Source organism: Oryctolagus cuniculus, chromosome 14 (genome assembly GCF_051225735.1).
Source record: "Oryctolagus cuniculus isolate XC-2025 breed Fujian yellow rabbit chromosome 14, ASM5122573v1, whole genome shotgun sequence".
NCBI lineage: Eukaryota > Metazoa > Chordata > Mammalia > Lagomorpha > Leporidae > Oryctolagus > Oryctolagus cuniculus.
This window is the reverse complement of record NC_142880.1, coordinates 15,162,356-16,315,788: the sequence shown is the minus strand read 5'-3', so window position 1 is coordinate 16,315,788 and position 1,153,433 is coordinate 15,162,356. Positions and strand designations below refer to the sequence as shown.

At 39.8% G+C, this 1,153,433-nt stretch overlaps 2 protein-coding genes, 4 long non-coding RNA genes, 2 other non-coding genes and 5 pseudogenes across 42 annotated transcripts in view; 6 read left to right on the top strand and 7 right to left on the bottom strand.

Moving 5' to 3' along the window:
* The window catches only part of ARB2A (ARB2 cotranscriptional regulator A), a 466,145-nt gene extending 421,034 nt beyond the window's left edge, over window positions 1-45,111 (top strand). For all 8 annotated transcript variants that reach the window (XM_008261940.5, XM_051853996.3, XM_089313035.1 and 5 more), the window contains one exon: window positions 42,102-45,111. In XM_008261940.5, coding sequence (XP_008260162.2) covers window positions 42,102-42,244 — 143 coding nt within the window. In that variant the 3' untranslated portion in view covers window positions 42,245-45,111. The remainder of the gene's footprint in view (window positions 1-42,101) is intronic.
* A 22,836-nt stretch (window positions 45,112-67,947) lies between these two features.
* NR2F1 (nuclear receptor subfamily 2 group F member 1) lies at window positions 67,948-77,831 on the bottom strand. Of its 2 annotated transcripts, XM_070056458.2 has the most exons (4): window positions 76,830-76,905; window positions 75,373-75,481; window positions 74,153-74,680; window positions 67,948-69,012 (listed from the first exon to the last, which is right to left on the bottom strand). In XM_070056458.2, the coding sequence occupies exons 2-4, from the start codon at window positions 75,383-75,385 to the stop codon at window positions 68,732-68,734; spliced, it is 822 nt and encodes a 273-aa protein (XP_069912559.1). In that variant the 5' UTR covers window positions 75,386-75,481; window positions 76,830-76,905; the 3' UTR covers window positions 67,948-68,731. The 2 variants fall into 2 exon arrangements, with proteins under 2 accessions (XP_069912559.1, XP_051709965.3); XM_051854005.3 differs by lacking the exons at window positions 75,373-75,481; window positions 76,830-76,905 and adding an exon at window positions 77,117-77,831.
* On the top strand, window positions 74,242-76,150 carry LOC149122246 (uncharacterized). The gene is made up of 2 exons (XR_016220531.1): window positions 74,242-74,379; window positions 75,907-76,150. It is a non-coding gene; the product is annotated as an uncharacterized LOC149122246 (long non-coding RNA).
* A 2,984-nt stretch (window positions 77,832-80,815) lies between the features above and the next one.
* On the top strand, window positions 80,816-209,924 carry LOC149122245 (uncharacterized). Of its 27 annotated transcripts, none has more exons than XR_016220524.1 (9): window positions 80,816-81,217; window positions 84,274-84,350; window positions 97,886-97,967; window positions 104,133-104,253; window positions 105,583-105,685; window positions 112,186-112,226; window positions 140,946-141,021; window positions 202,591-202,683; window positions 206,191-208,164. It is a non-coding gene; the product is annotated as an uncharacterized LOC149122245 (long non-coding RNA). The 27 variants fall into 27 exon arrangements; XR_016220523.1 differs by having other exon boundaries at window positions 81,090-81,217; window positions 97,889-97,967; window positions 112,186-112,307; XR_016220511.1 differs by lacking the exon at window positions 112,186-112,226 and having other exon boundaries at window positions 206,191-208,852.
* On the top strand, window positions 183,272-183,436 carry LOC127492890 (U1 spliceosomal RNA). Its single transcript, XR_007922718.2, has one exon. It is a non-coding gene; the product is annotated as a U1 spliceosomal RNA (small nuclear RNA).
* Window positions 209,925-227,611: 17,687 nt separating the features above from the next.
* Window positions 227,612-783,798, top strand: LOC103349547 (uncharacterized). Its single transcript, XR_016220503.1, has 9 exons — window positions 227,612-227,832; window positions 387,538-387,614; window positions 441,203-441,273; window positions 441,836-442,033; window positions 442,871-442,979; window positions 453,214-453,309; window positions 725,540-725,632; window positions 733,921-734,027; window positions 783,660-783,798. It is a non-coding gene; the product is annotated as an uncharacterized LOC103349547 (long non-coding RNA).
* Window positions 245,803-247,521, bottom strand: LOC103349569 (elongation factor 2 pseudogene; annotated as a pseudogene).
* On the bottom strand, window positions 388,582-388,669 carry LOC127492878 (small nucleolar RNA SNORA70; annotated as a pseudogene).
* Window positions 417,107-418,275, bottom strand: LOC100348992 (small ribosomal subunit protein eS7 pseudogene; annotated as a pseudogene).
* LOC127492923 (U6 spliceosomal RNA) lies at window positions 474,226-474,330 on the top strand. Its single transcript, XR_007922739.1, has one exon. It is a non-coding gene; the product is annotated as a U6 spliceosomal RNA (small nuclear RNA).
* Window positions 587,769-622,984, bottom strand: LOC100348742 (beta-chimaerin pseudogene; annotated as a pseudogene).
* A 109,754-nt stretch (window positions 783,799-893,552) lies between the features above and the next one.
* LOC127492901 (U2 spliceosomal RNA) lies at window positions 893,553-893,698 on the bottom strand (annotated as a pseudogene).
* Window positions 893,699-919,179: 25,481 nt separating this feature from the next.
* LOC108177265 (uncharacterized) lies at window positions 919,180-948,695 on the bottom strand. The gene is made up of 4 exons (XR_001794081.4): window positions 948,186-948,695; window positions 935,485-935,622; window positions 932,711-932,859; window positions 919,180-919,593 (listed from the first exon to the last, which is right to left on the bottom strand). It is a non-coding gene; the product is annotated as an uncharacterized LOC108177265 (long non-coding RNA).
* Between the last annotated feature and the right edge of the window lie 204,738 nt (window positions 948,696-1,153,433).

The following is a 1,153,433-nucleotide window of genomic DNA, read 5'->3' as shown; positions in this document are numbered from 1 at the left end:
GCCCACTGGAAGCTTAGAGTTTAAGGAAAATACTGACTTTCACTTCTAAAACTACTAAAGTGGCAAAGGTGGGAAATGATTGGAGCTACTGAGAGGACAAGGGGGGTCATAAGGGGTGTCAGCCTTGAAGAGGAAGGCAGAACAGAGGGATGCAGTTGAAAGTGTTAAAAAGGAACTCCTATATGAAAAGGCAGAGAGAAATGAGCAGGATGAGAACCTGCTCACTGCCAGAAATGTTGTATTTGCAACTCAGCACCAAGTACTGATAAGGCTTAAATGCTGTACCTTCTGATTTTCTGCATTTTCTCAAAATATGGATTGTGATCTGGAGTTTACATATGCATGTCTGGACTCCAAAGAAATAAAAATTAATAATTTCCATTTATGAACCACAAATTATATACATCTCTTACATTTACAATTCATGCATAAAATTTGCTTTTGTGATCTTGATCTATCATTGTGTTGAGAGTCCATGTCAGCATTTGCTGACAGTATTCTATATCAAGATACCCCACCCTGAAGTGAAACTTTAAGGGAAATGTTCTTGGACAGTGAGGTGGTTTTTTTACTTTTTAATTTTAAAAAGTAAATTAATTATTATAAGTAAAGTAATTATTAATATAACAGAACAGATTTCATAGAAACACTTCTAAGAACATTGTAATATTTCCCTCCTTTCCCTCTCTCCTTTCTCCTTCCTTCCTTTCTTCTTTTTCTTTTAATTTTTGTAATAACATACTCTCAATTTATTTTATAATCACAGGCTTAATGCTCAACTAAATATAGTGTCCAAAAGTAAAAAGCAGAAAAACCACTGTTCCACAGGAATATAGATAAGTGCTATAAACAATAATCAAATAGTAGGATGTCAGTTTTCACTCTTAACACGGTTGTTTTTATTTTTGTTCTTGCTTTTGTACTCCATATATTAACTACCAAGGATCAGAGAAAACATGTGATAGTTGTCTGTTTGAGGACTGGCTTATTTCACTAAGCATAATGATCTCCAGTTGATTCCATTTCATTGCAAAAGACAGGATTTCATTCTTTTTATGGCTAAATAGGATTCCACAGTGTATACATACCACATATTCTTTATCCAGTCATCAGTTAATGGACATCTGTGTTGTTTCCCTAGCTTAGCTATTTCAAACTGAGTGGCTATAAACATGGAGGTACAGATAACTTTCATATGCTGATTTCATTTCCTTTGGGTAAATTCTCAGGAGTGGGATGGCTGGATCATACAGCAGATCCATTTCTAGGTTTTTGAGGAGTCTCCATACCTTGACAGTGAGTTTGAACCAAATTGGAAGGAAGTAAGGAACATCCATTTTTGAGTAGGAAGGTAGGCATTCCAGGGGGCATATATGCTATATCCTATATATGCATATATTCTATAGAATGTGGCCTATGGAGGTAGTAATAAGGGAGTAAAAAATAGTTTTGTTGATTTGGTTAGCACCTGTCATTACTTAGGAAGTTGCATGGATCATCTTTGGAATGGCCTATGAACTCTAATTTAGTCATAAATCTTTTCTCTGGTAAATGAGCTAGTACAGGCATTGTTCATGTATGTCTGTTTAAAAAAACCTATAGCACTATGTATTTGATATGTTGATGAATTTCCAGAAGTTGAGCAAAGTACAAGGGGTTCTGGTTAGAGAAGAATACAGCCTGTGCCTGCTTTTCTGCTTTACAAGTTCCATGGTGTAAAATGTGTACCCAGTTTTCCACGAGCAAGCCTTTATAAAAATCATCCTGCTTTACTTCTCATTATCAAAGTGGGCAGTGTACCGCCCGTATGGCATTCATGTGAACTGTGAGTGCTCTGAATAAGGTCGAGATGAAAGGGGATCCTTGAGTCTGCATTTATTAACATGGAGGCTGAAATCTTTAAAGATACCTACCCAGGTATCTTGTGTAATCTCCTATCAGGATTGTATCTGGGTTGCAGTTTGTATGACACTACCTGTTTTGAATAGGAGAAAGGCTCATTGTTACTGTCAGGCCTGTTTTCAAACTAAATATGCATCTAGTCCTTTGTGGCTGCCATTTTTATCAGGCATTCAAAACAGCTTCCCTGTCCTGATCTGCCATTTTCCTGCAAATCACTGTTTCACTTGTATGATTGCTAGTGAGACAAGCTTAGACTTCACTGCCTTTCCCTCAGTAGCAGAGAAAAGAAACGTCTCTGCAGAGAAAGTTGATTCATGTGTAAATTATCACTTGGCCTTTATTTGCTTGGCCTGTGGAGAGCACACATGCAGATAAAAGGCTCGGTAGGTCAGGGCTCAGTACGTGCAGGTTTCTCTGGTGGCCGCAGTGACAGCGTTGGAATTGTTGTCACAGATTATCAGACACGCTATGATGTCTTATCATTATTTATTTGCAGTTTCTCTGTAAAATAAACTCCAACGCAGAAAATGCTTCTATAGTAACAGAGCACCCCATGTACCTGGCCCCTGTTTATTTTATCAGCTCACATTCTAAATAATAAAAATTGGCTTGGGTTTCCTTGATGTCCAGGCTGGGTATCGTCATTTTTCCGTCGTCAGTATTTCTGTCTCTGGGCTGTCTCCTTCTCTTTCTTCTACTTCACGTTTTAGCTCCTTCAAACTTGAGTGTTACCCAAGTTTGCTGAGTACTACCTTAGCAACGTCTCCTATCAATCAAGGTAGATGTAAAATGCTGTTTTGGATAATGGGTAGCAACTCTGAGCACCGTGTGGAAATTAGATATATAAATTGCAAAGTCTATTCTTCTGTGACTCATTTGGTTTTCTTTAAAGTGTAACATTTCACACAGACTCAGTATTAACTTTACTAATTTTTTTTAAAGATTTATTTTATTTATCTGAAAGACAAAGTTACAGAGAGAGGGAGAGACAGATCTTCCATCTGCTGGTTTTCTCCCCAAATGGCTTCAACAGCAGGGGCTGGGCCAGGCCAAAGCCAGGAGCCAGGAGTTTCATCCAGGTCTCCCTCATGGGTGGCAGGTACTCAAGCTTTTGGACCATCTTCTGCTGCTTTTACAAGGCCATTAGCAGGGAGCTCGATTGGAAGGGTAGCAGCCAGAACACAAACCAGCACCCATATGGGATGCCGGCATTACATGTGGTAGCTTTAGCCCTTAAGCCACAGTGCTGGCCCCTACGTGTAAGTTACCTTTCATTGTCACAGAGGCCTGAATAGCAAGGGAATATCCCTCTTCCATCTCCTTTTCTCTTTCTTCTTCTTCCACCACTGAAGCCATCGGAGATCTGGAAGGGGGACAGTCCCACAGTGCGGTCATAACTGCCCTGAGACAAGTCTTCCCCTGTGTGTCCACCCCACCCTGCCAGCTGTGATGGCCTGTTTTCTTTCTCAACTTCCGCTACACTGAAATAACTCACTGAGCTTAGCCCCACGTAAAAAGAAAAACAACTCGTGGGAAACTGCTAAACCAGGGTAAAGAGAATGCTACCATACCCCTTAGTCCCAAATGGTAGCTATACAGAATAATCCCTGCATAGAAACATTCGTATTTTAGCCTGTAGGAAAAGTTTGGCAGTGACAGCCTAGTTATTGATCACTTGATTGACTGCGTCAGGCGTAGTTTGGTTTCAACCGGGGAGGGATCAGAGAAGGCGCAGTGGCAGGAAGCAGGGAAGCTGCAGGAGAGTGGCTGATGGAGTCAGCATGCAGGTGCTGTGTTCTGAAAGAGTCCCCTCCAAAACCCAGGTGCTGTGAGTAGTGTTACTGAGAGGTGGGGCTTAGGGGAGGCAACTGGCAATGAGGATGGGGCCCCTCTGAGTGGCAGTAGGTGCCTTCTAAAACTGATGGAGGGAGTTCCTCCATCCTACCCTCCGCCTTCCACCATAGGGGGACACAGCAGTCCACCCCCCGCCCTGGAGGATGTCCCCCCACCGCTGACAGGAACCTGCCCATGGCTCGATTGTGGACCCCTCAGCCTCCAGAGTTGTGAGAAATGAAGTTCCCCTCTTTATAAAGGACCCGGCCTCAGGTATTTTGTTGCAGCAGCACAAAACAGATTAAGACAGTGGGGTGAATTCAGAAGATGACATTATCAGAGAGCAAGCTGGCTCAACTCCGTCGACCATCTTTCTACTCACTAAGGCCTCGGGAGGGAGGGTGAATAATCTTAATGAGGATTATCGCCTCAGTGCTCCTAGCACTCAGGAATTTTAAGGAAGTCATAAAATTCTGTTTGTACATTGGTATAATTGATGTCTTACTGAAGACATGTAGTTAGGTGTGTGGGTGTGTATAAATACATTCATATATGTGTGTATGGCATTTAGCATACAAATATAACACTTGAGTATAAGTATCAACAGTTGTGGCAATTTTCCTAAGAATTTATCTTATGCATCTGTGTTGAGATATGCTTGCTATAATTATGACAATTAAAGACATTTAAAAGTAGCAAACAGATTTGTTTTTATATATAATAATTTATTTACCTTGGTAGCTGAACTCAATACAGTATCTCCTTTTGAGTTAACTTTTATCCAGTGGGGTGACCTGTTTCAACCAGGCCCTTTTGTTTATAAGGAAGAGACCCACTCAGCTAACTCAGCCCCTAATACTTGAAATGAATTTATAGTTTGTCTCTGAAAGAAGTTCTTTTTCGAAGATTTGTTTTATTTTTTGAAAGGCAGAGTGACAGAGAGAGGAAGAGACAGAGAGAGAAAGAGATCTTCCATCTGCTAGTGCATTTTCTAAAGGGCCAAGGCTAAGCCAGGCTGAAGCCAGAAGCCAGGAACTCTGTTAGGATCTCCCATCTGGGTAACGAGGGTCCAAGTATTTGGGCCATCCTCTGCTGCTTTCATGGGCGCATTAACGGGGAGATGGTTCAGAAGTGGAGCAGCCCAGCTGTTGTGACCATTTGGGGATTGAACCAAGAAGATATCGCTCTCCCTCTCCCTATCTCTGTAACTCTGCCTTTCGAATACATAAATAAACCTCTAATTAAGAAGAAATAAAAAAAAAAACTGGAGCAACTGGGACTGGAACCATGCTCATAAGCGATGCCTGAATCACAGGCATTGGCTTAACCCACTGCAACACAGTGCTGGTCCCAAGAAGATTCTTATGTAAGAACTGAATTCTATACTGAAATTTTAAGGTGAGTCATTTAGACTTTATAATGTAGCTCTATTGTAAAATTAATCTGGTATGCATTATTGTGAGCATGTTCATTTTCTTGTGACTGGAGAGTAAATCAAAATAAGGGCCAGTGTTGTGGGGCAGCAAGCGAAGCCACCACTTGGAATGCTGGCATCCCAAAACAGAGTGCCAGGTCAAGTCCCAGTTGCTCCACTTCTGATCCAGCTCCCTGCTAATGAACCTGGGAGATCGGTGGAAGATGGCCCAAGAGCTTGGGTCCCTGCTACCATGTAGCAGATTTCAGATGGAGTTCCTGGCTTCTGGCTTTTGCCTGGCCCAGCCCCAACCATTGTGGACAATTGGGGAGTGAACCAGTAGATGGAAGATGGATCCATCTTTCTCTCTCTCTCTCTCTCTCTCTCTCTCTCTCTCTCTCCCCCCCCCCCCCACATATATATATATATTTGAATACATATATATATTTGAATTTGAATAATACCTCTTTTCTCTAAAGTCCTGCTCACCGTTCTGTCTCTAATGCCTGACTTATCACTACTGCCTACACCATTGTTAAGTGATTTAGTTAATAAGTGCTTTATCCTATAAGAATTGAGTGTTTTAAATTATAGGCTTAATAATCTTCCAAAGACCAACTCTCCTAGCACATCCCCATTTTTGACAGTGACATTATCCACATGTGTCACAGAGGCAAACTCTGACTAATCCCTCTCTCTAACGTGCTGGCAGTCTGCCGGTTTCATTGGTTCTTCCTTTCTTGGTAAATTCCTTCTACTCACACACTGCTCTCCACGTTATTCCAGCCTTTCTCACATCCATCTAACTGATCTCTGTAATCTCTCACCTACTATTGCATTCTTCCTAAAAAGCAGATTTCACACCATTTTCTCTATGTAAAACACAAGCAAACAAACCAAAACAAAATGAAATCCAAACTTTTTTGTCCTTCACACTCTTGTTCCTGCTAAGTCTCTAATCTAGGTTTTCTACGTGAATTCTCATTCTGTCCAAACAAGTCCAACTGTTTTCCGAATAACTATGAGCATTTCTGCTGCTCTGTTCATTTCTCTTGTTGCCTACTCAATAGCTAATTCTTCCTTCTCTTTCAAAACCTACCTCAAGCTCCACCTCCTTTGTAAAGCTGCCCTAACTGCTCAGTCTCCAGTAATCACTTTCTTTTAAAGGTAGAAGATGTATTATGTACACCATTCAGCTGAACTTCAGCATACACTACCTTGCAGTATTTCTTATCCTCCTTATATGTATACTATGGTAGTAAAAAGTATGATCTGCAGTCAGACTGCTGAGGTTCAGGTCCTGCCTCCACATGTTAGCATCTGGCTAACTAAGCAAGGTACCTAATCCCTGTAGATTTTAGCTGTATCTCTTAAAAAAGGGGACAATAATAACATGTATACCCTATGAGAATTCAGCATAATGATGCATCTAAGAGATAGTGAGTATTGATAAATGTCTTCATAGAGTTTGCATGATATCGATTAGCCTGTTTTTAAAATACCGTTTATATGCTAGACATTATACAAGATAGGAACATTATAAAGGGGTTAAGATTTCTTGCAAGAAAAACACCTCTATTCTATCTCACAATTATATTTTAAAATCCTTACACTGCACTCACTCAAAGCTTATATATTTACTGATTATCTGCTGACTTCAAAACCCTATGCCAGGCACAAAGAATTACAGGGAAATGAGGTGGAGTATGAAAAGGGTTTTGATAAAGTAGGAGTAGTTAGATGCTGAGGAAGCATGTAGATAAGTGAACCAGGGAGTGGCTACACCTGCTTAGGACATATTTGGAGAAAAGAGACTCCTTCATCCACATTGAGAGGCCTTGACCTTCAGCACCAGTATAGCTAGAGTTGCTGCCATGGTGCTTTGCACGTGGTGAAAACTCAGTAAGTGTGCCCTGGCATCAGTGAGCAAGGCAATGGTGATGAAGTCTTCAGAGCACCACAGTTTCCAGGCTCTCTTCGGAGCTGTCAACTTTATTTGGCTTCTTCATTTCTTCATTTTCGGCTGAATGAATGCCAGAAAGTCTTTTTCAAATTTTTTTCCTGCCTTCCTGATCAAGACTTAGATAATGTCTGCTTCTTTTGGTAGCTAAACATCCTCCAAACTCAGCTTCTTGCTTCAGTGAGAAGATATTATGGTATTGCCAATGGAAACCACTTCACATTTGGGCAACATCATGATGTCTAAGTGGCTTAGATTCAAGTTTCAGAATGGATTCTGGTTCCTGCACATTTGCTGTCAAAAACCACTTTATAGGAGCCAAACTGTGGAACCCTTCCAAGTGTTAGGCACTATTAGAAGTACCATTAAAGTACTGTAGAGTTTCACAGGATTATGAAATTCTGATATTTTTAACATAGCATATTCTATGGTACTTCATGGAATTTTCATCAGCCCCTTGTTTCTGTCATGGGGCTAAAGGTAATTGAACTCCTCATTTTTAAATAGCATCACAGAGTTGAGAAAGAACTTTGGAGTTGGAACTTCTGCAAAAATGTTATACTGTTTCATACAACAGTGAACATACAGAACAATTCTCTTGTTTTCAAGTGTAATTGTGAAGGAAAACTTCAAGAAGACATAATTTTTTTTTATTTTCCTGTACTGTGTATCTCAGTCTCCCCTCCCAGTGCCCTGTCCTTCCTTACTCCCTTTGGTCAGCCTGCAGGAAAGAAGACATACTAAAACATTACCATCAAAATAAAGCTTTTTCTATAAGAACAGAAACTGTTTAGAGACAAAGATAATTGGCCACCAGCCTCTGGTATGATAATTACATGAATTTAGCATAAAATTTTTCTCAAAGCCTTCCCAGTGGCTAACAATAGCTTCCTCACTTGAAAAGCAAAAATATATAACTCATGTGAAAAGATATTTTTCTTCCAATAAATATCAAATAAATCACCACATTTATTTATAAACAGTTACTTTTGAGATGATTTATGTAGTATCTGTTTCCTCCATTAGAATATAAACTCATTGAAGGCAGTGACCACATCTGTTTTGTTAACCACCAAATCGTCAGCTCCTTGAAAACAAAGCTGGTTGAAATAAAATGCCATGGATTTGTATCCAAAAATTATGGACCCCAAAATCATTATAAACCATATCTTCTACCAAAGTGTTATGTAAGATGCAGTTAGCACTCTCTATATTAATTATGCACATGATCAGTAAAAGCCTATAACAACATTAAATCATGACTCCAGGCTCATTTAGGAGACCCACTGATTTTTATTACAGTTTACTCTAAATTTAGTATGGGGACATTTAGGAAATGGATAATTTAAATGTACCTTACACTTACCTCTTCAATATCATCGTCTTAACCACAGTTTGGGCAGGGGCTGAATGTTAGAGAACTCAAGGCTCAGATCTCTGATGAGAGTCTTAAGTGACCATATCTTGTGTTCTAAGAAAGATACTGGACAAGCTGATAGTGCAGTTGATATTCCATTGGAAACATTAAGAAGCCTAACTTATTGATGGCAGGCCATTCAACCCTCACAGAATAAAGAGTTGTAGATAACCTTGTACTTGTCTAATGTAGATAATAGCTATTCATTTACTGCCAAACATACCAAAAATAGGAACCATTGTCTTAAAGAAAACAATACAAATTACATAGCAAATATAGTTACTATTGTTTTTAGCAGAAGAGTCTCTGCTAGTTCACTGTGCTAAGGAACTGTGTAATAGAAAATGCAGTCTGTAGGTAAAATTGGAAGGTTAGTAATGTAATGTCATTTTCATTATAGGCAGAATTTATGCTTCTAAATATAGCTTCTCAGAACATATTGAAATTTCATTTTAATGCCACTTACCATAAAGTACAATTGGCAATAAGGTAGGTGAATGTTGGATCCTTCCAAGGGACATTGGTGCTGTAATGTCAAAGATGAGATGTGTGTCGTGTTTTTCTTTACATGCTGGCTGCTTGGCAGCGTCTTCTGTATACAATGTATTCAGGAAATGTTTGGACTAAAATGAACTGAGCTCTTATATGATTATCACTCAACCTGTATTCTTCAGAATGTCATTGTGTTTAGACTACAAGTTCCTGAATTTTTTTAATTGAACATCTCTTTATTGGGACTTAATTATCAAAACCATTTTTTGGTAATACATCTTCTGTTGATTGCTTTCAAAGTACAGGACATGTCAGTAAGACTAAATGTGTCTAGAAGGAAGGCAGGAAGGTTTCATGGAAGTTACACCCAGCTTCCTTACAAACATTGGACTGGTAGCCTGATGCACTGGTTGTGCCAACAGTAACTGTATCCCAGTTTCCCACTTCTAGTACAGCATTTCAGAGAATAGTAGCAGACATCTAACAAATTCAAAAGGATGCAGATTGCTTGATGTTAGCTGTGGTCTAGTGGCGTTGCTATTCAATTCATCTTATCTCAGATCTGCAGATATTGGAGTATTAACTTACTCCTGTGTACAATTCCCAGTCCTCTCTCTGACATATAGAAGTCACACTCCCTACAGACAGACACTCATCGTCCATACCCTTCACTCACACGTACTGAGATGTGATGCCTGCAAGGCTACCAACCCTAGCCCGCAGTGAGGACAGCATGCAAAAACAAAGGACCTGCAGAAGCCTTAGCTACCAGACAGATACCTCTGGTTACCTCAGGTAACCTCTTATTGAAACACAGAGGTGCACGCAAACTAAGGGTTTGTTTTGTTATAATATAAATGATTTAAGCAAGGGCCTAAATCTGCATCTCAACAAATTTCAAAAATTTACTGTATACTGTTATGGATAGTGTTGGTCCGTATTTGGGAAAACAGAAAATATGTAGAGTGAACATTTGTGTTTATTAATTTTCTTTTTTTTTTTATTTGAGAGACAGAGTTTCCATCCACTGGTTCACACCTCAAATGCCTGCAACAGCTAGGGCTATGCCACAGCCAAACCTGAGAACTGGGAACATTCAGATTTCACACACATGGGTGGCAGGAACCCAGTTACTGGTGCCATCGTTGCTGTCTCCCAGGGTCTGCCTTGGAAGGAAGCTAGAGTCAGGAGCCAGAGCTAGACAGCAAACCAGGGCTCCCAGTGTGGGATGTGAGCCTCTAAGCCCCTAGGTGTTTGTTTCTTTTCAGAATCTGTTGAGATGTGGAAATGTGTTTAAAAAAGCCAAAATAATGAACAGTGTCTCATTTCTTCCTTTTAGTATACTTTTCAAAAAATAAATGTGAAGAGTGTGTGAATCCCTAAAATTATGTCTGTGGAATAGAAATAGCTTTTTTAGTGAGGATGCAATTAATACAAAAGCCAGAAAGTGGCAGGGAACTCAGTTTCTAACCAAATACACAGGAAAGATTATGTTTCCTGTATTTCCAGAAGCTTTTAACAATCATATTTTTTATGATCATTTCACTCAGATGATTCAGTTACTGAGAATAACAGGCTTAACAGCAGGTTAGAAGCAAAATGTGCATTATCTTGTCATTTTTAGTGTTTGAAACTTAGCGGCTACATTTTTCGAAAAGCATTTAAGAATTTTGGGTTTAAAATTTTTTCATAATAATATATATTATTTTCTTTGGAAAATATAACATTTGAAGTGAACTATTTATCTCAGAAAATGTCTGTTATTCATTTTTAATTTGATTCAACAGTGACTGAGCTTCCGGTACCTCAGAAGACTTTACCAGTCAGTCAGTCAACAGATGTTTCTTGTGTGCCTGCAACAGGTGTGGCACTATTCTGGGCCCGGCCAAGGGGACACAACAGTCGCAGCGAAGTCCCTCCCTGAAGGAACTGGGCAGTAATGCCAGAGCCAAGATGCAGGCCGTTCATTAAAAACCTGGGCAAAGAACTGTGCTCTTGGGGCAGGGAGTGTTGTGACACACATTTCCCAGGACAGCGGTGCGCAGAGTGGCCAGGGCAGGAAGGGAGGGCGTGGGCTGGTGCGTCTCCTGGACGAGGGCAGTTACCTGTGGCCTCTCAGGGACCTGTCCCAGTGTAAGGCTGCCTAATCCTGCTACGCCCACTGCTCTGCAATAAACACTCGACAACACCATTGCTTCTTTTGCACTGCGGAGCAAAGGAGCAGCACCAACTGAGGTGTTTTTTCCAGGAGAAGTGATGAAAATCCACTGTTGTAGCCGGTGCCGCAGCTCACTAGGCTAATCCTCCGCCTTGCGGCGCCGGCACACTGGGTTCTAGTCCCAGTCGGGGCGCCGGATTCTGTCCCGGTTGCCCCTCTTCCAGGCCAGCTCTCTGCTGTGGCCAGGGAGTGCAGTAGAGAATGGCCCAGGTGCTTGGGCCCTGCACCCCATGGGAGACCAGGAAAAGCACCTGGCTCCTGGCTCCTGCCATCGGATCAGCGCGGTGCGCCGGCCGCGGCAGCCATTGGAGGGTGAACCAATGGCAAAGGAAGACCTTTCTCTCTGTCTCTCTCTCTCACTGTCCACTCTGCCTGTCAAAAAAAAAAAGAAAAAAAGAAAAAGAAAAGAAAATCCACTGTTGCAACCAATTTTTTTTTCCTCTTTCTTGTGCATTACTAATTGGTTTTAAAAGGTAAACTCCCTGTTTGCCACCAGCACATACACACTGTAGAATTTCCTAAGCCACAGAAGGGGAATCAGGTGCTAAGAGGCAAAAATGAATAAATAAACAAACAAACCCAAGTGCCACTGTAGAGAAAATTTGAAGGTGACACAGAATTAAGGACTCAGCTGCCTAATGATAGTGTCACTGAGAAAGAACAAAAAACTGATGGATACTAGGCAAAGCAGAGTTTTCCGTTCCTGGAGTAGTATAGCTGTAAAGCTGTCCTGTAAACTGGTTCAATCCGGTTTCCAGATATTTATTTATTTATTTATATACATATGATCATCTATATGCAAATGATATTAACTACCTTAGAGATAATGTATCTAAAGAATAAAGAACACAAAATCACATGTTTCTGAAACTGGCAATTAATATTTCCACTTGGGTGGCATTTAGAATATAAACGGCTCCAGTATCCATCACCTCCCTGAGCCCTCAAGAACAAGAATGTGAAGTGGCACCCTACGCATTGTCTCGATTTTACACTCAAAGAAAGGGAGGCTCAGCAAGGTGATTTGCATGCAGCCAGAAAGCCTATCAGGACTTGAACTAGATGTCTCACCTGGGGGTGTGTCTGCACATCCAGGGTCCACTCCATTCCACTACAAATAGATATTTCCAAGAGGCACTGAGCACAAAAACTAGCAGTCAGGGAGGTGACAGCATCAGGAATCTGACGTTGTGACTCACTCACTTGTCAGCGAGAACGTCGTCAGCGGTGTGTTTTGGCAACAGAAGACTGCAGGGATGAGAACAGAAAAAAAATGGCTGTTCAGAGGCAGTCAGAAGACTAACAGTGATTTGTGACAGGAAAGTTTGGAAACAGCAAAGCGGTGGCGATGAAAGTTTCACAGGTGTCAAGGAGGGATTTGAGAATGGAGGGTCTTCGGCCAATGGTGTGTTCAGATAATTTTTGAAGAATGAGGCAGTCACAAGTCACCAAGTAATAAATTTGGGAAAACGTAAGCATGCTAAAAGGATTGAGGACAATATCATAAAAATATCTTGACATCAAAAAGAGGAAAAACATGTTTTAATGTGGTATTCCCACAAGTAAGCATTCAAAAGTAGGAAGAACTTGTTGGTGATCTCTTGAGAAAGCATGGGCACAAAGAAGGGAAGCTATTTCAAGCTGGAGAAAGAAAGGCTGTAGGAAAGCATTCTTCTTACTGCCTAGTGTGAAGTTAGCAGCAGTAAAATGAAGCTGTGCAAGACCATGATTCCCCATGAGAGGGGGTTCTTCAGAGACCGAGTGCTTGCGGTTTCAGCTCCTCCACAAGCCCTTGCCGATGGCCTCCGTGAGCCCTCTTCTAGCTCACTGGGAAACAGATGCCATTCAGCGTGTCAGTGAGATCATCACCGTGCAGAACTGTTCTTGCTCACCCGTCGTCTTTTCCTCTCCGTCTTCTGATGGTCTGAATGCCACTAGGTTATAAGCTTCTCGGTGTCAGGCTGTTTGCCAATTCTACAACCTCTGGCAATTAAATTAATGTCTGCCGGCCTCAGTTTCTCTGTCTATAGTTTAGAAGCAATGGCTTCTGCCTGACCAACTCAGTGATTTGTTCCAAGGACAGAAGATAGCAGAAACTGTCAAGTGCCAGAATGCCCAGTGATAGGCTCCTTGGTCGCACATAAAGGTAAGCAAGTTCCCAAGGAGTAGGCCTTCTTGGAATCTTTCACATGGGACTTAATACGGTGAAAGTGCAAGAATGGGTTAAAATAGGATTGGATGTGTTCTTTTATATGTGGCCAGAAGAGAGCATCCAGTTCATGTGAGTTGCACCAAAATATTTGAATAATAGCAGTCATTCTCATTTTTGGAGCAAGTCCGTATAACAGGTATTACACCTGCAATATAAATACATAACTTGAATTTTCACTACAAACCCTGCAGTATAAATATTATAGATTCAAGAAGCTGCCCAAGGTTAAAGCCAGTAAGAAGAATTTACATTATGGAAAGTGGCACAGAAAAACATGGCCTAAGCACTATTTGTTCTTTCTTGCTTTTGTTCTCCTTTTTCCCATGTACTACAACCCTAGTTCATGTCTACAATACCTGTAGATGAAAATTTTCCAGAATATTTTTTTAAGATTTATTTTATTTATCTGAAAGACAGAGTTAAAGAGAGAGACAGAGGGAAGGAGAGACAAACAGAGAGACAGAGATCTTCCATCTACCAATTTACTCCCCAAATGGCTGCAATGGCCAGGACTGGACTAGATGAAAGCCAGGAGCCAGTAGTATTTTCCAGGTCTTTCATGTGGGTGCAAGGACTCAAGCAGTGGGGCGATCTTTGGTTGCTTTTACCAGGCACATTAGCAGGGAGCTGGATCAGAGTAGAGCAGTCCAGAGCCCTCATGGGTTGCTAGCCCTACAGGTGGCAACTTTATCTGCTGTGCCACAGTGCTGCCTTGTATTTTTTTTTTTTTTTTTGAAAAAAGGGGCCAGAGGGGCCAGCACTCTGGCATAGCAGATAAAGCAGCCAGTCGGCATCCCATATGGGCACCGGTTCAAGTCCTGGCTGCTCCACTTCTGATCTATCTCCCTGCTAATGCACCGGGGAAAGCAGTGGAAGATGGCCCAAGTGCTTGGGCCTCTGCACCTTCATGGCAGATCCAGAGGAAGCTCCTGGCTTTGGATCTGCCCAGCTCAGCCCTTGCAGCTATTTGGGGGAGTGAACCAAAGTATGCAAGTGCTCTCTCTCTCTCTCTCTCGGTCTCTCTCTCTAACTCTGCCTTTCAAATAAATAAATCTTTTTTTTTTTTTAAGTTAAAAAGCGTGTAGAAAACCATCCCAAGAGAACTCACTGGTAATGCATGTTTGGAAGGTGGTACACAGTGAGTTCCTGCCTTCCAGCGTGTCAGTAAGCAGAGGTCGCTTATCGAAGCCTGGATAGAAAGTGGCGACAGGAGCTTTCCTAAATGTTGACACGAGACCTTGAATCAACTGCCACTGACAGCCCACAAAGCCAGAGTTCTGTCTAATGAACTTTAGGAAGATCGACTCTTGAATAAATTAACCAGCAAATGCCATAAGCATTATGCTATCTCACTACCAACACGTAGAGCACCATCCTCACCGCAAACTAGACACAGAATTGTGTTAACATACAGTTGATTGGGTAATTTTGCTAAATGTGCTCAACCAATTCCTGACAGATTGTTCAGTGTAATCTTCCCCAAATCTGACAGCAGTTAATATGATAAAAAATTATGGAACTCCGTATTTCTTCATCTGAGAAATAGTACCTAATAGATGATTGAATTTATTTACATTACTAAAAAACTTTATTATTATTAATAATTAATTTGAAGGGCTGATTTTTCAGCCTTTGTAAGCATTTCAACTTGGAGGGAAGGCCTATGATAGTAAGAACTACTTCTTCCCATTTCCTTTTGAAAAACCAGAAGATTAATTCACTTGGCCCTACCACAGTAGGGTCCTCCCATTAAAAGTTATTGAAAATTTGAGTGAGAACCATTTAGTATCAGACTATATTTGAGCTTCAAGTACGTATCAACTCAAATTTAAAAAAATACTATGTTCTTAGAAAACATTAAATACATTGTCTGTTTTTGTTACTTCATTGTCATATATCTTGTTAAAACGTCATTGAGTTTAAATTATTATTACATACCCATTAGTTCTGGTGCCTTGGGATGTAATGACTCATATTAGTAGTCTATATAATAAAAAGGGTTGATGAATTTTTACTGGACTGTCCTTTTGGGACCATAATTTTCAACATTCTCTGGAAGCTTTGCCAATCCCTCAGTGATAAAGTGCTCTTACACTCTTTATCATTGACAGATTCACAAGTACCGTAACAGTTCAACCTGTAAATGTTGAACATAACATCACATTAATCTGAAAAGTTCTTTCCTTGAAGAGTCACCAACAATACATAATCACAATACTACCAGCTTGTAAGCAAATAAGGCAATTTTATAATCTTGTTAGCACTGATTTTATATTGCTGTCTGCAAATTAATAGATGAGCCCATCATTTTTTGAGATTTGTTGGCTTCTTTGATTTTGTTTATTTATTGGAAAGGCAGAGCAACAGAGATGGACAAAGGAGGGAGCGACAAAGATTTTCCATCTGCTGGTTCACATACCAAATAGCCTCAATGACTAGAACTGGGCCAGGCCCAAGCCAGGAGCCCAGAACTCCTTGTGGGTCTTCCATGTGGGTGACAGGGGCCAAAGCACTGGGGCCATCTTCTGTTGCTTTCGCGGGTGCATCAGCCAGGAACTGGATTGAAAGCAGAGCAGCCAGGACCAGTCAGTGTTCACATGGAATGCTGGTGTACTACTAAGCCACAACAACAGCCCTGTGTTTCTGTTTTTGGATATAAGCTTTACATTTAGTGAAATGATCATATCTTCAGCTTTCAAATTATTGATCTTTGAAAAATATACAGATTTAGTCCATTCTGTGCTACTGTAGCAGAATACCACAGAGTGGGTAATTCATAATAGATGGAAGTGTGTTGGCTCATGGGTCTGGTTGGGAAGTCTGAGATTGAGGGGATAGATTCTGATGAGTCCTTCTTGCTGTGTCATCCCATGGTAAAAGAGCAAATGGAGGGCCAGAGAGAAGAGTTCAAGCCCTGTCACAGTCAACACTGTTCCATTCATGCAAGTTGACCCCTAAACATCTGTCCTTGCACATCCCTCCCAACTCTGTTACATTAGGAATTAAGTTTCCAATACGTGCTTTTTGGGGGACACATTCGAACCACATCTACCCATTCTGCTCACCATAAAGATTCAGAACATCATTATAACACCACCCCCACCCTGAGTTTTTAAATTTCTTTCCAGTCACTTTCCCTTCCACTACTCACCCTACCCTGTAATCTCTGTTGTAACTGCAGTATCAAGAGATTTGCTTTTCTTGCTGGTTCTTAAAATTTCACATAGATGGCATATATAGCATACACTATTTTATGTTTGGCTTCTTTCACTTAAAGTAATGCTTTTTTTAAATTAAGTAATTAATTTATTTGAAAGGCAGAGTTACACAGAGGCAGAGAGAGAGAGAGAGAGAGGTCTTCCATCCGCTGGTTCACTCCCCAAATGGCCACAATGATCAGAGCTGGGCCAATCCAAAATCAGGAGCCAGGAGCTTCTTCCAGGTCTCCCATGTGGGTACAGGGGCCTAAGGACTTGGGCCATCTTCTGCTGCTTTCCCAGGCCATAGCAGAGAGCTGGATCTGAAGAGGAAGAGCCAGGACTCAAACATCCAGTATGGGATGCTGGCACTGCAGGCGGCAGCTTTCCCACTATGCCACAGTTCCAGCCCATTAAAGTAATGTTTTCAAGATTCATCCAAGCTGTTGTTTACATCATTAGTTCTTTTTTTTTTATTACTAACTAGTATTTATTTGGTGAATATATGGCAACTTGAGTATACATTCTCCTATTGGTGAGTATTTGGGCCCTATGCAATTTCTGGCTATTGTGAGTAAAGCATCTATAAACATTTGCATACACATCTTTTTGTAGATATTTGTTTTCTTTTGGATAATAACTAACAATAAGAGTACCTAGTCATGAAGTGGATGTGTATGTTTCATTTTATTAAAAACTACCAAATTATGCTCTAAGGTTATTGTACCATTTTACATTTCTGTGAATAATAAATGCGAGCCCTACTTGAGTTGCTTCACATCTTCACCAGCATTCACTGTTATAATCTTTTTAATTTTTGTTTTAATTAGAGTGGCTAGTCCATTTAAATCTCATGTAATTATTGACATGATGGTATTTATGTTTAGCATTATGCTTTTTATTTTCTGTTTGTCTAATCCATGTTTTTGTTCTTTTTTGCTTTCTTTTAGTTAAATATTTTTCTTTTGTTTTTATTTGCTCTGCAATTTTTTAAAAAATTATTTATTTTGACAGGCAGAGTTACAGACAGACAGAGGGAGAGACAGAAAGAGATCTTCCATCTGCTGACTCACTCCCCAAATGGCCACAATGGCCAGAGCTGGGCTGATCCACAGCCAGGAGCCAGGAGCTCCTTCTGGGTCTCCTTTGTGAGTGCAGGGGCCCAAACACTTGGGCCATCCTCCACTGCTTTCCCAGACCATTAGCAGAGAGCTGGATCAGAAGTGGAGCAGCCAGGACTAGAACCAATGCCCATATGAGATGCTGGCACAGCAGGCAGAGGCCTAACCCAATATACCACAGTGCCAGCCCCCTCTACAGTCAATTTAGCTGCCTTTTCCTATTATTTTTTAATGTCTGCTATAGAGATTTTGAATTAGTTTGTGCTTTCTATCCTTAGTTCACTCATAGTTAACATTATGCAAGTTCATACAAAATATAAGAGGCTTAACAAAAATATAATTCCATTTATCTTATTATTTATGTTGTTACCATGTATTTTATACTCATATACATGAAAGGAGTCACTGTTCACTTACTCCCTATGCAGGACTTCTGTCCTCAGTGAATTATACTCTGAGAATTAATTGTAAAATTTGTTCTCAAACAGTGTTTATATTTTGTGTGTGTGAGTCCAAATTGTTGAAATCTTTACTTAATTTAGAGTTGGTCTTCTGTGTATAAAGTTAATTGAAAATGAATCTTAATGGAGAATGGGACTAGGAATGAGAGAGGGAAGAGAAAGTGGGGTGGGAGTTGGGGGTGGGAGGGCGGGTATGTTAGGAAGAATCACTATGTTCCTAAAGTTCTACTTATGAAATTTGTACTTTAAATAAAAGGTTTCTAAAAAAAAGAAAGAAAGAAAAAGTTGTTGTAACTTTGCATTAAAGAGCCAGTTGTTGGGGCAAGTGTTGTGGCATAATGGGTAAAGCCTCTGCCTACAATGCCGGCATCCCATATAAGCGCCCGTTTCAGTACTGGCTGCTCCACTTCTGATCCAGCTCCCTCTCTGTTAATGTGCCTGGGAAAGCAGCAGAAGATAGTTCAAGTGCTTGGGCCCCTGCTCCCATGTGGGAGACCCTGAAGAAGCTCCTGGCTCTTGGCTTCTGTCTGGCCCAGCCCTGACTGTTGTGGCCATTTGGGGAGTGAACTAGAGAAAAGAAGATGTCTCTCTGTGTGTCTCTCCCTCTCTCTGTAACCCTGTCTTTCAAATAAATTAAATTTAATTTAAAGAAGAACCAGTTGGATTATTACAAAAATTAGCAGAAGAAAAATAATTTTCTTTATTTTTGCCTTTATGTTTCCCACTTCCGTGCTGGGCATTTCTTGTTATAGATTGAAGTGTCTTCTGATGTCAGTTTCCTTCTGTCTAAAGAGCCTCTTGTGTCAGGTCTTATAGTTCCAATCTGCTTACAGCAAATTCTCTGAATTTTTGCCTATTGGAAAATTTCATCATTTCAATATTCTGTATTTTAATTTTTAAAATACATTTTTCTGTGGTTGAAAATAGAACTCTTGGGTTGATGAATTTGGGTTTTTTTCTTTTTAGTATTTGGAAGCTGTCACTTCATTGTCTCCATTTTTTTTTTTTTTTTTTTTTGACAGGCAGAGTGGACAGTGAGAGAGAGAGACAGAGAGAAAGGTCTTCCTTTTGCCGTTGGTTCACCCTCCAATGGCCTCCGCGGTTGGCGCGCTGCGGCCGGCGCACCGCGCTGATCCGATGGCAGGAGCCAGGAGCCAGGAGCCAGGTGCTTTTCCTGGTCTCCCATGGGGTGCAGGGCCCAAGCACCTGGGCCATCCTCCACTGCACTCCCGGGCCACAGCAGAGAGCTGGCCTGGAAGAGGGGCAACCGGGACAGAATCCGGCGCCCCGACCGGGACTAGAACCCGGTGTGCCAGCGCTTCAAGGCGGAGGATTAGCCTAGTGAGCCGCGGCACCGGCCTCCATTGTTTCTTATGAGGAATCAGACATCTGTATCCTTGTTGTATTGTACATCATATGTCTTAAGCTCTGTGTCGTGTGTCTTTTCCTGTATATAGTCTTTTTTTTCCTATAGCTAGTCTCAAGTTTATTTATTTGCTTGGGTTTTTTTTAGTTTTTTTTTAAGACTTATTTATTTATTTGAAAGAATTACACAGAGAGAAGGAAGGGGTGGGGAGAGAGAGAGAGAGAGAGGTCTTCCATCTGCTGGTTCACCCCCAATTGGCCACAACGGCCAGAGCTGTGCCGATCCAAAGCCAGGAGCCAGGAGCCAGGATCTTCCTCTGGGTCTCCCACGCAGGTACCTGACTCGGGCCATCCTCTACTGCTTTTCCAGGCCATAGCAGAGAGCTGGATCGGAAGTGGAACAGCCAGGTCTCAAACCGGCTCACATATGGGATGCTGGCACCACTGCAGGCAGCGGCTTTACCCATTACGCCACCGCACCAGCTGCTTGTTTGTTTATTTATTGTATTTTTACTGTGATTGCCTACTTGTAGTTTTCCTGTTGTGCATTTTCAGTTCTTCTTTAATTTGTAAGTTAGTAATTTTTTTTTAGCAAATTTGGGACTCAGGCCATAATTCATTATTTTTTTCTACCTCTTTCTCTTTTTTGTCTACTAACAAGATTCCAAATGCACATAGGTTTGGTGGCCTTATATTGTCTTAAGTCATTTGTGCCTTTTTGTAAAAATTTAAGATACAAAGATAAATGGAGAGAGACAGAGAGAGAAACAGAGAGAGACAACTCCCATCCATCCACTCTCCAAATGCCCACAATGGCTATGGCTGGGCCAGGCTAAAGTTAGGAGACAAGAATGCAGTCTAAGTCTCCCACTTGGGCGGCAGAGACCCAACTACTTGACCATCACCTGCTGCTTCCCAGAGTACATGTTAACAGAAAGATGGAACCAGAGCTAGGTTTGAGAGTGGGGACTCTGATGTAAGTTGTGGACATCGTTAACAAACAGGCTAAATACCCACTCTTGCTCATTTTTCCCGTCTTTGGTTTTTAAATGTTTATTTATTTCAAAGACAGAGTGAGAGAGAGAGAGAGAGAGAGAATGAGAATCTTCCACTCACTGGTTCCCTCCCCAAATGGCTGAAACAGCCAGAACTGGACCAGTCTGAAGCCAGGAGTCAGGAACTTCACCCAGGTCTCCCACATGGGAAGCAGGGGCCTAAGCACTTGGGTCATTCCCCGTTGTTTTTCTCAGGCCAGTAGCAGGGAGCAGGATCGGAAGTGGATCAGCCAGGACATGAGCCTGTGCTCACAGGGGATGCCAGCATTGCAGGCGGTGGATTTGCTGGCTACACCGCAATGCTGGCCCCTTCCCAGTGTCCCTACCCCCCACCCCACTCCGGGTTCTTTAGCTTCCATGATTCCATTGATTGGTTTACAAATGTATTCAATCTTCATCAGTCTGCTGTTAGGTCTACTCAGTGAATTTCCTTTCAGGTGTTTTACTTTATAGTTCTTAAATCTCTATTTTGTTACTTTTTAAGATTTCAATTTGTTAAAATATTTTATTTTTCACTCATTGTAGACATTTATTTAATTCCTGAGCATATTAATAGTAGTTACTGTAAAGTCTTCATTTGTGGGCCTGGCGTTGTGGTATAGTGGATAAAGCCACCACCTGCTGGCATCCCCTGTGGGCACAGGTTCATGCCTTGGCTGCTACACTTCTGATCCATCTCCCTGCTGACAGCCTGGGAAAAACAGCAGAGGCTGACTACCCGCACCCGTGTGGGTTAACTGGATAAAGCTCCTGGCTCCCAGGCTCAGCTTCATTGACATCTGGGGAATGTACCAGCAGAAGAAAGATCTCTCACTCCTTTCTCTCTCTCACTCCTTTCTTTCTCTCTCTCTCTCTCTCTCCCCCTCCCTCCCTCCCTCCCTCCCTCCGCCCTCCCCCGTCACTACCTCTCTCTATATAACTCAAATATTATTTTTAAATTTTTCATTTGCTTATTTCAATACCTGGATCTTCTTGAACTCCGTCTCTATTATTTTTATGTTTTTTTCCCTCATTGCCATGGATTCAATTTCCCTGTTTTTTTCTATATCTGCTAAGTTTTAATATAGGTTGGACATTGTAGAAGATAAGTTGTTCAGTCTCTGAGTTCTGTCATATTCTTCTGTAGAGTATTGCTTTTTATTCTGGTGGGCATTTAAATTACCAGCTTGGCTTCATGCTTTATTTTGGCAATAAATACTGCCCAGAGTTGTAAGGTAAACCCTTAGACCCAGGACATCATCTTTGCCACTAGGGAGTGTCCCTTCTGTGTTTCCGTGGAAACGCCAAGGTGTGTTATCAGGACTGCGGTCTAAACTCTCTCCTATTGTAGCCAGAAGCTTTAAAAATCTCTGCTCTGCTTCTTCATCTTCCCAGCTCCTTGGAGTCTCAGGCAATCACAGTTCAGGATTCAGCCAAAAAACAGAGGAATTTATTCACAGATTTGGAACTATTCCCCTTCTGTGGCTGACTCCTTTCTGAAAGGAATTTCTCTTCTGGTGTCCAGCTGTTCTGGCATCCCAAAACTCCATCTCAAGCCAAAAACTCCCTAGCCTTCTGTTTGGTCCTTACCACCCTGAACATGCAGAGAGACAGGTTCTGTCCGGGGGGAGGACCAGCCCTGTGCTGGAGGGCTGAGTGCCCGCCGATGGCCTGTGTGCAGTGCTCACCAGCCTAACAGAGGCTTTCTGTTTTGTCCGAGTTTGTTGTTGTTACAAAGAGGAGGGCAGACTGATGAGCAGAACGAGGACTCTCTTTTAAAAATGTGTCTGTATGAAGATACTATTAATGTTCTCATTATCAAAGTGATGAATCTTTATAGCACAAGATATTGTATTTATGAGTAGGAAAAAAAGTCTGAAAGGATATATTCCAAGTTATTTCTAAGTGATATGATTATTGATGATTTCAATTTTTTCTTTGTACATAACCTAACTAGCATAGGTAGAACAGTGAAGTCATTTCCCGGTTCTTCTACAAACGATTTGTTTATGATAGCTCTTTTTAATAAGATGTGCTTATGCTTTCTTGCTACATTTCATGTTACAATTCCAGGAGGTTAACTATGTAAAATCTTAGCAGTCTGTCTGTATGGTAAACAAAATTCTTTTTGACTCTAGGATAGAAAATTGGGGACAAATCAAAGTTAAATGGCTTATCCAGAATCTTAGGCACATTGACAGAATAGCCAAAAATAGACCTTAAATTTTAAGTCCCTCAGTTCAGCTGTGTATACTTTTTCTCAACCCTCAGCATCAATGTATGTGGTTAATTCTACATTTTCTAATGGGTATGAAAGAAAATTATCATAGTTAAATATAAGCATCAAATATTTTGGAAACTTCACTTTAGTCACTGATTTCAATCTCCTCTCCATCAAGTCTCTTATTAGAACTTTTAGCAGATGGAAAATTTGACTGATTTTAATTTTACTGCGGTTAACCCTCCAAGGGCCAACAGCAAAATGGCAGGAAGGCATGGCTTGGGAAAGGAAGGAATTTCCTTCTTTCCTGGGATGTAAGCTTACATATGGAAAACAGGGCCAAAAGATGAGTATTGGATCTAGCTATTCAATGATACGTTTGTAAACTTAACCAGGCATATTTTAACAGCATTCTTATGCTTACTAAAAATATCCTAAAACTTAGTGATAGAATCAGTGTTGTCACTCTGAAGTTTCAGATTGAAATCGAAACTGTCTCATAAAAGATACCAAATAAAACTAGATTTGAGAATCCCAGAGAAACAGATAAGAGTGAAAGCAAACGATTATTAAATATTAGTAGTTTACAATCTGCAGTCCTGAGCTGGATTCTGCAGGGGAGGGTACGCAGTGCTGTAAGACGGTGTGACGCGGCTGTTGACAGTCAGCATGCTCACATCTCTGTGCAGAGTGCTGGGTTTGAGTGTCACCTCTGCTTCGTCCTTGGGAAGCAGCGGTGACGGCTGTAGTTGAGCCTCTGTCAGCCACATGGAGACCCACGTTGAGTTCCAGCCTCCAGGCTTCGGTGTGGCCCACCCCAGGCTATTGTGGGCGTTTGGGAAGTGAGCCAACAAATGGAAGATATCTCTCTCTACCTTTTGAATAAATAAATAGATTTTTTGAAAGAGCTGTAAGGACTACTAGCAAAATTACATACAAACAGTAGAATAAAAGTATTATTTCAATATTCCAAATTTGAAAGCTGTACTGTGGTTGTGTAGGGTTGGTTCTCAGTTCCCACTCCTAACTCAGGCTTCCTGCTGATGCAGGAATGCAGCCGTAATGGTCCAGGTAACTGGGTTCCTGATACCCATGTTGGAGACCTGGATTGCATTTCTGGCTTCAGGTTTGGTCCTGGCACCATCCTGACTGTTGTAGGCATTTGAGGCCTGAGTCAATAGGTGGAAGCCATCTCTCTTACCTGTCTTGCATGTATAAAATACAAATTTAAAATTCAAATGAAAATTTTTCCCAAAAGTTTTAGAAACATTCCCTAATAGTCATTTTGATTTTAATTAATTAATTTATTTTAGAGAGAAAGAGACAAAGAATGAGATAAAGAAATCTTTCAAATACTGCTTTACTCCCCAAAATGCCCCCAACAGCCTGGGCTGGGCCAAACTGAAACCAGGAGCCAGCAACTCAATCCGAGTCTCCCATGGAGGTGGCAGGGATACAGTTACTTGAGCCGTCTCTGCTTCCTTCCAGGCTGTACATTGGTAGCTGGAATGGGCAGATGGGGAGATGGAGCTGGAACATGAACCCAGGTACTCCACTGTGCTATGCAGTGCAGACCTGTTAACCACTAAGCCAGGCTCCCACCCAGTGTCTTGGGTTGCAGCATCCCAGATTCATTTCCTCTGTTTCACCTTTGAGGGTAAGACACAGCATTTTTACCATGCAGCATGTTTCTCTGAGACCCATGTCGTTCACTGCCCCTCATCCTCCTGCTTGTTCCTTCATGTCAAGAGATGTGAGTTATATAAAAGTGAGTCTGTTGCCTTCTGTGTTAAAGTCTACAGCAATCATGTGTGCTGTGTTGGGAGCATTATTCTTTTTAAAAGGACTGTGCTGGAATGATTATACAGAAAGGTCATGTGTAGGAAATGACCTATTGATTGGCTCTCTGAAGTTAAAAGCACTGACCTTGGGGTTCTGTTCCTCTGTAAGTGTGCATTCGCAGCTTATCAAAGATTGCCAGCTATACTCAGCCAGGAGCAAATTCTCACCTTCCCGCACTCAAGACCTTCAAGGTACTGTTTTAGCAAAAGCTAATGACAGGCATATAAATAAAAATACTTAGATTTCTTAGAACTGTCATGCTAACCCATGGCAGTAATGGTTCCTTTCTGTGTTTGCATTAACTGCTTCTGTGTCCTCTCACTGAGGCATGGGTCATCATTTCCTACCATGCCAACTTCTGTGTTCTGTGCTCCCCTTTAAGAACATATAACCAGGAATACTGGATCTTAGGAGGGATTTTTATTTATCTCTAAAAGATTAAATGAATGAGAGAACAAAAGGAGGAAAAGAAAACCCACACAAATTAAAAAGTGAATTAAATGGTTTGGTTTTGTTGTTTTGTTTTTGTTAGCTATGGTATACTGGTTACCTATCAGTAAGAAATATGTTGTCCAATGGAAGCTGTTCTTTTATTGGGCCATCTGTAAGTTCAAGTCTTATTTTCCTTTGTTCAACAGGTATAATTAGAAACTTCCCTGGTTCTTTCATAGGGTTCAGTGTACAGTTGTGAGATAGACACACACACACACACACACACAATGGATGGATAAAGTGATTTATTCCTTTTTTTTTAAAGATTTATTTATTTATTTGAAAGAGTTACACAGAAAGAGGAGAGGCAGAGGAAGAGAGAGAGGTCTTCAATCTGCTGGTTCACTCCCCTATTGGCCGCAATGGCCGGAGCCAGGAGTTTCTTCCAGGTATCCTACGTGGGTGCAGGGACCCAAGGACTTGGGCCATCTTCTACTGCTTTCCCAGGCCACAGCAGAGAGCTGGATCAGAAGTGGATCAGCTGGGACTCAAATCAGCACCCGTATGGGATGCCAGTGGTTTAGGCCAGTGCATTAACCCACTGCACCACAGCACCAGCCCCAATTGATTTTATTCTTTTTTTTTTTTTTTTTTTTTTTTTTACAGGCAGAGTTATAGACAGTGAGAGAGAAAGAGAGAAAGGTCTTCCTTCCATTGGTTCACCCCCCAAAATGGCTGCTACGGCCAGAGCTACGCCAATCCGAAGCCAGGAGCCAGGTGCTTCCTCCTGGTCTCCCATGTGGGTGCAGAGCCCAAGCACTTGGGCCATCCTCCACTGCCCCCCCCCACCCCGGGCCACAGCAGAGAGCTGGACTGGAAGAGAAGCAGCCGGGACTAGAACCCAGCGTCCATATGGGATGCTGGCACCGCAGGTGGAGGATTAACCAAGTGAGCCACGGCACCGGCCCCTGTTCTTGTTTTTCAAAATCAAGTCCCATCTCTGCTCCTGATTCAGCTTCCTGATAATGCACACCCTGGGAGGCAGCAAATAATAGCTCAAATACTTGGGTCCCTACCACCCACATCAAAGACCCAGATGGATTTCCTGGCTCCTAGCTTCAGCCTGGCCCAGCCCTGACTCTTGTAGACATTTGGGTAGTGAACCAGCAAATGGAATTTCTCTCTCTCTCTCTCTCTCTCTCTCTTTCTTTCTTTCTCTCTCTCTCTCCCTTTCTCCCTCCTTCCCTCCTCCATCTCTCACTGCCTTTCAAATAAATAAATAAATCTAATAAATATTTAAAAATAAATAAATGGCATTGTATTTAAAGCAAATATATAAAGCAAAGAAATATGACTAGAATCTTTTTGAATTCTGTAACACATATAAAATGTACTTCAACCCAATATCTCAAACCTTAAAACTGTAAATATTTACCAACTCAGAAGTAACCTTAATTACAGAAGAAGACAATTTGACTTTTGAGCCAGAATAAAAGATGCCACCCCGTGGGTCACCTACAGAGTCATAAAAAAGCCTATGGATGGCCGGCGCCGCGGCTCACTAGGCTAATCCTCCGCCTTGCGGCGCCGGCACACCGGGTTCTAGTCCCGGTCGGGGCGCCGGATTCTGTCCCGGTTGCTCCTCTTCCAGGCCAGCTCTCTGCTGTGGCCCAGGTGCTTGGGCCCTGCACCCCATGGGAGACCAGGAAAAGCACCTGGCTCCTGGCTCCTGCCGTCGGATCAGCACGGTGCGCCGGCCGCAGCACGCTGGCCGCGGCGGCCATTGGAGGGTGAACCAACGGCAAAGGAAGACCTTTCTCTCTGTCCCTCTCTCTCACTGTCCACTCTGCCTGTCAAAAAAAAAAAAAAAAAAAGCCTATGGATGCAGTAAGGATTATTTTCATGATCCTTCATAGTAATTATTTAGCTGTATCTAGTTGTGTTCAATTTTTACCACAAATAAATCCTTAGAAGAACTTCATGTTCAGTCTAATCATTAATGAACTTCCTTTATTCTGATACTCTATAATATTATCTGATATTGAGTATTCAGTCCTGTGCAATAGGTTCTCATATTTTTTTTCTAAAATAAATCAGTGATAGAAATTTGCAATGTTTATGTGACACATTTGTGAATAGGTTATTTAATTTAACATGAATGTATTTTTATCTTAATGGAAGATGTTACTCTATGTGGATTAATCATCTGTATAAATAAGTTCAGAACCCTTTACAAATTCTTGCCATGTAGAAGGCAATTTTATTATGAGATTTTTTTTTTTTTTTAAAAAAAGGACATTCAGAGAAGAAATGCTTTTGGAGACTGAACTGGGAGCAAAATTAAAGTAATAACTGGACAGACCAAGGACAAATCTAGACTTACAAACTGAATGTGACTAAAATAGTCTCTTTCTGCGTTACCTTCATTGGAAAGAACCTATCACAGTGTTAAGAGCACAGCTGACACTGAAGGAACCATCAGCGGCTATTGTAAGGGGCAAGGGAACATTCATGACCGGTAGTCAGCCACTGAGTGCTATTTCCTGACAGAGCTAGGTCTTTCTAAAGTGCACAGGCAAGAAATAAATCAAAATTTTTTTTTAGTTTCTTGAGGACCCTTCATAGTGTTCTCCATAATGGCTGTGTACTAATTTGTATTCTCACCAGCAGCATGTTGGGGTCCCCTTTTCCCACACCCTCACACCACCAAAACACGGTGAGATGTAACAAGTTCTCGTGCTCCACAGCACAGTGGGATGGTGATGATTCACAGTAATGGATTATGTACTGTGTAAAGAAGTGGAAGAGTTGCTGGTGGGCTCCAAACAGAAAGAAAAGAAAATTGAAAGCCTGATTGCTTGATTTGATAAGTTTATATTGAGTGTGGGTGTTCAACAGTTACAATGTGCCCATAAATTGTACAAGTATCCAGAAAAGTACAGGTATTACAAGTTAGTCAAAATATTTCAAAATAAAATAATTAACTTTAAAAGATAAAGGAATGTAACTGATGCAGTTTTATGTTGCTCATAACGTGATTTTATTCATCTCACTAGCTAATGGTATGAACATATTTGAGGCTATATTGCTTGTATTTTAAAGTCTTCTTAAATTTGTAACTGTAATAAAAGATATGAGAAAGGGAAAAAAACAAAACAAATTATTTATACAAACTATGATTGCTCGAAGAGAAAATTCAAAATCTACAGATAAATTTTTAATTTAGCAAGGTTACTGGATAGAAACTCACTATACAAAAAGCAAGTGCATTTATATATACATATATCAACAACAAGCAGTCAGAAGTAAAGTATTTAAAGATCCAGGGGCCAGCACCATGGCTCACTTGGTTAATCCTCCACCTGCGGCACCGGCATCCCATATGGGCTCCGGGTTCTACTCCCAGTTGCTCCTCTTCCAGTCCAGTTCTCTGCTGTGGCCTGAGAAGGCAGTGGAGGATGGCCCAAGTGCTTGGGCCCCTGTACCCACATGGGAGGCCAGGAGGAGGCACCTGGCTCCTGGCTCCTGGCTTCGGATCGGTGTAGTTCCGGCCGTAGCAGCCATTTGGGGAGTGAAGCAACGGAAGGAAGACTTTTCTCTCTGTCTCTCTCATTGTCTATAACTCTACCTGTCAAATAAATAAATAAATAAATAACTTTTAAAAAAAAGTATTTAAAGATCCACTTACAGAAGCATCAACAAATTTGCAGTACTTAAAAATTAAGAGATATATGTCCATAGATTCAGTCACTTAAATGAACAACGCCAGTTTTCCGAAGTTAATATGTAAGTTTAGTGTCATTCTGTCAAAATACTAGCAAAACGGCGTTGGTGGTATAGTGGTGAGCATAGCTGCCTTCCAAAATACTAGCAAATGTAAAGTTCTAGATTCCCAAGACCATATCCACTTCTGATACTGACTGCAAGTTTGGGTGTCCCCAAATCTACCCCTCATGAGGCTTCCACCCTCATGACCTAAAGAGCTCCCAAATCGTCCACCTCCATATATGATCACATCGGGGATTAGATTTCAACATATAGTTTGGGGGGGGGGGTGGATACAAATATGCAGTCCAGATTCTGTGCTGTGCACGTATCAGCTCTCGCACTCTCGCAAATTGACCTTTAGGTTTTCATTCAGTTCCAGATCATAAAGTAACTGGAGTAATCCACAATGACTATCTTCCCTCCTGCTTCCTTCCTCCTTCTAGTAGCTGCAAAGCAAAGGTTTGTGCTTTTCCAAGTCTGACAAAGCAATAAAAGAGTGTGCTGTGGACGCAGAAGTTTGCATATGACCCACCCACTTATTTAGAATGCTAGTAGCATTAGCACTGTGCTTTATAAATCTTTAAATGTTTTTCTGATTCTTACTAAGTATTCAATGCCATGATCTTCTTTATGCCTTCATTTCTTTAATTTAAAATGGGAATCATTGTCAAAATAGTACAATAACCAGAACAGCAGATTTCTGTTTCTATATTTTATGTTTTTAGTAACAGTTATTAGTATTGATTTTATGGTGAATTTTACTTAGGACAATTGTTTATACCACAAACATATATAAAGGCAGAACTGTGATATCTGGAATAAATAATTGTAAAGCCTTATTTCCAAAGGATTTGGAGATAAAGTATTTCTCTTTCTAATTTTATCATTTGAAAGACAGAGGCTGAGAATCGGACCATCCACTGGTTCACTTACAACAACCAGGGCTAGACCAGGCCAAGGCCAGGAACCCAGAACTTAATCCCAATCTCCCACGTGGACGATGGAGGACCCAGTTTTTGAGCCATCTCAGAGGGTGCATCAGAAGGAAGCTGAAACCAGAATCAGAGCCAGGACATGAGCCCTCTGAGATCAGATGCAGGCCTCCCAAGCGGGATCTTAACCACTGCTCCGAATGCTTACTGCAAAGCAAAATATTTCTCATACATCAAATGACTAGAAAAGCAAAAGTACATGATAATATACAGCAAGATCCTGAATCATAAAGAAAGAAAAGGAGTAGTTACTATGGACAGAGGTTAATCAGAGAAGGTATGTTACAGAAAGTAAATATTGAACTGGATCTCCAGTAAATTAAATATATGTCTTCTGAAAATTTTTAGTATCTCAGTGCTTAATGAATTTGCAGTGTTGATTATATTTGGGGAAAATGTCTCTGTGACTTTGGCCTGTCACATCCTCTCTATATTTTAGATTAGTCATCTGTGAAATGAGACTTCATCATCATTATTATTATTATTATTATTACTACTACTAAAATTAGATTTAATCTTGGGTCCTTCCACATCTTTTTGCTCCATATTTGTTATATTTCTATCTGCATCTAAACATGTGGCAAGGCAGCTACATCTCTGGAACACAAGCTTCGGAAAAATTTAAGTTTTTTGACTCTCGGAGGGTTCTGACACTTTCCTAAACCTTGTGTGATGCCAGTAACATCTCAGCTAAAAAGATCTGGAAGATACTTCAAATATCTGTTAGTGCTTATCAGCTAGTTACTAACAAAGCACCTGAGTCTACCTCATCTTTGTGCTGGAAAGAGCAAGCAGCACACTCTGTTTTCTTCAGCTTTTGTAATGGAGTATCCAACTGTAATTACATTGTAATTTTTAAATTTTTACTTATCTAGGAAGTATATAGAGAGAACTCCTATCTGCTGATTCACCTCCCAAGTGCTCAGAACTGAGGATGTTCACAGATCAATCCAGGTCTCCCAGAGTGTTGGCAGAAACCCAGTTACTTGAGCCTTCAATGCTGCTTTCCAAAGTCAGCATCGGCAAGAAGCTGGAGTCAGGAGTTGGAGCCAGCAGGAATCAGACCCATGTTCTCCAATATGGGATGCAGGCGTCTTAACTGGCTCTTGGCTTCTGGCTTCGGATTAGCCCAGCTCCAGCTGTTATGGCCATTTGGGAGATGAACCAGCAGATGGAAGACCTTTCTCTCTGTCCCTCTCTCTGTGGCTCTGCCTCTCAAATAAATAAATTAAAAATCTTTAAAAAAGGAAAAAAAAATGACAAGGTGAGGGGGCAGCCTTGTAGCTCACTGGGTTAAACTGCTGCCTGTGATGCTGACATCCATATGAGAGCACTGATTCCAGTCGCAGTTGTTCAGCTTCCCATCCAGCTCCCTGGTAATGTGCCTGGGAAGGCAGATGACAGCCCAAGTAACTGGGTCCCTGCCATCTGTGTGGGAGCCCCAAATGGAGTTCCCTGTTCTTGGCTTCATCCTGGCCCAGCCTTGATTGTTGCTGACAATTGAGAGTGAACCAGCAGCACATGGATTAGATACCTCTCTCTCTCTCTCTCTCTCTCTCTCTCTCTCTTTCTCTTTTTCCTCCTCCTCCTCCTCCTCTTCCTCCCTCCCTCCTTCTCCCTATTTTTTTTTTAAGATTTATTTATTTATTTGAAAGTCAGAGTTACACAGAGAGGAGAGGCAGAGAGAGAGAGGTCTTCCGTCCAATGGTTCACTCCCCAGATGGCCGCAATGGCCGGAGCTGCGCCGATATGAAGCCAGGAGCCAGGAGCTTCTTCTGGGTCTCTCATGCTGGTGCAGGGGCCCAAGGACTTGGACCATCTTCTACTGCTTTCCCAGGCCATAGAAGAGAGCTGGGTTAGAAGAGGAGCAGCCGGAACTAGAACCAGTGCCCATATGGGATGCAGGTGCTTCAGGCCAGGGCGTTAACCCACTGTGCCACAGCACCGGCCCCCTCCCTATTTTTTAAAAAGATTTATTTATTTATCTGGGAGTCAGAGTAACAGAAAGAGGGAGAGACAGAAAGAGAGGTCTTCCATCTGCTGGTTTAATCCCCATATGGCTGCAACGACTGGAGCTGAGCCAATCCGAAGCCAGGAGCCAGGAGCTTCATCCTGGTCTCCCATGCAGTGCAGGGGCCCAAGGACTTGGACCATCTTCTACTGCTTCCCCAGGCCATAGCAGAGAGCTGGATCAGAAGTGGAGTAGCCCATATGGGATGCAGGCACTGCAGGAGGCAGCTTTACCCACTACATCGCAGCAACAGCCCTCCCTGTTTTCTTTTTTACAAAATCTTTTTATAGAAGATCAAATACAGAGAGAGAGAGAATAAAGCCATAGGCGGGAGTGGATGGGAGGGAATAGGGAAATATAGGTCCAGGTATGTAGAATCACCATGTCAAGGTATCTAACGTGTAGCACGTGAACTAAAGTTAATAAAACCATATTGTTTTGGGGATTTTTGCTAAATATGTAGATTTTAGCTGCTCTCACCATTAAAAATAATAACTACATGAGATTGTAGATGTTAATTTGCTTCATTATTATAAACTTTTCTATCTATGTGAATCCTATAACATCACATGATAAATCTCAAATATATACAATAATAAAATATATTTTAAAATAATAAAAGAAGCCGGCACTGTGGCTCACTAGGCTAATCCTCCGCCTGCTGCACTGGCACCCCGGGTTCAAGTCCCAGCTGGGGCAACAGATACTGTCCCGGTTGCTCCTCTTCCAGTGCAGCTCTCTGCTCTGGCCTGGGAAGGCAGTGGAGGATGGCCCAGGTCCTTGGGCCCTGTAGCCGCATGGCGCAGCGGGCCATAGTGGCCACTTGGGGGGTGAACCAACAGAAAAACGAAGACCTTTCTCTCTGTCTCTCTCTCTCTGTCTCTGTCTCTCTCTCTCTCTCGCTGTCTAACTCTGCCTGTCAAAAAAATAATAAATAAATAAATAAATAAAAGAAAATGACCGATTAAAAGAGGGGTCTCTGGCCCACACTTGAGCTCCAGTTTGGGTTTTTTTTGTTTGTTTGTTTGTTTGTTTGTTTTAAGATTTGTTTATTTGAAAGGCAGAGTGACAGAGAGAACAATCATCAATCAGCTGGTTCATTCTCCAGATGGCCACAATAGCCAGTTGTGAACTAGGCGGAAGCAATGTGTCAATGAAGCCAATTCCTTGTGGCAACAGTGAAAGTAATAACTGAAACAAGACAAGAGTTAAAACCAAAGAAGATACCGCTTTCCCAGCTGTCTGAGTTCAGCAGACAATAGGAACAATTAAAATGTATCGCTTTTTTATTGGTTAAGAGAAGGATGATTGCAGAGGTCTCCCAGGGCTCAATGTCAGAGACCCCCAGCCACTGCAGGCTGTGTACCCTGCCTCAAGAATAAATTTACTTCCCAGAGTTGTCTCTCTGAGTCTTAAAGGACCCTGCGTTACCCACCCACCCCCTCCTCACCCCTACCAAAGGTGAAAGATCTACATTTGGCAAAAACAAAACAAGAGCAATCAAAAGGTGCTGAACAGAAAGCACAGGCTGCCTCAGAAACTGCAAATGACCCCGAAGTTTCCACCACTGATTGTACGCCTTTATTTACGCCTATCTCTTCTCTCTGGTCAAACTTGATGTCTTGCCTTCAGGGTCTTAACACAGTCCAGCTTTTATGGGCTTGCAACAGAGTTGGCAGTGGAAAGAGACTTCCCTGCATCTTACACAAGTAATTTAACAAGGCGATGCCGCTTGTTCGCTGAGCTGTGCTTGGTAGTTCCCTTATAGCACGAGTCTCAGTGAACACCTCATGCCGCCCCATTCACTGCCCCTGAGTCCGACAGTCTCACACTTGTCCCTTCCACCTTGCAGGGTCTCCATTAGGAGCCCTGTGTTCAAATATTGCTAAGTTTTTGTTTTATTTTTCAATGATGTTCTCCTTAGTTGCTCTAGAATTCATTTTTAAATGAATTTTAGTAGCCATATTTTATTTCTTTTTAGAAGGCACATTATTTTTCAGTGCTCTGATATTTCTGATTCTTTATAACGTTCTAAAAATAACTGCTGGTGAGCTCATAAATTCATTAGTTAATCCCACTGGGACTCAGTAATGCATATTACAGACCTCCTGATTTTTATATATTAGATTTTCTCAAGAATTCCCTTACCTGTTATTATCAACATAGCTCTATTGACAGGGTCTTCATTACTTCCTAATTGCCCATACTTCTTTTTCTTGTTAAAGATCAATTTTTAAAATCAAGCATTGTCATTTTGAAAGTATCACAGACATGTTTTCCTGTTAATATTAATGTGTTTCATATCTTTCCAGTTTCTCTCCCTTTACCATAGGAACATACAAAGTTTAATCATTACCTTCTGCCTTAAAAATGCACACATTTTCCAGGGGAGGAATGCACTGGGAGAGGGTAGGGGCACATGCTGAGTTTTTCTCCCTCAAATAAACATCTGTAAAAATGATCTCATATCTGCACTTGACTTTGTGAACAGTGATAATCCTGATTGTAAACCAGATCCTATGTTGTAAATCGCATCCAGTGTTGAAATTATTCCATGAACTTTTGGTTTAGGACCATGTAAGATGATATGCAGCAATAATTAGAATAGTGAATTGATGACCAAGAAATTCTCCTAAATTATCTTTTTGATAAAATTACTTGACCATCAGAATGTATATCAGTCTGCTTACTGTTCAGTATTTACTGGTAAGCCTCATCTCTAGCAAATCTTATTTGTACATGCATACATACGTGCCTGCATGCGTGTGTGTATATGTGTGTAATGTCATTGTCAGAATGTTTTCCCAGGAGCCAGCATTGTAACATAGCTGGTTAAGCTGCTGCCTATGATGCTGCTGCCATATGGGTGTCATTTCCACTCCTGGCTGTTCCACTTCCAATCCATCTCCCTGCTAATGCCCCTGGGAAAGCAGCAGATCATGGCCTGTTTAGTTACTTATTTGCTTGTTTGTTTGAAATGCAGAGTTACAGAGAAGGGGGGAGAGAGAGAGAGAGAGAGAGAGAGAGAGAGAGAGAGAGAGAGAGAATTCCTTCCATTTGCTTCTTCATTCCCCAAGAGAAAGAGAGAGAGAGAGAATTCCATTTGCTTCTTCATTCCCCAAATGGTCAACAGCCAGTGCTGAGCCAGGCAAAAACCAGGAGCCTGGAACGTCATCCAGTCTCCCACATGAGTGGTGGCAGCGGCCCAAGCACGCGGGCCATCTTCTGCAGCTTTCCCAAGTACATTAGCAGGGAGCTAGATTGGAAGTGGAGTAACAGCGACTTGAAGCTGTGCCCATATGGGATGCCAGTGTCACAGGTGGTGGCTTAACCCACTGTGTCACAATGCCAGCCCCCAATAGCCTACTTCTTCATTTTAAAATTCTCTATTTCCAGAAACTCTATTTGCATATAACTTTTTTAAAAGATTTATTTATTTGAGAGTCAGAGTTAGAGAGAGAGAGAGGCGAGACAGAGAGAGAGGTCTTCCATCTGCTGCTTCACTTCCCAAATAGCCACAACAGCCAGAGCTGGGCCAGTCCGAAGCCAGGCGCTTCTTCTGGGTCTCCCACACAGGTGCAGGGGCCCAAGAACCTGGGTCATCTTCTACTGCTTTCTCAGACCATAAGCAGATAGCTTTATCAGAAGAGGAGCAGCTAGGACTTGAACCAGTGCCCATACGGGATGCCAGCACAGCAGGTGGAGGCTTAACTATTATGCCATAGCACCAGCCTCTACATAGAACTTTTTAAGACAACTACTGCAGGGCTGGTGTTGTGACATACCAGGTTAACCTGCCACCTGCGATGCCAGCATCCCATGTAGGTGCTGGTTTGAGTCCTGGCTGTTCCACTTCTGATCCAGCTCCTTGCTAATGTACCTGGGAAAGCAGCAGAAGATGACCTGAGTGCTTGAGCCCCTGCCACCCATTGTCAGAGACCTGGATGAAGCTCCTGGCTTTGGTCTTTCCTAGCCCTGGTCATTATAGCCATTTGGGTAATGAACCAATGGATGAAAGATTGTGTGTGTGTGTGTGTCCCTCTCTCTTCCCTCTATCTGTAGCTCTGCCTTTCAAATAAAATCAATCTTAAAAAAAAAAAAAAAAGACAACTATTGCAAAAAATGAGGTGCAGGCCGGCACCGCGGCTCACTAGGCTAATCCTCCGCCTAGCGGCGCCAGCACACCGGGTTTTAGTCCCGGTCGGGGCGCCGGATTCTGTCCCGGTTGCCCCTCTTCCAGGCCAGCTCTCTGCTGTGGCCAGGGAGTGCAGTGGAGGATGGCCCAGGTGCTTGGGCCCTGTACCCCATGGGAGACCAGGAAAAGCACCTGGCTCCTGGCTCCTGCCATCGGATCAGCGCGGTGCGCCGGCCGCAGCGTGCCGGCCGCGGCGGCCATTCTCACTGTCCACTCTGTCAAAAAAAAAAAAAAAATGAGGTGCAGTTTCAGAATAGCATACATCTGCCAAAGTAAACATCAGGATTTTGGCTACTAACTCAGTAGATATTTTGGCATAGTTTTTTTTTTAAATAATTAAAGCACTAAGATCAAGTGAGAGGAGTGTGGACAAGGCTGACTTATAAGAAACACTTGGGCCAGAGTCATTACAAGAAGAAATAAGGGGTATAGACATGACAGAAGTTGTGTTTGTTTCTTCTCTCTTCTGCTATTCCTTTTTTAAATATTTATTTGTTTATTTGAAAGGCAGAGTTAAAGAGAGGCAGAGAGAGAGAGAGAGAGAGAGAGAGAGAGAGAGAGAGAGGTTTTCCATCCGCTGGTTCACTCCCCAAATGGCCACAACAGCTGGAGCTGCGTCGATCCAAAACCAGGAGCCAGGAGCTTCTTCTAGGTCTCCCAAGTTGGTGCAGGGGCCCAAGGACTTGGACCATCCTCTACCACTTCCCCAGGCCATAGCAGAGAGCTGGATCAGAAGTAGAGCAGCCAGGACTCGAACTGGCACCCATATGGGATGCCAGCACTGCAGTTGGCAGCTTTACCCACTATGCCACAGTGATGGCTCTCTGCTATTCTTTGGGCATTCCACTCTTACTGCTATTTTCAACCATTTTTTGTTTAATTTTGAAATGCTAGTATGTGAATGTAGCCTGGTTTGTCAGTTCTATTACAAGACATTTTTCTTAAATATGTAGTCTCTTGGGAAAACAAATAGCATCTTCTAGCGATTTGATCCTTCTCATATGATTTATAGTCACATCCTTCATACTTAAATATTGTAATCATTTTGGCCATTTATGCTGTCTTTAATCTGCTTTGAAATTGGCTACAGTTGATTTTTTAAAACAAATGATCAAGGTCAAGGATAAATATTCAATATAGTATTTATTTTAATTAGAAGATCCTCTTGCCTTTTGGTCATTTCACAGTGAAAAACATCATTAACAAACAGTAATTGTGAAAGAAACAGGTAAGAAATAAAGGAAAATTTTTTTAAGATTTTTATTTATTTATTTGAAAGTCAGAATTAGAGAAGAGAGGCAGAGAGAGAGAGAGATGTCTTCCATCCGGGTTCACTCCCCAATTGGCCTCAACGGCTAGAGCTGCACCAATCTGAAGCCAAGAGCCAGGAGCTTTTTCTGGTTCTCTCACTTGGGTGCAGGGGCCCAAGGACTTGGGCCATCTTCTGCAGCTTTCCCAGGCCATAGCAGAGAGCTGGATGGGAAATGGAGCAGCCCACATGAGATGCCGGCGATTCAGGCCAGGGCGATAACCCACTGCGCTACAGCGCCGGACCCAAGGAGAAATATCTTATGCTCTGTGAAAGGGTAAGAGATAGCATACAGTTCAGATTGTTGGGAGAACTAGTCTCTACTGTAATAAAAAATTATTCATTTTACTTAAGCTGACACTTGATTATCTAAATACCTCCAATGACACAGTGCTTTACTCTCCTGAAATAAATTCTAGAGATAACGTAATCCACCTACTCACAAGTTTAAGTCACTGAGGTGCTCTAGTTACTATGTAGAAGGAATAAAAGTAATTCATAATAAAAACTAATACACATCTCAATATTTAAAGTGCTCAGGCAAACATTCCTGAAAAGCCATAGTACAGTAGTAAGATTTCTGGTCCTGTGCATAGAATCCACATGAACTTGACAGTTACAAATGCAAGCCACACAGGAGTGCTTATTGACAGCTGGAGTAGCATGCACAGTGGTGCTATCAGTGATGAGATTTTGTCATAGAGTAAGCCATTCTGAAAAGCAAAGTACACAATCCGTTCAATTTACATGGCGTTACATGCCTGGAAAATTCAGTGTATATTGAAACCAAGATTATTTGCAAGACGTTTAAATTCAAAAGCCATATAATTATAAACAGATTTTTCAACTGCATGAATAGCTGTGGGACATTTGAAAGCCATGTGAGAGGCAGAACAATTCATCATCCTGTAGTCCCCTACAAATTACAGGTTGTTCCCCACCCCCGACCACCCTCCACAAAATGCAATAGTACCTTCTGGCCATTTTGACCACCCAAAATCCCCCTCCAAATTTCCAGAATCTCTCTAGAGACAACTGATCTGCTCCTTAAGAACCACTGATTGAGACAGAGCAGAGGCACAAAAAAAACGAAGCACTGTGATCCTTTAAACTTTACTTTTATATTAAATTGATTTTATAGATTAGGAAAGTGAAGTCACCCCAACGGTGAATTATCCAGTTAGAACAAGCCTGCCAGTCCAAAAGGCTACAGAAATCATTCGCTGAGAATGTGGGGAAATCCTTTGCTCCCTGCCTTGTGTAAATCTAGACTAGGAAAAGTGGAAGTCTGAAAAGTAGAGAGGTCATAGAGCTAAGGGAGGGCTTTTGATAAAGGTAAAGTTTGGTAGAGGAAAGACCAGGGCCTGACTGCAAAACCATGTTTATCTCTTTCCGATGACACGGTTAGTGCTAAGTGAGCTAGTTTCCCTGTTCCTCCACATCCTTGCAGTTGTTTAACAAATGCCTGCTTTTTCAACTTACTCAAACGTTCACCTTTTATACCCTTTTATAAATAGATAATTTAATGGCCTAGTGATGGAATAAAAAGCACCACTCTTAACTTCACCTAAAGTGATATATTGTTTTAAATACTGGAAAGCTGCTTTTATATGTTTGCATTTACTGAACATTGTCACGTGTGTACTTTCATGTTAACTTGTAAATATTTTCACTCAACTTTGGTCCTGAACTTGGGCAAGTGATTGCCATTTTCCTGAAATGTGTATATGCAGCCCCAGATGGACACACAATGACCCAACTTCCAAATGCTACTTATTACATTATTAAAGACATACTTCCTAAAATATAAAGATACTTTATGTAAAATAATCCTGTCACCATTCCTTAATTTAGGGAGAATTCTCCCCTGTTCTCTGTAATTCAGTGGCTAACCTACCTTGCCTTATTACTTGTACTACTAGTCATTTCCCTTCCTCTGACAGAAGCACACATTATTTATACTCTTAAATTGCAAGGATAAATGTTGAGAGCAGGTGCAGATACTCAGTATCTCAGGGACTCTGGTCTTTTCAGCCCAGGATTAATCAAGCAGAGTCATCATCAGCTAAAACTAAAAAGCTTCTGGAGTGATTTCATCACCAGGGAAATTTCATCCTTCAGAAAGGCTGGCACCAAGAAAGAAGAAATAAAGAAGTGGAAATTGCTTCAGACTGTGGGCTCCTTCGGGCCCTCCGGATCCTTAGACTGAACTGGTTTTCAGTGGGTAGGAGGGATTGGGAGAGGAGCTCCCTGAGAAAGGGTACGAATTGACCATAGCTTTAGTGACACTAGGAGCTGTAAGTGTGACACCACGGAGGAAATGCCAAATGTGGTCAGAAGTTTAGGAAATGGAAAGGAAAAGAAACCATTACCACCTTTTTCTTGGGGAGGGGGGTTCTTATTGTGTTTGGGGTGGGTATTGCTGTGTAGTATGCATTGAGAATGGTCTTTCAAAAGGAAGAGATATTGATTTTAAACTATTTCACCATTTCAAGTTCCATTTAGTACTTGTTACTGAACAGAAACTAGGGTTACCAGCACTGTGGAAATAGACATTTCATACACTTATCTAACCAGAAACTCAGTCCCCTTTTAGGGATAGAAACCAAATTTCATTTAAAGTAGGCATGTCTGAACACATCTAGAACTGCTCCCTTGGGTTTGGAGAATAAATGCTTCCAATTCAAAAGCATCATGTAAGATTATCATTTGAATAAATCAGTAAAAATTATAATAAAAATAACTTGAAGCTTTATGTTCCTGTGATGCAGGTAGGCATATGTGTATGTATGTATGTATACACACATACAATAGTCTGCCAAGAATTCTATAAAGAATTGTCAGCCGGCGCCGCGGCTCACTAGGCTAATCCTCCGCCTAGCGGCGCCGGCACACCGGGTTCTAGTCCCGGTCGGGGCGCCGGATTCTGTCCCGGTTGCCCCTCTTCCAGGCCAGCCCTCTGCTGTGGCCCGGGAGTGCAGTGGAGGATGGCCCAGGTGCTTGGGCCCTGCACCCCATGGGAGACCAGGAAAAGCACCTGGCTCCTGGCTCCTGCCATCGGATCGGTGCGGTGCGCCGGCCGCAGCGCGCCGGCCGCGGCGGCCATTGGAGGGTGAACCAACGGCAAAGGAAGACCTTTCTCTCTGTCTCTCTCTCTCACTGTCCACTCTGCCTGTCAAAAAAAAAAAAAAAAAAAAAAAAAAAAAAAAAAAAAAGAATTGTCAGGATCCTGTTAGGCACTTTAGGATTAACCAGGATAAACCTGCACCCATCCCTGCCCTCTTCCGCTGAATTGTATTGAATTTTGCCTGCAATGAATAAGCAAAGAGAGACGACCTCAGTTTTTATTCTGAGATACAGTAGTGTTGGAGGATGTTTCAATACGGGGTCTTCCTTGCAAATGCGGGTCCACAAGGCCCCTGTACAGAGAGCTGGAGGCTGGAGCACATCCTTGTGAGGGCACCTCCAGAGAGCAGGGTCCTCCAGCAGGGCCAGCTCCCACGGCTAAGTCACATGCACAGACTGTAGCTTTCTGCTCTCCGGCCGACCGCAGCCATAGCATCCTTATTGTTGTAACTCCCAGATTGTGATACTGTCACAAAACTGTTGCTAGGCAACAAATGTGGTTACCAGGTCTCAGCGAATAGCTGAAGGGGAAAGCAAAGTGTTGCACCATTGTAGAGTAACCATAGCAATGACCTACTATTACAGACTAAAGAATTATCATTAACAATGTTAAAGTATCAGACAGAGGCCCTGAATCCGGAGGCTCCCAAGCAGTATCCCTGCATAATTGAGTGATCTAGAAAGAGAGTTCAGCTGTTTCCACTCATTATTTCTACTCTTTTTTTTTTTTAACTTTAAAAATCGTTCAGTGATGAAGCTATTGGTAAAATGATATTAACTATCACACGTGATCAAAAGCAGATTACTCTCTTTCCTCACCTATTTTTATGGCTACATCAGCATTTGCTGCCTGTGCTAAACCGAGGGTAATTTTTTTTTATTATTTGAAAAACACGGTGGGTGACTATTAAATCGAAGCCACAGAAAGAAGACGTGGTATAAAAAAATGACGCCATAAACCGACAGCGAATCTGTGTTTTCTGAGTCCCCCCTTCCAAACCAGGAGGCCTACGTGCTGTCTGTAAACCTGCCCCCTGCACCCCGAGCGGCACTGTGGCCCGCTGGGAGGCACAGCCCCTTCGGAACCCGGCCTTAAGCAGGCATCCCGTGCGGTTTGATCCCGGGCGAGGCGGGGGAAACGCCGGGCTGCTTCCTCGGGAAGCCGAGCCACTTGGGTGCCCCCGGGTGGGTGCGGGAGCGGATCCCGCGCGCAGGGGAAGCCAATCCCCGCGCGCGCCGCGCCGGGGAAGTGGGAGGTTTCCTGGCGGCGGAGGGAGTGGCCCTGCGCAGCGAGCGCCTCCATTGGCCCGGCGGGGCTGAGGCCCCGGGCGACCCGCGGGGCAGGGCCGGGTTCCCCCGGGGCCCCGGCGGCGCGGGGCGCCCCCAGGTACAGGTGCGCTCCGGGGAGGCGGCCGCGAGCCGGGAGACGCGCGCCGCGGCTGGGGCCGGGGCTGCGGGGCGGGGGCTCGGCGGGCGGGTCGCGGTCCCGCGCCGCGGCGGGGCCTGGACGTGGCTGGGCCCGAGCGAGGCCCCATCGTCACCGACTCTATTTTTTTTTGTCTGTCTGTTTCGTTCGCAGGCACCGACCGTCACGAGCTCACTTCCTGGAAGAGCTTCCCGTCTATTTTCAAATTCTTTACCGAAGCCTCGGAGGCAAAGACCAGTTCCCTGAAACCGGCGGTGACGCGGCGCTCGCACCGAATAAAGCACGAGGAGCTGTGAGCGCGGGTCGAGCGCGCCGGGCGGGGCGGCCCGGGCCCCGGAGCGCGCGCCCACGCGCCGCCCGCCTGCCCGCGCGCCGTCGCCGCGCCGGCTCCGGCCCTCATTAGATTGTTTTCCTCCGAGAGCACAGGGTCGTGATATATACATCTAAATAGCGTTTTGCATTATTTCTAGATGAGTGCAACTGTCAAAGCAATATGGGTTCACCGGTCGCGCTTCCTGCGGGCTGCGCGCGGGCTGGGCGCTGCCCGTCAGCGCGCAGATTGAGGCTGACAGCGCCCTGCCCGGCGCGGCCCGCGCGCCTCTAATTGCCCTGCCGCGGCCGCGCGGCGCAGGGGCGAGCGGCGTCTGCGCGGTCTTACCGCCCGCCGCCGCCCCCGGCCCGGCCCGGCCCCGGCCCCGGCCCCGGCCCCGACGGCCGCGGTCCCCCGCGGAACCGATCCGGCCAGGGCTCACGGCACGAGACTGCACACTCCCGGTGCAACTTGGGTTCCCGCTGGGCAGCCTTTCTCTCTCTCTCTCTCTCTCTCTCTCTCTCTCTCTCTCTCTCTCTCTCGTTTCTTTTTTTTCTCCCTCCCTAAAAAAAGCCAAATTTAAATGCAGACCATGAATACCACGACAGTACTCCGTCGTTTTAGGAGTGCAAATTGTCCTCTCCCTAACGATCTATTTTCATTTCAAGAGCAGAAGACAAACTTTGCATAAAAAGAAATCTACAAACTGCCGGATCCGCGTTCCTGCTGAGAATCCTCGCCAGTGGAAAGAGAGGTTTTACACAAACCTCTGATTGCAGGAGAGACTGTTTAAAGCAAAACAGAGGGGAGCAGACCGTTTGAGGCTAGGTGTGAAAGGTCTCCCTTTTCCATGGAATGTCCCCCCACCTGGCCGTCGCGTTCACTTCTTGAATAGACGCGTGTTGGGTGGCTGTTGCTATTTAGGGAACGCAGGTTCTGCTTTTTAGATCCTTGGTGTGGAGGACGGTGCTGGTGGCCACTGGTCCTTACTGTTGATCTGTCCTCAGCTTTCCTGCAGTTGGGCCATCTGAGGAGTGGAATTTGGGGGGGAAATGAACCCGTGTGGACTCTGAAACCTTTTGCTTCTTGAAGGCCAAACGGGACTGAAATGATTTTTTTCGTTTTCTGCTCCAGTGGGAAGAGAGAGACTTGGTGTGGAAGATTTTCTCCTCTAGCCCAACGGTACAATTTTTATTACTCCACTTCCTTTGGAGGCTCTTGCCCTACATTTTCAACAATTCAGCATTTAAATCCAACTAAGATCTGGCCAACACTGTGAAATGCAAAGATAAAATATGTTGAGATTTTGCTGACTTTTAAATTAAAATATTAAATTTTAACACTATCAGTTTTTAATTACCTGAAGAATTTAATTACCTGGCGGGGATTATTTCTAATAAGTGATACTCTGGATTTAATATTTTTCATGCTTTTTAGAAGTGTATGCAACAACGAATATGCCTGCCTTGTTTGAGGATATGGTAAAATGTACCCAAGATAACTTAGAACTGTCTTAACACCCTAGGGAGATAACCCAAAATCTTCCATCTCGTGGACACATGTTTTTATATTATGAGCTGATTTCACCAAGTTTTAAAACTCGTATCTCATGTCGTGTTTGGCATCCAGTTACATCCACTGGTTCTGTAGTTTGAATAATGGCAAACTAGAATGATCTTTTTCCAGGGAGCGCATCTATGTATCTTTTGATGTTACTTAAGCAGAAACAACATAGGAAAAGCCAAAATGGCATTTTGATCCAGCTCCTGGATGGCTTAAAATGTACAGCCCCACCATTTTCAAACACATTGGTCTGTGATGGTGACCCTTTTTATCTGATTCTTCCTATTTCTGAGGTAATGGTGACCTATGTCAAGTAATGGTACCTTCCAGTGAGCGCACCGAGAATTGATGTGGACCTGAGCACGTTTTTCAAACTTTTGAAAGTAGTGTTGTGTTTTCAGCACATGAAGATGTTCATAGGAAACTAATTTTATAGCATTTTTTAGCAACACTTGTGCAATGTTAAATTTGTGAAGCTGAATTATAGCAAATATGTTCAGCCTATAAAGGAAATCACTCCTGTTTCTTCTCTCCAATTTCTCACCTCTACAGTAAATCACTGTGTAATTGCCTTTAATACTTTAAAACTACTGGATGGTTAGGCCTGCCTTAACCATCTGTAGAGAGCTATTTGCAAACTTAAGTTGTGTAAATGTAATTTTTACTTGTGGATCTGAGCGGTAGCAACCCAGGGGGAGCCAGGCAAACCCTTCCATACCCCCAGCTGGTAACTGATCAGATTCCTAGCAATGTAGGATTTGTTAACCTGTTGATGATGGGTTTGTTGGAATAAATGTAATAATATTGTTCACCTCAATTTTCCTCGACTGACAACAAGCGGTTGGTAGTAGCCCGCCTGCCTGGGAGCGGCCAGCATTCACAATATTTCTACTCTGATCTTCTTTCTCCCCATTCTGGTTTCCGTAGACTGGTTCCTAGGAGAGGGGAGGTTTCAAGTTAGGCTGCAGGCTTTTGATTTTCATTGCATATGTAGTTCTTAGAGCAAGTGAAAGGAGTTGTTCATAAATTTAACCTTCAAGCTAGTCCTGTTGAAACTTAAAAGCCAGGTAGATAATTGCTTTTCTAAAGGTGGCCAACTGTGCACTCATTAAAGTTTTCATGGATATTTGAAAGGGAGACCATCTACTTGTAATAATTGTTCTTTTCTTACGTTTTTGCCTTGTGCTTTGACCTGGATTGCATTATTGTTTATACAAGAAAAAAAAAGCACAAGAGTTTCCTAAATATATTTCTGTTTACTATTTTAAAATAAAAACAATTTTCCCAACACGTAGTGGTGTATTATTCTTGCTCAGGACTTGTAACTGTAGAGATTTTCTTTTTTTTTAAAGCAGAAACATAAAAGGGATGATGGGACAGCCTTCATCAATATTTCAACCCATACAGGTACTTAACTGTTGTCGTTGCTATGAGCTAACATCCTCACTTTGGTTCAGTCACTGTTTGCTTCGCACCTTTCACAAAGCTAAGTTTTTTAAGACATTTGTTTTTTGATGTCTGAAATAGCTCCTTGGTAAAGAAATGTAAACACTGTTTGATTGAACTCTTGTTTTATAAAGGAAACTTTTAACATACGGTAAATAAGTGTTCTTTTTCAGAGGGATTCTGGTGAGGTTAAATTGCTCCCAAATTCCTGTCTGTAGGTTCTGGATGTACTGTGTCCAGCCTGAAAATAATGTGTTCACATTTATTTTACAGCTGTTCCTTCCTTAAAACCTGTTAACTCCTGGAAAGGATGTGGGTGACAAGACATGCTAACTACTTTATCTTGCTAATAAGTCTGATTCCCCCCACACACATTTCTCTGGGTTATCTGTATTTTCCAGTCCAGATGTGTGTGTATCTTATTGTAATCAAACTTTTTATTATAAACTGACAGGTGCCTGTTGGTGTCTATAAGACTAAAACACTTATAGATAGTTACTACTATAGAAAGTGCAAACATTTCTTTAAAACTTTCCCCCTTTCTCTCTGGAGAAAAAAAAAAAAAGAAATAAATGTGAGACATTCTCATCTTTGAAATATGGGTGGGCAAAAAGGGGGGTTGGAAGATAATGGTAGTGGTTGTTTTATGATTACTTATTAAGGGCTATAATAATATAAAATAAAAGACTCCAGGAGGTACTCCCTTTCAAAAATTGAATACTTTCCTTCCTTCCTTCCTTGTATAGAATGACTGAGTGGGAGTCTCTTGAATTGTTCGTCTTCCTTTTATCTAATATTCTATTAATCTCCAAAAAGATCAGTTTGAGTCTGGGAAAGGGTTTTTAATCAACACTTCACAGAGCTTAAAGCTGCCCTACCTAAAGCATCAGCTTTGTTAGGTGGTTTTAGATTTAAAGCATTGCAACTGTCATGCACTGTACTGAAAGTGAAGAATGTACGCGGACTGGAAGATGTTGAAAAGAGAGAAACAGCACAAAGTCGATTAGTGGAGACTGGAGAACAGAAGTAGCCATCAAAGCATTCCAGCGTTTATCTTGAAATCTATGTCATGTTAGAAAGAAGAAAAAAAGCAACAATGATAGTTTTAAACCTCACACTTAGGAGGGATGAATGTTGATTTAATTGATTCATTTGGATCGATGTTTTTCAAGTTTCACACCACTGATCTTTCACGTGGTGATGTCTTTAGCAGTCAGCGGTCTGACATGAGCCTTCTCAGATTTCATCAGGGGGACTCTCCGTGACATCTAGAATTATGCAACAGCCTGTGCAGGAGTAACTTTGGAATCGGGAGACCTCCATGCCAAAGAGCATGATGAGACTGGGGGACTCTCCTTAAATTCTCAGCAGAAGGGTTTTTCCAGGAGTATCGACTGTTAATGAAGCACAGAGGTTAAAGTCGCCGAGTATATAGTGGGCCTGAATTGCTAGTTAGGAGAAAGCTGTGCTGCAAGTTTGACCATTAAGTGGACATCACAGAGTGACCAGTCTTTCCCCCCTTGAATGTGAAAAGCTTGAAAATGGAAATTTGACTTAATCCATGAGGCCTTCCAGGCAACTTTTCCCAGTTCTTTGCCTTGAGATTTGTGAAAAACCTTTCACTGTGTTCTTTGTATTGCTGGAGTTGAGTTCTGTTTAAAACAGACAAGAAACATGTTTCTAGAAAGAAATCTAGAGAGGCCTTTTGCATCTTTCTTTCCAGATCAATCAGCTTTTTCTTCCTTGACTGTTACGGCGGGTAATATGGGAAACTGTCGTAGGTCAAATAATGTCGAACTGTACTTTGTGGCCAGCCTGCAGTACCAATACAAAGAATCTGAAATGAAAAGACAACCCACACCCCAAGAATGATATGTCTCTTTTTAAAGTTTACAATTTGAATAATGAACTTGGATAGAAACTTGGCAGGAAAACAAACCATGGCACCATCACATCACCAACCATTTTCACTTTTCTGTCCAATTTCAGAGTGCATGCGTTTGTGAGTATTTCACTAGATCAGTGACAGCTCTTTATTTGCATAATTATATGCTCTGGTCTGAAGAGAAAACTAACCCCCAAATTTCATGGGTCACCAAACTGCAACAATCAATGTTTTATCACGTATGCTAAGCAAAATCTAAGAAGCTATATGAAGTTTCTTGGGGAGTTTTTACTCCTCAGAAAATTAAAGAGTTTTTCTCTGCTGAATAGATTCAAAATCTTTCCAAGTTCTTTGTAACTGAATTCTGTTTGAAGGCAAAACTAGAGATTAACATGTAGATCTGTATAGTAGACTCCCTAGCATTACTTCAAAGTGGCTTAAGAAGAGCAGCATTTTAGCTGCATTAAACTTTTAAATTCCAAATACTGTCCTTCATGCTATGATGAAAAATTATTGGTCAAATTTTGATTCACCAAAGTGAAGTTCAGATGAACTACAATTGAATATAAAGTTCATAGCCTTTTAAATAACTCAGGGTGTTTTTGTTTAATCTAATAGAAAAACATGTAGATATGGATATATACATATATGTTTCACACACACAAACATATCCACCTATGTGCCCATTCCATCTGAAATACACAGACAACATTCTCAGTATGTGTGTGTCTTTTCAGTCACTGTAACATAATAGGTGCTTGGTACATATAGATCATCATTAATGTTTATAAACTTATTTTCTGTTAAATAAATTGCTCACATTAAAATCTGCAAGGCACTGTTATAAATATCTTTCTTTAAATGTCTCAAGTTAATTTGCATCTGTAAATTGTTAGTATATAATGTGCATTTGTGTGTAAAGTTGGATTTTTTTCATTAAAGAAAAATTTATTTAAATTTTGGGTGTCTTTAGTTTGTAGGCAATCTGTCAAATATGAAATCAAATGGATAATAGAGACATGTAGAATGTAACATTTTTATGGAGTTAATGGAATCCTATAAAATATAACTTTACTTAGATTCTTAAGAAATCTACTGCCTAATATTCTGCAAAAGAACTTAGATATGAATTTCCTTTAAGAGCATAGAATGCAATGACTTATTTGAAGTGATGTCAGTTTCTTTATCAGGCAACTTATTGTCATAAAGAAAAACTTTAGGGAAAAAATTTAAGGAAGAGTTTTAAGAACTATGTGGTTTTTAAGTATTTTATCCTGTATCTAAAGAGGAATGGGAGATTTTTAATTCATCCTTCAGAGACTTCCTTAAATATTGGTATTATTTCAAGTGAAAAACTCATTTTCTCCAGGTTTTTAATCAAAGTTGAATTATAAATGAAAGACATTTTCTTGCTCACGTGAAAACATAAACCTCTGTGTGTCCCGAACACTACCTAAAAGCAGCACATCCCACCTCTAGTACTCTCCTTAGAGAAATGCTCACCTAGGCGCACCCCCTCTGACACCCTCCCCCATCATCTACCTCCCCAGGAGTTGCTGTTCGGACTGAAGGTCTTGGATCCCTCTAGGTGAAAAATTCCTCAAAATTGAATCTGTAAAGACAAATAAATAAATCCAAGTTTAGCATTTTTGTCAAGTGAAATGAGTTAGTAAGCAAATCAGTCAAAGTCAAAGAAACTATGTGCTTCTGTGTTAGACTAGTTGCATCTTATTTTGTAAAGGTATAAACCCTTCTAGGGAAAATAATAGACAATATGTATGCTTATCTGCTATTCCCCCTCTATTTGACCTTTGTGGAAGTATTGCTTAGGGATCAGAGAGGGCTCTCAGTTTTCTACTCTGCCAGGGATGCAGAAAAATCTTATTTTCCACCAAATTCCACACATGAGAGCATGGACCCTATAACTAAAAGACTTTGATCTTTTTAATATTTTCATTATTTTGTTCAAGTACCACCTAATTGCAGTGTGTCTGAAAAAAAGGTATATCTGACCCAGTTCATCTTCATTCACCTCCTAATTATTTTTCTAAGACTTATTTTCTCCTTCTTTTAAAACCATAACTAAGTGGCTTTTTTTCCCAATAGATATTCACACCTTATCTGGGTCCTTGGCTAATCAGGAGTCATCAACTGTAGAATTATTGATGGTTTGTTGTAGTGATTTTGTTTTTCCCCCTCTCCTTTTGCTTTTGTCTTGCTTCAGTAAATTACTTAATATCATCCCCTAGAATAACCAGCTCTAAAAATAATCCTAGCACACAGTGTCACAATTTGGTTCCCATACAGTTTTGAAAGAAAACCATTAAAATTGCATTGATCTCGCAGATATTGATCTAGTGCTTGATATCAAATATCAAATGAGATGCTGCCAGTTGTTACCACGGTGTCAGCTGTTTGGATTCCTGTCCTTTTCTGCCTTCATTGTCATATGGACACAAGTTGCAAAGGCTATGTAAGATGATTTTCATGATTAAAAACAATTGAGATGCATTATTTTCCTATTTTTCACATTTCTAGTTGGACCAAACATAGTGCATAGCCTATCTTCAATTTGTCACATGATGTGTTTGTGTGTGACAAGAATGTCACCCCCTTGCTAGGTAGGTTAGGTGTCTATTTAATTCTTTGCCCTACATTTGAAATCATTTCTCTTCGTATCCTGCTTTCTTTCTGACCACCTGCCTTTTAAGAAATCAGATCTGTGCTTTGAAACTGCAATTTTTAGAGGACCATTTAAGAACTTAAAATGAAATTTTAGCTATTTCTAATTTATAGTAAGGACTAGAGTAGGTAAATCACTCCTTTTATTCTTGCTGATACACACACACACACACACACACACACAAAACTATAGCGTTTGGCAAGTCTGAAGTTTAGGGAATCATTTAAAAGTGAGTTTGAATCTATATATATTCAATAATGTCTCAATAAACTCATGCTATCCAGTAGGTCAACCTGCTCTGCTTTCACTTCCTACCAAATCTGGAAAAATAGTTCCTTGCCTTTGGGGTATGTTCAAAGTCTCCAAGCACCCTCTTTTTGTTCCTCCTTATTTTGTAAGACAAGAATTGCTGATTCCCTTGATGTATGATGTGGAACACTTAAAGCAGGAAACAGCCCTGTATTGACCGGTTCACACTGCTGTCTGGTTAAGCAGTAATGACTGAGAAATGCAGGGTAGAACCCTCCAAGAGTAGTGTTTCCATTATAAAGCCACATTCGCGCTTTCCACCTTATAAGGAGGGTAAAACACCTGCAACCGCACAAACTCTTGGTACACCCTTCCCGTCTCCACACCTGAACTCGGTTTGGGGACAGAGAGTGGAGCGAGAAGAAGCTGCACTCTCCCCAGCACCATGGACAGCGCCCAGCGCGCCCCTTCCCTCTGCCCTTGGCCAGAACCCCAAAGTTCCGGCCTCACCGGATTCCTCTCTCCGACCACTCCCCCGCCGTGGGAAACTGGCTCCCGAAATCTTAGGATCGGAGCCCAAAACTGCAGTGAATGTAGAGAATGCCGGCTGTGCGTGGAGAGTCTTGCTTTCTCCTTGCCCGCTGTTGCCAGAGCGCCCCGGGTCGACACCATTTGCCGCGCGTCTGCCCAAATTTGCATGTAGTCTGGGCTGCAAGCAGCGCCACGCTTGGTCAGGGCTGCGGTCGGGGGCTTCCCTCCGCCCACCCCGACTTTTCTTGGGCCAACTTTGCCGCCGCCGCCTTTAGCCTGCCTGCTCCGCACCGACCCGGGTGCGAGGCGGGGGGGTGGTCCGGGAACACGCTCTTCCCAGGGCTGGAGCTCTCTGCAGCCAGACACCTGCACCGCAGATGCGCGTCCAAAACCACGCGACCTTGGTCCCACGGCCCTGCCGGGGACTGGAGCTGCCGAAGGTGGCTTAATGACCGCCGGGGAAGATCTGGGCAGGGACTTATTTGACAGCAGCGGAAAGGGGGCGCGTCTGGCTCCGCACCCGGCCCGTCTTCTCCTCGTGGACCTCAACGCCGAGCTGCGCTTTCTTTCTTGCTGTCCCGCGAAGCAAGTGCCACAGAGGAAGATCACTCCCGTGTGGCATCTTTCTCTTTGCGTGGTCTCCCTGGCAACACTAAAGTCGGCACTCCTAAGACAAGACTAGTTTTTTAAAGACCTCAGACCGCGCCTTGCTGTACTCAAACTCGCCTTTGGTGGACTTGGAGTGAAATCTTTTCCCTCCTGCCAGGATCATATTCTAGTCATCCTGTCTCTTGAATCCACGTTGCGGACGAAAATAGCACGTTTAGAGAAGGTGAGGCGACCAAAACCAAATTTCTGTTCAAGATCGATTGTACAGAAATAGTTTCAAACCAACTTAATCCAAACTTTGCTAAAAAGAATCAAGAATAAGCGGAAAAGGGAGAGAGCTCCGGTACCCTAAGTGAAGGGGTTTCTTTCCTATAAAATGCCCTCAGTAAACTAATTTCAAAATAGTTCCTGAATAGCAGCCTGGATTGCCCTTCGTATCAGGATAAAATCATTCTCTGTTTGGCATAGTACTGCAACGAAAAATTTCATTGAGTTTCTCAGTTTGCCAGCAATTTAGCGTCAAAACACTGTATCTTTCCGTCCTGTACAACCATTGCATTACATTTTGCACAGGTCAACAACGGGTTTGTTTCTGGAGAGTCAGCAGCCCACACTATCCTCAACTCTGCTTTCACAAATGTCGAGACCCGTCCCAGTCTGCAGAGTCACTCCTGATCTCTCTTTTCCCCAAAGATATTTTTCCCCTCCACATTCTCTCATTCTTTCAGTCCCAGGAGCTCTTTTGCCCAAATCCTAAGGCAAATATGAACTACTCCAGAAACACAGCCATGTGGGGAGATGTTTAAACTGGACGCATGGCCCTCTTATGCAAACTAGGGAGAACTCAGGTTGGCTAATGCAGTTTGGCAGCTGAAGTGTGCAGGGTTGTAAAGGGAACCTGTTGAATAAGAGTGACTTGGAGACTCACAGACTTTAGACTGGGATCCACCCCCACCGTCTAGGCTCGGTCCCACAACTGAAAGTTCTGCACAGTATTAGAAAGTCTGTGTCTGGTATGTTTTTCGGGATCCCATTCCTTGAACCGAGCTTCCAGCTTTGGATAAATGAAATATTTCGTTCTAGCCTTCCCAAATTCAGGAGCAAGAAAAGGGAATTGGGGTCCCGGGGAGGATGTAGGGTAGAAATTCGGGGATGGAAGGGACAGCGCTGACTGAACTTCTGGGGGCCTAGGGTTTGTCCTCAGTCTGGGTTTGGGGGACTCTCCTGCCCTCACGGGGATCTCCTTTATGACTTGGACTACTGGAGTACGGGTAGTTAAGATCTGTACTTAACCAGGATGTTCTTCCCTTGAAACTGTATTCCTGATCAGTTTCAAAATGATTTTTCCGGGTTATTTTAAGTCAGAAACTCTCAGACCTCAGTGGATATTTCTGGACCACAGGTTGCGGGGGGGGGGGGGGGACGACAACGTGGAAAGGAAAAATGAGAAGCTCATTTTCTTTATAATAAAACAGTGAGGAAACTGCTCAGGACCCCTGATAGAAGCTTCTCCAGTGGTGTTTCCTCGCCACCTGTACATGCTTGGTGAAACTTTAAGCCATTTGACAGCATAGATGGCCATTTTTTCCTGTATTATTCAAAGTTTTAATCCAAACCTATACTCTTCTATAGGATTGCTGCCGTCCTATTTTTTTCCCTTCAAAGTCTCTTAAAATAAGTTTCCTGTCTCTTGCCCATTTGTCAATGTCAAATATACACTGCTCATTTAAAGAAAAGTATTATTTCATACGTTATAAAAGAACAGGCTTCTTCATCTGGTTTCTTGGAAATCAATAATCCCTTAAACATTCCAAAACTCCTTGGGGGAAAGAAGAGTGAGGCGTAAACAATAACTAGCAAACTTCCACATGACAATAGTGGTTCAGATCTGCAGTGTGATCATTCGAATATGGAGAGGGAAGGGGAAGCCAGATGCCCGAGATTGTAGGAAGGGACCCAAGGTGCCTGCTGCGCGATTGCCTCCCCTGCCACTTGTCCAGGGAGCTGTCGCGGAGACTGGGGAGTCCATGCTGAACTTTGGTGCCAGACAATGTCTGAGTAGCCAGACTGGTCTTCTAATAACAAGAGCTGGGAGGTAGCTGGATGACCACAGGAAATTTGCAAAGGATAGTTATATGCATTAAAAGAAGTCTTTCCTGATATAATTAAAGGTTTTGGTATCACTCCTTTATTTTGTGTCACGACGTGAAAAAAAAATCACGGACTCCTCCAGCGCATGAAACTTTAAAGGAACTTTAAAATAAATTCTGCACTTTAATTTCTGCTTTTTAAAGTTAAGAGGTCTATGTGGAAACCGAGAAAGCATTAGAATAACTGAGTTACACTTGAGCTATCTAGCAGTTTAACATTTGAAGAAAGAATACACCCAGTTTTCAACTCAGCCAACTTTTCAAACTACACGTGTTGCCGAGAATAATACCTGACTGCATTTAATTTGCAGGAGATTCTAAACTAGGATCTTAATAAGGAAATACACTGGATGAAATCACTTGAGTAAATGATCGGGAAGGATTTGTAAGCATTTAAAGATCTGGGGATCCACTGGAAACATAATGCACTGATATCTGATTTTTCATGATCAACTTTCAACCCTGAAAAAAAAGAGAGCCATTTGCTTAACTTAATGTGGAACATATGTTTGCACCAGTAGCAGGTTTTTTTGGTGTGCGGCTGGGGCTGATCAAGCTGTAAATTTTCCGCTTTAGGTTCTCAGCGCCTGCTAGTTTCAGCCTAACACCTAGGGAGAGACTTTGCGGAGTTTCCACCAAAGCAGCTAACTCTGGGCAAAAGGGTTCCAAACCATCCAGCTCTGAGGGTCAGGAATTTTTCCCACAGGTGGGACATTTCTAAACAAATGAGTTCCCTCAACCCAAAAAGCAAGTAACAAGTGAAACTCCCTTTTGTTAAAGTGATGGGAAAATGTCTATAAAGAGATAACTTTCACTGGTAGCTATTGCCTTCCTTACCTGCAACCTTCTTTGAAACACAGACAATGGCACACAAGCAGTGGGTGCTGTGAAAGTGATGTCTTCATTTGACAAAACAAGGCACAGGTCCTTTGGACTCATCTTCATTTTTTCCCATCAGAACTTAGAATTATTGATTTTCTGTCTTTGTGCTTTAACACAAAGGATGCTCCCCCAAAAGTGTTTTGAATATCTGAGAAGAACCACTTAGTGGTTGAAATAAATATACATTAGGATCCACAAATCATCCTCCATGTGAAACAACCTCTGTGGTGACTTTTATAGCTGATATTAAAACATGCACTTTATTTGGGATCAATTCTTTTTATTTGGGTTTTCAATAAATCATAATACTTTTTAAATCAATCACTAATATTCCATAATGACAAATCAAAGTACTAAGTTCCCTAAGACCAGCTTAATTCATCCTGAAATGGGAGTGAAGGGCGGCGGACCCTGTTGCTAAAGCTCCCAGATTGTAAATAACCATCTGGACCTGCTGATTTCCCTTCTTTCTGAGAATTGCAATCAGATTCCTGGCGGAAAAGTTACTAAGGTGCTTTTTGAAATACATCAGAACGGGTAATTGAGCCATAAATGTGCCCTAAAATCAGGTGCAGAGTTTCCCTGAATTTTATTATTGGACGGATTAAGAGGGGCAGCTCCCACCTGGACACTACGTTAATCAAAAAGAGAACAAGGGTGACAAAAACAAGGGCAATAATAACCTTGCCAGCACCGCGCTAATCAAATGCCCACAACTAGTTCAGAACAACCGTGCTGAATTCTGCAAAGCCGCTGAATTCTGCAACGGAAGGTCCTGAGACGCCGAGCGCCATCTAGCAAGCAAAGTTAGAATCAAAGTGCGCCGGAGTCGAGCCCAGCTTGCAGAGACCAGCGGATGCGGTGACACAGGGGGACTTCAAGAAACACTCGCGGCGGCGCTACCGCCGGCCCAGGCTCACCTGAGCCCAGCGCTACCTGCAAGCTTGCGCTCTTCGCACCCCCTGGGCCAGCTTAGACAGACTTGGCTGTGGTGCGCCCGACTGTTTCTGCCTCCAGCTGAGGCTGAAGGACAGCTCCTCATAGAACTGCTTATCGTCTTTAATTAGAGCAGGCGGCCTTTGCTTCCCCTCCCATCCTCCCCGCAACACACCCCCATACAGCCCGGCCTCTCACTACTTCTGCACCTTCCCATCCACGTGGGGACAAAGAGCAGGGCCTGAAAGGCTCACCTTGGGCTGAAGGCACTCCTGGGGGCTGCAGCGCAGAGGCAAGCTCATGACTGGGCAAACCTGGCAGGATGCTCTGAGTCATTCTGAGTTTCCAGGGCTACCCAGCCCTCTCCTGACAGGCGATCCGGGAGAAGCAGAAGACACAGATTTCTCTAACGAGCCACGGAAGGACAAGGAAACGGAATGCTGCCTTCTCAGGACCCAGGCAGCCTAGCCCTTTGATATTTCCTTTGGCTAAAGAAAAGTCAAAGGTAGCTAAGACGCCGGACACACATCCCTGATAGTTTTGCAGTTCGAGGGGGGAAACAGCACTTTTCCCATTTTTTAAAGTTTCAATGGCGTTACTCAAGTCTCTGAATATTCTTTGGAACAGGACTAACAGTGTAACCACAAAATAAAGCTTCTGGAAGTTTCGATAGAGAGAAAGAAAAGAACATTCCGCTTTCTGTATAGGCAAGAGCCCCATATTTTTGTTTAAAATCAGTTGATCTGAATTCAAAAGACTAAGAGAGCTCATCTCAATAATACATCTGCTTTCTAAAGAGCTGTTGAGTCTTTCTGGAATTTCATTTTAAGGCTGGAAAAATAATCCAGTGTACATGCACGCTTGCCTTAAACTACTCGTAATGTCCTGCTGTTGAATATCGTCTCTGCGATAGCTCATTGATTCACATTGTTCTGTGAGCACAGAGCCAGAGCTTGGGTTTTCTATTGTTCTGTCCCCTTTCTCCAGCCCCCATACGCAATTTTTTCCCAGTGAAGTGGTGTTTGGGTTTTTTTTTTTCCTTAAAAAAACCCTTAGAATGTGAAATATTAAAATATTTCACGAGTTTTAAATGCTATTACAATTTCAGGTTTGTTTCTCAGTGGAAACAGGGATAATGGATAGAAAGTAACAGTTCTCTTGATTTTTCTACTATGTTATTTACTATGCAAAACAGCCACATCGGGAATAAAATAAATATTAGATAAGAATATGCTCCATGTACTCACTAAAATACCTGCACAGGTTATAGTACTTACAGGAGAAATAAACCCAGAGAACTAAAAACTGTCAGCAAGCCTAAGCTAATGAAAATTGGACTTCACACAGATTGACCCACAATTTAGAAAACATCTAAAACATTTTCATAAACCCCCTCATCTCCTTATGTCTGAGAACACGTGTTCCGTGTTCCGAGGTTGGACACAAGTTACAACTCATGCCCCATCTTCCCCTCTTGCTCTCTGAAGTTCAGAGCAAAAGTTCCCAGGCCAGTTTTGCCCCCAATCACAATACAAATTTCGCTTTGTGTGTGTGTAGGAGGGGGGGTGTCTTGCTAAATAGCACATTTCTCCCATCAAGGTCTTAAACACGGAACCTTCTCCTAGACAGGGTACCCAGCTGTTTAATTTAACATTGATTTATTGCTTTTAAAAGTAAATTTACACACATGCCAGAAGCGCTCCGTTTTGTTTCCCCAGCATCTGAGATTTATTTTCTACTTAGCGCTTGTCTGACAAAACAATGTCCTTTAACTGTATTACACATAGATGAGGAAACCTGTCTTATTTTTGCTCAGATTTATTGCTGTGTTCCTTGTGGGGACTTTTGTGATCCAGAAAGGCTGAGGTCCGAAAATAAACAGAAAATTAAACAGAGTTGATCACAAAATAATAGTCCAAAATCCTTAGAATATGGCCCAGTGTATACCAGTATGCTGGGAGGTGCCCTGGGGGTGGGACCATGGGTGAGAATCCCCTAGGAGCACAGTAACTCAGGAAGAAAAAAAAAAATACTTTAATGGGCAGGTAGCACCTGAAGGTGAAAGAGCGAAATCTGGGGTCTGCATTGTCTCCAAGTTCTAGGGTAAAATTTGTTCGGGATCACAGGGCAGGGAGGCTCCGATGCAGGACTCCCCACCCTGTGGCCGCCTTACCTCCTCGGAGAACGCCCAATTATCACACATTGATGATACCCGAGCCCAAGGGAATTAGGATGGACTTCGAAGCAGCTTTTACGGTACACTTCATCTACATTTGGGTTTTCTTTACTTCTCATTAAAGGGACCACTTTCTTCTTTTCATGGATATACTGTCTTTGTGTCGTTCATTTCACACTCTTAAAAAAAGTTCTCTCATCAGATCAAGTGCAAAAAAGAGGGGACGACATAATAACTATCGTAATCATGACAACAACAACAACAAACAACTGGTGCTGTGGGTTTAAATCTTTTCTGAAAGAAGGTTTTCTCCTCTATAAGGCATGGTACTTCAATTAAAAAAAAAAAAAACTGGGGCTGAGAATGGAGATAATAGAAGTGTTTCTAGGGCTAAATTCCATGAAGGCAGAGCTGAAAAAAATCTGAGTGTGACTTGAGCTTCCTTCTCCCATTCTGATTTCTCACAGAGGCATCTGATCATCACTTTCGAGATGTTCAAATGGGGAAATGAGGCCACCGTCTCTTTTCTAGGGAGACGCAAAGATGTGACAGATTTGGTGATGGGAGTGAGGGAGAACTTTCTAAGTTAGCCTCTCCTTTCCCCTACACACACACACACACGCACACGCAAACACACATACCGTCTTTAAGGGCGCCTGTCTGAACGCTGTCTTTCCCACTCTGGTCAGTGAGTCCACAAAAACACGTTCACACCAGCCCAGGAAGACTTGACAAAGTCAGTCTCTCTCTCTCTCTCTCTCTCTCTCTCTCTCTCTCTCTCTCTCCTGAAAACGCATCAAGACATTTGGCCGCACGCATTTCCAATCTAACAAAAAAGTTTTTAAAAAGAGGAGGAGGGAGTATGAAAAAAGAAAGCAATGGAAAAGAAAAGCAAAATAGAAGAAAAAGGGGAAAAAAGAAATTAAAAGCAGGGGAGGGGAGTAACTGCAAAACATTGCAAATTCTCCTATTCATATCAGAAGCCCCCCCGCCCCGCCCCGTTTGCCCTTTGAAAAGGGGTCCTGTCACTCAGAAAGGAGCTGTCTCTCCAGCCTGCTCCCCATCCACCCACCAGCCGGCCCCCCTCGGCCTCGCGGCCCTCCCCGCGCGCACACAGTTTCCTCCAAGTGCTTTTTCAAGTCAGGGCTGGAGAGAAGAGAGGTGCGGCTTCTCCAACGCCGAGCCAGACTAGCACTTCTCCCGCCGCCAGAGCGCGGCCCAGCGAGGCGCGCCCGAAGCCCGGCCCCGCTTTTCATGTCCTGGAGCCACGCGGCCCCCGGGGCCGGCCGCCCCTCCCCGCGGCGGAGCCACGACTCGCGCTCGGCCCGTCACATGGCCGCGCCCCGCGCCCCCGCCGAGCCCTTTGTTAAGCCCCCCGGCTCCCCACGCGCGGCCGGGGCGGTGCCGCGGGGCGGATGCGCCTGGGGCACGGCCCGGCGCCCTGGGTGTAACACCTTGGGCGGACGCTCCCATGCACTTGGCAAATCCAGATTCCCAGGGCTTTGCAGGGGGGAAAGGGACCTGGGCCACCTCCAACGTTTCAAACCGAAGGCACAAAGAGGGGGGCGAGGGGCCCGCGGAGGGCGCGCCTCGCGCGGGGCGGGGGGTAACCACCGGGTGACCTCCCTCCTCCTCCCCATTCCGCCTCGCCGGTTCCTCGCCTTTTCTCCTCTCCTCTTATCGTCTGCCACGCTCAGGGGCTCAGTGGGTGGGAGCGAGTGTGTAAATGCGTGTGTGGGGTGTGTGTGTGTGCAGCGGGGTGGAAATTTCACAAGAGTTCGACCAAGGCGCGCAAACTTGCCGGGCCGAGGTGGACGCCCTCGCGCAAACGGACTGGTGGGAGAGTTTAAGCGACTTATTTGGGAGGAAACAGGGGGTCAGATCTGGTCTAAGTGGGACATCTGCAAAACATTCAAGCAGCTTATTCAACAAAGCATCCAGCCATTTATTGTAGAAATAATAAAAAGCCACTAATGATTGTGGTTCCCACCCCTTCCCCCAAAAGGCCAAATCCTAATGAAATAATTCAAAGGTAGGCCTCATTTCCTAATAGTGGAATTAAACAACAACAAAAAAGGAGCCCAGCTAAACTTTCCAGCTCTGCCTTCTTAAGGGCCTGGGAATCTTGCTGAGAAATTAGGTAAATAAAAGGCGAGTTGGAATTTCTGCAGAGCCGAGGTTGCCGCGCCTCAGCTTGCGTGTAGTTCTGCCTGGATGCGCAATTAAATTACAGTACATTCCTCTTCCAATAATAAAATTTGGAAGACTCTTCAGGATTCAAAGATGTCTCGGGTTAAGTAGCTTTTAAAACGTCAGCTTTTAAATGGCTTGTGCACTGACTAGCTACCTTTAAATCCTAAAACCCATTATAAATACGCTATACATCTGGGTGCCAGTTTATCTCTCCATATTTCTTTTCAAAATGAGGAAAGCATTCATAAAAAGCTACTTGGCACACTTGATTTTAGGAAAGCAGATGTTAATTTTTTCACGTATCATTTTATGACCAAGTACATGTGTAGCATTGGAATGCGTCCAGAACGCTTCTATTATTTGTAAATGACTGCTAGTTGAGGCATATTATTCTCAGCCTAACCACGGTATAGGTTATATCAGTAAAGTAAACATCTGTGATTTTTTTATTAACCAGGGGAGGGGAGTATAAAGAGTTACCATAAACGAGGAAGAAAAAAAAAATAAAAAAATAACACAACAGAGTTTGGGTAGGGAGAGCACACCTGCGTTGTAGCAAATAGGATATTTATATTGTTCGGTGCAAAACAAAGTCCCCGAGTCGGGTACTCGGGGATATTTACATGGCGGGAGATAAAGTTGAAAGCCTTCCCCGGCGTGCCAAATGGCCTTCTGCGTGGCGAGATAACAGGTACCAAGCGCTCCTGGCGGCGGCGGGCCTCCTCCCGCCGCCCCCTTCGCCGCGCGCCAGCCCCAGGCCCAGCCCCGGGTTGAGACTCCAGGAATTCCCAGACTCCGCGGAAATTTCAGCAGGGTTCCCAGCCTAGAAATATGCTCGCGAAGCGTCCTCATTTGCCCTGCGCCGTACGAGGACGCCGGCACCCAGGCTAAGGCAGTGCGGCGATAATTAATGGAATACAATATTTATGGTCCGATGTATTGACTCCGAGGCAGCGCGCCGTGTAGACAGTCCGTGGGGGTCTGACAAAGCGGGGACGAGTGAACAAACATAATGACCAGAGCACTTATGTCTATCCGGTTTACTCACTTAAACCCGAGGTGTGTAACATCGTGATAAATATTAATATCCACCTCGACGGCCCCACCGCACCGCTGTCCTCCTGCGCGCTCCCTTCCGGAGCTCTGCCCTTTACAAAAAGGCCAGAGAGGAGGTTTTTAACATAAAATGCTGCAAATATGAAAAATAGGTCACCAATAAAATTGGTCTCAGCATGGAGCGTAATTGCAACAAAGTGCCGCGGAGTAAAACCGCGGAGTGAGCTGGCTGGGGCGGCACAGTCGCGAACCATCTGGTGTGTATTAGAAGTGGTGCTGTAAATATTGCTGAGAGCTAATGCATTATCGGCTTCTATAAGTGCACAGGGCCTGTAAGCTTTCCACATGTTAGAAAATGTGGATCGGGTGAGGGCAGGGATGGGGGTCCCACCCATCACGGGCTTCGGCCGCACTGCTTTGCCCACTCTTTGTGGAATTTTGGCCAAGCGCGTGGAGGGGATTCGCTCTCCTCCTCTGCCCCCAGCCACCACCCCTTTCCTTCTTCTCTCAGCTCCTCTTTCTCTAGCTCTTTCTCTCAGCTCCCTCCTTTCACCCCCTCCTCCTCACTCCCTTTCCTCCAAGGGGATAGGGCGGGCATGGCTGACGTCACTTCGCATCAGTAAAAGAGAGTAACTGTTTCAGAGAGAGGGAGAAAAAAAATCATCTGTTTTTCATCAGTGCTAAAGTTTTGCCTTTTTTAATAGAAATGAGCTGCCCGGCCCGAGCACTCCTTGTGTTCTGAAGCCCAGAGCTGCCACCATCATCACCACCCTCATCTCCTCTACCACCACCACCACCACCCCCCTTGGGGGGTGGTCCAAGAGGTTGGGACCTGAATGAGCTCTCTTCATCCTGAGAGCCTAAATCATCCTCAAAGTGTTTCCAATGCCAGCATCCGCTCAAATAGATAAAAACTAATTAAAATAAGGTGCATGTCTTCCAGAGAAGATCTCACATCCACACCTAGGCAACTGAGGGCTCCTGGCTCCCTGACACTTGTGCTTGGAGCCCTGGAACTCCTTCCCTCCCTCCACATCCTCCCTCCGTAATTCCACCCCCCACCTACCAAGCCGCCACACACAGCACAGCTAATAATTTTCCCGCTGTCACATTCTGGGGAAAACATTTAGAGCTCTCCTATTCCTCAGGATGCAGCACATTTGCCCTCATCTCTGAGTCCCCCTCCAGAGCCCTCAGCTCCCCAAGTTTTCATTCAGATCCGGAGCTAGGAAATGTCTCTGGCCCCCTGGATTGGCCTGGTCTCTCTTCCACCTTCCTCTTCCCTGTCATTCTCCCATCCCCGCCTCTTTCTTCCCACCTCTCCCTCTTGTGCACACACAGTACAAACCACCAGCACTTCCACTGTGGATAAACCTGCTGGCCGTGACAACCCAAGTTCAATCAGCAAATAAATAAAACTCTTACTTTTTTTTGGCTGCGGGCTGCATTCCCCCTCTGGCCGTTGCCTCCTTTAATTATAGGAGCTATATTTCTTCCCTGGGAGACACTCGAGGGGATTTTTAGTTGAAACTCGTTTCTGCTGAGTTATTGTGGAGCCAGGACCAGTGAGTGAGTGGCCCGTACCCAGAGGCTTTGAGTGAAGTGCAGATTGAGACATATCGAGTTCCCTCTAAAAGGATCATTTCATGTGGGAGGTTGGACACAAAGTTTGCACTCGTGACTGGCATTCCAGTGAGAGACATGCATATTTTAAAACAACAAAGCAAGCTGCAAAGAAGGCTTAGGGGAGGGGGAGAAAACTTGGAAAGAAGTTACTAAGTGACAAACATCTGTCAACATGGGATAATTTGTACACTCAGATGTAAAACTATCTGCCTAGTTTGACAGAGTTTCAAGGAACAGGATATAGGAGGGCAGAATGGATACACATCCATCCCTGTGAGGTATGATTCAAAGACCACCACCCCACAGGTGTACGTGTGATTAAAACTGCATGAAACAGTATAATTTAAAAGTATTTCTTAGAATAAGGGAGGCATCTAAAATTGCATTTTTCTGAACCTTAATACAAAATTAACTCCCACGTGATTTTGAAAGGTATACTTTATTTGGAAAACAATGGAGCATGATAAAGTAATAAGCAGGCTGTTTATTATAGAAAACAAAATGAGTTTTATCTCATAACAAAACAGAGTCGAACAGAAGAGAGAAATCAAAAGCTCAAACAACCCCTGGTTTCTGTGTTCCAGAAAGCTTTAACTCAAAGTACCAGCTTCATGTATGTATGTGAGCCAGCCATATAAACATCCACCTCTCTTCCTGTCAACAAGGAGAAATGGCAAAATATATTCAGAGGATTTTTCTTCCCTTTAAGCTTGGGGTTTCAACAAGCATATTGCACTTTGAGAGAGAAAGGCAAAAAAAAAAGTTCCCCTTTTTAGGAGGGAAGTTTTTTTAAAGCAGAGTGAAAGATCAGGCAAAATCCTGATATATCTATTTTTTTTAATCCACTGACTCTCCAAAAACTACATAGAAGTTCAGGTTCCAGCTTCAATGGAGAAATCTTTTTCTCCTCCAGATCTGAAGACAAAAGGAGAGGAGGCCTGGTGGTGAGCGGGATATCTCTGTTAGTTGTCAGCGTAGGTCCATGGGTTAGGAATGCTAATGAGCCTCTTGGCCAGCTGAAGAGTTGGTGCCCGCGCGCGCGCGCGCACCCTGACGCTCACACACACATTCGGGCTCCTGCACGCCGGCTGACAAGCACACAGACAGAGCCTCGCGCACGACCCTGTCTCTCCTTTTTCCTCTGAGCCCAGAGATCGATCGCTGACCCCACCGCTGGGCCAACGCTTTATTTATCTGGCTGCGCAATGATATTATCAGCCTTAAACGTTATATACAGCAAATGTCTTCCTAAATCAACACAATAGGATAGCTTGTGGAGACCAGCCTGGACTTAGAGAAATCCCTCGCTATATCTCTTCCTCCCTTTCCCCTCCAGTCATCCTTTCTCCTTTCCTTTACAACTGGGAATATTTCGTTCAGGGGACCTGGGGATTGGATCCCCTGCTCTCAGCCTGGGGAAAGGAGGCCTTGGCACAGTGGGAAATGGACAGACAGCATTATCCAGCCATCACCCGAGATCCCCGTCAGGGGTTCCCTGGTCAGCCGGATCCAACTGCCTAGACTCACTATTCATGTGATCCGGATTTCTCAAAATTGGGGTAGCAGCGGAGGCGAGGGCTGCAGAAGGGAGTGTGTGCAACCTTGCACCGTGTTAATTGTTTTCTTTCCTCTCAATTACATTCATAAACCTATTTTCTGCATTGCATGTTATTTCTTTGTGCTTCAAAATTGAAACCACGTGCAGGCCTTCTTCCCTCCGCACACACAATAAATGCGCGGCCCCCCTCCCCCAACCCATCACGCAACTATTTACATCTTGGTTCCTCACTCTGTGTTCCGGGCCCGGGAGAAGAAATTGGCCCCAAGGGACTAGGTGAGGCTTTGTGAACGCATTTCTGAAATCCGCATCTCGGGCCCCCATCTCTGAGAAAGGCTCCCGGGCCTCCCTCCACACCCGCCCCCCTCCTCGTACAGGTGGTTGAGGCTAACAGAAAGGACGTCCCAGGACAATAGCAGCTCTGCAGTGTCAGGCCAGGCCCTGCCAGAGCCCACCCTGCACCCTGGCGGTCGGGGTCAGCTAGGGTCGCGGACGCGTCTCTGCGACCCCCAAGGCCACGCGCCCTGGGCGCAGCAGCCTCTGCAGAGCGCGGTCCAGTCCTAGGTCCTCCCAGGCAAAGAAGTCCCACTCTAATCAAACAAACAAATAAGTAAGTAAATAAACTCCAAAGCGGGGAGGGGGAGCTGCAAAATGGATTCGCTGACAAGGAGAGATAATAAATGAGAGGCGCTTTCAGATAGATATCTCAGACGTGAAATTGCGCCCAGCTGGTTGTGTAAGCAAACAAATAGTTTCATGTTAGGAACTCTCAACTTGTGGCTTGATGAATAGAACACGACAGAGGTAAATGGGTCTTTAACTCATTTAGGAATACAACTCTTTGGCTTTCCAAGTGAAAGGCCCGGTGACGCCACGGATCCTGAGCAGGCCCTTTAACAAGAGTTTTATGAGTCCTCACTTGTGTTCCCCACAACTCCCTCCCTGCGCTGCTCTCGTTTTCCTATTTGCAGACGCGTTCAGGTGATTTGCTCTGAGGAATCGCAGGGCTCACGGGAGGCGATTCAGCCACTGTAGGAAATGTAAGGCGTGCTTGCGCGTGGAGGAAGAGGAGAGAGATTTTTTTAAAAAATAAACTTTTTTTGCACGCTTTTTTAAAGCCCAGGTGGACTTAGATGGACGCAGCTCCAGATCCGCAATGCTCCCGAGCGCAAGGCTCCGTGGCGCGGCCTCCCTGAATCTCCCGGAGGCAGAGCGTGGACCAACCGGAAGGGCAGCGTCCCTTACGCCTGAGTAGCTGATGGGCCAGAGACGCCGCTGTCCCCAGCCCTGGGCTTCCAACCGTTCTGGTACCAGATAGGGACTTGCGTGCGAGGGCAAAGGTCATCCCTTTGGGGGGGGGGGCGGCCAGACCTTGAACCCCAGCGGATGAGGCGCAGCCTCCCTCTCTGGCGATTGCGAAGGCGAGCACTGATGTTTTTGGCAAACGTTATGGCGAATATAGTTTAAAGTGACTCCAGAACCCCTGAAGTTCTCAGCTGTCCCGCAAGTGCGTGGGTTAGGAAAGACAGTGCTGGACTTTCCTAGGTCCCAGACCATTTCAAGATGGACATCCCCCTTCTGGGGAGCCCCTCGGTTCCACTTCGCCCACTTAGCCCAGCTCTGCTCTCTGGGCTCCTGAGTGCTGCGACAGCTCCGGGCAGGCCAGGCAGGGCCGCGGGCCCCACCTCTGCCTGCGGCTCCACACCCGGGTTCCACGGCTCCCCCTGGCGCTTGGCAAGGAGGCGGGCTCGCCGCTCGGCGGCCTCCCTGCGGCCACCCAGGCAGCGGCGTCTAGTCCTGCTCCAGCTCGCCTCCTGCCCAGGTCCTGGGCCGCAGCGGCAACCAGGGCCTGGGAAGGCCTTGTACCCTGAGCCCGGCCGCCTGGTCACTCCTGGGGCCGGCCCCTCTGCCCTAGGAGGAGACCTCGGGCCGCGCCCCCGGCCAGCCCAACTGTCAGAAAGCGGAACCCGAGGCTGGGATGCTACCATCTCGGCCTCAGCGCTAGCAGATCCGCAGCGCAGTCTGCGCTCGGGCGGAGGGCAGAGCCTCGGCCTCGCACGGCCAGTCCGGACCGGCGGGGGGCGCCCACGTGACCCCTGATCCCCAAGAAGCTCCGTCTTTCTCTGAAAGAGCCACACGGAGTCTCTGGGCCCGCACTGGCTACTGTCTCTCCCTGTGGGAATGCAGGGGAGGGGGCCTCCCTACCCACGGAGGAGGTGGCAGAGGGTACATTTCACTCCCCGTGGTCCCCCGACGGGCCGCCGCGCCCGCGGGCGCCCTGTCCCCGATGTCCCAGGGCCTCCAGGCTCCCAGACGAGTCCTCCAGGGAGTCTACGCCTCCATAGCTGTGAGCGCTGGCCATTGACCGGGAAAGGTCGCCGGCTCCTCCCAGGCCGCGGGCCAGGCTCGGGCCCAGTTTAGGAAGAGCCAGGTTACCGCGGTCACCTCCCGAACCCGTGCAAGTGCAGCGTGGGCCTTGGGCATCGGCTCGCGCGCCAGTCTCCACGCTAGTGTTTGGGCCTCCATATTGAGATTAATTGAAAAGTACGTTCCCGACCTACGAAAATGTTTATCTGTTTTCATCAGAGGGATCACACTGTAATGAATATATTTACATCTCATTTCGAGAAAGGCAGGGAAGCCGGGTGAGAGGGAGAGCGTCTCCCCTCCCCCTCGGCGCCCCAGGTGCAGCCCAGCCCAGCCCAGGGTCCACGCTCCGCGCGCGTCCATCCGGACGGCCGGTCCGCCAAGCAGGGCGCCTGGCACTTCCTGGGATGCTGCCAGGAGTTAACGAGGGACCTCGCCTCCACCCGCTCCTGACTCAGGTGTCCAATCTGCAGGAAAGTCGACGTAGGCCCAAAGATGTCCTCCCTGGGCGGGGTGCGGAGAATGCGCCCAGAGCCAGGTGACCCTGATGGCCTGGAGAGGCTCCACGGCTTCTCTGCCTCGCCTCCCTAGCCCAGGGCTGTGGGTCGCTGACCCCCAGGGTCTTCCTCCCAGTGGGCCCCGCACTGCCCACGCTGCACTGCACCCGGAGTATTAAAACCCTCCAGCGAGTGGTTGTATGGGAGCTTGTCAGTGCCTCTTTCGTGGGCGCTTGGGGGGTGGGGGTGGGCAGCAGATTTGTAGACATCATATTGAACGCAAAACCTTGCCAGTGACTTTCCCTCATCTCATCCGGGCCAGTGTCGGGCTAGGGGAAGGAGAGGGGTAGATGGGGTATTTTTAACAGATCTGGCTTTATTAATACGTTAAGAAAGAGCTCCCTTGGCAGTGTGTGTTCTCACACTGCCGGCTCGGATCCTATAAAACATTCATACTTGGAAAGCTGTTATAGAGAGCGGCCCCCCACGCGCACCTGACAAGCGGCCTCTTGGGGAGGCTTGTGCCCTCACGCGGCCACTAGGGACCAGTGGCTGCTCCTGGAAGACCCTGCTACAGCCCAGCTCCCCGGCACCCAAGTTCCGGGTCCATCCCCTAAGTGCCACGGTCGGGGGCGAGGTTACGGAGGGGTGAGACGGGGGTGTCTTGGGAACCTGTTACAGGGGCTAGACCGAGGGGCAAACCACAGCCAGCAAAGCCAGAATTCACAGCGCCGAGACAATTCTAGAGATGCGGGCTGGTGGACGGCGGCGGGACCTTCCAGCGGCCCTCATCCGCACGCGCAAGGGTCCAGAGGCCTCTGAGTAGCCCGCTTCCTCGCGCCCCCGCCACGCCTGACCTTGCGCGCCCTTCCTCAGCCTCTCCAGCCCAGCAAGTGCCAACCTGCCGTCAGGCCCTGAGTGCTGCCACTGAAGCCCCGAAGCAGGCTGCGCCCCGAGCCGCACACGCCGCAGACTCGGCCCCCGCGCGACCCCGCCTGCCCCAGCGCACGGCCCAGCTGCGCACCCGGCCGCAGATTCTCCAGGGCAATGGCCCCCAGACCTTGGCACCCTGCGCTCCCCGCAGGCCACATCCCACTCAGAGCCTGACCTTCGGCATTCCCAAACCCCAGGCAGCCGCTGGGCTTTAGCCAACTTGGTGCTGGGCCTTAAAAGTGACACCCCCACCCCCAAAGAGACCCCAACTCTAGTCATGGCTTAAGTGGAAATGAATCAGGGGTTTCTCTTGCACGGATGACATCTGTCAAGCAACCAGACACATGGGTTTTGCTAAATTCTTTTATTTTTGTTTAAATTTTCACTTCAATTTTAATTCTTGAAGAACAGCCTGGACAACATATATCGCACTCATTATAAGAAGCAAAGGGTTATATCAAAAATTATTAGTATAGAATCACAGGAAATCTGGTTTGGAACCAGAAAAAAATACAAAACAGATATAGATACATAGACACAGGACAGTTTTTTTTATAATTATTTGGAAAATGTTATTTTCCCCTAATTCTTGTTTCCTTTTTTTTCTTTATGCGCATACGATGTTTAAATTTTACAAAAAATGAAAATAAAGACTAGTATTTTACAAAATGAATAAGAATGTTCGGTGTGTGTGTGTTTCTACATAGGATTCAGTCCACTTCCATATGTGTTGTTTTCTGTACAGAATATATCCACATCCGTCCACAATAAATCCTGGAAGGTCCATTCGTCTCCTTCTGGTTTATTAAAATTCTCATGGTCCTCTCTTCCAACATTTTTTTTTTCCTCTTTTCCTCACCACGACACAAGGTCCTTTTCCTTTCTTTTCCATCGTGCTCACAGATCTGATCCTAAAAGAGTCTTTTTCTCCTGGTTTGCAGCTCGGGTTGCATGTCTGCAGGGTGGGCTGCTATTGCCCTGGCCCTCCTCCCCACCCCCTGCCCGGCCTGCCTGGCCCACCGCACCCGGGTCAGCCGCCCGGTGTCCCCGAGGAGGCTTCGCAGTCCTTGGCCCCCGGCGCGTCCTCAGAGTCTCTAAGCGGGGGGCGGGGGCAGGCGGGTAGCGCCCAAGGTCTAGGAGCACTGGATGGACATGTAAGGCCAGTTGAAGCTGCTCCCGGATAGCAGCATATCGCGGATGAGAGTTTCGATGGGGGTTTTACCTACCAAACGGACGAAGAAGAGCTGCTCGATGACAGAGGAGGACACGGTGCGCAGCGACGGCAGCCGCAGCAGCAGTTTGCCGAAGCGGCTGGGCTGGTTCGGGTACTGGCTCCTCACATACTCCTCCAGCGCGCACTGCGACTTCTCCTGCAGGCTCTCGATGTGGGCGGCATCCGACAGGCCACAGGCGTCTGCCCCAGCAGCCGCAGGAGCCACAGAGACAGGGAGAGGGGGCACACAGTTAGGCCAGGGAGCAGCAAAGGCACGAATAACAAGCCATTATCACTAGGATTATGCTTAAAGAGAAAGGGAAAAAGCAGAAATAGAAGGAAAAAATAAAAGAAATCCCCCCATGCCTCCCCACTCCCTACTTGAGTTCTCCCTTCTCCCAGCCCCCACATAAATAAAAATAAATCAACCCCCCGGCTAGCCTAGGGGAGCGGGAGAGGGTGAGAGGCACAGGCCTGTGGAGGCAGCAACCTCTTTGTTTTTCCTCTTTCACCTTTGGATTAAATAATGTACGATGCTGGAGCCATGTTTGCTGTGTGCAGCATCCTGTCCTCGGCCGGCGGGGAGCATCTTTCTGGCTGTGCTCATTAAAGGGAGGACTTTTGCCACCTTTGCACCTGATTTCGGGGTGCAGAGGGTCCCTGAAGCAATACGAAGCCTGCAGGCAGTGCTTGAAGCCCCCTGAGGGTCCCCTCCCAAGCCCAGATGACCCCAGCCAGAAACCTCCAGGAGAACTGAGATTGGGGAGTGAAGAACCACATGGGAGGGAGTGCCTGGAATCAGATCAAGCCCAGGCTTTAGCAATATAGAATTTGAGATCCGCTATCTATGCAAGCAAGGACTGTGCAGCAAATCCTTGGTGAGGGCGCACGCTGCTATCTGTGCCTCTGATCAAGTAATTGAAAATTGGTCACATTTCTGTAAACTGTGTAATAAGCAAGAGGAAGGTGGCTCAGTTACTCCAGGCTGTGGAAAGGAGACATCTTCAGGGATCAGACACAAAGCTGGGCTGCAGCAGCTTCAGCTCCAGGGGGTGCGGAGTAGAGGGGGGAATTTGGGGGGCGATGGGCTTCCTGTGGCAAGACCAAAGGAGAAAAAGGCACCTCCACACAATGGCAGCATCTTAAAATGCGTGCTTATCTCCTGTCAACCAAGGCCCTTCCTGGTCCTCTAAAAATATTTCAAGACAGCGGATTACACAATGCCAACTAACCAGAGGCAAGCAAATGGAGAGGAAGGTACAATTACAGGACCGAGTGAAGACTTCCTCTCCTAGTCCAAATACCCATGTTGTTTCTTATATTAATAATAAATATTTTAAAAACAGGAAGATCACAGAGGAGCCCTTAGCCAGTCAGGAGGTTGAGTAGAGATCAAAGGCAGAGTTTGCTAATATATAGATCTGGGGGGAAATTCATGCATGGCAATAGCCCCAAAAGGACACTGTATAATTGTGAATGGGCAAGTGTGACCCCAAGAAGACACAACAAATGATTCAAAGCAAAACCTGTGTCTGCTGCATTGCCAGTTTTATGTCCTTATATTTCAAGAACTGGGATTTACAAAGCATTCTGATACCTTCATCTACAAGGCAATGGCCTCGAGCAAAAATACAAATAAAACTAGTGATAATTCAAGAACTTCTGAGGCAAGTCCCCTTTGACCTCGGAGCTAGACTGGGCTCTCCTCAGATGTCTAATTACTCCAGCCAGTTGGCTGGGTACATCCACAATGCCTTGACTTGGGGAGCCAGGGAGATTTTATGGCTAGCAGGGCCAGGACAGGAGCTTTTTTGCGGAGGTAGGAGGGCCTTGCTGCTCAGAATATGGACCTAGAAGTCTGCCTTGGCCTTGCTAACCTGGCCCCCTGCAAGGCAATCCTGCAAGGCATATTTACATATTTACAAATGTCTTGCTTTCCATGTATTATCCGCCCATTATGCCAGGAATCACTTTCAGGCCCACACAATGCAAAAGGAAAAGGACCCACTTATACCCCAGCAGGTTTTTTTAAAGACCCATTTGGCATCCCTTCCAATTAGTAAAATATTTCTCTGATATTTACAACTAAAATCCCCAGAGAGCAAGGTCACTTCCCCAACTCCTGGATAAGCCACTCCAAGGGAGAAGCCCAGTTAAAGTGTGCTTAGGCCTTATGCTAGCTCCTTCGGTTTCTTTCCTCCTTGGGAGGTGGGAGGTCTGTAGCTGGGCCCACCTGCCAGGTACCAGCCGGCCAGCCCTGTGGCCTCCTTCCGGCAAGAGCCCTGGTTCTGGCCTGGCTTCCTACTCTGAGTATTCATTCACTGCCCCCACCCCCCAACACACAGGATTCCCCCAACTGTGGACAGAAGGCAAGAGCCCTCAGATCAACTCGGGGGTGGGTTATGGTGGCAAAGCGAGGTGAGCGGGGGGGGGGGGGGGGTGGGTGGGTGTGTGAGTTATACTCCAGATAAGAAAAGGAGGCAGAATGTGCACAATCCATGTCTCACTTTTTATATGGTAGTGTCAATGTGGGAACCCTCAATATTTCTTCTACAGTGTATGGAAAAGAAATTATGTAAATAAATAACCATTACTGCCGAGGCCCTCCTGGCTTAGCCTTTGTAGTGCAGAGAATGTATTTCATGTTGTGCATTCACAAGAGTTTAGTGTTCAGGAAATGTAGATGTAATCAGCTGCCATAACTAGAAATCAAAGTTATTATTGTACAGAAAATGGATTTATTGTATTTATGTTAACTAGATGGCTCTTTTCAGAGAAGGTCTCATTTATTTGAAGGAATATTTAGGTGTGTGAATTAATGAAAAAAATTTTTTTTAAAAAAAGTAAGTTCAGGTCATGACCTAGTCCTTGGATGCTGTCCAGAATATTAAGGATTAAACATAGCATCCGGAGGCCAAATGTGAAAACCACCACGGGGGACCCCCGTGCCAGCTTCAAATACTTAACCAGAGCAAACCACGTTGGACAATATGTCTAAAACTGTCTTTTCCATCATTCAAAGTTTGCTTAAAAGTTGGATGACTTTGAGAAGGCTTCCCATGAATTCCCTTCTGGCTGGCAATCAAAACAAGTTTAGTCAAAAGTGGAAACGTGTTGTAGGGAGGAGGAGGGGTGAATTACTACTGACAGCTCTATTTCCATTTTCAGATATTCCGCTTTCAATTCTCCAACAAAATAATGTTATTGTTCACTTCTAGGCACCCCCTGCACCTTGAACACTTGGTTCAAGGAAACTTCTTTGGGAAACTTTTTAAAAGGAGCACTTTTCACAGGAGTGTTTTAGGACGGAAAGTTAAAAGAAAAAGCATGAATAATTCCACCATGTTCCCCCTGCAGCCTGCACAGTCCTCGGCTCTCTCTCTGGGAAAGGGCAGGAGATCAGCAAAGTCAAGGGGGTTCAAAGACCCTTAGGGGGAGAAAGGCTAAGGGGAGGGGAGGCCTTTCTCCGGTAGACCTCTGTCCAGCTCCAAGTTAACATTTCTGCTTCAAGACACCTCGCTGGATGCGATTTTCAACCCCCAGCTTCCCTGACACTGGCTTGCTTCCTGATAAATTTGGCTAAAGAGCTGGGTAGCGCAGAGCCAGCCAGGCCCCCAGGCCTGCCAGAGCTAAAGCATTCTGGTCGCTGCTTCCCGGGCTCTTTGTCACTTTTGAAAAACACGTTTCCATCAAGAAGACTTATTAAGATAAAATGCATTCAAACACCGAGGAGGCTATTCAATAAATCTTCCATTTGTTTTAAGGTTCACACTCTATCCTTTCGCAAAGAATAACTCCCTCTCTCACAGGCAGACCTGCATTTGCACTGAAAGTAAAAGGGGCAGCTTAGGTCCATGGCTCTGGCCACCCTGCATACAAATGAGACGCTCTTGTCTAAATAAATTATCTGCTGCTCAGATCGATATTAATACTACATTTGCTACATTACAATATTGTGCAAATTTAAGAGTCATTTTAATACAATGTAAATACGATTCTTCACGCATGAAAGCCAAGATATATTGATAGATGAGACCACTGCTTACTGCTCAGCAAGGCCTTGGGAAAGGGGTTTTTTCCATCTCTGCTCAAGAACGGGTTTCATCTGGCCTTTGGAGGGCCTGGCCCCAGGATGGATTTATGAGGATGGTGCATTTGTTCTCCGGATGGAGGAATTACAAACAATAGTGCCAACAACAGTGGCAGAACAGCCGCTAACTCTACCCACAGTGGGCAGGGCTCAAGACCCAGTCTGCTCCCCACCAGCCTCCTTTCTGGCTTTGTTTATATTCCCTCCCCCCATTACCTGCTGTCCCGGGTGTTTATATGTTTGCCTCTTGCAGGTTACAATAATAAAAGGCCGGCAGTGTTCGCAGAGGCTCAGACCCGAGGCCTTCAAAGGCAACGTTAATGCTCTTTCCTGGAAGTTAATTTGAACCATCTATCATAAGAGAAATTGTTAACATGCATGTGACCGCTGCCTCCACTTAATTCGATATATTTTGAAGGCTCTCCTTTAGGTTTCCAGCGTTCGTGTGTTTGGCATAGCTATGAAATTTATCTCCGGGCCGGGAAGGCACCCATCCTTGCGGGTTCTACAATCTTGCTTTTGTTTTTTATCTTTCTTGTTTAGATCGAATCCGTTTTTTATGACCCTCAATAACCTCAGAAACTGCAAACATGAATGGTTTCCGATAAGGGAAAATCAGGCAGCCATAAAGCGGGATTATTTATGATTTATTTGTGCGTATTCTTCTCTTCCCTCCTCTCTCTCTCTCTGTGTCTCTCTGTGTGGGGAAACTCATCCCCGGCGCGTGGCACACGGAGTAGGAAGCTACAGCTCCACGTTCTCTTCCCTCCCCTCTCCTCCCCCAGAAACGCTGAGCTCGGGCTCACACACACACACACACACGCGCGCGCGCACACACACACACACACACGCATCCCGCACACACACACCCCGCACACCAGAGCAGCCAGGCAGGCCCGCGGCATCGCCTCCCCCTCTCCGCACACGCGCATCCACCGCAGCCGCGGCCCCGCGCGGGGGGCCAGGCCACCTAGGCCCTGGTAAGCCCCGGCGGCCGCCTCGGCTCCCGCACCGCAGCGCTCCCAAGATGGCAGCAGCGCGGCCCGGCCGCGTCCCCGCGCCGGGGCCGCAGACCCAGGTCAGGCCCACGATCCGGCAAGGGCCGGGCCTCGTGCGCCCGCACCCGCAGCGGCGGCGGCTGCGGCGGCGGCGCGGGTAGCCAGGCCCCGCGGGCGGTGGCGGCGGCGGCGGCGGCGCGGAGCCTGCGCTCGCTCCCGGCGCGGCCTGCCCTCCGCGCGGGCGCAGCCTCACCTGACGTGAACAGCACGATGGCCTTGAGGCAGCTGTACTCGGCCGAGTCGACGTGCAGCGCCTTGAGCTTCTCCACTTGCTCCTGGAAGATGCGGATGTGGTCCATGAAGGCCACGACGCGGTCGGCGGACATGGGCGAGGCGTGCAGGCCGGCGGCTGCCAGCAGCGGCGCCACGTGCAGCGGCATGGAGCACTGGGCCGCGTTGAGCACGAATAGCTCGCTCCAGGTGAGACGCAGCAGGGACACTTGGTCGGTGATCTGCAGGTCCGGGAAGAAGGGGATGTTGCGGGCCCACTCGACGGCGCTGAAGAGCAGGCGCGCGGCCAGCTCGCAAATGTTCTCGATGCCCATGATGTTATTGGGCTGCATGCACTGGCTGCCGTAGCGCGACGTTGGGTAGGGCTCGGCGCGCAGCAGCAGCGAGATGTAGCCAGACAGGTAGCAGTGGCCGTTGAGGGGGTCCCCGTTGGTGAGTGCGTACTGGCCTGGATTGGGCTGGGTAGGAGGCATTCTTCCTCGCTGAACCGCTGACGGAGAGACAGAGAGAAAAGAGGCAATGTGCATCCAGGGGGCTTGCGAACAACGCCGCGCCGCAGCGCACCCGACACAATGCAGCAGCTCTGCCCGCAGCCACAGGCGCCCCGCGCCTCTCCTGCTGGCTCCCACTCCCGGCCCACACCGTGCGAGCCGGGGCTCGGTCCTCCAGCGCCAGGGCTCGGGGTGTCCGTCCAGCCATCGCCCGAGCCCCTGGCCACCTCAGCCCCGCCAGAACTAGGCCTGACTTCAGAGCCCCCAGCTCCGCGTGGCCAAGGAAGTGCCACCCAAACCCTGGGCTACCAAGGAGGAACACACAGATAAAGGACACCCCACCCCACTCACCCCCTCCGGAATGAAACAAATCGGGGTCAAGGAAGAAAAAAAAAAAAGAGGCGAAACTGGAGAAAGGTTGTGGTTCTAGGCGAATAAACGCATGCCCAGCGGCCTCTTCATCCACAAGCTAGCAGTGTTAGGCAAAAAAACCCATTCTCTAAAAAATGCTGCAGAATTACCGTTAAAATAGATACCAGTTACACATCCTACTAAGCACTTACAACTTCTGAGTAGACAGCAAGTATCCTGCACCCTTCTCTTCTCCCCTCCTCCCCATCGCCCCATACAAAGTTCTCACTATTAAAAGCAACAGAAAATTGAAAATTTCCAAGAGAAAAGTTGAACTTACAGTAGCCAAACATTATTGAAAAAAGTGGGAAATATAATTAATGTCTGTCCTGCGCGGTGCCACTGCAACCTGCAGCCAGCTTTTGCCCAGTGAATGCACCAGCTTGCAACTGCAAAAACACTGGATTCATTAACCATCTGAATGCAAAACGTAAGCAAGCTTTGAGTTCGTAAAGCTGACCAAAGTTTTTTTTTTCCCCCCTCTAATGTGTATGTTTTACTTCAACAGTGCCAGCGTTTTAAATTGCCATGTAAACAAAGCAACTTTAGGAAAAGTTAGGGCTACTCAACTCTCCCCCCAAACAAATTAATATAGATATGTCCATGTCCATGTAGCTGTCTTAGTTCAGGTTGTACATGTTCCCCCTTTATGTTTGCATTGATTCTAATTTTAATGCAAGTTCCAGTGAAATTTAAGCTCTTGAAACATAATGGCTAGAATACTTTTTTCTAATTATAGTTTTGAAATTGGCAGTTATTTTTCAATTAACTGAAAGCACAATTCAAAGTTGTTGTTGTTGTTGTTGTTTTTCAGATGCCTACACAATCTCCCTGGAGCTAGAAATGAAGTCGTCATGTTTGCCTGCTCCTTGATATCTGAAGGAATTCAATTTCTTTTCATGTGGTATATAAGATATAATTTTAAAGTCAATTGCCAGAAGTAGCAATCTACATTCTGCAAAATTGACTGGTTCGCTAATTTGACTTTAAGCCATCTTTAACGATTGTTAGGAGATAAACTTTAACTGTACACGGCTAAATATATTTATCAGAAAAGTGCTGCATCTCTTGCCACATGAACATGAACCATATCCAAATACAACATCAAAAGTTGCATTAAAAAAAAACACCCAACACAAACCCATACAACACAGGGATTAAATGATGTGGAAGCTCATGCCAGCTGCAGCCTATGCATTATGGCCAAATCAGAAGCATCGGTAAATGCCGTTGTAAATTGTAATTTGTATGCAGTATTTAAGCAGAGGGTGGAGTTTGATGAAGAAATAAAACGAGGATCATGCTTTAAAAAAAATGCACAACTATGAAAGCACGGCTCAGTCACAAACTTTCCTTTCAAAGTAGAGGGGTGAAAACAAGGCCACGGCTCTGGAGGAGGCGGCCCCTGCTCGGTGAGGAGGACAGGGAACCAGTGGAGGGGCCAGAAGCCCCCCTTCCCCCCTAATTAGACCTACAAGTGCCATAAATCTCACTCCTCTTTTTCCAGGCTAGGCTTCCAAAAGGATGATGGCAGCAATGAATCTCCAGCTCGGAGTCCTCCAGCCCCCCAGCCCTCCCCCGTTTTAAATAAAGGCGATGAAGAGGGGAAGGGGAAAGTGCAATGAAACACACACACACACACACACACACGAACACACACACAGCGTTTTGGGGGGGGGGGTGACCAGCAGCCCTGCCCGAGTTCATGCCAGCACAGCCCCGAGCATCCTCACGCACACGCGGGAAGGAGACGCGCGGCGGGCACAGCCGAGGCGCAGGGAGGGAGGGATCCATCCAGGGACTCGGCGCAGAGCAGGCAGCGGGCGGGGTGGGGAGCCGGGGAGAGCCGCGCAGGCCGGGAGGGGGAGGCAGCGGCTGCGAGCCGGGGAGGGCGGGGGGACGGCGCGGGGGGACGGGGGGAAGCCGGGCCGGGCCCCGGCCGGCGGGAGAGCGAGGAAGGGAGCCGGGGCGGGGAGGAGCAGGCGGGCGAGGCGCGGGGAGAGAGGCAGAGAGGAGATATTCACCTTCCCGCCTCATGCCCACTTTGAGGCACTTCTTGAGGCGGCAGTATTGGCACTGGTTGCGGTGGTGCTGGTCGATGGGACAGTTCCTGTTGGCACGGCATGTGTAAGTTAAGTTCCTGCGGACGCTCCTCTTGAAGAAACTTTTGCAGCCCTCGCAGGTGAATTGGCCGTAGTGCTTGCCGCTCGACTTGTCCCCGCACACCACGCACTCGATGTGCTGCTGGCTCTGGCCCGAGCCGGGCGGGCCCTGGCCCTTGTCCCCCGCCGTGCCGGGGGTGGCGGGCGCTCCGGGCTGGCCCGGGGTCTGCGGCGTGTGCGGCGCACCGGAGCCCGCCTGCTGCTGCTGCTCGCCGGCGCCGCCGCCGCCGCCGCCGCCGCCGCCGCGGGCCGCCTGCGCTGCGGGGTTGGGGCCGCCGGGGTTGCCCCCGGCCACGTCGTCCTGCGGATCTCGCCAGCTGCTAACTACCATTGCCATATCTTTGGGCCCGGGGAGCGCTGGGGGGAGCCGAGCTGCTCGCCGAGGGCCGCGGGGCGCGCGGGCGCGCTGGGAGGGGAAGGGGAAGGGGAAGGGGGGAGGGGGAGGGGGCGGGGGGCCCGCCGGGCGCCCCGGGGTCGCCGGAGCCGAGCCCGAGCCGGGCACCGGCCGCTGCCTCCGCCGCCGCCGCCGCCGCCGCCGCTCCTGCCTCGGCCGCCCCGCTGCTGCCGCGCGCCCGCCCGCCCTGCTGGCGTTTTGTTGTGGTTCCTGCTGTTTTCTTTCTCTCTTTTTTGCAGCCCCCCCAGGCTCTCAGGCTCCCCCCCCAACACCCCTGCTCCCCTCGCCCGCTTCCCCCCCGCGCTCCGATCCTGGGGGGGCCACGCTCTCCTTCCCCCCCCTCCCCACCCCCCGGCGAGCAGGCTCCCTTCTCTCGCTTTTTTCTTCTTCCCCAAGTTGCAAAATCAGAAATGGCACAGGCGGCAGCCGGGAGCGGCGCGGGGCGCAGCGCCGGGGGCGGCGGGCATGGGCCACGGCGCGCGCACACACTCGCCCTCCGCCTCGCCCGCACCCCCGCGCACACACACACACACACACGCGCGCACACTCGCGCACACACTCGCTCACCCGCGCCGGGCGCCCGCCCGCCCGCCGGCCGCCCGGGCTGAGCTCAGCGCGCGGGCTGAGCCGACATAGAGGAAGCCGGCGAGGGCGGCGGCGGCGGCGGCGGCGGAGGAGGAGGAGGTCGCGGCTGCAGGCGCCGCTGGAGCTGCCGGCTCGGCTGCCGCGGCGAGCGCCGCTGGAGGAGCCGGGGCCCGGCCGGAGTCCGAGCCGGAGTCGGGGCCGCAGCCGCAGCCGGAGCGCGAGCCGAGGCCGGGGCGGCCCGCGCCGCCGCCGCCGCCGCCGCTGTCCGGGCGGGAGCCCTCGCCGGGCTCGGGGGTGCGGGCAGCGGGGTGAGCCGAGCCGAGCGCGGGGCGAGGCTGCGGGCGGCGATCAGGGCGCGCGGGTGTCGGGGGGCCAGGTCCAGGGCCGGGCGCAGCCAGCCATTCAGGAAGGCAGCGCCGGAGAGCGGGAGGCGGCCGGCGCGGAGGATCGCACACTTTGCTCTTTTTGTTGTGCCGGTGGCGCCGGGCTCTCGCCTTCTTCTTCTTTTTTCGGGAGGTGACGGAAAGGGGGAGGAAAATACAGGATAATTCACGCCGGCGACGGATTCACAGCGAGATGGGGAAAAATAAAAATCGGAAGAAAAATAATCACAAATTTAAAAAAGAAAAAAAAAAAAGAAAAAGCGAGAGAGACATCCAAAGTAGGTCGAATAAATAATCCTCTTCTTTTCCTCTTTCTTGCTCCTTCTTCTGCCTCTTCTGCTATAACACACAGAGCTAGTTAAAAAAACCCTGGAGATCGCCCAAAAATGTTCTTTTTTTAGTATTTTAAATAAGTGCTCTTCAGCCGGGAAGCAACACCCTCCCTCCAAAAAAAATCATATATGTATAAAATAACGATAAGAAGAATACGGAGGGAGTGCCTCCTCCTCCTCCTTTTCTTTCTTTTCTTTTTTCCTTTTTTTTTTTTTTAAGTTTAGCCCTCGCTCTTCTGCTGGAATGGAGTAAAAGAGACGAGGAGGAGGGAAGAAAAGGGGAGAAAGAGGGAGAAGAAGAAGGAACAAGTAGTAGAATATGTAAGAAGAGAGAAAGGGAGAGAGCAGAGAGGAGAGAGAGCAGAGAGAGAGAGAGAGGAGAGGAGGGAGAGGGGGGAGAGAGAGAGAGGAGAGAGAGAGAGAGAGGGGGAGAGAGAGAGAGAGAGACCCAAAAATTGAATGCGTTTAAACGGGAGGACTCGCCGAGCAATGTTTCCGAAAGGGGGATCTGCGCGAATGTCTGTATATAGTGAACTTTGACACTACTATTGAAACTGACACGTTTCTATGGAGATCGCTGCCTTATATGGAGCTCGTGTCAAGGAGCCAGGAGAAGGGCTGCTGGCGACTGATAATCAAAGGCGACTGACTGGTCCGAGCCCGGGGCGGGGGGAGCGCGCGGGAGGCGAAGGTTAGCCAAGCCTCCCGCGCGCCATTGGCTGGCGCGCCCTCCCCCGCGCGCGGCCCTTTCTTTCTTCCTCCGCTCCCGCCCCGCTACCTTACAGACGCGGCGGGCGCGGGGCGGGGGCGGCGGCGGCGACGGCGGCGGGGTGCTCCCGACCGGGCGCCCCGCGCCGCTGTGTCCTCGGGGCCCTGATTAGCAAGGGGCGGCCGCGGCCTCTCCGCACTCACTCACGCACACATGCACCCCGCACTCGCGGCGCTCGCGGGCACCCGCGCCCCGGCAGCGGGAGGAGGGGTGTCTGCCTGCCGGCGGGGCCGGGGAGAGAGTGAGAGCCGCGTTATTTGGATTCCTCCCGAAAAGTTTGAAAAATCAGGCTGTGTGAGCGTGAAGTGGGTGTCGTGGGACAGGCTGGGGAAAGGCGTTAGGGGGAAGGCAGTGCGTGCGACACCCCCGGTGTGCATTGGCTTCTCACTAGGGGCACAATCCGAATCTGCAGGCTGCTCTCTGGTAGCCTTCGGAGGCGCGAGGTAGGGTCTCCCCGCTGTCTCGGCTATGTCTGCGCCCCAGCGCATCTCCGGGGTTTGAAGGCTTTTTTTTTTTTTGAAGGCTTTAGGACAGAGCGCACTCCTGAAATTTGCAGCGCTGACCACACGTTTGATACGAACCCGCGGTTCCTAGGCAATCCCTGGATGATTTTAAAATAAACTTTCCAATCCAGCCGGTGCTACCTTCTTGCTCATCTTTCTATTTATTTATTTTTTCTTTTTAAATCCCCAGGCTGTTTCCCAACTGCAAACAATGGTTCGATAATTATTAATTAATAAAAAAGTGAGTCCTGATATTAGGGGGTGGGGGTGGGTGTGGGGGTCGGACGGTGCGGCCAAGTCCGAGTCCCAAGGAAAGGAAAAGAGCAAAAGAGCAAAAGAGGGGGAGGGGCGGGGGGAGGGGCAGGGACTGAAAAGGAGGGGGTGGGGGGAGAGAGAGAGGGAGAGGGGGAAAAGGGGAGAGAGAGGGGGAGAGAGAGAGGGAGAGACAGGGGGAGACAGAGGGAGACAGGGGGAGAGCGGAGAGCGGGAGAGAGACCCCGACTCCCGCAGGCGGTGGGCCGTGGGAGGCGGGGCGGCGGCGGCGCGGGGCCCGCGCGGGGCCCGCAGGAATCGCTGGCTCCGGCTGCCACCTAGCGGACGGGAGCCGCTCCCGGGCGGCGCGCGGCCGAGAGCCTCCTCCCCTCCCCGCAGGCTGCCGGTGCCTCTCTTGCAAACCAAGACAGCACTTTGAAAATTCTTTCAATGGATTTTTTTTTCCTTGAAAGATCGTACTGGGGGAAAATGATCCTTCTATGAGTTACATATTCTCCAATCGCACACTCGCACCCCCCACCCCCCCACCTCGTTGGAGCTCGCTCCCCTAGGCAGGCTCAGGCGGGCGCGGAGTGACAAAGCCGCCGCCGCCGGGGGTGGGAGCTGCACCCGCCCGCCCCGCGCGGCTCCGGACCGCGTAAAAGTTTGTCTGGGCTCGCGCCCCGGAGCTGCACAACGCCCTCGGGCTGGTGTGGAAGGCACTGGCCGCGCTGTGTTGACAGAGGTAGGGGCTTGTTTTTGCGACTCGTGCTCACTTTAAATCTCCCCGGGAGGGGTTGGGGGAGCACTGCGTGTGCGGGGTACGTTTTGCGCTTCTCGCTCTCTCCGCAGCCTGCAAGTCCGGGAGTCGGCGCCCGCTTCCGCGGCGAGCGCTGAGGGTAAGGAGCCGAAGAAAGGCGTCCTCGAGTCTGTCCCCCCCCCTCCCGCGGGGGCCCTTTCCCGCTCGGGGGAGGCGGAGGCTGTCGGGGCGCCCCGTGCGCGGCGGCCGCCCATTGTATGCGGCTGCCGGCGGCGGCGCGCGGCGCCTGGGGCCGCCTCGCCCTCGCCCCTCTGCGCCACGCAGCGCGCCCACGCCTCCAGCTCGGTGAAAAGGTGAAACCCACAAGAGTAAAAGAGAGCGCACCTCCCCCCCAGAAGGAGAAGAAAACCTATGTACAAATTCTCCATTTTACTCCCCACACAGCCGGAGGCAGGGAGTCGAGGGCAGAGCTAGCAGGCAGAGAGAGAGAGGGAGAGAGGAGGGGGCCCCCGCAGAGGGGACGGGAGCGCGGTGGGCGAGCGGCGGCTGCGCGCACCAGGGCGCCGGAGGCCCGCTGGACGCCCGGTCCGCTGGCCGGCCGCCCTCGGACCCCGGGGCTGTGCGTCGCGGGCGCCAGAAGCGAGATTCTACCAAGTCCTGCCACACCAGGCAAGTAACACAGCGGGTGTCGCATCATCCGCACTTGGGGTTGATTCGGGCGGGCCGGGGGTTGATCTCGGCTCGCGTGGCCTCCACAGGCCCCGGGCCAAGAGTGGAGTCGAGGCAGCCAGCGCGCGGGACCTGGGGAACTTCGCGCGGCGTGGGTCAGCTCCGGAGCCGCCCTCGCCTGGCTCTCCCCTGTACCCAGCGCGGCACGGAGGCGGGGATCCTGCTGGCCGAGCCCAAGCCCGGTTCAGAACAGCCGCCTCCCACCCTCTACTCTCCTCGGCAGGAAGCCGCGGCGCGGGCAGGGCTCCGGGGCCGCGCACTCGCCCGATTCCCGAGCCGCGGGGAGCGGGCTCCGGCCGCGCGGGCGAACTCGGCTGCGGCCGCCCACCTGCGGGCGCTGTGTGTAACGCGATCTCCCCACGTCAGGCGATCGATGGCCGCCTTTTGATGTGGGCGACAGTGTCAGCGGATTAGGAAGGACCGCACGCCGCTCTTCCCGGCGGAGAAGCGGTGGAGGCGGTGGGCAGCCTCGCGCGATCCGAGCCAGTCTCTGCGCGCCGGGGCGAGCGGGCTGGGGGCGGGGCGGGGGTCGCCTCCTGCGGGTGGGGGCGGAGAGGGTGTTGTGTGTGAAAGGAAGAGCCTCAATTAAAAACAACGGGAGCGCTTTCCCGGCGCGGGGCAGGGGCGCGCGTTTGCGTCAGAGGGCGCGCGGGGCGGGGGCAGGGGCGGGGGGCGGTGGCACCCGGGACCGCGCCCCAGGGCTGGGTGGGCTCCGGCGGGAGGCCGCCGAGCCTAACGGGGACAGGTCCGGGGTCGGGGCCTGCAGGCCGGGGTGAGGCAGGGCGGGAGGACTAGCTGGGCCTCCGAGGGAGCGGCGGCGCCCACCCATCCTCACTGGGGGCTCTCCCGCCCCCTCCAAGCTTCCAAACTTGGAAGAGGCCCCTGGCACCCACTCGGCGTGACCCTGGGGGGCGGGGAGAAACTGGCTCCTCGCGGCCTGAGGCGAAGCCATCAGCTCCCCCCTGGAAGGGAGGGGGAGTGTCAGGTCCCCATTGCTGGTGCCAGGGGTGGGGACCCCCGAAGGCGGCGCCGCGAGCGGCGGGAGGGGGGCGCTTCGCGCTCCAGCGGGCAATGTGCGCCCACTTTTGTGTGGTGAGAACAGCGGGGAAGAACGGTGGCTGTTCGAGGCGGGGCGCTGTCCCCCTCTGGGATTTGTGCAGCCCAGTTTCTCCTCTGAGCCCTGTGCGCCCCAGCGGCGGCTGCGCACCCACACTGCACCCCACTGGCGCTCCGTGCCCTGCCTCTGGCAAAATGGCTTCCGCGGCAGGCCTGAGGGGTCGCCCAGGGTCCAAGGGCGCTCCAGCTTTCATTCTTCAAGGCCGTCGTGTGGTTTGGGTACTGGTTCAGGTGTGGCGCCCTTGTCCTGGGCCTGAGGCACTCCACACCCAACAGGAGGTAACTCGTTGTCTATTGTTGCTGCGTGGGGGCACTTAAAGCCATTGTAGGTCTCCAGGCTGTGAAATTTCACACACGTGTCCAGGCGCTCTCAGTTGCAGAAGCAGTGGTACCCCCCCCCCCCCAACTCCCCTCCCAGACTCGTCTCCAGGCCTCTGTCCCCCTCTTTTCTCGCTTTGCCCTGGGTAACCTTGAACTGAGCCTGGACGTGGTTCTTGGACCCCGACCTGTTGTGGCCCTTGCCTTGGCACCAGAGCCAGGGGCCGCCCCCCCCCCCCCCCCCCCCCAGTCCTCGGGGTCTCTGTGTTGCTGCTTAGGCCCGACCTTGCTAGGGCCTGTACTCCAGCCTTCCTGGCCTTAGGCTTCCTCGGCCCTCCTGGTGCAGACCTATTAAGCGCGAGGTCTCTCTCCAGTGGCTTCCCGCAGAGGAATGAGGCTGTAGGCTTACAATACCCTCAGCGGGCCGCTGGCATCCTGGTTCCCACCTTCTAAAAGACCTCCCGCACAACACTGGATCTCCCCAGTCACGACTGGGTGGGGGCAGGGGCGGCAGCTGCAGCAGACCCAGCTGCGCATACGGCCTTGACTTGGTTCCAGGCCCCAGAGGGAGGGTGGACGTGTCCTTTCTAGCCCATCAACACCCACCCTCCCCTGTGTCTTTCTTACATCGAACGCTGAACCATTCTTGGCTAATCCCATGGCCCGTGTGATACTGGTATTTTGCTCTCCCGCAAGCCAAGGGATCATTCATTTTGACTTTTTGGTTTCTCACACTGAACAAAAGCACCTGCTTAAAAGGTGCTTTCTAAATCCGGTTCGAGCCCCTGGATCCTAGAAAGGACCAGATGTGTTTGTATAGAAAATTCTATTTCTCCTTCCTGCCCACAAATTGTTAAAAATCGTGTTGCTCTGTATAGGGAGTCCACAGGACAGAAAGGCCCCTGTTTATCAAGCTCATCTGGAGAGGAGCATGCCTGAGATCATCGGGAGAAAGGTCAGTTCCTCTGATCTTGTTGAAGACCTCTCCCTAAGAGCTGATTCTAAAGGTGCTGAATCAATTAGTCTCCCTTGGCATGGGATTAGGCCAGGGAGAATACCGTGCAAGAGATGTGTGCTAAATGGTCTCACCCGACTCTTTGGGAGGAAAGGGTGGAGAAAGGCACAAGGATACCCACATCTGATGTTGTGATGACTAAAAACCCAGAGCAAACCAGCAACCACCCTACCTCCAGGCTTGAACCCAGTATTAAGGTAGCTGCCGTCTGTGAGAAAGTTCTGCGAAAATGAGGGTGGGAAAGCCAAGTGAGGCGTAGGGCTTCTGCTGGGCTGCCAGCTCAGAGCCTGCCCCTGTCATTGAACCAGGGGCCTGGCAGCCTCCGGTGCTTCCTGTCACTCTGGCATCCCAGGCATTTCTCCTGTGTTACCTTTGGGTCGAAAAGCTCAGAGATAACTCCTTTACCTTAGTAGAGCAGCTTAGTTTTCTATCTCAAACCGGCCATTTAAAGCACGTGTTTTGGATAAGTGAGATAAGGGAGCGTTTCCCTTTTCTGCCTGGGCCCTCAGTGGAAAGGCCCGGGAGAAGCAGCCCTGAGAGCAAGGAGCAGCGGGAGAGCGAGTGCTGACCTTTGGCTGCAGTTCAAGCCCTTTTGGAGGAGGGAAAGTGACAGTCATCTCTGGCACACCAGTGAGTCCAGAGCCAAGTATTTATTTTTTTTGTCAAAAAAAAATAATAATAATCAAGTCTTGCCTATCTAAATGCATCGGTGCAAAAAAGAAAGGATGAGCTAGAAAATTTTATGTTACAAAAGGTTTTCCTTTAGTCTCGCTGCCCAAGCCGAGTGAGGAATACCTGCAAGGCTATGCTTCCCAGGGAAAGTGGGTTGGGTCTGGATGAAAAGTTGAAGTTTTGCAATGAGTTTGAAGGTTGTTAGAGTACCCTGACAATACAATCAGCAGCACTCTATAATCATTCTCCTTAATAGTTACCTGTCAGAGCACCTACTTCTTTTACCACAGGATTAGCCCATCAGAAGTAGAGCTGAGTTGGACATTTCACTGACTAAAGACTGCTCGAATATGTTTAAGTCTTTAATGTCACTTTCTTCAATGCCGATGACATAAACTAGTGGAAAAGTATTGGCTCGAAAAGCCAGCAGATCTGCTGGCAACTACAGTCATGGTGCAATTGTATTTACCTATCAGAAGGTGGATCTAAATAATAAACTTAACATTTCCTTTTAATCTGTCAGTGCAGAGATATGTTTATTACAGTGTCCTTCATCACTGGGAGGGTGGGTTGGTAAAGTTTAAATGAAAAAGGATAAGCAGAGCACACCACTGATAGAAACCGCATGGAGCAGAAAGTAATTGTGCCTTCTGTTATGTGGTGTGTATTTTATTTACCCATTTCAGAGGTGGGCAACAAACCTAGCTCCTCTACGGGAGGAGTTAATAAAGTATTACAAATGCACGAGCTAACAAAACTCAGGGACAGCTCTGTTTTATTGTTAACCCCTTGCATGAAATCTTCTGAAGCTGAAAAGAGAAAGGAAAAGGCTTTTGTGTTAGTTGATCCTTGGCTATTCCAGGGCTCAGGTTGGTGTGAAAGGGATGAGGAGGTCACTTGAAATCTCCTTTTATCTACTCCTATTTTCTCTCTGGATCAGCAACTTTGAATAGACATCATCTAATCGCTCTTAATGGAAAGAAACTATGGACGCAAGAGAAATGCCTTTACTTCAGAAGTGAATACATGCGTGTGGACAGCTAGCCGCGCTTGCATGGAACTGCCTCTCTGCACACATGTTCTTAGAGTTTTTTCAGGATGCATGGGTGTGTGCATAAATGTTTCCAATGCACCGAGGGGTGCGGATTTGCCTGGGTGGGTCACTTTACCCTTACGCATAAGCATGTTCATGGGAACCTACATTTGGATTTTGGATTTTTCTTCCATGGCCACATGACACTTCCAGTTGATTCTTCCTTCAGCTTTTTCTTTAAAAGTATTTAAGTCTAGAAAAAAAAAAAAAGCAAATAACTGAGAACACAATGGACAGCTGTCTAGCGAAGTCATCTTATTTCCTTTCTGTTTTCCACTGCGTCACAGTGACAGGATGATTTCTCTTTGGAGAGTGGAGATGGGGTGACAGGTGGGAGGTAGACAAGACCCTCTACTGTCAGTTTCTCCCCAGGATATATATTTTTTTGGTCTTGCTTGAAATCAGATTGGTTAAAACACAATAAATAAGTGGAAAAACAAAAACCTGACATTAGACAATTTAGAAGTTTTTTCCCCCTCGCTATAGAAACATACCTCCAAATGCTTGAGGCCAAACAATTAGCTTGTTTTGAAATTAGAATTGTTTTAGTAAGCTTCACATGCTGACTGCAAATATCATCTAACTTGTCTTCCTTAGGCGTTGTATTTACTTCAAAAAGAGAAACACCCTTCAGGGTGCTAAATATGTCCACAGAAGGACACTTGATTTCTAAATCTGAGAGCACCACGCTCTACCTCCTAAGAGGTGGACCCCTGTTCCTGCATGTTCTAGGCAAACTTAAGTTGCCCCTAGAGCCTGGACACTTGCTGGAAATTCCTCTAAGGGAATACTTAGGATGCCAGGCGACAAGTTCCCCTCTCACCCAGCCTGCCTCCCTGCCTGGGATCCAGATCCCGGAGAGTCTTGGCAGTGAGGACTGGCACCCAGAGCTCCACCCCTGACCCCCTGCCCCACCCCAGTTCCAGGTTGGATGGGAAGAAGATTAATCCCTGTTTAAGTCTTCTCTTTCCCGCCCTCCATTCTGCACCCCAGTGGACATGTCTCCCCAGGTTTCCTGGTAAATAGGAGCGTAGGAGCCGCCCTGTCCAATAAAGATTAAATTAAGTAGAAGAATCCCAGCCGCTGGATATTTGGAAGCTCCGGTGGGGCGTCAAACCGACATTTAACACATTTTTTCCACTCACTGTGCACAAATCCTGGATCTGTTGTGCTTAACTTAGAAAATAAGGAAGAAGGGGAAAGATGAGGAAAGAAAAAATGAGAAAAGCAGAGGAAGCCGCAGAGAAGCCCCAGTTTCAAGGGGGCAGTGGCTTCACACTCAGAGTGGGGAAGGCAGAGAAGCAGGGCTCACTGACTCTTCCAGTCTTCTTCCTGTGGGAGCTGGAGGCTGACTTCCCTTGGGAGCTTAGAACTTCTGTTTGGGCGGCTCAGTGGTCGTTTATGCTTTAGGGATGGGCTGGTGGCCTGGGGTCATGGACGGGTGTGTGGGCCAGGGGTGCGTTTCAGAACCTAGTTGCCTGCTCTGTAGTGACTTTTCTTGGGATTTTGTTATGCTTTCTGCAAAAGGTTTTGGTAGCACGAACTGAGCAGTTTGCTCGCGTTACTGCCCAGCAGGAGCAACAATGGTTTTCTCTGTTGGTGCTCAGCGAGCTGGACACTGACCTTGAAGCTGAGGCCGGGTAGGGCGCCCCCTCGCCAGGAGCCATCCCAGCCCCCAAAACATCAACTGCTCACTCCACCTGCTTCTCTGGTCCCTGGGCACAGACCGGAGGGGCAAAAGGCAAGTCCCTTCGTGGCAAAGGCTTGTCCATGCAAATACCACACTGAATAAATTAACCTCAAACCAGCTAGTTGGGGTGTAGTAGTTTAGCAGGACTAATTGCACACAATGTTGCTGAAATGACTTTTCCAATTAGCTGCTTGTTGGAGTTTAGTTGGAGGAACTGTCAGCTCCAACGATGGGTAATTGCTTTATTGCTCACAAAACTATCATCTATTTAGAACATATGTGCTAATTACTCTGGATGGGCGTCGAAAAAGAGACCATAAATCTAATAGCACTTAAAAAAGTCTATGATGCTTGTAAGCCACCCCAGTCCCTGCTCATTCTCTCCTGCCCAGGTTGGGTGATAGATGGCTGTCTTCTCAGGAAGGCGCAGGGTTGGGACGAGGGGCGCCCACGGGATGCTCTGGTCACATCCTGGGCAGGACAGCAAGCATCCCAGGCGTGCTGTGCGCGGGTGATAAATCACTGTCACCAAAACCAGTCCGCTCTTTAGCTGCGCACTTCTTTTTGTCGTTTTTTGCGAAAGATTACTAAAGAAATCTTTTAATTGGATTATGCTGGGAAATTAATCTCCTTTAGCCTTGGCTAAATTTATTGTGGCCACTGTCGGGAGAAAAGCCCTGCAACTGCAGAGTGCGCCATGTCCCCTTGTTCCCTCTTTCCTAAGTCCTCCAGGGTCTCCCAGCTGCCGTGCCAGTCGTGCCCTAAGTTCTCTTCGGTGACGGCAGTGAGCAAGGGTTGGAAAAGACACATCTGGGCGGGAGACTGTGGAGCTCCCTAGTGAATCCCCTTTGTCCTAAACGCCACGTTTTTTGTTCTGGATTCCTCAGCTCCACATCCAGCATCCCCACAGCCACTGCGCTGTTATTCGCGAGGGGATCTGGGGGTGTGCTGCCGGGAAGGAGGCTGGAAGGGCAGGATGTGGGGTGTGCTGGGGGCGTGCTGCGGCCAATCCCACTGGTTTGCCCTCTCCCCGGCACCTCCCTTCTTCAGGGTCTCGGGCAGGGACCTGGGGCCTTGCGAACCCTCTTCCACTTATTTCTCTGCGCAAAAACGCACGGCTCGCTCCTGGAACTACCCTGCAGACACTGCCCCTGGACGGGCCCGAGCGCGGTCCACTCCGGGTTTCACCAGCACAGGGTCAGGCGGCGCCCTCCCATCCTCCCTGTTGCCCGGTGCGGCCCCGGCAGTCGCGGGAAGCTGAGGGTCGAGCCCCACCGGCCGCGCCTCGCTGCAGGAGAGAGAGCCACATCTGCCTGAAACGGGATACTTACTTTGGCGGCTCAATTTAGTTCTTAATAGCAGTCCTCTGAGGTGTGGTTAATTGATGGGGATAAAGGCGTATTGACTTGACTCGGAGACGCCAATGACCCTCTAATATACTTTTAAAAGAACAACCACCACCCCGAACACCGGCGACTCACATTCGGTGGTGTGTGTGTGTTGGGGGGGGGGGTAGGCAGGGGTCTGGAGGCTGCAAGTGCCATTTGTACCTGGAGGCGTCAGTGCGGGACGAGCCCTGGCTCGCAGGGCCGGGCACCCGGGAGCCGCCAGGGCGCGCAGCTCGGGCTGGCAAGGGATTGTCTCGTGGCTGCAGGGAACGGGGAGGGACGCGGAACCCAGCGAGCGGACAGGTGACCAGGCCGACTGGCGGGGAGGAGCCCGAGCGGGGACGATGCCGCCCCTCCCTGCGGGTTTCTGCCACTCTTTCAGCCTAGTGCGGGGCTGGATGTTCATACTCCGGGCGCCTTCGCCTGCCGCTGTCGCCGGCTAGCGCGACCCTCATCCAGCGTGAGCGAAATGGTCAGTGGCCATGCACGGCGGGAACTAGGGCAGTTCCGCTCTCTCCGGACAGCTTCAGTCCGGCTCAGTTCCGGGACTGAGGCATGCGCCCGGGTGTGTGTGTGTGTGCGCGCGCGCGCAACCCGCCCGCATCCTCTGAATTGCTGCACAGCAGCCCTGAGCACGTGGCTGTATTTAGGCCCGGCCTGCCCAGAGCCCTGGGGCCTCGCCGACCGGGATTTATCTGCTTGGTCCCAACAGGATAGCCCCTGCGCACGCCCACCCGGACCTCCGCTCCGCCCTCCACACCTTCCCTTTCCCCTTGGCTCAGTTCTAGTTTGAGGGCCAAGGGAGCGTTTCACTCCGCACAAGCGCTGAACTTAGGTTCACAGAAGCACTCAAAGAGGGGAAAATAAATAAATCAATCAATCAGGTCTCATTTTCTGCTTAAAAAAGGGGACCCTCCTCCCGGGGGGCTGAGGGCGGTGGTGTCCCTCGCAGGGTTTGCAAGTCTCCCGCTTTGCGTTTTGCACAAGGGCAACCTTGATGCTTCCAGCATTCAGCCCCTTCTGGAAGCGGAAGGAGAAATGGCTCCAATCACCGTCCATATTTTATCGCGTTGAGAGATCGCAGGTGTTTAGGCTGCGGCTATTGTCTGCCTGCCTCCCTGAGAGCCCGCGTGACAGGGATGAAAGGATCCCCAAGAAACTTAATTTCCCGCAGCCCTCTTGAGGAGGAGCGCGTCGTCACAAGGGCAAGGAAGCTTCGAGGTCAAGGATTTGAAGACGTGCAATTAAGAGCGCCAGCCGCGCGGCGTGCCTGTTTCCGCGGGGTTCCGTCCGGCCGCCGTCGCCGTCGCCCCTCGCCCTGCGTGCCTCTGCCCCCTGTGGAAATCAGAGCCGGGGTCGCTCGGGCGTCGAGCTCCGGACCCCCGCAGCCCCAGCCGCAGAGGACGACGAGCCGGGGCGAGCTCCAAGGTCGCGCGGCCTGGTCCTCGAGCGCCCCAGAGGCAGGGACGGGGGCCGGAGGCTTTCCTGGGGCCCGATTCCCTCGGGCCGCTGGGGTCCTCAGGGTGCCTGCGGCGGGGCCCTCAATGCTCGCTGCAGGCCCCCCCAGGGCGGCACCTGCCCCAACCGCAGTCTAGGGCCCAGACTCCCGCGTTTCTCCTCACACCCCTCACCCCACAGGGGTGCGCCCTTGCGAACGAATTCTTCGCCCAGGCTCCCTTTGTAAGGGCCCCTCCGACCCCTGCAGGCCTTCAAGACCCCGGAGCGCTGACCCTTCCTCCTCCCCCAGCGCGGCCCCGCAGGGCAGCGGCTCCCGGAAGCTAGGCCTACATCCGGGCACCCAGCCTGGCGCGCGGCGCCGACGGCAGAGCCCTCGACGCCATGGAAGCGCCTCAAGTGACGCAGGGGCCCGGGCCCAGGGTGCACGCGCGCTCCTGGTGTGTTGTCCGACGGCGGCCCCGAAGGCCGCCACGCTGCCAGCGGGCAGAAGTGACGAGAGCTTCGAGCTTGCACTGGGGGTTGGAGAAGTCGCTCCGAACGCGCCGGGCCCGCGTCTCTCCCGGGCAGCGCTGCAGCATGGCGTCCCCCTCAGGGACGCGCTGCCAACCTCTGGAAAGTGGGCCGCGAGGGGAGTGTGAGCCGGTCTGCACCCCGCCGTGCAGAAAGCGGACATCCCCGGTCGGATGAGGCCGCTTTTGCGCCGGGCCGTGTGGCGACCGTTTGTCCGGTCCCGGGAGGTCAGTCCTTTTCCGGTGTGGGGACCCGGGGATCGGTAGCGAGCAAGGCCTGGGCCCTGTTGGGGAACTTGACACCGGATTGTGTGTGTCAAAGACCAGCTTTTCTTTTCTTTCTTTCTTTTTAAGAAGCTGGAAAAACGGTAGGAGGTCACTTGGTGATTTTTGGAACGCTCCATCTGCAAGGCGGGAAAAGCAGAGAGAAACTTCTGTGTAGTTCATACAAAGCTCTTGGGAGACTGTCACTCGAGAGTTTTTCCTAGAGATAGTTTTATCATCTCTGAACTTGGGGGACTGGGTGTGGACCACGCCGCCGGGACACTGAGCAGTGCCTTCCTGCAGGCAGGAATAGGGAAAAGGAAGCCAAGCCGTAGTGAGGGCTGGCTGCATGGGAACTGGCGCTCCAGATGTTGCACTAGAGGCGCTGCAAGTGTGAGCAGGTAACAGTGGAGAAGAGTGACATTGTTAACAGAAAGCATCTAATTAACAATGACTTCATTTGATTGGAAGGATGAAAAAGCCTTTTTAAATCAATCCAGATTCACTGGCCTAAGCTCAGCCAATTTATGAATATGGAGCCCGACTGGGGTCTGCTTTCTTTCAAAGATGTCATCTTAGAGGTAATAGCGTAGGTGAAGTCATTTGGTTACACTGTGGAAACTTTTATAGTGCCTTCCTTGGGAATTTAATTCAGTGCTTCTTCATTTTATTAGGAACAGACTGACTCCATCAACTGCTCTCTCCCTGTTTAGAGGCCGAACTGCTTGAAGCAATTAGGTTCACCAATTAGCATAGTTTTACTGACCCCCGGCAGCAGCACCGCTCCTTAGATTATCCGTTTCTTCAAAGTCAGCGAAGAGCTGGAGCACAACATGCTTCCCAGGTGTCCAGGTCGGGGAGTAAGCTGCCAGCAGGGTCACATAGCAGTGCCGAAAGCTTTCGGAGAGCCCCCAAGTGTGTTTCTGCAACTTTGCTGGATTTTTTTAACTTTTCTTCTTTCGTGCCCCTTTTCTGATTCTGGATCCTAGAATGTCTCCATCCTTCGACATAGCCTTTAAAACCCCTCTCCTTTAAGTTGTATTTTGGCAGACTTGCTCTTAAAAAGTGATTTCTCCCTTCTCTGCCCTCCTGTATGCAGAGGAAATCGCTGATGGGCTCCTTGAAACCCTGTTGGGTGGCAAGGTAAGGGCTGTGTGTGTGTGTGTGTGTGTGTGTACACACATGCCTCTTCTATGAGGAGAAGCCAGAGGGTGGATGTGAGGAGACAAGTGTTATTTTCCCAGTTCCGAAGGCGTACCTGCAAGGCTGGGCTGCATCCTTTCAACGTGAGCTCAACTGGAAGTGGCCAGCACCTTCAGTAAAAGAATATATCTGGAGCCCAAAGCAGTATGGGAAAGAAGAGGTTTTTGCTCTTGCCACACACACACACACACACACACACATACACATATGTAAGATTTCACTAGATTAAATTGCTGACAGTTCATCAGTAGGAGCAACAATGTAATTCCCCTAACCTTATTAAATCAATAAATACTAGATTCATGCATTGAATTAAAAATGCATCAGCATGGCCAGGAATTGTGATCCTATGGCCACAGACCTCAGAATCGAAGATGCCACTCAAAAGTTGACTAGTTAGCATTTCTTTAATCTCTTTTTCAGTTTTGGATCTGTGATTAGATAAAATAGGGATTTTAACATTGCAGGATTGTTGTACAAATTTTTTTGGTTTGCTTATTTCTTGAAAATTTTCTTTTGCTAACTTCTCACATTTTAACCATACATTTAACAGTATGCATACATTTAACAGTAGCAGTGCACTGTGACTTTATAGTAGTTGTCATTAATTTTCATCTAGGGCATATACTTCTTACAATACATTAGTGAGACATACTCAAGCACATAAATTTCTGCATACTCATAAGTAAACTTAGATGCATTTTTTACATATACACAAATATACTCAGTGTGAATGTATTGCTCTACACTGATTTTAATTTATTTTAAACAAGAAGCCACATTTAATTTCTATCAGCACTGCCAACTGCATCATAAGCCAAAGAATTATCATTTTTAAAACAGGTTATTTATTTATAATCCAATTTGCTTATTGGACTTTATACCACAGGAGGTGAAATTAAAAATTTCAAGTCTTTAGACTTAACATTTAGGAAGCTGCATGTGTTTTAAATGGTTATATTTTATGTGTGAAGAAATACTTCAGATGTGGTTTACCAGGCGTTGGTCCAGTTAAGTTTTAGATTTGTAGGTAAATTTATAGTTAGTTCCTACTGAAAACAGGGAGCATGGATAGTACCTGGAAGTTGCCTGGAAAAAATAATATTACTCTAGCCATATACTTGACCACACTGATCAGTGAGACTAATTATTTAAAAATATGCATCCCTATTGATGTCAGCCAGCGTATATAGGACTGAATTCTGAAGATATAGTCATTGGCCCTTGGGTTCACCATACTGTGGAAGAAAAATCTTTATTTGATGAAATAGGCAATCAACTGAAATCCATCCTCTTTAAATAAACTGATTCCTCAGTATTTTCCCAGTGTTGGTGTAAGTTGTTGTCTGTGATGTCCCCCAGGGCTCTTTGCTCTGCTCTCTGATTTGGTATATAAAAGCAGCTCTGAATGATGGATTACTGTGTCATTGCAGTCTGAGAAGGATTAATTTGTTTCATTGATTTCTCTTTAGGCAGATTGCCAGAATTTGCTGCTTCCCACCTTTCCTCAAGACTTCTAGAAGTAATAGACAGTAATAGCCTAAGACAAATCAGCTCCTTCTTGTGAAAATAAGCCAGGAAACTGAGAGTCCTAGGAAAGCCACAGCAAACTTTTTTATTTGCATTCTGGGAAAGCAGTTAATTGGCTACTTTATTTTGTTTGGAAATATTTTTAATTGAAAAATTTCTATGATTTTTAGGCATTCAACATATCAAGTTAATAGATTATGAGTAAGCATTCACTGTGCTTGTTTCATACATTTTCCTTAACTTGTAAGGATCCTGTTTAACTCAGAAAAAAAAGTTGTCAATGTGATTTGACAAATACTTTTCTCCCTGTGACAGGTTGAAGCTCAAGTAACATGCCAACATAACTTTAAGTCAATTTACCTGTATGTCTTTATAGGATTATTAGATTCAAACAATTTTTAGAAACTTTGGACAAGGACTTGGAGTACTGGAGCTTAGAGATAGAATTATTTGAGGAAAACAATCCCACTTTTTTAAATTGAAAAGATAAGCCCAGATCCTAATACAGTTTACAAAAACTAGAAATTACATTTGGCATATTTTCTATTAACCTTTTGCTTTCAACTATTTAATGTCATATGACTAGAATTATTATTTAAGTTATTTGTGTTGACTAGTGTTTTAAGATATATGCTATAATTGTTCAGTGCTCTATTGGAGGAGCTAGATTTCTAATTTCTCATTAGTATAAAGTTGTGATGAATAGCATTTTTAGTGAATATTTAATAATCCCTCTGGTTATTTCCTTACAATGTTTTTCAAAAATAGATTACTTGGACTGAAGGTATAGACTGCTTTCTTTAAGATTTTTTATATTGATTGCCAAATTGGTTTTCTGAAAGCTCCTACCAATTTATACTTGTACTTCAAAAATTTTTTCTCTGTAGAGGCAGCATTCTAATTCATGTTACTTGAGCAAAGAAACCAGAACCACACTCTTTTTCCTTGTATTCTGAAAGCAACGGTGGCATTTTGCATATACTTAGTCTCTCAGAACTATTTTCTCACTGCAGATGTGAAATAGGCTGGTTATACAAATCTATTTGTTTCCCTTCTGTAGTGCTGAAAATTATATTGATTTAATGATCTCAAGTTATACTTTTTATGCAATTAGTTGTGTAGTAAAAACTAATATTGTCATGTGCTAATGTCTTTTTTCCCCTCTATTGTGCTGTGGTAGTAGTCCATGCAGTATCAGCAAGTTTATGCTTTTCCTGTGCTTTGCTGAAAGGAAAAAGGAACATCTGTTTCCATTATATATCTGCATCATAATGATAACAATTAAGTAGCTATTATGGTGTAGTATACAGTAAATATATTTTGCTGAATGACCTATACTCTCTTGTTGGAAAATTTCAGAGATTCCAGAGGTACTTAGTTTTTACAGGTAGGCTTTTGCTTACTTTGGGTAAATTAGCGCAGTTCTTATTTTTGTCTCAGTAAAAAAACAAACCACCAACTGATGATTAAACTCTGTGCTTTCAGTGTGGCTCCAATTATGTTTCTTGTATGTTTACAGTATAAGTTATTAGATCTCTCTCAATATTCTGAAATGGATTTATTATACTACTAATAAGATAGTTCCATTTTTGTTTTGTGCCTTTTGTTTACTTTCTATATTCTACTAAGTTGGAAGTGTGTAAATGTGTGTGTGTGTGTGTATAGAATATTTCACTTTCTTCTTGTATTAAGGGGATAAAGTGATACTTGCCTTTTAAGATCAGCAGGAGAATGTTTGAAATCACATTCAGCTATTCCCATTGACCTTTGAAAGTCTAGAGAAATATGTTTGCCTATTTTAGCTTCTGATTAAAGATGCTCTGGTGGTTACATAATAAGTGATCAAAAAGTGTTTAGACAAAGCATGGTATATGAATAAAAATAAATACCCATGTACCCCAAACCCAGTTTGAGAGGTAAAATGATCACAGCACAACTGAAGCACTTCTAGAATACAAGGGACCTGCAAAAAATTCATAGAATGCAGAATATGAAAAAACTATGCACAAATTTAAAATGATTTTTGCACCAAAATAAACTTATGTTTCAGTTAAATTTTTCCATGAAATTTTTGAAGTGTCCTCATATATTCCCATTTGGCCTTGTGATTATTATCTATTTTGCCTTTGAGGTACTTTTCCTACGTGATCTAAAATTTGACAAAAGTGACCTGTCCTTTTAAATAATGAATTTTTAGATGTTGGAGCTACAATTGCTGTTAGAACCCTTTCAGTTTAATCATCTAGGACTGGGCATGCTTCTCTCATCTGTGAAGCTGGGGTCAGGTCTGCATGGCTTCTGATGTTTTTTGAACTCTAATTAAAACAAAAAGTATGAAGCAAAAATGAAAACAAAAGACAGAGGCTCAGAGAAGTGAAGAAACTGGCCCTAGTCACAGAGCAGGGAATAAAACTCAGGTCTCCTGACTTCTATTCAGGTCCTCCTTCCTTCACACTGCTTGTCATTTTTCATGATTATTCTTAAGGAGGAAGAGAGAGAATGAGGAGGAACAGGGGAGATAGGAGAGAGAAACTTTTTTCTCTTGGGGTATCTTTTCTGTAGTGAAAAACACTGTAGCCCTGTCAGCCTGAATGTTGCTTACAGAATGAGAATACGGTGTGTTCCATAGAGCAGGTGAATCCCTCCTGTGTGCTTTGGAAAGAGTTTGTGTACAAGGACACCTTCTCTAGGTTCCTTACCCTGTTGTTACGTTTCTGATCTCTTCAAGGTAATTGGACCAGGAAAACAGGGATGGGCAGCAGCACAACTGTGACTTTCCATCAAAATGTATCGAATTTTCCATTTGCTGTGCACTCAGGACTGTACTGAGTTACTTCTGACTTTCTGATGGAGTTTGTGCTATGTTCAAATCACAGATAACTTTCTTCTTGAAAATGCATTTGTTTCTTGTTTCTATTAGGAGCCAACGTACTGGAGTACTAAAGTGAAAATAGTACAAATAGAATAACGTGGAAGTGCACTTTAAAAATCTCTTTAGGGAAAAGCCCATTCTAAAAATGGTTCCTTAGAATTACATGCATGTACTTTCTCTATCAGGTTTTTACTCTAACAAATTTAATTCATTCTTAGTTGAGGTGACTAAGCTTGAGTCATAATATTCACACAATACCATGCCTCTCCTGTGAAAAAGTAGCAAGATAACTAGAAGTTGTTTCAATATCAGATTAGTTTAAAAATTATTTGATTGCTTTTACCAATACACAGAATTGGAAACATACAATAGTCCTAATCATATTCTGTAGAGTGGATACTAAAAGGTACAAAAGTAGCTTTCTCAATGCTGTAAATATTCTCAAGGTTGGTATGTTTTAACAAGAAAACAAGATACCATATTTGTCTCTTGAGTATTTTAGGTCAGATTCTCTTATTTGTTTAGCAGCTTCTGGTAGGAAAATTTTCCTGGTATATTGGGTTGGAGAGGAATGATTCTTAATGCAGTCTGATGCCACTATTCAGTATCTGTTTACTTGAGCATTTCTGTTTTCTCACACTTACTAAATATGATTTAAAAAAATTCTGCTTGGGAAAGCTTGTTTGGGGTGTGTGTGTTGGGGTAGTATTTTGAAAGGCAATTCTTTGAAAATTTTGGTTAACATCTGTAGCATAAGGAATGTCTACACTGGTTACGTTTCCCCATGTTGTTCCAGCAGGTAGAGGACACTCCAGAGACAAGGTGTGGATAACTGAAACTAGCCTTTGAGCAACAAGTTTTCTCCCTGGCTGATGCTGGTAAGAATGATGAATCTTAGCCACCACATGGGCAGTGCTAAAACCAGAGGGACCCTAGTGAGACACAGTGTACTTGTATGTAGTCAATGTGTAGCCCATATATGTTCCCTCACTCTCACTTCTTATTCTCTGTAGAAAGGTGGTGTGATGTTTACTGAAACAGCAACAGAATGTGGTAATAATAATTGTTAATTTTTTTTGCCATGCATTCTTCCAGGATTATAGGATTATTATTGTAGGATTATTATCATAAGCATATCTACCATTTCTACTCAGTTCTTAATATCTTCACTTTAGACCAAGTTGAGATTATTTTAAAACTAGCATTGACTGTGTATTTTCCACTGTCACAGCCATTATACAATATACAATTTGTAACACAGTATATAATATACAATAGTTGTGAACTCAGAATTTGTCTTTGGGTAAAAGGGATAGAATTTTCTCCTACTAATGTTAGATTTGCATGTTGTAAAAATTTGTTCATGATGTGGTTTGAATTGCTAACGCTTTAGTATTTTTCTGTGATTTGATTCTTAGGAGAATTTTGTTACTGTAGTGCCTATTATTATTGAGGTATAGATAGTCAACATTTATTTGTTGAGTTTTGGAGATGTTTAAATGCATATGGATTATTCTTCAGGGAATAATAATTGATATGGCTTCTCACCAAAAGTTAACATTATATTTTCTTAATATAGCATGTGCAAATAACTTTATCAATATTACTATATTGTGACTTTAAGAGAAAAATAAAATGTATTTGGTTTTCTCTTGCTGTTTACCTTATGTAAAATTTCTTACAATTGTAGTTTGGGGATAGCCAAAACTTTTTTTAAATTTATATATATATATATATATATATATAGTTTGAAAGGCATAGTTATAGAGAGAGAGGGAGGGAGAGACAGAGAGAGAGAGAGAGAGAGAGAGAGAGAGAGAGATATCTTCCATCTGCTGGTTCACCCTCCAAATGGCTTTAATAGCCAGATTGGGGCTAGATCGAAGCCAGGAGCCAGGAGCTTCTTCTGGGTCACCCACGTAGGTACAGGGGCCCAAGCACTTGGGCCATTTTCCACTGCTTTCCCAGGAACATTAGCAAGGAGCTAGACCAGAAGTGAAGCAGCTGGGAATTAAATTGACACCCATATGGGATGCAATTGTCATAGGTGGTGGCTTAACCTGCAGTGCCATAGTGCCAGCCCCAGTATTGTTCTTGATATCTATCTATCTATCTATCTATCTATCTATCTATCTATCTATCTATCTATCTATCTTAAGTAAATAGAATATATAGAATATGGCATTTGCTAACCTTAAATACTTTTTAAATTTGCAATTAAAAATTACTATATAATAGCATTTTCTGAAAGTAGACTTTATGTTCTTTTTTAAATTTTTAGAAAGATTTTATTTGTTTATTTGAGAGATAGAGTTACAGACAGTGAGAGGGAGAGACAGAGAGAAAGGTCTTCCATCCGTTGTTTCACTCCCCTGGTGGCTGCAATGGCCGGAGCTGTGCTGATCCGAAGCCGGGAGCCAGGAGCCAGGAGCCTCCTCTAGGTCTCCCAGACTGGTACAGGGGCCCAAGCACTTGGGCCATCTTCCACTGCTTTCCCAGGCCACAGCAGAGAGCTAGATTGGAAGAGGAGCAGCTGGGATTAGACCAGCACCCATATGGGATGCTGGTGCTGCAGGCAGAGGATTAACCTACTGTGCCATGGCGCTGGCCCCTTTATGTTCTTAATGTAGCAAGAAGCAGGTTCATTTTTCTTTTTTTTTTTTTATTTATTTGAAAGGCAGAGTTATGGGGTGCGGGGGGGGAGAGAGAGAGAGAGTGAGAGACATGAAAGAGATAGACAGACAGACATATGTCTTCTATTCACTGATTCACTCCCCAAATGACTAGGAAGGCTAGGGCTGGGCCAGGCTGAAGCAAGGAACCAGGAGCTTCTTCCCGTCTCCCACTTGGGTGTAGGGGCCCAGGCACTTTGGCCATCCTCTGCTGCTTTCCCAGGTGCATTAGCAGGGAGCTGGATGGTAAGTGGAGGAGCTACGTCTCAAACCAACACTCATATGTGATGCCGGTGTGGATGCTGTCATCACAGGCAGCAGCTTAACCCACTATGCTACAATGCTGGCCTCAAAATTCATTTTTCTGAAACACAACTAAAAAATGTCTCTTAAAATTAGGAACTACACTGAGGAAGATGGCAAAACATGTCATAGATATTGAAAAAATATGTTCTGGTTTTGGCCACGTTAGCTTTGATGCTAATATTATTTAACTTACAACATTGAACATGTTTATGTAGTTACAAGTTTATTAAAAGATACTAAAAATAGTTATTTTTCAGCTCTCTCATAAGTGTAGTGGGTTGTTGATAACATTTTCCAACAACAGTTTTGATCAGTGCACATAGATGTTTTAGGTTAAAAGGTTACCGTTACCTCTGTAATAATTGTGGTCTTCCTAGGCTTAATTGTATAATTTTGTTTTGGTATCTGAAGATATAGATGTGATTTCAGCTTTACAGTTGTCAGTGAAAGTATCATTTGTATCTTGTATAGAGTGTTTGCATGATCTAACAAGGTCCTTTTGAATTCTGGTCACCTAAGGAGTTTTACATTGTTTATGTGTTTCTCAGGGTAACGATATGAGTTGCGAAAAAGTCCTTTTTCAAAAATTGGTTAACTTTTGAGTTGTATGTGATTTATCTTTAACTAGGGGCAAGAGACATGTAGTGATACCTGGTAGGAGGTTATGGAGGCTATAATGGCACTATTGTTATCCATCTGTTGCCCTTCTTTGTTGTGAAGATAGTTTCTGGACTGGCTGAAGTTTAGTGATCTGAGGGCACAAGGGAGTGTATTGTGGAACTTTAAAAGGTGCATCCCTCCTGATGTCTTTGATTGAGCCAAAAGTCACTAATGTCCTATTTGTATCAGTTCTAAGATTAAAGTTTAAATGTGTTTTGAGCTTTGACAGATAGCTTCAAAATTCTAAAAGTCCTGAATTTTATAGAAAGGAAATAGCTTAAGGTAATATGCTTATGTACAATAAACACTCTGAAATGCAGCAGGTGATAGTTCAAGTACTTGGATCCCTACACCCATGTGGGATGTCTGTGTTGAATTTCAGGCTCCTGACTTTGGCATGGCTGTGCCCCAGCTGTCCCCAGCTGTGACAGGCATGTGGGGAGTGAACCAACATCTGTTTTTGTCTCTCTGCATTTCAAATAAAATGAAAATAATTTTTGAAAATGGTTAATTTTATCAGTGTATAGTGAGTGAAGAGATAGGATCTACACTGAAATATGTGTCACTGTAGAGCCCATTTGTAGTCTACACCGATGTCATTTTTCCTTATCTAGTAACTCATTATATTACCTTTTGATTATATTATGAGTGAAAAACTTAGTGTCCAAATTTTCCTGTTTATAATGACAACAGTCATATTGGGTTATGGCCTACCCTAATCACTTCATCTTAAACTGATCATTTGCAAAGACCCTATTTCCAAAAAGGTCACATTTTCAGGAACTGAAGATTAGGACATCCATCTTTTTGGGGAACACAATTCAACTTAGAACAGTAGGCAACATTTTTGAGCTAGTAGAATTGAAATCTCTTTAGTAGTTATTGTATTACATAAATTTGAAGTTTACCAAAACACTGGTGTAACATATGCACATATTCTATAGATGAGTAATATATGAATATTTGTTTTGGAATAGGACTGATTTTTCACTATTTGTTTATATAAATATATTGTAAAAAGAACAAATTAGAGAATTGTTGAGGATGGTTTCAGTAAAATATGATTGGATGTCAAGATGTGTAGGACTAGTAATAGACAAGTGAGATCAGTGTAGCTGGTGGTTTGATGATGTTGAGCTTCAAATGGGCATTCATGGCAAAAGGATGATGCAGAAGAAGAAAGAACATGGGTAAAGGTTATGATACAGAAACAAGTATTTTAAGTGTAGTGGGTTGTGGTGGTAAAAGGAGGCTTCTGGACCAACTAATGTTGTAAAGAAATCTTGCCTCAAGCCCTTCAGAGTTAATGCCAGTTAGTGCTCAAACTTCACAGAATTGCTGTAAAATTTATTTTTAATTGTAGGATGTAGCCGGTGCCACGGCTCACTAGGCTAATCCTCCGCCTGCGGTGCCGGCACTCCGAGTTCTAGTCCCGGTTGGGGCGCCGGATTCTGTCCTGGTTGCTCCTCTTCCAGGCCAGCTCTCTGCTGTGGCCTGGGAGTGCAGTGTAGGATGGCCCAAGTCCTTGGGCCCTGCATCCTCATGGGAGACTAGGAGGAAGCACCTGGTTCCTGGCTTTGGATTGGCACAGCATGCCGTCTGTAGCAGCCATTTGGGGAATGAACCAATGGAAGGAAGACCTTTCTCTCTGTCTCTCTCTCTCACTGTCTAACTCTGCCTGTCAAAAACAAAAACAAAAACAAAAACAAAAACAAAAAAACTGTAGGATGTGGAAAATTTGGTGTGTATCAATAGCCAAAAGAAAAATATTACTCATAACAGAGCTAGTTATGAATATGATATTGGCATGTTGATGTAATTCATATCAGATTCATGCTATGATTTTTTCATTAAAATTATGTCCCACAAATGGTTTTTAAAAAATATATTAGGGGCCAGTGCTGTGGCGTATTAGGTAAAGCTGCCAGCTACAGTGCCAGCATTCTATATGGGTGCTGATTCAAGTCCTGCTGCTCCACTTCCGATCCAGCTCTCTACTATAGCCTGGGAAAGCAGTAGAAGATGGCCCAAGTGCTTGGGCCCATGCACCCATGTGGGAGACCCTAAAGAAGCTCCTGGCTCCTGGCTTTGGATGGGCTCAGCTCTGGCTGTTGAGGCCATCTGGGGAGTGAACCAGCGCATGGAAGACCTCTCTCTCTGCCTCTACCTCTCTCTGTAACTCTGTCTTTCAAATAAAATAAAATATTAAAAAAATTAGAGTCGTTGTGTACTCTGGATATATATATATATATTTGAGACCCATTAGGTGGTAACCCAACAGTCTTTGGGGATGAGTCGGGTCAGTATAACTCCATGAACCATGAGGTCAAGTCAGCTTGGTGTTTTTTTTTTTTTTTTTTTTTTTTTTTTTAAAGATTTATTATTTGAAAAGCAGAATTACAGAGAGGCAGAGAGAGAGGGAGAGAGGTCTTCCATCCGCTGGTTTACTCCCTAAATGGCCACACGGCTGGAGCTGGGCCTATCTGAAGCTAGGAGCCAGGAGCTTTTTCCAGGTCTCCCATTTGGGTGCAGGGGCCTAAGGACTTGGGCCATATTCTTTTGCTTTCCTAGGCCATAGCAGAGAGCTGGATTGGAAGTAGAGCAGCAGGTACTCGAACCAGCGCCCAAATGGGGTGCTGGCACTGCAGGAAGCGGCTCTACCTGCCATGCCACAGTGCTGGCCTCCAGCTTGGTCTTGTTTGATTTAGTTCTTTGACTTCAGTCTTGTTCTCCTTCCCATCTTTCTTGTTGCTACCAAGGTCTTTAAGTGATTACTTTGCCAAAGCCAAGTCCAGTTAAAAAATATGTCTTGGTTTAAAAAAAAAATGCCACTTTACTATCCTGGCTTTACTCCTTTAGTCAGGATAAAGGTCCACGTTTTGGGCATATAAAGTGTATCTGTGTTCTTTCTGCTTTGCGCCACAGCTACTCCAGGTTCTCACAATATTGTTCACCCTTCGTACCTTTTTTTAAAAATTTTTTCCTGCCAGTATGAATAAATTTTCTCTATTTATCCCTCTGTCCAGCAGCTACTCCTTGTTTAGTACTCATCTCAAATGACATTCCTCTATGAATCCTTCTTCTAAGGCAGTTTTTTCCTTCCTTCCAGTATCTGTAGCACTTTCTATAAAACACATAATATAGTAGCCAGTTTTCATCCTTTGTTCTTATAGCTTGAGTTACTTAAGTGCTCTTTTCTAATCGTTGTAGAAGTTGGAAACCAAAGTGAAGAAGAGCTTAAGGGGTTTGCAACCTAATGGCGGACTCCTAATTTTGGTGAGGTGGTGGGTGTAGTGGTTAGAAATACAACAAAGAGTTGTCAAGGAGACTTTACCTCCCAGTAGAGCAAAGTTGTGACTGAAACTGTATAGCTCTGTAAAGGTGACCGTGTTTGTTTGTTTACAGGTGGCAGTCAGCCTGCAGCACAGGTTGTGCCAGATTTTCTCAGCATTGCTGCTGGGATTTCCCAATCTCCACCTGCAAGAGGAGCCCCAGAGCTTCATCTCCGTGGCTGCTCCCGTGCCTGGTATGTCGCTGTGCTTCTGCTCTTCATCCTTCTGCTTCCAGCAGAGGCTCTGGGTTAGAATTCAGCTGTTTGCAGACAGCTATGGAGAAGTGAAAAGAGGACTGCTTCAGTCATGCCTACGTGATGATTTCTTTAGATTCTGTATTATGCCTTTTTTAAATTTTAAAGATTTATTTATTTATTTGAAAGGCAGAGTTACAGAGAGGCAGAGGCAGAGGCAGAGGCAGAGAGAGAGGTCTTCCATCTGCTGGTTCACTCCCCAGGTGGCCACAACAGCTGGAGCTGAGCTGATCTGATCTGGAGCCAGGAGTTTCATCCAGGTCTCCCAAGTGTGTGCAGGGCCCGCGCACTTGGGCCATTCTCCACTGCTTTCCCAGGGGCATTAGCAGGGAGCTGGATTGGAAGTGGAGCACCAGGAACTCGAACCAGTGCCCATATGAGATGCTGGTGATGTAGGCCAGGGCTTTACTCTGCTGTGCCACATCACCAGCACTGCCTTATTGTTTTTATACTTCTTCACAGAACTGTCATATAGTGTCTTGCTCATCATATTGTGATGTTTGAATTGTATCTGCTTGTTAACTGTTTCATGTTGATTTTTAGCAGTCTATTCTAATTTCCTATTACCTTAAATAACAAGGAAGAGCATAACATAAATTTTGCAGGTAAACAATACCTCCCAATAATATTTAATCAGCCTTTTAAACTATTATGAAGGAGATTCAACTAGAAATTGATAAGATTTCATGCCAAGGGTCAGTAGAAATATTTTATTACAAAATATCTATTAATAAGAGTGAATACTGTAGCTAGTAACTAAGATTTTTTTTCTTCAAAAAAAGTGGAAGTATTTTTCAGAAGTCTGGGAAATGTCAAAGTAATTTTGGCTGTAGTCATACACCATTTAATGCTATTGAGAGTAGTGCTAACATTAACAAAAATATTCTGTAATTTCCTCAGTTATTGCTACTGGTGATGAGGGATGTAAAGTTGGCATGCTTTCCTGTTTTGAGTATTATCATTATACACTTCTGATTTTACATGTCAGAAACAATCTTCATTGTGGTTAAGACAGCCAAGAACATTCTTCGTTAGAGATAGATGTTAGCTTCTGGTTATTTGTGTATTTGCATTAGTGATATTAAGACTACATTGAGTATATAAGGGCAAATACATATATATATTTAATGTGTTTCAAAGTAACATATTTTCTGTGGAACTTCTTAGTTCATCAGAATTTAGTGGTTTGGGATCAAAGACAGGCTTAATTTCTATATTAATATCCTATTTTATCATTTTCTGTGACCATTGATAATACTTATCTTGCAGATGTAAGCTATTGTTCACCAGGGAGCTTTGGCAAGAGAATTGGCTAGATCAGCAAATCCATTTCCACTGAGGAAAAACAACTTGAAGCTCATCTCTATTGATGGTGAGTCAGTCTCATCTTCATACATGAAAGTTCACATTAGGATTATTGTATGTTTTTGTGTGTTCTTTGTTTTTTGAAGATTTATTTATTAACTTTGAAAGTCAGAGTTACAGAGAGGGAGAGACAAGGAGATCTTCCATCTGCTGGTTCACTCCCGAGATGGCCAAAGCCAGGATTCAGGAGCTTCATCTGGATCTCTCACATGAGTGGCAGGGGTTAAACACTTGGTCCCTGTTCTGCTGCTTATTAGCAGGGAGCTGGATTGGAAGTGGAGCAGCCGGGACATGAACCAGCACCTATATGGGATGCCAGCATCACAAGTGGACTTTACCTGCCATGCCACAACGCCAGCCCCATATTATTTTGTTTACAATGTTATCAAACAACAGTTTGGTTTAAATTTTGTTTTATGATACATCTCTGGGATGTTGAACCATGATGCTTCATTACTTGAATATAACATGTAGCATAGAAATCAATGGAATAGTGAAATAAAATGTATCATAATTTGTTGCTTATGAATACAATTAAAAATAGTTTGATTAGTTCCTCTCTCTCACCTTCAGTTTTTAAAATTAATTAACTAATTAATTTATTTGAAAGAGAGACAGATAGAGCTCTTCAAGGAAATTGCTTGTTTCCTTCCCATATGGTTACAACAATCAGGGCTGAGGCAGGCTCAGTCTGGTCTGCTGTGAGGGCAGCAGGACCTGACCGTTTGAGCCAGCACCTGCTGGCTGCCACAGCATTCATTAGCAAGAAGCTGGACTTGGCAGCAGAGCCAAAACTCAATTCCAGGCACTCTGTTATGGGAGGCAGATATTCAAGCAGTATCTTAACTACTCCTTATACCAATTTTATTTCTATAAAACACATATTAGCTAAATTATAACTCATGACTCTTTTTGAATTAATATTGACTAGAAATGAATCACAAATTGATGATGTTATCTACCTACTTTAAAATATATTACTGTTTCAGAAGTTTCAGGGTTACTACAATGCCAACATGAAGATTATGTTTAGTTTTCAAACAGATTTATTTGTTCTGTCAGTCAGTAGCCATTGTTAATACTTGCCCCAGGCTTGTTAGTTTAGAGATACAAAGTGTATGACTCCATATGTTTAGTATTATTACCAGAGTCAATAGTATATTTATATAGCAATCTGTAATTCAAATGTGTAGGTTCAATGCATATTTAATATCATGGGTTTATTCTGCTGTACTAATTGCATTTGTAAATAGTCTAAATTTGGAACCAACCAAGGTGTCTATCATCAGATGAATGGAGAAAGAAAATGTAGTGTATATACATAGTAGAATATTATTCAGCTATAAAAAAGAATGAAATTCTACCATTTGTAGCAAAATGGACACAACTGGAGGACATCATATTGAGTGGGATAAGCCAGACCCAGGAAGACAAATACCACATCTTCCCCATTATATGTGAGAGATAAAAATTTAACAAACAAAAACAAAAGAAAAAAACAAAGAAAAAAAAGAAACGTCTGTACCAGTATTGCTGTAAATGTAGTTTTTAGTTTTTTTTTTTTTTAAATTTTCCCTAGTGCTTACTTGCATCCACTTCTGACACCTGATTAAGATCACTGGCTTTAATGTTACAATCTTAGTTTTTTTTTTTTTTTTTTTTTTTTTTTTTTTTTTTGACAGGCAGAGTGGATAGTGAGAGAGAGAGACAGAGAGAAAGGTCTTCTTTTTGCTATTGGTTCACCCGCCAATGGCCGCCACAGCTGGCGCGCTGCCTCTGGCGCACCGCGCTGATCCGATGGCAGGAGCCAGGTGCTTCTCCTGGTCTCCCATGGGGTGCAAGCACTTGGGCCATCCTCCACTGCACTCCCTGGCCACAGCAGAGAGCTGGCCTGGAAGAGGGGCAACCGGAAAGAATCCGGCGCCCCGACTGGGACTAGAACCCGGTGTGCCGGCGCCGCTAGGTGGAGGATTAGCCTATTGAGGCACGGCGCCGGCCGTAAATGTAGTTTTGTAAAACGTTTTATACCTCTGCCAAACCAATGGTTAATAATGTTATACTACTATAGTTTTTATGGGCCGTGATTACTTTAGATTTACTATATATGGGTGGAATGGTCATTTTTCCATTCAGTTATCACTTACAGCCGTTATCTATATCCTCACTAAACTAGGGCCTTTTTGCTTTTTACTTGTTAAACTTCTATTTGGTGAAGTATTAAGCCTTTTTACTTAATATACTTTTAAAATATGTTATCTCAAAAACTAAGTAAGGGAGAAGGAAAGACAGTATGAGGGAGAGGGGAGAGGGAGGAAGGGAATATCATTATGTTCTTAGAATTGTATCTGCAAATCACACTGAATCTTTTAAAAAATAATAAAAAATAAAATAAAAAGGGCTGGCACTGTGGCTTAGTAAGTTAATCATGCACCTGCATCCCCTGTGGGCACCAGTTCAATGGATGCTCCATTTCCCATCCAGCTCTCTGCTGAAAATAAAATGAAGAATAAGCAAAGATCACGTCTGTGATGTGACACGGTCTTAGCCATGAAGCTTGTGTGTGGGTATGTGAGCTTCACAGTTACTTCTGCTGCTTTGGCCCTCTTTATTCTGGTTGCTGTCACTTGAGTCATCTCTGTTGTCAGGTTGTCAAAATAAAATTTTCTTTTATAGCCTTGCTTTGCTAATGTTTTGCCTTTTTTCAAAAAATAAATTTTATTGTGTATATTTGAAGTTTATAGCCTGATATTATGGAATACATGTAAATATTAAATGGTTACTCTAGTGAAGTTAATCTGTCAGTTTACATAGTTAATTATTTTTGTGACAAGAGAAACTAAAATCCACTTAACAAAAATCTGAATATAATACTTTTAAAAACTGATCCTCTGATTTACATTAGATCTTAGACTTGTTGGTCCTACTGTGTGCTACTTTGTATTCTTCTGCCTACATTTCCCCTTTTCCTCTCCCAAGTCCCTGCCTCTGGTAATCATAGTTTTATTCTCTGTTTCTGTGTATTTGACCTTTCTTATTTTTAGATTCTATGTATAAGTGAGATCATGTAATATTTTTCTTCTTTGTCTAGCTGCTTTCACTTAGTAGAATGTTCTCCAAGCCCATCACTGCTGGACCTGGAGGACATGGAGAACATTGTGCTAGGACATATGGCAAATGGCAGGATCTCCTTTTTAATTTTTGATGCACAGTTTTTTCATAACACACATTCCATGTGAACCTTTTGAAGGCCTCTCATTTGCATAGATTTCAAGATTTTTTTGTAAAATTATCTTTTAATTCTTTTTTCACTGATTTTTTTGGGAAGTATTTTGTACTCTATTGTACTCTATTTTTTTTTTAAGTTGTCTGTCGACAGATGGATCATTCCTGTGTCTTGGCTGTTGTGAAAAATGCTGTGGTGAACATGAGAGTGCAGATACCATTATGAGGGGGTGATTTTATCTTGTGTGTAAATAGCAGGAATAGGATTACTGGGTCGTACGGTAGTTTCTCTCTCTCTATCTCTCTATCTCTGTCTCTGTCTCAGGGTTTATTTATTTGAAAGGCAGAGTTAGAGAAAGAGAGAGATCTGTCCACTGATTCATTCCACAAATGTCCACAATGGCCCAGGCTGGGCTGGGCTGAAGCCAGGAGCTTCTTCCAGGTCTCCCACATGGGTGCAGGGGCCCAAGCACTTGGACCATCCTCTGTTGCTTTCGCAGTCCATAAGCAGGGAGCTGTATCAGAAGTGGGGCACCAGGGAATTGAACCAGTACCCATATGGGATATTGGTGCTGCAGATGGTGGCTTTACCCACTACCCCTTGGCACTGGCCCATGGAGGGGGGATTTCTTATTTTCTTGATTTTTCTTCTTTCAGAGCATAAACAAATCTCAGGGTCAGATATTGGCAGGATGAATATTCATACCTAAGTCAAAACGTGGGTACTACAAGTACATGAGATTACATCATTAGAATGAGCCTAATCATCTATACTAACTGTTGTTTTTTTTAAAAAAATTATTTATGTATTTATTCGAAAGGGCAGAGTCACACACACATACATATACATGCAGAGAGAGAGAGAGAGAGAGAGAGAGAGAGAGAGTTTGATTGAGGTCTTCCATCCACTGGTTCACTCTCCAATGGCTGCAACAGTGGGGATGGGCCAGAAGCCAGGATTCAGGAATGCCATCTAGTTCTCCCACATGGATGGGAGGGACTCAAGCAGTTGGACCAATGTGCACAACTTGCTAGGTGCACTAGCAGAAGCTTAATGGGAATGAGAGCCACTGGGACTCAAACCTGCATGCTGAAATATGAGATGCAGGTATTCCAAATGGTGCCCCAACCTGCTGTGCCACAACGTCAGCCCTGTATGCCAAATGTTTCTGAAGAGTCTACAAAGTGAAAAAGAATAATACAGACAAAAATTTGAAGAGATTCTATTTGGAGGTTATAAATGCATATTCTCTTTTCCTCAAAAAGGCTCTAGATGTTTCTGTAATAAGGTAATACTTTCCCTTCCCATGTTCCGCAGGCAAATATGAAATGTAACTAGATTCATTTTTCAGAATATTGTTTCCTGAAAACATTATTTTAGATGATTTGTCTTAATAATATTATTTTTATTATTTTCATGTTGAGTCTACCCTAAACATTTTCACTGAACTAATCTTTGGAAATTCCTTTAAAATTATAATAGGGGCTGGCGCTGTGGCACAGCAGGTTAAAGCCCCAGCCTGCAGTGCTGGCATCCCATATGGGTGCTGGTTCGTGTCCTGGCTGCTCCTCTTATGATCCAGCTCTCCGCTAGGCCTGGGAAAGCAGTAGAAGGTGGCCCAACTCCTTGGGCCCCTGCACCTGTGTAGGAGACCTGGAAGAAGTTCCTGGCTCCTGGCTTCAGATCAGCTCAGCTCTGGCCATTACGGTCATTTGAGGAGTGAACCAGCAGAATGGAAGTCCTCTCTCTCTGGTTCTACCTCTCTCTGTAACTCTGTCTTTCAAGTAAATAAAATAATTCTTTAAAAAAAGATTATTAAAACAGTAAATTCAGAAAAAGTGTATAACATGAATTTGAGTTTATAATAATCCATTTTAGTTATAGTAGCACTTATTGGATTTTTGCTGAATGCTTTCTGTATCTCATTATATCTTCATAACAGTCACATGAAGTAGGAATAATTACCCCAGGTTTGTAGATAAGGAAACTAAGACTGGAAGTTTAGTTACATAATGTCAGTGGTCAACCCAGTGTTCAGATTCTGGGCTAGTGACCTCAGAGCTTCTGCTCAGAGCTCCTGCTTGTGAGTAATGTGTTAAACTACAGAAGCTTTGTATGTTTGCAACTATAGAGGGGCTATTTCACTATTGAGGCGTAGGCTGGCCAGTTCAAAGTACTTTGTACTATAAAACTGTTGATTGGTATCCCAAAATATGCCTGGCTAGAACACTTGCTTTTGTGATTTTATGAGGATGTAATTTCAGATAGTCTACCAGTGTATGAGGATACTTCAAGAAGTTTGTGGAAAGGTGGAATTAAAAGATACATTTATTTTGGTACAAACTGATTTTTTCATAAGATGTATTTTTCATGAACTTTTTGATGACCATTGTATGCATGAATTTCAAAACTTTTGCACCAAAATAAACTTAAAATCCCATTTTTCATGGAAAATTTTTTTAAGAAGTGAAAAGTTTTTCTTTTTTTAAAAAATGTATTTATTGAAAGAGAGAGAGAGGTTTTTCCATCTGCCTGTTCACTCTTGAATGGCCTCAGTGGCTGTGGCTGGGCCAGGCCAAAGCCATGAGCCAGTAACTCCATCCTGGTCTCCCTGTAGATGGCATGGTGGTGTGGACCCAAGTACTTGAGCCACCCTGTGCTGCTTTTTCAGACACATTAGCAGTAAACTGAATCATAAGTAGAGCAGCTGGGACTTGAACCTGTACTCTGATATGGGATGTCAGCATTGCAGGTGGCCGCTTAGCTCACTGCATCATTGTGCTATCCCTTTCCATGAAAACTTTGAATAAATTTTGTATTAAGTACCATACTTGGGGCTGGTGCTGTGGTAAAGTGGGTTAAAGCACCAGCATCTCACATAAGCAACGGTTTGAGTCCCGGCTGCTCCACTTCCAATCCAGTGCCCTGCTAATGCACCTGGGAAAGCAGTGGAAGATGGTCCAGGTGCTTGGGCCCCTGCACCTACATGGGGGACCCAGAAGAAGCTCCTGGCTCCTGGCTTCAGATTGGCTCAGCTCTGGCTGTTGCGGCCATTGGGGAAGTGGACTAGCAGATGGAACCCCCACATTTCTACTTCTCTCTGTAGCTCTGTCTTTTAAATAAATAAACTAAATATTTTTTAAAAAGTATGATACTTATTGTGTATGTATACACATATTAAATATTACACATATGAATTTTATAAGTGGTGAGCAGTTATTTTGTACAGTCTTACTTTGGTTTTTAAAAAAATTCTTAAAAAGATTTATTTCTTTATTTGAAAGGCAGAGTTAGAAGAGCTAGAGCGAGCTTCTATCCTCCACTGGTACGCTCCCCAGATGGCTGCTATGGCTGGGGCTGGGCCAGGCCAAAGCCAGGAGCCTGGAACCCCATCTGGACCTCCCAGGTGGGTGGCAGGGGCCCAAGTACTTGGGTCATCTTCTACTGCTTTCCAAAGTGCATTAGCAAGGAGCTGGATTGGGAGTAGAACAGCTGGGATTCAAATCAGTGTTCATATTGGATGCTGGTGTTGCTGGTTTAACCCACCAAACCAAAATGTCACCTCCCCCCCTTAAAAAAATGCTTATTTAGGGGCCGGTGCCGTGGCTCACTTGGTTAATCCTCCACCTGCGGCGCTGGCATCCAAATGGGTGCCAGGTTTTAGTCCCGGTTGCTCCACTTCCAGTCCAGCTCTCTGCTGTGGCCTTGGAAGGCAGTGGAGGATGGCCCAAGTGCTTGGGCCCCTGCACCTGCATGGGATACCTGGAAGAAGCACCTGGTTCCTGGCTTTGGATCGGTGCATGGCGGCCATTTGGGGAGTGAGCCAGCGGAAGGAAGACCTTCCTCTCTGTCCCTCTCTCTCATTGTCTATAACTCTACCTGTCAAATAAAAAAAAATAAAACAATGCTTATTTATTTTCTTCTACTTGTAAGGGCAGAGGTTGAAAGAGAGATAGAGAAACAGAAGGGATGGAGGAGGGTAAAGAGAGAGATCTTCTATCCGGTACTTCACTCCCCAAATGCCCAAAATGACCAGGGATGGGCCAGGCTGAAGACAAGAGCCTGGAACTTCATATGGGTCACCCCAATGGGTGACAGGGCCCAAGCACTTGAGCCATCATCTGATGTCTCCCGGGATGTATCAGCAGAAACCTGGGTTAGAAGCAGCGCTCTGACACAGGATGTGGGCATGTCAAGTGGCAGCTTAACCTATTGTGCCACAGTGCCAGCCCTACATGTGTGAATTCTTTAAGTAGAGGCTTGGTGATGCTTCCTTGGAACATTTGTGTGGTGAATCCTGTGTGTCTGCCCCACTCTCCAGCTAGTTGAATTGCTGTTTAATTCATGAATTTGTCAGAGGATGAGACTTGGGTTCTGGGAGACTACTTACATAAAATATAAAGCAAGTAGGCTAAAATGGTGATATTATTTCTCTAAAAGATACATAATGAATTGTGAAATGTTAGTTTGGCCATTGTTGAGGAATACCAAGCACACAGATTGTTTAGACATTATGGATATCTGTGATTTTGATTTTTAAAATTTTTCAATGGTTTCTATTGGTTTCTAAAATAAAGATATTCTTTTTGGTGTACATGCATGGTCTTTTGTTATTGAGTTAATGCATACTGCTTTGGACCTAACTCTGGCAGCCCTTTTCCCTTGTCATACAATATCATGTACTCATCAAACATGTTAAACTCCAGTTAAAGTGGATTGCCACTGTGATGAGCTGTGTTGCCCTTTTGTCTTCAATCATGCTTTCCTTTTCACCATCACCTCTTTGCCTTTCTGGTAAACATCAGCTTTTCATTCAACGTTCAGCCTTTCCTGACTGCTGACCTCTGCCACTAAGCCTTTCCTGTAGGTCTGTATTAGTCAACTTCTTGTTACTGTGACAAAATACCTAAGACAGGCTGTTTTATCAAGAAAAAAAAGGTTATTTTGGCTCATAGTTTTGGGGGCTCAATGTCCAAACAGCATAGTACAGCTTCTTTTAAAAAAAATTTTTTTTAAAAATTTTTTGACAGAGTGGACAGTGAGAGAGAGAGACAGAGAGAAAGGTCTTCCTTTGCCGTTGGTTCACCCTCCAAAGGCCGCCGTGGCTGGCGCGCTGCGGCCGGCGCACCTCGCTGATCCGATGGCAGGAGCCAGGTGCTTCTCCTGGTCTCCCATGGGGTGCAGGGCCCAAGGCCTTGGGCCATCCTCCACTGCACTCCCTGGCCACAGCAGAGAGCTGGCCTGGAAGAGGGGCAACCGGGACAGAATCCGGCGCCCCGACTGGGACTAGAACCCAGTGTGCCAGCGCCGCAAGGTGGAGGATTAGCCTAGTGAGCCTCGGCGCCGGCCTAAGTACAGGTTCTTACACAGGCTCTCCCAGGCTGCATCGCCTCAAAGTGGGCACACACCTTTCTCTGTCTGTATCTGTGTGGGCTCTCTCCTCCTCACATGGCCACCAGGCTGTATTGCCTCTGGGTGGGATTCACACCTGTCTCTGTATCTGTGTGGCCTCTCTCCTCCTCACACAGCCACAAGGATTCCTGGGGCTCCCTCCTGATGACCTAGTCTAATCTAGGCATCTCTAAATGTCAGAGTTGGATTGTGTTTACGCCTTGATAATGCCATTGTCATAAGACTATGGAGATTACAACCCTGCATGTGTTTGGAAGGGACAAGTCCTGTTCAAACAATAGCAGGTCTATTCTAGAACCAACATATTATTTACTACTTATATGTCTCTTTCTTATCAGGCTATAGATTTCTTAAGGGCAAGTACAAAGGCTTTGTATCTAACTCATATTTATCTCCCCAATTTTAGTATAATGTATGCACAGAGTGGGTGCTTAGTAATTAGCATCTGTTGAATGAATAAATGAATGATCTTTATAGGAAAGAAAAGGTGATTCTGGTAGTTGGAGTGATAATGTGAATATTCGAAGGTGGGGCGTGCTGCTATACTTTTCAGCAAACATTCAGTATTAAAAATACTCATTTATCTTACTGCTCCTTTAGTAATAGGCTAAACTGTAAGTTGGTTTTGTATTTCATCTCCTTTTAATTTAATAAGGTTACACTAGTTATGTTCTTTCATCATTAGGTTATGTTGTAATTTTAACTGTGAAAATAGTATATGATAGAATAGTAAGATGAAAATTAAAATTTCTGATATTTACTAGATACTGTTAAGTGATTTCGTTTGTTTTACTATATATAGAAACAACTTAAGAAATAAACAGATTTAGAATGAGCTATATAGAAATAGCATATCCATTAAATAATTTAAATAAAATGGAGAGAGGGTTTCAGGAATTAGAAGGAATGAAATTTTTCTTGCACAAGCTATAAACACTGAACTTTGTAGGAAGATGTTATGTACTTTGTTCTTTCAACTTCTGTATCTTTCAACTTGTTCTAGAGTCAAAAACTTCTAAGTAAATATATGTGATTTAATTTGTGGTGCTGAGAAACAGTGATCCAAATGGCAATAAAAGTCATATAATGAAATAAGAATACTAAAAAATAAAATCCAAGGATTTTACTGTGGCCTATTATTCATTCAATTTCTGGCAGTCGTCATGATTACAAATCACTTGATTGACTAACTAGACAGTTTCGAAGTGAATTATGAATCAGGTTCATTTTTCCTGGCTGATAGTTGGCACATGCTGTAACTCTTCCATTTTGTGATATATCAAATTCTTGAGCAGTAATAAGAGATATAATCAGCTCTTTATTTCAGGAAAACTAAATTGCCTTTTCAAAAAATGAAATGCGGTTGCTAACATTTTAACAACACAATGTAATTCCTGCCTTTGGAATTCACAGTGATGACGTTATTTTTCAGATTAAAAAGAATCTTTAGAATGTTTTTTTGAGCGGGCATAAAACTCCTATTGATATCAGTTCTATAGGCTACTTGGGTAGTTGCCTGAGCTTAGGTTGCAAAAAAGTTGTATTTTCTTTCCCTACTACTTAAAAACTGTGTGATTGAACAACTGTGCATTTTTGAAACATTTTACTTTGAAAGATATGTAGTTTTCCCTAAATTCCCAAATTGTTACAAGGTCATGAAGTTTCACTCTGAAAAGCATTCTAATGGTGGTTAATAGGGAGGGTCTCTTTTTGAATAGGGAAAAGGGTTCTGTAGTGACCTGAATCTTGAGTCTTGGCGTTTTTTGTCAGGGGGGTCAGTTCTGCTTTCAAATGTGTGCTGCTCTCTTTTGACTGAATAAAGATTCTCCCTGCGTAACTCCACTGGCAACTGAGTGGCAGAAAATTCCTTTAGTAAACAGTTTTTTAAAAGTTCCATCCACACAAGTAATTGAAAATAAAATTAATGTATGGTTTAAAAATTTTTGAAATGAACTATGTTTTTGGTGTCATATCTTAGAAATTTTTGCTTAACTCAAGGTCTTCAAGATTTTCAATTGTGCTTTGTCTTAGAAATTTCATTGTTTCAGCTCTTATATTTAAGTGTGTGGCAGATTCTGTGTTAATTGTTTCGTGTGTTGTTAGATAAAGTTCTAACTTCATCTTCTGGTGTGTGGATATACAGTTTTCCTGGAACCACTTGTTAAAGGTTGTGCTTTCCCCCAGTGAATTTCATTGGCGCCTTTGTTGAAAATCAGTTGATCATAAATAATAAGGATTTATTTCTGGACTGTCAATTCCATTCCAGTGATCTGTATAACTGTGCTTATGCCAGTACTGAATTGTGTTGATAAACTGTAGTTTTATGTTCAGTATGTTTCTTTTAAATTTTTATTTCTTTGTTTTTATTCTGTTTGAAGGGCAGAGAGACAGAGACAGAAACAGACACAGAAAGATTGTTCATCCGATGGTTCACTTTCTAAATGACTGCCACATCCAGGGCTAGGCCAGGCTGAAGCCAGGAGCCTGAAACTCCATCCATTTGGGTGGCATGGTCTCAAGTATTTAAGCCGTAACTTGCTGCCTCCCAGGTTGTGCCTTTGCGGGACATTAGCAGAATTGTAAACAGCGGAGCTGAGACTGGAACCAGGCACTTCAGTATGGGATTCATCTATCCCAAGTGGTGACTTCAACTGTAGTGGTCAAATGCCTGTCCCTATAATAAGTTTTGAAATTGAGGCATTGTCTAGGTTTGTTATTTTTCAAAATTGTTTTGACTTTGTAGATCTTTTGTAATTCTATGTAAATTTTAGTACCCTCTTGTCAATTCTGTTCAAAGCTCACTGATATTTTAGTAGGGATTATGTTGAATATATGAATCAGAAAGGGGAGGACACCTGTCTTAACAACACTGAACTTCATGCCATGGAACTGCTGTTTGGCTTTCATTTGAAAATATTCTGGTTTGTGGAAGCCCTCAGCAGTAGCAGGGTGGTGCTACAGGCACCAGCATGTCAGCATGGTCGCCATGCCACAGCCAGCAATTCTGGGAAGGGGAAGGTAGAATCAGATCATGTGATGTTGGAGTCGGGAGGATTTATCTTGATGACTTTAGGATGCTGCTTCTGCTGTAGGTACAATTAGGCAAAGCAAATAATCTAGGGAAGGACTGCAAAGAATCAATTAAAAATAGGATTTTACATGAAACTACCCACTTTGATCCTGGAAGAAAACAAACCAACAGCAGCACCAGCAACTGAGAAATCTTAAGCATAGAAAACTGAAACATGGCTCCCTGAAGAGTTGGGATCACCCACAAGAAACATTTTATGTACAGCAGGAAAGCTTTACACAAGTAAATAAACTACATTGTAGTTGTCTTTTTTTATTTGCAAAAGCAGGAAAACCTTCCAATTTATTCTGATCCCACCTCTACCACCAGGGTAGCATTCTTATGTGTAACATCAGTTGTGATCTGTCATACATAAAATATCACTAAAGTTGTTGGTAGTCAGACAAAATAAAAAAAATTTCTGACTTTCGCCTCCATTGCTCTTAAGGTCTTTTTTTTTTTTTTTTTAAGCAGTTTAATGATGCTGTCTTTGGGTGTAGATTTCCTTTTGTTTATACTGCTTGGGAATTTGGGGTCTTTGATTAGTTCTGGTAATTCTGCTTGTCTCTTCAAAAGCCATTTTTCACAGAATCTAAAATACTATCAATTTTAACTGCACTATTTATGTACCACCAAAAGAACAAAAAATACTAGCATGCTGTCATTGTTAGACATTTTATTGATTTTCATTTAATTTCGAAGGGAGAGAGAGAGACAGACAGACAGAAACAGAGATCTTCCATCTACTGGTTTGCTCCCCAAATGCTCACAACAGACAGGGGTTGGGCTAGGCTGAAGTCAGGAACCTGGAATTCAATCTGGGTCTCATGTGGGTGGTAGGGAGGCCACAATATGCTGACTCCTCCAGGCAGCTGAGATTGGAAGCAGAATGAAGATTTGGACCAAAGATTCAGGAGTTCCAAGCTGTGTATTGACTGCTGTTCCAAATGCCTGTCCCTGCTGTTGTCTTAATAATAGTATTATGTGATGTATGACTTGGTCATGCTGACTCATTGCTTCAAAATTTGTCATTTTCCTAAAGAATTCAGCAAATATTTTCTTGGTTGTATTGCTTGACATGTAATCTTTTACATGTGTCTCTGTAAGAAAGCCTAGCACTTTTTCTGTGCTTCATGTATTTATGTTTTTGTTTCATATGTCTTTGAAGTGCTTTGTTGCTTTGCAAGAATCTTTGATGATCCAGTTGTGGCCATTATTTCAGTTGTGAATATTTGCTTTACTGAGTTCAGACTGTATCTACTTTTTGAAGTACAGTTTGCATCACAGTAACTGCTGTGGTTTTAATGTCTCCCCCAAAGCTCATGATTTGGAAACTTAATCCCCAGTATGACAGTGTTGAGAGGTGGGACCTCTCATAAGAGCAAATAAGGTCATGGATTGATTTTGTTACTGTGGGAGTGGATTAGTTATTGGGAGAGTGGGCTTGTTACAAAAGAAAATTTGACTTGGACTGGTGTCATAGTATAGTATCGCAGATGAAGCACTGCTTGAGATGCTGGTACCCCATATCAGAGTGCTGCTTTGGTCCCAGCTGCTGCACTTCTGATCCAGCTCTCTGCTAATGTGCCTGGGAAGGCAGTGGAAAATGGCCCAAGTGCTTGGACCCTCTGCCACTCATGTGGGAATCCTGGATGGACTTCCTGGTTCCTAACTTTGGCCTGGCCGACCTGGCTTTTATGACCATTTGAGAATGAGCCAGTGGATGGAAGATCTCTCTTCTCTATCTCTTCCTGTCTCTCTGTTTGCTTTTTAAATAAATAAATAAATAAATATCTTTTTATTTATTTTAAAGGCAGAGACAGAACAAGAGGGGAAGAGACAGAGATCTTTCATCTGCTGGATCACTCCCCAAATGGCCACAATAACTGGAGCTGGGACCATCCAAAGCGAGGAGCCAGGAGCTTCTTCAGGGTCTCCCACATGGGTGCAGGGGCCCAAGCACTTGGACCATCTTCCACTGCTTTCCCAGGCACATTATCAGGGCACTGGTTCGGAAGTGGAGCAGCTGGGACTTGAACTGGCACCCATATGGGATTCCAGCCCTGCAGGTGGCGGCTCAATCTGCTACACTACAGTGCCAGCCCCATAAATTTTTTTTAAATATATTTTTTTTAAAAAGCAAATTTGATTCCCTCTTGCTCTTTTGCTGTCTGTCCTTCTCTGTCTCTGCAATGCCCTCCTTTCCCTCCTCCTCCTCCTGTGCCCTTCTGGCTCTGCCATGGGATGATGCAGCCTGGAGGCCCTCACTGGATGTGGGTTCCTTGAAGCTGGATTTCCTAGCCTCCAAACTGCAGTAAATAAATGTCTTTGCTTTATAAATTATTCAGTTTGGAGAGGGTGCTGTGGCGTAGCGGGTAAAGCTGCCACCTGCAATGCCAGCATCCTATATGGGTGCTGATTCAAGTCCCGGCTGTTCCACTTCCGATCCAACTCTCTGCTATGGCCTGGGATAGCAGTAGAAGATGGCCCAAGTCCTTGAGCCTCTGCACCCACATGGGAGACCTGGAAGAAGCTCCTGGCTCCTGGCTTTGGATTGGCGCAGCTCCAGCCATTACGGCCAATTGGAGAGTGAACCAGCAGATGAAAAACCATTCTCTCTTTCTCTCTCTGCCTCTCCTTCTGTCTCTGTGTAACTCTGACTTTCAAATAGATAAATAAATCTTTAAAAAATTATTCAGTTTATGATATTCTATTATAGCAACACACAATGATTAAGACCAATTTCTCAATGCTAAACCACAGTTTTTGAAGACATTTTAAATAACAATTAAGCTCACTTATTTACCACTGACAGTGCATTTGTATCACCTGAGGCAAGACAGCTTTATGTCACAAGTGCATTACGACTGCTGCCTAGCCAATAGTAATTACAACTACCAATTTTGAGATGGATCTTGATTTTAGAGATACTAAAAAAGTTTGTTACCATTGATAAAGTATGAGTTTGCTTCTGCCCATATTTCTTCTCTCCTTTTGGAACTAATGTAGAATATTGTGAATGTATGTTAGGTTTTCTCATCCTTTCCTGCATGATAATTTGTGAATAGTTTTCTTCTGACATATCCTCCAGTTTACTAATTCTCTCCCTTTGTTGCTCTGGTATGCAGTTAAAGCAATTCATTGAGTTTTAAATTTCAGTTATTCCATTTTTCATTTATAGAAACTTCATTTGACTCTTTTTAAAGCTGCCATTTCACTTTTTGTACTTTTCTGTCCCTATAGATATTTCCAAGTATGCTATTTTTAAAATGATAATCATAGGTTTATAATATGTACTGATATTTTATTTTATTTTTTATTTATTTATTTATTTATTTATTTTTTTTGACAGGCAGAGTGGACAGTGAGAGAGAGAGACAGAGAGAAAGGTCTTCCTTTGCCGTTGGTTCACCCTCCAATGGCCGCCGCGGCCAGCGCGCTGCGGCCGGCGCACCGCGCTGATCCGATAGCAGGAGCCAGGAGCCAGGTGCTTTTCCTGGTCTCCCATGGGGTGCAGGGCCCAAGCACCTGGGCCATCCTCCACTGCACTCCCTGGCCACAGCAGAGGGCTGGCCTGGAAGAGGGGCAACCGGGACAGAATCCGGCGCCCCGACTAGGACTAGAACCTGGTGTGCCAGCGCCGCTAGGCGGAGGATTAGCCTAGTGAGCCGCGGCGCCGGCCTGTACTGATATTTTAATATTGAAGTCTTTTTTAATAAAAAAGATTTATTATTTGAAAGGCAGAGTTACAGAGAGAAGTGGGGGGGGGGGGAGAATCTCTTCATCTGTTGGTTCACTCCCTATATGGCCACAGGGACCAGGTCTGGGCCATGCTGAAGCCAGGAACTTCATTTGGGTCTCACAGATGAGTGCAGGTGCCCAAGTTCTTGGGCTATCTTCTGTTACTTTTCCAGGTGCAATAACAGGAAGCTGGGCTGGAAATGGAGCAGCAGGGACTCAAACTGGCACCCATATGCTGATACGCCATGACATTGGCCCCATATCTTATCTTGTTTTTCACTTTTAATTCGTTTTTAACAGATTTAATGTGATTTGTAGATATAATTCTTTTTTTATAATTTTTTTGTAGATACAATTCTAAGAACATGACTATATTCCCTCCTCACTTCCTCCCCCTCTTTCCCTTCTACCCTCCTTTTTTCTCCTTTAACTTCTATATTTTTATTAGTTTTTGGGGTAACATTATAAATTTACATTACAGTAAAAAGGCTTAATACTTCACCGAATAATAAGTTTAACAAACAAGAAGCAGAGACCATAGTTTAGTGGGAATATAGACAACAGCTATAAACAATAATTGAATGTAAAAATGACCATTTTTTTCTCCCATATGGAAGTCTTAATAGGTCTCTTTTGGTTGTCCTTTACAAAGATTTATGCAGCTTTTTTTTTTTTGTATGTGTGGTTGTCCTTTTATAATTATTTGGAGAGTGCTGGAGGTTTAGAATAAAGATACCTTCTTTTTGGGAGAATTTGTACTTGCTTTGGGCAAGAAATCTAGGATCATTTCAACCAAAATCATAATTGAAGTTTCTTGTCAGTCAAGGTGATGAGAACCTGTGCAGGAGATCGCTATGAGGGCCAGCCTGTGGCTCTAGGTTTTTAGGACAAAAGCTTCCTCTTATTCCTCCAATTTATTCCCTTTCTTTTCTAGCTCTCTTTTTGTCCAAACAGTCTTCACTGAAGTCCTAGGGATGTGATGGGAACCGGAGGTGGGTTTAATTCTAGGTATAGCCCTTTGAGGTCCAGCTTAGTGTGGAGTAGTTTTTCTAATAGACATCCTGTCTTAAGTGGGAGTGAGCCTTGATTTCCTAAGCCCTGTGTCTTTAGTATTCCAGAACTGAAACTTAAGTTGGTCAGCTGGCAAAATGTCCTGAAGGCAAAGTTGGCTTAGATGTTTGATATTCTGCTTACCAGACAGGTAAACTTTTTTTTTTCTAACTTCCCTAGAATGTGTCTGATAGTTCCCATTGATAGTTCCCGTTATTCTTTTTTTTTTTTTTTTCGGAGAGAAAATCAAGATTTATTTAAGTCAGAGATCTCCTGGCTACTTCATAATTTCAAAATTTAACAAATTGTCATGCAGATTTTATTTCAAGCTGAATTTATATAAAATTTGATATTCTAACTACAGAGAATTTCTTAAACCAGTGTTTATTCTTTGTGAGTGTTAATAACAAGGCTATTTTTGTTCATGTGGTGTATTTTATCCTGATGCTTATTGCTGAGTTAGAATTTGGGAGGGGCAAGCAAGGTAATCACCCCAGGTGCAAAATCTACAATGAACAAAACCTTAACATTTTGAATAAAGACAGTCACTGTTAATGCTTTGCAATCTTGGGACCTAAGACAAAAACAAAAATAAGTCATTCAGACTATTTTAAATTCTGATATTTTCTTCATTATAGGTTTTTTTTTTCAATTCATTTTGATAATTTAAAACAGTAAATTAAAATATTGAGACTGCTAATTTTGGGGTACCCTTTTAAATTTGTGCCAAGGAGAGTGTTTTTGGTCCTGGGTGAGCCATTGTGGGCGAACCACTCTGGCTGGGTAGTTCATGCAGCATAGAGAGGCTGGGGCTGACATCAGATTATATTTGTAGGGCAGGATAGGTGCTTAGAGTTGATGTCCTGATAAAGGAGTAGGGAAAGGTTTGAGGGACAGTGTTGAGGTTCAGATTTTCAATTATCTCTGATTTTACTTTGAGAAAAAACTTTTTCAGGGATCAAAGCTAAAGTCACAGGGATCCTGTAGGTATACCAGTTATAACAATGAGAAACTGAGCTGTTGATTCCAGTTAAGAGAGCAACATACAGAGGGCAGTCAGTTAAGTCTTGAAAAGGCAGCATGACTATGATTTAAGATTCAAGGCTGCACCTATCAGGAATAGGGTTATGATTTCTGTTGAGAGAGAACTGAAAGATTATGGCTTAACATATCATTCCTAGGAGGAAAAAGTAATGAGAACTCATTCATTCTGACTGGCACACAAAAGAAACCCTGGGTGTCACATGAGAGGGGTGAGCTTCAGGAGACAACATGGAAACTAACATCCTAAACCTCCCCAAATCCCCCGCCTCAGTGTGGGAATGACTGAATGGTAAGAGGTGCTAACTGTGCTTTGAAGTAGTTTAAGTATTTCTTATGTCAGCCAAAATTAATTCAGATGTAAGGATAGGACAGGGCTTGCAGATGTGGCGAGTGGGGCATTGGTAGACACTTACAGGGTTTGGGGGAAGCCTGAGGTAGCAGTAAGGAAGTGACAGTTAATGTGTTTGTGTGTGTTTTAAGATTTGTTTATTTATTTTTGAAAGACAGGGTGACAGGGAGAGAGGGAGAGAGAAAGAACAAGAGTGAGAGCTAAAGCGAGAGAGAGAGAGAGAGAGAGAGAGAGAGAGAGAGAGAGAGAGATCTTCCATTCACTAGTTCACTCCCCAAATGCCCACAACAACTGGTGCTGGAGCAAGCTGAAGCCAGGAGCCAGGAACTCCATATGGGTCTCCCACATGGGTGGCAGTGACTCAGATACTCAGGCCATCGTTTGTTGCCTGCCAGGTGCATGTTAGCAGGAAGTGGAGTAGCCATAACCCCAGCCAGTACTCCAATATGGGATGTCGGCATCCCAAGCCATAGCGTAAGCTGCTGCATAGGATGCCTACCCAAGAAAGTGTTGTTGATGCTTTTCTAAGCTATTTAAGGCTTTCTTCTATTAAACCAACAATGTGTACTTTCATAATACAATAGAGTGACTATCTTCCAGTATTGATGATCTCATTTTTTTTTCAGAAACTCTGAATTCCAATTTTATTATATTTTCCAGTGGGGAAAAAAGGGTCTAACTTATGTATGTATTTCTAAATTTTTTTGAAAGGAACATTTTTCTTTATATCAGCACATACATTTCTAGACTATTTTACTTTATATTTTAGCACAATTCTACTAAAACCATAAAGATCACCTTTCAGTTAAATCTCAAAAAATCGTGTTAAAACCACCTCTGTTTATTTGTATCATAGAGGAAACACTGAAGATTTCAAAGAAATTTTTAGTTCTATTTTTTTTTCTTTTGACAGGCAGAGTGGACAGTGAGAGAGAGAGACAGAGAGAAAGGTCTTCCTTTTGCCATTGGTTCACCCTCCAATGGCCGCCGTGGCCGGCACGCTGCGGCCGGCGCACCACGCTGATCCAAAGGCAGGAGCCAGGTACTTCTCCTGGTCTCCCATGCGGGTGCAGGGCCCAAGGACTTGGGCCATCCTCCACTGCCTTCCTGGGCCACAGCAGAGAGCTGGCCTGGAAGAGGGGCAACCAGGACAGAATCCGGCGCCCCGACCGGGACTAGAACCTGGTGTGCCAGCGCCGCAAGGTGGAGGATTAGCCTAGTGAGCCGTGGCACCGGCCCGAAATTTTTAGTTCTGTAATGTCGGAAAAGTAAATAGATACTGGCAATCAGATGAATTCTATGATAACAGCCCCTTGAGCCTGTTTGGTAAAACATTAGAGCTACAAAGAATGATGGGCTTTGCAAGTAGTTTCTGCCGAGTGAGCAATAGCGCTTGAAATACAAAGAAACAAAAAAGAATCCAAAGGCATCTTTATGGAGGCTAGGGCTCAGCATTACTCTGAAAATCATACCGTTTCCTGTTTCCCTTTCAAACAGGTGACACACTCATCAGGTATATTGCTCCTTCTTCAAAGAAGGTTTCCAGCATTTGTGTCTCCATTTCCTTTTTTCATGGCACGTTTACCCCTGGGTGCTCAAACAACATTTTTTGCATGTTTATAAAACCAGTGACAACCATAATATACAGTTGTTGTAATAATACCAATGATGATTTAAAAACGTTTGGAATAAACTGATCATGTAACAATCCGTTCAGCTAATTGACTCTCCCAGTACAGTTACAGTCACAAGGCAGGAGCCACGGGGTCTGCTCGTTTGGTTGCTCATGGCAGGCTTGCCAGGAAAGTTCACCCCAGACAGATCCAGGGGGTCTACCCTGGGTGCTGTACCAATGACATGGTTGTAAATAAAGGCTTTATTTCCCCTCCTTCTTTTATCTTTTTTATGCTTTGTTGTTTACAGATTTATTCTGTTATGTGTATATCATCCTGTTGTCATGAGAATTTTTAAAATACATGTTGTCATGTGTTTAAATTTTCCCTTAATTTATTATAGAAGTAAATTCTGTAAAGACATCTGTTTCTACTTTATCTTACATTTTAAAGTTTTGTTTATGATTCTTTTTGAAGCAGGAATATTTTTAAATTTAAATATTATATTTATTTTCCCCTTATTCTCTTCTCTGTTATACTTTACTTATTCTTTATAATGGCTGTAACTATGCCTTAGACATGTCCAAAGAGAGCATCTCTATCATAAAGGAACGAAAGTAAGGTTTTATTCCTTCAATTTCTGTCTAAGGGGCCTCATTATACACTTTAAGGATGGCCTCCTAAAATCCTTTGCTCTAAGACACAGAGTTAACTTTCCTTAACACACTTTCCACTCTGCAGGTGTCATGTTGAGTCTTTTGGAAGAGTACTGTTTTGTAGAATTATATACCACCAATTTGTATAGGTGAAAGAAGGAAGGAAAGAAGGAAGGACGGAAGGAAAAAAGGAAGGAAGGAAGGAAGGAAGGAAGATCTTCCTGTTATTGGTTTACTGTACAAATGTCATAATTACAGGGCTGGATCAGACCAAAGCCAGTGTCTCCTATATGGGTGGCAGGGACCCAAGTGCTTGGGTTATCATCTGATGCTTCCCAAGGTGCATTAGCAGCAAACTGGGTTGTAAGTGGAGGCAGGACTTGCTCTCAGGCATTCTGGTATAGGATGTGGGCATCCCAAGTGGCAGCTACTAGCTCCTTGTGCTGTAACATCCACTGCTTTAAAAATTTATTTATTTTCTGTTTATTTGAAATGGAGATATATATATATCTTCCATCTGCTGGTTCACTCCCCAGTAGCCACAATGGCCTGGCCTGGGCAAGGCCAAAACTGGGACCTGGGAACTGAGTTCAGGTCTCTCACATGGTTGGCAGGGACCTAAGTATTCGAGCCATCACCTACTGCTTCCAAGGGTCCACATTAGCAGGAAGATGGAATTGGAAGCAGAGTCAGGGCTCAAACCTAGGCACCCTGGCATAGGATATGGATCCCACGTTGCAACTTAAAAAAATTAATTTGGAAAGCAGAGAACGACAGGTAACTTCCATCTGCTGGTTCACTCCCCAAATGCCTGCAACAGCTGGGACTGGGCAAGGCTGAAGCCAGGAATCAGAAATTGAGAGAGATCTCCTACTATGAGTGGGAAGGTGCTCATTAGCAGGAAGTTAGTTCAAAAGTCGAGTCAGGACATGAACCTAGGCACTCCACTATAGGATGTAGGTGTTCCAAGTGGTGGCTTAATTGCTGTGCCAAATGCTCACCCCAGCTTTGGCTTCTTCATCTGTAAAATAGGATTATTACCTCACAGAGTTACTGTGAGACTCAAAGGAGGTAAAATTTTGAAGGTGCTTTATAAACCACAAAGGGCATACAGTATTCTAATTCCAAGTGATGTTACTTGATAAGTTTTCTAAAGGCTATGTTTTGAGAGGCAGGAAAGTTCAATCACATTGCATAAAGTTGGATTTCAAGTCTTCCTCTTACTACACGTGTGACTTAACCTCTCAGCCTCACTTTGCTCTTCTGTAAAGTGAGAATGGCAGGGATGAACCAGCTAATCCATGCCAAGTGCTGCTGACAGTGCTCAGCACATTCGATCAGTATCACCCATCAGCACCATTAACATCATTTTTCTTAGATTAGAAAAAGGAATGTTTTTCTTAAAGTCCATAATCACCTTTTATCAAGTGGCTCCCCCACCCCTGTGAAGTATCAAGAGAATTGAGTATCAAGGGAATTGATTTAGTTTATTTCTTGGTGTAAATATACATGTAAATATAGTATAGTTTGTTGACTTAAGGAGTCCATTCATGTTATATATGCTTCAAGAATAGATGTTCCTAGCGAGGGCATTATGGCACAGTGGGCTAAACCACCACTTGGGGTGCTTGGATTTTCTGGAGTCAAGTCCCACCTCTGCTGCTGATCCAGCTTCTTGCTGATATGCATGCTTGGAGACAGCAGATGATGGCTTAAGTACCTGGGTTCCTGCCCCTCATGTGGGAGACTTGGATGGAGTTCCTGGCTCTTGGCTTCAGCCTGGCCCAGCCAGCTGTTGTAGGCATTTGGGGAGTGAGCCAGTGGATGGAAGATCTCTCTCTTAGGAAATTCAGATGGCCAACAGATGCTTGCAGAAATGCTCGGGATCACTAGCCATCAGGGAAATGCAAACCAAAACCACAATGAGGTTTCACCTCACTCCAGTTAGGATGGCTTGCATGCATAAATCACAAATGACAAATGCTGGTGAGGATGAGGGGGTGGGGGAGAAAGGTACCCTGATCCACTGCTGGTAGGAATGGAAAGTGGTGAAACTACTGTGAAGGACAGTATGGAGATACCCCGGAAATCTGAATATAGACCTAGCAAATGATCCAGCCATCCCACTCCTGGGAATTTATCCAAACCAAAAGAAATGAGTAAATGAGTCATCTGTACCCCCATGGTCATTGCAGCACAATTCACAATAGCTAAGATATAGAATCAACTCAGATATTTATCAACTGTTGACTGGATAAAGAAATTATTGTATGTATACATTATGGAGTACTATTCAGCTGTAAAAAAAAAAACACTGAAATCCTGTCTTTCGCAACAAGATGGTCACAACCTGAAATCGTGAAATAAACCAATCCCAAGAAGACAAATATCAATCTTTCCATAATTCAAATCAACTGATAGAATACCTGAAATGTAATATACTGGAGCAAAATAGACATTTTGAGAATGGGTGATTGTTTATAGCCCTTGTGCCTTCCATTCAGGAGTAATTATTGGTTTAGTTTAGTTTTGTTTTGTTTTCTTTCTCTTCACACTATTTGCTGAACTCCTTCAATTAGAGTAGGATTAACTATATGATCACTAAGTATACTGATAATACATCATTGTAAAAGTTAAGAATGAGAATCCAAGGGTGGGGGAAGGTTGGAATGTGGGTGGAAGGGAGGGGAAGTCCCACTATGTTTCTAAATCTGTGTATATGAAATATATGAAACTTGTATAACTTAAATAAAATTAAAAAAAGGGAATCTCTATTTCTGTTGTTCTGCCTTTCAAAGAAATAAAAATAAACTTTTTTTAAAAAAAGATTATTTTTCATGAACAGCTTATATTTCTGATAAGTTGTGTGCATACAGCATTTTGGTAAATTTAATTATATTTTGAGTATAATAAAGAACATAGAAAATCCTTGGAAGAATAAATGATCCTTTCAGATGTGATCACTTAGTTTATTCTTTCTTAAATATTAATTTTCACAGTTTAGAAAAGAAATCTGGTTACATCTGTGTTCATAATCTGTGAGAATTAGTTAATTAATTATTAATCTCTTTTAAAGGAATTACCAAAATAATCAAAATAGCAGTCTTGTGAAATTAGTTCAAATATTGGGAGATAATGGATCAAGTAGTTTTAGGAAAATGCCAAATGTAAAGTCCGAATAAAATAAATACCAGAATTTTAAAAACACATGAATAAAAAATTGTGTGATTTTTGTTGCATAGTATTAAACGTAGCAGGATCGAGGGGAATCTAAAAATGGGTGCTTTTTCTCTCTTCTGTGCAAGCCATGACTTACACCACTTGTAGTTCAAGTATGATTGCTTTCACATTTTGTGTGTTAATACTTCGGTGAAGTATACAACATAAAAGTAAATTAAATGATTGATGACTGCTACATAAGCCAACACTGATTTCAGCCAATCAGAATGTTGCAGTTTTGGCTTAACCACAAGAAGAGTCTGAGACTCATGGTTTCTGTGACAACCCAAGGTCAGGTGACCTGGATGCATCTTGCCAAGCTGTTCCTGTGGACTAAATAGGCTGTTTGTAAACAGGATGGTTAAGTATTCTCTCACAAGATTTCAAATTCACAAAGTATGAGACAGCTGGGTGAAGGGTCAAAGGTGAAAGGTAACAAGCCATTTTGGGCCCGTTCTTTTGTGTAGCCTTTGGCTGCCTTTCAGACTGAGGTCTTGGAAATAGTTCACACATAGGCTTTCTGCCAATAGACTACTGAGAGTTGGCTGAGGCAGGATTCTATTACAAAATCCTCTCCCTTTCTTCCTTTCTCTGTCTGTGTCTTAGTGTCTGTAACTTATAAAAATGCAAGGAATTTTATAAAAACTAAATTTATAAATGAAGCAACCAAATAAATTCATGTTTTATATGAAATAAATTTAGAACAACTTTTTGAGGACAGTGGACTAAAATTGAATTTATTATGAAAAGTAAAATGACTTGCAAACTACATTTTAGGAAAAGAGTAAGTGTATTGAGATAGCAAAGGAAATTAAAAATATTGGCAAAGTACCTTGGGTCAATTGTAGGCTTTTTAAAGAGGTGAAGTCTATGTCTGTTCAGCCTAAGCCACCGTCTTTAAACAGTCTAGCAAGATATTTTAAGGAGTTTATCTACTGGTGTATGTTATATTGAGTGTTACGATTTCCTGTGTATTATGAAGAAAAAAGGTATAAATTAGGCTTCCTCTGAATTTTTTTTGTCTTCCTTTAAACTTACTGCTGTTGTTATTCTTGCTTAGAGTAGGAATTCATTTCAGGAGTAGAAGAAACAAAAGTGATTTACCTTCTGTGACATCAGTGCTTGCCTGGAAGGACCTTCTTTCTTGGCTGGAAGGCTGTTTTATTTGTCTGCCTTGCCAGTTTGTTTTTCCTTTGTCTTGCTTCTATCCTACTACAGAATCACAACTGCTATCTTGTTTATTTTTGGTATATTTTCATTTCTGGATTTGCAATACTTTGTTAATTCAGATATGGGGTACTGGAAATCCTTAAAGTAGAAGCAAGTGAGAAGAAGGACAGTGACTCCTGAGCCAGTAAAAGAGCCATTTCCAAGCACGAAGGCACTGTAACTATAAATGCACTTCTTTGGAATGGTGGCAGTTACAAAGAAATCACTCAGTGAAATGGGAAAGTGAAAACATTTCATTAAGAAATTTAGTTTATTTGCTAGTGGAACCAAAGCATGCAGTTTGGATCATAAGCAGGGAGACCTTGGTTTTCACTGTTTTATCTGTGCTAGGATAGGCATGGGGCAGAAGGGACTTTCCAGTGTGTTCATAAAGTCTGATTTCATTTTTCCTTGTAGAATAAACAAACCCATTTTGTCTTTCAAACAGATTTTTTTTAAAAGAATATCTTCATTCATATGTGGTCTTGTCATTACTTAACTTTTTTTCAGTAAACCTAATAGGAAAACAAATTTTCTTGATATTTGAGTGGTCGTTTGCCATTATTTACCCTACCCTGAATTTCTCAAAATCACAAACAGTGGTTCAGCAGGAGATGTTATACGTATTGGTAAATAGGGTTTGTTTTTTATTAAACATAATGACATGTCGCTCCCCCTCTTTGCGGAGGAACGACACTAGACCCTGCGCTGTTCTTTTGTCTGCTCGGCCCTTCCCGGGTTTGCTGCTGGTCCTTCTCGGGTTGGCTGCCGTCCCTCCACCTCCGTGGAGGGGCGGGCCCCCTGCCACTTTCCCCACTTCCGCGAGGGAGCGGCACACCGCCAGCTGGCTCTCTCGGGGGCTGCTCAGATGTTCCTCAGGTGTTCCTTCAGATAGATGTTCCTGGTGCATGTTGTCTCTCTCCTCCTTTATAGTCCTCTTCCACCAATCCCAACTCTGCTACTCACACGCCGAGTACGCTGCTCTCCTCCAATCAGGAGCAGGATCAGCTCCTGCAGGTTACTGGTCGAACTGGAGGCAGCTGTGTAAAAGTTGTTTAATCCTCTCCCAGCGCCATATTGTGGGAGAGCAGATGCATAGAATAAGTCTTAATTCCAGTAACTTAGTCTAGTCCGAGTTGCTCCCCACAATGACAGGTTTCTTTTCTCTTATTATTTATTGGCTTCTAACCAGACCACATTGGGCAAATTAGAAGATGATAATGTTTAAAAGAATATATCTTAAAAATTTGGGCAGATCTTTACTTCTTTTCCCAGTGCAAAAGTTGTTAAAGAAAAGCCAGAAAAATATTTACTCCTTAAAAAAACTTTAGAAACGTAACCTTGGATAATTCACTGAACCTAACTGAATCTGTTTTCTTATGTATTGATCTTCAGAATTTTTCCCAGTTTCAAACTATAGTGTGTCTGACCACATTTAATTTTAGAAATGAAGAATTTTGGTTTCTTATCAAATTTTGTATTTCTGCCGTTTTTCTCAGTGGTATGAAATAGGTCATGACTCCGTCTGAAGGGACTGTGATATCTCCTTGTTTGCCTTTTTCTTATGGTCACTCTCACTCCCTGTGAAGTTATTACACTTTGTTCTGCAGCTTCTGCCTTAATGAGACCTCACTTGGGTCAGAGGAGAGGAACAGTCATACTTAGTGAGCCAGAACCTGACATGACGAGCACAGAAATCTCCACCCAAGAACTCTGGACTAAAATGACCATTTAAAACCGTCAAGGGACCAGCATTGTGGTACGGCAGGTTAAGCTGCTGCTTGTGGCATCTCATATTAGAACTTTGGTTTGAATGCTAGCTGCTCGGCTTCTAGTTCAGCTTCCTGCTAATGCCCCTAGGCAAGCAGAGGAAGATGGCCCAAGTGCTTGGGTCCTTGCCACACATGGGAACCTAGATGGAGTTCCAGGCTCCTGGCTTCTTCTTGGCCCAGCCCCAGCCATTGTGGCCATTTGGGGAGTGAACTAGCAGATGGAAGATCTCTCCCATTCTCTGAATCTTCCTCTCTCTGGGTCACTCTGCCCTTCAAATAAATAAATAAATAAATCTAAAATAAAATGAAATCCTTCAAATTGTAGGGGAGAGGCAGGCCAATGACCGCAATTAAAAATGGAGAATCTGAGTTTGACTTTATCAGTGATGACTTTTGTGATTTATTTTTTGGGCAAGTCATTGAGCATATTTGAGCTACTGTTTTTAATTTGTGAAAGTGGATATAGGGCTGATATAAAGATATATTGAGTCAATTTTTTAACAGAAAACTTTTATTTAATAAATATAAATTTTGAAAGTACAACTTTTGGATTATAGCAGTTCTTCCACCCATAATCACCCTCCCACCTGCAAACCATACCATCTCCTACTCCCTCTCCCATGCCATTCTTTATTAAGATTCATTTTTAATTATCTTTATACACAGAAGATCAACTGTATACGAAGTAAAGATTTCAACAGTTTGCACCCAACAGACACACAAAGTATAAAGTACTGTTTGAAGACAAGTTTTACTGTTAATTCTCATAGGACAACACATTAAGGACAGAGGTCCTACATGGGGAATGAGTGCACAGTGACTCCTGTTGTTGATTTACCAATTGAAACTCTTATTTATTGTGGGGAGCAACTCGGACTATACTGTTACTGGAATTAAGACTTATTCTATACATCTGCTCTCCCACAATATGGCGCTGGGAGAGGAGCAAACAGCTTCTACCCAGCCGCCTCTCACCAACTTGACAAGCTGCAGGAGCTGCTCCTGATTGGAGGAGAGCAGCGTGCTCAGCGTGTGGGTAGCAGAGCACGGATTGGTGGAGAGGACTATATAGGAGGAGAGAGACGGCATGGTGGTGTGGGTTGGTTGGAGAGTGCGTTGGAGAGTTCGCGGGGAAGTTCGTTGCTTCGTTCTTTCTCATTTCTCTCTACTCATTCTTGCTTTGGGAGTTCGCTGTTTACTTATTCTTACTTTACTATAGAAAGGACTTGTAAAAAAGGGGAACAACAAGCGTCCGGTCCGGTGCGGCTCCTCCGCGTGCTGAGGAGCAGCAATTTATGATGTCAGTAATCACCTGAGGCTCTTGTCTGAGCTTCCAAGGCTATGGATGTGCTTGCTTCAGTAGCACATATACCAAGGCTATGGAAGCCTCTTGAGTTCACAAACTCTGATCTTATTTAAACCAGGCCAGATTCAAAGTGGAAGTTCTCTCCTTCCTTCAGAGAAAGGTACCTCCTTCTTTAATGGCCCTTATTTCCACTGGGATCTCATTCACCGAGATCTTTCATTTACGTCATTTTTTGCCACAATATCTTGGCTTTCCATGCCTGAGAAAGTCTCATGGGCTTTTTTTTAGTCAGATCCGAATGCCTTAAGGTCAATTCTGAGGCCAGAGTGCTGTTTAGGGCATTTGCCATTCTATGAGTCTGCTGTGTATCCCACTTGCCATGTTGGATCGTGGTCTTATTTATGTGATCCCTTTGACACTTAATCCTATCTTTATGATCAGTTATGAACTTAAACTGATCATTTTAACTAGTAAGATGGCATTGGTACCTGGCAACTTAATGGGATTTGGAGTCCCATGGCAAGTTTTTAGCTTTACCCTTAGGGGTAAGTCCAAGGGAGCGTGTGCCAAACTGTACATCTCCTCCCTCTCTTATTCCCACTCTTATTTTTTCCCTTATTGTGTATTATTTTCAAATTTTATTTAATAAATATAAATTTCCAAAGTACAACTTTTGAATTATAGTGGCTTTTCCTCCCATAACCTCCCTCCCACCCACAGCCATCCCATCTCCCACTCCCTCTCTCATCCCATTCTTTGTCAAGATTCATTTTCAATTATTTTTATATATAGAAGATCAACTTAGTATATACTAAGTAAAGATTTTAACAGACAGCACCCACACAGACACACAAAGTATAGAGTACTGTTTGAGTACTAATTTTACCGTTAATTCGCATAGTACAACACATTAAGGACAGAGATCCTACATGGGGAGCAGGTACACAGTGACTCCTGTTGTTGATTAAACAATTGACACTCTTGTTTATGGCATCAGTAACCACCCGAGGCTCTTGTCATGAGCTGCCCCCCTCACACTCTTATTTTTAACAGGGATCAATTTTCAGTTGGATTTAAACACCTAAGAATAATTCTGTGTCAAAGAGTTCAACTAATGGTATTAAGTAGAAAAAGAAAATACTAAAAAGAATAAAATAGTAAGCTGTTTCTCGACAGTCAGGAAAAGGGCTGATCAAGTCACTGCTTCTCATAGTGTCAGCTTCACTTCCACAAGTTTCCTTTTAGGTGTTCAGTTAGTTGTCATAGATCAGGGAGAACATATGATATTTGTCCCTCTTGGACTGGCTTATTTCATTCAGCATGATGTTTTCCAGATTCCTCCATTTTGTTGCAAATGATGGGATTTCATTTTTTTTTTACCACAGTGTAGTATTCCATAGAGTACATATCCCATAATTTCTTTATCCAGTCTTCTGTTGATGGGCATTTAGGTTGATTCCACGTCTTAGCTATTGTGAATTCAGCTGCAATAAACACTGAGGTGCAGTAGCTCTTTTATTTGCCAATTTCATTTCCCTTTGGGTAAATTCCGAGGAGTGGGATGGCTGGGTCATGTGGGAGGGCTATATTCAGGTTTCTGAGGTATCTCCAAACTGTCTTCCTTAGTGGCTTTACCAGTTTGCATTCCCACCAACAGTGGATTAAGTGTGCCTTTCCCCCCACATCCTCGCCAGCATCTGTTGTTGGTAGATTTCTGTATGTGAGCCATTCTAACCGGAGTGAGGTGAAACCTCACTTTGGTTTTGATTTGCATTTCCCTGATGGCTAGTGATCCTGAACATTTTTTCATGTGTCTATTGGCCATTTGGATTTCCTCTTTTGAAAAATTTCTGTTTAGGTCCTTGGTCCATCTCTTAAGTGGGTTGTTTGTTTTGTTGTTGTGGAGTTTCTTGATCTCCTTGTAGATTCTGGTTATTAATCCTCTATCGGTTGCATAATTTGCAAATATTTTTTTAATTAATGTAACTTTCCAAAGTACAGCTTATGGATTACAATGTCTCCCCCCCATAACTTCCCTCCCACCTGCAACCCTCCCCTTTCCCACTCCCTCTCCCCTTCCATTCACATCAAGATTCATTTTCAACTCTCTTTATATACAGAAGATCTGTTTAGTATATATTAAGTAAAGATTTCAACAATTTGCACCCACATAGAAACAGAAAGTGTAAAATACTGTTTGAGTACTAGGTATAGCAATAAATCACAATGTACAGCACATTAAGGACAGAGATCCTACATGAGGAGTAAGTGCACAGTGACTCCTGTTGTTGACTTAACAATTGACACTCTTGTTTATGGCATCAGTAATCACCCCAGGCTCTTGTCATGAGTTGCCAAGGCTATGGAAGCCTTTTGAGTTCACCGACTCTGATCATATTTAGACAAGGTCGTAGTCAAAGTGGAAGTTCTCTCCTCCCTTCAGAGAAAGGTACCTCCTTCTTTGATGACCTGTTCTTTCCACTGGGATCTCACTCAATTTGCAAATATTTTCTCCCATTTTGTCAGTTGCCTCTTTCCTGTCTGTTTCTTTTGAAGTACAGAAACTTCTCAATTTGATGTAATCCCAGTTGTTCATTTTGGCTTTGACTGCCTGTGCCTCTGGGGTCTTTTCCAAGAAGTCTTTGCCTATGCCTATATCTTGCAGGGTTTCTCTGATATTCTCTAATAATTTGATGGTGTCGGGTCATAGATTTAGATCTTTAATCCATGTTGAGTGGATTTTTGTGTAAGGTGCAAGGTAAGGGTCTTGCTTCATACTTTGCATGTGCAGATGCAGTTTTTCCAGCACCATTTATTGAATAGACTGTCCTCCAGGAATTGGTTTTAGCTCCTTGATCAAATATAAGTTGGTTGTAGATGCTTGGATTGATTTCTGGTGTTTCTATTCTGTTCCATTGGTCTATCCATCTGTTTCTGTGCCAGTACCAGGCTGTTTTGATTACAACTGCCCTGTAGTATGTGTTGAAATCTGGTATTGTGATGCCTCCGGCTCAGTTTTTATTGTCCAAGATTGCTTTAGCTATTCGAGGTCTCCTGTGCCTCCATATGAATTTCAGCATCATTTTTTCCAGATTTGAGAAGAATGTATTCGGTATTTTGATCTGAAAGTCAGAGTTACACAGAGAGAGGAGAGGCAGAGAGAGAGAGAGAGAGAGAGAGAGAGAGAGACAGAGGTAGGTCTTCCTTCTGCTGGTTCACTCCTCAATTGGCTGCATTGGCTGCAGCTGCGCCGATCTGAAGCCAGGAGCCAGGATCTCCATCTGGATCTCCCACATGGGTGTAGGGGCCCAAGACTTGGGCTATCTTCTACTGCTTTCCCAGGCCTTAGCAGAGAGCTGGATCAGAAGTGGAGCAGCCAGGATGGAAAACGGTGCCCATAAGGGTTGCCGGCACTACAGGCAGTGGCTTTACAAAGATACATATTATAAAAGAAGTATATATATGGGGATGAGTGTTGTTGCACAGCAGGCTAAGCCACCACTTGGGATGCCTCTGCTCCATATTGGAACACCTAGATAGAGTCTTGGCTACTCTGCACTTTGGATCCAGCTCCCTGCTAATGTGCTTGGGAGGCAGCCGATGATGGCCAAAATTCTTGGGTTACTACTACCTACATGGGAGACCTGATAGAATTCTTGGCTCCTGACTTAAGCCTGGGCCAGCCCCAGCTGTTGTGAGCATTTGAGGAATGAACCAGTGGATGTACGATTCTCTCTCTCTCTCTCTCTCTCCCCCTCCCTCTCCTTCTCTCTCTCCCTCCCTCCCTCCCTCTCTCTGTATCTCTCCCTCCTGTCACTCTTCCTTTCAAATACATCAATAAATCTTTAAAAAATTATGCATGAATTTCAAATCTTTTTGCAGTAAAATAAGCTCATACTTTTAATTTCGTTTTCTACAAACTTTTGGAATTACTCCTGTATAAGATGATTTCAGGGGATTTTAAGAAATATTTCCTTATTTTTCCAGCAGCAGTAACAGCCATGTTACCAACTGTCATTTGTATTATGTGAGAAATAAATAATCTTTAGCACCACTAATGCAGGCTAACCAGCATATGTTTAAGAATATTACATACACTTGTGAGATATATATATACACACACACATATTTTTTTCTTCATTATTCACATTCTATTTTGAATTGCAGTAAGCCAAAAATAAGAATTACCCACCATGCTGTTCTTTTTTATTAATGGTTGTATTTTTAAGAGAATGAATTTGTGATTTCCTCAGTTTTTAAATTCATAAATAGTATAGAACATTGAAAATCGACTTCTTCCTCTCAATAGGCATTTAGAGAATACAAAATGTAAAAGATTTTAAGAATTCTCACCTCTGTTTATTTAACATTTCTGCTGCTTGATTTTGTTTTTATAGTTTTAACTGAAATAATTCTTAATTTGGTAAAATGAATATGAAACTCACATTTTTTTCTTTAAACTTTGACTATGTGACAGTCTTATTTTATGTTACCAGAGAAGGAAAGTACAATGTTATTCTGGTATTTCAGCTGTGACCATGATTACCTTTTTTCTCATTTAAGAAATTTGCTTTGTTTTGAAAGGAAAATGAGAATTTACTTGGATTCTTTGTAGTCTCCATCACATCTGGTGCAAATCTACTTATTAACAGGCTGGCCTACTCTTAGGAATTTTTTGGGAGCAGGCATTTCATGCAGAATTAAATCACTGCTTGGTACTCCCACCTCCCATATCAGAGTCTTGGCTCCTCCGCTTCCTGATGCAGCTTCCTGCTGAAGGACACCCTCGGAGGCAGCAGATCATGGCCTGAGTACGTGAACTCTCCCACCCACGTGGAAGGCAGCATGAAGTTCCTGGCTCCTGGCTTCCGCCTGGTCCAACCCTAGCTGTTGTGAGAGTGAATCAGCAGGTAGAAGATCTCTGTCTTTCAAATAAAAATAAAACTAACTAAATAAAAATTTACATAAAGAACTCTGAACTTAGATTAAGTAGTTTCCATGACTGGTGCATAGGGAGATTACTGATGCCATAAACAGGAGTGTCAATTTGTAAAGTCAACAACAGGAGTCACTGTGCACTTACTCCTCATGTAGGATCTCTGTCCTTAATGTGCTGTACATTGAGGCTTAATGCTATAACGAGTACTCAAACAGTATATTTCACTTTGTGTTTCTATGGGGGTGCAAACGATTGAAATCTTTACTTAATGTACACTAAACTGATCTTCTGTAAAAAAAAAAAAAAATTATCAATTCCCAACTTGACTCTCACTGGGATTAAACATGACAATAGGTCTGATCTGATTTCATCATCATTTAAAAAAAATCATCTATTATTTTTCACTTTATGTTTCTGTGTGGGAGCAAACTGTTGAAATCCTTACTTAAGGTATACTAAGCTGATCTTCTGTATATTAAGATAATCGAAAATGAATCTTGATGTGAATGGAAGGGGAGAGGGAGTGGGAAAGGGGAGGGTTGTGGGTGGGAGGGACGGTATGGGGGGGGGAAGCCATTGTAATCCATAGGTCGTACTTTGGAAATTTTTATTCATTAAATAAAAGATAAAAAAAAAGATTAAGTAGTTTCTAACCTAGATGAAGACATTCTTCATTCAGTAAAACCTATTTCTTCTTATAGAATGAATGAGATTATTAATACAATGAAATTATCACAAAATTTTTGTGTTGTATCTTATGAAAATTTTAATGATTAGTCTACCTCTCTGAGAACTTTCCTTAATTGACTGTTGTCATATGGAAATGGGATTTGACAACTTTTTTCAAGTGGAATTGGCATTCTTCATAGACAGTAGAATTTGGAAGTGTCATTAACGAAAATGTGGAGAGTAAGCAAAACAAATCTATCTGCAAGCTTAAGAAATGCAGAAGTAACCAACTAAGCTTGACTATTAAAAATTAAAATTTGAAACAACTGTTTGTTTTGACATGTGGAAACTATTATATTAATATGCATAAATAAAGTTCAGTTTTTTAATAGGTAGACCACATTTTTCTTTTTGTTCATGCAGTTTATGTAGAGTTCAATAGAATCTATATGTTACTATAACTAATAGTGAATATGAATTTGTCTCTAACATCCTATGATTTTTTTGTAGTTTTCTAATTTATATGAGGTGAACAAATCTCATGTATTTCATATATACAGATTGAGGAGCATAGTGATACTTCCTACCCTATTCTTCCTTCTGCCCACACTCCCATCCTTCTTCCTCCTTCATTTCTTATTCTTTATTTTAATTTTTACAGTGGCATACAAATCCTTTTATTCTTGGAGCTGGCATTGGGACGTAGTGGGAAAAGCCACTATCTGCAATACTAGCATCCCATATGGGCGCTGCTTTGTGTCCTGGCTGCTCCTCTTCCAATCCGGATTTCTGCTAATGACCTGGGAAAGGCAGCAGAAGATGGCCCAAGTATTTGGGTCTTTTCTACTCACATGGGAGTTCAGGAAGAAGCTCCTGACTCCTGGCTTCAGCCTGGCCCAGTGCTGACTGATGTGGCCATCTAGGGGGTGAACCAGTAGATAAGATCCCTCTTTCTCTCTCTGTCTCTCCCTGTCTCTAACACTGGCTTTCCAATAAATAAATCTTTAAAAAAGAAATCCTATGATCTTGACATTGAGACTTTAAATACAGTAATGCTCATGTTGTCTTTCCGTAAGAAGAAAAGATTTTTTTAAAAGCTCTACTAGGGGAAATGTCAATATGTGGTGAGTCATCAGAGATGAGTAATATTCTAGAAATTCACTAAGTTTAGGCTTCTTAAATGTTATATTGTCTAATTTTTCAAACAGCATATTATATTTTAAGTGTTATTGAAACCACAGTGAATATTTCCCTTTATATTAAACATAAAGAATTATCAATAATATCAAGAGATCTAGGGCTTTTCCCATGATTGTTCAGGTAGCCATCTTTCGAGGTCCTTCCCTTGGAAGCTTTAAAATTCACCTGTGTATACATTCCTGTTCTTTAGTGTTAGATATATGTAGACTGATGAGCTATTACCAGTGTCTGTAGTGTAGAAGTTATGGGGTGTCTTCAGGTCGTGCAGTGTGGGCAGGTTTCTGAGTGTGTCTTCGTTGCTACACATGTGAATATTTGTGTGGGTATTTATCTTCATACTTTCTATTTTAATTATTTATATGATGGAGTCACATCATACATTTTCTTAAATACAAATAAACATATTTGGCCAAAAAGAGAGAGAAATTAAAATATTCCAGTCAGTGAAATCCTGCCCTGGAATGAGTGTGAGATGTGAATGTGCTGTTCCTGTCCTCTCAGTTCCTGAATGTGTGCTGGGCTGAGTCCGTTTCAGGGGTTGAAAGACAGGTATTTTTAATCCATTGTGAAATGCAAGTTAACTAATTCATCTGGTATTCGGACAGATGAGATATGCAGGTCTTAAACATGCCATTGCTGGAAGGGAATTTGACCAAATGCAAATTTCTCAGAGATCAATCTGAATCTCTGAGAAAGAGGCCATTTAATGTAATGATTTTTGGGGGTTGTTGTTTAAGTAATTTAAATAGTCTAATAGATAGACTATATTAATCTGTTTTAAATCTACTTTAATAGATTTCTGCACCAGCCTGTGCCAGGATGATCTCTCAGATGAATGTCTTAAGCAGCTGGAAGGAACATGGTACTTTGGGTAAAGTGACCAACTTTGGCATCATTCCTCTTTAAACCCAGACCAATTTCTTTTCTGCTACCAGTCTACACTTGCATATGTTTGGTTTTTGTTTTTATATTTTGTCCAAAATACTTTGATGATGTTTCACTTAATCTTCCCTGACATAGAATTGATACTAAATACTTGAGGAGCAAATGGACAACTATACCACATAGATATGTTGTCTCCATTTTTAAAAAAGATTTATTTGAAAGGGAGAGAGAGAGAGTGAGAGCAAGAGCGAGAGAGAGAGAGAGCGAGAGGGAATCTTCCATCCACTGGTTCATTCCCCAAATAGCTACAACAGCTGGGACTGGGCCAGGCCGAAGGCAGGAGCTTGATCCAGATTCCCCGTGTAGATGGCAGGAGCCCAAGAACTTGGGCCATCTTCTGCTGTTTTCCCAGGTGCATTAGCAGGGAGCTAGATCAGTAGTGGAGCAGCCAGGACTTGAACCAGTGCCCATAAAGGATACCAGCATCACAGGAGGTGGCTTAGCCTGTTATGCCACAATACTGGTTCCAGTATTGTCTCCATTTTAAACATAAAGTTAATTAAAGAATTAAAAGGGAGAGAATGATCGAACATGGGAAGTGGGATACACAGCAGACTCATAGAATGGCAGATGTCCTAAACAGCACTCTGGCCTCAGAATCAGCCCTTAGGGCATTCCGATATGGCTGAAGAGCCCATGAGAGTATTTTAGGCATGGAAAACCAAGACACTCTGGAAAAAAACAAACAAGCAAACAAAAAACAAAACAACAACAAAAAAAACCAAACCCTTAATGAAAGATCTCTGTGAGTGAGAACCCAGTGGAAAGAACGAGCCATCAAAGAAGGAGGTACCTTTCTCTGAAGGGAGGAGAGAACTTCTACTTTGACTATGACCTTGTCTAAATAAGATTGGAGTTAGCAAACTCAAGAGGCTTCCATAGCCTTGGAAACCTATGACAAGAGCCTAGGGTGATTACAGATGCCATAAACAAGAGTATCAATTTGTTAAGTCAACAACAGGAGTCACTGTGCACTTACTCCTCATATAGGATCTCTGTCCTTAATGTGTTGTACAATGTAAATTAATGCTATAACTAGTACTCAAAAAGTATTTTACACTTTGTGTTTCTGTGTTGGTGCAAACTGTTGAAATCTTTACTTAATATATACTAAATTGATCTTCTATATGTAAAGATAATTGAAAATGAATCTTGATGTGAATGTAATGGAAGAGGGAGCAGGAGATGGGAGGGTTGTGGGTGGGAGGGAAGTTATGGGGGGGGGAAAAGCCATTGTAATCCATAAGCTGTTCTTTGGAAATTTATATTTATTAAATAAAAGTTAAAAAAACAAAGAAACAAAAAAACATAAAGTTAAGTACAAATGAAGATAATATATTGTCTTGGTATTAAAAAATTCTGTAGTGGGGTGGGCATTGTGGTACAGAGGGTTAAGCTGCCAGTTGGGACACCCATATTCTATTTCATATTGCTTGGGATGTAGACCTGCCTCCACCTATAATCCAACTTCTTGCTAATGTGCACCCTTGAAGGCAGCAGATGATGGCTCAATTACTTGGTTCTCTCCCACCCATGTGGGAGATACAGATGGAGTTGCTAGCATTTGGGTAGTGAACCAGTGAAAGGATGTTTAACCATGCTCTCAGTGTGACTCTGACTTTCAAATAAATAAAATAAATAAATAAACTTTAAAATGCATGAAATAAAAGCTTTGTTTAGGACACAAGATCCTGTGGTGGGTGTTTGGCCTCATAGTTAAATGCTACTTTTTGTCTACACAGCAGACTCATAGAATGACAATCGCTCTAAGTAGTACTCTTACCTCAGAATCAGCCTTTAAGGCATTCTGATCTGGCTGAAAAGCCCAAGAGAGCATGTCAGGCATGGAAAGCCAAGACACTGTGGCAAAAAATGTTCTACATGAAATGAATCTTGATGTGAATGGAAGGGGAGAGGGAGTGGGAAAGGGGAGGGTTGTGGGTGGGAGGGACGGTATGGGGGGGGAAGCCATTGTAACCCATGAGTCGTACTTTGGAAATTTATATTCATTAAATAAAAGATAAAAAAAAATGTTCTACATGAAGGACTTCTGTGGATGAGACCCCAGTGGAAAGAAGTGGTCATCAAAGTAGGATGTACTTTTCTCTGAAGGGAGGAGAGAGTTCTCTCCTTTTACTCTGTTTATGACCTTGTCTAAATACTGACAGAGTTTGTGGATTCAAAAAGCTTCCATAGCCTAGGATGCTTATGTCACTAATGTCATACATAAGAGTGTTAATTGTTAAATTAGCAACAGGAGTCACTGTGTACTAACTTCTGTCCTCAAAGAGTTATATTTTAATTATGTCTTAGTGCTCACAAAAGATGTATCATTCTTGGGTGCTTCATTAAAGATAATCAAGTTTCTAAAAAAAAAGAAGTGAAATTAACTTTAAGATGCAATGACTTTGAACAGCCCATATCTCGACTGTTGAGGAACAGTTTTTTTTTTTTTTTTTTTGGGCAAATTGTTGCACAAAATACTTTACTTAGTAAAGAGTTGGTTTTCCCCTTGTCTAAATAAGATTGGAGTCAGCAAACTCAAAGGCTTCCATAGCCTTGGCAACTCATGACAAGAGCCTGGGGTAATTACTGACGCCATAAACAAGAGTGTCAGTTTGTTAAGTCAACAACAGGAGTCACTGTGCACTTACTCCTCATGTAGGATCTCTGTCCTTAATGTGTTATTCAAGTGAATTAATGCTATAACTAATACTCAAACCGTATTTTACACTTTATGTTTCTGTGTGGGTGCAAACTGTTTAAATCTTTACCTAGTATATCCTAAATTGATCTTCTATACATAAAGATAATTGAAAATGAATCTTGATGTGAATGGAATGGGAGAGGGAGCAGGAGAGGGGAGGGTTGCAGGTGGGAGGGAAGTTATGGGGGGAAAAAGCCATTGTAATCCATAAGTGGTACTTTGGAAATTTATATTTATTAAATAAAAGTTAAAAAACAGAAAGTAGATGAAAGCAAACTTGAGGGTCAGCTGTGAAATGCAAACAGAGACCTACTGCTCCCGGAGGACCTACGCTACCATCTCTATCCCAAAGCACAGTGAACTTTCACACAGTATCTACACTGGTATTTCAGCAAAGAAAATACCTCACAGGGGACTTGAAGTTTTGCCAAGAGGTCTAACAAGGAAGAAAACCTGGGCTCAAAAGATTTCAGTTACACACGAATTCTTTTAGTGAAATCACAATAAACTCTCAATTCTGTAGTATTAATAAGAACCAGGTAACAATAATAATAACAAAATAACAAGAGTAGCATAACTGCTTTGTTCCAAATGCTGTGGTAAGTGCTTTATCCCAAATGTCTCATACTTGTAAGCCTGTTAACCAACCAGTTTTCCATTATAGCTGTAACCTATGCTCATAAAAAGCAAATACTGGGATTTCAGAAATTAAGGCATATCTTCTTTTTCTTATTACCAATAAATTAAGGAATTATTATTTTGGTAACCAGCAACTTTCAAATAAATTTTAAATTCTATCAAAGAATAAAAAAAAAAAAGAGTTGGTCTTCTGTGTATAAAGTTAATCAAAAATGGATCTTAGTGGAGAATGGGACTGGGAATGAGAGAGGAAGGAGGGGGAGGGGTGGGATGTGGGTAGGAAGGCGGGTATGATGGGAAGAATCACTATATTCCTAAAGTTGTACTAATGAAATGCATAAAGTTTGTATTCCTTAAATAAAAGTTTCTTTGGGAAAATAAATAAATAAAAATGATAAAATCAATAAAAATAATCCAATTTTTGATTCCCTGATGAAAAATTGGATTAACTTTCAATACTGTAATTTGTTAAACTGCAGTATGAATGTAGGATTCCTGTTTGCTTACATTTATATTTTTATTTATATATATTTTTTAAAGATTTATTTATTTTAAATTCAGATTTACACAGAGAGAGGAAAAGTAGAGAGAGAGAGAGAGAGAGAGAGAGAGAGAGAGAGAGAGGAAGGTCTTCCATCCACTGATTCACTCCCCAGTTGGCCACAATGGCTGGAGCTGCACCGATCTGAAGCCAGAAGCCAGGAGCTTCTTCCAGGTCTCCCACGTGGGTGCAGGGGCTCAAGGACTTGGGCCATCTACTGCTTTCCCAGGCCACAGCAAACAGCTGGATCAGAAGTGGAGTAGCTGGGTCTCGAACGGGCGCCCATATGGGATGCTGGTGCTTTAGGCTAGGGTGTTAACACCCTGCACCACAGCACCAGCCCCCTGCTTACATTTTTAATTTATTTATTTAAGGTTTAGAATTTAAAATAAAGATTATTTAAAATGGTGATTCCAGGGTCTAAATATGCTTAACAGTAAAATGAATAAACTGTGAGAAGCAACTAGTGATAAAGTTGGCAGAAAAATGTTAAAAAAAAAAAAAAAGATGCTGGTTAAGACGTCTGTCCCTAATGACGTTTCACCTCACCCCAGTTAGAATGGCTCTCATACAGAAATCAACAAACAATAAATGCTGATGAGGATGTGGGGGAAAAGGTACCCTAATCCACTGTTGGTGGGAATGTACACTGGTAAAGCCACTATAGAAGACAGTATGGAGATACCTCAGAAATCTGAATATAGACCTCCCATGTGACCGACTCCTGAGAATTCACCCAAGCAAAATGAAATCAGCATATGAAAGGGTTATCTGTACCCCCATGTTTAATGCAGCTCAATTCACAATGGCTAAGATATGGAATCAACCCAGATGTCCTTCAGCTGATGATTGGATAAAGAAATTGTGGCATATATACACTCTAGAATACTACTCAGCTTTAAAAACAATGAAATCCTGTCTTTTGCAACAAAATGGCTGCAACTGCAAACCATTATACTTAATGAAATAACCCAGTCTCCAAAAGAGGAATACCACATGTTTTCCCTGATCTTTGGTAACTAAGAGAGTATCTAAAATGTAATATATAGGAGTGAAATTGACATTTTGAGATTTGATGATTGTTTACATCCCTTGTCTCTACTGTGGAGGAACAGTGCTTTTTTTCCCCCTTCTTCATACTATTTGTTGAACTTTTTACTTAGTGTAGGGTTAATCTTATGAGTATAAAGTAATTTGAAATATGGATCTTTGTAAAATTAAGAGTGAGGAGAGGAGAATAGGATAGAAAGGAGGAAGGGTGGGAGTGTGGACAGGAGGGAGGGAAGGATGGGAAGTATCTCTGTGTCCCAGATCTGTATATGTGAAATTTATATACCTTAAATAAAATGATGTCTGTGGCCCTCTTGGGAATGCTGGAGTTCAATACTGGATTCTGGCTCCTGAATCTGGGTTCCTGCTAATGTAGACCCTGGTAGGCTGTAGTGATGGTTCCTGTCACCCATGTAGGCAAGCTGGATTGAATTCCTGACTTCCAGATTTGGTCTCATCCAGTGGTTATTGGGAGTATCTGGGTAGTAAACTAGTCTATGGGAGCTCTTGCTCTCTGCCTCTCAAAGTGAAAAACAAAATTAAAAAAAAAAAACACAAAAAACAGCAACAAAACTCTAGGTTCATATTCCATTTCTGAATTATGTAACATCTGGGAAAAATCCTTTAGTGTCTTTGAGTCTTGTGTAAAATGGGGATCTTATCTATCTGAGAAACTTACTAGGAGGATTGAGTGAGATAATTGATGTGAACGTGGTTTGAAATCATAAAGTTCCCTATGAATATGAAGCCAGGATTGCCTTGTTTCCATACACCAAGTGTAAGGCTGATTAATAACACTGGGAAAGAGCAGTTCAGTGCTGTTTCTGCTGTTTCCACACAGCCTTGAGTCTGCTCACTACCAGGTCTCTATCACATTACTAACATTGGTCAGAAAACAGCTTTGCAAAACTCTTTGTCTCACGAGCCCAAACTTCAAAGGTCATTTTATATTGTGGGAATCCATTGGGTAATACCTTTAAAAATCTCAGATCATGAATGCTTCCTTTCTTTTCTTCCTTTTTGAAACTTACTCAAGTTTGTAAATTAAATTATAGAAAGATGTATGTTATAGGTCACCCAAACACAATCTCACACTTCTGCCTTAACCTGAATAACCAAGAATATAGGATAAAAGCCTTGGGGACCAGTTTGTTTATTTAGCTCTTCTTTTCTGAAAAGAAGGATAAAAATAAACTTGATTAGTTGTAACATTTTAATTTTCTGGCACTAATGTATGGTGGCTAATAAGCCACCTGATTCTTACTACCCAGTAGCATCCTACATTTATAAGAAAAGCACTTAACTTCATCCTTTTCACATTTGTTTCCCTTTCTAGTGAAATCGTCCCAGATACTCAGCAATCACATAGTGGAGTCTTTTGTCTTTAATGTCTAATAAAATGTATGCTTAATAGAATTGCCCTCTGAAACCTACAACAAATAAATAAGCTAACCAGCGTGAAATCATCACATGAGAAAATATGAAAATGGCAGTATATAATGAAATAAATGAAAAAGAGAGGGTTTTGATCAGGACTGTAGAGGACTAACAGGAAATATCACCAGTGTATTTCTTACTTGGCAGTGGTTTTCTTTCAGGGAGAGTCTTATCAGCTGGAGAGAGTTGCTCTTTTCTTTGAACTAAACTCTGTTTTCTCTGAAATCAGATTTTGTATTCCCAAGGCTCCACTCTGCAGTGCCAGCACAAACATACATCAGCAGCTGTAGAGCACTTCATGGAGTTAGCATGAAGGCATCAAGCAATCATTATTCCATTTTAGAACCCCAACCATGATTTAAGACAAATTTTTTGAGTTTTAGAGAAGAGAAGAATAAGAGTCAGTGCACGCTATGTAGAATATATATAAAACAGTAATGGTGATTAATTGAAAAGATTGTGTTCTATCAGTGAGATGTTTCCATTCCTCTACAAACAAATTACATAATGATTATGTTACTGTGTATTTGACTAAATCTGCTATCAGATTTATTTTCTAGATTGTCAGGTATGTCCCATCCAGGTGAGCCCATTGTTGATTAGTGCATTGCACAGTGGGAGAAATGTAAAATTCTAAATAAAATAGTAGGACATATTTTTGATGATATGAAAAATGGATTATCTGTCTTAAAGTCCAGAGAGATGTTCTGCTAGTTTAATACTTAATATTACTGTTGTGCATTAAAAGTATCCTCTGACTTTTCATTATACAGTGCAAAGTTGAAGAGTGAGGACATCTGGGTTACAACTCGGCTTTTCTGCTTATTAGCTTTATGTATTTGACAATTCACTTAACTTCTCTGGCCCTTAGTGTCTTCGTTTGTAAAAGAGGGATTAGACCATGTAGCTTAAATCAGAATTTATGTGAAAATGCCTTATAAGTTATAAAATACTGTTAAATATATCACCTATAAAACTTTCTGTAGGATGAGAAAAGATATTTAAAAAAGCATAAATGTGAGTTATTTATTATTATTTTTCACTTCCAGCATTAATATGAGAGATTCCAACCAGAATCTTTATTAGGTAGATTTAAAGTACTCCAAAAAGATCAGCTACTTTGCCTGTTGCCAGTAGAGGATTATAGAGGTGTTTAATATGGGAAGTGGACTTCAGGTCCTGAATTCCCTGATTTCTTTCAAAAATCCTAATTTCTTCATAAAAATTATAAAATATGTAATTTTTTATCCTTGCTTTTTACCTCCTGTGAAAATCTTCTGTATGAGTGTGTGGGCATGCATGTTTGTGTTGTGTGTAGTATGTGTGCATGCCATGCATACATTGCATCTCAGTGTAGAAAAGTTTTGCATTAGGCCTAGTAAGAGGTAGTTCCTTTTGAAGGAAAAACTGCGTCCACATTCATTCATTTTTTTTAAAATATTTATTTTTTTATTTAAAAGACAGTGTTGTTACAGAGAGGCAGAAGCAGAGAGAGAGAGAGAGAGAGAGAGGAAGAGAGAGAGAGGTCTTCCATCCGCTGGCTCACATCCCAGACAGCCACAACAGGTGGAGCTGGGCTGGTCTGAAGCCAGGAGCCAGGAGCTTCTTCTGGCTCTCCCACATGGGTGTACGGGCCTGAGAACTTGGGCCATCTTCCACTGCTTTTCCAGGCCAAAGCAGAGAGCTGGATCAGAAATGGAACGTCCAGGACTTGAACCGGCGTCCATGTAGGGTGCTGGCACTGCAGGCAGTGGCTTTACCCACTGTGCCACAGCATTGGCCCCCATTCGTTCATTTTTGTGCAATTATTTGTGTCAAGAACAAGTTAATTGTCTTCATTCCAGTATTCTACCACATTAAGTATGAAGGTTTAACCATCAGTTTATTGGTTACATGATTATTAATTTCTGATCCTATTATGTACCTTTTCAGCAGATTCTTGGAATCTTCATCAGATGTAGTTTTTCTTAGGGATGTACAGTGTTCTCTTTATTAGCTTTAATTTAACCATAAAGAGCTAAAAATGATATGAAACAAAAGTGGTATATTTCTTGGGTATACAGCTGTACATTGAGGAAGGTTCTCTGGCATTATTTTCAATCAGTCAACTACTTATTGAGGCTATATGTTAGGGGAAATCTTGTAAAAGAAGTAATCAGTATTAATATTATATATTGATTCCCATATATTTATCAATCATCCATTCTAAGCTAGACACTGCTAATTGTCAAGGAGAGAATAGGTGGTAAAAGAGACCTAATTCTTGTCCTTAATTATGCTGTGGTGGAGAAATGGATGTTAATCAAATAGTCTCTGAGTTAAGTTTAAAAATAACTTACTGGGGTGAGTATTGTGGCACAGCAGGTTAAGCTGCTCCCGGGGCTGCCTGCATCCCATATCGGAATGCTGGTTTATGTCTTGGCTACTCTGCTTCCAATCCAGCTTCCTACTAATGCACCTGGGTAGGCCAGCCGATGATGACTTGAGTCCTTACCACCCATGTGGGAGACCTGACTGGAATACCTGGCTCTTGGCTTTGGTCAGGCCCACACACGGCTTATGTGGCCATTTGGGGAATGAACCAGTGTAAGGTACCTGGTGTCGCCCTCTCTTTCTGTTTCTCTGCCTTTCAAATAAGTAAATATTTAGAAAAAAATTAAAATAGTCATAAATAGTAAGGAGAGGTATGTGATTTTGTGAGAACACACTACGTTTGAGAGAATTAGGAAATGGGAATAGGCACATATTTAATTGATGAAAAGAAGTGGGGGCCTATCCTTAGTAATCATTGAAATAAAATTATCTGTGTAGCTTATATGTCAAAGAGTTCTAGTGAGTTTTGAATAACATTCTGTGTGAGAATAATTTTCTTTTGATTTGGTGAATTTAAGCAATTTTGATATAATAAGAAATTAGTTGAAGTAGATTCTTTTTTTTTTTTTTTATTTGACAGGCAGAGTGGACAGTGAGAGAGAGAGAGAGAGAGAAAGGTCTTCCTTTTGCTGTTGGTTCACCCTCCAGTGGCCGCCACGGCTGGCGCGCTGCGGCCAGCACACCGCGCTGATCCGATGGCAGGAGCCAGGTACTTATCCTGGTCTCCCATGGGGTACAGGGCCCAAGCACTTGGGCCATTCTCCACTGCACTCCCGGGCCACAGCAGAGAGCTGGCCTGGAAGAGGGGCAACCGGGACAGAATCCAGTGCCCCGACCGGAACTAGAACCCGGTGTGCCGGCGCCGCTAGGTGGAGGATTAGCCTAGTGAGCCACGGCGCCGGGCCGAAGTAGATTCTTAAAATAACTGTAAATAAAACAACTAGACCATTAGAGGAAAAAAACCCCATAGTTTATATACTTAGAATCAGTGGAATAAGTCTATGAGCTAAATTATAATTATCACTTTATACATGTCAATCTTTAGAATGGCATTTTCTCATCTTGAAAAGTAAGACACTTTGTCTTTGGGAACCCTGAGACTGGAAAAAATAAAAATTCTTTTCCTAAGACATTCATGGAAGCATTATAATAGTTACATTATTTTTCACAGGTGATTTACTTTTGTTGAAATTTAAGTTTTATAAAGGGAGCTCATTAGTTTCACCTTAGATTTGTCAATTTGCTTTGCTGCATGAACATAAAGATGCTATAGTGGGTTAGAAGTTAGAAGGAAAAAGAATGCCTTTGAGTTGTAAGTTTCAGTCATGAGAACAGTGAAGATTATAGTAATTTTCTCCATTTTATTTCATTATTTTCAATTTAGATTTTCCAAAGAGAAGCAAATTATGGGATATTTAATATTTGGTGTGAGCTATTCAGTATTGAATGTAACTAGAAATACCAACTGAAAATACAGGTTGAGTATCCCTTACCTGAAATGCTTGGGACCAGAAGTATTTGTATTTATTTTTTCATTTTGTAATATTTTTATGTATCTAATAAGATATCTTAGGGATGGGACCCAAGTATAATCCTGAAATCCTCTTACACTTGATATATACCTTATATTCAGAGGTAATTTTATAGTATTTTTAGTGTGTTATGACCCATCATTTGAGATCTGGTGTGAAATTTTCCCCTTTGTGGCATCCTGTCAGTACTTAAAAAGTCATGAAATTTGGAGCAGTTTGGATTTCAGATTTTCTGATTAGAGATATTCAACCTATGCTTTTTCTTCTCCCTCTCAATCCTTGGACCGGAAACAAACATTCCCTTAAGTACCCCCATATTTAACCTACAGCAGTGTTGTGCTGAATTTGGATATTCTTGTGTAATAGAACAGGGAAGATAAGTGGACTGTGATCCTATCTGTCAACTCTGGGTTTATGGTGGCCTTCATGAGCTTTAGCTGTTGTCATTAGGATGAATGAAGCATAAAATACCTTTTTCCTTTTGGGGGAGGGGGTTTTCTGTTCCCTTGTGCTTGCCAACCTTAAATTTCTCCTTATGCTGAAAACCACACTTACATTCAGTGAGAAGAACCTTGCCCCATCGGGTTGGGAAGTTAAGTCTTCCCGACAGGAGGCATTTGTTCACCATATTAAGGTTCTCCAGAGAAAACAACCACTCGACATTTATTCTGAGGAACTGAACGGAGATGAGCCCATGACCTGTTGCATGAGAGATGGAGACCTGGGAAAGCTGGTGGTGTAACTCCACCCCGGGCATGAGGGAGCCTATGGGGTAAGCCCGGTCCTATGACAGGAGGAGACCCACACACCAACAGACAGGCAGGAAGTAAAAGTAGCAAATTGTTCTTTCCCTCAGTGGGTTGGACATTGCCCAGGCACATTGGGGAAAAGCAGTGTACTTTACTGCGTCTATTGATTGAAATGCTAATCCCACCCAGAAACATCCTCACAACACACCCAGAAAAAAATGGTTAATCTGGACACCCTGTGGCCCAGTGAGGTTGATGTTTAAAGTTAGCTATCACATTTATGTAAGTTCTACATGTATTTTATGAATGGATACAGGAGTCAGGAATGCCTCAAGAATTTTGCTGCCATGTGTATCAAGTAAGAGATGATTACTGTCATTTCCTACCACTTGTATCACCATCTGACTTAATTTAACCACAGAGCTCACCACTTAACAACAGTGATGCAGGTTGGTCAGATTGTGAACAATCTAATTTCTGTCCTGTGACCTGAACTTCTTTTGTCACATATTGAGTGATATAAATTAAAGTTGAATGAATGGAGAAACCTGTCTTCTACGTTCTTTGGGTGTGTGATTCACTGGGGAGAACTCTGAATGAATTGAAATCTCTAGCTAGTATTGCTTTTGTGAATAGTTGTATTTGCCCTTCCTTCTAAGAAGATCTTCAATATATTTTTAAAAAGATTTTATTTATTTATTTGAGAGGTAGAGTTACAGACAGAGGAAGAAACAGAGAGAAAAGTCTTCCACCTGGTGGTTCATTCCCCAGTTGGCCGTGATGGCAGGAGCTGGGCCAATCTGAAGCAAAGATTCAGGAGCCTTTTCTGGGTCTCCCACGTGGGTGCAGGGGCCCAGTCACTTGGGCCATCTTCTACTGCTTTCCCAGGCCAGAGTAGAGAGCCAGATTGGAAGAAGGGTAGCTGGGACTAGAACCGGTGCCCATATGGGATGCCAGTGCCATAGGTGGAGGCATAGCCCACTATGCCACAGCGCTGGCCTCATCTACAATATTTTTATAAAATGAAACATAAATGTACGTTGGAACTATTTCAGATTCATGTGAGCAAAGATGCAACTTATATAGGAAATTGGTTTTCTGATACACACAAGTAAATAGCTTGAGGGTTTTATGTGTTGTTTATAAGACCTGTTAAAAGTTACAACTGCCTTATAGCAAAGCCTCCATCTTTGAAAAATGAGGTTCTTTGAGAGCTGTGAATCAGTGACTAGCTGGTCATGAGTTTAGTCTCTTCTCTCTTTTTTCTGCTGTTTTCTGGTTAGTTAGATGGAGGAATAAGATAACAGTAAGGGAATTTGGATTTCAGTTGTGCATATTTTGACACTTTGATACAAAGGAGCTACTATTCTGAATAACTTAGAAACAAGCATTTGAAAGAAGAAATGAATCTTGATTAAAAGCTCTAAACTTAAAAACGTTGGCAGTGAACTCTGAGAATCTCTAGATCAGCTTGTACAAAAGAAGAAACAAATAAAACACAGAAAGTTCATGTAAACTGGTATTAGAAAGCTATTAAAACTGTCCTGATCCCAGTCTCATGCTATTCTCAATATTTTAATAGTTCTAACTTATCTATAAGGTAAGTTCATGGTTATTTCTATTTGTTATATTTATAATCTAAGTAGAGTAAAACATTTTTGAAATATTTTATGTGTTGGACCTTTAGATATTAATTGTTTTCTGTACTCTGTAAGCTTATTGTGTCACTTTCCTTTGGTATCCGCTCTTCCCAATGTTTTATGTTTTCATTAAGATCATACATAAAATAATTGGATTCTTAGATTTAGCTCTACTGCTATGAAAAAGGATTAAGTGCTGTTTACTATTATGAAGTTATTTCAAAATTTAAATGAAGAAATATTTCAAAGAAACTGAAATGAAATATTTAAAGTAGGGAATAGAAAAATTGAATAGGAAAACATCTCAAACATATTAAAAACAGATATTAACCATATTTAACAATACTAGCATTTTGACATAATTGCTATAAAAATATATGTACATTTTTTGTTACAGTAAAGAAATAAAAGATTAAAGAGCCTGTCGATTCCTATCACATCCCATTCTGACCCACTTCATTTTTCTAGAAATAACCATTATCCTGAAGTTGGTATGTACTCGTCCCCTGTGTTATTATATGTATGTGCATTTCTGTGAATTATATGTCTACTTGACCAGTGTGGTTTCTGCTACACGAGTGTTACTGTTTAGTGTTAAATGAATTAAAGTAGAATAAAATAAAACACATCCAGTTTCTTAGGAGCACTCCACATTACAAGTGTTCAATATCCACAAAAGCTAGAGGCTGCTGTTTTGGACAGTGCAGATACTGCTTACATCATTGCAGAGAGTTCCAATAAATACCATTGTTTGCATGTTCTTAAACATCATATAAATTATATAATACTGTGTACATATTGGTGCTTGTTTTTTATTACTGATCATTATGTTGGTGACAGTTATCTGTAATGCTACATGTAGTATCCTTTCCTCACTATATTATTGCATAGATATACTATCATGTATTTATTCATTGATTTATAAACATTAAGTCTATTTCCAGTTATTAAAAGTCAATTAGTGAGCACTTTTATGTTTGTTTCTTTCCACATATGCATGAGAGTTTCTTCAAGGTGTGTTTATTGGTTGTAATCACGATCAACTTCGCATAGTATGATCATATCATTTCCCCAAATAGCAATACACTTCAACTAGCAGTGCATAAGGTTTCCTTTTCTTTAATACTTATTGATATTTAATGTTATTAGACTATAGTGTGAAATGTTATTTTAATTTGCATTTCACAGATCACCTATTTAAATGTTTGTTGGTCATTTGGATTACTTTTTCTGTGAATTACTTATTCACATTGTTTTTTCTTTGTTGTTTTTGATTTAGGAATTCATCATAATTCATTTTGGATTATATGCATTGTAAATTTGTCCCATTTTGTAACTTGTCTTTTACTTTGTTTATGGTGTCTTCATATAGATCGAACTTCTAAAATTTGTGGAAATATTTTCAGCTTTTCCCTTTAAATCTTGTAATTCTTTGAATTTTAGGAAAACTTTCCCTTATTTTGATATGATATGGTTAATTTTCTGTTTTTTTCTTCTTAAAGTATTATAATTTTGCATTCTAGATTTAAGTATTTCAAATCCACCTGTTAACTGTTAAATTCTGTTTACTTGATATCATGTTTCTATTGCGATAAAATTTATAGGGTAACTTAGTGAGAATGGACATTTTTATGAAACTGAGTTTTCCCATCTATGAACATAATATATCTTTCCATTCATGTAAGTTGGGATATGCTGATGATAGTTTTATAATTTGCTCCATAGAGGTCTTACTCAGTTTGCATTAGATCAATTCTTACATATGTTATGATTTTGCTTATATTGCAAATGAAATCCTTTATTGCACTTCTTATGTTGCTACGTATAGAAATTTTTTTGTATATTGATCTTACAGCCACAAACCTTATTGAATTGTCTTAGTTTTGACAATTTATGGATGCTCCTGAAGCTTCTGTGTCATCATATTCTCCCTAAATGACTGTTTCTTTATCCTTATGTTTCTAATACTTTTTAAACTGGCTAGGATTTCCTGTTCAGGGTTTAATAGAAGCAGTAATAAGAACATTCTTAAATTATTTCTGACTTTAAAGAAAATGGTTTAAAGTTCTATAATTAAATATTAGGTAAGAAAATTTTCTTGTATTCCTAGCTTGCAAAGAATACATGATGTTTGGGTATTGAATATTTTTCTGTATTTTTTGAAATGATTTTATGATTTTTAATAATATTAATATGGTGAATTACATTAATAGTTTTTTTATTTTTAAGTTTTATTTATTTGACAGATAAAATAGCAGAAAGAGAGAAGAGAGAGAGAGTACATACACATGAGAGAGAGAAAAAGGGAGAAATCTTCCATCCGTTGATTCTTCCTTTGCCGTTGGTTCACCCTCCAATGGCCGCCACGGCTGGCGCACCGCGCTGATCCGAAGGCAGGAGCCAGGTACTTATCCTGGTCTCCCATGGCGTGCAGAGCCCAAGTACTCAGGCCATCCTCCACTGTACTCCCTGGCCACAGCAGAGAGCTGGCCTGGAAGAGGGGCAACCGGGACAGAATCCGGCGCCCCGACCGGGACTAGAACCCAGTGTGCCGGTGCCGCTAGGCGGAGGATTAGCCTAGTGAGCCGCAGCGCTGGCCAGGGATAATCTATTTCTTTAAGAGATGGTGATACTTTTCTATAAACAATCATGGACAGATTTTTTTTTTTTTGACAGGCAGAGTGGACAGTGAGAGAGAGAGAGAGAGAGAAAGGTCTTCCTTTGTCGTTGGTTCACCCTCCAATGGCCGCCACAGCCGGTGTGCTGCAGCCATTGCATCATGCTGATCCGAAGGCAGGAGCCAGGTGCTTCTCCTGGTTTCCCATGGGGTGCAGGGCCCAAGCAATTGGGCCATCCTCCACTGCACTCCCGGGCCACAGCAGAGAGCTGGCCTGGAAGAGGGGCAACCAGGACAGAATCCGGCGCCTTGACCGAGACTAGAACCCAGTGTGCCAGCGCCGCTAGGTGGAGGATTACCTATTGAGCCACGGCGCCGGCCATGTTTTTTTGAATAACAGATTTTTAATTTTTTTGTAGTCAGTGCTTGCTCTCTTTATTCAGAAGAACTGAAGCAAAAAGTTGAAGCTAATCATTTTTACATTAAATTTCCTTGTTTCCTGTCCTTTTTATCTGTTGCAATTTAATTGTTGAGGAAGTTAACTTACTTCTGTGAAGTTTCCCTCCCTGTGTTCCGACTTGCCAAGACTACCTTTGGGTTCAGTGATTCACTAGGAATACTCACAAGACTTAGCATAGGGTTGTACTCAAGGTTGTGATTTATTTCAACAAAAGGATGCAAAGCAACATCAGTAAAAGGAAAAGGTGAATGGAGTTGAAGTTAGGAAGTCAGTTGCAAGCTTGAGTTCCCTCCTTATGGAGGAACGAGTTGGGAAATGTCTGCTAGGGAAGTGCTAGCCTACTAGAGATTTGGTCTCAAAGATATTTATTGGACATCCTCTACCCAGCATGTCTAACATCAAGACTCTCAGAAGGAGAGCTCCTGTTCAGGTGAGACCACATTGAACAAGCAGTATGGCATGGTTAGAACTTTTATCAGTTCTGGGAGTGGTGGGACCTCTCCTGAAATCCAAGTTCTTAGGAACAGTTTTGCATGTGGGCTGTTCTAAGGAAATCTTCTCATTCAAATTTGTGATTAGAGGAGTTTTACTTAACTGTTTTGGTTTTGTGTTTGTCTTTTTTTTTCCCTCTAATGTGTCATTAATAAACTTTTTATCAGTCTATATTAATATATTAATATTAATTTATCTGTCTATATTAATCAGTATAACAATACCAATGCCATTAATAATGGTTGGAAAAATGTAGAACTTCTTTTGGTTCTTGTTTTATATTTCACTAAGAATTTACAATCAAAGTTATTCTTTTTGAAATCATGGGAAATATTGCTTTGTGTGTGCTGCAGCTAGCACCTTGACACATGGTTTAGTTTCTTTCATTTCACTTTCAAATTTGGGGGATAGCTTTTAAAATTCTTGATTCAATTTTGTTTTATAGTTATACAGAAATATAGTTTCAAAGTCAAAATAGAATATAAGGTCAATTTGGAGAAATCTAGCTTCTGTCCTTTTCCAAAACTTTACTCTCATTCCCAAGTTCAAATAATTTAATTAGTTTGTCATTTACCTTTCCTTTTTTTTTGTGGGACCAAATTTGTATTTTTTTCTTAGATAAATGCAACCATACTATTCATATTGTTTGGCACCTAACTTTTTTATTTATTAATATTTTCTGTAATTCACTTCTCAATTATAAAAATTCCTTGTGAGTATCTGTTTTTTATCTGGCATGGGATTACTGTACCCAGCATATTATATAATTTAAGACCCCAAATCTAAATTTAGGGCTGGTCCTTCATAGGCAACGTTTCTTTTTTTTATTTGTTTTATTTTATTTTAACTCTTAAAAAACTTTTACTTAATAAATATAAATTTATTATAACTTTTGGATTATAGTGTTTTTTCCTCCATAACCACCCTCCACCTGCAAACCATACCATCTCCTACTCCCTCCCCTATCCCATTCTTCATTAAGATTCATTTTTAATTATCTTTATACACAGAAGATCAACTTAGTATATACTAAGCAAAGATTTCAATAGTTTGCGCCCAACAGACACACAAAGAAGAAAGTGCTGTTTGAAGACTAGTTTTACTGTTAATTCTCATAGTACAACACATTAAGGACAGAGATCCTACATGGGGAATGAGTGCACAGTGACTCCTGTTGTTGATTTAACAATTGACACTCTTATTTATGACGTCAGTAATCACCCGAGGCTCTTGTCATGAGCTGCCAAGGCTACAGAAGCCTCTTGAGTTCACCAACTCTGGCCTTATTTAGATAAGTCCATAATCAAAGTGGAAGTTCTCTCCTCCCTTCAGAGAAAGGTACCTCCTTCTTTAATGGCCCTTATTTCCACGGGGATCTCACTCACAGAGACCTTTCATTTAGGTCATTTTTTTGCCAGAGTGTTTTGGCTTTCCATGCCTAAAATACTCTCATGGGCTCTTCAGCCAGATCTGAATGCCTTAAGGGCTGATTTGGAGGCCAGAGTGCTGTTTAGGACATCTGCCATTCTATGAGTCTGCTGTGTATCCCGCTTCCCATGTTATTTCATTTTCTTCTTTTTAATTCTATCAATTATTATTAGCAGACACTGGTCTTATTTGATCCTTTTGACACTTGATCCTATCATTATGATCAGTTATGAACTTAAACTGATCACTTTAACTAGTAAGATGGCATTGGCACATGCCAACTTAATGGGATTTGGATTCCCATGGCATGTTTCTAGCTTTACCATTAGGGTAAGCCTGAGTGAGCATGTGCTGAACTGTACATCTCATCCCTCTCTTATTCCCACTCTTATTTTTAACAGGGATCTATTTTCAATTGTATTTAAACACCTAAGAATAATTGTGTGTTAATTAAAGAGTTCAACCAATGGTATTAAGTAAAAAAAGAAAATACTAAAGAAAATAAAATAGTAAGCTATTCCTCAACAGCCAGGACAAGGGCTGATCAAGTCATTGTTTCTCATAGTGTCACTGTTACTTCTACAGGTTTCCTTTTAGGTGCTCAGTCAGTTGTCACTGATCAGGGAGAACATATGATATTTGTCCCTTTGGGACTGGCTTACTTCATTCAGCATGATGTTTTCCAGATTCCTCCATTTTGTTGCAAATGACTGGATTTTTTTTTACCACTGTGTAGTATTCCATATAGTACATATCCCATAATTTCTTTATCTAGTCTTCTGTTGATGGTCATTTAGGTTGATGCCATGTCTGAACTATTAACTATTGAGGTGCAGATAGCTCTTTTATTCACAGGCAACTTTTCTACCCAGAGCTGTTGGCAGAGAATCTGCTTCCTTTCCTGCTCCGCTGTGTCAGTGAGCATGCATTTTACTTTTGTTTTGAGCACCCCTTTATTATGGACATGCCTCGTCTGATCTTCTGAACTTTTTATTCTGGTGACTCAGTTAATGTCATTCTAACTGCTGGTGGGGGCCGCAAGCCCCACATAATGCTCCTCAGGACACTGGCACTTCAGTTTTTGGCCTCTAGGCACAGTCTCTATCCCTCCCTAAGGTGGCATGCTGTCAGCTTGCACTCATGGAACTCTGGCTTGGCATTCTGCCTTTGTGTTTGAAGCCAGAGTATTTCTAAGCTAAATACTAATTATTTTGTTTGTATTTTGTCCAGCACTTCTGTGTGTTTGGAGCTGGAGCAATGCACTTTGTCATGTTGCCAGAAGTTGATCAACTACATTTGCTTCTTCACCCACGTGCCATCCCATTTCTGTAATTAACTGACAGAAGGAACACATACATTCACATATATGAAATCATTTTATAAGACATAATTAGGTCATTTCCTACCATACTTTTCCCCCTTTCTTTCACTTTGAAAGACTATTGATCTTTTGTAATAGTTATTGTAAGGTGTTTTTCAACATATTCTCTTCCTTTTTCTATGATTTGCCTTTTTATCCTTTTTATTTAAATCAAGAAAAATTTATGCAGGGGAACCTATGTCAACTAATTTTAGTGCTTCTTTCAAAAAGGCAATAGAACCATAGAGCTTTTAAACAATAACATTACAATGAATATAAATTATTTTTAAGAAAGTAGAAAAACATTTAGATATAGTTTGTGAACAACTAATGTAGATTCTTAGTTCAGGGTATCTTGAATCTTGAAGAAACTTGGTCAAGTTACATTCATTTCTGTTTGATTCTACGTCTCTGTTTCACTTTCTTCTCCTCTAACCTTTGTCTGCCCTATTGTGTTTTTTTTTTTTTTATACTTCTCTACTGCAGTGTAGGTGTTTTATTAAAACTGCATCTGGTATTGGCATCCACATAGAGGAGATTTTGTATTTCATACATTTCAACTAGATCTTTTGCTCTACAGATTTTTGAGAAGTTTAAATATAGAGGCACTGTTGATATGGGTTGATAAGGTAAACAGCTTGGAAGTATACATGTCACATTTAAACCTTCACTTCTCTTGAAGGAACCATGTTTTTTGTGTTTTTTTTTTTTTTTTTCTTTCCTAGAAAAATTCTGCTTTCAGAATCTGGGGAAAACAGTTACTTGGAACTTTGAGCAGAGATAAGAATTTTGCAAAATTGTTAGAAAAATTGCTTCAGCCAGTTTTGAGTTTAAGTGATAGAAATCATAGAAACTTTACTTCTACTTGTTTTTTTAGCTTTAAACTCATATTATATAAAATTTTGTAGCCAGATGAAAAAATAATGCTTGAAAGACTACTGAATCTTTTTTTAACTGGTTCCAGCAAAAGTTAATTTTTAAGATTTCATAAAAGTTACTATCATCATCATTATTATTTTTGACATGAGATTTATTTTTTAAGAGACTTTGAAGCATACTACTTCTTTAGTTATTTTTAAAAAGAGCACCTAGAAAATCTGGTGCAAAAGTGTGATGTAAAGTTATGCATTGATTAGCAAACTGGAAAGTGGGGTTTTTCTAATTGACCATTGGTCCAAGCTATGTGAGTTCATATAGTGTAGGCATTTTCTGACCTATTTAATGAGAACATGAGGAATGTCATAAAGTTAATGAGAATCTCTGACTTTTCCTGATATTTCAGGATATGACATTTGCCATCATTTCTCCTCACACATTCATTTTGTCATCTATGTCAAAATTACATCAACCTGGATTTAACCTTAAGTATACTCTGAGTGTAGTATATATATTTAAATATGAATTTACAGGTAGAGATGATAAAATATATGTCAATCAATAAGCAAAAACCAGGTTTAACAGGATAACTATCCTAGGTCCTCTAGTTGCCACCATTCCACAGTGAGGTTGAACTAAGAGAAAACTTAATTTTTCATCTAATTGAATTTGCAAAGGCATGATTTTTCACCCACATGTTGAAAACAGGAGCATGTTTTTTCTCAGAACCTGTAACCAACTAGTTGAAAGATTGACAGTTGGGTGAAGAGAACACAGTCTTATATTTGGTTTGAGGCAGGCAGAGTTTTAATCACAGCTGTGGTGATGAGGGGTGTGGGAAGGTTTGCCTTTCACACAGCAATTTAAACAAACACAGCCTAGTGTCTCCTTGGATATCCACATCGTTTCCTGCTTCAGCATTCTTCATGCACGTCCTTCACATTACATCAATAGAAACTACTAGACAGCTAGACTTTGAGTTTTTTGTTTCTGTTGTAGTCGATGGGAATGACAAGATAAGGCTACTACTAATCACTGAAGCATGTGGAAGAATTATATATTTAAAAAAGTCCTCTAATGACTATCTTCTTTTTCTTTTTCTTTTTTTTTTTGACAGCTAGAGTTAGACAGTGAGAGAGAGAGGGACAGAGAGAAAGGTCTTCCTTCTGTTGGTTCATCCCCCAAATGGCCGCTACGGCTGGAACTACAGCGATCCAATCCACAACCAGGAGCCAGGAGCTTCTTCCAGGTCTCCCACGTGGGTGCAGGACCCAAGCACTTGGGCCATCCTCCACTGCCTTCCTAGGCCACAGCAGAGAGCTGGACTGGAAGAAGAGCAACCGGAACTAGAACCTGGCGCCGCAGGCGCAGGATTAACCAAGGGGGCCACAGCGCCGGCCCCAGCAAGGGTTCCATTTCAAGTCTCTTCATTTAGACAGAGTCATTGGGTTTCTTCCCTTGCAGTTTGATCTGGGTATAGGCTACCTTGTTGAAAATGCTCATAATTTAATGCGTATGTATGATGTGTTCGTAGTAACAAGGAGTTAACTAAAGCAAACACACAGTGACCTCTGTAGCTGCACAGAGTATGTCATTCTTTTGCTGGGAAGGATGTGACTGTCCTGTTGTACTTTCAAGCATCTTGAATCCTACAGAGGGACCAGAATCAGGAGAAAAGTTGTGCTTTGAGATATCAAATATGAATATTCAAAAAACAAGAACAACAAAGGAAATACCACAAAATTCATGGTCTTAAAATTAAGAACGGGACAATTACTTGATATGGTATAGATGGGAGGACATTAAGTTACCTGTACTTTTTGAACACGTAAGTGTAGAGAACATGTTTATCTGTTTAGCAGTATAATAATATTTATGCTCATGTTAAGGATGCCTGTTTCACTATATTTAAGGTGAGGAGACATTGTAGAGAGGAAAGAGAATGTTAACAGAAATCCTCGAATAAAAGCAATTCTGACAAAAATGGTATCCTCCTACAAAGGACAACCTTTGCCATATTCCACACAGTGATTCTTGAATAGAGTTCTTGGCAAGACATATTTTTCCTGTACTCTAGAATTTATAGGATGTGCTTAGTTAACACAGTTTCTTTCTGTCATAGACAAACCTGCTTGAACAAAGCAAGACATAAACAGAATACTTTGCTAATTATTTGGAAAAAGACAAAGATACAAAATGTGGGTTTTATGTTTATTTCATATTATTCTTTAGTTTATGAATAAAGGAAAAGACAGGGCCGGTGCTGTGGCGTAGCGGGTAAAGCTGCTGCCCGCAGTGCCGGCATCCCATATGGGCACAGATTTGAGTCCCAGCTGCTCCACTTCTTATCTAGCTCTCTTCTATGGCCTGAGAAAGCAGTGGAAGATAGCCCAAGTCCTTGGGCCCCTGTGCACACCTGGGAGACCTGGAAGAAGCTTCTGGCTCTCGGCTTTGTATCGTTGCAGCTCTGGCTGTTGCAGCCAAATGGGGAGTGGGCTAGCAGATAGAAGACCTCTCTCTCTGTGTAACTCTGCCTTTTAAATAAATAAATGAATCTTTTAAACAAAATAAAGAAAAAGGGATTTTCTTTTAGTTTCACTTTGATTTTATTTACTTTCATGGAAATTTAACAATGATATTTGAAAAACAGTTGCCTATTTGGTCTTGAATATATAATTCACTCCTTTTTTTCTCCTCTAATTTTTCATCATGGTGATGTTGAGTTTCTTTATGTTCTAATCATAGTAATGATACATGGCAATGATACCATCTATCTTCTACAATAATTTTGAAAAATATATACTCTACTCAGCTTATGGGATCCACAAAAGATTCTTTTCCTGGTTTCAAAGTTGTAAAATACATTCAGAAAGTTTGTTTAAAGAGAGCAAGCTAGTGATGCAGTTAATAGATATATAATTTTGAAGTAAAAAGATTTTTTATAAAATTAGATGATCACTAATAGCCATATTTGTACAAACAACACTTATTAATATGTTGAAGATGAAAATGTTTGGGAATATTTTTCTTTCTCAAATGGAATAAAACAGTGAGTAAGTATTATCTTATGATTATGAACTTAGCTCCATTACACAATCAAGGCCAAAACTTTGTCTTCTGTCACTTGATGAAAAGTCTATAAACATTTAAATATAATTATGGAAACTGTTTACTTTGATGGCTTGCAACTTAATTGGAATTCTGGAGATATTCTCTGCATTTTTCTTGGTCTTATTTTCCTCACTTTGAATGAATTGTAATTAATGTTAGATTTAAACATATTATTCTCTTTTCCTTTTCTTAATATGGAAGGACAAATATTGAACTCCAGAGAAGAGACTAAAATGAAAGAATAAAGCACCATAAAGATTGTAGCTTTAATTTACTTAAGTATAATATGACCATTTTTATAATGCATGATATTTGAATGGATCAAAGAATACCACGCCAATCCTTAAAGCAGTTCCTTAGGTAGTGAATTCTGATTCTGTCTTGGAATTTTTGTTGTTTAAAAGAAATTTTTGTTGTTTAATTACCACTAGTCTGCTTTTTGTCTATTAATTTGCCTATTACATATTTATCATATTGCAATGTGACCTTTTGTGTCTGCTTTCTTTTGCTTAGCATTGTGTTTTGATACACATACACATATACATACAAATTAACATATCATGATTTGTTTATTTGTCCACTGATGGGCATTTGGGTCATTTCCACCTTACAGCTATTATGAATTATAATACCACAAACATTTCTGTGCAAGTTTTTGTATGGACATGTTTTCCTTTCTTTTCAGTATATACCTAAGAGCAGAATTTCTGGATCATACAATAATTCTGTGTTTAATTTTTGAGGAAGAGCCCAAGTGTTTTCCATAGTGGCTATACTGTAATGTATCATGGTTCTTATTTTGATATATCTTTACCAGCATTTATTATTATTTAAATTTTCTTAATTAAAGTTACCCTACTGGGTATGAAGTGGTATATCATCTTGCATTTCCTTGATGACCAATGATGTGGAACATCGTTCCATGTACTTGTTGGTGATTTGTATATCTTTGTCTTTTTTTTCTTTTTCTTCTTTTTAAATACAGAAAAAATTTTTTAAATTATTCATTTTAATTTTATTTGAGGGAGAAAGAAACAAAGAGAAAGAGAGACAGATCTTCTGCCCCCTAATCTACTCCCCAAATACCCACAATAGCCAAGGCTAGGCTAGGCCAAAGCCAGGAACCTGGGACTCAACCCAAGTTTCCTGTGAGTTCCAGTTGTCTTTCAGTGGAATCTTTTGTTCCACCTATATATAGAATCATATAATCTGCAGACAGGGATAATTTGACTTTCTGCTTTCCAGTTTGTAACTCTGTTATTTCTTTTTCTTGTCTAATGTCTTTGGCTAAAACTTCCAGAACTATATTGAATAGAAATGGTGAAAGTGGGCATGCTTGTCTGGTTATAGATCTTAGTGGGAATACTTCCAACTTTTCTGCTTTCAATATGATGCTGGCTGTGGGTTTGTTATATATTGCCTTGATTGTATTTAGGTATCTTCTTTATATATCCAATTTACTTAAAGCTTTCATCATGAAAATATGTTGTATTTTATGAAATGCTTTTTCTGTATCATATGATTCTTATTCTTCAATTTAGTAATGTGATGTATCACATTTATTGATTTGCATATGTTGAGACATCCCTGCATATCAGCGATAAATTCCAATTGGTCTTGCTGAATGATCTTTCTAATGTTTTGTTGGATTTGATTAGCTAATATTTTGTTGAGGATTTTTGCATCTATATTCATCAGGGATATTGGTCTGTAGTTCTCTTTTTCTGTTGTATCTGTTTCTGGTTTAGGAATTAAGGTGATGCTGGCCTCATAGAAGCAGTGGGAAAATTCCCTTCATTTCAGTTGTTTTGAATAGTTTGAGAAGGATTGGAATTAGTTCTTCTTTAAAAGTTTGGTAGAATTCAGCAGTAAAGCCATTTGGTGTTGGGCTTTTCTTTGTTGTCAGTGTCCTTTTTACTGATTCAGTCTCCATCTTGGTATTAATCTGTTCAGGTTCTCTGTGCCTTCATGACTCAATTTTGGTAGATTGTGTGTGTCCAGAAATCTATCCATTTCTTCAAGATTTTGCAGTTTGTTGGCATATAGTTGTATGTAGTAATTCCTGATGATTATTTTTATTTCTATGGTATCTGTTGTTACATTTTCCTTTTCATCTCTGATTCTATTGATTTGGTTATTCTCCCTCTTTATTTTTGTTAGTTGGCCTAATGGTGTATCAATTTTATTATTTTTTCAAAAAAAAAAAGCAACCCTTCAGCTCTTCATCTCTTTATTTCACTGATCTTTTGTATATTTTTTGTTTCAATTTTGTTTATTTCTTCTCTAATTTTAATTATTTCTTTCCTTCTAATAATTTTGGGTTTGCTTTGTTGTTTTTCTAGGACCTTGAAATGATTTAATATATTATTTATTTGATGCCTTTACAATTTCTTGATGTAGGCACTAATTGCTGTAAACTTCCCACTTAATACTGCTTTTGCTGTATCCCGTAAGTTTTGATATGTCCTCTTCATTTGTTTCCAGGAATTTTTTATTTCCATTTAATTTCTTTTATGACCCACTGTTCATTCATGTGTGTTTTTTTTTGTCTTTATGTTATTATATATTTTCTAGAGTTTCTTAAGTTGTTAATTGCCAGCTTCATTCCATTGTGATCAGGAAAGATGTATGATATGATTTGAGTTTCTTTGAATTTGCTGACCTTCTTTTTGGTCTAGCATATTGTCTATTCTAGATAAAGTCTCATGCACTGATGAAAAAAAAATGTATGTTCTGGAACTGTGGGATGAAATGTTCTGAAGATATCAAGTAGGTACATTTGGTCTATAGTATAGATTAGCTCTGTTGTTTCTTTGTTGATTTTCTGTTTAGTTGATCTGTCCATTGATGAAAGTGGGGTGTTGAATTCCCCCATTATTATTGTATTGTAGTCTATGTCTTCCTTTAGATCCATTAACATTTGTTTTAAATAGCCAGGCATCCTAGCATTGGGTGCATATACATTTATGAGTCACATCTTCTCATTGAATTCATCTCTTTATCATTGCACAATGCCCTTCTTTGTTTATTTTAACAGTTTTTGTGTTAAAGTTTGTTTCATTTGATGTTAAGATGGATTTGTCTGCTCATTTTGCTGTTAGCATGGAATATCCTTTTCCATCCTTTCACTTTGAGTCTTCATGTATCTTTGTTGGTGAAGTGTGTTTGCTGTAGGCAGCAAATAGATGGGTCTTTTTTTTTTTTAATCCATTCAGCCAGTCTGTATCTCTTAATTGGAGAATTTAGGCTATTTACATGCAAGGTTATTATTGATGAGTAATGACTTGGTCCTACAATTTTCCCATAAACATCCATATGATTTCCTTTGTACTTTCACTAGGATATTTCTGCCTTCACATTCTTTCATAATGATGATTATCATTCTATGTTTTTGTGTCCTCTGGTTTTGGATTGGCCTTGCTCTGGCTGTTGCGGCCATTTGGGGGAATAAACTAGCAGATGGAAGACCTCTGCCTCTGCCTCTGCCTCTTTGGAACCCACTATGCCACAGCACCGGCCCCTGAATTGGCCTTCTAATCCATTCTTTCTTTCCATGCCTTTAGGAGCTCTCTTTTTTTAAAAGATTCAACTGTTTTTTTTTTTTTTAAAGATTTATTTATTTATTTGAATGTCAGTTACACAGAGAGAGGAGAGGCAGAGAGAGAGAGAGAGAGAGAGAGGTCTTCCATCCGATGGTTCACTCCCCAATTGGACCCCACGGCTGGAGCTGTGCTGATCCGAAGCCAGGAGCCAGGAGCTTCTTCCGGGTCTCCCATGGGGGTACAGGGACCCGAGGACTTGGGCCATCTTCTACTGCTATCCCAGGACATAGAAGAGAGCTGGATTGGAAGTGGAGCAGCCAGGTCTTGAACTAGCGCCCATATGGGATGCTGGCGCTTCAGGCCTGGGCGTTAACCCACTGAGCCACAGGGCCAGCCCCTCTTTTTTTTTTTTTTTTAAGATTTATTTATTTACTTGAAACTCAGAGTTATACACACAGAGAGAAGGAGAGATAGAGATAGAGAGAGAGAGGGAGGTCTTCCATCCGGTGGTTCACTACCCAATTGGCCACAACAGCCAGAGCTGTGCAGATCTGAAGCCAGGTACCAGGAGTTTCTTCTGGGTCTCCCATGTGGGTGCAGTGGCCCAAGGACTTGGGCCATCTTCCACTGCTTTCCCAGGCCATAGCAGAGAGCTAGATCAGAAGTGGAGCAGCTGAGACTTGAATCGGTGCCCATATGGGATGCTGGCACTGTAGGCAGTGGCTTTACCCACTACACCACAGCGCCAGCCCCTTTAGGAACTCTTAAAACATGTTTGGTTGTTTGATAGTATCCCAGAAATCTCAAACACTATTTTCAGTTTTTCTGATTTTTTCATCTTCTTCCTCTTTTTTTTTTTTTTTTGTCTGAAGTATTTCAAAAGCTTTGTCTTCTACATTGTGTATTTCTTCTGCCTCTCAAAGTTTGTTGTTGAGGCTTTCTTTTTGTTTCCTATTTGACATATTGAATTCTTAATTTCTAATATTTCAGTTTGATTTTTTTCTTCAGTATCTCTATATCTCAGCAAAATTTTTCATCCATATAGTTTATAGATTAACTCATGACTTCATACTGTGTTTCTGAGTAATGTTACGATCATTCTTTCAAATTCATTTTCAGGCATTTCATCAGTCTCTTTGTCTTCACATTCTAGTATTGAAGTGTTACTGTGTTCCTTTTGGGACAATCACATTGTCTTCCTTGTTTGTGTTCCTTTTTTTCTCTCTTTATCCTTAGGCATTTGTGGAATCACTTGTTTTTTCCTTTAATGGCTTTTATCTTTGAAATATGCCTCTGTGGCTTAGTATGGTGTCTTTTTCTACAATAGATATCCAGAAGTGTGTGCTCAATCTCAGAAGCTGGCACTTTCTCCAGTCCCTGGATGTGGGAGTGTGGGTGCTGTCCTCACTTGCTGCTGTGTGTTTGTACTGTCTACACTGCCCCACAGTGTCTTCTTTCTTTAGAATTTGCACTCCAAATTTCTCTCCAAGTCTTCCTTGGGAATAAACTTTCTCTGCTTCTGTTTTCTTGCTCTGGTCAAAATCAGCATGTCTTTTCCATATTCAGCCATCTAGGAATCTCAGATGGATATTATTCTACATTTTTAAAACTCTAGTTTTAATTGGTGCCCACTTGATTTCAGTAGCATACATTGATTCTTCTCTTGTCTAATTCCATCTTTTCCTTTACGCCATTATCATAAATTGCATCTTTATACTTTGTGTTAATATTAACTTAGGCTTATAATGATTATGTATTCTATATAAAAATATAAAGACGAGTTACATGGCAAAAATACACTAGCACTAGGTTTTTATTTACTAGTGAGTTTTATTTCTTTGTATGACTTTAAGTTACTGTTTTGTGTAATTTCACAGCTGTCTGAAGGACATCCTTTTGTAGAGCAGGTCTACTATCAGTGAACCTCTTTAGCTTTTGTTTATCTGGGAATATCTTAATTTCTTCCTCATTTTTGAAGTAACATTTTGCCGGATTTAAATTCCTAATTTTCACTTATTTTTCCATATTTAAAATATTGCATCTTATTGCTTTTTTAAAAAAGATTTATTTATTTGAAAGAGTAACAGAGGGCAGAGGTAGAGAGTGAGAGATCTTCTATCTGCTGATTCACTCTACAAATGGCTACAACAGCCCAAGCTGGGCTGATCTGAAGCCAGGAGCCAGGAGCCAGGAGCCAGGAGCCAGGAGCTTCTTCCAGTTCTCCCATGGGGGTACAGGGGTAGAAGGACTTGGGCCATTTTCTACTACTTTCCCAGGTCATAGTAGAGAGCTGGATCAGAAGTGGAGCAGTTGGGACTCGAATTGGCACCCATATGGGAGGATGCCGGCACTGCAGGCAGTGGCCTTATCCTCTGTGCCACAGCGCTAGCCCTTGTTATTGTTTTTTGACCTCCAAAACTTATGATAAGAACTAATAAGCTGCCGGCGCCGCGGCTCACTAGGCTAATCCTCCGCCTTGCGGCGCCGGCACACCGGGTTCTAGTCCCGGTCGGGGCGCCAGATTCTGTCCCGGTTGCCCCTCTTCCAGGCCAGCTCTCTGCTGTGGCCAGGGAGTGCAGTGGAGGATGGCCCAGGTGCTTGGGGCCTGCACCCCATGGGAGACCAGGAGAAGCACCTGGCTCCTGCCATCGGATCAGCGCGGTGCGCCGGCCGCAGCGCGCCGACCGGGGTGGCCATTGGAGGGTGAACCAACGGCAAAGGAAGACCTTTCTCTCTGTCTCTCTCTCTCACTGTCCACTCTGCCTGTCAAAAAAAAAAAGACCTTTCTCTCTGTCTCTCTCACTATCCACTCTGCCTGTCCAAAAAAAAAAAAAAAAAAAAACTAATAAGCTGCTTTTCTTGAGGATACTTTGTATGAAGGTGTTTCAAAAAGTTCATGGAAAAATGTAATTAAAATATAAGTTTACACTTTGACAATGTGTCTTAATATGAATCTATTTGTGTTTATCTTGCTTGGAGTTTGTTGAGATTCCTAGATGTGTATATTTATGTCTTTCATCAGAATGGGGTGATTTTGGACAATGTTTTTTTTTTAAATTTTTTTCTGTCCATTTTCTCTCTTTTCCTTCTTTAATAAGCAAAATGTGTATGTTGATATACCTGATGGCATCTCATAGGTTCTGTTAATTTTTGTTTATACATTTTCTTTCTGTTCCTCAGTATGGGTAATTATAATTGCCTTATTTACAAGTTTGATAACTCTTTTGCTTGCTCATATCAGCTTTTGTGAACTTTTTCAACTATCTCCTGTACTTTTCAGTTCCAGGAATTCTACTTTGCTTCTTTTAAAAAAATAATTTTAATCCCCTTTTTGCTTATATAGTTTGCCCAATTTGTTTTCTTTACTTATTTACCTATGGCTTCCCTTAGCTCCTTTAACATATTTAAAATGACCGAAGTCATTGTCTTGGAACTTCAATGCCTGGGCTTCCTCAGGAATAATTTCTGTCAATTTTTTTCCTCTTAATGGATTATACTTTCTTGTTTCTTTGTATATTTTGCTCTTCTTAAATTGAGAACTTGAAATTTTGAATAGTATAATTTGGTATTGTGGAAATCAGATTCTATCTCTCACACCAAGTATTTCTGTGGTTGTTGACGAAGGCTGCAGTTGTTGATTTGTTTAGTGACTTTTCCGTATCATTTCACAAAGACTATATTTCTTGTCATTTGTGATTGCTGAAGTCTGTGCTATGTTATCTGCATGCCAGCCAGTGAGCTGACAGAGACTTCTTTAAATGACTGAATCCAATAAGAGATTAAAGATGTTTGTTTTATCTCTTCAACTTTCTTCAACTAATGCCTGCTCATCAGGGTTGAACCAACAGCCAGCCTCTGTGCCCCCTCCTCATTAAACTGTGACAAACAGATCCAAACACAAAAACAAAGGTTTTGGAGGTAGTCCACCCTGGCACCAACAAACCACACCAGAAATATAGATGGTTGTTCGCATGGCTTCTTTCTGTAGGGCTTAAGGATAGTAGCTGCTGTGTTTTTAACTGAAATTCACCAAAATTTATCCATCTCTATCTTTACCAAGAACACAGCTGGATACTGCAAATGTTCCCTTAGGCTTCAGAGAACTAACATTGTTGATTCTTTAGTTCTTGCTGACTTAATTGTTGTGGCTGGGGGACTGCTCCTGGAGCTTCCCATTCCACTGTCATTCATGACCTCTCTCCCTCACATGTGTCTTTGTAGACATATTCTAATTTGAACAGGGATATAATCACTTATTGGGAATTGAACAACAGGATCAAGATAAAGAGATGAAAATAAGTTCCCATAAGAAAATATAGACCATGAGAGTCATCAGTAAATGTGTTCAAAAATTGAACTTGACTATTCAAACATTAAAAGCTCTTGGATGGATGCTATAGGGATTTCCCAGTTTCAGTTCAATATTGTTCCTGTCATACAGTAAATTTGTGTAGTAGTTCAGTATTGCCATAGTGAAAGCCTTTGCTGGAAGGATTGACAGATGACATTGATTGCCATGCTGAGTTTAGATATGTGGTAGTGTCATTGTAACATGTAAATGGAGAGGTGGAGTTTGTGGAACAGCCTTATCTCTTGTTGCTGACATGGCTACCATATTGTCTGTCTTTCTACTTGCTCCTGCTTCCCAAATCTGTGGGTGGGTCATGAACAATTGTTTCATGGCTGTGTGCAGTCTGCAGCCCTTATGTTGTGTAGGCCTGCTGTAGACAATGCTCTTTAATTGGGCAGAAAAGTTGCTGCATTGGCTTCTTTCCCATTTAAAAAAGCTGAGTACATGCTGTTACTGCAGCATTTCCAGTCTTTGCCAGCCTGAGGAGCAAGATACTAGGATTGGAAATTAAATGAGGGGCTCCACATGGTGATAAATAGCACTGCGTTTTGACTGTTGAGTCTGATTATATTTATAATTGTAAGGAGGTGCTTTGAGACTGGATTCATACGCATTTACTCATTTTTGAAATTCATTAATTTCAGCTGCTTTTAAAGATCCACTTAAGATGATTTTCATGAAAGTTTTTGGTAACTTCTCAGCAAAGAATAATAAAATATGTGTTGGGGCAAAATGCTTTCCAAGAGAGATCTTGGCTAGCTGCTGACTGCCTGACTGCCTCATCTTTCCCACACAGCCTCAGGATGCTACAGGTGATAGTAAACTTTGTCTTTTAAAAATGTAAGTGGAAAAGTTTACCTTTTTTGTTGATCTCTATTCAACACAACTACAGTAGTCTTGGTGAAAGTAAGTAAAATTTGCTCTTTATATAAGTAGTTTCCTTTTATGATTGAATTTTAAACTTTGGAAAAAGAGTTGTGACAGAGCACCCATCAAATTATTAACTATAACATATGAAAAGGCCACATTTAGTATCTTGATGGTTTAAAAACCTCTTTAAAATCTTTTTATTATAATTAAAATGTCTAAATTATAATCGTGTACTAAGAAACAAATAGTTTTAATCTTTTTCATGGTTCTCCCTGTGATGTTAATACTGTATACATTAGTATTGATGCTTCAGTTTAATATTACTTTCTCTAGCGCTGAAATTGCTAACACCATAGCTTTCATAATGTACACTTGAATATTTAATTATGTTGCTATAAACAGCTTCTCTAATGCTACATTTTCATTGAATATGATGAGCCTTCTGTTGGTGCTGGCATTTAACTAATTTTACTTCCTATTTTGCTGTTGTATATACAATGTAAAGTATTCCCACCTGAGACTTCCAGGACATGATTTGAAAGATGTCTTGTTGTGTGTTGCTCAAATCAAGCTTTTCTTTGAATCAAGTTAAATGATTGAAACATAGTCCAGCCTTCCTTCCAGAAGAATGTAATTACCTCTAAGGCCTATAGTAAAAGGGATGAACTAATTGAGAACACTTGTCTTTATTTTCAGTTAGCAAAGATTCTTATTAAGAAATGTCCATTTTTTTAAAATTCAAAAAGGTAGGTTTATATTTAATGAAGTAAGTGTTAGGAGCTTGGAAAATCAAAGCATGGGTAGGTTATCTTCTTCCTCAAGGGGATATCTACTACTGCTGTGCTCGTGTGAAGTAATAATGAGATACCATAAGCAAACAGTAGATGATTCATGTCAGATGGTTCTCCAATAACGTTAGGGGGAAAAGCAGCTGATGTATGGGATATTGAAGGCAGATTAAGTTGTTAATGTATATTAGTATATTCTTAATTTCCTTTTAATTGAAAAAGACATATTGACTTTAATTAGAACCATTTCACAGGAACTGTCAATTAGCACATGTCAAACTAGTTAATTCAGAACAGAATTCTTTTAATTAGGGTCTGCTTTCCTTTAACTATGGGGCCAATGAAATCAGCTTTTCCTTATCTAGATTTTAAATGTCTCTAAGACATATAATACAAATGTAGACTCTTATCTATTATTAGAAGCCCATATGGATAACATTAAAATGATGATGCTGGCATTGTTCATGCTGCACAAACCAGAGTCCCTTTATGACTGTTAGAAAAAAAAATGGCTTTGAACAAAGACTACTTTAAATAGCAGATTTATCCTACTTTAAAGAGACTACAAAATTTATGACATGCATGTTCACATTTAAAGTATTATTTAATACGTCTGCTCAAATAAATGGGCCTATTCAAACGTTTTGTGTGTTCTATCAGCCGAAGACACATAAAACATTGTCAAGCCATACAGCAACATTTTTCCCTTAAATGAACTGTAATCAAAAAAGGGAAAACAGACTGAATTTTTTTTGGCACAACATAAAAATAGCACTGTTAACTTTCATTGCATCTAAAGATTTAATACCAATAGTTGATACAGTGACTAAACCACTAGTAGTGAGCTAATGTGATTTTAGTAATCAGACAGTGTAAAATCTGAAACTTGACTATTGCATAATGTAATGGTGTGGAATTATAGCACTTTAGTTACAGTTGGCATGAGGCACATACAGTGAGCTTGGTGGGGCAGGATTGTATAAAGTAAGTATGTTCAAAATTAAGAAACAAGAATTAAATGGTACTGAAAATAATACTGTGAAATCTGACTATTTATCATGTGAGGTTTAGCAACAATCTTACTGAGTTGTAGCAAGTGAGAATTAATGAAAGGAATATTTAATAAACTAAATTCTACATTCCAAAGAGATCTAATAAGATACTTGTTAATGTTTTTATAGGTACAGGTAGCTTACTGATGGCGACTTTGTAATGTGTGCTAAACTATAATTCTATCAGAAGTTGCAAATGTATTATTCCAATTGAGTGAAGCATTGTATTAATCTAATTTCAGTTAACAGAGGTAATAATAAAAGCAACATACAAGTGAATAAAAGCAACAGAGATATCCCATTATTTTTCCTCTCCTGAACTATTTCTGGAAGTGCCTTAGCTCTCCACTGTGTGTTTAAAATATGCAGCCTGTGTGTAGTATGTCTATATTTTGTCTAGATCGGTATGTAGCTTTTAACTTCTTTGGTGTCATGTAGTGCTTTAATTGATGAAAGAGATTTATGTCAGTCAACTTTTCATGACACCAAGTATGAAGATACTCTAAGAGGGAAGATACTTAGGAAGAAAGTTTATTTCCACATACAATTTGGAGGTTCACAGTCCAAGAACCAGCCTCACTAGTTCAGGCATCTGGTGAAGCTGGAGGATGGTGGAGGGGGATCATACTACCAGCCAGGAAGCAGAGAGAGAGAGAGAGAGAGAGAGAGAGAGAGAGAACAGCAGGGCCAAACTTAGTTTATACAACCTACCCTGCTGCGAGAACTACCTTCTGTGGGGAAGCCCCCAGTGACTTAAAGACATCCAACTAGGCCCACCTCCCAGACATCATAATCAAATGAAATCTCCACCTTTAATCCATCAAGCAGGGTATAAACATCTGCATGAGTTGGGAAGCCAAATCGTGTTTAAATGATAATATCCTTGGGCTGCTGCTGTGGTGCCATAGGTGAAGCCATTGCAGGTGAAGCTACCACCTGTGAAACTGGCATCCCATATCAGAGTGCTGTTTGTAACCCTGGCTGCTCTACTTGTGATCCAGCTGCCTGTTAACTTGCCTGGGAAAGCTCCTGTCACCCAATGGGAGACCTGGAATGGAATTCCAGCTTCCGGCTTTGACCTGACCCAGCCTTGGTCATTGCAACCATTTGAACTACTGCATCTCTTATTCTCTCTGTCACTCTGCCTTTCAAATAAATAAGTCTTTAGATTTTGCCAAAACATTGATTTTTGTGTGTGTATGGGTATATAAATGTATGTGTGTGTATATATGTGTGTGTTTGTGCATGCATGGATATATAAATGTGTGTGTGTATAAATTTCTAGATATCACCGGAATGCTTCATAAATTTAAAGGAAAAAGTAATGTTTAATTTTTTTAAAGGTTGGATTTTAAGAATTGAAGTGAGAACTTTAATTATTGCATCCACTTCTAGATTTTTCAATCATTATCTTATGGAACATTAGTTTTATCTGCCTTTCTTTAGGTTCTGTTAAAAACTATTGATAATCAGTAAATTAGTTATTGCCTTCCCATTTATTTAGTTCTTTACTGTTGGAATATTTTCACATCCACTATCATATGCAGGCTGAATAATTCAATCATTACAGTTATTAATTTCCTTCATTTATGTAATTAGTGGCTCTGCATATGGAAAATCTGGGCACAAATTCCAGCATCACTATGTACTAGCTTTCTGAACCTAAATAAGTTACCCCATTTCTCAGAGCTTCTGTTCCCTCCTCTGAAAAGCAAGGAGAAAGGGGGGTTTGTAATAATACCTACCTTATAGTTTTGTAAGGATAAGAGGAAATAGGAAAGGGTTTAGCATCATGCCTGTTACCTACCCAACAAATGCTGGTTCCTATGACTTTTTCAAGCTCTTTTCCTCTACTAACAGTTCCTAATAAGACATGCAACTATTTGTTGAGTAAATTCACACAATTTAAATGGAAATACAGTTAGTAGAAATGCTCTGTGAGATTGATTTTTTGTAGATGTTTGCAGAGGTCTGGGGTACTATCTGTGGCACTTCAGCGTTATCTCACTGGTGACGGTCATCTACTTATGCCCATGTCCTTTCTCCATTGTTTACATGAAATATTGGATGATTGTTGCTCAGTGAAATGGCTTCTAACAAAAAAACTTTGTTTATAATAGTTCAATGTAGAAAATTCAAATATTCTTGAACAACAGCATTAGCTCCTATAGGTATGATAAAAATCTATGAATATCACCCCAGTTAGAATGGCTCTCATACAGAAATCAACAAAAAACAAATGCTGGAGAGGATGTGGGGAAAAAGTTATCATAATCCACTATGGTGGGAATGTAAACTGATAAAACCACTATAGAAGACAGTATGGAGATACCTCAAAAATCTGAATATAGACCTCCCATATGACCCAGCCATCCCACTCCTGGGAATTTACCCAAGGGAAATGAAATCAGTAAACAAAAGAGCTATCTGCACATCCATGTTTATTTCAGCTCAATTCACAATAGCTAAGACATGGAATCAATCTAAATGCCCATCAAAGACTGGATAAAGAAATTATGGGGTATGTACGTCATGGAATACTACACAACAGTAAAAAAAATGAAATCTGGTCATTTAAAACAAAATGGATCAATCTGGAACACTTCATACTTAGTGAAATAAGCCAGTCCCAAAGGAACAAATACTATATGTTTTCCCTGATCTATGAGAACTAATAGCATTCCTAAAATGAAAGCTGTAGAAATGAAACTGACACTTTGAGAAACAATGACTTGAACAGCCCTCATCTTGACTGTCAAGGAACAGTTTTGTGTTTTTTTCCTTTCTCTTCTTCATACTATATGTTGAATTTTTTAAAAATTTTTATTTGATGAATGTATTTTTTCATAGATACAACTTTAGCATAGAGTTAATCATATGTATATAAAGTCAATTGAAAATACATCTCAGTAAAAAATAAGAGGGGGAATAAGAGAGAGAGAAGGAAGTTTGTGACTGTAAAGCTGTATAGTTCTGCATACAGTCCTATGGATTTACTTCTAAGGGTACAGTTTAAAAACTTGTCAAGGGACTACAAATCTCATTAAAATTGGTGGTAAAAATGCCATCTTAATTGTTAAAGTGATCATATTAAGCATTAAAGTGAACATATAGATAGGATTAAGTGTTAAAGAGATCATATAAATAGCATCAAGTGCCTGGTAATAATAATAGATAGAATTAAAAAGGAGGGAATGCGCAACATGGGAAGCAGTCCACACAGCAGACTCATAGAATGACAATCACTTTAAGTAATGTTCTGACCTCAGAATCAGCCCTTAAGGCATTTGGATGTGGCTTAAAAGCCCATGAGAACATGTCAGGCATGGAAATCCAAGATAGTATGGTAAAAATGTTCTACATGAAGGATCTCTGTGAGTGAGACCCCAGTGGAAAGAAGGGGCCATCAAAGAAGGATGTACTTTTCTCTAAAGGGAGGAGAGAACTTCCACTTTACTTATGGCTTTGCCTAAATACTGACGGAGTTTGTGAACTCAAGAGGCTTCCATAGCCTTGGCAGCTCATGTCAATAGCCTCGGGTGATCACTGACGTCATAAATAAGAGTTTTAATTGTTAAATTAACAATAGAAGTCACTGTGGACTTACTCTTCATGTAGGACCTCTGTCCTTAATGAGTTGTACTATGAGAATTCACTGCAAAACTTCTTCTCAAACAGTACTTTATACATTGTGTGTGTGTGTGGGTGCAAACTGTTGAAATCTTTACTTAGTATAGGGTTGGTCTTCTATATATAAAGTTAATTAAAAATGAATCTTAATGAAGAATGGGATGGGAGAGGGAGTAGGAGGTGGGATGGGAGTCAGGGTGGGAGGGTGGGTATGGGGGGAAAGAACCACTATATTCCTAAAGTTGTACCTATGAAATTTGCATTCATTAAATAAAAGCTTTAAAAAATCTATAAATATAACTTGTAACCAAAGGTAATCACTAGTTATTTTCATGTGGTTTTTGTAAACTAAACTCTTTTGATATTTGGATATTTTTCCTATTCTGCTCCTTTTTTTTTTTTTTTTTTTTGACAGGCAGAGTGGACAGTGAGAGAGAGAGAGAGACAGAGAGAAAGGTCTTCCTTTGCCGTTGGTTCACCCTCCAATGGCCGCCGCGGCCGGCGCACTGCGGCCGGCGCACCGCACTGATCCGATGGCAGGAGCCAGGAGCCAGGTGCTTTTCCTATGCACACCTTTATACATAAAAGATTTGTTTTCATTTTTTAAAATTATTTTATTTATTTGAAATGCAGAGTTACAGAGAGAAAGAGGAAGAGATAAAGAGATCTGCCATATACTGGCTCACTTCCCCAAATGGCCACAATGGCCAGGGCTGGGCCAGACTGAAACAAGAGCTTCATTCCTGTCTTCCAGGTGGGTGCAGGCATCCAAGTACTTGGGCCATCTGCTACTTTCTCAGGCACATTAGCAGGATGCAGGTGCCAAAATGGGGTGTTGGAATTGCAAGCAGCGGCTCAACCTGTTATTCCACAATACCAGCCCCTGTTTCCACTTCTGATTATTTACCTAGGATCATTCTTTGGAGTGGAATTACTGGTCAAAGAGAATGAACTTGCTATATATTACCAGGTAGCCTACAAAAAAGTACCAAGTTATATTCCTACCTGCCTTAAATGTGAATTTCTGACAAAAAAAAAGTGAATCACCTTTTGAATACACATTTTGGCTAGTTGTTATGTCTGTTATTAGTGGACAGTTTGTACTAATTGATTTTTTTCTAACTTGTTCATTTTGGCACTAAAATAGGAAGAGGCCAAATAACATTCTAGTGACCCATATGATTCTGCCTGGGATTTTCAAAACGATAACTTTTAATTTTCAAGTAATGTTTAAAGTAATATCTGGTATAAGTGGTAACTGGTATAGCAGTTTGATATAGTCGTATCTTGATTCTTGATTGCGTTATGAGATCTCTTCAAGGCTAATGTCTATAGCTGTTTTTAGAGGAAAATGAGATTCTTCTGATGTGCTACTACAGTATTTGCATTATTGGCAATATACATTACAGAGAGACTTAGGGTAAAAATCAGCTCATTTTATTTTGCAATAAAATCAGAAATAGGAAAAATATGCTAACTTGATAATATCTAATGAGAGAAATGTTCCACGCAGATGTCTGTTTTTCTATTAATCCCTAAAATGACTGTATGCTCTTATTTAATATAAGTGACATCAGATACAACCGTGTTACTAGGAGTGACACATCCACTTGCAGAAAAGATAAGCACAATATGAGTTTGAAATTTCAATACATTCTATTTTAAAGGTGATTTAAATCTTTAGATAATGTAAGATTTGAGATTTCAACAAAGATGTTATATCTATGTATGCTACTTCTGAGAGTTATTTAGGTATTTTTCTCTTGGTTAGCTGCATTTAGCATAACTTGTAACATTCAGAAATGAGAACTGGGTCCCATATAATGAGTCTTTTATGGGACACAGAGAAATATTTTATTTAGTTGTTTTTCAAACCTCCATCTAGGCATACTGGTTTATTTTTTTATTTTTTTCCTTTTTTAAATTTATTTTTTAAGGAATACAAGTTTCATAAGTACAACTTTAGGAATATGATTATTCTTCCCACCGTACCCACCGTCCCACCCACACTGCCACTCCTCCTCCTCCTCCCTCTCCCCTTCCCAGTCCCATTCTTCACTAAGATTCATTTTCAATTAACTTTATACACAGAAGGCCAACTCTATATCAAGTGAAGATTTCACCAATTTGTGCACACATGCACACACACACAAAATACTGTTTGAGAACTAGTTTTACAGTTAACTCTCATAATACAACTCATTGAGGACAGAGATCCTGCATGGGGAGTTAGTGTACAGGGACTCCTGTTGTTAATGTAACAATGACACTCTTATGTATGATGTCAGTGACCACTCAAGGCTTTTTTTTTTTAAAAATTTATTTATTTATTTATTTGAGAGGTAGAGTTACAGACCGTGAGAGGTAGAGACAGAGAGAAAGGTCTTCCTTCTGTTGGTTCACTCCCAGATGGCCGCAACGGCCAGAGCTGTGCCAATCTGAAGCCAGGAGCCAGGAGCTTCTTCCCAGTCTCCCATGTGGGTGCAGGGGCCCAAGCACTTGGGCCTTCTTCTACTGTTTTCCCAGGCCATAGAGAGAGCTGGTTTGGAAGAGGAGCAGCTGGGACTAGAATGAGCACCCATATGGGATGCTGGTGCCTCAGGCAGAGGATTAACCCACAGCACCGGCCCCCACCCAAGGCCGTTGCCATGAGCTGCCTAGGCTTTGGAAGCCTTTTGAATCCACAAACTCCATCAGTATTTAGACAAGGCCACAAGCAAAGTGGAAGTTCTTTCCTCATTTTAGAGAAAAGTGCATCCTTCTTTGATGGCCCCTTCTTTCCGCTGGGGTCTCACTCAACAGAGATCCTTCATGTAGAACAACTTTTGCCACAGTGTCTTGGCTTTTCATTAGGCATACTGTTAACCAGTTTTATTTTATTTAAAAGTCTTAAAAAATTTAAATTTATTTTTTTGAAAAATGGAGTGATGGGGAGGGGTGGGGAAGAGAGTGGGAAAGAGATGTTCTATTATCAGATTCACTTCTTTTTTTTTTTTTGAGTTTTTATTTATTGAATGCATTTTTTCATAGGCACAACTTCAGGGATATACTGGTTCTTTCTCCCATACCCACCCTCCCACCCTGACTCCCATCCCACCTCCCTCTCCTTCTCCCATCCCCTTCTTCATTATGGTTCATTTTTAGTTTGATTATATACACAGAGGACCAACTCCATGTTGAGCACAGATTTCAACAGTTTGCATCCCCCCATACACTACATATAGAGTACAGTTTGATGTTGAAATACTTACTTAAGGTATACTAAGCTGATCTTCTGTATATTAAGATAATCGAAAATGAATCTTGATGTGAATGGAAGGGGAGAGGGAGTGGGAAAGGGGAGGGTTGTTGGTGGGAGGGACGGTATCGGGGGGGAAGCCATTGTAACCCATGAGTCGTACTTTGGAAATTTATATTCATTAAATAAAAGATAAAAAAAAAAAAGAGTACAGTTTGAGAAAAAGATTTGCAGTCGATTCTCATATTACAACTCACTAAGGATGGAGGTCCTATCAGATTCACGTCTCAAATGGCCACAAGAGCCAGGGCTGGACCAGGCTGAAGGCAGGAGCTTAGAATTCCATCCAGGTCTCCCAGGTGGGAGGCAAGGGACCAAATAATTGGGCCATCGTCCATTGCTTTCCCAGGCACATAAGCGTGGAACTGGATTGGAAGCAGAGCAGCCCGGATTTGAACTGGCACTCTGACATGCCAAAATGTTGGTTTCACTTTTTTTTTTTTTTTTATAGTATATAGATAACATGGTCATATACTCTCAACACAAAAGGCACACAATTTTCATTTTTGTAATCATCGTTTGGGATTTTTATGTTTTCTTTGTATACTGGATACCTTTCCATATTTATTGTATTACACAGATAGAAATGCCATATTTCATTGTGTTAACATCAAACTAAAAAACCTGAAAAACAGAGTATTTTGCTTCTATTACTATTGTTCTAGATTTTTGTTCTGTAAATACTCTTTATGTTTGTGAGTTATTTCACAATGGGAATGCTTTAGGGAGATGTATTTTGGTCAGATTAGGCTGCTACCCAATTTTTTGTATTTTATTCTCAAAGCATTCATACATTTTTATTTGGAAAAAGATTCTTATTAAAATACTATCTTTTGCTATTTATCTAGAAAGTGAATGCAATTTTTATAATGTTTTAATTTTAATTTTTAATTTTTTTCTAAGGTTTATTTATTTGTGTGAGAGGCAGAGTTATAGATAGGGAGAAGGAGAGACAGAGAGTTCTTCTATCCGCTGGTTCACTCCACAAATTTCTGCAACTGCTGATGCTGGGCTGATGCAAATCCAGGAGACAGGAGCTTCTTCCAGGTCTTCCATGTGGATGCAGGGGCTCAAGCACTTGGGCCATTTTCTACTGCTTTCCCAGGCCATCAACAGGAAGCTGGATCAGAAATGGAGCAGCCAGGACTCGAACTGGCACCCATATAGGATGCTGGTGCTGCAGGAAGATGCTTAACTTACTACACCATAGCACCATCCCCTTTAGTTTTTTAAAAGACTCAATGTGATTTGTAGATACAATTCTAAGAACATAATGATATTCTCTTCCTCCTTGCCTTCCTCCCCTTCTTTCCTTCTTTGCTCCCACCCATTTTCCTCCTCCCTCCCTCCCTCTCCCTCTGCTTCTCTCTCCCTCCCTCCCTCTCTCTCTCTCCTCCTTCCTTCCTTCCTTCCTTCCTTCCTTCCTTCCTTCCTTCCTTCCTTCCTTCCTTCCTTCCTTCCTTCCTTCCTTCCTTCCTTCCTTCCTTCCTTCCTCTCTCTCTCTCTCTCTCTCTTTCTTTCCTCTTTTTTCTTTCTTTCTCTCTCTCTCTCCCCTCCCTTCCTTCCTTCCTTCCTTCCTTCCTTCCTTCCTTCCTTCCTGTCTTGTTTTTGAGATAACACATTTTAAAATTACATACTTACCTGGCAGGGGAGATACCATGATCAGGCAGGTGATTTTCCCAGGGCAAGGCTCTTTCATTGCACTGCAGGAGTGCTGATCCCTGCAGTTTCCCCAAATGTGGGAAACTCGACTGCATAATTTGTGGTAGCAGGGGGACTGTGTTCGCGCTCTCCCCTGTATTCAAAAAAATAAATAAAATAAAATAAAAAATTACATTACAGTAAAAAAGCTGAATACTTCACCAAATAGGAGGTTTAAACAGTAAAAAGCAAAAAGACTTCAGTTTAATGGGTATATAAGACAATAGCTATAAACAATAATTGAGTGGAGAAATGACCATTTCACCCATATATAGTAAAATTTAAAGTAATCCCAGATCAATAGTAGTATAACATTCTTATCCATTGGTTTGACCAAGTTATAAAATGAAATTTTACAAAACTGTATTTGTAGCAATACTGACACAGACATTTCTTTGTTTTTGCTCATTTTTTTAATTTTAGCTCCCAAATATAAGGGAGAACATGTGGTATTTGTCTTTCTGGGTCCAGCTTATTTCGCTCAACATGATGCTCTCCATTTGTGTCCATTCTGCTACAAATGGTAGAATTTCATTTTATACAGCTGAATAATATTCTGCTGTGTATATAAAGCACATTTCCTTTAGCCATCCATCTGGTGATGGACACCATGGTTAGTTGCAAATTTTGGCTATTGTGAATGGTACTGCTGTAAACATCGTGGTTCAGCTATCTCTTTGATACCTTGTGGTCAAGTCTTTTGGGTATATACCTAGAAGTGGGATTGCCAGATCATACAGCATGTCTATTTCCACTGTTTAACGAAATCTTCACACTGTTTTCCTCAGTGGCTGTACTAATTTACACTCTCACGAACAGTGTTAAGTGTTCCCCCAGGTCTACATCCTCCCCAGCATTTGTCTCTGTGTTTTGGATTTTGGCCATTCTGAAAGGGATGAGGTGATATCCCATCGTGGTTTTGATTTGCATTTCCCTGATAGTTAGTGATTTTGAGGATTTTTTTCATACATTTGTTGGCCATTTGTATTTCTTCTTTTGAGAACTGTCCATTGAAGTCCTTGGCCCATTTCTCAACTGGATTGGTTTTTTGTTATTGTTGAGTATTTTTAGTTGCTGATGTATTTGGGATATTAATCTTTTGTCAGACAGGTAGTTTGCAAATATTTTTTCCCATTATGTTGGATGTCTCTTCACTCTATTGCTGCTTCTTTTGCTGTGCCAAAGCTTTCGAGTTTGATATAGTCCTCTTTGTGTAGTTTTGCTTTTGTTGCCTATGCTTTGGACACATCTTGGAATGTTTCACCTGTATTTTCTTCCAGCAACTTCATAGTCTCAGGTCTTAAACTTAGGTCTTTGATCCATCTTGAGTTGATTTTTGTATATGGTGAGAGATGTAGATCTAATTTCATTCTTCTACATATATACACCTAGTTTTGCCAGCAACATTTGTTGAAGAGAGTATCTTGCTAACCAAAATTGTGACCTATCTCTTCACTGTTTATAAATATGTTGTGGCACTAATACAGACAAAAATAACCAGGTGTTAATATTTTGCACTTGTCATGACTTCTATTAAGTGTATGTCAGCACAGTTCTAGCTTTAGTGAAGATCAGAAAGAGACAAATACATACAGTCACTCTTCTGCATCACTGTTAGAAATGTCCCATCTTAGAGCCGCCCCTGCCAGCTCTGCACACGATAACAAAGACTCAAGGATTATGGCTGTGGGGAATTGGAAACAGGAAATAAGGAAAATGTAAAGTAGTGCATCAGACCAAGGTTAACTATGTAAGGGTTCAACATGTATTTCTTGAATTTTTGCTGTATACAAGATGTTATGCTAGCTTTTGTGGAAGATGAGTAAGTTACTTTCTGGCCTAAAGAAACTACCAAGCTAGATGAACTGCAAGACCTTTTCCTACATTGAGATTCTATAATACTGTGGTTTTTCTGCACTCTTGTTGTTTTTTCCTATGACTGGTTACTATGTTTATACAGAAGGAAGTAATTTTAGGGAGTACCAAAAACAGATTTTCCCCAGAATATCTATATCAATGAGCCAAGTGAGCCCAGTTAATCACTCCTTTGGGTTAAAGAATTATCTGTTGGTTGACTCTGTTAAATACAAATTATTATCTAAGAGGTATGGCAAAAGATTCTGCAAGACATTGAATTTATTTAGATGAGGAAACAAAGACTATAACATGAAAAAAGCAACATTTTGATATTAGGCAGGTGCAAGTCAATTGAGTGGAGCACTGCGCTGTTGATGGCCAGCCTTAGAGAGATGCCTGTCAGTGTGGGATGGTACTTGAGAAGCTAAGAGGTAAATGAGGGCCCCAAGGAAGGGATGTCAAAAAGGAGGAAAGGGTACCTTGGAAGGGAAGGCATAGTTCAACTAAGTGTGCAATTCTTCTGTAAGCTGAGCTTGTGTATAAGACCTGGGAAGACTGATGGGGAAAAGTCTTGAGCTCAAAGATCCAAATGAGGGGCTCCATTTGACCCATCTGTCCTGGGTGCCTGATTTTTAATTTGTGAAATTAATTTCTATTCTTCCTCTTTTAAGTCTGGAACTTATATTTGTAACTGGAATTAATCTAAGCACAGTTACTGAAATAACAGAATAAAATTTTTAATGTTATTTAAGAATAATTATCTTGTAAGTCACCATGTAGTTTAATAAATCTTAATGCCTTGTTGCTTGTAAATATGCCTGCTAGTTTTTTTTAAGTAAATGTATTCTTCCTTGCTTTGGTTTTTCTTCACTCAGGGACTAACTGGCGAAACTGTGAACTTCATTATGAATTTCTACTAAAATTTTGTTTGACAGTTAACCTTTCTAGGACTCATTTTGAATTATAGAAATCCTGGTCTACTAGTAACCCCATGTGGAGGTATTTAAAATCAGTAATTTGATGACCTACATGAAAGAAAGATCTCTTTCATGTGAGATACCAGTGGAAAGAAGGAGCCATTGGAGAAGGAGGTACCTTTCTCTGAAGGGAGGAGATAACTTCCACATTGTTTATGGCCCTGCCTATATATTGATGGAGTTTGTGGACTCAAAAGGTTTCCATAGCCTTGCCAGCTCATGACGAGAGCCTCGGGTGATCACTGGTGTTACGAATAAGAGTGTCAATTTTTAAATCAACAACAGGAGTCACTGTGCACTTGCTCCCCATGTAGGACCTCTGTCCTTAATGAGTTGTACTATGAGAATTAATGGTAAAACTTGTCCTCAAACAGTGCTTTGTACTTTGTGTTTCTGTGTGGGTGCAAACTGTTGAAATCTTTACTTAGTATAGAGTTGGTCTTCTGTATATAAAGTTAATTAAAAATGAATCTTAATGAAGAATGGGATGGGAGAGGGAGTAGGAAGTGGGATGAGAGTGGGCGTGGGAAGGCAGGTATGGGGGGAAGAACCACTATATTCTAAAAGCTGTACCTATGAAATTTATATTTATTAAATAAAAGTTTTCTAAAAAATAAAATCAGTAATTTGAACTTCTGGAGTGTGCTACTATTATGTTGACTACTGTTAACAGACTAGAAACTGCTCTTCAGAGAGTACAGTTGAACTGCACGCCCAGGGTCATTTGGTGAGCGCTGGAGAGCGGCATATATACACAGTAGACAGTCATGTGTCTGGTGAGGCTGTTTGCCATGTGTCATGTATTTTAACTTGAACAAGCACCAGCGTCAACTTAATTTTTTTTTTAAAAAGGTTGTATCAGGCTTAGGATTTTATCAAACATACTTTAGTGAATGAGTTTTGATTTTTTTTAGAAGTGGAAAATGAGGATAGAAGTAAAATATTTTGACTGTAATTTAAAGACATATTATGGAGAGCTAAGAAGACAAGCAGATAAAATCCCAAAGCATTCAGAATTGATGATGTGGGAGGTGAGAGGGTGTGGCTTCATGATTCTTTGTATCAGTCTGCTGCCTTCATTATGAGTTCTTGACAATGCTGCTGCTGTTGGGGTTGTCCTTGGCGTATGAAAGATCTGCTCTTAGATTTTTCTCAGTACAGTACTTTTCTTCAAGTCTACTGTACCACAGGAAAACCAATGTTTTGAGGGCAAATGTGCAAGAAACAACATATGACAGAAGATGCAAATGAGGAGGAGGAAAAGAGGGTGAGATTGGGTAGGTATTGAAAGAGGCAACATGAGGGCAAGCTTGATGAGAAGGGACACTGGGTGGGATGAAAAAAGATGGATTTTTTCTGTTCTGCTTCTGCCATCTGAGACTTGACCTTCTCTCATTTGCAACCATCCCTCTTACCATCCTCCAGCTAGTAAAAACTTCACTCTAATTCTGGTGCTAATTCAATTTCTCCAACCTTTTACCTCTTATATTCCCTGGAATTCTAGTCTCCCATGGTCGCCACAGCCATCACTGGTCATCTTCCTTCTCATTCCACTCTCAGTAGAGTTTCCACAAAGCTTCCCTGGAATAATCCAGTCTTCCCATTTAGTTAAGTGGATGTTAATTTGGTGTCACCTTTTAGCAGGCTGTGTCATATGTGCTGGTTGGATCATGTCCTTATGGGCCTTACAACAGAGGAGTAAATGCAGGTTTGGTTTGCAGTAGAAGAGACCATTCAGCAGTTAGAGAATAAAAAATATATGTTACTTTCTTTGTGGAAATTATATTTAAGCAGAAGGAAGTGAGGGACTAAGATACAAGTTTCAGGGCAGGATGTACCCTGTGGTGGGATCATTCAGGTGCTTAGTCTCAGGTTGGCTGTGTTCAGGCATCCGCGGGAAGCAGCATGGATGGAGGGGAAAATGGTGAGAAATGAAGTGAAGAGTAGGCATAGACAGATCATGAAAAGGCTGATGTGCCACAGAAAAGTGCTTGGACTTTTCTGTTAAGGGTTGAGAGCTGGGAAGCAATGTGATCTCACTTCATTCTGGAAATCTTTTCTCAGATGAAAGCAAAGTGGTAGGATATTAGGAAGGTCCTAGGAGAATTCTGAGGCACTTACACAGTTGGATTTATTAATATAAATGCTGCAGTAGGACAGGGAGGCAGTTGCTTAGGGACAGTTTGACTGGATGACAGTATTTCTTTGTTAATGCTTTCTCCAGTGTAAGCCAATGGATTCTGGTGTTATTGTATTTATTTAAATATCTGCAGAGTGAGTTAATTTTACTCACTTTGTTCATTGTTGCACATTGTCTAGACTTGTATAAAAATAATTCATTTCTGGTAAATGAGTTTTGGAAACTTAGTATATATGTTTGATAACTCAGTTTGTCCAGTAAAATTATTCCAGAGATCATCTGAGAAGCCTAGTTCTGTAGACCACTGAGAAGCAGTTATTCAAAGTATCATGCTCTGGTGGCCTGTGTACAGGACATGTTACAAAATCCAATATTTATTTGGCCTTACTCATCCAAAAAAAGTCCCCTCATTCTCTTGATAATTTCCTTGCTTTGAGGCTTTCACATCACATTGTAGAAGTACTTCCCAGTGTACACAGTCAGATGTTCAAGAATTTTTTTTGAGATTATTTATTTGAAAGAGATACAGAGAGAGAGGGAGAGACACACAAAGATATTCCATGCTCTGGTTGACTCCTCAGAATGCCACAATGACTGGAGCTGAACAAAGCTGAAGACAGGAGCCAGGAGCTTTTTCCAGGTCTTCTAGGTGGGTAGCAGGGGCCCAAGCAGTTGGGCCATCTTCTGCTGCTTTCCCCTACTCATTAGCAGGGATCTGGATTGGAAATGCAGCAGCCAACATGAAGCAGCACCTATACAGGATGCTGGCATTGCAGAAGGTGGCTTTACCCACTATGCCACAATGCTGGCACCTCTTTTTCCTTATGTTTTTGTATCTTATTTTGAACCCCTATTCCTTTCCAGGGTGAGAAATTTTAATGTCAGTTTGAAGTCTCACTTTTTCCTGTTGCTCTGCTAATTCTTATACTGGCAGTGGGTCCTGCTAGTCATCTTCAGCTTTCTAATGTGGGAGCATCTGTCGAAATGTTCATTCTTCATATAGTTAGTTGACCATTACAGGTTGCGGCTGACTCATCCCTCGTTCCCATCCACCAGGTTTTATTTGGTAAAACAACTCTGCAACTTCCACACTACTGGTGCATTGCAGTCTTTCTGTGGGTCCCAAACTACATGGAAATGTGGAGAATTCAAGACTGCCTTGGGCTGGGAAGTTTGGGAGACTGTGGGAAACTCTAGGAGGATGAGACCTGGTGTGCCCCACACAGTGTCTCCAGTCCTGCAGGATCGTCCTGCCTTCCTGAGTCATTACCTAGGAAACAGGATGCAGATTGCCTCGCTTCTCTTGCAAAAACGTCTCTATCCCTTGTTCCCTTGACTCTTTCCCCTATTTTAGGGTGTCTTTCATCATCAGCAGGGTGAGAAAGGCTTTTTTAAAAAAATTGAATTTGACTCACAAAGCTACTTTTGGGTCAGTTTGCACAGTATTGTAAAACTTGGGAGAACTGACACAAAAGTCTGACTTTCCAGATACCTGCTAGGGGGAAAACTAGCTGACAACCATGGGAGCACATTTCCATGTGGTGTAAATCAGCTGGAGCTGCCTGGTGGCTCCTCACAGTGTTGTTTTGCTTTGTGTTGTTCACCTACAGGACTCTGGTAAGCATATGTTTTGAGTCTTCCTCATTACTTTTAAGGGCCCAGGCTTTTGAAACTTTTAGGTGAGGAAGGAGATTTCTTATTTCTGCTTTCTGCCACCATTTCTTTTCTGAGGTTGGGTGTACCTATCTACTGCTGAATCGATCTAGAATCAGAAAAATCAGGAAAAAAAATGATTAGTACTTAAATAATGTTAAACCAATGCAAGATACTATCAGGATTTTATCTTACTAATTTAAAACTGTTTTGTCAAATTTATTTCTAAAATCTGTTTTATTGAGCTATACATGAAATAAAATTCATGCTTTTTAAATGTACAATTAAACTATTTTCCAGAGTTATTGTGTCATTTTATGTTTCCATCAGCAATATATGAAAGAAAGTTGAATTGCTCCAGCATGTTGTTATCATTTGGTAGTGTTAATATTTTAATTTTAATCACTCTAGTGGATACATTGCATTTAAATTTCATTGTGGATTTAATTTGCATTTTTAATGATGAATGATAGTAAACATTTTATATGCTAATATTTCATTTGTATATCTTTTTTGAAGAAGTATCTATTTAAAGCTTTTGTCTATTTTTAAAATTTGATTTTTCTTAGTTTTGAGTTGCAGTTGCATTTATGTGTTATGGATGTAAGTTCTTTATTTGATATCTCATTTTCTCTCACTTTGGCTTGCCTTTTCATTTTCTTAATGTTTTTTCAAAACCAAAACTAGGCTAATCCTCTGCCTTGTGGCACTGGCACACCGGGTTCTAGTCCCGGTCGGGGCGCCGGATTCTGTCCCGGTTGCCCCTCTTCCAGGCCAGCTCTCTGCTGTGGCCCGGGAGTACAGTGGAGGATGGCCCAATTGCTTGGGCCTTGCACCCCATGGGAGACCAGGATAAGTACCTGGCTCCTGCCATCGGATCAGCGTGGTGCGCCGGCCGCAGTGCGCCGGCCACGGCGGCCATTAGAGGGTGAACCAACGGCAAAGGAAGACCTTTCTCTCTGTCTCTCTCTCTCACTGTCCACTCTGCCTGTCAAAAAATAATAATAATTAAAAAAAAAAACCAAAAGTTTTTGCTTTGATGAAAGCCATTTTGATGGCTTTTTGTTTTTATTGGTCATGTCTTTTGTTTCCTATCACTAGAATTTAACTCAGTGTTACAAAGGTTTTCTCATGTTTTCTTCTAGCAGTTTTTTTTTTTTTTTTTTTTTTTTTTTTTTTTTTTAATTTGACAGGTAGAGTTAGTGAGAGAGAGAGACAAAGAGAAAGGTCTTCTTTCCGTTGGTTCACTCCCCAAGTGGCCACTATGGCTGGCGCGTTGTACCGATCCGAAGCCAGGAGCCAGGTGCTTCCTCCTGGTCTCCCACGAGGGTGCAGGTGCCCAAGCACTTGGGCCATTCCCCACTGCCTTACCGGGCCACAGCAGAGAGCTGGACTGGAAGAGGAGCAGCCGGGACTAAAATCTGGCGCCCATGTGGAATGTTGGCGCCACAGGCGGAGGATTAGCCAAGTGAGCCACGGCGCCGGCCCCTTCTGGAAGTTTTATAGATTTTGTTCTTACATGAAATCTGTAATCCATTTTCAGTTAATTTTTAAAAATATTTAATTTTTATTTATTTGAAAATTCAAATTACAGAGAAAAATGGAGAGACAGAGAGCGATTTTCTATCTGTTGATTCACTCCCCAAATAGCTGTAACAACTGGGGCTGGGCCAGACTGAAGCCAGGAGCCAGGAGCTTCATCCAGGTCTCCCATGTGGGTACAGGGGCTCAAGGACTTAGGCCATTTGCTGCTTTCCCAAGCATGTTAGCCCAGAGGTGGATCAGAAGTGGAGCAGCTGGAGCTTAAACCAGCACCCCAAATGGGATACTGACATTGCAGGCAGAAGCTTAACTTTCTATGCTACAACTCCAGCCCGGAGTTAATTTTTATATGAAGTGTGAGGTAAAGGTAGAGTTTCAGCTTTTTTTTACAGGTGGATACCTAGTTATTCTAGCTTTCTTTGTTAAAGAGACAACTCTTCCTGATACTGTGTTATGTTGATGAATTTCTTGGAAATCAGCTGATCATGGTTGTGTTCTCAATTTTCTTTACTACTAATCTGAGTCTTACTGTGTGTGTGTGTTTCAATTTCATTTAAGTTATTCAAGTTTCATGTATTTCCTATGTACAGATTTAGGAACATAGTGATACTTCCCACCCTACCCTCCCTCCTGCCCACACTTCAACACTTCTTCCTCTTCCCTCTCCCATTCCCACTCTCAGCTTTTACAAAGGTCTGTTTTGAGTTTACTTAATGACCTTAAAGTTAACCCTACATTCAGTAAAAGAGTCAACAAATAGTAGGAAGAAAAAACAAACACTGTTTCTCAACAGAAGAGGCAAGGGCTATAAATAATTATAGAATCTCAGAATGTCCATTTCACTCCAATACATTACATTTTAGATACTCTCTTAGTTATCAAATATCAGGGAAAACATGTTATTTGTCTTTTGGGGACTGGCTTATTTCACTAAGTATAATGGTTTCCAGTTGCATCCATTTTGTGCAAAAGACAGAATTTCATTTTTTTAATAGCTGAATAGTACTCCATAGTGTATATATACCATAATTTATTTATCCAGTCAATAGTTGATGGACATCTCAGTTGATTCCATCCATATCTTAGCTATTGTGAATCATGCTACAGTGAACTCGGGGGTACAGATAACTCTTTCATGCGCTGATTTCTTTTGTTTTGGGTAAATTCCCAGCAGTGAGATGGCTGGACCATGTGGTCAGTCTATATTCAGATTCTTGTGGTATCTCCATACTATCTTCCACAGTGGCTGCACCAGTTTACATTCCCACCAACAGTGGATTAGGATACCTCTCCCCTACATCCTCCCCAACATTTGTTGTTTGTTGATTTCTGGATGAGAGCCATTCTAACCGCAGTGCAAAAGAAACACTCAGCAAAATAGCAGCAACTGACAGAATGGGAGAAAATATTTACAGACCACACAACTGATAAAGGGTTAATACCCAGAATCTATAAAGAGCTCAAGAAATTCAACAATAGCAAAACAAACCACCCAATTAAGAAATGGGCAAAGGACTTGAGCAGGTTGTTTTTTTTTTTTTTTGTTTTGTTTTGTTTTGTTTTTTTTTTTTACAGGTAGAGTTAGTGAGAGAATGGTCTTCCTTTTTCCGTTGGTTCATCCCCCAAGTGGCTGCTATGGCTGGCGCGTTGCACCGATCCAAAGTCAGGAGCCAGGTGCTTCTTCCTGGTCTCCCATGCGGGTGCAGGGCCCAAGGACCTGGGCCATCCTCCACTGCACTCCTGGGCCACAGCAGAGAGCTGGACTGGAAGAGGAGCAACCGGGACAGAACTGGTGCCCAAACTGGGACTAGAACCCTGAGTGCCGTCGCCGCAGGCGGAGGATTAGCCTAGCAAGCCGAGGTGCCGGCCAAGCAGGTATTTTTTTAAGATAGGAAATTCAAATGAGCAACAGACACTTGAAAAAAATGCTCAGGATCACTAATCTGGGCCTTACTATACTCTCTTGAGCTATACTCTATAGCTTTAGAATAAGTCTTGAAATGAATAGCGAAAGTTCTCTTTAAAAAAATTTCTTTTGCATTTTAAAAAGCTTAAATTGTTTTAGCTATACCACGGATTTTGTATTTCCATATACATTTTAGAATTAAAGTGCCAATTTCTACAAAAAGACTTACAAGGATTTTGATTGAAACTCTCTCAGTTATATAGCTTAAGTTGGGGAGAACTGACATTTTAAACAGTATTGGATCATCTGATCGATGAATGTAACTTATTTACTCTTGTTTTTAGGTCTTCTCTAAGTCTAATCAGCAGTTTTGTAGTTAGTATTGTACAGGTCTTGTACACATTTTGTTGGATTTATTCTCAAGTGTTTCTAGTTTTTGTTAATGTTGTAAATAGCATTATTTTTTGAATTTCAGTTTCCAAGTGTTTGTTGTTAGAACCTAGAAATACCATTGATTTTTGCATATTGAACTTGAATCGTGTAATTTTCTTAAACTCATTTATTCTAGTAGGTCATGTGTTTTGAATTATTTTGTTTTCTGATAGATTCCCTACATAGTGACAATAATAAATAACCATGTCAGCTAGCATTTAGATGTTTTGGTATTTCTTTCCAATTTGTATGTCTGTATCCCTAGGACCTCCACTACAGTATTGACTGGAAGGGTATAGAACATGAGTCCTTGCCTTATTCCTACTTTTAGGGGAAAGCATTTAGTCTTCTTCTCATATGTTAGACATTAGTGGGGTCTTTTGCAGATGTCTTTTATCAGTTTGAGGAAGTTCCTTTTGATCCTTAGTTCGTTGAGACTTTAAAATTATGAATGGGTGTTAAATTTTGTCAAATACTTTTTCTGCATATTTTAAGTGAATATATGTGTATGTATGTATATATATGTATATATATATTTTACAGCTTGAGGTATACACATATATGAATATATTGTTAATATAGTAAGATGTATTGATTGTTTTTTCCAGAAGTTAAACCTTGCATTTCTGGAAAAATGTTTTTTTCTGCGTCTTAAAGATAATTGTGTGTGTGTTCTATTAACATAGTGAATTACATTAAATGATATTTGAAGGTTAAAATAGCCTCCGTTTGTGAGGTAAATTCCACTTGATTATGATGTATTATCCTGTTCATATACTGTGAGATTCAGTTTACTAAAATTGAATTAAGGAGGTTTTTTTAGTATCTTTTTTTAACTTTTATTTAATGAATATAAATTTCCAAAGTACAGCTTATGGATTACAATGGCTTTCTCCCCCCCCATAGCTTCCTTCCCACCTGCAACCCTCCTCTTTCCCGCTCCCTCTCCCCTTCCATTCACATCAAGATTCATTTTCAATTATCTTTATATACAGAAGATCAATTTAGTATATATTAAGTAAAGATTTCAACAGTTTGCTCCCACACAGAAGCACAAAGTGAAAAATACTGTTTCAGCACTAGTTATAGCATTAATTCACATTGAATAACACATTAAGGACAGAGATCCTACATGGGGAGTAAGTGCACAGTGACTCCTGTTGTTGACTTAACAATTGACACTCTTGTTTATGGCATCAGTAATCACCCTAGGCTCTTGTCATGAGTTGCCAAGGCTATGGAAGCTTTTTGAGTTCACCGACTCTGATCATATTTAGACAAGGCCATAGTCAAAGTGGAAGTTCTCTCCTCCCTTCAGAGAAAGGTACCTCCTTCTTTGATGACCTGTTCTTTCCACTGGGATCTCACTCACAGAGATCTTTCATTTAGTTGTTGTTGTTGGTTTTTTTTTTTTTTTTTTTTTTTTTTTTTTGCCAGAGTGTCTTGGCTTTCCATGCCTGAAATACTCTCATGGGCTTTTCAGCTGGATCCGAATGCCTTTAGGGCTGATTCTGAGGCCAGAGTGCTGTTTAGGACATCCACCATTCTATGAGTCTGCTGTGTATCTCACTTCCCATGTTGGATCATTCTCTCCCTTTTTTATTCTATCAGCTAGTATTTGCATGCACTAGTCTTGTTTATGTGATCCCTTTGACTCTTAGTCCTATCATTATGATCAACTGTGAACAGAAATTGAAACCTTGGACTAGTGAGATGGCATTGGTACATGCCCCCTTGATGGGATTGAATTGGAATCCCCTGGTATGCTTCTAACTCTACCGTTTGGGGCAAGTCAGCTTGAGCATGTCCCAAATTGTACATCTCTTCCATCTCTTATTCCCACTCTTATATTTACAGGGATCACTTTTCAGTTAAGTTTCAACACCTAAGAATAACTGTATTAATTACAGAATTCAATCAATAGTATTAAGTATAACAAACAAAAAAATACTAAGAGGGATAATGTATTAAATTGTTCATCAACAGTAAGGGCAAGGGCTGATCAAGTCACTGTTTCTCATAGCGTTCATTTCAACAGGTTTCCTTTTTGGTGCTCGGTTAGTTATGATATTTGTCCCTTTGGGACTGGCTTATTTCACTCAGTATAATGCTTTCCAGATTCCTCCATTTTGTTGCAAATGACCAGATTTCATTGTTTTTTTTTACTGCTGTATAGTATTCTATAGAGTTTTTGTATCTTTTATTTATGTTGTTTTGTGGTTTTCTTGTAGTTTCTTGTCTTACTTTATATAATGAGTTTGAAAGTATTTCCTTTGTTTTAATTTTCTGGGAGAGAGAGTTTGTATAGAGGTAATAGTATTTGTATTGTAAATATTTGGAGAAACTCATTAGTGAAGCCATTTGTGCTCAGAAACAGTTTTAAATGATAAAGAGTGGGCCAGCATGGTGGGGCAGGGTATTAAGTCCCGAACTGCTACGCCAGCATCCCATGTGGGATTGCTCTGCTTTCAATTCAACTTCCTGCTAGTGTGCCTAAGAAATCAGAAGAGGATGGCTCAAATACTTGGGCCCCTGCCATCAATGTGGGAGACCTGGATAGAGTTCCAGGCTTCTGGCTTCAGCCTGACCTGGTCTAACCATTTTGGCCATTTGGGGAATAAACCAATGGAGAGAATATTTCTTTTTTCTCTGTCTCTCACTCTCTCTGTCACTCTGCCTTTCAAATAAATAAAATAAACCTTAAAAAAAGATATAAGGCTATTTAGCTTTGGTAATTTGTGTCTTTCAAAGAATTTGTCCATTTCATCTAGTTTGTCAACCTTAATGGCAAAAATAATTCATAATTTTCTCTCATTTACTATTTTAATGTCTGTAATGTCTATATTGAAATACCATGTTGCACTTATATCATTGGTAATTTGTATCCTCTCTTTTTCCTAGACCAGTCTAGCCAGTTTATCAATTTCATAAATCTTTTTTAAAAACCCCAGCTTTTTATTTCATTGATTTTTCTTGGTTGTCAGCCTTTTATTATTTCTTTCCTTCTGCCATTTTTACATTTATTTTGCTTTTTTTTAAACTTTTATTTAATAAATATAAATTTCCAACGTACAGCTTTTGGATTACAGTGGCTTTTTCCCCCCATAACTTCCCTTCCACCCGCAATCCTCCCATCTCCCGCTCCCTCTCCCATCCCATTCACATCAAGATTCATTTTCAATTATCTTTATATGCAGAAGATCAATTTAGTATATATATATTTTTTTATTTTTATTTATTTATTTTTTTAATCTTTTATTTAATGAATATAAATTTCCAAAGTACGACTCATGTGTTACAATGGCTTCCCCCCCCATACCGTCCCTCCCACCCACAACCCTCCCCTTTCCCACTCCCTCTCCCCTTCCATTCACATCAAGATTCATTTTTGATTATCTTAATATACAGAAGATCAGCTTAGTATACCTTAAGTAAGTATTTCAACAGTTTGCTCCCACACAGAAACATAAAGTGAAAAATAATAGATGATTTTTTTTAAATGATGATGAAATCAGATCAGACCTATTGTCATGTTTAATCCCAGTGAGAGTCAAGTTGGGAATTGATAATTTCTTTCTTTTTTTTTTTTTTTTTTTTTTTTTTTTTTACAGAAGATCAGTTTAGTGTACATTAAGCAAAGATTTCAGTCGTTTGCACCCCCATAGAAACACAAAGTGAAATATACTGTTTGAGTACTCGTTATAGCATTAAGCCTCAGTGTACAGCACGTTAAGGACAGAGATCCTACATGAGGAGTAAGTGCACAGTGACTCCTGTTGTTGACTTTACCAATTGACACTCCTGTTTATGGCATCAGTAATCTCCCTATGCACCAGTTATGAGTTTCCAAGGCTATGGAAGCCCCTTGAGTTCTCCAACTCTTATCTTGTTTAGACACGGTCATAGTCAAAGTGGAGGTTCTCTCCTCCCTTCAGAGAAAGGCACCTCCCTCTTTGAAGACCTGTTCTTTCCACTGGGATCTCACTCACAGAGATCTTTTTGCCAGAGTGTCTTGGCTTTCCATGCCTGAAATACTCTCATGGGCTTTTCAGCCAGATCCGAGTGCCTTTAGGGCTGATTCTGAGGCCAGAGTGCTATTTAGGACATCCGCCATTCTATGAGTCTGCTGAGTATCTCACTTCCCATGTTGGATCACTCTCCCCTTTATTTATTCTATCGGTTGGTGTTAGCAGATACTAGACTTGTTTATGTGCTCCCTTTGACTCTTAGTCCTTTCATTATGATCAATTGTGAACTGAAATTGATCACTTGGAGTAGTGAGATGGCATTGGCACATGCCACCTTGATGGGATTGAATTGGAATCCCCTGGTATGTTTCCAACTCTACCAATTGGGGCAAGTCAGCCCGAGCATGCCCCAAATTATACATCTCTTCCCTCTCTTATTCCCACTCTTATGTTTAACAGGGATCACATTTCAGTTAATTTTCAACACTTAAGAATAACTGTGTATTAATTACAGAATTAAACCAGTCATATTAAGTAGAACAGACAAAAAAAAAATACTATGAGGGATAATGTATTAAGTTGTCCATTAGCAGTCAGGGCTATGCTGATCAAGTCACCATTTCTCATAGTGTCCATTTCACTTCAGGAGGTTTCCTTTTTGGTGTTCAGTCAGTTGTCACCGATCAGGGAGAACATATGGTATTTGTCCCTTTGGGACTGGCTTACTTCACTCAGCATGATGTGTTCCAGATTCCTCCATTTTGTTGCAAATGACTGGATTTCGTTGTTTCTTACTGCGGTATAGTACTCTAAAGAATACATATCCCATAATTTCTTTATCCAGTCTACCGTTGATGGGCATTTAGGTTGGTTCCAGGTCTTGGCTATTGTGAATTGTGCTGCAATAAACATTAGGGTGCAGACCGCTTTTTTGTTTATCAATTTAAACTCCTTTGGGTAAATTCCAAGGAGTGGGATGGCTGGGTCGAACGGTAGGGTTATATTCAGGTTTCTGAGGAATCTCCAGACTGATTTCCATAGTGGCTTGACCAGTTTGCATTCCCACCAACAGTGGGTTAGTGTCCCTTTTTCCCCACATCCTCGCCAGCATCTGTTGTTGGTAGATTTCTTTTTTTTTTTTTTTTTTTTTTTTGACAGGCAGAGTGGACAGTGAGAGAGAGAGACAGAGAGAGAAAGGTCTTCCTTTGCCGTTGGTTCACCCTCCAATGGCCGCCGCTGCAGCCGGCGCACCGCGCTGATCCGATGGCAGGAGCCAGGATCCAGGTGCTTTTCCTGGTCTCCCATGGGGTGCAGGGCCCAAGCACCTGGGCCATCCTCCACTGCACTCCCTGGCCACAGCAGAGAGCTGGCCTGGAAGAGGGGCAACCGGGACAGAATCCGGCGCCCCAACCGGGACTAGAACCCGGTGTGCCGGCGCCGCAAGGTGGAGGATTAGCCTATTGAGCCACGGCGCCGGCTGGGTAGATTTCTGTATGTGAGCCATTCTAACCGGGGTGAGGTGAACAATTTAGTATATATTAAGTAAAGATTTCAACAGTTTGCACCCACACAGAAACACAAAGTGTAAAATACTGTTTGAGTACCAGTTATACTGTTAATTCACATTGAATAACACATTAAGGACAGAGATCCTACATGGGGAGTAAGTGCACAGTGACTCCTGTTGTTGACTTAACAATTGACACTCTTGTTTATGGCATCAGTAATCACCCTAGGCTCTTGTCATGAGTTGCCAAGGCTATGGAAGCCTTTTGAGTTTGCCAACTCTGATCATATTTAGACAAGGCCATAGTCAAAGTGGAAGTTCTCTCCTCCCTTCAGAGAAAGGTACCTCCTTCTTTGATGGCCTGTTCTTTCCACTGGGATCTCACTCACAGAGATCTTTCATTTTCATTTAGGTTTTTTTTTTTTTTTTTTTTTTTTTTTTTTTTTTTTTTTTGCCAGAGTGTCTTGGCTTTCCATGCCTAAAATACTCTCATGGGCTCTTCAGGCATATCTGAATGCCTTAAGAACTGATTCTGAGGCCAGAGTGCTGTTTAGGACATCTGCCATTCTATGAGTCTGCTGTGTATCTCACTTCCCATGTTGGATCATTCTCTCCCTTTTTTATTCTATCAGTTAATATTAGCAGACACTAGTCCTGTTTATGTGATCCCTTTGACTCTTAGTCCTATCATTATGATCAATTGTGAATTGAAATTGATCACTTTGACTAGTGACATCAAGGTGGAAACTTGGATTATTGAGTAATTTTATCTAAGTACTTAAAGCTATGAATTTTCCTGTAAATACTGCTTTAGCTACATCCCATCAATATTGATAAGATGTATTTTCAGTCAGTTAAAAATATTTTATAACTTCTCTTGTGATTTTTTGGTCCATAGCTTGTATAGAAGTGTGTTTTTTTAATTTCCAAACATTCGAGGTGTTCTAAGTATTTTATTGTCATTAATTTTTCATTCTGTTGTGAGGTCGCTAATGTCTACTCGTCCTAATAACCTCTCAGAACTATCCACTGTTATTCCTCATTGGAACACTAATCTCCCAGAAATATAGACATGGTATTTTTTCTTGTATTCCTTTTGGGGGGTGAACAGAGATAAGGTAAAGGATCTTTGAAAAGTTGTTTCCATTAGGTGACCCTCCAGCTATTTGATCTCAGTGTATAACTTTAATAGGTATTTCCTTGTTTATGCAAAACATGAATCAGTGATGTTGGCAGGGCTCCAGAAATAGAATTTCTTAACTTGTGTTGACATGGCTGAATTAGAAAAATAGAGCAGAAATCACAATAATTCTGTAAAAACACTCCTTTTATAAAGTATGAGGTTTGTAGTAATTTTTTGTAAAGTAGTGATGTTATGGGGATCACAACCCCTGTGTAGGCTCAGAGAGATCCCCAGCTAGACTTAGTCCATGTTCTTTTATTTATTTATTTTTTTTGACAGGCAGAGTGGACAGTGAGAGAGAGAGACAGAGAGAAAGGTCTTCCTTTTTCCGTTGGTTCACCCCCCAGTGGCCACTGCGGCTGGCGTGCTGTAGCCGGCACACCGCGCTGATCTGAAGCCAGGAGCCAGGTGTTTCTCCTGGTCTCCCTTGCGGGTGAAGGGCCCAAGGACTTGGGCCATCCTCCACTGCACTCCCGGGCCACAGCAGGGAGCTGGACTGGAAGAGGAGCAACCGGGACAGAATCTGGCACCCCGACCAGAACTAGAACCCCATGTGCCAGCGCCGCAGGTGGAGGATTAACCTATTGAACTGTGGCGCTGGCCTAATCCATGTTCTTGACTTGCTGGATTATAACCAGGATACACAGATAGAGGCGAGCAGGAAAGCAGAAAAGCAGGATACGTTTAGAGGCAAAAGGATAGGACATACCCAGACGTGAGTGCAGGCAACCTCATGAGGGAGAATTGCCCCCATGCAGGCTTGTGGTCATCCTTTTATAGCATAAGGGCTGGTACTAGGGGCAGGACCTGGTTGTTTATTCAAAGGAGGCAGGGTTTCGGGTGATCTCTAGGAAGGTGTCCTGGCATCTGGTGCCTGAGGGAAAGTGAGGCTTAGCTACATGATGTGTGTGCTGAGCAATGGAAGGGGTTGGGATTTGGGTGGTGTGCGCGGTTTGGGTGTTGACAGTTCTCAGTTCCTGCTGCTCACTAGCTACCTGCCTGCCCATATCAGTTAGATTTGTAGTAAATTGTCATAGTTACTTAGTTTCTCTAATCTTAGAGTCATACTGTTAGTCTAAGATACTCAAACATGAAGAAATACTAGATTTAGCAAAGATGTTAGAAGGTCAACATTAGGAGCATATAGTTAATGAATGGATTGGTATTGCTATTTTAGAAAATCATAATGCGTTTTTCTACTGGGAGTTTGGAGTAAAGACAGAGTAAAGTAATATGATCTGCATTGTAGCAGTATCTAGGCCTTTTACATTGTAAGAAATGTTCAGACTGTTAGTTGAGAATGTGTTGATAAATATAAACTCTCTTCATATTAATGAGAGTTTTCAGTATGTTCTACTTTATGATGCCTCTAAGAAAGGGGTATAATATAACTTCTAACCCATTATTTACCAGATACCCTGGATAAATTTTGCCATTTGTCACATGTATACTAATTCAAATATTTATATTTGAAGCTTCAGAAAGTACTGATTCAAACACTGAATCCCAGTTTTTTAGTGTGTAGATTGCTCCCCTAGGTGTTTTGTATAACATTTTTTAGAAAATCTTAATTATTTTACCCATCTACATAGCATCAATAAAGCAATCTTTGTAGAGTATTACTTGTATATGTCAGGGTCCTAACATGATGGACACTTTGATTCTCAGATGCCTACCTGCTGTGACTGGGCTACAGAGTTTCCAAGCATTTAATCAAATTTTATTCTGGGTGTGTCTGGCAGGATATGTCATGGCATCTGGTTCAAGATGGCAAATGATGCTTAGCTGCATTGATGGAGGGTAGGTGTGCTGAACATTCAGCCATGTTGAATCATCATGGTTTTGGTATTTCAATTGGTAGAATGAAAATGAATTAAACAGACTTCCCTCTCTAATGTGGATGGGTTTTATTTAATCAATTGAAGATCTGGTCTAACGGAAAGATTGAGTAGGAAGAATTCCCTCTGCCTGATAGCTTGAATTGGGACGTCAGCTTTCTCCTGCCTTTGGACTAGAACTGAACCATCAGTCCCAGGTCTGCCTGCTTTTGGATGGGAAGTGACACTGTTGGCTCTCTATTTCACAGGGCTTCTAACTCAGACTGAACTAAACCATCAGCCCTCCTGGTTCTCCAGCTGGCCAACCACGGATCTTGGGAACTGCCAGCCTCCATGACCACGTGAGCCAATTTTTTAAAAAATAATAAGTTCTATCTATCTATCTACCTACCTACCTACCTACATACCTACCTATCTGCAATTGGTTCTTTTTCTCTAGAGATTTCCCTAATATACCTGCCTCCCTACCTTCTTGTCTTTTTCATTGATCCCAGAATAGAGCTGTGCAAGTACTACTTGTGGGCCAACAAGTTGTTAGAGAAAGTTGGATCTTGCATGTTATTTTGCACAGCCATTCTTATGTGACTTTTCCAGCCAATACTGAAGCTAGACAAAGAGAAAGAGCCATGAGACTGACCGTTATCTTTGTCTGCATTTCATCAAAAAATTTCAAGTATCCTAGAGACCATTAAAATGTCCCTCAATTTTTTCCCACACTATCAAAACAGTCATCTTGTCAGATTCTATGAACAGAAATATAAGAAAGTTTATCAGGTTGATATTAGTGGCCTAAAGTGAGATTATTTTAGAAGTTGTGGTAAAATCTATGTTATAAATAAGGGTCAAGTGATTTTTTCTGTAAAGGGTTAGATAATAAATATTTTAGGTTTTGTGTTTCATGTGGTCTCTGTTATTATTCTGTGATTACTTTTTCTGTCATTATAGCACAGAAGTAGTCATAGACAGTTCATATAAAAAGGAGCATGACTATATTCAGTAAAACTTGTCTGCAAGAACAGACAATGGGCAGATTAAGGTTATAGACTGTAGTTTCCTATCCTCTGTTGTAAAGAATTTTGCAAGAAGTACAGCTACCATTTATCAAGCATTCTGCAACACACTGTGCAATGGTATAGTCATATTGAATTGTTGTTTAATTAATTCTTACAACCAAGAGGAAATGGAGGATCATAAAACTTTAAATTGCTACTCCAATGTCATATAATAAGTTGAAGAATCATTACTGCAACCATATTTTTCTCCAAAGGTAATCTGAAGAAAAACCCTCTAAAAGTTTAAGAGTTTTACTTTCTCTACTCTAAAAGAAGTGGGTAAATGTGAAGTTGAGCCATAGTGATTGCATTTAAATTTCATGGCTGTTGATTCAGATAGTGGCCAAAGAAAATTCTGACAATTTCTATTGGGTGTGACAACTAGTGATCTCCAAGGCACCAAAATCTGCTTCAGCTATTCATACTCATGGGCTTGTCAGTATTCTTGAAACCTGCCATGGTATACCAGTTGCCTTAACAGTCTCTGACTTTTTTGAGGTACTGTATTGGCTTCTCTGGAGAAAGTCTTAGAAGAAAGCTTAGCAGCATTCCAAGCTTCTCTTACAAGAAGCCAGACTATACCTCAGGTCTTTGGAGAGGAGAGTAGACAAAGATGGGGACCTTTGATCCTAAAAAGCTGAAAGCTGATAAAGAAGTTGTCCACTTCAGCTGTCATCCTGTCTTCATCATCTTACTCCTCTTGGCCAGTAAACAAACTTGATTTGTGTGGAGACTACAGTCAGCTCTGCCTTATGTGAGGAAGTCTTTATTGAAAATAGATTTTCTCTGTTTTCATGAAAGCGTCTGCTAGTCTTGAAACTACAAACTAAAGAGTGGGAGTGCTGCTGGAATTAGGGAAGACGTCAGTAATATTGCACGTCATGTGTGAGTGGATCAGGATTTTCCAAAGGAACAGTACCAGTAGGATGGATTTATATAAAATCTCTCCATAGAGAGAGTGAGAGATGCACTAGAAGGCATTGACTCATGCAGTTAAGGAGTGTGAGATCTCCAAGTCCAGGAGAGCTCATGGTATAAGTTCCAGTCTGAGTGTGAAGGCAGGAACGAACCAGCGCCCCACCTTTCCAACAGGCAGGCAGAGCAGATTTCCTCTTATTGAGCTTTGTGTTCTGTCCAGGCATCAATAGATTGGCTGAGGCCCATCCGTATTAGGGAAGAAACCTGCATTACTCAGATTAATTTCATCCAGGAACATCCTCACAGACACACCCAGAGTAATATTTAGCCAATTATCTGAGTTCCCAGTGGTCCTGTCAATTTGATACATTGTGTGTGTGTGCCAGAGAGAGAGAGAGAGAGAGAGAGAGAGAGAGAAGCAGTAGAGGTAAAAAAAAAAAGCTCTTTAACCTAAATCCTTCTCCCTTTATTAGTATTATCGTTCCCTGTCTGATTTTCCCAATGGATATGATGTTTATAATGAATAATGATTAGATTGGGTGTTTACTATGTGCTAGGCATGATGTTGCCATTAAGGACATAGTATGGAGTTAAAAACACTATCTGCAAGGAAGCTGCCTTCTACATGAGAGATGAATAAATATGAATATACAGATAATTTTAATAATATGTATTAAATGCTGAAACATGAGTAAGCATTAAATGTTAAACATAGCAATACATCTATCCTACTGGAGGAGTCAGAGGTTTCCTGGAAGAGATAAAATCCAAGCTGAGTAAGATCCTTGATATTAATCAGTAGAAAAAGCCTAGAAAACCTGTTGAAGGCAAAGGAAACATCATCGAGTAGAAATAAGGTTGGAAGCTCATCTGAATTTTCCCCAGCTCATCTATGTGATTCAACTGAATCACACATGTTTAGCATGAGTCATTTTATAATATAAGCCTCTTTGCTGAGTGCCAGGAACTAAAAGAAAAAGATGTGGCACTAACTGCCATCCAGTGTCTGGTCACAAGAAGAAAATGTTTGCTCTCATCTTGAACATTTTCAAAAATCAGAATAAATGTGGTTGGCAATGAGTAAAGTAATAATGGCTCTTCTTTGCTCTGTTGGCTACATTTTTGATGACCAGTTATAAAAGAAGTCATTGAGTTCAGCTAGGCTTAAGTCTATCCCTTCCTTCAGCTTTATTGAGGTATAATTGCCAAATAAAATTCACATATGCAATATTTATGGTATCCAGTGTGATGTTTTGATATCCACTTGCACCATGAAATGACTACCACAATCAAACTAATCATAGAACCATCACTGCACATAATAATTATCACATCTTGTGAGTAAGAGTTAAGGGCCTGTGGCAGTCCCACTAAAGCCCAACCTTCCTACAGTGCTCTTTCTTTTTTTTTTTTTATTTTATTTTATTTTATTTTTTTTTATTTTTGACAGGCAGAGTGGACAGAGAGAGAGAGAGACAGAGAGAGAAAGGTCTTCCTTTGCCGTTGGTTCACCCTCCAATGGCCGCCGCTGCAGCCGGCACACCGCGCTGATCCGATGGCAGGAGCCAGGAGCCAGGTGCTTTTCCTGGTCTCCCATGGGGTGCAGGGCCCAAGCACCTGGGCCATCCTCCACTGCACTCCCTGGCCATAGAGGAGAGCTGGCCTGGAAGAGGGGCAACCGGGACAGAATCCGGCGCCCCGACCGGGACTAGAACCCGGTATGCCGGCGCCGCAAGGTGGAGGATTAGCCTATTGAGCCACGGCGCCGGCCTTACAGTGCTCTTTCTAGGCCAGAGCACCCAACTTATCCTTTGCTCCCAAGTCTTTTATGTGAGCATGGATCTAATCTGATCTCTTCTTTTCCTTTCTTCCCTCTAGGTGAAATAATTACAAATGGAATTCCAAGAAACATTCTATATAATCCCGTCTTTGAAATACTTTGTCATCCAAAGAAGTTTGGAATTTATCCTGAGGTCAAAGAAATGACAGATGAATTCATTCCAGCTGCAGTGTGAAGAATGAAAAAAGTAGGGCAACAGTGACACAAATTTAGGCACCTCGATCAGAGGGGAAGTAACCTGTCCTAGGGTAAAGGCAGTGGGGTTGGGGAGAAGTAGATGACTTGAAGGAAGTTAAGAGGAAAGAGGAAAATAGGACTTGATGACTGACTGGATATAGGTCCCCAGTGAAGGCAGAGCTGGGATCAAGGCTGATGGTCAGGTTTTCTGTCTGGGCAATGGTGTTTGCAGTGGTGCTTGTACACTGAGAACATAAAAGGTGAACAGAGTGTCAAGTTGTTTGTAAGCAGCAGTTAACTGGTAGGCTGGCTCCCCACACTTGTGTAAATTCCTGTGAGAAGGAAACCATGAGCCCAGATAGAATGGGACAGTTTGTTATTCAAAGCAGCATAGGCAGCTTGACCTTCATTTTTGAATAGGTTCCTTAAGTCCCATAATATGGAGTGAGGCACAGATAGATGCTGTGCACACAGTAGGTCTGTGTCTCCCCAATCGTAAAAGAGGTTACTTGCCCAGCCTTTGTCCTAAAAGGTGACATAGTCTTTGCTGTTGCAGTTAGGAAACAAATGTGGGCCCTAACCCACAGGTGTACCCTGCCTCTGGAATGACACATAGAAGCTTCATGTATAGTTACCTCCCAGCAGTAAGGTAATGTTTCAGTTTTGGTCATATTGAATTTGATACGCTCATGATGCCTAAATAAAAGATACCAAGTAGACGGTGAATTATTTTTAGGAATATCGAGTTTTACAGAAATGAGATAATAATGTGTATAAGCTTTGGCTATGTTAAAATAATAGTGCCACCGTCATCTATATGCTAGTTACAGCAAGTAGTTATTATGTTACCTAATTAACCAGGATGATATAATTAATTATTTTATTCATTACAGACTTAATTCATCTAGGCTTAGGCTTTTGTTTCTCACAAGGTTTGATGACCTGCTAACAGCCTCAGAACACAAAGTAGTGTGGTGGCAAGATCTTTATGACAAACTGGGACTGGCCTTGTGACTCTGATGTTCACTTGCTTTAGTCTGTTTTTTAAAAAGATGTATTTGTTCTTATTTAAAAGTCTAGACTTACCCTCTCCAATAGAAATAAAATGAAAACCACAGATGTGGGCCATATATAATTTAAGATTTTTTAGGAACCACACTTTAAAAAGAAACAGGTAAACTTAATTTACTTTATTTAAGTCAATATATCAAAAATATTTTAATATATCAACACAATGTTATTAGATATTTTACATTTTTTCATACTAAGTCTTTGAAATCTGATGTGTATTTACAGTTATAGCATGTCTCAATTTGGACTAGACACATTACAAGGGTGTCTGTGGCTACTAGGTATTACAGCAGTACAGGTCTAGGCTTCAAGAACAAGAAGTTGTATTTTATCATTATGATGAATATAGTTTTTGTTCCTATTGTACACTTTGGAATTTTTATTTATTAAAAGCCAGGGAGACAAAAAGATGGATAGAGAGAGATCTCTCATCTGCTACTTCAGTCAATAAATCTCTTTGACAGCTGGAGCTGGACTAGGCTGAAGCTAGAAACCAGGAACTCAGTCTGGATCTCCCATGTAGGTGGGAGGGACCCAGCAATTGGAGCCATTGGCTGCTGCTTCTTAGGGTTTGCATTAGCAGGAAGCTGGAATTGAGAGGGAACTGGAACCCAGCCACTCTGATGTGAGATGTAGGCATCCTAAGAAGTATCTTAACCGCTGTGCCCATGGCTGTCCCAAGTATGGTATATGTTTTATTTAAAAATATTCATTATACAGGATAACTAGTGTTATAATGAAGAAACAAATGAGTCCTGAATTTACATGTTTTGTTTGTTTTTTGATGAGGTCATGGGTTTCACTTAAAATCAGTTAGATATTGCAGCGCATAAAATAGACATCTTGGCGGGGCTGGCACCGTGGCTCACTTGGTTAGTCCTCTGCATGTGGCGCCGACATCCCATATGGGCGCCGGGTTCTAGTCCCGGTTGCTCCTCTTCCAGTCCAGCTCTCTGCTGTGGCCCGGGAGGGCAGTGGAGGATGGCCCAAGTGCTTGGGCCCCTGTACCTCCATAGAAGACCAGGAAGAAGCACCTGGGTCCTGGCTCCAGATCGGCGCAGCCCGGGCCATAGCAGTCATTTGGGGAGTGAACCAATGGAAGGAAGACCTTTCTCTCTCTCTCTCACTATCTATAACTCTACCTGTCAAATAAAAAAAAAAAATACATCTTGGAAGATAAATTAGGCTTGTGGGGTATATCATTGATCAAGTATTCAAAGATTTTGCCAAGTGGTCTAGGGAGGTAGAATATTTAAAGTATAGTTAAATGCACATCACTTACCCTTGAGGAATAAGTTATGTGTTGGTAGAATTTGATATATAATGAAATGCCTCTACATCTTGTGGCAGGTGAATATTTATTTATTTACTATGTTGACAAATGTATTGGCTCTGCAGTGCAGAAGCATCCCAAAAACCTAAAAGATTTCTGTTAAGTAATTTAATGAAAAACAGACATTGAGAAGAAAATTCAGGCACTCTGTGTGCCCTCAATATAGCAGTTGGAAATGATATGTTTGAAGGTCTGAAGTATGTTAGCAGTTTTAGAAAAAGACTAATTTATTAGTTTGAAAAACTTAAGACCTTCTTGGAGACTGAGGATACATGGAAATAACATACTGAGTTTGCTTTGGGCAAACCAGTAAATCCTGGAACTGGCTATGTATTTTAGTGAGGACACCTTTAACCTTAACTGCTAAAGTGCAGCCATGTTGAATTATGCATTGAGGGAATGTATTCAGGGAAAAGTGAGTTTCTGTGCTGAGTGAGGGAGTAAAAGCACTGACTTGTAAAGCCTGTGGCTGTCTCCTTGATGTTGATTACTACTTGTGATTGTTTGTTGAGGGTTTTTTGAAGACTTACGGAGAAAAGTCAATAGTGAGTGTTACTAGTTAAGATTTTCTTTTAGAGACTGTTCTATAGGAAGAGACAAATAGTTCTATTTTTTCCTTGTGTTATTTAGGAGCAACAGCCTTAAACATTAGATCAATTCTGTCACAGAGTGATGCAGAACAGATGTGCGTGGGGATAGCATCGAGTAAGAGTCAAGATGCGGTAGGGTGAGCACCGTCTGCCTTGTTTCTGTGGCCCAGAAAGACTGTGAGTATGCCACTATACATTTTTGCAAGTTTGTCAGGCCCCCATGGCAAGGATTAATTTGTGTTTCTGACTTAACCATTCATGTGTTAAGCTCATTTTCATTTCATATCTTGCTTTGGAATGAAATTTTGGGAATGGAAGGATTACTGTAAAAAGGAATCCAAATAAAGGCTTAAAAAGTTTGAAAACTGGCCCCTGAGAAGAGGAGGTTTGAGCTGGGACTCGAGGGAGATGGAGGAGGAACCTACAGGTGCCTGGGGAGGAGGCATCCTGACAGAGGGGAGAGTAGATGCCAGGCCCTTGTGCAGGAATGCACTTGGTAGTTGGAGCATGGCCAGTGTGGCCACAGAAGGGGTTACTCTCATTGACCGTCTTCTCCATTTCCCAGCTACTACTTATACAAACTGACTTGAATTGAGAAAAATTAGGAGAAAAATGTTATACCATATACCAATGGGTTTTAAAGTTTTTGAAAATATTATTTAAAGGGGCTGGCATTGTGGCATATCAGGTAAAGCTGCCATCTGCAGTGCCTGCATCCCTTATGGGCACCAGTTTGAGTCCTGGCTGCTCCACTTCCGATCCAGCTCTCTGCTATGGCCTGGGAAAGCAGTATAAGATGGTATAATTTCTTTGGCCCCTGCACCCTCATTGGTGGCCCGGAAGAAGCTCCTGGCTCCTGGCTTTGGATCCACCCAGCTCTGGCTGTTGCAGTCACTAGGGAGTGAACCAGTGAATGGAAGACCTCTCTCTCTGTCTCTGCCTCTCTGTAACTCTGCCTTTCAAATAAACAAATAAATCTTTTTTTAGAAATAAATGTGAAAATCTAGACCGAATCAGTGATATTACAGTCTATATTATGATGGGAAAATATCAGAAAACAATAGGAGTCAGATCCAAGGGGCTTCTACTGGCCAAATCTGGGACAATTTGAATTTCAAATGATGAGAAAAATAGATTTTGATCCATCATAAAAAATGTGTGAATCCACACTTACAATAAAAAACAAGGAAGTAGAATATCAGCTAATAAATGTAGGAGAAATGGTAGTGCTCAAAAATCACCATTTTACAACCATCATAACCATCAGACAAAAATCATCAATGAAGGATAATACCAATAAGTGAATTGTTTTTTGTGGTTTAAAGATTTATTTTATTTATTTTGAAAGGCAGAGTTAGAGAGAGAGAGAGAGAGAGACAGGGAGGGAGAGGGAAAGGGAGAGGGAGAGACACAGAGAGAGGTCTTCCATTTATTGGTTTACTCCCCAGATGGCCACAATGGCCAGGGCTGAGCCAGGTTAAAGCCAGGAGCCAGGAGCTTCATTCAGGTCTCCCACGAGGGTGCAAGGACCCAAGCACTTAAACCATATCCCACTGCTTTCCCAGGCACATTAACTGGGAGCTGGATAGAAAGTGGAGCAGCCAGGACTTGAACCAGAGCCCATGTGGGATGTTGGCACTGCGGGAGGCAGCTTTACCTGCTCCTCCACAGTGCCAATCCCAGTAGGTGAGAATTTGATGAGGACTGAGATATTTCCAGTGTCTTAAAAAGTTCCCATAAATTACTGTTTAATTACAAAGTACTTTACAGTGGAGTAACCTAGTGGATAATACCTTAATTGGTTAAGTAGTAAAGGTTAACATCTTCCAGAATTGAACAAACCAATATCATGTGCTTCCTGATGAGATGCACTAAGAATAACAGGGAGTCATTTATACAGTATTACTGCCAAAGATGCATAAGCTAAATCTAATTATGAGGAAATACTAGACAAACTCAAATAGGGATTTTTACAAAGGAAGCTACTTGTGCAGTCACAAAGGTCAATACTGTGAAAGAAAGGAAAGGCTGCTTCTGGACCAGAGAAGCAGAAATGGATATAAAGGTCCATTTGGGGACAATTGGCAAAATTTAAGTAAGTTCTATATAATAGATTAGATAATGGCATTATGTCAGTATTAAATTTCCTGATTTTGATGATTGCATTTTGATAATATCTGTGTCTTTGGGAATGATATGGGTGTTCTTGAGAAATCCACACTGCACTATTTAGAGGCAATGGAGCATGGTGTCTGTAACTTAAACAATTCAGAAAGAAAAAAGCGTCTATAGAGAAAGATGAGGAGAAGAGAGGACAAGTGGGGAGGATGGTAAAGGATGATAAAACAGTGGTGGCAAAATGTCAACCATCTGGGCCAAATGCTTACTGGATTTCTTTGTACTGTTTGTAAAACTTTTCTGTAAGTTGGAAATTATTTCAAAATAAAACATTGAAAACAAAGTGTGATGGTGTGCTGGGTGAATTGGGCCTGAAGATCCTTCTGTTTGTCCCCCACTCCCTCCTCCTTTACCCACTTTCTTCTAAGAAGGACCTTGTAGCACTCCTGAGTATATTTTGAAAATCACTGCACCAAAGTTACAAAGTTACTAAGTTTCCAGTGATGAAAAGGTAGAAAGCAATTAGTTCACCATGTAATAATGATTTGATGTATGAAAGGAGAGGTCTGATAGTTCACTCCTGTATGAAGTGATGACTTGTTCTTTTACATATTGCTAATGTGCACATATTGTTCATAAATATTGATAGAAACTTAAGAAGGAGCATTCAGGGAAAAAATTAGGCACTAAGGCAAAGTCTTAATTTTGCCTAAGGGCTCGGGGAATTGTTGGGGAGGTTTCCCACAGGTAGTTAGGAAGAAACTTAACTATATGTTGCCATAAAGCTTTTCATGTTCAATTTTGGTAAAAGTAAATGGACACAACTAAAAGGAGACATAGGAAAGAAGGAAGTGTGGAAATTTCTTTTTGTAAAAAAAAGATTGATTTACTTAAAAGAGTGAGCAAGTGCTTCCATCTGCCACACTGAAGCCAGGACCCCAGGAACTCCATCCAGGTTTCCTCCATGAGTGGTAGAGGCCCAAGTACTTGGACTGTCATCTGTTGCCTCCTAGGTGCATTAGCAGGGAGTTGCATCTGAAGCAGAGTAGCTGGGGCTTGAGAAGGCACTCCTATATTGGGATGTAGGCTTCTTAAAAAGTGTGGTAACCCACCCTGCCACAACACCATCATCAGTGTGGAAATTCTGATACGTGCAAACGTTTAAAAGTTTGCAGTTATGGTAAGGATGGTTGCTGTCATTAGAATGACAAGGTCATTGTGACCTTTGAAACTTAGAGAATAGTTGAGGGAGAAAATGGTGCAGAATAGACCAAAGGGCAGTTGAAGCATAGCAATTCCAGCCACTTGGCAGTTATACTGAGTCAATGCCATCTCTGTACTGGGAAAACAGCACCTAGGAGGTCAAAAAGAGGGGAGCCCTACCTGAGACTGGTGTTGCTTCCCTGCGCTCTTAGGGTTCATAACATAATGCCTAGTCAGGGCAGTACTTCAACAAGAGCAGAGTGTGGAGGCCTAGAGAGCATTGTGGAACTGCTAGAATTACAGGATTATTATAAGCATGAAAATATAGGTTCTTTTAGGTTGGCTGCAAGAGAAACAGTTTCCATAAAGAAAACCACCCAACAGGAACAGTCACTCTCCTTTTCTAATTTGTGAGCTAAATACTAAAACCTTGTAAGAAATGGGATAGAATAAAAGTGGGGAAATTAGTATATAAGATATGAAAGAACATTGTTTTCAAAACTGCCACAATATATCACAAATTATAAGAAGTAGTTGTGGTGTCAAGAAGAAGTGAAAATAAACTTCATTGAAAATTGAATAATTCAGGAGTGGGCCACATTGGAGAGTCTGGGTTCAGTTTTCAGCTCTGGCTCCTGACTCATGTTTCTGCTAACATGCACCCTGGGAGGCAACAATGATGGCTCAAGTAATTTGATTCCTTTCAACGATGTGGGAGACCTGGTTTGAGTATCCAGCTCTTGGCTTTGGCTTCAGCTCATCCCGACCATTGTGGGAATTTAGGGAATGAACCAGCAGATGGGAACTCTTTCTGCTTGTCAGATAAATACAAAATAATTTGAAAAAACTGAAAAGTTGAATATTGTATGTATCAAAACGAGTAGTCCAGTAATGCTTATGATGTGTCTGTGGTAGCATGTGCAAAATCTGTGGTTTCTTGTCAGTTTGGAAAATAGTAAAGTGAAAATTGATTTCTTATGGACAAAGATGATATAGGAGTGAACAGCACAGAGCCTTTCTTAGAGAGTAGAAATTACAAAAAAGATATGTGAGAAATTATTTGTTATTTTAACCTTTGTGAGTTTAGTGTGGAAATAGTACCAAACTTAGGAGGAGAGCATATTGACAAACGGAAGTATAATTGTAGCGGTGTACAGGCAGGGTGCTTTGTCAAGTTCCACCATGGCACATCAGTGAAGTGTCAGTGGTACCTGGAATAAAGGGATAAGAGAATGGATCATTTGCTGACTACTGAAAAGTTATTATTGTTTTAAGATATGATAGAAGGGCAACCAGATTCAGTGCTCCCAATGTTATCATGGCCTTGCTCAGCTTCTCAGGGACCTCTGTGCTCCTTCCATGACACCAGGTATTGCCCACTGCTGTCTGCACAACTCAGACATGCAGGGCTCAATGGCCCGCCGGTCTTTGGAACATCTTGTGTTTTCACAATCATGATAAACAGTTGGAAAATATGCAGCGGATACAGAGATATTGGTGTTTCAATAGAATTAATGACCACTTCTGTCTTTTGAAATCATCAGGCCTAGTGATGATTTGCTAGTCACAGATTTTATTAAAAGGATTGACTATATATAACACCTGACATTTTTGATTCTTATAATGGACTGGGTTTTAAACATTCAGCTAACAGCTCTGCCCAATGAAAAGCACAGGTGTTCTGACAAGCAATAATGACAAATAAGACGTGGTGGTTTTTATTTTGTCAGCACACTTGCCTATAGTGCATGCAAGGATTCAGAATACAAGGCTGATTTAACAGCAATCAGATTTTAGTGGAATTTACTTGATTTTTTTAAAACCTCTTCCTTTTAGACTGGGAATGTGGTATCTTAGAGAAGATCAGACAGATTATTCATTCTGGGAACAAAGACTTTTGAAAACTGTCAGCTTCCTGACAGTTATGATGAACATTTGTTTCAGGCTTATAAAACATATTAATCAAACTTGTTCACAGCATGGTGGTCCAAAGAGTGTGATTTTATTTTTGAGAGATGCTTTAAATAAACGAAGAGCACAGGTAGCATGTGCTCCATGAATACAAAGCTATGATGCTCTTCCCTACAGAATGAGTGAATACTTTCCCCAAGCTTACGGAATGGTGCATCCTGCAGGAATGCAAAAGACCTGTGCACCGTTCATTGAGCCTTGAAAAACACTTGGAAATATGGGTTGCATTCGCAAACTCCAATGTATGACATGGAGAGCTGGCAAGCTGCCTGGCTTCTACTTAAAGGATTGTCATTCTGGGAAAAATAAATTTCTCTAACTAGACAAAAGTCAATGTTTTCATGTTTTACTGCAATCAAACTGATAGAGCTGACAATTTAATGTCTCAGCACTTAAAATATCTGTGGATAATCAGTTACCTCAATCAATCATAAACACAAATCCTTCTATTTTCAACGCTGGAGTGTCTGTGACTAAGACATCAAACAGTTTGTTGAGACCCTCCCTGTACAGCATCTCATCCTCTACCCGCCACCATCGTCTCCACAGTCCTGATTTTTCTTTAGCTGTGTGGATATTTATACACACTATCTAGAAATAACTTTTAACAACTCAAGTGTGATCAAATTTAGAAAGTTTTCTTTCACTGTCCTGTTTTATTTAATTTTTATGGGTAGTTTATAGCCTTGTGTGCCTGTCAGAAAAATGTGGAAGTGTGCTGGCATTCCAGCTGAAGACATCATTATGAGTGAAAAAATGCTCAAGGCTTTTTCAAAGTGGGTGCTGAAACATACATTTCCTTTCTTTGACTCCAGGGGATACTACCCCAAACAAATGGGCATTTGGGGATCAAATGGTGTCATGCCAGCCACTGGGTTCTCTGGCCAGCACTTTGGATAGCTCACTTCTGGCACGTGATGATGACGACGATGATGATGATGATGATAAAGCAAGAGAGACAGTGACCACAACACAAAAAGATGTCTAAGGAATTGAATTCCTGGTAGCTCTGGATTTGGCATTGGTGACAAGTTCAATTCACTAAGCTTTGTTATTGATGATGACAGGAAACTTCAGGTGTTGCAGAAATTTGTTTCTATTAAGATATACTGCAGTGTTTTTGCCACAACAAAAACTTTGTGAGAACGAGTGTACTGGGGCACCCTGTTCTCCTTTGAGCATAGTAAGAATTGGAGTGAATGGTTTTACTCCTAGCAGATAATTACTCTGTATATTGCATAAGTCAGATTCCTTATTTGTAATATTCTTCATACAAATTTTAATGTATGGTATATGTATGAGTGTGCATGTATATATTGACATACACTCCACCTCTGCCTCCTGTTTTGTTTCTTTGATTATTTAGAGCTTTGCAATCAAACTAAACAGTTTTAAGACCCTTGGGCAGCATCTTACAGTTCGCCATCAGGCTACGCTGCAAAAACAATCAATCTTGCTCTCACACTCACTTGGCGGAAGTGCCACGACACGAAGAGTGCAGTGCCTTGCTCTTGCCATGAAGGCTGGGTGACAAAAGTTTTTACAAGAAGCTGACTGTATTTGGGGTTATGAATATGCAATGACTCTCATTAGTATTGAAGCACCAGAACAGGGGCTGACATCCCCCGCCACTTTGAGTTGCTGCAGAATCGGCTAATGAATTGTCTCGCTCCCTCACTCACACAGTCTGCTGTTGTGGATCCCAAGTTCCAAGGGGAGCTGTCCATTTTGAGAAGACCACTGACTGCAGAAATTAATTGTCAAGAACTACTTTTGATTTTGTGAAATCATGTTCAGACAGTGCTTCTATTGTCAAGACAGAAAAGCATTAAACTTTGCATAAGATACTATCATGAATAGGAATTTTTAGAAGACACAAGAGTGTATATATGTACTTGTATTCATCACTGTGTATAGATATGCTTCCATGCTCGATCATTGTGTAGTGTGATGTCTATATATAGATGAGATCAAGTCGTAGAAATCTGACATTCTGTTGGTTTTCTCTTATTCTTTCAAATGGAACAAACAGAGATGATAGAAAATTCCCAAAATGAACGGGGTTGAAACACAAAGCTATTCCATCAATTCTTTACTGTATTCTTTACTTTTTTATTCCTGGGTCTCTGCCAAACATGTTTGCAGCTCATACCATCGTGCATGAATATGTCACTGATAAGGATATGTTTCTAGCTACTGATTAAGATATCTGAGCTGATTTGCTGTGTATAAGAAGATGCAGAAGTATTCAAAATCCCTTTAGAATTGTCCCTTCCACAACCCTCTCCCCTTGAAATTTCCTTTCAAGTAAAAGGGAACTTTTGTGGCTTACTGGGGAATATAAAGGCTGAATTGAATTGAGATTGATAATATATTCTGAAAGGTAAGGAATGTGTTGTAAACTGTGCAAATATGACAATGAACAAAGAACAAGTCCTTATTTTAGGATATTTGCTTTAAACCATTTATTTAATCTGCAATGAAAAACCATCCCTTGCAAGGAAGAAGATACTCTATTTTGGGAGAGCTCTAGAGGATAGTGTTTTTATGATTGCCCTATCAGTTTGACCCATCACTGGAAACAAGACAAAAATAAAGCTGAAGAACATATACATATGAGAGTACCAAGAAAGAAGATAGCTTAAAATAAATGCAGCTCTGACAAAAGTGGCTCAAGTGTCATACATCAAGCACTCGTCCTGTCTGCTGGCCTCAGTGACTGCACATGACTAAGAGCAAATCAGTGGCAAAATCTCAAGAAAGATGAGACCAGTCCAGGCCTTTGCAAAGACCATCAGTCATTCTGCAGAGCCATGATATTATTTGTTCAGGTGATCCCTGGCTTCCAATGTAATGGACATAATACCTCCTCCATCTCTTAAGCAAATCACCAGGGGAAATCTTTTTCATTTTCTTTTTTTTTTTTTTAAATTGGAGACACAGAGAACCAATCAGATGCAATCACAAAACAAGCTACTAAATTATTCTCTTTGATTCCTAAATTTGCATTCTTGCTGCACATCACTGTCAGTATGGGCTTTAATAAATTTATGGTTTTAAAGTTCTTACATAATTGGAAGCAAAGAGCCCATAGAATCACAAGAATTTTCTGATTTCTCTATGCTATTTTACTAGATATCCAAATATTTTCTGTTATAAGATAAAGATCTCCCTAGGTATGTAAGAATAAAGTGTTCAACTCTTATAGACATAGTCAGATTTTAAAATACCAAAGTGGAAACAGATCATCAGCTGAAACCATTAGATCTAAGCATAAACTATTCAAATGTAGTGGAAAAATTAACCAATAACTGTTACTATGAATATGAGAATCACATTATAAGTGAAATATTTTTGCTTTAATTGCAGCTATGGTGGTTTTGATTTGGCTGTTAATTAGCATCTGCATTCTAACTTTCTAACCACTTGTCAACATTATAGAGAGTTTATCCAAATATAATTTGGTGCTTGTTGCTCTTATCAAATATTGGTGTCTAGTGAAATAAAATGCAAAGAACTGGTGCTTCTCACATTTTCATGAGTGCTTTGCTGACAATCATTTACTGCACCTCCTTTTCTGTACACAACCACAACTCAAATATAACAGCAGACAAAACAATGTGTTATATTTCTTCTATTCTCATACTAGATTAAGCTGTGTTACCACACACCTGAAATATGATTTGGGCACTTGCAAGAGAACAGCAAAAATGTGTATATATTTAGACAATTATTTAGTTCTCCTTTCTATATTTCATAGCATACATACATACCTATAATTTGTATTTTGACATAGTTTTATGAAGTTGATCCAGTATAGCAGACCAAGTGCCAGAAAACACAGATTTATTCTTTTTTTAAACTTTTATTTAATGAATATAAATTTCCAAAGTACAGCTTATGGATTACAATGGCTTTTTCCCCCCATAACTTCCCTTCTACCCACAACCCTCCCATCTCCAGCTCCCTCTCCCCTTCCATTCACATCAAGATTCATTTTCAATTCTCTTTATATACAGAAGATCAATTTAGCATATATTAAGTAAAGCTTTCAACAGTTTGCACCCACATAGAAACATAAAGTGTAAAATACTGTTTGAGTACTAGTTATAGCATTAATTCACATTGAACAACACATTAAGGACAGAGATCCTACATGAGGAGTAATGCACAGTGACTCCTGTTGTTGACTTAACAAACTGACACTCTTGTTTATGGCATCTGTAATCACCCGAGGCTCTTGTCATGAGTTGCCAAGGCTATGGAGGCCTTTTGAGTTTGCCAACTCTGATAATATTTGGATAAGGTCATAGTCAAAGTGGAAGTTTTCTCCTCCCTTCAGAGAAAGGTACCTCCTTCTTTGATGACCTGTTCTTTCCACTGGGATCTCACTCGCAGAGATTGTTCATTTAGGTCATTTTTTTTTTTTTTTTTTTTTTTGCCAGAGTGTCTTGGCTTTCCATGCCTGAAATACTCTCATGGGCTTTTCAGCTGGATCCAAATGCCTTAAGGGCTGATTCTGAGGCCAGAGTGCTGTTTAGGACATCTGCCATTCTATGAGTTTGCTGTGTATCTCGCTTTTCATGTTGGATTGATCTCTCCCTTTTTTATTCTATCAGTTAGTATTTGCAGACACTAGTCTTGTTTATGTGATCCCTTTGACCACAGATTTATTCTTATTGTTATTTTCTTTCTCTCTCTCTGTCTCCCAAATGCACTTGTGTGGACTGATATTGTGGCACAGAAGGTTAAGCTGCCACTTGGAATGCCAGCATCACACATGGGCATCAGTTCAAGTCTCAGCCATTCCACTTCTGATCCAGTTCCCTGCTAATGTGCCTGGGAAAGCAGCAGCAGATGGCCCAAGTCCTTGGCCTCCTGCCATCCATGCGGCAGACCCAGGTGGAGTTCTAAGCTCCTGGCTTCGGCCTTCCCCCTAGTGCCGGCCATTGTGGCCATTTGAGGGTTGAACCCGTAGATAGAAAATCTCTTTTTCTCTGTCACTCTATCTTTCAAGTAAATAAATAAGTCTTAAAAAATACTCATGTATACTCTCACATTGAGGATGAGAAGGAATGAAGAGTTCAGCTATTGATTAGGTAAAGTTTGGCCAGCAAAAACGATTTTAATTTGAACACATGTAACTTTTGTCCTTATGGCTTAGTGTTGTACTTATGTTTACTTGTGGGTGGCAGGGGCACCATAATCTTTTCAGTCTTTATGGTCTCTAGAGGTCTTGAGTTGAACTTGAATGGACTAAGGAATTTACCATTAGCCAGTGCTACTTGTACATTTCCTTGTTTGGCCATAAATGGACATTTGTTGGGTAGAGTCTAGGTGCCAGGGATGGGGAGACATAGATTAGGAAAATGCAGAAAGCAGAATCTTAGGTACCAGGACATTTTCAGTGTAATTGGTCAAAATTCACAGGGGAAACAATGGAGATTAATTTGCAGAGACAAGTAGCAACCACTGTAGACTGCTTTAGTGCACACAAAGTGAAGAAGCGTTATAGCTACCACGGGACAATTGTAGAGACTTTTTTGAAGAAAGCAACATGATATAATTATTCAGTATTATAATAATTAATTATACAGAATACTATGTATAGAGTCTTTCCTCACAAGAGAAACATAATCTTTGATCCAACACCAAGGTTTTAAAGCTAAGATCATATGACAGGTTATATCTATTAATATCATAAGAAACCTAAGAGGGGCCTTTGGCACAGTGGTTAGGATGCTGGTTCGGATGCCAGCATCCCCTATCAGAGTTCCTGAGGGTCCTGGCTCTGCTGTCAACCCCAGTTTCCTGCTAATGCATACCCTGGGAAGCAGCAAGGGATGGCTAAGTGTTTGGGTCCCTGCCACCCATGTGGACGACCCAGGTAGAGTTCCTGTCTCCTGACTCCAGCTCCCTAGTAATGCACACCCTGGGAGGAAGCAGGCAATGGCTCAAGAAGTTGGTTCCCTGCCATGCATGAGGAAGACCTAGTTAGGATTCCTGGCTCGAAGCTGTTGAGGCATTTGAGGAATGAACCAGTGGGTGGAAGATCTCTTTCTGTCTCCAATAAATAAAAATAAATAAGAAAATACAAAAACCCATTATGTTTGAAATTACTGCTAAAGCTTTCTAGAATTTTAAGCAAACTCATTCAACAGTAGAACTCTGAGCCCATTTTTTTGTTTGGGTATCTGACACCTCATGTGACTCAGCTTACACCTTCCCAGCCTACACTCTGTGGGGGCAGCCTGCAGTGCCCGCCACACTGCACTTGGCAGTGCAGCTCCTGTGCGACAGACTTTCCCCAGGAGGCAAGCCCCTGCTTGGATTTTGAAGGTTTAGTTATTTTAATCAGACTTGGCTTCACTTTGAAACAGGACTTCAGTCCACCTAAACTCACGTTATCTTGAATTTAATGGTAATGTTTCCTTCAGAAGTGGATAAACTTTGAAGTTTAGCCTTGTCTATTTGTAGTGCCCTTTTCATTTTTTTTTTTTACACTGAAAAATTGTACCCTTGGATGGGGAGAAAAAAACTATTTGCCACAATTATCTCTTTTAGATACAAGGGACACAGTGAGGGACTGTAGCTTCTTTTCAACAACCTCCTGTGTGCCTTAACACCCCAGGTGTCTTGCCTAAGTGTCGATGAATACTGATTCCATCTTGATGCCCAGCAAAATTTCTGAGTCCTACATTGCTGGAAGTCAGCACTGTACAGTCTGGGGGCAGGGGTGAGGTTTATTGCTTGGCTGTGTTCCTGAAAACTGATAGAGCAGTTTGATTGCTAGCCACAGACCTGGCTCACAGGTTGTGAAGTTGTATACCTGCTGTCCTTTACTTCTGCCACTTCCTGTTTTACTCCCTCCTAGGTTGTAATAAAACAGAGGAGGAAGTTACCTCCTTCCAACAGCATTTACTTTGTATCTATTTTTCATTTGAAACACACACACACACACACACACACAGACACTGCTCCCATATGCTAGTTTATTCCCCTAAAGCCCTCAATGGCTTGGACTGGGCTGGGTCAAAGCCAGAAGCCAGAAACTCAATCTAGGTCTCCCACATGGGTGACAGGGACCCAGCTACTTGAGCCACCACCAGTGCCTCCTAGGGTCTGCATAGGTAGGAAGCTGTCGTTAAGAGATAGGAATCAAACCCAGATATTCCTGTATGGGATTCAGATGTCTTAATTGGAGTCTAGGCCAAACGCTTGTCTTGACGTTTGCTTTTTACATGGGAGACTCTGGAGTTTGGTGTGTGGGAGGCGTGTGGCAGGTACTGCGCTAGCTGTGCTCCATATGCTATTACAACACGAGGAAGTCTGGATGGATGGAAGGAGAGTGGTGCAGGAAAGTGCCTTAGGTGGATTGCCAGGATCACACAGGTAACTAGGTTTTGAGTCCTAGTATTTTTGACTCCAGAGCATATGCTCTTTGTACTACATCGAAGCAGTTTAAGACCTCGAATAATTCATCCTGGAAGTTCAGGCTTTATGCCAGTCCCATAGGAAACATGCTGTTGGCTGGGAGCATTGCCTTGCCTGCTCCCTTCAGATGAGGTGGATTTAATTAGTTTCTCTAACCCTTCCGCCAGTTTATCTAGTTGCACCTAAAGCCTTTTTAACAGTTTTATTTCAGCCAGATATGGATAATCTTTTTATTTCAGCCAGATATGCTAATCTTTGTTTTGAATTTGATAAATTAAATTCAATTTACTTAACATTTATTGAGTGTTTTTTTTTTTTTTTTTTTTTTTTTTTTTTTGCCAGGCATTGTGTTACAACCGTGGCCTATTTAGGGAGAGAGACTTTATAAGGCATGGCTAATAACTATTATCTTGTGCAGTTCCCTGAATGATAGAGTGGAAGCCTATACAAGGGACCATGGGAACATATGAGGAAACAACTTTGCCTTGAAGGAGGATGCCAGGGCATGCCACATGTGATCAGAACTGTGAGGAGCAAGAACTAAGAATGTTCCAGAGGACAGCAGGAAATTTATGTTTTATGGGGCAGTGGGTTAGGCCACTGCCTACAGCACTGGCCTTCCATATCTGAGTGCTGGTCTGAGTCCCAGCTGCTCTGCTTCCTATCCAGCTCCCTACTTAAGCACCTGCAAAAACAGCAGAAGATGCTCCAAGAGCTTGGACTTCTGCCACCCAAGTGGGAGATCCAGATGGAATTCCTGACCCCTGGCTTTGGCCCGGCCCAGCTCTTGCCATTGCACCCATTTGGGTAGCGAACGAGAGGATGAAAGATCTCTCTCTCTCTCTCTCTCTCTCTGTCCATTTCTCTGTCACTCTGACTTTCAAGTAAGTACAATAAATCTTTCTTAAAAAAATAAATTCATTTCATGTGATTGGGACAGCATGAGCAAGTATGTGAATATACCTGGCACGTATGGAGGATGTTAGAGTCGTAGATTGTAAAAATAGACTCTTGTCTTTCCTGTTTCTGGTTCCTGTCAATGTGGTGTTGCACGTCCTTTCGTTAAGAGGTGGAGTCACAGGCAGGCTTTTAGCACAGTGGATAAGATGCTACTTGAAATGCCCACATTCCATATTGGAGTGCCTGGGTTTGTCTTCTTGTTGTTTTTTTAAGATTTATCTTCTTTATCTGAAAGAGTTATATAGAGAGGTATAGACAGAGAGAGAGAGAGGTCTTCCATCCACTGATTCACTCCCTAGATGACCACAGTAGCCGGAGCCGTGCCGATCTGAAGCCAGGAGCTTCTTCTGGGTCTCCCACATGGGTGCAGGGGCCCAAGGACTTGAACCATCTTCTACTGCTTTCCCAGGCCATAGCAGAGAGCTGGATCTGAAGAGCACCATCCGGGAGTAGAACCAGCACCCATATGGGATGCTGACGCTTCAGGCCAGGGCTTTAGCCAGCTGTGCCACAGCGCTGGCCCCAGGAGTGCTTGGATTTGAGTCACAGCTCCGCTCCCCATCCCAGCTCCCTGGTAATGTACACCTTGAGAGACAGCAGACTTGAACCATATTTGGGTTCTTGCCACCCAAATGGGATACCCAGATGCATGCAGTTCCAGCCTTCTGACTGCTGCCTGGCCCTGCTCTGGCTGTTACAGGCATTTGAAGAGTGAACCAGCAAATGAATGATATTCTCTCTCTCTCCCTCTGTCTCTCGCTTCCTCTCTCTCTCCCTTCTCTCTCCCTCTCTCTCTCTCCCTCTCTCTCTCTCCCTCTCCCTCTCCCTCCCCCCCTTTCTTTTTCCATCTTTTTCTCTCTCATGCATGCACCCTGTGGAGGGGTGGGGTGGGGCGGAAGGTGGAGTCATTTTCCTTATCCCTGAAGTTGAGTTGAGCATGTGACGTGATTGGAAAATAAACATTAGCAAATGTGAAAGAAGCCACAATTTGAAAAGGGCGTTCATCTGCAGCAGGTGTCTGTGCCGGGAGCCCTGATACCACCTTGGTTGTCTGGAGAGGAAGTGAGGCTTGGGCTGGCAGTCTTTGAAGCACTAGACATGTAAGTGAGATCATGTAGTTACCAACTGACCCACTTTCACCACAAACATGTGCGAACAGGTGTCAGCCACCATTTTCCCTGATTTGTTTTTTCCCCTAGTTTGGTGTGTTTTGTTTTACAGCAAAGCTGATGCACTGAGGAGGGTACATGTAGAATATGGCCCTGTGGGTTGGAGGAGAGGCTGACGAGGGAGCAGATTTGCAGCTTCTCCTGTATCATATTAAGGAGTTTATACCTATTTCCAGTGCAGGCTTCCCAAACATCATTGATCCATGTATCACTCTTTTATCTTTATTCCACCTGCTAAATAGATTAATTCTTTTCTTTAAATTATCTGATTTTTTATGCTGAAATTTATTTTAAAGGCAATATCAACTTGATGTTCCCAGTTTGATGTATGTGAATATAGCTGGCACATATGGAGGTTAATTATGTGTTTTTAAACCTAAAAAAAAAACAATTAAAATTTTTTTATTTGAAAGGCAGTGACACACACATGCACACACATACAGACAGAGACACACAAAGATATTCTATCTGCTGGTTTACTCCCTGAAAGCCCACAACAGCTAGGGCTGGGCCAGGTTGAAACCAGGAACCAGGAACCCAATGCATGTCTCCCTTGTGGGTGGCAGAAACACAAGTGATTGAGCCACTACCTGCTGCCTCCTGGGTGCATATTGGAAGGAAGCTGGAATCAAAAGTGCAGCTGAGAGTCAAACTCAGGCACTCTGATATGGCATGCAAATGTCCCACATGGCACTTTAACCACTGCACCAAATGGCCTGTTTGCTCTCAGAAGTCATTTCATATGTTAGAATGGTGCATGCCAGGATCTCCTGCTTCCATCAGGAGGAATCAGAGCCCATGGAGAGGAGCTTGAAGTCAAGTGGTTGCTGCAGAAGTCCTTGTGGGTACGGGCAAGGGCACACAGATGTTCTTGGTGAGGGATGTGATGGATGGGGGTGGGACTGGGAAGTTGAAGGAGAAGAGGGAGTATTAATAGGACGAAGAGAACTGGCTCAGGCCATGTGTGGATACAGCTACTGTTAAGAAAGGGAAGAGAGAAAAAGTAAGCATGACAGATCTGATGTTGCACTTGCTGAGTTAGAGACAGTGGGCCATTTGAGGACATAAGCGTAGCAGGTATTTGCATTTGTGGATCTGGGCTTCAGATCATGGGTGGAAGTTGAAGCCAAGGGAGTCAAAGATATCATATAGAGGAAGTATCTTAGCACAGTGATCTTCAGCTTCTGTTATTAATCGTTATTCCGAAGAGCCATAACTTTCTCCAGCTATGGAAAGTGAGTGGTTCATATACTCATATGTAAGAGTCCCCACATGGGAGTGCAGAGTACTTGGGTAGATTGAGAAAATGTCTCACTGATCATTTCAGTGCACTGTCCCGCACCCTGTGCTGACTGAGAGTGAAGGGAGTTGCAAAACTGGGGACAAGGAGTTAGTAAAGAGGGGGTGCTCCGAGGGGTGGACCTGTTTAGGAGGGTGAAAATTCTTCCAGAAACAAAAGAACCTCAAGATGAACTTCAGCCACAGTGGCAAATTTTGCAGAGCAATGCAGTAGAATGAAGATTTGTTAATCGTAGCTGTCTCATGGCAGTATAGTAGTTGACCTACAATGGGAGTGAAGTAAAGGTTTGGGTGAATGATTTATGTAGAACTGTTTTGTATTTGAAACACTCCACATCTCGTAAATATTTATGGCAGACAGGATTTGTTAATCGTACTACTTTGGGTTCGGAAATCCATGTGGGTTTTAAAAAATGTTCTTTTTCTGTCTCTGGTCAATGTCTCAGAAGAGCTCCTACTTGAGGATCTTAATCCTGACCTCAGTGCCAAGCAACATTCGGGCCTATCTTCCAGAAATAATGCTGGGGGGTGAGGATGCTGACTTGATGATCACTCCAGACAGGGGCCCCTTGCTTCTTCCCTGTCCCAGGTTCCCAGGAGCGAGTCACTTGCTGCATGCAGATGGGCACTGAAGGAATGCATAGAGTTCAGTGGCAGAACCAGGGTGCCACCCACCCACCAGGACAATACTTACATTCCTATTAGCAGCTCCTTTTGGAATTATTATTTTAAACACGGATGAATTTCTGTCTGGCTTTGCATAAGCTAAGGAGAGGCCCCCGATGCAGACAGACGCTTCCTCGCATCCTGCCCGGAGAATTCTCAGCAGCTCACATTCGCTTGACATCTGGCATGCCTGACTGCTATGAGGGTGGCTTCCCCCTCAATGTGCCCAGAAAGCATTCCTGCTGTGCCCCTTCTGTCCAAGTACAAACGCTTCATAGGAAATGAACAAGGATGGGTCCAGCTTTTCTGGAAGGAATCAAGGAACCCCTCACCCAGCCGGCCCTGGCTCTGACATCCAGCTTCGGGAAATTTGACAAGCCCTTGGGCAGAGGTTGTGCACTCTTGGCACCTTTGTCCCTTCCTCCTCCTATCCACCACCCGCCCCACCTCGCCCCCAAGCACTGCCCACGCCTCTGTGTGTTCCAGGAGGAACTTTGCTCCAGAATCTTCGGAATGCGAAGGCAGAGCTTTCACTGAAGATTCACCAGGGTAGCTGGATTTAGTTATCTGCCATTGAGAATGTGGCAGTGTGATTTACTTAGGTGGGGACACAGTTTGAAATAATGGAAACAAGGCCAGCGCCGCGGCTCACTAGGCTAATCCTCCGCCTGCGGCGCCGGCACCCCAGGTTCTAGTCCCGGTTGGGGTGCTGGATTCTGTCCCGGTTGCCCCTCTTCCAGTCCAGCTCTCTGCTGTGGCCCAGGAGTGCAGTGGAGGATGGCCCAAGTGCTTGGGCCCTGCACCCCATGGGAGACCAGGAGAAGCACCTGGCTCCTGGCTTCGGATCTGCGCAGCATGCCAGCTCTCTCTCTCTTTCTCTCTCTCTCTCTCTCTCTCATTAACTCTGCCTGTCCAAAAAAAAAAAAAAAAAAAAGAATGGAAACAATCCAAAGCTAGACTTACAAATAATTCAGTGTACTATATTCATTTTTACCTTCTTTCCAAACATAAACATAAAATATTAAAATGATAAAAAGAAATGGGTAGGGTTGGGTGTTTGGTCTAGCGGCCTAGATGCTTGATGCTTGTATCCCATGTCAGAGTGTCTGGGTTCAAATTCTAGTTCCTTTCCAAATTTCACCTTCCTGCTAATGCACACCCTGGGAGGCCACAGATGACGGCCCAGGTACTTGGGTCCCTGCCTCCCATGTGGGAGACCAGGGTGGAGTTCTGGGCTCCTTGGCTCCGGCTTGGGCCAACCCTGGCTGTTGCAGACAGTAATCTCCAGTTGGGATAGGGTCTCTCTTTGTCTCCCTGCTTCTCAAAAACTCAGTGAAATTAAAAAGAGAAAACAGAAAATGGGTATGACAAGAAGGTGAAGGTGCCAAAATGAAAGTGAAAGGAAAGCCTTTCGCTTGTTCCTGGCTACTGTCTTTCCAATTCCACTTTTTGCTCCAGCCTAATGAATGCATTTGTAAGTAAAACCCGCGTGCTGTCTTTGCTCTGTCTTCCGACTGCTGCAAATATCAGCTCAGCCCTCTTTCAGATCCACTTCAAGGAAGCACAGGCTGGAAATTTCTCCCCCATGGTTTGTCGGAACTGGCTGCACACCCTGGATCCAATTGCTCCCAGAGGTGAGCGGGAGCCAGCACTGAGCTGAGTGAGTCAGGCGGACCTGCGTGGAAGGAGGTAGGTGAGCCAGAAACTAATGGGAAAAATAGGGGGTCGTCGCTAATTTTGATGTGAGGAAATCGGAGAGGCTCTTCTGCGTGCCAGGGTATTTGAATATTTGGCAAACAGCTGGCTGGGCTCTGGGAAAGCGTCTCTTGATTGGCCTTTCAGATGTTCAGAGATAAAATGAGGCAGCCCGCACGCCAGCACATAGCTCATAGGCTTGCAGTCAGTTTTGAATTTAGATTTGAATTGTGATATCAATGTCATGGTGGCACATGCTTTGAGAAAGTACTTACCGAGAATAATTGAAAGATTCAGTGTGAAGCTTCTGAAAGCCGTAATTTAAAGTTCCAGAAGCCTCCGTATTACTCTCACCATTAAAATTTAAAGTGACAGGAGCCCAATTATGTATGGTTATTTTCTTAAATAAAATCATATTTCTACCCCAAGTGAAAGATTCATAGCTGCCCACTAATCTCTGTCAGGAGAGCCCATCTCTGTCACGTCCAGCATCCACCAGAGGATGCTTCGCTTTATCCCGGGGACAATGGCGGCGCTGGGGGCAGCAAAGCTGGAAGGCCTGGGCCGCCAAGGAGCTTGACTTGCGGGAAGCTGATTTGCATGATAATCACCATTATGGATCCTCTCTGGTGCCAGCCTCCACACTTAACCAAATGCAGTATAACTTTAATAGCAGCTGGGAAGCCCGAGGAGGGGCCGTGGCTCACATTTTGCAAAGCCTGCATGACGTCAAAAGCTGCTAGTTAAGAGAGGCAGCTGCTTGTAAAGCTAAGCCACACCGTGCAGCGGAGACGTGGAAACCAACTTAAAACCTGAAAAAGGACATCACGTCGGGGACTATTGAAAGATATGAACACTTCCCCCTTTCCTTTGAACTCAAAGAAGTGTTTCCCAGAAAAAAAAACCTTGTCTTACAAGGATGTCTGTGACCCTTGAAACCACAGCATAAAAATAGATTCATGGAACTCCAGAAAGAGTTGTAGTGCAGAAAACCTAGTCTCAATCAGTCGAAAGGATAGAGATTTTTTTTTTTTTTTTTTGAGACAGAGAGGCGCGGGTCGGGGAGAGTAAGAGAGACACAGAGAGATTGTCCATCTGTTGGTTCACTCCTCAAATGGCTGGGCCAAGTTGAAATAAGAAATCAGGAACTCCATCCCAGTCTCCTACATGGGTGGCAGGGGCCGAAGCACTGGGGCCATCTTCTGATGTTTTCCCAGGCATGTTAGAAGTGAGGTGGATCTAGGCCGGCGCCGTGGCTCACTAGGCTAATCCTCCACCTGCGGCGCCGGCACCTCCTCAGGTTCTAGTCCCAGTTAGGGCGCCGGATTCTGTCCTGGTTGCTCCTCTTCCAGTCCAGCTCTCTGCTGTGGCCTGGGGGTGCAGTGAAGGATGGCCCAAGTGCCTGGGCCCTGCACCCCATGGGAGACCAGGAGAAGCACCTGGCTCCTAGCTTTGGATCGGCGCAGTGCGCAGGCTGTAGCAGCCATTTGGGGGGTGAACCAACGGAAGGAAGGCCTCTCTCTCTCTCTCTCTCTGTCTAACTCTACCTGTCAAAAAAAAAAAAAAAAAAAAAAAGAAGAAAGAAAAAAGAAAAAAGAAAGAAATGAGGTGAATCTAAAGTGGAGCAGCTGGGACTGAAACCGACACTCCTATAAGAGATGTTGGCTTTGCAGTGGCTGCACCACAACACTAGACCCTAGAGCCTGACTTTAGAATATGACTCTTTCCACCGATTTCTTTGGTCTGTTTGATTTTACTTTATACTGCATTATGATTTGGGGAAAATAGTAGGATGGTAGCCAGAATGGCAATGAAAAATTGCACAGGACCAGTCAAGCTTAAACCACCATTATTTATGAAAAACTGTATTCCTTAGGGTTCCCAGGAACAAAGGAGCGTGTGAAGTGACTGATATTATGATGCATGATGTTGAATGATATAGACATCTAAGCAATGTCTTACAAACAATAAATCAAATGATTTCTCCAAAGTTTTACAGTTTGATAAAATATTTACAAGGAGGTCTTGGTTCTGCTGAGTTTTGTCATGACATTAGCTAGCTAGCACTTTGGCAGTTTGCAAATTTGTTTTCCGTGTTCTGGTTTTGGCCTTGGGATCTATCTACCTTTTTACAAAACTGATCCTGTGGCATGAACTCAACCTCTCTTCCTTCCCTTCTGTTCACATCTCAGGAAGAGATGTCCACTTTCACTTGTGACCATAATCCCACCTCTGTGCTTAGACTTTTGCTGTAAATTGTTTGATCTCTTCCATTTTCCAGCTGTGACATTCTGTTGGCCTCTTCCTAAAATAAAATCCTTTCTTAAATTCCCTACTGTCAGACTCCTTTCTCCCAGGAAGGATATTTCTTCTTGCTATGACTTTGAACAGTCCAGAGAATGAGATCCCATATTCTTTTTTCTGCAACGCTTTGCAGCGACTTGAAATCAAATGGACTATAAAAGAGATGGCAATAATTCCGGTGCTCTGGCCAAGTGAATGGGGAGTGCAAGTGAAGGCTGAGTCCCAAGGTAATCCTGTGGAAAGCCTGATTGTCAAACCAATCGGGCAACTCAAGACAAGGGATTATCAAGTTACAGCAGCCCAGGATACTTGGATTAATATACATTCATTAGGTAGGGAAGTTTATGCTTTTATGGTTCATGTAGAGGAGCTATGGCTGATTAGCTCACTCTGGATGCCAAAGACTGCAAACCCATCCCTCGAGATGGTCCTCAGCAAACTGGCCCCATGTAAGCCTTAGCTCTCTGTCACCAGGAAGCAGGTGACCTATTGATACTCCATCCTGATTACAAATGATTCGTTTTCCTTTTAATTTAGAAGGCAGAGAGACAGACAGACATATAGATAGACAGAGCTCCCATCTGTCAGTTCACTCTTCAGATGCCTGCAGTGGCCACAGCTGGGTCAGGCTGAAGCTGGGAGCGGGAAACCCAACTACTTGAGCCATAACCTGCTGCCTCCCAGGGTCTGCAGGAAGCTGGAATTAGGAGCTGGAGCTGGGTATGGAACCCAGGCACTCAGACAAGGAATGCAGGCATCTTAACTGCTAGGTCAAATGCCCGGTCCACAAATGATCATAAATATGGCTCCATCCCTGTGCCACATAGCACATCAGGCCTGAAAGAAGAGTTGGACTGCCCTCCACCTGTCTGCTTGGCTTGTATGCCCATGCTGCCTCCTTCTCTTGCAGAGAAGTGTGGGTAGCTCTTTTAAAAGTGGCCAAAAGACAAGAAAAGAACCTGAAGCAACTTGATAGAGCTGTGGGATTCTCTTTCAGGACCATCTTCCAAAGCAATGAGGAGTTTGTGTAGAATATTCACAACAGTGCAATGACCTACACCAGAAGACCCTGTGCTTTGTGGAACTGGCCATAGGAGCAGTGGAGAATGCTGTGGACACATGCTTGGTTGACTGTCTCATCTTGTGCATTTCCCATCAGGGTGCACACAGAAGCGAGTCTTCATTAGAAACCAGTGCAGCGTGAGTAGCCGACAGCAGGAATGACCACAGGAAGTGCACATTTATACAACGCTGTGGAAAAGACCCAGCAGCCTGGCTATGTCAGATCATCTCACTGCTCACCAAAGACAGCTGAAGTGGGCTTTTAATTATGACCACCAGATTTTCTATAGCCATAGTCCTTAATAGGAGCATCTGATTAGGTTAATTGTCTAGTTGATGAAAAGAACACTTAAATTAGTAATGCTGGGTTTGTTATTTATTGGTGGTTTTACATTCTGATTTTTTTGCTGGCTACAAATGACAGGCACCTCTTATCTGATTTGTTTTTGAGGTCACTTCTCTTCCTTCCTTCACCTTTGTGTGATTTTTTTTAGATTTGTTAATGGAGATTGAGCAGGCTGAGTGACTATTAAACTCTTTTCCATAGACAGTAAAACCCATTAACGTGGACCTCACTAAATTTGGAATTTATGAAAATGAGGGCAGGGCCTGGGTTAAAGTTTACTTTTGTGTTGTCTCTGAACTAAAGCTTTGCTGAGCTAATCAGTAGAATAAGGGTGGCACTGTTCATGTAAAAAACAGACTTTCCAGGCATTTTTGAGAGCAGCCTCTAAGGCCAGTGATGCAGTAGTGCTGCATAGTAGTGCCCAAGGACTTGGGCCCAGCACCCTCATGGGAGACCAGGAGAAGCACCTGGCTCCTGGCTTCGGATCAGCGCAGTGCGCCGGCTACGTAGTGTGAAGACCAGGCCCTCGCTCGCTTTGTGACCTTCTCTGTGTACCTTCCCCTCCTCCATAAACTGGGGAGAGTTATCTGCTTTATGGGGCTGCAGTGAGGGTTAGGTTTAATGTACAGACAATGCCTGGTGTGAAGTGGTTACTTCAAAGCTGGCAGGTGCTTATTGCCTATCTGGAATAAGTAAGGAGTTAATTTCAAACACCTCTCTCTCTCTCTTTTTCCATGAAAGCAGGGTCCCTTGATACTTCAGAGTTTTGTTAACCTCATCTGAGATGTTGCTTTATTGTTATTAGTGAAGGAATGGTATGGTTGTAAGGAGCAGGAGCTTTGGCCTCAGCCAAGGTCAGGTTTGGAAGTAGTTTCACCATGTCTTAGCCACGGATCCTAGGAAAGTTATTTAACTTTCAAGTCTTGTCTTCTAGTTGGTAAAAATAGAATGATTTTACTTGTCTGAGTTCATTGGTGCTGCTGTAATAAAATACTTGAGTCTGGGTAATGCTTGGATAGAGATCTATTCTCATGGATCTCAAGGCTGGAAAGTGAATCAAGGTACCGGCATCAGGACAGGAACTTCGAGCTGCATCATCCCATGGTGGAAGTAGAGAGGAGAGAGGAACAGAGAGAAGAGGGAAAGAGGGCGCTGAACTCACTCTTTTATACGTGGAGACAGTCCCGCCTGTGAGGGTGGAGCTCTCATAGCCTACTCACACTTAATGGCTCCCTCCTCCGTTACAGTGCTAATTAAATTTCAACATGAATTTTGGAGGGGACAAAAATTCAAATCATAATGAGACCTGCTCCAGGTCTGTCATATGGACTAAATAAACATCATGCACATGAAGTGTTCAGTCTGCACTTTAGGCTTTCGTGTGTTCCCACTTGTCTTCTTTAAATCACCCACATTAATGATTTTACTTTAGATATTATCTCCATTCAAGATGAGAATTTTAAGTATGCAAATAAAAAATTACAGCAAGATTGAATAGAAAGGGAGAAGAAAGGAGGAGTAGTGTTTCAAGAGCAGATGCACAAAGGCTTCAGGTTAGATGAAATTCCTGAATGCAATGAAACTTGATATGTAAATCATAAAAAAGAGTAGACCAGGCCGGCGCCGCGGCTCACGAAACTAATCCTCCGCCTAGCGGCGCCGGCACCCCAAGTTCTAGTCCCGGTCGGGGCGCCGGATTCTGTCCCAGTTGCCCCTCTTCCAGGCCAGCTCTCTGCTGTGGCCCGGGAGTGCAGTGGAGGATGGCCCCAGTGCTTGGGCCCTGCACCCTCATGGGAGACCAGGAGAAGCACTTGGCTCCTGGCTTCGGATCAGTGCAGTGCGCCGGCTGCAGCGGCCACTTGGGGGTGAACCAATGGAAAAGGAAGACCTTTCTCTCTGTCTCTCTCTCTCTCTCACTGTCCACTCTGCCTGTCCAAAAAAAAAAAAAAAAAAAAAAAAAAAAGAGTAGACCAGGGGCTGCCTGCAATGCCTGCATCCCATGTAAATGTCAGCTCAAGTTCCACTTCCACTTCCAATCCAGCTTCCTGCTAATGTGCCTGGGAAAGCAGCAGATCTTGGTTCCCTGCCACCCATGTGGGAGACCCAAGTGGAGTTTCAGGCTCGTAGGTTGTACCAGGCCTGGCCATTGTATCCATTGGGAAGTGAACCAGTGGATGGACCATCTCTCTCTCTCCGCCTTTCTCTGTAACTCTGCCTTTCAAATAAATAAATAAATAAATCTTTAAGAAAAAAAAGTATAGGGAGGCCAACACTGTAGTATAGGGAGATAAGCTGCCACCTGGGATGCTGGCATCCCATATGGGCTCCTCTTCAAGTCCTGACTGTTCCACTTCCAATCCAACTCCCTGCTAACAGATGGCCTGGGAGAGCACCAGAAGATGGCCCAAGTGGAACACCCTAATGAAGTTCCTGGCTCCTGGTCCAGCCCTGACTGTTGCTACCATTTGTGGCGTGAACCAGCAGATGGAAGATTTCTCTCTCTTTTTCTCTCGCTCTCATTCTCTCTCTCTCTCTCTCTCTCTGTAACTCTGGCTTTCAAATAAATAAATAAATAAATAAATCTTAGAAAAAGAGAAAAGTGTGGATCAATGGCCAGCTCACAATATTCACTGACAAGAAAAGCAGTAGGCCTATGCTGAACCTTATTTTCGTCTTCTTTCTTTTCCCTTACACTTCATTGGCTATGTGAGTACAAGACATAAGTGCTGTGATGTCTTGCACGGAGACTGTAATTTACCCTCCCCTTAATGACGGGCTTACCTAGTTTGTAGAATCCATCGCCACGACAGATCAGATGGAATTACCTCAATGACTGGCAAATCGGTGCCACTCATGGGAAATGAAAGCAGCCAGGTGTCTGTTTATTAAGTGCTCTTCAATAGGAAAAATGCACTCTGCTGAAAAACCTCATCCATACTATTTCTGTAGAAGAAAGAAGTGCCCACCTTCCACAGAAGACAGAATCACTTTCTTGAGGTCGGTATTACAATACAAATTCACAATGATACACGTTATAAAAATCAGATTTTTTTTTCCTTCTTTGCATGAACAGCAGACTCTTGTAAAAATAACGAGTAGGGATGGAACAGTAGGGCTGTTGGGGCTGTGTGTCTGAGACTCTCCAGGTCTGCTTGATTGAAGGGGGTCATTTTTAAAAGCCAAGTCATTATGGGCATTGTGAGTCAGTAGGTTAAGCCACTGCTTGGGATGCCCACATCCCATATGGTATTGGAGTGCCTGGGATTGAGTCTTGTCTCTACCTCCACATCAAATCCAGATTCCTAGTAATGTGCACCTTGGGAGGCATCAGGTGATAACTCAGATACTTGAGTCCTTGCCACCCACATAGGAAACCTAGATGTAGTTCCAGACTCCTGGCTTTAGCCTGGCCCAACCCTGGCTGTTGCAGGCATTTGAGGAGTGAACCAGCAGATGGACGATATCTCTCTTTCTCTGTCTCTGTTTCTTTCTCTATCTTGCCATCTCTCTCTGTCACTCTGCCCTTCAAATTAATTAATTAATTAATAATTAAGATATTCAGGGGCTGGTATTCTGGCATAGTGGGTTAAACCACCACCTTCCATGCCAGCATCCCATATGGGCCCCATTTCAAGTCTTGACTGCTCCACATCCAGTCCACCTCCCTGATGATGTGCTTAAGAAAAAAGCAGAGGATGGCCCAAGTGTTTGAGCCTCTGCACCCACATGGGAGACCCAGATGAAGCTCCTGGCTCCTGGCCTCAGCCTGGCTCAACCCTGGCCGTTGTCATTTGGGGAGTGAACCAACAGATGAAAGATCTCTCTCACTCTCTCTGCCTCTACCTTTGTCTAACTCCCCCTTTCAAATAAAAATTAAATAAATCTTTAAAGAACATTCAGAGAGGGGAAAGATTTAAAAAAAATTAAGTCAGTTTATTGTGTTGACAACCAATGGTTCAGCATGTAAGAGTCTTCATATAGTTTAATTTACAAGTCAGAAAAAAAAATCCTTTGTCAGACCATGTTTTCTAAGATTTGGGTCAAACAAAGCAATCCCTCTAATGCACATGGCATTGAATAGCTTCATTTGATCACATCTGGAAGTACTAAATGTTAATTGCTAAAATATGGCATTCCTTTTTTAGCTCTAGCACATCAATAAGATGAGCAATAATAACTAATATTTATTGAATGCTTCCTATGTTTGGGCCTTGTTCTAGATGCTGAGGGTATAATGAGAACTAAAAAAAAAAGACTTCATCTCATGTTGCCAACAACAATCTTAGGAAGATTGCATATTAGTTTTTAGAGTTTAAGTGATATGTCTGAGTTGGACAGCTCTACAAAGGCAGAGTTGTTAGAGTAACCTAGACCCCAAAATCTAGTGACATAACAAGAGGGAAAGAGCCCCTTGAACCAGCGGAGCTGCCATATCTGCTCTGCACTGCTTAGGTTTCCACTCTTGCTTTCCCTGGGTGAAGGCTCGCAGGTGTTCTCTCTAAGGGCTCTCCTTGGTTCAGTTGTACTGTTGACTACTCACAGCAAACTCGCCACAGCTTGTAGTCAAGAGGGCCTGAGAATACAGCCTTTGGGGTCATATGCCCCTTAAAATCAATTTTATTAATAAAAGCAATGAGGGAGGGTGGGGATTTTAGGGCAATTGTGACCATCTCAACAAAAGCATTGTTTCAGTGAGGAATTTTGACCCCAAACATGTCCAGGTGACAGATAATCTTCTGACTTTGAGATACACCTAGGTCTATTTGCCATTTCTTTTCAAGTAGCATCATATCCAGGGTACGTATATATGTGTATAGTGTGTGTATGGAATATTTAAATGTTCAGGATTTGTGAGATATCATGAATATTCCACAATTCCACAGTAGACTCTGACCATCTGCAGGAGCTAATGCAAAATTTCACACTAGAAGTCCATTGGCTTTAATTTTTGGCAGAAAAGCTTGTAAAACCCCCGGGATTTATATTGCTTGTATCCTCAGCTTTCAAAGATAGATGTTATAAGAATTGTGTTCTTAGAGAAATGTCTTTATAGAAATAAAGTGAAGATAAGGTTTTGAGTACGACAAGTACTCAATAAATGAATCATAGACAACTCTGACCCAGCTCTTCAAAGATTCTCAGAATTTCTGGTCTATGCTGGTAAAGTTTAAGCATTTAATTTTACTATAGAAAAAGCAATGAACAAGTATGTGCTGAGAACATACTTAGATATGAGTTGTATTGAAATGGGCCCAGAGGTTCTTGCACTGTTGTCGGGGCCACAGGTACATGGAGGAGATAAGCCAAGACAAAATTCAAGGTCAAATACATATATTGTTGCACTGCCTGGACTGTGACACTTCTCCGCTAACATAATGTAGTCTCTGATGAGCTCAGTGGTTCACATGGAGCTGCTCTGTGCAAGGCTATCTATATAAGGTCTAGCTCTTTGTATCCTATTGCAGTGGCATCAAGATGAGACAGGAGAACAAAGACTAAGGTTTTAAGCTGTAGCTAGTATACTTATTTTGCTCCAGGCCTCATCTAGGGGAGGGGAGGTATCTGCTTGCGGGGGTCTGCCAAGAGGGAGGCAGTTCCAGACCATTTATTTTTAAAAAAATTTTATATATTTGAGAGGAAGAGCATCAGAGAGGTATGGGAGAAAAAGAGATCTTCTATTCACTGGTTTACTTTCCAGATGACTGAAACAACCAGTGGTAGGCCAGTCTGAAGCCAGGAGCCAGGAACTCCACTCAGGTCCTCCATGGTGGCAGCGGTCCAACCACATGGGCCATATTCCACTGCCTTCCCAGGAACATTAGCAGGGAGTTGGATCAGAAATCGGGCAGCTGTGGCTTGAACTGGCACTCTGACGTGGGATGCCAGTGTTGAAAGCCATGGCTCAGCCTGGTCTACCATGCCATCCCCTCTAGACCAATTTTATCACAGTGGCCCCATGGTAGTAGAAAGAAGCAATCCAGAAAGAGTAAGAACCTCAGACGTACCCCGAGAACCCACAGTCTACAAAAGCTAAAGTTATAACCTTTTCTTTCAATCCACCAGAGGCTCCACCCACTTACAAGAGGTTTAGTTGAGTCTGGTGACTTGATTCAGTGACCTTGTCTCTTTTTCTTCTTGGGGGAGGGGTGTGGTAAGGCTGAGTCGGGGTCTGCAGAGGGAGCAGATTGGGGTGGACCTCTGCTCTGCTCTTTTCCTTCTAGAGGTCAGCACCAGGTACTTTGGAGGCACCCTAACAAGTCCCAGTCACGGTTTTCATCCCTGAATTTAATTCTCACTGAATTAAGTATATCCAGAGAGCTAATATTATACAGAATGTTTAGCAACAACCAAGTGCTAAACTGTGTGATATTGTTTATCACAGAGGAATCCAGATAAGGGGCAAAGCAGTGTGGATTTGTTTTGGGGGGTAAGCGTCTTAGGTTGTGGTGCAAATGGGGTTCCAAAGGGTAAAATAGCAGCTGATTAAGAAGGCAGAAGAGGAAGTGAACAAAGATTCAGAAGAGCTCAGAGATCAGTTGCTCTGCATGCTTGCCCTGTTGGGGCAGGGTCAGGGGGCTTGCTAATATTGGAGATGCTATTCAGTAGGAGGTTTGGGCCAAGTGGAATGTAGCAGGCAGGGGCGATTCTGCATCCAGAGTGATGGCATCAGGATAGGGAGCCCTCCAATCACAAGCTGGGTCTCAGCCGGCAGTCAGACTCTTGCACACAAAACTTGAACCAGAATCATCCCTACTCAAGTGGAATTCTGCTCCAGGTGAGGCACAAGGTATGATAGGAAATTGGGAAGCTGATAAGGGCAAGGACTGGTTGACATGTCTGGCACTAGTAGGGAGACAGAGAAATGGAGAAGCAGCAGCACAGAATAAACTCAGCACAGTTCAGTGTGGCCAAGTAGGGAACTGCCTGGCCTGAGACAGCTTTCCTCTGCTCTGAGGAGGAAGGGTGGAAGGCCACCGCAGGATTGAGCCCAAGAGGAGACTTCAGGGGCCCTCGCTTACAGCTGAGATGAAGGCATAGGAGAAGTGATGTCACTTGGAAGGAGTGCAGACAACATCAAAGGAAGTGTTGGCAGAAAGAGGAGGCCACCAGATTCCAGGCTGTGGAGAACAGAGCCTGACCAAGGAGGGGATGGGGCAGAGGATGGGATGTGGTAGAAATACAGAAGAGGGGACTGCAAAAGATGTTTCAGATTAAGATGATAAGATGATGATAGGCCTCAGCGACAAGTGTCATATAATGATTCAGAAAAAAGATCCTGAAATGACTTCAGATGAATTTTAAGTTTTAAAAATCTATTTGAGATAAAGCAAGAGAGAGAGAGAGAGAGAGAGTAAGAGTTACCATTTGCTGATTCATTCTTCAAAGCTTGGGCCAGACCTAGTTGAAGCCTTTTGAGTAGTGAACCAGAAGATGGAAGATCCTCTCTCTCTCTCTCTCTCTCTCTCTGATGTTCTGCCTTTGAAATAAATAAATCTTAAAAAAAAAAGGAGACAACCATCAGGGAATCATCTTGTTACCATCAGCAAAAATGGAGACAAATCAAGATATTGAGAAGCTTCTGTGACCTGCCGTTACCCAGGCCTGGGCAGAGGAAATGTTCCAGGCAGTGTGCATCACTAGCCAGAATCAGAAAAAAAAAAAAAGATTGAACCTATTCTTTTCATCTCAGTTGCTCCTTAAATCAATGCAGCCCCTCCAAATTAATGTGAATTGAAACATGCATTGCCTTTCAAGTTAATTGAGTACTCACTATGTGTGAATCACTGCACTAAATAGAGAGGAGAAAATGAGAGAGACAAACATGGTGTGGAGCCTGCCTCCAAAGAATTTACCATTAGTTTAAGAGCATATTGCTTTTTTTTTCTGCTCTTAATTAGGTGTGTCCCTAAGACAAGAAACCATTGATTGGAAAAGTGTATTCTTTAAGTGTTTTAAGTACCTTTAGTGAAAAACAAAACAAAACAAAACAAAAGACCTTGAGGTGAGCTCTTCAGGACATTTTAATGCTATTTTTTGGGGGTTGGACATTTAATAGAGGATCCTTTTTTTAATTGAATAATTACTTTATAGATTTTATATATGCAGATACATTATAGGTGGAGTTCATTTGGGTTATATTCTGGTTTTTTCTCCTTTGAGTATAGATTGTCTGTTGGTAAAGTATATTGTTTGTACATTTCCTAGGGACTGAGAAAGACTTACATCTGTTCTGTGCAGATCTCTACCATCTATGACAAAGAGGCCTGTCATTCTGCATGAGTTCTTAACAGGAGAGGAAGGTTTGGCTCAAACTTGGGGGTGGTAGTCACTGACCCAAGATTAGATGTATCTGAGCAATGGCTCTGGATGAACATTTGCTGAGTATTTCAGTATTCAATGTGTTAGACTTTGTGTTCTGTGAGTTGAATGACTCCACAGTTTCCCCCAAGATTTATTTTCACCCTAAGAGTAAGTATGAATCATGATTTTTCCAGTGTTAGAAAACTGACATGAGAGTAGGCTGTAGACTTTTTCTGCTGTGTCTGTGACAAGAAACTTGCCTTTGTCTTGAGTGGGGTCCATCTGAATTGACATTGTGCCAGCTTTTCTTTTCTTTTTTTAAAATATTTATTTGTGGGGTCTGTGCTGTGGTGTAGTGGGTAAAGCTGCCACCTGCAGTGCCGGCATCCCATGTAGGTGCTGGTTCAAGTCCAGGCTGCTCCTCTTCTGATCCAGCTCTCTGCTATGGCCTGGGAAAGCAGTGGATATGGTCCAAATCCTTGGGCCCCTGCAGAAGCTCCAGTCTCCTGGCTTTGGATTGGCCAAGCTCCAGCGGTGGTGGCCAATTGGGGAGTGAACCAGTGGATAGAAGACTTCTCTCTTTTTGCCTCTCTGTAACTCTGCCTTATTTATTTATTTGACAGGCAGAGTTACAGAGAGAGAGGAGAGTGAGAGAGCATCCATCTGCTGGTTCCCTCCCCAGGTCTGAACCAAGATGAAGCCAGGAGTCAGAAGCTTCATTTGGGTCTCACCCATGGGTGGCAAAGGCCCAAACACTTGGACTATCAGTTGCTTCTGTGGCCCCTGGCTCCTCTGGCTCTCTGCCAGAGGAATTTTGCTAATAGACTAGCATGTTTGTTGGTTTGTAGTTTACAGTTGATCTACGAGGATGCGTCCAAGTGAACTGGATACTTTTATGTAGTCTGGTCTGCTGGGCTTTCCGTTGCTGTCTTGTCACCAGGTCAGCCCTGTTGTTTGCACGGATGCCCAGTCTGCCTCTGTGGCCCTGCCTGCTCTCCGCACAGGGGTGGGACGTTGAGGGAGCAGCTCCCATCGTTTGCTCATCAATAGAATAGCAGTCACTCTTCTCGATGGGTGCTCTTTATGCACCAGGGGCTGAGCTAAGTGCTTTAGCTCGATTAATTATCTCCTTGAAGCATTTAATGTAGGCACCACGGGCTGCAGAGCCCGTGTGTTTTGTAAGTCCTGGGGATCCCAGTCCAGATCGCTCAGACTTCAAATCCTGAACTATGAACCTCTACCCTGCACTGCATCCCAAGAGAAATTCTTGGTGCCTGGTGTGTGCGTGGGGGGCAGATCACAGATCTGGGCATAGTCCAGATTCATTACTTTTAATATTCCTAGCAGCAAACTGTCCAACAGATAAAACCCAGCAAATTACAGCTGTTTTGAGAATGGGGGAAGGGCCTAGCAATTGGGAGAAAGCAAAGTTGGAAGGAAACCAATGTGAGTCACACCTTTCGCCTTTACCTCATGCTTTCTGTTTCAAAAACTGTTTTATTTAAACACGGCCTGACACCGTGTGATAAATCAAAGCCTGATGTAATTGACCCAGAATTGATCCCCAAATGTCTTTTGGGGGAACATGCTCTAACTCTGCTTGTTGATTCTGAGGAATAATTGCCACCCTAAAAAGGTAATTACATGTGCCACTGCTGATATGCATAATGGGCTCAGGAAGCGCGTTCTGCCCCGAAGGGAGGAGAATCCTGCTTGTGCGCTTGGGGTCTGCTCCGAGGACTGGGTCGGGTGCCGCAGATGACTTTGGAACTCTTCCCTGTTCCTGTCGATATCCCCGAGCTGGGAATGAGTGTGTACGTGGGTAAGGCTGAGGTCAGGGTAAGGAAGGGGGTGGTTTGTCAAAAGCCGTGTGTGGAGATGAAATGGTAGTGAGTCCTCGTCCTTCATTTCTTCTGGGTCGGCATCATTTCTTCTGGCCCGATGACAAGACTGTTTTCTTGTTAATGAGTTTTCATCTCCTTCCATCAAGGGCTGCTTCCTTTGTGGAAACGCAGAGTGAGAAACCTTCTCCATCACCTCCTCCCCAACGCCCTGGTTCCGATCGCTCCTTTTAAGCTAAGGTGGTAGCCTGCGTGCTTTCTGGTAAACATAAATGGAATTTAAACCACAAATGGCCAATTAAAGCCCTTCATGCCTTTTTCCTTTTAGCCATAAGACAGTGGTTATCCTAAGTAAATACAACAAAAAGGCTATTCTGTGGTAGTCTAACCCTAGCAACCTAGTTTTTTCTTTCCTCTTTTTAAAATCAAAGCCTTAAAAAAAACCCGAAGTGTCATGACTTTTTGTAGCGCTACACAATGGAAGAAATACATATGTATTCCAATATGGAACCGGGCATTGTTTGGGGCCGCGGCAATTCACCCTGGGCTATTCTCTGCCGCGGTGTCCAGCAAATTGCATGACCTGCCTGTTAGGCTTGACAACAGTGTTTTACCTAACAAAGGCCTCTGCAGCGCCGAGCAGCAGTGGAATGTCAGAATGAGCACATTTCACACACAGATGTGCAGCCATAATAGCCTCTAAGAAGATGCATGTGGCAGGGGCACAGGCTGGGGGCAGGGGGCCCGGGGTGTGGAGGCTGGGCGGGCAGCGGGGCAGCCCACCGTTAGCAGTAGGGACATGGCCCCGCTGACCACGTTTAATCAGCCCTCAGTAAACAATTCAACATTTTCACTGTTCTCTAAAAACTAATAAAGAGAAACAAGCACTTTTCATTCATCTTGAAGTAATTTTCTGTCAGGTTGGAGCCCCTTGCGGCCTCCAGCTTGTGCAGTGCTAGCTGTGTGATACAACAACTATTGCAATTTATTTTACAAACTCTGGTCATTCACATGTCAGTTAGCGTTCACCAAGCCGGCATCTGAAATTGTGCAGTTAACGAGTTTTACAACATTTCTATCAAGAGAAACTGTTTAGCATAACTGACTCTTAAGGAGTTATTATACCTCTAAAAATCCATTTTAAGGGGCATTATTTAAATAAAATAGAAAAACGGTTCACTGCCTTTTAAAGGGGCTACAAAAAAAGTCCATCAGCTCCAGCGCAGTAATCCTCAGCTTAAAGCACTCTTGAGAGCACTTCTGGGAATTGTCAGCATAATGAAATGTTTTGTGAAATGTCCAGATAGATTCCTCTCCTCAACTATTTTACTGCACCATATTTATTTTCCTTCCAGTTTTTAAAGAAGTGAATTACTTTTTGAGAGGATGACTCTACATTGTGTAGATTAACTGGGTGCATTATTACCGAGGTTGTAGCACAAGTGATAGTTCTGTTTGCATCGGCAGAGAGCAAGGAAAGAGAAGGCTTTTCTCCTCCCTTAGTGCTTTGGCTCCCAAAGGGTTAAGTCACGGTGAGGCTTCTCGAGGTTTGCATTTTTCTTGGGCCATGCTTTTCTCAAACTTCTATACAACTTTGGCACACAATGGCACCTGTAAGTATTTTCTATAGACTTTAAGATATGGACTGTTTTCTTACCTTAACAAATTCATGTATACATTGACCCATGCCCATCATTTGAATAGGGCCTATTTCAATAGGAGATGCTATGGAACCTTCTAGTTAACTGAGATGGCCAAGAACCCCAAACCAATTAGCGGCCAGCGTCCATCAAGGCAGCACTGTCTGGCATAGCAGCAAGTTCATTTAACAGAGCACACTACCCAACAGGAGACAAAGCCACACTTGTAATGTAAATAACTTAGGGTTCTTTCCACGATGAGCGAGACCAGGAGAGAAATCATGTTCTGCTGTAGCAAGAGAGATTCTGCATCCTTCAGAGGCGTGTCTATAACACTGCACATTTCCTCTTGGCCACAAACAGTCTCCTAATTTCTTAGACTGATGTTTGTGCACACGACTTTAATTTTCTGAGGGAGATGGGCAGGTGTTCTTGTGCCTGTTAGTTGTGTCTGCCCATAAGAAGCACAGTAACATCCATGAACCAAATACAATTTGAACCAAATACAATAATTCATGCCTTTATTACCTCCTACAGAACGATATTATTTCATGCTGGCACGTTAATGTTTCTAGCACAATACTGTCATTCCTGGAAATTTTTCCTTCTGAAGTTCAAATGTTGAAGAATGAGTTTTAAAACTCTTTAAGTGCCCTAGATGTGGGGCAAATGCAACTTATGCCAAGATCCATTTCTTTAGTCCTTTTTTTTTTTTTTGATAGTTATTGGCACTGCATATAATGGGCAAAGATCATATATGAAAACTCTTACCTCTTCTTGGCTAATGAACTTATTCTTATTTCTAGTTTTGCAAATGATTTTTTAGTCAACTTACCATCCCATAGTTTGCCGCCATTTGTTCCCTAAATAACATGGAATCAGGAAATGTTGATCAAACGATGTTTCAGTAATTGTGATTTGTTGAAGCACTTAGATTTTTTCCTGATGGAATGTACAAAATGTACATTTTGACAAAATTAGGCATGGATTTCAAAACTTCTTTGCACTGAAACAAGCTTACCTTTTAACTCCACTTTTTTTTTTTGACATGTTCTCATATTCATTCCCAACTGATACCATAACAAATTACCATAACTAGTGGTTTAAAACAACACACATTTATTATCTGTAGGTCAGAGGCCTCACTGGGCTATCTCATCTGTCTACAGAGCTGCATTCCTTCTGGAGTCTCCAGAGGAGATTTATTTCCTTATCTTGGCTTCTGAAGGCCACCTGCTTTCTTTGGTTTGTGGCCCCTTCCTCCTTCTTCAAAACTAGCAGCGATGAGAGGAATCCTTCTCATGTGGCTTCTATGCGATTTTCTTCTGTCACCACATGTTGCAGTTGATTTCTCAACAATGTTGCAGTGGATTCGTTTCTGAGAGGAGGAGTGCGGTGGGGGCAAGAGGCGCCGAGTCACCACACAGACTGAGTCCAGCTGGAAATTTTTTTTTTAAAGTTTATTTATTTATTTGAAAGGCAGAGCTAGAGAGAGAGAGAGAGAGAGAGAGAGAGAGAGAGAGATTTTTCATCTGCTAATTCACTCCCCAAATAGACACAACAGCCAGAGCTGGGCTCTTCCGGAGCCAGCAGCTTCTTTGGGGTCTCCCACGTGGGTGCAGGGGCCCAAGCACTTGGGCCCTCTTCCACTGTTTTCCCACGCCATTAGCAGAGATCTGGATCAGAAGTGGAGCGGCTGAGATTTGAATCGGTATGCACATGGGATGCCGGCGCCACAGGCAGCAGCTTTACCTGCTATGCCATAGCGCCGGCCCACTGTTCCCTTTTCAAGACTCCTGTGACGATACTGAGAGACCCTGAAAACCCAGATAATGTCCTCATTCAAAGTGCATACCCTGGCCGGCGCCACGGCTCACTAGGCTAATCCTCCGCTTTGTGGCGCCGGCACACCGGGTTCTAGACCCTGTCGGGGCGCCGGATTCTGTTCCGGTTGCCCCTCTTCCAGGCCAGCTCTCTGCTGTGGCCAGGGAGTGCAGTGGAGGATGGCCCAAGTGCTTGGGTCCCTGCACCCCAGGAGAAGTACCTGGCTCCTGGCTTCGGATCAGCGCCATGCGCCGGCCGCGGAGGCCATTGGAGGGTGAACCAACGCAAAGGAAGACCTTTCTCTGTCTCTCTCTCACTGTCCACTCTGCCTGTCTGCAAAGTCCCCTTTGCCGTGGGAGGTACCATACTTCCAGGCTCTGGAGATTAGGACATGGACATTTTAGGGGAACTATTAGTCTGCTTCTCAGATGGAGTTTTTGAGATTTCTTTACATTTAGCTGACCCCATAGGCGGGCTGCTGACCCTGTAAACCTCTTCATGTGGTCCTCCTAGAATTTTGCACACATCTGCGTTTCCCCCTGAAGAAAGGAGAGAGAAGTGTTGGGCGTTCCCCCCTCCTCTGCCACCAGCCAGTGAGTCCCTGTGCAGAGGGCGCATCTGCGGCCCCGAGTCCGAAATAAATATGGCGCGAGACGGCCTCAAGCGTTACGGTGGAGCGACGGCACTGCGCATGCCCCGTGCCTCTCGGGAGAAGCGGCCCCGAGGGGGCAGCCTCCAGGGGCATCGCGTGGGCGAGCCGGGTCAGAGGGTGGGGCCGCCGGAGCCACCGCCTGCAACTAGTCCTGGAAGTCGGCTTTTGCGCTTGCGCGGCGGGCCGCCACCTGGCTGGGGCGGCTGCTGTTGTCAAAGAGGTCTCCGTGCAGGATCAGCAAGCGGTCGAACATGCACTGCGGGAAGGCCTGGCCGCCCGTGTTGGACCCCAAGTTGGCGGTGAAGCCAAAGGTCTCGTTTACGGGGAGGCAAGCCTTCGTCACAAGCAATGGGTGTGCGCGCCAGCTGGGACTCCCCGAACGGGGCCTTGCTCCGTGTTCAGGACGCTGTAGATGCCCCCGACCACGTGCTCAGGACTCTGCATCTCCACAAGGTCGATGGGCTGCGTGAGGCGGGGCTGGGCCGTCCGCATGCTGGTGTAGAGGCTGCGCCCCCGCGGTGGATGGCGTCTGCGTGCAGTGTCCTGTGCACCTCGAAGCGCACGCCCGATGTATTCTCTCACACAGCGCACCCTGCTTGGTGGCCCGCTGGAAGCCGGCCGCCACGCTGCCTTTGATCTCGTTGAGATACTGCAGCCCTTTGGTGACGGAGGTGAGGATGTTGTGCCCGGTCCATCGGGCCCAGAGCACCAGATCTTGCGGGCCTCGGCCATGTCCTGGAGACCCGGAGAGGCACAGCACGCTAGACTCCTCGCTCACCGCCTCCCGGGATGGAGATGCAGGTGTTGTCCACCTCCAGGTCCCTGAGGGAGAGCTCCAGGTGCACCTCACCAGCACCCTCTGTGATGCACTGCTCGGGCAGGTCGGCCGGGTTCTTGGCCTCCACGGCCACCCTGATGACCGGGCTCACGCTGAACTTCATCAGCAGCACGGTTGCCAGTGTTCACCAGGAACTGGTCGACGCCCACCAGGCCCGTGATGTTGCAGCAAGGCGCGTCCTCCTCGTGGTGGCCCATCACCAGGATCTTGCTGTGGATCGGCTTCAGGTAGAGATGCCCCTTCTTACCTGGAGTGTAGTTGGGCCTGTGACCCTGACCTTCAGGTGGATGGACGCCAGCCCCCAAAACGGGTTGGAAGGCATAGAAGCACCCTTTGTCAGAGGTTGGTATGGTTTTGGAGATGTACATCATGAGGGGCCCTTTGGGGCCACAGTCTTTAATGCCCATGGCGGCCTCATCGTGGGGGGAAGGCCCTCATACAGGAGTTTGCAGTGGTACTTACGGGCGGTGACAGGCGAAGGCAGGTGGATGGTGATCATCTGCAACAGGGTGTCCCCGGCTGGCAGCCAGCAGCGCATCACGGTCTTCAGCCAGGGCTTACCCTCCTCGTCCTTGTCCTCACTGTCCAACAGAGCATAAATCTTAATATATGGACAGACATATGTCTCTCTCTCACACACACACACACACACACACACACACACACACACACGGAGAGAGGGAGAGGGAGAGGGAGAGAGAGATCCTTCATCTACTGGCTTGCTCTTCAAATTCTTGTAATAGTGATGGGCCAGGCCAAAGCCATGATCCAGGAGCCTCATCCTGATCTTCCTCGTGGGTGGCAGGGATGAAAGTACTTGGGTTGTCATCAGCTGTTTCTCAAGCATGTTAGCAGGAAACTGGATCAAAAGTGGAGTTGGGACTCAAACCAGGTTCTGTGATACGGGATGCAGGTGGTCCAAGTGGCAGCTTAACTCCCCTGCACTTTAACACCTGCCTCTATGCTCTACTAATATTTATATTTTTTACTGCTGGTAGAGCTTCATGTATTTCTAGCATATAAAGAAAAACATATCAATGTTTTCTTGCACCCAGTGTATCAGCATGTGTGCCCCTTGGGCTATATGCACCTGGTTTTGGGGAAGAAGGAGGTAGAGGATGAAGCTTGGATTAACTTGTGTAAATGGCCTTCTTTGAGACAGAGCATCTAGGAGAGGCAGGCACTGCAGAAACTTTTGGGAGTCCCTGATAGTTTTTGGAAGCAAGGAAGAATAGTTACTTATTTTCTTTGCATAAATTGACCTTTGTAGTTAGAGAGCATATGGAGTGTATCATGCCCAAAACTTTCCTGAAAGTTGATAGCTGCAAATCATAGAGTTATTAAACAAATGCCATTTTCTAAAAGATTAATTTTTAATTAGAAAGCCTCCAAGTATGAGTGAGTTACCTGTCTAGAATAAGGCCACATCTCATCAGATTGACTACTTATATTGGTGCACTTGAAATTATAAAGAAGCAAATTGCTCAAGGACCATCCTAAGCACTGCTAGCGAGGTTCTTGTGAAACTGAACTGAGAGGAAAGGTGATTCTGTTAAGCTCACTTTCGATTACATTTTTCAACTTGGAGAAAAACATCGATATTATCTCAGCCACCCATTATCATGTGGCATGGAAGCCCATTACAGCAGAGGAAACCCAGAAACCATAACACAAGCCGACTCCAAGCCCCTCGTGTTAAAACCGAGGTGTTTTCAGAGCAAGCACCCTCGCAGATGGGCTCTTGCTAAGCCATGCTGACACACCTCTGAAATCAAAAAGAGCTCCTGCCAGGTGAATGAAAGCAGGTTGCCACAAAAATGTACATCAATTACGGAACAAGTCAATGAGGGTTTGCCAACTGCCGCAAGTGTCCCGGAGGCAGTCTGGGCAGTGTATTTTTATTCGCTTTGCCCCAGGCCACTTGCATCTGTTCCTGCAAAGTGGACAGGCAGTCTTCTTACATCCTTCACTGAGAGTTTCCATCAGTGGTCTCAAAATGGTGCTAATAACATGTCAATGATCGCTGCTCACGGAAGCTCAGCATCACAGCTAAAAGCCCCCCGTGGAAACCCAATCCGGGGGTTAGCAGCAATAGGGAATCTGTTTTATTTGCATTTAATTTGTACCTTCACACTATTATCGCCCATGTTTTAGTTTCAGGAAATGTGGTCTCAGGCTATTATAACCGCATTTCATGCTGCTGTTGCACTGTTATTTGATCTCTATGGTTGGAAATGACTTACTGAAAAATAAAGCTAGCATACTTTATTTTAATTATACCAGTGCAGTGTCTAAATAAAAAATGTACTTTATATTTAATGTGGAGCACAGATTAACAGTTTTATGGGACATAAAATCTATCTATATCATTTTCTATTTACACATCAGTTATATATCTTTCTCGCAACAAAACAAATGCCTATCGTGTTAGAACAAGGAAGGAGAGCGTCGAAGTTACAATCACATGGGCAGTAAATAACATCTTAATTGGTCTGGAATGCTGGAGTTTGATTTTTTTTCCGCCTGGCTTTTATTTATTGATTTCTATAGCTTATTTATCTTTCCAGTGATTTGTATGAGTCTGTCTGCTTTCCTCAATAAGCCAATCCATGGTGGTTTTATATTGCAAATCCCATCTGGGGAAATGGTCTAGAGAGGGAAGTGCAGCGGCTCCTGGAAAACCCATTATTTAAAGGCTCTTGTAGAGGGAAGGATAACTTCTCAGTTTTTATACTTTGTCTTCTGGAAAAAAAAAAGGGAAGAAGAAGTGCAGCTATTATGAAGTTACCACCCAATGTATGTCCCAACAATTCTTTACTCTCCACTTGTTTGGCAGCAATAAGAAAACAAAGGAGGATTTAGTGTACACTGGGAAATGTCTTTGAAATGTTCCCGTACGTGATTTAGCTCCAAGTGAGGAAAGCAGACAGGAATGGATTGTATATGTCTCATACATCATATGTAAACCCTGGGTTTTCTTCTTCTATATGCATTTCCACAACTCCGTTCCTAATATCTTTTTTAAATAGCACTTTAGGATAAACTACACTTCAAATGACACATCACACTCCATAGTGCTGTTGAGAACCAGCAAATGTAACCATTCTCAGGGAAGCTGGTTGGCAGAAAACCCAGCACTTTTTCTTGTATGTAGATATCCACGGCTGAAGTCAGCCCTACAAAATTAGTGACTTTTTTTCCCTCCTGAATCAATGATCCCTTTGTTCTTCATCAAATTGGCACTTCCAGTGTCTGTTGGGACTCTATTTGGTTATCAGGATCTCACAGAATATTAGGGGAGTGTGCTGAAAGAGTTGCTCTGTTGATAGCTGAGGGGAAAACGAGTTTACAGACGGCACTGCTATCCTTATGCCATGCAAGTGTTGCTTTGCACAGTGATTCTGTAAGCATATTCTAAAGCAGAGATTCTGATATCCTGTCACCACCCTAATGTAACCTTAACTGCCTTGAAATGAGCTAATGAAAATTTTGGGCTGGCCTTTTAGGAAACGTATTTGCATTTGACATAATTAGCGGAAGGCAGATCTCACTACATCCAGGGGAAATCTCAAGACAACTGCTTTGTCGACTATTAGTGCCTAATTTCTGAATGTCAAACCCTGTACATCTTAATTTCTAGAGAATAAGCTCAATTGAACTTGCTCCCCAGTTATGCAAAAACTGCTCAGATAAAACCAAGTGGACACCAATGTAATGAATGTGGTTATTAAATTGTTTCAATTGAAAGAACCCTATTCTTTCACCATCATAATGGAAACAATTTATCCCCACTGATCGGCCTGTCTCTCTCTCTCTCTCTCTCACTCTCTCTCTCTGAGCTCTCTTTGATCTTGAAGCATATTGCAGTGGTGTGTCCTATTGAAAAGCGAAACTGGGGCAATTTTAATGCTTTTGTACCTTACCAGTGCTCTATTTTTTCACTGTTTAAAAATAGCTGTTAATTATAAGTGCAGTTTAAATGTCTCAAGTGACCCAGAAATGCAGGTTGGAATGAGACAGATTGTGTGTCTCCTATAAAACAGATGTACTTTCACAGAGCATTCTGTATTCAGCCTTCCCTCTGTAGCCTCCTCTTGGTTATTTCCATCAGGTACTGAGCTGGTCTAGTACTGTGCTACAAAATTCCACACATTTGAACAGGGGGAAAGAAAAGCAGATGTATTATTATTAATTTGTATATGTGTGTGTGTCAGTCACGACTACGTGTGCGAATGTGGTGTGGTTGACGCTACATATCAGAACAGAGGCCGCTGCTTGCCAGGAAGACCATGTAATTTGGATCTCTTGGGTCAGGGGGCTCTGTGAAAGGAACATGGTGGTGGTGAGCAAATCCTCTGGGATCCTTCTTGAACCTGAGTCAGCAGTGCCCAAGGTCAAATTAACCGGCTGGTTCTCAAAGATTTTTGACTCTTCGCTGGTTTCAGAAATTTGTGTCTTTTAGGTCTCTGATACACTAGACCCTGGACAAAGTGACATGGCTGGTGATGCCTCAAGGACTGATGCTTTCATAATAAGCTGTGTGCTGACTCAAGAAAACTCATGTTAGCGATTTATTCTGCTGCCATCTGAACAGATCTGGTATTTACCAAGTCGTATGAGTTTCTGAACAGGAGGTCTGAAGATATGCTGATTAAACACAGTTTCAAGAAGTGATTTCCAAATCCAGTTTGGAATAAAGTGCATTCCAGCAGTCTGATGATCTTACCCAGGTCCCTTAACATCTTTGGGACACAGCCTAAAGCCTCCTGAGTTTGAAGGTGGGCAGTGAGGGAATTTGCCACTCATCCCCTTCTTCCACTTGGATTCAGATCTCCTGGTTGGAGCTCCCTACCCAGTAGAATGGAACCATGTCTCAGAAAGGGGAGGGCAGTTTACCGGCACTGACTATCTGCTTCCAACTTGAAGTGCCCAACAGGAGTTCCTCATTACCATTGCTATTGAACATAGAAAGATGTGGGCTTAGGGACCAATTTTTCAAGTTCTTTCTAGAAAACTCATAGACATTTTAGTCAAGTTCTAAATGCATTCACTGATAGAACACTGTTCATGGCTAATTTTCCATTTAAACAGTAATTTTAACTTTGGTGATTGGTTGAAATCAGCCATTGTAATTTGCTTAGTAAGATTTATTCCAGTTAGTATTTAGAATCTTGTAAGTGACAGTTCAAGACACTTGGACCGTGGTATAATTCCAAGTATCTTTAGAAAGAGAGAAAGGTATGTCATCAGGCAATTGTAAGAGAATCTCTATGTCACAGAGAGATGTTGAAAACAAAGAGAACTTCTTCATACCCTACAGATACATTACAATTACTGTGATACAATTCTATTGGTACTGGAAGAAGAATAATACATTTATTGGTAGGAAACTAATAATACTACTTCTGGGCTGGCATTGTGGTAACAGTGGGTAGAGCTTATGAGCACCAGTTCGGGTCCCAGCTGCTCCACTTCTGATCCAGCTCCCTGCTAATGTGCCTGGGAAGGCAGTGGAGGATAGCCCAAGTATTTGGGCCCCAGCACTCATCTGGGAGACCCAGATGGAGTTCTGGGCTTCGGCTGTTTGAAGAGTGAACCAGTGGATGTTGCTGCAGGTGTCAGAGGAGGGGTGGGAGCTCAATCAGCTATTCAGGAGGAGTGACAGGTGAGGGGATATGAGGCAGGCTTTGTCAAGGTGAGAGCTGACTTCTGGCAGGATGGGTTTGCTTCATTCTCCAGGCCTTGACTTAATTCTCTGTGCTGTTCTCCTGACTCACTCGTAGTCCTCATTCTGAAACCCTTAGAAATTCCCTAGTCCTAACCAAGTTCAAGCCTTCTCAACATGCCATCCAATACAAAGGCAGGGCTAAACACCATGCTTCGGGTGATTGTGGGTGGTCTTAATTCTCTTCCCTTATTTGTGCTTTATACACCGATCCATGATTATTTTTGAGGGAGCTGCATTCCAATTCTGAATTCTCTTTTATCTCATAGCTCTAAGACGTGTCAGTAGCCTATACTTCATGCCTACGCATCAGAGTTGCACTTGGCTGCTCTGTGAAAATGGATAGCAAGACCCAAATGATTATTATTCCTAATTTTTCTATTCACTGTTTATAGAAAGGAAGGAATTTGCATTTTACACCATAGGAAAAAAAGAAAGAGAGGAACTTTTTTTTTTTTTTTTGACAGGCAGAGTTAGTGAGAGAGAGAGACAGAGAGAAAGGTCTTCCTTTTCCTTTGGTTTACCCCCCAAATGACCGCTATGTCCAGCGTGCTGCGCTGATCCGAAGCTGGGAGCTGGGTGCTTCCTCCTAGTCTCCCATGCGGGTGCAGGGCTCAAGCACTTGGGCCATCCTCCACTGCACTCCTGGGCCACAGCAGAGAGCTGGACTGGAAGAGGGGCAACCGGGACAGAATCTGGCACCCCAACAGGGACTAGAACCCGGTGTGCTGGTGCTGCAGGCGGAGGATTAGCCTAGTGAGCCGAGGCGCCGGCCAAGAGGAACTTTTTCATTGTCTTCCTTTCCAATTTTTCTCACTGGGACAAGGTATTGCTTTTTTTTTTTTTTTAAAGTATTTATTTACTTTAAAGTCAGAGTTGGGGGCCAGGGAAAGGTATCTTACATCTACTGGTTCACTCCCCAAATGGCTGCAACAGCCAGGGCGAAGCCAGGCTGAAGCCAGGAGCCAGGAGCCAGGAGCCAGGAGCCAGGAGCCAGGAGCTTCTTCCAGGTCTCCCATGTGGTTGCAGGAACCCAAGCACTTGGGCCAGCCTCTGCTGCTTTCCCAGGTGCATTGGCAGGGAGCAGGATCAGAATTAGAGCAGCTGGCAATCGAATTGGTGCTCACATGGGATGCCAGCATTATAGGCGGCGGCTTTACTGGCCTCAGGGTATTGCTTGCTGATTGACACTTTTTTTTTTTAAGATTTTATTTATTTATTTGAGAGGTAGAGTTATAGACAGTGAGAGGAAGAGACAAAGAGAAAAGTCTTCGTTCCATTGGTTTACTCTCCAAATAGCTGCAATGGCCGGAGCTGTGCTGATTCAGAGCCAGGAGCCAGGAGCTTCTTCCCAGTCTCCTATGTGGGTGCAGGGGCCCAAGCACTTGGACCACCTTCCACTGCTTTCCCAGGCCATAGCAGAGAGCCGGATTGGAAGAGGAGCAGCCGGGTCTAGAACTGGCACCCATATGGGATGCTGGCTTCACAGGCGGAGGATTAATCTACTGCACCACAGCACCAGCCCCTGGTTGCTTTGTTTGGTCTCTCCCTTTCTAGCTCCCATTTTCCCCTGCAGAAAGCATGTTTTGTTTCCTCTTGCTATGAACTAAGTGCGGTGGTTGAATGTGATTTGATCCCTGACTTTAAACCATCAAATCATAAGTTAAGAGTACTAGGAGGGTGGGAATTAAATCAACTGTGATGCTTAGAGGTGGGGCCTAGTGGGAGGTCCCCAGGTCATGGGGCCAACAGAAAGGATGTGGTTTTCCTGAACACCTGAGTTGAGCCCAGGCTCTCTGCTTCCTGGCCATCACGTGATGCTCCATCCCCTGCTCGAGCTCCCCCATTGCCATCCACCACCCTCACCAGAGGACAAACCGATTAGGCTGCCCAGTCTTGGACTTGAACTTCCAAAACTGTGAGCTAAATTAACCATTTATTTCTCTTTGTAAATTTTGTTACTTCAGGTAGTTTGTTGTGGTAACGAAAAGTGACTGTACACTCAGCTCATGGGAATAGAATGTATTCTTGTGGGGAAATTTTTCCTTTTTGGAGAGATACATTAACAGCAACTCCAAGCCATATTTTCTACTTGTTTTGTTTTTCTTTTTTTTTTTTTTTTTTTTTTTTTTGACAGGCAGAGTGGACAGTGAGAGAGAGAGACAGAGAGAAAGGTCTTCCTTTTTTCCATTGGTTCACCCCACCCCCTCCAGTGGCTGCTGTGGTTGGCGCGCTGCGGCCGGCGCACTGAGCTGATCTGAAGCCAGGAGCCAGGTGCTTCTCCTGGTTTCCCATGCGGGTGCAGGGCCCAAGGACCTGGGTCATCCTTCACTGCCTTCCCGGGCCACAGCGGAGAGCTGGCCTGGAAGAGGAGCAACTGGGACAGAATCTGGCTCCCCAACCAGGACTAGAACCCGGTGTGCCGGTGCCGCAGGTGGACAATTAGCCTATTGAGCCACGGCGCCAGCCAACTTGTTTTGTTTTTCAAGATTAAAACTGACATTGATGTGATCCTTGGATCTTCTTTCTTTTCTTAAAAAAGATTTATTTATGTATTTAATGGGAAGGCAGAGTCAGTCTCTGTCTCTGTCTCTCTCTCTCTCATCTTCCACATGCTGGTCATTCCCCATTATCAGCTAGATTTGAGGCAGGCCAAAGTCAGGAGCCAGGAATTCCATCCTCATCTCCCACATGGGTGGCAGGCTATCCATTGGCTTGGTCATCACATGCTACGTTCCCAGGGAGCTGGATTGGATTGGAAGTGCAGTAGCTGGGACTTTATTCCAATATGGAATGGCAATATTGCAAGTGTCAGCTTAACCCACTATGCCCAGTGCTGGCTCCAGCATCTTACTTCTTAATTGGTCCACACTTAAGGTGAGAGGAAACAAGATCAATAAACTTCGCCACCTATCTGGTGTTCTGATGCCTTCAGGACTGTGAGGTTTGGAAATAATATGTGAAGTGCCTACTCTGTGCCCAGAGAACAGTGGTCATTTAATAAACAGATGTTAATTATGATGAACATTGCAAGGATCGTGGCCCTCAATGATCACAGGTTTGCATCCATTGATGTAGAACAGCACACTCTTGCATGACCCATCCTTCCTGCTGTATTTCCCACTACAGCTGTTTCCTTTCCGTGCTGTCCATACTCTTTGTCATTGATGGATGCAGAGCACTTGCTTGGGTCTTCCCAGGGCTCTCTGACGATTTTAGGATTGTTTAGATATGCAGAAGAGCAAAACATGGAAGACAATTCTGCCCTTGAACTTAGCAATAGGAGGGGAGGTTTGTAAGAGTCCCACAGGTCTCAGCCTCCCTCCACTTCCTTCTCACCTGGGCCCCAGCCCAGCTCACAGGACTGATCCCAGCTCTGGTGGGAAGAAAATTAAAATGTTTCGTTAACTTGGCATTGATTTCCTTCAGGCAGCCAGGCCTATTCTGCCTGAAAACCCACCACACAGCATAGATTCTCTGTCTTCCTAGGCCACGGCTTCACCTGTTCCGTGGCCCCATCATACTGATTGTCTTTCTGCCCCACTGACCCTCTCACGACAGGAGCTCTGCCCTCTGCTACTTCCCCTCCTGCTCTCCAAGACTTCCCCACTGTGCTTGTTTCTGAGCAAGAGCCCCATGCTGACCTCGTTCTGCTCCTGCCTGACTTGCACCTCTCTCCATCACAGTCTGCCCGTCTTCCTCTATCCCTTACAGCAAACGACAGGTCCAGGCACCTGCCCCCTTCCGTTATCTGCCTAAACCCTGCACTTTCTTCTGCTCTCACTTCCCCTGTCTCTTCTTATCCCCCACGCCGTGCCACCACCCTGGCTTCCTCACAGAGCACTGCACCCCAGCTTCACACTTGCTGTTCTCTCCCCCTTGAATACTGTGCTTCCAGAAGGTTCCACACTCACAGCATCATGCCATCAAGACTCTTCCAACTCCACCTTCCCAGAGAGGTTTTCCATGACGTCCCTGCACTGTCACTGTTTGTCATGCTGTGTCTCAGCTTGTATGAATGCCATCATGTATAATAGTTAGTTATCCCACTTATTGTGAACAGTCCTGTGTTTCACTGCATAACTATTTTTAAAAAAGATTTATTTATTTTATTTATTTAAAAGATGGTGTTACATACACACACACACACACACACACAGAGGGAGGGAGAGAGAGATCTTCCATAGACTGGTTCACTCCCTAAATGACCCCAATGTCAGGGGCTGGGCCAAGCTAAAGTGAGGAGCCTGGAACCCCATCTGGGTCTCCCACATGGGTGGCAGGGGCCCAAGTACTTTGGTCAACTTCTGATGCTTACCCAGGTGCACTAACAGGGAGCTGGATCAGAAGTGAAGAAGCCGGGACACAAACTCAGTGCCATTTGAGATGCTAGCGTTGCAGGTGGTGACTAAACCCACTGCTCCAAAATACTGGCCCCTCACTCACGCATGACTATTAGTGTGCATGATTTCAGTATGCATCACCAGATGCTCTATAAAATATTCAGTATCTGTATTATTTTAACTTCTGTTTATGTTTTGAATACATCTGGCCCCCAAAGTTTCAAGGGACAGAACACAGATCATCAGTTTCAATCTTTTGTCTTTCATTACCTTCCAAAGAGGGCAGTGAGGTAGAGAGAAGTAAGGAAGTTAGAAAAATCAGCACAAGGGTGAGAGTAGCATGGCAGAGGAGACGGAGAGGTGGATGGACAGCAGCCTTTATGAGTAATTTTGGAGTATGCTAAGAAGATTTTTTTAAGGACATGAGTCTTGCTGCACGGTATGGATTGCAATTCCCTTGTGCTGCTAACTCCAAAGGTCTTCAGTAAAAATTATCTGCTATGGTTTGGGTGTGTGTCCTAAAGTCTCACATGCTGGAAGATTGGTTGCCAGTGTTATGGCATTGAGAGGTGTTGAGTCTTAAGAAGTTGGCTCTAGGGGAAGGTGAATGGGTTATGAGGGCTTCACTTTCAGAAGTGAGTAATGTGGTTCTCACAGGACTAGATGGTTCTCTCGAGTGGGTTGCTGTAAAGCGAGGTCACTCCGTGCACTTGGCTCCTGTGCCTATGGCAGTTCCCTTTGTTCTTCTCTGCCATGTTGACACAGCCAGGAAAGTGCTCTCTAGGTGCTGGCCACGTGCTGGTTGGACTTTAAAGCCAGAATTGTGAACCCAGTACCTTTTCCTTAGGAAGTCTCTAGCCACAGGTGTTTTGTTTTAGCAACACAAAACAGATCAACACACTACTGTTATTTTTTTAATGGGTCTACATACTTTGCTTTTTTTACTTTAGATGCGTCACTGTGCTGAAATTGAGTTTAAGGCACCCAGTGCCTTTCTGACTTCATGAACATTCCTAAGAAATTGCATATCTGGTTTATACTGACTTGTAAGAAGTTCAGTGTATTCCTGTTCTTTTCAGAGTTAAACAGCGTGGATAGGTCCTCACCAGAATATTAAGGTAACTGTTTAAATAACTATGAGATCAAATAAATTAATACATATAGCGTAACAGGTTGATGTTGAATTTGCATTGGTGTGCAGATGTTATCTGTTAAGCAATTACATTTAAGTAGTCTTTTTGCTTGGAACTTTCACATATGTCAAATTCTGAATTCTAAAGGAAAGTGTGTTGATAAATTATTTCCATGTAATTTTTTTCCAATTAAAAATGGTGGCAAAATGCATGTAACATAAAATTTGTGATCTTAACTATTTTAAGTGTGTAGGTAAACAGTATTAAGTACATTCACATTGTGGTGGAATCACCACCATCCATTTCCACAACTCTTTTCATCTTGTAAAACTGAAGCTCTACCTGTTAATACATTTCCAGACTTTCCTTGCCTCTGGCGACCACCTAACTTACGTTTCTACTAAAGAACATCACACAAGTGGAATCACAAGTGCCTTTTTGTGACTGGCTTTTTTCCCTTATTATTATGTTCTCAAGGTCATCTGTGTTGTTCAGTGTATGTCATAATATCTCCATGTTTTAATCAAATGTTAGCATATTTCCCTATTCCCTAGATGTTTTTAAGAATGAAAACAAACATATATATTTGCTGTTGTTGTACAGTGGTTGATTTCCTATAGTGAGATATCAAGATGATTGAAGTTATCATTTTTCTCCTGGACATTGTGCAAAATGTTAACATGGGTATAATGCAGTTTATCTGAGTTGATGGGGAAATGTTCTGAAGGATCACATTTCAAATTTTCTCACTGGCTGCTGTGACCAGGGTCTACCTTTGCATTGCTTTGTGTATCTCCAGGACTTTACAGAGTGGTGGGGAGAAACTAGGGAGTCCTGCTCCTCCAAGGGCTGTTTCTGCCCTGCCCTGGAGCAGACTGTGCCTGCCTGTGGGTGAGAGTAAGACCGGAGGGAGCATGCTAAGAGAATAAGACTCCCCCCCAGCCAGTGAGTCCAAACCATGTGGGTGGAGGAACTAAAATGAAAAAAAAAAAAGAGAGAGAGAGAGAGAGAAAATCAGAGGTTCTGAAGCCAGTGGTGTCTTGGTAATATTAGATAACTGTTCTAAATTAACTTTAGTTGATATATTGGAAAAACATGCAGATTTGATACACCAGTGGCAGGCACAGTATGGTTAATTTATATAATGTGACAAGAAAACTAGCATTTGGAAACAAATTGGTAATTATCAAAGTAATTTTTGCATCTCCTTTCACTCTGTCTTGGGGAATTAGCTTTTGGATATTGCCTAGGTAACAATATTTCAATTTCATTCAAAATGATCACTATTATGATAGTAAAGATCAAATTTCATTAAATCTAGACACATAGTACTTTTCATTTTAAAAACTCAAAATCTTTCCTCTTTCTTAAAGGAATACCCAATACTGTGTGTTCTAAAAGGATAGTCAACAACAAAATCTCTTCCACAAGCTTGATAGATACTCAGTGATTACACTAAGATACTAAGTACCTGCTGTGTGCCAGGCGCTGTGCAAGGGACTCTCAGTGTGTTCTGTTAATCCTCACTACAGCACCAAGACAGTGGGATTAGGAAGCCCATTTTATAGAAGTGGAGCTTCAGGTTCAGAGAGGGTAAGGATGTGCTCAAAGTCACCAGATAGCAGCATGCAGGATTTGAACATGGTTGTACCTGACTGCCCAGTGCTTTGGAAGCTTCCACAGTGCCATGCTGCTTTCTCGCTCCCCCAAACGACAATAGCTCCAAAAAGGCATTGATGTGTTGTGTGCGTTCCAGGGGGAAAAATAGTCTGCATCCAGATGATGACAGAAAATGACAACCCACAAAATGTTCCAACAACTTGTAAAATTTGAGTGATATTAGGCTTCACAAGAGTTAGCATGACTAACAGATACCTTGTAAAAGTTGCAGACATCATTTGTAAGCTTTACTTATTTTTAAGCTAAAAGAGTTACATATTTCCTTTAGAATCTTAATTAGACTTTTTCAGATTGTGTGTATTCTTGTGAGAGTGAACCAGATTGGAAATCTGAAGTTGGGTCAGTGAGAATGCTTTTCTTCATGTAAAAACTAGCAGTGTTTCAGAATAAATATTAGAGCAGTGAGTTTTCACGCACAAATGATCAGGGACGTGTCGTCCCTTTGCTGTCACCTCTAATGTCATACTGGGGGCAAGGAGTGTGTCATTTGAAAACAAAGCTTGATTTTGTTCCAAAGCAAAGCTTGATTCAATGTTAATAACAATATTTAATTTGTTCTGAATTTTATAGAGTGTTAAGAGAAGGCATGAAATTGTGATACAGAGCAAAGAAGGTCATGGGTTTCAAAAATTTGAAAAACATCTTGCTTGAGAGAACTTGTCATTTCTTGTAGATTGTCTCCTGTCCACTGATTCGCCAGACTGTAGGGACATCAGTATTAGAATTGCTTTTTGAGTGGATCACAGAGAAAAACAGGGCAGCTTACTTATTATAGTAACACAGCTATCTAAGTGTTACTTATTTAAAAGCTGTACAAATTTGGGTGGCATTTGGCCTCATGGTTGAGTTGCTTGTTGTAGTTGTAATGCCCACATCCCATTTTGGAATGGCTGGGTCCAAGTCCTGGCTCCTGTACAGATGGCAGCTTCCTGCTACTGCACTCTAGGAAGAGAGGTAATGGCTCAAGAAGTTGGGTCTCTGCCACTCACATGGAGACCTGGATTGAGTTCCCAACTCCAGGCTTTGATCTGGCCCAGCCCTGACTATTGAAGTCATTTGAGGAGTGAATCAGTAGATGGGAACTGTCTCTGTCTCTTAAAAACATTTAAAAAAATGTTTTTGGGGTCAGCACTGTGGCTCAATGGGTTAAAGCTCCTGGCATGCAGCATCGGCATCCTATATGGACTCTGGTTCGTGTTTTAGCTGCTCTACTTCCAATCCAGCTCCCTGCTAATGCACCTGGGAAAGCAACAGAGGATGGCCCAAGTACTTGGGCCCCTGCAGCCACATGGGAGACCTGGAGGAATATCAAGTCTCCTGGCTTTGGATCAGCTCAGCTCCAGCTATCGTGGGCATTTGGGGAATGAACCAGCGGATGGAAGATTGATTCTCTCTCTCTCTCTCTCTGTCTGTCTCTTCCTCTCTCTGTAATTCTTTCAAATAAATAAAATAAATCTTTAAAAAAATGCTTAAATTACTCATTTTTCTTGTAATCAAAAATCAATTTTGAAAACTAAGTACAAGTAACATGAGGGTGCTTCAAAAAGTCTGTGGGAAAATGGCATGAAAGAATAAGTAGATTTTGGTGCAAAAATGTTTTGAAATCCATGCACAGTCTATAAAAATATACATTTCCAAGAATTTCTTGAAGATCCCTCTTAGGCATTGTCGCTCCCCCTCTTCGTGGAGGAACGACACAGGACCCTGCGCTGTTCTTTTGTCTGCTCGGCCCTCCCTGGGTTTGCTGCTGGTTCTTCCCGGGTTGGCTACCGACCCTTCCACCTCCGTGGAAGGGCGGTTCCCCCTGCCACATTCCCCACTTCCGCGGGGGAGCGGCACACCGCTGGCTGGCTCTCTCGGGGGCTGCACAGGTGTTCCCTCAGATGTTCCTGGTGCATGCCGTCTCTCTCCTCCTTTATAGTCCTCCTCCGCCAATCCTAACTCGGCTGCCCACACGCCGAGTACACTGCTCTCCTCTAATCAGGAGCAGCTCCTGCTGCCTATTGGTTGAACTGGAGGCAGCTGTGTAGAAGCTGTTTCTCCCTTCTCAGCGCCATATTGTGGGAGAGCAGATGCATAGAATAAGTCTTAATTCCAGTAACTTAGTCTAGTCCGAGTTGCTCCCAGTTGCTCCCCACAGGCATGAATTTCAGTTTTTTAATTTTCACCAAAATGTATGTATCATTTAATTCCATTTAAAAGATTAATGAAACTTCCACTGACTTCTTGAAGTACCTTCATATCTTCTGACCAAAATAAAATAATGTCTGAATCCACTTGAACCATTTGCCTATTTTGACCTTCCTTGAATGCTTCCAGGTCATTTTTATGGTGTTTGGTCAGTTTGGTATTTTCTGTTTGTAATAACCTATGGGTTATAGTCTAGTAAAGTGCAGCCATTCCGTGTCTTCCAGCGATTCAGAGCTCCTTCCAGCATAGGCAGTGTTGTCACAACCAGGTATGAAGTATCTGTGTTAGTATACTTGTATACTTGCAGATACTTGCATCTGTGTCCAAGTATCCTGTAATCTTGTGTTAAGTCTTGATATGTACCCACCTTCCTTTTCTCCTGTGGAATTGAGCTGTCTTTTGTAAGGCTGATAAATATCTCCATTGCTAACCTGTCTCACCTAGCTCCAATCTGTTTCCTTCACCATGGACACAGCCTGGCTTTCGAAAGGCACCATGCCTTTCCACTGGCCCATTCAAATGTAAAATGAAATATATTGGAACCATGTGATGTAGGAGGGGGCAAAGGGAAAAAGCCATGTTTTCTGAGTTCCTATTATGTATGCACATTGGCTTCCTTCTATATGTTCTCTTATTTGATTCAGGTATACACTGGAAGCATTCAATCCACTGCCTTTCTATTATGGTAATGATTAGTGTCACTTCGGTCCTGGGCTCTTCCAATGGTTCTTCCTGATCAAAATTTTTATGATCTGGTTTGTGTGTAATTAGGGGAGGGAGGATGTGTTTGTTGTTCTAGTCCTGCTTCATGTTGACAGCTGATGGTTGATTACCACGATGGAAAGCAAGGGTCAGAGGTCTTCAGAGCTGCTTGTGGCTGGGTGTTGATGTGACAGGAGCCATGTGGATGGCATATGGGAGCCCTGAGGTACCCATACCAGCCCTTAGGTTGGTGGGCTATGCCTGCTAACTGATGACACACTAAGCAGACCGGGAGCAAATGAGGCGCTTCAACCACCTGGTCCGCTGAATGTTATCTTAGGACTGCTTAATGTCTTTTCCAGCATTTACTGTCTCCTAAGTCTGCTTTCCACAGCAAATGAGGTTAACCCAGCATTGTGGTCTTGGTCTGGCTGATTGTGATGTGTGAGTCCTAGGAGGCAGGAGAGCAAGATAGAATCATTCTGTGTGCTGAGTCTGGAGAGAGGCTGTCTGGGTGTGAATCCTGTCCTACTATAGGCTACCTTGTGACCTTGGGTAAGTCATTTAACCTCTCAGAGTCTCAGTGCTGTCTAACTGATACAGGGGTCTAAGAAGAGACCTTAGCTCTTCACCACTATCACGAATGACACAGCAGCCCTTTGGACTGGGAAGGTCATGTCCAAAAGACTACTTCAGAGGAAATGATTGGTCTTTGATGTCCTTCACCCCAGGAAGGCAGCAGCGACCGAGACAGGAATTTGGGAAGAATTGGCCAAAATGTACAAGGCCACACCAGATGTCATCTTTGTATTTAGATTCATGTCGCTCCCCGTCTTTGTGGAGGAACGACACTAAACCCTGCATAGGTTTCCTATCCGAGTCACGGCACCATTATGTCACTCCCTGTCTTCGTGGAGGAACGACACAGGACCCTGCGCTGTTCTTCTGTCTGCTTGGCCCTCCCCGGGTTTGCTGCTGGTTCTTCCCGGGTTGGCTGCTGGTCCTTCCCGGGTTGGCTACCGACCCTTCCACCTCCGTGGAAGGGCGGTTCCCCCTGCCACATTCCCCACTTCCGCGGGGGAGCGGCACACCGCCGGCCGGCTCTCTCGGGGGCTGCACAGGTGTTCCCCTTAGATGTTCCTGGTGCATGCCGTCTCTCTCCTCCTTTATAGTCCTCCTCCGCCAATCCTAACTCGGCTGCCCACACGCCGAGTACGCTGCTCTCCTCCAATCAGGAGCAGCTCCTGCTGTTTATTGGTTGAACTGGAGGCAGCTGGGTAGAAGCTGTTTTCTCCTCTCCCAGCGCCATATTGTGGGAGAGCAGATGCATAGAATAAGTCTTAATTCCAGTAACTCAGTCCAGTCCGGGTTGCTCCCAACAGATTCAGAATCCATTTGGTGGTGGTCAAGCAATTGGTTTTTGGCACAATTCACAATTCCTTGCATTATGCAATGAAAGTGAACCTAAACATAGATTTTCAAGTCATGGTCTGTATGAGAAGAGAAAGTCCTCAGGAAAACAGCGAAGGAAGCACAACGATGGGGTGAGGAAAGTCAGGGGAACTCTGAGGGCCAGCGCGGGTGCTGCAAGAAGCAGGAAGATTCTGCCCAAGCTTTAGCTGGGGGGAATGTGTGGATTTTTCACAAGACGATTAAGCTGGAAAAACTAAAAGGGAAAAGAAAGAGAACCTACAATGCACAAAAATTACAAAGCACAATGCCTGGTATATTCGTTTTATTTTCATGTAATGTTTTAATAATATTTATTTACTGGGAAGGCAGAGTACACATAGAGGGATGTGCACACACACCATTCATGTATATATTCATATATTCTCTATGCCTAGAGAGAGATCTATATCTATATATCTAATTTATATCTGTATCTATATCTATATATCTGTATCTGTATCTATATCTATAGAGAGAGAATGAATGACTCTGTTCTCTGGTTCACTTCCAAAATGACCACAACAGCTGGGGCTGGGCCTGACTATAGCCAGGAGCCTGGAATTCCATCCAGGTCTCCCACATGAGTGGTAGAGGACCAAGTACTTGGGCCATCTTCTGCTGCCTCCCAGGGTGAGCATTAGCAGGGCGTTAGATTAGAAGTGGAGCAGCTGGGACGACTGGTGCTCTGATTGGGGATGAGAACATTGCAAGTGAGAGCTGAACCCACTGTGCCACAGCAAACAGCCCCTTTTTCTTCATTTTTAACCCTAATCCTGAATGCTATGATAGGTTCTCATTCTTCTTGCAACACCTATGGAGATTGTTTCCCTTGCAGGGTGGGGAAACTTTTTTTCCCCAAGGGCCATTTGGATATTTATAGCATCACTTGCAGGTCATACAGAATTACCAACTTAAAAATTAGCCTGCTGTAGATGTATTGAATTTTGCGTCCCACCTGTAGTTGCCTGAGCAAGGCCAGGCCAAATGCTTTCACCAGCCTTGTACAGACCATGGGCCAGATATTCCTCATCCCTGCAAGTCTTCTTCTGTAAGATGTTCTCCATCCTTCCCAAAAGGTCCACATTTTGTTAGATTATTGGAGGACACGGAAAGTATGCTTAACCCTCATTTTAGTCTATTTTGTCACCTCAAATAAGCTCTTTAGAAAAAGTCTGTTTGTTCATTCCTCATTTTTCAGTTATCTTACAGGGGGATGAGCCCCTTGGTTGAAGTGCATCATGAAACCACCATTCAGCAACGGAAGTTTGCATGAAAATCAAAGTTAAATCTCTTGAATGGTCTATTTTTCAAAAGGGAAAGAGAAAAGTCATGTTGGTCTAGGATTTTGTTTTGGACACAGTTGAGAGACAAAGTTATTTTATAGGAGCTGGTTTTATTTGCCATTCTCTTTCCTTAATGTGGCTGTATAATTCATGTTAAGTGTTATTCAAATAAGTACAACTATTTTAAATTTGATAAGCACATAAATCCTTTGAGTGGATGCATATGTGGCATGAAGAATTTCACTGTTGGACAATTCATATCAGGAGAGACAGATCTCATATGATGTCTTCTTATTTCAGTCACAAATCAGATGGGCTTCATGCTGTACTGCAGGGAAGACATGTGCATGCATTATAAATTTGCTCAGATTCTAGAAATTACAACTGGGAACTCCAGGTAGTTTTTAAAACTCTTTCAAATTATTGGCTGCCTGACACCCGAGCTTCTCCAGCTTTCCTGTGTGGAGAAATCACTCAGGGGATCTGGTTAGAATGCAGATTCTGATCAGGCAGATCCGGATGGGGCCTGGGATGCTGTGTTTCCAAAAGGGCTCAGGTGATGCCACTGTAGCTGATCCTGATACACTAAGTAGAGAGACTGGGGCTACCCTCTCCTCTTTGTGATGTCTACCCATTTCTTTTTTCCTTCTTTTCTTTGCTTCTTTCCTCTTTCATTTTAAAATAATTATTTATTTATTTATTTACTTATTTGAAAGGCAGTTATGGGGAGGAGGGGAGAGAGAGAGTGAGAATATTCATCCACTGGTTCATTCCTCAAAGGGCTGCAATGGCCAGGAGCCAGGATTCTATCCAGGCCTCCCAAATGGCTTAACTCCCTGCACCACAAGACTGGCCCCAAATGTCCATCCATTTCAGAAACTCTGTAAGCTTTTCTGTATTCAAAAAGGAGAGGGTAACTGAAGTTGGCTGAGAGAGGCGATGCAGTAAAAAGCCTTAGAAATCCATGAGAGTCTCAGAATAACCTCTTGGGGCACTGTGCTCCTCCGTGCTGTGGCTCTCCCATGGCTCATCATTCCCCATTATCATAACTATTATTGTGCCTTTGCCATTTCTATGCTTTGTTTCTGTTACAAAGGATGAGAAGTGCAGGTGGGTTGTAAAAGCTGGTGATCCAAGGAGGTTCTGAGCTCAGCAAAGGAGAAAGGTGAGGTCTGTGCAGAGAAGATAGATATTAGTCCTGAGATCTGGTGAGATCATTGCAATGTTCCTAAGAAAAAGTGTCTTCTGCTAGTTTTTTTCAAAAAAAATTTTTATTGAAATACAGTATACATACCAAGAAATGCACCTGAGTGTACAGATAAATGAGGTTTTATTTGTCATCTGATCACAATCATAACTAACACCCAGTTAACAACACACTGTTATTCTCTATTCCCTCATTTCTTGTTTTGCAATGTGTGAAATAAGAGTATATTGTCATTTACATCGTATGATTCAGGGAAGCACTGTTTATAACCGTACACTGAACGATACTATATCCACACAATTTTCATACTGTGTGTACATATTAGCTACCACAAATAAGAGAAAACATGATAATTGTCTTTTGGGGTCTGGTTTATTTCACTAAACATAATGTTTTCCAGTTGCATCCATTTTGTTGCAAATGTCAGGATTTCATTCTTTTTATGGGTGAATAATATTCCACCTTGTCCATATACCACATTTTCTTTATCTAGTCACCAGTTGATGGACATCTAGGTTGATTCCATATCCTAGCTATTGTGAATTGAGCTGCTATACTCATGGGAGTGCATGCAGGTTAATTCTTATGTTCCCAGGAGTGGGATAGCTAGGTCATAAGGTAGATCTATTTTTACTTTGCTGAGAAAACTTCATACTGTCTTCGATAGTGGTTGTTCTTCTGCTGTAATGTGTATAAGAGAGCCCGAAGCTGGTATTTAATGTGGAACTTCATCACTGAGTCTCAAACTACTGTAAAAATGATAGTTGATAGTTTGTACTACTCAACAATTCTGAATGAGAGTCTGAGATCTGTGCATGAGGAGGGAAGATGTTAGGCCTGTCAGGAAAGGAGCAGGTGGCATGGCTTCCAACTTCTTCCAACCAGCAGGGTTCATGGTTTACTGTGACTTAAAAAGGAATTTAAATCCTGGCCTGCACTGTCATCCTCGATGTTGAAGAGAGACACCAAGCTGAGAGTTATTAAATATCAGAATTAGTTACCAACATCAGTAACCTTGGAAAATGTGGGAAAATAATTGCATAATTCTCTTAAGACAGAAGCAAAAACTTGCTTGGTTCAGTTTTGTTTAAAGTTCAGAAAATAGTATAGCCCCTTTGAAAGAAGTTTCTGGAGAACTTCATTGGTGCTCTTCACTGTTATGGAAATAACAGTGACTTTGGAGGCTTCAAAGGGGCCTTCAGTGAACGACTAACATGCTGTCTGGGAATGCTCTGGCTGCTGAAGGTTGCTGGGACTCTCACAGTGTGCTGAGCTGCTCGCAGTGGTCGGTGGAGAGAGGTCCTGCTGGGTTTTTTTTGGCCAATTGGAAGTGAGTTTTTGGCAGTCAAGTTAATAGGAAAGAAACAAAGCAGTGTTTGTGTGTAAAAGAGGCACAGAGGGACATCCTGTCATACCAGTATTGTGGGTCTTTTTCTCTTGCTGTGGGTAAAATCCAGAATCACACTGGTTTGTGCATTTTCTCCCACTATTTTTTCCTACCCTGTAGCCCTTCTCTCATTCACACTGGGATCTTGCAGCAACTGCTGCTTGGGAGGGATCATTGTAGTAGAACCCATCTCTGTCGCTGCAGGAAGAGAGTCAAATTCTTGGAATTTGAGTATCAGAACCATCCAGGTATATGAAAGGTGTTTGGGAAGGATACTGCCTTATTAGAGCCAGTAACCCCCGTTCTTGCAATGCTTGTTGGTAAAGGAGGGCAGCATGTAAGAGAAGAATCAGGTTTAAGCTGCAAGGATGCTGGTGGGTCCTGGGAGGGATCCAGATAATGGGAGACAGCATCTGCAGATTGGCTCAGGGAACCAAGAAGCAGTTGAAGCCCCCTCTCCATCAGGTTCAGAAAAGGCACAGGTGATGCCCTCGCCACCTTTTTCTCATGATGGAAAGACATTTTCCATGATGGAGAGTGAGCAGAGGATCCCTTGACTGGGACCCCGGGCCTGAGCTTCTCACCCTGGCTTGGAGACCTGCAGAATGTGTTTCTGGGTCACAGGAAGCTGCCAGACCTGCCCAAGAACAAGGACCTCTGAAGAGCTATGCAGTTAAGACGAGGAGGAGCAGGTACAGTTCCTGTGATGAGCAATGTCCAGATAGAAGGACAGTAGTTTACTGTCCAGTGATGCTTTGAAAGCCGCTGATGATTGCTGATCAGATGTCCATCCCACTGACACTCTCCCCATCCCACATTTGCAAGAGACATTGCATAGTCTCTTGCATGCAGACACAAACCCAAGCAGATGTACTTCAGGATGAATCATGAATGCTTATAACGTTGCCTCATGGTAGACCAAGGGTTTGAAGTAATAGTTAAACCCTATAAAAGCAGAACAGTTCTATCTGCTATGTGCCTGAGGTTTGTCTAACATTTGTACTGCCAGACTCCAAAAAGCCTATCGAGGTTCTTGCTTAGAAGTTTTATAAAACCCAATAAAGCAGAAAGAAAATACATTAGGCCAAATCAAGTCAATGGGATCACCAATTCCCTAAATACAGGCAGTCCTCCCTTGGTCTGGTTCTAACAGGTGGGAATTCCAGTTGCTCTAATTTAGTTAAATAACATTAGTCCCCAGACAACAGGGTTCAGATTTTGGTGACCATGGTTAATAAACTGTGAGTTATGACTACAGTACAAACTTCACTGCTGGCTCTTCTGTCTATACTGATCACTATGTAAAAAAATAAAAACAAATGCATGTCAGTATCCAGAGACCAATTACATAACTCAAAAGGATTCCAGGGACTAGTCCCCAAACATCTATCTGTTCTTTGGCTCATGCCTGGACAGCAAAGTGCATGGTTGTGTTGTCTCCTTGTTGCTCAGTGATATACTACATGAAACAGAAAATTGGCTGACAAAGAAGAAAATGGAGCAGAAAGACAAAAGTTTGATGACTCTGGAAACAAAATTCAAAAGTGGCTGTGACAAAAAGATGAACATGCCCCAGAGAAAGTAACAGTGACCCCCAAATGCCAAACAACCCAAAGCAAAAGAACCCCTCCACATTAAAGGAACCCTGAGAGATATTACATGACATTTGAATCACAATGAAAAAAATGTTGAAAGCTGATCCCAACTTAGAAAACAGTGGAACAATTCAGTAAGACAAAGATATTTGCTCCATGTGCTGTTAAGTGGTAGAACTTCACGTGTTCATGGGAAATGGAATTAAAAGATAAGTTTATTGTTTTTCAAAGAAATTTGAAATCCATGCATATGAGGGGTCTTCAAAAACTTCATGAAACATGCATATTATGAAAAAACTATGCACAAATTTCTATTTTTTGCACCAAAATAAGCTTCTCATTTAATTGTTTCCCTGAACTTTTCAAAGTTGCCTCCTGTGAGAAAAAGGCAAATCTTGCCAAACTGCTCTTGCTAAGATTTTTATAAAAATACTTTAATCTTCAGTGTTTCTAATGCTTTAAATTACAGAGTACAAAAGAAATATTAATTTTTCTATTGCTTTTATTCTCTCTACACAAGTGAGAGCAAGAGATGACACTATTTTAACCAAAATTTAAAAGATCACAGAACAATGAGTTTTCCTGTTGGTCATTAAGATCACTCATGTGATTTCAGCCTGTGGGATCATTTTAATGGGGACATGTTACCAAGTAATGCAGACTGCTTGTTTACAGAAGCTCCTTTACCTGCATATTTAAAATCAACCTAAAAACATCTCCAATTCAAAATACTGCATTCCCAAGAATTCTCCTGTGGCTCTCAAGGTCAAGAGTTGCCCTGAAATTGGTTTTCTTACCCTGTAGAGAAAGAAGTGTTGTGAATTGTGCCCTGGTGCCCTGGCTAGGGGCAGGGTCGGTAAATGCTTTGTCTCCAACAAGCCTTCAGAGTCCCCACATCCCTCTCTGCTGTTTAGTAGTCCTGTGTGGTTGTCCCTGCTCATTTTTGGTCTTGTTAGCACATCATCTTGTAAGCGGACGATGGTCATTGTGGGGGATGTTCACAAACTCAGATGTTGCGCTCCAGTCATTACCACTCCTTCTCCCTGTCATGTTTTACGTGGGAATATGCCTCGAGGGACGTGAAACAATCAGACACTTATATTAACAGAGAGGATAACAGATGTGCTCTTCTTTTATTGTCTCTGGGGTTCTTTTAGATCATCTGAAATGACTACAGGAAGTTTAAAAATATTTCACCAAAAATGCTTAATGCAAAGAAAAGTTGTGTTTTCCACACATGGATGTTTATCACGTCAACCTTCAAGTGCTCTTCAACAAAAGAAAGGTTAGAGCCTATAAATAAAGGGCTTCATAAGGACAGATGGATTTTTTGCCTAAAAATCCTTTAAAACTACTTGATATATAAATATATATATATATATAAATATATAAAACACAAAAAGGGAAAATAGGGAAATAGATATTTGATAGTTATCAATCCTAGTCTTTGCAAGACTGATTGTTTTCTCATTTCATGAGAGTATTTGTGTATATGTACATGTATGTGAGCTCTTGGCACATTTGAAAGTATGCTGGATAGTTTACTATTTTCCATATATATATATATATATATATATATATAGTATTTTTGAGTATGGAACATTTAGTTTTATAGTTATGAGATCTCATTCGAGAAACTCCAGGCACATTTCCAATATTCTAGTCATTACTCAATTCTTTATTAAATTGGTGCTAAATTTTCATTAAAAATTTTTTTATTTATTAGAGATGGAGAAGGAGAGTGAGGGGAGAGAAGAGGGAGGGAGAGAGATTGGGACAGAGAAAGAGAACTCCTATCCACTGGTTCACCCTCCAAATACCTATAACAGCCAGGGTTGGGCCAGGTTGAAGCCAGGAACTGGAAACTCAGCCTAGGTTTTCCATGTGGGTGGCAGGATCTCAATTACTTAAGCCATTATTGCTGCCTCCCAAGGTCCACATTTACAGGAATTTGGAATTAGGAGTTAGAATGGGGCATTGAACCCACGTACACTAATGTGGGGCATATGGAGGGTCACTCTAAGGCACTTAATAGACTGGGAAAGCACCTAGCTAAGGTCAGTGCAGATTCCCAGCTCTGCCCAGAAACACAAATTACCTAACTGGAGAAACTGGTTAGACCACTGGAAAACTCACTCTAACCACATGTGTACTTCTCAGGAACTTCCACCTTGCGTATGGCCTTGTCTAAATACTGATGGAGATTGTGGACTCAAAAGGCTTCCATAGTCTAGGCAGCTCATGTCAAAGCTTCGGGTGGTCACTAACATCATACATTAGAGTGTGAGATGTTAAATTAACAACAGGAGTGTCTGTGCACTTACTCCTGTAGGACCTCTGTCCTTAATGAGTTGTACTGTGAGAATTAACTCTAAAATTTGCTCTCAAACAGTTTTTTCTTTTATTTTTTGTTTTTAAAAATTTTTTAAGGAATACAAATTTCATAAGTACAACTTTAGGAATATAGCTATTCTTTCCAGCATACCCGCCCTCCCACCCACACTCCCACCCCTCCTCCTCCTCCTCCCTCTCCTCTTGCCAGTCCCATACTCCATTAAGATTCATTTTCAATTAACTTTGTACACAGAAGACCAAGTAAAGATTTCAACAATTTGCACACACATATACACACATACACAACTGTTTGAGAACTAGTTTTACAGTTAACTCTCATAATTCAGCTCATTGAGGACAGAAGTCCTGGATGGGTAGTTAGTGCACAATGAATCCTGCTGTTAATTTAGCAAATAACACTCTTTTGTATGATGTCAGTGACCACCTGAGACTCTTGACATGAGCTGCCTCTGCTGTGGAGGGCTTTTGAAAACACAAACTCCATCAGTATTTAGACAAGGCCATAAGCAAAGTGGAAGTTCACTCCTCCCTTCAGAGAAAAGTACATTCTTCTTTGATGGCCCCTTTTTTCCGCTGGGGTCTCACTCACAGAGATCCTTCATGTAGAACATTTTTGCCACAGTGTCTTGGCTTTCCATGCCTGAAATGCTCTCACAGGCTTTTCAGTCAGACCAGGAAGCCTTTGGGGCTGATTCTGAGGTCAAAGTGTTTCTTAAAGTGATTGTCATTTCATGGGTCTGCTGTGTGGACTACTATCCCATGTTGGAGCATTCTATCCTTTATAATTCTATTTTTATTACCAGGCACTTGATCCTATTTGTATGATCCCTTTAACAGAGAATATACTGAAATAGAGCGACACTAATGAAGTCCAAGATCAAGTCTGACTGAATCAAGAAGATCACTGGTAAATTATCTGACTGCCAGCAGGATGCTCAACCTCCTTTAAAGGAAGATTATATAATGCAACAAATCCAACATACAGTATTATTAAATATGAGAGTCCCTCAGAAAGCTCGTGGGAAATGCATTTTATGAGCTATTCATAGATTTCATTTTTTTGCACAAAATAAATTTATCCTTTAATTTTATTTCCATGAAGTTTTTGAAGTACTCACGTACTCAAGGAAGCATTAAATTATCATTCAGAACTATAAAAGAAAAAGCAGTCGACCAAACAAATCCTGGAACAACAGATTCTGGGATTAGCAGATGAGGATTTTATAGTAGCTACTTTAAGTATATTCAGAGATGTAAAGGAAACGATTGTCAAAATGAACAAACAGATGGGATATCTAAACATGAAATGGGAAATATGAAAATAATCCAGTGGGAATACTACCACAGCAAAATGTAATGTCTGATGGGTCAGCATTGGGGCATAGTGGGTAAGATACCACCTGTGGTGCCAGCTTCCCATATGGGCGTTGGCTTGAATTTCAGCTGTTCCACTTCCTACCTAACTCTCTGCTAATGTGCCTGGGAAAACAGCAGAACATGGCCCAAGTACTTGAATCCCTGCTACCCTTATGGGAAACCCAGATGAAGCTGCTGGCTTCAGCCTGGCTTAGCCCCAATAGAAGCTGGAGGAATTAAGCTATCTGACTTCAAGACTTACTGTAAACGTGTAGTAATCAAAACATGGTATTACTGGCATAAAAATAAAAAGATATTCAATGATATAAAAAATCATCTAGAAATATTTTTGAATCTATAAAGCCAATTGATTTTTGACCAAGATGTACTTCAATTAAATGGAGAAATGGAAAATATTTTCAACAAATGGTGCTGGAACAAATAGATAAATAAATATATGGAGGAAAAAAGAATCTAGACCTCTTCCTCACTTATACACAAAGCAATTTAAGATAGAGTATGTAGCGCTGGTGCCGTGGCTCACTTGGCTAATCCTCTGCATGCAGCGCCGGCATCCCGTATGGGCGCTGGTTCTAGTCCCGGTTGCTCTTCTTCCAGTCCAGCTCTCTGCTCTGGGCCGGGAGGGCAGTGGAGGATGGCCCAAATGCTTGGGCCCCTGCACCCGCATGGGAGACCAGGAAGAAGCACCTGGCTCCTGGCTTCGGATCAGCACAGCGCCGGCTGTAGCGGCCATTTGGGGAGTGAGCCAACGGAAGGAAGACCTTTCTCTCTCTTTTTCTCTCACTGTCTATAACTCTACCTGTCAAATAAAAAAGAGGGAGTATGCACTTAAACCTAAAAGTACAAAGCTTCTAGAGAATAATATAGAGTATCCGTAATTGAAAATGAATCTTGTTGTGAATGGGATGGGAGAGGGGGTGGGAGATGGGATGGTTTTGGGTGGGAAGGAGGTTATGGGGGAAAAAGCCACTATAATCCAAAAGTACTTTGTAAATTTATATTTATTAAATAAGTTTAAAAAAATAAATACATGTAGGGCTCTTGAATCCAAATGATAAAAAAAGTTACTGTAGTGTTATGAAACTATCATTATAATCAATTCTTATGTCAATAAAACATTGTTTTTATGAAGATACCATTATGATGTCATAGTCAGTTTTGAACTCATAGAAACATTGTGATGTCACAGATCTATCTTTAGGAAGTCATAATAATTTGTGATGTTGTAAACTACCATTGTGGTATGATAATCAATTGTGATATCATGAAAATCATTGTTCTGCCATCACTATTTGATGCAATTAACCAACAATTGTCATGTCACAAACCAATCATTTTGGTATCATAATCAATTGTGAAGTCATAAATACTATTGAGACATAATAAACCTATGATGTCATATTGTGACATCATAAACCATTATTGTGGTATCATAATCAATTCTAATGCCATGAAAACCACTGTGATGACATATACCAATATTGTGATTTATATTGTGATGGTTATAAAATTATGATTTCATAAACCAGCTACTATGTTGTCGTTATTAATTGAATTTTGAAACTGTAATATTAATTGTGACAGCACAAACCTATCATTGTAATGTAATAATCAATTGTAATAACACAAACCACCCTTCTGATATTTTAAACGACCACTGTGAAACTATAAAACTATCAACATGGTGCTGTAATCAATTATAATATAAAATCATTGTGAAATAAAAATCTATAGTGATGTTGTAAAACATTGTGGTGTCCTACACTATCATTGTTGTGTCATAATCAAATGTGATGTCATAAAGACCCCGGTGATATAATAATCAATTGGGATGTAATAAACTACCATAGTGATATCACAAAAAAATAGAGTATCCATGCCAATTTTGGACAGGAAATGTTTTCTTAGAATGCAAGAAATGTTAGCTGCAAAATTAGAAAAATATCTTAAACTAAACTTCATAAACAACTTCTGATACTTAAAACAGTTAAGAGCAGCAAAGACATGAAACTGGCTGGAATAAATTTTTATGAAAAATATATCTGCTAAACAGTGTTATCAAGAATTCGAAAAGAATTCCTCTAAACCAACAAGAAAAATACAAATAACTCTATCAAAATGCTCACACAACTAGAATAAGCACTTTAAAAAGGATAGAGGCCAATGAACATGTGTAGATGGGCTTAAAATCATCCATCACGAGGGAAATGCAAATTAAGACCCCAATGAGATGGTCTTTCAGAAGAACCACAATGGCTTTTGTTAAGAAAGACTTACACCACCAAATATTTGTGAAGATATGTAGAAATTGGATCTCCATGCATTACCAATGGGAGTGAAATGGCACAATATGTTTGAGAATCTGGTACTTTCCTATGAAGTTAAACATTAATAACTTCTATAACTGACAGTTTGATGCCTACGTCTTTTTACCCTAGGAAAATTTAAGCACATGCTCTACCAAAGACTTAAACAAATGACCGTAGTAGCTTTATTTATTTATTTATTTTTGACAGGCAGAGTGGACAGTGAGAGAGAGACAGAGAGAAAGGTCTTCCTTTGCCGTTGGTTCACCCTTCAATGGCCGCCGCGGCCAGCGCGCTGCGGCCGGCGCACTGCGCTGATCCGATGGCAGGAGCCAGGTGCTTCTCCTGGTCTCCCATGGGGTGCAGGGCCCAAGCACCTGGGCCATCCTCCACTGCACTCCCTGGCCACAGCAGAGAGCTGGCCTGGAAGAGGGACAACCAGGACAGAATCCGGCGCCCCGACCGGGACTAGAACCTGGTGTGCCGGTGCCGCAAGGCGGAGGATTAGCCTAGTGAGCCGCGGCGCCGGCAGTAGCTTTATTTATAAAATTCAAACTGGAAACGAACTGATGTCCACCAATAAGAGAATAAAGTAACAAACTGTGATATATTCATATAATGAAGTATTACTTAGCAGTGCAATGAGTAAACTATTGATAAAATGAACAATATGAGTGAGTCTCAAAAAACATTACCTGGAGCAAAAAAGCTAGTCTCAAAAAAGTAAATGAATTAATACCACAATACATTTAGAACACTGCCCAGCATATTAAGTGGTTCAGCTTATAGTCGTTAGTGTTGATAGTAATCTATGGATAAATTATCTTGGTCAGGCACCGTTCAAGTTCCTGTATACTGAAATAAGGGAATTTCAGCCCCAAGTCCTACCCCTCAAATAACTTATAATTGAATTTTTATGCAGTTCCTTTCCCCCAGAAAACCCTTGTTTACCCAGTTTTCTGAACTTCAACTGGTTCTGTAAGACTCAGCTGCTTGGAGGCAGCCCATTTTCTCCAGGTGGAGTAAGGTTTCTTGGCCCTGAATGCAAAGCATTCCTTTGCTTTTCTGCAAGTGTTTGTTGAACTTGTAATCAAGGAGCAAATGACGCACCAGGGCTGCAAAGAAGACTAAGGTGCAGGCTTCACTTTGACACGTGCAGTCTGGTAGCAAACACGAACATAGACAGAAATAAGGGTAAACCGGTGTCATGTGCTCACCAAAGCGGAGTACCCATGCGTTTGTTTCTGTCCTGGATTACTGTCATTTTTCTGAAGCAGAATTTCTACACTTCAGTCATTCTTTGCACCACAGGGTCCTCTTAGAGTGCTTGTCCAGCACGTGTTATGAAGGTTCTTCAGAAACTTGGTGGAAACATGGAATTAAAAAAGTTTATTTTGTGCTACAAATTGAAATCCATGCAGAGTTTTCTTATAATGTTCATCTTCTGTGAGTTTTTTTGAAGACCTGTCATATATATGCATATGTGTTAATGAAAATGATTGCAATAGGAGAAAAGAGTCAAATAAAAGTGATGATGGCATCGCTGGAAGCTGTACTCACTGAGTACTTACTGTGGGCCAATTACTAGAACAACTTAATACATTATCCCTCTTAGTAGTTTTTTTGTCTGTTCTACTTAATATGACTGATTTAATTCTGTAATTAATACACAGTTATTCTTAAGTGTTGAAATTTAACTGAAATGTGATCCCTGTTAAACATAAGAGTAGGAATAAGAGAGGGAAGAGATATATAATTTGGGACATGCTCAAGCTGACTTGCCCCAAATGGTAGAGTTAGAAACATACCAGGGGACTCCAATTTAATCCCATCAAGGTGGCATGTACCAATGCCATCTCACTAGTCCAAGTGATCAATTTCAGTTCACAATTGATCATAATGAAAGGACTAAGAGTCAAAGGGAGCACATAAGCAAGTCTAGTACCTGCTAACACTAACCGATAGAATAAATAAAGGGGAGAGTGATCCAACATGGGAAGTGAGATACTCAGCAGACTCATAGAATGGCAGATGCCCTAAATAGCACTCTGGCCTCAGAATCAGCCCTAAAGGCACTCGGATCTGGCTGAAAAGCCCATGAGAGTATTTCAGGCATGGAAAGCCAAGACACTCTGGGAAAAGATCTCTGTGAGTGAGATCTCAGTGGAAAGAACAGGTCTTCAAAGAAGGAGGTACCTTTCTCTGAAGGGAGGAGAGAACCTCCACTTTGACTATGACCTTGTCTAAACAAGATAAGAGTCGGAGAACTCAAGGGGCTTCCATAGCCTTGGAAACTCATGACTGGAGCATAGGGAGATTACTGATGCCATAGACAGGAGTGTCAATTGGTAAAGTCAACAACAGGAGTCACTGTGCACTTACTCCTCATGTAGGATCTCTGTCCTTAATGTGCTGTGCATTGAGATTTAATGCTATAACGAGTACTCAAATAATATATTTCACTTTGTGTTTCTATGGGGGTGCAAGCTGTTGAAATCTTTACTTAATGCATACTAAACTGATCCTCTGTAAAAAAAAAAAAAAAGAAAAGAAAAGAAAAGAAACTATCAACTCCCAACTTGACTCTCACTGGGATTAAACATGACAATAGGTCTGATCTGATTTCATCATCATTAAAAAAAATCATCTATTATTTTTCACTTTATGTTTCTGTGTGGGAGCAAACTGTTGAAATCCTTACTTAATGTATACTAAGCTGATCTTCTGTATATTAAGATAATCGAAAATGAATCTTGATGTGAATGGAAGGGGAGAGGGAGTGGGAAAGGGGAGGGTTGTGGGTGGGAGGGACGGTATGGGGGGGAAGCCATAGTAATCCATTATTCGTACTTTGGAAACGTATATTCATTAAATAAAAGTTAAAAAAAAAAATAAATGTTACATCTATATTCTTTTTATCTGTGCAACAACAAAAATAGCAAGGTATTATCATCTGTAGCTTCGGGATAAGGAAACAGGCTCAGAGGAGCTAAGCAGCATGTTTAGGGACAAAGCCACGTTTACAACCGACTGCTTGGAAAAGACTAGTTTTCCTCACAACTTTGTACATCAGAAAGATGCTGGCTGGTATCATTCTGGAAGTATTTTGTGGTCAACCACTCATATCTGAGTATTTGATATTTCTTCTCCTGTTATTTTTCTTTCTCTAAACTCTTCAGACACAATTACAGATAGAAAAGTTGTGGACCAGAGGCTCCGGGGAGTCATGTTTCAATTAGCCAACTTGAAGGCAGTGTGGTCAGCTCTCTGGACTCTGACATATCTACTCTCTCCTTGTCCTTTTTGGCAGTGTAGTTGAAAATGTGCTGATAGAGAATGGGACTGCTGACGGTAGCACCAACCTACCCATCAAAGAGAAGGAGGCAGTGGGGAACAGTTAGGAAGAACATAAAGATATTCCTTGCCATTTTTAAAAAGCCTTTACTGGCAGAGAGAGAGAGAAAGATAGGAGATGCTCCAATGGGGCCTTGTGCTTCATGACTTTAAAGGTACTTAGTGTGGGACAAGAAGTTATTTTTCTTTTTTGGCTTCTCTAAATAAGGACAGACAGATCATCTTAGAAAACAAAGGAAGATTCTATCTCAGCATCTGATGTACTGTCATCCTTGTAAACTGTTACATACCCTGATATGTTCCAATGGATATCTGTAGAGTGAGAACTTTTGGGCTCCCAACTTTAGGGAAAATTCTCAGTTTTTCATGTCAAATGAGCTAGTCAAGATGAAAACCTGAATTGATTTTAATAGACTTTTTTTCACTAACACTTTGATTGAAAGATGCCATGTGAATTTTACTAGGATGGCTATCTGCCTGGGAATACAGACTATACAGAAAAAAAATTAAGCATCTTCAAGGAATTTTAGGAAAGGTGTCAGATATTTTGATATATTGGTCAGGAACAAGAATGACAGCGGATGACATTTTAAGTAGCCTCAAGAATAGATTTACTTTGAGGAAATGTGTGTCACTAAACATATGATAATTCTTTAGCCAGTACAGAGGCACCAAAAAATCAGTCAACTTAAACCATGTCCCCAAATTCAGTTTAAAAGCTATGTTCTCATTACAATTTCCCCCAAGAAACTCTGTGTCAACACTAGCAGAATTATTGTAAAAGGACAAATTTGATAACATTAAAGGAAATGGTGAAGGCCTCTAGTAGTAAAAATTAGAGTCATGTGTGAGAGAAAATAGATAAAGCAATTCTGTTATAATCTAACTGCTAGAATGTCAGGATGGCCATTAAGTTAGAATTGATAGTACTGTTTTGATGCTCCACTTGTTGAGAGCAAATCCTAATAAATTAAGTTCTTCAATTTTCCATATTCCACATTAAACAATTTATGGTTGTCTATTTTCAGGGACTGTTGCACTTAATACTATCTTTATATTTTTGGATACAATAGTAATTATGTTCTTCAATATTGGATGTAAAAGCCTAATTACATAAGCTTACATTAAATCCAGTTTGTTACATAGTTTAAATAGGTTTCACTCAGATTTTGAGATTTCTTTGACCCCTTATCTCAGAGCCCAGTGGATAATATTATCATATTGCTTTGCATTTATCATTTCTGGAGCAGAACTATTTATTTATTAATTATTGTACTGGAATATAAGCAACACTTTAAAAAGAAAGAGAACATGTATGTCTTTTTAATGTCAGAATATAATAGGCATCCAATAATATTTGCTGGATGAATGAACGAGAGCTTGGCAGTGCTTCTGAATAGCTAATAATTGTAATTATGCTAACCAGCATTAACTGTGCCACTTTTTGCCTTTTGTGCATTATTGAATTCTCACAGAGATTGAAGAGTGGAGAGGTTAAGGACTTTGTCCAAATCTCCATGACCAGCAAGTACCCATTTTGCTCTTTCCCTGGGGCTTCTGGAAGTTGCACTCCTTCCCCTGTTCTGCAGAATTATTTTCTGCATGTTATTGTTCAGTTTCAAACAAGGGAAGTGTTCTATAGACTGGACAATGCTGGTGGAGCAGGGAGTGGGGAGTACTCTACTGGTCTGCCTCCCCCATGGGCATCTTACCTCTCTCTGTCTAGAGCTGTTGGGGGACTGATAGGCTCTGTGTTGTTCCTTGTTCTGACAAGCATCTACTGGCAAGTGTGCCTCTCTGCAATGTTCCCTTCCTCCTATGGGGCTGTTATGTGCTAACTGAGGCCTCGTGAGCAGGGTGGTATAGACATTGCCTTTCTCTGTGCCTTCTGCAGAATTGCCATCAGATTAAAGATGACGTCAGTGCCCTTTTGAACTGGAAGCCACTTTGACTTTGCATTTCTAACTGTGCGAGCAACAATGTCCAGGAGAAATTTAGAGAATGTTCACAAAGTGGCCCAGTTGATGGATTTATTGACTAAATTATTTCAAAAAGTTAGATTAAAATTCATAGCTTTTTTTTTTGCTACATTCTTTTTTTTAACTTTTATTTAATGAATATAAATTTCCAAAGTATGATTTATGGATTACAATGGCTTCCCCCCCATACCGTCCCTCCCACCCACAACCCTCCCCTTTCCCACTCCCTCTCCCCTTCCATTCACATCAAGATTCATTTTCGATGATCTTAATATACAGAAGATCAGCTTAGTATACATTAAGTAAGGATTTCAACAGTTTGCTCCCACACAGAAACATAAAGTGAAAAATAATAGATGATTTTTTTTAAATGATGATGAAATCAGATCAGACCTATTGTCATGTTTAATCCCAGTGAGAGTCAAGTTGGGAGTTGATAATTTCTTTTTTTTTTTTTTTTTTTTTTTTTTTACAGAGGATCAGTTTAGTATGCATTAAGTAAAGATTTCAACAGTTTGCACCCCCATAGAAACACAAAGTGAAATATATTGTTTGAGTACTCGTTATAGCATTAAATCTCAATGCACAGCACATTAAGGACAGAGATCCTACATGAGGAGTAAGTGCACAGTGACTCCTGTTGTTGACTTTACCAATTGACACTCCTGTCTATGGCATCAGTAATCTCCCTATGCTCCAGTCATGAGTTTCCAAGGCTATGGAAGCCCTCTGAGTTCTCCGATTCTTATCTTGTTTAGACAAGGTCATAGTCAAAGTGGAGGTTCTCTCCTCCCTTCAGAGAAAGGTACCTCCTTTGAAGACCTGTTCTTTCCACTGGGATCTCACTCACAGAGATCTTTTGCCAGAGTGTCTTGGCTTTCCATGCCTGAAATACTCTCATGGGCTTTTCAGCCAGATCCGAATGCCTTTAGGGCTGATTCTGAAGCCAGAGTGCTATTTAGGACATCTGCCATTCTATGAGTCTGCTGAGTATCTCACTTCCCATGTTGGATCACTCTCCCCTTTATTTATTCTATCGGTTAGTGTTAGCAGGTACTAGACTTGTTTATGTGCTCCCTTTGACTCTTAGTCCTTTCATTATGATCAATTGTGAACTGAAATTGATCACTTGGAATAGTGAGATGGCATTGGTACATGCCACCTTGATGGGATTGAATTGGAATACCCTGGTATGTTTCTAACTCTACCATTTGGGGCAAGTCAGCTTGAGCATGTCCCAAATTATACATCTCTTCCCTCTCTTATTAACATAAGAGTGGGAATTCATAGCTTTTTATCTTCTGTTTCTACCTACCCTTTTCCTTTTTGATCAAGACAAACCAAGTCAAATACTACACAATACAAAAAAGACCAGGTTTGTATTTTGAATCTAGATTTTTAAAATAAGATTTATTTATTTGAAAAGCATAATAACAGAGAGAGTGAGAGCGAGAGCGAGCGAGCGAGCGAGAGAGGTTGAATATAGATATTCCATCCATTTGTTCACTCCCCAAATGGCCACAACAGTCAGTATGGGACCGCACTGGAGTCAGGAGCCAGGAACTCCATCTGAGTTTCCCATGTGGGTGGCAGGAGCCCAAAAACTTGAGTCATCTTCCTTTGCTTTCCTAGGTGCATTTTCAGAGAGCTGGATCACAAGCGGAGCAACTGACCCACTGTGCCACAGTGACAGCCCCTTCCCTGAAAACCTGGAATATTTTGAATTTAAGGAAATGGCTTATTTATTTACTTTTTAGTTTGGATGAATGTCCTGATGGGTACTAGGTTTTAATGCCGTTAGTTTGAGTGTGTGCTCTCGTGTGTAATTACTCACTTGGTTTCCAGAGCGCTGGGTGAGCATCAAAGGTGCACAGATGCTGAGGGTGCCACAACACGGGACACTGATAGGACTTCTTGTCTTTGTGTTTTTGCACATGAGCACAGTCTTCCAATCTCAAGACAATGTTCTCTTGCTTTTAAATACAAAGCTACTCCAAAAATTTAATGGAAGAAAGTGAATTGAAAGATACTTTTAGGGGCTGGTATTTTGGCACAGTGAGTTAAGCTACTGCTGGTGACACCTGCATCCCATATCAGATTCGGGTCCTGGCTCTTCTATTTTTGATCCAGGTTCCTACTAAGGCACTAGGAAAGCAGCAGAAGTTGGCCTAACTGCAGGGGACCTTGCCACTCACGTGGGGGACCCAGACAGAGCTCCTGGCTCCTGGCTTCAGCCTGGCCTAGCCCTGGCTGTTGTGGCCATTTGGGAAGTAAACTAGTGGATGAAAGATTCCCTCCCTCCCTCCCTCTTGCTCTGCCTTTCAAATAAGTAAATAAACAAATCTTTAAAAACAGACAACTTTTGTGTAAAATTTGAAATCAACAATATTTTTTTCAAAATATATAGTTTCAATGAACTCTCTGAAGACCCTTGGTGTATTTTAATAAGGATTCATAAATATTAGGAACAAATATCAAAATGTTCTGTAAAACTGTTTACTTCAATATGTCATAAAACAATGAATGATAAAGTTTTCTATTTTTTTTAGTAATTATAAATAACATTCCAGCCCCCATTAAAGAAAAAATTAACCTAGGTTTCTTCTTCAGTTTTCTTTTTTAACATTCAGATAAAAAACATTTAATTTTAGGCAGTTTTTGTTTAACATGTTTTCCTCCCAGTTTGGATACAACTTTCCAACTTTACCTTTTTTTTTTTTTTTTTGACAGGCAGAGTTACTCAGTGAGAGAAAGAGACAGAGAGAAAGGTCTTCCTTCCGTTGGTTCACCCCCCCAAATGGCTGTTACAGCCGGTGCACTGCACCGATCCGAAGCCAGGACCCAGGTGCTTCCTCCTGGTCTTCCATGTGGGTGCAGGGCCCAAGTCTTTGGGCCGTCCTCCACTGCCTTCCAGCAGAGAGCTGGACTGGAAGAGGAGCAACCGGGACAGAACCGGCGCTCCAACCAGGACTAAAGCCCAGGGTGCTGGCGCCACAGGCGGAGGATTAGCCTGGTAAGCCGCGGCGCCAGCCCAAACTTTACTTTTTTTTTTTTTTTAATCTTTTTTTTTTTTTGACAGGCAGAGTGGACAGTGAGAGAGAGAGAGACAGAGAGAAAGGTCTTCCTTTTGCCGTTGGTTCACCCTCCAATGGCCGCCGTGGCCGGCGCACCGCGCTGATCCGATGGCAGGAGCCAGGTACTTCTCCTGGTCTCCCATGGGGTGCAGGGCCCAAGCACTTGGGCCATCCTCCACTGCACTCCCTGGCCACAGCAGAGAGCTGGCCTGGAAGAGGGGCAACCGGGACAACCGGGACTAGAACCCGGTGTGCCAGCGCCGCAAGGCGGAGGATTAGACTAGTGAGCTGCGGCGCCGGCCCAAACTTTACTTTTGAATGACCTATAAAAAAGGATCAGTTATTGGATAATGCACTTACTCCATCAATTGAGAAACAGTTTGCAGCTGGGCAAATACTGCTGACTCAGCATCACTTCTCTTCCTCTAATCCTTCCCATTTGCCAAAAAAAAAAAAAAAAAAAAAAAAAAGTTAAGATTTTCATATCTCAAACAGACTTCTTGAAATAGGTTTGGAAACGAGAGGCTGTTGCCAGAGGGAGTAAGACTCACCAGTCCTGTTACCACAGTGGCGGCTTGCCTGGAATGCTGCTGGGGCAATGAACACGACTGACAGAGCCAGGCTTTCCTTGGTGTGAAGGCCAAGGGCTCCAGGCCGATGAAACACCTCTGGAAATGTGCCCAATGGAAACACAGAACAGTACGGGTACTTGGGCTTTCATGCCAAAGGTTTTTGGGCATGGGTCCAAAGACATCTTCTGTAAGAGGAAATGAAAGAGGAAATAACTTGTTGTTCTAAGGGGGTGAGAGGGTTGGGGTGAGAGTTGAAAGAAGGGTTGAAAAGAGAGAGAGAGAGAACTGAGCTGTGAAGGTGAGGATATGCGGTGAGGGGAAGCGGGCCCGTGAAGTTGGACATGTTAATAAGCTCATGAAGATAAGGAGGAAGTGGGGACTGCTTGGAAGGTAAACACTCCATGATGGGAAGGGCCACTTTGCCAAGAATAACAGCATCAGGATAATTAAAGGAAAAGGCTAACACCAATGTGAGGAAAAAGAGAAAATGCTGAACAGATCTTAACTATAAGAACAGTCCGACTCAGCGTTTCCTAGTTGACAGCGCAAACAGGAAAAGGAGAGGAAGCCGTCCCGCGGATCTGAAGACCCCTCTGCCGTCCTCGCGTTAACGCTCAGCATTCTGTCGACTCAGGTTCAGTGCGGTGCATTGGGTGGGCTGAGAAGGACAACCCCGATTATTTACCTCTCTAGGTCCGGTCTGTTCTGAGGGCTGTGGTACCAGGATATTTTATTAATTTCCTGAATTGTGTGTGTGTGTGTGTGGGGGGGTGTTTTATGTTGTTAATGTCTTGTAATTTAGTAGGCTATAAAACTAAGTCATATATTTCCTTTATATATGAGATTCTCTTGAGCTCTTTGCATGTTAACTAATGGAGTGCCTTAAAAACAATTCTGAAAGATGATCAAGTATATTAATTAGTACACTAGCCACACACATGACATTGCACAAAAAACCCTACCTCATTCTGTTCTCTAAGCAGTTAATGTCAAGCTCTTGACAGGCACTGTGGCATAGCGTACCGAGTAAAGCCGCAGCCTGCAGTGCTGGCATCCCATATGGGCACCGTTTCGAGTCCCAGCTGCTCCACTTCTGATCCAACTCTCTGCTGTGGCCTGGGAAGGCAGTAGAAGATGGCCCAAGTCCTTGGGCTCCTGCACCTGTGTGAAAGACCTGGAAGAAGCTCCTTGCTCCTGACTTCTGGCTTCAGATGGGCTCAGCTCTGGCCTCTGCGGCCATCTGGGGAATGAACTAGTGGATGGAAGACCTCTCTCTCTCTCTATGTAACTCTGACTTTCAAATAAATAAATAAATCTTCAAAAAAAAAAATGGCAAGCTCTCCTTTGTGTTCTTGTTTAGTTCTTGAAGATTCCACACTTTTGTTTCTAGAAACTTTGATTCTAGAATAGAACAGTTCAGAAGACTGGTATATTTTCCAGGAAGTTATAAAGGCAACAGACAAATAAAAGTAACATATACTTGTTAGTATAGAGTTCTAAATTGAACTTATGATTTGGTCAAATGAAGGCAGGGTTGAAGTCTTTTCCCTAAACTATTACCCCAAGTAATTTTTATAAGTAACTTCATTTATTCTAAAATAATATTAAATAATATTAAGATGCAAGTAAATATTCTTTTCTAGGTGATGCATTTCACCAATCTAGTTTTTCTTTAATGCTTCTATTTATAAAATTCTCCTGAAGGTTGTTTTGTGTGTATTTAGATTTACAATACTAGATACGTATCACTCCAGAAATGCACCTTAGAAAACCCTAGGAATGGCATGTGACAAACTAAACAAACTTATCCTTGTTTTATTTCCCCTCTTTGATTACTGTTATGGTAAGTTTAATCTCATTTGTCTCCTGAAAATTATTTTCAGAAGTTATTTCTTCACTGGACCATAACACTGTTAACCTAGTGGTTCATAAAATTATTAAAGCTTGACATATTTATCCTCTTTTGACAGATGTAATTGGTGACAAAACAGAAACAAGCTTTGGCTGTTTTATTACCATAAGAGCCCAAGGATTTATCAACATTATCTATATGCTCTCAAAGTGCAGAGAATCAAGAGAGAACACATTTGAGTGGACAGCTTCTTTTAGAGGCAGGAGATCTTTTGGCTACCAGAGAAAAGGGTACACTGAGCCTTGGCATTGTTACATACTACTTGAGTGACAGAGGAATGTCCAAGTAAGGAAGAAGAGGGTCTGCCTTAGAGTGAGGCTGGGGAGAAGTGCATAAGGGAAAGAGAGAGAGAGAGAGAGAGAGAGAGAGAGAGAATGAACAAGGTCTAAGTGGAGATTTAGAGGTGAGGAATCAGTTTTTTTTCAGACTCACAGAAAGAGGGAATATGGAGGAACACCTGGAATCTGATTTAGAGACGAAGGAAAAGACAGCTGCCTTTCTGTGCAGACGTATCCAGAAAGAGTAATTGAATTGAAACTCTTCAGTTAGAGTTGAAAAATCCCACTGAACCCTCTTTCTGGGGTTGCTGTTGGATTTGGACTTGAGGATACTTTCTTCAGTCATGAGGCCTGATGCACACAACCATACTGGGCTCACCTGGTTATTGTACTCGCAGGAAAGGACAACTTACTCTATATTTGTGAGAAGAACATTTGTTAGGGTTATTCTTTGCACATTTGAGAAGACTATTTATGTACTTAACTTTTTTTCTTATTATGTTTAACTTTTGAACTGTGATCTCAAGGAATTTAAAACCCCTTTCAAAAACATCTAAAGCATAGCCTAGCCCTAAATTATTAGAACAGAATAGGTCTGGAATAATTAAAATATGGGAATATCTGATGCTTCATATCAGGAAGAGCATGAAAAACTGAATTTCTCTCTCTCTCTCTTTTTTTTTTTACAGGCAGAGTGGAAAGTGTGAGAGAGAGAGACAGAGAGGAAGGTCTTCCTTTTGCCGTTGGTTCACCCTCCAATGGCCGCCGCGGCCAGCGTGCTGCATCCGGCGCACCGCGCTGATCCGAAGCCAGGAGCCAGGTGCTTCTCCTGGTCTCCCATGGGGTGCAGGGCCCAAGCAGTTGGGCCATCCTCCACTGCACTCCCGGGCCATAGCAGAGAGCTGGCCTGGAAGAGGGGCAACCGGGACAGAATCCGGCGCCTCGACCGGGACTAGAACCCGGTGTGCTGGCGCCGCAAGGCAGAGGATTAGCCTATTGAGCTGTGGCGCTGGCAACTGAATCTCTTAAATTCTTACTTCAACTTTTCAAAGAAGAGGGGAAATAGAGGCTAAAGCAAGGTGAAAAATGATGGATAAGCAGTGCATGCCCAGAAAACCCCATGATGTGTGACTTCAGAATTCTGGCGTACATACTTCCTTCTGTCTTTCAGAAACGGTTGCTTTCAGGTTCACTCGAGGCAGAGGCTAGGACCCATTCATCTTTGAGCTTCATCTCACATTTCAGCATCTATCTCATTTTGTTGTACACAGTAGGAGCTCAATTTTTATTTGTTATATCAAATTGAAAATAGGAAGCAGATATTTCTTATGAGTTAAATCACCTTGTGTGTTGTCAATCTTCAAGGATAGAGAATTATATACATTGCATTTGAATTGAGTTTCCACTAAAATCGCTGGGATGCTGAAGTGAGATTAGGTTAAATTCAAGTTGTATTTTTCTTCCGTGTGGGATCAAGGACAGGCACAGAAGGGTGTTCATTAGGACACACAAATGCCACTTTATACAACTCAGAAAGTGCCATTCACTGACTGCCCAGAAGGAAGCTGGACTGTAAAAGACAGGTTACCAGTCTGTTGTGTTCTGACCCCACCTTTAAGGCACCAGGAAGCCTCCTGAAGAAGCACCTTGTTTCTTCAGTTCCCTTAGGACAACCTGACAAAATTTAAATGATTTTTGTTCTCATTTCTGGGAACATACTTTTTTTATTTTTTTGAAGTCATGATCTTACTGTTCACCAAAATGTCATAAGAAAAAATTATTCATGAAACCATTTCTTGCTTTTGCTTCAGAGTGCGCTCGGCTGCCAAGATGCAGGAAGAGGTTTGGGGGAATGTCAGTTACAGAATAACTGTCTTCAGTAATCCTTGTTTCATGGGTGAGCCCACTTCCTTGTACTTCACGGTTTCTTAGTATTCAAAACCAAGCTTTCATTGTCTTGCTTCTTGGGTGAATAAGATAGAGTCTTTTAAAAATTTTTATTTTATTGTATTTTTATTTATTTGAGAGAGAGAGAGAGAGAAAGAGAGAGAAAGAGAGAGAGAGAGAGGTACACAGAGATTCCCTCAACTACTGTTTCACTCCCCAAATGCCACTGTCAACATCTAGGGTTGGACAGGATCAAGCAGGAGCCTGTTACTCAGTATGGTCCTTCATGTGAGTGGCAGGGACCTAAGTACTTAGCCATCATCTGCTGCCTCCCATGGTGCACATTTGCAGGAAGTTAGAACTGGAAGCAGAACAAGGACTCTGATGTGGAATGTGGGCATCCCCAGCTGCTCTACAACATCTACCCTGGAAGGTGCAGTAGTACCTTAGTTTGATTACCTTTTTATCCTGTGTGAAATTTTAAGTGATTGGTTTATTTATTTATTTATTTTTTTGGTTTGAAAAAAAAAAAGAAAAGCCACCAGAAACCATTCTTACTTCAGGTGTGAATCTCCTCTTTGGCTCTCATTTGGGGAAAGATAGAAAGTTCTCTGTCTCTCAATCTGGGTAGCTGCTCTGGGTTGGGGTCAACCACTGGCAGATTCTTGCAGAAGACCCTTTCCTGTTGTCCAGAAACAGAATAGGAAAAGTAGTCAGATTTCTGTCTCTTCCTCTCCCAGGTGCAGCACATGACAACTTACCTTCCTGGGATCAGAGCACACAAAACTGTATTCATTTCCTGTTGCTGCTGTAACAAATTATTTAAACTATAGAGACTGAAAACAACAGAAATTTATTCTCTCATGGTTCTGGAGCTCTGAAGCCTACAGTTAACTCTACTTGGCTGAGTAAGGAGTCAGCAGGGCCGTGCTCCTTGGAGATACTCTCTGGGAAAACACATTTCTGTCATTTTCCAGCTTCTTGAGTGGCATTCCTTGCATTCCTTGGCTTGTGGTGCCTTCCTTCAACTTCAAAGACCATTAAGTAGTATCTTTTTGTTTTTTTTTGACTGTGCATTTTTCTTTGTTCTTCCACCTGCTTTGTCACATGGCTTTCTTCTCTTCTAGGCTGTAATCTCCTTCTGCCTTCCTCTTGGAAGGACACTGGTTATTGCATTTCAGGTGCACCCAGATAGTCTAGGATAATCTCCCGATCTGACAGTCCTTAGCTTCATGACATCTTAATGACATTTTCCATGTAATGTGACATCCAACAAGTCCAGAGGTTAAGGCATGGCAATGAAATGATGATGCCTTTATGATTATAACTGAATTTCTGTAAAAACTAAGGAAGAAAACAGCTTTGAGCCATGAAAGCATCTCTGTTCTGCAGATGACGAAACTGAGGCACTGTGAGAATACATAACTTGCCCAGAGTTAGACAAGGAGTAATTGAAACTTGGATAGAAACTTAGATTCAATCTCTATGTGTTACCTACACTAGTAGGATGAGGAGTGGTGGGTGTCCCGCAGTCCTTGGGTGATGAATAAATCATTTCATCCATTAATCTGCTTAGGACTCCTTTGATTCATCGGACAAACATTTCTGAGTGCTTTCCAGGTCCCAGGCCCCGTGTCAGGCTCTCCGCACACCAGGACAAGTCTTTTGTCCTGAACAAGAGTCTGTTTATTGGGCAGGAGGCAGGGTGGGTGGGCTAAGGTTGAGCCAGCAATAGAAACTGAGCACAGTAGAGACACAAACAATGGGCAGCTGGTTCCTTCTACACACCAAAGGGGACCACATTTCAGCCAGGTCTGGAAGGCTTGGAAGGACTCTGGTGGACCAAAGGCATTCCTGGTAGTAATAGATTACAGACCACGCCAGGGCAATGTGGGCAGTGAAGAGGGCTAGGGACAGACAGATGGGAAGACTGTTGTAAACAAAAAGCCCAGGTTAAGGGGTGATGGTGAGGATGCCAAAGATAGATATGGATGACTAAATAGATATGAGACAAAGGGGCATTGGTTAATGGCACAATGGGTATATTGTGCCAAAGGAAAATACAATTAAATATGGGAAAGAGTTTAACAAGTTTGAAGACTGAGCAGAGGGACCAGAGAAGAGTGAGTGTTGTTGCTGCCCAAAGAAAGGAACAGATGAAGCAAGATCCAGAGCAGGGAGGGGTGGAAAGTGTGCACTGGACTTCCATCGTTGTCCTTGGACAGGTGCCAGTCTATCGGTCCAGTGTTCTCCTCAAGGATGATTTTTACTCATGATGAATAATTATAACTAAAAAGCAACCTAAGTGAATCTGAGGTGCCCAACATAACTGGTTGAAAAGTATTGCTGTGGAGGGACAGGTATTTGGAGCAGCAGATAAGACAATGATTGGGATGTCAGTATCCTATATTGGAGTGCTAGGTTTGAATATCAGAATATCTGCTCTTCTTCCGATCCCGTTATCAGCTACTGTGCACCTTTGGAGTCCCTGCTACTCAGGTGGGAGACCCAGATTGATTTCCTGGCTCCTGGCTGTAGCCTGGCCCAGGCCTGGCTCTTGTGGGGGCATGTAGGGTATGAACCAGTGGATTGAAGTTCTCCTTCTGTCTGTCTCTCTGCCTCTCCCCTCTCAAACAACAAAACAACTCATAAGATAAAGAAAATTATCACCCTGGAAATCTACAGAGTCCAGTTGCCTTGTACCGCTGAGTTTATCCCTCTGACTATAGAAGCCAACACAATTTCCTACCTCTAAGTGCCTTCACCAACATCCCAAAGCTCCAAACAACATTGCCTGGAAGGCAACACAAGAGTGAAATGTGCACCCAGGGCCTCTGCCTTCAAGTTGGTATTCTCTAAATATTTAGTCCTGTTTATGTAAAGAACAGACTGGGCTCTGCCTGCTGGAAGAGCTGAGAGGGAAGATGTTGCACAGACTCTGCCTCCTGTTTACTGTGTGTGCAATTCAGCTCTGGCTGCAAAAGCAGAGCTCAGCCCGGTGCCATTTACACCTTCCCGTTTAGAAGCCAAATTGTGTCCAGTTCTTAGGACTTAAGGACGTCTCTTGCAATCCCTTTCCACCTCCTCATTCCAAATGCAACTGTGTGAATTAGATTGTGGGTGGATTAGAGCTACGGAGACCTCAAAGGGGAAGATAGTATTTGCCATGCAACAGTCCAGTGTGAAAGCAGTCTCGAGTTGGTATGGCATCTCCATGGCGTCAGGAACTCGAACTCTCTACTTGTCACCATGCCACCCCTAAAGCAGGGCGTTCCTCATGGTCCACATAGCCCCTTTCCCAGCAGTGGGAAGGAGAGAAAGGACAGGGCAAGGGGAGGCTGCCAACCTCCTTTTCCTCAGCGCGATTTGGAAGCTGCAGATAGCACTCCTGCCTACACTTCATTCACCAAAGTCTAGTCCGATGGCTACACCAAGAAATTTCCGCCTTCCCACCTCGGTCATGTGGCAGGGAAAAGAATGAATGTCAGATGTCAGCTGTTCTCTGGCACAGGTTTGTCAAATGGATTTCAACTAAATGTGGTGCCTGTCATGGGAGGGGCTGTGTGTCCATATTTCTGCCTCCAGTTACATTGGCAGAGACCTGCAGATGTCAGGGAGATTTAGTGTCCCTTTCAGGTGGGAACCTTTGGCCACCGCCCAGACAGCCCATCCTCAGCAGGTGTGGGCAGTGTGTTCCTATCTTACAGACATATCAGGAGAGCATCAGTGAGACAGGGGTGGATGATTTCTCTGGCTTTCCATGATCTTCCAAATTTAACAAAAGTTAAGGGCAGGTCTCAGACTCTGAGTCTAATCAGCTCCTAGGGTGTTCATACACAATGACTCGTCCCCAGACGGTTCTTTTGGGAGAAATGTTTGGCAGCAAATAAAAGTTAGGACACTCTTCCTGCCACCATTGAGTAATCTTAGAAGTATTTCTTGTGAGCACTCAGTCCACCCTTTCTGTATATTAGTGTCTACCAGGAAGGTCTTTGGGGTTCTCCAGTAAGTGAGGAATGAAACCACTGAGGAAACAGCATGTGACCACAGCAGTTGGGAGCCCCTAGAGACCTGGTTGTTCTGCTGGGTTGTTCTCATCTGTGGCATGAAGGCTAGAAGCCAGTCAGGGCCAAGCATTTCCAAAGGTCCAGGTCCCAGAATTTGTTCCTTTTTTTCTCTTTGTTCCAGATCTTGGATTCTTTATTTCCCCTTCATCTTTTTCTCCTGGAAAATTTTCTCAAGCTTAGATTTCTGAATATTTGAAACAGCTTTTTTTTTTTTATGTGCTAGCATTATTCTAAGAGCTTTACCTCTCAACTATTTAATATTTACCTGTAAGAACTATGGATACTCCTGTTTGGTAGAACAGGACATTGAGACACAGAGAGGGTGAAAAACTTATCCAAAGCTATACAACTTGTAAGTCGTAGAGCTAGGATTCTGAACCAGGGGCTGGCGTTGTGGTGTGGTGGGCTAAGCCACCACCTGTGGTGCTGGTATCCTATATTGGAGTGCTGATTTGGGTCCTGGCTGTTCTGTTTCTGATCCAGGTTTCTGTTAATCATCTTGAGAAGGTAGCAGAAGATATCCCAAGTAGTTGGGCCCCTGCCCGCAATGTGGGAGACCAGGATGGAGTTTCTGGCGTTATACCTTCAGCCTGGCCCAGCCTTGGCTGCTGCAGGTACTTGGGGAGTAAACTAGTGGATGGCAGATGCTTCTTTTTCTGTCACTCCTGCCCTGTCTGTCACTCTAAATTTCAGATGGAAAGATAGATTGATCAGTCAATCAAAAAAAAAAAAAATGCTGCATGCCCTTGGACTTGCCAGTCTCCAGAATTGTGAGCCAAATGAATGTTTCTTTTTAACAAAAAGGAATCAAAACTATTCTTATCCTCATTGTGTAGAGGAAAAGATCATTCCCTTTACTATATGGTTATTTGAACCTAAGAAACTTCATTGCTTAGGTAACAGGGAGTAGAACTGAGATGCAAGCCCAGCTCTCCAGTTACAGACCTCCAGCTCTTTGTTCCCCAACCGTGCTTTGGGTATATGGTGCAGTCCTTACAAGGCTGGGACCACTTAACGGGGGTGTAGTCCCCTTGTCTACCTGTGACTCTCCTAGAAGCGTCCCCATACCCCGCTCCCAGGTGGGAACCGCTGATTTAGTCTCAGCAGAGCAGAAAGGCAGCTGTTGCCCATGTGCTGCAGCATAAGGCTCTGTGGAAGTGTTACCTGTATTTCATATCCTCGTTCAAATCTCCACTCTCCCGCTCACCTGCCAGCAGAAGGAGTGTGGTTTCTTGTGCAAGACGATACTCTGAAATGCTACGTTCACATCAGACAGCTAAGAGGCTCATATATCCTGCCTGGATGGGAGTGGTTTTTCAGCCTCAGAGCCTGTAAAAATACTGTGGCATGAAAGGCTCAGCTGAAACAACAGCATGCTGGGAAAATGAGTCTGCAAAATGTGTTTTAAATATTAGTCATCATCGGCGCGGTCTAAAGCACCCCTTCTATAGAGAGAGGCCTGTGCCTGAGCATTCAGTCCACTTTTGCATGCAGGTCTGGGGAGGTGGGGCGATTGTAGCTTTATGTTCTACAAACTCTTAACTTTCCAAATCCATGTATTCATAGGATGATTAAAGAATAGAAAATAAGTCTCCTTCCTCTGGGCTCCCTGCTATTGTCTCTGGAGGTGATAAGAAATACAGACGTGTCCTTATAGGTAAAGATGTTAGAGTACCTATGAGAAATCTTCAGAAGGTTCACAGAAAATTTGAATTATGAAAATCTGTGCATGGGCTTAAAAATCTTATTGCATCAAAATAAACTTATCTTAAGAAATTAAAAGAGAAATCAAAAATTTTCTGGAAGTAAATGAGGATAACAGCACAACATACCAAAACTTATGGGATACAGCAAAAGCAGTGTTAAGAGGAAAGTTTATATCAATGGGTACCTACATCAAGAAATTGGAAAGGCACCAAATAGATGAGCTTTCAATGCATCTCAAGGATCTAGAAAATCTGCAGCAGACCAGACCCAAATCTAGTAGGAGAAGAGAAATAATTAAAATCAGAGAAGAAATCAACAGGATTGAATAAAAAAAAAATTACAAAAAATCAGCCAAATGAGGAGCTGGTTTTTTGAAAAAAAAAAAAAAAACAAAATTGACACCCCATTGGCCCAACTAACTAAAAAAAGAAGAGAGAAGACCCAAATCAATAAAATCAGAGATGAAAAAGGAAACGTAACAACAGATACCACAGAAATAAAAAGAATCATCAGAAATTACTACAAGGACTTGTATTCCATGGAGTTTTTGAATTATCTTGTGTAGGTGTGTGTTTGAGTGTGCATGAGTTTCAGATGTGTGTGTGTGTGTGTGTGTAACATGTGTTTTACATTTGTAATTCCATAATAAGAAATTTGCTTTTAAATTACCTTGAACATAAAAGGTTCTCTGCCTACTCTTTGTTGCAAATATTAAAACTAAAAATGTAAATAAAAGGAGAAATATGAAAAGATATTAAAACTTGCCAAGGGTGTTTGTTTGAGTGCCTTGTGGAGAGGTGAGTGGGGGCAACGGGAGAAATGTGGCTTTAATTAAAAATGATTAAACGTCTTTAAAAAAAATCCCCTGAGTTTCTGCAGAATTTCAGCCCAAATTGCCAAAGATTTTTATCATTAGGGAGACTTCCCATTAGAGTCTGCTTAGGTAACAGCTTTAGAATCTCCCCTTGCATCTCTGGTGGGCAAGTTCAGTTTTCACAAACGCATTCCCATACTCCGCCGACTGTGCCTCTCTAAATTCCAGGGGAGTTGCGGTGGGTGCCTCGCTGGGCAAGCTGCAGTGCCATGAGGAGCTCTGAGGCCAATGCCTGGCCCCTCCCTCTGCCTCTCCCAGCAACAGCTTAGGGGCCAGCTCAGCCACCATCTGCAGCACGTGGGACATCTTTGTAAAAATGGATTCAGAAAGCTGGAGTGAGCAAACAGTACTGGATTTCCTGATGCAATCCAAACATGGGAGAGAGGTGCTCGGTTCTAATTAGCAGCCTCATTGATCCTCGCACTTCTGCTCATGTTCTGCTGTGCTGGGTACACATCTCATTTCAGTAAACGGCTCCTTTGCAAGTCACTTGTCAGTCCGGCGCATTTCCTGACGCCTGCAGCTCGGCCATTTGTCAAGGTGCCAGTATTTGGTGACTATGGTAATGGATTTCATGTTTGTTTTATGAAGAGTTGCATTCAGATTCTTTGAAGAACTTTGGCAGCACTTAAGTGAACACAGCTCAGCGTGGGACATGACCCTTGGAGCAGTAGCATTAGCATGAGGTGCCAGCAGCTTCCTCACGGTGCTCCTCTGCTTGGTAGTTCCTGAACTTCCAAGACAGACAGCTGGGCTGCCTGGCTGAGCAGGAAGCAGTCCTGGCTCACCTGTGGCATAACTGGCTCTTGGAGATCTTCTGACCATGTGGGATTGATCGTTATTTTAAGAGTTCTGGGTTGGAGCTCGCTGGAGCCACAGGTGCAAAATGATGTACAAATTCCAGATGGTTTTTAGGATTCTGATCTAAGATGTTATGGCTGCAGATCAGCATTGGGACCTTCTCTCTGGTTCATCTCCATGCAAGCCTGGTTGAATGGCCTGAGCCCAGTGCTGGGAGTCCTTGGGAGACAGGTGTCTCATGCTTGCTCTGCTTCTACCTGGCCATGTGGGCTTGGTCCCGTGCCTCCCTGGGTAGCTATAAAAGGCAGCCCATGGATGAAAGTTTTGCAGAATATCCAGTTTGTGGAAGTAGGAGCACAACCCAGCAGTGAGGCAGATCTGCACACATTTGGCTGAACAGGAGCAGAAGCACCAGTAGCCATGTTCTCTCCACAGCAACCACAGCATGGGACAGGAAGAAGAGCAGCAAGCACAAGACACCTCATGGAGTGTGACAAATGAAAAATTTTAAAACGACATTTACTTTTACAAGTCAGACATTTTAGTGGGTCCTTTTTATGGAGCATTTTCAACTTTTATGTCACCTCGGAGACTTTTGCATTTCTTACAATTCTTCTGCACATTAAAAATGAATTATAGTCTCATCCATTCTCATAAAGAATTTGGAGGAATTTGTAAAACAGACAAAGGCCACATGTACCCTGAGACAGTCTCATAACTTGGATGAGATTCTCTCCTTGATTGATATACTTGTACTGGTGACAGGGGAAAGGAAATGAGACATCAAACTTTTAGCAGGAATCTAGCATTTGGTGTCATTCTTAATGTTTTTACTGTCTTTTCTTCTGTGTCAAGTGTTTCTTGATATTCTTTTGGAGGAAGTCCTGTGGACAGAAATAAGCACAGATAGGGTCACCCCAGGTTCCAAGCGTGGAGTGCTCCAGTGGCTATGGAGTGGAGCCTAGGACTTGTGGCAACCATTTTGCTAGGTCTTCATACAGCCTTGGTGCTAACCTTGTCTATTCTCACTCATTTAACTCTCACAGGCCCTGTGAGGAAGTCCTTGCTTTGTATCTGTATTTTTTCAAATGAGATGTTGGGGGCTCTGAAAGGTTACAGAACTTGCCCAAGTGGAAGGTTATGAAGCCAGACTTCTGGGGTGGGGCTCCTTGTTGTGGGACCACTGCCACCCTGGGACACTCAGGTGGCCTTTTGCCTTCCCCGTTGGTTTTTAATAACAGTATTACCACTGACATGTCAGCAGACTCTTTAACTTATGCTATGAAGTCCAAGTTTCTTGAGAATAGGATCCAGGTTTGGTTTTATATCTGACAGGTACTAATTTTGTATTTGCTGGATGGTTGAATTGCACTGAATGATTAAGCCTCTGTGAATTCTGTACTTAGGGAAGAATTGGAAAAAGCGTTTTTTCCATGGTGCAAGACTAATGGCTACCATGCCCCCTTTCCCTTGGCTCGCTGGAGAGCATCTGATTTAAGAATTTGGTCATCATTTGCCTCATCCGACCAATAGCAGTGGACAGGCTGACGAGAAGAGCCTTTGTTCTGGATTTATTTGGGTTGGGATGCAGCTGGCTATGGCTTCTGCAATGATTGCCTGGCCCCTTTCTGGAGTTTCTGCCCCACTCCCCACCATCACAGATCTTTCAAGGGCATCAACAACCTAGGAAGAAGGGAACCATGTCTTTTGAGGAACAGTGAGGAAGGCACCAGGATCACTTACCTCAGAAAGAGATTCTTTCATCAGATTTACAATATTTGTAATTCACACAGTCTTCTAAAGGTGAGGAAATGAATGTTCACAAAATTTAACTTCCTGGTATCCCATGGCATATCTGAAAGACGAGACAAGGCACTCTCACTATAGTCATTTTAAGAGGTTAAAAAGCAAATGCTATATAACCTATCCCAGTTCTCTAGAATATGGAAGAGAATTTGATTCTCTTATCCATAGCTCTTTTCCCAGAAATGAGAACAGCACCAGACATTGTTCAGGTGCTGGGAAATTCTTGTTGAATGACTATGAATGAATGAAATGTGCAGATTGCTTAAAAACACCGTGAGCCCCTGAGACAGCTCATCTCTTTTACTATTGATGCTTTCTTCTAATGGCTTTCAACTTTTAGAATCATATTCTTAGAATTGTATGTACGAACTACATGAAATCTATTCTCTTTGTATGAATAAAAGTGAAATCTTAGATATAAAACTTGAATATGCAAATAAAGCTAGTTCTCGTTAATAGGTTTTCCTTATTTTACAGTTAGTCAATGATAACAATCAGGCCACTGGGTGACAAACGAAGAATTTGAAATCCAAGAACGAAATGACAGATGTAGCCATACAGCAGCTTCAAATCCAATTTATTTCTGTCTTCCACTTGCTTGCCCCATGCTGTATAGGAAAATATTGATTTTCATGGAAGTCATTTGCCTGGCAATCTAAGGATACTTCTAAAAGAAACCCACTCAGGAGCTTGACAGAACTAATAGAAAATGTCTGTTTCCAAGTAGCATCATTACCAGTGCAATATCTACTTGTTCACAAGCATCATCATCAGTGTGTCAGATCAGAGGTGCTATAAATCTTACACAAGGGCTGTGAGTGCCTACAATGCTGTTGCACGCTGGGCATTCACTGGTTACTGACCACTGGTTAATACACCATGAAGGGAAGGGGCCTGCAGGTTTGCCTGATCCTTGCGGTGGAGAGCACTTGGATATCTGCACCAATCTGAAAGCTCGCCTTTGCTTGCAATTCCAAGAACATTGTGGGTAGGGAGGACAGAGGTAGATATCAGGACAGCCTCAGTGAGGGGACTTTGAATGTGGCATTTATTGATGCATCCATTTATTATTTTGTTCATTCCCAAATATCTATCTACTATAGATAAAGGGTTCCTCTTTCAAGAGTAAAATCCAACTGTAGGTATAAAATCTATGTTAGGGAAGATGGAGAATCTTAGAAAAGTAGGATAATGTTGAAATCACTATGAAGGAATCAAAAGAGAATAACTGGGATGGGAGTGGTTAATGAAGTTTTCTCTAGTTGCCAGTTACCCGAATTGCTTTCCAATATTTATTAATATGCGTGGCATTTATTAGCTGGTTATACATGTCGGGATACTTCAAAAAGTTCATGATAAATGGAATTAAAAGATAAGTTCATTTTGGAGCCACATTGTTGAAATCCATGCTGATGGTGGGTTTTCAAGAAACTCAAGGAAAACACATATTAGGAAGACTATGCATGGATTTCAAGATGTTTTTAATTTTATTTTACCATAAACTTTTTGATGTACTTTTGTACATATGCATCTTACAGATTCCTTGTTCTCTAGGAAGGACTTAGTTTTGCAAATTCTTGGCAGTCAAGAGCAGTGTCAAAGAACATTCCTCAAATCAGACCTCTTGGGTTGACCTTAACCACATGTCATCCAGTAATGAAGGATTCAACTTACTCTGCGTCAAAGTTGAAACATAAATCAGGCCAGTTCTCGAAAATTTTCCACACGTTGTGAGTGCTTTGAACTTTGGGGCACACTTCTTTACCCAAAACCTGCAGGTTTACTTAGAGTTGAATTAGCTGCCCAGCAAATATTTGAAGCTGAGTCATTGGGGCCAAGGATGCTCATTATCCCTCAACAGTAATGCTGCTTTCTCCCCTTCTCCTCCTCTTTTGAGAATGTGGACAAAACCTGGGAAATAGGAAAGGAAAAACTTGGTTCAAAGTAGAATAAAAGGTTTTGGGGTTTAAGATTGTGAACAATATATCCATTTCATTTGTGATGTTTTCATTTTTTCCCAGGAAAGAAAACACCATATTTAGATTCTGTCCATCTCCCTCTTGCCTCCCAGGCCACAGTTCTGTCATCATTGGTCAGGTTATCCTGACTTCCAGGAGATAGGAAAGACTTCACAATCATTAAATTATTAATCTCCTGTAATTGGAACCAAAGACTGTAACACATCAAGGATGAGAAGCGAGCAGATGAGCAGAATGGGGAGGAAAGCAGGGCTGTGATCACCACTTTGGTGTCATCCCCTCCTTCCACCTGCCTGTTTGGCTGTCTGTCGGCAGCCAGACTCCTGGCACTCTTCTGTGAGGAGGAGGAGAGAGGAAAACAGTCATGGGAGGGAGGCTGTGGCTTCCTGGTCTCGCTGGAGGCCCAATTCCAGCATCAGGTAGAAGGTCAAGTAAGGTCAATACGCAGCAGCCTAGGACAGCAGCAGCTGCTCCATCGCCTCGAGTGCTTTTCAATTTGGAAGAGCGGAGAAGAGCAGCTTCTCTCTGAATCATTGCTTTCCCAGGCTTATGAATTTCAGAACCTCTTGTACTTTCCATTGCTTTCCAAACACGGACTTGTTTCAGGCTTCCCTGCACACAGATTGCAGTGATGTGGGCAAACAATTTTGACAAGATATGCAGCTTTGAGAGAAAGCACTTTAGGCTTACAAGGACATGCACTGTTGCTGGCCTCTTTGTGGGGCTGGTGGTAGGGGTTATGATTTTAAGCACCTGAGAGGGAAACCCAGTCTGCAGTGCTGCCCATGCCGTGGGGCCCAGGCAGTCAGCAGACACACATCTGGGTCCTTAGCTAAGCTTAGCCTCAGATTTGTTACTGAGAGACGGTCATTTTCTGTCTGGGTTACAGGATAAAGGGGAAAAAATTCTCATTTAAGGCATTTTACTCATATCGCTTATGCTTCAAAAAGTTCATGGATAAACAGAATTAAAAGGTAAGTTTCTTTTGATGCAAAAACTCTGTGCAGAGTTTTTTTTTTGTAGTTATGAGTTTTCCATGAACTATTGGAAGATCCCATGTATTTGAGTTCCAGAAAACATTTATTGAGCACCAACCCATGCAGAGCGCCGTGGAAGGATAGAGAAGAAATTGAAGATCTTCACTCTGTGTTTGAGGAATGACCGTGTAAACTGGAGCTGAAAGCTTGTGAAAGTTGATACAGATGCTTACAAAACAGCAGAGAGAGGGAATTTTTTTTTTTTTTTGACAGGCAGAGTGGATAGTGAGAGAGAGAGAGAGAGAGAAAGGTTTTCCTTTTGCCGTTGGTTCACGCTCCAATGGCCACCACGGCTGGTGCGCGGCCAGCGCACCATGCTGATCCGAAGCCAGGAGCCAGGTGCTTCTCCTGGTCTCCCATGGGGTGCAGGGCCCAAGCACTTGGCCCATCCCCCACTGCCTTCCCGGGCCATAGCAGAGAGCTGGCCTGGAAGAGGGGCAACCGGGACAGAATCTGGTGCCCCGACCGGGACTAGAACCCGGTGTGCTGGCACCACTAGGTGGAGGATTAGCCTAGTGAGCCGCGGTGCCGGCAGAGAGAGGGAAAATTAATACTGCAGCAACAAAGGAGGAGGGGCAGGTTGCTTTCTGTGTCTTCCCACTCTGGCCATTGAGGGTTTTGTCATTCTTTGGCAAACTTTGCTTGGTTTCTTTCTGGAAGGTTTTTAGCCACCTGTTAATTTTCTTCTGAATCTTCTGGATAACTCTGTTCTGATTCAGCTTCCTTGTATTGCCCTCAGAGAGTGACTCTGTCAACCCAGTGGGCCACGGTAGGTAAAGAAATCAAACACTTTTCAAGGTGAGTGGAAGAAAAATGGACGTGAGTTTGAATTTGACTCTTGGAAGAATAAGAGAAAGATGAAATACTCTGTTGTCTGTCTATTGTCCTTAAAATTGAGGGCTCTAACTTAATAAATGTATACAACTGTTTACTGAATACACATGACCAATGAGAATAAATTTCAAGACTGATATAATTCCTGAAAGGAAAGAGATGGTAGAGGCATTGTTTAGACAGGGAAGTGAGGAACTCAGGAGTTCTTGATATTTTTACAAAACCGTGAAAATCACATTCTGAAGAGTGGGGCAGTATGTATAATACTGAGGTAGCACAGTACTGGGGAGACAGCATGAGGCCGTGGGCAACAGAGACCTCTTCTTGGCTTCAGGGTATTTGGGGGTAATGTGCATAAAGAATTTGGCACAAAGCAGGCCTCAGTTAAATACTACACAGTTTCATTTGCTAGATTTTGGTGTTTTTAGGCATTGTCAAAAGTGACCATGCAAGGGGCTGGCTCTGAGGCATAGCAGGTGAAGCTGCTGCCTGTGATCCCAGCATCCCATGTGGGCACTTATTTATGTCCCGGTTGCTCCACTTCTGATTCAGCTCCCTGCTAATGCACTGGGAAAAGCAGCAGAAAATGGCTCAAGTGTTTGGCTCATGCATCCCCACCTGGAAGACCTGGATGAAACTCTTGGCTCCTGGCTCCTGGCTTAGACCTGGCCCAGCCCTGGTTGTTGTGGTCATCTGGCTAGTGAACCAGTGGGTAGAAGCTTATGCTCTTGCTCTCTTCCTCTCTCTCTCTCTCTCAACGCTGATGTTCACATAAAAATAAATGAAAAATATTTTTTAGGTGACCATGCAAGTCCTGAAAGAAAGATTTGCTTTCTTGTGATAGCAATGACTTTGCTGGTTAATCAGCTGTTTGACCCAAGGAATGATGTCAAACTGGAAAGAGTTTGTGCTTGGCTCCCATAGGCCTCTGTATGTGGTTGTGTGAGGGTGCTAGGAGCCTGGGCTTTGGAGCTGGACTTACATGAACAGCCTGTCTGTCTGATAGCTTTCCTGGCTGGCTAAGGTTAGTCTACCATTTTTAGCATCCAGTACATCTGTAAACAGAAATAATAATCCTAACTTTGGAGCATTGGTGTTGATACTGATTCCGAACGTTAGTGGATACCTGAGGAGCCTGCTCTGTCAGTAATATCTATCATTTTGCCATATGGAACCCATTCTTCTCTAGTACCCTCTTGAGCTTTTCTAACAACATGGTTGCTGACTGCCTTCCAAAGAAGTGAGTTTTATCCTTTGTATAGCTTTTCACGTAGGAATTTCCTCCATGTTACATCAAATGAACCAGGACACGAGAATGTTGAAGTCAGGACAGATGGGGTTCAAGTTGAAGAAGTGTCTCAGCTCAGGGCTGGTTCTCAAGAAAGGCTAAATAGGGGTCCCTGCCTGCTTCAGAGGCATGAGGCTGCGGACCCCCTCAGTGCTCCAGGGTTGGGGCAGGTGGTCACGATAGTGAGCAGATCCCAGCCAATGCTGACACTTGTGGTTACCAGGGTGGCTCTCACGTGGTTTAATTTAGTCTCATTTAATCTATTTTAATTTCACACTAGAAGAAGAGATGGCTTATCCATTTTGACATCATTCTTACACAATAAAGTTCTTCTCTTTCTTCTCCTCATTTTGCTCTTCCTTTTGTGTCTTTTGTGCATGCTCCTGTTGAAGTTCAAGGTCATGCTTATTTATTGCTCTGTAGTTAGATTTAGGAATTCCTTAACTTCCCTTCATGTGCTGCCCCCACTTCAAAATGTCAGTAATTGTTCACTTGATCAGGGGCTTAAACTTTTTGAGTCTCATTTCATCCTGTGTCATGAGTCACTGGGGCATGACCAGATAAATGTCCTGTTCTTTGGGTGGGTGCTTGGCACTTAGGATGCCACATCCCATGGTGGTGTCCCTGTATTCGAGTCCTGTCTGTGCTTCTGATTCTCCCATTAATGCCACCAATGTGGGACACCAGACAGAGTTCTGGGCTCCTGGCTTCAGCCTGGCCCAACCCTGGATGTTACAGGCATTTGAGGGAGTGAATCAGTGGATAGAAGATCTCTGTTTGCCTATCTGCCTTTCAAATGAAATAAACATAAATAAGCAATTTCTTTTTTTAAAAAATATGTTTTTTTTTGAACTAAAGACCTCCAGACTCACAGAGCAGAAATTGGCTCTCTGTAACCGTGTGACTTCATTTCATAGTCAAGAAACTAACGCCAGTGTTTCATTCCATTTTCTGAGGCTATAACAAAATACCATAGTCTGTGTAACTTATCAAGAAGAGAGGTTTATTTGGCTTGTGATCCTGGCAGCTGGGAAGTTGTAGGCACGGTGCCGGACCTACTCGGCACCTGGTGATGGTCTTCTTGCTGTGCCAGAGTGTGGTGGAGGGCATCATTTGGTGAGGCAGAGCAAGGGTGAAAGCTCAGGTCCCTCTTCCTCTTGTGACTCCACCCTCATCTAATCCTATTTCTCTCCTAAAGGCCTCACCACCAAGTTGAGTAATTTACAGCTTTGAGGTCTAGGTTTGCAACACGTGAACTTTGGGAGATGTTTTCACACCATAGCAGGCAGTGTGGGTTAGTGAGTTGCCCAAGCCCATTGCTCCCTTGTGCTCAGCTCCTTTTCGTCCACAGCATGAAGTCAGCCTGAGAAGGAGCAGTGGCACCACCACCTCTTCAGGTGTTTACCGAGGATGTCGGCACCATCAGCCATGCCTACATTCTGTTCCCTTTGACTGCATCATTTGCTCCCTGACGATCTCACACATTTAGGTGGGGTGCTGGGTGCTGGCTGCTTCTTACCCATGTCTAGCAAGAGGGATCACACCACAACTGCTCTTTCTTCTTCACAAGGCCCGGAGGCCCTGGCTAGTGGAAGGCATGCTATTTGCAGATACTCTGTTCCCGCTCATTCTTTTTTTCCCACTTGCCAATCACTTGGCACTAACTCTTCCTTCCTCAGAATCTCTTTACATTTGACCCATTTTTGGAAGTATATTTTTCTTCCAGAGTACTTTCATGCTCTCTAGTAAACTAAGGGTAGAGAGGCGTATCTTAAGCTACATCATTTTATTTCATAGCCACTTACTTAACAAGCTGTGTGCCTCTATAGTCAACCTCACCTCTAATCCTTGGTGGTCTCACCTGGAAAGTGAGACTATGACCTATCTGTTGTGATATTATAAAGATTAAAGGCACTCACCTTTATAATAAAGATATAATCTCTCCCTCAAGTGTGTGATGAAAAAGCAATGAGAGGGGCTGATGTTGTGGTAATGACATTGCCTGTGATGCTACCATCAGCGCTGGTTCATGTCTGGGCTACTCTGCTTCTGATCCAGCTTCCTGCTAATGGTCTGGGAAAAGCAGCAGCAGATGACTCAAGTGTTTGGGACCCTGCTACCCTTGTGGGAGACCCACATGAAGCTGGATCTTGGCTTCAGCCTGGCCCAACACAGGCTGTTGCAACCATTTGGTGAGTGAACCAAGGGGTGGAAGATCTCTTTTTCTTTCTGTGTGTGTCTCTCTTCCTCTCTGTCTCTCTTTACCTCTTTCAAAATAAATAAATAATTTTTTTTTAAGAAGCAATGATAACAAATGAGCTCTCAGCAACAGAAAAGGCGGGAAGAGGGACCAGTCATTGTGGTTTAGTGGGGCAAGCTGCTGCTTGTGAAGCTGGTATCCCATACTGGAGTGCCAGTTTGAGTCTCAGCTAATCTACTTCTGTCCCAGCCTCCAGCCTTAGGTGGTAATGCACCTGCTAATGCACCTGGGTCTCTGTCACCCACATGGGAGATCAGGATAGAGTTCTGGCTCCTGGATTCAGCTTGGCCCAGACTTGTGTCTTGTGGAAGTTTGGGGCATAAACCAGCAAATTGAAAGTCTGTCTCTCTCTCTCTCTCTCTCTCTCTCTATCTCTCTCTTTCTCTCTCTCTATGCCTTTCAAATAAATAAATAAATTTTAAAAAAGAAAAGGTAGGAAGAGAAGTTGCCTTAGGACCGAACATTGGAGAATGTGTGATCTTACTGAGATCTGATCATACTGAGTTAGAGAAAACTAAACTTGGACCTTTATCTTTACTTGATACAGGGAGGTGCTAGACATTTTCTGTTGGCTTGACATTGCTGACTGAAGATGATGTAAGGGAGCCGTGAGTCAAAGAAAGTGAATAGCTTCTAGGGGGGAGTGAAGGGAAGGGGGCGTTTTTTTCCCTTTTAACCCAATGAACCTCAGTTTAGACCTCTGACTTACCAAAATACAAGATAATAAATGTGTGTTTTAAGTCACTACATGGAGAGTAATTTGTTATAGTAGCATAGAAAACAAATGCTGGGCTCTAAGAATAATCGGAGATGGTTATGGCTATTTGGCGCCTTGGTTCTCAGGGACTGAGCCTTTTCCCACAGTGTATTCTGGGAAGAAATCAGAACAAGGGCACTGGTGTGGACAAGCAGAGACAGGCAGACACCCAAGGCAATCGCATTATGGTTCTGATCAGGTTGTTACAAACAAAGCTGTTTTCTTCTTCCTTTTTAAAAGATGTATTTATTTATTTGAAAAGCAGAGTAACACAGAGAGAAAGAGAGAGAGATTTTCCATCCACTAGTTTACTCCCCAAATGGCTTCAACAACCCTGGCTGGGCCAGGCTGATGCCAGGAACCAGGAACTCCATCCAGATCTCCTGTGTGGGCCCAAGTACTTGCACCATCTTCCACTGCCTTTCCAGATGCATTAGCAAGAAAGAAGTGGAGTAGCCAGGACTCCAAGAACCAGTGCTTGGATAGGGGATGCCAGGACTTGGCATTGCAATGGCAGCTTACCTTGTTGTACTGCAATGCTGGCCCCTAAAGCTGTTTTCTTGACCCCAACTTTTTTCTCTTTATCCAGTCTGTTTAGTTTTTCCTCTGTTTTAAATGTGGATCACAAGACTTTTCATAGAGTGCCATGACCTTTGTGTAGACTCTTTTATAAAGTCTGTGGTGGTGGGAATCACTAAGATATTATGTAAAACAAAAATCAGCATGGTTTACAATTATTCCAGCAAAGGTTAATACAGTGAATAATATTAGAATAAGTTAATCACTGTTAGAACATGAAAAATGAAGAAATTTTCATGTGGCAGCTTAAGTTTTGAGCATAACCATTTAAGCATATTTATGTCATTTAAAATTATACATGGAAAAATATGCAAAGCTATACGACCACTAATTTGAATATTTAATTTGGATGTCCACATCATAGAATATAGTTTATTCCTAATTTGGGAGTACACAGCCTAAGATTATAAACATGATGCCTATTGATCTTAAGAAATAAAACAGATGTCTGAATTGAAGGATAACTTGCATTAGCCAAGGTTGTTATTATAATTTTAAACCTCAGATTTTTTAGGGAAGCATAAGAAATGAAAATAGTAGCACTTGGTGTGCAAAGTCCCAGACCTTCAAGCAATTATAAATCAACTGTGTTCAGTATCTTGTTTAGAAAAACAAAAGAAAAAAGTAAAAAGAATTGGGTTTTGGTATCTAGGGATTGAAGTTCAGTGTTCAGTTGCAGATGTGTGTTCAAGAACAACACTAGTAAAAAAACAAAAAAGCCCAACACCTTCTTCCCCAAATGTGTAGTAGCTTAAAATAGAAAGTTATTTTTGTTGTATAAAATGAAGCAAGATTGTTTTGGGCATTTTCACATAGGAGCTCTGTACTAAAGACAAGTGGATTGCAACACTCTTGTTCTATGACTCAAGCACATGTTCAGGTCTTTCTGGGTTTGGGGTCTACTTGTGTACGCAGTTCAGAGAAAATAGCGAGAGAAGTGACAAGTGCACCATTTTGAAAAGACATAGAACTTAAGGAATTGACAAAGATAGTGATGTCAAAAGGCACTAGGAAGTTACCTAGGATACTCAAAACACGTTGCTTCTGAAATATGGAACAGGGGCCAATGCTTGAGTGTAGCAGGTTAGACTGCTGCCTGCAGCACAGGCATCCCATATGGATGACAAGTTTGGCTGCTTTACTCCCAATCCAGCTCCTGCTAATGTGCTTTGGAACGCAGTGGAAGATGGACCAAGTCCTTGGGTCCCTGCACTCATGTGGGAGACCTGGAAGAAACTCCTGTGTCCTGGCTATGGACTGGCCCAGCTCCAGCCATCGCAGCCATTTGGGGAGTGAAACAGTGGATGGAAAATCTCTCTCTCCCTCTGCCCCTGTCTCTCCCTTTCTGAAACTCCGCCTTTAAAGTAAAATAAATAAATCTTTAAAAAAAAACTGCTAATAAAAAAATGCAGAACTAGTCAAAGAAAGAAAACCAAAAATCCTGCGATGGCAATCCCAAGATGTTTTATCTAAAAGGCTATTTTTGACATTTTGGAAGCTTTCTTGAGCTTTGTGTGATATTAATAGTTAAACCTCTTTGTGCATCTTTAGGCACACACAAACTTTTCCAGGTCACTGAGGCAACATTGTCCCAAACAACACTCTGAAGTCTAAGCTACAGCCACTTCCAATATATCTTCGATCTTTGTCACCTTAGTTCATTAGGAGTTTATGGTGGAATCTGGGGTGTCCCTGCCACTTTTGGAAGGTTATTTTTGTCAGTCCTGGCATATTAGACTCAAGTGTTCCACTACCTCTGGAGCAGCTGTTGCTATGGTTTAGGTTATTCTGGTTCCAAGGAAGAACTACACTGGGAGACCCTGGACTACTCACTCTAACAATTTGTCTTACATGCATTCTGTGTTATCAGTAACAAATACAGAGAAGCATTCATTGAAGTCAGAGAAAATGGGCACAATAATTTAAGTTTAAAAGGACATCTTTGCAAATTTGGTCTTCCCAAGGCTATTCAAACTTTATTATGTTGACATTAAAAATGTTATTTTATTGTTAATGAAGACTAAAATTGAGCAGTAGTTTATTTTTCAAAGTTCTTTTTCTCAGGGAGCACATTTTCCAGGCAGTGTCTCTGACCATCAAAATTGACGCCAAACTTTTCCTAACAATATGAGAATGGACTTCGAATTTGTTTCTTCACTTTGGAAGCTACAATTTTTTTTTGTTCTTTTTCTATCTCTGATGTCTTCCCTGATTATGGAGCATTTCAACCTGGATATGACTACATCATGCACAAACTCAGTGTGTTCAGATTGGAATAATTTTTGTTAAACTTTATTTTTTAATATTTATATTATTTAAAAGGGAGAGAGAGAGAAAAAGAGAGAGAGGGAGGGAGGAAGGGAGGGAGGAAGGGAGGGAGGAAGGAAGAGGAGAGAAAGGAGAGACTCTATCTGCTGGTTCCCTCTCCAAATACCTGCAGTAACCAGGGGGCCAGGTTGAAGTCAGGAGCCAGAAACTTCCATAGGTGGCAGAGACCCAAGTATTTGAGCCATCATTTGCTGGCTTCCAAGATATGCATTAGCAGGAAGCTGGATTGGAAGTGGAGACAGGACTCATCATTCCAGGCACTCTGATACAGGATGAGGGCATCCCAAGTTGTGGGTCAACCAGTTGTGCCAGAATACTCACCCTGAGCTCAGTTTCTTACACTTTATCTCCACCTCAAATTTGGTTCACCTTTCTGTATATTAACTTACACCATCACCCGTCAGGTGACGTAGAAGGCTGGGAGCCATCTTCACGTCCTCCTCCTTAATGGAGCCCTGGACCTCCAACTTTTCTTACCTGCCATTTCATTTCCTCTCTGCTCTCTGCTGCTCTTTAGCTGCTTGGGGGCTGTGTTGTCTCCAGTCAGCATGAGCCCTGCCTGGATCCCTTCACTGGTCTGCTCATCTCCCTGGTTTCCATCTAAGCCCCTTCCATTCTGTGATCCACTTGGATGTCAGGCAGATCTTTTCCAAAGTGCAACTTCAATCACATTACTCTTATTTAAAATTCCTCACTGGCTCTCCATCGCCTCTGTGGTTCTCTTTAAATTCCTTATGGAGTAAGCATGGATCTTTCAGATTTGTTCTCTATTCTTCCAGCTCAGCTTTTGCTACTCCTGCCCCCATACCTTGTGGGAGCCATCCATATGGCACTGCTTACCGTTCCCTGAAAGAACCTGCTATTATTCACTCTGAGTCTTTGTCATCACCATTTCCTGTGCTTGCAATAAATGTCCCCTCATCTCCAGGGAGATTTTCCTCTTTATATCACCATTGGACTAAATGAATATATTGTATTCAAAGTTTTTATTCTCATGCCTGTCTTTTTTACCAGTTGATTGTTTTTTCAAAGTTTTATTATTTTGTTTCTCTCCTTTAAGTTTTTAATCTACCTGGAAATTATTTCTATATATTACGTGCTATAGAGGTTCAACTTCACTCACCCACATATAGATAAACAAGTATCTGATAACATTTTGAAATATTTCCTCCTTTTCCTATAACTCTGCTGCTTCCTAACTCAAGTTCACATGTAAACTATGTCTGCCTCTAGACTATATTATCTTCCTTTCATCTGTTTTTCTATGCTCATTCTATATTCATTAATATAGATTTATAGTATTTCTTGATACCACATAAGTCAATTTACTCACCTTGTTTGTTGTATTTTTTAACACTTGATATTCTACATAAAGTTTAGAATCACCTTTTTTTTTTCACCAAGAAACATTTGGGAATTTGACTGTAATTTCCTTCAGTCTAAAGAAACATTTGGGGAGAATTGACATCTTTATAATATTGTGTCTTCCTACTCGAGAAATGGGATGTCTCTCAACACTTTTAGATCTTTTTTGATATCTTCCAATCAAGTTTTATGATTTTCTTCATAAGACTATTGTACACCTTAATTTAGAATTAAGTTAGAGGTTTCTATACAGGTTGACTGTGTCTTGTCTGAAATGCTTGGGACTAGCAATGTTTCAGATTTCATTTTTTTTTTCAGATTTTGGAATATGTATGTATACATAATGAGATATCCTGGGGATGATACTCAATCTAAACACAAAGTTCATTTATGTTTGAAGAACATGTTATACACACAGCCTGAGGATAATTTTATCAAATACTTTGCATGTGTCTGCATTTTGGCTGTGATTCACCACATGAGGGCAGGTGTAGAATTTTCCACTTGTGGCATCATGTCTGCACTCAGCGTGTTTTGGATTTTGGAACATTTCAGCTTTTGGATTTTTGGGTTAGGGCTGCCCTACCTGTAATAATACTACTATTTGTGAATAATGATAACTTTCTTTCTTTCAAATAATCTTTAATAAAGACTACTTTTTAAGAGCAATTTTAGATGCTTAGTAAAATTGAATGTACAGAGATTTCCCATATACTTTATCCCCCCCCCCGTGCATTGCCTCCACCATTATCCACAACCCCAACCAGAGTGATGCAGTTCTTACAATTGAACAGCCTAGGTCATTATCAACAAAACTCCATTATGTAAGGAGAACTCTTGGTGTTGTGCATTCCGTGGACTTAGGAAAATGTATTGTGACAAATATCCATATTGATAACATTTCGAGTATTCTCACAGCATTATATATACATCCTTTGTGCCATTGTTTCTTGTTTTTTTTGGGACCTATGGTAAAATATTAGTAGAGGCTATCACAGTGAGAATCTTGTGTTGTTCATCCTCTGGCTTCTGTCAATGCTTTTCCCACCCTTTTTCTGTTCTTATCATTTTATAATTTGAATACAATATGCTTAAGTGACTTTTGCTTCTCTAGAAAAATCCTGCTTAGTTTTTTTTTTTTGAGTTTACTGTTCCTGAGGTTTAGTGTTTGGAAAATTCTTGGCCATTATCACTTCAAGTATTTCCTCTGTTTCTCTCTTTTGTCCCCTTCTGGTATTCTGATGAGACATTTTTTACACCTATTGAAATTGTCCCACAGTTGCTAGATGTCCTGGTATGGTGTCTTCATTCCGTTTTCTCTTTGCATTTCAGTTTGAGAGGTTCTATTGATCTTTTTTATATTATTTTTAAAGATTTATTTATTTATTTGGAAGTCAGAGTTACACAGAGAGAGGAGAGGCAGAGAGAGAGAGAGAGAGAGAGAGAGAGAGAGAGAGAGGTCTTCCTTCTGATGGTTCACTCCCTAATTGGCTGCAATGGCCAGAGCTGCGCTGATCCGAAGCCAGGAGCCAGGAGCTTCTTCTTGGTCTCCCACGAGGGTGCAGGAGCCAAGGACTTGGACCATCTTCTACTGCTTTCCCAGGCCATAGCAGAGAGCTGGATTGGAAGTGGAGCAGCCAGGTCTTGAACTGGCGCCCATATGGGATGCTGGTGCTTCAGGCCACAGCGCTGGCCCCTGTCTATTTTATTTTATGTGATTCTTTCCTCATCAGTGTCAAATCTATTGATAACACATGAAAGGCATTGCTTCTTCATTTATTTTTTTTTCTTCTTCTTCTTCTTTTTTTTTTTTTTTTTTTTTTTGACAGGCAGAGTGGACAGTGAGAGAGAGAGAGACAGAGAGAAAGGTCTTCCTTTTGCTGTTGGTTCACCCTCCAGTGGCCGCCACGGCCAGGGAGCTGTGGCCGGCGCATCACGCTGATCCAAAGCCAGGAGCCAGGTGTTTCTCCTGGTCTCCCATGGGGTGCAGGGCCCAAGGACTTGGGCCATCCTCCACTGCACTCCCGGGCCATAGCAGAGAGCTGGCCTGGAAGAGGGGCAACTGGGACAGAATCCGGCGCCCCAACCGGGAATAGAACCCGGTGTGCTGGTGCCGCAGGTGGAGGATTAGCCTATTGAGCTGCGGTGCTGGCCCTTCTTCATTTATTTTACTGTGTTTGTAATTTCTAGCATTTCCTTTTTATTCTTCCTTACAGTTTCCATCTCCTTGGTTATATTAATCATCTGAATTTACACGATCTACTTTTTTAGATTAAAGCCCTAAGATATACTAATAATATTTCAAATTTCTTGTTTGGGGTGGGCATTTGATGCAATGATTGAGATGTTGCTCAGGATGCCCACATCTCATATCAGAATGCCTGGGTTCAAGTCCTGGCTGCGCTGTCCATTTCAGCTTCTTGTTTATATACGCCCTGGGAGGCAGCAGGTGATCTGCTGGTGATCTTGCATTGGCCGTTTCACTCCCCCAAATGGCTGCAATGGCCAGGGCCGGATCAGGCTGAAGCCAGGGGCTTGGCACTCCATCTGGTTCTTTCATGTAGGTGCCAAGAGCCCAAGTATTTGGGTTGTCTTCTGCTGATTTATCAGGCACATTAGCAAGGAGGTAGGCCAGACCTGAAGCAAGCAGTCAGGACTTGAATTGGTGCTCCTGTAGGATGCCAGTATCATGGGCAGTGTCTTAACCTCCTGCGCCATAATGCTGGCCTCAAGAATACAATTTCTCATGTCTCACTGGGTCTGGTTCTCATGACTGCTTTATCTCTTCAGGTGTGTGCTGTTGTCGTTGGTTTTTCATTATCATCCTTGTAATTTTGTTCCTGTTGTTCTAAGCTGGAATACTGTATCAGGTATCAGGAATTAATGCAGTCAAAATTTAGTGTGAGTATATATGCTAATCTTGCTAGAATTATGCCTGTATTTAACATTTGCTGTAGCTCTGATTCCAGAGGCTTCAGATTCCTGTAGCATTCTTGTTTTTGTCTCCTGTTGCTATCAGGGTTTCCCTACCTATGAGGGATCTCAAAATTGCACATGGTTATGTATATTCGGAAAAAAAAAAAACTATACATGGGTTTCAGAATTGAAATAAACTTGTTCCACGAACTTTTTGTAGTTGGTTTGTACAAAGTTCACAGACAGAACCTGGGTCCTGCAGCACTTTGAGCTGGGATCCACTGTTACTACGCTGAAGCCCTGTTGATGTGGTGGTGGGGGCCCTGGGTCGGAACTTTCCACGGTCTTCCAATGAAGCATCAGTCTGTTGGAGGACCTGTGTCTAGGGGCTGGAGCCCTTTCAGTGTTTCTGTCCTCCTTCTGTCATTAGCTTTTATTTCCCCTTCCCTCTATTCCTTTCCCTGGTTATACTATTCCAAGTCTATTTCTGTGAAGCCTGTTCCCTACTCACTACTGCTTTGGTCTTTTGTTCCCCTTTCTTAAGACAGGAAGACTGGAAGGGGCTGGAATGGGAAGGAATTCCTTTCTTGGAGCTGGCATAAGATTTCAGAATTATGCTGAGACAAAGTTCTTTGCCTTGTAGAGTAGTCCATCTTCCCTGCCATCTTTAAAAAAATGGAGATTTTCTGGATATATTTTTAATAGGCTTGCCCTCCACCCCTTTCCAGGGTCACAAAATAATCTTTCTCAGATCCCTGCAGGGCCCCTGAAGGGAAAGGCCATGGGCATCTGGGTCCTCTGAGTGTCTCATTTTCTGGTTAGCCCACACCTAGTTTCTAGCAACCGTTAGCATTACATTTAATTTTCCCTGTAGTTATGGCTACAAGTACTTCTGCTCTAGTCAAACAGTCCTTGGTTGCTGTGTCTTTCTTTCTCTAGGTTTAGGATATGTAACTTGTCTTGAAATCCCAGTTATATGATGGATTCAGGAAAATTTTGATTTTTACTTTGTCCAAATTTTTTCTGCAGGGATAAAAGTAACAGCTTCCAAACCCTCTATATATTGGAGTTAAAACCACAAGTCTTGGCTGGCGCCAAGTTCACTAGGCTAATCCTCTGCCTGCGGCACCCACACCCCAGGTTCTAGTCCCGGTCGGGGCGCTGGTTTCTGTCCTGGTTGCCCCTCTTCCAGTCTAGCTCTCTATTGTGGCTTGGGAAGGCAGTGGAGGATGGCCCAAGTGCTTGGGCCCTGCACCTGCATGGGAGACCAGGAGGAAGCACCTGGCTCCTGGCTTTGGATTGGCACAGAGCGCCAGCCATGGCGGCCACTTGGGGGGTGAACCAACTGAAGGAAGACCTTTCTCTCTGTCTGTCTCTCTCTCACTGTCTAACTCTGCTTGTCAAAAAACAAACAAACAACAAAACAAAAAAAAGCAAAACCAAAAACCAGAAGTCTTAACTTTGCATTCTTGGTGGACACTGAATTGATGATGGTGTATTTTGTGTACAATGTGGACTTAAGTTTACTAATATTTTGTTCGAAATTTTTGAATTTACATACATGAGTGAGGTTGGCCTGAAATTTTCCTTCCTCATACAGCTTGTGTTGGGTTTCAGAATCAAGGTTTGATAAGATCACATAAAATAGGTTGCGCTTATTTCCCTGCCTTTTCTATACTCTGGATGGTTTATATAAGATTGGAATTATTTGTTCCCTAAGATGTTTGTGGAAATTGAGTATAAAATTGCCTGGATCCATTGTTTCCTTTGCAGGAAGATTTTACACTCTAATGTCCTGGATGGTTATGGAACTGTAAGGGTGCTTCAGAAAGTACCTTTGGTGTAACAAGATAAATTTATTCTGATGCTAAAATTCTTAAATCCGTGTACAGTATTTCCATGCTACACATTTTACATCAGTGTTTTGAAGACTCTTTTTTTTTTTTTTTTTGACATGCAGAGTGGACAGTGAGAGAGAGAGAGAGAGACAGAAAGGTCTTTTACTTTGTCCAAATTTTTTCTGCAGGGATAAAAGTAACAGCTTCCAAACCCTCTATATATTGGAGTTAAAACCACAAGTCTTGGGACTTGGGCCATCCTCCACTGCCTTCCTGGGCCACAGCAGAGAGCTGGCCTGGAAGAGGGGCAACCAGGACAGAATCCGGCGCCCCAACCGGGACTAGAACGTGGTGTGTTGGTGCCGCAGGTAGAAGATTAGCCTATTGAGCCGCGGTGCCAGCCATGAAGACTCTTAATATGTGTTGATTTCAGAAATTTTTTGCACCAACCTAAACTGATCTTTCAATTCCATTTCTATGAACTCTTTGAAGTACCCTTGATGTGGGTTTATTAAACAAAATGTATTTTAATTAGGCAAAAATTATATCTATTGTTTCTAAAATTAAAATTAAACTTCTTAAGCATGTTTCAGTAAGTTACTGTTTTCTAAAAATTTGTTCACTTAGTCAAAGTGTTCAAGTTAATGATTTATTACATCTCCCTACCAGTGTGTCTACTCTTTTCTCTTCCGGTGTCTTCCTCCTGCAGAAAGGATCCTAAGAGGAATGGAGATAATTCTCCTTAAGACATTTTCTGGTAACTTAATATGTGTTTAGGTCAGGCCTGGTTTTTGAAGCATCTACTCCTGCCACCATGCTATCAGAATTATTTGTTACTAACCCCAAGAGCTGTATCAGTCTTCAAATACCTTCTGGCATTCTGTAGCATATATATGGGTCTCTAGATTTAAAGAAGGCTTTAATAATTGGATCATTTTGATACCTTAACATTTGATGAAGATCCCTGCAACCAATTTGGCTAGATGCTCTATGCAGCCATCCAATTCAGAGGCTGCATTTAGACACAGCCTGTGAATCCAAAGTAACACGAGCAAAGTTCTAGTCACGCCATAGTGTATGGCTGCCAAAATGTGGACACGGAAGCAGTTATTTTAAAACTTGATAAGCAACACAGCATTTTGCAGAACTGTAGAATAAAAGGAAAACTTCTAGTTGCCCAATTAGAGAAGTATTTTCTGGATTATTGACAGATTATCATTGCACATTCTCTATTCGATTATACGTTGAATGCTTTAGATAAGAATTCTTTTAAAAAGCTTAATTTATATTTTAGGTAAGGTAATCTTTTTCAAGGATGATTTATGTTTTTCTATGTTTGGTAGTTTAGTCTGGGGAAGTTGAGTAACTTTAGTAAAAAATGAGGATATATTTAATTTCTATTCATTTTAAATATAATTGATACACAAATATAGATCTAGCTATCAATCATATATTTAGATTCCTAGATGCCTTAGTATAATATTCCTGTATTACATTTTCTGAATTTTTTCCCTAGGGGGGTATAATTTATACATAAGTTAAATCGGGAAGTTGGAAACTTCTTCAGTGTTCATGTAATGTTTAATTTAAATTATTTCCAACCACAGCCCAAGTCTCATGCTGCTATGGACAATCTGTGTTTCTTGGTATATGTTCCAACATTTTATTTAACAAAATAGAAATAGAAGAACAAATATAAAAGCGCCAAATGTGAAGTGTAGCTAGAAGGCTTTGACAGACATAACAGCAAATCTACTTCATCTTTACAGCATTTGATTCAGGGACACTGTAACTCAAAAGTTTCCATCCTGGTGCATTTAATTCTGTAATTTAAAGAACAACTCATTACAACATAAAAAGAAGACATGTCCAGTTCCATCCCCACGCATGTAAATCTAAAGCATGGAGTGATGTCATCTCTAGCAAACTCAGTCCCTATTTGATTCTGATTATTGTAGGAGAACCTCCCCTAACCATTTCTACCAACTTCCTTATTTTTTCATATTCAAGAATATTAACTCAGTTTAGAAAAATAATTATCAATGATTAAGCATATACTTCATTAGCAAACTACACTGAGACTTTGAGATCTCCAAGACATGTTAAGTGAAATGAACCCTATTTAAAGTTAAAATTACCCTTCACTTGGTGGCTAAATGGATAAAGCAAATATTAGAAAAAATTTGTCCAAAGTAATGAAAAATAATTTTATCATGGCTGAAAATTCCTTCCCATTTTGTCTCCCATTGTCTCAGTTAGTTCAAGCAGAACTGTGTCTATTTGTGTGAACTGGGATAAACCAGTAAATTCATATTAACATCTCATGATGATCATTTCTTGGTGTTTGGGCCAAGAGCAAGTGACATAGCTCGTGATTCATTCACCTTTGCTCATATCTGTGGCACAACAGGGAGTGAGGATCACCTGCCTCAATTCAGCTACATAGTTTAAAAAGTAACTTGTGAACCAGACTAGGAAACTATGCTAAATTTTCAGTACATCCACTGAAAGCACAGGATAACTAAGTACTTAGGGAGCTCATTAACCCTTTCAGGTCTCTGTGAAGCCATTTGTTCCTGAAATGGGAGAGAAGACACATTCCACCAGGTCTAAATGAATGAATGACCTATGCCAAAGGGAGAGCATTCACTGACTGAATAAGGAGTTACACTAGGTGAGTTGTACAAGCCAAGCATTCCCTGAGTTTGAAGGATGACGTAGTTTATGTTCTGCTCTCCTTACCTAGATACCTTAGGAAACAAAAGGTTAATGCTGTTGGTTTATTAGAATGTACAGTCCCAGAACATGATATGTAAACCATCATTATCATCTGATGTCTCAGCAGGAGTGAAAGAAAAATGGGAAGAAGCCAGGGAAGGAAAAGAGCAGGTCCAATGCAGTGCATTGTGGAATAGCTACAAACAAAATAGCTGCGTTGCTTAGGGCGTGAGAAGGTCTCCTGAGAGGCTCCACTGAATACTGCACCTTGGAAGAGTCTACTACAGAGATACGGGCATTGGTCTGCCACTAGTGTTTTCTCCCCTTTTGTATTTCATTGGCCTACATCAAAGGAATTAACTTCTGGGAACTCTGAGTTGTGCTGTCTAGTCTTTCTGGACAGCGTCTGGGAACATGAGGGCCCCTCTGCTTCCTTTATGGTGTGCATGGATGTTCCCTTGGCTTTCTCATTGCAGGAATGGCCAAGTTTTTGCTGGTGCAGCTCCCAGAGGAAAGCTAGCGAAGTAGCTGAGGCCAGGATTGGGAACCGTGGCTGTGGGAGAAGGCAGGATTTGGGATGGTGCCTAAATTGATTCCAGTACTAGTACACCTGTGAAAAGACTATGTATGAATGTATGGGATGTATGTTTGTGCAAGGGATGAATTCTAGGACATACACGAATATGAATCCTCATCCCCCCAACAGGGGCCTTTAAACTAGGGGTAGGAGTACATGCAAATGTAGAGGGCAGGTTGTCACTGGAAAAGAGATTGTTACAGAGTCTAAAAGAGGAACCCAAAGCACAACAAAGCTGAGAGTTGTTGAGACATTTCAGTGGCAGCACAGGGAATTTCATTGTGGAGCCAGTTTCTGGGTGGCACTAATTGTGGTGGCACAGACCAAGGACTGTAGCTAATGGATGGTTATATGAGGTCTTGGAGCAAAGGTGATTGGGAAGACTAAGTGTAGCAGTAGCTTGAGAAATGGAGCTAGTGGAAAATTGAAACAGGCATTGGGGCAGTTCCTACATTCCAGAGTCTCATGGGATGGCAGTATAGGACACAGCCCCATGCAACCTGTTTTCTACTCACTTCTCAACTTGGCATATATTATTACATATCTCATCTGTAGAAATGTAAGACTTCTCAGAGCTTTAAAGAGTTGGAAGGGCTTCTGATGGCCTATCAGCAAAAACAGAAGCTCCATCAGGATTAACACAAAAAGGCATCAGGAGATGGGAAAACTGGAAACAGCAAATGATCAATGTAGTGCAACTAGAAAGGCAAGCTGCTGAGCCAAAATTAAAACAAAAAGCCAAACCAACAGAATTTCTCCTTTGTCACCTGCCTGGTTTTTGTCATGCACACATAAATTTGATGTTAAGTGTGGTTTTTAGAAACACTATTCCAAATGTAAGGATCCTTCATGTTCCTTTTTTCTTGTATAAATTTGGAAAATGTCCCAGATTTTCCATCTGGCTGTTGTTTTCTACCTTAAAGAATAATACCAACCAAGTGGATGGTGAGACTAAGTTTGGTCACCAGAGAGAAAACAAGTCATCTTCTATGCCACTTTTAAATGGACTCTTCAAGGACTCTTTATATTTTCAGCACATAATAGGAATGATTTATAGATAAACCATCATTATACTTTTAAAATATCTATTAATTGTTCATTTTACAATGTGCTGGAGATCTATTCTAACTTTTTTGTGAATTACAGATCTGCCCATAGAATTTAGAATATATTTTTATTCTTGCACCTACCTACTGATAAATTTAACGCTGTTCATTAAATTTAAAAAATTGAAGAAGATATTTTCTACATAGTCATCTATTAAAATGTTTTAGTGAAAAGTATTTTCAGATGTTGTCTATTTGAATTGTTGCAAAAAATAGTTTCTAGAGGCAATAAAATGTTTTTGTGGATGAACAGGGTGATTGTGTCCTCAGTGGTTTTGCCTCCATAATTACAAGATGTTGTCTGGAAGTGGAACTAGATAATGTGCCTGAAATTTTATTGTCCAGAGAAAACATTTCAAGCAACCTGACAATTATCAAATTGCTGATGCTACCATTTTGAACTTTAAAAACCACTTTTGGATTATGATGGTGACCATTTGTTGAAGTAACAGGAGTCCATAGGAGAAAATGGAAAGTGCTCCCCAGTCTTCCTGCACAGCCAGACCTGCTCAGGGTGTGTTTGGGCTGGGTAGATCTTCTCTGTGTTTTAGGTGAAATACTGGTGTGGTTCCAAGACTTTTCATCACTCTCAGAAAATCTGAAGCCTTGAAGCCCTTTAAGTCCTTAAACAAATTCTCATTTGAAGTCCCATGTAATAATACAGCTTTCAGCTTCATAGCAAATTAAAACTCCTCATGCCCCCTCCAGCTTGGACCATTCTGGCTGCAAGGCAGCAGTGCAGGCAAGTGTGAAGAATGACTCCTAAGAATGTTCCTAAGTTTCCTGTCTTGAGCCCCTCCTCCCTTCCCTTTTGACTGCCTCTGGTTCTTTCAAGGTTGGGACAGGGAAGGAAGAGTACAGACGAGCACGAAATGCCGTGGTCTGGCATTGGCTTCTCTGGTTTTGGTTGTTGTTCAAAGCTGACTCCTTCTTGAAGGGGCATTTTTATGGTTCTCTGAAACTCATCCCCTTGGGCCCACCCGAGTGAATTTCGTGAGTGTGACATGGGAAATGCGTTATCCGTCTTGCAGCAAGCTATTTTCATTGTGTCCTCAGCCACAGAGCACATAGTAGCCCATTCCCTTCAGCCCTGGGAGAGTCACATCACCCTTTTCTGTGCTTCTCTTGTGCAAAATTTAAAATGGCTCCAGGCAGGTTCTTTCCTGTACGGCATCTGAGAAACAACCAATGCTGGCCTCTTCTCCCAGGTGTATCTATGATTGACGCAACAATACTTTCTTTCTCAGCTGCTAAATCAGTCACTTCGGCAAGTTTCCCTGTTGCAGATTTTTCACCAGATCTCTGGGGTCCTAGAGGCAAACAGAAAGTAGCCTCCTCCCTTTCCCCTTGGGCAATGGGAGGGCAAGGCCCTAGCACTCAAACTCTCTCCAAAGACATTGTCTCCAGCAGTCTCACTAAGACTTGGGCTAAGGGTCACAAAATTGGCTTTAACCACCTCTTTTTGCATGTGAATGCATGAGCAGTAGACACTTCCCTTTGGAAAGGGAGAGCTCTTAGATCAGTGTTCTCTATCTTTTATGCTCCATACCAGAAACCAAGATAGAAATGAGGCATTTTTAACATCCTGTTATATAGAGACAAGATAAGACATTTATGGTCATATTCATATTTCTGTTCTTTTTGCATGAATTTAGTAAAAAATTTATTACAAAATTATTAAAATTCATTAGCAGAAAATGAGTGTTCTAGATGTATTTGTATGTCTTATTCTATCAACAATTCAGGATGCATATGCAAAAATAATACCTAATAATAAATATTGACTAAATAAAAAACTAGTTTTAAAATGAGTTACATGTATTCATGTGCTCATCAAACTATAGAATTCTTGTATAGACCAGGCACAGAGAACCAACTTCAACAAGAACGTACTCATCCTTGGGAATCAGGGATAGACGGAGATGTACGGGGAGAAGGTGGGGTGCCCCTGGGTATCCAGGTGGGGAAAGGCCATAGAGATGGACATATGAGGCCAGAAAGCAGAAGAAAGCTTTGATGTTGGTGTGGTTTGAACAAGATTTGGGTCATGAACTCATACAGATGCTTGAAGTCTAAACTAAGAGTCTGGGGTGAGTGTTTTGGAGCAGCAGATTAAATCACCACTTGGAACAACCTATACCACATCAGAGTGCTGATTCAAGTCCTGGCGTATCTGCTTCCTGTTCAGCTTCCTGATATTGCATTCTGGGAGACAGCTCATGATGATTCCCGTACTTGTGCCTTTACTACTTGTGTGGGAGATCAGGATGGAATTCCTCTGTGTTCCTGGCTTTGGTTTGGCCCAGCCCTGGCTGTTGCAGGCATTTGGGAAATGAACAAGCAGATGGCATTTCTCACTCTTCTTCTCTCTCTCATCTCTCTCTCTGTCTTTCTGCCTTTCAAGTAGATGAAAATAAATAAATGAACCTTAAACTCCAAAGTCTTGTGGTGATGGCACTCAGTGGGTGGAATTTAATCTAATTATGTTGTTTAGGAGATGGACCTAGTGGGAGGTCATTAGGTCATTAGGGCATGCCCTTCGAAGGTGGTTCACATGATAAGGTTGGTTTTAGAAATCTGAGTTGGGCTCAGCCCCTTCCCTCTCTGCTTTCTGGTCTCCATGTGATCTTCCTTCTCCATATATACTGCCATTGTTAGCCTCTGGCATCACCAGATGGCAGAACCAATGGGCCTGCCTGATCTTAGAACTGCAAACTTTCAAAGCTATAAGCCAAAATGAATCTTCTTCCTTCATAATTAGCTTGTCTTAGGTATTTCATTGTAGTAACAAAAAGCTAGTGTTATAGAGCTGCGATAACTGAATGATAATCTTTAAAAGGAAAGACTAAAACACAACAAAATAAAATATTTTCTTGCCTTTTCTTGGAATAATATAAATATAAATATAAATATAAATATAAATATATATATATATATATAGGCAAGGTCCAATTGGAAATCAGGTGGGAACATGTGGTGCATTTTCCTGAAAATAACCATGGGCAGGTTCTTAGACCAGTTAGCAATAGCACAATGGAGCATAGCATAAAGAAGATACCCCACAACTTGCTTATAATTTTTAGAACAAGAAGCCTTATTTGGGGAGCTGGTGCTGTGGCGTAGTAGGTAAAGCCATTGCCTGCAATGCTGGCATCCCATATGGGTACCAGTTTGTGTCCTGGCTGCTTCACTTCTGATTCAGCTCCCTGCGGAAGACATGGGAAAAGCATTAGAAGATGGTGCAAGTGTTTGGGCCCCTTCCACCCATGTGGGAGACCTGGATGAAGCTGCTGGCTATTGCGGTCACCTGGGGGAGTAAACCAGCAGATGAAAGATTCTCTCATTCTCTCTCTCTCTCGCTCTTGCTCTCTCTCCCCACCCCCCTTTCTGTAATCCTGACTCTCAAATAAATAGTCTTTAAAAAATTGTGTTTCAGTTTGGGCTGTGTTTCAGTTTGGGCTGTGTCCTCTTGGTCTGGCTGCAGAAGTGGTGCTGGTTATGGTTCATGAATAGTCGGATGAACTAGATCCACTTGCGAAGTAGTGTCTTGTTAAACCTTAACATTCCTATGACAGAAGCTATCTTTCTGGGTCAGTTTCTTCCCCTTCTTAGTTGAGGGAAATGTAGCTGCCACCTGGAGAGAGCAGACAGACGGAGCCGATGGGACTGTGTGGGTGTGTGGATGTGGGGGCCTGTGTGCTCAGGACTGGCCACACTAGAAGTGTATGTGCTTTTGTCTTCCAAAACCCTCGAGAATTTCTGGAACCGGTGGAGTCTCTCCACATGCACATATCCAGGTTTTGCATAAACTTTAGAGGATTTCTGGACCTCTTGAAGCCCATCTATGGACTCCTTTTTTATACTATAAAAATAAGACATTCAATATGTTCTCATAAAAGAAACCTTATATAACTATATCCAAGGGAAAAGTAAACTAGAAGTGTAAAGGATAAAAATTCAAATTTATGTGTCTAAGACATACCGATAAAAGCCTAGAAAAATAGGAGTGGCTTCCAGAAAAATGGCCAGAGGCAAAGGATTGATCTTTACAAGGTCAACATAGCAACTGAAAAGAAACACTGTGGAGAAAAATAGATCCACTTGTAAAGGAAGCATACAGCATGACTGAAAATGAAGTCTTCAAATTCATTTTTGTCCCTAATGAGGAAAAATAAAGAACAGGCATTTAGTCAACTAGAAAGTACTCAAGATGTTGTAAGTATAGCCATTTCTTGTAAGTAAGGACATGATGTAAAACATTTAAAAAGTGCAATCAATAGATCTGATTAGTATTAAGAGAATTGGGCATTACTTTTATAGAACTGCTAATAATCATTTTTGAAAAATAATTTTAGAGGCCAAATGATTGAAATTTATGAAAAATAATTATATTCAGTGTTGATAATTCTACATATGCATACCATTTTAGTGTTCTCCAAGGGCCACATCTTTCATTTAGTAGTGCTTCCTCATCAAAACCCTTGTGAGATATAATTGTCATTGATAATTAGAATACTTGTACCATGGTGGCACAATTGGGAAAGTGAGATGGTTGATTTAAAAATCACTTTGAAGAGTCAGCACTGGGTGTAAAGGGTAAAGCCACAGCCTGCAGTGCCGGTATCTCATATAGGTGATGGTTCAAGTCCCAGCTGCTCCGCTTCTGATCCAGCTCTCTGCTAACATGTCTAAGAAAGCAGAGGAAGATGGCCAAAGTACTTGGACCCATGTGGGAGACCTGGAAAAAGCTCTTGGCTCCTGGTTTCGGCCTGGCTCAGCCCTGGCGGTTGTGGCCATTTGGGGAGTGAACCAGTGGATGAAAGATCTCTCTCTCTCTCTCTCTCTCTCTCTCTCTTTGCCTTGCAGTTACTCTGCCTTTCAAATAAATAAGTAAATCTTAAAAAATAAATCACTTTGAAATTCAGGCAGATCTGGCTAACTATCTACACCATCTATACCAAATTAATGATGGTAACTGGACACTCCTCTTCATACTGTGTAGTTCTAGTGACAAAGAGAAGCATTTCAGGCAATGGAAATAAGTGATTGAGGGCTTACTGCATGGATGTAGATTTATAGGAGACACCAAGCATATTTAGAAAGAACACTGGCCGGCGCCATGGCTCACTAGGCTAATCCTCCGCCTTGCGGCACCGGCACACCGGGTTCTAGTCCCGGTCGGGGCGCCGGATTCTGTCCCAGTTGCCCCTCTTCCAGGCCAGCTCTCTGCTGTGGCCCGGGAGTGCAGTGGAGGATGGCCCAAGTGCTTGGGCCCTGCACCCCATGGGAGACCAGGAGAAGCACCTGGCTCCTGCCTTCGGATCAGCGCGGTGCGCCGGCCGTGGCGGCCATTGGAGGGTGAACCAACGGCAAAGGAAGACCTTTCTCTCTGTCTCTCTCTCACTGTCCACTCTGCCTGTTAAAAAAAAAAAAAAAGAAAAAGAAAGAAAGAATACTAAAATGTGATCAGCTTGAAGGATGAGCATAACCAAGTGTATCTGGCCTCTCTGCAAGATCACATCAATAAACTGAAACATAGATATTAAAACATAAACATTTAAATATGGAGGAATCCTAGAGGGTTAATCTCATAGGCAGTTGTATGTATTGAAAAGAGTTAATCCCACTTTGTTTGGGTGGTTTCAGGAGCTGAACATCCTGGAGAGATGTTTCCATATTAAACATTGAGGTGCTCCCCGGAAAGGAAGTGATAGTAATTTCTGTTATCCAAGACACCCAGGTAGAGATACTCCAGTGCAGCCCATGGGGACATACTCGTAATTGGTAAAGATTATGACAGGGATGACATCTAGGAGGGATAAACTTAACAGGGATTTTGTCTGTGAAGTGGACAGAATGAACAAATGTGTTTCTAGTCTGATGTGAACTAAAAGATCTAGTCACATTCATGAAAATTCCTAAATACCAGAGTTTGGTGTTTAAAACAACATATCCTGATATTTGTCAAACAAGTTGAGATAGATTATGAGTGTTTATCCCTAATGCCAACTGTCCAAACCAAAACTAGAAACATCTGCCAAATGAGTTTCATTCTACTTTTTAATGCTATTTCTGATGTTTTAGTTTTTCTCAAACACAGTGTGACAGTTGTGCTGAATGTCAATAAGAAAATTCTTGATGTGATACCAGGAACACTGGACTTCTTGAAGTAGCTATAGAGTTGATATCAATTATTTTTTGTGTTTAGCTATTATGACTGGGGAGTTGTACATAGTAATTTTTTTCCTGAACATTCAAAATATCTTAGTTTTTTTATGGTTGTGGCAGTAAATGAAGTTGAAAAAAGTTAGCCTTGAAAATATATATGTAAGAACTTTACTGTAATTCCTGGCCCTTGGTAAATTGATTGAGATTAAATTCTCTTTAATCTTAAGTGTGGCTGTCAATTAGAAATAATGATGACCAGTACCTTGAAAAGTTGTGTTTGGTCATTTATATTTAATATAAAAGACTTGCCATGTTAAATAACAACTGAATATATTGTTTTTTGAAACTCTTAACATGTTAAACTTTTGCTGAGTTTAAACATGTGTGATGATTTAATAGATTAGGATGTTGCAAAATTTTCTTAAGCGGAATCAACTTAATCAATAATTGCTGAAATAACTTATCCCTGTAAACATTAAAAGACTCATTCAGGGAAAGGCAGATAGTCTAGAGGTTAGGATGCTCTCCTCCTGTATCCAAGTTGACTCCGGTTTCCTGCTAATGCAGATCCTAGGAGGCAGTTGTAATGACTCAAGTAATTGGATTCTTGCCATCTATGTGGGAGACCCAGATTGAATTGTTAGCTCTTGATCCCAACCCTGGCCCAGTCTCAGCTGTTGTGAATCTTTCAGGAATGAACAAGCAGATGGAAGATCTCTCTCCATATATATCTGCCTGTGCAATTAGCAAATAAAAATCAAAAAAATACATAAAAGACTCAGTTTAAACTGAAATATGGGGCCAGTATCGTGGCATAGCAGGTGAAGCAACTGCCTGCAATGCTGGCATCTCATGTGGGCACTGGTTTGAGTCTGACTGCTCCACTTCTAACCCAGCTCCCTGCTAACATGCCTGGGAAAGCAATGGAGGATGGCTCAAGTGTTTGGGCTCTTGCACCACATGATAGACCCAGAGGAAGCTACTGGCTCCTGGCTCCTGGCTTCAGTCTGGCCCAGCCCTGGCCATTGTGGCAATTTGGGAAGTGATCCAATGGATGGATGATCTCTCTCTCTCTCTCTCTGTAATTCTGCCTTTCAAATAAATAAAATAAATCTTAAAAACAAACATACTACTTGTCAAATATGAATAAGTAAAAACTGTCTGATATATCATAACTGGTAGATACTCTTTTGCTTTATACCTCTGCTTTTGGGAAATAAACAATCAGAAAACACCTTCACAAGACCCAGAAAAATCACAAAGCAACACATAGTTTTCTTGAACAGGGAACGTGGCATCCAGATTGTCCACTGCATGGTGGTAATCTCACATCTTTTGTTCTAATGTTTCTTGATGGAGAGGCTTAAGAGTCGTTTCTACAAAGACAAACCTAAAAACCAAAATATTAATAGAAGACATTGGGAGCCTGTCTGACCAGGATTGAACTCCTGGCTGCTGGCTTTGTTCTGGCACAGCTCTGACTGCCGCAAGCTCTAGGGGAGTAAATCCACAGGTGATCACTGTCTCTCTGCCTTAAAATAATATTAAAAAATGATGAACTAGGAGCTAGGGATTGGTGTTTGGAACAGTAGTTGAGATTCCACTTGGGACACCCACATTCCATGCCATAGTTCCTGGGTTCAGATCCTTGCTCCACTTCCAATTCTAGCTTTCTGTTAATATACCCTGGATTCCTCAAGTATTTGGGTCTTTCCGCACATGTGAGAGACTTGGATTGAGTCCCAAACTTCTGGTTTCAGGCTGGCTCAGGCATCTGGGAAGTAAACCAGTAGATGCAAAATCTCTCCCTGTCTATCTCTGTCTCTGATTTTCAGATAAAAAATCTATATAAATAAAAAATGAAAAAGGAACTGTTGCCCAGCAATAGCAAGAATGATTTACCAACGGAAGCGATGTGTCCATCATCTTAAGAAATAAATTGTCAATTTTGTATAACCCTCCTACGACATTCCCCTTCTGGTCTTGATGTGTGTCTCTATCCTACATCTCTCTGACACACGTATTCCCACCCGCCTCACGGTAGATGGAACAACATATATTTTGAGAGTATTCAGAAGTTAAAGGGAAATATCTTACACAGAAAAATAGAAATAATTTCCATTTTCCTGATGTGATTGGGACATGGTAGCAGTGGGGAGAGGAGAGAAAATGTATTTTGATGCCGACAAGTACAGTGGTACTTTCCAGGTCGGCATCTGTCCTTGTCAGTGCAAATGAGCACCCCTTGGAGTGCTCCTTGCTAATTCAGAGTTCCATTAATCACTGAGCCAGAGCTACTCTTCAGTCTGTGGATGAGATAGTTGGCGTTTCTGATTTTGCAGAGAGAGACAGCTTTTGTAGAGCCTAAAACCTCCCTTGGGACACTAAGGAAAAAAAAAAGCTATGGGAATCTGTGATTCTAGTCGAACGGCAGTTTAAAAATTGACATCAGCATTAAAGCAGAGTTGAAGGCGTACACGCAGTCACATTAGAGCTGTCAGTCACATGTTTATTTTACAAGAGAATAACCTAAAATATTTGTATCTGCCCAGATGTAGCCTCTGCTCTTTGCATTACCAAAAGGCCAGCAGTATCGTGTCCACAGGCTATTTGAAAACACATGGGATTGGTTCAGTCATATTGAAGGCTGCGCTGATGTTGCTGATAATGCTAATGATAACAACTCGAGTTTGAAAAATGTTGTATTTCAGTGACTTTTGTTCTTGTTGAAATGCCAGAAAGGAGGAACTGTTTTTCTTCCTGCATGAAATTGTGATTTAAGCTTTACAACTTAAGATGTATGTGTCTATGTGAATAACAACCAGATAGTTTCCCCATGAAGTCTATTCACATCTCACTCTGACCTTGTTCCTTGCCCCCTTAGAATTTGGGGAGGGCTGGGAGGTAGTACAAGAAAACTAGAGTAAAAGAAGGATTTGGAAAGGTGAAGGGGAAAGGACAGGAGAGGAAACATAAAGTTAGGGTGCAGGGGAGGAGAGAAAGAGTGAACTCGGCTTTCCATAACCCTCTGCCTCCTACCACCCACCACCAACCGCATCAAACAATGCCACTCAGCCTGGAAGAGGCAAGAAAAAAAAATCAGATACCAAAACACAAAACCCAGAAAGGTCACAGAATGTTGGGTGGCTTATCTGTATTAGGAATGACCTGCATTTTGGTTCCTGTACAAGTCAGAAAAGCTCCCGTAACCCACAATGCTTTACATAAAATTCCTTGGCAGTTGCCACTGCAAATCTTCTGGTCTTTTCCTCTCTCTGAGAAATAATACTATAAATGCAACTGCTGTCAATCATGGAAGGCTGCCTCAAGGTTATGCCAGGTCAGATCTGGAAACCCAAGGATCCGTGAGTGAGGTGTTGATGGCAGGGTGGGTGGCAAATGTGAATGGAGAGAGCTTGAAATTTACAAGCTGCTGTCACGGGAAGATTAGGGCTAAAAGAAGGCATAAGTTTGAAAGAGAAAAGTCAGAGTGAAGGAAGATCAGGAAGTAGAGCACAGAAATATGTTGTGGTTTTATTATAGAACAGTTCACAAATTTAAAGCTATAACATTCAACTAAGAGAGGTTTGAATTTATAGCAAGCATAATAATTCCTTATAACATGACCAAATAATATTCTGCCTCCCATAGAATTTCTCCTGTATCACATGCAACCCGCCTCTTTCATGGAAAGCATCCCTGTTGTTTCTCCGAGGTGCCCAATTTTTGCTCCATCTTAACTGTATCCTACTCTTCTGTTTGGAATTAAGTTTCCTGTTCATCTCAATAGATTGTGCATTATTAAAGAGATGGCAGTTAAGTCAGCCAAAATATATACCTTTGACAGGAGGAAATGAACCAGCACATAAATCAAGGTAGAAAAAGAAGTTAGCTTCTATCATTTTCTCTGCCCGCTTTTCTTGTTTCCATACAGCGCTTCCTGATTCCCACAGGAATTCTAGGAGTTCTTAACGAATCCTCATAAACGATTGAAAATGCATTTCTAACGAGTCATTTCCAAGTTTTCAACATATTTGGACAAATTAATAAGTTTATGCTGAACTCTCCTGACATTCTTCACTTGATAAGATGATTTTTATGCTCTATAAATTTACAAAATGTATTTGTTTTTTATATAATGAAAAATATTTCTAGTAATTATGAGATAGTATTTATGTTTTTTATATAGTGAAAAATATTTCTAGTAATTATGAGATAGGATATTTATCAACTCTCTTTCTTCACCATAAAACAGCCATCAGGGTTATTTAATGGCAGTTGAGAATGGGTGTGTATCATCGAAGCAGGTTATGTTTCTATTTTTAGTGTTGAGTACAGGGCAACAGAATGTCTCAATGTTCAGGGAGTGAATGGTAGGATTGCCAACCAGATCCTTCCATATCTGGGTACTAGAGTACCTCCATTTTAAAAGAGATTTGAAAGCATCAAAGATTTGATTTACATAGTTATTCTTTGGGACTGAAAGAGATAACATTGAAAATCGAATAAAAGAACCTGAAATCCAAATAAAACATTATTATTATTATTATTATTGACAGGCAGAGTTAGACGGTGAGAGAGAGAGAGAGACAGAGAGAAAGGTCTTTCTTCCCTTGGTTCATCCCTAAATGGCCCCTACAGCCAGCGCACTGTGCTGATCCAAAGCCAGGAGCCAGGTGCTTCTCCTGGTCTCCCATGCAGGTGTAGGGCCCAAGCACTTGGGCCATCCTCCACTGCCTCCCCGGGCCACAGCAGAGAGCTGGACTGGACGAGGAGCAACTGGGGCAGAACCAGCACTCCAACTGGGACTAGAACCTGGAGTGCCGGCACCGCAGGCGGAGGATTAGCCTAGTGAGCCGCAGCGCTGGCCCAAATAAAACATTATTAATACATTCCTTCAGTCTCATATACATAGCATCATAATCAATGTACTTGAAATATGTGACAGATAATTTCTCTCATGTTCTTGAAATCAAATGGGATCATGAAAATAGAAAGTCCAGGAAAGATTCCTAAGTGTTTCGGTTCACTGAAGGTCCGTGGTGATGTAGAAGAGTATGTAGAAGAGTTCAAGGTGTTATCATCAAAGGCTGCAGGTTTCACAAACTAAGGAGACAGAAGCATCTTCCAGAGCCACGCACTCCTGAGTTGCCCCATAAATGTAATTCCTGTAATATCTAATGAGAGTAACTGGGAGGATGGGTCAGCTTTAATAAAATGCTTTAAGCCTGTGGATCCTGTGAGTTCAGAGCATGAGGAAATTCTTTACTGGAATGGGAGGAAATTATAGCCCATCATGATGATTCCCACAAGAGAAGTCTCACAGATCTTTCCCCGGGGCTCTCTCTGACTTTACAGCTGCCTGTTTGATAGTGGCTTCTCAGCTTCATTTGTGAGCTGCTCTGTCTCTGTGACCCTTAACAGTGATGCTATCTGGGTGCCCTCTTTTTTCATGGGACTTGTTCACCCGCAACTCTGCTGCCCCTTTTAGAAAAATGACTCTCAAGTGACTACCTCTAGTCCAACTGTGACTCCCGATGTTCCGCTCTGAGACTTTACGGGATTGTTGTGCTTGGTTCTCCCATGGCCACTTGCAATCAGTGTGCCATCCACCAAGCCCATGTGCTCCAATGCCTCCACTCTGCCCTGTGCTTACTCTTCATGAATAGCTGTACTGTATATCCTGCCAGGAAATAGAGCAGGGTGTTCCCAGTGCTGCCTTCTCTCACGGCCAGTGACCACAAGTTTCTATAAGTTCTCCCTCTTAAGCATCTCTCTATTTGGTGCCCCCCTCCCTATCACTCCTTACTTAGGCTCCTCTGATTTCTGTTATGGATTAGTGCAAAACAGCCTAATGGAACTTCCCTTCAATCCGTCTTCAGATTACCCCGAGAGGGACTTTCTAGAATGTGGGTCTACTCATTGTCATTTCCCTGCTGAACTTTAATGCCCCAATGTCTTCAGGTTAAGTCCATTCTCCTTAGTGAGGTTCACACAGCCATTCAAGGTTTGACTCCTGACTGCTCCCCTAACTGTCTCCTACCTCCTCCCGGTTATGTGTGTCCTCTTTGATGAGCCTCATGGAATTTCTGATTTCTAACTCTCATATGGAGCTTGCTTTCTCTCTTCTCTCTGGTCAGGTGACTCTCTGGTCTTCTCAACAGGTGGACTATTTTGGGTTGTAGTTAAGAATATGGGCTCTAAAATGGGACTTCCTAGACTGGAATCCTGGTTCCCTATTTCCTTCTTAGTTCTTAGTCTTCATGGTGCCTTGATAGTGATGATGACAACTTTCATGGTTATAAAGAATTTGGATGAGTGGGACTTAGAATGGCACCTGTGATCTTGTGTGTACCCAGTGACTATTAGCAGCCATGACTATTATTTCTCACCTGATTGGAGACCATTTTCTTTTCTTTTCTTTTTGGAAATCCTTCCCTGAACCCTGGCATCTGATTAGGGGGTTTTTGTTTGTTTTCCCACAACACCTTGTATGTACTCTTGTGGTCAAAATATCACACTCTGTGATAATGGACTCCCAGACTCTCTTCCCCAATTATTTATAAATTTCTGGGATCAGGGTTTAGTTTTGCTCCCCATTGCCTCTCCAGCATCGAAAATAGTGTCTGGCTCATAATAAGTGTTCAATAAATAAATCCTAAAAGAACTCAGGTCATTTATAATTAATCACGGTAGGCAATTCAATTTCCATAGAAACATCTTTGCTTTTCAAGAACTGAGATTCCAGGAAAAAGATGAGATTCAATGTCTCTGTATTTACATGTTCTGTCGTGGCAATGTATTTTAAGAAAGGATTTATATTTAACTGGGGTGTTATGTTGAACTGAGGAGACGTACTGTTAGTTGGGCTTTTCTCGTGTAAACAACAAAAGCCAATAAGGAGACAATTATAAATAGCTTCCCTGGTATAATCAGAGTCTGCCTGAGGTTACTGATGGGTGACTTTCAAGTGTTCCCAACCATCCATAGGACTTAAAAGCAGAGAAATGGAAAGTGAAAAAGAGACCACTTTTGAAAATGTGAGAAAAGTGTAAAGACCCTGAGCTTACAAAGAGGCAAAGAGTGGGTTATGAGGAACCAGGGAAAGCCTCACCAATATAAATCAGGTTCCTTTTGTTTCCTTCTTGCCCCTTTCGCGACCAATCTCTGAGCTCCGTCATTCTATCAATCTTTATTTCTGTTTCCATTTGTCTTCCTGTGCTTGCCACGGCTGTTCCTCCTGCTGATGTCCATCCTCTTCCCAAATTGTAAAAGTTATTGGTTGGAAGGTGGCTGCTGCAGGCTCATTTCTATTGTGGCTGTATTTAATGCACAAGAGGAAAAAACGTGCCTGAAAATGTAATATTTTAATTCCTCATTGTTTTTGTTCCAATCCAAATCAGAATGGGAAGAGGATGTTTGAAATCAATCACTCTAGTTTGTAAAGATTTAAGAAAAAACTATGCGTGAATTTCAAAAATTTTCACCAAAATGAACTTCTCTTTTTAAAAGGCAGGGAGGGAGGGAGGGAGGGAAGGAGAGAGAGAGAGAAATAGTGGGAGGCAGAAAAACACACATACATAGAATGATGGAAACAGAGAGCGAGAGAGAGAGACAGCAAGAGAGAGTTCACTGGTTCATTCCTCTTATGTCCTCAATAGTTAAGGCTGGGCTGGGTCTGGAGCCAGGAGCCAGGAGCCAGGAGCCAGGAGCCAGGAGCCAGGAGCCAGGAACTCAATCCAGGTTTCCACATCTGTGGCAGGAACCCAATTATTTGAGCCATCATCATTGCCTCCAAAGATTTGCATTGGTAGGAACCTGGAATTGGGAGCCTGAACTGGGAGTTGAACTCACACACTCTGATGTGGAATGTGGGTGTTTTAGCTGGCTTCTTAACGCCAGGTCAAACATCCACTCCAAACTTATCTTCCAGTTTCATTTTCTATGTGTATTTTGAAGAGCCCTCATGTCATTCAAGTTCCACTTGTTCATTATCTTTAAAATTTCCCAGTGAGTGGTTTCTAATAATCAGAAAGGAAATCTATTTAATGGAGTAAGTGAAGGCATCCGAATTCATTGCAGAAATAATAAAATTTGCTAATAAATTTAGGAAAAATGAGCAGATAGATGAGACAGAGTGGAGACACATATAGAAGAAAGAAGAAAAACCTTCCAGATGTTTGTTACCTTGTGACCGCGGGTTGGAAGCAAGTCAAGTGAGCAAGTGGAGTATCAAGGTCTTAGTGAAGCATTAACTGTGCCTGAACCATTCCTGGTTACTTTGGAATGAATCATCATCCCATCCACATTCTCTCTCTCCCCCTCTCTCTACCTCTCTCTCTTTCTACTATTTCATTTAGTGGGGTTTCTAACATAAAGGAAAGCAAAGAGGATAGTATAATTAACTTCCGCAGCTGTCACTCAGCTTCTCCAGCGGTAATTCTGATGAGGTTTATATGTGTATACACAGCAGGGGCCTGATGAGAAGGAGATGGTGTGGTCAGCCAGGAGAATTTGAGGACAGTTTAATAAAAGGCCTGTTTATGAAGGTGTGGACAGGGCTTGTGGATTCCAAAAGGAGTAGTGAAGGATTCTGGAGCTAATAACAATGGGGATGATTAGCATCCCTAGGCCTGAGACCTGTAGGGGAAGGAGGAGAGGTGTTGGGTAGGGGTAGGAGGGGCTTCACTAAAGAGATTCCTTCAACTTTAGCAGCCTGGTAGGGAGATTCAGACACACTATGACATGGATGAAACTGGAGGATGTTATGCTAAGTGCAATAAGCCAGTCACAAAAAAAATTGTAGGATTCTACTTACACAAGATACCTAGGGCAGTCAAATTCACAAGACAGAAAGTAGAAGGATGGTCACCAGGAGATGTGGGAGGGGGAAATGGGATTTTTAAATGGGTAAAGAGTTTGGTGTGGCAGGACAAAAAGTGTTTTGGAGATTGCACAACGGAAGGAATGCATTTAGCACTACTGAACTCTGCACTTGAAAATGGTTAGTGAGGGGGTTGCTGGCTGAATCATATTCTCCTACCCCCAAATTTCATGTGCTGAAGCCCTAATCCTTAGTTCCTCAGAATGTGGTTGTATTTGCAGACAGGATCTTTAAAGGGGGTGATTGGGTTGAAATGAGACTGGCTGAGTGGGCTGTTTTCTAATGTGTCCTCATAGAGAGGCAAGTTGAAACACACAGAGTCAACAGAGGTGCACCCACACAAAGATTAGACCACCGTGAGCATGGCCAAGGAGAGAGAACACAGCAGAAATAAAACCCAATGACACCTTGATCTTGGACTTCTAACCTCCAGGACTATGAGAAAATAGTCTTCACAGTTTTAAGCCACCTGAATGGTGCTATTTGTTTACAGCAATCCAAACAAACTAACACAACTTTCATGTTATGTACATTTTACCACCATTGTAATAAACAAAATGATAAAAACAATGATCTACCTGTTTTTATCTTGTGTAAAGTCAGGGAAGAAGTTTTTGAAGCAACAAATGATGAGATTTTGAAGAAAGATACAGTATTCTACATAAAAGGCTTTGGCTGTGTATTCAGCTACTTCCTGAGTGCAGCAGACCTGTTGTGTAGGTTTCTACGTTTGACCAGAGTCAATGTAGATAATAAAATAGAACTTTCTTGTCTTGTTTAATGTGATCATTGCTTGGAAGGAAGCTCTTGAGGGAGAAAAATGGGCTCTGAAAATGTACCCAACAGTGCAAATATCAAGCAATCATAGCAGTTATTACATTTATTAATAAGATTCTCAGTGGTTATATAGTGTTGGAAGGCTAGATATTGATGATTTGAACTAAATATTATTAGTTTTATTTTACAGTTGGAGACACATTAAGGCTCACAGATGTAAAGTTGGTTAAGCACCTACCCTATAACACAGATCTTTCATATGTACTGGGCTCGCGTTAGGGGAAAACACAGTTTTTAACTCCAGTTGCTTCAATGGCTGACAGATATTTAATAGGAAACAGTCACATTGTTAAATCTTTAAATAATAGGAAGAGAGCTTTTTGTGCCACTATATTAAAAGTCTTTTTATTCCTGTGGAAAGTGAGAACTGGGAAGATTCTTAAAACCTTTCTAAGAGTGGGTGTTCAGCCTACTGGTTCTGATGCCCACATCCCACCCCAGACTGCCTGGATTCAATTCCAGTCCCTGGCTCCTGAATCCAGCTTCTTGCCAGTGCAGACCCCAGTACGTAGCATAATAGCTCAAGTAATTGGGTCCCTACTATCCACATGGGAAACTGAGATTGAGTTCTGAGCTCCTGGCTCTGGTTCTGGCCCAGCCTTGGCTGTTTCCGGTGTTTGGGTAGTGAACAAGTGGATGGAAGGTCTCTGTCCTTCTGATTCTCAGAAAACAAATAAAAAAAGCAAAAACAAAATAAAAGAAAAACTACTTAAAAATTTTTCTGAACTTGTAGGCTTTTGGATTTACTCACAGCAATCTTTTAAACCAGCTTCATTGAATTACAATTGATATGACAAATTCACTCATTTTGAAGTGTAGAATTAGATGAGTTTTAACAAATATATATCTACAAATCAAGCTACAAAATTTTTATGGTCACCCTTGCATTAGCATTCTGCAGAAAAACAAAACCAATAGAGTCATAGACATGTATGCATCACCTAAGGAGTCAACTTATGTGAGTATGGAGGTTGAGCTATTTCAAGATCACAGCTGGCAAGCAGCATACCCAGGAAAGCCAGTGGTACAAGTTCCAGTTTGAGTGCAGAAGACTGAGCTGAAACAGTAAGGCAGATCCTTTGTCACCAGCTTTTGGTTCCGTTTATGTCTTCAGTTGATTGGATGAAGCCAACCCACATTAGGGAGAACAATAGACTTTACCCAGTCTACTGATTCTGTTGTTAATCTCATCCCAGTACACCCACAACTGTCTTGGCTAGATATCTGGGTGCTCTGTGGCCCAATCAATCTAATCCAAAAGATTGGCCATCACAAATCCTTGAATTTCCATATATGCTTTATCAGTGAACTCTCTCCCTGTTTCTCCTCTCCTGTACCCTACCTCCAGGAAAGTGCTGATTTGATTTCTAGTACTGTAGATAAGATTTTTCCCTCTGGAATTTCATATAAATGGAACTATACACTGTGTAGGGATTTTTTTGGGTGTGTGTGTCTGTATTCTTTCAGTCAGCAAAATATTTTTGGGATTCATTCGTGTTTTCTATGTATCAGTAGTTTATTTCTTTTATTTTTAAAACCAGTTTGCCCCACAATTGATTTATCTATTCACCTGTTGGAAGACATTTGGATTTTTTTCTCCTTTGGTTTTTGGCTTTTTGGAATAATGCAGCTGTGAACATTCAGGTACAATTGTTTGCATGGGCATCTTGGTCTTGGGTGAAAACCTAAGAGTGGGATTGCTGAGTTGTACCTGTATATTTAGTCTTACCAAACACTGCCAAACTATTTTCATGAGAAGAACCATTTTACATTATCATAGCAGCATGTAGGAGGCCCAGTTGTTCGACAGTCTCACCAACACTTGGCTTGGTTGGCTTTTTTTTACCTAATGGGGATATGATGATTTCCCATTGGTTTTAATTTGCATTTCTCTGATGTATAATGATATTGGACATAATTTTGCATGCTTATCAGCATTTGTATATCTTCTTTTGTGAAATATCTGTCCAATTTCTTCATCCATTTTTTATTTTTTTTTTATTATTGAGTTATAAAAATTATGTCCGGCACCATGGCTCACTCGGTTAATCCTCCACCTGCGGCGCCGGCATCCCATATGGGCGCCGGGTTCTAGTCCCAGTTGCTCCTCTTCCAGTCCAGCTCTCTGCTGTGGCCTGGGAAGGCAGTGGAGGATGGCCCGAGTGCTTGGGCCCCTGCACCCGCATGGGAGACCAGGAAGAAGCACCTGGCTCTTGGCTTCAGATCGGCATCGCTCCAGCCGTAGCGGCCATTTGGAGAGTGAACCAACGGAAGGAAGACTTTTCTTTCTGTATCTCTCTCTCTCACTGTCTATAACTCTACCTGTCAAATAAATTAAAAAAAAGTTCTGTAGATATGAGCCCTTTGTCAGATATGTGTTTTGTGAATGTGTTTCCACTCAATGACTTTTCTTTCCACTTTTTAAAAAAGATTTATTTATTTGAAAAGCAGAGTTACAGTGAGAGAGAGAGAGAGAGAGAGAGAGATTGATCTTTCATCTATTGGTTACTCCCTGAATGGCTGCAATAGCTTGGGCTGGGCCAGGCTGAAGCCCAGAGCCTGGAACTCCATCTGGGTCTCTAACATGACTGGTGCTCATATGAGATGCTGCTGTGCCTCAATGCCAAGTCCATCTTTCCACTTTCTTAATGGTATCTCTTGATGAGTTTTCAATTTTGGTGAAATTAATTTATTAATATTTTTCTATTATGGTTATTGACTTTTGTGTCTGATGGAGAAATCATTGCCTATCCAAAAGTTGTAAAGTTTTCTTCCTATCTCAGAGATTTAGAAGCAGATATTTTATAACAAGCATTTACTCAGGAACAGGGTCATAAAAGCTTGAAAATTCAGAAATACAGCCATAGCCCCTTACATGAAGTTTCACTTTCTGTGGTTTCAGCTAGCTGAGGTCTACCACAGTGTGAAAATATTGCAGGAAAAACCCAGTAAATAAACCATTCATGAATTTTAAATAACTCGTGATTGTTGTTGTAGTTGTTCTACTTTATTATTAGTAATTGTTAATTTCTTACATTGCCTACTTTATGAATCAAACTATTATAGGTATGCGTGTATAGACAAAAACCTGGTCTCTAGTAGGATGTGCTACTCTTCATGGTTTCGAGTATCCACTGGAGGTCTTAGAAATTGCCCTCATAAATAAGGGGTGGAGAACCACTGTAGCAAAAGTAGTAACCAGTCCTAGAATAATGACTCAGTAGATGTTGAAGACAGTGATTTGAATAACTTGAGCTTTGGAAACCGAAATTTGCAAAATTAGCTTAAAAATTCTACAAAACAAAATTCCTAACTTGTCATGGGACAGGATGGGCCCTTCCTGGTGCTGAACTTATGAAGGTTGCATATGTGTGGAGCCAAAAAGAAAATGAGAATAGAAGCAAACAGTAACTAGAATCAAGGAAGCCCGGACACACATCTGACCACGGATTCTACTAATACAGGAGTGACAAGACATAGTTAAAAGCAATATTATTTGTAAATTGCGAATATATTTATACTCCAGTTAACTTTAGCAGGCCATACATATTCCATTTAAAAATATTAGTCATTTTGGTTTTTCTAATTAAAATTCACTCAGGGCTTCATGTGGAGACAGCTTAGTCTAATGGTACCAGCTAATAACCTAGCACTGCTAAGCCATCTCCCGGTGTAGCCCTTTGCCGAGGCACATCAAGGGCATTATTTGCTGCTTACTTGGAACTTTAATTTTGAAAGTGGAGGTTAAATCACAAAATTTCTTTCCCATCTGCGGTTTGGATGAGGCAAATAAAAGAAGAACCCCTTGTCCATTTGCGAGCTAAACTTGAACTGAACATTTCTTTACCTTGTGAAATGTTCAGTTAAGTGCTTTTGCACTTTAATTTTCCAGCCTGGACCAAGACCAGAAATGCCAAAATGATATGAGAAAGGCTGTTCTTACTGTTTTTCTGGCTGGGATTGGAAGAGAAAGTGCCAGCAATCTTGTGAGAAAGCCTGTTCTCCAAAGATCTGCAACCCAGTTTGCAGAATCAAGGGGTTTGGATAGTTCACACGAGTTTGGCTGAGTGTCCTGGTGTGCTCATCCGAATCGCACTCTGCAGAAAGCAAGCGTTTTGTCTTATCGAAGTCAACCGCAGAGCACTCCGTGTGCTTCTTCAGACATCTTAACCATCGTGTGTGCCCATCCAGATAAACCGCTAAAGGCTAGCTGGACTCTGCCAAATTGAAATGTTAGAGTGTGATCCTGACAGCAAGGGTTCAGATTTCATCCTGAAATAATGAAAATAGTAGTCACAGTGATAATTTTATAAAATGTTTATGGAATTGGCTTGGAATTGCAACTGAGTCTTTAAATTACAGAAAGCATTAGAGATAATTTAGCTTAACCCCTCATTCTATGCTTCAGAAATGTTAGGGTCTGAGGGGGTATTCGCTCAATATCAGGGACCATGTTTGAAGCAGAGTGCAGCCTGCAAAATAGGATCCTTTCTTTCCTACAACACATCATGATATAGGCTGAGTGATTTGTTCTTTCTTTTTTTTTTCAGGATTTTATTTATTTATTTGAGAGACAAAATTACAGAGAGAGACAGAGGGAGAGACAGAGAGGTCTTCCATCTGCTGATTCACTCCCCAAATGGCCACAAAGGCTGGAGCTGAGCTGATCCAAAGCCAGGAGCCAGGAGCTTCTTCTGGGTCTCCCATGCAGATGCAGGGGCCCAAGGACTTGGGCCATCTTCTACTGCTTTCCCAGGCCATAGCAGAGAGCTGGATCGGAAGAGGAGCAGCTGGGACATGAAGTGACACCCATATGGGATGCCAGTGCCACAGGCAGGGCCTTAGCTGGTACACCACGGTGTTGGCCCCAATTTGTTCTTTATCACAAAGGAGTCTGAGAAGAAAATGCAACTTAGGCCAGCGCTGCGGCTCACTAGGCTAATCCTCTGCCTGCGGCGCCGGCACCCCGGGTTCTAGTCCCGGTTGGGGCACCGGATTCTGTCCCGGTTGCTTCTCTTCCAGTCCAGCTCTCTGCTGTGGCCCGGGAAGGCAGTGGAGGATGGCCCAAGTGCTTGGGCTCCTGCACCCGCATGGGAGACCAGGAGGAAGCACCTGGCTCCTGGCTTCGGATCAGCGCAGCGTGCCGGCTGTGGCGGCCATTTGAGGGGTGAACCAACAAAGGAAGACCTTTCTCTCTGTCTCTCTCTCTCTCTCACTGTCTAACTCTGCCTGTCAAAAAAAAATAAATAAAATAAAATAAAAAAGAAAAAGCTACTTAGTTATGGAATAGCTATATGATCATGATATGGCAAATGAGAAGGATATTCCTCATATGTGCTCTCATGGAAAGCCATTATTTTGATATTCTGGTCTGGAGTACCAAGTAATACGTAGTCATACCTATTAAAATCCCTCATGGCTGATACAGCTATAAGTTATGTACATTAAATATTTTTGGGGAAGTAATATATGTTAGAAGTTTTTCTTTCAGTAGGATTTTAACAATTATCTATTTCTATTTATTTGTAAGGCAAAAAGACATGGGTAGAGACAGACAGAGGTGGACAGAGAGATCTTCCATCGATTGATTCACTTCCCAAATGCCTGCAGCAGCCAGGGCTGGGCAAGGATGAAGCCAGGAGCCCAGGGCTCAATCCTGCTCTCCCAGGGGGTGGCAGCGACCCACGTACTTGAGCCATAACCTGCTGCCTACAAAGGTGTGCAGAAGCAGGAGGCTGGGAGCAGAAGCAGAAATGAAATTCGAACCCAGGCTCTCCAATATGGAATTTGGTGACTCAAGCAACCTCTTCACCACTGTGCTAAATGCCTGCCCCTTGTGTAGGCATGAAGTGATTACTCTGAGGATCTCACTGGGAACATTTGTTCATATTCTTTCCCAGACTCTGCAGACAGAGTGCTGTCTGTCACTACTGTTCTCTCTAGAGTGTGCTAAGCACACAGTAGCCCCAGGGAAGCCTTAAGAATATGGAGGCCACCATGGCAGAGTTCCCTCCCCTCTCCCCACACCACGGAGAGGACCAGTGTCCATAATCCTGTGTGAAAATCCTGGCTCAACTAGACCAAGGGACCTCAGCACAGGCAGCTCTGCCCGGTTGTCCCCAGCCCTTGCCAGGCTCTGCCATGATGCATGCATGTAGTTTCTGTTCCTGCAGATGGCAGAAACCTGTGCACTCCCAAATCTACCAAGTGGTGGATGCGTCCCTGCTGTCAAAGCCCTCTGTCCCTATTCTGAGGGGTACCGGGTTTCTTGTTTGTGTTTTATATTTTTCCTCGTCTCCATAGCCACACTTATTTTGTTTGTTGATTTTTTAAAAAGATCTATTTATTTATTAGAAAGGCAGAATTACAGAGAGAGAGGGAGACACAGATAGAGAGATCTTCCATTTGTTGGTTCACTCCCCAAATGACTACAACAGCCTTGGCTGAGCCATGCTGAAATCAGGAGCTAGGCACTCCATCCATGTCTTCTGTGTGGGTGCAAGGCCCCAAGCACTTGGGCCATCCTCCACTGCTTTTCCAGGTTCTTTAGCAGGGAGCTGGATAGGAAGTGGAGCAACTGGGAATCGAACCAGCATCCACATAAGTTGCTGACATCGCAGGCAGTAGCTCAACCCGTTGAGCCAGGATGCCAACCTCCTTGTTTATTGTGTTTTTTAAAAATAACCTCTGCTTACCAGGGAAATTCCATTAGAGCTTGTCTTTGAAATACAGACACCATTGTAATTAACATTATTGGCTTAGTTTCCTCATTGACAGAAATGACTCTAGCCTCTGTAGTCGCTAAGCCCCCTCTGTCTGTCTGTCACAGGCTAGGATTCTGAAGATCAGGGCCCCTGGTACACACCTCCTGCTTCTGAGCCAGGCAGCCAACCAGCCTCCCTGTAGTCGGTACCATATATATTTGCGTAACAACAATATTATGGGAACCTGGCACGAGTGAATGTAAATAGATTTCCAACATGAGTGCACCATATCATCTTAACAAGTAGGAGAAGTATTTCTATATGCATAGCACATGCACTGCAGTTTCTATAATATTAAACACTTTAAAGTTATGACAAAATCTGCGCTGAAACAGACATGAGGAACTTTGGCGACCACTGCAAGTGGAGCCTCAGCTCTGCCAGCATCATATACTCTTTACTTTGTCGTGTACTAAACATCCACCTGTTGGAGTAATAGAAAGGAGCGTGTGCAACTCAGCGCAGCTGTCAATTCATTCTCAAAGCACTTAGTTCCTCAGGACTCTTGGTTTGGATAACATAGGCCCGATGGCTTTTTCAGAATACTATGGGAAAGCATAATATTCATAAGATGATAGTGGAACAGTTGATTTTACTCATTTTATTTACTATCATTGGTTTTATTTAGCAGATGTCACAATGTAGGCAATTTCTATTAATGAGAGTATTGAGCAGTTTGAAACTGGGCTTTCAAAGTGAACCAGCTGGTTCAGAAATGATATTTATGTACACAGGCATTCCATGTGATAACAAACTTAGTCCAACACACATATTTCTCACAATGTAAAAATCTCACCTAATTCTCTGCTCTTTAAATAGCTACTCATTGTACTGTGCAGTTAAAAAAAAAAAAACACACAACAAAGCACAAATTCCTAAGCACCAGTTCCTGCTATGAAAAACAATATAGAAGAGTATTAGAGACTCATGACGCTAACTAGGAGCTGTTTGTTGGCTCAACAAAGCAGAGAATTCCTCAATAATCTCGGGCATTTGCAAACCAGGATGTGTGTATCCAAGACAGCCGGAGCAAAGATTGTCTGCGGAACCAAGTTGTTGCCACCAGCAGGTTTCTCCCCAGAACGCGAGACAGGCTTCTGATCTAACTTGCACCTGCTTCTGTTTCGCTCTCTCCAAGTTCGACTGCAGTCCTTTCCTGCTCACAGGCCTAAGTATTCTTCTAGTCGAACGCACTCATCTCTTAGCAGATGAAGATTATTCTATAAGAGATTTTCAGATCAGTGCATGCTGACTTTCAAGGTACTTGTTGTATGAAATTTCCCCTGTAATCAGATTTGGAAAGAGCAGAATGGTCAACCAAATGAATATGAAATTAAGACAGGAGTGTTTTTTGGTATGAAAAGACTTCCTTGTATTTTCTCCCTACTCTTGCCTTCTGTCAATGTATTTTATACAAATTACAAAAAAGGTGACTAATAAGAGTCACTTTAGTTTTTAAACTTTTCAGACTCTCTGTCCTGACCAACAAAATCCAGTGAGGATGGGGTAGGTGTTGTGGCACAGTGCGGGGAAGCCCCCACTTGAGAAGGTGACAGCCCATATCAAAGTGCCAGTTTGAGTCCTGGCTGCTCCACTTCTGATCCAGCTCCCTGCTAATGTGCCCAGGAAGGCTGGGGAGGATGATCCAAGTACTTGGACCCTGCCACCGATGTGGGAGACTAGGACGTATTTCCTGGTTCCTGGCTTCAGCCTGGCCCAGTCCTGGATGTTGCAGCCATCTGGGGCAGTGGATCGTCCATTGGATGGAAGATCTTTCTCTGACTGTCTGCCTCTCCCTCCCTCTTTGTCACTCTGTCTTTCAAATAAATTAATAAACAAATCTTAAAAAGAAATTCTTAGGGTAAAGAGCTGTGCCCTCAGACACTAGAAATGGAGCAATTCAGGTAAACAAGATTGAAATACCCCCCCCCCTTTCTTAATAGTAAGTTGTAGTTTAAAATTTATTTAAGTTTTTGCATAAGTAATAGATTCACATGTTTTAAAAAATTTAACAAGAGTAAAAATGAACACAGTGAAAATTTCTCTCTCATTAACTCCCCATCTGCTGGTTTCTATCCATGCACCAAAATAACCTGTGTTATTAGTTTCTTGTGCAGATTCCCAGAGATTTAAAAAAGTGTTTATATAAGCAAATGCTATATATATATGTATATTCTGTTCTCTACTTTTCAAACAAGTGTAGCGTACTATACACACTTTCCCCCACTTAGCGTATCTTACATATCTTTACATATCAGTAGTATAGAATTCTCCCATTCTTAAATTTTGTTCTCATTGTGGTTGAGTAGTACCCTATTATTTGGGTATGCTGTGATTTATTAAATCAGTTCTTGATTGATGACTAATTGGATTATTCTGATCCTTTGTGATGAAAAGAACTGCAGTAGTAAATAGCCATGTACATTTATGACTTTGCCCATGAGAATGTATCTGCAGAATAAACTCCTAGATTTGGAACTGCTGAGTCAAAGAGTATATGAATTTGTAATCCAATAAATATTGCCAAATTGCCTTCCAGAATGATTATACCTATTTACACTCCCACCAGCAATGAATCACTGTTCCCGTTTCTCTATTTCTTGCCAACCCCAAGGGTTGTCAAATTTTTGGATTTTTACCAATCTGATAGTGAAATATGGTATCTTGATATAATTTTAATTTGCATTTTTCTGTGTAGGAGTGATTTGAACATCTTTTCATATATGTGGGAGTCATTTGTATTTCCTTTTCAGTGAACTGTTATTACTCACTTTCTAATAGGGTTTTTCCTCTGTGAATTCTCTATCATTTCTTTATGTTTTGGAGAGTTTAGTTTTCTGTCTATATAGCAAATTGTAACTATTTCCTCCAGTTTGTTTGTTTCTTTATTTAAAAGAGAAGGTGGGTAATTACATTAGTGTGTCATGTCATTTTATCTACATACGGTTATTGATGAGGATAGAAAAATCAGGATACATTGTGTGTGTGTGTGTGTGTGTGTGTGTAGGTTTTTAAAAAGGCCCTCTTTAAAAAGGCCCTCATATCTTCTTGGAGCAAGAACAACACTAGCAAACAATTCATGCATCTCTATGCAGGCCAACTCTTCCTGTAGGCAAAGGAGGGGTACAAGTGAATTATTCAAATGAGATTCCAAGTGCTTATTGAATTGCTGACTTTGCAACAAAAAAATGGTGGACACTTATTCTAAAGAGACATTTACTTTTAAAGTCCAGTTTGTGATAAGAGTGAAAAAGCTGGACATGCACATGAAGAAGCTCAATAGTGTAGAAGTTGTAAAAATCAAGGTGTAAGGAAAGAATTAAACACTGCAAGAGAATGTGTATTTAATTATCACACAGTGGCAAGAGAACAAGGAATGAGTGAACATAACCTGTGTTAATCAAAGTTCGGTGCAGAAAAGAGAAACTGCTCTGGGTGTTTCAAGCAGAATGGAATTTAATACAGGGGATTATGAATTTGCACAGTCCTGGGGAGAGATTAGAGGAATGGAACTCAGGTCATCACCACTTGACTTCAAGCAGTGATTGAGTGGCTAGGAAAGTGCTTTGGTCACTACTACAGGGCTTCCTACAGGTACTTCTTCCCGGATGGGTGCGTGGGGAGGAGAATGCAGGGTTGGTTATGGCCAGTGTGATGACTGTCAGAGCTTGTTTGTTAAATGCAGCTGCCTTAGCAAGGTGGCCTCTCCTGTTTCAAATTTGTCCTAAGTACATTTTGCTGCACAAATCCAGAACGTTCGTAGAACTTCAGCTGCAAGGGATCCTGGGAAATACAATTTTAGTCTTTTTGGTGCTTGTCACTCAGGAGCTGGGAAGGGATGTCAAGAGTGAGTACTGCATCACCTTGGTGAGAATTTCTCATATGATTGAGTTGAAGCAGGTGACTGAAGACCAGGTCAGGAAGAAGCCTGAGAGGATTCTAGGAAATTGACAACAGACTGGGAGTTAAGAGTTAAATGATTGAGGATATGGATACTCAAACCATAGATAGGATTGGGAGGCTGGTGGTGCTGTTGAGGAAGGTAGGTTGCTTTTCATTATTTATAGGGCATGTAAAAGGATCAGAATAACAATAAAAGTAACTGATCATACTAAAAAAGATAGTGTATGTGAAAATCCTCTGATAAATCACATAGATCTACCTGTAAACAATACTAGTGATAGGTGTTATTTTTTCTCATTTATAAACAAGAAAAGAGGCTAGCAGTTTGTCCAAGTTCATTCTACTATGTATTAGAACTTGAACTAAATATTCCATTCTCCCTATTGCCCTCCTTTTTCTCTTTCTCTTCTTCTTTCCTCTTTTTCTATAACTTATTTTTTAAAAGAGTGATTTAGTTATTTGAAAGGCAGAGTTAGAGAGAGAGAGAAGAGAGAGAGGGCGGGAGAGAGAAACAGAGAGAGACAAGGACAGAGATGTTCCGTCTGCTGGTTCACTCCCCAAATGGTTGCAATATCTGGGGTTGGGCCAGTTGGAAGCTAGGAGTGTGGAACTCCATCAGGTCTCCCGTGCATTTGGGCCATCTTCCACAGCTTTCCCAGGTACATTAGCAAGGAGCTAGTCTGGAAGTCGAGCGGCTGGGATTTGAACCTGTGCCCATATGGAGTGCTGGTGTCTCAGGCTATGGCTTAACCCATTGAGCTGGCTCCCTTTCCTATAACTCACTGAGCATCTCCTAACTGCAATGCTTAGATGGTCAAGACAATCTCTTTCCCTCGTGGAAGCAGCAGACCTCTTGTTTGACATTTCTTTATTCAGAATTATATCTGAGCACTGGACTCTGTGAGGAAGGAAGCCACTGTTCTCACTCTTCAGAACACAAAAAGCCCAAGGCATAGATGGGGTCTGACCCTGAGGCAGTAGAATCTAGACTGAGAGCTCAGTTGGAGTAGTCAGCATGGCTTCCTTGCTGGCAGATGGATCATGCAGATTTTATATAGGATTGCCTACATGCACAGGGACTGTAGGATTTGACACCTAGGAGAAAATAAAATAAAAAGTGAAAAAATGGCTCCCATCTCTCTAGGGTATTAAAGAGAAGCTAACCACATGCAAGCTACATGGCATTTGCCTGTGCATAGAGAGACTGAGCATTTTGGTTCTTATGCTAGTTTTCAGCTGCCAGTGACTCTTGTGGCACCCACCCAAGTTTCCAGGACACTATCACATTTTTACGTTTTCCTAATGAATTATGATAGCATTTCAGTGGTTTACATCAAATTGTGTTGAATGGCATTTTTAGCAAATTGTGTCACTTTGTGAATTTCCAAATTTTTACAAAATTCCTCGTGCCAAAAAATAATCAGTGAAAATGATTTTGTGTGAAACTTTTTGAATGCCAAGTTTAGCTGATTTTGCTAAACAGCACAAGCAAACAATTTATTCAGTCTTTCTCCAAATCCTTTCTCTGTGCCTTGTTCTCTGCTTCCAGGCCCCCCGCCCCAGTCCCCCTTCCTAAGCTTCTTTCCCTCTGTTTACTGGCCTTTGTTTCTGCTCCTGGTTCCTCTTTCTCTAGCATCATCAACCCTCCCCACACCCCCCAGCCCCTAAGTGTACCACGCCTTGGGCTATGGTTTTGGGTCGAGGGTCACGAAGGTCATGGGTTTTCCACTGAAAGAAAGAGAGGAAAAAAAGAGAAAAAAAGAATGATGGCTTTTACTCTCCTGCTCTTAGTGCTGAGAATTTCATTTTTTTTTTTTTTTTGAGCACCCTGGCAAGCATTATTACTAGGAGATTGAGACAAACACAGTACTCACCACAAGTGAGGCCCTAATAATGCTGTTTGGGATAAAAGAATGTATTTACATATGCCCCTACTCTCCTCTTGAGATCTTTGCATGTGGATCACTTGACAGCCTCAGTGCCTTTTTGATCTTATCCTTCTGAACTGATCTATTTCCCAGAGAAGTAGAGGAGTGCTGGCTTTCCCATCATTTGATCTTCTTGAGTGTCAGTATTCTCTGTTCCCAAATATGAAAACTAGCAATGGAGGCAGCAGTTATCAGAACAATGACTACCATTCATTGAACTACTTCTATGAGTTGGTGGGCATTCTGCTAAGTGCTGTGTGCATCATCTCCAACCCCTATACAACACTAGGCAGGAACATTATTATCCCCATCCTATGGATGAGAAGATTGAGGTAAGCAGAGATTAAATTAATTGTCCTTGGCTGTCGCTCCCCCTCTTCGTGGAGGAACGACACAGGACCCTGCGCTGTTCTTTCGTCTGCTCGGCCCTCCCCGGGTTTGCTGCTGGTTCTTCCCGGGTTGGCTACTATCCCTTCCACCTCCGTGGAAGGGCAGTTCCCCCTGGCCACATTCCCCACTTCCGCAGGGGAGCGGCACACCGCCGGCCAGCTTTCTCGGGGGCTGCACAGGTGTTCCCCTTAGATGTTCCCCTTAGATGTTCCTGGTGCATGCCGTCTCTCTCCTCCTTTATAGTCCTCCTCCGCCAATCCCAACTCGGCTGCCCACACGCCGAGTACGCTGCTCTCCTCCAATCAGGAGCAGGTCCTGCTGTTTATTGGTTGAACTGGAGGCAGCTGTGTAGAAGCTGTTTTCTTCTCTCCCAGCGCCATATTGTGGGAGAGCAGATGCATAGAATAAGTCTTAATTCCAGTAACTCAGTCCAGTCCGGGTTGCTCCCCACACTTGGCTACTTTTGTCTGATTCCGAAGCTCATTGTTTGAATCACTATATGAGTATTAAACAATACAACAGAGAGTACCAGACACAGAGCATAGAGTCACTTTTAAAAAATTGTTTTTATTATTTAAAAAGTGAGAAAGAGAGAGAGCTCTCATCTACTGGTTCACTCCCCAAATGCCCACAGCCCTAGCTGAACCTGAGGAGTCGAAGAGTCCAGGAGCCAACGAGTTGGGAATTCAACCCAGGTCTCCCATGTGGGTGGCAGAAACCCAGTTACTTGAGCCATTACTGCTCCCTCCCAGCATTTGCCGTAGCGAAAAGCTGGAATCAGGAGCAGAGCAGGGACTGGAATCCAGGTGCTCTGGTAGTGAATGAGGGCTTCCCAAACAATATCTTAACTGCTAGAACAAATGACCACCTCTTTCTGCTGTTTCATTACCCATTGTTTTAAGTTAAAACTTCCAGGAGCCATAAAGACAGCCCCAGTTCCTATTTGGACTTCTTTTCAATTTCCTTTAATCATCTCTTTTAAGTAGACACAGAATGGACCAAAAGAGGGTGTCTGAAGTGTGTGGACCTGCGCCCTGCTGGGTATCGAGTCACTACCAGCACTGTTTCTCTGGCCACGTAGAACATTTGGTAAAGTGTCTAGAATATGCCACAATACACTGCAACTCAACTGGGGCACTGTCTGGTCTCCGATCAGACTGTCAGATTGCAGGAGGGTGTTTGTGCTCAGCAAGAATGGGAGGGGGGATGGGATAGAGACCAGAAACATCCTCGCCACCAATTACTCTTCGTGGTATCCCTAATGGAAGCCACAGAAGCTTACAGTGACTATTGCAAAAAAGCCACATAATTACAGGGCAGTGCTCCTGTGGCTTCCATGTGCGGTTTTGCAATCCTGGGCTGGATCTAGCCCACGTGCTAATTTCTACCTGCTGAATACAATTTGGTTTGCAGTAAGTGATGCTTTCAAGAACTTTCTCAGCAACTCATCTCCGGGCAGGATTCTTGTCTAAACCACGTGAAGCCAGAGAATTCTCAGGAACGTTTGATTGGTAGCTTCTGCTTAAGGAGAATAATGAGTCTTCTGCAACAAAGATCAGAAAGTCCCCAAACTAACTGTGGCGAATGCTTTAGGGCTGTCTGTAAACTTGGGCTTCTGTGAATTTAGTTATGCCTTTTAGATCACAGTTTGTGAAATCACACTGTTATTTTTGAGGTTGCGGGAGGGTTTTGATTATTTCATGACCTTTTCCCTAAATAGTACCTATTACTTTGATCCAAGAATTTTTGAAGTGCTTCACAATCTTTTGCTATTCCCTGGGGCCTGGGTCAACATTCCTGTCATCTCTATTTTAAGATGAAACACAGAGAGTTTAAGTGACTTCCTTGTGGGCTCCCAGCAAGCCTGCGTCTGTGCTGGACACAAGCTTCTTAAGCATTTGGCTTTAGATTAGTTCCCTGAGCCACACATTTCCCTCTGCAATTATTTATACACATTATGCATCTGACCTGGATCTGCTAGTGCGGGTTTCCCATTTGCATAATGAGGAATACATCAGGCATCCAACCAAGGAGGAAGATTTCCTGACACAAGGAGCTGAGTCCTATTGTGGGCCTGGCCTGTTGAGTGCAGGGCAGGTCAGAGGGCAGAGTAGCCCTGTCCTTGGCACAGGCCTGGAAATGCGCATTCTGGGTAGAAGGCAGAGGAGCCCGAGAGCTGGCGACGCCTCGTGGTGGAAAGGCAGGGCAGACAGTGTCTCTTCTGGGTCTCTCTGAATGTGCACTATAATGCAGCTGTGCAAAGCTGGAGTCCTTTTCTACCTTTTAGGCAAGCAGAAGGGGATCTTCAGGAAATACTGTAGGGAATGAACCTATTATTTTTCGGGTCCCTTGATAAATAAAGGATCTGGGTAAGGATAGAAGCACTTTTTTTCCTTTTGCTCCCAGGAGAGCAGATCATAATGGGTATTTTTTAAAGTACTCAGGGAGAATGAAATATGATAGTTCGATAAGCTGTTATTTTTAAAAATGGCTCTAATTAATAATTTCTTATGTTGTAAAGGCATCCAGTGCTATTACAAAGTTATTAGATAAACTTTAGAAAATAGAGATAAACAGAAACAATAAAATAACATCACCCTGAATTCCACTCCTTAATTAAGGGGTCACCTTAATTAACAATCTGGCATATTTTTCTCTTTTTAAAGTTAGGGTTACTCTGTTTGTTTAGCATGCTTATATATTTAAATATATAATTGGCTACTTCTTTTACATACGGTTGCACCCACAGGACTGCACCATGCCTGTTGCCTTATAACCTGCTTCTTACACAGAAACAGCAGGTATTCTTTGGAGCATCTTCCATGGTCATTGGTTTCCTCTGGTGCCACTCCTTGTGCGGGCATAGCACCTCACTGCGTGGTGGTGCCATTGTTTATTTGATCCCTCAGTGCTAGGCGTTTCTGGTGTCTCCAATGTTCTCTGTTATAAACAGGCTCTGATGAAGATGTAAATCTTCTAAAAGTATCAAGGTCTCATATTTTATTTATGTCCTCTTAAAACATAAGGTTGCCAAGCAATATTCCTGCTGTATTAATCATTTAATGGAAAAACTTGAGGTGAGAGACCTGCTTTGAGGCTAGCCAGGGCGAGGGTGGTAATATATTGAACACTAAAGTGCTCCTTCTTGTTCACCAGAAATGGAGATAAGCATAGGACTCCAAGAGCTGTGCAGCCCTGGCCAGAGTATTTTTCATGCAAGGTAACAGATAGATAAAAGTAGAACAAGTACTTCATTGAGGCACTGAGTACCAGTGTTAAATGTTAAACTGAGTACCAGTTTAAAATGTTGGAACTCAGGGCTACAACCCCAAGTGTGCTGAAAGGAATTGTCTGTTAATCTGTTTGCCTTTGAAGTGTCCTTTCCCAGGCGCATTTTGAAAATGAAAACAAAACAGGTAACTGGCCCCCACAACCCCCAACAACAGCAGTAAGGAAAAATCCCCAGACTCCACCTTTGGCGTATTTCACTTGATTCTCCCTTAGCTGTTTCTGATCCCACTTCTTCAAGCTCCAGAGCTCTCACAAAATGTTTCTAGAAAGACAAAGTTGCCTCATGCCATTTTTTTCTTGGCTAGGCCTGCGTTGCTAGAGAAACAAGTCTTGTCTTTTGCATCATTTACTTTAAACTAAAAAACTTTGTGGGCATTTAAAGGAACCCATTTAAATTCTACCAATTCTTACCTCAACTCCCCTCCCCACCTGAGCATACTTTTTTTTTTAAACATATACATTTTCTATGGCTCTTAAGTCAGTGCTGGCGATAAGTTGTCTGACAGAAATGTCTTGGCTAAAGGGACATGTGATCTCAGCCATGAGCTTAATCAGACAGGAGTAATCAAACACACACATGTTTGATGACTCAGTCCTCGCTAGTTCGTGTGTTCTATACCAGGCCCCCGAAGGGGCCCAGTGATGTCAGTCCCCCTCCCCCCATAGTCTGGATGGTTCTGTGAATAGAGTTAGAGAATAACGTGTTTTGTTTTCCATCTCCTTGGGGTGACCATTGTCTCCGGTTAGTCCTGTGCTCAGCGAGTCATTAATTAAACCAGCATCTTTATGAGTGACCTGTTGCAAGGTGGAGGTTTATTCCCAACTTAGTCTGCTTCACTGCCTAATATCTGGCCAGTGGGGCTTGTTTTTATGTTTAAAAAATGTCCCTCATTGTTCCTCACGCCGTGAGGATTCATTGCTGAGATGGAGAGCAGACGGCTAGGTTAAGGAACACACAGCCACCTCCAGAGTGCAAAAACTGCCATAAACCCATCACCTCGCACAACAGCAGAGCATGAAAAGATAAAAAACAGCCTGCCAAGAATGTAGTAACCACCCATTCACTTTTAAATGCTCTCCACACTTCAATGCACAGACCTAATTACTTTCCTGCATTCCCAAATCCACTTTGCCCGCACTGCAATCAGAAACCTGGCGTTAAAATATTTTAGACTTGGAGGATCAAGACTAATTATGGGCCTTAGCTGCACCTTTTGGTTTCCCTCCCTCTCCCCACTCCTTCTCTTCTTTGGGGTTACTTTAAAGCACGCTCCACTGGAAGAAAGGCTGCCCAGTCCCAGTCGGGGGTGAAGCAGTGAGAGAATAAAACAAAGAACAACTCAACTCAATTCAGTAAGCTTCAATGAGGCTGGTATATTTAATGTGAGCCCAGGGTTAGCCCACAGAATTGTGGCAGAATGCAATATTCTCAACAAAAAAAGATGTGTTTAAGGTCGGGTACGGCCCCATAAGGCTGTTGTTGGTGTTTAAGCAGTCCACTGAGGTATTTAGCACCGAGGGTTTCTAAACATTCCAGCTGAGAACTAAACCACAGCTTTACAGTAGCTGCTTGAAGGTTTGGGGAGCTGGGAGCGTTCCTCCCCCTTGTATTGAAAGGTCAACAAACAGTAGGAAAGATCATGTCATAACAAAGATGAAGTCACCTATTATCGAGTATAGTGACAGCTAATAGCACTATCAGGGGAACTAATCCAAGGTATTAAACAGCGCAATTGTTAAAATAATATCATGGTTATTAGAACACCCAAGCCTGGGCGTTCTTCATTTAACATAACATGAGCGCGTCGCAGGTGAGCCGAACCATCCCACAACAGGCGCTTGTTATAAATATGCAAACATTAAAGAATTGCTCCAGTGCTACAGTTTTCCTGTAGCACACAGAATGCATTTTTGATACGCAGATGTTATGTTTCATGGCATTTACTAAACTACTTTTGGGTAATTTTGCTGAGAGTTACACTCTCAAAAAGCTTTCATTCACACAAAACAATTTACTGTGAAAGTTGGTGCTTTGATTTTGTTGAGACATTTTTAGTTTCATGGCTTTAATAAGACAGAGACACCAAAAAGCGGTTTCTCAAAGGTATGTTCCAGAAACAGCTGAAGGCTCACGGAGTGAACTTTAAGGGAACTTCAGCTCTTGGTTTGAATGCTGCTGTTGTAAGCGTGGACCTGGCCAGGTAGCTTAGTTTAGAGCATTCTAATTCTGAATTTTAGAAAGAGAGGTGGTCTCCTTGAGGTGAGACAAACGTCATAATAAAAGAAGGGCCCGACATATGAAAAACACAGAAAGCTACCAGAATTTCCCCCTCTATTTCTTGTAGTCTCCAAGAGTCAAGAATCCGAACTACAAGACGACCTGTCAGAGATGGTTTAAAACAGTGAGACGTTTCGGATGGTCACAGCTTGCAGGGGTAACACTAAATACCAAGAGTTCATGCATTGGCTCGAAACTACCAATTAACCCTCCTTGTTAGATAGGTAATTTATTCCACTCAGAGGCATCAACTCTCAGAGAAATCACGAGCCAAAACAGTAATTATCTGCGGGGAATTCAAAGGCTTGAAAGGCAATAATTCCCAAGAAATGAAAACAGAGTTCTTTTCACCGTGCAGACTTCATCTTAAAACCTGCAATAGAAGCCAGGCCCTGGCTGCGAACCCTTACACTTCCAGGGGACAAAAGGAGCCGCAGAGAGCAAAGGCAATAATCGTGGAGCCTTTCTGCACGGAGCGGTCTGCAAGTGGAGGTCAGAGAGCACACGTTTCGGGCTCTCCCAGAACTGTGCAGAGTCCTGATCCAACGTGGAAATGAAGAGCCGGATTGGCCAAAGTGGGAATGAGGGAACATATTAAATCATGGAGCTAAAGAAGATGACAATAAACTCCATTTAAAAAGCCTAGCGGTTTCATTTGAATTTTTAAACCTCGAGTGAAATAAAATAATCTTTTCTAGGATAAAAAAGTCATCACAGCATTTCATGGCATACTCTTCTTAAAGGCATTTATTCTTAACATCTCATCTCCTTTATGCTACATTCCTATTTTAGAAGGTAGACTTGGAAATCTATAGCTAGTGGATTTGGTCATGGAATCCAGTATTTGGTAATTAAACCATTTCTTAATTGTCTTCTCTCTTAATTGTACCATCACTGATTTTTTACCCTGTCTTGTGTTTGCTGTATCACACACTCACACACACACACACACAACACAAAAGCAAAAACAAAAACAAAAACAAAAGCAAAAATTGAAGGCTCCAACCCAAACCTGTAAAAAAATCATCTAAGTTGTACTTCAAGAAGTTGGTGGAAAAGTGAAATTAAAAGTTGAGCTTATCTTTTAAATTCAAAATTGTATATATGTAGGGTCTTCAAAAAGCTCATGGAAATGAGCTTTAGGAGAAAACTCTGCACGGACTTTTTTTTTTTTTTTTGCACCAAAAATAAATCTCTGCTTAATTCCATTCCCACAAACTTTTTGAAAATTTCTTATATTCCACGTGGGGCTATACTAGTATTTTGTGTTTCTACTCTGAAATTCATGGCTTCTTAATATTCCATAGGAAGGGAGCGACTTTTACACATTTCCTACCAATTTCATAGAAATCTAAGGGCGTAAGACCTATTTTTTCACTTAACAAGGTCAAGGCACAAATCCACATGCCTAATTTAAATGATGCTCTTTTTTTTTCATCCTTATAAATTTATGCCAGATGTTTGGAAAAGAGGAACACAGTTGCCTGTAGCTGAGTTGCTCTGTCCACTTCTGATGACTGTCCTGTGCACTTGGGAGAACAGATAGGCATTTGCTACAGTGAACTTCCCCAGTGAAACAGAATTTTCCAGGTTTCAGTTTTTGTGCTAATGTAGGTTCATGTGAGCATTGGACATACCTGCAGCCCACGGCAGTCTAAGATGCTGAATCTGGTTGCTTTGCAGACTGTGTGGGGTTCCTGGTGGGGTCTGAGGGCTGCTGACAAGACTCAGGTGGAAGTAGTCACGTAACCCAGCTGTCTCCAGTGGTGGCTTCGTGAATGTGTCCTGTCACATCCAAGGAGTCCAATCCAAGGGGTTGGACTAGATCAGTTTGATGCTCCCCACTGATGTGTGATGTGATTCTATAATTCAGGACTGCGATTTTATTATATTTTAGGGAGCACTTTATTTTATGATTTTAGATGTGCAGCTTTTTTTAAATAACTTAAACACACTAGTATTGGAGCTGAAAGGAATTTTGACTTTTTTTATTAAAAAAATAATTTATTTGAGAGGTAGAAGGAGGGAAAAAGAGAGGGAGAGAGAGTGAGAGAACACCCTCAGGCACTGGTTCACTCCCCAAGTGTCTGCAACAGCTGGGATGGGTCCACATTGAAGCTGGGAGTGAGGAACTTGATCCAGGTCTCCCACATGGTGGCAGGAACCCAAGTACTTGAGTCATTACCTGCCAGCTATCAGGATGTGCATTAGCCAGGAAGCTGGATTTGAGAGTGGAGCAGGAATTCCAACTCAGGCTCTCCTTTATGGGATGTGGGCATACCAAGCATGATTAGGCCAAGCACCTGCTCTGATTTTGAAATTCCTTTTTCTTTTGTTTTTAAGATTTATTTATTTATTTGAAAGTTGGAGTTCAAAGAGAGAGGGAGAGAAGGAGAGAGAGAAGAGAGGGGGGAGAGAGAGAGAGAGAGAGAGAGAGAGAGAAAGAAATCATTCATCTGCTGGCTCAATCCCTAAATGGCTGCAATGTCCAAGGTGAGGCCAGGCCAAAAGCAGGAGCCAGGAGCTTCATCTGGGGGTCTCCCACATGTGTGGCAGGGGTCCAAACATTTGAGCTGTCTTGGCTCCTTTCCCAGGCCATTATCAGAGAGTTGGATCAGAAGTGGAGCAGATGGGACGTGAACCAGCACCCGTATGGAATGCCGGTGTCACAGGTGGTGGCTTCACCTGCTATGCCACAGCACTGGCCCCCGATTTTGAAATTCTCATACAGCGAGTGCTAAAGTGCCATTTTTAGCAGTTCACAATTATTTAGCACGTTCTTTCACATGTTCCTTTTTTCAGTAGTCACTCCTCTCAAAAAATGAAAATCAGGTGCACAGATACTCTACAGTCCTGCCTGTGCCTTAGATGTCAGGGGCTGAGCACTTCAGCCTTTTCGCTGCATAGGGCATCATGAACAGGAAGAACAGAACAAGGGACGAACTCAACGGAACTCCACTTGGGGGCTCATCTAGCAGAACCTCTCAGGGGTCACTTAAGCCACTGAGTTGAGCAACTCACTTCCTACATTTTTCTTTATGGTGGCGACTCTCAGTTTATATTTTCATCCCTGACCACTTGCCCAAGTGTTAGTCCTATTGTACAGCTTTCTACAGCAGCTGGTATTTGTTTGTCCCAGGATCATGTGGAGCTTAGCAAACTCAGAATTGCACTCACTTGGTTTCTCTACTGTGTCCTGTTTGTGCTGTTTATTTCCTTCCAACCCAAAGGCTTTGCCTGCCTCTTTCCAGTTCTGGATGACCCTCTTCCACCCTTGCTCAGACCTCCTGCTTTTTAGTAATGAAATCACCATGGTCCAAGTTCTCCGGATTCAAAGCCCTGCAGGCATTTCTAACTTACTGCTCTCCTTCACGCTTCATCATTAGTGAGTTCTTAAAAATTTTCCTTCCAAGCACGGTGATGTTATTTCCTTCCTGTCCCATAGATATTAGAGAACCCCAGACATTGAACACATTTTCCTTGAGGTAAAACAGCAACCTTCTTACAGTTCTCCTATCTGCCTCTCTCTTCCCTCTGATTCCGCTGCTAAACAAACACTTGTAACTCTCACTCCTCTGCCCAAAAGGCTGAAGTGGCTCCAGATTTCCTAGCATCCTGCTTAAACTCTACCACTGTGTCTCTCCCTCCCTTCTAGTACAGAATCATCTTTCCACTACTCTCAGGTCTTGCTACTGCAAGTCTCATAGCCCATCTTTGCCCTCTTCCTGCTTGAATTCTTTCTGAATTTTTGACTGTGGCCCTGTCTCTTCTTAGTCATTTCCCCAAACTCTAACCTCTACCCCCATGAGATGTTCCTGCTTGCTTTCACCCACTTTGGTCCCCCTTTTTTTTGAATTTTTAAGTCACATCTTTAGATTTGAGGATAATCTTGTTGCCTTTCGTAGAATGGAAAGATCTTTGGACTGGAGTTAGATAAATCCAAAGGAGATTTCAACAATTTATCAACTGTGGGATTGGAGCAACTTATTTTTCTTTTCTGTGTTTTTACTACCTTTTATATAAAATGGGAATATAGTGAATGTGAGAGAAAATAATAATGAATGTGAAAGCATTTGAATGCAATAGTATCCCAGGTTGAATTTGATTCTTTAAAGTGGTTCTTAACTATTTTATGTCTGTTTGTACCAGGATGTCTTCTGAATTTGGCTTCTGAGTGCAAATGTTGTAGTTTACATTTCTCTCACCCTCCAAAAGCTCTAAATATTGTTATATAAAAATTTGTATGTAATAGATGTGTCGCTCCCCGTCTTCGTGGAGGAACGACACAGGACCCTGCGTTGTTCTTTTGTCTACTCGGCCCTCCCCGGGTTTGCTGCTGGTTCTTCCCGGGTTGGCTGCCGTCCCTTCCACCTCCGTGGAAGGGCGGTTCCCCCTGCCACGTTCCCCACTTCCGCGGGGGAGCGGCACACCGCCGGCCGGCTCTCTCGGGGGCTGCACAGGTGTTCCCCTTAGATGTTCCCCTTAGATGTTCCTGGTGCATGCCATCTCTCTCCTCCTTTATAGTCCTCCTCCGCCAATCCTAACTCGGCTGCCCACATGCCGAGTACGCTGCTCTCCTCCAATCAGGAGCAGGTCCTGCAGCTTGTCAAGTTGGTGAGAGGCAGCTGGGTAGAAGCTGTTGCCTCCTCTCCCAGCGCCATATTGTGGGAGAGCAGATGCATAGAATAAGTCTTAATTCCAGTAACTCAGTCCAGTCCGGGTTGCTCCCCACATAGATGAATCTGAATCAATGCTTCCATTTTGGAGAACTGGCCTAGAGTTTTCCAACAAGGCATGCTAAAGCCAGTTCCATCTCAGATTTTCAAAAGCATGAAGAGCAGGCACAAATGAATAAATAACCATCTTACAGTGAAGTCTTTTTTTTTTAAGATTTATTTATTTATTGATTTGAAAGGCAGAGTTACAGGGAGAGAGAAGGAGAGGCAGAGAGGTCTTCTCTCCACTGGTTCACTCTCCAAATGACTGTGATGGCTGGAACTGGGCTGGTCTGAAACCAGGAGCCCAGAGCTTCTTCGAGGTCTCCCATGTGGGTGCAGGGGCCCAAAGACTTGGATTATCCTCTGCTGCTTTCCGAGGCACATTAACAGGGAGCTGGATTGGAAGTAGAGCAGCTAGGACTGGAATAGGTGCCCAAATGGGATGCTGGCTTTGAAGATGGTGGCTTTACTTACTATGTCTCATTGCCATCCCCATAGTTAAGTCTTATATAGAGAAATCTTGAACTAAATTCTTTGAACAAAATATTACAACTTTATGTGAACTCTTAGCTCTTCCTATAAATATAAGTAAGTCCTCATTTACTGGCCAGTTTGTCCCATTTTCTTATATACTAAATATATCAGCTGTAAAGATAAGAAGATTTAGATACCCTATACTACCTCCATCCAGAGTAGTTTCTAATAAATATTAGCTCTTCTTTCACTTGATTATTTTTATTTATTATTAAGTTGTCAACCCTTTAATATAGTAAATATGCTAGACATAATATACATTATATATATATATATATATTACTTACTCGGAGTAGATATTGTTTAAGCACTATACAAATATTATTTTACTCCATCCCCACTACCTGCTATGAGGTAGGCAGTGAGTAAGTGTATTAGGGTATTTACTGTTAAGAAAATTAATGTGGAGGAGGGTCTGAGCAACACCTTCAAGGTTACACAGTGAGGAAGACTGGAGCAGGATGTGAACCTAAGCAGGCAGTTGGCTCCCATAGTCCTGTCCTCTTAACCAGCAAGCTGTGGTACTTGCCGTGAACCTTTTCCATCTTCAGATTGTTCTCATTCTTTGCACTACTTCCATTGATCCTTGATTGATAGTTGGCAAAACTCTAGGATCCAATAAATGTGAGTCATAATTTCCTAGTCTGCTCTATGCTTTCCCCTGTTGGGTTGATGGTGGAGCAAAGTCTCAGAGGGAAAACCTTCACAGGTTTATGAGCTCATACAATTGATCTCTCTTATGAGAGGTAGAGGAGATTTTTTTTTTTTATACACAGAGGGTGTTATGCTTTGCCCTAGAGATTGAGAAAAGTGGATTGACCCAACTGATAGTCATTCTTCCACCCCACACCAAGAATTTCAACATGTGCCTAAATGCAGTGTCACATCAAAATGGCCTCAGAGAACGTATCTGAAATTGTGGGTGCTTCAGGAGCAAATTATATGGAATTGGCAGTTTACTTGATTATATTTTACTAGCACCTCACTGCCCTTTCTTGAATTATAATTGTAGATTTAAAGCATTTTGGCAATTTTGGAGGAAGGGACTTGAAATGGCCAATGTGTTCAAATATCCCATTTTCCTAGAATTTTGTCATGCTTAGGAGGTCATTGGTCACCAAATCACTCATGTCAGACTTTTGATGTTGGACTATTTCTACTTGCTTGAGTTTACGGTAATATGGATATTGCAATTTGTCACTTGTGTGCTCTGAGAAGTTGTGATCATGTCCGATATTGTCATAGTTTAGCATGGTTCTATTGGCCTAGGATAAAAAATCAACCTAGAGGGGTCAGTGTTGTGGCACAAGAGGTTGAGCTGCCATTTGAGATACCCACATCTCGTATTAGAGTGTTGGTTTGAGTTACAGCTACTTTGATTCTGATCCAGTTTAACTGGGAAGGCAGTAGAGTGGATGATAGTAGAGTGGAAGGCAATGGGTCCCTGACACCCTTGTGGGAGACCCAGATGGAGCTCTGTGTTCCTGACTTCAGCCTGGCCCAGTCCTGGCTGCTGTGAGCATTTGGGGGAATGAATCAGTGGATGAAAGATTAACCTCAGTATCTCTCTCTCTTTCTCTCTCTCATCTCGCCCTCTCTGTCATGTTTCCTTTTAAATAAATACATAAATAAAGTCTTTAGTAAATCAACCTAAAATAATGAAGCATACAAAAAGTATTTGAAATCTCCCTAAGGGAGTTCAGTAGGTTCAGTAATCATGAGAGAGGCATTGAGGACTCGGAAAGGAAGAAGAATCTCACTGTAGGGGATGGACTGTATAGGACACCCCATTTTTGTATGTTACTTTTGCTCTTTTCCCTTTCCCCTGGTAGGTGCGTTGTGAAGAATCCATGCACTCAGAGAATATTTCACCTTTACAAGGCCTACTGCACACTAGGCACAGAGAGCAAATTTGTAGGGGCAAGTTGTTTGCTGGGGAGAGCATTCTCTCATTTTTATGATTCTGCTTTCAAGTCAAAGGGCTCCATCCTGGAAGGTAGAGACTTGGTTGGGTGCCCGGAGGGAGGTGATTAAGCAGCCCATAGCTGTGCCTGTATATGTATAGGCTTTTTGTTATGGAATAAAGTGAATCCTGGCCAAGTCTTGTTTATCAGGATGGAAGGCAGCTTGGGATTTAAGACTAAAGCCTAACTCGGATCTGGCTGAAAAGCCCATGAGAGTATTTCAGGCATGGAAAGCCAAGACACTCTGGCAAAAAGATCTCTGTGAGTGAGATCCCAGTGGAAAGAACAGGTCTTCAAAGAGGGAGGTGCCTTTCTCTGAAGGGAGGAGAGAACCTCCACTTTGAATATGACCTTGTCTAAACAAGATAAGAGTCGGAGAACTCAAGGGGCTTCCATAGCCTTGGAAACTCATGACTGGTGCATAGGGAGATTACTGATGCCATAGACAGGAGTGTCAATTTGTAAAGTCAACAACAGGAGTCACTGTGCACTTACTCCTCATGTAGGATCTCTGTCCTTAACGTGCTGTACACTGAGGCTTAATGCTATAACGAGTACTCAAACAGTATATTTCACTTTGTGTTTCTATGGGGGTGCAAACGATTGAAATCTTTACTTAATGTACACTAAACTGATCTTCTGTTAAAAAAAAAAAAAAGAAAAGAAACTATCAATTCCCAACTTGACTCTCACTGGGATTAAACATGACAATAGGTCTGATCTGATTTCATCATCATTTAAAAAAAAATCATCTATTATTTTTCACTTTATGTTTCTGTGTGGGAACAAACTGTTGAAATCCTTACTTAAGGTATACTAAGCTGATCTTCTGTATACTAAGATAATCGAAAATGAATCTTGATGTGAATGGAAGGGGAGAGGGAGTGGGAAAGGGGAGGGTGGTGGGTGGGAGGGACGGTATGGGGGGGAAAGCCATTGTAACCCATGAGACGTACTTTGGAAATTTATATTCATTAAATAAAAGATAAAAAAAAAATAAATGTCATAAAAAAAAAAAAAGACTAAAGCCTAATAAGGTGAACACTGATTGGAAATGTTTCCCATTCCTGAATGTAGTTCAACATTAGTTGACATTGCAAAACTCAGGATTCAGGATTTGGATTTCTGTCCCTCCCTCCTATCCTTCCTTAGGGTATTACTCTTTTTTTTTTTTTTTTTTTGTTGTTGTTGTTGTTACTATAATGAGATGTCCAAGGTAGGCTAACCTTATAAAGAAAATAAGTTTATTTAGCTCACAATTTTAGAGCACTTAGCACATGTAGAAACTTGAGATCACACTGCCAAACTGGAAGCCAGAGAGAGACTCACGAGTTGGGCTGTGGGGATGTCCTGAACACCTTCCAAAGGAAGCATCTCAGTGACATCAGGACCTCCCACTAAGCTTCATCTCTTAAAGGTCCCACCTCTGCCTTCAGGACCAAGCCTTCAACGCATGACCCCTTGGGAGACAAACCCATACGGGGTCACTTGGCAGCAGTAATGAATGCAGTCTGTTCTTTGAGTGCCCTGGGAATGCAATGGCATGGAGCCTATTTTCATCCCTCTGCACAATTCTTTGCAGACTTCCCTTGCTGTCGTATCACCAAATGTTGAGCTAGATTCAGGAATGGGAAATATTCTCAATCAGTGCCGATCTTATTAGCTTTTGGTCTCACAGGCTTGGCCTTACATAAATTGGGAGGATTTCTTTTATTCTGTAACAAAATGTCTGTGCACAAAATCCTTTGATGTTCAAATTCCCCAGCGGTAAGTTACAAGCATATCATGAAGTGGCCCCAATCTGTTCTCATTCGGGGCATCCATCAGAAATCGCTGTCCTCACACACCTGGTACTCCAGATACCACCTTGCGTATTTTTCTTGAGTAGCTTCTTTCCTTTCCCCTGAACAGGAAAACCAGTCTTTCGCATTTTGTCGTCAAAATTCTTCATCCTTTATGGGAATAAATATTTCCCTCCTACTACTGTTGAGACTGATAATTGTTTGTGTAATGTGCTTCTGTGCCCCTGAGTTGAGAGCTGTTAATCATCTTTGTGACTAAGATAGTGAGGGTTACCCTTTTAAAGAAATGGCATGCCTTCAATTCTATTATTTCCTTTAATTTCCCCGGCAATTTTGTGAGGGTGGAAAGCAAAGTGAGTACAGGAAATTTCAAGATATATTGAACAGCAGTGTTAAGGAACATTGCAGAGCTAATAGGAAACCATGGCATCAGGCCAAAACAGATGGGCAAACAAATTGCAGGTAAAGGAAGAGGCTTTAAGAAATGGTTGTTGCTATGAACTAAAGAGAGGTCATTTCTGGTAACTGGGGCAGAAAAAGTCTTCTGGCTTACTAAAGCATCAGAGGATGAGCCTGCAATGGAGTTGCCATGGCTAGCAATGGACTCTCCAACTGTGAACAAAGTGAGCCCCACCCTGAAGGATGCTACATGGAATTTGCACATCTCTGAAGGACAGGTTATGGCCATTTGCAGTAGGTTGGTGTGTCATATGCTAACCAGTGTAAACTAGTACAATCAGTATGGATATTCCTCAGAAACCTGAAAAAAATATATATATATACCATATGACCCAGCCATCCCACTACTTGGAATTTACCTAAATGAAATGAAATCAGCATGTGAAATAGTTACCGCCATGTTTATTGCAGATTAGTTCACAATAGCTAAGATAATGGAAGCAACACAGATGTCCATCAACTGATGACTGGATAAAGAAAATGTGATACACACACACACATACACACACACACACACACCATGGAATACTACTTAGCTATAAAAAAGAATGAAGCCCTGTCTTTTGCAACAAAATGGATGTAACTGGAAACCATTATGCTCAGTGAAATGAGCCAGTCCTCAAAAGAAACATTATATGTTTTCTCTGATATGTGGTAGTTAATATAGAATATAAAAAAGAAAAGTATAGGAATGAAATGGACACCTTGTGATTTGATTGTTTATTTTTTATTTATTTATTTTTTTATTTTTGACAGGCAGAGTGGACAGTGAGAGAGAGACAGAGAGAAAGATCTTCCTTTACCATTTGTTTACCCTCCAATGGCCGCTGCGGCCGGCGCGCTGTAGCTGGTGCACTGCACTGATCCGAAGCTGGGAGCCAGGTGTTTCTCCTGGTCTCCCATGGGGTGCAGGGCCCAAGCACTTGGGCCATCCTCCACTGTACTCCCTGGCCACAACAGAGAGCTGGCTTGGAAGAGGGGCAACCAGGACAGAATCCGGTACCCCGACCGGGACTAGAACCCAGTGTGCCGGTGCCGCAAGGCGGAGGATAAGCCTATTGAGCCGCGGCGCCGGCCTGATTGTTGTTTTTAGCCCTTGTTTATACTCCTGGAGCTGTGGTCTTCCTACTTTTTACTTGTTGAATATTGTGGATAGTGGTGCATTAAATCTGTGATTATAGAGTGTACTGAAATCATGTTTCTGCAAAAATTAAGGAAACAAAGGGAAGGAGGGGGATTGAGGGAAGGAGGGAACTATGATTATCTTCTTAGAACTGTACCTATGAAATACATGAAATCCCTTCTGTTTATATTAATAACAATTTTAAAAAGCCCATGCAAGCTAAGTTTATCACTTTTAAAATTCATCCAGACAAAACTTCCAATGTTTACATTTCTTTCTTTCTAATGCAAGGAGGCAGGGTGATGGCAAGATCCCTAGGACACCCTGACTTTGAATAAGGCTCCTAGTTCTTACGGCCTCATACCTCGAAATGAACTAGTGGAATCTCCCCTATAAAGGGTCTTGTAAAAATAACATGATAAAATGTAAATAAATTGAACATAAATAATATTATAAAAGAGTTGAATTTTGGGGGGCTCAAGATATAACAATGTATTATCACTTTAAAAATTGTTTTGTTTTTCTTTAAATGCTTACTTTTGGTGAGAATGACTTTCTGCTTTGGTCCTTCCTAGGATTCTATTTGAGAGTAACTATTTGTGTTGTCCTGGTTGGATCTGTAGTGCTGGCTGGCTCCTACACTGATAAGCTTTTCTTTAAAAAAAGAATTAAATGGGGGGGGGTGTCGCTCCCCCTCTTCGTGGAGGAACGACACAGGACCCTGCGCTGTTCTTTCGTCTGCTCGGCCCTTCCCGGGTTTGCTGCTGGTTCTTCCCGGGTTGGCTGCCAATCCTTCCACCTCCGTGGAAGGGCGGCTCCCCCTGCCACTTTCCCCACTTCCACGGGGGAGTGGCACACCGCCGGCCAGCTCTCTCGGGGGCTGCTCAGATGTTATCCGGATGTTCTCCTTAGATGTTCCTGGTGCATGTTGTCTCTCTCCTCCTTTATAGTCCTCTTCCACCAATCCCAACTCTGCTAACCACACACCGAGTACGCTGCTCTCCTCCAATCAGGAGCAGGATCAGCTCCTGCAGGTTATTGGTCGAACTGGAGGCAGCTGTGTAGAAGTTGTTTACTCCTCTCCCAGCGCCATACTGTGGGAGAGCAGATGCATAGAATAAGTCTTAATTCCAGTAACTTAGTCTAGTCCGAGTTGCTCCCCACAGGGTGGGGGGCAGGGAGAGAGATAGAGAGAGAGAGAGAGAGAGATCTTCCATTTGCTGGTTCATATTCCTTAAATGTCCAAAATAGTCAGGACTCAGCTGGACTGGAGCCAGGAAACAGGAACTCAATCCAGGTCTCCCTTGTGGATGGCATGGACCTAAGTACTTGAGCCATCACCTAATGCCTCCCAGGGTATGTATTACCAGAAAGCTGGAATCAGAAGTAGAGCCAGGACTTGAACCCAAGGACTCTGATATGGGATGCAGGCATCCCAAGCTGCATTTTAACTGCTGCACCAAATGCCCACTCTTCTTGCGTGTTGTTTGATGTGGTGCTTGTGGTGGACAGTGAGTTCTTGGCTGTCCTAGTCCATCTTCATTTCTAGGCCTGTCCTCTGTGACTGTGCCTTGGTTGGGGTTCAGCACTCTACCTGCTATCAGCAGAGATCTTCAGAGTGGCAGGAGCAGATCTCACCTTTGTATGAGCACAGGAATCTGAGTCTCAGCCTAATTTGTGCCCCTTCCTAGGGACAAGTGGCTGTTGTCTGGAGCCAGAGCGGGTAGGGTGGCCTTACTCTGTTGTCTTTTTTTTTTTTTTTAAAGATTTATTTTATTTATTTGAAAGAGTTACAGAGAGAGGTAGAGACACACACACACACACACACACACACACAGAGGTCTTCCATCCATTGGTTCACTCCCCAAATGACCACAGTGGCCAGGGCTGAGCTAATCCAAAGTCAGGAGCCAGGAGCTTCTTTTGGGTCTCCCACATGGGTGCAGGGGCCCAAGCAGTTGGGCCATCCTCTGCTGCTTTCCCAGGTGCATTAGCAGGAAGCTGGATTGGAAGAGGAGCAGCCAGGACTCAAACTGGTGCCCATATGAGATGCCAGTGCAGCAGGCCAGGGCTTTAACCTGCTGTACCACAGCACCGGCCCTTGTTACTCTGTTTAAGATTTGTGATGAAATACTTGTGTGTGTGTGGTTGGGGGGAGGGTTCCTGTGTCTTCCTTAGGGGCAGACAACTTTACAAATGATTTTTAAAGGTTCATTTATTTATTTGAAAGGCAGAGCCACACACACACACACACGCACATACACATAAACACACACACACACAGAGGAAGAGAGATATCTTCCATTTGCTGATTCGTTCCCCAAATGGGGAACATGAAATACATGAAATACACAATGGCGGTTCTGGGTAGGAGGAAGCCAGGAGCCTGGAATACCATCCTGGTCTCCCACGTGGGGAAAAGGAGCCCAAGTACTTGGGCCGTCTTCTGCTGCTTTCCCAGATGCATTAGCAGGGAGCTGGATCAAAGGTGGAGTAGCTGGGACTCCAGCCAACACTCGTAGGAGGAAGCAGTGTTGCAGGCAGTGGCTTAACCCACTGTGCCACAACGCTGGCACCCAGGGCATACAACTTTTGCTTTCATCTCTCCATTAGTAACAACATTTAATTTTTTTTTTTTTGGCCTGGAACCTGGGACAAGGGCATGTTGGACACTTCTAGAGGCACATTGTGGATCTTTGCTGGGGCCTATGAGGGGCTGAATTTCATGCTGTTTCCTAGATCTTAGTGCTTTAGCTTCCAACAGGTGAAGGTGGTAGCATTTGGTGCCTCCACTCCTCCAAGAGTGACCTCCTGCTGGTCTCCCAACCTTACTCATATGGGCACCTGCCCCAGAAAAGGGCTCTCCCATGAGTGCACATCCAGGGGTCCTGAACTTTCTTGTGAGCCTGCACTAGGCCTTAAGAAATTGGCTGCACTTTTAGCTGTTTGCTTCTCACCCATTCTGCGGCTCATCACCTCTTCCTCCCATGTTCTGCCAAAGTTGGAACAGTCCATGTGTCCTGTTTATTCTCAGAGGTGCTTGTCTCTTTTTGGAAGTCATTTCTCTTGTTTGTCCTTCCACATCAGCTTTCAAGTCAAATGTAGATGAGTCAGCTTTTTATCATTATTGGAAGAGAGAATTGTTCTTCAGCTTTTGCATCCCAAGTCTTCGTGCCAAATCTGAATTAGATTCCAAAGGCTGCGTTGTGGGACAAGCATTGTGTCACAATGGGTTAATCTGCAGCTTGCTATGCCAGACCTCCTGTGTCTGAACACTGGTTTGAGTCCTGTCTGCTCCACTTCCAATCCAGATCCTTGTTAATATGGCTTTGAAAGCAGTGGAATACTGGAGTCCCTGCACCCCATGGGCTCCTGGCTTCAGCCTGGATCAGTTCCTGTCATTGTATCCATTTGGAGAGATGGAAGACCTCTCTTTCTGTCAATACAAAACATTTTTTTTAAAGAAAAATAACAAAGGCTAGGTAGCAGATCACTAAGTAAGTCTGTGTGTGTTTTGGGGTAGAACCAACCAAGAGGGTAAGTTCAATGACTCATGCATGGGAAGTTGTCAAGGGAATTGGCTTATCCAATTACAGCAGCTGAAAAGACCCACAAGAGATGGCCTGTAGGTTGGAGACATTAGGATAACAGCTGAATGGCTCAGACCAAGTCTGAGGCCTCAGAAGTCAAGACTGTAACTCAATTTGAGGACTACAGCCTGAGCACCAGCAAGGGAGCCATGAGGGAAATCCCTGGGGTTCAAAGGCCGGCAAGCCTGGAGTTCTGACATATGACAGGAGTCCAGGGTGTCCCAGCTCACAGAGCCAGAGACCAACTTGCCTTCTGCAGTTAGGGCTTCCAGAACCCCTGGCCAATTGATAGTGCCAGTTGATAGTTCCCACTGAGTCTTCCTGCTTGGTCAGACTTATGTGCTAATCTTGTTGGAAATATCCTCACAGATATGCCCAAAATAATGCTTTTCCTGGTATCTAGGTATTCCTGAATCCAGTACAGTTGACATCTAAAATTAAGCATTGCAGTATGATGGGGAAATGGGAGAGCATCCCAGCTGAGGGTACAATGCGTGGGAAGGTAGAGACGCATAAGCCAGAGTTTCTGCATGTGTTGAAATGATCCTGCTTTTCCGATTGATCTTGGGAGTCAGTGGAGTTAATTCATGGACATTATCCTAACAACCAGCTTGACAAGTCCCTACCTATCCCATCATTGGAGAGAGAGCTATATTGTTTGTGTTTAGGATTCTTTTAGTACAGGAATCTTTGACTTTGATTAATTTGGGGAACTATCTGTGTGATTGTACAGTAATTAAGTTGATTGCTGGGTATGGTTTATTGAATTATTTTTACTGAGCTGAGCATATAAATTAAGCTACAAAACCATTTTCAAAATTAAATTGAAGTTTTGGTAAGACACATAAACTCTTGGAAGTTAAGTTTCAGTATGACAGCTATGGTCTTTGGATTCAATGTGTTGATTTACTTTTGTTGCATCTCAAGTGTTTCTTCTTAATCCAATTTAATCAAATAAATAAAACAACAGCAAAAAAAAATCCCTGAATTCAGTGTTACTTTGTTTCTCTTTGACTTGCTCTTAGTTTGGGCACAGTAGGCTGTGTATTCCACTCTATATTTAGACTTTACTATGGCCCTGTCTATTAATTACTCTTATTATGGCAGGAACCCTAAAGTTGGCCTTGAGAATTAGTAGATCCTAATAATGAATAGGGTTGATGTGTTTACTCCCTGCAGAAAAATTTATAAATAACACAGTTCCAAGATGAGACATTCTGGTGTGGCAGATTGAGGATGCCACAAAATCTTTGATATTTGTCTCATTAAGATGTAGAGCTGGGTTCCCTAGCTTTAAATCTGAGTGAGCTCTATGGTTGCTTTGACTACTGTGGCATAATGGAAGCAGGGCTCTGTCACTTTCTGGTTCTAAGCCTTACAAAATTAGAAGAGTCTTTTTCCTGCCTTTTAGGACACCCACTTTTGGAGCCCTGTTTACTATATAAGAATTATGGCTCCCTTGAGACTGCCCTGTGGAAACAAGGCCCCTGTTAACCATGTGGAAGGCAGCAAAGAAAGATCAATGTTGGTCAGTTCCACCTGTTTCAGCAATCCCTGCCCTGGCTGGAGAGTGAGAATCCAGACCAGTGCCAGCTCCAGCTCACTATCACCATGTGGCTCCAGTTGATACCCAGATCAGAAGAATTGTCCAACATGAGCTTTGCTGTAATTTTTTTACCACAAAATCATGAAAAATAGTGTAGTGGTAGGTTTCAAAGTTTTGGGAATAGTTTGCTATATAGCAATAAATAGCTAGAACTTTAATCTTCTGAGGGTACTTAAAAAAGTTTGCGGAAAGATGGAATTAAAAGATAAGTTTAAAGATAAAAGATAAGGGGCTGGCACTGTGGCAAAGCTGGTTAAAGCCCTGGCCTGAAGCACCCACATTCTGTATGGGCGCTAGTCCCAGCTTGCTCCTCTTCCGATCCAGCTCTCTTCTATGGCCTGGGATAGCAGTAGAAGATGGCCCAAGTCCTTGGGCTGCTGCACCTGTGTGGGAGACCTGGAGGAAGCTCCTGGCTCCTGGCTTCAGATCGGCGCAGCTATGGCCGTTGTTGTCATCTGGGGAGTGAACCATCGGATGGAAGACCTCTCTCTCTGTCTCTAGCTCTCTCTGTAACTCTTTGAAATAGATAAAAATAAATCTTTTGAAAAAAGGTAAGTTTATTTTGTTGTAAAATTTTTGAAAGTCATGCATATAAGGGGTCTTTAAACCATTCAGGCAAATGCATTTTATGAAAAACTATGCAAGGATTTCAAAATTTTTGATGTGTCCTCATGTAAGAATGAGGTCAGCATCTTCAAAAGTGCTTAGTTATACTCTCATAAACTTCTGTCAAAATCTGGAAACTTCTAAGTGAATGACTTGGACAATTTGGTATTTTGTTTGAGCATTATAAGATATTCAAGAAAATACATTTGTGTGCTTCGTGCTTCTGTCAGGAATAAATGTGGAAATTTTTTTTAAAAGGAGTGCTCTTTGTTATATTTTAAAATATAAACTAAATGCTTGTTTTTTTTTTTAAGATTTAATTATTTATTTGAAAGGCAGAGTTACAGAAAGGCAGAGGCAGAGGCAGAGAGACAGAGAGAGAAGTCTTCCATCTACTGGTTCACTCCCCAGATGGCCACAATAGCCGGAGCTGTGCTGATCCAAAGCCAGGAGCCAGGAGCTCCTTCCCGGTCTCCGATGTGGGTGCAGGGGCCCAAGGACTTGGGCCATTTTCTGCTGCTTTCCCAGGCCATAGCAGAAAGCTGGATTGGAAGTGAAGCAGCCAGGACTCGAACAGGTGCCCATATGGGATGCCGGCACTGCAGGCAGCAGCTTTACCGGCCATACCACAGAGCCAGCCCCACTAAATGGGTTTTAAATATAAAAATTTTATAGTATTATATTGTATTTTCAGCAAAATTAAATGGAAGAATGCCACAAATAAGTATCATTTCATTCTGTAACTTGTCTGAATGAAAACTGTATAATATATAACATGGGATAAGGTAGGTAATAAAGAAGTATTGCCTCTTTTACTGATAATGTTTTGGACTAAAAAGGATAATTTGTCCATTTGCTATAGTGATTTTAAAATATCCAGAAATGTAGAGAAGATACTTCTCTCTAGGAACAGGAACATAATGTATTAAAGATCTATTGATGGCACACATTTCTGTCAAGTTATACATTAACATCTGGTTTGCAAGATAATTGAGACCTCACAAACTATAGAATAGCATTGTCATGTGGAATTGGAATTTTCCAATACTTGTATTCTTCATTTGAAAAATTGTTCTTAAGTCTATAGGAACCAATAAAGAGCCATTCTTATAATAAGCATTTCTCTTTTCTTTTTCTGATGTCTTCTGTCAATGAAAAAGAACACCCCCCAAATAAGTGGTGCTCCTTATCGTGCAAATGGGATTCCAGGCACACTGCTCTATCTTAATCAGGGAAATTATTTGGTTATCAAAGCCATACACAGTTCATGATTTGACTTTCATCCTTTTCAGACTTATCCATGATATTGCTCTGGCCTTGAAAACAGTAAAATGGCCTTTGTTTGATATTCAACATGTAATTTCCAGAAAGACGTGTTCATTTTAAAAATTGAGACTGAGTGTTAATGTGATAGAAGAGTCTTAACAAGGTCTGGGAATGGAATCTTATTTTCTAAGAGTGGGGGTGGGGGTCAGCGTAGGTGAGAAGGCGTTAAAGTGGCTGAGGATTTATTTGTGTGTGAGTGATTAGTGTGTGTGTGTGTGCTTATACATTCAGCTGTATGCCTACACTGGATAAAAAACATTCTTGAGCCCAAGGCTGTCTCCCAGAGAAATCTTTAATTTCTCTTTTAACAGAATTGTTCTAATTTTGGTGTTTTGGAAAATAATTTTTCCCGATCAGCTGTTCCTAATAAAGAGGCAACAGGCCATCTGTTCTGTGACAAATCAGACTTGTTTTGGCAGTGGGGATTACGTGACCTGGTTTGGAAGGACCTGCATACTCTGAGATTGGATGCCACCTGCCCTCGTTAACCTACCCCTTCTGTGTGAAGGTATCTTGCTATGCTAAATCCACCTAAGATAAACACAATTGTATGTTTTCAAATTAGAGATCAAGTTCCTCTCTGATAAGTGTGTCTAGCATTTCATGCTGCTCTGTGACATCATCAGTGAGTGACCAGTTGTTGGTGCCATTCCTTTAGATGGCTTCTCCCGCAGACGGAGTGATTTTATTTATTTGAATTCTCTTGTTTTAGCGGGCATTTCAAGGCAAAGTGGTGGTGCAGATGCTGGGGTCCTGAAAACAAGAGAGTGTGTACCTCTGGAGTCGCTCTAGGAAATCCTGATTTTCCTGCAGAATGTTCTCCAGCTCTCCATCAGCCCAGGTCCCCAGGTCAGAGAGGGTTTTATTTTATTTTATTTTTATTTTTTGGTAAAGATCCATGTATCTGACCCTATTCTGTGGCAGACATCACCATACTTTCCTGGCCAGTGATTAGACCTTATCAGTACAAGAGGACACCAGATTTCTTCTAGCTTCAGTGAACAATCCATTGAACTTTAAAAAATTGATAGCTATGTCCTAAGGAAAGACACCACACACCAAATTCCAATGATTTATTAACAAAAATGAACAGCTTTTAATCTTGATCATTTTCAGAACTGTTTTTTTTAATATTCATGTTTACAGAAGTTCTGATCTGTGCATGTGAAATACACAGGCACTAGGCATCCTTTACACTGCGTGGCCCAAATGCTTGTTTCCAACAAAGCTGCGTCCTGTGTGTGCCGCTGCCTAGGACTTTCTTAGAAAGGTCTGCTTGATATGCCTCCAACTGAAATGTTGGAGAAGGTTTGGGATTCCTGGTCATGTTGCCCCTGGCCATTCTCCTGCTTCTATTTCTGCCTTTTCTCTGGGTGCACCTGCACAAGCTGGGCCGCCTGATGAGCTCCAGCAGCTGTAGTCACTTGGTGATCAGATCTCCCTCTGGCACAGTCAGCCCACTGCCCGCCACCCCTCCGGTCCCAGCCTGCTGCTGTCCCCAGGAGTGAGCTCCAGGGGCCAGTGATGCTGAAGAATCCCACAGGTCATCCTCACTGACCTAGAAAACCAAAGAGCTTCTAGCTTTTGCTGGTGGCTCTCGGCAGTGACAGCTCCGTTCCGCAGGCTAAAGAACTCAGGAGTCAGGGGTCTGGTAGACATCGGCCCCCACCCCCACCCATCTCATGACAGCATAGGAAGAGCAATCTGTGCTCTTAAATAAGTTCATATAAAAAATTCAAATAACCCCAGCTGCCCTTTCCGCTTTTCCTCTTCAGTGACATAGCTGAAATGCTGTGATTCTGTTTTGGAAAACATGCAACTCACTCCAAATTATTTTCCAAAAGGCGGGCTTATGCAAACGGCAGAGACAGCCAAAGGGACCGCAGCGAGTGTGCGGGTTCTCTCCCTTCCAGCCTGCAGCTTCCAGCTTTGACAAGAGAATCAACGAAGACTCAGACAGAGGTTAATTCCCTCGCCTCGGCACCGAGCTGCAAGTGAGCCTATCGTTCTTCAGTGAGCTCGCTCTTGCTGGAGACATTTTAATGTCTTAATGAAAGGACAGGGAAATTATCACTCACTGATTTGTGTTTTTAAATTTGGAGTTTCTAAATTAAGACTCCTGCAAGATCCAGGCATGCCCATTTCCAGGACTGGATCTGCAGCGCTTGCATTTGATGTATAACCTTGAGGGCTTCCTGTGAGGTCATTATCATGCTGGGATGAGCTAATCTCCCATAGAAGAATACACCTGCCTCATTCGGCTAACAAATAGGCCCCTGCCTTCTACGGACTGCCTGAGCTGACTTATTATATCGCCCCCATCAGCGGAAAGACTCATATCATCACTGGGCCAAAGGTGAATTGCCTAGAGACAAAGTTGGAATGAATTTTTTGCAGTCCCATTTCACCAGCCATTCAAACCACTTCATTCTGAAGAGGGGAGACCTTTAGCTCTGTCACATATTTATATATGCTTATAAGGCCAGGAAGGAGCCTTCTGCTGGGGATGAATGTATCACAACACTATTCCAGAGGAAAGTGTGTCTGTCACCCAAACCTTTGTTCCCCAATGTTATTACTCCGGAAGAGGAGGACTGCCATGGCTGGCTTTTCCAGTTTACTTGCGTCTTAGAAGTTGGATGCATAGGCATTGGTCATGTGGTAACCAGCACAGAATTAATTTCAAGTCCAAATCTAAGACGGAGCTGTGACATGGATGAGGACCATGTGACTGTCCATTTAATCCTGAGTGGTTTGGGGAGGGGGGCGGGGGGTGAATAGCACTTTTAGCTGATGCCTATTTTCTGTATAAAATGTGGCTTTTTAAAATAGTTTTTCTTATTCCCTACAGCGAAAGCGGCTAATATTCATTTAAAACCCAATAACAATTAAACCCCCCACTAACAATTAAAACCTACAATGAACAACTGCTCTAGCTTTGTTTATTGCATGCATAAATAATCATACTTCAATGAACATGTTAGTATCTATGATCTCTTCCCAGATTAAGGCTGCCTCGAGACTGCTTGCGTTGGCTACTGTAAATGTGACATGAATTACACTCAGGAAAATGTGTCTAACATGCTGGGTTTGAAGTAAATTATTTTCTTCTAATATACCTACACAACTGTCACAAGGAATTACACTGCAGATTTAGTGATGTTAAGTGTCAATTGTAATTTGGTGACAGCCATTTTATTGGCTATGCATACTGCTCTGCTAGGACTGCCTCTCAGTATGGAGGCCACCGTATCATTAAAAACCAGTGATCCTTCACTGATGACATAATTTGACTGGCAGAGAGAAGAGCAGAGAGGGGCTTGCTTCCACCTGCACAGAATCTGCTGTGTGTCAGAGATGAATTTGCCTTCAAATTAGAAACAGCACTGCAGATGAGGGACGGTGATTTTGCTTGAGTTCTTTGAAGGCGTTTTTTTTGGAATGGTTACTGAGCAGCTCGTAGAAGTCTCCTTTAATATGTCAAACATATATTTTATGCAGCCTGTAAACATTTCAAATATTTTTAGTCATAGCATTCAGTGAGTTATTCACGAAATAGTTTCAGCAGAATTGAGCCACATGTATTTTTGCAAACTCACCCATCCATTCTTTTGTCTATAACTCTGTCTTTCAAAATTCGTGTGATAAAGTGGTTTAAAAAAAATCCACAGAACGCAAAAAGACCCCAGTGAAACAACACCAAAACCAAAGCCCAACAAAAATACAACCATGGTCTAACATGAGCCCAGTGTTTCAGCAGGTGGAATAAATCATCGGAGCTGTGTAAAAATTTACAGTAAGGACAGAACTATACTCATACATTCTGAAAATTTTATAAACTGACAATTCAAGTGATGTGTTTTATGCTAATATACATTGTGGTAGATTCTAATAAACTGTGACTCACTCATAAATAGTAGAAAAGCTGACGGCACTCACACGCGCACATACACAGACTCACACACGATCTGCACTTATGCAGGAAACAGGAAATAGATTCCAAGTCTTGCTTAGCGAATTTAAATCAATATAGCAGCATTCCATTTTCAGTATTTAAATTAAATTTTTTGCTGCAAGGCACTGTAAGGAACAAAGCAAAGTACCTTAAAAGAAAGTGTATCGCTAGTAATTTTAGCTCATTTCACACCTATTTGACAGCTTCTCTTAGCCAATTGGTTTCATTGAAAATGCTGACAATATTCACCTATTAGAGCCCTGCCCTTCTGTGTGGAGACCATTCCTGTTAGATACACTTTATTAGCTTCCAACATGGAAAAATAACTTTCTCCCTCCTCACACTCCTGACATTTGCCACCATTTCCCCCTTCTCTTGCACAGCATTATTTATTTATTTATTAAGAAAAGAAACGTTCCAGAACAATAAATAGCATAAATTATTCAGCCAATTTCAGTCCAGCCGCATAAATCATACTCAAGCAGGCAAGTTACTTATGACAAACGCTTTGTCTCTGAGAAACACACCACTGAAGCTTCCGTCAGAAGCTCGAAACATTTCAGACTTCCCCATTTTTTATTCTTGGCCAGAAACTCCTGTGTTTCTGTATCTATAGAGGTTCTTGAGAATGCTCTTTATTCTCCCCAGAGAATACTGAGACCATTTGTACCCACAGGAGGGAGAAGGGTGTTAATAAAAGTGCACTTTGCCGGGGAAATATTGGGATAGGGGTTGGCAAATCTTCTGAATTCTTGAAAGCATGTTTCAGGGCGAACTGTACATATGCTAATAGCTTTCCCGTGATGGGCCAGCAAGTCCTGCTTTATAGAGCCGCTCAGAGTCTCTCCGCACTGACCAAAGGAAGAGCAAACAGGGCCTGATGGACTCAGGCTGGCTGGCAAAATCAGGAGATGCTGTTCCTCTCGGCCTTCATTGGCTCTTAAGGTTTCTGAGTTTTTTTTTTTTTTATCTGAAGCTTCTTCCTTTACTGCCTTATTAATATAAATGGGAGCCATAAAAATCCTTGATTATAGCATGGTAGGCTAAAATATGCCCATAAAACATATTTTTTGGTAAGCTTTGAATAATGGTGATTTTTTTTTCCAGTAAGAGGAATGAAATCTTTTAATTTCCCTAATACTTTCATTGCCAACTTTTTCCTTTAGTACTGTTTACCTCCTTCCTGGATTGCCAGTGGTTCAAGTCGTATACATTATTGGGAGCCTCAGATTTTCAGAACTATTTTAAAACTTCAAACAAGTGTATATTTGTGTGCTTGATTTTGAGGGGAAAATTTCTATTTTGCTAAAGCAGTTGCTGAGGTGAGGTTTTTTTTTTTTTTTTTTGGTATGACAGGAAGTCTGTCACCCACTACAGAAATTTAACAATTTCTTGAGTGAAAATGGGCATGACTGAGCAGTCTCCTCCCCGTGAGCCATTTCTTGTCAGAAAAGGGATGATGTTGTCTTACAGCTGAAATCTTTGGAAAATTTTGAGAGAAGGTGGGAATAAGCTGGTAGTGGCAGTTGGCAGAGAAACCAGGGATCTCGGTCTGGGAAGAGAAAGGCCGGGGAAACATCATGAACAACTTTTCTGTATCAAGCCTCTACCCCCAACTCTTGCTATGGAGGGAGTATCTGTGTGGCCCAGCACCCCATCCCCAACCCCAGCAAGTCACTGAAGCCAGCAGGAGAGACACACCCTGGAACACAGCACGACTTCCCTCTGGACCTGTTTTCTGGGCAAATTTCTGGACTCTGCCTCGCTTCTCTTACAAGCTCACAGTGAATTGAGTCCTAGACAGCTGTGGCCATGGCCACTGACGGAGTACTCCTCTCTGCCGAAACTGTGGTACCTTGCCACAGTCTGTGGACCTCCTGAGGAGCCTGCATCATGTTCATTTTCTGACTAGTAAATGAATAAACTTTTCTGACTCAACTGGGAGTGAAAAGGAAATAAACCTGCCTTTGGAGCTATCCCAAGATCTGATTCCTTTGGAGCTGTTTCATGTAATTTAACAACAACAATCCAGTTGTCAGAGAACTCTGGTGTAAGTACATAGCCAACCACAAGCCTTGTGAAGAGGGGAACTCTGCACCTGCTGGGGCTGAGATAGAAGTTGGTAACCTTGGGCAGCACCGGAGGCAGAATTTAGCCAGAGAAATGTGGAGAAAATTCCAAGCACCTCACTCTAGACAGACTCATTTAAATTCCCAAGTTTTAGGAGAAACGGTTTGGTTGTGATCATTATCTGTCTAGAGTTTTTGTCTGTTTAATTATATTTGTCAACTATTTTTCCAGGGCTCTGCTGACTAAGTAAGAAGTTGAAGGCAGGCCGGCGCCGTGGCTCACTAGGCTAATCCTCCACCTGCGGCACCGGCACACCAGGTTCTAGTCCCGGTTGGGGCGCCAGATTCTGTCCCGGTTGCCCCTCTTCCAGGCCAGCTCTCTGCTGTGGCCAGGGAGTGCAGTGGAGGATGGCCCAAGTGCCTGGGCCCTGCACCCCATGGGAGACCAGGAGAAGCACCTGGCTCCTGCCATCAGATCAGCGCGCCGGCTGTGGTGGCCATTGGGTGGTGAACCAACGGCAAAGGAAAACCTTTCTCTCTGTCTCTCTCTCTCACTGTCCACTCTGCCTGTCCAAAAAAAAAAAAAAAAAAATTAGAAGTTGAAGGCAGTCTATAGTCACTTGGTGAAGTTAATTAAGTGCAAGACTGCAGAATTTTTATTTTATTTATTTATTTAAAAAGATTTGTTTATTTATTTGAAAAAGTTACAGGGAGAGAGAGAGAGAGGAGAGAGACAGGGAGAGAGATCTTCCATCTACTGGTTCACTCCCCAGATGGCCTCAATGGTCAGAACTGGGGCAGGCTGAGGTCATGTGTCAACAGCCTTATCTGGGTTTCCCATGTTGGCAGGGTCCCAAGCACATGGACTGCTTTCCACTGCTTTCCCAGGCACATTAGCAGGGAGCTCGGTTGGAAGAGGAGCAACCTGCACTCATATGGGTTGCTGACTTCACAGGCAGTGTTTTTATCCATTATCCATGACACTGGCCCCAGAATTTTTAAGGAGAAGGAAAAAAGTAAATTCAATGCAGAATTTTATGAAGTTCTCATTGCACAACTGCTCATTCTGGAATTCAGTTTTCTCAGAACAGTTGTCTTTGTCCACAAATGGGGAGCCCCTCTGTCCCACTTTACCTGGGACAGTCTTAGTTTATAGCTATTGAGTAGGCTTCATTACTAAGAATGCTCCTTTTATTCTCAAAAGTGACCAGGTTTAGGAGACAAATTAGTCTCTATCACCATAAATAAACCTCATTTTGAAGTGAATAGATCCGTATAGATGATGAAAGCTGGAGCGTTTTGATTCACTTTTCAAGTTTGCTTCCCTAAAGCCACGAAGTGAACAGGTGAAGCAAATGCAAACCAGAGCAGACCCTGCATCAGTGAGAATATGCTCAGGCCCCATATGAGGGTGCCTCAAGAAGTTTCTAGAAAAATGAAAATAAGAGGTCTAAAATTGAAATCCATGTGTTATATGCAATTCTATGAACCTTTTGAAGATCATACAGTTAGATAATTTTTTTGCACCAAAATAAGCTTATCCTGAAAAAAAAATTACCATTTATTTACTTGAGAAACAGAGAGATGGTGGAGAGAGGGCATGGATAGATCATGAGACAGAGCACCCATCTGCTGGTTCTCTGTCCCAATTCCTGTGATGGCCAGGACTGGGTGGAGACCAAAGCTGAAAGTCAAGAACTCAATGCAGGTCTCCCATGTGGATGGCAGGAACCTCGTCATTTGAATCATTACCACAGCCTCCCAATGAGGTAGTCTGGGAGGTAGCCAGCAGAGAGGGGCTTAGGGGTCCAGCCACACATGGCTGCTAGCAGTGTGCCCAGAATGAGCATTAGCTCATTATAGGGTCCATATAACAAAATTACTATGACTAGCATACCCTATCCCATCATGTACCTGATACCATGACACTTCGGGGATTTCCAAAAAAGGATAAGGAAATGGATCATACTCAAGTCCATCCTAAATTCTACCCCTTTGAGTATTCAATTAAGCCTCACCCCAGATGCTACTCCCTATGCCTCTAATTCAAAAAGATGAGCACAGCTCTCCCTTGAGTAGGTCCACACTCCTTCCTGAGTGCATGCTTTCACTTTGTGCGTAGAGAAATCTTACTTTTCTGCTGCCCTCTACCTATGTCATGTCCTTTTTTCTTTTCTTGCACTGGGGACAAGAACCTGGGCCCAGTTACCCTGTTACACCAGGGTCTGCATTAGCAGGAAGCTGGAGTCAGATGCAGCAGGCAGGCATTCAATGCAGACATTTCGATATGGGATGTGGCCTGTCTCAGTCATTAGGACAAATGCCTGCTCTCTTGTCTTTTGATTCCATTTTCCACAACCCTTTTGAAGTATGCTCATCTCTGTTATCTTTGTGTGTTTTGTACTTCTTCCCTGGACCTTCAGGTAAGCTATTTAGGATTCCAAATACATTTTAGATTTTCTTTTAAAGTTGTAATGTTTAGGAAAAAAATCCCAAGGAATCGGTTTTCATAAAACTTACTTTAGAACATCGTAGATGGAATCAAATTTCACTTTATTCTATAGTGAAAATTATCTTGGGATATTTGGGATATCTATTATAATAATATATAATACATTATAATAATATATAATATATCTAATAGATAATAGATATAATAGGATAGATGCTAGTGTTCTAAAAGCATTTATATGAGTTATAATGGAATATGACCAACAGATTCTATTTTTTTAAGGATATGAGATTCTGATTCTGCCAGTGTTAAAAGGACCTGCCAATGAGCTAACTTAAGAAACAAAATGATTAAAGCTATTTGTAAACATGGACCCTACTTATTTTTAAATACTGAAGCAAGATTTTCTAAATTAGAAATTTCAGTTAATCACATCACCTATGTTAATTCCTTAGAAGTTAAAAATTACACTTCATTGCTTTACAGATTTTTATGATTAAACACATGCTAGTTGATGTGAGGTAGCTGTAAATAATGATTTTTAAAATTTTTCTTTGCAAAATATGCATTAAATTAATTACTTTAAAATGTATACATGAAATGATACATTCAAGGTCTTTGGGAAAACAGGAAATGTGGAATCTGGTATGTTTTACTAGAAATATTATCTTCCATTTTGGTTCACTTATTTTTCATGTAACAAAACTCCAAATTAATTGAGGAAACACCTGTTTTAACCTGATTTTCTAAAGTGCACTGGGTGGATATTGGATGCCTTGAAGCAAAACTCTCATTAAACCATGAATTCCATGATATGGGCTACAATGACTGAATTATTGCATCCTAGAGAATATTTTGCTGAGACTTCCCTGCGTGGTGATCCTCAGGGACTTTGCTATAGACTTTCTTGTAAATGGAACCATTTTATGAAAACATCCTCTGATTCTTTGAAATTTTGCAGAATTGGATGAGAAGAGATACTTTGTTATAGATAAGAAGTTGATGTGGAGAAGAAAACAAATATTAGAAACAAATGACCATTTCTTGGAGTGGAAGAAGGTATAATGTAGGCTACATAGAGCCCATTTTATTTAACCTCTCTGTAAAATACTGAGAGAAGCGTAGATGATCGAAATGTCCATACTGTACTCTGCCATTTTATGGACCAATCATCATGTAATACTCCTCTGGGATAGTCTTTGTTGTGTGGGCAGCAGACCAACCAGAGCTTTGAACACTGAACTAGCAACACCGTATCTGAGAAAGTTTGCATTTTATTCACAGTTGACACTATCCTGCCTACCCAGGGGAAATTATTTTTAGAATAGTCTATTGGAAACTATTAGAATAATGATACTGATTAGATTGCTATGAGGATTAAATAAAGAGTTAGATCATTGGGAATTTTTTGAGCTTTATGAGCACTTACAAATACGGGCTTTTGGTCAAAGAAAAGAAAAGCTGATGAGGACAGGAGGTAGGAGGGTTTTATATCCCAAGCAAAGCACCTATTACAGCAAAAGCTCAATGAGTGTTTATGTTTTTCTCTGTTGCTGATCAGTGTCCATTTTCTGGTCATGTCTCTACCCTTTGAGTTCGATACATGGATTCCTTCTAGCTTCCATGGCCCAGTGCCTGAGAACTCTCTACCTATCTACCAAGGAGCATGGGAAAATCCCATTATCAGCCTTCACACATTATTGTGGCTGATGGGTGAATAGTATCCTTCTAGCCCTGTCATTAGATAGGGCAGTTTTACCTAATCACAGAGTAACTGGACATTCCAGTCATTCTTTAGCTAAGTACAAATTTCCTTTGAGGAAAACCAGATTCAGGGGTACAAATTGTGGCAGCTAGTGTATTTCAAAAATGACCATAACGGCATTTCTGCTTTGGTATGCTCTTCAGGCTTGACCACTACCTCGACAGGAGATGGAGTCTGTGTGTCTTCCTCTTGAAGCGGGGTGGGCTTTTGCGACTGCTTTGACTAACAGGATATGATGAAAGTGATGCTGTGTGATGTCCAAATCACAAGGAGAAGGGCAGTGTCCTCCTGGCTTCCTCCCCGTTGGAACCCAGCCGCGTGCTGAGAGAAAGTCCCAGCTGCAGGGAACAGAACCTAGGCCTCTCCCCACTGCGAGACTACACCAACCTAGTGCCGGGAGAGAGAGCTGTCTTGTGTGTGGGTTGGTGTAGTCTCTGTCCAAATCACAGAATTATGAGCAGAACAAGTGGCCCTTATCATTGAAACTGTAATTTTGGTGGTTTGTTAATGCTGTGATCGATATTAATTCTCACTGCATTTTGCGGTGGTGGTAGGATTATGCCTGTTTTACAGAGGAGGAAATGGAGGCTTCCAACAGTTGAACAACTTGTGAAGGTCACCTTGGTGGTAACTGTTGGGAGCAGATTCTAGAGTAGTGCTCCCAGCACAGCTTCCGTGAGGCTACAACACTGGTTGATCATCAGGACCCAGGATACATTGGTGAACAGTGTGGGCTTGAAGCAGGATAGAAATAGGATTCACAGAATCAAGCCCCTCCCCATCTGACATCCTGGAGGGCAGGTGGCTGTACCCAGCTCCAAACCATGCAGGAGAAGGAATGTCCACAATCTAAATGATCCCCTACTGTGTGCACACATGCCCAGAGTAACTCAATGTGACCCACATATGGCCTTCCAGAGGTGGAAGGTAGTGAGCCACACCACTGTTTTGAGTGTGTTGTATGCAGAGCACTGGGCGAGGTGCAGATTGTGTGCTGAAGGGGCACTGCCACACCTCTGCCATACCTTTCCACCCGATAAAACGTCTTGCCCAGCTCCTCTCCTTCAGCACCTCATTGTGCTTGAGTGTAAGTCCCCAATAGACCCTAGGTTGCATGCTGGCCTTCTGTGATTTTCCATGGCAAGGGAGAAAAGAATTTTGGGTTGTTACCTGGCTCTGAGGAATTCAAGTGTCCAAACAGTGCAGAGCACTGCTCTTGGATCCTTGAGGAATCAAGACTGAACAAAATGAACAGAAGTCCCTGCGTATTGTGTTGGGTGTAATCCTAAGACATTCCCCTTCACATTAGGCTGTAGTTTGTATATTTGTCCCCTCTAAAAGTCATGTTGAAATTTAGCTGGCATTCTAACAGTTGGAAGGGTGGGAACTTCAGGAGATGATTTGGCCTCACGGGTGGGAATCATGCTATTAAGAAAGGACAAGTCTGGCCCCTCTGCCCTTTCTGTGCCCATTTGCCTTCCTCCATGTGATGCTGCAGCAGGAAGGCTCTTGCCAGATAATGACGACTTGTGTGAGAAATGAATTTTTGCTCTTTACAGTTACCTAGTCTCAGATGTTCTGTTACAGCAGTTCCAACAGACTAAGAATATAAAGCCTTGCACCCAGTGCCAGGCACAAGTCTGAAATGAAAATGAGACATGAATATTGACTGTGGGCATGATGGTTGAACAGGAAAAGACTGGTTATTATTTGTGACCCTGATATTATAAATGGCACTATCTATCCATTTTAATAGCCAAATTTCAGTAGCTTTGATGGGAAATAACATTTAATTAGTGTGAACAGAACAGGAACTTGAAAGTGACCGAAATAATTCTTATAACTCATACAGTACCTAGTGTTTAATATTCAAGTGCTGGATGTTGGCCTCTAGGACCTGGCGGATCTATAAAAAGGAGATTACAAAAACAACTTTTATACATGCTAAGAAAGAAACTCCAATAGAAAAAGTCCAGTCTTGCCTATCTGTGGTGGTGTACTGGGGGGCAGGAATGCACTGATAACTGACATCACAGACAACCTGCAGTGTCCTGGTCCAGCAAACCTTTTCTCGGGGCTGATAAGCACCAAAAATGACTAGTTTAAATTTCACTCCCTGTTCTTGCTCTCATGGAGAGGCTAATGAATAATAGACAAGGAGTGGCAGAGATCCCAGGTGATTAGTCTGTTGCTGGTGTTTGGACTTTTGAGACTCCTCTGGTTGTTGCAAAGTTCAGAAACATGGCTTGGAAATGCGAAGTGACGCAAGGTCGGAGAGTGTTGGAGCTGAACAAGATCACAAGATCTTGGCCTCCAGTTCTGTTCTTTGCTTATAGCTGTCATGGATAGTCATCCACCCTTCCTCCCCTCCTCTCCGCTCCTCTCCCCCCTTTCTTCCCCTCCCTTCCCCTCCCCTTTCCTCTCTTCTGCTCTTCTCCTCTCCTCTCCGTATTTCCAACTGCCCATGATCTGGAACCTTTGCCTAAATAACCGAGTGGAACTGAAATGAACATTTCATTTTCAATACTGTGGTCAGTGAGAAAAGGAAAAACTTGACTCTCCTTTCACCAGAGACTAGGGTTTGTAGTCTCTGTGCACTTGCTCATGAGCTTAACCCTATGCAGAGTGCCTTTATGCTGCCCTGTTCTTATCTCACCCACTTCCCCACACAGGGAAAGCCATTCATACTCTGACAGTAAGGCCAGAAAGTCTTCCCTGACCACCTGGTTGAGCTAGCAGAATGCTCCCCACTCACTTTTGTAATCCAGCCTCACCTCATGCCTGCCACTGTAAATTGCAAGCTCATTTGCAGGGTGGGCAGGTATTACCCTGAATGGGACAACATGGTAGCATCCATGAGTGAAAGCAAGATTTGAATTATGTTGTCTATTCTTTCTTGATTTGGTATGAAGTTTTCTGCAAGTCCCTTTCAGCACTTTGTAGTTAGCCACCTGTATTTGACCTATAATTAAATTCCATTCAATGGTAAATTTTATGGCCATGGCTTCAGAGTGTTAGTGGCAGAAGTAATGAGGTCATAGGAAACAATGTCATTTTTATCAAATAATTACTGATATGCAGTGGGAATTACATGGTGATTTAATTTACTCACTTTATAAATACTCCTGTTACTTACTAGGTAAAAAGAAGCATGTTAGGCTCCGTGTTAAATATAAAGTTGAATATATTTACATAGTTTCTTGTAATAGCAGAGGATAATATGTTCTAAACCTTTTGTGTGATACATTTTCTGCCCCTTCCCATTAAGGAGATGGGAATAGGAACTGGGCTGGAGAAGTAGGTTGCTGTAGTTTCATTGCTCTTTCTAGCCATTCGTTGGAAATAAGTATGGAAAATTCACTGTGCTGTGTAATATGTAGCATGTGGTGAGGGTTAAAAGGTGACTAGTCAATTCTTCAGAGTTCTCTCTTCTTTCTTTCTCTTGCCACTTTGGGCATCGGAATCTTGATTTCAATAGTCATTTTTGCCCACTAATTCAGATAGCTATCTGTAACAATATTTAAATTGAGCACCTATAAAAACAGTTGAATAGCTTTTGAATAAAGTAGTCCCTACATAAGAATATGTATGAGTAGAATTTATATATAGTGTATATATATATATGCAATTTTTGAGATTAACTTTCAATTTTTTTCCCATTCCTTAGTGAGAAGGAGTTAAAGGAAACTTTTTCTTTTCTTGTTTGTTGCTGATTTTTTCTTTTTAAAAACCTTTTAAAAGATTTATTTATTTGAAAGGCAGAGTTATAGAGAGAGAAGTGGAGGGGGGAGAGAGAGAGAGAGTCTTCCATCAGTTGGTTCACTCCCCAATGGCCACAAAGGCTGGGCCTGGTTCAGGTCAAAACAAGGAGCTCAGAACTCCATCTGGTTTTCTCACATGTGTGGCAGGGGCTTCAGCACATGAGCCGTCTTCTGCTGCCTTCCCAGGCACATTAGAGTCCAGGGAGCTAGATCTGAAGTAGAGCAGCTGGGAGTTGAACTGGGGATCCAATATAGGATATAGGATGCCAGTGTCCTAGGTGGTGGCTTAACCCATTGTGCCACAGCACTTGCTCCTCTTTTTCATTTTTTTAATGCAGTTGTATCTTCCTGTAAGAGTTTAACATGGAAACATCATTTCAATAAAACATGGTAACCTCTATGTTTGAGGAATATATAAAAACAGTGGGGAAGGGATCTTTAATTTGGCCTGGGGAAACCAGAGCAATTTCTTTACAGAGGTAAACTTTCAGTTAAGTGTTGAAAATGAGAAAATGTGGAAGTGGTGAATCTTAAATTGAGAGAATGGTATTGATTCAGTTACTCCCTTCATTGGACAAGTGCTTATTGGCTATCTTCTACATGCTGGGCACTACAGAAGATGAGAGCTACAAAAAAGAAGATATGGTGGCAGATATGATGGAGTTGCTTGGGGAGAAAGACACAAATAGATAACTGTTAAATGAGATTGTTCTTCATAGTTTCTCATGAAACTAAACATGAACTATTGAAAGAGTATTGTGTGTGGGGAATTAGAAATATAAAGAATGAGGTAAAGGTAGGAAGATGGAAGCTTGTTTGGGTCTGACTATGCCAGGATCCAGGATCTTTTTTTTTAAGATTTATTTATTTATTTGAAAGGCAGAGTTACAGAGAGGCAGAGGAAAGGAGGAGGGAGGGAAAGAGGGAGGGAGGGAGGGAGGGAGAGAGAGAGAGAGAGAGAGAGATCTTCTATCTGCTGGTTCATACCGCAAATGGCTGCAATGGCTGGAGCTGCACCGATCCAAAGTCAGGAGCCAGGAGCTTCTTCCAGGTCTCCCATGTGGGTGCAGGGGCTCAAGCACTTGGACCATCCTCCATTGCTTTCCCAGGCACATTAGCAGGGAGCTGGATCAGAAGTGGAGCAGCTGGGACTTGAACTGGTGGCCCTATGGGACACTGGTAGTAGCTTTTTCCCAATATGCCACAGTGCTGGCCCCTAAGCCAGGATCTTTGATCAAACAAAAAAGACAATAAATTCTGTCTTGTATTTGATGAGAAGCTATTGAGAAATTTTATGTGATTCAATTTGATCCTATTTACATGTTGTATTACAGTGTAAGGGGAGCAGGCACAAGTTATGACACTATTACAGTAATGGAGGCAGGAGATAATGCATACCAGGACTAGGAGAAGAAGGGAGGTTGGAGAGAAGAAAACATTTTATTAATTAATATGATGTGGGCTTAAATATGGGGTAAATGCATAGAAGGGTATGACATGTGGTTTTGTGATGAATGGGAGATAGAGCATGCAGACCAAACACAGTTTTGAGGGGAAGATGGTGCGTCCCCATCCTTTGGCATTTTTGGGTGAATGTCATCTAGTGAAAAATTAGATTTAAAAGTCTGAAGATCAGAATATTTCCATGGGCAGTTTACATTGAGGAGACAGCAGAGAGCTGGTAGTAGATGGCAGCTCTGTTTGGGAAGTGAATATAGAATGAGAAAAAAGAAGGGCTAGGATAGAAATTTGGGATGTTTCAAGACTTAGTAGGAGTGGGGCAGAAGATAAGCTTAAAAGGATGCTGGAAAGAAATACTCATTAAAGGAAGAGAGGGAGGAACAGAATTTCACACTATGGAAATCATGAGAGGAACATATTGCAGGGAAAGATTGATCAATAAATAATATTATGATCCAGAGAGATCATGCAGGGTGAAGGCTAAATATTGTCTACTGGGTTTTCTAAGTAGCTAGTTGATGTACTTGGTGAAAGAAGTTCCTTTATATAGCAGGAAAGGAGGTATGGCAAGGAATAAATGAAGGTGCAATGTGGAGATTTTGAAAATGGATTTTTTTTTTTTTTTACAGAAACTTGTATGTGAACAGGAGCAAAACTGGAGTACTGCCTTTGGAATGGTGGCGTGATTAAAGGAGCCTTCTAAAAGGTAAAATGATGATAGTCCTAGGTTTGCCTTCTGAGGGAGAAGGAACCAATGGAGAAAAGAGGCTAAAAAATAGAAGAAAGAGTGAGCAACAGCTCAGAGGAGGCAGAGGGGCTTGAAAATGAGGCTGCTGCTGCTTTTCTGTGTTGTCTTGTGATACATTCGGTATGGCAGGGCACTCGCTGCTAAAGCCTGGATATTTGCTGTCTGTATGGCCCAGTCCCAATGGTGTTGAATTAAAAGAAAAACAGTCTAGCTACCAAAAGGTTTGTCCTCTGAAAATGTCCGGGCAGGAGGACAACAGTCATAACTTTGAACAAAACTTCCTAAATTTCTCTTCTGACACCTGTTGCCTGCCTCTCTCTCTCTCTATATATATAGATATATATATACACACATACACATATTTATATAAATATATATTTACTTATCATAGTATATAATATATATTATATATAACTATATATATTTGCTAATCACAGTTGCATTCACACAGATTTCTAACACTATATTGCACAGCAAAGCATATTACCATTTCTCTCTCTTTTTTTTAAGCTGGACAGGAAACAGGAAGTAGGATTTAATAGTTAGCATGATCTAAGAAAGGGCAGCAGAGTGGGAGTCTCCTGGGTTCAGGGCCTGTCACTTGTCCAGAGGCCCACATTTTGGGACGTGTTCAACCCCACAGTCATCTGGGTGAGCATTTCTCAACCACCATATCTTCAAGCTCATATACATTAAACTTGGTGCAACCCCACTTCTTTGAGATATGGATCTCCTGGTACCCAGAACCTGAACTTGCTTCTTTGTAGGGCCCCAGTCACACGCTCCTTTTTCTGTAGCTTAGTGTAGATGGATGTGATGACTTGGCTGTCATGAACTCTCACCACCAGGCCCTGACTTTCCAAAGGAACGTGCATACTCAGACCAGAACAGCATGCAGTCAGACATAAGAAGGTCTATTGGAAATATCTGTCTCCACAGTGCCTTTGGGCAACCCATACAAGTAACAGACTTTGTATACTACCAAGGGCCTGCTGTGTACAACCATTGTACATTGGGAGCCCCACTTCTTTTCTTCTTCTTTTTTTTTAAATGATTTTTTTTTTATTTACTTGAGAGGCAGAGTTACAGATTGAGAGAGTGAGAGAGAGAGAGACAGAGAGAAGTCTTCCATCTGCTGGTTCACTCCTCAGATGGCTGCAATGGCCAAAGCTGAGCAGATCTGAAGCCAGGAGCCAGGAGCTTCTTCCAGGTTTCACACGTGGGTGCAGGGGCCCAAGGACTTGGGCCATCTTCTACTGCTTTCCCAGGGATTAGCAGGGATCTGGATTGGAATTGGAGCAGCCAGGACTTTAAGTGGTGCCCATATGGAGTGCTGGGATGGCAGGCTGGGGCTTTAACTTGCTGTGTTACAGCACTGGCCTCTGGAGACCCCTTTTCAACATTTTTCTTCCTTCTCCAAGTAGCATGGTTTTGAAGCAGACATAACATGAGGACTACATTTAATAAAATTGTGTTGTATTAGGGATTTTTGTCAGTTAAGTAGATTTTGGCCTCTCTTTTCTCTTAAAAAGGTATGTGAGATGATGGGAATACTAATTTGCTTCACTATCATAATTATTTTGTTATCTATAAGTACATTAGAACATCATGTTGTGAACCTCACATATGCACAGTAAAATTCATTTTTTAAGAAGAAAGAAATATGAGAAAAATACTGTCTTGTAACTTCTCTACTTTCTTAAGGAATCTTAGAGAAAAAGGACTTATTGATGGCATGGAAGAGCACAGAGGAGCACAGAGAAATAGAAGAATTAAATCTAGATAACTAGCCCAGTAGTTTTCAAACTAGCATTCCTCAGAAATACTTGGACAGCTTATTAAACTTCAGCCCATTGCTGGACTGGGCCCCCAAAGTTTCTGATTCAGTAGGTTGGAGCAGGGTCCAAAAATTTGCACCTCTAATAGGTTCTCAGGTGTTGTGGATGCTTCTAGCTTGTGGAATAGATTTTGAGAACCTCTCAGCTAGCTGGCTTTGAGCAACAAATCAGAGCAAAGACTGAGGAGTAATAGAATGGTATTTCCAATGCCAAGTATAAGACATGGTTTCTTATTAAAGGTAAAAAAAGCAAGTCTGGTTTTAGAAGTAAGGCCTGCTTGGAGCCAAGCTATAGAGTTACTGGGCCAGAGTCTTTCACTGCCTTTTTTTTTTTTTTTCTTCAGGCAGAGTTAGTGAGAGAGAGAGAGAGAGAGAGAGAGAAAGGACTTCCTTTTCCATTGGTTCACCCCCCAATGGCCACTGTGGCCGGCACACTGAGCCGATCTGAAGCCAGGAGCCAGGTGCTTCCTCCTGGTCTCCCATGTGGGTGCAGGGCCCAAGCACTTGGGCCATCCTCCACTGCCTTCCCAGGCCACAGCAGGGAGCTGGACTGGAAGAGAAGCAACCGGGACAGAATGTGGTGCCCCGACTGGGACTAGAACCCGGGGTACTGGCGCCGCAGGCGGAGGATTAGTCTAGTGAGCCGCAGCGCTGGCCTTTCACTGCTCTTTGGCACCTGACTGGTTTCACACTGTCAGGAAAGCTGCATGGGCCATGGTATTAGGACTGGAGGAATTCAAAGGTATCTGGGAAGAAGAGTTTTACAAATTAATTTTACAAAGGACAAACAAGTAAGTGCGGCAAAAATTAGCATTAGTTTTCCTCCAGAGGTTCTCAAAATTTTGTCATTCATTCAAGTTCAATTTTGCAGCCAGACATAATTTTCTTACCCTTTAGATGAGTGTTTTTTGCACCTACAATATACTTAAAGAAATCTACTTAGAAGTAATTATGTAGAATCGTTTATGAGTTTAATGTTTATGATAGCCTTATTCAATACTGAGAAGTGATAAATTCCCAAATGCATTTCTTAATCTATATAATCCCATATAACTTCAATGAAATTTGAGTTGTATATTTCTAGTTCAAGTTAACTAATCACATATCCATATTGTTGAATAACTAAACAAATTTTATGCTTAAGATATCCCTTAAGAACTTGTTAATGCATACTTTACAGTGTTATGTTCTGCAAAAAACATTGACTCATGGCCAGGTAAACAGATGCCAAAGCTGGGAAGAATATTATGGGAATGAGTCTTTATTTCCACAAATTCTGATGCAGGTTTGATATAGGTAAAGAAAAAAATGTTCCATTTCCCCTTAAGAAGTATCTTTTCTGAATAAATACTATTTATAATTCCTCATCATTTTGCTGTATCTATTGCTATGCACTTGAGCAAGTTAAATTATAAGGAAATAACTGCATTTGTGAGAAGAGAAAAACAGCAGACACATAATCACCTCAACTTTGGACAAACCTCTGAAATGGAAGCCAATATAGCAATGAAATCACAATGAAATTATAAATTTATGGAGGAAAAGCTGGGAGGTTAATTTTACCCTTTAAAATGTCAATGAAGCACAAAATTCAGGGGGAAAACTAATAATTATGACTAAGAATTGTAAGATTTGGAACATCAACTCAGCAAATGAAGACATTACCACATGGCAGACATTATCCAATAAAAAGCATCCAATCACCCTAAAATGAGCTCGTAACACAAAATGGGAGCACTGTTGATTTCCAGAGAGATGGTGCATTTATAAAAAATTCATTTATTACTTTCTGCGAGTGAGCTCATCCAACCCACATTCACTGAGCATAGACAGTGGCCTTGTGCTCTGAGTGAGGTGTGTGGGAAGATCGAAGAATGAGTCAGGTACAGACCCTGACCTTAAGGAGCTTACAATTTAGTTGGAAAAGAGATGAACAAGCAACCATATGATAGGAATGGATGCCAACAATAAAAAGAAAGTGCAGTGAGGAGGCAGGAAACAGATGAGAAATTGGAGAGGAGGGAATTTAGGATGACTTTCAAGGAGGCGAAGCAACTGGATGGAGCCTTGCAGCACCCATCTTATTCTTTGTATTTTTCTTTATTTTAAAGTTTCTCAAAGTACATACAATCTCACTAAACCAAAAACACGACAAAACATGTTTTCAGATGGCCATTCAATAAGAAGCCAACCCGCCTCCACATGTGAATGAAAGCAAAGCCCATAGGTGTGTAAAACTCAGGGGCTTTGACAGCATGAGCTAGTTTAGGCATGAGCCACAAACTTCTGCCATGTCTCAGTGGTTTAATGCAGTTCCAGTTTATTTCTTACTTATACAAAGTTGACCGCAAGTCTTCAACCCTTCAACAACTGCCCACAATGCAGTGTCTCTGGGATCCCCTCCAATGCCACACTTACATGAAGCCTCCTCTGTAATTGCTCTGTCAGGTAAGTAAGAGAGCTAGTGCATTCCTTTGGGCAGTTGAACACTCAAGTGACAATGATTTGCAACTTATTGGCCAAAATTAGTCACATAGCCCTAAGCATATTCAGGTGTTCAGAGGATTGCAATCCTGTTGCACCATCAGACAGGTGCTATGTGGTAAGAGATGAGGTTGGAATGTCATAATTAAATTAGATCCCAAAAGACCTATTATGACTTGATAAAAGGTTTTAAACATAGTGGAAAAGCAGATGTTTCGAGTAGGTGAAAATATGATAGATCATGTACGGAAAAAATTAGTTTGGTAAAAAGTGTAGAGGATAGCTTGATGGTAGGCATAACCCGTAGAAACTGGCGAAGCCCGGACCAGCAGTGATAGGGATTTGAATCAACACAGCAATGGTATGACTGGAAAGGATGGAATGGATTTGACAGAGTTTCAGAAGTAGATTTGGTTGAAACAGCTTGATACAGTGGGTGAGGAAGAAGGATAAGTTTAAGTATAGTTCACATTTCTCGCTGGGTTGACTGGGTGGATGATGATGCTCTTAACAGACAAGATACCATCAATTTTGAAGCAGCAGCAGCTTTAGGGTCAACTTGACTGTGAAGTTGCCAGGTAATCCCTTGGAAATATTGACCAACTAGTTAGAAATACAGAATTGGGCCAAGAAGTGAGGCTAGGAGGTTTAGAAATACTTGACCTCAAGATGATAGTAGGAGTCTGGGATAGTTGATATTTCCCAGGGAGGAGAGGGTTAAGTATGGCATTCTGGAGAAAGCTTTCTCTGCGTGTAGAGCTGGCTGCAGAGCCCACACATGCTGTTTTCTAGAACAGACTTTGGGTTAGTTCTCTAGCACTGCTGTAAAAAGTGCTATAGACTGCATCACCTCTAATTCTGCTTTCATCTTCATCTAGGAACCTCCTTCCGGGCACGTCTGTCTCTGTGTCCATATTTCCGCTGTTGACCCATGCACGTGTCATATTGAAATGGGGTCTACCATTAAAACCTATTTTGATTATTTCCAAAGACATTGTTTCTAAATTAGGTCACATTCATAGGTACTGAGGGTTAGGACTTCAATGTACGAATCTTGGGGGGATCAAAATTCAATCAATAACAGACTTCTTCTATCCCCTCGTCTCAATATGATTTAGAGTTGAGAGAAAGAGCCAGACTGTCATAGGTTGAGGATTAGGAGTGGTTAAGAAAACCAAACCAAGGTTAGGAATGTGGACTATTTGGAATTATATCCATGACAAACCAATTCATAAGGATTTGGATTCCATGGATGATATAATTACCAGAACATACTAGTTTACAGTTTGCCAAAAAATCATTCAAAGCCTATGGTGTCCTAACAGTGCTTTCTGGATGCAAGTTTATTTCTTCAAGCTGCCATTTAGGGTCTTACTTGTTTGGCAAGGAATAGCACACACCTGTAGGACATGAATCAGTGGTCATTTACTTTGCATCTAGGGTAATGTGCTCTTTTCTGATGAAACTCGAAGTTTGAGTTTGAAAAATGATGTGTCTCAGAGACTATGGACTAAGCAATTTTAGATATGGCAGAGCAATAAAAAACATTCTTGCCATGGATTCATTGGAGGTACAAGGACACAGATTAACCTTGGGAGGTGTATTATAGCATTTATTTTTTGAAAAGAAAGGAAAGACTTGGTATTTAAATTCTCACTTTCATTTGAGGAAGGAAAAATATAAATCTTGGGATGTCTGAAAAATATTAAAATGTTCACAGAATTAACCGTCAGTGATAATATCAAATGTCACATTTCTACTTCATCACATATCAAGAGAAACTGAAATTTGTAACCAAATGGTGGCATATTGGGCTCTTTCCCTAAGCATTATGATGTGTTAATTTCTACCAAAATTTCTGGGTATAAATATGTGTATACAGTTTTGTTTTGGGTCTTAGATGAGGTGGTTTGCTATTTAGAGTTGGAGTTAATTCTGTTTTTGTAACAGCATTTTAATAGTGTTAAACAAATACTATTGCATTTTCATTTTCTGTGCCTTTTTGATATGTTTTTGGATATTTAATACAATTGTTTGTTTTAAATATTTTTCCTAAATATTTCACATCAACATCAGTGATGTTTCTATAGCATTCAGATTCTGAAGGAGCAATATCATATCCTCCCATCTTTTGTTCTTTTTCACAATTTGTACAAGTGGGATGTATGTCCCTGGGGAGAAAAAAGGAGAACATAGACAAATGTTGAACTTACCTGTCCTCTGGTAGAAGTTCAGAGTGTCCAGCTGTTCACACATGGTAGATTTTCCATAAGTGTGCGTGGGGTGGCCACAGTGGAATCTGAACCAGTGGTGTAGCTCTATCATGCATATCTGATTTTCCTATTCCCTAGCTGGTTTGGAGGACTGTGCTGCTGCTTCTTAATCTGGTGTCTGGCACTAGATATTGTGCCCTTTTATTTTTGTTTCTGTGCCCGACAGGTAGAACAGCAGCCGTCCTGCTTTCATACACATACCTTTGCAGTGTCCTGAAGGCAAAATTAATAAACCTTTTTTTAGGAGAAAACATAGAAGATATTAACTCAGAGGAGAATAAGTGAAAAGAACACTGGACTTTGAATGGAAAAAAACGTTAAATGGTATTCAGCCTTTTTAGGCCACTTATAGCTGTGTACTCTTGGGCAAAATATTTAACCTCGTCATAATTAATTAAGCCATTAGCTTATTAACCCTTTCATCTATTACTGTTCAGTAAGCATTTATGGGAAGTTTCATGTGTTTCAGATTCTGTGTCGGGAACAGGGAATGTTAAGACAAAAAAAAAATCACAGGTACTTCCTTCGAAAGGTTCATAGATAGGCTTGGAAGATTTTTTAAAAAAAAAAACCTTAAGATAGGAATGATAAGTTAGAGGTCAGACCATAATCTGTAAATGAAGTTATAGAATAATAGGACTTTTAAAGCTCCTTTCTACTTCTCCATTTCTACGGCTCTAAGTTTATTACAATCCCAAAAGTTATTCATGTACTTGTTGACTTTGGGATAAAACAAGCATAGAGATAAAAAAAATTATGGGATATGTACACCATGGAATACTACATAGCAGTTAAAAAACCACTGAAATACTGTTGTTTGCAACAAAATGGATGCAACTGGAAAACACCCTACTTAGTGAAATAAGCCAGTCCCAATAGGACAAATACCATATTTTCCCCTGATCTTTGGTAACTAATAGAGCACCTGAAAGGTAATCTATAGAAGTGAAATTAATACTTTGAGATGCAATGCCTTTGAATAACCTTTGTTTGACTGTTGAGGAAAAGTTTTTTTTTTTTTTTTAATACTATTTGTTGAACTCTTTACTTAGTACAGAGTTAATCATATGTGTATAAAGTTGGTTGAAAAGAGATCTCAGTAAAAAAATAACAATGGGAATAGGAGATAGAGGAGGAAGAAGGGTAGGAGTGTGGTTGGGAGGGCAGGTGGTGGTGGTGGGGGGAAGAATCACTATGTTCCAAAAGTTGTATTTATGAAATGTGTGAAGTTTGTATACCTTAAATAAAAAGCTTCTGGGTAAAAAAAATTCCAGAAGGCTCCCCTCCTGCCAAAAATAAGAAAAAAAGTAGACTGCTTTCTTCTACTTAACTGGCTACTGGTTTGGGAGGAATATGGATAGGCAACTAAGTGTGTGTGTGTGGTGTGGGTGTATGTGTGTGTAGGTATGTCTTTGTGTCTTTTTGCTTCTTTGGAGTCCGTGGTCACAGATTCCTCCATTAGTGCAGGTGATTGATGGCACATTGGACTCTAATTTGTTCAGTGTAAGAGGAATTTGGAAGCAAGTGAATGGTAGCACATGTGGTGCTAAAATGAGTAGGGAGAGAAAAACAAAACTGCAATTCTCATTCCCATCTATGGTCCAGAGTGACTTGGGAAATCCGGCAGGTGACAGAGCAGCAAGAATTCAGAAGTTTACCTTCCTAAACCCAAAGACAATGTCTAAAGCAAGTAGGCAGCCAATGATTTGAAGAAACATGACAAAAAAACTGAGTCATAATCACTAGTATTTCTGGTTTTCTCCTCTAGATACCACTTAGGTCCAGGTGGGGTAATTGCCTTGTAAGAATCAAACTTCTGTTCATGCATTAGTTTCTAGTTATTGGAAGGGCTGGAGGTGCTGATTGGGTAAGGTTACATGAGTAGTGTACCTATGTTAAGCCACTAGCACTCCAGCCTCAGTGGGCCAAAGGAGCAAATGGTGCTGCCAGACACTGCTGATGTTGGAAATGAATTACCTGAGGATACCTTGGAGCCACACTTACCTGTCACCATTGATGCTGCTGAAACTGCCACCAAAACCTGAAAAAAAATGGCATCTTAATTCCCCCATTTCCTTCTAGTGCCTCCAACTGGCAGAATCTTATCAGAAAGCCAAGGGAGTCTGGGAGAGTGAGCTTGGCAGGCCCCTACCCACGAGGTTCTAGAAAGGATAAAGAACACAGGAGGAGCTGAGCCCACACACTCTCCAGCACACATACCATTGTCTTTTCTGGATAATTTTCCTGAAACTCCTCCATCGTTACTGATGTTTGAAGGGTAAAGTGCATTAAACCAAGTGAAGGAGGGAGATGCAACCTGGTCAGCTCATGGTGGACAGGAAAGGAAATCAGTGAGTCTAAGTAAACGGAGGACAGAAGATGTATTAGGCAAGAGGTCAGATGAAAGTGCCATTAAATTCACACATTGTGTGAAGAGTAGTGAATAAAAGCAGAACAATACAATTAAAATTGTGGGGTACAGGCATGGAAAGTTAGGTTAAGCTTGCTACTGTTTCAGGTCCTATCCTGGGACCATTTTAAAGTCCTTTAAGAAGTCCCACAATACCAAGACGGCACCACATACTTAAGGAATTGGAAATGATTAAAGGAAACATCCAAATGAATAGGCTAATGATGCCCCTGGCTTCTAGGGGTATCCAGGTACTCAGTAAGTCTGCTGTGAGAATCTGTGAAATGCATGAGTTCTTGAGTTAGAACAAGGATGCTACAGAGTACGGGGACCCATTTAGCAGGATCTAAGGACTTTGGGAATAGTTGTACCACCACAGCCCTCCCATTCCTACATCCCAAAGTCCAGGCGGTACAAGAGCCAACACATTGGAAATTGGCCCCAGGATGACAGAGAGGGAAGCAGATCAGCAGAGGCCTTTCCTCTGTCGCCAGGGGAACATGGAGTCACCCCCTTATATCCAGGCAGCATCTTGGTAAAGAGGGAGGCAAGTGAGATCCTTGAGAGGAGAGAACTTATAGAGAGAATTTTTCTGCAATTTCAAGATCAGACTGCAAGATAACCGTTATAGATATGCAGAGCAAGATGAGGTGCGTTTCAGGGTGGAGAAAGGCATCCACACTGGAACGCTTATTCCTTGTGTTGTCTTGTTTCTGATAGTATAAATGATTCAACCCCAATAGTTGGTTATAATGAGTCCCAGCAAAATGTCTCTAACTGAACTGGTTTTAGAATAGAATCTTCACAATTTCCAACTCTCCGTGAACAAAAATAGTCCCAGAACATTAGTTACTTTTGAATTATTGATATTTATTGTTTCATGTGATATAAAACAGTAAAGGCGAATTTTTAGGAGAAAGGATTTGTTTTGTAGTTATTTGTTTCTTATACTACAAACGGATGGTCTTATGATATTCTTAAGAGCCTGCAGAAAACATCATCTTTTATTTTGCAAAGCTGATAATCAAAAGTGATTCATTTATTTGTAAAGATAGGGTTATTGTAGTAACAAAAGGATGTCTTTATTAAAGTTTATAACCCAAAGTAGATGAGATTGTTTTCATTCATCCCTATCTTTCCATAATGCTTTTGTAATGGGTACAAATATTAAAATGATCCATTCTTGTCAAAAAGGGGTATATTCAGATTTGGACAACTTAATAAATAATAACAGAGTCTCAGATTATCTACCCTCCTTTGGAACTCTGAACCCCAGAACTACTAAAGCACCCTAAAGGAATCTAAAAGCCTATAAACTGCATTTTACATATTTTATTTATGTTTATGTGAACTATGATATTAAATTACATTAAATAACCATTTAAATAAGTAAAATAATAATCTAGAAATAAAATTGTTGTTTGTGCTTAGTCTGGTATAAGCAGTCTATACAGACCAGTTGTTTGTGTCCAAGGAGGCGTGATGATCTCATAATGGAGTAGTTTATAGTTTTATGCATTAACTTCTCAGATTGCTTGAGTAACCTTTTCTAGCTGGCTATCATACTATCAGGTCACCATAATGCTAAACTGTAGGACATTTTAGCTGATCATTTCTGAAAAGTGCTTACTTTTGAAATAAAAAGCAAAGCAAAAAAAAAAATCAAGCAGCAATGCTGACTGAAAAAATATTTATATTTATATTAAAGCCCTCAGCTAGATTCTCAGACATCACTGCTTAAAATGCAGTCACCTGACAAAAACAGTTCTAATTATTACCCCCTTGGGCTAGCATTTTTCAGAGTGACTGGCTAAAATGCACTTCAGCTCATAATTTCTGTCTCTGACAGTAGAAGACATAACCTAGTTTCCTCTAATGCAAAGTCTCTAATCTAGAGGGCAAGACCCTGCTCCGTATAACACTGAAGGGGGAAAATGCAATTTGAGCACAAGGAAATTGCACACATAGTTTGATAGTTCGCCCACTCTCAGATTTTTTTTTTCCTCCTTGGGTTTAAATGTCTTGTTTTATTTTATACTAAATTATGACCTGGCTGAAACTGCTATGTTTTCTTTGTCGTAGTCTAGAAACCTTTTACTATAAAAGTGAAGGTTATACCATAGTCCTATACTTTCATTTTTTTCAGAGGGTGGGAATGTTCATATTTTGACAGTTCAGCAGCGAAAATATTAAAAGTTACAGTGCTTGCCACAGCAATATTTTTTCCCTTTGAATAATAGCTCTTTTGTCTTGGCAAATGGGGCATATATACTGCATTAGAAAAAGGTAATTAAATCGTTTTGGAACGACGAAAGTGCAGATTTCGGACTTAGACTAATCAGGAACAATTTCATTGTGGAATCTACGAATGCCCAAACTTTTATGATTGCTGGCAGAGGTGAATTAACCTCAAATTGTTCTGGTTCACTTCCCCAGTGGTGGCTGAGTAATATTGCCCTGAAACTGATAAGCCCGAGGGCAAAAGAAGTTTCAAGGAAGTGCGCAGAAGTCTTGGCCAGAATGCAGCTCTTGATGTCTGCGCCTAGGGGGTTTATTTCTGTGACTTGGAGGGACGATGCCTCCTTTCCTAGCTCCTTCTGCGGACAGCTGCTGCTCCCACACCCTCCTTGCAGCTGGGAGGGTGGTGGGGTGGCTGTGTGGGCATCGAAGGCCAGGGCGTCTCCTGCGTGAGCAAGCAGGTCATCAGCCAGCTCCCGGAGACTGCGCGAGTCACCTTCACGACTCGTGCATCTTCCATCATTTGTGTGAATACATCACGAGGCTCTGGTAGAAGGCACTAGGCTATGAAAGTGCCGTGTAGCCGGTGACTGAGAACAAAGGCCGCCTTCAGCTAGCAATGATTCACTACTGTGGTAAAGAACACTTTTTTTTTTTCCCCTTCAAAATGACTTTAAATGCTATGGATTCAATGAATAGTCCCGCATATGCAGAAAAATAAAGTCAAAGTATGGCAAAAAGGATTTTTTTTAAAAAACGATTTTGCCAAATATTTATAAAACAATAATGCAAGATGTTTGACCATGTAACAGGACCAGCTTGTAATTCCAGAAGGATTGGTCCTCAACAATTATCAAGCCAGCACCAGCTCTTATCACCCTCAAATTTCTCAGCTTCCATCAGGAGAAATCACCATCCGATCAACTTCATCACTAAATATTGGGTGCCAGTTTGGGCAAAATTGGAGTGAATTATTTCCAAGTTGATATGACTATAATCTAACAGGTACTTTCCAATATCCTGTGTGGATCATTAACTTGTTTAAGTCAGTGGTTAATAAATTCCATGGTTCATCTCTACAAAATGGAAACACTTATCTTGTTTTTCAGTCAATAAATTATAAGCCCTGCATTTTTAGCATAGTTTTGATGATCTGTGATTATTTTCAAATTCACTGCATATGAGTGAACTGGACACCTTTTCATGTGAATATGGTGTGTAGCCCTTGCCCATATTCCCACTGGACAGGGGTCTTTTTATTTGTTAAACTCTTTCGTTAGTGGAGCACTAAACCTTTGAATATAATGTAAATTAAAAATATGTTATCTCAGAAAATTAAAGAAAGACAGAAAGAAGGAGAGAGGGATGGAGAGAGGGAGGGAAGTATTATTCTTAGACATGTATCTATGAACTACTTGGAATTTGTTTTCTGTTAACATCAGAGTTGATAAAAGTTGTGTTGTAGTAATTATTATGTATTTGCTGTGACCCTGAGAATCAAATATATTAATAAATACCTTAAAAATAAAAAAATTCCTAGTAAATTTGTTTTCATAATACCATGTATCATTTATGTCCTTGGGAGGCAAATAAGAATGATCCTGAGAATTATGGAGTTACTAATATTTGGCTAACCCTGGCTTGGTACTGAAGCAGTCCCGCCTCTCCCTACCCTAGCCCATTTAGGAAACTGGCCTAGTCTCCTCCAAGGTAGTGCTGAAAATGTGGAGAAGAGGTAGCCCAGATGTCCAGACAGTCATCCTAGCTGTGAATTCAGTAAAACTGTATTGGATAAGATTAAGGTAATTCGGTTGTTGGAGTATGGGAACATTTGACAACTTCTTCTAGATATTAAGAATAGTCTTACAAATGGGTTTATTTAATATTCTGTTTAAAAATTGTCAGTACTAGGTTTCTTTGGGGGGAAAATAAAAAAATTAATAAATAGTTGGTACTTTAAAATGTTTTTTATTTTAAATTTTGAATGCAAGAAACTGATTCACAGTGGAGAATAATTATACATTGAATACAGCATTCTGAAAGTATTTGGATATTAAACTTATCTTTATTAATATTATTTATGTCCATAAAATATATCAAATCCATTCTTGTTCTATTTTAACATCGTTGTGTTTTCTCTTGGGGAATTTCGAAAATAGTATGCCAAAAAGCTTGTTTCTAAGTGGTTTAGTCAGGCTTCTCTTTTATGAATTTAGTAGCTTCTAAACATTTCTGGGTTTGACTGCCTTATATGGTTAGAACAATTATGAAATATTTTTAGTAATACTGTGTCAACAAGGTCTTTGATATTTTTAAATATGCCTCTTTCACTGCTTGAAAGCACAAAATACAAAAGAATTGAGAAATCAAACTAAAATGGGTGTCTAATTCATTTGGTACTGGTTTTATACATACATTTTTGAGTGCTGATCCTATGATGGGCACTCGTTTTCAAAGCTACACTTGTAATATTTCATGTAATGCTAAAAGTTCAATACAGAGTAGTTATTAGGCTCATATTTTATAGGAAACTGAGGCACAGATAGAATGTAACTTGCTCAAAAGCACGTAGTTAGCTGGTAAAGTAGAAGAGCGGGTATAAAAACCTAGATAGCCTGATACTATGTTCTTTGCCCTTATATTTCACTTTATTGCCTTTCCACTAGTTAATATTGATTCAAAAGCCATGTTGGAATGTGAGACTTTATTTTTTTAAATGCTGGAGTGAAAAATTCAGCATTTAAATGAAATTTAAGTGAAAATAAAGATGGTTCGGTAAACTAATGCTCATGACGTCATCCCTCTGCCCTCCATCACTAACCTTGAAGCATGGTAGCTGTGGGGAATACATTGAGTCGTCATGAATAGGGCAGTAAGATATGCCATTTGCTTGTGGGATGGCTAAATAAGAAGTCACAGAAGCAAATGACTCAACAGTTCCAGAGAAAATAGATAACCTCGTAGGTTTTTCTCTCACATGTTAGTGAGATTTCTATGCTAGAACAAGGGAACGTAATACATTTAGTTTAAAAAACTGACCTACTAATGTCAAGGATACTGTGATATGCAGGAATTATGCATTCAAGTAGATTTTTTGAGAAAGTAAAATCATGACTTTTTAAGGAAAATATTCACTGGGGTTTTGAATAATCTAAAAAATAATTCCTCTGATGAAAGTAATTTTGACGAAACTGACTAAAGATGTAATTCGAAGAACTGAGAGCCATGTGGATCATGAATTTTCCAGGAACAGTTCTATTTGACCTAAATGATATCCAGCGGCTTAACTTAAAGCATTGATGCAGTTTTTGACCTAACGGAGCGCTGTGGCCTCTCAGCTGGTGTTAGACAGGACTCCCTCTCTGAGGAGCCTTTATTTGCCAGAGTCAGGGTACAGACACAGCAGTCGCCCGGGGTATCGCTGGTCTACCTCTGATTTTCTACGACCAGAAACCTTGAAAGCAGAAAGGAGTGACAGTTTCTTCAGAATAGACTATTTCCATTTACAGGCTTTCATAAATGTCAGAAAGGTTATGGAGTGGCAAGTTTCATTTTGGTAATAATTTTTTTTGGTAATAACCTTGCTAAAACTTTTGTCAAAATTAGAAAACCTGTAACTACACTGTTTCTCATATTTGTTTTTTTAACAAAAGCAATTATCATTTTTCACTAGAATCTGTACAATAAAATCCCAATGAAATCCACGGATACAAATCTGCAGACTGAGAAAAAAAAAAAAAAAAACACTTGCCTAAATGTTCTGTTCAGGAAAACCGCTTTCCCATAATTCTCGTTTTATGCCCTGTAGTGAATTTTCTCTTTGCTATCAAATTTCAGTAGTCATACTTGGGAATATATTTTCAACATATATGCATAACACACAAAACAGTGGTTTGAGTTTTTAATTAATAAAGATGGCTGAAGCCAGCAATTACTTTTTTTTCACTTATCATTTTCCTTTAATCTAGTACTACTTGTGCTTTCTGCTCACTTCTGTATAGACCACAGTAAACATGTGGAAGGCATTTTGTACGGCAAGTTTGTGTATTGCAATTTTTGAGAAATGCAAACATCCCTCTTAAATAAATGAAAACAGATTCCAGAAAGGGTGTGCTTCCAACACATTCCCCAAAGATCTGAGTGCCGCTGTGCACTCTTGCTCAATTTAAACAAACTCAACTTCAGTTAGTCTCCCCTCCCCTAATGGGCACCCCCACTGGGAACATTGTTAGGTTACCACCATGGACAAGGCCCCAGTACAGCTGGATATGTAAACAAGACCATAATCCGCATGAAAGAACTCTCAGAGTTTTGGCAGCACTCGCAGTGTTGTTAACATATTGTGCCAAAGCAATAGCAAAGCCATCATTTTTAAGTTTGTTCACGGATTTGTATTAATCAAGAAATTTTCCAGAAATTACTGCTAAATGAAGAACCTTCCAGAAAGTTGCCATTTGGCAAGAAGGCTTCCAGATGATTTTTTTTTTCTTATCTGCAACATATTCTTCCAAACAACTACAAATTTGTGGAAGCTCAGTTGAGACAGGGAACACATTGCTGCTGTGTTGGTGGAAGGAGGCTCCCTTTCGTTCACTCCCAGCTTCATCAAAGCCTGGCAAGGGCTAGGTCATTTTTTCTTGTTAAGGAGAAGGTAGTTGGGCCATCTAACTTGGCATTCCAGCGGTAAATATTAAGTATGATATTTGGGTCAGAAAATGATTATATTACAGTTCAGACCACAAAGTAAGCACTTAGGAAAAGACTTCTGGACTTTTCTTAAAATTTAGTTGTAGGCTTTGTTGGCATATTAGACAACTGATTCTCTCAAAGTCAAACTTTTTTTTGGATTTAAACTATTTTCAAAACTTACGTTGAAGCAAGCTTTCTGTGAATTATTGTGACCACCCTCTATGAATAAAGAAGGGGACATAAAGAGGGTATAATCAAGCAATTAGGGGTGGGTAGCGGGGTACACCTACAATTTTTGTTTTTCAACATTACGTCATTCCTTAAATATATTTATAGAAGTAGTTTTTTGTGTAAGTTCTATATGATTAAAAAAATCTTTGGTAATAGAAACTTTAAAAGCATACTAAATATTCAAAATGTGGGTAGGTGGAGGATTCAGCCTTGGAAAGGGCACAGGTGGGGCTCCAGAGTTGGTGACTGTGTAGATCTTTATGTTGGGAGCTGAGAATCCCTAGTGAGTGTTTCCTCCATTGACCGCGGGAAGTATGGGTTATGTCCGGATATCTGGGGCCGTCCACTAAAGCTGACTGAAGCCTGACCTTGCTAGAGTGACCCAAGCCACCGTACCACTGATTGGACAAGGCTATTTGGATGAGCTTCAAGTCCACCAGGAGTCAACTGCACACCAAAAGAAGTTACATACCTCAGGTTTTGATCGACTTTAATCACCGATCCATGTCTATGCTATCTTCTGGAAGACATTATTTTTATCATCACAAAAGAAACCCTTAAAAGTAATGATCAGTAGTGAATAAGCTCTTTCTCTAGCTGAAGATCACCTCTATGCCCCCAAACCAATCAGGAATGAGTACGTCTTTCTTTATTGCCTCCTATGGAGCATTGTTTAGAGCTCCAAAATCATCTTTGCCATCTGCCTTGTCTTAAAGTTACTCCTGTTCGTTCTTTCCCTTCCCCTTGAAAAACACAATGCTCATGATTGTTTCCCCAAGTCCTCAAAACAGCGCTTTGCGCATTGTAGATTTTGCACAAATGCTTAATTAACTGATTTGACAATGTTTATTATTTATTAAAAAATCCTTTTTCCAAACACGTAGCACTTTGGAAGTTATTTTTACTCACTGCAACTACCTATATTCTTTAAGGTTGATAACTGCCCTGAGTTGGCTTTACAGTCCCTGTAAGACTATTCTACTTTGGTAAAAAGAACAGAGAGGTAAAAATAATAACAGAACCAAAGCTTCAATGGTAAAGTTTGTAATTGCTCTTCAAGAAACAAAAAGGCCAGGTGAAGTCTTCATGGTCTTTTTGAGAGCTGGCAGCTTTCCACGAAGGACGCAGGCTTGAATTATTTCTGGGTCTCTGACTGCATTATTATTGTGGATTATCCTTGATTTTCATGTTTTGATTATTTTATTTTTAAAAATGTTATGGTTAACGTGTAATACTTGCATGTATTTTGGAGGCAGGAGTCCTGAGCAATATTTCAACATGTATGTACACTGTAAATTGACCACACTAGACAACTAACCTTTCCATTTACTCTACTTTTCTTTGTGTTTGGAGCCTGCCAGCTTATCTCTTCCAGTTTTTTGTACAGTTAATAATACATTGTTGCAAAAACAGTCACCCCATTGTGCTGCAGACCAGCAAAGCCACTACCTCCTTCTGTGCATTTTGGTACCCCTTATCTGACCTCCTACCATCTTTACCATCTTTCTGTCCCCACAGCCTTTAGTAATCACTATTTTAAGTTCAGATCAACTATTAGTATTTTTAATATCCATGTGTGAGAGAGAACAGGTGGTATTTGTCTAGCTTATTTCACTTAACATATTGAAACTCAGTTTCATCCATTTTGCTGAAATGTCAGAAATTCATTCTCTTTAGGGCTGAGTAATATTTCTTTCTTTCTTTTCTTTCTTTCTTTTTTTTTTTTTGACAGGCAGAGTGGACAGTGAGAGAGAGAGACAGAGAGAAAGGTCTTCCTTTTCTGTTGGTTCACCCTTCAATGGCTGCCGCGGCCGGTGCGCTGCGGCTGGTGCACTGCGCCGATCTGATGGCAGGAGCCAGGTGCTTCTCCTGATCTCCCATGGGGTGCAGGGCCCAAGCACTTGGGTCATCCTCCACTGCACTCCCTGGCCACAGCAGAGAGCTGGCCTGGAAGAGGGGCAAGCGGGACAGAATCCGGCACCCCGAATGGGCCTAGAACCCGGTGTGCCGGCGCCACAAGGCGGAGGATTAGCCTAGTGAGCCACGGCGCCGGCTGAGTAATATTTCATTATGTATGTATGCCACATTTGTCTCCATTCACCCATCATTGGACACTCAGCTGATTCCACATTCTGGCTACTTTGAATAGCGATGCAGTGAACATGGGAGTGCAGGTACCTCTTCCACATGCTGATGTCATTCCTTTTGGACGTTATGCTTGTTATGTGTTGGTGCTAGTAATTTTTTTTTGCTGTGCAGACAGTTGTTTGTTGAAGGAAAATGTGCTTCCTCTCTGTCTCTGAATTAATCCCTCTTTGAGTGATCTGTTGCCATAATTGAACTCATTCATCTAAATCCATAAGAAGCTCCTCCTAAGAGAACAGCCTTGTGTCTGCTAGTGGCAAACCTGTGATGCAGTGATTTATGTATGTATGTGTGGATGGATGGATGTATTCATTTATCTTTTCTACCATTCAGTGGCCAAATCATACTCCTCACATGGCCACAAAGGTTTAAATCATCCAGAATAAAATTTTACAAATATTTTAAAAATTTAGAAGGTGAAGTAAACCAGTACTTTGGAAGTTACCCTCTCTTATGTATCAACAAAGACTTTGTTTCAGCACAAAATCGATATGGTAAATACATTAAAATATTTATTTGAAGCACTAGAGTTAGTTATTTTTAAAGGAGTTATTTACTCACATGCTTGATGTTTATTATATTTCATTCTGGAACAGAAGCTACTGTAGATCAAGATGCATCCCAAGGGTAGAGTTAAAACCCTGGAAGGCAACTGTGATCTAAAGTTTATGGGGTGAGGATTCTCAGAGCCAGCAGATCTGAGGGAATGATGCTGTGTGTGTGTGTGGTGGCAACATAAAGGCTGTCATGTAGTGTCTCTATCACAAAGCCTTTAGGCTTATCCCAGCCATTTTTAGGTAATATCAATTGTTTACTAGAAAGAGAGAAAATAAATATTTCCCACAGTCAACCAAGGTTAAATTAAAGAATTTCTTTCCAGTAAACAACAGTTTGCAAAGTAGATTTGAAGGCCTCTTTTTTTTCTCATGTATTCAAAAAGCAAGAATGAGTCTGAGAAGCTGAAAACTCTGACACCAACTTGTCAATGAACAGTAGAGATAACAACTTCCTGTTTCAGATCCTTTTGACCACCTGGCATCCAGTTGTCCCCCCCACAGTTTTACTTAAAAATGCTCTTGAGGGTTTTGCTTTAAATGTGATAACCAAACAAGTATTTTTCTACCTACTGTAACCATAAAGACAAGTGCAAAAGATGACCACTTTCCGTGTTACAGAGTATGATGTATGGTGAAAGTTACAGGAGATTTCAGGAATCTAACAGAAATGTCAGATTCTAGAAGGAAATCAAATGGGTGATTGTGGTAAATAATTACGGATGGCATGAGGACATGTAAATAGGAAGAAGGGCTAGTTCTGGCTGACAACAGTTAGGACAACACACACACAAATACACACACACTGAAAGCTACCATCCCTTTAATCTGACCCATGGAAGAAATTGCTTCAGGCCAGGAGGGAGAAACCAGGGAACAGATGGATGGCCAACAGCACTAACAAGGTGACAGCTTAGCTTTGTCTAGGGAAGGAAAGACATCTAACTGCAGGAATTCATAAGAAGCTTGAATTGGTCATTGCTGTTATTTATTTTTTGATCCGCATGGTAGCTTGTAGTGTGATGTGGAAGCACAAAGTTTCTGATAAAACATCTCTGTAATCTCTATTCCAGCTAAATACCACGTTCATTTAAATTAATTAACTGATTAATTAATTAACGCATACTGTGTGCTGGGTACCGTATTTGGGCAAGAATTGGTGCAAACAGAGAAGGTTTCTACCTTTATGAGATCTGCAGACTCTGCCTTTACGTAGGGGAGCAAACAAACAATTATTGCATGTAATAATTATAAACTGGGCTAAATACTAGTTTTGTAATCTCTGATCTAATACTCATAGGCTATAAAGCAAATAGCTTTTTTGTAAAGATTTATTTATTTATTTGGGAGGTAGAGTTATAGACAGAGAGAGGGAGAGGCTGACAGAGAGGTCTTCCATCTGCTGATCCTCTCCCCAAATGGCCGCAATGGCCAGGACTGAGCCAATCTGAAGTCAGGAGCCAGGAGCTTCTTCCAGGTCCCCCATGCAGGCGCAGGGGCCCAAGCACTTGGGCCATCTTCCACTGCATTCCCAGGCCATAAGCAGAGAGCTGGATCAGAAGAGGAGCAGCTTGTACATAAACCGGTGCCTAAGCCTATTACATCACAGCGCCAGTCCCTAAAACAAACAAGTTTTGCAGTAAGTACTTAGTCTTGCAGTTAAGATATCAGTTAACTTGACTGTGATCCACATCAGAGTACCTGGGTTTCATGCCTAGCTCCTGCTGCTGATGCAAATTTCCTGCTAATGCAGGTCCTGGGAGGCAGCAATGATGGCTCAAGTAATTAGATTCTTATGACCAATGGGAGACCTGGATTGAGTTCCTGCTTCCTGGCTTTGGCCTGGCCCAGACATAGCCATTGCAGACATGAGAGGAGTAAATTTCTTTGTCTATCTGTGTCTGCCTGTTAAATAAAAAAGTAAAGTGAAAGAAAACAAGTCATGCTTATGAGTGTGAAGTTCTCTTGCTCTCCATTTATTAATGTCTAACACTTATTTGTTCATTGTGAGCACCATGTTACAATTCTTTATGCATTTTCTTATTTATTTCTTACAGTTTTAAAGGTGTATACTAGTGTACATTCAGTATTATGTGCAGTACAGTTAAGTAAGAGTTTCAAGGACAACTGACGTTTAGTGTGGGAACTAGATTCAAACAAAAGGCTTAGTCTATAGAGCTTTCGCTCTTAGCAACTTTGTTGCCCCAGCTCTCTGGGAGGACAAGACCTAGGACTGGATGCTAATGTTTTTAATTAGTGGACACTTTGTCATGTGTATCTAAACCTTTGAGCGTGCATGAGGAAGCAATCAAGGGAAGAGAATTTCTGCTCCCAGGGTCATCCTTACAGTGCTACTTCTCTCACTGCACAGCTGGGTTGTTGAATGTTGCTATTGAAAATCACAAAACTATTCTGCCTGGATCTATACAGAGTCTTGCTTTCTAATTTTATGTCTGCTCACAATTCTTTTGCTGACTCCCTATCCCGCTTCCTACAGCAGCTTTTCCACCCTCTCCTCCACCTCAGCAAAAGTCTGTACTTGCAATCTGACTGAGATTAATGCTTGGCAGGGTGCAACGCTGGAGGAATGCTCTTCCTGGTCTCTTTGCTTCCATGGTTCTTGGGAGGCAACAGCATCAGATCAACCCTTTCGGTTTCCCCTGTCCCTTCCTACTCTCATTTAGCTGATTGTTAGTCCTGGTAGAATCTGACATCTGTAGGTCCACATTCTTACATTGGGGGAATTTGGCTGGTTCAGTTCACTGTTTGCTTTGCTTGCTCTACTTCTGAGTTCCAGAGTAGCCTGTTCTCATAGTCAATATACTATCTTTTCTCCTTCATGTGACAATTTACTAGACAGACTTAGCCCAGAATACCACCTGTTTATTCTGCATATAGCAACATGGTTGATACACGCAGTTATGGCATTTACTCCGTGGCACTTCTTAGTCTTAGCTCCAAGATGTCTAAGATCATTTCAGCCCTAAAGATGCTACCTCTTGATTGAAAAATTATGGCCAATAACTGTAAAATAAGGCCCATAACTATAAAAATGTAGTTAAGTATGTTTCTAAGAGTAATCTAAGCAACAGTGGAATTCCACAAGAATAAGAGGTCACTTTCAATGGAGGTGACCAGAAGGAGAGGTCATTCTCAACAGGATGATCAAGAAAACATTGTGAGTTCTCTACAATCTGAATATTCCAAGTGTTTTTTTTTTTTTATCTGGTACTCCCCTCTCCTCCATGAGAACAGGAAATAATATCTTCTGTGTTTCAATGAATCCTCACGGTAGTGCTCATTTCTGGTTTGTAGACACAGGGCCACCTATAGACGCAAAGTTCTGAGAGGTTGAATAATTTATTCAAAGTAAGATAGTGACTGCTAGAAAAGGAAAATTCAAGTTTGTCTGTTTTGATGTCCATATTTTTTTCTTAAAAGTAGACCTCTTTGGTGCCAGTGATATGATGTAGAAGGTTAAACCTCCATATGGGTGCTGGTTGGATTCGCAGCTGCTCACTTCTGATCCAGCTCTCTGTTAATGCTCCCAGAAAAGTGGCAGAAGATGGCCTATCTCCTTGACCCTTGTGCCTGGCTTTGGCCTGGCCCAGCCCCAGCTGTTGCAGCCATCTGGGGAATGAACCAGCAGATAGAAGATTTCTGTCTCTCTGTATCTCTGCATTTCAAACAAATAAATAAATCTTTATTAAAAAAAGAGACCACTTTGCAAACAGTTTGGGTTTGGATAGGAAGACTGAGATTGAGAAGGTGAGGGTTTGTGCCTTGGATCTACCATTTTCTGGATGTGTGATCTTGGACAGATCACTGCTCTAATCTTCAGGTTCTTCCTTGGAGAGTGAGGGTGAGAGAGAGAGAGAGAGAGAGAGAATTCGTTCTGACTTTGTCAACTCTAGAGAAATTAAAATGAAATAGAGTACCTATTTGCTAGTGTTCTCAAACTTTATTTCAGCTGAGGACCAGGTAAATGACCACACACTCTTTCAACAGTGTGAACGGAGATTGGACTCCCTGGAACTACACTGTGAGATGAAGGTTTGCATGCCCAGATTTTACTGGAGGGTGATCCTGGGAGACAGTCTCTAAAGAAGCAGTGCAGTCATGGGCTGAACAAGAAGCTGAAGAGCAGTGCCAGTGCAAGGGAGGCCTTGACCAGTGGATCTCAGCAGGAGCTTTGAGATTGGGTGCTTCTTCTGAGTTGACTCAATTGAGACAAAGGAGCTTGCACCTTTATTTCCCTGAACAAACTAATTATTGACTGTGGGGTGCCCTCTTGGAGGGGCTGTAACCTTGGGCAGGGTGGTTCATTGGAGCTGATTCTCAGTGCAGAGTGTGGCAGTTGGGTTTGTTACTTGCAGCTGCTCAGAATGGGTGTGTCTGCCTGAAGAGGAGTTCTGGGTGCATCCCCACAGGGCCCACTACAGAACCCTAAGTGCCACCACCTCCATCACGCTCTTGCTCAGCGCTTGCTTGTGCTTCTGAATCCTTTTAATGTTGGAATATATACCATTCATTGGCATTTTCCTCCCCACGTACATTGTGACTGCAGGGCTATGTCTTCTGTCTTTGAGTTTTCTATGCCAAGGAGAGTAGTGACTGTAGGCTGGAGCAATTCAATTGATGTTTGATACTGTGATGTCAATGGTGATGTTGAGACATCAGCTACACCACTGCGAACTCAGGAGTCTGTTGAGGAAAATAAGGCATGATTCATGTTATTTGTCAAAGGCAAGATTATAGAATAAAAACTAAGAGATGTTTAAGAATTACTATAATGAGTGAAGTAACTTGTCTACAAATATATGGTGAGCCTATTTTGTAGAATGGTTGGGTGAATGAATGAATCAGAGTACAATGAAGGGCCAAAGCTATCTCTGATTCCAAGAGTAACTCAGCACAGCCTTGAAAGGAACCATGTGGGACTGCAGGCTGGGAAGTCAAGACTTCTGCACAAATATATTGGTCTTGAACAGGGGCCATGAAGTAGAGGAGGCATAGAAATTAGAGGAAGATTGCAGGAGAATGCAGTGTGGTTGGTAAGGGAATTTTTTCTGGCAGGAAACTCTATGACAATAGGGTTTCTAATCATAGGAGCATGTGAGCACACTTGCTTGCTTGGAGTAAAATGTGCGTGTAAGGTGAATTGGCAGGACCCATGGCTCAAGAGAGGCTTGCAATAGATTATGCAGAGCTAGAGGAGTTGGGGGCACTGAATCATGATGATTCCCTGAGTTGGGAAGTGAACATGGGAAAATGAATTATGAAAAATACAGTGTTCAGGAGTGGGCACATGACACATTGGCCACTTGAGACACCCACAGCCCATATCAGAGTGCTTGGTTCACATCCCAGGTCCTCTGTTTCTGGTCCAACTTCCTGCTAATGTATACCCTAAGAGACAGTGGATGATGGTTCAAGTACTAGGATTCCTGTTACCTACCTGGAAGACACAGACTTCAGCCTGGTCCAGCCCTGGCTGTTGCAGGCATTTGTTGAGTGAACCAAGAGATGGGTGATCTTTCTTCATCTGTCCTTCCATCTCCTTGTCTTTCAAATAAAATAAAATATTTAAAGAAAATGCAGTGCTCAGAGTGGATGAGAGGAACAATCAACTTAGAGGCACAGAGATCAGACAAGAAATTGCAGCAGCGTTTAAATAAGCACTGATGGGAAGCTGGAGCAAGGAGATCAAGGCAAGAACTGGATTCAGGCACTGTGATGTGAGATGAGGGTGTCTTAACTGCTAGGCTAAATGCTTGCTCCTTGGACACTTTTGAAAATAAAGCTTTTCATTCTGGGAGACTTGTAGATTCACATGCCCTTGTAAGAAACAAGAAACAGGCCGGCACCGTGGCTCACTAGGCTAATCCTCCACCTGCGGTGCCAGCACACGGGGTTCTAGTCCCGGTCGGGGCACCGGATTCTGTCCCGGTCGCCCCTCTTCCAGGCCAGCTCTCTGCTGTGGCCAGGGAGTGCAGTGGAGGATGGCCCAAGTCCTTGGGCCCTGCACCCCATGGGAGACCAGGAGAAGCACCTGGCTCCTGCCATCAGATCAGCGCGGTGCTCCGGCCGCAACGCGCTGGCCACGGTGGCCATTGGAGGGTGAACCAACAGCAAAGGAAGAACTTTCTCTCTTTCTCTCTCTCTCACTGTCCACTCTGCCTGTCAAAAAAAAAAAAAAAAAAAAAAAAAAAAAGAAACAAGAAACAATACAGAGAGTTCCTGTGTACTCATTATCACTTCTCTAATGGTCACAATTGCAAACCTGCAAACCTATAGCATAATATCATTGCTAAGATACGACATTGGTATGGTCAAGATACAGAATATTTTCTTCACCACAAGGATACTAAGTGTTTTCTCCATAGTACACTGACTTGACTTCTGCTCCCTGCCTGCTCTTTATTTCTGCATTACATGATATTGATATGCTGGGGTTTTGTTGTTTTTATTTTTTATCTCAAGGGATTTTCTAACTTCCCCTTTAATTTCTTCTTTGACCTTCTGGCTTTTCAAGAGAGTGTTGTTTAACTAACATGTATGTGTGAGTTTTCTTGTTTTCCTTGTGCTGTGGATTGATAGTTTCATTCCGCCGTGTTTAGTAAAGGTACTTGGTATAATTTCAGTCTTCTTAAATTCATTAAGACTTGTTTTATGACCTAACGTGTGATTTACTCTGGAAACCATTCTATGTGCCCTTGAGAAGAATGTATGTTTTGCTGTTATTGGTGAGGTATTCTGTTTTTGTCTCTCAGGTCCATTCGTCTGTAGTATTGTAAAAGTCCTTTGTTTTGTTATTGGCATTTTGTCTGAATTTTTTCTTGATTACTGAAATTAGGATTTAGAAGTCTCCTCCTTATTGCATTGTTATCCTTTTCTTCACTCAGTTCTTCAATGTGTGCTTTCAAATATTTTGATGTTCTGATATTGGGTGCATAAATCATTGTAACTGTTGTGTCACTGGTGAATTGATCCTTTCATTAGATGTTCCTTTGTGTCTTAAAGTTTGTTTTGTCTGTATATGTATAGCCACCTCTGCTCCCCTTTAGTTATTATTTCCATGAGATATCTTTTTCCATCTCTTCACTGTCGGTCTATGCATGTCCTTCAATTTAAAGTAGTTTTCTTGCAGAGACCATATGGTCATTTCAAAATATCCGTTCATTTGTCTTTGTCTTCTGGTTGGGGAATTTAATCCATTTACATTTGAGTTATTTATAGGGAAGAATTTATTATTGCTGTTTTATTAAATGATTTTTGCTAGTGCTATAGTTCTTTTTTGTCCTTTCCTTTTCACTTTCTTCCTATGTATTTTTAATATTTTTTATTAATATACTTTGTTTTGCTCTTTTTCTTTTGTTTAACTCCCATAGTAATTTTCCCTAGGGTTGTCATGAGGCTTACATAAAATGCCCGACAACAGTGTATCTTAAGCTGGTAAAAAGTTTAATTGCAAATCAAAACTCAACACCTCTACTTCTTCCTCACTCCACATTTTGTATTATTATTGTAATAATTTACATCTATTAATATATGTATACATTAACATGTCTTTTGCTTGTAGTTATTTTTTACTGTGATTGAAAGTGATTTGTTTGCAACCACACAAGCATTACAATCTTCTGTATTAATATATTTAACTTTTTTTTTTGACAGGCAGAGTGGACAGTGAGAGAGAGAGACAGAGAGAGAAAGGTCTTCCTTTGCCGTTGGTTCACCCTCCAATGGCCGCCGCAGTTGGCGCACTGCAGCCGGCGCACTGAGGCCGGCGCATCACACTGATCTGAAGGTGGGAGCCGGGTGCTTCTCCTGGTCTCCCATGAGGTGCAGGACCCAAGCATTTGGGCCATCCTCCACTGCACTCCCAGGCCGCAGCAGAGAGCTGACCTAGAAGAGGGGCAACCGGGACAGAATCCGGCGCCCCTGCCGGGACTAGAACCCGCTGTGCCGGTGCCGCAGGCGGAGGATTAGCCTATTGAGCCGTGGTGCCGGCCCAATATATTTAACTTTATCAATGAGTTTTGAGCTGTTTTCCCTATCATGATGATGTTTAACATCCTTGCATTCCAAGCTGAAGAATGCCTTTTAACATTTGTTATAAAGCATGTTTAACAGTTATGAAACACCTTGACTTAGATTTTTCTGGGAAAGATTTTATCTCCCCTTCATTTTTCAGGTATAGTATTCTTGGTTAACATTTTTTTTTTTTTTAATTTTCAGCACTTTGAGTGTATTATCCCACTTGTTTCTGGCCTACAAGGTTTCTACAGAGAAATATGCTGTTGGTTTTATGGGAGTTTCCCTGTTTGTGACAAATTGCCTTTCTCTTTTTGATTTCATAACTCTTTGTCCCTCACTTTTAACAATTGGATTATAATGTATCTCAGCATGTATTTCTATCAGTTCTTATTAGGGTCTGTTAGGTTTCTTGGATCCAAATGTCTGTTTCTTTCTACAGATTTGGGAAATTTTCATCCATTATTTCTTTCAATAAACTTTCTAGCACTTTCTCTGTTTCTCCTTTTATTTCCATAATCTATAACTTGTCCACTTGATGGTGTCCCACAAGCCCCTTAAACTTTTTTCATTCTTTTTAGTAACATTTTATTTTTTCTCTTCAGATCGAACAATTCCCTTTGATCTGTCTTTGAATTTACTGATCCTTTCTTCTGTGTAATCTAGTATGCTATTGAATTTCTATACCGAAATTTTCAATTCAGTTACTGCATTCTTCAACTCCATGGTTATTAAAACTTATTTATTTTTGTTTATATGAAAGGCAGTGGGGCGGGGAGAGAAAGAGAGATGGAATCCATGAGCTGGTTCACTATCCAAATGTCTGCAAGAGCTGGGGCAAGGCCAGTGTGAATTCAAGAGCCAGGAACTCCATCTGTCTCCCACACAGGAGGCAAGGACTCTGTGGGGAGCAACTCGGACTAGACTAAGTTACTGGAATTAAGACTTATTCTATGCATCTGCTCTCCCACAATATGGCGCTGGGAGAGGATTAAACAACTTTTACACAGCTGCCTCCAGTTCGACCAGTAACCTGCAGGAGCTGATCCTGCTCCTGATTGGAGGAGAGCAGCGTGCTTGGCGTGTGGGTAGCAGAGTTGGGATTGGTGGAAGAGGACTATAAAGGAGGAGAGGGACAACATGCACCAGGAATACCTGAGGAATATCTGAGCAGCCCCCGAGAGAGCTGGCCGGCCGGCCGGCGGTGTGCCTCTCCCCCGCGGAAGTGGGGAAAGTGGCAGGGGGGCCCGCCCCTCCACGGAGGTGGAGGGATGGCAGCCAACCCGGGAAGAACCAGCAGCAAACCCGGGGAGGGCCGAGCAGACAAAAGAACAGTGCAGGGTCCTGTGTCGTTCCTCTGCGAAGAGGGGGAGCGACAGACTCAGTAGTTGAGGTATCATCTGCTGCCTCCCAGAGTGCATGTTAACAGGAAGCTGGGTATGAATTGGAGGTGGGACTTCAACTCAGGTGTGTGCACTTCCAAGGTGATGAGTTAAACCATTGGATCACAATGCTTGCCTCAGCTCTATGATTTTCATCAGATACTTTGAAATATTTCCTTTTTGTTGAAATTCTCACCTGATTCATATTTGACCTCATTCTGATTTGGGCGAGCAACTTTATGATAGTTGTTTAGAATTCTGTGTCATGAATTTTGAACATAGTTATTTTTCTATAAGATTGAGTTGGCATGTGTGGATTAGAGAAAGAAGCCTCATTTCCCAGTCTTCACTGACTGGGTTTGTATAGAAGACTCCCACCACTCAGGCTGGCCAGAGAGTCTGTGTGCCTTCTTAAACCTTCATGTTGGTCCAACCTGCTTTCTATTTTTTTATTTGTGTGTTTGCAGCCCCCAGGTGTCTAGGATACATGCCGGGTCCCGTAGTACATTGGCAAAGGCAAGACAGATGTTAGTTCTTTTGCCAGCCCTTGGAAAAATGGGGGCATTATTTGTGCAGATCAACTCTTTTACTCCTTGAGTAGAATCTGGACATTGTGGTTTTGTCTGCTTGCTCTGTGCTGAGCTGGGGTCGAGACGAGCTCTAGTGACTGCCTGCCCAAGCAGCAATCTGGTTTCTACCTGGCAGCTGGATTGTGCTGATGTTGATCTAATACAGGCAAGACAGAAGTCAGTCCCTTAGGTGGCCTCCATAGAAGTTGGGTACTGGACATGCATATCACTTTCGATCTCTTCAGAGAAACTGGGTGCTGGTGGGCCTGGTGCTCCTGCGTGGTGCTATGCCGTGAGCAGGGATTACGTAATAACGGCCACATCTTCCTACTGGTACTGATGAGTCCAGTTTCACATTGTTCTGGATATAGACACCTTTCTATCAGCTTCTGCAGTTTCACAAAAAATAATTTTCCCGCCACCTGTTGCTGAATTGGTGTGTTCATCAGGAGAAGGAGGATTCCAGGATGCCTGCTTTATTACCTTGCTGCCATCTTCTTCTCTTAGTTCTTGAGAGATTTGCTAGAATTCTCCAGTGAAACTGTGTGCCTGGAGAAAGGGGGTGTGTGGGGGGAAGTTGTGTGTGTGTGTTTCTAACTGTGAGTCATCCTCTATTTACAATATGGAACTCTGGGAACTCAAAATTAACATTCTTGCCTGTGAACTTCTTACAGACCCCAGAGAAAGTTTCCACCTTGAGCACCACGTTATTCTGCTGGGCTTTGTCCAGATGGACCTTTTTGAGCCGGCTGCCATCCAGTTTCACACGGATTCGTGTGCCCACGATTTCACTTGGGAAGACTAAGTTCTCAAGGATGGCATCGTGCACAGCTGTCAGAGGGCGGCTCCTGGGGCGATTTTGCTTATTTTTCGTGCGGCTTTTTTGAGGTGGCTTAAGCGGAATTTGCCTCTGAGCCATAAAGACAACCTGCTTCCCCTAGACTTTTTCTCCAGCTCACGAACTGGCCAGACTTGAATGTTCTGGAAGGGTTTTAGTTGAGGAACAGGAACGAGGATTACGATAGCTTTCCTGCCACTGCCACCTTCGATTTCCATGGCAAATGTGATGTTCTGCCTGAGTTGAGCCTTGAGGTCTGAGTTCATCTCCAACTCCAGGAGCGCCTGGGAGGTCCCTGATGCGAACTCATCTGGCTGCTGCTGCTTCTTCTTCTTTTTTTTTTTTTTTTTTTTTTTTTTTTTTTTTTGACAGGCACAGTGGACAGTGAGAGAGAGAGGGAGAGAGAGACAGAGAGAAAGGTCTTCCTTTTACTGTTGGTTCACCCTCCAATGGCCGCTACGGCCAGCGTGTTGCGGCCGGCTCACTGTGCTGATCCAAAGCCAAGAGCCAGGTGCTTCTCCTGGTCTCCCATGGGGGTGCTGGGCCCAAGCACTTGGCTCTCTGGACACTGGCATCCCATTTTTTAAAAATTTTTATTTATTTATTTTATTTTTTGACAAGCAGAGCTGACAGTGAGAGACAGGCCGCCGCGGCCGGCACACTGCGCTGATCCGATGGCAGGAGCCAGGTACTTATCCTGGTCTCCCATGGGGTGCAGGGCCCAAGCACTTGGGCCATCCTCCACTGCACTCCTGGGCCACAGCAGAGAGCTGGCCTGGAAGAGGGGCAACCGGGACAGAATCTGGTGCCCCAACCAGGACTAGAACGTGGTGTGCCAGCGCCGCAGGCGGAGGATTAGCCTAGTGAACCACGGTGCCGGCCTCCTCTGGCTTCTTGCCATTGGTATTGAGGATCTTGGCACTTGAGATGACCATGGTTTCTCCTGGTTGAGTGCTGGCTAACAGGGAAGCTTTAAAGTTACAAATTAAACATCCTGAATAGTTATAGGACTAACAACTTCTCTGTTTTCTATTGGAGAAGTTTGTGGCCATTTGTGTTTTTCAGGAATTGGACTTTTAAATTTAAATTGTCAAATCTTTGTATAGAATTCGTAGTATTCGACATTTTTTATCATTATATAATCTCCCTAATTATCCCTGACAATTTTCTTTGCTCTGCAGTCTACTTTATCTGGTAGTAAATAACTACTTCTGCTTCCCTTTGATTATTGTTGGTATGATTTTTTTAATCCTTTACATTCAGCTTATCTGTATCACTATATTTCCAGTGAGTTTTTTTTAGATGGCATATAGTCTGGTCACGTTTTTTAATCCAATATTCCAATTTCTTCTTTTAATTGATATATAATTTACTTGTATTACATGTCATTTACATGTTATTTAATATGTCAGGGCCTAAGATTGTTAGTTTGGTTTTGTAGTTTTGTTTGGTTTCCCTGATTTTCATTTTACTCTTTTCTTTTTCTTGCTTTTCTGTGTTACTTAAACATGTTTTAAAATTCTAATTTTCATTTTTATAGTGTTTCTGAGTGCACCACTTCTTTTTAGTGGTTGCTTTCAGTATTGTATATAGATTAAGTACTTGTTTTACCAGTTCAAGTGACGTATAAGACCTTTGGTCTTTTAAATCCTTTTGCTCTCATCTTTAATATAATTAAGCATTATTTATATATAAATTTAGACTCACATTAAAGAGTATTATAATTTTTAATGTACCTGTTAACCATAATAAGAAAACTCAAGAAGAGTGGTTAGGGCCAGCATTGTGGCATAGTGGGTTAAGCCTCTGCCTGCAGCACCAGCATCCCATATGGGTTACAGAGTCCTGTTCCATTTGCTTCACTTCCGATCCAGCTCCCTGCTAGTGTTCCTGGAAAAGCAGTGGAGAATGGCCAAAGTACCTGGGCCCCCACACCCATGTGGCAGACATGGAAGAAGCTCCTGGCTCCTAACTTCGGTCTGGCTCAGCCCTGGGCTGTTGTGGCCATTCGAAGAGTGAACCAACAGTTGGAAGACCACTCTCTCTCTTTGTAACTCTGCCTTTCAAAAATAAATAAAATAAATCTTAAAAAGATGTACTATATATATTCTTTTTTCCTCTCTAAATCTTAAACTCATTTCTATTTCTACCTTGGGGCACTCTTTATTGACGTTACTATTCTAGATTTCTTTTCCAGTTGTTCAAGTCTTGCTTCTTTCCCCTGCAACCAGCCACTACTTATCAGAAAGGCTTATTTCAAAGCAAGTTATATCAGAGCTCTACTCCATTTGCTTCTGGAAGAAAATGAAATGTAATGATCATGTTTTTATTCAAACATAACATGGATGATAAAATCCCGAAATGTGAAAGGAACATGTGAAAAAGAGCATTCACAAAACGTTTAAAGAGTTTTAAGACACATATTTAATGTGTACACTGATCAGCAATGAGATCTTGACATTGTCATGTAACAATAAGGTTGCAAAATAAGTAACGACAGGATTTCCGTGTTACACTAATTTTTACCAAAAGATAAGCCTGAATAAAAGCCAGCTGAACCTGTGCCAGTCCCCAGGCATATATACAAGGAGTTGTACAGGCATGAAAAAGCAAAGCCATGGTAAATAACATGATTGAAACAGACAGATGCTTTAGGTGAATGTGGCTTTCATATTGAATACAAAGCTAACTATACTTTCATTAATATGACTTCCTATTTTATATTTTTCCAAATTTACATTCTCAAAATACAATTTATTATGCTTTTTCATTTTCTAAATTATTTCTTATCTCAGTTGCTTGTTTTAGTGTGAATCTTAATACAAATGGTAATTTTTGTTGCTTTAAAGAGCTCTGGTTTTATGTAGTAAAGAAAAATGAAAATAAATTGATTCAGATTGGTAACCTGAAGTTGTTGGGACATTCATCATTATAGAGTTGGAATAGAAAACCTTTGGAAATGTTTCTCTCCTCTCTGGCCTTTGATGTGGTAGACCTTGTCTTTTTGGAAACACTTTGTCCATTTCATCTTAACTTATTGACATGCCTCTCTCTCATGAAAATGTGAATTCTTGGAAGTAGGGGATTAGCTCCTTAACTGCTTGTTACCAAACTCATTATTATTAGAAAAGAATACCTTTATTACAAAATTTAAAGTGTTTTTTATGAATTAAAATTAGTAATTTAGGAGGAAATGAATCTGCCTTAATGGAAAAAATATTGCTTTAATATCATTGAGAAGTGGAAATGAACTGTTGCATTTGTCAGTCTATTAACTGATGGGCATTTGACACCTTCTTCAAGTGCTGCTGGTCACTGTGAGAATGGGAAAGTGGTGTAGAGCATAATGCTTCTCTCATAGGGTCTCTCCTTTAGATGGGCAGATAAGACTAATATCTGAAACAGCTCAAGTGTATCTAACCTCGGGTACATCCTGGGCCTAAGCAGTGTGATACATTAGATGTTCAAGGTCAGGGCAGATTACAGAGGGCTGGATGACCAGGCAAGGGTTTCTGCAGGTGGTTTCTGCAGTAGGGTCCTGAATTATGGGGAACAGTTTGGGTAGATGGAGGAAAAGCACAAGTAGTTTGGGAGGATGGGGGATTTCCTGAGGAAGGAGACTTGGAATAGGAAATAACATTTTTATATTACAGAAAAGAAAGACAAGGTCTCAAGAAACATTGACTATTTTGAGAAGGGTGTTTCCTCTCTATCATGAGGACAAATCCTAGTGGGATGATGAATGACCCAAGTAATGAAAGAGATTTTTTTTTGGGAAATTGAATGTTCAGCAGAATGGCTGCCCGAACTGGATAGACCATCTTCCATCTCAATAGTTGGCTGAAGCCCAATGATACACGACTAAAGCTTATAAGTAGGATAGGATTATCAGGGACTTCTGGGAGGAAGATCAATATCTGAAGCTTTTACTCCTAATATGACACAAGAAAACAGGCCCACACCTTTAACCAGTGGAACTCATTAGAGAAAGGACTTTAAGAACATTTTTTTTCTGACAATTGTTGAATAAATGGACCCTGGTATGGGTAAACATCTTTAAACTTGGAAAGTTTATGCCCAAATATAAATTTAATACATAAGTGTTTAATTATGCACCTCATGTATTTTTGGTATTTGTTTTGAAATATGATTAAAGAAATGTTGGTTCACAGAAAATTGGCCTGAGAAAAGTTTTAAGTTGTTATCAGCGTAAGTTGCACATAAACATTATTTTATATACAGAAGTGGTTCTTTGACTCTTTCCAACAGATTTAGAGAAATCCATTTCTACATTGTCTGAGAAATACATAAGAAAAAAGCATCTATAATTCTCTGGGTTTCCCTATGAAATGTTCCTTCTGCTCCATTTGTGCTATGTCTTTTATAATTAAACTCATGCCTGGATCAGTGTCATCTGAATTTTAAAGGTTATGTACATAGAATGTCAAAACATCCATTTAAAACCCATTATAGAGTGAGGGATGGGCCATGATGTTGGCCAAGGTTTCCACTATACTCAGCATTATCTAATACTATGCTTGAGAAACACTCTGTCTACGGTGGGTGATGTGTTGGCACTCTGCTTCATGACCAGGTTGACTGGCTTTCTTGACTGGGTCCCCCGATTCTTTGGGGGATGTACACACAGCCTCATGTGAAACAGCAACCTGCTGTACTCACAAGTTCTGATAATCATGGTAGCAGAGCCACAAGAGAAGCAGCTGTCCCACTGCTGTTTATCTGGGCAACACATGTTTGCATGAAAAATTCGTGAAGTACTTTATACTTGGAAATTGTTTTGTCTGTAACTTTTTGGGAACAAGAGAACTTTTATCGCCAAGTTTAGAATGGTCTTGAATGTTATGACTTCTTCAATTTGCATCCAAATTTGTGTCAGTAGGGTTTCACTTTGGTTGTGTTGGCAACACATGAATTTTGGTTCTGAGACAGACTAATTAGAAGGTGCATAGTCATCAAATTGCTAACCACACATGCTAAGGGAGCTAAGTGTAAATAAATCAAAATCATATGAACTAGATTTACCGAAAAATAAACGTAACTTTAAAAATTAATGGAAAAAATCAGCGCCAAAATGACCTGTTTCTTTTCTGCAAGCCGAAAACACTTAAACATTATTTACCGGACTTAAAACTGCCGTTGGGCTTGTCATTTTCCATTTGGGAGAAAAGAAGCTCTAGACGGCAAAATGCTGGACAGAAGAGTAATCTAACTGAAAACAAAAAAACGCAGCTCAATTTTAGAAAAAGAATCTATTTTTTTTGTAGATTGTGAAAGCCATCGCCACTCTAAAGATGTAGGATTTTAGCACCTAGAACCAAAGGATATAGTAGTCTTATGCCTGGAAGGGTCTTGCGGGTTGTTCCATCATGGCACCATGCCCCGGGCTCGAGTCTCTGCCCTGTGGCTGGCGGCTTGTGCTTGGACCATCTCTGTGGCAGACAGAGCAGTTTCTGGGGGCAGCCTGCTTCATGGGTAATGGGAAACAAGCCAGTCTCTCTTGAGCTTCTACCAGTTGGTGTTGCCCCTCAAGACTGTGTAAAACTGGTATGATTTGTTGTTTCTCAAAATGGTTTTTTGTTTTGCTTTGTTTTTGCAAAAACAGATACTGAAAAATGTTACCTTAAGAAAGAGAGGGTCTGGCCGGCACCGTGGCTCACTAGGCTAATCCTCCACCTAGCGGTGCCAGCACACCGGGTTCTAGTCCCGGTCGGGGTGCCGGATTCTGTCCCAGTTGCCCCTCTTCCAGACCAGCTCTCTGCTGTGGCCAGGGAGTGCAGTGGAGGATGGCCCAAATGCTTGGGCCCTGCACCCCATGGGAGACCAGGAGAAGTACCTGGCTCCTGCCATCGGATCAGCGCGGTGCGCCGGTCGCAGCACGCTGGCCGCGGTGGCCATTGAAGGGTGAACCAACGGCAAAGGAAGACCTTTCTCTCTGTCTCTCTCTCACTGTCCACTCTGCCTGTCAAAAAAAAAAAAAAAAAAGAGAGGGTCTGTGATAAGGCTCCAATGGAATGGAACCAAAAGAGAGAAGCTAGCAGGAACAGGCCAAGATCCTCAGGGCTTTAGGTGCCCTGTCTGTCTCCCCTTTCCCTCCCTGCCTGTCTCCTTTCTTCTCAGCACTTCAACTGCCTTGGAAGTTTGCTGTTTTATTCTCTGCAGCTGAATGTTTCTCTGCTCTCTCATCAATTTAATTTATATCGGGCCTCTATTTGCCATGGCTATCTCTGTCCACTGACTTCCTTTCCTTTCTGGCCTCTATCAGTAGTTGGCTTAGTCTTCCTGTGTTATCCAATCTGAATTCCCATTTGGGGGAGTCGGATCCATCGCCCCCCTTCACTCCAGGTGCTTGCATAGGTGATTGGCTCATGAGCTGGCTGCCCATGGCAGGTTCAGGCGCCCACATCTGAATGGTTTTCGTGCGGCACAATGCAAGGCCGCCATGTGGGTATGGAAGAAGCAGGATCCTGGCGGAGGCAGGATCTGTCTCAAGAGGAGCAAGTGGGTGGATGGTCCCTGACCCTCCAGTTTATGTTCCTTTGATTATTTGAATTGTGTGCTTATTTATCTTCCTACCTTTTTATTGTTCATGGCTAACCATTTCCTAGGGCTTTTAATTCTTGCTTGTAGGGTATGAATTTGAGTGTCATCACAGCTTCATCTCTCACCTGTGTATAACTTAGTTGATTTATCTCTCTCATAAAGTGATGGCTGGAAGTTCAGAAATCATTCCAAGTTAACCTGACCAGTGAGGTTTAGCATAAGAATAGCAATTACCATGTTTTCATACTTTGCTTCAAATAATGTCTCCCAAGATTCAATTATATTTTTCTGATTGTCACTGCATCTTGTTAATCCATGGAATTTGCTGATAGCTAAAATCTCTATGTCTTTTTATATATGATGAAAAGACAATATTTTCTCATCTTACTTACAACTGGCTTTTTTTTAGAAGATTTATTTTAAAAAAATTTTTTTTTATTTATTTATTTTTTGACAGGCAGAGTTAGACACAGAGAGAGAGAGGCAGAAAGAGAGAGAGAGAGAGAGAGAAAGGTCTTCCTTCCGTTGGTTCACCCCCCAAATGGCCGCTTCGGCCGGCATGTTGTGCTGATCTGAAGCCAGAAGCCAGGTGCTTCCTCCTGGTCTCCCATGCTGGTGCAGGGCCCAAGGACTTGGGCCATCCTCCACTGCCTTCCCGGGCCACAGCAGAGAGCTGGACTGGAAGAGGAGCAACCGGGACAGAGCCGGTGCCCCAAACGGGACTAGAAACCAGAGTACCGGTGCCGCAAGTGGAGAATTAGCCTAGTGAGCCACGGTGCCGGCTACAGCTGGCTTTTGATACTTAAGTTCTAGACCCTCCATTTATTTTGTTTGCATATAACTTTTACTTGATCTTAAAATAAAAAGAAGGCTTTTATTTTTGTAAGTGGGTCAAACTGCTTGCCCTCTTGTTGCTTATATTCCTTACTGACCTTGCACATTGAAGTTCCTTAATAAAGAATTGTTTCATAGCAAAATGTGGAAAATCCATTGTGTTAGTGTTTGCCTTTCAGGTCACAGGTCAGACCTTAATTTCTTATCCAACATTTTTACTCTCAACCTTGGGTAATAGCCTTAAATTCAACTATTTAACTCTTTTGCTCTGCTCTGCTTTGTAGTATAGAGGAACCCCCCCCCCCCACCAAAAAAAAAAAAAAAAAAACCCACAGTTTTCCAGGCTTCATTGCTAACTGGCTTCTAGCTAGGTTTGACCAATGGAGGTATCTATGGTGGATTAAAGGGCAGGAAAAAGGGAGACATCCGGATGTTTCTGCACACGACTGACTCTTGATTTGAATATGAGTGTTGAAGGCAGTGACTGCCGCTTTTGTAGGACAGCACCCAGTCCCTGGTGGCAACCAGTCTGACTGATCTTGGCTCCTGGCATACCTTTGTTATGCCAGCTCTACAGAGGGAGTTGTAACTTTCCGAGTCTTGCTAATTTCTGAATTTACTCAGAGTCCCTGTTAGACCTTTTAATTCTTCTATGCCATTTCAAGTGGTTTCCTGTATCGCATTCCCCTGAACAAATTACCTGGTATGGACAGTTTTCCTAGCTTGACCCCGATTAATAAAGGAGACTCATGGGAGACTGTGAGTCAAAATGTGGGGTACTGTATGTCCTCTGTCTTTTTCATCTGTCATATAATACAGACAAAAGAAGATCTGCTGAAAAGATGCCGCGTTAGCAGATTGCCCAAAGCGAGATAACAGTATGGTGATTAAGAGCAGAATCTCTGGAGCTGTATCTACCTGGGTTCAAACTCGCACCACTTACCAGGTGTGTCACCTTAACACTGTGCAGATGCTTGCTCCATCTCAGTTTTCCCTTTTGCAAATTAGGATTATTCAAAGCATGTATTATTGGGAGGCTTAAAGGAAACAATTTCCTTATTTGGAATACTTTGAGCCAGATGTGTTTTGGAATTAAAATTTTTATTTTAGAAGGGTAAATTGTACATGTACCTTATATTTATTATATAAAATTGCCATAAGCCTTATTGTACAACAAATATAGCTGATTTATCTTCCTTATTATGAGGGTTCTTCAAAAAAAGTTTTTGGAAAATGTGTTACCAAAAAAGTATGCATGGATTTCAAAGTCTTTTGCACCAAAATATAATCATCTTTTCTAAAATAAATTTTTATTTTATTTTAGAAGCAGCGAGAACAAGGAGAGAGAGAGATAAATCACATTTATTGGTTTACTTCTAAATGCCTGCAATAGCCAGTGTTGGACTGGGTTGAAAGTAGGAGTTAGGAACTTGATCTGTGTCTGCCATATGGGAAAGAGTGACCCAACTACTTGAGCCATCACCTGCTGTCCCCCAGGGTGCATATTAGCAGTTAAATGGAATGAGGGGCAGAGCTTAGACATGAACCAAGGTGCTTGGGGATCCAAGTGGCTTAACTCTTATGCCAAATGCCAGCCCTAAACTTATCTTTTTTTTTTTTTTAAGATTTATTTATTTATTTATTTGAAAGTCAGAGTCACACATAGAAGGAGAGGCAGAGAGAGAGAGAGAGAGGACTTCCATCTCCTGGTGCACTCCCCAGATGGCTGCAACTGCCTGAGCTGTGCCGATCCAAAGTCAAGAATCAGCATCATCTTCTGGGTCTCCCATGCAGGTGCAGGCTCCCAAGGACTTGGGCCATCTTTCACTGCTTTCCCAGGGCATAGCAGAGAGCTGGATGGGAAGTGGAGTAGCCGGGACTCAAATAGGTGCCCATATGGCACCACAACACAGTGCTGGCCCCAAAAACTTACTTTTTAATTCCAGCTTCCATGAACTTTTGAAGGAACTCATCTACCATATTTTATATAATCCTCTGATGGAATCTGGAGCACTAATCAGTAATTAGATCTGATTTCTGCCAAATGAGATTGTCAAATTTTGCTGCCAGCTGATTTACAAAAAACTGGTTTTCAAAGGGTTTTGAATTTTAAATGAGAAGTAAGGAAACTATAAGACTGTAATGCAAAGCATTTAAAACAATGTCTGTTACACATGGTAAGCACTTGGGTAACAGACCCTGAAACCTCTTCCATTTTGGCATTGGCTTTTCACCTCCATCCACTTGATTAAGGAGTCCACTCAGGAGGAAGGGCCCTAGGCTTGCTCCAGATTAAATAGATCCAAAATCATGTTACAGCCAATCTTCAATATTTTAAACTTCAGAAATGCCATGTCTCTTGCACTATTTCAATTCAATAGGAAATACCAATAAACATGTGAATTTAGCAAATCGTCTCTTGAGTAGGTAGAAGTCTAGTTTTATTTTGTCAGACAGGAGCATGTAATATGCTGAACACCAATAGCATATCAAATACAAGAACCAAAAAATTATGAGAACATTGGTCTGAATTTTCGTTTTTCCCTGTTTGAGTCACTAAATGGCAATGACTTATTCCCCTAGAAATTCTGGAAGATTCTGTGGGCTGGCTGACCTCAGTCAAACCAGGGAGTCTAATGTACCACCCCAGAGAGCAGCAGCAATTCTGTGAGTTCCTTCAGCTTGGGTGGATTCAGTAGGTTCCATTTGTCTTTGAAATTTGAGCTCTGGAGTAGAAGCAGAATTGACATTTTTGTTATTAAACATTTTAAGATAATATATTAAAAATCTCTTAAAGTATATAAACTCTTTATAAGTGTACAAGTTGAGACCATGTTGGAGTTGGATGCGTTAGCACCTAATGGATTTCTTTTCTATCTTCCCTGACTTGAACCATCACTTCTTCTGCTAATTTTATTAAAGGTTTTGGAAGAACTAACAGCACTTACTCTCACTAGTTAAGTATCATAACACAATTAAGTTCTTTGAGCCAATTCCTGTGTTTGTTCTCTGCAAATTTTCATTTCATAATTTTCTATGACTCTAAAGAAATATTTTTCCTGGTACTGTTCATGGAGACTAGTTCTCCATCTTTGATGATGATAATTGTTCCAGGGGTATGGATGCCTCTCAGCTGAGCCACTGAACTCACCAGGAGACTCAACAGCCTGGGTTTTTGGTGTATCCTCTCACATCAACCGTGCACCAGAACTGGAGTGACAACAATGGAGGTGCAAGAGACCAACTGTGCAAAGCAAATTTGGGGCTCCCTCCTCTAAATCCCAAGCACAGAGGCCAGCCTTCTGCACCCAGACACACAACCTGCCTCTGGTTACTTCTTTGTTGCTCTCACAACTGCCCCTTCACCACCTGTGACCATGGTCTTGTGACCAAGGTCCGTAGCTCCTTGGGCAGTTTCCTTTCCTACTATCTCTGTCCAGCTTACATCTGTGATTGTCTCAATCAGACCATCTGCCTCATTTCAGAGCCTGACTCACTCTGAGGAAAATTTCTTATTTTGAAATTTCTGTTGCCAAAATGCCTTCTGTTAGATTGTCATTCCCACACTTCTGTCATTTATTTATTTATTTATGCAGTACCTTTTTTTTAACTTTCTGATGTGTGTGTGTGTGCGTGTGTGTATCCGTCATATATCAATCTGTCTACCTAGATATAGATAGACACATCTAGATATATATCAATATTGTATGTGTCTACAGATTATATCGCATGTGTACCAGCTATATAAATCTGTCCTAGTCAGCTTGGGCTGCCATGGGCACAGACTGAATGGTTTATACAAGAGACACCTATTTTCCCATACTTCCTGAGGCTAGAAATCCATGATTAAGGTGCCAGGAAGCTCAGGTTCTAGTGAGGAACCCTTCTTGGCTTGGAGGCCAACCATCTCCTTGTGTGCTCACATGACTGCTTTGTACATGTTCAGTGAAAGAGCAAGCTCTCTGATATCTCTTCTTCCAAGGTTACCAATCCCATGATGATGGCCCCACAATCATGACCTCCTGTAAACCTAATTAATTTCCAATTGTCCCATCTCCAAATTAAATCTGAGTTAAGGGTTCAATTCTGAGTTAGGGGTTCAATTCACATTCTGAATTAGGGGTTCAATGTATTGATGTGGAGGTGGGTCACAAACATTTAGCTTTTGTGTGTGTGTGTGTGTGTGTGTAAAATCATTTTGTCCTTTAAAAAGTATTGCTAGAATTAAATGTTTTGAGAAATTATTAGTCTCTTTCTATGTAAACAGAAAGAGTTCAAATATAAATGTAAAACCATTAGAGGAAAAGCAGTCTACACTAATAATGAAGCTGAAGGTAGACACAAAAGCTCAGAAGTACCAAATGCTATTTTGAACTAGTTTCAGGGTCTAAGAATTCCCATAGGAAGTGCCCAAACGAGACAATGCATATGTGAAACACTTTTGCAAAGGCACAAAGTCTTTGAAATGCATTTTTATTATTTGTGTGCTGGATTCTGCTACTTTGCTGTTCCATACCTTGGCCCAGATTCTCATCCCTAAGGGCCAGCAGAGCAGATTCACAAGTCTCCAGGGGGAGGACCTCCAGGGATTCTGTAGGTGGGGGCTGGGGGGCCTGCGGCTGTGCATGAGCTGGGAGGCTGTGGCTGGGACTTCTTGCTGCTTCTGATTCCCACAGCCCAGGGGCAGGAAATCTAAGCACAGTCCACTGGGTTACTCCAAACAATCTGACGTCCCTCAGAGCAAGGCAGCTGGAAGATGGGATGCTTAGGAGGACGTGTCAAAGAGGGCAGCCTGCTTCCAGAATGTAAACCAAGAATCAAACATCTTCAGCCTTTGCAGTTACCTGTTAGAGAAAGTGAACAGAAATAATATCTTTGCAGTCAGGATTAAATGAGATCATGGAGGGAACACATCTGCCCAGTGCTTGGTGCATGGTAAATGCTCAGTGAGTACTATCTGCTCTGAATTTTGTGGTGGTACTGTTACAGTTCTTGCTGAGTTTCAGCCCTGGGTCTGTCACTTACTAGCTTGTGTCTTTGGCACATTTCTTAACTCAATGCTTCAGTTTCCTCATCTGTAAAGTGAGGATAATAATCTTACTTACATGATTATTATGAGGATTAAATAAGCTAACATCTATAGTCTTTGCAAGAGTGCTTCCCATATAGTGCTGTATATATATGTGGTAAATAATTAAAAGCATTATTATCATTACATTTATCAAATTAAAGAAGAATTTCCCTTTCTCTTTACACATGAAATCTAAATCCAAAAAATTTTAAATTCTAGTGAAATAAGTTTTTCAGGGTCAAGGAAATATCCAGCTAACTTCAATATATTTTATTTGAACACAGATGGATTAAATTAAGTCCTTGAATAATTTTATTAATGAAACAACCTCAGTTGTTTAAAACATAAAAATATGGCACTTGATTCACAGAATCAAGATTGTCATAAATATATATATATATTTTTATTTTAAAGGTCTTCGTTCTGCTGGTTCACCCCCTAAATGGCTGCTACGGCCAGCGCGCTGCGCTGATCCGAAGTCAGAAGCCACGTGCCTCCTCCTGGTTTTCCATTTGGGTGCAGGGCCCAAGCACTTGGGCCATCCTCCACTGCCTTCCTGGGCCACAGCAGAGAGCTGGACTGGAAGAGGAGCAACCGGGACAGAACTGGCGCCCCAACTGGGAGTAGAACCACGAGAGCCGGCACTGCAGGCGAAGGATTAGCCTAGTGAGCCGTGGTGCTGGCCTAGATTGTCATAAATATTAACCAATGTATTTATACTTCTGCTGCATAAAGTTTACAGCTAACCTTGAAACATTCAAAAGATTTGCCTCAGCAGAATCTAAAACAATAAAAAAGGACATTGGATTGAGAGAGGCTACATATGCTGAAAACCGAATTATGGAAATTGATATTCAAGCTTCAGGAAGTGAAGTCAAAGTATTCACAGATTGGAAGTTCCATTCCTTACCGTGTGAAGGAAACATGAAATGTAGCTTAGCTGGTGAGATTCTGGCTTCATCCATGGCTGGCTGAGGAGGCAGCTGGGAGGTGGTTCAGGAGGGTGCTTAGTTGTGAATCTCAGAGCAAGGGATCCTAATCTCTTTCTAGACCCAACACTTTTTCAGTGATCTCGTGTAATGTGTGTACTGTTTCTCCTGAACAACACAATATTTATTTAAAAAAATATTTATTTGAAAGCGAACTTGTGAGAGAGATCTTTCATCTGCTGGTTCACTCCCTGAAGAGTCGCAGAAACCAGTTTTCCCTATAGATCTGTTCTCTTCCCTTCTCTGCACTGTTTGTTCTTCGGGTGTGTGAGTTAGGGTAGGGGTGGCAGTGCTGGTCTCCACATGTTGGTTTTCCTGGCTCCTCTTGCTTCTGCATTCTGGCAGTTCAAGAGGAACTTAGGCCAGCTCTCTGCTGTGGCCCGGGAAGGCAGTGGAGGATGGCCCAAGTGCTTGGGCCCTGCACCCCATGGGAGACCAGGAGAAGCACCTGGCTCCTGCCATCGGATCAGTGCGGTGCACCAGCTGCAGGGCGCCGGCCGTGGCGGCCATTGGATGGTAAACCAACAGCAAAGGAAGACCTTTCTCTCTATCTCTCTCACTGTCCACTCTGCTTATCAAAATAAATAAATAAATAAATAAATTAAAAGGTAAGTGTATTTCAGTGCAAAAACTTTTTGATAAGCTGCATAATTTTTTTTAACTTTTATTTAATGAATATAAATTTCCAAAGTACGATTTATGGATTACAATGGCTTCCCCCACATACCGTCCCTCCCACCCACTACCCTCCCCTTTCCCACTCCCTCTCCCCTTCCATTCACATCAAGATTCATTTTCGATTATCTTAATATACAGAAGATCAGCTTAGTATACATTAAGTAAGGATTTCAACAGTTTGCTCTCACACAGAAACATAAAGTGAAAAATAATAGATGATTTTTTTTAAATGATGATGAAATCAGATCAGACTATTGTCATGTTTAATCCCAGTGAGAGTCAAGTTGGGAGTTGATAATTTCTTTTCTTTTTTTTTTTTTTTTTTTTTACAGAGGATCAGTTTAGTATACCTTAAGTAAAGATTTCAACAGTTTGCACCCCCATGAAAACACAAAGTGAAATATATTGTTTGAGTACTCGTTATAGCATTAAATCTCAATACACAGCACATTAAGGACAGAGATCCTACATGAGGAGTAAGTGCACAGTGACTCCTGTTGTTGACTTTACCAATTGACACTCCTGTCTATGGCATCAGTAGTCTCCCTATGCTCCGGTCATGAGTTTCCAAGGCTATGGAAGCCCTCTGAGTTCTCCGATTCTTATCTTGTTTAGACAAGGTCATAGTCAAAGTGGAGGTTCTCTCCTCCCTTCAGAGAAAGGTACCTCCTTCTTTGAAGACCTGTTCTTTCCACTGGGATCTCACTCGCAGAGATCTTTTGCCAGAGTGTCTTGGCTTTCCATGCCTGAAATACTCTCATGGGCTTTTCAGCCAGATCCGAATGCCTTTAGGGCTGATTCTGAGGCCAGAGTGCTATTTAGGACATCCGCCATTCTATGAGTCTGCTGAGTATCTCACTTCCCATGTTGGATCACTCTCCCCTTTATTTATTCCATCGGTTAGTGTTAGCAGGTACTAGACTTGTTTATGTGCTCCCTTTGACTCTTAGTCCTTTCATTATGATCAATTGTGAACTGAAATTGATCACTTGGAATAGTGAGATGGCATTGGTACATGCCACCTTGATGGGATTGAATTGGAATCCCCTGGTATGTTTTTAACTCTACCATTTGGGGCAAGTCAGCTTGAGCATGTCCCAAATTATACATCTCTTCCCTCTCTTATTCCCACTCTTATGTTAAACAGGGATCACATTTCAGTTAATTTTTAACACTTAAGAATAACTGTGTATTAATTACAGAATTAAACCAGTCATATTAAGTAGAACAGACAAAAAAAACTACTAAGAGGGATAATGTATTAAGTTGTTCATTAACAGTCAGGGCTATGCTGATCAAGTCACCATTTCCCATAGTGTCCACTTCACTTCAGGAGGTTTCCTTTTTGGTGTTCAGTCAGTTGTCACCGATCAGGGAGAACATATGGTATTTGTCCCTTTGGGACTGGCTTATTTCACTCAGCATGATGTGTTCCAGATTCCTCCATTTTGTTGCAAATGACTGGATTTCGTTGTTTCTTACTGCGGTATAGTATTCTAAAGAGTACATATCCCATAATTTCTTTATCCAGTCTACCGTTGATGGGCATTTAGGTCGGTTCCAGGTCTTAGCTATTGTGAATTGATAAGCTGCATAATTTTTGACAATGTGCAGTTTTCACAAACTTTTGGAAGACCCTTTGCATGCATGAATTTCAAAAATTTTTGCACCAAAGTAAACTTATCTTTTAATTCAATTTTCCATGAACTTTTTGAAGCCTGCTTGTACTTGGTGGGCCATCAGGAAAGCAGGGCATGTGAGGGGAGAGAGTCCCATTGTGTTTATTGCTACCTTCTACCTCTCTTGCCATGCTCTGGCCTCTTCTGCTTTGCAGCCATTGGGGGTGCCCCCTTCACCGTTTCAGCTTTCGGCAGACTCTCTAAGAGTGTTTTAACCTTGTGCCCTGACAGACTTGAGGCTGGCACTAGCTACCAGGCACTGCTACCAGTCCCTGGATGGCTCGCCCTTCCTTACTGGTTGTTTTAGCTTAGCCCACACCCCTGTAAATAGCCCTTTATTTTGAATGTGCCATCTGTTTCTTTCAGCATCCCGACTGATGCTGCCAATTAGTCTGTGCCAACCGCCATGCTCTGACTTCTACACAAATTATCTCATATTGTACACATATCCCTATGCAGTAGGCTCTAATATTATTCTTATTTTAAAAGAAACTGGTAAAAAGGAGATTTCAAGAGAGCAACTTACCCAAGGGACTATGGCTTGAAAGTGGCAGAGCCAGGAGTCAAACCCAGGTCATCTGAGTCCTGGGCCCACTCTCTTCACCGTGACACTGTTAGTCTTGTGTCCCACTCCCAGACGCAGATTCTGAGACAAAGATTTACAGGTAGGCGGCATCTTTGCAGGTAGTGTTCTCAGGATCAACCCCTGTTAGGGGGTAAAGGCAGGAGGAGGAGCTGACTCGCAGTGCAGTAGTAACGCAAGCCTAAGCTGACCCCATGAGGTGCTCCGGACTGGCTCTCAAATTGGGGGGAAGGGAGCTAGACTTTTCCATCCCAGTATTGACCAGTCACTCAACACATGGCTTTAACCTTGGGCTCTCTCCAGCCAAAGAAAGTCCCAGGAGATACTTTGTTGAGCATGGTGACTGCCAACCCTCCTAGCAGCTGGGAGATGAGGGCCTAGTTCCAGAGAGAAGCCATAGACAGACAGCACAGCTAGCCATCCCTGCCCTTTAGGGAACACATGAAGGCCACGAGTTAGCCGCCGGCTCCAATCAAAGGTCATCTTTGAAAATTTGTACAAGACTCTTCCATGTAGTTGGTTCCCCTGGCCTGTCTGCATGCACTTATGGTGATGATGGTGTAATTTTTGATGTTTTTGGAAAACACTGAAGTAGGAGTCAGGAGACCTGGATTCCAGCCTCTGCCCTGCTACCGACTTTGGTGTGCTTTTGTTCAGATTGCTCAATGTTTCTGGAATCTAGTTGCCCAATTCATAAATTGAGGCACTTTGATGACATGATCTCCAAGGCTACTCTCAGCTGTAAAATTCTATGTCTCTCTTAATTTATTAGCTTTCTAAAAGCCAGAAATAGCAAAAGTAAACACGTTGGAATGCTTTTTAAGTAATGCTGGAGATTATTTCTTGCAACCTCTGGTTAGTGACTTTCTCAAGCTCTCTCAATAAATCATGATGAACCTCATGAAAATTCACACAGCCCCAGTATCACCCAGTGCTCTCTGAAGAGCAGAGATGCGCCTTTCCCCCACCCCACCCCCAGGATGTCTTTATTTGTTCTCTATGAGATTTCAGAATGCTGGACACTTCTCATTCTGTGCTAGCATAGCTCATACAGATATTTTATTTTAAGAATAATTTTTGAAATAATTGCTTTCACAGGGTCATTGTTACAGTTAGAACAGACCCGGTCTTAATTTGCGTAGCTGTATCTTGATCTAAGCAAGAAGGAGTGCAAAATGCCCTTAGCTTGGGCTGGTGAAGTAAAATTGATTCTCAGAGTGTTGAAAGACTAGAGAAGCCAACATACAGCTGAACAAAGACTCAGCAGCCAAGGAGGGAGAGGGGATGTGGAGGACACTGTTTTGAAGAAATACTAAATAAGTCCTCAAAACTATGAACTTTAATTAAAACTAATGTAGTAAATACAGCGACAGAGTGAAAGGTTAAATAATGAGCCAAGTAAATGTAGAAATCTCTACAGATTGATTTTCTTGAGCTGTGACAAATGATTCAATGAAAATGGAAAATAACTATTATTATTGTCAGTCATGTGTGGCCTTGCTTGTATGATTTCCCAACATAAGCCTTATGGTCGAAGCTGCCTGAACCATAAATAAATAAAAAGAGGTACCTTCACTCTGGCTTCCTTACCTGACTCTCGTTAAACCCTATCAGCAACTGTAGAGGGCCAAAGAAGCAATTTCAATAAATATTTCATTACGTGGGAGCCCATTTGCTGGTATTTCAAATAAATAAGTATATTTTCTCACTCAGTGGACCCTAGATGGGAAAACTCTCCAGTTTCCATTTTCATACTTTCTTTTCCTTTCTGAGGAGGTCAGTCATTTTCGTTTTCCAGTGTACAACTCGATTATTTATTGGAGGAAAATGTTTTAAACCAGGAATAGGGAAAAAAAAATCCAACCGAATAATTTATTGAAGACTGTCTCCTGGCAGATTAATCCCTACCACTTGGCCAGGGTTCATTCCAGAGTGATCAGACTGGTCAAGCTTAAATTGTGTGTCCACAAGAAGTTGCATAAATAACCCCAAATACCGTGAACCTCTTTGCACTCGGTCATCTCCACGACCTTCAAAGAAAATGTCAGAAAGGTAGTAAGAAAAAATATAGCTCGCGACGCTTTAGTTATGGTATTTTCTAATAAATTACACCATTTTTGGCTCCTTTCATCTAAACACATTTATCAGTTAAGACACATGCACTTCCTCTGTGTAAGGGTGAAGAAAAAAAATGCCCTTTTCCTTGTGGGTAACCTGGAAGTACAATTAAAAGCATTTTAAGTCACTCTTTGGAGCTGTAATGAGAGCCAGAGGTAGTTCTTAAGTAGTATCTTTATTTTATTTTCTTAATTTTTATTCATCTGTGCATTGCCATGAACTATGGCCCAATTTTAATTGCTCTCTTCCAAAAGAGATGATGTGTGTGTGTGCGTGTGTGTCTGTGTCTGTGTGTGAGTGACCATGTGAATTTCTGAAAAGCTCCCCTTCCATCCTGTTTATCCAAAGGATGGATCTTGATTTACTACTATGGATAGTCAAGAATGGTTTTCGTTAGAGACTTTGCTGGGTCACTTTTTGCTCACCAGTTTCAGTGGAAAACTGAAGTCACATTCTCAGCCAAACTCTTCCATTCTTGAGCTTTCAGTTTTGTCTGGGGATATTTTCCCAGACTAGAGACCATAAAGTTACCTTAACCCTTCTTTCTACTTCCCTTTATCTAGTTTTTTTTATGTCCATCACTCAGTTCAGTAACTTCCTGTTTATTATAAAAACATGGTGGATTTGTAAAACTTAGCCTGGAATTCTAGTATTGCAACTCTGCTGTGTACTAACGATAAGAACTGGCAAGTCTCTAAGCATTTTAGTATGTTTACTTGTAAGATAGTCACATCTAGTTTGCTACCTCAGAGAGTCCTTTGCATTATTTGATGAGTTGGTGTAAACTGTAAGTTGTCGCAGTGCATGAGGGAGAAGCAGCAGGGGCACCGAGTCCGATGGCTGCTTCCTCAGGCACCAGGACATGACACTTCTGCTTCTTGTGTACCATCCTCTTCCATGCCTTTGGCAAACTGGGAGGTTGAGGATGGCCAGCTTGCTGTCACTCAGCCCTGCTCACCACTGCTTTCGCCTGTACCACCACTGCACACCCTTGCTGCCAAAAAGTCCTTTCAGGCTGCAGCAGAATCTAGATATGCCAGGGAATCCACAGTCCTTTAGGGGATCAGAGAGTGGATTCACGTGTACGCAGCCATGTTTGCACAACTGTCTACTGGGGGTCTCAGACATTCCACAGGAGCATCCCACGTGACGGATTTGGTATTTCCTTCTCTTCCTTTTCAGTGTCCCCACCACTATGAACATCACCGCCATTCACTCACTTCTCACCCTCTCTCTTCACCAATACCTAATTAAACACCAATACCTCTTGTGGTCCTTCTCCTAAACACGTTTCAATTCTATTCATTTCCCTTTATTGCCCTGTCCACCTACCCTGTTTTAGGGTATCATCCTCGTCCCTAAATTGTCTGGCAGCCTCTACTCATCCTCTCACCTCCCTCAATTCTGTCTCCATTTTCTAGCCAGAGTTATTACTCTGAAATGCACATCTGATGATGTTATGGTCCTGTTTAAAATGTTTCAGTGGCTTCTAATTACCTACAAGATGCTGGACAGATTCCAGGAATCCTTGCAGTTGTGTGAATATGGTGTGTCCCCTCTCAAACTAATACTGAAATTTGATCCTTAGTACAATATAGAAGGAGATGAGATCAGGTAGGATCTTCAAGCAGGGATTCAAGATCTTCCATCATGAGTGAATTCACCCGTTTATGTGATTAATGGATAAATCGGTTATTTCAAGAGTGGGTCTGCTATGAAGGCCAGTTTGACTATGTCTCTTGTGTTCCCTGTCTGTGATGTCTTGTGCCACCTGGGGACTCTGCTAATAAGAAGGGCATCAGCAGCTGTGGCCCTTGACCTTTGGCCAGAACCATGAGTCAAAATAAATCTCTTTTCCTGATAATTTATTTGATCTGTGGTATTCTGTTATTAGCAAAAGAAAATAGAATAACACAATCCTGTAGTGTCAGATCTCCACTACTCATTCCAACTTTCTTCTCCCCATTCATACTATGTATGAACAGCTCGTAAGCTTGAATGATTACTTTCAGTTTCAAGAAAGTGCTGGGAATACACCTGCATGAGTTTATATTGCCCCTCCTTCTGGTATGGATTCTCCCCCCCCAACCCCCCACTCCATTCCCTGCTCCCCTTGCCTTGCAAATTCCCAATAATTCTTTGGTTTTCAGTTTAGATGTTGCTTCTTCTGAGACCCTGGAGCCTGATTACCTAGGTTTTGTGAACACCTGTGCTTTTGCTATGACAATACTCATCACATCAGTACTTGTCTGCTTGACCACATGTCTTGTCTCTCACTAACACTCCATAAGGGCATAACAGTCAACTCTGTCTGATGGCTTACCACTTTATTTCTAGTATTCAGTACAGTGTCCAGAACACAGAGAACCCTCAATCATTTTTAGAATAAATAGATGAAGAAAATGAGTAGAAACAGGGATATGATTAGATAACCTACCAGGTGTCAGAAGTCCTGTATTCCAATCCTACTTTTTTTTTTGACATGCAGAGTTAGACAGAGAGACAGACAGACAGAAAGGTCTTCCTTTTCTGTTGGTTCACCCCCAAAATGGTCGCCATGGCTGGCGCGCTGCGGCCGGTGCATTGTACCGATCCGAAGCCAGGAGCCAGATGCTTCCTCCTGGTTTCCCATGCAGGTGCAGGGCCCAAGCACTTGGGCCATCCTCCACTGCACTCCTGGGCCACAGCAGAGAGCTGGACTGGAAGAGGAGCAACTGGGACAGAATCTGGCGCCCCAACCAGGACTAGAACCTGGGGTGCCAGAGCTGCAGGTGGAGGATTAGCCGCGGAGCCGGCCCCAATCGTACTTTCTAACTGTGTGATTATGGATGTCACCAAACCTCTCTATAGAACAGAATAATTATACCTGCTTCAGGCTACCTCAAGAGCTATTTTAATAATAGTGTGATATTCACATGAAAACACTTTATAAAACGTATACTATTCTACATATAAAAAGATGTCATTGTGGCACAGCGGGTAAAGTTGCTGCCTGTGATGCCAACAACCAATTTGTTAGTGTCCAACCAGTTAGTGTCTTGGCTTCTCCACTTCTGATCCAACTCCCTGTCAATGGCCTGGGAAAAGCAGCAGAAAATAGCCCAAGTATTTGGGGCCCTGCCACCCTCGTGGGAGACCCAGAAAAAGCTCCTGGCTCCTGACTTTGGCATGGCCCAACCCTGGCTCTTTGGCCATTTAGCAAGTGCACCAGTAGATGGAAGATTCTCTCTCTCTCTCTCTCTCTCTCTCTCTCTGCTTTTTCTGTAAATCTGATTATATCACAAGTTTTGCCTTCACTGACATGTGCCCATGCATATTAACCATTTTAGATTTACTGTTGGAATTGAGCCATTTAAAAATTACTATAAGCAATAGTTAATTGTCACTTCATAGCAGCCTTCTTCCAAGAGTTAATGGTCTAAATGAACAACCATTTATTTAGTTCGTGATTCTGCAGGTTGACAATTTAGGCTGAGTTCAACTACGCAGCTGGTCTCAGTGGGGCTCTGTGGTCAACTCTCAGGTCTGCTGGGGCATCGCTGGTCTGAGTGGTTTCAGATGAACAGCTTGACCCTGTTCCATGTGTTGGCTCATCCTCCAGTAGACTTCTCTGGGCTTGCTCTCGTAGTGGCTCCATGAGAGTCAACAGACCTGTGTAGGACCTCCTGCAGTCTAAGTTTGGAACAGGTACAAGGTGACTTTGTTGTATGTTACTAGACAAAGCAAGTCAAACACAGCCTTTTTGAAATAGGCAGAGAGGTACATTCTACTTGATGGGAAAAACCTCCCAAGATGTTACAAAGCGGTAGAGACATAATGGTGCCCACCATAATCTGTGAAGCACCTTTTAATTTTCAAGTCGCAAATCTGACCATGTCACTTTTAATCTAAAATTATCAGATGGCTCTCTCTTTGCTGTAAAACAAAGTCTAAGCTCATAGCAAAGAGCTCTACGCACTTCTTACATTCGCCACGTCAGGCCCCTTATGTTTTAGAAATAGAAGATTTCTTGTCACCTCAACCACCTGGCAGTGCTATTTCCGGCCTCTGTGGCTCATGCTACTCCCTCTGCCTGGAGCTCTTCTCCCACCTTTTCCTATCTGGATGAACTCCCCCTTCCAATACTAGTAACGACAACAGCACTGATGATGTCCCAGCACTGGCTGCTCTAAATACTTTGCATGTGTATATGCTATCCCTAGGAAGGAGGTACTATTTTTTTTTCATCTCCTTTTTACAGATAAGGGAACTGAGGCACCCAGAAGTTAAGCAACTTGTTCAGAATCACTCTCCTGGAAGTCTGGTTCCAGAACAGGGTTCTGGATTTTGTGTACTTAACCTCATGGCTGCCAACCTTTTAAGACTTAATTCAATTTGGTGTGCTCCTTCATGTATCTTGACATTGTCTGTGTTCAGTGATCTGTTTCAAGGTCAGATGCTTCTTTGAGTTACAAGCCCCGTAAGAGAACAGAACATGTCTTACCTGTGTACCATGAAGTCTGGCACAGAACCATGTCTGTGTTGCCCACTGCACACTTTCCAACATGTGTCTTTTACACCATTAAAAAGCTCTGCTTCTTCTGTTCTTTGGGAGAGGAAAAAAATCAGAGTGAAGACTATTAGTCCTCCCAGCATCTCCAAGAAAGAAGTGACGAGTGGGAAGCTCCATCTCATTTTGCAAACAGGAAATTTAGGCATGTGGAGATGAAATCACCCAGCACCGTGCCAGGATTCTTTTTTGGGTTTTCCGATTCCTAGTTTTGTGTTCTATCTACCAAAAAGTGGTATTTGCCTTTGAAGTGCAGCTGATGGTTGCTTAATTTTCCCCAGAACACGTTAAAAAACATAACAATTAAATTAAATCACCCAAGAGGGACGTTACCTCCCATTGTAAAGTTTGGAGGGAACAAACTTTTGGGGAAACTTCTTTTTCCCCGTGGGTATCATGCTTTCTTCTCTTTCGGCAGAATATATTGTGTCTGATGGAGCAAAAAATTGTTTTTAAGAAACCCTGCACCAATCTGTCTGCCCCAGCTCAGACACATGCTCACACAGAAAATTAAATTCACAGAAATGAGGGGAAATCACGGGAACCAAAGGACCATGTCTGCTGTTTCCCAGTGTACTTACTGGCCTGCTGGCTGACAGGTGATGAGGGGAACGCACTGGTTGAAATACAGCTAATTTTTCATGTCTTTTTGTTTATTTCATCAAAGCCTCCAGAGAAAGTAAACATTATGCATCTTTCACCGACCTGGTTTGAATCGGTGAGAAGCTTTATTAGAACTTGACGGTTAAAACAGGTTGTTTTTTTTTTTTTTTTTTTTTTTTTTTTTTTTTTTCCCCCAGCTCGAGTTTCACGACTACCATTTGCTTCATTAACAGCAGTAACTTCTTGGGGATAAAGCTTGCTTGAAATGGTAAGTACTGAGCTGAAGTGGGGAGCAAAGGAGAAATAAAAGAAGAGCTTAAGAAATAGTGCCATTCAAACACACTCGTGGGGGAAGAGGGCTCTCTCTACGCATAGTTTTGTTTGTGTTTGTTTGTTTTGCATTTGACTTGGATTCTGTCATTACCTACATCAACATCTTGAACCCTTACCATCAGCTGTCCTCCACATTTTACTCTGATCCGACCTTTGAATTGTTGTTCATACGAAAAGCTGTTGTGTGTGACTTTGGTTCCATTAGTGAATTACCGATTTTACAGCCTTTCCTGGGTTTATTTCTCTTTAAACTTCATTAGCCAATCTACCCGTGCACTCGAGTACTGGGTTATAAGCTTTGTGGGAGCGGAACTTTGGCATGTCTTGTAAACCAGGCACTTAATAAGCGTTGGATGAGGATAATGAAGATGCGCCTGCAGATGTTGACCTTTCCCGGTAATCTCTTTTCCTTGAAATGATTGTATTTGCCTCAGTGACTCAACCATTTCCTTTAAAAAAATATGCTATTTTGTTTTATTTTATTTTGCTTTCTCGAGGAGGACCAAACACCTTCCAGACTTTGTCATTTTCTACTCCTGAGTTAAGAGTTGGAGACACTGGAAGCCAAGACCCTCCGGCCGCCATGTGCCAATACGAAGCTGCGGATGAACCGGCAATTAAAACTTGCAAACTCCTCGGCTCTGTCTCGGAGGCTTCCGCCCGATCTCTTCTCACCTCTATTCTCAGAATGGCTGGTTTGTTATGAAACTAATTCTTTTCTAGGCCAAGTTTCCTTTGAACAGGGTGCAAAGGCATATGATCCTGTGGATTAGAAGTGGGTTGTCATCAAAATGATATAGCTCTGTTCTTCTCTGTTCCTTTCTTGGAATCGCTGAGAACAGACTTGCGAAGAGAAAAACTTGTTGGCGTTTCGGAGCTGCCAGGTTTTAGAGAGCCCAATTATGTCTTTTTTGAACTAGCATTTCTTTAATAGAGTTTAATTTAAAAATGTTTTTTTTTTTCATTTTTTGACATTTCTTGTAGTTTTTAATTTGAAAAGATGAAGATATGTTTACTCACGCGGAAAATAGAAAGGGGCTGTATATGAATAAGCGGGGTCATTTGACCATTTAGAATGACCACTGAGTGGCTACCAAATGGCCCCTATGCCCCGCACAGTGCCTCAGCCCCTAAAATGCCCAGTGCCCCTGTTGTCTGTGGCTTTGCTTTCACTCACTGCGGTTCTGCCCGAGTAAGGGCTCTGTTCACAGCACGACATCTGTTGCATTACCTTCTTGATCCACCACCCAGAAATTCCCTCTGGAAGCCCCACCCCTGCTCTGTTTTGGAGGAGCTGAATCCCCTGAGTTAGAGGAGTCTGCCAGGAAGGGCAGTCGGGCTTTCTGGCCAGGGGAATCAGTGCGGGCATGGGTATGCAGCCTAATGGAAGCCATGTGAAGAGACTACTGCTGTGGATTAAAAAATACATCACTTAGAGAAGTGTTTGATTTTTTCACAGGAGCTGCCAGACTTTGGGGTTGTTGGTGAGAGGGTGTGATGTTTGTGATCACAACCTTCATTTTCTTTCACAGAAGACTGGAACTGAGGAGGCCACTGAATGAGACAAAGAGAAAAAAGCTGGACCGTTAGTGACATCCTTTGAATACTGCATCAAGCCACACCTGAACTTGTTGCTATCTGGTATGCGTGTTATAACTACTAGTCACTTGATTATCATCTGTTTGGACTGAACTCTAAATACCATTGCCTTTTCAGCTCCAGAGAGTGCCATAGTGTTGCCTGAAGCTTGCAGGCCTGCACCACTGCCTCACTTCTCCCTCTACCCAGGACTGCTTTTCTCTTACACGGAGGTTGAGCCCAAGGGCACAGGATAACAAGAATACTGCACAGGAAACTCTATAATATTCTTCCTGGAGAACCCAAAACCATGACAGAGATGGCTGTTTTTTGGATTTTCCATGGGTTTACCTCCAATCACAATAAAACAAAACAGAAGAATTGTATTGCCCTTTAATTTCCTAAAGTTCTGGAAATTCATCTGTTAGATTTTTTTTTTTAAGATTTATTTATTTGAAAGACAGTTACAGGAGGTAGAGACAGAGAGAGAGGTCTTCCATCTGCTGGTTCACTCCCTAGATGGCCGCAACGGCTGGAGCTGCACCAATCCGAAGCTAGGAGCCAGGATCTTCCTCCGGGTCTCCCAGACAGGTGCAGGGGCCCAAGGAGTTGGACCATTGTCTATTGCTTTTCCAGGCCATAGTGGAGAGTCCGATCGAAAGAGGAACAGCTGGGACTAGAACTGGCGTCCATATGGGATGGCCAGTGCTTCAGGCAAGGGCTTTAACCCTCTGCACCACAGCACCACCCCCATCTGTTAGATTTTGCTGTACGATCTAACAGTTAATAGGGAAGTCTGAATTATGTCAGTAGGGGATAGGAGGGAGAGGAAACCCAGGAAGGTTCCTGTCTTCTAGGATCTCTAATCAAATTTAAGGTTTGTTTTTTTATTTCTGACATATTTATGTACACATGAAACCATCACCATAATCAAGATATTTTGTAGCATGGATTTCAAATTTATTTTGCATAAAAATGAATTTATCCTTTAATATAATTTTCCATGTTCTTTCTGAAGCCTTCTTCTATATTTGGCTTTAAGAAGTTGCCAACTGTTTTTCCAAAGTGGTTGCATCATTTTACATCCTTACTGGCAGTGTTTGAGAGTTCCAGTTGCTCCACATTATCACTGATCCATGGTATGGTCTATTGAATGTTAACAACTCTGTAGGTAACTGGTGGTTTCTCATTGGTTTTAATTCATCTTTCGCTAAAGGTTAATGATGTTGAGCATCTTTTCATGTGATTTCTTGCCATATATACATCTTTGGTGAAACAGCTGTTTTGATATTTTGTCCATCATATAATTTTTTATTTATCAACTTTTAAGAGTTTTTAAAATTAATAAGATTTTCTGCATGCAAGTATCTTTAGCAAATGGTTTGCAAATATTTTCTTCAAATCTGTGGCTTGTCTTTTCAGTCTCTTCTTGTAACAGTATATTTGAAAAGTAAGTTTTTTTATTTTGGTTAAATTCTATTTACTAACTTTTTTATTTTATAGATTGTGCTATTGGTGTCATAGCTAAAAAAATCTTTACATAACCCAAAGCCACAAAGATTATTTTCCTATGTTTTCATGTAGAAATTTTATAGTTCTTGATTTTTACATTGAGGTCTATGATTCATTTATTTTAAAAAATTTTATATGATCCACTTTGAGTTAATTTTTGTGTATGGTGCAAGATATGGATTAAAATTCATTTTATTTTTTGCATATGGCTATCCAAGTGTTCCAGCACCATGTGTTGAAATCGCTCATCTAATTTTAAAATATGGAACACATAATTCCAGTGTGGTCCATAGACTATCTCAACATAATCACTCCTAGTGCTTGTTAAAAATGTAAATTCCTAGGTCACACACCAGCCTTCTGAATTAAAATCTTATAATACGTATCCTAGGAGATCTTTGTGAATACTGAACTTTAGTAACAATTGTCATAATGTCATTATCACCCATTAACACTTTCTATCAGATCAGTACTGTTTCCATCAAACGTAAATTGAAAAGTATGGCAAAAATTCACCTGTTTGTGGAAAAACTTTCAAACTTGAAAAGCTATGAGAAAGTTCCAAAGTAGAAAAATAATAGAATGAGCAACTATACAAAGTCTTTTAAAAAGTCAAAGATCAATACGTACTTTTACCAACATAAGAGGAATACTCATAAAGTTCATGGAAAATGTATAATGAAAAACTGCATGGCTTTCAATTTTTTTGCATCAACATTTATCTTTTAATTCCATTTCCCCACAAACTCTTTGAAGTACCCTTGTAAATATAAAAAACTTCTAAACAGCAACCAAAAAAAATGATTTAAAAATAAGAGAAGTAATAATCTGGGAAATATTTTTGAATGAGATAGGTGAATAATTTTAATCTATAAAGACATGAAATAATTTCAAATGAATAAATAAACTAAATAAGGGATACATGTATTAGGACAAAGGATACACAATACAGCCTTGAGATTTATATGGAGATAGTATTTCTTATTCAGTAAGATTACTTTACCAATAAATTTTACAAGGATAGAGAAATGCGTATGATGAGTACAAAATTGTTATTTCCTATGTATGTACATAAAACAAGGTTAGGTTAGGAAAAACACCTGAAAGCAAACATAGATGGTCCCTGAATCTTGACGTTTCCATGGAATGATTTTTTGCCTTGGCATCAGTGCAACAGGGTAACCCTACAACCATCCTGTATTTCACTTTTTATAGGAGAGCAATATTCAATAAATCATGTGAAATATTCAATACTTTATAACAAGCTTTGTGTCCAATGATATTGACCAACTACAGGCTCATAATGTAAATGTTCTGAGCACATTTAAGGTAGACCAGGCCAATATATGACATTTAGAAGGGTAGGTAAACTAAATGTACTTTTTTTTTTTTTTTTTTTTGGACAGGCAAAGTGGATAGTGAGAGAGAGAGACAGAGAGAAAGGTCTTCCTTTTTGCCGTTGGTTCACCCTCCAATGGCCACCGCTGCGGCCGGTGTGCTGCGGCCGGCGCACTGCGCTGATCCGAAGGCAGGAGCCAGGTGCTTCTCCTGGTCTCCCATGGGGTGCAGGGCCCAAGCACTTGGGCCATCCTCCACTGCCTTCCCGGGCCACAGCAGAGAGCTGGCCTGGAAGAGGGGCAACCGGGAAAGAATCCGGCACGCCGTCCGGGACTAGAACCCGGTGTGCCGGCGCTGCTAGGTGGAGGATTAGCCTAGTGAGCCGCGGCACTGGCCTAAATGTACTTTCAACTTAGGATATTTTCGATTTATGATGGGGTTCATAATCTAATGTCTGGGTCACAGTCTGTCTTCTTGATCAGGTGTGGATGCTGATCAAGTCAGAAGAGACTTCTTTCTTGACTGAAAAATGAGTGCAATGTAGAGGGAATTGGTTAAAGCACTTTCTGCTCATCCACAGTCAGCCAGTGTACAAAATGTCTCTTTGCTCAAGAACTGGAAAGCGCGTGTGGTGTCATCCCTCTACCACAGTTCAGAAACCAAATCTAAGATATCTCAGCAGATTGGAAATCCACTCGTGTTTTCCGGGTTTGTACTTCTGAACTGAAATTGAACTCTGGCACTTTTCATTCCCAGGACATTAGAACAATGCAACTTTTTGTTTTGAAGAAGAATGTCTTTAAAAGTCTCATAAATGAGTCTTGCCTGTTCTTGGGTATCAAATAGCTCTAGAAAATCCAGTGCCTAAATTTTGTGTAATTGTGAATAAGTAAGTTTTTGTAGATTTTATACCTCAGATTACACACAATTCCAGAAATAATAAGAATGTACTTATGGTTTTAAAATATAGTGTTAGAAAGCACATCAAGGATTGCAAAAAAAAAATATTAAAAGGCACAGATTATGATCCTGGACAGCACATGAATTAATCTAAACAGTCAATTAAGTTGTCCAGTAAAGCTGAAGAGATCTCTGAAGTAAAATAAAATTACGGGAAGGAATTTGTAAATGCTTGTTCTTTGAGTGGTTTTATACTTGTAAGTTCCAGATACTATAGATCAGAATTTTCATGCAGTCTTCATTTGTGATCAGTACTGAAATAATTATCTTCAAAACAAATGTGAGAAGCAGGCATTGAGTGTATTGGTTAAGGTGTCACTAGGGATACTGCTCCCTGTATCAGAGTCCCAGCTCAGCTCCCGATTCCAAATTCCTGCTCATACGTATTTGGGAGGCAATTGGTGACAACTTGAGTGGTTAGGTCTCTGATATCTGCATAGGGGACCTTGACTGAATTCCTGGCTCCAGTCTTCCGCCTGGCCCAGCCTGGCTGATTCCAGAATTTGGATAATTAACTAGCAGATGGGAGATTTCTCTCTGTCTCTTTATATTGCTCTTTCAGATAAGTAAAATAAGGAATTTAGAAAAACAACTGTTCAGTATCCAATGTATGCAGAAATGCCTTATAGAATAAACTAAGTAAAATAAATTTGTGTAAAAAAGTTTTCCTATAGCTTGTCAAGAAAATAGTACAGAGTGACTATGGGCTATACAAGTTAGGCAACTTCACTAAAATAGCAACAGGCAAGTGTTTCTTAAGGAAACCCAGAGGTTATTTAAAAAATACATTAAGAGTTGATCCAAGTTATTGTCACTATTTTTATGGAGTCTCATTTCAGAATCAAGAATTGAAACATGTAGCATGATTATTGTGATCCTATTTAAAGGAAGAACAAAATTCCAATATCTTAAATAAGAAAAGGATCAGACAAATAACCTTTACATTCTAGAATACCTTCATATATGATTAGATTTCTCTGATGTGGAAAAAAATCACACATTGTTTTTTCACTTACCTGTGTGTATTAGTGTGAAGTGTGCTAAAAAGTAGAACAGGAAAAAGATTAAAAGGTAGGATTATCAATGTAGCATTAACCTCTGGATCCCAGTTCACCTGCAGAAGATGTCATCCTCAAATTTCCAGGCCTGTAGGTCTTAATTATGTCATATACTTTCTTTTTTTATGTCATATACTTTCTACTGAACCTGTTGAATGGTTGAGTAAGTCTCCTATCTGAGTGTCTTTAGAAAGTTCATGGAAAATGCACATTACATTTTCATTCCATTTTTCCATGAACATTTTGAAGTTCCCTCATTTTAAATATCATAAGTGTATATGACATATTCTGCAGTGATAATGTTCTATTTTGTGGGGAGGAGTTGTCTATAGATTATATTGTCAGTGTCTTGAGACAGCTTTGCTGATCTCTTTATCAAGACAAGTTTGCTTTGGGGCAGATCTAAAATATTTAGATTCTGTTTCTTAGCTCATTTGTTCTGTCCCTTCTTAGATTCTATACTAAGATGAGCGTTATGGCTGAAAACTCCCCATTTGATACTCAAGGGAACATTGTTCAGTTGGCAATATGTGATCTATAATTTTGGGAAATCTGTACAATTCTTCCTCAAATGAGTTTAATTGGCCTGGTTCAATAGGCTTGAGAATGATATGGTCTGAATTGTGCTTATTTATTTAGTGAATGTCAAAGTGACCACTCCTAGAACCGTGTCTGGAAATAATCTGTTGGAAAAGATTCCTAAACTTTCAACCATGCTGTTCCTCATAGAAAAATTTCCTGGATTCTGTTAAAAAATTGGTTACCTGATAAGAAGAAAAGTACATCCTTCCTTTACAAATTGAGAGACATTTATTGAATGCTAGCCTTGTGTCAGGTACTGTATTAATAGAAAAATAGAAAATGAGACTAAGACAGTTTCCACCCATGACTACACTACTTTATATTTGGCAGCATGAAATTGTGTTACCTTGTGTCATCCTTACTGGGACTCCATGAGGTAGATATCATTTCCCCCATTTTACAGATGAGAAAACGGAATTAGAAGTGTCACTTGCCTACATCCGAGGCTATAACCTAGGTGGTCTTTGAACCCTAGCTACTGTTCTTTTGATTATTCAAAGGCATACGTTTTCTCTAATATTTTCATTGGAGATACACCATGTAACTATTTTCATGTAACTCTCTAGTCCAAAGTAAGAATTTCAATAGATTGTCTAAATCTTGCTGGCCATTTCAATACCACAGGAGCAGGAAATTATCCAATTCATGAGAAAATTCATGCACCTGTGGATGTCATCTTTTGTGCCAGATGAATAGGTGAGGTTGGATTTGATTTGCTCCATGACTAAACTTTAAAATTGGGATTTAAAATGGATATGTAATCTCACTCTGGTTCCATTTCCCCTGTAATGCTGCCTAATGGTTATGCACATCTCAGAAACGTATTTAAAGTAATAACGTGTCCCTTTATCCAATAACATCAAACCAAGATCTTTTCTGTTCACTTTTGCTGGACCTCTAACCTTTAAAGGCGAGTCCAGCAGCTGTGGAACGCCTGATCTTATTTTCTGCCCCCGGCAAGACTTTTTCAAGTTCATCTTTTTTCCCTTCTCTCAAAATCTGATGAAAAATGAAATGTCAGGAAAACAAGCTCTCAGGCTAAAAAACTTGTGTCTGTCTCTGTGACAGATGTCAGTTTGAAAGGTTTCAGGTCACCTGTCAGAAGTGCGCCTGTGTGATCTGTACTCACATCGACTTGACCTCACACCAACGTGCAGTTCTGCTTTTAAAAATATCCTTGAAAAAAATTAAATGATTTCAAGTCACAGCCTTTTCCACTATCTTTTAACTCTGATTAATGAGACAAAGGAAGGAGGTGGGGGGAGGGAAGAGAGAGAGCTAGAGAGAGAGAGGGAGAGAGAGAAAGACTTTTTAAAAAGGACAGCTTGACCTTTGGGTGCCCCTGGCAATGAACCAATCAGCATTCTTGTAATCCAAACACAGATGCCTGGAGCTAAACAAATCCTATACTTGTGAACAAGAATTCAGTTTGCTGTCAAAATACTGAGAGGATCAGCACAGTGCGGCTTTAACAAAATATCATGAATTAAAGTTTAAATGTTTGTGATTAATCGAAAAGAACTAATATTTAACAACATCATGTCTCATTAGTGGCTCAATTTAGTAACAAATATTTCCAGCAAGAATCCATATGTTTTTGAAAAGTCCTGTATCCAAAATCCATCCTGGATACAACTCCCTAATATTTCTTGCCAGAAACTCTGCTGATATTATTGTACAAGTCAGTAGTTTGTAATGACTAATTAATGGGGTTGAACTCTGTTCTCTTTCAGGACTAGTTACACAATGTTTGAATTATTTATCACAGTGATTAAAAAATGTTTCTTTTCCTTTTTTTAAATGAACTTTTATCAGAGCCCAGACAATTTAAGAATAATAATAATAATAATAAAAACTCATGAATTTTGTTTCATCAGTTTGGGAGTAATCTCAGGGCTTTGTCCCATGGCCAAGAAGATAAAAGATTATAGTTCTGAAGGCATGTTTGCCAAATGTCAACAGTAAACAAGGGGCCAGATCAGAAGAGACGAGAGAACCCATGCAAGAGAAACCCAGAAACTTGAACAGCACAATAGAGTTGCTAGTTTTTTAAAATTTTCTTTGACTTTTAAGTATAGGATACTTCTTTCCCACCGCTGATTTGAAGATACGTTTCTTAAAGATGTGTTTGTCGTATCCATGTCTGCTGAAGCAATTGCTATTTTTGCTTGTGTGTAAAACTTGAGGAAGGCCGGCGCCACGGCTCAATAGGCTAATCCTCTGCCTGAGGCGCCAGCACCCCGGGGTTCTAGTCCCGGTTCGGGGCGCCGGATTCTGTCCCGGTTGCTCCTCTTCCAGGCCAGCTCTCTGCTGTGGCCTGGGAGTGCAGTGGAGGATGGCCCAGGTGCTTGGGCCCTGCACCCCATGGGAGACCAGGAGAAGCACCTGGCTCCTGGCTTCGGATCAGCGCGGTGCACTGGCCACGGCGGCCATTGTGGTGTGAACCAATGGCAAAGGAAGACCTTTCTCTCTGTCTCTCTCTCTCACTGTCCACTCTGCCTGTCAAAAAAACAAACAAACAACAACAACAACAAAAAAAACCTTGACGAAAAAAATTAACAAAATAAGTAGAAAACTAGAAGGCAACTGGCTTCAAATGGAAGTGGAAGGCCGATTCCCGCTGGTGATTTGTGTCAGATTTGTGGTCTATCTATATCTTTGGCAGCCAAGGTTGTTTCAGACCAGTGCTCAGGAATCACCTGGATCTTGGTGAGGTGCTCATTCTGAGTCGGGGAGGTCGGGGCTGATGTCCGGACATGTGCATTTCTATCGGATTTCCAGCTGGTGCAGCTGCTGAGCCTGTACATTGAGTGGTATATATATATATATATATATATATATATATATATATATATATATTATTTGACAGGTAGAGTTATAGACAGTGAGAGAGAGAGACAGAGAGAAAGGTCTTCCTTCATTGGTTCATCCCCCAAATGGCCACCATGGCCAGCGCTGCAGCGATCTGAAGCCAGGAGCCAGGTGCCTCCTCCTGGTCTCCCATGCGGTGCAGGACCCAAGCACCTGGGCCATCCTCCACTGCCCTCCTGGGCCACAGCAGAAAGCTGACTGGAAGAGGAGCAACCTGGACTAGAATCTGGTGCCCATATGGGATGCTGGCGCCACAGGCGGGGGATTAACCAAGTGAGCCACGGCGCCAGCCCGAGTGATAGTTTTAAGCGACTCTAACCTTGCAAATGCCTCAAGAATCTATGCACTTCTGGGGTCCCAGCTGATTATCTTATTCTTAAGAATCTCCCTTCCAACATTTTTTTTTCTGTTTATGGTCATTTTCTGTGTGTCCGTGACATGATTTTTTTTTTTAGAAGTTTTAACATTTTAACAGAACTGCAATTTAATCATCTCGGAATGACCCTACTTAAAGAGGAAGAAAAAGTACAGGGCGAGATGTGAAATCAGTGTCAGGTTTTGTCAAGACTGCTGTTAAATTGTTAGTTTCCCCCCAGCTCATGGTCCAGGTGAGAACATTTTGTACACTACCAGGTAGTTTCTTTTGCATTGACACATCTTTTCCTTTCTAGACAGGAATCAAATTTTCTGCAACCCAAAGTGTGTTCTTTAATCAGAGCAAACTGGAGCTAAGAAGCACCCAGGAGAAAAACAGTTAAAAATAAGAGTAGTCAGAAGTATCAGCAGTGTTTAGACCCAGATAACCGCAAACATCCTGGAATTTACTTAACCATGTCTGAATTCCCAGTGAGTCATGTTTACAGCTCTTGATGTTAGTTTACTTTCCCTTCTTGTTTTTTTCTCGGTCACTCATGCGGTGGGAAGCAGAAAGGAAATCTTCCACGGCAACCACAGTGCCCATCCTTGTGCTAACTGTGTGATTCTGCTACTGATAGGGATAGGTGTGGCCGTTACTCAAAGCTGTACTGATTTTCTCACGCTCATTACATATTTATAATATGAACATCCTTATGACATCCCATGCAGCTGCTTTGGCGGGAAACTAATATCAGATGAGAGAGTGCCAGATTTAGCTTTACCAAGATAAAACGCACCATATTCATAGTCAAGGCTCCATTTTCATTCTGTGTATGTTAGAAATACACGTGATTGCTGAGATTTTCATACTAGTGTATTCATAATTGTGTATTCCACTGCAGGTTATTTTTATCCTTGACAAAGATTCTGGCTCTGCGTTCGGCTAAGTGCTAAGATCATTTAAACAAGTGAGAAGTAGTATTTTTGAATTTTCTCAAAAGGCTAACTTCAGTCTTTCTGTACTGAGAGTGTAGCCCACTGCTACCTTAAATTAAAAGAACCGAACCATAAGGTGTGTTGCCAATCACAGAGTAAAAGGTTTAAGGACTAGTGTATTACTTCTTCCATGAGGATTTTATTTCATGTTGCCAACTTCATCTGGTGAGTCAGCTGGACACCCTTGAGTGCACGATTGTAGATTAGAAGCAGAAATATAGATTCTGTTACTGCTATCCCACTAGACTCTCCATAACATTACTCTGAATAAACCTTCCCCTATACGAAAATTGCTGCAACCTTTTTGATGACTGGTAGAGAAAAATATGGGGGAGATGGCCATGTGAAAACAGATTTTTCTGGCTGAAATTAATAATTCTGAGCAGCACTAAAATTAATTACTCTGTGGTTGTAAGTAGGCAGCGGATTTATGGTAAATGACAGAGTGTTTGCAAATTTTCCTGACTACTCGATTAGAAGATGCACAAGTGGCGGCGTCAGCCGAGCATGCATTATTTAAGTGGTTGGTGTCTGGCGACAATCTGGAAACTGCAATTGTTGTGGTTGCCGTAGGAAAATTCGCACTTTCTGAGAGAAATTCTTTCACCTTTGTGTGCCCACAGCATGGATCTCTCCTCATGGCAGCTGTAGGAAACACAGGAACTCCGTGACCTGGAAAATGTGGGACAACTGACACAAGGTGACCCTGGAAGGCTGGGGTAGGCCCAATTAATTTAAAATTTTGCTTGGCCTTGTCTCTTCCAATTTTCTAAATCCTCTGGAAAAATGATTAATGCGTACACTGCCAATGCGAAAATATTTTTGACCCTATTAAAGTCGACCAAGGGTAAACCAAGTGTAGGCTGGCATTGTATCAAACTAGCTTTATTAAATTTGATTGGAGGTTTGTATGAGGAAGGGACAGACAAGGACATTATTTTGCACAGCGGCTCTCTTTTAAATGAAAATATCAAGAGGAATACAAAGTAGCAATATGCCCAGACAGGCATCATTTTAAATATAGGAAAATACCACAAAGAATTTTGTTTAAAGGATAAACTGCATTGGCCAGAAAATTTTCTGATCTTACTGCTATGCTGGTTGATTACCAATTAGAGTTTTTTAACTTATGGATGGCCTATGGAAACCTTGTATTTCTTCATTTACAAATTAGTTTATTCCACCTTGCTTTTTTTTCTCTTATCTGTCACTGAATTCTGCAACTTAAAATGGTCTTGCATTTTGAAGCTCAGTAGAATAAGGCTCTATCTCACGGTGTTTCCCCAATGTATCGGTTCTTTGCAGTCATCCAATTAATTATTTTTCTATTGGTTTTGTGGCTTTGAATAAAAATGGCAGACTTCCAGCATAATTTCAAAGAACAGAATTTCTAACAGGTATTTCTTTCTTCTCTAAGAAAGAGAAAATCCATGTAATTGTCAGAAAAAAAAGTTGAATACATAATCTCATTTAGGACCTAACACCCAGATTTCACTCTTAATGTTTACCTACAGTTCTCTCAGACTTCGGGATTATTCAGTCATGTGAATGTCATCAGCAAGAATAGGAGGGTAGGTTTACCATATGACCTGGTTATCCCACTCCTGGGAATATATCCAAAGCAAATGACATCATCATGTGAAAGAGACACCTGCACTCCCATGTTTATAGCAGCTCAATTCACAATGGCAAGGCTATGAAATCAGTCTAGCTGTCTAGCCACTGGTGATTGGGTAAAGAAAATGTGGTATATAAACACAGTGGAATATTACTCAGTCATAAAAAATGAAATCCTGCCATTTGTAACCAAATGGATAGAAGTAGAGATCATTATATTGAGTGAAATAGGCTAGACCCAGGAAGACAAATATCACATGTTTTCTCTTATTTGTGGAAGTTAATATATGCTGAGAATATAAAAATGTAAGATGTTTTATCATTTGGTATTTAGTCATAAATAACACTTCACTGAATCAGACCATATAATTGAGAATATATTCTTCTTTCCCCACCTTATGATCATTGTCATAAATATCTCTTTATGATTTTAATATCGCTGTTTTCAAGAAAAAATAGTATGTGTGTGTTTGCATATAATGTCTACATTTGAAATGAAGGTGGCAAAATGTTAAACAGATTGTAAAATTTAAAAAAACAAAATTAAAAACTATAATAAATGGGTAGGAGGGTACTTTTAAAAAGTTTGTGGAAATGGAATTAAAAGTAATCACATTTGCATGAACTTTTTGAAGACCTGTTGCATATTTTACCATTTATCATGTGTAAAGTATAGCAGTTTTCTGTACAGCAAGGGTGGCTCTTAACTGACCTTGCTGTATTTAGCATATGGTAAATACTTAGCAAATGAGTGAATATCAGAAATCACCTGTAATTGTCTGCAAAAGAGAAGACTATGGTTACAGCTGGAATGACAGGTTAGCTGATGGTGATAGCCCAGAAGGCTCTAAACTCACTTCTAGACATTTAAACATTTTAGTCTAGAAACCATGGATACGGAGACCAAGTAATCATAGGGAAAAAAAAAAATCAAAACTGGAGATACTAGCTTTGCCATAGACTTTCTTTTCTTTTTTTTTAAGGGAAAGAGTTTATTGGGGGGAAACTCGACAGACTGGAGGGAAGGGGCGAAGAAGGAAAAGAGGGAGAAGGAGAGTGTAAGAGAGAGACAGAGACAGAGGTCAGGAGAGGGAGAGAGAGAGAGAGACACGTGTTCAGCGTGCAGGAGCAGGTCCTTTTAAAACTTTGCCAAGGAGCAAGCATGTCATAGACTGGCTTTTTTTTTTTTTTTAAGATTTATTTTATTTATTTGAAAGAATTACGGAGAGAGGTAGAGACACAGAGAAAGATCTTCTATCCGATGGTTCACTCCCCAATGGCCAATGACCACAATGGCCGGAGCTGTGCCAATCCGAAGCCGGGAGCCAGGAGCTTTTTCTGGGTCTCTCACGCGGGTGCAGGTGCCCAAGCACTTGGGCCATCTTCTACTGCTATCCCAGGCCATAGAAGAGAGCTGGATCGGAAGAGGAGCAGCCGGGACTGGAACTGACGCCCATATGGGATGCTGGCGCTTCAGGGCTTTAACCTGCCGGGCCACAGTGCCAGCCCCATGCCATAGACTTTCTAAATGAGAGATAGTAGTGAACTACTTACTAGACTTGTCATAGATTTACCACTCTTCACCTATGGCCTTCCCTGTGTTCGTTCCTTTGATTTCTCTGCAGTGTCCCTTCCTACAGAAAGGTTATACATCCCTGCCCTGTGTGACTCAGAAACAGTATTTGCACATGGTTTGGCCCATGAAATACAAGCACAGTGAGGTGTCACTTCCAGCAAGTTTGCGCAGTCTGTTTCCCCATCTGCATGACATTCAGCAAGTCTCCCGATAAGGGATAAAGTAGAGCCAGGTTATAGCTGACTAGTGATACACCCAAGAGTGTGAATAAGAAACACTGCTTTGTTGGTATCAGCCATTGAGATTTTGAAATTGCCTGTTATACCTGCAAAACATAGTTTATCCTAATTGACACCAATGTCAGTTAGGACCTATAGTCATTCAGCATGAGCTGAAGAACATGGTGTAAGTTAGGGCTCTATGAGCTCTGGCATGAAGTTAGCTCTCCTCTTCCTGCTCTCCTATCCAGGAACCTACTTCTTTCACAGCTGTGGCTTTCTGGCCAATGACTTTGACTCCCACCTCCTCTCACATATCTATAGCCTTTTCTCTGGCAGGATCAATCTTCTCTCTCTAATGGGCCATTTGTAGCTTCCAGGCTAAAACAAATCTTGGCTCTGCATTCCTTTCTGCCGGCTCTTTCCCATTTCTTTCTCTTCTTTCTCAACCAAACATTTCAGCTATTCAGCTGTGTGCTGCCTTTACCTCCTCACCTCACATTCAGTGTCTAACACACTCTAATACTATTTTCACCTCACTACTGAAAACAAATTGCTCTTGTCCACGACCCTGAAAGCCAATGTTTGTCCAGTCCAAGGAATATTTTTATGTGCTAATTCTACTCAATTTAGCAACATTTCTCTGACTTAACCATTTTCACTCTCATGAAGGCCTCTTTTCTTGGCTTCTGGCACATTCTCTTGGCTTTCTTCTTAACTCCTTTTTGATGAACTCTTTTTCCTTTTTCTCACCTCCAAAACTTGTGAGAAGTATAGCTCTTGTGGGTAAGTATTGAGTCCTGTTTCTTTCTGTCTGTGTTTAATCTTCTTATGTTGAATTTGGTCTCACAACATCCTTCGTGATTTCTAGAGTTGCCATTTTGAATTCCTTTCCTTGAAATATTCATAAAAGCCCTGTTGGTATATACTTGCTTACTTCCCACTTCAAAACATTCCCCATGAAACTTCAGGCAGAATTCATAACTTTGTTATTTTAGTTCCCTCTCTTGATTTCTTAGAAAAATACCTATTGATCTCCAGCAGTGTGGCAGGCATTGTAATAGGTGTTAGGAATGTAAAAGAGAATCAAATATAATTCTTGCTCTCAAAAAGAAAGTGTTTTGTAAGTGTGGAGGTAAATAGATACAAAATTATGGTAATATGAAAGCATTGTTAGGAATTTACCTACTGTAGCTCCTGGTGGGAACATAAAGGAAAGAGAGTCTAGGCTTCAGGAGTAGTTAGAGAAGAATTCCTAGAGGAACTTATAATTGAACTAAAACATATTCAAGCATAAATTTGTCAGATGGAAGGAAGAAGGAACGTTACTCTCACAGATGAGGAGCTGGGAGGTCACCTCTCTCGTGTAGGGAGTGTGAAATAATTCAGTATTTTTACAATGACTAATGAGGGAGGAAGAGGTCAGACCTGAGGCTGGACTTGGGACCTGGGCCTAGGACATGGGGGCTTTTTGTGAAGCTACGTTGATGTTCTGGCTGACATTCCTGAGGCCTTTCTGAGGTTTCTGGCTAACTCAGACCAGTCTTGCAAGCATGGGCTCTGTTATATCAAGGGGCAGGGCAAGTGAAATGGCCTCATGTTTTGTGACTGAAAAGTCTGCATTTTGTCATGTTTCTAGTCATTTTATTCTTGTATCATATTTTTCTGGATGTATTGTAGTCTTCTGTAATCACTTGTTTACTTCATTTGCATTTTAGGAGTAGTTTTCTGGAAGGATTGATATTAGAATTCTGAATGTTTGATAAATGCTACTATTGATCATAATCTAATTTCAGTCCTTTACCTGTTTTTTAAAAAATTCTGTTACTGGCACAGACATTGAGGCACAGCATGTTAAACTGTGGTCCACAGCACCAATATCTCATGTGGGAGTTGGTTTGAGTCCAGGTTGCTCCATTTCTGATCCAGCTTCCTGCTAATGTGCCTGAGAAAGCAGTGGGAGCCCCTGCACCTGTGTGGAAGACCAGGCGAAGCTCCTAGCTCCTGGCTTCGGATTGTGTTGTTTGGGGAGTGAACCAGTGGATGGAATACCTTTCTCTCTGTCTCTCCATCTCTCTGTCTGCAACTCTATCTTTCAAAAAAGCAAATAAAACCTTTTAAAAAAAGTCATGTTAAAATTACAAAAAAAGATTAAATAGTTCAAAACGAATTCCAAATATTAAATAGCTGTTTGAATACTTAACTTCCTCCATTTTAATATGCATCAAATGTGTTATAATATATTTGAGAGTCCAATACTGTAAGAAAATACAACTGGTGGTGAGTTTTAAAATATCAGAACCCACTGGAAATGTGTACATCTGGGTAACTCAGCATTGTTTCAAAAATGGCAAGTATGACATATATTTATATAATTATGTCCCTCATTTGATTATAATTATTATTGATATTTAATATTATACTCTTGATGGATGCCATTTTGTAAAAGATTAAAAATGGCAAATCCAGTGATCTCCTGTATATATAGACTCTTGAGTATTTCATACTTCCTAGGACAGTATGCCGAAGATATTCCTTTCAAACTAACTGGAGTAAGGAAATTATGCTTCTAAATATATTATAAATAGCATTTAAAATATTTCCATATTGTAATGCCAAATTCAGTTGAACGGTGTGAAAAATGTTTGATTTTGTTTAACTTAAAAAAATCCTCTCTTTTCATTCTGTAATTTATAAAGGGAAAGGCAAACTGGTTGTGAAGAGCACATTCTCCATGGGACTTTTCACTTCCGGGATGAATATGCTGGGATGACTCAAATAGTTTCAGGGACAAACCTTCCCCATGGAGCTGGCAGGCAGCATTGCCTTCCTTGAGTTATTCTATAGTTGCAGCTGAATGGACTCTGGTAACTTCTCCAGTAAATTAGTCATTCTAGTGGACGGCCTACAGCATTTTTGTGAAAGCAGCAGAACCAAGAACAAAGAGACATTAGTGGTATGAATCAGATTCTGCTGTGTGACTTCACAACAAAGTCGAAAAAAAATGGGGTGATGGGAAAGCATGCAAGCCTGATTTTCTGAAGATAGAAGCAGTTTGTAAAATGACGCTAAACATAGTGTGATTTGTTACCTGTTGAGCGATAGCTGATTCATATGTTCATTACAATTTTCACTTAAAATCTGATAGAACAGAGCCAAGTGGGCGGCCACTGACATATAAATTGGCTTCACTAAAATAAAGACTCATTTCTCCCATGGTGCTTGATCTACTGGGCACAGGAATACTTCTTCACATTTATTCTTCCCACTCTCCAACTGCATGCGTAAGGAATGTGATGTCTTTAACTCTAAGACAGATTGAGGAATGAGGAAGTACATTCCAGATTATGTGAGGGGAGACTAAACAATTTGCAAGATGATTGAAATAAAAAGCTAACACATTACGGGCTTCCTTGTTGCCCCTATTGCTTGTGTCTCTTCCTGGCACTAGGCAAGGTGTTTAGGATACAGAGTACTACCAAGATTATTAATTTCTACCTTAGTCAAGTGGGTCCACTAGAAGTCTGGTTTACTATTTCTGATAAGAAAAATGGACTTTAGTACAGTGTCTGTGAAGCTGCTCACAGTGAAAGATAATAAGAATTTAGGTATTAGGTTTTCCAGGTGTCTCTCACTTTGTATGTGACAGTTCCTATGTTGTCAGTCAGTACAGAGACAAAGAACCTCGCCTCCTGGAAAATAGAAAAATCCTCAGTGCAGGGAAAAAGGTGGTTCATGGTGTAAAATGTAATTTAATGAAGAAAAAATATCATCTGTCCATTGGGCCCAAATAAAATTACATATATGAAAAATTTTAAAAATTAGGATATTGATTATTTCTTTTCTTTTCTTTTCTTTTCTTTTCTTTTCTTTTCTTTTCTTTTCTTTTCTTTTCTTTTCTTTTCTTTTCTTTTCTTTTCTTTTCTTTTCTTTTGACAGGCAGAGTGGATAGTGAGAGAGAGAGATAGAGAGGAAGGTCTTCCTTTTGCCGTTGGTTCACCCTCCAGTGGCCGCCGCGGCCGGCACGCTGCGGCCGGCGCAGCACACTGATCCAATGGCAGGAGCCAGGTGCTTCTCCTGGTCTCCCATGAGGTGCAGGGCCCAAGCACTTGGGCCATCCTCCACTGCACTCCCGAGCCACAGCAGAGAGCTGGCCTGGAAGAGGGGCAACCGGGACAGAATCCAGCGCCCTGACCGGGACTAGAACCCGGTGTGCCGGTGCCACAAGGTGGAGGATTAGCCTAGTGAGCCGCAGCGCCCGCCTGATTATTTCTTAACACTATTTTAAAGGTCTAATTTTAATGTTATTCAAGATGTGGATCCAAATTTTATTTATCAGTAGAAAGGCAGTGCAAGAAATTATTAACGCTGGTATGTACAAGATATTGTTCTAAATGTGACAAGGAATGTGTATGTCAGAGGGAGGAGACATTCTGGCCTTTCAGTAGCATTCACCTTGGCAGTCATGGGATGGTGCTGAATAATCTCAGAGCAAAGCAGGAGGACTTGCAAATATGCAACATAGCAGCAAAGGCTCTACTAGCTTGCTCTGATGGTCAACTGAAACCTATTCTTTGCAGTGGCCTACAGTAAATGCAGATGAAATACCCAAATATTCTTTGATATTTTATAGTGGGAGGAATAAAGATAACTGGCTAGATAGAAATGTTGTCGAGATTATGTGGAAATCTCTTACTTACACTTTCATCATGTTTCTCAAGAAGGCCCAGCAAGCATTTTTTTCGATGAGACATGGAGTAATACACTAGTGAGGGAATACCAGAATGTGTTAGAAAATCGGTAGTGGTTTTCCTCGATATATGGGGGTCATGATGAGTGATGCCCCAATAATAGTGAACTTCTCATTTTCATTGGGAATGATAGGCTTCTCGATCAGCAGAAGGATTTAATCACAACTTTAAATCAGTGATGGAGTTGAATTTTATTAAAATTCTTGGCATCAGTTGAGGTTATCATATCATTTTTTTACCTTCAATTTATTTCTTATAGTGAGTTACTTATAATAAATTTCCCAATGTTTCATCAGCCTTTAATTTCTGTGATAAATCCTATTTGATAATAATGCTTTATTTTGTGACTGAATTGTGGAACTCATGTATTAATTCTTAAATTTATATAGTAAATGCTGTTGGACTGCAATTTTATTTTATTATTTTATCCTTTCCTAAATGTTGGTAGCAGGATTTTGCTAGCCTTGAAGAATATGTTGGAAAGACTTCTATATTTCTCCATTTTCTATGCTCATGGGGGGGTCTGTTCTGAAAAGAGTTTGTTAAAGTTTTATTATAAAATCCTCTGGGTCTGATGCCTTTTTAGACATAAACTTTGAAACTCTTGTTAGAATAACTATCCTGTTGAAATTTTCCATCACTTTTTGAAGCAACTTTGGTCAGTGTTGTGTTTATAATTAATTTCATTGAGCTTTTCATTGGCATAAAGCAAAGTATTCTCAAGTAGTTATTTTCAGAAATGGTGTGAAGGTAATAAACTTTTTATCTTTAATTTCTTGAATATGTTATTATTTCCTCCTTATAATTGATAAAAAATGTGGCTGTATAAAAATTCTAAGTTTAAAGTGATGTCCTTCTCATTCTTTGGAAGCATTGCTTCATTATTATCTTCTAGAATAACTTGTAGTTGTTGAGAAATCTCATATAAATAGAATGAGACTCGTTCCCTTGTAGGTCACATTTTTGTTTTTCCATGGAAACTTCAGAATTTTCCCTTTCGTTGGAGTATTAACACTATTATGATTTCTCTTGATGTGTATTTTGACTCACTCATGCTATTGAGTCCTACCTCGTCCTAAAGGCCTGGTCTTTCTTTAGCTCTGGAAAATTTTCTTGATTTCTTTCCTTTTCTCCATTGTGTTTGTTTCTCCTTCTAAAAACCCAATGTGATAAATGTTAGTTTACACTTCTGTTGTCTATGTGTCTTATTTATTTATTTTGGTAGAATATTATTGCTACTTTTCTATTTTGGGTCGTGTTTTAGAAGCATGTTTTAGAACCCTATGTTGCTTTTTGTGAATTCGTTCTTTAGCTATGTTTGTATCTATTACCTTTAAAAGTCCTATTTAAAACCTTTTTGACATATTTAAAATTTCTAAGGTCATTATTTGCTTCTATTTTTGTGTATGAAATATTCTTTTGAAGTTCTCTAAATAAATCAAGTACACATATTTGAATTTATGATTTAACTGGTATGGAAACTGTTTCTCTCACATTAGTTCTCTATTTGACAATTTTGTTGCCTTTATCACACTGATGACTTTCACAGCTATTTTGTGGTTATGGTTTTTTCTGCTTGTTTTCATCCTTGAATACCCATGTTCACAATCTGCATTGTCGACGGTAGGTTCCATGGAGACAACACACATGGTGTTGGGTGGAGTGCACGGGCACCTGTTCTACGAAGAAGTGATTCCTTTTCTTATTGGGCTTTGCCAGGTATCTGGACCAAAGCTCTGTTTCTCCAGACCTCACACCCATATCCACTACAAGAGCTGTGGCTTCCAGGTAAATACGCCTCCTACTCACTGTTCAACATCATGGACAATCAGCCTCATGGTTTCCTAGGTAACTTTCTTGCTGAGCCCAGGGGACCCTGAAGATAAGTCTCCTCTCTTAGATCTATATTTGGCAGTGGAATATCTTTCAGTAATTCCTGAGAAATTCTACAATATATGTATCATTCCTAGTTTCTCAGGATGTTGTATGTTAAGATATTTTAAATGTATATTTTAAATCATTTCAAGGAAGTTAGATGGGAGTGAGAAAAGGTGAGTACCTATTCTGACACTTTGGTCAAATATAATCTCCATCCCTTTGAAGACTGTATTGTTTTGGTCTGGTGTTACCAACATTCTCAGGTCTGCCCCGCATATTCTTTTTGATCTTCTGGAGGCCCGAGAAAGGAAGTCAGGTTGTGAGAAGGGTGGGCACATCATCCTGAGACCATACCACTGGGGCTCCTTCCTGCACAGGCTGACATTAAACAGATTACTGCCAGAGGCAATGAGTATAATAGGCTGTTATTTGAGATCAAAAGCAGAGAGCTGCCCATGGCCTCCAAGGCTTGAAGATATATTCTTAGAAATTCCGTGTTCAGACTAGGGGAAAGTTTTATAACATTCTTAATTTAGTTTCCCAATGAAAATTTAAAAAAATTGATTTCTTAGTCTTTTATACAAGCAATTATGAAGATAAAATTTTGATATAGAGTATTATGTAGATAGAAGAAACAAAACTGTTGACTTGATAACTTTAAAGGAGGCAGGCTACACCAAACTAGCAAGAAATAAAATTAGCAAAACAAAAAGAAATGATAAAATATTTCAATTTGAGAAAAAGTGTAAAAATTGAAAATATTTTAGTGACATAAAAATTGGGCCCATGTGACCCAATCTACATACACGGAAAGAACAGAGTAAATCAACAGACATAGTAAGCAGAAGTAGGCATTGGGTGCAGTGTTAGGATGATTTTGGAGATGCCCACATCCCATACTGAAGTGTCTGGGTTCAGGTTCTACCTCTGATCCCACTCCAGCTTTCTCCTAATGTGTATCTGTGCGGAGTGACTGGAGTAATCAGGTACCTGTCACTCATGTGGAAGAACTGAACTTAGTTCCTTACTCCTGGCTGTTGCAGGCATTTGGGAAGTGAATCAGCAGATGGGAGATCTCTGTATGTCTCTCTGTCTTTCAAATGAAAAACAAAACAAAACAAAACAAAACAAAACAAGATTTTAAAAAAAGTTATAAAAGAGACACAACAGAAAAAGATTCACTACAAAAGGAAGACCTGGGGCTGGCGCTGTGGCGTAGCTGGTAAAGCCACTGCCTTCGGTGCCGACATCCCATAGGGGTGCAGGTTCTGTTCCAGGCTCCACTTCCAGTCCAGCTCTCTGCTATGGCCTGGGAGAGCAGTGGAGGATGGCCCAAGTCCTTGGGCCCCTGCACACACGTGGGAGAACCGGAGGAGGTTCCTGACTCCTAGCTTCGGATCGGCACACCTCCGGCCATTGTGGGCAATTGGGGAGTGAACCAGTAGATGGAGGACCTCTCTCTCTCTCTGCCTCTCCTTCTCTGTGTGTGTAACTCTGACTTTCCAGTACATAAATAAATTCTTTAAAAAAAAGACCTGATCTTTTAAGAGTATTAATATCATTAAGTACATGTTGGTGAAATTTTAACAAACTAAAAGTAGAGAAAAAATCTCAGAAATATTAGGGAAAAACTATCTTATTTAGAAAAAAAATTAGGCTGGCAAAGAACTTCTCCAAATATTTCTTTAGGATCACATCTAAAACAACATGAAAGAGAGTGTTTAATAAAATTATAGACAAAGATACATCTGACTTCAGTGAAAGCAATATAATTTTACCATAAAATCAAATTCAAGAACAAGCAGCATGTAAAGTTTCATATTGATAAAAACTAACTTTTATATTGATAAAAGCTAACAGCCACAATAGACTTGTAATAATCATGAAACATGACTGAAAAGAAGATATCAACATATATGCAATGTATGCTGTTAGAAATATATGGGGAGACACAGAAACATAGTTTTAATGGAATGTTTTGTTACACACTATTCTTTGTCTTTGATAGATCAAAAACCCGAAAACTAAATATAGACCAAAAGAATTTTAAAGATATAATCAACATAAATTCATTTCTATTTCTGTAAATGTTTATGATTTATGGTTTCTATACATCTATAAAAACTATATAAATATTTACATATTTACATTAGAATTCTGTGCTTCATAGAAACTACATGTTGTTTACAAATGCCTAAGACACATTTATAAAAAGTGATCTCATACCGAAAAAACATACCCTCAAAAATCTTAATTAAAAGCAAGGAATAAATAGGGGTGGGCCTTTAGCTTAATGGTTAAAATGCCTGTGTCCCAAATCAAAGTGTCTGGATTTGATTTCTGGCTTTGATTCCAATTCCAGGTTCCTGCCAATGCACACCATGGGAGATAGTGGTGATGGCTCAAATATTTGGATCCCTGTCATGAACATGGGAAGCCTGGATTGCATTTCTGCCCACAATAGCCAGGGTTGGGTCAGGGCATTTGGGGAGTGAACTACTAGACTGGGAACTCTGTCTGCCTCTCAAATTAAAAAATGAAACTAAAAAATAAGAGAGGAAGGAGGAGGAGGGTGATACGGAGGGTGGGAAGTATCAGTATGTTCTTAAAACTGCACATATGAAATACATGAAATCTGTTCCTTTTATACAAATAAATAAATAAAATAAAAAGCAAGGAATAAAAACTGCATAAGTTATATGCTCTAATGACATTTCAGTGAAATTAAAACTTAATTGTACTAGCTGAAACAAAAAATTAACACTACTTGGATATTAAAGGCAAAGTAAAATATTCTGCTACTAAGTCTATGGGATTAAAGTAATATTAGAAATTTTGTAGTGCATTTAGAAATACAAGGAGAATTTTCTGAATTAAAACCTTTGTGATATTTCCAAAGTAACAACCCTGGAGTTCCTTGTTTATTCAACTACAAATATTGAAAAATATTCTCATTAATTAAAATTTAAATGAAGGTAATTTAATATTAATATTATTTTCAGTATAGAAAGCTCAGGAAGAAAAATGTTATTTAGTCTTTATTTTTAAGAAGCAACAACAAAAATGTTGAATAATAACTAATAGAAAAATAGGTATACTTTAACAAGAACAGAAGGAAGTGGAAACTAAATGTAAAGACTTTCATGTTATAAAAGAAATAGATCAGTAGATAAGAGAATTTAAACGTTTTAAGAGAATTTTAAAAACCACTCAATGCTAATAAAATTAAAATTCTTAATAAAACAGATACCATCTTGACAAGGAATAAGTTATCAAAATTAGGGGAATATTAACTAGTGCTATAATTGTTGGAGAAAAATTGAGACATAGATTCTAGCTTTAATTCTGGTGTTTTCCAAGCTGCAATGATTAAAAATTCCCAAAGTTTCTAACCTCATAGACAACATAAAGAGAAATAATATTTCTCAAGTAACTTACGAAGCCCTTGAAGCTTAATGACCAAATATAAGAAATTTAGTTAGCCCAGCAGTGCAAAGTACAGACTGATCTCATTGCTATAGTATGTAAATGCAAGTATACTAGTATACATCAAAAAGCAAAATATAGAGGTAGGTTAACAAGATAAAACACTATAACCAAAACTCATTTTAGTCAGTAAACATAATTATTATTAATTTGATGTATTAATGTGAACATTATGTCATAGATTGCTAATAAAATAGTATGATCAATTTGAGAGATGTTTAATCTCCTCGCTTCTTATTGCTGCTGTAACAAGTGCCACAAACTCAATGACTTGAACCAACACAAATTTATTATCTCGGTTCTGCAGGGAAGGAGTCCTAAATTTTAGGTGTAGACCGGGCTGCATCCCTTCCTGCTGGAGGTTCTGGGAGAGAATCCAGCTTCCAGAGGCTGTCTGCTTTCCTGGGCTTCTGACCTCTTTCCCCACCCCTCCAGCTTCTGCTGTCACGTCTTCTGTGCTGACTCTGACCCTGCTGCTTCCCTCTCTCTTATAAGGACCCTTGTCCTTTGAATTCCTGAGGATAATCTCCCCAGATCATGGCCCTTGATTTAATCATATCTGTAAAATGCGTTTTGCCTTGTAAAGGAACACACCCTCAGGTTTCCTCAGGTTTCAGAGATTAAGACATGGACATCTTTGGGAACCATAATTCTGCTTATCATACCCAAAAAGAATTTGCTTACTTTAACATCTATTCCTGAGAAAATTCTTATCAAGAAAGGAACTGAAGTCTACTTAGTTAATATTATTTAACAGATGTCATCATACATTGTAGAGGAACAGCAGAGGTGTTCCTGTTAAGATGATTGCTACCACACTATAAGTTAATACTCTTCTTGCTCTGGTTCTTTAGGAACCAGTAACATAAATAGATGAGAATAAAACTATCTTTGAAAAAAAGGAGATTACATTTTTATTATTTTCCAGTGATATCACTGTATAACTAAAAATCAGAAGAATTAATTGAAAGGCTGTTAGAATTAATATGAGGCTTAATGAAGTGATTGGCCCCTGAAGAAAGAAACAAATGAACTTGAGTAAGCAAACAGACTTAAAAGTACCGGCAGGAAAATGTTTAGGCAACAGAAAGAGGTTCTTTGTCCCCGAAGGAAAGGAAGTTGGAGGGCTTTGATCAATGGTCCTCAAATTTTGTGGTGCCATAATTCCTTTTTTTTTATTTAGTGTGTATTCTGTGACTTCTCTCCATGCTTTATTTTTTTAAGATTTATTTATTTATTTGAAAGAGTAACACAGAGAGAGGAGAGGCAGAGAGAGAGAGAGAGAGAGAGAGAGAGAGAGAGAGAGAGAGAAGTCTTCAATCCGCTGGTTTACTCCCCAATTGGTCGCAACGGCTCAAGCTGCGCTGATCCAAAGCCAGGAACCAGGAGCCTTTTCCAGGTATCCCACATGGGTGCAGGGGCCCAAGGACGTGGGCCATCTTCCAATGCTTTCCCAGGCCATAACAGAGAGCTGGATCGGAAGTGGAGCAGCTGGGTCTCGAACTGGCGTCCATATAGGATGCCAGCGCTTCAGGCCAGGGCTTTAACCCATTGTGCCACAGCGCTGGCCCGATAATTCCTTAACACTGAAGAAATATTAAAAATGTTGGCCAATGCTTCAGTTCACTTGCTAATCCTCCGCCTGCGGCGCCGGAACCCGGGTTCTAATCCTGGTCACGGTGCCAGATTCTGTCCCAGTTGCTTCTCTTCCAGTCCAACTTTCTGCTGTGGCCCGGGGAGGCAATGGAGAATGGCCCAAGTGCTTGGGCCCAGCACCCACACGGGAGACCAGGAGGAGGCACCTGACTTCGGATCGGCGCGGCCCCCTGGCCATAGCTGCCATTTGGGGGGTAAACCAACGGAAGGAAGACCTTTCTCTCTGTCTCTCTCTCTCACTGTCTAACTATGCCTCTCAAAATAAATAAATACATACATAAAAATAAAAATGAAAAAATTAAAAAGAGCAACTTTAAAAATATTGTTTTAGTTAATTAAAACACAACAGTAAACTAACGTATCTTCAAATAATAACATATATTTTAGGGCCGGCGCCGTGGCTCACTTGGTTAATCCTCCGCTTGCGGCGCTGGAATCCCATATGGACCCTGGGTTCTAGTCCCAGTTGCTCCTCTCCCAGTCCAGCTCTCTGCTGTGGCCCGGGAAGGCAGTGGAGGATGGCCCAAGTGCTTGGGCCCTGCACCCGCATGGGAGACCAGGAGGAAGCACCTGGCTCCTGGCTTCGGATCGGTGCAGTGCCCCAGCCGTGGTGGCCATTTTGGGGGTGAACCAAAGGAAGGAAGACCTTTCTCTCTGTCTCCCCCTCTCACTGTCTGTAACTCTAGCTGTCAAATAAATAAATAAATAAATAAATAAATAAATCTTTAACAGAAATAACATATACTTTAAGAAAAACAATATTTTTAGTACCCCAAAATGTAGGGAGAAGAGTGACATTGTTTACATTTTTTCAAGTTTCTTTAATTTTAGGCCTAACAAAAGACGGCTGAATTTTTATGTTTGTGTCTATATGCATTTTGTTGTGATATGCTGTTTTGGCTAAAGTTTATAAAGAAAATCTGACCTCATACAGATAGAGAGGAATATTTTACAACCCTTTTGTGGATATTCTTTTAAGTTGACAAGGGGAAGTTTCTAGAAGTGTAGATGCAAAGAAGAGTCTGAAAAAAAAATTAATGAACTTTTTGTACTCTGCTTCATTAAAATCCACTGGCCTGTCATACATTTTGAATAGATCTTTTACCCATGCATGACTTTCTAACATTGTGCTTTCATCATTGGGAAAATATTGTTTACTGACTATTCAGATCTTCAAAACGTTGACACATTTCATTAGACAATAATTAAGGATCACATTTGTTAGTATCACCACTGATCTCATCAGAAGAGCTGTCGAGTATGGGGGAGGTGTCAAGATCCTCAGAGCAGATACAAATTCTCTAAAATTCAAATTTTTGCTTGATACCATTGGGATTCTGGGATTGTTTGCTATTGCAGATTAAGCCACAGTTATCCTGAGCAATATGGAGGTATGGGAAGAGTGGTATTCGTTGTTTTTGTCCTTACAGTCAACATGTTCCAAAAGAAAATTAAACAAATAGTGATGCTTAGACTATAAATTCATCTCTGGTTCACCGGTAGGTCACATAAATTCTTTTTTTCTTTTTTTGACAGGCAGAGTGGATAGTGAGAGAGAGAGATAGAGAGGAAGGTCTTCCTTTTGCCGTTGGTTCACCCTCCAATGGCTGCCGCGGCCGGCGCGCTGCGGCCGGCGCAGCACACTGATCCAATGGTAGGAGCCAGGTGCTTCTCCTGGTCTCCCATGGGGTGCAGGGCCCAAGCACTTGGGCCATCCTCCACTGCACTCCCGAGCCACAGCAGAGAGCTGGCCTGGAAGAGGGGCAACCAGGAAAGAATCCGGCGCCCCAAGTGGGACTAGAACCCGGCGCCCCGAGTGGGACTAGAACCCGGTGTGCCGGCACCGCAAGGTGGAGGATTAGCCTATTGAGCTGTGGCGCCGGCCATGGTCACATAAATTCTAATGAGCATTTTAAAAAGCCATGGACGAAATCAAGAGATTTATTTGACAGTGTATGAAAGGAGAATTGGACATAACTATGGAAGGAAAACTAAAGGAAGTGAGGAGACTATACTTGCAATAATAATTTAGTGACAGTAGTGCTAGTCAATGTGAGTGCAGTAGGAATGGGGATGTTGAATTATGTTCAAGGCCTTACAGATGTAAGTCTTAGTCATTATTGCTATTATCATCATTATCGCAAATTGTCGCTCCCCGTCTTTGTGGAGGAACGACACAGGACCCTGCGCTGTTCTTTTGTCTGCTCGGCCCTCCCCGGGTTTGCTGCTGGTTCTTCCCGGGTTGGCTACCGTCCCTTCCACCTCCGTGGAAGATTCACAACGAGTTTTATCTCTTGCTATGTTGTAATAAAAAAGGTAGAAATAGTCTCCACTGGGATTTCATCATGGTAGGATCCGAGTGCAACAATTTAAATGACAAGACTGACTGTCTAAATGTATAGATATTCAGTCAAGAAAACTCCAGGTAGTGGTCTCAAGTTTTGCCTGATGTTAATGAGCCATATCCCATCATCTGTAGGTTGCCTCTGGTCAAGTGTAGCTGATTTTCTTTACCATCTTTTAAACTTCACATACTTAAGAATTAAACCTTATAAATTTGCATTACTAAATAAAATAAAGTCAGCTTTCTTTTGACCATAAACATATAATCAAAGGTAATATTAATTAATTTATATTGTTTATCCTTTCTTTGAGGAATTTTTCCTTTGATTTACCCATGCTATAATCGAGAATTGAAATCTTTAGTGCTATCACTCACATATTCTGTTATACCTTCCATCCCTTCCCTTCTAGATTGTGTTTTTTGGGCCATTTTTTAAAAAGATTTATTTATTTATTTTAAAGTCATAGTTACACATAGAGAGGAGAGGCAGAGAGAGAGAGGTCTTCCATCCGATGGTTCACTCCCCAGTTGGCCGCAATGGCTGGAACTGTGCCGATCCAAAGCCAGGGTCCAGGAGCCTCCTCTGGGTCTCCCACGTGGGTGCAGGAGTCCAAGGACTTGGGCCATCTTCTACTGCTTTTCCAGGCCATAGCAGAGAGCTGGATTGGAAGTGGAGCAGCCAGGACTTGAACCGGCACCCATATGGGATGCTGACACTTCAGGCCAGGGCGTTAACCTGCTGTGCCACAGGGCCTTATGGGCCATTGTCATGATCATTCTGTTGCGTATTCTTCCCTTCCACTCTTCTCTCCCACCATCATAGTCATCTTAAAAAATCCAAATCCTTTTAAAACCCCACTCTTTCTCTACTTTGTGCTCTTATACTGACTTAGGGTACCTGGAGAAAAAAAGTCACACATCCATAAACTGTAAACTAGGGTTGGAATGAGTAAGAGTAAAAATGTATGCACATGATCCAATTGTCTCTGTTTGAGTCACTTACCAAATTTATCAGTGAAACCCATTTTGATTTTCAAAATCATTCAGAATTGTCTCCTCTGCAGAGTCATTTGAGGTTTTCAAGAGCCAAAGCTACATTTAGGAATTGTATGCGAGACTATTTCTCTTGTTCTTAACTACTGATATCGATATTATACTGAACAAATGTTTACTGAGCATCTGCCACGTTACATTAAGGACACAGAGGTGAACTATCAGGGCACAATTTCTGCCCTTAGGATTTTTACATTCTAGTATGGATATCAAATAAGATATAAATAATCAAGCATATGAATATGAAGGTATTTCAGAAAGTTTATGGAAAATGGAATTAGAAGATATCTATTGAGATGTAAAAATTTTAAAATTCATACATATTTTTTCACAATATACATTCTCTATGAATGTTTGAAGAACCATTATGTGCATGGCTTTAATTTTTTTGCACCAAAATAAACTTTTAATTCCATTCTCCGTGAAGCTTTTGAAATTCCCTCATATATATTAGGTGACATAAACCTTTTGGAGAAAAAACACGGTAAAGGGGGTACGTTGTATTAGGGCTTGGTTGAGGAGGCTTTCTTGCAAAGTGACACTTGGTGGAGACCTGAAGGAAGAGAAGGAAGGAGCCAGGTGACTGATAAAGAACGTCTGATGCCAAGGGCACGGAACTGGGGAACTGTCAAGGCAGCAGTGCGCTTGGCAGGCTCAAGGGAAAGCCACATGTTTGGTGGGAACAGAGTGAATGAGGCGGAGGGTGCTAAGGAGGAATGTGCAAGAAGGTGTGGGCGGTTAGGGCCTCAGAGGCCTCAGAGGTGATTGTTTCTACCCATTTTGAGAGAAGAGAGCAGTGTCATGGTCTTGTTTGTATTTCATAAGGATCTCAGAATCTACTGTGGGATGGGGTACTGGAGTACATATGTGAAAAGCAGGGAAGTGAGTTAGGAGGCCACTGCCATCTTCCAGAGGGGCGGAAATGACCGTTTGGATCAGGGGGGAGCGCAATAGGAAGTTGAGCAGATAAAGAATTTGCTGGCAGACCATATATGGGATGTAAGAGAGGAGACCAGCGTGAATACAAGATTGTTGTCTTGCAAAATTGTCTGTGGAGGAGATGAGAAGACTGTGGGAGAAGCTGGATTTTTGGGGGGGTTGGGAAAGAGGCAATCAAGATTTCTCTTTTTTGAGACATGAAGCCGTTTAAACAGGTCTTGCAGGCAGACAGATGTGTGTCTGGAATTCAGGGGAGAGGTCAGACTGGAGACCTTACATTTGGGAGTCTTTAGGGAGGAGATGGTGTTTGCATCCACAGGAACTGGATGAGGTCATCTAAATCCCTGAGCACAGATAGCGAAAGGAAGTCACAGCCTTGAGACCTGAGGTTCTTCAAATGTAGACTGGGGAGAGGAAGACAAACAGGAGAAGGAGCAGCCCATGAGGGAGAAGGAAAGCTTTCATGGAATGCTGCTCCAGAAGCAAAGTGAAAAAAATGTTAAAAGGAGGAAAAGATCATCTGTGTAAAATGCCATCTATGTTTAAACAGAAGGGGTTGACAAATTGGCCACTGCACTCATCAGTGTGGTAATCATTAACCATCTTGACATGTGAAGGCTTGGTAGAGAGCTGGGGACGAAGGGAGGAGGTTCAAGGGAGAATGAGGGGAGAAGGAGCTGAGGAGGAATTCTCTCCAAGGAAGCAGGGATATGGTGTGTTAGCTCATAAGTGATGACCTGCTAGGCTAGGTGTGGTCAAAAGAGTGCATTAAGAAAGATCAGAGCATCCTAGCTTGTCTGTATGCTGTACACTGATTCTGTACAGAAGGGAAATTTGTTATGAAAGTGAAAGAGAAGACGAATGCTAGAGCAACATCTCTTAGTAAGCAAAAGGAGTTGTAAGCAGGGAATAGCTGGAGGCTTATAGGAACGTGCAGTTCACCCAGATGCAGGGAGGGGAGAGTGCAAGGCCTGGTGGGTTTTCAGAGCTCTCTGCTGATTCCTTCTGTCTCATGGGGTCCGAGAAAACATGGCGAGGGAGTTGATGTGGGCAAGGGAGTAATTAACCATGGACTGTGGAATCCAGCGAGGGCTTGGGGGAGGATTGAGGGATGTGAGAAACCTGCACGAATTGTAGGATGGATGAATATTGCACTGAGTGAATGGAGATGCTGGTGTATAGCATGGTTACAACCAAAAGCAAATTATTTACTGTGTGAGTAATAAGTAAACCTGAACAATTTTACCTATGTTTACATTTCTTATCTCATAGATAAACTCTTGGTGAAACTTCTGATTATAGAGAGTAAATAGCAAAGGTTGCTTTAATTTCCATGACTCATTCTGGTTGTCTAATGAGTATTGTCTGTCTCAGAAGTCAGGCTGAATATCAGCTGATGGATGGGCACCATTTCAAATATCATTGACCTCACTTGCCTCGTCGTAGCCTCCCTTATGGTGGCCACCGGGGAGTGAGCTTTGAGTGGCAACAAGCAGGTGCACCCACTTGTACCTCTCTGCATCTCTCACCTCCTGCACCGATGTTGACTTCAAAATGTGGGGCATTGCATGACCACCTTGCTGCTTGGGGTCTGTCTACACATGCACAATGGGAGATATTTTTATGTTGGGAGTTAGACATTTTAACCCATGGAAGGTAGCAGCTGGCAGAGGAATATTTCTCCTTTTGCCTCCTCTGACAGCTTGTTCTGAGAAGCTATGGATACAGCTTTCAGGAGGCTGTAGTAGTTGGTTGCATCAACAGTGCACAACTGCCTACACTCTATGATGTGCACCCTTGTACCTATTCCCTCTTTTCTTACCACCCTATGTCCTTCCTTCCTTGGTCTACTGATAAAGTCCTAGCCTATAAGACCTCCTAGTCTTGCTCTGCTCTCTGGGAAGGCAGACTGAGACAAGTACCATAACACGTTTATGCTCTGCCAACTCCAATAATGGAATAAAACTTTTATTTCAACAAATCATTTCTCTTATGAATAGGCATCAAGAGAACTTGAAAATTTTTAGTTTGAGATTTGAGGCTGTGTTTTTCTCTCCTAAAATAGACCCTTATTCTTAAGTGGTTTTAGTTATTAGCTATTGTTTATGAACACAAATTTTGCTTCAGCAGCACATTATATTAACATTGATACAATATAGGGGAGATTAGCCTGGCTCCCATGCAAGAATGATATGTGAATTCATGACATTTCATATTTTTGTTAAAATGACAGCAAAATACATTGGGGGGGGGGGGCTGGGTTTGATTTCTGGCTTCAGCTCCTGATTCAAGCTTCCAGCCAATGTAGACTGTGGGAGGCAGCAGTGATGGCTCAAGTAATTGAGTCCTTGGCATGTATGTAGGAGACCTGGACTGAGCTCCTGGCTCCTGGTTTTGGTCTGTCCCAGCCTTAGCAATTGCAGACATTTGTTTCTCTTTCTTGAATTAAAAAATAGTAAAAAAGAAACAAAATATGATTATTCATCTTTTAATACCCATCAACAATTGTAATTTATCTGTTTTTTAGTTTGGCTCAATAAAATATTAGAGGGCTGGTGTTGTGACACAGTGGATTAAACCACCACTTACAATGTCTGCATCCCATATTGTGTTGATTTGAATCCTGACTGTCTGCTTCTGATCCAGCTTCCTGTTAATGTGCCCGAGAAGGCAGTGAGAGATGGCCCAACTTCTTGGCGCCTACCATGGATGTGGGAGACCCAGATGGAGGTCCTGGCTCCTGGCTTTGGCCTGGTCCAGCCCTGGAAGTTGTGGCTATCTGAAGAGTGAGCCAGAGGAAGGATGATCTCTGACTCTGTCTCTTTCTCTCTCTCTGATGCTTTACCTTTTAAATAAATAGTAAATAAATATTTAAACAAAATTTTATTTGTTTGTAGTTCTTGGATTTGCAAAATAGCTCTTATCACAATTCCCAGAACCTTGGTTTCTCCTTTGTTCTGCATGACCTGTGAGTTGCCCTCAGTGATTTTTCTGATACACAGACTTTGTCTGTTCAGAGTTCTCTGCTTAAAACCCTCCATAGTTCTTCACTGTCAAGAATTAAGCCAATTCTGAGGGTGATCTATGCTTGCTGCTTTCCATTTTTCCAACTCCTGGTACTGCATGCTCGACACACATTCAATTACCCAGCATCCTGCTCTGGCCATGCTGCTTCAGTCCTCTGCTCAGGCAGCCCAGCTGCCTCCTCTTCTGCAAACATTCCTCTTTCACTGCAGTTGAATGTGATTCCTCTCTTCTGGAGATGTGTACTCCGTCCTTCCCTCTTCATAGCAGGAATCACACCGTAGCGTGAAGGCTTGTTTACATAACTCATTCCTGCACTAGGCAGAAAGAACAAGGCTTTTCTCATTTTGTGTATGCAGCAGCCCTTAGCAGTGGGTACTTGGGGCATCAGGGTTTATCTGTAAGTGTCACTGCAATTTCAGCCAACAAAATTCTAGTAGCTTTTTTTTTTCTTAAAATTGTTTATTTCTTTGAAAAGCACACACACACACACACACACACACACATATACACAGAGCTTCCACTCATTGGTCCACTTTCCAAATGCCCAACAATTGTTACAACTGAGCCAGGCCAAATCCATGGGCTGGGAACTCGATCCAGGTCTGCCACATGGGAAATGTAACCAATTATGTGAGCCACCCTTGCTGTCTCTTGGTCGCAGGAGGCTGGAGACAGCAGCCAGAGCTGGGTATTGGATCCAGGTATTTATGTATGGGATGCATGTATCTTAACTGGATTTCTAACCACTAAGTCAAATGCCTAACCCAAAATGTGTTAGTTTTTTTATTGGAAATTTTAAAAACTGTGTTTAAAAAGTCATAATTAATTTTATATGAATTCAAGTAGCCATTTTTATCCCTTTGTGGGGTCTCTTGCCCTCCCATTTCCCTCAATCCAATCAGGAAGTTACTGTAAATCTTGGCTGGGAACTCTGGGTTCATAGCATCCTTTGGAATATGAGGATATAAAAATTCCTTTCAGGTTAACGTAACCTGCTCAAGAGGAAAGCTTAAACTTAGTGTGTGGATAACATTATCCTCTGTCCACAGCAAATTTGCTGGTAGTTTGATCATGGTGAAAATCATGGAACAAAGCTGCTTTCCTCTCATGAAATACAGATTTTGATCTGGAAGGGGTCCATCTCCCCTGCTTACACAGTATTGAATTTTCATCAGCCAGGCTCCTTGAGTCAACCATGAGCACAGTGATTGTTGAGAAAATTAATACTTAAGACACCAGCCTACAGGTAGGCATTGTGGCACAGGCGATAAACCACAGCCTGGGACTCCCACATCCCATATCAGAGTGCTTAGATTTGAGTCCAGCCTCTGCCTTCAATCCAGTATCCTGCTATATAGACTCCTGGGAACCAGCAGCCAGTGGATCAAGTACTTGGGTCCCTGCCACCTACATGGGACACTCCATTATAGAGTTCCTGGCTCCTGGCTTCAGTCTGGACCTGTCAAGGCTGTTACAGACCTCTAGGGATTGGACCAGGGGATGGAAGATGAATCTTTCTCTCTCTCTCTCTCTCCCTCTCTCTCCCTCTCCCACTTCCTCTCCCTCTCTCTCTTTTGCTCTGCCTTTGAAATAAATGAAAAGAAGTAAACAAACAAACAAAAAAAAAGCCAGCCCAGAGGGAGGACACGGTCCCCTGGCCATTTGTCTGCACATAGATAGGTTTTATTTTACATGTGTCAATTTTAAAACTGTGAATTAAATGTCAACATTTAAAAATTAACATATTTTACAAATAAAAGAACCTAGATTTCCCTCTGTTCTGAGAAGTGAATTGATGATATGGAGATGTTAAGTCTATATTTTTCCATAAGGCAACCATTGGCTGGAGCTGAACACTGAATACAACACATAGATTGTTCTGTTTACCACACCCCAACCCAGCTTTCCCCATCATTTATTTATTTTCATCACCTGGACATTGTTAGTATTTTGTTCTGAGTAACCTGACTCTTGTTAAACATTAAAACAGTGGTCCTTCTGCATTAGAGCTCTTGTCCCATGAGGTCGTGACCATTATTCCATTGTTAGTCAACATTCTACATAATTTTCTTATATTTTTGAGTTATTTGTAGCAGAAGATTTTTCAAATGCCATCAGAATCATTGTAAATATCTCTCCTGTTGTGTGTTATCCTTACTCATTTTTATCTCTAAACTTAAGGTGAGGTCTTCTGGGAATCAATTTCAAACAATTTTACTATCAGCATCTTAAGGATCAGATTTAATAAGGTAAACCAAGTCACTCGAAAGAATTCAGATAACTCCAATTATCTCTACCACATTATCTACAAAAATGTAGTATTTGTTTTTTGACACCTTGTACCATGTCAGTGCATTTCTCCTGTGCTGTGGTGTGTTGTGCCAGTGTAGAGGGGAGATGCTTAGCGGAATGTGGCAGGAGCTCAGGGTTGCACTGGCGTGTACTTTCAAGCCTACACTCCTGTTGGAAATGGACACCTGCCATTAATTCAGATCTTGGGAATTTAAAATGAAACTCGTGAACAAAACCAGCACTGCCCTTAAACTGGTAGATTCGTGATCTGATTGTCTAATCCGAAGGTGGATTATCGTACGTAGGTATTATCATCTTTAAAGATCTCAGAGCCCATATCATCCATGGATAAAGTGGTCATTTTCTGTTTTCTAAATTTTCTTCATTAGAAGTCAACCTAAGCAGCAAACATTTAAGAAAAAGCATTTCCTTTTTTAGACTTTAATGATTTAGTCATTTAAATTACTTAAACTTCAAAGTGACTAATTTGACCCAAAGGACATATTATGGTAAAGATAATCTTTTGTTTTAAACAATAAAGATTATTATATTTTCTCTTTTAAATAATAACAGTTTGAAACAAAAGTAAAATATGCTTATTATTAGAAACTAAGTAAACATACAAGAATCATAAAGGTTATTGATAGACATCCCACCAAAAGAGAACCAGTACTAACATTTTAGAGTGTTTCCTCCCAATCAGTTTCTACAGATTCATATTTGTCGGTCTTCACTTATCTATATCCACATCCACATCTTTATATATGCATATAAACAATCATTTTATTAAACCTCATAAATCATGTGGATCTGGGATTTTGGTAAAACTTAGTGGGCATTTCTTCCTCTCACATGACATTGTGGAAGTCACTTGCTGACATTCAGATGGACTGGTCAGGAGGGTCTCGGGTGCTTTTCCTCATGTGTCTGCTGTGGTGATGGGGACAGGTGTACAGGACTTCGCTCAAATGGAGCAGTTGGGCAGATGAATTCGTCTTTGTTTCTATGGGCCTCTTTTTGGGCTGTCACAGCATGGGCCCAGTTTTAAGAGCAGATGTTCCAGATTTACATATATTTTAAAAATACGGTTGTCATCCAACTGTATCCCGAGTTTTGAGCCCTGTATTTGAAATTTATGATCATCTTGCATATATTATCCTATAATAAGAAAACTTCTTCACCAATTGTTTTTAACAGTTGCATACTTTACTTAGCCACTGACCTATTGTCACACAATCTAGCAGTGTTATAATTATATTAAGAGTATGAGGTAAAAATTTTAGTACATATATATTTGACTGAATTTTCTATCAGTTCCTTAATATGTAGTACAATTAGTAAAATTTAGCTAAGGATGTGACAAATTCTAAGACCTATAATATAGATATATATATTGTTAAATTGCCTTCCAGAAATGTGATACTTATTCATACTTCTGCCATTTATGTTGGGTGCTTGTTTTACTATGCATTCATCAATACTTACATTTGCCTAACTTAGAAATATCTTATTGATGTTATTTATATTTATATGATTGCAAATAAACCTGAAATTTTTGGTTTATTATTATTCCTCACTACTTCCTTTCACATATTTGTCCATTCTTACCAAGATACTATTTTAAAAATAAGTTTATCAGAACTCTTTATATCTATACTATTTATATATATACACATATATATATGTAAAGACATAAGTTGAAAAAAAATTCCTAAACACTTTTGAGCAAAATTTAAACTGACATGATTCTTATAGTTACGAATGTCATGGATTTCAACTAGATTTTAATTGAAATACTTTTGTTAATTTTTATTGTCACAGTTTTACTTACTATTACTATTTAATCTGAACTAAACAAAGACAATAAAAAGGAAGTGATTATTCAATTTTTAAATTAGCTATTAAAACATATAAAATATACCCTGGAATCAGTATTACATTTGATTACTTTGGCTCTCTTAAAATAACAAAAAAACATTTTTAAAATATTCTTCAACTTACAGAAGTTTTATTAACTGTGTATTGCATTTATCATTTCTGAGCTATATTTCTTTAAAATAGTAACAGTCTGAGTATTATTTTGCATGGTTGTCATGATAGTTTTTTTACAGAGAAGAATGACAATATATTTAACTGAGAAATAGTTTTGTTGTCTAATTTAAAAAGCCGTTTGAGTTGTTTGAAGAGTCTTCTTTCTTGGTTCTGAGACATATGCAATGCGGGTTATAAAAGTGGTGAAAAGTGAGATGGGTGATAGAGCAGTGCAGTTACATAATAGATGTGTATGCTGAATGTAAAGGGCCGTGAGACTAACTGTGGAAATTCACTGCACAATTTCAGTCGCAATATCACAAATTGCCTGGGGGGAGGGGAGAAGCAAAAAGAATGCAGAAAAGCTCAACAAAGATGTATATTTTTGGCTCCAAAATGAAAGTATTTCATCATGATATCCTGCCAAGATTTGTCCTCAATAAATTCAAAGTCCTTCTCTTTACTTTCCAAAATTCTGTAAAGTGCATTGCTATTGATTCTGAAACATATCTTTTCTCAAATAATTCTTACTCAGAGCCACTTTGTTTGATGTCTGCTAACTTGCCTATTAGTCATTTTCTCATATCCTTCCTTTTCTGTCCTTGGTTTGTCATACAAGTGTTCCTCTAAACTAACTTTACCACTTACGTTAGCCTTTGGTGGTTATGATTGCAAATCTAGTGAGCATATTAATAAAGGCTACACATCTTTTCCCTTTTATTTCTCCTTTCTTTCTTCCCACTATCCTGCTTTCTTTCTTTCCTTTTTTGGTGATCCTAAAATGCTTGTGGGTAAGTTATACTACTAGCTACTTAATGAGATGCTATATTAAACTAGTCACCCTCCCACCAAACCAACAAAGGCAACATGCTAATTTTTGTATTAAGACACAGTGCACCGGCACACAATTGCATGATGCCATTTCATCCCTTTTTTCTTGAGACCTGCTTAACAGCTCCCTTTATTGCTGATGGGTTTCTAATAATGCGGTCCATGTGGCTTTGTAACAACAGCAGAATGTTAATTTATTCCCCAGTGTTACCTAGAGGCCCTGACGTGGGTCCAGGACTGGTGACGCCCTAATTTAAATACTGAGTGGGACCAGGCTGGTCAGGTGGCTCAGAGCTAGCACAATAGGCTGTGAGGGGAAGCCCTGCTCCCTGATCAGGGCAGATCAGGAGGATTCCAAGTGTAATTGGTCTCCAGGGAGTGTGTAAGTCACTCTTGTACACCCCCTTCAGAACTCCTTAATGCCTTGCCAGCTGGAAGGGAAAGTGCCTCCTTGCATTGCCCACAAAGGAAGCTGGGGTTGAGTGAAGAGCTGGAGTTATTAAAACAGAGGAAAGAGACAGCAGCACAAATGAAGAGGTGGGTAATAATATTGTACATCTGAAAGCCTGAAGAGTGTGTCATAAACAAATGGGCTACATTGGTCAGTAGACAATTATATCCTGTTACCTCATTTAAAATGCTGACTAATTACAGAGAGCCAGAGGAAATTAGCACAGGAACCTCATTCTTTGCCAAGTCTCCATCAACATGCTCTGAAGGAAAAACATGAACTCAATCTTCCGTTGCTTTAAGGAACCCGTAGTTCCTGCAGTTTAAACATTTACATAAAGTCCTCCAAAGTATAACAATCACAGGATATTCAAATCTCAGAAATTAAACTATAAATGAAACAAACAAATAAACAAAGCCCAGAAACACCTAAGGCTCTCACCTTTTTTGGATCTGGGCAAAAATCAGTTAAAAATTTTTCTTTACCCTAGTATTAATGTTTAATCTCCACGATGCCTATTCTACTTGCTTTATGTCAAATAATAATTTGCTGAAGTGTAAAATTGTCTTCTGGGGCAGGTATTTCTCTTGGGTTGCATTTGTTTTGTTTTGAGATTTAAATGAATTCTTGAAGTTCTTATTCTAAGAGGTGCTGGCAAATAGTAGAGCTGCATCTTTTTTTTTTTTTTTTTGGTAACTTTTTTTCTGAAAACTGAATGTTGGAAAATAGAATCTTTTTCCCCTATTGATGTACAGCTTAAAGATGTGTCAACACTAAAAAAAAAAAAATCAGTTCCCCAAATAACTTAAAGACATTTAAATAGGCATACACCTAAAAGGGATCCTTAATAAATGCACCAAGCCCTTTGTTATAATGCTTTAAAATATGTATGAGGGTGAAGTGGTGGAGAGAGTCAGTCTCTGAAGCCTGCAGTGTGACCTTGGGCAGTGAGGTGGGTTTTCCGTTCTGAGCTTGGGCTTGCTGAGATTTGATGGTGGTAATCACTGCTCTGCAAAAGAACACATCAGCATTCTGCAGTACCTGAACATTGGGCTTCATGATTGCATCCTGGTCTCAACCACAGAGTAGCCAGTGCTTTTTCAATATGGCATTCTCAAGCAAGATTTCCTTTGGAGGAAGGGCCCTATTGCATAATTCTGCTGGTTTAAAAATTTTTTGAAAAGTGCTGAATGATGTTCCATTGTCTAGATGGACCCTAGTTTATCCATTCACCCAGTGAAGAACATCTTGGTTGTTTCCAAGTTTTGACAACTATGAGTAAGCTGCTATACATATCCCTGTGCATAGTTTTTTTAGTGGATAGGTTTTTGTGTGGATATAAGTTTTCCACTTTTTGGGTAAATACCAGCAAGTGCAATTTGCTGGATCATATGGTAAGAATATGTTTAGTTTTATGAGAAACCTTCAAACTGTCTTCCCAAGTGGCTGTACTGAAGTGTACCAAAGTGTTTGTGTACACGCAGACAATGGAGTGTTATTCAGCATGCAAAAGAAATGAGCTATCAAATCACAGAAAGAATGGAAGAAACTTATATGCATATTACTAACTGAAAGAAGCCAATTTGGAAAGGCTGCATATTGTACAGTTCTAACTATAGGACATTTGGAAAAGGCAAAACTACAGTGCCAATAGATAGGTCAGTGGTTTCCAAGGGTTGGGGGAAGGGAGAGGTGAATGGGCAAGGCAAAGAAGATTCTTGGTGCCATCAGACTACTTTGTCTGATACTGTAATGGTCAATACTTGTCATTATACATGTGTCCAAACCTGTAGAGCATTCAACAGCAAGAGAGGACCCCGATGATGGCCTTTGGGTGATGATGTGTCAATACAGGCCCATCAGTTGCATAAGGCTGCAGAGGAGATTGGTAACGGAGGGTTGTATATGTGTGTGATGGCAGGGGCATATGGGATATCTCTCCACCCAATGTTGCTGTGCACCTAAAATTCCTCTACAAATAAAGTCTTATTTATTTATTTACTTTCGTACAAACAACTGGACTAGATTATCTTGTAGGACCCAGTCACCACCAGTAGCCTATGATCCTAAGCAGGACACCATGATGGAAAGCCCACTGAGATATGGTGGAGTACCTGAAGCTGAAAGGCTTGATCATACTTGGAGATAAAACTTAACTTTTACTCCCGTTATCTCTCCTTCCACCCCTACCCCCCACCAAAAACAAAAAAAGACTTCTCAGGAAATTAATTTCAGTTCACCCTATAGATGGTGGTGACCGAGATATCTTTCATTTGCTGTTGTAACGGGGCTGTTTCTTGCTGTCAGGACAGGAGGATGATCTTTTAAATACTACCTTCTTTCAGTTGCAAGTTTCTTCCTGTTCCATTCTGGCAAAGTCAGACCACCACATATTCGTTTGCTATCACCATAACCACATATAGAGGAAAAAAGCAAGAGAGCCAGAACCAAATTATGAAAACTAAAAAGTACCGCGAGATTAACATTTTTGAAAATGTTGCAATGTCTTCAGCAAGTCCCTTGTAACTTTTCACCTACTTAACTAGTTCTAGTTTTGAGCAGAATCCGCTGGCATAAGAGGCCATTGCTCAGCTGAGAGTAGCAAGCTCGGTGACTAAGTATTCCAGTTTCCTGAGCGTCCTTCGCAGAATGTGCTGTAAGAAAAGTTCCCATCAGGGGAGAGTGTGAAGCCTGCAGTGGGAAGGAGTCAGGGAGGGAGGAGAGGAGAGGTGACTGTAGGAATTGAGACACCATGGTCCAGACTCAGCTCTCTGGCTTTAGTCCCTGGTGGCAGTGGGAAGGGTGTGGACGGAAACCGAAGGCTTAGCAAAGGACGCTATGTGTTTGAGGGGACTTCAAAAAGTTCTTGGAAACATTGAAAGCTAACTTTATTTTTGTGCAACATTTTTTGAAATACATCCACAGTTTCTTCTTATAATTTCCACGAACTTTCTGAAGACCCCTTATGTTCGGTATGGAGAATTCTGGGACAGAACATTCTCACAGTTAATTCTCACAACAGAAGTGGCTGCAGCAGAGCCGGAATGACGGAACAACTTGATCAGGCAGACACAAGCCTGAGACATGGTCTCAGATCTCCCGGGGTCTGTGGCACAGAGCTGAGGCTGATGGCTGGCCAGCTACTGGCACAGTCACTGATGGTGACTCGCAGTGTAGCCCTGTCCACAATGAAGATCAGACAAGAGCCATGTTCAGAGCTCAGGCGATCATTGCTCTAGGAAAGCCAAGTGCTGACTTTGGCGGTGGAAGCCTAGCAGAGCTTGGCAGAGAGCTCTCCTGGGCCAAGAGGAGGGACACCTGATTTCTTCAGCTCAAATCAACAGTGGGATCCTTGAGGAAGGAGATAGATGCTCAGAGATGAGCAGGACTGGGCTTCGTCACTTCACATGGGCTACACGAGAGCCCTAGATACTCAGACACCATACAGAGCGTGAGAAGGAAGTCGTGGTTGCCAGGCCTGCTGCAGCTCTAGCACTGCTGGTCTGCAACCTGAGAAACCCCTTAGCACTAGGGTCCAGGACAGTCGGTCACCCTACTATCAATGTCAGAAAGACAAGATTCACAGAGAAATTCTTCAATTTATAGCAGAATTGTAAACACTAGAACTGCCTGACCACACAGTGGAAAGATGATAATCCCATCCAGAAACTAAATGCAATAGTCAGCCTGGTGCTTGCCCATCAGAAAGGTACCATGAGGGGTGGGTTTTTGATGCAGTGCTTAAGCTGCTGCTTGGGACACCCACGTTTTTTATCAGAGTCCCAAGGTTGAGTCTCATCTCTGCTTCCAATTCCAGCTTCCTACTAATGTGCACCCCGAGAGAGAGCAGGAGTTGGCTGCGGTTGCTGGGACCCTGCTACCTCAGATTGGCTTTCTGGCTCCTGGTTCTTGGCCCAGCCCTGGCTATTGAAGGCATTTGAGGAGTGAACTAAGAGATGCAAGATCTCTCTCTGTCATTCTCTCTTTCTCTCTGCCTCTCAAATAGGATTAATTAATTTTAAAAGGTAACATGAGTAGCGCTGAATGTGAGTTAAATGGAAGTTACTTTGTTTCAGTGTTGTAAAAATGTCTTTTAGATCTAGGTTATTGTCATTTCTGGGCAATAGAAAATAGAAGTCATTCTTCTCATTTTCAAGTAGATTTCACTCTTTTTTTTTAGCCCAGATTAAAGAGGTCTATGTTTTCGGGTTAATAGTTTTGAATCACAAATCTAGTTTTTTGAAAGGCAGAAGGAAATATTGTACCTCTGTACCGACGTTTCTGCATCTTCTATCTTGTAGTTCATCAAGGTGATATGGTGTGGTGGGCAAGCAAGGTGTATCTGCCTCAGACTCCCTCGGCCCCAAATTCTACCTCTGGGCCTTCACTGTGAAGACTGTATGTGCTTTTACTTAAACTTATAGCAGGGACTGGCATTGTGACATAATGGGGTAAGCTGCCACCTGCACTCCTGGCATCCCATAAGGGTGTCAGTTTGAGTCCTGGCTGCTTCTGATTCAGCTCCCTGCTAATGCACCTTGGAAAGCAGCAGAAAATGGCCCAAGTGCTTGGGCCTCTGCAGCCAGCGAGGAGACCTTGAAGAAGCTCCTGGACCATGGCTGTGGCCTGGCCCAGCCCTGGCCATTGTTGCAATTTGAGGAGTGAACCAGTGGATGGAGGATTTTCTCTCTCTCTCTCTCTCGCTCTCTCGCTCTCTCGCTCTCTAACTCGGCTTTTCAAATAAATAAAATAAATCTTGAAAAAAGCCAGTGACTTGGTTTTCCCATTTATGACCTGGGGATGATGTCCATAAAAGTGATATTATTCACTGTATGGTTTTTTTTTTCTTTTGGAGGAGGGAGGGTCAGGATGAAATGAAAGAATGCCAAGAGTTCTTTCAGTGTATCTGACACGTAGAAAACATCCAATAAATGTTCTCATTCTTTCAGATGAATCTATGACTCCTCTGCTAGGTTGTAAGCTGTTTGGTCACAGAGATACTGTATAGGTTTACCCACTTTTATATCAGATTCCCAATCTGGGAATCTGAAAATCTAGCTCCTGATTATTTCTGGACTCAGAAACTTTTCCATTGTGTTCTTCTTAAAATCTTTAAAATTAGAGGGTTGGATTAGCTGAGGTCTGAGGTCACGTCCAGCTGTAGACTTCCATGATCCCAGCAGAGAACAAATCAAGACAGCCTACAATTAAGTGCTAAATGGTGTACTGAACAGCAGAACACATTTAAGAAATGCTGCTCTCTCCTAAGATGACCCTTCAAGTGATAATGTTCCCCATTCCTTTTGAAGCCCTGCCTGCCTTGTGCAGAGCCATCTTGATTTGGATGAAAAAAGAATCCTCTGGGGTAGAAGATTGCCCAGGTGCTGAGAGCTCTGACAGCAGAAGCACAGGTGACAATGCTGCACCCAGTGAGACAATGAGGGAGTCAGTGTGGCTCCTGCCTAGAAGGTTCGGGAGCTGAAGAAGGCTGGCAAATTGCTCCATAATGACGCCATCCTTGCAACAGGCCAGAAGCAGCTAGTCGCTTTGTGTCTACACCTTGGCACTGCTGAACATCGCACCAGCTCTCAAATTGCCTGTTTCCTTCTTCCTTCCCTTTCTCCTTTTCCCCTATGTAAGACAAAGCGCTCTGGTCCTGTTGCTGAGAGAGCATGCGGTGCATTGCCAAGCTCTAAGTCTGATGCACTCCAACTCTAATTTGCTAAACGTAGGCGGGGGTCATTTTATTTCCCCTGAGTTCCTCTGTTGAAGTGTCTCACAGAAGCCCTTCCCAGGCTCAGAATGTACTGTCCTGCTTCTGGTAGCACAAGAATACTGGACTCTCCCAAGTGCCACTGCTAAGATCAGGCAAGTCTGGGCAGAAAGATGAATCTTCTAGTCCTGAAATCTGAGAGGCATGGGCTCTGTTTGCTTTGCTCCCTGACTGTTGCGGCACTATCTTCTCTCTTACAAACCAGAATCTTTTTAGAGTAAAGTGGGTACATGGAAGTATGGACTTTGTTCTAGTAGACATCCCCTTTGTTTTGTGAATTCTGGTGAGATTCGTTTTGGTGGGTGATGTTGAGGCAGAGCTGCTTCTGGTAAGGAGGGTGCACTGGGACCTCTATGTATAGCTATGAGTAAGGGCGCATTGGTAGTATGTTGCTGTGGTATTAGACAGCCTTCTTGGTGCAAGTAGGGAGGGCAGGGAGCAAGGCTAATGTTAGATGGCATGTACTCTCTGCATGATTTCACCTATCTGAGCACCAGTGACAAATAGGACTTGGATTAGGCCAATGGCAGGGTTCCCACAGTGCTTTGCAGTGGTGTCTTCCTGACTCTCCATCTTGCTCTCTGGCCCTCAGGAGCCTGAGGGTGGGAAGTGACATGCTCTGTACCTACTCACTGACCAGAGGATCTTGCCTGAGGATGTGGCCATTCCTAAGGCTAGTGCTCACCCTGTCCTCCTCAACTTCCCCTCTTTCCTAATTCAAAATCCTTTTGGGCATACCTCTGTCCCTTTGCCTTGAGACTATGGGTGAGGGGACTTTACAAAATTTGTGGAAAATGGAATTAAAAGATGTTTATATTGATAAAAAAGAACATTGAAATTCATGCATGCAAGGGGTTTTCAAAAAGTTTATGAAAAATGTTTATTAAGAAAAAACTGTGAATGGATGTTAAAAGTTTTTTGCACCAAAATAAACTCGTCTCTTAATTCCATTTTTCACATCTTTTTGAATTCCCCTCTGAATGCACATGGAGATCATTCTCCCTGGCCTTCTTCATGCTCCTTCTAATCTTGTGTGTTAGTTATGATACTAACTATTTCTCAGATGTGTGGGCGAGTGGGCACATATGAGTTATATATGGCTAGACCCAATAGACATGAGGGGACCTCAAACAGTTCATGGAAATACAGAACTAAAAGATGAGGTTTTTGTGCAAATCAGTTTTAAAATCTGTAATAAATTCAACAGAATACACTTTTTTGTATTATAAAAATTGAATAAAAATTCTTTTCACTAAAATAAAGTCAAACTTTTAATTCAATTTTTTCCATGAACTGTCTGAAGTTTCCTTATATATATACTGAATGCAAAAAAGAACAAAGTCCTTCTAATTTGTATGTTAGTGTGTGTATATGTGTGTGTGTGTGTATGTGTGTATGTGAAAGAGAGAGAGAGAGAGAAGAGAGAGAGAGATACTGGGGAAATCTGTTTACAGCAGAGGTTCTCAAACTTTTTTGGTTCACAGTGTTCTTAGTATCTTTATAATTTTTCTCACAGCATTCCCAGGCCAAAAGAAACATGTAACAGTTCCATTCAGTGGTTGAGTCCAGATAATTTAATAATTCTTTATGTTCTAATAACTTAGTGGTCATTTAAAAATACACACCAAACTGAAAAAATTTCATTTCTTATCCAACACCGCATGCCTGTGGGATCTGATTTTGTACTGGGCAACCATATAACTTCTCAGACTTTGGAACCGGATTAGACATTGCTAGCCTGTGCTCCTGTTCTTCATTCTACATTGATTTTCATGTGGTATTTGCTCATAGCAGCTGCTGAAAATCCAGTTTTATGAAGATGTGGTATCATTGAAAGAAATCCAGCAGAATCTAATACTGAAACTGTAAACAGTCTCAAGCTGGTAGTTTGTGGGATATCTGACAGATATTCAATAACTCTGTATTCCCATCCAAAATTTGAAAATATCCTACAGTGAATTTATTGTGGCATCCCGGGGCGCCTTGAAGTGAAGTTTGGGAACTGCATGGTTGTTTTCATGTTCATACAAACCGTGTAGAAAAATAGGTTATGATGACAAAAATGGTCTCATATTGTGAATTACTTTCAATTATGGCTAATTTTCATGTAATAACGGTTGTCGTCACATGTATCTTGGGTTAACTTTGCTAAGTTGAGTTTGATTGAACACTAACTCCTTACTTTCAAAAGCTGTGACTCTCAGCACGCCCTGTTATACTTGTTGAACTGGATTCTGTACCTTACATCCCCTCGGTTTCACATTCACATTTCGCAGCCCATGGAGCACGGTTGTTTGCTTACAACTTTAAAAAGGGATGTGTGTGGGCGTGACGGGGTACCACTGGTCATGCTCATACTCCCAGCATGAGAAGGCTCCAGCATCTGCAACGTATCACAGCAATAGTGTCAACCTACAAATTATCCGTTGGAACCAGAGGAATTTACTTAAAAGGCTCCCAGTGAAATCCTATGACAAATAGGTACAATCTACCATCAGCCTTCTACTAAATGCTTTATTCTTGGCATTTATAAATGTTCATTACTGTTGTGCATTCTTGAGTACATTTGGGTTTTAGAAGATAATTTATAATCCTTATCATCCCTTCTTCAGAATCCAGCTCACCACGGCTCTGTCTTAGCTGAAATGTGAGCTCTCAGAGGGTTAAGTGAGTTTCACCCACACAAAAAGTCAACATCAAGTATGCCTTTAAATGTGGACTCCTTGACAAACACATCTCTCCATTTGCAAGGCCATGAATTTAAAGCATCCGGTAATAACAGGCCTGCTCTCCTTCTCCGAGCTGGAGGCTCCTGTGAAATGGTATCCTGCCAAAGCACCACTGCAATAAAGCTCACGTCCTAATGCTGGTGTCAACGTGCCAGCGAACCAAGACTGGCAGCGGGTTAATTTGGGAGAGCTCCCTGCCTCAGCCTCCCCCACTCTCTCCTGCTGATCAACTCACCACGGAAGCTGTTCATGTCAGCTGCCCCTTGAGTAGAGGGGTTGGGGATGGGAAGGACTGGTGATGTGCCTTTTCCTTTCACCCAGTACCCAGCTTTACAGAGTCACTGAGCTGCCCTGGAGAGCCCTGGGAGCTCAGAGCCCCTGATCGTTGAATGGCTTCACAAGCAGATCCTTGAGAAGTACACAGGCTCTTCAAAAAGTCTACGGAAAATGCCTGCCAAGAAAGAGATATTCATGGATTTCAATTTTTTGGACCCAAATAAACATCTTTAATTTTCATTTCTCTTCACACTTTTTGAAATGATTGTGCACTCCATGAGCTGAAGGTGGTAGTACTTATGAAACATAATGTTTTGACAGTATGTAGCACATTTACAAACATTCTTTAATAAATCAAGTACTTAACTACCTGTGTGTAGCTAATCGACGTTTTGCCTGCTTTTTAAAATTATTTCTTTCCCTGTATTAAGAATGATCAATTAAATGGAGGGAAGTAAACAGCAGCATGGCTAGGGACAATCAGATGCAGGTGCCCAAAAAAAAAGCAATCTGCGAACCACAAATGCCTACTTTTTGGTAAACCAAGACTTGGTTGCTCTCAGTGGCCACACCAAAAGTTACAAGTGCACTGGTTTTAGTTCTCTGAATGCATCATGCACCTGTGGGGATAAACAGTCCTAGTTTCAAAGGTGTGAGGTGCCAGTGGGACAACACGCAGAAAGCCCTTAGCACATACCAAGCATAAATAATAACTTTTTGTCCCCGCCCCCATTCTTCTTACTGATTTCAGTGGCAACCTGAAATAGGTGTACTATGATGAAAAGTTGTATAAATGTGAATGTTTAATCTGCAGATTATAGCATGAAAAGTCAAATAATTAAATAAAGAAATGCTACCTCACTTGAAGAGATTACAGCAAAACAAATATGGTCCTTGGAGGTCCTGACTCCTTATCTGTAAGAACCACTTCCCTAAGGCCGGGAGTCTGGCTGGGCAGGTTGTGAACCACCTCCAATGTGGTGAGGCTCATTACTGTCCCTCGCAGAAAGGAACCTCATAGAATGTGCAGATTCCACTCTCTGCATCTTACTGGAGGACACCTGGCTATTCTTGCTGTGAACACAGAGTACCTGGTACCCCAAGGTGATGCCTTAATCCTCCCCAGTAAACATGGAAGATGGGTGAGGGCTCACACCAGGGTAGTAAGTGGCTTCAACAAGTTATCAATGTTAACATTTTACATGAGCAGTAACAGGAGAGGGAGCCAAGATTCACAACCTCTGGGAGGGAGGGGAGATGACAGCAGGCGCGTGTTGTTAGCAGGGTCCCATCTGAGTGACAGAAAGGTTTAGATGTGTGTGTTAATCCAAGAGTTTCAAAGGTGGAGAAGCAAAGTAGTGATAGTGTATGTCAGAGACAGAGAGTGATGGAGAGAGAAAAGAGAGACAGAGGGAGAGGATAGAGAGACAGAAAGGAGAGAAGAGAGGGGAGAGAGATCTTCGCCTCATTTTAAAGATCCAGCTCACTTTTTTTCCTTCTTCCCTTGTTGTCTTGCACACCGAGAATCCCCTGCTCAGGACGCCTTTCTGAAACCGAGCTTCTGTACCACACGCCCGTGGTAGGTGCGATTTTCCCTTCTTTGAATGCAGTTGCTTTGTAGTGAGTGGCCAAGGCGTTATTCTAATCTCACAGAGGCCAGCTTTTCCTGATTATCTTTTTAACCCCATTTTTTTTTTTTCAGTTCCCACTGTCAGGTTTAGAGACCATCTTCTTCAAAACACACCTCATTTTCATTTTCAATCAGTTTCTCTCCACGATTTTTCACATAGCTTCCTTCACACGACTAATTTCACTTTAGCGCTGGCATCCTCTCCCACATCCCTGGACGTGCTGTGCTAACATGTTTAGACACGATTAGTCTTTATTAATGTAAAAGAGACCAGGCTCCAAGAATACCACACCTCTTAATTTGCTATCGTTCCAAAGGGGAACCTCAACCCTGGAAACTGAAAATGAGCGGGCTCCTTGAGATGCAGAGATCCTGGGCATTCTCCCACTAAGTGGAAAAGTTTGTTTTGTAGTCACAGACAGGATTTTCTGTGTGTTGCATTCCAATTCAAATCCTGGCTATTTTAAATGTCATGGAATATCCAAAGAATCACAAGACATTTCCTGGTTACAGCTGATGATGGAAACACTTGCAGCAATATTTGTTACCTGCTTGGTTCAGAAATTGAAGGGATTTTGACATCATTATGGTGGTGTTTTCCCTTCATAATAATCTGGAGAGAGTAATACTCTCACAATGTGGTATTCATTTATTCTGTTATTCAATAAATATGTGCCAAGAATTGTGGTAGGCACTTAGGAGAGGGTAGAATGACAAGAGACTAACCACAAAGGACTTAGAGTTTAGGTGAGTACTTCATTTGTTCAGTGTTTTCATGAAAATTCTATGATTCCAAGAGATGTAATACTGTATACTACATATATAAGCATGTCTGAAGTTTGATATAAGATGCCTATTTAGAAATATTTTTGTGAGTTACATATATGTAATAAGTAATTAATATAAGTCTAAAATATTAAGGATCATAGAAAGGAATGGTGTGGGGAGCAACCCGGACTAGACTAAGTTACTGGAATTAAGACTTATTCTATGCATCTGCTCTCCCACAATATGGCGTTGGGAGAGGAGAAAACAGCTTCTACGCAGCTGCCTCTTGCCAACTTGAGTGATGACCTCCAGGAGCTGATCCTGCTCCTGATTGGAGGAGAGCAGCGTACTCGGCGTGTGGGCAGCCGAGTTAGGATTGGCGGAGGAGGACTATAAAGGAGGAGAGAGACGGCATGCACCAGGAACATCTAAGGGGAACATCTGAAGGAACACCTGTGCAGCCCCCGAGAGAGCCAGCTGGTGGTGTGCCGCTCCCCCGCGGAAGTGGGGAATGTGGCAGGGGGAACCGCCCTTCCACGGAGGTGGAAGGGTCGGTAGCCAACCCGGGAAGAACCAGCAGCAAACCCGGGGAGGGCCGAGCAGACGAAAGAACAGCGCAGGGTCCTGTGTCGTTCCTCCATGAAGACGGGGAGCGACAGAATGGGGGAGATCATTGGATCTGAAATCAAAGCTGGAGGTATTTTCTACAATTGCACATTAAATTTAGTTCCTGCATAGGTCACAAATGCCAATAAAGAAATTCCATGAGTCATGTAGTATTCATTTTCTAATAAAAAGACATATGTGGTTAGCAAGAAGAAAATGTTCCCGGAAATAAACTCAAACAGTAGTCTGACCATGAATTACTGTAATAAAAGAAAATATCTTTAATAGTGGATTTTAGTGAAGATGCAGAAAATATATTCATGTGATCATTTCTTATCCTGACTCTTAGGAAAAAGCAAGAGAATAATGCTAAATTACACTCATTATCAGTGTATTTCTACAGGGAATAAAATGACCTAGTCATGAGGTCCTTCGAGTCTGGTGCTTGATTGGAGGTGGCTGGGTGTGCTATGTGTGCTTTACGGTTGGGTATGCATCTGAAGAATAGCATTTCTCAGATGCAGAGAGCTCACGCGCAAGCCCTGGTGGTGATGTTGGCAGTGATGTCTCCACTCTCAGACTTGTCAACAGGGGGTGCTTCCTGGGCAGTGCCCACCCCCGTCCTCACCACTGCTGCTTTGCTCTTCTCAGCAGGTGGGCCACCCTTATCCTCCCCCCCAGTACTCCTCAATGCTTTTGTCATCTGCTGCAGCCCATGTTAAGACATCCTAAGATGACTTGTGGCCTAAATAAGTACAGATTTTCTTTTTGTCAGCTGATTGGGAAGTATTTCAAACTTTTAACAACCGTGGTGATTGTACCAGCATAAGCCCATGTTCACTGGTAAGATTGCCATTTTCCCTTGCCTTGGACTCGTTTATTATTGCATAGTCTCTCTTCTCATGCATATTTATCATCCATGTTTCTTGTCTTATCTACTAGACTAAAAGGGTCATGAGGTCACTATCTGCGTCTGGTTGGTTTCCATGGCATTTAGTACAATTCCTCACTTATTAAACATATATTGAATGAACAAATGAATGTGAGACATTTATCAGTATCCTTTGGGCATACAAATATTGGTGGAAACAAATGACGTGGCTAGTGATTTTCTATCTCTATTGATTTGAATTAGATTGAAAACTCAATGAAAGTGGTCTATACTTGATAATATGCAATGACTTTAAGTCTACTTATAAGCATATAAAGGTTATATATTTTTAAAGATTTATTTTATTTGAAAGGCAGAGTTAGAGGAAGGAGGGAGTAAGGGAATGAGAGAGAGAGAGAGAGAGAGAGAGAGAGAGAGATCTTCTATCTGCTAGTTTATTCCCCAAATGGTTGGACCAGGCTGAAGCCAGGAGCTCCGTCTGGAGCTCCCACATTGGTGACAGGGACCTAAACCCTTGAGCCATCTTCCACTGCTTTTCCAGGCACACTAACAGGGCTGGATCCAAAGTGGAGCAGATGGAACTCAACCAATGCACATATCAAATGCTGGCTTCCTAGGCAGCAGCTTAACCCACTGGCCCCTTATTCATAAAGATGAAAACTTGAAAAAAGATAAATGCTACCATCCCTAACAACTTGAAGCATAGTTTCTCTTTGAAATTGTGTACCAGTAGGAATCTCATATAGGCCTAGAAGTTCACTTTAAGAAACCAGAAGAATGCTCTCTTCCAACTTGGATATAAATACAGTGACCATATTTGTTGTCTAAACTGTGACACTTTAGAGAATAAAAGGGGCTGGTGCTATAGGATACTAGGTTAAGCATCCACCTGCAGTGCTGGCATCCCATATGGGTGCTGGTTAGAGTCCCAGCTGCTCTACTTCTGATCCAGCTACCTGCTGATGGCATGGAAAAGCAGTAGAAGGTGGCCCAACTGCTTGGGCCCCTGCAGCCATGTGGGAGACCCAGAAGAAGCTCCTGGCTCCTGGCTTTGGATCAGCTCAGTTCCAGCCACTGTGGCCATTTGGGGAGTGAGTCAGTGTATGGAAGACCTCTCTCTCTCTCTGTCTCTCTGTCTCTGTAACTCTGGCTCTCAAGTAAATAAATCTTAAAAAAAGGAAAGGTAGTACCTTTTAATAACTATGCCAGTATTCGGTCATTAGCTAAAGGTGTCCCTGGGCAAACAAGAATGAATGGTCACCTGGTTGTAAGTATATTTTTATTTTTGAATTATTGTTTGCCAGTGTGACAATTTGCCTTCCATCTCCTTCAGTGGCCACAATAGAGGCAAGAAACTATGCATTTAGGGTATTTCCCCAAGCTGCATTTTTAAAATATATGAGTACATGGGGGTCTCCTGTGTACCCTTCATCCCAGTTCAAAGCACAGTCTCAATTCCTAGACATAAAAGAGAATGCAAGAAATGGCATCCTTTTCCATTCTAGAATACAGAAGATAAAAACTTACACAGCAGCACCATCGAGCCCAGTAGCCGGTGAAATTCTCAGAAAAGAAAATTACTTTCTAGTAGGCAACTGGAATTTTAAATTGTAAGCTTTTGAATTTGGCAAGGATGGTCTCAGTTACATCTGCATTTTCCTCTTTGTTGGAAAGGATATTTGGTTTTAGCTCAGAGGACCATAAGAATAGGCAGAATAGCTAGTATGAAATAAAACAGGAGCCTAAACTCATTGGAGGCCAATTCTGCCTTTACTTTCAGTGATCAGTCATTTACTTAGAGAATGAAGCACCTGCGTTTATCACAGTCATATTCCTGTTTGTTTTCTGTAGACCTTGCAGGTCTCATGATATCCACTCCGATGTCCTCGTCATCTCTGCTGCTGATGAGACTCCTTTTTGTTGGGCTTAGGTGGCTCAGTAACGTTCCATAATCAAGGGTAGAACACAGTATTAAGAGCTGAGAGGCGGGGCCTGCGCCGGCACCTAGGCTCACTTGGTTAATCCTCCGCCTGCGGCGCCGGCATCCCATATGGGCGCAGGGTTCTAGACCCAGTTGCTCCTCTTCCAGTCCAGCTATCTGCTGTGGCCCAGGAAGGCAGTGGAGGATGGCCCAAGTGCTTGGGCCCTGCACCCACGTGGGAGACCAGGAGGAAGCACCTGGCTCCTGGCTTCGGATCGGCGTTGCACCGGCTGTAGCAGCCATTTGGGGGTGGGGGTGAACCAACGGAAGAAAGACCTTTGCCTCTCTCTCTCTCTCAATGTCTAACACTGCCTGTCAAAAAAAAAAAAAAAAAAAAAAAAAAAAAAAAAAGAGCTGAGAGGAAAGCAGTGTCTGTAGTGAGCTCTTTTCTCCCTTAATAAGGGACCAAAAGTTTGTCAGAAATTATCTGCAGGTTTCCTTGGAATGTTGAAAGGTGTAGAAGCAAAGGGTTTCTCTCTGGGTTCATAAATTACACAAGAGTACCCAAACTGCTCATCTTCACCCTGTAATTTGGGATGGAAAAATCTCTTGTGCATAAACGGCCTTTTCTGAATCTAACACAATTAATCCAGAAGAGAAGTGGGAATGGTAGCAGCTTTTTTTTTTTTCCTCTTCAAATTTTGTTGTTAATTAAAAAAACAATTATCAAGGATTTCTAATTACTTTATAAGTGCTGTATGGCCTGTACCTGCTCCTCAGCAAATTAGTAAGATAATGCTGGAAACATCTTATTAAACAGAATTACTCTTTCTCCTCCTCTAGATTCACACATCTAGTTAATAGACCTCTTTCTGTGCAACACCTTTGTGAAACATTTATATCTATTAAGTTATCTCACAGTTATTAGCATTGTGCATTGGCGTCTTTCTCTGCCTCTCTCTGTCTCTCTGACTCTTGCCCAGTCCCACCCCTTGGTAAATTGACCAGCTACTATAAACACGTGTAAAGAGATGCAAACTCTTCAACAAATCTCTAAAGACATTTCTTTAGAGTAAGTGGGTGTTCTGGAAAACACTTGGCAAAAGGGACCAAAATCTTTTTGGTGTAGAGGATAGAGACTCATTATGAAAATGGTACCTAAAGGAAAATAAAGGCCTGAGGTCCTCATGAGTTTCCTGGCATAGAATCTCTAGTCAGGGGCTGACCAGTCAAGGGCTAGAACCAACATGGGAGCCACTGTAGAGAGCTGACCCCGGGAGTCCATGGACAGGGGACGGGACTGTGTTCTAGACACAGACCCAGGTGATCTCAACAAAAGGGGCTCCTGCTACTCCAGAGTCTCATAGAATCTGCTGTGATATGGCTCTCACCCATTAGGAATCAGCAGAATCAAGCTGAGAATGAGAACATAAGCTCCACAAATAGAGGAAAATCACACTGTCAGTCTCTAACAGTCCTAGAGAAGACTACAGCTGGGGTTTGAATGTGGTTTGTTGAGGTCTGGGCTCCCCAAGGTAAGGACCAAGGTGGGCGGGAGTCAACCCTCCAGAATGGAGTGATGTCTTTTCTCATGGAAATGAATTAGCTCTTGGGAACTGGGCCACTTTTCCTTTCTTCCTCAAGGGCTTGCTTCCCCTTCCTCTCTTCTGCCCTGTGTGGAGCAGCACAAAGCCCTCACCAGAAGCCCAGCAGATGTAGCTGCCTAGTCTTGGACCTCTAGTTTCCAGAACTGTAAGCTAAATAAACCTCTTTTCTTTGCAAGTTACCAAGTCTCTCCAGCGCTCTGTAAAAGCAACACAAAATGAGCTAAGGGAGTCACACTTACACTACAAAACCCATTCTAGAATCGTGGGATACAGGCCTTGAATATGTAATTAAATAAGACCTTTTTGAAGATTTTTTTAAAAAGATTTATTTTATTTATTTATTTGTAAGGCAGAGTTACAGAGAGGCAGAGTTAGAGAGAAAGAGAGAGAGAGAGAGAGAAAGAGAGAGAAAGTCTTCCATCCAGCAGTTCACTTCCCAGATGGATGCAACAGACAGAGCTGTGCCGATCCGAAGCAAGGAGCCAGGAGCTTCTTTTGGGTCTCCCATGTAGGTGCAGGGGCACAAGGACTTGGGCCATCTTATACTGCTTTCCCAGGCCATATAGGGAGCTGGATTGGAAATGGAGTAGCCAGTACTCGAACCAGCACCCGTATGGGAAGCCGAGACTGCAAGCGGTGGCTTTACCTGCTGCACCACAGTGCCAGCCCCAAGACTTTTTGAATTGTGTAAATTTCAAGTGACTTTCATTTAATCTGAAACTATTTTGATGATATTATATTGTAGTTGCTAAGGTGGTGTTACTCATTGCAGGTTTTTTTTCCCTTTTAGTTTGGTATTTTGATGTTGTAGGAACTGTGTCAAGATCAGTTTTGTGACAGCAAATTGTCCTGTGAGGTTTGCTAACTTGTCCAGCAACATATAATATGTACATGGGAACTGGGATTGAGCTCAAAATTCCCACCCCTTCATTCCTACAGCTGCAGTAATCAATTCACGGTGCCCGGTCCCTGACAGATATCATCAGTCTACAAGTGCTTTGGTAGCGCATGTGCCAAACAACTCTTTTCCAGAGTGAGTCCTGTTTTGGCATGCACTGCTCATGAAATATTTGTGGATTGTGGGAGAAGCTATGGCAATCCTTTTATTTGTAAGAATTAAAGCATAATCCATCATGCATAAATGGTACTGGTTGGGGTTTTAAGGGAACACGGGGCCCAGGTTTGAATTTCAAGTTAAATCCAGAGAAGTTTCACATGGATGTAATTGCAAGCAGGATTCAAGAACTGTAAGACAAACACAGTGACTCAAAGTGGAAGATTCTTGGATCACCAGAACTAGCTGAAAGCAGTTCAGTAAGTCATAGGATGAGTAAGTGGCCATTGGAGCTGTTTAATTGAGGGAGTGGTTGGATGGACATAGGTGGCCCAGGGAGGGTTTCTTTGTTCCTGAGCCTAATTAGGAGGGGATTTTTTTTTATCCCCATTTTGATGGAGTATATAGCTGAAAGCAGGAGAGCAGCATCAGAGTGGGGAAGATTTGTGGACAGGCTGCCAGTACACCAGGTTGGAAGGAAAAGCATGACACTGGGTAGAGCAGGAGGACCAACAGTGGCAGTGCCTTCTGGACTGCCAAGAATCTTCTCAGTGGACTTTGCAGCTTGCTGACAAAACAGAAAACTCATGTCACAGTAATTTGGTGCATATACCCGTGAAGTTCCTGAGTCCCTGAAATCTGTCATGGAATACGTGTCCCTTCTCCCATGGTCTTCAATCCATGGAAGCATGGAGGCAGATACAACTGTGGTTTCCCTAAAGAGATGAGAGATGGAAAAATGAAGGGAGCACATGGCATTCTAGATTCCTTTATGTTTTTTATGTAAGGAGAGCCCATTTATGTAGGTTACCTGGGATGTACTTTGTCTTTATCCTCCAACACAGTCCCTTTACGGTTACTCTGGAAAGATGTGGTGGTTACAGTTTCCCGTGACTTTATACCCTTGCTGTTCTTTTCTCCTGTTGCACTCATGATGTCCATTAATCTCTCCTATACTATAGGGGTGCACCTCCACCTGTTGTTCTTTGGGACTTTTATTTTTGACACACTAGAATCTCAATAGTTGTTTATTTCATAGATTAATGATCTCTCATCTAAAAAGGAGCGGTTTTCTTATTACAAGTGTGATATTGTTAAAAAATGTGAAAAAAAAAATAGATGGTCTCCTTAATTTAGCCATAGTTTGTTATTGGGGCTTTTGCTTTACATTAGGAAAAATATTTTTAGGTATTTCCCTTCTGGTCAAAAAATGTATTAAAATAAAAATGCACTGCAAACTTAGTGACTTGTCTATAATGCAAATATATTTTATGGAAATCTTGTGGTTTTTTTTTGAGATCCTACAAATGTGTGTTGCAGTAATGTGGGATGGAATAATTCCAAAGTTGTTTTTGTTCCAAGAAAGGACTTTTCTTCAAAATGCATTTATTTCTGAGTTGTGATTTTCCCTTTTATAGGATAATGGTAATAATAACTCCTTGACCTCTTAGTTTATTGTGACTCTCAAATTGTCGGTTAACTTCCTTTATAAGATGTCAAGTCAAGGATTCCTCATTCACTCAGTGCATTGTCAAGCCCTTGTGTCTGTGAATACAAGATATAGGTGCTATAGAGAATCCAAAGATACCTAAGGATCTCATTTTCCCTCCTTTTCAGTTATTTGGCTTTTTATCTTATAATATCCAAAATGATTAACTCAAGTAGACAACCTTACAGGTGAACTAACCACCCAAATAAGCCAGGGCAAATATCAAAAAGTAATTGAAAAAATGAACCTGATTTCATGACTGAAGTTTGCAAGGAAGTGCCAAACACCTTCAACAATGCATCACAGCAATAAGGTAGCAGATTAAGGCAATGAAGAAGAATACACGGTAGTGTTTAAAGACAACTACCTTCTTTTTTGGTTTATTTTATTTTATTCTTTTTTGTTCTGCCTATTAATGATCTAGAAAAGGAAAATGGGGAAGAGGCACCATCACAAGGCTCCAAAGAAACAAGGGTACAAATCAGTCCATTCTACTTTTCCAGACCTTTGATTTTTCAGCTTTCTATTAGAGTTTAAAGTCAGGTGGAGTGATGCTTACATTTGTTTTTTTGTTTTGTTTTGTTTTGTTTTTGCTTAAAATTGTTTTGAGTACTTTCAGTTTCTTGAGGTCCCATATGAACTTTAGGACTTTTTTTTTTTTCTATTTCTGTAGGGATGACATTGGAAATTTATAGTCTGCATAGAAATGTAGATCATTAGGATATTAAGGACATTCTAATAATATTTATTCTCATCCACAGATAAGGATATCTTTCTGTTTATTTTTGTCTTCAATTTCTTTTGTCAATGTCTTTTAAATTTTTATTTTATTTTATTTATTTTTCCCATAAGCCTTTTATTTAAGGTATACAAATTTCTTTTTTTTTTCTTTATTTTTTTTTTATCTTTTATTTAATGAATATAAATTTCCAAAGTACGACTCATGTGTTACAATGGCTTCCCCCCCATACCGTCCCTCCCACCCACAACCCTCCCCTTTCCCACTCCCTCTCCCCTTCCATTCACATCAAGATTCATTTTCGATTATCTTAATATACAGAAGATCAGCTTAGTATTAAGGTATACAAATTTCATAAACACAAATTTAGTAAATAGTGATTCTTCCCACCCTACCTGCCCTCCCACCTGCACTCCCACCCTTCTTCCTCCTCCTTCTTCTATTTCCATTGTTATTTTTTACTAAGATCTATTCTCAATTAACTTTATACACATAAGATTAACCCTATACTAAGTGAAGAATTCAACACATAGTATAAAAAAAAGCAAAGCTCCTCAACAGTCAAGACAAGGGCTGTTCAAAATAATTGCATGTCAAAGTGTCAATTTTACTTCTATAGATTACCTTTTAGGTACTGTATTAGTTACCACAGATCAGGGAGAACATATGGTATTTGTCCTTTTGAGACTGGTGTATTTCACTAAGTATAATGTTTTCCAGTTGCATCCATTTTGTTGCAAATGACAGGATTTCATTTTTTGATCTTCTAATATTTGAAATTCATATTGTGCAAGGCACATTCAGTTCATTCTGTTTAGTTGTCTCCAAGGGGCAGAGTAGGTGCAACAAGGGAAATTACAAGGGCATACATTTCAGAATATTACAAAGGACAGGTTTCTAATATGCTAAGCTATCCAAACCAGAATGAGCTGCCTGAGGGGTGATGAGTTTCCTGTCACTGGAAGAGTTCAAGTACAAAATGCACTCCTCTTGCTTGAACTTGAGGTCTTTTGCATGTTTGCAAAGCAGGGGCTCTGATTCACGGATCCCACTCTTGAAGTGGGTCTCCTGAAGCTGGAGACTCGCCTCTCCAGCTGCCCTTCCTGGATCCCCTCTCCCGGTCCCCTCCATCCCCGGAAGGCATCAGAGTAAAGTGAAGACTATGCTCCCATTAATATTAATCCTGCCATTAAGCATAGAGAGTTTCTTCCTCGAGATGGGCTTTCTATTTCAGGATAAACCCAGGGTCACAGATTTATATTTTTACTCATCTTTCTTTTCGTTCTAAAAGGAAGCCCCAGTCATTAATATGGTGCTCGGATCACCCCGTTTCATTTTCCCTGTGTATCCACATTGGGCTGCAGTGAAGGGAGTGTTTTCCCTTCATGCAGCAATCGGTTTTCCCCCTCTGTCCTCAAGCAGACAGTTTTAAATTTGGGGTAGGCGCGTAAACACTCTGTGATGGACGACATTAATAACTAAGTATTACACTGGCTCTGCTTGAGCACTCCCTCTTCATCTTTATCTTTTTTGTTTAAATCCTGTGGGGTCTCAGAATGCTCTTTATGGAGATCAAGAAGATTAAGCAAAATTAGCTCTCAGCTCCATAATGGGCTTCCCTCTCTTGGCATGCGACTCCCCTCTCTGCACGTGGCGACGCCCCCTGATATCAACAGGAGATTCACAGATGGAGGGAAAAATTATGTTCCGGGAGAGCAGGGCACACAATGGGATTTTGACGTTCTCTTTCATTTCTAGTAGTGTAGAGCTGGAATTGGAATCTAAAATGAGAATGATAAGTAAATCGGCTGGTTACTTAGGGATACTTAAAGTCATCTCCCTCCCAGGACAGGCTGACCTGTTCAGTCTCGGAGTGAGGAGTATCATCCTAGTTTCCAGAACATCCAAACCACAGCATCATAAACAGGCGATACCTAAAAAAGAGGTTCTTTGCAGGGCGGACCATGCTTCCCCCATGTCTACCAGAGATTCATACTGTTTCTGAAGTTCTGCAGAGAGAGACCGGCCTACACATGAACAGTCAGCAGCGGCCTCTGTGGAGTAATTTGAGGATCCAAGACAGGCCCCCATGCTTATAAATCCATCTCCCTCAACATTCTGCAGTGGTGCCTGGAATGCCCACCATTACTGTCATTTCTTAAAAGCGTTTAAGAGGACATATGCCCTATTATCATGAGGGAGGCAACATTAATTAACTGTATCACATATTAGAATGACTGAGTTCTCTTGTTAATAACCCATTATGACCACTGACACCCAGTAATGATCATGGATCTGAAGAAATAGTAGGGCAGGTAAGTTTTAATGGAGAAGTAGGAGAAAGTGATTCACCAGGTGTGTAGGGGATATTATGCAAATCTTATAGGGGCTCTCATATAGGGACAGCTAGTAAGGTGGAAGGGGGCACTGGGCATCTTGTTGCAGGCAGGGAAGTGTGTGTGGTCTCAAAATGCGTGAAGTGGGAAACAAAAGGAATTGTATGAAGGACAAAGTGTACTTACCTTGTAATCTCATAATCTCGCCAACTCTGGCCCTACTTCCCCTAACCCCAACAAGTTTATGGCCTTAATAATAACTTGTAGACTGATTTTGATTTTTAATTATTTATATTCATTTTATTTAAAAGGAAGAGAGAGAGAGGGAGAGAGAGAGACCAGAAGCCCAGAACTTAAGTCGGGTGTCCCCTATGGGTGGGAGGGACTGGTGGGAGGGACCCAAGTACTTGAGCCACATTCTGATGCATTCTGTTGTCAGTGAATCCTGTTTGTGAAAGCCAGTCTTCCTTAGTTTATCATCCATGCACAACAAAGAGTTCTAATTAATGTGGTACTAAATTATTTGTTTCTTACTTATGGATACTACCTAAAAAATGGAAAAGCTGTGATTTTAAATATAACATTGACAGGATGTAATTTCACTATAAAATCAGCTATCCTGGATTTATTTAGGTCTAACACTAGGAATTTTAATATTAAATCACTTTGAATCTGAAAAAGGTCAAATTTCCATGGGATATTTCATTCTAGATAGAAGAATTACTGAACTAAATTGTTATATACTGTAAAAGTTTTTTACCAAATGTATCTAACTCAATATTATTTATTAAATCTAATTTCATTAAAGGAAAATAGCCAGTTGGCAGGTATCCCTCAAATAATAAGACACAAGTAGGGCCGGCGCCGCGGCTCACTAGGCTAATCCTCCGCCTAGCGGCGCCGGCACACCGGGTTCTAGTCCCGGTCGGGGCGCCGGATTCTGTCCCGGTTGCCCCTCTTCCAGGCCAGCCCTCTGCTGTGGCCAGGGAGTGCAGTGGAGGATGGCCCAGGTGCTTGGGCCCTGCACCCCATGGGAGACCAGGAAAAGCACCTGGCTCCTGGCTCCTGCCATCGGATCAGCGCGGTGCGCCGGCCGCAGCGCGCCGGCCGCGGCAGCCATTGGAGGGTGAACCAACGGCAAAGGAAGACCTTTCTCTCTGTCTCTCTCTCTCACTGTCCACTCTGCCTATCAAAAAAAAAAAAAAAAAAAAAAGACACAAGTAATGATGATGTTGCTCTAAAACCACCAGTTTCTTTATGTTCACCAATGATTGGTTGAAATCATTATATATCTCTATTATAATACCTACTTTTTAATATTATCTTCTTATATCCTATGAATAGTCTTTGCTTTTGTTTCTTTAGTTAATAAAGGAAAATTATACATATGGTTTCTTTTGTTTTGGAGACTTTGGATTTTTGTCTTTGAATCGATGCACAAAGAGCCTAAGTGTCAAAAGGTTATACTATTTGTTTAGGAACAATATTGTACAGTTTTCTTAAAATGTGAGAAAAGGCTTTTGTGGGGGAATTTTAAAAGCCATAGAAGACTATTGGATTAAGTTCTGTTTTTTTTTTTTTAATTAGATAAAATTCTGCTTCACCTTCTGAATCATCCAGTTCCACCCAGCACAAAAGCATCTACACCAAAACTTTTGAATTAGGTGGGTTTGAAGTAATGTTAGCATTGACTGTTTTCTCTGATTTGGTTTTTACCGTGGCAGGCACTGGCAGTTTGTAGTCACTGCACATGGTAAGTTCTTCTTCGGGCTTTGGTACACCAAAGATACACAAATAAGTTGAGCAACATTTTTATTAAGTTGAATTTTGAGAATCAATCATAGTATAATGGATGTTAATGGTTTTTTGCAACTTTTTTGGGTGGAAATATGATTTTTGTGGGTGAAATGGCTGCTTATGTCTGATAATCTACAGAACTGAGTAGCAGGATTAACAAATATAGGAGAAGCACAGTGGTACTTGTCCAGCTGAGTCCTGGGGGTCCTCAGCCCTCAGGAATCCTCTGGGTAAGGGACAACCTCAAGGTTTACAATATCACACTTTTACTAATAACCTTGACTTTGAGCTAGGAAAGATGAGCTTCCATGGTTAGTGGGAGTGAGGTGGAAGATTTTCCCACTTTTTACGATTTTGTGAAAACAGAATCATCAACCTGTTCAGAATCTAAGGAAATACATCAAATGACCTCAAGGAAGTACATTGCTGAATAAGTGGTGTAATTGTTACATCAGTATTTCGTAGAACTGAAGGATAAAATGGAGGTATAAAAAATCCCAAGGACCAATGCTAAATCATTCTCTCTCTATCTACCCTCCCCCATTTGTGTTCATCAGTATTCACTCAACTGTTCTGAACAAGATATATTTCTAGTTTACCACATGAGAAAGTGAAGATTAATTGATCAGGGATTTTGCCATTAATACATATGTCATCTAACAGGACAGAATGTATGGGAATAAATAATCGTCCTATTTCCTAAAAATGTGTACAAATAGTCTTGTGTGCATAGCTCAGCTGATTGGTGTGACCAAGGAGAGCAATGCAGATGGTTTCACTGTTCAGGATGTGAGAGGGCACTGCAGTGGAAGGAAACAGCAGGAATCAAGACAGAAAAGTGAGAGGTCAAAATGGGGAACACAGGTTGCTCATGACCAGAAGGCCTAAGGACAAGTTTGGAAAGATAAGTGAAAGCTGATCATGGGTGTTCTTCAGAGCATGAAGAAAACGCAATCAGAAAGTTGAAGACTAAGCTAGTTAGGGAATGGGTTCGCTACTGCATTTTTCCATGTGGGAGATAATTAGGTCTATTTCAGAAAGGGAGAGAAGGGGCCATCCACTGGGGGAGATTGTGGGATTATAAATAGGCCTTGTCAAATGAATGAATGTAGGGACAAGAGCAGCAAAGAAGTAAATGATGACTTCAAGGAGATGCACACACAGGTTGCTATTAAGGAAATTGTGGAAAACAGCAGAAATAATAATAGGAGAAGGTCAAGTGAATGTGTTTCTCTTCAGGATCAAGCTACTGCCTTAATTTTTAATTTTATGTACATCCCACTTAAGAGTGCAGTACTTTGTGCTACCCTATCATAGAATCTTTGTAATTATGATGCAAGTATATTTATAAAGTTTTAATTCAAATAAATTGATTTTTCTACTTCACATGTGCCAGCTGCCTGCACCAAGTGAACAAATGACCTCTTTCTTTCAGAAACTATTTATTACAGATGTAAGACCTACATATTTCATTTCCATATGTGCTCTGTTGATCCATGGAAAATTTCAGCTGTAGAATTTCTTTTAGTAGAGATAAAAACCAATAATGTATGAAATAGACATTATCACCAACATGATATTAAAAAATATGGGGCAAACAGTATATTGCATGTTATAGAAATTGCATGTATAATATATACACACACATATATTTTAGAATGAAGTTATTTCTTCTAGTGTTAAGAATGTTTCTGAACCCTTGCCAGGCATGTGGCTAACCACCCGAAAGGGAGTTAGAAGCTATGGAATTAAAATCATCTAGGAAGGCCAGTGAATGTCTAACAAGAGAGATGGTTTTATATGCTTTTTATAAAGCCCTCAAGAGTTCAAGGACTCACAACCTCTCTTAAAAGTCTCCTGTGTTTTATTACTCTCCTAATTAAAAAGTCCCTGCTTAAGTATTGTTGAAATGTTTCCTGCTCCATTTCCCATTAGTTCTCCAAGGAGCAACTACATTTTCCTGTCTGATTTTGGTGAGGCCCCAGGCATTGTTGGTCCTCTTAACACGTTTTGTGGTTGTGAAATGACATGGGAGGCACATTCCCCTCCTAGCTGTTCAATATCGTGCTGATGAAGCACCAGCCAGCATGCACAATTCAACTGGTAGGGATCAGGCCCTGGATAATGGTACGGGGAACAGGAACGTTCAGAGCCTGGGAGGTAAATTTGGCAGTCTCTCAAAATCCACAAGTGTCCCTTGAAGCCTCTGATTATTCTAAATCCTCAGACCACAGCAGCTCTGCAGCCTTGAAATTGTAGCATCTAGGAGAGAGAACTGCTGCAATATGTAGGACTGTGGGCTGACAGCCAGATTATTCTCCATTAAGGAAACACATCTGACATGGTTTGAAAACAGGGCTGGGCTAGAGGGAGCAAGGAGGCACGTGTGGTGGAAAGTATCAGGAGCTTCTCACCCTCAGGAGCAGGGCTTACCTTGAGACTGTGTGTTTTCTTGCATCTTGCGCTCTCATTGCCTACTGGCTTCACCCAGTGACAGACTCTGAAGGCAAGTCTTTTGAACGAAGCATCAAACTTGCCAGGGTGTGGATTGCATATCTATTCTCTGGGCCACAAAATTAATCACAGGTGCTTCGGGTGGGAAGAGAGGGTTTGATCTCTAGGGACAGAGGTTATGTGTCAGTTAGGATCCTATAGTTAAGCAACAGAGAGACTTTTCTGAAGAAAAATATAATGGAAATTTATGGGAAAAAATTGGGACAGCTCCTAAGGTGGAAAAAAAATTTTGAACATTCAGAAACATTTCTGGGGGTCTGGTAGAGGCAACTACCAACATTGACTTTCAGAGACAGCTGTTACTAGAAGGTATAGAACCAATCCTGTTGCCCCTACATTTCCCCATCCTTGCTTCATATGGCTCAAGACACAGATTTAAAAACAACAACAACAACAACAACAACAAAAACAAAACAGCATGCTTGGTGGATCTTGAGCCCCATGCTTTCCTAGGGGTAGGTAGGAGAATACAAGGTATTTTTATTTATATTCCTATTCAGACTTTTTTTTTATTAAGGACTAGTCTGATTTATCAAAAAGTAACTTGGGACTCATTTTCCAGTATGGCAGGAATAGATGAGGGAGAGCCAAAAAGTAGAGTGTATCCATTGTAGTTTGAGGATTTCAGATAGTGAACTTGGAAAGGTCTTTCCCAAATGTTTTGGCATATTGTGTGTTGGGTAGGCTGATGGGGGGATAAAATGCTATTTAGAATGATGTTGTGATTGGAATACTACCTCGGTTTCAGTAATCTCATAGAATGTGATTAAATGAGTTTGTATGTAAAACATTTAGGACAGCGCCAGCACAAATAAATGATCAATAAATTCACCATCATGATTGTTATAAAGTACAGCATGGATCATTTTGAACAGTAATTGGTGTCTTGAACTTATTTATTTACTAATTTCACAAATGAGCACTTTATAAAAGAGATTTATTTATTTGAGAGAATTAGGGCTGGGGAGAGAGAGAGAGAGGAAGGGGGGGAGGGAGAGAGAGAGAAAGGGAGAATCCTTTATCTGCTGGCTCACTCGCCAAGTGGTTGCAAGAGCCAGAGCTGGGCCAAGTTGAAGTCAAGAGCCAGGAACTCTTTCAGGTTCTCAGATAGGTGGCAGAAGCCCAAGCACTTGGACAGTCATCTGCTGCTTTTCCAGACACACTATCACGGAGCTATGTCAGAAGTAGAGCTTGACTTGGCACTCGAATATGGGATGCAGGCATCCAAGCAGTGGTTTAACCTGCTGAACCACAATGCCAACACCAATAAAAGCACTTTATATCTATTGCTAGGTACTATGTTAGGCAGTCAACAACGAATAATAAAAAGTATTTTTTTTTCTTACTTCATGGTATTTTAACAAATGGGAATGGGGCTTGGGGAACAAGCATGGAAACAATGACACAGATGAATATGGTGTTGGAGATATTTTGAGAGGGCCTGAGCCCCATAGGGCAATTTAGTGGTGTAGAGAGTGGAAGGTAACAGACTGGGAGGTCATTCTGGGTTGCTCCAAGGTTAAGACTTTATGGAAATGTGTTAATTGCAAGAGTTCTTGAGTTCAGTATCTCCACAAAACAGCAAATCATAACAGTAAACAAATAAGCAAAGAACCATCTTTGAACTTGGTTTATCAGTCTTCCGGGTTAAATGTGCTTCATGGCTTACCGTCACAAGAACCACAGTTTTTTTTGCAGTTATTATTTGTGTTTCCACATTTTCTGTTAAACAGCTTAGAACATCACATATGTGCATAATGCCTTTTCATTTTCTCCTATACTTTTCGAATTTATTCTCAGTGAGTTCTCAGGAGAATTTTAGGTTCCATTATGATCCAGCCTCTAAAGAAGCTGGCTATTATTCATTTAGATCAAATATCCTTTTTTTTTAAAAAAAATAGGTACAGGATTGATGTGCAGAGATGTTTAGGGACCTGTCAAGGGTCACGTGTGTTAATGCTGTAATACAGTGGCCTAAGAGCATCAACAGTAGAGGTAAGACAATGTGTCCAGTTGTTGAGCAGGCAGGACTGAGCATGCAGGATGTTGAACCTCAGCCTGGGGCTCCAGTCTTGCAAAGCAAGCAACAAAAGTAATCAAGGTTAAAAGTCCCTTCCTGGCAAAAATGTGTACTTTTTAAAACTTTTCAAAAATTGTAGAATCATATGAAGAGTTCCCATATACCCCACATCCAGCTTTCCCTACTATTAACATCTTATATTAGGATATTTGCTGTGTAGTTGCCACAATCCATAAACCACATTCAACTTCCCCTATTTTTAAAATCCAGACTCCCTGTATCCCTTCCACCCCTCCTAATCTCTAGTAATCAATATTCAGTGCTCCTATTGAGATTTTTTTTTAAGTTCCCCAAATGAGGGAGAGCAGGCAGTATTTGTTTTTCTGTTTCTGATTCACTTAGCATCATGTTCACTAGTTCCATCTGCTTTGCTACATATGATAGGACCTCATTCTTTTTATTGCTGAATAGTATGCCACTGGGTGTATAGAACAGTTTTTCTTTATCCATTCATCTGGTGATGGATACCGTGGTTGATTCTGTATTTTGGCTATTGTGGTCAATACTGCTATAAACATGATAGAGTAGGTATCTCTTTGATACAATGATTTCATGTCCTCTCTATATATACCCAGTAGTAGAATTTCTGTCTCATTGACAGTTCTGTTTCTAGCTTTTAAAGAAATCTCCATATTGTTTTCCACAGTAGCCACCCTAATTCATATTTCTATCAACAGTTCAAAGAAGTTCCCCTTTCTTCACATCCTTGTCAGCATTTGTTAATTACTTTTTGTTAATAGACAGTCTGATGGGGGTGAGGTGGTATTTCTTTGTGGTTTCATTTTGCATTTCTCTGATGAGCATTCTTTATGTTTTTATTGGTCATCTGTATTTCTTATTTTTTTGATGTTTTTGAATTCCTGATGTATTCTGGGTATTAATCCGTTGTCAGGTAAGAAGCTTGCAAATATTTTATCCCACTCTTTTTGAGTTCTCGTCACTATATTGTTTTCTTTGATGCACAGAAGCTTCTGAGTTTGAAATTATCTCATTTATCTAGTTTTGCTTTTATTAGGTACACTTTTGGGGGGTCTTGTTAAAAAAAAGATTGCTTATACTAATGTCTTGAGGTGTTTCATCTATGTTTTCTTCTTGGAATTTCATAGTTTCAGGTCTTTGACCCAATTTTGAGTTGAAATTCATACTTAGGTCTTTGTCCCAACTTTGAGTTGATATATGGTGAGAGGTAGGGATCTTGTTTCATTTTTCTACATATGTATATTCAGTTTTGCCAACACCATTTATTGAAAAGACTCTTCCTCCAGTATATATTCTTGGCACCTCGATCAGAAATCAGCCTTATGTGCATGCATTAATTTCTGGGCTCTCTCTGTACCATTGATCTATATGCCACTTTTTATGCCTGTACCATGATGTTTTAATAACTAGAGCTTTGTATTATGCTTTGAAATCAGGTATTGTGATGCCTCCAGCTTGATTTTTTTTTTAAAGGATCACTTTGACAACTCTGGATCGTTTATGTTTCCATATGAATTCTGAGATTTTTTTTTCTAATTCTGTAAAGAATGTCATTGGTATTTCACATTGAATCTAGATTGTCTTCCACCTGTGCTTGTTGGCACACATGCTGTGCTCACTACCGTGGGCAATTCTGGTCACACGGCACAAGATGCATCGAAACTTCGACCAGGAGCTCTGGCCACTAATTCCACTGCCACATGTGTTGCTGGCTTTTGGAAGACTACTGTCCTGGGTCTTGGACCCAAGGTATCTAGACAAATGCCTTGCTGACATAGAACCCAACCTATGACAGGATGAAGAAGTACCCTGTATTGCCCTACCCTGCTTGTTACCTAAAGATTAGTATGATGTACCTGGCAGAGGAGCTCCTTCAAGAAGAGCCAGGTGGCTTCTGCCTCTGGAGCGCCAATGCCCTAGCTCCAAGAACTCACTGCTTGGGGGAGATCTCATCTGGCTGTGCTGCATGGGCACTGGGGAGAAAGAAGACTTGAGATCAGAAGAGGCACACTGGATAGAATTGCTGGAGGCCTGATCCTTGGTACCTGTAGCCCTTCCACTACCCAATTTCTTTTTCTTTCTTTTTGTCTTTTTTTTTTTTTTTTACAGGCAGAATGGACAGTTAAAGAGAGAGAGAGAGAGAGAGAGAGAGAGAGAGAGAGAGAGAGAAAGGTCTTCCTTTTGCCATTGGTTCACCCTCCAATGGCCGCCACGGCCAGCACGCTGTGGCCGGCACACCGCGCCTATTCAAAGGCAGGAGCCAGGAGCCAGGTACTTATCCTGGTCTCCCATGGGGTGCAGGGCCCAAGCACTTGGGCCATCCTCCACTGCACTCCCGGGCCACAGCAGAGAGCTGGCCTGGAAGAGGGGCAACCGGGACAGAATCCGGTGCCCCGACCGGGACTAGAACCCGGTGTGCCGGCGCCGCTAGGCAGAGGATTAGCCTAGTGAGCCACGGCGCCGGCCCTACCCAGTTTCTGTGTCACCCATGCAGAATTGGGCAGTTTATTTGAGTACAATAAAACGTCTTATTTAAGGAGAAAGAAAGACTTGGAAATTTTTGAACTATTATTTCATTCACTGTGTTCTCAATGCCTTTTTCCTTCTCCTCCTGAGGTGTTCCCATAATACTAATATTGGTTTGCTTACTGGTATCTTATTATCTATATAGACTTAACTTCTTTACATTATTTCAATTTTTGTCAGACTGGGTTATTTAAAATTCTTGCCCTCTGGATCAGAAATTCTTTCCTCTGCTTGATCTATTCTGTTATTGAAACTGTCAACTGTATTTTTTATTTCACTGATTGAAGTTTTCAGATCCAAAATTTCTGTTTGGCTCTTTTTGAATGATTACTATCTCTTTATTGAAATTCTCAACTATATTATCCATTGTTTTTCTCCTTAAACTGCCTATCTGTGTGCCCTTGCATCTCACTGGGTTTCCTTAGGATTATTATTTTGAGTTCTTTTTTTCAGGCATTTCATGGATTTCCTTTATTGGAATCTGTTTCTGGAGAACTGTTGTGTTATTTTGAGGTATCTTGCTTCTTTGCTTCTTCATGCTCCCTGGGTCCCTATAGTGATGTCTCTGCTTCTGATGTAGCATTTCCTTCTACTTCATGGAATAAGTTTGTTGGAAAAGATTTTTTTTTTATTTAGATGAAATGTGGGGTATCATGTGGGTTTCTGCCTCGACTTTGGTTTTAGGTGAACCTGGTGTAATGTCTCAGTGATTCATTTAGCTTGCATCAATGTCAGTAGTGTCTACAGTTAACTACTGTCAGCAGTTCACGGAAGTAGAAGTATGACTTTAGTGTATATCCTATAGTGTGTATCTTCAGTCCCTAGAAAGTTGAATGTCAATCACACTAGCATTTGTAATGGCTGGAGCCTTGTTCTTTGTGCTGAGGGACATGAACGGGGCTGTTTCCTGGTCGCATCAGGCAATCCTGAGTGATGCTTGGAGCCTGTGGTACAAATAGCTGTAGCTCTGGGCCTGTGTGAAGTGAGTAGACCTTCCACAGGTCCTGCAAGGAGGCTGATCTGGAGGGGGGCTTATAGCACCAAAATCCTCAGTCCTACCGCAGGTGTAATATGAAGAAATAGCCCCAGTCCTGTAGGGTGACTGCAAGATGTACTGGAGATTGTGCACTGGCAGGTGTGGGTCAGGAGTGGCGAAATACGGGTAGGTTCTTCATTAGATTCCACAGGATAGATTCCATTAACTAAGAGGAATGTAGTATTGGAGAAGCAGGATGCAGTGGGGTCATTACCTAGGTCTCACAGGGTGAGAGCCAGTTGTGTTGTGGGTTGTGGACTGGCAACCACCAGCCTGAAGCAGAGGAATGTAGACAGAGCTCTCGCGGTATTGCAGGTGAGTGGGAGTTACTGCAGGGATTGTAGCAATGGCAGTTCCAGATCTCTGGGCAGAGAGGGAACTGTCCCCAGTTCCCACAAAGCGTGTACCTGTGATGCTGCTGCTGCTTGTACCGTGGCCTTCCAGCACTGTTGGCTAACAGATGCAGAGGAGCATCTTCATCAGGTCTTCCTCTTGGATTTTTTATGGACCCACAACTGCCGGGTTCAGGGGGTTAAGTATGCTGTCTCCAGCTCTGGTGGCCTCTGGTAGGAGTCAGAATAGAGTTCAGCAGTGGTTCTACCACTACTTTTGGGGCAGAGAGAGGCAATGTATGTTCCCTTATCACTGTGAAGTAGTCCTCTGTAGGCTGGATTTAAAATTGGTGAGGACTGGAAATTCTCCCGGAGTTGGCTGCCAGTCTGTGGTGGTACAGGGGGCCGGAGAGTACCATGGTCGATTTTGGTTACCTTTTACTGGAAAGATGGCACTCTGCCAGCCAGAGAGCTCATGTAGGAGCTGCGGTGACTGTGGTGCGCTTTGTCCTGCTCTCTGTGTGGTTGGTGATTCCCATCACTTCTTTACTGACATTTCCCATCACTCAGTCCCCTGGAAATCCGATGCTTTGTTGTTCTGGTGTTTTTTTTGTGCCTAGGTGAGTGAGGCTTCTCCCTGTTCAGTCATCTGGGACACACTTGAGCTGTAATCATCTCTCTCGTGGCTCTGGCTGGTTTGAGGCACAATCCATCACAGAGATGGAGAGTTCAGACTCTGGATGGAGCACTTCTGGACCTGTTTTTGTCACTTGCCATTTCATGATCTTGGACAATGCCATCAACTTCTGTAGGCCTCCATCTCTCCTGTCATGAATACACAGGTAACACACTTAGCACTGTACCTGGCAAACCATACATATTAGGCATTGCTAATATCAATTACCAGGGAAAAAAATGAAGGATTGGCTAGAGGCAGAATATTGGCTCTCTTTCAGCATTATAGTATGCCAGAGGAGCAGAACCAATAGAAAGAGGTTTCTTTCACGAAGTTGGCTCACAGATTATGGAGCTGGCCTGGCTAAAATCTGCAGGAGGTCCAGCCAGCTGGAGGCCCAGGTCAAGTCCTAAGGCTGCATGCTACAGAATTCCTCCTTTGCTGGGGGAGGTGAGGCTTTTGTTCTATTCAGGTCTTCAACTGATTGGATGAAGCCCTCCCACTCATGGTGGGCAATGTGCTTTACTCAACCTCTACTGCCTCAAATGCTAATCTCATACAAAAACATCAGATTAGTGCTTGACAGAAACATCCAGCAAAGTGCTTGACCACATGTATGGGTACTGTGGCTCAGTCAAGGTGACATAAAATTAGTCACCCAGTTCTAAAGAAAACCTATCCTTGCTTTTTTTTCTTTTGGACAGGCAGAGTTAGTGAGAGAGAGAGAGAGAGAGAGAGAGAAAGGTCTTCCTTTTTCCGTTGGTTCACTCCCCAAATGGCCACTACGGCCCACATGCTGTGGCCGGCACACTGCACCGATCAAAAGCCAGGAGCCAGGTGCCTCTCCTGGTCTCCCATGCGGGTGCAGGGCCCAAGCACTTGGGCCATCCTCCACTGCCTTCCCTGGTCCCAGCAGAGAGCTGGACTGGAAGAGGAGCAACTGGGACAGAATCCAGCACTCCGACTGGACTAGAACCCGGGGTGCTGGCACTGCAGGCGGAGGATTAGCCTAGTGAGCTGCAGTGCCAGCCCTATCTATGCTTTAAAGAAGGTTTTATATCTTGTCTAGTATCTGTGATACTATCATTTAAGTCCATAGAACTTAAGCCAGCTGTTCCTTTGACTAGGGTGAATGCAAATCACTTTTTGTCCCTTGCCGATAATGAAGAGCTGTGCCCCTCAACAGGCTTTGGATCACTGTTTCCTCATAAACTAGTTCCAGCTATGGCCATTCCCTGCCTCTCTCACCTACCTTCATCCAACATAATAACTGCTACCCTGTTCCCAAACCAATTAAAGAGGCGCCTATTCAACCATCGATACTCATATCCAACTCACTCACATTTCTCTGGAGGAGTGACTTTCCCTTCAGTAGCAAGAGCTGACCCTTTGTCGTTGTTAATGTTGTTCAGATCCTGGCCCTGAAATCTAGATTTGTTCTGGAATGAGCCCTGTGAGAAGCAATCAGCTGGCATGGAGCTATTTCAATAGGGGTCTTGGTAGTTGGGACAGATCTGGGGAAAACTGTGTATATTTTTAGGGCATGCCTCTGTCAAGCAGTGGAGAAGCTAAGGAGCACCATCAGTCTCCTCATTGACAGGTTGTAGTTCAGGGGATACTCTGGCCAGAACGGTTTGGCTGTTGCAAGTGGCATAATTTACCTTGTGCTATGGTACATGTTATTAAAACTGCTGTTTAATGTTCTTTCCCAAGGAGGCTGTCTCTGGTGTTTTTATTGTCCAGGGAAATGTGGTACCAGAAATGATCACATTCCTGGAAATTTTCTTTGAAAATGGTAAAGTTCTGTAGAGTTTACTCTCTCTTCTATTAGGGTTGATAATGAGAAAATGTGAGGATTATTAAACACTCCTATCTTTCAGTAGGAACTTATTTAGCACAGATGTTTCTATAATTGCAGTACACTGGGAAAATTCACAGTGTTCAATGGCCCAAAACTCATTATTACTTATTACTTCTACCTGTGTATTGTGGTGCTAGTAAGCTGGGCTGAAATGTTTAATTTAGCAGGGGCTAAAGCTGTGGATCGCAGCCACTTTAGAAAGACTATTGAGAAGAAATTACTAGATGTTCTGCCCAAACCCTGATACTTATCAGTCTTTCAACCATAACCTGGTACCTTGACATGCTCTGTTTTATGGATTGCGGCCACATTATTGAATTAGATTTTTCCAGACAATTCCCTAGATTATGACTATACAGAACAAAAAAAAAAGGAACTTGAAGAGATTTTAAAAAGCAAACAACATATCTAACCATTTTGGTTTATTGGGATTAAAAAATAACATGAGATAGTGCAACTGTCTTTATCTTTCTACCATTTCTTTATAAAACACAACTCTCTTAGCTCGGCAGTATTGCTTATATTTTTAATGAGAGCTTGGCAATGTTTAAAAACGACAGGAATTTGAGAAATGCATTTAAAACACTTATACAAAGGCCACTGAAGAGAGTGTATTCCTGGTTTTATATATTCTTAAAACCAACAGTATAAAAAGAATTCCCCCATTGCATTCTTTATTTCCCTATGCTGAAGAGGAACGGTTTTGGGTTGTAAGTTAGCTGAGGGTAGTTTAATCAACACATTGATGGATGTTTAGCTAACTTGTTCTGTTCTTGAAGGTTACCAACCTGACCTGGTTTGCCCAGGATGTTTCTAGTTTTATGCTAATCACTCAAAGCCCAATGTCCCAAGAACCCTTGTTAGTCTTGGATGACTAGGGGTTGTTTATCCATCTCCCTAACCATGGAGAATTCCTATGTTAGTTGGTGTTGCAGCTACTGTATTGGGAGTTGATGCTTTCTTGGTCATGTCAAAAATTGCTATTTTTTCTTCTGTACCTCAAAAAGTCCAGATTTTATACTATTCATGCAAAAGAAATGAGAAAATAGACTTGAATTTAATGGCAGTTCCCACACATAAAAACTGATCACAGAGGCTATCAAAGCCTAATTAATGCATTCAGTTATGTTTGAAATTGGAGCTCATGCATCATTTGTATGTAACATTAAAGAAAGACCAGAAATTTTTGCTTTTTATATAGTTTTTCTCATAACAAAATTAATGCAAGTCATATTTATTTGACAGTGGCAAAACAAAGATTACAGAACAATCTAGTGGATTTGGATAATTTAGATTTACACTTGTACTTCTGTCTGAATATCTTAAATTTCAAAGGGTTTATGGAAAAATGAAACTAAAAGATGTTTATTTTGGCATAAAAATTTTAAAAGTCCATGCACACTTTGTTCATAATACACACTTTGAAGCTTATTCATATTTTAATCTCAAGTTTATTTCTCATCTTTATTCTTTGCCTTAATCATGTGTTCAGTTAGAGACACAAACACATAATTCAAAGGGTAATAGTGATGGCCCAATTTCTGAAGTTTTGCTCTATTGCATATAAAACATAATAACTTTGGAAAACACTGAAGTTTTGCTCAACGTTTAAAACTGTACTCTGATCAGGAAGTTATATATAACAAAGAATAATATAAATCATGTTTTCCTTAGACAGCATAGACAGCATGTGGAAATATTTCAGAAAACTAGCACCTTCTGCCTTGGACTGAGTTATTCTGGGGAACAGCAATAAGCATGTGCATTTTGTTGATGTTTCTATTCTACACTTCTGAAAATGGTGCATGATGATAAGGTACATGGATGAGACTGGGTCTCTGTTCTTTAGCAACAGAGAGAGGAGTATTGAGCCTATTGCCACTTGTGACTAATGTTACAAAGGGATATTTCAAACCCAAGGAATGGGTTTAAGATACACGTTTTTTCCTGTTTGTCAAATGACTAAGATAACTATGCTTTGGTTTAGAAACCCAAACAGATTTGGAGCAGTAGCTCAAAATACTCCATAGAACTTGAATATTGCATGTGTAAGTACCCAAAGAGATGTTCCACTACTTAATGTGCTGGACAAACTTCTGTGTGTTGATTTAGTTTTAATTGCAGCAAGGCATTTCAAGGTTAAGGTACTTATGAGAATCATCTTATTAGTATTCAAACCTTTTAGTGTTCAGAGCTTTCTAGTAAGATCTAAAATGTTTAATCCACTTGATCTTGAAAACAAACTATTAGGAATCAAGAAATAGCCTCTGTATTATTTGTAGTTTTCAACTTTAGTGTACTTTGGAGCAGAGAGGTCTGAAAAATGTAAAAACTAATTAAAAGTTTTTTTTTTAACCAAAGCTATTTGAATATCAACTTCATGTCCATTTGGCTCTGCACTAAGAAATCAGATTTTTAAAATAGCAGAGCAGAAGAGAACCTAACCTCCTACTTAAAATTTTGTTTGCATATGTTCGCCTCTCATTCATTGGGGCTTGAATTTTTGAAGATTTAAAGCAAGTTCCTCTTTGAGATGGAAAATAAGTGACAGAGATAAATCCAAAGCCAGTGACACTTGCACACAATATGCCAGCCTCAGATGGAGTTATCAGCATTTCATCCGCACTGCCTCGTGTGAAATTCTCTTCACCCATTCCTTCCCTGGAATACGCCTGTTGAAGAGCCGCAGTAATAACTACTCTGCCAATTAAGGTGTTCTACCTGGGGCCAGCCAGAGCTTAGTGTGGGGACAAGGTCACTTGCTGGGATGGAGTTGTAGTTCCCCAATTACTAGTAGTTCCACTACCTCTTCTAACTTGTCAAATAATGAGAAGACTTTGAAGGCTAAATCCAGCAGTAGCTCCTAGCGGGGTTAATGCAGAGTGAATGACAATGATACCTCAGGAGTGAGAGTCTGACAATGTCTGTCAAGCTCTGTTCACAAGGATGACGAAGTTCATTGCTACTCAGTACTACTTGGAAAGGTATTGGTCTTGATCTTATCCTGAGAAAGGACCACAGTACTCACTTTGGCGGAAGTTCATTAACTCTTTCATGCTTCCTACGTAAACTTAGTGTAAAGTTAATGTGCCAGTGAATGTGCTTCTAGGGCAGTGTATGCCCCAAATCAAGTCACCATTTCTCCCGTCTTAACTTTCTAGTCAATGGCTGATTTTTTTAAGTTTCTAAATTTTGAGTTTAGTGATGAATAGCAATGGTTATACAACAGTTATTTTTAGTACTCATTAGCAACACAACTGAGAGAGTAAGAATCACAAAATCATGCTCCCAAATGAAAAACAGAAAGGTTTTAATACTAACGATAACGCTTTTCACTGCTGACTCCATTGGTAAATCATTTAACTGAGCATTGGGTTATGGTAATAACTCAACAAAAAGCCCCATAAAATTATTCTATGATTAGCCATTCAGTATTTGTAGGAAATTGACTAGATGGCCTGAAAACTAATGTCTCCCAAGCCTGAGCCATATTTTTAAAACTTCTGCTCAAAAGCTGACTATGTAATGTTGCAAAGAATTTTTAGCAATTCAATGCTGCTGCAAGTGTTTTTCTTTCACTGGTGCTTATTTATTGAAATAGTGAAGGGTATTGCTGTCTTTTGATTATGCTTGGATCTTCTGTGTAAAAGATCAAGAGAGCAAATGGCCTTTTTGGCTCCTAAGAATGGTCTGACTCACTCCCCAAATTCTGCTGAAGTTTGCTTTGGGTAAACAGACAAAGCCTCACTTGGTGATGACAAACATATAAACAAATACTTAAAGAGATGCAAATATTCCTTTTTTCTCATAACTAGTCCACTGGTTCAGATTTAAATATCAAATGTTTTTTCCTGCTGAGAAAATAGTTCTGCAAGCCCAAGATTATCTCACAAAAAATGAAAAAAAAGGTAGTATTTGAATAAAAAATGAGCAAACATATTTTATCTTGCAGAACAGATTTCTTTTCTTGAATTTGGACTATCGGGGTCCATAATATTAATTTTCTATTTGGTTTTGCACATGTGGTAAAGCTACTAATAGCAAGGAGACATATTCTAAAATTTTAAATCTTTATATCATAGCACAAGGGTCTGCAAATGACCTTCCATGTTCTAAGTTTTCCGTGGAAAAATAGATGACACCAAATAGCCATTGGCTACACAGATTTTAGTTTTGATAAATTAACAACATTGTAGATGGGTGACAAAGTGATATGTTTTAAAGTGGCTCTTTTAATGTTCCTGAAAGTTTCATCTACTGTGTGAGATATGTTCAGACTATTAGGGCACAAGCACTGCCTCACTTCCTCCCTCCTATTTTACTTAGAGTCAGTGGCAAGAATCAGACTGTGGTATCTGATCCTTCACAGTGCTTCTGAGACATTCCTCTGTATGGAATTCTCTCTCCTTTATCCAGAACAATGATTCCTTTGTTGATAAATCTCATTTCCTTCTAGAATCCATCCTAGCTCATACTGTTAAGTATTGGATATAATAGAAGCAAAATACTTGCTCTAGAATGTCCTAAACCCGACTCCTAACGAGGAGCTACTCTTTGTTGTGGGTGGGGGATATATAGTTTCTTTCTGAGTTGTTGGTCCTAGTTTAATTCCCTTGGCCACCATAAAGCCATTCTTCTCTCCTTCCAGGGTCAAGTGCAGGCGACAGGGTCCAGGGAAGTTGGATGCTGATACCTGGCTCCTCTTCTTGCTCTCAGTGCTTGTACCCTCCCTTCTTCTCCCCGCGGTTATAATTCTTTCCAGAAAGTCTCCCACTCTTCTCCTCACGGCCCCAAATGTCAGCTAGCTAATCTGACAAATTAATCTATGCTAATCTGCTCCTGGAGGCTCTGGAGTTCCTTCCAGGTAACCTAGAAGTGCATTTAAATTACCATGAGTTGTTACCTGCTAGGAGCATCCTCCCCAGCTTTTGTTGTTTGGAGTCAGTGACACCGGAAAATGGCAGAAGACACTGGCCTAGGCTGTTGGCCTGTGATGCCTCTCCCATCACAGCACCCTCAACCTGTCAGTTGACCACAGGAGTGCCTGCTGCAGAGGCTCTGAGTCATCTGGCTCAGGGCAGCCACTTGGCAGACTTCCTGCCTGTAGGACTCTATTGAGAGCCAGATCTGAGAGCCAGGTCTGTAGAAGCAACTCCTTTTAGGTTGCATGGGGTTGTGGGGATGGATGACTTGTCTCAGTAGCCACACACACACCCTTTTTTTGGCCATAGTATACCCTCTTAAAATAATGTCCTGACCTGTTGGATCTAGCAGTACAGAAACAAGTTTCAAAGAATTAGAAAATGTTAAAACATTTGTAGCAGTTTCTGTTTAAGAAGAAAGAGCTAGACTTATGGTGAAGGTTTGATCCTCTAAGCTAGATTTAGTTCAAATGCTGGTCTCTGTGTGAGATAAGAGTTGAATGCAGAGATGTAGATCAAGTGCAAGAATGGGAGAAGGAGTTATTTATTTATTTTAAAGAAGTATTTATTTATTTGAGAGAGAGAGAGAGAGAATGAATAAATGAACGAACTGCTGGTTCACTCTCCAAACAGCCACAACAGCCAGGGCTGGTCCAAGCCAAAGCCAGGAGCCAAGAGCTTCATCCAAGTCTCCCATGTGGGTGCAGAAGTCTAAGCACTTGTGTTATCTTCCATTGCTTTCCCAGGCAAAATAACAAGGGAGCTGGATCTAAAGTGGAACAACTGGGACACAAACCGATACCCATATGGGATGCAGGTATCCCAAGTGGTGGCTTAACCTGTTACGCCAAAACACCTACCCAAGCAGTATTTATTTAAAGAGAGAAAAAGAGAGTACATTTGGAAGTGAATGTGGGCAGTCCCAGAGCAGAGACGCAAGGCTGTGAGGAGAATCACTCCTATCAGGAGAAAAATGCAACCCTCCCGTTTAATCGGTCCCTTTATTGGGTAGGGTTGTTGCCCTAATTGAATAAAAAAGTGAGGTGGAATTTGGACGGTGTTCAGTGCCTGTGACAATATCTGGCGAGATTTTCCTGACGTGTCCATGTGGTGCTCAGCATATGCGGGTTCATCATGGCTTCTTGGGCATGGTGGAGGACATGTAGGTGCATCATGGGGCAGTGGGTGTGCCGAGTTGGCGTGGAAGGGGGTGGAGTGAGAGGCACAGGGTTGCTGACACAGATATTGCTGGGACCTCCCTCTCAGCTCCTTTGTTTTTACTAACTCCCTGCTTAGCCCACAGCAGACTGATTTTCATAACGTGAGTATTACTCTAGACTGAGTATTAATTAATAATGGCAAATGCTCATATTCATTGTTTGAGGCACAGTGCTACCATAATTGGAAACATCACATCATTTGATTCTTAAAACAGCTCTTAACAAGTGGTCCCAGTGCAGGCATTTGGCCTGGCAGTTAAGAGGCTGGTCAAGATGCCCGTATGCCACATTGGAGTACCTGGGTTTGATGCCACCTGTGGTTCCTGACTCCAGCTCCCTGCTAATGCAGACCCTGGGAATCAGTGGTGATAACTCAAGGGGTTGGGTTCCTGCCACCCACATGGGAGACTTGGATTGAATTGCTGGCCCCCAGCTTTGGCCATTACAGGCATTTGGGGGAGTGAGCCAGCACATGAAATCTCTTTCTCTGTGCCTCACAAATAAAAATTAAACAAAACGAGTACCGTATTACTCACTTTTTACAGATGAGAAAAATCTAGACTCAGTGATAGTATACAAACACTCAAATTTGTGTGATAACAAAATCAGCACTGGAATTTGCACTTGCATGCCCTTTTCACTAGACCATACCCGTGCTCTATGCACTTCACGGTACCTTTGGGTTGTGTCTGGCATCATCACCCTGTTCATAATTAAGGCAGGTTTTCTTACTAGCTGATACCTGGGCTAGCTGCTGGCTTTCCTCAGTTGCTCTCCTTTAGATACGAAACAACTCTTTTAGACATTTGGGTATCAACTGCCTCTTCTGATGGGTTAGGTCATTTAATCAGCTTATGCAGGTGAAAGTAAAGAATGGAAATACATGATACATGATTTCATGTTCTATAAAGGATTACAATGAAAGGTTTTCAATGAATGTCCTCTGGTATATAGGGTCAATGTAATGCTTTGTATAAATGCTCAATGTTCTTTTCCCTCTATGTGACCACTGGTATTTGAGAACTTAGACAAATGGAAAATCCAGGAATAATTGATGGCTATTAGTGTTGTGTGTTTAGGAATTGGTGGCATTCAAAGATATTTTATATAGTCATTTCATGAATTTAGTCCTCCTTTATAAATTGTTCTACTTCTGTGTTTTCAAGTTTACTTGAAACACTACTTTTTTAACCTACAGCTAACATTCTTATCCTATAAACTGTAAGCAGAAATCGAGTGATTGGAACAATCACTACAACAAGGAGAAAAAGAAGATGTAATTTATTTTAAATAAATATTAAAGAACTAGATTGTACATCTCATGATTGCAGACCTCAAGATAGTCTATTCAATTTAATATTAACTGTTAGTTTTCTCTTTAACAGAGGTAGAGAGATGACAGCATTTGCTGTCTTTGAGACTGTACTTTCTGTTTTATCTAACTACATTCTCCAAAGCCTAATACTGAAGGAAAAAGTCTGTTTGAATTTAAATATGGAGAGGAATGTGACAGAGGCATGCATACACAGACATTTAGAGAGAGAAAGAAAGAGAGAGAAAAGAGAGAAAAGAGAGAGAGAGAGAGAGAGAGAGAGAGAAGATGGTCACTCATGTTTTCTGGCTTTTTTCAGGGGTTTGCTAATTGAGTATACAATGACAGTTACTGGATTCTGTTTAAGATCAGTCCATTTTCTTGATATGTATGACATTCCTTCCTTTGTAAACAAAACATTGGATTTTTCTTTCAAAAGAAAATGTGTTAGAATCGGTAGACATTTCGTCTTGCTGTTTCCGCTTGAAGATTCCCACTAGATCTCTGACATGAAATGCAAAGGGGTTTGCCTCAAGCACGAATAATTTCATAAATTGAAAGAGTTGGTTCCTCAGCATTCTTAAATTCAATAAGCATAGCATATTTTTATTTTAGGAATCATAACATCCTAATCCACATAAGTGATACAGAAATGCCATGGTCATGTGAGAAGGAAAAGGAAGTGTTTGACCCATGCATATAAAAGGGGGATAACATTTGAGTCATGCTTCTTTATACTTTGGATTTTTTTTTTCTACCACAAAAATGCATGTTCCCTTACAGGCAGGATTACACTATCTTTCGTATCTCGGGACTTACTTGAAATGAGAAGTACATTAATTCTTCTGTGTCTAAGTGAGCAATTCCCAATAAGAGCATGTGATAGCTTTTTAATCGCTGGACATATTCCAATAAAATGTTCTTACCCACAGAGCTCACCTTCTTGCACAGCTATCAAAGATATCGAAAACCTTTGAATATTCATGTTGAAAATCAACAGCCTTTTTCTCCTTTGAAGTATAATTCCAATATTTACACGACAATTCTTCAACGAGGCAAAATAATGATGTGCTATTTAAGAAATAAAGTGGGTTGAAATCCAAGGGAACCTCAACCATGCATATAAAAGATTAAAATATTTATATTAACTTAACTGTGCTTAAGTGCCTTTTAAACTGTCTTTGTAGAATTTATGGGTTGCTGTTGTTTAGTATTGTTGGAAAAAACACCCTGCATTTTATTAGACTGTGATTATTGGCTGAACAATTGTTCACCACTTAGACTCTATAAAATCTGAACTATTATAGTTTCCCATCTTAGAAAATAAATACAATTCTCTTTCTCTTTCTCTTAATAATAGTAAATGACTCTATGGCCAAATTGGAATATGTTTTATTAAAAAAATAACAGAGTGAGATTTCTGACCCTAAGTGAGAAAATTCTCTATTTGCTTAGGTTTGCAGTTCAAAGTTAGACTTAAAAGGTCAAATTTAATCCAAAGCCACTTTAATGAGACTCTCATGAAAGTTCAGCGTTTTTATTTTCTTAATGACTTGATCATTTTATTGGAGAAATCATAATCACAGAATTACAGGAAAGAACCAAAAAAGTGGTAGGATATAAAGAAAATAATATGCTATATATTTTTATATATGCATGGATATTTAAATAAATCTGTTCTTAACAGTGGTCGAAGAGGGGTACTTCAATATATTTACTGGGGACTTAGGACAGCAGGCAGGCACAGCCACTCTAAAAATGCAATTTATAAAATGTTAAAATAAATATCCTTGAATGAAAAAATTCTCCTTTAATAAATTTATTATGAATGCAGTTAATACTGCATGCAATAAACCTTAATAATGCTCATATTAGTTCTATTTTGATAGCAAATTGTAGAGAAAAGATTATCAGATAAAATTATATGCACAAAGGAGAATGTTGTATAGTTTTTATATTTATAGGTAAGCATATTTACTAATGGAGAAACATGTTAAAGGTATAAATATTTAGCAAGAAACAGTTAAAGGCAAAAGGTTAATAATAGATATATCTTGAGAAGAATTCTCAAACGTGATGTTTCTTTAATAAGTGTGCACCCATTTTATAGTAATAAAAGTGAGCCTATTTGTAATAAAAATAATCCTTTAATTTCTCAAATTTGAACACAAGCCTGAAATTCAGAAGAAAGACAGTTTGAACTTGGAAGTCAAATTTCTACAATTTAAGCAATTATTTTTTATATTTAGAAAATGAAAAATAAAGTTTAGTAAAATACCACAGGCAGTGAAGGACAATTGTGTTCTTTTCTGATATGGAATCTTTCTTCTATATCACTAAATATATCTAAACATGCCTAAGACAAAGACACTCTGTTTAGGGAACTCTAGATGTTTCGGTTGTCTGTTTTGTTTGTCTAACAGGGGTAGTGGAATAATTAGCTGTAACTGTTCAGTTAGTGATGTGTCCAGTTAATGTTAACAAGTAGCTCTCAGGGTGAGAGAAGATTGTATTTATAACTGGATGGTCTAAGTATTCTCAGCATGACTAATTTCCTATATTTATTCTGTTTATTTGAAAGGCAAAGAGACAGAAAATAGACAGATTTCCCTTTTCCTGGTTTACTTTCCCAATGCCTGCAACAGCTGGGGCTGGGCCATGTGGAAGCAAGGGTCTGGGAACTCAGTTTGAGTCTTTGATGGTGGTGGCAGGAACCTAAGTACTGGAGCTACCATCTGTTGCCTCTCAAGGTTTGTGTTAGTAGGAAGCTAGAGTCAGGAGTGGAGACAGGACTTAAACCTTGGCACTCCTATGTGAGATGTGGGCATCCCAAGTGGTGTCTAAGCCACTCGGCCAAACATAGTTGCCCCAAGCATGGGTAATTTAAGCTGCCAGTATGATTTCCATCACCTGGAAAGAGATGTGTATGCTGGGTCCTCACACATTTGTACTAGCCAGCATGGGGGGGTCTGTGTATGCAGTGTGTGGAATGAAGCAAATTAGGTGCAGAAACTCCTCCGACTTAAGATGGACTTCAGAGAGTTTAAGAAGTAGAAATCTTCCTAAAGTAAAGGAGAAAGAGGAAATGTAAAGAATTGTGATGTGCTTAAATAGTCCACACGAGACAAGATTCAGAAATTGTTGATGGTGGCAAGGACCGGATGTGATGTTCAGAATTGGCTGCAACATTTGTTAAGCAAAGACTTTCCTACGTTTTTCTTCAGGACTGGGTGGAGGATCTGTATTTTAGGGAGACTCCTGAGGGAATTACTATCATCAACCCAAAAATCTAGATTAGGATGTAAACAATGTGATCCTCTGTAATGTTCGGGAATGCTTAACACTTGCAGACACACTGTAATTGGAGTGAACATGTAATTCAGTCTCCAAACTGAGATGTTTTTGAGCATGAAAGAGAGTATTCATGGAAATAGGTATAATCCAGGATTGTCCCTGGGAAAACTAAATGTTGACTCCCTCACAAACATCCTCAGGAGATTGCAATTTTGTTGTAACAATAGCTGTAGAAACCATGGTGTGGGTGACTCATCCTGAGCTCACTAAGAAGAACAGAAATTCTCTAGTTCTTACCTTGAACATCACGAGAATCCTTGGATTCCTGAGTTGGGAACACTTTGTCAGCACTGCTTATTCTGCAGAAGGAAGTCCTTCCTACAGTGGGTATGAATTCAAGTTAGCAGACCATTGGACAAAAATTAAAATCTGTTTACACTGCTTTTTGCATCATGTCTGTCTTGTTTTGAGCAGTATCTCATAGTAAGTAGTGTTTTGGCTACGCTTGCTTATGTGAAGAAGTGCTTCTACAGTACCATGTAACATTTCCCCTGCCCTGTCTACATAACGCCTCATCTGTTGACACTAGCATTTATCCTGTAGGGTTATTCTATAATAATTTTTTACATTTTTCCCATAATAGAGCCAAGAAAAGTTGAGACTCATGTTAAGTAAACTTTGATGTCTGTAAAGAAAAACCAACATAATCCTGCAAAGGTCAACGGTATATTGCAGTTGAGAGGGGGTAGAGGCTGTGGAAATGGTGGGGAGAGGACAACTCTTGGGACAGCTGAAACTCAGATTTGGAGACCAGCATTGTGGTGCAGGGAGATTAACCTGGCATCCCATATCTGAGCACTTATTTGGGTTGCAGCTTCTCTATTTCTAATCTAGCTCCCTGCCAATAAGCCTGAGAAAGCAGCAGATGGTTGCCCCCAGTCTTGACCCCTGAAACCAATGTGGGAAACTCTGATGGAATTCCAAGTTCTTGGCTTCGGCCTGGACCAGCCACTACCATTTGTGGCCATTTAGGAATGAAGCAGTGGATGGAAGATGCCTCTCTCTCTCTCTCTCTCTCTCTCCCCCCTCTCTCTCTCTTTCTCTCTGTGTGTGTGTGTGTGTGTGTCACTCTGCCTTTCAAATATATGTGTGTGTATACACATATAAATATAAATATAAATATATATAAAACCAATAACTCAGATCCAGCTACTTAGTGCCAGCTAAGTACTACTTTGTACTTCAGAAATAAATGTCTAGCTACTTTGTACTTCAGAAATAAAGATTTGATCAAAAGTAGGTAGTTCTCAGCAGTTCTCTACCTTGAGGATGTGTATTCTTCAGTAGTGATGTTGGGAACACAGTTATAGCAAGTGGCTCAAATACATATATGCCAAAATGTTTTTATATGCAAAATGATGCTAAATCTAGCATAGACTATCTTTAAGCTATATTAAGGTGATATTGTAATTAACAGAAGAGATTAAAATAGAAAATTTTTACTGAATTCACACACAAATTCACATATTTACATGGTGTAAATGTAAATCATATGTAAATAAAATGTACACAAATGCACATGAGGTGTCTTCATGAAGTTTGTGAAAATGTGTATCATGAAAAAACTAGGCATGGATTTCAATTTTTCTGCATCAAAATACATTTATATTGTAATTCTGCTTTACATAAAATTTTGAAAGCATCCTCATATCCTATATTATATCTTTCTGAAGTAATTGAAAGAAATGTCAAGGATAGACACATTTTTTAAATATTAAAATACATCTTCTAAGGTGAGATGTTTAGGAGCACAGCGTAAAAGAATGTGGGTCAGCCTAAATGGTCTTGACCAGCCTATGGTTGTACAGTTGATCTAGTATGCTCTGGCTGTACAACTGATCCTGTGATTTCAGGTTGCACAATTGATCTAGTTTGTTTGATTGTGTAATTGCTCTAGTACACTGATTGTACAATTGATCTAGTACACTCTGGATGTACAGTTGTTCTAATACACTCTGTGTGTACAGTTGATCTAGTGGACTCTGGTTTTAGGATTCTGAAAAGGAAAGAAAGACTAAGTGTACAACATGAATAAGACATGAGAATGACAGGTAATGCAAGAGGTAATGGGGACAATGATTTTATTAGTTCAATGAAATGGAAATGATGGACTGGTCTTGCAAGAGGACCCTGGAGATAATGTCCTGTACCTTAGAAATTCAAGAGAGAATTGGTCAGGGGCAGATATCAGAAGGTTAACCACTGGGGGCAATTTGCATTTCATAATCCTCTGGGCTCTAGAATTATGCATTTTCCTTGTCATATATTTTCCTATGAATATCAGTGACATTGCAGTCAGTCTTTATAATAAATCGATTTATTCAGTGCCCCTTCTTTAATAAGACTCAGTATGCCTGTTGACCTCATTGTATGAAAAAGCCTGCAGCCTCTACCAAAAAAGCCCCCCCCCCCAAAAAAAAAAACCACAACAACCCAAAACACACACACACAAAATCTGCCAATCTAGAGAAAGCCGAACTCAGGTGTCTGCCCTCCCCATGGCAGGTCACACAGCCCAAGCTCTGTGTCCACCCACATCTGGATGGATTTGCCAGCCCTTCTCATGGCTTTCCATTTTGGAGTGCCCCTCATTTTTCACATCCTCCTTCCTGAGAAAGTTAGGCTCCTGCCCTTGCTGAAAGGACACTATTTTCCCATCTCTTCTCTTATGGGTTTATGTAAGTTGACATTTTCTGTGCCTCCTCTCTCACTCTCTGCGATTTGAAAGTGCTCGCCCAGGGTCTCCTTGGGGACCTGGTTTCCAGACTGAGAGCTGGTGTTGCTTTCAGGGTGAAGCCTCCCAACCTCTTCAAAGAACAGGCAGGTTTGACCCCAGAGCCCTTATTTATAACAGCCAGTCACAAGGTGGCCGTCTTACATGACCTATGGAGTGTGCCTGGCACTATTCTCAGACTCCGCGGGCCGTGCTCAAGGGCAAATGACACATTTCCTGATTAGGAATGAGTTGCTGCAGCAACATTATTAAATATTAAGAGCCACAAATAGATCCATCGAATGGTTATATGACCCAAAAAGAATCTTTCAGCTTCATTTTTTTGTTTGCAGTTTTACACTCTGCAACATTTTAGATTACGAAGGAGTAGGGATATTTTTTAAAATGTTTATTTTGTTTGTTTTTAACCATTTGAGACACCTGGAGAAGATGCATATGGAATACTCAGAGTAAAAAAATAAGTCTATTTTAGAGGGGAACAGCTGGGTGATTTTTTTTAACCTTCCAAGTCTCCATTCAGTGTGTCTGTCTGGTAGTGAACAGTATTGAATCATGCCGTGAAGACTGCAGAAAGAACAGTGCACACAAATGTTGTGTCTTCTCGGTGAAGTTTAGATGTCTGAGTCATAGTTGTTATTTTAAATATATTTTAACTCAACATGCTAATGAGAAGCATTGATTTAATTGTTTTGAATTTTCATAGTCCTATCCTATAACAATAAAAGGCAGAAAAGTAAAAACTCAAACCAAAAACCTATCCGTATGTGGTTTCATGCATACACTATCAGACAATATATTTTCTCTTTTTTATAAACTTTATTCTTTCTTTCTCTCTCTTTTTTTAAAGATTTATTTATTTATTTGAAAGAGTTACAGAGGGGCAGAGGCAGAGAAAGAGAGACAGACAGATAAACAGAGGAGTCTTCTGGCTCACTTTCCAAATGGCCACAATGGCTGGAGCCAGGCCGATCCATGAGCTTTCTCCAGGTCTCCCACATGTGTGCAGGGGCCCAAGGATTTAGACCATCCTCCGCTGCTTTCCCATGCACATTATGGGGAGCTGGATAGGAAGTGGAGCAGCTGGGACTTGAACAGGCATCCATGTGGGTTACCAGCATTTCAGGCAGCAACTTTACCCACTATGCCACAGCACCAGCCTCAGACAATGCATTTTCAAGTGTATTTTCTAGTAGAGGAGTTTAGAAATACTAATGTACTATGTTCGGATATATATTTACATGTGACGGGTATGCTGCATTTTCAAATAAGGAATCTTGGGGATTTTTCCAGTTAGCTTTGAGTGTGCATATGAAAGGTAAGATCCAACATTTGCAAAGTTTGATAATTCTCTCCTCTAACTTGGGAGAGCAATTGTAAAACCTTGTTCTGAAAAGTTAATGGAATGACATAATTTGGAGGATCTACATATTATTTTATAGGAGTTCACAAACTTAGATTTTCTGAACTGAATCAAAGGATTTCTTATACTAGAATGCATGCTGAGGATCTACCAGTCCATTAGCTGTCACTGGGTCAGTAATGACTACTACAGGTTAACAGCTTTCTCTTTGGGGTTGTGTCTCCAGCTAGTTGAATAGTAATTTAATCGTGTCCTTTGTTATCTAAGTTACCTGAAATGATCTGTCCATGGAGATAGATTAATTCTCTTCTCCTCTTCTTCTGCTTATTCTTCCTATGGACAAGTAATGACTATAGAAGTGAATGATCTATTGGCAAGGATTTGGTACAGCAGTTAAGTCTCTATCTGGAATGCCCATGTCCCACATCAGAGTTCCTGGTGAGTCTTAAGTACTCTGCTTCTGATCCATCTTCCACTGATGTGCACCCTGGGAGGCAGCAGATGATGATTCCACCCATGTGGAAGACTTGGATTGAGTTCCTAGGTCCTGGCTTTGGCCAGGATCCTGGCTGTTACGGCATTTGGAGAGTGAACCAGTGGAAGGAAAATTCTCTCTCTCTCTCTCACTCTCTCTCTCTCTCTCTCTCCTTCCCTTTCAAATAAAGAATTTAAAAATAAATAAATAAAAATTTTTAAAAGGGAAGATCCTAACAAAGGAAAGTGAATGATTTAATTATTTGAGTCCTAATGGATAATTTCGGGTATACCACTATGTGCTGCTTTAATACCAAATTTACTGAATTATCTTGTTCTCTTATTGTGTATAGGTTTATCATCTTGTGACACACATTATTAAGTTATCTCTCCAGTAAAAAAGTATGCCAGAGAGAACTGTGCCTTCTGAGAGTCTGTGGAGACTCAGGAAGGAGATAAGTTATATCAGAAGCAAAGGATATTTGGAAGCAGAAAAGTGTATTGCAAAACACATCCCAATGTTAAAAGACTAGGTAAAGCTCTGTAAGCCTTTTTGTGGAATGGCTATCTTTCAGAACATGAATGCTTATTTCTAGAAGGAAATACAGATAGGTAGATAATCTAGAAGATTCTGAATGTACCATTATTTCATTTTAGCAAGCACAGATGTGAAATTGTTTTTTTTTTTCTCCAATTCTCTGCTTCTATATGTATATGGATAATGTTTTGGATCAAAATTTGTTTTCTATATGAACAGCTTAATCTTTTTTAAGAGAACATACTAAACAGCATTGCACAATTTGAGAGCAATAAAAATTCATTACAATGTAATGATTCTAGCCATTATTTTTTGCTGTTAGCTGTTTGTCCTAAGACATCTCCAAGAGAAGCTAAGAAAATAATAAAATCTGAATGACATGTCAATCTTTCTTTTTCTCTTTTACTCTGACCTACCTCCCCCAACCCCACCATAACTTTTGTCCAAAGTGCAATTAAATATCTGGTAGAATGCAACCTCACTACTTTTAGGCTCCTTTATCTGAAGTGTAAACTTCAATACTGCAGCTGCCTGTATGCTTTTCCCGATGAATGATGCCACCGCTATTTGGGCCACTATAGCGAGAGGTCTCTTAACATTTCCATTCTAAATACCTATTTTCAAAGGTTTATAACTCAGCTATAAAAATGTGCTGCAAGATGAAACTTAACATATAGGATCCTAGCCCAGTAGCAATCTTTTACTCTTTTATATATTAATCTTGAAAAAAAATGGCTTGACTGTATTTTAAAGAACAAGAGTGTTCACAGTAATAGAAGTTCAGGACATAAGGCTATATGGAAAGATCACAGCACTAACAAGTCCCCCTCACCTGTAATAGGTTTATCTGAGATTCAGTTTCACAACATCTCCTTTCTGCTTTTCATTTGCTCTTTCAACTCTCTCTGTTCAGAAATAAATCTGGTTTTATTGCTTTTATTATTTGTTTCAATAGCCTCATTTGTGGAACTTATTTAGTAGCTATGCCACCTTGATCTATGGTCCTATCCACAGGTGGTCTGCAGGTATGAGTTGATCTCTCTGGGGCAACATCAGATGTGGGAGAACAGGGTGCCAGGAGTGTTGATGTTATTTCAGAGTGAGCAAATGAGAAGTTATTCAATTTGTGTTAACACTATTGGAAGAATGAATTGAAAACTTAACAGTTCAAGTAATTATGCCTTACTTTTGAAAATTGTATCCCGATATTAATTTCTACATCCATACTTTTATTCCAAAATTAGTTTGTTTCTGATTTAAATTATTAAGTACAGGATGCTTTCCTTTATGAACATCATGCATTAATAACAAATGTATTGAGTTAGTGATCAAGTAGTTTCATAAACATCTGATAATTTGAAATTTTTGGCTTAGTTTTCATCTCCCACAATCATGCTTGGGTTTTCAAAAAGGACTTTAGATTAAAGATGCAAAACTATTGATTGAGATGCTCTAACTTAGGAATGTCTATTTTTCTGGTATGTTTTACTATGTTCCAAATATTATTCCGCTAGAATGTTAATATTTTTCTTTGGATGTTTTTGTCATCTATAATAAGTATCATGATATCCATTTTTTTCCCTTTCCATTATTCTTTTAAAAGGTTTATTTATTTACTTGAAAGAGTTACACAGAGAGAGGGAGTGACAGAGAGGGAGAGAGATCTTCCATATGCTGATTCCCTCCCCAGATGGCCCCAACAGCCAGGGCTGGGCCAAGCTGAAGCCAGGGGCCAGGAGCTTTGTCCAGGTCTCTCATGTGGGGGGCAGGGGCCCAAGCACTTGGGCCATCCGTTGCTGCTTTTCCCAGACCATTAGCAGGGAGCTGGATTGAAATTGAAGCAGCTGGGACATGAACTAGAACCCAGGTGAGACCCTGGGGTCTCAGGTAGCAGCTTTGCCCACTACGCCACAATGCCGGCCCCTCCATTTTTTTTTTTTTTTTTTTAAGAAGAGGAATTCCTTGAATACAGAGATTCAGTGGGACATGGAAGCATTATTACGGCATATGGCTTTATTTGCATTTTGATTGTTAACAACTGTTTTGTGAGTCATAAAGTGTCACAGGTAGAAAAACAAACGAAAGCTACCACTCTTTCCAAAGGTGCCCCTTGGAAGAACACTCACTCACTCACTCACTCACTCACTCCTGTATCCTAACAGGCGTAGATAAGATGGGAAATCTGGAGTGCTTTTCTCCCCGTGAAACTTGCGGCCGATCTCAGTGTACGACCTGGCATGATGGACGGGCATCGGGGAACTCATTAGCTGTCAGGACTGGTGAACCGGGTGCCTTCCACAGAAGTTGCTGTTCTTTGATAGAGCAGCACCCTTTCCCAGCCTCGTAGACTCCGTGGCCCTTCTGCACCCATACCCCCTCCAACGGCACCCTTTGCAGTTTGCCTTCTCTGATCATGGGAATTGGCAGGGTAGGAAGATGAAAAGTGACAGGCTTGGTGGGGCCAGGAAGGCATAAGTGAGGCAGAGAGAAGGAAGGAGAATGTGTGAGCGCATATGTATCCTTCAGGATTCTCAGTTATTCTTTACCATCTGTCCATAGTGTGAATTCTTTAATAACTACTTCAGAATGTGTAACATTTACTTGGAAATTCACAGATGTATTAAATTACAAATATACTTTAGATCAAATATAATCAAATTTACTTTCATATTCAATGTATTATATATATGTATATATGTAAATAAATACATGTATGTATACACACATACACTCATTCATTCATCAAACATTCATTGAGCATCTAGTCTATATCCAGCACTGCAATAGAAGCCAAGAAGACTTGTACAAAATGAGCTGGCTTTCAAAGGGGGTGGGGAGAAAGACTTAGGAACAAATAATTTTAATGTGATCAGTTCAAAGTGATAATTAGCATGCATTGTGATGGAGCCCTAGAAGAGAACAAAAAGGCAGGGGCTCTTTCTGGAAAGGGTGGGGAAATTATTTGTCAAAGAGGTTAGATTTCTTATGTTGAGCTTTGAAAGATGAGTAAAATTTTGCAAGAACATGTGCTGACATGAAAGCATGAAAGAACTTTGTAGGTTTTTGTAAACGATGACTACTTAAGTACGAGTTTGAGGACGAAGTATTTTGATTGCTGTGGGTTGGAGAATACAGTGAGGAAGTTAAGTAGGAACTAGTTTTTAGAGCATGTTTTATGTTATATTAAGATGCTTATACTTTATCTTGTAGGTGACAGGGAGACATGGAAATTTTTTTAAAGGTTTATTTTTATTTATTTGAAAGAGTTACACAGAGAGAGGAGAGGCAGAGAGAGAGAGAGAGGTCTTCCGTCTGATAGTTCACACCCCAATTGGCCGCAACAGCCAGAGCTGCACCGATCCGAGGCCAGGAGCCAGGAGCTTCCTCCATGTCTCCCGCGGGTGCAGGGACCCAAGGACCTGGGCCATCTTCTACTGCTTTCCCAGGTCATAGCAGAGAGCCGGATCAGAAGTGGAGCAGCTGGGTCTGGAACTGGCACCCATATGGGATGCCAGCGCTTCAGGCCTGGGCATTAATCCCCTGCGCCACAGCGCCTACCCCGACATGGAATATTTCTAAGCAGTGAGGTAATGTGATCTGCTTAGAAAGATAACTCTGGTTGGGGGTTGGAGGCATAAAGATGGGGAAGGAAGACAAATTTCAAGAGTTTTTGTAGTAATCCAAGGAAGAGAGTGAAGGTGAGAATCAGAACTAATGTAGTGGCAAAGCCACTGGGAACAGAGAATGGATGTTCACATGAGTCAAAACAGCAGGATCTAGAGTTTGAGTGTTAGGACTGAAAGAGAAGACATTCTCAAATATCTAGTTTAATTTTCATAGTGGTGGGGCTATTGTGTTAGGAATTAAGAAATTTTGTCAGGGCTGTGAGTGGGGATGATGAATTCATCTTCAAGTTTGGAGTATCTGTAGATCATCCTGAGTGGTCAAAGAAGCAGCTGTGTATATTGGATAAGGTCTGAAAGGAGAGCTTGGAGCTACAGATAAATTCGTTCATGAACTGGTTTTTCATTACAGGTCATTCACTGGAGATACAGAAATTATAAGCTATAATCCTCATTCTTACTCATGAAGTTTAGTTGGAGTGAGTCACGTTAGTAATCAAGTATGACTCCATACTAAGTACACAAACAAGGGGGTACGTGGGAGAAAAAAGGATATCTAATCTGTCAGGGTGAAGGGACCTCAGAGGTGACTTTCTTGAGGAATTTAGAATTGTCCTGAGATCTGAAAGCTGAGTGGGAAAAAAAGGTCATTTTGATGAATTTGAGATTGATCCGTTGTAGATGCAAGTGGGAAGGTAGAAGAGATTGCTTTTGGTGAACCCACAGGGTCACATGAGAGAGGCATGGCGTCCATCCTGGGAACATCAAGGTTCAGAGTCAGGGAGAGCGGGCAGAGGCTTTGAATGATGATCTAATATTGGAAAATAAACTGTGTGGGGTGAGGCAGAACCCAGAATCAGTGATGTCAGAGTTAAGAATGGGGAGAACACAAGATATCAGGTGCTACTGAAAGGAAATGCTGGCACAGAAATTTCCAATAAATTTCAATATTGGTTAAGAATTCACTCTAGAAACTTCTCTAGACACTGGGGCATGAATGAGTGGACACAGTTCCTGCTTTGGAAAGACTTATTGTCTAATGACCTAAAAATGCAAAAGATATTCTTAGGGATTTGGCAAGTGGGACAAAGTTGATGATTGCATCAGGGACAACATCTGTTCCTCTCACTTCCCACCTGTGGCAACCACAAGTCTGCTTTCTGCCTCCATGGATTTACGTAGTCTGGAGATTTCATATAAAGGAATCCTGCAGTATGTGTCTGCTTTCACTTATGTAGCACGATGTTTTCAAGGAAGCCTTGTAGCGTTGTATCAGCACATCATTCATTTTTCAGAGTGAATAATATTACATCCTGTGGATATACCATGTCTTGTTTATTTATCCATCAGCTAATAGATTTGTAGCTGATTCCATATCTTGGCTATTGTGAATGGTGCTGCTCTAAAGATTTGTGCATAAGTGTTTAAATATCTATTTTCAGTTTTGTTTTTAAAAGAAAGAAACCAGTTTTTATCTATTATTGATGGCAAATAAGCTGGTGGAGATGAAGAAGATAATGGCAAATAAGTGGATCTATGACACCAAAAAGCTCTGTAGGAGATATCAAGGGGAAAAAATGAAGACTAGAGTGGTTGGCAAAGGAATTTGAGATATAGAAGAAGAAACACATTGGTTGTAGCTATGGGTTCCAAGATACCACATGTTTATTGATTGTTGGATATTTTACTCTAAAAGGGGTTTTGTAATATCAAATTGGACCAAATTTTGGAAGTTTTTGTTCACAAATGATGCAAAAAATCAAGTATTTCTAAAATTGTTATTAACATATTAAAGAGAGATACAATGAATATATTGGTCGTTGCTTAGTACGGGCTTTTAATTTGGATCTATTTCTTGCCATGCACTTAGTAAGCTTTAGAATTCATCGTGTTGGATACCTCTGAGACCCCATGTTAGATAATAAGGTTGGCTGGAAGCTGATTTCATAATTTCTAAGTGCAACTGAGGTAGAATTAAAGTGCAAATGCAATTTTTGAGGTGCTTGACAAGAGAGAAGCTATAAAATTGCTCTTTGCTCTGACTTGTTTTAATTTCTATATGAATGTTTTATACAATAGACTTTTTACTGTTTTTTCAAGTCATGAGCAATTATATTTGATGAAAGGGCAATTATCACACATGGAAACTCAGCATTCCAGAAGCTATCAAAATCCTACCAGTGGACTGTACCTCTCCCAGCCATACCAATCTGCTGGAAAAAAAAAAAATTGTGGAGACTTTTGATTCGGAAAGCTTTAACTTGAATGATTGCAGATGGCAAATTAGAGTATTTTTCTAAACACAGGAATATTCTCATCCCAAAAAGGGATGATATAAGTATACTTTTGTTGATTAAATATTAATCCTACTGTGGTACTATGTTTCCAGTCCCTGAAGAGTCTCTTCCAGAAGTTCTGCTTACTCTCCAAGGGAGCAGAAGACAAAGGCGACAGATTCTGCAGGTGTAGGCTCATGCAAGATGGAGGTGCTGATTAAATGCGCCGAGTCCCCAGTGTTCTCTTTGGGGTCTTGGACTCACAGAGTCATTCTCTGCTTCTGACTTTTCCCCCTCTCATTTAAAATTAAATGTAGAGTCACTGGCAGCTTTCAGGCTTGATTTTCATCCCAGGCCTAATGGCTTACAGGTGGCAAAACTTTTTTTTTTTTTTCTCACAATGACAGTAACTTTTCTCCAAGCCTATTGAAGGGTAATGCCAATGATAACATTGTAGAAAAGGGACAACACAAGGCTATCTAAAAGTAAATCAATAAAAGCCTTTTCCTTTCTTTATTCTTGTGTTTAAGATGCGGATTCCAGTTAACACCTTGAGTTCTTTTAGTCTGAGTCTCTGTCCTTAAGACTCAAATCTTTTTTTTAATATATTTTATTTTATTTAATGAACATAAATTTACAAAGTACAGCTTATGGATTACAATAGCTCCCCCCCCATAACGTCCCTCCCACCCACAACACTCCCCTCTCCCACTCTCTCCCCTTCCATTCACATCAAGATTAATTTTTAATTATCTTTATATACAGAAGATCAAGTTAGCATATATTAAGTAAAAATTTCCACAGTTCGCACCCACACAGTGTAAAATACTATTTGAGTACTAGTTATAGCATTAATTAAACACCTAAGAGTAATTGTGTATTAATTACAGAGTTCAACCAATAGTTTTAAGTAGAACATAAAAAATACTAAAAGGGTAAAGTATTAAGTTCTTTTTTTTCTTTTTCTTTTTTTTTGTTTGTTATATAGTTTTTTTATTTAATAAATGTGAATTTACAAAGTGCAACTTCTGTATTGTTGTGGCTCCCCCCCCAACCTCCCTCCCTCCCGCGGCCTTCCCCTCTCCCACTCCCTCTCCCATCCCGCCCTTCATCGAGTTTCATGTTCAATTACCTTCATATACTGAAGGAAGATCAACTTAGTATATACTAAGCAAGGATTTCAACAGGCTGCATTCACACAACCGCACAAGGTATAGGGATTGTTCAACTAGTAGTGTTGTTTTTAAGTTTCATAGTAGAACACATTAAGGACAGAGATCCTACGTGGGGAGGATCTGTACCCAATGACTCCCGTTGTTGATCCAACAATTGGCACTCTTATTTATGACGTCAGCAATCACCGGAGACTCTTGCTATGAGCTGTCTAGGCTATGAAAGCCCCTTGAGTTCACCAACTCTGAACTTGTTTAGTCAAGGCCGTATCACAGTGGAGGTTCCTTCCTCCCTTCAGAGAAAGGCGCCTCTCTCCTTGATGAAGGCTCAAATCTTTTCATTTGACTCTTATACATTGGTCAGTAGTCAAGAGAGACTTACCTTCGAAACATTTCGGACAGAGTTTATGATCAACAACGCCCATTTTGTGTCTTCTTCTCCCCAAGTATGTATGCCCATGGAAAGAGAAGACTGCGTGTCAGTTACTCCCTGTGAATTTCATAACAATAATGTGATCCTTGAGTAGGTATTAAAATCATATTTTCAGTGTGTTTGATGGGATTCTCACTTTTGAAAAATACTGCTGATTGATGACAGTGGGTGGAATTCAGTCAAAATGCTAATTGTAATACACATACTTTCACTGTTGCTGAGGAATTCCACCTAATATCAAAGCTGGTGTTTTTACCCCCACTCAATCTTGACTTTTAGAAGTCAGTAGTTTTCACATATTTAAATCTTTCAGGAGTGATATGAAAGTATGTTAGGAAATTACTGGAAAATGGAATTAAAAGGTAAGTTTATTTTGATGCAATGTTGAAATCTTGCATAAAGGAGTATTCAAAAGGTTCTTGGAAAGTGTATATTACAAACTATGTATGCATTAAACTCTGTTTTTTTTTTTTTTTAACCAAAGAAGCTTCTCTTTTAATTCCATGTTTCCATAAACTTTTTGAAGTACCTTTGTAAAGGATTGTTGGGAAGCTTAAAAAAAATTTATTTGAGAGGCAGTTATAGACACACACACACACACACACACACACACACATAGAAAGGTCTTCCATCTGCTGGTTCACTCCCCAAATGGCTGCACAGTCAGAGCTAAGCTGATCCGAAGCCAGGAACTTCTTCCAGGTCTCACACATGGGTGCAGGGGCCAAGTACTTGGGCCATCTTCCATTGCTTTCCCAGACCATAGCAAAGAGCTAGATCACAAGAGGAGCAGTCAGAACATGAACTTGCATCCATATGGGGTACCAGCGCTGCAGGCAGAGGCTTAGCTTATACACAGTGTAAACCCCAGGAAGTTTAACTTTAAAGTACTTTCATACATTTTAGAATAAAACACTGTTACCAAAGCCAGGCTCCTATTAATAAGATTTAGCATCATAACATACAAACCCATGAAATGTTCTAATACATGACTTTGCTAATAGAGAAATTAATATTTTTATGTAAGGATTTGAGATGTGCTTTTAGAAAAGAGTTACTGGTCAATAGCAATAATATAGCAGTAATATAATTAAATCAGGATATATTTTACTTGTCCATCTTACTACCTTTTATAAAACTTTAGTTCACGTCAGCAGGGACTTACATACATGCATTAATAACTGATTTTTTTCTCAAAAGGAAAGGGGCTGGAAACAAATTCAAGTATTATTTTAGCAGAGAAATAGGTTGGATTATATAATGCAACAGCTATTTGCATATAAATTACTTCATAGGTATAATCAAGAAAGATATTTGCAAATAGTAATCATGAAAATAAAAATACATGTTGAAATACAAATATTCATGGGCTTATTGTCTTACATATGTATGCCTGTAGATTGATACGTATGCAGAGGAGAAGGGAAAAGAATAACCATACACATGATAGGGCAGAATATGTAACCGGAGGATTTGGTTTTAGTGAGTCATTGCTTGGTTTTTACTGTAGACTCTCTTCTCAAATCTAGGGTTAATTTACACCTCTGTGTTGAGACCCTGCAAATGCTCACCAGTGAGGTGATGTCATCAAGCAGACTTCCCTTGGGAAAAGCACCTCCTGTTCTGGACCATGCTTTGGCTTCCTTGTCTTTATTCCTTTTCTTCAGAGTCATTCGACTAATAAACTAATTCATGCCTCGTCGAAAATGGGGGATAAATCCAACAGAGAAACTGTATTCGAAAATGATAATTCGCTCTCGAAGGATCAGGGCCGTAACTCTGTGAAGTGTGTAAGGACTGTATGCACCAAAGTGTCCTCCGGCGTGAGATTTTTCGTGTCCCTTCTATCCTGTCTTGCAGAATAGCTTACGTTCTTCCTAAATATTAAGACTGTCCTCCACACACCTTCGTACAAGTGCACCCGCCCACCTTGATGTGGAGAGGGGACAACATCTGTGTGTATTTGGTCAGTAATAAATAATAAGACAGGCGTAATTAGCAGTCTTGTTTTAATGTAAGATTTCTCCTTATCATGAAGAAGTCAGGAAACAGACTTCTTTTTCTATAAGGGATTATTTTTTAAAACTTGCCTGTAAATGCTAACCCTCAATACCTTTTTTGGGGGGGAAGGAGTAGACTCTAATCAGGTGTAAGAAATTTATATCATGTTAATTAAGCATCGGATTGAAGGATCAACCTATCACTTGTAGTTTTGGAGTTTTGATCTGATGGAAGAAAATTGTCAGTGACTATACAAGAAAAATCCCCAACTTCCCCAACTTTTCTCCACCTTCTTTTGAAAACTGTTCTGAGGAGTTAATTTAAATCAAGTTTCAAGCAAAGTAGAAGTCTCTGGGAAGCACTAGAGAATGCAAAACCTATTTTCTAAAAGTTCTGCTGATTGGGTCAGAGGGTAATTTAGGGCTGGAATTTGGTATGCGTTGTAGCACAACAAAATAATAACATCTGTGAAGAAAGGACTCTTGGAAACCTGTCCACTTGGAGAATGAGCTGAAGTTAAGTAAAGGGGCTGACCAATTAAAGCTCACCGCAGCTCTGATTCACATATGTGTTTTAGTAATCCCCACAAGGTAGTGGGATGGGATGAGAAAGAGTTTGCACTGTTAAGACATTTCCCCTCTTGCTGCTTGTTTTGGCTCCTGATTTGTTTAGGTCGTTTTATTTGAACAGAGTTTCCTGGCATTTGTCACCCAACAGGAGAACCGTGAAGACTCATTCGCAAGGCCGCATATATTGGGATGTTTTGTGCTGCCATTTCCTGAGCTGCACACGTTCTGCACCCAATTTTCCAGCAGTCTGTACAAAACTTCCTTAATTTGAATCCAAGATACGTGTAGTGTTGTTGTTATTCATGAAGATCATGTTAAACTCCAAGATGCATGGATACATATAATTGAAAAATAGACCTTTATTCTAAGTTTCCTCCTGGTCTCTAGAAGATTGAACAGTTACTGGAAGCAGCCCATTGTTTCTTGCACGTATCTAGGATTTTATTTCCTGCCAGCTATTGCAAGAACTACTAAGAAGAATTAGTTTCACTGCACAGTAAATAAATGCTTTAATGCCATGCGTTATTGTTTACACTAAGCTTTGCAAGCACTTAAGCCACAACAGATAATTGTCAAAATGATGAAGCAGTAAAATCACGCACAGCCAGCAGTTGCAGGGTAGATGTTGTTCTGGGGAACAGGTAGTAAGACTTAGAGCTGACACTTCCTGTGCTAGTTGGTTCGAGAAAAATCAACGTTTCTAGTTTCATAAAAAACAAAAAGAAAAAAAAAAGGAGGAAGCGTTGTTTTAGAACTGAAGTTCCCTAAGAGCTGTGCTACCTATGCTTTCATATTTATCTCCATGTTATTTATTTTGCATAAATCAATTGTTGGTGTCAATTTGCTTGCAAAGTGCCTTCCAGAGACTCTGTATTGTCTGTCGGTTATCCATGAAAGAAACCTGTGGCTCTCATGGGGAATTCCGTTAATTTTAAAATGAATCCGAGGGAGGGCATGGTTCGCAATTTCTGTTCTGAAACAGTAGGGTTACCACGCAAATCCTCATCTCCCTGTGTGCCTCAGAGCTTGAGCCTGTCACCCCTGTTTCTCGTGGGGCGAGGGTAGAAGGGTGAGAACTGTCCACCCACTTGAGTTCAACCACAAAATGTCTGGGTCGCTCCGTGTTTTCCTTAACAGAGACGTCAGTGAGAACTGTGCTCTGTCCATGGTGATGTATGTGAGTGCAAACAGGATCCTGTTAGCCATTATGTACCTATTAGCCCTGATTACCTCCTGATAGCTCCTCACCAGTTGGTTTCTCTCACTTTGACAGATCTAGTACTTTGTTTAACCTTTAAACCAGTAGGGCAATAACACAGCTGACAGAAGGGGAGAAATAATTAAGGAAAACTTAGCCAGGACATTTAAAAATCTCTAACAAGGCAGATATTTCTGTTCAATTTGAAAACTTGTCAAGGGATGCATACAATTCCCCATAATTGCTATAGCAAAATGTTTCATAATTTTTGCTAGCTTCAAATTAATTTTAGCAATGTAGCTTAATCAAATTACTAAGTGTCTTCCTTTAAAAATATCTATAATTTACACTCTCAGGAAGTAAGTTTTAATATTGCAGTACTTCTAAGAAAAGTGATATCCAAGAGAACGTAATTTCTGGAAGAATCAGAAAGGAAATACATTTTTAAAATATTGTCTAAAAATCTGCCAGCAGTCTGTTTTGCATTTTATGAAATGGCTGATACATGTTTTTGGAAAATAACACCAGTTATAAAAAAATGTCTAGGTCCATATTGCTAACAACTCTAGGCACTGAAACGTTGTCAGCAGTCGTTAGGGGAAAATAAGACATCCTGAACTTCAGTGGCGTTTATTTAGCAAGACTTTGGTGAGCAGGTTCAGATAATAACTTGCCAGGGAAGAAATCGGTGCCTTCTTGGCTGTCCTTCTTTTCAACATTCGTTAGTATTAACCCCACCTCTCAAGGCCAGACCCCATCACCATACTTATTTTAGCTACTTCAGTGAAAGGGCATATCAGAACCCTGGACTTTCTTCCCGTTAATCCACATGCATAAAGCAGAGAAATAGAAGGAGTGCTTCATTGTTGCGTGAAGACATTTAATTAAAGTCGGAACAACTTCTAAATGAGAAAGTGCAAATAGTCTCTCCAGATCATTAATAATTTGGCAGTTTATAAGACATTAAAATATAATGTGTTCATTATTTTCCTTAAATCTATTGAGCACATTACATAATTCCTCTTGCTTCACTATATTCCTTTTGGCTGAGATGATATCAACTAATACAGGTGTCTCATCCTTGTCAGATCTGAGATATTGACATCAGGAAGCATCACAATTGTCTTCTAATTACGTCTGACAACGAGTCTAATTTAGCATTCTTTCATACATCATTTATCATAAGTCAGTGCTCCCTGTTAGCCATTCTTATGTTAATTGATTACTATTGTGTTTCTTTACTTCATGGCTGCATGAGTATTTCTTAAGAAACAAGTTAGGCATTTCCAATAGCTGGGAAGTCTTCAAATAATATTAAAACAGCAATATTCTCAGCCATATAAATGTATACCATATTATTGTTTATTTTAGGAGGATTTCAATGACATTAAACCTTATTATTACTGATCTCTATTATTTTTACTTTCATGTAGTATATACACTATTTATATAACATATCTCTAAATACATAGATAGATAATGTTTTTTGAGAGGGAGAGAGAGAGTGAGACAGAGATGTGCAGTTTGCATTCTTTGGCTCACTCCTCAAACACCCTCAAGAGGCCCGGCTGAAGCTTGGAGCTGGAAATCACTCCAAGTCTCCTGCATGAGTAACAGGGAGCTAATTTCCCAAGCTATCACTGCTGTCTCTCAGGGTTTGCATTGGCAAAAAGCTGGAGTCAGAATTTGGAGCTGGGATACAAACTCAGGCACTTCAGAACGGGCGGTGAGCATTTTAACCAGTATGCCAAAATTCACCCTGTATCTATTTTATATTGTGAAATATATAAAAGGCAATATACTTTCTTTAATGGGTTATTGTGAGGCAGGAAAATCCTTCCATAAAATAAAGGGGAAAAATGAACATATGAATGCAACCAAACACTATTTTGCGTTACCTTCAGTGTTGACATACTTGTGTGTTTTGATCTAGGAGCCAGAACTGGGCAGCTGAATGGAGAAAGATGTTATAAAGTATCAGAAAATAGGGGAGTAAGCACTTGAAGCTAGGTAGGAGGGGGACATATGTTGAGACACACATAAAACATGCCAGAAGATCAGAAATAGGTGGGTTTGAGCCATGTAATGGCTAGGTCTGAGTGTGCCTGCACAAGTCAGACAAACTGAAAAAGGAGGTATAGGAAAATTTCCCAAGTGAAAATGGAAGTTTTGGCCTCTGTGAATGAAATTTACTCCTACTTTCAGAAGACAAATTAGAAATCACTACAGGTCACTAAGAAGCAGTAATCAAAATAATACTAAGGGAAGCCTTGTTTTTATAAATGTGAAGGAACTGCTGAACACGGGAAATGAGGGTGAGAAGAAAGGATGATCATTCGGCTCCATTGATGCTGAGTTCTGGGTCAGGGTTGCAGCTACTGCCTTCATGCAGGAAGTGAAATCTATGTTAAGAAAAACTATGTGGGGCTGGTGCTGTGGCATGGCAGGTAAAGCCACTGCCTGCAGTGCCGGCATCCCGTACGGGTGCCAATTCTAGTCCCAGCTGCTCCTCTGCTGATCCAGCTCTCTGCTTTGGCCTACGAAAGCAGTGGAAGATGGCCCAAGTGCTTAGGCCCCTGCACCCACGATGGGGACCTGGAAGAAGCTCTTGTTTCCTGGCTTAGGAATGGACCAGCTCTGGCCGTTGCGGCCATTTGGGAAGTGAACCAGTGGATAGAAGACCTCATTCTTTCTCTGCCTCTGCCTCTCTGTAACTCTGCCTTTCAAATGAATAAATAAATCATAAAACAAAAAATAAAGGAAAAAATATATACTATGTAAGGATTTCAAACTTTTTTCAGATCAAAGTAAACTTATCTTTAATAACATTTTGCAGGAACTCTTTTGAAATCCCCTCCTACAAGCGGGGTCTCAAAGAATGAGTGTTAATTAGGGAGAGGGAAAGAAAGGAGAAGGGGAAGAAATGGTTCAAAGAGAAAATTGCAACATGAAAAAGTCTGTAAGGTAAATTATGTGTGCTTTAGAAGAGATTTCTGAAAAGTTCATGTAGTTGGAATTTAGAGGATGAGGTTGTGATTAGAAATGAAACCATGAAGCTTTTTTATTTTTAACGTTATGTGAAGGAGTTTGAATTTTCTTTGAGGAGAACTGGGGAGGTCTTTGAGAGTGCTAAATGGGACAATACTATGAAGATCAAGTTTGCATTCAAAGGGATACAGATGAGCCAGACAGAAGGCAGGAAGCAGAAATGGCAAGTAGCATTCTGGACAGGCAGAATGGTGGCTTGGTGTAGACTGGTGACTGTGAAGGTAGCAAGAAGGGCGTGGGAGTGAGTGCTTTAGGAAAGAGAATTGGTGTGCATGGGTGTTGATTTGGTGTTGAAGAGAAGAGGGAAAATAATGTGCTTAGATTAAGGTTGAGATAATGGACTTGGTGTGAAACATGATGCCGAAAACTTAGAAAGAAAACAAAAAACAGAGGTTGAGGGGCTGGCCGCATGGCACAGCACAGTAAGCTACTGCTTGCAATACCAGCAGATCATGTCTGAGCTGCAGTCCAAGTTCCCTCTGTTCTGCATCTGATTCAGCTACCTGCCAAGGCAGTTGGGAAGGCAGCAGAGGATGGCCTGAGTATCTGGGCTCCTGCCATCCAAGTGGGAGACCCAGATGAAGTTCCTGGTCCCTGACTTCACTCTTTTCCACCCTGAGCTATTGCAGCCAATTTTGGGAGGAGTGAACCAGTAGATGAAAGATCTCTATCTCTCCCTGTCTCGTTGTCCTTCTGCTTTTTAAATAAGTAAAATAAAATCTTAAAAAGAAACCAACTTAAAAAAAACTACACATTTGAATAAGTAAAAGGCTATGTTATTTGTTTTAATGAGGAGGCTGGTGATGATAGTCTGATAAAAACTGATTTAGACAAATTTAGTTAAGGAAATTCAAAAGGAGATGTTTTATAAAGAGTAACCAGGATGAATCCAGAGTCACAGTGAGACACTTATAAATTCTTCAGGGAAATCTAAGGAGAACCAGAACTGGACCATCATGTTCAATGTTAATGGGCCATTACGTTGGGAGGATTCTTTAAAGGAGGTGGAACGATTAGCAAGGGAACCACTGAACTATCAAAGTTGCCCATCTGAAGTTAGAGAAAAGTCAAGTGAAAAGAGTGTTAACCTCATGAGTGTCTTGGTTCTCTGCTAGTTTTGCTGTATGGCGTTCCTCTGCTCATGGGACATAAAGTGGACACAGCAGTGACTGCTGACTGCCTATCTAATAATTTATTCATCCCCATTCCCTTTTTAAAGTAGCAGAATCCCAATTTTATTGGTGTAGCAACCTACTCAGTTAAAAAGTTACCTTTCTCTGCCTTCTGTAAAACTACAGTTGGCCAAGTGACATGATTCTGACTAATGGGATTGAGGCAGACACCATTTGGGAGGGGCGTGGTCTTGGAAAAGTATTCAAAAGTGATGAGACTTAACTGCCGTAGGACCTCTTATTTCTCTTGCGTGAAATACTGTTGCGATATTGCAATGTGGCAGGAGGGGGACAATGAGCCATTTTGTAATCACAGGGGCAGGAGTCACATCCTTGGGATGTCTGAACTGAAAGACAGTAGGAACATGGGATTCTGAAGTCCTAGCCGCTCCACCACCTGGCCCTTGTCTCCCTACACACGTAGTTCTCATGAAATGGTAAAAATAACATTTCTAATTTGATTAGGAGTCAATCCAATAGAAAATATATCTTCAAATATTATTACTATTAATATTACAATTAGCAAAGATACAGTTTTTTTACTGACTTCTACATTGAAGGCACAATACTCAAATGTTTTTTTGAACTTTTATTTAATAAATATGAATTTCCAAAGTACAGCTTTTGGATTTTAGTGGCTCCCCACCCCCAACTTCCCTCCCATCCACAACCCTCCCATCTCCTGCTCCCTCTCCCAGTCCATTCTCATCAAAATTCATTTTCAATTAGTTTTATATACAGAAGATCAATTTAGTATATATTAAGTAAAGATTTCAACAGTTTGCACCCACACAGAAACACAAAGTGTAAAGTACTGTTTGAGTATTAGTTATAGCGTTAATTCACATTGTACAACACATTAAGGACAGAGATCCTACACGGGGAGTAAGTACACACAGTGACTCCTGTTGTTGACTTAACAATTTGACACTCTTGTTTATGGTGTCAGTAATCACCCTAGGTTCTTGTCATGAGTTGCCAAGGCTATGGAGGCCTTTTGAGTTCGCAGACTCTTATCATATTTAGACAAAGTCAAAGTGGACGTTCTCTCCTCCCTTTAGAGAAAGGTACCTCCTTCTTTGATGGCCTGTTCTTTCTGCTGGAATTTCACTCACAGAGATCTTTCATTTAGGTTTGTGGTTTTTTTTTTTTTTTTTTTTTTTTTTTTGCCAGAGTGTCTTGGCTTTCCATACCTGAAATACTCTCATGGGCTTTTTAGCCAGATCTGAATGCCTTAAGGGCTGATTCTGAGGCCAGAGTGCTGTTTAGGACATCTGCCATTCTATGAGTCTGCTGTGTATCCCACTTCCCATGTTGGATCATTCTATCAGTTAGTATTAGCAGGCACTAGTCTTCTTTATGTGATCCCTTTGACTCTTAATCCTATCATTATGATCAATTATGAACTGAAACTGATCACTTTGACTAGTGAATGGCATTGGTACATGCCACCTTGATGGGATTGAATTGGAATCCCCTGGCACGTTTCTAACTCTACTGTTTGGAGCAAATCCTATTGAGCATGTGCCAAACTGTAGAACTTAGTCCTTATAATGTTATATAATCCTATGAATTTTGTATTTTAATTTCATTTTATAGATGGAGAAAACAAGATTCAGAGAATTTAAATTGAACTTTCCCAATGTATACTTATTGATCTCCTTTCTAAACCCACAATTAATTTTGCATCAATCAATGGCTATTAAATTCATATTCATTTCTGAACTGTTTGGCTCTTAGTCACTTATTATTCCTATCTGATAGGAGTAAAGAAAGAATATCATGGGGCCGGTGTTGTGGCATAGTGGGTAATGCTACCACTTGCAGCACCAGCATCTCATATGGGCATAGGTTCGAAACCCAGCTGCTCCACTTCCAAACCAGCTCTGTGCTAATGCACCCAGCAAGGCGGGGGATAGAGACCCAAGTCCTTGGGTCCTTGTGTCCACATGGGAGACCCAGATGAAGCTCCTGGTTCCTTGCTTTGGCCTGGCCCGGCCGTGGCCTTTGTGGCCATTTGGAGTGAACCAGCACATGGAAGACCTCCCTCTCTCTCTCTCTCTCTCTCTCTGCCTTGCCCTCTATGAGACTCTGATTTTCAACTAAGTAAATAACTTTTTTTTAAAAGAAAGAACATCACTTAAACCAAGAATAAGGCAGGTATTTAGTGGTGAATTCATTGAATTATTACATTATGAGAGTTTGATGCCAACATTTCCTGACATGCTTGTGATTCAAATATTTTTCTCTAAACCTGTAAAAGTCCCTGCTGAACTTCTGGCAACTTACAGGGTGGTGCTTTGGCTTCATTCTTGTCTCTTGCTGTCTCTTGGACTAAGAAAAGAACCAAATTATTATGTAGCTAATGCCACTGTTTAGAGAAGTACATGTGCCTGATGTGAATGTGGCAGTCTCTGTGTCAGAGCCACCAGAGGGCTCTCATTTTGGGCATCTCTTGGGTGATGTTGCAAATTCCTAGCTGTACCCATTGACTGACCTGGATCTCAAGTTTGTGGCAGCCCCAGCAGAAACTGCAGCTAGTGAGATGGCACAGTCCATGTCATGGAGACACAGAGACAAGAACTCTTGTTGTCATTTCCTTTTACTGTTACAACAAAGTATCACAGACTCCGTGGCTTAAAACAGCACAAATTTATTTTCTAGTAGGATGTCAGAAATCTGAAATCATAGTGTTGGCAGGGCTGGTGCCTTTAAAGGGTCCAGGAGAAAATTCTTTCTTTGTGTCTTCCATTCCCAGAGGCATTCCTTGGCTCATGGCATCATGGCTCTGATCTCTGCTTCCATCGTTGTGTTGCATCACTTTCTCCCTTCTCTGACCTCCCCTCTTCCTCTTAAAAGAACACTGGTGACTTCTGTAAGTCTACAGGAATAATCCAGGTTCATCTTCCCATTCCAAGTACATATTTAGCTTAATGGTATCTGTAGAGTTCCTTTATTCATTGAAGATGGCATAAGTACAGGTTGCAGGGATTGGGACACAGGCATTTTTTTCAGCCTATCACACCTGTATAAATATCTTTTCTAATAGAGCATTAAATAAGAGGTTGGCTGTTTTCAAATGACTGTAAGTCATCATTTTTGTTTAGACTACAGACTACCTCTGAATGCTGGACCTGCTTTAAGCCATCAGACTCCAGGAAATACTGACTTTCTTGGGTTTTCCACAAAGCGATAATGCCTATCCCCAAGTTGGCTTCATGAGTGAATCAACGGTGAAGTCCTGGGTCCTGGGATTGAGTCTGATATTAACTTATGAGACTTCAAGGAGCATGCAAGTATCAAAATCCTTGAACTCAAACCAGCCACATGCTTTCTTATAAAAGACACCAGGACGCTGTGGTCAAGAAATTGTGTTAATTTTTAAAAAGTTGTTCTTCAAAGAAAAAAGAGGATCTTGAAGATTACAGACTATTTCTTAAAATGATTTCTGGTTTCATCTCACAGCTTTGCTTAACCATATGCAGTTCTGCACCTGTTACTTGTGATAGTTGTTTTTCTCTTGGATGTAATGTCATGACTGCATTTTATCTCTATTTATTTGCCATAATTTATGGAAGGGAGTGTTACCCACACTTTCTCAGATGCACGGCTGGCTGACTGGCGCTTGCGTGGGCCTGCGTGGGTTCCTCTCGCTGCCTGTAAAGAGAGCTTTCTGGCTCCAGTTTCCTCCTTTGAAGGGGGCGGGGTTCAAGAGGTCGGCAGACACATGGCCTGAGGTCAACCGTTGAAGTGATCTTGGCACCTTCTGACTGTAGACTTTTTTTTTTTAGACGTTGTGACCCGGTTAAATGTCATAGGGGACCTCAGCAATTTATGGCCCATTAAATAGGAACTTTTGCCCTCTTGGAAGTATTTGGCGGAAACCTTGCCGTGCCCCTCTCCCACAGAGCTGGAGCAGAAGACGAGTGCGCTTGCGCACCTCTGGGCCTCGTTCCCATGTGCTCCTTGGTTTACTTGCTGCATTAGAGTGGTCTCCGGTAGAGCAAACCCCATCCTGTGTAGGGATCCCAGGCCTTCTCCAGCAACTTTTCCTGAGGCGAGATGGGGGTTAACATGAAACTCGTCTGTACTTCCGGTCTGGACTTCCAAAGTATTTTTACCATCAGTAAAAATAAAACAAATGTCTTTGTGTTCCCTCTACAACGTATGGTTATCTTAGAATTGTATCTGGGAAACGCATGAAATCTTTACTCTTTATATTAATAAAAACATTTGAAAAAAGAGAAGGATTTGATTAACTGACACCAGAAACACCAACAGAAAGCACTAAAAAATGTTGCACATAAAAATTCCTCTTCCATGATTTAAATGTACATCAGGGAAAATTGCTTCATCTTCAAAATACTGCTTTATCAACACCTCCCCTCGCTTCTGTCCCTTTCACTCCTCCATCTCTGCCACCTGCTGCTTTTTCCTGAGTTTCCTCCACTCACAATTTGCCCCCACCCCCAGGTAGGAGAGCCAACAGTTTAAAGACAGTTTAGGTATTTTGCTATTAAATTTTTTGACAATGTGTTTTTATATGTCACCAGCTTTAAAAACTTTTAATTAATGAATTAATTGGTGGTGGAGGGGGACAGAGAGAGGGAGACAAAGGGAGGGAGAGAGATCTGCATCTGCTTCACAAAAGCCTGCAGTGGATGGGGCTGGGATACAATCCAAACCAGGAATCCTGGAACTTAACAATAGGGCTCCCACATGGATGGTGTGAACCTGACTGCTTGGGGCACAACTGATGCCTCCCTGGGTCTGCATTAGCAGGAAGCTGGAATTAGGAGCACAAACCAAATTTTGAATCCAGGTTTTGTGATGTGATATGTGGGTATCTTAACCAGCTTCTTAACTACTAGGCTAAATGCCCAACCTTTTAAATTTGTTTTGACTGTTATCTCATCCTTGGGTCTCTATGAATTCCAGGGAAGCAGCATTATATATGCCAGTTATTGTGGCTTCTTCTTTCAACTTAATTGCTTAACAAATATTAAGCATCTACAGTGCACTGAATACTTCTCTCTGTGATTGGAGTATACCAATGTATAAAAGATCAAAAGAACCTTGTCCTCATGGAGATTATATTCTTGCAGAAAGAGACTGACAATCAGTGATACACATAATAAAATATAATTTATATGGTTTGTTGCAAGGAAAATTGCTATGGAGGATAAGACCGACAGAAAGAGCTGTCCTGGACTTGGAGAGGGTGTGGCAGTTTACAGTATGGAACAATGCATAGCCAGTGAGGGACGGGGCAGAAGTGCTCATGAAGAAGTTAGATGCAAGCAGGGTCACAGCAAAGGTTTGGTGGATGGCCTTCCTTCTTGACAAGAAAGAGTGGGCAGCCGTGGGAGCTCTTGGCTGTCATTGAACATACCCTGCCAGTCTAGCCCTCTGCTGGTCTTATTCTTCTGGTGTTCAAAATTTCTGAAAGCAGTTTGCACTGTGAAGGGTGGAGATGACAGATGTTATAGGTATAAAGGGAAGAATCCAGTATTATCTTCAAGACACTTGGAGTGGAGCCTGGAGGTTCTGCTTCCAGCTAATAGGAGATGTTGGGCAAGTCACTCAAGCTTTTAGGTCTCAACGTCTTCATTTGCAGCTAATCCCACCTAACTCTTTCTTGGAGTATCTGGAAGCAAACAGGAAAGCATGGCTGAACTAGGAGAGAAAAAAAGAGATGTAATCAGGAATAGAATATTTGGTTAAAGGCAGCAAAGGAGAAAAGATAAGGAAATCAAAGGAAGACCAAGTCAACTTAGCAAGAAAGTAGGTAGGCAGCACACGTCCCAAGACATAACCAGGACATCTGAGCAATCACCTTTTGCCCACGTCCATTTATGGAAAGGTATTTTTGCTCAAGTGTGTGTAAAGGACATCTCGCTCTTCTGCCTGCAGGAGCAATTCCTTGAGTGTGGGTTCCTGGGGCCTTGGATAGGAATTGGCACGCATTCTCAGGACCAGGTAAGCTTCCTGTGATCATGTTCTATTTTAGTCACAAAGATTAAATAAGCTTTGTAGTGCACTGGTAGGTAACCTGTCCACCCTGAATAATACTCTTTTATTGGAGGAATAAGATTCAAACAATCAGAAGCATATTTTTATAATCTGACTTGCTGTCTGTGCCTTAATTAATTTTGACATCATCCTAGAGAATATCAGTTTTCAAAGAGATTAACATTCAGCTTCTGCTTATCTGGCTTACATATTTCATTTTATAGGTTTTTCCAGACCAACTCTTCTCTCCCTTGCTTGGCATCTTCCTCCCTTCTGGCCATTTCCCCATTTATTAGCACCAACCTCCAGAGGGAAGATAAGGGGAAGAAATAAAATATAAATCACTTCGTTCCTATAAACTGTTGCAAAAACTGGCAAAGGGTAAAGGCTGAAAGCCAAGGCCAAGTAAAGTTTAAGTTATAGACGAGCAAAGATAAGGCTTTTCCTACTCTGTGCATTGAAATTGGTCCCCCATAGCAATGAGGGCATTTTGAAATATTTATGAGCTCCACATAGCAATTCTGCATAGACAGAGAGTGGTACGAAGAACATAGGTGAAGGAGTCAACCTTGGAAAGGAACAGGGCATTGCTCCTGAAAAAAAAAAAGTGGAATAGTAGAGATAGATAATGAGAGTACATCCGGAAGTTTGTGGAAAATGGAATTGAAGAGTTTCTTTTGGTGCAAAAAATTTTGAAATCCATGTCCTCCCCAAATCTCATGAAAAATAAGTATTAGGAAAAACTATGCATGGATTTCACCAAAAGAAATGGATCTGCTAATTCTGTGTTCCATGAACTCTTTACTCTCATATGTTGTTAGAATGATTAACAATGAGATGCAGGCAGGTAGACGGGAAATGAAAGAGGCAGGAGTTGAAGTGCAGGAGAACTTTCTGAATTTGAAGAGTGGCTTTTGAGGCAATGCAAAAGTAGGGCAGATAAACTGTAGCACTGTAGAGGGAGGAGACCCCATCCTCTGATTGAATTACACACCTTGAACTGGTTGCCCAGCAATGGTTAGCATAGATCACCTTCAGGTGTTTTTGTTTTTAACATTTATTTAATCATTTGAAAGAGTTACAGAGAGAAAGAAAGAGAAGAGAGAAAGAGAGAGAGAGAGAGATAGAGAGAGTCTTCCACCCAGGAGTGCACTCCTAAATGGCTACCATAGCCAGGGCTGGGCCAGGCTGAAGCCAGGAGCCAAGGGCTTCTTTCAGGTCTCCCATGTAGATGCAGGATCAAAACACTTGGGTCACCTTCCAGTACTTCTCTCAGAGCATTAGCAGGGAGCTGGATGGAAAGTGGAATAGCCTGGACTTGAACCGGTTCCCACACAGGATGCTTGCATCACAGACTGTTGCTTTACCCACTGTACCACAATGCTGGCCCCAAGATTTTGCAGTCAGTTCCCAGTCACCCATCACATTGCTTTTTCCTAACGTTCACTTTCTCTACTCCTGTCTCTACATTAAATCTATTGACTCGGTGACACTAATCACCACATACCACTGGCCCTGGCCTTGGCCATTTTTATATTCAAGGCCCAGCATTTTTGTTTGTTTGTTTCAATGTGAACCCTTATTCATGATGCTGTGTGTTTTGTGTTCATTCTTGTTTCTTGGGTTAGCAGTCTCAGTCCCAGCTTTTTACCCCAAATCATACCCCCCAGTAGCATCTTAGAACATGGGATGTCTGGAGAGGGTGGTGGGAGAAGGAGCTTGAGGGAACACCTGGCCTTTGAATGAGGTGGCAAAAAGATATTGGGCTGATTCAGTACAAAGAGTGCCATCTACTGAAAGACCACTTAGCTCCCCAGCAGTTATTCAGCTGTATGAGTTGTCATGCAATAGGCTCAAAAGTGCATTCTGGGGATAGTAAGGTGGGAAAAAAACAAGCCATGGAATTTTGTTAACAAGGTAGTTCTAATACCTGCTGGTCAGCAGTGGAAGTCAAGGTTCACCCTTAGCCGCTGAAGAAAGGAGCTCTGAGACTATTCTGTGTCTGGTGGGATTCCCTGGGAGGCTTCTAACAGCCAGACCCCTGTCAGGAGGACGTAGCTTTTAATTATTGAAGATGAATATTTAATAAGAATTGTTGGAAAGCATACAATAGTTTGAAATGACAAAATGGACCCAAGTACACTGGGGTAAGGCAGAAATGAGGTGTTCTACGGAGGCGAGCGAGCACACTCCTGGATGGCGAGCGACGGACGGTGTCTGAATTCCTAATGTACAGTGGTCCAGGCGGATTGGTTGAGGAGCAACAACCACATGCATTTTGCAGGAAATGTCTCTCACCCTGTTGCCACTTTTTTCAGTGCCCCATATGCTAGATTGCAACTACAGATTTAGCCCTTTTGCCCAAAGGCATCTGAACCTGTGAAAAGCCTCACTGGGGCACTGTCTATTGTTCATTGACAACTTGTCAATTTACTTCCAGGCAAAATAACTCATAAACATGATAAGTAAGGCAGATAAAACAAGAATTCTTTCACACTTTGCAACTTTACTGCAAAAATGGCTTATTTTCTATAAACGTGTGAAATCTCCCCTCTGAATTGTGACTGTGCATTGAACTTTAAAACTGTTTAGAAACAGCACAAGCATTTCACAATTCCTGTCTGTAATAAGATGAATGTTAAATATTAAACATGCATTAAAAGTGATAAAATAAAAGATTTTCCAAGGTTCACTAGCATCACCGTATTTCTCTTTGATTCCTCGAGTTAATAAAAGTGAAGTTGAACAATACTCTCTAAAAGACAAATGTTTAAACACTATCTTATAAATTTGACGTTTCATGTATTTATAGTAGCTATTAGCTAAACCCTTATGTCAGTTAAAAAAAAACAGATATAGTCAACCATATTAGTATTGAATTCAAAAGCCGTGTGTGGTGTGTTAGCATATGTTCATACTGTAATGAAGTGGCTTTTAATCTTGATATTTATAAACATTCCATTTCTAATGTACTGTTTAAATATTGAAAGCTAATTGTGAATTCTTTTAGGTAAAATATTTTAAGTAGATAATAATTTTGAAATATATTGGTCTCTAAGGCAAAGCAGTCTGTTTGTGTGTAGTTATTTATAAAGCTATACTTTTTAATGAAGCCATGTTCCCTGGATTCAATTCCCTGGTAATGAATTTGATTTTAAGCTTCTTGCTTACCGTAACATCACCACAAAGTTGCACTCAGTGCCCTACTGATTTTCCCCAGGTGAGCCTTGTAACACCAAACATGCCAATTTTGGAAAGCCTAAAAATGGAGAGGAAACATGGGGGTGAGACTGCGGACCAGCCGAGACCAGATTCTGGGTCTTAATTGCGTCCTGCTTTTGTGGCCTTTGCCTCTGAGACACAGAGAAGGCTCCCAACATCAGTGGGAGAGTGTGAGGGTCCGCTTCACTTCCCCTCTCCCTCCCCATATTTCCCCCACTTACTGTAGAATATTTATAAACAGGAACACATATGCATCTGTTACATAACAAATGGCTTTTGGGAAATAAGTGAGAGAAAACTAGAAAAGACATTTAAAAGACTGGAGAAGAGGGGAGTAAAACAAATCTGTGACGAAGGAGGGGGCCTCGCAGTGGAATCTGTCCTTGTGCAGTAGAAAGAGCTCTGAGCTGGGTTCCTTGTGTGTCACTGCCACTGACTTGTGCTGACTTTTGGCGGGGAGCAGTGGGGTCCATCTTTATTCCTGGTCTCAGTTTGCTTCGGTTTCGTCCTCGTGGGGAGAGAGGCTGTGCTGGCTGGGCTCTGGATCCCAGCTCCATGCATATGCATGATCTTCAAAAAATTCATGGAAAATATGCATTGCAAGAAAAACTCCACATGGATTTCAAAGTTTTTTGCACCAAAATAAATTTATCTTTTAATGCGATTTCCCATGAACTTTTTTGAAGTACCCTCATCTTTATTATCTGAGTGGTTGATCCAGATAGTATAATATTTGATTCATGAAAAAAATTCTCTCCAAATGAAATCGTTTAGGTTACAGAGGACTTCTGTACTACCTTAAATAGGAAATGGGGGTGGGTGTTTGCTTGATTTTTTTGTGGGAATGTGGATAGAATGCATGCCTGTGCTCATGAACTTTTGTTTTTAATTTTTGTGTGTTGTTTGAAATGTATTTGAAAAGCAGAGAGACAGACAGAGATCTTCCATATGCTGGTTCACTCCCCAAATACCTGCAACAGCCAGACAGGGCCAGTTCAAAGCCAGAAGCCTGGCACTTAATCTCTGTGTCCCTTGTGGGTGGCAGACACTGAAGTACTTGAGCCATTACCTGCTATCTCCCAGTGTGTGCATTAGCAGGAAGCTGGACAGTCCAAGCACTCTGACGGAGGATTCAGGCATTGTGAGTGGCATTGTAACGGCCATGCCAAATACTCATTCTTGAATATTTATTTTCAATGCCAGTTTTTCTAACTGATTTTTTCCAGTGATCTTTTCATGTAAGCTGTGGATTTCTAGATATTATTTTAAAAATAACATGCAATACATCACAGATTTTGTTTTATCATTTGCCGAGTGATATTCCAATTTCTACAACCTGGTTTCTTGGCATTTTCCTAACTAATTCATCATCCTGGCCATTGTCTGAATGGAAGCAAGCCCCTCTCTTCCCACCCCACACCTTACTGTAGCAGACACCACTTGCCAACCTGTATTTGTGTGGTGTTTTTCTCCCCTCAGTGTGAATGATCATGAACTTTCTCCCATGAAACTACATCCTGCTTATGTGTCCAGTTCTGTAAGCTGTCAAGGTCATTTTGAATTTTAATCTTTTTTGTTAAGGAAAATATCATGGCTGTTCCACTTACTCTGGCACGCTTGTCAAATTAATGAGCATCTAATCCATGTTACTATTAAAATCGGTGAGTATTGTCACTTGACAAACCTTGGAAAGGAAAAGGTAGGTAACTTAGGAGCGAGTAGTGCAGGACTGTTAGAGGCAGCATGTGTGTTGCAGAAGATTCCCCACAACCAGCTTTTGCAAGAAGTTAGGAGAAGAGCAGTTAAAATTAAGGGAAAGCAAATAATAATGGCTCTAAAAAATCAGGGGAACAAGAGAGGGAACAAAGAGCAAGCAGAAATAGAGCAAAAATAAAGATCCATACAAACTGTATTTTGGCAGTCTCATGATATAGAGCCTCATGTTATAAATGCAAATTTAGAATGTATTTGTTTAATTTGAAGCATGTTGTTTCATTGAAAAACACAGCAAAGAGGCTGCTTAGTGCTGGACGTCAATTAATATTCTTCCAAAGGACTGGCAGAAAGCCACGGTGGACGTCTAGTCAGAGACAGTGTGTCACACTACTGTTGACTGTAAAATTAATTACCATTTCTAAACAAGAACTCTCTGATGCATATTCTTCCAGGCACACTATACTGCCCTCCTGGCATTAAAGGTTATAAATAAATATATTTTTTCAAAATGCCCTTTAGATCCAAAAATATTACCAATTCCAATAATAATGATTAAAAAAAATCCCTGTGTATAGCAGGACAAGTCGACATTGTGAAGACAGGATTGAATATTAAGAAGTGTCACCTACCTAAAGTAAGTGTTAGACATTCGCATGATGGCATCAGCTGCTGATCTAATGCATCTGGAGCTGCCCTGTCACTAAGGCATTGCTAACCAAGGCAGAGACACAGACAAAGCTGCCTCATCATTAATGTCAGGAAAAGGATCTGGAGGAAAAATAGAGTCTCCGGAGACCTTGTCTGGACTTCTTGGAGCCTGGACAACAGTCCTTTCCGACAACAGTCTTTTCCATCCCAAGAGCAGCTGCAACAAAGGAAAAAAGGAAAGAACTGACTTGAGTTGTCATTAAGTTCAAAGAGGTGAGACTAGTAGCCATGATGAACCTTTATAGTCAGAGTTATTAATGGGGAGTTCTATTTTATGGCTTTTTGCAAATATCACATTTATGAACGGTGCTAAATTATCTTGGGTTATTGTTTGGCGTATGTTGACCGGTCAGTTTTAAGCTGATAAAATTAAAATCTTTTCTATGTGGTGAGGCTGGAAGACCACAAAATTCCTTCTTCAGCGTTGCAGCATGCAGATTTAAAAGAGCACTATCAATCTAGGGAAATACAGCTCTGGCTCTTAGTTGAGTACAGACTGGTTCAAGGATCATATTCAATGAGAAGTTATTAATGTTTCCGAGGAGACCCAAAAGGACACATCAAATGATGTTCTATGGGGGTCTGTGTAGGGTGGTAATATTTAACATTTTATCAGTGACTTGGATGATAAAATATGGAACACACTCATAAAGTTTCATGGAGGACTCTAAGTTGGGAGAGGTAACAAGAACCTTGGGGGATCTGCTTATAATTCAAGATGACCTTGAAAAATCAGGAGAGGAGGCATTCATGATCAGGTTTACATCCATTGGGTTGCCTGACAGTGTGGTTTGGCTGATTAGCAAATGAGAGGAAGAGGGGCGTGGGTAGATGCATATGAAATGCACAAAGTTCAGGTAACCTGGTAAATGCAAGATTTGCTGTGAGGAAGCACCTATGATACTGGAGTATCATATCATACACAGGATCTTGAAGTAGTTGGATGCTCTAAGATTTAATTTAAGAGCAATATAAACAGATTGGAGGCAATCCAACAAAGGCAAAAGCTAAAAAGCTGTAAGAGGAAAATGCCTTATGGCTCATGAACATGGGAAGTGAGACCAACGGTGACCCATTTAAAATTCATCTCCAAAAATTCTTGCTTTGTCAAAACGACCTAGATTTATTGTTTGCTTCAGTTCATAATTCTTCCTTCTGCATTGCTTTCCCCCTTGATCACTCTTCTGGTTCCTTTTATTCAGAACCCATGCCTATAGTTTATGCCAATTATACTTCTCTGGTTTACATGTGACTTTGTTATTGATCACTCACGTGTAGTCACTCAATTGAGTCAACAATTGATTGTTGATTTCTACCAGGGGAGATGTGTAACAGGTCGATGAGGAAAGTTACATTTCAGCTGAGGCTCTGTCAAGGGTTTTTTTGTTTGTTTGTTTGTTTTAAGTTTTTTTTGTGGGATAACATTCAATTCAGATGATTGCCTTATATCAAAAGATTGGTTATCACATGGTATTCTCACTGATGCTGTAGAATAGTGTGTAAACAAAGAGTGAGAACTTGTGCATTGAAGAGTGTGTATTACAGGGGGGTAGATATCTTCAAATTTTAAGTAGCGACTTAAGAACAGTAGCACATGAGTCATAAAAACCTAGATATAGAAGATTATTTAAAGCATGAACTGAAAACAATTAAAAAAGTGGAGATTTTCACTATTGCTTTTTGAATTCCCAGTAAGAGAAAACAGTCTTCTGCCTATGCCTCTGTCTCTCTGGTTCTCAACATAGGCTACCCAATAGAATTGCCTTGGCTATGTTGCTGCCTATGTCTCCAACCCACAGATTCTGACACGAAGGGAGTCATGGGTAATACCTGGGAACTGAGATTTTAAAATCTCCCCAGGTAATTCTAACGTATAGCTAAGGTTCTAATGCACTGAGTTATGCCACGTGGCCAGGGGCCAGTAACAGCAACTTATGGGCAGCAACATTTTCTGTACTTCTCACAGTGTTTTTTTCCTTGCTCTGTGGTCTTAGCTGTCTTCCTCTTAATTTTTGGCATTTTTAGAGTTGTTCCCACATTTGCCAATCTACTTCCACCTGGTGTAACCGTAGACTTCACTTTCCCTAATGTTCACCCTCAGCATTTATTCTCCCTTTATTGAGCTCTTGGAACATTGCCATTGGCCTCCATGGCTTGCACTCAAGCTTGGCTTGTCCCTGGTGGTTGAGACCAGTGGGCTGCAATGCTCCAGCACACGACAGCACAGAGTGTGGAATCACTCAGGTTATCTGTGTGGTCATATTTGAAACCATCAGTGAGTAAAATGGAACAGAATTATAAACAGAAGACTCTCTGGGCAAAACCACAATGGGTTGCATCCTTTAACTGTATGTGGGCTAAAGTTTTTACTTCCCTAATTAATTCTAAAGTAATACTCTATATTATTTGTGGGTTTTTCAAAATGAACATAGTTGTACTACATTAACCTGAAAGCCGAGTATATAGTGTTTGTTTTATATTTTATTGCTCATTTTAAACCAACCTATTTAAAAATTCATTTTAAAGTCAAATCTTGGGATAAACAACCTTTCAGATTTCATTTATTATTGCAAACCAGGTGAACACAAATAGTAAGCTCAGTTCTGGAGCCTGGGGCCAGTGTTGTAATGCAGTAGGTTCCAACACTGCTTACAACGTTGGCATCCCATATCAGAGTGCTGGTTCAAGTCTCGCAGCTCCACATTTTTTCTGGCTCCCTGATAACCCACCTGGGAAGGCAGCAGAAGATGGACCAAGTGTTTGGGCCCCTGCCACCCATATGAGAATCCTAGATGGATTTGCTGACTCTGGTTTCAACCTCCTGCAGCTCTGGCTATGTTGGCCATTCGGGAAGTGAACCAGAGAATGGGCGATTCTCTCTCTCTCTCTCTCTCTCTCTCTCTTCCTCTCTTCCTCTCCTTCCCTCCTTCCTTCCCTCCCTCTTACCTTGCCTTTTAAATAAATAAGTAAAAGAATAAATAGAATATTTAAAAACAAAATTCTGGAGTCTGGAGTTGGAGGACAGGATGAAGCATCCATTACAGAAAGGGTATCTTGTCAAGACCTGTTCTTTGTAGTTGTTTGGAGTGGCAGAACTCCTTGTTCAGTTCCTGTATTTTAACAGCAAAGTGACTAACATGCTCCTGTCATAACAGATTGCAATTTCTTTGCTACAGATCTCAAGTCAACTGCTACTTTGCTGACATCATTAACAATGTTTCATTCAATGCAGTCTACAGAATAACTCTCCAATAAGATCACACAATTTGAAAGTGTCTTAACATTTGGTGTTTTTTTAAAAATTATTTCCATTATCCTGTCTCCTCTTTTTCCAATCTTTTCTCCTCTTTTGTTTTGCTACTACTCTGTCATCTATTTGCTTATTTTACTCCTCCTGCCTTCAAAGAAGAAGAGTGGATGATATTCCAAAAATTTTAAACGGTGACCTCTTGACACGGTTTCATATTTTTAACCTTCTTGGTGAATTTTGATGAATTGACTAACATTACCTCTCCGTGATCAAAGTTCTAGGTTGTGGGCTGTCTACTTATCTTTCCCTAAATCATCATCAAGAATGACACCTTGCCTAGTTGATAAGAATCAGTCACTTTACCTGCCACAAAATCCAGGACCTTTTCAACTAATAACAAAGCTAAATGGGATTTATTCTGCTGTAATCAAAGTATTTTAGTCTCTATACGTTGTATGGGTTTTTGTTCACAAATTTCAATCATTCATAAGAATGTATCATGTGTGTGGCAGATGTTAACATCAGCATGAGAGTTGTTATCTGCAAACAACTCTGAGAAAGAATCCATTTTCTTTAAAATACTGACTTTACCAAAGAATCCTAAGGTTGAACGTGAACAACACTCTATTTATCTGAATACAGAATGGAGGCAGGCAAATTGCTTTCATAGTTTCTTTCCTGTAGTGTTTCCGGCTTTCCACTTTTTATGGTTTCAGCTTTCTTTCCTTCATCCAGTAATCCACTGTCTTCTGTTGGTCCACACCTTCAGCCTAGAAGATTGGTGTCTACACATTACTTCCACTGAGATTTCATCTTCTTATGGAAATAGGCCTCCTAAAGGAGATCCCAAGAACAGGCATTCATAAGCCAAGATAAGAAACTCTAAAAGAAAGATTATTAGATAACATGGTGGATCCTTCTCCCAGGGGCCAGTGTTCAAATGAGATCATCATTTTGCCACTTCTGAAGCAGAGCCAGCCTGGCACAGTCTTGGCTGGGTTCCATCTCTTCTGGAAGATTCCCAGGCCAGTGAGAGCCACCTAGGCATCAAATTACTACATTGCTCTTGTTTCTGCTGAAGATTTGAAACTCTCTGGGGCTGTTTTACACCTATTAATAAAAAGATAGGACAAAATTGAATAATGGTGTCTGTTTCCATAAAAAGAAAATAAGGCTCAATGGACCTCGCTCCCAAAGTGCTTTCATAAATAACAACGAATTAATGCCCACCATTAATTTTCTAGTCTTTTTTTTAAGACTACAATCATATTTTCCAGTTAATAGTGACCTATTTTTGGGCAAGATTCTCATCTTGTTCCAAATCTATAGGGAGATAATCACTACACAATGGAATCTCTATTTTTACCAACTGAGGAACTTGTCCATTGTGATCCTAAGTTTACTTTATTGCACGCATTTTATGTAATCTCTCCCCAGACTTTGCAACCTCTTCTCAAGCTGTGCTGATTAAGGTACCAAAAGAGGATGACAATTTTTTTTCCTGGTTGTGTTAATAGTTTTGCTTTATGCCTGGGTTACTGCCCGAGGGCTCATGTGTAACCAGAGCTTTTGCAAATGTACACCCATTGGTAATAATGGGTTTAGGATGCACATAGAGGCTGCTAATGAATCTGAAAGAATTATGGATAAAGCATCCTAAAAGTAACATAGTCCAATTGCCTAGGTCTGCAATGTCATTTTTGCATAACAATAGCCTATTACCCCTGATTTGATACGCAAGGAGTCTGCTCTGTTTTATTTAACACAAACCTCTGCAAGCAAACTCATTTGTACTATTCTAGCTTGCAGATGATGAAGTTGTTCTTTTAGGGGTAAGTGTATCTGAGCAATATATATGGAATTAAAGAGATAACACAAGTAGTAATTTATGTGGTACACCTTTGAATGCAATATAAGTGCACACATGATGGTAAGTTGAGATGGTAGCATTTGTTAGTTCAGTTAGAACCTCAAATTTCAAAACACTATGGGATTTAAACGTATCAATGAGTATAAAGTAAAATTTTTTATGAATTTGTTATCTATTGTTGTGCAATAACATTACTAAAAACTCAACAATTAACATACGTATTATTGCACAGTTCCTGGGGGTTAGCAGTCTGAGCACAGTGTAGCAGGTTTCTCTGCTTTGGATCTTACAAAGCTGCCATCAGGATGGGGCTGCAGGTTCAGCCAAGACTTGCCTGGGGAAGGATCTGTTTCCAAGCACCCGTGAGTGTTGGTAGCATTCAGTTCTTTGTAGACTGCCAAACTGAGGGTCTCTGGTGTCAGTTGTTGGTTGTTAGTGAGGGCACCCTCCTTCTTAATGTAAGACTCTCTTCCTATGTTAACTTATACATAAAGCAACATGCTTTGTCAAAGCAATGGCTAGAGAGAGAGAAGAGCCTTCACTCAGAATGGGCATTGTAATCTGTGTTACAGAATCAAAAACATATGTGATCAAAAACCAACATTCAGATAGGATGGACTTAGAAGCCAGAAAAATGAGATGGCAAATGTAAATGATTGCACGTGGGAAGTGTTCAGTAACTGTACTCAATCAGATAAAATTCTTGTTACAGATGTGTTTTGTAGAATAAGCTGATGTATAAATGGCCTTACAGAACAAATGGATGAGGAATGGGTTAAATCAGTGGGCCCCAATCTTTGTTGATCCTAAGAATCTCCTGAAATGTTTGATTGGAACTGATAATTCTTAAGATCAAACAACCTTGGGAAAATGTTGAAAACTGTTAGGCAAAGTAAATGGGTAAAATAATAGAGGGGGCTGGCGCCACGGCTCAATAGGCTAATCCTCCGCCTGTGGCGCTGGCACCCCGGGTTCTGGTCCCAGTTGGGGCGCCAGATTCTGTCTCGGTTGCCCCTCTTCCAGTCCAGCTCTCTGCTGTGGCTCAGGAAGGCAGTGGAGGATGGCCCAGGTCCTTGGGCCCTGCACCGGCATGGGAGACCAGGAGAAGCACCTGGCTCCTGGCTTCGGATCAGCGCGGTGCTGGAGGGTGAACCAACGGTAAAGGAAGACCTTTCTCTCTGTCTCTCTCTCTCTCTCACTGTCCACTCTGCCTGTAAAAATAATAATAATAGAGGGTATAAATAACTATAGATGTATTATTGTGTATGGTGGGTTCAGGGTATCATTTGAAGTCCATAACATACATGGCGGAATGTTTGGAGAGTGAGGAATAACTAAGTTCCTTACAAGTTGGTAAGAAGCTTAAGGACAGAATGACAGGGATTGGTGTTCTCCTAACAAAGGATTATAATTGTTTAGTTATTACAACAAAATTGAGGGGATGGGCATTGCGGGTTAAACCATTACTTAGAATGCTCATATGGCATATCAGTGTGCCTGGCCTGAGTCCTGACCCCTCTGCTTCTGATCTAATTTCCTGATAATGTGCACCCTGGGGCAGCAGATGATGACTAAAGTGCTTGGTTCCCTGCCACCCACATGGGACACACAGATGCAGTTCTTACTCCTGGTTTTGGCCTGGCTCAGCCCTGGTTGTTGTGGGCTATTGTGGGCTGTTGTGGGCATTTGGGGAGTGAGCCAGCCGATGGAAGAGCTCATTCTCTCTCTCTCTCTCTCTCTCTCTCTCTCTCTCTCTCTCTCTCTTCCTCTCCCTCAGTTTCTCTGCCTTTCAAATAAACAAAAGTAAATATTTTTAAACATCAGTGGAAGTCAAAAGATTTAGCAGAGAGTGACAAGAGGGCAAATCTAAGGGTAGAGAAAAACCATTGAGTCCCAAGTAGGGATTTCCAGTTTTGAATTTCAGGAACATTCTACATGAAGTGTAAACCATGCATGGATTGCATTTAGGTGAGTAAAGAACACAGCTTGGCTCTGGCAAAGGGAGTGTGATTTTAACTCTGTAACATACTGAGAAATGAATTTCAGCAAAAACAGTCTAGAAAATCCAAAAGTCTTTCAACCTAAGACCACAGTGAGCACTTTATAAAATATTACTGCAATCCTATTGTCTGAAAAGACATATTTTCTTTGTCAAATTTAAAAATAGAAAAATACATGCTCATGGATCTCCTCACAGGGTTCTTTCTTTCTTTCCTTCTTTGTATATTGCGTATGGCAGCTTTAAAGGGCTGAACTATGTTGATTAACTATCCAAATGTTTAATCAATACAGCAATAGCAAGATGCATTCTGGCTGTGAAAGACCTTGGGAAGGTCCCACTTGCCCTATTTGCCACCCCAAGTGGGACATCAATGAACTATTACATGGTCCCTGCATATCAATGCAGCAGTGCTTAGACAAATACAGTGTTAATGGATAATTGTGGGTCACCTTGTCAAAATATGTTAAATGCCCCTTGAGTACGGTTTTTTCCCTCCCTATTAAAAATGACAGTAAACTGCGACCTTGTTGATATCATACATGCTTCCAGGAAGCAAATATTATTATTCAGTCTGTAACAGGTTTATTGATTTATGGGTCAAAAATTCATTAGGACTAAATCATAGAACACACTTTCTGTGTTGATGCAACCCCACAGTCATCACATGACAACACTAAACAGGCTTAACTTGAATTAGAAGAAATACCTTTACGGACATTCAGGAAACATGCATCGAGGCAGCCTCCAGAGGGATGATTCATAAGCATGCCCTGTGTCCCTGGCTGTCTGGGATATCGACATAGCGTGGAGTCAGGGAAAGTTCAGTCGGTGACCAAGGGCCAAGAATATGCCATCTGTCAGGATGGTGGTGCGTGCAGGGAGCCCGTGGCTTGGACTCCTGCCTCCCACCAGCCCCCGACACCCACCCGGGTGCGCCCCTGTCTCTGGTGCCTCTGAAGGGCAGAGGCTTGCTTGTCATCTGGTGCCGTGAGTCACAAGGAGACGAACCGTGGCACTTGGTGCTTCTAGATTCCAAGTGCTGCCGCGGCAGCATGACACACAGAACGGCATGGGTGAGATTGGCAGTCGTGTTTGAGGTTTTCTTCTTTCTCTTTTTTAAACATTTCTTAAGAGGCTGGTAAAAAGGAAGATTCCATGGCCAAGAATGTAGATTATGCAGGGGATGTCAGAATTTATTTGTCATTTTATCATTTGTTACTACCAAGCCTAAGATAATGCTAGGTTGAAACTGAAAATGAGATAAAAATGACATAATTGGCCAAGATTTTTTTCTCACTATACAAACCCTCTTTCCTCCTCTGAGAAAGGATGCAAAAATATTGAAAACCATAGGTTGTGTGCTAAGAGATGCATGAATATAGAAAGCATTATGCTACTTTAATGGGTCATGGAGAGGAAATGTGTTGTACGAGTATAACACACACACTCTGAATGTGTGATAAAGGGTAGTGTCGTCTTTGAAAATGAAAGAAAACAGCACAAATAACGAAAATGGGAACCCTCTTTAACATGTCACTGATTTTATTAGGGGAATAGCTTCACTTTGTGTATACATCTTCAATTTACTTCTGGGCAGTGGAGTATAAAGTAACAGTTTACACATGATAATGAAGTAGGATAAATGTCTCAATTTGAAAGTTCACTGTGTGGTGGGAATTTGTTCTATCAGAGCACCAAGTTAAGGCACAGCACTCTGATGTGTACAGTGCCTAAGAACGAAGACATGCAGCGTCGAGTGCGAGAACTCAATGGCAGTCCTCTTAGGGGCCTCCCTCCATGTCCTTGCACTCTGCCACTGTGCCAGGCTTCTGGCTGCTGTAATCCTTTGAGCAGTAGAAGTGAACTCATCAAAAAGACTCATCCGTACGAGCAGAAACCATGCCATGGCCGCCAGATTATTTTTTCCATAGGTGCCAGGGATTAGCAGGTGTTTTTATTTGGAAGAGAGAGCAGTGATGTGTACAGGTGTGAAGCGGCTCACACAGGCCACACAGCAAGGTATGGTAATGGCAGAACCAGGGTGGATGAGAACTGTGACACTTCCCACTGGATTACTCTGCCTCCTTCAGGGCTATAGCATCCTCCCTTCCTCAGAAACATTTCGCGTTCTCTGAAACTGGGAGGTTACTGTTGACACCTCGCTTCTTTTGCTTTATATATTTGTTTTTTTTTTTGCCTTTCCTCATTAGCTGACATCTATGGAGGAATTACCACCTGCTGGGAATTTTCTACTCTTTTTATATGTAATAATTCATTTAATTTTCAAATGAGGTGGTTATGCCTTTTTATAGATGGAGAATTATCTTTCCCCTCTGCCTCTCCTCTGTCTTTTCCTCCTTCTACTCTTCCTCCTCCTTTTTTCCATAGAAGTGATATCCATGGCTAACATATAGCATACACTGTCCAAGGTTAGCAGCTGAGATTCTGAGCAAACTGGATGACTTCACAAACCAGGTCTAGTCACTAAGAGAGAGAGTGTCTTTTCTCCAGTGGCTGGACTTTCTCCTGAGGCTGACTCCAGTCCTCCCCAAAGCCATCGTGGACAAACAACAGGAAGGAAGGGAATGCACCAGTGAGTGCAACTCGATCTTGGCTAGCCAGTGCCGTGCAGGCAGCTTGGTTGCAACGTCCTTTTCTTCAGAAGATGCCTGGCCCGTGCAGCCCTGCCTGTTGCTACAGAAAGCTCTGATGCGAGATGTGAAATCTGTTGGTCATTTGAGTCTTTCTTCCACCTCGTCTCAGATTCACTTGCTTTTTCAGCAGACCCTGATGAAGCTATGGGGTTAACCCTGTCACTCCTATTTATGGAGCCAATATCAAGTATTTCAGATTGTTTGCTGGTGATGTAGAGGCATCTTTTCCATTTACATAATTTTAATTTTTGTGTATAAATCTCTATTAAATAGATTTATTTGCTTAAATAAAATTGTTAAGCCAGTTATATCGCCTACAGGTTTTTTATGACTAATACTTAATTCTTCTCCTTTTTCTTTTAAGATTTATTTATTTATTTGAAGGGCAGAGTTACACAGAGAGAAAGACAGAGAGAGTGAGGTCTTCCATCTGCTGGTTCATTCCCCGAATGTCCACAAGGGCCACAGCTAGAAGGATCCCAAGCTGGGAGCCAGGAGCTTCTTCTGAGTCTTCCATGTGGGTGCAGGGGCCCAAGCACTAGGGCCATGGGAAGTGAAATAGCCAGGATTTGAATCGGCGCCCATATGGTATGTCTGTGCTGCAGGCGGCAATTTTACCCACTTCACCACAGTGCTGGCCCCTTAACTCTTCTTATAGATGGTTATATTCTATATAACTGGGTTGGCCTTAAAATGATTAAATTGAGTCACTTGAGAAGCCAACTCTCAGTTGACAAAATCACTCAGAGCTATGATGAGAGCAGATTCCAGAATAGAAAAAAAGAAGTGATTTTTTAGAGGTGATTTGGTTTTATTCACATTATGTTTTTCATAAATGAGATGTGATAATGTTCTTCCTTATAACATTATCATTATCACTTTTTATGCTATTTTCTGTATTTAATTTTTTATGGAATCTCTATGAGGAAGTTCTTTTTTGATGTATGCATGATTCTTTATCCTTATCTCAACTTAATTTGGTCAGAGAATCATAATTAAAAAACTCAAATTTTATTTCTCATAATTTCCTCATTAAATATTCTAGCAACTTGAACATATTTGAAACGTACACAGCTTCTTATTGGCAAAGTGCTTGGCAATTATATCATCAAAATAAAAATGAACCTCACTAATTTCATTACTTTTAAATATCAATCACATAATAACCATGATATTGTAAAACAATCTTACAATTATTGACTTTCCTTTTTCCTAATTTTCTTTCTAAACAAGAAAGTGACCTCTGATATTCTGCTTTCACTAAGATGAGAACTTCTGTGGAAGAAGCACAGGGAAGTACTGTTTTCAAACTGCAGCCCTTCTATTTGTAGGGAAGGCAAATACTTCTCACAGCTTTGGTTTTCCTCTGTCCTTTTAATAATCCCCATGAGGAGAGGGAAGTGACTGCTTAGTGTTTTATAACCAAGGGAATGGAGTGCCAAAAACATGAGGATACTTCAAAAAGTTCATGGGAAGCACATTTAAAAGGTAAGTTGATTTTAGTGAAAACGTTTCTGAGATTCGGGCCAGACATTGTGGCGCAGTGAGTTAAGCCGCAGCTTGGGGCAGCTGCATCCCATATTGGTTGGTGCAGGTTCACGGCTACTCTTCTGTTCCATCTTCTTGCTAATGCAGCTGGGAAGCAGCAGATGATGGCTCAATACTTGAATCCCTGCCACCCGTGTGGGAGACCTGGATGGAGTCCCAGGCTCCTGGCATTGGCCTGGCCCAGCCCTGGCTATTGTGGCTATTTGGAGAGTGAACCGGTTGATGTGAGATCTCCCTCTTTTCTTTCTGTCTCTATTCTCTACCTATCCCCAGCTCCATTCCTCTGCCTTTCAAATAAATACAAATATTAATCTTTCAAACTATGTGAAATTCATGGGTATGCAAAGGTCTTCAAAAAGCTCCCAATACAATGTGTGTATTATGAAAAAAATTATGCATTTCAAAACATTTGGGCTCCCCAAATAAATTCATGGTTTACTTTTCATTTCCCATGAACTTTTTGAGCACCCTCATACAGCCTCTCGGTTTTTGGAGTCTGTGCTGCATCTGCCACATTTTGCCTGTCTGCAGAGAAAACCCATGTGGTTGAATCATAAGTGTTGTTATTGTTATATGTATTAGAGCAAAAGAAATGATCCATGCCATTGTCACGGACTGGACTTTAATCCCAAGCAAAGCATGTAGATTCAGCTGGCCTTAGCAACCAGTGATTAAAGTTAGAAAATGAATTTTGCTCTCTGTACCCACTAAGAGTTGGCAAGAAGTCTGTTAGGGATGGTTAAGAGGCCAATAGATGAAATGAAGAATCTCAAGTTAAAATATTTGTTTGATGCCCATCAAAGTTTTTAATGGAATGGAAAAATCTTCTCTTTATTCCACTGACCATTTCCATTTTCATCTGCAATTTGGTAGAGGAAGTCAAACTGGACAGCTGGCTTGCAGCCCACAGACATTCAGTAAGCTATATAAACTGCAATATTTCTGAAAAGTTGTATAGGTTTCACCGGTCTGAACTCTTTCATGTTCTCCTCCATCCTACACATGGAGCTATTCTATGTTATCCATCCCCACAGTGAGGTCCTCGGTGAGGCAAAGCATTGTTTTCATCAGAAAAATAATTTGGGCTAGAGCTGTAGAGAATAAATGTTGTGTTTTTAGCATGGAATCAAAAGATCATGGGATAAGATTTCCTGTGCAAAGACCATTTTCCAAGTAATATATCATGCCTCTTTTCTCCTGTGTGTGCAAAAGGACCTTCCTTCATTATATGTTAGAAGGTGCATAACTCCAAAAGAGATGGAGTTAGATGAAAAAGAGCTATTCTGAACTCTACTGATTAAAATAAATGTGCTCATAAAAAAGGCAGGAGAGTAAATTACTACATCCCCAGAACAGCAGTAACTTATACACCAACAAGTTATTTTCGAGTTTGCCAGAGGAAATAATCTCCTATCAACAAGGGGTAATTGCCTGAGCAAACTCATCTTTGCATCTCGCACACACTGTCACCTTGTATAAAAAAAGGAGAAATGCACTACATATCAATTCAGAAAAGATTTTCTGAAATATTTTTCTAAAGATTTCTTCCTTCTCCTAGGCAACTATAAAGAGGGAACATGAATACAGTTCCGAGCACATCTAATCTCGCTCCCGCCTTACCACTGAGCGCCATCGAAACACGCTGCAGATTCCACACCTCAGAGGCCTAGGGGCAAGATGAGGAAGGATCCATTTAGATTGGCAGAGAAATTCTAATCTGAAATTTACCTAAGACTGCACGGGAGAAACAGGTTAGGTAAGAAACCCTCCAGGATACATGTTGCCATCATTAGCAAGAAATATCAATGTGATGTATAATTCAGTTTTGCACAGAATAACCAAGGCAGAAAAAAACAGACAGGGAAAAGGGGAGAAAGGATGTTAAGCAGCAAAGAGAGAAAGCAGGTCTCTGTTCTGAAAGTGACATTTCTGTTTTGCATAGAGGAAAGCAGGATCTTGATTTAAAGAACAGTCAGTTGAATCTTATTTGTAAAACACAATTAGTCCTTCAGTTCTGCCTTGGGTACATACTACTGAACTTTGGATGTGCAATTTTAGTATCTGGGAGATGGGGTGTATGTTAAAATTGCTAAGGATTTGGTGAATTGTTAGGGTGATAGGCTGTGTGGATATGTGTGAGTGGGAGAGAAACCAGACTCCCTCCTTCCCTCCCTCCCTCCTTCCCTTCCTTCCTCCTTTCCTCCCTCTCTCGCTCTCTTTCTCTTGCTTGCTTCCTTTCCTCCTTTCTCTATCTCTGTTTCTCTATCTCTGTTTTTTTTTTTTTTTTTTTTTTTTTTTTTTTTTTTTTTGGACAGGCAGAGTGGACAGTGAGAGAGAGAGACAGAGACAGAGAGAAAGGTCTTCCTTTTCTGTTGCTTCACCCCCCAATGGCCGCTGTGGCCGATGCACTGCGCTGATCTGAAGCCAGGAGCCAGGTGCCTCTCCTGGTCTCCCATGCGGGTGCAGGGCCCAAGCATTTGGGCCACCCTCCACTGCACTCCCGGGCCACAGAGAGAGCTGGACTGGAAGAGGAGCAACCGGGACAGAATCCGGCGCCCCAACCAGGACCAGAACCTGGTGTGCCAGCGCCGCAGGCGGAAGACCAGCCTATTGAGCTGCGGCGCTGGCCTCTCTCTTTTTCTCTTTCTCCTTTCAAAATGCTCATCTGTTGAAATGCTGTTTTAAGATGCATGGGTTTCTCACCCAAACTTATTTCTACTCTAGAAAATTATCTTCATAGACAACTCTAGCGTATACATAATTTGTGAATACATCATGATACATCTTGGTTGACAGCATGGCACATGAGATACTGCATTTTAGAAGAAAATACTAATTTTTTCCTTTAAATTACCAAGTATGTCTTCAGGAAAACAAGGTCTTATCATGCTTAGTAATTCTATATTATTTCAATAATATTATTCAGTGAATCAAAACATTTTTTATTATTTTTTTCTCACTAGAGCCTACTCCAACTCACTTATTTGGCCCATCCAGCAGACACCAACTCCTCCTCTGAACTCCCTGTATAACCATGGCCCACCTCCCTCCCCTTCTGAGTGACTCTGTTCCACAGTTCCCATGACAGTGTGGACAAGCTGACCAGTAGTCCCTGCCCAGGCCCCGGCAGCTCTGCAAGTCACAGTTTCACATTTCCTGTTGCTCATTGCATTGTCTTCTTCTGAAGATCATTGCCGTAATCATCAATGCACATCAATGAAACCAGAGCTGGATCTCCTTCATGAATCCTGTATTCCAGCAAAAGGAGATCCTACACTACTTCCTCTTGTAAATATTTACCCTTTCTGCACTAAATATTTGTGCTTTCTTCAACCTTTCACTGAAATTCTGCCATAATTTTACCTATGCAAATACCACTGCTGTTTTAAAAAGGTCCAACTTCGTATTCACCTTTGGGACACTTCTCTGTATCTTACCCACTTACGGTGGAAGTTGAAAAAAGAATTAAACCTTGAAGCCTTCACCTTTCCATCTACAAAATGTAAAGAATGATTCCTTTGCTTAGTAGATGAGAATGAACTGCTGTATAAATGTAGGATATTATTGCACTGAGATAATCAGAATAAAATGACGTGACCAAGAACATGAGGCAAACATGTGTGGACCCCATGCAAATTCCTGTTAAGGCGGAGCCAGTCAACCCAGGTGAGAAATTTCTTTCCTAAGAGCCCTTGAATATCACTCTTCTTTCTTAATCCTCATTTATCTCTTCTTATTTGACACTTGCCACCTACAATCTTGTGTGACAGAATAGAGAGGCAATTTAGTACAGAGCATGGACTTGGGGGCCAGTCTGCTTGTGTCCGTCTTATCTATATCATTAGTATTATCTTATCATTGTGGATTTTGGCTAAGTAACCTAACCTAAGAAACCAACTGTGTCTTGGTTTCCTTCCAAGGAAGGAAAGGTGGTGGTAAGGAATAATTGAGTTCATATAGTTAAAGCATTTATTGCATAACCCTTAGTAAGCACTAGGTATTATTGCTGCAATCAACTGTGGGTGTGTTATGTTTTCTTCATCAGATTGTATGCTCCTTGAGAAAATGATAACCAAGAATGATTAGTGCATTGTTGTCTTATCTCAGAGAGTCTGGTCCAACATCTAGCACAGTGACTGTCATATAGCAGGGCCCTGGATAAGCACTGTTGAATGAAGAATTATATTGTGTTCTTCAAATCATTAGCATTTCCACATCATGACTTCAGACAGACTATAACAAGAAAATCAAACCTTTGGAGACCTTATTCTAGCTACTCCTTAAGTAGAATTTAACCCATCCAGTTTAGAAATGTTTTTCTATCCATTCCCATATTGACAATTTAATCATGGATGTATCTCTAGAATAAGACATTTCTTTTTCTTAAGCAGTGTTTCAACACAATATTGGACTTTCTAGTACTTCAAAATAAAAGTTGTTTTGAAAAGTTTGCTGTTTTTTTATTTCTTACCCCATGAGTGAATAGATAAAATATGAAGAATATCTGTTTGAAATACCCAGGACATCAGATAGATGCCCCAGTTGTAAAATTTGGAGGAATATGATTTTTGGTGTGAATCTCTGAAATTCTGGCAGTACATCGAGTGTTCTTATGCAGAACTTTGATTTCATTATGAACTCTTCAAAGACATGGCTTTGTGGTCTGAATTCTTTTGCCATTAATGAGGGATACCTTGAGGAGCATTTGGATCACCTCAGAATCATATCAGAGATACTGAGAATCCCTAAGTTAACTCAACAAACAGAAAGAAGAAAATCTCCCACATTTTATAATGAAGACAAAGGAAGTAATTAAAATCTGACCTCTTCAGCCCTGAAAATTTGCCTGTCTTCTGGAGTTGGGCCCTTTACTTTCGTATATTTAATGGTTCTAATTTACTCAAACACATGTACACACACACATACACACACACACAGGGAGGGAGGGAGGGAGGCAGGGAGGGAAAGAGGGAAGGAGAAGAGAGAGAGAGAGAGAGAATCTTCCATGTGTTAATTCACACCCCAAATAGCCACAACAGCAAGGGCTAGGCCAGGCATAAGCCAGGAGCCAGGAGCTCGAATTAGGTCCCCTGTGTAGGTGACAGGGACTGCACTTCTTGGGCCATCACTGCTTCCTCCCATGGTGCACATTAGAAAGAAGGTAGAATCTGGAGCAGAGCCAGGACTTGAACCCAGGCACCCTGATACGGGATCTGAGTGTCCCAAGCAGTGTCTTAGCCACTGGGCCAAGTGCACGTGCCTTCCTTTCTGTTTGGTTTGGTTTTCATGTTTTTCTAGCCATCCATACCACTAGCAAATTTTTTTCACACATCGTTTTCTTCCTTCCTCATTCCCAAGAAAAAGATCCTTGGAAGCATCTTAACAGCAGGATCCCAGTCCTTCTGCAGGGACATAAAATAAACAAAATGTGGGAGAGAAAAGTAGAAACAGAGGCGTCTCTGAAGGCCTGGGGCTGCTGCCGTATTCAACGTGCTCTAAATGTTCTGGAAATAGAGTAAACAATGAAACCACTAGGTTTAGAGAGGATATTAAGCTCCTCAGGGTTCTTGCAGACCCAGCTGGTGAGAACACACCACAGGGTGATGTGTATGACTGAGCAGCAGATGAGGGAGGGGAGGGGGCAGGAGCACAGGGCACAAAGGCTCTAGAAATGCCTTCCCTTGGGTAGCTGAGCCCCTGGACTTCGGAAAATGCCCATTTTTGGAAAATGAGAGCTCTGTGAACTGTTATTTCTTGACTACTTCCACTTAGCTTTGGTGTAACTCTACCTTGGAACCAACAAAACATGAACTGGTCTAAAATAATATAAAACAATCATAGAAAATAGCTTTTTTTCTTTTATAAAACCATGTTGTTTCCACACTGATCAAACCAACTACACTTAAACCAGTGTATATTTCATTTGACACGTATTTTATTTTATTATTGTCCCAAGCACTTTTGGTGCATATATAAAAATATTATAATATATGTGACTATTTAATATACAAATATAATTCTGTATTAACAAATATTAATTCCATGAGGGGTCTTCAGAAATGTTCATGGAAAATGCACATTATCTTATAATTCTATTTTTCCACGAAATTTTGAAGTACCCTTGTACAATACCCTCACATACTATAATTAATATATATTATATACAGTTATATAGATTGAGAAGTACTATAGTCTCCATTTTGTATGTGTTAGTAGAGAAGCTGGATTGCATTTGAGATGGAAGAGCCTGGAAAATGATGACTACTGTAGTATAACTGAAGTGGTGGAAGCGTTTCCAGCTGCAGTAGATACACTCTGTATTGAAAGGGAGAACTTCTGATGAAAGAATATAGTGGAAACTGAGACCAATGGTTTTCCAATGACTTGGGCAATGTTGTGGGATTTCTTCAAGGTACATAGGGGACCAGGAGAGCTAGCTAAGATGGAGGATAAATCTTCTTTATCTATTTAAAAATATTTATTAATTGTTTTATTTCATTTTATGAGACAGAGAGAGAGAGAATGAGAAATCATCTATTGGTTCACTCCCCAAATGCTGATAACAGCTAGGGCTGTGCCAGCTAGACAAGATCCTAAAACTCCATCTGGGTCTCTCATGTGGGTGACAGGGATCCACGTAATCAGACCATTGTCTACTACCTCCCAGAGTGTGCACTATCAGGAAACTTGATGGGAGGCAGAATAGTCAGGACCCCTACCAGGCTCTCCAGTATGAGATGAGGGCATCCCAAGTGGTGATGTAAGCTGCTGTGCCTGATGCCGAGTTCTGTTTACCTTCCTTGTACATTGGCGCTGCACAGAAAGATTCCATTCGAGAAAATACTCTATATTAAAGCATTATTATTAAATGTCATATATCTGTTTTGGTACCTAATGTAAGCTACAACTGTATTGTCATATCAAGATAGTCCAAGAAATAGTAAGTGTGACTGGAACTTATATTTCTTAGATAAATGTGTGGTCACATTAGCTGACTGACTGTTAAGGATGCTAACGTAATGATAATGTCGTGTTCATGTCAATAACAGTCGAAGCTCAATATTCAGAAAACAAAGATGAAATAAAACTGGGTGATACCCAGCAGCCAACAGGAAATCTTCTCTTTCTGTTGAATATGAGCAGGATGTAAGATGAACTCAGACTGGATTTGTGGATCTGTTCAGCTCCACGTGTTTAAAAAATAAAGCAAAATCTAAAGAGAAACTCTGCGGGACCTGGTAGAAAAAAAGGAATGCTACTTCTCCGCTGGCACTAGACACTGACAGGTGTTCTCTCAGCTTCAAAATAAAAATCATAATATGATAAGGAATCCTAGTTCATAGTAGCTCATTCTGATAACTAAATCATTTAAAAACAAACATTTGAAAATCAGCTGAAGTAGGGTTTTTGTTTTTTCTCTCATTGGAAATAAAGAGGACTCACCCACACAGACAAGCATTTAATTGGAAATATTTTTTAATTGCTGTGAATTATCTATTTTTTTCTTTACAGAAATACCTTCAGGAAAAGCAGTTGAACTAAATTTTCAGCTTTATTTTGCTGAGGCAATCTATTCCTGGCTTGCTCCATAGTTAAGGAAAGACTTTCTGGATGTGTTAAGATATTTCCCTAAATGTATTTTTACAATAGAAATAAAATAACTTTCCCTCAAAAAAAAATACTTGTATTTACTCATGAGAAAACTGTGAAGTAGTTGATCAGTGTACTGAACACTCAATTGTTAAAATATTATGTTTTATGAATAGAATTTTAGTGAGTGTATAGTTTTTATTTTCTATAATTTATAGATTTCAGGTCATTCTTCATTTTAATCTTTGTTTCTTCTTGGGAAAAATAATGCCTGTCTTTGTCTGCCTCAGACAGCATGCTGGTAATTTGCATATGAGATGTATTTTATTAAGATGTTTTTATATTTGAAAACTATATCATCTTGGTATTATCGGAGAAATAGAGGTCAAGATTTATGGGCTTTTGTCTCTTGTGGTGTGTGTTAATCAGTCTTCAAATGGTAGAAACATGCTGTCTTGCTAGCTACAAACTGGGGAACAGTATTTCCCACAATCCTCAACAAGTTTAACCTAAATCCAGATCTAATCTCAGAAAAATATAGCGTGAGATTGTGTGCTTCATGACTGCTGTGGTTAGGGGGAAAACCTGATCAATTAATTCTGCACTAATTCCCCCAAGACTCTATCCCCTTGGGGGGATAATATGGATATGATTTTACTTATCTGAAATAGATTGTGCTTATATTCCTGAAAATTGTCCCATTTCTTGGATCCATTTAAAATTTTTTCTGTTGGCATAGCAACAGATTAAAAGATCTACCACAGTTTTAAACGCTTGCTTCATTTTTAAGAAAACAAAGTATATATTTATTTTACATTTAATTACATCCTTTCTGTCTTCTTCTGTCAGTTTATGCATGTGTGACTAACTTTACCTCTTTTTTCTCTAAGACATTCAACTCTATAGTACCTATTTGTAATTCTAAGATATTAAGCTAAAACAGCTACTCACCTTTATTTTTAACAGTAAGGTGTTGTAGCTACCAGGTCATGTTTTTATTCAGTAATTTTTTATATATATACATCACTGAGTGTTTTTAATATCTGACCTGGAAAAAATCTTATTGACTTTACTTACAATGTTGAAACTGAAAGTTTCTATGAAAATATTGCCAAACTACTCTTTCAGATACATTTTCCCATCTGTGATAAATGATGTTTATGTAATTCTTGAGATGTAAATTAATGTTTATGGAAAAGCGTCCAAAATACAATCCCTAAATAGCTCAGTGCATTTTCCCATTTCATTGTAATCAGAATTTGAACAAAGCACGTATTCAGAAAGCCTGTCGGATCCCAGGTACTCTCAGGGAAGTCGTCATTCTCGTCCAAGACACCCAGGAACAGAGCAGTCAGGCCTGTGCATGGCAGGGATTCTGATTCTTGAATGCTGGAAACACTGTGAAACTTATTAAAGTTGCCTTGCTCTGCCCTATACCTCAATCCTATTGTGTTTAAATTATCTTAGAGTGGTTCCAAATATGAGGGTATCTGTCTCCTAGGGAATACCAAGGTGCACACAAGGTTGAAAGCCCACAAGTCAGTCAACACGTACTAGTTCTGTGCAGGTGTCAGCCAAGTAGGAAAGAGAATCAACAAGACCAACTATGTGCAGGCCCTCCATGTCACCATCCTTGCAAGTAGATGACTGAGGAAAGCTGGGGGAGGACCAATGAGAATGGCAAGCCGACGAAGATCCGTCATTCCTACTTTAGCAACACTGTTTTTAAATGGATGCCTAGAACTGAACAGTGCTGGACTTGGTCTGCACATGTAGGGGAATAGGGTCACTTTTTCTCCTGTTCTAGCTGAAATCTCCCTAAAATCTGTGATTGAGTTCACATTTTGGTACCTGTATAAAATTGTGTTTAACTTCTTTTCAATCATGGTCAGCTTTCTAACAATAAAATCAAACTGAATTAAATTAAGAGCAGTTAAACCTGATTTCTCCTATCTTGAATTTCTAAAATTAGAATTTTGAAATTACATGCAATCTTTCTGATTCATTTTTAAATGACTTCATCATTCTTATTCTGTCATGTATGCTGTATTACCCAAAATATTCATTTCTTCTACCTGCTGCATGTGATATGCATGATCTCCAAAATAGGAAATTGACTCTTGAGAAACCCAAAGGTACAGATTATTTCTCTGGACGTCATAGCCAAATATATACAAAGAGAACTTGCAAAATTTATATGCGTCATTCTTATTCAGGAAGAGAAGAGGTCATCCTGGGTCAGACTAATTTCATGTAGCCAGGAAATAGCATCATTGGATATCCTCTTGAACAAGTATTATAATATGAAGGTACTTTAGAAATTTTGTGGAAAAATGGAATTAAAATATGTTTATTTTGATGCAAAAAATATTTGAAATGTGTGCCTGTTTATTTTTCATGATACATATTTTAATGAACTGTTTTGACAATCCCTTACAAGATACACCACTCATACCACATCCAAACGATAGCACATGTGCCCGTGAGCGCACGGGCACACACACACATACACACACACAAACATACAAGCATGACTATATTTGGAAAAAGAAACATCTATGGAATAAGAAGAGAAAGAGAGGAGACGAGTGATGTAAGTGTGACTTCAAATATAGCTTCAACTTTAACACCATGTCAATATTTTACTGATTGAAAGAAAAATTCAAACAGAAAATAGAAAATCCCATAGCTGAACAAATGAAACAAATGGACCTAACTGTGCATTAAATTGGTAATATAATCAATGAAAGGAAAGACATATTTCTAGTGTCTTTTAAATTAAGTACTCTGCACATGCTTTCTGGATGCATTTTAAGACAAAAGTGGTCCTATTTAACTGTTATTTTGTTTAGAAATTCTGCATAATATTTGTTATGGATTAAATTACATTCCTCAAAGCATGTACATTGAAGACCTGACCCTTATCGTGACTTTATTTGGAGATGACCTTAAAGATGTAATTGAGGTTAAATGAGGTTATAGGATGGCGTTCCTAATCCTGGGGGACTGGTGCTCCTACCAGAAGAAGAAGAAGCCGTGCACAGGGAAGTGGCCATGTGAGCAACCAGCAAGAAGATGCCATCTGCAAGCCAGCGTGAGCTGTCTGGGTAGGAACCAAGCCTGTAGACACCTTGATCTTGAACTTGCACTTCCAGATGTCTCAGTAATAAATTCCTGTTGCTAAGCTGCCCAGTGTGTGTTATTTTGTTATGGTGGCCCTGGAAAATGAATGCGAGGTTCATAAGTGAAATTTGACTTTGCTTACTTTTTACTGTTTAGTTTTTATCAGAGTAGATATATGTAATATCCTGATTTCATAAAGAAGTAGTTCTGCATTTTCCTTATGCTTCTGTGATCTGGAACAGTTTATGTGGGATTAGAATTATCTGGTCTTTGAGGTCTGATCCATTTCCCCTGAAAAGATTTTGAGGTCTGCTGTTATTCTAACAGCTTTTTAAAAAGTTATTTTATTTTTCCATTACTTTAAAATCATTTTACTTCATCTTTAAGTTTATCCGCATATAGTTTTGTGAAGTCATGTCTTACGACTTTTAAATTTTTCTGTTTAAATATTTATTTATTCCTTGTTATTTTTTAGAGTATAAGCAGTTTTTCATTGTTTTCTGGTTTAGATTAGCTAGATATTGTATGTATTTTATAAATTTTTCAAAGAACCAACTTTATTAGATCACCTGTTTTTCTTGCTCTGCTTCATTTTGACTTTTTATTATTTTATTTCTTAATCATTTTAGTTAATTTTTGTTTTATTTATTTTTATTCTCTTAACCTTTGAGTAAGAAGTAAGTTTTATTTATTGATATTGTTTCATTTTTTGTCCATAAATATTGAAAGCAATGGAGTTTTCTCTGAGCACTGCCTTAGTGGTTTACCACAGATTTGAATACTTGTGTAGTTTTTATTATTTTAGAAATTCTGTGATTTGTGTTTATATTTTCTTGTTTGCCCTAGTGTTATTTAATAGAGTTTTCTAGGTGAATGGATTCATTTGTTCCCATAGTTTTACTATTAACTTTAATTTTATTTTAATTATGATCAGAAAATACTATTTGTTATTTCTAGTTAATGGAAATTATTGAATATTTTTGTGGCCTAATAGATGCCAGTGTAAAAGAGGATAATGATGGAGATGTCACCAATTTCTCCATTTTTGGTTGCTATAGTACAGAATGGACTTTATATTTTTTAGTGACCCTAATTAATTAATTTTTAATTAATTATTTTTGATGATGTGTATTCTGATTCTTTATGCTAGGCTGCCTCAATAGGATCCTTCTCTATTTCCTGATTTCCATTCATCAACCAGCCCCTGGGTGAAACTGTTGTGTGCCTCCTTCCTCAATGTAGCCTTCCCACATATCTACTTATGCATATTTTTCAGGTTCACTCCCTTAGTATTTTCCTTTGTCTTTTCAGGAAACATCCAGACGGATCTATGAGATCCCAGATCTCGTGAGATTCCCACACAGGGTGAGGCCATCTCTTTCTGTCATGGAATCCCAGTTGGTACTGTGTTTTTAGCACCATTGGGATCCCATGCATCCTTTTCTCCTCTTAGCTCTCAGCCCATTCCTTACTGTCAATAATGGTGAAAAGTCTACAATTCTACCCTACTTGGAGGCTAACTGACAGTTTTATGGATGCTGGTTTAAGACTTGAGACTCCAGGATCAAAGATGAAGATCTGGTTTTGCTTGCAACAGTAACAATAATTAGAGTATCAGTATTCCTGTGCTGATCTCTAATCCTGGCTTCTACAGAGCAGTGGAAAGAGGGTCATAGGATATCTGTATGTGAAGTGGGACGTGCATACCTGGATCTTTATATTTTCCAGTAAGCACGTAGGTCTTCACCCAGATGGGCACAAGATCTCTGTCTTTCATGGCTGTTTTCCATACAAACAAGCTGGAAAAAAAAAAAAAACTGGAACAAAGTGTCTTGCTAATAAATTGTGCAAAAACTTACCCCAGGGAGAGCTGTATCCCTCCCTTGACTCTGTACCTTGGAAGGTGATTAGGTGCTGCCTCTGCTGGTGTCAGCTCTTAGTTTTCCCACTGCTAGCATAACTGTGGTTTGAATATAATTTGGCTCCCAAACTCACGTAGGATATTAAATCCCAAAGTCATAAATTAATGGTACACCAAGGCAGAAACTTAATTCAATGATGGTGATTAGAGGGGCCTAGTAGCAGGTACTTAGGTCACTGGGGTTGTTAACAGCAGGTAGTTCTCAAATACAGTCGTTAAATTCTGAGCCTGCTGGATCTCATGCGATCCTTTTCCCACATGATGCTGCGATTGTCATCTGTAACTCTCCTGGATACCAGACCAATGGGAACACCCAATTTTGGACTTGACCCTCTAAAAGTGTTAGCTAAATGAATCTTTTCTCTTTGTGAAGTTAGCTGTCTTCTGTATTTTGTTGTAGTAATGAAAAACTGAATAATATACCCACCCACAGTTGTCTCATTCTGCTCCTGTATTAGGATATTATTTGCTCTCTTTCCTTTTCCCATTTTTTTTTTTTTGAGCATTGCTGGTGATTCTAATTGATGAATAAGTCATTATCCTACATAAACCTGGAAATCTTCTAATTACTTTATTTAAAAATTCAAATAATAATTACTTAAATGCTATATGTTGTTTTCAAATTGTTAATTCCATCCATATACTAAATGTGGAAAGTCAAAATGGATATAAAATAAGATATAAATATAGACTTTGACATTATGGCTAATTATTTAGCCGATAGGAGTTGGTAGAAAACAGGTAGCAGTGGTATAAATATGGATGTGCTATTTTCATCATTTTATATAATACATAGCAAGTAGATACTGGGTAACAGTTTTACATCATTAGTAGATATTGCCTATTCATTCATAAAGATTCAATAGAGACTTGAGGCTAATATTTCATAATAAAATTTAATTACCATAAAACAAGTGATTTAATATTTTCCACTAAAATCAGGAAGATAGTAGAAGGAAAGGGGCAAGAAGTAGTATTATTTGTTTAAATTATTTCTTTATTCATAATGAGAAGTGAATAGGTATTCTCTGAAAGTGATAAACATATAGAGACATAAATATTCTATTAACCACTTCAGAGAAAACTATTTCATTAAAGGAAATAGCTGGGCTGACATTGTGTCACTGCGGTTAAGCCACTGCCTTAGACATCTGCATCCCATATGAGCACCAGTTTGACTCCCAGTTGCTCCACTTCCATTGCAACTCCCTGCTAATGTGCCTGAGAAAGCAAAGAAGATAGCCCAAGCATGCAGACCTCTGCCACAAATGGAGTTCCAGGATCCTGGCTTTGGCCTGGCACAGACCTGCCATTGTGGCCATCTGTGGAGTGAGCTTGCAAAGGAAACATCTCTCTTTCTCTACCTGTTTGTCTCTTCCCTCTGTAATTCTGCCTTTCAAATAAATCTCAGTCTCTTTCTCTCTGGTAATAGTACAGGGGATATTTTGAGAATGGAGCATTTCATTTTATGGACTTCTATACTTCTTTGAATTTTGGTTTTAACAAATATATGCATGATTTTATAACTTAAAACTTTTATAATTTAAGGTATAACATTTTAAAGGCTGAGGAGTTGCCTCTAACAATTATAACAGCCAATACAAAAATCACTAGGGGGCTAGAGCTTTCTCCTTGGAGAGCTCTAGATTATGATTTGTTGTAATACGGAATCCACATAGTCAAAGTTCTGAATAAGACATTATATTTATGGCCTCAGGCGAAAGAACAAGAGACTGGATCAAAATGGAAACATGTTCTATAAAGTATGTCATTTTCTAGACTGCTGTAAATGCAGCTATGAAATTATTTAAGATAAAAAAGTTCAGACTGTCACCTACCATGAAAATGTGTAAGTCTGGTGGTAACCAATAGTGAAACTATGCTGCTTAAAAATGGAGAGGGAAGATACAATACTACATTCAGTTGATCTAACTTATTAATTTCTGGAGTTTTGTCTTCAGTATAGAAATTCATTATCAAATGAAGCCTTGTCTCTCTTAGTGGAGCTTTTTTTTAGAAAAAGTGTGTAGAGGGGTGGGTGCAGTGATGCAGCATGTTAAACTGCCAGTTAGGAAGCCCATATCCCATATTGGAGATATGTTTAGGTCTTGTCCAAGTCCTGGCTACTCCACTTCTGATCCAGCTTCCTCCTAATGTGCCTGGGAGGCAGCAGATGATGGCTCAAGTACTTGAGATTTTTCCCATACACATGGGAGACTCTGATGGAGTTCTTGGCTCTTGCCTTTGGCCTGGTTCCACCCTAACTGTTGTGAGTATTTGGGGAGAGAATCAGCTAATGGGGAGATCTCTCTTTGTCTCTCTGCTTCTGTCTGTCTTTCTGTAGCTCTCTGTCTCTCTGTCTCTGTGCATTTAAAATATGGTGAAAATAAATTCAAAAAAGAAAGACAAGCGTAGTAGAAAAGATTGGAGTAACTCATATCTGGGTTTCAATTCTGGTTTTTGCTGGCTAGAAATCTTACACTCCTTAAGCATTCTTAGGCTCAACTTTTAATAGGCAAATGCAAATGATAATCTTAAATTTACCTTTAATTTTTTCGATTAAGTTATTTGTTGAATCCATGTTGCTGCTTTCTTGGCCTCATTAACCTGATTTTGGTCTTTATTATAGAAGACTTTTGAAGTGGGAAACTCTACATTGTTAAAATTAGAATATGTAGTAGCATACATTCATTCTTTCTTTCAGTAAATGTTTATTGAAGGGTTACTGCGAACCTTATGGTGCACTGTGCGAAGAGCAGGGATTTACTTCTAAGAAACACAGATTAGATGCCTGCCCTCATAAAGCGTCTACTCTAGGAGGGAAACTGGCACTGGTTGAAGTATCATATTAACACTTGCAAACCAAGACATGTGCAGTGAAGGGATCTTTTTTTATGATAACAAGTAGTAATGAAACAAGACTTAAATCCAAGCAATCAAGAAAGGCTTCTCAGAGAAAGGGATGGTTAAGCTGAAGATGAGAAATTAATAAGTGGTATATAGAAAATTGGAGAAAAGAAGAGTTTTCCTGGGAGAAGGGGCCAAATGGGTAAAGATGTGTGGGCTGGGAGAGCAAACTGATGTCAAGGAGGCCATGGAAGGTTGGTGCAACTGGCAAAGGAAGTGAGGGGAGACTGGTGCAGGCATAGCAGGGACAAAGGGCATCGTCTTTCTGGTCTCCAGAAACATGTAACACTTTGCCTTGTAAACATTCAATACATATGTAATAAAAACAGCAATTTCAGGATTTATTAAAAGCATTGTTTGTAGCAGCACTTTTCATCAATAATTCAGGTTAATTCATCAGCTCTCAAAACAATATTGTGAGATGGCCACACTTTACTACTACTCTGTTACTAATGAAAGAATAGCTAGCTAAGTGAGAGTATGGCTTGGAAATCACATGATCTGGGACTGGAGCTGACACTCTTAGTCACTACACCATATTTGATGCCTTTTGGGACTGAATGAATAAATGAGCAAATGAGATCACTTTCACTTGACACTCTGCAGACTAAATTGGGAGCATGTTTTCTTTGAACTGTTGTGAATTAGCTCTATGGCTTCATGCACTTAGTGAGCATTTTATTAGGAGCTAAAACACAGGCTATTATTTACTGAGCACTTTTGTGCCAGTTATTGTGCAAAAACCGGACATGCGTTATCTCTGTTATTTGTTGATATGCTATAAACCAAGTTACTCTGTGAACTTATGGAGATAGGGCCTTGATTTATTTGTCTCTGTACCAGTCGTGCTCGTCCTACTGTTTGTCTTCAATAAATCTGCCTTTCCCCATTCTGTCTTTTCATTCTGTATTAGTACAGTTTTAATTGCATAAGTGCAGGGAGAAGAAGTAGGTGACCTTTTAAGAACTTCCAGAAGCTGTAATTCTGAATGTCCAATCAAGCTGCTGTTAACGCAAACTATATTTTAGTATGTAGCAGCAGGCTCAGTTAATTGAAAGATTGTCCTTAAATTCAAAAAAGGCTGATGCAGAAAGATGCTTATAATTTTCAGCCAAATGTACATTCTCTAAAAATGTGCTTTAACATGCCTAATGAAGTTGTTTACTCTGGTATTCTATCTGCATTAAAAAGGGTTGGAAATAGATATTTTTAAAGAGGAGATATTGTGGCAAGACTTTTATGGTTATTTATCTGGGTTCTAATCCACCTGAAATGATTCCTTCCTCAGGCCTGCCTCGGGCCAAAACAATGTGAGAAGAGCTAGGGCTGACCACAACCCTCAGTTCTCTACATCATTCTATTTATAAAACTAACATCATAAAGAGATGTTGCAAAATATTGAGGTTAAAAATTATTTGCAATAAAATAAATTCTAAACATGTAATAGGGTATTAAAAAAAGTGATTGCCACAATACAAGTCAAATCACCTACAGTTAACCACATACGTATTATATATATTACTTATAAAGCTATTAATCCAATTTAACAACATCCAGGGCACTAATGTTAAGAAATTGCCAAAAAGCACTAAATGGAATTTACGGAGATGAATAAAAAGCTTAATTATGAAGTAGACTTGGGATATTCCAGTTGGTAAATGAGGCTGTGAAATTGTCTTTTGTTAAAGAGGAGTATTAATGACTATGTTAGTGCTTGACTAATATTTTATGATACTTAGTCTGCTATTATGTGAAATGCTTTATACATCATCCTGGATGATAGTTTGGAAGTAGTTTTAAGGCCTACTTTATACCTTGCTGGGGAATTACAGTCTGTTGACACTGACTATCTATTAAAATAGTTTAAAAATGCAGCACATATGGTTAATGATAATCAAGAGAACTTACTGCAGCTTGCAGAGTTTGCTCTTAATCATTGTGTTTTTTAAAAATTTTGGTGCATATATGATATTTAACCAGATAGAAGACTTTAATCAGTGTCCTAATAGTAACCAACACACAATTGTATGCCAAAGTAGTCACAATTTGATAATAACATGACAAAGGGCAAGAGAACCTAGATGTCTTCCACAGTTTACCTTCAGAGAAGCTGAAGTTTGGATGTAAACATAAAGACCTGCAATATTATGCTCCAAGAAAAATGTTGTAAAGCCTTTTTACGTAAAATTAGATGATGGGGTTAAGTTGCACTCCCTCTGTATTTTTCACAAGGTACCACTGTCTTCCTTTGCCTCATCTGCATGCACCTGTCCCATGATTTAGCTCTTAGTTTTTTGGTCTCTTGTTACTGTTCCTGTAAATTTAGGTGTTACATCTACTTTCACATCTACAACTTAAAAAAAATACCTTTATTTTATTCATTTAAGAGACAGACAACTAGAGAGAGAGAAAGGAATAAGAGACAGAGACAGAGGCAGAGACAGAGACAGACAGAGTGCAAAGACAAATCAAGTGCAAGAAATGTTTTTATTCCTTTAGCTGAATCAACTTAGAAGGGACGGGGGCCCCTTGAGCTCCTGTCCCTGATGGCTTAGAACAGAACATCTTCGTTTTCTATCAAAATCTGCACAATCAGCTTCTGGTACTGCATGTTGTGCAGGGTGGTGAGGGTGTTGTCCTCGGGCGGCCTCATCAGCGTGGGCCCGAACACGATCCCCAGGTTTTCCGCGTTCACGAAATTGTCCTTCTCGTTCAGGGTGACCTTCTTGAGGTGGCTCATCAGGTAGCGCAGGGTCTCGTAGTGGGCAGGCGGCAGCAGCATCAGCACTTCGTGGACGGCTTCCAGCCTCTCATCTGCACTGGAGAATTTTGCTGTCTCTATGAATTTGGAATAGGTGCCTTATGTGATGACAGGGATGGGCAGGTCTCGGAAGTAGAATTTCAGGGCTCCAGTGATGATGTTGATGTCTGGGTAGATGTTGGCAGATATGTCTGCCTTTTCTCCATCTCTGTCAAATGCCATCTTGACATCCTTGATGTGCTCAGTGAACCCGGAGACTGTAACTTCCTTCTGATGTTAATCCTCTCGCTTCAATCTCCGGATGCACATGTCCACCACCATGGGTCTCTGCGTGTTGTGGGCCTTCACGAGCGTGGTCAGGTCACAACAGTACACCTTCTTGATCCTCTTGAGGTCGGGCTGGCAGTCGTTGGGCACCTGCTTGGAGCACTGCTTGTGCACATTCAGCCCACAGCCTGAGCACCGGACCCCCTGGGCAATGAGCCCCCACATGAAGTTGGCACAGTATTCACACCAGTGTGGGCCTCGGAAAGTGTGCACCTTAAAGTTGTGTGTCTTCTCATAGTTGAAGTGGTTGTCGTTGTGTGTGAGGGCGGTCCTTCGGACCAGGCAGGAGATCTTCTCCACGCCTGGTGCTCTTCACTTGTGACACTCATTTTCCTGGACTCGTTTTTGGACCTGCTCAGCCTCCTGGAGACTTATTCTCAGAGCAGAGTGGCATAGCCCATGTGCTCATAGATGGGGTCTGTTGTCTCCCAAATACTCACAGAGGCCAGGACTGGGTGAGAAGTAAGCTGGGAGCTGAGAAATCAATGCAGGTCTCCCACAGGAGTGGTGAGGACCTGAGTACTTGAGCCATCATTGCTGTCTCCCAGGGTCTGCATTGGCAGGAAGTTGGAGGTAGAATTGGAACCAGAAGTCAAGCACAGACACTCCAATATGGATGTGGGATGGACCACCTGGCGGCTTAACTGTTATTCCAAGTGCTTGCCCCGACAAATTTCCTCTTCATCTGAATAATACTTGAATACCACATTTTCAATCTTGGCCTTCAGAAATTCAGGATCCTACTGCCTCTTGCTTCTAGCTGAGAATTTCACTTTGGTTCTCTGTCACTTCACCTGTTCATGTGGAAGTTTAATTGCTATCCTCCCTAGACCCCCTTCTAGATTTTTCTGTCAGAAACTCCCAAGCCATTGTTCTGTCCCATGTCTAGAGTGCCCATTTCTGTCAGGATGGTCACTGCTTTCCAACCTTCAGGCCTGAGAATCTCAGGGTATCTGCTGTGCTTACACCATGGGTGTTAGTGTCACAAATCCCTGTAATTGTCTGGGTTCTCCAGAGATGCAAACTGCATTCCAGTCTCTACAATATAATAACAGATAATATTAATTGTCCCTAAATCTGCTCACATTCTAGGCTGTCTTACCATAACATGATTAAGAAATCTTAGCCCAAAAATCAATGTCCTTGGAGTCTAACATTAAACTTCCATCATAATGTTATTCCCTACTATACAGACACAATAAGCAATAAAGAAATAAAATAAAAACCCCAGCTTCAAAAATGACCTGCATGTTATTTCCTAATGCTTTGGTGGGAGAATAGTGTGACATGTGGTGTGGGGTAAAGAGGGCTCTGGGATCAAATGCTGACTATGTGGCCTTGGGCTTCTACTTACCCTCACATGATAATAGGCTCGTTATCTGCACAAATGGTGACTCCATCCTTGAGTATCCACTGTGTGTGACTCTGGTCCAGGAATTATTTTAGGCATTAAACATACTTCAGTTGAATAAGACAGAACCCTCCTGGAGCTTGCAGAAAAGTATTAAATAAACTAATAAGTTATATAACTTTTGGTAATGAAAATGTCGTGAAGAAAATGAGTCAGACCAACTTTGATGGAGAGAGGCAGACAGGGGAATGATAGGGAGGCCACCTTAGGCATGGAGTTGGTGCACAGGTTCATCTTAGGGTCAATCTCAAAAGGTGTTTACAAGATTAACTGAGATGATGCATGGAACAGAGTCACCTCCCAGGAAATGCTAGCTCTTCTGTCATCCTTGTTCTTGACTCCACTGCATCTTGACTCATAGGAAAGTACTTCTGACCCTACTCATGTCCTGAACTTTTTCAAGGCCTATTTGCAATTCTGCGTCATTCTCAGCCCTGCCTCCTTCAATGACTTCTATTATGCATTTCCAAACCCAGGAAATGTCAATACTCTGACTTAAAAATATTTGTGTTTGGTATTTAATTATGTGTAGCCTTGGAATATCTCTTAACATACATTATTTTGAAGTTTTATATTGTGATTTGACTTCTAGTTTTGGATCTTTATTTATTTATTCACTTATTTTGCAAGTAGAATAATCACTCTCCCAGGACAGGGCAAGGCTTTATGCTTTGGATTTAAAAAAAAAAGGAAGTGAGTGAAATTATGTATACTTAAAGGCATGTAATTGGTATTGGTGATAGATTAACACTGTATGACCTTTACCATCAACCCCTAATGTAGAAGAAATTATCCTGCATATGAATTATATGAGTTGGTGATTACAGGTAATAGGCAGTTTAGATCAATGTTTTAGTTTACATCGACTTTCAAAGTTCCATGTGAATTCTCCAAGATGGCCACATTGATGCTTGCTCTCACTGTAAAAATGTTTCTCATTAAGCAGCACTTCGATCATACAGGCTTTTATATACTTAGAAAGTATTGTCCTACAGCAATGAAGGTGATGTCATATAGAGTGTACTGAGTAGGAGTAATGTTATTTACTTCACATTGCTAATGTAAAAGACTGCTTAGTGAAAGGCCATACCCCACTGGAAGGAATGAGAGTGGAGGATTGTACATTACTGCTTTGCTGCCTGCAATAGGAGCTGAAAGAAAAATGGCAGCCACAGCACTTAAAGTCTAAACTGTCACCTAGATGAGGCTGTAGTGTCTGGTTCATTTCCCAAATTGGGTAATTGCAGCCATGGAGAAATAGTGATGTTCCCTCAGTGTCAGGGAGTCAAAAACATCATCTTTGTATACAAAGCACAGTCCATAAATGCTAAAGTGTCTGTTTTTCTGTGTGATTCACTTTTCGTGACATGAACTCCTACATTCTCCGATAGACAACCACTGTTCTGATCTTCATAGGGACAGCAAGGGCAGGCATGAGATCATTCAACACTTGATGCTCAGTTATCATCTGCTTTTCTTTCAAGTGTTTGTACAGATTTGTTTTTTCATGTTCCCACAGACTTAACAAGCAAAAGAAAAGCTTAAAAATACAGAGGCAATAAAATGTTATGATGAAAGGAAAGTGAAGGAAACCCAAAGGATAGAAAATAAAAAACCTTTGAAAACTCCATCATTCAGAAGCAACCATTAGACCATTGATGCATATTTGCTTATATTAATTTCTACCTATGAAGTTTATGAAACTTTCCTTTCATTCAAATGGTTGGTGACCTGCTTTTTTGTTAATGTACTGTGAACATTTTTCATGTCACCAAATACTCTACCATAGTGTTATTTTTATGGCTACCTACACCCTTTCGCAGATGTGCCTGAACATATTTAGCCAATACCCTAGTTCTGTTCATGTACAAGGCTTTTAATTTTATCCTACACAGTTCAACGATGAATATAGCCTAAAATTTAACATGATTTTATTTTTTTCTTCTCACTCTTCCCTTCTTGTTTCAATTGTGTGGTCATATTAGTGAGTACATCTGCATATACTTTAGGCAAAGTTCCTAAGCTAAGACAGTTATTCAGCTATGTATCTGTTGACCTATGTTCTTTATACAAAGGCTTTTGGGCCAGAAGTGTTTTCATAACTTAGAATTTTGTCCCGAGAAAAGTAATGCTGTGCATACCCCATGTCTTATACCACATCAACAGTGAGGAGTAGGACAATACCCTGAAATTAAAATTACAATAATTATTTCTGAAATAAAATGTTTGAGCATTCATGCTAGGTAGATAAATAATGTCATGGCCATTTGAGCCAGATGTTGCCTTCAAAAGAATATTGTGGTTACCTTTGAAACATTTGTTTTTCTGATCTCTTTGTATAAAATATTATGAACTTGGAGAACTTAAGTGGTGAAACTATATTGCATTTTCAAATTTTATACTTTCCTATTTCCATAAAGCAATATTAAAAATTCCTAGAGGGAAACAATCTACCTAATATTTCTTTTATTTTTCCCTAAATTTGTTCTTCAGAAGGAGCACAAAATCCTTCTTGGTGGAAATCTAATGAAATCAGAACTTCTGAGCTTCTTAAGTATCAAGTTTTTTGTTGTTGGTGTTGTTTTGACTTTTGGCATTTAACTCTAATCAAATTCTATGTAGTATATAAAATTTTGAGATTAGTGATTTTAAAGATACAAAGCAAAACATGTAAAGTTAAGCAGCAGGCAGGAGAATAGAAAACCCAACTGAGTGTTGCACTAGCTACTGGCCATGTCTGAACAGGACTTATGGCAAGAACCCCACCCATTATAGACTTGGGTGGGGCCATTATTGTTAACAGGAGGCTCCCACCAGTGGTCATGCCAGATTGTGTCTACTGGGATGCCCTGCAGGATATGCATAGAGGGATGCTCTTGCTGTGCGGTAGTGATCTATTTGCGATGTCTATAACCACAGTGTGTGCTATCCAAGGTGCAGCTCTCGTGAGCATCTGCAGCAGCAGCAATGACATGGGACAAGAAATAGGCTCTGAGCTGCTGCTTCATGGAGCATATTCCCCAAACAGCCTGCAGCAGGAGCAGGAAGAGCTTCAATCCCAACAGAAATGAATGGAAAGCCTAATACTACTAGGGGTAAAGTGAAGAACAATCAAATGGGCAGACAAGGCTCTTCTCCCGCTTATGAATATAAGGAATAGGAGGATTATGTCACTGTTTTGTACTTACTTGTGTAAGACAGAAATTCTGTGGATCCAGAAGTTACTTCACTTTTCAAAATAACCAGTTTGGACCATCAGGATTTCACACACACACACACACACACACACACTCACACATACTCACAGAGGACCAGTTTAGATATCTATTTAAGGGGAGAGCTGCTTTTTCCCAAGTCAAGATTTATGAATCATGGTTAATAAATAAAAAAAATGTTATCAATACTAATGTAAGTGAATATATTGCATCTCTCAAGGGGAACAATAACCATACAAATATCATTATCTTTGTATAATATGTCACAGTAGACTATAGTAGATGGGACTTTTCAATCAAAATGGCTGTGATCAATTCCTGAAGCAGAGGGATTTGCAGCCTGATGACAAATCAGGAATTGGCCGAGCTCCACAGGACACATCCCACGAGGCCTGTGGATGGTAGAGTGAAATAAAAAGAAGCAAATGAAACAGTGATTTTTTGTCTTTGTTCATGGTATGTGTAGTCTATAAGCTCCTCTAGTGTGCATATGTAACTTTCTTGGTAATGTTTAGCTGACAAGCCAATACAAATTCAGGGTTATTCTTCAGAGGATGTATATGATCATTTGGGTGGAGAAAAAAGTAAATGGGAAAATGTCAAGTCAATAAAATATATGAGCAGTAACATATGATCAGTATGTAAGTTGTAGTATAACTGTTGTTGACTGTAGCCAATTACCTTTGAAATTGTGGCACGGCAGAACCAATTATGAGCTAGCGTTCATAACAGGCCCTCAGGACTTGGAGTTGGAGTGGCATCTCAAAGGCACAGCTATTCGGAGTATGGGGCAGATAAAAAAGAAATCATTCCAGGCAGAGGAATGGACAGGCAGCAAGTAATGTTGGGTAACTAGACAGACCTCATTTTAAGGGAACTACAGACACACTTATAAAAGCATCAACACTTTTGTGTTTCCTATGCAGAGGTCTTGATGTTGTGAATGATGATGAATTTATCTTTGGGTCTGTAAAGTGTCTGTTTTGATACCAGATGATTCTATCTATTTTGAAAACAAAGTCTTTATAATAAGGTTCACCAATAACTTCAGAAAAGATATTAAATTAACTGTCAATTATTTACTGCAAGTGCACTTCTCTAGTGTAAATCTGCCTTATTTATGTATCAGGATGAGAAAACAGTTTATTGCAATTATATATTTAGGGCTGAAGGTTCAAATCTGTCACAGTATCTTGTCAAGCCCAAATTCTGGCTAATTAATTATTTTATGATGATAAATTTTCTTTTATGTTTCAATTGTATTTTATTTCATGAAATAGAAGTATAATAGATGAGCATAATAAATGTAACATGAACACATTTATTTCCAAATTTCAGTCACAATGTTTCTGAATAACATGCTAGCTCTACCAGGTTATTGATAAAAGTACAAGATTGCTGAATTCATTGTGATTACGGTATAGTAAAGTGTTCCAGAATAAATCACAAAGTTCCAGATATACCTCTTGCAACCCTATTATTTTGGTGATTTTTGAACTTTTGTAAGCTTCACTTTTCTTGTCTATACAATGGAGATAATGATAGTTTCTACACTGTATGGGTCATTTTCAGGGTTAAATCGGATAAGGTATGTGAGTGAACTGCTGTATCCAAAATATGTTTTCAACAAGTAAAGATTATTTCTGTTGTTATTGTTGTGAATATGTTGGTGATGATTTTAATTTTACTCTCTGTTGAATCTAGTGACTTCATAAATGATTTGTCCTGCCTAGTGACTGGATAAATGACTGTCCTCCTTAGCAATTTTTGTGCTTGTACAATTTTACTAGATTATCTCAATTTCTTTAACTTTAAAGCTCTATGAATCCACTCTGAAATTCTACAAATCTTCAACAAAATACTAAATGAAAAGGAAAAAAATAACCAAAATAACAAAAAAGTCTGATATTTGTCTTTTTTCCCCAAAGAAGAAGAAATATGTTGAGATGGTAACTGCAGCTATTGGGCTGAGGTATTAAAAAAAGCAAACTCTAAATATTTATAGGGATTTTCTTGTTGGTAATTAGATATGGTCCATTCTTCGCCGGTAGTCCTGATTTGTTAACAATCTGGGCAAACTGGTATCTTGAAATGAGTTGATCAACATTGCTATTCACCATGCTTAAATATCATTTTTTTATTATAGAAATGACCATCCATCTATGTTTATTCAGAAAGCTTTCATTTGCAGTCAGTTTGGATGGTGGCCTTTTAAACAAAATATTGATTCAATGGAATCAGTCATCACATTGAAGAGCAAAACTACAATGAGCAGAGTTTGTAAGCTTGGTGACTGCATCTGTGCACTGAAGAGCCAGGCAGTGGAGGTTTATGTCAGTATTACCACTTCCTGACATCCAATGCAAGTCGTTTAAGCTCTTCAGTCCTTCCTTAATATTTTTATAAAGCTATAAATTTTATTCAGATATATTTAAAACACCTGTTTGCTCATTTAAATTTAGAAGTCAACAGTTTTTCATACATTTACATAGCCATGCAAACATTACCACAATTTTTAGATCATTTTCCTTGTGTCAGCAAGAAGCCTTGTAAGTGGCAGTTAGTCTGTATCCCCTCAGTCTTTTTGTTTAAAAAAAATATTTATTTATTTGACAGATAGAGTTAGACAATGAGAGAGAGAGAGACAGAGAGAAAGGTTTTCCTTCCATTGGTTCACCCCCTAAATGGTCACAATGGCCAGAGCGGCACCGATCCGAAGCCAGGAGCCAGGAGCTTCTTTCAGGTCTCCCGTGTGGGTGCAGGGGCCCAAGGACTTGGGCCATCTTCTACTGCTTTTCTAGGCCACAGCAGAGAGCTGGATTGGAAGTGGAGCAGCCAGGACTAGAACCGGCACCCATATGGGATGCTGGTGCCACAGGTGGAGAATTAACCTAGTGCCGGCCCCTGAGTGGATATATTTTTTTTTATTTCTTTTATATATATGCCCCACAGTAGAATCACTGGGTCATATGGAAACTCTATGTTTGACCTTTTTAAGAAGTGTCAAAATCTTTTCCAAAGGAACTAAACTATTTTATCTTCCCTGCAGGGTGTGTGGGTTAGAATTTCTCCACGTTCTGATCACCACTTGTTTTTTACTTGTGTGTGTGTGTGTGTTTTTAAAGGTGTATTTATTTATTTGAAAGGTAGAGTTACACTGCAATTGAGAATTGAGGCTTTTTTTAATGAACACTTTTTTAAATAAAATTTCTTTGTAGTTACTGTATATGTACCCAGAAAGATATAATTTACAGTTTGGTTGTTTTTTTTTTCATTTTTTTATGGCTCATTAATTTTTCTAACTTTACCAAAATTTTCAGCTTATACCTCAATAGAACACCGATATTTTAAATCACATAAGTGAAGGCAAACTGGAGCAATACTATTTTCATAGGTGTTTTTTTGTTGTTGCCTTATTTTTAGATTGTGAATGTAATAGTGAAAAAGCAACAAAATTATCTATGGACTTTTCTACAGTTCAATTTTCCTTGTCCAGATTTTAGATTCTCAGAATAAATGTTTTTCACAAATGTAAAAAAAAGAAAGAACGGCAGAGTTACAGAGAGGCAGAGGCAGGGGTGGGGGGTGAGAGAGATAGAGATAGAGACAGAGACAGAGACAGAGACAGAGAGACAGAGGTCTTCCATCTGCTGGTTCACTCCCCAGCTGTCCACAAAGGGTGGAGTTATGCTGATCCAAAGGCAGAAGCCGGAAGCTTCTTCCAGGTCTCTCACACGGGTGCAGGGGCCCAAGCACTTGGGCCACCTTCCACTGCTTTCCCAGGCCATAGCAGAGAGCTGGATCGGAAGTGGAGCAGCCGGGACTCGAACTGGCGCCCATATGGGATTCCAGCACTGCAGGCAGCGGCTTTACCCTCTTCAGCACAGTGTCAGCCCCTTACCTGTGTTTTTGATTGTGATCATCACTGTGGATATGAAGTGCTATTTCACTGTGGATTTGCAAATATTTTCTCTCCTCTTTGGTTTGTCTCTTTATTTTATATCTGGTATCCTTTGAAACTTCCTAATGTAAAAGGAGACTAATAAACTTCTACCTCATAAACTTGGGAGAATTAAATGAGCACATTAAGTGGTTAGAATAGTGTCTGGTATACAGTAGATGTGCAATAATATTAAGTATTAGTATTATAACCTTATTTAAAATTATGTTATTTCACTTGCAGAATATACAAAATGTAGAGGCTTTATTTCGAGAAAAAGGATGACTCAGGGAACTGAAATGCAAAAAGGAAATGAACTTGATTTTTTATGGTTTCTTATTTAATGTTTAATTGTTTTCTCCTCAGGGATTATTCTAATGGATTTAATTAAAATAAATTAATAAGAGTTTTTGTACTCTTCTTTCTTTAAAATAAATGCAACTTAGTAGTTGAAAGCCATCCTAAAAATAAACCAATGCTATAGAGAAGAGAAAAGCAATTCAATGGATATATTTGTTTATCACAATAAAAAGATTTTTAATAGTGGAAATGAAATGCTCACTTTATGTATATATTTTAAAAATACAAACTATTCTGAGAGTGAACTGATTCAGTTTAATATTTGCAGCAGACTTTTTCCTTACTATTGCTACTTACAGCAAATTCTACTTTTATTTTGTGAATTCTCAACTAGACTTTTTTTCAGAAGACTGATACATCACAGAAGGCATAGATCAAAGTCATGTTTACAGATACAGGCTCTATCATCTTTAAAATAAAGTAGGATATTTTCATTTTTAGCAAAATCATTTCCTGCAGAAATCTGATGATCATAGGAAAAAAGATAGAATGAGCATTCGGAGTGATAAAAGGTAAACAGGAGTAGCCATTAGCTACTAATGGGAAAAAAAAAGTTCCATAGGGGCATTAAATGTGTATAATAGAGCCACCAATTTGTATTTTATCATATTGATAATGAATATGAACATTGCCATTGAAGCAAAACTAGGCATTCTCCCTTTGTTCCCAGTGGGGAATTCAAATCAATAATGCCCACATTACCCATCTACGTGCATATCTATATATGTACATGTACTTTAAACTACAAAATCACATAATGCATTTCACTTTCATTTCAAATCTTTAACACAGTGATGTACTTCTCTAGTCTTCCAATCAATTTATTCTGTTAGTGTTTTTCAGCATTTTAAATCCCTGAGCTAAGTCAATAATGTTGATTACTTACCATAAGCACTGTAAACGCTATTCTAATACAGGTTATTTGCAATTTGACATCCTCATCTATATGCATTATTCTGCTAGGAAAATTTAATGAAACCCTTGATTTAGAATCTGAAACACTTAGAAGTAATGATCCTGTTTACTGATTGACTGAAGTTGTGGTTTTTAAGCACTACTTAATAGAGGAAACAAAAAGCAATATTCAAATAAAATGGAAGCATCTGAGTTACTTTAATAGTCAAGAAATAATAGATTTTATTATTTTTCCCTGCTCATGCCTCAGTGCTACTTAGTCAATGTTGTTATTTTTCTTTTTTATTTTTATTTTTTGAAAGGCAGAGTGCACAGTGAGAGAGAGAGACAGAGAGAAAGGTCTTCTTTGCCATTGGTTCACCCTCCAATGGCCACCGCCGGCGCACTGCGCTGATCTGATGGCAGGAGCCAGGTACTTATCCTGGTCTCCCATGGGGTGCAGGGCCCAAGCACTTGGGCCATCCTCCACTGCACTCCCTGGCCACAGCAGAGAGCTGGCCTGGAAGAGGGGTAACCGGGACAGAAGCCGGCGCCCCGACCGGGACTAGAACCTGGTGTGCCGGCGCCGCAAGGTGGAGGATTAGCCTAGTGAGCCAAGGCGCCGGCCGTCAATGTTGTTATTTAACTCAATGCTACCCATTTTTGAGGTGCATGATCTTTCCAAATTTAAATTTAATGAATCCTTCCTGTAGTTCCAAGATTAGTAGATCATTCACAAAAAATCAAATTTTCTTTCATGTATTTATTTAAACTACATTATTATAGTATACTTCTAAAGTGTCTTTAATATCTTTTTAAAAGGGTCAGTTTTATTTACAGTCTACTTAGTTTATCTCTCAAAGTGTACAGCTTGGACAGTAAAGGGGAATTAACACAGATCATCTTCTTTTTGAACTAAAGGAAATATTGTAAAGTAATGTTTATGAATATTTGAAGAAATCTTCAAACCAATAAAATTGCTTAAAATCCTTCTGTGAAAATAGAAAAAACATTCAAGATACTTTGGCCCCCCCCCCCCTTTTTTAGAATTTATATAGGTGGTCTCAAGGCTACATTTAAAATAGGAATAACTCAATAAAGTCAATTATTTCCTTTATTCAGTATTTGCCTTTTTTATATTTGGGATAACATTTTAATTTACATTATAGTCAAAGGCTTATTGCTTCACTAAATAAATAGTTCAATAAGTAAAAAAATAAAAAGGAATGTAGTTCAGCAGGAATATAGGCAAAAGCCATAAACAGTGATCAAATGAAAAGTATATTTTATTCATATACAGTAAATTTTAAAATAATTATGGATCATTAAAACTATAGTAATATATCATTCTTAACATGGGATCATGGAAGCAAAAAAGTACATTAGTTAAAAATATAAAATATTTGAATAAAGTATGGACTTTAGTTCACAATAATATGTTGATTTATCATTATTGTAACAATAGCAATAAAGGATGCTAAGAATAAGGGAAACCAGATGTGAAATTTATGAGAAGTCTCTGCAGTATCTTTGCAATTTTTCTATAAGTACTCACATAAAACTACTCCAAAGTTAAAAAAAAAATCAAGCAATCATGTTTGGTTGCAACATGGGTGGCTAGAAATACAGTTATAATTAAAGGAGGCTTCAATAAACTTATTTCAGATAAGATTAAAAATGAAGCTCCCAAATTGCAGTATTTTGGATTAAAGAAAATGTAAATAATGAAACAACTGTAGAAGTAAAATAATTGAGATGCTTTTTCTATTGGGCCGTAAATGATTTCCTTTATGAAGAACTAACAATTGAGTTGAACATTTGAATTTACTGATCTTTTCAAGCAGTAGACTATCTTTTCTCTCTTGATCAATATTGAAGTGTATTACACAAAATAGAGGTATTGTTTAGGATATATGCTGCCATAAATATGTAATCAATTAAACATTTGATCCTTACATATATATAAAATCAATTAAACAAAATACTAATAAAAGTATATTAAATAGCACATGGCTTATGTAGTTTATTTTGGCTATAATGTTCTAAGCTACTTGTATTTTTATAAAAAAACAACAAACTTCAGTCTGAAGACATGAGAATAGTTCACAAGACAAATACTTAAATTTTGGCAAAATTTTGGCAAAAATTGTTATATTGATAATCCTCAGGAGGACAGTTTTAACTTACAGCAAATATATAGTCAATACACTTGCTCACTCATTAGACTATGGTAGAGTTAATAGAAAAACTTTAATGTGGAAATGTGGAATGCTCACCAAGTCAGGGAGAGCTATATAAGGGAGTTTTACTTGTAACACAGCATTGAAGGTATTTGAATGGTGTCTTTGCTTTGTGCTCCATTGTATGTGCTTCTTGTTCAGTTGGGCCTTCTGGTGACATACTGTATTAAAGTGAGAAGGATTGAAAGTACATATGTATGTATGTATGTATATCTTTAATTGCTGAAGTGGAGCCTTGAAAATAACGGTTTAGAATAAATAAGTCAAGCTTCCCTAAAACAAACAATTCCCAAGTCAGACTGCAAATTAAAGCATGCTTTATACAAACACACCCATATGTGTATAGCATATTTTCAATTTCTAAAATGATGGGTCAAGAAAATGAAGGCAAGTGTAAATAAGTCAAACCTTTCTAAAACAAACAGTTCAGAAGTTTAAACAGACTGAATGAGGACATGCTTAGCTGATGATGACAAACATATCTTTTCAACACTATTAATGGAAAAAAATAAGACTAGGAGTCGCCTAACCACTCCACTTCGGGCTTTGAAGTGGACATGCCAGTAGGCGTTCTGTGTTATGTTAAGTACTTAAAGTTGATCAACACTTTAGACATGATAAGGAGATTAAGTGCTGATTAAACTCCTATCAGTAGAATTCAAATACGTGATCTGGCAAGACAAGAGCTCTAATCAAGTGCTCTTGTCTGTCTGTCATTGACTCAATATCAGATACAATCAGTCACCATCTTATTCTGTTCCAAGCATAGCTCCTTCAACTTCGATTGTTTATAAATTAATTTTGGAAGTATTTGTTATAGTTACGGATATAGATCTCATTTATCTGTGCTTAGGTGAGATTGTGACACTGAATTATAAAAGGAGCAACCCTAGGCTAGAAGATGTCTATAAAGATTAAGTTCTTTCCCCCCCTTTCCCTGCAATTAGCAACACAAGACTGTTTAGCAGAGATCAATTGTAATTGAGGAACTGAGAAAAGGCAATAAACAAATTACTGGTGCTTTCACCAAAGTCTGAAGCCTGTTGGTTTACAGAACTGCTGTTATTTAATCCAGAAGCCCTGTAGGTTGTAAATTGTCCATTACAGTTGTCACTAGGCCCTTAAACAGAAGTTATGTACTAGTTTAAAGACACAGGAAAGGAGTGTCTCCTGGTCTTTGTCTCAGTCACAACAGACCATATAGAATTAGATCAATTAAAAAAATACTTAGAACATTAGGTTTTTTTGAGTGGTGTAAAAATGTTTAAATGCCCAATAGAGTTTATATATATATATATATATATATATATACACACACACACACACACACACACACATATATATGGCTATTTGGTTATTATAACTAAAAATATGACCTAGAAGTTTCTTAAACTGTCTGGGTCTTGACTGACTCAATGATCTCAAGATTTCTGTGACGCCTAGGAGTAAGATAATAATTATGCATTTTAAATTTACTTTATGACTGTAGGATCTTAAGTTCCATGTTAAGAACAAGAATTATAAAAGTATGATACGTATGGAAGAAGATATTTTATTTCTTAACATATTTGAGGAGAACACATAATATATAACACATCAAGAAGCAGAATTTGAGGTTTCCTCAATATCTTAAGTGAAACCTTGCTAACATGAACCGTATAATGCTTCCAAGGGTCTAAAATTAAATACACATAACATTAAACAGAAAATGCAAAACAGAATATGAGTATTTGAAGGCACAAAATAATCTTGAAAAAATCTATTTAAAATACATCCAAATAAACCAGGTTAACAATTGCAAATTCTGTCTTACAGAAGAGTGTTATCTGTTTTTAAGATTGGTAAAATATCCATTAAATATGTGATTGGCATGGAAATGAAACTTCCTGTAGAGGTAGACTGTTACAAGCACAGGCATTCTAATGTTAAATAGAAAGTCATAAAACTTTAGAAGAATGCAACTATGAATATTTTGTAACATGTCATGTGGTCCAGAAACCAGGAAATAATATCTAAATATTTAATAGTCAAAAATAGCCAGTGATCAAAATTCATCATAAACAACTCTGAAAAGACACATTAGAAGCTGTGAAAAATAATCATTATATAGCTGACAAATAAAGGATTAAAACTTTAGCATTAAAAAGGGCATTTGCAAGTGAATTAGGAATAAATGAACACCAAAATAGTAAAGTTCACAAAAGAAGAACTGGAGATGATTATGTAGCATCATACATGTAGAAATCAAATTAAAAAGAAACTATCAGTGTTTACCTTGCTGATGGGCAAAATGGACACAATCTTCTATACCTTAAGATATAAGGAAACTAATGAAAATTAGGGAAAATGTAGATAGATTTTACGTCTGCACCAGTAAGCCTGGTAATATGTGAATAAATGTTTAAAATGTATTTGTTTTTCTAGGACTGTGTCCTAAAATGGCACAAAATGATGTTAAAATAAGGAATATTCTTCATAATATTGTTAATAATACCAGAAAATTATAAACAGTTTAAAATCCATCATAAGAAAACAAGCCAATTTAAAAATTCAGTGGAGGGAATATAAAGTAAATTTATTTTATATATACTCAATTGGCTACTATGCAGTTATTCAAATGGTACCAAAGATCTATTGACAAAGAATTAAATCCTTGGTGTTTCATTAAGTTTAAAAATAATTTGTAGAATATTGTGAATCTCATTAAAAAATGAATTGTCATAGGAGTGTGTGTGTATTTTTTCAAGCGTATATGTTTATGTGTATATACTATATATAAAATATATTTCAGCTACACACACAAAATTATATCTGTCTAGAAGGATGTTTGCTAGAATATTAATTTGGTTAACCTTGGGCTTCTGAATGATGCTTTAGATGACAGTATAACAGGTGTTATTCATTCTTAACTTTATCACGATAAGTATATTGTCTAATAGAATACCTGCTGTAGAGTAGTAGACTTGAGGTTCTCTAGTGGAAAGTCCATTTGACTGAACAAAACTGTCTTATTTACTGTGCTGTAGTCCATGACTACATGACTTCTTTTACTGATCAGAGAACTCACTTGAAGGACATTCATCTTTAACATTAAGTCAGAAAGAAGAAAAGAACCTTCTAAGATTAATATATATGTTCCTTAGCAACCTGTCAATAATAATACTGAAAATATAATATTTCACAAAATAAAAAAGACATTGTTAGATAAAATCCGTAGCATTGCTTAGCATTTTCCTTCTGTGTTATATAAAGTAAAACTTGGGATGCCACTTTTCTTTTACAAGTCATTAAGGAGAGCCATCTGTCATCTCCAGCCAGTTCCGCTCTACTCCTTGCTTTCATTTCCCTAGTAGATCTTTATCGAAAAAAACAATTCGTGGAAATGAGAAACAACTTGGTGACAGAAGTAGCCCTCTGGAATAGAGGGCAAAATTCCATTCTCCAATTTGCACTGCAGGCTTTCTTTTCTTCTTATTTTTTAGAAACTCTGTTTTTTTTACTGCATATCTTTTATCTCATCTGATATGCAGACTTGCTGTTTATTGAGGTGTAAGTTTTGTTTGTCGAATGAGTATCAGCACGATTGGGAGCCACAGCATAGTTTAAAAAGTTATCCTGGGAATAGACAGTGCGAAGTATTACCCACAGTTTGCAATATAGGTTTTTTTTTTATTATAGCAGAATAGAATAAGTAGTAGAAAGTAATTTTAAAAAAAAGAGAAATTTCTGTGCTTTTGCATGTTGACTATGTCTAGGGGGAAAATAGAAATTGGATGCCAGCATGGCAAAAAAGGCTGTTGTAACCACCAGAAGCTTACTGATTATGAGCGGTTGAACATTAAATTTAGGTAGGATAGCCCATATGGATGACAGAGATGGTCTTGCTGATTATGTGAACAGAGTGGGGCACTCTATTGTTCTGCTAATTGTATCTGCATCTCTTTACCCAATCAGCCTATTCATTTAATTGAATCAACCACATAACTGCCATCTTCTGCTTTGTTTGCATTGTTTGTCCAAAATGATTGACCTGTGACCTTAATGGACTAAAGAGTCCCAGGTAGGATGCTAATTTAAATTTCATTTAAATAAAAAAGCCATTGGTAGTTAGGAGAAATAATGAAAAAAACCTGCTACAGACTGAATATTTGTGTGTCCCGCCCCCAGATTCTGCAGTTGAAAGCTAATCCCCACGTGACCATGTGACCCGTTTGGAGATGGTGACTCCAGGAGGGAAGTAGGTCGGAGGGTACAGTTCATGAATGGGGTTGGTGCCCTTGTAAGGTGGAGTTAGAGATCTGCCATGTGTGAGGATTCAGGTGAAGCTGGTATTCTGCAACCTGGAAGAGGGCCCTGGAAGAGGGCCAATTGGGACCCTGACCTTGCAGACATCCTCACGTGGGGCTTCCAACCTCCAGAACTGCGAGACATACATATTTTTTGCTTATATTCCACTTAGCCTTTGGCACTTCCGTGCAGCATCCTGCCCAGGGTAAGAAAACACGTTCTCTTTCTTTTCCTCCTCCTCCTTCCCCTTTCCTTCCTGCACCACCACCACTACCACCACCAATAAATGAAAATATTGTACCTTTTAAAGTAACAAATCCCATTTCTATTTACAGTGGGGGCATATGGCATGCTCAGTTGCATCTACTTGGGAAAATAGTTTCCTCATAAAATAGTGATTTTGCCAAATAAATATTTTACTTGATAGAATTCAAATAGCCGATGAAGGAATTTCAAAAATCAAATGCTTGTTTTCCTGAGACATGTTTTCAGTGGAAACAAAGATTTGATCATTGTGGCAATGGACTTTCTTGCCGTAGAGCACAATTCACAATCTGTTGCTATGGATGATTATTTCATAATCCCCATGAGGTGTTCTTAGGTGCCTGGAAGTTTCATTCAGTAGAAATTGGGCAGATAGTAAACATTGGCTTGGTAAGAAGTAAACAGTATTTAAAACTTAAAAATCTTCAAAGACAGTCTTTACTCATCCATCTTGACAATGCTCTGTCAAAGGCTGAAAAATGACAAAGCCAAATTTTCTAAATAAGACATAGTTTGAGAGTGGAATTTCTTCTTTTTGGTGTTTCAATTCAGAGCTTCTGGATGGTATGGTTAATGTACTAAATCATTTAGATTTTCGGGAACACTTGATCTTATGGAGACACACTTTAATAAAATATCTGCAATTGTGTTGATGTAGATATTTGGTAATTTATGACCTATCTTGAGAAAGGAAAATATGAAATGTATGGCTATATATTCATATATAAAATAGAGACCTAGGTTGATATATTAACTTTGAAACTCAATCTTTCCATTGTGAATTTCACATTGGTTAATGAATTCAGGAGAACTCACAGGTTATAAACTGTACTAAATTACCAGTATTGGTCCATCCTCCAATTTAATCCTTACTATCTTTTTAAAGGTATTATTGATTTTATGCACTATTGTCATATTTTATTTCTTAAGCTGAAAAATAAATTTAACAATCAACAAAGGAGAAAGAGGGAATAATTAAACTTATTTTATTGTTTCCCTCCAGTAAAAACAATCTGAGAGTTGGCAAATTTTTATGTTTACCTGTACTCTTGTTTTAAACATTGTTGTTATAAATTCCAGACACATTCATTCTTTGGTAAAAATACTGTAATCAATACACAATTATTCTTAAGTGCCGAAACTTAACTGAAAAGTGATCGCTGTTAAATATGAGAGTGGGAATAAGAGAGGGAAGAGATGTGCAATTTGGGACATGCTCAAGCTGACTTACCTCAAATGGTAGAGTTAGAAACATACCAGGGGATTCCAATTCAATCCCAGCAAGGTGGCATGTACCAATGCCATCTCACTAGTCAATTTCTGTTCACAGAAATCAATTTCTGTTCACAATTGATCATAATGACAGGACTTAGAACCAAAGGGATCACATAAACAAGAATAGTGTCTGCAAATACTAGCTGATAGAATAAAAAAGGGAGAGAACGATCCAACATGGGAAGTGAGATACACAGCAGACCCATAGAATGGCAGATGTCCTAAACAGCACTCTGGCCTCAGAATCAGCCCTTAAGGCATGCGGATCTGGCTGAAAAGCCCATGAGAGTATTTCAGGCATGGAAAGCCAAGACACTCTGGGGAAAAAAAAACCTAAATGGAAGATCTCTGCGAGCGAGATCCCAGTGGAAAGAACGGGCCATCAAAGAAGGAGGTACCTTTCTCTGAAGGGAGGAGAGAACTTCCACTTTGACCATGGCCTTGTCTAAATATGATCAGAGTCAGTGAACTCAGGGGGCTTCCATAGCCTTGACAGCTCATGACAAGAGCCTAGGGTGATTACTGATGCCATAAACAATAGTGTCAATTTGTTAAGTCAACAACAGGAGTCACTGTGCACTTACTCCTCATGTAGGATCTTTGTGCTTAGTGTGCTGTACATTGAGATCTAATGCTATAACTAGTACTCAAACAGTATTTTTCACTTTATGTTTCTGTGTGGGAGCAAACTGTTGAAATCTTTACTTAATGTATGCTCAACTGATCTGTATATAAAGAGATTCGAAAATGAATCTTGATGTGAATGGAAGGGGAGAGGGAGTGGGAAAGGGGAGGGTTGCGGGTGGGAGGGACGTTATTGGGGGGAAGCCATTGTAATCCATAAGCTGTACTCTGGAAATTCATATTCATTAAATAAAAGTTTAAAAAAAATAAAGATGGATTAGAGAAAAAAAAAAAAGAATAACGACATGAATTCCAAACTCCAGGAATGTTTTATAGTGCATAAAGAGACAGCTAGGAGACTGTTAATTTGCTTCTTCTAGATCAAGTGAGACGGAATCAGCTGGCTGAGTCAAGCTGAGGAAGCTGGTCTGTCACTTCTCAGAATCCTAAGAGGCTGGAAAAGGGAGTTTTCTCTGCACATCCAGTCTCAGTGCAGAGAGGGTTAAGTTCAACGTCCAGTGCTGCTCAATATCTGTTTGAATCCAGAGCCTCACACCATAACTTTATAGGTCAGCAGGGCCCAGTCACTGTAGCCTTCAGGGCCTGAGAATCTTCTTACATGGAAGTTACAGATTCTGTGATACATATTTAACACTTCTTCAGTGTTACTCAGGGACACATGAGTGATTATTTTCTGGGGACTCTTTGTCTCAAGGGGTCTAGGAAAAGTGTGTGTCAGGCACCCAGAAAAGAATATGGAGGATTCCAATACTTAGCAGCTTGAGGTAGCTTTCCAAGACACCTGTCTGATGCTGATGGGAAATCCAAGTTGTCAGTTAGCTTGGAAGAGATGACCAGAAATGTCTTGGCAGGTAGGGGACCCAGAGTTAACCCTTAGAGTGACAGATTTGTCTGAAGCAGCTAGAGATAATGACGGGCCTAAACAATGGAACCATGGTTTTTGAAGCTTCAATTTATGAAGTCTTTGGTGACACTCAGAAATCTAAGTGAAAGAGAACAGGCAATGGATCTATATAGTTCTGAGGCTCTCTCTTGTATTCCGAATAAAGTGAAGGTTGGTCCCTTGGCTTTCCTTATTTTCTTCCCAAAATGCAGTTAAAACCCTGAATTGTGTATTTTGGCTGGGGTCCGATGAATTTCTTGTATTCAGGGGAATAATGGCCCAGCCTCAGAGGAAGCCAAAGGGAGCTGGGCAAGCCAATTAAAGCGTATCACCCACCTACTTAATGCCAAGCATTATGCTAGGTAAGTCTCACAGCTCCGCCGGCGCCGCGGCTCACTAGGCTAATCCTCCGCCTAGCGGCGCCGGCACACCGGGTTCTAGTCCCGGTCGGGGCGCCGGATTCTGTCCCGGTTGCCCCTCTTCCAGGCCAGCCCTCTGCTGTGGCCAGGGAGTGCAGTGGAGGATGGCCCAGGTGCTTGGGCCCTGCACCCCATGGGAGACCAGGAAAAGCACCTGGCTCCTGGCTCCTGCCATCGGATCAGCGCGGTGCGCCGGCCGCAGCGCGCCGGCCGCGGCGGCCATTGGAGGGTGAACCAACGGCAAAGGAAGACCTTTCTCTCTGTCTCTCTCTCTCACTGTCCACTCTGCCTGTCAAAAAAAAAAAAAAAAAAAAAAAAAAAAAAAAAGTCTCACAGCTCTGACAAGTCTTAATTACAAAGAAAAAGGAGAAGAAAATATCAAAATGGACAGTAGGAGTTTAATAATATAGTAGTACCATATATGATGTTAAAGACATAAAAGTAAGTAAACCACACTCAACTTTTTAAAACCCTGCTTAGGGGCTGGCTTTGTGGTATAGTATGTTAAACCACTGCTTGCAATGCTAGCATCCCATATGGCCACCGGTTGAGTCCCAGCTACTTTGCTTCAGATCCTATTCCCTTAATGTACCTGGGAAATCAGTGGAAGGTGGCCCAAGTTATTGGGCCCCTGCCATCCATGTGGAAGACCTGATTGGGGTTCTGGGCTTCTGGGTTTCTGGGCTTCTGGCTTTGGCCTGGCCCAGACCTAGCCATTGCAGCCATTTGGGGAGTGAACCAGTGGATTGAAGATCTTTATCTCTCTTCTCTGCCTCTCCCTATCTCTTTGTAACTCTACCTTTCAAATAAATCCTTAAAAAATAAAACACTGCTTAGAAAACTGATGGATCAAGCCTTTTTAAACATTTTTATTTTCATTTTATTTGAAAGGCAAAGAGACAGGCAGACAGATACTGATCTTCCACTTGCTGGTTCACTCCCCAAATGCATGCAGCAGCCAAAACTGTGCCAGATTGAATTCCATCCAGGTTTCCCCATTTGAGTGGCATAGGACCAAGTACTTGAATCCATCACTGGCTGCCTCCCAGAGTGTGCATTAGTGGAAATCTGGAAGTGGAAGTGGAGCCAGGACTCAAACTCAGACACTTTGATATGAGATTCAGGCACCCAAAGAGACATCTTAATCACTGTGCCGATTGCTTGCCCCTGGATAGGGCTTTCATAAACTTATCATTTTCCTCCTGAAAGTTACATTAGGTCTTAAGTTGAGTTTGAGACACCTATGTAAATCCTTCATGCTGATCACACTGAAGTTTCCATGGGAACTTTGCTCACTTTGTAACAGTAAGGGCTATCTTGCTAAGCTAGCGGAAAAGCCAATGATATGTTAGAAGTCTGTAAGAATCCCAAGGGCAAAGATGTGAAGTCTTACGTGAAGAACCAGAAGACACTTGTTTGGTAACACTTTCAAAACTGAGCTGATGTCAAACAAAAACAGCAGTATTGGAGAAGGACTCCCTTGAAAGATTATTTGGTTGAGAGTTTTGTGATATTGACTTCCATTAATTAGCTAATTTGTAAATTTTTCTTTCCTTTATTTATTTGAAAGGTATATAGACAGGAAGAAAAGGAAATGAGAGAGAGAGAGAGAGAGAGAAAGAAAGATAGATAGATAGATAGATAGATAGATCATCTCTTGGTTCACTCTCCAAATGCTCACCACAACCAGGTTTGCACCAGTTTGAAACAGGAATCTGGGAATTCAATCTGATTTTCCTACATGGGTGACAGGAATCCAATTATTTGACCCATCAGCTGCTGCTTCCCAGCTGTGAATTAGCCGCAGCAAGCCGGAATCAGGAGCAGAGCTGGGACTTGAACACAGGCACTCTGATATGGGGTGTGTGCCTCCCATGCAGTGGTTCAATAACTGTGTCAAATGTCCATCCCAGTATGATATTTTTAGGGTGGAAATGGATAACCAGACTTGTTTTACCTTTTCCATATCAGCAAATCTTGAGGCTGAAATGTTGCTGTGTGTACTGGATATAACAGTGCAATGTTGGGCACCTGAGTGTGTGGCCTTCTCAAATATCCTCACTTAGGGATGTTGATTCTGGAATGGGTTGACTATGCTGAGATAGGAAACACAGTTCCAGAGACCAAAACTCCCTCCTCTCTCTTTGTTGCAAGTTCTCTTGTGATTCAAGTGCCAAGTCTGTTCTACTGACACTTCTGTTGCCATCATCATGAGCAGAGAGAGACGCTAAGCTGTAGACTTTGAGACAGACCTATCTTAACATTGTTGAAATGGTGCAGAACTTCAAACTCTCGTTCCTGAAGGTGTTAGGCTCCATCTCCACACAGGAAATGGAGAACAAGACAGTGTTAACTGCCATTGGGCTGGTTTAGAACCTAGTAGGGCTTCATATCAAAAGTAGACACTAGTCCCTGGAATCCTAGAAATGATTAAAATTAAATCTCTTAGTTTTTGTCATTTTCTATGTTCTAGGAAAATGCATCATCAAGCCGTGTTTTCTGAAGAAAGCCTTAAAATCAAGGCAGAGTTGGTATTAAGTAATTACTTGTAAGCAGTGTGCGCAGAGGATTCTGCCATTTCTTCTGACGTGGCTGAGCACATAATCGCTCTCAACTGTGTTGATGACATTTTAGATTTAGATCTCATTTACATAACACATAAGCATGCAGAAGGCATCCCAGAGGGCGAATAAACACATCAAGGATAAAATAGAAGAAACCCTAAAAATTATCCTTTTATTCATTTTACTTGTCTTTGTTGATCTAATTTGGAGTGCTAGCAAAGCCACCAAGTCATGTTTCTCACAAGCACTTTAAGATAGAAATGCACCCAGGATACAATGGCTAATCCAGATACTTTCTCTCATTGCCCATCTGTAAATGATCCCATGGATTCAGAATTCAGGAGAAAAATTCCTGATGTTGGGGGCAGTTCCTTGGAGATGCTTCCAAAAGGGTGTGCCTCAGCGCACTTGGATCTACCATCTTGTAGATGGTGTAATCTGCTCATGATTTTTAACCAGCCATACTCATTAAGAAGCATAAGAGCAATGCTTAACCAACTGTGGCTCCTTTAAAAAATATTGCACTATAGTTTTCTTGCATATGATGGAACAATGTTCAGTCCATCTCATGGTATCATTTGATTTTTGTGACAAAAAGATGCACAAAAATTCCTACACTTAGGCCAACAAATATAAAAACATCTAGTAACTACTGAAGTCCCAAGACTTTAATTTTTTTTTTTTTTTTTTTTGCCAATGAGAGAAGGATAGAAACCAGAAGAAAAAATATTTTAAGAGCAAATCCTTAGGCAAGTAGTGACAAAATCCTTGTCCTTGAAGCTTATATAAATAACTTTCCAGTGTTTTTTTAACCTTTTCTCTTCTCTCCCTGGCCCCCTCAGCAATGAGGCATGTCACTCCACTTGTTCACATCCATCTCTTTTTATTGATGTCCACTTTGGTGTCTGTACAGGTCATCAATTTTGCTGCCTCTTAGGCAGCCAGTGGGAATGTACAAGTTAAGTCAGTGGACTTTGTGAGTCGGGCTTGAGGAGGAGGGGAAGGGAGGAAGTGTCAGCTTTCTTTAGCACTAACAGTCCCAATCAGATACTGGCACTGGGCCTCATAAATCTTGTGGGTGACCCAGGTGAACCCTGAGGCTCCACGCTCACTGAAAACTGATCAGGCCTCTGCTTAGTTTAACAGTGACAAGTGAAGGCTTCAACAAATGCACAAAACAGATATATATTAGTTGAAAAACTAATGGCTTTTACAAGAATGTTTGACAATTGTTTAAGGCTGTCTGTAGATCCATTATACTGATAAACGACCAACTTGGTGTATACTAAAGTGGGGCTGGTTAGCTGGATACCAATGTAAAGTTTGTTTTTTCTGTCTTTTTTTTTTTTTCCTGTTCCTTCCCTCCTTCTCCTTTTGGTCATCTAGATGTGGACTCTGAGAGCAACACATCCAGAAAACTGAGCAAAATACCTGGGCTGCATAATTTTAACCTTGCCGTCCCAGAAGCATTAAAAAGACTCTGAGATTGCCCTCAGCGACCTGCAATTGACCGCCTGAACTTCCAAGTTAGGGTCAGTGGGGGCCCAGAAGGAGAGGTCAAAAGCTGGTCAGCTCTCCCTAGCCCAGCACACTGAATAGGAAGACTTTATAGCTGTGATTTATGCAATTTGCTGAGACAGGTTAAGGAGACCTTAAAACACACCACAAGGCTCACTTGCACAGGGACACCCTCCTCTTGTAAAATAAATTCTGATTGTATAGCTGAAATCTCTTGGGGATACGCCTTGAAGTATTTTACCCTCTGTGTCCACAGATTCATTCCCACACTCAACCCATGAACGTGACAGGGTTAGTGTTTCCAGATTTATTTAAACAATACAAATGCACCAAATGAAGCACTTTCAAACCTGATTAATTGTGAAGGCAGAATAACCATCGGTAATGAATTATTTGGGGGGAGCGGTAAACTCCATCAAAAAGTTAACTCTTAGATAAGTTGCTTCAGAAATCCAAAAATAATTGGAGCTACAATACCCCAACTATGCCAGGGAAGAAGTTGGGGGTTAGGAGTTGTCTCTGAAACCTGGTCCTTGGTGAACTCTTGTCATTGATACATTTTAAAGTCTCTTTTGGTATAAGAGAGATGAAAATTATTCTGTTTTTTATGGAAGAATAAATTGGAGAGCTCTTAAAAATACATTTCTTTTCCCAGTCTGTACATAGCAGGGTCAGAAACAGAGGAGGATTTCCACACTCAGAGAAAGGTGCAAAATGTGATTGTCATTCGTGGGGTGGCTTCCGTTTGGGTGCAAACCAACAGTGACTATCTGGATTTCATGATACAAGTCACGGGATAGCCACTATGTCAGATTTCTTCAGGCTGAAAGCAAAAAATAAAAAAAAAATCTTGCACCCAGGTCTTCTCCCAGTGCAAAGCTACGTGGAGCTGTAAGCCTTTGATCCAGCTCCCTGCCTCTTCCTGGGCATTCAGTGCTGCTGGGTGCAAGTGCCTCCCTAAGTCAAATGGCTCCGGTTTAATAAATGTACTTCGCAAGGTGTTAATCTGTAATATGGTCTAATTTCATCTGGCAAATGAGAGAAAAAGGTAAAACTGTGAAAGATACTCACTTTGAAAAATGGCTAGTCTGTAGTATTCAGCAGCTCATTTCCATAAAGGTTTTAAAGACACACTAAAATAAAAGGACATGTGTGCACCCAATATGTGTTTGTGTGCAGGACTGGGATGACTCACTGCTTGTGAGATTGATTTTTGAAGTAGATAATAGCCAAATAATGTGCATTCTAAGCTTATGATAGTATAAACTTAGAGGTTATAAATTAAGAAATACTGTGAAAAAAAAATACTGTTTGTCTGATTGATCTGAAGTCCTCTCTGTTTTGTCAAGGCCACACCAACTTTTCTTTCTCCTTTTTAGTATTGCCCAGTGATGTATTTTCTTTTAAGCAGGATCTTACTGTCAAAAGTACATTTCTAATGTCTCCAGAAACACTTCCTACATGTTTTGAAAAATAGGTAAGGTTCTGCTTTGGGAGGAGTGGGGATGGACAGGACCTTCCATCTTGCCCGCTTTTCCTAGAATGCTTTTTCTTTCTGGTCACCCAGGTTGGAGCCCCTGTGGACCTGAGTGAGGCCTGTTAATGGTCATGCAAGAGAGATAAGGAGAAGACAAGAAGCTTCAAGCAGGCTCTTCCCCTTCTCATGAGACTGCCTAGCCTTCGTTTTCTCAGCAGCAAAGTTGATGTTCACCAGTAGGTTCCCACACTTTAGTGTGGTTAAAACATTCTTTTCCTACTGCATTTAATCTGTCGTAAAAGGGTATCTTCATTCTTGAACAATAAAAATTAAAGCTAATGTTCCCAGTTCACTGTAAATAGCTTTGTGGAAACTCAGTTAATTAAATCTTCCATTATGAAGTATTTGCTATTACTGGAAGAAATTAGAAGAAGACAGGAAGTATAGGACAGTCGTTATTGAGGTTGTTGTGGATCCCAAGATTTGCTGCCTTCCGAGAAGGGTTCCAGAGAAGCTCTGCGGTGAAGCAAATCCCTGAAGGAACAGGAAGTTCGCTGTCCCAATCAATGATCACTATTGATTAATTGGTACATTTGAAAGCTTTTGAAGCAATCCGTGGGCAATTTTGCCTTTTCCCCTTGTACTGGGGATTGATTCATGGATGACCCTGAAAGCTTGTTAGTAAGTAACAAATTAGAAATTTAATGTAGTGTATAGGACTTCCCTCTTAGGTCGCTTGGATTCTTCTCATTTTACAGGGACTAAACCTCAACTTTCTGTGTTATTTTTTTAAATCTATGCCAGCTCGGTCTGTAGGATTTCCTTATCATTTTTGTTTGAAACTTATATTGACGAATATTTGGAAGAGTTGGATCCCTTCCAGTTGCTTTTCCTGCCAACTCTGTTGGGGTTTTTCTCTCTTTGGGTTAAAATTAAAGTCTAAAAATATGGTCTCAATTTTTTCCTATCATCAATAGTGTTTACAATCTTAAGCATGTTAACTTTAGGTATGGTGGCCAAATTCCAACTCAAGCAACATGGGATTTCTTTTTTTCTAAAAATAATTGCAATAGAACTTTACTGACAAAGCGTTTATCTCCCCTGTCTTCCATGAGGCACTACCAGTGATGAATATTTGACAGTTGTGCACCAGACTTGAGATACAACCAGTTGCTTATTCCTGTGTCCAGTTGTTGGTTTAATTCAACAGCCACAGGTCACCAACACGGTCGGTCTCCCTTTCCTGCTGCCTTGAGAATAATTTTACCTCTTGTGTATTTCTCGGCTGTTCTGGAATCTTGCATTTAACTTCTCTTGGGGAGTCTTTGTCTTACAAAGGAAGCAGTGCTTAAACTAATTAGGAAGCTGATTGTCCTGGCAAACCAATTAAACAATTACAATGAAAAGTTCAATATTTCAAGGGCCTACAATCACAGAGGATAACTTCATTTTTAATGTAACCCAGACAATTGGTTGATATACCTTTTATCACTTTTTGTTTCACTGAATAATAAAGAGCCAACTTATTAAGACTTTGGTCTGCTTACTGTAGCATTTATGCTTATAATAACTCTTGTAATCCTCATAATAATACTGCTAGATAGGTCTCACTCTTATCTGTGTTGAACATATGAAGAAATTAAGAGACAGAGTTGGTGAGAATCAAGGACAGACAGATGTGGCGCAGCAGGTTAAGCCATTGCTTGTGACGCCCACATCCCACATGGGTTTGAGTCACGGTACACTGCTTCTGTTTCAGCTCCCTGTGAATGTGCTAAGGCCCCGAGTACTTGGGCTCCTGTCACCCATGTGGGAGGCCTGACTCCTGGCTTCAGCCTGGCCCAATCTGGACCACTAAGGCCATTTTGGGAATGAACCAGTGATCGAAGATCTCTTTCCCTTTATCTCCCTCTCGCTGTTGCTCTCTCTCTCTTTCGTTCTGTTATTCTGTCTTCATGTCAATAAATAAATAACTCTTTAAAAAAAAAAAAAACAGACAGTCAGTAATTGGTGTTTGGATTTCAACCCAAGAAATCTGCCTTTGAGACCTGTGCCCATGGGCATGCTATATCAGATCAGGTAATTAATCAGCATATAGATGCAGTTAAGCTGGGCTAACTCTCGGCAGAATCGTGCAGTAGAAAACCACTTAACACCTTCCATGTCTTCTTCCAGTATCCTTCCCTGAAACTCAGGAGCAGTGTCTCCCCCATTTATTTACTTCTCTGCCACCATTCATATCTTATCTAGCAAGAAAGAATTAAAACATTGACTACATCCATTTACGCCAACAGGATACCCTCTTGTAAGGAATTTATACACATTCATCCATTCTCTCCACATATATTTATGGCGTAATTTTTTTGTTCTTGCTCTAAAAATCAACCCTCCCTCCTTCCTATCCTTCCATCCCCCTCTCTCCTTTCCTCCCTGCTTCCTTCCCCCTTTCCTTCCTTTTTACTGTGTCCACCTCCCTTCCTTCTCTTCTGAGGAAGGCTAGCTTCAGCAGACAGGACTTCTCATTTCTTTTCTTTTCTTTTTTTTTTTTTTTTTTGACAGGCAGAGTGGACAGTGAGAGAGAGAGAGAGAGAAAGATCTTCCTTTTGCCGCTGGTTCACCCTCCAATGGCCGCCGCGGCCGGCGCACCACGCTGATCCGAAGGCAGGAGTCAGGTGCTTCTCCTGGTCTCCCATGGGGTGCAGGGCCCAAGCACTTGGGCCATCCTCCACTGCACTCCTGGGCCACAGCAGAGAGCTGGCCTGGAAGAGGGGCAACCAGGACAGAATCCAGCGCCCCGACCGGGACTAGAACCCGGTGTGCCGGCGCCGCTAGGCGGAGGATTAGCCTAGTGAGCCACGGCGCCGGCCCCTCATTTCTTTTGAAAGTTGTTGAAGCATGGATTAGTCTCCAGGTAAACATTAAGCATTTTGGAGAGAGGGAGACCAGCAGAGGCAGCCTGTCATTCCCCACTCCCCCTCTAGGACCAAGTAGTCCTAATCCCTTGGAGAAACTTCAGAACACATGAGACCTCTCTGAAGCCTGTGGATTTTAGAAGCTGAGTTTCCTAGACTCAGCCAGTCAAGCAGGCACTTGATTCAGAGTGCACCAAATACAATAATGAGCTCCAGTCATGAGCTTGCTGAGAGCTTGCCCTAACTTGGCAAGGGGTGAGTGATGAGGGCAGTTTTGTTTTGTGTGATACAGTAATGTTTGAGTTTTAGCTTTAGCTTTGCCTTTTACATGTATAATTTTACATTAAGTTTAATGAAAACTATCGTATTTTATCAAAAATTACCCAGCAACTGTCCAGTGCATGAATTAATTCATATGATGTAATCCCAGGTTTGCAACAGAGTTTGTGCTTTTGATGAACCTGCTCTCAAACACCATTTTCAGCAGAACCCAACCAGTTAAACTGGATGCTCTTTCTGGTCATTGTGAACTTTTTCTGCAGTTCCAATCTGAAGAGACTTTTGTCAAACTTTTCTGGTGACAGCTACATAAAAAAACTCCACAGTAATTTGGCCATATCCCTCTCCAGAGCTGGCAGTGAACAGGAATTGCAGAATGTAATTGGCAGAACCAAGTACACACACACACACAATGTAATAACATTTCAAAAGAACAATTCCATGGGGTTCTTTGTTGAAAGTATTATCATGTCTCTTTTTAGTGATTTAGTGTTCTTTTCTAGATTCCATTCCAGACCTTAGAAATAAGAAGAGAAAAATACATAGTTTTCTACATAGCTTAGACCGCCAAAAACACATCCAGCAAAAAGGTTAAAATAATGAAGATTTAAAACTAGACTTTGTTGAAATGGTACATTTTTGTGACTTTATTATATTCAACTTACGTATTTATGCCCACATGTATTCTAAAAATGTTTCAAGTTCCCTCCATAACAAAGAAGAAAAAAGCATTATATCATAACTTAAAAGTGGTCATCAAGAAAGAATAATTAACAAAATTGGGCAGCATATGAATCTATAGCAGGAAGTTAACACATGAAAATATGTGGACCCACCTTTAGGGAAATCCAAATTTAAGCCACAGTGAGACATTACCACATTCCTACTGGAATGGCTTAAATAAAAGCACTGATAATGTTGGGTATGCATGGGAGTGTGGAGAAAATGGAACTGTGCTAACACTGCCAGGGAGTACAGAATGGTCCGTCCTCTCTGGGAAAGCCTAGTTTCTAGTTACACATACACCTGCCATATGGGCCAGCAATACCACTCTTGATGTTTATCCTAAAGAAACGAAATCTTCCATTTCACCCAATGTATGTATGTGCAAGAATATCACAGTTTGATTTCTTACTGTCACCAACTGAAAGCAGTGGGTAAAAGAGTAAACAAACTAATGTGCCCATACCTGGAATACCACTGAGTCAGAGAAGCAAACAGATTACTGACAGAAACAGTAGCTTGGATGAACCTCAGAAATGACAGCAGGAAGGAAGTCAGTCTATAAACATCTGTACCACTTATATGACGGTCTCGATTGACAAGGTACAGTAGGGAAGAAGAGCAGAGGTTGCCAGGAGTTGAAGCGAGGAAGGGTGAAACTGAGGCGGATCAGAGGAAGGAGCTCTGTAGGTGGCAGAACTGTATACGGATGGTTGGTTGTGGAGGCCACACAAATCAACATATGTGTTCAGACACTTCAAATTGTACAAGTTAAAACCAATATATAAGCCAAAGTATGCCAGTTTCAAATCTGGCTTTGGCTTTTCTAATGGGCAAAAGGAAAGTTGTTCAGTTATACAATTTAGAATATGTATATTGGAGAAAAAGTAATGGAAACTCTGAGGAAGCTCAAATTACTTTTTTAAACTTTTATTTAATAAATATAAATTTCCAAAGTACATCTTTTGGATTATAGTGGCTTTTCCCCCCATAACCTCCCTCCCACCTGCAACCATCCCATCTCCTACTCCCTCTCCCATCCTATTCTTCATCAAGATTCATTTTCAATTATCTTTATATACAGAAGATCAACTTAGTATACACTAAGTAAAGATTTTAACAGTTTGCATCCACACAAATGCACAAAGTATAAAGTACTGTTTGAGTACTAGTTTTACCGTTCATTCACATAGTACAGCAAATTAAGGACAGAGATCCTACATGGGGAGTAAGTACACAGTGACTCTTGTTGTTTATTTAACAGTTGATACTCTTATTTATGATGTCAGTAATCACCCGAGGCTCTTGTCATGAGCTGCCAAGGCTATGGAAGCCTCTTGAGTTCACAAACTCTGACCTTATTTAGAAAAGGCCATAATCAAAGTGGAAGTTCTCTCCTCCCTGCGGAGAAAGGTACCTCCTTCTTTGATGGCCAGAGATCTTTCAAATTATTTTTTAAAAGGTTTATTTATTTATTTTAAAGGTAGAGTGTCAGTGACAGATGAAAAAACAGATACAGAGAGGGAGAGGTTTTCCATCTACTAATTCACTCCCCCAGATATTTGCCATCATTCAGGGCTGGGCCAGGCTGAAGCCACTAACCAGAAACTCCATCCAGGTCTCCCATGTTGTGGTCATAGGGACCCTGGTAATTGAGCCCTCATCCACTGGACATTAGCAGGAAGCTGGAATTGGAAGTGAAGCTGCTGGGACTGAAAATAGTATTCTAATATGGGTGCCAGGTTTGCAGGTGGCAGCATAACCCACTGTGCCACGGGGCCAGCCCTCAGCAATTATCTGTGTTGATATCACATGTACCTTCACAAGGAGCACGATGCGATATGCAAAGGATAAGGTTCTATGTGAACAATAATGAGCTTCACTGAAATTTTCTTTTTGGGACTCTCAATATAGGCAGATGGTATCACATCAAAATAGAGTTGAGTAAAATTAACCCTTCTTATTTTGCTCAATCCAGAGGTAGATTTTAGCATATTCTTTAAAAATCTTTCATAAATTATATATATTATATAATGCAAATGTATATAATATATACCATGTATATGAGCTAAGCTGTCAAATAATATTCATTTCTACAGACTACTTTTGATGGTTATCAACATAAAACAATGTAAAGGTGAAAGAGTCAATATGTAAACATTAAGACATAAATACAAAATTAATTTCATGGCATCTATATCAACTTTATTATACTCACGCTATGCATATGTAGGTATAAAATAACAATTGTCGACAACATTTGATTGTTACAAGTTTTAAATAGGAATATTATATTATATATAAGAGATCAATGTTCAATCAGAATTAAGAATTCACTTACCTTCAAAAGGCTTAATTTGGGGATAGTGTTGTGCTGTAGCCTGTAAAGCCACTGCCTGTGACACCAGCATCCCATATGGGCACTGGTTTGAGTCCTGGCTGCTCTACTTAGATCTGGCTCCCCGCTAATATGCCTGGGAAAGCAGCAGAAGATGACCCAAGTGCTTGGGCCCCTGTATCGATGTGGGAGACCTAGAATAAGCTCCTGGTTCCTGGCTTTGACCTGGCCCACCCCTGGCCATTAAGACCTTTTGGGGAAGTGAACCAGTAGATGAAAGATCTCTTCCTCCCTCCCTCCCTCTCTCCCTCCCTCCCTCTCTGTAACTCTGCCCATCAAATAAATAAAATAAATCTTTTTTTTTTTAAAGGCTTAGTTTACAACTTCAGTCATATTAAACACATAATAAAAAATATAATGTACCAAGTAAATGGTTTTCCTTTTTTGCTGTTATTGTATTGGGTAGAGAGGAAACCTGTTTGGTTAATTAATTCTCTTTCTTTCTTTTTTAATTTGAAAAGGAGGAGGGAGGGAGGGGGAGAGAGAGAGAGAGAGAGAGAGAGAGAGAGAGAGAGAAATAATCAATTGATCCATTTTCCAAATGCTTGTAACAGCCAGAGTTAGGAGCAGGGCACACCATCTAGGTCTCCCACATGAGTGGTAGGAACTCAATTACTAGAGATATAAGCACGGCCTCCCAGGGTCTGAATTAGGGGGAAACTGAAGTCAGGAGTCAGAGCTGGAAATCAGACCCAGAAACAGTGATGTGGGATATACGTGTCTTAGCCTAATGTCTAGGCTAAAAATCTGCTCCGCTCTGGTTAATGTTTCACATTAACTACATTGTGAATGCTATTTAATGATATAAATATGTATATATTTGTTTGTTGGGATGAGATTCAGTATTTCACTCCCTTTGGTATACTCTATGTTGCTTTAGATTGAAAATAAATAGCAGAAAATGGCGTAATCCATAACAGATCTCTTAGAATTAACAAAGAGGTAATGGGAAAATCAGAAGTGGTATATTATAATTCAGTAACAAAACCCTACATTCTAAGAAAATTCCAAGTCCTTAATATGGTATATAGTTCCCTCTAGGATCTTTGTCCTGGTTACTTTTGCAGTCTAATTCTGCCTTCCTTGCCTATACACACCTGACACTAAAATTGCCCACACTATCTGAAATAATCATTTGCACACACAGCTCCATCTGCCTGTAGCATCCCTCTTCCTGTGTCCATTTCACAGACTTCAGAGTCCATCAGAACTGGTCATGTCCATCACTTCCGGGAGGCATCTTTCATCTAAGAGTCAATGGCACCGTTATGCTGCTTCCAGTTCCGGAGAAAATGTGACATTACTCTGACCATTCAGTTATTTTTGTCATTTGCCCCCACTACATGTGTTTTGGGAGAAAAACCTTCATATCTTCTGATCTTATTAGACTTCCTGGTGCATCACTGATGCTCAGTCAACATTTGTCAACATTTTTGGACTGTTATCAAATGCTTCTAGTAGTAGTAGTAGTACTAGGAGGAGGGCTAGTGGACAAGGTAGGGAGAGGGAAAGCAGACACCAAACAGATTTCCTTCTGAGGACTAATTTGAGAAGACTAAACACACAACTGTGAAAAAGATACTGCAGAAGAGACAATTGACTGGGGTTTATGAAGTGTGCCCCGAGAACAGCAGGCTTTTTAAGGCTGCATGGACATAAGTGTTCCACGATGTTTTAGGAGTGCAAACAAAAGAATTTGGAGTCTTTAAGGTGTCCATAGCTTTCTATTTGTGCCTTAAATTAATTTGCCCATTACATGTTTTAAACAAGCACTTTAAGCTGGAGGAACTTATATGAAATTTCTTTGTGACCTTGGCAAAGTCATTTAACATGGTCAGGTTTCCAGATGCTTATGGCAGAAATGAAAGAGATTAAGTATTCATCCTAAAATAATATTTTGTTTCTCACTGACATCTTAATAGATTAATGAAACCCATATTTTTCAGATTTAATGAAAGCCATATTTTACAGGTCTAACTCATAGAATCTGACTTTGTTCCTGGATTTAATTGATGGATTATTCAAGTAATCTCCCTCTCCAATTTGATTTTAATTCCTCAGCTTGCTACAATATTTAGGATTCTTACCAGAGCCTCCCTGAGTTCAGGGTTACCTCTAGAAGATTCCCACTTAAAACACAAACACAGGGCTGGCGTTGTGGCGTGGTGGGTTAAGCCCTTGCCTATAGCACTGGCATCCCATATGGGCACCGGTTCAAGTGCTGGCTACTCCATTTCCAAGCCAGCTCTTTGATAACATGCCTGGGAAAGCAGCAGTAGATGGCCCAAGATTTTGGCCCCTGTACCCCTGCAGAAGGTCAGGAAGAAGTTCCTAGTTTCTGGCTTCTGTCTTTGATCTGGCCTAGCTCCAGCCATTGCAACCATTTGAGGAGTGAACCAAAGGATGGAAAATTCTCTCTCTCTCTCTCTCTCTCTCTCTCTCTCTCTTTCTCTAACTCTGCCTTTCAAATAAAAAAAAGAAATCTTTAAACATACACACACATGTTATTTAAATAATGGGGTCATAAGCTTACTAATACATGTCAATGTGGATTACTGTTCCTTGTAACTTAAATCTGATCAAGGCGCTACCAAACTTCAAATCTTTCAGTAGCTTCCCAGTGTGCTTAGAAAAAAGACAGACTGTCTGCTCCATGCAGTCTCTGAACCTTAGGAAATTCAGTCCCAGCTTCTGACCCAACCCTCCAGCCGGTCCCCACCTCTCTGCCCTGTTCTCTGGATTCAGCCACCCCTTCCAGTCTCTTAATGATCACCTCCACTTCACTGGCTGGAGAGAACACCTCTGACTCAGGATACTGGTGTCTTCTGTACTGGACTGTGAACTCCCTGAAGACAGGTTTTATATCTATTTTCCTTACAGTTATATTCTTAGTACCCGTCATGTTTATGCCCTTCATAAATATTTTCTAATTGAATGAATAAATGCAGGATTGCATGAGAGAATGAAGATATCATGAGATTGGTCAGCTCTGAGACTTAACAAAGCACAGAACTTTGTGGCATGAGATTTGGGGCAGCCTAAAAGCCAGTTCTCACAGAAGCTTCTAGGATCCCCACCTCCCAAGCTTGATTCTCTGTCACTTCTTCTATTCCTGTCCTTCTTGTCCACACTGATCTCCCAGTGGTTCCTCAAATACACCTAGCTTAACTTAAGATTTGGGGAATTGGTGTGTCCTCCTCCCCCACCCCCGCCGCCTGAAGCACATGTACTGAATTTTCTTTATTTTCTGTGGTCATATTATCTTCTAATGTCCTATTTACATTACTTACTATGTTATTTTCTGTTTCACATGTCAGAATTCAAGCTCTACAAGGCCAGGGATCATTGAGATACCCAATTACCTGAGTACTGCGTGGTGACATGTGGTAGGTGCTCAAGATACATCCATTGCATGAATGAAGGGAAGAACGTGGGCTGGAACATTGCCTGGATGAAGTGAACAATGAAAAATATAGGCAGTAAGCGGCTTTGCTGGGGTATAGTATAGGAGGGAGGCAGGGTTTTAAAAACAAAGTCATCTACTTCCCCATTTCTTGCATTAGGCTTGACCCTGTTTTTTAGTTAATGAACATTTATGGAGAAAGATCCTAATCTACTCCAAAATAATTTATATAATAGATAGGCTTATGGGCATGGTCATGCTTCTGACAAATGAGACATTTCTGTCTTTGAGTTCTGCTATGTAAACATGACAGATGGTTCTATAAACATAGTACTTAAGAACTGGATTTGGCAAAAGAACAAGAAATATTCTTACAGTGACATTCTGCACTTTTACTTACAAGAACCAGAAAATTGTATAAATACATGAAGTCCAGTCTGTAAGAATCTGTAAAAATTGAATATTTGTTATGTTCATCCAAGTCTACCAGATTGCCAGACTGGTTAAACGCTCTTGCTCTTTCTCCAACTGGGCAATGTTGAGTACTTTGATGTTTAGGGAAAATGTGTTTAAGCTTTGTTCTCTAATATTGACGAGGTATTTGATATAAAAAATTTGAAGAATCATGGTGCTCAAACAAAGGAAAGAAAAATCATGGAAGTTTCCTGAAAGCATTTGAACAGAATTGAAGTTCTTTTTATCCATTTGGAAATACACTCCAAGACCCTTGGAAATGTCTGAAACAGGAGAGGGCATAGGATCCTGTATGTACTTTGTTTTTTCTTATACAAACACACTAACATGAATTTCTGTTTTCTTCTTCACAATTTCACAAATTTCACACACCTTAGCAAACCCATCATATTTTTTCTCTTATTTTGAGAACTTTCACCTTTTCACCTAAAGGAAGCACTTTAAGTTTTTTCTTTAGCATATCTGAATTGTCAGCATCACTACTCTTGCATCTTGGGCTGTTATTAAGCACAATAAGGATTAATTGAACAAAAGCACTGCAATAGGTGACTGTAAAGTTGATAACCAAGATGCCTACTAAGTGACTAACAAACAGGTAGCATATACAGCATGGATGTGTTGGACAAAGGGGTGATTGCAGTGTTGGGCAGGATGGCACAGGACTTCTGCATGCTACTCAGAATGGTGTACAATTTAAAACTCAGGAATTATTTATTTATTGAATTTTCCATTTAACATCTGATCACATTTGATTGTTGGTATCTACACTATAGAAAGTGTAACCGTGAATAAGAGGGTTGCCATTGGACATCACATTTATCCGGGAAACTTGCTGAAATTTTCTATTCAGTGGAAAATCTCAATTGTTTCAGACTTAGAGGAAGTTATATAACCTTTAAGGTCAAACTTTAGATCCTAACGAAGACAATACAGACTTTATTCTCAAGCACAGCTGCCATGAGTGTATTTAGCCTATGAATAAACAGATAAAGAAGGATCTTTTGTTTCTTTGGTTACTTTTGCTCTTTGAATCTTTACAAGATTTCTCTGCCTACACTTCCTCTAAGTTGTTTTTCTCCTGAAGGATGCTTTTTACATGATAGTTCACCTCCCACAGCCCATGCCTCTCCTCCCCCATCTTCAGTCTTCAGTGTTTTTAAGAGACTAAGGAGAAAAAGAGATCTAATCATACACAGTCCACCCTATGACCTTCTCAATGAAATGATTTATCCTGCTGCAGTTCTATGTTACGGTTGAAAAATATTTGTATTTCACTAAAACCTTTTATAATTTTTGTTTCTTGTCATTCATATCTCATTTTTATAGAAATATTCCTAATTGATGACCGATTATCTAATTCCAAGTACCTGGGCAATAATGCTTGCTATGTAATAATGGCTATTTCAAGCATTAGATCAGAAAAGGACCAAGTAAAACTCTGGGTGGGTGAGGTCATGAGATGTTTCATTAGAACCAGAGAGTCACAATATTCATTACTCTGAAAACTGGAAGAACTGGGAAAGCCTTGTTCTCCCCATGAATATTAAAGAGTGCATAAGCTGAACCCACTGAACACATCTCTGAAATGGTTCTAATTCCCTTATTATCAATGAAGGTAGACCAGAGAGTGCGGAGAGAATTTTACCTTGGGGAAATGTACCACTGTGTGTTTTCAGTAACTGTATAGTCCATTTCTGCTTCTATGCTTGAACATTAACAGCATGTTAACAGGACTATTGCCTATACTTGTGGCACTGTCTGCTTAGGATTAGGCCATTAAATATTGATGGAGATAATTGTTCCTGCACTTGAACATCAGAAAGATGGAACTAAAGCAGTTTAACTGGCATTTGCCTTTATGCTTGGTAAATAGAAGGCTGGATTTCAAAGTACAGAAGGATAAGTATTACCAGGTAGTTAGCTACATAGCCAAAGCATCATTGATCAGCGAGTGTAGTTTGTAAAAATGTTATAGTAAAAGTTAAATGAAACAACTCAGCTGAGCCTTGTTGAAATTTACTGGAATACAATGTGAGACAAGTGTGCATTAAGAACATGCAAGCTTGAGATCTTGCTATTTGTTGAGTTACTTTCTATTTTAAATCGACTTTCACCTATATTAGGGGTAGAACTGCTGTCTTAGTGACTGTATTTTATAATCTAGAAGATCTCCTATAACTGAAGTAAAGCCTCAGGCAGACCCAGTGAACAAATAGAAATCTCTAGGACTTTATTCCGTTGTAGTTTGTCCTATAAGCATCAGTCTTGCTGACCAGGTTGCTAGTTTTCTTGAACTGTCTTGTTCATCATCCTAACCTCAGTGCCTAGCTTAGTGCTTAACACATCCTAGATAATGAGGAAACACAAGTTGAATTTATGTTTGCAATACCATTTTTGCCCTTGATATTCTGACCCAGTTGTAGAAATATCTCAGCTGATGAATTTGAGTATTACTAGTTTTGAGTGGCTGTACTAGACACTCTGGAGGTGGTTTAGATTATTGGTGGAAACATGGACCTAGGTGAACAACAGTCATGTGTTTGGATGATGGTAGTGTCACTAAACTACAATGTGATTTTGTGCCAATAATTTAAAATTTCTTAGGCTGTTTGTTAATAAAACTTGCATAAAAATTCCAACTTCATAGAGCTATTTTGAGTATTAAATGAAATAACTTTTCATTTAAAATATCTATCTGTAGTTTCCATAATACCCTAGATTCTCAATGACAATTATTATTTTTAAAAATTATATACAAAAAAAGGGCTAGCAGAGCGGGTAAAGCCACCACCTGCAGTGCAGGCATCCGTTATGTGTGCCGGTTCATGTCTGGTTGCTCCAATTCTGATCCAGCTCTCTGCTGTGGCCTGGAAATGCAGTAGAAGATGGCCCAAGTCCTTGGGCCCCTGCGACTACATGGGTGACCCAGAGGACACTCCTGGATCCTGGTTTCAGATTGGCCCAGCTCCAGCCATAATGGTCAATTGGGGAGTGAACCAGAAGATAGAAGACCTCTCTCTCTCCCTCTGCTTCTCCTTCTCTCTCTGTGTAACTATGACTTTCAAATAAATAAATAAATCTTTGAAAAAATTGTATACAAAAATAATTTGAGCTATCTGTATGAGAGCCATTCTGACTGGGGTGAGGTGAAACCTCATTTTGGTTTTGATTTACATTGCCCTGATGGTTAGTGATCCTGAACATTTTTTCAGGTTTCTGTGGCCATTTGAATTTACTCTCTTGAAAAATGCCTGTTCAAGTCCTTTGCCCATTTCTAGACTGGATTGTTTTGTTGTTCTTGAGTTTCTCGAGTGCTTTGCTTCATAGATTCTGGATATTAATCCTTTATCAGTTTCATACTTTGTAAATATTTTCTGCCATTCTGTTGGTTGACTCTGTACTTTGCTGAGTGTTTCCTTAGCATTGCAGAAGCATCTCAGCTTGCTGTAATTCCATTTGTCTATTTTTGCTTTGATTATATGTGCTTCTGGGTTCTTTTCCAAGAAGTCTTTGTCTATGACAATGTCTGACAGTTTCCCCAATGTTCTCCTCTAGTAATTTCATGGTATCAGTTCATAGATTTATATACTTTATCCATTTTAAGTTTATTTTAGTATAAGGTGTAAGCTAGGTGTCTTGTTTCATACTTCTGCACATGGAGATTTAGTGTTCCCAGCACCGTTTCTTGAAGAGACTGTCCTTTCTTCAGAGGTTGATTTTAGTTCCTTTGTTAAATATAAGTTGGTTGTAGATGCATGGATTGATTTCTGGAGCTTCTATTCTATTCCTTTGGTCTATATGTCTATTTTTGTACCAGTACCAGGCTGTTTTGATCAAAACTGCCCTGTATTATATCTTGAAATCTGGGATTGTGATTCCTCCGGCTTTGTTTCTATTGTTCAAGTTTGCTTTAGCTATTAGTGGCCTCTTGTGTTTCTATATGAATTTTAGCATCATTTTTCTAGATCTGAGAATAATGTCATGGGTATTTTGACTGTGATCACACTGAATCTATAAATCACTTTCTATAGTATGAACATTTTGATGGTATTAATTCTTCCAATCCATGATCATGGAATAGTTTTATATTTCTTTATGTTTTCTTATATTTCTTTCTTGAATTTTTTAAAAAAAATTCATCATATAGATCTTTCACTTGCTTGGTTAAATGTATTCCAAGATATTTAATTTCTATTGTACCGATTGTGAATGGGATTTAACTTAGAAGTTCTTTCTCAGCCATGGCATTTTCTGTGTATACAAAGGCTATTGATTTTTGTGTGTTAATTTTATATTCTGCCACTTTACCCAACTCTTTTATAAGTTCTAATAGTCTCAGTAGAGTCTTTTGGTTCCCCTATATATAGAATCATCTCATGGCAAATAGGGATTTGTTTTTGATTTGTTTTGATTTGTTTTTCTTTCCTAATGGTTCTGGCTAAACTTCCTGGACTTACTGAATACCAGTGATTAAAGTGGGCATCCTTGTATAGTTCTGAGTATTAGTGGAAATGCTTCCAACTTTTCCTCATTCAATATGATTCTGGTTGTGGGTTTGTAATAAATTGTCTTGTTTTGAGGAATTTTCATTCTATATCCAGTTTGCTTAAGTTTTTTTTTTTTTTTATCATGAAAGGATGTTGTATTTTATCAAATGCTTTCTCTGCATCTATTGAGATAATCATATGGCTTTTGTTCACTTCTTAGTGTCATGTGTTACATTTATTGATTTGTGTATGTTGAACCATCCTGCATACCAGTGATCTCACTTGATCTGGGTGACTGAGCTTTCTGATGCATTATTGGGTGTAGTTAGCTAGGATTTTGTTGAGGATATTTGCATCTACATTCATCAGGGATATTGGTCTATGGTTCTCTTTCTTTGTTGTATCTTTTTTTCTGTTTTAGGAATTAAGGTGATGCTGGCCTCATTGAAGGAGTTTGGGATGAGTCACTCCATTTCAGTTGTTTTTAATAGCTTAAGCAGAATTGGAGTTAATTCTTTAAAATTGTGTTAGCCATTCAGTTCTGAGCTTTTCTTTGTTGGGAGGGTCTTTACTACTGATTCAATCTGCATCTTGGTTATTGGTTTAGGTTTTCTATGTATTCATGACTCAATTTTGGTATATTATATGTGTCCAGTAATCTATCCATTTATTCTAGATTTTCCAATTTGTTGGCATATAGCTGTATGTAGTAATTCTAATGATTCTTTTTACTTCTTTGTTATCTATTTTTACATTTCCTTTTATATATCTGATTTTATTAATTTGGGTTTTCATCCTCTTTTTTTGGGTTAGTTGAGCCAATGGTATATCAATTTTATTTTTTTAAGAAACCATTCTTCATTTCACTGATCTTTTGTATTTTTAGTTTCAATTTTGTTTATTCTCTAATTTTAGTTATTTCTTTCCTCCTACTAACTTTGGGTTTGGTTTGCTTTTTTTCCCCCAAGTCCTGGAGATGCATTAATAGCTCATTTATTTGATGCCTTTCCAATTTCCTGATGTAGGTACTGATTGGTATAAACTTCCCTAGTATTTATCTTGCTGTATCCCATAAATTTGATATGTTGTCTTGTCATCTTCATTCATTTCCAGGAATTTTTTTTATTTTCCTTTTGGTTTCTTTTATGACCCATTGTTCATTCAGGAGCTTATTGTGCAGTCTCCATGTGTTTGCATATTTTCTAGAGATTCTTGATTTGTTAATTTCCAGCTTCATTCTGTTGTGGTCAGAAAAGATGCATGGTTTGATTTCATTTTTTTTTAGAGTTTTCTGAGACTTGCTTTACAACTTAGCATATGGTCTATTCTAGAGAAGGTTCCATGCCATGATGAAAAGAATGTGTATTCAATTATAGGATGATAGGTTCTGTAGATATCTGTAAAGTCCTTTTGGTCCATAGTGTAGATAAGCTGTTGCTTTTTTGTTGACTTTCTATCTAATTGATCTGTCCATTGATGAAAGAGGGGTTTTGATATTCTCCATTACTACTGTATTGGAGTCTATGTCTCCCTTTAGATCCATCAACATTGTTTTAAATAGCCAGGAGCCTGGCATTGGGTTCATATACATTTATTATAGTCACATCTTCCTGTTGAATTGGTCCCTTAATCATTACATAATGTGCTTTGTTGTGTGTTTTAATAGTTTGTGTGTTAAAGCCAATTTTGTCTGATATTAGAGTGGCTACATCTGCTCATTTTTCTTTCTATTAGCATGAATATCTTTTCCCATCCTTTCACATTCAGTCTTCATGTATCTTTTTTGGTGAGAGGTGTTGCTCGTAGGCAGCAACTAGATGGATCTTGTTTTTTAATCCATTCAGCCAGTCTGCATCTTTTAACTGGAGAATTTGGGCTATTCACATTCAGGGCTCCTTTGATAAGTAATGACTTGGCCTTGCCATTTTTCCATTAAAATTCCTTTTGTTTGCTTTGGATTTCCTTTGTACTTTTAATAGGAAATTTTCTGCCTTCACATTATTTCATAATGGTGACTGTCTTTCTCTGTTTCAGTGTGTAGCACATCCTGAAGCATGACTTACAAGGCTGAAAGAGTGGTGACAAATTCTTCCAATTTTTTTTTAAGGAAGGTCTTTCTTTCACCCTCATTCATAAATGAGAGCTTTGCAGGATACAGTATTCTGGGTTGACAATTTTTTTCTTTTAATATTTGGACTATGTCTCTCCTACTCTGTGGTTTCTGATAAGTCAGCTTTGAGTCTAATTGGAGATCCTCTGGAAGTCTGGTGTTTTTCTCACACACATTTTAGAATCCTTTCCTTATGTCTTACTGTTGAAAGTTTGACCACAGTGTGTTGTGGTGAAGATGTTTTCTGGCCATATTTACTAGGAGTTCTTTGTGCCTAGTGTACTTATACATCCCTTTCTTTCTCCAAATTAGGGAAATTTTATGTAATTATTTCACTGAATAGGACTTAAGTCCATTTTGTCTTTCTGCTCCACATCTTTGATCTGTATGTTAGGTCATTTGATAGTATCCCATACAGCTCAAACATTGTTTTTTTTTATTTTTTTAAATTTTTTTTAAATTTTTTGACAGGCAGAGTTAGACAGTGAGAGAGAGAGAAACAGAGAGAAAGGTCTTCCTTTTTTCCGTTGGTTCACCCCCCACGTGGCCGCTACGGCCAGCATGTTACGGCCCGCGCACTGCTCCGATCCGAAGCCAGGAGCCAGGTGCTTCCTCCTGGTCTTCCATGCGGGTGCAGGGCCCAAGGACCTGAGCCATCCTCCACTGCACTCCAGGGCCACAGCAGGGAGCTGGACTGGAAGAGAAGCAACCGGGACAGAATCTGGTGCCCCAACTGGGAAAAGAACCCGGGGTGCCGGCACAGCAGGCAGAGGATTAGCCTAGTGAGCCATGCCACCGGCCTCAAACATTGTTTTAATGCTTCTAGTTATTTCTTCTCATTCGCCCTTCTCCCTTCTCTTTTTCTTTTTGGTCCTACTGAGATATGTCCTTTCCAAGGATTGTCTTCTAGATCAGATATCCTTTCTTCTGCCTCATCAATTCTGTTGTTAAGGCTTTCCACTGTATTCTTTATTTGACATACTAAATTCTTCATTTCTAATATTTCAGCTCAATGTCTCTTTAAAATCTCAATCTCACGGGAAAAAGTCCTCCATGTCATGTATGGATTTCTTTAATTCATGCTTTTGCTTCTTATTTCTTATGAGTAATCCTATCATTCTTTAGAATTCATTTTCAGACGTTTCATCAATCTCTTTGTCTTCACATTCTAATATTGAAGTATTGTTGTGTTCCTTTGAGGTAGTCATGCTGTCTTCCTTATTCTTGTTTCTTGAATTTCTGCATTTATTTTTGGTAATCTATGGAAATACTTGTTAGAAACTCTGATGGATTTTATCTTTGAATTATGCCTCTGTGGCTTAGTGGGGTGTCTGTTCTTTCAGTGAATACCCAGAGACCTGTGCTGGGTATGGCCACAAAGCTCTGATCAGTGGGACAAATATCCACAGTGACACCCAGGTTGGGCATAGTAAATCTCTATTGTCAGCAGAGGGGAGGGTATGATCACCTCTATTGGCATAATCACACCCTCATCTCTTCCAAAGTGGTCAGTGCCCAGGGTTAGCCTATGATAGGTGCAAAACTCAGCCATGCTACCACATGAACTGCACAAAGGATATGTGCAGTCCTCAGTGTGAGCATGGACCCCTCTGCAATGACCCTCCTCAGGCAGTCAGGGAGCTCTGAGCCTCTAGCAACGGACAGAGTGATTGCCCAGAGACCCAGCTGTACCAGGTGCCCTATAAAACAGTCACAGAGTTCACAGTCACAGCGCACAAGGCTTCCAGACTCATGGGGTACAGAGGATCCACTCCACCCTGATGGCCTGCCTGTCCTGTCCACAGAGACAGCAGAGACCTTCCCAGAGCCAGCTGCCTGTTGATGCTCTGCCTTGGCAGTTTGAGTCCCAGAGCCTGTGATATGTTGAGAGGATGGGGACAACTCACAGTCTCATGTGGGTGCCCAGCCCCCTGTCAACCCTCCCAGCCAGACTCAAAGTCAGTGAGGAATGCAGATTTTTTCTACTGGTGATATGCCCTCATCACATGTGCACACAGTACAGCTGAAGCCTCTGCTTGTGTCGAAATGGCACCAGCTGCAGGACACCACTGTGAGTGAGGGGAAGAAAGAAGCATGCTTTTCTTTTGCTGGATTAGGTGGACACCCTATCCCCCATCAGGGCTCTAGCTTAGACTCAAAGACAGTGTGGTCCAAAAGGTTCTCCCTCAAGCAATATCACCAGTGGCATGGGCTGTCACGGTCTGCTCTCTTCTTACTCTCCAAAGCTGGTGTTTCCTGCAGTTCTGGCTGTGGGGATTGTGTACCGTTTCTCTACTCATTACTGTGCTTTTGCAGCTTCCACACTGCTCCATGGTGTCCTCTTCAGTCTATAGAATTTCCACTGCAAACTTCTCTCCAACTCTTTCCTGGGAATTACTTGCTCCACTTTTCTTCTGCTATTCTCACTTTTGTCTAGAGCAGTACATCTTTTCCCTAGTCCACCATCTTGGGATCTCCTAACTGGATAAATTTTAACAACTTTAATTTGATTCAGTTTTTCAACTTCCTATCTGAGGCCACACCTCCATTGAGTCTCTAATTTGTGGCTTTCCCAATAAAACAGGACAATGTAAACCCTCAAAGGAAAATAAAGTAATTAAAACTGGCATTCTGCCATCGAGGAGATAGAGAATTACAATTTCACGTCATTTGGACCATTTTCCAAAGTCCTCATCTGCTGATCTCAAGAAGGAGTCAGCATTTCTTAATTTCTGAGAATCCTCTAAAGACTGAGGAAGTGCCCAACATGTCTATCTTAACAGATTTTCATGGTGGAATGAGTCATACTGTCACTCATTTTTAGTTACATTTGTTGACCAAGCTAGAATGTTACTTGGAAATATGTTAAAGACAGATATTAGAGACTGTACACCATTTTCTTTAACATTCTTTGGAAAAATGCTTAATGCATATTTAATGTTCTAATTCTTTCCTTTCAACTGCACCACATTTCTAGTGTCAAAACTAGTAAACCGCTGTAGAATTAGAAGAGCTAAAATTTTACTTCTAACTTTTTTCTGTGTAGATAAGAGTTTCATTCACAACCAGATAAAGATATCTTTGTATCCTACTTATTGTAATAATAGACCGGATGGATTCTTGGTAAAACCTGAATATTTTTAAATACTCTATATGTTCTAGCTCTAAATTGCATGTTTTAAGCATATTGCTTTGAAATCCTGAAAAAAATGCATACTGAATTTTGATGTGTTCTAAAACAGTCATGAAAATTAACATCTTCCCTCAGCCCAGGGCCAAACAGATTTTTTTGCAGGGCCAAATTAGAATCTGCCTACAGGCTTCAGATAAAAAAAGGTAGCAAGCAGGCAACTTTTTAAAGTCAGAAAAGGCAAAGAATTTTACATGGTTATCTTTTTTGGTAATCTAAGTAGTTAGGAAGGGAATAATCTTTTAATTTATCCTTAACCCTGCAAACTATGTTGATGTTAATAGATCTTTTCCAGGATATAAGCAGGCATAATGGTACTTTATATCCTATAGGCAACAAATTGTTTTAATCTAGAAGTATAAGTTACTAGGAGTAGAACTTGCAAGGCATGTTAATGAGGTACTCACTCTTTTGGATTTTTTAAGGGCCCTTATTTAAGTGAATCTAACTTATTATATGGAATTGAGAAGTCAGAAGCCAGAAGCAAGAATTGTTACTTACAGACCATAATTTCTACCTACTCTGAAATTCCAGAGGTGAAACTAACAACATGAGCCATTATACAGATTCAATGGAGCACAATAATAGAGAAGCAATCCATGTAGACCCAGGAAGAGACAGATAGTGTAGAGCTATCTAAGAAGAGAAGACCTGGTAATATGAGTGTATGAATGTGGACAAGCATGCTATAGAATTATGGGTATGGGCCATAATGACTACAGCTACCCACCCTGATATATGCCAGATTGAGGGTCAAATATGACTAAGACAGTCTGTGTCTTCAAAGAGCTCAGAGTGTGGTGAGTGACTCATGAGAAATATGGCCTAGAAGAGCTGGTAATAAAAATCATAATCATCAAGAATTTCTTGAATATTTAAGATGGCCCAATTACTGTTCAAGCCCATTAGCATTTATTTTCACTAACTTAGGGACATTTGTTATTCCCATATTGCAATTAAGGGGGCTAACATAATGTGTTAATCCATTTCCTGTCCTATAACTGAATAACACAGAATGGCAATTTAGAAAGAATAAAGGTTCACTTGGCTTAGAATTATAGAGCCTGAGAAGATCAAGAGCACAGCTATGGCATCTGCTGTATTATAACAAAGCAAAAGTCATCACCTGGTGAGACACAACAAGTGAGCCAGTGAGAGGTGGATTTTATAACAAAGCCACTCCGGCAATACCTCATTAATCCAGCAATCCATCATTGAATGAATGGGTTAATCCATTTATGAGGGCAGAGCCCTAATGATCCAATCACCTCTTAATATCTCATAATAAATATTGAGTTTCAATATGAGTTTTGGTTATGATATTTAAGCCATGACAGGGGTTACAAACTAGTAAGTAGTAGCACAGCCAAGAAAAGGGAAATAGAATAGTAACAGAAAAAAAATTGTATATATGCTTATATCTTCACACAGATACACACACACAGACACACTCAATATGTATTCTTGGGTCTCTAGTTTTCCAGAGACCATACTTCAAGCATTTCCTCATTCTCGTGTCGGTCCAACAGGACACCAGCTCACAGTCTGCTGCACTCATGAGCTCTTCTCTGCACTCTTGACAGAAATGATCTCTCCTCACTCTAAAATGTCTCTAACTTTATTCTCTTCATTTACTTACTGAATACTATCTTATAGAGCACATTATGACTGTATTTTCTCAAACATAGCAATTTAATAAGTGTTTTCCTTCAGTGCTTTGCATACAAGGGACACAGCATTTCTTGATGCATCATTGGATAGATTGAAGCAAGGAAACCCTTGTCATTCAGACACCCCTGCTTCTTGTACCAAACCTTCATGTACCATTGCTTCTTGTGGTCGCATTATTATTTTATTTATTTATTTATTTGACAGTGAAAGAGAGAGAGAGAGAAAGAGAGAGAGAGAGAGCGAGATCTTCCTTCCGTTGGTTCACCTCCTAAATGACTGCTACAGCCGGAGCTGCGCCCATCCGAAGCCAGGAGCCAGGTGCCTCCTCCTGGTCTCCCATGCGGGTGCAAGTGCCCTAGCACTTGGACCATCCTCTACTGCCCTCCCGGGCCACAGCAGAGAGCTGGACTGGAAGAGGAGCAACCGGGACTAGAACCTGCTGCCCATATGGGATGACGGTGCCGCAGGCAGAGGATTAATCAAGTGAGCCACGGTGCCAGCCCCCGTGGTTACATTATTATTTACAGTTCTAATTGGAGATTTCAAGACACAATCTACTCTACTATCTCCTGCTGTTGGAAACTTTTCTGGGTTCCTTTTTGATTGACCCTGAACACGTCATTTCACAGGGTTATATTCCTTTTAGTCTAGTGATTTGTATCTTGTAAGGGGAGGTTGAGAAGGGAGCAATCAGCCATCCAGGATATTTCCTTTATAAAGCTGCCAAAAGGAGAATCGTTCCTAAGACGCTCCCTCATCAGATTACAGTCCTAACACTTCGGGTGCAGGCCTCACCCAAAGCCCAGAGACCCTTGGTACAAGTAAAACCTCTCTCTCTGGAGTCTCCAGTAAGTAAGCTTAGCCAGTAGGACGGGCATGTGAACTGACAGAGGAAGGATAGAAACCACATTGCAGTCTTCTCAGCTTCCTTTGAATTCTTTGCAGGGCAACTACCCTGCTACTAAGCTAAGTTCTAGAGGTATTACTAAAATACTCCAATTGTTCTCTATCCCATGCCCTTTATTTAATTTATTGCTGACAAAGTAAAACAATTCTACAAAGACATCATATTGGCTGCAATGCCTCACACACACCTCACCTCCACTCCAACCATCTTTGAATTTTCTTAGCTGGTTCAAATCTTTGAGGAGTGAGTCCTAGGGGAAACCCGAGTTTAGAATTTTCAATCCAGCAAACTGGAGTTCCACAAAATATGAAATTGTGATTATGTTATTCTTGGGTTGGAGCTGACCAAATGAGAAATTCTTTCTCTGGGAGAAATTCTTATCTGGGAGTACCCAGATAAGGGAAGTAACGGATTGTAATAGAATCTCACTATTATTTCGGTGATGTCTAGTGTTCAAGGTATGCCAGCAGGGAAGGAGTTTTATGATGAGTGCTTCATGATCTAGTTCATCAGGAAAGGTGTACATCAAATCTTTCATAGAAATCCATTTATAAGGCGAAGAATAAGAACTTCCAGATACTGTATGTTAACCTTTTGTGTTCATGTGGCTCATGAACGTGGGTTAAGTGCTGATGAAGACGATGCTGCATGTTGTTAGCTTGAAAAACTAAAAGGATTTCTGTGGATTATCCTAACTCATGCTCCCCGCCCCCAGGGATAAATTATGCTTGCAGTAATTGAGGAAAGAAACTATGTAAATATATTTTATATTCTCTTTCAAACTATATTTATTAAAAAATAAACTTTCAAGTGTATATTTAAAGCTTATGACATGATGTTACAAGATATACATAGATAGTAAACTGGTTACTATAGTGATTAAAATAAACATATCCAGCATTTCACAAATATATCTTGAAGAGATTCTGTTTGCCTTAACTGACAATTCCATATCTCATGATGCTTGGGTTAAGACTTTAAAAACGGGGTAACTATTACAGGCTGAAAAGAGGTGCAACATTCTCTCCTTTTTTTCTCTTTCGAGCACCCTCTCTGTCTTTGTCAATCTCAGATGATACATGGAATGGTTGCATGGAGAAAATAATCTTTAATAGTTAGCAGCATTAATATTGAGTGTATCCACTGTATGCCATGTAATGTTTAAGGAGCCAAAGAAAAAAAGAAAATCAGGTGCTGCTCCTGACCAGAGTCTAATGAAGTGCATAGAAGAAAAAAGATATTGCATATGAAAGTATAGAGCATGAAGAGTATAGAAAAGATTAATTAGAATTCAGAATGGAAAAGGAATTATGCAGAATGTAAGCAAAATTTCAGGAACTACTCCTAAAGCTCAGGAAAAGATAATTGTTGAAAAGCTTAGAACAATTCATAATAAAAGAAATTGTATTTTTTTGCCCTATAAAAAAGAAGCTTGCCAGGCTAATCCATTACAGTAGAACATGTGTTGTTTGTTAGCTTTTGTTTTTGTTTTTATAAGATAATGAATTGTACTGCTCTCCCTTGTGGTTTGGAGCATAAGGTTTCATATATGTGGGATGTAACGGTGCAGCAGAAATATTAACTGTTCTAAATAGACATCACCCTGGCAATGTTGGTCTCATTAGCTCACAATAATTCCAATTCTAGAAATAGCGGGAAAAAAAAGCAGGAAATGAAATATCAAATGCCTTAATGTGATTCCTTTTCATGGTAAATATCTATAACTAGTTAGTCAGAAGTAGAAACACGTTTCACATTTTTGAAATTTGGGAAAGCAATGGTTGTCAAGAAATGTTTTCTCAAGGATTCAAAGCAAGGATCTTTCAGTTATGATTCGTCAGAAAATGGTTTCTAACCAGACACTTAGAGATATATTGGCATGTTAAATTTGAGTGATACGTGTTATTAACACCCTTACCAAGCACTGCCTAAAGCCAATTCTTTGGAACTTACCGGATTTCCTCAAAACATTTAAGAAAGTACACAAAGGCTTGAGAAAATGGATTTATGACAGTGTTTACAGTATTGTGTTGGTGCTACTCTCTCATCATCAATAACACATTCATTCGTTCTTGAATTCTTTATGCATTTAATATAATGCTACATTTGGGGATATAGATAGGAATATAGCACAGTTCCAGGTTGCAAGAAATCACAACATTTTGGTGAAGATGGGGTCGTCACAGTGTTCAAAGTGCTTATTCCTTTTTATTGTGTGTATGCAAAATGTGAAGTGGGAGATATGGTCTAGAGGGTAGAAGCTTTGGCTCTGAGTTTTTCCTTTTCTAATTAACAGCTGTGTTCTAAGCAGAGAAGATTCTCATCAGTAAAATGAGAAAGTAACTCACTTAATCCTCTTGGAGTTTAGAGGATTATTTGACCTGGTACACACACCTTAGCATAGTGCCAGTGCAAAGTAAAAATTGTGCAAAAATTTGTTAGCTATTATTTCATTGTATCATTCTGATCTAGGCAAAAAAAAATCCTTTCTTTTTGCTCACAAAACAATAAGCAACTTATTTATGGATGTATAGCTCAGAAGTGAAAATACTGGGATCCAAACTTAGGTGTCAGTTTTGTTTTCAGGCTAGAACATTTTTTTAGCCACTATGTTATACACCCCATTGGAATCCATTACCGTGGCAGGTTTTTCTAGGAGAATAGTACACCAGAGGAATGTTTGGCTTTGAGTTTTCCTCTTTCTGGTTTAGTTTATTCTTTGGTTGCAAATTTGCATTTTTCTCTGAAGAAGATTAGACTGTAACACACATGCTAAATCATAGCAAAGAAAAACAACTCAGACCTCAACCTACACCATGGCTTTGGGCCAGTGGTGAATTTCTCAGTTTAAACCTCTGTAGAAGGGGATAATAGTTCCTGTTGTCAAAATCTATTTTTGAGGCCTGCGCCGTGGCTCACTAGGCTAATCCTCCGCCTTACGGCACTGGCACACAGGGTTCTAGTCCCGGTCGGGGCGCTGGATTCTGTCCTGATTGCCCCTCTTCCAGGCCAGCTCTCTGTTGTGCCCAGGGAGTGCAGTGGAGGATGGCCCAAGTGCTTGGGCCCTGCACCTGCATGGGAGACCAGGAGAAGTACCTGGCTCCTGCCTTCGGATCAGCGTGGTGCGCTGGCCGCGGCGGCCATTGGAGGGTGAACCAACGGCAAAGGAAGACCTTTCTCTCTGTCTCTCACTGTCCACTCTGCCTGTAAAAAAAAAAAAAAAATCTATTTTTGTAGACAGAATGTGCTGATGTGGTAGAGCCTGCCAGTTCTTAGTGATTCAGGAATTGTGCAAGCTGGTAGTTAAAACATTAGTTGTTCAAAATCATCCATGGGGTTACTATTTATGCCATGGATGTTGATAAATGCTGGAAATTAGAGTCTTCATTTTTCTTCCCAGTAAGTTCACCAGCACATCATTTGATAGGTTCTTTTATACCTTGTAGCAATGTCCCAGGTCTATATTAAGAATTTAATATTGTTAGTCCTTATGAGTATAATTATGACGTTAATTCAAAGATCTGCATAGGATTGTTTTTCCTAGTCACCTCTCAAAAGGTTTGTACTGATTTATACTTTTATAGTAGCAAAAAAGATGTCAAGACGTTTCTGTTAAGAAACCTTTATAAAAAGACAGAGACAAAAACAGGCAGTGAGAACTCCCATTCACTAAGAAGACTATCTTTCAGTTTTAGCTCAGTAGAATAAATTTTAGGAATATGCAGAGTTTCAGGGAAGCAAATATCTCATTAGCCAATAGCAATGAAGCTTTAATGAATTGGAAATGCACACTGTAGCTAGCTGCAGGTTATAGTGAGCTTCTAGTTTTGTTCTTCCTGTTTCAGGGCAGAATACTAAACATTGCATGAACTAATCTGAGATAACACAAAAAATAAATATTTTTAAGTATAGTGTACCCATCTATTGTTTTGTATTTCTTCTGTTTCTTTTGGTCAATGAAATTTGCATGCCTGGAAGTAAAGTATTTGAAAGTCACATACAAATTAAAAAATGTGTTTTCAATGATGGAGTCCAAGACTTGACTCTGAAGAGAGTGTCTATATATCAAATACCTTTAGGGCTTGGTCTGCCACTTGATCTGGACACAGGAAAAGTAGGATTCCAGGCAGAGGGGAGTGCTTTCCCAAACATCACTTGGGCAAGTGATTAGAGGCAGCTGCTTGAACTCACGTTTCAGCCCAGGAACTCAGAAGTGAGCCACAATTTTCAGTAGCTTTGCTTCTACCACGAGAATGAGGGAGTCTGCTACAAGTGTAGAGCAGTTTTTGGGAGTAGAAAACTCTCCATTTAGGTATAAAATGAGGGAAAGAATAATTATAACAAAGAAGGAACGTTAAAAGATGTTGAAGGATTACACCTCCATATTTATACTCGATACCTACTGACAGAAAAGTAAGTTTTCTCCAAGACAACTTACTGTATTTTTGATGAAATATTTAGGGAAGCAATTGCTCAGACTCACTTGTATTTCCTTTATTTTCCTATCGGTGTATATAATTTTATCTTTTAAAAGATTTTCATATAAAATTAAATAAATGGGTAATGCATATGCATATTCTTATTAACATAGTTCAGATTATAAGTGTTTTATAATTCAATGAAAATAATTAAAAAATAGAGAAATGTACAAAGTTTACATGATTTGATCTTTCTGCTACAAATACTGTTAAAATTTGGGTACTAATCTTGTAGATTTTCTAGTAAGCAACATCCAAATATATATAAATAACTCATATGAACATATGTATTATTGCTCACTTGTTTTTTTTATGTGTATATCTTAAATATGAGGACATCCTCTTCTAAAAACTCGCCTTTTTGTTTGTTTACCTATTGTTGCAAGTGGATATATGAAGACTTATTCATTGTTTTTAATTTTTATATATAATATGCTTGCTTGCACATACTATAATTTATGGAACTAATTGGCTGATAGAAATTGAAGAGTTCTCAAATTTGTTAACATTAAAACACTGGCCTTTCACAGGTGTACCCCTATCAATGATTTGGGTATTCTCTGTGTTTCTATAGAATAATTATGGTTGCTGCTTGACTGACAATGGGGTTAGCTCCTGACGAAACCCATCATAAGCTGAAAATAGGTATCTAAGTTGAAAATGGGCTTAAAACACCTCACCTAACAAACATAGCTTAGCGAACTCAAAGAAAATATACTCAGAATACTTACACTAGTGTAGAGTTGGACAAAATCATCTAATATAAAGCACACAAAGCTAATTTTATAATGCAGTATTGAGCGATTTGTGTGACTCACTGAATACAATACTGAAAGAGAAAAAAATGATTCTATGGACTCATTTTTGAACCGTCAGATGCTAAGTGTTATCTATATTCAGAAGTGGGTAGCTTATTAACATTTAAATTCTCAAAATAATTCTGCAGGGTAAGGTTACTGTAATTATCCCTATTTTATTGATGAATTAGCTAAAAAATAAAAAGGTCAACTTACCAATATAGATAATTTAGGTGGGAGGGGAAGTCAGATGTTGAGCACCCACCATGTACCCATACAAGCAGACTACAAAGCTCCACACCAAGCTGCCCCATCACTCTTTCCTCTTTGTACTTCAACACGGTAGCTTCTTCATCAGATGAGAGTATACTATTCCATGACCCTTAATGAGTTCCTGAAACTGCAAATAGCACCAAACTCTGTATATACGACATAATACATTTAAATCTCATTTTAAATAAGTACTTGTCACAAACTGTGGCTGTAACTTTTGCAATCTGAGTGGGATAGGAACTAGTATGATTTTCTTTTTGCCTCTTCACAACTTCACAGAGAGATTTGTTCTGAGTGTGATCTCAGCAACTTCAGTATATGTTTTTCCATGTCCTTAAGTAAAGGATATCGACATTTCAAATAAAGAAAGTACTTTACAGCTTCTCTTTGGCATATCTGAATTTCTAGGTCATTAATAAGTAGTTTAGAAGCACATCCTGCTACCGTTGGAATGTAGTTTGATTGTCCCCCCCAAAATTCATGTTGGACACTGGTTTCCCGAGTGGTGGTGTTGGGAGATAATGGAGCCTACTGAGAGGTCTCCAGGTGAATTAGGGAAATGCCCTTGAAAGCGATTAAGGTGTTTCTCATTAGAGTATGGTTATTTTTTTTTATTTGACAGGTAGAGTTAGACAGTGAGAGAGAGACAGAGAGAAAGGTCTTTCTTCTGTTGGTTCACCCCCAAAATGCCTGCTATGGCCGGCGCGCTGTGCCGATCTGAAGCCAGGAGCCAGGTGCTTCCTCCTGGTCTCCCATGTGGGTGCAGGAGTCCAAACTCTTGGGCCATCCTCCACTGCCTTCCCAGGCCACAGCAGAGAGCTGGACTGGAAGAGGAGCAAATGGGACTAAAACCCAGCGCCCATATGGGATGCCAGTGCAGCAAGGTGGATGATTAACCAAGTGAGCCACGGTGCCGGCCCCGAGAGTATGGTTATTAAAAAGCCGTCCAGTCTCTCTGCTTTCTTGTACTGAGATGTGATCACCTGCTCCTGCCATTGCTTTCACCCATGAGGTGATGCAGCCAAGAGACCCTGACTACAGCTGGACTGCTACCAGCAGTATGCCCTTGAAACTCCGAAACTGTGAGCTAAGTAAACCTATTTTCTTCCTAAGTAGTATGTCTCAGTTATTTTGTTATGATGATGGAATACAGACTCTAGTCTGTTTGTATTGCTGTAACAAGCTACCATAGATAAGATGCCTTACAAAAAACCAGAACTTTGTTTTTCCCAATTCCGTAGGATTGAAGTCTAAGCCAGCAGGTTTGGTGTCTGCTTCCTAATTCATATACACAGACATCTTTTTCTGTGTTTTCATGTTGTGTAAGGGGCAAGTGTCTCTGGAGTCACTATCATAAGAGATTAATGGGCACTAGTCCCATTCATGAGGTCTTGGTCATCGAGATCAGATGGAGGCACCATCTTTGGATACTATCACGTAAGAGATTAGGCTTCAATACATGAATTTTGAGGGACATAAACATTCAACCAGTAGTAAATCTTAATCAACTGGTTGAATTTATATATTCAGTTTTTTGTATGAGTAAGATTGTGTCCAAATTTTACATGATATATTTTAGGTTTTGTTGTATAAGTAAAAAGAAAAATAATAAATGGTAAGCAAATACTCTATACAGTATAATTCACAATGTTGTTTCTCTTAAAGATGATATGAAATAGCTTGACAATGGATGGCTTTTGAAGTTCAGTAAAATAAATTAATAAATATCTTATGGACTTATTATAAGAGTGGCTATAAGTGATTAGAACACTGCCTAGTATATGATGAGTATTTGATGAATTATAGTTACTAAAATATTTAGTAGAAATTGCAAATATTTTGCCAAAAAGGGTGAGTCAATTTACAATACTAATTTAACAATTTTATCATAGTAACTTGTAACCTAAAACATAACTTGATGTAACTGTTTATCAGAGAAAAACAAAGTTATTATCTCAAAGCTGTCATATATGACCACATATCTTTTGCACAGATGAGAGGGATAGGTAAACTTGCTTAAAGTCTAAAACAAAAAAGTTACCTTCCATAGACTCCCATAATAATTTAATGTTACCTATTATTTTCTCAAATATGTGTCTATAATTTTTGGGTTCCAAATTGAAATAAATGTTATATTTCGTGCCGGCGCCACAGCTCACTTGGCTAATCCTCCGCCTACGGCGCTGGCACCCCGGGTTCTAGTCCTGATTGGGGTGCCGGATTCTGTCCCGGTTGCTCCTCTTCCAGTCCAGCTCTCTGCTGTGACCCGGGAAGGCAGTGGAGGATGGCCCAAGTGCTTGGGCTCTGCACCCGCATGGAAGACTAGGAGGAGACACCTGGCTCCTGGCTTCGGATCTGCACAGTGTGCCGGCCATAGTGGCCATCTGGGGGGTGAGCCAACAGAAGGAAGACCTTTCTCTCTGTCTCTCTTTCTCACTGTCTAACCCTTCCTGTCCAAAAAAAAAAAAAAAAAAAATGTTATATTTTCACCAATGACTCTAGGTAAGTATAATTACTCCTAGGTAAGTATAATTATTGTCAACAGATGAATTACATCTTCTAGGTTAAGAAAATATTGAAGGAAATTTCTTGTGCTTCCATAGTTTTTAAAAAAGTAGTGAGAACTTGGCACATAACTGAATTCAGGGATATTTTTTATATAAATGAAATCAATCAGCTTTTCTATGCAATCCATTTTTTTGAGACCTTGGTCCTTCATTCATTCATTTTCCTTAATAATGCAGACTTGGCTCTACATTTTGATTTTAAGCTATTGGAGTTGTTACTCCCTACTCAATTTCTCATTTCAAATGTAGTGGTGTTAAATAGCTTTAGGTAGGAATTAGAGAAGTAAAAGAACTTTCTCTTAGGAGGTCAGAAAGAACTTTTCACCTGCTGTTTCTTTAGTCATTTCCTACTTGAGATCATAGTTCTATGATATTTTTAGAGCCAGATCTCTGCAGTTTCTGATGTCCTGACTTTCATAATTGAACCCAGTAGTTCTGTAGTCACAAGAAGATATTGAAAGAGAGATTCTAAATCTTAACTCTCCATGACCAGTTTCTGGTTTCGAACAACTAATTTAGGATATCAAATGTGGCTGCCATTTCTGATACTATAAGGCGTTAACAAATACAGTTCAGTTTTCTTCCCATGGAAAACTGATGGGTTTCTCTACCCCTTCTCCAATAGGAAACATTTGTTGATCTGTTGGAATTATTAGAGTGCTTATTTTTTTTTTTTTGCTTTCAGATATACTATTTTCTTTTTTTTAATGTTAAGATTTGCAATTTATTTTTTTTCCTTTTTATTTAGTAAATATAAATTTCCAAAGTACAGTTTATGGATTACAATGGCTCTCCCCCATAATTTCCCTCCCACTCACACCCCTCCCATCTCCCGCTCCCTCTCCCATTCCATTTTACATCAAGATTCATTTTCAATTATCTTTATATACAGAAGATCAGTTTAGCACATATTAAGTGAAGATTTCATCAGTTTGCACCCACACAGAAACACAAAGTGTAAAGTACTGTTTCAGTACTAGTTATAGCATTTCTTCACATTGGACAACACATTAAGGACAGATCCCACGTGAGAAGTATGTACATAGTGACTCCTGTTGTTGACTTAACAATTCGACACTCTTGTTTATGGCATCGGTAATCTCCCTAGGCTCTAGTCATGAGCTGCCAAGGCTATGGAAGCCTTTTGAGTTCGCTGACTTCGATCTTATTCCAACAGGGTCATAGTCCAAGTGGAGGTTCTCTCCTCCCTTCAGAGAAAGGTACCTCCTTCTTTGATGGCCCCGTTCTTTCCACTGGGATCTCACTCGCAGAGATCTTTCATTTAGGTCTTCCTTTTTTATTTATTTATTTTTTTTTTTTCCAGATTGTCTTGGCTTTCCATGCCTAAAATACTCTCATGGGCTCTTCAGCCATATCCGAATGCCTTAAGGGCTGATTCTGAGGCCAGAGTGCTGTTTAGGACATCTGCCATTCTATGAGTCTGCTGTGTATCCCGCTTCCCATGATGGATCGTTCTCTCCCTTTTGGATTCTATCAGTTAGTATTAGCAGACACTAGTCTTGTTTGTGTGATCCTTTTGACTCTTAGACGTATCAGTGTGATCAATTGTGAACTGAAATTGATCACTTGGACTAGTGAGATGGTATTGGTACATGTCACTTTGATGGGATTGTATTGGAATCCCCTGGCACGTTTCTAACTCCACCATTTGGGGCAAGTCCGATTGAGCATGTCCCAAATTGTACATCTCCTCCCTCTCTTATTTCCACTCTTATATTTAACAGAGATCACTTTTCAGTTAAAATTTAAACACCTAAGAATAATTGTGTGTTAATTACAGAGTTCAACCAATAGTACTAGAACAAAAAAAAATTAAAATGGAGAAAGTATTACATTGTACATCAACAGTCAGGACAAGAGCTGATCAAGTCACTGTTTCTCATAGTGCGCTTTTTTTATAGTAGTTTCACTCGGCAAAAAGTGCTCAGGCTTTGTTATAGGCCACATACCAGGGCCCATTGTAAGACTGATAAACTTTCACTCTAAGATCCTTGAGAGAAAGAAGGGAAAATTGTTCCCCTCTATCTATTTGCTACACTATCCCTTCAGCTTCCACAAAACTAAAAAAGTAGAGTATTTAGGCCTAGGTACAATTCCGTAGGTCACTCAGAAGAACAGTATCATTTACTTAGTTACAAACCTTATTTTCTGGATAGTTTGACTTTATCATGTTTCTCATAAGAGAAGGTCTCTAAACATTTATATTTCCAAAACAATTAAAAAAATTGTTCCTGTTGCTACTTCCAAGAAAATCAGAATTCTGTTGGTGAGGGAATATACAAAAGTATAGAAACTACAGTATTGACACCCTCTAGATAATCATAACTCACTGCAAATATATTCATGCATGACAAATACTCTCCATGTAACATGCGGAATTCCTTTCTTATGTTCTTTCCTTCAGCCTTCTCTTGAAAGCTGTTTTCAGAGTTGTTTGTAGACATTCCAAAGCATGATCAAGTCAAAGACTGAGTTGTTACAAAATTATTGCATTGGAGCTTTTAGTTGTTTCTGGGAGATATTTAGGGGGAAAAAAATCTTCACTAGGGCAGCCAATGATTTGGTCACCCATGGATTGCTGCATCAAGTCCAAGAAATTACGGCATCTATCCAGAAAGCAGAATGGCACCGCTAACCTGAATACAGGTGTTGTGACTAGACACTCTAACCTTAAAATGTATCAGGCCTCATGCTAGCATATCCGGTATAGTAGTTGTTCAGGTAGCAAACAATTGGCCCAAGTGCTTGGGCCCTGCACCTGCATGGGAGACCAGGAGGAAGCACCTGGCTCCTGGCTTCGGATCGACACAGCATGCTGACCGTAGTGGCCATTTGGGGGGTGAACCAATGGAAAGGAAGACCTGTCTCTCTCTGTCTCTCTCTGTCTCTCTCTCTCTCACTGTCTAACTCTGCCTGTCCAAAAAAAAAAAAAAAAAAAAAAAAAAAAAGGTGGAGTCAAACATTTAGAGGCAGAAACACTAACTGGAACTAATTGACAAGTGTTATTAACACTCACCAGGATACCTTTTTACATAGGAAAATGATAGTTAAATAAATACAGTGATTATTGTACTCAGCCATTAATTTTCATCTCAGTATCAGGCTGGCCCAGGACTTGGCTATTGACCAGAATTTCAAAGTTATGGAAGATTTCTAAGTGAACATTTCTGTTTCTCAAGCAAGTTTTGCTTCTGTCATTTATGCACATGTGTGTTTTGTGTTTGTATGTGTTATATATGTGTCTTTTTATCACATCTCTGTGGGATATAGACATGGATTGTTAACTATCGTCAGTCTCTGAGAAGCTCCTCTCACTTCCCTGATGTATTTTTAAAACTATTCCAGGATTGTAAGCATAAATAAAATTAATTCATATACTTTCCTTGTGAGTTAAATATTCGGGTAAGAATTTGAAAGCAAGTCTTTGAGTCTGTCAATCATGCGTACACCACAAATGCTACAAATCTTTTACGAAATGGAAGCGTTATTATGTTGAATGTGTTATTTATCTCTAAGTACATTTTACCATGTTAAATATGTAATTGGAAGACTCATAAAATTGAGGCTTCACTGAAAGCAAAACCAAAGGAAATACATTTGTCTACTACTCACAACGGAAGAAATGGTGGAGGAGAGTCAGCTGGTGTCTGATCAAAGCCAGATGTTCCAGCTCCCATCTGAAATGGGAAGGTACTAGAGCTCAGAAAACTGTAGATCTGAGCTCTGCATTGATTGCCTTACTAATTTTCTGTGTAACCCAGCAGTCACTTGAGCCTTTTTGACCTTTGTTTTCTTGTCTTTTTTTTTTTAACTTTTATTTAGTAAATATAAATTTCCAAAGTACAGTTTATGGATTACAATGGCTCCCCCACCCCCATAACTTCCCTCCCACTCGCATCCCTCCCATTTCCCGCTCCCTCTCCCATTCCATTCACATCAAGATTCATTTTCAATTATCTTTATATACAGAAGATCAATTTAGTATATATTAAGTAAAGATTTCATCAGTTTGCACCCACACAGAAACACAAAGTAAGAGGAATGAAGCAGATATTTTCCCAAGGACCCTTGTTTCTTTGAAAAGTTAGCCCACTTAAAATTATGTAGCTTGAAATATTTCCAAGGCATGTGCACTAGAATGACACTTAGTCCATTTTCAGGAGCAGTGGAAGGGGCCTCTGGTGATGCAGATGACGGTGCATCTGATCTCCAACTCTAAGGATTTCACCTATCTCCTGGGGATGAAGGAGGGACTGGGCCAGAGGTGAGGGCATCTGACCATCTTGGATTGACTTGAACTACTCAATTCTTATGTCTCCATTAAATAACTGTTGAAAACCACCTATTGAATTTATTTGTTAATTTTCACCATCTCAGGACAAGGAACATGATAAATTTGAGGGTATTGGTGATTCACCCATACATAAAATCATATTCTAGTCTCCTAAAAAGAGTATCTGTCTGATTTTTGTAACCAAAATCCCCACAACCACTTCTACCCTCAGAGTCATTTAGTGCAAACAAGCATATTAGTGTTATGTTAGTTTCTAAGATCTACTGCAACAAATTATCATAAATTATCATAAACAGTTTATGATAATTATATATATATAATTCCAATTACATATATATAATGCTGACAGTTTTGGAAACAAGAAGTCTGATAGCAGATTCTTAGCAAGACGGTTCTCCCTTGAAAGCTTCTAGAAAAGAATGGGTTCCATGCCTCTCTCTGAGCTGCTGGAGGTGGCTTGCAATGCTTGGCACGTGTTGGCTTGGAGAGGCATCCCGCTAAACTCTGTCTCTGTTGTCACATGTGCGAGTGTGTGTGTGTGTGTGTGTGTGCTCCTCTAACTCTGTGTATCTGTGTCCAGATCTCTCTCTTTCCTTCTAAGGATACCAGTCATTGTATTTAGGAACCAAGCTACTAGTTATTATTTTAAAATGTGGCTTACTTATACTGACCAAAACACCATGTAAAAATTATATTAATAATACTTTTCATAAATTTTACACCTATGAAATTTGGGGGATGATACACAAAATTGAAGGCATATTAGGTTAATTTTGAGGAGGCAAAACTATGATTTAATTTAAAAAGAAAAAAATTTAAGGGAACATAGAATGTCTCTTTCGATCCTAAATTGTTTCCTTTATGGATTTTTGTTTTCTTTTTCTTTTTTTCCTTTATTTAATGAATATAAATTTCCAAAGTACAGCTTATGGATTACAATAGCTTCCCCCCCATAACTTCCCTCTCACCCACAACACTCCCCTCTCCCACTCCCTCTCCCCTTCCATTCACATCAAGATTCATTTTCAATTCTCTTTATATACAGAAGATCAATTTAGCATATATTAAGTAAAGATTTCCACAGTTTGCACCCACACAGAAACACAAAGTGTAAAATACTATTTGAGTACTAGTTATAGCATTAATTAAACACCTAAGAGTAATTGTGTATTAATTACAGAGTTCAACCAATAGTTTTAAGTAGAACATAAAAAATACTAAAAGGGTAAAGTATTAAGTTCTTTTTTTTGTTTGTTGTATAGTTATTTTTTTTATTTAATAAATGTGAATTTACAAAGTTCAACTTTTGTATTGTTGTGGCTCCCCCCACAACCTCCCTCCCTCCCATGGCCCTCCCATCTCCCACTCCCTCTCCCATCCCACCCTTCATCGAGTTTCATTTTCAATTACCTTCATATACTGAAGATCAACTTAGTATATTCCAAACAAGGATTTCAACAGGCTGCATTCACACAACCGCACACAAGGTATAGGGTATTGTTCAACTAGTAGTGTTGTTTTTAAGTTTCATAGTAGAACACATGAAGGACAGAGATCCTACGTGGGGAGCATGTACCCAGTGACTCCCGTTGTTGATCCAACAATTGGCACTCTTATTGATGACATCAGCAATCACCCAAGACTCTTGCTATGAGCTGTCTAGGCTATGGAAGCCCCTTGAGTTCACCGACTCTGAACTTGTTTAGTCAAGGCCATATCACAGTGGAGGTTCCTTCCTCCCTTCAGAGAAAGGCGCCTCTCTCCTTGATGGCCTGTTCCTTCTGCTGGGGTCTTGTTCACCAGGATCTTTCATTTAGATTGTTTTTTGCCACCGTGTCATGGCTTTCCATGCCTGTGAGACTCTCATGGACCTTTTAGCCAGATTTGAATGTCCCAAGGGTTGATTCTGAGGCAGGAGTGCTGCCATTCTATGAGTCTGCTGTGTGTCCTGCTTCCCCCACAGGATCATTCTCTCCCTTTTAATTCTATCCTTCATTATTTGCTTACACTGGTCTTATTTGTGAAATCTCATCGACACATACCCTATCTTTTTGATGGGTTGTGTATTTATACTTATCACTTTACCAAGTGCGCTGGCATTGGTACTTGCCTTCTTGGTAAGATTGAGTTGAAATCCCCTGGCACATTTCTAGGTCCACCATTGGAGGTAAGTCCAAGTGAGCATGTGCCAACCTATATATCTCCTCCCTCTCTTATTCCCACTCCTATGTTTAACAGAGATCACTTTTCTGTTAATTTTAAATGCCTAAGAATGATTGTGCATTGATTACAGAGTTCAACCAGTGCTCTTATGTAGAACAAACAGAGCAACAACAACAACAACAACAACAAAAATACTAAAAGGAATAAAATAGTAAGTTGTTCCTCAACAGTCTAGACAAGGGCTGATCATGTCATTGTCTCTCATAGTGTCCATTGCACTTCAATGGGTATCATTTTAGATGCTTGTTTAGTTGCCATCGATCAGGGAGAACATATGATATTTGTCCCTTTTGGACTGGCTTATTTCACTCAGCATGATGTTTTCCAGCTTCCTCCATTTTGTTTTCTTAAAACAAATATTTCTCCTAATTTCTCTATCTGATGTAAACTTACATTATTTAGTAGTTCTATGTTTTTCATTTTTATCTTTTAGTTTTTCACCTATCATATTGATTCTTAAAATCTATTTTTAGCATTGATGGGAATGTGATCTCTATTAGGTTTAAAGGTGACTTATTAGACTTCACTAACTACCTGCGGTGGAATTTGATCCAGCTATAATCATTTGTTTAAGGAAGGTAACATGACTTATACATGGACAAATTGAAAGATACTGTATTATCACCTTTTCCCCTCAATTTCTCACTTCTCACTGAATTTATAATAGGTTTAGTTAAACATTAATAAAATTAGAAAATGTTAATAATATTTATGCTTGTAAATAAGACATCTTGCTCAAAATATTAACATACACACTTCATGGATAGAACCCAATGGTAGAGGGGCAAGAGGGTTGGTCAATGAAATTTGAAGCAGTGAAGTGACATGATACAATTTATCTGGCTTTTAAGATTTCTTTTTTTAAATAGTGAAAAGAAGGTGGGGATGATACAATAATCTATATAATGTGTTTGTAAACTCTCTAAACTAGACAATGTCCATGAAAAGTAAGTAAATGGGTCTTGATTAAAAAGTTTAGAAAGTATGACTGATACAGCACATGCTGGAAAAGAGAAGGGAAGGGCCTGCTGATGGTGGAAGTTTCTGTGTTGTTCCATTAAGTTGATGGTGGTATCTTTGCTAGCCTAGAAAACATTGGAGATGTGTTAATGGGATTTTGGAAAAATGATGATTGATTTTGTGTTTCTCATTTGTGTTGTTGGACTCCTGGGTTCGGATCGGCACAACTCCAGCGATCGCGGACAATTGGGGAGTGAACCATCAGATGGAAGGCCTCTCTCTCTCTCTTTCTCTTCCTCTCCTTCTCTCTCTGTGTAACTCTTTCAAATAAATAAATAAATATTTTTTAAAAAAAGAATACATGATAGAACTGAAATACTGCTCCTTATGGTATCTGGGAATTGTGGGGAAAGGCAAGGACAGAATAAAGGGAAAAATAATGGTAAAATATGAAAATCTCCATTCCTTTTTTTAAATTAAAATTATTTATGTGAAAGGGAGAGAGATCTTCAATCCACTGGTTCACTCCTTAGATCTCTAATCAGCTGGATGGAGCCAGATCAGGCAAAATCCAGGAGCCAGGAACTCAATCTGGGTCTATCGTGTGGTTGGAAGGTACTTAAGTATTGAGCCATCAGTATAGTCTTGCCGGGGACACATTAGCTGGAAGCTGGAATCAGAGGCACAGCCAGGACTCTGGCCCACGCACTCTGATATGGAATGTGGGTGTCCCAAACAAAGTCTTAACAGCTACATCAAACATCTGCCCAAAAGTTTCCATTCTTAAAAATCCTTCATTCTTGCCTCAATCAGAGCTGGACTCCAAAGGAGGGAGAAGTTTGGAAACCCAATTGTTGGGAATCTTGGAATACAGGAAGTGGTGGTGTGCTTTTTCCGGCATCCTAGGTTGGAGGAGGGGAGGATGTTGGATGTTGCTGATCTCAACAAGATACTTATAACCAAGCCACTTCAAATGTGGGCAGAAAAGGACGAGTTTTATTAGGCTGGGTAGCATGACTACTCCCCTGAAGCATACACATAAGGGATAGGGACCCATGTGTCTGTGTGCCCCAGTGAGGGACAATGGCTACTGAAATGGCTAGTGGGGCCATCAGAACTGAGCCTACAGCAAGTGTGGCATACTTTGACAGCACAGTGATGGGTGCCAGAATGTAACTGTGAGAGTCAGCTGCAGCAGCAGCTGCATATCACCATCTCAGAGAACAACTAGCTGGCCACTCTGCAGCCAGAGACTTGCCAGAGTCCAAGACAAAAGCACATTGGAAAGCCCCTGATTTTCTCCACCCAGCATGAGGCCACACGCAAACTCTTCCTTACACACAGAACTGCTCTCAGAGAGGAGCAGGAGCAGGGAGAACTTCCCATGATGCAACATTTTCTTGAGTCATACAGGCAGAGCCACAGCTACTCATGAAGGTTGTTTTTTTTGTTTGTTTTGTTTTGTTTTTGTTTTTGTTTTTGTTTTTGTTTTTTGTTTTTTTGATAGGCAGAGTGGACAGTGAGAGACAGAGAGAAAGGTCTTCCTTTACCGTTGGTTCACCCTCCAATGGCCACCGCGGCTGGCACACTGCGGCTGGCGCACCGTGCTGATCCGAAGCCAGGAGCCAGGTACTTATCCTGGTCTCCCATGGGGTGCAGGGCCCAAGTACTTGGGCCATCCTCCACTGCACTCCCTGGCCATAGCAGTGCGCTGGACTGGAAGAGGGGCAACGGGGACAGAATCTGGCGCCCCGACCGGGACTAGAACCTGGTGTGCCAGCGCCGCAGGCAGAGGATTAGCCTATTGAGTCGTAGGGCCGGCCGAAGGTTGTTTTAACTACAGGGTTGGACTAAGGTTATCCAATTGGTCGAAATGGTAGTCTCCTCTAACCACATCTCTATCACTTGGAAGGATGAAGAATTTTTAAGAAAGGTTGGGTTAATGGTAGAAAAATAAAGGCATTTTCTTTGCACTTTAGGGTGGATGTAAGTACATCTGAGACTCTGTTCTTAACTCTATTTTGACTTTGTCCAAATCACCAGGGAACAGGACAGTCCATGGAGGCTGTGTTTATTGGCATTCTGAATGTCTAGGTGGCATACTCAGGAAGGTTTTAGTTTCATAGCAAAATTGGTGTTGTTGAATGCTGTTGAAAAATTATACTCTGTTAGTAGTTCCAGGAGTTCTACAGTGAGAGTGAATTTGGCTTTTCTTTCAGAATAATCCCTGGTCAGGAAAGCAAGAAAGACCTGGTTTTCTCATGAGTATAACTGAGCTGAGAAATTGCGTTTCTTCTGCTTTAGGAAAGTACTCAAGTTCAGGGTGCCTGACTCTTATCGGGGACACAGCAACTTCCATCTATATTTCAGTGGCGGAAATGAGAGATTCGTCTCAACAGCTGATTTTTATCCCAGTCACTGCACAAACTGTCAGTGTTGTTTGAGATTTCATCCTAGTAGGCTGTTTATCACTCCAACTTTCTTTGTTCTTCCTGGCTTTGATCTCAGTGGACCAGATTCTTGTCCTAAGTAACTCTAGGGGAATTCCAGTACAAGAGCAGCACTCTCTGATGTGATGTTGGAAGTGCTGGTTTCGCTTGCTCCATCATTTGTATTTGCTTCTCTGTGTGTCTCATATTTTTATTTAATTATTTTTACGTTAGCTCATTTTCAGAGTGCAGAGAGTCAGAAAAACAAGAGGAAGATTGGTCTTCTACAAAATGTTCTTTTAGATTGATGGTTCAAAGAACTGCAGACTGGCAATAAATGCCCTGCTCTAGATTCTGTCACATGGGAGTCAGTCCAAACACAAGTGTTTATTTCCTTGGTGAAAAATAATCTTCATGGTGGTTTGTGAGTGGTGGTTTCAAGTATGGAATCACATTAAATGATTTTTGTGCAGTCAAACCCTTTCTAGACATTTATGTTTGACTGTTGTTAAGTGTTCTAAAATTGTAATCAAGTTTTGGATCGTCTATTATGGTTTTTGGCATACTCACAGATTTTTGGTTGTTGATCAGTTTGTATTAGTACATTTTTTTACTTGTGTGTCACTCTCTTTTGCAAGATCTCTTCCTTCGACAGATAAATCCTTTGTACTTATGCCAAGGGCCCCTGTGAATCTGAATTTGTTACAATACTACTTGTAATCAGTGTCCCTCAGGAAATCTACAAAAATAGTTTATGGATCTATGTTAATACACATCACACACATATACATAGATATTTAAAGTCAAATGAAAACAGACACATATCATATTTAAGACAGTTTGAGAGAGCTGAAGTAACATTTTGCCTGGAATGGTAATTTTTCAGTGTAATGCAATGATTAAAATCATAGTTCCTTTACATATGAATATTAACAAAAGGAACATGAATTGACCTTTACCTAATAAATGCCATATATTTAACATTCAAAAATCATCCAAAAATGTTGGCCGTAATGATACTCCAAAAAGTTCATGAAACAATAGGGAAAAAAGATAAATATATTTTGATGCAAAAATTTCAAAATTCATGCAAATTTTTTTCATAATATGTATTTCCCATGAACTTTGTAAAGACTTATGCATGGGTCTGAAAAATTTTTGCATTAAAAGAAACTTTTCTCTTAATTTCACTTCCACACATGTTTTGAAATCCCCTTGTGGTAGAAAAAAGCAAAAAAGGGAAACGTTGCTGAAAAGATTGACAAACTCAGTTTAGTTTGGGACACTAAACAAACTAAACTAAACAAACTCTGGGAAAATTTTCTTTGCAACATAGAGTATTTCAGCGGTGTCACACTTTGTTTGAAGGCAATACTACTTCCTTGTTAATCCTGTGTCTTGGCTATGATAGAGCTAAGCTCGTTTTCACCTGACCTCATAATGTCCCATAATTAGAGCCAAAGCTATGGTCCTTACCCACAGAGCAAATGGATAATGGTAAAGAAACTGAAGCTATGTTTCTATGAATGTGGCCAGTGAAACATCCATAATAAACCTTCTTGTTGATTTGGTTACTTATTATACTTTATGAATAATATTTGTATACAGAGCTAGGTGCTTTGTATAAATCTCTATACCATCTAAGTCTATATATTACTGTGTATATAAAACTCCATTCTTCATACATTACCAGCTCTATGTATCATCTCCTCTGCTTACGATCCAAATTAAAATAAAGGAACAGGAAACCCTTTAGCTCAGATCCTTAGAGAATCACTGTTTGTAGTCACTTTGCATAAAGAAGGGGACTGGAGAACAACTCTGGGGTTAGGTTTCCTCTGGAAGTTGGACTTCTTATCCCATGAGTGTTCTCAATTCTCACTGGTAATCTGGAGCCATTATCCTTTAAGTCCTTGTCCTTTAAGAAATTGCCAATCTTTTAAATTTAGGAGTTTGTCCTTAGCATATACTCTTAATGCAATCTCATTAAACTTCTCATATCCTTGTGAAATTTTCAAATCAGATTCTTCTAATCTGTCGTCTAAAAACTTGTTGAGTGCATATAATTTATTATCTTTATGTCTCAGCTTACAAGTTAACACAACACAACATTAACATAACATATTGATGGCAAAATGTAAAGCTTCACATAAACAAAAACAAAAGTCAAACAGATGGGAGCTAAACACAGAGTAGAATAGCTGTGGGGTACAGAAAACGTATTTATTTCTTATTTTCAGATAGCAATCTACATTATAAAATTTTTGGCAGTGATATAAATTTTGGGCCAAAGGTTTGAATGAGACATGAAATTATTCAGGCTATTTTCCATAAATCATAAAATCTCATGGGTACTTCATAAAACAAAATGTATTAATTTGATGTCCTGACATTAGAGGAAACATGCTGATAGAGCCCAAATTCCTCTCAGGGAATTCAGCAAAGCCATACAACAGAAGACTTTTGGAGAATGGCTTATCTCTGAGAAGACTATAATGGAGTGCAAGCCCTGGATAATTCCAGAGTTCATATAATTCTGAACTCAGTCAAATAGCAACCCAACTCATTTGTAGAAATCATAGAACTTGACATTGAACTGTACAAATGTACTGAGCCTAGAACTAAACCTAGAATGTGCTTATTTTGCTACAACACAAATGAAAATCAATTCAAACTAGAGCCAAACTGAGATGAGCCTTAAAATATTCTTGAATTCTAAACCTAAATGAATTTAGAATGTTCAGCTATGTAGCTAAGATAAGATTTAAAAGACTCCCCCAACAGCCTGTTCTTTAGCCTTAAGATTTGGTCAGTGCACGTTGCCAATATCCCTGCATGTGGGAGATTTAAAATGGTACATTTCAGAAAACCAAATTCATAAACTTGGATGTGTCTACATAATACAATGTGTGCTTTAAACATTCCCCTTCTCCCTACACATACTTTTCTTTTGTTGTACTTCACATTATATGTATATTATTACCTCTGATCAAACTATAATCCCCCTTCAACCAGCTTTGAGCATGGTCTACCATATTAGCTATGTTTCTCTCACCTCTCCCTTTCTAGAATCTAGATTCTGGGATCTTTGCACAAATCATTCACTTAACTCATGCTTATAGAAGGCTCACTAGTGAGCTCTTGAGATCTGAAAGATTTTCTGTAATGTACAACTTTGTCTTTCTTTGGGTAATAACTGAACAAGTCAATTGAAGTGATTCATAGTGTAATATTTTACATTAACTTCATAAAGTTTATGGAAAATATAAATCTGTTCTAGTTTGTGTTAAATAAGATACAACTTTGTAACTAAAATTGATTTACTAACAATAATTAATTCAAGTAACAGTTGTTGAATTATTAATAGGTACCTAATAGGTACTCTTCTAGGGAAAAAATCTATTAGGGAAAACTCTATTAGGGAAAAATTAATATTCACATTTATCCAGGAGATTATTATGTATGCCTTTATTAAATACCTACTATGTATTAATTGTTGCTTAAAATTCATATCCTGCCTTTTCTCATTTAATTGACATAGCAGTTTATGGTATGTCTTTTGCAGATGTGGAAACTAATGCTTAGAGAACTTAAGGAAATAGATCTGATTCCCAAATCTATGATTGCAAATATATATGATCATCAGACATACTTTTATGTTCACCAGATGCTTTCTAAAAATGAATTGGTTTTAAACATTGAGATTTTTGAAAGCTTTTGCAGAAAAATACAGATCTTTGGATTCTCTTTATAAATCAGAAAATCTGGCAACAGTAGACTGACATTCCACATGAAGACAATTGGCCACAGTTGAGCAACAGCTATTCACTTTATACTGGCAATCCTATTCCCAATCTGATGTAATTCTTAGTGGCTTGCACTATTCACTTATGCTATATGTGTCATTCCTACAAACATTTGAGCTTCAGACCTCTGCATTCTTCCATTTTATTTTATTTTAAAAGGAATTTATTAATACATTAGTTTCTCAGGGTCATAACAAATGGGTGATAATTACTACAACACAATTGTCATCAATACTCAATGTAATACTAATGCAAAGACAACAGATTCAGTGTAGTTCGTTGAAGCAATTCTAAGAATATAATGATAATTCTTTTCCTCCCTCCTTGTCTGCCTTCTTTTCTCTCTCTTTCAAACTGATAGTCTGTTTCATTTTATAAATAAACTCAGAGGCTTATTTTAGGAGGAAGGCAAGAGAATAAAATTGTGTCTTTATTATTGATGAAACTATTGGAAGGTGAGGTCAGGGGCATGAAAACAATGGGCTCCCAACTCCTGAACTTCAATATTAGATAGCTTTAATCACCTGCAATGTCTTTTAAAAGGACAGGTCAGTTTGGAAAATAACCAGATAGAATTTCCATAAACTAACAAATAGTTATTAAACATCAAAACTATATGGTTGGGTCTAGATAGAGCTAAAGAGAAAGTTGGCAACCTGGAAGGTAGATTTGGGGAAGTCACTCAAAATGGGGCCTAGAGAACATTAATATATAAATAATACAAAAGATCAGCAAAGAGACGTGGATTCAGAAGGAGGCATATTCCAAGGAGTTATATAGAGGGCACAAACAAATGGACAGAGGAAATATTCAAAGTACTACATTCTGGAAATTTTACATGAGTGTAAGAATATTCTAATGAATTAATGTATTCACAGTGATAAGCAGAAAGATGTCCCTTCCGAGACAGACTGTGGTAAAACTGTACAACATCAAAGACAGGAAAATCTTAAATACAACTGAAAAGACAGATTGCTTTCAAATTGTTAACATTTTTCTTCGAAGACAATGGCAGTAAGGTAGTGTCTTCAAAGAGCTTAGGGAAAACTGACCTTTTGCTTTGATTTCTACATCTGATCAGATTATCATTCAAGAATAAGGGCAAAATAAGCACAGTTTCAAAAAAGGAAGATACACTGCATTTACTACTCATGGGCATTTTGTAAAGGAATTTCTAAGTAATACATTTTAGTAAGAAGAAAGTCAACACTAAGGAGGGAGTGGAGAAATTAAAATAATGACAAGCAAATATATTTGTGTGTGTGTGTGTGTGTGTGTGTGTAGGCAACAATGTCAGAAAAAAACTGCCTTTTTGGAGTACATGAAGGACCTGAGTTATAAATAGTAATGTGGAAGATTGAGGGAGTTGATTGCATTTGAAATTTTCCAAGTTCCTGAACATATTTACAAAGAGGTTAGATGTATTTTAATAGATAAATTTATGGTTAAAATACATAGTAAACATGAAAGTCAATGAAAGTCAAAGTATTTTTAAAAGGTTTTATTTATTTATTTGAGAGGTAGAGTTACAGACAGTGAGAGGGAGAGACAGACAGAAAGGTCTTCCTTCTGTTGGTTCACTCCCCAAATGGTCGCAATGGCCAGAGCAGCGCCTATCCGATGCCAGGAGCCAGGTGCTTCTTCCAGGTCTCTCAAGCGGGTGCAGGAGCCCAAGGAGTTGGGCCATCTTCTACTGCTTTCCCAGGCCATAGAGAGCTGGATCAGAAGAGGAGCAGCCGGGACTAGAACTGGTGTCCACATGGGATGTGGGCACTGCAGGTGGAGGATTAACCTACTGCGCCATGGCACTAGCCCCAAAAGTCAAAGTATTTAACAATTTATTCTTTCTGGGAAGCATCTAATTGTGAATGACACTGACCACGCAGACAATGAGGACTGCCATCCTCACCAGACAGTGAAATAAGAGGCCTGATCCTAAGGTAGCCATTAAAATAACAGAAACAAATGCAAAATTTCCAAAAATGTAGATGAGAAAAGAGGTGTATGGGAACTTAAGTCAATTCCATAAAAATTAAAAATGGAATCTGGAGAAACAAAGTGATTTGCTCCAAGTTACACAGTAAGCCAGGTGGAATTAAGACTAAACTTGGATTTTTAAATTAAGCCTAATACTGCTGTACTGTGGTATTTATCCTGCAAGATTCAAATTTTTAAAACATTATTTTAAAAAAAACTTGCTCTCATTTGCAATATGTATGAGTTTATGTTGTAGTTATTATTGCTGATTGATATTACCATGACTTTTGACTATTCATTTATACCTTATAGAGGATTAACATGAATATCTTTAATGATAATGTGCTCTAAAATACTACCCACAATTTAAAATTTTCAAAATGTGTGTATATTCTGTCAAACTGTATTAAATAAGAAAGGATCAATGACTCTATTAAAATAATCTGAAAATCGACAACAATTCCCTCCCAAATCTAAGGATGCATTCTCTTTATTTATACAAGTACTTTATTTTCATCACTTCAGCTTTCACGTGAGAAATATACTTATATAATGCCAAATTATGTCTTTCTTTTCAATATGATTTCCAGGAGTAAATATGATTTTCTTAATAAAATGATTTGTAGTCTCCGAAGCAACAAGTTAGATGCTTAAAAAAGATACACGAATCTCTGTACCTTTTTCATATCTTACCGTTATTCTTCGACCCAAATACTCCAGAAGTAGAACTGCTACTCGGGTTCAATTGTGGTTTAACTCTGGTGTGTCTCTTAACCCAGAGGTTTTAGGTGCACCATTTAAAAAGTCCAGTGAAGTCACATCAGATCATCTAAAACTTCATTTCAATTATCCAACAACAGCAAAAATCTGTGAAGATTACCTATGCATCAACTCCTGTTTTAACCAGTGTTTTATAACAGGTAACTGATGCAGTATCAAATATTATTTCCTTGAACATCATGCTTTATAACTCACATGGAAGTGAAAACCAAAAACTAAACAGGTGGAATTATCCTAGAAGAGAAACTAAATTCTGGGTCAGATATAGAGATGCTACATCAGACCACAGTTAGCTATTACTTACCTGTATTTATTTATTTTTCTTATGAGACACTCTACTTTAGAGAAAAGGGACATTGTTATGGGATGAATATAAATAATGAGGGACCAGAGAGAAAAGCTGCAAATATCCTCTAGCACAAAAATAAAGGATTAACTTGTGCAGGCACAAGGGATTAAACCTAAAGCTACTGGAATTATGCTTATTAAATTCCTGAAACCCTGCTGGCTGGTTTATTTAAGTGCCTTCTCCCTTAGTTTCACACTCTACTTTTCTTCCATGTATACAAAGAGACATGCACTTCTTCTAGAAAAAGAAAGCAAAGTCCGATGTACTCATCACCACTTCCAGGAGGACTGGCCCCTCCTTCTGGCCACCAGCATGTGTTCCCTCCATCACCCTGCTCAAGTCTGACAGGACAACGGAGACAGCCGTAACAGTCGACAATCGCGTGCGCCAGGGGTGCGGGCTCCTGCCTGGCCCTGGGTCACCTCTGGAGATGATGTCATGTCATCATGCTCGATCATAGCTGGTTATTCATCCCCTTCTTCAGACGTGTCAGAGAGAGAGGCTGCCGAGCTTCTGCAAGGCAGCAATGGCGTTTTGGAAGAACTTTGTGTTGGTGACACGGGTGACATTGAAACCAGGACATTACAAAAATTAGTTTACAATGAAAATCACTCTTTGTCAGGCGTCTGGGTCAGAGACAGGATGATTCATCTGCACACAGACCACTTTTAGCCATAAAGTAGAGTCTATTACAGATTGACCCCAGGAAGAGTTTTATTCAAATGGCTCGGCAAGATGTGATGTTTTTGGATGTGGTCAGAATCCTGTTGAAATTGAATTTGGGGGACATCTTTATGTTCTACTTGATTTCCTCAATTATAGCCTTTACCACTGGTATCAGCTATTCTCAATTATATTTTCACACTATAAGTTTACCAGAAAAATTCATGCCGGTTATTATTATTTTTATGAGTTTATACATGCAGATATGAAACGTGCAAAATAGGCTAGAATTTATTAACATGAAACATTTAATACAGAAAGAGATAGGGCATTATAAAGTTATATGTCATAGCATATTGAATGTGCCCAATTGCTTTTAAATGTCTAAAGTATAACCATTACGTGCTATTATAGGGATTATAAACTATATTGAAGTAATATATTCAAGCATCCAAAAATCGGAGTAAATAAAAATAATTCTGCTCATTGGCTCACAGTTAGGAAGGAATGAGAGTAATAACAATAAAATAATATGTGCAGGGGGAGACAAATGCATCCTGCAGCAGCCTGAGTTGCTGCCGCCGACAATTCCAAGGAGGGAGCCGGAGGCTTCCAACTCATAAAAATGAATATTTGTCTGCCGAGGAAAAGCCGCATGAGTCTTTTCCCTACTCTGGCCCTCCAGGGGCCTATTCTGACCTCCCTTTGTCCCTGCTGAGAGGGAGAAGAGAGGGGCTGAATGTGGCTAAGAACATTTCGCTCCGGGAGCCTATGACTCTAGGAGTACTTCAGCACCTGAATCTCCTGGGACTCATTTTAGCACCTGCCTCACCCCGACCTTGCTGAGCCGAGTGTGTGATGAACACCTTACTGCGGCCTTACCTTAGGGTCTGTTCTCATTAGAAGATGAAGTGTGGTATGATTTCGAGTCTCAGCATTTAACACCTGGGAAAACCGAGGAATAGATATCTTGGGAGATACTTTGCTCCATTTCAATTTTTTCCAAGAGTGTCCTTGCTAAGACCTAAAGCCATGCTGGCAACTGTTGCCTTGTTTTCTCAGGAACACAGGGTAGATGCCGTGTTTGGGGACAATGGTCTTATCCCAGGCTCTCTACCAATGCTCTTTTGGGGCTTGCAGGTACCACTTTACCATGGAGTCTCAGGGAGTGAGTGTAGGGCTACAGAGTGAACAGGGCAGAGCAGGTTGGTGTGGGGAGGAGGGAGGCAGGAGGAGACAGCCTTCTTGTCAGCCCTTGTTAGGCGCAGTCAGAGCCTGTACCGCAGAAGATCAAGCTCATTACATAGAACCATTTTTTCTTATAGCAAAATGTATGAAAATCTTAAAGGTCAAGCTGTATGCTAGGAATTGTTGAGAAGCTTTGAAGCATTTGCTAACTGAATCATGAATTATGGTGTATGTTAAAAATGATTATGTTTAAAAATAGAGTGCATACACAGAGTTGAAAGTGACTTTAAAAATTCCGCTTATCCACATACACATGCAATCTTAGAAAGTCATGTATCTACTCATTTTTATGCATATTTTAATAACATTTTAAATTTAGGATAGTTTCAGAATTGTGGGAAAATTGCAATGGTAGTACAGGGTTTGTTTCCATATATCCCATGCCCAATTTCTCCTATTATTAACATCTTAACCTTATTGTGACATATTTGTCACAAATAGAGCACCAATGTTGATTGATTATGAAATAAAGTACTACTATTCAGATTACCTTGGTTTTTATGTATTACCTCCTTCCCTTGTTGCAGGAGACCACATTCTATTTAATCATGTCCCCATCAGCTCCTCTTGGGTGTGATGGGTTTTTAGAACTTGCTCGCTTCCAGTGACCTTGGCAGTTCTGAGGAGTACTGGGCAGATATTTTGTAAAATATCCTGCAGCCAGGATTTGTCTGATGTTCTTCCCATGTGAGACTGGGGTTATGAGTTTTTGGAAAGAAGACCACAGAAGTAAAGTGACATTCTCATCACATCATATCAAGGGTAAATTCTATAAAAATGAGTTTTTCTTGTTGATATTGACCTTGATTCCCTGGCTGAGGTGGTGCTTGTCAGGATTCTTCACTGTAACGTCACTCTTGTCTTGTGCCCATGGTATGTGTGCTCTTTGGAAGGATGTCTCTGCAAGCCAGGCCTTCAGCAGTGGACATTTATGTATCTCTGCTTTGAGGGCACAGGATCTACATCAATTATTCAGAACTTTTCTGCATGGGAAATTTGCCTATACTATTTATTTAAACAATCCTTCATTTATAACAGTATGGATTCATGTATGCCTATTTTATACTTTGGGTTATAATCCAGTACTACTTCATCTATTCTGTTCACATTTTCCCTGTTTTCTCCGTTGAGAGCTTTTCCAGTTGGCTCCTGTGGTCGTTTGACATGTTCCCATCATTGTGGGTGTATTGAGAACTTCCTGACTTTCTGCCAATACAGAATGCTCAAGTTGGAGCCGTCTCTTCAGAGATTCCTACATTCTTATATCGGGGAATGTTTTTAGAATCCAAGATCTAGGTACTAAGTGAGACTGTTGATGCTAGAGTGTCCTTGCTACTGGAGCCCCTGAGTTAACAGAGCAAGGAGATACATGAGTAAGTACTAACCTGAGAACATGCACCTATCTATAAATATTTTTATATGTAGACATTTGTGTCTATACAAGCTAAACATGAGTCCATATTGACCTCTTCAATTCTAATTGATTACAACCTGGTTTAGTTGAGAACATTTCATTTGCTTGACTGTAAATTATTGGCCCGATACTGAGAAACTTGACTTCCACCACTCAGCATGCCCTTACATAATTGTTTAATTCCAGTGTAAGTGTGTCATGGTTTCAGAATTGTTAACCAATGCCTTCATGGAGGATTACTTAGTCAGCACTTCCCCTTCCCCATGACTTCCTTTTGTGATTCTTCTGGGTAGGTAATAGAATTTTTCTTATCACATTTTGCATTTTATTCTCTTTCTTCACCCTTGTAAATGATTTTTAAACTGCATGCATTAAAGTTCACACATTCTTCTTAGAAAATACTTCGTGCTTCAAGTCTTAAACTCATTCCCCTTCATGTCAAAGCACTGATGATTGATTTATTTGGTCTCTGTAATGTTTTGTTTTCAAGAATGCCACACAAATAGGATCATATATTAGGTAATGTTTTCACTCTGATTCTTTTCACTTAGCCATATGAAATTAAGATTTCTCCATATATTAGCATGACTTAATAGCTTATTCTTTTTATTGCTAAATAGTGCTTCACCATAGGGATATACCAAAGTCTTCTTAACCCTTCACCTTTTAAGGACATCTTGATTGCTTCCAAGTTTTGGTAATTATCATAAAGCTTATTCATATGTAAGTTTTTGTGTGGACAAAGACTCCACAAACTCTTTGAGTAATACTTAGGAGCACAATTGCACAAGATTATATTTACCTTTGCAAGAAATTGCCAAACATTCTTCCAGAATGACTGTGTTTTTTTACATTCCTAGTAGGAATGAGTAAGAAATCCTTTTTTGCTCTGCATTCTCACCATCAACTGGTATTGCCAGTTTCCTAAATTTTATGATTATTCTAGTGTGTGTTTAGTGGTATACTATTGCTAGCTATAATTTTTCTTTTCTTAATGTCAGTGATGGGGATAATCCTTTCATGTTCTCATTTGCCATCTCTGTGCCTTCCTTGGTTAGGTGTCTGTTTAGGTCTTTTACCCAGTATTCTTCAGTTCGTCCATTAAGCCCTAAACTTCTTTGTATATTTTAGTGCAATTCCCCCACCAGACACATGTTTTGTAGATATTTCTGTAAGATATGGTCTGTTGCTTCATACTCCCAATGCTATGCTAGAAAGAGGAGTTCTTAATTTTAACACAGTCAAACCCACCAATCTTTTCTTTCACAGACTGTGCTCTGGGTATTTTCTTCTAGGAATTTCCTACTTGAATACTGCATTTATATCTATGAGCTATTCTGAACCAATTGTGATCAAAGATAAAAAGTCACTATCTAGGTTCAATTTTTTATTTATAGACACCACTTGTAATCTTTTCTCCAGTGAATTTCACTCTTGTCAAAGATCTTTTGACCATATTTATATGGAGCTGTCTATGGGCTATTTGATCTATGTGTTTATTCTTTCACCAATAGCATGCAGTCTTGATTACTGTACCATTAAAGTAAGTCAGCATTTTTGCTCATCTGCCATGCTGTAACGTAGTCAAGGGGCCCTCACCAGAGGTCGAACAGTTAGGTATACACAGTCTTGAAGTTTCAATCTCCAGAACTGTGAGCCAATTAAATCTCTTTTCTGTATCCACCACTCAGCCTTGGGTATTGTGTTATAGCAAAGGAAGAAAGATTAAGATGTACCCTCTAGGCCAGCGCTGCAGCTCACTAGGCTAATCCTCCGCCTGTGACGCCGGCACCCCGGGTTCTAGACCCTGTCGGGGTGCCGGATTCTGTCCCGGTTGCTCCTCTTCCAGTCCAGCTCTCTGCTGTGGCCCGGGAGGGCAGTGGAGGATGGCCCAAATGCTTGGGCTCTGCACCCGCATGGGAGACCAGGAGGAAGCACCTGGCTCCTGGCTTCGGATTGGCGCAGCGCGCTGGCCATAGCGGCCATTTGGGGAGTGAACCAGTGGAAGGAAGACCTTTCTGTCTCTCTCTCTCACTAACTCTGCCTGTCAAAAAAAAAAAAAAAATCCCCTCTAACACAGAAAAGAACTTCTGGGAGCAGAACTTGAGATAACAACAAACTCATCTGTTCTTGAGAGAGATCCAAGATTATTGAATAGTGACAAATTACATTGACCTCAGTCACAGAAAGATACCAGTAAAACAAAGGGAGGAACACGTTTCCAGGAGAGGGAGAAATTTGCAGTGGAGAATGGACAGAACTGAAAAGATTCTGTGGAACAGAAAGGGGGAGAGGACAGACCTGCTGCCAGCAGCCACTCCTGCATCTACACAGCTAGCTCTGGAATGAGAGGTGCCATCTTTCCAGGCCAAGGTGAGAGGACCCTGCCATAGCCCCTATCATTGATGGCTTCCACTGAGGGAGAACTCCATGATCCCCAATAGCTTTAAGTGCAGCCTGAGGAGACAGTGATGTCTGGGCCACTTCTTAGCTCTGTGAAGTGAGGCTGCGTTACCTCCCTTTCCTCTCCCAATTAAAGCACCAGAGTTAATTTGCCGAGGTGGAGCTGCTGCTGAACTGTCCTGAATTCTGTCTTGGGGAAGAGTGGTTCACAAGGGTGCAGGAGAGTGCACAGTGGAAGTCAGACTCCCTGTACCCGGTGACTGTGGCAATTCTTGGCATAAGCCAGGAACCTGAGAGGGTCATCGTTTGTGGCTGAACTCCTGGGCACTCACCGGTCTCACTGTGGAGACTCCAGAACTCCATGGATGGTGGAGATAAATCTCATGGAGGGGTCAGAAGACACTGTGGAATGGGTTGGTATTCTGTGCAATATGCATGACTGGGTGGGTGAGGTGTGCTGGCACTGTGAGCTCACTCTAGGCTGTGAATCCCCTGGTTCACTTTTGCACATGAAAGGGCTGGGACTGAGCTTGCTAATGTGCTCCAACATCACCTTGCCCCACTGACTGTAGCCAGAAATGCCCCACTATACACACCCAACTTGGGCATCACTCTGGATATTTTCCCTACCCACAAATGTTTTCCAGAGCTCTCTGACCCCACTCAGTACAGTACCCTGGAACTAAAAATTAAGGCTTAGATACTTCACGAAAATCCAGAGGCACATTTACAGGGAATAAAGCTGTTAATCACAAACAAATATGCAAACAAACAAAACCCACTTTCCAGAGGAGTTAGTACAAGAGTACAAAAATCAACTAGAAAACAGAAAACATGAACAAAGAAATCAATGTTTTCCCAAAGAGAACACAATTGTTCATCAATATTGGACTATCAAGAAGGGGGAGATTGATGGAATGACTGAAACAGAATTCAAAAGAATGATTGTAAGATTACTAAAAAATATACTGAAAAGTTACACAAAATTAGAAATTCAATAAATGATATGGATAAAAATTCAGCAAAGAGATAGTGATACTGAAGGAAAACAAAACAGAAATACTAGAAATGAAGTATTTTATAAGTCAAATTTTAAAAATACAGTGGAAAGCCTCAAGAACAGATTTGGGGAGGGAGAAGAAATAATAGCTGATCTAGAAAAGTAGTCCTTTGAAATATTTCAAACAAAAAAAGTAGAAAGATCAAAAACAGTGTTCAGGATTTATGAGATATTATCCAATGACTAATTACACAAGTTTTATGAGTTCCTGAATGTATGTGAAAGATATATGATATAATGGCTTAGAAAACCTGTTTACTGAAATAATAACAACATTTTCCCAATTTGGAGAAAAGATATGAGCATTCAAATACAGGAAGCACATAGAACCCCAACTGGTATGTTCAGAAAACATTCTCACCATGACACATGATGGCCACACTTTTAAAAGTAAAACAGCCAGCACTGCGGCTCACTTGGCTAATCCTCTACCTGAAGCGCCGGCACCCCGGGTTCTAGTCCTGGTTGGGGCACTGGATTCTGTCCTGGTTGCTCCTATTTCAGTCCAGCTCTCTGCTGTGGCCTGGGAAGGCAGTGAAGGATGGCCCAAGTGCTTGGGCCCTACACCTGCATGGGAGACCAGAAGGAGGCACCTGACTCCTGGCTTAAGATCAGAGCAGTGCGCCAGCCATAGCTGCCATTTGGGGGGTGAATCAGTGGAAAAGGAAGACCTTTCTCTCTGTCTCTCTCACTGTCTAACTCTGCCTGTCAAAAAAAAAAATTAAAAAAAAAAGTAAAACAAAATTTCCAAGAGAGAAATTCCAGAACATTTTTAAAGGAACTCCCATTAGATTGACAGCAGATTTCTCAATAGAACCCATAAAGTCCAGGGAAGAATGGAAAGATGTAATCCAAGGCCTAAAACAATAAAACTTGCCAACACAGAGTACATTATCCAACAAAACTTTCATTCAGAAATGAAGATGAAATTATAACATTTGAAAACAAGCCGTAACTGAAAGAATTTGTTACCACCAAGTCAGGCTTAAAAATGATACTTAACGGTGTACTACTATAATGCAAAAGTTGTACTTTAGAAATTTATATTTATTAAATAAAAGTTGAAAAAAATTTAAATACTTTGGGATAAATTTAACCAAAAGTGTAATGAACTGACAGTAAAAATTATAAAACATTAATGAAAGAAATAAAAAAGATACAAAAAAATGGAATATCTTTTATGTTCATAGGTTGGAAGAATTATCAAAATGTCTGTATTGCCCAAAGCAATCTACAGATTCAATGGGATCCCAACCAGAGTTCCAGGGAAATTCTTCATGAACCTTGAAAAAAGAATCCTAAAGTGTATACGAAAACAAAATACCCTCAATAGCCAAATTGATCTTAAAAAAAACAAAAACAAAAAACAAAGCTTGTGGCACCATAATATCTTATTTCAAGACATACTACAGAGCTGCTATAATCAAAACAACCTGGTACTAGCACAAAAATAGACATGTAGACTAATGGGACAAGCAGAAACTCCAGAAATTAACACATGAATCTATGATCAACTAATCTTTGACAAATGAGCCAAAATCATTCCCTGGAGAAGGACAGTCTCTGCAAATGGTGTTGGGAAATTTGGTTTTTCACATGCACAAGTTTGAAACAAGACCCCTTATGCAAAAATCAACTCATGATGGTGAAAGGATCTAAACCCAAGACCTGCAATCATCAACATGCTAGAAGAAAACAAAGGAGAAAGGCTGCAAGACCTTGGCCTAGGCAAAGGCTTCTTGGAAAAGACCCCCAAGGCACAGGCAATAAGAGCAAAAATAGACAAATATGAGGTGAAGAAGCGCTACACTGCAAAGGAAACATTTAACAAAGCAAACAGGCAGCTGACAGAACGGAAGAAAATATTTGCAAAATATGTACCTGCATCTGATAAAGGATTAATATCCAGAATATATAAGTATATATAGAATATAAACTCATAACTCAACAACAACAAAGCAAAAAAATCCAGTTGAGAAAGGGATAAAGGATATGAACAGGTATTTTTTAAAGGATGAAATAGAATGATCAACTAACTCATGAAAAATGCCTGGGGTCAATAGCCATCAGGGCACCACAAATAAAAACCACATTGTGATATCACCTCACCCCAGTTATAATAACTATTATTCAACAAATAACAAGTGCTTGGAATCTTGTAGAGAAAAAGGTACCTTAAAACCCTATTGATGTGAATGTAAACTGGTGCAACCATTGTGAAAGACAGTATAAAGATTCCTCAGAAAACTAAAAATAGATCTACCATATGACCCAGCTATTACACTCCTGGGAATATAGCCAAAGGAAATGAAATAAATATATGAAACAGTTACCTATACTTCCATGTTTTCAATAGCTCAATTATTATTATAAATAGTTAAGATATGTAATAAACTTAGATGTCCATCAACTGATTACTGGATAAAGAAGATATGGTATATATACATGATGGAATATTACTCAGCCATAAAAAGGAATAATCCTAACATTTGCAACCAAATGGATGCAGATGGAGAATACTATGCTAAATGAAATAAACTAGATCCCCCAAATAAATATTACATGTTTTTAAATTTTTTTTTAATTTGTGATATTTAGTTCATAGAGTAGAAACTGTGTGGACATCAAATCATTTGCTATATAGTTACAAGTAGTTCTTCACTGAATCAAACCATTTAAATGATAATATGCTCCTATTTCACATGTTAAAAAAGAAAGAAATGGAGGTAATAGTGAGGACTCTTGGGGATCTAGTAGTGCTTTGTTCTTAATTTGGGTTTGGTGTGAGTGTGGTCAGATGACCAAAAAAGCTCATTTATCTGTACACTTGTGCCATTTCATGGTATGTATACTATATTTCAATAAAACATTTAAAACAAAGAAAAGAGGTAAAAAAATCATATGTTCTTATGTAGACAGAAATAATTTAAAAAATCTTGAAATCAGACGACATACCTTCTGTTTATTCTAGATCTTGTGTCTTTCTGCATAAACTTTAGTATCAGGTTACAAATATATATGAATATATGTATATCTATGTAAATGTATGTGAATACCTATAAAATATGTATATATGAATATATATGTGTGTATATATATAAACATCTTGATAGAATTTTTAGTGGGATTGCTTTGATTCTCCACAAAATTCTCCAATGATATTATTATGATGATTGTATGACAATGTTTTTATGATAATTACTATGCTAATGTTTTTATAATTACTCTTCCATCTATGAACATGAAATATCTATATATTTTTGTTATCTATGATTTATTTTATCAGTAGCTTTTAATTCACTACACAGAGATACTGCACGTATTTTTTAGATTTGTGTACCAAACTATTTCATTTTTTGTGTAGTATTGTAATTGATACTGTAAAAAATTCCATTTTCGGCCAGCGCCGGGGATCACTAAGCTAATCATCTGCCTACGGCACCGGCACCCCGGGTCCTAGTCCAGGTTGGGCTGCCAGATTCTGTCCTGGTTGCTCCTCTTCCAGTCCAGCTCTCTGCTGTGGCCCGGGAAGGCAGTGGAGGATGGCCCAGGTGCTTGGACTCCTGCACCTGCATGGGAGACCAGGAGGAAGCACCTGGCTCCTGGCTTTGGATCAGTGCAGTGTGCCAGCTGCAGGGGCCATTTGGGGGGTGAACCAATGGAAGGAAGACTTTTCTCTCTGTCTCTCTCTCTCACTGTCTAAACTCTGCCTGTTAAAAAAAAAAATCCATTTTCAATTGTTCAGTACTGCTCTATAAAAGAACAACTAACTTTGCGTGCTATATAGAAGGACAATTGATCTTTTATACTTGCTTACAAGTTCAAGGATTTTTTTTTTTTGGTAGATTCTTTGAGATTTTCCATATAAATGACATCATTTGTGAACTAAGATAGTTTTATTTCTTCCTTCCCAATCCTACAGGCTTCTGATTTTTTTCTTGTCTTATTACTCAAGCTCAAAATTCTATTACACAATTGAGTAAGAATGATGAGAAAGGACCTCATCACCTTTTCCAGATCTTTGAGGAAACTTTTCAGTGATGTTTAGGTTTAGGTTTTTGTAAATGTTCTTTATCAAGTAGAGGAGTTTCCTTTATATTCCTAGTTTTCTGAGACTACTTATCATGAATGCCTGTGAAATTTTTTCAAATGCTTCTTAAGCACCAGTTGACATGATATAAATATATATATATGTATATGTATATGTGTATATATATATATATATGCTTTTCTTTAGGAAATTTAAAGATACTTGTTAGAGTCACGAAATACATTTTAAATAATATAGATTCCATCTCTTTATATTATTGTCATTCATATAGTATATGTATACATAGATTCTTATTACTGTTATGTTAAACATTTATTTTTAAATTAATTAAAGTTAGGAAACTGCCCGGCACCGCGGCTCACTAGGCTAATCCTCTGCCTTGCGGCGCCGGCACACCAGGTTCTAGTCCCGGTCGGGGCGCCGGATTCTGTCCCAGTTGCCCCTCTTCCAGGCCAGCTCTCTGCTGTGGCCAGGGAGTGCAGTGGAGGATGGCCCAAGTGCTTGGGCCCTGCACCCCATGGGAGACCAGGAGAAGTACCTGGCTCCTGCCATCGGATCAGTGTGGTGCGCCGGCGGCGGCCATTGGAGGGTGAACCAACGGCAAAGGAAGACCTTTCTTTCTCTGTCTCTCTCTCACTGTCCACTCTGCCTGTCAAAATAAATAAATAAATAAATAAAGTTAGGAAACTGTCATGTAGCAGGTTAATCCACCACTTTCAACGCTAGCATCCCATATCTAATGCCTACTTGAGTCCCAGGCTACTCAGTTTCTGATACAACTTCCTGCTAATGGGCCTGGGAAGCTAGTGGGAGATGGTTCAAGTGCTTGGGCTCCTGTTATCCAAGCAGAAGACCCAGATGGAATTCTGGCTCCTGTCCTTGGCCTGGCCCCACCCTGACTGTTGTGGGCATCTGGGGAGTAAACTCGAAGATAGTAGATTCTCTCTCTCTCTCTCTCTCCTTCCCTCTCTCCCTTCTCCCTTCCTCCCTTCCTTCTTTGCTTGCTTGCTTCCTTCCTTCTTTCCTCTCTCTCTCTCTCTCTCTCTCTCTTTTTCTTTCTCAATCTCTTTCCCTCTCTTGGTCTCACTTCCTATCTCTCTCTGTCACTTCCTCTTTCTCTGTCACTCTACCTTTCAAAATAAATAAATAATGATTAAATAATTTTTAAAAGATTTATTTATTTATTTGAAAGGCAGAGTTACAGAAGGCGAGAGGAAAGACAGACAGACAGATCTTCCATCTGCTGGTTCACTCCGCAAATGGCTGCAATAGCCGGAGCTGGGCGATCCAAAACCAGGAGCCACGGCATTCTCCCAGGTCTCCCCTGGGACCACAGTAGGACCCTGGGTCCTACTCTTCTACAATTGAAATCCAGTTTGTCAAAATCCCTCTGTAATATGTCTACTAGTTCATGGCTCCAGTAGCTTTTGCTCCACATAAACGCATTTCCGTTGCTGTGTCTCAGCATGCCCCTATTCTAGAGATTCAGGATAGTGGTTTTCCTGCAGCCTCCATTCTCTGAACAGACAAGAAAAACACTTGGTTTTCACAATTATTAGCTTTTTTCATGCTTCATCAAATAGGTGATGACTTCTCAGCTCTTTTGGTAGAGGACGAGTCTTTAAAAAGCTCTCGGAAATGTATGTTCTGAGAAAAACCATACATGCGTTTCAAAAATGTTTTGCCAAAGAGTATGTCAAAAAGTTCTTGGGACATGGAATTTAAAATTAGGAGTTGGTGTTTTCATGCAGTGAGTTGAGCCACCTCTTTCAACACTGGCATTTCATATCAGAGATGCAGGTTGAGATCTGGCTACTTAGCTTCTCATCCAGCTTCCTGCTAATGTGCCTGGGAAAGCAGTGGACAATGGACTGAGTGTTTGGGCCCCTGATACCTACGTGGGAGACTGGGAAGGCATTCTTGGCTCCTGACTTTGGCCTGGTCCATACTTGGCTATTGTGGCCATTGGAAAAGTGAACCAGCGACTAAAAAATTTTTCTCTCTCTCTCTGCCTGTATTTTTCTGTCTTTAATTCTGCCTTTCAAATAAATAAGTAAATCTTTTAAAAACATAAAATCATATAACAAAGATAAACTCATTTGGGTACAAAAATGTTTTTGAAATCTGTGTATAGTTGTTTTCATAACATACATTTCCATGAACTCTTTGAAGTCCCCTCATAATGTTCTTTCTGTACATTTTAAGAGGATAGGAAGGATTTCTTGTTTATGTATTGTAAAATGTGCTATCAGGAGAAGTAGAAATGTAAAGAGAAGTTGTTGCCATCATTTTGATAAACCAAGTTGCACAATTTTCTGCCTTTGAACAGGCATTAGGAATTGCTGCTATATCTAGGTTTTAAAATCACATTCAGTTTCTTGATTCAGACTATAGCTTCATACAGAGATCATGTCCTACTTAGCTTTGATAACTCTGGCAACAACTCCGTTCTGAATAACATGTTATCAGTGGGTTGGAAGACCTGGTTAAAAGGATAAGAAAATAGGCAATGGAAACAGCTACTGATTAAATATTTTCTTTGATTACTTTCTGACTGATTAATAAGAAATAATCTATCTTTTTGAAATTAGGTGAGGAAATTTCTCAGTTATGCAAAAATTCAATCACATGTGTAACTACATATTTAGAATTGGACATTTCAGAATCATGAAATATTCAACTAGGAAAACATCTATTTTATAAAGACTAGAAAATTATTTTTCTTGATGAATAGAATTTAAGAAACTCATTTCTTCATAGTCAGTGACAGGTACATTTCTTATTCACCAACTTCCCTGATAATCATCTCTGGAAGTGATCTCTCAGCTCCTTTGAAATTCTATAATATTCCTCATGTAACATTTAAGGATTATCTTTATTTTGTGTTTATTTTATGTACAGATTTTACTTTATTATTAGATTGTGAAGCTTCTTAGAAGTAGAGTTGAGTGGCACATAGTGGGTGCTTAACGAAAAATAATTTGTCAGTAAACATTTACTGATTGTTCATGATGTGCTCAATAGATAGATTATCTCTGTCTTTGAAGGAATGGCATGCTAGTGAGTAAATACAATTAGACTTTGACTTTTCTGAATAATCAGGATCCTCTTTTAAAGAAGATAATATTAAGTGAAGAAATAAGCCAGATTCTTATTCTTTGAAATAAAATCATCATTTGAGTATATCCCACCAGAGAAAGTAGTCACTTCTCTTAAAAATAGACATATTGTTGGCTGAAAAAATGCAAGTGGAAGCATATGACAAGACACTCAAAATAAATAGAGTAAACTGATATTAAGGCACACAAAATCTAGTTTAAAAGAGAAACCTGGGTCAGACACTGTGGTACAGTGGTAAGCCACTGCTTGGGATGCCTGTATCCTTTATTGGAGTGCCTGGGATTGAGTCTCTCCTCTGCTTCTGATCTAGCTTCCTGCTAATGCTCCTGGGAGGCAGGAGATGATGGAGCAAGTAACTGAGTCCCCGCCAGCTGCATGGGAGACCCAGATGGAATTCCTAGCCCTTGGCTTCTTCCTGACCCACTCCTGGCTCTTCCAGGTATTTGGGAAGTGAACCAGCAGATGGAAGATCCTCTACCCCTACCACTCTGCCTTTCAAATGTATAAGAGCGAATAAACAAATATTAAAAAACAAGAAATCTCATGAATCTTCAGTTGTATCATAGCACATACACCTAATTTCAGTTAGGGAAGTGCAAACATGAAATGTTGCGGGCTTTCTGAACCTCAATGAGAATTTGCATGACTTCCTATTTGTCAACAATAACCAGTCCCCTTTCACATCAAGCTGCACTCCCCCTTGCAGATCAGGGCAGTGTGGTTTTACTGATAATCATTTTCAATTATGCACTAGCAGGTTCACCTTTGTGGTGTTCAGTTCACAGAATGAATGGAAACTATACACTAAGAACCTACCATATCAGTTAAAGGTTTTCCAGATGAGTTCCCATGGTTTCCTTTTCTCACTAAATGCATACCTGCATGCTGAAAAAGGTCTCTGAAGCAGAATGTATCCTGGCTTCTGGGCCTGCGGGTACATTATTTCAAGCATATCGGGCCGCCTGGTCTAGTGCCTTTTACATGGGAAACATCTAAACACCCTGTTCCCTCATGATGATTTCAATAAAAATCCAAATGAAATTGACTCCTCCTTTGACTTTGTTTGACTCTGAAGCTAGGACCTCGGACATACTTACTCATTTAAATCTTTTGAGCTCCCACACACAAGGAAGAGGAAGGAATGGCAAATAATTTGTTTACACAAATCAACACTGGCTTCTCAAAATCACATACCAGGTTTTACTTTTAATAAGAAAACTATTACTGTAAATCCATTAGTAGGAACTATTTGTAAGAGCTATTAATTATTAAAAGTAACATAAAATGAAAGTAATATGCTCTTGCAAACACTTAAAGTGTTATAATTTTATAGAACTAACAACGTGAATCTAAGTGTAGTGGTCTGTGAATCAGGTAAATGTCACATGTCAATTTCAATGACTATGTTTTAAAAATCCCACATTTCCCGGTTGTATTCTTTTTTTCTTTTGGTCCTCAATATGTGAATAAAGTCATTTATGCTGCCTTAAATATCGAAGATAAATTTGTTGGCTTATTAATTAGAGTGTGATGTATGATCATAGGTGAGTTGCCTGGTTTGGAATGCCATTTGGTGATGTTCTGATTAATGCACTACCATGAGCAAAGGCAATAGATTAACCATAGCATAAATGGTAATAGGCTAATTCCTCACCGAAACTTTCAACAGTTGAGTCACATGCAGTTTCAATTATTTTACATGTTTGGCACTCTTTCTTCCCCCATGGAACTATAAACATTAACTCATTACTCTGAAAGAAGCTTGTAAAAACATGGTTGACATACGTTACTCTCTATTAAAAATTTTTCCTTGATTACACTGCCAGTTTTCCCTTTTGCAACATGATAGAGTTGTATTTTACTTTTAAAGGAACATGAACAAACTTCCCCACAAATATCTCAAATTTGTCACGGGTCACTAAAATGTCAGATTTCTGATAGTTCCATTAACTCATTCTTTTTCAAGTTGATCTGTGAAACATACTAGGTTGGGGGATATATTGCATTCTGGAATTTAGTACTAGAGCGAAGACTTTTCAATGGCACTAAGATTACTCAACAAAAACATTGCAATGTCTCTTGGCTCCTAATCTGTTTTCCAATATCAAGCATTCCTAGAAACACTTAAATTATAAACTCCATGTCCTTGTATTTGCAATCATGATATGTTTAATATGGAAGTCCACGCTCCAGTTTTGATTTTTCAGTTTTACTGAAAACACAGAGGGATCAGTGGCTGCTCTCTGCAGGTTTTGTAGAGGCAAAACTGAAGTCCGGGAAAGCACTGGTGGGCGGCCTTCACTGGCCAGGCCCCTTCTGAAGGAACCTTCTGTCCTGCAGGGGCATTGCGGCATCTTGGAAAAGGAGCCATTTATCACAGTCCTAAATGAAAGCATTCTTTAAACACAAATGTCTTTTTCTCCCTTTGTCTAATTACTGAGAGGAAAAGTGAGAAGGAAATGTCAAAACAGAGAAACAGTGGTGTATAGAGAGAGCAGCCACTCTGGAGTTCAACCAGCTTTTGTGAGGGTCTGGGCGATTTGTCAAACGGTTGTGGCATAAGTCAAGCTCTGAGGTTGAAAGGTCTTGACCTAAGGAGTCCTGGAATCAGGCAGTGTAAGCGAGGGCTCTGCTAGCATTTTCAGCTGTAGTGGAGATGAACAATGATGGGAGCTGGACATAACAAAACCTCATTTGCATAATTCAGGTAAGTAATTTTATTGAAACTGACAAGGATGTGACAGGCTAAGAAAGAGAAGAGAACACAGTCTTGCTGGGAACCACTAAAGCTCCTCAGTTAGGTATGTGAAAATAAATGACAGCTAATCTCTTCACTAGAAAATCTGTAAACAATGCCATTTTACCCAGGACTCACCCATGACCTTTTGTGGAGCTGCCTATAGATTCTTTAGTCCAGGCCTCCCGAATACAGCAAACAGAATGGACTACATTCAAATTATGTGTTAGACTTTAACCGATAATAATTACTTCCCTGAATAAGAGCTCCTTCCAAGGTAGGTCTACACTGAGAAAGAGTAGAAACTTTCTGGAGTGGTGGTCAAAGATTTGAGATGAATGCAATGTAAAACCATATTTTTTTTCTTAAGAATGGATATTTTGTGGGAACAGATTTAACTTGAGTAGTCTGTGCTAAGAATGTAAACATTGAAATGCCTTTAGCACTTGGGTTTGCTGATGTGTGTTGGGGTTTACAGTCATCTGTATCAGTTGATATTCTCAGCTATTGTTATTTCTTCCTCTTTCAAAAGATGTGGGTTTAAGCAAGGCCTGAAATTAGTATTTATGCAGTTTAAAAGCTAAAAATGTTTAATACCAAACTAATAAATAAAATTTTTGAATTCTGATACAATCTTATAACATCAGCAAAATCAACAAATTAGATCTTAAGTATCCTGGATATAACTATCCATAAAGAAGCAACAAAAATGATAAGGTTATCGGTAAAAGGAGTTGCTTGTTTTAGATAAGAGAAGCTAAATTTTTAAAAGCACTTTCTATGTCCTTTATATTTGGCTTTGCTTTTATATGTGGATCACCAGGAGATAGCTACACATCTTTTGTAATCCAGACTTCTCACCGTTCGTTGGTGACTTTTATAGGCAAGGGCAGTAATGGATGGAAATAGTAATCAGGCTAGAGAAGAATGCTACTCTAACCTAGTTTGCCAGAGGAGAACCATGTCTGCTGTGCCCTTCAAACATGCAAAAATATGAAATATATATATGTACAAGTATATATAGTCAGATGTGTGTTGCAAAAGCTCCCAGCCTTCCTGGGTAGCAATATACCCAAGTACTCCTTCTGCAGTGTATGGAACACATGTATAGTTTGACCAAAATGTGGATCATTCCATCAAATGGGAAGCAGTTGAGAGTTCTGGCTAGATCAAATGTGGATCTCAGTATTATAAGCAGGCTAATGCATAATTCATGAGGCTTAATGAATATTCCAATTCATGACAGCCAACTGGCTCCATAGGTCACACCTCCCAGTCTCATATAAATAAAGAATGAGATACTGGAAAGCATACCAGCTGAACCAAACTGAGTGCCAAAAACATGCATATTAATGAGGCACTATAATAGATACTTGACTCTTTGGAAATGCCTATATTGGTTTCCAGCTACAGAGGGAAAGAAAGTTCACAATGTACCTTTAAACACACCATACTGTGCACCATAAAATACAGCTCTTTCTATAAAATATGGAATCAAATTACACTGATGTGATTTCAGATGCAGTCATTAACTCCATAACATCCCCTGACACTTCCATCAACATTGAAAGGTTCTGGAAAGATCCCCACCCCCTGCTCCCATGCTCCTTTGCAAATCTCAACTTGGTAACTAGGGAGAGGAAGTCCTTCCACAGTGCTGTTCTTTTATGTGTTCTGTTTAGACCTTGGATCAGGATGAATGGTAGCTCAGATGAATGCATTTGTGCCATTTTTCTTGGCCCCAGTCTATGTTTCCTCACTACCATGACATCTGAACAGAAGGAGAAAACATCTCCCTTTTGTGGCAGGCTAATTTAATTTGTACCTTCCACCTAGGGGTAAATATGTTTGTCTGTCTGTCTGAGCTTTTTGACCACTTTCTTTTCTCACGGGAAACCCTACCGAGTCGAAAGCAGGAAATTGCTTAGTGCTCTAACTTTATTTTAAAGTAATTTAATTTTAAGCCTTCTCACACCCACCCTAAAGTGAAGCGACTGTTGGAACCCCCTCGGGACACCCTTAATGACTTCTGCATGTCTCCTATGTCACAGATGTCAAAGGCTTGTTGTTTCCGAGAATAGATGGCTTAAAAGAGACTGCTTTGGGCTGTTTCACCCACAGAAGATGTGCATTCGTTTTAAAATAATGAAAAAAATAAAGTCTTGCAGCTTTTACATTGACCCACAGCTTTTGAAATCCATATTACAAGTCATTGATCTTTACTTGATTTTTGGTTGATCTTGGCAATATTTGTGGCTTGACCTTGTTTGATGTGGTGAGTTTGTCAAAGAATTAAAGTAAACAACTGACAAACACATCTTTACCTAAGTAAGAAAGCAGTGATACATAACTCAAAAACTTCAAAACATCTAGGTATGTGATTTAGATATTTGTTACCATGTCTTAAGGGACCCCCAGATGTCAGAGTAAACCTCAAATTAAAATTAGGACTAGTAGCAACTAATGTACTTAGTAATGAGGTCTTAAACAGATGAGAATTTCTTTTTTGCCTAATATGCATCTATCAAATTCATTCTTTGAATTCTTGTAAGAGTTTTTAATGCATTTTAAGAATAATTTGTTTATTTTATGTTTGTGGCTATATGTTCTAGTCAAATTTTCTTTCATGGCACTTGCAGTTCTGCAAAATCCTTTTAATATTTACAGATATAGTCACAATTAATAATTCTATATTATAGTAAGTAAGTCTTATCCTTGACTTGCATTGTAAGTAAAAGTTATTTAAAAGAGAAAATAATTTTGTTAAAGCCATTTCATTAATTCCTATTTAGTATATTACCATTTTGGAGTATATTATTACCTTGTAGTATGAGAATCATTAAATACTCAAGACCATATCAATACTATATTTTATTCATGCTGTAATAGTTAGATTCCAATACTTTTAAACTTAATAGGAATACTAATTATAATAATGTTAATTGTAAAATTATGAGTATAAATTCTGAACCATATGGAATTATTTCCCAAAATACCTACGTATATTAAAAGGATTAGAAGAATTTTTATTTGAAAGGCAGAAAGGTAGAGAGAAAGAGCCACAGAGAGAGGGAGAAAGAGAGAGAGAGAATCCTCCTATTTGCTGGTTTACTCCTTAGATTCCCACAATGGTTGAGGCTGGACCAAGCTGAAGCTGAAGGCCAGTAACTCAATCTGGGTCTTTCATGTAGGTTGTGAGGACGCAACTGCCTACACCATCAGCTGCTCTCCCCAGATGCATGCTATCAGGAAGTTGACATCACGAGTGGAGCCAAGACTTGAATCCAGATACTCTAATACAGGATGTGGGTATCACAAACAGTGGTTTAACTGCTAGGCCAAATGCCTGCTAAAAGAATTTTATTTCATGAAACAAATTTTTAAAAGCTCTTACATTCAGATAGTTAAGTATGTTTATGCAAAGTTGCATATTGAAAAACAGGAAGAGAGAAGCCTTTTTCTGAAAGAGGAATTAATGGGAAAGAATATTACAGTTGGGTATAAGAATTTTTCATTGTTTTTAACAAATCTCAGCTTTGCACCTCAGATACATGCTTCTTTTAAATGGGTTAAATAAATTGCTCAGTTGCAGAATTATCACAGGGCAACCTCATTCCTAAGGTGTGGTACGGAAGTGAAATCTAGTTAGTGTGATTTGAGCCTTTGATTTATTGCTAGTGAGATCTTTCATGTTTTTGGCAAAAAAATCACACCAATGAACAGCTATATTTAATGTAATTACATGAGATTTCCAGCTTAATCCAAAACTGTGCATTAAGTTTAGTCACCATGCCGGTATAATCTAAACCTTAGGTAGGCAGAACGGTTCTGCAAGTGGCCAGATGATAAATATTTTAAGTCTGGAGGGGCTACCTCTGATTACTGTCACATGTCTTTAATTTGTATTTTTGTTGTTGTTGCTTGTTTTTCTATCTTTCAAAAACTTAAAGACCATCCTTAGTTGAGGGTCATACAAAAACCAGCCACAGGCTGGATTTGGATTTCTGGCCACAATTTTTCAGCTCCTTAATTTATACTTTTAAGATATTGTTTAATGTAGCTAAACATCTGCTTGTACCCAAACATGTTGATATTTATGTGCTCATTTCACACTTAGGGTTTCTTTCTTAGTTTATTTTATAGCATGTATGATACCTGCAAGAATCTCTGATCTTATGAGACTTAATACAAGTATTTTAGTTGTTGGACTTAACCCATTAATTTTCAGGCCTTATTTGCAATGACCCCCAATTGCTATCATTTATCTGACTATTCATGAAATTATTTTATTGGCGAATGAACTTGTTGGGTGTGTGTGAGGGCAAGAAGTGTCTGGAAAATTTTCCAGAGTGCCAGCTTTTCCATGTTGCTACAAAGGGAATAATCCTGTGTAAACATTTCTCTAATTCACTGTGAGATAAAATACCCTAAGATATGACCTCATGTGTATTGCACTTCTGGAATTTTTCATCAGGACACATTTAAGACCAAGATTTTTAATTCTAAAATAACTAACGATGTTCAAAGAATTCAAGGCATTTTTCCTACAATCACTTTTAATGTATCAGCAAACTACTGTTTTTAAAACTACTGAGGAATCCAATGTAGAATATCTCAAACGTATCCAAAATAGTAGGACTCAAAAGGCAAATTCTTCCTCTTTGTAAGAATGGCTCTGGTTAAATAAAAACATCCTGAAAGGGTGCAGAGTGTTTTAAAAATATCAAAATACATCATTTGTCTCACCTTCCCTATCGTCATCAACACGATGAGTATTTGATAATCATATTTTGGGCTAAACTTTCCTTCCTGCACTGCCTGCTCAGCACAGGTTCTGCACTCATTAGGTTCTCATGGCTGTCTCTCTCATGGTGTCTGGGGATGGAAGACTCACTGAACAAGTGGTGAATGTGAAATAGCGATTCACAGTGTGATAAGGGGAAGAGAATTCTGCCTTCAGGCAGGTTGTTATTTTAAATGCAGTGCCAAATATATTATTTCATTTTACAGCAATAATTAAGCTGTAATGTTTTGTCTTCAAACAAAAGAGAGTATGGTCTGATGGCCACAGGGTTGAGTCCTACCAACAGTAACAACAGGAGGACTACGCAGATCCTGCCAGAGGCTGTTAAGGGTGCAAGAGGATGAATCTAAAAGGGAGTCCTAACCTTGCAAGTAGTGGAAGAGCCATTTAGCAGTAGGCAAAAGAACTGCATCAATGAATATTTCATTGTTGGCTTATCCAGGACCTTTGCTTTTTGCAAACGATTCTGTTTTGCGTCTACCATAGATATGCTAGAGGTGGATTTTGGCCTCTGGGATACTAACATGAGAAAGTTGATCCTTGCCCTCAAGTATCTCAGAATCCTTTTTTTTTTCTCTTGATGGATCTCTTGACACATTTTCAAATCATATTGCTATGGTTACCATAAAGTGTTCCAAGATCCTGAAGTGTGTGTATTCCAAATATCACACTCCTGCAAGTAATAGCACTTACTATACTTCTCTGTAATCCTAAGTGAGTTTGATTATCTCCTCTCCTAACTGGAATATAAATCTAAAAATCCTCTTACCTGTATAAAAAGAATTTCTGTGTAAGCCCACATATGCAGTCCTCTGTAGAGGGGATCTGTTGCTTCTTCTGTGTCTCAGAATTTCATGATCCTAATAAGATGAAGAAACTCTGAATTAGACTATACATCTCTTAAAGGCAGGGACTCTTTTACCAAAACTGAAATGACTATTTATTTATTTGCCATGATAAATATAATTTTTAGAAATACCAGATTTCAGGATTTATATTGTACCACATTTTTATACTATAGGAATTAGCAGTCAGGAAATTAAAATTATGATCCATCGTCTACTCTCTACTTTTGCATTCTCAGCCATCTCATTCAAAAGTCTTCTTAATGCTTAAATGAGACTTCTGATGTTTTGTAGGTTTTTTTCCAAATGGCATTTTGCTAAGAGAAGTGAGAAAATAGTGTAGAATATGTATCTTTGAAAGGTGATCCATTTTGAATGTCCCTGAAGTATTTTTCAATAATGAAGAAAAGGGCAATGAACAAAAATCTTCATTGTTCATTGTAAACTTTTCGTAAGAGAGAATTTTTAACTGTGGATGTTATTACCAGTAACATACACTGGAGACCAAGAGAACAAGCCCTCTCTTTGGAGTGTTTGCTCTGAGAGGTAAGGGCCTTCATCACATTCATTTTTGAAATTCAGTATATGGCACTATTTTTTGGCACACTGGGAACAAAGTAACATCCTTTTGGCTTATTGAGTAACAGAATGAATGAAGATATTTTGACTAAGGATAAAAAAATGAGATGAAGCTGTTGGATGAATTTTAAGTCCTTATCATGAAATTTGGATATTCATTTGAAAGGAAATACATCCTCTGGGATGACTTTTTCATTTAAAATTCTTCCCATATATTAAAATAAAACAAGAAAAATGCAGTAAAACCAAAAGAAAACCTCAAATCTCTATCCTCTTGAAATCTCCATAGTATCTTCAACTGGAATTGAGATTGTCCTCTCTTAGTATCATTATAATATTGTAACTCACTGAATTTTTTATTTTAAAAGGTTTTATTTATTTATTTGAGAGGTAGAGTTACAGACAGTGAGAGGGAGAGACAGACAGAAAGGTCTTCCTTCCGTTGGTTCACTTCCCAGATGGCTGCAAAGGCTGGAGCTGTGCCGATCCGAAGCCAGGAGCTAGGTGCTTCCTGGCCTCCCACGTAGGTGCAGAGGCCCAAGCACTTGGGCCATCTTTTACTGCTTTCCCAGGCCATAGCAGAGAGCTGAACTGGAAGAAGAGCAGCCGGGACTAGAACTGGCGCCCATATGGGGTGCCAGTGCTGCAAGTGGAGGATTAACCTACTGCACAGCACTGGCCACCTCACTGAATTTTTGGTTACTTCACAAGAATATTAATTGTGTGTGCAGGTAGACCATGATACCTCCTGGCTATCTAGAATCTGGGTAAATTTCACTAGAACCCTAAGTTCCTGAGCATATTACTGGTCAAATCAATTCAAATTTAGGATTTTCTTCTTCATTGATAATAAATACTGCCTCTTCGGTTTCTGCCTATTCTGACATCCTCATGTGGTATCTCCCTTTGCCCTGAGCTAAAATGCCCTTGAAAGTCAGTCTTTCATTGGTTAACACAAAAATCCAAATACATATAATTTGGAGAGAGTTGAAAATATTTTACAGACAAATCAAAGCTCACAAAAAGGTGGCCTTCTGTCATAATTCTTTTCTCTGGAACTTTCCTTCCCCCTTGCCTTCATGAGGGTTTCTTGCACTCACAGTTGTGGATTCTTCTTATCAACTCCAAGCCTTTCTCCAGTCTCAAACCTAGAACATCTATCAAGATAGTTTTCTGGAAAAATACAGCCTTATCCCTCAGAACAATCTTAGTGTCAGGTGTCAAAGTCATTGCACTTTAGCATGGCACTTGTTAACTTTGCCTGCAATCTTTTTGGGCCTTTATATAGAGCATCTCAACAACACCTCACATGGATGATCCTTCAAAATTGTTAGTAGTTGAGAGAAAACCTACTACTTTGAAGCCAGAGCAGGTGCCTCAAATAGGTTAAGTGATACGTTTTACAAGGGCATTTGATTTAATCAGCAGCAGAGCAAAGTTTAGGACGCAGGTCTCAGATTTCAAGTGCAGTACGTTTTCTTATGTGAAGACAAAATTAACATTAGATGGATAAATCAATATTTAAATATAGTCACCAAAATACATCTATGAGCAAATCAATGTGATAATTGAAAACGAAAAGTTGATTTATGCATCTTCTCCCTACTATCTTTTAGTATAGATTAAAAAAAATTTGATTATATCAATACCAAAATCCATATACACAGCACAAAAGAAGCAAGTAAGTGGCTATAAAATCAGTTCAGAAGTGTTTATTTTCAGTTCCAGCTGGACCAGAATATTTTTGGTGTGGTCAGACCAATCGGCCTTCTACAAACACTGTGTTGAGATTGATAGATTTTTAGATATTGGCACATGTACATTTATAGCTATTGACAAAGCTTAACTCTTTTCAAGAACATTCCAACTAATATTGGCATTCTGTTTTATCCATTGACACTCAACATGATGTACTGGGGAAGACTTTAAGACTTTCAGTGTTTGACTAAGCTTTATAGTCATTAATGTTTAATCACTTACAATTCCGAAAACATTGTGCTTTCATTTTTTATGTGGCTTGTTTATCTATGTAAAGCAAATCAACAGTGCCTTTCTGATACTCTCAGAGTACATTTATAATCAGTCCCATTTGCTGATCAGTGATGAATATGGATATAACTGCTATTTGGAATTACTTTGTCATTCCGTACACATTCTGAATTCAATTTCCCCTTCACCACAATTATAATAAAAGTAAATACTAGCCAAACTTTCCAAAGCTATGCACATCATGTGGGGGGGTGCAGAAATACTATTTTCCTTTTATCCCAATATACTATTTAAAATGTCTTGCATTCATGTACACAATTTCTATATAATAAATAAGAAAAATGGTTATATTTTTAAAAATTGGGATGAAAGAGATTTTGTAGCTGTCAAAAGAGTCAAAATTCTATGCTGTCCCTCCTTGAGGACAAGAGCAAATCACTCCCAGTAATGGTTACCCCAAGGACACAATGAAGAGATCTTGAACCATGTTTCTGTACAGGCCTTGGCAATGAATGCTCACTATTGTATCATCATCATCAGGGCACTAGTGAGAGACAAAATGCACTTGGCCAAGGCTGGGGAAACAGGGACACAAAGAACCCAATTCAAGCACTACATCGTATGCAGGGGACACATTAGTAGAATTTTAACAGAATCCTGGCGTTTGTATTTACTCTTTGTTTACAATTGGACTTTTACGGAAATACTGATACGACTTGGCAAGTCCTCTTTGTATATTGAAAAACTGAAAACGTAGATAAAAGCACAATGTGTTACTTAAGAAAATTCATTAAAGTTCTCAGAAATATTTTTTAAACTGGCTTCAAAAGAAACTAAAAACTATTGGAAACTATTCATATACCAAATAAAAATGTCATTTTCTTTTACAACCCTACAAATGGAAAAATACAGTTCTATTATTCTCTTTCATGAAACTGGCCCGAAGTGTGAACAAACAAGCCAGAACCAGGATGACAGATACTCAGTTATACTTTATTGTCATCAGTGTCCCACTGTTGTGTCAGACGTTATATCCTCCATTCTTCTCTGTCTATATCTGCAAGAAAAAGGATCCTTAGCTACAGCTTTTTGAGATAGATATATGAATTCTTTATTTTGTACTGAAGAATCTGAATACATACTCATGTATTATTGACATGCAATTTATGGTCACAGGATGGCAGGAAGATATGGCGAGAAGCAGAGGTTGCAAAATTGGATACTTTCATAACTTTCCAGAAAATAAAGTCAAAGACAGAAACCAAACAGCCTGTGTCCTCTGCTGCAGGGTCAGTTATGGCAGAATTGCCCAGAAGGGCACAGCTAGTCTCCTGCTGTCTTTACCGAATTTGCCTGGTGACTAGTTTCATCCCTGCAGCTGTCTGTCTGCAGCCACTTCAGCATCAGTGAGTATGGCTGTTCAGTGAGTCAGCTGTTAAACAGGAGGTCCATGCTTAGGGGACCAGCCTCTGGACTCCCAGGCTCATTTTTCAAGGGCCTTTGTAAGTGACAACGCCTCATGTAAGGGGTTGCTGTTCTGCAGGAGTGTGTTCCTGAATCGCGTCTATGACTCTGCAGGTACACTAGTCATGGATTTCACTTTTGTGTTTGTTTCCTCTGGTGTCAGTGATCCTCAGACTGGCGTTTCTCAATAACTCCTGGGAGTTTGTTACACATTCAGGTTCCCAAGTTCAAATAGGTCTAGTTGGGATCTGGGTCATCACTGGGCCTGAATTTGTGAAATCACTAAGCTGATCCTATCATCTATATCAATTCTGACTGGGATTTCTATGTTAAAATGAATTTTTGAAAAGTGGCATTAATTATTCAAAGTATTGAAAAGTGACAATATAATGATCAAATCTTTATCCATTTAATACTAAAAGTTACAATAAATAAATGCTGTTTTCATGATGAGAACTTTGTAGAATTCCTTTGTTATAAAGGGAACCCTGATTTGATGATGGCTCCATTTATGAAGAAAACCATTTTTTTATAAAGATTTAATTATTCAGTTGAAAGGCAAAGTTACAGAGATAGAGGGAGAAACACAAAGAGAGAATTATCCATCTGCTGGTTCACTCTCCAAATGGCCACAACAGCTAGTGTGAGACCAGGCTAAAGCCAGGAGTCCAGAGCTTTCTCCAGGTCTCTCATTTGGGTGCAGGCACCCAAGTGCTTGAACCATCTTCCACTGCCTTCCTAGGTGTATTAGAAGGGAGCTGGATTGGAAGTGGAGCAGCCGGGTCTCAAACCAGTGCACATATGGGATGCGGGCAACGCAGGCAGTGGCTTTACCTGCTACGCCACAGGGCTGGCCCTGGAAACCATTTCTATGTCACCAGATTATGGATATTTACTCCAGTACTCATCATTATTGATGATGACTGATTTTTGTTTGTTTTGCTTGCTTATTCATTGTTTTTTTTTTTTTTTTTTTTTTTTTTTTTTTTTTTTTTTACAGGCAGAGTGGACAGTAAGAGAGAGAGACAGAGAGAAAGGTCTTCCTTTGCCATTGGTTCACCCTCCAATGGCCGCCGCAGCCAGCGCGCTGCAGCCAGCGCACCGCGCTGATCCGATGGCAGGAACCAGGTGCTTCTCCTGGTCTCCCATGGGGTGCAGGGCCCATGTACTTGGGTCATCCTCCACTGCACTCCCTGGCCACAGCAGAGAGCTGGCCTGGAAGGGGGGCAACCGGGACAGAATCAGGTGCCCCGACCGGGACTAGAACCCGGTGTGCCGGCGCCGCAAGGCGGAGGATTAGCCTAGTGAGCCGCGGCGCTGGCCTTATTCATTTGTTTATCTTCTAGGTTAATACAGAGTCTCATGGCTGATGTAATTTTATTTTTCTTATTACTAGAGAAATTAAAGATTTCTTGTGCTAACTGATTATTTGTATTTCTGCTTCTTTAGATTATTTCATGTCATTTGCCTTCATTTCTCTTTTATATGATTTGTTAAAATTTTAATTATTGGCTTGAGAAAGATCTCAATATATTAGGAATATTTTTATTTGTTAAAATTTTCGCTATTCTTTTCAAAATTTTTATTTGTTTTCATTTTTTTTTGAAGGCAGAGATCATCCATCTGCTGGTTCAGTCCACAAATGTTGGCAGCAGCTGTGGATGGGCCATGACAAAGCCAGAGACCAGAAACTCAGTCCAGGTCTCCCATGTCGTTGCAGAGACTCAACTGTTTGAGACATCACGTGATGTTTCCCAAGATGCACATTAGCAGGAAGTTGGAATCAAAGTGCAGCTAAAACTCAAACCCAGGCATGCCAGTTTGAATATGGGGTGCGGATATCCTAAATAGCAGTTAGCTACAGTTGCAAGTGTCTATTGCTCCCAAATTTTGTTAACCCTACATGTTAAAAAGACAGTGCAGGCATTGCTAACTAAACTAAGAACATTTTAAATCATTCACAACACACAATTCCAGCAGCAAATATTAACAGATATTTTTCACATAAAAGTAAAACAATGTAATATTTGTATGGTTATACTTGTGCTATTTTTGGATATGTAATTAGCCTTAAAATGTGTTTTAAAATAGTTTCACTAATATAAGAAGTATCTCATTTTTCAGCTTAGTTTACTCTGGAATCTTTTATGCAAGTATACACATACACATACACACACACATAAAAGATACAGAATATACATTTTCTATATCAAGTCATTGTAGGAGTAGGAGACACTGCAGGTCTAATTCTGTAACTTGCTGTCTGGGGTGACTATTGTGTGATTCTAGTTTTAACAGTGCCAGATTCCAAGTGCTACAAAACTGAAACTTCTTTAATTTTTGTCGCTCCCCCTCTTCGTGGAGGAACGACACAGGACCCTGCGCTGTTCTTTCTTCTGCTCGGCCCTCCCCGGGTTTGCTGCTGGTTCTTCCCGGGTTGGCTACTATCCCTTCCACCTCCGTGGAAGGGCAGTTCCCCCTGGCCACATTCCCCACTTCCGCAGGGGAGCGGCACACCGCTGGCCGGCTCTTCTCGGGGGCTGCACAGGCGTTCCCCTTAGATGTTCCCCTTAGATGTTCCTCGTGCATGCCGTCTCTCTCCTCCTTTATAGTCCTTCTCTGCCAATCCCAACTCGGCTGCCCACACGCCGAGTACGCTGCTCTCCTCCAATCAGGAGCAAGTCCTACAGTTTATTGGTTGAACTGGAGGCAGCTGTGCAGAAGCTGTTTACTTCTCTCCCAGCGCCATATTGTGGGAGAGCAGATGCATAGAATAAGTCTTAATTCCAGTAACTCAGTCTAGTCCGGATTGCTCCCCACAATTTTGACCTTCATTTTGGGGGAGAGAGAAGGGAATACATATTATGTTGTAGTTATCAATAAATACACAAAAACCACTTCAGAATTTGGTAACTGAAGGTAAAAATTTGTTTTGCTCGTAATTTTGTGGGTCAGGTATTCTAGAAAGGTTTAGATGCATAGATGGCTCTGATTCACATGAAGTTATCTAGTTCAGTTAATGCTGGAGAGTCCACATCCATGAAGATTCTCCAAGATTTAATTTAATTTAATTGAAAGGCAGAGAGAACAAGAGCGAGAAACCCATAAAGATCTTCTGTCCACTGGCACAATTACAGAAAGAAAGGAAGACACACACACATACACACACACATACACACACACAAACAGTATTTATTTGAGAGGGAAGGAGAGACAGAGATCCACAGTCCGCTAGGTTGCTTCCCAAATGCCCGTGACAGCATGCTGGGCTGAGGCTAGTGTCAGAAACCAGGAACTCAACCCAGGTATCCCATGTGAGTGACAGGAACCCGTTATATGAGCCATCACCACTGCCTCCAAAGGTGTGCATTACGAGGAAGCTTCAGTCAGCAACCGGAGCCAGCAATCAACCTCAGGCATTCTGATGTAGGGCACGAGTATCTTAACCACCAGGCTAAACACCTGCTCCCTGCCAGAATGATCTTTTTTTTTGAAAAATTATGTCATTTTACACATTTCTCTTGCTTAAAAAAAGTAAATCCCTTTACCCTCAGAATACAATTCTTTCAAAAAGGCCATATATGATTGTAGTTCTTTCACACCTGCCTCTCACACTTCTCTCTGTTCCTAAGACAACCCAATTTCACTTCAGCATGGGGACTCTCCTTCTGGAATGATCTTCCCCTGGAATTTCTTTCAGTAGTTTGTCCTATCACTTCACTGATGTCTTGGTTCAATTTTGAAATTTCCTTTGAGAGTTTTAAAAAGAATCTCCCTACCCATGTATTATTCTACTTCATTTTTTTCAAATCATGTTTTATTACCTAACAATTCTTACATAAATGTAATTGACAACATATGTACTATTTCTATATTATATTCACTGTGGTATGCTCATCTAAAACATGTATTGAAGCAATAGATATTTTCATAGATCTCAGGGAATAAAACTAAAATCTGTATGGCTCTTTTAGTCTTTAACTTCAAATCTCACCAGTTTGAGATGATATGAACATAATGGGGACTGAGCAAGAAGTGGGAACTTCATGGATATAAGTTTACCTTGGTACCCTGAAACTCAACAAATCATATGTAATATAATGATATATAGTAATACAAATATAAGTCATAACACCAATAATAATAATATACTGTTAATAATTCATTAGCACTTACTTGATATAATCATCAAGATGATTTTTAGAAGGTAATTCTCACATTCTCTATACACTTAGACTGTTGGTTCAGTGTTATGGACACTATCTATATACTGCTCAAAGGGGCTATCAAATATACAGTGATAGTCCCATGGTTAACATTGTTTAAAAAGAGTATCACTTCTCCTATTTCTTATTGATATAAGCTATGTTAGCTTTATGAATTTCTTAGAAGCAAACAGTAATCTAATATTTGACACTGAGTTTCTGAGGCTACTCAAATTCTTGCTTGAACTTGCTCTCTAATGATTGGTTTTTTATCAGCTCATCAAATGGAAATTGATATCCTGGAATTACTGAGAATGGCAAAATGGCTATGTTTCCTTTGCTATCTCTCTTTATGGATGAGTATAAGGTTCTGTAGACAAAAATAATGACGAAATCAGCTCTCTACATCTACACACACACACACACACACACAATCTACTTCTGCATTGTTATCTGATAATGAATGCTATTACTATTCCATTCTATAAACTCTGTCTCCTCCAAACCCCCTTTCAGTTTCCTTTATTATTCATTTGATACTTAATTGTCTTGTGTTAAACGTGTTTCTCATGCATCATTTTAACTAGATCGTTAGTTCTTTAAGGGCAGGAATCATGCTTTACTCTTCTTAATTGGTATCCCCTAGTGCGCAGTACATTGTCTATGACAGTATCCAACATGTGTGAGGCAGTATGTGTTTTTCTTGACAATATGACTTGTTTGCATTTGAGCTACAATTTTGTGTCCTCATGATTCTGCTGTTATTGCTACCAATATGTTACTGTTAATAATATGAGTATTAGGTACTTTTTTTTCAAGTGCTGCCTACTTAACAGAATTGTACAAAATGCCTCACTGACTTAATGTCATAGGGTCATTTTAAAGTTGAAGGAACTAAACATCAAAGGCATATCATTGACCATTAGCCTGTAAGTCTTGGTCAAGCTCTGATTTGAATGCGAAGGGCTCACTGGCGTCACTGTATTAAATATTTAGGCTACCTTTCTGAACCCTTAAATGCTGTGTCTCTAAAAATAGAATAGAATGAATAAGGACCTTGACACAATTTATTCTGTAGCAGAGATCATGAACTCTTTCTCCATCTTCCTTCTTCTTCCTTGTTTCTCATGTGCAACAGAAAAATATACTTTCACATCTTGAGAGTGACATGATCCATAAGTTATAAAAAGGAATAAATAGTCAAGACATAAATAATAATGTGCTAATATACAGTAGCAAAAGCTGATTTGAAAATGAAGTCTATTCCCCAAACCCTGAGTGATAAAAGAGTAAAAGGTTAGCTTACGGTAGGCAGGATAAAATTGTTTTCAAAGGATTTTTGTTAAGATTGTACTCTTTTGGCCTTTATTATGGACAATACTCACAAAATAAAACAAAGTGAACCTCAAAAATAAAGCAAGAAGGGTTCTTTATATCTGTAAACATTTAAAATGTTCTCTTTATTGTTGAATGCGATGAAATATCTTTGCATCTTTCTGTGTTTTCCCTACCCCAAGGGAAAATCACTTTGAAAAATACAGCAAATTATTTTGTATCTTACATCCAAGCCTACTGAACCAGAAGAATAAGGACATACTGCCTGTGAGTTCAGCTGGATCAATAGCTCAGCGCTGGGATTTGTGCGTCTGCTGGATACTGAATGAAAAGCACTAAGCTGCCAGTTTGTACCACGGACGTTTGAGACCCCAGTGCAGCACAGCGGCATTTTTCATAAGACAGAAAGTCCCTTACCTGTAAAATGTTTAGATATATGAACACACAACATACAAAGGCTATGAAATGAGCTTGCCACACCATGTAGGAAATTCTCATTTGCTGTCCTATTAATCAAGAGGTGTACACACACACACATCCCTAAAAATAGATGTGCTCCAACATGACCAAATCCATTCTGAAGTCTGAGTGAACAAAATGTGAGTGCTGTGATTTTCTCCTTTGTCCAACTAGAGAATATTACGCAGCTGACCAAATCGGCGTAGGAGCCAGTTATGTCAATCTTGCTGTTTCTTGACTGTGTTCTCCATCATTGTGGGCTGTCAGGTTGCATAATGAGTCATCATTGCATCGGAGTTCTGGCAAAGACTCCTTCCTGTTTGCTTTCCTGCCACCCCTAGATTTTCCTCGTGGAGCATCCATACGGGTCCCACTAGCAGTGAGATCTGTAATCAGGCCTGTCAGAGAGGGTGGGACTATCTCTCCCTGGAAAACATTAGATACTGGCTTTCATGCTTAGCTTGAGATCTCTGTGGGACTAGCTGTTCCGAACATAAAAGGCTTCCTAAAGTGGTATTTAGAAACGGCCACGAGGAATGGGGCAATGTAAACAAAGCAATTAAAACTGGAAAAATAAAAGTCATCCAACTGAAAAGCAGATAAGCACGGAGGCAGCAGAAAGTTTCGGGCCGTTGGCTGCACTTACGATTCTTTCCCTCTCGTCCACACTCAGCGTAGAAGCTTGCAGTCTGAACAACAGGAGAGGTGGCAGATTCCAGCATCTCATTCAGGCTCAGTGGCTATGCTGAGAGGACAGGACAGCTCTCATGGCATGTGGTCCTGCCACGGTAGGCAAGAGAAGGAGAGCTTCCACTTAAATCCATTACCAAACAGTCTTTGGCATTCCCTTGACTTTAGCTTCTGCTTGAAGCAGTGGTACAATGGCTGCACTGACACAAACAAAAAAGTGTGAAAATATTTGGCAAGGCATGTCCTTACACAGGAATTAAAACATTTGCTTTGATTTGGCAGTTTACCTGTGCACTGGGCTCAAGACAAGGACTAAAGGCTTAAACACACCTAGCTTTAAGTTTTCTCTGGCATTTACTATTGATTGTGACAATAGGTAAGTCATTTTCCTGAACTTCTTATTTCTTTTACACCACTGACATTAGAATATCAACCACTTAAAGAATATTGTATCAATCAAGGATAATTATCTTTATTAAAATGAGAACTTTATTCTCTACTCTGTTGAAATAGTATCCCTAAATATTGTGTGAGTTTATCTAATCCCCCAACATTGTCAAATATATATGTAGAGTATTATCTTCCTTCCTTCCTTTCTTTCTCTATTTAAATATGGCCAAATAAACATATGCTGAAATCTTTTAGGCATAAGTAATTTATTTAAAAATAATCCTAATTGTGTGTTCTATTGTTTGTGTAGATTCCACAAACAGAATAAAATGCTCATTTTAACACCAAATCTCAGGGTACAGTGTTCCGTCTCCTAACCATTAGGACATTGTATTTTTACAAACAATGTTTAAAGTATATTCATTCAAAGTACATAACAAAGGTATTTGTACCAACTCCAACTTCAGTCATACAAATGGGTCTTCAAAAAGCTCATGGAAAATCATATAATGAAAAACTACGCATGTATTTGAATTTTTGCACTAAAACAAACATATTTTAATTCCATGTTCTGTGAACTTTTGAAGTTCCTTGCAATTGTTACCTAAACATGGACACTCAGCAGTTTGATTTTATTGTGGAATAGGATTGGGATTGCTAGGACAGCCGTCTCATCCATACTACATAACATCAGCTTTCTTTTTTTTTTTTTTTTTAAATGGACACCAAACAGTGTTGTGCTCAAGTCTACTTAGCCTATAAGTGTTCTATAAAGCAAAGCTTTTTTTTTTATCATGCTTTAAAGTATTAGAGAGAAAAATGCTATAAATAATAAAATATTTTAAATGGAGGGCATTGCAAAAGTCTGCCTCAGGCTCTACTTAAAGAATGAGTGTCAAAAATGAGTGTTACGAATAGACTTTATTGTTTTGCTTTATGGATTTCACAATGACTTTCTGAAAAAAAAACATATAAAACAATAGAAAATAGCCATTAGCATTCCAGTGATCTCTTAAGTTACCTGCTGTTTTTGGAAGTACAAGAAGTTCCCATAAAACTGCTGATATCAACATGGTTTTTAAACATGGGAAAATAATTAGGTTTTATTAAAATGTTGCTCATATTTCAGTTAATAAAAATCCTCTTCAATAATAAATTGAAATTGGAAAAAACATTTTCTGCTTCTTATTCCAAGTCTCCCTAATTAAACTTCTATTTCTAATTATTAGCATATTTAAAACAACCAGCAAAATATCATGGAAAATATTTTCTGTATTAACAGAAATTCTCTAATTCTCCAGAAATCATTTTAAGACATTTAAAACAAATACTCCAATTTAGCTTGAGTGGAAATTAGATGCGTTTTTTCAGATGACAAAAGAACTAGGAAAATGTGAAAGTAAGTCACAAGTATTTTCAGACATAATACAAATGGATTTTCTCAATTTTTAAAAATGTTGGTAATTTAGTAGGAAAGCAGTGAATTGTAAGTGTAAATATGACCCAAGCACACATGGGACTTCTGGTAGCTGTTATAACACAGGCCTCTCTGAAACACCAGTTTGGACACCAGAATTCAAACATGGGTCATGGCCAAAAATGATGACCAGAATTTTTCGACTGAGAAGTTTTCCACACATCAGGAGAAGATTCTATGGTTTTGCTCACTGTAGTCTTGCTTTACATATTTTACAAGAAAAACAAAAACCAACTTTTCTCCTGAAATCTGTCCTCCAGATTCTCTTGTATTTCTGCTGCTCGAGGAATCCTACTTTACTGTCACTCTATAAAGATGATGTGTTTCAATATAAATATTCATGTGTCATTTCAGAGTCATCTGCCAAGACATTCTCTTCTACTACTGCTGTTCTGCCTGCTGTGTACACTTATGGGAAACTAGGGGCAGGATAAGCCCCATCTTGGGTGTTCAGAGATGTGACTTCAGACCATCTGGGGTTTCCACTCAGCCACAGGGGTTACTGGAATTCCCTGTGTTATGTCTGACTAGTTCTACAAGTCCCCATCTTGAGTTTTGACCTTGAGCATGGAGCCTGGCTCTGGGTCTTGCTATCCAGATCCTTCTATTTCTAGAGTCAAAGTAACTTACTCTTTTGTCCTTCATGTTGGACCTGGTCTTTGCCATATTATTCCTTTCATGAATTTCTTCCAATCACACTCTCTTATTGGTGCAAATAAGTCTCAGAGCTAAGTACTACTGGAAGAACACGTACTGATTTAAATTTTCGAAGTCTTATCCATGAGTGTGTCAGATATTGAGATAGGTTCTAGAAAACCCAGAAAGTCCCTGCTTTGAGAGGTAATAGTTTACCAAGCTGGGGACTAGGAGAGAGAGTCTGTAGTTGACAGCAATGAAAGGAGGACTTTTCAGTTATAGCATTTGAGTTGAAACTGAAAGGAGTTTATCTAAATTTGCATTCTAGGCCAAAGGAAAAGCGTGTTCGGAAGTGCAGGGGACACAATGGGGCATGCGGAGCATTGACAATGAGTTCAGTATGGCTGGCACCTGAAGCATGAGGTAGGGCTTCGTCATGAGGTTTCTGGCCTGTGGTATTAGAAACCTACAAAGAGTTTGAAACAGATCAAGTTTGCAGGAGTGGGAAGACCTTTCTGACACACGAGTGCAAGGTGAATTAAAGGTAAGGGGTTGGAGTAGGGCAGAGAGAATTAGACTTGGCAAGACCAGAAGAGGCTGCTGAGTGGCCAGCTGTGTGCTGATGTGACATGAATGTTTTAGTAAAATGGAATCAATAGTTTTGGGGACTCATTGTGGAAGTTAGTCAAGAGTGAGGAAATATAGTTAATAACAACATATTCAAAAATAGCTAACAGATGGTTTTACGTGGTTTTATTACAAAAAATGACAGATATGTGAGGTGATAGATATTTTAATTAGCATGGTGTAATCATCCCACAATGTAGCTCAACATCAATCATCAATGGTATCAAAACATCACATTATACCTCTTAGGTGCATTCAATAATTTATCAATTATGGGTAAAAATTTAAATAAATAAATGAGAAAATAGAAAAACCCCCAAATTTTATGTTCTCTGCCCCCGAAATAAAATGATAGGAATGAACTGACTTCTGGTTTATGCCTCAGACAACTTAGTTGATGCCTACCTTTTTTCCCTTTAATATTCAGAATAAGAAAGGGATGTTGGGGCAGATAGGGTAGAATAGAAAACATAGATGAGTCTGCCCTTGGATCCAGCGGCAGATGGAAGGTCAATAGCAACCTTAATGTTTATGCTTTTTTTTTTTAATATTATTGCCTACTAAAATAATTTAATGGTAAAAAATGTAAACTTCAGATGCAGCTAAATCCGAACCTCACCTCTGTTTAGTTTCTACTAGAATGTAATTTTAGAAAGATTTTAGAATTTATCTGAACCTTAATATGCAAAATGGATGCAATTATTACTTGATACGATTGCCACAGGCTAATTATTGTAATGCTTTCAGCAGAATCTTATATAATAGGTATAAAATATTATTACTATTATTAATAAAATGGAAATTTGTGTGATTTTAAAGAAGATTTTGGTATTTAAAAGAATTTTTCTTTAATACAGCTATACATGCCTATGATATTTAGGACTCTTCATCTGTATGTGATAGGAGCCAGAGCAAAATCATTTTAGGAAAAACAGAACCCCTGGCTCCCTCACCAGTTACCACACAGTAGATTTCAATTTGGTTTCCACACATCAAGGGACTCCGACAATGCAGTCAGATCTCTTTGGCTCTCAGTCTGGCTCTAACTCCCCCTCTTTCTCGTTCTGCTCTGCTCCTTGTAAGGTGGTCTCCTTCTCCCCATGCAGATATGCTGTGTGACTGAGGAAACGCTCACTGCTGGTACCAGGCTTTCATCATTTCCACCTGACACAGCAGGAAGATGACTTCCATCTCCTAGCATCTATGAGTCAATCTGTGGGGATCTCATCCTGCACCCCCAGTCACAGTCCAGCCGTCCATTGTGCATAATGAATGAACCTGTCTCTTCTGCTCCTAGAATGATGATGCCATTTGAGAGAGCATTGTCAGTATGTCTTCAGGAACACTGACTTGCTGGCTTTCCTGGTGAAGAGTGTCTGTGCCCAAGCCTCCCCCAGCACTCCCAGGCACGCCCACCTTCCCTGGCATGGAACCAGCAGGACTATGCCACGTGTGTTTTCCTGGCTGATTTCCCAGGTCCTCTTCTTGAGCTCTTTACTGAAGTACTTCAAAAAATGGGGGGAGAACTTTGAGATTAGAGAAATGATAATATCTTCCTGGTTGCTGGGGTTTCATCCATGTTCTGCAAGAGAATGTCCCTGGGTGACACTGTCAGAGCTGCTACAAGGCTCATTTTTCAGCTCCAATGTGACATTTCTTATGTTTCCATATAATGCTTCTTAGATTAAGATCCTCAGACAGTAATCATTGTCTGCATGATCGTCTTTGAAAACAAAGGGTAATAATACAAGCATCCAATGCCCCCAATCTGAGCTGCTCTGTTTGCTCTAAGTAGTGTGCACCTGCTGAGGTGTGAGCTGCTGAAACCAACTTCCTTTCAGGGAGTACTATGATTAACTTTCCTCCAGCAATGAAGGGGCCCCCATTTCATTCTACTTCCAGGGCTGTGCATGGGCCTTCATTTTCTCTTGAACGTGCTTGTGTGTGATATGTTTTTACTCAGAAAGCCTTTGCCCCTTTGATTTTGTTTTAAAGGCGGCAAGGCCCATTAGAGGTGGGCTGTGTGGATCTTGCTGATTCCTTGGTGAAAAGCAGTCATTTCTGCTCAGTTCTTTCATTGAAACTTACACACATTTTAGGATGCTGTAGACCAGATTTTGTTGTCCCATTAATGCCTTCATTTTGTACTAAAGGACTGAATTTTAGATGGAAGAAATCCAAGTAGAAGGTGAGATCCTACATATCAGCAGGTAGCAAATTTTGGCCTGTTTTATTTCTGAAGAGCCTCATTTAAAGAGGAGAAATCACCTGTAATCCGTCTATGTAGACTGAGAAAAGCTGACAAAATGAATCCAATAATAGACTTTCTCATACATATAATAGACCCTCTTTTTGTGTAAAATATCTAGCTAATTTGAACTAAAGCTTTTGTGTGGATATTTAATTATTCAGATAATTACCTTAATTTGCCAATGGAAATACATCTACACCTAAATGGAGTTAAGGTTGGGAATATAGCTCAGTGCTTTTGATTTTGTTTTATTACTTTACTCAGAACATTGGTTTGTTCAATCTTCTATTGTTCTCCACACTTTTCTTCCAGCCTAATTTATTTTTACAGCCCCAGATTGCACCTCTGTGTGAATAAAGTCTAAACTATGGATAATTTCAGTTCTATTTACTCAGACATAAATTCCCATCTTTCTGGATGCCTACTGGACATTTCTATTTAAGGGATTCATCATAGTTTCAAACTCAATGTCTTTAAAATCCAGCTGGTAATCTAAAATCACACTTCATTTTTTGACCCCAAACCCTCTGCCTCCCTGCCCTGTCTGTGGTACCAACATTCCCTTTTCTTTCCAGCTACTGCCCCTTCATCTCCTATTCATTTAAGCAAAGTAACTCTAAGTGTTGCCCATATTTGTAGTTTTCAAGTGCTTTGAATTCATACTACCACTCTAGGGAGAAAGCTCTTACCAGTGACTACCTATGTATTTTTTTATAACTTCAAATCCATGCAAATGTTGAATTCTTCAGACTGATTCTTGAGCACTAGCAAGCGTTTGGCCTAGCAGTTAAGATGCCAGTTAGGATGCCCATGTTCCATATCTGAGTACCTGGACACAAGCTCGTGATTCCTCAATCTTGCTAATATGGATCCTGAGAGGATCCTGAGCAGAGATGGGTCAAGAAAGTAGGCTCCTGCCATCAATGTAGAAGACTATTGTGGGCATTTGGAGAATGAGCCGATAGATAAAAGCTAGTGTTTCTCTCTCTCTCTCTGCCTTTGAAATAAATAAAAGCTTTTTAAAAAACATAAATATATTATGACAAAAAATTTGAAATTCATGTATATGAGGGGGTCTTTAAAAAATTCACAAAAAGTGTATATCATGAAAAGCATTCATGAATTTCAAAACTTTTTTGCATTAAAAATAAACTTACCTTTTAATTTCACCTCCCATGAACTTTTGGATGTACCTTATTTCTGCAACCTGAAATGCTTCTTCAAATTCCAGATAGCTCTACTAGGATGCTCAATAGACATCTCAAACGTTATGTCCAGAAATGAACTTATGATCCTCCAGAATTCTGTGCCATCCAGTCTTTTCCATTTCAATAAATCCATTCTTCTAAGTGCCCTGGACCAAAACTTGGGAGTAATCAATGACTCCTCTCTTTCCTCTTCTTACCAACTCCCATACATCAGTAAATTCTGCCATTTCTACATTCACAAGCAGACTTGCCTACATAATTTGTGAGGACTAGTGCAAAATGAAAACATGGGACTCTGTGGGGCCCGCGCGGTGGCGCACTAGGTTGGTCCTCCACCTGTGGCGCTGGCATCCCATATGGGCACCCGGGTGCTCCTCTTCCAGTCCAGCTCTCTGCTGTGGCCCAAGAAGGCAGTGGAGGATGGCCCAAGTGCTTGGACCCCTGCACTCGCATGGGAGACCAAGGAAGGAATGCTCCTGGCTCCTGGCTTCGGATCAGCATAACTCCGGCCGTGGTGGCCATTTGGGGAGTGAACCAATGGAAGGAAGACCTCTCTCTCTCTCTCTCTTTCTCTCTCTCCCTCTCTTACTGTAACTCTACCTATCAAATAAACAAATAAAAATCTTAAAAAAAGAAAACATGGGACTCTGCTTTAAACTTATTAAGAATTTCAAGACTGTGGCAACAGAGCATGAAACTATGGGCTGACCCCTGTGTAACTGCCTGGGACACCCTCCCACGCAATTTTTCCACACCATGCTTATGCCAGCTACTGTGCATCTCACCTGTTCTGCTCTCATGGGACTGAACTGTTTAATTTATTTCCTACCAGGTTCACCTGTATGCTCAATGGTCCTCCAAATTTATTCTCAACTGAGCAGACAGAGTGACCTATGAAAATATCAGATAGGTCATCTTCCTCCTTAAAGTTCTCCAGTGACTCCCATTTACCTCATGGTAAGTCGACCCACCCTTTCAGATTTATACTATCAAGTCACACCCCAATAATTATGTACGCTCTAAGCCTTCTCACAACACTCTCTCCTGATTGTGACCTATGTGTGTACCCCAAGAAGGACAATCTTTATGAAACATGGTTTTCATCACCTCATTTCCTGGTGTATAATTCTTATTTCACTATATTTCAAGTAAAGCATCCCCAGGCTCTCGAAAGCCTTCACCATCTACTCCCACCTCTGCAGAACATCCCTTGCTCATTCATATTTTTCAAGGCATTCTTACACGTGCTCCATATCCATCCCTAGTCTTGCTAATATCAAACCCCTTTCAGAAAGCTGTCCCATTGATCGATGCCTGTCTTCGTCATCCATCCTACTTTGTTCCTGAAGCCTTCTTAGACTAGCCCAGCTCTCACTGATCTACCTTGCATTCTAACATCGATTGAACTTAGATTTTTGTATTACCTACGTTCACACAAAAATTTCAGTGGACTTGGTCACAGATTGTTTCACTTAATTAGCATGTTTTGGGCAGGGTTCATATCATCTCCATTGGCTTATCCATTGCAATGTGAATTGCAGGAAAGTGCTCAACATATGTTAGTTTATTGACTTATTCTAAGCATAATCTTGGCTTATTAATAGTTGTTGATTTATTAGTCATGTTACATGGGTTATCAATAAACTAGTAAATATTAAACAATCCAGAGCAGGATTATTATCATTAATTGAGCCCTTGGTAAGCACTTTGCAAAGGATTTTGCAGAGGTTAGTCATGTAAGGTTCACAATAACCCTGAGTTAGACATCATCATTCTTCGCATTTCAGTTACAAGTAACCTGAAGTTCAAAGAAACTCCTTCAAGCTACAAAGTGAGGAAGAGGCAGAATGAGTTTCAGATATAAATATTCTGGGTTTTCAGCCTATCCACTGGGCTGATTTCCCTCACAGTCATTTTTTTAAACTGTAAAATATTAAGGACCTAGATTACCATCATAATTTCAACACAGAGTTGCCTACATTCTTTGCTAAACAAAAATAATGTATCTCCCCTTTTGCTGTATCAGAGAACCACAGTGGCTTTCTACTCTGTTTTTGTCAGATATCAGCAAGAAAAATAGGCGAATATTCATCCATTTTCTGAGTTGTGCCCACTTTATAAATAGCTGTTGGCAGACCAGGGGGCCCACATGGTGAGTGCTTGGTGCTTTCAGTCATTCCACCACTGGGACACAAATTTCAAGGATCTGCCAGTCTTACAAATTAGTTTCAGAAAGACTTGTTTTCAAATAGTTGAGTTTAAAAACATTCTAAATTACATTTACTACAGTTTGTTTTAAAGCTTTTTCTCTGGCCTATCTTTCTGGGTTGCAGCTTAATTTTTCACTGTCTCATTTTAATTTCTCTCTTTTTCCCAGATTTTATCCTCTCATTCATTATTCTTTGTCTCCTCTCCGTTGCTGGCTTTTCTTTCTGCAGCTGGGCTTTGGTTCGAAGGGGTGGACGCAGCTGCCCAACCATTTTCACATTCTTTACTGATATGATTTTCTTGAGGTAAAACATCATTTAAGGAGTATTACTCGACAATTAAGTGTTTCTGTCTTCTTCAGATTTTGTGTCTGAAAGTCTGCCAATAAGACTATCTGCAGTTGTTTGTATTGGTTCAGATTCCTTCCTGTTAGGCATTATTTCATTTGTTCTGCGCTTGTTTGCCTTTATGTAATATTTTGTTACAGCTTTAACTTCCTGTTTCTATCAAATCTTCACTGCTGACTTAGGGCGACTGTAATTTTTATTTTTTGGGAAGGGGCACCTCACTGAATACATTTTTAATTGCTTTATAACATTACTTATTTGAGACACATGCACACAGACATACACTCACAGGGTTAAGAGGATAAGCAGATAGAACTCCCGTTTGCTGGTTTACTCCTTAATTGCTTGTAACAACCCTCAGCTAGTGCTGATTCTAAGCGCCTAGAACTCAGTAGGGGTCTCCCACATGGCAAAAGGACTCAACCACTTGAGTTGTCACCTGTTGCCTCATAGGACGTGTATTAGCAGAAAGATGGAATTGAATGCTGGGATTCAAACTCGGGCGCTTTAATATTGGATACGGGTGTTCTACAACTAGCGTGCCAAATGCCCAATCCTTAACCTCAGTTTGATAGGCTATGTTTTTATAGAATTCTGGTGCAAGTTTATAGCCAGAAGTTGGACTTCTTATCCTTTGGGGGCTTTTCCTTGCCCCCTGAACTCTTGGTTTGAAACATGGACAATTTTTGTTGGTCTGATTATTTAAAGGCAAAAAAAAAATTGTGTCCATGAGGATGTGATTTGCAGAGGAAAACTTTATAATATCTGGTCTTAGTATTATTTCTAATGAGAATATCTCTTTATCTTTCAATATTCTAGACTTTTTCACAGTAGCATGTTAGCTGAGTTTTCCATGAATTCATTAAATGTTTAAATATCCAGTTTTTTGCCAATTTATTGGACACCCCTATGTGTTATGCCTAGTTTGTTTTACCTTCAGATAAGCAGGGATGTATTTGGGTACTTGAATCAAATGCTGTTTCTTAATATTTACAGAGGGGGAAAGGATGGGATGAGTCCAAAGCTTATATCAACCTTGGGTACCACAACAGTCTTCCTCAGTCGTAGAGACTTCTGTCACGCCAGCAACCTTGGCTGCTGAATTACTGGGAGGCTTGGGTCTCAGTAGAGGGCAGAAGTGGGTGCATGGGGGTCTTGAGGAAGTATGAAATTATCGCAATACTTTGATAAGTAGCTATATGTTAATCTGGGGTGAGAGTGTGCTCTGGCTGATTTATTTTTAAGTCGAATGCGATCATGCGTTCCAATTTATATAGTGTGTCAGCTAGATCCACAGGGAGTATTGGGATGGCAGTGATTTTCCACAGAGGGTCCTAGAGAAATGCTGTGTCTGCCCAAGTGTAGACTTCTATTAGTTGGGCTTCTCAATTCTATGACAGTCAAAGTTTGCTTTTGTCTATTGAAGGAAAATGTTTTATATTTCAGAATTCACTGAAATTGTGATTGAATTTTGGCTGTACCAGTTATTAACTCTAATTTTGGGCAAATTTTTAATAACTTTGTTTTGCACCCTCCTTCCTTGTCAGTAAAAAGGATCCAGTGAGCTCTAACTTTCCTTCAAGTTCTAACAGTCTCTAATGATGTTTCAGTACGAACAAAAAGACTTTTCCGCTGACATTTAATAGAAGATTGAGTAAAAATCAACTTATCTTGGAGTCGTACAGGAAAAGTCAGAGTGACAAACTTCTGGGCAGATAAACAATCCCTGAAAACTACTTATTTATTACTTTCACTTTACAACACTTTGTTTGGAGACTGTTCTGGTTAAAATAATTTATCTCCTTTGATTTGTACGTAATGGCAAATAATGAGCACAGGAAATAATGACTTTTTCTCTGCACTCTTAGAATTCAGCTATATTTTGCAGCATTTCTTCAGTGGGGGTGCAGTCAACACTGAATTCTCTCTGCCTTTCGTGGAAGACAAGATTTCCAGTGTTTATCTCAATTTGAAAAATGTTGAACTTGGTAAAAGTTGTTTATTAAGATGGAATCTGTCATTTCCAGAACCATGGCAGAACACATTATTTTGTACATGAACAGCACCTATGTAGTAAATCAGAACTGTGGATATGTGGTATAAACAGTCCTCACTCAGGCTAACTTGGGAAGCAAGAGAAAGAAATTTCTTTTTAAACTTTAAAAATTTCTCAGCCATTCATCTGGATCATACCCAAGAATTCTCTTAATTTTTGCCATTTCCACGAAGCTATGAAGCACCGCAACTAAATAGTTTCGGTCATATGGTTCTACCTTCACACTGCATTGCAAACAACAGCTTTAGTCCCTTCTGAGATTTTTTTTTTTTTTTTGACAGGCAGAGTGGACAGTGAGAGAGAGAGAGAGACAGAGAGAAAGGTCTTCCTTTTTCCATTGGTTCACCCTTGGCCACCGCGGCTGGCGCACCGCGGCCAGCGCACCGAGCTGATCCAAAGCCAGGAGCCAGGTGCTTCTCCTGGTCTCCCATTTGGGTGCAGGGCCCAAGGACTTGGGCCATCCTCCACTGCCTTCCCAGGCCACAGCAGAGAGCTGGAGTGGAAGAGGAGCAGCAGGGACAGAATCCGGTGCCCTGACCGGGACTAGAACCCGGTGTGCCGGTGCTGCAGGAGGAGGATTAGCCTATTGAGCCACGGGGTCAGCCCCCTCCTGAGATTTTAATAGTGCTCTTATTCAGAAGCTAAATCATGAGCATTCACTCAAAACTAAATATACTCCCTTAAGCCAATGACCAATATTTTGCCTATTCAGGAAATAGTAGCAGTTACCATGCTGTAGATCCTTTGTAACACACATGATTTCATGTTTACTTCCTCAAATGGGGAAAATGGCCTGAGACAATGAGTGTCTTTTCTAGGATTGAGGTCCAATGTATTATTATTATTTTTTTTTACTTTGGGTATAGACTTTGTTGGTTCCAATTTAACTGGAGTGCATATGTTTATTAAAGACTTGTACAGCCAATTAGAGAGAGAAAATGGAAACTAGAGCCAGAAACTAAAAGAAAGGGGACCACGAAACAAGGCAATTCAGCCTGATGACTTGGCTGTAAATTTATTCCCTTGTTCTTTCTTCTCAAATACTCAGCACTTAAGAAATATTTATTCAAGGCCTAATATTTCCTAGACAATGTGCTCAATTTTTGTCATATAAGAAATGAAGGGAAATAGATCTTGTTCTCAAAGAATTAATCTTTTGTGAATACAGCAAAGGTATAAATTATTATAATATAATCTGTATTGTAAAACTAGAGAAATATTTATATATATTACAGTACAGCAGTGATGATGAAAATGTATATAGAATTTATGAATGCCAGGTAATCTTCTAAACATTTTATATTCAATCTTCATAATGAAACAAGCATGAGGCCAGTATACAACCATCATTCCCATTTTACAGATTGGAAACTGAGGTTATGTCGGCAGTATCCCTCAGTGGATTTTGGGTCCATTGGGAGGACTTCTCACAGAGGGGAGCCTGAATTCTCTGGGAGAAGAAGTTGACTCACTCCTGAGTTAGTTAACAAGGAGCCGTGTCTGACACACTGAATATAGCAGGTCTTTCCTGAATCATGCCCCATGGAAGGGCGTTTTCAGCCAGAACGTCCAAACTATGACTTGTACTGCCAAAAAAAAGCTGCAGTGGGTGCCAGCCTTGGCATCACATTGCTCTTCCTAGTTATGTGTATGTCATAATCAGTCTCTGATTTGTAAAGTTTATTTCTCAGAGAGTTCACCAGAGGTCGGATTTTCCAGCTTTCTCATCTTAATAGGTAGCAAAGCAGGAAGCATTTACTCAGCATTCCCTGTATCAGAGGCCCAAGGAAGGAGAGGCCCAGAGCTGCACACCGGTCTCCAGGCCCACAGCCCTCAGCCAGGCAGCTTTGGGTCCCCACTGCTTCCTGACTGAGGAAGTCTGACAAACATGCCCTGCGAGTTAGCCAGGAGAAAGATCTTCAAGTTAGTGTAATCTTTTGGGAGAGAAATGTGCCCATATTCTCACGTGAGAAATGACACATGTACAAATATGAATGAATGCTTGTTAATTACAGACAATTTGGGGAAAAGTTGATAAAATTTTCAATATTGAGGGGAAAATAAGTACATTATTTTTATAAAAGTAAATAAATATGCTCATACATATCATGCAGAAGCAGATGTATGAAAAACTGTACAAATGTCTGTGTGTAAATATGTGTGTGTATATATCTGGACACATTACAGATTATAAACTAGCACTTTACTAGTAATGGAACTATGTAATAAAAATTATCTTCTGTGCTTAGCATGCATTGTGTTCATTAGAACAAAATAGCAGAATAACTCTGACGTAGATTAGCATTAGATAGAAAAGAATACACATGAAATAAATTAGAATTTCTCACTTTCTCCTCATGAATTTATTATTTTTTTTAATTAACTGGTCCTTCTCATCCACTTTTCATCTATCCCTTCCCTATACTGGTTAACTCTTCCTCAGCTAATGTTTTCCCTCAGGTCTTTAAAAAGCTATTTATTTATTTTCATTTTATTTGAAAGGCTGAGAGATAGACTCTTCCATCTGCCTGCAACAGCTGGGTCTGGGCCACACTGAAGCCAGGAGCCAGGAACTTGGTCTGGGTCTGCCACATGTGTGGCAGGGACCCAAGGACTTGAGCCATCACCTGCTCCCTCCCAGGGTGTGAGATAGCACGATGCTGGATGGGAAGTGGAACTGGAATTCAAGGCAGGTCCTATGATATGGGACACAGGTGTCCCAAGTGGCATCTTCAGTGCTGCGCCAGATGCCCGCCCTGTCCTTCAGGGTTTTTTTGAGGATTATTGCAGGATTTTTTTTTTCCTTGACCTGACTGGTCTGCGCTATCATCATCGTTTTCACACATCAGAAAGGAACTGAGGCCTCAGACTCAGTGAAGTGCTTTGGCAGGCGCATTGGGTTCCTTTCAGTTTCTTCCAGAGCAGGTCCCGGTGTGACAGAGCTCACACTGAGGCTGGGCCACAGGCATCGGACTTGGCTCCCAGAGTGTCCTCCGATATTTAAAAAGCACGAGATTTTTCACAAGAAGTTCCAGATATGGGGATTCTCTTGAAAAACAGATCTAACAATGTAGAGCTTGAACTCCTTCCAGTGAGCAGCTGGAGCCAGCAGCCATTGTCTTTTATAAATAGACACCGGTTAGCCATGGCTCTCACTACTCCTTGTTTTTCCTTATGCTTGGCTCAGATCCCCTGCCTAAATTTATTTGCACTTTTGTTTGCTATGTCTTTTTGGATAATCCCCATTGTCATCATATATAAGGATGGAAATGAAAGAATTGGTACATGAGTGTTCTCTTTACCATCCTTAGTAACAGCATCTAGATGACAATTGACCTTCTGATTTAGACTATATTTTTGTTGGGCTTCCCTAAAAAGATGAGAGAGACACAGACAGAGAGACAGCAAAAACACCTAACAAAGACATTTATCACAGGAATACAATTGATGTTGAGAAAACCACTAATTGAAAGGATTTGTTTTGCTGGTTTACAGCTCTATCAATGCCTGTACAAAATTACTTCATGTGTATTTAAACAGTTCAATATTTATTCAGTTTGCTGTTTTAAAGTAAATAATTGAGACTTTTATTCCAACTGCTCCTGGAAATTGGAGCAAGAAAATAACGAAATATTAAAGGGAAACCAGCTTCACGAATGTCTAGAAATCAGAAAACAGAAAAGCAGATTAACTGGGAATGCTACAAGGGGGCAGTGATTCTCCAGCCTGTTAGGACACGAGGCATCATCCAATGTGCAATTAAAAAACAAGACCTGTGAGCAGGCGATTCGGGAGAACAAAAGCCTATTAAAGCTCTCCTAAGAGTTCGGTTTCTTGCCAGAAGAGCCATCTGTCAAGAGATTACCGAGAAGGAAATTTCTGCAGGAATTTCCCCCTGGGACCAGATGAAGTGCCAAGAAAAGGTGTGTATGGCATCAGGAGTGAGGACCGACTCAGAGTCCTGAACTTCTCACAGACAGAAAGAGAAGCATCCACCCACTGGTGCTCAGGGAAGAGGCAGAGAGGGAAATCTCTGTATTGCTTCTGATCCGAAAACCAAGGTCGTATTGGAGTTTATGAAAATAATGTCTTTTAAGGTAAGTTAAACTTTGTTGCATTGAAATCTTCAAGTTTTCCATCATTCAAGTATACTGAAGTAACTTATTGATTTTTTTTTTCATACTAAGGGCACTAATGAAAAAGGAGATGGCCAGTTTAGGAGTCAGATTGCAGAAGATGATCAAAAATGCCTGAACAAAGTGGAGTGTCATTTTTTAAACTCATATTTTTGGAGTTTGTGAAAATATACATGGCATTATCTAGATGAAATGTTATCCTATAAACTATTATCATCTATTTCTTCAGAATAAATGCTAGTTAAAATGATGATAAACCCATAAGTGTTTGTCTCTAGAGAATTAAGTTCATTCTATGTGGTGAAATAATTTAAAACTATAGACTTTGAAAGTTACAATAGTTAGTAATGAAGACATATATTTGTAGAGGCCATAGAACCATATCAGGAAAAGCTACTGTAATTTTACACTCCAAATAGATCAAGTCCTTATTTCCTAACCTATGTTCCTATAAAGAACTGCTTAATATTTTTGACAATACATTTATTTCCTATTTCCTTTGGTGATTGATCTTAATTTTTTTAAGCAACAAAGAAATGTTTATTTTAAGGTAAAATAAAAATATCACAAACTTTTTATCATAATTGATATGTAAACATTATGTACTTTTTCTTTCATATTTTTAAGTCAGAAATAGCTGTCTCTTTAATTGCAAGAAAATAAACATGTTAGAAGGTATTTACAAAATTTATTAATTGGCAATTAAGATGAAAACATACTTTAATTCAACTTTATGTTCACTTACTTTTAACTGACAAATAAAATTAGATGTGTTTATCATGTACATGATGCTTTCAAGTATATATGCATCATAGAATGGTTAAATCAAATGTTAATACATCATCACTCATGACCATCATCATGCAATACAATGGATGTCTTGAACTTACTCCTCCTCTCCAGCTGAAATTGCATTTGGACTTGATCAAGTTAGAACCATTCTGTTGAACTCATTGGGTACTTAGGAAAATGGAGATGAGCAGACATAAATATAAGTTCTACATGGGTAAAATGTAATCTTATCTGCTGGGAAAAAGCGAAAGTCAAATAACACAGGGCTAAGTCTCAGTGTTCACAGTGACCTAGTGTTCGTGCTGGCACAGTGCCTGTATCAGATGATTGTGTCTGTAATTGAAGAGAAATTATCCTGTGAATTTAAGTCAAGTTATTCTGTGAATTCAATTAGAGTGGACAATTAATTTTAATAACTCAGGGTTTTGAGCCTTACTTCCTTCCTCTCCTATCAATGAACACTTTTCTCTGAATTATCAGTATATTGTTTAAGTTCTACTTTTGATTTCGTTATTTCCTTCCGTCTTCCATTCACTTGCTTATCCAACCAGTGTTCAGTGAATCATATTCTGCTGGAGGATCCTAGGAGGCCAGGCCTCAGGCAATGAATGCACAGCCCCTGGTCTCAAAGGGCTTGCAGTCCTTTTTACAATGCGCACAAAGTCTTCAGCTCCAAAAGACCATGAAAAGTAAAAATTAAGTCTTATTTCACCTACATGAATTTAAGGTTGACAAAAGTTAGGTGAAAGTGATGGGATGTGTCTGTGCTACCATTATGATTCAAGACTTTTCAGTACTTTGATTTGATTTCCTCTTCAGTATTTTTTAAAATTTGTTTAATTTAGTAAGCTCTGAAGCAAGAATTATTTATTTTGCTCCTGGGTTCTCATTAAATCCAGTTTGTGGTTCTTTAAAAAAACATGGAACAGATTAATTTTTTACAAAGAATTTCTGTGCAATAAATTGTAGATGTAAGTTCTGTTGGAGAGTTACAAATCTACATACATCTTGTGCATGGTCAATCTTATCTCTGCATATATGGATATACCAATAAATATTAAACCTATTGGAAATGAGAAAATAAATTTTTACCTGCTATTGCTGTTACTGTTTCTGAGATCGATTTGGGGTCATGTGCATGTCTAGCATTTTTGGCAACTTTGCAATGTTTTGTGCTGAACAAAAATGATACTTAAGTTTTTGACTTATGGAGTTCTCCTCTGGGATCTTTGCCAGAAATAATGAAGTTCCTGCTTGAATGAGTGGGTCTGGAAACTGTCACCTCAAATAAAATATGTTTATAAGACAGCACTATCTTTGTGTCTTTTCAAAATAGTGAAATATTAAGTTCTTATCAGTATTTTGATAATGTAAAATGCATAGTAATATGAACATGGTATTTTCCCAAAGAGTGGGTTCATAAAAACAGAACAAGTTACAGTCATATCAGTACACTCATATAACTATAAGGAATAAATACTGGAGCAATAAAATAAAGTGATATGAATACACACTTAGCCTAGCAATTAAGATGTCCATGGTCCCACATGGGAATACCTGGGTTTGACTCAGCCCTGACTCCTAACTCCACCTTCCCGTTAATGCAGACTTTAGGAAGCATCAGGTGATGGTTCAAGTAATTGGGCTCCTGCCAGCCATGTGGAAGACTTGAACTGAGTTCCTGGTTTCCAGATTTGGCCCAGCCAAGCTGCAACCATTGTGGATGTTGGGGAGTGACCCAGAAATGGGAGCTCTCTCTGTCCATCTCTTCCTCTGTCTTTCTCTCTCTCTCTGTCCCTGCCTCTAAGAAATAATAGTTTAAAAGTGTAAACTCAAAGAGAGCAATTGACTAATTTTCACTGTTTCTCTTTCAGATGAAGATGAAGTCCATATTAGGCTTCTAATTAAAATTTCATGTTTTTATTCTTTCAGTCAAAAGTTTTGGCTCCCTCTCTCTCCCCTTTCCTCCCTCCTTCCTCCATAATATTTAGAGCAATACAATGTACTCCTGCTATCTAGCTGCACTTTGCTTCCTGTTATCTAACCTCTCTATCCATTCTCAACACTTCCTAGCCAATGGTACCCACTGTTCTACTCTCTACTGTAAGACCAACTGCTTTACCTTCCAGCTGTGAGTGAGAAAATGCCATACTGTGTCCTTCAGCTTTACCCATCTTGCCACAAATGACAAGGATTTCATGCTATTTGGAGATTAATATTCCATTTTGTGCCACATTTTTTTATCCACCCATCAATTACTGAACATTTTCATTGATTGTATGTCTTGGCTATTGTGAACCATGCTGGAATGACCATAGGAGTGTAGGTATCTCCTTGATATAATGATATTCTTTGGATATATATATACCCAGTAGTGGGATTCCAGGATAAGTTGGTTTTCTATTTAGTTTTTGAGGAACATCCATATAATGGCTATACTAATTATTATTTTCACCAAGAATGCATAGCAGTTCCCCTTTTTGCATATCTTTGCTAACATTTCTTATTTTTGTCTTTTTGATGATAACAATTCTAGGTAAGGTGAGATGATAACTCACTGTGGTTTTGATCACTCTGATGGTTAGTAACATCGAGCATTTTGTCATATTTTTTGGCCATTTGCATGTCTTACTTTGAGAAGTGTCTATACAGGTCATTTTCCAATTTGGAGTTTCTTTTTTAAATTTTTCATTTATTTTATTTATTTGAGAGGCAGAGAGACATGGACATACACATACACACACACACATACAGAAACAGAGAGAGAGAGAGAGAGACTTTCCATCTGCTGGTTCACTCCTCAAATGGCTGTGACTGGGCCAGGCTGAGGTCAGGAGCCTAGAACTCCACCCAGGTCTCCCACATGGGTGGCAGGGGTCCCAGAACTTGGGTCATCACCCACTATATTTCTAGGTGTATTAGCAGGGAACTGAACTGGAAGTGGAGGAATTGAAGCTGGAACTTGTACCAGCATAGAGGGCAACTGCTGAATACAGTGTGCCACAATGCCAACCCCTCCCTCGAATTTCTTTATTATAGCCCATGAAATCCCTAATAATAGCCTTTAAAAAAAAAAGGATGTATTTATTTGACAGAGTGACAGAGAGGTGAGAGAGAAATCTTCCACTCACTGGTTCACTCTTCACATGGCTGCAACAGTTGGGATGGGCCGGATCAAAGATAGGAACCTGGAACTCCTTCCAGATCTCCCATATGGGAAGCTGGTGGCCCATGTTCTTGGGGCATCTTCTGCTGCCTTCCCAGGTACATTAATACGGAGCTGGATGCAAAGCAGAGCAGCCTGGACTCAAATCAGTGCTCTTACATGGGATGCTGGCTTTGCAACTGGGAGCTTAACATGCTGCATTATAACACCAGACCCCAGAGTCAGCTCTCTATGGAGCATTTCTTACTGTGCCACTTTCCCAACGTGTCTCTCCACCACCTTTGCTAAAGGCCTACTCCTACTCTATTGCAGCTCTGTTCTTGTACCCCTGCACATTCTCACATCTCTGAATCTTGGCCTGTATTGATCCCTCTGCCTGGAACACCTGTTCTTCCTGCCCACCTATCTCATTTGAATTACCTTCAGTGCTTGGACCAAGCTTCCAACAAGGCTTTTCTGATCTCAACTTCACTCACTCCTCTTGACACCAAGGAGTGTGCATAGGTCTCCCTTGGCTCAAATTCTAGTCTGTCAGCTTGTCATTGCTTTAAGAAAACTGTGAACTCTTTCAAAAGAAGAATGTATCTTTTTAAGTTAGCCTCAAAGTGAGTGTAATTCTTTACCCTCAGAAGGTTCATAATAAGAGTTAATAGATGAATGGGGAGCCGGTGCTGTAGTGTAGTGGGTAAAGCTGCCTGCGGTGCCAGCATCCCATAATGGGCTTGAGTTCGAGTCTCGTCTGCTCCCCTTCCAATCTAGCTCTCTTCTATAGCCTGGGAAAGCAGTGGAAGATGGCCCAAGTCTTTGGGCCCCTGCACCTGCGTAGGAGACCCAAAAGAAACTCCTAGCTCCTGGCTTCAGATTGGCCCAGCTCCGGCCAATGTGGCCATTTGGAGAGTGAACCAGCAGATGTAAGACATCTCTCTCTGTCTCTGCCTTTGTCTCTTTGCAACTCTGACTTTCAAATAAATAAATAAATAAATCTTTAAAATAATAGATCGATGGCTGTTAGAGTGAGCAGGGTGGGAGTGGAGGTTCCTCTTCCTTTGCTTCCTTTCCCTTTATCTTCTGGGTGCTGATGTCATGCAGAGATGCCAACATAAACACAAGGATCCATGGAAGCAAAAGTAAGATTGACCTTCTGAAAATAAGGTTTTGTGTCTTTAAATAAATTTTTTTTGTCCTTTATGCTGCTGAGTATCAAGGAGTAGGAGAATCCAATGTAGTGCTTCTAATTTTAAACATAATTTTAAAGGAATGGGCATTATTGTGGCCAGTGAGTTAAGCTGCCACTTGGGAAACCTGCATCCCATAACAGAGTGCCACTTCAAGTCCCAGCCACTCCACTCCCATGTTAGCTCCCTATCATTGTGCATGAGAAACAGAGGATGATGGCTCAAGTATCTGAATTCTTGCCACCCAGAAATACCAGTATGTGAAAGATCAGGATGGAGTTCCTGGTCCTGGCTTTGATGTGGCCCATCCCAACTATTGCAGTCAAGTCACCTGGTAAGTGAATCAGTGGGTGGAAGAACTCTCTCTCTCTCTCTCTCTCTCTGGCACTCCTTTCAAATAATAAATCTTTTAAAAATATTAAAACATTAGCAATAAAACATTAACTACTTTTATTGAATTTAAAATTTTCTTATTAAAACATTTTTAAAAGATTTATTTATTTGAGAGGCAGAGTTACAGACAGAGAAAGGGAGAGATGAAGAGAGAGATCTTCCATTCACTGAGTCACTTCCAAAATGGCTGCAATGGGCAGAGTTGGATGGATCCAAAACCAGGATCCAGGAGCCTCTTCCAGGTCTCCCACATGGGATTAAGGGCCTAAGCACGTGGGTCATAGTCCACTGCTTTCCTAGGCCATCAGCAGAGAGCTGGATACCTATTAAAACATTTTTAACATACATGAAAAAATATGTGGAGGTATCATGTGATGTTTTGATTTATTTACATACTGTGCTGTGTCCAGTCAGTGTAAATATATCTATCTCCTCAAACACTTAACATTTTTGTCTATTGTAAAAACATCCAAAGTCCTATCTTCCAGTTTTTATTGTTGTTTTTAGACAAAATAGTTGGTTTACTGTGTCATTGATTTGGTGGTAAGAAATTTGGATCTTTGCTTACCACTCTTATCTGTAGAGTGTATTGAATCTTGTGCTTGTATTGAATCTTGCGCTTGGAATTTATGTAAGTAATGCTTTCTGGAATGACTGTATGGGTATCAGTCTGAGTGCAAAGTTTGGTTTTAGAAAATAAGATTAATGTGCCCAAAATATTGTATTAGTGATGCTGTGAATAAGTTTCTAGTGTTTATGGATATGATTGAGTTGTATTATGAGACTCTAAATTTTCACATGCAGCTAACATATAAATGGGAATTGAAATTTTAATGTAGTTTGAATGTTTTTGAATAAACAAAGGAAAGTAATTGACACATGCTTTCTTCTCGCCAATAGTAAGCTGCTTCCAGAAGTTTTGATCATGAATTTCTTACACTTTAAAAAAAAAAAGTTCCCAAATTATAAGAGCTTAAATCACCAGGTTCTGGGGTCTCTTCCCTTTCTAGATCCCTTGTTTCAAGGGGATCTACCTTCTCTTAGCCCCAGTGTTGGGGTCTGTATACCCTCCTGTCAACATTGTGTGAGGTATCTGCCTCTCCCGTGGCACCTTGTTAGGGGTCCCTCGCTCTCCTGTTGCTCCTGTGTTTGTGTCTTGCCCTCTCTCATGGCCCCAGGTTAGGGAACCCTCCATCTTCTATCACCCCTGTGTTGGGGGTCCCTCCCTCTCCATGTCACCGTGGGAGGGGTTTTTACTGGAATAGCAGAAGAGGGCAGAGACACACTGTGCACACATGCTCACTACTGCATTGCTCGTTCTCCTGCCAGCTCTGGCTCATCTGCCTCTGCTTTCCTTTGCTGCCCTTGCGGCTACACACCTTCTTGGAGCCAGCTTTTGAGGCTCTATGCCTACAGCACAATGTGATAAACAAGGACTCAGCAGCAGTGAGCTGTGCAGATCATATAGCACAAAACTTTCACAAGGGCTGAGCTGTCCCCCACGGATTCTGTAAGGTGATCTTTTACTCGGTATGAAAACGGCTGTGGTATAATCAGGTTGTAGGTGAAAATAGAAGCACAACCCCAAACTTGACTGCTATGCCAGTACTTAAACAAGAGTTATGGAGAGTTGGAATAAAATCACACTATTTTCTAGATAGGCTTTTAGTTTTCCTTCTGTATGTATTCTTTGTGATCTACTCAGAGAGGTTCCAAGAAATTTTTTTTGTTTTAAATGAGTTTTCAGTGTAGTTGAAATACACACATACACATACATACAGGAAAAGATCTTCCATTCACTGATTCAGTCCCTAAATGACCACAATAGTCAAGGATGCACCAGGCTGAACCCAGAGGCCAGGAACTCAATCTGGGCTTCCCACATGGGTGGCAGGGACACACATACTTGAGTCATTATGTGCTGCCTCCCTGGGAGGACATTAGCAAGAAACTGGATTAGAAGTGGAGCTGAGAGCCAGCACCATGACTCACTTGGTTAATCCTCCGCCTGCGGCGCCGGTATCCCGTATGGGCACTGGGTTCTAGTCCCGGTTGCTCCTCTTCCAGTCCTGCTCTCTGCAGTGGCCCCGGAGAGTAATGGAAGCTGACCCAAGTGCTTGGGCCCCTGCACCCGCATGGGAGACCAGGAAGAAAGCACCTGGCTCCTGGCTTCAGATCGGCGCAGCTCCAGGCGTTGTGGCCATTTGGAGAGTGAACCAGCTGAAGGAAGACCTTTCTCTCTGTCTCTCTCTCTGTCTATAACTCTGTAAAAAAAAAAAAAAAAAAAAAAAAAAAAAAAAAAAAAGCGGAGCTGGGCCTCACATTAGGCACCCTAGCATGGTATGTGGGCATCCTATGTGACATTGTAACTGCTGCACCAAATATTCACCCTCAATAACCATTCTATCTTTATTTTTTCTCTCAGTGGAAATTATTGAGTATCTACTGGGTACTGGTATTCTGAATTCAAATTGTACTTACTGGGTAAATGAATTTACACAGTGAAGTTTCTGATTGCTTCTCTGTGGTTCCAAGGCCTGCTATACTCCTTAGCATGATGTAGATATTTAATCTTCTTCAGTGCTAAACAGACCTGAATCCATGCAATTTGGAGAAACTATGTAGGGCCCACTGCACTTTCAGAAAGAAAGTTTATGCTTTTTAAGATTTGTTTTATTTATTGGGAGTCAGAGTTACACAGAGAGAGGAGAGGCAAAGAGAGAGAGGTCTTCCTTTTTCTGATTTATTCCCCAATTGGCTGTGATGGCCAGAGCTGCGCTGATCTGAAGCCAGGAGCCAGGAGCCTACTCCGGGTCTTCCAGTGTGGACCCAAGGACTTGGGCCATCTTCTACTGCTTTCCCAGGCCACAGCAGAGAGCTGGATCAGAAGTGGAGCAGCCAGGACTTGAACTGGCGTCCATATGGGATGCTGACACTGCAGGTGGCAGCTTTACCCGCTATGCCACAGCACTGGCCCCAGGAAGAAAGTTTAACAGCACCAGAAAATAATGGAGAGACCATCCTTCAGGCCAGTGGATTACTCTGTGATGTTTCCAGGAAAGAAAAATCACAGGAAGGAGCCATCAAACCCCTTCCAGGCTATTGAATCCTGACATCAGCCTCTAAGGTTGTCCACAAAGGCACCTGTCAAGGAGGACCCTAAATTCCACTTAGTTCTATGGAAGACAAGTCAGCAGTGGCCAGGGAAAACATCTAGAGTAAAATTAACCACTAATTTTGGAACTGATTTATGAAATTGAGACATCCAAGTTAAGAGAATAACAAGTAAAGCAGAAAACGGAGACAAATTTTATGTACATAGAAGAGGGGCGGGCCTTCAATAACCTTATGGAAAAAGTGTATTATGAAGAAGGCTACATATGAATTTCAAAATATTTTTGCACCAAAATAAACCTGCCCTTTGATTCCATTTTCCATGAACTTTTTGAAGTACAATTGTAAAATTAGGTGTTTTTTTTTTTTAATGTTAATTTGAAAGGCAGAGAGACAGAGAGAGAGGGAATGATACACAGAGAAAGATTTTCCATCTGTGTGTTCACTCTCCAAATGACTGCACCAGGCAGGTCTGAGTCAGACTAAAGCCAGGAGCCAGGAACTCCAACCAGGTCTCACACATGGGTGACAGGGGTCCAAGAACTTGAGCCATCTTCTGCTACCTTCCCAGGCACAATTGCAGGGTGCCGTATTGGAAGCGGAGCAGCTGGGACTGAAACCAGTGCTCTGATATGGTGGAAAACTTGCTTACCCCCTGCACCACACTGTGGCCTCCTAAAATTGGTTGCTTGCATCATTGTTTGTTTCAGTAGCAGTTTCCTTGTCACTCCTCTTCACAAAATTGCTGAGGTATACACCTTACCATTGTCTGAATTATAGCAAATTGGATAGAATGGAATCTGTGGTGCATTATGCATGGAACTACTTGATTAATATCATTATTACTAACCATGAACACAATAGAAGTCTGAATTTATATAATGGCTATGTTTTATTAGTCATAAATGTTAACAGTGTAAGGGACCCTAGCAGTATTCTAACCAAATTCCCTCGTTTTACAGATGAGAGAACTGAATAATTCAGAGGTTCCCTTATTTCTTTTTTCAGTGAAAAATTAGCCAAAATTTTCCCTCAAAGTTATGTTTTGTGTTATATGAAAAGTGGTTGTCAATGAGACACTCAAGGTCAGGGTTGGTATCTGGCTTTATCTTCTTTTAAAAATGAATTTAATGACTTCATTAAAATCCAGGGATGTATAAAGGCAGCAATGTTATCTCTGTGTTAAGAGATTTACTTATCATAATTTCAAACAAGGATTTCATCAAGTTACAAATTCTTCCCAAAGAAGAGAATTGTCCTGTATCCAGAGAACACGAGGGCAGTATCAGCCATCATGCCCTTGATGAAAATCCTGACAACTTATTCCAGGACGTGGCTGAGAAAGAGCTGCTTGAATCTCACTCTGCCTCAGGTCCAGCAGCTGACCAAAAGGGAGACAGAACCAGGAACTTCGTCTTCTCTCTGTAGAGAACCAGGATGCTCACAACCCTGGCACGTCCAGGCTCAGTCAGGTTTCCATACTCCCAAGCTGACATGTCTAGATGTCCTGAAGCTGTTTACTCTTCCAATTGTGTTTCAGGCTGAGAAGTGGCCTTCGGAGTTGAGTTAGATCCACAGAGCTCAAGACCCAGGGCAACCTGAGAGAAAAAGCAGAATCAAGGGCAGGAAGGTAGTGACTAAGACATCAATAGCACTGAAGGAAAAGCAACACAGATACACATAATTTTATAACAACACACACACTGTGCCAGGGATTTCTATATCATTAACACAAAATACTAACTTCTCCAAAGAAAAGTAGGTGATTAGAATAAAACTCTCTCAACTCAAAAAAATGAGTATTCGAGAATATCTTCTTTCCCTGACTATAGCTTAAGAAAGCATTTCTGAGTATGTCTTCCAGCTCCATGGAATGTCCTGTCACCATGCCCTCTACCTTCTGAGAATTTGGTGGTAATACAACTTTAGGAAATATGGGTTTGAAAAAATATAGGTAGCTACCTTCATTTCAGGAATTAAAAAAAATCATTGAAAGGTGTGTTTGGCATTGCATTTGGAAAGCCCATGTCCCATATGCTACATGGGTGTGTTTGGTTTCAAGTTCCAGCATTAACTCCTGATTCCAGCTTCCAACGCAGTTTTTGGGAGGCAGCAGGAAAGGCTTAAAGGAGTTGGTTCCCCGCTGCCTACATGGAAGACCTGAACTGATTTCCAGATTCCTAGATTTTACCTGGTTCAGGCTTGGCTTTGTGGGCAATTGTTGAGTAAATTAGGAGATCAGGAGATTTCTGTCTCTCAAATAAAAAAAAGAATTTAAGGAAACAACAAATTTATCTGACTACAGAAACTTTTTTGGTTTGCAGCATCTCATGATATCAGCATTCTGTGAAACGCATTTGAGAACTTCAGCTTCAATCATTTAATAATGCATTGGGCACTGGAGATAACAAAGATATTTTTTCATTTTGTGTGGAGCTTACACTGAAGTAGCACCTAAAGGAGCCCTCATTTGATCAGTGTGGCTGGTCAGCAGTATCATAGCACCATTGTCGATCAGGTTTATTCTGGATAGACTACCAGAAGTGGGATGACTTGCTCAAAACTGAAATGACTTAGGTTCCTAGATTTCCAACTTTCTTAGTAGTTACAGACCTTTTATTTAAGCCTACTATTCCAAAGACAATCAATTTGTAAAATATATAGAAGGCAGGCTGTTTGATTGACTTGGGGGTGAGTGTATAGAATCTTTTCTCTTTGGGTTCCTGACTTCTACAGTGCTCTCTAATTAGTAAATTTGAATGGCATCAATTAGATGAAAATCACATAAAGGCATCCTTAATGAACACTTACAGAACTCCAATTGCTGCAACATACAATATTACAGCAAGTGTTTAAGTACTATAAGGTGGTTATTTATACTTGTCAGGTTTCCCAAATAATTTTTGAAGATCTCAACAAAAGTGAGAGTGTTCTTATGTGAGTACGTTAGTCAATGAGAATGTTTTAGAAGGAAGAATATTTCCAGTTGATAAAAGAGAATGAACACTTTTTAAAAAAAGTTTGTGTTAATTTTCTCTTGCTGGTGTACAAATTGCGATATAAAATAATACAAATATATTATCTTAAAGTTCTGTACATCAGAAATCTCACATGGGTCTCACTGGGATAATTTTCAAGACTTTGGCCAAGCTTCTTTCCTTCTACAGGCTCTGGGAACAGTTTTCTTCCTCATTTTTTCCAGCTTCCAGAGGTTTCCTGCATTCCTTGACATGTCCTACTTCCCCCATGTTCAAAGGCAGCCAATTGGGTCTTCTGTGACCCTACTGTGTCATGACTTGTCTCACTGCCCACAGCATAGATAATCCAGGATAATTTTGTTATCTCAAGGTCTACATTCCTAATGTTGTCTGCAAAGTCCCCTTTGCCTTGCCAGGTAACATTCTCAAATTTGTGGATTTAGAATGTGAACATCATTGTGCACTCATTATTCTGTCTGCCAGAGGTTTTTGAATCCCTCCCCACAATGCTAAATCACTCTGTCATTGTTTCCCAAATTTACATAACTAATGAACCTTGTTTCTTCTTCTTTGCCTGTAGGTCCTTCTCTGAAGAAGCAGGGAAATATTACTAATCCTTCAAGCTTCTGGGCTGGAGACTCCTGCTCTGAGACCCCTTCCTCCAATGCCTGTGTTTGCTTCTCTCTCTGTGTCCCCATAAAGAGTGGCTTCTGTGTTTCCATTTGTGACCTCCCAAGAGTTAATAATCTGAGCTCTTGAAAGCTGGATCAATCCCATTACCATTATATTTTTAAAGAATAGACTGGCTAAGTGATATTTTAGAGGTACTTCTTTGATGGCCCTCTCACATGCTATGCTATCATTTATGTGCCAACTACTATCAAATCATTATCTTCAAATCTGATTCCTCCCAGAAACCTCAATTCACTTAGCCAATTGCTTATAAGAGATCTCTTAGATGCCAAATGAACGTCTGCATTAGGGAACCCTAAGACTGCTCTCCAGTTAGATGATTTGCTAGAAAGGCTCACAGAACTCAGAAAAGCTCCTATACCTATGGTGAGTAATTATTACCATGAAAGGATAAAGGTTGAGACCAGCCAAAGAAAAGGGACAATGGCCAGGAGAAATCAGGTGCCAGCTAGCTTCTGTCAGTATCTCCTGGAGAGTTGTGTGTTCAGCTCTTAGTTTTCCCAGCATGTGTGATCACACATGCAAAGTATTGCCAGAGAGAATCTCACCCGAGCCTCGGAATCCAGAATTTTGGCTGGAGATCCCTCTGTGCCTGTGTGACTAACCGTAGCTCCTCAGTCTATAGCTCTGCCAAAGGTCAGACTGATGGAGACTTGGGGCTCCAGTGAAGCAAAATTATGTGTTCATCATAACTCACATTGTTAGCATGAACTGTCTAGCACTGGTCAAGACTCCGGGTATACAAAGAAAGTCTGACCAGCCAGGCCATCTTAAGAGCTTAAAGGTTATTTTCCAGGAGCTGGTCAAAGACCAGTCCTCATTCGCAATGTGAGGAGTTTGCATATCCCAAGCCTGAGTTAGACCTTCACTGCACAGAATCTCAAATATGGCATGACTAAATCAGAGCCTACTCATAAATGAGATTGTCCCATTTAAGTAAATGATGTCTGTATCCATCCATTGGCTCAGATGAATAGGGGACACACACACACACACACACACACACACGGAAAGATATCTAAGAATCATTAATTTCTTCTCTTCACCTTTATATAAGTTTCCTTGGCAAGTGTGCACAACTCTCCCTTAAAGAAAAATATTTCTAAAACTTGCCTGAAAACTTCCCCTTTTTTTTCCTCTCTGCTGCTATGACCATTGTCTCATGTGCTATGGCTGGAGTCTCCTAAGTGATTTCCTCCTGTCTGACTTCAGTCTGCTCTACACAGAGCATCCAGAATGATCTTTGGAGAGTTGTTCTGATCATGCATGACTCCCCTTAGATCCCCCAGTGGTTTTCCGTCACCAGATTCAAACTCCTCTCTGATTAAGAAAGCTGTAGATCAGCTAGCCCCCATTGAACTCCCTCTCTTTTTTAAGATAAAGATTTATGTATTTGAAAGGCAGATATACAGAGGAAGAGATTCAGAGAGAGATTCTCCATCTGCTTGTTCACTCCCCAAATGGCTGCAGTGACTGGAACTGGGCCAGGTCAAAACCAGGAGCCTGGAACACCACCATGTTGGGCTCCCATACAGGTGCCAAGGCCCTAAGCTCTTGGGCCTTCTTCTGCTGCTTTATCAGACACATTAGCAGGGGCTGGATCCAGGGTGGAACAGCTGGGACTTGAACCTACACCCATATGAGATGCTGACATAGCAGACAATGGCTTAATCCACTGTGCCACAAGACTGGACCCTGTTGATCTCTTTAATCAGACCTTCATCACTCTGTCTCTCCCCATCTATGATTATATCAAAGTGACCTTCTTTTTGTTACTTGAATTTGCCAAACTTGTCTTTGCCACCTGGCCTTCTCTTCTACTGTTCCACCACTTGACATACTCTTCCTCTGTTTTCATGTGCCTGACTCCCTGTCATCATTTGTAACATTCAACTTCAATATTAACCTCTTCAGACATGCTTTTCCTGCCTGTTCCCCAAAAAGGTAACTAATTACTCACCTTACCTAGCTCCATTTTAGTTCTTTGAGTTGTATTATAGTCATCAATATCGAATAGCTTTCATTGTTTTCTAGCAAAACATCTATGTTCTATCTCTCCCTTATCTCTGCATTATACTTTTATACTTGAAACATTCAATGAAAAATAGAATTAAAAGATAATGCCCATTTGGGGGAATTTTTTGAACATCCTTTGTGTGTAAGACACCATGAATTCAGGGTCTTGCATGTTTCCTTTGAATCCTTATTGACACTTAACTGACACTCAATGAATATTTACTCAATGGATAACTTTTTCATCGCCAGAAGTTAAAAGGTTGTTTGGAATATGACTAATGTCTAACAAATAGTTGTTTAACTGATTTTACATAGTAATAATAATGGGGGATAAAATTCCAAAAATGGCATCTAAGTTTAACTTTCATAATTTTGTTTACTTCTTTCCATTCAGTAATTTGTATGAAATTGCCTTGATTTTTAGTTTTAGCTATTTTTGGAAAAACAAACTGATTCATATAAATCTTGGTGAATTTCAGCAACATGTTTAAATTTGATTTTAAGGTTGACATGGTTTCTGCATATTTTATAACTGATCAAATAATCAACCAGAAACACATTGAAGTGTCAGGTGGATATGATTATTTGCTTGGTATGTCTAGACTTTTAGACTAGGAATTTCACATTTGGACTAAAAGTGCCATATCAGTATTTTTATTTCATTGTGTGTCATATTGCTTTTCTCTTTAGTGTTGTTACTTATGTTGTTTATTTCTACTGAATAATAGTGACAGAGGGATGTCACTAAAGTTTAATACAGAATTTAGTTATCATGGTTGAGTGATGATGATAAACAGAATCAATGATAAACAAACTTATTTCCATAGTAAACTGAATTATAATTGCTGAACACTTATTTCTTGTTTTGACAAATCTAATAACCTTCTAAAATAATCCCAGTTTGATAACTTTCTATTACCATCAAGAGCACATTGTGACATCCGATTCCAAAGAGTATTGAGTAATTGGCTTGAATATGCTGACAACAAATGTGCACCAATTGCTGAAAACCCTGGAAGCAGATGAAAGCCCAGGAAACGAAGCAAGCGTATTTGGATAACTGTAACTCACCTCACTATCAAACTTGGGATTGAGAATGGCATGCACTTAAAAATGTTGCTAACTCTTGATCTGCCAAGCTGGCAGGTTTCCCAATATTGCATAACCAATCACTAGCTCAGTTTAAGCTTTCCTCTAGATCCACTGCCTTTTGGACTGTCATATGTGTATCTGTGACTTGATCCTGATGCTGCTGTTCTCGCTGGAACATGACGACAAACCACATCACATGCTTCTCTCCTTCCCTGCACCCTGGCCCTGATATCCTGCCAGATTTTGCTGACATTAAACAAAGTCTTTAGGGTTCAGCAGGGTTGGGCGGGTGCACCAGACACATCAGAGGCAAATGTGTAACAGCATGGAGCGTTTCTGCCTGGCTTGTTGGGTTTGACATGCCAGAATAGCCCAGAAGGAATAGCAGTGCCTTTCAAGTAGCTGAGATGTTTCCCTGATGTCACTTCTCTGCGTTTTAGATCAATGCCTGGAAGATGAATCGGAACATTTGAGGAAAGTCACCGAGGAGGTGGAAAGGTTGCGGGCATGAAGCACCCAAGCCCTGAGAAGAGGTACGGTTAGATGTGTGAGCAGGAAAAACAAAGGGCTGAGGCATTGGAGTCCTAATTGACAATGGCACAGCTGTGACAACAATTTGCAGGCCGCCTGACCTATTTGATGAAAGGGCCTCTGCTTTCCTTGGAATCCCAGGGTAGCAGTGGCTCATAGGAACGCACCACTCCTGTTTCCAGCTGGCTCAGCTTCGTAAATACCTAAACTCACAGATGACATTTTTAATGCTCTGAAATTTGCTATTCTGCACTTGTTATTTATTGCAATTCAATGTATCCATTAATGCATCTATCATTGATAAATTTGTCACTGCTTCAGGAACACAGTCCATCACTTGGCATCAGTTTTACTTTACAAGCTATTAATGTGCTATAATGCAGCATACAGTATCATGTGGATACATTGGATTAGAGAGGTGCCAGAACCAGTCAGACTGAACTGAGAATTGCAAGAGGACTGAAATTCTTAATTTATTTATTATGAGGATGAACAGCCTTGGTGCACAATGAACGTATTCATATAACAGGTGTATCACTCTCACTTTTTCAAACAGGCACTGAGAGGAACAAATTTAAGCAATCTATTTTGACTCAGTTTGAAGCATAGCAGACTTATAATATTTTGTTGACACTTGACATGTTTATTCTTCTAGCAGGCTCATAATCATATTTTAATATTTTCTGTATTCAATTAGCACTTTTATTCAAGATACAACGATGGCATATGAGTCCAGGAGATAGGCACAACTATGGCTTTCTGAAAGTGAGCGAATAAAAATGTTAAAATGCTAATAAAGAAAACACAGGCTTTCAGTGCATCTTGAGATATTCCTGCTTCCAGGAAAATTTAACAATTTCTGTTAAAAATAAATAAAAACAAAAGGCACCTGTGCAACAGAAAAAAAAAAATACTGGAGATTTTATAGGGAGGAACCATGCTCATGGGTGCGGACATCATTTCATTCTGTAATCTGAATCTGGCACATCACTGTTAATGTCCACACACTCCAGAGGCTGGACTGGGTCAGAACAGCCCGAGCTATTTTAACCTTTCTGGCTATAATGAAATGCTTGAGCCATCTAAAAAAAATCTCATTGTACCAAGAGTACAAGTCAGTCTGTTATGCACTTCAGAACTCTGCTTGTGAAGTCCTGCACTATACACCTGTGAAAACTATGATTCTAGACAGGGTATTGATAGCTTATATAGAGCGAGACACACTCGAACCCTTGCAGAGTTACTATCAGATGTGTGCTGTTAGGCAAGGCAATCATTTATTTAAACCTCAATTTTCCATACACTGAATGAATATAATAATAAGACCTTATTCATGGGGTTGTTCTTGGAATTAAAGGGAATGAGAATACAATGAAATACATGCAGCTGTTAGATGAACATGTTTGCAATGTGACAAAATGATGACCAAGAACTAGTTAAATTAATACATTTAAGATGTTGATATTATAAATATAACATAAAACATGACATATAACATTTGCAGAAAATATTTGGTAGATATAGAAACATGGAAATCTGCACTTTTGTGGAACCATCAAGAAAGATTTACTTTTCATATTATGTTCTTTAATAGTATGTGATGCCTTGCTATTTCTTTGAATTGCTTTATTAAAAAATTAATGGTTTAATTTTATAAAAAAGGATATAATATAATTCATTAAAAAGATTAGCGCATTGTCTGGCTTATAGCTAGAGCTCAGTGAATGTTGGCTGTTTGTATAATGCCAATAATGAATGCTTCTTTTTCCCCATGAAATGTGATAGACATCTTTGCTGCTGCTCCAATAAGTGATGTGAAGTTTTATTTTTAAGTTAAATAGGAGAGCTGCACAGGGACAGATGGATTTACAAAGTCCATTTGATAAATATCTCCAAACGTGGCTACATTATACCCCCCTTGGAATCACCAACTGTATGAAGGGTTGCTTTAACAAGCGTGTTAGCAATCTGAAGTTTTCCTCATCAATATCCGGTCCACAGAATGAGGGAAGCAGTGCATCTTGCCTCACCTCCACCAGTCATAGCATTCTAGAAACTTGGGTCTTGGGCGGCTTTTCTATTTCAAGAGGGACTGACAAATTAGAGCCCAGGCAGGGCGTGGCGATCAGGGCGTTGCTCAGGGTGCAGATTCCGTGTCCAAATGAAAACCTGAGGAACTAAGTAGCCGAAGTACTGAAGTGAAGAGCGCCCTTATAATGACAGTTCAAGGGCTGCCACACAGAAGAGGGATTCAACTTAATCTGTGTTAGTTCCTTAGGGCAGAACTGGGACCACTGGGTAGAAGTTAAAAGGAGACATATTTCAACTTCCAGCCACAGCTAAAACCCAGCATGCCATGATTTATAGCAGTAAATGCTACCCTAGGCAAGGATAGACTTTTCTGTTAAATTCTGAAGATAAAATGCACCGGAGCATCTGGATTCTTATAAGGATAATGTCCCAAACCTAAACTAAATGAATAATCCCGGTAGATATAGCTTTACAAAGGTTAGATACATGTAGCAGTTGTACTTTGCACTGGATGCAGCTAAGCCGGCTGCAAAACTTCATGCTATCGTTGGCTCTGTCCCGTTGCCTCACCTGATTTCAGCAACACACACCAGCCCCTTGATTCTGCCTCATCAGTGTGTTCAGCCTCCATCTCTTCATTCTGGAACCACCATCTGCAGAATTCAGCGACTGGACATAGTTCTTTTATGATGCCGGATTTATTTCTCTGCCTCCAAGCCACCCCCCTACCCCTGGCCATTTTTCATCCTCCTGTGTCTGCTTGGCTATGCATTTATACTTCTGCTATTGTAGCTTCTGCCTTGCATCAACGTTAATTGGCTAATATTTGTTTTCTTTCACTGACATATAAGTACCTTGAACATTTGAAAATGATATATATGTGTGTTCTAGTACCTTAGAACAAAATATGCCACAGTAGATTAATCACACCTGTTTACAAAGACTAAGAACCAACTACATGTTGATTTAAATGGTTATTGGCAAGCTATTCTACTGCTTTATCATCCTCAATTTCTACAGAGATCATCTCTCTCTGATGGTTGTTAGCAACAACAAAATACAAAGCAAACAATTGGAAGAGGATTTCATATAATGATGCATATCAATCATATTTAACTCATTAAGGAAACCTACACACAATATAGATGTACCTTCTTCAGAATTTCTGGGGTTGGTGTTGTGTGTGTGTTTTTTTTTTTAACTTTTATTTGTTGTGTTTTTTTTTTTTTAGATTTGTCAAAGGTGATATTCCAATTTTTGGAAAGCCATGATTGCATGCAAACTGATGGTACAGTTTTTAATGCTGGGACAGATTTTGAGTGGACATGGTCCACTGTGCTATACAGGGCATGAAGTGTTTGACTTAAGGAACACATTGTCGGTGTTGGAAGTACTAATGGAGGCAAACCTCAACAAGACACAGTGATGGGCTACTCAGCTCCCACTGGGTATTGAAGCAACTTCCTTAAGAGTCACTGATTCCTTCAGATGTGTTATCACCCTTTCAGGCCAATGGAACCTTTGGTGGTTTCAGGGCTTTCCAGCTAGCACCTTCATTTTCATCTCTGGCCTCCTGTACTTTGTGCAGAAATATACTTGAGAGTTTTAAATAATGAATTCTGGTTTCATAAGCACCTCACCCATGATGAGCAAGATAAGATGGAAGCCTTTGTATCAAAAAGAGGTGAGACCTTAGAATCAGGATCAATGTTACAGGTTTGCCCTCAATTTCTAAAAATATAGCTCAAATCTGAGAATCTAGCACATTAAAAATAGTCTACATCTTTCCAAAATACTACTTTTTTTAACTTTGAAGAACTTTTTAAGGAATGAAAAGCAAATATATTGATAGGAGACAAAAGGTATTACTTTATGAATTTCACAAATAAAATTGTTCTTATAATAGTTTAGCAATTTTGCAAGAAATTGATCTTATATTTACTAGCTCAATTTCTGAAACTATTATTTATTAAACCTCTCCTCTGTTATAGGAATAGTCCTGCTCTTCGGTGGGCATATACAGTCAAGTTAATGGACTACAGTCTAGGAAATGACATTTCTTCACAATGCTTTATCAGAATGATCGCGTTCTTAATAATCTATTTAATGTTTAAAATACCACCATTCTGAGCTGTAACTCCACAAAAGCAGGAAACTTTTCTGTCTTGTCCAGTAACAAGACAAAACCTAGCAAACATACAGCACAGTGACTGGCCCATGATGAACATTCAAAAAATATTTGCTGAATAATAGAGTAGTAGAAGTATTAAAAGCACCCAGAAAGTTCTTGGATTCAAAGATAGGCGTCTTACCTATTAGGGTGTGAAATCATGAGTTCATCATTCAAGATATCCACAGAATTGGTCAGACTGAGATTTTTAACCCGTTCTTCATCCTCAAGCACTCTAAAACTAAAGTTTCATGCTTCAGTCTCCAAAATGTGCCACAAGGTGAAGGGAGAGTATTTTAAAAACAATGCTCAATGACTTCTCCCCACTTGCACCTGTGTGCATTCCCAACATCATTCCTAACACCCGGGAGAGGAAGCGATCTTGGCTTGTATTTACAGATGACAGAGCTGAAGGTATTTCAAGCCACGTGAATGAGTGCAGGCCACAAGATCAATGGAGCCCTGCAGAGAGTTCTACAGGCACAGTATGAATGACTTAGTCCTTTCCTCGCCTAGGAGCTGCTGGCAGGGAATCTTTTTGCTGCTAGTAATCCTACCTGTGTGTTCACTCTTGGCCAGTGTGACATTACCTCTGGTGTGAGCCACCCCATTTCTGATTGCTACATGCCAGCATGCACTCCTGTTGCTACTTGGGAAATAACAGCATTTCCCCGTTGCCTCTTACCGAGCTTCACAGCATCCTCATCGCTTGTGATCAAGTGCTTTTGCTCCCCTTCCCACTGTTTCTTTAGTGTCTGTCTCTGTCAGTGCTCCTCACACTCTTAGCTCAGCCGTCCTTGGTGGCAACGGGCTTGGCTTTGAAGCCAGTTGGCTTGCAGAGTGGAGACTCAGAACTGGTGACCCCTTCATGTCATTTGAGGTTACACACAGTTGTGACTAACAAAATGAGCAGAAGAGATCCTGAACTGGGGTGTGCCTCTGGAAGTACGGTTACCTGTGATACTGGAGCCAATCAAGAATGTTCAGCATGAATCCATTTGCCAAGAAGTAGTAGTTTTGTACCATACACCAACAGATACCAACAGATCCTTTGAAAACATCTCATTAGCTGTGGGTTCCCTAGAGTTATTCTGAATACATATAGCCCCCCATGGTACAGTAGACAATATATGTCTGGATTTATGGTAACACTGTGTAACCTTCACAGACAATCTGTAGTCAACAATTGATTTTTCTTTTTCTGGAGATTAATGATATATGTTGCTGATCATTAAACTTTGGACATTCATAACAAAATATTGTAGATGATCTTCTAATGAATTTTCAGGTGGCACTTCCAAACTGTTCATCCTATCCTCTAGCACAGACAACCATAAGCACACTTTACTACCCAAAGCCATTTTGACTTCAAACTTAAGGGCTAAACTGTATCTAAGTTATAAACCCAATAATTCTATCTACTCAGATTCTCTGGTAATATTGGTTCAAGTCATAAGTATTTTTTTTAAGAATTCTTTATTTATTTGAAAGTCAGAGAGAGAGAGAGAAGAGATCTTCCATCTGCTGTTTCACTCCCTAAATAGCCTCAACGACCAGGGCTGGGCCAGGCAGAAGCCAGGAGCCAGGAGCTTCATGTGGATCTTTGGTTGTTTCACGTGGGTACAGCGCCCAAGCACTTGTGCTATCTTCTGCTTCTTTTCCAGGCACATTAGCAGGGAGCTAGATCAGAAGTGAACGGGTGCCCATGTGGGATGCTGGTGCTGCAGACAGTGACTTAACCCACTGCACCACAGCACTGATCCCAGTCCTACACATCTTAAAAATTTTCATTTCTAATACCAATGGTCGTTTACACATTAAAGCTATTTTCAGCTCTAAAAATAGCAGATAAATAATAATCATCGTTGGAAATTTCATCTTTGATTATGAAGTTCAGATCTAAACAGTTTCCCAGAGAACTTAAAATATTTTACAAAACTCCCCCCACCCCTGCCTCATTAAATGAAGTTGATGAAGTATGTAGTAGTTTGGTAGCTGACAAATGTACCTATTTTGCAGTAAAGTTGTATTCAGCTTGGATAATTGAAAATGTTAAGCCCAAATGACAGTTTTTATTAATTTCAATGACTCATGCTATCTCTTTATTATCAAAATCATAATATATGCAAAATTGTGAAAAAATTTTATTTTCATGTACTTAAAGTTCTTTGTTTGACCTGATATTGAATCTCCTATTTCTATTTGCTGGTCCCTTTGGTTAGAAATCCAGGGGATGTTAATTTATTTTGTCTACACTTAACAAAATCTGCAGATTGATAGATGCCCTCCATTTCCTTACAAAATACACTCATGTCCACTGCATGCTAAACACAAGAATTAGATAGTTATTCTCAAAAACGCTGGTGTGCTTTTTCATTCACCCATGAGCTGAATGTGTAATATCTGTTCCCAAGCCTGTTTATTCCTATCATAGTATTACTACTACAGAATTCAATGTAGCATTTTTGATTAATTATCATTGTGAATGAAGAGTTGTTGTAGGGGATAAAAGGAAATGAAATACTTGGGAAAACTCCTTAGGACAAAATGGCTGTTGAATCAGGTATGAGTATAGCAATGATGAGTCTGGAAATAATTCTTAAAATTTGGAAGCATTCTGTACGCAGATCACTTTACAACTGCCTTGAAACTCATTTTATTTTGAAGATGGTTAAACTTGAAGTCATGATTTATTGTATTTTTACTGTGGTTTTTGTAAGAATTACAATGGAAGCTTCACTTGAAAGATATAAAATTAATGAGAAAATGTGTGTGCATACATACATATGTATACACACACACACAAACACACATATCTTTATATTTTCAGGAAAATAAAAGGTTTGAGGAGCCCATTAGCTTAAATTTCCTATTTGAAATAAATTATTCTGGAAGTAACCAACCATCTACTGGTCTAACTCCTTTTGGAAAATAGCTTCTATCTTAGCAAAACTCTCTCTGGCTAGGGGATTGACCGAGGTAACACTGAGTATTTCCTTGAATCTAAGGATGAAAGGAACGAAGATCCTGGAAAGGCAGGGAAAAGCAGTTTGTGATTATTCACATTTCATGTCTGCTTATGTCGAGTTCTGGCACATCGATATGTGCCTCTAGTTTTCAGTTTCAAGTTTCTGAGAAAGAAACACTAACTCTATCAGGTAGACTAGCTACGCCTGAATCCCTCACTCATCCTGAATTAATCATCTGTGTTCCAGAGGAAAGACTTATTTTTTACACTCATGAGCCAAGAAAAGGAAGAATCATTGTGAATCATATACTTGTTCCCTGAAAATGAATTATTATTTCATCATTCACAAAAATGGAAGTGAAGAAAGATGGGGAATTTTATCCATCCGAATTAGGGGGAGTGATTTCCAGAGCTATGAGAGGTCAGATTGAAATTTCAGGTATTATTTCTGAAGACCTGAAAGGCAAAGAAGATCACATATAGTGGAAGCGTGGCTTTCGGAGGGGTAGAATATGAGCATAAAGTTCTAGAAGAAAACATAGAGAAGAGCCAAATCAAAAGGAGAAGAGAGAGAGAGATAACTAGGCACCTTTCTTGTGTGTCAGACACCCGGGAGAGAGGAAATGTTCAAGTTTTAGATGACTTTCATGGTGACACACTGCATAAATATCTGTGTTCCTCCCACAGAGTTCCGTAGTGGCTCAACCTCCCTGATATTCTCTTCCTACGTGACCCTGAAACAAATGCATGCGGCCCTTTTTGTTTTGAGGTTTTATGTCGAAGACTACCACTACCTGTAAATAAACATTGAGAACAAAAATGATTTATATTGGAGAAGTTACCAATTCTCTAGATACATCAACACAATTTCAAGATATTTGGCCCTGCTCAGTGCAGAAGTGTGCATGTGGCTGGCCCTTCACCCATAATCTACTAGAGAGCTATTGGGGATATTAGAGATGCTATTATACCTTTAGTACTTCATTCCCTTGTTTCTGGGCTTGGATCTCCTAAAGATCTTAATAAAAATTCTGTAGTTCTTGGAGAATAGAACCTAGCTTGAGTAACCCCATGTCTCCTCTCTTATCATTGTACAATCCCCCTTTTTGTCTCTTGTGTAGAATCCTCTCATTATGGAGGCTGATCTGAAGAATCTATCAGCACAAAACTAAGACATCATAGTGGATTCAGAGCCAAGCAGATCATATCTAAAATGAGGACATTCCTGGTAAGTACCTGTAATTTTAATGTTCCTTTGTTTCTCACAGGGGAAAGAAAGCAATCTTAGGTCATTTATGATAGATATGGTTTGGATCCTCAGTATATACTGGATAAAAGGATACTTGTGTGAATCAGTTTATACTGCACTTCATTATTGCAGAAAGATTATAGTTTTTCATTAACTTAAGTCATAAAATGACATCCAATATAAGTTATCTCTTTTGAGAGAGGTTCCCATGGAATGCATGTAGTTTTAAAATAGTACTCATTGTTTATTGAATACTTAAAAGAAGCCAAAAGTGATTATGTTCATGTTTTCTTAAAGAAAAAAAAGTTAGTTTTTAATCTATTCATGTTCCCTCTATGAGAGCATGTTCCAACTGAGAAATGGGACAAAACAGGAAATACTTTATGATCTTTTATGTGAAAGGAGGACTATAATCATCCCTTCTGTTTAGCTGATAATTTTTCAACTTTGTCAGTTTTCCATCCCTTCCTGAAGGGGCACTTCTTAACTTTTATAGTACTCAGTTATGCTGATGGATATTAACAGAGGAAAAGTTACATGACTTATTTAGAAAACTCAGATGCTTTAAGCATTCTATGAAGTGTAATATTTCAAACATTATACTTATCATTTTTACATATAGAAAGCCAACATTTACTTACTCTGATAAAAAAAATCAAGTAGGTCCTATGCCTGAGTTATTGAAAAAAGTTGTGTATATATATATATTGTTTACTTTCCTTCTATCTCTATATATCATATATATGATCACCTTATTAAAATATATATACTAATAAATTGATTTTCCTGAAATAATGTGCCTTTGTATCTTATATGTATGAATGATACTTAAATACCTCTTTTTGAATTCCTCAATAGTAATTCCTTTTATATGGTGTACATGATTTGAGTTACAGTGATTAAATAATTTTTAAAAAGTAAATTTTCTTACAACTATGCAATATGACTGCTACTTCTATGATTTATTTTATATCCACATACACAGTTTTCTGTGTATTTTTATTTTTGAAAATCATTGGCAACACAATGTAATTTCCAAGTACCATCAGCTATGATGCTCTTATCACCCTGAGAGAATCATCTACAATTTTTAACAAATAAAAGTGAAATCAGCCTCTATTTGTGCAAGTTTCTAGTGTGTTACAAATACAATTGCAATCTTGGTGTTTACTTCTCAAAGGAATGCACTAAAATATTGCAGAAAAGCCAAGGGGCCTATTGCCTATTACTTCACATTGCTTTCTCCTCTGTTGATATGATTAATAGACTTTATCAAGGAGATAAAAGTCTTTATTCTAGTATTTAGCAAGAAATGGTAGAATTTCACCATGAATGAGGCTTTGTTTTATGGAGGATATCGAGATTAATAAAAAAATATGCATTTTGGTGTCTTCAAATGTTATTAAGAAAATCTAACTCAATGACTTATTTCCTCGCTTGATGTGACTCTGGATTCTTCTGGATTCCTCTTATTGAAAATTAGCTCAGGCTGGCGCCGCAGCTCACTAGGCTAATCCTCTGCCTGTGGGGCCAGCACCCCGGGTTCTAGTCCTGGTTGGGGCACCGGGTACTAGTCCCGGTTACTCCTCTTCCAGTTCAGCTCTCTGCTGTGGCCTGGGAGGGCAGAGGAGGATAGCCCAAGTGCTTGGGTCCCTGCACCCGCATGGGAGACCAGGAAGAAGCACCTGGCTCTTGGCTTCGGATTGGCGCAGCGCCGGCAGTAGCGGCCATTAGGGGAGTGAACCAATGGAAGGAAGACTTTTCTCTCTGTCTCTCTCTCACTGTCTATAGCTCTCTCTCTCTCTGTCTCTCTCACTGTAACTCTGCCTGCCTGTCAAAAAAAAAAAAAAAAAAAAAAACAACAGCTCAATAGATATTGACTCAACTCCCACATAATGTTTCTGAAGTAGTCCTTTAAAAGATTACTTCCAGTCTTTATGTTTGTGCTGCTGCTTGTATTCTGCCCTACTCAGGATTCAGTGTCTAGGTCAAGGCAATCCAATTAGCCAATGTTTAGGGAAGAGTTGTAATATGGTGGAGAGAGGACAGTTTTGGAAATGAAGGAACCTGCAGGAATCCCTGATTTTCTTATTGGGTGGTTGCGTACTTGAATTTACTCCCCTAAGACTACTTTCTTATTTTCATGGAAAAAGCAATCACCAAAATAAGATGGGGGACTGTGTTCTGGTGCAGCGGGTTACACTGGTTCAAGTGCCAGCGTATCAGCACTAGTTCAAATTCTGGCTGCTCCCACTTCTGATCCAGCTCCCTGCTAACGCACCTGGGAAAGTAGCAGAAGATGGCCCAAGTGTTTGGGCCCCTGGTACTTACATGGGAGACCTAGAGTTCCAGGCTCTTATCTTCAGCCTTGCCCAACCCTGGTCATTGGTGCCAACAGGGGAACAAACCAGTGGATGGAAGATCTGTGTGTGTGTGTGTGTGTGTGTGTGTGTGTCTGTAACTCTACCTTTCAAATAAATAAATATGTCTCTTTTTTTAAAAAGATTGATTTTATTTATTTGAAAGATAGAGTTATAGAGAGAGGTAGAGACAGAGAGCAAGGTCTTCCATCGATTGGTTCACCCCCCAAATGGCTGCAATGGCTGGAGCTGCGCCTATCTGAAGCCAGGAGCCAGGTGCTTCTTCTTGGTCTCCCACGTGGGTGCAGGGGCCCAAGGACTTGGGCCATCTTCTACTGCTATCCCAGGCCATAGCAGAGACCTGGATCAGAAGAGGAGCAGCCGGGACTAGAACCAGCACCCATATGGGAAGCTGGTGATTCAGGCCAAGGCTTTAACCCGCTGCGCCACAGCGCCGGCCCCCTAAAGTAAGATGTAGTATGTTAAGCAAAAGAACGTAGATAATGGGTTCTGAACAGTAGGCCTACACAGAGCACGTGGAAGTACGACATAACCTTGAATAAAGTGTGGGTTTCGTATTGGCACAGAAAGAGAGCCAAAAGCATTTCAGGGATGAGTCAATTTGAATTACTAATGCTCAATCATTGATTTTCTTAGAGTCTATTCAGAAAAGCAGGCATGAATCAGACTATCACAGAGACTATAGCATTGTGAACTATGAGTACTCCGAGTCCAAGAAGTGAAGCCGCTTTGTAGCGTGCGTCTTGGTAAAGGTTCCTAGTTCACTCTATCTTTACCTGAATTTTACTTGGTCATTACTAGCCTTATTGTGAAATACTAACATATGTACAACTTTTCACCTTCTTCACGAGGGAATTGAGACTACTGTGAGTTTTTAATGACTCTGATGCCCTCAGAGGGAGGTTCAAAGTATTGCAAATAAGGAACGTGAGAAAATGATTTCCCCATTCGTCTCTCAATGCACGTTTCAGTTGTGCCCTCTACTTGTTATATGACCTTGAGCAAATGTCTTACATTCTCTGAATCTTCAGTTCCACATGTGAATATATAATATTCATATCATTGATTGTTAGATGCTTATATTGAGCATAGTCTGTTTAAAATTTTTACTTATAGAATTAAATATATTGACAATTCTATCCCTTATATAAACTTCAGGGGATAAATAAGTACATTATGGGATAAAAGTCTTAACAACTTGAAAATTCGATTCCATTTTCTAGGGAAAAACAAAAGGGTTTTATTTGAATAAATAACACCCACATAGCCAAAAAAATAAAGTTGAAACTTCAATGTTGCAAGAAATAGCTTTCATTATTTTTCTCTTCAAGTAAAACTGTATTCTTATATACTTTTATAAATGCTGTCTTTACTTTTAAAGGTGTTTTGTAACACAGTAAAAACACAACTCATTTTCTATCATCAGTAACACCAGGTTTTTTAGCTCTTTCTCCACTATCAGCAAGGAAGCAATGATAGGATGTTGTTAAAACACAGATGATGCAAGTAATATGTCCGCGAGTGGCTTGAGAAGCCTTGTCACAAGCACATCTTACTTCGGGTATTTCTGATCTTTGGGGAATTACTAATTAGAATCATCCCTGTACAAATTGGACCAGTAATTGATAGCTCAGTTATGTGATGGAATTTGAGAAGCGGCAAATCCAAAAATATCTTCCCGGTGTCCCAAGAACCTGAAAATCTCACCAGAAATCTGTTTGCCTTTCCCTTTCTTGGCGCCAATTGTACCTCCGTTTTGCTTCTCTCTAAGAAAAGTTATAATAAAAAAACTTACTTCCTTCTTTCACACATATCCATGTAGCCCATGCAGTTTCCATTTCTTCTTATTTTGGAATTAGACACCATTTTGCCTCCACTTGCTTTAAAGCCCAACTTTCATAAAACCTTTATTGCTAACTTAGGTTGAGAGGCACTATCTTTTCTAGGAACACTTAAATGCCTTGTGGTCTGTATGATTCATTTTGGTATTTAATCATTTGGTTATACCTTGTGATATCTATTCTAATGTATGTTGTAGAAAATTATTATATTTTCTTTTTCTTCTCTTATTTTTTCCCCCATTTTTCTTCTTCAATTCATTCTTCACCGCTTCCAGAAGAATCCTTCCAAATGTCACTCTTGGTCTCAAATCCCACTGCACATGCAATTAGTTCCAAATTACTTCCCTCGACTTACGAAACCATATTCCTTCAAGTCACAAAACAAAGTGAGCTCTTTCCTGTTGTAGGGTCATTGTTAATACTGCTTTCTGTCTAGAACTTTCTCTTCCTGTCTCTGTGATTGGCTTCTTCTTATTCTTTAATGCTGTACCCACAAGAGTTTATGAAAAATGGTAATACAGAGTGTTTTTTTTTTTTTGACAGGTGGAGTTAGACAGTGAGAGAGAGAGAGGGAGAGAAAGGTCTTCCTTTCCATTGGTTCACTCCCCAAATGGCCACTACGGCTGGCGCGCTGCGCCGATCTGAAGCCAAGAACTAGGTGCTTCCTCCTGGTCTCCCATGTTGGTACAGGGCCCAAGCACTTGGGCCATCCTCCACTGCCTTCCCGGGCCACAGCAGAGAGCTGGAATGGAAGAGGAGCAACTGCGACAGAATTTAGCGCCCCAAATGGGACTAGAACCCAGGGTGCCGGCACCGCAGGCGGAGGATTAGCCAAGTGAGCCACGGCGCCAGCCAGAACGTTTCTTTTGGTGCAAAGACTTTTTGAATCTCCAAGTACAAGGGATATTAAAAAAATTCATGTAAAATGTCCATTATGAAAAAAACTATGCATGCATTTCATTATTTTTGGATTGAAGGAAATGTATTTTTTCATTCCATTTTATTTTTCCATTAATTTTTGAATACCTGTATATGTTACTTTCTCCATAGTCTTGCTTTGAATCTGGGTTTGTTATCCCGAGGATTTATTCCTTTTTTCTACATCTCTGTGGGTTTTTCCCATTTGTCTATCAAGGTCTACTCTTCATTTTCTATCTTGCTCTTTGCCTTGGAGACTTGCTCTGTGGACTGTATCAGTGAGCTCTCTGCCCTCTGGATTAGGGTTGGATTCCCCCAGTGAGGGGCTGGGGGAAATGCAGAAATTGAGGAGCAAGAGCTAGGCATGTATTCTCATTCTCTCCCTTCCAGGTTAGTCAGTATTGGTTATTTCCTATAAATCAGATATTGCTTATTTCTGTTTCATTTTCCTTTATTTAAAAGCATTATTTATTTGAAAGGCTGAGGGACACACACACACACATAGACAGACGGAGAGGGCCAGAAAGAGATAAAGAGAGAGAAAACTATTAATCACTATTCACTTCTCATAAGACTGCAACAGTTAAGGCTGGGCTGCTGCCAATGCCAAAACTGGGAGCCAGGAACGAAACCCAGGTCCCACACATGGGTGACAGGAGCCAATCATTTGAGATTTACTTCTGCCTTTCAGTATGTCCATTAGTAGGAGGCTGAGTCAGGAGCCAGAGTTGGGAATCAAACCCAGGCACTCTGAAGTGGATGTGGGCATGTTAACCTCCAGACTAAAGGTCAGCCCATGCTGATTTGCATTTTAAAGGCAAAGAAATTGAACTAATCATGGTTAAAGCTTATACAATTAGACAATTACTAAGTGATACTGTCAGTATTTAAATTTAAGCATTTTTCTACATCTCTCTGCCTTACTTACCAATCGAATAGCGACACTTAATTCAACTTTTATTTCTCAGAGAGTTGAAGGTACTAGTATGAGCTTCATGTCTCTACCCCTTTCTAAGTTCACTGTTTCTTTAACTCAGTGCTAACAGAGGGAGGATGAAACATCACCATTGAGTTTTGTTGCTACAGATTTTATCATCCAGGGCACTAAAAATCATCTAGAACTGACCAACTGTTTTTTTTTTTTTTCTTGGACAGGCAGATTTAGACAGTGAGAGAGAGAGACAGACAGACAGACAGACAGAGAGAAAGGTCTTTCTTTCCGTTGGTTCACTCCCCAAATGGCTGCTACGGCCTGTGCACTGCACGATCCAAAGCCAGGAGCCAGGTGCTTCCTCCTGGTCTCCCATGGGGTACAGGGGCCCAAGCACTTGGGCCATCCTCCACTGCATTCCCGGGCCACAGCAGGGAGCTGGACTGGAAGAGGGGCAACAGGACAGAATCCGGCGCCTCAACCAGGACTAGAACCCTGGGTGCCGGACGCTGCAGGCACAGGGTTAGTCAAGTGAACCACGGCACCGGCCATACCAACTTTTTTTTTTATACATACTTTTTTTTTTTTTTTTTTGACAGGCAGAGTGGATAGTGAGAGAGAGACAGAGAGAAAGGTCTTCCTTTTTGCCGTTGGTTCACCCTCCAAAGGCTGCCACGGCTGGCACGCTGCGGCCGGCGCACCACGCTGATCCGAAGGCAGGAGTCAGGTACTTATCCTGGTCTCCCATGGGGTGCAGGGCCCAAGCACTTGGGCCATCCTCCACTGCCCTCCTGGGCCACAGCAGAGAGCTGGCCTGGAAGAGTGGCAACCGGGAAAGAACCTGGCGCCCCGACCTGGACTAGAACCCAGTGTGCTGGCGCCGCTATGTGGAGGATTAGCCTAGTGAGCCGTGGCGCCGGCCCATGCCAACTTTTTAAAAAAGAGAATAGTCATCTTGAAATATATCCTGAAGCAAATATAATGACATCATAAGAGTTATAGCTCATTTTAAAAGAATTTTTTAAACTTACTTTTTAGATTAAGTAAAAAGGTTCTACGGATCTTAATAACATTAGGCTACATAGGTTGTCAACCACACTGCCAATCAAACTTTCAATAAGATTTTTTAAATCATTATATGACACACTCTAACAGTTGTATTTCTGTATTGTATTTTTAAGTGGAAAATATTATTATTATACTTTATTAATGCAAAACCAGAATAAATTCAGGCAGAATGCAACATCCTTAGAGATTTTCAATCTTAGACACAATCTTGTAGTGAATAACTATTTATATTTGAGAGTTTGAGCCTTTTACATGTTTTTGCTAAAACCTTGCATGTCCAATAACTCTACTCTTCCCTCAAGTATGAGGAGCTGTACAAGAGACTTCCATTTTCTTAGGGGGCATCCCTGAATCTCCTTAAACTGAAAGGCATCCTCATCAAAGATGAGAGTGAATGCTACTGGAAATACAGATAAATATGGCGACAGCTGTTGCTGAATAGTTACAGAATTGGCTTGAGAAAAGAAACCTCTGTAGTTCACACACACACATACACACACACACTCACTCACACACACACTTCGGATTTATTTATGAAACAGCGTCTTCTAAACACAGAACCTTGCACTGCAGAAAAGGCAATTAAATAGAACAGCATGAGGCTGTCAATCACTTCAACAACTAACAAAAGCATCTACTATCAAAGCAAATAATGTAAATGTGCAAAAAGGTGCCTTGCTATCAAAGCAAATAATGTAAACATGCAGAGGCAAAGAATTCTCTGTATCAAGTGTCACCATTTTAATGTTCACCATTTTTGTGTATGTTTTTGCATATGCATGATACTAGATCAGTTATTCTGAAATTTGATATGGAATTGGCCATTATCACTTCTCGGAGGATTTGGTCATCATGGGATGCTTTTGAAAGAGGTTGGGACTTTCTTCTTCCTTCCTTTCTTTCTTTTTTGTTGCTAGTGTTGCACAAATAAATGGACAGTCACAGCTTATCATCACTTAGAGATGCATGCGCATGCTGCAGTTTACTGAAACATGATTGGCTGCTACATAAATCAATCTGATAGAGATCAGTTCCATGAAGAAGAGATAAATCATTAGCCAGAGCTTTTGGAATGTAATTCATTTTAGATAGTGATTATTGATGATTTAATTTTAGCAGTACATGTACATGTCTAGACCATTTTATATAAAATGCTAACACAGAATATATTTATTTTAAACTTGAGAATAAAGAAGCCAATGAGAAGTTTACATGCAAAACATTTTTTAATGAAGTGGCAGGGTTGAGAAGTCCACAAAGTCCTGTTTATAAAATAAGTAAGAGTGTATTGCATCTTCTAGGAAGTATTCAATATTCCCCTAATGCATAGTGGCACAGAGAAGGGTCTCCAGATTTCATTTGATTTATCACACGTAAACAAATTCCAAGAACCATCTGGATCTTCATCTTCTGCATCTGGGCTTCCATTTCTACTGTTTTTTGTGCTCTTAGACCCACCACTTCTGTCCGTTTCAACTCAGCAAAGCTTGGTGGGACTCCATGTGAGCAAAGATCTTGGGCTCTGACATGCACTTTTTGCTTTCTGTTATGTAGGTACGTGGGGAGGGCGGGCATGAGTTCAATAGTGCAAACATCAATAATTCCATGTGGCAGTTTCATAGCACTGGTCAGGTCACACTGAGAGGCAGACCAGCTGGGCGGTGCCCAGGGCCCCTGTTTTATCTAAGGGGCACTAAGACATCACTGGGAAGTTAGCAAGATGGAAGAATTATATTTATCAGAGAATTTCCAAGGAAAGTTACGTACCCTGTTGGATGAAATCCTTTGAAAGGCTACTTGGAGGGAAGTTGAACTGGTCACATAAGAGTAGCTGGTCACCAGAACATCTTCTCAGAAGCGACTTTGATTCACTCAGTGGAGTGGGCAAGTTTGGGTCAGGGTTGAAAGCCGTCACCCACAGAAATCTTCCTTCGGAACCTTTCCCTCGTGAAGTCTTGCTCTGAATAAACGTGAACAAGTAATTTAACTATACAGGTTCGCGGGGACACAAATTATTACGCTGCCCAGATACTTGCGTGCCCAAGTCCCTGCAGAGCTGGGCAGGCAAAAGCCCGGTGAGAGACTTCAGAGAAGTGGTTTATTTCAAGCCTCTGCTCTTTGCCCCTGGAAAACTCAGAGTTGGCTTCCTGGGTTTTTTTCTAATCTGCCTCTAGCCTCTAAAAAGGAAATGTTATTTCACCACGGAGACACAGTATGTTAAAAATCCTGGTTTCTGATCAGCTTTACGATTTTCTTTTTCATCTCCTATCTCTCCACACACAGTTACTCTAGTCCTCACTTGTCCCCCAGAAGTGTCGCTGTTGTCAGCCACACTACCTGAGGCCTAAACCGATGAACGCGCTGACCTCCTGTCTCCCGTTCTGGCCTTGCCATTTATGCTTGTGACTTTGCTATTCACATATGTCCTTTGATCTGCATGACCTCAAGATGCCAGGAACGCCCCATAAATCACACGGGGTGCTTCCTTTGAGAGACTCACTCACAAGTGGCCCTGGTGCCCAGGTGGACACTGACGTTTGTTTGAAAATCAATAACTAGACGCAAGAAGCAGCGTGTCCTTTAAACAGCACAACTTTTCCTGCCATCTTGATTAAAGTAAGATAAAGCAAAAAATTTCCTTGTGCATGAGAGTGTTTGAGGTGTTGGAGAGAAAAGCCACCATGTGTGAGGAAATCAAGGGTTACATTATTTGCAGACCACACTCTGCTTCCTTTTAGGAAAATAAACTTTCTCCTTGTTGGCGGTTTTGCAAAGGATTTGAGGGCTGGGGTTCCAGATGAGAGATGAATAAACTAGCCAGTGCAACAGGAAGTGGAAAGTGTGTGTGTGTGGTGTGTGTGAGCCTGCATGTGTGTAAAGGAGACATTAAGCAGGGGACCCCTGTGGAGATGCACACAGCCCCAGGGAAGTCCTACCAATATTGTATTCTGTTCTAAACTTCTTTTCTTTGCTTCTTTCACTTTATTTTCCCCTTACAATTTCTTTCTTTTATCCCTGAACCTTCAGCAAAGTGTGTTAAGCGTCTCAGGCCACTGGCCATGCTGTGGGGAATGAGACCAGCTCATGTCCGCACTGAGTACAAAATTGGCAGGAGGGGAGGAGAAAGGGCTTTAGGGAAGTCAGCCCTGGGCAGCCAAAAAACAGTACCAGCAGGGGTGTGGCTGCTGCGGAGGGGGAAAGCGGCCAGCAGCACAGGTTCTGGGCAGTGTGGGTAACCTGTGAGGTTCTCAGAGTTAGGAAAGCAGGACGAATTGCTAAAAAGCCAAAGTCCCTCAGGGTGGGGTCTGACTATTGTTGTTTAGTCATTAAAGGGAAGGGTGACCTCTGGAGGCCAGAGCAGCCTACAGCGGGAGCTGGCTTCAGTCACAGATCCCTTCCAGATGCGTTCCTTAGTAAATCACAGAAAAGCCCACCATCCCTCCTCCCCAAATGCCAGCTAAGCATTTTAGAAATGCATTATTTTATTAGACCCTCTTATTGAATTAATGTACAGTTAGAGCTAAGGGAATAAATGCAGACTTAGCAGTGCTGAGCCTCCCAGGCACCACCAGCTCCTGGAGTCTCGTGAGCCAGGAATTCCAGAGCCCTTGCTCTTTCTGAGGATGCCACAACCCATTTCCAGTAGTGCCACTGTCCCCTCACTTTTCTCCACTCCTTGTCTGCCACGGAAAAGGCATCTGTTTGCCAGTGCAGTGCATTTACTGGAGTTCAACATTTTCTTCTCACTGTCTGGTGCATGCACTTCTTACCAAGATCTGAACACACTGCCATGCTTCGGCTTCACGTGACGTCAGCCCTACTGGAGGGGATTTTGTGTGTCCCGGAGAAACATTCTGTGCTTGAACTGCACACTAGAAAGTCATATTTTTAGATTGCTCCCCAAGTTTGTACACAAGTGTGTTCACACTGAAGTAGAGGCAGGCACAGTAGCTCTAGTGAATGAAGAGCTGTATCCAGGCCTTGTGGGTTGATATCTTTCAAGCCCTGACACATGCATTAGTCTTTTGTCAAATAATCTCCATTTCATGCATTCAGAAATAGCTTTTGCATCTGTAAGTACAAGTTATGATCTTCAGCTGCCTCGAAATTTAGGTTCTGATCAAAAGTAGATGCATTCTATATCTTGACTACTAAAAAAGGTCTACTTCCCTCCTTTATCCCAATTTGTAGCTTGAAATAAATAATAGGATGCACATAGTTTGCAATTCTAGATGGAAATATTTCCTGAAAGAAAAAACTTAGTAACTATTTGACTAGTTTTTGACTGAAGTTGTCAAGATCATCCTGTTGAAGTGAAATACATTTTATGTAGATCATGTGGACTTTCTTAAACCTAATAGTTTTACTGTAAAATGTTGGTCAGTGCAGCTGGTCAGGCACCAGATGAGCAGGCAATGATGATTGTCTGAGATTTCAAAAATCAGAGCAAAAATCTCTCATTTACTGTGTTCTGACTTTATGGATGTCTCTATGAATGCTACAAACTTTTTGCAAGTGATGTTTTACAGAATTGCTTTTAAAAACCCCAGAGGGTAAATAGTATTCTCAGAATAAACAGAAAAATGCTGACCTTGTCAGATTTCGCTGCTGAAAGCCAAGCTGTTTTAAGACTTGGAGGATCAAGGGTCATGGTTATAAACAACGCAGATAAAAAAAAAAGAGGAAGAAAGTCAGAAAGCTGGAAGGAAAAATAAAAGCATGAGCTGAACTATGAATATAAGTAATAATAAATATGTTGACCTTGACAAAAAAGGAATGAGATATTTGTGTAAAAATATAAAATAAAAATAGGGCAAAAATAAAAATAAAAAATCCTGAGACCCAAAACTACTTGAAAAAGATGTTTCTTCGAGCATATTTAGAGCCGGAAATGAGTCACTTCAGATTCATCTGTTTTTGGTTTCAGAAGGGGAGAAAGGCCAGAGCTCTTTGTTTTAAGTAAGCTGGTCACTCCTCTGAAGCGTAACCCGATAGGGGTCAGGAGCCTTGGTGACACAGGCATTTCCCAGACACCCAGACCCAGGGAAGAGCTCTCCACAGGGGCAGGCCCCAGGACTGGCCTTCAAAAAGGTGTTTGGAACAAAGACAAGGGGGAGCTTGACCCTTCTGTGACTTTCACCATATGGACAATGGGATGCAGAAATCCGCCACTCCTTTCTACATTTTCATACGTTAGCACACATCACAGCCCTGCACACTCAGCCTTGCAGGGCCCTTCACACCTGGGCACTATACACAGACTTAGGCATTTTATATGTTGTCCTGATGAGGGGCGATTTCTGTTAAGTCTAGGGAAGCTGTGAGTCAGGAACAAGTTCTCCTTGCTGAGAACAAAAATGTGGGCTTCTAAAACATTTGAGCCCTTAACCCCACTGGATTTAGCATCGTTCCCATGGGAGCCTTTAAGAAGAATATATGTATTAACAGTGCTGGGCCTGAAGCTGACGGAAGAGACAGATGACAAGAAGCGAGCCCAAGGCCCACTGTGAGGTTGAGGCCAAAGCAAACTGCCTTCCTCAGGAGAAGGCGGAGAATCCACCCCATTCCATGCCTTCACTGGATTTGTCACAGAGGAGGTCTGGTCTATAGTGAAAAGAAGCAAAATTTGTCCAGAGTCAGACACTGAGGGTTTCCACAACCTCTCCTGCTGGCTTGTGGCTGGTGTCTCCCTTGCTGGACTCCAGAACATTCTATTCATATACACCTTGAACTCTAGCCTGGTCATTCCTAACTCTGACTCGGCAACCCTGTTTGTGGCCCTCTGTATTCCTGACCTTGCCTCTCGTGTGCAATATATTCACTCTGGGTCGTCACTACCACGCCTGTCACCATTTTGCTTAATGGTTGGGGTTTGATGTTTTTGACCTTGGATTGAACCCAGTAATGAATAACTTCTCTATACTGGCTCAGCAGCTGAATTATCAGTGCCTTTCCCTGACAATGTGCATGTTTTCGATGATTACAAATGCAGCCTCCAAGGAAAAGAAGGGGCTGGGGTTGGTTACAGGTTCTGAAGCTGGAGCCAGTTCAGCACTGATACTCATCCACACAAGTCCTCCAAACTTGTCTTTAGGGTAACGACAGATTCTCTCTAAAACCTTGTACAACCTTCTTTTTCTACCTCACCTTATTAAGAGGGCAGAGAAATGTGTCTTAGCCATTATACACAACTCTTTATAGTTTATGAAGATGTTTCGTAAGTGTACATTATCTCAATTTTGGGCATCTTGGAGAGAAATTATCCCCCTAAATTATAGCACTAGCAGTCAATAGGTCTGAAACAAAAATCTATGCCATATCCTTTTCAATACTAACCCTTTTTGTACCATGCTGTACCTCTTTCCCAATATTGTTAAAAGAGTAATCAACCTATTGCTGCCGTTTTAGAGCTAGATGAAATCTTAAATATGAACTAACTCGACTACTTTGGTAGTATTAAAAAAGAGAGCACCTGTTTCTGAACTCAAGTAACTTCCACTGAACTGCTAGTGGAAAACGTATTTGTAACTTCAAATCTTTCTCTCTCTCTCTCTCTCTCTCTCTCACACACACACACACACACAAACAAGATAAGAGAAAAGGAAGGAAAATTGAGACAGAAACGATTAAGGCTTAGAAAACAGTAAAAAGGAAATTTTAAATGTGGCCACAGGTTTCATGGTAGTAAAATATAGCAAAGGCTTAATTCTGGTATATGAAATGTTTGCAAATAATTAATTTTAGTTTTCTTAACTACAGAGAATATGAACAAAGGCCAAGTCTTTAATCAATTTTTTAAAAGTTTATGCCTTTATGGCCCTTCTTAAAAATGTATTCTTGAGTATCTCCTAAAAGACATTTTTGATGATGTAAATATAGCCAGACCTCTATGTTTTAAATTTTAAGCCATTGCTACAAATTGTTTGATAGACCTCTCATGAAGAGGTGAGATCTATGTGTTCTCATACATCTGGGTAGGCTTGTGTCTACTTCAACCAACATATTTTCTTTCTCTACTTAATACCATTGGCTGAACTCTTTAATTATCACACAATTATTTTTAGGTGTTTATATCCAAATGAAAATTGATCCCTGTTAAAAATAAGAACAGGAATAAGAAAGGGAGGAGATGTACAGTTTGGCACATGCTCCCTCAGACTTACCCCTATGGGTAAAGCTAAAAAGTTACCATGGGACTCCAAATCCCATTAAGTTGGCAGGTACCAATGCCATCTTACTAGTTAAAGTGATCAGTTTAAGTTCATAAATGATCATAAAGATAGGATTAAGTATCAAAGATATCACATAAATAAGACCAGTGTCTGCTAATAATAATTGATATAATTAAAAAGGTGAGAATGATACAACATGGGAAGTGGGATACCCAGCAGACTCATAGAATGACAAATTACCCAAACAGCACCCTGGCCTCAGAATCAGCCCTTAAGGCATTTGGATCTGGCAAAAAGCCCATGAAAGTATTTCAGGCATGGAAAGCCAAGCCACTGTAGCAAAAACTGACCTAAAAAAAAAACCAAAAAACAAAAAAAAACAAAAAAAAAAACTTCCTGAGGCAGTCAGATAAGATCAAGCACTTGATGATCTGAGGTGGCAACTACAGCACAACTATCATGCCGAAGAGAAAATGCACCTACTCCACAGGTGGGCACTGATGTGACTATCAACATGCTCACCTGTGTCCAGTCTTCCACTAGCCCTCCCAATGTATTAGCCATATGCATAAAGTCATCTTTGACTCCTAAGACCAATCCGTTTACCAACTGAATGCTACCAAGTGACACTGTTGCTTGTTAGTGACCAGGGAGACAAGAATCACTTGGCCAAGCCCTGACCAAATTCTTGACCCATAAAATCATGAGACAATGGTACAATACAGTGCTTGCTGTTTAAGCTATTAATTTTTGGAGTACTTTATTATTTAACCAATAAATAACCAGAAAAGTAGTATAATAAATATATTTTAAGGAATTAAGAAACTAGAAATTATTGAGGGCATAATCCCTGATCTCAAGGAATGTATAATTAACTTTTGGGAAGGAGTCAGAATCACTGATAAATTAATTAGAGAGATTGAGAAAAGCAGGAAAAGTCAAGGAAGTCTTAGGGAAAAGTCTGAATTGAAAGGAGACTTTGAGAGGAAACACCTTAGTGAGGAGAGGAAGCCAGTGGACTAGTTAGTAAGCTTTAAAACCAGTGTTATTGGGAGTGGGTGATGAGCCTGGCAGTTAAGACACCGACCTCCTGTATTGGAGTACCTGGGTTTGATTCTTGGTTCTGGCTCCAGGTTGCTGCTGATGCAGGCATTGGGTGGCAGCAATGATGGATACATTTCCTGGGAGATCTGATTTGATTTCTGGCTCTGTTCTAATCCAGTCCCAGATCCATTTTTGCAGGCATCTGGGGAGTGAACCTGTAGATGGGAGCTCTCCGTTTCTTTCTCTGCCTTTCAAATAAATAAAATTTTGAAGCCTGGTAGTAGTAATGACAATAATTCTTCTTAAGTGCTGAAACTTAACTGAAAAGTGATCACTGTTAAATATAAGAGTGGGAATAAGAGAGGGAAGAGATGTGCAATTCGGGACATGCTCAAGCTGACTTACCTCAAACAGTAGAGTTAGAAACATACCAGGGGATTCAAATTCAATTCCATCAAGGTGGCATGTACCAATGTCATCTCACTAATCCCAGTGATCAATTTCTGTTCACAATTGATCATAATGATAGGACGAAGAGCCAAAGGGATCACATAAACAAGAATAGTGTCTGCAAATACTAGCTGATAGAATCAAAAAGGGAGAGAATGATCCAACATGGGAAGTGAGATACACAGCAGATGTCCTAAACAGCACTCTGGCCTCAGAATCAGCCCTTAAGGCATGCGGATCTGGCTGAAAAGCCCATGAGAGTATTTCAGGCATGGAAAGCCAAGACACTCTGGGGAAAAAAAAAAAAACAACACTAAATGAAAGATCTCTGCGAGTGAGATCCCAGTGGAAAGAACGGGTCATCAAAGAAGGAGGTACCTTTCTCTGAAGGGAGGAGAGAACTTCCACTTTGACCATGGCCTTGTCTAAATATGATCAGAGTTGGTGAACTCAGGGGGCTTCCATAGCCTTGGCAGCTCATGACAAGAGCCTAGGGTGATTACTGATGCCATAAACAAGAGTGTCAATTTGTTAAGTCAACAACAGGAGTCACTGTGCACTTACTCCTCATGTAGGATCTTTGTCCTTAGTGTGCTGTACATTGAGATTTAATGCTATAACTAGTACTCAAACAATATTTTTCACTTTATGTTTCTGTGTGGGAGCAAACTGTTGAAATCTTTACTTAATGTATGCTAAACTGATCTTCTGTATATAAAGAGAATCGAAAATGAATCTTGATGTGAATGGAAGGGGAGAGGGAGTGGGAAAGGGGAGTTTTGTGGGTGGGAGGGACGTTATGGGGGGGAAGCCATTGTAATCCATAAGCTATAGTTTGGAAATTTATATTCATTAAATAAAAGTTTAAAAAAAATAAGCATTTATTTATTTAAGGCTTCTTATGATTCAAGACTGCTACACAGTCTTTTATGTATTTGTCATTTGTTTATTAGGGAAGTTTAATGATATGGCTTATTACACCTCTCGTGCCTAAGAAGAAGTAGAACAGTTTGCCCGAGTAACACAGTAGCGTGCGGTAAGACCGCCACTGTCGTGGACCATGTCTGACTCTGAAGGCTGTGATTTTCACCGTTGCTCTACGCTACTCTTCTGAAATCCCCTTTCACAAAAGTGAGAACTACTGTAGCTTACGCAGAAGTTGGTTCATGTTAGCAAAATTCAAAGTAAATCCTTTAATTTGCCAGACCTTTAGAAAGTAACAAACATACCACATATTTTACCTGTTGATGAATTGACTTTATACATCTGCTGATTAAAATTCTCTTATCAATATTTTCAAAAAGTCATATATAATGTGATTTCTTTTATAGAATTCTAAACAATCCCCAGTATTTGAGTATCATCCATTACTCAATTTCCTCATTATAACTTTTATTTTAAAGTCCTTGTGATATAATTGAGACAAACTGACATTTCTAAAAGGTCTTCTTGTGGGGATTTTCTTTACAAGCCGTAAGAAAATACCCTCTTTATGTAGCCAAATGCTGGGCAGGTTATTTCATTTCATTTTAACCCTATAAGCTATTAAACAAACATGAAATAAGTTGGAGGAGCTCAAGCTTTAGCACTCTAAAATAAATGAATAATCAAAATCATATTCTAAGCTTTAGCTAAAAGGAAACACATGTGGAAAGGTGCAAAGATCTGCAGAAAGATAGGGTTTAAGTGGTCACGTAATAGAGAGAGGATATCAGAAGGCTGGGCAGTGGTGTTCTCTGTGACTTCGATTGTTATTAAAAACAGCCTTGATGCCGAAGTGAGAATCACATTCTTTAAATCACACATTCTCAATGTCTCAAAAAGTTGAAACCTCTCTCAGGAGGAGAAAGGAAAGCGTTACAATGTGCTCACCCACGGGGACAGCCCTGTCCTTGGTGTGTAGAGAAGTAGGATAAGGTTCCTGGGCTTCTCCATTCTAATCGTGGAGTGGGGCGCACGGGTAGAACGCTTCAGCCAAGAGAAATGAAGAGAACCCTCAGCATGGCCAGCCCTGGAGTGTTTCAAGTGTACAGATTTGTGATACACATACACACACAGACACGCACAGAGACACAGCCAATGGTCTCTTCCTCATTAAATACCTCAATTAAGATTATTTGAAAATAGACTAAAGGGAGGTTGAAAGAAGTAGAATGGCTGTTGTTTGATTACTTGTATATTAAAAGCATTTTCCTGTTCTTATTGGTTCTATTAATGGAAATATCAAAATTTATGGATTTCATCTTTGATCAATTGGGCAACAGATTTTTTTGCCTTTATATCAGTAGGAACAATACTTAATTGAATATAAACATTTGCACATATTCATACCACTTTCCTTCAGTATGCTTTTTTTTTTTTTTTTTTTTTGGCAGGCAGAGTTATACAGAGAGAGACAGACAGACAGACAGGTCTTCCTTTTTCCATTGGTTCACCCCCCCAAAAGCCAGGTGCTTCCTCCTGGTCTCCCATGCGGGTGCAGGGCCCAAGCATAAATAAATTAAATGCTATGCATCCATATGTAATTTTGTTTCAAAGTCATTACCTTGGATGCTAATAACATATTCTGATGATACTCAGAGGGTATTAGTAACTTTTATCTAAAACTGCCTTCAATGCCAGTAGAAAGTTACAAAGCCACATAAACACACCACACTGGGATTTATAACCATGCTTTGATTTTGATCAGAAGTGGAAAACTCTGCTTGATCACTTATCGCATTCAATAGACCTGGCTTTGATTGGCTTTTTGCTCTCTCTAAAAATAAAATCTGACCTCAATTGGTAAAGAGCCACTATCACTAAGAATATTTCAAAGAGTCTATACCAAAGATACCCAAAAATTGTCCAAAGAGGACTTCCAAAAATATTCTGAGCAGTCGAATGAAAGTCTGTCCTCCCACAGTGGCTAATTTGAAATGGGCAGCTCTCATTTTCTTGCATCCTTTCTGGTTTGGTTGCTTAAAATTTGCTTTCACTATCTCATAATTGTACTCTGTATTTTTTCCAAGAATCAACTTAAGTGACCAGTGTTATGAATTATACATTTTTATGTAATTTCAAAATGTGATTGTATTTGTTGAAAAAAAAATGAGGCAGAGCAGAGTTGTAGCTGTTTTTTTTTTTTTTTAAGATTTATTTATTTGTTTGAAAGGCAGAGGCAGAGAGAGAGAGAGAGAGAGAGAGAGAGAGAGACAGGTCTTCCATCTGCTGGTTCACTCTCCAGATGGCCACAATGGTAAGAGCTGAGCCAATCCAAAGCCAGGAGCCAGGAGCTTCTTCTGGGTCTCCCATGTGGGTGCAAGGGCCCAAGGACTTGGGCCACCTTCTACTGCTTTCCCAGGCAGACAGCTGGATTGGAAGTGGAGCAGCCAGTACTCAAACCGGTTCCCATATGGGATGATGGCACTGCAGGCTGTGGCTTTACCTGCTACGCCATAGCACCAGCCCTGATGTGTGTGTTTCAACTACACTAATTCCCAGATATACTAAACATACATCCTTCTTCTAGTAGATTTAGCAATGAGAAGTCATAGCAAACTTAGGATGCAAACAGTACATTAAGTTAATTGTAGTATATGTGCTGCTGAAGCAAGCACTAGGTTAACTATTAACATACATAAATATATAATATTTATATATTATTGCAATTATTATATAAATAAATAATGTAGAAATATAAAATTACATATAATAAGTATTATATTGTTATAATTAATATAAATTTTAAAATACACAGAAACTTTATTTCCCAGAAATAACAAAGATCCATTTTAGAAATTCAGAATAAAGTTTTATTCAGAAATGACAACCTAGTGAAAGTAAATTCTTGCTATTATTTCCTTTTTTTTTTCAGTGCAAATGTCACTGGGTTAAACCTGTGACTGGAAAGCACAACAAATTCTCACCAAACTTCGGCCTTAAGGTATTTGAGTTTCCAATTCCCAAATTGGAATTTTACAAAACTATTAAGCATTAAACAAATCAAGTTATATACACTTGCGTATTCTGGTTATTCTTAGGAGGAAGGATTACAATTAGGAAAGAATGGGAATAAGGGGTTTATCTTCCAGGCATGAAAGGAAGAGCAATGGGCTAATTTGTTGATTTTTTATATTGGAGTCCACTGACCTTGAGACCTATAACTTCTGAATTCCTGCCTGGAAGTTCAAAGAGACTTCACACTTTGGGATCAGTTTTCTTTCTTGTGGAGGGAATTACAAGTGCACTAGGCTATGATCATAAATGAATCCTCACCTGGCCATCTCTGCTTCTTTTCCCACTTCCAGCCTATTTCTGCACCTGGAGCAGCCTTGCGTGCCTGTAGGTGGATATTGTAGCCACAGATTCCAATTCAGGTTCTGTTTATCTTCCACCTTTCTATAACAACCATTTTACAACAACTGTTATAACAAGCAATAGTTCAGGACTACTGATGACCTCACAGGTGGTGCTGTCGTTACTGAGAAGACGGACTGGGAAAGAGCTATTCAGGCCCCACAACAGGCTCAGGGTTAAGCAAGTGGACTTGGGCAGGGTGGGTACAGGCTCTAAATGGCCATGTCTCCTTGCTATGGTCTGGAAGCATAGACGTGGCCCCAGAGACCTCGTCCTCTGGGCGTGGTGTACTCCTGGTTGTAGAGAAAGCAGCATAGCAGGAGGGAGCCTCCAGAAGAATTTTCTAAAGCCCGGGAGCAGAGCAGAGGTCCTTCTTGGGTAAGTGAAGGTCTTTTTGTCTCTAGGAGCTAGACGCTTGGTGAGTCATTAACCCTGGGCACCCAAGCAGCACGCTCCTTTCTGCTCCATTCTCCCCATAGACCAAGAGTCGCCTTGCACCCTGATTGTAGGTCATGTCTCCACTTTGTTCTGCTGATGACCTGAATTTAAGAACATCTAAAGGCATCTTCTGAACCTGTTCTCCTTAAGTGTTTAAAACGCACAGCAAGGAGAGGCCTTTTGTCCCTTCTGAACATGTGTACAATTATCCTAAAGGAAGTCAAGTCTACCCTCCATGTAGCCTCTATTTCTCAGAAGTGTTTTGTCTTTCTTCCTTGGAGATGCCTGAAATTCCTTTAATGGGATACAATCTTTTGTATAATTATAGAGAAAAGAGGTCTGTATAGGTTAGACTTTTGCAGAAACTCACACTCAGTGTCATCAGGCAACGAGTCAGTTAGCATCTGTAACTGGTAGGAATTAGATCCCTTCCTGTTTTGATGGGGTGAGGGGAGATAGTAAAAAGAGACTTAGAAAAGCATGTGTCATCTCTTCCTGTTTGCTTGTGTTTTCGCTTGCTGGGTGTCTGCTCTGCCATTCTGGAGTTTAGATATTACCACCCATCTGTATTTCTTGATTGTGTTCAGTTTTAATTGGCTCAAAGTGAATGCCCAATCATAAAACCTGGACTGGGCCTCAAGGCCAGCCATGAGTTTAGCTACAGAACACAGGACCTCTGGAGGCCCACTCTAGAGAGAGGGCAGCAGTTCTGAGGGTGATGTTTGTTGTAGACTTGGCAATGACTCAGGAAGTGCGTTAAACTGAAAACGGATCCTCCAGGGTAGGTGCGTTCAAGCGTGCATGCATGTGCACACACACATATGCAACAAGCAGTGTATTGTTCTGGACTTGAGCCATCTCATTTGTACTTAGCAGTAACCGGTTCCTAAACTTTTCCCATACACAATGTAACTGAACTCTGATTTCCAAGTGCGTGTGGTATTGGGCGAGGCATTCCACTCTGCTATTCCACCCTGGGGTGTGATGACCTTGGCATCCCAAGGTCTATGATGTGGTTTGTGAGATGCACAAAGTCAGCAAACAGTTGAGTCAGTGGAAAACATTAGACATTATAAGCTGGATGCGTATGAAACATAGACCGATAATAAAAACTGAACAGCACAGATACAGAAGACATAAAGAGTAACAAACACGCTGAATGATTTGGGATCTATTATATGGCATGGTATTTATTGTTTGGTATTTACTATATAGTAATTCAAATATTTTATTTTTGCAATACTTTACATTTTGAAATACATTCCCTTTTAAGCAAAACATAAAACTGAAAAAAAAAAAAACACAAGTGCGTGCTCACTGAAGTACTTTTTGGTGATAGTTTTTCATAGCATAATATGCTTTAATGTTTAATATGGAACTTTCACAAAATCTTTGTTGACCATCAGTGGACAGGGTGAACACCTGTAAATGGCACACAACAAACCTGCTGAAGCAGCATCATTGTGAACTGCAGAAGTTAATGTGAGGGGATTTCTGAAAGTTCATGGAAAATAAAATTAAGTTTATTTTTGTGCATTTTTTGAAGTCCAGTTATAGTTTTTTCATATTATGGATTTTTCATGAATATTTTGAAGACCCACTTGTAGATCTCCTTTGGACACTGGTTTCAGTGAAAACTATTCAACACTTGGAGATGTAGATGAATGTTTTTATTAATCAAACTTTGGGACATGGTGGTTCATTTAGATCACATAACTGCATATCTCAATTTCAGTCATCTTAATTCCAAGATTTCTTTTGCATATAAAAATGAAGTGATAGCTATTATCTTTGATCATAAGAAGAAAAATAAGTCCACAAATACCTAAATGATGCCAATTTTGTGCCAGTGTTATCAGATATTTTAAACAGAAAATTGACTCCAAAAAATGGTATAATTTCCTTTTTTTTTCATCCAGTTCATGGATTCCAAGTAAAATGTTTATAAATAGACTTTGTCATATAGGAAACATATGAAATTATTGGAAAAGCAATAGTAATTTCTTTAAAAAGAGTAACATTGGAGATATAATTATTTGTTTTAGCAGCAATCATAAAAATGCAAATTTTGGAGTAGTGTAGTATTACAGTAAAAGCAATATTCTTTTTTCACATATCTACATAAGCATTTATTGCTTTTTAATTTTTTTGGTGATAGGCATTTTAACTGGGGTGTGGTGAAGCCTCATTGTGGATGAGGAGAAAAAGTTATCTTAATACACTGTTGGTGGGAATATAAACTAGTACAACCATAATAGAAGACAGTATGGAGTTTCCTCAGAAATTTGAAAGTAGATCTACTAAATAACCCAGCCATTTCATTCCTGGGAATTTACTCAAACAAAATGAAATCAGCATATGGAAGAGTTATCTGAGCCGACGCCGCGGCTCACTAGGCTAATCCTCTGCCTTGCGGCGCCGGCACACCAGGTTCTAGTCCAGGTCGGGAGCGCCAGATTCTGTCCCAGTTGCCCCTCTTCCAGGCCAGCTCTTTGCTGTGGCCAGGGAGTGCAGTGGAGGATGGCCCATGTCCTTGGTCCCTGCACCTGCATGGTATATATACACTATGTGGTGTATATACACTATGAAATATTACTTAGCCATAAGAAAGAATGAAATACTGTCTTTTCCAAAAAAATGGCTTCAATTGGCAGCTCTTTAGTGAAATAAGCCAACCCCAAAAGACAAATATCATATGTTTACTCTGATATGTGCAGTTAATAGAATAAAAAGGATAGAAATGATACTGACATCTTGTGATACGATTGTTGTTTTTAGCCTTTGTTTATATTCCTGTGGAACTGGGATCTTCCTACATTTTAGTTGTTGATTATTATGGTTAGTGGTGAATTAAGCTTATGATTACAGAAGGGGTTGGAATTATGTCTGCAAAAATTAAGAAAAAAGAAAGGAAAGAAGGAGTGTGATGGAAGGTGGGAGAGAAGAAAGGAGGGAAGTTTGTTTATCATCTTAGAACTGTATCTATGAAATACATGAAATCTGTTCTTTTTATACTTATAAAATAAAAAAATCTTAAAAAGCTAAGAAAGTTATGGAAAAGACATGTTCTTAGAATTTGTCGTCATGTACTATGCCCAGTCTGACTTGTTTTAAAAATCATAAGTAATAAGTGTTAAAAAAAATTTTTTTTTACTCAAACAATATATTTCACTTTGTGTTTCTATGGGGGTGCAAACTGTTGAAATCTTTACTTAATGCATACTAAACTGATCCTCTGTAAAAAAAAAAAAAAAGAAATTATCAATTCCCAACTTGACTCTCACTGGGATTAAACATGACAATAGGTCTGATCTGATTTCATCATCATTTAAAAAAAATCATCTATTATTTTTCACTTTATGTTTCTGTGTGGGAGCAAACTGTTGAAATCCTTACTTAATGTATACTAAGCTGATCTTCTGTATATTAAGATAATCGAAAATGAATCTTGATGTGAATGGAAGGGGAGAGGGAGTGGGAAAGGGGACAGTTGTGGGTGGGAGGGACGGTATGGGGGGGAAGCCATTGTAATCCATAAGTCGTACTTTGGAAATTTATATTCATTAAATAAAAGTTAAAAAAATTATTTTATTTTTGAAATTAATTTTTGAGTAGAGTTATTTTATAGGCCTACCAATGAAATAAAAACCATTGTTCAATACAGAATACTTTCAAAATTCCGTAATTTCTATTATTGTTAGCATTCTCTTTTGCTGTAAAATCTGTCTTGTTTTGGATGACTTGATGGTTATTTACCCATTAAAATAAAAGGAATCACTGCCAATTCTTCTAAGACATAAACCTGGAGGTCATTTGAGACTCTCTTCTCACTCAAACACCCAGTCATTAAGTAATCAGTGAACTCATTTCCAACCTCTCGATCACTGCTTGAGTTCAGTGCTTTAGCATTTCTCTCTAAAATCGCTTCACAAGACTTTGCCTGATCTCCCAGTCTCCAGTCTTTCACTCTATAAGTTCATCCTCGGCACTTCCGTCAAAGGGAGGGTTACTTAAAATCCTTTGGAAGTTCTCAGTGTCTTGCAGAATTCAGTTCAAACTTCTAGGCCTCAAAGGTTGCTGCCTAACAGCCATGGCTTATTTATTGTCCCTTCCCTCCGTGTACTCTTCATTCCTGTTACGTCAATTCACCAGACATACTATCTTCTTTCCAGAAATGGGGCAGATGAAATTTACTTAGCCCTTGATTTTTCTTCTCTTTTTCTTTGCTTAGCTGTTTTTGCAGAAGGCACATTCTTAACACCTACAGTTATCTCTGTTATAGTGTGGATTTGCTACCTACCTTTCTACAATGTGAGTTATAGTAGAACAAAGGATCTTTTTTTACATATTATCAGTACTTGAAATATTCCCTTACACACCACAGATGTGAAATTAAAGTTTCTTGCATAAAAGATTGAAAATGAGTACTGTACTGAGGAACAGGTAAAGTGTTATATGAGAAAAAGGAAAGTGATAAATTATTTCCAAATAAGAAGCAACAGGGGGAAATCACACAGAATTTTATCTTTAAAAATTGATCTTGTGGTATGTACAGGATTGGAAAAGCAAGGAGAGAGAGAGAGAGAGAGTACAGCATAAGCCACAGGAGGTATCCTGGAAATAGTGAGGATTTCAATGTAGCTTATTGAATCACAACATGAAGTTGAGTGATGAGAAATATCTGAAAGATACAGATTAAGATTGCTGAAAAACAACCAGTCCTAAAGTTAGACTTTATTTCCTGAATAATACAAAATACTCCGGGTTTTTAAATAGGAATCATGTGTCCACACAATCTGCAAATTATAACTAAGCCAGTTCGCATAGAAGGGAAAAAGGTGCTAGTTGGAAAATTAACATCTTGTAGAAGGACAATAAACAGTGCCATCCAGGAGCCAGCTTGTCCTGGTTCCCGAGAGCCAATTGTTAAGTATTCAGGTTTCATGTGAACCGGTTTTTATATTTCATACACAAACACTTTAAAAACTAAATTGTGTAAATTTGTAATTAAGTAACATGCTTAAAATGAAGGCAACATATACCTCCAAAATACCCACTTCATAAAAATTTTACTATTTTCCTATTATCTATGTGCTTGAGGTTATACGTATCTGTACAGTAGAAGTAATATAATGTGATATACATATCCTGTTGTACATTTCTTCCCAACTTATTATTTAGTGACATTATGATAGTAGGTTGAAATCAGTCATGTTCAGATCATTTACACCACAGCAATTGGCAAATGCTACAATTGGGACTTGATTTACGATTTTGATGATTGTCTAGATTTAAGAAAGAAATGGAGATTAGTTTAACAATGTAGACTAAACTTAAAATGGATAATGTTTATAGCCATTCCATTATGAATAACATGAAAATTTAGTATTAAAAATCATTATCAAGAATTTGCTCATGTCATTACTGAATGAATGCAATTTTAACATGTTTTTGTTTTTGACAACAATTTATATCAGAATTATGTTTGTTCATCAATTGCAATCATAGATTTGTTAGTTGCACATACAAAAATTTGGCAAAAATCCACAACAGCATTCTGAGAGAATTAATAGGAACTATGAGACTTGTTACAATTTTAAATTGTGAGCTACATATACTTTATACCATTATCATGCATAATGAACACATGTATGTTTCTGTGTGTATGCTTGTTGTGGGATGACAGTGGCCAGCACACTGTTGGTAATGTGGGGAGGAAAGGATAGTTTCAAAAATATATGGAGTTGCCATTATAGGATATGAAAATTCATTCAATGTAAAGAGATGGGCTGTAACTCAGAGATGACAGGTGTTGAGGTCTTGAAGAAACAGCAAGCACAAGAAGGAAAGATGTTTGAGGAGTAAGACTTCAGTGTTTGACCTCTGAGGCTTCCTGCGGGATGTGCCCACCAGATGAGGGAGTGCATTCACGTCTAGACGTGTATTGATTTGGGAGTCATCAGAGTGTCCTCAAAGTCATTGTAAAAATGATAAAAGAAAAAACCAGCTAGAGAATTCTGTGAGAGGAAACTTAATTTCCTTTCCTAGGAGAAGGAGGATGTGGGAGGGAGAATCAGGACTAGTAACAGAAGTAGGAGGAGAAGTAACTCTGGAGTCAGAGAAGGTTGGAGAATGTAAAAAGACCTCATCAATAAAGATTATAACATGGGCAATTCATTGTCGGACTCATGTTAGTATTTTGTTTGAAACCAGGAACCTAGAGGAAAAAATAGTGTTTAGATTGGAGCGGGTCACTACAGACCTCAGAAGAAGATAAAGAGTGAGATGTCAAAGTTCTCATAAAAGTATCAAGAACTCACATAGGAACTTATTTTTCAGAATATCTGCAGATTTGTTCATAACTACTGATCCTCAATCAAACTCTGGATTCTATACAGTTGCATTCAGACTGTCTTGGCAGAATCATGATTGTAGGTTGTAGGATTTGAGAATGCAGAAACTTTGAAAGAATTTCCATATCAAATATTTCAACATCAAGTCAAAGTAGTTCTTTGCTAGAAAGTAGTAACTTCTGCTAGTAAGAGATCTCAGATGCTCACATGACAGTGAAATCTACAAGTTAATCCAAGTGCTTGTGAGGGAAAAGATATGTAGATTGCATACCTAACACAGGCACTACTCATTACTGTAGTGCAAGCTCTATTTGGTAAGTGTTGTGATGGAGAGGGCATTTGGAAGGACAAGGGAGAGTAGGCTCTGCAAGCTCTCTCGTCATTTAAGGTGTTGGGTCGAGTGGAGCCTCAGTCATTACTATGCTGCGGTGTTCCTGTGACAACTGCTGCGGTTCTTTCCGCTAGATACAGTGAGGAGTTGACAAGACAGAGTTATCAGTGGACATCTGCTATATGCCTCAATTGCATATGAAGAACCAGTGTCTTCTAGGCTGGAGGCTGGGCTGCGGTGGTCCCTCTCAAGATTTGGAAACTTGTGTTCCATGTGTTAAGATTTTACCTTGACAATCTACTTGGAAGAGTTGTTTCCCCTATAGAACCGGGAGATCACTAGAATTGATTTGCTTTTTTTTTTTTTTTAAAGTTGCTGTTAACTTAATAATTCTACACTGTTTTCCCTACACTAATCACAGCTACCTGATGCCTGTGAAAAAATACATTTCTCTGGCCAAACTATAGGTGTGTGAACACACTGCATAGTAGCACTTCAATAAGGTCCACAGAAATATTTTTTGGTGTGAGTGCAAAGCAAAGCAAGTGTTATGTAAAGTATGGGAATGAGGAAAACCAGATATGATTCTTTTTTTTTTAAACCAAAAAAATTGAACTTTTTTATCTATCTAATCTCAGTTTGGTTGACAGTTTGCTCATTTCTTACCTTAAAGAAACAAACAAAAATTGAGCTTAACACAAAATCTTTTAATCTCCATCTGTGGGAAAGTAGACATGGTGCTCTGAGGCAACTTTGTCCTAAAAACCAAACTACACTTACATACTGGCAGGTACAATGAGAAGCATAATCTTAACCAAAACTGGCTCCCATGGTATGTGAAACTTTCTTTTCTCTAGCTTGACTCTGAAAATCGTAACATCGTTTTATTGATAGATGCTATGAACTGACTGTGTCCTCCGAAATTCATATATTGACATAATCCCCAAAGTAATAGTATTTGGAAGTGAACCTCCAGCATGTAATTAGGTTTAGCCGAGGTAATCGGAGTACAGCCCCAAAGATGAGATTAGGAACAGGGATCAACACTCTTTCTCCCATGTAAGCAAACAGCAAGAAAGTGTGCAAAGCAAGAAGAGAGCCTTCATCAGGGAGGTGAATTGGCTTGTACTTTGATCTTGGAGATCCCAGTCCCCATAACTGTAAGAAATAAACTCCTGTTAGTTAAGTCATCCAACCTATGGTATTTTATCGCAGCCTAAGCTGACTAATACAACATGTTAGTTGTTACTGAGAAAACTGGTAGGTTTTAGAGAGCATAGGACTGCTATAACAAACTGCAATAATCCGGGTGGTTTAAGACAACAACATTTATTCTCTCACAGTTCTGGAAGCTACATGTCCAAAATGGAGGTTTAGCAGAGCCATGCGCCTTTTAAATGCTTTAGGAAAGAATTCCTCCATACTTCTCTTCAGGCTTCTGATGGTTCCTGTGAGTCCTTGGCATTCCATGAATTTTAGCTGATTCACTCCAATTTCTGTCTCTGTTTTTACAAGGCCTTCTTTCCTTTGCATGTCTCTATGTATCTGTTCTTTCCTTATATGGACACTGGTCATTGGATTTGGGACTCACTCTGATCTACCATGACCTCATTTTAACTTAATTACATCTATAAAAACCATCCTTCTAAATTAGGTCACGTTCCGAGATTCTGGTAGACATGAATTTTGGAAGGATCCACTTCAGCTCTTCAGCTGTGCAGCTCACAACTGAGGTCAAATTTCAATAGATATTAAAGCACTCATCACATACGTGGGTTTTCTAAGAAATAAGAATTATACTCTGGTTTATTTTGTATCACACCTAATTCAGTATTCTCATTTACTTTAATGTCTTCTTCCTCATTTGCTCCTGTCTCAGAAGAAAAGGCATGCGAGGTGCCATAGTAAACTGATGCATTCTTTCTTAAAAACGTACCCAACAAATGTAGCCAGAAACTTTAAAAAAAATCTGTGTTTCCAGCTTGCAGTTATGCTAATGACACACAAAGTAGAATTCAAAACAAGGAATATTGCCAGAAATAAAGAGGGCACTTCATAATCGTAAAAGGATCAACCCATCAGGAAGATATTTTTTAAATGTTGTTTGTGCCTAATAAAAGAAGTTGTAATCCTATGAGGAAGAAGATACCGCAAATCCAAAGTTGGGTTTTCCTAACACTGTATTGATAGAACATATTGACAAAAATATCACTAAAAGGTAGAATATTTTAATAGTACTATCAACACACTTGACTTTAACAAAATCTGCAGAACATCCCATCCAATACTGATAACATGGGAAATTCACCAAGATAGGCAATATAATAGGCTGGAAATCATCTCAACAAACTAAAAAAAGAAAAGAAAAGAAAAGAAAAGAAAAAAAAAGAAAAGAAAATCTCACTGAGTATATTCTCTTCTGATGACAGAATTACCCTAGGAATCAATAAAACATATTTAAAATCTCCAAATATTTTGAAGTGAAAAAAATCTTGTATGATCTCAACTTTCACAAAGAATGTCAGCAAAACATCTTACTCAACTCTATGAATCACAGAGGGGGAAAGAAAAATCTCCATTAAATTGGCCAAGGAATATAATCCTAAATATCCACTAATCTTTTTGAATTTACTGTTTGTAGGGCTCTGTAAAGTTACCTTATATTTTCCTTTCACCATTGGTTGTATCCAGAGGGAGGCATTCAACAATATAAGTTAGCCTTTCAGGTAGTCTAAGATTAGTTACATAAATATTCTGCATTATTCTTCGGATTACAAAGTCTTCCAGAGGTCTCAGAGACATACAATAAACACTGTTTCTACATATGTTAATGTCTGTGTTTATTGATTGTTTACTCAGCTCTGATGTAATTGGGGTCATCAGAGAAGCCAAAGCAGCTCAGATACCGTCAATATCTGACCTTTAAAATAGCCCGGACATTCTGCGTTACTGGTGTTAAACCAGCTAGCTCTTCCGGGTGGTGTAGGTATGGCTGAAATGCAAGCAGGAGCAGAGGTGCCATTCCCTGTTGAAAACTTTTTTAGAAAGAAAAAAAAAAAAAGTCTTCTGCTGCAGACATGGTGTTTCAAAAAATCAGACAAAATATATTTCATGGAAAATCTATTTTGAGTTCGACATTCATTTGAAAAGCTAAAACTAGCATCCGGATAAAAAAAGGAAGGGATGAAACATCAAACTGAAAATATCTTCCTATACTGTGACATTTTAGCAAATGTAAATGAAACCACCTTTAAGGCTGTCACAAGCAAAGAAATCCAACTGGGGTCTTGATGACTGAAGGGATGTTAAAGAATCTCTCATCAGCAGACCATAAAGAATAAAGCAAAAGCTATCAGGAATGTGCAGATGTTATCAGGATGTGACTTCAGCACAACCCTGCATCCCGATGGAGAGAGAAACTGCAGATGTTTTGCATATTACAGGAACTAACCGCAAATTCTGTTTTGCTTCTCCTACTTGATAATGTTTAATTTTTTAAGACACATGAATTGCACTTTGGAAGAACTTCCTCCAATCTCAATCACTTTGTAAGTCAAAATGCCTGCTAACTAGGATGCAGCGAGTGCTGGGTAAAGTGGCATATAAATTACTCTGCTGTGTGGGCAGTGTGAACTGTGCATGGGAGGTGTGTGCATAAGCACTCACACGCAGGTGGTGGGAAGACAGTGCTCATTATTGTGTGATAATGGAACCCTACGTGTGAGATAGAGACCCCTACACTGATTTGCCAACAAACCTACTTGAAATCTGCTAAAGTCCTGGCAAACCCAAATAAGCTCAAATATGTTCAACAATGTAGAACACATTGGGAGTTGTGAAACAAATAGTTCTGCCCAGATGACTTTTTCTTCTTTTTGAGTTATAGATAGAGTGACAATTTAATAGATTATTTAGGTAGCTTCTCGAGAAAACTTGTCTTTCAGGAACTCTGGTTTTTCCCTAAGAAGCTAGCCATGGATCCATCTCAGAGGCTGGTTTGATTCTATGTGTAAGTGGGTGTCAGCAGTTGTAGTGCAGTGGGTCCGTTTGTGGTGCCCTCTTCTGCCTGAGACAGTTCACTGCTGCCCCCTGTCCCTTCTGATTTTTAAGGCGCTCTTGGTTTCTCACTGGAAGAGCCAGCGGGACCCTGCCCTTCAGGGCCCCTTTGCCAAACAAACCAACCTCAGCTGGATCCCATAGACTAAAAATCACAGAACAAAAACAGAGAGGGGAGAAAGAAGGTACTATTTTGAAAGATGATGCTCTTTTTGAGATTAAATGCATAACTCACACGAATTAATTTGGGATGAGTTTTTACTTCAGAAAAAATGTAATTTAGACATTGGAAAGAGTAAACAGTAGAAAGCATTCCAAAGAACGACATCCCACTTTTGTTGGAAATGATTAACCTGGTACTATACAGATGAAAATTCATAGGCAGATATCACCTGGAATAAAGGTTGGTGTAATATGCATTCTCAAAATAATGTTCTCTGGGACTCCAGAAAGAATGAGGTCAGAAGATAGGAGCTAAGGAATCACACTTTCTAAAGGAAAGAGACTGGGGAAGAACAAAATAGAAAAGATAATCCTGTCTTGTTTTACAAGGCAAAGCAATTCTAATCTGTCCAAACTGAGCACAAAGTGAATCCTGGTTATAAAGCACATTAATCTGTTTATAGCCATATGGATTGAATGTAGTAGAAAGAAAACACGGTTCATGTATTCATGTATACAGGTTGGATTATGGGGAGGGGAGGGCCCTGGGTATTCTCTTCATATTTCTATTCCCTGAGCCTACACCAGTGCCTTGCACATTGACACTGCCACTTCATGTTGGTTGAACTAAATCACTGAACAAGAGCAAGGAACCCTGTTCTGGATATTGGGCAACAGAAAAGATTCATGTATTTGAATATTTCCAAATTCTTTGTGTAAAGAGCCATGGCAGTTTATAAGTTAATTCCATCTGATTTTTTATGCCAGGGTGGGCAACTACAGAGGAAAGGAAAGAAATTGTTTAGCATAATGTGGTTCCACCTTTTGCCAAGATGTAACCAGCTGAGAAACTCAAAACATTTTGAGGAGATGCTATCTGCCATCGGGATTACCACAATACATGGAGGATCAAAGAAAATTCCACATTTTACCCTGGTGATTAGCTGTAATTAAATAAAGTAAGTCTTTTTAAATTCATTAGCAGGAAGACGTTTGCTACAGCAGAGTGGGCACAAATCATCCATTGTTAATTAAAAGATAATCCACAGGATGGCCATAATCTTCTTCTAAAAATACACCATTTCCCCCTGAAAGATTTTCTCATCAAATACGGATAAATAACAGTTTCTATGAGTTGAAGCCATGAAGGAATGGATGCTCCTCCCGCTTGCTTGAGTGAGTGCTGAATGTGGCTGATAACATCACTTTGGCATGCTATTATCTAAAATGGTAGAATACCTCAGTTCAGCAAAGTCTGACATAAATCTTTGAAAACAAAGACATTGCATATGTATGAGCTGAAATAGATATGACAGTGTTGGCACATTAATATTCCTGTCACTAGGGGGTTTCAAACTTTTAAGGAGAGGATGGGAATGAATTCAGACTGTAGCTGGTAAAATAGGGCAACATACAGTAGGACAATTAGACATTGCTAACCACAAAAAATATGTACAGAGAAAGGGTTCCTCTACTCCCTGCCTTTGGTAGGAGACAGAGCGAGAGAGTGAAAGAGCGAGAGAGCGAGAGAGAGAGAGAGGCTGTAGAATTGCCTCCTGGGAATGCCAAGAATAATTAATTTGGCTTAGAGATTTGCATGGCTGTTCAAAGCATACTAATAAGAATATTCCAAAAAGATCAGTCCCAATCAATAGAGGCGAGAACTGATTTTTTTTTCTGGTGTGGCCACTGTGTTGGTTCATGGGTAACAGATGTTTCCACTTATTCTGCATCAACCATCATTAAAAGTAACTGTGGGTCCTAATGGAATCATTCTCCACCTAGTTGGATCTGTGTAGACAATCATTCTACTATTGTATGTTCTACAGTTATTTCTTTTCCTGATTTTGGTTGTTGATATGAAAAGCATTGCCATAGATTTTTCTTTCCCCTTACCTTCTCTGGAAGAAGTAAATTAATGAAAAATACACTTCTTACTTTATTTTACTCTGCATAGACTTACTACCTGTTAGAAAAGATCTACTAAAAATGCCAACCATTTTTAGAACAGCCTTATACATCATCAAATTCTAGGAAATTCACCACTTACCAATGAAGATGAAAAAAGAATTGTATTAGATATCAATCTGAATAGGAGTGGGCAAGAATTACTCAACACCAGGACTTAATGAAAAATAGTCTCTAAGCTATGGTTCTCCAGTTTGAGGCTTATGTTGAAATGTTAGAACTTTTGGTAAAAGATAGATAGATAGATAGATAGAGAAAAGATAGGTAGATAGATCGATCAATTGATCGATCTTGTGAGTGGAAATGAGGGGAAGCTTATAAAGTTATTGTTTTTTTTTTAAATTAGTTTTCTATTTTTATTTTTTACCAAAACCTCTTTGGACACATCATTGTAGCCCTGGGAAGGTTGGTCTGAGCCCAGATAGCAGTGGCCCTCATGGAGAGAAAAGTCTGCAAAACCTCTCCTTTGACAAAGAGACACAAAATGAGATGTCTGACAAAGCATATCAAGCAAACATGATGGTAAATCAGCAATTACATAGGCTACAGAGGAACACATATCTCACTTCCAAATGTCTTTTTCTTCTTCAAATTTTGCTTATAACATCTCATAGAGGTGCTTAGGTCAGTATTTTTTAAAGCAGTTTAATACATGACTATGCTTTGGTTTTGGTTTAACTCCTTTATTACTCTAATGCTATTTGTCATTTCATGCACGTGTCAGCATTGTATTCGAATGACATAGAAAGGTTGGGAATAAACCAAACGCAAATCAAAGCTCTTGCAGCTCACAATATGCAACTTCGTTTCAGAAAGAAAGAAAGAAATATTCCATCATGATATTGCAAAATATTGCTATCTCTTAAATGAAGTCATATGTTGAAAGAAAGATTCCTACCATACATGATGTGATATTGGTTAAAAGCATGGCAGCAAAATTGGTCAGAGCCAAGGCTCATAGCTTCACTCTTTAGTCTCCTACTCAATGAAAGTATAGTTAGGAGCTTCAAAATTTCATGGAAAAGAGGAATTAAAAGATAACTTTATCTCAGTGCAAAAAGTCTTAATATCCATGCTAGGTTTTTTCATAATGCGTATTTTACATTAAATTTTTGGAGGTTTCTTGCTACTTTTCTGGATCTTTGAAAATAGGTAAGAGAGAGGCTTCCCATTCTTAACTACAAAACTAAACTTAAATGTGAAAACACCTACTTTGATTTGTTAATAAAATACTATATCATGAAAAATTTGCATGTGTGAAATGAATTGTGATCCTTTATTGTAAATAAATCGTTATTAAAAGACTACACACTCAATGAATTGAAGCAGAAGCTTCAATATGAATAAAGAAGATGAATAATAACAATACATTTGATGGAACATATACTTCAAAAATCACTGCAAGTTATACTTCCTTGAAATGTTGGCCTTTTGTTTCATATTAATCAATCTGCTACTGTTTGATGATATACTCTATCTCAAATAAGCAAAGTGCTCATGATATGAAATTATTAATATGAAATATACGTGTAAACGGAGCTTCTTGATCCTTTAAAATGTTCTTCATGTTGATTTATTGCAGAAAATAATGAATCACAGCCTCTTCTTTTCCTGACATACTTGGAATAGTTCACATGACTTTGAAATGGCTTAAATATTTTACCACCCACTACAGAATGTTCTGAAGAAGGGAAGAAAAATATGCATTGGCTGTGCCTGTGGTCATTTCTTATTGTTTCATTCAGTAAATGGGAATACCAAGGATGTACTGTTAAAAGAGAAAGGAAAGAACAATTAGTCAAATGTATTAAATGTTATATTTGAAGATACTTCCTAAGAAGCAAGCAACCCATTTATGTCATGGCTTAGAGAAAGTGCAAGTGCTCCAATGATGCCGCGGTGTTAATCCAGTCACTTCAACGTGGTTGTAGATAAGGATGCTCCTCAAATTACACCTATAAACACTGGTCACAATTTAAAAAAAGCAATAGAAAGATGTAATAGTTTCCCAATTAGATTCATCCATTCATTCTTTATACCCTTGGTATTTCTTTGGATAACCTCTTTTTGTTCTATCAGATTGAATAGACAGAATTGACTTGCATGTTATGCTTTATGATAACAGCAAAAGAGTCAGAATCTCAGTGCCTCTAATAAAGCCATCCCATGCTGCTACTTATCATGTATCATGCACCTATTGTGATTTAGTCCTTTTCAAAAACATTTTGGATATATAAATTCATTGGGTTTCAAAGATAAAATATACCACATTTTGTTTATTTGAATTAAGCATTTTTTTTCACTCTTCAGCATACATTAAGCATTTATTTCCTTGTTTGACTTAAACCAAAATGGCCATGGGTTTGATTTTCTGTGGAGTTGAAACATTTGCTACAGTAGCCATTTTATATAGAATATAGAATACAAATGTTTGAAAACAAATGTGCATTTGGTATTACCAATGAAGAAAACACCCAGAGTCACTGGTACCATTTAATCTTCCATGCTTTGGCATTTCATTATGTAGCAAAACAAGTCCTCCATCTTCTGCTACCATTTTATATTAAGTAAATAAAAGACCAACTTCTTTTCTTATCCATGCATTGCTTACTCCATGAAAAAACAGATATGTTGTATAAAAGAAGTTGTTATATTAAGATGTATGTCTGCTTTCCTTCAGAAGACAGATTAGAGTGCTTCAGCTGCCGCTGAAGTTGTCGCTCTTTGTAACAAAATGTAATGCTGCATATATAAAAATGCAAAGTGTAATGTAGAGTCAAATGTCTCACAGCACAAGAGTTGTTCGTTTTAGCACCCATTTTGTTGGTATTTATCAACTTACTAATTATAGGCAAATTGCTTCCAACACGAAAACTGTGATGATTAGCAGTTTTTTCTGCTAACTCCAGTCTACTGTAGTTCCGGTAAAAGAATGTCAATAATCCAAATTCCTTTCTTTTTCCTGGCTTGGAATATGTAAAAATAAATTCATCAGGCTAGCATTTCTCAACTTTCGGGAAACGTGGTTTGGAAGGATGGGGGTGGGAAGAAGAAAAATAATGGATATAAAGTCAAGAAGGTCTACAAGAAGGTCTACCTACCACCTTCTGACGATTGGGAATCTTGACGGTTTTCCAGAGATCAGTCTATCACAGAATGGAATTAGGCAACTCCAAATGCCTGAACCGAATGAATGCATTTAAGCATGGAAGGACGTGCATCAGTTGTTAGGACCCAGCATAAAATCTCCAAATTGAAGGGTAGAAGAGTCTTAAGAACTAACCCACATACCATCACTGATAACCAGAAAATGGCTGTGTTTGAACTTCTCCAACTATGCAGCAGAACTATAGGACGTTGCTTGGTCAGACATAAAACAGTTTGTAACCTTCAGCCCTCCATTACAATCCTTTCAAGTGAGCTCAAATGAAAATGGGAGTAACATGCCAGTCTAGAGAATGTTTTTATAACGTGCAATACAATAAAAGGTTGGATTTTCTATCACCATTGCTAATTTCACCCATTTGTTTCTCATTACAATAAGTAAACAAGATTAAATGGAAAATCTTACAGTTCACAGAGTACATTACACAGCAGAAATGTCTGTAGCAAATACTGACTTAGTGTCTTAACCAACTTATGTGCCTCTAAGTGACTATTTCTCCCTGCTATGAAGTTTTTGCAATTTTAAAGTTATATTGGCAGGTTCCAGTCAACAATGATGTCTGCAATGGCCTTCTTTCTCCAATATATTGCTTTTAGTCTAATTACTTATTTGCAGTCTCAGCAAGCAGAGAGAAGAATTTTATCCTCTGTGCCTTGTCTCTGAATACTAACTAGCTGGCCCAGCCAAGGCTCTCTAAAGACAGAAACTGCATGAGAGACACAGTGCATTTGACACAGTCAAGAGGTAAAAGAAAGAGCAAAACAAAAGTCTATTCAGGACTGAATCCTCTGATATTCTCCCCCACCCCCAGCCCCTTTAAAAATAAAGTGAAAGTGGGGGGGGGGGGACTTATAAATCCATGCCTGAATGCCTGAGGTTGTCAGCTAATAAAGGACAATGAATGACAGGTGACTGTCAGTATAATTCCCAGTCTCCGAGTTATCACTTTTTGGCATTATTGAACAAAAAAATGTATACATAACAAGGAAATATGTCATACGTTCTCTCTGAATGCACAGACAAGTTCAATATAGGAGAAGCAGCTAAGTATTTCCACATGGGCACATGGATTTCCTTTCAGTTCTGTGTATTTTTCCTGGAAAATGTTCTCAAATTATTAAGTGTTTTTCTAGTGACAACAATGCTAAATAACTTTGGGAAAACTGCTGAAGGGTTATGAACCTACTTACCTCTCAATTCTTTTTTTTTTTAGAGAGATCTGACTTGATAGATATATAAAACTCATTGCACATGTTGCTAAAATCTTTAAAAAGGAGTAAGAACCAACTGATGAGAGTTTTTCTGTTTGATTTTGAAAAGACTCTTCTCAAGCTATTTTCCCCCAAGATCTCTTGATACTTTCATCTTTGCAGACTGCCTAATCCTCCTGTCTTTGTTGTTCCAATGTCTGATCAGCTTGTTTTAAAGTCGCCTGTACCCCACATTTGCTAGAAGTGAAACTTGACTTCGGGCGGTTGCAGTTATAAATCCTTGCAAATGTACAGGCTTCCAGAGAAAAGCGAAGCGTGCTGAAGCAGAAAAGGGTTTGATGGTTATTGCAGTAGTGTGTATTAAGTTGTCTGTTGCGTGAACTACAGGTACAGAGAGATAACAAATGTGGAGTGATGGAGTAATTTGTAATTAAAATAAGTTTGGCCTCTTCTCAGATTACTGGCACTCTCCAGTCTGTTGACCATCTGTAGTGGAAGGACAGATTCTATTCTCAGTTCCACTGGGCTGGGTAAGAGACACAACTACCCAGAGCTCTAAGTTTCTAGGTCTCGCCATGGTGGGCATGAAGACTGTTCATCGTGGTGAACCAACCCTCTGATGCCAGGAGCAAACAGGCAATCAGCAGAAGGAGCATAGAGACCCCGATCTGTGTCCCTCCAAGCACTCACAGGGCACTGCGACAGCAAAGCTTAGCTGCTGTTACCACCCCAGCAGGTGTTACTACACATTCTCACTCTTTTGAGAGAAATGACAAACGAAGGGAGAGAGCACATAACTGAAATAGAACAAGAAGCACAGAAGGAAGTTAATTTCCTGGTCACATCTTTTTTCTTTTCCTTTCTATGAAGGGGTAAAAAATATCTAAAAGGACAAACATGAAAGAATGCTGTGCATTTCACTGTTTAACATAAACAACCAGTTTCTGCACTTAGAGTTTGGAAATTGAAAGTACTTGATGGGAAAAGTCTTCAAATTTGTAGGGTATTTGAAAATTGATCACATGAGAACTTTTCTTGATTGTATGTTAAACAATTTTTTGCATGAAAGATCAACAAAAGGGCTGGATTCTTTTTCCTTTTCTTTTTGACTTGCAATAGCTGTAACTAAACTGCAACATCTGAGTATTTATTTCCAAAGTCCAAGCAGAAACAATTATATTCAACACCTCAAATGTTTTCATGGAGTCTTTACTTGTAGTAATTCTATTTTTACTACTTATTTATGACACTCTTCATAAGAAACTCCTAAGGAAAGCAATAATTTAAAAAATCTTTCTGTCATAATTGGTATTGACAAGTTTATAGACATTAAACTTGAAAGTCACAGGTAAAATTTTCTTAAAATTCAGAGTCTAGTATTTTGGTTATTAGAAAAGTAATAAATATTTTGTGCTAAAAATACAAAGCTTTATAGAGAACTAATATAAGGAAAAGGGTTTAATTTAAGAGAAAATAGGAAGTTAACTGTCAGCTTTTAATGAATGAAATAAACCTATGCATATATAAAGAATCATTTTTATATTTTGGGATGGGGGACTGACATGACCAAGAATTAAAGCTTACTACTGAGTTGATGCACAAATATTTTTTTCAATGATAGTAGAGTAATTATTATGTGAAATGAAGGGTCTATTTGGGGAATATGAGTGAGTGTAGAGGAGTGTTTGTGTGTGTGTGCACGCATGATGGGATGAGAGTAGGAAGTAGAACAACTTATGTTAGGAATAGTAAATGCTTCACACCACAGACATTTCAAAATGAAGATATATAATTCTACATTTCATTTATATTTAACAAGATATCTGCTATACAGTTGAGGGATTTCCAATTATTTAGAAAAATAATGACCTAGGGGTCAGTCATCTTGACAACTTCTGGAGAAGGTTCAAGGAACAACTCAAGGTCTTAAAATATAGAAGTCTAAGTAGATCATCATCTTCAGGAAATGACAGAAAAGGTTGTATATTCTCTGACTAAGATAATTATTTTTTGAGCTGGTTGTATCTGAGAAGGCTGATGATTTCTAGCTGTAATGACAAGGAGTAAGGTGGTCAGGAGAAAGGAAGAAATACTAGGTTAATCATCATTCTTAAATAGTAGGTAATAAATGCTTTTCCTCTGAAAGCAATTAAGCCTAAATGCATTAGTAACCACCTTTTTGCTAGTATGAATCTTCTAGGTTTAATGTAAGAGCAGAGGAGTGCAGCAAATGATGCCTGTGAGCCAGGTAGTCATGTAGAGGCACCATGGTAGAGGCGGGGCTGGTCTTCCAGACTAAAGCAAGAGAGGTTTGAAATTAAGTCTGGGAGAGGAGAAATTGCTTGCTGGAGGAGGAATGAAATGAGAGAGGCACAGATATGAGGATAAATATAGGTGGAAAATGTCTAAAACCTGACTTTCACTATGCATCAAAAGACAAATAGATATAGAGAAGAGAGAGCTATATGGATACAGACATAAATAGCTAGATCGCTTACAGAGAGATAGATGTATAAATAAAGATAGAGAGATAATTAAGAGATAGAAGCATAGCTATAAGGAGAGGGGGGGGGTAACAAACACAGATAAATAGCTAGCTAGCTAGTTACCTAGCTAGACAGATGGACCTTGATTAGAGAACATTATGATGAAAAGATATTTTTTGATCTTAGCCTATAACAAGTACTGAGAAATAAAAATGGATCTGCAAACCTTGCAGGTTAAACTTTGTCACTCTTCTGACTGAGAATGGAAATTCAGGTTAGACATTTATATAGTAACCAAAATGACCCACCCTTTTTCTTTCTCCCATATCCAGGACTGAAATTCAAAACACAATGTAGGAGTGTCTTACACAGTGCTAGCTGAGGATAAATTGGTACAACTTTTCCAACAGAAAAAAAAATACAATAAGTGCCCCTACAGGCCAAAAGTCTTGAAAACATGCATATATTAGTCATTCTACTGCTTGGAATTTATCAAAAATAAATAACCAAGTAATAAAAGTAATTAAAGGGGCCGGCGCTGTGGTATAGCTGGTAAAGCTGCCACCTGCAGTGCCAACATCCCATATGGGCACTGGTTCAAGTCCCAGCTGCTCCTCTACTGATCCAGCTCTCTGCTATGAACTGGGAAAGCAGTGGAAGATGGCCTGCACCTGCGTGGGAGACCCAAAAGAAGCGCCTGCTCCTGGCTTCAAATCCGCGCAGCTCCTGCCATTGTGGCCATCTGGGGAGTGAACCAGCGGGTGGAAGACCTCTCTGTGGCTACTTCTCTCTGTAACTCTGTCTTTCAAATAAATAAAATAAATCATTTTAAAAAAAGTAGTTAAAATGGAATCAACCAAAATGTGAACTATGAAAGATTGATTTAACAAATTACATTATATCCAGAGGACAATCATTGCCTAATTACAACCATGAACAAATCATCATCATTGACAATCATTCTAAGATGCAGTTGAGTTGCCATTCTTTGTCTTGTGCACGGACTGTCTACACTTCATACTGGTGAGATGGTAAAATCAGTGCATTTCCTTAATCTTGTCAGTCAAGGAAGATGTTACTGATGCTGCATATGACTGTTTTTTACCTGTCTTCTTCCACTAGGAAAGTTCAGTTTCATTACAAAGTAGGAATTACTCTTTACAACAAGAGAAATTTAAAGTGACATGATCTAGAAAGAAGATATAAACATTAACATTAAGATGACTTGTAGAAATCAACTTTGCTTTACCTATACCCTGAAGAGGAAAAACGATAAAAACTCTGCCTAAAATCTGTCAGAAAGAAGCAGAAGTATGAGTAAGGATTTTTCAAAGAAGTATATAAAGCAATCACAATTGTAAAATTAAGTTTTATTTCACATAAAGGTTATATATATTTTTTAACGACTGCTTTTACACTCACTCAAAGTGTTAAAGTGAGAATCAATTGAAGCTAGAAATTCTCACAATTTTCATGGAGTGCTACCCTCGAAGGTTTCAAACGTCTGCTCATTACAATTTTAAATGCACTTACTTAAATCCAACATTATTTCTCTTTCTACCTGTAAATAATGCATTGGTAACACCAAAAGTCTGCTTTGGAGAACAGATTATTTTCCAAGAGAAAGGATTTGGGGCAGTGATCAAAAATCTGCTTGTAACCTACTTACATACAAGTGTGTCCCTCTCAACTGTGCTCCCCCAGGGGGAGGAGCCTGATCTTGAGTCTCCAAGTTTCTATAGTACCCAGCTCCTAGAAGATACTAAGCAAATGTTTGCATCAGGAAGAGCACTCTAAAGCAGAGTGTTCCAACAAAGTTGATCTACATTGTCCTCTGAGTGCATTTGCCCTTTCCCCATGCTTGGAGGGCTTTTATCCAACCTGCTTCACCTGTTGAAATCCTGCACCTCCTCTCATCCCCTAAGCATCTCTCTCTGTAGCATCCTTTCCCACATCTTGGAGACTACTAGAATTCCCCCTCTCTTCAAGCAGCCTGGATTTTTTGCTTGTTCCACTTCCAATTGCACATGTTTTCTGGAATTTTACACTATCTTTCATAATTATATACTTTGTAGATCAGTAAATGGAAACCAACTGTGGGTAACAAACATGAAAGGGAACTTATTGGAAGAATATCAAGTTAGGGTGGGGGCTCTTATAACTGACAAGAAGCTTTTATCTGGCTTAAGATCATGATCCAACAGAATCCAGGAAGGACAAAATTTAGGAAGTAGTAACCAAAGTATCCTTCCAGTTCTTGGACAGAGTGGCCAGAATATTTTCACAGTGATCGCTGTTCTTGAATGCCTCAAATCTTTTCTTCTGTCTTAGTAGTGAGGACCCAATTGACAGATCGATATTAAAAATAAACCTCTACCAGTGGGCCATAAAAAGAATGAATGACCCTCTTGACTTTATAGAAGGGAGAGGCAGGAATGGGATTCACAGACATGAGGAAAGGGACAAGATTTCCCCAAAGGAAATGGGGGGGGGGTCACTAGGAAGAATCATGAGTGACAAACATGCACCTATTCACTGAGATCTAAGATGATGTGTTTCTGAAGCATCAGCCATAGCTTTATACTACATCATTTGCAATAAAGGGTCTGTGAAAGTCTTGGACAAGTAGAAGGTCAGGTATTAGCCAATAGAAGAAAGATGGAAAAAGAGATGGCATTAATAATCATTGAAATTGGGCGACTGGGCTATTTGTGTCCAGTCATTACTCTGATGCCCACACAAGTCAATACTGGGTAAGTACCATACATTCCAGAAGTTTGTTTTCATAAAACTTGTGTTCCATGTGCACTGAGATTGAGCACACAACTGTACACTCTGGAAAGCTCACATATTACTAGAGAATATATACAGATTAGTTTATAACTAAATATATACAAATAGATACAGAAGAGTTTATAACTAAAGGTGCTTGGTAAATTGTACTTTTTGTTAGTAGCAGTGTAGTATTAGAGTTACCCCTTCTCCCCTACTCTACCTTGCCTTTTTTATTTGCTTTTTGCCACTCATTCAGTTTTTTTTTTAATTCCATGGAGGAAAAAATGAATTCTACTTCCAAATCTATCTTCCCATTGGTAAAGTAAGCATCGTTGGTGATTTTGGGGTGGTCTAGTGGATATTATACAAGCTAAGTTGAGTATTAATTTCATTTTTAAAATTACACAAATTACACACAGTAATCCTCTCTGACTTTTGAGTTTGAAAAGCAATTATGTCTCTAATAAGATGAATTTATAACAACTGCTACAAACTCAATCTTTCCCAAATTCAGAAAATTTGATGGGAACTGGAAACATTAATCAGACTCACTCTCAGGCAATGTTTTCAGTGTTCTGGCTTTTCTAAGTTATTTCCTCATTTCAGAGTCAAGCCAAACAAACATAAGGAAGCCAACAGTGCCAGGAAACTTGCCTTTCACCTTCCTTTCCTATGATTGCAGCATGCACGGTGCTGACCAAAGGTGAAAGGTCAACGGTCACCTTTGACAGATGTGCCTCATCATGATAAATGTTTGAAGCTGGAAATTGTTCTGCACTCAGTTTATACTTTAGGTGAGAAATAGAATGTGAGGGAGCTTCACTGCTGGGAATCTTATGTCATATCTGAGTGCAATTAACCAGCTGATAAACAGGCTTTTGTTTTCCATCTGAATGACCAAAGCCCATTCATTTGGGACACTATCTTGTCAAATGGGCAACAATAACAATAAAGTTTATGTATCTTGGCTTTCATCTGCTCTAAAACCTGTAGTAACCTCCTGCACTGGAATCAAGGACCTGAACTCAGCATGCATAATAGTTATCATCCAGAATCACCTGATGGTGAGGACATGGAAGATTATTTTTTTTCAAGCTGGAAATAAGGACTAAACAATGACTTTTTATTTCAATGACTCTTTGTTTAATGAAATAGGAACATGCTTATGAGCTTGAGGTTTCTATATTCCACATGCTTAAGTAGCTTAAACATGAAGAAGTAAGATATGCATTTCCACACTTCAAAATACACTCTAATTAAAAAATTCTATGAATATCTTCTATTATCTGAAGTATTTTGTAACCATTTTCCTAAACATCTAATATTGGTAACACTTGGGACCTTTTGTCATCACTTAATGTTTGACCCTGAACTAAAAAATTCGCATCCTTACTTTATTTTTTCCTCCTTACCTGTATGTTTTCCAGTGTTTAATCTTTATTCACTTTTCAAAAAATTTTATGAATATAGTCCTCTGTTCCTGTTTTGGCTTAAAGTAATATTTTCATGAATGAAGATGACACATTGCTTTCATTGTTCTATTCAAACAGTGATGATTGAAAAGAAAAGTCATCTATATCCTTTTGCTTAGTTTCCCTTGAGAAAAATGATCAAAGTGAGCTCAGTAGTACTGTAACCATGGAACAGATTTCCTGTATAATGTTTACAACTTTGGCAAAGTACTTGTTATTGCCACACAATTTGTGATGAAACTTGTGAAAGAATGGAAATTACCTTTTTTATCTGTTGTGTGTTGACTTAGATATAACTGAATCAGTATCAAAAGACAAATCAATGTAGATTTTCATGTATTCCCCCAACAAATAACTATTGAGTACTGTTATGTTGTATTTTCTTGAGGATAGAAACATGAATAATATGTGGCTTCAGCTTTCAAGGACTTAATCTTCTATTATGTTTGATTGTGCTGATGAGGATAATGGCATACAGAAGTGGTAATTTGTGATGATTTTGACTTGTGTTGAGTAAGGTTTGTTGAGAAATACAGTCCTCTATATTTCACCTGAAAAATGTTCACTGGTTTAATTTCTTATTTCATCTAATACTGAAGTATTTCTTGTATGTGATATTGCTTAATTATTGATGTCTGTTATTCAAAAATAGCTTTTATATGTTAATAAACATCAAGTTTCTAAAAGATTTCAATGTAGGATAGTGGAATCAAACTTTAATAAAATATGGAGAACTTTTCTCAGTTCATCCTGTGCCAGGAAAAGTGCTATTAAGCTTTTTAAGGAATATGTTTAGCATAAGGTTTAATTTATTTGTGGGGTTGGGACTTGTATATAAATATGAATTCTAGATAGTGTATAATATATATATGTATGCACATGCTTATGGATACCCACACACATGGATATGTGAGTCAATATAATCTATACCATATGCAAAAGTGATGCTCTAATTCTAAGCAATAAATCATTTGGGGTGGTCTTAGTCTTAAAGGTGATGTTAAGTTTGATAGAAAGTGAAGCATTGAATTTGATTTAGTAGAAAGGAAGAGGATAGAGGTTAATATGACTCTCTTCAAAAACAGAAATAGGAAAAGGGAAACAATGAGAATTAATTTGGGTGGTAACGTTAGCAATTTTAAAATCCATTCAGCATTTTCACGAAAACTAAAGAATTGGCAGATGGTGCTGTTTTCCTTAGGTTGAACTCTTCATAATGAAGAATGATATCTCTTACCATAAATTTATTTTCTAGTAACAACTACTTTGACAATATCAATGATTCTTGACTTTTCATGCTTAAAAGTTCCACTATTTACTTCTTTTTCTTTTCCTTTCTTTTTTTTTTTTTTTTTTTTTTTTGACAGGCAGAGTGGACAGTGAGAGAGAAAGAGAGACAGAGAGAAAGGTCTTCCTTTGCCGTTGGTTCACCCTCCAATGGCTACCGCAGCCGGCGCACCGCGCTGATCTGAAGCCAGGAGCCAGGAGCTACTCCTGGTCTCCCATGGGATGCAGGGCGGGCCCAAGCACTTGGGCCATCCTCCACTGCCTTCCCGGGCCACAGCAGAGAGCTAGCCTGGAAGAGGGGCAACTGGGACAGAATCCGGCGCCCCCGACCGGGACTAGAACCTAGTGTGCCGGCACCGCAGGCGGAGGGTTAGCCTATTGAGCTGCGGTGCCCACCTACTATTTACTTCTTAATTATGGTTGCTGAAGAGCTATTATCAAGTAAGATGTGTTTGTTGATTTTTATGTGCCTAGCCCTGGGCCAGTTTTCACAACATGGGGCAGAAGTGTAAGGCATTTCCCTTCCTGCATGGATATTCTAATATTATTGGATAGTTTTCTGCCTTCACTCTTTGACAATACATTTGGAAATATTATTTTCATAATATGGAAAGGGATATGTGTTGTTGCTTTAGGAAGACAGAGTTTGTATCTAAGATCTTCTTGGCAACTTGATAGAAAAAATACCAACAAGTAAAACCCCTATTTCTAGTAGGTATCTTAAGGAGCTCTGCGCTTTCCACCAAAAATGTTAAGGTGCTTTCTAGGGCATAAAAGCTACTGGGACCAGCAGGGCCAATGAGACTAGATGCTCAGAGTCCAGATCACAGTATTTATTTCATAGGATCGATCACATGACATTGGGCTACCATCACACTGGCTAACATGCTATTTCGGGTGAATTTCACTCGCTTTGGACACCAGCTAAGTTCAGAATTCTGGGTTACTGGTAGCCTACCTCTGAACCTTGGAACTGAGCCACATAAGTATGCCAAACAACTTGGCTGTCACCCTCTGTGTTCAGATTGTGTGCTTCCTCTGAACTACAGCATCAGAGCATGGCAGGGGCAGCAGGGGGTATCCTTGTTACAATACTCATTTCTGGCAATTGTCCCACCTCTTATGCAGGCTCTGGACTACATGCCAGACAGACGCTGGTGTGTGTGGTGTGTCTGTGTGTGCCTGTAGATGCGAATGTACCTTTGCCCCTTGAAGGCTTTCCATATTGTTGCTATATAATACTTCACAGGCCTTCCCATGAACGTCCTCCCCTGCTTATAATTGATGTGGTACATGTTTTTCTGGGTTAATAGTAAGCCCTTTTGGTTGAGAAATGGAGATTCCATGGGTGAATAGAACTATACTTCTTGCTCAGCTCATGGGACCCTCACCAATTTCCCGTGTCCCAAACGCAGTCACATGGGAAGCAGAGGTGTGGTCAATATGGAAAGATATGACATTCTGGAAATAAGATTTTGGCTAAAATTTGAAAAGAAGCCTTGTTCAGAATATGTCTTATTTCATGCTTAATTATAAAATTCTGTGTGGTAAAATTAACAAGACAAGACGACTGGTAACTCACATTTTCTTGGATACTCTGAGTAAGAATTTGATTTGTGGTTATCATCAGTGAAACAGTGAAAACCTTTGAAGGAGTCACTGGAAGTTTAGTGAATGATACTGCAAGTAAACAAGTCAAGCTGTAACTAGACAAATTCATTAGGGAGCTGTAGTGGCATGAACTATATTGGTTTTTTTTTTAAGAGATAATTTGACTTAAAAATTTTGCTTTTGTTAATCCTCCTTTTTTTTTTTTAAGATTTGTTTATTTGAAAAGCAGAGTACAGAGAGGCAGAGGCAGAGAGAGAGAGACAGAGGCAGAGAGAGAGAGAGAGAAAGTCTTCCATCTTCTGGCTCATTTCCCAAGTGACCACAATGGCCGGAGATGAGCCAATCTGAAGCCAGGAGCCAGTAGCAGCTTCTCAGTCTCCCACGTAGGTGCAGGGGCTCAAGGACTTGGGCCATCTTCCACTGCTTTCCCAGGCCATAGCAGAGAGCTGGACTGGAAGTAGAGCAGCTAGGGCTCTAACTGGCGCCCATACGGGATGCCGGCACTGCAGGCGGCGGCTTTACCCACTATGCCACGGTGCTGACCCTGGGAACTATACTGTTTAAATACTAATATTTTGGGGCCAACATTGTGGTGCAGTAAGTTAAGTTGCCAGATGTGATGCTAACATACCACATTGGCCTGTCAACTCAAATCTCAGCTGCTCTGCTTCTGACCTAGCTCCCTACAAATGCACCTGGGGAAGCAGTGGATGTTAGTTCAAGTACTTGGGCTCCTGCCAACCAAGTGGGAGACCAAGATGGAGTTCTATGCTCTGGTTTTGGCCTAGCCCAGCCCTGGTTTTTGCTGACATTTGGGGGTTAAACCAATGAAGGATAGATCTCTGTCCCTTCCCTCCATTACTCTGCCTTTTGAATGAATGAGTGAATAAATGAATAGATAAATAAATACCAGCATGTTCTGAAGAGCCATGGCATTGTGAGAAACCATAACGTTGTTACCTTTTACATGTGGTGAGAGCTGAGAAACCATTTAGGAAAATACATGTTGTACAATAAATAAGGTAAAGGGTGATTCTCAGTCCTGAACAGGAAGAGCTAGTGCCTGGACATCAGGGTGTATCTTCCCATGTCCTGACTGGACAACAAACCTAGAGGTAACTATTTCTTCCCTATCAATTATTCAAGTTCTGTATCTCCACCACTTATGAAGCCATGAATTGTAATATATAAACATATATTTAAAGATTTGATTATTTGTTTTAAAAAGTAGAGTTACAGAGAGACAGGAAGAGATGGAGAGAAAAAAGAGAGAGATTTTTCATCTACTGGTTCACTCCCCAAATGGCTGCAATAGCCAGGACTGAGTCAGGCCAAAGCCAGGAGCCAGGAGCTTCATCTGAGTCCCCCACACGGGTGCAGGGGTCCAAGACCCTGGGTCATCTTCCATTGCTTTCCCAGGTGCATTAGCAGGGAGCTGGATGTGAGCTTGAGCAGCTAGGGCAAGAACCTGTGCCATATGGGATGCTACCGCTGAACCCATTATGCTACAATGCTAGCCCCTATAATATATTTTAAATCAAAATTTTATATGGACAGAGGGCCTGCAGAAATATTTGTCCAGAACCCCTCTGCTATGCTTTGAATGTCCCTACCAAAGCTCCCATTGAAGCTTTATCCCCATTGGGAGATATTGAGATGTGGGACTGGGAGGGGCCCTTACCCAGTTATTGAGTCATGGTGTTTCTGCTGTTGTGAATGGATTAATGGGATAACAGGTAAGGGGATATTTAGAGAGTGGGTCTATTATAAAAGTGAGTTCAGCTCTGTCTCTGATATATACCTCTCGTGCCATGTGATACCCTTATTGTCTCAGGATACTTCAGAGTCCTCAGCACCAAGAAGACCTTCACTGCGTCTGGACTCTTGACCTTGGACCTCTCAGCCTTCAGAACTGTAAATTTTATTCTTTACAAAATACGTAGTCTGAGGTATTCAATTATAGCGACAGAAATTGGACCAACACACCCTCAATAGTAGGGCTGGGCTGGGAAAATCTGTCAAAAAGAATCATAGACTATATTGAGAATATTGTGAAGGAATTCTCACATGCCCCAGTTTTGGTCCCTTAGGATTGAATCACAGTTTTTCTAATGCTAGACTTTGTGGATTTTTTTTTATCAATTGATTCTAGGCTTACAACAGACTCTCCTGCCAGATGGACAATGCACAAGGCATTTGAAATATTTTCTTTCACAAAACAAATAAACAAAAATCAACCAGGGTTTTATCATCCTACCTACAATGAATGCAAAAAAGTCTGGTTAAACAGCTCAGATTTATGGTGGAGCTCCTGAGGCCTCTCCCAGTTAAATATTCTTTGCTTGTTTTGTGGATTCCAGGAAATCCACACCCTGATCAACTGGAACATTCAAGTAAGCATATTTTGTATATTTTACTTTAAGCTGATAATGTAAAAATGTGAAATAGCAAAATAGAAGCAAAGCAGTCAAATTCTGGGATGCTTTCGATTCAGCAGGGACTTAGAGCTAGTGTATTCTCAAATATATTTTCAGCATAGTTAATGGCAAAAGTACCTGATGGTCTGGCAGGTCTGTTGCATCACGGAACCTCAAGCAATGCTGTTTGAGGAACATAATGTGTTAAGGCACAATGTGCATATATTTTTGAAAGACTTTTAAACTTGAAAGGATTTATTAGATGAATAGGTTCCTTATACTTGTGTCTTTTGCCAGACTTTCAAAGAGAAGCTATTGTTTGCTAAAATAAGGCTGTCTTACAAATGTATATAAATATCATCAACACAGCAGATCTAATTCACATTTAGAATGGACATTGATCACCAGCTGGGTACCATACTCCATGCTACAAAGTTATACATGTTTTTAAGTTGTTCAGAAGTAGTGGCATGTATAGCTTTGCTCCTGTTCCTGTGCTGGTCTACCACAGAAAGTGAGAAAAGCAGTCTGTTGTAGAAAGTGAGTTTTTGAGCAATGGTCACAATTCTTATTTTAATTTACTTTATTTTACTGAAAATACTAAATTTTACATCTCTTAAAGTACTCATTAAAAGAGTCAATCTTTCCCAGAAAATCATGTAGGAACAATTAAAACCTACCACAAGGAGCAATCAAAATTTTGGATATTATCATCCAATGAATACAAACCATATGTTTTCTGATTCTGGCTTAAGAACACACTGAAAATATGTCAAGAAATCTGAAACATTAGTAATAATCATGCACAATGTAAGACCAATTTCTTACAATAGTTTTTAAACTTGCATAAAAATTTTAAATGCATTCTTATTTGTTTTTACCTCCTTTTTATTAAAATCTAAAGAAAGCCTAAGAAATTATTTTTAATTTTAGTTGGGTAAATTTTACATGTCTTGATGGAAAATTCATTGACTTAAAATTAAGGATCAGAGGCTAGTGCTGTGGTGCAATGGGTTAAGCCACAACCTGTAGCACCGGCAAGCCAAATGGGCACCGGATTGAGTCCTGGCTGCTCAGCCTCTGATCCAGCTCCCTGTTAATGCACCTGGGAAACTGGCAGAAAATGACCCAAGTCCTTGGGCCCTTGAAGCTACATGGGAGATCCAGGAGAAGCTCCTGGCTCCTGGCTTTGGCCTGGCATAGCCCCCCTAGTTGTCATTCATGGAGTATCCCTGCCTCTCCTTCTCTCGGTAACTGTAGCTTTCAAATAAAAAATCTTTAAAAAAATGGATCAAATAAGTGTCTCAGTCTAATGTATATTTTATCATAATGTAAAAGCTTTTTTTTAGGAACCCAGCTGCTCCACTAATTATTTATCACTTTAAAAATGATCATTTTGTATTTTTTAATTTTTGTGTCATAGGCCACATCAAGATGGATGGGCTTTTGAGAATGACCAAGAAAATAGTCTCTGATCACTTGATTCTTATATTCATCAAAGGATGTTTGCTTTCAGAAGAATTATTATGTTTCCAGCTTGCTTGCCTTGGGGAATGTCAATTAAGTCCAAATTATTTGATGACAGAGATTTTGCCATTTTTAGAGACCGGGTAAGTGAACTAGAAATAACAAAAATCAAATGAGAAATGAAAAAATAAAGTTTGATATTTACCTGCAAATTGCATATCTTTCAATTAAGCATTAGTTTACCCTTGCCAAAACATCCTCATTTGCAGAGGCCTATTAAAAAATAAGCTGTTTTCATTTCCTGCTGGTACACAATTTAGTCTTTTTCTTAAAAAATACATTGTATTCAGTGTTTTCTGAAGAGGTCTGTGTTATCTTTGGTATCCAGCACTTACAAGGAATCACTTTCAGTGTGTGTGGCCTAATCCTAACAGTCTATCGATTCATTGAATTTCCGGAATTTCAGAAAGAGACCAATTGATCCTTTATGCTGCCTGGCAGGGCAATTCTCAATTTTTGTCTGTTTCTTCCCAGCATCAGGCTTAAGGAGAGAAGGTTTTTCTCTACATCCTTTTGAAGGGTTTACTGAATTCTACATCACCAAGAACATGGTAAAGCTTTATTTTGTCTGTTATTTAAAGTGGAAAATGCTGTCCCTTAAGACACTGGCCCTCTGCCATTTGCCTCCAGAATACTTCATGGTTCACTGTCAGGACTGCTGCTTTTTCTGGAAGAACATATGGGCCATTTTGGAGACATTTTCAGCAGTGTTCAGATGCTGAGCATCTATCTGTTTACATTTGGCCTCCAATAATTTTTCTGGAATTTCATTGCTGTATTGTTTCTGAAAATTATATTGGAGCCTGACGACACCAAAGGAGAACTGTGATTTGGAAGTAGAAAGGACTAAATTAAACTGCTCTTGTGATGTTACTACATTTCTTGTTGAACCTTTTCCTATGTCTCCTTTTTTAAAAATAATTTTAAGTAGCCATTATAAAGACTTAAAAGGGGAAAAATCCTCTTGCACTGTATGATGTTGATAAATAAGCCCTGTAAATGAAATACAAGGTAGCACACACTTGAGAGTGGTTGTGTCATTAAAATTGCATCCTGCCAGTCTGGAATTACCTTACCTGAATTATTCTGTAAACATTGTTTTCACTGAAACACTTGTTCGGTCAGATTGTGTACATGTTGAGTCAAAGGAATCAAATAAATTCATTAAAACAAATAATTAAAATTAAAGTATGACTTCATTCTGAATGGTGGTGTTAATACCAACTCTAAGAGAAAATAGTTTCCCACTTTTGCACTATATTTGATGACAAAAGTTGGGCAGATTCCAGAAGAAAGAGACTGATTCCTTATAAGATCATTCTCCTAGATTGTCTCTGAATTAGTCACTTAGTAACTCATTGATTTATGAAGACGTGGAGCTAGTTAGTTATCTCTTAAAGGAGAACTAATCTGTAAGCAATGCTACAGTGGTGTTAGAAGAAAACAAGATAATAGTAATAATCGTATTTTAAATTGGGAAGCCATTAGTGACTCCACTGTCAGAGACCTCAGCATGATGCATTTCTTTGCCCAAGCATAACTAGGGTCTTTCCAGATGAGAAGGATTTGTGGAATTGAGCGGAAGGACAGAAGTGGTGATCATCAGAGCAGCATAAAAAGGAAAAAAGACATATAGGGACTTTTTGTGTCATAAATCAGAGACAGACTTTAGAGAATGTACCCTATGAGGAAACTCAAGGGAAGTGTGACCACGTGCCTTTCAACTGTCATTGTTTGTTCTTCTCAGGTCATCTGGTTGTCATCGTGATTAAACAAAGGAAAGATTGGGAAGCATCTCAGTAGGCAACAAGCAGGAAAATCAGCAGCTTCTGGACCCACCCAGGCCACACAGGGTGAAGAAGACACTTCCACGAACTCATTCACTCCCACACAGGACCAGACAGACAAGCAGAGGAGGAAACGACTTGCTCTCTCTCCTCTTCTGGAGAAAACAGCCAAGTTTTCTGAGACACTTTCAAAGGAGTTGTTTGGTTGATGACTGGTTAGTATATTTTGTTTTCCCATAAACTAAGCGTGATTCTATATGACCCGTATTTTACAGAATGGTGACTAGAAGTACATGTATAATTGTGTCCTCATTAAATCTTCTGATACATCCTGAGAAAGAGCTTGGGAGGAGAGCAATACTCTTCAACCTTTGGATTCAGTCCTCGTTGCTTTCAGCCATCTCATGCTTTCGTTTTTGTTTATGCAGAGACGATACAACTTGGAATTAGAATTATGGTACAGCACATGATAGTGTTTCTCAGTGCTTCCTAGATATCGAAATTTAAATGTTTCCATTCTGAAGACACACCTTTGGATTCTGTTTGAACGTGTATCATAAGTGACATGTCCCACATGAATCCAGAGGTTCTCAAATCCCAGTCTGTTGTGTTATAGAACTGAACCATTTTTAAATTCAATCACTCCAGAAACTCAAAAATCCATACAATGTACACACCTAGATGAATTCTCTCATCCAGAGCAAAATGATCCTAAAATGTGTATTTTGGGAGAGAATAAGGAGAAAGAAAAACACTCTACTATATTGAAGTCAGTATGGTATTCTGTTATTTTGTTTTTCAATATTTATTATTTTATTTATTTGAAAGAGAGAGAGAGAGTGAGACTTTCATTCACTCGGTCACTTCCCAATTGGCTGCGATAGCCAGGGTAGGACCAAGAGGAATCCAGGAGCCTGAAATTTCATATGAGTCCCCTACTTGGGTGGCAGAGGCCTAAACTCCTGGCTGTTTTCCTGCTGCATTCCTAAGGACATTAGCAGGAAGCCTGACCACAAGCAGAGCAGCTGAGACTCGAATTGGCACGCTGATATGGGTTAAGCTTCACATTCAAAAGTGGTGTTTATGATAATGTCATTGTGTTTGTCAGATCTCCTTCCATCAGTGAGCCTCATGCTTGTGTTGGTCTACACAACCGCTGGCTTGTAGGGGACATAAGGCATCAAAAACGACAGGGATATGGCTTTGGCCACTGAAGAGAGAGAATGTCACTGTGCCTTCTGTCATGGCCAGGGTGTATGCCCCTGTCCATACAGGGGCATCACAGGAAGAAAATAATATTCATGAATGGTTCATGTGACAATAGGTCAATAAACTTTTAAAAGGTCAGTGACTCGAATCTCTTTATTCTTAAAAAAAGTATAGATGAGGACTCTTATTTTTATCTCTAAGGACATTGGCCTTAGATCATAGACAGCCATTAACATCTCTTCTTCAACAGTTTATGATGAGTTATCTACGGCTTCATCTTCCCTTCATGCCAGAAAGGCACAAGGAATGTTCCTTGGTTCACTTGTGCCTTGTGAAAGGCAAGTCAAGTCGCTCCTACCCTGGGATCAGGATCTTTTCCTCCTGGGACAACCACAGCCTCTGTGGCACTAGTCCATTGGAGGAGCATGGCACATGGCACTTATTTTCTTATGCATTGTGGTGATATTATGATCTTAAGTTCATTGGCAGAGAATAACAACCATGTAGTTTGCTTGTTTTCAAACTTAGATATCAACACTTGTCTTAAAAAAAAACTTTCCCACTTTTTTTCCTAAAGATTTATCTATTTATTTGAAAGGCAAATTTATGGGGGTTGAGGAGGAGAAAGAGAAAGAGAAACACGCACACACACACACACACACACACACACGGGGTGGGGTGGGGAGGTCTTGATATCTTCTATACATTGGTTCACTCCCAAAACGGCCATAACAGCTGGGGCTGCACTAGGCAGAAGACAGGAGCCTAGGACTCTCTCTGGGTCTTCCTCGTGGTTGGCAGGGGCCCAAGCACTGAGGCCATCTTCTGCTGCTTTTCTAGGAGCATTAGCAGGGAGCTGGATTGAAAGTGGAGTAACTGAAACTAGAACTGATACCCGTAAGGGATGCCAACATTGCAGATGTGGCTTAAACTTCTGTGCCACAACAACAGCACCACTTTCCCAGTCTTGTGTTAGTGAACACTTTAATAAGGCCCCCACTGTACTTTTGATAGGAATGCTAATGACATGAAAACCAAGCTTCATGCAAACCCTGCAGTATAAGAGTTTTTGCCATATAAATGCTATATGATAAATTTTGGTTAGAATGAGGTATATGGTCCAAGTTCCCTCTTTATTTTTTAATGCAGTTATCATTGTCATGCTGTTATTACAATAAAATTTTTATCTTGTTTAATTGGTAAAATTTTTATTTGATTTAATTGGTGGCAATTTACAAAATTAGATTAGTCCTCAGTCTCCCATAAAGCACAATTTGTACACTGATAGTAGCTCAAATATTTCAAATGGTTAGCCCAGCTTCCTCTTTGACATGCTTAGAAGAGACCCTGGCTTTGACTTTTTACGCTTCCAAATACACTATGAATCATTCTGCCAAACTCCTGCCCTTCATGTGAATGATATATTTTATTTACACTCTTAGAAAAAAATCTATGCATGGCCATTATTAATCACTCACACCTTTAAGAATGATCTTAGCTTTTAGCTATTCATCAAGATCGGTATCCTTCCTGTTAGAAAGAGACACATCATAACTGATGTACAATCAAACTGTAGATGGGCCCAAAGACACAACTATTACCAGAATAGATGCCTCTTCATCTTAGGATCATATACATACAAGCTCGCTGTCCTCTCTCTCTCTCGCTCTCTCTCTTGCTCTCGCTCTCTCCCCTCTCTTGGGCTGCATCCATTCTAGCAACTTTCTTTAAAAAATATCAGACTGCTAAAACTATGTTAGTTTCAGGTATTGTATCATCACCACGATATTGAGAAGCGGAACATCATTTCCCAAAGCTGCTCCTGCCAATAAGACATTGGGAGCATTGGAATTCGCAAAGGTTCAAAAAATATTTGAGAACATGGCAAAATGAAGTAGAAAGTGCTTCAGAGTTAGGTTCTTATTATTACACAACTGTTGCCTGCAAGTATGTATAATCTTAGAAATATCACTAAAATAAACACATCAGGAGAGAGACATTTAACTATACAGGTAGCACTTTAAAATTATAAGATCAAGAAAAACATTGCAGTAAAACTTTAAATCTTTGTAGCTGTGAATCTAAGAAGGTGCTAAATACACTCTTTTCATCAGAATGTTTAACTCCTGGGCATTAAAGAATTACTCAATAGAAAAGAAAATAACCCATAGAGGAAGATGTAGCCAGCAGTAACGCCACTTAGGAGTTCTGATAGGCCCTAATAAGGTATAGTAGGGAGGCAAATCACACCATCCTAACTTCAAAACTCTATTTATTAGTTTTTTCTTATTATTTAATCTTTCATTTGGGCATTAAAATCTTCTAAAGAGAAAGGTTGAGATATTGAGCCTCTTACAGAAATCTTTCTAACGGACTTTATGGAAGGCATATGTGTAAAACACAGTATCTAATCCCAATTTAGACTTTAAAAGTAAACTCTAATGCAAAGAAAGGCAGCCTCAGGAAAGAAATTATGGTAGGTAATAGGCAGATATATGACTGTGTGTTCATATATCCCTTACCATTAAGTGTCTTTAACACAGAGTAGCACTCAGCTTCTTAACCTAAAAAGTGAATGCTCACACTTTGCCTGGGGTTGTGTGCAATACTGGTAAGAATAAAAACATGGCAAGAAAAGATTCATTTATTCAAGGAGCTCATTGCCTGGTTACTCTACGAGATTCATGTGAAGATAGTAACATCGAGTCACAGTATAGATGAGAGAACAGTTCTGGAGGAGCAAATGACACTTGATGAGAATTTGAAACACAGTGTAGAGAAGCCGTTCCACACTTTCAAAAATAGCTCCCTGGGAACCTACGTCATTCTGTGATCCTGCTTAAAAAGAGCACCCTACTTCTTTTTTGTTTTATTTTTTCACATCAAGCGAGCAGTCTCATTCAATGAGGCTGCTACTCTATCTAAGGCACAATAAACTCAGAGCAGCCACAGGCACTGTCTCCAGGATTCAGGAAAGCAAGGGCTAAGACAAAGGGATGCCCCTTTAAAGTCTGAGTCACTATGGCCTGTTACATCTCAGCCATCAAACCTGCTCAAGATGTGTCCAGATTAGTCAACAGGCAGATGATTGGAGATAAAACCTCTCATCTTGGGATAAATTTAATCCAGGCAGCATGTGCTCTTTGGTCATTTTATAAATATAGCCGTTCAGAACAGCATTCTCAGAGATCCAGCAGTGTGTATCCAGCATTGTAGCTAAAATATTCAAATAGAAATAAAAATAACTCCCCAGAAAGTTGCTGGCAGTCATGTTTCCGTCGGAGAATAATTACAGAAGTCAATTTAAAAGCTAGTGCAAGAGATGTTGAAATACCACCTCTCACTCCCACAGAAATGCTAATGACTTAGTTGTATTATACTCTTAAAGCCAAAATTTCAAGCCCTTCTTTTTCCTGGATAGATGGCGTCATAAATAGTGACCACAGCCAGACTCTGTGGAAGGAAACAAATATTCACTGGTTGCTGGGGGGAGTTCCTGCCCATGCCTCTAAGGTCAGCAGAATTTATCCCTGAAGGGTTAGTATTTCTAATCCTGTGATTTTCTAATCTTATTGCTATAATGTTTAGGTGAGTTGAATATATCCCATTCTTTATCTCTGTGAAATCTCATGTATTTCCTGCAAAAGTCACTCCTGGTTGTTCCTACAACTTTGCTTCTTCAGTTCTTAAAAATACACAAAATTTAGATCTGTTTGTAGTAGCATGCGACGCTGTGTCCTCTACGGTGCCTCACGACAAAGCCAATGACACAGTGACTGCACATCCAGACCATGATTTCTTGCTTTCTATTAACCCAACTTATTATTGCTTCAAAAACCATGGTTTCCATTGACTACAGATTCAGCACACACATAGTCACACTAATGCATGTGTTTATATGTGTGCGAAATAGCTGCACAATGAGTTATTGAGTTGTACATGGAAAAAAAATGCTAGGCAGCTGCAAATTACAAGGATATAATGCCATCAAGGGGTTTAATAGTGACATCATAAATCACCAGAGCAAGGTATAAATGGACTGTACTTCCCCACAACTGTAAGTTGCCATTGAGGCTATGATTTTCAAAGTCGTCTGCTCTCCCAAACCCCATTCCCTTATCCATGGATAATTTGTGTTATTTTTTCCATTTTCCCCACCTCTCTTTACTTTTCCTGACCAACTTCAAATCTTCCTTATAAACCCAGACAGAATCTGGTTTCCCCTTGTGCTATTAGAGCAGCTATATTTAAATGTAACACCTGATTGTCCCAAGTTGAAGTCTAACAACTCTAAAAATCTTGGCATTCTGGGCTAGGTGTCAAACTCATGCAATATGACAGACAGGTGACAACACACCCAAGAATTAAGAGATTTTTTTTTCTTCTTGGAGAGCAGAGTGCACCATGCTCCTAGCCCCTTTTCCTCTGAGACTAAGAAATCTAATTACATACAATATCCCTATATGACTGCAAATACAGAAATGATTTTACAGTTTTGCTTCTTATTCACATCTGAGGTTCAGAGAATCCAAGTAATATTCTAATTTATTTCTTATGTCCTAAATGATTCTCTTTTCTCTTTAAAGCTGTCTTACAGAGTAATATATTAACATAAAATAATAACTGGCCCAAACTTTTGTCCAAATTTAAATATGTCCTAGCAAAGCCAGCCCCATTCTAATCGCTTTTATGTGTCACTTTAAGGCTAACCTCCTGGCAGCTTTGCTTTGGGTCTTAATTAGCCACTTAACTGCAAATTGGTTGGCACCCTAGTCCTTTCATTAGTTATTACCCAAATAGCATCACCGACTTAGGATAAAGAAAAGAAAGATCCCACATGTAGCAGATCTTTCCATCATTATTGCGCTTTAATGCAAAGGGGGGAGGGTGTTCCTGACTCTAATTAAGGCTGCGTTTCTAATAGGCAATTGGCAGAGTATTTAACTCACTCTCAGTGAGGTGTCTTAAAGGAAAGACAATCACTATAATGTGTGTACAGAGCTAAAGAATTTACAAAACATTTTCACCTACTTTATTGCTTTTACACTGTGTCTGTTTTAGCCACGTATTAATCAATGTGTTTTACTGGTTGCCATGATTTAAGATGTAAATTTCATTTTAGTCCTTTTTCCACTTGCCTGCCTATCCTCTAAGCCACTTCTTTAAATTAACTAAGCCCATCTCCAGTATCCAAAAGAGAGTTAACATCTGAATATTTTGTCACACTTCCAGAAAATGGGCAGACTGATAAATACACCCCGTGGAGAGGTACTCATTGGCAAAACAATCCTAAGAGGTTACTGAGAAGAGAAGTCACCACCTTCAAAGACGACTTGAATCACTTATGAAATAGAATGAAAGAATGCAGAAAGAGCCAGCGAGCTTGGCTCTGTGAACACAGAAATAAACATTTAAGGGAGAACAAGAATGTAGATACAGATCGGATCCAAAAATTTGACAAAGGATGATGAGAATTAGAAGGAAATGTAAGTAGAAAAGACTTAATTTGTCAAGTGTTTTAGCAGAGTATCCGCAGTTGGTACTTTCACACAATATGATATGACACGCTTTTCTTTATGGTAGAAAAGAGTGCATCTTCAGTAGTCAACACTGTGTGTATTTGTGTATGTGAGTTTAACCTGTCCTTTTACTTTGGTTCCCTTAATTTACCCTCTAACAACTTTTCCTTTTATACCCCTTTCTACTCTGTAATTTTGAGTGTCTAGGAATTATATTTGGTTATGTAAACTCGGGCTTTTCTCTCCTTCTGAGATAGTGTAGTTGAGACTTTGCACATCCTAAATTGTCTCTGTGCATCATAGCTCCTGGAACTGAGAGTCAAATCCACAGGCCAACCAAGAGTAGAAATTCTTCAGACTTTGAAAACTTGGAAATGGTGAATTATGCTTATGAGATTCATTTCTAGACTGTACCCGAGCTTATAAAATATTCGTATTTACAGTGTCTCAGAACAACAAACACAGCCTGCAGGCAGCTGCCTCATCAGAGACTGGGCCACAGTGATCTCAGACATTTGTCTATTTATTGTGGATTGGATTTCTTGGCAAATGATTCAATAAGAAAGACAAGCACAGCAGCCCTGCACTAGGCTTGGTGTTGCCCAATACTATGTTTCATGTTGTGATGAAATTTGCCCCTTACGGTCATCCCTGAACACTTAATACTTCTACTTGGTAAGCCTGTGGTCTTTAAGTGGAAGTGTGAAAAATAGTAATGTGGAACCCACAGCAAATGAAGTCAAGACTTTGATTAAATGCAAAATAAGAGGTGTTTTGAAGAAAACACAGAGATTTTTTTTTTCTTTTTTGGCCAATATGGGCTTTCTCCGATTAAATCCCCAAAGGAACAGATGTATGTTTATAGGAAAAAATTTGAAAGAAAAATCATTAGGAATTATTTTGCTTTGGCTACTTAACACAAAATTGTTTCAGTGAAATATGAGTTTTTAACACTGGCAACACTAGAGTGTTTTTATTCGCCCATATGAAGAACACCTGTTGTAAGTAGATTGTGAATTTGAATTTTCACAGTGAGTTCTTGTCCCTACATGAAAATAGAATAATTTGAAAAGGAGCATGATGATAATGCAGTTGCAGTGAATGAACCTGCTACTAAAGGGTCTCATTTTGTCTACATCACACAAACAAATCAAGCACTTTGCCTTGGGTCTTTCACATAGTAGGTATTGAATAAAATGTTGGAGCAACCAAAATATGTGAAGAAAACTAAGTGTACTAAGGGAGTCTTTCTGGCTAATGCTGCATGGTCCCATCTTTGCCATCCAATATTTTATCTCCTTCAAAAGGAAAAATATTTTATTTTTGCTTAACTACCAGAATAATTCCACAGTGCAGCTGCTTGCCTACAAACCACTTTGGATAAAGGAGTGCCACCTGAAATTAGTGTGTGGCCAACATCGTAAAACAAAACAAATAAGAATGTTGGGAGTGTCTCAACTGTTCTTTAGGACTCCCATATGCTAGGCAGTACTCCATCTCTGACCCTCCAGATTGAGTTTATCCTGGCCACAAAATACATTCCAGAGTTTTCCTAATTTCCTCACTGGCAGGCTCATCTGGAGGAGCAGCCACAACAGTGAGTCCAGGTCATGGTTCAGGACCACAGTGCCTGGAGTCTCTTGAGAGTTGTAATTTTTATATCAGAATGGAAGTTATTCAGGGTGGGATCCTCCCCCAACTCCCAGGGGATTGAGACCTAGATGGGTGGAAGTAGAGGAAACTGTTTGATAGGATTCAAAAAAAGCATTGACATTTTCATGAGGGAAATTCCATCATAACAGGAGGTCACAACATTCTTGTTTTAAACAATTTCTATTTATTTTATTCTCTAAATTCGAAACCTGCCTCCTATGAGCAGCCCTTAAAAAGCAAAGCAAAATAAGTGGCTGGCACTGAGAGGTGTGGCAGAAAGAGAAAAGTAAGTGTCAAAGTATGTCAAGTTCACAGAATAGAAAAATGGGTAAATCTCACCTCTAATTGTGTTTAATTTGTTTTTTGACACCATATTTTGAATGGTATTGAAAATGCAATGAATAATATAATATTAATTAAATAAGCCTTCTGTGTGCTCTTCTGCATAATTTGTAAGACTGGGTTTATAGAAATGATATGTATAAATTGACTAGCAAGTAGAATGACTATTTCCAAAGTAATGAAAATTGGAAGAATGTTATGACTTTGTGATTCTATTTTTATCACAGATGAACTAGCAGATTTCCTATAAATGACTCATTCATGATTAACAGAGAAAACAGAACTTGGTTTGGTTCTGTTAAGAGTAGTGATATATGGGTTTTTATTGTATTACGACTGTGTTTCACAAGATCAGACAAGCAGGCTTATCCGCTACTGTATTTCTAGAACCTAGAAGAGTCTCTGACAGATATTAAGCATTAAATTGCTTGCTGAATAAATACATTTAAGTCAATTTCCTTGACCAAAGGAACAAATTACAATTCTAAACCAAACTTAAATGAATCACAAAAACAAGAACCCCAAGGTAGATCTGGATCACAGATAGTTGAATGTCTTAGCAAATTCCCCAGTGATTTGGGAATAATCTAATTTTAGTAACTACCACTACATACAACTTGGTAACCTGCACAGTTGGCTCTGAATGTTTACATGCCCGGTATCTGCCAGTAAAATCATTAAAATGTGTACTGAACTTGTACAGTTTTTCTTGTCATTATTCCTTAAACGATGCAGTAGAGCAACTCTTTACATTGTGTTAAGTATTTCAGTTAATGTAAAGATGACTTAAAGAAGGGGTGGGGAATGTCTGACTCATAGGCTGGATAAGGTCCTTGAAATCCTTTGATCTGGCCCTTCCAGATCTGGCCCATGGGACTCAAAATTCAATAAATCTATAGCAGGATAATTTTAAGTTCAAAGTGTTGCAAGGCCCACAAATGATAGTGTAAATATAAAATGGCTTTTGGCAGAATGAAGATCCCCCCATCCTGATTAAAGTATACATGAAGATGTGCATAGGTTATACAGAAATACTTGCATTACTCTGTTTTATTTAAGGGACTTGAGTAGCTGCAGATTGTGTTACCCAAAGGCATAAACCTTGGACACCCAATTCCACATGGAAAACTAGGGATGACTGTATTAGAAACCAGAGACGAGTCCACAGGCATGGAGCTCAATTTAAGAAAAGGAGAATTTGAATGCCTTTAAAAGAGACATATTCAATATCACTGACTAAAATTTCTATGAGCACTAGCTCTGTCTCACCCATTTGATTGCCTGTCTGTTCATTGGAGACCTTTGGAATTCTGAATCCCTTGTAGTGTGAATTTTTAGGACTTTGTGAATTGGCATTTGCCTCTCTCTTCATCCTCTTACCATCTCTCTGAACTTTACCCGGATTATTTGTAATTGCTGCAATAGCCCATGAGGTCTCTTATCTTTATACAACCCCTCATACTAACATCAATACTTCTCTCACCTTCTCTTGGCTAAATCCCCTCGTAATCTCTGGTGAGGACCAATTGCTCATTTCTGAAGGAAGAAGCTCTATGTAAACCCACCTACTGACAAGTTACTGACTGCTTCAAGGAATGGTGCTCCACCAACGGCTCAGATTTGGCCTCTACTACTGGTAGAGATTAAGAACTGACAGTAACTGAATTGGCTTGAATGGAAAGGAGGCCATGCAGAGTCTCCAACCTTTCTATCGTAGCTACTCTGTGCATTATCCCATTGCCCAAGCTCACTTGGACACTGGAGTAGTTAAGGAAACAAACTGGCCAATAACTCCTGAAATGAGAGAGCCTACTCTGCACTCAATGAGGTAGACACTTGCTGGTGAGGATTAACAGGACACACAAAAGATGTATAAGCTTTACATCTACCTCAAAGTGCATCTGTGTCTGTCTCTACTCATGACTCCCTGGTTTCCAAATGTATTCCTCTGCCCTATGAGCAAATCACTTTCCAGCATCCATGAGTGCATGTGTAATCATATCTCAGATCACTTCTCCCTCCTTATTAAATAAATGATCAAGATTAGCACTCTTACCTCTGCCTGCTGGTCAGACTTCCCTTAGCACTGTTTTAGACAAATTCTAAGAGGAACTACAATGAATGAATTGGTCCATTTTAGCTTCCACCAACAAATGAATACTCCAACTCTTTTCTTCTTCACTACTTTTGTTTTTTAAAGAGATAGTGGCAAACTTTATTTTACATTGTGTTCTATCATGTCAATCACATTTGAGTCCAGGAAGTTTCTATTTATATACAGAATCCAGAAGACTCTTGGAACAACTCGCTTTTGCCCACCCCCAGAAAAGACAAAACAGTGAATACAATAGTTGGGGAGCTTAATGTATGCCTAGCTTCACTCTGGGATGCTGGAGTCAACCTTATCCAGAGGCTGCCAGTGACAGTTCATGAGGAAATGTAGAGTTCTTCACTTTCTGCCATATATTGTTTGTTTAATTCTTCAACACTTACATGAAGAGTGGGGTCTTCAGGAGCCAATACTGAATCTTCTAGTGGGTCTTCATCTTGGTTTTCTTTTTTTTTTTTTTTCTTTTTATTTTTTTATTTTTTTTATTTTTTGACAGGCAGAGTGGACAGTGAGAGAGAGAGACAGAGAGAAAGGTCTTCCTTTTGCCGTTGGTTCACCCTCCAATGGCCGCCGCGGCTGGCGCGCTGCGGCCGGCGCACCGCGCTGATCCGATGGCAGGAGCCAGGAGCCAGGTGCTTTTCCTGGTCTCCCATGGGGTGCAGGGCCCAAGCACCTGGGCCATCCTCCACTGCACTCCCTGGCCACAGCAGAGGGCTGGCCTGGAAGAGGGGCAACCGGGACAGAATCCGGCGCCCCGACCGGGACTAGAACCCGGTGTGCCGGCGCCGCTAGGCGGAGGATTAGCCTAGTGAGCCGCGGCGCCGGCCTTCATCTTGGTTTTCAATCACAGCTGTGGTTTCCTTGGGCACAACCAAAGCTCCAGCTGCAGATTCTGGGTGTCATGGGCACAAATGAGGCTGCATTCATTTTTGCCCACTGCAACCTCCATGCCCTCGACTGCCCACTAGACCATAGTGAATTGAGAGAGAAATAACAAAGCAACAACAGAGAGCACATACAGGAAGATAGTCAGAACCCATTCAGAGCTGGTCAGGTAATGGCCTTAGGACAAGAAACAGAGAGGCAGAGAGGAACAGAGTGATACCCCTGAGGTGCCTGGTGCATATCCTCAACACTTCCACAGTGACTGACTAGTGGGGAGCACTGAAATATTTAAGGCTGTGTCATCAGAAGCATGATACCATCACCAGGGATGGAGAATGTCAACTATCCTGAGACACCAAAGGAAGTGAACCTACAGAAACCTTTACATGGAAGGAGATGAAACTCAACTGATTGTAGTAGATTGGAAGAGAATGTCGATGGATGGTTTTTAGGCAAAAGCAGACTCAGGAGGTATAGTGAAAGTGAGCAGGTCTGCCTGAGAATATAAGGAGGGATAATGGGGAAGAGAGCATAATAGGAAAAGGATGAGGGCGGAGAATTCTGACAGGTTTTGAAGGACAGTGTAAATATACATCTACATGGTTGGGAATCCCCTGGAAGACCCAAGGAGTGAAGAGACCAGTGACACTTCTAAGGCTGCTTGTCTGCAGAGGACTAATTTGCAGCATTTTGATGGATTGTAAGTGTGAGCTGTTCCAGTAAGAACTGTGAACTTCAAACCTAGTGCTAAGTGTTTTAGTTTTGTCTTTGGCACCTTGAGCATTTTCTTAATTGCACATGGCAGTGATGGAATAAAAGATCTCCAGGTTTGCTTTAGGTTCAACTACTACACAGCTGCGGTAGCCAGTTAGAACTATATCTACATCAGGTATCCTCAAAGTTTAACAAAAGACAATTTCACTTGTGTGGGTTTCTGGACAGTGTTATAAAAAACATAAGATAAAATCCTTAAATGCGCAACATATTACATAGCTAAATTATTAGCAAAATATGCTGGATAGCATGAACTTGGTGATATCTTCATACGCATGCATCTGACAGATAAATTCATGTGAATAGAATCTATTCACTTCTTAAAATATTAATCTAAGAATATTAAGTTGCAATTTTCTGATATTTCTTTTACAAATAAGTTGTAGTATGTGAAGTTGAAGGAAATTCTGAAAGATTGGCTGAATGATGAAAAGCAAAAACCCAAACCAAATCTAAACCACAGAGTCCTCAGGTGGTTGAAGATTTAGATATTGAAGAGAGAAAGAATGCACAAGAGTCATAGTTTAGACTTGAAAAAGTTGGAGTGACAAGACCAAATCACCATTCCACACAGAGTTTATATTATTGACATGACAGAAAAAAATTAGGTAACTTTTAAAAAATTAATTAATTAATTAGAAGGAGCAGGAGAAGAGATTGAGAATGTTTCCTTTCACTGATTCGCTATCCAAATGCCTGCAATGGCCTGGCCTGGGCTGGGGCCAAAGCCAGGAGACAAGAATTCGATCCTATCACCTGTGTGTCTGGTGGGAACCCAGTTATATGAACCATCACTGCTACCTTGAGGGTCTGCATTGGAAGGAAACTGGAGTCAGGAGCAGGAGCAGACTATTAAGTTCAGATACTCAGAGATGAGCCATGTGTATCTTAACCAGAGTCTTAACTGCCAGATCAAACACCCACTGCACAGGCAGGTTTTAACTCAGTATTTTCATGTACAACTGAAAAAGACCACAATGTAAATGAAACTTCCATTAGATAGGGGCAGGAGGCACTAGAAATATTCTATTATGGGATTCCTAATTGTGAATAGAACTGGTCTTTATCTTGTGTCCTATAGAATGATTAGCTATCCTTTATCCAACACATTTTCTCTTCTTTGTATTTTTGATGTAGTACTGTGTGAATAAAATGATACTTAAGGGTGAATTCAGCTTAAAGATTATTAAATCAGAGAAGAGTTCAAACATCATTTTTTTCAAAAGAGCTATCAATGATGGGGTGGCGGATGACTTCAGTATGTAAATATTTTGGCTTTCATAGAGACTAAATGAATTCTAGCATAAACTACTCTACTTCCAGAATCTTCTTAATAAAAATACAGACACATTGGTTTTTTGGGGGCCATTTTCCTTATAAAAACATGCTTCTTTTTAGCTCAATGTAATGACACCGATATGCATTCTCCATGACCAAGGCTAAGGGGAAAGATGCAGATGTATCAGAGTACTATTATATTGTAGTTTCATCCACTTAGATTAAATTCCGTGCTTCTGTTATACACAGGGAAAGCTGCAAAGCAAGCAGAAATAGGACTTCTATTAGACTTGTAAAATCTACTGAAATAAAACAGAATAGATTATCTATCAATTATCATTTGGACAAAGCAATGTGCCAATTATTCAACCATTCATATTTCCATATACAATTGAACACCCTAGATACTTACCTCTGCATATGTTATCCTATGTAAAAATCTTTAAAAGTGATCTATAGTTCTTATATTTTCTTCCTGTAAGTATGGCGCATTGTAAATTGTCATGAAGAATCTTGTTACAATGTTTAGTTCTTTAATCTCATGTCAAACTGAAGGTTAGTTTGACCCATATTAAATAAGACTAGAATAATAAAAAGAAGACATTGGTGATAAACAGTATTTAATTCCATTTTGGAGAAAACAATCAACTCTGTTTCTGTAGGATAAAGCTGAAAATGGCAAAAGCTCACACAAATATACAGTGCTGTATCATTCTCGGGTTAATAAAAACAATTTATATGCAGGGTAGAGAACAAGAGGAAAGTTATAGAAAACATTTCTCACCCAAGGACAGTGTACCATATGTGCTAAGACTTATGGGAGCAATCAGATGTGACCAAGTCTCTGTGGCGGGCCTTATTAAGTTAGACTGTGACCCCCCCACCTTCAACTTATTAAGCTGTCGGGAACTTCAGTGATTAAAACCAAGGAAAGGTCAGATACAAACCTTCAGAATGTCCTTGTACTGGTATTTTCTTATAGGCATTAGACCCTCATGGAGATACTTCTCTTAATCCACAGACATTTAAAAATCATATATTTGAGCTGGATTTACCTTGACTTTGAAGGTCGTTTTTGTAGATGATGCCTCCTCAGTGTTTCTCATTCCAGTTTCAAGACTTTACCAGCGTCTAAAGAAGGACCTTTTCAAGGTAGTTTTGCATATCATGAGAACTGAGATCAGGGGAGCAGATTCGCAAGCATCTGAACATCTGAGGAGATGTGAAAGTAGAGCAGCAGAGATGCTAGGAAAAAAAATCTTTCACACTCTTACAAACAATATACGTAAAAGATATATTTACTTTTGCACTTGTTAAAGACTTCATGATGTATCAAATCATACCCTTGGCTTTAAGTATTGTGTGGAGTTTGGGTAACTTTTTCCTCTCCTGGGCTCTTCCTTTTCTTCTCCAAATTTATCTACAAGGATACTCAAAAGGTCCATGGAAAAACGCATATCATGGAAAAACTACACATGGATTCCAAAAACATGTTTGCACTAAAATAAACTTACCTTCTCATTGCATTTCCATAAACTTTATGAAGTCCTTTGTATCTCTATATTATGATAAATTGATACACCAAAATATGAATGTGCACATGTGAACATGGGTAGACGGGGGTGTCATACATTTGTAAATAGAGTCTATGCATGTATCTATATCTTTCCTGTTGTTTTGACATTGAGGTGGAAGTTTCAATTCAATGAACAAGATAAGGCTTAACCTCCAGAAGCAAGTTGCTGCACTCCCTCGAAAGCTGTGCTAAAAGATTGTAGAACTGGATCACAAAGCTCTAACCCATGGTTCCCCTGTAAGTTACAAAACAGTTGCTGAAAGCACCATGGACTCCTACAATTGTTCTCCTTTTCTTTGTAGCATTTCCTCTACTTCCTGTCAAATCTCCTGTGGCTACAGGAGAAGTTTCTCAATTTGAAGAGTTTTAAATTTGAGAAACTTAGGACCTGGCCCTTGCCCTTTGTTGGAGGAGGTGAACAACAAGTGCACACAGAGACAAGAGCCAAGGGGAGCCCTGAGGAATGGAAACTCCCTGTCTTCTTGAGAGGGAATCCATCACTTTATAGAACATCCTGAAAGGCAAAGAGATAATACGGAGGCTGAACTATGACTAAAGAGGTGCTGGGGGGAGAAGCCTATGACAGCCAACTGGAGGATGATTCTCAAATCCATAAAGCGTCTCACAAGAGAGAGGGCCAGCGATTGTGTCATACTTACTGGGTATTTCAGCAATTAAGTGGACAGGAGAGAAGCAAATTTTCTTAGGAATTTGGAGTTAGATAGTATCTGATAAGCTGTATTTTCATTACTTAAGCATAATATGAAAATCTTTGGGGTATATTAGTTTCATTGAGGCATTTTTGTATATTAGTCATAGCTATGTAAGTAGAAAACAATCTTTGTGAAGAAAAAATTGTAACAGGTATTAATAATTGTCCAGAAACTATGACTTTTTAGGCTCTTGTTTCTAAAACTTAAACCTGGGAAAACCCAAATTTAGACAATAATGTACACAACAATGGTGTTTCTACTCATAAAACACAGAAATCAACTTTATGCAACAAAAGAGGGATTAAATGTTATGGAATATCAGTGTATTGGAGAGACTACATAACAATTTAGAAGACTGCTATTGGAGATCATTATATAAACAAATGATCATGTATAGTTTTAAGTGAAAAAGAGATAAAAATTTATATAGTAACTATAATATCAATTAAAATATTTCCAGCCAAATGAAATACATATGTTCAGGAAAAATACTACAACATTAAAATATTAACAAGGATTATAATTGGTCATTGAGGTATGTAAGGGTGATTTTATTGTTTTTCTTATAACCTTATAAAATTTCCAAATTCTGTTATATTATTATTGTATCGCTCTCATAATTGAAAGACACAAACTATAACTTGATTTGTTTTAGTGAGGCAATAAGCAGCGTTATTTTTCCTGTTTCTTACTTATGCTGATAATCCTAACAGAACATGTCTAAAATTACAAATTTCCACAAGATTTATTCCACAAATTCCAAAACTTTGCAAGTAACCATACAATTTCAGATGAGAAAATTCATAGAAAAAGTTATATATTTGCTGTAGTTTCATCAAAAGTAGTTTTGAATACTTTTTTAATCTTTTCAATTAAAAAGAATATTTTACTGATACATTGTACATAATCTTACATATTAAGTTTTAAATTTTAAGATACTTGATTATGTTCCAGACATTCTTCACATTCCCTTTCTTACAAATCTTAAATTCCTGTCCTTCTAATAGGCCTAACATGAAGACTTATTCATGGTTTTGGAATGCAAACAAAACATGGTTTTGGAATGACCATGAAAATACAGTTTTTTAATGCATGGGAAAATTATAGATGACATTCTCTTCTATGGAGTCATGAACCTCCTATCACTGTTTAGATTTCCACAAATTTTTTCTTTTGTTTCTTTTTTTTAAAAGGATTTATTTATTTATTTGAAAGTTTGAATTATAGAGAGAAAGACAGACAGACAGAGACAAAGAAATCTTCCATCTGCTGGTTCACTCCCCAGATGGCTGTAACGGCTAGAACTGGGCCAGGTCGAAGCCAGGAGCTAGGAGTTTCTTCTGGATCCCCTGCATGGGTAGCAGGGCCCCAAGCACTTGGGCCATCTTCCGTTCCTTTTTCCAGGTCATTTAAGCAGAGAGCTGGATTGAAAGTTCAGCAATGGGGACACAAACTGAAGCTCATATGGGATGCCAGCATTGCAGGTAGCAGTTTTACCCTCTATGCCACAATGCTAGATTTCCTTTTTCTTTCTTGATCAACATTTTGCCTGTGCTGTTTTAGCTCCCCACTTTTGACTTGCATGGAAATTGTCACCATGTGGCTTTCTGTGTAGCAACTATGGATACCACTTGGAAGGGTGAGGAATTGGCTGTCTGTGGATTGAACCTTGACCAGCTGGAAAGTGGAATGAGGAGTCAGGCACATGAATTCGTTTTTCTTTCTCATTTCCATGCACTCCTCCAAGGCTTATATTTTTCTGGCAAAGCTTACAGAGGATTCTAAGGGCTGAGAAATGCTAGAACTGGGTGACCCGGGCTCATGGCTGAGCAGGAACCAGCTCAGCAGCACATAACAGCACACCTTTCCACTTTTTGCTCCTGTTTCGCTCTCACCTTCAACACCAGGGTTAGCACCTCAATACTTGCTTTACATTTTGCTTTGTTAAGAAGCAGTTTAAGGTGCTTTCCACAGGAGCTTATATATCTTAGTGTAAATAGGCTTAGTATGGTTTTTTACTCACATTTTTGAGAAAATGTTTTACTGATGAACTTGCTCTTGCTATTGTTTTGGAAGGTAAACTTCCAAAGGAAGAGTAAATGGATTAATAGAATAGGTGTTTATTCCTTTAGATACTTAACATTGTGGATGAAAGGATTACTGTGTCAAAGCCAATTCTAAGGCTGTAGTAGTAATCACAGAACTATGTCAGGAAAACAGAGGTAGAGTTAGCTCCATCTGACCCAGTGAAACATGACTGCCTTCAAGTTCATTATTTGTAAGATTGTATAGCACAGTCAAAATTGCACCAAAATCGGGGTTTCTTTTTTTAATATTTATTTGAAAGGCAGAGTTACTGAGAGAGAAAAAGAGAGACAGAGAGAGAGATTTTTCCATCTGCTGGTTCATTCCCCAAATGGCCACTATGGCTGGAGTTGGTTTGATCTGAAGCCAGGAGCCAGGAGCTTCTTCCTCGTCTCCCACGTGGGTGCAGGGGCCCAAGCACCTGGGCCATCTTTGACTGCTTTCCCCAGCACATTAGCAGGGAGTTGGCATTAAAGTGGAGCAGACAGGATTTGAATCAGTGCCCTTACAGGCAGCATCTTTACCCACTATGCAGGAAAGCCAGCCCCCAAATTGTGGTTTCTAACTCAGTGGATGCTTTTATAGTATCTAAACACAGTGAATAGCCCAAACTCTGTATGATTAGATGTGAGTTAATCAGGATTTAGCTACGCTGGCTTGTTCCATGTCTGCAAATACTGACATTCACTCCAGCAGCTACCATGGATAGACCATGGTGACTCAAGTGTGGATGCGTAGAGTGAAGAGAATGTGCTAATAACTTTATCAGCAAAACTGAATTCAATAATGAATTTGACAAAGAAGTTTGGAAGTCTATAATTTGGTGAATGGAAGTGCTTATGAAGTGTTAAACCTGAAAAGATACATAAACCTTGCTGTTGATGTAAATGGGGCTTATCCAGTTGAATCTCCATTGAAACAATTTCCAGGATCATCCAGGATGAGCAACAATGAAAGGTGTGTGTAACTGAGAATAAATTCATCTGAACATTCTTGTGTTCAGAGTGCTCCAGGCTTATCTTTTGTTACCAAAAAAAGCCTGATATTAGACATTTTGACATTCAGAAAGATCCAAAACAATTATGATACCTGGGTTTTATGCTGAAGAAATGTTAAGGATTCTTACGTGACTATGTGGACATTTCAATACTATGTGTGTTTATGGGTCAATTCGTTATTTCTTCCTAAAGCCAAAAAGTTGTCCCCACAATAGGAAAACCCACAATAAAATGTTTCTATTTTAACCAATGAAAAAGTTAAATTAACTATCATATGTGCCCTCCAAAAGGGGACATACAGTAAAAAGACTTAAAAATCAAACACTCAATTTAAAACTAGATAGAATATGAATGAGAGTTAATATCCTCCAATGAAGCAATTATAATATATATGCAGGTCAAAAATCTCTTTACATTATGTGTCTGGAGTCCTAATAGCTAAGTTCTAGGTTATCTTTGTAAATAAACTGGCATCTGAAAATCTCTTTTACTGACTTTTAAAATCATAAAAGTAATGTAATGTTCAGTGTGGATCATATAAAGTACAAAGAAAAACAAGTGAGCCAGCGCCGCGGCTCAATAGGCTAATCCTCTGCCTTGCGGCGCCGGCACACAGGGTTCCAGTCCCGGTCGGGGCGCCGGATTCTGTCCCAGTTGCCCCTCTTCCAGGCCAGCCCTCTGCTATGGCCCGGGAGTGCAGAGGAGGATGGCCCAAGTCCTTGGGCCCTGCACCCGCATGGGAGACCAGGAGAAGCCACCTGGCTCCTGGCTTCGGGTCAGCGCGATGCGCCAGCCACAGTGCGGCCATTGGAGCGTGAACCAACAGCAAAAGGAAGAACATTCTCTCTGTCTCTCTCTCTCATTGTCCACTCTGTCTGTCAAAAATAAAAAAAAAAAAAAGAAAAGAAAAGAAAAACAAGTGAAGCAAAATTTATTAAGAGGAAGATAGTATGGGACACAGTGAGAGTCATTGTTAATTTTGGTGTGCTTCTTTTCCAATATTTGTATATGCAAATACACAGATTCATATATCCATATTAAGGTAATATGACAAGGCAGTATTATGTTTTGAGTTTTGGTTTTCTCATCAATTTTCATAGTCCTTGAAAACACTTTAGAATTTTTTTTTTAATTTGAAAGTTTGAGAAAGAAAGAGAGAGAAAGAGAGAGAGAGAGAGAGAGAGAGAGACAACTCTCATCCTTGCTTATTACATGCTTGCAATGACTAGAGCTGGGCCAGGTTCAAACTTGGGAGCTGGAAACCCAATTTGGGTCTTCCTGTGGGTGGCTGGAATCTAATTACTTCAACAATCACTACTGCTCTCCAAGAGCCACATTACCAGGAAGCTGGAGTCAGAATTGAGACCCAGGAGTTGAATTCAGATACTCTGATATGGAATATTAGCATTTTAACCAGAATCTTAACCACTAGGACAAAATTCTGCCCTGAAAAAAATTTTTAATTGCTTCGTACTGTTTATTCCTGTGAACATAGTGAATTTTATTTGCTCACCAGCCCATTGTTTGATATTGAGGTGTATAATCCATGTTTCTATTAGAGAAAACCCTGTACTGAGTACCATGAACATTTGTGTGTGTGTGTGTGTGTGTGTATCTCCTACTACTCTTTCCTAACAAGTAGAATTTCTGGGTCAAGGGACTTATGCAGTTTATTTTGATACGTATTTACCAACTGATTCACAAAACCATATTCATGTATTTTCCATTTATATTTTGACTACTCAGGGAAATTTGACTGTTTTTCTTTTATTAGCAATTTATATTTGTTATTTTGAGTTTTAATATCTTTATTTTTATGTTGCAAGTATTTATATTATACATTAGAGTTTAAGAATTCTTTACATGTTAGGCATTCTTACACTGGGTGTGCCATACCAAAGTAAACATGAGAGACAAGGTACCTGCTTTGTTTTTTTAAAGATTTATTTTTATTTATTTGAAATGCAGAGTTACAGAGAGAGAGGGAGAGACAGAGAGAAAAAGGGTTCTTCTTTCCACTGGTTCACTCCCCAGAAGTGGCCAGGGATAGGCCAGGCTGAAGCCAGGGACCAGGCACTTTGTCTGGGTCTCCTACAGGTGTGACAGGGACCCAAATTCCGATACCATATGTGGCATCCCAGATGGGACTTCTGGGGAACTTTAAGGAGCCACATTTTGTATATATTTTAGGGGGCCAAATTCCGATATCACTTTTTTTTTTTTTTTTTGAGGTTTGAAAGTATTTATTAGAATCAAGGATCTCCAGCCAGAGTGGCGTGGAGGGGGGATTCCAAGAGAGGATAAACCCAAAGGAGACTGACAGCAGTCAGTATTAAGTACAATTAATTTTGAGGGGAAAAAAAATGATGATTAGATTGACATTAAGACCTCATTTACAATTCTCCATCCTGTCTGGCCTGCTAAGGGTAGGGTAAATAACTTGTTTTACAATAAGCTGTGAGCTCTGGAGGAGCTCCCTTGCTATTCTCATGGTAAACTTGGAGATTCCAAAGGAAAGAGGGCAACCTATTTGTTCTTGCTAAAGATAAAGTTTTAGGGAAAGAAGCAAGTTTTATACAAATTCAGGAGTGGGATTGCAAGTGGAGCAGCCAGGACAGGTAGCATCACTGATACGGGATGCTGGCATCATAGATGGTGGCTTTACCTACTCTAGCACAACACTGGCCCCAAGGTTAATAAGCCTTTAAGAGGTATTTATACCTTTTAAAAATCCAGCTCATATTGCCCAAGATGAACTTGTTTTTCCACATATTTTTGTTTAAGAAAGAAGAAAAGTTTGCTTCATCATGGCAGGACAACACTGGACAAGAATGAAATGTTTGTTTCTTGCTCTTGGCTGAGGTAGGTGTGGGTGGCTGCATGGAAAGAGTAGAGTAGCTCTAACTGTGGGAAGAATCCCCTGGGAGTGATCTACCTTCCTGCCTTGCTGACTGTCTTCCTGAGTGCTTCCATGGCACTAATTACCATGGGGTCCCTGACAGCTCACACAGCACAGGGGGACTAGTGGAGTCAAGGCTAAACATGCACAGGTGACTCCTCTGCCTAAGGTTAACAGGCAAAGTTTGAAAATTCTTCTTTTCCTCCAGGCATTCAAAATTTTACCTATAATGTTGCATTCACATAGAGCACTAATGTTCCCTGATATAGTTATCTTTTTCCTACTAAATTTGAATACTTTGTTTTGTATTGTTGCTAGATATATTTTTTTCATGAGTCTAGTCAAAAGAAGTTTATGTCTGAAAACTAGAGAGAATACTAGCTTTATTACTTTTTCTCCTCTGTATACACCTGAGATCAAACTTAACAGTTGGGGTAAATGCTCACCTTCCCATAGCCAGCCCAAACCATCTCTGGTCCCCTCCTACCATATATGAGTCACTTCCTTTGCATATTTCTTATCATTTTACAGTCAACTCAGTTATTATATTCAGTGTTATGATTTAAAATTATTCACTTATCTGACTCCTGTTTGCTGCATTATAACTTCTAAAAGGGTAGGAACATCTCATTTCTCTTTGTCTTCTTCAAACATCTGTTCAGGACAAGGCATACTGTAATTTCTTATGGAATGAATCAGTCATTCACTGAATAATCATTTTATTTTGTTCTCACATTATTTCTGAGCTTGATCAACATTACAGTCTGCCAAATACTTTTATAAACTATTATAATTCTATATCAAAGCACTAAAATTTAAACAATTTTCTGTTAAGAAATGAAATGGTTGTTTTCACTGTGCTTCTCTTCAACTTACAGGGTAAATTCATGTTTGGTTTGATGAGTAAGTATGTTTAGACATTTATCTGGCAAACTTGAGTAAATTCCTCTGGGACGATAGATCAGTGTACTGTTTTAAAGTAATAATATAGCATGTGGAATTCATTCTGACAGCTTCTAGAGGCAGCAATTGCTAACATTTATATAGCATTTACTATGCGCCAGGCTAGTAGCTAACTCAAAAGCACTTGCCAGGACTTTTCATATATTAATTTGCTTAATCCTCTCAATACTAGTATAAAGTTGGTAACATCCCCATTTCACATATGAAAAAAACTGAGGCAGGGAGAGGTTAAATGAAATGCCCAGGTTCGTGAGCCTGGTTAAGAGGTAGGGGTAGCATTAGAAATCAAGCCATCTGGTTTCCCACTTTATGATCCAACTACTACACCAAAGACTCTTCAAAGACGGTAATTTTACATAAAGTAACAAGCATGACTCTTAGGGAAAAAATATTAAGTAGCAAAGATACATGACAGAAAGTAACCCACTCTGAATTCAATAACATCAATATTAGGCTGAGAGAATTTTATTGATGGTAATAAACTAGGTTATGAATCATATGCTCCTGTCTAAAAACTTGAGATGAAGAAGTGGCACACTGAGTGCCTATGGCATTCTCTAATGGCCAAAGCTAGTCCAAAATTTTGCATCTAATGACCCTGTGAGGTCTTGATGTGCTTTCATGTAGAAGCAGGGATTTCCAGCCGAGGCTAATTATTGAATATTATAAATATTGAATATTTCCAAGCCCTCCAGATCTCCCTGAATCTTGGCTGGGTCAAATGGGTACCCAAGGCTGCCAGCCCTTCCTTGGTGCCTCTGTTTGTCCCCTGCCATCTGTGCAGCAACATTGCTGCCTCTCACCTGATACCCACACCCTCTAGCTTCCAGTGAACCTCACTGGCGCAGCCATTCTTTTTCTCTTTTTCAGATTTACTTTATTTATTTGACAGATAGGATGACAGAGAGAGGGAAAGACAGAAAGAGAAAGAGATGTTCCATCCACTGATTCACTCTCCAAATGGCAGTATCTATTGGAACTGAACCAGGCCAAAGCCACAAGCTGGGAACTCTGTCCAAGTCTCCTAGGTGGGTGGCAAGGTTCCAGGTAGTTGGGCCATAATCTGCTGCTTTCTTGAGTGTGTTGGCTGGGAGCTGGTCTGGAGGTGGAGCACGTGTAATTTTTTTTTTTTTGACAGTAAGAGAGAGACAGAAAGAAAGGTCTTCCTTCCGTTGGTTCACCCCCCAAATGGCCGCCATGGCCAGCACTGTGCCGATCTGAAGCCAGGAGCCAGGTGCTTCCTCCTGGTCTCCCACGCAGGCGCAGGCGCCCAAGCACTTGGGCCATCCTCCACTGCCCTTCCGGGCCACAGCAGAGAGCTGGACTGGAAGAGGAGCAACCGGGACTAGAACCTGGTGCCCATATGGGATGCCGGTGTCGCAGGTGGAGGATTAGCTAAGTGAGCCATGGCATGGGCCCCGGAGCAGCTGCAATTTGAATAGGTATCTTGATATGGGATGTCAGCATTGCAGGCAGCAGCTAAACCCTCTGTGCCATAATGCCGGACCTCACAAGCCCTTTTCAAAATTGCTTCTACATTTGATTTTATCTGGTTAGAAGCAATGACCCACTAAAGCATTTTGAGAAACATATTAGAACACGGTTGTAGTTCTCCATATTGTTGTAGGATGTGATATATAGCATGAGCAAAGTACGAATTATTCTAAAGAATGGTAGAGAGAAGTTTCTTACCTGCCAGCTATGCCCACCGGAGATTTACCTGGACATCAGTGTTGTCTGCAGGTTCATGTCACTCCTGAAGAGATACCTTGAAATTGCAGCGGACATTGATATAAATTGATGCCCAGATGGGAGCAGCCGCTGTTTAAGTGTTCATGTTGTGTGGCATGTGCCTTACACACATTATTTAATCCTCAGCAATTGAGCCCAGCTACGTTCTCATCCCTTTCCAGAAATTAAAAGAAAGAAAAAAAAAAACAGAAATAATTGCATTTCTCAAAAGTCTTAGTGTCAGTAGGTTGCAAAGGTGGAATTTGCTATTAGTGCATTGTCACTCTAAATCCAAATTGTCTTCTATACCATGATGATGAGAAAAAAAATGAGTTTTAAAAAGGGGCGAGAGAAGCAGCCAAAGACAATGCTTAGTGGTGACAGGCCAGTTAGGAAGCCACAGAGTAAGGTAAAGTCTAAGAGAGTTTCTGAATATTAACAAAAGATTGCAGGCATCTCCAGAATATTTTCTGCTTTGCATTGTTCCTGAAAGCTTGCTGTTTACTGAGCTGCAGTGTGGGACTAGGGAGGCAGTGGGGAGTCTACAGCTGCTAAGGTGAAAGGCTTGTTTGCCATTTTCAGGTTCATTAGAAAGGTGCTGTTTAAAGGTGTTTCTCACTGCTAGTTGCAAGAGCGAACAGAGTGTTGATAAAAATGGAGGAACTGACTGAGTTATGATGGAAGTTGAAGCCACAGGATTTAGCATCTATTTGAATGGGTTGGCAAAGAGGAATATTCACAGATGCCCAGGGATGCACAACCAGATGGGTTGAGGGAAGCACTGGGCTCAGTTTGCACTGCTTGCGGGGGGTCTGGGTGGAGATGGTAGGAAGGGAGTTTTGCAGTGAGAGAAAGTTTGCAATACAGGTGACAGCCAACTTCAAGATTTTCTCAGAAACTACAGTTCAAATCAGGCTACCGCTGGAGGTTATTCAGGAAAGAGCCTAGAGAGATTAAGTGAAGAAGACCAAGGATAGACATTCTGGAAACTTATGTTGAGGGCTCACAGTCCACAAAGATGTCCCAGAAGGAGCGACTTGAGAAAGCAACATTGTAGGAGCGCTGGAGAGCCACGATGAAAGCAATGCTGCAGTCGTCAGACAAGGATGGCAGAAAGCGTCCTGCCCTTGGAGGATCATTGGTACACCTGAGAGAGAGAGTGACCTCCAGATTAATGGAGCAAATGCTAAAAAAGAAGCCAGGGCCTGGAGGCTCCTCTTCTGAGGATGGTTTTGAGGAACCCAGCAGTAAAAGCCAGCTCACAGGTAGGGCAGTGGTGTGATATGAGCCAACACCTTAGCAGATTTGCAGTCGTTGAGAAAGAATCCAAGAGAAAGAGCAGCTCACAGTGGGGGAGATGTGTGAGAGAAGAGGGAAGGTGTGATTACTAGGACAGGTCTCAGGGGCTGTGGAAGGGATGAGATCTCAAGTGAATGAGCCCTGAAGTTATTTCATCCTAGAAGGAAGGGGAAGAAGACAAGATGAATGAAGATACTGAGGGCTTTTGAGAGAAACAGGAGATGTGGAGGAAACTCGTGCTACTAGTCTTTTTTTTTTTAATAGGAGGTGAGATTATTTGTAGATAGTAAGTGGATTGAGGCTCCTCTCTAAAAGGAATGAAGAAAGCTTATGCAAATGCATCCAATTCAAGGACATAAGTGAAAACTTCTTAGCAACAGTGAGTGGTTAGCTGTGGTGAAGACTTCTCTCTAGCATAATTTGATCAGAAAAATTGGCCATAGATATTTAACTGTGTTAAGGATTTGACATCCTTTTTGCTTCTTATTAATGCTTGCATTTTTATGTAGTATCCTTCAAAACTCAGCAAACTATTTCTTTTCATCTTAATTGTTCCTGTCTACTATCAACATCTGATCTGTTGCTGTGATTTCAGCACATGGCTCATAATCTCTTTTCATATGTTGACTTTATCCTCCCTTTGTGTCATTGTCCCTTGACTGCCTCAGCTCTAATGAGCTACTGTGCCGCCCAAGTACCCAAAGAACACACCTAGGTCTCATCTACCATTGTCATTTTTCATGGCTGCCCCTGCACCATGATGTTAAGTTGTGGCTTTGGGTTTAAAAACCTCAATTAGAGAGTAAAAATATACATTAATTAGAAGGTAAGAAATGTCATTGAAATTTGATATCAAGTATGTTAAGGTGAAGAGCAACAATTATTTCACAAGACTAATCCTGTTGCATCTAAAATTCTAATACATTCTTTTTTTTTCTGAATGACAGTACTTAGGTATGCTAGTTGGTGAATATGAGTGAATACATCCACTTTTTAAAAATGGCTTCTGGCTTTCTATTTAATGAGGAGGCTTTCCATGCACATTCTGCCAGCTTCTCAAAGTGGTGCTGTTTGTAGATATAAAAATTATGACTCAGAGATACACATCATCTACGTAATTAATAACAGGATCACAATTTACATGATTCTAAAATCTGGTGCTTTACCCAATAGCCCTCTTATATGTAACATTGAATTTACTACTTTTAAAGTAAATATTTCTACTACTTTATCTTTGTAAACTTTATGTGGATATATTTTGAATGTTGGTGGTCCTTTTTACAAAAAAAACTTTGGTTTTGTACTTGTCTAGTTAGAATTCCAACTTTTCCACTTATAAGCTGTGTGTTTTTTTTTGGGGGGGGGAATTTTATTTTATGGCATAACATCAGAGAGAGAGAAAGGGAGAGAGAGCCACGTCTTAGCCAGGCTGAGGCAATGAGCCAGGAACTCCACATTAGTCTCCCACATGATTGGCAGGGGCCCCAGTACTTGAGTCATCTTCTTCTGCATTCTCAGATACATTAGCAGGAAGCTGGATTGGAAGGGAGTAACTGGCACTTGAACTCCCATATGGGATGCCTGTGTGGCCAGTGTAGGCTTAACCTGCTCCACTGCAACACCAACCTATGGGATCTTGGGAATTTAAGTCAAAGTTTTATAAACCTCAGGTATTTCATCTGTAAAAGTTAGTTTGCAATTTGCCATCAGATTGCTGTTGTTAAAACAATTAAATTGCTGGTGCTGCGGCTCACTAGGCTAATCCTCCGCCTGCGGCGCCGGCACCCCGGATTCTAGTCCTGGTCGGGGCACTGGATTCTGTCCCGGTTGCCCCTCTTCCAGGCCAGCTCTCTGTTGTGACCCAGGAGTGCAGTGGAGGATGGCCCAAGTCCTTGGGCCCTGCACCTGCATGGGAGACCAGGAGAAGCACCTGGCTCCTGGCTTCGGATCAGCGCGCCAGCCGCGGCGGCCACTGGGGGGTGAACCAACGGAAAAGGAAGACCTTTCTCTCTGTCTCTCTCTCTCATTGTCCACTTTGCCTGTCAAAAAAAAAAAAAAAAAAAAAAAAAAAAAAAAAAAAAAAGAGAGAGAGAGAGAGGAAAAAAATTAAACAGATAAGTCTTTTTTAAAAGCCAATTAAATGAGATAATGTATGCAAAATACTTAGTACATCTGGAACATAGTAACTACTCAATATATACCATGTGTTAATATTATGGCTACTATCATTATTAATATGTCATTCTAATGTTAATTTCTAAGGGATTTTTAAGTATTTCTAAGTACCAGTTAATTTCACAGGCCTCCAGCACTGAGATACCAAGACATCCTTGACTGTAATATGCTTAAGAAATCAATATAGGGGCCGGCAATGTGGCATAGTAGTTTAAGCCTCCATCTGTGGTACCGGCATCCCACATGGGCACTCCACTTCCAATCCAGCTCCCTGCTAATGGCCTGGGAAAACAGTGGAAGATGGCCCAAGTCCTTGGGCACTGTACCCATGTGAGAGACCCAGAAGAAGTTCTTGGCTCCTGGCTTCAGACTGGCCCAGCTCCTGCCACTGCAGCCATTTGGGGAGTGAACAAGCAGGTGGAAGAGCTCTCTCTCTCTCTCTCTCTGTCTCTCTCTCTCTCTGTAACTCTGCCTCTCAAATAGATAATTAAAAAAAATCACAATATATTAGATATATTTTATAGTATAGATTCCTTTTTCCTAGTATTAAAAAATCCTGTATTTTTTTCCCACTGTCAACATGGCAAAAAAAAAAAAAAAAGGAAAAATGGAAGAATCTTGTATTGTGATTCAGTGTCACACAGTGGGAGTCCCCAGCTTGCACTCTCCTCACTGTTCTGGTTTGTAGAGCAGGATTGGGAGGCAGTTGCTCTGGGTCTTCTGCACATGGCCCCATAAGTGCTTCCATCCTTGTCTCCCACCACCTCATAATGAGTCTCTGGTGCTGCTGTGGGAGGAGCCAGGCTGTCTTCCTGCAGCATGCCTTGTGATGATGTGTTTGTTAGGGCTGCCGTTTGTTAATATCTGCTGAAGAATCACCAACATTACGCTTCTTGCAAATGAGCTTGCTTTGCTAATCTGAGGCTGAGGAACCTCTGGGATCAGAGTGCGTAGTAATGATGAAGTTGGTTCCAGACCGCCTGCCTAAGACAAAGGGCTGGGAGCTGAGCCTTCCCTGAGATACGCTCTGCGCAGGAGAAGAGGAAGAGAAGAGATGTGCCTCCCTAACGCAGGTTTTCTTCTGATTCACTGACACTTCACCCCCAAGGGGCTCACAGGCTGGCAACTTTTCATGATGGGTGTTTTGCTTGACTCACATTATTTCCAGATTAAAACTAATAGCTTAACTAAGGAGTAACATTTACCATGAAAGTTAAAACCCAGTAACAAGTGATAAATAGCAGGAAATCGTCCATCCGTTCTGAACCTTATTACTATAAAGTCTTCTACATCAGTAGCTCTAAAACAAATAAAATAAAATCAGCCATGTTGGGCACATGTTCACCAGAATCCTGGGCCATACCTTCAGGGATTCTGATCCAGAGACCCGACACAGAACTATACACCTGCGCTTCAATATCTGACAGTTTCAATGCAAGAGTTCCCAAGAAAACACTCCAAGAAGCACTGACAGAGTTTCGGAGACTTTCTAATTTATCTTTAGGTGCCTTCTTGGCCCTATCACAGTCAGACAATGAGATCCACGTGGGAACTCTCTGCAAGTCTCTATTCTCTTTCCGTGTGTGGATTCTCAAGCAAATTTTTCAAACCCATCACACATTTCCTATCCAAGGATTGAATCACTGCAGGCCTCCCATTCTCCCTCCTAAAATGCTGCTTATCTTCTCTGGCCTGTCTAGTGTGCAGGAAGCCAGCCTGTGTGGATTCCCTGAGCCAGTCCTCATTGCAGGGTACACTTACCTCCCATGCTCGGGTCCTACAGAGCTACAGTGCATCAGCAGCTGAATTCCTCTATGTAATCTTTAATAGGAATTGACCTAGTTAGCGCTCTTGGGCTCATGATGGACTCCTCCTGCTCTTGCCCCTGTCAGCCTCAATGCCTAACATTTAAAATTGTGTAACCCAGGATGCAGCACTGTCCCTGTTGGAATGCTGTTTGTATCTTGTTAAGAGTCCCATGGTGTGGGACTCCGCCTGCGGCGCCAGCACCCCAGGTTCTAGTCCCGGTTGCTCCTCTTCCAGTCCAGCTCTCTGCTGTGGCCCGGGAAGGCAGTGGAGGACGGCTCAAAAGCTTGGGTCCCTGCACCCTCGTGGGAGACTGGGAGGAAGCACCGGGCTCCTGGCTTCGGATCGGCACAGCGCCGGCCGTGGTGGCCATTAGGGGGAGTGAACCAAAGGAAGGAAGACCTTTCTCTCTGTTTCTCTCTCACTGTCTATAAATCTCTCTCTGTATCTCTCTCACTAACTCTGCCTGGCCACAAAAAAAAAAAGTCGCATGGTGAAACTCTTCTTAACAGCACTTTGGAGTGTGATGTGCTTTTCCTGAGGTGGCCCTGGCCTGCAGATTGATGGAGTTGTACTACCTTCAGAAAAAGGCATCAGAAGATGAAGAACAGTAACAAGTCATTACTCTGAATTGAGACCTGTACTATGGCAGAAGTACACTCAGAGTGGTGAGTGAGGAGAAGAATTGGAATCCGTCCGGGGCACTTGGGAAAAACTCACTAATGAAGTGACATTGCTTTGGGGACTGGAGCAGTGCATAGCAAGTCAGCTGTGAGGAAAAGCAAAGCAGAAAAAGTTCTCAGAGAATCCCCCTGAAACTCCCTTACCATCTCCCGCTGCAGAATGAACCCTGGAGCTCCCTCTCATCCTTTCTGAATTTCCTCCAGTCTGAGCTCCCACACAGAGGAGGAGCGATCCCTATAAAACAGCAAGAGCACAACGTTTACGAATAAAGAGGCTTTTTGCAGAGTTCTTTGTCCTGAAGCTTGGAGTGCGTGGGAAGTAGTAGTGGAAGGTAATGATGCACACACTCTAAATAGGAACTGGCACGCGGCAGTCACGGAGGAGTCCAGCAGACAGGACTGGCGTGACCTGATCTTTACTTCCGAGACTCTGAAAGCAGCGAGAGGAATGGAAGAGAGGAAGGAGAGACCAGAGGCCTCTTCTCTCAGGACAGGTCCTCACTGATCTCGTGGAAGGGAGTTTGTACCCACTGGAAACAGGCTGTGAAACTGATTGTCTTCTATGACGGGGTCCCTGTTTGGCAGAGTTTGCAAAGCCCTGGTGACGATTCACTCCAAGGAGGATTTCTCAGTCGCCTTGGCCTCTTGTCCTGAGGCAATGTGCATCTCTAAGTCACTTCACGGTTGTGTTTCAAAAGTCAAATTGTAAAAGAATATTTAAGCCTCAAAATTCTAATTTTGAATTTTTCAATTAAATATACACATTAAATTATTTATTTTCTCAGTAATTCTGATATAGGTATTAAATACATAAAATCATCATGGAAATGTAGGTCATTGCTTTCTGCTGAATGTCCCTTATATTGAAATATTAAGCAAGAGTTATTCTTAAGCCTGGGCTGTTATTTACTTTAAAAATAAAGGATAGGCTGGCGCCACAGCTCAATAGGCTAATCCTCCATCTTGCGTTGCCGGCACACCGGGTTCTAGTCCTGGTTGGGGCGCCGGATTCTGTCCCGGTTGCCCCTCTTCCAGGCCAGCTCTCTGCTGTGGCCCGGGAGTGCAGTGGAGGATGGCCCAAGTCCGTGGGCCCTGCACTTGCATGGGAGACCAGGATAAGCACCTGGCTCCTGCCTTCGGATCCGCGCGGTGTGCAGGCTGCGGCGGCCATTGGAGGGTGAACCAACGGCAAAGGAAGACCTTTCTCTCTGTCTCTCTCTCTCACTGTCCACTCTGCCTGTCAAAAACAAAACAAAACAAACAAAAACAAAAACAAAAACAAAAAAAGGATAAAGTTTCAATAAATTTATTACCAATATAATGGAAAGTGATGTCATACTTACTATCAAAGATACCCTTAATTAGATGATTTTATATGACTGAAGAATCAATTGCAAATAAGGGAGAGGTGGAGGATGAAATCAATTTAATTGGCCCCATCATGTTCTACAGAATCATGTTATAAAAGTTGTTCCTTTTTCTCGAACTATCTCTGGAAAACTTTTTTTTTCCTTTGTGTGTCGTTTTTAAAATGGACTTGATTCATATGTGATTAAAACAAGTCAACGGAACATATCTAAGATAAACAACTTGGAAATTTCTTACAAATGCGTGCATTCATGAAACCACTGCCATTATCAGGATGATAAACATTTCCGTCACTCTTGAAATTTTCCTCCCAGACCCCCGTCTTTTCCCCAGAAATGTCCTGATCTGTTTTCTGTCACTAGAGTTTACATGTTCCAGAATTTTCTATAAATGGAATCACTGTATGCATTACTTTTTGTGTAGCTTCTTTCATTAGCATAATTACTTTGACTCATTTATGTTGTCACATGAAGTAATGATTAATCCCTTTTAATGGGTTAATAATATTCCGTACTGATATGTCATTGGTTTCTTTACCATTCATACCTTGACAACCTTGACAGCCTTTTGGATAGTTTTTTCTATACTTGGGTTGTTACAAATAAAACTTTTGCAAACTTTCATGTATAAGTGTTCGTGTGGATATACACTTTAATTTCTCTCAGGTGAGTACCTAGCAGTGGATGGGCTACATTATATGATACCTGTATATTTTATTGCTTTATTGCATTACCAAATTATCTGCTAAAGTGAGGATACCATTTTAGATCCCCACACACAGTGTGTGAGTATTCCAGTTGCTATACATCGTGGTCAAGACTTGGTATAATGTGCTTCTTATCTTTCAGGAGCTCTGAATACAGGCATGTTAGGTAACTTGATTACACATGTATTATGATGCTCTGTGCAGTATCTTAATTTTTTAAATCTCTTTAAGTTTAATTCAGGCCTTTTTCTATCATGTATCTCTACTTAGCTTTTTGAATACATGCAATCCAGTGTATTAATATCTTTGCTAATTTTAACATCTACATCAACTCTGGGTTGGTTTCAATTTAATGAATTTTTCCTCCTTATGGGTCTTACTTTCGTGCTTCTATGCATGATCAGAACTTTTTGATTAGACATGAGACATTATTAATTTTACCTTGTTGGGTGCTGAATATTTTCATTTTCTATAAGTATCTTTGTGCCTTGCTTTGTAATGCAATTATTAGGAATAGTTTGATCTTTCTACGTCCTGTGGGAAGATTTTTTTCAACTTTTATTTAATAAATATGAATTTCCAAAGTACAACTTTTGAATTATAGTGGCTTCCCCCCCATAACCTCCCTCCCACCTGCAACCATCTCATCTCCCACTCCCTCTCCCATCCCATTTTCATCACGATGATTTTCAATTATCTTTATATACAGAAGATCAACTTAGTATATACTAAGTAAAGATTTCAACAGACTGCACCCACAAAGACACACAAAGTATAGAGTACTGTTTGGGTAGTAGTTTTACCATTAATTTGCATAGTACAACACATCAAGGACAGAGGTCCTACATGGGGAGCAGGTGCACAGTGACTCCCATTGTTGATTTAACAATTGACACTCTTATTTAGGATGTTGTGGGAAGATTTATTAAGCAGGACCCAAGTAATGCTCCATCTAAGGAGCCCTACTACTGAGACAAGACCTGCTGATTTGTCCACTCGGTGCTCCATAAATTTTGAAGTTTTCGCATCTAGTCCTGTGGGAGCACCGGGCTCCTTCTGTGCTACACTTGGATGTCTCCCTGGCCCTGCAGGCTTTCCTCGGAGGCACGTATGTGTTGCTCCAAACCCAGGTGTGTACTCAGAGCAGTCTCTGGATCTCCAGGCTTCACTCCTCTCTTTTACTCTTTTGTGTGAACTTCAGCTGCTTTCTTCTCCCTGGACGATCAGGTCCATTTTTTTTTTTTCCCCCGAGAGCACACAGAGCTGCTCCAGCCTCCCCATTTGTGACCCCAGGCCAGAACTCTCTCAAGGCAATCAAAGGGCTGGGCTCTGGTCTCTTGGTGATCACCATCCTTTTCTGCTTGGTGCCCAGTTTCTGGAAAACCACTGTCCATTTGGGGGTGTATCTTGTGGGAGGATACATATGGTGTTGTCACTATCTTGGCTGAAAAATATTATATTGTAATGGATGATTTTCCTTACCTAAGTATATTGTTGACTATTTTGGTTTCTCTGAAAAATTGCTTCCTGTATCAGGAAAGGAAATTTAATTTGATGAATGTCTGTGACTTGATTTGAGGCTTCATTTCAGAAAATATTAGACATTATAAAATACTTAAAATTAATTTAATGAAATTTTCAGATCAACTCTCTGAAGCATTCTTATCATTTCTTATCTTCAAAAACTGCCAATAATGAGTAAAATATATTTAAAAACTACCCATACTATGGTCATCTATGTGACTATGATGGGTTTAAATATAAAACATTTTTCTAGAGTGCACATTTGGCCTTGATAATGTTATGTTTTGGAACACATTATCATGGATTCACTGTTTTCCACTCTGAACGAGGCATTTGTATCTCTTGACATGTACATATTGTCATGCCTATAAGGACAGGTTTTTAGGGACATGAAATAGGACAAACACATGGCACTATGTGAGAGACGTTATGTCTCTGAGACCATTTGAGTAAATTTATAAATGCTATCTTGTTAAGGTCCTCATTGCTCTACCGTAGTTAACATTCTTCACATGACTCGCTCTTAGCATTCATCATTATTAACAGTTGAGGTTCAAATCCCAGCTCTGCTGGTTACTAGTTCTGTAATTCTGGGCCAGGCTTAAGCTTCCTTGGCTCATGTTCTTTTCTATGAAATAGTATTGATAATAGTAGTACTTCTGGCCGGCGCCGCGGCTCAGTAGGCTAATCCTCCGCCAGCGGCAACGGCACACCGGGTTCTAGTCCTGGTCGGGGCGCCGGATTTTTGTCCCGGTTGCTCCTCTTCCAGGCCAGCTCTCTGCTGTGGCCTGGGAGTGCAGTGGAGGATGGCCCGAGTGCTTGGGCCCTGCACCCACATGGGAGACCAGGAGGAAGCACCTGGCTCCTGCCATCGGATCAGCGCGGTGGGCCGGCTGCAGCGCGCCGGCCGCTGCAGCCATTGGAGGATGAACCAATGGAAAAGGAAGACCTTTCTCTCTGTCTCTCTTTCTCACTGTCCACTCTGCCTATCAAAAAGAAAATTAAAAAAAAAACAAAACAGTAGTACTTCTTAAAAGAGTGCCTGCAAAGTAACTGCTGCCTCAACTTTTGTTTAGATAATTAATGAATGCAATTGGTACTGAGTATGGTATCCCGGAAGAGGGGCATCTGGGGATAGTAACATCTAGTGAGTTTGCTGGGCTTTGATACTTCAGGGAGCCCATAGTGTGCTTTCTAGGGGAAGTCAGAGTGGTTGCAAGCCTAAGGTGGAGGTCCTGTAAACCAAGGTGGAACAATAATGGAGTGAGTGCCAAGAAGAGGATCTGAGATAGTTCTCAAGCCTCGTGCAGCCCTGACCAGCCTGAAAGATCATCCTGTAATTATTATTCCCCCATGATGTCTGGAGAATAGCTGAAATTTGGCCTGTGGCCAAAGGGACACAATAGGTGCAGGATAGACTGTGTGACTAAAAGCCCTGGAGTAGCCTCAGGAATAACTGGAATCAGAGGAGATCAAAGCCAGTGTCCAAATTCCAAGCTGGAATTCCAAATTCCAGCCTCATCTCCCTGATGCAATGCAGCAGGCACCAATGCAATGCAGCCAAGCACCCTCGGTTCTTTCCACAAGAGCCCACAGGCCATCAGGCCAAGGCAAAACAAGGGAAGGACCCAGAGAACAAAGAGGGACAGTCATAAAGTGAGGTTCCAGTTCTGTTGTTGTAATCTCAAGGTTGGCTACATATCCTTCCATCTGGCTAGGTTGTTTTCTGCACTCAGGATGAAGGGAGGCTTCAAGAAAGAAATGAGGTTCAATTAAGGTAAACTGAGCTTGTAATTTTCAAGCATTGAAGTTTTTGATTGAAATATATTTTAATAATTTTCAAATTATTATTATGGATGCACATAACAATATATGAGACTTTGAACCTTGGAGACCTTCAGGAGACTTGAAGTCTGATCATGATTTTGCTGCTTAAAATTATGATAGCTTGAGCAAATACTTTAACCTAACAACTTGAGTCTTTTACTGGTAAGATACGTGTGATAACGCCTGTGTAGCATTCCTCTGGTTTCACACGAGGATCAAATGTGGTTATTTATGTAAAAACGCTCTCAGAAACTATAAACAATGACAAGGACACAGGAAATTATTATGAAATAGAATATAAACAATTGTGAATTTCCAAGACATCATAGGATGTAGATTTATGTCAAAATAAGTCCCCCTCTTATGGGGTTATGGAAAGCAATATATAGTAGAAGAAGGTAATTTACTGATCTGTGCAAAAATAGATTAATCTTCAGAGTGATCTTGTCAAGAATTAAAGAACAACTAGCTTAGAGATTTACTAGCTTTATCACATAAATACAATTATTTAACCTTTTGGACGCTTAAGTTTCTTATCTGGAAAATTAGTTTGTGCTAAGGATTGGAAATCACATATGTTAAGAATCTTGAATATTGTACATGTCCACCAACAGGTGAAAGATTTTCTCAAAGATGTTAAGCACCTTACCTTAACAAGGCAAGATGGAGATGTAGGAGTAGATGAGATTGTGGGAGAAGTCAGAAATGTGAGCAGAGGTGAGACCCACACAGAAGGGTAATGTTCACTGCTGAACAGTGTATGTAGTCCAAGAAATTGTCCTTGGAGGGCAGAAAAGGCACAAGAAACATTTTTGGAAGAAGGTCTTGAATTAACTCCTTTCTGTGTACCCTGATATGGCACATAGGAAATTTGGGAAGGTCTTTAAATTGTAAGGCTGTACACGGTCCTAGATGGAGATGCTGAGATAGTTCTAATAGCTTTGATATGAATCTTGGTGCACAAATGAGAAAACTGCTCCCCCTTTAAGCTCACAGTCCAGTGGGACAGAGAAAGAAAATCTTATAAAATACTTGATTCAATCATAACTATTAAAAATGTCATGTTTTGGTTTCATTCTTAGGGTAAAAGAAAAGGCTCAGGTTGGGGAAAGTGAGAAGAGTAGAGTTCAGAACAGAGTAGGGCTCACAGGGTCACCAATAAAAAAGCAAACAAACAAAAAACCCAGTGAGCAGAGTGTTTACCAAAAGGGAAGATCATGGCAGCTCCTTCATAAGGTAATCATGAATAGTGGCATGCTAGTATGCACAGAGGAAGCCCTATGGAGGGTGAGATTTGGATCAAAAGGACCAAGGGGGATGACCTTGACCTTGGGAATCATTTAATTAAAGATAGTTTTGACACCCTGTAAGAAATTCTGTTTCTGTGAAACCCAGAGCAGAGGGAAAGGGAAAAGGTTTCTAGGAGTCCATGGTTGACCTAAAGGTCAGCAAGAAGAATTTTATTCCTCTTGGCAGATGAAGTTTCAGTTGTGAGCTAACGACTATAGGGCCTATCTATCATATCTACTATCTATCTATCTTCTGTCATCAGTTTCCCAATAATTTTCATACAAACTAGGTAATTTGGGGCAAGTCCGATTGAGCATGTCCCAAATTGTACATCTCCTCCCTCTCTTATTCCCACTGTTATATTTAACAGGGATTACTTTTCAGTTAAAATTTAAACATCTAAGAATAATTGTGTGTTAATCACAGAGTTCAACCAATAGTACTAGAACAAAACAAAGAGAAAATACTAAAATGGATAAAGTATTACATTGTACAATCGGACCTGCCCCAAATGGTGGAGTTAGAATATGCCAGGGGATCCCAATACAATCCCATCAAGGTGGCATGTACCAATGCCATCTCACTAGTCCAAGTGATCAATTTCAGTTCACAATTGATCACACTGATAGGTCTAAGAGTCAAAGGGATCACACAAACAAGTCTAGTGTCTGCTAATACTAGCTGATAGAATCAAAAAGGGAGAGAACAATCCATCATGGGAAGCAGGATACACAGTAGACTCATAGAATGGCAGATGTCCTAAATAGCACTCTGGCCTCAGAATCAGCCCTTAAGGCATTTGGATATGGCTGAAGAGCCCATGAGAGTATTTTAGGCATGGAAAGCCAAGACGCCCTGGAAAAAAAAAAGAAGACCTAAATGGAAGATCTTTGTGAGTGAGATCCCAGTGGAAAGAACGGGGCCATCAAAGAAGGAGGTACCTTTTTCTGAAGGAAGGATAAAACTCCCACTTTGACTATGACCCTGTTGGAATAAGATTGAAGTCAGCGAACTCAAAAGGCTTCCATAGCCTTGGCAACTCATGACTGGAGCATAGGGAGATTACTGACGCCATAAACAAGAGTGTCAAATTGTTAAGTCAACAACAGGAGTCACTGTGTACTTACTTCTCATGTGGGATCTGTCCTTAGTGTGTTGTCCAATGTGAAGTAATGCTATAACTAGTACTGAAACAGTATTTTACACTTTGTGTTTCTGTGTGGGTGCAAACTGATGAAATCTTTACTTAATATATACTGAATTGATCTTCTGTATATAAAGATAATTGAAAATGAATCTTGATGTGAATGGAATGGGAGAGGGAGCGGGAGATGGGAGGGGTGTGAGTGGGAGGGAAATTATGGGGTGGAACCATTGTAATCCATTAACTGTACTTTGAAAATTTATATTTACTAAATAAAAAAGAAAAAAGAAAAAAAACAAACTAGGTAATTTTAATATCACACAATCTTGAGAAGTATTCAAAGTGTATGTAACTGGTATCAATTTACAGGTTAAAAACTAAAAGTTCAAAGACAGTAAGTGATTTGCTCTAGGTTACATCATAAATAATGAAGTTAGAGCTCTAACTCTGGTCTTCTGTTAAACAATCCTAGTGCTCCTATTACAAAGTACTGTCTGCATCTTAACTCACATACAAAACACCAATTTAAATAAGAGGATTGATAAACTCCGAATAAAAGCTAAACATCACACGCCAAATCCACAGAGTAAGACTACATTGTAGATGTCAGAGAACACAGCACGTCCCAATCTGCTGGGCTTTTTAAATCCAGAGGTCTGATGTGATCTGGAAATATCCTCTCTGCCTCTCAAGTTCTACAAGATGGAAGTTGCTGAAGTTCTCAGAAAAAAAAATTTTTTTATCAACTATCTCAGTGTGTCTCCTCCCTCCACAACTTTAGGAGAAAATGGAGCTCTTGGCACTGATATTTCAATAAAGAAGTAATTAAGCAGAAAGGCTTCTATTATGGTAGAAACATATCCTTGGCATAGACCCATGGGGGCAAGCACAGGATGCCAGTAGGTCATGCGTGTCTCCAATCCCTGAGACATCAGGCTGATTCACTTGGGACATTAAAGAAATAGTCTCTTTCCAAACTTCACTTATGAGGCAACATTAAAATCAGCTGCACTGTGATATTGTGATATCATGACATTTCTTTTGTCCTCTGGGAACCTACAGAGGCTAGGGAAAGAAATGTGTATTTGTTTTAGTGATGTATTTGGTTATTCTGTTATTTTCGTGATTTAAGATCTGCCACTAGCCGGCGCCGCGGCTCACTAGGCTAATCCTCCGCCTTGCGGCGCCGGCACACTGGGTTCTAGTCCCGGTCGGGGCACCGGATTCTGTCCCGGTTGCCCCTCTTCCAGGCCAGCTCTCTGCTGTGGCCAGGGAGTGCAGTGGAGGATGGCTCAAGTGCTTGGGCCCTGCACCCCATGGGAGACCAGGAGAAGTACCTGGCTTCTGCCATTGGATCAAAGCGGTGCGCTGGCCGCGGCGGCCATTGGAGGGTGAACCAACGGCAAAAGGAAGACCTTTCTCTCTGTCTCTCTCTCTCACTGTCCACTCTGCCTGTAAAAAAATAAAAATAAAAAAAAATAAAATAAAAAAAGATCTGCCGCCATCCCAAAGTTCATTTTTGTGTTGTGGATTCTGTATTTTCCTCTCTTCGGTTTTGTGGTCCTACACTAACCGATTAAGTCTCTTTCAGCTTTTATAGAGAGCCAGAGGCTGTGAGGAGGATGCAGGACTTCCAGGTTTACCAAGCGTGGTTGGTAGTCATTACCAGTACTGAACATGAACAGGACAGGACGATAGCCTACTCCAGAGATTCATTTCTGAAGACATAAGATCCTAGGCAATTCTGGCTGAAGCGTGGACCCTAGCGGTGAACAGTTTTGACCAAGCTCTCTACATCTAGCTGGATCGCAATGATGCCTCACATCCAGGAGGGAGGGTCGTGTCCCCTTTTTATTTATGTTCCATTTCATTTATATGCGTAGTGGGCATGGTGCCACTCTGACTTTTAATCCTAATGGAGAGAGCACACAAGTTGACTGGGAACCTCTAGGGAAAACGAGCTTTAATGACAATTTGAGTGTAAAATCTGGTCTCTGGAAGAAAGGTCACCACATCTACATAGCCCCTGGAGTCAGGCTTAGAGCCCTGTCTGCCTTCAAATAAAGGAGCATTTTCCTGTGTCTTAAGGCTGCTTTAGTTTGAGGTACAAGGAGCACATGACAGAATCAGGGGAACTGAGTGATGTTTGTGCATGTTTGACTGCACTCTGCATTCTAAGAGAAGACTTTGGAGAAACCCAATCAATACTACAAGCATGTCCTGGACAGCAGCAATGCTGTTTTCATTCTGTTACAATAATGAATTGAAGTCTCCCAACAGCGGGTATAATAAGCACCACTCAACCCTTGATATTCAATCACCTTTAACTGGTTCTATCTATCTAAAATTCACTGTTCACTGTGGTTTTACAATACCCCATTGGCAACCTTTTATGGCTCTCTCTGCACAAAAATGCAAAAACATCAAAAATACCTCTCAGTGCCATATAGTCAGTGCTTCCCTATATTTGCTAAAATGTTTTCCATTTTTTATTTAAAGTCCAGTGGAAGACATTCAGACATCATGCGCAAAATGAAGTGGTTTTGCCTTCAATTTGAAATTATTTTTGCCATTACTGTTAGCCTAGAGTTCATATCTTCATTGTTCCTGGTTGTGAAGTGATTTCGTGTTGTCTAGATGCCCTAAAGCAAGCTAATTTTTTACAAATAAAAATGAAGACACCATTTTTCTCCCTTAGAAGGCTCACATGCATTTTCTTAGAGGTATCTGACCACATTTTACTTGATTAAACATTTACTATTATAGCTTTTCACTATAGAATGAAAAGCAGATTAACACATTTGGTTTCTACACCATAGAAATGATCACCTTACTCTATTAATGCAAATGAGACAAGAAATTAAGGACTCATGAAAATTCCTAGTCAAATCCACATTCTGGAGAGAAATCAAGTTTAGAATTCACAGACTTGTATGAGGAACTGTATCTCCCAATTTTTAGTAGCCTTTCGGTTTCAATTTCATTTTAAACACCAAGAACCTATTGTTTCAGATCAGTGCAATATTTGTCCAAAAATATCTAGTCAATTCAAGCAATGTTTGAAAGGTCACATCAAACTATATTATTTAATTGTAAGATTTCAGTTTGAGCAGCTACCAGTGCTTTATGTAAATGACATAAATTTGACCAGAATCAGATAGTGGATAGGCAAAGTAGAGGCCCACATAGGTACCTTTGGATTACTCATCAAAATCGGTTCAGAATAACTTTATTTTTATTTCTAATTTGATCCAAAACTTCTGGATGGCATCAGTCGATTATTTGAAATGGTCATCTTACAACATAAAATATAAAACAAGGTGAAAATAACAGAAAATATGATTTTTTAAAGATTTTTTTTAAAGTTTCATGATTCAGGACCAGCAAAGATATATATTTTGGATCTAAAGAAAGGGGAAAAAATCTCAATGTGTAAGAAAGATAATAATGGAAGCTACTCTTGTGTTCAAATTTATAAATTGCAGTAATCCTGAAAATACTAATATAAGGACAGTTTACTAATACAATAAACATTTTCTGCATACGTTCAATTTTGTGGATAAGACTTAAAATAATGGACTACCTTTTTTTTTATATCTTGAATTGAGGAAGGGCCAACTTCTCTTTCTGAACAAATTAAAGTTAAAGGTTCCCTCAAAGCAAGGGTGGTAAGACCAAACTTAGCTTTTATAATAAAAATAGTGTCAAATTCAATTTCCCTTCCTACTACCATGTAATTGTGAGATGTTTTGAAGTGGCATCAGGCTGTAGAGTAATGCAATCTGCAAAATATCACCAATATTTTCAAACATGTGGTAATGATTTTCCTCACACTTGAAAGTGGCCCCAGTTCTAACAATAAGCTTGGTTGCTTTTGAAAAAAAATGTTGACTTTGACAGGTTTGCTAGCCATTTTTTATTATGCTTAATGAGAGATCACTAACTTTTTCTAATACTTCAAAAGATCACTGCATTTTAGAGGAGAGGTGGCAGTAATCACTATAAATCCTTGTTTCACAAGCAAATAGTGGAGACATAAGGCTAATGTGCTAATGAATTAGGTTACTTATATTTAGGAGATTTATAGTTTAATAATTATTAGTTCCCAAACTGTGGAACCCATATAATCTGTTTGAGTCTTATTTTTAAAATATACCTTGTTCTCACAATATCTACAATATAAAATGTAGTGTACATAAAATAAACTCAAAATGATGAACATTTGTATTATAGAAAGGGCATGAACAATTTCTCTCAAATGCTAAAGAAATTAAATTTGGTCAACATTTGGAATAATGTCCTTTATAATTGACCTTAAGAAATTATAAAAATACATAGGCTAGTATAATGACAATTGCAGTAGTGAAATAAAATGACTTGGGAGAAAAAAATTTTGACTCTGATATCATTATCAGTTTTTTAGTTTGTTTTAATAGAAACACAATGTATTTCATGTGATAAGTTGATATTTTGAAGTTTAAGAAAGTAGAAAGTTGTGAAAAAAAATCTTCATTTTGAAATGATAAATGTTTGTCATTTTGATATGCTTTCATTCAAGATGTGAAGAAAAATTCATTGAAGTTCAGCCACTGTAGAAAAATGTTTCATAGCCAGAACACAGAAATGATTTAATAAGTTATATGAAAAGTCTATTTGCATGAGATCAGCACCTAGCCTATAACGGGTGGTAATGGATTGTTGGCTTGATTTTATACCACTTGACATCAGATTACAATACACTGAATAAATGTTAACCTATAATCCCTTTAGTAAAAGCGAGCATTGTTTGTCTTCCCTTGTAGAGACTGCATTGATTTTCTTTTATTGGATGCTCAACCACTGCACCTTAGATTGATTACTTTGAATTAAATGTGCAGAGAACATTTTTATTATTCTAAAACAGCAATCTTAACATTAAGGAGGGGCACTTGCTCCCCAACCCCTCCATACTACAGAATGTATATGCAGCCATATCATTTGGATTTCTTTAGTTCTCTCATTTTGTTTCAGGGCTGCTGTCATGCTGACCCTAACTCTGCCCCAATGACCCTTGACCTAGACGCATCTGACCAGTCAAGGCTCTGGGGGTGGCAAATTAATAGAAGCCCTGCTTGTTAATTGCATAAAAGAAAAGCCAAAGAATTCATCACCTCAGTCATGGCCATTGCTTCCCTTTGACCCCCTTCTCCCACAAGGCTTTTGCTGGTGGTCACATCTGTGGTTTTCCTATAGCCTACATATTTGCCATATAATTATTCAGCATCAAACCTTATTAATCAAATCGATGCTGTGTTTTAAATGGAAATTGCAGGATTAATACAAGCATTCATTTCATCCTGAAAATCTTGATGGCTTTAGCACATGGAATCCAATTGGAATATAAAAGAAGGGATGTAGAGACCTGATTGAATTAGGGGAGGCATGGTGCACATTAAATTACATATGCCAGCAGGGTTCCATGCTTTTATAGTAAAATATTGCCTTGGACTCTATACGTCATATACCTCTTGTGCTTTTCTGTTACTCTCTAGCACTCTCAAGACAAGCAAGTACATAAAACGTTTCCATATTTTTAAAAGTTGTTTTTAAAATACCCAGTATGTCTTCCATAGAAAAAATAATGTCCTATGACTATCTCATTGAATGTAAGAGATTATCACAGGAAGATACAGCTAAAACTAAGAATATTTTATGTATAGTGCTGCAGGATATCTCTGTTTGATGAGAGAAACAGGAAAATCAGTAAAAACCATCTTTCCATAAATCCTCTTTTACTCTAAATGCCTTCGCATAGGAGATCAATAAATGTTAATTGAATTAATAAATACAAAGTATTTCATATAAGGCCTGGGAAACTCTTTGTGTTGAGTTTACTGTTTTTATTATAGAGAACAGGTTTTGAGATTGAGACTTGGAAACCAGAGCCACAGCCAGACTGTTATTGATGAGTACCACAAAGATATTAGCAAAGCTCAATAGTTTATTCTTTGGGGTTAACCCTGACCTAGTGCGAGATTAGCATAAGCACATCAATAACCTAAGGAAATCAGGTCAAATTATTTTCTTTACTTCTTCAATTTGAAAGTTTGGGAAATTCTAGAAATTCTGTTCTTCCACAGAAGTTTTCTGAGTTTTTGTTTTTCATGTTCCTATACATGAGAACAGAAGTCAAATTCTTTGTTGCAACAGCCCTGTTAGGGTTGTAGATAGACTGCTAGCTCATTTGTACATGGCCTTTTGAAAAGGATTTTAAATATAGAGAATACAGAGTGATTAAGATAGTTACAAAAATTTTTAGAAAGTTGATTGTGAGGGCTCATTAATGGGGAAATGGTATTGCCCCAGCATTGAGAAGTTAGGTTTCAGAGGCTTTCCTTCTGGAATTTCCAAATTTCATGTAATTTAAAAGTCAAGGCATTGTCTTACCTAAAACAAGTTTAAATTCACTTTTCAGATTGGCAGTATTTTTGAGTTTTTGCTTTGTTTTGTTTTAACAAATAAAATCAAGATCTTTCCACAGGGACTTCTGATAAACAATATGTATCATTATTTTTTTTAAGGTTTATTTATTTTACTTGAAAGTCAGAGTTGCACAGAGAGAGAAGGAGAGGCAGAGAGAGAGAAAGAGAGAGAGAGGTCTTCCATCTGATGGTTCACTCCCCAATTGGCCACAACAGCCAGAGCTGCGCCAGTCTGTAGCCAGGAACCAGGAGATTCTTCCAGATTTCCCACACAAGTGCAGGGGCCCAAGGACTTGGGCCATCTACTGCTTTTCCAGGCCAGAGCAGAGAGCTGGATCGGAAGTGAAGCAGCTGGGTCTCGAACTGGCACCCATATGGGATGGGGGCACTGCAGGCGGTGGCTTTATTCACTATGCCACAGCGCCAGCCCCATATGTATCATTATATGAGTTAGTCAAAGGTACACCCCTCAGACAAACATGACCTTCTGCCTCTTTAGCTTAGTGAATTTTTGCTTTATCCAATATGGAAAAAGGAACAACTTGTCATGGTACCAGGAATGGTAGCTACATTTCTTGTCTTGTTATTGGTTAGGTATCCTTGTACACTGATCAGCTTGTACAACTACTTCAAAAAGTTCATGGGAAAATTAATTTTGGTGCAGAAATTTTGGATTCCATGCACAGTTTTTTCATGATGTGCATTTTTCTTGTACTTTCTGAGGATCCCTTGTATGTATGGATTTCAAAAATTTTTTGCACCACAACAGATTTTTTTGAAATTCCATTCCTACAACCTTTTAGGTTGTCTCCATATGTAGTATATCTTTTCATGAATATTCAAAGCTTCATGGAAATCCTTCCTTGCTTTCCACCAGTTACTAATAGACTATATTCAATTTGTTTTTAGAAATCAACCAGAATTCAGATGAAAGGTACAAACGTGACATGGAGAAAGTTCTGATAAAGGAGAGACATCTAAATGCCAATCATCTACTGGATTTGACTCCAGTAATCTTTAAGAGTGGAGGTGTTTCTTGCACTTGGTCTATGTGGGTAACAGTGAAAAGAATGGCTTTGAAGGGCCTTTGCCTCTGGTGGCTCCTGTTAACCTCCTCTGTCATTCTGAAGTCATGGCTCAAAGAACAGGGATCTTTTCCCATTCCTAAACACATTTTTGAAGTTCTCGGTGATTCATTCTTCTATAAATCCTATTTTAACATAAGAAAAATGTAACTCAGAATATCTTTATGGCTAGCTATTTAAGAAATTGCATTTGACAATTAAGAAAACAAGCTGCTATAGTGTATTTTATGACATAAGTGTCTCACTTTAATATGTCCTTTGCCAAATTAGATGATTTTATTTATTTTTTCATTTATTTATGTATTTATTTAATTTATTTATTTCAGGCTTAGTTGTAAAAGATAATTAGTTGTAAAACAAGTCAGCTTAGCATCCAAGCAAAGGAAACTAATAACTTGATGTGAAATACTGTCAGGGGCTGCGTGTGAGTTAGCAATAAATATAATCCTAGATCCTTCACTGGAATTACTATTATTCACTATTTACGCATGACCTGGAGTATGGTTCATCTTGGAATAGATTCAGAGCTCATCATCAGGTTTCCAAAAGGAACTAAGATTAAAATGAAAATCTTCAATGAGTTTAGTGTGTTTACTTTCTGGATAAAAATGGTCATGAGCAGCTATATGTATGCATGTTTGCATGTAAAAGCATGTGTTCCCATGTTTATCACAAAGGTGGTAGTGATGGTTCTGTATGACATAGACATTACAAGTAGTTCTGCCAGTCTTATTTATGGTTTAGAAAATAATATTCTTTCAACCCTTCAGTAAACAAAATGGGTGAATCTATGTTCTTTATTAATAAAGGGGTAAAATTTTACTTCCTTTTACCACTTTATTTGCCACATATGAGCAATATTATTTCTATTATTAAAATTAAGCAGATCTACTGAGAGAGGGGAAAGTGAACATTGCATAACTGGAATCCAAGACAACTTTTCTGGGCCAACACGGAAATGATCACCTCTTCATGCCAGGATAGCCAAATCTTTATGTCTCACTGGGGGAGGGGCAGTCATTCTTCCAGAGCAAGTTGAAGTTTAATTATTTTGCTGTGGAAAAGGTCATTATTAGATATATTTAAATCAATACAGGTATAGCATAGTGTTAGTGAAACGGTGCTTCTTATCTGTGGTGCCATCTTAAGCCCCAGGCACTATCTTAGACTCTAGACCCTGTCGCCATCTTGCACAGTAAGCCTCAGTCCTAAGCCCAGCCTGGCTCACTAGATGTCAGGTGACTAAAAGGCCCTACTGCAAGTGTCAGCTCCACCCCCACCCTAACAGGATTCGTTGTTCCCACTTCCCTACCCTCTGCAAGAATATAGCAGGACCTTCTTCCAGCACATGTGGTCTCTCACCCTCTCCCTCCGGCCTGTCGGGTTTCCCTCACCCAAAAATAAACCTTTCCCTTAACTCCAGTTTTTGGTGTGTTTTGTGGTGGCCTTACACACAGAACAAGAAATATTTAGTCCTTTTCAGCATAGTTTATAGTGAGAATATGAAGAAAAATAATGCTTGCCTGGTTCTATCCTAGATGCATAAATCAGTTCAGTTCGAAGCAAAGACTACTGAATACTGAATGTGAAAAAAAAAATCATCATTTGGGGAGACAGATGTGAAGAAAAGAGATAGGAGAAGAAAACTTTTGGTGGGAAAAGGTATATAAATAACTGTTCAATGAGACTAATCTCTGAAGTGTATAGTGAAACACAGTACAAAAACACATGACAATATTTTGGAAATTTCTTAAAGTTATACAATGTTCTAAAACTTCATAGTTGTATTCCCTTAAGTTCCTCAAGAAATCCACAGAGCTGAGGTCTGTGTCACTATGAATTGGAATATACTGTCCTCATGAAGTAGAGTTCACTTGTGATTTGCTTTGTTATTACAGTTATGCTGCCATCAGTTGACTCATGTATAAAAGCAATCCTTCCTAATAGCAGAAGTCAATCCTATAAGAAGGAAGCAGACAGTATAGCTCAAATTCATTTATATTGTCCATATAAATTATTGTTAAAAAAAGGAGAAAAATATCTTAATCTCATATCAAGATAGGTCTTTTTTTTCTGCTAAACTTTAATTTTAAAATTTTTGTTGATATATGGAGAAGTATCTACCTAGCATTTATACAAAAATAAGTCAAGTTAATATCTAGAAACACAGTTTTCTGAATCTGGTCTTACACTCATATCTAACATTTCTCCCATATGGTTGAGTATAAAAGGATTAAATTAATCAATTTGTCAAGTGATTGATTTTAGTTGATGTCATTCTATTTAGTTCTTGTTCTGAAATTATTTAGCAGTCATTTAATTTGACCCATTTTGGAAGAGGTGAAAAATGCATTTTCTGTTAGAATCTGTGTGAGTATTTATAGTTTTTGGCTGAACTATCTCAACAGTGTGAAAAGTGCTCTGTTACAATATGCGATGCACATTTCAAGATGACATCCTTTTCCATGGCTAAAGAAAAGACATGTTCTTTTACCAGTTGCCTATAAAACAAAGGAATCAGTTTAACTTGTTAATGTATTGACCCGATAAGGAAATAAGTGATCTACATATATATATTTATACTACTAAAAATGCTGTTAAATAAATTATGGTTAAAGAATAATGTTTTCTTTCCTTCACAGTAGAGTGCAATGATAGCAAAAAGCATGTTCTAAGAACACAGTCACACAGATAACAAGCCATGAAACACAGAATGATTCAGTGAAATCATTCTCAAACAAAAAACAGATAAAAGCCAGGCATTTTTCAAAGAATGCATTTCCAATGTACAGATCATACTTATGTTTAACAAGAGCCCGTAAGTGATAGATTTGCTCAGAGTGTGCCCATGGTTCAATTTTCAATTGACTGTACCATCTACAAACTCCAACAGTGCAAATGGACTGTGATGTTTTGTTTCACGGGTGTTGTGTGACCACAGGTACTGACAAGTGTAGAGGAGCAGGTCTTTATTTTCACCTCAGATTTTTAAACCACTAGTTAAAAAAATTTTAGAAACAGAATTAAAGATGAGTCTATACAATTAGTAACCACTTCCTAAAGTCTGCATTTAAAAAGCAAGCAACCATTCGTTAATAAAGGCCGCTCACACAGACAATGTCCTCTTTGCGTCTGCTGATTAAATAATGCCATAAATGAAAGGTTCAGTGTGGGAAGATATCCACCCTTGCACCAGCCTCCCAGATAGTCCAGGACATCTCAACAAACACTTGAAATGCTACCCAACCCAAGCCGCCACTTCACATGATTTATGATGTCATTAATGTCAAGCTATCAGTGGACAAGAGTAAAAGAGACAACAGCAAAGCTGACTAAAAACAAATAGTTTTGATTAAACTCAAGGACGTTCAGTACAGCTTTCAGCTAAAAGGCATTCATCATTTCCGAAGCTGACCTTGTTTTTTTTTTTTTTTTACCTTCTTTTTTTAAAATCCTAAATGCAAACATAATGCACATTGGTATTCTTGCAGATTCTGAACCCGGTTATAACTGTGTCCTCTCTTTAAGGCAAAAGGAATGAAGAAAAAGCTATAGCACCTTTTTCTATGGGGATGATTGAGTCACTAATTGACCCTTTTCCTTAAACTCTTGCTTTCGCTGTCCTTTTATTTCCCTGAAGAATTCTGTCACTCTACTTCTAAATCATTTCAAAAAGGTTGGCTCCTCTCACTCTCTCTCCCCTTTCTATTTTTTAATGTCATTTTTATATTAAAAAGGAAAAGGGGCTTAAAATGTAAATAATCTAAAGATAAAAATATATGGGAAGGAAATTAGAGAAGCAAATTATTTCCATGTAAGCAGTTTTAACTACAAACAGTTGTAACTACAAACTGTGTTTTCTGGAAACAGATTATTCTTCAGAGTCTTAGTGTGTTTACATGTCTGGTAATGCACCGGCATGATACTCCTTTATCTGACATGGTCTCTGTTTAGAACATGCCAATTCTCTTAAGCAAGAACTAAAATATAAAAATGTAAAGGAGAAACAAATGATATGTCAGAGATTTTATTCTTTGTCAACATCCAATTGGACCAAGTCACCTCAGGAAATCTTATTTTATGCCCTTGTAAAAGCTGCCATAACTCATTCAAACAACAGGAGGAAACTAATAGTTCAGGCTTTACAAATATATTTTAAAAAGCTGTCAGCTACCCTCCCTTTTTTTTAAGGTAATAAGATTTTCCACTTAAGTCCAAATTCTAAATAGTGGTGTTCTCCCTACACATTTCTGATATCTTTGTGAGAAGCTGGGCCCAAATGCTTTCATTCCAATATTTTATTTTGTTAACCTAACATACTCCAAAATGATGAGAATTCTCAGTAGCTGCAGCTTTCATAAGCATTGCTATAAATTAAATTATCTTTCAATAGCAGAACAAGATTATTTATGGTATCTATTCTATGGTATTTAAATTTTCACTATACATGTTTTCTTATGTAAATTTTGAAAAATCAGTATCTTATGAAGGTTAAAATAAAAAATGTAGGAATGCATTTTTAAATAACTGCAACGCCTTCTGAAATACTGCTCATTTTGAGCTGGAACCATGTACTTGTATTCAAGCACACTGCTCCCCAAATTACTTAAATTTACTCCGATGAACAAAAACTTTCTGCTGAGTTTTTTTTTAAAATGGGAAATAAGACAGACTGTTTTATAAGTATTAACTGTGCATGAGAACATTTGTAATATCACCCTTGGAGAATAATAAACAGATACTAGAGATTGAAATTCTGACATAGTTTACAGAACAATAATCCAAACATCTGTTACAATGACAAGGGATTTGAACAGAATAGAGAATACATGGGAAAGCTATGCTACTTTTAGTTCAGTTATAACATTAAATCAAAGCATTGCAGCTCAAGGCAGCTTGCTGCTAATATAAACAATTTTCTACATATTCCTGGGCCACAAGCCAGATTTCAGGATTCAGTTACAAGTACAAGGTCAAGAGGGAATCAACAGTATGAAATTACTGCCTATGAATCAAAAGAATAAATGGATAATTAAATATGAAAACAAATTAGAAGGTATACTCTCATTTAATTCATCAAATGAATTTGTCGAGCAATTTTATATATGGAATTTGTTGCAGGAGCAGGATCAGTAGAAGCTTTAATGTACTTATTGATTAATCCCAAGCTATTAGCATTTTCCCTGAGTCAGGCTCACCCTGTCATTTTTTCAACATATATATATTTGATTCCATAAGAAAACCCAACATCTAATCATAATCATGAAGATAGATATCTGGATGTAATTTACTTTGTGGAAGAAAAGCAATGACGCTGAAAAACCATGTACTAATGCTATAAGCCAGTTTCCTTTAACCTGAACTTCTGAGACAATGCTGTGCAGGGAGATAGAGTCCTAGGTACTAAATGATCTCAATACAGTTACACTTTTACTAACATCTGTGTGAGCTTGCCACATTCTTTAGTACCTTTAAAATCTAACTTTCTGTCAATTCAGATTAGATTGCATCAAGTCCAAGATACTTTCTGCCATCAAAAATTGTATCTCTACATATGTATATGTGCATACTGATGTATGTGTTTGGACATATACATAGGTCAAATCCTTGAAATTAAGAATTCTAGTAAAGTTCTCAGTTTAGTAATATGTATAGCTTCAGATATGAGTAAAGAGTAATGTCAGCTATTGATTAGAATGAGGTTTTTTTTTTGGGGGGGGTGGCTACCTAAATTGTCTCTTATTTATAAATCTACCTCAAACTTGAAAAGAAACTGAGAACCCAGAATTCAGCACAGAAAACATCCTGTGTGAATTTGGAATGAGTCTGTCTGATGGGTGCAGAATTGCAAGTATATAATGACATAGTATCTGATCCCTCTAAATTATTCTGTCCTGAATGAAAGCAATGTACAGCATACTCCCCCTCAAAAAGTAGTTTCACAAAATGTAAGAAAACTATTAACTTTACGAATGGCTTCAACTTGATAAATAAATCAGTTCTATAAAGGAGGGTCTTCTAGTTTCAGGAAAGATAAACACATCATATTTTCTAAATCACCCCTGACTGCACACAGAGCAATCCAACACTTGGAAGTGAGAATTGTGTGCTAGATGTTGAGTGATCAAGAAGAAACCTGCTATTTCTGGCTTGAGAAGAGGAGACTCCTAAAGCTCAGAGAGAGTGGAGGAAATCTTCATTTTATTTCTTTTCATTTTCTCCCACTACACTACCAGTGGCTTTGCAGTCAAAACTCTCAGTGAGGAGCAATTTCTTTCTCGTAGGTGGAACCATGTGTCAGCAGGTTGAACAAGACTTTCTTGGCTTCTTTCTCCCTCTCTCTGTCTCTCTCTGTAGTTCCTTGTCTCTTAGTCCTGGAGGTGGTACAATCACAGAAGAGGGTAGTTTCTGACCACAGAATTGAAAAGTGAAACCCAGTGGACTGGAAAGGACCAGTGAAATTACAGAGAAGAAATATCTAGGGAGAGCAGTAATGTGTTTATTAATTCCTGGGTTAACCCCTGACTTATTCAAGCATGAATCTGAACCTAATTAGTTCATGAAAGACTTTGAAAACTGAGTTCAGGAATAGACTATGGTCTGGTGTCAGACTGTTTACTGAGTCATGCAGGAAAGAAAAAAATTAAACAGCATTACAAAAGCTTTGAAAAATTAAAATGACCTTGGACTCAGGCGTACAGAAGGATTATTTATTTAAATCAACATCCCCAAAGATATACATAGGCATAAAAATCAGAATGTAGTAGTTACGATGACCACAATACAAGCAAAAATCACTTGACATGTGACGACCACAGAAATCTCAACTCCAATGGGAAAATAAAATCTAGAGATACTCCTGACAAGTTTGCAGATATTAGATTAGTTACAAGGATTTGAAACCTATAGTATAATAATACTCCAATGAGCACTTGCAAACACTCTTGACTCTTATGTTAAAAAGAGAAAGTATTAACAGATAGTAATAGATATGAAGAATGGATATAAACGCACCTTATATGCTTCCAAGTGAATCAAAAACAAACTTTATGTACATCTAAATAAATAAAATGAGAAATAGTAAACAATTAAATAATCCTAGACTTTAAAACTCAACTTTCAGTAACGGATAGAAAAATTCAGCAGAATCCCTACAAGGAAATAGAAAACTTGAGAATCATTTAAACCAACAAGACCTAACATAAAACATTGCACCAAATAGTAGGAGCAGTATTATTTGCCAAGTGCATAGGGAAAATTTTCCAGGATAGACCATATGCTAAAACATAAAAGAAGCCTCCAAAAGTTAAAAAAAAATACAAAGTATGTTCTCCAACCACAATAAAATTAACTGAGAATAAAATTAATAGAGATGTCAACAAAAATAAAAATTTGAGAAAATCACAAACACATGAAAATTAAATGTATATCTACAAAGCCTTTGAGTCAAAGAAGAAATCACAACAGAAATTAGAAAATCCTACTAAAAGAAAGAAACAAGATCACAATAGATCAATATTTATGCAATGCTTAGAGACATATTGATAATTATAAATCATCACATTAACAGAGGAAAGATCCCCCAAAATGAAAAAATTAACTTTTCACCTTAAGAAAATAAAAAGGGCCGGTGCAGCGGTTCACTAGGCTAACCCTCCGCCTTGTGGTGCCAGCACACCGGGTTCTAGTCCTGGTCGGGGCGCTGGATTCTTTCCGGTTGCTCCTCTTCCAGGCCAGCTCTCTGCTGTGGCCAGGAAGGCAGTGGAGGATGGCCCAAGTGCTTGGGCCCTGCACCCCATGGGAGACCAGGAGAAGCTCCTGGCTCCTGCCTTCGGATCAGCGTGGTGCGCTGGCCGCAGCGCGCCGGCCACGGCGGCCATTGGAGGGTGAACCAACGGCAAAGGAAGACCTTTCTCTCTGTCTCTCTCTCTCACTGTCCACTCTGCCTGTCAAATAAATAAATAAATATATAAAAAGGAAGAGCATCTCAAACTAAGAATGAAAAATAAACTGTTAATTATTAGTGGAAAGAAATGAACTAGCTAATAGAAAAACAATTGAGAAAGATCAATAAAAACAAATATTAGCTCTGTAAGAAGATCGAAGAAATTGACAAACTATATATATACAGGGTATTAAAGGAAAGAGAGACTCCTGACATTACTAAATTCAAGAATGATATGGGGGATTCACCAATGCCAACCTTACAGAGTATTTAAATAAAAAAGATTATGAAGGAATAATAGAAACAACTTTTTACAAACAAATTAGATACTTTAATAGCCAGATTTCCAGACATACAATGGGGATATTGTAACTAAAGCAAGATGATGCTTTCATAAAAATAGATACATAGACCAATGGAACTAATGGAAGTCCAAGAATTAAATCCACACATCTAGCCATCTACAACCAACTTATTTTTAACAAATGTGCTAAAACTGTAGAAAGGATAGTCTCTTCAATAAATGGAGTTGAGAAAATTGGATTTCTGTATACATCTGAAGAAAAATAGACTCATAATGGATTGAGAATTTAAATGGAAGACCTGAAACTATGAAACTACTAGAAGAAAACTTAGGGGTAGCATTCTAAGACACTGGCATAGGCAATGCCTTTTTCTATGTCTCCAGAAGTAAAAGCCATCAAACCAAATGTAGACAAATTAAATTATATCCAAATAAGAAGCTTCTGTGCATCAAAAGAAAGAGAGGGAAGAGACAATTGGCAGAATGGGAGAAAATACTTGCAAATTAGGCATCTGATAAAGAGTTAATATGCAGAATACATAGGCACTCAAGAAATTCAACATCAGAACAATTCACAAAAGAAATGGGCAAAGTATATGAATCCACATTTTTGAAAAGAAAAAAATACAAATAGTAGCAAACACATGAAAACATGCTCAGTATTACTTTTCATCAGTGAAATACAAATAAAACATATAATGAGGTATTGTCTCTTTCCAGTTGGAATGGTTACTATCCAAAAGTCAAAAATAACAACACACCCATAAGAATTACAGAAAAGGCAATACACTGAAAAGCTAATACACTGTTGATGAGGACACAAACTGATATAAACATTATGGAAATTAATACTGGGATTTCAAAAAGTTAAAAATATATCTGACATATGAACCAGCTATCCCATTTCTGGGAATATATCCAAAGGAAATGAGGTCAGCCTATGAAAGAGATACCTGCACTCCCATGTTTACGGTGGCCCAATTCTCAATAGCTAAGATATGGAATAAACCTAGAAGTCTGTGAACTGATGACTTAATAAAGAAAATGTGATATATATATACATATATATATATACAGTGAAATATTACTCTGCCATAAAAAGAATGAAATCCTGATATTTCCAACAAAATGGATGAAACTGGAGACCATTATGCTAAGTGAAATAACACCCAGAAAAACCAATTCCACATTTTCTCTCATATGTGGAAATTACTATATGTATAAATTACTAAATGTACAGATGCTCTATTGTTTGATATTTATTGTAGATATTATCTTCAAGGAATTATATCCTTATTTAGTAATATTCTTCTTTCCTCACTTGGTGATTCTTGTTATGAATCCCAAGCTGTGTGATCTGCTTTCAGGAAAAATAGTTTGTGTGTGTGTATAGTATTTAAATCTGTGTGTACACTGAAGTCTTCTTTACAAATTTCTGTATTAATTGAAATATTTTAAAATAGAAATAAAAAGGCAAAAGGAGAAAATCTGGAAAAAATTATGGCTATTTCCAAATTATCTTTTCAAAGAAATTGTATTAGTTTATTTTCTCCTTAAAAAATGAATAGAGTGCCTCCTTCCCAGTCAGGTGAAAAATAGTATATGGCTGAATTTTAGTTTGCATTTATTTACTTACAAATAAGACTGAGCACCTTTTAATTAATTTACAAGATATTTGTATTTCTTCTTCTGTGGAGCATTTTTGAATTTTATTTGTCCTTTTTTATTGGATTGGTCTTTTCCCTTAATGATATATGAGATTATAGAAATACATAGCCATTTATCTTTCATATATATTGCCTACACTTATCCCAGTTTATCCTCTTTTGGTTTTGATTATCATTTGATGCTGTCAAAATAATAATTTTTAAATAATTTGTTATTTATATAAGATGAACAAATTTCATGTATTTAATATATACAGGTTTAGGAGCATAGTGATACTTCCTGCCCTACCCTCTCTCCTGCCCACGTTCTCACCCTCCCTCCTCTTTCATTTCTTATTCTTTCTTTTTAATTTTTACAATGACATACTTTCAGTTTATTTTTTAATTGGAAGCTTAACCCTCCACTAAGTAAAGAATTCAACAAATAGTAGGAAGAAAAAAACAGATTCCTCAATGGTAGAGACAAGGGCTATAAACAATATGCAAATCTCAAAATGTTGATTTTGCTCATATACATTACATTTTTTTGTACTCTATTAGTTACCACAGATAAGGGAAAACATGATATTTGCCTTTTTGAGACTGGCTTATTTCACTAAATATAATGGTTTCTAATTACATCCACTTATTGCAAATGACAGAATTTCATTCATCCTTTTTTTTCATTCTTTCTTGCAATTAACATTCCCTTTTTTATTATTTAATGAATGCATTTTTACATAGATACAACTTTAGGAATACAGTGGTTCCTTCCCCATACCTCCCCCCGCCCCCCGCTCCCATCCTACCTCTCATTCCCTCTCCCATCTCCTTCTTCATTATGGATCATTTTTAGTATGACTTTATATACAGAGGACCAACTCTATGCTAATCATAGATTTCAACAATTTGCCCCCATGCCCACATACAACATGTATAGAGTATACCTTGGGGAGAGAATTTGCAGTCAATTCTCATATAGCAATTCAATAGGGACAGAAGTCCCACCTGGGGAGCAAGTGCACAATGATTACTGTTGTTCCTTTAACAATTAATACCCCCCTTTTTTTTTTACGTCAATGATCATCCAAGGCTCTTGTCGTGTTGAGTAATATTCCATAGTGTATACATACCACATTTTCATTATCCAGTCATCAGTTGATAGACATGTGGGTTGATTCCATGTCTTAGCTATTGTGATTGAGCTGTAACAAATATGAGGGTACATAATAACTCTTTTATATGTTGATGTCATTTCGTTTGGGTAAAATAACGGCTTTGTCATATGGTAGATTGATTTTCAGATTTCTGAGGACTCTTCATACTGCCTTCAGCAATGGCTTTACTAGTTTACATTCCCACCAAAAATGTAGTGGAGTACCTTTTTCTGCACATCCTTACTATCATTTGTTGTTTTTTGATTTCTGTATGAGAGCCATTTTACCTGGGGTGAGGTGAAACCTCATTATTTTTATTTGCACTTCCCTCATGGGTAGTGATCTTGAGCATTTTATGGTTTCCAGATCTTGTCACACTTAAAAAACCTTTTTAATGCCGGCGCCGCGGCTCACTAGGCTAATCCTCCACCTTGTGGCACTGGCACACCAGGTTCTAGTCCCGGTCAGGGCACCGGATTCTGTCCCGGTTGCCCCTCTTCCAGGCCAGCTCTCTGCTGTGGCCAGGGAGTGCAGTGGAGGATGGCCCAAGTACTTGGGCCCTGCACCCCATGGGAGACCAGGAGAAGTACCTGGCTCCTGCCATCTGCGGCGGCCATTGGAGGGTGAACCAACGGCAAAGGGAAGACCTTTCTCTCTGTCTCTCTCTCTCACTGTCCACTCTGCCTGTCAAAAAAAAAAAAAAACAAAAAACCCAAAAACAAAAAACTTTTTAATGATCTCTTTTAATCCTCATCATAAAGTTGTGAGACTGGAAAAAAAAAAAGAAGTTGAAAATCTAAAAAGTCCTATAACAATTAGAGAAATTTAATTAGTAATTTAAAAACTTCCCACAAAAAAATTTCAGGATCAGACAGCTTCATTGATGAATGCTACCAAACATTAAATAGTACTTAGCATCAATTCTTCATAAATTCTTAAAAAATAGAAGACAATGATAGACAGCTTAAATCACTGTATGAAGCCAATGTTCTAATTTAAATATTAATTTTAGGGTGCCACTCCAAAGCCTTGTGTGTTAAAGGCTTAACTCCGGTGACACTACTGGCATAGAGTGGAGATTTACTCCAAGTATGGTGTTTAGGAGATGGGCCCACTAGAGCTCCTTAATTCATCGTGCTGGAGAACCTTTTTTCTGCCAAGAGCCATCTGGATATCTTTAATACCACTTGTGGACTATACAAAATTATCAACTTAAAAGTTAGCCTGATACAATTATTGACTATTTAGTCTTATCTGCAGTTGCCTTGGCAGGGCCAGACTAAATGATATCATAGGCTTTATACAGCCCACAGGAGGGTTGTTCCCCCCCTGCAAGTTATCATGAAAGGGTTGGTTCTATCAGCCTGGATTGGGTCCAACTGTTCTTTCTCTGCCTCTTGGCTCTCCATGTGATCCTTCCTCCACACACACTCTGCCACTGACACCCCTTTACCAGATGGTGGAATCAATGGACTTGCCTGACCTTGGACTGGGAACCTCCAAAATCACATCTTTCTTCACAAGCAGCATGTGTTATTACTCTAATACCAAAACTGGACAAAGACATCACAAGAAATCTGTGGATAAATATCCTTAATGAACAGAGACCCAAAAAGACTCAATAAAACCTCAAACAAACCAAAACCAGCAACATAGACAAAAAGGATTGTATGACATGACCCTATGGGATTTGTCCCAGAGAAGTAAGGTTGTTTTGGCACCCCAAAATAAATCAGTTAAGTACACCATATAATGATATTTAGGGAAAAATTTAAAAAATAAAAGAGTGAATTTGGAGATGTATCATAACATAGACAAAAATTAACTTAAAATGAATCACAGGCCTAACTGCTATATAAAAATATTAGAGGGCAAACTTAGGTGTAAAGCCCTGTAAATCAGGGTTAGGTGATTTTTTTTTTGGATGTGACACACAAAGTAAGACAGAAGAAAAAATAAATTACATAAAATTTAAAAATTATACTACAAATGGCACTATCAAGTAGTAAAAGACAATTCATAATTGTCGCTCCCCGTCTTCGTGGAGGAATGACACAGGACCCTGCGTTGTTCTTTCGTCTGCTCGGCCCTCCCCGGGTTTGCTGCTGGTTCTTCCCGGGTTGGCTACCAACCCTTCCACCTCCGTGGAAGGGCGGTTCCCCCTGCCACGTTCCCCACTTCCGCGGGGGAGCGGCACACCGCCAGCCGGCTCTCTCGGGGGCTGCACAGGTGTTCCTTCAGATAGATGTTCCTGGTGCATGTTGTCTCTCTCCTCCTTTATAGTCCTCTTCCACCAATCCCAACTCTGCTACCCACAAGCCGAGTACACTGCTCTCCTCCAATCAGGAGCAGGTCCTACAGTTTATTGGTTGAACTGGAGGCAGCTGCGTAGAAGCTGTTTCTCCCTTCTCAGCGCCATATTGTGGGAGAGCAGATGTATAGAATGTCTTAATTCCAGTAACTTAGTCTAGTCCAGGTTGCTCCCCACAATAATAAAAGAAAATGTTGATGTTTTGTTGTCTGATAAGGGATTTGTATCCAAAAATATAATGAACTCTTACCACTCAATAATAGAAATACAAATAACTATTAAACATGCACAAAGAATTTTAATAGTCGTTACTCCAAAAGAGATATATAAATGGACAATGTGCATATGAAAATGTGCTCTATATTACTAATCATTAGGGAAATGCAAATCAAAACCAATGTCAGATACTACTTCACATATTAGGATGGCTGTGATAAAAAAGAGGTGCACTAACAAGTTATGGTGAAGAATGGATAAGTTATAATTCTTATGTGTTGTTGTTAGGAATTTAAAGTGATCCAGCACCTTTGGAAAACAATTTAGCATCTCCTCAGAATGTTAAACATAGAGTTACCACATTGGTAACTCCCCAAAAGAACACAATGGCAGGGCTGAACCAGGTCGAAGCCAGGAACCAGGACCTTCATCTGGGTCTCCCATGTAGGTGACAGGGGCCCAAACTCTTGGACCATTATCTGCTGTTTTCACCAGGCCATTAGCAGAGAGCTGGATGGGAAGTGGAGCATCTGGGACTATAGCAGGTGCCTATGTGGGATGCTGGTGCTACAGATGACAGCTTAACTTGCTTACTACAATACCTGTCCCTGATTTATATCATTCTTGAATTTGACTAAGTGTGCTTTATAGCTCTGTATTTGGACCACCTTGGTGCATGCTCCAAGGAAACTTGAATAGAATGTGTATTCTGCTTTGGTTGGGTAAAACATTCTATAAATGTCAATTAGATCAAGTTGATAAGTAATTCTACTCTGGTACTATATCTGTATTGATATTCTGTCTGCCTGATCTGTCAGTTCCTGACAGGGTACTAAGGGGTGTTTAAGTCTGTAACTATAATATTGGCTTCTTCTAATTATTCTTTTAGTTCTAATACTTTTTAACCTCATGGGTTTTGGGTATGTTTGTGTGTGTGTTTGTATGAAGGTAAGCGTATGCATGTATATATGCAGTCATGTGTCTCTTCATGAAAGAGAAATAGTCTGAAAAATGTGTTGTTGCCTGCTTGTGAGCAACATGTTGAGACGGCTACAGTGTTACCAGTCTATCCAATCTTATTGGTCCATCATTGTAAGTGCATTACGTCATTGGCTATAATGTCATTAGGCAGAACATTACTCTGTAGGATCCTTGTATCTTCTTTTATCACTGTGCGATATTTGTTGTTATGTTTGGTAATCTTCCTTGTTCTGATGTCTACTTTGTCTGAAATTAATTTATAGCCACTGCAGCATCTTTTGCTCAGTGTTCCTGTGCTATACCTGCATGTCTTCCTTGTACTTATAAACAGAGCCTTTTATAAGCCTCCAGCTTATTTTTATCCATTCATTCAATTTCTACCTTTTAATTTGTATATTTAGAATAATTGCTGTAAAGCAGTGATTAATACTTGTATCAATAAAATGGAGCTTCAAAAATTTTATGGAAAGCAATCCAATTTTGCATGAAATTTTTAAGCTTCCTATGTGTATGCTAATTGTAACTAATATTGAACTCTTGTATTTGTTTATTTTTTTCTTTTATCCCCATTTTATACTTTCCTTGTATTCATTAGGCACTTTATATGATTCCATTTTGTTTCAATTCAGAAGATATCAATTATACTTATTTAATACATTTTACCATTCAAACAACTGTATTCCTTCACAGGTAGTGCAGATAACTTGCAGCACAAAATTCTCAGTGATCACTCTCCCATCCGTTGTGACATTGCTGTCACATATTTCACTTTTCTTATTTTTTTTTTTTTTGACAGGCAGAGTGGACAGTGAGAGAGAGAGACAGAGAGAAAGGTCTTCCTTTGCCGTTGGTTCACCCTCCAATGTCCGCTGCAGCCGGTGCACCGCGCTGATCCGAAGGCAGGAGCCAGGTACTTATCCTGGTCTCCCATGGGATGCAGGGCCCAAGCACTTGGGCCATCCTCCACTGCACTCCCTGGCCACAGCAGAGAGCTGGCCTGTAAGAGGGGCAACCGGGACAGAATCCGGCGCCCCGACCGGGACTAGAACCCGGTGTGCTGGCGCCGCAAGGCGGAGGATTAGCCTAGTGAGCCATGGCGCTGGCCTCACTTTTCTATAACCCATTATTACCTAGTACACTGTTACTATAATTATTTTAAAAATAGAGTTGTTTTCCACATTAATTAAGAATAAGGAAAATAAGATTCCATTTTATAATTGTTTGTTCCTTGTCTGATTTTTCCTTCTTTTCAAAAATGTGGATCCAATTTTTTTTAACCTGTATAATTTTTATTCCATATAAAGAACTTCATTTAACCAAGCACCCTTAACAAGGCTGATTTTCTAGTGATAAATTCTTTCCATTTATTTTTGCTAGGAAATTCTTTATTTTTGTTTTCTGGAAGGATGGTTGTGCTGCAAAGACTAGGTGGGCAGATTTTTTTTTTCAACATTTTTAATATTGTACTACCCTATCTTCTGTCCTTTTTTTTTTTAAGATTTATTTATGTATTTATTTCAAAGTCAAAGTTACACAGAGAGAAGGAGAGGCAGAGAGAGAGAGCGAGTGAGCGAGTTCTTCCAACCACTGGTTCACTCCTCAGTTGTCCATAATGGCCGTAGCTGTGCTGATCCGAAGCCAGGAGCCAGGAGCTTCTTCGGGGTCTCCCACGAGGGTGCAGGGGCCCAGGGACTTGGGCCATCTTCTACTGCTTTCCTGGGCCACGGCAGAGAGCTGGATCGAAAGTGGAGCAGCCGGGACTTGAACCAGTGCTCATATGGGATGCCGGCACTGCAGGTGGCAGCTTTACCCGCTAGGCCACAGTGCTGGCCCCTCCCCTATCTTCTTTCTTGCATGATTTCTTGGTGAGAAATCACTTAATTCTTACATTGTTCTTCAATAGGCAACATATCATACCACCATCTCTTTTGAGACTCCCCAGCCCCCATTTTGTTGGGGTGAGCATTTGGTGCAGCAGTTGAGACACCACTTGGGACATCAGCATCCCATATAGGTTAGAGTACTGGCTCTGCTTCTGACTCCAGCTTCTGGCTAATGCATGCCCTGGAGGCAGCAGGTGGTAGTTTAAGTGTTAGAGCCCTGCCACCATCTGGGAGACCTGGATAGAGGTCGAGATTCCTGTCTTCAGTCCCACTCAGCCTGGACTGTTGCAGGCATTTGAGGAGTGAACCAGTGGAGGGAAGATCTTTATCTGTCTCCATCTCTCTTAGCCTTTCAAATGAATAAATATAAATAACAAAACTCTTGCTTTCCTAAAAAACTACTTTTTGTGGGGCCAGTGCTGTGGCATAGCAGGTAAAGCTATGTCTTTCAGTGCTGGCATCTCGTACTGGCGCCCGTTAGAGTTCCTGTTGCTCCACTTCCAATCCAGCTATGGCCTGGGAAAGCAGTAGAAGATGGCCCAAGTCCTTGGGCCCCTGCACCCATGTGGGAGACCCAGAAGAGGCTCCTGGCTCCTGGCTTCCGATTGGCCCAACTCTGGTTGTTGCAGCCATTTGGGGAGTGAACCAGCAGATGGAAGATTCTCTCTCTCTCTCTCTGCCTCTGCTTCTGTATCTCTGCCTTTTAAATAAATAAATCTTTAAAAAATGCTTTTTGTGATTTCTTAAAATTAAACAGAATATGTGTTTTTATTATTAATTTTTTATTGTATTTATTTGGTGTTCTCTGAGCTTCTTGAATCTGTAGCTCTGTCTCTATTATGAATTTTGGAAACTTCTCAGCCATTATTATTTCCAGGACTTTTGCTGCTCCATTTTTATTTTTTTTTCTTTTCCTTCTGATTGTCCACTTATGATTTTGTTACACCTTTTGAAATTGTGACACAGTTCTTAATGTTCTTTCCTTTTATTTGTTTCTTTTTTTTTCCTCTCTTGCATTTCAGTTTAGGAAGTTTTTCTCTTCCTTCCAGTTTGGTAAGTTTCCATTGACCTAATTTTATGTTCATTTTTTAATTTTAATTTTTCTCTTGACCATGTTGTACCCATCAGAAGCAGAGTTCACTTCTGTTATTGTGGGGTTTTTCACTTCACATTTCCTTTTGCTCTTTTCTTACAGTGCCCGCCTCTCCAGCTTACCTTGCCTGCCTCTTCTTGTAAGCCATGCATCTTACTCAGGATCGCCTTTAAAGTAGCCACCTACCGTCATTCTTCCAAATTCTTTGCTTGATAATCCCAGTATCTGTGTTACATACAAGTCTTCTGAAGATTGCTTTCTCCATGCACACTCTCGTTTTGCAGTGGGCCTTGAAGCTGCAGAGGGTAGTGGGCACTGGGGTAAATAGTTCTTCCCTATTAGATTTATGGTATTCCAGCAAAGGGTTGTGTGCTATAGGTTTAGGTGCCCAAGGTCTCAAATTCCTCAGACACCCTTGTTTGTATCTTTCCCTTGCTTGAGGCCTCCCTTGTTCTGCTCCTTTGATATAGTTCTGCGGCTTTTAGCTCTGGGTAAAACACCTCCCTCCGTGTTACTGAAGGCCTGTTATGGTGCTTAAGTGAATGTGTGTTTGGGAGGTGTTGTAGACTGCAGAGGAAGTCTAGGTTTGTGTCTTGGGATTGTAACCTTCAGAAATGTTTCTGCAGTAGTACAATGCCCTCTGATCCCTTCTTTGGCTGCAGTAATGACTATCTAGTTTTTAAAGTCCTGTTCCCTGTGGCCATGGTCTTTCTGCCTCTTAGGTAGTGGGGATGAGTGCCTTCCCTCGACTGTGGTAAGTAAGCCTTGGGAGTTGAGTTCTGGCAATGCCCTCTGTCTGGGCACTTTCCCTGTGGAGAATGCTGTAGGCATAGTTTACATTGCAATTCCTTTTCTCCCCTGCAAGAGGCACAGGGATCTTTTCATATCCTCGGTGTGAATACCTGGTGGACTTCCACATGAAAAGCCCAGGAAGTACAGGATCTCATGATAATGTGAGACTGCAGCCTACAGAAGTCTCTTCCCCCTCACCCCGTCTCTCTCTCTCTTGCTTCCCTTCAGCCTCCAGCCACTCAACAGAATGACACTTAAGTGGTCTCACCAGCATCTACCTTCCCTGACGTCTACCCCACATTAGCACCTCTCAGTTGCTTTATCTCTCTGGATGTGTCTTTCTACCCAAACTTCAGAGAAGATTTGAGATGGGGCAAAGATAAAGAGTGATTTTTCAGGCTGTTTGAGCTTTTTTCCTATTGTATAGACAGGAGTAACAGATTCTACACTCTACCTGTTTGTCAAGGATGAAACTGTAAGTTCCTTTTGTTTCTCTGTTTTATCTATGACAACTAGCATGATGGACTTGATTGATTTTCTTTCTCCGCAAACTGGCAGGTAAGCTTCATGCAGGCAGGACTTTCTTATCTTTGTGAGAGATTTTTCTTGGAGTATCAGTAAAGCTTAGAGTACTCTTTGTTTCACAGTATTAATCAAGAATATTTGTTGATTTGAATTCACCATTTTGCAAAAATATGTGTTGAAACTCTAAGGTTGTCAAAGAATCCTGCTTCCACTTAATCTCCAATTTCCCCTACTTTTCCTGTCTCCTTCACATACCTTTCTATCTCTGTTACATTCTTGTTGAGAGCATTCTAAAGTGAATGGTAATAATTCATAGGAAAATAATCAATTGGGTGCTTATTGTTAGGGTCATTTAACCATTTTGGGGATAATTGATGTAAACGATGAGCAATAATCCTCACCTCAAATATTAACTCTAATAGATCAGCAGTCATTGCTTTAAAAGGTGCAATATGAAAAGTAGTGAAGCCATATTTTAGGTTCAGTGGCAGTTAAATTCCATAATCAGTGATGCTTCTCTGTCTACTTGGTAAAAAGAGTCATGGCTCCCTTGCTCAAGACATGCCACCCCTGGCCATTGGCACACAAGCAAGTGTTGCTTATTTTTAAATGAATGGCAGCATGATTTCCATAACTGTCTTAACTGAACACTTTCTAATTTAGCCTTCTCACAAATATGCATTATCATTTTAATATTGTATTATTAATTAATAATGTTTTGTGATTATTTATTTATACAAACAATTTCAACTTTAGTGCTTTCTAATAAATGAAAATTCCTTTAGTTTCCAGTAACTGGTAATATTTCTTCTTACATGTGTAATTTTAGGTCAGCCTACTTAGATTTAACTTGAATTCTCCACTGGTTTATATATGTTAACTTTCCCATTTGAATCATATTTCCATTAGCCTTACAATATTATATTTACTAGGGTCAAATGTAATCAATTTGAAATTTATTTGGGTATATTTGATTTCTAGGAATTCAAATGTGGATTAAGTGGTTAGAATTTAACATTTTTATTTTCAATGATAAGAACTTTAAGCTACTGACTCTCTAAAGTTATGAATATAACCATTTTAAACCCTTAGGAAAAACCTAGAAGTTGCATATCCAGTTCAAAATAAATGGTAGGCTTTCATAACTTATAGAGGATAAATGTTGGGTAGACACAATTTGAACACTGTACTTTTTCATATTGGCACGACACTGTCAGTGAAATCATTTGGACAAAGAGCTTCACAATTTTCATTTTGAAGTCTAAAAAGTATTAGGGACATTTTCTCTATTTTAATTACAGAGTGAAATATGATGGCTATTTTTTTCTCTTTGTACTAGCCTTGACAATACAGTCTCATTTCTTATCACTAGACATTTATTATTATTATAATTTTTGTATTTTCAAGTTAAATGTGATAACTCTAGAGCAGTTGGATTCTGGTGGGATAAAAGTGTACTATCAGAAAGCAGTGCAGGTTTGATTTTCTGAAAGGTAGAGATGAAGCACGGTGAAGTACAGCAAGATGTAGAACGTTGATGTATTTGGATTGAATCCAGATCTACTACAGCAATTCCATTATTTTTATACCCTGGAGTAGTTCAATATGATTGTTTGATTTACTGCCCTTACTAGTCTTCTCCTTTATTATGCCCTTTTTGGTTCCTTGGACTAGCATTTAAAGCTTCAGAGTAAAGCACGAAGTGACATTAGATCAAGTTATATGTTGTAAGAGCTTTAAAGCAATTGGGTATAGTAAAGCCCAGATCAAATAAAAATTAGAAAAATTGTTAAAACTTTAATAGTCAGTAAATTAGAAGGAATCCATGTGTTTTAGGACGAGCAAGACTTTCTTTTCCCCCTCTCTTGATTTGCTTTGCTTTGGTGCCCCAGAGATGTTAATTTTATTCCATCCAGTTTTAAAATGTTAATTGTACATGTCAAAACAAAAATGTCTTCCTGGAACTGGATGTCACATAAAAAATGTCATATTGAAAGAAACTGAAACATGAACTCTAAGTGCTTAGTTAGTTAAATTAATATTGACTGGCTAATACTACATGTAGTGGAAAAAGCTTTGTAGGGTCTTAAGTAATAATATGAAGACTACATCTCAGTTACTAATGTTTTATTATATTTTAAAGATGGAAAGTTTAACTGTATTTGGATGGTCAGACTGATCTGACAGTTCTCTGACCTAACCTGGTTACTCTACCAGATGTGTACTGAGTGCGGTAGAGTTAAATGTACTTGTCTTCACTGTATGGAATCATCACAATGGCTAAAGTGCCTGGGCATAATCATTCTAAGCTATTTCCTATGCTGGTCAATGGAAGAACCAGAAGAAGGTATATCAGTAAATTATTGAATACAAAAGTGGCGTCATTGGTAAAGTCATCCATATACTATTTTTTTAACAGCAGTTTATGTGATATGTTAAATATGATAATTTCTTCAGCCTGGGGAGATTTACTGTATGTTCAACCCAGTGAGTTGTTGTGCGCATCATCATAGTTGATAAAAATATTATTGCCATATTTCAGCAACTAGACAAATATCCCAAATTTAATTTAAAAGGCAGAGACCAAGGAAAAACTGAAAGTTACATGGTAAATTATGAACTTTGAATTGTGTTAGAGGGGCTCTAATAAATGTTAGAGATTTTCTTCTCTTGTTCAGGAACAAATTATTTGAGAATGATATCTTTGGGATTAGTCCGATGTTCCATTTTCCATTACAGCAGCCTCTCAAAACCAGCTACAGTTAGCTTGGAGTTCTCTATGCTTCCTATCTGGAAGCTCATATATTTAGGGCATGAGAGCCTAGAATGCATTTTTAAGGAAGCAACATTTGGGGCCAGTGCTGGGGCTTAGCGGGTAAAGCCGCTGCCTCCAGTGCTGACATCCTGTATGGGCGCCAGTTCAAGTCCCAGCTGCTCCATTTCCCATCTAGCTCTCTACTACTGTCTGGGAAAGCAGTAGAAGATGGCCCAAGTCCATGGGCCCCTGCACCCGTGTGGGAGACTTGGAGGAAGATCCTGGCTTCTGGCTCCTGGCTCCTGGCTTTGGATCGTCGCAGCTCTGGCCATCGCAGCCAATTGAGGAGCAAAGCAGCAGATGGAAGTCCTCTCTCTCTGCCTCTCCTTCTCTCTGTGTGTAACTCTGACTTTCAAATAAATAAATGAATCTATAAAAAAAGAAAAAAATCGAGGCTGGCTCTGTGGCATAGTGGGTGCTTGTTCGAAACCTGGCTGCTCCACTTCCTATCCAGCTCTCTGCTATGGCCTGGGAAAGCAGTAGAAGATGGCCCAAGTCCTTGGGCTCCTGCACCCATGTGGGAGACCCAGAAAAAGTTCCTGGCTCCTGGCTTCAGATGGCCACAGCTCTGGCCATTGCAGCCATCTGGGGAGTGAATCAGCGGATGGAAGACCTCTCTCTCTCTGCCTTTCCTTCTCTGTATAACTCTGACTTCCAATAAATAAATAAATCTTTAAAAAAATAAAAGAAAGCAACATTTATCCTCAAATATTAGAGTTTTTCATTTTCATTTATATTTATATTATTTATTTATTAGACATTATCTTGAATAATTTTTATGTTTGGTTTTACCAAAAGGGAAAAATGCATTATACCTAATCAGAAGAAGAAAAAATATCTTCTTAATTAATATGCTTAGCACTTTAATTAGACATAGTTTTAATTATACAAATTTGTTAAAATATACCTTTTCAATGGAGACTTTTTACATTGATTGCTAATGTTAACTCCTTATGACCAACTCAGCATTTAAATCACATGCTAATTTATTACTAGATGTAAGTGTTAATTGAAATTTCGAATTAGAATGTTGGGAGGTATAAAGTACCTTGTTTATGCAATTAAACCTAGTAATTAACAATAGATTCATGTTGGATTTACAGCACACAAACTTGTCACCAATCAAACAAGACTTGTGAGGTTAAAAAGTAAAAAAAAATGTTTTTGAGTATTGAAAAATACAGAGCTTTATAATATATAATAATCATTTAAGATAATTTAAATGTGCTTAAGAATAAGTAGGGAGTAACATAGGAAAGTGGAAAGAAAACGATGTTTTAGGGTTGATATGAAGTGAATAACTTTGCATGAAAAATTAAGATTCTTCTCAACCTACCTTAAATAAAGCATCCGGTGCATGATAGAGATGGATCACTTGCTCTCATAAATCTGGCATTTAAACTGAACTAGTTATGAATATTCGTGACAGAAAGATTTAGCTGTATGCCTCATCCCCCCACCAGTGACTAAATAATTAGTCTCTCAGTTAATCTTCATTACCATTGTCATCTTCCACCTTGTCCTTTGAAAACAAGATTGAAATAGAAGGATATCTGGAAATTCATATTGAGAAATATGAGGGCTGTAAGCCATTCATATGACAAAGGTGCTTGGAAGCGACAGCAAAAGTTATTTCATCTAATCTATAGATACACCAATGTTAAATTGATTAAAATTTCAAAGGGGATTTCAGTGCATGGTAATGCTGATGAATAGTCCATAGACAGCAAAGGGTAAGATGAAATGCAGGCTAGGAGGAAGCACTAAATTGTCTTTCACATTCCTGGTGCTTCTCTATTGTTCCTGCTCCCTGCCCAGCCCCCTAGCCCCCCACTCCCCCCGCACACACATACAGCTATGACTGCAATTTCATAGCTCACAATTGCTACCAGAAAGGTGCTTATGTGATATGAACTAAGGTTTGGAGTATGCTTTCTGTATCCCGTTACGGGTTCTGTAAGAGAGCAAGAGAGATGGATAGAAAGTTATCCTTAGGAATTACATTCTCCATCACTTGGTAGGCAACATCACATAGACACAGTTGATTGGTACATTACTAGAGATAGAAATCCACAAATGTATGTTTTTTTTTTTAAATAACAACTAATTATAATTCTATTTAGTATCTACTAAACAGCAGGCAAGTTGATCATATGTTGTCTAATTCTTGGTCTAATGCTGCCCTAATGTTATTAATTCCCTTTCTCAGACAAGGAAATAGAGGACAAAGAGGTTAAGGAATGTGTTCAAAGTACTCGCAAGTTTGTGGTTGAACAGTAGCTTGAACCCATATTTGCAAGATTTCAGACAAAGTTGTCGGATGATTTTACTTGTCTGGAACATATCTCAATTACTTCTACTTCTTTTGATGAATCAAACAAGGACAAAACACACTGAGGAAAGCTAAGCTGTGTGGAGAAAAATGAAAGCAAGCAAACAAGCAAACAAGGAATGGAGTGTTGTTTTATTTTTTAATTTTGAGTTGGAGTGTTTTCTTAAAATTAGACTCTATCCTTGAAATTTTGATGTTAATAAGTATTTTATTCATTATAAATTTAAAACAAAATCTCTTTGGATGTGCATATTTTCTGGAACCACGTTTCTGTGCAGACAGGCTATATTGGGTTTATGGCTTGTGAAATCCTACTGAAGTTATTGATCAACTACTACAGTTTCACCCATTTTCCCACACTCACAGAGAGCTCTCCGTAGGGTGTTCTCTGAGCTCTTCCCTGGTCTTCATTATTTGTGTGCAAGAGCAGATAAACAGAGGCTTCATTGGAATTCAACAAGAGGAGTATCTCTAGTGAAATTTAGAGAATTCACCTTCCTGTCAATAACAGATTTAAGAAAGTTTTGTTTTCAACATTTCAGTTGAAAAGTCACTTATTTTTCAATACTTTTTTACAGGACTCAGTATCTAAATCAGGTAAGACCATCTTGTATTGTCACCAAGTGATGAATTTATTTGTGAAAGAGAGAGTTGCTCTTTTGTTTTTCATTTAGAAATAAATACATGCATTTTTCTTCCTAGACATGAATTAATTAGTGCTTTTCTGCCCAGGCATTTCCAACATGAAAAGAATGTAAAGCTAGAACCATCAACATGATTAACATGGGAAACAAAGAGTTAGAGAAAGTAGTCCAGCAACAAATATATAAACCTGTAAGTCTGTTATAAACTAATAAAATATGCTGTGAATTAAAAGTAGTTTGATTAAAAGTTAATTTGATTCCAGGTTTTAACTTTCTAGTTACATTGTGTTATCTTCCTATATCATCTTCCTACCAAAGTAAGAGGTTAAAGGGAAGGAATTGGTCATTTCAATATAAGAACTGTGACGTGTTGGTGCCCAGTGTGGAAGTCATTGCTGCCTTTGCTGCTAGGTGCCTCTTTTTCCATAGTGAAATTTCTTTTACAGGGTGGGACACCAGTTAAGGTCATTGTAATTCTAAAGTAGAAAATCAGATTTGGCAAGGATTTAGAGATGTATGTGCTTTAAAACTAAACGGCAATGCAAATCATAACATTCTGGGCTCTTTTCAAAAGTCGAATTCTGGGAAGCATTTAGGAGTTCCTTAAAATATGCTTGGCTCAAAATCTAGTCACCCAGAAGAATATACACATAGGTAAAATCAGTGCAGGTCAGTGATGAATATGAGTGCGCTGCCATCCTCTATTGCTGTTTGAGTTCCCACTCAAACACTACTTGATATAAGAAAGTAGGTGGTTGAAAGAATACATAGATGGTTTTCAGAAATCCTGTACCTAAAGAAAATGTGGCATGTATACTTGATGTAATACTACTCAGTAATAAAAAAAAAAATGATATGCTGCCTTTTGTAACAGAATGGATGCAACTGGAGACCATTATGCTTAGTGAAATAAGCTAGACCCAACAGGATAAATATCATGATGTTTTTTTTTTAGTGGTAGATAATATATACAGTACAAAAAAAACCTTAATGTATATGATTGAAATTGACATCTTGGAATTTGATTATTTGTTACAGCCCTTGTCATATTCTTGTGGGATAGTGGTCTTCCTACATTTTACTTGTTGAACTCTTTATTTAGTGGGGGATTAAGCATGTGATTATAAAGTACATTAAAAATGTTAGTACAAAAATAGAAAGGAAAGAAAGAAAAGGGAGGGAATTCAAGAATTGTATCTATGAACTACGTGAAAATTTTTTCTCTTTATATTATTAAAAAACAAATAGTGCACCAGTTTAAACTTCAAATTCTGTATAATAGAAAAGTCCATTCACTCTTAGCCTTAAAAGGAAAGAGACATTACCAATCTATTATTCTAAGCCAATCTTTAGAAAAATAATGTATCAATGCTACTTTAGTAAGGAGTGCCCACATGGAGAGATTAAAATATCTTCAGATGTCATGCACACAAGGGTCCTTCAAAAACTTGTGGAAAATGAACATTATGGAAATATTATGTGTGGTTTTAAAACTCTTTCACCAAAAACTCTTACCTTTTAAGTCCATATTTCTGCAAATTTTGGAATACCTTCTTATGTTTACTTATTCCTCTTTTGTGAATTATCCATTTTCCTTGTTCATTTTTCCCTTTGAATTACTTTTATTATCTGGAAAAATTTATTTTTAATATTAACAATGTACCATGCTCATTGTTTTTAAATATTAATTAATTTTGATCATGAAAACTTTGTACTTTAATACAATGAGTTTTTTTATTTATTTTATGCTCAGAAAATTCTCCTCTCCCCAGTATTTCTTTGGTTTTCATTTTCATTTCAAGTATTTAAATAATCTGTAATTTAGTTCAGTATAAATAGTATGGTAAAAAAAAATCCAACTTTGTGTTTCATCTTAAGGACTCTCCAGTCTTAGCAATAATGACGAAATAACTCACTGCTTCCTTAACTGAGTTTGAAGTCAGCATGCACTTCTCTGAGGTAATATATTCTGCTTAGATTTCAGGTAACTTTGAAAAAAAAAGCATATATCTCTTATAAAGCTCTGGCATTTTATTCTCATCCCTGGCAGAGAATTTGGTAGCTGTTTATTATTACAAATCATCAGGATCAATTATTCCCATTGAACTATTGCCTTTTACTTTTTTAGTTGTTTAATTCTTTATTTAATGGTACATTAAACCTTTTATTGTAATGTAAATTAAAAATATTTAATCTCAAAAAGTAAAAAAAAAAAGGAATTAGGGGAAGGGAAGTATTATAATCTTTTTTGTTTTTAAAGATTTATTTATTTATTTGAAAGTCAGAGTTACACAGAGAGAGAGGAGAGGCAGAGAGAGAGTCTTCCATCTGCTGATTCACTCCCCAACTGGCCGCAATGGCCAGAGCTGAGTGCATCTGAAGCCAGGAGCTTCTTCCGGGTCTCCCATGTGGGTGCAGGAGCCCAAGGACTTGGACCATCTTCTACTGCTTTCCCAGGCCATAGCAGAGGGCTTGATCAGAAGAGGGGCAGCCAGGACTTGAACTGGTGCCCATATGGGATTCTGGCACTGCAGGCGGCAGCTTTACCTGCTACGCCTCAGCACTGGCCCCAGTATTATATTCTTAGAATGTATTTATGAACTACAGTGATCTGTTCTCTTTGTATTAATATCACATTAACATTAGAATTGATGAGAATTGTATTGTAGTAATTATTATACCTGTGCTGTGATCCTGAGAATCTAATGTGTTAATGAATCTCTTAAAACATAAATAAATGAAAAAAAGCCACAAAATTAAGGCAGCTTTTTTCTACTTGAGAGATGAAGTAGGAACTCTGTCTTTACAAATATAGAGTGACACTTTATTGTGAGCTCTCTTTCTGATAGAAGAGATGAAATGCTCTTTTTTGTTTATTTTTTATATCATAAAATTCTGTTTCTTCATTGATTTATTCTAATGACCATCCTTCCTGGCTAAGGTATTTTAAGTTACATGAAAATATAGAAATCCCTAATAATTATGACATAATAAAACTATAAATGTAAAAAAAGATCAGAATTAGAGTACTTAAATATCTCATTTAGAGCACACAAGTATTGCCATGTTTTAAAGGTATCACAGATTTTGTAAACATATGTGAAGGTAAATTACAATGAAAATGTTGAAGAAAGCACTCTCTAGCCTAGATTACAGGACTGTTGGCTGGAAATAGCAAACATTGGCATCAGTTGAGTGTGTTCTCCTTGGTAGACCCTGTTCTAAGCAGTTTGTAAATGTTGACTACTTTGATCATCACAATAACTCTATTATGAGTCCATTAAAGCACCAAGAGTTTAGATCACTTGTACACGGCTCACTCCTGTAAAAGGCAGAGCCAAGATGAACGCCAAGTGCTTTCTCCCAAGTCCAGTCCTTAACGACTACAACGCCTCTCCCCAGAGACTCCAATGATTCCCAACTCTGTTTCTTCCAGGATCTTGTGCTTTCAGGCTGTCACCTACCTGTACAAATTTGCTTCAGTTTTAAAAAAAGGGATGCAGTATACACTGATTCTCCCACATCATGAATATGAGTATCAAATTAAGATGTTAGACTTGTTATAATCAAATTACAACTGAAAATATGCATTTTATCAATATTATTAGAAAATATTTTTCATTTTTATGCTATTTGTAATGAAAGCCAGTGTTGTGACTTTATATCATTATACAATTGTCACACATTTATTCATCTGTAATTCATTCAAATAAATATGAGGGCACTTCAAAATTTGGAATCAATCAAAGTGTCCATCATCAGATGAATGAATAAAGTAAATATGGTGTATGTATACAATAGAATATTATTCAGCTGCAAAAAGTGAAATTCTACCACTTGCATCAAAATGAATATAACTGGAGGACATCACATTGAGTGAAATAAGCTAGATGCAGAAATATAAATACTGTGTGTTCTTTGTTGAATGTGGGAGCTATGTCCTGTGTGGGTACAAATTGATGAAATCTTTACTTAATATACACTAAATTGATCTTCTGTATATAAAGAGAATTGAAAATGAATCTTGATGTGAATGGAATGGGAGAGGGAGCGGGAAAGGGGAGGGTTGCAGGTGGGAGGGAAGTTATGGGGGGGAAAAGCCATTGTAATCCATAAACTGTACTTTGTAAATTTATATTTACTAAATAAAAGTTAAAAAAAAGTGTGAAAAAAAAGAAAAGAAAAAAATTAGAAAACAAAAGCAAGAAAGAGAGAAAGAAATGTCTGTGTGTATTAGTATTGCTGAAAAAATAATTTGTAAAACTTTGTTTTATATCTTTGTCAAACCAGGGGTTAAGAATGTTGTATTACTGGGGCCAGCACCATGGCTCACTTGGTTAATCCTCCGCCTGCGGCCCTGGCATCCCATATGGGCGCCAGGTTCTAGTCCCAGTTGCTCCTCTTCTAGTCCAGCTCTCTGCTGTGGCCCGGGAGGGCAGTGGAGGATGGTCCAAGTGCTTGGGCCCCTGCACCTGTATGGGAGACCAGGAGGAAGCACCTGGCTCCTGGCTTCGGATCGGTGCAGTGCCAGCTGTAGCGGCCGCTTGGGGAGTGAACCAATGGAAAGAAGACCTTTCTCTCTCTGTCTCTCTCTCACTGTCTATAACTCTACCTGTCAAATAAATTAAAAAAAATAAAAAAGAATGTTATATCACTATAGTTTAATGATCTGTGGTTACTTTAAAATTTACTGTATATGGGTGAATTGGTAATTTTTCTATTTAATTATTATTTACAGCTATTGGCCATATTCCCACTAAGCTAGAGTCTTTTTAATTTTTACTTGTTAAACTTATTTGCTGAAACATTGAGCCTTTTACTGTAATGTAAGTTTAAACTATGTTCTCTCAAAATGAAAGACATAAAAAAGAAAGAAAAGAAAGAGTGAAAGGGAGAGGTAGGGATAGTGGAAGTGAGAGAGGAGATGGGAGGGAAGGAGGGAGGAAGAGAATATTGTTATATTCTTAGAGTGGTATCTGTGAACTATATTGACTCTACTAAAAATAATTAACAATTGTAAGAAATTAAAAATTCACAGAAATTAAAATATAATGCACATTTTCTACTACTTGTTTATAGCATACATGCATTATAAATCAGTCTTTGTAAGTGTTGGGGGAAAAAATGGTGTATTGCAATGATGAGCAAAATAGCAATGTTCCCTTCTCTTACAGAGGAGTAGGACCTTGTAGAAATAAGCAAAATGTTAAAAGAGTACGTTAGAGTTATCAGATGATGCTGATGAAAGTAGTCCAAAAGGAAATATAATTTTCTACGCTTAATACCATGAAAAGCAATTCAACTGAAGACACATTTCTTGAAATTCTTCTCAGAACTGAAACATCTCATGTTAGAATGCAGACTAATTCTAAAAATGAGAAAACAATTTATTGATGAATGGCCCATCATTTTAGAAAAATAATTTATTGTGTAATATCAGGTGTATAACTCATTTCATTTTAGGCCTGAGTTAAAAGCTACTATGTGAGAAATAAGGTTTGATCCTTACTATAAGCCAAGGATAGAAATAACCATGTAAAACCTTTCGGTCTCCAGTCCCTGGAGAAAGCACACAACAGAGTATCATCAAATAGAATTAAGCATTTTGTCAATACCTGGAACAAAATATTAGATTCAACTAATCTTAATAATTAGCCAGGAAAATCAACATAACTTCCATCAAATGAGATAAACTAATAGGATTTATAATGCCAGCAGATGTATTTGATTCTAAGATCAATAAGCCAAGACATTAACCTAAGGCTGGTCTTAGGTGTTATTTTGTGATTGTCCTCCAGGTTAGATTGTGTCTCAAAGCCAATGTAACAAAAAAGGAAGTAGAAATAGAAATCAACACCCTTCAGGTTGAGTTTCAATATCTCAGCAATTCTTAAATATTAATAATTCAGAGATACCCTGCATGGTGGTGAATATGCACTCTTCTCCCTCTCAGGGGCTTCCTTATTGCAATTTGTTCATAATGCATTTTTGTATGTATTTATTCATCTATTAGTTTTTCCAGATATCTCAGCAGTAACTTAGCATCAGAGCCTCATGAACAACGGTAAGCTTTGAATTTTAATATTTGCTAACTCACTTACACACTCAGCAGCAACAACCCTATGAGCTGGATTATCTGAGTCAGCTGCTTGTAGTTCCCCAATTCCAGAATCCACACTTTAGATATTCACTGATCTCAAAATCTGAGTTAGTCATCTCCTTAGTTTGATATCTCAGTATTTGATATTTCCATGGTATTGCCTTGCGTGCCTTTTGTATTAGAATGTCAGTATCCCCAGAGCAAGAATTGTGTGTTGTATCCCCCATTGAACCATCATTGCATTACACTAGTGCTCACATAGAATAAATGCCCAGTAAACATTTATTCCAGGAGAATTATACCACAGTGAATACAAATTTCTAGTGGTCAGATGTATTATTTGTCACTAAACTTCTTGAAAAATGATTCATCTAAAAAGATGAGTTGGAGATTTCAGAACAAGAAGAATTACAGTAAAATGTTACAGTAGTACTGTGTTCTGTTCATATTTATAAAGTTTTTGAATTTACTTGATATATGAAATGCTGTTTCGTGAGTCAACATACCTGTATCTTTAAAGGCCCAGTAATCCCTACCAACACACTGCTTATAGAATATGCAAGGTAATTGTTGGCTCTAATAATTATCACCTTCCCCCACATACACACGAACAGGAAGCACTTTGCACTCACGATTTCCAACCATTTCAGCACTGCTGAAAGTTTTAGGAAGAAGCTTTTCAGAGACGTAGAAACTTTCTTCCTTGTCTTTTAATCAAAGGAAGGATTCATTTCCAAAAGCTGCCCATCTGGTTCCTTTCATGAGCTCTAAATTTACATGATAAAAAGGCAGAAATATAATTAATATATTTTTCCAATAAGAGACAGTTTCAGGCATGTGCTTCAGCAATGAATTGTGAAAGCTTTGACACTTCTAATTTTGAAATCTATGGCTCTGCCCTGAGAGAGGATGAAGGAGAAGTCAGGCCCTGTAGCCTTTTGCTTATGAGAAGATCTTTTCAGTGATCTATAGCAGCAAACCATGGGAGGATAGTTTCAATTTTGCTCTTGAACATGTATCAAGCCCTATTGCCAACACACAGTCTTCCCTGTCACACATTTCACTGATTCTAAATCAGTGAAGGAGCTATGTCTTCTGGCAGCATCGCTGCATCTGAGTCTCTGCGCTTTCAAATCCAATCTGCACTTGCTAAACCTGGCGATCTGCATTTCAAAAAAATGGGCAATGTCTGTCAAAAGTTTGTGCCATTAATATTCCCCTGTAATGGACTGACTCAAGACGGATCTATTAGAGTGAAGGGGGAAGAAGTTGTGGGGGAAAGCTGTAGTATATTTTCACAAGTGGGAAGCCTGGGAGGGGAATGAGATGATCGCCAGTTTTTGAAGGTTAAATACACTGATTTCATTTCAGAAGTTCAGTTGCAACAACACCAGCAGGTGACAGACACACAAAAAGAGAAAGAAGAATGTCGTTGCTGAGTAATATACTGGAAACCTGGGACCTCTGAGTCATGAATACCAGAATCACTAATAACTGTTGCATGACAAACCACTTAATTTCCGTCAGCATTTTCTGTAAAATATTAGACATAGGTTGAATCTTTCTAATGTAGTTTTTGTGATTAGTGCCTGAACCATCTCTTGGGGGAAGATTACTGGAAGGAGGCTTATAACATGGGACTTATTCTGGATCCTTTTCCATTGATAATAGATGCCTACAATTTGAAAATTAATTAATTTTCTCCTATTGTGAAGCTCTTCTGGACCTTGTCCAAAGAAAAGTGCCCTGGACACTGGGAGTTTCAATTCTGTTGGAAGTTTTCACTTGCACATTGAAGGCTCACAATGAACCAGATCCTTCTTTAATTGCTAATATGGATAGGAAGGAAAAATGTGGAAACAAGCCTTATTGCCAGCATATGTTTAAAGTAGGTAGATAAAATTCATTTATGCCTATACATGCATCTCAACTGAATATGTTGAGTAGCCATGAGTTATTTTCGCATGTGACTTAGGAGGTATATGTTTGAGAATCTTTGGCGTCCATGCCTAGAGAACACTGGCTGGTCTGGAAACTTAACATTAAATAATTAGAACTTAATTTTAAATAATCCTTCTAGTATACACATTTATAGAATTTTGAACACTGTCAACCATAGACCAAAGGAAAGGAAATCCTAACAATGTGTGTGTGTGTGTGTGTGTGTATATATATATATATATATATAAACTTGCTAAACACTAACTAGCCTTAAATGTTTGTGCTATCAAAGAACTAGAGTTTTTTTTTCTTTTTCTTTCCAATTGGTATTTCTTTAATCTTTTTTGACAAATCAGAATAAGATTAAACTGTATATTCATCTTATCCCTCTTTCAACAAAGATAATTTTATTGACTTTGAAATGCTGTAATGAATTTTCCCATAACTGTACAGTTATAAGCCATATAAGCAGTGCTTTAGTGTTTAAAAATCGTACTCCTGGGGTAGGTGATGTGAGTACTTGAGTACCTGCCACCATGTGGTGTTACAGAGCCTCTCTCGCTGGACATTAAAGGATCCAGTTTGAGTAAATGCTACAGACTCCCCCTGCACCATTTGTTATCAGAGGGCCAACTGGGTCTAAGCAAACCAGTACTGACTTTAGAAACCAGTTCCCCACCTGCCATACAGGCCTATTCACATACCTAAGACAAGTTGAATGCCTCCTGAAATTGTCTCTGCTATAATTTACTCATTGCTATACGTAAAACTATCTTGCCTTGTAGTTGTAATTTGTTAATCTGTGAGTGCCTAAGATAACAGTGTGCTCCCCGAAACCACCTTGAAACTACCTTGCTAAATTTAGAGTATAAAAATAGGGAAAGACAGAGGATAGGAGCTTGAAACATGAATCTAGTCAAGCCCACGTGTGTAAATAAATGGTGAACCTCTCCTTCCGAAGTCTCGAGTGCCTTTTGGTTTCTGTGGTCTTTGTCCATAATAGTGGGAGACTTCGGTAAAGTTCCTGGCTCATGGCTTCAGCCTGTCCCAGTCCCAGCTGTTGTGGGTATTTAGGAACAAGCCCGAAAATCTTTCTTCATCTGTTTCCTTTTCAAACAAAGTTATTTAATAATTTTTTATATGTCCTGATCCCCTTTCTGTACATGTTGATATCTAAACTCCATGGTGGGGATTAGGAATAGAAATAGTTTTTTGATGATTTATTTATATATTTGAAGGAGTTAAAAAGAGAAAGATGAGAGAGAGAGAAAGAGAGGTCTTCCATCCACTGGTTCACTCCCCAGATGGCTGTACTGGGTCAGGCTGAAGCTGGGAGCCAGGAGCTTCTTCCAGTTCTCTCATGTGGGTGAGGGGCCCAAGCACTTGGATCATCTTCTGCTGTATTGCCAGGCACATTAGCAGGGAGCTGGATAGGAAATTGTAAAGTTGAGATGCGAATCCTCACATATGTGGGATGCTGGCATCCCAGCAGTAGCTTTACCTACTCTTCAACAATGCAGGCCCCGATCTGCCTGGTTTTAAATAAGATTCCCCAGTGGTATTCTTGGACACATGTGAGAAGCAGTCCCACATTATTGCCTTTTTTTTAACACCTGTGAGAAGTCAGAATTTCACACATTGGTTAAGGCATATTTATTGTTCTTTGTATATCTTGTATTGAAGGCAATTCATGGGGGCTAATTCCCTGAAAGTAAATAGGTGATGGTTTGTGTTAACGCTTTTGATAAAGACCAACACAGATGAGGCCATCAACTCCAAATAGTCTGTATGTGGGCAACTCATGAGAAACATTATTTGGACAGTCTTTAGACTCACTATGTAAGTTTTAGCAGATGTTATAAGTGACTTGTTCTCTGCTTAACTAAATTCCATAATAAGATTATTAAATTGAGTCAGTGCTCTGTCATGTCTTAATAGTTCTTGTTACGCTTATGGAATATTTTTATAATCTTGTATTAATTACTAACTGCCCTATTCTTGGAAGAAAATAACCAAGAAATGGAGGTCAGATATCTCCTAGAACTTTTGGTACTTCAAGTCAGTCTCATATTTAATACTGTCTGTCCTCATGAGGTCAAGTATGTTTATTCTCAAACTCTTCTAAAGGAGACAGAACAAAAACATCAAAAAGAGAGGATATTGACTCTTCTTTTTTAAAGATTTATTTGAACGGCAGTGTTATAGAGAGGCAGATGCAGAGAGAGAGAGAGGTCTTCCATTCGCTAGTTCACTCCCCAAATGGCCACAAACGGTTGGAGCTTGGCTGATCTGAAGCCAGGAGCCAGGAGTTTCTTCCAGGTTTCCCATGTGGGTACAGGGGTCCAAGGAGTTGGGCCATCTTCCATAGTAGAGGGCTGAACTGGAAGTGCAGCAGCTGAGACTCGAACTGACGCCCACATGGGATGCCGCACTGCAGGCGGGCAGCTTTACCCACTATGCTGCAGCAAGCACATTTCCAATGTTGTTTATGTTTTCTTCCCCAAATGTTCACAATGTCCCTTACTAAGTGAGAACATTAGTCACTAAGTCTCTGATTGGCTAATACAATAGGTGACTGAAAAATCTATATAGGATAAGTATTCAATGTGGTTTAAGAAGCCACTTAAAACTCAGCATCCCATATTAGTGTACCTGGCTTCATGTTCCAGCTCTGCTCCAAATTTCCGCTTCCTGCTGACTCTGTCTCTGGGAACGCAGGTGATGGCTCAAGTATTTGGGTCCCTGCCACTCTCCTGGAAGATCTGGATTGGATTCCTAGCTCCAGACTTTGGTTTGGCTCAGTCTCAGCCTTTTTGAGCATTTTAGAAATGAAGAGCCCTAGAGGATAAGGCTCTTCCTACCTATATGAATGCATTTCTATTTCTCTGCATTTCTTATTTTTTTTTTTTATTTTTTTATTTTTGACAGGCAGAGTGGACAGGGAGAAAGAGAGACAGAGAGAAAGGTCTTCCTTTTGCCATTGGTTCACCCTCCAGTGGCCTCCGCGGCCAGCACACCGAGCTGATATGATGGCAGGAGCCAGGTACTTATCCTGTTCTCCCATAGGGTGCAGGGCCCATGGATTTGGGCCATCCTCCACTGCACTCCCTGGCCACAGCAGAGAGCTGGCCTGGAAGAGGGACAACCTGGTGTGCCAGCGCCGCAAGGCGGAGGATTAGCCTAGTGAGCCACGGCGCCGGCCTCTATCTCTATGCATTTCTAACAACAACAATTATGATATCTATGAGTTAAGAGCTGGGGCAAATGAGTCAGCCTCAGCCCTTACCTCCCTGGAAGCTCATGGTCAGCATGGAGTTAAGAGAGGGTGGAGTTTATTTCAGAATAGCAAAAGTCTAGAGGCAAGCAAGAAAATGATGCCCTTACAAAATGACTCCCAAGGTCATCAACACGGTTGCTGTTTCTGGAGAGAGCATAGGCTTAAGGCTGATCCATCTCCCTGTCCCTCAGTCTTCTGTGTCATTTGTTAGCAGGGTAAGCAGGCCCCGCTAATGGTGGTGCCCATTCTGAATGCTTACAGGGCCCTCATCCATCCAACCCACCACAGTCATGCTTCTCGGAAAGGTTCCAAGACACATGACCTACCCTGCTCAGACAGACTAGTGCTTGGTTGAATGCTCTACTGCTATCAACTTGAAATAATTATTCATTGTTAAGCAAAGGGCCTTGCCTTTTCATTTTGCAGTAGGCCCTGATCATTTTTTTTTTTTTTTTTTTTGACAGGCAGCGTTAGACAGTGAGAGAGAGAGACAGAGAGAAAGGCCTTCCTTTTTCCGTTGGTTCACTCCCCAAGTGGCTGCTGCGGCGGGCGCACTGCGCCGATCCGAAGCCAGGAGCCCGGTGCTTCTTCCTGGTCTCTCATTCAGGTGCAGGACCCAAGGACCTGGGCTGTCCTCCACTGCCCTCCCAGGCCACAGCACAGAGCTGGACTGGAAGAGGAGCAACCAAGACAGAATACAGCGCCCCGACTGGGACTAGAACCCAGGGTGCCGGCGCCACAGGTGGAGGATTAGCATAGTGAGCCACCAGCCTGCCCTGCTAATTTTTTAACAGCCTTGATTACTCACTTTGCCGCTGCAGAATTAATCCTTGGCTTTGAGGCCATTTCTGCCTCTGATTGGCATCATTCTATTGAAATCTTAGGAAAAATTTCAACCTCTCACAGTCTTCACTCAACCACCATTTCTGAAGAAACGTTGTCTGCCTATACACTTCTATCATCCACTTTCTGGCACTCACTGTCTACGACAATACTGAACTCTTTCTATTTATCTGTTGATTTGCTTTCTATAGGTATATTTCGTGAAGGGAAGGAGTTTATTTAGCCGAATTCAATATCTTATCTCTGTCTTGTAGTGTTGAGTTAATATTGATTGAAAGAATAAATAAACTAATGCCTGGATTTCAGTGAATCTGAAGTACAGGAAGCAAAAGAAAGAAGGAGAGAGAGAGAGAGAGAGAGAGAGAGAGAGAGAGACTGACTATGTAAAGCTAAGTAAGGAAGAACCATGAGTCAGGATGTTAGTCTTTATCCTTGCAAAAAGGAAGAAATGTAAGTTGAAGTGGAATACATTTTCTCGATGCCACTATTAGAAAGTTTGAAATCGCATTTTTGGTTAAAACTGATTTTTCTGATGTAAACTTATTTCTCATTACAATTACAATTACAGTTACATTACAATTACAGTTGATACTTTACCTCAAGGGGGAAAAAACATAAGACTAATTGATTTTTTTTTCTGTTTGGTCCTTAGATCAACATATCCCTTAAATGCGCAAGAAACACTACCTTTTGAATATGTAGCTAAAACAGTCCAATTACTATCTGTTTGGTACCTCTTTAAGAAAATAGTTTCCATTTAAAAATATTTCCTGCTTGTTTTTCAATGGGAAATAAACAGAAGGGGAAAATATTTTCTGAATTAAAAGCTCAAGGGTCATTTTGAATATTAAATAGCACAGGACAATGGATCAAAATCATACTATTTTTCTAGTGAACATCTTTTTTTTTTCCTGGCCATTTATTCTTTTCCCTGAAAAAAATGTATATTCAGTTAAAATGATCTTATAATCAAGTGAGTAGGTGTATAGCAATGTCAAATAAGAATGATAATATTTCCCACCTACCTGCCTTCACAGGGTGCTGGGAGAATTGTTATGAACATGTCTTTGAAGTGTTTTGAACTCCTTAGAAGAAAGATATGTTATAAATACAGAGTTCTATTTTGGAAAGGATGATTTCAGTGGCCCCTAAGATAGATCCAATGGCTCTAGCGTTTGATGAGTGATAGTTACCTTGTCCTAACTCCTAACTATGAATCTGAAGCCAACAGAGGTGATTTTTTAGTGTCATTAACTGTAATGCCTTTTATCTTTTTGGCGAAAGTAAACACTGATGCACAGGAAATCTAGCATTGACTTCACAGATTTGGGCATTCAGAGATGCTCTACTAGTCACTTTGTAAATTAGCTGGGTAGGCTGCTGAACCAAAATACCACACACTAATTAGTAAAAAGAGTAGAAATTAATTTTCTCACACACCTGGAGGCCAGGAGTATGAGGTCAAGGTTTTGGCAGGTGTAGTTTCTTCTGAGGCCTCTCTCTCTTGCTTGGTGATGCTTGTCTTCTCCCTGTGTCTTTACACGATCTTCTCTCTATGTCCTAATTTCCTTTTCTAGTAAAGACACTGGCCATACTGGATTAAGGCCCATCCTAAACAACTTCATTTAGACTAAATTATCTCTCTTCTAAGATCCTAGCTCCAAATCCAGTCACATTTTACTGTATGAGGATTAGGGCTTCTCCATGTGAATTTAGAGAAAGGACACAATTTAGTCCATAGCACACCAACAGCGGGGTTTGGGTGCAGCATGGGGTTACTAATTATTCATTCCATAGGTACATACATACAGACTTTGAATGTTTTCCATAGTTAGAATAAATGAAATCCAGCCGGCGCCGTGGCTCAATAGGCTAATCCTCCACCTTGCGGCGCCGGCACACCGGGTTCTAGTCCCGGTTGGGGCGCCGGATTCTGTCCCGGTTGCCCCTCTTCCAGGCCAGCTCTCTGCTATGGCCAGGGAGTGCAGTGGAGGATGGCCCAGGTGCTTGGGCCCTGCACCCCATGGGAGACCAGGAAAAGCACCTGGCTCCTGGCTCCTGCCAGGATCAGCGCGGTGCGCTGGCTGCAGCGGCGGCCATTGGAGGGTGAACCAACGGCAAAGGAAGACCTTTCTCTCTGTCTCTCTCTCTCACTGTCCACTCTGCCTGTCAAAAAAAAAAAAAAAAAAAAAAAAAAAAAAAAAAAAAAAGAATAAATGAAACCCCTTCCTACAACCTCCATGGCTCTGTGTGACTGGCCAGTCTCCCTTCCTATCCTTTCTTGCCACATACACTGTCCTGTCTGGTTCAGTCATGCCCAGCACGTCCTCTCCCAGTTTCTTCATACTTGCTTTCCTCTGATGGAATTCTGTCTCGGTTCCTGAATCCTTATTTCTCCCATCTTAGCTTAATGTATCTTCACAAAGGGGCCGTCTTTGGTCTTTGGCTAAATTATGAATTTAGTTCTAGTGGTATTTATCACCTCTTCCTGCCTATTTTCTGAATAATACATGAGAAAAAAGAAACGACTTTTGATATGATGCTGTGATCCAGGCCTCAAAGTAATTGCAGTTAGAGCTGTTAGAATTCAGTCATGTGGCTTCTCTATTAGACACGAAAATCACACAGGACATTCATGTCAACAAGGTCATGGTACAACCCACACAATAACAACCATTGCCTTGACTATACAAGTGACTTCTTTCTTTCGACTAGTTAGAGTTTTAAACATGCCCTAATCTACTTTTTCTGTAGGTAACATTTACTGAGATATCCAATCATAGACTTGGCACTGCTTTGCGACAACAATCTAGAGCAAATCTTTGCCCCTGTCATCTCTCCCCATTAATACCCAACTAGAACACAAATCCCATCATAGGTTTTTCCTTGTGTGCTTGCACTGGCATGTATCATAGCTTCCTAAGGAGTGTGCTCTCACACCCCACACTAGATTGATAAATGCAACTTTCATAGATGAAAGTATTTCTGATCTTCGGCTGATCTATTAACTAGATTACTTATTTAGTTCCTTGCTTATGATCTGTCTGCAGATTAAAGCGTTTTGCTCTCATTAAATATTCGCCATTTGTGCCTGAAATGGGAATCTACAAAAAGTCAACCCTTCTAGTCATCGTAACCTCATTTGATATGCAGTTCTTTTTAAAATTGCTTTCTTTTAAAACACTGAATTATAGTTACCCTATTTGTATAAAAGAATCAACTAAAACACTTGATCCCAATTTAAAGGTCTTTTAGATATTGGATAAGAAGTTATGTGATATCAAGTATGAAATGTGATGTTAATATAGCACTTCAATTTCACAAATATAATTGATACCTAAGTTTTGGTAAGAAATGTACAATCTGATGACAACAGAAACAGCATAAATTTAATCTCTATTTTGTATCTGACTTCTATGGGCAATCCACACATTTGATTCTAAGCCCTAAACTTTAAATTCTAAATATTTTCCTTTGATGCATTTGGGATAATCCTACAGAAAATAGATGCTCTATGTTTTATAATAGGAGTTTAATTTGCCCACAAATTATAAATATTGGATTCAATGATAATGAAAAAATAAAAATGAAAAATGTTGTGTATAATATTGTTTATCTAGACTAGGGTAAAATATTAATTTAAATTTCTACAAGGAACAACAATGTGTATCCAGATGTTTTCAATTCTACATAATTCAATGTTTTGGGCTTAATGCAAAACAAAACAAAATGAACAAATGAAGACAACAACAGCCACAAAACCTCTGATGATTGAATGTAGCAATGAATAATTCTGTATGGAAATTACTTCTGTAATTCTGTAATAAGTAATATTATACTCATGACTCACTTATGCAGCATTTACTCAGAATCTGTTACATTTTTGTTTTCATTTATGAAATCAAATTCTTTTTAGTGGCCAATAATTAAAATTTTCAGGAAATTCTTTGTTAATGACATTTCTTACAGTGTATATGCCTGGATGTTGCACTTCTAAATATCTGCGTTGAAAGTTTAATACTATCTTAATGTTGTTTAAACTTTTTGGGACTTTTTGCTTTTCATTACGAACTATTGTATTTGATTACATGTCTTTTAATCTTTTGAGTTGTGTGTTATACAGTTAAACCTACTGCAGAATATAAAATTATACATTATTGTTATCAAATGGAAAGCTTTATCCTTTTTAAGAAATTAATACCTTATTTATTTTGATAGACATTGTCCAATTACCACTAAAGGATGAACAAATAAGTATCTATTCACAAATTCTATGCAATTTTATTTTATGAATTGTGAGTGACTGGAAAATACTGACAATCTTAGAATTATCACTGGGGGAAAAGTGTGAAAATTTTTTGTTACTTTAATTTAAAAAACATTGGTTTTAAGTGCCATCTTCATAAGTGTGACAAGACAACTCATTTAAGCAAAAAGAAATTATAACTTCATATTACCAGAAAACAATCCACCACTAAGACTTACAAAATCCCACTGTGGTTTGACATTTATTATAATTTACTTATAATTTTTATATTATTTATTTCACACTTTATCTCCTTTATGTCTATTTTTTAAAATAATAGACATATACAAATGTGTATATTTATGGGGTAATCTGTGATGTTTTATTGCATGTATAAATTGTGCAATATCCAATCAGGGAAATATATTCCTCCTATCAAACATTTAACATTACTTTATATTGAAAGCATCCACAATCCTATTTTCTAGTTTTTTTTTTAAAAATAGTAAAATATACAGTACATCAATATTATCCATAGTCATCCTACTGTGCAATAGAATCCCAGGATTTTTACACCTTTTTCATAACCTAGTACCCACCAATCAACCTTACCCCATCTCTCCCTGACCACATCCCTCCTCAGCCTCTGGTACCACCATTATATTTTTAACTGAAATGAGATCACTTGTTTTTAGACTCCACACCTAAGTGAGATCATGTGTTGATTACTTCTCTGTGCTTGGCTTACTTCACTTAACAAAATGATCCCAGGTCCATTCATGCTGTTGCAAATGATAACATTCCATCTTTTTTATGGTTGAGTAATATTCCATTGAGTATATGCATCACATTTCCTTTATCCACTCACTAGTGGATGAGCACTTAGATTGTTTCTATTTCTTGGCTACTCTGAATAGTGATGCTATAGACATCAAAGTGAGGTATCTCTTCACCAGACGAATTTCAGTTCCCTTGCATATACACCCAGGAGTGAGATTATTGAATCATATTGTAGTTCTGTTTTTAGCTTTTTGAGGAACTTTCATACTGTTTTCCACAATGGCTGCAGTAATTTACATTCCTACCAACACTGTACAAGCTCTCCTTTTTAGCCACATCCTCACCAATACTTGTTACCATTTTTCTTTTGATAACAACCAGTCTTAATTGGATGAAGTGATAGCTCACTGCAGTTTTGATGTATTTACCTGTATTAGTGATGTTGAACATGTTTTCATGTATCTATTGGTTTTTTATATTTCTTTCCTTGAGAAATGTCTTTACATTTATTACCCATTTTAAAATTACATTTTTTGCTATTGAGTTGTTTAAGTTCCTTATATATTCTGGATATTAACCTCCTGTAAGATGTTTGGCTCACAAACACTTTATCCCATTCTGTATGCTCCTTGTTTAGTCTATTGATTGTTTCCTTTTCTGTTCAAAAAATCTCAATTTGATGAAATCCCATTTATGTATTTTTACTTTTATTTACAATGTGTCTGGGATCTGATCTAGAAAATTCTTGTGCAATCCAATGTCTTGGAGTTTTTCTCTATTTTTTCTTCTAATCATTTTGAAGCTTCATGTCTCACATTTAGGTCTTTAGTCCATTTTGAATTTGTTTTAGTACATGGATAGAAATAGGGATCTAGATGTATTATGTGAATAGCCCATTTTCCAGTTCAATGTATTAAGATTGTCCTTTTGTTCCTATTCATATTGTTAGCATCTTTGTTCAAAATCAATTGATTGTAGATGTGTGGATTTGCCTCTAGGGTCTCTGTTTTCTTCCACTGACCTATGGATTTGTCCTATACCAACATCATGCTGTTGTAAATACTATAATTTTATAACATATTTTTAAATCAGTGAGTGTAATGCCTCGTGCTTTGTTATCCTTGTTCAAGATTGTGTTGACTATTTGGATCTTTTGTTGTTCCATACAAATTTTAGTAATGGTTTTTCTAGTTCTGTCAAAAGTTTCAAAGGGACTTTGATAGGGATTACATTGAATCTGTAAATTGCTTTGAGTGGTATACACATTTTGTTGACATTGATTTTTCCAATCAGTGAGCTTGGAAAGTCTTTCCATTTAGCTATGTCCTCTTCAAACACTTTCATAAATTGTACATAGTTTTCATTGTAGATATATTTAACATTTTTGGTTAAATTTATTCTCTTGTTTTGTTTGTAGATATTGGAAACAGAATTGCTTTAATGATTACTTTTTCACATGATTTACAGTCTATAATAGTATTATACTGATTTTTCTGCATTGACTTTGTATCTTGTAAATTTGCTTTACTTATTAGTTCTAAAAGCTTTTTGGTAGAGTTTGGAGGATTTTCTAAGATCATGTCATCTGCAAACAGTGACATTGTATGACTTTTCTTTCTTTCTCTTGACATTTTGCTCTAGCTAGGAACTGTAGTATCATATTAAATAAAATTTGTAAATAAAATGGGCATTATTGCCTTATTCCAGATATTGGAGAGAAGGATTTCAGCTTTTACCCATTCAATATAATGTTAGCAGTTGGCTTATTGTATATGACCTTTTTAATGTGGAGGGATATTCCTGCTATATCTAACTTGATGATGGTTTTTGTCATGAATGGATGTTAATTTCTATCAGATGTCTTTTCCACAACTATTCAGATAATCATATGACTTTTGTCTTCCATTCTGTTGATTAGTTGTATCACATCCTTGTACCTCTGGGTAAATCCCATAGTGGATGAACTTTTTAATGTGTTATTGAATTCGATTTACTAGTTTATTGAGAGTTTTTTCATCTGTGTTCATCAAGGATATTGGCCTATAGTCTTCTTGTGTTGCTGTGTCCATGTCTGGTTTTGGTATCATGGTAATGCTGGCCTCATAGGATGAACATGAAAAAAAATCCCCTTCTATTTTTTTGAATAATTTTAAAAAGGATTGATATTAATTCTTCTTTCACAGTGTGGTAGAATTCAGCAGTGAAGCTATCAGGGCCAGGCTCTTCCTGGATGGGAGGGTTTTTTGTTTTTGTCTGCTTGTTTTCTTAATTACTGATGCAATCTCACTTGTAGTTATGGATGTGTTTAGAGATTCTGTTTCTTCATGATCCAATTTTAGCCAGGTATATGTGTCCAAAAATTTTTAATTTCTTGATTTGTAGTTATTGAATTTACTGCATATAATTGTTTATAGCAATCTCTATCAATCCTTTGTATTTCTGTGATCTCAGTTTGAAGTGTTGTGTCCGGTTTGAGACCCTCCCCAAAACAACTCACAAAAGGTAGGCTGGATGCAACAGCAAGAGGATTTTATAACCAGCTAGCTGGGGCTCCTACTGGCACATACGACGTAGTGCAGTGCTGAGGCAAGAAGCCCGTCCCTCCGCATCCCAGCATTTTTATGCACTCAAGTAAACAAGTACATATGTCACTACACACATAGGTGAGTTCCTTATTCCTTATATGGCAATTACCTAAATTTATGCATTTTATTGGTGCATTTGAGCAATGTAGGTGTAGGTATCATACAAGAAGGTGGAAGATTTTAAATTCCAGGAATAGTTTCACTTCCGTACCTTTAGGCCTGTCTTTTCTGGCTTAAAATAAAGCCTGTCATGGAGGAATGGCGGTTCTTGGGACAGGTCCTGAAAGCTTTTTTTTTTTTTCTTATTTTTTAACTTTTATTTAATGAATATAAATTTCCAAAGTACAGAATATTGATTACAATGGCTTCCCCCCCATAACGTCCCTCCAACCCACATCCCTCCCCTTATCCACTCCCTCTCCCCTTCCATTCACATAAAGATTCATTTTTCGATTCTCTTTATATACAGAAGATCAGTTTAGCATACATTAAGTAAAGATTTCAACAGTTTGCTCCCACATAGAAACATAAAGTGAAAAATACTGTTTGAGTACTAGTTATAGCATTAAATCTCAATGTACAGCACACTAAGGACAAAGATCCTACATGAGGAATAAGTGCACGGTGACTCCTGTTGTTGACTTAACAAATTGACACTCTTGTTTATGGCATCAGTAATCACCCTACGCTCTTGTCATGAACTGCCAAGGCTATGGAAGCCCCCTGAGTTCACTGACTCTGATCATATTTAGACAAGGCCATGGTCAAAGTGGAAGTTCTCTCCTCCCTTCAGAGAAAGGTACCTCCTTCTTTGATGACCAGTTCTTTCCACTGGGATCTCACTCACAGAGATCTTTTGCCAGAGTGTCTTGGCTTTCCATGCCTGAAATACTCTCATGGGCTTTTCAGCCAGATCCGCATGCCTTAAGGGCTGATTCTGAGGCCAGAGTGCTGTTTAGGACATCTGCCATTCTATGGGTCTGCTGTGTATCTCACTTCCCATGTTGGATCATTCTCTCCCTTTTTGATTCTATCAGCTAGTATTTGTAGACACTAGTCTTGATTATGTGATCCCTTTGGTTCTTACTCCTATCATTATCAATTGTGAACAGAAATTGATCACAGGGACTAGTGAGATGGCATAGGTACATGCCACCCTGATGGGATTGAATTGGAATCCCCTGGTATGTTTCTAACTCTACCGTTTGAGGTAAGTCAGCTTGAGCATACATTAACTTTTAGATACTCTATTAGTTACCACAGATCAGGGCGAACATATGGTATTTGTCTTTTTTGGACTGGTTTATTTCACTAAGTAAAATGGTTTCCAGTTATATCCATTTGGTTGCCAATGATAAGATTTCATTTTCTAAAGTGCTGTGTAGTATTCCTTGGTTTTCATACACCATCATTTCTTTATTCAGTCTTTAGTTGATGGACATCTGGGTTGTTTCCATATCTTAGTTATGTGAATAAAGTTGCCATAAAAATAGGGGTAAGATAACTATTTCTTATAAAATAGGGGTAAGATAACTCACTCTTACACTGATTTGATTTCCCTTGGGGAAATTCCCAGGAGTGGAATGGCTCAGTTATAGGGCATGCCTATACTCAGATTTCTGAGTTCTCTTCTTACTGTTCTCCCCAGTGACTGGACCAGTTTACACTCCCACCAACAGTGTATCAGAGTACCTTTTTCCCAACATCCTCACCAGCATTTGTTGTTTGTTGGTTTCTGTAGGAGGAACATCATTGTGGTTCTGATTTGCATTTCCCTGATGGCTAGTGATCCTGAGTGTTTTTCAAGTGTCTTTTGGCCATTTGGATTTCCTCTTTTGAAAAATTTCTGTTAAGTTCTTTGCCCATTTCTTAACTGCGTTGTTTTGTTGTTGTTGAGTTTCATGAGCTCTTTATACATTCTAGATAATAATCCTTTACCAGTTGCATAGTTTACAAATATTTTCTCCAGTTCTGTTGGTTGCCTCTTCACTTTGCTGAGTATTTCTTTTGCAGTGCAGAAGCATCTCAGCTTGATGTAATCCCATTTGTGAATTTTGGCTTTGATTGCCTGTGCCTCTGGGATCATTTCCAAGAATTCTTTGCCTATGCCAATGTCTTGCAAGATTTCCCCAATGTTCTCTAGTAATTTTATGGTATCAGGTCATAGATTTCAGTCTTTTATCCATATTGAGTGTTTTTTGTGTAAGGTGTAAGGTTGAGATCTTATTTCATATTTCTGCAGGTGGAAATCAGTTTTCCCAGCACCATTTGTTGAAGAGACTGTCCTTACCCCAGGGATTGATTTTATCTACTATGTCAAAGGTAAGTTGGGTGTAGATGCGTAGGTTGATTTCTGGAGTTTTTAATCTAGTCCATTTGTTCTTCCCCATCTGTTTTTGTACCAGCTCTAGGCTGTTTTGATTATAACTGTCCTGTAATATATCTTAAAATCAGGTAGTGTGATGCCTCCAGCTTTATTTTTTTTGTTTAGGATTACTTTAGCTGAGTTCTCTTCTTACTGTTCTCCCCAGTGACTGGACCAGTTTACACTCCCACCAACAGTGTATCAGAGTACCCTTTTCCCAACATCCTCACCAGCATTTGTTGTTTGTTGGTTTCTGTAGCTATTTGTGGTCTCTTATGTTTCCATATAAATTTCAGCATCATTTTTTCTAGATCTGAGAAGAATGTCCTTGGTATTTTTATTGGAATCAGATTGAATCTGTAAATTGCTCTTGGTAATACAGATATTTTGATGATACTGATTTGTCCAATCCATGCACATGGAAGATTTTTCCATTATTTGTGTCTTCTTCTATTTGGTTCTTGTATCTCTTTGATTTCTTTTTCTTGCCTAATGACTCTGGCTAAAATTTCCAGGACTATATTTTATAACAATGGTGAGAGTGGGCATCCTTGTCTGATTCCAAATCTTAGTGGGAATGCTTCCAACTTTTCTCTATTCACTAAGATGGTTTGTCATAAGTTGAATTGATTGTGTTGAGGAATGTTCCTTCTATTCCCAATTTGCTTATGATTTTTATAAGGAAAGAATGTTGTATTTGATCAAATGCCTTCTCTGCATCTATTGTCATAATCATATGGTTTTTTGTTCAATAGTTTGCTAATATGATGCACCATGTTTATTGATTTCCAAATGTTAAACTATCCCTCCATACCAAGGATAAATCCCACTTGGTCTGGGTGAAAGATCTTTCTGATGTGTTGTTAGGTTAAATTGGCTAGTATTTTGTTGAAGATATTTGTGTCTATGTTCATCAGGGAAATTGTTCTATAATTCCCTTTCTCTGTTGCATCTTTTTCAGGTTTAGGAATTAAGGTGATGCTGGCTTCAGAGATGGAGTTTGGGAAGAATCCCTCCCTTTTAATTGTTTTTAATAGCTTGAGAAGAGTTGAAATTAGTTCTATAAATGTCTGGTAGAGTTCAGCTGTGAAGACATCCAGTCCTAGGCTTTTCTGTGTTGGGAGGATCTTTATTACTGATTCAGTTTCTGTCTTGGTTATTGGTCTGTTTAGGTTTTCTGTGTCTTCATGGCTCAATTTTGGTAGCTTGTTCGTGTCCAGGAAACTATCCATTTCTTCTAGGTTTCCCTATTTGTTAGCATAAAGCTCTTTGTAGTAATTTATGATGATTCTTTTTATTTCTGTATATCTGTTATTATGTTTCCTTTTTCATCTTTGATTTTATTGATTTGGGTGTTCTCTATTTTTTGGTTAGTTGGACCAATGGAGTATCATTTTTTTTTCATAAAACAAGCTCTTCATTTCACTGATCTGTTGTATAATTTTTTGTTTCAATCTTATTTATTTCTTGTCTAATTTTAATAATTTCTTTTCTCCTACTAATTTGGGGTTTGGTTCGATGTTGTTTCTCTGGTCTTTGAGATGCATTGATATGGTGGTTTCCAAATTTCATGATGTAGGCACCAAATGGTTTAAACTTTGCTCTTAACACAGATTTTGCTGTATCCCATAAGTCTGATATGTTGTATTGTCATCTTCATTTATTTTCATAAATGTTTTGATTTCTCTTTTGATTTCTTCTGTGACCCACTATTCAATCAGGAACATGTTGTTTATGCTCAAGTGTTTGCATCTAGTCTAGAGGTTCTTGAGCTGTTGATTCACAGCTTCATTCCAGTGTGGTCAAAGAAGATGTGTGGTATGATTTTGATTCTTTTTTTAAATTTGCAAAGACTTGCTTTATGGCCTAGCATGTGGTCTATCCTAGAGAAGGTTTTATGTACTGATGAGAAGAATGTGTATTCTGTAACTGTGGGATGTAAGGTACTGCAGATATCAGTTAGGTCCATCTGGTGTCTAGTGTCGATTAGCTCTGTTGTTTCTTTGTTGATTTTACGTCTAGTTGATCTGTCCAATGCTGAAAGTTGGGTGTTGAAGTCCCCCATTACTGTTGTATTGGAGTCTATGTCTCTCTTTGGATCCATTTACACTTCTTTTAAGTAGCCAGGCATCCTGTGATTGGGTGCATATATGTTTACTATAGTCACATATTCCTGTTGAATCCTGTTGAATTGGTCCCTTAATCATTACGTAGTACCTTGTTTCTTTTAACAGTTATTGTGGTAAAGTCTGTTTTTTTTTTTTTTTTTTCCTGATATCAGGATGACTAAACCAATGTTTTGGATTCTGTTAGCATGGAATATCTTTTTCCACCCTTTCAGTTTTAGTATGCATGTATCTTTTTTTAAGATTTATTTATTTATTCGAAAGTCAGAGTTACAGAGAGAGAGAGAGAGAGAGAGAGATATCTTCCATCCAATAGTTCACTCCCCAATTGGCCACAGCGGCCAGAACTGACAGTCCAAAGCCAGGAGCCAGGAGCTTCTTCCGAGTCTCCCACATGGGTGCAGAGGCCCAAGAACTTAGGCCATCCTCTACTGCCTTCTCAGGCCACAGCAGAGAGCTGGATCAGAAGAGGAGCAGCCGGGTCTTGAACCGGCGCCCATATGGGATGCCGGCGCTTCAGGCTAGGGCGTTAACCCACTGTGCCACAGCACCAGCCCCACATGTATCTTTGTTGGTGAGATGTGTTTCCTTTAGGCAGGAAATACATGAATTTTTTTTTTAATTCATTCAGCCAGTCTGTGTCTTTTACTGCAATGTTGAGGTCATTCATATTCAAGGCAAATATTGATAAGTAATGACTTGGCCGTGACATTTTTCCATAAATATTCCTATTGTTTACCTTGGATTTCCTTTGTACTTCTACTGGGATATTTTCTGCCTTTACCTTCTATCTTAGTGATGACCATGTTTCTGTTTCTGTGTACATCACATCCTTAAGCATCTTTTGTAGGGCTGGATGGATGGTGAAAAATTCTTTCAATTTCTGTTTGTTATGGAAAGTCTTTATTTCCCCTTCATTCATAAATGAGAGCTTTACAAGGTACTGTATTCTGGATTGACAGTTTTTTTTTTTTCTCTTAAGAGTTGAGCTATGCCTAGTCACTCTCTTCTCTCCTGTAGAGTTTCTGATGAAAAGTCAGCTGTGAGTCTAAGTGGAGATCCTCTGAAAGTAATCTGGCATTTCTCTAATGCAATTTTAGTATATTTCCTTTGTGTTTTATCATCAAAAATTTGACTACAATGTGTCATGATGAAGATCTTTTCTGGCCACGTCTAATAGGAGTTCTATGTACTTCCTGTACTTGGATGTCCCTTTCTTTCACCAAATTGGGGAAGTTTTCAGTAATTATTTCAAAAAAGGCCTTCTAATCCATTCTCTTTCCATGCCTTCAGGAACTCCTAAGACCCATATGTTGGGTCATTTTATAGTATACCATAAATATCCAACACTTTTTTTTTTTTAATTTTCAAATTTATTTTTCTTTCTTTCTTTTTTTTTTTTTTGGTTTGAGCATAAAATTTCCAGAGATTTGTCTTCTAATTCAGATATTCTTCCTTCTGCCTCAGCAAGTCTGTTAAGGCTTTCTACCACATTTGTTATTTGAGTTTGAATTCTTTAATCCTAACATTTCATTTTGATTTGCCTTTAAAATCTCAGTTTTGGGATTAATATTCATTCATGTCATGTATGGATTTCTTTAATTCAAGGATTTGCTTCTGATTGCCTCTGAGTAATCCTATGATTAATCTTTTGAATTCCATTTCTGGCGTTTCGTCATTCTCTCCATCTTCTCATTCAAATATTGAAGTGGTGTTATGTTCTCTTGGAGGCATCATGTTTCTTCCTTCTTCCTGCTTCTTGAATTTCTGCATTTATTTTTATGCATTTGTGGAGATGTGTGTTGTTTTTTTTTTCCTCTGATGGCTTTTATCTTTGAACTATGGCTCTTTGGCTCAGTGGAGTGTCTGCTCTTTCAGTGAATACCCAGAGGTGTGTGCTAGGTGTGGCAAGGGAGCTCTGGTCAGTGCTCCAGGGTGGGATGAGTATCCAGGGAGATGTCCAAGATGGGTGTGGTAGATCTCCTCTTTTTTATCAGCAGGGAGGGTTTTATCAGCTCTATTGACATAGTTACACCCTCACTTTCGCTCTTCCAAGGTGATCACTGGCCAGGCACTAGCCAACAGTACTATTGATACTCATCCGTGCTGCCACAAGAACCACACAAAATACCAGTGCAGTCCTTAGTGTGAGCACAGATCCTGATGCAATGACCCACTCCAGGCAATCTTGGAGCCTGAGTGTGTAAACCACCCACGGCGAATGTCCAGAAACCCAGCATACCCTGTGATCTCCCACATAGCCACAGTGTTCCCACAGTACCAGCACACAAGGCTTCCACAGCCATAGGGTGACAGAGGTTCACTCCTCCCTGCCAGTCTGTCTTGTCCACAGAGTGGTGAAGACACTCAGAGCCTACTGTTTGTGGGTACTCCACCTAGGCAGTTTGAGCCCCAGAGCCTGTGATGGGTTAGGAGACTGAGGACTGTCAATCCTCCCAACCAAACTCAGGGACCTCCTCTTGGCTGGTTGCTGGCTGCATAGACTCAAGCTAGAGCAGCTGTTATGTATATATGTCAAAATGGCACCCACACTTTCAACCAGTTGTCGGGGAGACAGTGACAGAGAAATATGTCCCTTTTTCTCTTGTAGTTTGGCAGGTACCCTATCCCCCATAGGGCTTGAGGCTCGACTCACATCAGGCTCATCCTGCAGCTTTATCACCAGTATCTTGGGCTGCTGAGGTCTGGTCTCACCTCACTTCAGCCAAGTGCTGAAGCTCTTGGCTGCTGGGGTCCTGTGTTCTGTCCATGCTTGTGCTACATGTCCACACCCTCCACATAAATTCACAGTGTCCCTCTTCCTTTTGTGGAATTTCCACTGCAGTTTTCTCTCTACCTCTTTCCTAAGATTGCACTTTCTCCTTTTTAAAAAAACTATCTTCACCTAGCCTAGAACAGTAAGTGCCCTCCCTATTCTGCCATCTTGGAATCTGTCCAGCGTTCTGAATTTGTATAGTTAAACTACCAGTGATTTTTCTACCTTCTGATACGCCCTTCTTACTTGTTAGAATCTCTTTCTTTCAGTTTGATGAATTCACTTTAGCATTTATTGTGGTAAATTCCCTCAGATTTTGTTGCCTGGGAATGTCTTTCTTTCTCATATCTGAAGCACAGTTTTGCCAAATACAATATTCTTTGCTGGAAAGTTTTTTCCCTCCTTGACAGCATATAAATTCCATGTCCCTCCCTGGAAGTAAGTCTGCAGTCTGGTGAATCAGGACCCTTTTATGCTATGATTTCTTCTTTTATCAATCATCTATGAGAATCCTCTCCTTATCTTTGTTTTTAATTTTTTTTAAAATTTTACTAAAATAAAAAGAATGGATTTCATTTATTTCATAGATACAGTTGTTTTTTTCCCCAAAGAGACCTTTTATTTAAGGAATACGAACTTCATGCATTTCATAAATACAACTTTAGGCACATAGTGGTTCTTCCCACTGTACCCACCCTCCCATCCACACTCCCACCCCTCTTCCTCTTCCCTCTCTTATTTCAAGTTTTATTTTTTTACTAAGATATATTTTCAATTTACTTTATACACAGAAGATTAAATCTCTACTAAGTAAAGAGTTCAACAAATTGTATGGGAAAAAAAATATTCCTCAACAGTCGAGGCAATGACTTTCTAAAGTCATTGCATCTAGAAGTTGATTCTACTTTTTTTTTATTTGACAGATAGAGTTATAGAAAGAGAGAGAGAGAGAGAGAGAGAGAGAGAGAGAGAGGTCTTCTTTCCATTGGTTCACTCCCCAAATTGCCACTATGGCCGGCGCCGCACCAATCCAAAGCCAGGAGCCAGGTACTTCCTCCTGGTCTCCCATGCGTGTGCAGGAGCCCAAACATGTAGGCCATCCTCCGCTGCCTTCCAGGCCTCAGCAGAGAGCTGGACTGGAAGAGGAGCAGCTGGGATTAGAACTGGTGCCCATATGGGATGCCGGTGCCACAGGTGGAGGATTAACCAAGTGAGCCACACCGCTAGCCACTCCACCTTTTTTTTTTTTTTTAATTTTTTTGGATAGGCAGAGTGGACAGTGAGAGACAGAGAAAGGTCTTTCCTTTGCCATTGGTTCACCCTCTAATGGCCGCTGTGGCCAGCGCCCCACGCTGATCCGAAGGCAGGAGCCAGGTGCTTCTCCTGGTCTCCCATGGGGTGCAGGGCCCAAGCATTTGGGCCATCTTCCACTGCCTTCCCAGGCTACAGCAGAGAGCTGGCCTGGAAGAGGGGCAACCAGGACAGAATCCGGCACCCCGACCGGGACTAGAACCCGGTGTGCCGGCGCCGCAAGGCGGAGGATTAGCCTATTGAGCCATGGCGCCGGCTCATCTTTTTTTTTTTTTTTTTTTTTAGCACTCTTGTTTTTGAGAAACATAATTAACTTTAAAGAAGAACCCAATAATGATACATCTTTTACAAGCACTTAGACATAACTATAACTTATGAGACATAAGAATGTCCTCTACTTAATACACTAAAATGAAGTAAATCTTTGAGAAAAATTTTACTATTAGCTTTCAAAATACAACTCTTTGAGGATAGGGTTTCTGCATGGGAAGTTAGTGCACAGTGAATCCTATTGTTAATTTAGCAATTTAAACTCTTATGTATGATGTCAGTGATCACCTGAGGCCCTTGACATGAGCTACTTAGGCTATGGAAGACTTTTGAATCCACAAACTCTGTCAGTATTTAGACAAGGCCATAAGCAATGTGGAAGTTCTCTCCTCCCTTCAGAGAAAAGTACATCCTTCTTTGGTGATCACTTGTTTCCACTGGGGTCTACCCCACAGAGGTCCTTCATGTAGGACACTTTTGCCACAGTGTCTTGGCTTTCCATGGCTGAAATGCTCTCATGGGCTTTTTAGCCAGACCAGAATGCCTTAAGAGCTGATTCTGAGGTCAGAGTGTTACTTAAAACAATTGTCATTCTATGAGTCTACTGTATGGACTGCTTCCCATGTTGGAGCTTTCACTTCTTTTTAATTCTATATATTATTATTAGAAACCTTGACTGTAGTAAGTCCTACAGTAGACATGATTGGATTGAATCTGACTACAACCTTTGATCTTCATGTACCTGGATAGTTGTGGATTCCTCTGGGTTTGAGAAGTTTTCTAACATTCCCTCCTTGAATATTCTTTCTACTCCTTTGGTATTCTTAATTCCCCTTGAATTCCAATAATTGGAGGTATTGGCTCTTTTCATGCTATCCTATATTTCCCATAATATTTCTTCATTTTTTAAATATTTAATCATTTATTTATTTTGAAAGCCAGAGTTACACACACACACACACACACACACACACATACACATGCACAGAGTGAGAGAGAGAAGAGAAAAAGCAATATCTTCCATCAGCTGATTCGCTCCCCTGGCTGTTGCAATGGCCAGAACTAGGCCAGGCCAAAGCCAGGAGCTTCATCTAGATATCCCACATTGGTGACAGCAGTTCAAACACTTAGTCCATCTTTCACTGCTTTATCCAGGTCATTAGCAGGGAGCTGGATCAGGAGTGGAGTAGCCAGGACATGGACAAACATACCATGGATGTGTCACATCCAGCAGCTTTAACTGCTGTACCACAATGCTGGTTCCTCTTCATTTCTTCCAATTCTTCATTCTTTTTTTTCTCCTCCGGCTGTATATTTTCAAATTACCTGTTTTTGAACTCACTGATTTTTCTACTGTTTAATCTATTCTGCTACTGATGCCTTCTATCATACTTTTAATTTCCTTTAGTATACCCTTTCATTGAAGGATTTCTGCTTGATTTTGTTTATTTCCATATCTTGATCAAATCTCTATTAGAATATTGAATAATATGGTCAGTTTCTGTGATGTTATTTGCTGTATGGGTGGATTCATGGTTCCCTGGAAGTTCTTGATGCTTGTTAGTGTACAACATCATCTGCACATTTATGGATTAGTTATAGTAATCCTGCTTCATTTGTCGCTGTCCTTCTAGAAATTCTAAGCAGTCTGATTATTGTTCTGAGCTTATGGATATTTCTACTATTTCAACATTAGTTATAACCCTCAGTCATGCTTTGCTCCAGGTCTGCTTTTGATATGTTTATACTTATTAAGTCTTGGCAATATTTCCCAAACTCAAATTTGTCCCATAACTGCAACTGATATGTTTTTCAGTATGTACTTGGAGAAGTGACAAAAAAGGGTAGCATGTCTCTAAAACCCTATTTGTGGGTTTGTAATAGCCTCAGACTCCTTGTACTATGTTCATGAATGCTACACTGCCAGATCACATCCAGATTCTCAGACTGCCAAGACCAGTGCAGCCTGGGGTTATGACCAAAGCTCACTCTGCTGTGGTCTGTGCTGCTGGGGTGAGCTCACTGTCCAATATTACACCTGTCAACCACTAGTGCTGTTGGTTGAGAAATAAGAATGCTCAACTGGGACTGTAGAACTCTGTTGGGCAGTGAGCCAGGTCCAGAAATACTAGCCTATGGTAAATGGCTGTTATGGTTTGCTCAATGCTGGGTTTTTATCAGTCTGTCATTGAGTCCCAAACAGTCCTATAATTCCAGATGTCTGCCCAAAGTTATAGGAAGAGTGATAAAGGCAGTCCTTCAGCTACTCAGACAGATCCTAGGTGGGTCATTTCTGTGCCTCACAGTCACCAGGCCTGTGCAATGTAGGGGTACTCACCAGGCCTGCAATAGGCTGATGGTGACACATGCACAAACACAGTGACAAGTCTTGAAACTTTGTTCTCAGGTACTTACCTCTGGAAAGAAAACATTAAGATCTTCCAGTGCTGTGCTTGGCCAGCCTAGTACTGGATCATAGCACTCAGTCCATTGGAATCTTGATCTCTCCTCAAGGTTGGAGGATAGTGATAAAGCAGCCCACTGGCCAACCAGTATTGTGGCCCCGGATGATCACATCAAGGGTCTACAGTCACAGATCCCTACAAAGTAGTGGGGACATCTGCCAAGCTCACTAGAAGCTGGCAGTGCCAAAGTGAGTTTAATTTCCCATAGTATGGATCTCCACCTGATGCCCAGCAAGTCTAGAGCATTGGTCTGTGTGCATTGTCTGGGAGCTAAAGGCCATTAGGCCTTATCAAGTGCTGGATCTCAGCATGGCAGGCTGGCTCTGAGCTCCAAAACATGGTCCTGAACTTCCTCTCCCAACCTCTCTATGCAGGTGAAGTTTCACCACCTGCAGTCGAAGCTCCAAATACTCACTCTACAGGTATGAACCTGAGGGCTGGAACTAGGGCCTCCTTCTGACTGAATTTTTTTTCCAATGGATTTAGTACTGGAATTCAGTTCACTCTTCCTCTCCTATGCTAGAGTTGCCCCTCCATGCCATGCTCCTTAAACCTGACACCAGGGTAAGTCCAGAGACCTATGTACTCATCCCAACCTCTTGCTTTCTTCAATGCCATTTCCTATGATTATAACAAAACGAGGCACTGAGGTCTGTAGCTCTTGTAAAGGCGACTTGCTGTGTGTGCAGCTGTTCAGGTTGTTGTGTCTGTAGGGAGATGGTCACCAGACATTTACTTACCCTCCATCTTGGCTCTGATCGCTGGATTATCTATTTCTTTGTTTATATCGCTGTAGCATTTATTTTTAAAATTAGAGACTTTTTTTTTGACAGGCAGAGTGGACAGTGTGAGAGAGAGAAACAGAGAGAAAGGTCTTCCTTTTCCGTTGGTTCACTCCTCAATGGCCACTGTGGCTGGTGCACCGCGCTGATCCGAAGCCAGGAGCCAGGTGCTTCTCCTGGTCTCCCATGCAGGTGCAGGGCCCAAGCACTTGGGCCATCCTCCACTGCACTCCCGGGCCACAGCAGAGAGCTGGCCTGGAAGAGGGGCAACCGGGACAGAATCTGACGCCTCGATCGGGACTAAACCCAGGGTGCTGGCACCACAGGCAGAGGATTAGCCTACTGAGCCGCGGTGCCGGCCAATTAGAGACTTTTTTATCAGATAATTTCTAAACTGGTTAGGTTACTGACTATCATCTAACTAAAAATATGGAGCAGAGGAAAAGGAATTGTTCTGTGATTGCCACTTAAAGGGGCAAGCTTGTGACAACAACAGAGACCTTGTCAATGTTTTTGGCAGGATTTTATCATCAATGATTGTTATAGTCTGGATCATCTTGTTCTTTCATCTGTGGGAGGACAAAGGGACACTGGACTCTTAGTGGCTCTCCAGCAGAAGAATGCTATCATTTGTTTACTTTCATCAAAATAAGAGTTGGCAGTGGCTATGGTAGAGGATGATGCTTTCTCTTATTCCCTTAAGGGTTAAACACAGGGTACCCATGGTCCAATTCTAGCTAGAAGGGATCATCTTCCAGGGGCCGTATTCTGCTTCCATATCTCAAGTATTTAGGAAAGACCAACCAGTAAGTATTATATCCTATGGCCCATGGGGATGGCTAGAATTAAAGAGAAAGGCTTGTAAGGTGATCATTTACTTGATTTGACTTTAAAAATGTGATGTTTTTTAGGAATTGTTTAGGAACTTGATTTTTTAAGGCTGAAATAGAATGGGATTCTATCTACTAAGTAATTGTTGTACTTAGAAACTGCCAACATGCACTGCAGAAGCATTGCCCATTAATCACTGGGGGTTTATAGGTCTTTCTTTCTTTCTTTCTTTCTTTCTTTCTTGACAGGCAGAGTGGACAGTGAGAGAGGTCTTCCCTTTGCTGTTGGTTCACCCTCCAATGGCCGCATTGCGCTGATCTGAAGCCAGGAGCCAGGAGCTTCTCCTGGTCTCCCATGGGGTGCAGGGCCCAAGCACTTGGGCCATCCTCCACTGCACTCCCAGGCCACAGCAGAGAGCTGGCCTGGAAGAGGGGCAACCGGGACAGAATCCGGCACCCCGACCGGGAGTAGAACCCAGTGTGCCAGCACTGCTAGGAGGAGGATTAGTCTATTGAGCCCAGGACATTCTTTCTCAATGCTCACTCTTTGGATTTATTTTTTTTTTTTTAAATTCAGATTCTTGCTAAATAACATTTGGTTTAAACATTCCATGATTCATTGATGTTCTTCTCAATTTGTTCAGTATATTTTACCAATATCAATTCTGGTACACTGGTCTACTTTTACTTTGTATTTAGTTGAGTTCAACAGGATTTTACTTAATATTCACTAACATATTTCACACATAAGTACCTCAGCTATACTTCCCTAAATGAACAACTAATCTTGATATGTAGTTCTCTATGCTGCATCACCTAGTTTTATACATTTTTCTGGTAATTAATCTAAAAACATAAATATTTGAAAGTGAGGATATCTAGAGATTTGTTTATTGAGTCTTTTCATCATCTAACATTTTGCAAATATACTTAAAAGTTTTATTCATTTATTTTCATTTTATTTGAAAGGTAGAGAGAGACACATACAGGGAGAGACAGAGACAGAGATAGAGACTGAGAGACAGGCAGACAGATATCTTCTATCTGCTGGTTTACTCCCCAAAGCTGGCAACAGCCAGGGCTGGGCCAGGCTAAAGCCAAGAGCCTGGAAATCAATACATGTCTCTCAAGTGAATGGCTAGAACCCAACTACATGAGCCATCATTTGCTAACTCCCAGGGTATGCATTGTCAAGGAGCTGGACCGTAGGCAGAGGATCTAGGCACACTTAAATGGAATGTGAGCATCCCAAATTGTGACTTAACTGCTGTACCAAGTGACCATCCCTATGAAGAGATTCTTTGACAGTTATACAACAAAGTCAAGTTTTCTGCACACTTAGATTCATCCAAAGTTTTTGGGGGTACTTCCTCATATGCCATGGATATTTTGTGACTTAATTGTTCAATATTATCAGAAGTAGTATCAGGATATTTAAAACTAAACACTGTAAAAATACTTTAAGCAAAAATAACAACTCTGTTCCACAAATGCTTTCCAAAATTATGAAGTATTTTGGTAACTTCAGCTAAAAAATTCTCCCTCATGTTTCAGAGTGCTAATGAAGTCACCTGTTATACTTGGGTGCATAATTAATAAGTTCTTACTAGTCACTCTATCACATTGTGTTTTTTTTCCTTAGGTAAGTACTAGAAGCATACTATGATCACTGTCCTAAAAGCTCACATTTGTAAAACTTCTCTCTCTTTTCCTCTTACTTAAGCTCACCGATCCATGTGCCCAATAATTAATTTCTATAACTGAAATTCTATCTCTTCCGTGGCACTACACTAAATGATACCAAAATTATCCTTGCTGCTTTGTTGTCAAAATATACTTCTTTATGTGTTGCTACATCAGCATTTGCCCAAATGTGCCTCTTCATCCAGAATTACATGGGACAGTACAAGAAGAAAGAAGGAAAAAAGGAGAGAGATGATAATGGAGGGAGGGAAAGAAAGAAACACAGAACACAGACAGACACAGAAGACAGAGAGGCATGAGAAAGGAAAAAGGAGAGAAGGAGAAAATAGAAAAAAAAATGAAATTCCTGATGGGTATACTCTAAATCTGGATTGGAGCTTAAGAAGCTGCTTTTAAAAAGTAGCCTAAGATTTAAATTCTAATGCATGCTTGAGAACCACTGTGTTAGATGCTAATTATTGAATTGCACACATACTTTTGTAAACACTTGCTAAAACCTAAAATTTTTCTTAAGGTTTTCCATAATTCTTTCTATTTCAGATGATAATTTCTACTAGGAAATGAATCACAGTAGGCTATGACTTTTATTACTTTATAACCCTCTTAGTACCTTGCTAGGTTACTCATACATAGAAATTCTAATAAAGTTTTGTTGGTTGATTTATTAGCTACTTCCTATCCTTGGCTCCTCTTCTTCCCCTGTCGTTATCTGTGGCTTCTCAGAGTGTTTGGCTTCTTTGCTCTTCTCTTACACATCCCCTCTCTTGGGGATATTCTCTGCCTGCTTGTATCTAATTATCATTTATCAATAAATAACTCTTAAGTCTACATCTTGAGCACTTACATCTTTCATGATCTCTGAACTTTTTATGTAATTCAAAGTCCAGAGTACAATGTCATTCAGAGTCAACAATTCTCAATAAATACAGTTCTCAATAAATATAGAATTAATTTAAAAAGTTCCCAATAAATACAGAATTAAGTGATTAAGTGACTGTTGACCAATTAGGCTTTTCTTCTTACCAAGTATAGAATTTTTCTCAGATAAATTCACAGAATAGATGATGTTGATATCTAGAGGCAATGCAGTCTTTGTTGTGGTAAGGTACCAAAGCATTTTTACAAAACTGGAAACACAGAAGAAAATGATGCAGTGTCACAAGCTAGAAAATTGAAATCATAGGATGTGAATTTGACTCCTGTTTTTTTTTATTTTCAAGATTAAGATAATGATAACATGCAGAGGTTAGACAGAACATTATACTGAATTCGCATATTACACTTGATCTTAGCCAAAAGGCCAAGAAGAGATCTGAATTAGCATATTATAAAGAATTGCAAAATCCTTGTTGTTTTCACTGCCTTATTTTCTGTTATTCCAAGGAATCTGATTGGAACAGTGTCAATGTCTTATAATGTTCACAAACTAAACAGTAAAGCAGGGCAAAGTTGGATCAAGTCTCTAAAAATTATTTGGTTTCCTTGCTATGGCCATGGGATTGACTGATCTTATAGAGCTTACAGCTGCTTACTTGTGTAACTGCTCATAATCATTTCTACTGATTTTCAGAGAAAAAGAGACAAATGGGATTTAGTAGACATTACAGGAGTGCATGCAAGGAGGTGGAAAAAGAGATGTTTTTGTATCTTAAAATTTTTCATTGAGAGAGGGAAGGCTGTGAGGCCAAAGCTAAAGCAATACAAAAGCAGCAGTATCTCCCCTTGACAAAAACACGCCTGGAGGAAAAGCAAAGCCTTGAAATTTAAGAGTTGTTGCATCCTGAGTAGTATTAGGCTGTGTTAGTAGTCTAAAACGTGTTTGCCCAAGGACATTTTGGCATTCCTTCAGTGATTTTCACAGGCCTCTGATGTACTTTTCATCATTTGAAAAAATGAAAGTTCTGTTCAGTATTTGATGTTTGTAGTTGACTCCGTGTAAAGGATGAAGAGAAACTATTGGACTGATGTTCCCTTCCTTGGAATTTCACACTACTCTGTTTTGAAGCATGAGCATGCCACGTAGAATACACTATTACCTGAGTCCCACTAACTGAATTTCTGCAGGCTTGCCCTTCCCACCTGCCATGCAATTCCCTGAGATTTCCAGAGGTAGGAATAATTAAGATTAGTTGGAACCAAGCATAGAAAGGGTCTAGAGAAGTTAAGAATTAACTTGTCAAATCAGATAATTTTTTGTTTCCCTGGCAACATGTGAGAAATTAAAACCTGGACTGGACACTAGTCTCCAGACTGATTGTATAGATTTTTTTTTTTCATTTAGACATCATGAGTTTATTATCTGTCTGCCCACAGTGTCTGTTTTCTCTAATCATTAGCTCCCTGCTTCAGTTGTACTAGCTTGCTAGTCTGGATGAGGCCAAGTAGGAAGGTAGAAACCACTGTCAGCAGAACAAAGTTTTATTTTCTTTTTAAAGATTTATTTATTTGAAAGGCAGATGGGGGGTAGCAGAGAGAGAGAGAGAGAGAGAGAGAGAGAGAGAGAAAATTTCCATCCCCTGTTTCACTTTCCAAATGATCACAAAGGCTGAAGCTGGACCGATTGGAAGCCAGGAGCCCACATGTGTGCAGGGGCCTAAGCACTTGGGCCATCCTCCACTGCTTTCCCAGGTGCATTAGCAGGGAGCTGGATTGGAAGTGGAGCAACCAGGACATGAACTGGCACCCTTATGGGATTCCATCACCGCAGGTGGAGGACTAACCTACCACATGACAAATCAGCCCTAGAATAGGAGTTTTGTTAACTTTTTGGAGAAACTTACCAAAATAAAAATTGAGATGTGCCTGCCAAGATGTCAGAGCTGCTGAAAGAGGGGAGGAAAGCAACTGCGTGTTAGCCTTAGAATCAATCCAATACCTTCATCCCACAATCATTTCAGAAGGGAGTTGGCATGAGCAGGGGGCTGGTGGTGTTGAGAAACAGTGAAGTGGATAAAGAAGTCCCTGAAGGACTAAAACCACTCCAGCCAATGATGCTGAAAAGCTTGTCAGATTCAGCTTTAGCTTCCATTCCCATGAACCACTCCCAAAAGGTGTACAGTACTACACCAACTTTTCTGTCCCTCTGCCTGGGATGCCCGCAACACCACAAGGGGGTCATGGAAACAATCTATGAGTTCCAGCATAATTCCGATTCCCCTGGGAAGTCAAGTACCAGCGATGACTCAGTTTAGTCATTCTAGGGGGGGAAAAAAAGAGGTTGAATTAGGAGCCTAATAACAATCCTCCAAGAATAGTCAAATCGTTATCATTTTAGAATACTCAAATCTATCACACTTTGAGAAACAGGATTTTTAAAAAGAGGTCAAAATGAAGTTATCCCTAGGTGAGTTGAGACTTCAAATAAAGAATGCTTTGAACTGGAGACAAACGATCAGCCTTCATTACTTCCTTAAGGCCTGCCCTGTTTATCTCAACTGATTTGTGCTCAGAGGTATTTTTGTCAGGCAGCGATAGTTGTAAATAGCAATGTTTTACATGACGTAATTGTTTTGACTTTTGTTTTTTGACATCGTTGATTTCTTACCTAGCTGTTTAACTCCTACATAATTTGTTATCAAGATATCACCTACGGGAACTCTGAAATTCCTATCACAAATAGTAGGCCATCACAATGGAAATAAAATGGAGAGAGAGAGAGAGACTAATAACATATAATTATACTGTTTATTAGTGAAAGGAAATTTCTGTTTTGATTAAAGAATATATATCAAAGTAGTAGTTGAATTTAGTTATAAATTCCTTAAATATGAGGGTATTTCAAAAATAAAAATGGAATTAAAATGTGTGCTTTTTAATTATCTATACATAGTTGTTGGGGCCAGCGCTGTGGCACAGCGGGTTAACACCCTGGCCTGAAGCGCCGGCATCCCATATGGTCGCTGGTTCTAGTCCTGGCTGATCCGCTTCCGATCCAGCTCTCTGCTATGGCCTGAGAAAGCAGTAGAAGATGATCCAAGTCCTTGGGCCACTGCACCTGTGTAGGAGACCCGGAAGAAGCTCTTGGCTCCTGGCTTTGGATTGGTGCAGTTCCAGCTGTTGTGGCCAATTGGGGAGTGAACCATTGGATGGAAGACTCCTCTCTCTGTGTAACTCTGACTTTCAAATAGATAAATAAATATTTAAAAAAAAAGGAAGGAAGGCCTGAAGGATTCATCTCTTTTTATATTTTACCCCTTTTGTTATTAATATTATTATTACTACTAATGATATTATTCTATTATTCACAACTGGAAATCACATGTCTTTAGGTCTATATCAGACTCTTGTGAGGATCAGAAGGTAGGAAGGGGACATTTTATACTCAGTGATAGAAATTCTTCTTTGAGTTCTACAGGGACAAAGGTTTATATATTGTTCCAATTAATCAGTTAACATATTTTTTGGAAGTGACTGAAACAGCTAAATACAGAATTCAGTAGCATTTGACTAGAGTGAGTGAAATGCTGCTACCTGAACGGGTTTATCTCTCTATTAAAAATATTGGATCATTTCAGAAAAGCGTAACTTTCACTGAATCTTTTGCCTTTGTATGGAAAATTAGCCATTGTGTTTCGCCTTTTGATGTTCTGCTGCACTAAGGAACCACAGATTTGTTTAGCTTTGCTAATGTTCTATCAACTCTGTGCCTTGCAGATTTAGCCCACAGAGAGTGTGTCTCTCACTGCCAGATCAAGTTTTCCCTAAAACACACATCACACTTCCATCTTCCACTCTAGGGCATTTGCTCCCCAGAAAAGCCCCCTAATGGATATTAGACTAAAATAATAGCATGGCAGTTACAAAGATATTGTTTCTTTTCAAATCTTTCACTACAGAGACAAAAGAGAATGTGCTAATTTGCCTCCTTTTATTCCGTCTTAGAACAATTCATATTAGCTGACTCCCTGGCAATCACCATTCAACCAAACAAACCAATAAATCAACAGAAAAATTACTTGTGAGATAAATATGATCTAAACTGTCACTGCAGAAAGGCCAGTGAAGAATCATTTAATGCAGAACTCAAGCAACTGGGGTCAATTTCCAAACGATGATTTCAACAGTGGCCTTCACTGAAATGCATAGTTGAACAAGGCATATTTACAGTACATAATAAATGTTTAAGTTAGATTAATTAGTATGTATAGTTGAGGCTTTCTTACTGTTTAGAATTATTTGCCTTGCTAAAGTAGTAAATCTAGATGAGCTGAGAGCTCAAATGATTCTAATAACAACACTTGGCATTTGTACAGTGCATTATATTTTCTAAGTACTTTATAATTACAGTATTAATTAGTTAAGTGACACAGTGATCTTGTGAAGAGGTCTACATCATTATCCCCTTTTACAAATGAGGAAGCATTAAATGCAATGCAGACAACAATTCACACAGCAAGTAAATCAGGTTAAGACTGAAAAAACTTGGGGATGACTTGTACATGTTTCATGCTGCATTTTTTCAAGAACAATTTATTGTGGTGTCATGATCTCTTGTCTTAACTGGGTAATATCCTCACATACTAGGTAGTTTCCTTCCAAATACACATTTTTAGAAACCCAACAGAGTGAACAAGGAATAGGCAAGAAAGAATTCTTTTACTAATTGTGTCCTGTTTCTTTTATTGACCTTCCGTTGTACACTTGAATTGGAGGTGTGGAGCAGGTACCATATTGGGGAACCGAGTAGCTTCCTGGAGGACCCAGTCTCCTTCCTCAGAAGCAAGCAAGCATAGTCTGTCCATTTCTGGAATGTCTCTGCTGCTTCATGTCAGTGCAAGGGGAAATGATAACTTTAAAGGCTAATGAGGCTGTGGCCAGCACCGCGGCTCAATAGGCTAATCCTCTGCCTACGGCGCAGGCACCTTGGGTTCTAGTCCCGGTCGGGGCGCTGGATTCTTTCCCGGTTGCCCCTCTTCCTGGCCAGCTCTCTGCTGTGGCCCGGGAGTGCAGAGGAAGATGGCCCAAGTACTTGGGCCCTGCACCCCATGTGAGACCAGGATAAATATCTGGCTCCTGCCATCGGATCAGCGCGGTGCGCCTGCCACAGTGCACCAGCCGCAGTGGCCATTGGAGCGTGAACCAACGGCAAAGGAAGACCTTTCTCTCTGTCTCTCTCTCTCACTGTCCACTCTACCTGTCAAAAAAAAAAAAAAAAAAGGCTAATGAGGCTATGAAATTCAATGAAAACCCTTTGGCTTATGATCACAATACAAATTAACTAGGGTTTCCAAAATATTATGGGATGATTTTATATTATGTCAAGCGACAATTTCTAACAATTTCTAATTTTTTGTTACGGTTTCTGAGAGGGACCCTAAAATTAATAACAAGGCTTCTGTACTCAATTCATTTCTAGTTTTCTACAAGAGATAAACACATAAATTAGAGCAATACATGGTGAATAATTATTTTTGTTGCACTTTCAATCAGGCATAGTTTTAGGGAATGCAACAATTAATAAAACTGGAAAAATTGTTTCCGATGTAGTGTATATTTTTACTGGGTAAAGAAAAAAATATATAGTCACTGTGATATAAGAGACGTAGAATATGTACAGAGGAGACATGAAGGAAGGAGTCGCCAGTGTTAGTTCATCCAAGGGATGCTGTGGTCAGGAAAGGCTTCGGTGATGACGCAGCATTTTGGTTTTTTGTGACGAAATGAGTGCAAGAGAGAACATTACAGTAGCTGGAAGGGGAGGAGGTGGCTGGAGGATGTATGGGAAATGAAATGGGAAAAGGTCAGGAGTGCAGAAAAAGAACTAAGCAGTGAATGTCTGGTGGACAAAGACTTGGCCATGTGACTACTAAAACACTCTGGAGGGACAGTAGGTGATGTCTCAAGCACTTGTACCCCTGCCACCCATGCGGGAGACCTCGAGTGAGTTCTTGCCCTGGCTTTGTCCTGGGCCCATCCCAGCTGTTGGAAGCATCTGGGGAGTGAACCAATGGATGGAAGATTCTCTCTCTCTCTCTCTCTCTCTCTCTCTCTCTCTCTCTATCTCAGTGAGAAGTTATCAATTTAAATACTCACTGTGTGCACAAACACATTGTTAGGAATGCAATACACACTATGGTTTTTCTCCTGTCATTATGCTTCCATTAGTACAAGGACCACTGTTTTCTTTACTTTTACATCTGATTCCTAATACAAGTCCTTGGTATATAGAAACACCTAAACATCATTTACATCATTTACATCATTACATCATTTACATCATTTACATCATTTGTTGAATGAGTTACAAATTTCAAAATCCTTGCAAAGAAAAGTGCTGAAGTTGAAGCAAGAAGCTAGTAGGTGTGAGGTGGGTTCCCCTCTGAGTGCAGCGAAGTAGAGCAGTCAAGCATGACAGTTACATGGAGTGGATTTCTTATCTACAGTTAGGCAGCCAATTTCCACAAGGCTCGGGAAAGCTGTCCAGGGCACATGGAGTGTCAACTGTGTGTCTCCCACTTGTACTGAAGTTGTGAGGCCCAAGAAAGTAGTCCAGTTTGGGTCTGATGACCCGTGAAGAGATGATTTGTCAGGATGAAGTATTGAAAAGATTTCGTGTTCCTGGGTGTGGGAGGATGGACCTGAAGCAGAGCGGGCTGTTCTTGCCAGCTCCTCTTGTCTTAGAATGCTGCATTACCTGGGACAGTCCTTTGGTGTGGCAGCTAAGGTGCTGCCTGGGACACTTGCCTTCTAATTGGAGTGCCTGGGTTCAAGACCTGGCTGTGATTCCACTTTTAGTTTCCAGCTAATGTTCAGCCTGGGAGGCAGCAGGCGATGGCTCAAGTGGTTGGGTCCCTGAAACCCTTGTGGGAGACTTGTACTGAATTCCTGGTTCTTGGCTTTTGCCATTTCATGGGAAATTAGAGACTGGTTGTCTTTTCCTTTCTCAAATAAATAAACAAATATACCTTTTAAAATGTATCCCCTTACATTCTACAGTCATTCTTGAAAAATTCAGGCAGCACAGTTGGAGGAACTGAGTTGGTTCAGGGCTATGTTAACAAACGTCCTGAATTGGGGCTTAGTACTCAATGAGGTTATTTTCCCTTCTCTTTTACTTTTTAAAAGAATTGAGAGGAAATTACTACTGGAAGAAAAGCACTTTGGTGAAAATGGATTTTGTATAGAGCTAATGTAAACACTGTCTACATTGGTTTTCTCAAGAATGAAGAGAAACTGTTATATAATGTATATATGTAATAATTGTTACATATTATATGTGAAATATAGTAATGTATTATATATAATCAATATTTATGTGCTCTACTCAACTTTTTTTGGTCTTTCCCAGCAACAACATAACCACAAGGAAGAGCCTGATAAGCTGCAGCTAATAACATAGTGTTTTTTTTTTTTTTCCTGTGAAAATAGCCTTATGTATATCCTTGAGCAAAGAACAATTTATCTGGAAGTTACTTTCCTCTCATGTATAAAATAATTGTAATAACTATCTTGACTATATTTTTAAATTTTTTTATTTAATAAATACAAATTTCCAAAGTACAGCTTTTGGATTACAGTGGCTCCCCCCACCCCATAATCTCCCACCCACCTGCAACCCTCCCATCTCCCGCTCCCTCTCCCATCCCATTCACATCATTATTCATTTTCAGTTATCTGTATATACAGAAGATCAATTTAGTATATACTAAGTAAAGATTTCAACAGTTTGCACCCACACAGAAACACAAAGCATAAAGTACTGTTTGAGTACTAGTTATACCATTAATTCACATAGTACAACACATTAAGGACAGAGACCCTACATGGGGAGTAAGTGCAGAGTGACTCCTGTTGTTGATTTAATAATTGACACTCTTGTTTATGGTGTCAGTAATCACCCAAGACTCTTGTCATGAGTTGCCAAGGCTATGGAAGCCTAATTATGTTATTCAGATATTAGAAAATGAAATTAGACAGGAGGAAAATGTAAGACAGGAATAAAATATTTTTATCTTTGGATTTTAGGACTCTAAGTATCCCAGTTATTTTATCACAAGACTATTATGAATGTTAGGGTGACATGGGAAGGGTGTGCATTACAAAAACAATCCAACAAAGTTCATGTTTTTTTTTTTTATAAAAATAAAATGGAAGAAAACATCCCTTCTATAATTGTAACCCAAAAGATGAATATACTATGGACTGAATTGCCCCTCCCCCAATTTTTATGTTGATGTTCTAACCTCAGATGAGACCTTGTCTGGTGCAAGCAAGAAATTAAGGATAAACTGGATCATAAAGATGGGACCCCAGTCCTACAGGATTAATGTCTTTATAGCCAGAGGCAATAGAGAGCCTGTACCATCTTCAAGGTAAGGACACAGCAAGAAAGCAATTGTCTGCAAGTCAGGAAGTGAGCCCTCCCTAGACATCAAATATTGTGAGATCCTTGATATTGGGCTTTTCAGACTTCAGAGCTCATCCAGTGAATTCCCAATGATTAAGCTAATCAGTTTATGCAATTTTGTTATGACAGCTTGAGTAGATCCATATAAATACTAAGGAATAAAAGACTAAGAAATGTGTGTGACATAAAAATAGTTTTGACAATATGGTAACTTATATGGAAAGGTAATTGTATTCAAGGACAGGGAGACTCCAGTTTCCTCAAAATAACCATCAGCTTTAAAACAGTATACAAATTCAATGTTATATTAATAAAAAATTTAAAAATGGTTTAGTGATTGAAAAAATACTGGAACATATATACACAAATAAACTAGACAGAATATACAGTAGTCTGCTTTAGTGGGAACTGTGTTCCAAGACACACAGTGGATGCCTGAAATAATGAAACCCTGTGTATAAATATTTTCCTATTCATATAAACCTGTGATAAAATTAATTTATACACAAGGTAAGTTAAGCATTTAACAATAACTAATAATCAAATAGAATAATTATAACAATATACCAAAATAAAAATTATGGAACTGTAGTCTGGCTTTCTGTGAAGATACCTTGTTTTATTTTAATATAAATGAAGCCCTTTACGGCTTCTGTTTGGCACATCCAAATTTCCAGCTTCATTTGTATAAGTCAGGTTTTCTTTGTTATAAGGAAATGCCTGAGGATGTGTACACTAGAAAGAAATAGAGATTTATTTAGCAGAGTTTTGGAGGCTGAAATTCCAAAGAACATATTGTCAGCTAAGGTGAGGGCCCCTCTTCCTCACAATGGCGGGAGAGATCATTTGCTGAGAAAGGAAGCAGAGCGTGTCGAGGTGCTATAATTGCAACCTGCCTTAGCAGTCTCTTAACAGTGCCACAAATGGTAACGAAGGTTCCAACAGATGAACCTTTGGAAGACGTACTCAAACTAAACCTAAACAATGGCACTACTCTTGTGTTTTGGTGCTACTATTGAGTAAAATGAGTTACTCGAATGTAAACACTGTGGCACTGGGGTAGCCAAACTGAAAACTGACATGCCTACTAAGTGACTAATGGGCTGGTAGCATATACAGTGTGGATACAATGCACAGAGGGATGATCCCTGTCCCAACAGGATACAACTGGATGGCACAATACTTCATCATGCTACCAGAGTGGTGTGCCATATAAAACCTAGAGATGATTTCTGGAATATTCCATTTAATATTTTCATATCATCATTGACTATGTGTAAATAAAGCTGTGGATAAGTGGCAACTACTATAAGAAAATTCAGAGAAATGAGAATAATGAGAAAGTATTAGCCAGGGAGCATGAAAAGCCTCAATAAACAAATTTCACTGGCCATAGATGAAAATTAGACAAATAAATAGGAAGGTAAATATATGACAAACATTTATTCAAATAAGAGTAGATAACCAACACTAAGAAAATATAAAACAAAGAACACATATGAAAAATGTATTTCTAAGTCATATATATATAATTAAGGACTGGCATATGTAAAGAACTTTTACAACTCAGTAATAAGAAAATAAATTTGTATTTAAAAATGGACAAAAATTTGAACATAAATGTTTATAACAACATTTAATCTTGTTTAACATCATCTATCATTTGGGAAATGTAAATAAAGACCATAATTAAATAATGCTCATATCTACTAAGAATTGTTAAATATAAAATAATAATAATAATTACAATAATACTGTAAAAAGACATATTAGGCTATGGAGCAACATTATCTCTCTGATGTCGTTGAGGATATGATAGTTTGGAAAGCAATTAAGTAGTTTATTATCTACTTAAACATAAACTAAATATGATCCTATAACCTCATTCCCTGCTTTCTACGCATTTTCCTGAGAAAAGGGGAAACATTTGTCCACAAAAGGAGCTAACTGAGAATTGCCAGGAGATTCCAATTCAACCCAAGAAGGTGGCACATACCTTTTGCATGTACCAAGTGATCAGTTTAAGTTCATAATTGATCATAATGATAGGATTAAATATCAAAGGGATCACATAAACAAGACTAGTGTCTGCTAATACTAACTGATAGAATTAAAAAGGAGAGAACAATCCAACATGGGAAGCGGGATACACAGCAGACTCATAGAATGGCAGATGTCCTAAACAGCACTCTGGCCTCAGAATCAGCCCTTAAGGCATCCGGATCCGGCTAAAAAGCCCGTGAGAGTTTCTCAGGCATGGAAAGCCAAGACACTCTGGCAAAAAAAAAAAAAAAAAAAAAAATCCCTACATGAAAGATCTCTGTAAGTGAGATCCCAGCGGAAAGAATAGGCCATCAAAGAAGGAGGTACCTTTCTCTGAAGGGAGGAGAGAACTTCCACTTTGACTATGGCCTTGTCTACCTAAGAGTGGAGTTTGTGGACTCAAGAGGCTTCCATAACCGTGGCAGCTCATGACAAGAGCCTCAGGTGATTACTGACGTCATAAATAAGAGTGTCAATTGTTAAATCAACAACAGGAGTCACTGTGCACCTACTCCCCATGTAGGCTCTCTGTCTTTAAGTGTTGCACTCTGCAAATTAACAGTAAAACTAGTACTCAAACAGTACTTTATATACTTTGTGTATCTGTGTTGGGTGTAAACCGTTGAAATTGTTATTTAGTATATACCAAGTTGATCTTCTATATATACAGATAATTGAAAATGAATCTTGATAAAGAATGGGATGGTAGAGGGAGTGGGAGATGGGATGGTTTTGGGTGGGAGGGAGGTTACGGGGGGAAAAGCCGCTATAATCTGTAAGTTGTACTTTGGAAATTTATATTTATTAAATAAAAGTTGAAAAAATTGAATCTTAAAAGCATCTTGATAAAAAAAGTTAATAAATAAAAAGCTCTAGACGTAAAAAGTTACTCTTCAAACATGTTTACGGGACTTTATAGAAAGGACAATACTATAGGCTTTATAGAAAGGACAGTACTGTTGGCTGCCTGGTGAAAGGGAATGAAAAAGGGGCCATGAGGGGACCTTGAGGATAATGGAAATGGTCTACATCTTGATTGTGGTGTATTTGCATAACTGTATTTATCTGTCAAAACTATATGCTTTACAAGAATGAATTTTAATGTTTGCAAATTATATCCCTACACACACACACACACACGTATACATATCCCAAACTATATACCTGACTAAAAGTGAATCAGAAGGCCCTTGAAGTGAGATTTAAGATATTGGTTCAGAGAAGTAAATTACACTTAAATATATTGTAAAGTTCTATGCAGCTATCAAAAAGAATGTGGTAATGCATACATACAATTATGAAGACTTTGCTAAGGTACAGCATGAGGTTTAAAACAAAAGGTCTGGTGCATACCAAGGTTCAATCATGAAGAGAGAGTGTCTGAATATGCCCATAAACTAGTGAGGGACTTGAATCAGCTGTCAACAAAAAAAAGTCCAGGACCATATGGCTACATCAGTGATTTTTACCACATATTTAAAGAAGAATTACTACAAATCCTTCCTCAAACTCTTACACTGAAGAAGAGGAAACAAATGCAAAGTCATCTCATGAGGCCAACATTACCTCAACACAAAGTCAAACAGACATGAAGGGAACCTGCAGACCAATATTCCTGCGGATTATTAACGAAAACATCCTCAGCAAAATACCAGCAAAGAGAATTCGACAGCGCATTAAAAGGATTATACACCATGACCAAGTGTGATTTATTCCTGGAATGCAAAATGATTCAACATATGAAAATCAATCAACCTAATACACCACATTAACAGAATGGAGGCAAAAAAAGATTATCTCAATTGATGCAGAAAAGAACTAGACAGAATTCAGCTTCCTTTTATGATAAAAAGAAGCCCACTCAACAAATTAGGTATTGAAAGTAGAATTATCATATCATCCAACAATTATACTGCTAGTGTGCACCCCCAACGTTGAAAGTGGAGCCTTGCAGAAATATTTGCACACCCATGTTCATAGCAGCCTTACTCATAGTAGCCAAGAAGTAGAAGCAACGCCAAGTTTCCATCAACTGATGGATGGATAAAGAAGTTGTGGTATATACATGCAATGGAATATTATTCAGCCTTAAAAAGTTTGGAATTTATGAAACATGGTTCAGCATAGATTCACCTTGAGGACAATATGATAAATGAAATCAACAAGCTACAAAAGACAAATACTTTTGTATAATTCCACTTACATGAGGTACACAGGGTAGTCAAATTGGTTGAGAGCAAAAGTAGAACAAAAGTTCCTAGGAACTCTCAAGGATGTGAGAATGAGACATATTTGGCTAATGAGTATAAAGTTTCAGTTTTGCAAGATGAAGCTCATTCTGGACACTGATTATACAACAACAGGAATGTATTTAACACTATTGGACTAAACACTAAGTAACAAAGATGGTAAATTTTATGTGCATAAAAGATTGAAAACAAGCAAGGTACAGAGTAGCAGTCATTGTATACCACCATTTATATAATTAAGAAGTCATAAAGAGGGGTGGTGCTGTGGCATAGTGGGCTAAGCATTTGCCTGCAGCACCGGTATCCCATATGAGCTCTGGTTTTGTCCCGGCTGCTCCTCTTTCAATCCAGCTTGGTTCATGTCCTGGCTGCTCCTCTTCCGATCCAGCTCTCTGCTATAGCCTGTGAAAGCAGTAAAAGGTGGCGGAAGTACTTAGGCCCCTGCACCTGTGTGAGAGACCTAGACAAAGCTCCTGGCTCCTGCCTTCAGATCAACTCAGTTCCAGTCGAAGTAACCACCTGGGGAGTGTGGATGGAAGATCTCCCTCTCTCTGTAATTCTACCTTTCAAATAAATAAATAAAATCTTTAAGAAAGACATAACCCATAAACAGTCATAGAGAGCATTAAGGAAAAAAGGGAGGACAAATTTTGTGTTTATTTTTACCTTTGACCAATTTTAGAATTTTGTTCATAATATGTGGTACATATTCTTTAAGGAAAAGTACTTAGAAAGCTAAATTGACAGATAGGTAGGTATGTCTGTAGGAATCGAGACCAAAATATATGAATATATGGTTGGATTGGATCAAGTGTATTTGTTATTTGATCAATTCTGATCCATATAAAGGCAGTCTCATAAAATTCAATAAAACAGAGAGGAATTTGTAAGAAAAAAAACAATATACTTATCTGATATTTAAATTCCTTTCCAGTTTTGATTTTATGCATCTAAAAAAGATAGCTGCAAAACATAGATCTCAAATTAGTGTTAAAAATGTTACAAGTCTATTGAGTTCTTGACATCATAGCCTAAATTACTTCATTTAAAATTCTGCTTGCGAAGCATTGTTTTTTGTTAGACATTTCAGCTCATAGAATTCTAAGATTAGAAATTAGGCCTTACTACGTAGGTTATATGTAGTACATTTATTGAGACAATGTGGACATTTGTAGCATCTTTGAGGATATTTCTAGACAACTCTTTCTTTGTTGATTGATTATTATAGGGTGTTTTCCATGTAATAATTACACCAAGAGGGAGTGCTTGCTTGTTTTCAGAAATGGCATTGCCCGTTTTGGATCCACATCAGTATAAAAGACTCGGAGCAGAAAAGCCATGATTGTGAATGGGAAGAAACTCATAGGGTTTAGTTCAAAAATTTTTTTTCACTTGTGATGGCGCTCATGTTCCTTAGGCAGATGATGTATAGTAATAGTTGAAGTATATAATAAATATCCTTCCTTACTAATGTATTACATTTTATTAGCTAGATCAATATTGCTGTAATTTCCACCCATTAGCATCTCATTGCTGTAAAGTACATAAAAATATTTACATTAACACTGATCAAAATTGCAACAGCGTATATTAAAATATGAATGACATATAATCAGAATTTTCTGTTTCTACTGCCTCCAGTTATTTGTGACCCCAGATATGAAGTTCAAGTTTATACTTAATAGCACAATTATGTAAATCTGTAATTCTAACACTGAATTACAGCTGGTAATGATCAATAATTATATTTATGTATGATGTGAAGTTAATACTGCCACCATAGATTAATGTAAACAACAAAATTATTTCTGCAGTCGAGAGCTAACAAATCATCATAAACAAAGAGAACTGAAACAATCCCTTCAGAGCCTAATTCCTCCAGCAGAGTAAACAGATTTTTCATTCCCAATGAATGTAAAAGCCCCGATTAGAGAGATCTCGACTCCACCAAGCACACCACCAGGGCTGAGGGTTTCAGTACACTTTTCAATTTATGTTTTAGCCTTTAGAAAAGGGAAATGTTCTGAAGTACCTGGGAAGGCTTTTTTGAGAAAAGTACTGAAGAGGGTGGCAGATGGAGAAAAGCAGAGATTCCAGAAAAACACAACCAGCCAATTTAAAACACAGTTTGTCCGATGTTTGCAATCTTTGATACATTATAGATTTTAAAGTCTTCCCACAAAAACAATATATTAGGAAACACAACAATGTTATAGAGCTATGATGTCCAGTGTGATCTTTTATGGTATTTAAGGCTATAGAGGAAAGAAAAAAAGCAGAAAACTGTTCCATATATGAGAGAAATTTTTAACAATTAGGAATTTCAGAACTACAGATGTAGGAATAAGACACAGGAATCACATTACATAGTTCTCTATCACTTAGTGCTATGTAAACAGTAGATACTTCATATGTGTACGTGGATTGGGATAAGCCATGCTGCAATACAATGAAATGAATTGAAGAAGAACAAATCCAATATTATATAATGATTATGCACATTGCTAGGACAAAACTTGGTTTCACATATCCTGCTTCAGCAGTAAGTTTAAAAGTTGAGGGATTGACATGGGAGAAAAGGCATTTATTTTGGTTTTATCATTTGTTGTTCAGTTATTTTTAGATAGTATACATATAGTGTTTCCTAGGGGCAAGAACAAGGCACTTTGCATACAGTAACGTTATTTCTCATAATTAATCTGTGAAAATGAGCACCATCAATATTTCCACTTTACAGATAAGAAAGCTGAGGCACAGAGGGCTCAGGTTCACATAGTTAGTAAATGGAGGAGGTAAACTTAAAGAGCTTTTCCTGAAACTAAAAGCATGTCTTTGCATTGGACCACACTACATAATCCAAATTTTCAGCTTTATTCAGTGGAATTCTGTTAAAATGCAGTTCTTGGTTTCTTAACTTAGGCCAACTAAGCTAGAGATTAAACAAGACTACTCTATTCTCTTCTTCCTGGCACTATAGACACTTGGGTGTCCTGATTCCTTTTGTTTGGGGGCTGGCTTCTGTATTGTAGGATACTTGGCGTTTCCCCTGCCTACCACTCCCCAGATGTCAGAAGCACCTCTCCCTCCAGTTGCCATGGGCAAAAGGTGCCCTGGGTAGCAAAGTCACTCCCACGTGAGAACTACTATCTTTGCCAAATTCAACAGCTGTATATTGTAAAATGTATTTCCAATCAATTTTTTCAATAACATTCAATCAGAGTCAGATAGTCTCTGTATTCCCAATTTACCTAGGCAACTTCCCATCTTGATGTTATCAAAGATGAATCTGGGAAATTAAAGCTGACAATAGAAATTAGTCATTTCTCTGTCACAGTCCCTCACGATGCTGTTGCAAGTGATGAGTGGCCTCCCTTGTCTTTTATGGATTTTCTTCTCTGACAGCTTATTTTTCACTCATGACTGTATTGAATATAGCTAGTCATTGGGAGCAGATCATTTCTACTGCTCCAAACCAAGGGCTACAACTACTTCACAGATCCACAGATTGACAGAGTCTGACATAGTAAGTGAAATCCTCCTTATCCCATGAAAAGTTCAAGTTTCTTTTAAAAGTCGTCTTAACAGTATAATTGCATTCACTCTCATGCTAAATATACTTTTCTTTGGTTGGCAGAAGGATTTACTGGCAATAGCCAAATTCTCAATCTGAGTAACTCTTAACCCTCATACAGAAGTCCCTTGTGATGTGGTTTTCCTTGTAAAATCTCCCCCAGTGGCCTAGAATGATGGATTTACCTGTATCACCTGGGCCGTGTGGCCATTCTCAGGCTACTTCATGAAGAATAATCTTTTTCATGGAGATTTTCAAGGCAAAGATGATGCAAAAAAAAAAAAAAAACACCACAACATGCAGATGTGTGTGATGTATTTATTACATACACATCTCTATAGTATTTACTATGAAATGGTCACTGATGCAAGGATTTACAAAAATTAGCTCATGGAGCTCATAGAAGCCCTTATGAGGTAAACATTAAGATTTTCATTATCATTTCAACTTCAGAACCAAAGACGTTGAAGAACACAAAGTTCAAATAACTGGTCCGAGGTCATCAGACTAAGGAGTAGCAGAATCCAGATTTGGACACTGTGCATCTGGAGTCTGGAGTCGGCAGGCACGCAAGTCCTGCTGCTGCCCTGGAATGTGACACAGCATTTGAAAGGGAGTCTACTGTTTTTCTAACTTGGAAATATTTCCACAGTTCTGCAAAGAAAGAGTTCTGACTGTTAATATTTCTATTCAGGTAAAGAATTCCATTGGTCAGGGAGTTGAAGGTTTTGAGACAATGTTCTCATCCAGAATGTGCTACAGAAGTCCCTAAGTCAAAGCTCTGCATGCAGGAATCTCTCTCTCTCTCTCTCTCTCTCTCTCTCTCTCTCTCTTCCTCTCCCTCTCCCTCTCCCTCTCTCTTTGTGTGTGTGCGTGTGTGTGTGTGTGTGTGTCTTTTGGACCACATAAAGTTTGTGTTTTTGCATTAGTTGCCAACATTTAAAAAATTGAGAAAATTTTCAGAAAAATATGGTTTTCTGGTTTCTCTGGAAATAATTGGAAGATCAGAAAGTAACAGATTTCATTTTCTTATATGGCAACAATCTGTCACAAGTGAGCAGCTGTACTTTCTGAATGTTATATTTCAAGTCCAATACTCTATTGTGTTGCATGTTGCCAGTCTCACAGTCCATAGGGATCTGACTTTGAGACTAGTCTTTAGTTCCAAGAAAACTCAAAAGGAAAAATACAGAACTTCTAAGAAGTGACCAGTCTCTAAAAGTTGGAAATAAGGTGTAATCATAGACATAGAAAAACGTCTGGAGAGCAATGATTAAGTCTGGATTAGAAATTACAACATAAAAAATTAATCAGTGGGATTCTGTGTAACATGACTATCACACTATCTCGGAGGAGGCATCATTATTCTCTCTTTAATGTGAAGAAGGAATTTAAGCAAGTGGGGTGGAGCTGATTGCTAAATTGACCAGATGTGCAGAACAGAGATTTGCAGAAGATTCTAATATGGATCCCTGGAGATGGCGCTGTGGTACAGTAGGTTAATGCTCCAGTTGTGGTGCCAGCATCCCATATGGACACTGGTTCTAGTCCTGGTTGCTCCTCTTCCGATCCAGCTATCTACTAGTGGCTTGGGAAAGCAGTAGAAGATGACGCAAGCGCTTGGGCCCCTGCACATGCATGGGAGACCCAAAAGAAGCTCCTGGCTCCTGGTTTTGGATCATCCCAGCTTTGGCCCTTGCAGCCACTTGGGGAGTGAACTAGTGGATGGAAGACCTTTCTCTCAGTCTCCCCCTCTCACTGCCTGTAACTCTACCCTCCCCCAAATAAATACGTAATAAAATATTTTTTAAAATATGGATCCCCATTATTGTACATGAAAACATGGATTATTCTGATAAAAATATCATTTCCTGTAGGCTTTGAATATTACTTGAGCTTAATTTTGAGCGAAGAACTGTATCATCCTATGTGATTCCCTACTGAGCATATTCTCTGTTCTACATGGAACACCTTCCCTGAATCCATGAACAGGGGAAATGTTTAGTGATTTACTTGATGGGAGAGAATATGCTATTAAAAATTTCTTCGACTTCATTTAGCTAGACACTAGAATTTCACAAGGGCCCAACAGGGGTGAAATGGTTTAATATAGAATAATCAGCAATTAGTTAGGTCAAGTAGCTGGGAGACTTTATAAATTATCTGTGACTATGTGGCAAGAGCTTAGTAGGGCAGTTAGTGGAATGCTTTGAAAAGAAATCTAAAAGCAATTGATTTTAAATAACAGAGATTTAAGAAAAAAGTGCCAGGGCTGACATTGTGGTATAGCTGGTAAAGCCACTGCCTGGGATGCCAGCATCCCATATGGGCACTGGTTCATGTCCCAGCTGCTCCACTTCTGATCCAGCTCCCTGCTAATGTGCCTGGGAAAGCAGCAGAAGATGACCCAAGTGTTTGCACTCCTGCTCTCATATGGGAGACTTTGAAGAAGTTCCTGGCTCCTGGCTTTGACCTGACCCAGCCCTGGCTGTTGCAGCTATCTAGGGAGTGAACCAGTGGGTGGAAGGTCACTATCTCTCTCTCTGACTTTCAAATAAAATAAATACCTCTTTAAAAAACACAAGGAAGAAAGGATCAGGACAGGCATTTGGTCTGGTGGTCAAGATGCCAGCATCCCATTTCTGAGTGTTGTGTTTGATACCCAACTGTGATTACTGATTCCAGCTAAAAAGAGAAGGAACTTTGAGCAAGGAGACACACACATGTTGTCATCTTACTTGTTCCTTATAGAAAGACAGAAACTACATAAAACCTCTGGAGTCACATTTGCATTAGTCACTTCACAAATTCCATTTTCAAGGAAACATTTTGCAGAAATCATAATATTATTGAGGCGTTAATCTAATTGCTTGGATATGCTCACTGGCATTTGGTATCCTATAGTATCTTGATTGATAATACCTGTGAAGCTGAAACTAAACTTGAGCCACTGCAGGTGGATTAAGGCTATTCGGCAATCAGCCCATCCATTTAAGAACTAGATGATTAAAATGTGATTAGAGGATAAAGCCAAACCTTTATAATAAAAGAAGAGTATTTAAAGAATGAGTGAGGGGATATGACTTGAGGCCCAATACCCAAAGGAGAAAAATTCAGTGGATAGCCCCCAAGCCACAGGTCATTGGCAAGCCAAGACACTGTGGCAAAAAATGTTCTACATGAAGGATCTCTGTGAGTGAGATCTCAGTGGAAAGAAGTGGCCATCAAAGAAGGAGATACTTTTCTCTGAAGGGAGGAGAGAACTTCCACTTTGCTTATGGCCCTGTCTAAGTACTGACATATTGTGGATTCAAAAAGTTTCCATAGCCTAGGCAGCTCATGGCAAGAGACTTGGGTGATCACTGATGTCATACCTAAGAGCATTGCTAAATTAACAAGAGTCACTGTGCACTTACTCCCCATGTAGGATCTCTGTCCTCAATGAGTTGTATTGTGAGAATTAACTGTAAAACTTGTTCTCAAACAGTTGGTTTTGGTGCATGTGTGTGAAAATTGTTGAAATATTTACTTACTATAGAGTTGGTCTTTGTATAAAGTTAGTTGAAAATGAATCTTAATGGAGAATGGGATAGGGAATGGGAGAGGGAGGAAGAGATGGGGTGAAAGTGGGGGTGGAAGGGCGGGTATGGTGGGAAGAATCACTGTTTTCCTAAAGTTGTAATTATGAAATTTGTAGTCATTAAATAAAAGGTTTCTTTGGGGGAAAAAGAGTAGTGCCTTACAAGTAGAAAATTCCATTTAGTTAGTGACCAGATACAGTTGAAGATGAAGCCTACAGCAACAGGTCATCCACATCAATTGAAGAGGAACAAGTTAATCTTTTTCAGGACCTAGTTGGAGAGGACTGATGATGAACAGCAGAAACAATAGCGAATCAAACATCTCGACTGGTTTAGCTTACACAATTATGACTGAAAAGCTGAAGTACAACCCAATTTCTGATAGATTGGTGTCAAAACTCTTGTGCCCAGGTCAGCTGCAGAGAAAAGCATACCTTTCAATGGAAATTTTCAATAAGTGGGGTCAAGATCATGAAGTGTTCCATGTAGATTCATAACCAGAGATGAAACTTGGCTTTACCAGTATGATCCTGAAGAAGATGCACAAGCAAAGCAGTGGCTACCAAGAGATGCAAGTCGTCCAGTTAAAGAAAGAATGGACTGGTCAAAAGCAAGATCATAGTCATAGCTTTTGGGATCCTCAAGGCATTTTGTTTATTTGCCTTCTGGAGGGTCAGGGAATGATAACATCTGCATATTAGGGGAGTGTTTTGAGAAAGTAAACACCTGGGACCCCTTCATTAGAGAGTTCTTCTCCAGCAAAATCCTGATGAAAAGAAATTCTATAAAGTTTCAATGAGAAATCATTGGGCATCCACCTGATAATGTGGCTCATTGTTTTTAAAAATTTGTGTTAATTTATTTTTATCCTATTTGAAACATAAAGACAGAGGGAAATTTTTTTCCGACTTATTTTGTTTTCTAATCTTACAAAGTATTTAAAGGTCATCCATTTTTCTTCAGTTAACAATGTAAAGAAGACTACATTCACTTGGTTAACTCCCAGGACTCTCAGATGGAGAGATGGACCAAATAGCTTCGATTATTGCTTACAAACGTATCTTGCTCTTGATAGACACTGAGAAAGTTTTTTTTTTTTATTTCTACCTTTTAATTCTATTTTCCATGAGTTTTTGAACTTCTCTTTATACAGCCATGTAATACAGAGATCTGAATATATTTAATGAATGACAATGATTATCTGATCTCACTCTCCATATGTCTAATATATTCATAGAGTAGTCTAAACGATTTCAACCAACTAGTCTTTTGACTTATCTAACTTCAATCTGTATTTTACTTCCTAATTATTACATATGAAAGATCTAAATTACCTTCTTTAAATGAGGTCAGAGAGGTATAATTAACTGCATCTCTGATCAAAGCATCATTTTTCACTTACTAAAGAGAAACACAATGATAGTCATGCTCCCATTCAACCTAATACATTCCAAGTTTCCCTCCACTGTGCAAAGGTTAGATTTCTTGCAAGAGCAAGAACACCCTGCTTTCTGTACTTGGCATGTCACATTTAGGTTTGGCTGTATCACATCTCTATCTTAGATACTAGTGAGCTAAGTGTATTTTTCCTTGTGCTTCAAATGCCTTGCCTGAGGTAGGCAGAACACCAGTGGTATGGCAGTTCTGCAGTTGCTTTAGGTGCCAGCTTCCTTTCAGTCATCCACTTGTCACTCTTATGTGCCCCTGGGAATCCTGGAGAGCAGTGGAACTCCAGTTGTCATGTGTGTGTGTCCCAGGCAGTAGGAGGATGGATTAAGGCACTTTGTTCACTTCCAGTATATAATATTTCATTTTGATCTTTTGGCCTCATCTCCATTATATATATGTATCTCACAAAGAAGGTGGGAAATATGGTCTTGAAGCTGAGCGTGTCAGCCCATTAAAAATGGGGATTCTGGTGTTTGTATACACAGTGGCCGGCAGCAGGGGATCATGCAAACACTTGAGTCCTGCCACTCACATAAGAAAACTGGATTGAGTTCCCTGCTCCCGGGTTTTGCTTGGCCCTGTCCTGGTCATTGCAGGCATTTGAGGAAAGAGCCAGTAGATAGGAAACCTCAGTCCACCTGTCTATCTGTCTGTCTACCCCTTGTCTCTGTCTCTCTGCCTTTCCAATAAATAGGTAAATAAAAACATTTTAAAATTAAAAAGCAAAATCAGAATTCTATTGTTAAACAAGAAGGGGAGAATGGATATTCAGAGGCGACAACCAATGTTTTCCATAGTACTTAGTAAGAATTAATTGAGTAAAATAGAAACTGTGATGTAGAGATTTCTGAAGGGCACTTTGACAATCACTAACACTTGACAGAACGTTTGAAACCACCTAACTTTATGTTGTTTGGTGATTCGTGTTATTTAAAATGCAACTTGAATTTAGATGATCAGAATATGCTGTAACCTCTTGAAGCATGAATCTATTTATCTTCAATTTCTGTGTGGAAGGCAACAGCTGCATCTTACCAATGAACCCCCATCTGATAGAAACATGTGTCTGATTTCTATTTTAGTCTTGGCATAGTCACTGTGAAAGACTTTGGTTGGCACTTAGTTTTATTGCTAATATGTCACCTACTATTATTGCTACTGCACCAGCTTTCCTGTCACATCCCTTATCATGTACCATATCTGTAATCCTTACAAATAAGCTAGAATTATATTCTTTTACAAAAATTTAAATCTTAATTCTATCCCGAAACATATACACCACCACTGACTTGTACATTTCTCATTTTGTTTTCTATTTTCACTGAAATTATTACACTATTATTTAAAAAAAAAACTGTCAAACACTCTAGAAAGTCTGAAAAGAAGGAAATCAACTCAAAAATTACACATTTGACAGCACTGTGCTAAAGAACAATGGAACTATATACATTATTTTAAAAACAAGGAAGAATTATACTGTTTGCTTTCTTTTGGTTTTTTTGGTGGAACATTAAATCTTAGAATTCTTATATGACTCAACCATTTAACACTTTAAGGTAAAGCATTGTCAGCATCCCAAAGTCAGAATCTGACAAGCATAAAAAAATTATTAGCTGAGTCTTCTTTATGAAAATATTTATTTAAAAACTTTCAAGATTACTTAAGCAACTATGGTTATTGAATTTCTATATCGTTGTTTTGAGCCTTGTCTTTCATGTATACAATCTCAATGGCCCCAATCCTACTTTTATAATTTGCTGTTAGTCTACTATTTTCTGTATGTCCTATTGACCTAGGGCCTCATTCTCAAATGTATCCATTTTAATGTAATTATTCTACGTGGATATCTTGATGGATTTGTGCAAAGTGAGCACACCTGTGTAACCACGGCATTCAGATCGAGTGATGGAACTTTGTGGGATACCAGACACCATTTGTGCACCTGTTCCAGGCAGTTTGCACTATTCTAACCTCTAGCACTGAATAGTACTGTTAACTGTTTCTGAGCAGTATTTAAATGCAGTTATGTGGAACATACAGTTGTGTGCCCGTTTATTTCTCATTTAAAAATATTTGTAGACTCATAGACACTTTGTGTGTGATTGTAGTTCGTACTTTCTCATTGTTAATTTATTTTTAGTTGTCTTTGGTTTTCAGGAGTCTTTTTTTTATTTTTAATTGTTTTTAAAGATTTTTATTTATTTTACTTGAAAGAGTTACACAGGGAGAGAAGGAAAGGCAGAGAGAGAGAGAGAGAGAGGTCTTCCATCTACTGGTTCACTCCCCAGTTGGCCACAACGGCCAGAGCTGCACCAATCTGAAGCCAGGAGCCAGGAGCTTCCTCTAGGTCTCCCACGTGGGTTCAAGGGTCCAAGGACTTGGGCCATCCTCTACTGCTTTCCCAGGCCATGGCAAAGAGCTGGATCTGAAGTGGAGCAACCAGGTCTCAAACCGGCACCCATATGGGGCTCCGGCACTTCAGGCCAAGGCATTAACCCACTGTGCCACAGCATTGGCTCCAGGTTTTCAGGAGTCTTACTATGGTGTGCCCCGATATAATTTTCTCTAATTATTCTTCATGGGATTCACAGAATTTCTTGAATCTATGAGTTGATGCCTTTTATAAGTTTTGTAACATTTTAAACCAACATCTCTTCAAATATAGTTTTTCATTCTCTCTCTCTCTTCTTCTTCTGGAAATCCAGTTTACACATGTTAGTTTTTTTTTTTTTTTCACTTCTCAACATATTTAAATTGTTTTTTGTGAACGTGTTTCCTTGCTCCTCCCTCTCTTTGTTCACCAATTTTGATAGTCTGTGGACCTGAACACATTTCATTCTGTCGAACAGTCTTCTACTATGTCTCAAAGTGCTGTTAAATTCCTGTTCATATGTTCCTAATTTCAGATATTTTATTTTATTTTTCAGGTCTAGAATTCCTATTTGATTGTTATTAAGGTTTTAGTTTACCGTAAAAATGTTAATCTAACTTCATCTCCCTCGTTTTCATGTATACATATCTCTCATAGGTGTTTTAGAGCTCCCTCCCATTAACTCTAATGATTACACGTTTTATTTGTCTGTTTCCTGTTTCTCTCTTTGCTTTAGGTATGTGGTTTTGTCTTTGGTGTGCCAAGTAAATTTTGGTTAAATCCTGAATATTATGTATAAAGATTGTGGGAACTGACTACAGACGATAGATATCTTGGTAGACAAAAGGAGTAAAAACTGGTCACCTGAAACATACCAAGCATTGCACTGCTGTGGTGCTGTGATGCAGCCCTGGTACAGTTCACCTCATCCTAGATCACTCTGCACTCAACTTTCAAATGAGTGGATGGAAGAGTCTTTGGAACCCCATTCTCTCGGAGGATCTCACAATCTGACCTTTACTTTTGGAGGCTGGTGAAAAACTCACTTTACTTTCCAAAGATTCTATGCTTTTGGTTTTAAATCTCTTATTAATGACTTCTCAGAACTTGTCATGTCTCTGAGGTAAAACCCAGTTCTATACTGGAGGCTCCCTTCCAACTCTTACCAAAAGCTCTTTTAGTTTTTCTATTTCTTTAATTTTTTTTTACTTATTATTTTAATTGTATATATGAACTCACTGACTTGTTCACTCTATTCTAAACTGTATATATTATGAGTAACAGTAATTTATTCCTCTATCTTTGAATTTTATGATTAATAAGCTTTAATATAAAGTGTCTGAATGTATATATAGACACATTATTTCATGAAATAGAACATACAAAAGAAAGGTTCTATCATTAGATACATATTATGAACAAGATACATGAAAATTATCAATTTTGTTCAATATATGTGTTCTATAATTCTTTTAAACTAGCACTTGACTGTAAAAAATATGTATGCATTAGGAAAATTTTTCCAAATCTTAGAACTGTTTATCAGGTAGAACTGGGAAAGAGGAACAGGCTATATATTGTGTGCTTTTGCTTCTGAAATCCTAATATTATCTTAAAATAATTTATAAAATTAACATACGCTACCTTTATACTTGAATTTTAAAATACATTTTTAGAAAATGTGATAAATACCCTATTTTCTATTTTTTTTTTAAATTATTTATCTGAAAGAGTACACAGAGAGTAGAAGAGAAAAACAGAGATCTTCCATCCTCTGGTTCACTCCCCAGATGGCCAAAATGGCCAGAACCGGGTCTAGTAAGACGCTGGTCTCTCAGGCGTGATGCCACAGTGCTGATCCCTTCTAATTTTTAAGTGTTGTTTTCTGTTTCAGTATGCTCCTCTATGCTCCAGGTTATACATTGAGGACTCCCACTGTTGGTCCCAAGACCTATGCAAAGAAATGTCACCAAGTCACTGTGATTTAAATATCAAATTGAGATTTTAAATTCAACCTGCTAGAACTTCATCACTCCTCATAATTCACAAGTGAGCAGCACATGTGGTGAGCATATAATTTATTTTAAGTCACGGTAAGTCACTGACCCTGATCTAATCCAAACCCTCTTCTCTATTCCTCATCTTGCAGGAGAACACAAAGGAACTTTCAGATACTACTTAAGTTTTTTTTAAGATTCATTTATTTATTAGAAAGGCAGAGTTACAGAGAGAGAGGGGGAGAGAGAAAGAGAGAGAGAGAGAGAGAGAGAGAGAGAGAGAGAGGTCTTCCATCTACTGGTTCACTTTTCAAATGGCTGCAAAACCAGAGTCAGGAGCTTCTTCCAGGTATCCCATGTAGGTTCAGGGGCCCAAGCTTTTCCAGGAAGCTTGAATAGAAGTGGAGCAACTGGGACTCAAACCAGTACCCATATGGGATGCTAGCGTTACAGGGGGTAGATGGAAATGACAGCAGGCAGGAAGGCAGAGGTATGAACAAATACACTGTCAAATGTGGAAGGGAGGTCCTCTGGAGGTTGTCTTCTGATTGCTTCAATGTTTTCAGTGATGGGGGGAGGATGCCATCAGCTGGAGTAAAGCTGGAAGAGGGATATGAAATAATTGTCCAGGAGAACAGAAATGTTACTGTTCCTGAGATGAATTTAATGATCACATGACATCCTTAAAGGACCCACTTATTTTTGTAAACCAAGATGACAATCTTTGGGAATGAAATAATACTAACATAATAATAGCATTATTGATAACATAACAAATTAAAAACACTAAATTGAAAATTTCTTTTGAATTCATATGTAATATCTGAAGTATCATCATCTCCTTTTCGAAACTTCAATGAGCTATCACCTTTGGCAGTCCAGTAAATGGATTATTTTTAGTTATTCTCTGTATAGAAATTACGTAGCAGATAAAGTAAAATAAAGTTTAAAAACAGTCTATGACTGTCCAGTCACTTGAAGCACTTCTTCTGCATCAGAAAATATGAAAAGGAAGCCACTGGGGTAAAAGGGGATAATGGATAGCACTCTGAAGAGCCTTGCATATAGTTGTTAATCTCATTTCTGGAATAAATATCGGAGACACTTAGTCAAAAATGTAGAGAAATGAAAATTGTACATTCAAAAAGTAATATATTTTACAAATAAATATAAAATAGTCCCTTGATATCTTGATACCAGGAAATGCAATGCAAATGAAAGTGCATATACATTTTACAAATATAAATTACCTAATGTCTATGTGATATGGCCTGTTATTTGGAGCAAAATATTTATTTGATCTTCACTTTTTAACCTGGTACCCAATTTGCTCTTTCCCCGGAGATGGGTTAGTAGAAGATTCTTTCTAAATGTAGATTAGTATTCTTATAGGTACTAATGAAAGTTTATTTCACTACAATTATATTTCTTCATATTGTTGGAAAAAATGTTGCATGTGTATGTGTGTGAGCAATCCCCCACCATCATCACCACCTCCTCTAAGCTTCTCAGGGAGAGCTTTGACTTCCCAAGGCAGTAGTGCCAACGACAAGTCCATGGTAACAGGATGCATTTGTTCCTGTATTCTAAAGTAGGGCAATTCTACGGCATTCTTAAATCTGGTACACAGAGAGTAAAAAGTGGCACATAGTGGTCCTAATTTGCATTTAATGAAACTGGGTTACTAGAGGGACAGGCAGATTCACCCAAATCACCTCACATGCAGCAGTGTCAAGCACAAAAACCACATTTGACAACTTTACTCTCTAACGGACTAACCAGAAGCAGGCAGTTTTTCAGCTGTGAGCAATTGGCTACTGATAATCTTGTTCATTAACAAATCAAGCAGCTGTTCATATCGGCAGAAAAGCCCCCATGTTGTCCCTAAATACTCCAGTACAAAATCAGTGTAAACCAATTAAGTTTCATGATGGGAAAAGCATCAGATGTATAACTAATGGTTCATTTAACCTCAGCCTACTCTTTTAGATTTCAGTAATCATCAACCTACAGAAAATGATAAGCTTTTACATCAAACTTGAGTATATATATCTCACAGTGATTCTATTATTTAAGGGCAAACATACATTTTAGAAATCTTTCAATTTTTTTTGTTGCTACCTGAATTGTAACTTTCTTTACTAGTAAAAAATAACTTAAATCAGTGGCTACAAGTAATCTATGGCACTTAAAAAGTTGCCAACTATTGATGGAAGAAATAGTAGTGATATTATTTTAAAATTATGTTGTTGTAATTGAATCAAACCATCAAGATGTAGTTAGTTCACACGATATGTCAAAAATAAATCTCAATTAGGATTTAGGGGGTGTGACAAAAGTAACACACAAAATTATACATATCATTTATATTTTTCACACAAATGGAATAAAGCACATGGTCTCTCTAAGCCTTTTCAACTATTAGTATTTTTGAAATAATTCAGTTCCAATCTCATTATGCAACAGCTGAAAGGATTTTTATCTACCCACAGCTTTTTAACTCATCTTTATAATGTATTGCATTTCTTTTATTCAGATGGTATCAAAAATTTCAGCAGTGAGTCACAGAGCAAACAAATTGTAGTTTTTAAAGCGTATATTTTTAAAATACTTTATGAGGAGTTACATTTTTAAAGAGATTTGTGAGAATTGCTAATGCTAATGGCTTTAAAATATTGGCGCCCCCACTACACTGGTTTTCACCTTAAAAAACTACTTTTAATTTTCATAAACGTTAATCTTAAAAACAGAATTTTAGAGCTGCAAAGAACTGTCAAAGTCTTTGGGTACAACTCCTTTCACTTCCCCAATCAAAGCTCATTAGGAAAATAATCCTATTTTTCACATTCATTTCTAAAAGGAACACAGATTGCTATGCTTGGTCACCCAGCCCAGCTCTCTCAATGAAAGGAATGACCTTCAATTGAACTGTACTAAGTAAATGGAAAAAAAAGTTTACTGAAAAAGTTTAGGAAGGGTACAGGAGATTAATGCATGTATTTGTGTTGGACACTCTTCCCTGTGCTGCATATTCAAAGTGATGGGATCATGTTATTTATTGTATTTTTCAGATCATTTGCAATGTTAATTTATATGAGTTTGATATCGCTTTTGTCTTTTAGTTGTGTGTTATTCTGAGAAATCCCTGGGGAAGCAAAGGATTTATATGCTTTGTGTACACGTTCTGCAGACTAAGCGCTCTGGCATAATTATTTTTGGCACTCGCTAACTGATTAAAACATCCAATTTAACTCATGATCAGTAAGATTAAACCTTTTTAATATACCTCAAAAGTAAATTATCATTTACTACTCAAACATCCCTTTCTGCACATACCCCAATAAAGCTGTTCTTTTTTCGTTAATGTACCTTTTAACGAGGATTCCCTTTTATTTCTTCCTTTGGGCAAAACTGCCTTATCCTTTATAGAGAGGTAGGAACAAAGATGAGATGGGGCTGATTAGATAAGTACATGGATTTCTATGTCATCCCAATTACAAGTCTTTATTTTTGCAGTATTTTGTAAAGAATTTGCTGTTGAAGAAAACATGACCCTGCTTCGTGTTTATTTGATGTACAGGCAAATGTAAGCAGTTGAGAGGAAATGATATCTGACAACATCATTTGCATGATTGGGAAAAAAATTGTCATCTCTGATTTAATTTTGTATTAGTTACTTTTTAATGGTTGTGTTTCACTATTGCTAGGAAGTGTTGCATTCCAGGTAGGGAAGCCCATTTAGCAGAATTGCCAAAGCAAACTTCAATATTACGACAATGGAAGGTGGAAAAATGGTCCAAGGGTTGAAAAAACTTTGTGTGATCCTAAATTGGACTAATTGTAGTTTGCAAGTCCTCTAAGCTGCTGAGGACCCTTGCAGCTCTTTTATGAGAGAGGAGGAAAGCAAAATGCAGTAATTTGTCCATTGGTGGTCATCTTAGGGACTCCTGGAGCTTGGAAACCATCACAGGTGTGAAGCGCTTCACCTCCTGGCAGAGGCCAAGATGAAATCAGATTAGCAGAATCCTTCTGTGTGCTAGATTATTACTGTGTACAAATATCCTCGTTACTGCTTTTTATGCATAGGATTAACATCAAATGAAGCAAGAATTACGGAGTAGAGCTTTAGATAGAAAATAGGTCAAGTCAATGCAATAAATATCCTGTCAAAATTTTGATCCAGATTTACAAATACTTCACCAGATTGCTAATAAGCCTGTAGCCCTGCATGTAAATATTTGAACAGTATGAAAAATGCATCAGAGTTAAACAACACTAAGTAGGTTCCAAAAAAGGTTGAACTACTGAAATGTTGTCAGAAACCAGGCAGAAGGGACACTTTTTTGGAATATGTGGTAGATAGGCCAGGAAACACTGCCAGAAGTTGCTTCATAAATTGTTAGGAAGCTAAAATCTCAAAGTGGAGTCAATCTAGCAGTGTCTTACACAAATTCTAAGAATTAGCAGAAGCAAGCTTATGAAAACTTTGCATAACTTTCCCAGTTTGAAATCTGAAGTGTTGGAGTTTTCTGGAAGTACCAAGGGGACAAAAAAAGGAAATTCTTAAAAATACTTTACAATTGTTGTATGTGCAGGATGGTCTCCTCTCTAAGATTTGTTCTGGGTGTGGGAACATCTTGGGGAGCCACTGATAAGCATGTGTTTGTGCCAGCACCTGAACCTTACAGACAGTGCAGATGCCTGAATTCACTGAGCAGTGTCTCCCTCTCCCCAGCTGACATACAGTTAGAGAATAATTTCTTGTGGAGGCACCATATGAATCCCTAGGTTAGTACATTAGTCTCGACAGTTATTAAGGTTTACATAACACCTATTAAATTCCCATTGTGCCATACAGCCTTATGTATGGTATTGATCATTTTCTCCAACATGGTCAAATCAGAATAGAACATCAAGTGAAATGTTAGTTTAAAAGTGATAATGATACGTTCTACTTTCTCCCCTCTCATTCTTCCAGTGATTGAACCAAATTTCTAACATATTTGCTTGAAACTCGTGATGAAATGGTAACAGGCATCTTTTTCTAATGCAGAGCAAATTCAATGACTATTCATACAAATCCAAGTGTGTGGTTTGTATTAAGAATTAGAACTCTGGACATGGGAGAAGTAAGCTTGTCGTGCTTAAATTTTCATCAACTGGCAACCTTTGGCACAGGTGCCAAAGAGAGGACAAGAATAAGCATCTCAAGCCCTGGTTGTTAGGGTCTGATCATAAGCGTGGTGGTGTGGAATTCATGGATTATTCATGTGTAATTACAGATAGCTATTGTGCTCCTTTAAATTATCCCTGTGGCCCATTACGGCCCATAACAACTGAAATAGCAATTGTCATGGTAAGGTTTGGGCTCTGTCACAGAGTGTGGGCTCTAATCAATCATGATGAATGGTAAAATTTTACATCATGCAGCCCAAAGTCTGGTTGGCCCCCTCCATAAATCTGCACAAACACCGAGTAGAGCAGCTGCAGGGCCTGGAAATTTAAAAGCCAACACTTGCCTTACCCCCTACATGCATTTACCTCTGTAAAAGTGGGAAGCGGGGGGGGCAGAGAAAAGGAAATGCTCAATGCATCAATTCTAATAATTCGCTTGCTGTTAGAAGAATTTCTCTCCTATTTAAATGGGAGTGAACCCCAGATTGTTGTCAAGGTCAATTTCAGGTGAAAGGGGGGTCATCTAGAGGTCACTCCGGCTCCCATGCAGGTCAATAATGCCTCTTCACTTCCACAGCAGACAAGCTGCTCACACCCAATCAATCCACCGACGCTGCGGCTGCACCAGGCGTAATGAACAGTGAATAAATGTAGCCTATCATCACAAAACATGCTTTTTAAGTACCTTTCCTTTTCATGTAAAACCTCTCGCTGTCAAATTCTACATTCACTCATCCAGCAGTGAGTAGCAAAAGTGAGAAATCAGACTCTCATTGGGGTTGGTAAAAGGTCACAGCTGACAGACACGGAGGTTAAACTGCCGAGTTAAAATACTGTTCATTACCCACTGCAGCTTTTTGCTAACTACACTTCTTTGTGTGAGAGTCAAGCAGTACATCAATATGCCCCTCCTACTAATTTATTAGCAATTGTTGAGTTGTATGGGGGGGGTTAAGAGAAATTGATGTCTGATATGTGTGCATATGTACATTTTTTCTTTTGCTCTGTGACTATTTCCGATTCCTTATCTGTCTTCTTGCTCTATACCCTATGTGACATTGTGACTCTTGGGCTGCACCTTAATTACTGGGAAACATAAATTCTAAGATCAGAGGACACTGAGTAATCTGGATTCCAAAGGCCTCAGGGGTCAGTTGTTTAGACTTTTTTTTTCATTTTTTTTTTCTTAAAAGAATTTATATCGGTCTTTTTGGGTTTTTTCATTCAAAGACACTTGATTAAATCAATGGGGCCTAGCATTCACAGTGAAAATTAAACATAATACTTATTCAGTACAAATAATAGTTTCAGATTCACTGTGTTTAAAATTATAAGACACTCTTTTGCTGATAAGGTTAGCACCTGTCTAACATATTATCTGTCCATATTATAGCCATCTTTTTTAAAGAACTCTGTGATGAACGTATATTCATTAAATAAAAGTTAAAAAAAAAAAAAAAAAAGAACTCTGTGATGCCTGTATTTTTTTTTCATGAACTCTGATATTGTCACAGGAGCCTATAATAGTGGTGAGTAATCACTAGAATTTAAGTGGAAACACTACTTTTTGCTGAATTCAGTTGACTAAATGAAACGGTTTGCTGTGAAATCTGAATGGATGAGAACAAGTTCCCCAAAATGAAATTTCATTCTTTGATTAATTATCATGTAGGTGGAATTCTCTTTATTGAAATGCAGACTTTTATATTTAAAGATAACCTCTACAAAAACAAGTCTCAGCCTGAACCAATTCAAAATCACAAATCATAAAGAAAAGAAAGCTTTATTTACATGCTCTCTACAACAATAATTTGACTCAAGAAAATTACCATTATCTATTTACATCTTTAAAAAATGTATTCTGAGATTTATCCTAGAAAAATATATCTTTTCCCCCTCCTGTATGCCTTCTCTCTCAGTGGGACTGAAAATAAAATGTTATGACTTAAATCACAAGAGGCTAACATCATTTTTAGCAACAAGGGCTGCATAATTTCAAGACTATGAGTGAGTGGCTGACTTTAACTAAAATGTTTCAGTTCTGTGCGTATATAGGTACATAAATAATTCAGAATTAATCCCTGCAGAGGGGACAATGGGAATCGTAAATTATCCATGTGCCGTCCTCAACATTAGAGGCAATGAACCTATAGTAACAAACTATGAGTGTTACTCATTACATACATTTCACAGACACCTTAACCTTTTGAATATTAATTTCCCTCTGCAGCTTGTAGCTAGGCGGTATCATTTTTTTTTTTATTTTCCTTCTACTTCTCTTGCCTTCATTTCCTTCTCTCTCTTTCACAAAACCTCCCAAACTGAACTTAAGCCACAGCTAGGAGTAGATGTATTGGAATACACCAATTTGTTACAGAAAAGGGTTTTTTTTTTTTTTAAGCTGCATGTTTTCCTGTAAAAATCCCTTAATATTACATGTAGCCCTTCTGTAAAGTGTAAGGTGAAGTATAATAGACAGACTGTCTTTTATGAAGACAAATGGTGTTGCAAGCCTGGGCCCCTCTCACTGCATTGGTGTTGACAATGTCCTTTGGATTTCATAAACATGTATCATACCCTTTTCTTATGATAGGAATATATTGCCATTGTCATGATTTTTATCTGAAAAGTGAAAATAAAGATGAATCAAAATAAGAACTAAGATAGATTCTAATTATAAAATTTATTAGATCTTTAACTGTTAGATTAGGAAGTTTATTTTTAGGGAGTTTATTTTTAAAAATATTTAATGTGATTAAAATAATGGGTGTTCTCAATTTAGTCTCTAAATTAAAATTCCAGTTTATTATGCTAATAAGCTTTATAACTTTTTATGTATAGTATTAGAGAAAATAACAATTTTTTTTCTAGTGTAATATGTTATGCCTTGTTCCCAAGATAAATAGAAATGTTTGTCAAGAAAGTGTGTTCCTAATTAGTAAATTTATAAAATAAATACAAATAATTTCCATTTGATGATTTACATTTATATGAACACATACATGCACATGCATGAATGCATTATAGAAATATATGTTCACAAATTTGTAAGAGCAGAGTTAGGAATTTCAGCATCCACATGGAACAAGGAGGGCTGACCCTCAGAACCTGAGTGAAATTGGCTTCCACAACAGAGGTTTTTCAGTATTTCCACCCGCCCTTCCCAGAAAGAGCTGTGTGGCTTGCTTCCTTATCTCCTTCAGTCTTCACTCACCTTCTGTAGCTTCTACCAGTGCCAAATTCAAATTCCCAACCCACCAATATTCAAGATTTCTGTTTGCTTTAGCTCCTCGCTTTCTTTAATCGCGGAAGCACTTTTAACTCTGGCAAAATACCTTTTTCACTTTTCTGCCAGGACTGTAAGTTCTTTGAGGGCAGAGATTTTCATTGGTTCCACCCAGTGTTTTATCTGGGATGCCTGAAAGGCAGGGTGAGTTCAAGGATTGATTTTGAAGACAGGGAGCACCATCATCAATCAGAGGTGTCAAGCACTATTTGAGAATCGCTCTGTGCTATGATTTGTCCCCTCTGGAACTCATGCTGAAATCTGGTCCTCAGTGAAAAGTGCCGCGAGGTGGTGGAATCTTGAAGCGATGATTTGGTCGTTAGCAGGGATTAATGCAGTTCTCCTGGGACTTGATTAGCTGCAAGCCAAGCAGACTGCCGGGCGGCAAGGCTGCCCCTCATGTTTGCTCTCTTCCATATGCGTCTTCTTGCCTGTCTGCTTCTTTGACACAGCGTGAGGCCCTCACCAGCTGTGACCATCAGATCTTGGATTTATAACCTCTACAATCATAAGTGAAATAAACTTGTTTCTTTTATGAATTACCTAGTTGTGGGTATTCTGTTATAGCAGCAGAAAATAGACTAAGACACTCTAGTCTCAGCATAGCTGACCAACAGGACAATTACAATATGTGTCCATGGCATTGTTATCCTCTGTCTGAGGCATCACCCCACCTCCCACTCCCTCATACTCTCCCCTCACACTTGGTTTAATAGGCATTTGTTGCCTAGGACTTTTCATGCCACTGCTTGTATTAATATTAAAACCTGGGGTGGGCATTTGGCCTCATGGTTGACAGCCTGATTAAGACTTCTTCCCGTATTAGTACCGTGTGATTTCAAGTTGGAATTCTTACTCCCCATTCTAGCTTTCTACTAATGCATGCCCTGGGAGGCAGCAGAGGATGGTTCAGGTGGCTGGGTCCCTGCCATCCACATGGAAGACCTGGGTTGAGTGTCTGTCTCCTGGCTTGGTCCTGACCCAGTCCCCACCCAGACTGTCGCAGGGAGTGAACCAGCAGATAGAAGCCCTCTATCAGTCTGTGCCTCTCCAATAAAAGGAAAATTAAAACTTTTTCTCAAGTAAAAGTCTGGTATCACCCATTTCTATTTGTTCCGTAAAATACATTTGCATGTTAAACCCTATCTCATATTGTATAATTAAAGGATTTGTTCTCTGTTAAAGAAATTACCCATGGGTGTTGTGGCATATCAGGTTAAGCTGCCACCTGCAATGTGGGTCATGGCCGCACTTCTCCGCTTCTGATCCAGTTCTCTGCTAATGGCCAGGGAAAAGCATCAGAAACTGCATCAAATTCTTGGGCCCCTGCTACCCATATGGACACCTGGATGAAGCTCCTAGCTCCTAGCTTCAGCCTGGCTCAGTCCTGGCATGTGTGACCACTTGGGGTGTGAACCAGCAGATGGAAGAACTCTGTCTCTTCCTCTTCTGTCTCTGTAACTGTGACTTTCGAATAAAAAGATAAATCTTAAAAGAAAGTGTCTCTGGTCAATCTGTGGGCTGTGCCGTGGCAAGGCTTAGGAATGTGCTTGGGAAGTCTTCTTTACCACCATTGCTATTGCTTGAACTGGCATCTTCAGAGGTGTCTACTTACCTAATGGGCTTTGGCTTTTGATCCAAGCTGGTAGTTACTGTTTGACTTCCCTCGGAAGGACTGGACACTCTTTTTTTTTTTTTTTTTTTTTTTTTGACAGGCAGAGTGGACAGTGTGAGAGAGAGACAGAGAGGTCTTCCTTTGCCGTTGGTTCACCCTCCAATGGCCGCCGCGGCCGGCGCACTGCGCTGATCCGATGGCAGGAGCCAGGTACTTATCCTGGTCTCCCAGGGGGTGCAGGGCCCAAGCACTTGGGCCATCCTCCACTGCACTCCCGGGCCACAGCAGAGAGCTGGCCTGGAAGAGGGGCAACCGGGACAGAATCCGGTGCCCTGACCGGGACTAGAACCTGGTGTGCCGGCGCCGCAAGGCAGAGGATTAGCCTAGTGAGCCATGGTGCCGGCCCAGGACTGGGCACTCTTAAGGCTCCCACTTCACTCCTAGCTGTTCAACTTCTTTGATACAAAGGAAACTGCAACATTTTTGCCTCTTTCTGGGGCTTCTGGGAACTTCCAGTCGTCTCAGTGAGTTTCAGAATCATGCAGCCTTTGTGTTTTTGCCAGAACCATCTCATCTCCACTGAGCTGTGCTCACACTTTTCCAGAATCGTCTATACTGAGAGGCTAGCACTGAGAACACATAGATTTCCTGGCCACTATAGTAAATTCAATCAGGACACTCCTGTTCCCAGTGTCCTCTGCTTTTCCCTAAACCAATTCCAACGCACTTCTCCCTCTGCCTTCCTCTTCTCTGGTCACTCCCTTAAGGATCAGGACCTTGGGATTTGACTAGAAAATTTGGAAACAGACTTTCAGGAACGAATCATTTCAGATACTTAAGAAGTGCCTCACGATGCCTTTGAAATGTTTTGCAGAGGCTATTAGAGAGTGGGCACATCTACAGAGCCAGCTAGCTCCATGTTAAAGTTAGCTTCCACTAGGATGGTTTGTGACCCACCAGTGATAACGCACAACCTTGGGATCATTGCTTCAGTCTGGCGCATATTCTCTGCTGTGAGAGGTCATGAGTACAGGGAAAAACAGCCCTCTAAGGACTGCCTGGGCATTCTTTGAAGAGTAGAGATTAGCCCGAGAAGCTTTCAAGATGGGGGAAAAAACAACTCATAGATCCATAGCTCTTGGAGAAACCAGATATCCCTTAGACCAAAGGGACTACTTTCCTTAATTCTCCTCAGTTTTCCTAGATGGGTTATTTCTGATGGTAGCCAGACTCTGATTTAGCTGCCAAATATCTTCTTTGGAAACATTTGCATTTCTCTTTTCATGAAATCAATTCCATTCTGTAGCAAGAAAGTAAATAAGATCCCATGTCCTGGTGATTCACTCTCATTATTTTTCCTCCCCAAACCAAAAATACACAGTGCTACGGTTTGAATGCATCCCCCCAAAGCACACGTTAAACACTTAATCCTCAATGCTCTGGTATTGGGATGATCTCAACGATGGGGGTGTTGACCGGACTCTGTTCAGCCCATATGCATTTATGCTGGTGACGGAAGGGTTTGAGACTGTGAGTTCAGTCCTTTGGCCTCTCTTTGCCCTTCCGCCATGGGATGATGCAATGTAGCAAGAAGACCCTCACCTAATGGGGCCCCTCAACCTTGGACAGCCCAGACTGCAGAACTAGAAGTCATAAATCTCTGTTCTTTATAAATGACCCTGTCTCAGGTGACCTGTCTCAGCACCATAAAACATACTAAGGCAAACGGACTTAGGTTCTGGGTTACAGCTTCATACCATCACTCTGAAAATTAGGTCAGTAAGCTAAGGGTAAAAAGAAATAATTAAAAGTATCAGGAAAGCTTACTTTTCCATAAAATATTTACTAACATGGTTAAGATATCTTCACAATAAACTCAAATGGAACATTTCCACTCCATCAGATAAGCCTTGTAAGTGGATCTGAAGGGATGAAAATTTGCAATTTTTTGAAAATTAAAATTGCAGTGTGTAGCATTATCAGATTATTAAAAATTGTGTAGTAAAATCAATTTTACTTAAATAAATAGAATTACCAGATTAACATGTTGACTCTTTCTGGGTGTGACTGAGCATGTTCCATGAATCCAGCCATTTTCATTAGCTTGCACATAGTGTATGCCACAAAAATGCTTGCTGAATCACAGTGGAAGCTGTCTCTCCCTATACACATAACTGCCCATAAGTTACTTCTTCTGGAAGGATTGAAGGATTTTTAGGTTAGCTCTCGGGACATTGCCATTCTCAGCAATATACTCTATTGGCCTAAAACATGATAATGTAATAAAATGCAAATATCTGACTGAGAGGTAATGTAGCCAGCTGGAAATGGGTTTCTCTGAAAATTATGTGAACAGATATGAGAAAGAATGTAATGAGATCATGAAGGTACTAAGCATTTGGAGATATAGGTGGTGCCAAAAAGATAAGAAAATATAAATGAAGAGGGTATTTATATCAATGGAAAATTTTGCTTATTTCTCAATTTTGGTCTACATTACTGTTGCTCATCTTTAAAGACTAGTCAGAGACTACCATCAATTAGCTAAAACTTAAAATATTCATCCTGGAAAGAATACCTGAATTATTCTTTTGTGGGAAAATGGATATATGCATTGGCATACTATGAGCTAAAGTAACAGAAGACAAGCTAAGAAAGCACTTATTGTAGTCATGAAAAACGTAGTTTGCTAAAAAGTACTCTTTTCTTTGGGCATAGTAGTGTTAAGCTCTATTCAAAAACAAAATTGCATAGTAATACAGATACAAAGAAAATCTATGTGATGTTTTCTCCAATGTATTAGTGCATTCCCAATATGTTGAGAATAATATTATATATATGGTATTAGACTAAAATACATACTGGTAGCTTAATATGAAAATTTCTTAGTGAAAATAAAAATACATACTTTTATAAATCAAACTTTTTGGAAAAAATAACTAATCTGATTTTGAAGTTTTTATAGTTGTGACATAAAGCCACTAGGGTATATCTAGAAATGGAATCATACTTAACACCAAATTTTTGCTTGTCCTCCTTTTACCATTGTAGCCTTGTCATCTACCATGATCAGACATTGCGCCCAAGGCTATTGCTTCTCTGAGATGGTGTTTCTGGGAATGATTTTATGATATTATCAGACATATTATTGCTGCCAACCTCTGGTAATAGTACATACAGAAAGCACTGGGACTTTATTATAGGAACAAAGCAAAAGTGTTAAAATGTTTACATTTAGAAAAAACTCAAAAGATTCACTCCTCTATTTGCACACACATGTATTTGCATACTCAAACACAAGATGGAGCAACATTTATGATTCCAAGAGAATAAGTTTCCATGGTTCAAGTATGACTTTACCTAAGAGCGCACGATTCATTTAATAATTCCCATGTAAAAAGTCCTGCATGTACTTTATGTGCTTCAAGGTGCTCAGAACCCTGTGGGTTCTCTCCAGTTAACACCATTGATAATCCACCCATGGTAGTGTTATAGGGCGTCCTCATCAAGAGTTTTTCTAGTGCCGGTTTTGTGAGGACTCCATGCATTCGTTTGACCAATTTCTTCAACCTGAATAGACTGAAGGATTAAACAATATCTTATATATGCTTAATTTCCAGTACATTAGCCTTGGCTCTTACCCTCCTCCAGTAAGGTGATGGCATACACCTTTTGTTCATAAGGCACCTGTAGAAAGTCTAGTGAAGTGGACTTCATCTCCTTAGTGTTTTCCATAACCAGTCTTGGTTTAGAAAGTTGAAAAAGCAGCAGAGACATTCAGGGTAACCCACTAGAGGAAACAATGTCAATTTATTGAAATAATAAAAGAACACAAGATCACTTAAAAGAAAAATTTAGGCTTAAATAAATCCTTTAGATTCAAATTAGATAATGGCAATTACCCTTTATAACAGGAATTTTGCCACCTTACTGGTTATGTCCCTAGCACCTGGGGCATAATAGATTCAATTAATAAAAGTCAAGCTGAGTTGATGAATGAATGAATGAATGAATGAAATAAGAAACTGAAATACTTCCTCAGTTGATGATCAAATTATAAGTACTTTAAGGTTTCACCTAGGCAAAACATCTTACTATACAACATAATGTGGGATGAAATAGGGAGGCATATAATATTATAAATGCAATTTTTCTAGGTAGTACTCACTGAAAACAAAATCTTTGTCCCAGAAGCAAATACAAATCAAATTCATTTCATCTGTTTGCAAGGTTATAATGCATAATTGGCTTTCAAATACTTTCATTTATTAAGAGGGAACTTTTATTTTGCTCTCAGTGTTGTTTCAAACTTGTTAAAATACAGTGTATATTTTTGTTCAAAGAAAGCCCCACATTAATGAAAAAACTGTTATGTTAATTTTCTGGTGAAAGAGAATGAAAAAAAAATGCTTCAAAATTTATTTTATAGCTTATGTTAAATGAGTATGAGATAATCCTGTTCTTGAAAAGAATAAATCATACAAGACTACTTGATCGGAACTTCCAGATTACATGGTTTTCCTTCTTACGGGGGGAAAAATACCCTCATAAACCACAGTCTGATTATTCAATTTCCCGTATTAACTATAGCAACTACTCATTTCTTGTGCTCAAACAGTGGATCATATATCGCCAAAGGGTAGCACAGAATCTGTCACCATCTACAACTCATTTTATTAGTTGTAAATGCTTTTGGAAAACAGAGATAAATAGTTTCGAAATTTCTGCATCTAACCTGGTCAATATCTGCTTAATTTCTAGTATATGAGCCTTGGCTTTTACCCTCCTCCAGTAAGGTAGTGGAATATACCTTTTGTTCTTGGTTGGGTAAAAAGACAGACAGACTCACACATAACCACAGATATGATTGTCTCATTAAAAAAGCCGATGTTTAAAAACCCACTGAAGTTAGAGTTAAATTGGGCCAATAGTACCTATTTTTAGAACTATCATCTGAGAAATTTCACCTACTTCTTTCCTACACCCTTATATTACAAGAGGGACATTGCAGAATCACATATTGAAATAAAGCCTCTTCTATACTTTCTCAAATATCCTCTGAATGAGCTTAAAATCAAGGCTAAATTAATCTCTTCAAAATATGATTTAAATGGCTTTAAGGGTGATAGGAAAGAGTAACAAGATGATTTGTGTGGTAAATTCTTTCAATGCATTCTTGTGAAATATAATTATTAAAATTGAAAACATTTCACGGTTATCATCATTTATAGGATGTGGAGTTTCAGGTAGGAGACAAACATTCTAGAAACTATTTCCACTTTAACGTGAACATTCACCTGGTAAAACTGTCCATTTATTTGTAGAACAGCTGTTTTCCAATTTTTGTTTTGTTTTCTGACATTTCTCACTGAGCTTTTTTTTCTTTCTATGAATTTTATTTATTTACTTTTATGTATCTGAAAGCTCTGAGAGGCAGAGAGATCTTCTGTCTGTTGCATCACATCCCAGTTGTCCACAGAGGCCAGGGCTGGACCAGGCCAAAGTCAGGAGCCCTGAACTTGGCCCAGGTCTCCTATGTAGGTGACAAGGACCATTGTATTTGAACCATCTCCTGCTGCCTCCCAATGTGTGCACTAGTAGAAACCTGGAATCAAAATTAAGCCAGGACTCAATCCCAAACTCTCAGATGAGGGATGCGAGCATCCCAAATTGCAGCTTAACTGCTACACCAAACGCCCAACCCTCCTTGTTGAGTTATTTTAAAGAACTTCTTGAGAAGTGGCGCTTTCTGACATAACTCATAAAAATATGCTGGTGTGCTTTGAAAATACTAATGAAAATGCTGAAAATTGTACTTTTGATTTGACTACTATACCACTTAGATTGGAAAATAGTCGGTGGTAGTGAGTTCCTCCATTTATTAAACCTTTCCCCTTTGGTGGGTGATGTTGGTGACAATTTGAAATAACTCAATTCACAGAAAATCTGTTCTATCCCTCTTACATATATATTAGTTAAAGTCAGTAACAGCCAAAGCATTGTTTTGGGGAACCAAAGAAAATGACACTATTCGAGAATCATGTTTAATTTGACACAATGGAGCATTTTAAAGGACAAAATGTGAGGTAAATTTAACGGTTTAAAGTAAATAAAACTCAGAAATATGTTCCTAAATGGGCATTTTTGAAACTAGGGGAACCAAAAGTTTTCAATAGTTGTAGTAACCACTCAAGTATAAAGGACATAGACCAATACCATTCTAATAATTGCATTGCCTTGTAATGGTGTATTAAGCAATAGATCAAGAGAAGAAACTCAAGGACTGAAGTGTTAACTTGTTTGTCTGCATACTTTTATTGAGTATAGACCACAATTACTTATAGGATAATAGGCACCAAAATAACTAGGAACACTTTAAGTAAGAGGGGATGTGTAGGTAAACTAAATCACTTACCTTAATTCTGGACATGATGTATTTATTGAAATGGAATTCAATGCTGTATCATTTAGTTCACCAAGGCCTTATAAAACTAGTGGAACATCACCCAGTTTTCCTGGCTAGTTTCTCTTGTTATTTCTTTCATTTTATGTTCTGGGGAGAAGAAAAATTATTTCAGGACAGGAAACATAGCTGGAGAAAGATCGCACTGTTCACATTGCTTCAGTGATAAAAATAAAGTATGTTGCACCTGTCTCTTGCTGGTGGTTTTTTTTCCTACCTTCATCTTACCCATAACATTTATCAAAACCTAACATACTATAATAATTTTGTATATTTATCATCTGTCTCTTCAGATAGATTCTATGCTGTATGAGAATAGGAACTTATTTGTATTATTCATTTCTGGATCATCAGAACCTGCTGTACAGTGGGCTCTTAATGAATATTTGTGACATAAAATTCATATGGACATATTTATGTAAATAGTTACTCCTCTATAAGAAGATAGGAAAGAGACATGGGTTACTCCCAGTATTTGCCATGGGGTTATGTTTCTTCCTGAGAGCTTATACTTAGTATTATATGTAGATGATTTTAAAGTTCTTTTTTCAACAAGCCAGACATTATTCATAGGAAACTCATAGAACACAGTAACATTATTACTGTTATTTGAAGGCTTTAGTAAGTGAGCCAGAAACAACATGCCCACACTAATAAGTTGCAGTTGGTCAACGGTAGTATATGTACAAAGTTGTAGATCCATTTCTCAGGGGTGACCCCTAGATGTCCTAGCTCTGTCCAGCTCATCAAGAAAACTCTCTTTTCAAATAATAGCCAAGGATTACACTTAGTCTAGATATTCCAGGTGAGTATAAGCTGTTTCGCTGGATTTGAAGGGGGAAAAGAAATGCTGAAATAGATAAGAAAGTTTGAAATATGATGTGATAAAAAAATTACATCTATTTTAATCCTTGTAATACACAAGAGGCCCCTCTCATAGTTTTAGTTCACTAATAATATCATTGATATTTAACATTTATTTATAAAGAATTGAAGACCTGAACTAGTAAATATCTTTCAATAGACAAATGATCAAATATTTTGTCATGATAATATATTCTTGGCAGTAATTAGAACACCATCACTTAATCATGTTTAAACTTCCACAATAGAGAATGAAAGCTCATGAATTCAGCTGATTGCTAAAATTAAAAACACATATTCTCATTTCATCTTATTTCATAATTAAAGGGAAACACATTTTTGTTACTTCAAAAGTAGGTATGCCTTAAGTATTTCTCTGGAATTGGTTCCATAAAATGGATACATTAAATATTAATAAAGGCACAGCATTGATTCTCCTATATAGAAATTTTGTTTCTTAAGATTGTGGTTTAGTTAAAGAACTCTGAAACTGCTCACCAAATTCAAACATAGTTTCAAAAAAACAAAGTTTCAATTAGAGTTCTATGAAGCAAGACTTTAGATTAATTTTTTCACTAAATTTAACTAATTCTTATGTCACGTTGATTAGAGAGTTTGATGTCATAAAGATGTATCCTAAATCAATGGTTTTTGTAACTAAGTTAAATGTAAGCAAAATTGAAATGATAATTATTATCTCTCTCCCTCAATTGTCTGAGCATTGAGGCTAACAATGATATTTTTACTTCAATTATTTTGACAAGTTGTTCAATTCTTTTATTCATTTTAATATAATTCACTCGTAATCAAATTTGTGAAACTTTCTTTGGCTATATTTCACTCATGACTTATCCCACATTACTGAAGTAATTTGCCATTTTAGAATATACATCATCATAATGAATCTATTTTGATCTATAATGTCCAAATTCATATATTTTTAATATAAATTGTTCTTCTTTTCTAGTTTCTTGTGCTATATAGGTGAAATAGAGATCCAAGGCATTACCTATAGGATTTAAATGCCTACCCCTTTTGTTGAACACACACATTTTAACTTAAAATATCTGTAGGATTTCTTTAATGCAGTAGTCATTGTTGTGACTATTTTTTGTTTGGATACTGTTTATACCAAGTTGAGAATGTACATTCCATGTATAGCCTTGTCAGTATCAATTGTAATCTTCAGAACCCTAAGAAATCCATAGCTCATTGGAAACAAAGTGATGGGGATGTACTTTGTTGATCTGCAATATTTGCCACACATTTAGCTGATGGTTATTTTAATTTAATTTTTTTCAAAAAACCAGAAAGCTAGGGTAGAAAGTTATTCACTAGGAGGTAAGTTAAGACTTCCAGGAATCAGCTAATAACTTGTTCTCAGATTAGACTGAACCTAGGTCACAAAGGTAAGCATCTAGCTATTATACGGCCAACTTTATATCATTCAAGTCAAGCTTGAAAAAAGCGTGTTTCAGATGTTGACTTTTGCTTTCCCCAGATGCATGTGATCTTTGGAGGAGAAAAGGACAGCGTTAGGCCCTTGGTGCTGGCATTTTCATGTCTTTCTCAATGCTGCAACCATGCTGAGTCCTTTGGAGATGTTCTTTTACTGGACTGCTCCCCAATGAAACTGGGTCTTGAAGTGTCAATGGTATCAAGAGAGATCATAGGGTACCCCTCTAAATCTGCCTCTGGTTGATGTCAGTCCTGCTGGCCCTGTGGATTCTGGTCATAGCTACCAACTTTCTCTTTGAAACTTCTTCCTTTTCATTATGTTTAGGTGCCTCTCAAGTCACCAAGCTTTGGTCCAGACTCAAAATCAAATTTCTTTCTTCTCGTCTCTCTCTGACTGATCTCAGAGATATTACAAAGCACATTAAATCTCCAAAGAGAGACAGCACTTAAAAGTGCTATTTCACTTTTGTGTTAACTCACAAAAGTCAGTATCTCTGACTGATCACATATGAAAGAACCCTTAAAAAGAACAGTATCACATTAAAAAAAATTTTTTTAAAGCATTTTAAAGTGCTCTTCTGGGTCTATCTTCTTTTAGACTCTTCAACCTGATATAATGGTGGGGGTAGGTGGGTGGAAACTTGGTCTGAAAAATAACGATTAGCAAATTTAGGAAATTCTTTAAGTTTGACTGGATACTTTTTGCTTTGTCAGTACTACTAGCGGTGTGGGTATTTGATCTCTCATTTGACCAGTTCCAATTACTCTATAAGCGTTTCTGTTTTTTTTTTTTTGTTTTTTTTTTTTTTTTTTTTTAAACTAGTCTCTTCTCTCTCTGGAATAAAAGAACTCATAGTGATAATACTGGAGATTGACACAGAATTGTGTGTTGTGATAAACAAAAGTTAAGAAGTATTACTTTAGAAAAGGTATGCCATCTTTTAAAAATGTAAATAAAATTAAACATTAAAAGTTTGTGCAATTTTGATAAAGAAAGGAAAGTTAATTAGGTTGATAACACATGAAAATAATATCAGAGCTGAGATTATGACTGATTTTTGCTCCTAGGGAGGAGGATATTAATTTACTATATTTACCAAGAAGTTTGAACATCCTGTGAAATAGATAGAACAAAGTTCAGAAAAATTAAGCTAGCCCAAGTTTCCCAAAATAGCATTTGTTTGTTATACTTATGTTGTAAGGATGGGAACCAGACATTTTCAGCTAGCTCTTATATTACTATGTGGAATTCCAAGCCTAGATATGTGGTTTATAACTGTTTTTATTATATCAAGTAAGCCTGAATAATTCTCAACCTCACATGCCATTAAATATTATCAGTGACTGCAGAGTCATTTACAGAATTGATTTTCCTAAAATTTCTTATCACCTAAATCTCTTCAAGATAGACTTAGAACTTGAGCAATGTCTTATAATATTCTAGTGTTACAGAATGGTTGTGAGTGTGAGTGTGTGTGTGTGTGTGTGTATGGTATATTTTCATTTTCTGGTCTTTGTGAAGGTGAACATACTATGAAGAGAAAATATGAAAATTAAATCACATTGTGGAATATCTGATATATTCACTGAGAAAGATCACTATCACTACTTGACTAAGGTTTTATGATCATCCTCCACATGGGAAAGCCATACTATGATCACAAAATATTCCTTATTCTATAGTTTTTATGACCAGTGTCAAATTGAAATTTCCTTTTCTCCCCTTGAGTCTCAGGAAACTGTTAAGACTTCTTTACGTTTTGAACCTTGAGGCAAGATGCATATAAATATTTTTATTCCATGAAGTATCATCTACAAGTTTATACTATTGGACAGAATAGATATCATGTGTGAGTCTAAGAACATTCTTGGAACTTACTGAGTTCTTAAATATTTATACAGTGTGAGAGGTCAGTTCATAACTCAATTTGCTCCAAGTCAGAGTGGTTGACATTTTGATTTTGATTTTCACATATCAGAACTTTATTCTGAATTCTACTTTCTAGCTGGTTCATTTGCATCGGTGTTTTGTAGATGAACAAGAGTGCACCCCATTGACAACCCTTCCAAATTTTTAGGTAAAGTAAATTCAAGATCAAATTCAAATCTATATTTAAAATCCTTCTTTTAAAAATATAGTTTATACTTGACAGGTGATATAATGGATCGTATTAGTACATTGCATTATAGATCAATTTTAATATTGGTGCCCACTAAATAAATACCATTGATGGATGAATAATTTATATGATTTTTTAAATGTAGACATCTCTACATAGATACTACTTAAAACATATGAACTTATTATGTGATGACCATTGTGGCAGAAAAAGAAATAAATAGCTGTAAGGTATTTACAAGACTCAGAATTGACAAAATGTACCCAAGTTTTCAATTTGAAAAATTCAGAAAATGAAATTTATACCTGAAGCATTGTCCTCCTGGTTCTTCTTCTTCTTTTTTTTTTTTTTTTTTTTTTTTGACAGGCAGAGTGGACAGTGAGAGAGAGAGAGAGACAGAGAGAAAGGTCTTCCTTTTGCTGTTGGTTCACCCTCCAATGGCCGCCGCGGCCGGCGCGCTGCAGCCGGCGCACCGCGCTGATCCGATGGCAGGAGCCAGGTGCTTCTCCTGGTCTCCCATCCTCCTGGTTATTTTTAAAGGGCATATATCTTACACTATCTTTAGGATAAGTCTACTTGAGTGAAATTTTTATTTTACATAAAAAAGTGTATTTTATTTTTCAAAAAAGATTAATTCTTTTATATTTATTGAACTAATTAATGTTACCTATATTTCTAGCAAAACAACTGTTGTTATCGAAATTAACATTGCAATAGCTAACATTTTGTGAACAATTGTTACACTCCAGGCACTGTTTTATGCACTGACAAACGCAAACTCATTTCATCTTCCTAAGAGCTCTATATGGTAAAAACCATTATGGAATCATTTGAAGATAAAGGAAACAGGGCAATTAGACATGTAGAAAAAGTGTCCCAAGTTACACAGCACATTTATGTTGGATTCAGACGCTATCACCTTAAACTATGATCTATATTGCCTATAAAATGCTGGATTTTTTTTTTGTCTTCACTGTTTGGGAGGTCCATTTCTTTCAGTTTATATTTGCTTCTTCAGAGGACAAGTATTGAGATGAATTGTGAAAATGTAGGTTATCAACTGAGAATTCTGTTATTCTCTCCTAAATAAGATACAGGCAAATGACAAACTGATTTCATAATGTCTTTTTGTTTTTGCTGTTATTTATATTTTAATAAGATTTTTGGTTCTGTGTTGACATAACTTCAGCAACTTAAATCAAAGCAAGGATACTCGGAAGAAAAAGGATTGGTTCATGCTCACTTTGTACTCTGTGTTTGGTTCTTAGAAAGTTGAATTTTCAAAAAAAAAAAAAACAAACCAACAACTATCTTTGAAATAGTTTTTATAATATCTTTGAAGATATTTTGCTTGGGAAGCTATGTTAAAATACATAAAATGCTGGCGTGATCAACCTAAATTATTACCTGTACTTTTAATAATTGTTATACAGGTGTAGTCTAATATGCCCACAAAGCTGAGAAAGGTGAAGCATGATTTAATAATTTCAGTTCATAAATCTACAAAGGGAAAAGTCCGGCCTGCCTTGAACCAAAGATGAACACCAGCTCCAGAGGGGAGAAGTGCCGAAATGAACAAAACTTTTTAAAATCAGGTAGCACATTGTTTTAGGAAATAAAATTATTAGCTTTAAAAAAAAAAACAAACCAGTTTCCACAGATGCCCTATCAAACACTACAGGGGAAGCCCAGGTGGGGCACTACCAAGTAACATAATGCTTTAGTACTTGTTTATAAATCCTCATACTTCTTCCAAACAACCGAAACTCTGTAAAGAATCACATGCAAATATAAATATAAAATAAAATATATATTACTCTAAATCCAAACACTCATTTACATGCTGCGACATATTTGAGTGAGTGAAGTGCTATATGTGGTTAGTATTTGCCTGGAAATGCTAGAAATGGGAACATATGTACTCACATAAGGAATTCCCTTGAAGTAACAATATATCTACCCAATATTGCAATGTACGCTGTGTTTTTCACATATTGCTTTCCTAATCGGATCAACACAGGTTATCTTGCATAGTTGAATTATTCACATGTTTAACAAGAAGTGTGGCACTCAGGATACTTTATCTATTCTATAGTAAGGATTTATTTTCTTCTTTTAAATTATGTTGTTTTCCAAGATACGGAAGCTCATTTTATTTAATTCATACTGATGTTAGTGGTATTATAATGCTTTTTGGCCCGATTTTCGAAATAAAAATACCCAAATTTAATAATCACTGCTAACTGCACCCATGCAATTTCCTCTAATGTTATTAGTGAGCAAATTTATATTGTTTTGCTTTATGCTTATCTTTTAAAGATGTATTTTTTGAAAATGACTCCAGTGCCCTGAGCAGCGTATGGAACAAGCAGTGACTAAATGCCTGACTCCTCTTTCTCAGACTTAGACCTTCTTATCTTTCTTGCCAAAATTCTTGGTGCTCTTTTATCATTTTATTCGTTCGCTTTTTTGTTTGTTTGTTTTCTTAATGGCATAAGCCAACACAAAACAACAAGAATCAAAGTTGAGAGTGAGGGGTAGAGGCAGAGCATGAAAAAGATCCATGAGCTTTGCTTTATGTTTTCCCAATCTCTCTGCAATGTCTACTTAAAACATACAATATGCAATCTCATTGCCTTTGACCTTATTGGTTTCCCTTTTGAATGGGCACTAATAATTAATACAGAGCCATTGAGTGATGCGAATATATTCTCCATTGCATTGTTGAACATGCTAAATAATTTAAAACACACAGAGCACTCTCTAATGCTTGGTGGGGGGAGGTAAAATCATACCCATTTGGAGGGGGCAAAGGGTTGGGGGGGTCTTTGCTTTTTTGTTTCTATTGAATGCATTTCGGCTGTACAGCTGGAAAGGGCATTCCTATAGGACTTTAAAGGCAAAGTAGAAAAATGACATAAAAGCCTTGCTTGGATTTGATTGATGCACTCTCATATTTGAAGTTCACTCAGAGCTTTGTGCTAGAAGGCCTGGGTCACTCTATCCAGCACTCTAATGAGACTGTGTGTGAACACTTCCAGCTTTGTAAGCCTTGCTTTAATCAGAGATTGGAAAACACTCCTGACTGATAGGCTCCAGAATCAGATCTAAACAGAAAATAACATGCTCGATTTGGCCTCTGAAGGTGGGTTGAGCAAATCTTTGTGATGTATTGGAGCATTTGCTGAGTGCAAGCACACGTGGGGTGGTTCCTATTTCTGTCGGCAAATACAAATTTTTCACTCAGCAGGCGTAATCAGAGCTAACTCGAGAGGAGAAATAACAAAAACTCAACAGCCCTTAGCAACTCAGCATGGCATAGAGGGATTTAAGACTTTAGCATTTTATCTCCATCAGTATGAAAATGTATGAGGAAATCTGAACTTTGAAAGTGCAAATAAACACATTTAACACATTGCAAGCCACTGGTTTTACAGGGTCTTTCGCTGAGAACCTTCATTCCTTTCTCTATCAATTTCAACTAAGATTTTCTAGTTTTGTAAAACTTGTTTCTTAATTTTCACCATTTAACCAAGTGAGCCTATGTGGATGAGCAAAGAATAATGCAAATAGCACCTCCCAATGGGTTACTAGTGCATGGTGATATTATGAAGTTTAAAATTTCGTGCTGAATGACAGTAGACAGTGTGGTATGAGCAAACATTATTCTTACCCTGTGTGAGAGTTACAAAAAATCCCCAATACTCGCTATCCAGAGTGATACGTTTGGATCTTATGTAAACAAAAAAGCAATAATGAAAATCATTAGAAAAAGCATGGCCACTCAGAGCACTGTCTACACAATTTTCATATCACTTTTCTTTTTTAAGTTTATTTTATTTTGCCTGAAAGGCAGGATAACACACACACACACACACACACACACACAGAGAGAGAGAGAGAGAGAGAGAGAGAGAGAGATAAAGAGAGATTGAGAGACCCAGAAACAAAGATCTTCCATTCACTGGTTCACTTCCCAAACTATGGCAAGAGCCAGGGTTGGGCCAGGCCAGAGGCAAGAGCCCAGAACCCCATCTGGGTCTTCATCGAGCTGGGCACCCCAGGTGGTGGCTTAACTTGCTGTGCCACAGTGCCAGCCTTCATTTTTCTCTAGTGTGCAGTATTCCTGTGTTTGTTACTACCATTTCTTAGAAGCAGCCAAATATTGAAATGCATCTTGCCACTGTTTCACAACAAACTCCATGTCCCTTTCTCAACATGTCTGAAACACGACTTGCTTCTATGTTAACACTGTCCAAGCATCTGCGGTCCTAAAATTCTACTAGTAAGGAAACCATGTATCTTATCACCCGAGTTTAGAATGTTGAAAAATGAAAAGTCACATTATTAATGAGGCTAAGAAACAGACATGATGTGAAGTATACTGGGAATAACTGGATATATGATACCTACAGAGAACTTTTTTTAAGTTTTGTAGGTGTTGCCTTAATTTATGTTAGAATGATAATTCTTCTTTGAGACAAATTTTACTTAACGTATTTTGAATAGCTCCTCCATGGCCAACTTTGTTTCTATCCACCACTCTAAAGATATTTGTCACCATGTTTTATAGATTTCTTAGTAGCTGAACATTTAGCTTGATTTCTATCTAGCATAACCCTATTTGAGTCTCAAGGAAATATTATAAGTTGGCAAGTCCATGATGCACATTTCTCCCCTAAATATTTTTTTGTCTTTTAATAGAAGTATATTAACTCAGCTGACTCAAAGGGTACAAATTTCGCTCTGACTTCAGGAGCCTGAAAATATTGTCTTAATGAGTAAAGTATCTTGACTTCCAAATCAAGAGCAGGAAACTCATAAAATTCCACATTCCTCATCTTGCCCTATGTTCCACCCCTCACTTTGTTCTACTTTCCCCCTAAACCACTTGGAATGTTTATTATGAAAGTAAAGAAATCACTAGCTCAGAGAATCCCGTGCCTGCTTTTCTTCTGAAAGAACCAAAGATATACTGCTTTCAGAACTACAAATTGTAGGATCAAATGTTCTAGGCAAATCCATACCTGTTTTTAGGATATTCCTACCTCTTTCCCTAAGTGTTAGTTTTTCAGAATTCAGGTAGACTATTTGCAGCAAACTAAATTCTCTGTGTGTGTTTCTGTCTCTCTCAGTCTCTTTCTCTCTGCAACAATGTTTACTAACGATCAACTTGGAATGAGAGAATCTTGTAAATTGTCCAATCCTCTTAACTTTTATAATTTTATGTAACAAAATTTATATGTTTGTATGTATCTCATAAAATTTTAGTTTATTGAATGAGTCCATAAAAAAATAGAACTGAACTAAAAGATTTTATGCATATTTACATAAATTATTACATCAACACAAGTTTCTAAATATTTTCATACTTTTTTGTTTGACACTATCAAAAAAGATTGTAAGCTATTGAGTATTTTCTCTACCATTCATCAATTGGCAAATGTTTATGATACTAAGTAGACCATACTTTTTCTTCTTTCTTTAAATTTTTGTTTTACATAATTTTATATAAAATATTGTGATTTTCCTTAAGTTTGAAAAAAATCAGTAAAAATAAGATGATTAAGAAAGAAGCATGCTGTTAGTGAAATGAGCAAAATTGAATTTGTACCAAAAGAATGATTATGGTATTAAAGATTATGGAAATTATTAGATGGGTAAATTTTTGTTAATGCCATGTCCTTCCTTGTGTGTACCATTTTCCTATATTTGTGTAAGCAGAGGGTTGGCACAGGTAAAAAATTAAATGTTATATTGAGATAATTTGGTTTGATTAATGTGTCAATTATATTCCCAAGGAAGCATTTTCCCTTTCCTATTACATCCAATCTGAGACTGAACTCCATCCATTCTATTTTCTAAATAGCCATCAGTGAAGCTGCTTCCCTATGTAATCACTGTCATTGGATTAGTTTAGGCCATTTCTCCTACATGAACACCTTGCCTCCAGGTTTGTCCCTCATCAATGTATTCTCCAAGTAGTTGTGAGAATAAGTTCTCTAGAATGCAAATCTGTTTTGATCTGCTTGAAATCATTTGCTAGATCTCCATTACACACAGATAAATTCAAACTCATATCATGGATAACAACATCCTTTACATCATGGCCCCTCTTGATCTGTGGCTCACTCCATTGCTTCTGAGTTCCATTGCAGCCTCTCCTTCCATTTTCCTTAAACATTCTTTCTATTCAACCTCTTCTTCCTTCTACATCAATCCCAATCTTTGTCTTCTGTTCAGGCCAGTTTTATCACTTCCCCCAAACACCTTCCTACGTGAGTAGTATCTGGTAAGGGGTCCCTCCTCTATGCAATAGTAATCTGCTCTTGTTTTATCTTAGCTATTTATTTGCCTGAACCTCTACTATAGCCAAGCTTCATAAAGTTACATAGTTCCCACTTTGTTCACAAGAACAAGCCAGACTTAACTATATGTGCTTGGTACATATAACTGATTTGATAAAAGAACAAATAAGTATTGACATACTTGAGACAATTCGATATTAAAGAATACATCTTCCCATATTGTCAATCTTATTTCCTATATAGAAAACTGGCTTTGAATAAATAAAGTACTTAAGAGCAAATTCATTATTTGACTTCAAGTCTTCAGCAATCATTTTTTTGTTATTTTTTTTGCTTTATCACTAGATTCTCTGCCCCGCCCCAACACTTTCTCTCTCTCTCTCTCACCTTACCTATATTTCAAAGGAAACTCTATCATCAACAGGCCAGAGAAAGACAGCAGTCTATCTCCATGAAATGCTGGGTTATGATAACCACAGAAACCTTGAAGAAAAAATGTTGACAAGGATTTCCATTCTGTATTGGTAGTAAGTACTGACATTTACATTGTTGCTTACTTGTAAATAAATTTTTTAAAAGTTCAAGAAAGTTTATTATTTTTCCATTGCCAAGTGAACATAGGACTCATTCAGCTAATTTTCTGTTAAGCTATTTTTCAGATCAAGTGTTATGATTTTCTTTTCCTTTTCATACTTTGAGGTCCCAGACTCCATTTTAAAAAAAAAAAGATTTATTTTATTTATTTGAAAGACAGAGTTGCAGAGAGAGGTAGAGCCAGAGAGAGAGGTCTTCCAAATGTTGGTTCACTCCCCAAATGGCCTCAATGGTCAGAACTGAGCTGAGCTAATCCAAAGCCAGGAGCAGGAGTCTCTTCAGGGTCTCCCACATGGGTGCAGGGGCCCAAGGACTTGGGCCATCTTCTACTGCTTTCCCGGGCCATATCAGAGAGCTGGATAGGAAGTGGAGAAGCTATGTGGCCAGCACCGTGGCTCACTAGGCTAATTCTCCGCCTTGCGGCGCCGGCACACAGGGTTCTAGTCTCAGTCAGGGCGCCGGATTCTGTCCCGGTTGCCCCTCTTCCAGGCCAGCTCTCTGCTGTGGCCAGGGAGTGCAGTGGAGGATGGCCCAAGTCCTTGGACCCTGCACCCGCATGGGAGACCAGGAGAAGCACCTGGCTCCTGGCTTTGGATCAGCGCAGTGTGCCGGCCGCAGCACGCCGGCTGCAGCGGCCATTGGAGGGTGAACCAACAGCAAAAGGAAGACCTTTCTCTCTGTCTCTCTCTCTCTCATTGTCCACTCCTCCTGTCAAAAAATAAATAAATAAATAAATAAATAAAGGAAGTGGAGAAGCTGGCACTAGAACCAGGACCCATGTGGGATGCTGCCACTGAGGGCTGGGGCTTTAGCCCACTGCACCACAGCGCCAGCCCCCCACACTGAATTTATGTCTCTGAAATGATATCTAGATATTTCAATAATAATTTGATAACAGTATTTTCAGCTCTGCAGTTTGGCATAATAAAGTTCATAAGAGGGACATATTTAATATAATAAATGAAATTTATAAAATGAATATGAATAGCTAAAATGTTACCCTTTATATTCTAATTATTGTCAAATTTTTAAAATAAATTGGAGGAAGTGAAAATTAAAATGAATACATCAGCTTATCTTATTAAACATACCGTCCTAATTAGAGAAATACCTAAACTCAGGCCAATTTAATTTTTAAAATTAAAGAAACATCTAGGTATTCAGAGAATAAGCTACTTGAAATATAAATGAAGAAAATGTTGGAAAATTAATTTTATCAGGAAGATTTCAAGCACCAGACAGTTTGAAGGAGTTAAGGCAAGTCTGCTTCAAATTGCATATAATTTCCAAGTCTATTACATTTACTTACAAGCTCAGTTCTATTTCTCTTTATCTTCTTGTTTTTGACTTGATCAAGGAATTAAATGCTGCACTATAGTTAATTAATTTTCTGGCGCACAACATTTTCTTCTATGCTGGGATCACAAACGATCAGCCAGACCTTTCTCTTGAGTGAATACATGGGTCTATTCCTGAAGCACACGTTGACTTGGCCAGCTCATTCTCCTCTGCAGTTCCCTTAGCTTCCACACTGCGTGCTCTGAGCTCCAGTGCTGTCCTCACAACTTTGTCACCCACACATTTACACTCTGACCTCTGCGGACAGAACATAGAAGATGCCTTAAAGGGCCAGAGCTGCAGCCTCAAGGTGGAGCCTCCTGAGGAACTCAATGTTTGGCTTCCATCCTCCAACTCAGAGTTCATGTATTTTACTCCAGCTCCTGTTCCTTTATTCTTTATTTACATAAATATAAGCTCTTAAAGTAAGTATTGCTCTCTACATCTGTGGAGGCAAATAATCAAAAAATTGGAGGAAAGCAGTACTGGGGCCAGAGGGGAATTTTAAATATCTACTCACCACAGTTCTAGGAAATCCCCTGGAAAGGAAGGCGAAATCCACAAGTTCATGTGCTGCTAGGAAAAAAAGAACTCATTAATCTGCATTCTCTAGCCTGTATAAATAAAGTAATTTTAGGAAAAGTCAGAGTTGATTGGTTACCACACCAGGCACAAAGTTCCTCACTTCATTTCAGTTGTCAGAACTGACAAAACTGAAATCATTCTTGAAAATGCCTTGACCTTTTTATTTCTCCTTTTTTTAATGGAAAATCAGCTTTTTATTTAAAGTAAGCAAATTTCATGTAATTCATAAATACAAATTTAGGAACATACTGTTAATTCCCACCCTACTCTCCCTCCTGTCCATACTCCCTTCCTCCTCCTTTCTTTCTTATTCCCTCTCAATTTTTTTTTACAATGATCTACTTTTAGTTTACTTTATACTCATAAGATTAACCCTGCACTAAATAAAGAGTTCAACAAGCATCAAGAAAGAAAAACACACTGTTCCTCAACAGAAGAGATGAGACCTGTAAACAATCATTGGATCTCAAAATGTGGATTTCACTCCTGTACATTAAATCTTTAGTACTCTGTTTAGTTACCACAGATCTGGAAAAACACAGATACCAGTGTTTAAGTAGTGTTGTTAGACCCATTGTTTAAAAATGCCATGAATAAACCAGAAGTTCAAGAAGCTTGCAAAAGTCAGGCTAATTGTTATTAAATTATATTTTTAAATATAACTAAAACTCTGCAGTAAATAATATGAACATCATAATAAACATGACTCCTAGGATTGAGGAAATCATTTATTGCAAAGAAAACTTGATATTTGCCTGGAGAAGGGGGAGCGGGAGGTACCAGAGAAAATCAGTTTTATTTTTTTCGTTAATCTGTTCTTATTATTTTTTCCTGTTTGGAAAATGCATTTTGTTCTTTTGTCAACAAAGCTTATCTACCTTGTTGTAAGATACTACAGAAAAAGTAAACTATATATGGAAGAACAGCTTAACATTTTTTCTACCAATTTTCTCTAAATATTTATATTTAACTATTCTACTGGTTTTTAGGGTATATTTAAAATTTTCTAAATTTTAGGCCAGTTGTTAAAAACAGTTATATCGCAGTTGCAAGAGCTGGAAGAGTAAAATAGGTAAAATGGGGTTTATAATCATTGAATGAAAAAGAAGAGAAACTGAAATAAGTAATTTCTCTTCAATAGAAAAGGATCCCAGTGTTTTTAAATTAAGAAGTAAAAAGCCAAGGTCTAAGTACCATGTAAACTCATTTTAAATGTCATGTCTGCTTAGGAGCTAATCATCAGGATGTCTATTTCCTCTTCTTGCTTGAGCCATCAAATTTGTCAAAATTTTATGATAATTCATTCTATCATTCCTTAGACATTTAAATGACAGAGTCCTAGAAAAGGAAAAAAGCATCTGTAATCCTACTCCTCATGTGAAAACTGCCTCCAGAGAGGCCTGAAAAACGTTCCCCATCCTGGCAGGAGCAGCAGCTGAACTTCTCGGTTCCACTATGATTTCTTGCCTTTTTGGAAAATGACAATAAATTGGCTGCCTACCGTTGTTGACCTTTGACCTGTGAGCCCTGGCTGACCACGTCTTAGCTTGCCTGTTTAAGTCAGCAGCTCCAGCATCATTCTGATCCTCTCCCAGAGGGTGTGAAGCTCTCGCTCTCCTGAACGGGTAAGCTCCCCCTCTAGTGTTCACTGCTCATCAAATTATTCCTCCAACAAATAAGAAAGAAAGCTCCCTGATTTTTGTCCCCCACAGAAGGACAAAACTTGGAGCATAATGTGTAGGTGCTGAGTGGCACGAAGAGCAAAAGGTAAGTATAAATGCTGCATTTTAAGGAAGTCCTTTCCTTTTCATCCCCTTGGAGGGAACCCGCTGTTTCCTACGGCTAAGAACCAGGCTGCTCATGCTGCCTCTCAGGCAGACTGCATGGCTGAACAGAGAGTGAGTTTGGAGGTTATGAGCTGACTGGGTGAACCCCAGTCCTTTCTGTAGGGAGGTTTCACCTGGTTAAGAATAAATGACTGCTAGTCACCAAAGCTGACACCTGGTGGCTCTTGGTGGCTCTTTCTTTGCATTCCATTAACTAACAGAGGAACAGGACAGGGAGAGGTACTAAACACCAGACTTTTACTTTCTTCCAGAATTCTGAGAAAGAGCAGTAAAAGAATTAAATCCTTTCCAATTTCTGTTACAAGAATCTTGGTAAATAAGGTCCCAAACTGTCAAAGCCTTAACCTTCCTTTATCTGACACAGAACTATAGAAAATAGTGCAGTAGATATTGGTGAGAGTTGCAAAGGCTGTTGCATACAAAGGATAATAGTTCAGCAATTTCATAAAATCTAATGTTGAAGCCTCACTGAGACACTAATCCAGATTTTATTATGCAGTTGAAAGTGGAAGAGAGAGAGAGAGAGAGAGAGGGAGAGAAAAAGGAAGAAAGGGAGGGCGGCAACTAGGGAAGAAGGAAGGAAGGATGGAAGGAAGGAAGGAAGGAAGGAAGGAAGGAAGGAAGGAAGGAAGGAAGGAAGGAAGGAAGGTGAGAGAAAGAAACCAGACAAAAGCCTGAAATAGTTCTGGAAAGTTAAACTACATGGTTGATGTGGCCGGCGCCGTGGCGTAGTAGGTAAAGCTGCCGCCTGCAGTGGCCACATCCCATATGGGCACCAGTTCAAGTCCCAGCTACTCCAATTCGGATCCAGCTCTCTGCCATGTCCTGGGAAAGCAGTAGAAGATGGCCCAAGTCCTTGGGCCCCTACACCCATGTGGGAGACCCGGAAGAAGCTCCTGGCTCCTAGCTTCGGATTGGCGCAGCTCCAGCTGTTGCGGTCATCTGGGGAGTGAACCAGCAGATGGAAGACCTCTCTCTCTCTCTCTCTCTCTTTCTCCCTCTCTCTCTCTCTTCCATCCTCTGGTTCATCCTCCCAGGTGGGTGTCATGTCTGAGGCTGATCCAGGCCTACATCAAGAGCCAGGAGCTACATCTGGGTCCCCCAAATGGATGCTATGCACCCAACTACTTGGGCCATCATCCACTGCCTTCCCAGATGCATCAGCAGGGAGTTGGATTAGAAGCAGAATAGCTCAGATCTCCAACTGGCGCTCTGATGTGGGATGCTGTCATTGAAAAAGCAGATGACCTGCTGTGCAATAATGCTGGCTCCCAGAGAATCTTAGTAAGCAGTAGTTTCAAAGTTTCTTGCAATGAATTAATTGTATGTGTCTTGAAACAGGTCATATGACTCAGTTAAAGTTCAGGTCAGAAATAACATGGCCAGTAAGTGAGGGGATTTCAAGATGGCAAAATAGGGAATGACATACTGTGCTAGACTAGGGATAAATAGTTAAAAAAAAAAAGTGTACACTCTCAAGAAAAATTAGAGAGAAAATTGCACTGAAAATTCTAAGAAAAGGAAGAGGAACATCGTGGAGCTGTGCAGAAGTGCAGCACAAACACAAAAACAACAGGTGACTGTAGCAGCCGAGAGCCAGAGCGGGAGGCAGCCTGGAGACAGAGGTGACGCCAGACTGCAGCAACCCGTGTGGATAGAGCAGATCTGCCTTTCTGTGGACCAGGCAGGCTGGCAAGGCAGAACCGAACCTCTGCACCCAGCAACTGTGCGAGCCTTGTGTGCTGACACTGTGGAGATGCAGTGGATGCACGAAAGGATGCAGCGTGCAGCTGGGTCTCTGGGCAATCACTGGGTGTGGTTCCACACCCTTGGAGCTCCTTGGTTGCCTGGGGTGGATCACTGCAGTGTGAATTGAGCTCACAGTGAGGACAGAACAGATCACTTGTGTGATTCATATGGCAGTGCAGGTGAGTGTTGAACCTGCTGGGGGCCAACACCCAGGCATTGCTCAGCTTGGAGGAGAGAAGGTGAAGGGGTGATCACACCAACAGGTCATTCTCCCCAGTCTATTAACAAGAGGAGATCTACCACGCCCAACATAGGTGTTACCCTGGATACTCGCCCCACCCTGGAGCACTAACCATAGCTCTCTGGCCACACCCAGCACTTACCTCTTGGTATTCACTGAAAGTGCAGATATTCCACTAAGTCACAGAGGCATAGCTCAAGACAAAAGCCATCAGAAGAAAAAACCAACAGGTAACTCCACAAATGCTTAAAATAAATACAGAAATTCAAAAAACAAGAATAAGGTAGACATCATGATTCCCCACCATCACCACAGGAATGCATTTCAATAATAGAATGTAAGGATGAAGAGACTGATGAAATGCCAGAAATAGAATTCAAAAGATTAATCACAAGATTACTAAAAAGCGATCAGAAGCAAATCCATGAACTAAAGAAAACCTTACATGACATGAATGAAAATTTTTCCCATGAAGTTGAAGTTTTAAAGAGAAATCAAAATGAAATATTAGAAATGAAGAATTCAATAGAAAAAATAAATGTGGTGGAAAGACTTGGTGAGGCAGAAAAAAAGAATATGCAGGCTAGAAGACAAATCTTTGGAAATCTTTCAGTCAGACCCCCCCCCCCAACAAAAAAGAAAGAAAGTAGAAAACCTAAAAACAGTATTGGAGATTTATGGGATATTATCAAATGACCCAACGTTCAAGTCTTATGAGTTCCTGAAGGTGTGGAAATACAGAATGGACTAGAACACCTATTTAGTAAGATAATTAAAGAAAACTTCCCCAATTTGGAGAAAGAAAGGGATGTCAAGGACAGGAAGCGCGTAGAATGCCTACTAAAATAATATGGCCGTGTTAAGTTAGCACTGACTTTAAACTCTTCAATTAGTGGTGATAAAATAAGCCCTCAAGTAATGTTTTTCTTAACATTAATAATTCTAAAACCACAGCTGATTATTTTTATTCTCAAAGTCCAAGTTAGCATTTATTTCTTAAATACAATACTAAGATTAGTCCAGCATTATGGTGTAGTGGATAGATAGGCTGCTCCTTGTGACGCTGGCATCTCATAAGGGTAACGGTTTGATTCCCGCTAGTCTACTTCCAGTGCAGCTCCCTGCTAATGTGCCTAGGAATGCAGTGGAAGAGCCTTAAGTGCTTGGGTCCTGCACTCACATGGTAGACCCGGAAGAAGCTCCTGGCTCCTGGCTCTGTTCTGGCCCAGCCGCAATCATTGTGGCAATTTGGGGACTGAACAAGCTGATGGAAGATTCTCTATCTCTCTCTCTATCTCTCTCACTCTGCCTTTCAAATAAGTAAATAAAAATCTTTCTAAAAATGCCTTAAATATTTATTATAGGGGTGGCATTGCGGCAAAGTGGGTTAAGCTGGTGCCTGGGATACTGGCATTCCACATGAGCACTAGTTGGAGTTCTGAGTTCTCCACTCCTACACCAGCTCCCAGGTAATGCACTTGGGGAAGCAGCAGAGAACTGACCCAATGTTTAGGCCCCTATCACCCACATGGGAGACCCAAATGGTGCAAATAGAGTTCTCGGTTCCTAGCTTCAGCCCGATCCAACACTGACTGCTGTAGTTATCTGGGGAGTGAACCAGCAGATGGAAGATCTCGTTCACACTCTCTCTCCTTTGTCTCTCCTGTCTCCCCTGCCCATCTCTTGGTAACCCTGCCTTTAACTAAATAAATAACATCTTAAGAAGTATTTATTATATAATTGTTATGATTTTTCTCTTTACTAGATTATTTAAACTAGATTGTTCAACAGAGGCAGCGAAAATTTTAAAACACCTTTACTGTGCTGCTTTTAATTTTCCTGGTTCTATGTCATATTAAATGCCATTTTAGTGTTCCTTTTTAAAGTTGACTCAAGGACTTTCTATTTGTTTTCAGATGTCGTATTTTTATTCATTTGAGAGGCAGATTGAGAGAGAGAGAGAGAGGCCTTCTATCCACTGGTTCACTCTCCAAATGGTTGCAACAGCCAGAACTGGACTGATCCGAAGCCAGGAGCCAGGAGCCAGGAGCTTCCTCTGGGTCTCCCACATGGGTGCAGGGGCCCAAGGACTTGGGCCATCTTCCACTGCCCTCCTAGGCCACAAGCAAAGAGCTGGATCAGAAGAGGAGCAGCTGGGACATGAACCAGTGCCTATACGGAATGCCAGCGCCACAGGTGGAATCCTAACCTACTGTGCCACAGCAGTGGTCCCCAAGAAATTTTTTAAAATGTCAAATCACATTGACACAGACAATGCATAGAATGGCCTATGGTCACGCTGGGATGCTGGTTCTCCCTGGTGGACGACCCTGCCCTGGGCTGGGTGGAGAGCACACACACTTCTCTCGGCGCTGTGGTTTTGATGCAAATAACCTTCAGTCACATTTCTCATGCTGGTATGCCCAGCATGAATTGGGGAGGGGGTGTGCAGCACGAATGCCAGTATAACCTTCTTTCATCTGATTCCTTTTAAATGGTGCTCTAAACTGTTGATATGGGTAATGTACAACCCATTAGCAAACTTCCAAAATTAAAAACAATGCTATAAAGGGAAAACTGAATTTTATGAAGCCTTCACAGCACAACTTTCTAGTTAGAATTTCACACTGAAATTTCTGCTATGAAGGAGGTCATGAGTTATGCTATTTTGATTAATTTAATTGATAAGCATTATGCAGCTTGAAAGGACAGATGAAGGGACTCTTGTCTATCAGGGTGGTTATAGAGAAACTCTCAGAGAAAAACAAGGACATCAACAAAAATAAAGACATGAAATAAATTTAATTATGCAGAACCCTAAGAATCTTTGTAATTTGGAGCAATTTATAATAGGATTATAAAATATAAGAATCACAAGGGACCTCAGAGATGATCTCATCTACTCTTTTCATTTGTCAAGTCTCAGGCTTAGGAAAACTGAATTGTTTGCTTAATGTCCTATGGCTACAAACTAGAGAACTAAGCATTGGATTGTGGTCTTTGGAGTCAATTGCAGTGCTGTATTACCAAGCAAGCTTCACTTGTACTTGAAGATAACTGGGAGTGTTTTCATCCAAATAGGCAGGGAAAGACATTGTTGGAAACTTTTGGGTACCTGTGCGTTATTCAAGAAGATAGTAAATATTTAGAGAGGAGGAAAGTTAAATGTTTGATGAGTGCAGAAAATGGGCTTGTTACACCCTTGAACCCATGCTCTGGGACTTCACCTTACCTAAAATAGCAACTGTTAAGACGCAGTGTGTCATTGAGACTGAGAAGTAAAGATCAAAATGAGAGTAGAATAAAGGCCATATATTTCTTATTAACATATATATTGGAAAAAGACATCAAGGTATCTGCTCACTAGGCAAGTTTATAGTAAAATGGTAATGGCAGACTCTAGCAAATTCATAAACTCAGTTCTTACAAATTATGTTAAACACTTTGGTTAACTAGGCTTGTGGATTTTCAGTCAAAATTATACATTCATTAATTTGTTAATCTGCAGCAACTCCAATGATGTTGAACCAAGAGTAAACGATTTGATGGCTTTTTAACTGTAACAGCAAGCCAAAAGAAAATGAAGTAGAAGCAGCATCACTGTTTGTTCTGCCAGCCCACCATCCTAAGTGGGCATGCAGAATTTAGTCCATGTTTACCTTCATCAGAGACTGGATGTTTGTGTCCCCCACTGCCTCTCAGATTCATGTTTTGAAATCTAATCCTTGGGGCTGGCACCGTGGTTCACTTGGTTAATCCTCCACCTGTGACGCCGGCATCTCATATGGGCGCCGGTTCTAATCCCGGTTGCTCTTCTTCCAGTCCAGCTCTCTGCTGTGGCCTGGGAAGGCAGTGGAGGATGGCCCAAGTGCTTGGGCCCTGCACCTGCATGGGAGACCAGGAGAAGCACCTTGCTCCTGGCTTTGGATCAGTGCAGCGCCTGCTGTGGCGGCCGTTGGGGGGTGAACCAATGGAAGGAAGACTTAGCTCTCTGTCTCTCTCTCACTGTCTATAACTCTTCATGTCAAAAAAAAAAAAAAAAAAAAAAAAAGAAAGAGGGAAAAAAAGAAAAAAAGGAAAGAAATCTAATGCGTTATGTGTTGGTGTTTAGAAGTGGAGCCTTAGGGAAGACACGTGTCATGAGGTGGAACCCCCATGAATTAGTGACCTTGTAAGAATCTGGAGAGCTAGCTTGAGGGTCCAAGGAGAAGCTGGCATTTCCAGTCTGGGAGAGGGCCTCCACCAGAATCCAACCAGACTGGCATCCCGAGCCCAGACTTCTAGCCTCCAGAGCTATGAAAAATGAATATGTTAATTCCCCCAGTCTATGGTAATTTTTTATAGCAACCTGAACTGACTAAGAAAACCTTCCTAAGACAGCCTCTCAGATCAATTTTCAAACCCACAGAGTGATTCCTAAGGTTATTACTACTAAGGTTATAATTCAGGAAACTCAGGTAAAATAATCCAAGTTTAATATTAAAAAATTATTACAAGGCAAGGATTGATCTCTTCTAATCTCACTTAGCATGTGAAAAGCTATTTGTCTTTTCTCCCAGTTGAACTTTTATGTCTTTACCAAATGTATTATATCATAATCCCATCTATACATTTGTGATTTAATTAATATAAATTTAGTTTATGTACATAGAAAAAAGCAACAAAGCACATGTAAAGGCACACACATAAATGTAAGCAATACTTATATATTGGTAGAGTAGAGTGAAATTATCCACATTTATATACTTTTTGCAATGAGCACATATTACTATCCTGATTTTCAACAATCCTTCCTACATTATATCATTGAGAAATGAAACGTACATCCATCTAACACAAAGGACAGAAAGAAGAAAGCATAAAAACGTGAGAACCCTGCTAAAAATGAGCAATTTATTTATTCAGGTATTTATTGGGTTCCCATATATGTCTGGTGCTATTCTAAGTTTGGGATGTATCAATTAGCAAAACAGGTAAAAGTCTTGCTTTCATATAGATTACATACTAGTGAGAACCAGTCAGAAAGCCTTGAGATATAAGTAGATTTATAAAGATAAGGCTGGGGAAATTGCCCAAGGTGAGATCTTAGTCACTTATATCTATGGAAGCAAAAGGAAAGCCTAAAAATAGGAAAAAAGGTGAGGGAGGAGAATTGGACACCTTTTGTGGGAGACTTTGGTAGTGATGTTGAAAAAGTTTAAAGTAAAGGGTTGAATTTAGCATAAAAACATGATTGTAAGGAGATTAGATGACATTTTCTGGCATCTGGACTCAGTAAGAAATTACGAAAGCTTTACCTGTAAGGAACAGTGGCTTCCAATGTAGCATTTAGTAATTAGGTAAGTAAGATATAATCATAATTTTGCCTTCATATCTGAAATAGAGCACAACAGAGTGAGTCTTCGGCTCAGCAGTTAAGTTGCTGCTTGGGTCAGCCACATCTCACATTGAAGTGCCTGTTCCAACATCTGGCATCTCCGATCCAGCTTTCTGGCAATGGCACTAGTACTTGGGTCCTTGACACACACATGGAAAATCTGGATTGAGCCATGGACTCTTTGATCTGATCCGACCCTGGCTGTAAAGGGCACATGGGGAGTGCACTAGCAAGTGGGAATGTGCGATAAGCAGTTTGACCATCCTGCATAACTCTGATTTGCATTTTTATGAATGCAGTTCATTGATGGTCTCCATTGGGAGGCCTTCCTTGATTTCCCTCTCCTCTCTTGTTCTAATCTCTATTCAAAGCCTGATTCTTTGCTGGATTTAGATACCAGTCTTTCCATCTCTGCTCCGACTCCACATTTTCTGATGCTGTTTAGTCAGGAACTACTAAGGAGCAGTGATAATGCTTTATTCTTCTCTGCATCCGCAGCTGCGTTCTTGGTGACAAGCACATGGACAGCACCAAGTAAGATTGCTTTCATGAGTGAAATATTTGATATAGATTGAAAATGAACGAAATTTGTAGTGTTCCCCTCTTTGTTCTGGAGTTTAATCAGCATGTTATGGCTACCACAATAAAGTTGCATGGCAGTAACCATTTTGTCAAGATGAGTCAACATATTCCAAATTGCAGCAAAACATAGAAATTTGGACTCTTGACTCCAACTCTAAAATCATACAGCAATTTTAAAACTGCTTTGCTCTAGAACAGGCGTGGTGGGCCTGCAGGCTGGATAAACCCTCAGAATCATTTGGCCCTGCCAAGGTAACTATGGAGAGACTTGAAATTCAACAAATCTACAGCAGACTAATCTTAAAGTTGATAATTTTGTATGGCCCCTGAATGATGTTATAAAAGTCCAAAATGGCCCTTGGGAATAAAAGGTTTCCCAACCCCTGCTCTAGAATGTCAAAATAATCACTTAATTACAAGTAAGACTTTGTACACTATATAATACTAATACAAACATTTTAATCTCATCAATTTTTATTACATTATCCAGTTCATGTCTTTCATCCAGAAAGGATTTGAGGAAGGTCCTATTAGTGGAATCATAGTCAAACTTTCTTCTTCTTGTGAGGCTTATATACTAGGCTCCTAAGCAGATGATAAGCAAATAAATACATGTGGCATAAATGTAGTGGAGGAAAAGGATAGCAACATGGGCGTTAGAGAGCACTGCTGTCAGGCTATTATGCCCTTGTTTGTGTTGGACTGTGGTGGCTTGTCATTAAGTTTCTGACTTTGCCCACTCGACATGAATCCACAGACAACAGTGTGTCAGCTTATTCTTCCTTAACTCTTTCTAGAAGTTCAATTCAGGGGTGTCATGATTGAAGTTGCAATGCATCTTCACATGTGTATTTGTGATCCCGGCAGTACAATTCCTGTGTATGAAGATACTTCAAAAAGTTCATGGAGAGTGAAATTATAAGATGAATTTATTCTGGGGAAAAAGGTTTGAAATCTATGCATAGTTTTGTTTATAATTTGTATTTCTCATAAACATTTTGAAGATCCTTTGTCTTTGGATATATTCAGGCCAAAATAATATGTACCAGAAAGTATTGCTTTAATAAAATTTGAGAAAGGAGAATAAAAGCTAAGATAAAATTATAAGGAACTTTAAGAAACAGCAATGATAATAATCAAAGAAGAAAATGGTATGAAGAACGTCCTCAGTAAATCACTGAAATAGGCAAACATTATTTTTTATAAAAAAGAAAAAAATCTTTCAGGTAGATAGGATTTATGCTGTAGTGGATTTAAACATAATATTATGTACAAAACTGACCTAGTAGAAACGTGTTAAATGATACTAGTTGCAAAGTAGGCATTCTATTTCCAGTAAATTCTATAAAGTTTAAAGTAGAAATATGGTTGGTGGAATTTAAATAAGAATTAAAATAGAGAAAAGCAACCACTACACCATTATAGAGACATAGAATTTCAGAGCCAAAATAAAGCTTAGAAGGAAATTTAGGTAGACTTGCTAACTTTACAGATGAAACCACACGGAGGGGATTGTTGAACATAGATCACCAATAGGGAGAGCGAGAATGGTGAGAGGGAGAGAGGGAGAGGGAGAGAGACAGAGACATAGACAGAGACAGAGAGAGAATGCTCTCTTAATATAGATTTTCACATAATCTTAGTCCTTTGCTGATTTTTCTTGTGCCTCCATCAATACATATGAGTGTGACCATTTGGACTGTGGGAACCATCTCTTCCATATTTCTGAATATTGTTTAGCACAGAGCCTGGCATAATAATTCTATTATAATGCTTGCTTGCTGCCTTGCTTAATAAATAAATGAGTGCTGCTTCTGAGGTCAGAGTGCTGTTTAGGGCATTTGTCATTCTATGAGTCTGCTGTGTGGACTGCTTCCCATGTTGGAACATTCTCTCCTTTTTAATACTATCTATTGTTATCACCAGACACTTGGTCTTATTCATGTGATCTCTTTGACACTTAATCCTATCTATATGATCAATTACACACTTAATATGATCACTTTAACACATATGATGGCATTATTACCACCAGCTTAATGGGATTTGGAGTCCCACGGCAAGTTTTTAGTTTTACCCTTAGGGGTAAGTCTGTGGGAATGTGTGCCAAACTGTATAGCTCCACCTTTTCTGGGTGAAAAGCTCATGAGAGCATGTCAGGCATGAAAAGCCAAAACACTATGGTAAAAAATGTTCTACATGAAGGATCTCTGTGAGTGAGACCTCAGTGGAAAAAAGGGGCTATCAAAGAAGGATGTACTTTTCTCTGAAAGGAGGAGAGGACTTCCACTTTGCTTATGGCCTTCTCTAAATATTGATGGAGTTTGTGGACTCAAAAGGCTTCCATAGCCTTGGCAGCTCATGTCAATAGCCTTAGGTGGTCACTGATGTCATAAATAAGATGTTGATTGTTAAGTCAACAAAAGAAGTGTTGTGCACTTGTTTCCCATATAGGACCTCTGTCCTTAATGAGTTGTATTATGAGAATTAACTGCAAAACATGTTTTCAAACAGTACTTTATACTTTGTGTGTGTGTGTGTGTGGGTGGGTGGGTGGGTGCAAATTGCTTAATTCTTACTTAGTATAGAGTTGGTCTTCTGTATATAAAGTTAATTAAAAATGAATCTTAATGAAGAATGGGATAGGAAAGGGCATAGGAGGTGGGACAGGAGTGAGGATGGGAAGTGCCACTATATTCCTAAAGCTATGAATATGAAGTCTGTATTCATTAAATAAAAGCTTTCTTAAAAAACTAAACTAAAATAAATAAATGAGTGAGCAAATGATGAATGAATGGGTGGTAGACTCTATTCAGACAATGGTTAGTTATGAAACTGAACACGGGATACCTGATACAATTTGAGCATACTTTTGGAAAGCTATTTTCTCAAACTTCATTTTTTAAAGATTTATTTATTTATTTGAAAGAGTTACAGAGAGAGGGAAAGGCATATACACCAAGAGAGAGCTCATCCATCTGCTGTTTCACTCCAGAAGTGGCTGCAACGAACAGGGGCAAGCCAGGCCCAAACCAGCAGCCAGGAGCTTCATCCAAATTTTTGGGGGCCAGAGCTCAAGCAATTTGGCCATTCTCTCAAGCCATTAACAGAGAACTGGGTAGGAAGTAGAGCAGCTAGAATAAGAACCAGCTCCCATATGGGATTCTAGCACAGGCAATGGCCTTACCTGCTATGCTGCAATGCTGTCCCTTTCTCCCAAACTTTAAATGAACAATGAAAGGAATTGTCAGATGAATCTTAATTACAAATTTTTAAAATTCAACATTATTGGAGCAAAGCACATGGCAAACCATCTTACTTGTTATAAGTTGATCTACATAGCAACTGTGCAATACGGATATTCTTCTCAAAGGAAGATAAAGTAACCAGGTCTAAATGAAATTAAACCAATTGCCCAAAGTGACACAGCTTGTAAAGAGAGGAGCTAGATTTGGGTGCTGCCCTGAGTGACAGCACAGCCAATGGACTTTCTACTCAATCATTCTCCCTTCAATTGAAAAACAAAAATCACTTGGAAATGTGGTATCTAGAAACCCAGAAAGTTCTATTAACCTAGAATTCATAGCAATTGTAATGAACACATATTCTGGACTTTAGGGAGACACTTAAAAATGATGTAGGAACAAGAGCTTTGATCCCACAGACATCCATTTCTAAATGGAAGTTGGCTCCAGTGTTATTAAACACTTGGAAACATGGCGTTAACAGCAATACCACTAAAACACCTTCTGTAGATCCTGACTTCCTCACATCCTAATTGTGTGGTCATGGGGGCATAACCTCTCTGTACTTCACTTTCCTGGTTTGTAAAATGCTAATAGCTGCAATAGTTTCTCTTATATGTCATTTGGAGAAAAACATGAGATAGAATTGTCAAGAAATGTGTTTAGAATAGTGTTTTGCATTTAAAAGGCATTTATTGGGACCCAGCGCTGTGGCATAGTGGGTAAAACCACCGCCTGCAGTGCCGGCATTCCATATGGGCACTGGTTCGATTTGAGACCCGGCTGTTCAACTTCCAATCCGGCTCTCGGCTGTGGCCTGGGAAAGCAGAAGATGGCCTAAGGCCTTGGGCCCCTGCACCTGCTTGGGAGACCTGGAGGAAGCTCCTGACTCTTGGCTTCAGATTGGTGCAGCTCCGGCTGTTGTGGCCATCTGGGGAGTGAACCAACGGATGGAAGACCTCTCTCTTTCTCTGCCTCTCCTTCTCTCTCTGTGTAACTCTGACTTTCAAATGAATAAATAAATATTTAAAAAAATAAAAGGCATTTATTGAATGGTAGTTATTATTTTGAAGAAGAAGAGCGCAGGTAACCAAACAGTTCCATTGTAAGAAATACAAGAGCAGACACATAGCTTCTAAGAGAAGACAGCAAGTCAGAACCACATGGGACAAAGGTCAGTGAGTTGATTGAGAACAGAAGTCAACTTTTCTTAGATAGAGGGCTGAGGTAGCTTTCAACACTTCTTAAGAACCCTGGAAAAGTTGCATGTGATTTGTCTTGGCTCTGAGAGTCGTGAGTGGTATGGTCTGTATGGCTAGAGACTTCTCAGAGAATGAAAATATCAAAGGGTTTGGCATTTGGTGCAGTAGTTAGAGATGCTTGTTGAGACTCCCACATCTTATACTGGCGGCTTGGATTCAATTCCCAACTCTATTCCTGATGCCAGCTTTATGCTAATATTCATCCTGGGAGGCGACAGGTGATGGCTCAACTTCTTGGGTCTCTGCCAACCATTTTGGAGACCAGGATTGAGTTTGTGGCTACTGGCTTCAGTCTGGCACAGCCCTGGCTGTTATTGTCATTGGGGTAGTGAACCAAGGATGGAAGCACTGTCTATTGATCTTTCTTTCTCTCTCTCTGCCTTTCAAATAAAAAAAAAATTAAAAATATCAGGAATCAAATTCAATGCAATACCAATCAAGATACCGAAGACCTTCTTCTCAGATCTGGAAAAAATGGTGCTGAAATTTATATGGAGGCACAAGAGACCTCGAATAGCTAAAGCAATCTTGTACAACAAAAACAAAGCCGGAGGCATCACAATACCAGATTTCAGGACATACTACAGGGCAGTTGTAATCAAAACAGCATGGTACTGGTACAGAAACAGATGGATAGACCAATGGAACAGAATTGAAACACCAGAAATCAACCCAAACATCTACAGCCAACTTATATTTGATCAAGGATCTAAAACCAATTCCTGGAGCAAGGACAGTCTATTCAATAAATGGTGCTGGGAAAACTGGATTTCCACGTGCAGAAGCATGAAGCAAGACCCCTACCTTACACCTTACACAAAAATCCACTCAACATGGATTAAAGACCTAAATCTACGACCTGACACCATCAAGTTACTAGAGAACATTGGAGAAACCCTTCAAGATATTGGCACAGGCAAAGAATTTCTGGAAAAGACCCGGGAGGCACAGGCAGTCAAAGCCAAGATCAACTATTGGGATTGCATCAAATTGAGAAGTTTCTGTACTGCAAAAGAAACAGTCAGGAGAGTGAAGAGACAACCGACAGAATGGGAAAAAATATTTGCAAACTATGCAACAGATAAAGGGTTAATAACCAGAATCTACAAAGAGATCAAGAAACTCCACAAAAACAAAACCAACAACCCACTTAAGAGATGGGCCAAGGACCTCAATAGACATTTTTCAAAAGAGGAAATCCAAATGGCCAACAGGCACATGAAAAAATGTTCAAGATCACTAGCAATCAGGGAAATGCAAATCAAAACCACAATGAGGTTTCACCTCACCCCGGTTAGAATGGCTCACATGCAGAAATCTACCAACAACAGATGCTGGCGAGGATGTGGGGAAAAAGGGACACTAACCCACTGTTGGTGGGAATGCAAACTGGTCAAGCCACTATGGAAGTCAGTCTGGAGATTCCTCAGAAACCTGAAGATAACCCTACCGTTCGACCCAGCCATCCCACTCCTTGGAATTTACCCAAAGGAATTTAAATTGGCAAACAAAAAAGCGATCTGCAGCCTAATGTTTATTGCAGCTCAATTCACAATAGCTAAGACCTGGAACCAACCTAAATGCCCATCAACGGTTGACTGGATAAAGAATTTTTTGGGATATGTACTCTTTAGAATACTATACCACAGTAAGAAAAACGAAATCCAGTCATTTGCAACAAAATGGAGGAATCTGGAACACATCATGCTGAGTGAAATAAGCCAGTCCCAAAGGGACAAATACCATATGTTCTCCCTGATTGGTGACGACTGACTGAACACCAAGAGGGAAACCTGTTGGAGTGAGGTGGACACTATGGGAAACGGTGACTTGATCAGCATAGCCCTGACTGTTAATGAACAACTTAATACATTATCCCTCTTAGTAGTTTTTTTTGTCTGTTCTACTTAATATGACTGGTTTAGTTCTGTAATTGATGCACAGTTATTCTTAAGTGTTGAAAATTAACTGAAATGTGATCCCTGTTAAACATGGTGGTGGGAATAAGAGAGGGAAGAGATGTATAATTTGGGACATGCTCAAGCTGACTTGCCCCAAATGGTAGAGTTAGAAACATACCAGGGGATTCCAATTCAATCCCATCAAGGTGGCATGTACCAATGCCATCTCACTATTCCAAGTGATCAATTTCAGTTCACAATTGATCATAATGAAAGGACTAAGAGTCAAAGGGAGCACATAAACAAGTCTAGTACCTGCTAACACTAACCGATAGAATAAATATAGGGGAGAGTGATCCAACATGGGAAGCGAGATACTCAGCAGACTCATAGAATGGCAGATGTCCTAAATAGCACTCTGGCCTCAGAATCAGCCCTAAAGGCATTCAGATCTGGCTGAAAAGCCCATGAGAGTATTTCAGGCATGGAAAGCCAAGACACTCTGGCAAAAGATCTCTGTGAGTGATATCCCAGTGGAAAGAACCGGTCATCAAAGAAGGAGGTACCTTTCTCTGAAGGGAGGAGAGAACCTCCACTTTGACTATGACCTTGTCTAAACAAGATAAGAATCGGAGAACTCAGAGGGCTTCCATAGCCTTGGAAACTCATGACTGGAGCATAGGGAGATTACTGATGCCATAGACAGGAGTGTCAATTGGTAAAGTCAACAACAGGAGTCACTGTGCACTTACTCCTCATGTAGGATCTCTGTCCTTAATGTGCTGTGCATTGAGATTTAATGCTATAACGAGTACTCAAACAATATATTTCACTTTGTTTTTCTATGGGGGTGCAAACGGTTGAAATCTTTACTTAATGCATACTAAACTGATCCTCTGTAAAAAAAAAAAAAAGAAATTATCAACTCCCAACTTGACTCTCACTGGGATTAAACATGACAATAGGTCTGATCTGCTTTCATCATCATTTAAAAAAAATCATCTATTATTTTTCATTTTATGTTTCTGTGTGGGAGCAAACTGTTGAAATCCTTACTTAATGTATACTAAGCTGATCTTCTGTATATTAAGATAATCGAAAATGAATCTTGATGTGAATGGAAGAGGAGAGGGAGTGGGAAAGGGGAGGGTTGTGGGTGGGAGGGACGGTATGGGGGGGAAGCCATTGTAATCCATAAATTGTACTTTGGAAATTTATATTCATTAAATAAAAGTTAAAAAAATACATAAATAAACATTTCAAAAAAAAAGTTTAGTCTACAGAAAACTATCTAAAATTATGGAATTAGTATGTGAGTATAATAAAAATAAAATAAAGGCCTGTACTTTGGCTCAAAAAGTCCAAATAATTTGAAAAATTCAGCATTACTTTGCAGACAAGTTTGCTTATTAATTGTTGAATCTTGTCTTTTATCTCTTCAACTTACCAGCTCCGCTAACATTGTACCCACTTGGCTACGCGAGCACAGCCTTCCTCTCTTGCCACATGTGTGTTTCCAGTCAGCAGGAGCTCCCGCATCTTGTCCACAGCTCTCTCAATGCCCTCAGCGGCTTAGCACAGTGACTGGTACATTGCAGGTACTCCACAATTATTTTTCAACAAATGGGTCTATTTTAAAAACAAATCATCTGCCCCTTATCGTTGGAGGGGAGGGAGTATGCTACGTATGGCTAATCTGCTGATTATTCATCTCCAAAATTGTAAATCTTGAGAAAATATGTAGGGGATCCGCAAAAAGTTCATGGAGAATGTGGATGATGAAAAAACTACATGTACATTTAAAAATGTTTTGAGCCCAAATAAACTTATCTTGGAATTCAAAATTTCCACAAACTTTTTGAAGTGCTGTTCTATGTACAGTCCTTGGCTTGATTCCCGGCAATGCAGGTTTTCATGAATGCTAATTTTACTCTTCCTACCCAGGGAAGAGTAAAAATCTCTTGTGTGTAGAGGATAAATCCTGAATAGCGTAGAGGAATTTCTTAGTACAGAATGACACACGACTGCCCTTCAAATACCATGCTTCAATAGATTGTTTAATCTTTTGTGTATTTTAGCCTTTATAGAAATTCCTGAATGATTGCTACAATAAAATTTATATTTACCCCTATAGCTCTAGTAAAGTATTGATTAAAGATGTCAAAGAAATTTAATTTCATTAAATTCAATAAACACTTATTGATTTTTATTCCATTATGTAAAGATAATATCATCACTTTCTTCAAGACCGTGAGATCTGGCTGGGTAGACATAGATTAAAGAGCTGTATTGCAAAGAATATTTAAAACAATGTAAAGAGGACTTGGAGTTGCTGTTATTTTCAGTATATAATTTCTTAAACAAAATTGATATTGAACTCCTGGAGACATCAATTTTAATACTAATAATTGTATACTGAGAGTCCCCTGTGGTTAGACAAAAGCACTGCAAAGCAGTAGAACAAATCACAAAATGTTATTTCGCTGGTTTTTTTTTTTTTTAAACTTCAACTCCAAATGAAAACAATTATATTTGAGATGTGCATTTAAGAAATGGGTGAATCATAAGGTCAAATTATCTTTAAAACAGAATCAAATGACCACTGAAATCTCTTATGGAAGACATTTAGCTTAGGAAAATTGTTTTCTTTTACTTGAGACTCAGCATTTAGACATTTGCTTTTTTAAATTACTTCTAAAGATTATCTTGGTATTATAATGGAATTGTTGTGCAAATATGGCTTACTACATAAAATGAGAGCTATTACAGCGTCCCTCGTCCCTCCTGTTTCCATCAGGATCCATCAAGAGTTCAGACTGTCCTTATAGGTCTCTGTGCAGTCCTGCCCTCTGGTGCCCTGGGCTTGTGCTGCCATGGTCACTTTCTCCAGCTCATCAGCCCTGAAATAAAAAGCAAATCCTTAGCTCTAAAGGAGACTTGATAGTTGCAGCCCAAATTCAGTTTCAGAAAGTCAAATACTATCAGTGTTGGACTTTGAAAGAAGACTTTCTGTCACTAAACAAAAGCAACCAAAATTAAAAACAGCTCTCTCCAAGTGCCAGTTGTATATAGTTCTAATTATCAGGAAAAAGGCGTGATATGGAGGAAACATTTTCCATATACCACAGTAAACTTTCTGCAGGGAAAATTAATTTTAGAATTTCTGACGATGAGAATGTTTATGGGAAAAATGATCTATACAATAAATATACTTGGTAATTAAAGCTGTCTTCATTATGTCACATATTCCTTCTTATTTAAAAAACAAGTTGTCACCAAGAAGTTATTTTTTCTTCTTGTAGATATTTTTAAAAGTTAAGTACAGTTTTGGGGAAAGTCACTTATACATGTTACATGTAAAATTTTTCTTGTAATCTTGGTAGTCAAAACAATTATTCTTCAAATAAAATTGGTAAATAAGCTCAAGGTAAGGAAAAGGGTATATTAAAACTCTCAAATGTAGTCTAAACTTTAAAAGTTACATCTCGAAAGTTTATTCCATTAATTTAGATGGGCAATCAGACTTTATAAAAAAATTGATATTCCTAATTGATAAAAATATCAGAAAAATAAATTAAAATATTGTATCTATTTTCTTATTTGAAATTAAAATGATAAAAATTAAGGTATTTAATACTTTATTATCTGTAATCCATTAGAAAAGATGAATAAATTCAAAATCCATTGGTTGACTATGAGATAATAACTAACACTTTTGTGTTATAAATTTATGACACAGTTTATACAGTTTATAACAAATGTCAGGTATGCAGTATTATTTATATGAATAGCATTATACAAAATGCATAGGAAAGGAAAAGTTTGTTTTATGTCCTGTAGAGGAATAGTCAGCATAGTGTCACTTAAAAAAATAAAAAAATCTAAGAATTTTGCATTAATTACAATATGGACTCATTTGTTAAAGGGAAAGTAGAATTAGATCTGATTTTAATGATAAGCTATATTGAATTGCTTGCACAATATCACAAATACCTTTAGTGATATCAACCTCAGAAGTAGATTATTTTAAGCAGCAAAGGCAGCAATTAAAAAGGATGTCAAGTTCTAAAAACTGAGCAGTTAGACAAGAATTTTAGCAGGGCATGAATTCAGTGTAGACATGGTTTTTCATATTAATTTCTCTTATATCATTTTACAATGAAACCTTTTAATCTCTCTCAAGATCTCTCAAGTTTAAGTAAATTCTCCCACCAGATATGCAAAACGAAACCATGCTAGTCATTTTGGAATTTTGGGAAAAAAAAAAGAGGTAATAATGTGTTGTGTTCAACTCTACTGCTCCAATTCATTTCAATGAGAATCACTCAATAAAAAGTCCCCATTTCAGCAAAGGCGGGAGAAGAAACAAAAGGACTTAATGAAATGATCTGTTTACAAAATGCTAAGTGAGGGTTGTATGAGAAAACAGCATTAAATCCAATTTTGGTTGCCTAATGCAATTTAGAAAGTCTCTTATGCTCTCAGTTTTTGCTTATCATCATCATTATTATTTTTTTTTGTAAATGGACTGAGGCATGTGTTTTTTTTTTTTTTCCTTAATGTTAAATTCAGGAACCAAAAAAAGCCATTTCACTTTCTTTCTCTTCAACTTTGCTACAGTTTTTCTAAATAGCCCAGAAGAGATAAATCAACGCCTGAACTGTAACCTTACACTTATATACTTGTTAAATGACTTTTTTACAGTCTGTTATTGCTAGAAATTGGATTGCTTTTAAACTAATGCTGTCTGGCAGGCAAAAGTGAGTGAAACCGCAAAGCCTGGAGGAACACTAATTACTTGTTTTAATTAGCAGCAACTTTCACTAGAGTATAATCTCCCTACAGGCCACTTTTCGGTAGGTGTGGAAAAAAATCGTGTAGGAACAAACTGATAATCTCTTACTTGCCCCTAAATGAGAGCAGGACGCTGATTGCAGTGTAGACATATGATCCTGTGCAGGCGTCTAAACCCTCAGGGAACAGGGCCTACCAGGCTAGGCTTACCGGATTCAAAGATCTTTAGCAATCAGTCACACAATAGAGCCTCTTATTTTATGCTGCTACATCATAAAAGTGGGCCTTTTGTTACATTTCCATCCTTAAAAGGATCTTAATCCCTTTCTTTTCAGACCAGTCTATGGCGGATTCCACTGGGACATCCCATTCGCCACAAGCTCTGAAATGACCCACTCGGAAAGCAGCATGCAAAGCTTTGAGCCTTTTTCCCCCTGCCACTCTCCAGAGAACATTAAATCGTACTTTTCATTCCCTCACCATAGGGGGAACCCCCTTAATGATGACAGAGAAAGAAAAATTCCATCACACTGTCCTATGATACCATTCTGCTGTCAAGCAGGCGTTTCCCTGGCCGGAGAATCAAACATGGCTTCCAGCAGGTGGATGCTGCCGAAGGTCATGGCCAACAAAATGCAGAGGTTACACGCGGAGGAAGCGCAGGTTCCCACAGCAAATTAAGTCATCTGTGAAGCCTTCTCATTTCCCAGCCACTAAATTTATGGCTGCTTTTAAGGGTCATCATGGCTTGCATGGACATGTGCCATATTGAAATTATTTGGGATTTTGGAAGAGCGGGATTGTCCCAGTTAAAATCATACAGGTGAGTTACATGTGGAAAGAAAACGGCTGAACATTGGAAGTGTGTTTATATAACTCTTCATTACTGATTAAAGAGGTAAAATCTGAAGTATTTAATTAATAATTTAAAAACCAAAGCTTAAATAATTTAACACGAGTGCATTTTAAAAGTAAAGGTGGAGGTATGGGAAATAGTCATATTTCTCCTTCAGATGAGAAAATTATTTTAACTTTTACATGAAAGGGACTTTAAAAACCCATAAGTATATAGTTGTATAATGAGATTATAAATCATTGCTATGATCTGAATTCCTATAGAGCTGGAAATATGGCTTTCATTTTTTTTCTTAAATTGAAACTGAAAAAAAGGGATTTTTTTTATTTCACACATATACATTAAAAAATCAGTAAGTTTCATTGGACTCAATGACCTGTTACTTAATCTAAATTGAAAATAAAACTTTCTCATAGATTCTGGAAGTATTTAGCTTTTTATTATTGAAAGCAGTTTTTTAATTATGCTGCAGTTTCTGCCCAATGATGAGGATGAATAGAATCTATTCTATTTTACACCAGTGACTCAGAGAACTGTGCACAAACCTTCACAAGTGTTACCATTTCCAATTGTAGATGTTAATATCACGACAAATATTTCCTTGACCCAGTGATGAGATCTTTCATAAGATTATAAATTTGTTGGATATTTTTCCGTTCATTTTTCTTGATTAATAAATTAAGAGATGCCTTAATTGAAAAACTCACAATGCCTTCACAGGTATAAGGTCTTGAAAAATTACATATAAATGATCACAAACCCTAGAAAATATCTTATACATAAATAATTTCATAGAGTAATATCATATACACATTTATCCATTTCACACTCAAAGATTCAAAAATTTGTTACTTGCTGAAAAACCTAAAAATAAGCCAAACTAAAAGCTCAATTTTTTGACACAACAGATATTGATTCTGGGATTCTTATAGTACTCGGGTGGCAATGTTTGCCCATGCTTGATTATTTGAAACCTCAAGCAGGGGAATGAGCGGCCTCCAAGATGCTTAAACAATAACTTCCCTTTGTTTCTGCAGTGCCCTACTCTTTAGGAACTTCATTTTAGCTTGCACAAGGGTACCTTCAGTTATTAGTTCCTCAAAAGCAAAAACTCACAAAGAATTCACACAAAAATGATGGAACTCTCGGTTTGCAGCCTGTTTTCTTTGAAGGCAACCTTGTGGTTAGGGAGTCCTTGAGGTCTGGCTTGCTGGAGGGTTGGGAATGCAATGCATGAGATAGCAAAAAGAGACTTGATTAGAAAAAGTCAACATCTACCAGAAAGAAAGAGTTGAAAGGGGCTTTGTGAACAGGGGTGCGTGGGCAATAGTGGAGAATGGATGAGGGTGGGGCTGCCCCAACTCTTTGTTTGCCTTCACAGCAGTGCCTCTGAGGGGACTACATTGTCCCATGAATGAATTGACCATCTCTCAAACAGGCTAATAACCACCCCAGAGGCACATTTAAACCAGCAAACCTAAATATTGAGAGTTATTTAGGGCTCTTGTTCCATTAATTAGTGGCTGGCTACCTACAGACCATCCATCTATCTCTCTGTTCTCTTTTCCTAGTTCTTTTTACCAGACATATCCTGAAATCCATGGCTCAGGGCTGTGGCTGAGATTTGATGCCATTTAATTAAGGCTGTAAAGAAGTGGTTAGAACATCCTCATCACAATTTCCTCCATTTTTCATTTTTCATCTCTAGACAGAGTAACTTTTTGAGGACCATGCTATTTTCCTTGTATTTTTGTGGGGAAAGAAAACTCACGTCTGAAGAGTTATCTTCAAGGATCTACCCACCAGGGAAGATGGAAGTGTGGCTAGGGGGAGGGAAAAAGAAAGAGAAAGAAAGCAACATGTTTTTCGCTCCCACTAAATATCAAGGTATTTGTGTTTTATGATCTTGAAGATTCTCTAGGTAGATGTCTTGATGAGAAATAAAACTTGAATGTCCATGAGGGATTCAACCACAATTTCCAAGTGTCATTTAAATTTCATTATTAACTTTTTCAGTATTGTGACTGGTGATTAGCCTCTTAGGAAAACACTATTAATAAAATGGTTGAATTTAATTACTGAAAATCCACATGTAGAGAATAAGCATATTTAATGATTATTTATTAGTACTATATACATATAGTACTATATATATATATATATATATATATGTATTATATAGCTGATAGATTATTTGAAAAGCCCTTATAGAAAGGGTAGATTTTTCTTTTGGAGTAAATGAGAGTTATTGACTGCTAAAGCAAATACTTATTCCTGACACAAGCACCTTCATCAATTATGTACCATTATATGACAAGACTGTGAATGTACCATTTTAGTAATTTGATTATTGTTTTCCTTTGAAAAGCTTTCATCTTGGACTTTAAAATGTAGAAACCAAACCAAAGGTAATTTTATACTTGAGAAAATATAATAATATAAAAGTTTGAGTTATAAAAAGAATTTTATCAGTATGTAATATGGGTTCTGGTTACAAGGCTATATTCAAAGAGTAAAAAATTATTAGACTGACTTTTCATGTTTGTAACTTGTTTTCTTTATATTAATGTCTTTTGTTTTGATGAACACACCATTCAAAAGTGTATATGATTCCCAGAATCCCTTAACAATTGTTTAATATAGAATTTTTAACAAGTTACAATTTTTCTAAATTGATGATTTTATACTCAAATCTGGTCTTGCTTGACAGGATTAAGGACTCTGACCACCCATTTAAGCATCTTTAAAAAGGCTATAAATGAAATACATGAAAATATTTGTAACCTGAAATGCAAATTGTAATGATAAAGTGTTGTTGCTGTTTTATAAATGGTAGCAAGTTGCAGGACACAAGCTTGCTTACTCCCAAAACATCAAAGCACAGAAAAGTGGAAGTTAGACATATTCCTAGGTAAATATGCTGATGGCTCTGATTGAAATAGAATGGGCCGGCATGGGCGCTGTGGCATAGCAGGTAAAGCCATTGCCTGCAGTGCTGGCATCCCATATGGGTGCCAGTTCAAGTCCCGGCTACTCTACTGCTGATCCAGCTCTCTGCTATGGTCTGGGAAAGCAGAAGATGGCCTAAGTCCTTGGGCCCCTGCACCCACATGGGAGACTTGGAAGAAGCTCCTGGCTCCTGGCTCCTGGCTCCTGGTTTCAGATCAGCACAGCTCTGGCCATTGATGCTATCTTAGGAGTGAACCAGCAGATGGAAGACCTCTCTCTCTCTCTCTCTCTCTCTGCCTCTGCATCTCTATAACTCTACCTTTAAAGTACATAATAAATAAATCTTTAAAAAGAAAAAAAAATACAATGGGCCATGATACAACATGATACAAACTAGCAATGTACCAGTTATTGCTGTGAGGATTTTACTTGAACAATTTCATTTATTTTCACAACAACTCTGTGAAAGTGTTACTATTATTCCTACTTTAAAGGCGGATAAACTGAGTCTGTAAAGAAGTCAAAACATGAGGTTAGGAAGTATTGAATGGATCTGAATGAAGGCAAACTGACTCTGGAATCAATGCATGCATCCAGTGTTTGAGATTAAAATACTCGGCAGGACTCCTGGTTACCCAGAGTGTGTAAATTAATGTGGAGCTCCTAACTCTACTAGATGAAATATGCATAAATTGAACAAGGATACAGTTCAAAATGTTTGTTTCCAGCTTGTTAATTTAGAACTTGGAATGGATTTCCACACAGAGCTGCTATTATAAATATCATTCCTAGTTAAAAAAATCTGTAATGGATGGTTGGGATTTTCTGTACTAACTTTATGGATAAAATTTGTTGTGGTTTATGTTTTACAAAGTATTCAATATTTAATATCCAATTATTGAGTGTGTGCTCTCTATCACATCAAAATCAAAATGTCCAGTTATTATCAGGCACACAATCAAGCAAAAGAAACATGAAATCATTGAAAGTGGTGTGACAAATCATATAGTAAGTGCAGAGTTCTTTCATAGTATTATTCTCAGAGTGCCATAGACAGATTTGTTCTGACTGGCTGACTTGGTAAAATTTGCTTCCTGGTACAAGTGATTATATTTAATTTTGGTAGATCACGAATCTGGATTACAAAATTAAAATTTAACCTGGAACCTAAAAGATTAATAGAATTGAACCAGTAGACAAGAGAGGTAAAGAGATACTCTTTCTATAATGTCCTAGATATCCATGTAATGATGTGTACTCTGTGGAATGTGTGAATGTCCTTAAAATATTTGTGGAAAAATAGAATATAAAGATTGTTTTAGTGCCCAAATTTTTGAAATCTGTGCATATGAGAGGTCATTATGAAGCTCATGGAAAATGTGTAATATGAAAAAAATAATGCATGGATTTCAAAAACATGAGTTTTGGAGCAAAATCTACTAATCATTTAATGTCATTTTCACAAACATTTTGAAGTGCCCTCATATAATCAGCTTATATTACAGTGTAGTTTAAATATATTAACATTGCTTTTCATTTTATATAACTCTTATGATGCTGTGCTTGAAACCATTGACCATGGCTTCATGACTTCATCCTTGATCTCTGCCATTTTTGTTTCTTCAAATTATCTCTTTCAAGACCTTGTTGGAAGTCGTTCATTATTCCTGATTTTTTTCTGTCATAATCCTCATTTCATAGCATCCATTTCACACTCTCCTTCAGTGATTTTCTTCCACACTCAAGGCTTCAAGCTTGACAATTCTCAACACTAAGTTTCTTTGCAGAACACTCTTTGAAGCTAGAGATTTGTATTCACGCAGCTCTTAAACTTTTGTAATTGAGTAATGAAGCACTTATAACTCAAGTCAATTATCACCTTTAAAATAAACTCTCATTCATTCATGTAGCAAATTGTTTTTGAGCCTGGGTACTGCTGCTAGCATTAGAGTTCACCACTGAGCACAGAGACCAATTGTCGTGGGATTTACATTGAAATCACCACAGCAATGGATTTTTGGTATTGTATTTGTGATGTTGACTCTCCTCCACCAACCTTTTCCAGTCCTTCAGTTGTTCTTCAAGGTCTTCAGGATAAAACCCAAACTTCATAGAACATTTAAAAAATAAAACAAAACAAAAGACTAACTAGTGATCTAGGTCATGATTACCTACTATGATCCTATTTCTTCTAATTTATATAACTTGCATTTCATCGTGGGAGCGATGCTCTTTCTCACTCTTAACCTTTACCCTTGCAATTTCCTCTATCTAGAAAGCTTTCTTTTCCTTCTTCCTGCCCTATCTAGCTAATTTCTTATCATCCCCTGAAATGCAGCCACAGTCTCAGCTCTTCCTTCCATAATCATTCTTCCATTTCCTTAGCCTGGATTAAGTGCGCTTGTCTGTTTTCCACTATACACTTTATATACCCCTATCATAGCACTTAACCACATCTACTATAAATATTTACTTTTTAAATCTCAGTCCAAGTAGTTACAGAGCTAATGGAAAATGGGTACTTTCTTGTTATTCTCTGATTCCCTGTGCCAGCTATCTCACTGTCTCTCAGTTCAGCATCACATTCTTCTCTGCCCTGCTTTGTAATTCTACAGACAGGTCATGTAAACATTTCTCCTTTGTCAAGGGACTCAATGTTTGACTTGTTAGCAGGGAGGACTGGGGGATATCAGAAAAAGTGAAAACAGAAGTTTCTGGGGGACAAGCCCCGTCACACCCTCTGAGTTTTCTTGGCTACTTGGCAGAACTTTTGTAGGAACCTGCTCTGACCTGACCACAGCTTCTGTCAAATTTCTCAACCACTCAGTGGGGCATTCCTAAGGATGAGGGATGGCTGCCCCTTTCTCCAGTTGGCTTCCCTGGCTCTTTTTGGTCACTCTCAAGGGCAGGTAGTCCCACTTTTCCCTTCAGCAAGTTTCTTAACCAACAGGAGACAGGATTTCTGTGACTGCCATACTCTCTGATAGGATCTGATTCTCATCCTTTATAAGCAAGGAGTTTCCTATTCTGTGCTCTTAGTTCCTTCTTGTCCTTATTCCTACACATAGTGATTCCTTTCTTTAAAATTAATTAATTAATTTTTTCTTTTATGGGCAGAGTTAGACAGTGGGAGAGAGACAGAGAGAAAGGTCTTCCTTCCATTGGTTCACCCCCCAAATGGCTGCTATGACTGGCGCACTGCACCTATCCAAAACCAGGAGCTAGGTGCTTCCTCCTGGTCTCCCATGTGGGTGCAGGGCCCAAGCACTTGGCCCATCCTCCACTGCCTTCCCGGGCCACAGCAGAGAGCTGGACTGGAAGAGGAGCAACCGGGACTAGAAACTGGGGTGCCAGTGCCGCAGGCGGAGGATTAGCCTAGTGAGCCGTGGCGCCGGCCAATGGTTCCTTTTTTGCACTTGCTATTTCATTAGGCTTGGAGTCCTTCCCAAATTCTAATTTGATAGTTAACAATTGTTTATATTAAATAGCTTATAGTTTATAAAAACTACTTTTAAGTCTTATATATCATTTAATGTTTATATATCATTTATTATACATGTTTATATTACTAGTTTACATTAAATTTTATTAAATTATAAATGAATAATTTAATAAATTATAAACATTATAGATAATTTAATAAATTATAAATAAAATAAATTGTTTATATTAAATTTTTATTAAATTGGAAATTTTCAAATTCTAATTTGATAGTTAATAATTGTTTATATTAAATCTTTCCCTGTCAAATTCCTGTTGTCATTTCTGTCTCCTGGATGGACTCTAATACATTCCCAAATGCCCAGCACATCCTGAAAACCAAGTAAATATGATTTCATTACTTCTTATAATGATCAACAAAAGAGGTTAAAGGTCTAAACTTTTAACTAAAATGAAGAAGGGCTAGATGTGGAAATCATTGTGAATTCAGGCTTGGCTACCAATTATATCTGAAGATAAAACATAGCTAATGGTTACAACAAGAATTTGCGCCTGTGACTCTCAGAATGGCAGCACTGTTGACAGAAATAGACAACCAAAGAGGATAATTGCTTTGGAGTGAAAGATGCTAATTTTCAGATTTTTTTTTAAATTGCTTATCTCTTGAGAGTATGACATTGATGGGGGTTCCTGGAATTTATGTGGATTTATTAATCAGGTTACCCTAATTGATAAAATATACACTCCAAAAATCTTAATGAATGTCTTATTGGGCAAGATGTCTCTCTTTCTTTCTTTCTTTTTTTTTAAGATTCATTTTATTTATTTGAAAGGCCAAGTTACTGAGAGAGAGAGACAGAGAGAGAGCTAGACAGTGAAAAGGTCTTCTATCTGCTGGTTCACTCCCCACGTAGCTGTAATGACTAGAGCTGGGACAGGCCAAACCCAGGAGGTGTGAACTTCTTCTGGGTCTTCTATGTGGGTGCAGGGGCCAAAGCACGTGGGCCATCTTCCACTGCTTTTCCAAGACATCAGCAGGGAGCTGGAGCAGAAGTGGACTTGAATCAAAACCCATATTGGTTTTACCTGCTTTCTCTCTTTCTTTCTTTCTTTTTTTTTTTTTTTTTAACAGGCAGAGTTAGACAGTGAGAGAGAGAGACAGACAGAAAGGTCTTCCTTCTGTTGGTTCACCCCCCAAATGGCTGCCATGGCCGGCACTGTGCTGATCTGAAGCCAGGAGCCAGGTGCTTCCTCCTGGTCTCCCATGCGGGTGCAAGGCCCAAGCATTTGGGCCATCTTCCACTGCACTCCCGGGCCACAGCAGAGAGCTGGACTGGAAGAGGAGCAACCAGGACAGAATCCGGCGCCCCAAACGGGACTAGAACTTGGGGTGCCGGTGCCAGAGACAGAGGATTAGCCTAGTGAGCCGTGGTGCTGGCCTTTACCTGCTTTCTTGCTCACATCACAGAGCCACACCAGTATTGATTGCAGGGTCTTAATGGGTGGTTTTGGAGCTTAAGCTTCGTCCCTGTCGTGGCTCCACCTTTGTCTTAAGGATGCTCCACTGGAGTTTCTGCATCTGGCCACAGATAGGGGAAGAGAGTGAGAAAAGAACACGCAGGATTTAGATGTGTGCAGCATGCTCATAAGGGAAAGAAGGCAGAGGAGCCATTCCTCTTCATTCTTATCTTATTACATTAGGTATCCAGGTTTGTGTGAAATGGTCCCAGATGAGTTCACTATACTGAGATATGAGAGAAATCAACAAGAAATTTTCTTTAATGTTAAAGCAACAGCATTTCTTTTGTCTTGGCTTATCATTTCAGCTTATTTGTTAAATCAGTTAATTGGCTTGCCTTCAAAAAAATGGCTCTTTTCCATGACGGCTTGGTATGTATCACACGAGAGTTACGATAGGAGAATTACTTTTGCTAGTGGGTATTCCTGACAAGCAATGCTCCACTGCAAGCAACTTCCCTTCATTGCAGGGGAAGTCACTCGGCCAAAATGGTCTCACCTCAACTATAACAAGGATAACCCACAACAAACTTAACTAAGTGCTGCAACTCTCTCACAACTGTCTCTGGAAGTACGTTTAGGTCTCACCGTGGCTGCTGGAAGTGCGCATCTTTCCCGTGTAAGGAACTTAGTGGGACTCAGCCATGTATTCCAATTCCACAATTTACCCTGTTCCACTGAACTCCTTGTTCCCTTGTAGCTTAGGGAGGCAGCTTAGGGGAGTTCCTATTTTGGAATAAGCAGTAGGAAGAAGGATTGCTAATTTTTCTGCTGAGACTATACTTTTGGTTTTGCAAACAAGTATTCGCAGTTAATTTTCAAGAAGAAAAAAATTAAAGTAAGAAGTATATGCTGTGTTACTATCACAGATATAATTATGTTTCAATAGAAGGAGAGCTGATGACTATTCTGCATGTAAGTAGAAGTAAGAATTACCAATATCAGTAAAGCATTTGCAAAGTTTTCCATTAAATTTGGAATTATGTTTCTTAAACCGCATCTCCAAATTTATTTTGAACTGTTCTCCCATTTGCTTATGTTTCAATTGCAATTGTGTTGTTTTTCTGTATCTTCAAATTCTAGAATATTCCAAACTTTTTCTTATTTCAGAAATTTTTCAAGGAGTTGCTTCTTCTTCCTAGGAAGTTCACTAATTTTTTTTAAATTGTATTTGAGACAGAGAGAGAAGGAGAGAGAATCAATCTACCATCTACTGGTTTACTCCCTAAAGACTAAAACAGGAAGACCAGAACTCAATCTGTGTCATCCACAGGGGTGGCGGAACCAAACTACTTGAGCCATCATTGCTGCTTCCAAGGGTGCACATTAGCAGAAAGGGGAATAGAGAATACCTTAGTGGTGCAATTATCATTAACCAAAATTATTTATTTAAGAGGTGGAGAGAGAGAAAGAGATCCACATGCTTGCAACAGTAGGAGCCGGGCCAGGCTGAAACCAGAATTCAGAAATTCAATCCAGGTATCACATGTGAGTGACATAGACCCAACCACTTGAACCATCATCTACTGTTTGCCAGGGTGTGCATTAGCAGAAAGTTAGATTTGGGAACAAAGCCAGAATTTGAACTTGGGCATTCTGATATGAGATGCAGGTATCTTAAGTGGCATTTTAATCAGTAGGCTAAGTATCATGATGTTTAATGTGTTTAAAATGTACTAAACATTTTATACCAAGTGAAAATCTGGAATATAAAACCAGGCCTATGTTCCAGGAAAGGCCATAAAATATGTTTATCATGCTGTGTCACCTTGTAGATGGAAGGAACAGATAAAGCTTTAGTTTATGAAATTGGTATCAATTTTGGAAATGGCTCCAAATTGTGTGGAGAGAGCTCTTTGCTTTGTTATTGCATATTTTAAAATTATGTGATTAGGGAAATGAAAAGGAAAGAAAGGTAGGGATACACTGAGGGAGGGATGATAAGCTGTAAATGACAGAATTAGGATTTTGAATGAAACGACAGGTAGAAATGATGGGTTCATGTAAATGAGACGAAGTTCAACAGGAAGAATTCCGGAGGATGAGTTATTGTGGGGGAGGTAAAAAAAAAGGTGAAAGTGCAGGTAGGATGGTTTAAAACAGTTCAAGGGAGAAGAAATGAGGACTTGAACTCTGTTAATGGGAATGGATGTGAGTGACACGGAGCATTTAGAATCTACATACCTTGACAAGTGAATGGATGCAAGGATGAGAGAGGAAAAAAACCAGGTAATACTTTCAATATTTGAGCCTGGATAACCAGGGAAGGTGAAGGCATTGACAGAGACAGAGAGGTCAGACTGAAGACCTGGTTTGGGAGACGGGTGAAAGAAGTAAGAGGATTTCAACCAGGGCATGCAAGTTCATCAAGAGGAGATCAAGCATTTGCTCTTTGAAAATTGGACCGTTGTTAACTCACCCCTGCTACATACTTCAGACAAGGGAGTTTGCCCATCTATGACTTGTAGCTACCTAGTATTGAACAAGTACCTTGTGCCAGCAATAAAGCAGGGAACTTTATGTGCATTGCCTTACTCCGTTGTCATAACTTGTCCAAAAATCTCATTTATAGTGAAGGAAACTGAAGCTGACAACTAGAAAAGACAACTTAACATCTCCAAAGATGTTTTTAAGACATTCAAAGACATGTGGAAGTCACTGAAGCTCATATTAAATTCATTACCAAATTGATCTCCTTTTGTAACATTTCCACCAAATGTGAAGGGTGCCTTATGCTCTGTTTGAAGCTCTTTGGATTTGATGTGTGCCTTTGTTTCCCACTTTTCCCCATCTGAGCATGCAGTCATGTGTGGGAGCCATGTGTGCCCAGCATCCTTGTGGAAGATGAGCCGTGACATGTGGAACTAAAAGCCTGAATCTGACCCGTCTGGCTGTGAGCTCGCCTTACCCACCCCATGCGCAAAGGCTCTTGACGACGTCTTCCTGAAACCCTCTCACTGTCCCTGGCTTTCTAGGATTGTCTAGACTGGTGCTTGAGTGCTGTATGGCAGTTTCCTGAGTGAAGAAGATGGGAAAACTATTCCAGACAGTATAAACAGTGTATGAAAAGGACAGTGCGAAAAACACACAGCCAATCTGTTTTCTTTTATTTGAAATGCAGAGAAACACAGGCACATAGACAGAGGAGAGAGACGAGATCTCCCATTCGTGACTTAAGAGCCAGTACTGGACCAGGCCGAAAGTAGGGACTGGCAACTCATCCAGGTCTCTCACATGGGTGCTGCAGACTGTTACTTGAGCCATCACCTGCTGCTTCTCAGAATCTCCATTAGCAGGAAGATAAAGCTGAGCACAGAGTTGGACAGACTCTGGGAGTCACAAATGGGATGCAGGTGTCCCAAATGTTGACCAAGCCATTGCACCAAATGCCTTCCCCTGGCATAGCCACTCTTGATGTTAGCTGTACTCTTCTCAGTATGAAGAGCCTAGACTTTGGAGGCTGAAGGTAAAGATAAGGATGAGCAATTTTGTGTTTCACCTTATTTCCTTGAGATGGGTGATTTTCCCTTTGTGATCACCTTTGTATTCCAAGCACAGCTAAAGTGGGCATTCGTGCTTCTGTATTATCCCTAAAGCTTATGCCTTCCTTGGCTTTCAGTCCTTGGTTGTAGAGAGCTATGATATTTTACTTGTAAACATGAACTCATCAAAGCAGTTTCTGGGGTTTCATTCTATATTCCTTCCTTACTCCCAATTTTTGATTTTATTTTTATTTTTGCTTAATTATTTTGTCTTTCAAAATAATTTTGGGGGAACAGAGGGTAGAGTAGGGGAGTCTAGAGACTGTGCTATGCCAAAACTTTGGCTAGTTTTTTTTTTTTATTATTTTTTTGACAGGCAGAGTGGACAGTGAGAGAGAGAGACAGAGAGAAAGGTCTTCCTTTTGCCATTGGTTCACCCTCCAATGGCTGTCACAGCCGGTGCGCTGCAACCGGCGCACCACGCTGATCCGATGGCAGTAGCCAGGTACTTATCCTGGTCTCCCATAAGGTGGAGGGCCCAAGCACTTGGGCCATCCTCCACTGCACTCTCTGGCCACAGCAGAGAGCTGGCTGGAAGAGGGGCAACCGGGACAGAATCCGGTGCCCCGACTGGAACTAGAATCCGGTGTGCCGGCGCCGCAAGGTGGAGGATTAGCCTAGTGAGCTGCGGCGCCGGCCTGGCTAGTTATTTTTTAAAAAGGCTTTCCTAAAAATCTAAGGTGAATGTTTATCTGAGAATCTCCAAGAGACCATTTTTACACTTTTATAAATTTCTGGAAGATATATTACAGAAACTCTTAGCTGTTTTTTGCCCAATATTAGTTTTATTTTATTTCTTGAATGGTAAACTTCACAAATTTTTTCAGGGCACAGAATTAAGACCCAGTTTTTCAGCAACTGTGGCCAGGTGTATTCATGAACTTTTTTATTTAAAGACTTATTTGTTTATTTGAAAGTTAGAGACACATATGGTGGTAGACACACACACACACACACACACACACACAAAGAGTAAGAAAGAGAGAGAGGGAATCTTCCATCTATTGGTTCACTCCTCAAATGGTTGCAATCGCTGAGACTCGGCCAAGCAGAAACCAGGAGCCTGAAACTCCATCCAGGTGCCCCATGTGAGTGGCAGGGCCCCAAGCCCTTAGGCTATCACCTACCGCCTTCCCAGGAACATCAGCAAGAAGTTAGGTCAGAAGTGGTACAGCTGGGATTTGAACCAGCACACATATGGCGTTGTGGCATGGCAGACGGCTGCTTGTCCTGCTGTGCCACAACACCGACCTTGTTCGTGGACCTTAATTAGACCCAGTTGGATATTAAATAGTGATTATATGTATGGATAAGGTGTCCTTAGACGAAGGTAATGAGGATGAGATGATGAGAGCTCCAGCAGCCATCTTGGACAAGAGATGCAGTGGCCGTAAAGAAAATAAAGATTAATCACCAGTGGTAGATGTGGTCTTTACTATGTGCCAGGAGTTGTATTCCATTTTTTGGACATATTTTCTTAATCATGCCTCATAAAAATCACCTCACAGATCCTTAAAAATTCATGGAAAATTATGAAAGTTCACGGAGTATTATGAAAAACTATGTATGGATTTCATATTTTTTTAACAGCACATAAACTCATTTTTTTTCATAAACACTTTTGCCTTCATCTCTGTAAGTACTGAGGAGGAGGGACTGTGGCGCTTCATTGCCTGGACTGGTGATTGGATGCTGCACTTTACAACGTGTACCTTTCTTAATAAGTAAAGAGTTAAGAATAGTGTCTGGCCGTGAGAAGCACTCATGAAATGTTACTACTATTACTTTTGAGTAGCTCTTACAAATTGCTATCCACAGTTCCAATTAACAATTTCCATTAAAGTAATTTATAGTTAGTGATTATAAACCTATGTACACATATAGAGATGAAGTGACTTGCTGACGATTAAATAACCAGCAAGCAGGCAAGTTGGACTCTGTGTCTGTGCTCTTTACCTGTTGTGCTCTGAAGGAGAAGCTGCAAGGAGCCCTCCAGGGACCTGCGCCAATTTGTAACATTGCTACACTAACCTTAGAGAGCTGGTCTCTGGACTTATCAGTGAAGTATCAAATTTTATGCCCTAATCCAGTGAATTTGGAATTTCTGTTGCATACAGCTAAACTTAATTCTATTAAAAGTATCTTTATTTCTCCCAAGGTTGCTGTCACTTCTAGATCATTGGCCATTTCTCCCTTATAGATCAAAGTAAAGTTCAGAGTGACAATTCTTGTTGTCCCTTCTGTCTTCTGTGAGACATAAATCATTGCAATGATGGTGAAGAATCTCACAGAAGATTCGGTTTTGAGAGAGTTGGTGTTCCCAAATATATACTGGCAGATGGACACTACCCCTAACCCCAATTGCCATCAGCATCTTTTCCCAAGCCCATTGTGTCACCTACACCAGGAAATAATCACCCACATTTCCTGTTCATTCAGGTTTTCAGTAGAAAGTGTCTATCAGGGTAGTGGTAGAGATTCCCTCACATTTTCTTTTCAAATTGCCTCAAGTAGTTTTCTTTCTTCATTATTATTAATTTTAATAGAAATGTATAATTGAGTCATTTATGCACGAGTTCTTATTGCTAATCCTAGGCTTAGGATAATCAATGCATTTTGAGAAATCATGGACTTCTTGGTTTAACATAAATGCCTATTTCTTCATGAATTCTGCAATTTTTTCTAATAAAAATATGACTGGATTCAAGTTTTGCTTTTTAATTTTAGATGTCAGGACTTGTCAAAAATAGTTGAGTATAAAATGCCATGAGTAATGAATAGGGTGAAATAATGAACATGCTATGAATATTTAAACAAACAATCACATTCATAAATATTGTAGAATATAATATCTTTTTGGTTCTATCTGATGATGCTATTGGATAATGATAGTTTTAGATAGACATCCATATATAGCTCTGATAGTTTTAGACCATTTCAATGATGTGTGCAAACAGAGTATAGAAATTCAAGAGATCAGCTGGGGTCCATGGTATAATGGGGAGCACTCTGGACTCTGAATCCAGAAATTCAAGTGAGCACATTTCAACAATTCGCTTTTTAACTTAATTATATTTGTATAACTCTTCCCAGAAATATGACACTGGACAGTTCATAACCAGAACTTGAGCATGAGGAAACAAAGTAAAAATTACATAGTGTAAATGCTGGACCAGAATAACCAAATAGAATGTCTTTAGAAAAGGAACCCTTTTCTGTTACTGTCCCCTACGCAGTCCGCACAAGGGTGCTTTGATTTAGGCCAGAATCTTCTCAGATGCACGGAGAGGTGTGACACTACCACACAAAAGTAAACACTGCAAAACATCCTCTGCCTCTGAAACATAGCTGCTGTCGTAATGACCATCTGCTGGCTAGAGGTTTCGAGCATGCGGTGACCTCTGACATTTATGACAAATGATGTACCAAAGTGCTAGCGACGCCTTGTTAAAACGAAGCAAGGGGCCCGTGAGTTCTCAACCCCTCTTGTCTTTTTAAAAGCATGGGTTAAACGACAGCAAGAGGCAGCTTGGACAGAAAACAGACATGGCAACAGCTAAAAGGAAATGAAATCCTAATTCTCTAGCCTTTGACTTGTGCAGCTAGCTGCAACTGCTATGCGCTTTCAACCATTAAACCACCTTAACCTTTGCAAGAGCCAAATCAGTTAAAACTGAGAGAAAATTTGCACCTCACCACACAAAACTTGATTGATTCTTATTTGAAAATTGCATGGAAGACAGTTGCTTACCGTAATGTTTCTAACCAAAAGAAAAAAAAAACCAACAAAAAAAACATATGCTTCTCAGTCACCTCTGGTGCACAGGGAAATGGATGACATAGAAAACACTCTAAAGAACACTTTTCAAAGTCACAAAGTTAGTCCACCTGCAAAATTCAGTAGCATCAGTAGGATTTAAGCAGAGTAAGCTAAAGTGTAAATGTAAATGATTTTTAAAAATGCATTTAAAAATTCCACTTTTTAAAACCACAATCCTAAAGATATACATTGACTTTGCATATATGAGATAAAAGAAGATTAGATGGTATTTCATATATAATCTCTATCTGTATTTTTTGTAAGCAATAATGTCTTTAGCAGTATCTAGTCATAAAAATGAATGTACATGAAATAAACTTGTTCAATGCACTTTCTCTATAATGAAAACAATGCAGGGAATCTCTAAAAGGTCTTCTATTCTCTTGATACAAGTGACAGTCTTTGGACCACAAACCTAGAATAACTGAACATAGTAATTGATAAGCTTATAAGGTAAATGGCACTTTACAAAGAAATGGCCTTAGCTACCCATAGTAGAGCAGCAAAAGGAAGCTGGCATACTATGAAATACGAAGGCAGCTCTTAAGTAGACTTACTGCAATGCCTGTGTCACTTTTAAAGCAATCTGAGCGAAAACCTTAAAGGTTAAAGAAGAAACTCTTTCTATTTTCTTTAGGAGTTTATGTTTGTGAACACTAATAATATTCAGCAGAGGAAGGAATGGCTTTTTTGCTAATGAGAATTATCTGGGGTCTTTAAGAACTTCATGGAAATCTTCACGCATATCCTGAAAAAACTAGGCATAAACTTCAAAAAATTTTTACCACAAGGAACGTATCTTAATTCTGCTTTCCATGAACTTTTTGAAATGCCCTCCTACTTTTAGGAAGATTGAAGTTTCCAAGTCTTCAGCTATTTGATTTTTGACTGATTAACATAAAACTGCCTGGTTTTGGGCAACAAAAAAAAGTAGAAACTGAGCAAGAAGACCAGAGAAAAACAGGGCATTTACTTCTGCAGTGAACAAACCTACAGGGTAACACCAGCCCTTATCTGAAAATTAGCCTTATCTGAAACTTTACTCTTTTTGAAGATATGAAAAAGCTTTCACAACTATCAATCGTCATCTGACCACATCAGGTGTTGGTTAAATGTCAATGTAAGCCATTCTTTTATTTTGAATTGACAAGGGTTTTACAGCTTGGCACTGGCAGACATAGAACTAACACGACCAGTTATCAAATCTCTATTGTAAAAGTTTATCTACCATATACCTTTGCTTGAAACTTTGAATATTTGAATATTGAGAGCTTTATTTAATTTCCTGATTCAAAACTAATGAATTATGGGGGCCAGCGCTGTGGCCTTGTAAGCTAAGCCCCCGCCTGCTCTGGCATCCCATTTGGGTGCCGGTTCAAATCCTGGCTGCTCTGCTTCTGATCCATCTCTCTGTTTATGGCTTGGGAAAGCAGTGGAAGATGGCCTAAGTCCTTGGCCTCCTGCACCTGCGTTGGAAACCCAGAAGAAGCTCCTGGCTCCTGGTTCTGGCCCTTGCAGTCATCTGGGAATGAACCAGAAGATGGAAGTCTTCTCTCCGTATCTCCCTCTCTGTCTGCAACTCTCTCTCTCTCTCTCTCTCTCTCAAATAAATAAATAAACTCTTTTAGATCTGTAATTGATGCACAGTTATTCTTAAGTGTTGAAAATTAACTGAAATGTGATCCCTGTTGAACATGGTGGTGGGAATGGGAGAGGGAAGAGATGTATAATTTGGGACATGCTCAGGCTGACTTGCCCCAAGTGGTGGAGTTGGAAGCATACCAGGGGATTCCAATTCAATCCCATCGAGGTGGCATGTACCAATGCCATCTCACTGTTCCAGGTGATCAGTTTCAGTTCACAGTTGGTCATGGTGGAGGGACTGGGAGTCAAAGGGAGCACATAGACAAGTCTAGTACCTGCTAACGCTAACTGATGGAGTAAATAAAGGGGAGAGTGATCCAACATGGGAAGTGAGATACTCAGCAGACTCATAGAATGGCAGATGTCCTAAATAGCACTCTGGCCTCAGAATCAGCCCTAAAGGCATTCGGAGCTGGCTGAAAAGCTCATGAGAGTATTTCAGGCATGGAAAGCCAAGACACTCTGGCAAAAGATCTCTGCGAGTGAGATCCCAGTGGAAAGAACAGGCCATCAAAGAAGGAGGTACCTTTCTCTGAAGGGAGGAGAGAACCTCCACTTTGACTATGACCTTGTCTAAACAAGATAAGAGTCGGAGAACTCAGAGGGCTTCCATAGCCTTGGAAACTCATGACTGGAGCATAGGGAGATTACTGATGCCATAAACAGGAGTGTCAATTGGTAAAGTCAACAACAGGAGTCACTGTGCACTTACTCCTCATGTAGGATCTCTGTCCTTAATGTGCTGTACATTGAGATTTAATGCTATAACGAGTACTCAAACAATATATTTCACTTTGTGTTTCTATGGGGGTGCAAACTGTTGAAATCCTTACTTAATGCATACTAAACTGATCCTCTGTAAAAAAAAAAAAAAAAAAAAAAAAAAAAAAAAGAAAGAAAGAAATTATCAATTCCCAACTTGACTCTCACTGGGATTAAACATGACAATAGGTCTGCTCTGATTTCATCATCATTTAAAAAAATCATCTATTATTTTTCACTTTATGTTTCTGTGTGGGAGCAAACTGCTGAAATCCATACTTAATGTATACTAAGCTGATCTTCTGTATATTAAGATAATCGAAAATGAATCTTGATGTGAATGGAAGGGGAGAGGGAGTGGGAAAGGGGAGGGTTGTGGGTGGGAGGGACGGTATGGGGGGAAAGCCATTGTAATCCATAAGTCGTACTTTGGAAATTTATATGCATTAAATAAAAGTTTAAAAAAAAAAAAACAAAAAAAAAAAAACAAGGGACATTCATGACATAAAGTAAAAAAAAAAAAAAAAAAAAAAAAAACCTAATGAATTATGTAAGAAATTCAAGTACAAAACACAATAGAATGTATACACCTATGCTAAAGAAGGCAACATTGCATCTTGCTTTGTAGCTAAATCTGCCTGATAACAGTTGTGACTGTCCAAAGGATCTTTTCTCCTGAGGGTTTTGTTTTCCTCCATGCATACCTCCCGATCCTCATCTTGACTGACAGATCAGGATGTTCAGCCTACCCTCTCATCAGCTATGATTGTCCTTATTTTGCAGCCAATATGCCCCTCTCTCTCCTATACACAAAACTTTGTAGCTCCACTCATACTCAGTGGCTCAGTAACATGCAGAACAAATTGAGGTGTCCAAGGACTGGCTGAAATGACATGGGCTATTTTAAAATATAGAAAGCCAGTGATGTGCGTGGTTTCAAGTAGAAGATGGACTTTCTATTATCCAGATGTTCAGGAGGGAGTTCACTCATTGAATCAATGATCAAGCACATGTTCCCATTATTAGATGCATCAATATGATCTCATCCATATCCCAAAATTCTGCTTTCTCTGTTAAAACTGATAAAAATCTGTCTTCCTAAGGTAAAACCCTGTGCTTGTACCCTAATCATATCTCTCATCTACTCAAAGATACCACTCTAGCAATTCTCCCTCTGTCTCCTGCATGATCTTTGTTTCTCTTCACTCCACACAGTGCAACATCCTCAGTCTGTTAAACAAATCCCTCCCTAGAGCTCTCTTCACTCTTATCTCTGTCTACTTATCACCACACTGCTATACATTGTCTTGCCAGGAAATTCCTAGAAATGGATCCTAGGTGCATCACATTTCTTCTGTTTTTCATTCTCATTTCCCTGTGAATCAACTCCAGTCAGTCTTTGCTTGCAGCAAAATCACCAGTAATGTTCACTTGCCAAACCAATCTCAGAATCATCTTTGCCAGAGGCTAGGAGACCGGGGCACAATCTGGAGTCTCATTTTCTCATTACTGACAATTGCCTGTGGGACCCTGGATTCCATAAACCACCACCAGTACTGAGTGAGACTTTTCCACTTTGGAAAATACCTTGAGGCAGAAACAGAAAAACCTGGGCAGCTGTTAGCATGGACAGGAACTGTCCAGTGCAGTTTCGGCTGAACCTGGAGATCAGTCAAGGGGATGTGATATGCAGGACACAGAAACAGTCTGTCTTGACCTTTTCTCTGTTTGCTCTATTTTATTCTCTTTTCATCAGTCCTTCTAATTTTCCTAGCCTTTAAGTTCATCTCTCCAAGGAGTTAATCCTTAGACCTTTTCTCTTCTCTAATTACATTTACTACTTATGTGATCTCACCTGGCCCAGCAATTTTAAAATCATGTGTATGATGTTAAATTCCAATTTTATGCTTACCTCTTTCCTGAATTCTAGACCCATTTTTCAGGTTGCTACTCAACATCTCAAAACCAAACCCTTGACATAATTTTCCATACACCCAGAATCTTTCCTTCAAGTAATCTATTCAGGAGAGATAAAAATATGTATACATACAGATACTTTCATATGAATGTGCAAGTTTTCATTATTTACCATAGCTCCAAACTAGAAACAGTCTGACTGGTGATACAATTTGACTGGTAATACATTGATACAATGGGACAAATAAGGACTGGAGTGCTGGTACATGTTACAACAGAGATGAACCTCAACACATATCTATGAAAGGCAAGAAGCCAGACATAAAAGACTACATATGATTCTACTTATGTGAAATATACAGATAAAGCAATCCTACAGAGACAGGAAGTAGTTTAGTGGTTGTCAGGGGTTGAACTTGTAATAAGGAGTCACTGAAAATGGGTACAAAAGATCTTTTAGGGGTGAAGGAAATGTTCTGAAATTAAATTACACTGATGGTTGGATGACTTTAAATTTACTGAAAAATTGTTAAATGCTACTCTTAAAATGGAAAACTTATGCCTTGAATATACTTTCCTAACTTTTTTTCTAAAGCCTATCTTATGCCTCAACTTGTTTTCTCCTCCAACCTTTGCCATTTCAGAAACTTTCAGCTCCGTTTTAACAGTTACTTAGACAAAAAATCTTGGAATCAGTTTTGACTGCATCTTTTTTCTTTTTCATCACATACATAATCTATCATTGCTACTACTAGCTCCTTCCTTACCACCACTCTGTATGCCACCATTGTCTCTTGTCTTGAATGGAACAATTGCTCCTTAACCAGCCTCATTGTATTTTATTATTACCACTTCATGATTTACTTTCCATACAACATATTATTCGACTTGTTTGTCCAAAATACTCCAACACCTTTCTTTCTCACTGAGTAAAATCCAAAGATATCATCATGGTAGGGGTTCAGATACAATGCAAGTCATCTCATTAAATATAAATTTCAAATGAAAAATAAATATTTGAAAAGTACATATGTCTTATTTAGGACATACATACCTTGAAAATAATCATTGTTTATGTAAATTCAAATTTGAGTAGACATATTAGATCTGTGTTTATCAAGTCCAACAACCCCACCTCACGTTCACAAAGCTGGTACATGATCCGGGCTACCATTGTCTCTATGGTCTTCCTCACCGTTCTTTTTGATCAAGCCATCATGGCCTCTCCACTTTGCAAACAGGTTAATATGTTCCTAATCTAGGACTTTTGAGTTTGTTCCTCCTTGTACCAGAAAAACTTTTCCTCCAAATATATGCATGGTGTCTCCTCCCATTTCATTTAGCTTTCTGCCCAAATGTTAAATATTCATGGATGCCTTTTCTGATCAACCAATCTAAACTCAACTTTTGCAGTTAACATTCTCAGTCCTCTGAATATATTTTATTAAATTTAGGACCTGTTACAAACAGACATATATTATATGTTTTGCTATATCTGACAGTAAAAGCAAGGCATTTCCTTTTGTTCACTTATATATGTGAAGGTACATGCATTGTTGTCATTAATAAGTGCTCAGTAAACTCAATCATCCATCTTTTTTTTTTTTTGTTCATTCATATCCAACTTTTTCCTATTGTAGATTCTAAGTGTCAAGTCACATATGATGACATTGTCAATATATTAAGAAGTGCATTTTGGAGAAACAAGTGGAAAAATAAAAGTAGGGGTATGTGAAGCTTTCAGAGGGAAATTGTCAGACAAAAAGAGATGTGTATCTGTAGGCTAACAATAGCAGAATGAGATGGATGGGGACATGGTTGCTGCCCTTGTTGTGTTTCCCTGAATGACAAACCCTCCCACCCAAGGGGAATTCAGGAGTGAGATCAAGAGACAGTATTAGGGATCCATTTGCCTAAGGGTGATAGTTAAAGCTGACTATCTTGAGTTCCTATCAGGAGTTGCTCCTCCACACTATGGAACTCTGTATTAACATTTAAACTGATGGTCAAGTCCATAATTTTGTTCTCTCTTCTCCATCAATTGCTCTCTTCCTTCTAAAATGTTGAAGCCCACTCTTTCCACTGGCTCATTCACCAGTGTGTACACATTTTTCCCATATTTTCTGTTTTCAAAATTAATCCACTTCAGGATCCAGTCTTGCTCCATCTTATTTCTCTTTTTCTTCATTCTTTTACTTCCTAAGCTTATTACCTCATCTCAGCCATTGTATTTAAATTGAATTATCCAAGAACACCAAACACAAATCCATTTATATACATATTTTTTCAATTTTCATTCTTCTGGACTTCTCAAAAGAATTTGAAACCATTGCCTTGAATTTCTTAAAGTGCATTGGATTTGATACTTTATATAAGCCAAAACTCCAATTTGTTTAACTATCTGATTTCATTGAGTTAAATATGAATTTGTTTTCACATTTCAAATTCTTAAAAATCAGGACACATATTACATTTCAGTATTACCTTACAGATGATTTGGCAGCATTTTTATTTCGCTGTGATCGTTCATCCAACAACTAACTCACCTGCATTGATAAGGGACAGTGAGGTTCAACTGAGAATCAGTGGATTTTGCGTGTGCATCTAAGGTCCTCCAGTGATGCTTAGCATCACTCTTGGCACAAACTCTATTCTGATAAGACTTGTCATAGTCTTTCAGTATAAGACATTATCTCCTAAGTGTGCCATTCATATCCCTTTCTGTTCCATTCCTCCATGAAGATGATGAGATATTGAGAAAAAGAGTTAAAATATCCCATTTAAATAAACAATGTAGAAGAGTACTTCCAAAAGTTTATGGTAAAATGGAACTAGAAGTATATTTATTTGGAGCAAAAATTTTTTAAAATCCATGTATAGTTTGACAGTATGTATTTCCATGAATGTTCTGAAGATCTGTCACAAATAAAATCTATGAAATATTCATGGCGTTTGAAAAAGAATTTAAAAAAACCTCATAGGATCCACGATACTTTTACTTTAAATGATTTTTAAAATTTTGCAAGATGTTTGATTTTTGGAACCATCTGTAAGTCAGAAGAAATATTTAAACGATTCTGAAAAGTAAAGACTGTGTTCTATCTACAAGTAAATTTTTCACTCTAATAAATAGAGGGCTATTAAGCTCAGAAAGCAAAGCTCTGAACTGTATGTTTCTAGCTGGATTCTCAGCTTTTGTTTTGTTTTTTAATAAAGCATAGTTTCCCATGCAGTAACATATGGTTTCAATATTTGAGCATTCTCAGCCGTTTTTCCCATATGTTTGTTGTAATCAACTAACCACACATGGCCAAATCCTGCCCTTAGACAAGCATAGAAATGCTCACTGAGGTCGAGGAAAACAAACACATTTCATGCAGCACTCCATGGTCCCAAATCTGGCTTCTGTCACCATTTGCACAAAAGTGAATGGTACAAGTGAATGATTATTAATATGTTTTAGAAGTGATTCTAATTGTAGAAGCTCCTCTGAGCTGAGAATGTTCAAGATTAACTGTTTGACTAAGGAGATGTGTAAAGACTTGGAGAAGTTATGTCTGAAGGTGCACCCACTTTGGGTAGAGGGATGAGGCACAGGGAACATCATTTGTAATGAGACATGGCAGAGCTATTCAAGATATTACTCAATTATTTCATTTATTCTACAATTTTAGCATTCTTGCAGACTCTACATCATCTGTTTTCCTGAGGCTTTCATTCTAGAGGTACAACACCAACCACAGACAAAGAGACTAATAAATAAGCTAGAAAATTATGCAAGTGCCCTGAAAATCACAAAGGAAGGGGTGAAAGTAATTGTGCTGGGATGAGTAGAGAGAGTCTTCTCTCTAACAAGGTGGAGTTTAACCTGAGACCACAAAGCGGAGAAGGAGCCAGCCACATGAAATCTGTCGTAGAGGTAAGAATAGATCAGATAGGAGGACGGTCCCATGCATGAGTGAGCTCTTGATTCTAGACGGAGGTGGGATCAGAACTATAGGAGGAGATCAGATAGTGCAGATTTGGCTAGACTATATTAAAATTTGTAAATATTTTAATAAAACAGTGATGGAAGCTCATTTATTTGAACTTGTATATTTAAATATTTAATATTAAATAAGATGACTGCAAGAATAATATTTAAGAAACCAATTAAAGTTACAAAAAATTCTACCATTCATTGGGAATAAAAATTGTGACATGATAGAATCATTTCAAAGGCATACTAAAATCTGGGACATGATTTTTGCCTTCTCTAAGCATGGAGTACTCATCTATGAACATAAATTTCAGAAGAATCTTTCCTATGAGCATTAATGGGAAAATTAAGGCACAAAAGTGTGTCAAATGTAAACCTCACAAAATTAACACAAACACATACATATCTATGATAATTCTTTGGAGGTAAAGATTTTGAAAATATGAAAAGGCAGACATATTTTGAAATTGTTAAGTGACTTTCAAAAATTGAAGTTTGACAGATGCATAGACAATAAATCTTCCACCGCCCCTGTGAAATTTCAATTTATGTCAGATTTTATTGACTATATATAACACAATGACATTCATATTTCAATATGAAAGATATTAGGACAACTTGAAAGCAGTTTAATTTTCAAAATAGCAATGGGAGTTTCTAAGTTATAAGAACATAACTACCCGGCATCTAATTTTCCTGCTTTGATTCTTTAAGGTCATGATGAAAGTGAAATCACAGAGACAAAAAAATCCAACAACAACTAATGAAAGTATGGAATCATCAAATAAATGCTTATGTATGGATTGATTTTTTCAAATATTTTCTGTGTATTTTTGGCTTTCAAGCCATCACTGATACCCATATCACTTTCAAGCAGTTACATATGTTCAGTGACATGCAGAGACCTAAATCAAGAGGGCCTTCCAAAAGGCTAAAGAAGTCTGAACTTTGACACTTGTGGGATGCTTGAACTTCGCCTAGAGCTTTCAAGAGGACAAGGGCTTTGCACAGCGATTTGCAGGTGAATATAGGCATTTCCTATCCATTGGCTGCTTCAGTGAGCTAGATGAGGTTCTACTATTTACACAATCCCAAGTTTTGGTGACTCAAAACCCAAGTTCATGTCACTTATTTACATTTGGCTGGCAGGACTTTTTGCCTTTTTAAAATAAATATTTATATAAAAAGAATGGGTTTCATATACATATGGTTTTAAGAGTGCAACGATGCTTCACACCTTCCCTTTCTCCCCCCGCTTCCTTTCTTATTTATCTTCTTATTTTTGGGAAAACATAATTTCAGTTTATAATCACAAACTTCATCTTCCACTAAACAAAGAATTCAACAAGGAGAAAGAAAGCCCATGTTCCTCAGGAGTATAGATAAGGGTTATAAACAATAATCAAATTGCAAGATGTGTTTCACTCATGCGCATTGATTTTTTTGTACTTGATGTATTAACTACCATTAGATTAACTACTATTAGAAACAACATGATATTTGTCTTTTTGGGACTTTTCCTATCCACTTGGGAATTCAAGTTGGTAAGGACTCTGTAATTATTGTTTTAAAGATTTATTTTATATATTTAAGAGAGAGATCTTTGATTCGCTGGTTCACTTCTAAAATGGCTCCAATGATTGGGGCTGGGCCAGGCCAAAGCCAGGAAACCAGAAATGCATTCAGGTCTCCCATGTGGATGGCAGGGGCCCAAGTCCTTGGACCATCCTATGCTGCTTTCTCAGCCACATTAGCTGGATCAGAAGTGGAGAAGCCCAGAACTTGAACTGTTGCTCCAATATGGGATGCGGCATTGCATATGGCAGTTTAGCTTGCTTGCTGAACTACAATGTCGCCACCTCCATGATTTTTTAAAATTTTATTTTCATCTTTTTATTGAGATAAATTTTATAAAATATGGAATTCACCATTTTAAAATGTCTAATTGACTGATTTTAATGTAGTTTTAATGTTGTGCAACCATCACCACTAGTAGTAAAACATTTTCATCACCTGTAAAAGATGCACTGTGGGTGTATACATTGATAGTGGTTTCCTGTTCCCACCTCCTATCCCCCTATTAAGCACTAATCTACTTTCTATCTCTGTGAATTTGCATATTCTAAACATTTCATATGAATGAACTCATAAGGTAGGTAGTGTTTGTCACTGGCTTCTTTCACTTAGTATAATATTTTCAAGATTCCTCCATGTTTTAGAATAAATCAATATCTCATTTCTTTTGACCAAATATTCCATTGTTGGCTATACTACCTTTGTGGAAGTTTAGATTTTTTCCACTTTTTGCATATTATGAATAACACTGTCTATGAACATTTGTATAAATGTTTTGTGGTGACATAAATGTTTTCAGTTCTCTTTAGTTTATACATAGAATTGGAATGGCTGTGGAATATGGAAATTCTATGTTTACTTTTTTGAGGGATTGTCAAGGGTTTTCCACAGCTGCACTACTTATGTTCCTACCAGCAATGTATATGGTTCCAGCATCCCAAAGCATCATCAACATTTGTTATTTTTTCTCTTTTCTTAAATAGCCATTCCTGTGAGTGTGACTGTGTCTCACTGAACTTTTGATTTGCATTTGCCTAATGACTAATGATGTTAAATTTATGTTTATGTGTTTATTGGCCTTTTGTATATCTTCACTGGACTTCATGTGGACTTATACCTATTCTTTCTTTTTTTTATGTATTTATTTGACAGTAGAATTGTAGACAGTGAGGGAAACAGAGAGAAAGGCCTTCCTTCCATTGGTTCACTAGCCAAATGGCCGCTACAGCCGGCACTGCGCCGATCCGAAGCCAGGAGCCAGGTGCTTCCTCCTGGTCTCCCATGTGGGTGCAGGGACCCAAGCACTCGGGCCATCTCCACTGCCTTCCCAGGCCACAGCAGAGAGCTGGACTGGAAGAGGAGCAATTGGGACTAGAACCGACACCCATATGGGATGCCAGTGCTGCAGGTGGAGGATTAACCAAGTGAGCCGCGGCGCCGGCCCCTACCTATTCTTTCTAAAAATTGTTAGTATTAGCACTTATAGTTAGGTATGTGATCCTTTTTGAGTTAAGTTTTGTATATTTTGTGAGGTGGGGTTCAAATGTATTCTGTGCATTTGGATATCTTGTTTTTCCAATACTATCCATTGGCAAAATAATTTTCGCTCATTGAACATTCTTGGTACCTCTGCTGAAAATCAAGGGAGCATAGATGAATGAGTTTATTTTTAACTCTGAAGTTTATTTCACTTTTTAAAAAGATCTGTTTATTTCAAAGATATAGGGATAGACAGAGGGAAAGACAGAGAAAGAGAGATGGAGGGAGATCTTCTATCGCTGATTCCAAATGTCTGCTACAGCTGGAACTGGGCAAGGCAGAAACCAAGAGCCAAAAATTCCATGCACATATCCCATGTGGGTGGTGGGCACCCAAGTACTTGGCCAACATTCACTACCTCACAGGTGCTTTAGCTGGAAGCTAACTAGAAGAGGAGGAGCTGAGACTCGAACCAGGCTCTCTGATATGGGCTATGTGTGACCTGAGCAGCAGCCTAATCCCCTGTGCTACAACACCACCCCTGCATTTTATTTGACTGATCTATGTGTCTGACTTCATGCCAGTACTGTATTGAATTGATTGCTGCAGATTTGTAGTAAATTTTGAAGCAGGGAAGAATAAGCCTTGTAAATTTATTCTTCTTTTTGAAGACTGGTTTTCACACAATTTGAGGCTTTTTGAACTTCATAAACATTAGGATCACCTTCCCTTTTTCTGAAAAAAAAAAAAAAAAAAAGAAGAAGAAGAAGAAGAAGCCTGTGGAATTTTTATAGACATTGCACTGAATTTGTATGTCAGTATTTTGAAGTATTGCTATCTTGACGGTAGTAAACTTGGTAATTTATGAACAAAGGATATTTTCCACTTATTTAAATCTTAACATTTATTGTAATATGTTTTATAGTTTTAAGAACATAAATAAGGGGCCAGTGCTTTGGCGTAGTGGGTAAAGCCACAGCCTGCAGTGCCAGCATCCCATATGGGTGCTGGTTCAAGTTCTGGCTGCTTCTCTTCCAGTCCAGCTCTCTGCTGTGGCCCAGGAAGGCAGTGGAGGATGGCCCAAGTCTCTGAGCCCCTGCACCCACATGGGAGACCCAAAAGAAGCTCCTGGCTCCTGGCTTTGGATATGCACAGCTCTGCCAGTTGTGGCAAATTGGGGAATGAGCCAGTGGATGGAAGACTTCTCTCTCTCTCTCTCTCTCTCTGCCTCTTCTCTCTCTGTGTAACTGTTTCAAATAAATAAATAAATCTTAAACAAAGAATACAAATAATGCATTTACTTGGTTAATTTTTCCTAAGTATATTATTCCTTCCAGTGATATTGTAAATGAAATTGTTTTCTTAATTTTTGTTTCAGATTATTTAATCCTGAAATACAAAAATAAATCTAAATTTTTGTATATTAATATCCTGTACCTGTAACATTGCTGAACTATTGCTAGCTGTGACTATGTGTATATGGATGCATTCTTTGGTATATTTTGTGTATAACATCATGGCATTTCAAGAATTTTTGGTAAAAATGGAATTAAAGGATAAGTTTGTTTCAGTGCTAAAATATTTTTAAATCTCTGCACAGTTTTTTCATAATATGTATTTCTATAAGCTTTTTAAAAAACACTCCTATATGTGGCTTTACTTCTTCCTTTCCAATTTGGTGACTTTTTTCTTTTCTATCCATCTTTTCTCCCTCCCTCCCTCCCTCCTTCCCTCCTTCCCTCCTTCCTTCCTTCCTTCCTTCCTTCCTTCCTTCCTTCCTTCCTTCCTTCCTCCCTTCCTTCCTTCCTTCCTTTCTTCCTTTCTTCCTTTCTTCCTTTCTTCCTTTCTTCCTATCCTTCTTGTCTCTTTTTCTGTCTTCTACATTTTTGCTTAAATTTTGGATACCTGGATAGAAATTCTGTGCAATATTGAATAGAAGTGATGAGAGAAGATCCCCTGGTCTGGTTCCTGAACTTAGAGGAAAAATTTTCAGTCTCTCACCATTAAGTATGATGGTAACTGTGTTTTCCATAGATGCCTTGCATCAAATGAGGCTGTTCCCTTGGTGTTCCTAGTGTATTAGGTGTTCATTATTATGAAAGTGTGCCAGTTTTTGTCGAATGCTTTTTCTGTATTTATTGAAATGATCTTGTGCTTTTTCCTTTTATTCCATTAATATGGTCTTGATTGATTTTAATTTGTTGAACAAGCCTTTCATTCCAGGGATATATTCTGTTTGATAATTGTATATAATCATTTGTACATATTGAAGAACTCAGCTTGTTAGTATCTTAGTGAAGATTTTGCCCCTGCATTTGTAGGAATGCTTCTCTAGAGTATTCTTTGCTTGTGATGTCTTTGTTTAGCTTTGGTATTAGGACAATAGTGACCTCACAGAGTGAGGAATTAAGAAGTGTTCCCTCTAGTTATAGTTTTTGGAAGAATTTGAAAAGGATTTATGTCAGCTCATTTGTAAATATTTGGTACGCTATACCAGTGAAGTTGTCCAGTCCTGGGCTGATTTTGTGGTTTGTTTGTGATTTGGTTACTACTTCAATCTGCCTATTTGTTACAGTTCTCTTCAGATTTTCTGTTTCTTACTGAATCACTTTTTGTAATGCATGTCTTCCCAAGAATTTGTGCATTTCATCCCAGTTATCTGTTTGGAATATAATAATTTATAGTATTCTCATACAATTACACTACTTTCCTTTTTAAAAGTATTTATTTAATTGAGAGGCAGAGAGACACAGGGAATGTTATTTAGCTATAAAAAAGAATAAAATTCTACTATTTCATCAAAATGAATTCAACTGGAGGACATCATATTGAGTGAAATAAGCTGGACACAGAGAGACAAATACAGCATATTTTCCCTTATATGTGGGAGCTAAGATTTAAAAGAAAAATATTAAGAAGAAAAGCAAAAATAAAGAAAGAAATGCCTGTGTGTATCAGTGATATTGCAAATATAGTTTTGTCAAAAGTTGTTTTACATCTTTGTCAAACCAATGGTAAAGAATGATATATTACTATAATTTTAATCATCTCTGATTACTTTAAAATTAACTATATATGAATGAAATGGATATCTCTTCATTTGATTATTGTTTATACCCCTTGCCTATACTCCTGCTGAACTAGGGTCTTTTTACTTGTTGAACTCCTTATTTAGTGAAACATTAAGCCCTGGACTATAATGGAAATTAAAAAATCTGTTACCTCAAAATTAAAAAAAGAAAGAAAAGGAGGGTAACAAATCAAGAAGTAAGAAAGGAAAAAAGGAAAGAAGGAGGGAGGAAGGGAGAAAGAAACATATCATTTTATTTTTAGATTGTATCTATGAACTAAATGGAATCTGTTCTCTTCATATATATACACATACATATATACATATACATATACATATACATATACATATACATATACATATACATATATATGGAGAGAGAGAGAGCGCTCCCATTTCATGCCTCAAATGCCTGAGATTGCTACAATTGGTTGGAGGCTGAAGTTGGGAGCCTGAAACACAGTCTAGGTCTCTCACACAGTTCCAGGGCCTCAGTCACTTGACTCAACCCTGAGACCTTAAGGTCTGCACTGGCAGGAAGCTGGAGTTAGGAGCTGAAGCTGGGGATTGAACCCAGGCATTCCGATGTGGGATGCAGGCTTCTTAACTGGTGTCTCTGTCACTTGGACAAATGCCTACCTTTAACCCTGATTCGTTCGTTCTTTCTTTCTTTTTTTTTTTTTTTTAAGTTTTACTTATTTATTTGAAAGTCAGAGTTACACAGGGAGAGGGGGAGGAGGAGGGAGAGTGGGAGGGGGAGAGAGAGAATTCTTCCATCTGATGGTTCACTCCCAGTTGGCCGCTATGGCCAGTGTTGTGCAGATCCGAAGCCAGGAACCAGGAGCTTCTTCCGGGTCTCCCACGTGTAACCCTGATTATTTCTATAACATGAGTCATAATCTTCCCACTGTCATTTCTTATTTTATTGGTCTTCTTTAATTTTTCTTCATTAATTACAGGTTGCCCATTTTTAAAACTTTTTGCCAACTTTTCTTTGATTTCTGTTTCTCAATTTGAGTCTAATATTGTCTTCCTTTTTAAGTTTCTCTCTCTCTCTCTTTTTTAGGTTTATTTATTTATTTGAAAGTCAGAGTTTTGGGGCAGGGCAGAGAGGGAGAGAATTTCCATCCATTGGTTCACTCCCCAAATGAAAGCAAAGATTGGGGCTGGGCCAGACCGAAGCCAGGAGACAGGAGCTTCATCCCTGTCTACCATGTGGGTGGTGGGGGCCCAAGGACATGGGCCCAAGGACATGGGCCACCCTCTGCTGCTTTCCCAGGCACATTAGCAGGGAGCTGGATCAATCTCAAACTTTTAAAGGGCAGGCAGAGCAGAGGGGGTATAGTTAGTTAAGGGCAACACTGATTCTATCGGTTAAAGCTGCTATGCTTCTCCAAACAGTGTGAAGGTCACAGAGCCTAGGGTATCTTTCCTGTTGGTCCTAATGGGCCTGGGCCACACCCAGGAGCTGTTTGCCTGATTGGTAATTACAACACCCTTCAACAGGAAGTGGGGGTGGGGAAATGTTCCTGCAGCTCCTTCTGCCTGTTAGCAGTCGGGCCATCACAGGAGGCCTGGGGTGCCACACCCTCCTAACCTCCTGCATGGGGTAGGCAGGCAGTGCCCCAGCCAAGCACAGGATCACCCACACCCCTCCTTTACCAATTTAAGATGGAAGATTGAGTTATTTATATGAAGTCTTCTTTATTAAGGAAAGTCTTATAGCTACAAATTTTCCTTTTACATTTCATAAGATTTGATAACTTGGGACCAGCACTATGGCACAGCAGGCTAAAGCCCTGGCCTGAAACACCAGCATCCCATAGGGGCCCCAGTTCAACTCCCAGCTCTTCCACTTCCAATCCAGCTCCCTGCTAATGCACCTAGGAAAGCAGCAGAGGATGGCCCAGTCTTTGGGCCTCTGCATCCACATAGGAGTCATGGAAGAAGCTCCTGGCTCCTGGCTTCAGATTGGCAAAGCTCTGGCCATTGAGGCCATTTGGGGAGTGAACCAACAGATGGAAGACCTCTCTCTCTGTCTCTATCTCTCTCTGTAACTCTTTCAAATAAATAAAATAAATCTTTAAAAAAGTTGATAACTTGTTTTTTATTTCTTTCATTTCAAATGTTTCCTAATTTCTCTTGCAATTTTTTGTTTATTCAATTGATTATTTAGGGGTATATGATTAATGTCCCCATATTTTTGAATTTTCCATTCCTGTCTTTATTGATTTGTAGTTAGACACCATTTATCATAACATACTTTTACATATTTAATCCTTTTAAACTTACTGAGATTCAGCATGAGATCCAAAGTATGGTTATTTATGGATAATGTTTCATGTGCTTCTGAGAACAGGCGTTCTGTTATTATAGGGTGAATGTTCTATACAAGCCTGTTACATCTATTTGGCTTGTACTGTTGTTGAAATCCTCTGTTTGCTTATTGATCTTCTGTCTAGTTCTAGCTATCATTGAAGAATTGAAGAATAATTATTATTGATCTATATTCTCCTTCAATAGTCAGTTTCTTCATGTCTTTTTCAGGCTGTGTTGTTGGGTTCATTTACCAGTATATTTATAATTGTTTTATCTTCTTGATAGTCTGATCTTTAGGTCAAAATAGAATGTCTTTCTTTTTCTCTATTAACAATTTTTCCCTTAAGCTCTACCTTTTGTTATTTGTATAGCAATTTCAACTTTTTTTAAATTAGCATTTGCATGAAATATCTGTCTCCATCTATCTTTTTTCTTTCAAGTTATTTTATTTAAGCTTCCTTGTCACATACTTTACTATATATTCTTAGTTTTTTTCTTCTAATTTCCTTGAAGTTTACAATGAACATTTTAACTTGTAGTGGCTTCAGTAGTGTATGAGAGCTTTGTTCTTATATGGCTCCATTCCTACTCCATCTCTCTGCTTTTCCTGTTACAAATTACTGCTTCAGACATTTTGTGGCTGAAAACAGATTTATAATTATAGCTCTAAGCAGTCCTGTTTTAAATAAAATGGGAAAATAAGATTTATAAGCAGAATTTCATTTATAGTATTTTATTTTATTTTTAAAGATTTATTTATTTATTTGAAAGTCAGAGTTACACAGAGAGGGGAGAGGCAGAGAGAGAGAGAGAGAGAGAGAGAGAGAGAAAGAGGTCTTCCATCCGCTGGTTCACTCCCCAATTGGCTGCAGCAGTCGAAGCTGCGCCGATCTGAAACCAGGAGCCAGGAGCCTCTTCCAAGTCTCCCACGCGGTGCAGGGGCCCAAGGACTTGGGTCATCTTTTACTGCTTTCCCAGGCCATAGCAGTGAGCTGGATTGGAAGAGGGGCAGCTGGGACTGGAACCGGCACCCATATGGGATGCCAGCGGTTCAGGCCAGGGCCTTAACCCACTGCGCCACAGTGCCGGCCCCATATAGTATTTTATTTTTAATACATTTTATATTTACCTATATTATTTCCTTACCACTATGCCTTTTTGCATGTGGATTGAAATGTTATCTATTGCCCTTTTATTTCAGCCAGAAGAATTACTTGTTTGGCAGATATGTCAGCAATAAACTCGGTTTTAGTTTATCTGAGAATGTCTAAACGTTCATGTGTGAAGGATAATTTTACCATATATAGATCTATGTTCCTGCTGTACTATGGCCTTTTTAACTTTTTGTTTGTTAAACTAGTTATTTGATGGCACCATTAAATTTAAAATGTTATCTCAAAAATAATAAATAAGATATAAAAAAGAATTCTTGATGGATAATTTTTTTTTTTATTTTAGTGCTTTGATTACCTCATTTTGCTGCCTTCTGGTCTCCATGGTTTCTGAAATCACAACTTACTCTTATTTATGATCTCATTTACGTGTTTTTTTCCTGCTGCTTTCAAGACTTTTCTCACTCTTTTTGTCTCTATGATGTACCCAGTTGTGGATCTCTTTTAAATTATATAATTCAGAGTTTGTTTTACTTTTTGCATGTAAAGATTAATTTTGAATCAAATTTGGGATGTTTTCAATTGTTATTTTGTCAGATACTCTGTTCCCTTTCGACCCTTTCTGGGACTTGAATTCAATGTATGCTGTTTTCTGTTTTGCTTGATGGTGTCCCATAGGTCTTTGAGACTGTTTTCATATTTTTGAAAATTATTTTTTACCTCTATTCTCCAGACTGGATATTCTCGAATGATCTAATATCAGATTCCTTATTCCTTGTTTTACTGACTTAAATCTGCTCTTGAATCACGTTAGTATATTTTTCATTTTAATCTTTGTACTTTTAACTCTGTAACACATATAATTATAATATGTTGATATATAATCAAGTATTGATAAATATATAATACCCATATATAATAAATATCTCTTTCTGGTATTATTTAATTTCTAAGGAGCCATTCTCTACTTTCACTCTCTACTACAAATGATTTCAGTTATGTTATGTCTTTGTACATATTTAAATACCTTACTTAAGTCTTTGTCCAGTAAGTCTAATGCCTGAGATTCCTCGGGGACCATTTCTATTTATTGATGTCTATTCCCATCTATGAACAACATTTTCCTATTTTTAAGGCTCTTAATTCTTTTGTTAAAAACTGGACATTTTTAATAATATGATAGGTCAATCCTGAAGGTCAGATATCCCCTGAAAAGTTTGTTCCTGATCTGCTGTGCCATAGCTGTGTATAGAGTGCTTTTACAGTATAAACTTCTGAACTCTTCCAAACTTTCACGGTCCCTCATAACATGGAATACTCTGTCCAAGAAAGTGTGTTATTTTCAGGTGTTGCTTTACTTTCCAAAGTGGCTGGTAACAATTAGGAGTTCTTTGTTGCTAAGAAACTACCTTCAGAAAGCATTCAGTTTTAGTATGATTTTTCTGTCAGAAAACAGGATGGATAATATTAACATGGGATGATTTATTGGCACCCTATGTAAAATGTTTCATGTTTAATTATATATTCATCAAAAAGTTATAATTTTGGTCAACAACGGAGTCAGCTTTAAGAAACAGATGTTGTGACATGGTACATTGAGTTCTAAGACAAATACAGAAAGTATTCATAATTCTGTATTTGGGTTGTTACAGAACTTTTTACCTTTGGGTTAATTTTCTTAAAAGTATAATGAAATTAGTTAGATCATTATTCTGCTATAATCTAAATTCACAAATCTCTAACTTATTTGGAGTGTTGTGTATTTGCCAAATTATGCCTTATATGATGGAGCAGATTTATTTCTCACAGTGGAACTTGTTCAATATCTGGCAAATATTCTGGGTTACTCACTTTAAAAATCAGTGAAAAAATGGCTGGTTTCTGAAGGCTTCTCTTGACACATGATATTATTGTTTTCTTTTCCCTTGGATATGACATGTCTTATTTTTGCTTACTGTGATGATTCAACAATTAAGGAAAAGATAGCTCTTTAGTGATTAAAAAAGTTCAATACCATCCTACTTAGTTATCAAGATGCTAACGATCCTTATATAAATAGAGATCTTTGCAAAAGGGAAGCATAATCCATGAAGCTAATATCTGGAACCCTACAAGTCTCGTCCAGGTGCATCACTACCATCCTGCATCCTTTTTATTCTGCCACATACCCTGTGGGGAAAAATGTAACAAGTGATTTTTTAAAAGGAAAGAGAAAAGTAAGCATGCTCTAACGTCTTTGTCAAACATTACTACTGCTGAGAAAACCTTCACTAACATCTATACCTCCATTCTGAAAGTTTATATGTGTACCTCGCCGTTGTCCTTCATCTCTTTAGTGCCAGCCTATTTTTGTCAGGTCCTGATGCACGAGGAAAGCAACATGGAGGTACTGGCTGTAGGGGCACAGAGCAATGGAATGGAGGCATTCTAGCTGAGTCTTCCTTTATCTCCCTGAGCATGGCATGTGACTGTGAGACTGTCCTTCATCATCCCCAGGATCACGCACAAGAGGGTGAATCTATTTCTAAGGACTTTCAAAAGACAAAATTACAAATCCATTTTAATATTATATTTCATTTCAATGTTATCATTTCATACCTTAATGTATAAATGGGAAGATGGTCCCACCTTTGTTTTTCTTAAGAAAAACAACTCATGAGGACATCAGTTCTGAAAAGGAACCAGCCATCAATGCCATGATCTCTTCAATGTATGTTCTTTCCACTAACACTGACAGTTCAATATTTTGCTGTCACAAAGCAGCGTAAATAACCATGGTGATGACTCCATTGAGAAAGTCCCCAGAGTATGAGAGTAAAACCTATTTATTTTAGCAAACTATCCCGGGTGAAATGCATGCCCTGAGCCTATAGTTATTAAGTTACTCAAAAATCTGTACTTCCTTATCTTAAAATTCAAGGTAGAGGTGAATTGTTTTTCTCTGTTAATTCTGTTTCTTCTCCTTAATGAAAGTTGTGTTTTCATGAATGAAGTGAAAACCCAAGGCAACTTAAGGAACTTCACAATCTATTATGCAAACATTCTCACTAAACAATTTATGATAGTCTTTGTGTAATAGAGTTCCATTTCCAGATTCATCTATCTCTGCGGTATGGCCCTAATGTGAAGCACTAAAGTGACTTCTTTAATATTCAACTTAAGGGAGAGGGTCAAGCATATAAAAATTGGTCATTTAGTACAAATTCCTTTTTTGACCAAGTTATTGGTCTGAAATTTTTAGATCAAGATATTTTGCTAATGAAATGAACTTGATATATGTTAACTTTTGGCTTTCATAGAAAATCCTAGAGATCAACACTTTCTTTTCTTTTTTTTTAAATTTATTTGACAGGTAGAGTTGTAGACAGTGAGAGAGAGAGACAGAGTGAAAGGTCTTCCTTCTGTTGGTTCACTCCCCAAATGACAGCTACAGCTGGCACTGCACCAATCTGAAGCCAGGAGCCAGGTGCTTCTTCCTGGTCTCCAATGCAGGTGCATGGGCCCAAGCACCTGGGCCATCTTCCACTGCCTTCCTGGGCCACAGCAGAGAGCTGGACTGGAAGAGGAGCAGCCGGGACTAGAATCGACTCCCATATGGGATGCCGGCACTGCAAGCTGAGGATTAGCCAAGTGAGCCACGGCGCCGGCCCTGGGATCAACAGTTTCAAAGGATCCACGCAAATTCTAGAGGTACTTCTTGATACAAACTCTTCGGGTGTGGTTGTATCCATGTCATAAAGCTTGGAAGAGTTTATGAAAATGTTCATGGACAGAGTGCAAACAGCGGCATGAAATCAAAGATTGAGATGATACACAACAGGTGAGCTCTTCTACATGCTAATAATGATGGCAAGGCTTAGTGGGAGCCTCACCCGATGGGCAGAAGGGTATTAATCTTATAAACAGACTTCAGTGCCTGTGGTAATTCAGCACATACTTTGTGCTGTGTACACAGATTATTAGTTGAATATTGTGATTGACTGCAACTACCATTGCAATATAGTGAAAAGTAAGAGATGAGATGACAAGATTTCCTTATTTATCTGTCTAGCAACCAACCGACAAAAATCTTGATCCGTCTTGTGCCATGCCTTAGCATAATTTCCATGTATTTTTAAAGATAGGATCACATTTAAATTCTGTGTTTAAAAGACAAACAAAGGAAAGCAACTAAGCAAAGATCTCAGAAGAGGAATGACCAAAGAAGTTTGAGAAGCATGTAGTATTTGAATAAGCTTTTCAATGAGAATGGAGTCCTTGCCAGGGCCAAATCAGGCAGAGGTGGAATAGGAGAGAGAAAGGATCCTACCAGGCTGCAGCACTATTGGCATCAGACAGGAGAAAGAGGACTTCTGGCAGGTGCTTGTTGAATGTCAGCAAGTTGAAGCAGTTGAATTGTAAAGCCTTGGAGTTTTCTGATGGAGTGGAATGAAAGCTTGTTTCCTGAGAGTAAGATACAGGAGTCGAGTGAATGATTTGGATAGAGGAGATAGAGTTTGAAACAGTTGTGTAGAATGGGTGAGAGGACTGATGAGAAACAAACAACAGTTTCCAGGTAGCCCTGTGGATCTGACTGGGACTGCAGATCATGACCATAGAGGGCCATGGATGGTTGGTGGGGATCCAGGAACACTTGTGAGTTTTCCAGGGAAATTTTGGGGTTCTCTCGGACAAGAATTCTACATGGTAGTAGCTCTCTAATCTCAGCAGACAACAGTGTCTAAATTCTAATTAATGAGCTGCAGCTATGTGCTGTAAGAAATGTTGCTCCACGTCACAGGATGAGAGGAGTGATTAGTGACTTCACGCGCAGCCACAGATAAACACATTTCTTTGTTTCCTGACTGTGCAATGTCCCTGAACTCTCACACTCCATCTCTCTTTTCTATTGCCTCTCTCTTTGTGGCCTAGTATCAGCCACATCAGAGGCTGGTAATCATAGAATACTAATTATCTACCAAAGTAACAATTGTGAAATCTTTCCACTTGAAGGTTTTGGTATTATAGCTACATTAAGGGAAATGACCAAAAAGGAACCAGTCCACGTGTATAATAAATTGGGTCCTTAGCCCTCATTTCCAAACTCTTATTTTCCATCACAGCAACACAAATATTTGTTAATGGTAAGCAATTAGCGATTCAGTTTCAATTTGTAAAATCAATATCTTTAATATTAAATAAGTGGTATTAGAATTATGTATCTCGTGCTAACTAAACAGAAAAGCACCATAAATCCTTCATACCATAAAACTCTAGGCAGAGTTAATTCACAGCTAAAACTTGAACTAAAACTCTGAACTGGTTCAGTGAAAGAAAATCAATGACCCAGAATATCATCATTAATTTTCTTTGTTTCTTTAATATCTTGTGATACTTTCTTTCACATGGGTAGTTAAAAATAAGCAATGATGATCATAAAAAGGAGCAAGAATGTGGACTTGCCATTCTACATAGATTGATAGGAAGCAATTTTCCTGGATGCATGAAGGCCAATCCCAGCCATGTCATGGGACAGATGGGACAAAGCGTGGTTCATATATGTTCAGAATAATTTCTGAGCTTTTCCCTTAATTTTAGTGATATTAACAGGTAGGACACTCTGGGACTCAGGCACATGAGAGAGGTGATAGTTTTCAAAAGGAGACTGTCTGGGCTGCATGAGAACACCAAGCCTTCATCCTAAATTGTGCAGACATTAGTCTCCACTTAAAAAGTATGCCAGGAAAAAATTGCCTGATCACAGCCATGTTTTAAGATCTTTAATGCTTGTCTATGATTAAGGGTAAAATGGCTTTTTTTTTTTTTTTTTTTTTTAGAAATTCTGGCTTTCCTGTGAAGATCGGCCTCTTCCTAAGCTGCAACAACTTCAAATATTCTGCTGGAAGCGTCTGCACAAGAGGCTTCTAGGCTTCAGTCTGCCACGGGCCCTGGAATTCTACAGGGTCTAGAATCCTATGGTGTACGTCTATTCATTTCAAATGGTTTTCAAAAATAGAAAAATGTGAGAGGATGAATGCTTAATATTAAATGAAAAGGATCTTCTGCTACAAAGCACACATTCTGCCTCTCTTGCACAGAGTCATAATTTCGAGGTGGAAATTTATATTCTTAATGTAATTTTAAAGTGGAACACAGCTTTTAAAACAGTAAAACAATAAAGGTGGCCATGCATAGCTTATAGATATCATTGTGCTGATGGTGCCTGCGCAGAAGGTGTTGGAGTTCTCCATGCTCAGGTTCCTCTCAAAACGAGACAGGACACCACAATCAGTATTAAAACACTTGAACCGTACTCTGAGAAAATAAAGAACAAGAGGGAAGAGAGCGGGAGAGAGATTCTTGTAAGTTTTGCATCACCACTCTTCTAATACTAAAACTTAAATTCTCATTTGTTTCTGCCTGAGTTCTCCAGGCACTCTGTAATGTTAATTATATCTTACAACTCCGGGATATCATTAAGAATATGTGAAATTCTCATTTATATCATTTTTAATTTGCATTTATTCTTATATATCTTTAGGGCTTGAATAATACTAACAGGTAAAAATCAAAAAGTCAAACAAAGACCTCATTATGATAGAAATGGAACACGTAGGTGGCAGTGCCCTGTACCCACTAAATAGAATCTGGTGTTTATAACTATAGCTACCAGATGCTTTAGTTTCCAACCACAGGATAGAGGCCCAGTAATGCATTTCTATTTTCAAAAGAGACATTTTTGCAAATCAAAGAGGGTCCAAGAATGTGAAGAGAAATTCAAGTAACTGATTCTCTGGCCCAGTGCTTGCCTCCCAGTCAAGAGGTTGTTTTGGAAATCAGTTACATCAATTTTACCTGGGCAATATTGTCTTGTCAAGTGCATTAGTTTCCAATCTAGGTTATGAGGGATGTGAAAACTCTGAGTACTAGTTGTTCATTTCGTCTCATATTTTAACATTTGTATCCGAGTGCACTAAGAAGGCTTTCATTTTAGGATCAATTACATCATACTGATACATGAAAGTGACGTGAAACCTTATGATTATCATTAATAAGACCGTACTTTCCCTGGGAGGGAAAAATCTCTCATTGTGCTCAAAGCCTCCAGACGATCCTTCCCAACATAGGTCCTAAGCCCTTCATAAACAGCAACAAAAGAGACCACCAGGAAGGAGTTCCCACTGTAACTTTCAGCCTGCTCTCCTGCCACGCCCCCCTCTGGGCATCTCAACAAACAGCCAGGAAAGCACCTGAACTTGCCAGGGAGAGTTTGCTGCGATTAACAGGCTTTCTGGTGGTGTGCGTGTGCGCGCGTGTGCTTGCCTCCCTTCATTTGGAGATTAAGATCTCTGACTCTGGCAATCACCAGCAAAAGGCATCATATCGGGGCTTAACTATCAGTCATCAGGTCGTCCAGGAGAGGCTGGGGGACCGCTTAGGACGGGAAGTGTTTTGTCGGCAGAGGGTCTTCTTCTCTGGCAGCCTTCCACGACCTCCCACTGCTGACAAAAACTCGCAGCCTGTCCTGTGCGAAGCGTAACCGCGCGGCGGAAGCCGCTGCCTGCGAGTACTTACAGGATTCGCCTCTAAATTAATATTTGCACCGAACTCACTCACATACACCTGACATAAGCTCTGCGTGGTAGGAGACCGCCGGAGGGCGGTTGTGCCGGTCCCTGGCTGGCGATGGATGGGTCTCTCACGGCGACGTCGGTGGCTGACCTGCAGCTCACCACGGACACCCGGCCTCTTGCCTGCTGGTAAACACGCACCTCTCCAGGCTCACTCTCCCTGCTCAGCCCTGATGAAGTTGAATAAAAATCAGGTTGTCAGCCAGTGCTTTTCACTCCAGCGTGCCTGTCCCCAAGTCCCACTTATCTCTGGCTCTAATGAAAGGAGTTGCGTGCCAATGTATTTAAGAAAAAAAAAAAAAAAAGCAGTTTTTTTGTTTTTTTTTTTTTTTTTTTTTCTTTTCTTTTTTTCTTGCAAGTTGGGTTTTCAGGTCCAGGACTGCGATGCCTTCGGTTTTTCCGCTGCCAGTACGACAGTTAATTAACAAGACTGCATCAAGAGTGCTATGAAGGTAAATCTTAAAAGGCACAAACGGGAAGGGAAAGCAAATTATTTAAAATGTCAGAGAAACCAAGGCATTCATCCTCCCCGCTGCACTTTCTTTTTCATTAATAAAATATACATTGTTTTTTCCGCCTGCAAAAGTTATTAGTAGCAACACAGTCGGCATGAAGCTTTGTCTCTTCCGAAATGAAGTCTTTGTTTAGGGCTGGGTGATGTGGGTTTTGTGCCATTGTCTAATCTGTCAGATTAGATGAGCAAGTGTATTTAGGGGTGCAAAGATGTGCAGCCACACCTGCTGTGCAAAGCTGTGAATTCACAACTCTTCTGACTATTAAAACGTGTTATGCTGGGAGCCCTTTTGTTGTAAGGGAACTGTTGGTGGTTGGGTGTTTGAAGTGGCGCAAGTGTCAGGCCCTATCACCATCATAATAATCATTCCAAAAATAACCTCATGTTTTGATCATTTCATTTGAATGTACAGCAAATTAAAGGCTAAACACCTTGAAGACTGGGCAATGTTAAATTGATTTTACACTCAAATTTTTCTAAGAAAAAACAAAAATGTATTCATGGAATAATAGTCCCAGTCCAGAAACACCATTGTCATTTGAGAAAGAGTTTGAAATCATGCAGGAAGCAAACAAAGGATGCACAATAAAATATGAGGCCCATATTGTGATGAAAAAGTTGTTGTCAGGAAAATGGTAGTGAATGTGGTCCTTCCAGAAAGCTAATTATCTTGTCTTATTTGCTGATGCTTGTGCTTTTCATATGAATGCACCATGATATTTTATTCCCTAAACTAAGTACTGAATTATGCTTAAACAGAGATAGTATTTTCAATTTATCCCCAATTACATATGCTGATCTCTTCCAGTTTCTCTTATTTTACTTTGCTACAATGTAGCTGCATTTATTAATCTTAAAAACAAAGGAAAGGTAGTATTAATTGTTTATGTATTAACTCATCATTCAGGTTCTTATATGCGCTTTTCTACCTAATTTGTGCATTTGTATATTTTTTGGAGTATTGATGTGCTTTTAAGATTTTTTTTGAGTGTCTAACAAATCTGTAGGAATTTCTTCAATGGAACCTAGCAGGGTATTTACTGAAGAATGGGAAAATATTTTTTTTCTAATATTCTAAAAAAAAGAAAAGGATAAAATGTCAAGCCAAAATAGCCTCTGTTGGCACTTTTATAACTGTGAGCAGCTTGTGGCAGGTTTAATAGACCCTAATCTAGAGAGGCCTTTTTAGGGACCTTAGACCTGGATGGCCTCATTAATTCAAATGGTACGTGACAGTTCAGAGGTATCCTAAAGCAGCCATTACCTGCATAAACAGGCTCAGATGCCAGTGTGGCACGTACACGGTCCTCAGATCAGAATTCCTCATACTCCAAAGCTATGATGGGAGAAAACCACTGAGATATTAGACTTTATCTCCATAAGCACTAATGCAATCTGGTCATAAGTTACAGGTGATTTCTTTCTTAAATGTTATAATATGATCCCAGAAGAAGGCAATGCAAACTTAACCGAGGAAAGATACCGCTTTGAAATATTGAGAGGTATTGGCATCCTTCAACTGTCCCCAAATTGTCATTCTGCTAAGACTCGGGCAGGCAGTTAGGTGGTTCTCGTTTGACAATCATCCTGAGCTGCGCTCCATATTTCGTGTTGTGTAACTGCTGGGTTGGCCTGCAGATACTCCAGGGTGACAGCTTCACACATTCCCTGAAAAGAGGCGTCCACACACTGACAGCTCCTCATCATTCAGCCAAAGGAGGGGGAAAAAATGAAAAGGGAGATTTTCGTTTTGATTTTTAATTTAAGCTAATCTATGCAAAATGCATCATCTCATAGAAAGCAGCACAAGAACTGCATTCCAGAAAAACTGAAAATTGCAGCTGGTTCAAATTAGAGCAATAAATATTTTACCTTGCAGGAGAACAGGCAGAAAGTTTTTTGTTGAAGGCCAAACTACATACAGTGAAGGAAATTGAGAGTAATTGAAGATTGGGTTTAATTTAATTAACTTTGTAATAATCTTAAATTACTTCTCTTTCTTATTCTTTTAGAGATGCTGAATGCAGACACTGAACCTAAAAATGCTAAAATCATCTGTAAACTGAGCATTTTAATTAAATCAGTGTCATCAAATTCCCAGTCATTACTCATTGAAAGAAATCTTCTTAATAACACTTTAGAAAGAAATAACAATGTGTAAGCATTAATATAGACATATATTTTTCTGTTAAGATATGCCAGCATTCTCTTAGAAGCATCACTGTTTACCTGTGCACTAGTTGTCTGACAACATTGCTGCCTTCCTCTCTTATCTTTTGCTCAGAACCTGGGTGCCTTTATTTTCAGATCCAATCTCCAGCTGGATGGGAAAATATCAATGTTGTTTAAAACTTTCTTCTGCGAGGACATTTAAAGAAAGACAGATATACAAAAGTCGGCTCCTATTTCCTGAAATTAATGAAAGTCGCTCTCTGCAATGGGGCTAAGGAGGAGAAAATGCATTATTTTATGGGAGATATTAAGAAAATGTCGTGCAGACTTCTTCTGTTCTGCGGAGTATCCAGTCCAGCTACGCAGACCTCAGTAGTCTGACTTTCATTTTTACGTGCTGGATTAGACTTTATATTTGTTTTGATAGAAAAGCAGGCAACAGCCTATTTCATGGACAATAAATTCAAGATAGTAATGATGAGATAGTACTGCCTCAGCTAAGTGCACCCAGATTGGAGGGTCACATATTTGACCTCCATCTAGTATGGCCCTTAATGAATCTATATAGTTGATTAGAGTTACTGTCTTTTTATGGCTCAAAATAGCTTTGCATGGAAAATGAGCTCATTTTGACTAGAGTTAGGAGAATCGTTTTGCTTCCAACACATCCCTAAAACTTTTCCAAAGACTTCTAAGTGCCTGCTGTTAACTTTCAACCTTCCAGAAAGCTCTCCTATTTGCTCATTCCATTTTTGTTTTGTACAAGAAAGGAATACCATTCTCTCACCTTTTATTGGTCTGAAAAATCCTGTTTTCTTGAATAATCAGCAGCATTAATGAGATGCCATATCCTAGCCCTAGTCTTGTAATTATTACAACATTTTTCAAAGCTTCCTTGCCTAGTCAAATCCACAGAATGGAATGGTAGACAAAATTGGCATAGTGTGTTGAGGGATTTGCATAAAAACAGTAAAAATTTAGTGAGGATTAGAACTCAGAACTATTGCCCTTTTTAGTTGCTATACTTCTTTTATTCATTTATTTGTCTTAATATTCTAGCAGTTACAAAATAACTGGGATGTTTGCAAATGTCACCATAAACATTCCGTCTTGCATCCAGTGCTCCTTCCTTCTTACGCAATGGTCTCACAGTCTCAGCTTCCATGGTATAGCTCTCTCCTTATCTGTGTGGGAAACTCCATCTATCTGTCTCTCTGCCTCTCTGGCTGCATCACTCACTCTTAATTCCAGGAAGTGATTTCTTACTTCTTGTCACTCTCTTTCTTTCTACCACTCACTCTCAATCTATCAGAACTCGTTTCCTGGTGATCTGACCACTCTAGCCTCATGTATCTCCCAGACTCCATTCCTCTTGGAGAAATATGACCCAGACTCTTGCTTTCCTCTTTCTCTCTCTCTCTCTTTTTAATGTAGTTTTTGGAATTTCTTCCTTTTCCCCTTTGTCTTTTCACTACATTTTAGGACTTTGAGAGTAGAGAAAATTAGGCAGTAAACTACCAATTTCACTTTACTATATGCACTGCTGAAGAAATAAGTATTTTTTACAAGTTTCCAGAAGTGGGACATGGTAGCTTCCCATATGTTTACTCATTCATAAATACAGTGAATGTTTTAAGTCAGGGATGTACTGTCCATAGCAACAACAAAAACTAGAATACAGAAAGACCAGGTGCTTGTACTTTCCATTTTGTTTCCTATGTTGAACTCAGAATAAGAAGAAGTTTTGAATTTCAAGTTTTTAGTGTATCACTTCATGAATGCTTTCATATCGTTATTATCCACATATTAAAATGGGTAGGCTATATATTTTTTAATGTATAATTTGGTGTGGGTATATTTACTTCAAAATAATAGGGCTGGAATAGCTAGCTCGTTCTAATAATGGCAGGAATTTCTTATAAAATGTAATAGGTAACTAAGGATTTTTATAGCATTAATATTTTCTTAATTCCTTCAAAATGAAATCTGTATTGGTCAAGTAGTTTAGCCTAAGTTCTAAAGAGAAAGCAAAATGTGACTAAGGGATATCTGTACCTTCTCAGGAACTTCTTTCTTGCTGAGATTACAGCAAGGTGCATTTCCAATTACATTCTGAAAGTAAGCACTTCAAAAATAATCATTTTAATAGACATTTTAATTGCATGTAATTCCAATTTTGAAAGGGAATTCTTTAGTAACTCTGTTAAATGAACTTAGTCTTATAAAACGTCAAAGACTATGGGTATAGAGATATCCAAACACTCATTAAAATGAAAAAGGTTAGGAAACAAACAAAATGTAGGGAAAAAAATCAACTCTGCATTTTAAACTAGATTGAGGACAGTAGATCCAATCTCCACTCTGTACGTAGCATGATTTGTATTAATTATTTTTTCTCAGTGAAATAATGACATATGCACTCCATCAATAGTTACTAGGTGGAGAAGGGGGAGGAAGGAGACAACCATGAATGATATACATGTAATGCAAAAGGAAATAAATTGATTTTCCTTTGCTCCATATAATTGTTGCATAAGTAGGCCATAAGCTATGATGTAGGCAACACTTGCAGCTTTTTGTAAGCCAGCTCACATTTCTGTGGTCCCTATTCACACATTCCAATAAACAGAATAAAACGTTTAATATGGTGGAATAGCCCAATTCTTTTCCGCCTCTCCTTGACGGTTATTCTGTAGTTCAATGCCTGGTGCATTTTTGCTCGAAGAGGATGAAGCATTCTTCTTTCCAAGTGATATTAATCTCTTTCGCTATCTTAGCAGGGATACATTAACCAGGCCGGACTCTGAACACGTTTTTATTTCTTACCATAGAAAAGACAGCCAGATAGCTCATTAAAATATATCAATGAATAATAACTTCTTCCTTTAAATGAACTAATATCTAAGTTTAATGAAGCTCAGTTTATAGTGATTTTCTGGCTGAAGTGCTCTTCTTTCTGCCTAATTATGTGCACAGCTTTCAGACAACAAGGAGTGTCTTTAACATTAGATAAGAACCTGGGCTTTTATCTCAATCAATAGTCTTTAGCCTTTGAACTCGTGTCAGTGGAAGACCAGTCCGTCACGTTCAGTTCTACCTGACCTCTTTTTCTTCTTCATGCATGCTGCCATTTACAAAAGAAGCACACACGCATACACAGACACACACATGCACACACACAGATGCATGCGCGCATGCACTGGCTCACACATGCTCAGGCTCACCGTTGCACACACTTAAGATACAAGCAGGCAAAGTGTTTCGGTTATTTGTGTGCTCGTGTGTGCGTGTGTATGCACACACGCATGTGTGCACCGGATCCTTTAGAGCTGTAAAGATGTGTGACTGTAATGATGATGTTAAAATTTTCTTGTTTCCTTTCACTGGGCTTTGTGTATCTCAAAGGAGCCCCATATGGTGCTCTTTGTCCGTGTCATTACCTCGTTACAGCCACTGTCTGCCAGCCAAAGGTAGACCGAGCGCTGCAGCTGTAGACAGCGATACAACTGGAATTGTCTAAGGTCAACAGTGCCGTAATTACTTTAAAATGTCAGCGTACAATAAAATACAACAGTTCATCTGGCAGAAAGCAAATTAGCTTTGACCATAGCGTAATTACCCTTTTCTCAGCACCATTAGAAGAGATCAAATCTCCACATTCACTGTTTGAGGAAAGGCCATCAGAGTACACTCTACCTGACAAGGATGCACATTTGCCATTTTGAGATGTAATTAATTGTCCCTATAATAGAAATTTTTATATTTGACTCTGGAATTGAAATGTGTAATAACCTGGCTTCTTCGTTTTAACCATTTTGGTGCTGGGAAAAAAATACATTGTGCCAAGTACAAATAGGTAATACCAAGACCACCCTGAACATATTTTTCATTTTGACAACAGTAGGTTCTTCTGCAGAAGTGATTTCTCTGAAATGAGTCCACACATTATTGGAATGATACTAATATCTGGATCCCACATCAGAGGGAACAAATGAAGAAATTAACATCATTACAGTATTCTTTTCACAGCTTCCTTTCTTTTTTGCTTTGATGTTGCCTGTCAAGCTGGGATAATGTGACCTGAAGTGGCTTTTACACAGTCTGGGAGAAATGTTGACTTCCGCCCCGATCTCCTCTCCGTCTACAACTCCACCTCACAGTGAATGGCTCTCTAGGCCTGGGGGCTCCTCCCCTACCCACATAGCATCAATGTCCCATTAAGCCAAGAACATCCTCTTTTTCTCAAAGACACTCATCATTAATGGTAGAGAGAAATACAAACACACCCACGAGATAGTGGTTTGATTGACGCAGAAGCAAGCAGGAAGGAGCTGACCAGTGACAGTCCCTGAAGGGCAAAACTTCAATGCTGCTTGTTGACCTTCATTAATATTTAAGGGTGCCAAAAATGCTTTAAACTGATTTGAAAGGGCTAGAGGTCTGGGCAGAGTTTCTTCTTGGAACTAGTTGTAGACACATATGAAACAGCTGTTTCATATCACACGAGCCTTGCACTGTGTTTAGAGAATCCCACCACCATAAAGATGTTTATATTTTCTTGATGTTTTATTTGCTGTGTTGTGGGCTTCTTCATACTGTTTCAAATGAGAGAGTGTTTTCTTGGGCTCATAAATCTCTCTTTTGAGTACAGATTTCCTTGGAGGTGGGAGGGTAGCAAGAATTATCTTGGTAACCAGCAAGTATCTTTATCATTTGCAACAAAATCTATAACATAACCCTTCATATTGAACCATTGAGAGTTTTACTCTGTTAAAGCCAAAGTAAAAAAAAAAAAATTAGAAAGCTTTCTGGTAAAATCACTGTAGCATATAATTGATCAGTTGATCTCCTCAGAGCAGAAAATTATGGCACATACTGGGCTTTCTCCCCAATTACTGGATTGCTTTGTTCTTCGGCATTATTTACAACTCTTACATCATTTAAGAATGTAAGAAATAATAAGGGCAATGAAATATTTAAAAAATAAGCTAAATGACCTGATAAAAGTTTTAAGTAGAGGTGAACACTGAGGAAGAAGGAAAAATTGTTTCTTTGAAGGTTAACGAGTCATTGATTAAATCAAGATGCTCATGGAGACACTGCAAGGATGATTTATAGAATTCCGGAGAGTAAATATCACACAGTGAGCTTGGATGGATCTAGGTTGGCTAACACTTTTAGATCGGCAAGACTGACCAAACTGAAATGTTCAGTTTTTCATAAATGGCGTAAATTAATGACGTGCTGTTACTTTGAAAGAAAAGTGAAAATTTTTTTTTTTTCACCCAGTGATGCAGTGGAAGACTCCTGGCAGGTCAATCAGACAGCCATTGAAGTAGTCTGAGGCTTGCGTTAGCCCAGAATTTTAGGTCTATCACAGCCTCACTCATACCCACCTTTTGCCTTCCCTTTTTCCCAACGTAAACTCTACATTCCAGCTATGTTATGTACTCTACCTCCACTTGATCCTGCATCTCTGTCCACTTCTTTGTCATCTGTACTCTCTCTGGATGACTTTTCTGCTGCTTACTGCCTCTATACAATCAGATTATATTCCATCATCGATGTCAGAAGTAAGTCCACAATAATACTCTCATTGTCTATTTCCTAATTGAGTCTTTCTCTTTGAATATATAAAAATGTAATTATCGGTTGGAACAATAGAGACATTAGATTTTTTTTTAGAATTTTCTTTCTCTTCTTCCACTTGGCTTCCATACACCTTGTATTAATAACAGTGAATCCTTAATGGTGGCAATGATCACTTAGCATTCATTATTGCCTCCTGCATTCATCTGCTGTATCCAAACAAATGGTTCCTCAAGTTCAACTTGTTTTCATTTGATTCCAAGCCATAAAGTAGGTAACTCAAAGTGGAAGTACTGCCTAAAAGTACAACAAATGACATCAAATTCAAGATGTGAGTCTTAAGGTAACAAAGGTTGCTTCGTTAACATAGTTGGTTTCTGGGGAAAAAAATGAACAAGAATTCTTAAGGAAATCACAGTATGGATTTATCCAAAGATGTTATAAAGATATAGAGAGATAAATCTTGAAAATAAGTTAAAATTAACATGATGTGCAACTGTCAGAACTAACACATTCCTTATGGAATCCAGCCTGCATTACAGAAAGGCAAACAACCCCATGGAAAGCAATGTTCATCATTTTTTTTTCAACCAATTTATCAGGCAGTCACTTGAAAGGCAGCCAATTATTCATTTGACATTTCCTTTACATTAGCAACCCAAATTGTTAAGGCTATATTTTTATAATGAAATGTTTGTTAAAACTGTAGACTCCCTCTACATTTTTATTTAAATATTGACATCTGAGAGCATTTCCTTTTCAATTAATTGAAGTTATTAAATCTTTCTCCATTTAAAATGCAGGAAAATTGAACACATAGTGGGCTTTGAATTTAAAAATAAAGGCAATTTTGGCATGAGGAATTCGGAGTCTTTTAATTTATGTACATTTATCTTTTAACCCTACCAACAAAAGCCTTATTTTGAAGATATACACTTTTGTGCTTAATGTCTAGCATGTTTAACATGTACTTTTAGGACCAGATTTGCTTTCCTACATTTTGAGAGAGCCATTTCTCATCCTTATTTTTCTAGGTAAACTTCAAACCCTTCCATCCCTTCGCACTCTCAGCTGGTGACTTTGGTTTTATTCTACTGACAAAATAAAACAAAATAGGACATCTACCTCCTGCCAAGATGAAATAACAGGGATCAGGTTTACCCTCTGCAGTGGTTTAAGTGTGTCCCCTCAATGTTCACGTGCCAGAAACTTAATTTCCAATGCAGCAGTGTGGACAGGCCGGGCCTAATGGGAGGTGTTTAGGTACACAAGGACTGTGCCCTCCCTGATAGATTAAGGTCATTTTGGGGAGTGGGTTTGATATAAAAATGAGTCTGGCTTCTTCATGCCCTCTCTCAAGTCTGCTACCATGCTTTGATACAACAAAAACGCCCTCACCAGATGCAGCCCCTTGATCTTGGGCTTCATAGGTCCAGAATCATGGGCCCATTAAACTTCTATTAATTACAAATGATCAAGTCTAGGTTTTCCTGTAATAGAAGTATCAAATAGACTATGCCACCTTCTAAACTCAATAAAAAAATGGAAATTATATAATTTTAAAAATGTTTTCAAAGCATGAAAGTCAGATATAAATCAGGTAAGCCCTATGATTCACAATTTACAGCTTAGAGAAATTCCGGACTGTGCTACAGGGAGAGAAAACACAAGGGAACACATTCAGAGCCCAACGTGCTTCCTGCAGGAAGGAGACAGTGCTGAGAGCCTAGGGAGACGAAGGTAGTTCAATTTCCCAGGGCAGAGGTCCAGAGAAGATGAACCAAAGAAGGCAAGTCCAGAGATGAGAACTGCAGAGGGCTGCCGACAATGCTCAACAGAACCATGAGATCCTAGCAGTGAGGAGACCGTCTATGTCCAGAGAAAATCCATTCAGAAGGATTAAAGAGGACAGTGGCAAAGATCACACAGGGTTAAGGACAATGCCTGTTCCCATTGACTGGACTGGAAAGATACGTAATTCATGAGGTGCTCAGTTGAGTATTCGGGAAAGTCTTGCCTTGGTAGTGGGAAATGACCAGCTCTTGACTGAGCACTGTTTCAAATCTGTTTCAAAATCATAATAAAATACCTAAAGGTAGAAAACTGCTTTCAAGTAACTTAATTTCATTTCAAAGCAAAACTCAAGACTATTTCCAAGAATACAAAATATTTGGCCTGTGACCACATAAAATTAACAGTTCCTAATATGAAATAAAAGATTATTAGACATGCAAAGAAGCAAGAAAACACACTATAAAATGAATAACCAGTCAATCAAAACTGACATGAACATTAGAAGTAGAGTTAAAATAATTACTATAATCATATTTTCATGCATTTGAAGAAAGCTAAATGAGGAACTGAAACATGTAAAATAACCAGCGACCAAGCAAAACACCCTAAGAAAATTTCTGGGGACAAAAGCTAAAATATCTGAGATTTTAAAAAAAGTACACTGGATGAGATCAGTGGAAAAAAATCAGACTTTGTAGAAGAAACAATGAAATTGAGAAAAAAAAACAATAAAAATTACAGAGATGAATGCAAACAGAAAAATATTTTTTCAAACTAAAAACAACTTCAGAGAGATGTGAGACAGCTTCAGATGAAAAATAAATCTGCAATTAGAAATATAAAGATGGATGGAAAGAGGACTTTTGAAGATGTAAGTCTAGAAATTTCCCAATTTTATGAAACACGGAAACCTATAGATGCAAAAAGTTTGAAGAACTCTGAGCACCTGAAAAGAGAAACAGGAAGAGAACCACACCAAGAAACAAGATAACAAAATTCCTCAAAACCAGTGAGAAAGAGAAAATCACAAAAGAAGTCAGAGAAAATGGCATATTGCAGCAGAGGACCAAAGAAAATGATGATAGTAGAATTTGTTTTGTTGGAAATAATGCAATGAAAAAGCCAGAAAAATCATTATTCTTTAATTATTAAAAGAAAAAAATCCTTGACAACCAAAAATTCTAGACACAATGAACATGCATTTTGAAACAAGAGCAAAATAGAGACTTTTTAGAAGTACAAAAGCTAAAAAAAGTTCACCAACAGGTTACTTTCATTACCAGTGATTGTAAAGGAAGTCCTTCGGGCAGTAAGAAAATCATACAAATTGAAATAAGGGTGTACATAAAGGAATGAATAATGCATGAAATTTTAACTACAAAGACAAATGCATAAGACTTTTTTCTCAAAAGATTTTCTTGTGAGAGACATCTTATATGAGTCTTAAAAAGATAATTGACTGTTTAAACTGAAAAAGCAATGTTTTGTGAATTATATGGCATATAAAATAAAAATTTAGGATACAAATGTATAATGTAAAAGAAGTGGAAAAATGGAAGCATACTACTGTAATGTTCTTATACTATAAATGAAAATCACTTGAATTTAAACTGTAAGAAGATAAAGATGTATACCTTGAAACATAGCATAGCGCTAAACAAGTTATAGAAGAATAATCCAGTAAGTGAGATAAAATGAAAAGTTTCACTTAAATAAGGCAGAAAGCTCAGAAAAAGGAAAAAAGAATACAGATGGAACAAACAGCAAAATTGTAAATTTAAACCCAGTTATATCAATAGTAAAATGATAGGAAATATATCTTAGTCAAGGGAAAACTATAGTGCCTAGATTTTTTTTTTATTTGAAAGAAGGCATTAGAGAGAGAAGTAGAGACAGAGAGAGAGGTCTTCCATCTGCTGGTTCACTGCCCAGATGGCTGCAAAGGCTAGAGTTGTGCCAATCTGAAGCCAGGAGCCAGGAGCCTCTTCCAGGTCTCCCACGTGGGTGCAGGTGCCCAAGCCATCTTCCACTGCTTTCTTAGGCCATAGCAGAGAACTGGATTGGAAGAGGAGCAGCTGGCAGAACCGATGCCCACATGGAATGCCAGTGCCTTGGGCCAGGGCCCTAATCCATTGTGACACAGCACTGGCCCCATAGTTTTTTTTTTTTTTTTGGAAAAAATATTTATTTATTTATTTGGAAGGCAGAGTTTACAGTGAAAGAGAAGGAATGATAGCGAGGGAGCATCCTTCAGCTCATTCACTCCCCAAAGTGCTGTAGTACCTAGAGCTGGGCTCGTTTGAAGCTAGGAGCTTCCTCTGGGTCTGCTATGTGGGTCCAAGGGCCCAAGGACCTGGGCCTTTTTAAGTTGCTTTCCCAGGTACATCAGCAGGGAGCCGGATCAGAAGTGGAGCAGCTGGGACTCCAACCATCACCCATATGGGATTCAAACATGTTTTCCATGCTCATCACTTCTGAATATTGCACTGAAAGTTCTAGATAGCGAAGTCAGGCAAGAAAAGTAGAAGGCATCCACATATTGGGACAAAAAAGGTAAAATTGCCTTCTTTACTAGAAGTCATAAGGATTAAAGTAGGGAATTCAATCAAAACTCAAAAAACGGTAAGTACTAGTATTGTGAGTTTTGCAGTACTGCAGGATGCAGGTTATATATGCAAAATCAATTGTATTTCTATATACTGGCAATTAATAACAATAAATAGACAAAAAATAATGAACAAAATAAAAAATGACATTTTCCCCTAAAAACTATGAAACATTGATGATAGACTGGAGAACACTTAAGTAAATGGAAATATTGAATGTATTAGTCAATTGGAAATTGAATATTATTAATCTGTCAATCCTTTCCAAATTATTTACACATTCAATGCCCCCAAATTTCTATTGGGATTTTTTTGTTTGCCTGCTTGTTTTTTTTTTAATGATAAGTTTACTTTGAAATCATATGAAAATGCAAAGGACCTAGAACTGTTAAAGCTGCTTTGAAAAAGAAAAACAAAAAGTTGGATGCTGGACACTGCACAATGTTGAGAAACCTGTTATTTTGTTAGGCAAAGATTTCCTTGATATGACATCACACATACAATCGATAAAGCAAATTTATAAGTAATACTTTATTAAACCTAAAAAGTTCTGCTTTCACAAAATGCCATGAAAGAACGGGTATTTTTAGCTTAGCAGTAAAGATATCTGCATTCAACACCAGAGGAACTTGGTTCAGGTCCTGGCTGCAGCCCCTGACTCCACTTCTTGCCAAGTGTAGACCTTGGGAGTAACTGAGTTCCTGCCACCCATGTGGGGAGCCTGGATCCCATTCCCAGCTTCTAGCATTGGCCCAGCCCAGCACCAGCTATTGTAGGAATTTGGGGAGTGAACCAAAAGTGAGGAACTCTCTCTCTCTCTCTCTCTGACTCTGCCTGTCAAATAACTAAGTAAAGAAATAAATAAAAAAAGAAAACACACACACACACACACACACACACACCATTGAGAGAATGAAAAGAACGAAAATACAAGCTACAAACAGGGAGAATGTAATTGCAAAAGAATATATTCAAAAAAGACTTGCATTCAGAATATGTATATTAAACAAAACTCTAGAAACTCAATAATAAGAAAAAGAAAACACCATTCTCAAAATAGACAAAACATTTGAACAGATGCTTCAACAAATAAACACATAAAATGATGTTCAATATTATTATTCACTAGAGTGATGCAAATGAAAACCACACTGATACACCACCAACTATCTATAATATGGCTAAAATTAACAAGCTTCAACAAATGAAGTATTAATGAGGATCGTGAGGAACTGCAACTTTCATACAGTGTTGATGGGAATGTAAAGTGATACATTTATTTTGGAAAATAATTTTTGGATTTTAAATATTAAACATAACACCCACCATTTGATCAACCTATTCCACTCCCATATGTTTTCCCAGAAAAGAAAAAAGTAGTATACATTTAAGCAAAGAGTTACAAATGGATATTCACAGTATCTTACTCTGTAAAAGTCAAAAAGCTGGAAACAATCCAAATTACAAACAAATTATAAACTACCAACCAACAAATATTGTTGTATGTGTTCAATGAAACCCTACTCAGAAATGGAAAAGAATATGTATAGATTCATATAAAAACTTGGTTGATCTTTAAAAGAATCATGGTAAGTGAAGGAAGCCACCCAGTACCTTTTATATAAAACATGATTCCATTTGTTCAAAGCTATAGGAAATATAAACTGTTCTATAGTGACAGAAATCAGGTCAGTAGTTTCCTGGGAAGGACTGGGCTAGAGACACGTTGGATCTGCAAGCAGGGAAACTTTTGAGAGTGACGGATGTGTTTGCAAGCTTGATAATGGTGTCGGCTTCACTGAGGAGTATATCTGCCGAAACATATTGAGTAGTATGTTTTAAATATGTGTAGTTTATTGTATGTCAAATATACCTAATAAAGCTGTAAGAAGCAATTACCTGAGAAACAAATATTTCTGCTTGAAATAAACCGTACTACCTGCCTTTTTACGTGATCCCTGTCTACTGTCCCCTTGATGTGGATGAATGGCTCTGCTGCTGTCTAAGGCCACACTCTACATTTGCTTACTTCCCGCTTGTGCCTAGGCAAGGGAATCGCATTTGCAATTTTTCCTTCACTTCCTGCATCACCGAATCTCCCTTTCGAGTGAAGCACTCTGTTTGCCTACAAAAACTCTGTGAAAGCTCATACGTAATAAAAGACGTCTCTGCTGACCTCATATCCACCCCTTGTGTCACTCATTTTCACAACAGAGCATCCAAGGAGTACGCATTTAATGTAGCTAACCCTACTGCCTTTAATGTAGTTAAAACGTTTCCTCTTCGAAACACTCTCTTCATTTGGCTTCATCTTTTTCTGACTCCCTTTCTTCTTACAAACGCGCAAATGTTGAAATTCCTAAATATTCAGACATTATTCCTCTTCTCTCATTACATTTTCTCTGGGTGATTTCATCCAATCCCATTGCTTTTAACATCATCTATTTGCCAATGACTCCCAAATGTGTACTGTCAGCTCTCACCATTTCATTGAGCTTCATGCCCATATTCTGAACCTAGATGTTTAACAGTGCATTCAATCTGAAATATCCAAAACAGAGTTCTTTGCTTCATGACTGCTCAAGTAAACGGATTTGTCCTTTGTCTCTGTAGTGTCATCACCTTTTACTCAGTTGCTCAGGCTGAATCCTAGAAGTCATCTGTGACTTCTCTCTTTTGCCAAATCATCCATCTTTAAACCATTTCACTAATAACTTCCAAACATATGACAAATTCAATAATTTCTTACTGTTTCCAGAACTCACATTCTAGTTTTGTGTCTTTGTTATCTTTTACTTGGAGCATGATTATCTCCTAACAAGACTCCTTGTTTCTTTTCCTGGCCCGATACTGATTGTTAGATTGTTTATTTAAAAAAAAAAAATCATATCATGGTTCTTTCCTACTTAGGGCATCTCACTAGTTTCCCTATAATCTTGAAATACTGTTCAGACTCCTTATTACCATCTTTAATGTCCTAGATTACAGGGACCCGTGTCCTCTCTTCCATCCTCACTCATATATGTACTGCATCTCATGCAGTGTGCTCCAGTTAGACTGGGTCATTCTGTTTCTCAAAACAAAAACAAAAACAAAAACAAAAAACAAGTATATTACAACCTTACAATTTTTTAAAGTGTTTTCCATAAAAAGTACGTTTGCACCATATCTTCACACATATCTTGCACTATCCACACCTAAGCAGAAATATCACCTCCACCGAAGAGTCGTCTCTGATCTCCTTTCTGAAATAGGCATGATCACATTCCCTAATCCCACATTCTAGTCTGTCACCACGATTGTTCTCTTTAGAGCTCCATCACCGTCTCTCTGTTCCTGTTTTTATGGCTGGCAGGCTGCATGAGAATAGAGACTCATCCATGGTGTGTTGTCATCTACAATAATGCATTTTAGAGATAGCAAGCACCCCAAAAATAACACGTAGTTGATGATTGTTGTTAAGTGAGTGGATGAATGTCCATTGTACATCATGTGGACATACTCTGTATTGTTCCATTCTGAGTCATTAGTCCATTTTTTGGAGTTTCTGCTCTTTACTTGAGATTTTTCTCACCTTCAACAATTTTTAAATGTTAGTTTTTATTTTATTCAAGTGAGAGGCAGAGACATATAAATATGTAGAGACAAAGGCAAAGAGGAGACAGAGAGCTCTCATTTGTTGGTTCACTCTCTGAATGCCTATAATGGCCAGGCTTGGGTCAGACTAAAAGCCAAGAGCTGAGAATTCAATTCTGGCCTCGTACATGGGCCAAGACCCTCGTACAAGACCCAATTGAACCATCTCAGCTGACTCTCGGAGTGTGGATTCATACTGAAGTTGGAATTGGGAGTAGAGTTGGGACTGGAATGCAGGCATCTTCACAGGCCTCTAAGCACCAACTTCCTTTAAAGATATTTTAAAATTTCATTATTTAATCTTTTATGAAGTAGAAAGACAGAAAGCTAGAGACAAAGGGAGAGAGAGAGACCAGAGACAGAGATCTGAGATTTTTCTACAAATAATATATCCTCCAGATTAGAAGCAAAATGTAGTCAGTTCTTGCTTGTCCCATTGGCATCAAATAATGTGATAGTACTCTACTATTTCCTGATTGTTGTCTAATAGCAATAGTGCTACAGGAATCATGGGATTTAGGAGGCGTGTTTGCAAAGTGAAGAACTCTATCGTGACTACATGCTTTATACAAATTAGTTATTTTACATATGCTGTCTCATATACTATTTCTATTTTACATATAGAGAAACTGAATATTTTTTAAAAGATAATCAGCTTACCCATTATAACAGAACAAAGCATTTGACATATGAGTACCTGGATAAATTTTAGGGTCATTGTGACCTATGTTTTATCAGGAAAGTTTCCACTATCCCTCATAAACTTTGAGAGACAAAATAATAATAATAATAATAATAATAATAATAATTGAATATTATTTTGTTTGTTCAAAGATAAGTTGCTTTTTCTTATGTATTTATGTTTTTGTATTCTTTTTTTTCTCTTTTACTCCTTAACTCAAAAAATATAGGAATCCAAAATAATGGTGAACACAAAAACTTTGTTGGATAATTTGAATAGATAATTCAGTGATTGAAAGTTTTCTAAGTAGAACCATTGTGGGACCACAAAGATTGAGACAACTCTTTATGCTGATTAGAGACATCAGTGCTAAGGAAGTAAAGTTCCTGATTTTGTATCATTTACACAAAATGTTTGCTTTGTGTTACTTCAGGCCTCCTGCATCCATACAATCTTCTGTTGTCACCAATATAAGCAATTACTCAAATTAATTTTGAGTAAGAGAGGGTGGATGGCTCAGAGCTACATCTCTGTAACAATAGTCATTCATATTATTGTCTTTTGCAAAATACTTTTAAAATCTGTGTAAATGATCACTTGAGAAAATAGAATAATTTTTGTTTATATTTTTCAAAATTAGAATACCAATCAAGTTAATCTTTCCATACTACTATTGCAACATAGACAGAATATCATTTATTTTAATATGTAAGCTTAATATAGATATATTATATTTATATTTTAAATAGTATGACTTTCTTATTTTAAAACCCAGTCCTTGTATGTATCCCTAAATGAAGACATGTGTTAGCAAAGGACCAATAGAAAGGATCAGGTGCTTATGCTTAAGTGAAAAAACTATGTCAGAATGCATTCCATACTGATACAGAGTAATAGAGATGGGCACGGGAAAGTTAAACACCACATGGAGGCCATTTGTTCCTTCAAAGCATGATACAGATTCAAACCTTCAGATAAAAATGTACAAGCTGCCAACTTCAAAGGAGAAAAATCAAAAACTAAAAACCAACAATTGAGAATTGTACCTTGCATACATAAACACTTAGTGTGCAGATGTGTGCTGGTACCTCACATTCATAGGGCATATCTATGTCAACCCATATTATCCTAATAGCTGAATCAGAAGATAAGTGTTAAAACCTCTGAATTCATAATGCTTTGTGTACATAAAAAAATTCATAAGGTTCTGCAGAAATCCTGGCATATACAACATTTAACATTATTTACATTTAATTAGGCAAAATCAAATCCGACAAAGTTGGTTTATTAGATTTCTCCAAGGCCAGTTGTTTATGTAAGTACTGAATCATTAATATGCAGCTTCTTTCATAATTATTAGGCTGTCAGATAAGAAACCTGCTGCATAGGACAGATAAAGAAACTTGGAGATAGTCACAGATATAAACCCCAATTCACACTGCTAGAGCATCTGGAAAAGTCTTGCATGAAAATGTGAATTGCTTTACGGAGGTAAACTACAGGGATGCAAACAAAGCAGTGAAAAGCTAATGTTCATTTGTTTCGTTCCCTTTTTAAACTGGGGAATTAAGTAGCAAATCATAGAGTGAAATCATTACATTAGAATTTTTTAAGTTTAAAGACTTACTGGAAAACTCAAAAACACTTTCATCAACATAGATGTCAAGATGAAGATGGACTGAAGTTATAATACATTTCCATTGATAAAATAATGACCTAAAATGCTGCCACTCTGTTTTTCAGACTGAAATTCCAAACATTGAGTTTAGGAATAAAGTAGAAATAAACTTATCTGAAAGTTTATATAAATTCTTAGTGAGAAGTCTACTTTCTTCTTTTTTAAAGATTTATTTATGCATTTATGTATTTGGAAGGTAAAGTTACACGGTGAGAGGGACACACACACACACACACACACACTGAGATCTTCCATCCACTGGTTCACTACCCAGATGGCCACAATGGCCAGGACTGGGCCATACTGCAGCCAGGAGCCAAGCACTTCATCCTGGCCTTCCACATGGGTGGCCAGGGATGCAAACACTAGGGCCATCTTCCTCAGATCTCCCAGGCACATTAGCAGGGATCTGGATATGCAGTGGACCTGCTGCACCACAACATCAGCGTTGAGACATCTATTTTCTATAATTGCTCACACCGGCTGCTTTTTTCTCTCTCTGGATTCTCACATATGCCTCCCTAAGTGATAGCCCCAGAAATGCTATAAGTAACTTGTGCAGGTACTGAGAGTTTGTCACCTTGAATCTAGTGCTAGCCCTGAGACCTGCAGTTGGAATGAGGAATGGGGATGGGGTGGGGATCACACTGTAGGAATCTAACTGTAGGATGTGATGGGATGTAGAAAGGATGGGCAACAAGTAGAGGAAAGGAACCAGGGTGAGCTCTTATCAGAGAGGTGGCGTGTCTGCTGAGAAGTTTGGTTACCTGAAAGCATGGAGGAACCTGAGGGTGATTGTGTCCACATTATAGGAACATCTTAACAGTATTCCTGTGGCTCTTCTGTGTAGTGTGCTATGCACCAGGAGCTCTACATGTATCATTTCATTGTTTTAGAAAACTCAATTACTCCCAGTGCTTTACAGAAAAAGGCATTTCCAGTCGAAGGCTATGTCGGTAGCGGTGTGTCAGATTAACGAGCCGTGTTTGCTTTGCTGGCTGATTCACAATTTCTGAGTTCAGTGCTGTGTTCTGAATGAAGGGAGTATTACCATTCTTATGAAAACTACTAGCCACTATGCCTAAAAGAGAATGCCCAGAGACTAGGGTAAACTATATGAAGCGTCACTGCTATCTGAACTCAGAAATTCTCCCGATGTTTTAGAGCAAAACTTCCAAAACTAAAGCCCATAAGATGGTCTATTATTTTTAAAATGTATCTCAAAGATAGAGTGCTGTCATCAGATGGCTCACTACCCAAATTTGCCCACACGGCCAGGGCTGAGCCAGGATCCCAGAGCAAGGAGCCAGGAACTCAATTCAGGTCTTCCATGTGGGTGGAAGGGATCCAATTACATGCACCATCACCACTGCCTCCCAGGGTGAGACGCTGGCATCAAGAAGTGGGGGTGGGAATTGAATCCAAGCTCTCTGGTGCAGGGACATGGGCATTTAACTGCTAAGCTAAATGTGCATTCATAATACTCTGCTCCTTTCTTCATTTACCTGAATATAGAGATCACCAGTTTACCTTGTGGAAGAAGTGAGAGGAAGTATTTCAAACTTCCCTATGAATAAAGTTGCAATTTCCAGAAGTAAGTTTGTCTGTTGAGACTGCTTTGTAATGTTCAGAGGCCTATAAGAAAGAAGTGTCCTGAGAACTTTTCTCTACTTTATTATCTTAGGTACTGCAAAATTTGTCTTCATTTGTATACTTACTCTGATAGAGAGATGCGTCGGATACAAATTTTCCAGGCTGCTATTTTTGGAACATATGGGCAAAGCTGAAATATATGAACATATGTATGTATGTTTGTGTACGTATATGAGCGTGTATATTTGTATAAGCAACCACATTTTTATTTTCCCCCTCTTCTTCCCTCCCTCTTCTGCATTTGGAAGATATTTGAAATATAGAACATGTGTTGGGTGGGCAGGCAGTATTATTTTATAATGATCAACAGTTGTGTGGGTGTGCATGTGTTTCTCTTACCAAATATACAAGCAATTAATCTATTATGTGGCTAAAAATTATTCCTTATGAATGATTCCCATTTTCTTGGTGGGCATACATTATATATTCTTCCTTGAAAGAAGAGAGAATATATATAAATTGCCTAAGAAAATTTGAGTCTAACATATTGTAGAAGCATCAGTCAAATAAGAATTTATCAAAATTTAAAAATAGATAAACATTAGTAATTATGATAACTAGTGGCATTATTCAAGGGTAGTCAGTCTAATGACATGGAGTGGGGTTTGTGGGTTTGTGTGTATCCAATCATATGTGTGTCCATCAGTTTGTTCTGAAATACACACATGGGAGAACCTGTGCTGTGAGTTCTTAAACATGTAGGAACTTTTTGACAAATTTTGGTGGAATTAATTTTCTGATAATTTTATATATTAATTTTAATTTTATTATTTTCATTTTGTTTGAAAAACAGGATGACAGAAACAGATCTTCTATTTATTGGTTCACTTCCCAAAGGTCCCCAGTGTCCAGGGATGCGTTGGTCTGAAGCCAAGAGCTTGTAACTCCATTTGGGTCTCCCACATCGATGGCAGAGACTCAAGTTCTTCAATCCTGTTGCCTTCCAGTTGTTCTTGAGCAGGAAGCTGGATTGGGATCAGAACAGCTAGGTCATGAGCCAGGTACCCTGACATAGGGCATAGCCACTGAACCTCTGTGTCCAATGCTGTACCCTTCCCACACCCTCAACCTCCAATTTTCCCAATATTTTAAATATACACTTATATTGATAATACCTTCTGTGTAACAATAAACCTAAAAAAGATGCGTATGGAGTTGCACAATGTATTTTTCTTTGGTGATGTGTACTTTCTTAAAAGTGGCCCATAGTTATCATGCCGGTCTTTTCCTGTTTTGTTTTCTATCATTTGCATTTCAATGAAAATAAAACGGCTAAAAATATGGTTGATGATTGATTACAACTTTAAATTTGGACTATCTATTTATACTTTCTGTATACCAAATAAAATTATTAAATAGTACCATTAGCCATTTCAGAAGATGAAAAGCTAAATCTTAGATGACTTTGAAAGGAATAAAATTAGAGTGGGCATTGTGGAGTAGCAGGTTAAGCCTCCACCTACTGCTTCACTTCTGATCCAGCTCCCTGCTATTGCGCCTGGGAAAGTAGCAGAAGATGGTCCATGTGCTTGGGCCCCTGCACCCACAAAGAGAACTGAAAGAAGCTCTGGGCTCCTGGATTTGGCCCAGCCCAGTCCTGGCCATTGTGGCCCTTTAGGGAGAAAACCAGCTGTTGGATACTCTGTCTTTCTTCTTTCTGTAACTGTGCCTTTCAAATAAATTTTTAAAAAGTAAATCTTTTAAAAAATGAAATAAAAAGCCCATGAGAGTATTTTAAGCATAGAAAGCCAAGACACTTTGGCAAAAAACAAAAAAACAAAACCTAAATGAAAGATCTCTGTGAGTGAGATCCCAGTGGAAAGAATAGGCCATCAAAGAAGGAGGTACCTTTCTCTGAAGGGAGGAGAGAACTTCCACTTTGACTATGGCCTTGTCTAAATATGATCAGAGTCGGTGAACTCAAAAGGCTTCCATAGCCTTGGTAACTCATGACAAGAGTCTTGGGTGATTACTGACGTCATAAATAAGAGTGTCAATTGTTAAACAGACAACAAGAGTCACTGTGCACTTACTCCCCATGTAGGATCTCTGTCCTTAATGTGTTGTACTATGTGAATTAACAGTATAACTAGTACTCAAACAGTACTTTATACTTTGTGTTTCTGTGTGGGTGCAAACTGTTGAAATCTTTACTTAGTATATACTAAATTGATCTTCTGTATATAAAGATAATTGAAAATGAATCTGGATGAAGAATGGGATGGTAGAGGGAGTGGGAGATGGGAGGGTTGCGGGTGGGAGGGTGGTTATGGGGGGGGGGGGAAGCCGCTATAATCCGAAAGTTGTACTATGGAAATTTGTATTTATTAAATAAAAGTTAAAAAAAGAAAATAAAAAAATAAAAGCATACATACACATACTAAAAAAATGGAATAAAATTTTATTATATAACTATTGATTAGAGGTTGTTGATATCATCTATTCATTTAAACATGTTAAGGGATCTTAGGTGTCTTTTATGATAAAAAAAATTTTACTCTTTGGACAGGGGCTTCTAGTGTTTGAAATTGTTGAGGGATTTTACCGTATCTCTGACTTAATCATCAAAATATCTCACTTTTCACTCATAATGTAGCCACATCCTCTTTTTCAAAAAGAAAAAAAATATTTATTCATTTGACAAGCAGGGTGACAGAGACAGAGGGAGAGTCAGAGATCTTCCATCTATCATTCTCCAAGTGGCCTAGATAGTCTGACTGGGCCAAGCTGAAACCAGGAACATGGAACTTCATCAGGGTCTTACATGTAGATGGCAGGGTTTCAGGCACATGGGCCATCTTCTGCTGTCTTCCCAGGCACATTAGCAGGGAGCGCTATTGGAAGTGGAGCAGCAGGAACTGGAGCTGATAACTGAACATGGATGCCGGCGTCTGACAGAGACTTAACTCGCTGCAGCGCAACGCGGGCCTCAGAATACAACTGCTTTCTATATATACACTATGCCATGCAAAGCTGCACATACAAAGCATATGTATGCTTCGAAGACTAACCCCCATTTGTTTCTCATAAATCTTGGAAAATTGAGGTGATGAAGAGATTATAGTAGTAATAACCGAAAGCCCACGTAGTTCTTCACCCAGTACTTCTCTCTGCACACTGAAGGAATCAGTTAAGCTACTTTACCCAAAAAAAAAAAGTGTTCTTTTTTTTGGGGGGGGGTAAGTCAATCCTTTCTTGATAAGGATTTACTCAACTTCAAATATTGTGCCTTTACTTGGAAAGCATTAACCTGCATCTTTTAAAAACAGAAATCAGAACAAGATTAGTATGTTTTTAACACAGAAATAGCACACTTGTCAGTCTGTTAGCCAATTTCTATGCTTCCTATTATGGTTCTCTTATTACAAACTCACAAGCAATGTTTTCCTAAAAGCACCTTTCAAGTCCTCTGCCTTTCACTGAAATGTGGCTGCTACTGTGTACTTATTTTAAAAATGGCTTGACAGAATTGCTAATGTTCTCATTCCTTCAGGATATTTCCTAATACTTGTAGCCTTTTCATGTTTCTAATTAGGCCAGTAATGGTCCCTGAAGTTAAACCAATTAAAATTATTTACTGTGACACACAGTGTGGAGATAATTATCTGATATCTGAATCCAACTTCTGCTTACTTCGCAACATTACTTAATAGAAAACAGAGAAACTGATGCCCGTGCTTTCATTTCACTTGTCTACCAAATGTGTTTGCCCTATAGCAAACTGTTTAAATAAAGCATTAAAATCTTTGTGGTGCTAATCAAAATGTTTAAAATCCACTCACACTCCCTTTATAGTTCTGAAAAGCATATAAAAACTCTTAGACATTACCTTTTACATTATAGCTGCTGACCAGTGTGGTATTACAGGCACATTATACACAGATAATGCAGCTTCTGCAGTTTCTTGCAGCCCCATGTTCCTCTATTCCTCCACTTTTGTTGTGTAATTATTTTTTTCTTCTTAACATTTCTCCTTTTTACTTTTTCTTTGTCTTGCCAAGGCTTGTTTCAGTATTGCATGGTTCACCATAAGAGGTATAAATCCAATGAACTTTGTAATTTAAGCTTTATGCAAACAGAAGATCATTCTATACAGTCTAAATAGTTATTTCAGAATCAAGCAAAACAAATTGCATGTATTATCTTTTTATTCTTTGCATAGGGTTGGGTGTTTTGGAAGATTGGAAGTTTGCAAAGATTTTAATTGACAGCAGAAGTCCTAGGAAAAGTTCAGTTTATATTTAATGTAAAGCAAAATTTCTAGAAAGAAAAATGCACAGAGCAAGTAAATCATGTTGTGAGCAATGCTTTTCATTAAAAGTTGGCTGCCACTGTGTAGAGAATTTGGATAAATGTAAAAACTGAGCTTGTAAGTTAGGCTTGCATATGCTGTAGTCAAATGCCAGAGTGCAATCTCATAAAGAATTATAGCTTAGACACTTTGAGAACATTTAGCCCATAATCCCAATGCAAATTATTCTAAGAGAAAATTGAGTTTCATGCCAAAATGCCACCTTGAGACTGGCAATGTACAGTTGGTCATTTAGCCTGTTCTTAGGATGGATCCTTTTACTGTTTCCTGCTTTTGGTTCCAATATTCCTGCAAACCAGTACAGATATGGTACAGACAGATACATTTTCCAAGCCACTGTGTGCTTAACTGGAAGCCTCTGACAATTTCTGATAACTTTTCAATTTGAAGAAACCAACTGTGACAGGGAGAAGGTAGAACTGCCCTTCTAGTCAAAACCATAGTCCAAGAACTGTTGCTGGGGATTTCTAGTACTGCCTTTGGCTTGGGAATGGTGTGTATTAGATTCAGGAATTCCTGTTAGGAGGGATGATATGAGTTACTCCATCATTTCAGGTAGGAGGGGTTGCTTTCCTGGATGTCCCACATGCTTGAGTAGGCCATGGGGTCAGCTGTGTGCCAGGTAAAGTCGTAGAGATGTTTAGAGACGTCAAAACCGCTCAGGACCAAGATGGAATCTTCTGCACAGCTCCCATTCCTCCGGCCCTGGGTTTAGTCTCAGCACAATTAACCTGTGTTTGTGATGGTTCCCACCTGAAGAACTCTATGTTCTTCTTGCTACCAGAGATGTCCTATGTACCTTCATACATACCTTATTGCATTCTGATTGCTTGTCTAGGTTGGTAAACACATATTAAAATTTAACTGCCACCAAAAACATTCTTTCAGTTAATGATATCAAGACTTCTGGGAATAGGTGATACTGAGGATTATAAATTTTAAAAAAGTATTCAAAGATGAGTAAAAGATGAGTTTTCCAATTATATTTACTTAATCATACTGTCTCTAATTTTTACAATTTCACTTATGGAAAATATGTTGCATTATTTTATATAGTACATTAAGTATTTTATCAATGTTATCTTTGTCTTCTTAACGATTTCAGAAATTTGTGCCAAGTACCGGTGACTCATGAAGCATTTAACATGCAGAAATTTACAAAATAAATACTTAATTCTTAAAGTTGATACATAATCCAAGAACTGTGTATTTTGTATTATGAATAAAGCAAGGGCTTAGCACTAAATGAGATGCAGGAATAAATAAAAGCATCAGAGTCCCTCTGCTCAGTATGAAATTCTAGGAGGGAGAGACAAGTTGATGTGCATATGAACAAATAATATGCAGAGCAAATAAACTAGGAGAGCAAACCAAAAAAGGATAAGAGGTGAAGTCACCAATGGTGGGAGTGGAGATTTCATTAGATACGGTGGTTGGGAAAAATAGGGGAAATAAAATTTAAGAGGAACAAAATTCGAACTGTAACAATAAGTATCTTATTAAATAAGTTGAAGCCATTAAAATACAATCATTAAAAAATCTGTTTTATTGATCCTTTAAGCCTCTCATGTTTAGGTTTTCTTTTCTTTTTTTAAAATCATTATTTATTTATTTATTTTTTGTTTATTTATTTATTTATATGAAAGGCAGAGTTACAGAGAAAGGAGGAGAGGGTGCGATATCTTCTATCCGTTGACTCCCCAGATGGCCGCAACAGCAACATCCAGGTCTGGCCAGGCCAAAACAAGGAGCCAGGAGCTTCATCCGGGTCTCCCATGTTGGTGCTAAGGCCCAACAACCTCAGCCATCCTCACTCCTCTCCCAGAAGCAAGCTGGATCAGAAGTGGAACAACCAGAATTCAAACCCATGCCCATAAGGGAATCCGGCATTGCAGACAGTGGATCAACCTGATACGCCACAAAAATGGGTCGATTTTTGGTTTTCTGATTTTTTAGTTTGCTGACAATGTCTCTGATTTTAGTGACCACAACACAGCTCTCTGAGTAAGCCCTTATAGCTGTGTCTGTGGTCCTGGATGGTGGAGAACGTAGCTTCTGCCCGTCTATCATGGGGAGAGCCCATTTAGGCCATTCTACCTGCACTTCAAGAAGTCACCAGTCAGATGATTTTCTGGAGTATGAATATTTTCCTTGTAATTAATGGAAGCTTTGGAGTTAGATCTGTTTACTTTCCCTGTACAGACACAGCTACCTCAAACACATTCAGCATGCTCTCCAGCCCAGGGATTTTCTCCAGGACAGTTGTGACACAGGGCTCCAGATCTACATCTATGAGTTCTTGGAAGGCATCAGGCAGTGCAAAAACATCTGTCCACATATTTTCAGTGCCCAGCTCACATTCCATTTCCTGGAGACTCACCTACTGCCGCTGCAGTGCTGGGGCAAACCACTTTCACCTGTGGCCTGGGGACACTTGCCCTTGACCCAACACAGCCAGCTTAGCTGGAGACAGGTAGGAAATTAGGGCTTCCACCAAGGGAAGCCAATAGATACCAGGTTACAAAGCCTGGGCTTTCTACTTTCCAGATCCATGAGCTTGCTATGTCATTGTGCTTCAAAGAGTCACCTGGGGGTGGGACCACTGCTTGGGTCGCCGGCTTCCTTTTTTCCTTCCTGTTCCCTCCTGACTGAGAGATTTCTCCTGAATAGGGAAGATTATAAACTACTTATTCTTTTTTTTAAATTATTTATTTTATTTTTTCCCCAAAGAAACCTTTTATTCAATGAGTACAAATTTCCTAAGTACAATTTTAGGAATATAATGATTCTTCCCACCATCCCCGCCTTCCCACCCACACTCCCACCTCACCTCTTCCTCCCTCTTCCATTCCCAGTCCCATTCTCCATTGATTCATTTTTTTTTTTTTTTGACAGGCAGAGTGCACAGGGAGAGAGAGAGACAGATAGAAAGGTCTTCCTTTGCCGCTGGTTCACCCTCCAATGGCCGCCGCGGCTGGTGCGCTGTGGCCAGCGCATTGCGCTGATCCGATGGCAAGAGCCAGGTGCTTCTCCTGGTCTCCCATGGGGTGCAGGGCCCAAGTACTTGGGCCATCCTCCACTGCAATCCGGGCCATAGCTGAGAGCTGACCTGGAAGAGGGGCAACTGGGACAGAATCCGGCGCCCCGACCAGGACTAGAACCTGGTGTGCTGGCGCCGCAAGGCGGAGGATTAGCCTAGTGAGCCGCGGCACCCGCCCATTGATTCATTTTCAATGAACTTTATACATAGAAGACCAACTCTATACTAAGTAGAGATTTCAACAATTTGCACACACACACACAAACTGTTTGAGAACAAGTTTTACAGTTAATTATCATAATACAACTTACTGAGCCAGCGCCATGGCTCACTAGGCTAATCCTCCGCCTTGTGGCGCCGGCACACCGGGTTCTAGTCCCGGTCGGGGCACCTGATTCTGTCCTGGTTGCCCCTCTTCCAGGCCAGCTCTCTGCTGTGGCCAGGGAAGTGCAGTGGAGGATGGCCCAGGTACTTGGGCCCTGCATCCCATGGGAGACCAGGATAACTATCTGGCTCCTGCCATCGGATCAGCGTGATGCACCGGATGCAGCGCGCCAGCCGTGGCGGCCATTGGAGGGTGAACCAACGGCAAAGGAAGACCTTTCTCTCTGTCTCTCTCTCTCACTGTCCACTCTGCCTGTCAAAAAAAAAAAAAAAAAAAAAAAAAAAAAAAAACTTACTGAGGACAGAGGTCCTGCATGGGGAGTAAGTGCACAGTGACTCCTATTGTTAATTTAATAAATTAACACTGTATGATGTCAGTGATCTCCGGAGGAGCTTGTCATGAGCTCCCAAGGCTATGGAAGCCTTTTGAATCCACAAACTCTGTCAGTATTTAGACAAGGCCATAAGCAAAGTGGAAGTTCTCTCCTCCTTTTAGAGAAAAGTACATCCTTTTTTGATGGCTCCTTATTTCCACTGGGGTCTCTCTCACAGAGATCCTTCATGTAGGACATTTTTTTGCCACAGTGTCTTGGCTTTCCATGCCTGAAATGCTCTCATGGGCTTTTCAGCCAGACCAGGATGCCTTAAGGGTTGATTCTTTATTTTTTATTTATTTATTTATTTTTTATTTTTGACAGGCAGAGAGGACAGTGAGAGAGAGAGAGACAGAGAGAAAGGTCTTCCTTTGCCATTGATTCACCCTCCAATGGCTGCCGCGGCTGGCGCGCTGTGGCCGGTGCACCGCGCTGATCCGCTGATCCGATGGCAGGAGCCAGGTACTTCTCCTGGTCTCCCATGGGATGCAGGGCCCAAGTAGTTGGGCCATCCTCCACTGCACTCCCTGGCCACTGCACTCCCTGGCCTGGAAGAGGGGCAACCGGGACAGAATCTGGCGCCCTGACTGGGACTAGAACCCGGTGTGCCGGCGCCACAAGGCAGAGGATTAGCCTAGTGAGCCGTGGCGCCGGCGTTAAGGGTTGATTCTGTAAACTACTTATTCTTAATGTCTTATCAAATACCTAGTTCACCTTGGAGTCAGATTTATTAATGACCAATTTTCTAAGCATGTGTCCATTTCACTGAATTCTCAACTGTAAGGAAATAAATATTTTCATGATATTGTTCCATACTTTGAATCTCTACTGCAGTTGCAATAGTGTTTCCTACATTACCCCATTATTTATTTGTGCCTTCATTTCTTCCCTCAATTTCAGAAGTTTTCATATTATCATTTTTTCAGAAGTGGTTTTGCCTCATTGAGTCTTTTATTTAATATTCAATTTCTATTTAATTAATACCATTTCTTTAGTAGCTATTTTCCTTTACCTGCTTTCCATGTTCTTGGCAATTTAAAATATAATTTATTATTTAATTACTTAAAATTTTTGACTAACCTGTAATACTTGTACCATTTCATGGAGTACAATACATATTTCCACACATAAGTGGTATAAATCAATCAAGCCAGGTAATCAGCCTTTCATTGCATGGTCTTTCATTTGTGTTTGGAGCTGGATTCTCTTTTTACCTAATTTATTTTCACATTTGTTTGTATTGATATAAATATTCAAGCAAATACTCCCCACTGTGTTTTCCATGATTTCAGCAGGTGTTATATACTATTTTAATATTTTTCATTTCTGAGTATTTGAGTATCTTCTAATTTTAATTATAATTTCTTCATTGATATGTGAATTAGATTTATAAGTCTTTAAAATATTTTATGGTTTTTCATTGTCATTGAATCTTAGCCTGATTTTTTATTGGTTAGATAATGCATTCAGATATCAATTTAAATTTCTTTAACGTTGCAATTGACTTTTTAGTGATCAATTCCTATAAATCTTTTCTGTATTGTAAGGAAGGAGTATATTTTCTCCTTGTGGCTGTTGTAAGATGTATTATTTTTAGTTCCACTAATCTGTATGGTGCTGTTCCTAACATTTAGATCTGTTTGAGTTTTTGCATATTTGATCTATCACAGGGAAAGATATATTAATCTCTCTCTCTACATCATGTTGGATTTAGCAGTTTTTGCTGTCAGTTTTATTTGACTTTTTGAATTATGTATATTGAATCTTAATTTTACTTTCACATTCACGAATGGTTGTACCTTGCTGGTTAATTTAAAATTTTAACAATGTGTAATAACTAACACTATCACTAACAATGCTTTTCATTTTAATTGCTTTTGGTCTGAGAGTAATGTAGCTATTCAAGGAGATTGCAAACATTCATGAAAATGTATATTATGAAAAAATTGTGCATGTATTTCAACTTTTTGCATCAAAATAGACAACCTTTCAATATCATTTTCCATGAATCCTTTGAAATACTTTCGCATTAGCACTTCCTATTATTATGTTTAGTATATCCTTTTTCCAGCCATTTTGCTTCCTATCTTTCTGTATCCTTCTGTTCTTTTAAATCAACATATCTATTTCACCCATTTTGGCAAACACTGTCTTTTTACAATTTCCCTCTCATCTAAGATACTGAAGTCAGAAAAGTCACATGCCAAGGGTATAGAGAGTTTCCCAGTCTTGCAGCACTTGGCTGTGAGGCATCGGCTAGAAGCATAGCATAGATCTCCTAGAACATGCTGCACCCTTTCCTTTGCTCTTCTTTTGCCCTCACTCGTCTCTTGTTGCAGGTACTTCCTGCACCCATGTATGACTGCCGTTTCCCCCTGCCCCACCCTACCACCTCAGATATGGGATTAAATATCACTTTCTTAGAAAACTTTTCCTTGTCTACCATATAGAAAATAACTTTCCATCTGTCTTCTCTATTTTCACACCTGATTTTCTTCCATTACCTAGTTACCACCTGTATTAGTTTTATCTATTCATTTATGTATTTAGAGCTAATAGAATTTATGTTCCATAAGTGCAGTTTTTATTTTTTCTCTATTATTACTCATTGTAGTCATAGCACCTAGGAGAAATCTTTGGCACACAGTGGGTGCTTAATAAATATAGATTGGAAAAAGTGTCATGAACCATATTTAAATCAAGGATGCCATTTTAAAGAAGGAATGAATATCTGAGGAAATATTTAAAATGAGTAGAGATGTGCAATGCCCACCCCCATACACAATGCAACAATTTTCTGGAACCTGGAACAGTATTTCACTATAACAAACAGAAACTGAGAATTTAGGTTCTTGGGCTAGTTTGCTCTCTCTCTCTCTCTGCCACTTCCTTGCTTTGTGATCTTGAGCAGGTCAGTTAATCTCCCTCTGCTAGTTTCTTCATTATTAAATGGAGATAGTAACAGAAACTCTTTTAGTAAACATGAAGTAATACACATAAAATACTTAGAACAGTGGGAACTCATAGGAAGTCTTCCATGAGTGTTAGCTATTTATTGTATTTTTTTTTAAGATTTCTTTAATTTATTTGAAAGACAAAATTACAGAGAGAGGTAGAGACAGAGAGACAGGTCTTCCATCTGCTGGTTCACTCCCTAGATGGCCATAATGGCTGGAGTTGTGCCAATCTGAAGCCAGGAGCCAGGAGCCAGGAGCTTCTTCTAGGTCTCTTACTTGGATGCAGGGGCCCAAGGACTTGAGCCATCTTCTACTGCTTTCTCAGGCCATAGCAGATAGCTGGATCAGAAGAGGTGCAGCCGGGACTAGAACCGGCGTCCATATGGGATGCTGGTGCTTCAGGCCAGGGCTTTAACCCTCTGTGCCATAGTGCTGGCCCCAGCTACTTATAGTATTAAAGTCAACTGTACTGAGAAAAGGGTGCATTATATGCTTTCTTACCATGATGATGTTTTAAAATCATTTGTCCAATCTAATTCAACCTGGTTTTGATTCCATATTCACAAAGGCATGTCTTGGTGATTGTTTTGCTTCATTGTGTCTACAGATAGGGAAAGGATAGTCTGACCCTCTGCTGAGATCTATGACTATTAGTTCCATTGTAAATTAATGTATATTCTTTTTATGAATAGGCTCATAAGTGTGTCTAAAAGGGGAAAGTATCCGGACAAGCTATCTAAGCACAGAATATTTGAGATCCCTGTGTCGCTTGGTTTTTTGTTGATTGGTTAATATGAAACTTTACTCAAAAAAGTGTCATGAATTAGAAAATACAAGTGCAACCCAAGATAGTAATCGGCCTTGGAGGTGCTGAGAAATCTGGTGAGATAGCAGATACGTGACTTTTTGGACATGAATATCAGCCCAGATAGAGAGCATATTGATATCCTTACACTTCCAGATACACAGTGTATTGCTCCTCTGGATTTCGAGAACCCATCATACTATTTTCATGGATGCTGACCAGAGAAGTGAAGTGACTTTTCAAGATCTCAAGGTGTACCTGACAGAACTTGCATTCAGACTCCACTTTGACTGATAGCTAAGGCTTCCTGCTACACGTGCACTTAGATCCCATTATAGTAAATAGAAGATTGCTTGGAAAATTCTTCCTTTGAAGATAAAACAGTTACTTGAAGTAGCTGTTTATTAGTGGGAACTTTATAAAAGAGAACTTTTTCAAATCAAAGGAACATTTCATTAATTATGCAGCTGTGCACAGAACTGATCTCTCATACATATGTGTATTTATGTCCTTGTGTTGGCAATTCTTTATATTATTTTTGTAAACTTAACAAATTGCAGGCTAATGGGTTTAATTGCTGTTGAAGGAGAACATGCTTGGTGTAAATTAAAAAGGAGCTTCAGGAAATTTCCATTTATTTAATGTGGTGTGTAGGTTATAATTTCTTTAGGTAATTGAGTGACTTGATCCTTCTAACTTTTTCCCATCCCAATTCCCGCTAAAATATTTGGATATTATCAGCAGGTTTATTATAAATAATAGTTTAGTTCATATGTAAACATGAGAAAATGTAGTTTGTAAACTAATTTATCAAGAAGCTTTACAGTGTTAGTTGGATCTTTTTTTTTTTTTTTGAGTGGTTCCTAAGAAAAATCTAACCACATTCCACTTGGCCTCTTCATTTCTGGCTGCCACCTACACTGCTGACCTCTGTGGAGTGGGTCTCATGCTTGGGTTGGTATTTGCAGGATCTTTATTTAGGCCATTTAAAAAAAGAATTCAGATATTAACAAACTCACTAAATGTCATGGAATGCTGAGAAAAGTATGAGTAAATGCAAGCACAGAGTTCTACATTAAAGAACACCACATACTAATAATCTACAAAAGGAAATAACACAGGTAGATTCAAATGATGAAAGGAATCTGCAGAATTGTAATCACAATGATCAATTGTGGTTAAGAACAATGATGTGAAGAAAGAAGATTTCTTTGTGGTTTGGAAAGAAAAAAAAATCAGTTAAGAATGCCATACTAAAATGACGTGGTTAAAAATAAAGTGGAAGACTTTCTGAGTTCAGCTCTAGGATGCATTCTTTCCATTTTCTTCCATCACTGTTCTGTGATTTCACTTTTCCTTTCTCAGCCCTGTTTCTCATTTCCCTCTTGCTCTTCCAATCACGATCTTTCAGCAAGTGCTAGACTGGCAGTGAGAATAATCTTCTACAAATATCAGTGTGATTAGCTGATTCTTTACCCTGACATCGCTTTACTTAAGATACACTACATACTTTCCTGTAGGAATACGTTTCTCAAAAATCTTCACCTGGATTTATTTGCCCTTCAGTTCCATTCTGTACTTGTGTAGGCAAAGCTTTTTATATATTTTTTTCTTAGCTTTTCAGAGTTTAATTCTCAAACAGAATCTAAAATAGCATTTTCCACAATTGAATACTGCATTCCATATAGAGTTTTCAGTTTGTATAAGACTGGCTTCTTGTCTCAGATATAGTTAAAGAAATTGAGTTATCTTTAAATGTTAAAGGAAAAGTAAATAAAACTACCAGTATGGGATTAAGTAATCATGAAGGGAGGCGAAATGAGGATTATAATGGTAGACACAGCATTTCAAAAACAGGCCACCACTTAATCGTAAGACTTAGGGTAAATTCTCAACACTGTTCCTGAGTAGTAAAATACAGTAAGTACTGATAAATTTATACAACCACCTGCATGTCTATATGGGCATTTTTGTTTTATGTGCAAACCTTGTTGAGCAGAGCAAAATTCTCTTACTACTTACCATTTTTCTGATTTCCATTGTCTTTTTTTCAGATGGTAACTGTTTTCATAAAGTTGCATTTCCCCATAAGAATTCTTCTGTTTTATGATGTTTTTAGTGAATGTTCTTTTAAGAGCATTTTATTCTACTGAGAAGCAATAGGAAAATGGGAAATTTAGATGGCACAGATTTAGAAGGAATAAAAATATGGTCTGTAAGACACAGCCTACGAAACAAAAAGCTCTGTTTTCTACTATTATACCAATTCAGTAACAAAAGGCAGTCCCTGAAATATACTGCAGTAATTTGGGATCTTATTTAAAAAATGGCACACATTATATTAAACCTATTCATAGTCTATAAAAGTTTTAAAAATATGTGTTTCATATTACTACTACATGGAATGCATCACACTGATAGAACTTTGAAATTTCTTTAAGTTGTCTGTCAACTTGAGCAAATGACAAATGATCTTAGTCCTAATGTCAGCCAGCTAATCAGTGCTGGCATCTCATGGTTCAGTGGCCAGCAATGGAGTCAATGGCCAGTCTTAGACATTAAGGAGTTAAATACTCCTTAGTCCACATTTTGAAAAAGTTGTGCTCCATGCCCTTTTATACAATGACTAGCTGTTAAGCTCAAAACTAATTAACATTTCAAAAACTAGTGTTAATCAGTATTAGGAAGACTCTAGGGAAACACTTCCCTGCAGAGATCCTTCCCTTCCTTTGCTTTAAAGCAATAACTTGTAAATTATTACTTTAATTTTAAGTTGTGTTTGGCACATGGTAAACAAACCTGAACATCAGTAAGCTAAACAAAATGGAGTCCATGTTGTTTCCTGATTTCTTATTTTTACTAGTAGAGGCGGCCTCTATCTTCCAGGTTTTACCTGTTTGTAGCACCCAAATCCACCAGGTGTAATAATAGTCTTCTTTAATACAGGCCCATAAACTCAGGCTCTGGAATGCTTGAGTAAGAGCAGCTTAGTTCCCCATAGCATCACGCTGTTACTGCTGCTAGCTGCAGATTTAGGAATACGGCTGGAAGACTGCCAAGTTTTATGAGATTAATATAGCCTGTTTTAGAATTTTACATTTAAGTCTGGTAAGGATGTTTTCAACCAAAATTCCCAGCTACTGCCTCATTTTACACATGCAGGCACTGAAGACCAGATCAGACAGAGCTTTGGGCAAAGATGACCTTTCAATGTGTACTCACTATTCTCCTCTCTATTGAGTACTGATCAAATGATAGTAACTGTGTGTTTCAAGGTCCAGTTTGAAGAAAGCATTTGGTGCAGCTGTTAAGACACCAGCTAAGAGCTGTACATCCCATATTAGAATGACCAGATTCAAGTCCCAGCTCTGCTTCCGATTCTAGCTTCCTGCTAATTCATACTCTGGGTGACAGTGGATAATGGATCAACTACTTAGGTTCTTGTCACTGTTGTGAGAGACTGGCATTAAGTTCTGAGATCCTGGCTTTGGCCCAGCCTTGGCTGCTGTGGGCACTTGGGTAGTCAGTAGGAGAAGAGAAGATCTCTGTGTCTGTCTCTGGCTCACTAGCTCTGTCTCCGACTTCCAAATAAGTAAATTAAAAAGAATTAATTCCAGTTTCATTTAGATGGCGTATGTAAATAGCAACAAACCACTTGTTCCCAAGAACTTCTACCTGTAAGACATTGTAAAGGTATATATTTTTCAACAGACACATTTAGAAGGTTAAGCACTTCCTTGTTGGGTCAGATCTGGGTACCACTTTTAATAGGTCCTTTGTGGAATATTGGATAATAAGAGGACTCCCAGGGATCCAGTCCTTGTTTCTCCATTTGGTAGCTATGTGAACTTGCAGTTAAGTTTTTGTTTTCTCATCTATAAAAGGAAAGTAATAATACTATCTCCTGCTCACTGTGCACCTGAAAGGAGAGAGTGTGTATCTACTCTTGCCTGCCACATAGTAAGAGTTTAATAAAGCATCAAAATAGATAAAGGACTATTTAGACAGTGAGGTCAGAACAAATCGAAAAATCATCTCATATCATGGAACATTGAAGTACTACAAGATGCCTCTGAAACCATGGATACATTTGTGGGGGTACTTTTTCCTTTTGTGGCAGTTTTATCAAAGAAGCTGCATGTGACAATATAGATATGAAGTGATGTGTTCCTTGTTACCTTGCCTTTAAAAAATGAAATAAGTGGTTCCAGAGAGTTCATGGAACAAAATAATCTGAGAAAGGACCTCCTACCTGGGAAGATTTCAAACAGTCACAGTGAGAGCGATGGAAGTCATCGCTGACACTTTTTTTTTAGGCTTACAGGCTGCATCTCACAAGCTGAGTAACAAATATAATCTTGAATCCTATAATGGTTTGAGGTTGTGGGGAAAACGATACTGAAGACTTCTGCTTTGCTTGGCACAATGTGCTCGTCCTAAAGCCCTCTGTGAATTGTCTCTCTTCCTAGCAGGCCAAGGCTCTGCATTGCCTTAATATAACATTGAGAGCTTTGCAATAGATTTTTACACTTAATGACAGCTTCCAAGAATATTTGGTTTGGCCACCCAAGTTGAAACACCATGTCCCCTTAATTGAACTCATCACTGACATGGGAAGGGCTCTTTGGATTTAAGTATAGCTCAGTAAAACTCAGAGTTTCCTCAATCATTGTTCAGAGATATTTTGCCAGTAGTTTTATACCATCATGGAAAGACAAAAGTGAAAGAAAGAAAGAAAGAAAGAGAAAGAAAAGGTTATACTGTCCTTCATATATTTTTGCTTAAATTTTAAGAGACATTACAAGATACAAAACAACAAAAATTGCAAGGTGATATGCCTTTCTGTCTTCCTACTGAATGCTTTGAGGCCTGAAACCCCACTGACTGCACCTACCATCAAGTCTCCAGTGCCTAGTGGACATGAGTGCCATGCAGGAGGAGCTCTGTAAATATTTACAGTTTCTGCTTATTTTCTTCATTCATGCTATCTAAGAGTTTAAGAGGTACATGTGTGTGTCATAACTGGAAAGCCAGGAAGATGGGAATAGAGGAAGATGACAGTCCTTTTAGTTGAAAAGCCCCACTTAATTCTGAAGTGTTGTTGCTCTTGGGTAGGCTTGCCTCCAAATGCTCAGGTAGTAGACAAAGTCTGGGCAAGAGAAGATTATTTTGGGGCAGAAGGGTTACTGAGAAATTCTAAGATGGTAAGTATTAAAGTATCTGAACCCTTCATAAAGAAAGGAGGTGAACAATATTGTGCACATTAGAAAAAATACTCAAGTGGAATAAAATTTATATTTTAAACATAAAAAGTAACTATGTATATCAAGTCTATCCTTTGGGAGAAAATAAGTTCTAGGCATGTCTTATGAGGTTTATGGAATATATGATGTGATCATGGGCCATGAGAAAGTGTGGTTTTGTATGTATAGGAAAACAATGCATGCCCCCAAATGCTGAAAAATGTTCACCTCAGTGCAAAAAGGGAAAACTAAGGATGGAGAGATGTCCCTTTGTACATACTGCATACCTGAAATGAGTGGAATTCATCAGCAAAGATGGTTTGTTCTTCTCAAAGATAGTGGTGAAGTAGGTAAGTTCTGTATGGGGATATTCGGGGATCAGAATTTGTGTCTCTTCTGGTTATTGACTAGTATTTAATGTCTGCGTATTTGTTTCCATATCTGTAACATCATAGCAATTCTAACTTTCAGAATTTTGAAGGTTATGTGGGATAAAATAAATAAACTTTATGCAGTGACTGGGACAAAGTAGCTGTCAATAAATGTTAACAGTACCAGTATCATTGTTATTAACAGGGAAAAGCAGTAAACATTGAAGAAACACTACAAGTGTTCTGGAAAAGGGTCTGAAAACTGCCCCAAATGCTCTCTTCAAACTGGGCTTTTACACCCCGATGTCTGCAACCGCTGGGGCTGGGCCACACTGAAGTCAGGAGTCTGGAATCCAACCTGGGTTTTCACATAGGTGTCAGGGACCCAACTAATTGAGCCATCCCTGCTGCCTCCCAGGGTCTTTGTTAGCCAGAAGCTGGAATCAGAAGCTGACGCGGGACTCAACACAGACACTGTGATAGGGCATGCAAACTTCCTAAACCATGTTTTAACTCCTGAACCAAACGTCTACTCCTGATCATTTCTTAAAAGTATAATCCTCTGTTTTTCATTGTTCCAACACTATCTTCATTTTTCTTCTTAACATGTCTCATTTTCTCTTTGAATGTGTATTTATTTGTTCACCTACCTCTTCTCTGGGGAGAGGGTTACTCTCGCGAAGGCAAGGATGACCCTGACAGTAACCCCACACAGCTCTATATCCCCAGTCCTGCCACAGGGTCCAGCCATAGTATACAGATAGTTACTATTTGGGTCAATTTTTCATTGGTTTCACACTATTGGATCCCATGTCAAATTGTCTTGATAAAAGCAATGTCCATTGACTTGGGAAGTGTGAGTATAGCAGATTTCACTCTAGCCTAGATTCAAGGAGTTTCCCGTGTACCTAAACTGATCCTCCTAGTTTTCCCATCACAGTGCCTTTTAAAGACTCACTGTGTGGCAGAGGCCAAGACTGCTAACACCCCTGAGACCACATCCTCGTAGCTTGCCATCCAAAGGGAAAACAAACAGAGCTTTTTATTGTCCAAGCCTGGGTCCTCTCACAGTATTTGGTAGGGTGGAGACAAGCAGATTGGTACTGCTGACCCCAGAAGAGAAAAGGAATGATAATGAGAAAGGGGAAAAATAGCTTTCAGTAGGATTAGTAGGTCAACTATAAGGAAAGATAACACAGAGTCTCTTTAGCTTTTAAAACTAGTTTTTTTTTTTTTTTTTTTTTTTTTGTAATAAAGTGTCAGCATCCCTCTCAGGCCACATTTACATGAAATAAACAAAACGATTTTATTGCTGAGGTATAGCCATTTCACTATAGTCACATATACGGAGTAAAGGGAGATGGAGGAAAACTTGTTATCTAGCTGGTCCATTCTGCCATGGTGGCTAGAGAGAACTTGTTGAATGAAGAAACACAGAAGTGAACTGTTGGGGGCAAAGCTGCCAGAGAAAGAAGGCACTGAGAATGCTCCCAGTTACATTCTGAAATATTTTGTAGGTCTACCCGTGGGATCTGTGATACAGAACTGTGTAACAAAGAATGTGAAAACTGTTTTTTCTATAGCAAGTTCCAGGAGAAAAGTGGCATAAAAGCCATATATTTTATCAAAAATAAAAGTACAGGATTCTGTATTCATATTACATTCCATTATATACTTGCTATTTAGAAAAACAGCTTAGGAAACTATCTCTAAATAATATAATACCAACACTGAATTATGTGTAAAAGAATTGGTGCTATATCAGGTCCATTTTTTATTTTGTTCTTTTTCTTGGTTGTTTTTATTGGCTAAACTGAAGAATTAGTGAGCTTTGGCTCCTGATATTTCTAGATTGTTTTAATTTTCAGTGTTAAAGATGGTTGCCTTCAAATACCTAATGTTTATGTTAAAATTACTTTGACCTATGGCATCATCAAACAATATAAAAGTATGTGGTTTTTGTGTGCAATAACAAATATAATATCAGAATAATAGTATCTAAGGTGAGGGTAGTCTTGGTGTTGGCTCATGACCCATGAATGGACATGCACAGGGTCATTAACGGACAGAGGAGATTCGCCAAGGAAAATCTTCGACTGCTTTGATGAATGCAGATGATGATTAAGTGTGTGACATTGTTCCCATTTGTGCAGTACTGAATCAATCAGTGCCCTGAGTCAGCCTGATGCAATGGGCTACTCAAGATGTGGTCTCCTGAATAAGACGGAGTGTTAAAATGAGGTCATGGCCACTTTCCATGGCACTTTTTTTTTTCTGGCTTGGCTACATTCCAGCCTGTCTAATTAAAGGCTGTCTTTCTAAGATCCCTTTACAGTTTTAATTGGGGATGGTATTTCTTGTGAATTGTATGGAATTGTTATTCACTGTCATAAGCAGTAGTGTATTTCATCACAGGGATCAAAGCCAGAGAAGCAAGAATATAACTTTTTAAGAGCACTTTGCAGCGCTTTGAGCACTGCAAGAAAGCACTAAAAAGAAAAATAATGGTGTTCTTAAAATGTAGAGTTTTGCTGCTATCATTTTTGAGAGAAAAGTTGGACATTGAGAATGTGTCTTCTGGTGCAGTTCAAGAAAATATGATTTACCTGTTTTAGGAAAAGTACACAATTATCATAATTCATAGATTGAATGAAAAATGCTTTTGTCTCTGAGAAGTCTGTATAGTATCTGTGTTTAGGGAAAATTATTGGAACTTCTAAACCTTTCTAAGAAGACACTGCAGAACACAAAAGTATCTTATCGCCAAGAAGACTATACAACTACTTCTCAGTTGATATATTAGCTGAGGTTTTATTTACAGTTAATTTCCTCTTCCTTCTATACAGATTGACAGTCTATATTGAACAAATACACTCCTAGACAAATGTTAAATTTTCACATCACACTGAGGCTTTGTTTAGCCTATTTTTAGTCACCTTAATTGATTGGTTGAGTCACACCTCTTGGGGGTGGGAGGGACGCACCCACATTCATCCACAGGAACAAATACGAAATAAGAATCTCTTTAGCTCAAAGGCTGGGTGGAGAGAAGCAGACAAATAGCTTTCACTACAGACATAATAGCACATAAACTTATTGTAGTTATATATCTAGAATCAAGAAATGAGATTGATTTAACAGAATGCAATAAAATAGAAAGCACCAAAAGAGAGGACAAAAACAGGAAGCTAAATACAAATAGATACAAGCATGTTTGTTGCTAATAATAAATGCACTGATATAGCGCGTCTTTACCATGAGTAGACTCCCAATTAGCACTGTACGTTTTAACAATTAATACAAGAAAACGACAACAAAGATGCGTAATCTACTTTATCTCTAAGATGAGACATATTGCTTAGGAATACACAGTATTTCTTTTTCAGGAACTATTTGGGTTAGGAGAGCTTTGTGGTATAGCAGGTTAAGTCTCTGCCTGCAATTCTGGCATCCCATATGGGTGACAGTTCAAGGAATGGCTGTTCCAGCTCTTTGCTTCTGTGCCTGGTAAACAAGCAGAGAATGAGCCAAGTGCTTGGACCCCTGCAGCCACGAGGGGGACCTGGAAATGAGCTCTAGGTTCCTGGCTTTGCCCTGGACCAGCCGGTGGCTGTTGTGGCCATTTTGGGGAGTAAACCAACAGATGGAAGATCTCTCTCCCTCTCTGTGTCTCTCCTCCTCTGTCTGTAACTCTGCCTTTCAAGTAAATAAAAAATAAATCTTTAAAAGCATAAGAAAAAAAGAGATGATTTGTGATGATTTTTCCTCCTTGAGATTCCCACAAGGAAAACTGTGCAATTTAACAATAGCTTCAGAGCACCCTTAGGATGCTTTTCACAGAATTTTTCATCAAAAAGACAGTAAATGTGCAGAAAAACACAATCCAGTAGAAGTTACTGGTCATGGTGACCCAGCTAACATGTTGGACAGCTTACCTGTGCTCCACACTAGTGTGACTGCTAAGTTCATAATTTTCTGCACAAGGACATTAGCATAATGCTGGTTATTCAGCAACATGAGAAGAGTGACACAGGCAGAGCTATCTCGCTATATAAATGCATGTGTTTATGTATACAAAAAGCCATGTATAAATACATCTCCAGTATAAAAGGATACCCCATGTTTCTTTGTTCTTTTTTTAAAGATTTATTTGAAAGGCAGAGCTACAGAGATGCAGAGCCAGAGAGAGAGAGATGGAGAGAGAGAGAGAGATCGAGAGACAGAGACAGAGAGAGATCTTCTCTCTGCTGATTCACTCCCGAGATGACTGCAAAGGCTAGGGCTGGGCCAAGACACAGACAGGAGCTTCATCTGAGTCTCCCACACAGATGGCAGAGGCCCAAACACTTGGGCCATCTTCACTGTTTTTCCCAGGTCATTAGCAAGGAGCTGGATGGGAAGTGGAGCGGCTGGGAGATGAACCAGTGCCCCTACAACACAGGTAGCAGCTTTGCCAGCAATGTCTGTGGCCCACTTCTGACACTCAAGTCTAGCTCATCCATGCAGCTACAGAAAACTGAATTTATTTTTCCTCTCTCTATATTATATCAGGTAAGTTTAAGTGTACCAAATTTGTTTTTCCTGTCTATGTTAGGTTCCATTTTTCTAGTACTATAACAGTGGAATTGTACACATTCCTGTGGGCATCTCCTGGAGCAAATATACAAGAGTTTCTCTTGTGTACTTATTCTCAGAAATGAAATTGCTGGGGTGCAGGTTATGGTTAACTTTCAAAGGCATAAACAAAGAATCTCCCAATTTTCACTTCTCCTAGCCATGGTTAAAATATCCTTTCAGCCTATATCATCTCTAATATCATCATAAGATTTTTAAATATTTGTCAAACAAATGAGTGTAAAATAGTATTTATTTTGGTGAAATATTATTTATTATGTATCTCTTTCCACTAGAATATAATCTGATAAATCTTGATATTTCATCATATCTATTGTTTTACCTAATGTGTCTTGTACATAAGAAACATTCAGTGAGAAATTGTTAAAAGTTAATATAAATTTAGGTATAAATAATTACATGGTTGATTTTTGATGCCTTATTTATATATGCAAAAAATAAGTAAACCAGATGTTAAAAAAACTTGCAAAAATATAAAATGATGCCACTATTCATTCTCACTATTTTTTAATTTGAAAAATACAATTGCTTTCCCCAAAATGTTTTTTTGCTGGCCTTCAATGTGCTTATTATTTAACATAAAGTAATGAAAAATTCCAAAACTCAGGTTTAATTTCTAATATGGTAAACCTTTGATAGACGTAACCCACCTAAACAAAGCTTGCCAATCTCACTATTTCTGAAGCATTGAGAGGAATCTTCATACAGGAATGTCAGAGAACTGTTGCTATTAGGGAACACATATGTTTGCTATGTGGATAGTCATGGATAATAAACATTGAGATAGAAAACTGTGCTTATCCTTAGTAAACGGGTCACTGACCTGTTCATTCATTCATCACAAATTTATGGAGTGTTTACTGTATGTCAGGCATGGAACTAAGCAATTGGGATACAACGGTGAGAACTGATTACATAACCCTTTCTTTTGTAGACTACAACTGGGCTACAGCAGCAATTACAAAGCAGTATAACAACAGTGGGGTAGTATTTAAAATTTTTAATTTGTCATTTTTGTTGTTAAGATTGCAATGAGAACACCTGTCCTTATGAATAGACATAGTCACTGAATAAAGCACCATGGATAGGCAGATGTTGCAGCACATGTTCATGCCCCACTCCTTTTGTTATTTTAAAAATCAGGGCCATTAATATTTAACAGTAATTATTTGGGTTGGCATTTGGTCTGGCAGTTAAGATGCCTGTGTCCCACATTGGAGCACTTGGATGTTGATACACAGCTCTGCTCCTGGCTCCATCTTCCTGCTAATGCAGACCCTAGAAGGCGGAGGTGAGGGCTCAGGTAATTGGGTTCCTGCCACCCACATGGGAGACCAGGATTACTTTCCCAGCTCTTGACTTTGGCCTGTTCCAGTCTCTGCCATTACAGGCTTTTTCAGATAACTAGTGGATGAGAGATCTGTGTGTCTCTTTCTCTCTCTCTCTCTCTCTCTCTCTGTTTCTCAAGAAAATTAACAAAAAATAACTAAATAAATGTAATACTTTAATATAAAAATAAGTTGAGAACTACATAATCATTTCAGAAAATTTCAGATCAAATAACATGCAACAATATCCAATATGATTAAAAGTTTAATAAAGACATTTTCACTAGTTAAATATAAAGTTAAATATGCTATTACTTCAATTTTTGTTCATATTTTTGACTGATAATAGCTTCATTCCTCAAAAATAAAATATTTTAAAATATAAATGTAATGACATTATGCCCTATTCTAGCCCCTAACTTACAAACGAGTTGCAAAATATATTTTATTGGCCAAAAATAGTCTGAAAATAGGGAATATAAGACATTTCTAAGATATATACAGAGCTAGGAAACAAAGTGCTACATCAGAGGAAAAAAGAATATATAAAGAAAAGAATTCATTGATTGGAAAACATGTACTCATTTGTTTTCTTTGATTATTAATTAAAATGCACATAGAAGCTGCACATATCTACCTCATCATATCCTGTCATCACATCTGAGGACAGTGTCTACAGTCAACTGCATGTTTGTCATAAGTTGATAGAGTTTTGAATCCCGAGGTAACACCAGAGGAGACCATAACACTCAACTCAATACTCTGCTGCCATCTTGGATTTAACTTGCTGCTTTATGTATTCACTAGGTATATTTGTATGCTATTGATACAGGCTCTTATACCAAATGCCTTTCCGCCTTCTGCACAGCTATTCTCCCGGGTATTTCTAAGTTGATGCAAAGGTAGAACAATGCAATCCATTGTCTAATTATGGTTATAATTTCTTTTATGACTGATGCCCTTCACTGGGCCAAGGAGTATAACCATAGACCCACATGAATGCCTCTTAAATCATCTTTATGCCAAAGGGGAAAAGTCTGCACTCAGCATTATGTTTGGAGCACAAAATTGTGGTTTTATGCATTTAAAACCACATTGGCAGGTTATGGTATTTTATTACACACTTGGCTTTCTATCTTCTTGTGGTGATCAGCTTGTTCCACAGCGCCCACCCTGCTCCTATCTGGCCCAGTATCTGAGCCAAGCACCACGGGCACCCATGGGGTGATCTTGGCAGCTGTGAGACCCAGATGCTGAGCTCCACTCTGTAATTCTCCAGCACAGCATCTGGGTGTTTGGTTGGCCTTTTATCTGGCTTATGTTGTCTGTCATGGTGGCTGCAGAAAGTCTGTGAACTTGGCACGGGATTCACCTGCTCCTCTGTGGGCCTATCTTGTCTATTCAAAGGGCCTATCTTGTCACTTCCTTTGTATATTCATTTGATGCTGAGCAGTTATCCTCTGCTATACATCTGGATAAAAAACCAGAGCGGAATTCCCTAGAAGCCACCTGACACATTTAACCTTCTCACACGTTTCCTCTCGGTCTTCCCTGGGCAGTCACATGCTATGTATTTTCTCCCGACATTCCGGGGGCATGTGTTCATTCTTGTCCCCTTTTCCACTGTGAGTAGAAAGCGTAATAGCACGACTTGGTGGGTGGCACGTGTGAGTGTGCAGGAGCCCTTACCTGCAATTGGCCTCCTAGAGCTCTCCGGCTCCTTTCAGTTTCAAGTTCTAATTTTAGACCTTGACTATCAAAATACAATTCCCATCTCATAAGCTATTTTCATTGTTCAAATCAAGAATAAGATTATAACAGTTAAAATATGTTGGTATTTTCATCATGTTTACACAACATGGATGTCTTCCTTACTGTACTTCTCAAATGGAAAATACTTTCATTTTGTGTCAAAATGAGATCAAAATGAGATCATGGCATTTGCAAAAGTTGTAAGCTCCCCTCCTCTCCCCTTCCCTCCCCTCCCCTCCCCTTCCCTTCCCTTCCTTCCCTCTCTGGTTTTGGTCCTAGTTCAGTTATGAAGAACTTAGAACATTCCAGTTCATTAAGACACCAGTTTCTTCCCATGTAAAAATTCACATTGTTTCCTTTGTATTGTTGAACCAATAAAATGAATAATGAGTTTAAAACAATAATTACCGAGAAAATGTGGTAAATTTATTAAAGTTGGATACTAGAACAACCGTTATTAGATTGTGAAAATTGGATTTGATTAATTTTCTCTGTAATCTAACTGAAGAAAGAACAATAACTGTAGACACACATTGTCCTTGAGGTGAAAACGTAACTCCCTGTACAGTAAGATGTGTGACATCTTTCCTACTGACAAGTGCTTACAATCCTGTTCATTAATTTTATCACTAACATAAACTTTTAATATGCATATGATCAGAATATAGGACTTCCAGGGCAGCTTAAAGTGACTGTAACCTGTAATTACTGTTCCTGTACTTGATTATAATAATCTGATTGCAATTATTCAGTGATTTTTAATACAAGCCTCAAGCTACATAACAATAATTCAAGTGCAGTGATTGGGAACATGTTTCTGTTTGGCTGTGAAATGATGTTTTAATCCATAGTGATTCAAAGGTCTAACTATAGCTCTCTGCAGGTAATTAAAGCACATTTATATCATCAGGTAAAATAACCTTATTTGAAACAGATTAATTAATGGAAAACTTCCATATAAGTCAAAACAGATCGTTATCATGCATTCTTTAAGGGAAGGTAATAAAATGAAGACTGTCATGGTTGGGACAATTGACTTCTCTGACCACCCGTCTAAGAACTGCTAATGGAGGTGAAGAAGATGTAGAATCAGTCCAAGGATGCATCCACTACAGCACATTAATGCTACCTGAAACATTGCCTCTCAACCAGGGTGCTTGAAAAGCTTAACGGCCAAATTAATAATGTAGAATTTATCCTGTAGGAAGGTTTCAAGAACCCAAACTCAAGGAAAACATTTGATAAGGGAGTAATTTCAAATATAAGAGGCAAGCAGACATGATAAGGGCAGAAACACATCTTTGTCAAGCACTTTCAGGGAAACTTTCCCAGGAAGAAAATATCTTTCGAGAGAAAAGATGCATTGCCTGTGTGATTGGTGATCCTATGCTGGATTTTACCTGGGTGTTTTTCCTTTCCTTTTCTTTTTCTAATTAAAATGAACCAACAGTAACCCTTGACTCCAAAGCAGGAAATGTGGAACACCAAATAATGCTCTTAGACACTTAATCTAAAGGTACAGGAGTAGATCAAAATGAGAGACACACAGTGCTGTAAGAGAGAGAGAACAGTTTTAAGAAACTGTCTTGAACTAGAATGTCAGAATTACTGGACTGCCTGAAGGGGTAGAAGAGGCAGACCCAATAGACTTCCTTGAAAAATGGATCCCTAAGGCTCTTCAACTCAATCTAACAAGCGACCCAATTTTCTTCTAGAGGTGCTTAAGAATTCCAGGAAACAAAGGAGCAAGGAGACAAAGCATAATCCTGATTTTTTTTAAATCCCCAATTGGAGAAATAAAGAATGAATTATCATCTCTATGTGTGACAGATGAGGTGCACATTACAAAATACAAAAGTACTTTTTCCTGCTGATACTAGAGCCTCATTGTGGGGGAAGGACAGGAAAAGATGATGAAAATTAGCACTATAACCCAGCAAATGAGGTTAAAGTGTGCTTCTCTAGTTTAAACATGAAATGTGAGGTGCGAGATTGGGTCAGAAAAGCAAGGACAACTCAGGAATGAAGGGAGCATTGCCACACAACTGACCGTGACCACTCACAAGTGATTTTTCACAGCTTAGGAAGAATCTGGCATATGATCACCAGATGTAGTGGGCAATGTTTTTGAAGCACATTGCCAAGTAAATTTACTTCCTTCCTCTTCTGAGTCCTTATTTGAGGAATATGCCTTCCCAGACTTTTAGTTTTGGTCTCAGTGTTAAGTCACCTCTATCTTTTTGCTAAAACATGGATTTTTAATCAATAAATTTTTTAATCAATGAACTTTTCTTAGAATGATAGACTCTTGCCCGGTTTTGAACACAGGAGGGAGGATCAGAGTAAAACAGGTTTTATTTTGTGAGCTATTTTTTTCTTTAAACACAGCTGAGAACAGAGATACAACAGTGTTTATGGGAATTTTGTGGCAGTGATAAATACGCCTACGTTTGAGAAATGTAAAAAGAGCTCTTAAAAATGATTACAGAGGCATGATGTTGAATATCGATATCTCACCACGTTGATTCTTTAATGTGTCTGATTTCAAGTTAATACAACTGTCCATAATGAGAAGGCCCCCTGTGCAGACATTCTTGATCTAATGAAGTTTACCTGGAGAGGGATGTTTCAAACCTGATGAAGCAGCAGAATCCTTTTCCTCTACTCCATGCTCACTGGAAAATGCAAACATTTCTTCAACTTGTGGACTTTACTTTCTTATTTCCCAAATTTGACTCAGGGTTACTTTCTACTAACCTACTGGATAGATTATTGCAAAGTGTAGAAAACTGGCACTTATAAATTAAGAAGGGAGAGATAGATAGATAGATAGACAGACAGATAGATCGATAGATTGATCAATCGATGGATCTAGCATGCTGTAGATTTTAAAACCATAAAAATATAAAGTTATGCCCTCAAAAATGAAAAGAAATCATATGTCCCATGGTTGCATATTTTCTGCTAGGTTTAATGCTTTTAAAGTGAAGAGTCTGAAGTATTCCAAATATGTATGGCTCATCTATTACAGAACAGTCCAGTGGTGCTCTCCAGGGAAAGAGTCTGTTAATTGTGCAGTATCATCCTAGTCAGGGCCCCAAGGAAACACTCAGAAGCTCTCACACACATTGTAGCAGGTGGTATCATATGACTACCGCTGAGTGGAGCCTGTAGAGTTCATCCAATGGCCAGACACCAGTAGCCAAGAAAGAAAACCCTACCAATCAGGAATGTGCTGTCTGCCACTGTAAATGACTGAGCTACTTGAAGCTAAGACTGAGATTGACACAAGGGGATGCAGATATTAGAACTGACTAGAAACTGTAAAATTTCTGCACTAGGAGTCACGAGCTAGGAGACAATGTGGAGAGAGGGCAGGGGTAGAATGAGGGCTGAAGGGCCATTGAGGGTGGCTAAGGAACCTGAGGTGGTTGACTCGTCAGCTGGGGCACAGGAGGCTCACTCTGGGCAGCTTGCCCCCCTGACTTCCTGGCATGGTGCTTTCCAAGGCATGCCACATGACCCAACCTCTTATTGTCCATCTTTATAGTACCTTGTGTGGCAATGTGAGAAAGGCCTGGGACTCACAGCAAGCCCCAAGGGCAAGGCGGGAAAGGAGGGCAACGTTGGGGACCTTGAGGGAGTCTACGCAGCCTCTACAAAGACCACAGGGTGTAAGACAGAATGACTGGTGCAGAGATCACAGCAGACATGGAGCTGTCCAGTATTCGACTGGAGCTCTCTTGCTGAGGAAATCTTCCTCTGTATCCCCAAGCCTTCAGCAAGCTTCTAATGCATGCATCAGCCTCATGCTCATGATCATTCTGAGAAACAGAAGGGGAACACTGCAGATTCATCTTGGGGTCAACACAACACAGAGAAGTAATAAGCTGTAAGAGGCAGAAGTAGGAAACTGAATGCCCAGAGGAACAGAACAAAAGTATATTCTTGACACACTGTGGTATAAATGTTTACTATTTTGTCTATTTTCCTCACTGCAAGGTGATCTATAGGCTTCTAATATATTATTTATGCATTAGAAGAGTTCTCAAGACAGACTATTTCAGGGAATGTATGCAGCCTACCTTTGAGTTATCTTTGAAACCCATAAGCAAAACTATATTGTCTTTTCCTTTTGAAGAGTTATTTATCTGAAAGAGCTATAGAGAGAGGGAGAGAGATGGAGAGACAGAGAGATCTTCCATCTACTGGTTGATTCCCAGATGGCCACTCAACATCCAGGGCTTGCCAAGCCAAAGCCAGGAGCCAATAGCTTCATTCAAGGGTCCAAGCACTTGAACCATCTTCTGCTTTTTCCAGGCCATTAGCAGGGAAATAGATTTCAAGTGGAGTAGCCAGGACATGAACCTGCACCCATGTGGGTTGCCAGCATCCCAGTCAGCGGCTTTAGCTATGCCACGATGCCAGCACACAAAATTATGTTGTCTAAGAATTTTTAGAGAGCATACAAAAAAAAAATAATGAAAACTGTAAGAAGATTTTCTATACTTCATGACATGTAACTCTGTAAAAGTCATATATTCATGTTTCACTATGGATTATTCTCTAAAAACTCACACAACATGATTTATTTCTAGGTTTTACAGGACAAAAGTGATGTTACAGTTCATTAATAGTTAAAAGTACATGGCTTGGCCGGCGCCGTGGCTCACTAGGCTAATCCTCTGCCTTGCGGCGCCGGCACACCGGGTTCTAGACCCGGTCAGGGCGCCGGATTCTGTCCAGGTTGCCCCTCTTCCAGGCCAGCTCTCTGCTGTGGCCAGGGAGTGCAGTGGAGGATGGCAAGTACTTGGGCCCTGCACCCCATGGGAGACCAGGAGAAGCACTGGCTCCTGCCATCAGATCAGCGCGGTGTGCTGGCCGCAGCGGGCTGGCCATGGCAGCCGTTGGAGGGTGAACCAATGACAAGGGAAGACCTTTCTCTCTGTCTCTCTCTCTCACTGTCCACTCTGCCTGTCCAAAAAAAAAAAAAAAAAAAAAAAAAAAGAAAAGGTACATGGCTTACTCTTCAGTCTGATTGCTTGTAGGACTAAGGCTGCCGATTAGCTACAGAAGGAACCCAAGGGAAGATTCCATGGCACATTTTAGAATTCTGGGGTTCCGGAAGTACCTTTTGGGGGCTCTTCATTATCTGAAAGCTTGATGCACTGCCTGCAGGTATCCTTACGCACTTTGAAGTATGGGTGGGTGTATAGAACCATCTGACCCATCAACGCCACAGTTCTAATTCCAAGATTACAATTCATAATATAGAAATAGCTTTGGGAAGTTGGTGGTGAAATTGTGATTTACTCTGTAGAGAGTTGTTACATCATGATGGTTACAAAGGTTCCTCAAAACAGTATAACGGGAGAATCCATGATACAATTTTATTCCAGGACCTCTACTTCAACAGAATCTCACAAAGTTCAACATTTGTAGCCTAAAATGAGAAATACAGAAAGCAGCTGAGACTACTGTACTTGTGTTGCAAATTAAACTACTTCTTAACTGTGAAAACCTTAAATATCAATCTCACTCATCTTTTTTCTCCCATCATATTTTAATAGAACTGTTTTTATTCATCTGAAGTGGTTTCAATTTCTCAGAGTGCATCAAATTCAATAAAAGACACGGATATACTGCACCTAATGTAAAGTCTCTAGAGGTTTTTCCCATATCATTAACCAAGGTGAGTGTCTTACCACCACTTCCACAACTGCTTTTGCTTAATGATGTTTGTTTAATACCTAGCAAAAGCTGCTTCTATCAGAGCAGTAAACTATTGGTCCCAATTGCATTACACAGTGCAGGAAACCACATTTTCATTGACCACAGCTACCACAAATTCACATTTGGACTTCAGTTCTTTTTCTGCAAGAGCAGTAGTTCTAGACTGAAAGTTGTTACATGTTAGCACATTTAACTCTGGAAGTTCAAATGTCCAGCCCCAGTAATTTTTATCCAAAGAGGTGCATCTGTGTGTTTGTAAGTCTGTTTCATAAAATTATAAAATTTTACACTCTGTAAGGGTACAGAGGCTGTACAATCTCATGAAAACAAATACTAGATTTAAAAGCAGAAGACCCAAATTATAGTCCCCAAATAAATAACCAGGAAAGCCACTTTGGTATGGCAAGTTATATTTCTGTCTTTCCATTCATAATATTGATATGATCATACCTCAAGGGAATTTTAGTCGTTAAAAAATATATAATAGTGGGGCCCACATTGTGGTTAGCCAATGCCAGTATCCAATATCAGAATGCTGCTCAAGTCACAGCTGCTCAGATTCCGATCCAGCTCCCTGATAATGCGTCTGGCACAGCAGTGGAAGATGGTCCAAGTACTTGGGTCCCTGCCAGCCATGTGGGAGACCCAGATGGAGTTCTGGGATCCTGGCTTCTTCCTGACCCATCCCTCTCCCTTGTGGCCCTTTGGGTTGTGAACCAGTGGCAGGAAGATATCTTTGTCTCTGTCTGTATCTCTCCATCTTTCTCTGTCACTCTGTCTTTCAAACAAATAAACAAGTCTTTAAAATGTATCATTGTGCTATACATATATTAGTTGTATATGAGACAAAATATTGCATTTACTGTCTATTAAGTATGAGTTTAAAAGTCACCCATCACATGTAATGAACATGCAATTCTTTTTTTTTAAAGACTTATTTATTTGAAAGTCAGAGTTACACAGAAATAGGAGAGGCAGAGAGAGAGAGAGAGGTCCTCCATCCTCTGGTTCACTCTCCAACTGGCCGCAAGGGCCAGAGCTGTGCCCATCCGAAGCCAAGAGCCAGGAGATTCTTTTGGGTCTCCCAAGTGGGCGCAGGGGCCCAAGGACCTGGGCCATCTTCCACTGCCTTCCCAGGCCATAGCAGAGAGCCGGATCGGAAGTGGAACAGCCGGATCGGATCTCGAACCAGCACCCATATGGGATGCTGGCGCACCAGGCCAGGGCATTAACCTGCTGCGCCACAGCACTGGACCCAAACATGCAATTCTTAAAGGCCACCTTTTGGATTTCTCCTAGCAATGTTTTCTCAGCCTTAATGCAGGGCAAATGCTGTTTGAAGAATATCACCTTGCACCCTTTCCTTGTTGGAAAAAAAACCTCACTGGCCTGTATAGCGCGTAGCACCTCCAAAGCTTTATAAGGGAGAGCACCGCTACTGTTCACAGCAGTGGTTTTCAACATGTTCCATTAACCAGAAGAATCAGCAACACCTGGAGACTTGTTTGAACTACAATCCTGGGAACATTTCCTCGGCCCTTCTTAATCTGACACTATGGGCTAGGGCTCATCAAATTTGTTTATTAAGCCTCCCAGGCCACTCTGATGCACATTAACGCTTTAGAGCATTGGTTTAGAGAGGCATCTTCAAACTCTTGCTATAAAGGGCCAGAGAGTAAGCACTTTAGGCTTTGGGAATCATGAGGTCTCTGAAGCAGTCATAGACAATATGTAAATCGGTAGACCTGCCTATGTTACAAAAGAACTGTATAAAAACAGGCTGTAGGTTATATTTGATCTTCAGACCACAGTTTGCCAACTATGTTGTGTGAGTATAAATAGTTCTCTTCCATCTTCTAGAAGAACCCCTTTTAGTATCTAAATATACTTATAAAGCTCCTCCTCATACACTTCTCATCTAAAGTCAGCAGGGAAAGACAGGATGAAGGTCCTGAAGTATAGATTAGACCTGAAGAACAGATCACAGAGCTTGTGAGGTTTGAGTTTGTGGTAAGAGCAGTAGCTGACTAAGTACTTGGTGGTTTGGCCCAAGACTGTCGCTGCATTGATGTGTGTAGAGCATTACACACATGATTGTAAGATTGGGCGATTTGAGGCTGTGGTATCTGGGTTAATCCAATTAGGATGTAGAAAAACAAGGTTGTTAAGATACATCCTGTACATCATTTTCCCTATAATATGTTTTTTTTTTTTTTGTTTACAAGTATACTTTGAATCATCATCCAGATTTAAGCACAAGTATTGCTTTGGAATAAGCTTATAAAATCACTATAGGTAATTGTTGGTCTCTAATAACTTGAATCCTATTTGCATTTACATTGTTTGTCCACTGATAGCTGTTGGGCCCTTCCTTTCCCCTAGCACAGACACCACAACCAAAATCCATTAATATCACAGTGGAAAGGCAAGGGCACATTTTGGAGAACACATTCAAAGACAGTAGCTATAACTTTGGAACGGACATTTTAGTGTCTAGAAAATGGTCAAGAATTGAAAGTTCTTTTTTGTTATTGTTTTGGATGATGGCAGTGGAATGGTGGTGAAACTTTGAACAAGGAATAGAAATCTCACACATTTCAAGTTTAAAGGCCAATGAATCTCAATATTGACACTAGAAGAACACATTCTAACTTGAAAAATTATCAAAGTCTCAGTTTATATTAGTTGGGATATACATTTTGTGGATGATAAAGGACTTGACTATACATTATTTATTTCAACCAAAAAAACTTGTTTTGTCACAAAAGAACTTACAATGAAGATAAAGTGCAGGGAAAGTGTCTTACATATTATTCACAAAATCATGAAATAGATGAACTCTCTCATGAAGTAATTAGATCATCATTAAAATTGTCCTAGAGACATGATTTAAAATTTTGTGAGCAAGCAAAAAAGTTTATCATAGATTGAGTCTTTGAAGTATAAACTATATGAAATTACACAGTTAAAAGCTGCCTATTGAGTTAAAAACCAAATATACTATAAAATGGTCTATTAGCAAATTCAATTATTGGTTATTCCTTTGTTATAACTAATTGAATTTAAAATTTCCAAGGTGTTAGTACATCACTTCTATTTGATAGAATATACAACTTTGTAATCACTTCTTTAAAACAGGATATCTGGAAACCCTTATAGAACACTTTTCAATTCCTTATGTAACAATTTTCCATCTAAGGTGGAATTCACGTGTATGAAAAATGATATTAAATTACTGCACACTTACATAAATGTAACCCAATTTTTTATTATCAACTTAGATTATCTTATTGAATATATAAAAGCAAATATATAGTTATCATTACGTTGATAGAGTTTGACAAGTCACATCAAATAGCACATCAGTAATTAAGAAATGCAGAATTGGAGTCAACGAAGTTGAATTCTTAGAGCCTTACAACCAGGAAGCAGAAAGAATCAACTATGGTCCCTGTACACAGCCTCTGGCCTTGTTTGAATAAACAACAATTTTGAGCTGTGTTTTACCTTAAAGAACATGACAAGGTCACAACTAAAATTCTGGAGCTCTTCCATGCCTAGTGTTTCTAATTTCCAACAGATATCGAGCTTAAGTACTTGGGAATAAGAAATTGGATTTCTTAATAATTCTTGGAACAGCTAAGATCATAAGTTACTCTTTGTTTTTCATAACACTTTATATGTTTGTTAATACTGATTGAGCAAAAAAGTAAATAGTGAAATACATTTATTTGCTAGAGTTATACTGGAAGTTTCAAAGGGTTTTTACCAAAAAGCACTGAAAAATCAGCACACATTTTGTTATGCACTAATATACTGTGAACAGATTAGAAAGAGTAACTATGTTCATAGGTAAAATGGTCAGGAAAATTGATGCAAAATTAGTACCAAATAAATATCATTTGAAACATCCAAACTACTGGTATTTCAAGTGTTTTACATTTTTGAATTTTAATTATTAGAAATAAATTTAAAGCATAAGATCAATATTCTAAATGTGCAAAAATTTGTGTTGACAAAAGAATTTTCAACTTGGGCATCATGAATGAGGGCATTATATGTACCTTTAAGTAAGCTTTTTTTTTTTTTTTTTAATTTTTTTTTTTTTTTTTTTTTTTTTTTTAATTTTTGACAGGCAGAGTGGACAGTGAGAGAGAGAGAGACAGAGAGAAAGGTCTTCCTTTGCCGTTGGTTCACCCTCCAATGGCCGCTGCTGCAGCCGGCGCACCGTGCTGATCCGATGGCAGGAGCCAGGATCCAGGTGCTTTTCCTGGTCTCCCATGGGGTGCAGGGCCCAAGCACCTGGGCCATCCTCCACTGCACTCCCTGGCCATAGCAGAGAGCTGGCCTGGAAGAGGGGCAACCGGGACAGAATCCGGCACCCCGACCGGGACTAGAACCCGGTGTGCCGGCGCCGCAAGGTGGAGGATTAGCCTATTGAGCCACGGCGCCGGCTGTAAGCTTTTTTTTTTTAAATGATGAAAACTTTTTTTTTTGCTTGCCCTTACTTTGGTTTTGCTGTTGAAATCAAATGATTTTTTTCTTTTGCTAATTCAGATTTTAGATCAGTTTTTTATTTCTTATTAGAGACTCTACAACAACAATAATTTCCGTTTCTTCTTTTAAAGCATTACAAAGAAACAAAACCTACAGCAAATACTGAAACACTGAAAATCACCAGTACACATTATTAGGTAATATTAAAAGAATGAAACATTTGTACCTCCCTTCAAGCTTAAGAGCAATACCCATAAAATTTAACTTATTTTGCTTCCTTTTTTTAAAATGAGCTATTTAGCTTTATTGACTTTTTAAAAATATTTATTTATTTATTTCAGATGCAGAATCACAGAGAGAGGGACAGACAGAGGTCTTTTTTTTTTAAAGATAATTTATTTAAAACGTAGAGTTACAGAGAGAGATAGAGATAGAGATAGATTGAGAGAGAGAGAGAGAGAGAGAGAGAGAGAGAGAGAGACTGGGAGAGAGAGAGCCTCTTCCATCATCTGGTTCACTGGTCCACTTCCCACATGGCCACAATGGCTGGAGCTGTGCCAGTCTGCAATCAGGAGCCTGTAGTTTCTTCTGGGTCTCCCATGCAGGTGCAGACGCCCAAGGATTTGGGCCATCTTCCATTGCTTTTTCAGGCCATAGCACAGAGCTGGATTGAAAGTAGAGCCACTGGGATTGGAATTGACCAATATATCCCTGATATCAGCACTGCTGGCGGTGGCTTTACTACCTATGCCACAGTGCCAGCTGCATCCACTGGTTCACTCCTCAAATGACCTCAAGGGCTGGGTCTTGGCCGAGCTGAAGCCAGGGGCCAGGAGCTTCTCTTGGGTCTCCCACGTGGAGACAATTGAAGATGGATACACATTTGGGTCATTTCCATGACTATCTTCTATAGGAATGTGTGTGTATGTGTCTTAAGTTGGTAAGTTGGTAAATGCCTGCCTGGTTAGGCTGATAATAAATTTCCTTCTAGTATAATATAGTTTGCTTTGCATTGCATTTGTTTAGAAGGAATGTCATTATTTTTGTAGCTAAAATTTTGCTTACAATTAATTATACTTAACATTGTTACCAAAGTGCAAAAACAGTAAACAAACAAAAAAATTTTTTTAAGATTTATTTATGTATTTGAAAGGCAGAGTTAGAGCGAGGCAGAGGCAGAGAGAGAGAAAGTCCTCCATCCTCTGGTTCACTCCCCAAATGACCTCAACAGCCAGAGCTGGGCAGATCTGAAGCCCGGAGCCTGTAGCCTCTTTTGGGTCTCCCACATGGGTGCAGGGGCCCAAGGACTTGGATAATCTTCCCCTGCTTTCCCAGGCACATTAACAGGGGCATGAACTGGCGCCCAGATGGGATGCTGGCACTGCAGGCAGCAGCTTAACCCGTTGTGCCACGGCACAGTCCCCAAACAAAAAATCTTAAAAGATGGATTGTCAAAAATGAAAGAGACAAATGTAAAATTCACGTCCTGGAGAATGATCTAAACTCTGCTTATTCTTTCTTGTGTTATATATGGCAGTGAAAACATCCCACTCAAATTTTCTTTTCCTTTAGCACCAACACTGTTAACAACACACATGCTTTCTGCTGGGGGAAATAAAAGGCTGAGTTTAAATAAACATTCATGCACTCAACTCTTTGATCCATGTGACATTGAAGATCCTAGAGGTGGTTCAAGGATTAATATTGTCATGTGGCATAATTTTTCTCAAAGAATTCCTCAAGTTTTTCTTGAAGGCTGAACTTAGTTACCATGTCCTTAGCATATGTTCTTTTGAAGAGCAGCTGTTCTACAGCTTTGTGAAGCAAACACAGGACTAATGTGGGATCTAAAGCGAACTACAGGGGTGGTCACATGGTGGGTTATATGTCAGTTGCAGCAGCTTGGGCAATCGTCCAGTCCATCAGCTCTCCAGTGCCCATTTCCAAATCAAGTGTCAGTAAAATATGCCTTGTCAGTTATAGGCTGTAGCTTCAATTGTGAAGAAGATTCGTAGAACCAAACTTTGGTTTTCAAAAAAGACTTAAGTTGAGAAAGCAAGACATTTTATTACTTCATGTAACATAATCTGCATTTAATGAGTTAAGAATTGCACTATTAGTGACAGGAATCTAAAAATTGTTAACTACGTCAAATATTTAGAAAGTTTTTCGCTTCAAATGTTAACCGCATTTCCTCTTTCTATATATTCCATGGTTATCTTTGCTGGTTCAGTAATAGAACACTTAGACAAAAAGATTACACCTGTCAAATTCTAAGATCAAAATTTTAAAGTTATAATCCTTATTTTATTTCCTACAAATATTGTTAGCAGATTAAAAAAGACTAGTATTCTGTACAAACTAATCACTAAGAAATTTTCTGAAATTTAATAGAAAAATAAATTATACTTCATTTTGGAATTTAAAGAAATGGAAATAGTAGCTTTAGAATGATATAATTAAGATTCTTGTTTTAGTGCCCTTATGTTTTCAAATGTTGTAGAGCTGTTTACCAACATTGTGGGCTGGTAGAAGCGCTGAGATACTTGATGTGTTGCCTCATGGTGGCAAAGTGTCAGAGTGTCAGAATGTTCTGTATTGCAGAGATCAGGGATTTGCAGCTGAGAAAATTTCACAACACTTTTGCTCTAATCGAAAATTGACTCCAATTAATATTTCCTCTAAGGCAAGAGAGATATTCCACTGAGATGTGTACCTTCTTTCACTCAAAGGTAATTATCAAGCTTCAGGAATGATTGGTTTAATAAAATTTCTAGTGATCACATATAAAGTATGTATAATACAAATCAAAAGACTAAACCTGCCTATAAATCCTACTTGAAATAGTATAAATAGTTGCCATGAAATAGTATACGCTTCATTACCTGATAATTTATTTGCAAAGTATGTCTCAGTTAGAATTTTAAAATGCATCCACCTTAGATTTTTTTCTTTCTTTTAAATAATCTAATTTTGGAAAATATATAAGCATACAACTCAAGTGATACTATACTTATTGTTGATATATACAATTTTAAATGGATTCATAGATAAGTGTATTTATGGGAATACAGCACATATTTCCTATAACTTTCTATGTTGGTATCTTCATTAATATGATTTTATTTCTGAAATTATTTTCTATGGAATCACTGAAAAGAGCCTTTGACCTAAAGGAGAGACACTAAAATAGATTTCTATACAGAGAGAAAATAGAAGGGAATGCTTTCTATTCATACTAATCCTGAAAATGTTCCAGGTCACTGACCCTCTGTGATGGGATGTACATTAAACTCCACCTACTGTTTCATGATACATTTAATTTCTGGATACTACATGTTAAAATGTTCCAGTTGTAACCTAACACATTGTTTCTTCATCTTTCAAGGGGAAAGCACACAAAAATGGAAATATTGGACAAGTATATTGCTTAATGCCTTTGCCAAATTTTAAATGCCTGTGTGAAATTAAATATAATGTTAAGCGTCTGCTGGTTACTTTTCCTTAGAAGAAAGAGAAAGAAATGAATTTCATTTTTTGGATTCAGTGGACAACAGGATAAAAAGTTTAGGTCACTGACATCATGAAGGTTTGAAGTTAGAATTAAGCTAAATTGTTTTTTGGATCACTTGGCATTAATCAATGTATACATGTACTCTCTGAGTACTATGTGAAAGCATTTCAGTCCAAGTTCTGTAATGAAAACTTAATGGAAAAGAATTATGTATTTTCATTTATTGACTTAGGTATCAGATGGGGAAAAGAGTATTGTAAACCTTTTTAGGACTTTAATGAGCACATTTTAAGAGCTTAGAACACTTCCTCAGCTCCCCAGCTTCTCTACCATGCTCCAAGGGAGTCACATGAGCACTTGACCTCAGTAAGATTTTAAGAAGAAAAACAAACTTCATAAAACTTAATCACATTAGCTCAAAACCGGGTGGATATTTTAATGCTACTCCTAAGCCACCAAGTTCCATTACCTGAATCCCATCAACATAATCCTTTCTAAAGTAGAAAAGAATGAATCAAATGGAAAGATCTGTAATTGAATTAACTTCACTTGCAGGGCCAATTAGCAACTTTTTTTTTTTTTTTTAATCTCCACACCTAGAAATAACCTTGACTGTTTCTAGTTAGTCCGTCAACTCAGGTAATAGGAAATGTAGGGACATTTTTGCTGTGTTGTAAGTTGAAGAGTTCATATTGCTGATGCAATATTCACCATCCCTATGTGAATAGATGGCCAGGGAAGAAACAAAGAACTGCATTCATAATAGGGTCAAGTGTTGTGACATAAAATGTTTCCATTACTGAGTAACGAAGGTCATTTCTTTGCATAGAAAGAATTATAATACTATTATTGTCTGTATCATATCCTTTCTAGCTATTATCAGACTTTAGCCGGTAGTGCTGTGTGACAAAAAAATGAGTGTAGTATATAGTTAGTATGAAAATAGACCTATTGGCACAATAAAGATTTTTGAAATCATTTTCCATAAAACAGATGAGACCCAAGCTGGATATTGGGAGTGATGGGATATGTACATTTCAACCTGATATCTGAGTAGTCAGAACGTTTTCAGATGTCAAAGTCCATTTCACAATTGGAATTGAATCCAAAAGGAAGTGTGCTCAGTTTTGCTACTCTTGGTTAAGAAGGGTAATATTCCTTTTGTTTCCTTTCTTAGAAGTCTTGAACACCCTGAGTGCTCCTGAAAAGTATTATTATAGACTTAGACAGAAGATGATTTAAAGACTATTGTTTGAGTATAGGTTATAATTTTTACTTGATACTCTTTACATTTCATAGTGCTGGCTTTGAGGAAGAATGAGTTACCTTGTAAAACAGCAGAACTCTGTACGTAAGTTTTCACCTGTAAATAAGAACAGTAATGGTTTTGATAATAGTGCATTCAGCCTATGTTTATAAATATTATTGAAGAAAAGTTTTTTCCTTAGTTTAAGCTAAAGGTATTGTAGGTACTTTTCTAATCTAATTATTTGGTAGTTTTTATTATTTTTTTTCCAATGAGAGTGTTTAATTATTCTTGTGTTTCTTTTTCTTCTAGGGGTGTAATTGTGAGCAGCTTCACAGCAACCTTTATGTATCCAGTAAGGGAATTTTCATTCCATTCAATCAACAAACACTTACTGAGTACCAGCCAGAGAACAGACACTTACTAAAGATGAAATCTAGATGAAGAAATAAAGGAGACACAATCACTGAGGTTAAGCAGTGCTTACTTTGGACCTGCTCCCTGGGTATCTTAACGTGAGGTAGGGCAGTAAATAGATCATAACTGGTGTTCTATAAATGTTTTCAAAATCAAAAAGTCAAAGTTAGAAAATACATGATTTTTCCCACTCTTTATATATTTGTCAACTTTTAAAATACATTGAAACTGTATTTTATATGCTATTTTTCACTATTGGATCACTAATTTTTGTTGCTTATGTATTTTAAGTGAAAAGCAAATATTATAATGAAAATAAAACATTTATTTACTTTGAAAGATATGCCTCTGTAGCAATTTTGAGATACAGTAAAGGAACTGAATGAGGAAAAGGGATTTATATTAATAAAAATATATGCAATATTCCCAAATTAATGGTGAAGATAAATCACTTTAAAGCTTTTTTGCACAAATACTTATTCTGTGAAACTTTCAGGTCATCAAAGCTTAGTTACTGAGCTGGAGTAGTTCAGTGTAAATATACTGCCCGCAGTTTCCAATTGTAATTTAAGAGTGGCTCTAGGCATACGAGTTTCACCAATATCACTTTTTACTTTCTATAAACTCACCAAATTATACTACTATAACTAGAATAGTTAAAGAATTATTAGCTCTACAGATCAGCTCCTATTTTAGTAACACACCTTTCTGTATTATTGGTAACTCTTTTGATGGTTGGTGGAGGATGGCATCTTATTAGTTGCCTGTACATATTGTCCAGTGCCATCATTAGTGATTGCCACTTATGTTTGCACACATTCACTGGCTAAAGGCAGGAAGAGTGGCAAGCAATCCCCAATTGTTCCTGAAACTTCCCAATAGTGAGACTTTAATTCTGGGTCCAGGCTCTTTCGCTACAAAGAACTCATTCATAATCATAAGAAAAAGATGCACTCTTATTGGACAGTGTTCCTTCTGGGGACTTGTAGGTCACTTGGCATCTCCTGATGTCATTCACTCCTACACGGAGCCCTGGGGGAAAAGGAAAAGTTATCTGCACAGATAAAACCAAAGTATTCTTTTATAATCAATAACCAAGTTAGTGGTTTTAGAGGGATGGAAAAAAAATAGAAAATGATCATGAGAATTTAAATCTAGATTAAATATTGCACCAAATGTCTGATTTGTAAAAGCAAGGTGAGTTTGTAATTAGCTGTTTGTATGAAATGTCAGAAAATGTAAAAAAAAAAAAAGTAGAGGAAAAGAATTTTACCATATAAGTTGACTAAAACCTCATGCATTTATTTCTATGTGCATTATGATAATTATCTCAAAGAACTTAGCTAATGAAAATATATTTCTGTCTGCTAAGAATTAAACAGGTGGTATTTTGGCATCTATTTGTTAGTGAGAAAGAAACTGGCCAAAATGCTAATTGTTAATTCTTTCCAAATCATAAAATTTGTTGTCTTTTATCATAATCTTTTCATTCATAATACTGTCTCCTAAACATTTTTAGAGTACAAGTTTAAAATATTATCTACCTTTCAAACACCTGAATATTAACAAAAAGTACGTGTTAAGGTATCCAAAAAGCAAAGTTGTGATGGTAACTTGAAAACTGCTAACAACATATTTGCATTTGTTACTGCATCCTAATATCCCAAAGTTGCTTTATGCAGTTACAAGAAAACAGAAGGGAGCTCATGATCTTGGAGAAATATATTTCCTAACCAGTGGATCATCAAGGTGCCACTTTTATTTTCTCTACTGACAAACTATAGTGAGGGGAAAATGCCTTTCCGCAGTAAAATCTTCCCTTGAGGTCAGATGCCATCCATCTGTAGCGAAGGCATTAAAATCAATTCAGTTCTTACCAATAGAAACAACAAAACCTAGCCTATGGTGGAGTCTCTCATTTTCCATACTATTTTATGTTTCATAATACTGTCACAGTTTATAATCCTTTCAGTTTTCCTACTTTTCCCATTAAAGACAACGTTAACATTTCCAGTGCTTAAAAACAAATATGAGAAAGAGCATCCTGCAGTGGGTCCCTGGCCAGCACTGCAATGACCTCACCTCTGTGTAGTTCCTTAGAACTGACACAGTGCTTCTGGGGGATCACCACAAATCCAAAGACCAGGCTACATTGATAAATTGATTAATTATTATTTCTGACGTTGTTGCACACACAGTGTTGATACACGCTAATGCAGCTCAGAGAGCTGACATTCATTTTGGTGAATAAAATGTAATGATCAAACATAGAGTAAACAGGATAACCTGTGTCATGTTCCATAGAAAAGCTCCTTGCCAGAGTTGAGGGGATGGGGGTGTTAGTTAAATAAATCCTTTCTACTCAGAAATAACTGTTGCAAAAATGTAAATTTTTGGCAATAAAATAATGCCCTTTAAAATAGTCCCTGTATCACAATCCTCTCCCCAAACATACTTGGGATAGTTAATCTTATTACACATTTTGCAAATTTAAAGGCTGTCTTCCTGAAAAAGACAATTTCATATTATTGAATATTAGGATCCTTTTTCTCTGACTTTCAGCTGTAAGAGAAAAACACTTGAATTTTACATAGATATATTTTATTTCTTTGGAATGCAAGCCTTGATTTCAGATTTAGTTAGAAAAGAGATTCACATAAATCTATATGACCAGAAGAGATAAGTAGATCATAAAAAGTCCACACACATCGTAACCCTGCTCATCTAACACAGCCATAAGGACAGTTACGGATCATTATGGCATGGATATCTTGATAATCTATGGTGAATCTATGATAAATTTCAAACCACAACAAATACAATGACTCATTTTTGAGAAACAAACCACAAAGTCATAAATTGACTCTTTGTGTCACTAAGAAACTGAGGAGTTCAAAGTCAAACATTATGTGACGTGCTATAGATTGCTCTTGTGAGAGGCACTGTAGAAATGTCACCCTATTGTAACCTACTGTATTTAAGAATTAACTGCAGCGGAACAGCCAGAGCAGATGAATACATAGCGATGTGATCATCCCATCTATTTCTCACCAGCAGCTCATACCAGGCACACTTTAGAAAAGTGTCTTTAAGACAAAGAAAGAAACACATTGCTTAAAGGGGTGCTTTTAATATCAGGATTTCTATTTATTAATTCTAACAGACCCTTATACTATCGTATTTTCTGTTTAATAATAGGAGCCTTTCATTTAAATGATGCAATCAGTATGCCACAAGCGGGTTCTTTCTTTAGTGGGAGGAGTTAGCAGTTCCAACATTCAATTGACCTGTTTCCAAATAATCTACAGGAAAAAAATGAAGATTAAGTCCTCTAACAAGAGCAGTTTTCACAGCCTAGGGTACAAAGAGACGGATTCGGTAAAAAGATGAGAGGGCAAGCCGCATTGTGCTGGCCCACTTAAATCTTATTTCCAATTCACTAAATGTGTTATTTGACTTGGCAAGTGAGCTAGTATGTGTATTAGATCAGCAGGGAGCCTAATCAAGGAGATGCCAAGTTTACTGCAGCCCTTCTGAGCTGCATTAGCCTCAACTAGTGACCTTAAGCAAAGTGGGTGGTTGAACCCAAAAGAGAATAGCATTAACTTTTGCTTGAAGTTCGGCCTGATTTGAAGTCTCCTTTTGTGCCGTGTTCTTTAAAAAAAAATGCAAAAAGCATTTAACAGAATTGAATCTAACAGAATTGAATCTAGTCTGCTCAGCACCATCTCCACACGCAAAGCTTCATAGAAGCTTGCCTCCATTAATGCTGACACATGCAAAAGAAATGAAAAGCATTAACTCAGCTGAGGCACTTGATTCTGCAGCTGCAGAACAATTCACTTTGTAACTCAGTAACTCAGATGGGGTTTTTCCACCCAGATAAACTGCTAATTTGCTAATTGATACAGAAGTATTTTCAAATATTAAATAAACTGCAAACAAAGCAAAAAAGAACACTAAATTACCAGATTTATAAAAGGTATGTGGTGTAGTTGAAGAGTTCTAAGTAAAAAAGTATTAATAGACCTATTTTCAAAGATTCCTTTCACCTTGAACCAGCAGCAAGTATCCATTTCTTGTTATATATAATATATTGTACGTAAAAGCAAACTCTTCTTTTACATTTTGCACCAAGTGAAATGCAAACATTGGCAGTTAAAAAAATAGTGCCAAAGAAATTCAAGTAATAGATTCCTCTTTAGAAATGTATTTTGTTCTCAACTTGATTTAAAACTATTTAAGACTTTCATAACTTGTTTATATATTCGAAGACTTCTAATAATGCCAGTTTGTACTCAGTGTTTAGGAACACTTTGGAATTTATCCTTAACTTCAGAATTTTAAACTCAGGTGTCATACAGCAAATATTAGTAATGGATAAAGATTATCATGTTATCGAAGCTTGAAACAAGAACATTTTACAGAAACTTCTGTAAGGCCACTGCTTGTAAGTTTTCTGTTTCCTTAACAGAATGTCAGATGAAGTTCTCTCCCCACCCCCTTCTTTGCTTCCCAGTGATGGCTCAGCTTCCCTCCTCAGATCTGAAATGATGCCAAGCCAAACGTCACCACCTTCTAGAAGCACAGAAACTGCCTTGGCGATCAACAAAGACAAGCACCCTTCCCAGAGGTTCATCTTTTTGCATTTAAGGGGTGGGGTGAGTCTACAGAACTCGGATTTCCCCACGTAGCTGATGCGTCAAGTCATAGTGATGTTGTACTAAGGCAATTTTCAAAAGACCCCGAAGCCACCACATCAGTATCTGCTGCCAGGCAGTCATAATTGCCTATGTATCACATATGTTTTGAAAAGGTGGCTTAAAACAATCCAAACAGTATTTTAGAAATACGAAGCCAAAATAATTGGAGCGGGCATTGCCTTTTTAAACTCTGGGATTTCAAAACATTTTCCAAACATTAATTGCAATAGGACCCTGGTGAGGCTGATATTATCATACCTATTTTCCAGGACAATAAGCAGGGAGCACAGGGCCCATTTCTTGTCTTGCCCCATGCCCTTCAGAGCTTGGCCAAGCTCAGAGCTCCCTTAAAAACCGTTGGATCAGCTCCATGGGAGCACAGAGGAAAATGAGAAATGGGCTCTCAGAGATTTAAGGGATTTGGTAAGGTCGTGAGCAAGTGAGCTGCAGCTAAAAAGTCAAAGCAGGAAATCTGATTCCTCACTCGGTGGTGAGATAGATTTCCTTGTTACAATAACTCACGTGGAAGAGCAGTCTTGCAGAAATATGCTGATAAGGAATGCAATCTGCTGCTGTACCTTAGAGTAACTTATGTCATCCCCAAAATGTCTCCCTTTGATTTGAATAAAAATAAGTGGCTGTATTCTCATAGGCAGCACACGTAGGAGGCCAGTCAGGGCCCACATGAATTTCTGCATGGACTTTTTAACATTGTGAAAGAGGTGCTAACAGCCTAATTTGTAGCTCAGACTAAATTCTGCTCCTGTACCAGGTGGCTTCATAAAGAAGAGTCCTATCCAGAGGGTGAAATGAGGGGTTAAAAAGTCACCCCAAACATGCTGCAAAGACCTGTGGGCATCCCAACCTTTTTTCTTTAATTGGGAGGAGAAGAGCTTTGACTAAAGAGTAAGTTCCACAATGTAGGCCGGTAGCCCAACTGGGAAATACCCTTGATTTGAACAGTCTGCAGCAGCTCTATTCTGAACTCTTTATATAGATTCTCTTTCAATACTGGGACACATATTTTAAGGTAAAAAAGGGCATTTTACTAATTTTTTTAATGAAGCTTTGACTGCAAGCAATACTTGGAGTTCGTAATCATCGGCTGGTTCCTTTCCCTTCTGCGCTGCAGGAATGAGGGCACTATCACAGCTGGCTGTCAGCACCGCTCTTATTACTAACACCAATTATTGATTTTTAAAAGACCTACACTATTAGTACCCTGCTACATCTCTTCACGTACAATATGCGCTTTAAAAATTCCTTTTTAAAAAATAGAAAATCTGAGTTTAGTCTTTCTGTCATCACTGTGCTTGCTTTTTCTATTTTATCTCAAACCTTCACAGGAAAGAAAACCAGGAAGATTTTTTTAAGCTTGTGGGCTAATTTAGAAGCAGGCGGGCTCAGCCCATATGATCTCTCCGGCAGGTATCACATTAGGAAAAAGCAAACGATGGGTAGCAAGAGAGAATAACAGAATACGATTAGAAGGTTTAGGATCTTCTGTCTCCATTCCTCTACCTTCATTTCATGCTATCCCAACCTCTGCTCAAGCCAGTCATAAAAACCCATCTGGGCTCCTTCCCAACCCAATGCCTGTTTGTGCAAAGACCTTGACCCCAAACTGGACCTCTCCCATCACTCTGCAAGTTCTCAGTGAGGATTAATTCTAAGAATTCTTTCAACAAAACTCCTCACACTTTTCGTCACTCCATTTATTTATTTCTCACACTGTAAGCAGTTCTGAGAACATTTACCATCAGCCATGGTGTATGTAGGTGTGTTAGTTTCCCATGGAAGCTGAGACAAACTACTACAATAGTGGAAGTTCACTGTCACTGTTCTGGAGATTAGAAGTTCCAGAGGGAGGTGCTAAGAGGGTCAGTTAGTTCTGAGGGTGATTTTTGACAATCCTCGGCTGATTGACGTGTCTCCCAGCATTGGCCTTCACATTGTTTCACACAGAATTCTCCCTGTGTGGGAGTCTTTATTCATGTCTGAAGTCCCCCCCCCAAATAGGTACACAGACAAATTGGATTAGGGTGCACCCTACGATTTTCATTTTAGCTTGGTCATCTGCCAAGACTGTTTGCAAAGGTGGTCACATTCACAGGTACTGAACATAAAAACTTTATCTTTTGGGGATAAACAATTCAAACCATGGCAATAAATTCTGCTAAATGTCTATACATAGTGTTATTACTAAAAAATCAATGCCAATGCCTTGGGAGAGAAAATAACACTTTACCTTCTCCATGAGTAGTTTTTAGGCAATAGAGTTAGGTGTTCGTACATGAGCAGAATTTAAAGTTTATGAGGATTCCAGGAATTTGCACATCAGAAAATAACGTTCATTTAATCCACCGTGTGCTAAATGAATACCCAAAGCACAACCTATGCAATGATAGATATTTTTCACTCACACAAATTCAGTGTGAACTAGAACATAGTTGTTTTTTTTTTTTTTTTTTGACAGGCAGAGTGGACAGTGAGAGAGAGAGACAGAGAGAGAAAGGTCTTCCTTTGCCGTTGGTTCACCCTCCAATGGCCGCCGCTGCAGCCGGCGCACCGCGCTGATCCTGGCAGGAGCCAGGAGCCAGGTGCTTTTCCTGGTCTCCCATGGGGTGCAGGGCCCAAGCACCTGGGCCATCCTCCACTGCACTCCCTGGCCATAGCAGAGAGCTGGCCTGGAAGAGGGGCGACCGGGACAGAATCCGGCGCCCCAACCGGGACTAGAACCCGGTGTGCCAGCGCCGCAAGGTGGAGGATTAGCCTATTGAGCCACGGCGCCGGCTCGAACATAGTTTTCTTTACTACCACGAAGTTCCAGGCACACTACTACCGCTGGGCTTTAGAAATCCAGAGGTAAATAAGTGTGATTTTGCTTTCCTTTGTTTTGTTTCTCCAAGAGTCTATTCAGGAGGAGTGAGGGGTGAGCCGGACGCTGAAACTTGTAGGGCACCATCAAGGAAAGCCTGAGCACAGGAGAAAGCCTGTGGCTGTGGGAGGATCCTCAGGTGGCGTGAGAATGCCTTTCTGAACTCAGGGAACAGGAGGCCTGCGAGAAGCTCATTAATAGCTCCACACATATTCTGACACCCCACATCCCTCCTTGCCAAAAATTAAAGGGAAACCATCATACACAAATAAATACAGAATTATAAATTTTTCTACTGGGGTAGGCAAAATATAAAACATGATTATTGTCTGTGTTTAGGTCTTCTGCTGATGGAAGGTTAAAATGAGTAATAAGGCACATCATCCACAAATACATGTATCTATTTTATAGAATTTACTTTTCTCACCTTTATTTAGGTAGAATTTAATAATTAACTGCTATCATTCAGATACATAACAAGACAGGGAAAAATCACTTTTCCTGAGAATTTACCTTCCTATTTCATCTCAGATCTTATCTAAATAAAATCCTCATATACTTTAGTAGCATTTAATACACATGATCATCATCAATGGAGGTTAAATTTTGTGTGTGATTTTTTTCAAAATATCAAAGTAATTAACCAATCAAGGGATGCTAAATATACATTTATTTTCAAAAGAGAAAAATAGTGTAGTCCTCTTTTTTCTTGTCTCTTACCTTGCTTCAAATCAGCAATTTCAATGAAATTTCTTGAAAATTCTTTAAAAAAATAGAAACAGATCAAAACAAAAAACATGTAAATTTTATTTGACTTTTGAAAATATTCACACTCTTCATAGCTGTAAACCTTGCAATGTCAAATCTCCCAACCATCTGAATATGAGACATTGAATAATATTTGGATAATTTTCCTCTCCAATATTTCTCTTGCAGTTTCAGAATTTTGCAGACACAAGAAGAGTCCATAATATCTACCTAGTTTGTAATTGTTTTTGCTCAAGACTGTTGTAGGAAAACGTAGCCACCTTGGTGATCTGATCTTTGAGGATCTGCAAAGGAGGTTAAGGGAAGGTTCTCATCACTGTGAGGTGATAAAACCAAAACTAAGTTTTTACCGCTGAGATCATCTAATGGTAATGCTCACCCACAAAGGCAATGCCTTCGTTCAGTTATCTGGCACTGTGTTGAATATTACCCTGTGGATTTACCAGGGAAACAAGAGTCACTCTAGATGTAAGAAGTTTGTATTTAGCATGAGGATTGAGTTGTCTGATCATAATAATGCTGGTAATAGAGTTATGAAATACAAAATACCTAGAGATATCATACACTCTAATTAAGTAGAAGTATTTAAGTACATAGCTTATTTGAGCATATTACATGAATTTCTGCTAATCATTGCTTTATTTGTTTGAGGGGAGAGAGGAGAAGAAAGAAAAAAGAAAGAAAGAAAGAAAGAAAGACAGGGAGAGGGAGAGGGAGAGGGAGAGGGAGAGGGAGAGGGAGAGGGAGAGGGAGAGGGAGACACTGCCATTGCTGCTTGCAAGGGCTGGGACAGAAGTCAGCAGCTTGGGAACTCAGTGCAGGTCTCCTTCATGCGTGGCAGGAATCCAGCTACTTGGGCCTCTACCTGCTGCCTCCCAGGGTACATTAAGAGGAATCTGAAATCTGGGGACAGAGGTGAGAACCCATCCATTGTGGGATGCGATATCTTAACCACTAGGCCAAACACCCACTCCGTGATGTTAATAATAATTTATTATGTAGTCAAAGTGGATCCTGTGACTCTGAAATTCCTAAAATTTGCCTGTTGTTTAACCTGCTGCTAGAACTTGAATACTATCTCGACTGCTCACTCCAGAAGTTCATATTAAACATTCTAGACCTCAGGGACCTGATTAGAGCTTATTAGACACCAACTTCCAGAAAAGAGTTGTCTTTGGCCTAACCAGATGATCGCTACAAAATGTTGTTGCTTAAATAATAAGTATGTTGACCATTTAAGTTGCTAGTCCCTGTCACAATTTATCAAAGGCAAATTAACATAGTTAAGGTCGCCAAAAGGAAACTATTAAAACATACATGCTTTTGCTTCTTCTGATCTGGTACTTTCCCCACAGTGCTATCTATCACTTTAGTGTATCCTAATTAAGACTGATGTCTTCCTCTAACTTAAATCTGTAGTGCAAGCATTCCCTACCCCATGCGTTTCCTTTACAAAGTAGACTATAAAGCTGGGTCGCATTATCTTCAAATAAAATCAACACTACTGGGCAACTTTCAATGGTTTGTAACAGTGACTTCACTAGAGGCAGTAAAAAAGTATCTGGGAATGAGATATTTTCTCTTTTCAATTATGAAAACCCACCCCCTTCCTTCAAAATTAGCATTGTATTTTATTACCATACACAATTTCCAAATAAATATAGAGCTGATTTCTAGCATATTAGATCCAAGATCTATCTTCTTCCTATGTAGTTTACATTAATGTATCTAGAGAAGTTATTACAAAAAAGTCAAAATTACTACCCCTTATGTAAATATAGAGCCTATAAAAAGATACAAAAATAACGGTATAACATAATTTTTAATTTGACACTTTATTGAGATAATTGTATATTTGTATGCAGTTGAAAGAAATAATTCAGAGATTCTGTGCATGCCATACCTCCATTCCACCAAAGGTGAAACATAATAAGATATTAAATCAAGACAGTGATGATGATATGGCCTACCATTTTTTTTGTTTGTTTGTTTTTTTGTTTGTTTGTTTTTTTTTTTTTTTTTTTTGACAGGCAGAGTGGACAGTGAGAGAGAGAGACAGAGAGAAAGGTCTTCCTTTGCCGTTGGTTCACCCTCCAATGGCTGCCGCGGCCGGCGCGCTGCGGCCGGCGCACCGCGCTGATCCGATGGCAGGAGCCAGGAGCCAGGTGCTTTTCCTGGTCTCCCATGGGGTGCAGGGCCCAAGCACCTGGGCCATCCTCCACTGCACTCCCGGGCCACAGCAGAGGGCTGGCCTGGAAGAGGGGCAACCGGGACAGAATCCGGTGCCCCGACCGGGACTAGAACCCGGTGTGCCTACCATTTTTAATCACCTGTACTCAGTAGTGTGTGTATGTATTTAGTTCTGTATGCTTTTATATACATGCCTTTCTTAATAATTCAATTTTGATATAATAAATGTTTTCTTAAATTGTAACCACTCATTAGCAGATGCTCATGACTGAGATACATATAGTTAATAACTATGAAGTGCTGTACAAAAATTCATGGGAGGGACTGGTGCTATGGCGTTGTGGGTAAAGTGACTGCGTATGGCATCACTTGCATATCATATAGGCCCCAGTTAGAGTACCGGCTGCTGTACTTCTGATCCAGCTCTCTGCTATTGCCTAGAAAAGCAGTAGACGATGGCTCAAGTACCTGGGCCCCTGCACCCTCATGGGAGACCTGGGCTTTGGATTGGTCCATCCTGGCCATTATGGCCATTTGGGGAATGAACCAGCTAGTGGAAGACTTTCTCTCTCTCTCTCTCTTTCTCTCTCTCTCTCTCTCTCTCCTCTTTGCCTCTGCTCTCTGTAACTCTGTCTTTCAAATAAATAAATCAATCTTAAAAAAAGTCATGGGAAATGTGCATTATCTCTTAATTCCATTTTTCGCAAGTGTTTTTTTTTAAGCTGCCAAATATGAGTACCAAGTAGTCTGTAAAGATTGACTATAGGTGCCCCAAATGCAGAGTAAAAAATGAGTATTGATCTTTTTGGATTTCTTGTATTATAAATTCACACCATAGTTTTAAGTCAGAGTTCAAAAGAGGTTAAGAAATGTGAATCCCATTTCTCTATCTGGGGCACCAGCTCATTAAGTGTAATACAGCAGGCTTCCTGTTTGAAAAAGGCACCAACTCAAATGTGTAACGATTTCACTTTCAAATTTCTTTTATCTCAGCTGCTTCAACAAATACAAGTACTTCTGATATAATAAGAAGACTAATGAGCACTGCAGATGATTACAAAAATATTCTAATACTTCCCAAGGCATGATGACATTTTCCCCCAAATTAAGAGAGAAAGAAAGGGGGAATTTCCTTATTAGATTCCTGACTGCCTGAATATGACTTCAGTTGAAACCAGAAACTTAACTTTTGAACGCATCTATGAATAAAGTGTTTTCTGAGTAGGACTTCTTAGTTTATAAGGAAGTTTTATTAGCTTTAGCAAAGACTATGTATGTGCTTCAGGATTACATCTTTAAAAGAAAATGTGCCAAAATGGGTCATTTGAAATCACCGCCTCATTGCAGCTTAGAGCTGGCATTTTGCTGATCAGCTCACCGTGAACTCTTGGGTACTTTGCCTGCAAAGTGGTTACAAGTCCAGCCTTCCTATGTTATAGTTGGGTGCACTATATAAAAGGGCCATTTTCTACTAAGTGTCTTGTTTCAGATCCAGAGTGTAGAAGTTCTTTTCAGCAGTGGCAGTTTTAAGACATGGAGAGGTGCCATATGTCTATTTATTCAAAATAGTCATTTGTTCTGTTTACTTAGAAATGGTAACAGAAATCAGCAAAGAAGTTTCTAGCCAATGCCATGCAACATAATTTAGAAACCCCAAATTCAAATGAACAATCTGACCCACAAAATGAGACATCTGCAAACCGCTGTAGCAAATTGTGTAATGAACAGCATCTCCAGGGTCTCCTCAAGTAACAGAGCTGTTTTGGGCTCCCTTTCATTCTGGGTTTGAAGACAGATTATTTTACAAGGTACATCGGCCTTCTGGGAATAGCAATTTCCTTTCCCCCTCACAGGAATACAAATGAAACTTTTTAAACTGTTTATCTTTGATCAAAAATATATTACTTAGCACTCTAAGTAAACAGCCCAACAATTTGTCATAGAAATTATTGCTTCCTGTGGGGTGTGTGTGTGTGTGTGTGTGCGTATTTCTTCTTTTTTTCTTTTCCTTTTTTTTTAAACATTTGCTGGGCAATTGGTAATGAGAGATGATAACCCTGGCATTTGTTTTTTATTTTTGTAATGATCTCAGAAAAACGTTTTGAAATGTGATCTGCTCTTTAATGTAATGAATAAACTACTATGCTGCCAGGAATTATACCCAACTTCCTCACTCAATAGTCATGGGAACTGAAGTAACAACCACAACCCACACATATAATGCAGGAAATGATAGGGAACACACGCCATTACATTTCTGTGCTGCTGTGGTTACCAAGAAAGGCCACTCCAGCGTTGCTGAAGCATCAGATGTACTAAATCAAGATGATGCACAGCACGGAAAACTGCTGATATAATGCTATACTCTATTGTAACTCATTTTGATCTTTGAAATCGTTTGATAGCCACCTATTAAATAACGATTTTATCAAAAATAATATGTTTACGCATTAAAATAAAACTAGCTTAAGTAGAATACTTGTGGGGAGCAGCCCGGACTGGACTGAGTTACTGGAATTAAGACTTATTCTATGCATCTGCTCTCCCACAATATGGCGCTGGGAGAGGAGTAAACAGCTTCCGCACAGCTGCCTCCAGTTCAACCAATAAACTGTAGGACTTGCTCCTGATTGGAGAGCAGCGTACTCGGCGTGTGGGCAGCCGAGTTAGGATTGGCGGAGGAGGACTATAAAGGAGGAGAAAGACGGCATGCACCAGGGAACATCTAAGGGGAACATCTAGCTGAAGGAACACCTGTGCAGCCCCCGAGAAAGCCGGCCGGCGGTGTGCCGCTCCCCTGCGGAAGTGGGGAATGTGGCCAGGGGGAACTGCCCTTCCACGGAGGTGGAAGGGATAGTAGCCAACCCGGGAAGAACCAGCAGCAAACCCGGGGAGGGCCGAGCAAACGAAAGAACAGCGCAGGGTCCTGTGTCGTTCCTCCACGAAGAGGGGGAGCGACATAATGGTGCCGTGACTCGGATATGAAGCCTAGGCAGGGTCCTGTGTCGTTCCTCCACGAAGAGGGGGAGCGACAAATACTTATTCAATTTTGCTCTTCCTGCTTTACAAAACACACTTCAGTCCCTCCATATATTCTCAATACTTTTGTATTCAATATGTTTTTTATTTTGATCTTGATTTTAAGTCATATAATATGTAAATTATTTACATTAAATTAATGCATATAATATAAAACTATAGTTAAACAATCATTGCAATTGATTATTATTTATAGGTTCTTTTAATATCCACTTAGATAATGCTTTTGTACCTATTACTTGCTTTTTCTTTTGTTTGGTGCTTATTTATTTATTTATTTATTAAAATCCTTTTTTTTATTTTTTGACAGGCAGAGTGGACAGTGAGAGAGAGAGACAGAGAGAAAGGTCTTCCTTTGCCGTTGATTCACCCTCCAATGGCCGCCACGGCCAGCGCACTGCGCTGATCTGATGGGAGATGCATATAGCATGCTATGCTTGGAAAGATCATAAAAGTTGGTTGTTATCAGTTTCACTTTTTCCTTCTTATTTGACACATATCTAGAACATATAGAATGAGTCTTGTTCTATTCACATAGAGATTTCACTATGGATAACTTGAATTTAGAGACTTAAATCTTATTTAGCTTAACCATAATAAATATCTCTATTATATTCAATTTCCTGTTTAATGATCACTTCATCCATTTCTTAACAAAAGAGTATCAACAATTCCATAATTCATGAAAAATGGTAGGTTTTGTTGTTTCTCTTATGATACGCATCTTAATCCCTCATCTGGTAGGTTGAAAATAAGCCATGCAGTGTGTTTCGCGCACTGCCTTCACTTTGCCCCCTTCCTGTCTGCTGCAGTGTCTTTAAGTCGGCTGCTGGCATCTCTGAGGACCAGGTCTAGAACCCCTCAGAGTGATCTTGAAATACTTGGTAGTGAACTGAGAATGTTTATTATTGATCCCAGGCCTCTTTGTTTAAATACTTTATTCTATTACTAAACGCACAAAACTGCAGACACAGAGAGAACCGTGTAGCAAGCATAGCATATATCCTGACAGTTTCATTTCTGTTGAAGCAGTGAGATGTCTGTAGTTCTCAAGGTCTGTTTCCTGAAAGGAAGAGGGTGGAGACATCAATTCTGTTCTCTTTTCCTTCCACAGTCATAAAGACAGGTTGGATCCTTTCCTTCCTGGCCCCTCGTTAAGTATCCGTAGAGGATGCAGCAAATCAAAGATGAGTTGGTTTGTGTTTTATAAAAATATGAAATTTGGCTTTTAAAACTCAAAAGAAACATGAATGTGGAACAATTTTGAAACTATTATTTGTTATTTTTAAAGTTAAACTTGTTTGACCTGAGCAAGTATTTTCTTCAATTATAATAATTGAAATCTAGAACTGCAATATTGTAAATCATAATATACAACAAAAAGAAATCTCTGGGCAGGTATTTAGTACAGCAATTAAGGTGCTGCTTAGGACACCAGCATGTCATATCAGAGTGCTTGGATTGAGTCCCAGATCTGCTTCCCATTCCAGCTTCCTACTAACGTATGCCCTGGAAGGCAGCAGGTAATATCTCAAGTACCAGGGCCCTTGCCACACAGGTGGACTTGAACCCTGTCTGCTGACTTCAGCTTGCTCAGCCCTGCCATTAGTGGCATGTGCAGGAGTGAATCGGTGGATCTGCTTATCAGATGAATGAAAAAAATAAAGAAAAAAATCCATATAGCCTCAAATTAATTCAAAGAAGATAGAAAAAGGAGAAATGTAAGAAATTAAGATCAGCAACCAAAGGTAAAATCTTGTCATCTGTGGGGAGCAACTCAGACTAGACTAAGTTACTGGAATTAAGACTTATTCTATGCATCTGCTCTCCCACGGTATGGCGCTGGGAGAGGAGTAAACAGCTTCTACACAGCTGCCTCCAGTTCAACCAATAAGCTGCAGGAGCTCTTCCTGATTGGAGGAGAGCAGCGTACTCGGCATGTGGGTAGCAGAGTTGGGATTGGTGGAAGAGGACTATAAAGGAGGAGAGAGACAACATGCACCAGGAACACCTAAGGAACATCTGAGCAGCCCTCGAGAGAGCCGGCCGGCGGTGTGCCACTCCCCCGCGGAAGTGGGGAAAGTGGCAGGGGGAACCGCCCTTCCACGGAGGTGGAAGGGAGGGTAGCCAACCCGGGAAGAACCAGCAGCAAACCCGGGGAGGGCCGAGCAGACAAAAGAACAGCTCAGGGTCCTGTGTCATTCCTCCACGAAGACGGGGAGCAACAGTCATCCCTTTCACATGTCAAGAAAAGTTTAAGGAAATTAAAAGGATATAACTCTACAAAAATATTGAGTTTGCAAAGCAAGTTGCAGTCATTGACAAACTGTGGATGACTTTGTAAGTTACTTGACCAATCCACTTCTCTCCTTTCTCTTTATGGAAGTTGGCTGGAAATAGTTCTATTACAAGAACACTTAGAGCATGTTCCTGAGAACTCACATTTGATTTATTCAGCAAGTGGCAGGCACACAGCAGCAACTTCCTGGCTTCTCAGCTTCACACTATCTCCTCCCTTTGTTTCCAGCCAGGGCTATCATTTCTAATACTTGGCAATAGTGTCTTAGGAATCATAACTGATATGGCAAGAAGACTCTCAAATGTAAATGCAGAGTGATAAATGATCCTGATGTGAAACGCAGTCTGGAAGGCTCGCTAGAAAAATGTTAACCACTGAAAGTGGCCACATAATGAAATTCTCAACTTAACAAAATCATGCTATTCCATTGTTGGGAAAGAGGCCAGGTTTCTCCTAAATTTAGGCAATTTTTAGAAAATGCCTTCATTTAATTTTTAAAATTAAATTCATGCACGATAATGACTTTAATATCTCAAAAGTTTGTGGAAAATGGAGTTAAAAAGATGAGTTTGTTGGTGCAAAAATTTGAAATTCATGCATAGTTTTTTTCGTGATATGCATATCCCATACACACCTTGCAATCCCTTCATAATGGGTTAGCCTAATAGAACTGAGTCTTCCAGGTGAGTTTTACGTTTTTCTACTGCAACTTAATACTAATTGCTTCAGTGAGTTGGGATTCTCTTGATCTGAGATTAAAGCCAGGATTGTGACACTTTTTAGGAGTTAATTAGCAGAAGCAAATCCAACTGGAGCTAAATACCGAACAAAAAGAGTAAAGATCGATGTTAAAAAAGATTTTTCTCATTTTCCATCACTATATGCTACTGCATTGTACTCATGGGTGGTCAGACTGTAGCCCATGATAATATCTATCCAGTCACCAATTTTTGTTTGCCCATAGCTAAGAATCAGTTTTGTATTTTAAGTAGTTAATAAAGAGAATATTTTGTGATCTGTAGAATTGTAATGTCAGTGTTTATAGATAGCTTTATTAGAAGACAGCACACTTGTCACAAGTCTGTGGCTGCTCTCACAGCACAGAGGCAGAGTTGAGTGGCTGGGACTTAAGTCTACAAACACTTACTCAAAGCCTACAACACTTACTCCAGCGTCCTTTGCAGGAAAAATGTGCCAGCCCCTATGCAAGTTCATGCGCCACTCCTTGGGGACAAAAGTTCCAGGGGAAGTAAGTCCTTGCCCAGCAGTCTGAGTCCAGGCAACTTAGACAAAATCACAACTACATTTTCCTTCTCTTTAGTGCTTTGACTTTAATTAAAAAGGTAATAGACATCTCTGAAATAGCGCCAGGAGACAAGCAGCATTGAGAAGGGGGAAGGTTGCTGCACTCGCAGGATACGTGGCATCCCTTCTGCCCAGAGTGTGCTCAGCTTCGAGGGAGAGGGAGACATGCCAGGGTGTCAGCAGTGGAAGTGCGCCCCAGGGAGTTAGGGAGGGCAGTGTTGACCACAGTTGGCCTGCGGAGCAGCTGCATGGGTTTGCTCCACTGTCCCGCAGATCCCTGGCGAGAACAGAGAACACAGATTAGCTAGATGCATCCTCAGGAAAGATCTGCTTTTGATTCTCCAAAGTACTTGACTTCACATAATTTAGCAGGTCGTTGCCTGCACCCCTTTCTTCTCAGAGCCAGGGCTACATCCATTGTAAAATATTCACCAAGCTATCACAGGAATGTAAAATATTTATTTTCATGCAAATATGAGCATATATCTCGAAATTGGTTCTAACTTAATGGGCCAGACTTTGAAAATAGAATACTCAATATGTTGAATGATGTTTTCTTCATTTTTATGGCATTGTTTTATGTACTATTATAGTGATTGTTGTACACCACTACATTTTAAATATATATTTATATCTTCACATACTTTGCTCATCATATATACCTTAAAAATGACTGTAGATAGAATAAAAAAATATATTTTCCTTTATAACAATCCCACTATGTGCAGGAAAGATAATAGTTTGAATCTTCACATTAAAAGTCTTAAATAAACCTTTTATTTTGCACTTACTACACTTACTCTTCTTTAAAATTAATCATTCTTTGGACAGAAGTTTACAGATTCAGTAGACTTTTTGGGGAGTGGTAATGCCAAAATAAATTTACAGAGTCATTTTCAAAAATCATTGTATTTGAAAAAACAAATAGGCCTTTAAAATCTGTGTTATGTTAACAGCTTAGAAAGAAATGGGGATATAAAATTGGACAACTAAAAAGGATGTTAGCTATCAACCTCATGAAATGTTTAAACTCTATGCCAAGTGCTTAGATCATTGGAAAACGGTCCCCAGGTCAACAGATCTCAAGCTGTTCAAACACCTACCAGAATAATTTTTCCCACCAGTCTGCAAACAGGAAGTTAATTTAAAAAAGAATAAAGTTTAAGCAACAAGTTCTCTATTGCACATAGCAAATCTCATATTTATAAAACCACAGAAGTTTGAAGTCTGCTGAATTCCAATCTCACAGACACTTTTAGATTGGATCTAATTTACAAGTATAAAACAGGTTTACCAGACAACCCAGCAAGTTAAAATGAGAAAAACAAAACTAGCCTTTTCTTTGTTCACAAAGGTAGCCACAGATGATTGTTTCCTTCTTGTTCTGTTATTAAAATGTTGTGATTTTAAACACACGTGTTAGTTCACATTTGATAAAAATTATTTTATTCCTAGTATGTTTATATTTTCTATAAATTGACCTGATAAATAGTTCCCTTTGTTGCTCTGTTGACTGGTACATTTTCTATTTAAGAAAAAATGAAATAAAAAGGATTTATTTATTTATTCATTTATTTGAAAAACAGAGTGACAAAGGGAGGGAGAGAGAGAGAGAAAGAGAGATCTTTCATATGCTGTTCAGTCTTCAAATGACCACAATTTCCCGGGCTGGTCTAGACCAAAGCCAGGAGCCCAAAACTCCTTCTGGGTCTCCCATATGGGTGACAGGGGTCCAGATACTTGAAAAAATACTCTGCTATTTTCCCAGGAACATTAGCAGCAAGCTGGGTGAGAAGCAGAATAGCAAGGACTCAAACCAGTGCTCATATAGGATTCCAGTATCTCAGGCAGTGGCTTAATCCACTGTACCACAATGCCAGCCCCCCAAATACGACTTGTTGCACCACTGGTGTATTGTAGGTACCCACAGGTTTGTAGGTTGCTAAGTTGGCTGTCTTCTCGTGAAATGCGAACATGTGTGGAGCTGGAGAAATCCATTCATTGCAAGTGTTACTTGTGCACGAGAGCCCAGTTTTTCCAGTTTTTCTGTATTGGGTCTTCTCCATTCTCCCCTTAGTGGGTCATCCTTCAGCGCCTTTGACTGTACATGCACAATTCTCCCTTTTTTTCTACTTCAAAGCCATCTTCTTCATGGAAAAAGAAAAATCAATGCTGTTTACAATAAATTAAACACTCTTTAAGGTACACAAGTTATGATATATATGGGAAATTGAGTGGTTCTCTTTCCAGCTCATCTGCATTTTGTCACCTCCAATCAAAGTTTCTTTATATATGCCTAGATTCTCAAAACAGCTCTCATGAAAATAGTTCCTCCCACTCGGAAAGAACTAACAACCAGCACCCTACATCCGTGCTTGCTTGCATTCCTGTCTCCAATCTGCAGAATGAAGTAGGTTCATCTCCAGTCTTCTGTCAAATAATTTTTTTTAAAGGAAAGAATCAGAATGTTTTATTACTAAACAGGTTTATTATAAAATTTTGATTCTCTGTCTAGCTATTTATATGAGAAATATAGAACTAGATGAGGATGATTATGGAAAAATAAAGCAGTATCCTTGAGAAATGTAGCTTAAAATGAAACTAAAACATCCAATTTCAAATGTGTAAGAGAACATTGAATAACTTTCAAAATCAGTAACGATTCCAGCAGCATCATGCTAAACTGGTTTTGAACTAATGACCTAGTTATAAAGATTATGTGAGTGACTAATTAGAGCCTTTAGACACCAAGTCCACTAAGCATAAATAGTGTCAATTTGTGTGATGTTTAGGACAAGAAACACTTAGAAAAGGTAATAAATTTTTCAGTCTAACTGATACAATCAATTGATTATATATTGATTTCCCAATATATCACATGCATCCATCAAAGCTTAGCATGTCACTGTGTGTGTATGAATATGCATGTATACACAACACATATATGATGTATAATTTTATCATTTTTGTGTATCATATATAATAGAGACATTTTCATAAATAATGTAAATTGATTTTCATCATTAAGGCTTCCATGCTAATAGTAATTTTAATAGGCTGGATAATTTGGAATAAGGTAGTATTTTAAAGCACTGATTTTCTATAAATATTGTATTATGCGATGTTAGAAAACTTGCTGTTTCGGCAACTGCTAGATAGATCAGATAAATCAGGTTTAAATTGATCTAACTTGCTCTTATGACAATATCTTGTTATTTATTTATTTATTTATTTATTTGTTTTTATTTGACAGTGAGAGAGAGAGACAGAGAGAAAGCTCTTCCTTTTCTGTTGGTTCACTCCCCAAAATGGCCACCATGGCCGGCACACTGTGCCGATCCGAAGCCAGGAGCCAAGTGCCCCCTCCCAGTCTCCCATGCAGGTGCAGGGCCCAAGCACTTGGGCCATCATCCACTGCGCTCCAGGGCCACAGCAGAGAGCTGGACTGGAAGAGGAGCAACCAGGACAGAATCTGGCGCCCCAACCAGGACTAGAACCCAGGGTGCCAGCGCTATAGGCAGAGGATTAGCCAAGTGAGACCTGACTCACAACTGATATTATTAAATTGAGGAAAAATTTGACCATATGTGACAATACAGAGTGAACAGAAATTAACAAAGGACTATAATAAGTGGATCCTCTTCATCACAGAAACATCAATTAGTAAAACCATTGAAATACTGATTTTAAAATTTTTTAAATGTTGTAAGCAAAATTCATTTTAGTGATGAATGTTGAGCTAAAGATATTATACATTATAAAACTATTTGTATATAGGGGACTAGCTAATGGTTTTTAATGTGGACAGTGTTCAATAAGGGAAAAATAATACAAAGAGTTAAAATAAGAGAAATTGAAGAAAGTAACTGAAGAGTCTATATCTTTTCATTGAAAGAAATATTCAGTGTATTTCACAAGGGCAGCTTAGGTAAGGTGAGAGTAAAAAAGATTTTTTTTAAAGATTTATTTATTTATTTGAAAGGCAGAGTTACAAAGAAGCAGTGGTGGGGGGGAGTCTTCCAACCACTGGGCCAATTTGAAGCCAGAAGCCAGGATCTTCTTCTAGATGAAGAGGCCCAAGCACTTGGCCCTTCTTCTACTGCTTTCCCAGGCCATAGCAGAGAGCTGGGTGGGAAGTGGAGTGACCGAGACTTGAACTGGTGCCCATACAGGATGTCGGCACTGCAGGCAGTGGCTTTACCCACTATGTTACAGTGCTGGCCTCTCAAAAGAATTAGCTTTTAATTTATTCTTCTCTAAATAACATTTGACTTGTTACTGTGACTATGTAATCTTGAAAGTTAGCTAAAGGCACCTACTATGAGTGATGCAAATGACAAAGTCTATATTCTCATGGGAGAGAGAAAGAATGTGTAGAAGGGTTCTCCACTACATACTTAGCTGGCTCAGGATATTTCAAGATGCCTAATTTGATCCAATGAGAAAAAAATTAACCACTTTTTGCCATAAAAATGGCATAGACTGGGTGACTTTTAATCAATAGAAATTTATCTTTTATAGCTCTGAGTACTAGGAAATCAAAGGAGATCCAAGATCAAGGAGACAGCCAATCTGGTTCTTGTTGAGGGTGTCTTTTCTGATTTCTGTGTATTCCATTGGCCTTTCCCAAATGGGTGCATGCAGAGTTGGAGGGAGGGGGATAAGAGAGGGTGTGTGTGTGTGTGTGTGTGTGTGTGTGTGTGTGTGAGAGAGAGAGAGAGAGAGAGGGAGGGAGAATTCTCTCTTTTCCTGCTGATTCTATTAAATTAGGGCTTCACCATTGAGACCTCATCTGAACTTTATTACTTATTAAAACCTTGCTTTCAAATACAGTCAAATTCACATGAATTTTGGGAGCACATGATTAGGTCCATAGTGGACATATAATGCACATTCTCTCTCCAAATAAAGTGAGCATCAAAGGATCCTTTTTAGCTTTCACTGTGTCCTGAAGGATGCTACACATAGACATCCATCCTCATAGGTCTATTAAATATTGTTGGGGAAGATTCATGGCAGGGGGTTATTGATTCTACTGACCAATGCTAAGGCTGTCTGGGCTAAATCGATTAGTATATTTGATGCAGTTGGTGTGAAACTCTCTTCAAGTAGAAACAATGTTGCAAATATTTAAAGTCTCTAACACATCAAGCAAGATTAGATTACAGAAAAACCAAACTACTTTGATTCAGAAATTTAAATGTTAAAAACAAAAGCAAAATCCAAAATAACAAAAAAGAAAACTGAAAGAAAGAAAATGTTAATGAATGGGCTGGTATGTGGTGCAGTGAGCTAAGCTGCTGCCTGATAACCTGCATCCCAGATCATGGCACCAGTTCAAGTCCTAGCTTCTCTGCTTCCAATCCAGCATCCTGCTAATGTGGCTGGGAAAGAGTGGAGGATGGTCCAAGAACTTGGGCCCGGGCCACCCATGTGGGAGACTTGGATGGAGTTCCTGGCTCCTGGTTTTGGCCTGGACAACAACCAGACTTTGTGGAAATTTGGGGAGTGAATTAAAAGATGGAATTCTCTCCCCCTCCCTTCCTCCTCTCCCTTACCTATGTCACTACTCTTTCAGAAAGTACATTTATGAATCTTTTAAAAATAAAATAAAATATTAATTAATGAACTCAGGTGGGAATAACAAAGACAAAATTATATAAGAAATGAAAAGTAATTATATGGGTCCCAATGATGAAGTAATATCAACCAAAAAAAAATTAATAATGAGCTTAGAAGGAAAACAACCAGGAAAATGACAATTAAATGAAGAAAAAAAATAAGAAACCACCAAGAGGAAGTAGTTGAAAATAAGATCCTAATAAGAGGAGTAATTTGGTGTTTAAAGTGTTTAAAGTATAATCCAAGAAAATGTTCAGGCAATTAAACTTTGCATATTGAAAAGGTACACACAGTACTTGAGAAAACTGACACACAGTTTTCAACTCTGGGTTATGTTCTGGTAAATCTCTGTGATTTTAAATAAATAGGAGAAAGTCTGCAAGGCTTCTGTACAAAAACAAAAAAAAAATAATTTGCAAGTACCAAAATTAGACTGCCATCATCCTTCTCAAAAGCAAAATACAAATCAAGATAACGATAAATCACCATTGAAGGAAGTACAGGAGGAGGAGGACACAGAAGGAGAAAGACAAGGACATGGAAGTGGCAGAGGAAGAAGATCAGGTGGGAGAAGAAATGAAGCTCAAGCAAAGATTTAAGGATTTTATTTAATGGCCCCTTCATTATTGAGACCATAGAAAACCATTTTTAACCACGCAAGAACTCAGGAATGTATTTCTCCAAAGAAACATCCTGGGAAATCTATTTGGCAAATTAGCTTGCTATCTTAATGCAATATGAAAATAAATATCAACTTTTTGTAGCTAGTCACAATGATATTAAGATCACATGAAGATGAATTGGCAAGAATATTTAGGAAACCACTAAGCAATACAGACTATGAGATGGAACTAGAGTAATGATATATTAAGCATAGCATCAATCAACATTTCATAATTATGTGTTTACCTTTGAGTTCAATGACCCCTTTTGTGTGTCATTTTAAAACTAGTGTTATGCAAATCAATTCAATTTTTTCACTTCTTTTTTTGTACTTTTTCATTCTAGAATTTCTAATCTGATTTAAAAAAAAAAAAACTATTTCTATTTCTCATCTGAGGTTCCCTACCTGTTCACTCATCAGTATTAATTTTCTTTAATTATATAGTACTGTATAATATTACATAAGAGTTTTTCAGGCTGGCGCTGTGGCTCACTTGGCTAACCCTCTGCCTGTTGTGCTGGCACCCTGGGTTCTAGTCCCGGTTGGGGCGCTGGGTACTAGTCCCGGTTGCTCCTCTTCCAGTCCAGCTCTCTGCTGTGGCCTGGGAGGGCAGAGGAGGATGGTCCAAGTGCTTGGGTCCCTGCACCTGCATGGGAGACTTGCTCTTGGCTTTGGATTGGCGCAGCGCCAGCCATAGCGGCCATTAGGGGAATGAACCAATGTAAGGAAGACTTTTCTCTCTGTCTCTCTCTCACTGTCTATAACTCTCTCTCTGCCTCTCTCTCTCACTGTCTAACTATGCCTGGCAAAAAAGAAAAAGAAAAAAGAAAAAATAAATTTTCAAATGATTTATGGAAAATAGAATTATAAGATAAGTGTTTTTGGTGAGAAAAATTGAAATTCATCCATAACATTTTCATAGTACACAAAACCCAAGAACATTTTGAAGACCCCCCACACAAATTATTACATATTTTACATGATGGTTACTTTAAAGTCATTAACTACGAAATTTGATATCTGAACTATCTTGGAGTTAGTTTCTGCTGCTAATTTTTATAACTAGACATTATATTTTCCTATTTAACTTTTTGAATTTCACATTCAATGATTCCTCCAAAGAGTGTTATTTTGTTGTTTATTTTTTGGTTGAAACCTTGAACAGAGATCCAAGTTAGCATGAGTCTAGAGCACCCAATATCTTTCCAACCTCCTCTGTTGGTGAAATTCTACTTACAAATTCTGTCCCCATGGATGATTTTGTTGAGCATTGAATTTTGGCTTTTGGAGGCTAATCTAGTGTACATGACTACTATTGTGGTCCTTATATTCTAAATTAAGAATCTTTCTGGTTTCTCCTTCCTGACAAGGGGGATTTTTAAAAATATTTTATTTATTTATTTGAGAGGTAGGGTTACAGAAGATACAGGGAGAGACAGAGAGAAGGATCTTCCATCCCTGGTTCACTTCCCAAATGGCCACAATGGCCAGAGCTGGGCAAATCTGAAGCCAAGAGTTAGGATCTTCTGAGTCTCCCAAGTGGGTGCAGGGTTCCAAGCACTTGGGCCATCCTCCACTGTTTTCACCAGGCCATAGCAGAGAGCTGGATCAGAAGTGGAGCAGCCGTGTCCATATGGGATACTGGCGCCAGAGGAGGAGGATTAGCTCACTATGCATCAGCACTAGCCTTGTCCAGGGGAATTCTAGCACTACTTAACTTCTGCCATCTGTATTTGCCCTGTATCAGTGATCAGCTTGTATACAATCTCTGCTCGACTTACATTGTTCTGTAGAAATCTAGAATGGCTATGGTGTGTCCCTCATGAATTTGCCTCTTCTTAAGGAAATTCTTAGGAATTTCAGTCTGCATTGCCCACTGTCCAATGCCTGAAAACAGTTGCCTGGTACATTTTATCCCAATTTTATGGTTGTTTACCACACCAGGGAGAGTTTAGTTCCAGTTATTTTAATGTTGTTAGAAGTAGAATTTGCTTGCATGGTATTTCATAGATATTACTCCATAAATGAAATAAATTCCATCTATATTTCATAAGCTAAATAAATTTATGCACACATACACACACATATATATCATAAAAATTTTATGCTGAAAGATCTGTGGATTTTAAGGATTAAATTGAGATTAACCAAATTATGTCCACATTTTCCTACTTTTTTCAACTTTCTAAGTATTTTACCTGATATTTTATTTTACAAATATAAGTGAAATTAATACCCAGATTAATTTTCAGTGTTACTATTAGTTTGATGACAGACAAATACAGTCAAGAATGTGCTGGAAAGCATTTTTTTCACATTTTGAAAACTGTTATAAATCTCTTTGAATATTAATATTTTAAATTTATATTTTTATTAATATAAAAAGAACAGATTTCATGTCACTCATAGATACAATTCTAAGAATATAATGATACTTAATGATACTTTCTTCCCTCTCTCCCTCTTAATTTTCTTCCTTTCCTTCTTTCTTTCCTTTGTTCTTTTAATTTTTGCACTAACATCTTAAATTTACTTTATAGTAAAAGGCTTGGTGCTCAACTAAATAAAGAGTTCAATGAGGAAAAAGTAGAAAGATCAACAGAAAGAATGGTACAAAATATTTGCAAACCATGTGCCTGATAAAGGATTGATATCCAGAATATATGAAGAGTTCATGAAATTCATGAACAATAAAACAAACAATCCAGTTGAACAGGCATTTTTCAAAGGATGAAAACTAATGGCCAACAGACACATGAAAAAATGCTCAGGATCACTAATAATCAGGAAAATGCAAATAAAAAACACAATGCAGCATCGCTTCACTCCAGTTACAATGGTTACCATCCAAAAATCAAGCAAATTAAATAAAACAAAATAAAATTGATATTTGAGAGCATAAGTGTTGTTTTAAGTTTCAAGCAGTCAAAATGTTTTTTGAAAACCAGAGCTTCTTTATCACAGATTTCCTCAGAGGTGTAATAGGCATCTTATCAATTCACTTTTAGTAAGACACAGATATCATTAACCACATCCTTTTTCTTACCCCGTCCTCTACCCACTTTGATATTGGCTGGAACAATAATATGATGGCCAGAGCCTTAGAACTGATCTTTGCCATTGGTCCTTTTATTTAATTGAGAAGTTCTACTTGTCCTGACATCAGTAGTGTGCAATTTTGTTGTTCTGTTATTCCACTGAAAAGTTTAGTGGGGATGTGTGATTTTCAAATTTATCCTCAACAAGTTAGACTCAGAAGCAGTAAGACATTATATGAAGTTCACATGGCCATATCCTTGTCTCTCTTCCCTTTCATATCCACAGGAAGACCATGCATTTCTTCAATGAGCTTAGCTTTCTAATGTGCTTTGGAGTTTCAGGCAAAAATACCACCACATAAAATTTTGCAACCTTTTTCTCTAAAGCTACGTTTTCCAAACAAATGTGGTCTGCATCAGAATTTGCCTTAGGCATCAATTTCACCTATGGTTTTCCACTGCAAGACGAAGACCCTGGACAGCTATACTAAGTATATATGATTACAATTGGTTGGTGGGAGGAAAAGAGGAGAAGAATGCCGGCAAAAATGAAATTATGCACAGAAACTAGGAAGCAATTGCAGTAAATCATGAAATACATAATAGTGACTTGTTATGATGGTAACAAGTGGTACAAGGTTATCACATATCTAATATATATTTGCAACTGAGTATGGTAAGAGTCGACATCCTTGTCTGGTTCTGGATCTTAGTGAGAATGCTTCCAACTTTTCCCCACTCTATAATATGCTGGCTGTGGGTTTGTCGTAAACTGCCTTGTATTAGTAATGTTACTTCTATACCTGCTTTTCTTAAGGTTTTCATCATGAAATCTGTTACATTTTATCAAATGCTTTCTTTGCATCTATTGAGATAATCACATGACTTTGGTGTTTCAGTTTGTTAAGGTGATGCATCACACTGATTGATTTACAAATATTGAACCATCCCTGTACCAGAGATAAATCCCACTTGATCCAGGTGAATGATCTTTCTGATGTGTTATTGGATTAAATTACTTAGTATTTGGTTGAGGATTTTTCCAGCTATGTTCATAGGAGTTGCATCTTTTAAGGTTTAGGAATTAAGGTGATGCTGGCCTCATAGAAAGAGTTCTGAAGGATTCCCTCCCTTTCAATTGTTTTGAATAGCTTGAAAAGAATTGGAATTCACTCTTCTTTAAATGTTTGGCAGAATTCAGCAGTGAATATCTTTTCAGGCCTCAGTGACGTCACTGGGACACTCCTACGTCTCAGTTTTGATTAGTGAGCCTGTCTTTTTCCTTTACTCCTGCTCTTCTGTTATTTCTTGGTGTTATTCCTCTTAGAGATTACTCTTGTAGATCTTATCTTTAATTTGTGGCCTTCTACTTTATATTTAATTTTTCTAGAATTCTTATAACACCTAATAGACATGAACTTCACTTCATTCACTTTTATTATAAAATAAGCACTTGTTGAGTGCTAGAGATGTAAAAATGTGTGTGTCTTACCTTCCAGACCTCATTTTTTTTTTTCAAGGAAATAGGGAAACAATGAGATAATAACCACACAGTGTGCCGTGGGTACATGTGATTTTATAATTATTATGACATAACCTAGGAACATGGCAGAGGGAGCAAATTACTTTACCCGGGTTGGAGGAGTGGGGGAGGATAAGATTTTGCAAAGAAGGTGACAGGGATTTTAATCTTGAAAGATGATTAAGAAGGTGTGTGTGACTAAAGGTTTCAGAGTCCTTTGAAGTGAGAAATTCTATTCCTTATCTCAGTTGCCTAAGTTAACGGTTGTCCAGTAGACATCAATCCCATCACTATTGGTAGCAACCTTACTAATTATTTTTCCTTTGGTTTTCCCTTTATGTTTGTAATCATGAGTCTTAGTTTGGCTATTAACTAGTTCTTGAATGTACACTAAAGGCAATTAGACCCCACAGACAGACCCCAGAGATCTTAGTCTCTTTTGTATAGATCAAACTGTGTATTCCATTATTGCTCAAGTGGCAGTTTTTATTATGACTTATGATTAAGAGGGAAAAATTAAAAATAAGTTGAAAATTCAATTACTCATCTGTAAAACATATGCACCGATAAATTATGTTATCCAACAAGTTCCATTTGTTTAACATCATCAGAATTTGCTAAGTAAGTAAACTTGAAATTATTGTCACATTTTCTATTTATCAGTATGGATTTCAGTAGGGTAAATGGTGAAAAGCTCCCAATTTAAGTAAAAATACATTTTTAAAGGTTTATTTTTTTGAAAGGCAGAAATACAGAGAGAAAAGGAGAAATAGAGATCAGAGAGAGAGAGAAAGAGACAGAGAGAGAGAAATATTCCACCCAGTGATTCACTCCTCAAATAACCACAACAGCCAAGGTTGGGCCAGGCTGAAGCAAGGAGCCTGCAGCTTCTTTCGGGTCTCCCACATGAGTGCAGGGGCCCAAGCACTTGGGACATCTTCTGCTGTCTTCCCAGGTACATTCGTCAGGAGCTGGATCAGAAGTGGAGCAGCCAGGACTTGAACTGGCACCCTTATAGGATGCAGGCACTTTAGGCAGAGACTTAATCTTCTATGCCACAGCACTGGCCCTATCAAAAGACATGTTTTATGAAGAAAATGCTCATCTTTATATTTATTGTATTATTGTGCTTAAATTATAATAGAATAAAAATTAGGATGACTTTAATAAATTTAGTATTTCTAGCATTGTATCCATTTTTTTCCAAAGACTAAATGGTAATTTCTTTATATTGTACCTTAGAGAAGCATACTTGCTAAGTCATGTTTACTTTAGAGATGCTGATATGAGAACACATCAAAGCAAAGAAAAAATCTGAAGTATATATTTTCCTAATATTTTATTGGTTGCTTTGCTATTGAGGTCATCCATGATCAATAGGATCATTGCAATAATATGAATTGCAAGTGTCACAAAACTCAAAAGCAAATGTATATTTGGAAAATCCTAGTGAACTAGGACTCAGATGATCCATGTAATGGATGAGATAGAAAGCCTTCCTTGGAATGCTAAGCATTTAAGTATTTTCTTCATCTCACTTTCCCAACCTTCTATATTTCTCTTCTTTTGCATTCCAACTTCCAGTGAATGGATAGGAACTTGAGGATTTTTGTTCCCTGACCTTTAACTTTCACATTCTCGTACTCTTTCCATTCTCACTAAGACTTTTGGACTGTATATCTATCACTTTGGGTTTGTATTCATAGTTGTATAAAAAAGCTTTCTTGGGACCATCTCTGTGTCGCAGTAGGTTAATCCTTTTCCTGAGGCTCTGGCATCCCATATGGGTACTGCTTCTAGTCCCAGTTGTCCCTCTTCTGACTCAGCTCTTTATTATGGCCTAGGAAAGCAGTAGAAGGTGACCCAAGTTCTTGGGCCCCTGCCCCAGTGTGGGAGACCCAGAAGAAGTGCCTGGCTCCTAGCTTTGAATCGGCCCAGCTCTGGCTGTTGCAGCCATTTGGGGAGTGAACCAGTGGATGAAAGACCTCTCTCTCTGTCTTTCCCTCTTGCTGTCTGCAACTCTACCTCTCAAAAATCTTTTTTTTGAAATAAAGGTAGAAAGGAGTTAGAGAATCAAGAGACCATGGCTTCATGTCCTCAATTGGCTGCAGATCAATTAGTAATTTCATTGGGACTCAATTCCTTTATGTACTTAAAATTCCATATTCATGATTCCTTCAATTATCTCAACTATTTTCTCATTAGTTGTACCCAATGATGGATGCAGTCCCTACCCTCAGTTATTTGAGATCACGTTCCTAGTTCTTTCATCCAGCCATACTCAGTTCCCTTCTGTACCCCATTGCATTAGGGAGGATAAAAAGCACCAGATCATAAAGGGCCTTATACTACTCATCAAGAGAAGACTGTGCATCATTTCTTTCTGTATGCATGGCTAAGAATTTGTGATGTTATTAGTCTACCTAAGCAAAATATTATTACCTGAGTCAAACCAGAATTCATGTTAAATTAATACATCTTTCATTCATTTCCAGTTACAAAATATTTTTCTGTGTGCTTTTGTCTGCTTAGTTTCTGAAATGTGTTAATTTGTTTTTTAAATGCTTTGATCTTACAATACCCATTTTGTAGACACTTCCCAATAATTTTAAGCTCATTTTTTATTTTAAAGGAATGTAATCCATGTGTTTCTGTTTTATATCACTGAATTTATCCAAATGTTCTTGCAAATGAATGTGCTAATGAAGAAGGAGCCTCTTTCACTGGGTATTTGAAATGCTTTAAAATAACAACAATTTGCTAACAAGCAAAGTAACTTTTAAAAGTTTGATGGTCTTATTACCTATGAAATTCATTTCCCTAAATTTATGCACGCACTTAGTTTGAGAATCCTCACAAAAATAAGAAGCATGGACCTACCTTGCTAAGTCATGGTACTGCATTCCTTTGTTTTCCAAACTCTCTGGACCTCATTTCCAGAGCTTCATAATCTGATTTAACTTTGGATTCATGTATGTGCTTCAGACAACGAAAAAAATTAAAGATCATTACCCAAAGATCATTGAGAATAACTAATTGATGTGAGTAGGAAGGAAATGATATTCCAGAGCATATTACTCAATTACTCAATATTACTGAATAAAAATAGAAAGGAGGGAGCATTCAGCATCCCCCAAATAAGTACGAGGTTTCTCATATTTTGTCTGATCTGTCCACTGAATGTGAACAGACTTGGTCATTTCCTTGTTTTCTTCCTTAAAGTTTTCTGTAGGTATGCACATAAATTCAAGCAATAATAAATACATTAAGTACGGCAAAACTCCCTTCACTAGAGTGCTGCCCACAGAAGGTAAGAATATGGAGAGAGAGACCCATGCCAACCCCAGCTCTACCACCTGCAAACTGTTTGATTTTGAGAAGTGTTTTGACATCCTGAGACCTGAGTCTCTTTTTAAAAGTAGAGATAAATATTGATAATATTGCAGTTCTTTGTTTAAAAATTCATAAAGCTACCTATAAATTGCCCATCACTTCCTTTTCAAAACAGATGTCACATAGATGTTATTCAATTCTAGATTTTGATGGGCTTCTGATATTTGATTCTTCAAACATTTTTAATAGAACACATTTAAGTCACTATACTTCAGTATACTATTTTATGTAGCCAGATCTTTTTATTTTTTAATTTTTTAAGCTGAACAAATTTGATGTATTTCATATATACAGATATAGGAGCACAGCAATACTTCCCACCCTACCCTCTCGCCCACCCACACTCCCATCTTTACTCCTCCTTCCTTTCTCATTCTTTCTTTTAATTTTTACATTGATCTATTTTCAGTTTATTTTATACTCATAAGATTAACCATATACTAAGAAAAGAATTCTACAAACAGTAAGAAGAAAGAAACAAGTTCCTCAACAGTAGAGACAAGGGCTGTAAGTGACCATCAAATCTCAAAATGTCAATCTCACTCATATGCATTACATTTTTTTAGTACTCTGTTATTTACCACAAATCCGAGAAAACACATGGTATTTGTCTTTTGGGGACTGGATTATTTCATTCTTTTTACAGTTGAATAGTATTCCATAGTACATATGTACCACAATTTCTTTATCCAGTCATCATTTGATATATATCTGAGTTGATTCTATGTCCTAGCTGTTGTGAATTGAGCTCCAATAAATATGGGAGTGCAATTAACTCTTTCCATATACTGATTTCATTTCCTTTGGGTAAATCCCCAGGATTGAGACTCCTGGGTCATATGGGAGTTTTATTTTCAGATTATTGAGGTATCTCCACACTGTCTTGCACAATGGCTGTACAGTTTACATTCCCACCAACAGTGGATTAGGGTACATTTTACCCCATGTCCTCACCAGCATTTGTTGTTTGTTGATTTCTGCAAGAGTCTTTTGTGTGTGTGTGTGTGTGTGTGTGTGTGTGTGTGTGACAGGCAGAGTGGACAGTGAGAGAGAGAGAGACAGAGAGAAAGGTCTTCCTTTACTGTTGGTTCACCCTCCAATGGCCGCCGCGGCTGGCGTGCTGTGGCCAGCGCACCACGCTGATCTGAAGCCAGGAGCCAGGTGTTTCTCCTGGTCTCCCATGTGGGTGCAGGGCCCAAGGACCTGGGCCATACTCCACTGCACTCTCGGGCCACAGCAGAGAGCTGGCCTGGAAGAGGGGCAGCTGGGACAGAATCCGGCGCCCCGACCGGGACTAGAACCCGGTGTGCCGGCGCTGCAGGCGGAGGATTAGCCTAGTGAGCCATGGTGCCGGCCACAGAGCCCTTCTAAGATAGGAAAGATAAAATCTCATTGTGGTTTTGTTTTGCATTTCCTTGATGGCTAGTGATCTTGATCATTTTTCCATGTGTCTGTTGGCCATTTGAATTTCCTCTTTTGAAAAATACCTGTTCAAATCTTTTGTCTATTTTTTAACTGGATTACTTATTTATGGCCAGATTTTAAACACAGTATTTTCAATATCTTTCAAGGAAACTAAAACAAAATTCCCAATGTTAACAGTCTGTTAGTTTTGTTTATACTTTTATGAATTAGGCTTTAAATAAACCAATTAGTAGCCTTCTTTAAAATTCTTCAATTAAAATTGAAATACCTTATCTATTATTTGTAGATCTGAAAAAGCAGCTGATGATTTGAACTATTGGCAACATGGCAAAAAAAATCCCCTCAATTTTATGTGATTCCTGATGAGAAGGAAAAAGTCCTTCAGATTATATTTGAGTAATAATAAATTGAAAAAGTAAAAAAATGTAATGAAAGGTCTTTACTTAGAGGGGCTTCTTGAAAGCGTCCATGAAGTAATTTCTTGACCAAACCTTGGTCTTGTGAACAATTTAACTTGTAATCTGGGTGTCCAATTGGCCAGACATGTTGTTTATTAAAAATGGAATAAAATCAGATATATACTGTAAAATAATATCCTTTTGCTATGTAATCTGATTTTGGCTCTTTTAAAAACCCTCTTTTAAAACTACTTTCTACTCAGTTAAATAAAAAGCAATGTAGGGAAATTACCCTGTTGTCTTAAAAGTTGAACCCTTCATTATATATATGCTAACTCTCTATGAACTAAAATCCTTTATCTGCTCCCATCTCCTCTCCAGAGTACCTTATCACATTTAGTCATCATCATCTCTTCCAGCCTTTGACAATTTCTCAAATTGGGGTTGGTGCTGTGACATAGTAGGGTAAGCCTCTGCCTGCAATGCCAGCATCCCCTATGGGTGCTGGTTCCTGTCTGGCTGCTCCTCTTCCAATCTAGCTCTTTGCCTGTGGTCTAGGAAAGCAGTGGAGGATGACTCAAGTACTCAGGCCTCTGCACCCATCTTCAGATGAGCGCAGCTCCGCCCATTGTGCTCATCTGGGGAGTGAACCAGTGGATGGAAGACCTTTCTCTCTGTCTGTAAATCTACCTTTCAAATAAATAAATAAAATCCTTAAAAAATTCTTAAAGTTTTTTTGGGTCTTTTGATGACCTTGATGGTCTTGAAACGTATTGGAAGGGTCTTTTGTAGAATGTCTCTCAAATGAGATTTAACTTTTTTCCTCATGATTATGCTGGAGTGATATCATTTGGGAGAAACACTGCAGAAGTAAAAAGCCATTTCCATCACATCATAGAGAGAGAACAAGGCCTCAACAAAACGAATTACCACTGAAGTCCACTGGAATCACATGTCTGAGGTCGGGTTCAGGTTATTTTTTTCTCTACTCTTCCTGCTCTTCTCCTTGGAAGGACGACATTCCTTGTAGTCCATTGTTACAGAAAAGTTATTAAAGAAAATTTCCACCTACTTAAAGTAGAATATCTATATAAATTATTTGGAGTTCTTTGCATAAGAGATTTTCCTTTCTGATTTATTGATCTGATCATTCATCAATAATGTTTTTATTTTTATGGATTTTTGGAATTAAATATGTTTATTTTATCCTTTGGGTTATAATCTAAAGCTGCCTTATTAATCTTGTTGCTCTTACTGTTCTAGCTTTGGCAAGAATGAGTTTTTTCAGTGGGCTCCTGTGTCTATTTGAAATGATCTCACTATTTTGGGTCTGTTTCTGTTGTTTAGAACATTTACTTATTATCTGGCACTGTAAGATACTCTAGGTTCACTTAGTATGTGAGGGGTATGAAAAAGTTGTGAAAACATGAAATTATAAGATAATACATTCCATGGGTATTTGGAAGCCCCCTTATATATTCCCTAATTTAGCTCTAGTATCAGTCACAATGCAAGGAACCCTAGTTCCTTTTATTGGAGGACAGTACTAGAAACTGTGAGTGCTAAGTATGTGCTATGAATTGTATCTTCCACCAAATTAATGTCAAAGCCATCGCACTTAATATATTTTGAGATGTAAGTCTCTCTCACATTTCTGTTCCAGAAACACACATCAGTCTCATCACAGATGATATTTATCCATATTCCAAATCAGATTTTAACAATAAGAAACATTATTTTGGCTCAGTGTCATATGGGTCACCAACACATTGTCACGCTGCTATAGTCCCTAAATCCTTGGTACAAGTAAATGGCTTAGTAACAAGATAGATCAGGGCCCTGAGTGTCGGGCACAAATATGACAAAGATTTTCTTTTTCTAAATGGTTGTGTTGTGGGGTAGGGAGAGGGATGTAGAGGAGCAAACATACAAAGTTTTAGTGAGAAAGTGGCAGGTGAGTGGGCTATGATTTCATCTGTAAAATCTTCCCTTTTTCTTCCAAATAAGACTCTGTAATCACAGCAGCACAGTGGTAGATGTGGCAGCGCACACAGGGCCGCATCTGCCGTACACAGGAGACTGCGGTGTCATTACTTGAAGAACTGTTTGCTATTGTAGAACAAACAGTGAGGCATGCAAACTAGGAAGCTGTTCTGACCTTCTACTCTCTGTTCCCCAGGGAGGCCTTTTTGTAAAAAAAGGGAAACCATTGATTTTTTTACATCAGACAGATATATATCACAACTAGTAGTAAATTGCCCATGATTCCCCGTATTATGTTTCCCAGGGAGTCTTCTGTAAGGGGAAACCAATGATTTCAACTTTTCAGGTATGAAGTTGCCCTTAAATTATCTCCTTTATAGTCTTAGTCCATACTGTGTCAATAACAGGAAAACAAAAAAGGAACATAGTTCAAGCGTATGAAGAATGGATATTTGCTGAGAAGAAAAGGACAAAAATTTTACCTGGATGGCTTTAAGTCTACATTTAAACACAACCCAAAATTATTTTCTCCATAAATACAAGAACATTTTAGGTCTCAGTAAATACATACATTTGAAATGAGACAGGATTCACTAGAAATTGTATTCCATCTCATCATCATTGTCATCATCTCTATGCATAATCCAAAGTTGGAATGTTAAAAATATCCAAAATAATTTTTTCTCATCTTTCACACACTTTATATATCTCAAATACTCCATTCTCTGTCATCATAGAACTAAGAATAACTCCTAAAATATGCTAATATTAAGAATTTAGTAGGAATAAATGAAAAAATGAATGAAAGTTAATGCAAAGGAACACATATCTTTACGATCTCATTTAAAATAAATGATAGCTTTTAGGACAGCAATCTAAAATGGAACAAATAAAGAATTTGATATTACAACAGTTCACATAATGTGTAATGAATTGCAATCCAAACAATACAAATACTTGGAACTCACAGGGTGTGGCACTTCTTTTAGATAATGCTCAATCCTGTCCCTTTGCATGCACTTTTATGAGCTCTATCTTTCACAGACTAGTTCCCATTTTCAGATGCTTCCCCTTTTGCCTACAATGGTTTCCAGCAGTAATCCATCTATACTCTATCCTGTTAGCAACCATGGCAATAAGAAAGCACCTGCATTATAGACACATCTGCAAAAGTCCTGCTGTTCTCTAAGATTGACTGGTTTCAGGCTGGTGGCATGATCCAATCATGGTGGCAGAGGTGCTACTGGAATCTTATTGCACTGGCCTGACCCTAATGGAATTGTGAACAAAGTCAACCCTACGTGAAGTACATGGGTAGGGATTTTATCTAAGAGAACTCTGGGTACAGAAATCAAAAGATGGGGAAATAGATGCTTGTTAGACAAGTAAGTCCTCTATACATTTTATATTTTAATAAATCACAAATGTTAAAATTTGGTGTAAGTATGGGTTTAGTTTTGCTTATATGAAAATAATTTTTTTGACAGGCAGAGTGGACAGTGAGAGAGAGAGAGAGAGAGAGAGAGACAGAGAGAAAGGTCTTCCTTTTCCCTTGGTTCACCCCCAAATGGCCGCTGTGGCCTGTGCACCGCACTGATTCAAAGCCAGGAGCCAGGTTCTTCTCCTGGTCTCCCATGCAGGTGCAGGGCCCAAGGACCTGGGCCATCCTCCACTGCACTCCCGGGCCACAGCAGAGAGCTGGTCTGGAAGAGGAGCAACCGGGACAGAATCCGGTACCCCGACCGGGACTAGAACTCGGTGTGCCGGCGCTGCAGGTGGAGGATTAGCCTATTGAGCCGCGGCGCCTGCCGAAAATAATTTTTGATCACTTATTTCTCAATTCATTATTAAATGGAAGCGAAAGTATTACAAGGATGGAAGTCTGACTAAGTTCAGAAGTAACATTAATCAGTAAGTTCAATTTTGCCACTGAACCGGAGTAAATGTTGAGCAGTTAAAAGAACTACCATAAGATCTACTACCCCACTGCTAGGTAAATATTCAAATGAATTGCAAACAGGATGTGCAAGAATTATCTGCACTTCCATGTTCATTAAAGTATCCTTAACAACCAACAAGGTATGAAATAAACCTATGTGTCTATACATGAATGAATGGCTAAAGAAAATGTAGAATATATATATATATATATATATATATACACATACACACACATACTATGTGTGTGCATGTGTGTATGCATTAGATGTATTCTAAAAATAAAGGAAGTGCTGTCATTTGCTACAACATGGATGAGACTAGAAGACATCATGGTTTCATATTTGGTTACTAAAAACCACAACTCATAGAAATACAAAGGAATAGTGGTAATCAGCTATTTGGGGCAGAGGTGGACAAGAGAAATGCAGAGATGTTGGGTAAAGGGCACAAAATTCAAGTTCAGAGGAATACGCCTTTGATATTTATTGCACAGCATGGTGACTACAGTTAAAAATAATATATTGTATCTTTTGAAATTTCTAGGAGAGTAAATTTCAAATATTTGCACTACAAATTATATGTATATCAGCTAGATATGTTAATTAGGTTAATTTAAACATTCTGCCACAGATCCATTTATGAAATCATCACATTATATCTCATAAATATATGTGATTATTATCAATTAAAATAAATACAGATAAAATAAATATTATGCAAAAAAGGAGGAAAATTTGGTCATTGCTTGGTCTTTCTACTCTTAGATTCTGTAACCTATGAATAGTGTCAATGACCTATTACATTCTATGTTTGGAGGAGCTGAAACCAGATGGGTGGCCTCAAACTAACAAAAAGAGTGATGTCATGCAATCTTAATAGTTGAGGAAGAAAGACTTATTGTATTTGGGAGAATTCCAAAATTCATGTGTTATTCCAGGGCCTTGCATTTTATTCATTTTTTCCTTCTAATTTGTTGTAATTACTCAACAATTTCAAACACCACCCAAAATAGGCACTACAAGATTGCATTTTCATTTTAGTTTGCCTTGCTGTTGCATACCTAAAGAAAAATAAATAAAAACCCTGAAAGGCAGCCAACTCAAATATTGTACACCTGGCTCCCATTTGTTATAAGATTATCACTGAAAACAAAGATTCTTGACTTTTACAACCCTCAATCCTGTGGCCTTCTCAGCAACCACTCAGTCTAACCTGGTAGAAACGAACCCAAGAACAAAAGACAGCCCTCAGATAGATCCATGTTATGATCTTCATATTAACGTCTCCCTCTCCTGGCCCCTGAACTCAATGACAGCATTTAAAACAAAGGTATAAAAAAGGAAATCCGACAGTAAGAAGCATGTTGGGTTTCTTCCATTCTGCCACCCACGTGTAACAATAAAACTAAAATACGACAAAAACATTTTCCTTTGGCAGGAGAGTTTTGCTTTTCTTTTGGAGATACCAAGGCCCCATAAAAGAAAAACATTTCCCTCTTGAGTTCTTTCAGTTTTAAAAATGTTTAAGTTTCTTAAATATGCAATTGGATTAGGAAATCATGAAGAAAAACACAATTGAACAGACTGCCAGAAGGGCTGTCTGCTGCCTAGGTGTGTCTGCATTTATCCATCCCATTTGTTCCAGCTCTAAATTGTAATTTCTAATTACCATAGGCTTGCCAGGTTCATTGGGTCTGTGAAAAAAGTAAACACAGGGAACAGAATTTTAAGTACAGAATTCTACTCAAAAAGCTTCATGATCATTAGGACGGAGCCTCTGGCTCTAAATCTGACTGCTTCTCAAGCATCCCGGCTACTGAGCAAGATACTGTCTTGTCTTTCCTTCCCTTTTCTTGAAGGTCTAGATGCATATATTTGAATAATAACCTCATCTCATTTAAAAGCATCCACGTGTCTGCAGATCTTTATTGAAAAGAAATTTTATGTTATGATTTACATACAGGTATTCTGTCTTATTAAACTTATTTAAAATCTATCTTCTTATATGTGGGGGACTGTGATATTCTGTCCTTTATGCTAAATGTATTGTGCAATATGATAGAACTTTAACAAGTTTATGGAAAAATGGGACTAAAACATTATTTTGACATGAACAATTTTTTTTTTGACAGGCAGAGTGGACAGTGAGAGAGAGAGAGACAGAGAGAAAGGTCTTCCTTTACCGTTGGTTCACCCTCCAATGGTCACCGCAGCTGGCGTGCTGCGGCCAGCGCACCACGCTGATCTGAAGCCAGGAGCCAGGTGTTTCTCCTGCTCTCCCATGTGGGTGCAGTGCCCAAGGACCTTGGCCATCCTCCACTGCACTCTCGGGCCACAGCAGAGAGCTGGTCTGGAAGAGGAGCAACTGGGACAGAATCCGGCACCCCGACCAGGACTAGAACCTGGTGTGCAGGCGCCGCAAGGTGGAGGATTAGCCTATTTGAGCCGTGGCACCGGCCGACATGAACAATTTTGAAATTCATGCTTTTCTTTCTAAAACACATTTTCCATTCACTTTTTTTTTTTGATAGGCAGAGTGGACAGTGAGAGAGAGAGAGAGAGAAAGGTCTTCCTTTTTTCCACTGGTTCACCGGCAGTGGCCATTGTGGCCAGCGCAACACGCCGATCCTATCCGAAGCCAAGAGCCAGGTGCTTCCTCCTGGTCTCTCAAGCAGGTGCAGAGCACAAGGACTTGGGCCATACTCCACTGCACTCCCATGCAGTGGAGGATGGCATCTTGGCTCAATAGACTAATCCTCTGCCTGCAGCGCCGGCACACCGGGTTCTAGTCTGGTCGGAGCAGCGGATTCTGTCCGGGTCGCTCCTCTTCCTCTCCAGCTCTGCTGTGGCCTGGGAGTGCAGGGGAGGATGGCCCAAGTGCTTGGGCCCTGCACCCCATGGGAGACCAGGAGAAGCACCTGGCTCCTGGCTTCAGATCAGCGCAGTGCGCCGGCCGCAGCGGCCATTGGAGGGTGAACCAATGCTAAAGGAAGACCTTTCTCTCTGTCTCTCTCTCTCACTGTTCAATCTGCCTGTCAAAAAAAAAAAAAAAAAAAAACAACTTAGAAAATTCCTTATTCATGAATTTAAAATTTATTTAAAACTTCTAGTATATAACTTTGCGAAACTGAAACAAAATGCACATTCTCATTCTCATGTAGTACTCATTTAGTACAAATATCTGGATGACAACTTATCAATATACACAAATAGTTCTAAAGCATTGATAACTTAATTCTTAGGAATGTAACTTAAGAATTAAAGATAGAATTAAAATTTTATGTGTGGCTATTTTACTGTGATTTATAATATTCTTAAATTATGAATTATCCAGATGACCAACAATTATAAATAAGCTATTTAAAGTGGTCTATTCATGTCACAGAATATTATATATTCACAAAAGGCCACAGTTTTGAAGAAAACTCAGGAAAGAAAAAAGAAATATCTTTGTAAAATGAAAACAGGATAGGGACATGTGTATGACTCATAAGGTTAATTATGTGGGACAAAATTTAAAATATAAAATGGAGAAATTACTGAAGTCACAACTATTAATTCATTTTATTTATTTAGCTACAGTTGAACACTTGGCACTAAATATACAAATTTTTGCTCTAATGGAGTTTACATCTACTAGTAGGTAGAGCATTAAAAACAGCAATTAAGGAGTTAAATGGATAGGCAGGTAGACAGCTGAAAAAGTTACATTAAGTTTTATTTGTGTGTGTATATATATGTATGACATGTAAGAATGTATCTCTATGATCCTCTCTAATAGATAAAATATGGATAATTATAGACATATTTACTTCATGGTAATGTTGTGAAATTAAATAAATTAGTATCTTCCAAGTGCCTAAAATAGTAAAAGTGTAATAAGTGTTTTATCTGTCATTATTTTTCTCTCCTCTAGACCTGCAGATGAATTTTATGAATTGTGTCCTCCAAGCATTGACTTTTTTGTGGATTTGACAAATTTCCCCTTCTGTAAAGACTGGCTTTCAAAGTTATTGTCTTATTAATATTCTAAAACCAAGCTTCTTCTTAACTCTAAGTATAGGCTTTATGACTGAACCAAAGAAGGGGAAGCTGCAATAAAACAATATAAGAGGGCAATTGAAATAGATGAGCCTTCTATTTTACAACTATTGGACTTGGTACATGGAATTGGTGCATGAACGGTGAGTGAGAAAATAAAGACCAAAGCTTTGAAAAATGTTTGTTTATTGTTCAGCTATCGAGAGAAAAAGAGAGACTGGGAGAGGTACAAATATTCACTGATGTCCTTGCTGGTTGGTCAATGAGTTTTTAAAGTTGGAATACTGTGGTGGATCTTCGCTAAATACAAGATCCAGCAAATTTGCCGTCCTCTTTGTCTCTCTCTTTTCCTTCTGCTAAGAGGTAGGGCCTTGTTCCTTTTGTCTTTAATCTGGGCTGGCCTTGTGACATGCATTGCATCAACGGTGTAGTAAAGACATTACAGAATTTCTAGCACATGTCTGGCAACTTGTCTGCCATTTTCAATGTCTTGGGATCAAGTTTCCATAAATAGGAATCCAGACTTGATTCAGGAGAGTGCATATGGAGAGAGGCTTGATTGTTCACAGAGCTACAGAGAGGTAGCATCAGAGAGAGAAAGAGAAGTCTTCCATCTGCTGGTTCCATTCCCAGATGGCTGTAACGGCCAGAGCTGCGCGGATCTGAAGCCAGGATCCAGAAGCCTCCTCTGGGTCTTCTTTGTAGCAGGGGCCCAAGGACTTGGGCCATCCTCCATTGCTTTCCCAGGCCATAACAGAGAACTGGATTGGAAGTGGAGCAGCCGGAACTTGAACAGGTGCCCCTATGGGATGCCAGCACTACAGGCAGCAGCTTTACCCACTGTGCCACAGCCCCAGCCCCTGCTCTTTAAGTGTTTCTTAAATTTGCTAAGTTCTCAATTGAAGACAATGATGTGAATGATCCCAACTAACATGCCAACGAATAGAGATTGGATATCCACAATGAACAGACCGTCCGTGGCTTACAAGGTGGTTTCAACCTGTTATTGTTCAACTTTATGCTGGGGTGAAAATAATACACATTCAGTAGTAGCAGTGTTCTGAAATTTGAAGTTTTTCTACTTTCCTGGGCCAGCCATGTACAGTATGGTACTTTCATTGCAATGCTGGGCAGTGGCAGTGGTCTGCTGTGCCATCAGTCAAAGAATTTGCAAAGGTGAACAACCACACTCCACAGTGTACAGTGATGACCAACTATGATATTTAGAGGACTGGGTGAATGAAACCCTTGTTTTTTTGTTTTTTTGTTTTTTTTTTTTTTTTTTTTGATTTCTGATACTTTCAACTTAGGAGGAATTTATTGGGGTGTAAACTCAAGTAGAAGATCTGCATTCTGATCAGATTTTGGAATGGAGAGCAATTAATCACTTATAAATAATTACACGGGATATATTCACATACCATGCAACTCGCCCATTTAAAGTACACAGTTCAATTGTTTTAGTATATCCAAAGTCCAATCATCATTACATTCAATTTTGATACGTTTTGATCACTTCACAAGGAATCCCCATACCTTAACCATCATCTCCATATCCCTCATGTCTCCCCAGCGCTAAGAAACCACTGTGTGTAAATATTTTCTTATTATGAGGGCTGCTGTTATGGAGTACCAGGTAAAGCTACTGCCTGGAACCCTGGCATCCCATATGGGTGCCGGTTCCTTCTGGCTAAAATCCTGAGAAAAGCAGCAGCAGATGACCCAAGTGCTTGGGCCCCTGCTATCCACGTGGGAGACCTGGGATAAGTTCCTGGCTCCTGAGTTTGGCCTGGCCCAGTCCTGGCCTATGAGGTCATCTGGGGAGTGAATCATGCAGGGAAGATCTCTCTCTCTGTCTCTCTTCCATCTGATGGTTCACTCCCCAAATGCCGCAACTGCCAGGGCCAGACCAGGAGCCTGTAGCTTCATTTAGAGATTCGGACCCCTATACCCATGGGAGAGACCCAGAAAAAGCTTACGAAACTTCTGGCTCCTAACTTTGGGTCAGCACAGCTCTAGCCATTGAGGCTATCTGGGGTGTGAACCAGTGGATGGAAGACCTGTCTCTCTTCCTCTACCTCTCTGTAATTCTGCCTTTCAAATAAATAAATATATCTTTTTTTAAAGTATGCTATAATTGGGCTGAACTTGTTTGTTAGCTCTGTTTTGTAGGGGCTTCCTTAGAGTTTTCTGTGTGTAAGAATGCTTAATTAGTGTTAGTTATATTTATTTTCCAATTTGTATGCTTTTTACTTCTTTTTTTTTTGTCGTTTTCTCTAACTAAAAATTCCAGTACAATATAGACTAGAAATGGTGAAAATAAACATCCTTGTCTCATTCTTGATTTCATTGGGAAAGCATCCAATATTTCATCATTAAATATGAAGTTAGTTAGCTATAGGTTTTTCATAGATATCCTTAATCAGTTTCAGGAATTTCCCTTTTATTTCAAGATTCTTGAGTTTTTATTGTGAAATGGCTATGGAGTTCGTTAAATAATTTTTTCCACTCATTGTAATGGTCACATGATTCTTGTTTCTTATTCTACTGATATGATGCAGTACATTAATTGATACTTAGATGTTGAACCAACTTTGCATTCCTGGGCTAAATCCTGATGGCTATGGTACATAACTCTTTTTCTATGCCATTGCATTCAATTTGATAGTATTTTCTTTTTATTGTGGTAAATTTATATAGCACAGAATTTTAACCAATTATAATATTTAACTTTATTTTCATATTACAAATTTTTCTTTTCATTCTATTTTTATTCTCAAGATGAGATGCTCCTTCTTGGATGATATATAATTGGACTTTTTTCCTGTTTGGAAAAATCTATCCTTTTCTTTTTTTTAAAGATTTTTTATTTATTTTATTTGAGAGGTAGCATTATAGACAGTGAGAGGGAGAGACAGAGAGAAAGGTCTTCCTTCTGTTGGTTCACTCCCCAAATGGCTGTAACGGCTGGGGCTGTGCCAATCTGAAGCCAGGAGCCAGGCACTTTGAGAAATCTATTCTTTTGATTGCTTATTAAGTAATTCACATTTAATTGTATATTTATATGGTTGGGATCTTTATTTTAGATTTAGCTCACATCTTTTTTTTCTTATTCCTCGTTTACTGCTTTGTTTTGCATTAAGGGTACATTTCCAAACATGATATTTTAATTGTTTTAATGATTCTTTTTTGTTTAGTGATAGCTCAAAGGTTTACCAAATACATTTCAATTTCCTAGTTCAGCTTTAGACTTATAATAGCATGATTGTGGTGATTTTCATGAACCTAATTCCTACACAGCTCTATTATCTGTCTCCCTTTTTATGGTATTCTTGTTATACATCTACTAATGTCACAAATCCAGTCATATATATTGTTTTATTATTTTATCATTTATAATAATTTCCTTTGACCATCCCATTTATTTATGCTGTTGTTGGCAAATATATCACATGTTATATTTCTATATACATATTTCTACATTCATATTATAACAACTTATACCATTGCTTTTAAAACAAAATATGAGAAAAATTAAGCTATATGTATTTTCATAATTACATAGTTGTTTTTGCTCTTTTTGTGTGTGTATAGACTTGAATTAGAGAATATTATTTGCTTTAAGCCTGAAAGGCTTACTCAAATATTTCTTTTAAGGCAATATTTTAAGAAAAATATTTCTTTTAAGGCAACACATTCTCTAAGTTTCAGTTTATATGGGAAAGTCTAAATTTCACCTGCATTTTTTGAAAAATAATTTTTCTAAATTCAGAGGATTCTTGGTTGAACATTTTTTCCTCAGAGCACTTAGAATATAAAAGAATCCTTACAATGTTTGCAGAAGATGCATTTAATGAACAAAAGTATGAATGAATTTCAAAAAATTTGTGCATCGTAGTGATCTTATTTTTTTAACTCTATTTTAAGCAAACTTCTTGAAATATATTGTATAATCTCATGCCTCATTATCTCAATTGTTTCTGCCTACGAGTCAGCTGTTTTTCTTAATGAGATTTCTTTGTCATTGAAGGGACATTTTTTTCTCTTGTGATATTTCAAGAATTTCTTTTTGTCTTTCATTTTCTTTATTTTTATTTTGATATTTCTGTGAGTCTGTATTTATCTTACTTGGAGTTCGCTGAGCTTCTTAGACTTATAGGTTATTATTCTTCAGTAATTTGCAGAATTTCAGTAATTATTTCTTGATTTTTTCCTTCTGCTTCCTCTCCTCCTGTACTCTTATTGAGCATATGTTGGTGTGCTTAATGTTGTCTCACGTTTTTCTGAGGCTCTATTCATTTTCATCCATTCTTTATTCTCTCTGTTCTTCAGCTTCTATATCTTTTTAAAAATATTTTATTGTTTATTTGAAAGTCAAAGTTAAATGGAGAGAGGAGAGAGAGAGAGAAAGAGAGAGAGAGAGAGTGAGACAGAGAGTTAGTTCTTCCATCTGCTGTTCTTCCATCTGCTGGTTCACTCCCCAATGGCTGCAACGGCCGGAGCTGCACGGATCTGAAGCCAGGATCCAGGAGCTTCCTCCAGGTTTCCCACGCAGGTGTAGGGGCCCAGGGATTTGGGCCATCTTCCACTTATCTCCCAGGCCATAGCAGAGAGCTGGATTGGAAGTGGAGCAGCTGGGTCTCGAAATGGTGCCCATATGGGATGCTGGTGCTTCAGGCCTGGGCATTAACTCGCTGCACCACAGCACTGGCCTCTAGCTTTTACATCTTAAAATTTTTCCCTTCTGCGTGTTCAAATACACTGATGAACCCTTCTAGTGACAACTAACATTATTTATTTTATTTTCAACAGTGTAATTTCTACTTAGTTATTTTTCTCTATCTTTATTAGCATTTCCTATTTGATATGACATTGCCATCATACCTCCTTTCCTTTCCTTTCCTTTCCTTTCCTTTCCTTTCCTTTCCTTTCCTTTCCTTTCCTTTCCTTTCCTTTCCTTTCCTTTCCTTTTGTAAACACTTTTACAATGTTCACTCCCCCAGGCAAACGTTTCTGTTGCCTGCTTTTTATCCTTGTGTATGGTTTACTTGTTTGCTTTTCTTAAAAATTCCATAAATTCTGTTAGAAACTGGGCATTTTAGATGCTATCCTTCAGGAACTCTGGGTACTGGTCTTACCTCAGGGCTTGTTTTGTTTATTTGCTTGTTTAGTGAATGGCTTCATTCATTTTTTAACTGACGTCTGTATATCACCCAAGCCCCCGCCATTTCTTGTCTGTGTTAGCTACTGATGTTGCTCCTCATGGAGGTACAGCTTTGGGTGCACTCATAATTAGTTGGATTGATGGCGGTACTGATAAGTCACTCTTCTGCTCTTCCCCTGATCATATCCAGGTAGCAAACTTCCCTAGTTTTCCACTGACTGAATCTTCTTTCTTTTTTTTTTTTAAACTCCTAGCCTCATGGCATAGCAGGTTTGAGGGGAGATGGGGACTAGTGTGAGTGCTACTCTTTTTAAATAACTTTTTATAAAGATTTATTTATTTATTTGAGAGGAAGAGTCACAGACAGAGGAAGATGCACAGAGAGAGGTCTCCCATCCGCTGGTTCATTCCCCAAACTGTTGCAATGGCTAGAGCTAGGCCTATCTGAAGACAAGAGCCAGGAGCTTTTTCTGGGTCTCCCACGCAGGTGCAGGGGCCTAAGCACTTGGGTTATCTTCTACTGTTTTCTCAGGCCATTACCAGAGAACTGGATCAGAAGTAGAGCAGCTGGGACGCAAACCAGCACCCATATGGGATGCTGGCATTGTAGGCAGAGGCTCAGCCTTCTATGCCACAGCATTGGCCCATATTGATTGCATTTCAACAACACTCTGAGGCATAAATCCCTCTACAAATTCAACCGATGTAGCTTTGATTCTTTTGAAGGAATACAGCAATCGCTCCTTATCCACAGTTTTACTTTCCTTATTTTCAGTTACCTACGGTCAATCTTGGTCCAAGATTGTTAAGTGGAAAAATTCAGAAATTTACAATTTATGTTTTAAATAGCTTTTATTGAAGTATATTATTATTATAACTATTCTACTTTTATTATTGTTAATTTCTTATGATACCTTATTTTTAAAAATAGCATTAGCATAGACATGATTGTATAGAAAAATATAATGTATATACAGGGTTCAGTACTATCTATGGTTTGAGGCATTCTTTGGAGGTCTTGGAACATATCTCGCATAGACAAAGGAAAAGACTATAGTTTCTGAGGTTAGCATTTCATATTTTTCTGGTCCCAGGTGGCCTTCTTGCAACTATGTTATATTCCTTGGGCTCTATACTCAAAATTAGTCAGTCTACATATTAGGCAGAAACTTCATTAGGTCTACAAATCTCCAAATTGTCTTCCACCACATGCTTTAATATTTTTGAAAGTACCCTTAGGTACTTTCTCCATGCACTGTTACAAATGAAGTCAATTAGGGGTGGGCATTAGGAACTATCAGTTTTTACGGACTGCTTTTCTGTCAAGCAAAATCTTTGAGTCTAGGCTGTGGAGCTAGGGGCTGGAACAAAGGCAAACTTTTCTTTGAGAGACACTGAAACTCAGCAAGCACTTGGTGTTGGGCCCGGGGTGGGGGGGTGCAGGGGAGTGGCTTCACTTTCTTGTCCTGTTGGCTTACTTCTAACCTGGAATGACAGGCTCATGAATAGGAATATAGGCTCTCAGAGCTCCAGTATTCTTAGCACAGACACCTGGATAGAAGCTACATTGCATGAGAGGGGATGGGCAATGAAAGGTAGCTTCAATATGCGACCACACTTAGTTTCCAAATTAGGCAGCTGGGGGCAGGATGAGACATGCTGAAGTCTTCCCCCTTCCAGGAAGGAAGTCCTACACCGAGGGCTGAGTTTACAGAGAGTCCACTGTCCTTGTCTGTAAAATCTTGGTTCAACTCCATGGGCTCTCATCTTTATTAGTTTTTTGTTGTTGTTGTTTAGATTTATTTATTTGAAAGGCACAGCTACAGAGAGGAAGAGGCAGAAACACTGAGGGAGGTTGTCCATTTGCTGGTTCACTCCCCAAATAGTTGCAATGGCCAGAGTTGGGCTAATCCAAAGCAAGGAGCCACAAGCTTTTTCCGGGTCTCCCATGTGGATGCAGGAGCCCAAGGACTTAGAACTTCTACTGTTTTCCCAGGCCATAGCAGAGAACTGGATCAGAAGTGGAGCAGCTGTGACTTGAACCGGTGCCCATATGGGAAGCCAGCACTGTGGGCAGCAACTTTACCCACTACACCACAGCACTGGCCCCAATTACTGAATTTTTGTATACTGTATTCAGCAGACTTTTCCTCACTGCTGTTGCCTTCAGGACCATTTCCAGAAGCTTCATATGGCTGTATTGTTTCTGTAATTTCCCCAGTTTTCCTAAGGAGTGGGATAGTGCTGTCATGCCAGAAGGAAGTCTCCTGTTATTTTAGGCAGCTAAGTTGTGCAGTGGTTTACAGAGACACTCAGGATATTTAACAAGGAGAAGCAACAATATTAAAAGGATAACTTGATGATGCAGTCACAGCAGGGAAAAGCAATATTACAAAGTGGGAGGGTTTTGAGATTCAAAGCAGAATTTAGAGACTGGGTTGTGATATGTATGTGAATCACAACTTTTTTTTTTTTTTTCAGGAAGAAATTCTGGCAAGTTTTGAGAGATAGGCTCTAAAGAATGGTCATATTTTTATTTTTTACTCTTTTGAAATAGTTCCACTGAGAAGGAGAGTGGGCAAAGTGAGTGTCTGAGGTGTTTTCTCTTACTAGGAAAATGTTGTTGAAGGGCCCATACAATTTGGTGACTAAATTTATAGTTGTAGTAGCAATATTTCCAGTTATGTCATTTGCTTCAAAGGAGAAGTGGGGAAAATAATTTGGGTTATTTCTGGATTGGGATTTCTCCAAGCAAGTGTGATTTCAACATATGGGCCAGAGAATTTAGGATATTGAGAAAAAATTAAATCATGAAGATTGGGACACACTTTTGAAATAAAAATGGGTATTTATGAACAGGAGGAAAGTTGATGAGTTGCTGCACTCAGAGTTCCAAAGAGGTTTTAAGAAGAGCTGTTGGGGGAGAATGAGAACAAGTGGCCTGAGGTGTGGAGAAGGTTACTGGAGAATGGTTTGTTTGATTGGGTGACAAAACCAGGGATCGATCACAAGAATGTGCAGGTGAGAGAGTGACACAAGGTCTTTCAAATGGATAAGGTCAAAGAAATGAGAAAATTTAATTTTCCATATATTATCACATTCAAAACTTTTGGAACAATGGATGGAGTTAAGGTAGGGGAGAATCAGGTGAGCTGAATGACAATATGTTCAAACAATGAAAAGGACCAGGGTGCCAACAAATGGCAGCCACAAGGGATAGACCTCTAGGTGCACGAGCTGGGAGAGAATAGCTCTTTTCTTTTTTAAGACTAAATATTCAGAGCTATAGAATAGTTTTTTCAAGTTAAGTTTTTTTTAGAAATTAAAATAATCTAATTATATATATATATATATATATATATATTTTGACAGGCAGAGTTAGACAGTGAGAGAGAGACAGAGAGAAAGGTCTTCCTTTGCCGTTGGTTCACCCCCTAAATGGCCGCCATGGCCGGAGCTATGCCAATCCTAAGCCAGGAGCAGGTGCTTCCTCCTGGTCTCCCATGCTGGTGCAGGGCCCAAGGACTTGGGCCATCCTCCACTGTACTCCTGGGCCACAGCAGAGAGGTGGCCTGGAAGAGGAGCAACTGGCTTGGGCCATCCTCCACTGTACTCCTGGGCCACAGCAGAGAGGTGGCCTGGAAGAGGAGCAACTGGGACAGAACTGGCGCCCTGACCGGGACTAGAACCTGGGGTGCCAGCGCCGCAGGTGGAGGATTAGCCTAGTGAGCCATGGTGCCGGCCTCTAATCCTGTATTTTAACAGAGAACTTGCCTTTATCTTTTATCAGAACATGTATAATGTGGTTTAATTTTTTTAGAATTGTAAATCAAAGCAGAATAATATTGACAATCATTATTGATAATCTCTGTGTAGGAAGATTTTGGATGATTTTTTTCTTTCACTTTAAAATACCAATCAAAATACTTACAATAAATTACTTTAAAGTTTAACAAAGAAACAATAAAGGCAATTTTTATTTGAAAAACAAGATACAACTAACTGTAATCACTCATCAGACTGATTATTTATTATATCCATTGAGGAAGTTAATGCTACAGTCAGAAACCTTCTATAGAGACACCCCTATGTAAAGGTAGAGTAAGAAATCAGAAAAAAAAAAAAAAAAGTGGTTTAAAAGACTTTTTGCCACAGGCTCAAGAAGCTTCACTTGCGTCTTCCTCCAAAAACTGGAATTGTCTTTTTCCTACTTTTTCCTTATTGAATATTATGGTTAGTGGTGAATTGAGTCTGTGGTTACAGAGTGAATTCAAAATGTATTTTTGCAAAAGTTAAAGAGAAAGAAGGGAAGGGAGGAAGGGCATTGAGGAAGGGAGAAAGGAAGTAAGTATGGTTGTCTTCTTAAAACTGAACCTGTTAAATACTGGAAATCTGTTTATGTTAAGAAAAAAAATTTAACTTTTTTTTTTTTTTTATTATTTGACAGGTAGAGTTATAGACAGTGAGAGAGACAGAGAGAAAGGTCTTCCTTCCGTTGGTTCACCCTCACCAAATGGCCGCCATGGCTGGCACTGCGCCAATCCAAAGCCAGGAGCCAGGAGCTTCTTCCTGGTCTCCCATGCAGTGCAGGGCCCAAGCTCTTGGGCCATCCTCCACTGCACTCCCGGACCATAGCAGAGAGCTGGACTGGAAGAGGAGCAACTGAGACTAGAACCGGCGCCCATATAGGACGCCAGTGCTACAGGCGGAGGATTAACCAAGTGAGCCATGGGGCTGGCCCCAAGAAAAATTCTTAAAAGTAAATATATCTGGCACTCATTGCTGAACAAATAATTTGTTTTTGAGGCTCTTGGACAAATAAATGTACAAATTTATAATTCATATATTTTATAGTTAAATATGTATTTTATCTTCTATAGATACCTCTGAATAAATAAATCTCTATTTTGATTGATCATACTTAATGTTTCAATAGTCACAGTGACTAATGGCTACTGATATGGAGCTCCTTCTATTAGGAGTTTCTGTATCAGCCAGGGGTTCATCAGAGAAACAGTACAGAAGAAGTGTTTTATAGAGTCTAGACCTCACACAACATGGAAATCAGACTTGGTATCTCTGCAGTGCTGCTGTGCTACATCTGGTGCTAGGAGTAAAGCAATTAACTATCACCCTGGCCAGTGGTCAGAAAGGATAACTGGGTGTATTGAATACCCAACATAAGAGACCCACTACCATGAATAGGAACACATATTTTTCTTTCTCTGCCTCAACCTGCAGTCTGGTATCAAGACTTATACATGGGGCCGGTGCCGTGGCTCACTTGGTTAATCCTCAGCCTGCCACACCGGCATACCATATGGGCTCTGGTTCTAGTCCCGGTTGCTCCTCTTCCAGTCCAGCTCTCTGCTGTGACCCGGGAGTGCAGTGGAGGATGGCCCAAGTGCTTGGGCCCTGCACCCCATGGGAGACCATGAAGAAGCACCTGGCTCCTGGGTTTGGATCAGCGTAGCTCCGGCCATAGTGGCCATTTAGGGAGTGAACTAATGGAAGGAAGACCTTTCTCTCTGTCTCCCTTTCACTGTCTAACTCTGTCAAAAAAAAAAAAAAAAAAAAAAAAAAAAAAAAGACTTATACATCACTTGGCACAGGACTTTTTTTTTTTTTTTTTAAGATTTATTTATTTATTTGAAAGACAGAGTTACAGAGAGAGGTAGAGACAGAGAAAGAGGTCTTCCATCTGCTGGTTCAATCCCCAAATGGCTACAACAGCCGGAGCTGAGCTGATCCAAAGTCAGGAGCCAGGAGCTTCTTCCGGCTCTCCCACAAGTGTGCAGGGGCCCAAGGACTTAGGCCATCTTCTACTGCTTTCCCAGGCCATAAAAGAGAGCTGGATTGGAAGTTGAGAAGCCAGGACTAGAATCGGCACCCATATGGGATGCCTGCACTTCAGGCCAGGGCTTTAACTCACTGTGCCACAGCGCTGGCCCCTGCACTGGACTTTAAGAAATGGAAGGAAGCTTTGTGATGGGCCTCATGTCATCAGGAAGACTACAGATCAGTGACTAGTGTGAGAAGCCAAATGAATGGTGATTTACACTATGTTCCTTTTTTAAAAATCTAATTTATTTATTTTTTTGAAAGGCAGAGACAGAGTAAGAATGAGAATGAGAGGAGAAGAGAGCAGAAGTGTGGAGAGGAGGGAAAAGGAAAGGAGAAGGCTTCTGTCCACTAGTTCATGCCCCAAATGCCAGCAATAGCCAGGGCCAGGAGCTCAATCTGGGCTTCCCATGTGGGTTTCAGGAAGGGACACAAGTATTTGCACTATTACTTGCTGACTTCTAGGGTGTGGATTAGCAAGAAGCTGGAATCAGGAGGGGAGCTGGGAGCTGGGAGTGTCTCAAGTGGCATCTTAATTGGTACATTGAGCACCTGCCACTCCACCACACTTCTGACCATAAAAGATATGACTGCTACCTTCTGAGTTCATATATATGTAGCCAATGTGAATCCAGAACCGTATTATAGAGAAAATTTTTAGAAATATTTCCAGCCTGGCTAAGGTGATACTGTAATGAACCACTGCAATTGTTTCATTAGAAAATTAGCACAAACTGAGAACGGAAAGTTATGTAAATATCATGGAAAAATCAGTACCTGTAAATTGTAAAGGACTCTCACTAGTCATTCCAACAACAATTTTTTTTTTTTTTTTTGGACAGGCAAAGTGGACAGTGAGAGGGAGAGACAGAGAGAAAGGTCTTCCTTTGCCGTTGGTTCAGGGATCTGCATTCTGCCTAGAGGTTATGATGGCCCTGTCTCACAACGAAGTACCTGCTCTGGTTCCTGGCTCCAGCTTCCTTCTCCCAGGGTCGACCCTGGGACACAAGAGTGATGGTTCATTTTTTTTTTTTTTGGGGGGGGGTTTGCTGAGACCAGGTAGGAAACTCAGACTGAATTCTTGGCACCTGGTTTCAATCTGGCTCAGTCTGAGCCATTGTGAACATTTGGAAAATGAATCACAGGATGAGATCTTTGTTTCTCTCTCTCTCTCTCTCTCTCTGCCATATGCACAAATAAATCTTTAATAATGCATTACTTAAAATTATAGTAAAAAAGCAATTGTAACCACTAGACATTAAAATGAACAATGATCATTTGCAAAAGATAGTGGAAAGTCAAAAATATCATAGAAAGAGTTTCATTTCTAAGAAAAAAAGCAATATGAATATATATCTAATAATTTTATCATTTTCATGGTAAGGGTACTTCGGTGTAGTGTCTATACATTGCTGGATAGCATAAAAACTTGTATAAATTTGACAAATAAAAGTATAATAATAAGACATCTTAAATATATTGAATGATTCCAAGTCAGATCCCTTTCTATGTGTATCGCAACTGTATGGTCCCAATTTTTAAAATAAGCACTACAATTACATATTCCTCCACTTGGAAAAAAATCTTTGAAGAAAATATTTTAGGACATTAACAGGTATTGCTAGATGATTTGAATGAACTAATTACACTCTGCTTTCTTTGCCAACACTTTTTTTTTTTTGGAAATATTTATTTATTTATTTGAAAGGCAGAGTTATAGAGAGGCAGAGGCAGAGAGAGAGAGAGAGGGAAAGAGAGAGGTCTTCCATCTGCTGATTTACTCTACAAATAGCCCCAACAGCCAGAGATGGGCTGATCTGAAGCCAGGAGCCCAGAGCTTCTTTTGGGTCTTCCACACAGGTACAAGGGCCCAACCTCCCAGGCCATCCTCCACTGCTTTCTCAGGCCATAGCAGAGAGCTGGATGGGGAGAGGAGCAGCCGGGACTCAAACCTGTGCCCATATGGGATGCTGGCACTGCAGGTGGTGGCTTTAGCTGCTGTGCCACAGTGCCAGCCCCTTGCCAAATTTTTTTTAAATTTGTAATGTTTATTAAACCATAAAACAAATAAACATTGTTAATTTAATGACCTTTATTCTTGAACTATTGGGTACAGATCATATAATTTTACAACTGCTTGTGACATTTAATGGATCAGACAATTGTATTCAATTCCTCATGGAAATTTGAAAATCTGTCCATTTTCCCCTGTACTTCAGTGATAATTAATTCTTTCCTTAGATGTTAAAATCTGATTTGATTATATATAAAATTGCATATATTCCAAACTTTACAATATGTGATCAGAAGTGAAAAGGTATTTCAGAGTTCATAGAAAAATGGAATTAAAAAATCAACTTATTTTTGATGCACAAAACTAAAATCCGTGGTGTTTTTTCATAATGCCTATTTTCCATGAACTTCCTGAAGAACTTTGTTGGGAGGACATTACATGCATCAATATTAATTATTTTTTGCATGAGAAAAGAATTTATCTTTTAATTTCATTTTCCATAAACTTTTGAAATACCCTTGTATACGTCATTAAACATTTACCTTGAAACTGGGAATGAAAGGAAGAGTTGTTTTCAGTTTACAAATAATAAATACACGAAAGTACTCCAAAGCCTTTTATACATGAAGGATCTTCAAAAAGTTCATGGAGAACCCATACTAATACAAAGATTAGGCATGGATTTCAAAATAAACTTTTAGTTCTATTTTTCCACAAAATGTGAAGTACTCTTGTTTAAGAAAATGCTTAATTAGAGTTTTAATGCAAATAATAGGAATCATTTTAAATTACCTACAAAGCACACAATACACAGTTAAAATAAAGAGGAATATACTAGAGATTTTTGATCTTCCCTCTTAACTTTTTTATACCTTTACTTTCTTTCTTTTATTTTTTTCCCAGAAACCTTTTATTTAAGGAATAAAAATTTCATGCATTTCAAAAGTACAACTTTAGGAACATAGTGGCTACCTACCATATCCACCCTCCCACCCATTCTCCCACCCCTCTTCCTCCTCCTTCTCTTATTTCCATTATTATTTTTAACTAAGGCCTATTTTCAATTAACTTTATACACATACGATTAACTCTATACTAACTAAAGTGTTCAACAAGTAGTATGAAAAAAATTGCTCCTCATTAGTCAAATCAAGGGCTGTTCAAAGTCATTGCATCTCAAAGTATCATTTTTACTTCTATAGATTACATTTTGGTACTCTATTAGTTATCACAGATCAGGGAGGGCATACAGTATTTGTATTTTTATGACTGGCTTATTTTGCTAAGTATGATGCTTTCCAGTTTCATCCATCTTTTTGCAAAAAAACAAGGTTTTGTTATTTTTTTAATGCTGAGTAGTATTCACATCATGGTGTATATATACCATAATTTCTTTATCTAGTCTTCAATTGATGGACACTTGGCTGCTGAGGTCCTGAGTTGTGTACATCCACACCCTCCATGTAGGTCCACAGTGTTCCTCTAATTTGCATGGAGTTTCCTCTTCGGTTTTCTCCCTAATTCATCCCTGAGTTTGTACTCTCTCCACTTTTTTTTAAGATTTATTTACTTATTTGAAAGGCAGAGTTACACAGAGAGAGAAGGAGAGGAAGAGAGAGAGAGAGAGGTCTTCCACACACTGGTTCATTCCCCAATTGGTCCCAATGGCTGATCCGAACAAGGAGCCAGGAGCCAGGAGCCAGGAGCCAGGAGCTTTCTTTAAGTCTCCCACATGTGTACAGGGGCCCAAGGACTTGGGCCATCTTCCTCTGCTTTCCCAGGCCATAGCAGAGAGCTGGATTGGAAGTGGAGCAGCTGGGACTTGAACCGGTGCCCCTGTAGGATGCCGGCACAACAGGTGGCAGCCTTACCTGCTATGCCACAGGGTCAGCCCCTCCACTTTTTTAAAACTATGTTTCTCTAGACTAGAACTGCAAGCTCCCTCCCTATTCTGCCATCTTGGCACTTTGTGGGATTATCCACACCCTTAATTCCTGCCAAGCCATTTCATCACATATGGTTTATCTCATTCACAATATAATCTTGCTGTAAGCAATCTAGTTATTGAACATCTTCAACAAATGACAATCTTAATAGCTTCTCTGTGTGACTTTAATCCATCTTATTTCTGGAATGCTATCTATATACATAAAAAACTTTCCTTCCTCAAGATGGTGATCACTACAGCGTCAAAGTTGTACACACCGTGCACACACACATACACACACAAAAGTTGCTTAGCTGGTAGAGCTTCTTCTAATCTTGTCTGTTATTTTTCTTTCACCTGACAGCTAATGTCTTACTCAGAAGCATATAGAGACTATTTTGATAGAATTTCTTGAACAATATTATCCTGTATATCAGTCCGATACAAAAAAAGCAGGAGATTAAAAGCATCTTCCACACGTGAACATAAATGATGTTTACTGCCATCAGTTGGATGTGCTTTCCACCTGAAATGAAAAGATACTTTCAGAAGCTTGCTCATAGAAGCAAAAGACCTGTTTTTAGTATCAAAGGAGGACTTAAAATTTGATCTTTCAGATAATCCAAAAGACAAACTGCAGTCCCACAAGGAATACTTCCCCAGATAAGTTTACTTACTGTCAAGATAAATGGTGTATTTGAAGAAGAGGGTAATAGCAGGTGTGAGAGTGGAAACTGTGAGCTTGATTCTGTGTCAGGACACCAGCAGGAAGGTCTGCAGTTAGTATACACCAGAGGCAATCAGTTCAAGTTCCAGAGAATGGGAAAGAGAAACACAAAAGAAAACACTCTAATAAGTAGAGAGTTTCCAGAAAGCACTGTGCACGACACGACCGACACATGCTGCCGGCTCTATTCTATTTGGAATAAGAGCCTATGTTGCTGACATTCCCAATTGCTTCTTTGTGCACCTGAAGCACTTTAAACACGTGTTAGCTCATTGATCTTAATGCTTTGTTTATGGCCAGCTGGAAGTGTCAGATGGTAAACTTAATAATTTCAGTGATATTATCTTGTTCTTTTTTGTATCCTTAACAGCTATTTAGTATAACAGTCTATTAATATTTCTCGGTTTAAAATATTTTACTTAAAAATCTATGATTCCAAGCTTGAGATTTTTTGCTGTGTTACTTGTTCAAGTCAGAGAGATGGGAATGGGGGAATTTCTAAGAAAAGGAAAATCGCTGACATATTGCTCTAGGGAATCTTCAGTAAAAGTCTTAAAATTCATATATTTTGACACTGAAATTGGTTTAGGAGTTATATCATATACCATGTCTTGAGTTAAGGTGAGTTTGGGAAAAAACAGAGATTATCTACAAAAACTTTAGTGGCAGTTAAAATAAATATAGAATTAGGGGTTTCCTTAAGAATGTGTTCCTAGTAACTGAAATTCACTAAATACCTATTATAGATTAGGCTTATGCTGAAAGCTTACTATCAATTATTTCTTTTAATCCATTCAATGGTTAATTCTGTTTTTTGCTGTAGTAATGCCCTACCTGGGTCATAGCACTTTCTTTACTATTCCTTTTCAACATGGACTCTAGTTTTGGTAATATAACTTATTAGAACAACATATCACTAGCATGTGTAATGGAAATAGAAGCTTAATATACACTTTGACATTGGATCTTGCCCCCCCCCCCCTTGGAATACTGCTGAAGTAACTGCTGTAGTCTGTTTGGGAACGAAAGACTCTAAAATCAGTAAGACCTGCACTTCCTAGCTAAGCTCAGTCCCCATCCAACGAATCATTGGAAAGCAGCCATATGATTGATCCCAGGCAAGACTAGTCCATTTCAACTACAGAACTGTGCAAAGTAATAAGTTCTTGTTGCTCCAGGTCACTAAGTTTGTGTTTTTGAAAACTGACAATAAATAGTTGATACAGAAATGCGTACCAGAAATGGAGTGCCTGCTATTCACAAAAACTTGAAACATGTAGAATTTGCTTTGGAATGAAATGGGTAATAAAGGCATCAAGGGAAAAACAAAACTGCTGCTACAGGTTGGAAAAGTAGTGAGTAAGCGACTATTGAAGAATAAAGGGATGATGGCCCCTATGTTGTGAAGCTGAAATAGCCCGAAGAATTATCAGCTCTGTTAAGTGGGAAATAGTGATCTGGCAAAGCTCATTTCAATGCACCATGGTGAAAATGCCAATTGACTTTCACAGCTGCATATTAATAAACTGCTGATAAAATCTTGGTGATAAATACCATGATTGTCACCAATTTATAGATGAGGAAATTAGGCTTAAAGAGGTAAACTTGCTACAGGTCACTTCAAAGCTATTTCTGACTGGACAGTTTTGCTACATCTGTTTATGGAAGTCCATCATAGTGTCTATGGATATTCAAGTGGGAATCAATTTTATAGTACCAAGTGGGAATTTGTTTCATAATTTTATTATGATGTAGTTTTATATGATTAAAATTTTTTGAATCACAAAGCAGAGAGACGGTGTGGTGACAAAACTTCACACAACAAGTTTAGTATTTTTCAGACAACATGAATCATTCATATGGCATACCCAATGGTGTATAAATGTCTACTTCACATATTAACCATTTTAGAAATGTTATTACAACATCTACAAGTCAACCAGTTTTAGTGATAAATTTACTCATACTGTCTTACATTTTTTCTCTTCTTTTATTCAACTGATGCAAAAACCACTCAGGCCCTTATAAGTTACATTTAGTCTGAAATAACTTCCCAAGAGTCTTGCTGACTAGTTTGTCTGCAGATGTCTTTAGAAGAACATCTGAAAATGCCACTTTTCTCATGACACATTTTGCATATAAATATTTTGAATATTTTCTTTCTGGTCAAATTTATATATTCTAGGACAATGTCTCTCCTTAACCTACCCTTCCTTTTCCAAGCAAGCAGTTTGCCAGATTGGCCTAATCAAAGTCCCTTGGACACATTTCTCCTTTCATGAATAAGTAATATTGTGTTTGTTTACCTTTAGTAAACCTTGAAAATCATTATGACCTGATAGCTTGCATAGGAATATAAGAGTCAACAAATCTGTTTTAATTAGAACACCACCTACAATCAACTAGTTGTGTCTCCCTGAGTTGCACATTTAAAACTGTTGAAATTGTTATGCCCATGGTGATGGCAGCTTCCCGAGAGACTATACAGGTTTTCTGAAAGCTCATGGGAGAAAAAAAAAAGTGTGTTCCTGTCATTCAGCCTGAAGACAGATTTTACTGCAACATAAAGTAATTTAGAGAAAAGGCCAAATTTTTTTTTGATTAAATGGCTTGGTATGGCTTTAATTTTAAAATAAAGACATGGGTACAAATTAAAATTTCTTTAAAGCTAGAGATTACAAAAAATCCAGATTAAAAATGTCATTGATGAGATATAATCAGATATTGTATAAGACATTAAAGTGTATTAAATGAGTGCAACTGGTTTAATGATGAGATAGAAATGGTTAACACTACTAGAAAAGTCATCAAAAATCTAATTTTGCATTGTTATAAATACAGCTGAACTAAAAAAGAGTGTTTTCAAGACAAAGTAGTAAGATAAATATGCCTAAAATACTTTCACATTAAGAAATAGTTGCTAAAACTTTCAAAACAGCAGAATTTTTGAATTACAACAGGTTTTATAAGGAAACATTAAGTTAAAATTGCTTAAATAAAATTTTAGATCCAGAAACTGTATCTTCCTGTTGCCATGACAATTTAAGAATACATCATTCTGGAGCCGGCGCCGTGGCTCAATAGGCTAATCCTCCACCTTGCGGCGCCGGCACACCGGGTTCTAGTCCCGGTTGGGGCGCCGGATTCTGTCCCGGTTGCCCCTCTTCCAGGCCAGCTCTCTGCTATGGCCAGGAGTGCAGTGGAGGATGGCCCAGGTGCTTGGGCCCTGCACCCCATGGGAGACCAGGAAAAGCACCTGGCTCCTGGCTCCTGCCAGGATCAGCGCGGTGCGCCGGCTGCAGCGGCGGCCATTGGAGGGTGAACCAACGGCAAAGGAAGACCTTTCTCTCTCTGTCTCTCTCTCTCACTGTCCACTCTCTGCCTGTCAAAAAAAAAAAAAAAAAAAAAAAAAAAAAAAAAAGAATACATCATTCTGAGGAGTGAAATCTTTTTTTTTTTTGCATGCATGACAATTTTGATAATAGATTTCTATTCTAATTGTTCATTTATTTTATTTCAAAGCAGTGGTAATAAGAAAAGTCTAGTGGTAATGATGATAATGAATTTGCCTATTTAATTACTGTCACAGGTATTAAATGAATTAAAATTTGCGAATATATCTTTTAATGTCGTTGTTGAAGAGGAAAGTTCAAAGACTGGGGAAGGCAGGGCAATAAAGGTAGGGGTCCTTGACAGAACTACATCATGGCCAAATATTGCTTCCCAAGGGTCATGCTCTAAGAAGGAAAATAAATCATCAGTCCTCACCTTTAGTCAGGTATTGAAATCAATAGAGCACCCTAAGATTACACTGAAATAACCTGATGAATGTTAAGCACCTGACAGGGATACTGGAGGAGAAAGGCCTTCATCTGGCTTCTATAGCCTTGATCCTAGTGTAGTGCTCAATCCTGAAATGTGTGTGCTCAAAAAATGATGAATGAATGGATGATTTTTTCTGATTTTGCATATAACATTCAGTACAAATAAAAACCAATGAATATTTCTGTTTGGATACTAAGTGAAATTCAAGAATAAGTTTCTTTTTGCTACCAAATAATTGATAAATCTTTGTTTTCATTGCACATCAATGTAGGAAATCACAATGTTCATTTAAATCTACATAAAGTAGTATATTTCTATGTGTCTGTAAATACTCAAGGCAATATTTAAATTACACTTTATTACCCTGATCAATTTAGTACATGTATGCCTTTCACAGATTGTCATATTTATCTAATGCCTTCTTTTCCCATCTTCTTACTTTTGTCTCCTTCAGCAAAGAATCAAGAAGTACCATTTAGATAAAATATAAGAGATTACCTGATTATTATAATTTGATATGTAATTGCAAATCCTACCTGAAAACTTGGACACTTAATTTTTTTTCACTTTTTCTAATACTAAACCTTTCAAAAAGAGTAACATAGGTGTTGAAATATTCAGAAACATTAAGTGCACATACTGTTAAGAGGATGTGGAGAGAAGAGGAGAGGAAATGATGGAGAAAGGCCAGTTAATGTATATAAGCTACAGGAAGACTGGAGAAATAAGTTTTAGTGTCCTATTGCACAGTAATACTACCATAAATCACACTAATGTATTGTTTATTTCTAAAAAGCTAGAAGAAAGGATTTTCGGTTTCACCATAAACATGATAAATGATTGATGAGATGTATAGCCTTACTCTGATTTGATATTGCACAATGTGTACTTGATTTGAAACATCACAAGTACTTTCTAAGTAGGAACAATTATTGTGCATCAATAAAAAGTTAATCCAGCTCACAAAGAAGTGAACTCAGTGTGTAACAGATACACAAATCAAGAAACACAATGTTACCAGGATTCCAGAAGTCTCCTCAGGCCAAAGTTCAACTCTATCCCAATTACCTACAGTCCAGTTTGAAACTTACGTAAATAGAATCATTCAGTGTATATTTTAGTTTCTTTGGCTTAACATTTTACTTGGGATAAAGGTCTGAATGTCATGGATAGTAATAACTTCTTCACTTTCATTGCTGTATTGCATTTGTTGTATATAATGTATATCTGCCCATTTCAGCATTGGTCCACACTTGGGTTGTTTAATTTTAACCATATTGAAAATAGTCTTATACATGAAGTTGTTCATATTTTAGGGGGGACTTTTGGCTTTTGTAAATATTCTTTTAGATGTTTTCTGAAGAATGCATTTCTTTACACCTTTGGGAGAGCAGTTGTTGGATCATCAAGGTGTGTGTGATCATGTTTAGCCAAAGTACTTTTTTAAGATTTATTTTATTTATTTTAAAGGTGGAGTTAGAGAGAGAGGGAGATACACACACACACACACACACACACACAGATCTTCCATCTGCTGATTCACTCCCCAAACGGGCACCAACAGCCAGGGCTGGGCCACGTTGAAGCCGGAAGCTTTCTTGGGGTCTCCCACATGGGTGCAGGGTCCCAAGCACTTGGCAATCTTCTGCTGCTTTCCCAGGTGCATTAGCAGAGAGCTGGATAAGAAGTGGAGCAGCTGGGACTCAAACCAGCACTCTAATGGGCTAATGGGATATAGACACTGTAGTCAGCGTCTTAACTGCCTTTGGCACAACAGCAACCCTTAGCCAAAGTTTTACCAAATGATTGTCTCTAACTACACACCCAGCAGCAGCATGGGAGGATTCTGGTTGCTGCAGAAGTTGGAAATTATTCATAAACTCTGATCTAGATACTGAAATCTTCCTGGCCACAGCTGTCTTCTCTGTTTCTGATCACATGTTACCAAAGTGGAAATGGATAGATGTTATTAAAGGAGGGGTACTTTTAACTTCACTAAACTCCCACAATCATTTAATGCAGCTATGATAAATATCCTGAAATTATTGAACCATCTATTAATTTTAGCAATTTGACTAAAACAGAGCAGATCTAAGGAGTTATTCAAAACACTGAAAAAAAAGATTATCTTGAAGGTTTCTATTTATTTCTTCTCTATGAGTTGTCATACACACCTTTATCTTGATTTTGAGCACTTGCAAAATAAATAAGCATCATTTTTAGTGTTCTACTAAAGGCCTCCACAAGAGGAAAAAAACAATACATATTCATAAACAAACAAAATTAGAAGTCAGTGCTCTGAAGAAGGAGTGTTTGAAAAACACCATGATTTTAAGCTTTACAGAACATATCATTGTACTCAGTGTAGGAGGTGAAGACAAGAGGCAATTTATTCTGCAGCTGGTTTCGAAATCAACACAGCAAAGAAAGATAAGGAGTAAAAGAGGGATAAATCCGCCGGTAGCAAACTTGATGGACAGACAGGCTGCCATTAACAATGCTGTTGCCTTTGTGAGTACAGAGTGATGTGGAGATACCCTGGCATTTATACTGTAGACATGGTCCTTAAAGATTTTACACCTCCAATTCCTTAGAATTATCAGCTATCTCCAGCCTGTCAGTCATTCGAGCAATCTTAGATTTTTAGCTTGCAGGCCAGACAGATTATTGACAAAGCAATCCAGGGTGATATAACACACCCTGACAAACAACAGTGAGGGGATTGTGTTTACCACTTGCACTGCACCAATTCAGCGAAATTAATTCTTAACACTGGAAGTAAACTTTCTCTTGATAACCATTCACTCCCTCCCAATGTTGCTTTGCTACACAGCGCTAGCTCGACTGGTGGTGTAATCGAGTTCTGATGCAGGTAATTTAATCTGGAGGGGACTAATAGAAGCCAAGAAGGTGTCTGTTTCCACACCAAAAGGGCTAATGAGGGCATCTGTAAATAAAACGCTCTCTGTTACAATGGGGTTAAGGATTTGATTTATGTGAACCAAAGTAGGAGATTTCTAAACTAGGTCTGCCAGTCCATCCTAACTCACCCATGGATCTACAGAAATTGAGTGCACAGAATTCCTAGATTATCTTCCCAGGATAAAGATCTGAGGCAACAAAATAACCACCAAAAAACAAATACACAAACGAAAACGATTCCATGTGTCCTAAATGTCTTTTCCCTTAAACGGTATTTTTGCCCATAGGTAGTTTTAGCATTTGAGTAATAAACTACGAAGGAGGGGAGAAAAAATAAGTTTTGAAGGCAAAACATTGACACACCCTAAATTTTAATGGTTGTTTTGGGCACTGCTCACATTTGGAGTTAATTTTTTAGGCTATGTCAATTTTTAAAAAGTATGTTACATATTAAATCACTTATAGCCATAAGTGCCATGTGTAATTGTTGTGTTGAACTAATTTCTCTGGTCTCATAGTCTGAATTTTTTGAAACTAATTTTAATAGCTTTAGACTAAAACTCACATGTTTTTCATGGAAAATCCTAATGCTGTCATTATTATATGAAAATATGTCTTTCCAATGCTTTTGAAATATCTTGAGATGTATATTTATTTACAGAATTGCCTCAGTCTTACAAAACAACATGAACATTGGCTTTCTTCAAATGTGGAACTGGAGCATAACTTTTATAAATAGTGAATATTTAGTAAACGCATGAGCACATTTGGTTAAAATCCATATTTTGTAAACAATTCTGGTACAACTCATAATTGAATTTTTAGCTAAAAATCAAGATAACTAAAAATATGAAAATCAGAGAAATCAAGGGACTAAACATTTCATAATTTGGGTCCATCTCACTCCCATTGCATTTTTGGTGACATCTGATGTTTTGTTTGGGCATTTCAGTTCTGATTTTTCTATTTTCCTTTAAATCCATCCGGGACAAGACCTCAGATTGGATAACCTTTAACACCATGACCTTGCTGCTGTTTCTCAAAGGACCATGTTCATTACCACCCAGAGCCTTATCACTGCTGCTGTGATCCCCAGATCTTTGCCTAGTTAAGCTCTTCACAGGAAGAAGCTGGACTGTCACGTGTTCTCCAGGGTTCCTTTACTAATAGTTTAATTGAAGCATCACCTTCCATTCATCTTCTTTCTTCTGCCCTGCTTTGTTTTTATGTTCATGTCACTATTCAAATATATATACGCATTCATCTGTTTATTTGTTGATTACTTATTTGTTTCCCCTGGTTGCCCCTCTTCCAGGCCAGCTCTCTGCTGTGGCCAGGGAGTGCAGTGGAGGATGGCCCGGGTGCTTGGGCCCTGCACCCCATGGGAGACCAGGAAAAGCACCTGGCTCCTGGCTCCTGCCATCGGATCAGCGTGGTGCGCCGGCCGCGGCGGCCATTGGAGGGTGAACCAACGGCAAAGGAAGACCTTTCTCTCTGTCTCTCTCTCTCTCACTGTCCACTCTGCCTGTCAAAAAAAAAAAATATTTATCTAGTACAGTCTAGATAAAGAGTTCTAAGATATTTTATGTTTATTAACTCATTTAAACCATACAACAATTTAATATAGAGGTCATTAGAATCAAGAGTTCAAAGATAAAAACATTGAAGTATGTGAAGTGAAGTGGCTTGTTCAAAATCAGAAAGCAGAGAAATGGGGAGTCTAAGTCCAAAATCAGGTAATTGGACTATAGAATGGAATCCCAAGTTTTACAACTTACTTTTAGAGTAAAAATGAAAAACACCTGGTAAAGTAGGTATAAATAACTAGACTGAAGTATAGGAGGCTTATTAGAGCAACCTGAAATTGGAAAAGCCCAGAAATACTTGAAAAGGCAGTTATCCCATGGTGTTAGATTCTGAAGAAGGAAAAAAAAATAATGTTATTGGAATTGGAAACTGATCATTGGTGATTTTGTAGAGAAGGGTTTCAGTCAAGATCAGAAATGATATCCACTTGGGATTGAGTGTGCGTAGTTCTGATGGAAATGCACTGTGCAGGCGTTTGAAGGAATATGAGGACTGCGGGAAAGACACTTTGAATCCAGGAATCTGTCTTGGCCAGCAGAAATTAAGACTGAGTGCTAAATGTTTTGAATAAAATTTGGCCTTTGAGAGCACAGAAAATGTGGAGCAATCCTATAGAAAATCTAAAAACAATCAAAATCAATACAAAGTACATTTAAAAAATATGAGTGTCAGGGCAGTGCCCACATAGATTTGTACAAACCTCAAATGTCAAATTTTCTTCCTTTTCCCAGAAAGATATAATTGACAATGAGTATTGATATGTGGATTGATATGGAAAGTGATGAAGCATAATGGGCATAAAAACAAAATGGGTCCAATTATATTGTTAATATGAACAAAATGAGAGGACAGTTTAGAAGCAGGCTGTGTAGGGTTGAGTTTCTGGGGATTATGATAAATGAGTGAGACTCTTGTTAGTTCTAAAGTCTCCTAGCGAAGTCTTTTGCTTTTGTGTTCCCTATATAAAAGGTCACGTAATCCAAAAACAGGGATAATTTGACTTCTTCCTTTGCTATTTGTATGGCTCTGATGTCTTTTCTCTTGCTTAATGGCTCTGGCTAAAACATCCAGAGCTATATTGCATAATAGTGCTGAGAGTGGACATTCTCATCTGATCTGAGTGGAAATACTTCCCAACTTTTCCCCCATTCTATATGATGCTGGCTGATGGTGTGTCAGATAATGCTTTTATTATATTGAAGTATATCCCTTCTATACTCAGTATTTTAAGATTTTTTAATCAGGAAAGGATGTTTTATTTTGCCAAATGCTTTCTCTGCATCTATTGAGATAATCACATTTTTATTCTTCATTTTGTTGATATGATGTATCACATTTATTGACTAATGTATGTTAAACCTTTATTGACTTATGTATGTTAAACCTTCTCTGCATTCTTGAGATAAATCCCCCTGGTCAGGGTGGATGATCTTCTGATGTGTTGTTGGATTAAAGTTGCAGGAATTGGTTTGAAGTTTTCTGCATCCATGTTCAATATGAATTCCTCATGTTTTGATGTTAATATATCTATTTTCAAGAAAAAAATAGCATATATATGTATGTATATAATTCTACATTTGAGGGGAATGTGGCAAATTGTTAAAATTATCAAATTTTAAAACTAAAAGGAATAAACCTATACTTTACAAAAATATAGGAGATTCAGGGGTTTTGGGATACAGGAACAGATGAGACTATATCTCAAAAAACTAAATTTTCATAGTTTTCCAAATAAAACCCATGTTAACCAGGCAATGAAGGTAAATATCAATTATAAGCTATTTAATGACAAAGAATGAGAAATTCAGCAATCCATATAGCCAGGTAACATCAAATAGCAAACAAATACCTTGTCACAGATGGCAAGTTGTGAATCCATAATTAAAGATAATTTATAATTTACTTACTGTTAATGAACTCAAAGTTTCTCACTCCTAATACAAAAGTTATTTGTTCAGGTTTAAAATTACAGGTACATTTTTCAAAGTTTTTAAAATTTATTTGACAGAGTTAGATAGTGAGAGAGACAGAGAGAAAGGTCTTCCTTCCGTTGGTTCACCCCCCAAATGGCCACTATGGCCAGCGCTGTACCGATCTGAAGCCAGGAGCCGGGTGCTTCCTCCTGGTCTCCCATGCGGGTGCAGGAGGCCAGGCACTTGGGCCATCCTCCACTGCCTTCCCAGGCCGCAGCAGAGAGCTGGACTGGAAGAGGAGCAACCGGGAATAGAACCCGGTGCCCTTATGGGATGACGGTACCACAGGCGGAGGTTTAACCAACTGAGCCATGGTGCCCACCCCCCATGGTTACATTTTTTTAAGTGAACTGCAGACTTTATTTATACTTCTCCTGTTAGCCTTGCATGTTTTCCTTATGTCCAGGACACTATATTTTGTTGACATATCATTGATCCATAGTCTTCCCTGGTCTGTGACAAATTCTGTCTTATTTTTTTATGATCTTCGCAGTCCTGAGGAGTACTGGCTAGGTATCTTGTAGAATTGTCAGCCGGTTTGTTCTTATTTAATGTTCATCTAATGGGCCGCTCAGCCTGGTCTGGGGTTACACGCTTTGGGGCAGGCAGTGAAGAGGTGAAGATCCCTTCTCATCACGTCAAGTCATGCTATCCATGGACCATAGTCAACAATTTACTTTCCTCTTTCTTCTCCACTGTGAAGGAACTAATTTTCCTTTTCCTTCATCTGCTCTTTGGAAATGGGTCGCTATCGCTCCAAGGGGTGGGGATTAGGCTCTGCTTCCTTGAAGGTGGAATGCCAGTCTTGAGTGATTGCAATTTGCTTTTTCACAGACAGTACTACACATGGCTGAGAGTGCCATATTTTGTTTTCTTCATGATTGGAGAGGCCTCTTCTTCATATCTGCATCCTCAGCATTAAGCAAAATGCTTAATAAATGTCTGCTTTCTGACTAAAACATATTTTATAAAGCAAAAGTGTTACATATCACACAGCCTTCCAGTTTACAAAAGATGCATCCTCCTCAATAGTAAATTAAATGGTTCATTGTATGCTAGAAATATTTACTATCCATAGTTATTGTATTGGCCAGATGACTATATTAAACCCCCAAATCTTGTCCAAGGTAGCCTGTTTGCTAGATTCTATAGTTTGATTTTTACTGTGTATAAAATGTACAACATAAGAAAAATTTGTTTAATAATATGTTACTTTAGTAACTGAAAATCTAAAATGCATGTCAAGTTACTTAGTTTAAATAAATACAGAAGACTGATATTAATTTCACCAGAAATGAAAATTCATGTCTATACATAGAGAAATCAATATAATTAGCTTTTTTGAACAGTTTAATGGCATTGGTTCATTTTTTAGTATAGTGGTATTTAATTTAATTTACAAGAATAGATCAAAGCCTATTTAAACATATTTTAATGGCGGTAGTGTTTGGAGTCCTAACTAGTGTTTTCCCCACACTGACTACATCTTAAAAAATAGAACAAAGTTTGTATATGTATATCAACATATATAGACACATAGTAACATAAACAATGTCATATTTCTTTATTCATTCCCATGACATGTAAATATAACCATGGATATGTACATATAAACTTTTGTACAAATAAACCTGAAAGAAAGGAAGCCTTTCTTTATGATAGAGTAGAATAAGCAAAAACCCTCAGAATAGCACTGAGTTAATCTAGGGGAAAGTTTTCTATTATTTCAGACCTCTGAATAATTTTCTAGTATGACAGGGAACAATGAAAAATGCTATAAATCCCTTTAAAGAGATACATTCTTGAATCGATCACCAGCACTCACAGGAAAGGAAACTGGCTGTATTGTAGCAGTGATAATTTGTATGCTTAATTATTTATAAGGATACAATGGTCGAGTCTCTAAAAATCTTTTCATAAAAATTTCTCCGTATAAATCTTGGTGATATACAGTAATGCTGCTCCCTCTTTGCTCCCAGCCGTGCCGCATAAACCCTTTCATTAGTGCACGCCTTCACTTAAGGGGCTTGCTCTAACAAAGGGATCCTGCACCTCATAATGACTTTTAGAGTTAAGAGATGATTGTGGCAAAACAATAAATACCCCATCTTATTAAGATCCGTCAGTTCTGGCAGTCCTGAGCGGTTTTATATTTGGTTTCCCCACAACATATTCAGTTCCGGCAGAAACCCAGGGATGCACTCCAGAGAAACACGTAATGAGGTCAGATGGAAAATCTTGTCTTGTTTCAGATATGAATTCCATCCATCCTCTCTTTCATGTGAGACAATATTCACAGAAGGAAACTGCTGCTGACATGTTTTAACTTCACTGACACTGAAAATCTTTTCTCCTCAGTGGGTGCTCTAAGCCTTCACCTGAAAACAGAAAACTAACTATGCAGAATAATATTATTAGAGATGGCCATGCGTAAAAAAAATCTGGTTATGTCTGTGTTCACCTTTTACTGTATTCACCACACAATGGCTATTGTGTTAGCTAATTTTTGCTTCATAAAATATGAATAATGTAAATCAATGCTCGTTCAGGCCATTTTGTGTTGTGCTGTGTCTTTCAATGACTCGTCTTGCAAATTGGGCAGGAGGAGTGGAAGGTATAATAGAGGGAATTGGATAAATAATAATATAATAATGGCTGTATATTTTCAAAAGCACAACCTTGGCATTTAGCTGTCACAAGGAAGTTCTTCACTTTTAAACCAGTTCCTAGATCCACACTGTGAAGTTACAGCACACAGCTATTTGAATAAGAGTTTAGAAATGGCTTAGCATTATTTGGATTAAAATTACCTATGATAAAATCCTAATTATTTTTAATACATCAAATGTAATTTTGAACTTAATGATAAGGAAAACAAGAACTATCTGAATCCGTTAATTGAGTTGCCCATAAGAAAATAGAGGAGACTCCTAATGCAAAAGAAATTTTTGTTAGAAATTGCAAAGCATGGCATGGGAAAATACTGTAGAAAATTAAAAGCATTACTGTTTCTTCATATAGATGTTGAATGTCTGAAAAGAGATGTGTGTATGAAGTTTCCATCTCATAAAAAATAAAAGGACTAATCATAGTTTTCCCGTATGGTATTCCTACCTCATTTAGCTTTGCTGTGTCTGTCTTGCTTTGTGAGGAACCTGTTCACAGACATGGATAAAAATAAACAAGGCTGGCAACTCAACATGCTTCCTTCATTCCTACCTTCAGTCTGAGAGCTCTGATGTAGCCTTGGGGATGCCACTGTTCCAGTTCACCCTGGGGTTGCCAAACCATGCCCTCTTGGAAACTTTGCTTCTTCATTTATAAAAGAGGCGGACCTTTGGTTTCCTTGTCCATTTGTATTGTTATCACAAATGCCTGACAATGAGTAAGTTGTAACAAAGAGAAGTTCTCTGGCTCGTGGTTCTGCAGGTTGAGAAGTCCAAGAGCTTGGTGCCATCTGGTTGGCATCTGCTGAGGGTCTCTTCACTGTGATGTATCATGGCGGGAAGTGTGTGTGTGCTGCATATCAGGGCAAGACAGAGCAAGTGTGCGAGCTTGGGTCTCTCCTCCTCTTCTTGTACAGCCATTTAGGTCACTCTGAGGATCCCACCCACATGACCTCAGCTAAACCAAATTACTCCCCAAATGACCCAACTATCCTTACAATAGTAATTTGACGTTTATGTTTCCAGCACATAAACTGGGTGGGGAATAGTTGAGAGCATAGCGTTCTCTTTCTAGCTTTCTCCCTAGAATTAGTGCTCTATTTTTCCTTTTCAAAAGGATCCTGACTCTGATGATAGAAGTTATTTTGTGAATGGAAAAGTAAACTGGAAATCATTTTCCTAGCCTCTACCCTGTTTCTGCAAGTATTGATGGTGACTGATTTAATCTCTCTGTATCTTTTAAGAAGTATAAGACCTATTGCAACAGGAGCTTTACTATCTCCTGAGCAATACACCTTATGTTTTAGAGAAAATTGCAAATCAATACAAGTCGCTACTAAATCTTCTTGTCACTCTGGAAAAAAGTTCGAAACTATCACATTTGTTTAAGACTCACAGTGAGTGCTTCCAGCTAAATGGCTGATTCTGTGTCTATCTTTGTAGAGATCCACAGTCAAAATGAAAAATAGCCAATAGTGGGAAATAATGGAAAATCTAGTGAAGTTTGATAAGTAATTCAGTCTTGAAAGTATAGTCGGGGCTGGCGCCGTGGCTCACTTGGTTAATTCTCTGCCTGCGGCACCAGCATCCCATGTGGGTGCTGGTTCTAGTCCCGGTTACTCTTCTTCCAGTCCAGCTCTCTGCTATGGCCCAGGAGGGCAGTGGAGGATGGCCCAAGTGTTTGGGCCCTGTACCCGCATGGGAGACCAGGAAGAAGCACCTGGCTTCTGGCTTCGGATTGGCACAGCGCTACCCATGGCGGCCATTTGGGGGGTGAACCAATGGAAGGAAGACCTTTCTCTCTGACTCTCTCTCACTGTCTGTAACTCTACCTGTCAAATAAATAAAAAAATTTAAAAAAATTAAAAAAAGAAAGTATATTCAGTATTTTCTCCTTAATATGGTAAGATAGGAAAATTGCCAGTGCAATATCTGGTGGTATTCAGTAATTGCTCAATATCATGCAATGAATCTATACATGTCAAATACTATAAAATCATTGATGAACAGATAGAAAATAAAATAGATGTAGAAAAAGGTGACTTTGTAGAAAACAGAGCACATGTGTTATCTATAATTCACTCACAAAATTTTACAGAAACTCACCAGTTTTTACATATTTTAACTGAATTTGGATCGCATTTTATTTGTCATAAAATTTATGAACTAAGAGTAATAAATGACCCAGAGTCCACAGAATTATGAAATAAATGATTGTGTTTAAATTCAAAAGATCATTTTCTTTATAAAAGTTAAAATTGCTTAAAAATTTATAAAGCAAAAATTTACATTGAATTGACACTCCATTCTCCCTTAGCCCATTGCCCTGAAATTTCTCTTCTACTCATTAAGAATTATTATATATGTAAAATCATATTTTATGTCCATTACATTATATGTTAAATGTTTATTGCAGTTAGATGTGTTCAATAAAATTCCTGCAGTTAAAAGTTAATAAAACAATTCAGTGACATTGAATACTTACGTTTTCACAATGTGCAATCATCACAACTATCTATTTCTAAACTTGTCATCACCCCAAATAGAAACTCAGTGTCCATTAAGCATTAATTTACCATTCTTCTCTCCTCTCTACCCCTAGTGACTTCTCAGTACTTCCTGTGTCTATGAATTTGTCTTTTCTGGATACTACCTCATGTAATAAAATTATACAACATTTGTCCTTTCTTCTCTTTCTCGTTTCCCCCAGGATAATGTTTTCAGTGCACATTTATTTTGTAGCATGCATGCAAGCTTCTTTCCTTTTATGACTGAATAATGTGTATTTACCATATTTTGTTTTCTCATCTGTTAGTGAAAATTTGTTTTTATTTCTACTTTTTTTTGACTATAGTGAATAATGTTGTAATCAACTTTGGCATAAAATTTTTTGCTTGTGTCTTGTGTCCTATTTATTTCTCTTGCATTTATAGTAGGAGTGGAATTGCTGGATCATAGGAATTTTATTCAACTTTTTGAGAAAATGTGTTTTGCCTGGTAGCTGTACTATTTTACATTGTTATCAGGAATGAATGTACAAGGATATCAATTTCTTTACATCTCCTTCAGCATTTATTGTTTTCAATATTTTAAATTGTAGCTGTCATAGGTGTGAAGTGGTATCTCACTGTGATTTTAATTTGCATTTCCCTGATGACTAGTAATATTGAACATCTTTTCATGAGCTAAGTGACTGCTTGTACATATTTTTGGAGAAATATTTATAAAAGTCCTTTGCTATTTTGGAATAGGACTTTTTTTTTGCTGTGTTATTGAGTTGTAGTAGTTACATTCTGGATACTAACTTTTATCAGTTACTAAATTTAAAAATATTTTTCCTATTAGTCTATTTTTTCATTCCCTTCATAGTGTTCTTTGATGCACAAAAGTTTATATCAGAAAAAAATAAAAATAAACATTTATAACTTATATGAGGAACAATTTATGCATTTCTATTTTTTCTCATGGTTTTGTTTATGCCTCTTTGTTGCTCATGCTTTTGATATGAGTTATATATAAGAATCCATTACCTAATAGTGTGTCACGAGATTTGTCCATTTTTCTCTAATAGATTTGTGGATTTAATTCTCATATATAGATTGCTGATTCATATTGAGCCAATTTATATATGTTATGAGGTAGAGGCTCACTTTTATTCCTTCGCACTTGGAAATCCAATTGTGTTAATACCATTTGTCCATCAGAATTTTTTCCCTATTAAATAAATTGGGTACTTTGTTGAAAATAAATTGACCATAGATGCATGAGCTTACATATGAACTCTCAGTTCTATTCCATTGGTCTAGATGTCTCTCCTTATGTCAGTACTTCAATGTTTTTATTACTATGGCTATCCAGTAAGGTTTGAAATTGGAAAGTACAAGTTCTCCGAAGTTATTTTTGTTTTGTTTTGTTTTGTTTTGTTTTTGTTTTGGCCATTCAGGGTACTTGAGACTTTGTGAAAATTTGAAGACAGTAGTTTCTGTTTATGCGAAGAAGTTTATTGGAATTCTTTCTGCTTTATTAAAAGGTATAATTAACAATAAAAATTGTATGTGTTCAAGGTGCAAAATGTAATATTTTTATGCTTGTGTGCATTGTGAAATCACACAATCAAGCTGTATTTTCTATCATGTCTATTTTGAATAACACTTGAATGGATATGATAATATAGATATCACTTTTTGGTACTGATTTCATTCCCTTTAGATATTTATTCAGAAATATAATTGTTGGGCCAGTTGGTAGCTCTACTTTTAAGTTTTCAGGAACCTCTATACTGTTTTCAATGATGGTTGTGCCACTTTATAGTCCTATCAACATTATGTAAGCATTCTGTTTTATTCACATCCTCACATATACTTGCTACTTTTTGCCTTTCTGGCAATAACCATGCTAACAGAGTCAAGGTGATAATGCAATTGTGGTTTAATGTGCATTTCCTTGATGATTAGTAATGCTGAGTACTTTACCATATACCTTTTGTCTATTTGTCCTCTTTGGGAAATATTAATTGAGATTTCTTGCTCTTTTTTAAAATTGGGTTACTGATTTTTTTTTTTTTTTTTTACCATTGAGTTCTATGCACTTTGTGTACTTTGCTTGTTAACTCCTTAGCAGATATTTGGTTTGGAAATATTTTTCCTGTTTTTAGGTTTACACTTTCAATTAGTTTGTTGTCTCTTTTGCAGGGTAGAAACCTTAGTTTGATTTTGTCCCACTTGTCTGTCTTTGATTTTTCTGCCAATACTTATGGCATTATATCTAAAAACCACTGCCAAACCCAATATCAAAGACATTTTTCATTTGTTTCATTTTTTCATATGTTTTATTCTAGAAGGTTTCCAGTATCAGGTTTTTATAATTTCAATCTATTTAGTTAATCTTTGTGCACAAGGTTTGATGAGGATTCCATTTCTTCCTTTTTTTTTTTTTTTGCAGCTGTACAATCTTCCCTACACAATGTATTAAAGAGATTACCATTTTGCTAGCATGTATTCTTGGCAACTTGATTGGACATTAGTTGACTGTGCACATGTGGGTTTATTTATGTGCTTCATATCTTATTGCATTGGTTGATGTCTCTACTTTAAAACAGTTCAGTACCGTTTTGATTACTGTATCTTTGTGATGTAACTTGAAATTAGGGTGTATGTTTCCATCATTTATACTCGTGCTCAATATTGCTTCACTTAATTTTTTATGCCTTCAATAACATTTTTAGGATTGTTTTGTCTATTTCTTTGAAAAATGTTATTGGAAATCTGATTGCAATTACACTGAAGCTGAAGATCATTTTGAGTACTATAGATGTTTTCACAATATTGATTGTTTTGATCCACGAATAGGGGTAGTTTTCCATTTATTTGTGTCTTCCTCAATTTCAGTCATTAATTTTGTTAAACAAATTTCATTTATTTAAGAGGTAGAGAGACAGCAGGAGATAAGATAGACAGAACAGATCTTTCATCCACTGGCTCATTCCCCAGATGTCTGTAACATTCAGGGCTGGGCTGGGCTGAAGACAAGTGCCTGGAACTTAATCCAGGAATCCCAACTGGATGCCAGGGATCCAATAACTTGATCCACCTCCTGCTGCCTCCCAAGGTGCACATTAGCAAGAAACTGGATTGGAAGCAGATGCAGAAATGAAATCCAGACACTCCAATACATGATATGGTATTCCAAATGGTGTCTGATTTACTGTGCCATAATTCTGACCCATATTGTCAATACTTTATAGTTGCCAATATACATACCATTCATCACTTAGTGAATTTATTCCAAAGTTTTTGGTGATTTTTGAAAGTGTAATAAATGGAATTATTTTACTAATTCCTCTTTCTGATAATTTGTTGTTGGTATATAGATGTACAACTATTTTTTTATTATTTGAGAAAGAGGAAGAGAGAGAGAGAGAGAGAGAGAGAGAGAGAAACCTCCCATCTACCACATTTCTCCCCAAGTGACTTCAATTGTGAGGGCTGGGCTGAAGCCAGAGGCACAATCTGGGAATTCAATTCATGTTTCCCATGTTGATGTCAGAAACCCAATTATTTGAGCTATCATTGCTGACTCTTAAGGTTGCATCAGTGGAAAGCTGGTATCAGGAGCAGAGAATTGAACCTGGGTATGCTGGTGTAAGACACAAACATATTAACCACTACCCAAAATGCATGCTTCTACAATTGATATTTGTATTTTGGTGTTGTACCCTGAAATTCTGCTGAATTCATTCAAGTACCTTGGCTGGTCTTTTGGGGAGTCTTTATGGTTTTATCTATGTAAGACCATGCTTCTATAAACAGAAATCACTTTATTCCTTCCAATTTGATTTCCTTATTTCTTTTTATTGTTTACTAGTCTGGCTGAGGATATTTCGTATTCCTTTGAGTAGTAGTGGTTGAGAGTGAATATCCTCATCTTGTCTGATTTTAGAAGAAAATTTCATGACTTGAGTATGCTACTTACGGATTTCAGTTGCAATTTGTGACCTTTATCAGGTTTGGTGTCAGAGTAAGTCTAGCCTTCTTGAATGACTTAGGGTATGGTCCTTCTTCCATTTGTTGGGAAAGGCTATGAGTTTTTCCATGAAAGTTGGATGTAATATATCAGAGAATTTATTTGTTTCTGGACTTTTTTAGGGGAATTATTTTAAATACTAATGGAATACTTATTATAGGCCTACTCAGATTTACAGCTTTTTATTGAATCGGTTTAGATATTTATGTGATTCTAGGAAATGCTCCATTTCATTTTATTTTATGTATTGGTATGAAATTGTGCATAATATGCTGTTATATTCCTTTTGCTTCTGTAAGCCAGTGATAACGCCTTCCCATTAATTTCTTGTTTTATTTACTTCCATCTTCTTTTTTTGTCTATCCAACTAAATGTTTGCTAATGTTTTTTGATATTTCCTGATGGACATCTTTTGAATTCACTGATTTTATTTTTGTGCTTAGAGAAAATAATTTACTTCCTTTTAGATTTTTTGAGGAGCGATTTTTTAGCTTAGCAGTTAAGACACATATGCCTACATTGTAGCTCCTGGCTTTGATTTCAGGCTCCAGCTCCTGACCCCAGCTTCAAACTATTTTTTTAAAAGATCTATTTATTTATTTGAAAGGCAGAGTTACAGAGAAATAGAGAGAGGATGGAGGGGAGGGGGAAAAAGAGACAAAGGAAGAGAGACAGAGAAAGAGGTTGTTCATCTGTGGGTTCACTCCCCAAATGGCCACAACAGCCAATACTGGGCCAGGTCAAAGCCAGAAGCCAGGAGCTCCTTCAAGGTTTCCAATGTGGGTGCAAGTGCCCAAGCTCTTGAGCCATCCACCACTGCTTTCCCAAGCACATTATCAGAGAACTGGATCAGAAGTGGTACAGCCAGGACCCAAACAAATGCCTATTAGGGATGCCAGCACCGTAGGCTGTGCAGTAACCCATTATGTCACAACAATGGCCCATCTCTCCTGTATTTACAGTGGTGTCTTAAAGACTCCAACTATATGGGTGTATTAGTTCAATTTCTATTACTGTAACAAAATAGCTGAGGCTGAGCACATTACCAATAAATGAGATTTATGTAGCTCATAGTGCTGGATGCTTAGGAGCATGGCACCAGTATCTATTCTGCTCTGGTGAGGGCTGTCTGGTCATATAATAGCATAGTGTTCAGCATCAGGAAGAAGCTCATACAGGTGGAGGGGATCTCATGATAAAAAAGAAAGCAAGAGTCTGGGGAGGGACCAGGCCTGCTCTTTTATATAACGACCCAATCTAGTGGGAATTTGCTCACGTGAGACCAAAACCATTCTGCTTGACCAGAATTTATCCATTCATGAGGGTGAAACTTCTCCCTTCTCGTTTCCATCACTTTAACATCACACTGGAGGATAACTTCTAGCACATGAACATTTGTGGGCATCCTCAAATCATATTCAAGCCATAGTAGTTTAGATCTATTTCTGCTTTCTTTTTTCCTCAAATAAACCCTTTATTTAAAAGAATATAAATTTTATAAGTACAACTTTAGGAATTTAGTGATTCTTCCAACCACACTCGCCCTCCAACCTCTACTCCCACCCCACCCCTTCCTCACTCTCCCATTCCCAGTCCCATTCTCCATTAAGATTCATTTTCAATTAACTTTATACACAGATAACCAACTCTATACTAAGTAAAGATTTCAACACTTTGCACAGACACATACACACACACATAAAACTGTTTGAGAATAACTTTTACAATTAATTCCCATAATACAACTCATTGAAGACAGTGGCCCTGTATGGGCAGTAAGTGCACAGTGACTCCTGTTGTTAATTTAACAATTACCGCTCTTATGTATAACTTCAGTGATCACCTGAGGCTCTTGACATGAGCTGCCTAGGCTATGGAATTGCACTCACAGAGATCCTTCATGTAGGACTCTTGTGACAGTGTCTTGGCTTTCCATGTTGGAATGCTCTCGTGGGCTTTTTAGCCAGCCAGACCAGAATACCTTAATGCTCATTCTGAGGTAGGAGTGCTATTTAAAGTGACTGTCATTCTATGAGTCTGCTGTATGGACTGCTTCCCATGTTGGAATATTCTCTCCTTTTAATTCTATCTATTGTTATTACCAGACACTTGATCTCATTTATATGATCCTTTAACTCTTAATCCATCTAAATGATGACTTTAACACTTAATATGGTTACTTTAATACTTAGGATGACATGTTTACCACCCAGGTTAATGGGATTTGGGTCCGTGGCAAGTTTTTTAAACTGTACCACTAAGTCAGTTCATATGAATGTATGCAGAACTATACAGCTTTACAGTTACCAACTTCCTCCTCCCTCTCTTATTCCCATTCTTATTTTTTACTAATATCTATTTGCAATTGATTTTATGCACATATGATTAACTCAATATTAAGTAGGGAGTTCAACAAAGTATGAAGAAGAAAAAATAATAAACTGCTTCTCAACAGTCAAGCAATGGCTGTTCAAGCCATTGCTTAGCAAAGTGTCAATTTCACTTCTACAGATTTCCTTTTAGGTGTTCTGTTAATTATCACAGATCAGGGAGAACCTAAAAAGACCCATTACCAAGACAGAAATTGAAACAGTAATAAATACCTTTCCAACAAAGAAAAGCCCAGGCCCGGATGAATTCACTGCTGAACTCTACAAGATATTTAAAAAAGATCTAACTCCAATTCTTCTCATGCTATTCAAAACAATTGAAAGGGAGGGATTCTATGCAAATTCTATCAAGACAGCATCACCTCAGTTTCTAAACCTGAGAAAAACACAACAGAGAAAGAGAACTACAGACCAATTTCCCTGACAAACATAGATGCAAAAGTCCTCAACAAAATTCTAGCCAATCAAATTCAACAACACATCAGAAACTTCATTCACTCAGACCAAGTGGGATTTATCCCTGGTATGCAAGGATGACTCAACATTTGCAAATCAGTCAATGTGATAGATCACATTGACAAACTGAAGAAAAAATCGTATGATAATCTCAACAAATACAGAGAAAGTATTTTTAAAATGCAACACCCTTTCATGATGAAAACTCTACACAAATTTGATATAGGAGGAACATTCCTCAGCACAATCAGAGAAATTTTTGACAAACCCACAGCCAGCATCCTATTAAATGGGAAAAAGTTGGATGCATTCCTACTGAGATCCAGAACCATACAAAGATGCCCACTGTCACCACTGTTATTCAATATAGTTTTGGAAGTTTTAGCCAGAACCACTAGGCAAGAAAAAGAAATGAAAGTGATACAACTTGGGAAAGAGGAAGTCAAACTATCCATATTTGCTGATTATATGATTCTCTTTAAAGGGGACCCAAAAGACTCCACCAAGAACTCATAGAAGAGTTTGGTAAAGTAGCAGGATACACAATCAATACACAAAAATCAATAGCAAAAAAAATCAATAGCTTTGTATACACAGATAATCCCACAGCTGAAAAATAACTTCTAACATCAATCTCATTCACAATAGCTATAAAAAATCAAACACCTTAGAGTAATTTAATCAAAAATGTCAAAGATCTCTACAATGAGAATTACAAAATAGTATAGAAAGAAATAGAAGAAGATACAAAAAATGGAAAAAAATTCAGTGTTCATGGATTGGAAGAATCAATATCACCAAAAAGTTAATTCTTCCAAAAGCAAAATACATATTCAATGCAATACCAGTCAAAATACCAAAGATATTCCTCTCAGATCTAGAAACAAGTGGATACTGAAATTCATGTGGAAACACTGGAGACCTCAAATTACTAAAGCAATCTTACAAAAAAAGCAAAAAATGCTGGAAGCATCACAATACCAAATTTCAAGACATACTACAAGGCAGTTATAATCAAAACAGCCTGGTTACTGGTACAAAAACAGATGGATAGACCAACAGAACAGATTACAAATGCCACAAATCAATTCATGCATTTACAACCAACTTATATTTAACCAAGGAGCTAAAACCAATCCCTGGTGCAAGGACACCCTCTTCAATAAATGGTGCTGAGAAAACTGGATTTCCATATGCAGAAATATGAAGCAGGACCCCTACCTTATACCTTACAGAAAAATCCATTCAAAACTGATTGAAGACCTAAATCTATGACTTGATACCATCAAACTAGTGGAGAACATTGGGGAAACCCTGCAAGACATTGGCACAGGCAAAGAGTTCTTGGAAAAGACCCCAGAGGCACAGGCAATCAAAGCCAAAATTACAAATGGGATTACATCAAATTGAGAAGCTTCTGCACTGTAAAAGAGACACTCAAGGAAGTTAAGAGGCAACCGATAGAATGGGAGAAATTATTTGCAGACTATACAACTGATAAAGGATTAATAACCAGAATATATAAAGAGATCAAGAAACTCCACGACAACAAAACAAACAACCCAGTGAAAATATGGGCAAAGAACTTAAACAGACATTCTTCAAAAGAGAAAATCCAAATGGTCAACAGACATATGATAAATGCTTAGGATCACTAACCATCAGGGAAGTGCAAATCAAAACCACAGTGAGGTTTCACCTCAACCCTGACAGAATGGCTTTTGTACAGAAATAATAAATGATAAATGCTGGCAAGGATGTGGAGGAAAAAGGTACCCTAATCCTCTGTTGGTGGAAATGTAAACTGGTAAAACCACTATAGAAGACTCTATGGAGTTTCCTCAAAAATCTGAATATAGACCTACCATATGACCCAGACATCCCACTCC

Coding starts and splice junctions, on each gene's coding strand:
- NR2F1 (XM_051854005.3), bottom strand. CDS start 77,591: ATGGCAATGGTAGTTAGCAGCTGGCGAGATCCGCAGGACGACGTGGCC. Junction 74,681..77,116: donor AGTGGGCATGAGGCGGGAAG/GTGAATATCTCC, acceptor TCTCTCCGTCAG/CGGTTCAGCGAGGAAGAATG. Junction 69,013..74,152: donor CATCGTGCTGTTCACGTCAG/GTGAGGCTGCGC, acceptor CTGCTGGGGCAG/ACGCCTGTGGCCTGTCGGAT.